This window comes from Balaenoptera borealis (genome assembly GCF_965194805.1).
Source record: "Balaenoptera borealis genome assembly, chromosome: 6".
In the NCBI taxonomy this organism is placed as follows: Eukaryota; Metazoa; Chordata; class Mammalia; order Artiodactyla; family Balaenopteridae; genus Balaenoptera; species Balaenoptera borealis.
In genome coordinates, this window is record NC_138863.1 from 56,302,486 (window position 1) to 57,382,750 (window position 1,080,265).

Sequence of the window (1,080,265 nt, forward strand, 5' to 3'; positions counted from 1 at the left end):
TTATACATAACACTATCCACATTACCAGTAAATTTTAGAAGTAAAATAGCACATACAGGTAAATCCGTTATTTCCTAGCTAGCTTTCAGTACCATGCCCACTTAACTTCTACCAGGTGAATGCAGTTTAATGCACCCTTGCCATTACCTGATTGAAAATATATTAAGCAAAAATGGCATATATTACCTATTACCTTACTCTTCCCCCCAACCCTTGGTACTTTTTATTCAGTTCCAAGTTTAATCAACCTAATGTATTAACAGGATCCCACTTTTGCAAAACACTAATCCTCAAAAAAAATTTTAATTGCAGTTTGTAATGAGTACACAGGAGATTCCAAATTTATCTTGTTGCCTGAACATTTTGCAGTTTCATTTAATGTATTTTCACTCTGAGAAAATAAAGGTAAACGTTATTTTACAACTCAAGCATTAAACTGGAATTATAAGGCACTTACAGCTGCAGAGAATACAAACAAAATGTGTCAAAATCCTAAAATCCTCACATGGCTTCAATTCACAAAGCATTTCACATGTTAACAGTTATCAATGCTATGAACCCGAATAAGTGTGGTATGAAAATAACTTTAAAAAAATCACATCAAAACCATACCTCACACACACAAAAAAAACCAACAAAAAAACCCAAACCATACCTCACATATTTGTCAAATTTTTTTGGTGGTGTGCTGCCCAAAATATCTTAGTTCCCCAACTAGGGATTGAACCTGGGCTCCTGAAGTGGAAGCATGGAATCCTAACCACTGGACTGCCAGGGAATTCCCTCAATTTGTCAAACTCTGACACATTATCACTTGGGTTAAACTGCGTAACAGTAGTTTAATACTACTTAATTTTATTAAAGTTTTCCCCGACCCACCTTCACACCACAAAATGCTCAATTGCATTTCTCAAGATTAAGAAACCAAGTACCTCCAAAAACAAAAAACACGCAGTACCTTCCAACATTTTGAACCCTCATTTCACCGTTCTCCCAAATTACCATTCACGTTAATTGTCCTTACCCACAATTTTTCTCCAAAGAAAGTTCACTGACTCCTCACCAATCACCCAAGTATCTCATGTACTCTGTCCTTTAAAAATTAAATCCTTAAGTGGCAATAAGCTAAGATTTTTCCCCACACCTACTTCTCGTGTGATCTGTTTTCCACTGAATAAAATCTACATCCTTTAAATCAACTGATAATGTTGAAGGCTCATTCCAAGTTTCCTGTTTTTTACTTACTAGTAAAGTATGTAATGTCCACCTATACAGCATTTAAGTCACATGAACATTGTGAAGTGACAAAACAACACACACATTTCTAAAAATATTTTAATGAAAAAGTTATCTTTCTGTAAACATTTCATTATACTACAAATGAAACATTTGAATCCGTTACAGACCACCTCTTAAGTCTTATAAATCAGAGTAAAACATTGAGATTTAAAAGTAATCTTGAATATTTATATAGGCTAACAATCCTTACATTACCCCTGCACATTAGCATGCTTACTCACTACTTTGTGACATCAATTACTGGAATTCCAAGAGATACTGGCATTTAATTAGAAATGTTTCAAATGGTGACTTACATATTAGAACTCTTAAAACCAAGTGTATTTCAACTGTTCAGTTCCTTAACAAACGGTCTTTGTTACCAGATAGTTTTTGTTCTTTAGGACATGAGTGTAAAATGAGCTTTTTCAGAAGAAATGTAGTGTGGGAAGCTGTAACCTATGAATTGCTTTGACAAAATGGGTTAAGGTTTGCCTTGACCATTTCTCCGTTGTATAACTTCCTTCGTTTACTGGTGTTATGACTTAACAGCAACGTATTTTTCAGAAATGACAGTGGAACTACATTTAAGTAAAATCGCTTTATTTCATAAAGAAATGAGATGGACTGGAAAAGAACAATGCCTTTAAAAAAGAAAATATTTCCTATCTTAGGAAGTTTGCTTCATTAAAAACATGTTGTAAAGAAAAATTATCATTAAAAGGCTATTTACCTTATTCAACACTTCATTCTGTAGAAATTCAGTCCTGATTTAGATAGATACAGAAAGAGACCCAACCAGTTATTTTCTGAAAATAAAATCTGTGGCAACCTAACTGCTCCTGTATATAAATAACTTGACTTACTTATAATTTAGAAACTAGTTTTATTTTAACCATCTGCCCCCCCCAAAGTGTTATTTTTTTAAAAAGTGAATTAACATCAAACCTCAAATTTTAACAAGCCCTTTTGGGGCAGCAATAATAGCCCTTATGAACAATCAGCATCTGATTTGTGTAGTAATTGAGTAATATTTTAACTATTCTTTGGGAAAGGTTGTCTTAAAAAGGAGCTTTAGTGGAATTAGGCCCCCACTGCCTCTGATTAACAGATTAAACACAAAGAAACCTAAAAAAGAACCAAAAGTTTATCCTATTAGTCCAAATAATTCCCTGAAGTCATATGTGAAAGAACTTATTTATGTATGAGGCCACTTGAACGAAGACCATTTTTGTATCTGTATGATCTGACAGTTCTTAAATTTCATTCCAAGATTTTCTTTTCTCTAGAATGAGGATTGGAAGCGTAATGCTTCTGTTACAAGTCATGATTACAAAAATTCTTTAAAAAAACCTGGTCACTCTTTCTCTTGTCAAAAATTGACTTTATCCTAAAGACACCAACAATGAATTGTATATATCTGACTGAAGATGAACACTCATGGTCACTGCAGGGAAAATTTTAAAACTGTTTAAAATGTGTTTGATGTGGCTCCAAGATAAACTTTTCAGCTGAACAATTTTGCCAATGTATCTAATAGTTTTAAAATATGTAATATAAATTTATAGGGAAACAAATGGTGTCATCAGGCTTTACTGTAAGCTACAAACCTTACCCAGCCAGAAACCTTCGTATTTAAGATGGTAGGAAAGACATTCCTCATTTAGGCAAGTAGGGTTCTCATTCAACCTGCAAATCAAAAAAATTACTCTTACCTTGCTTTACAAAAAATTACTCTTTAATTAGTGAAAAAATTCAAATTCAAGCCTTACCTAATGCTTATTGCCCTTCCTTGCAGGTCTAAATGCTAGACCTAGTGACTGTGGCCAACTATCTCTCATTGGTGTTCCAAAAGGCGAAGAGCTCCTTCCTGCTAGACTTTCTTCGATATTTCAGTTGTAATAAGCAGATTTAACTAGCTTTTGGAAAGTTGCTCACTATCACCATAGTATCTTATGCCTTCACTTCTCTGTAGTTGAAGCTCTTGCTGCTGCCTTGTCATTCTTTATTTATGCTGACTTGTCCATACTCAAAAGGCTGCTGAAGTCCTGTCTTAGTGAGTCTCCTTTGATCCACATTGTGCTTAAAAAGCACATCTTAGGTCCTTTAAAGCTGGTTAAATCGCTCTCCTCATGGCTTAACTTTTCCACACTGTTCACAAGAACTAAGCTAATACAACTTATAAACAGGTCACATACACAGATTTCACCTGCTTATAGGTTGCAAACATCAACTTACTGACAATATTTTCACTATTAAACTAGTTCCAGAACATAGAAAGTTTGTTAACAGTACAAATTAACCTCATATGCCATTAAAGGATACTGTCAAGGTTGTGTCAAACAATTTCACAAACATAGAAACAGGAAATGTTAATCTCCCCCATTCCTTCAACCTTTATTATATGAATAAAAGAACTTGAGACAATTTAGCTTAATTTTAATAAAATGTTTCCCAAGCATTATTTTGACCAGGTACCCAGGTTTAAGTTATGAACATTGACAGTGTCCATTTATGTAACCAACACTTGAAGTTGTTAAAGACTTAACCATTTTCTAATAATTAGCCTATTTTCTACACTGCTTATTCACATATGTCCATTAACAAATGGAATGTTGTCTGTTACATTTATTGGTTTGTGAGTGTTTTCTGGAAAACTGCAGTGTCTGTGAAGACCGATTTCCATGCTGGCATTGCATGCATCCAAATACTAATGCACAGAGGCACAGAATTAGAGCAACGAGAGCATATTCAAACACTAGCACGCCCCATCCCCCCTTTTATTGCTTGTTTTGCTTAGTACTTCTTAAAACAAAAATAAGAATCTCAAATTTAACGTTCAACTACCCAAGAAATAATAACAGCAGGGCACATACTTAGGGCTCGAATGAAATTTTAAGCACTAGCTGGCGCGAAACAGTTGACATTGGTTTATATATATATGTGTATATATATATATGACCTTGTTATCTAAGACTCCTCTCAACCAGGGTCTTCCAAATTGTAAACTCATACCAACATGATTTAGGTTCAAGCATACACATGGAAATAACAGTGTGTTCTTCGGGATTTTTAGTGAGTACAAACTCTATCCAAATCTGAATTCAGGTCTTGAGGAAGTGAAAAGCTTGTTTGTACTAAGCAACTGTGCTACACTTCTACTACAGTAATCATTTGGGATGATTATATCTAGACTATCCTTGGTTTCATCCAGTAAAATGCAGAGGGTACAAACAGGAAAGCATGCCAGCCAGTTAAGGGTTCAACAATGCATGATTTTTATTCTCTTGCTCTGAGAGCTTGTATCAAAAAAATATATATTAAACCAAGGAAAATAACTGAAGATTTATGGGCCTCTTGTGCTTTAAAAAGGAAAAAAAAAAAAAGGTAGCCACTAATTCGCTCAGATAGAGCAGGCTTAGTGGTCCTGTATTTTGAAGATTTTAAGAATGTTTCTTAAGGTAGGAGGAAACGGAAAACATTCACTATCCCTTTCCAGAATTTAAACAGAGGGCAGGAGACATTCTTTACACCCAAATAAAACTATGGCAGCAGTTCACATGTGACCAAGGTGAATGTAGAATGGAGATGTTCTAAACACAGCTAGGACTCTCAGCAAAGCTAATACACTAAAATCATATGATTACATTTTGAAAGAAAATGCACAAAAACCAAATAGGAATTTTGAGATTTTTCATTTGAAGTAAATCTTAATGCTATTAAATTCACAAATATGCTAATTTAAATACCCAATTCTATTATCTAAAACACACATTGCAAACATACAAATATCTATTCTCTCCACATGTCAGAGCCCATTCATTTCATGGTTTGGAAATGGGGAGAATAGATCCCCTTAAACTGCAAGTCAGCAGGTGTTTCTTTACAGTTAACTTTAGCAAAATTCATACAAAATATTAATTAACAATGATCTTCTTTACTTGTTAACTCACAAGGAAACACCTTCAAAACTGCATTTTGTTAAAGTTTCTGTACTAAAATGTAGAAAAACTGAACTACACAAATATTGAAAAGTTAAAAATTCCTTAATTTTTTATTCCTGGTACCACTACCACAATTTACAGGGCAATATACCTGATGTAATGAAAAGAAAAAGAAAAAGACAAAGCTACAACAGATAAAAGACCTCAGGAATGTACATCTAATTGACACTACATTGCATTAATCAATAGCTGCACTTTTTGCAAACTGTGGCTATGACAGTCCTGAACAAGAAGGGTTTCCTGTTTAAGCTGCAGTAACTTTTCTGACTATGGATCATCGTTCCTTCTGTGGCAGATTTTTACAGTTCCTCTAATGCATTTGGGACGACTGTCTCAAAGTAACCTGCAGCTTTCCTGACAACTCCTCGCTCTCTCTCCTGCTAAGAACTGTAGCCTGTTGAATAATACAGGATAAAAAAATTATTACACTCAGTGAACAGTTCCACATATTCTTTATCATCATGATAAAAATTTAAAGATACCTACCCTTTTCTTCTGAGTTTTTAGAACCTTCTGCTACCATATCCACCACTTCCACCACCAGATCCATAACCACCTGGAAACATACACACAAAGATTTTAAAGAAACACATGAGTTTTTAATTTAAAAGGCTATGAAAAATTTTTGATAGGAAAAAAAAATTATTTACCACCATAGGGACTTCCCGAGCTTCTTCCACCAAAACTGCCCCCCTTCATGGGTCCATAATTTGATTGCTGTTGTCCACTATAATTTCCAAAATCATTATAGCTCCCACCACCACCATAGTTACCTGAAATTACAAAGGTTTTATTTGTGGCTGACCTACACAATTATTTTCCTTTTTTAATATACGTACTCATTATCTTTTGACAATCGTGGCAGCATGTGCTCTAACACTTACACACAACTCTGAAAAGAGATTTTACAGAGCTACCAAACTCTTTCCACTACAGAGGCCCGCTAGCAGACCTCAGACATAGGCAGGAGAGGAAAAAACAAAGAGTGAAAGACTATATATTTAGACAGCTACCGTATTTTGTTTGTATTAGATGCTACACCCTAGCACATTCTCTCCTTCATACCACTAAACAGCATCAAAATTGTGTTTGAGTCACCCTAATTCTGATACCGTATAACTTTTAAATCAATGACAAAAAAGCATTTCAAGTTGACTATTAAGAAAAACCTGTTGTTGATACATCAATACAGTTCAACAAAACTCAGTGCATTCATAACAAAGCTCTTTATAGCATCGTGGAATAATGATGCAGACCTGCTTAGGAGTCTGCAATGCACCTGACACGTTAAGACTCAAAAGTATTTTTGTCACCTAGACTCCAGATGACACCCGATTCATTTCAACATGTCTGCATATTCAATTTACAGTTTCCATCTGTCCAGCTTAAAAGTACCTAGAGTTACTAAAATTCAGGCAACAAATATTACTGATAAATGTCCATTTCAATACAAAAATAAGAGTTGAATACACTCTGCCAATTTACTAAATTGCTAGCAAAGTAAGAAGTTTAATTTCCCACCATTTGAGTATTTTCTATTATAAAACATCAAATTTGACCAAATGCTGTTTTAACATGTTTTTAAACACCTGTAAGAAACTACAAAAACTACTGAATATTCAAAACAAGTGAAAGTCTACCACCTCCAAAATTTCCTCCTTCATTGTAACCATCATATCCTCCACCACCGCCACCATATCCACCACCTTGGTTTCCATATCCTGGTCCACCACCACCATAGCCTCCTCTACTACTGTAACCAGGACCACCGCCATAGTTACCACCTAGAACAACAAATTGGGTTGTCAGACAAAAATATAAATGTACAGAGGATCAAGTTATTGAATGCTAGTTTACCGTACTTTTAAGCCCCCAGAAAACAGGTCAATGAATTGATTTAACACTCTAAAACCTGGTAATACCTGGCTAATAGAACAGCAAGAATCTGGGCTAAGAACACTTAGGATGAATGCTTAAATCTTTTGATATTAAAAAATTGTCTCAATTTTTAAAAATCTCACTAAGGAAAATAGTGAACAGTCTCCTCTGAGACCAGTAATTCCACCTCAACTGCTAGTACAATAAATCTTATCAGCCCAAAAGAACTACGTAATGTTAAATCTTTAGGACTTTAAGGTCTAGTTTTCTACAGTATTAGTTTAAAAGCACACTTTAATGGTCAAGCCACACAAGTTTTAAATTAGGAAAATGTAAACAAACACTTTCATTCTTAATAAAGTACAGAAACAAAGTCAAAATATCAAACATTAAAAAACTTACCGTCGCCTCCAAATCCGTTATATCCACCATCACCTCCTCCATAACTACCTCTGCTGCCACCACCTCCACCACCATAGCCTCCTGAAAAAAAGCAAAGTGTGAATTAAATGAATATGTTCAATTTACCAATAACACTTAGGTAGACATGTTCTTAGAAATAAGTTAACTGTCCTACCTCTTCCACCAAAGTTTCCACCACGGCCAAAGTTACCTCCACCACCTCCAAAGTTTCCTCCACGACCCATAAAGTTGCCAGATCCACCTCCACGACCTTTAACACAGGCAAGAAAGTTCTTTAAGAACCTTACAAACATCACTCAACTCTATTTTGTATGTATATGTGGTACTACTCACCTCTTTGTGATCCAGCAGATTGCATTTCTTGTTTAGAAAGGGCCTTTTTCACTTCACAATTATGCCCATTAATAGTGTGGTATTTCTGAACTAAATTTTGTTTAATCAAACAAACAAACAAACGTTATTTGATGTTTGGAAAAGCACACATAAATGATATCCTTTATCACTATATAACTTATTAAAACATCATCAAAAAGGTAGTGAATTGAGTGGTGATGAGGAAGTGTTCTGGGATGTTAATAACATTTATTTCTTGATCCAGATGCTGGTTACACAGGTATAGTCACTTCATGAAAACTAAACCATACACTTCATATGCTATTATTGTGCACAATACAAAGTTATAAGCAATTTATCAAGTTTAGTAGAGAGCAAAGAAGCCATTTCTGCTTTCTCATTCAAGTTCTGAGAAACTGCTACTTACCAACAATTTTATCAACTGTATCATGATCATCAAAAGTTACAAAAGCAAATCCTCTCTTTTTTCCACTCTGCCTGTCTTCCATAACTTCTATGGTTTCAATCTTGCCATACTTTTCAAAGTAGTCTCTCAAATTATATTCTTCCGTATCTTCTTTAATACCACCAACAAAAATTTTCTTCACTGTTAGATGGGCACCAGGCTTTACAGAATCCTACAAATAAAAAATACGTAAGTTAAAAAAAATACCCTCAAAAATTTTACAACAATTTCACATGTCACACAACATGGTATTATTAAAATACCTCTCTAGAAACAGCTCTCTTTGGTTCCACTACACGCCCATCAACCTTGTGTGGTCGAGCACACATTGCTGCATCCACCTCTTCAACACAAGAGTAAGTCACAAAACCAAAGCCCCTGGAACGTTTTGTTTGGGGGTCTCTCATCACCTACAAAACAAAAATTTTAAAGCACTGAAACACACCTCCACAGGTCCTCTGCCCTCTTCCAAGAACCTTTTGTTCCCTTAATAACTTACCACACAATCTGTAAGTGTGCCCCATTTCTCAAAATGTTCTCTTAAGCTATCATCTGTAGTTTCAAAGCTCAGACCACCAATAAACAGTTTTCTCAACTGTTCTGGTTCCTTTGGATCATGGCCCTGAGGAAACAAACCAATATATTTTAATTATTTCGTTTAGTAGGTAAATGCAAAGATGCACAAGCCTTTTAATCTCCTACAAATAAACTTTAACGTCAAATTCCTGTACCATTAACACTTTCTCCAGTTAAAAACTGGAGTAGGATCACACACATCAACTGATTAAAGGGACCAAGAAAACCTATAACCAGACTTTGAAATGCCAACATCACTTAAAAACTAAATTGAAGCCCAAGAGAATTCCAGAATCAAAAGTCCCATAATTTTGAGCTACAACTGCAAGTGTCTGGGGACAGATTATTTTAGAAGTGGCTACTGAGAAACCAGTTTCTAAGACACCAGTAGTGTTGTAAACGCAGTGTTTCATCTATGCCATTTCTTCTCTCATCTTCCCTCCTGAGTCTACACCCCCAAAAGCATATAATTATAAACCACAAGACTGTCAACTACAACTTAAGAGTGGAGAAATTCACCACTTTCAAGCAAATAAAAAGGTGAAAATAAGTGTTTCTCAATAAAAGGCTAAACCAGCATTTCCCCCCAAAAAAACTATGGAAAAAACTCGCCACGTAAAAATTTTCTATTTGCATTTGTACCACATGCCAAAAATGTCAAAACCAACATTTTACTGGGTCACGAAAAGGGCAGTTTGGACTTGTTAGGTATACTGTCTGACAAGAAAGGAACGCAATAAAAAAGAAATTGAGATTTAAAAAAAAATTGATATGACCTGAATTGTTTTACAATTTAACTAGTTCTTTAACAAATCACATAACTACCACTTAATACATATATGCATTAAGATAACTTTCATCCAAAGTCCTTAAATAGAGGCACTCACATTTACATTCTAAGATCTTCCTGTGTCTTCTAAAAGTAGAGACGTTAAGGCATTTAATATGAAGAGACTGTCACATGCCACGAAAAAATGTTAAATGATTAATAGCCTAAAGCATTTATTCACTTAGTCTCATCTTTTCAAGTCCCGGTTAAATGCATCTAATTAACAATACACAAAGTTGAGAGAAAGAAACAATAACCCACGTGAAATTATCCCAAACAAATGACAAATTCGACTCTGGTTGCAGTCCTCTAAAACAAAATTACAAGAAAGTACAACCTGAGCCGACCCATCAGAATAGGAAAAACGAAGGTGAAAAAATTTCAACTTCCTATTTTACATCTACACTCTAATGAGATGGGGCACTTCACCCACATGGAACGAAACTACGTATAATTCTAAGGGCTTTAGCGAAAACGGCAGATCAAGAAGTACTTTAAGACAGCAAACTTAAAAAAAAATTATTTTCAACCGAGTGCTGCGAGGTACAGAACGGGACGGAAAATTCTCCTTAGCGGTCTGTAAGGCCTGGAAACGCGTTGAGAGAACATCACTGAAAGTACTAGGCCCCAAGCTTCGAGGCCGTTTGCGGCATTCTCTGCTGGGCCGCCTCCTCCCTCTTCCTTACAATCCCACGCTCTCTCTCCCAGCGGAGGAGCCAGGCGGCGGCCATTGCGTGCCAATGCGCCATTTCGTAACGCGGCAGCGGATCAATGTCAATGTGGCCGCCGCCCGCCTGCTCGCTCGCCCGGATGTGCCTGTTCGTCCCCTCCCCTCCCCCACCGCCTCCTCCCAACCGCTCCCGCCGAGGCCCGCCATGCCGCCCTCGGCCTCGAATGGGAGGCCGCGAGGCCGGCGGGCCAGCTCCCCTCCCGAGGTCTCCCCAGCCACACCGCGCCTCCGAGGGACCACTTCTGCAGCCCAAGGAGACGGCAAGGCTGGCGAGAAGCCCCAAGGAGGCCTCCGAGGCCCGCTCCCCTCCCCCTCCCGCCGCCCGTCTCAACGCAGAGCGCGGGAGGGCCGACCCAGTCCACCCGGCCTCCCCACTCCCACCGAGCCCGGCCCCCCTTGCCGGCCACTACCCAGCAACCCCCCGCTCTCCCCCTAATACCTCCTCCCCCCGGCGGCGGCGGCGACGGCCGGAGTCGGGCTGGGGGCGACCGGGCGGCGGTTTTACCTCCATTTTGAGACCGGACTCGCCTCTTCCAACTCGAGTTCAATATGGGACCGAGAGGAAGAGGCGGGGCCAGCCGTCACGTGACGCGCTTTTCGCGCGCCGCCGGCCTAGTGGGGGAGGGACGAGTTGGGAAGGGGCGTGGCCAGCTGGGCGCGAAGAGGGACTGGACGAGCGGGTTGGTGGGCAGAGGACGGGGGCGTGGCAGGCCCCGGGAGCGCGCGCGCCTCGCTAACTTCCAGTGCGGCGCCGCCCTTGCCGCCGTTCGCGCCCGGGCTGCTGCAAGGACGTCAGCTAGGCTTCCGCCAATGGTCGGCGCCCACGTCGGGAGAACGCCTCGTGACCGCGCGTCACCGGAGAAAAAGGCCTGTTTCCCTTTCTTCTCGCGCTTCTTTCCCCTCCCCCACGTGGGCTTTTCGGTCTCCATTATCGAATTCATTTCATTCCCGCGCCTGAATAAAACCACATTTTCCCTTCTTGTACTTTAGGGTTGTAAGAAAGCCCTCTCGGCCCCTTGGCGTCTCCTCGCACGTTTCCAAATGGCAGGGCCTGGTGTCCGTGACTGGGATGCCCACTGTGAGGGCCCGAACTGAAAATCCCTGACACTGACATATGTGAATCATGGGCATCTTGGAAAGGCCTCAAAACGCGGCTGAAACACTGAAATTTCACCCTTAATGAGCTGAGGCAAGACTGGTCGAGGTCAGTTAATTAGGTACTCATTGATATCTCAAGAAATCTGTCGGCACTATTTTCTTAAATTTCTAGTTACTGTGGAAAGAGCTGAAGGAACTGTTCTCGTGGACTGGATTTAAGGAATGATTTACAGGATTGCTAAAAGTAAGACCACCAGATACACTCCCTATTCGCGAGTGATTTTTACCTAATTATTTTCACTTGTGAAGTAAAACAAACAAGATCAAAGAGTTGATCTAATTCTTTCTTGGTCTCCCAAGTGACCTTAAGTCATTTGACCTTACTGAGCTTTAGTTTTAGGAGTTTTTTTTAATGAAAATGCAGATAAGATTTGGTGATCTCCAACACCCATGACAGCTGTAAGGTAATAATCTATGGATCCGTATTGAAGCAAAGGTGCTGGTAAAAGTGACCACAGTTGACAGGTCTCCCTACCATGCTAAGAAATGCCCTATATTTTAATGTAGCAATCCATATGAGCATCTCGTTTAGAATTGATCAGGCCCTCCCTTGGAAAGATTAGAAATCTAATCAGTTATATTCTAAGTTGTTTGAAAAGCAGTTTGTTAAGCAGTGGGGAATGGTCAGCTCGGAGTTTGGGGGAAAAAATGAGCACAAAGAATAACAGTTCGTTGATGTTTATCTAACATTGCCCAAGTGGAACAGTGTTTGATTTGGGAGACACGAACAAAAGGTACTCTGTTCTGGGGCAGAAACCAGTCACCAGGCCTTACTGTATCTTGGCTGAAACAACCCTCCAAGCAAAGTAACCCTCCTCTGGTTGCTCTGATTCTATTATCACAAGCAAATTATTACGTATTCTGCTTATCAGGTACTCCTGATAGCCAACAATAGTACTTGAGATATTGGGAAATTTTCTACCCTTAGTGTCTCGTTAATATGTAAAAGCTTTGTGAGTTTGATTACTATGAAATAGTCTTGAATAACTCGGTCACTTCTGAGTATGTAGAAAAACGTGAAGTTAGAGACTTTAGGGAGATGGTATTCAAACCAAGGTGCCTATGAGAAACTGCAAGAAAACTGATCACTTGGCTTCACTTTAGGGCATGTTTGTCTAGGTGTTTTCTAACCAAGTTATTTCTAATCAATAACTTCTGTTATTCTTTCTTTGAATTGTATGAAGTTTTCATATTAATTTGAGAAATGGTGGGGGATGGGATACTAAGTACTTCCATCCAGGAACACGGTATGTCAGTCCATTTGTTCAAGTCTTTTGTCCTACAGTAAAATGTGGATTCCTCCCAGATACGTTGTTCACACAGATTCTGTAGTTTTTAGACATTAGCTATTTTTTATGCTTTTGTCTAAGCCTCCTCTCCAGCTCCGGGGCACATGATATCTCGTTCAAATATCCCTGTTGGAGTTCTTGACCCTGTTGGACACAGACTTGAACCTTGGCTGTTTTCTATCCTTGTAACCCTGGCTGTTTTTGAAATGTGAGAGACAGAGAGTGTATGGGGTAGGGAGCAGAGGACAAGGGTCCTAGGGTGGGATGGGGTGGCAGACTGATTTTATGAATAATCTATATCAGGGCCTCTCAACTTCTTTCACATCACAACACATAGAGAAAATGCTAATTTTTTTAAAATAAATTTATTTTATGTATTTATTTTTGGCTGCGTTGGGTCTACGTTGCTGTGCACGGGCTTTCTCTAGTTGCAGCGAGCGGGGGCTACTCGTCGTTGCGGTGCGCGGGCTTCTCATTGCAGTGGCTTCTCTTGCTGCCGAGCACGGGCTCTAGGCGCGCAGGCTTCAGTAGTTGCGGCACATGGGCTCAGTTGTTGTGACTCGCGGGCTGTAGAGCGCAGGCTCAGTAGCTGTTGGGCACGGGCTTAGCTGCTCCGCGGTATGTGGGATCTTCCCGGACCAGGGATTGAACCCGTGTCCCCTGCATTAGCAGGCGGATTCTTAACCACTTCGACACCAGGGGAGTCCCAGAAAATGCTAATTTTTGTACAGCACACTAGGTTACATAAAAGAAGAGATTTAGAGGCATCTAAATGATGGTAAAAAAAAAATGATCACATTTTCTTTAAATAATTATGATAAAGTAAAATACAGTGTATTAGGGAAGATATTAAAAATTAAATTTGGATAAAACTTTCAAATAAAAATTTTCCACATGTTTTAATAATCGACTTGAATTTGTTCCTGTGAATATACTTTGATATTAGATTTTATGGTTGAAATGGCTTTATTCAGTTTCTGATCTAGACTTTTTAATGATAAACTCATATTCTGAATAGTAATTATCAGTGAGGGACTCTGATCACGTAAGAGTCAGAGTGGGTGATAAAATATTTAAAACCATTTTATACAACCGTTCAAAATGTACAATTGTAATTATATTTAAAGAATAACAATTCTTACAACTCTTCCGTTTCGTTTATTGACAAATGTAATGTTGCAATTTCATATGATAATGCAAATGGATTTCAATCCCAATAGTACATTTTTAGTCCATTTTTATATCAGGATTTCCACATTGAAACTCTAGTTTTCAGAACACGCATGCATTGTCAATAGCTAGCCTGGGCACTATTCAAAGAGTGTACTGCTGCAAAGGGATAGAGATGGCCAGTATATGTTTAGACAGATATTAAAGGCATTGCCTGGAGCTGAGCCCACCAGCAAACTACACTCTGCCAAGGCTCCTCTCTCATCCCCTGACAGATTACCCCTGAGGCTGTGTGCTGTGCCCCATGGGTCTCCTGCATTGGCTCCAGGATCTTCGGTCCATGACAGGCAGTGGGGTGCTTTGCAGATAGATGCCAGATGTGGCATCTCCTTGGCCGCATGCAGACAGCAGAACTGTAAGTGCTGGTTGCTTCTTTGGCATACACCTCAGACTGCTCTGCACAGGTGCCTGAGGAGACCTAAACAAGGCTGCTCATGGCCAGAGGTAGTAGCCCAAAGGGCTCTGGCTGCCCCCGACTGCTCTCAACTGCCCCATGCAGGAGGGGTCAATTTCTCACTTACATTCAGGACACCAGCACACCAAAGTCCACCAGTTGGGAAGCTCTGTCTGTATTGTGTGCCTCATTTTATGAATGAGGAAGCTGTTTTACAAGTCAAGGAGTTGATTTTTTTCCCCCAAATTAAAAGCAAATATGACAGAGTCAGAACTGAAAGAAAGAAAAGAGAAATTGAATGAAAATATTTTGGACAGGAGGAGGGTAATTCTTAGAAGGGAGGAATTGTAATATACTATAAGCTTTGTTATCTGCCACTATATTCAGAACATGCTAATCGCTTTATTTTTCTAAATTCTTGGTTTTTAAATGAGTATATGAAGTAAAACACAAAACAAAACAAACATCTCTCCCCCCAAATCCTATTACACAGATTTGACTGCAGTCAGTGTAACTTGGTACATACGCTTTTACATTCTCTTCTAGGCCTAATCAAAGCTTTAAGTATATATAAATGTGTATACATAGCCATATCTGTTTCATTACAGAACATATAAAACTATCCAGATTGATCTGAAATTTCCTTTTTACCACCCACTTACCAAACCAGTCATTTATTGAACTCTTACTATGTGCCAGGAGATGCTGGCTGCTGGAAATTCATCATGGTCACTCACATTATTGAACACTTACCCTGTACCTTGCACTGTTGTAAGCACCTTATGTTCTTTTTTTTTTTTTTTAAATTTTATAGCTACTTTTATTTATTTATTTATTTATTTATTTATTTATTTATTTATTTATTTATTTATTTATTTATTTATTTTTGGCTGTGCTGGGTCTTCGGTTCGTGCGAGGGCTTTCTCTAGTTGCGGCAAGTGGGGGCCACTCTTCATCTCGGTGCGTGGACCGCTCTTCATCGCGGTGCGCGGGCCTTTCACTATCGCGGCCCCTCCCGTTGCAGGGCACAGGCTCCAGACGCGCAGGCTCAGTAGTTGTGGCTCACGGGCCCAGCTGCTCCGTGGCATGTGGGATCCTCCCAGACCAGGGCTCGAACCCGTGTCCCCTGCATTAGCAGGCAGATTCTCAACCACTGCGCCACCAGGGAAGCCCCACCTTATGTTCTTGATCTCACTTAATTCCCATAACAACCTTAGGAGTAGGCCTTATTATTATTGTCATTTTTATTAGGTGAGTAAACTAGGGCTTAGGAAGTTGAATAAATTGACCAGGGTCATATAGCCTCTACAACTAAGGAGATGAGGTAGAATGTCATGTCATAGCTGTATTTACATTTTAATATTCTTAGAAGTAACAACATTTTCTTAAAAGATTTTCTGTCATGCATTTGTCATGTTCGCTACCTTTTTTCATCATGTCTCCAGAGACTGGATGGCTCATAGTAAGCAATTCATTTATTTGTTGTTGAATAAATAAGTGAATGAACAATGAATGAAATTTTTGGGTCCCCTTCAGTGCTCTGCAGGACCTACTGTATAATTTGTAGGCCTACTGCAAAATGAAAATGCAGGACCCCTTCCTCAAAAATTATTAAAAATTTCAAGACAGTGACACCTGAGCATTAAGCCAAGCCAGGACCCTTATGAATGCAGGGCCCTGTACAACCTTGATGCTGGCCCTGGTGCCTAGGGTAGTGCCCTGTCTAGAGCAGGCTCTCAGTCTCTTTTGGGTGATTTATTCATTTTTCATTTTGTGATCTACCTCCACTTCCTCATCAGCCACTCATTTCTTATGTGTTCAGAATCTAGTTTCTGTCCCAAGTTATGGAAATTCTTTCCCCAAAGTCACAAAAGACTATCTAGCTGTCAAATTAATTTCCCTTTTCTCAACGTTAATCCTCCTGTTTTAGTCATTTCAGGATGCTTTAACAAAATATCATTGACTGGGTGAACTAAAAAACAAACATTTATTTGTCACAGTTCGAGAGGCTGGGAAGCCTATCAGGATGCTAGCATGATCAGATTCTGGTGAAAGCCCTCTTCCTGGTTTGCAGATGGCTGTCTTCTCACTGTGTCTTCATACGGCAGAGAGAGGGGGAGAGAAAGAGAACCAGTGAGAGCGTGAGCACTAGCTCTCGTGTTTCTTCTTTATAAGGACACTAATCCCATTATGGGGACTTTACCTTCATGACCTAATTACCTCCTAAAGGCCTACCACATTGGGATTAGGATCTCAGCAAATGAATTTTGGGGAGACACAAGCATGCAGTCTATAACACCTCCCTAACCCAGGGATTGATATTACTGCCTGTCCCTCCTTTTGGTGTTCTCCTCTCTTGTCTTTATTAAGAACATTGATTCTCTTTTTCAGTACTGTCTCTGCTTCCTTTTGGAGCCTTCCCTCTTTCATTGTCTTCTCCCTCCCATAAGGTTTTGTTAACACTGAGGTATGGAACCTCTGGAGGAACTTTGTGAAGTGTACCCATTGCTCTCCCTGGAGTGGCCACTTTCCCTGGGAAAAATGTGAATGGTATACATGCCTGAGAACCCTCAAGGAATTTGTACATGCCTCCTGGGAGGCTGAAGTAGTGGTCAGGTCTGATTAGTGTTTTGAGATGATGAGATGAATCACACCCTCCTCCCAACACACACACACACACACACACACACACACACACACACACACACACACACACACCATGGATAGGTGATTTAAAGGGTGAGGAGGTAATTTGACACTAGAAATATTAATGAATCATACAATCATACAATGACTATGCTCTCTCTCAGATCTCAACTTGGAAATTTGAAAGGGCTAAAATCTTTGTAGCAAGCCTTTTACAAATGACTTCCCTGTATTTCCCTAGTCACATCTTTTGGGATGGATATCTGTAATTTTGTCTGCCTAGTATCTAGTTCCCTTCAGGGTTCTAGTAATAGTGCTCTAACTTTCTTATGGAACCACCCACTTCTCTTTCTTATACGATATGGTTCAGGGGGAACTGATCCCACCCCTGACCACAGGGGCAGCATTTGACTTAGGCCTGGCCAATTAGACCATTGTGTCCTCTAGCTTCGGTAACTGGTTCAAGATTGGGCAAGTGTCTTATCATTCATTGATTCATTTATTCTCTCGACAAATATTTATTGAGCACCAGCCATGTGCCTGGTAATGTTTTAGGTGCTAGGGATACATCACGGGGGAAAAAAAAGACAAAAGTTTTTGCCTTCATGGAGCTTACATTCAATTGAGGGAGGCAGACAATAAAATAAATCAATAAATAATATAGGATATTGCAAGGTGATAAATGGATGCTGTGGAGCAAAACAAAATAAGGAAGTTGGTAGGGAGTGCTGGGAGAGGAAGGAGAAAATGCATTTGGATGGTCCAAGATGGCCTAACTGAGAAGGTTGATGTTTGAGCAAAGACTAGAAGGAGATGAGTGATTGAACACTGGACATTTGGGGGAACAGGAAATAAAGAATAAGGAAGAGAGGATAGCAAGTTCAGTGACCCTGAAGCAGATTCACATCTGGAGTATTTGAGCAAGGAAGCCAGTTTGCTAAAAGCAGAGTGAGTGAGAGGTTAAAAGAATTGGAGTAAGGTCAGAGGTAATAGGAGGTATGATCTTACAAGAATTATAGGACTTTGCAAGAATTTTGGTTTTTACTATGACAGGAGAATCCATTGGATAGTTTGAGCCTTAAGTTCTTACAGGATCACTCTGAACTCTTTGTCAGGTAAATCACTTATCTCTGTTTCATTAAGATCTGTTTCTGGGGTTTTATCTTATTCTTTCATTTGGAACATATTTCTCTGTTTCTTCATTTTCCATGACTCTCTGTGTTGGTTTCTGTGCACTAGATAAAACACCCACCTCTCCCCGTCTTGAAGGAGTAGTGTTGTGTAAGAGATGAAACTTATTGTTCAGTCGGCCCTAGCTCTTGGTGTCTTTTGAACCTTAGTGATTGTCTAAGCAGTCTTCTTTGTTCTTAGTGGATGAGGGTATGCCAAGACTTGTCAGTGTTCCAAAGGGGAGTATCTCAGTCATCACCTAGATGCAGGCTGATTGGATGGTGGACCTTCAGGCAGTAACTCTTAGAGTATGCAAATAGACCTCTTTCAGGGAAAGTCTGGGAGATGGGCATTTCTGTCTACTCCTTCTGCACTGAGCCCTGGGAGGATGGCTGGTTAAGAACTGTTTGTTTGCTACACTTTACAGGATCACTCTAGTTGCTTGTTGAGAATGGATTATAAGGGGGCAAGAGTAGAAGTAGTGATACTCATAAGATTATTGGAGTAATTCAGTTTAGATACGACGGTGTCTTATACCTGGGGGATAGCTAAGAAGTTGATGAGAAATGGTTAAATTCTGGGTATGTTTTGATGGTAGAGCCAACAAGATTTCCTGTCAGACTGAACATGTGGTGTGAGAGAAAGAAAGGAGTCAAGGGTGAGTTAATGAGTTATTACACTCAAAGATAGAGTTAATGAGTCTAAATTCTGAATCTTTTGTTTAAACAGTTGGAAAGAGAGACTCTTTTCAATGTGGCTGCTGAAATGAAAGGAGAAAGTCTGCAGTTTCTATTGCCTCCTTATCATCATGAGGAAAAAGCCAGCGCAAGAATGGAGCAAACTGGGAGTGAAGCAGAACCAATAGATCACAAGCACAGAACCAAGTCCTGATGACATTGTTTGCGCTCCTTGATCCAGGTAGGCTCAAGGCAGGATCTGCCCCTTGATGTTTCAGTTACAAGAGCCTAAGTTCTTTTTGTACTTAAGCAAGTTGGATTGGGTTTCTGTTACTCGGGGCAAAAGAGCCCCAACTAATATACCCCAGGAATAGAGCAAAGGTGTATATCTTTCAGGTGAAAAGTGAACCAGCAAGACGATGAGGCTTTACTCCTCCTCAGAGGATAAAGAGCCTCATCCTCTGCCCCAGGCTGAAACGCCTTGAGAAAGAAAGGGTAAGAGACCACTAGGGCCTGCAGAGGCCTTTCTTAAGACTACTCTTTTGGGGGAATTCCCTGGTGGTCCAGTGGTTAGGACTTGGTGCTCTCACTGCTGGGGCACTGGGTTCAATCCCTGGCTGGGGAACTAAAATCCCATAAGCATCATGGTGCAGCAAAAAAAAAAAAAAAAAAGAAGAAGAATGAAGACTACTCTTTTTGAAGAGTTCTTTGAGTTCTTTATTTTAGCCAAGACAGACAAAGAACTAGAAACCCTGTGGGAGGAAGGGCACAGGGTTGTGCAATTTTCTGAGCTGAAGGAACAAAAGAGCAATGGGACAATTCCCTTCCCAAGTCCTTCTGATTATCGTAGAGATTCCCTGAGGAGTGTCTCAAATAAATCTGCCTCATATCTTCCTTAACATGGCACCTTGCCTTGCCTCTGCTGCCAGCCACCTCTATGAGAACGTCATCCATACAGCACTGCAGTCTTCTGAGGGACCACCCTCAGCTCTGAGGGTGCACTGTGGGCTGTGGTACAGTGGTGACAGGCTGGGAGAATGGCCCTCTCCCCAGCTCTGTTACACTTGCACCAAGTTTCACAAAGACTTTAATGAACACAGCTAAAAACCTCAATAAATAAAGCAAAGTACAAGTAATTTAATGGAAAAAATAATTTAAAAGACAGAATCTATTAAACAAAAAAACTTTAGCTTTTAAATATTTTCTTGGTTATTTCCTCCCGTTTATTCTTTTTTAAATTTAATTTTATTATTATTTTTAAAAATTAATTAATTAATTTTATTTATTTGGCTGCATCGGGTCTTAGTTGTGGCAGGTGGCATCTTTCGTTGCAGCATGCAGGCTGTTCGTTGTGGCGCGCGGGCTTTTCTCTAGTTGTGGCGCACGGGCTCCAGAGCGCGCTGGCTCAGTAGTTGTGGTGCTCAGGCTTAGCTGCCCTGCAGCATGTGGGATCTTAGTTCCCGACCAGGGATTGAACCTGCGTCCCTGCATTGAAAGGCGGATTCTTAACCACTACACCACCAGGGAAGTCCCCCATTTATTCTTCTAGATAAACTTTAGAATCACTTTGTCAGCTTCCAAAAACAAATTCCAAAAAAATTTGCTATAAAACTGTAAGTTTGAAGAGAACTGACCTCTTTGCAATAAGAAGACTTTCCATCCCAGAACATGGAACATGGATTATATCTCAGTCAGAGACTTGAGCATATTTACAGGAGGAGGCAGCAGAGAGGGATCATTTGCAAATGCAAGAGAAAAGAAAACTGATGGATGGAATGAGATCTTAGAGGTGGGAGCAGGTGGGCTCTGGGACACAGAGGGAAGGCTTAGCCTAGACGGGGGAGTCGGTTGTCCCACTCAAGGATGGATATAGTACAAGTAAGATTGTAGATAGAACCTCAGGAAGTTGAAGGAGTACCTGCCTGATGGCCTCTGTTCTCCCTCATGAGTAAGAAACAAGGTTATCTGCAGAGATGGTTAGGGGCAGTGGAGGGTGGTAAAATTTTGAATAGATGTTGTGAAAGAACTGATTAGGTCCTCCAGAAACCCAGTTTGAACTGGGGTGGCTTCACTCTCCTTAACTGGGTAATTTCCTCCAGCATGTCTCAGTAGACTGAGAGTAAGATCAAAGAAATCAGCCAGTCAGTTTGGTCCAGGATTGGGGAGTGGAATTGGAGGCCTTAGGGAGCAAAGGAGTTGAGAGTATTAAGAGTGGTTGAGGTCATGGGTAATGAAGATTAGATAAAGAGGTGAAGACTGTGATGGATTGGGAGAAAATTGAGCAATCAAATTAAAAAAGAAGAGTGGAAATAACTGGATGAGAGAACTAGAGGGATCAAAGGTTGTGATCAGGTGGGATACATATCAGAGGTGGAGGAGTCCTCTGTGATGACAAAGTCCATGGAAGTGGCCGGCTGAAGTGGAGGGGAGATGATGCCTTCTCAGGTGAGGGGGTCAGGGAAATATGAAGCCAGAGTGTTAGGTTAGTTGGACAAGGACACTGGATTTAAAGGGTTAAATGAGATAATATGCATGAGTGTGCTTATGATACACACACTGCCTACATGACATTCCACTAGATGCGAGGGCTTTGGAAAGCCTCAGGTCTTCAAAGGAGACCACGACCCAGTAGAGTGCTGGTACTGATGTCTGGTTAATGAAATTCATATCCCATCCTACATGAATGGCAGGTAGAACTGCAGTACTAGGGCAGGAGGGGCTCAGAACTGGAGAAGCTGAGGGTGAATTGTCAGCTCCAGTCCTGGGAGCAAGTCACAGAGTTTTGAATGGATCTGGGAGGAATCTCAGCATGAAATGGGAGTCAAATGTTAGGAAGGAACTAGGCAGATGGAGTGAGAGGAAGGAGATGGGAGCCCTAGAAAGAAGATGCACTTAATTTTGGTGGACAGGTTCCCCAGCACAGGATTACTTTCATGCAACTGGGAGTGCCCCGAGTAACAACTTGGATCTGGCATTTCTTACTGTGATATCTTGGTAGCTATCACTGGCCAGCCCTCAGTTTTATCTTTATTTCTCAAGCTCGCCAATACCACCACTACCTGTACCACCCTAATTTTGATTTATTTTAGTTTTAACTACACGCAGCAACCTGGCTTCTATGTGGCTGAGAAAGGTCAGTGCACACACAAAATGAAAATAGTACGAAGTGTAAGACTGTAAGAAAAAGAATTTTTTTTGTGGGGGGGTGTTGCCGTCAGTACAGTTGGTCTCAGCTTTTGGAAGAAAGTCATCTGACTGAAAGAAATGAGATTAACACCCGAATTGACTGGCAGACCTTTAATTTTTCTCAGGGCTACTTTCCCCCAATCTTTTTATTATAGAAAAAAAAAAAATACCGAAAAGTTGAAAGAATTGTACAAAAATCACCTTTATACCCACCAACTAGGTTCAACAATTGATAACCATCTGTCATTTATTTTTCATCTATCTGTATAGAAATGCATTGCAAATATCATGACACTTTTCCCCTGATATAACCTGCATAACCTAAAAACAAGGACATCCTCTTATATAATCACATTACCATGGGTTTTTTATTTATTAAATGTTTTGTAATTAATTGCAGTCATTATTCCTTTTGATATTTGAATTGCCTCCAATTTGGCATCTATGTACTTTTTGTCATGCTCCCATTAGTCTTAAAGAGCTTACTTGAATTCTGTCTCAGGTACACTTGAATTTTATTAGTCAAAGCAAACTCTATAGTGGATTTTAGGCAATATGTGGAAAAGATGTGGGGATGAGGAGAGGGAGAACGTGGCCTCTGTATAGGTAGGCCAGTGGGAGGCCGAAATTACTATATGAATGTTTCGCTTGTTTGTAAATTAAGAACTGCCTGCTTATTTGTGTAGGAAGAATGAGGATGAATATGATTAAAATTGAAGGGAAATACTCATCAGTAGAAATATGGGATATTAAATTAGAAAAGCATGTTAATGTGTATGGTGATGAGAGACTTCTGACTGAGACCCGGAGAGAGCAGACCATGGGTCCCTCCGCACACAGAAACTTAGCTGTCCTGTGCCGTATTCCTCATGGCCTTTATGAGCTCACATTGACAAATGAGTCCCATGGCTTTGGGTTATGAGAGAGTTATATTTTAACAAAATTTCTTGTGACAATAATACCTTGACTCAAAGCAAACATTTTCAAAGGGTGGGAATTTGGGCCACTGAGGCAAGTCAGTGGAGGAATTTGATTTTTCGACAGCGGCTCTTTCAACAAGTCACACCATAATAGCTATTCCTATTCTGCTACCTATCTCTGGCCCTCCTACAGTCTTATCACATTGAACATGTAAAAGGTAGAGAAGATTCAATTACCCTGAGTGGCAGTTATGAAATATCCTTCCTTGTAGAAGCAAGGACAAATACTTTCATGTTGCTGTGAATATAGTAATACTCAAGACATTGTTGATAGAGGATATTTAAATAACTCTCTGTGAAGGCTTAAAGAATGGAAAAGTCATTCAGGACTGCCTGTTTTTTCAATAATCCCCAACCGCTTCACATTCTATTTGCTTAGATCCTCACTTAGATTTTAGAATATGTTTACTTTATTTGTTGCTTTTAATTTCCTCATATTTCCCTTTCTTCTGGTTCATCTGGTCCTTCTACTATCATTGCCTTAGTTAATATAGTGTCATTTGCTTCCAGCCATGAACTTTTAAAAATATGCTTTAGTTCTCCTAAATAAGGAGCTTTGGGTTTCTTGATTTAGATAAATCTTTCCAGGAGACAAAAATATGAAGGAGATTCTGCTAATCCTACAACTATATAAAATTATATACAATCCTGGGACTTCCCTGGTGGCACAGTGGTGAAGAATCCGCCTGCCAATGCAGGGGACATGGGTTTGAGCCCTGGTCCAGGAAGATCCAACATGCCGGGGAGCAACTAAGCCCGTGCGCCACAACTACTGAGCCTGCACTCTAGAGCCCACGAGCCACAACTACTGAAGCCCACGTGCCGCAACTACTGAAGCCCGTGGGCCTAGAGACTGCTCTGCAACAAGAGAAGCCACTGCAATGAGAAGCCCGCGCACCGCAACGAAGAGCAGCCCCTTCTCGCCCCAACTAGAGAAACCCCGCGTCTAGCAATGAAGACCCAACGCAGCCAAAAATAAATTAAAAAAAAAAATTATATACAATCCTAGAAGGAAAATACTTTGTAAATTAATCAAGGAGGTGGGTTTGACAGGTTCAAATGTAATTCAGGTCTTCCCTCTCTCTCCTTTGCTGTATGGAGTAGCTGAAGTGGTGCCTTCCCCAGCTCTGGTTCCCTTTCATCTCAGAGCTCTGCTCAAATAAAGTCTGTCTCTGTAAAAGGGATCTTGGTGTGAGTGGCTAAGTCACTTCTCCTACCCCCACGTTATTAAATATACATGGAAGAAGCCATGTACTAAGAAAAGTGCTTTTATGTACAGCTATTCAGCTGAGCAAACAAAACAAGCTGGTTACCGCTGCAGCATGTCTCAGGCACATTCTTTAACCTCCAAAAGTATACATAAAAATTAGAAAGCAAAATAAAAAGAGTAGTGTAGGAAGAGACATATGAAGCTTTAGGGGTGGGCATGACGCTCTACTCCCTTAATGGACATTTTTTCTGGCATTTTATTTGTTGGTTTATTTATTTTTATTGTGGTAAAATATATATAACATAAAACATGCCATTTTAACTGTTTTTAAGGTATAACTCAGTGACATTAATTATATTCACAATGTTGTGTAACTATCACTGCTATCTATTACCAAAAAGTTTCTATCACTGCAAGCAGAACTCTGTACCTACTAAGCAATGACTCCCCCTTCCTCCTCCTCCCAGCCCTGGTAACCTCTAATCTATTTTCTGTCTCTATGAATTTATCTGTTATTTTAAAAAGATGAATTTTGGTGGCTATGTAGATGGGAAATGGCTTAAGGAATGCACGAGAACAAGACTTAACTCTTTTCCTTCAGGTAATTTAATGGGATAATATTTTGAAAACCATTATTGTGACTTTCTCTTTTGCTTTTCTCAGAACATAATTTCTGCTCTGCGTGGCAGAGGTGCTGATCTAGCTGGCAGAACTGGGAGATTAGGGTTTGAAATGGAAAGGGCACAAAAAGAAAAAGCTACATGATACTCACCTCTGAAAGCCTCTGAAAGCAAAAATAGTGTTATACATGTTGGTGGCCTTGCAAGCTGTGTTTTTATCTTAAGAGAGGATTTTTCCAAATTTCTTTAATATTCACTGAATCAGGAGGGACCAGCTCACAAAGTTCTGCGGTATAGAGAGGATACTCTTCTGTTCGTATTAACAAATCCACAAGTCTTGCTGCTCAATAGCAAAAAGAGGGGGAATAGTTAGGTTAAGGTTGCCTGCAAGTAACAAAAATACTCCAGATAATAGTAGACGAGGGAGAAGTTTATTTCTTTATCATGTTCCTGAAGTCTTTTTAGTTCACAAGGTTGTCAGTCCAAGACTGGCGTGGCATTCCATGAGACTTGAGACTTGACTTAGGCTCCTCTGTCTTGCTGTCTGCTGTGCTTCATGCCAGAAAGTAAATCTACATTGCAGCCAGCAGGCAGGAGGAAAGGGGGAAGGAAGGATACATCACCTTCCTTTAAGGATACTTCCTATAAATTGCACACACAATGTGTGTTCATATCACAGGGGCAAGACTTAGTCACATGGCCATAACTAACTGCAAGGGGGCCAGAAAATGGGAGCTCTGTCATTATGGAAGAAGGGACATTCAGATATTTGGGATAATTCGCACTTTATGCCACAGAAAGAGAGGTCGTTTGAAGAATGAAACTTTAAGATGGAGGGGAGTACTGAGTGGAAGGTCATAATGGGGGGCTCTGGGCAGCCCAAGGGCAACTCCGGGGGAGGTTATTGAGTGTCAGGAGTGGGTTCGTTCTGAGAACATCAAGAGGCTCGGAAATGGGTCTTGCTAGCTGAGAATGTAACAAAGAAGTGTTCTTGATGGGAATTCCCTGGCGGACCAGGACCAGTGGTTAAGACTCCACGCTCTTGCTGCCAAGGGTCCCGGTTCAATCCCTGGTCAGGGAGCTAAGATCCCATAAGCCAAGAAGCGCGGCCAAAAATAAGAGGTATTCTCAGTCTTATAATCTTGGGAAGAAGACTGGTTCTGTCCTGTCTTCACCACAAACTACGTGTGAAATGGCTTCTTCCTTCAGAAAATGAGTCCCAAGGAGGGAGCGTGATGGATATCTCTCTTCATCATGCTGCCTGAAGAGCCTGGAGACAGGGATGAGGGGAGTAGGAAAGGCCTTGACCAGAATCTCTGATACAGGATGTGGACCTGTGGCCTGCTGAGGGATCTGCCTCTTGGGAGTAGCGGCAGGTTAGGGTGTATACTTTGAGATGTGTGCACCTCTGATGCGTTCAGTTTCAGAGGGGATTCTGCTTTGCTCTGGCCTTCAATTTATTTATTTATTTTTATTTTATTTTATTTTATTTTATTTATGGCTGTGTTGGGTCTTCGTTTCTGTGCGAGGGCTTTCTCTAGTTGCGGCAAGTGGGGGCCACTCTTCATCGCGGTGCGCGGGCCTCTCACTATCGCGGCCTCTCTTGTTGCGGAGCACAGGCTCCAGACGTGCAGGCTCAGTAATTGTGGCTCACAGGCCTAGTTGCTCCGCGGCATGTGGGATCTTCCCAGACCAGGGCTCGAACCCGTGTCCCCTGCATTGGCAGGCAGATTCTCAACCACTGCGCCACCAGGGAAGCCCTGGCCTTCAATTTATGACACATGGGTACAGAGGCCACATCATATAGTGATTTGCAGCAAGGATTTGGGAGCCAGACTGTCCAGATTTGAACCCCAGCACTACCCCTTACTATCCCTTAAGTAACCTGAGACAAGTTACTTAATCACTCTTAATATGAAAGGAGACAATAATACTAGTACCTGCCTCATACTACATGACTACAGGATGTAAATAAGACCAGAGATATATTATCAATATAAAGTTCAATATGGTTGGTCCTACCAAATGGAGATTGTTTGCCTGCATCTTACCAAAAAAAAAAAAAAAAAAAAGACTTTTGGCATTCTATCTACTTTGTCCCTACAGCTTTGTGTAATGTCTCTCCTATTATGTCAGATTTCTTAACTAGTAGTCCTGTTTTGTGTTTTTTTTACAAGGTTTTAAAGTAAGGATTAGGTTAATTAAAACATGATATAGAAAAAACTAAAAAAAGTTAGCTATTATATATTATTATTATTATTATGACTCATAGAACAAAATGGAGAAAATGGCTGAAAAATGGAACCCTAAAGAGTCTACTTGGGCATAGAAAATAGGTGTTTATTGATTCTTCATAGATGTTGATGTAGCATGATGTGGATGGTGATAACCTATTCAACCTTTTTAAAAGTTAGTAGATGAATAAATACACTTTCAGTGTGTTATCAGTTCATACAATGGAAACAACCTTAAAGCCATAGGAAATGACAGACACAAATGGGTGAAAGCTGAGTCAATGAATTTTTTTAACAGTTGAGCAATATTAAATCCAAACAATGTTACTCTGCTGTTTATATGACAAATCTGTGCTTTTGGTTAGTCCCTTGTAGCAATTATGACAATCACAAAACTGCAAGTAGAAAACAAAGTGCAATTCAGATTGTTCTTGGGAGTAAATGTAAGAGAACAAAACAAGACAACTAGGAAGAAATCTGACATAATAGGAGAGACAATGTAAAGGGTTGTTGCAACAAAGTAGAAGGAACCCTGAATGATCTCTCTCTCTCTCCCTTTCACTCTCTCTCTCTCTTTTCCTTTTTGTAATATACAAGCAGTCTCCATTTGGTAGGGCTAACCTTGTTGAATCTACGATGATACCACATCTTTGGTCTTGTTTACATCCTGTAGCTTATTCATAGAGCGTGCTAACTAGCACATGCTGTGTGTTTACTTCAAGCTTACAATACCAACTGTGAATTAAGTTCAGTCTAAGTATTACATGGTCTTTTAAAATTGTAGTTAGAATATTTTAAACACTATCTATTAGATATACTAGTAAAGCCAGATTAAATTTTTTCAGTTTATAGTTCAGATTTCTTCAATTATTATTATTATTATTATTATTTATTTTTATATTTATTTTTGGCTGTGTTGGGTCTTATTTTAATTATCTACATGTTATAATTATATTCCTACTGTACTTTTTTTCAGCAGGTTAATTATGTCTTGGTATAATGTTCCTTAAATCAGATAATATCATATGAACCATATGAAAAGAGTAATTATAAATATTCTAATATGTTGTGATTTAGATGTAAAGCAGTTTTAATGAGTTCTGGAAATAAAATTTATATATTACTTCATTAATATTATTTTAAATTTGGATTTATCTTAAGCATTAACTAGCACTATTAGGGATAAGACAATTTTTTTTTTTTTAGAAGTTTTTAAAAATTAATTTATTTTTGGCTGTGTTGGGTCTTCATTGCTGCGCACGGGCTTTTCTCTAGTTGCAGCGAGTGGGGGCTACTCTTCGTTGTGGTGCGTGGGCTTCTCATTGCGGTGGCTTCTCTTGTTGTGGAGCACGGGCTCTAGGTGTGCGGGCTTCAGTAGTTGTGGCACATGGGCTCAGTAGTTGTGGCTTGCGGGCTCTAGAGCACAGGCTCAGTAGTTGTGGCGCATGGGCTTAGTTGCTCCGCGGCATGTGGGATCTTCCCGGACCAGGGCTCGAACCCGTGTCCCCTGCATCGACGGGCGGATTCTTAACCACTGCGCCACCAGGGAAGTCCCGGGATAAGAAAATTTAAAAAGCAGAAAGTGGGCTTCCCTGGTGGCGCAGTGGTTAAGAATCCGCCCACCGATGCAGGGGACACGTGTTCGAGCCCTGGTCCGGGAAGATCCCACATGCCGCGGAGCAACTAAGCCCATGCGCCACAACTACTGAAGCCCGCACTCCTGGAGCCTGTGATCTGCAACAAGAGAAGCCACCGCAATGAGAAACCCGTGCACTGCAACAAAGAGTAGCCCCCGCTAGCCACAACTAGAGAAAGCTTGCGTGCAGCAGCGAAGACCCAACACAGCCAAAAATAATAAATAAATAAAATAAATAGATTTTTTAAAAAAAAGCAGAAAGTACTGTTATTAAATAATAGAGCAATAAAAATGTTTTGGGGGTGTGGGAAAGAGAAGGTTCAAATACACCTAAACAGTGACTCAAACAGCCTAATAAAAAATCAATTAGTATTAAGAACCTCAAAATGTGCTAACATGTTCATAACACTTGATTCCATGTATGAGGAAGAATTGTCACAAATTTTGATCCCCCAATTTGAAATAATTTTGAGTTCTTCTCCTTTTGGCTAAAAAATGACCTTGATTTCTCAATTCTGAAATTACACATTCCTTAGTCTAGACCTTATAGCAAGTAACAAAGACAAACTGGGCACATACTGGTGTAAATACTAAAGTTAGAATTGTATTAGGTAGTTAACCTGAGTTAAGTTTCTAAAATGTAAAAACGTGACTCTCCTTCAATGAGTTTTGCTATTTACTGACAGGTAAAACAGTGTTACATGGTGTAGATGATCGGGTAGGTAATCACATCTTCAGCTGGTGGGTGCTCAGTGCTCCACTGAATCAGACCCCCAGCCTTCCTGGGTCTCCAGTCTGCTCTCAGGAAGCACTTTGGGTCAATTAATACCAGGCTAGGTACTCAAATCATTGTTCCCAGTAAACTAGCAACATAGAGCCTTGTAAACCAATACCTTGGGTGGCCTATGAAGTCCTTTCCAGTGCTGCTTTCTCCTAACTGCCTGTCATAGATCAAGCCAGCGCTACAGGCAGTCACTGTGGTTTTAGCTATCCCCAGTGGTTTTAGCCTCAGCCCTACCCTTTTTGTGTTCTTTTGGCTGGTCTAATAATTAAATTGACACAAGACATTAACAGGAGGAAAAAATGTTAATTTGTATGTATGGAGGTCTCATAGAAATAGGATCCCCAAAAAGTTTAAAAGCAAGAAGGTTTTATACTTTTTAGACAAAGAAACAAATTTGTGAGGAGTTGACTAGACAAAGAAACTTAGGCTTGGGTGTTTAATTAGTGAAGAATCTGAGTTTGGGCTTGGGGTAGTAAATTAGTAAAGAAGTAACAAGGTTTGTTTATATAGGCTTCTTAGCCCTGAATTCCCTATCTCTGGTGATAAGGATGTCTCTCTGCCTCCAGATGCAGGGAGTATACCTTTCACGTGGGAGATTTATTTTCTGTTTTCAGAGGGTCAAGGTGTCCTTCTTGTATTGGCTGTCTCTTAAGTAACTTTAATTCAAAATAACCAGTATGCCACCTTGGCATATTTTGGGGCAACCTGCCCCGAGCTCCAACACCACCAGTCTCTGGTATTTGTTATAGCAGCCTGAACTAAGACAGACAAACATAATCTAACAATGTTATTTAAAGATTTCTCTCCCTTGATATTTGATGATTTTAACAAATTTGCATTGGATTGATGTGTAAGCATGAGTGTATTACTTACTCTCTAGGGGCCTTAGTTCTTTTGAGTTACTATAATTTACTTTGTAATAATGAAGTTCCATATACATTCAAACCCATCCAAAAAGAATTGCCTGATTGGATTACAGAAAGGATTCTACACCTCAGGTGTTTCAGTTAATTCACTGTTGCTATGATGATATTTTTCTCCTCTAATTCCCTTTATATTATTTATGAAATTTTATTATAATAGAATTTAGAATATTAGATCTGAAAGAAATATTAGAAATTATGTGATCCAACTCCCTTATTAATTTATTCCATATTTTGTTCTTTTGGTTATTGATATATTACTGAGGTGGCAAGAAGGAATAGGAAAAATCTGGGACTATGTAAAATGAAGCACTTTTTGGAGAAGGAATGAAACTCAAGTGAGGCCTCATCTTTATTGATGAAACTTTATTCATTTACACCGTAATTATTAACTGAACATTTATACAGGATAGATTTTTGTTTTAATTTGTATTACTTAAATCATACTATTCACAGATATGAAATAAGATCATCATGTTTACAGCAAATAAAAGCAACTTTTAGGTGATTCTCCTACCTTCATAATGAGCCTCGAATATACATAGATATTAAATATATCATTGATGTTGAGTATTTTTTATATATAAATCTGAAAAGCTTGCTTAAGTCTTACTATAATTTTTTTTTAAAGCTTGACTTTGATTTTTGTTTTAATTTTTATTGGAGTATAGTTGCTTTACAATGGCGTATTAGTTTCTACTGTACAGCAATGTGAATCAGCTATACATATACATATATCCCCTCTTTTTTGGATTTCCTTCCCATTTAGGTCACCACAGAACATTGAGTAGAGTTCCCTGTGCTATACAGTAGGTTCTCATTAGTTATCTATTTTATACATAGTATCAATAGTGTTTATATGTCAATCCCAATCTCCCAATTCATCCCACCCAAGTCTTACTATAATTTTTGAACATTCTTTATGCTATTTGATAACAAAAGGTGTATTTCTATAATATATTCCTTAATATTGCAGTGCTCTGATGGACAAGACACCGTCTCAGCTAACAACAGTGTGTGTTCTGAAGTCCTCAAGCTAGAGTTCCATGTCAAACGCTTCAGTTTTGTTCATGTTTTAGTGATGGCACACCTTTGAGAACTGAAACAAGTCTTTTAGCATAGTGATGGAAAGGACAGACACCAGGCTATTTTTAGTTGCCAAGAACATCATATTCTAGCCAACACATTTTTTTACATGGTAGTATGAGCCAAGTCTGAGGGTGTCATTAAAGTATCCCTTAATGTGTGGAGCAAAGATTGTTTTTAAATAGTGTTCATAAAGTCAAATTCCTAAATAGTAAAAAAATTTAAAAATAGATATCTAAAATTTCAAAAAAAGTTTTGCTCATTCCTTTGAGAACCTGTTTCACTAGAGTTAAGTAATTCTCAGGTAAGAAAGTTACAGCCATCTCCCCCATTCCTGGCTCTCTGTCAATTTCAACCTTAGACTCTGTGCTATTTCCTGTACTGTGAGCTTGAATTTCTAGGCAATAAAGATAAGGTAGGAACAGGGTGGCTTCTCATTTCCACCCATATTTAAAAACTCAAAGGTGGATGGAAACTTATGTAGATTAAGAGCTTACTAGTTGACAACAGTCCTTGCATACCTTATTTCAATTAATCCTTTTATATGCCATAAGTAGGTTTATTATCTCCATTTTAGAGACTAGGATGCCATGGGTCAGAGAAGCTAAGTAATTTGCCTAAGATCATATAGCTAATAAGAGTAAGATAGGAGCAGAAAGATCTGACTGGAGACACAGAGAGTGTTTGGTGAAATGTCTCACTCCATAAGCAGCTCACCCCAGTCTTTCTCCTTGGTCCTGCCACATGGACAGTAGCAGTAGTAATAGCTTAGGCAGCCCTGGACCTCTGTGCAGGATGAAGACAGCTGCCTAATTTTTTGAAATAAAGGCCATGGCTTGCCCAGTATACTTCAAGCAAAATGCCATAAAAAATTTAAGGTATAATATTGAATTCCTTCTTTCATTACCAGTTTTATAGTGAAAATTCTCCATATTAGCTCATTCTGCAGGGCCATGTGGGGCACCTGTACCGCGGCTACTTTCTCTTCTGGTGACCTCATAGAAGCCTTACAGGCTTATTTTTGTGCTTTCAAACCTTTCTCCATTTGGTTCTCTCAATTAACAGGCAACTCGTTTCTTAAGACTCAGAATTGGCTTTCAGTAAAGATTCTTTTTCTTCCAAAGTGGTGTGAAATTTAGATGCTCATTGTGTTTTGCTCATCTAATTAGATGTGTGAGTTAAGGGGTATAAAGTAAGCCACTAGCTACTTTCTCACAAGAGACAATAAATCTCTCAAATTGAAAAGCAAAACGGCATAAATTGTAATCAAAATAGTGTACGATATCATTTCATGCCAGAAGAATGAATTACTTCCAAGGGCTCTCCCTGAGAAATTAGGCTGGGAAATTGGCTAAATCCTCAAATTCTCTCTACTTCCTCATCCACAAGAGAAACAAAACAGGTATTTTGCAGTACACAATTTAAAGTGAAGCTATAATTATCACCTAGTACCTCTCACCATGTAATTTTTAACCATTCCTTACCATGTAATTCTTCACACCATTCTGCTTTGATACTTCTCTGCTCAAAATATTCTCTGCAGTATAAGCCAATGAATGTCAATAATCAATTCCTTGGCTAGATTACATGATAGGATAACAAAACAAAGCCTTTGTTGCTGCACAACAGAGCCTTTGATTCCTCATCAGAAGTATATGTAGCCACTCACCCCAAATGCCAGTATGTCATCTGCAGTCAATAAGCAGTACTGACACCACCCCTAGAAACTTGTTGGAAGGCCTTCAGGCCTAAACAGAGCAGGGCCTGTCCGCTGCTTTCAACTACTTACAGCAAGATTTGCAATTCTGGATTTTCTGGGGACAACCCCCTTTCTAGACTATGCTCTGGCTTCCTGGGACCTTTTATTATATATACATTATATATAATTACATATATATATAATGTAATACAATATATATATAATGTATTACTTTTTTATTATATTATATATAATATACATTATATATAATAATTATAGATACACATTATATATACATTATATAATTACATATATATACATTACTTTTATTATGTATATGATATATAAAAATTACATATATATATATAATGTAATACAATATATATATAACGTATTACATGGAAAACAGAGAAGCCAGTTCCCACTGCTCACTCATCCCTATATGGTATAGCTGGCCAGAAGGGGTGCCTCTTTATCTTAGACTATGACGTAATTCTATTTAAGTGAACAAAGATCCTTGTGCTACGCAAGTAGAATGAAAGCTGGGGCATTCCATTTGATTACTGTAATTAACATATCATGGTGCTTTTGAGAATTCAGTGAAAGACTTCTCAGAGAACATGGGAGATGGTCTTCTTGTCCTCTGAACCTTATGATAGATTATGTCAGAGACATACACCTCCTCAGATTCCCCCTGCCCCTGCAGAGCTGGTTGCTTTATCTTAGCCACAAACACAAGTGACTGACTGCTCTGGGGCCTGCATGAGTCTGCTGCCTGGGGCTGGCCAGTCACTTGTCTGGGATATTGGCTCTTCCGGGCTGCTGCTGTGCCAATCATTTAGAGTTTCTGGCTCCTCCTACCACTTTGAGACTTGGATGAAACCCCACACTAAAGAGCATGGTATCTGGCTTCCCACATGGCTGCCAAAGACTCTGGATGATGCAATGCAGTGGGCTGGATGTTAACTCACATGGGATGAACTTTGATCGATACAAATAGGAGAGTGTGGCAGATCAGTCATCACCCTCCTTCCTCCCTTTCATTAACTGACTATCCCATGGCATAGTTTTTCCATACAGCCTTCCTATGCATAGCTTTCCATTCTTCCTGCCTCTCCTCCCTTTTTTCTCACTCTCACTGCCCTGGGTTTACACCTACCAAATAAAGCAAGAGCACTCAATTTCCCTCAGACTTTGTTTTCTAGTAAACTGGGCTAAAACATAGGCCTGCTATATGAATCAGAAAAAATAAAATTCTGAGAATGTGTAAGGTACAAATGCAGGTGGTCTTAGGAATAACTGATATAGACCTATTTTTATACCAACATCTTCAAATTGCATGCATGATAGCTAATTATTTCAATGTGATTTTAGGGACACTATGGCACTTAGATGTAAATTTCGTCTCTTTTTTTTTTTTTTTTCCCCCTCAGACTCCCAAGACCCTTCCTTTTTATCCTAATTAACCAAGAATTTATTGAGAATCTAGTGTGTGTGAAGCACTATGCAAAGCTTTGGAAACATTTAAAGGTCTTAAGCCTTATCTGTCCTCTATCCTCATAATATAGTTAGGACAGGGAGATAATATACAAGTACTGACTTGTGTGGTCTGGATTAAAGTGCTGTGCCTCAGAGAAATGGGGACATAATTGAAGGTTTCAAGTGTCTAGGAAGGTTTCATGATGGAGATGAAACTTGAATGACATTTTAAAGAATTGATAATATCTGAATTATTAGAGGGGAGACAGAGACCAGGAGGTGAGCATTTCAAATCTGAGTGAAGGCATGCAGACTGTGTCTGGCACTTGTGATGCACTCACTACTCCTGCATTCTTCATAACAGAATCCCTGGGGGGTTATGGACCCTCTAAAACTCACCTCTAGAACCCAGGTTAATCTATGACATACAAAGATTCATAACTTGACAATTTTCTTAACACAGTAACAAGAAAATACAAAATGAAGCAGAATTTAAACTCCAAATCTGGATCTTCAAACAGGCAAAAATTCTGAAAAGGGCCCTCTAAATTTTATTAATAAAAATAAACATTTCTGATGGAAAGGTACCTTCTTGATAACCTGGATGCTTAAGAGTGAATAAAGTAATACATATTAAGTAGCATAGTCAGACTTACAGGATAATTTACACACGAGTGAAAACTGAGATAATAATTCACATTAGAGTAATATTGAATTATGGGATATTCTGAGAATAAGTGAATTGAACTTTTGACAAAAGATAGTCTAGGCCGTTATCTAACATTCAAGTACGTGACCTAATAAATTTTTGTTGATCTGGGAGCAAAATTCAAGAATTTAATTTTACTTGAGGACAGTTTATTAGTTGAGAACTCACAATTCAGCATAAAAAACCCTACTTGAATTTAAATCATTGAATTCAATATAATTATGAAACTTAAAGAACATTTTATGAAGGAAGGGAAAAATAGAAAAATTCCTAAAGACTCTATGAAAAACTCTCATCATTAAGGGGATAGATTGTGTTCCCAGACCATCAGCTATCTCCTTCCTCTCTTTTCTTGAGTGTAATTAAAATTTCAAAAATTCAGTATATGAAGTATACGCTGGTAAACTGATATGATGAAGGAATTTGCTTCAAAATACTCCAGGGAAAAAAAGTTGGGAGAGGAGTGGAGATGAGGATCATGTGATAGGTGGTAGGTCATGAAGGTCCATTATTCCTTCTCTTTTCTTTTGTACATATTTGAAATTTTTATAATATAAAGTTCTTATAAAATCTGATATATTTTCAGTAGATGACAACTGATGAATCAGATCTAAATTTTCTTTGTTTTCTTCAAGGGGTTTATAAATATACATTAATTATTTTGCTTCAGCTAAATATATCCTGTTATTAGGGGTGAGTAAGGCAGAGGAAGGGATAGGTTTGGCAGGAGAGGTGATGGGCTAGAGTTGTTAGATATAAGGAAAACAAGAAGCAGCTTTGAAGACAGAAGACAGTTTACAGGAGTTGATAACTGATCTGATTAGAGGTGGGGGTTGAAGTTTCTGCAATTGAGTAGATGATGGCACCACTAATTCCTGAGAATGTAGAGATAAGATAGGGCTTAGGAGAGATGAAGAAAGATGTAAGAGCATGGTTTGGCTGGGCTGATTTTGAAACAGCTAAAGGGTATTCTGCCCAAGGAACATGTTTCAGTTTTTCATGTTGAAATAAAATATCACAATCCTTTTTTTAAAAAATTTATTTATTTATTTATTTATTTTTGGCTGTGTTGGGTCTTCGTTTCGTGCGAGGGCTTTCTCTAGTTGCGGCAAGCGGGGACCACTCTTCATTGCGGTGCACGGGCCTCTCACTATCGCGGCGTCTCCTGTTGCAGAGCACAGGCTCCAGACGCGCAGGCTCAGCAGTTGTGGCTCACAGGCCCAGTTGCTCCGCGGCATGTGGGATCCTCCCAGACCAGTGCTCGAACCCGTATCCCCTGCATTGGCAGGCAGATTCTCAACCACTGTGCCACCAGGGAAGCCCCTCACAATCCTTTTGATAGGAACTACACCTTGATATTTTCAGAGGTATCCTTCCTTTTAATGGTTTTGTCTGCACAGTCGCCTGTGGGCATCCTCGGGAAGACTCAGGAACCTTTGGCTAGCATCACGTTGCTGAGAAAATGTTATGTTTTCAGGATTAAAAAATTAAACATTTAATTTACATTTAATCACAAAAACAAAAATAAAAACTACCAAACCTTGATCCTGTTGGTATTTAGTAATGGGGTGCTTTACAACCATTTATTATCATTTCCTCTCAACTCAGTCAAATTGCTGTCTCCTTATTGTAGGTTGAGTAATTTGACCAAAGTCTAAGTGCTAACCACAGGCAAAGTCCAAGTTAAAACTTCACCTTTTTTACTCCTTGTTCCTTTTGCTTGATCTTAAAAAAAAATCTCCACAGTAGTTATAAAATAATAAAAACATATTCATGGAAGAACCAGTAGTGTGTTCCTGTAAGGAGTGTTTCTCGGCTGAGCTCCATGTAACTGAGACCAGAACCATAGCTCCTTCCCTTTCCTATTGCACCTTCACCAAGTTCTTCCAGTTAACAGAATATCCTCTCTGCTCATTTCCCTTCAGTCCATTAACCCATATCTTCTAGGCTAAAAAAACAAACTTCAGTAGATTATTTTAACATATGTATATACGTATGGTAGCTTCTTCACTCCATCCCAGGACAGATTTCTAGCACTAACCAGGCACCTTTTCAGCCTTCCTTACAGAGAAAGATTTTTGTGAATATTAGACTTATTATTATTAGGTAATAACCTTGATGTCTTGGGCTCAGACCAATCATTAATAGCGTTTCCCCTTCAGAGTTGGTTTGGGCAAAAACCAGAAAGGAAATTGGGAGAAAGGAGCAAAGACCTCAACTTTCCTACATGTAAGAAAACAGATTACAGTAAGATTTTGGTGAGGATGGAAGCTTATAGGTGAGAGTATCAGGAGTAAAGTAGGAATGACAAGCCTGGGTAGATCAGTGTGGTGGGATTCCTGCACATCAAGGGGAAGCCCAAAGAACAAGATCTCTGGTAGAAAGGGGTGCTGAAACCGAGAAAATGGGGCACCAAAAACAAGTTTTACCTAGAACTTTACCTGGGGTAGGTTCTAAAACATTCATTATCTTTGGCTTAAATAATACATACTAATTTAAGTTCTGCTTTATTCCACTGACATTTTGAATCACTATAAAATCCAATTGTAAAATATTTAGGAAGCAAAATGCAGAATAAATACTTTTTTTTTTTTTTTAACTTGATGCCTTAACTTTTTTTAAGAGCCAAGATACTGGGATGTTTGAAGATAAACTTTTAAAGGAGAAATGTAAATGATCTGGGGGGATAATAGAGCATTTTTGTACATGATCTACTCTAAGGTACTGATCAATCAAACAAGTATTTATTGAGTTAACAAGGTCGGTGTATGGATCACACTCCACAGTAATTCTTGACTCAATAATAATTCTGTGCTAAAAATCAATTTTTTTTTTGTATATGCTCACAAAGCATCTATTTAACTAATTGTGCTGTTGACCTTTGCCCAGGATTGGTATTAAAATCATACATCTTTAGTATTGATCACCCTTTAATTTTGTTCTCTTTACACTATTCTGTTCTGTCTGCTTTTAATCTGTCTTTTTATTTAAAGATGAGATTTTAAAGCAATTGACATAATTTCTTGTTTTCAAATCCCACTTAGAAATTATCTGATGGGTATATTTTTTAAATTCAAATTTGGGAAAATTATTGAAATTTGGGATATTTATTGAAAAGCTGGTATCATTTTAGAAGTGGAATGATATCTCTTGGAAAGTTAAAACTTTAATTTTGAGCTTGCTGACATATGAACCAGTAAAAATGTTCCTGGAAGTATCTGTGGTGCTAAAGTATAATTTTTTTTTTTTTTTAAAGATTTATTTATTGATTTATTGATTGATTGATTGCTATGTTGGGTCTTCGTTTCTGTGCTAGGGCTTTCTCTAGTTGCGGCGAGCGGGGGCCACTCTTCATCGCGGTGCGCGGGCCTCTCACTGTCGCGGCCTCTCTTGTTGCAGCGCACAGGCTCCAGACGCGCAGGCTCAGTAGTTGTGGCTCACGGGCCTAGTTGCTCCGTGGCATGTGGGATCTTCCCAGACCAGGGCTCGAACCCGTGTTCCCTGCATTAGCAGGCAGATTCTCAACCACTGCGCCACCAGGGAAGCCCTAAAGTATAATTTTTAAAAAGTTAAAAAACATAATTTTCGTGCAAATATAAAATGAAGATGTGTCCAAGATTTCGTTACCTTGTTAATTAATGAGGGAACCAGTAAGATATTAAGACCAGTTCAAAGGAGAACCGGAAAACATGTTTTTATCAATAAATATCAGTATTGTGTTGATAAATATATCTATACATACACAGTCAGGAATGCTGAAATGAATTTGTGAATAGATACAAAACTGGTTAATATCCTATAGGGCAGTAAAATACAATGTTTGCTTTTTCCCTGGTCTTTCACATGGAACTTACTCTAAGCTCAATATCTGGGAAATAGACGTCTACCAGCACTCTTCCTTCAGTAACATCTCTCTGATGTGTTCCCCCACACACCATGTAGGATGTATCAGAATGGGGAGGGGCAAATATGCAAGAGACTTGAAGTAAGTCTCTCCCTTACGCTTCCTCTGTGTAGGCCCCCAGACTCTAAAATAACTCTATTAGGAGAATGTCTTTCTTTATTCTTGATAAAAATTCAACTCCCTCCTTTCCCCTCCTCAGTAAAATTTATTTTTTCCTTTTCCCTTTCCTGCTGCATTTTACAAGAATGTAGACTTGCTTTTTTGGATCAACTAAGGTGTTAAGTGTATTACATTTCTTGGAATACGTATTTTTGTTTATCAGGAGTCTTCATTGTCTTCATGCAAAGAATTTACAAGTACAGGGATATTAGGCATGATGGCAAGTGGTAAAGGAACTAAGTTTTGACATTTGTGCAACAAATATTTCCTGAATCTCTGGTAAGCGCAAGGTACTGTGTATTAGGTGTTGTGAAAGAAATCAAGTTGCATAAAACTTGGTCCTTTCACAATTTGGAAAGTGAAATATCAATAAAATATTTACACAGGTACCTATAATGCAAGACCTGTCCTTTCTTTTAAATATTATGAATTTTTTAAATAATAGAAATGATGGGTGATCAGTGAAGAAAATTTTGAACAAGAGAAAACTAGAAAAAACATTATCCAGAATTCTACCACCTGAAAATAACCACTATTAATATTTTAGAGGAATTTCTCCAGGTTCTTTTTTTTCATGGTCCCCTTTTCCTTTTTCTTTTCTTTTTACATACTTGTCACCTTAACAAACATATGATTTTGCATCTTTTTTTTTTTTGGTAAATCACATTCTTTCTTTTTTTAAAATTTATTTATTTATTTATTTTTGGCTGTGTTGGGTCTTCGTTTCTGTGCGAGGGCTTTCTCTAGTTGCGGCGAGCAGGGGCCACTCTTCATCACGGTGCACGGGCCTCTCACTGTGGCGGCCTCTCTTGTTGCGGAGCACAGGCTCCAGACGCGCAGGCTCAGCAGCTGTGGCTCACGGGCCTAGTTGCTCCGCGGCATGTGGGATCTTCCCAGACCAGTGCTCGAACCCGTATCCCCTGCATTGGCAGGCAGACTCTCAACCACTGCGCCACCAGGGAAGCCCCTGCATCTTTTTTAAAAATTTAGTTTTATATTTTGAGTCCTTTGCATGGCTTCATAGATTGGTTAGTTTTTTTGTTTGTTCCACAGCCTTTCTTCTGCTCCGAGTGATTATAGTTGACCAACCACAATACCCTACTCCTCTGGCAATAAAGATTGGTTTAAGAATGGGCTTGTGACCTGTCTGAGCAGGGGCAACTGTTTTGGGAGATTGACATGAATTCTCAAAGAGGGAGAGTTTTGTGAACTGCCAGGGGCCATATTCCCCACCTGAGAATAAAGCTGATAAGGAAAGGGAGAGGGAGGGAGAAAGGGAGTGGGGGAGAAAGAGAGATTGATTCCAGAAAATACTGTTCGAGCATCTGGATATAGACATGCTGAAGCCAACTCAGAACTGGAACTTTATAATAGTTTTGTGAGCAAAAATATTTTCTTTATTTGCTTAAAATAGTGGAGTGGGGTTTCTGTCACCTGCAACCAAAAAGTTCTGACCATATGCATGTGATTGCGTAGTCTTAATAACCATCATTTTAAAATATTTGATTTTCTATGCAGAGACCTTATTTACAGCAAAGGTAATAAATGTGGTCAGGACTTCCCTCGTGGTGCAGTGGTTAAGAATCCACCTGCCAATGCAGGGGACATGGGTTCTAGCCCTGGTCCGGGAAGATCCCACATGCCACAGAGCAACTAAACCCTTGCGCCACAACTATTGAGCCCGCGCGCCTGGAGCCCGTGCTCCACGACAAGAGAAGCCACCATAATGAGAAGCCAGCGCAACGCGACGAAGAGTAGCCCCCACTCTCCACAACTAGAGAAAGCCCGCGCACAGCAACAAATACCCAACACAGCCAAAAATAAATAAATAAATAAATAAATAAAAGATGTGGTCAAAACAAAAAGCGTTCCATACTAGAATTTGTGAAATGTTCTCCCATTTACTTTCCATGATATATTCTCACTTCCTTCCTCCTTCCTTTCCTTTTATTCTCCTTGCATGTTTAGTCTCTTTAAACATTTATTGATTGATTATTTACCATGTGCTCTTCACAGTGCTAAGTGCTGAACACACAACAGTGAGTAGCACAGACTTGGTCCCTGCCTTCTTAGAAATTATGAGCTCACAAAAATGGATAACTAATAAGAACCTGCTATATAAAAAAATAAATAAAATAAAATTCAAAAAAAAAAAGAAATTATGAGCTCACAGACTTCTTTTTTCCTGCATTGTATTGGTATAATATTGTACAGTACAGCATTGGTGGTGTAGCATTTTTTTATGTTTTACTTTGAGTAAAATGGAAATGCTTTTTTAAATAGCAACTAATATTAATATGCTAATATTATTTTTAAAAAATCTCATGATTTTGAAATAATACAATAATGACTATATAGGTTTTAAACAGTGTAAGTCAAATAATAACTAGAAGCCTTTGAAATTGATGAATACTATAAATATTTATGACGCTATATAACCTTTTGACTTGATTGCTTTTTTTTTTTTGATTGCTTTTGAAATACACATGCTTTAAATTTCCCTCATTTTTTGACTACACATCAAATCATTTTCCTTATATTAATAAGTACAATAGTAATAAAAACTGCACAGAGAGATGCCACAGGTACAGTATGTCTGAGGAGTGGAAATAAGTAAAGTGAATGTTATTTATAGAAGATTTTCCCAAGTTTTTTTCATTTGCCCCTTGAACAACGTTTAGCCCTTTCAAAATGTCTTGACTAAAATAGAATGAAGGTGTGAACCTCCTCTGATAAAAATGTATGGAATATTTTTAGAATGAAATACAAAAGCAAATGGGTAAGGTGATGATAAATGTATTTGAAAGGAGCAAACTTTCGCACCGAAATCGTTACAGAAAAGTTGTTTTCTCAGAAGTAAAGGTAGACCACTTTTCCTTTCGTACAAGAGTGTAGGAGCATCTCGAGCAAGTTTCCTCTTCTTGTCGGGAGTCTGGCCCTCTAAAGGAGTTAAGGGTCACTGCTACTCAGCCTTCCAGAGTCTACATACAAAGCAGAGGTAGTGGGGTTGGGGGTGGTTCTGACCTCCTGGAAGCTGTGACTCCCCTCGTCACGTCAGGAGAGGAACAGAGAGTCTGATACCTGGGCTAGGCAGGACAACGAAAGTACACAGATCAGGTGTGTGTCCTGTTGCCTCAGCCCCTCCAGAAAAGATGGCCATCAAAGTCACCTTTTAATGGGGCCCATGGGGTCTAATCCAGACTCTTAAACAGGGGTGGCCAGGGATTCTGGGTCTGGCTTGTCTGGACACAAATAATTCACCAATTATTTTTAAGTAATTAGATGAAAGCCTGTCACATATTTCAAACCTAACATTAATGCTAATTTTCAACCTTGACTGCACATTGGAATCAGCTGGGGGAGCTTTTAAAAGTCCTGATGTCCAAGTTGTACCCCAGACCAATTCAATCAGAATACTTGGGAGTGGAATCCAGGCACCAGTAGTTTAAAAAGCTCCCCAGGTGATTCCAATATGCAGCCAAGTCTGCGAGCTACTGCATTAGAACCTAACTGCCTACAGCTGTATTAGAATCAGGTAGTAACACCTAACTTTTATTTTTTAAGGATAGGCTTTGATTACTTCAGTGGAAGCTCTTGTGACTAAGGAAATAAAGACTTGCTACAAAGTGGCACTTGCTTGGAGGATCCCAGAGAGATTATCATGGGGGCACCTTATGAAGGTCTTCTATCATTTTTCATCCTCTTTTCTTGTTATGTTGGTTCTATATTTATTCTCACTTTTCACTCTTCTTGGTAGATGCTTACACATAGCCATTGGATCATGGGGTGTGTGTGTGTGTTAACAGAGCAAACCTATTTTGAGGGTAGAGCTACTATTACTTGCCTTGGATTGCTTTGTATCTCCACTAAAACAGGGCAAAATGGGGGATCCTCGACTTGAACTGGGATCTCCAGAGTTTGAATTACAGCTGTTCTCAACATCCCAGGCTTTTCCCCCACCTGTAAGGGAAGAGTGTGTTGAGATCAGTTTGCCAGCTAGGAGCTTTCTAACAAAAATGCAGAGTAGGTTAAGTTACGAAGGGGACTTTATTCTACCCCAGCACTAGGTGAGAAGTTAGGTAAAGGTGCCACCATACTTTAAGGCTGTCCTGAGAATGCCATTACCTTTCAACACCCTCAAAAAAGGAGGTAAAGGCAAAATGTTTTTCATCATAAACTAAAGATATTTCCTTTAAAGACTTTACTTCAGAACTAACAGGCCTTTAATCTAACATCCCCTTGCTCCCAAATCTACTCCCTGCCCAATACACACATGGATTTTACTGTAAAAATTCATGTATTCAAACTGTAAGAAAATTGTGATTATTATTTAGAAAGTCCATGGGGGGTTAGTTAACTATCATTGACTTTCATTCTTTTCATGGAACTTCTATATTTCAGTGTAGAATAGAGGAAACAGACTATTAAAACAGGGATCTGGATTTGAGTCTCTGCCACTTGCTCGCTCTGTGACTACTGCCAATTTAACTTTTCACTGCCTTAGTTTCTTTGTCTGTAAAATAGGTACAGAGTTACTTTAGGGACTGTGTAATTACATGTGAAGTTTTTGGTACAAGATAGGGAGTCAGTAATTGGTAGTGTTTAATATTAAAGTTTTGATATGTTTTTAAAAGTCTGAGGGTTTTTCTCTCTTACGTTCTTCAGTAATAATCTATGACCACTGAGTTCCCACACTTGACTGTAAACTCCAGGAAAGCAGAAATTGCCATCATTTACCCCAGTGCCTGGAATAGAGGAGGTGATAAATAAATATTTGCCAAGTGAATGTATGTGTCTGTTGTTGTACATTGTGCTCAAAATCTGCCATGTGAGCAAATATCTTTACTATGATATGAATTTGGAGACACATTCTACTAATGAATGAGGTTGTAAAAACACGATCTTATGTTCCTCATTTGAAAACATTAGCTTGTTCTTCCCAGTTTTGTTATTCTTCTTTGGGTTAGGACTATGGCATAGTGATTAAGAGGCAGGCTCTACAACTGAAGAGCTATACTACCTGGTTGTGAATCCAGACTACATTACCTACTAGCTGGGCAGAAATAAATTAACCGTTCTGTTTCTCAATTTTCTCATTTGTAAAATGGGCATGATAATAACCACTGCACTGAGCTCTTGTTGATGGTTAAATGAGCTAATGCATGCAAGTGCTTAGAATAGTGCCTGCCACACAGTATGAGTGTTAGCTCTTTTGCTAGCTCCTTTCCTGGCTCACCCTATACTGGTTATTGCATCATCCTTCTATTTCCAGGTTTAGGATGAATTGTCTCTGGTTCCTGGAGGAGGCTTTTTCCTGACTTTGCTCTAGTTCACCAGATTTGCCTTCCAGTATTGACACTGTTCTCTCCCCAGCCACCTAACTGGCTTGCCAGCTGCATATCCTGGACTGTATTTCTTGGTTATGAAAGCTCACCCTCTGATCAGTTTCCCTGCGGTGAGCTTCCTATCAGCAAGCATTCTCTTTCTGTCCTCTCCTGCCTTTGCTCCTTGCTGGAGCTCTTCTCTTCTACGTCAGTACATTGTGGAGCCTCTCTTACGGTTTCTCTTGAAAGTCTTCAGCTCTTCACAAGCCCCTCTCCCCAAGCTCAATATGCCTACCTTGATCCAGAGGACACATCTGCCTCCTTCCCCACCTTCCTTCCCTCAGTCCCTCTGGGGCAGAGGGCACAGTCATTCCAGCAGGCTTTTGCTCAAAGTCTTAGATAAGTCCCTGCGGGTTGTATGCAAGGTATTTAAATATTGCCAGGAATGAGAATAGACTACCTAGCTGCCTGCCCCCACAAAAAACAAACAACTAAAACAATAAAATTAGGGCAAACAGGGGCTCTTGGATAGTAAAACGGATTTGCAGAGCCTCTTCACCTAGCAAGTGCCTAGTGCATAGTAGGGGCTCCTTAAACATGTGTGGAATACTGAGCTGGCTCAGCCTGTCAGCCAGGCTGCAGTCTGGGAAGGACAGCCTTCCAGGGCTCCTGTCTGTACTTTACTTGGGACTCTGTCCACCCCCTTCTTTTGTTGGTTATCTTGATCTGCCTGAGGAGAGAGCTCTAAGTGTTTCACTGTGGATTCCTAGCAAGTGTGAGGAAATGTTTATTTCTTGTCCCCTGATAGCATCATCTAGCAATATTAAAAAAAAAAAGGTGGCTAGAGAGAGCCATGAAAAGAAGAAAAAAATGGAATGGTTGTCTGCCAACAAGAAAGCAAACACATGAAAGGAGGGGAGAAAACATGGGTATTGCTAAGAAATGGCAAAAGTGGGATTCCTGATCAGTTCCTCCTTGATCCTTTTATCCATAGCTGACTGTCATGCTCCCTGGCAGCATTCTCTAACTGGGCGTTTGTCTGTCAAGTGACTATAGCTGACTGTTCTGACTTCCTGGGCTGTCTGAGACAGAGACACTAGACGCAGGGTAATTTGCTTCTGGCCTTCTCCCTATACTCCCCCAAATCAAAAGGCCCGTGTCCTTCAATCTAAGGCTGGGGAGGGTAAAGGATTGAACATGCTCTGGATTCTGTACAAATTCCTCGCTCAACTAGGCTGACTGGCTCCAAATTTATTGTAACTTTCCAAGAGAAGATAGTGAAGGAGAGGGAGGGGTGGGCGGGAGATGAGAATTTCAGAGAAAGAGATAAGGAAAAGGAGACGGAGGGAAAGTGGGTCTTAGATGTCTGTGTGCTCTGATTTTTATAATTTTAAGAGCAAATTTTTAAGAATTTACTTGTGTGCCCTCTTTAGAATTCCATATAACGCCAAATCTGAGAGAAAATATGTAAAATACATACTGGGAATGTCATAGCATGAAGGTCAAAAGGTTATTTAAATGGAGAGGTGGTTACTAAATTCCTACTGTTTTTTCAAAGCTCCATCACTGAATCATAAGACTAGGAAAATAAGATTTCTAAGTATTGATAAGCCGCAATTTAGCAATCTTGGAGATAATCATCAAAACGTTTCCCTGTTACAAAGTTATCTTACTTTTAGTTTTCAAACTGGGCCCCCTGGGGTATTAATGTGGAGGAGAATGAGTGCTGGGGGTGGTGCAGAGTTCTCCAAGGTGGGCTGCTCACTGGAACAGATAGGGAGCGTTTCTTCCCAAGTCTTCCTTCAGTGATGGCCATGGTGGGAGCATTTACCCCATAGAAAGCAGCAAGCCTCCAAATCAGTTTCTCCTGGAATGCTCCTTGTTAAATATTTACTAGCACACCCCTGTAGCAGATCTGCTTTTACTTGTTGTAAAAGAGTAAATTATAGGAAATGTCTGTGTAAAATAGAGCTTTTGAGAAAGGTCTCACGGCCACAAAGAAGTTTGAAAACCATGCCTCAGTTGGAAATTTTTTTTCTGAGCAACACACATAGTGAACATTATAATTGGAAGAACTATGAATCGTTCTACTGTTTACATGGGTATTTGTTTTAAGTGACTGCATTGATTTTATTATTTACTAAAACTATAGCAGTTGCATTACATACCATTAGCTTTCTAATAAATCTACAGCGACAGTTTAAAGTACTTTAAGATGTTTTAAGATACATCAAAAGAAAGAAAAACCCTTGATTGTGAGCTTGGAGTTTAGTAAATTTAGCCTTTATTGGATTAGTCAGTTAAGTAATTACAGAAATGGATGTGTTCCAGAAAAATGCCACTCCTCTAGGTATTATGTGCCAGGGAGCAGTGTTAATATTTAAATTCTTGTTAACATTTTTGTTCCTTTTGGATTATGGTATTGGAATACCATATTGATTTATTCCACATTACTTTTGGCTCCCTAATTTGTTTTCCCTCTCCTGCTTGCTGAAGTGGCTCCCTAAAATTGCACTTTGAGAACTAATACGGTCAATCACGTTATCATCAAGTGTTGGCGATTTAAGCGTTAGATCACTTTCCCTAGGTCTCCACCCCCACTCCTCTTGTTGCTCCTTTCTCAGGCTTTGTTAGGTCAAATGTCAGGTCATTATTTGGACTATTTTTACTTTGGCCTCTTATCCCATGAGACTAGCTGGCTTAAGGGATGAAAGATGCCAAGACGCAAGTTGGGCGTAAGGGGAGGGAGAGAACTCATTTTGAGTTTAAGCCTAAACCATGTTCTTGGCCTGTTAACTAGAGAGCTCTGCATGGGGATTTTGGGCACATGGGCGTTTGATTTCTCATTTCTCATTGCTTCTAAATACCTTTCCCAGGACCTGTGGGGAGGAGAAGTGGCTGGGCTGATGCAGGAGTTGGGTACTTTTGGGTCCCTCAGTTAATAGCATGAATATCATTGCAGTGAGGGCCTCCATGAGTGGCTGTCTGGCTGTGAACTGCAGTTACCTGCCCCAGCCTGTCCCTCAGCCAGGTTTGATGCAGGGCATCTAAGCTGGAGAAGCCATGGTTGTTTCAGGCTTGTTTTTTGTCCTGGTACCAAAACCTGCTTAAGCCTCTAACAGTGATGATTCCATTAGGTACACAGATTCTGACCTTGTGTCCCACTATCCCAGGACTGAAAAACAAGCATAAGGATTATTTTGAGTGCTTGCTTCGGCAGCACATATACTAAAATTTGACCCATACAGAAAAGATTAGCATAATTGATAGTTGCCAGTGGTGAGGGTGGGGTGGACTGAGCAAAATAAGTGAAGGGTGTCAAAAGGTACAAACTTCTAGTTATAAAGTAAATGTCATGGGGATGTAATGTACAGCATGGTGACTATAGTTAATAATACTGAACTGCATATTTGAAAGTTGCTAAGAGAGTAGATCTTAAAAGTTCTCATTACAAAAAAGAATTCTGAAACTATGTACAGTGATGGATGTTAACTAGACATTGTGGTGATCATTTCCAACATATACATAAATCAAATCATTATGTTATGTACCTGAAACTAATATAATGTTGTATGTCAATTATACCTCAATTAAGAAAAATATTTTGAGAGGGGAAAATAAATCAGTCCTTGTGTCATGCAAATAAGGCTCTCTCTCTTCACTGAGAATGAGTTCTTTTGTTGGGAGATTTTTCTGAATGTCACACATACCCCTTCTCCTCCCACTACTAATTTGCCAGACTTGTCTGGATGTGTTTGAATTTAACTAGCAGACCCAGTCTGAGTCCACGGCCAGAGGCTCATCATGCTTCTGCAAGGTTAGTTTGACAAACATGCTCAGGCATGCTTGAAACCCAGCAATGGACAATAGCTTTCTCACTATGTAAATAAAGAAAGGAAGCAGGAAAAGAAGCAGAGGTCAAAGAAAGGAGAATGAAAGGATAGCGTGACACTATGTCACTGTCTGCCTCAGGTCCCCTTTTGATTTGCATTTTGATGTTTCTTTTGGAACAAAAATTGTGGTACACCCACTGGTCTGCCTTTCTCTCTACATCTTGGACCATAAATACTTTGTGGGTCAGGCTTCTTCCGGGCCTAGGTGTAGTGCTCACCAAAAATGCTTAAGAAACATTTTTTTTTTTAAATTAATTTATTTATGGTTGTGTTGTGTCTTCGTTTCTGTGCGAGGGCTTTCTCTAGTTGTGGCAAGTGGGGGCCACTCTTCATCGCGGTGCGCGGGCCTCACTATCGCGGCCTCTCTTGTTGCGGAGCACAGGCTCCAGACGCGCAGGCTCAGTAATTGCGGCTCACGGGCCCAGTTGCTCCGCGGCATGTGGGATCTTCCCAGACCAGGGCTCGAACCCGTGTCCCCTGCATTGGCAGGCGGATTCTTAACCACTGCGCCACCAGGGAAGCCCCCAAGAAACATTTTTGAAAATTTAAAAAAAAAAAAATTTTTTTTCTACACAAGGAGCGGTGACCAAAAGTGAACTTAGATGTGAGACTAAAACAACGAAAAAACTTGTTACTTTGCTTTGAACTGAGTACATTGTGAAAAGAACAGGCTCTTTCTTCAGTGTGATACAGTTTTGCCGTGACCACTTTCACCGTGTCTGTTTAGCGAGCATCTTGGGAGCTGGATCAGTTGTGGTGTGCACCTTTAAAGATGGCAGCACTAACTCCTGCGGCCAGCTTCAGCTCAGACACATTGGGAAAACAACTCCCCCAAGTTAGAACTAATCACCCTGATTGATTTTGCTTTAGTTCTGGTCTTTGCAAGAAACAATGGATGTATAGCCAAACTCACTATCCCTATATTTTGTATTTCTGGAACCGTTAGTAAGATATCATAGCAGATAATATAAATTTGATTTTTGTGGTTTTTTTTCTTTTTTTAAAAAGTAGCCAGATGAGCAAGTACATGGAATTAATACAAATAGTGTCATTTCAAATCTTGTTGAAGGTTATAATGAGGACTGTTATCTCAAAGCCTCTTACTAACAGAGGGGGAAGAAAAAGAGCCCCTCCCTAACAGCAAACTAAATTCAGGTGGCCTCAGTTTCTCATCATCCACATTGATCTGTAGTCTAGTGATTTCTGCATTTGTATGAAAATGGCGGTGGTTGGGGCAGAGCAGTCCCATCACCAGCCTCCGTTTGCAAAAGGAGTTTTTGCGAGTTGGAAGCACACAGCAGCAGTACCTGTCTCCCCTTATGTAGTGAAACAGTCCATTTTGGGGCTGAACCTCATCCAGCCTTTCTCCATTCCTCTTCTCTTGCAGCTCTAGGGGTAGCCGTGTGAGCAAGTTCTGGCCAGGGTGATCTAAGTGGAAGGGAGTCTGCGTCTGGGAGCTTCTGCTTCCTGTTGCTTGGAATCCTGGAACCTGAGCACAGGGCCACACCTACCTGAATAGCAAGACAGAAGAGCTTGGGTCCCTAAAACTGTGGATCACTGTGTCAGTTCTGGCCCTCCCACCCAGACTTTTATGTGAGAAAGAAATTTAATCTGTGGCTTAACACCACACAAGTTTATTTCTTGATCACATCACCTCGTCCAATGCTGGTCGGCACGGAGACCCTGCTCATTGCGGGTACCCAGAGGCCCAGGCTGAAGTGTTCCACCTCAACCAACGCTTCCACCATGGCTGAGACAGGCAAAGGGAATGTGATGAATTGTATACTCTTAAAACTTTCACCTGAAAATGACACACATTTCATTTTTTTGGCTAATCCAAGTCACATTACCATGCCTAATCTCAGAGGGTATGGAAGTACAGTCCTACCATGTGCCCCAAAGGGAGGAGAACCAGAGTATGTGAACTGTCCTGATGACTACTGCAATTTCTGTTTTGTTTAAGCCACTATTATTTTGGGTTTTCAGCCACTTTCAACTTTACTGAATCCCAACCAATACAGGAATGATCACATCAGTGCTGTGATCAGTAAGTTTAAACCAAGTCCCATAAGAGAGGTTGTTGCTGAGTGTCCCCCTTATTCTCTGCAGGATTTGCAGGGGTCATTTTCTCCCCAGGGTTTTCTGGGAGAAACACCTCCTCCTCCCATCTCATTTATAGTCATCCACGAATCATTAAGATCTAGTACATTGGAGACAAATCTCTAAGAATTCCCACTCCTACCGTTTACATTGTCATCCCTAGCTCCTTCTGTTTAGAAAATGTTCCCAATTTTTGTAAAACAGAGCTCTCTTCTTGCTCAATTCTGCCTTGTTCCTGTGTTCAAAACTTACTCCTGGAGTTCTGTCATCTTTCCCAGTGGCTCTAAATATGTTCTGGGACTTCTCTGGTGGTCCAGTCGTTAAGATTCCTCATTTCCAATGCAGGGGGTGTGGGTATGATCCCTGGTCGGGGAACTAAGATCCCACATGCCATGTGACGTGGCCAAAAAAAAAAATGTTCTTACCTCCCTCAATTTGGTAATCATCTTCACTTGACCCTATTACACCTTCCAAATACACGGACAAATGGGTTGTTTATAACTATTGCCTTTATTCTCTCCCTGTTCACCTTTTCTGAACCCCCCGTGATGAGGCTTCTGTTTGCTCCACTCCACTGAAACTGTTCTAAAAAGCCCTTGATGGCCTTTATCAAGAAGTGTTTGTCTAAAGCTCTGGAATTCCCTGGAAACATGCTTTCATATATTTCATATAGTGAGATAACAGTAGCAGATAAAAGCAATCATAAGTGCAGTAAAACACAGTAGAACCGCATTAGCATTGAGTGGTTTAGGAATGCATTTTGATCTGCTGTAGGTAAAATCGTATGTCTGACTTTCCCTGCCCCCAAACACAGGAACCGTCTGTGGCAGAAGGCTGACAAAAGATATTTATTCTTTAAACCAGCCCTATTCTGTAACACATGCATTAGATGTGTAATCCAGAGTGTTTATTTGCTATGTGTAGCTGTCACCTAGAAGCAGGCCTACTTCATTAAAAAAAAAATTAGGTTAGTTGCAGGGATAAAAATTCTATAGACTATTGACAGGGGAAGTCTTTTTTTTTTTTTGGTTACTGGAGAACTAGCCCATACACAGAATGGACCACGCTTGCTCTTTTGCAGTCTCATTCTTTAGCAGGAAAGCAGAGACGTTATCAGATATGAATATGAAGGACAAAAGCAGCCCTGGAAATACAAAGCAATAGTCTATGTTACAGGTTTAACACACTCATTTAATTTCATTGGAAAAAATAATGAAACTGGTAAAAAGTATTTATGGAACCAGAGGAGAGCATATTTTGCTGGTTTTACTTTATGTTTGAAGTTTTGGGTATAGCTCTGCCTATAAATACTGAAATGCCTAACATAAGGAACGCAGCCTGGGGCATACCCCATAAAACTTACAGTGCAATTAAATGAGCAATTTCCACTGGAAATAAAACGGGCATGTTGCGTGGAATATGAATTAAATTGTGCATAGAGCTCAGGCCTGCACTAGGCTTTGGAGAGGACCTGCTGGTTTCAGTAGCAACCTGTGCTCTACTGACCTACATCTATAGGTCAAGGCCAGTAAGTAACAAAAGATAACCCGCAGTTAGCCTGAAAATCAGGGCATTTCAAATGGTGGTTAATAAAGTTCCCTTGTCATTATGTCTCCTGGATAGCCGCAGCAAAATGATGACTGATAACAAAGGATTAAATCTGACCCTCCATTACACTGTAGATACACTGAGTTCCTCCACTGCGTTTGCTATACAGAATTTTTGACATGTCCCTCAAACTTTATTTTCACCTTCTGAATGTTCCCTCCTGCATCAAAGTCAGCTAGGTGTCCTTAGATAAGCGGTCACGAAGACTTCAATTAGAAAACCTAAAAGTCATCAACACAAATATCCGTTGATGTTATAAACCACAGTCTGTCCTGGTTCATTTCTGGGACCTTATTTGGAAACTAAAGGTCAATGATTCACTGCTATCCTAAGGGAAAACTCAGCTCAGGAAGGGATTTAGCCCTGTAGCCCTGTGAGGTGCCACATGTATACGTTTGACTCAGGGAGGGACCGGCTTGTATGTACAGAAAACACGTTTATCTCATTTACAGTGTAGTTGGTAAAGCAAGTCCGCCCAAGATAAAGCTTAGCATTTTTTTCTTTGAGAAATCAGGGTGAGGGAAGGAAAGCTTGACATTTTTCTGCCCATGAAAGCCAGAGGATAGCTCAGGGAAACCAGCCCTTCCCTCCCAGTCTTCTCCCAAGCCTCCCACCTCTACTGTGGCAGGAGGAAATGAGGGGTAGGGGTGGGGCTAATAGGCCGGTGACTCGAATGAGTATCACCTGCTATTCAAAACGTTGGCAAGTCAAACAATAAATTATTTCTTTTTGAAATTATGACATTTCACTGTAGTTTTGTCTGTATTCACCTTCTCTTGCCAAAATAAACGGTGTCTGTCATTTTTCTAATTGTAAAAATGTACTACATATATATATGAAACTTTCCCAAATGAAAAATATTTTCCATGGCAGCATATACTTTGAATTTTCCGCGTACGACTTTGTCCCATCCAGACCCACATCTCAGCATATCTTACTTGCATAACGATAATTTCTGTCGTGAACCATGTACTGTTTCCTGCTCTTTTGTCCAGGCGCTGGCTTTCCCTAAAATGAGCAGTTGTGTGCATTTAGATGGCTGACCCGTTCCTCCCCATGGACCTGCAGGCACGGAAGTGCCTGGAAGGGCAGGATGAAAGAACCGAAATCTGGTCTCTTGGAGCCAGGAAGTGGAAAGCTGAAGCTAGTTACAAGAGAGGAAGATGTAGGAGTTAATTAGGAGCTAAACCAGTAAAGTCGCTCTCTGTGTGTGACCTTGTTGTATGGGACATTTCTTAGACTAAAGGCATAATAAAAAAGACACTTTATTTAGGTTAACAGAGCATTATATAACCGGAAAATTTTAATTTTATATGTATAGTGAATACTTTGTGGAGGAAAAAAGACTTCCCCTCGGTTTATTATTTGAATAAGAAAAAAAAACCCACTAATTTTTAATGATGCATTTCTTTCTTTTTTGACGACAAAAGCTTGGAGGCATAAAATTGGGTTATTTTAATCGGAATGGCACCTCCTATGCTACTGGTTTACTATATGTTCACAGTTAAAGTCATTTCCTGTTTTCCTGGGAAAACTATGGTCAGTTTAAAAACATCTTTGTTAATTAGCAAGCTGTGACGCAATGTATCACTGCATCTTTAGAGCTCTGGCGCCAGCTAGTGGCCGAAGAGGGGAGCGGCGTTGTCGCTCTCAAATCGGAGAAAGCGGCAGTCATCTTGTTGCCTCCTCTTAACTATCGTTCTTCCCCATTTTTTCCGGTCAGTATAATGGGGGATCACTGCAGTGTGGCCAGAGAGGGGCAGACGTGATTACAGATGAAAGTAGAGGAAAGTGGTGAGCAGGGGCGGAGAGAGGAAAAGCCAGACAAATGCAATCGTTCTTCCAAAGGATTTTAGAAGAGATCATTTATTTGAACTACTCCTGACATGTTGATGGAGCAGCTCAATCTTTTGCCAGTGAATGTTTAGCCTTTTGTTTTTCATTTATAGATATATTTGAATATATACTTAGGACATGTAATAACTATGGAACTTCACCACAAACACAGCACTGAGGACAGACACGTTGTAAGTCTAAATTTGTGTTCATTTTTAAGTAGCAAATATTTCTACTGTGAACAGGCTCTGCTACCTTCTCACTGGTACAGCTCTTAAGATGAATAACTCTCAAATGGTTAATAAAGCAGAAACCTCTTAAGATGATATTTGTAGCTGGTACACTATGAAAAAAAATATAAAAATTCCAGGCAAAGGACACTTTATTTGGGATGTATGAAGTATGTTTAGGCTTGAGCCCAGTCTGTCCTCCAATTGAAATAGGTTCTGATGATTTGCAGGAAAACTGAAAACATACAGTATTTATTTTAAGAACAAAGAATCTTTGGCAGGCCATCTTTCTCATTTAATTAAGCCATAACTGATCTTACTAGGGTTATGGAGGGACTTCAAATGCTAATAAATAAAACCTGAAGCTGAGACATTTCTTTCATTAAATAGCGGGAGCTGTTTATAACTGTATTACTTATTGCTCAAATCAATTACTAGTACTAATATTTGGTGTGGAATTTATTATGAAAACAAGCTGAAGCTTGTGAAGAACTTTCCTTTTTAGATGTCATTTGTATGTCTATGTCTGTATCAGTTAAAGAGAATAAGAATAATCTGAACTGGAATTTCTTATAATAATATTTTTGGAAGGCAGATCTAATTTAAGAGGAGGTTTCAGGCAGGAAAAATTGTCAGTCTTACCTGGCAGTCTAATTTATGTTACTCTGTTTTTGGGGAAATGCATTTAAAATCTTCTCTATGTGAGATAGATGGTAGAATAGCTGGTCATGGTTCTGCTCTGTGAGATTTACATAAACTACTATTTTAAGCTTATTTTACACTTTTGCTAAAAGCTGCATATTTCATATTAAAAATTCGCCTAACCTTGTTAGCCAAGTTAAAATGTAGATATTTTCTCTTTGGTTTTAAGCATCTTGTAACTTTTGGTGAATAATAAGGCCCTGGTTAACAATCTTAACATTTTCATTTTATCTGGTCTCCTCTGTGTCTCTTTTATCTTTTTCTTGAGATGGAAGCTGAGCTCATATAATTGAATGAGTTTCAAATCAGTATCTGAAAAGGAGCATTATTATTTTTTTGAAAAAGAAAATTAATATAAACAAGGCTCTTTCAATGACAGTAGATTAATTGAAACTGAAAAGAATGATAGAATTTAACTGCCATAAAATTTTGAGAGTTACAGCAAGATAAAATAATTTATGCTCTTTTAAAACAGCTTTGTAGTATGTAAGTATGTATGTACTTATTTTAAATGCTGAGTTTGTGATTAGGTCTATCTTTAAAACTGTTAATGGTTGCATTAAAATATTTTGATGCCTGCTATTATAATCCTTATGTAATTTCCCATATGCTGCCAAATAAATGCTTTGAAATGTCATTCCATCATAATTCAAAATTTACTCATATTTTGATTTATCATTTGAATTTAATTTCTCATTACTTTTTGATATTATAAAATTAGAAATTATATTGCAAAATGAACACATTTGAAGGAAGGAAGGAAAACATACCTGAATATATATATATTTTTCATCTTTGGGATTTCTCTGATGACTTTTTAATAGTGATATTAGCAAATAACTAGTTCACTCAGTTTGGATCCTCCTTTCATTTGAAATAGTCTATAAAATTTTCACAAAAGGATATCATTTTTAATCGTGGGTGTCCCTGAATGTGACAACATGAAAACAAATTTACAAATAAATACACTCATACCTCATTCTGATATTCATATTTGAAGAGACAAGGCATACTAAAATGCATATTTACGAATAGTTAAATGTTGGTTTGGCCTCTAGATAACGCGGTTGCTAAATAGCACCATCTTCCCTCACAGAGTGATACTGGAGCCCTCTACAGACCTCCCCATTAGGAGACGTTGGCACAGTATGAGGGGGGACACATTATGAGGGGAGACACATCTGCCAGCAAAGTACTACAGATGGTTCCCCTCATTAGCCTTCAGAACTCCAAGCAACCATCGTGGAGGAGGCTGGGATCTCACTTGGACAAGATGTTAAGCTAGCCTCCTGTTCAATGTCATTATGATTTTACAAAATAATCTCCTTAGTGTGCCCTCTTGGGCTTGAGCTGGTCTACACATCTCACTTGCAGAGATTTGAGATTGCAGCCCTGTGTCCAATTTGCTAAAGGGCATTATATGATCTTCAGATTTGATAAAGTTCCACAGCAAGTCGGACTTGGAAAATTTCTTAATCTAAATGCGGTGGCAGGACAGCCTTGCTGCTCCCCAGAAGCTCATTAGCGTAGCTTTTGGAATTCCAGGCAATGCCCATCGTCATGTACGTGCTTACTTATTACACTCAATGCATCGACAGTCTCATTTCTCCTCTTCCCCTCGACCCACTGATTTATTGGCATGATGGCATTTTAATTTTGTTTTGTTTACTCTTTGTTTATGAATCAGCCTTAAAGTCAGGGCGCCAAGCCCTGACAACCGGAAGTGTTAGTTAAGTTTAGCAGTAGAAACAGCAGGGGAAGACCATACTGTTTTATGCTCTGCAGTTTCTCTGGCTGGATTATTATTATAATAATTATTATCATTGTTGTTTTACATTTATAACAAAGATGTTTACAATCTATGTACATTTATAACATAGGTGATTAGAATACCGATAATCTCCATTTGCTAGACTCTTACAATTTTAAGTCACAGAGGGTCCAATTTTATTCTTTAATTATATGAAATTATTAGGATACTGCTAAGAATAATTGATAGGGAAGAATTTGGCAGTAAGTTTTCTTTTCTGTCTTTAATCCAGGGAAAGATTCTGTCTACAATTTTTTTTATTTCTTGAAAAATGAAATCAGCTAAAATCTTTATGTAATCTCTGTGGTTCTTCTCTGGCCTTTACAGCTCTCCCCCCCACTTTTTGTCCTCCTGAAATAAAGCATAGAAGTTAAAATATACCGTCTGACATATTTTTGAGATTGTGATGGTGAGGGGAGGTCCTACCACAATCACTGGGTGTTCTAATATGACTCAGACTTAATTTTCACTTTGGAAGTTAATAAAATACAAAAGCCTAGTGTTCTTTTTTTTTTTTTTTGAAAGGAACATTTATTTATTTATTTATTTTGGCTGCGTTGGGACTTCGTTGCGGTGCACGGGCTTCTCATTGCGGTGGCTTCTCTTGTTGCAGAGCACGGGCTCTAGGCACGTGGGTTTCAGTAGTTGTGGCACATGGGTTCAGTAGTTGTGGCTCGCAGGCTCTAGAGCACAGGCTCAGTAGTTGTGGCACACGGGCTTAGTTGCTCCCCGGCATGTGGGATCTTCCCGGGCCAGGAATCGAACCCTTGTCCCCTGCGTTGGCAGGTAGATTCTTAACCACTGTGCCACCGGGGAGGTCCCAGCCCAGTGGTCTTTAATATTGTTCTCTTATGCTTGATGAGGTCCTTGTGTTAGTAGGTTTTCACTACCGTAAAATAATTCACAATATCTGAATGACTTTTTACTTTCTAAATCAGCCATTGTAATATCTCTGGACATACATTTTATATATTGTAGTCCTTCCTAGATTATTCTGCTCTATTGGAGGGGAAGGAACTCAAGAGTAATACTCCCATACCTGAATTGGTGATTTTGCCCGTACTGTCAGGAAAATTATCTCTTAATGTGTGGCTCAAACCCATGTCCCCTGCATTGGCAGGCAGATTCTTAACCACTGTGCCACCAGGAAGGCCCCAATTTTTAAAAAAATTAAGAAAGAATTAGTTTTTTTTGTAAAACAGTGTAAGACTTAAAATTCTATGATAGGGAGTTCCCTGGTGGTCCAGTGGTTAGGACTTGGCTCTTTCACTGCCAGGGCCTGGGTTCAATCCCTGGTCAGGGAACTAAGATCCAGCAAGCTGCACTGTGTGGCCAAAAAAAAAAAAAAATCTATGATGGAATGACAATTCTGTGGATCCACATTTCTGGTTCTCCCCCATGTTGAAATTAAAATCTGCAATCTCAGAGTGATCAGAAAACTTTAGGGAGGAGTAGTATTTGAGCAGAGCTTTGAAGTTGGAAAGAACTTTACGGGGTTGGTGGTGGGACTATAGTAGTGATGAGAGAGAAAGATACTTCAGGTAGAAAGAAGATCATAAACAAAGGGGCCCCTGTTAGACCAGAACATAGCAACTTTGGGTAACTACAGGGGAGTGGGAGGCTATCTGTGAAGTTTCAGTGTGCAGCTAATTAGTTAGGGCTTTATTCTGGAGGCAGTGGGAGCCAGGGAGGGTTTTAGAGGGAGACATAATAGGAATAAGATTCCAGGGAGATTGATTTGGTGACAGGGTACAGGATCCTTAAAGATTTAATCAAATTGATTTAGCATCAGCATTAGAAAGCAAAATAAAGGAGTTATAATTTAAAAGTCACTGTTCACATAATTCTAGAATATGATTTAAAGTGTTTTTATATCATCTTCCTTGATTAATACACTCAATACTAAAGTCTGGGAGAACGAATCTGAGTAGAGCTATGTATGGGTATTTTTGTTCCATGAATATTAATAACAACATTGTGCATTTGGGGAGTGTATTTTATTATTCCAAATGGTTGTTTTGTTCTTCCATCGATCTGGTAATGTTAGCAGATGTTTATAAAAATAACAGGTTTATAAGCCCCTCCCTTTACCTCCATGATCTCCTTTTGATTGCATATGTAAATGCAGAGTTCTAGATTAGACTGAAGCTTATAGCTATTTCAGTTTTTCTGTCAGGAGTTGAGAATATTGTTCTATGGCTATTTGTTTTAAGTAAGGTTTGGATTTCATGTTGTAGGTGTCTTACATTGTGATACCATAGTTGATTCAATTATATGCACTCATAGGAAACACTTTTTGGAGGGGAATAGATTAGAGTGTCATCCAGTTACATGTAAGTATTCAGTACTGCCTTTCTTTTTCTAAAAAAAATTTATAGTTTATAGACATACTACATTAATATTAATATTAACAGTGTATTTTATTTTGTCCAGAAAGAAGAAAGTACAATAACATGAAAAAAGCTAAAGGGAGTCCTAATTACAGACAGAGAAGAGATTTAAAAAATTTTAGTAAAATATAATATTTAAAAACTTAAAAACTGATATAAAATACAGTTTATATCAATAAATTAAAAGGCCATATACTATACTTTAAAAAGTATCAAAATATGTTTGGGGGTGGGGAGGAAAGCCCAATAAAAAATCAGTTTCTTCTAAACCATTTGACAAAGAATGGGAACTTAGAATAATTAGCTGTGCTTAGTGTTCATACTCTTTTAATGCAGTACATGTGTTTATCTGTTGAACCAATAGTACCACGATTCAAGTGACACATCATTTCTGGCTTATGCAGCCGTAATTGTCATCTTTGACTTCCATGTCAATGAGTACTTCCATCTAACTTTATGTAAATATATAGGGCTCTTTAGACCCTGTGTTTGGTGTTATCACAATTTTTGCTTGGCTCAGACAGGGCAGGTTGATTATCATTAAAGTGTTATTTATTTCTATTTTATTAAGCCCCTTTTATATTCATGTTACAGGTTAATTTATACTTTTATTTCATGCACTACTTGGCTTTACTGATTAATATGCCCCATGGCATTCAATAAAATCAGGCAGTGGAGGAAATAAGAGTGGTATTAATTTCTAACATTGCTATAAATTTGCCTTAATAAAACTAGCTCAATAGCATTACCGAAGTAACACAATGGATACTTTCAAATTGCTAACAAAGATGCAACCAAACAATTTTCTTTTCTGAATTAACATAATCCTACTGCCTTTTCTTTCTAGTGTTGAAATGAAACCTGCCATATATTTTTTCCCTCTTTCAAAGGTAATTTAATAGTTGGCATAATACTACAGTACACAGCTCTCCATTTGACTTATTCTAATGCCTTATTCAGACTTTAGATTATAAACTGTGCAAATTAACACAGGCCCACAGGCCCCTGGGGGAAGAAAAAACCTTTATTCTTGTAATAATTTTCATAAAGATTAAACTATATCTCCGGCATCAGTTACTTGTCCTTCTTTAGTGTATTAATGCTCAATGCCAATAATAAATATTCTTTTTTTAAAAAATTTATTTATTTATTTATTTATTTATGGCTGTGTTGGGTCCTCGTTTCCGTGCGAGGGCTTTCCCTATTTGCGGCAAGTGGGGGCCACTCTTCATTGCGGTGCGCGGGCCTCTCACCATCGCGGCCTCTCCCGTTGCGGAGCACAGGCTCCAGACGCGCAGGCTCAGCAATTGTGGCTCACGGGCCCAGTCGCTCCGCGGCATGTGGGATCCTCCCAGACCAGGGCTCGAACCCGCATCCCCTGCATTGGCAGGCAGATTCTCAACCACTGCGCCACCATGGAAGCCCAATAATAAATATTCTTACTGTGAAATCTGATAATATGGAGTGGTAGTGAAAATCTATGTGCTAGATTAATTTTTTTGTCGGTTTCCCCACCAGTGCCACCCCAACCGCTCAATTAAATAAGGTTGGAGTTAGGATTTATAGGAACTTATAAAGACAAGGACACACTACCACCCACTGATTTTTGGATTATAAAATTTTGATGGTAAAGAATGTTATCCATTATTATGTAATCAAATTCATAAGAGAACGCTTATTCTCTCCCTGTCGTTTATTAGATTGTAGCCAGACAGGCCAAAAAATTGTTACAAATCAGAAATTTGCCCTCATCTCCATTTTTCTGAAATAATAAGTATACTTTGTTTACCCTGAAGTTCCCCCTTTCTTAGCTTTTCAATAATTTCTTTCAGTTCTAGCATAAATCTAATTGGAAAGAGAATTGATTTAAAACTCATACACACATCTCACAGGGAGATGTGTGTATGAGTTTTAAGTTAGTAAAAATGACTCGAGAGGCAGAGGTTCAAAAACCAACTAAAATCAACATCCCTGGGGGAAATGGTCACCGGTAGCTTAAGGTCTAGATCAAGCATCCAAAAACTACAGCCCATAGGCCAAATGTGGCCTGCCCCTGTCCTATACATATAGCTTGCAAATTCAGCCATACTCATATATGGCTGAACAAATAACAAATAACATTTAAAAACTCTCCTTTGCATAAAAATATCAGGAACTATGTTCATTCAACAGATATTTATCAGCCTCTGTGCCAGGCACTGATCTCGTCCTGGGGATAGAACTGTGAGACAGTTAGGGCTTCTGTCTCCTTACGATATAGACTTGCTCTTTTATTTACTTTAATATACCGGTGAAATTTCACACATTAGTAGGGAAGATATTTGGGGACAGGAAGAAATTCTTTTTTGGGGGGTCTATTTGTATTTTAAATGGAAAAGGAACTCCTGGATTCCTTAAATCCCCATCACAACAAACATCTTTGCCCACGAAACAGTTCAAGAAGCAGTGGAAGACTGAGTCATCCTTACACCCAAGCTCTGCTCAAGGGCTTATTTCTTGGCTTTTATTAAATCAACTTAATGGAGTGATTTTTTCCCCCCGCTCAACTCAAATGAATCCAGGTCTAGTAGATAGGTGGATTTGGTGTTACCGTGCGTTCTCTTGCTCAGTGTTTGGTTAAAATCACATTTTTAGGTAATTCACATTAAAAAAGATGTGCCTTTCATGTTGGTGTATTTATGCAGCCTTCAATTTTATGGAAAAGTGAAAAGTCCATCTTTGCTCTTTCTGTTACTCGGTCAACAAAGATCCTCTTTGCTCATAAAAAGGAGACTTTAAGAAGAAGCATTTCTAAATCACTACTCAAAACAGTTTTTAGTAAAAAGTTATTTTCAAGGGAATAAACTACATCCTGGATCCTGAGAGTGCTGATTCAAAAGCAAAACAACAATTTTGGAGACTTGGGAATGTCCCATCTTAGAAAGTTAGTATTAGCAAGCAGAGAACCATTTGTTTCCAGATACCAACTTATAACCTCAGCCTGGGAAATAAGGGGCTTCCACTGGGTTCACAGTCTTCAAGTAACCATTTACTCGCAAACATGCTGACTCAATGAATTGACTCAATCCATTGAGAGAGTGGCCATACTAGCCTCGGTTAGCTCCAGGAAATCTGTTTGTCAGCTACTTTGGAAAAAAGAGTTTGGAATGTTTGACCCAAACTCCTTAATTTCTATATGTCTAGATGGATTTTTTGAAGTGGACAGACAGAATCTAGTTTATTATATTTCAGGATGTATTTGACAATGCCTTTGAACAGTAGCTGGTCAACACACAAAGGACTAAACACACACACACACACACACACACACACACACACACACACACACACACACACACACACACACACACACACACACACACCCCCTCAGTCAATAGGCTAAACTAAAACTAAAGTTTTGCTTTATAATCAAATGGGGAAATTTTATCTAGGAAGAGTGGGGAAGTCAGGCCTGTTGGTGAAATGAGTTAGGCAGTGAATTGAAACAGAATATAAGGTTATGTACTTTTAGCTAATAGGTAATTAAACTGTATTGTTTGTGACACCTCATAACTTTGAATCCAGGTACAATTACATGGCTTGGAATCCTCCCACCCCATACTATCTAATCCAAAGTCTTTGCAAATAAAATACAAATTAAATAATGCCCCAAATGCTTCCAACTTAAAATCTTGTTCTATAAGTAAATCTAAAAACTTTAGGAGTCTAAAAATGTATCTTAATAAGTCATTCTTTGCAGAGCTTTCTGGGGTATGTTGCTTAACAGAATGGATCACCTGCAAAAATATGATAGTTTGGGAGATGTTGGTATAAAGCAAATAGAACTTGTTTGATTGGTGAGAACTAGAGAATATTGATGCAACTTTAAATATCAGATAGTCTCAACTTAAATCTTTAGTTAAATCAAATGATCAGAACTCAGCAAAACATATACAAATGTGAGGTGAATGGTGCCAAGATTTTTTCCCCTGTATTTATTTTTTAAACAACTCCTTAAAGAGTTACTACTCTTTGAGGATAAGGATATTATATTCTTTTTGAAGGGAAACATTGTACTCTATAGTGAGACTTGCACTGTCTTTTGTGCCATTATTAATACATTTCCTGTTTAAGGAAATGACTTTTTTTTAACATGATAGTTTAAACTTCAAAATAAGTGCTATTGACTTTTAAAATGTGTTATCTTACCAATGTCATTCTGGGCATGAAGAATAAAGTGTGGAAAATGGTTGTCATATTAATCCTATTGTCATGAGATTCTCCTTTTTGAATAAATGGTTTATGTTTGGTGTCTTTTTTTTTTTGTGGGGGGGCAATTAAGAGAGGGAAAGTAAGTTTTGTAGCTAAAACAAACACGTTTACTTTTAGATTAATGACATTTAAAAATACAAATATATTTATAATATAAATTAAGATCAAGAACATCTTCCAAAGATCTTGTCCTCATATTTACAAAGATCATACAAGTGTCCTCATACAATTCTATCTAATCAATTTTATTTTCTTTCACTTCCTTTTTCTGTTCTTATTGCATTCTTCAAAACCATAATTATATTTTATTTTTTTTAAAGAACTATTTTTATTTTATTTTTTTTGGTTGTGTTGTGTCTTCGTTACTGTGCGTGGGCTTTTCTCTGGTTGCGCTGAGCGGAGGCTACTCTTCTTTGCAGTGTGCAGGCTTCTCTTTTTGCGGAGCACAGGCTCTAGGCGTGCGGGCTTCAGTAGATGTGGCACGTGGGCTCAGTAGTTGTGGCTCATGGGCTCCAGAGCACAGGCTCAGTAGTTATGGCGCACGGGCTTAGTTGCTCTGAGGCATGTGGGATCTTCCCGGACCAGGGCTCGAACCCGTGTCCCCTGCATTGGCAGGCGGATTCTTAACCACTGCACCACCAGGGAAGTCCAAAACCATAATTTTAAATTTAACAAAATTTGAATTGCAATATTAAGCACAGAAAATAGGAATAGCAAAGGTTTTGTGGTATCAGATTTTTCATGTTATCTACTGAAAGCACATTTTACCAGTGAATGACATATATGATTAATGAGTATTTAATATTATTATTTAATATTAATAAAAGATATGGATTACACTGTGAAAACACTGACATTTGCTGACTGGAATCTACTTATATTTTCACTTAATTTATTCTAGTTCAGATATTTTTCAGTTATAAAATAAGCAAGGTGGTTATACTGTTAAAGTACACAAGTGTATTTTTTAGTTTTTTTCCCCTGTATATTTATATATTTTAAAAATCTCTCTCTTTCTCTCATTATTGAGGTCTTAATCTTAAAGGTTAGGTGACCCTTAGTTCTGAAAAGTACAGAGCATTATAATGAATAATAAATTATAGTTTGTGGAGTAACTGTCTTAACTGTGCATTAATAGTAATAGCTAATATTTATTGCATACTTATTTGTGCTAGGCAATGTGCTGAGTGCTTTAGGTACATTAGTTCATTTAGTCTCACAAGAAAGCCATGGGTTACTTTTACCCTCATTTAATAGGTGAGAAAACAAACTTGCGGTTGAGTGACTTACTGAGTCTCCCACAGCTGTTAGTGGTAGAGCAAACCAAGAGAAGAATTTCAAGGAGTAAGGAACAGTCAACAGTGTCAAATGATGTAGAGAAAAGATGTTCACTGGATTTAATAACTAGAAGGTAGGTCCCTGGTGACTTGCTAGAGCAGTTTTGGGTGAGTGGTTCAGGAAGAAGCCAGTGGGATTGAGGAGTGACCAGGGATGAGTGGGAAGGAAATACTGTGAGTGCAGTCTCTGCGTTTTTGACTTTTCTACTCCTTGTGGTGATTTCTTCCTCTGCTTCCAATCTCAGGGAAAGAAAAAAAACACTTCTTGGGCAATTAATGAAAAGCAGTACATTGTGTAAGCTTCATAGTGACCCTATGATATAACTATGGTCTTCATTTTGTAGGTGGAGAATGGAGGATTTGAGAGGTTTATACACCAGCCCAAGGCCCACAGTTGGCAAGTAGCAGGGCTCTAGGCCAAATTCACGTCTCATTCCAGAGCTCACATTCCAACCACTGCATTCGTCTAGAATTTAGTTGTCTTCATGCTTGCTCTTTTCTCCTTTCCTCCCAAATCTGCCTGCAGTCATAGAACTAATAAACTTATTCTCACAAAAGCACAAATAATGGATAAAGCTTAATGTGTTCTTTTTCCTGATGCATTTTTGGAATGATCATTGGATGTGCTCATTTTACACTTTTATAGTGTAATTTTAATTTTACATTTAATATGTTACATTGTAGGAAATATACAAACAGAAAAGTGAACACAGCATGAGTGTACAATTTGATGAAGTATTGCCAGACCTCCGGAAATTTCCCAGTCTCCTTCCTTATCCCATTCCCCCTCCTCACAGAGGCAACCACTAGCCCAACTTTTGTGGCATCATTTCCTTGTGTTTCTCTGTAGTTTTCTCATCTTAGTTATGCATCCCTAAGCAACATAGTTTAGTTTGGACTGTTTCGGCACTTTAGGTAAACGGAATTATGTGTATTCTTCTGTCTTGCCTCAGTTGCTCAAAATTATACTTTGAGATTCATCCATATTGTGTGTGGCATTACTGCATTAATTTTCAATGCTGAATAATATTTCATTTTATGAATTTACTATGTTATTTATCCATTTTATTGTTTAGGGACATGTGAGTTCTTTCTAGTTTTGAGCGATTAAGACCAATGCTGTCCCTTTTTTGATTAAATTGAAGGCAAGAAGTCTAAGAACGCACTTTTAAACATTTTAAAATATTTTAGGAGGTTGGGAGCCCTTTCCAATTCCCGTGAAATGAAACCCCACAGGTGGTTCCTGTGGGGTTCCTGATTTGCTTACTCATGAGGCCAAGCTCGAGGACTAAGAGGGGCATTTCTAAATTAAAATGTTTAAAGAGGTCAGGTGAACTGAAAAAACAAAGAAACAGTTATTACCAGATCTCCCATTTCCCCTAGCTCTTCCACTTCATTGTTGCAATCTTAGCTAAATGCAGTCAGCTTGCATATTTTCCTACATCAGTCCTTTGATCAGCAAAGTAATTTCTTTTCCTTCCTCTGTACAGATCTTTTAATTATAGTAAGCTCATTCTTTGAAGAACAAACATGGTAAAAAATACGAGCAACTTGAATAATTTTCAGTAACTATCTAAAATAACTGATTTTGCATGGGATCAAATAACTACTTAATTTTTGCAAAATGAATCATCCAAATATAATACAACCAGTAATAAGATCACAGTGTATCATATATTTAATAACATAGACAAATAACAAAATAACAAAATAGGCAAAGTACAGTAGAGTGGTTCAGCATATAGGCTCTGGAGACAGACTGAGATCAGATTCTAGGTTTACCTTTTACTACCTATAACAACTGGGTGAATTTCTCAACCTTTCAGACTCAGCTATCCTGAGCTATAAAATAAGGACAGTAGCAGTACTTATTTCATAGGGCTGTTGTGAGCTGAGCATCCAATAAGAAAATGTATTAAGTGCTTAACATAGTGTCTACTTTAGCGAAGTTCAATAAATGTTAGATACTGTTGATACATTTAGCCTACCAAAAGGGCAGAATAACCAGAGGATTCATTAACAGATCTTTACAGATAGTCATCTACTTATGTCATAGCTATTATTCAACATTTAATAGGCTCCTCTACTGTGCTAGGGGTTGTGGGTCACACAAAAGAACGATTTGTGGAGATAAGCATTAGGAAATCAGAGACAAGTGGCAATGCTAAATAAAATACATTCGGAAACATAAAGTAGGAAGTGATTGTGGATCAGTCAGGAGTACAGCTTTCCAGGAGTTGTATTTTGAATCTGATATTAAACTGAGTAGTAGACATAACTTTGCCAAGGAGAAAGTTGAAGTTCTGTCATCCAGAAAATAATTTGTGTGCAAAGAACAGAGAGGAGAAATAGTTAAGACCTCTTTTCTGAGGTGTTAGGAATAGGTGATGTTGGGCTGAAGAAGGGAGAAATACTTGGTGGAGTATTTTATAAGCAGCATCTTTAGGACTCATGTTATATATTAGGTAGTAGGAAAAATAAGTTTCAATTCCATTTGGATTGGCTTAAACTATAAACCCTTAAGGTAAAATGTAACTGTACAGTATCCAATTTGGCAGATTATAGGAAAGTGGTAATATTTTGGCAAAATAAACTTTTCATATTTTCCTTTTCATAATAAGTGTATAAATAATGAAGTACTTTGACCTTTCAAAGACTTAAGATTCATATTGAAAAACCAGTTGTGAAATTCCTATGTCATTTGAGTTAATATATATTCTTCTTTTCCTTTATCTTTAGAAATGCCCCCTTTCCTACTGCTTCGATTGTAGTTTGAAGAAAAATTTATTTTATAGTTTGGCTGTAGTAATTGTTGCCCAAATTTTATATAACCTCCATATTCTCTTGACGACTCCCCCAGATCAATAGAATCCACTAGATGGCGCCCAGATCTACCGCTGTGTCTTGCCTCCGCCGGCGGCAGATCTGGGAACAGCTGTGGATTGTCTAAGAGTGGCTGGAGAGGTCAATACGATCCATGTGTAGCAGCTTCCTTAAGGTCTGCTCCAAAATGCTGTTAAGCCTGGTGCTCCTTCAAATTGTTACTGTAATGGAATCACCAAATATGGTCAATGATGGTGTGGTTTTGAGTATGAGAAAGCCTGCAATTTTGCCCTCTGAGACTTAGCCACAAGCACGCAGACAGGCATGAGCTGCAGTCCACAGCCTACTCATGGGCAAATAGCATGCTGGCGATTTAGAAGCTACATAGAAGCTACTCCTTGATGCCAAAGTATTGATTTAGGCAACGACACTTCTATTTATGGGAAAGGGAAAAAGAGACAAGAAGAAGGTATCTAAATGGGAGAGATTATTTTAATATTAGCTTTCATGCAGGCAGTAATCCTCTCATTTCTGTCAGGCAGTTGAACACTCTGCTTGATATGCAAAATCGAGGATATATTCTGATGTAGATTTCAGAGAGTAGGAAATGAGGTTATTTTGTTTTTCTTTTGAAATAGCACTGGGCAGTTTCACTTATTTCACATATGAAATGCTGAAGGCTTTGTAAATTATTTTATACTTTATTAACATTCAAAAAGGGACAGATCTCTTCTTTCCAATTCAAAGTAGTGAATAATGACTGGCAGCATTTCCCTGCCTTTTCCAAGTTTATGGAAGCCCATTTCTCATCATTAGGCTGAAGATGCAGAATAGAAAGGATGAGCCTTATTCTGGAGCTTGTCACATCAGTGTTGCTACTTAGGTGATTAAAAAGAAGCAGCGGGATCTTGGAAAAAACGTCTGACAAAAGGTAATGGAAACCCAGTAACGGATGAAAATCCGTGATAGATTAAGCATAACTGGCCTGGAAAACACTCTCTACGAAGTACAGGTGTGCCTTTTAGCTCAAGAGCAAAAATAAGACTCTTTTTCTGAGGGTCTTAAAAAACTTGACCTGCTCTGGCCCCACAAACTAAGGTTTATTTGAAGCTCCCTGAAGTTGATTAGACCCAGGAGGTGTTTTTCTGCAGTTTAGTTTAGGAATTCAGTGCCAGCCAAGTGCTTAATGCAGCTGTTAGTTGGCAGGTTCAAAGGTATGGAACTTCTTTAATTAAAAATAGGCAGGCTCCTTTTAATTTTGGTCAAAATAGATTTTGTTATTTTCAAACTTCCTGTGGAATAAAACAGAATTATTTCCCTTTCTTGTACTTGCCCAGCACTCTTATACCCATTCCCATCCTCTTCTGTCATAACAATGGCAGGGTTCAGTACAGAATTCTTAAAACTCTCCCTAGGATTATAATTTTGCCTTACACATACAATAGTTCAGCATCATAATTTTTAGAAAAAACATAATTTCGGGTGTATGGAAATTGTGTAGTAGTCACAGAACCTTCTCTTAAAAATGTTTTAGTTAATAATTTTTGTAGGCTTAGAAGTAGACAAGTGGGCATTATATTCAATTCTGGAAAGTATTTTGCCTGGTTGTTCAGTTTGTTTATTGTTTTGAAGGGGGGAAATTGATATACAGTTTAACCCAGAAGTAAAGTACTTTTTCTAAAATAAAACATTTATTTTTATTCATTAAAATATGGTATTTCAGTATGCAACTAGGAAAATAATGATTTCTGGTACATTACTCGTGAAAAACCTGGAAGTGACAAAAATGATGGCTGAAAAGCAGATTATGGTTAACCATATAAATCTCTAGAAGTAATATACTTTTCACCTCTGGGTGCCACTGTTCAACTGCTTCTTGTTTTTTATGATTGTTTGAAAACCTGATGCTTCCTGTAGATGTATCCTTAAAAGAATCTGTTAAAGAGACATTTCCTCTATCTCTAGTTATCTGCTAAATAACTTTTTGGCACATGATGTAAATTCAGTATGGTTGTGATTTGCCATTTTAATTACCAAATGATGACCAAATAACATTTAAGATTGTTTATATGGGCAGTTGGCCAGGTTAAAAGCCTGACTTCATCTCCCGTGGAAATGAGTCTTGTACTTACCTTTTTGGTAGTCATTTAACTAGAAAAAGCCATTGAAACACAAGGGAGTCTTGGTTTAAATTTGTTGCCATTTGTAGACATGATTTTAATTCTACACGTATGTTTCCATAGAACTCAATTTTATAAAAGGGAAATAATAGGTAGACTTTGGAGGGATTAATCTATTAAAATAAAAATTTAAGACTCTAACATTGTTAATTGAGATATTTTTCACTTAATTTTTAAAGCTTAACTGCTTCAGTAGTTCCATTAAAAAAACCCTACAGAAATCTTCTATATTTTTTCAGGAATCTTAATTCTTAAGTGATTATTTTAATAATTAAATATAATAACCATATTTGTAATTTTACTAAATGTATGCATAATCTTTTCTCTTGACAAACTAGGCAGTGAGTTAGTATTCTGTACCAAGAAACAAATGCACATGTTTGGTTGGTTTTTAAATCTCCAATTATTTATTTTAAACTTGGGATTCATCTGAAATGCCAGAAGAAGGGGTTATAATGCCAAAGTTAATTTTGTTTTGTCATATACAAAGTAGTTAATCTAAAAATTATTGATTGATATTCTCCCTCTTTTAACTCTTTTAGGACTCAATATTTAAAGCAAATTTATCTAGGTGTTCTACTGCACAAAATTAATTCTACTGGGACTGGTCCAGGCCAAGCCCTCATTATGGAACAGTTCTTGCTGAACTAGCCTAAGCCTGACTCTTACTGGGATACTTTTTCAAAATTATTCACAACACAGAACTTAACCCTTGAGATGCTGTAGAACTGACTTCAGTATTACACTTACTAGGCCACTTGATGGTATCAGGGGTACATTAAAATGAAAGTATGTCTTACCCTTGTTGGCGCTGAGACTCTTACATTAGGCAACTGTATTTGTGTATATTGGAGGGATTTTTTAGTTTTGTGATTCATATACCAGGGCTGAGGTAGTCATTAAAAAAACTTTTTTTCCCTTGTCTAGTCTGTTTCACCATAAACATATTGCTGACCCTTTTTTCATTTATACATAAGTGGTGAATTTACCTCTTTGCCTGGATGGGTGTATAGTTGTTTAGATCACCCACCGTGTTTGATGGACTTTCTTTGCTCAAATGTCTGGCTGAATCAGTTGGTTATTTTGGTGTTTTGTACATACATAGAGCCTAGGAGTATTGCTGTTAAACATCAGTTTTTGTTACAGCTACAAAAGTAGTTCAGCATCACACGCTTTCCTTGTGTGTGTGTGTGTGTAGTTTTCTTTTAATATCTGTGCAGAATATTATTGGGGAATGGACTTTTTATTTATACATTTTATTTGGAGTATAATTGCTTCACAATGCTGTGCTCATTTCTGTTGTACAACAAAGTGAATCAGCCATATGCATATACATATATCCCCATATCCCCTCCCTCTTGAGCCTCCCTCCCACCCTCCCTATCCCACCCCTCTAAATTGGGAATGGACTTTTTAATGTCAATTTTTATGTTGACTTTTTGCCTGTTGTGTAGTGGCTCGTGAGGATTTTCCACTGGAGAATCTCTTGCACTTTAAGGTTCTTTGCTCATTATGGGCGTCTCACCAAATTTTTTCATTAAAGTAGTTTTCCTTATTCAAAGGGCCTCATTTTCTGTTACAATGTTACTAATATGGCACTGTGTGTGTGTGTGTGTATGTGTGTATATATATATGTATATGTGGCTGGTAAAAATATTTATTTGGTGGTAGTGAGGAGGCACTGAGCCCCAATCTACCTGTGAGGTCTTCCACAGAGACTCATATGGTGCAAATTTGAGTATGAGTAGGTGTCTTTATGATGGAAAAGCAATAATTTAGTCTGTAGTTGGTTGCTTGATCTATATGCTAATAAACCAACACCTTTCCCCCCACGCCCAAGAACAGACAGATTTCCATTAAATTAGTAAATTGACTTGTTGCCTCAGTCTCACATATATGTATACCAAGAGCAGGTGTTGCAGTTATGTTGTGAGATCTAATTCATCAATTTAAACTCATTTTATCTGAAATACAATAACAATTGCTAAGTTTTCCTAATGTAAAAATAACCTAAATCAATTATTCTAGGCTATCATTAAACCACACTAAGTAACAGGATTAATAAGTAAACCTTTAGGTAATTCAGTGGTGCTTAATAAGGATATCCCATTGGTTTACGTAAAATTAAATTGTAAAAATCACCAATAGAGATCCTATTGTTTAAAATAAAGTAAGTTTTTTTAAAAAGCTTTGTAAAAACATAGATTGGCCAGTGAATTCTCCGTAATATAAGAGACTTAATAGAAACTGTTGCCGTGTGAAACTGAATTCTCCATCTGTAATGTGCTTCTGTTATAAATCCATTATAAAAGGTATTTACTCAGGTAAACTGCTAAGGTAAACTGCTTAGATTACCACCCCCATGTTCTTATTAGCCTACTACATTCACTAAGAAAGAATAAAGCTCAATACTTTGTGGACATTTAATAAATGTTAATTTTTTAATTAACAGTTTAAGTATAATCTCCAAATAGATGCAGATCTATTTTCTTTCAAACCCTTTCTCAGTAAGTAACAGATTTATGGTTCTCCAAAAGAAAATGTGCTTAGAGCTTGGAAGGGAACATTTTACAATTTTTTTTCCCTGCATCTTCCTTCTGCAGATATCACTAATCCCAATCAACAGTGAAGAGAAAACTAAAAAAAAAGAACACCCCCCTGCCCAGTTTTCAATTTATTTTTTATTTCAGTTGGAAAATCCCCACTGAATGAGTTAAAAAAAATTTTAATGTATCCTGGGAACATGCCGTTCAGGATTTTGGAATGGGAACTTCAAACGAAGTTGGTAAAGGAGTCAAATGCGTAAGTGGAAACTCTGAGGAAACTGGCAGTGAGAGACTGGAAATCAGGCAGTCATTTACATTTTACTCCACCACCCTCGGCAAGAGCGAGTACAAAGCAGGGAGCTGGCACGGCCTTGAGTCAAAATTCTCTTCTCAGGAACTGAGCAGAGAGAGATTCCCAGCATCTGTTTCCTCAACTATCACCCAGAGGATACTGGTGGTAAATCACAGGGAATAAAAATAGCCTTAGAAGTCTAGTTCCAAACAAATGAGACATGGTGGATATTTGATAGTGGTGTGGAGTCTCTTCTCTCAAAATTCTTCATTAGCTAATTAACAAATTTATTTTTACATTAATGAGTTATATTGCTTAAGTCATTCATCAAAATGTTGAGCAAAATCTTGATATTTTTATTGATCTGAATTGAACTATTACCGGAATGACATGGTACTTGATATTAAAATCTGAACCTTGTAGTTGTGTAAAGGTTGGTCTATAACCAATAATCACAGATGTTAAAGCTTTGCCTCAGACACAAAAAACATATATTTCTGAAATTTTAAAAAACCCTGCAAGCTTCGTACCATAATGTCAATTGCCAGTAGACTGATAAGATCGCTCTGCATTTTGGCTGCAGGAAATTTTATGGCTAGACTCTTACAATTTAACACAACTTAAGATCCTTTAAGGCTATATTTCACATATAAGGAAGTATTTCTTAGGTCTGGCTAGACTTGTAGTTTGATATTAAGTTATAGCTTCAGATTTTCAACAAAACAGCAGCTTTAATAGATGCGATTAGCAAATGGTGAAAAGTTCAAAGCATTTAATGGAATTGATCTACTAAATTAGCATTGACAATTTTTAGTGGCTATCTTAAATATAGATTATTATCATGAAAGAATTAGTCCAATTAAGCCTTTACGTTTGGAAGATGCCCAGTCTGACCTTGTTCTATTCAATGTGAAAAGTGAGAGGGTCTCTGGGCTTATTTAAATTTGGTGCTAAATCAATAGGTTTGGGGACCCTTTCACTGCTTTTTGGAAAGGAAAAGAAACCCAAAGGCTCTTTATGTTGACAAATGGGTTATTAGAATGGTTATATATTGCAAATAAAAATAATGGCCAAAAAATAGAAAAATATAACCTTCAATAAATAGGTCAGAAGAATCAACAAGAGTTGGGTTGTTTTCTCACTATTTCTCACTACAACTGTATATTACTGTGTATACTGAACACATTAGTTTCATTTTGAAACTGAAATAATTATATCATGTTTAATATCAGGTTTTATTTAGAACATTCTGAATTAATAAATAGCCAGCTAATTAAAAAAGAATCAAAATCTATGCAAATATACATAAAGAAATAATTATGGCATTTTCCAGAAATCTGCTTTCTTTTTTTTTTTTTTTTTAAATAGTTTGGCAGATTTTTTTAAAAAAATTAATTAATTAATTAATTTATTTATTTTTGGCTGTGTTGAGTCTTCGTTTCTGTGCGAGGGCTTTCTCTAGTTGCGGCAAGCGGGGGCCACTCTTCATCGCAGTGCGCGGGCCTCTCACTATCGCGGCCTCTCTTGTTGTGGAGCACAGGCTCCAGATGCGCAGGCTCAGTAGTTGTGGCTCACGGGCCCAGTTGCTCCGCGGCATGTGGGATCCTCCCAGACCAGGGCTCGAACCCGTGTCCCCTGCATTGGCAGGCAGATTCTCAACCACTGCGCCACCAGGGAAGCCCCAGAAATCTGCTTTCTATACATCCACAGTGTATTTTATATTCTATTGATATAGACCTCTATGACACCTTGAACATAAATATCATGAAAATAAAATTGAGTTTTGCATTTTCAGCTTAATCATGCAAAGCTTCTGATGATGGCTGATTACTCATACTTATCATGAAATTGTGGGGTCCTGGCTCTGGAAGGGGCTTGCTTTCGAGAGGCCAGCTCCTTAATTCACAGGGGCTCATGTGTAGCCTTCATCACTGGAACCGAGGAGCTAGCTCTTTTGTGAAAGCAGTCAGCAAAATGTATTTTAGTTTTGTTGTTGCTGCTGTTATTGTTATTATCCATTACAATATTTAATGGTTCATTTCCCTAATCTAGGCTTCAGACCCAGCCATTTTGGGACATTTCTAGTGGAAAAAGATATATCCTTTGTGTAAGATGTCTTTAGAATTTGAGAATTGTAACTAATATACCTCCGGCTTTCTCTTCCAGAAATTGAATAATTCAGTTCTATAAACTGAACAATCCCATTTCATTTATCAACCCCCCAGCATTTCTAACTTCTCCCCTGAATGGTCAGCGAATTATTCATATCCATCTAAAATTACAGAACTCCAGGGGGGAGCTTAGTGCTTTAGAGGAGTATACTGAGGAAGATGGGAAGATGATTTCATTTGTTCTTAAGGATTTATTGAAAGACTCCTCTTGCCAGAATCTGCTAGGTGCTGGGAATACAGCAAGGAAAAAACAAACTTGAGGGAGAGAACGACTTGCCAACAAATAATGGCAATACAATGTGCTACTGCTAATGTGAGTGTGTACAACGTGCACTTGTACGTCATAGTCCTAATTCCGTATCCATTGTCAGAACAGTATTTTAAGCTGCTATTTCAGTGTCTATTGGTAGTCTGATTTCTATCCAAATACTTTATTTCCCACAATCCAGGTATACTTGCAGCACATTTTTCATACTAAGTTAAGGTCTGAATTTTGCTTCTGGACGTTTGTACAGTTTCATCTTCAATGGTTATTTTACCTTCTGAACACCCTTTTTCGCATGCCCGTTGTTCAGTTTGTTGTTACAAAACATCATCTGTGATCTTCTACATTTGAATGTGTTGATTATTGCTTGATAGCCAAGCTGTAGTTAGCTAATGGACAGTTGTCTGCTCCTGGTCATATTTTCCCAGCCTGTCTTATAGGACAGGATCAAAAGCCTTCCTAAAGTCAAACTAGGTTTCATCAATTTATCTCCTGTGACCTGCCAGGCCTGCCACTTTGCCATGTAAGAAGATGGCTGTCTGTTACCAAGACAGGACAAGTTCTTTGTGAAGTCATATTGGTTATTCATGATCAGATAATTGCAAACACCCTCAAGAGTTCTGGTTATTTTGGTCCATTTTTCAGTCTTTAGGCATCTACTCAGTTCTCTGATTGTTACAACCAAAGTAGAGACAATAATTTTGTCATTCAGTGTTGTCAGATGGAAGAAATCAGAGCAAGGGCTATCTGAAAAGTGGACAAGCTTTCTTCATCCTGGTCACAATCTATGACGTGTCCACATTAGCTCCTTCATAGTCCAGCACTAATCATGGCATGATGCAAGCTTTTATTTGGTCACCATGGGCAAGTTTTCTGCGTTTATTGGTATGTAATACATAATTCAGGTTTATTGTAGTAAAATAGGACACAACAGATAACAAATTGATAAACAAAACAAAACAACAAACAAACCACCTGTAACACCCCTATCTAAAGATTGGGATTGTTAACATTTTGGTATACATATTTCTGAGGTGTATGTGTGGGCCTTTGTGTGTAAATGTGTATATTAAACATGCATACTATTTTGGAGCTTCCTTTTTTTTTACTTAGAACTATATAGAGTTCATTATTATAAGGTAATTATATCAAATAACCATAGAAATTCAGCTTTTTAGTACTGAATCTCAATTGTGTGTTTTTTTAATTGTTTAATAATACTTCCCTAATTCCCTGAGTAAAAAGAAACCTCTCCATCATACATACCTTTCTTGTGGCATTATCTCTTTTTAAATTTAAGTAGATCCCTCTTAGTAACTGTGGTCTCTTAGAGGAGATCTGTACATGATTTATTCTTGTTTCTTAAATTTTAGCTGCATAATAAATATTAAATAAATGAATAACTGAAATTTAGCAATGGGAATTGAAATCCTGAAACTTTGTGTTTTGATCTTAGAGTTCTGCCTCTGCTTTTAGTTGGTAATTAAGTTTACTCAGGGACAGAAAGAAAATAAAGCAATTTCTCACTTAGCTGGTATGAAGTATGCTGCAGAAGGCAAGACCACATGGCTGAAAACAATTTCTTAATATTAACCTTTTTGGATGAAGCTCTTTCTGATATACTACAAAGCTTTATTACTTTTTTTAACAAGTGAAACCTTAGAGTAAATGTTTAGAAAATACAAAAAAAGAAAGAACAACCAACCTATAATTCTACTACCCAGAAATAAACCTTATTATTATTTCAAGGTATGCCCTTCTAACTTTCTTCTCTGTGTATTCTTATGCATGTAAAATATCATTTTCACTTATATTTTTATTAAAATGGGGTCATAATGTTTTACTATTTATAACTTCTTTTCTTCACTAATGTAAACATCTTTACATGACAAATGTATGCCTAATAACCAATGTTGATGGTTGTATAGTATACTAGTATGGTGATATACCATAATTTACTTACTCTATCCTCCCCTAATTGGGTATTTAAGTTGTTATCTACTTTATACATTATACATTACAAACAACATTGTAACAAATAACCTGGTTCCTACATCTTTGGGCACTTGTCAAGGAAAGGTTTTAAATATCCTCTTTTAAACTACCAAAGGTTAGGTAAGCTTATAGTCCTTTTTCCTTTCATCTCAAAATAAAAATAAAATATAGCTTATTTGAATTTCGTCAGTGTATAAGACGGCTTGAGATTTAAAAAATTATTATTGAACCAGGGCATGCTACCCTAATTTATGGTAATAGAATTACTTTCTGTCTCAAATTGATTCTAGAAGACTCGTTTGGCTACATTTGGTCTTTTGTGGCATGCAAAGTGGCCTTCTTTCTCAGTCATATAAGAATCTAAATGTTCACATTTCCTGGAAGAAGTTGATACCTAGCTAAATCTTTGTGTAATTTCATAAAAGTATAGGTTTGTGGGGAGATTGGTTTCTGTGACCAACTCAGTTCCCCAGTTTTCATTTGTGAGTGGGGACAGCAGGAATCACTCTTCTCATAGGGTGGTGAGAGTAACACTAATGGGAACAGCAAAATCACCATAGCTGGCTATGAAAATGTGGGCAGTATTACAGCACTGCCTTCAGTTAGAAAACGGGATGCAAGTTGCATCCATACTTGTGGGAGTCTTCTGTTATTCGTTTTTTTTTTTAATTGAATTTAATTAATTTATTTTTTTATACAGCAGCTTCTTATTAGTTATCTATTTTATACATATTAGTGTATATATGTCAATCCCAGTCTCCCAATTCATCACACCACCACCCCACCCACTTTACTCCCTTGGTGTCCATACATTTGTTCTCTACAACTGTGTCTCTATTTCTGCCTTGCAAACTGGTTCATCTGTACCACTTTTTCTAGATTCCACATACATGCGTTAATATACGATATTTGTTTTTCTCTTTCTGACTTACTTCATTCTGTATGACAGTCTCTAGGTCCATCCACATCTCTACAAATGACCCCATTTCATTCCATTTTATGGCTGAGTAATATTCCATTGTATATATGTACCATATCTTCTTTATCCATTCGCCTATCGATGGGCATTTAGGTTGCTTCCATGTCCTGGCTATTGTAAATAGTGGTGTAATGAACATTGTGGTACATGTCTCTTTTTGAATTATGGTTTTCTCAGGGTATATGCCCAGTAGTGGGATTGCTGGGTCATATGGTAGTTCTATTTTAATTAATTTATTAATTGATTTATTTTTTGAATTTTTGAATTTTATCTTATTTTTTTTTATACAGCAGGTTCTTAATAGTCATCCATTTTATACACATCACTGTATACATGTCAATCCCAATCTCTCAATTCATCACACCACCACCCCCACCCCCCCGCTGCTTTCCTCCCTTGGTGTCCATGGGTTTGTTCTCTATTTCTGTGTCTCAATTTCTGCCCTGCAAACCAGTTCATCTGTACCATTTTTCTAGGTTCCACATATATGCGTTAATATACGGTATTTGTTTTTCTCTTTCTGACTTACTTCACTCTGTATGACAGTCTCTAGATCCATCCACGTCTCTACAAATGACCCAATTTCGTTCCTTTTTATGGCTGAGTAACATTCCATTGTATATATGTACCACATCTTCTTTATCCATTCATCTGTCGATGGGCATTTAGGTTGCTTCCATGACCTGGCTATTGTAAATAGTGCTGCAGTGAACATTGAGGTGCATGTGTCTTTCTGAATTATGATTTTCTCAGGGTATATGCCCAGTAGTGGGTTTGCTGGGTCATATGGTAGTTCTATTTTTAGCTTTTTAAGGAACCTTCATACTGTTCTCCATAGTGGCTGTATCGATTTACATTCCCACCAACAGTGCAAGGGGGTGCCCTTTTCTCCACACCCTTTCCAGCATTTACTGGTTGTAGATTTTTTGATGATGGCCATTCTGACTGGTGTGAGGTGATACCTCATTGTAGTTTTAATTTGCATTTCTCTAATGATTAGTGATGTTGAGCATCCTTTCATGTGTTTGTTGGCAGTCTGTATATCTTCTTTGGAGAAATGTCTATTTAGGTCTTCTGCCCTTTTTTGGATTGGGTTGTTTGTTTTTTTGATATTGAGCTGTGTGAGCTGCTTGTAAATTTTGGAGATTAATCCTTTATCAGTTGCTTCATTTGCAAATATTTTCTCCCATTCTGAGGGCTGTCTTTTCATCTTGTTTATGGTTTCCTTTGCTGGGCAAAAGCTTTTAAGTTTCATTAGGTCCCATTTGTTTATTTTTGTTTTTATTTCCATTTCTCTAGGAGGAGGGTCAAAAAGGATCTTGCTGTGGTTTATGTCATAGAGTGTTCTGCCTATGTTTTCCTCTAAGAGTTTGATAGTGTCTCGCCTTACATTTAGGTCTTTAATCCATTTTGACTTTATTTTTGTGTAGGCTGTTAGGGAGTGTTCTAATTTCATTCTTTTACATGTAGCTGTCCAGTTTTCCCAGCCCCACTTATTGAAGAGACTGTCTTTTCTCCATTGTATATCCTTACCTCCTTTGTCATAGATTAGTTGACCATAAGTGCGTGGGTTTATCTCTGGGCTTTCTATCCTGTTCCATTGATTTATATTTCTGTTTCTGTGCCAGTACCATATTGTCTTGATTACTGTAGCTTTGTAGTAGAGTCTGAAGTCAGGGAGTCTCATTCTTCCACCTCTATTTTTTTCCCTCAAGATTGCTTTGGCTATTCAGGGTCTTTCGTGTCTCCATATGAATTTTAAGATTTTTTTGTTCTAGTTCTGTAAGAAATGCCATTGGTAATTTGATAGGGATTGCATTGAATCTGTAGATTGCTTTGGGTAGTATAGTCATTTTCACAGTATTGATTCTTCCAATCCATGAACATTGTATATCTCTCCATCTGTTTGTGTCATCTTTGATTTCTTTCATCAATGTCTTATAGTTTTCTGAGTACAGGTCTTTTACCTCCTTAGGTAGGTTTATTTGTAGGTATTTTATTCTTTTTGTTGCAATGGTAAGTGGGATTGTTTCCTTAATTTCTCTTTCTGATCTTTTGTTGTTAGTGTAGAGGAATGCAAGAGATTTCTGTGCATTAATTTTGTATCCTGCAACTTTACCAAATTCATTGATTAGCTCTAGTAGTTTTCTGGTGGCATCTTTAGGATTATCTTTATATAGTGTCATGTCATTTGCAAACAGTGACAGTTTTACTTCTTCTTTTCCAGTTTGTATTCCTTTTTTTTCTTTTTCTTCTCTGATTGCTGTGGCTAGGACTTCCAAAACTATGTTGAATAATAGTGGTGAGAGTGGATATCCTTGTCTTGTTGCTGATCTTAGAGGAAATACTTTTAGTTTTTCACCATTGAGAATGATGTTTGCTGTGGGTTTGTCATATATGGCCTTTATTATGTTGAGGTAGGTTCCCTCTATGCCCACTTTCTAGAGAGTTTTTATCATAAATGGGTGTTGAATTTTGTCAAAGGCTTTTTCTGCATCTAATGAGATGATCATATGGTTTTTATTCTTCAATTTGTTAATATGGTGTATCACATTGATTGATTGTTATTCTTGATAAAAGCACTTGCTTTTGCCTCAGCTGTTGCTTTAATGCTAAGCAGTGTTTATAGGTAAGCTCATGTTTATACTAGATCAAAACATTTACTAAATCAAAACACTTGCAAGAAGGAGGATGGCATAGTAGGGTCTCTGGGTGTGGAGTAGGAAGATTAGGAATTCCAGCACTTTTTGTGTTGTCATACTGGCTAAGTCACATAGCCTTCCTGGCCTTAACATCTTAATCAATACTACAAAAAACTAATATTTATCAAGTGTTTACCTAATGATAGGTTCTTTCTTAGTTCCTCCCAAATCCCAAATGAGTATTTATATTATTTTATTTAATCCTCAGGAAATGAATGAGGTAAATGTCATTGTTACCCTATTTTACAGATGAGAATACTGAGCTTTAGGAGATAGTCTACTTGATCAACTTAACATAAAAGAAGGTGATGGAGTCAGGATTTGAACCTTGACCATCAAGTTCCAGAGTGTGAGCTCTTAACCACAACACTGGGTTGCCTGTCTCTTTTTTAAATAGAGGGGTAGAACTTCTCAGTCCCTTCTGTCTGTAACTCATATAAGCTCTAACTTCAGGTATTTCTGTTAAAAGTGAAAAATGAACTGGCTTTTGGATGGATTATATACACCCCCAAGCATCCACATAATCTGCCTTTTTAAACTTTTTAATCCAGATGCTTTACCTTCTGTGACTCCAGCCTCTGTGTTTTGACACTAGTAGGTCTAGTGGGCTCTTTGGGGCCCCACAAAGCAGACAAAGCCTCTGCTTTATACGTCTCATTGGGAAGACGTTCATGCAGTAAGTGGTATTGGATTCAAATATATCTACCTTAGAAGGAGGCTACATGAACCTTGCTTGAGACTGTGATCTGATGGCTCCAGGGAGCCAGTGCATAAGAGGATGAATTGTGGTGTCGAAGAAGAAGCACGGGCTGGGGGATGGTTGACTGGGCTGTAATGCCAATGCTATGGCTCACTGGCTGTGTTGCCTGGGCAGGTCTTACTCAGTCTGTGCTCAATTTCCTCTTAAATAAAACAAGGAGTTTGATATTGGATGCTGGAACAATGATCTCTGTGGTCATTCCCAAATTTGGGGTGTCTTGGTCTCAGGTAGCCTGGGTCCCTAGGACTGGGAGTTTTGTTTGCTCTGAGTGACTACAGCCGTAGTGGCTAAAGGAAAAACTTTGTCCTGAGGCTATGCTTTATATCATTGTGATGCTCAAGGGCAGGGCTAGGGGGTGGGTGGGTATTGACATTAATGCTGAGATTTCTTTTAAAGCTTATTTTGATACATTGGTACATTTTATTCTTTCTTAAATTCTTAAACTGGTCTTGTGTTTGTACAAGGAACACACATTCCTGTGAACCTATTTATGTTTTGGAATTTCAGTAGAAAGAAATGCTGTCAGTTAATATTTGAGGTCGATAAGGCATTCTGATAAAAAGGAGTTACTTTTGTTCTTGATAAGATTCTAGAGTAATTAAGAAACAAAGGTGGGAGGGAGGGAGATGCAAGAGGGAAGAGATATGGGAACATATGTATATGTATAAATGATTCACTTTGTTATAAAGCAGAAACTAACACACCATTGTAAAGCAATTATACTCCAATAAAGATGTTAAAAAAAAAAAAACAAATACAGTTATGCTAATATAGTCATCAGGAAACTACCTATAAAGAAAATTCTTCTTTTTTTTCTTTTGGCTGTGCCACACAGCTTGCAGTATCTTAGTTCCCAGACCAGGGCTTGAACCCGGGTCCCAGCAGTGAAGGTGCTGAGTCCTAACCACTGGACTACCAGGGAATTCCCAAAATTCTTGATATTTGGTTTCATAAAATATGATTCTTAGCTATTTACCATATTCTTTACCTTTTCACTATTGGAATTAAGATATTTACAAACCTCAGAAAATAGTATCCTTTCTATAACAAAATGATAAATTGTTTAAAACATTTAAATTTTATTTAAATTTATTTAAATTATTAAAAACCAAACCACACTAGCGTAATATTTAACAATTCTGTTGACATACTCTCTTCTATGAGAAATTTGGAAAACAAATTTCCAAATAAGCAAGTGTTTGGAAAGCAAGTATTCCTTACTTGCCTGTGTACAAATGGCTAATTAATCATTTGTTTTTGAACTGATGTGGATCCAGAAATGCTTCTTAAGGGAAAATTCTGACTCAGCCTGTAGGTTCTCCTTGACCCAACTCTGCATATAGTGGACTGACCAGAATCTTGTTCAGACTCCTCAGTGTTTCCCAAAGATATCAATTTTACCATCAGCTCATTTGGTTGCTGATGCCTACAGATTCACTTCAGCCACCAGTCAGGAATATTTATATTGCAGGTCACTGCCTAGGAGTACCTGTCATTTAACTCTTATCAATTCTTATCAGTTTAAAGGGCAGGTTGGCAAACCTTTTCTATAAAGGGCCAGATAGAAAATATTTTGGCTCTGCCAGTCATATGCTGTCTGTTCCAGCTGTTTAACTCTGCTGTTGTGTAGTGTAGAAGCAGCCATGGATAATAAATATATAAGCAAATGAGTGAGCCTGTGTTCCAATAAAACTTCATTTATGGAGACTGAAATCTGAATTTCATATCATTTTCATGTGTTGCAAAACATTATTCCTCTTTTAATATTTTTTTCAACCATTAAAAAAAATGGAGAAATCATTCTTACCTCATGGGCCATATGAAAACAGGTGGTGAAGTAGACTTCACCTGCAGGCTGTAGCTTGCTGAACTTTGATTTAGAAAATTGAAATTATGAAGAAATGTTTGAAAGACACAAGTGATCATTTGTGGATGAAAGTGTTCTAGGTTCTAGCCAGTGGCATGTGAGCAGAAGTGATGTATTGTTACTTCCGGGCTTGGCCCATAAAAACCTCTCATACATGATTCTCTGTGCTTTTTCTCTATGTGTTGAATATGGCAGGGCCTCAAGATGGAAGGAGACTGGTTCTCATTTTGGATTTACATGAGTAAGAAATAAACTTCTATTCCCAAATTTCCCAGATCTCAGTGTTCTGAGATTTTAAGGGTTTCTGTTTCAGCAATTTGTGTTATCTTAACTAATATGTCATTAATTCTTCCAGATATTTTTGGTTTGATTCTTATACTAATTTGAACTCTCAAAGACTACGTGCTTGGATGGACTTTTTTTTGGGTCTCCTCCTCTCCTCTTCATTTTCTCCTCACATTTAACTGGGTGATGATAGACTGGGTTACTTTCCATGTTCTAGGTGATGATAGTTTGGGGGCCATTAGCTTTCACTGAGAGCTGTTACAAGAAACAAGACACATGGCTTTTACCACAGAGATGTTGGTGAGGGAACTGTCCCTAATATGAAGCCCACCTGAGAAATTCCTTTGGAACTCAGGGCCAGGAAAAGCTTATCTTTCCCTGAGGAACTTGTATGTTTTCTTATCAACAAAGAGAATATCATTGAATGTGCCTGATTGTATTCCCTTTTCCCTTTTCCCTCTGGTTGCCAAGAAGCTCAGAGCCAAATTTTTGGCTCAACATTAATAACTTTGTGGAACCCTGTGGCCTACATATCTGCATTCTCAGTTTCCTCCTGGTCTTGACCTTCTATTCTGCTCTGTGTTTTCCTTGTTCCTGATTTTTTTGTTATTTATATTTTTTCAATTTTATTGCTTGTTTTCTTGTAAGCTTTCTCAGATCCTTTGTGGAACAAGGTGGGGTAAATAAAAAATGGCTTCAGCTTAATAATAGAACACAGCAAAAGCATTCCTTAATCACCAGTTTAGTCGTCTGGGAACTAGAACTTCAAATTTACTTTTCAGGCTCCCTGCTGAGTCATTGTGTCTCATAGTTTGCTGAAGGCATGCTTTTGCAATTATGAAAGCTGTAGGCCTTCACATTTTTCCATTCTACCGTAAAGGAAAGAGAATGTCATTTTACCAAAAGTTCTTATTATTTACCATTGAAAATGTAGAAAGATGACAGATAACTTGACTGACAGATGATAGTCTGGGAAAGGATATTTGCAGTGTTTAAAAGAAACAAACAGTTAATATAAAGAATTATAATTTGCAGGCCTACTACAAATTAACATGTAAAAGATAAGAAACCCAACAGAGAAATGGTGAAAAGATATGAATAGGTTATTTTTGCAAGGGTGTACTGGAAAATGTAACAAGTATAATGTGAACAGATGCTGAAACGTAACAGTGATCAGAGAACAGCAAATTTAAACAGGTTATCACTTTGCAAAATTAAAAGGTGGACAGTAACAAGCATGGGCAATGGAAACCCCCATGTACTGTTGATGGTAGTCTGGACTGTATAGCCGTTCTGGAGAGCAATCTGTCAGTATTTAGTTAAAGTTTGTAAATGTCTTATGACCTCTCCTAGGTATATATTCCAGATAAATTATTCCATAAGTCCAGTAGGGCATACACACAAAAAAGTTCATCACAGTCTTGTTTGTGATAGCGAGATGTTTGAGACATCCTATGTGTCCATCACAAAGGGAGTGAATGAATAAAATGTGGTAGTTGCATATTTTGCAGTAGTTAGAAGATGTCTATATAGATTTACAGTAACATCCTATGATTTAAAAAAATGGTGTTCAGTGAAAACTGTATGAGAGAGTGATATCTTTAGCATAGTACTATTTATACACATTTAAAATAGCCACAAAGAAAATAACATGACATAATTTAAAGGGATTCAGACAAATCAAGTTAATGTATCAAACCCATTGGAGTGTGTATGTATAGAGTGGAAAGGAGTAGGAGGGACAGATGATCATCTACCATGAATTCATCTACCATGAAGTAACTGTACTGCAGTTAAAAAAAGAAGTATGTGTCTTCCTGGTAGGAAGTGGGCACTGCAGTGCTGCCTTTCTATATCCTAAGATATCCAAGTCTTATATGAGAATTCACTGATGACAGCAGCACAGATTTTAAGAGTGCATTCAGATTCACCCTGATGCCCCATCCTGCTATCGAAGGGCATCCCCTGAATCTTCTATTTTGGGAGGAAGGGTTTGTATTCTTTCTTTTTCAGAACCATGACCCTGAGAGAATCTCTCCTAGATCTGATCAGTATCAAGGACCAGCCCTGGGTCCAAAACATCAGATGTGGGTGAACAAGCAGAGAGGAACTGAGCAGTTGGGGCTGAGTCACCAGACAGTGACTGAACCAAGGGTATCTGCAGCTGGGGATGAGATGAAGCAGACAGAGGGGGGAGGGGGGTGAAGGTACAGGCTAGAGTCCAAGCAGCTTGGTCATGATTTGAGGAGAGGGGTGTGAAGGGCTGGAGTAGGCGGAGGGGAGAACAGAGGAAGACTGAAAAACCCGACAGGGCTTCCTGCAGTTCTTTCCTCAAGTCACAGATGGGCTTTTTACTGACCCAGTTTCTTTTCCTGATGAGGCCAGTCACCACAAAGACCCTGCCAGAATTTAATGGTCTCTTTAAGCTGGTCGGCCTCAATCTCATTAGAATCATCTGGAAAGCTTTAAAAAAAAAATAGAATGCCTGGTTCCACTCACCTAAGACCAATACAATGAGTCTCTAGGGGGTTGAGGTGGTTTAGGGTAGGTGGGCTTGGGCCCAGGCATATGTGATTTCTTTAAAAGTTCACCTTGTGATTCTGATGCACAGTGAGGGGTTAGAACCACTGCTTTAAGCAGTCTTACTCGAAGAAAACAGGATCATTCACACCTTTTGAAATTATTTTAAATTAGAGAATTTTGCACCTAGACAATACTCTGGAGTAGTGTGTGTGAATTGCCTGGGGGCCTTGTTACAAGGCAGATCTTGGTTGAGGTGGCTGGAAGTGGGGCCTAAACTGTGGTATTTCTCACAAGCAACCATGTGATTTGGGGGCTGCTGGCCCGAAGGGCACCTTGAGCACAGCAAAGCTTTAGATCTAACATTGGTGGGGTGGAGGGAGGGCTGACTCTGTCAGGCCCCAGGCTTAGTGCTTCACAGGCATTGAATGCTCATAAGCCTGTAAGAGAAGTATTGTCTATATTTCCATTTCACAGATGAGAAAACTGAGGCCTACGGCAGTTCAGCAACTTGCCTAGGATCCGTAATGCTGGTAAGTAGCAGAGCCAGAATTTGAATCTAGGCCGACCGTTTTCAGAGATCGTGAGCTTAACTACAGTGTAATACAACTGCAATGGCAGGATGGGGCATCAGGGACTTGCTTGAAGCTGTCTTTGTATAACAAGTACATTGTATTTACAAGCTTGCATGTTTGAGATGGTGCTGGAAGAGGGGGATAAAAATGGAGATTACAGATGGGCTAGAGAAGGTATGAACAAACCTGTAAATACATCTGTCTGTTCACTCGGTTAGTAGTTGTCTACTCTTAGATAATGTGCTACACATGGGGAAAAAGGATAAGTCACATGAGTCCTTCCTCCCAGGATTTCACTTTCATATATTTGAGTAGTAACCGTGCAATGTATTGTGCTTCAATAGAGTTCCAGTAAGCACAGGATGGAAAACATGTCAGAGAAGGATTCACATGGAAGCAAGCTACATGCACAGAATACAGAACAATGGTGTCAGAGGACAGGGATAACATTTCAACGGTACTGAAAGGACAGCTCCTGGCAATGGGGGTGCCATGTGTTTTTGTAGGAGGAGATCCATGATACATCATCATGGAGTTTTACTGGAGACCCACTCTCAGAAAAAGCTCTAAAAGGTATTTCTAAAGGTGTCTAACTGACAAACACATCGAAAAATCTGGTTTCGTATCTCTAAGTAATAGTAACAGTTTGCTATGCCAGCAGAGAAAGATTATGTTGGTTATGGTTTGGTGTACTAGTAAGGATAGGCTAGTTGTGCTTGCAATAAAAATAACCCCAACTATCAGTGGCTAAAAGAAGAAAGGTTTATTTCTTGCTCACCCTTCATGTCCAGTGTAGATGGATGTGTCAGTGGGTGGGGAATTCTGCTCCATGTAGTCATCTCCTAGAGAGATGGCGATTTCACCATCTTGAGATGTGACCTGACAGTACAATAGTTCTTGAAGTGGAGAACGGCTGAATATTGGGGAATGTTACTAATGTCTGCTAAAGCCAATCACTTCAGCCCCACCCATGTGACTTGGAAATAAAAGGGTTGTGCTTTTCATGCATAAAGAAAAAAATAACTTCATTACTATTAGTCATTATTCTTTTTTAATATTTTAATATGTGTAAGATTGTTGCCAATCAGCTTTTTATTTAAAAGAATTAGAAAGATCAGTCTTCATTAATATTAAAACTATTGTTTTTAATAGCTTCACTTTGAAATTAAACTATCAAGGCTATTACTTGATGCAGCATGAATATGAATTCCAACCACCAACCAGTATGATGATTGTATGACAAAAACAATTATAACCGAATAAATGTGCCCCTGCTGAGCATCTAGGGATTATAAGAGCAACTTCCATTTCGAAGCTACCCCAGTGAGCCGGTTTACTGTGTGGGACAGCAATACAAATGCAGGCATAGCACCACATTTTGAACACAAGATGTATTTGCTATTTTTTTTTTAATTGCCTTTGAAAACTCTCACACACTATTACCCTGTTCCTCATCTGTGCTCAGGAAATATGGGAAAAATTTGAGGAGCAGAAAGGGTAGAATCTATGGGGGAAGGAAAAGGAGGTGGATTTGTAGGACTGAAAATATGCTAGAGAAATAGTGGACTGCCCTATTTCTTCCTTCTCTCCTTGGTTGACACTTCAAGTGGTAAAGGAACCATTATTTCCCTTCTTAGCTATGCCCTCTGGAGACTAGTTCTGCCCAATAGACCTTTCTGTGTCTGCTGTTGAATATGGTGGCCACTAGACACAGATGGCTATTGAGCACTTGAAATGTGGCTAGTGCAACCGAGGAATGGAATTTTAAATTTTACTGAATATAAAAAACTTAAATAGCCTCGTGAATCTAGGTGATAGGGGAGAGAGAGGTTGTTTTTATTTCTGCTTTCTTGGTGTAGATTTATCTGCATATTATGACTATTTTATCTGTCACACAGGGAGTTAAGGATGAACTTGGCCAGTTTTTGGGTGGGGGGTCAGGGGTGTGTGGACCTAGCAGAGATGTGAGTCTGCTGCAATGGTCCCCTCCCTTAGCCTGTGCAGCCCAGGCTCCCATCATGAACAGTGGGATCTAGGGGACCAAATGGTGCCCAAAGACTTTGCAGACATAAAAGTTGGGACTATTACATGGATCTCAGACCTGGTCCTTTTTAAGGGAAGGCTGGAGCTTTGTTTATGGGAAAAAAGGAAAGAGGCAAATGAACGTAGTGTGGTAAACTTTTAGTGTAGCATCACATCTATTTCTTTGTAAATATATTTGGGTATAAAGTCTTTATTGTGCTTGAAATTCTTATTAAAAATGCAGTGAACTTTAGTTTGCACATTTGTAGCCTTTCTTTCCTCAAATCATTCTTATGTAAGAAATGATTTTTTTGATGGTAGTTGTTTAATGAAAGACCTGGGCAGTTATTGAAAGGAAGCTAATATCATCAAACATTTATTCAGTGACTCCTGTGTGCTGGTGATGTGCTAATAATGAATGGCACTTCGCAACACTATTTATTTTTTAGAAAAATGACTCCTTAGCTGTAAAGTCCTCATGAGTGTGCGTCCTGGAAGGCAATATACTTTTCTACTTTTGTCTTCTGTTCATTTTGGAAAGCATTTACTTTTATTACACAAGAGTAAAAATTAGTGCTCGTATTAAACAATTTAATGATCCAAAGTGCTTCAGACCTCACATAGCCTGACTAGCCTCCCCTAGACCCTTGAGCAGAGGCTAATCAGAGTGCTTTGGTGAGATGCTTGGATTTTATTCTTGGGACTTAACATGAAGGCAAGAGAGTGAAGAGAGGTAGGAAAGCAAGTGTGATTCCAAGATAATTTGATTTAAAAGAAAATAGAAATTCTTGCTTTCTGAATTAAAGCTCTAATTTACCTTAAATAAACTTAGCGCAAAGGAAGTTCTTTTCAAAACATAATAACCAATGACATCAAATGTTTTTTCCACCAGAGCATACGTATAAACAGGAAAATTTTTTTTCAATGGAAGGTTAATTGTTGACACCACCATATTTACACTCAAGTGCAAGACTATTTCTAGTTCCATCCCTTGTAGCATTCCAGAGCCTACTTTTGTTTTACCCTGACATTGTCCCAGCGTAAGATTCTGATATGCTAATTACATCTCCAGATCATACCCTTGGTTCTGATGCCATAAGACAAGTAGTAAAGGTTTAGTTTTTGAGTTCAGAATAATTGGATAATTGGCATCATCCTGTGACAAGTTTCCCCTTTTCCTGAGGCCTTTTGACTGATGTCCCTATTGTTATTGTTGGAGTGGCTCAAGCCCCATAGAGCTATGACGCAAAACTTGATCTTTGGTAGAAATGCCTTACACATTTATTGCCTCCAGGAAACCAAAGGGCAATAAAGCCACATTCCAGATTGAGATCCTGGCCTTTTGCACCATGACCTAACCTGTTACAGGTGAAAAATAATTTCATAAGAAAACTTCTACTTGGGTTCTTGCCGTGATTCTTAGTCCTAGCTGCACATTAAAATCTCCTGGAGGACTTAAAAAGACCACCATCCGAGCCCCACCTGAAGCTTGTTAAAAAGACTGATTTTGCGGGCCCATCACATACCTACTGATTTTGGACCCTCCATAGGAGGGCTTTGGGTATCTGTATTTTAAACAAGACTCCCAGACGATCAGGGAAATCTGGTCAGCTTGTTTTAGGGTGTTGATCTTGGGAAAGAGCATGTAATATATTTTCAGATGAATTTAGTGGTCCTAAAGACATTTCTAATGTTGGTGTCTTTTTTTGTTTTCTTTTACTTATTCACGTATGAATGCTATCAAAGAGGAGTTATTTAACAGAAGAGAAGGTTTAACATTTTTATCTCTAGTCAAACCAAGTCTGTGATCCTAGGGGGTGATTTTTATGTATTAAAAATAAAATTTGTATTTTCATATAACAGCTTTCAGCAGCGCTAGATAGTGTGCTACAGCTCAGAGCCCAGCAGAGTGGCCCTCACACTCTGTTTTAAGAGGAGCTTGATACTAATGGAGGTTTGTCTTGGGTTCTTGTACTGTGAGACCAATTAGCCATTCCGTCTCCAAATGAAATGGCAGGGGATTCATGATTTCACCCATTTCTTCCATTCAGCAGATATTGTTTGAATGTCTGCGATATGTCAGTCTCTGTGTTATGTACTAGGGATACCAAATAGAAGAAATTGGGGTTCTTCTCCCCAAGGAACTGGTAGACTAGAGCAGGGGTTCTCAGTGTGTTCTTGGACCAACAGTATCAGTATTCCTGGGAACTTGTTGAAAGTGCAAATTCTTGTACGCCACCCTAGAGCTACTAAATCAGAAACTGGGGGTGGGGGCCAGCACGCTGGTTTCACAAGCCTTCCAGGTGATTCAGATAAAATTTGATACCCACTGGTCTCTGGGAGGAGCATCCATTTAGCAGACAATTGAGTACACTGTGACAGGTGCAGTGGATATGGGAAAGGGGTAGAGGCATGAGGGACGCCTGCGGGAGAAGGCAATGTTTGAACTCTCAGGAGAGTTGGTGCAGAGGGGGGGAGAGGTGCTCCTGGAGAGGTCAGCAGGGACCACACTTAGGAGTTGGAATTTTACTCTGAATGCAACATGGAACCTTTCTGAACCTATAGTTAGGTCATTTGCACTCGGTATCATCTTTTGGCCAGACTTTCAGCTGAGCTGTGCTGGGTTTGAGCTCTGTGCTTCAAGTACTCCCTCAGAAATGGAAAGTTAGAGAAATATAGGCATAAAAATTCCTCTTACATTAAAAAATCTAACATAGTAGGAGTTAAACATTTGTTGAATAAGCAAATAAATGAAAGAATGGAGAAAGCTAGGACTTGTGAAGGTAAGGAAAGTGTATGATGGCAGCATAGCAGAGTAAGCACTGGTTTCTGAACTAATTGAAAATCCCATGGTATTAAAAAGATTATGTAAGCCTTCAGTGGCTTAATCAAAGAAAATAAGTATCTCCCCCAGGAGCCAGAATACGAAGGCTCAGAATCACCAGGTAGGAGGGCAATGGTAAGAGTAGCAGTGAATCTCTCTGCAGCTCCGCCTGTCGCATCCCCAGTTTTCCTGAGTTTGCCTCCACATTTGCACAGTACCGTTACTGAGAACTGATGTGTTCCAGGTACTGGACATATAATGTTTTCAATATATTCACCAATGCTAAAAAGTAGATGTTGTCACCCCGTGTTTTGAAAAGAACTAAGAATCACAGGGCGCTAGAGTCTAAGGAGGAAAAGGATTTCCAGAGATGACTGGGATAAACATTGCTGTTCACTCAGGGTCAAACTGAGTTCAGGGTCAAACTGGGATGTAAGGAGGGTAAGTGACTTCTTCAAAGTCACTGTGCTGGTGACTGGAACAGCTGGGATCCAAAACCTGGTCTGTGGAAGGAGAATTCGTCACACTGCTGTCTGCAACCAGAGGGAGACTGAGTGTCCTGCCCCAGGAGATGGCCTGTTAAATGTCCAGACCTCTGGGATGCCTTGTTCATTCTTCACTGACACCACAAGGCACTTTCCTTTCTGGGCAAATTCAATTTTCACAAAAACCTGCCTCATTCTACTACACTACACATATATCTAAATTCATGCAAAAGACACAAATTGTTTGTTCTCAAGTACAATAAACATTTTAATTTAACCTTTTCCTGTGTTGTAGTTAACCCAATGATTTATAGAACTTGTTTTTACTTTCTCCATCCAAACAATAAATGATTGTTTTATATTTATAGCAACATAAGGAGCCGTCTTCACAGATCTCAATAGCTAAATTTTTCATTTAATCGCCCCTAGTGTTATATGACTTCTTATCTCTTCAAATGGCATGTGGACCAGGTACAAAGTGGGCTGACTTCTCATGACTAAGAATTTTATAATTTGAATTTAATGATTGGGTTTAAGTCACTGCATATGTTGAAAAAACAAAAAGGTATATACGTACGTATATATGTATGTATATATATATGTGTATATACCAAAAGTCTATTTTACTGCACATTCTTTTTTTTTTTTTTAATCATTTATTTATTTATTTTTGGCTACGTTGGGTCTTCGTTGCGGTGCGCAGGCTTCTCACTGTGGTGGCCTCCCCTGCTGCGGAGCCCGGGCTCTAGGTGGGCAGGATTCAGTAGTTGTGGCACGCGGGCCCAGCTGCTCCGCGGCACGCGGGATCGTCCCGGACCAGGGCTCGAACCCGTGCCCCTGCATTGGCAGGCGGACCCCCAACCACTGCGCCACCAGGGAAGTCCCTACAGCACATTCTTGTACCTAGCACGGATTATGTACCATGTATTATAGGTTTTTGTCAAAACTGAAAGAGGAGGGTAATAAATCACATATTAAAAAAGTCTCGCCCATTTAATTCTGTGTTTTTCTTCCTACAGTTAGAATAAACAATGAAAGAGATAGATTTTGGTTAAAAAATAAAGCCTTCTATAGTTTTATTTCAAAGACTATTGGCAAAATTTTAGAGACATGTTTCCTAACTTCATCTCTGTGTTCTGGTTTATTTAAAAAACATGGCATGATACAAGATAAACAATAATCACTTTCTATCTTTTCAATTGATTGTAAGCTTTTTCTTTTTCTCCAGACAATTGTAAATATGTTTGCTTTTCTGTAATCTTCTACTATAGCAAATTGTGGGGAAAATATAAGAGACTCAGAGGAGGAGGAAATCAAGAAAAATAACACCTCTTTCAAATATGGGGGCAGTTGTTTCTTGTATGTATGATGGAGTCTCCTGGGGACCAAGGAAAATTTGAGAAGGTCTGCCCCTGTCTCTAGCGGCTCTTGTCATAATGGATAAACTACAGATTGACTCAGCACAGCTCAAGGGAAGAGTTTCCTCTCCTTTCCTTATCCTCCTTGCCTTCTCTTGGTTAAAATCAGCAGACAGTAACTCAGATTAAAACCCACTATCTAGATATAAACAACAGTACTGATTAAATGGATCACTTTGCCAAGGGAGATGCAGCAGGAGTGCCCATTTTTCATTCAAATGTTCCAGTCTAGTAGAAGTAGCTTCCAGCTCTAAATATATTGAATCACCATTAACCTACTGGAAAAATAGGAACACAAACACACACTTTCTTATTAGATGAACATGGCAGGTTGTCTGATAATGCAAACAATTAAATGCAAGAATTTATTTATAGCTCTCAAAGGGTCTTGACAAAATTTCTTCTGTCAGAGAAACACAATTCCTTTCTCTTACAGCAGCCCAACTAGAATCTTGAGATTCGAATCCTTTGGAGTTTGGAGATGTGTGTCGATTTGTTTGTAATGGATATTGGTTAGGGTGATGCATAAAAAGTAAATGTTCTAGGTCCTTGCAACCCAAAGAATGACCCAAGACCAGCAGCATCTAACATCACATGGGAGCTTGTTAAAATCGCAGAATCTTGAGTTCTGCACCCTCCACCTACTGAACTAGGATCTGAATTTTAAAAGCTCCCCAGGTGATTTGTGTGCACACTAAACTTTGATTAAAGTTGTTCTAGCAATGGTTCTCAAACTTTAACCTGGATCAGAATCTTTTGGAGGATTTATTAAAATGCAGATTGCTGGGTTCCATCCCTAGAATTCAGACTCAGTAATTCTGGGGTGCGGTACGAGAATGTATGTTTCTCACATCTTCCTAAGTGATGATGATGCTACTGGTCCAGAGACCACACTGAGAACCCCTGCTCAAGGCAGTGCCGTCTGTTAAAATTATGCTGTGAGCTGCATGTGTAATTTAAAATTTTCTGGTAGCCACATTTTAAAAGTGAAGTGTGAAATTATTTTTAATAACTTTTATTTACTTCAATATATCCAGAATGTTATTTCAACATCAGATTAATATAAAAATTATTTCTGAAACATTTTGCATTCTTTTTTGGTGGTAAATCCTTAAAATCCAGTGTGTGTCTTATACTTACAGCATATCTCAATTCAGATTAGCCATATTTCAAATATTCAATAGCCACATATGGCTGGTTAGGGCTACCTTATCAGACAGTGTACTAGGGCACTGGTTTTCAAATGTTACTTCAAAGACTTACCGTTTGTGAAACTTTTACTGACCTTGGGAGAAATGAGAAACATAAGCTCAATTTACTCAATTTAAATGATTCTCCTTTATTCTGAGATGATCTTTCTTCATTTTTGCTGCTGAAATGGCCTCTTTAATGCCGTGATTTTCAAAGTGTGGTCCCCCAGACCAGTCGCATCAGCATCATGTGGGAACTTGTTAGAAATGCAAATTCTTGGACCCTAACCCAGACCTACTGAATCAGAAACTGCCAGTGGGGCCCAGCAATCTGTGGCTTAACAAGTCCTCCAGGTGATTCTGATGCATTCTAAATTTTGAGACCCACTGCTTTAATGAAATGATGGTGATAAAATGTGGTAGATTTTAATTATTTTTTTAATAACCATAATTGGCAGAATAAGAAATTGTCAGTTTTATGCTAGTCCCTCAGTTAAAACATGTATTTTTTTGTTGGTTTATGAAACCTGAAAGTCAGAAAACCAATGTACTGAAGGTTAGTTAAATAATATTTTCTGCTGCTGTGGATAAAATACAGTTTAAAAAATAGGGAAAGACCAGGAAAATGAGTGTGTATATAAGTATACAAATGAGTCCTAGAAAGTCAGTGCTTGGTTCTTATTAGTAATACCTTTATGCAATTACTGCTGGAAAATGAATACACTTGCTGAACAACACTTGCTAAGAAAATTCACATTTCCTATGCAAAATAGTGAAAATGAGTCAGAAAAAAAAAATCCCATAAATATTGATGATCTCATTCTCTAGCTCTCTGGTAATTAGTCAGTATTTGGCTTTTATTGCTACAAAAGTTCTACAAAAATTATAATATCTGGTCCTTAAAAAATAAGGAAACAAAACCTTTTACCAGTTGTATATTTCCTTTTAGAAACATTATATAGCATGAAGGTAGCATATTAAATTTAGTTCCTGCCACCAATTTAGTGGGAGAATATTGAAATGAAGTAAAGTGAAATATGAAATAATATAAGGAATTAAGCATGAATGATTAGACAGGTGGAAGCAAAAGGAAATCTAATAACCTAAGGAAACATGTATGTGTGCCCAGGGGTTTTAGCTCAGGGACTCAGAATCCCAGACCTGGGTTCAGTTTCTGTCTCCATATGTGATGTTAGCCATTCTCTTCTAAGGCTCAATTTTTCTAAATATACATGAATTGCAATGGCAGAATATGTCAAGACTGTCAATTAGTGAACCAATGTTCTTGAAATGTTTTATTTTTTAAAAAATATTTATTTATTTGGCTGCATCTGGTCTTTTTTAAAAAAAATTTATTTATTTTATTTTATTTTTGTCTGCGTTGGGTCTTCGTTGCTGTGCGTAGGCTTTCCCTAGTTGCGGTGAGCGGGGGCTACTCTTCCTTGCAGTGCGCGGGCTTCTCACTGCGGTGGCTTCTCTTGTTGCGGAGCACGGGCTCTAGGTGCATGGGCTTCAGTAGTTGTGGCTCACGGGCTCTAGAGCGCAGGCTCAGTAGTTGTGGCACACGGGCTTAGTTGCTCCGCGGCATGTGGGATCTTCCTGGACCAGGGCTCGAACCCGTGTCCCCTGCATTGGCAGGCAGATTCTTAACCACTGTGCCACCAGGGAAGCCCTGGTTGCATCGGGTCTTAGTTGTGGCATGCGGGATCTAGTTCCCTGGCCAGGGATTGAACCTGGGCCGCTTGCGCTGGGAGTGCAGAGTCTTAGCCACTGGACCACCAGGGAAGTCCCTTAAAATGTTTTAGATTCCTGAGGAAAATGGGCTTAAGAACTCCAAAGCATTATTATTTCCCTTTTACAAGAAATTCCTGTTAGGCCTAATCCAGAGGAAATTCAGGGATATAAAGAGAAAACTGACTAGTTCTATTGTTCTGTGTGAATAAGGTACTTACTTCTACTTAAAGCTAGAATTAGAAATCTTCTCCTTTGTAGTTTGGAGGTCTAATAGGCCTCTGGATTTGGTGGGTGGCCATTTCAGCAGCAAAAATTTCTAAAGCTGATGCCAAGTAGATCATTATTCATGTGGAGACTGTGAAATGGTGCTGTCCAGCATGGTAGTCACAAGCCCCATGTGGCTGCTGAGCACTTGAAATGAGTCTAGTCCAGATCGAGATGTGCTGTAAGTGGTAAATACACACAGAATTTTGAAAATTTAATATGAAAAAAGAATATAAAACATCTCATTAATCATTTAAAAAATACTGATCAGATGTTGAAATGAGGCTACTACAAAGTTTAATATTACATATTTGGCTTATGCTATATTTCTATCAGACAACACGGCTGCAGAGTAATATTTCTTGAGTATTATGAATGCTGTTAAGAATAAAAGGGATGTGATATAAGTTTTAACATGCTTTCAGTGACTATAAAAACCTTCACTGCTTAATTGAAACCTATTGCTAAATAAACAGGGATTATGCATAAAAATACTTCTTTCAGTTTTATCATAGAGAGAAACCTCAAGTTCTGTGACTCCCTTTTACAAGTGCAAAAGACAAAACTGGAATAATTATTTTTGTAATTCAGGAAAAAATGTTTTAGTTTGAAAAATTCAGATAATCAAGGCATATGTCAAATGTTTTTAATCTTATTTTTATTATAATATATAGCAGGCATACAAAAAAAGTATAAAAATATATGTGTACAGGTTAAAGGAAAATAAAATGGATTCCTCTATTTTTAGCAGCCAGGCTGAGAAAAAAAACATTACTGTATCCCAGAAGTCCCCTATGTGTTCTTCTCCTTCTCTGGAAGTAGCCAAAGTTCTGAACTTTGTTAATCCTTTCCTTACTTTTCTTTATGGTCATCGTTGCCTATTTGTATGTTCCTTAAACATTGTATTATTTAGTTTGAACCATTTAAAAACTCTATATAAATGAAACCATACTATACATATTCTTTGATGACTTGTTTCTTTTAATTTAACATTTTATTTTTGAGATCCATTCATGTTGGTTTATAGCTATACTAAATTTTTATTGCTGTATGGTATTTGATTATGAAAATATACCACAGCTTATTGATCTAGTCTGTTGAATGCATTGAGATTGTTTTCCAGTTTTCACTGCAATAAACAATGCTGTAATACACGTCTTCTACATATCTCCTGGTGACCATATACAAGATTTCTCTAGGGTATATACTTGGGAGTGGATCACAGAGTATATATGCAAGCTTAATTTTACTAGGTAATGTCAAGCTATTTTCCAAAAGTGTTGTACTAATTTACATTCTCACCAGCAGAGTATGAGCATTTTCATCGCTCCTCAATCTCATGAACAGTTGGTTGTATCACACTTCTTAAATCTGGCAGTTTTGGAAAGGTCTTCCATGTGTTTAATTTCCCTGATTTGCCATGAGGTTGAACGTCTTGTTTTGTGTTTGTGTGCTATTTGTGATTCATTTTTCTATTTGGTTGTTTGTCATTCTTGCTGATTTGTAGAAGTTTAAAAGTACATTTTGTATTCTGTTACATAATGTGTTACAACTATCTTCTCTCAGTTTGGACTTGTGTCCTCACCTTTTATAACACTTTTTGATCAAGAGAGGACATTAATTTTAATGTAGTCAACATTTCCCTTTGTAATTTGAACTTTTTATGTCTAGTTTAAGAACTCTTTTCCTACTTTGAGACCATAAAGATGCTCTACCATATTGTCTTCTGAAAGTTTTATTTTCTTGCCTTTCACATTTAAGTCTATAATTTACCTCAGACTGATTTTTGTTTACTGTGTGAGGTAGGAGGCTAATTTAATTTTTGCATGTTGAAAACGAATTGTTCTACCACTACTTACTGAGAAAAATATCCATCATCTACCGCTGATCTGCAGTAGCACCACTGTCATATGTTAAATGGCAATTTATGTGTGGGTTTGCTTCTGAACTCTCTATTTTGTTCCATTGGTCTAGGGTTCTCTACCCCCCTCCCTTCTTAAAAAGTATCATATTGTATAGCTCTTCATTAATTAAAGTCTTCTTTAATATCTGTCAGTAAAGGTATATACTTTTCTCCTTAAAGGTCTTATATATCTTTTGTTACATTTATTTCTAAGTATGTCATATTTTTGATGCTATAAGAAATGACATCTAATTTTTTTCTGCTTATTACTGGTATATAGAAATACAATAGATTTTGCATAATTATCTTACATTTAGCATATTTAACAAACTTTTTATTTTAATAATTTATATTTGTAGACAATCACATCATTTTTGAATAATGATAGGTTTGTTCTCTTTCTGAAATACTTTGCTTCTCTTTTTTTTTTTAAATAGCATTACTCTGAGGTATTTTTCTAAATTAATTAATTAATTAATTATTTTTGGCTGTGTTGGGTCTTTGTTGCTGCGCGCAGGCTTTCTTTAGTTGTGGCGAGCGGGGGCTACTCTTGGTTGTGGTGTGTGGGCTTCTCATTGCAGTAGCTTCTCTTGTTGTGGAGCATGGGCTCTAGGCGAGCGGGCTCAGTAGTTGTGGCTTGTGGGCTCTAGAGCACAGGCTCAGTAGTTGTGGTGCACGGGCTTAGTTGCTCTGCGGCATGTGGGATCTTCCTGGACCAGGGCTCGAACCAGTGTCCCCTGCATTGGCAGGCGGATTCTTAACCTCTGTGCCACCAGGAAAGTCCCTCTCTTTCTGAAATTCTATACATTTTATTTATTTTTCTTGCTTTATTGGACTGGGCTGGACCTCCAGTTTAATTTTGCATAGGAGTGGGGATATTAATGTTTACTGCATGTCAGGTCATAGCCAAGTAATTTACTTGTATTTTTTTTCAATTATCACCATTTTATAGATGAGGAGACAAAGGTTTAGAGAGTTACTTGCTCAATGTCACTCAGTAGCCACCAATCAAATATCCAGAGAGTGCGTTTAGATTTAGGGTAAGATAATGGTGTTTGGTGTCCTGTCATGCCTGCTTTGCCTCCTCATGTACTCAACAGAGTAGTTCTAAAGTATTAATAACAACAACTAATGCTTATTATGTACCAGACACTCTTCTAACTGCTTTACATCTATTACTCACTTAATCCTAAAAACAACCCTGCAAGGTAGGTCCTATTATTATCATCATCCCCATTATGAAAATGAGGAAACTGGAGTTTAGAGAGTTAAAGTAACTTGCCCAAAGTTATACAACTATTGAATAATATGTGGAAAATCTGGGATTTGAAGTCTGCGTTATCTATTTCCATTGTCTGTGTTATTGACTACCATGCTATACTGCTTCTCAAAATGCGAACCAAGACTTTTTTGAGAATGTAAAGGAGATTCTGCTTTGTGATGGAATCAGGATTTCTTGCTAACAAGTAGCCCAAACATATTCACCAGAATCAGGGGGTGGTTAAACAAGTGAGGGGATAAGGAAAGAATTGGTATCATGTTTCAAAACTGTTGATCTTAAAATGAATTGTGGAATGAAAAGGCTGTCTGTCATTGCCAAGATTGATAACCCCTGAGAAAACTGTTGTGTGGGGGAACAAATGTACAGAGTGAAGAGATCAGCAGAGAAAAACAACTCTCCTGAGACCCACTGTCAATTTCTTCTTGTGCTTCCTTTTAGACAGGTGAAAATTATCGGGTGGGACAGAGGAGAGTTACTAAACTCTTGTGTATGTTACTAATCTTAGAGCATTCCTAACTACTCTCTCATTCCTTGTTTGTAAGGGCCCAAAAGATTAAAAATGGTTAAATTATTTTGCAAGCCATTTGTGACATCATTAAATATAATTGGTTCTGTTTGCCTCGTTTACTTACTCATTTACTCTGGGAGAGTGGACAAACGGGAATTTTAGGGTCATAATTTAAATTATTTTGGTGAAAATTGATACCAAAGGAAGAAATATAATAACTTGTTCTAATTAAAAAATTATTTCTCTTAAAATAATAAACCCAAAACTTTAACCAAAGAGCCCTTCTCTAGAGGAAACTAAAAAGGTATTTTTCTTCTTCCAAAGTTAGTGCCTTTGTTTAGCTTTTCAGTGGGGTGATGAATGTATATGGGGATCTCGGCTTGAGCCTGGGCTAGAGTTTAAATATACATGGACACATTTGGTAGACGTGTGGGACAGCCCTAAAGAAGATTTGTAAGGGGGACTGGGGAGCTTCCGAGGAGAGAACTCATTTTAAAGAAAGGAGGAGCCAGGCATGCCTGTCCCAGTAATAGAGGTCTCACTACACATCTCTGGCACCTCTGGTGGCAGAAGAGCAGCAGTGTGGTCTGGCAGAGTGCAAGCTTGGCGACATGACAGCAGTGCCTGGTGAAATGGAAGTGCTCAGCAGATGTTGGAGAGAGCCACCACAGATGTGAGATTATTCATGAGAACACCTGAATTCCAGAAGTACCTGACTTCAGAGAGCACTTGGACCTCCAGAGGACTTGAGAACATTTTAGAGGGTATTGAGGTCCTGCTGGATGGAAGTTGGGGAGGCCTGGGGAAACTCAGGGTGCATTCATATTTGTACAAGAAGATTTTCAGTACAATTAGAGGCTACTCTCTCTCTCTCTCTCTCTCTCTCTCTCTATATATATATATATATCATGTTGCTGAATATGTAGATGTCTTACCATTTAGGGTCTTTAAAGTGCTTTCTAAAATGGTTAAAGCTGGTCAAAAGGTACAAACTTCCAGTTACAAGAAATAACAAATAAGTTCTGGGACTTCCCTGGTGGCACAATGGTTGAGAATCTGCCTGCCAATGCAGGGGACGTGGGTTCGAGCCCTGGTCCGGGAATATCCCACATGCCGCGGAGCAACTAAGCCCATGCGCCACAACTACTGAGCCTGCGTTATAGAGCCTGAGAGCCACAACTAATGAAGCCCGCGCGCCTAGAGCCGCAGGCTCCGCAACAAGAGAAGCCACGGCAATGAGAAGCCACGCACCACGACGAAGAGTAGACCCCACTTGCACAACTAGAGAAAAGCCCATGAGCAGCAACGAAGACCCAATGCAGCCAAAAATAAATAAATAAATAAATTGATTAATTAAAAAAAAGAAATAGGGCTTCCCTGGTGGCGCAGTGGTTGAGAATATGCCTGCCAATGCAGGGGACACGGGTTCGAGCCCTGGTCTGGGAAGATCCCACATGCCGCGGAGCAACTGGGCCCGTGAGCCACAATTGCTGAGCCTGCGCGTCTGGAGCCTGTGCTCCGTAACAAGAGAGGCCGCGATAGTGAGAGGCCCGCACACCGCGATGAAGAGTGGCCCCCGCTGGCTGCAACTAGAGAACGCTCTCGCACAGAAACGAAGACCCAACATAGCCAAAAATAAATAAATAAATAAAAGAAACCATGTTCTCATGTGAAAAATTAAAAAAAAAAAAAAAAGAAATAAGTTCTGAGGATGTAATGTACAACATGGTGACAGTATAGTTAACAATATATATTAACAATATGGTTAACAGTATAGTTAATGATACCGTATCATACATTGCAAAGTTGCTAAGAGAGTAGATCTTAGAAGTTCTCACCACAAGAAAAAAAAAATTGTAAGCATGTGAGATGATAGATGTTAACTAAACTTATTTTGGTAATCATTTTGCAATATGTACATATATCAAATCATTATGTTACACATGTAAAACTAATACAGTGTTATACATGAATTATATCTCAATAAAACTGGGGGAAAAAGTTTCTAAGCATTCATTAATTGACACGTCACTGATTTGAAGTTTAGCATTGTCATATAGTATATATTCTCAAGCTCTGTACTTGAAAATAGAATCAGAAAATATGAGTAAGTTAAAAACTTTATGGTAATGATATTTTAACATTTGGATTTTATTACTTTTCATATATTATTGGGTAGAGAAGGCTTTGAGGAAGAATGGCTAGATGGCTAGTGGGCAACAGAAAACAAATAAGTTGTTTTAAAATTGCCACTGATTAAATAAATGAATATTTTTCAACACCTATTTATTCAATAGTGCATTTCAGAGAGTAACTGGTTAATAAATATTTGTTAAATAAATTTTTCTGATAAGGCCATTGGGCCTCAGGAAGCTTAATTGGTCAGTTTCAGGTCACCTAGCAATGCAAATGTTTAAATACAAATTAGGAGGACTAAGCTTTCTAGTGTGAGATCAGAAAAAACCATGAACATGTCAAAGACTGCAAAAACATATAATATGAATTTTTTTGTTAATCCCTTTCCATATATTATGCATCCTTTGCTACAATAGAAACCAATGCTCTGTAGATTGTGGTATAAACTTTTCTTAGTAGTTACTTTTTATCAGTATTTCTGATTTCCAGAGCATGTCTGATTTATATTTAATTTTATTTGAGCTTCACATAATTATCCAGGGAAATTCTTGTTAGAGTTGACAAGAAGCTTTGGGAGGTCCACAGGTGTCCGTTTCTCCTGGGAAAGTTGGGAGCAGGGAGGAAGGCCACAGTCAATTCCACATGAAGACTATAGGCAGGACTGGGTTAACTCTGGCCACATCAGGCATTGTAATTTTCATTTCATTACTATTTGGTTTAACAACTGAAATAATAGAAATAGAAATTTTATGGCAAATGAAATTTACCTGTTGACTATTTTGACAGAAAATGGAGACTGCTAATTTAGGAGACTCCATCTTCATTTTTACAAATCATTATAGTAATGTTATGGTCCGATTAGCATTTATGAAGTAGCTGTAGTGTCGAGATCTATAGAATGATGATTTGAGAACTTGCGTAAGAAAAGGATGGGCCTGAACTCAGTGTCTTTCAGAACTGTCACTGCAATACTGTGTATTTTCCTTTTTTATAAATTGTGTTTTGCTTGTTTTGGACTAGTAATTGAAATTTTGAAACGTTCTTGCATTGCATTATTATACTGACCGTGCTGATTGAAAGCCATCTTAGAAGTTTGAGGAAGATTTGTTAGAGAGATTGCACTGTTTCACTTTTCTACTTTATTCTACACAGAGTCTTTGGGAAAAGCCCAAGAAAATTACCTACCTAAGTTTCTTTAATGTATAAAATGTCTATAATCCTCTTTATTTGGAAAGTCTATGAAATATGTCTACACTGTAAACTATATTTTATCAAGCCTTTATATCCTGAATCGGAAGGCATTTCTGAGTCTTTTTTGGTTTTTCTGTTCCTGCACTCCACAGTCTTAAGCACTGGCTCCTTTATTTAAACAAACAAACAAACAAACAAACCCAATTAAACAAAAACATTTTTCCCATAATTATCAAAGTGACACATGCCTATTAACATAACAATGAAATAAATTACCCATAGTGCCATTTCCCAGAGATAACTACTGCTATGACTGTGATTTCTTTCTTTCTAGATGGGGGTAGATGTATAATTTTTCATTTTCTTTTGAACATTGGCTTTGCAAGGGGTCCATGAGCAGTTGCTGGCTCCCCACTGGTTCAGTGTTACTACATCAGAAATGGGTCTTACTTTTCATTGGCTTATTTACTCCTAAGACCTACTCAGAGAAGTGGAGTCCAATTATTATTGACTCACCTCCTTTCTTATGCTTACGGAACTAATAGTAGGAATTGAAACATTCTTTAAGCCAAGTAATGCTGATACATGAAAGTTTTCTCTAATTTATTTGCTGAAAGCAGAGCATTATCAACTAAAACATGTTCATTATGACTAATGGTCTCTTCCTAAGGCAAGATAATCACAACAGTATTCTTAAGAAAATTCTCTATATAATTGGGGTCAAACTCATGTACAGTTTTGTGTCAGCGTTTTCACTCAACGTTGCATTACCAGCATTTTCCATGTCACTAAATATTTTTCAAAAAGATTATTTTTAGTGGCTTCGTGAAATTTATTGAATTGGGAATACCATCATTTACTTAACTAACTTTAACTATATTTGGATATTTTGGTTGTTTCCATGTTTTAGAAACATTTTTGCTTTTATAACACTGTGGCAAAAATACTTGTATATAAACCTTTGACCTTATTTAAGACTACTTCCTTGAGAATATATGCTTTAAGGATTCAGTAACCTCTTTTTTTAAACATCTTTATTGGAATATAATTGCTTTACAATGGTGTGCTTGTTTCTGCTGCATAACAAAGTGAATCAGCTATACATATACATATATCCCCATATCTCCTCCCTCTTGGGTCTCCCTCCCACCCTCCCTATCCCACCCCTCTAGGTGGTCACAGAGCACCGAGCTGATCTCCCTGTGCTATGCAGGTGCTTCCCACTAGCTATATCTATTTTACATTTGTTAGTGTGTATATGTCCATGCCACTATCTCACTTCCTCCCAGCTTACCCTTCCCCCTCCCCATGTCCTCAAGTCCATTCTCTACGTCTGCATCTTTATTGCTGTCCTGCCCCTAGGTTCTTCAGAACCATTTTTTTTTTTTAGATTCCATATATATGTGTTAGCATACGGTATTTGTTTTTCTCTTTCTGACTTACTTCACTCAGTATGACAGTCTCTAAGTCCATCCACCTCACTACAAATAACTCAATTTCATTTCTTTTTATGGCTGAGTAATATTCCATTGTATATATGTGCTGCATCTTCTTTATCCATTCATCTGTTGATGGACACTTAGGTTGCTTCCATGTCCTGGCTATTGTAAATAGAGCTGCAATGAACATTGTGGTACATGACTCTTTTTGAATTATGGTTTTCTCAGGGTATATGGAAAGAGCATTGACTTTGACATCAAAAGGATCTGGATTTGAATCCTAGCTCCACCATTACTAAATTCTGTTATCTTAGGCAAGTTACTTGACCTAGTTAGTCTCCATCCTTATACATAAAAATGAGGATAATAGTCTTTGTCCTGCTGAACTATCTATGTGAATGCACCCAAGACAATGCCTGATACATAGTATGTTCTCAGGAAATGTTAGCTTCCTTTCTTCATCAGTAACTTTGATTCATGAAAGGTGCACTTTAAAAAGCAGCAAATGCTATTTTTTATATTTATACAATTATAAAGGAAATTCAGAGAGAATTTAAAACTGAGATATGATAAGTATGAATATGTGCATATACAACTATAAAGGAAATTCAGAGAGAATTTAAAACTGAGATGTGATAATTATGAAAATGTGCAGAGAGTTTGTGTAATCCTTGCTCTAACTGTATGCTGGAATACAGAGCCCCATAGGCCTGTATCTTATTTTCTTTCTTATAGGACTTTAGGTTGTAGCCACTAACAGAAGGGTTATAAAAGTCAAGTGCATCTTTGGTGCCATATAATGTGTTGGTTAAGGTAGTCAACAACTAGGAACCTTAAATGAAATACTATAGCTCCTCTCATGCTTTCAGGGCCGACATCTATTAGGCACAGTAGATACAGTGCCGAGGGCCCACAATACTTCTAGGGGCCCATGAAATTGTTTTAATTTCTTTTAAAATCAGAAGAATAAAATAAGCTTTTAGGTTGAAGAAAATATTTCAGTATATAACATTAATATATACATCCTTATACCAGTGCAGTTGGAAAGTATAGTTATTATTATTTTTATTTTTAATGGAGGGGACCACAAAAGTCATAAAGTAGCCCTAGATGCCTTAATAACGTTGTAGGCTTTCTCCCAGAAAACACATCTCTTGAGCATGTCAGACTGAGTAGTTTTGTTATGCTAATTTCACCGTTTCCTGAGATACACCAAGAAAGGAGGCTCATTGGGGTGGTCAGAGACCTATCCACTGCCTAGATCTTTCTGTTTTTATTCGTGGCTCCACGAAAAGGTAGGAGATAAGCCAAACATGAAAACAAAACAGTAAAAACAGGTATTTATAACAAGCCTCAGAGCCTCCTAATGTAAGATTAGAATCTTGGGAGCAGAGACTTCCCTCTTATCACAGACTTATGTAAATTTAATATATAAACTCCATGAATATTAATGAATTTGTAAAGGAAGGTTTGGGGGAAAAAACTTAAACCACAATCACACATACGCAGAAAAATTGGTAATCTAATTTTGGCTGAATAAAAGAGAAAATATGAACTGCTTGAAATAGGATGTGTAGAGTAGAGCTGACCTTCTGAGATACGGAAAAGCAGTTACTGTGAGAAGAAGGCTGTGTAGCATAATATCTCAGTATAAAGGACACCATGTAAAGTAGGACATTTGGTCAGTAAATTCAGTGACCTCAGCTCTGCCTCTTAGGAAATCTTGTAGCATTAAAGGTGGAGTAATGTGGAGATCAGCCACTGTAATTCTAAGTCAGCCATTCCTGAGAGCTTGGCTCTGAGAGTCCACCTTAATCTAAAAGGCAGCCTAAGTAGAGGGGGCTGTAAATTGGTGGGAGAGGAAAGCTCGAAACTGTTTTCTCCCACCCTTGGGTTTGTGAGCTTTACTTTTCAGTTTAGACTGATCATTTTAGGTTAATAATTCATGCTAATAGTTGTGCAGTGGAGGCTAACACAACATTGTAAAGCAACCATACTCCAGTAAAAATTAATTTTAAAAAATTCATGCTAATAATAACTAGTGTATTAGGAGCACTTAACTATGTGCCAGACACTGGGCTAAGCACTTCACATGGTTGACAGTTTACTCCTCACAGTCACCCTGTGGGGTAGGAACTATTATCATTCCCATTTTACAGGTGAAGAAATGGAGCTTAAGGAGGTTAGGTGACTCGTTTGAGGTCTCACAGTTAGCCAGGGGCTGTGACTGGACGCTGGAGCTTGCATTCTGACCTTTGCCGTTACCCCAGTGGAACCCGTCTTTGCAGATCATATAACCAAAATGCAAGAGTGTTAGGGAGTGTTATGGGTTGAATTGTGTACCCTTCCAAATTCATATGTTGAAGTCCTTACCCTAGTACCTCAGAATGTGACTTTATTTGGAGAGAGGCTCTTTACAGAGGTAATCAAGTGAAAATGAGATCATTAGGATGCAACCTAATCCAATATGACTGTTGTCCTTACCAAAAGGGAAAACTTGGACACAGAGACATGCATAGAGGCAAGACATTGTGAGGAGACATAGGGAGAAGATGGCCATCTGCAAGCCAAGGAGAGAGGCCTGGAACAGATCCTTCCGTCACAGCACTCAGAAGGAAACAACCCTGCCAACACCTTGATTTTGTACTCCTGGTTTTTGGAAAATGATACAATAAATTTCTGTTGTTTAAGCCACTCAGTCTGTGTGTGGTACTTTGTTGTGGCAACCCTAGCAAACTAGGACATCTTGTGTGTGGACTAGTCCTATAACAAGATAAGGTCCCCTATTACTATTTTGGATGGCCTGAGCAGACTCCTTATTCTTCTTGTAGGTAGAGAATTACCACATGTAAGTAATAGATTTTTTTTCGAGAATTTTTGGACGAACTGAAAATAAAAGTAGACCAAAGATTTGGGGTTAACAGTGTAAGCACCTTGAACTGCTAATTCATGGCAAGTAAGACTTGGTACATAGCAGAATTAAGTTGTCTTCTATGCTTTTCAAATAAATGACTTCTTTAACATCAGATATTATGTTATCCAAGTACTTAATGATGGTAGTGGTGATGGTAGTTATGGATGGAGTTATCTGTCCTTAAGGACATTTGGACACCGTTGAAGCAGAAAGAAATTAGACTGAGCTGAAGTGTTTTAATCACAATTAAAGATATGTCCAACAATACTGGTTCAGATTACATCATATGCAGAGTTATTCTGGCCCAAATAATTCAGTGGAAAGTTTGGTAGGATAGTAAAAAAAGCTTTTTTCTTCCCCCAGGCAGATGAATTTAAACGATTTCTTTGTAAGACCAAGTATTATAACCACAGTGCTGCTCGTATTATTTGCATATAAATAATTTATTTGCATACTAATGATAGAAGTAATCTATTCTTCCTAAATTTCTCCCTCCTTCTCCCATAACAGTGGACATGATACTCACATTTTGTTAAGGAAGTTAGAGTCATCCCTAACCACCTTCCCATAGGTGACCACCTGGAGAACTCACTTGATTTTTGAATGTTTCCTTAGAAGCTTATGTTTAATATTTATTTAATTCTGCTAGTCTAGAGGGGCTTCAGCAGTCTTCTCTAGAAAAATCAACTGTTTTTTCTTTGATTGACGTTTATTGTTTAGCAATACTAGAAATGAAATTCATAGGTAAAAACAATTCCTAAAAAAATTATATACTATTACATATGTCTTCTTCAAAGGCAACCAATGATCAAAAGTTACTTTTTTCTTAGTTGTGATTTGAAAATACAGGTAGGATATATTTAATTTTAATTTTGATAGTCATATTTGACTAGGAAATATACTATGAAAGGGCTTCCATTGTGCATGATAAATGTATCAAGACACCTCTTTTGTGCCACCTCAGATTCTCTGGCCTTTATGTCTCTCTAGAGCTCTGGATTTCTTCTTCCACTCCAGTTGCTGGATGGCAACTTATGGTTGCGGGATATAATAGATGGGAGGAAGCTGATGGTTAATTTCTCTCTTTTTTCCACCGCGTGATGGACTATACCAAGAGAAAGCTTTCTGTATAGCTTATCCCAAGAGACTGTTTGTCTTTGTGAAATGACTAATTTTGTAACACAATACCTTGTATGTGCTTCCCAATCTTACCTGCCTCAGTTCTCTTTTCTATCACTCACACTGCCCTGGAATTATATCTCCCAGTAAAGCTTAGAATTTAAGACTTGCCCCAGGCTCAATTTTCAAGGGAACTTATTCCAGGACAGTAAAAGTTCTGTAAATGTTTAACGAATTGAAATGAATAAAAAATAAAATCTGAACCAAATGGGGGCTTTTGTTTAATCACTCTCATCTTTCTATACTTCAGAACTTGATCTGCACCTAGTGACTCATTCGTCTTGTGGCTGCCTCTGGATTCGTGAGTATGGTGCCTAGAAAGAAATAACCAACAAATCAAAGTCTATTTCATTGATGGTAAGTGGTCTACCAGATGACTCAAAGAGAAGTAACATTTCCAAAAGGCTGATTTAATAAGGGAAGAATACGGTGAATGAATCTGGGTGAGAAGAGAATAGTCCAGACTGTGGGCCTGAAGCCCAGCTTTTTCTCAAAGACATAGCTTACTTCTCCATAAGTCATGGCCATTTTCTCCTGTTAGAAAAACTCCTACATAAATTAGGTTTTTATTCTTCCTTGAGAAGAAAACAGAATTACTTCTCTAATAACATTCAAATTTCAAAGAATTTGTGATGTGTATATGAGACTTGAAATATCGAAAATGTGAGGCCGCTCTGTTAAAAGGACAAAAGGAAAGAAGGAAAATTTAATTTTTTTTTACCACTCTCTTGCCTTTAGTAACTGGGATTGTTAGGAACTTCCATAGTAACTAAAGGAAAATTGTTTAAGACATTCAAGATGCTAAAAAAAAAAAGAAAGATACACAGCATCTGTCATATATTTTAGTGCATGTTGGTACCCAGAGCCAAGACGTTTGTGCTCTTGGGAAAATATGCAGACATTATTATTACTTTTATTGCCATCACCTTATTAATAATAAAGAAGATTGTTACAGAAATGAAAGTAAGGCGGCACCAGCAATGCTGACCTGTGTGAAACCTTTTGTAATTCAACGAAAAATGACAAGATGAGATAGCATTTAGAGTATTATCTATTTTTTGTGTGTATATGAAATTGGGGTCAAGTAATTTTATTTGCAGGTAACTGTTTTTTAAGGACTATGTAGTCAATCATATCCATAGTAAATGAGGAAAATTATAATTTTGTATAATTTGGCAACTGAAAAGTATGAAAAGGAAAGCCTTGATAGGGAACTTAAAAAAATCCTGAAAAGTCTGCTTTTATCAAGATACACATAGGGAAGATTTATTATAAATCAACTGATCAGACTATGACTTATCTTCAGGGATGTTACTGGAACTGGCTATTTGAATCTTACCATCACTGGAGGTAATGCTGATCTTTTCACTGACCATAAAGATGTCTCAAAACAGTGACATAAGCTGCACCTTGGCAGAGTCCACAGAGGCCACTGCAGCAACAAATGTATTTAAGTGTTTAGTCCAGCAAAGATGTGATGTTCATCTTGCTTTTACTTCTGCTAGAAGGGCAGAAATGAAGAAACATTCATTTTGGCTACATAAAGTCATTACAAATGAGGCAAGAGGGCAGAAGAGAGTAAAGAGCAGGCAGCCCGTCCTTGTCAGGGGGAAAATTAAGAGAAGTTGTGGTGCTTCATGTCCACGGAGGTGGAATAAGTAGGATTTGCATGTGCATCCACCACTGTCATTTCTAGACTGGCGGGAACCCTGGACTCCCACAGCTGATTGGGCAGGGATTGTGCTCCCGAGTTGCATCAGTGTGTTGAGTTCTAAGAGCCATATGTGGGACAGAGAACAGACAACATTAACAGACTTCAGGTTCAGGTAGAGGAGAAAAAAGAAGAAATAAAATATAAAGGCAGACCATTCAGTCCAGACTCCTCTTTAGTGAAGCAATCCCTCTCATTGTGTCCTGGAAAAAAGTATGGCCAAGAGTATAGCCCAGTGGGACCCTAATATCAGCCTGTGAATTAGCTGTATCAGAATCTATCAGGGAGCTTTAGAAATATGCCTCCCAGAGGTTCTGATCCAGTAAGTCTGAAGTAGGACTTGGGACTCTGTATTTTAATAATTCTCTTCAGGTGTTAAAGCCAGTCATGTTTGGGAACCTTAGATTTGAACTCTACTTATGCTACCAATAGCAGTACTGAGCTCATTACTATTCTGTTCCTGGTTAGCTGACCTGGTTATAAATTGCTATCTTGTGTCATCAAAAATCTGCATCTTTAAGACTTCCATCCATGTTTTGGTTCTCTCTGGGTCTTTTGAAGTAATTTAAACTTCTTAGATCAAGTTGAAGAATTTGAATTTGTGGTGGAACTAGTCATTGTAGTTTTATGATCTTATCTAGCAGCAAGGTAGTCTGGGAGCAGAGAATGTGAATGATGAAGTGACCTGGATTTGGGGATTGGAATGATGGACGATCAATGAACTGAAGGATTTTAGGATGCTAGAGAGGGTAACCATCCATTGCTGAGGAGACAGTTGAGGCCTTCAGAGCAGGTGTGCACTGGTGTATAGTGAGCTGCTACCTGACCAAGAGGTCCAAGAGGGCACTAGGCCCATGGTTAGCTGGTCTTACACTGATTTCCCAGGCCTGGGTGCAGTAGGTTCTCAGTTGGTATTCTTTTGACTGACTGATTATTGCAGTAGGCAGATTAAGTAGATATGTGAGAGGAAAGTGAATTGTGCCAGAAAAGGAAAACTGACTAGAGATTTCAGAGGTAAGCAGTTCTTAGTGATGAGAAAATCCAAGTTGTGGCTGAAGTGTGATGGAGTTGAGGATGAGAGTTGTTGAGAAATTTTCTGGTCATCAGCTTGGATGATTCTGTTCCTGAGAATGATGGCTGAAGATTGGGGAGAGAGAGCAACTGTGACTCAGATGCTGAAGTATTTGAGCAAAGTGTTTGGAGGTGATATGGATGTGAAATAGAAATGGAAAAGAGGATGCAGAGAGCATGGAGGGCAAGGTCCTGGCTCTGCCTTGTGGGTGAGTTTGGGCAAGTCACACATCCATTCTGGACCTCCGTATTCTTTTGAGTTAGTAACCTGAGATACAGTGATCATGTATGTAAAAGCTACTTTGAAAAGATAGACAATCTCTAAGGGCTGTCCTAGTTTTGAGATCATGTAACACAAGTATAGTTATTACACCATATCAATGTTATGAGATGCCATAAAATGTATTACAGTAAAGCTACAATTTCACTTGAAAGAAAAATATCTAAAGCCAGTACTCTAGCCCAAGCAGCCAAACAACCATTAAGCTAAGTGACTTTTATCTCTGAAATTAGTAGGTCAAGTTTGAGGAAGATGATTCTAATATTTCTTTTTCTTTCATTTAGCACATGTTGGCACCCTTTGAAAGATCCAGAAATCCACATGTTGAACATGAATCTAGGGCTGCGGTTGCTGCAAAGGTATCTTCCACAACTTGATTTTCTATAATATCAGTTACTCAGGTAAAAATATGATACCACTATATGGTCCTTTGTTCTGCTATTTGGTTTTCAGATTTGTTAGAATTAGTTATAATTCTGTTAACTCTTAGTTCTGGAGACTAGACATTTTCCTCCAAGGTTTCTTTACATATCTCTTGAATCGTGGCTCCTCTTCTGACTTCGGAATATTCAAAACTCCACCCAATCTAGGGGGAAAATGCAGTTACAAAGATTAGTCTAAGCATTTCTTACATTGGCTCTACTTTATATGGTATTGCTTCCACTGTGGAGTACAATCTCAAAATCTCACGCATATCCAAAGTTGGATTCAGATATGATTTCTATTACTTGGTCTCTTGTCCTTCGTTTCTCATACAGTATTTGCCAGCTAGTCCTTTAGGAGGTTCCAAAGCTTAAAACATATACTTTTGGCAAAGGAAGGAGATATTTCCAGATTCATAGTGTTCCTCCTTGCAGTATACTTGAGAGAAAGCAAAAGTCCATTTCTAAGAGCCCGGTCCTTGGCAGAGGCATTATTTATGGTAAGAACATCATAAATGCTGTAGATTCTTTATTTAAACCCTTCCTGAATGGTGCTGGTTCTAAGAAGCTGGAGGCCAGAGGTGAAGAGAGGAAAAACATTCTCTGAGAAAGATGAGATCAACTTTCCAATGTTTGGAAGGATTTTGTCAACTTATAACTAACTCAAGTCTAATGATAATCACCATACACATCTATTATTCTCAGCAAAATATGATACAGAACAGTTGGCTGTAAGTTATTCCAAACCCTTTTGCTAAAGAAATAACAAATATAGAAAGCTCAGGGAAATCCTGTACCTAACAGAATAACCTATTTGGGAACTAGACATCCCAAGACAGATCTGGGAAAAAAGGTTATCAAATTGTTCTCTGTGCTTTGAATTACAGAGATTGAAAGTGAAACAATGGTAGCTTGCATAAAAGGAGACTAAACAATGGAAAAATAATTTTGGAAGGCACGAATGATAATCTTTTGTATTACTTTGGCATTTTTCCTGGTCCTACATTGCTGTAATATGGCTGTGCCATTTCCTTGCTCTGTTTTGCTCTCATTTTCGCATATTGAATATTAGAGGTTGAATTGTGTCACCCAGAAAACATCTGTTGAAGTCCTAACCCCCTCAGAACATGACCTTATTTGGAAATAGGACCTTTACAGAGGTAATTGAGTTAAAATGAGGTCATAAGGGTGGACCCTAATCCAATATGACAAATGTCTTTGTATAAAAAAAATTTGGACACAGAGATACATGTATGTGGAGGGAAGATGATGTAAACACACAAGGGAGAAGACAGCCATGTGAAGATGGAGGCAGAGGTTGGAGTTATGCTGTCACAAGCCAAGGAATACCTTGGGCCACCAGAAGCTAGGAGAGAGCCATGGAACAGATGTGCCCTCATAGCTCTTAGAAGGAACCAATCTTGCTGATACTTTGATTTTGGATTTCTAGCCTCCAGAACAATGAGACAGTAAATCTCCTTTAAGCCACCCAGTTTACGGTACTTTGTTATGGCAGCCCTAGGAAATTAATACACTGTACTTATACCAAACCTAGGAACTTTCAATGTTTCATCGCATCCTTTGCTGCCTGTTGGGAAGTAAAATTTCAGACCCTCTAAAATGCCCTTAACTCTATCCTCCACCCAGTTTCTTCTGCACAGTTGTAGGTGAATGGCAGGTAAATATAGTTCCTGTTGGGAGGATTTTCACTTGTTCAGAAAGGTTGAACTGTATAAGTGATGTGAATTACATGTGAATTGTGATGCAGATTACTTCATGTCAGGACCAGTAAAACCTTAGACCTTAAGCATCTCGCAGATGAAGGAATATTGACAGATCTTAACTATGGGGATGGTGTTGTGATAATAACCAATTCAGAGTGGAATATTGCTTTTCTCCAAAGAAGATTCAAACAGGGAGTCAATAACATGAAACTTTACATCATCTAGTCCAAGATGAAATATTAGTTCAGGCATTGACTAATCAAGATTGTCTTGCCCCTTGTGTTCTTGTGTTGGGAAATAACTTAGTTCAATATCTTTAAGATTTATTCACCTTGTGAATTTGCACTGATCACATTCATTGAACTGCGGAGTGGAGCCAAGAACTGTATTTCGAAACTGAGCTGGTGATAGGCAGACTGTGTTTCAGCCCTTGGAGTAAATCCGCCCATATTAAATATTGAAGTGTTTCTTTATGGTGCTCTAGAGACATTTTCATCATGCTGTATTCTTTGTGATATGCCGAGCCCAACCACAGCATTTGAATGCTTTTTAAAAATAGGTAGATTCTCTTGGTAAAAGTTACTTGAAAAGCTGGTATGAATGAATGACAGAAAATACCCATGTGGACATTTAAAAAATATAAATAAAATATACCTGGTGAAAAGGGAAAATATAAATATTTTAACTTATACATGGGTATGTATGTTCATACTCATATCCATACATATTTTAAGTCCAGTTTATATATCTGTAGAGAAAGGAATTCATTTGCATGCTCATGAGTCCTTTACTTTATGTCATCATAGTCCTTTGTCAGTTAGATATTGTTAACCACCATTGCTACTACTGGTAGTGCTACTATTACTGTAGTTACCATTTAGTGGGTTTTACTAAGCACCAGTGATGTGATAATTGCTTTGTCTACATAGAACCTTTTAACCCCTTTGGCAGGAAGTATATATCTTTGTCTCCATTTTTCAGACTAGGAAACTAAGGCTCAGTGATATGAAGTAGCTTGGACAAGATTACACAGTGGTGGAGCAAGGATTAGAAATCCAGAGCTTTTTGACCCCAAAGCTTGTGTTCTTATCTACTTTGCAATTTGGTCTCAAGTGTACTGTTGGGAACACAAAACATCCTATTAGGACAGGTAAAGACCCTACTCTGAGAGCTCAGTTCTAAGTTGGCAGAGATCGGTGCACAGCTGACATACATACAAGGAAACAGCAGGAGTGCCTCAGGGACTGAACGATGCAAAAGTAGCACCAGTGGAGAGAGAAGCCATTCCTGGCACTAAACAACCAGCACGAGCTCCTTGTAATAAAAGTAATGAGGACTCAGTCCCTTAGTGTATACCTCATGCAGCCATGGATGAAGACTGAGAACCTTATGTAACGAGGGCCCTGATCCAGGAAATGACCATCCAACACAACACTGCAGGGGACAGGAACATGCCGAGTGTGCAGAACAGACAGAAGGCTAGCAAATTTGGGTGACTTGAGAAAAGGAAATGGGTGGCATGGGAACAGAGACAGCTCTCTTGACCACCATTGGCTAAGAGGAGGAATTATAAGTTAATATAAGAAACCCATATGGAACTGTTTAAAATCATGGCCATGAATCCTTTAACACTCTTCTCATGGAGGGGTAGGGGTCTGTGTCTCCTCTCCTTGGATCTGAGCAGGCTGGTGACTGCTTCGGCCAAAAGAGTATGATGGAAGTGATGCTATGTCACTTCTGAGGCTAGGTCACAAAAGACCACGCAACTCCTGCCTCATCACTCTTGAGCCCTGAGACTCCAGGTAAAAAGTCTGATTATCCTGAGGCTGCCATACTGGAAAGGTCACATACAGGTGCTCTGGCTGATAGTCTCAGCTAAGTCCAGTGTTACAGCCATTTTCCTTCCCCTGTAAGGTGTCAGACGTGTGATTGAGGCCATCTTCCAGCTGAATATAGCAGAGTGATCACCATCACCATCACGTGGAATAGATGAATCACCCAGATAAGCTCAGCCCGAATTCCTGATAGATAGAATCATGACTCATAGTAAAATTGTTGTTTTAAACCATTGGGTTTCAGAATAATTTATGTAGCAATAGATAAGTGGAACCCCTAGGTATGGAATTCATAGTTCATTAACCATTTCTACTCATTAACCTGGTGGAATAATTGCCTGTGGAACTTCGGGGTGAGATGTAGAACAACAGGGGTCTCCATCATGAGTTAGATTGTGAGGTCTCAGAGTATGTATCGCAGTGTTATTGAATGATGTTGGTTATATAGGAAAGCAGTCTGCCTGGAAAAGGAATAGATCATGAAAGTGGAGACTCAGGTTCTGGGCCAGATCTCTGTGGTTTGGACTCTAGCTTTAGTTCTCCTACCGATACACTGTCAGAACTTGGGCAAGTCTTGCAAACTTGTTAATACTCGGTAATAATACCTGCTCTACCTACCACCTAGGGGAGGATGTGACCTTAAGAAAACTATGAGCTAGTATTGTGAAAGCAATTTAAAAAGTAGGAAGCACTGCAAAAATGAGTTACTTCTCGGTTGATTCAGAGAGCTTCATTTATACTGCTGCTTTGACTTATCACATTGTATTCCCTACTCCTTGCACCTAGAATAGGACAAAGTTTATAGTAGGTGTTTAATAAGTATTTGTTGAAATGGCTTCTTAGAGTTAACACTAGATAAGGGAGAAGATCTAGTTAGAGACTAGTGGAGACTTTTTATAATGTTTGTAGTATAAAAGATGTTAGACATAATCCATTCCCATCCATCTTAATTTTCTAATGCACTCAATAGAATACCATATATTTGAACTTGACAAATATTAGTAAAAAGCCAGATGAAGCCTGTCATCCAGTGTTTGCAGTGGGTACAATACTTACCAGTTCTGCCTTAAAATAGTAGAAAGCATGATAAGAGAGAAGGATAACCAGAAGAGATAGAGATCATTTCAGTGATTAATGAATACAGCATTGTCCAAAGTTTATTGCCTGGAAAATCAAGCTGCTAGAAACACTGGGTGTCCTATACTGACAGAATGCCTTGGATCCTCTAAAGAGCTACAGAGGAAGTTCACAGGCCAGTGTTGCCTTGTATGGTTAAAAGAATCACCGTGAGCCTCTCCTGTGTCAGACCCCACTCCAGCTGCTCAGGAGAGTAGGCGTGTAAAAGACGCGGTCCCTTCCCTTAGGAAGTTTACAGTTTAGAAGGAGGGCGCTGCCTTCAAGTTGTTTTTGTACTTCATCTGTGAAACAATGTTTTAGATGCTCTCTTTTCCCTGCCCAATACTTTTCTTCCTTCTAGAATTTGGGGAATCTGCTTATAACAACAGAAAGCTACTGGGAAGTTGTACAGATGGGGAGAGCCCTTCCTTCCCTTTTCTTCATCCTTTTTGGCACTCAGTTCCTCCTCTATCAAGTAAGGATCATAGTTTCTTTACTGTCTTTGGAGTAATAAAAAAAATCCAGAATGCATCTAGAACAATGCTTGCAGTGGCAGCTGGGTAAAATATCCTCCCCACAATCTCCCTTTTCCCTTCAAAAGTACTGAAGCGTTCTGTTTGTCCACAATGTTCTGAAATTTGTGCAGCCCTCGCAAGGATTAGGGATATATTTCTGTGGTTTGATTCAGTTCCTTATCTCTCTGAAGTGGGGTGGTGGATGAAAAGAATTACTTGTATTGCAAAATTGAAAGAGTGTCTAAAGACTCTTTATCTCCAAATAGCTTTCTTCTGATGCCCTGAAATTCCATCAGAAATCTATTTCTTGGAGGTATTTGGTTTTTAGACTCCCTATTAAAATGCAAAATTTCTCCAAGCCAGAAGGAGGCAGTGGAGTGTAGTGGAAATGGGAGTAAGTTTTAAGCCATACAGACCTGAGTTTAAATACCGAGTCTTCCACTTTGTTGCCTTGGGCAAGTTATTTAACCTCCTGAGCTTCAGTTGTGTTTTTTAATTTTTTCCATAAAATGTCTTGGATGGTTGTCATAAGGCACATAAATAATGTATGCAAAATGGTAGACAGTCAATGAATGGTGGTTATTATACATGAGCTATGCTATCACATCAGCTTATCAAAACTACCATAGGGTAGGTATACAGGGAAGGAAGAGCCAACCAGAAGAGTAAAGAGGGCCAAAAAAGGAAGGTGGACAGGCCTTCAAAATATTGCCTGAGTCATAATTTGTCTAGAGCAAGAGATCTGTGAATTTGAATGGGAAAAACTTAAGTATTTTCACTAAATTCTAACTGAAATTTAACATTTCCTTTTATTATGTATATAAGCAACAAACCCCAATTATATCAGCAGTATCTGTGAATTTTTCACCAAATCATAAATTTTTTAAATAACATATTATAGTGGTTACAGATATTTCAAAATACTTTGTATACTAATCACTACTTTAAACTTATGATAAATATTATTCTTGCTCCTGACACTTGCTATTTAATATATTAATAAAAAAGCACAAATACTACTATGCCACAAAATTGCTTTTAAAAATGTTTTTATAACAGTATTTCAAGATGATTGTCTCCTTTTGCAATCTTACTCATTTCTTATGTGTATTCTGCAAAGGGGTCCATACAATCCCACTCCCAAAAGAATTGAAATCAGGATCCTGAAGAGACACTTGCACTTCCAAGTTCATTGCAGCACTATTCACAATAGCCAAGATATAGAAACAACCTGAGTGTCCACTGATGGATGAATGAATGAAGAAAATGAGATTTATATATACAATGGAATATTATTCAACCTTAAAAAAGAAGGAAATCCTGCCATTTACAATGACATGGATGGATCTGGAGGGCATTATGCTAAGTAAAATAAGCCAGACACACATGGACAAGTACTATATGATCTGACTTATCTGAGGAATCAGAAATAGTCAGATTCATAGAAGCAGAGAGTAAAATGGTGGTTACCAGGAGCTGGCAGAGGGGGAAATGGGAAGTTATTTTTCCACAGGCATAAAGTTTCAGTTATGCAAGATAAATAAGTTCTAGTGTCTATAGTTAACAGGATTGTATTGTACAGTTAAAAATTTGTTAAAAGGATAGATCTCCTGGGACTTCCCTGGTGGTCCAGTGGCTAAGACTCCACGCTCCCAATGCAGGGGGCCCAGGTTCGATCCCTGGTCAGGGAACAAGATCCCGCCTGCCGCAACTAAGACCAGGCGCAATCAAATAAATAAATAAATGAATATTTTTTAAAAGGGTAGATCTCCTGTTAAGTGCTACCACAATTTAAAAAAAAGTGGTGCAGCCACTCTGGAGAAAAAAGGGGTTCCATAGACATTACTGGATGGCTAAAGGGGGCCATGGCACGAAAAAATTAGAGAAATTTTGTCTAAAGCAAAACCAGCTGGCTAGTACAGCTAATCAGAGTCACCGAAGAGTTTATCTCCTTTTCTGAGGTTTATTGGTAACAATAGAGATTCTTACCACTCTGGCCTTCTATAAATCAAGCAAAGGGAGTGGGAGCTATTCTATATATCTCTATATCTATCTCTTTCTCTCTCTCTCTATTTGTCTCTATCTCTCTATATCTATGTATTTTTTTCTTCTCATTTTCACATCCAGGAGTGATCATTGTGGACAAATATGAGAATTGTGTCAATTAAGTGCATTACAAAGAGAAAGTTAAAAAGAAACGTTGGTGTTTGACCTTGAATATCATATCTCTTTCTTATGAGTGGGAAGTAAACATTAAGTTAGTGCTGTGGGGAGATTGGGACAGACCAGTTTATTATTTTTACTGACCAGTTGAGATGTTCAGTCTGTTCATTCCAGTCCCCTCGTCTGTAAGATGGTCAAGACATATGGAAAGTGCTCTGGGGACTTTCTGCCTGGCTCCCATAGCTTCTCCCTCGACTTTTCTGGGTCTTTCAGGTTAGTTTTATTTGGGGGTAGCTGAAGGGATACTGAACACTAGTAACAAAGTCTCCTCTCAAATACTGTGATTGATAAAGCATTGTGGCAAGGCTAGGAGACTCAGGTATACGGCTGGGTGCAGAGAGAGGGAGAAAGAGAAAAGACCGAGAAATTTCACGTGCAGTTGACCTGGAAAGAACTCCAGACTAGTGGAATTCCTTCCTAGACTAGTGGCTTCAGTCTTTTTTGCTCATGTAGTCTGTAAAATAATTTGGAAAGGTCCTTTGTGAGTTGACATCTAAAATTTTTATCATAAATTTAAATAGTTACAAAGTATATTTTAGCTGATGTACTGAATATTATATCCATGATTAAAACTGTATTTTCATCAAAACTTTGGAGCTGCAGATTTAGCTCATTAAATTTATGGAGAGTGTCCATCATATAAATTATTTGGCAAAGCTAGTCCTTATTGTCAAACCATTCTGCCAAATTGGGCTTTCTGTCAGAAAAAAAAATCTTATTTCATTTTTTAATTCAAATGAATGTGTTAGTATGTGACCCTTTGGAACCTTCTTGCTTCTGAATTCCGACTGTAAGAAATGAAGGAAGGAAAGAAGAGAGTGAGGGAAAGAAGAAGGAAAGAAAGAGGCTTGCCATGAGTGTTTCACCTCCCTTCAGTGTTTCTTTTTGAAACGCTCCTGCTTTTCTCTCAAAGGACTCTCCCTCAGGAAGAAGCTCTGGAGGTTTTCACACCTCAGGACAATGCACCTGAGTAGGACTGTGGTGGGTGAAGAGTGTGCTTTTCTTTTGCAAAGTAGGAAAAGGATTATTGGAGGAAAAAAAGAGTCCTTGAGACATGATTTTAGCAGATTAATTTCAGGAAAGAGGACATGTGGAACTTGAAGATTTGGCAGTTGATTCCCCAAAGCTCTCTCTTCCCCTGGAAAGCCCTCAGAAAGTCTTCATGCACCAGGGCAAATGTCACTGCACCCCAGTTTGAAGACCACTGAGCTACTTCAACTCATTTATTGCAATTTGCCCCAGTTCATCTTGATAGTTAGTGGCAGAGACCAGAACAATCTATGGGTCTTGAACTCTGCACCACTGTATCCACCACTGCCCCAGCGTGGCCACAGGCCATTGGAATTGAGGTGGGTGGATTGAAACACTGTCACCCCAGGAATTAACCAAGTTGAGTAGATTATTATTATTTTTCTTTGTAAACTCCACATGGTTAACCAGCCTTTTTTGTTTCACAAAACATAAATGCCGTGGCTTTGTTTTTCTGTTTCTTTCTGAAAAACACTGCCTTTATTCTTACAGTCCCGCTGAGAAGGAGGGGAACACAACTTCTCATTGCTATGCAGTCCTTGCCACTGAGCAGCAGTGTGGAGCGAACGCCTCCTTTGCAACACAGGAGTCGTTTATGTTTGGCATGCTCAGAGGCTGAACAAACGGATAGATCTCTTCCTTCGTGTTTCCACACCCCAGTGGAGTGGGAAGGGGGTGTCCCATCAGTACAATGGTTGGACCAATTGCACTTTTCCCCACAGGCACGAATTTGCATGGAAATTGCTGCTCTGTGTTGGCAGGACTCTTCTAAACATTTCACCCAAAGAATTATACCCAACATGGGAGTTTGCCCTCTGGGCTGTATCTCTGTTGGATGAGGGAAGTGAAATTCCTCAATGAAAAAGGACTTGCCTCAAGTTTTCAGACTCAGGAATTACCAGCGTAACACTCCAGCAGATTTTATGGTCTCCTGAGTTGTCTGTGTAAACGTTGTAAATGCTGGGGTGGTGCAGGAGTCTTTGGGGGTGGGAGGTGGGTTCAGGATTTTGATCTTGTGTTAATGATTGGAGGACGTGTTAAAGTATTTCCCCGAATTCTCTGATTGTGGCAGGCAAAAATACTGACCGTGCTGCAGGTTGGAGGAGGAGCAAAGTGGGAGCAGGGTAGGAAGGAAAGTCAGGCAAAATAGTGCAGTGACTGCCACGCCTCCCACCTCAGGTACCTTGTCCCTGCCTCGATGGGGCCTCCCACCAACTTCATGGCTCCAGGTCTCTCCTATCTCCTACCACCTAACCTTGCTTTGAGGAATGTGCCCGACATCCGACATCCGGTAGTTATCCCTCAGTATGGATTGAAGTTTACTGAAGCTTTTCCTGGGACACAGTCTCCTGTACCTCGGAGGTGGAATGAAAAGCTTGGCCTGAGGTTTCAGTCGTTGTGAACAGGTGGGGACGTTTTCAGTTTTTATTGTATTTGGTAAATCTCCGTAGGTAGGTAATTGCCTACTCTCTCTAGACTCAAGATTGGCCCTGTTTTGACACCTCAGTCTTATGAAATGACCAGAAATTGGGTCTAATCCAGAAAATGAGGGGTGAAAATGTGTCAGTGTTGGCGGAGTGTCGGGTTGCTGAAGTGCTAGATGAATATCTAGAAAATTCCTTCTGAGACCTTCCAGCCATGGCCATGTTTCCTCACAGAGGGTTAGAGCCCCAGGAGGTCCAAGGAGGGCTCCAGGCACCGCTGTCGGCTAACTCCAAAGAGAGAGGTCTGAAATGTTAGCAGTTTTATGTTTGTGGAGAGGAGGAGGGGCATTTGGGAGCTGGAGTGGTTTGAACAAGGGAAGCTGACAGGGCTCTTCACTTCAAGAGCTTAAAGAGAAGACACAGCGTATGTATGAGGTAATATCAAGTAGGAATAAAAAAATCAATTCAATCAAGTGTGAGCCTTTGAATTATTAATATGCCTGAAGTTCCCTCGGGACAGAGGAGTCTACTAGGTGGCTTTTAATGCAAGGTTTAAAAGTTTTGCTCATTTTGATTTTTCATAAATTGCTTTATTTGATGGGGGGGTTGGGTCTTTTTATATAATCATTATAATGGAATTTGGATAAGTGGACAGCATTAGAGAAGGGAGTGAGGATTTGGATTGAAGGAATTAGGATGATGTGAGTGGAAGCAAAAGAAAAGGTAGAGGAAAAGCCAAGGGGGAGGGGTAGAGGCTGCAGGGAGGGCACAATTTAAAGGAACAATCTAGTGAAAGGAAAGAAGCAGCTAATCTTAACTTTCAGGCATCAGGCAGGGGTTGCAAACTGGCAGTCCATAGGTCACATCTGCATGTCCATAGGCAAGGGCACACATAATTTAAAAATATATTAAAATTGTCAATAACGTTTAAAAATTGAGATATTTCACATTAAAATGTGGGTTTATGAGTTCTCTGGGAAGATCAGAGGAGCTGGCACCACTGACCACAATCCTACAATGCAATGATAGGTGGCTGGCTCCTTCTGCTTGGGCAGGAGTTCTACAGTTTGCATGTGCACTCTTGTTTGTTTGTTTGTTTGTTTTTGGCCATACTGTGCAGCATGTGGAATCTTAGTTCCCGGACCAGGGATCGAACCCATGTCCTCTGCATTGGAAGAATGGGGTCTTAACCACTGGACCACCAGGGAAGTCCCTGCATGTGCACACTTGATTGCCGCTCTCTTGGTCACCTCACTCATTTACATCATCTGCTCTGCCTGTGTGGCACTTAATTTGTAAGCTCTGGACTCAGCCTGTCTTGGCCTAGGGAAGGGAGGCTGTCTATTGCCTGGCTTCCCAAGGGAACTGCTCGTCCCTGCTGATGTTCCTGATGACTAAAGGACGATGTCAGGACTATCGTCCTTTAGTCATCACTGTAAAGGACATCGGCCCTGGTTGCTTCCCCTGGCGCTCATCATCACCTGCTCTCTTTTCCAAGCATAGCTCTGTAATAGAGACCTTGGGCTAGAGTCTCCAGAAGGCTGAACCTTAAGTGAGGCAGGGCATGGACATGGGTTGTGCTGCTATATAGTATATACATGAGCTTTGGAGTCAACAGCGAGGGTACTTGGTTGCCTGAATTGACAGCCATTATTTTAACTCCCCAAGTACCTTCTGCTCAACACCCCCTGCCACCTTCTTTGTCTTCTTCATACTCTTGAATGGTTGATTTCCTTTCTTTTTTTTACCAATTAAAGTATCATAATTCAGGGAAAGCTAAGAAAATGCTAATGTGTACAAAAGAATAAGCAAATGGTATGTAACATAACAGTAAATTGTCAATAGTAATGGAATATAATGTGAATGGTGTTTTCTGGATTGGTTGGAGAGGAAAGGCCCCCATGGGGCAGAAAGGGTGTTCTCTTGGGCAGTAAAGGGATCAAGCTGTAGACATTTAGAAAAGGTCTTTCAGGAGAGAGGTCCTCCTACAAATGAGTTGGTCAAGGCCTGCTGCTAATGTCTATGGATCTTAGAAAGTAAAGAGTACACATCAGAGTGGGATATCAGGAAAGCTAGGGAAATGTATCATGACATCAGGGAGGGCCCATATGGATGGTGGTCACAAGATCTTTTGAATGTGCTTAAGATCGGAAATTGGAAATGGTGCTTTAGGGAAAGGAGTTTGCCAGCCTTAAACACAAATACTGAATTAATAATTTCTATAACAATTAAGTGTATTAATAAAGCTGTGAGAAGAGTCATTGTCCTATACCTTCAGTAGTTCCATAAGTGATATGAAAAGTAAATACGTAAATTATATAGCATGCCAGGAAAATAATGCACCTAAGAAATGCATCTAAGAATACGCAGATGTGAGTGGGTGAAAACTCAGACCCATATATCTTATTTATTCTCATATTCGTGGTACTGTGAATTCCATGCTTTGACATTGTTATTATTTTAAATGAACATATTCCTATACCTCTACATAATGAGGTGATTTAGCCCCCTCTTCCAGCAGGGGCTCATAATGGGTTAGTAGGCATTGCAGGCACTCAGATTAGCCTGTCCAGGCTACCCGAATTCCAATCCTGTCTTTGCACCTTCCTAGCTGTTAATCTTGGGCATATTACCTAAACACTCTAAGCTAATTTCTAAAATGGAGATAAGAATACATAATACATTGGGCTGCTGTATTAAAGGGTAAGTATATCCTTTACATATTTATATGGAGATTAAAGTATAAACAGGTAACACCCACAGGTTAATGTATGAGACCTAGTTGGTCTCAATAAATGGTGGCTTTTATTATGAGGTGATGATTTGTGCTGCTCTTCCTGAAGGCCCTTTTGGAAGGTCTCAGATTCTCTGGGTCAAACTAATTATGAGCCTATCAAGCTGTGTAGCATCTGGATGAGATGAGACTATGGGCAAAATACACAGAGATGTGATGGCTATACCATTTTATTCCCTCTCAACACGTTTGTAAAGCATCCATAAAACCTGTGTTTACTGAAGAACCCCAGTGGGTAAAATTAGTGACGGGAAAGGCTAAAATGGATGGTTAGCACCAGGTCTGAAATATCAGACAAAAAAGAAGAGAAAGGCTCTTTACAGCCTCTGAGCATGTGCTTGGTGGAGAAGGAAGGCAGGAGAGAGTGGAGGTGCCTGGACTTCATGCTGGGCCCCTGCTGATTGTGCTAGGAGGGCAGCTGGCTTGAATGACTTACTGTGGTTTGACCTTCCGCTACAGCCTAGAAGCTAAATGAGCCTAATTAAGTGAGCAAGCAAGCAGACAAACACTGCAACATGGGGAGCTGTAAGGGAACCCACTGGATTGGGAGCTTTAAAAGAAACTTTAAGGCTGGGGAAGGGAGCTTCTGGGGAGCTGCCCAGTGACCAGGGAAGTGGCCTCGGCCTCGGCCTTGGCCAGCAGCGGCTGTTTTCGTGTTCTCCAGCATGAGCAATGAGTGGGGAGAGGCAGAGGGTGGAAACACAGTCCAGGCTAGAGACACCTGCTGGGGTCAGTGACCCTGCCGGGTGAGAGCAGCTCTAGCCCAGAGCGAGGGCTGTGTGGTCTCTGCCGGTGAAGGAGCCTTCCTGGGCTCCTTAACTTTGAACAGAAATTTCTTCTAATGGTAGTTGATTTTCTTCTAATGAAGTTTTTTTTTGTGATTCATGTGGCCAATATGCTTGCAAGTGAGGGAGTTGGTGTCAACTTATTGGGCTGTCTAAATTTCCTCAGGTTTCTGAACAGGGCTTAGACTCTGATAATGCTGACCCGACCCACTAGAAGGTATCCTGAGAACCAAGTACAAGTGTTAGAGTTGACATGTTTTTGATATTCATGGGTTACCTGGAGCTGTAGCAGCCGGTCATCCCTGTCTTATTTTCCATGCCTCTGCCTCCCTTGTTCCACTAGCTAAATGTAGATGACTCCCACCTGTGTGTTTGGACCAGCACCAGGACCTGGGCCAAACTGACAAAAAAAAAAAAAAAGAGAGAGAGAGAGAAAGAATATTAACTAAATTATTAAGACCCTCCCTCTCACTTCCCCAATTCTGTGTGGGCTTAGAAGCAATCATACTCTGTGGATTCCGACCTGGGGGTCCAAAGCATGACTTCTGGGCTGCAGTATCCTTCTGTCCCAGGGTTCTCGCTGTGCTCTGCGTTCTTAGTTTTCCCCGGCACATTCACTCTCCACACTTGTCTACCCTGCTCTTGCTCTGAGGGACTGTCTTGTGTGTCCTGCATCAGCCGGGCTCCCCCCTCCCGCTCTGCTGCATCCGGCCAGCGAAGAGCAGAGCAAGACAACGTGTGATATTTGTTCCTGGGCTCCCTCCCTGCCAGGCCGTGTGTTAGCAGTGGCTGTGCTCCTCCGTAAAGGCCACAGCTTCTGTTTGCTGGCTGTCTCCCATAGCCACAGCTGGTGACTGTCTAGGTCAGAGCCCCTGAGAGACAATTCCCCCCAGCTCCTTCCCCTTGACCCTTCAGGCACAGGGGCAGTAACTCCTTCTGCTGCCCTGTTCCAGTTCCAGAGCACATCAAGTCCCTTGTTGGTTTTCTTTAACCCTGCCCCTCCACTGAAAATCATCCCTTCGTGAAACTCTTCCTTTCTCTTTCGTGTATGCATCTGTTTTCTTCCAGGACCATGACTGATCTGTCATTTAAGTCCTCGATGCCTGTGCGGCTACCCTGGTCCCAGGTTTATCCCCCTCGCTCATTTCAGTTAATCCAAGGATGGGGCTTCTATTCTCAGCACCATGGGCTTCCTGCTTGCTTCTCCCTAAACCAAAGCCTGCTTGACTAACACCCGTCCAGTCCCTCCCCACTGAGTGCCGGCTTCCTCTGCTGGACTATACAAACAGCTCTCCTAGAGCCATGACCACAGCCTCAGACCCCTAAACACTGAATTGCTTCTGCTTCTCTAGTTGCTCTTTGCCCCCCAGACCTGCTCAGATACCCTCATACCCTCAATGCCTTCATCATGAGGGCTGAAACCACTGCACTCCTTCCCTTGCTGTAGAGTCCTCCCCACCACCTTCTGCTAGTCTGGCATCTTCCATCCTCCCTTGTCTTAGTGAGTCTGTGTCGTCGATGCCATCCCACCTCTCCCCTGTATCAGCCAGAACTGTAGTGGAGAGCTGTCTTTCGGAGGTTTTCAATTAAATAACTGAGGCAGAGGAGGAGCTTTGATGCTGCAAAAATTGACCTCTGATACTGCCCTTAAGTTTGGAATGAAGATTTATGAGGTGGAGCTGAAGAGTTAAACTATTTTTCTCAAAAATCTGAGGCAGGGACTCCCCTGGTGGCACAGTGGTTAAGAGTCTGCCTGCTAATGCAGGGGACACGGGTTTGAGCCCTGGTCTGGGAAGATCCCACATGCCACGGAGCAACTAAGCCATGTGCCACAACTACTGAGCCTGCACTCTAGAGCCCGTGAGCCACAACTACTGAAGCCCGCACACCCTAGAGCCCACGTGCCACAACTACTGAGCCCACACGCCACAACTACTGAAGCCAGCGTGCCTAGAGCCCGTGCTCCGCAACAAGAGAAGCCACTGCAATGAGAAGCCTGTGCACCGCAACGAAGAGTAGCCCGTGCACAGCAACAAAGAGCAGACCCCGCTCGCCACAAATAGAGAGAAAGCTCCCTCACAGTGCAGCCAAAAAAAAAAAAAAAAAAAAAAAATCTGAAGCATTTGCCAGGGAACACAAACATATCATGTTTTACATCACCCTGATTTGTTATAATACTATATGTTTCTGAAATATTTTCCTAAAATTTGTAAAACTGAATGAAAATGTATAATAAATATAAATATCAATATGTATATATGACAGTCTATTATAGTACACTATATTTATAAAATATATATTTTCTCCTTATCCGAGTGTGATTGTGTACTCTTAGTCACTGAAAGCTTTCAGGGCAGAAGGCACTGAACCCTCTCAGCTAAGAAGCATTAGCCCACCACACTGTCCATGCAGTCAGCAACCAGCCCGCCACCTCTCTACCTTGAGTGGAGTATATTCCGCAATGTACATGTTTATTTTCTGCCATTTGATCTAAAGAATACTTTTAACCCCGTAAAGTGACGTAAAGCCACTAAGAGAGAGTTTTGGACTTGCCGCAAAGAAACACAAGAAAAATAACACCCTGGGTGTTTGTGATTGGAGGAAATTTCAAGGAAGTGGTTGGGGAAAAAAGTCAAGTAGGGATGGGTGGGAGGCCTTTGCCATCTTGGAGGAACCTCAAAAACTTCCCTGCAGCCTGAGTGGATCATCCAAAAACGGTAGGCATGGTAGCTGGAAGAAACAAGGCAGGAGGCCTGTCATGACTTGAAGGGAGTTGAAGAGACCTGAGGAGGGTCTATCTGTCTGTAGATGATGACTTTGGTACTAAGGTGGAGATGTTATTCATCATTCTGCAAAGAGACTGCTCAAAGCACCGGTTCAGCCGGCATGCCCATTTCAAGCACGTACCGACCCTCCGTGCCAGAAGGGTTCCAGGAGCCATTTCTTTTCTGCTCTCTGTAACAGTTACCCTGAGTATGTTCTGATAAATGAAACAAAGGGAAGAAGTAGAATTTCCATTTAGAGCTAGCTACAGCTATGCAAAAGAGCCAAACAATGCTAGCTATAGCTTTGCAAAAGAGGCCAAAATAAGCAGCTGTCATGCATTCATCAAATTCAGCACTCTCCCTAGTATTAAATCAATCCCATCAAAGCAGTTTTATTGCTGATGGATAAATGGATTGAAGGAGATGTATAGCTTTAAAAGGGCTTGCCATTTGGAGTAGGAAACATGCTGTGAGGCCCATGGCTTGGCACCATTCTTTCAGAGCCCAACAGTATTTACTGAGTAGCTTCCAGTTCTATTGCTCCTGGGCTTACTTTGTTGAATTGCACTATTTTAAGAGTATTCTATTTTCCAAGGACTTAAGATCAAACTCAGAACATTTCTGTGATTCTGATGAGTTGTAAAGAGCCGTGGTCTTTCACTCAAAATCATTAATGTGTAGGCCAGTACTCACCTTTGCTTAGTCTTTTGGTAACTGTAGTAGAAGGAATAGTATCTGGTCTAACTTTATTATAATAAATTATCGTGTTGTTTCTCTAATTAGCAATTTGACTGTTTAAACATGAGTGACACATTGGAGTCTCTCATCTCAATTATTATTACTGAAATTTAAGTAGGGATGACATAAAAAAATAAGCTCCTTTTTATGTGTAAAGACTAGCAAGGCATAAGTTGTGTCTATTTCCTGGAAGTGATGATGAGTTTACATTGAGCTACTTATTTTCTTTCATCCAGTCATCATGCTTGGGTAATAAATGGCAGGGGTTTGTGAATTCACCTGAGGCACATGAGAAGTGGCTTCTTTAGCACAGTGAGTTGAGAACAGTGGCTCACCTAAGTCCAGCTGCAAAGAGCCATGTTCTATTCCCTTGATTGCCTGTGTCTCTAGGAGTACTTGTGTTTTCTAGGGATTGGCAAGCTGAGTAGAGGTGAGCAACTGGAAACCAACGATCACTCATCCTTACGGAATGACTTTTTCTTTAGTCCATTGCAAATTTATTACCTTTCAAATGACATTCAATATACTTTTTCAAGAAATTTTAATGTGAGACAGTTTGGGTGAATGAGCAGAGTTTCCCAGTATGTTCCTTCTTAACACAGCCTCCTTTCTTAGGAAGGAGCCAGCAATGATGAACCAGATAAAGTCAGTGTGTTAACACTAGGCAATCCAACATGACCAAATGCAGGATGTTGAATGTTGGCAGAAGCAAAAATGGCTGACTCATAAATCAGCAAGGGTTTTGTAAACGTCTCATGTACTGCAAACTACTCTGTTTCTGGAAACCCTGAAATATTTATTCTCATTCTCCCTCTGTCTCTATCTCTGTCCATTTCTTTCTCTTACACACACACACACACACACACACACACACACACACACACACACACACACACACAGAAGCAGTTTTGAATAATTACTGGCACTTTTTATATTTTATTTTATTATTATGGGATCCTAATCCTTTTATTGACTGTGGTAACTGCATTAGTTCTAATCATTCCAAATTTGAGCTACTTTGTATGAAGATTAGAACATTAATTGTTTTTGAATTAGAACAATAAAAGGAAACAATCTTTATATGGGTGGATTTATGATATAAAACTAATTATCTCATTAGCCTTACCTACAGAATGATTAGCATGGTCAAAAAAATACAGGACAGTATCACATTTCAGTATACAACATTTTTAAAAACAATTTATAGCTAAATAGGAATAAATTTTATTTACACAAATTCCATTTTAAAAAAGTATCTGATAAGTAGCAAGTAGCTAATTATTACAATCTTTCATTTTTGTGTCTAGAAAGTATCTATAAATTTAGCAAATTTGGTGCTGGGATTTTCTTTGGCCCTAAGCGAGTCTTTTAGCTTTTACCTCAGGTTTTCCACTTGTAATGTGGGGTATCATTTTTAGAATCACAAATTTAAGATAGTGAGAAGTGTTGAGATGAACTTAACCAACCATATGCCTTTATTTTATTTTATTTTATTTTTTTAATTTTTAATAATAATGTACCTAACACTCAGATGAAATGAATTGTCCATGGTCTCACAGTTCATTGGAACTTTGGAAGTTCAGAGGGTCTTTCTCTACACCAGCTTGGCCTGAGCTTTCATAAGAACAGGGGTTTCTTGGTGACAGCAGGTATTCCAGGCAGGGGCCATGAGATTATTCGCTCAACAGGTCTCATCAGCCTGCCTGTGGTTTCATCGTCCCTGCAGTGCTTTCTTTTTTTTTTTTTCTTTTATTTATTTTTTTATACAGCAGGTTCTTATTAGTCATCCATTTTATACACATCAGTGTATACATGTAAATCCCAATCTCCCAATTCAGCACACCTACACCCCCTGCCACTTTCCCCCCTTGGTGTCCATACGTTTGTTCTCTACATCTGTGTCTCAATTTCTGTCCTGCAAACCAGTTCATCTGTACCATTTTCTAGGTTCCACATATATGCGTTAATATACGATATTTGTTTTTCTCTTTCTGACTTACTTCACTCTGTATGACAGTCTCTAGATCCATCCACGTCTCTACAAATGACCCAATTTCGTTCCTTTTTATGGCTGAGTAATATTCCATTGTATATATGTATCACATCTTTATCCATTCATCTGTCGATGGGCATTTAGGTTGCTTCCATGACCTGGCTATTGTAAATAGTGCTGCAGTGAACATTGGGGTGCATGTGTCTCTTTGAATTACGGTTTTCTCTGGGTATATGCCCAGTAGTGGGATTGCTGGATCATATGGTAATTTTATTTTTAGTTTTTTAAGGAACCTCCATACTGTTCTCCATAGCGGCTGTATCAATTTACATTCCCACCAACAGTGCAAGAGGGTTCCCTTTTCTCCACACCCTCTCCAGTATTTGTTGTTTGTAGATTTTGTGATGACGCCCATTCTAACTGGTGTGAGGTGGTACCTCATTGTAGTTTTGATTTGCATTTCTCTAATAATTAGTGATGTTGAGCAGCTTCTCATGTGCTTCTTGGCCATGTGTATGTCTTCTTTGGAGAAATGTCTATTTAGGTCTTCTGCCCATTTTTGGACTGGGTTGTTTGTTTTTTTAATATTGAGCTGCATGAGCTGTTTATATATTTTGGAGATTAATCCTTTGTCCATTGATTCGTTTGCAAATATTTTCTCCCATTCTGAGGGTTGTCTTTTCATCTTGTTTATGGTTTCCTTTGCTGTGCAAAAGCTTTTACGTTTCATTAGGTCCCATTTGTTTATTTTTGTTTTTATTTCCATTACTCTAGGAGGTGGATCAAAAAAGATCTTGCTGTGATTTATGTCAAAGAGTGTTCTTCCTATGTTTTCCTCTAAGAGTTTTATAGTGTCCGGTCTTACATTTAGGTCTCGAACCCATTTTTTTTTTTTAAATTAATTAATTAATTTATTTTTAGCTGTGTTGGGTCTTCGTTTCTGTGTGAGGGCTTTCTCCAGTTCTGGCAAGCGGGGGCCACTCTTCATTGCGGTGCGTGGGCCTCTCAGTGCCGCGGCCTCTCCCATTGCAGAGCACAGGCTCCAGACACGCAGGCTCAGTAGTTGTGGCTCATGGGCCCAGCCGCTCTGCGGCATGTGGGATCTTCCCAGACCAGGGCTCGAACCCATGTGCCCGGCATTGGCAGGCAGATTCTCAACCACTGCGCCACTAGGGAAGCCCCTCGAACCCATTTTGAGTTTATTTTTGTGTATGGTGTTAGGGAGTGTTCTAATTTCATTCTTTTACATGTAGCTGTCCAGTTTTCCCAGCACCACTTATTGAAGAGACTGTCTTTTCTCCATTGTATATCCTTGCCTCCTTTGTCATAGATTAGTTGACCATAAGTGTGTGGGTTTATCTCTGGGCTTTCTATCCTGTTCCATTGATCTATATTTCTGTTTTTGTGCCAGTACCATATTGTCTTGATAACAGTAGCCTTGTAGTATAGTCTGAAGTCAGGGAGCCTGATTCCTCCACCTCTGTTTTTTCCGTCAAGGCTGTTTGGCTATTCGGGATCTTTTGTGTCTCCATACAAATTTTAAGATTTTTTGTTCTAGTTCTGTAAAATATGCCATTGGTAATTTGATAGGGATTGCATTGAATCTTTAGATGGCTTTTGGTAGCATAGTCATTTTCACAGTATTGATTCTTCCAATCCAAGAACATGGTATATCTCTCCATCTGTTGGTATCATCTTTAATTTCTTTCATCAGTGTCTTATAGTTTTCTCCATACAAGTCTTTTGTCTCCCTAGGTAGGTTTATTCCGAGGTACTTTATTCTTTTTGTTGCAGTGATAAATGGGAATGTTTCCTTAATTTCTCTTTCAGATTTTTCATCATTAGTGTATAGGAATTCAAGAGATTTCTGTGCATTAACTTTGTATCCTGCAACTTTACCAAATTCATTGACTAGCTCTAGTAGTTTTCTGGTGGCATCTTTAGGATTCTCTATGTATAGTATCATGTCATCTGCAAACAGTGACAGTTTTACTTCTTCTTTTCCGATTTGTATTCCTTTTATTTCTTTTTCTTCTCTGATTGCCGTGGCTAGGACTTCCAAAACTATGTTCAATAATAGTGGTGAGAGTGGACATCTTTGTCTTGTTCCTGATCTTAGAGGAAATGCTTTCAGTTTTTCACCATTGAGAATGATGTTTGCTGTGGGTTTGCCATATATGGCCTTTATTATGTTGAGGTAGGTTCCCTCTATGCCCACTTTCTGGAGAGTTTTTATCGTAAATGGATGTTAAATTTTGTCAAAAGCTTTTTCTGCATCTGTTGAGATGATCATATGGTTTTTACTCTTCAGTTTGTTAATATGGTGTATCACACTGATTGATTTGCATATATTGAAGAATCCTTGCATCCCTGGGATAAATCCCACTTGATCATGGTGTAAGCTCCTTTTAATGTGTTGTTGGATTCTGTTTGCTAGTATTTTGTTGAGGATTTTTGCATCTATATTCATCAGTGATATTGGTTGGTAATTTTCTTTTTTTGTAGTATCTTTGTCTGGTTTTGTTATCAGGGTGATGGTGGCCTCATAGAATGAGTTTGGGAGTGTTCCTTCCTCTGCAATTTTTTAGAAGAGTTTAAGAAGGATGGATGTTAGCTCTTCTCTAAATGTTTGATAGAATTCACCTGTGAAGCCATCTGGTCCTGGACTTCTGTTTGTTGGAAGATTTTTAATCACAGTTTCAATTTCGTTACTTGTGATTGGTCTGTTCATATTTTCTACTTCTTCCTGATTCAGTCTTGGAAGTTTATACCTTTCTAATAATTTGTCCATTTCTTCCAGGTTGTCCATTTTATTGGCATAGAGTTGCTTGTAGTAGTCTCTTAGGATGCGTTGTATTTCTGTGGTGTCTTGTAACTTCTCCTTTCTCATTTCTCATTTTATTGATTTGAGTCCTCTCCCTCTTTTTCTTGATGAGTCTGGCTAATGGTTTATCAATTTTGTTTATCTTCTCAAAGAACCGGCTTTTAGTTTTATTGATCTTTGCTATTGTTTTCTTTCTTTGTATTTCATTTATTTCCACTCTGATCTTTATGATTTCTTTCCTTCTACTAACTTTGGGTTTTGTTTGTTCTTCTTTCTCTAATTCCTTTAGGTATAAGTTTAGATTGTTAATTTGAGATTTTTCTTGTTTCTTGAGGTAGGCTTGTATTGCTATAAACTTCTCTCTTAGAACTGCTTTTGCTGCATCCTATAGGTTTTGGATCATCGTGTTTTCATTGTCATTTGTCTCTAAGTGTTTTTTTATTTCCTCTTTGATTTCTGCAGTGACCTCTTGGTTATTTAGTAACGTATAGTTTAGCCTCCATTTGTTTGTGTTTTTTATGTTTTTTTCCCTGTAATTGATCTCTAATCTCATAGCATTGTAGTTAGAAAAGATGCTTGATATGATTTCAGTTTTCTTAAATTTATTGAGGCTTGATTTGTGACCCAAGATGTGATCTATCCTGGAGAATTTTCTGTGTGCACTTGAGAAGAAAGTGTAATCTGCTGTTTTTGGATGGAATGTCCTATAAATATCAATTAAATCTATCTGGTCTATTGTGTCATTTAAAGCTTGTGTTTCCTTATTAATTTTCTGTTTGATGATCTGTCCATTGTTGTGAGGTGTTAAATTCCCCCACTATCATTGTGTTACTGTCAATTTCCTCTTTATAGCTGTTAGCAGTTGCCTTATGTATTGCTCCTATGTTGGGTGCATATATATTTATAATTGTTATATCCTCTTCTTGGATTGATCCCTTGATCATTATGTAGTGTCCTTCCTTGTCTCTTGTAACATTCTTTATTTTAAGGTCTGTTTTATCTGATATGAATATTGCTACTCCAGCTTTCTTTTGATTTCCATTTGCATGGGATATCTTTTTCCATCCCCTCACTTTCAGTCTGTATGTGTCCCTAGTTCTGAAGTGGGTCTCTTGTAGACAGCATGTATATGAGTCCTGTTTTTGTATCCATTCAGTGAGACTATGTCTTTTGGTTGGAGCATTTAATCCATTCATGTTTAAGGTAACTATTGATATTTATGTTCCTATTACCATTTTCTTAATTGTTATGGGTTTGTTTTTGTAAGTCCTTTTCTTCTCTTGTGTTTCCCAGTTAGAGAAGTTCCTTTAGCATTTGTTTTAGAGCTGGTTTGGTGGTTCTGAATTCTCTTAGGTTTTGCTTGTCTGTAAAGCTTTTGATTTCTCTGTCGAATCTGAATGAGATCCTTGCCGGGTAGAGTAATCTTGGTTGTAGGTTCTTCCCTGTCATCACTTTAAGTATATCATGCCGCTCCCTTCTGGCTTGTAGAGTTTCTGCTGAGAAATCAGCTGTTAACCTTATGGGAGTTCCCTTGTATGTTATTTGTCATTTCTTCCTTGTTGCTTTCAATCATTTTTCTTTGTCTTTAATTTTTGTCAGTTTGATTACTATGTGTCTCGGCATGTTTCTCCTTGGGTTTATTCTGTATGAGACTCTCTGCGCTTCCTGGATTTGGGTGGCTATTTCCTTTCCCATGTTAGGGAAGTTTACGACCATAATCTCTTCAAATATTTTCTCTGGTCCTTTCTCTCTCTCTTCTCCTTCTGGGACCCCTGTAATGTGAATGTTGTTGCGTTTAATGTTGTTCCAGAGGTCTCTTAGGCTGTCTTCATTTCTTTTCTTTCTTTTTTCTTTATTCTGTTCTGCAGCAGTGAATTCCACCATTCTGTCTTCCAGGTCACTTATCCATTTTTCTGCCTCAGTTATTCTGCTACTGATTGCTTCTAGTGTATTTTTCATTTCAGTTATTGTATTGTTCATCTCTGTTTGTTTGTTCTTTAATTCTTCTAGGTGTTTGTTCTTTAATTCTTCTAGGTCTTCTTTAAACATTTCTTGCATCTTCTCGATCTTTGCCTCCATTCTTTTTCTGAGGTCCTGGATTATCTTCACTATCATTATTCTTTTTCTGAAAGGTTTCCTATATCCACTTCATTTAGTTGTTTTTCTGGGGTTTTATCTTGTTCCTTCATCTGGTACATAGCCCTCTGCCTTTTCATCCTGTGTATCTTTCTGTGAATGTGGTTTTTGTTCCACAGGTCCTGCAGTGCTTTCTAAATTCAGTGACAGTGGGGAGATTCTGTCATACGTTATTTATGTGTGGCTGGTCCCCTGAATTTCCCTGGTAGTCCTTCTCAACACCTCAGCCATCTCAAAGAAACAGAAGCCATTTCTAGCTTATGTTGTGTAAAACAAGATGATTGTTAATAGGACCTTCTGGGAAACTGACAATTTTGGTGTAGAAACCTGGTCCCAATTGCGGTTCTTCTATAACTAGATCTGCTGTTATCTGTAGCCTTGGGCTAATCACGTGGCCTCTGGGCCTCACCTGTAAGGAAATGATACTCCTGTCCACCTCAAGGGTATGGTGGTAATGGAAGGGAAACCCCAACTCCCTTGTTTCCTAGTGGTGTGTGACCTAGGGGAAGTTACTCAACCTCTCAGTGCCTCACTTTCCTCATCTATAAAATTTGGATAATAAAACAGTATCTACGTCATAGCGTTGTTGTGAAGAATGAATTACTATACGTCAAACACTTAGAGCAATGCCTTGAACATAGTAAGCATTCAATATATGTTAGCTATTATTATTAGTATATAAAATTGCTTTGAAAGAAACAAGTATATTAAGGTAAAGAATTATTTATTAGTACCTAAATGGCACATATAAGAATTGGGTTTAAACACATTTCTCATAATGTGGGAATCCATCGATACTTGTAGAAAGGACTTGTTCTAAGTATTACTTCCTCTTCATTTTCCTTTTTTCCCCCCCTTCTTTTTATTGTAGTTTTTCCTCTTCTCCTTATCTTCTATTTTCCTTCAATTCTCTGGAAAATGAAAAGTGATCTTGAAGGGGGGAAGATTAAATTCTTTCATCTCCTCAGAAAATAGAGGCTATAAAACTGCAATATAATAATGCTAACAATAGAAGTAATATGTAGTCAAATTTGCAAGCAGTGAAAACAAACTTAGCTCTGTTTTTGGAGTGGCTGATGAAAGCCTACAAGTTTTTCAGTGATTTGCAGGATGCAGAATGCAGTTCAGATTGTAAGGCATCCCTGCAGTTTAGTAAAATTGTTGGGAGTGAATGGGGAAGGGCTTTTTCAAATGTTTCTCTCCCATATATTTGTAAGTTTGAAATGACACAGAAGGTTTATTAAGTAAATAGATTAAAAGTGTGTTCAACTGTGAATGATATATTGGCTGAGATTAATACTATGCATACAGACTATTTGGACAGCCATTTTAAGAGTGGGTGTTGTAGAGGCTGACTATGATAAGGATGTGGGCTATGTGTAACTGAGACTATTGAGAAGTGACTAGGAGGCATTTGGATAGATATCCTACCAGTTCCTGGCATGTGGCTTCTGTTTAATTTACACAGCTGGTTATTTGAAGGAGGACTCTGCAGGATACCCTGCCAGCTGTCTGTAAATAATGGATGGTCCTACATAGAAAAGAGGACTCCAAGACCACCAGACAGTGATTGGTGCCCACTGCTACCTCCACTCCTATCTATCTGTCTACCTATCTATCTATCTACGCATCCGTCCATTCGCCCATCCATGATCTCAGAATCAATTGAATTCAGAGAGACTCTTGTAGGAATTATCAAGAATCCACACTAAGTGAGGGAACACTAAGTGTCTTAATTCACATTAAGGACAAACTGTGAAATGTGTTTGTATACAGTTAATCTCAGTGGACTCTTATATTCATAGTTTAGTGGAGAAATCACTCATTTGCAAATTGAGAAAGTCCCCATTAAAGCTGTGTGATTTTATTGATAAGAACAATCCCAGAAATTATACTGTTTGAGCAATAGTATACATGTTTAAATCTCTCAGGAATGTGTTTATGCAGAGAAGAGCAGCAATGGCCTATTGTACCCATAATCTGTGTGTTAAAGAGCCCCGCAGTGCACGTTTACACAGCAGACCATGGCCTGACTTCAGTGGCAATGAGCTGTGGACTGAATGCTCATTGAGAGCTACCAGGCACTTCCCCTTACTTGGTAGTAATAGCTCCAGTGGAACCCTTACACACTTACGATCCTAGTGTAACAAGCAGGATGGGATGAATGCATTTCTGCCTTTACTTCGACAAAGTTGTTGTCAGCTTTTCCTTTTAAAAAGGCTCATTTCCATTGGCATTAACTAAACACAAGAATTCCCAGAAATCTGAATTGAAAAGGAGAGTTCAAGTCTATGCTAACCATGCTATTCAGAATTTAGTCATGTTATAATATACCATATATCATATAATTGGCAAATATTGCTTTGGTCTGCAGACATAATTAATATAAGCTAGCCATTAATAGTGTGATATATGATCCAGGAGTCTTTAAAAGCCAGCTAATATTTATCTCTAATGTGCTATAATCTTTACTCACATCACAAAGCATTAACAAAGGGTATATCCTTTAATGCTAGACTCCCAAGGGTTTACTTGAACTTTTTTTCTGGTTTAATTAGCTTATTCATTTTAATTAAAGTACAGTGCAACATTTACATGGTGTTTAATCTGAAAGTTAATCCTGTTTTCTTAAAAGATTAAGTACAGTAATAAATATAAAATAATGGTAGCTGTATCTCATAGGATTGGTACATGGGCTACATGAACAACTTGTGCTGGAAATAGCAGAAACATAGATTTTCTCTAGTATTCTTTTGTTAAGACATTAATGTCACAAGAATAGCTTTCTAACCAATTAAGAGCGTCCATAAAAACCAGATTCCTACACTGCCCTCTGACTCATGGATTTGCACATCTTTTGAATTTGAGGTGGAACCCCAAGACCTGCTGCAGTGATCCTACAGCCTGTATTCAGGTGTTTATGGACCACTCCCCTCCTAGAATTTTCCCCTTCCATGCCCAGTTCATCTTGACCAGGGAGTCTGACTTTTTCCTAGAGACAAGCATGCTTGTCATCAGCATTCTTTCTTAGCCTAACTCTTGCTTTTGCCTTTGGCAAATTCATTGTGGGCAGCCTGTACAGCAAACACCCCATACCTCAGTTTCTTGACCTCCACATTGATGATGGCTTTCTCTTCCACTCTGACTTAGCCACTCACTTCCATAGTCACTTTCTAGACTTATTGCCAGAGACTGCCTTACCCTGAAGTCACCTACTCAAATATGCCACTCTTCAACCCCTACTTCCTTTCCTCCCTGCTTTCACTCAGCAGTACTTCATTAAGACCTCTAGTCCATCAACCTCTCCATTGTCAATCACATTCATGTTATCAAATTTAATTGACACTTTTAAGTTCACATCCTATTTTGCTTTACAGCAGCATTTGTCAGAGATGTCAACTCCTGCCATTTTGAAATACTTTTTCTCTTGGCTTCAGTGACACTATATTTAACTAGCTTTCTTCTACTACACTGGCCTTTCTATCCAACTCTGTCTTAGGAACTTCTCTTCTATTCAAACTCTACATAGAATATCTCAGAGCTTGGTCCTAGACTTTCTTTTTTTCTTAAATCCTAAAGATTCAAAATCCATCTATATGGAAACACAAGTCCACGCAAAGACTTCTACATAAATGTTCATGGCAGCTTCATTTACAATAGCCCCAAACTGGAACCAACCCCAAAGTCCATCAGTAGGTAAATGGATAAACAAAATGTACTATCTATACATGGATGCCTTATGCTAAGTGAAAGGAGACTGACATAAAGTACATACTTTGATTCTTCTTATTTAAAATTTTAGAAAATGTAGGCTAATCTATAGTGACAAAAGCCAATCAACATTACTTGAGGCTGGGGGCAGAGGGAGGGATGGTCTGAAAAAGACCACGAGGAAAGCTTTTGGGGTGATGAAAAGTTCTGTATCTTTATTGTGCGGTGGTTTCATAGGTGTATATATCAGTCAAAGCCTATGAAATTGAACACATTAAATAGGTGCAGTTTATTGTAAGTTATGCCTCAATAAGGTTGGTTAAAATCTGTATGCTGACAGTGCTTGCATTTATGTCTTTAACATAGATCTTTCTTATGAGCTTCAGACTGTGGATCCAACTATTCACCTGACATCACCATTTTGATATTTCATAGGCATTTCAAACTTAAGTCTAAAACCGAATCCTAGATTTATTCTCCACAGGCTTTTTGTCTGACCTCAATAAATTGCTGTCTCAAGGAGACCTCAAAATACAATGGCTTAAATAAAACAGGAATTTACTTCTGTTTCACAGGGTAGTCTAGAGATAGGAGAGCCAGTGCTGGTAGTGTGACTCTACATCCTAACCCCAGGATTCCATTTCTGGGTTCCAGGAATGCTTCAGTCTTCATTATATCCCACCAGCAGGGGCAGGGAAAGGGTCAAAGGAGTGCCTGCACATTTCTTTTTTAGAGAAAAAGTGTCAAACGGCCATTCTTCACAACTAGGGAGGCTGGGAAATATTGTCTTTATGTGATCATGTGTTCAACTAAAACTTTATTTCTATGGTAGAAGCGGAGAATTAATGTTGAAGACGGAGCTTCCGGCTTTTTGGAGGGTGTATGGGGGCTTGGGCAAATATATTTTTATAGGACCCCTATCTATCTATGCAGTTTGATTACAAATATATTACAAAATCCATGGGCCTATGTGAAGTAAAGTGATTTATTGATGAAGATTCAGAATAATGGTTATAGAAGAGGTCCTTACATATTTGTGTATTGTCTAATCAGTGCACAGGCATCTCTTCATGTTCTTTATTATTAATTGCATTGTTCCTGGCTAATTTTGTATCTCCCATGCAATAAAAAAGTAACAATATTGTTATTACTCACAATGACATGACTCTTCAGAACTTTTGCACTGAAACGGAATACCTAACTTCAGTACCCTAACACCATTTATTTCAATGCTGGTTATGTTATTACTCATGACATGGTGTCATTTACCTTGCATCCTTGCATACTGGCTTTCAGTGACTCTCTGATTATACTGTGCTTCCTTGATGACTACAGATGCAAGTCTTACCCAGGGTATGCAGGAAAATGCAAATGATCATTTTCTCATAGTTCCAAATTTCCCAATCTTAAGTTTATGGCATAAATGTGGAGCAACACATCTTCCAACCATGTCTTTTCTTGAGCTCTTCAGGTTGGAATCACTGCATTCATAGAATGTGATCTCTTAAAATGTTGGCTGCACTTCTGCAGGGAGCAGGGGTGAGGGATCCATGGTTAGAGAGGAGCAGTCCATTTACACAAGGAGTGTCCATCCTTCATCCAGCACAGCTTAAGACTGACCTGAGAGAGCATGGCATTGCCCCATCCACGAGGGCAAGAGAAGGCACTGATTGGGAGGGTGTGTTGCTATCAGGGAGCGGTGGCCTTGAAAACCTTCAGAGGGGATACTCACTCCTGCTAGTGGACTTGACCAGTCTTTCTTTTCCTCTTTGGTTCAGCCCAGTGATACAGGCTGTTTTCCTCTACTTATAAAAGTAGCCACCAGCCACCTTTTATCCTGCTATTCTTTTTTCCAGAAGATAGCTATAGAGTGAGATGCAATGTCCTCAATCTCCTGAGTCCCAGCTGACTTTGAAGATAAGCACCCAGTCCCTTTAATGGTAAAGGTATGGGATAACAAGGGGAAGGTATAAACGTCTAGAAAAAAATGACTAAGTTCTCATGATCATGATTCCTGGGCTAGATATTGTTTCTTTAAAGTGTGTTAACTGGAAGTCCCTTTGGACTCTTACTCTTAGATTTAATTTCTAAATGTGGAGTTTCTCAAGGCATTCTAAACACAGAAGACTTCTTCAGCTTCTTCAGGAAACACCGTCTGGGCCTGGCCAACCAGCTGTGGCAGAATCACAGTTGTCATTTTATTTCTAGTGAACAATGTGCAATCTGAGGCCTGCAACACCAGGTCTTCCCCCCCCTTCCATTGGATGGTAGCCTCACACGGTTTTGAGTATAAAATAGTCAGTCTGTAGGTGTCAGTGCAACAAGACTAATGAAATCTGTCATCTGTTACATTTTATAATCATTATCCTGTGGTGCCTCTCAGCAACATAATGGGGGAATGATTGTTTTCTTCATTTTAAAGATAAGCAAAATGAGATGCAGAAAGATTAAATAATTCTCCAAAGTCTGTCTGACTCCAAAGTACTCAAGTGTTTCTATCTCAGTTGTTCTCTCAAAGGGAAGGAATAAAACACAGTTTATGCATCTTACCCTGATGCCACCAGAGAAACAGGTTTGGAGAAATTTTGACTAGCTAGTGCCAAATTTCTGTTTCATAGGCTACTTGTTCTTGGAGGTTGTGAGCTGCAGAAGGAAATATGCCTCCTTAGGAGATTAAGCTGGACATGGCCTGGCCATCTGCTCTCTTGGCAGGGGCTGACATAGGCTGCCTTTATGGATAAGGGAGATGGAGCAGGGCATGTCACTGCCAGCAGTACTGCTGGCCGTGAGGCATGGAGGCAGACAGACTCCTAAGCTGACTGATTGCTGTCAACATCTTAGAGTCTGTGGAGCAGACATAGTGAAAGTTGTACATCTTGAAGGAAAGGGATGAGGTGGAGTCTTGACAGCAGTGAAGCCCCAGTGGTAGAAGGAGACCCTGTTTGGGCCAGTATCGCTGTGAGGTATTGTCCTAGGTGCTGCGGTTAGAATAATAAACAAGAGAGTATGGTGGGATAGAAAGACATTAAGTTTTAAGGCACATATTTATTTAATTACAATTATGATCAACTCCATAATGAAAAAGTAGAGTGTTCTTTGATAGCATGTGGTGGGGAGATCTGAGTCTGGGCTTGGAGTGGGTTTCAGGGAAGTTTTTCCTGAGAACGTGACATCTACAATAAACCCTCTGGGTTGTTTGTAACAGACCCTATAGATTGCTCACTAAACACCCACTTCCCTTCCCTTTCCTTCCTTAGAGGATTGCCCTCCTCCATTAATATTTTCATGTATCCACCTTTCTCTATCTAGCCATGTGCTGCAGGGAAGGTGACCCCAAGATACTGGTCTTGATTTATCTGAGTCAATAATGGTGTTCTCAGTGCCTTGCCATTGATTGGTTTAGGCATGTGTTAGGGCAATATGTTATGATTTTGACTATTCAGACAAAAAAGAAGTCTGTTAGAGGGCTTTTGGGAATGGTTTTCTCACTCTTTACAAGGAAGAGGTGACCTTTTTTGCCTCTGAACGTTGTCATGTCTGACTTTGAGTGGAGCTCGCTTGAGGACAAATCCCACTCACCAAAAGCAGAGCAGGAAGATGGAAAGAATCTGGATTTCTGTTGGCTTCCTTAACTGTATAAGTCAACATGGAGCAACCCTGGCTTTGGAGTTTTCAATGTATTCATCATTATGTGAGCCAGTTGAGTTTGAGTTTTTGTTTCTTTGCACCTGAAAAGATAACAGGAGTAATCCAGGTAATGAGTGTGAGTGGAGAAGGCCACACGATCAGAAGAACAATGCATGCATATCCCCGAAGTGGAAATAGAAAGTAGTCCCATATGGTCAGAGAGGAGTGAGTGAGGAGGAAGATGAAGCTGGAGAGCTGGTGGGGGTTAGATCATGCCACTATCGTCCCTGGATATTAGCTAATGATTTATATTTGGACTCCTTACAGACTTAGGCTTATAATTTTTCCTTTGTTTTGGATGACTCCAACAGAACACTTGATGATTCTTACTTTTACTTCTGTATAGTGGAGAATGGAAATAATTGTGTACCTTGATGGTCTACAATATGAATAAAACTCACTAGTAATCACTCAATTCCCTAACTTACTTGGCTTATGTAACAATAGCCTGAAGTGGTTCCTATATTGTTGCTCCTGGGCTCACTATGTAGTAGGAATGCCTGAAGGTTACCCAGTCTCAGTGGTCCTTAACACTTAAGTATTTTGGGCAGTACTTTAGAGGGTAGTTATGCTAATTGAGTTTATTATTATGAATCTGGAGATCTTCAAATTCTTTGGTCTAGAGATCTCAGGGAGAATCTGGAAGTTCTATAAAATAATGAGGATGGAAGTGCAACGGCCCTTGCAGAGGAATTCCCATGTGGTCCTAGCAGGTGGGAGAGACCCAGAGAAGTAATAGGTCCAAAATATAGCTCCTAGGGGTGTGGTTTACAAGAAACTAAAGTAACTTCGACAAGAGACCTGTCTGCTCAGCTCAACCTTGCCCATTGTCTTTGGCTCTGCACTTTAGGGTCTTTGCTCATTTTTCACCAGACTCCTCTGGCTATCTGTGTCTTCTGGCAGGTGAGCCTTCTCTGGATGATAGCCTGCAAGATTTGGACTCTGGATTTCCAATGTAGTATAGTGTCCAGGAGCTCAGGCTTTGGAAGCAGATGCCATTTAGAAGCTGTGTGAACTTGAGTACATTATCTAACTTCTCTAAGCTACCGTTTACTCATTTGTAAGGTGGTAATAATAGTAGTACTTAACTCATAGAAATGTCGGGAAGAGCAAATGAAGTAATCTACGGCAAGTGCTCAGCACAGTACAGATGTTCAATCTATGACAGCTAGTATTTAAAATCATTATTTCTTGTCATCACTGCCATCAGTATTCGTGGGTTGGGTCCTGATCCTCCTAGGAATGCAGTATGGAGGACCCTGTCACCTTTGCCATCGTCATGGTTAATACAGTGCCACAATACAACTATTTATTGAGCTAGGTACCAGGCACTCTACTAGGGTCTGGGGACTGAAGAAAGCAAAAACAAACAAAACGACCCCACAGTTTTCTAAGTTCCAGAAGGAATAGCTTGGCTTTACCATGAGCATTCATTTCTCACAGTATCATCTAATCCAAGAATATCATTGTGATAGTGTGAATTTTAAAAACTATGACTGTAAAAATCTTTCAAAAAGTTTCCTTGCAAAAATATTTTTTTGATTTTGCTCTTTGATGGGTATGTTGAACCACCTAAATCTACAGACTCATTCCATGTGCCTCATATTCAAAGAGGTTGATTTTTTTCTTTTTTTTTCTTTCTTTTTTGTTTTTTTGGTATATGGACCCTTCTGGGATGTCTCCAGCATAAGCACAGCTCTGAGCAAACCATGCTTTGCAAAGTCAGTTATTTGTTTTACTTCTGCCAGAATATTGAAAGTTTGCCTGGTGAACATTCCCTGAAATCAAAATGACTTATTATCAGGCTTCCTTTGCTTTTGATCCTGCTGCAGGATGGTGTGTTTTCCTAATGATGCAGAATCTCTCGTTAAGTTCAGGAAACAGGATATAAGGATAAGTCAATTGACTCAATTTATGGACATAATAAAACGGTCCCTATTACCTTCAGCAGTCAAGGCAAGACAAGGTGAAACACAGTGCTGTAAAGTTATTATGACAAAATAGTTTAGTATTTACCTGACCAAATAAAGTGAAAATACTGCATTTATTTTTGAAGCGGCATTTCAGACATTATGACCTAAAATTAATAGTGGTAGATGGTCATTTATTCTGTCGCACAGGGATATTGCAGAGTTCACTCAAAGCCAGGAATATCTGCTATTAAATCACGGCAAGCTAAAAAACTTTTTTTGAAGTATTTCCTCATGTCTGCTCTATGTCTACTGTCGGCCCCACCGAGCCAGTGTTAACAGCTAAGGCATTTCTTTTTCCATCTTGTAATATAATTAAAAACAAATTTAGAAGCAGAATAGATGTTTTGTATGTCAGAGCCCTGTTAGTTTGGGGGAAGGCATTGGCAACGCACACAGCTGTTCCTGACAATTATAAACTCAGGGGGGAAAGAAACCAAATTGACCAAATATGGTTGCTTTTGTCTTCCAGTGGGAAGCAAGTCCTTGGGGTGGCTATAGGAAAAACAGATGTAAATCAAATATTTTTAACCTGTTATATTTTAGAAGAGATGGACATGAAGCTAAGGGGATATAGAAGGTTTCAAGTAGTTAAGGACATCTAAGGAGTATATATGGTATTAGTAGCTTATGGAAATACTTGAGGTTTGGGCTAAATTTCAGTTTATTTCTGGCTTTCGGTAATTTCCTAGACTCTGGAGTCTATAGTCTAAAGTGATTTTGTGTTTCTGAGTTAAAGTGGGACTATGACTTCAGGTTAGGTAAGCAAGACTTTGTAGGCATAGAGCAGACATGAAAAAGTCCTAAGTTTTGCTTTGAATATTTAATCATCTGTTTGCATATATTGATTGTGAGTTGCAGAGTGACCAACAATAAGATTCTTCGAGTCTTTGCTAGCTATCGCCTGCATAAGGCCTACTGCTGACAACTCATTTGCTATTGCATCTGGCCATGCTTCCTTCACCCGCCCCCCTTCCAATCCATTTTACCCCACATGGCTTTTTCTTTTTTATAGTTCTATCTCTTCCTAACATTCTACATAATTTACTTTTTATGTTTGATTTTAATTTTCTGCCCTCACCATCTCCCATGTAAGGCTGGGATCTTTGATTTGTTCACCAATTTATCCCAAGCATCCAGAGTAGTGCCTAGCATGTAGTAGGTGCTCAATAAATATTTGTTGAATGAATGCATTATATCCTTCTTTTGCCTAAAATATGATAATCGGTTTCACTGGCCTTGTGATAAAGTGTAACATCTCTGTGTGGCCAACATGATCCAGATCCTGGTAACCCATCCAAATATACTTCTTTCCATTTTTCTCCTGAATGGCTCCAGCTCTACCAAACCTATTGGCCTATTCTGTTTGTGGGTTTTTACACATGTTGATTCTTTTGCCTGGGATTCTCTTTGCCCTTTTTATTCCTCACTAACTCTGATTAAGTTTTTAGAACTCAGCTTAGATTTTTTTCCCAGGAATCCTTGCCTGGTCTTCTAAGTCTGGGTTAGGAGCCCCTCCTGTGTGTCCTAAAGCACATTACACTTCCTTTATCTTAGCACAGTTATATTGGTAAGGATTGCCCATTTGTCTCTTTCTCCTTTAGGCTATAAGCTCTATGGGGGCAAGAGCCAGGACTGCCTTGTTCATAGTTTTCTTTGTGCCGAATACGTGGCCTGGCACCTTGTAGGATGTTCATTAAATATGCATTGAATCAATGAATCATGAAAGGAAGGGTATATAACACAGATATCAGCTAGGATCATCCTACCCAATATGATCTGGGGAAGGCTGGCCAAGGCTGCCCTTGTCTAAGGTATTTGGACTATCTCTAGGGCTTATTACTTTCTGCCTCATTTTCCCTTTTGCATTGAATTCTTATTGTCCCTTAATTTAGTATAGTGTAGTATAGGGCATGTGGCCTTGGAGCTCCACCACCTAAGCTCAAATCCCACCCCTGTCATTTACTAGCTTGCTAACTTCTTTCTGCCTCAGTTTCCTTATTTGTAAAATGGAGATCATTTTGGTAAAAACACCTACCTTGTGGTCCCTCGTAAGAATTCAATTCATTTGTACATGTAAAGTACAAGGAATTTAAGATATAGTAGGTCTCAGAATTTTAGCTCTCCCAGTCAACTAAATAAACAAGGCTGTTGGATTTATCAGGATTTTCACTGAAGGTTTGCAGGTCCCACGGTCACACCACAGCAAATAAATGAAGACATCTCTGTTGGGAAAAGTCTTCTTGACCATCCACCATCAGGATTTCTCTCCAGTGCACTTCCCAGCAAAGGGCTCTGGCCTTCGGCTCCCTCCTGGCCCCTGTCTCTTCCTCTTCTCTGCCTTTGCTTTTCCATAACCTACACCTCTGTGCCTCTCTCCACAGTGACGGCTGGGAATGCCCAATTCTTCCCTCTGTCTCTTTTGCAACGCGGTTAAGCTCTACTGCTCCAGGCTGACTTCCAAACTGGACTCCACACCCATCTTTAATATATATAAAGCTCGGGCCGATGACCAGGCTATCTCCAGTTTTAGTAGATGCTCATCTTCCTTTTAATAGGGCCATTTTCCTTAGGAGGCAGCTGCAGTTTTAAATGGCAAATTTCTTTTCTTCATTACAAGGAGAAGGAAAAAATAATGGTAGGTACCTTAACAGATATGTGCATGCGTGCGTGTGTGCATGTGTGTGACGAATAATCTCGATCTTTGGGAAGCAGAAAACACTAGGGGCTAGTCAGTCCTCAGCTTTTGCTTTTGAGACAATGCAGTTCCCTTTTGCATGAATGGCACTGGTGGAGGCCTCTTACCCCAGAGAAGCATCCTTTTGCTTTCCTCCCAAAGAAGTCCTTGCCTAAGTGCTATGTTGTAAGCAGCCACATTAGCAGAGCTGAGCTGCTGCAACATTGTAAATGCCAGCAAATAAAAGTGTCAGCAGCCAGGGCTGTGGGAGGCTGGCAGGGCCTGGAGTTTAGTGCTGCTCTGTCCAGATCAGCATTTCTAGGGGGCTGGTTCATATCCAGCCCACATGAGTAGTGGTTCAAAGTTATTTCCTGCTGATGGTTCTTCCTGACCCCTGGAAAAGGTGTTTGGAGGTCTCTAGCCTCAGCCCACCAGGAAGGAGGAATACCTGCTCAACTTGAACTGCCCTCTCTCTCCAACAGATGGCACCATCCTAGTTAATGGATGGCATTTTGAATGGTTGGAGGGAGCTTCCCCGACACTGCCTATACTGATAATAGAATTTTTGTATTACTTCTCATGGGACCCATAATCACATGAAAAAAAATGTAAGAAGACTTGTTTTCTTTTCACCACTGGATGTATTTATTTACAAAGAGGGACTTTAAATGGCCAGAGGCACATACACTTACTGGTAGTAAAACTCCACCCTGTGATTCACTGAATTCTGGGCTGTGTGCTTCCCTCAGAATTGAGGGTTTGTAATATCACAGCGCTCAGAGGGGAGTTTCGGCCATTTCTGTCTTGTGCCACTGGACAGATGATTCCTACGTTTGGTGAGTTTGGCAAAAGCAAATAGTGTTTTAGGCTGTAGGGTACCTTTTACATTTTAATTTGAGAGACAAATGCAGCTTTGGCCCTTGAAATTGACCATGTAAAAGAAAATACTTGTTTTTGTGTAGTGGATATTCAGTGGTCTGGCTCCCAAAGCCTATACACCCATGGCAAGGTCCTAACTATGTGGCCAGGGAAGTTTCACCAGGATGAGGTCTCAGGAGAGGCAGAAATCAGAGCCCCATATTGCTGAGCGCTCTCTATAATGGGTGTGTTAATGGCTTGGAAATCACAGACGGCCATTTCAAATGATGTTTTCAAAGAGTTTTTAAGACATGAGAAAATGCCTCAGATCATTAGTAAGTGAAGGAAACAAGTAGGATGCAAAATATACACAGTATGATCTAAACTCTGAAACAATAGGTATTAAGAGGGACGTACACCAAAATGCCCATCGTGGGTGGCAAGCTTAGGAGGCTATTTTAGTCTTGTGTCTATTAATGATGTCCAGTGATTTCCAGGTTTCCTAAAGTGAGCAAATATTACTTTTAAAATCTGCATAAAGTAAATGTTTATTTTAAAAAATAGAATGGAATGATCTACTTCCGTCAGTGCCAATTAAAAAGGGTTTAAATTTTTACATTGAGGCGAAACCTATTATTATTCCCTTTTATCATTCTCTGTTGGGAGGTAAAATGACCTCAGACTACGTTAGCCAACTCTTGTGATTTGCTGTGTATATGTTCACTTCAGAAATATTGATGTTTTACATATGACCTGGGTTAGCACATTTGTGACAGATGCCAACTTTTGGGGGGCAAATCAGAACCACTTGGTTTTAGCTTTGATGCTAAAGCTTTTATCTTTTATCTTAGAGCAGTGTGATAAAATTCTATAGGCAAAAATTACAAGGTAGATGTGTATAGCATATATACTTACATTAAAAAATTTGCCAGGGTTATTACCGTTATAATAAAATCTTATTTAAAAAAGTAATCAAGTAATTAAATATCCTAAGTCGCTTAGCTTTTATTTGTGACATTTGACTATTTTAGAGAGAAAAAGCAAGTTCCTTTACTGAATAACTCCAGTCTCCTTCCTATTTCTCTCACACTAATATATAAGGTTTTAATGGACAGTTTATAAGATATATCCTTAGGTCATAGCTATTCATCACAGTTTCATGCACCTTTCACATCTCCACTTAGGTTCTAAAATAGGAATTCTAGAAGTGCATTTTGGCAACAGATAGTTTCATAACATGTTTGTGAAAAAAGTGTTCTGTGCTCAAAAAATTTTTAAAACACTATGTACTATACCACCTCCCAACTCCATTCTCAATTCATATACTCGCTTTAAGTGCTCTGAAATATTCTGCAGCAAAGAAATCCTTTAAACTCTGTTTAAACCCATATTTCCTAAACTTAGCCAACCAGGATATTCAGAAGTACTATTTCCAAAACAGTGCAAGAGGCCATACCATCAAAGAAACATTAAATGGCTTTTATTTATTTATTTATGTATTTATTTATGGCTGCGCTGGGTCTTGTTGCTGCATGTGGGCTTTCTCTAGTTGTGTTGAGCGGGGGCTACTCTTCCTTGCGGTGCGTGGGCTTCTCATCGCGGTGGCTTCTCTTGTTGCGGAGCATGGGCTCTAGGTGCACAGGCTTCAGTAGTTGTGGCGCACGGGCTTAGTTGCTCCACGGCATGTGGGATCTTCCCGGACCAGGGCTCGAACCCGTGTCCCCTGAATTGGCAGGCGGACTCTTAACCACTGCGCCACCAGGGAAGCCCTAAATGGCTTTCTTTTGCTGGACTGAAAAAGAAGGAAGAGAGTACACAGATAAAATGAGCAGGCTTTTCTATAAAAATAACTCAAAAAGGGGTTTTATGCTTAAGTCATAACCCTCTGCCCCAAGCCTTTTGATTAACTGTAGAATTCCTCTGTATCTTAAGTGACTGTAGCAACCATTGCTTTAATTCAGGTCACAGAAGCACCAGAAGCCAGAGTATAGTTCTTGGCCGTCTCTGATCATTTCAATTTATTCCCTAACTTAAGGGTAATGCTTGCAGTAGCCGCAGAGTTGATCTATTTGATATAGAATGTTAGCACAAACATCCTGCTCTGGAAACACTCTCTTTGTGTTTCTTTCAGCTTGTCTTTTTTGTTTTATCTCAGATCTCAAAGTGACTATGTGAGCACAAGAGGATCTCCTCCTAACACCATTTGCTTATCATTTATGAGGGTAGGTCCTTGGAGGTCCATTCTAACAGGTACATGCTTGGCCTGTTTAAAGGATGGTTTTTAGACTTCGCTTAGCAGCAAAACTTTGGAGACATTATTTGAAAATGACCATGAAGTCTTCTGGGCCTACTTTGTGATACTTATATTTTTTTCAAGGACTGTGGCTATATTTGTTTGTGCAGTACCTAATGTACTGGAATCTTCCATTATTATCTCTTGATGCTGGTGAAATCAGTCCCTGCATTTACTGAAGTGTGGGCAAATCCATAAACAAAGAGAAGTGGTTGGGATGTCACAGTTGTTTTACAAAAGGTATCCATGACAAGGCTAATTGATTCAGGGGACTTTGTTTTTAATAAAGGAACAGAGATTAGTTTACTGTCGATCTTAATTATTCCATCCATCAACCATTTGTTGCCCTGGGCAACTGGCATCATCTTTGCTGCTTGTTAATTTTAGCTCATTTTACTTACTGAGGCTTGTTTCCTTTGTTTCATTTTTGTGGATTTGGATGAGGAAAGAAGGAACTGATGTTTCTCTGGGTGAAATTGTTAGCTGTGCTCTGTTGAATTCACCAACAGAAGACATTTATTTCTCTTTTTTAAAAAATACTGCTTGATTGAAATTCATAAACTATATGTGTTTTGAGGTATATGTGTACAGATGAACCAGTAAATGAACATAAATTATATGAACGTGTAAATGAACATAATCTGACCTACTTGCAAATAAGCCAAAATGAGTGAGGAGAAAGTAAAATTACCATCCCCGGAGGATGTTTGGTCAAGGTCTCAAAAGAGTCCTGAAGTTCTGGCTCTAGGAATTAAAATATGCTCAGTATTTTTTAGTTGTGTTACTTTTAAATTGGTTTTTGGTTTTGTTTTGCTAACCCCCATGTACCATTCCACCTTTCTGCACATACCCCCAGTGCATTCGTGTACCTTTATGTATCTTTGCCCTGTCTGCCTCTGCAGAGCACTCTCTTCGTGAACCACTTTGAATATATGCAATTTGGACAGAGGAGCCTTCTAATTGGAGCCATAGGTGGCAGGAAGAGAAGCAAAAGACAGGTGAAACACAATAAGATACTTCCAGAAAAAGAACAACTGCATGGCTAAAAACACTGGGAACGTATTTTGAGATTTGGTCCAAAAGTACAACATAATAAAACTGCATTTAGATTTTCACTTGTCTGGGAGGTAAACTCAACTTATTTGGAGACAGCTTAGCTTATGTTGGGGCACAGATCGCAACTGCTTGGTACCTACTGTTCCTTCTTATTGTCTTACATTCTCAGCATGTGACTACACTGTGTAAGTCTGATTATACCTATGTAGAGTTTTCTAGGGTAATCAGATAAAACTCATAACAGGCTAATCCAACACATTTAACTAATATTTCTTCTCTTTTTTGCAGCATGGCAGTCACCTAATAGTTCCCAGGTCACATAAATGACTCCTGTCTTTGTCAGATATCCTCTTTGTTGCAAGGAACAGAAATTCACTTAAGGAAGCTCAAGTCAACAAAGTGCTGATTAAAAGAGCATAGGGTCAATCACATGGAACCCAGTTATGGGAAATGTAGCTGGGCTTCCTGGAAACTAGAACGCCATCAAGGAGCTACTCTCGATCTCTCTGGCTCTCTCTTTGAGCTTATATATTCGTGCATCTAAATTTTTTCTATAAATATACTCCATTCTCCTCTGTGGCAGATAAGCTTTCTTTGCAAGGTTCTTAGGTTTTGCTCCTTCAAAACTTATGCCCGCATGGGGTCTGGCCACTGCTCTACATGATCTCAGTTTCTTACCTATCACCATCTAATGGACTCTCACTGACTTTTTAGTTCTCTTATTTCAAATGAAGGATTATTGTTGATCTCCCCCACCAGACTATAAGCTCCATGAAGGCAGTAGCCGTAACTGTTTTGCTGATCAGTATATTCTCATTGCCTAGCACGGTTCATGACATGTAGCAGGTATGCAATGAATTGGTGAGTAAATGATAACTCCAAAATTTGGATCTCCTGAGGTTTGTTTCTGTTGTCTGATATATTTTCATCTCTTGGTTTTGGTTAAATGGTCTCCTATTGAGTGCTGAAAATTGTATATGAAGGATTGAAGAAATCGTTTAAGGGTCTAGATGATGTTATCGTTCCCCAGAGAGGATATACTTTTGCTTCTGATCCTTGGACAGAGTTATTAGGATAGAGGCTAATTACCTTAATCCAATCTGAAATTGAGCTAATTCAAATTTGTGTTTCAGTCTTTACAGAGATGTCCTTAGGGTGTGGCCCTTCAGTGATTCCAAAGGAAAGTTTGGGGTATTTCCAGGACCCTTATTCTTGGTGAGGCCTGAACTCTGATTTTTTATCTCAGTAGCAGAAAACTGAAAGAGAAGGCTCTTCTCAGCTTTTCAGCCTCTTTGCCACAATGCCTCAAGAAGAAAAGCATTGCCAAATGTCAGGTTAATCTCTCTCTGTGCTTTCCTTTCCTTTTCTCCAGGATCTTGGCTCTCAGGTCTTGCTACCTTAGTAGCTATTTTAGTTTATTTTAATTTTGGCGGGGGGTGCTTCCCTGGTGGTCCAGTGGTTAAGAATCTGCCTTCCAATGCAGGGTTCGATCCCTGGTCGGGGAACTAAGATCCCACATGCTGCAGGGCAACTAAGCCTGTGCGCCACAATGAAAGATCCCGCGTGCCGCAACTAAGACCTGATGCGGCCAAAAATAAAATAAAAAAATAAATATTTTAATTTTTTTGGTTTGTATTTTAACTCATCTGGTTGTTCTTGGCAAGAGGGTTGGTTTGATGTAAGTCGAGTTTATTACAGCCAAAAGTGGAAGCCAACTGTTCTAGAGAAAGAATCCAAAGGGCCTATCTTGGATTAGGTGTTTCTAGTCATTTCATCAGCTCCAGCCAAAGGGAATGGCATACTGTAGTTCTTGAAGAGCTGCTCTGCTCCAGGCAGGGCAGGCTAAACTCATGAGAGGTTGTACATGACAGGCATTGTGAAAGGTGTCTGCTTCAAATATCTTCATCATCATCATTATCATCACTCTTATTAATGCCTCGTTTTTAAGGCATTTATAAAACTCTGATTTATAAAAATTTATGATTTATAAAACTCTGCAATTTGAGTTTTCTCCTCTCATTTCAGTCTTCTAGGGTCTGTAATTGGTATTTACGTTAACGTTTACTCTAATACCCTACGGTATTTAATCATCCCTCATTTTTACCGTTGTCATCATCAATAGCCTATACACCTAAAATATAAATGTCCTAGATCTGATAATGACCAGTTTTCCATTGTTCTCAACATGGTCTCTTTCTACCTTCTCCACCCACCCCTAGACTTCCTCAAGCCCCAGGGCAGGAATGGCCAGTGTTTGGTCATTACACCACTTCTCTCTCTACCCTCTTCAACTCTCCTATTGTTCTGCTACTCCCAAAGGTGTTGCCCATGTCTGCCTGGCTGAAGCTGGCAGTTTGTCCACACTTGAGCCCACGGGAAGGGGAAATGAGAGAGAGAAGAGTGCAGACTCAGATTTCTTAAGCTTTAACTTATGTTCTCAGTATGCATTCCATTTAATTCTTATTACAACCCTATGAGGTAGGCATTGTCACCATCACATTTATAGATGATGGAACTGAGGTTAGATAGGGTAATTTCCTCAAAGATACATAGAGCTTAGTAAGTGGCAATGCCAATATTTGAATTATGGAGTCTGATCTCAGAAATACTACACTATTCTGCCTCCCTAGATATATACACTACATGTTAAAATGTTTATTTTTTGACTGTCCACACAGTAAGAAAAATACATGGGGAAGTTTGGTTTTCTGTAGGATAAGGGACTGTACAGTAAAAGGTTAAATCAGCATTTCCTTATTTGGGTATTTACTAAACCGCTGTAACAAAATGCAGTGGCTCAGTCAAGACTGATGTTCGTTTCTCTTTCATGTAACAGCCTAGAGGAAGGCAGGGGTCCGGCATCATCCAGGGATTGAGATTCTTTCTCTCCTATTGTTCTGCTACTCCCAGAGGTGTTCCCCATGTCTGCCTGGCTGAAGCTGGCATTATGTCCATACTTGAGCCCACGGGAAGGGGAAATGAGAGAGAGAAGAGTGCAGACTCAGATTTTTTAAAATGCCATGAGCTGGAAGTTGCACATATCACTTCTGCTCACATCCTATTTATAAGAATTTAGTCACGTGGCCACACCTAGCTGCAAGGGAGGCGAAGGCATGTAATCTTTATCTAGATGGCTCTGTGCTTTGCTAAAGCTTACAAGGGGATTCTATTTCTAAAAGAGAGAAGGAGGAGATGAATACTGGGGGACAGTTAACGGTCTCTGCCCAATTTCCAAATTAGTAACACAAACAATAATATATTTATGAGTTTGGAATTTTTAGAGTTAGTTGACATTGGTTATAAGTGATTCTTTTCCTTATTTCTAATAAAACTATCCTGTCTTGTATATAATCAAGATAACCAGAATAATACTCTAACTCAAGGCAGGTTCTATAGTCTAAATTATATTAAAACCAGAAGAGATTCCATGCCATTGTTTTATAGCAAAAGGGATTATAAATACCATTAAGATAAGCTTCACTTTAAGGATATTTATGGATACACCTTGTATAGGGCACCTGACTGGATATTTGGAATTAGCTTATAGGAATTAATTATAAACATGCTATTTCTTCTTTATTTGATTTGTAAGATAAGATTGATGGGTGTACCTGCAGAACAAAAGGGGATTTAATAACAGGGTTCAGCCTTACACCAAGTAGGCGGTCTGATTTAAAACAAACAAAGCACATCAGCACACAAGCTCATAACTCTAAGCCTCTAGGCTTGATTAGCATCCTTAGGCAAATTAAGATTTCTTAAACCCCCTAGGGGTAGGGACATACCGTATGCAGTCACCTGAGTGCTCACAGCCTTAGGAAAATGATGACATCTAGGACTGCAGTTTTTATTTCCAAAGAATGTTTGCTTTGGAAATTTCTGTGCATGAATGTTGATGAAAATTCACAGAGGTCCCAAGTATCATGTAAAACAAAACAGCCTTTTGGGTGCAGCAAGCCTCTGAGTTACTGCCATTTGTCATTATTTGGTATGGCTTGGTCTCTGAAGGCAGGGCTTGTTTGTTTTTCTCACATAGTTTCCACAGTCCTCCTTGCCTGAAGCGATCATTAGTTTTAGCTCATGGACCAGGAAGGAGCTTCTCCAGGGATGGGCACTAAAATCACAGAACATGAAGCTGTAAGCATCTCACACAGCACAGTCCAGCAACTGATGGACGGATGAGGGAATTGAGGTGCTGGGAAGTTGAGGGGCTACATCATGGCTTCCTGGCCAGTACAAGACAGTTGGGTCTAGAACCTGTGTCTCTAGACTCCTAGTCCAGTGCTCTTTCCCAGCCCCACTTGCATTTATTAATTGCAGATATTAGGCAGTTTGGGAATTTAATCAAAGACCTATCTTTTTGTTTAAAACCCATTTAGAGTCTAAAAGTCCTTGGATTCTCTAGTGAATTAGGAATTCCCTGGCACAGGTAGTCTGTCCCAAGGGCCCAGAAGGTCTCACCTTGACCAAGGCTCTTATTTAGATTTGGACATTATTTACAAGTGAGTTATCTATATCCAGTCATTGTAATTGTATGGATGTGTGTTTAGCACATTAATTTGTTAACTCTAAACATTTAAGTGCCCTCAATTTTTATAATTGTCTTGGCATAATATAGTTTGTTTTAATAAAACAGGAGCCTGGACAATTGAAAGTTATGAGGGCCTCATGATCTTTGAGAGATATTTGGGGTGATGCCATGTGCAGGTACAGAGTTGAGGCTGAATAAACATTTGTTGAACTGAGTTTGAGTCCTGATTAGGGAATTAAGTCTCTACTTGATTGCTTTGCTGTTGCTTTCAGTCCTGGTGAAAATCAGCGAAGTACAATACAGGACCTGGTATGAAGACATGGACTTAGAATACTAACTCCACTTATGAGTTATGTAGCCTTCAGCCAGTCATTTATGCTTCCAGAACCTCAGTTTTTTCATCTGTGTTGTGGGGATAAGATCACTTGCTTCACAGTAGTGTTGTGAAGCAGGGTTATGTCTTCAAGAAAGACGATGTTTATGCAAGTCTTTTAAAATGGGAGGTGCTATTCAAACGTGAGGCATATTGGTTTTTGTTACTACTGTGGTAGCTTTATTATTATATTATTACAATTGTAGTTGATTTCCAGTTCAGTGGCCCACGTTCTAGTAAGTTAGGTTGTTGCAAACTAGAAGAGGAAAGGTACCACGCTTGATTATAGGAGAGTGCGTTTGGCCCATACAGTCATACAGTGATCTGAGAACCTGACATCCAGCAGTGTAACATCAGACCAGGATATCTTTGTCAACTGATGGGATACCTTCTTTGGATAACCCCCCAGCTGCACACCCCTGCCCACCAACCTGCTGGGGAGGTGACTCATTAGCTTCAGAATCACCCCACCCCCACCCCAGGAAATAAGCAGCAATGAGTGATACGTGACCATCAGCACGTTCCTCTGGTCTCTAGAATACCTGTTCTCTGCAAACCACCTTCATCTCCTGAGGTCCACATGGCTGTGGGAAGGTGGCCAAGAAGACAAAACACTGTCCTTGAGCAGCCACAGGGACTTCCCTGTCTTCTGAACATGCATGATATCGATAGTCTGAAACCCTCATGCTGTCTTGGTTGTCTTGTCTTCTTCTTTTTTTTTTTTTTTTTTGGTAATAAAATCTCACAAATGCGAAAATTTGGGAACATTTGTTCTAGACATAAACTCTTCCCTCCAGTAGTGACCCAGTTCCTTCTTAGAGCTCTACCTTTGTCAAGGTTCTTACGTTACTCTTGCTGATTAAGTTGGGGAGACATTCTTAGTAGAGCTCTGGCAAGGAAGCTGCACATGTAAAAGTTCAGAGGTCACTAAGTCCCTGGAAGTCCAAGTAGTTGAGGGATTCATTGTGTGAGACACTGAGGCAGGAGAGGGCAAGGGCCAAATAGGCTAGCCTTGTAGACCCATGAAAGGAGATGGCCATGGTCCCTGTGGGCAGTAGGGAGCCACAGAAGTGTGTTAAGCTGGGTAAGGCTTGCATTTGATCCCTCTCCTCCTTCTCTGATCCTTTGCTTCGAGGCCCACAGAGCTCCTGGGCCTCTGCACATGGGAACCAGAGAAATGACATCTAAAGGCATATGTTCTGGAATAATAGCTTAGTGGGGTAGAAGGGCAAGTGATTTCCTTGAAAGGGAGAAGTAATAAAGAGGTAGATTATTTTTGGCTTTATAGCAGAGGGAAGATTAAATACTTTGAAGTCAGAAGAAGTCAGTCAGAGACCCTGTTGTCAGGGTCCAGTGTGAGGGGCCATGCCCAGAAGTCTTCCAGGAGCCTGTCCATGGTCACACATGACTCCCACCAACTGGGGCCTGCACTCTGTGAGAACAAGTTCAATTCCAATCAGCCATGACCAGATCCATCTCCAGCCTGCCTGCGCTTTTCTTAGTCTAGAAAGAACTGAGCACAGCAAGCTAGCTTTACGTCATAGCAAAGCTGGCCTTAAGATCAAAGGAAACTGTACCAAGACCGTATGGTTACCGCAGGGAGTCACTGCGTGATCCGGGTTTGTCCTGCATCGTAGGTAAACATTCTTGGCCTTTCAAGACAAACACAGCTTTTGGCATTGAAAATGGTTTTCAGGTTTACATGTGGGCATGTTGGTAGTTCTATAACAAACATGAGCCATAGCGGAGGTCCATCCTGAAAATCATCATGGGAACGGGCTCTGTGTAATTAGAGGTATAAACACAAAAAATGGAATAATTTGAACTAATCTTTGATGAACTTATTTAATATAATTAGGATATTTTAGCAAACAATATTGTGATGAAATGAACACCTTAATCTACAAACTGGAAAAGAAGTGGGAAGAGCCAGAGAACTTGGAATGATTTCATAATTTTGCCTGGGTCTGGTCCTGGTTTCTTCTTTTATCCTGAGAACCAGTGGGAAGGAGCTTTCTTTTTGGAAAACGCTAGTTGAGGTGTGTATGTGTGTCCTTCTACCTCCCTGACTGATTTTAGCCCAGAACACAGGGACTGCTTTTGTTACGTGAAATTAATAAAAAAACAGAGAAGTACATATTCTGCAGGGGCAGTTTGGGTTGGCTGATAGATTTGCGACGTTGCCTTGAGAACTACTCTTCTTCCTTTTCACTGCTTCAAAGAGTAGCAGTAGGACCCAAAGTGAGAGTAACAGGGAGACAAGGAACTTCTCTCACCTCAGGGGGTGTCCACTGACGAGAGAGTGACCTGCCTTTTGGGCAAATCAGCTAATGCTTTGGCATGGTAGGCAGGCATCTGTGAGGGATGCAGAGAAGGGCATTCTGATATAGATGATATTGATGGAGGATAAGCTTAGAAGAGCTCTAAAGTTCCCTTTAATTGAAGGGCTTAGCACTCTGCAGAGAGGGAGAGGAAGAGAGGGTAGGGAAGGGAGGGGGGTGGGGAGAGGGGAGGGGAAGGAGGGAGGGAGGTAGAGGGACAGGAGGAGGAGGAGAGAGGGGAGGGGAGGGAGACAATTAATTCCTTTCCTAATTGTAAATATGCCAGCTGAAGTTTAGAGAGATTATTATTTCAACTACTGAGTGAAGCCTAATATAATTTCCTTTTGATTTGTTCTCTTTTTTTTCCTTTTTTTTGTCCTTTTCTCAGTTTGCTGTGGCTACTCCTCCTCCTTTTACTTTTCTTTCTCCTTTTTAAAAGAAACTGGTAAATAGAAGAATTTTAGTACAGTTTAGTACAACGTCATTGGAAAAAAATCAAGAGTTTATTTTATCTGGGGATTTTAGAAACACCGACTGATAGAAACCATGAGAATGTGCTATGGAACAGAATTGTAAAACGCACAGTCAGTTACACAGGTATTTTAAATCTGATGGTTCTGGGGGTGTGATTTGATTAGGTAATTACCCTTGTAAAGGAGTAACTTAATCTGTGAGACACTCCCCCAGTAGAAAATTCATACTGCCCTGGTTTAAAATAATTTCTTCACAAATTGCACTTAAAAATAATTGGAAATTTTAAAAAACCAAATCTAATTTTTCAATAAAAAAATCAACTTTAAAAATTCCTCCCTGGCAGTCCGGTATTATTAAATATTCTTCTGGATTTTTTTATCTTGCTTTATTGGAAGGAGAAAAACAATTATCTGTAAATGTAATTTTTAATGCATGGTAATAAAAATAAATGGCATAGTTCTGCTGCAGTTCACCTAAATCTTCTTCCCTGGTGGTCTAGTGGTATTAAATAATCAGTACCACATGTATTCATCATTTGCTGACAGCAAAAGAAAAACTTTGGCATTTTATTGTCTGAAGAAACAGGCATGATGCTACTTAGGCTTCTGGGGCGACATTGCTGATGGTCTGTGAAGAAACCTTCATTTTCCTTGCTGGTGGGGCTGCGCTTTTTGTTAATTTACGCGGCAATTAGTATAGAACCAGAGACAGGCACTCTTTACAAGGTTGATTTGAGTTCCTTTTGCAGGTTGCCCTAAGAGTTTTTTAGCTTTTTTTCCTGCATTAATGGGGGCAATGAAAATATATTATATATTGTTAACTCTGTGTTGGATGGGAAACTATTGCAGTTGGGTAGCACCGAAAAATGAGCACTGAGTAAGTCCTCTTTTCTTTGCAATTGTGTTGAAGGTGAATTGTTAGCAATCTCAGGAGAACGTCTCAACACACGCGGCAAACTTTAAACTTGAAAACTGATTCACATTTCTGTTATGTGTGTTAGAAACCATACCTTGTTTCCTCTTGTGAAAAAAGACACACTTATAAAAGCTTAAGTAAGAAAGTTGTCAGTGCCCTTGTTGGGGTATGTAATAAATACAGTGGTTATCTACTGCACCGGAAAATACATTGGTTGTCTGGAGTACACAGATGTGATCTGTATGTCACATTTTAGGAGGTACAATGAAAGGCAAAGTGATCTCATTTGCATACATATTTATTTATACATATTTATTGCCAAAGCAATAAAGTCACTTCTTCCCTAGAAATACATGCCTTACATAATTGAAGTGATTGGTAAAAAAGTAGAGGCATGATGGTTATGAATGTTGATATGTTTAATGAGGTGACTTTTGTCCCCTGATGCATCAGTAGAGGGAAAATGGAGGCCTCACACCAGTTGTTATTTCTGAGGGGGCGGCACCATTTTATAGCAATAAGCCCTGATACAGTGTTGAGTTCAAATCCTACTACCCTTCCTTATTAGCTGTGTCACATCAAGCAACTTAAACTGCCTGAGCCTTAATTTCTTCACTTATAAAATGGAGGATAAGAACACATACCTTATGATGCTAAGGATTGAGTGAGTGATCTCTTGGCACAATGGCTGGCACATACTAAGTGTTCAGTATTTGCTGGCTTAAAAAAAAGAATTATGATGTGAACTACCACTTTCCATGTTTTGGGGGAATTTGTTACTTTAAATTAAAAAAAAATTCTTCTCCAAAATTACTCTTGTCTTGGATCATTCCGTAAAAATGAGATCTTTTTTTTTTTAAAGGGAGATAGTAACCTTGTAAATTCATAAGCTTATATGAATCAGGAAAATTAAATCAAGAAAGAGCAACACTCTCTGACCTCATTTTCCTTAGAAGTTCCTCAAACTGCCTTCAGAGCTACCTTATTTTGACTACCTTAAGCTATGGAAAGAGCAAAATGTGGACATTTAATGTTGTCTCAAATATCCAGAGCTTACCATGCTCCAAAGAGTCTAGAAATAAGAAGTACTCCTTAGGTTGTTACGAGATGCAACTTTGATTTCACAATTTTGAGAAGGTGTGATAACTCAAGGAATTCAAAGCAGAGCTGCAAAACAGATTTCACTTTTGCGGGGTCTTAACACTTCCCCCTCCTTGAATTGGACACGTAGTGGGTGGTGCAGCCTTCTTCCTGAGAAGTCCAACTACGTGGGCTATAGACATTTGCCTCCTCAAAGAGTTTCTCCCATGCCAGCAGTATAAAACAATTAATTTTAACTCTGATAGAAATCTTCAGTTTGTAATGGAAAACATGTGTGCTGGGGTTGAGTGCAGTTGCTGCTGCCAAGCTGTGTGTGGCAAGAGTGAATCTCCACTGAGCTCCAAAGCATTCCTGACTTTATGGCAAGTCTCTCCACTGGAGTCCTTATTAATAGGCTTTAGGTAGGTGGCTTTTTAGTGATCGACTGCAGAGCAAAAAGCTTTTTGTAAAAGGTTTGAAAGGCAGCATTCAAGCCCTGGAGGGAACAGGTTTTAATTTTGTGGTGTTTTGATTTTAAATGATATTCGAAGGTGTGGCTTTGCCATTAAACTTCTCCATTTGATGCTAGCAGCATCCCTGGACTTGTGAGAGACACTCCCCTCACAATGTAGCAATTACTGATTTATGTTCCAGTGATAAGAATGTGTTTTATTGTGGTCATAATATTTGTTCAATTTAACTACTATGCACTGTAAAGTATCATAAAAACTTCTCCTCTGATCAAATGTTATGAGACAAAGGATCATAAGCTGCTCTTGATGCATGCCCTCTCTGTCCGTGGTATCTGTGGGCATGCCACCACAAAGAGAGGACAGACTATGGTCCTGAGGGTAAATTTCTGCATCCTCCTACACATATTTTAAAGTCAGTTCCCAATATAGGTTGTTTAAGCATATCTGATGCTTTCTTGTCATTTGTTGGACTCTTTTTCAAGACTATTATCTATCCCTTTATAAACAAGTTTAGAAAGACTCTTCATTTCTCATGGCTAGATCTCAACTTCTCATCCATCTTTCCCCAGACAGTCTCTTGGGAAGTTGTGAATCTCACTGAGTTTTGCTGTCAACATTTGAACCTGACTTAGGTTCATGTATATTCTATGACCACAGCTAAGGAGAAGGGAAAACCAAAGAGATCCTTCTTATCTTTTATTTTGATCTTTTATTATTAGGTGCCATGGCAAACCTCAACTAAGTAGGCAGGGATATTACCTCGATGCTAGATCACCACACAAGTTCTAGGGAAAGGACTTCTCATCTGTCCTTAAACCGCCACTGTTGGGAGTGATCTCCCTTGGTTCAGATTCTCCAGCAGTTCTCCGTAGCCCTCTGAGTCAAGTCTATGCACCCTTAGTGATCCAGCACCTGATTATGTCTTTAGGCTCATCTCTAGGACTGCCCCACTTCACCCTCACCATCTGTTTTACCCACTAGTCTAACCTCCAGTCATAGGGAACTACTTGAATTCAACAGATTCACCATGTCATATTCTTCAAACCCAGCATCTTCTGAGAAGCCTTTCCTGCTGCCTCAGTGAGCTTCAGTAGCATCCAGTGTGGACCAACTGGAGCTGGGTAGGTGAGGGAAAACATTAGATACTGCAATGGAACCACCTTAAGAGGGTTCTTCTAGGTGCCAGTCCTGTCCATTTCAGTGTGAAATCAAACAAGAAATTATTTGTAAGCCTATTTACCTCTCCTGATAGAATGAAAAGAGTCACATTTTCTGTATATGCTGTATTCCCTCCCATCTCGGACTGAGCTGAGACCGGTTTGTTTCTCAGCAGAGCCTGCTGAGGAAATCCCAGGATTGAGGGAGAAGAGTAGAAACTATTTTATTGTGTAGTTGTTGGGTATTCCTTTGTCCCTTTTCTCCTGCAAAATGTGGTCACTTGTATGCTGGGTAGTGGAAAATTCCTTCATTGTTCAGGCCTAGGTAAAGGGCGAAGCACAGATGCAGACAAGGATGAGACATGTTCAATGGCAGGCATTGCTTCTGGGCAATAATTTGTATTTATCTTTTGAGACTATGTAGATATTTATGTTCACAAATGAAGAGTTTACAAAGCTGATCCCTCTATAGATTTTAAACGTAATTTTTGTTAAAATGCCAACAATTCATTATGTTTTAAAAATTAATTATCGAACCTCTAATAACTTAATTTGTAATCATTAGGCCTAATAGTCATGGAGGGATCATGGAAGGGAGTGGGGAGATAGACTGAGGCAGGGTAGCACCTTGGTAAAGCAGTGGGCTCTGGAGACCTGCTGTGTGGCCTTAAGCAAGTTACTTGGCTTCTCTGTGGCTTAGTTTTCGCATCTATGGAAATAGGAAACGATAAACATATCCATCTCACAGAGTTGTTATGGGGAACGTATGTGTTAACTCATGTAATGTGCTTACATCAGTATCTGACATTTAGCTAATACTTACTGAGCACTTTCTATGATATTTTGGTCACTTATTTATTTATTTTTTAAAGCATCTGCTTGTCTTTAAATACTTCTAAAGAAGTACCAACCATGTCTGTTCACGTGCCTTTCTCCCCACTAGACTCTTGAGTTCCTTTAGCCATCTGTGTATCTGTAGCACTTACTGTGCAGGAAACATCCATAGTTATTTCTTGAATGAATTAATGAGTAAATGGTAGTGAACTACTGCTTCTTCCTGCTTTCTCCTTCATTATGGAAGAATGAAAAAGGAGTGTGAGTTCTGCCACGGTGTATGATTACTCTCTGGGGGTTGTCCAACCACAGCAATTAACAATTCACAAAGATGATTAATCTTACACGGCTGTGCTAGTAAAATAACTTTGATAGGCTCATTGAATGAGAATTTCCCTAAAGGGTCATAGAAGCCATCTTCCTGCTTTTGGGCAGGTGGTTCTAATATAATGTAAGAATGTTAGCTGTGTACTGTTTTTAATAAATCTCCAAGAGAGAGAATTTCTTCTCTTCCTTGGTGCTAATATATAATAATTTAGTGGCCTATATCTCTTAGATAGGAATGTCAATGGGTAGTTTTAAAGGCATTAAAGATTTAGGTGAATTACAATGAAAATGAATGTCAGACTTTGGAGCGAATTCTCATTCAAGTAGCTGTCTTTCCTACTTCAGAAATTCTTTGAAAATAAAGCTTGATAAGTATCAATCCTGTGTTGTGTAACTGGAATCCTATCTAAGACGTCTATTGATATACTGATTGATGTTCCTGATCCGGTCTTTATTGAGTGCCTTCTCTGTGCTAGGCACCAGGCTCTCAGGGCTAAGCTATAGTAGTGTGTACTGTGCATATGGTCCCTGCCCCTTTGGAGCTGGTACTCTAATGATAAAGCTAGACTTTGAACAAGCAATTAAAAGGGCACTATGATTCCATATATATGTGTTAGCATACTGTATTTGTTTTTCTCTTTCTGACTTACTTCACTCTGTATGACAGACTCTAACTCCATCCACCTCATTACAAATACCTCCATTTCATTTCTTTTTATGGGATAGGGAGGGTGGGAGGGAGGGAGATGCAAGAGGGAAGAGATATGCGAACATATGTATATGTATAACTGATTCACTTTGTTATAAAGCAGAAACTAACACACCATTGTAAAGCAATTATACTCCAATAAAGATGTTTAAAAAAAAAAAAAGGGCACTATGTATTTCACAGAAGATCTTGGTCAAGGGAATCTTTCTGGGAGAATGACCTTTAAAGAATAGAAAAGGGGAGAAATTCACTCAGACAAGGATGGAGAAGTAGGCAGGGATCAGATCATGCCAGCTTTTACAGGGCACATGTGGCGGCATTGGATTGTGTCCACTTAGCTAAGCTGAACCGTGTTTCCCAGAAATCCCTTGCTTGTATGATTCTGGGTTGGTTAGGCCACAAAAGACATTTTGCGGGAGATTTGGAAGGCAGAAGTGAAGCACCAGCCATACTTTTCATGCACTGAAGGTTGGTGCAGGGCTTCATGGGCTGCGGCAGATCGTGCATGCTGTCTTAGATCCACTAGCTCACCTTAATGGTATGAGGCAGCACCTGGATCTACTGCTCCTCAAGCTCCCGCCAGATCTCCTACTTTAGCTTCTTCGTGTCCTGGGCCATGAGTGGACAGCTCCATGGCCAAAGTTGAAATTGGAGGTAGTGAGAGGCAGACATGGGTTCCAATTTGTCCTTGTGGATTCCAGTTCATCCTCATGAGTTCCAATTTGTTCTTGCTCTCATCCACATCCAGCTGGCCTTCTGATCACCAGCCTTTCTGATCTATGATAACTTCAGGCTCAGAACTAGATACAGAGGCAATGGCCAAGATAGACTACTCCATCAGCATCCACAATTGTGTAAGGCCTACTCCTTCTATGAAAGCACTTTCTTTATTATAGTGGTTCTTCTTGTCTGGCTGATATACCCTGAAAAGAATTTTGATGCCCTTGAAACCTCCAAGTGGAGGTGTTTTTGTTTCTTTCTCTTCACTTCTGACCAGTAGCTTGTAATGTATCCATATGGCATTTTGTGTTGTTTTTTTCCCTTCTCCTTCTTGAAATCTCTCCAAGATTATGTTACACAGTCTCATCTCTGTCAATTTCTAATATTTAGGTATAGAGTCTTCTCTGCAAAGGGAGAAGGTGCTCATCATTGACCTTGCTAGGTTGTCTTCCTCATCTTTGTCCTTACCTGGGCCTCTTAATGGAAAACAAAAGGCAATGCAAGATGAACGTCCACAGGGACATCTTTTTGTTTGGGTTTTCATGGATTGTGATCACCAAGAGGCTCCTAACCTGCCTCTAGAGGAAAAATGATTGTTGGCCTGTACTGTCCAACCAACCCTTTATGTCTTGGAGGATAGAGATAATTAAAATGGACAATAGTGATTTTCCATTTCCTCTGGCTTTGGATTTTGGCTGCTGGAAATGATGTTAATACCCATGACCAAATAGGAATTTATTGATATCAATTTTCATGTTGCCTACCAAGTTTGGATGCAAACCAGTAACCTCAAACTCCCCATGTACAAAGCTGAACTCTTACTCCTTCCTTTCAAAAATCTGCTTTTTCTCCAGTATTCATTATCTTAGTTAATGACACTGGTATTCATCCTGTTATCCAAACTGGAAACTTGGGACCCATTCTTGCCTCATCATTGGAGACATAGTATCCCATCACTAATCTCTAGATCCATAAACTTCATTTTCTGTGCTTGCCTTACCTTCCTTCCTCTGGATAACAAGTCAGACTGGTCTAAGTGTGCTGGTTTGTTTACTCATTCATTTAACCAACCTTTGTTCCTACTGTATGCCAGCCAGTGAACAGAGTACTGGGGATGCAAAACCCAACAAATTGGAGTCCTTATGTTACAGTTTATATTTTAGTGAAATTATGGACAAATTATTAGGCAGTTGTAATCCAGAGTGGGAACACGTGTGAAGGAAACCTAACCCAATCTTAAGGAATCCTAAAGGCTTGCAGAGGACTGACAGAGTAAGAGTGAGAAGGTGAGGGGATTTGGAGGGGAGGGAAGGAAGAGAGGAATCACTTTTGCTAAGGAGACAGGATTCCTCAGAATCCTCTATTCCACGGGAGCAGGGAAATAGGGGAAGTCTTCAGCTTGTTCTTTCTTTGAGGTTTGTTTGGGATGTGTTTTTTCCAATATTTTGTGTCTAAATTTGTTTCTGGATGTGTGTGTGTGTGTGTGTGTGTGTGTGTGTGTGTACGTACCTATCTCCTTACCTCTTTTTACCTATTTCCTCCCTAATGTCCTCAGACCACAGAAAAAATTGAATTAGATAGGGTAAGATGCTGGGAATAGATTCAAATAGGCTTTCATTCTTCTACAAGTGCCTGATTATGATTTAAGGGAGACACTGATTAAAAACACAAGGGGGAATGGGTCTACATTTTAAGGCACCAACATGCAGGGGCAAATGTGCTTGAAAATGATGGTTCAAAAAACATTGCTCCTGAGGTATGTATGCAGCTGTGATTGGCAAGAAGAGCACAGAGATTTTTGTGTCAGTGTAGGACAAAGCTGAAGTAACCTGGTAGAGACAATATGTGAAACTTCCCTGAGATTTCCAAGGAACACTCAGGTGATTCAGATGCAAAAGTCCACAGAGCTCAGTTTTAAGAAACAGGTGCTCTAAAAGAATCAGCTTAAAATGAGACATTTAATTTCTTTTTTTTCTGTGTCCCCATGGAATTGTTTTCCATTCGTTTTTGGCTCTTCCTGAAGACATTTCCATGTGATGACATAGGGAGAGCACATTTGCAAATCACATTCAGGGTGGTGAGAGATAATGAAATTGAAGTGTCAGCAGTTTGCAAAAGGAAAGCTTTTTTTTTTTTCCCCCTCTCAAGCTCTGTTATTACCTTATTCAATTTGCACTTTATTTTGAAGCACATGTATAGAAATAAGCAAATTATTAATTCAAGCTTGTCTTCAATTTTGTGCTTGGCCTGCAAACCTCTAACATCTCTCCCAGTACCCCAGGCGGACTGCTGAAGGCTTGGTGATAGGCTGAGGTGGTCATATTCATTATTCAATATGAGCTGCAAGCAATTTGATATTTCATGCGAGCATGTGGCAGAGCTGAGAGAGAGGTGGGGGAAAGTGTCATTCAGGGGAATACAGTCTAGGCTACTACAATTTTCATGTTTAGCTGAAGGCTTAACATTAGCTGTGGTCACAGATTCCAAGGATAAGGATAATTCCATTGAGAATTCTGGTTACAACCAGGTATTTTTGTCTCTGTGACCTGTCCTATTTCTCTGCACAGGAGAGCACATCTTGAGCCAGGCCATATGCTCAGCGTCACAGGGCTTTGTGTGTTCCATCTGGAGCGCTGGGAATAATGAGATCCTGAGCAGCAAAGGGCAGAGTTCCTGGAAAGCAGCCATACTTGGTGGAGGTGGGGAATGCTCATGGCCCGTAGCTCCTGGGGCTCTGGAAGAATTTCTAGATGGTGTCTGCGTCGTCTGTCAGTGCCTCCATTCCACTGGTGGGCACTCACACCGTTTGAAAGAGCCCCGGACCTTATGCCCAGTTATAAGAGAAATGTGCCCACAATCTTCCTTCCTCACACAACTAAAAGTGTCTTTTTTTCTGCTCTGTATTTGTAGGTTGCCACCAGGCTTTAGGATTACAGAATGTTAGAACAAAAAGGTCATTAGAGTTCACTTGTTTTAGTGTCCCCATTTTTACCATTTGGAAACTTGGGGTTAGAGAAGTTAGGTGATTCATCCGGGGACACACAGCTAGTTAGATACAGCCCAGGGACCAGATCCCAGATACCTGGATTCCACAATTGAGTGATCTTTCTACTAAGAAGGCAATACCCAGAACACATGGAGAGCTCGATTTATGTGCGCCGACAATGAAAGTTTTTTGTAATCTATCATATTCTCCCCAAATGTTCAGTCCAAGACATATTCATTTTCAAAACCTTCACCATCAGACATCAGCAAATGCCTTCTTGACTATCTGAGAGAGTGTGCCTGCAGCTTTTGGAGTTCTGGAAGCTGAATGCCTGTGCCACCTGCCCGCCATGCTTTCCCTGTGTTTTGTGGATGGATGGCTCGGGTCTTCCATGGCTGATCTGTTAACTGAGTAATATCAGGGGTCACTTTGGGATGAGAACAGTCTGTGTGTTTAGAATAAACAATGTAAATTATTGAGTTATCAGGAAAAATTAAAATTAAAAAAGTCCTCACCCCAGCCATTTCAAATGGTTTCCTTAAGCAACACACCTGTGGTTGATGGTCTAGGTTGCTCCTCTGACTCATTTTGCTTGCTGCAGACTAAAATGACTACTTAATTGGCAGGCAGGGACACTCAGGGCACAAACAGTGCGGCTAAATAGTACAGGAAATAATGGTGTTTTAGCTGAACTGCTGGGGCAAATTAACACAACACTCTATTAGGGTAAAAAGTGAGGTTAGAAACAGGAAGGCTTACGAATCTACTTTCCTTAGAGCAACGTTAAGGAGCTTCTGAATTCCCATTCTGTATTTGCTTTAGCTCTCAGTTTTCATACACACACACACAGACGCACACACACACACACTTGCTCACACAGACATCTGCATACATACTCACATTCACTCACACACACAGTTGTGTTTATTGTCAGAATCCAGGTGCGACTCTAAAGCAGTGGTTTTCCCAGTGTGGTCTGAGGAAACCTGGGGGTGCTGAGATTCAGGGATTCTGTAAAATCAGACTATTTTCATTATAACATTAAAATATTATCTGTCTTTCTCACTCTCATTTTTCATAGTGTACAGTGTTTTCCAGAACACACACAACAGGAGCAGGTGTGAGAATCTGGCAGTTTTAAGTCAGAAATTAAACGGATGTGCAAAGATGTAAAACAATGCCATATTCTTGGTAAATTTTGTTTTGTTCTGCAAAATGTAGTCATTTTACATAAAAATATGTTATTTATATTAACATGTAGTGGGGTTATTATTATTATTTTAAAATGAATCAACAGACATTTTACACATTTCTCAGTTTAAATTTCTAATACGGTAAATATCAATAGTTATAACTCATGTAAACAAAAGTTCTTTGGAGTCCTGCATAATTTTAAAAGTGTAGAGGAGTCCTGAGGCCAAGCATTTAAGAATTGCTTCTCAAAAGTGATGAGACTGTCTCTCACCAAGTGAGGGTTTCTCCTTTCAAAACAGTCACTTTGAAATCCTATATTCCTAGTTTAATGATGTCATTGCTCAGTCCACTTTTAAATCTTCTGTTTTAGAGCTGTCTTGTTGGCCAGTTTTTTGTTTCATTTTCAGACTTTGTTTTTGATCCATAATGCTTTATCTCCATTGATAAGCTACATTGCTAATCAAACAAGGTTTCAGATGACTCTGGATTCTTTGCAACAATAAAATCCATCACTCAAGGGACCAACATGTGCAACCAGTAACGTTGTATTATATCAGAAGAATATACCTGAGTTCAGAATGCAGCTCCTCGAAAGGAGCTACAAAAATGTCTTGATAAAAGCAGTATCATGGGAATTACATATCTTTCTAGGATTCTGCTTTGAGGGAGATACCTTTTGTTGAGAAAGTTTAAGTCCTGCCATATTTTTCAAAACTTGATCTCATTATTTTATGGATTTATCTCATAGCTCAAAAATACAGGACATACACCCACACGGAGTTTTTATTTTCAAGCTGAGTACATATTTCTATACTACGATAAAAATCTTATGAGTTGTCATATATCTTTTTGGTTGAGTAATAACTTTATCTTGTTTTCAGTGCTCTGTGATAATCTTCAGAAGTAGGTAAGTACAAGTGAATGCCTCACCCCACTGATGTCTCATCGACCTTCCACGGGACAGGAAGTCTCTTGGTGCTACTTTTATTTTTATTTTATTTTTTTAGTCGCATGGCATAGCTTATGAGATCTTAGTTCCTCAGACCAGGGATTGAACCCAGTCCCTCAGCAGTGAAAGCGCTGAGTCCTAACCATTGGACTGCCAGGGAATTCCCCTGTTGGTGCTACTTTTAAAAGGATGCATTATGTTTTCTGTGTTCATGGGAGCCTGCCTGGTGATTATATTTTAGAACAATTTGTACACTTCCTGGGAAAGAAAAAAAAATGGTAGTGTGCTTTGCAAATCTTTTAGGAAAGAGAAATCTCAGCATTTCTTGTTAGAATCATCTTTCACTCAGTTTTGTAACATCCTTTGCAGGTGAATTACCCAGGGCGGTTTTGGTGGTGTCCAGGACAAGACTGACGGGTTAAATGCAATCATTACTCTGAACAATGGAGGATTACCTATTCGGTCTTTTAGAGAGAGACACAGGGTATTGATCCAGTTCTGCTGTGAAGTTCTGTGTTTATCAATGAATTCTAAACAGAAAACATCTTGAAAACATCTTGAAGATGCAGGAGCAGAGGCATTTTCGGAAACATCAGGGATAGGCAGGCTTTTGAGTTTAAAAATGTAGGAGCCTACACCTACATCACCGAATTATCTAATGTTAGTGCTTTTTTTAAAAAATGGGAAACTACATGGGTTGATAGATTATAAACTGAGTCATCCATTTACCTGCTTCTCTTCACTTTCCCACTTCTCCCATTGCAATCTCTGGCACATGTGATTTACTTAGAGGTACTGGTATATAATGTGCTCAGTGAACATCACTGAAAACAAAAGAGGAACAGCTTAACACTTCTTCCAGTGTTTATTTTCTTGAAAACATTATGTACTTTAGAAAATTATTTTGTGTGTCTATATATCATTATATATTTTGTATTCTTATGTAGATTATATTTTATCACTTCTCAGTGAGACACAGAAGCTCAGGTCAAGTACTGTGGTTATAACCAAAAGCTAATGTCAGAGTTGAGATTCAGTCTTTTTGGCTTCAAAGCACAAACTCTTTGCAGTACATCAGACTGTTTTTTTCCCCCAATAAGAGTCAGTTGAAATGGAAGTTTTTTGTTTTTGTTTTTAAGTGAACCTAGTTTAAGCATTATTCTGAAAAATATATCGTGATGAACTGTGATGGTATGTTATGTTTCCCCATAATATACTGCTTAAGGTCATGACTGGATGGGTGATCATTGATTAGAGGATGGGGAACCTAGATATTTCCCTGGGGAAGGATCCACTTATTAACATGCATTTAAGGTTCCTCCATGTCTTTTCATGGCTTAATAGCCCATTTCTTTTTATCATTGAATAATATTCCCTTGTATGGAGGTACCAAGGTTTGTTTACCCATTCACCTGAAGGACATCTTGATTGCTTCCATTGTTGGCAATTACGAATAAAGCTACTACTAACCTTTGGCTGCAGGTTTTTGTGTAAACATAAGTTTTCAACTTATTTAGGTAAATATCTAAGAGTCTGACTGCTGGGTCATATAGTAAGATTATATTGAGCTTTATAAGAAACTGCAAAAGATCAGTGTTGTTTTTTTTTTAAATTTTTTAAACATCTTTATTGGAGTATAATTGCTTTACAATGGTGTGCTTGTTTCTGCTGCATAACAAAGTGAATCAGCTATACATATACATACATCCCCATATCTCCTCCCTCCTGTGTCTCCCTCCCACCCTCCATATCCCACCCCTCTAGGTGGACACAAAGCACTGAGCTAATCTCCCTGTGCTATGCAGCTGCTTCCCACTAGCTATTTTACATTTGTTAGTGTATATATGTCCATGCCACTCTCTCACTTTGTCCTAGCTTACCCTTCCCCCTCCCCATGTCCTCAAGTCCATTCTCTATGTATGCATCTTTATTTCTGACCTACCCCTAGGTTCTTCAGAACCATTTTTTTTTTTTTTTTTTAGATTCCATATATATGTGTTAGCGTACAGGATTTGTTTTTCTCTTTCTGACTTACTTCACTCTGTATGACAGACTCTAACTCCATCCACCTCACTACAAATACCTCCATTTCATTTCTTTTTATGGCTGAGTAGTATTCCATTGTATATATATGCCACATCTTCTTTAACCATTCATCTGTTGACGGACACTTAGGTTGCTTCCATGTCCTGGCTATTGTAAATAGAGCTGCAGTGAACATTGTGGTACATGACTCTTTTTGAATTATGGTTTTCTCAGGGTATATACCCAGTAGTGGGATTGCTGGGTCGTATGGTAGTTCTATTTTTAGTTTTTTGAGGCGCCTCCATACTGTTCTCCATAGTGGCTGTATCAATTTCCATTCCCACCAACAGTGCAAGAGGGTTCCCTTTTCTCCACACCCTCTCCAGCATTTATTGTTTGTAGATTTTTTGATGATGGCCATTCTGACTGGTGTGAGGTGATACCTCATTGTAGTTTTGATTTGCATTTCTCTAATAATTAGTGATGTTGAGCATCCTTTCATGTATTTGTTGGCAATCTATCTTCTTTGGAGAAATGTCTATTTAGGTCTTCTGCCCATTTTTGGATTGCATTTTTTTTTTTTTTTTGATATTGAACTGTATGAGCTGCTTGTATACTTTGGAGATTAATCCTTTGTCAGTTGCTTCATTTGCAAATATTTTCTCCCATTCTGAGGGTTGTCTTTTCATCTTGTTTATGGTTTCCTTTGCTGTGCAAAAGCTTTTAAGTTTCATTAGGTCCCATTTGTTTATTTTTGTTTTTATTTCCATTTCTCTAGGAGGTGGGTCAAAAAGGATCTTGCTGTGATTTATGTCAAAGAGTGTTCTGCCTATGTTTTCCTCTAAGAGTTTTATAGTGTCTGGCCTTACATTTAGGTCTTTAATCCATTTTGAGTTTATTTTTGTGTATGGTGTTAAGGAGTGTTCTAATTTTATTCTTTTACATGTAGCTGTCCAGTTTTCCCAGCACCACTTATTGAAGAGACTGTCTTTTCTCCATTGTATATTCTTGCCTCTTTTATCAAAGATAAGGTGACCATATGTGCGTGGGTTTATCTCTGGGCTTTTTATCCTGTCCCATTGAAGATCAGTGTTTTTTAACTTAGAGTTTCAGGGTAATGGGGGAAAGTTGAGCTGGCTGTGCTTTGCTGCTGCTCCCAAAACTTAGACCAGAGAAGTTCTGATTTTATGAACTTTATTTATTGAGTTTCTGAGTAAGATTGCATTTACAAAAGGATTCTGCTGCTAAAAAAACATTTTGAAAGCTGTTGAATACCTAATGTGCCATTACAAAGGTCCTTTTTCCCCACCTTCTCCTCTACTCTTGATCTTGACTGGGAGTACAATAGGTAAACTTCATTGTAAGGCAGGTAATTAGTAGGACTTTTGAATGTCACCTTGCAGTAGACCCAGCGCTGATCACACCGGTGAGAAGGCAGACAAATCTCTCCTGGAGAAAGATAACATTACAGTCTGAGAACAAGGAAATTGTCCTAACAATAACATATGAGAGTGCTCTGCAGCAGAACATAACTCCCCAGAGGCTTACAACTACACAGTTATTTGTCTAGATAAATATACACACCACCCACTTGTGTACACACCACTGATGACTGATATGTACAGCCTTAATTGACTCTTTTATGTTGCTACAGAGACTGTGTCTTAGTAGTTGGTAGTGTAGCCTCAGGATGGGTTTGAATCCTAGTTTCACCACTAACTTCCCATCTGACCTTGGGAAATGATCAATCCTCTCTAAACCTCAGTTTCCTCGTCCATAAAATGAGGTAATGGTAGTATCTACCTTGTAGGGTTGTTGTGTGGACATAATGAGAAGATATATGTAAAGCCCAATTCCTAGCACATAGTAAGTTCTCAGTAAATGCTAGACATACAGAAAACTACCTTTCTTTTTTAAACTCCCACATTTTGGTCATTTTTCCCCAAATGAGGTTCCAGAGGTAGGATTAAGTAGGGTGGTGTTTAATAGCCTTCATGTTATTCCACTCAGGAATCCCTATCATTTTGGCAACTGGGTTTATTTAACCCCCATCCACCACTCTCCTTACTTTTCCAGCTCAGTCCCTCCCAGATTTCAGTTCCATTCCTAACTCCAGGCAGATGGTTTAAAGGAGTCCAAGAACATGTGCTCATTGATCTGCTTGGTTGGTTTTTGCATCTGGTCTCATTCTGAGCCTGACAGTTCAGCTCTTCTGTGGCTGAGGCCCTGCCATGTGTACCTCTTTCTGAGTGATATTAGAAGAGTTTTTTTCCCCAGTGTTTTATTTCCTGCATTGTTTCTTGTCTCTGAACTGAAGTTCTCCCCATAGCTGAGTCATCATAAACCTGCACACACACACACACACACACACACACACACACACATATATCTTTAATGCCTCTCATTTGGCTGTAAGCTGATCACCTGCCATGTCCTGCCTAGACTGGAACACCAGTTGGCACTTGTTCTAATAGTTTTTTGTGCCTTTTGTCCTGGTTTGGACATGCCTTCAGCTTCACCTGTGAGGTAGTCATCCCTTGTAGCCCAACTCCATTTTTTTTTTTTTTTTTTGACTTCTAGACTTTGATGTATCTTGCAATTTATTTGCTGGATGTTGGCTCTCACTGTTTCCTAGTCTGACCTACTTGGATCCATTACTAGAACCTGAGCTACTGACCACAGACCCCAGTGTTACCAAAAGACATACCCTATAGATCTTATAAATTGATCAAAGAGGTAAATTGTGATATAAGGAGTGAATTATTCAGGACTTTAGCAGGAAACAGATAGCATATTCAAGATGGGTGATTGAGGAGAGATTAACAAATGGACTATTTACAAATGTGTGGGTAGGGTTTGGGAAAAGCAACTAAGCATAATGTATAACTGCTGGATTAATCCCAGCACAGAGGTATTACACCACTAGGCCTAATGGAGCAGGGGAATAAGTGGTTACTGGAACTCAGAGAGAGACAGAATGTGTGTTATAAGGAGAGGGCTGCTTGACAAGTACTGGGGCCTTCAGCTGAAGCATGCAGCCAGCACAAAGCCACCATGCCGGGAGGCAGTCAATAAAATAAATATCTTTATCTGATTCTCTTCCTTCCCTTTGCTGGTACACCCAATGCCTGAACCCACCTGGATGCCTGAGAGCAAGGGAGCCCACTGATTCAGTTCACACAAGTTACCCAGAGTAGTGAGAAGTGTAGAGAGTGGGACCTGAAGGGACAAACAGAAGCAAGGGGTCCCCAACTATGCGTAATATCTGGCCACGGATGGCTCTGTTCTTTGTGAACACTGAGGGTAATTATGTTGCTGTTAGTATTAAGGACATTCTGCACCTTCTTAGTGACCTTATGGCTTATAGTGACTCTCTTTGACAGCTGACTACCATTCAGGCAGAATTGTATGATATTGCAGATCCAGGGCTTTGGCAATAATAACAATGTTGTTTTGACCCTAAACTTTGTGTGATAGGTCAAAGGCAATAACATCTTGGAAATGATGCTTTGAGGATGGGAAGAGAATCTATTGTTTTATTTATGATTATTAACTAAATTTCATGGGTTGAGTCACACAGTACTCCAAAAAAGCTTGTTTCATCAACTTCCATAATACATAATTTTATGCTCTTGTACATGTGTAAAATCTCTATTCAAGGGTGTGCTACTTGAAAAAGAATCAAATGGGTCCAAAAGAAATCTAGTTTTCAAAACAGGTAAATGAGGGGGTTATTTACACCAATAAATGTTCCTTGCTTCTCAAAGTGATTGAGTATATGTTGCATTAGAGTAGCAGAATCATAGTAATTTAACATGAAATATGCCTTGATTTACCAGAATGTAGTTTTCAAGAATGCATCTTTGAGTAAAGGTAGACTGATACTAATAATATGTGTAAGAATGAATACTATTTAGGATTAATAATAACTTCACAGACTCTGTGGTTGGAAGGATCCTTAGAGTATATGGTGCATTTACTCAGCTAATGCCTGGACCCCTTCTTCTGTACCCTCCAAAAAGGTCATCTGAGCTATGCTTGACATTATTTCCTCAACAAGTAACATTTGTCATGGTTCAGATAAACATAGTCTTGATTTATCATAGTAATATGGCTAATTACATTATAATTGTCTATTATTGAAAAAGAAATTTACTAGTGTATGAAAATAATCAGGTTTGAACTGCAGGAGTCCTCATTTGCATCAAATAGTTTTAATTGGGGGATGACAGCGTAGGGGACTGGCTGAATTGAGATGAAGCTGATGAAAGAGACCTTGAGAGATGAGGGGCGTAACATCTCCCTTTGGATAGGACCTTTGATGCCCATTTTACAGATGCTCGCCCCCCACTGGTAAGTATGATGCCCAAGGTCATGGAGTTGGTGAGCAGGAAATTGAACTCAGAGCACCCTCCACCAGGTCAGCCTTCCTTAGATGAACTTATAAAGGGCAGGAAGGGTGAAGAAACAGGCTTCCCCTGGCTGGAAGCCTTTATTTCATAAGGTGAAAATGAAGCTGAATATTGCTCAACATTGGTCTGGTACTGAAACACGTTAGATTGGGTTTAGAGATGGCCAGGGTTCATTCTCATTTCTAGGGAAGGAAAGGAAAGGAAAGGCCTTTATGCGTACCTATAAATCCTGCCTTTTACAGTAGCCTAATGGAATGAAGAAGTTAAAAATAGCCAATTTCATTTTCCTACTGGATACAATTGGCTGGTCAAATGTGTCAATTTGGTAGACTCAGCTGATTGAATTGAAGCTAGCATCCTGTTTAGCAAAATATAAACGTGGTTAATATGACTGATTCTTTTCCTCCATTTTGTACATATTATCAATATTATGGCTTCAGCCTTTGCTGGTAGTTAATCCCCTCAAGCTCTCATTCTAACTTGCTGAAGGCAGGCCCAGTTTTGGAGAAGGAGCTTAGGTAGCAGATCATGTGATAATTCCCTGAAGCCAGGCTGTTGATGATCCCTGGCCTGGCTGCCTTAAAATTGCTGGGGTAGATTGCCAGGCTGCCCTCTGGAGATTCCAGCCCTGTGGAACAGACCAGTATACGATCTCCCCAGATAATTCTGAAATTCCTCTAGGTTTTAGGGGCTAATGATCAAAGATTATGTTTCCAAGGACTTAAAATTCCAAATATAGTTTTCTCCCCAGCCTTTAAGAATCCTTTGAAAAAATGTAAATGTTCTGACAAAGTTACTACTTAAGGCCTTTCATCTTGTAGGGGAGAGCAGTGGGGCTGGTGGGTGGGACAGCAGAGAGACAGTGGGGTAGGAGGAGGTGGAAGATGGTGGAGGGGAGGCCTGAGGAATGAGGACTCGGGAATCAAAAAGTCCGGGGGGAGAATCAAAGAGGAACTTGGCCCATTTGACAAACATGCTCAGGGCCAGCTCTGGATGAGTGAACACAGCTTGTAACCTTTGCTATCCTACTTCCTTTGAGATGAAGATGATAATTATAATAAGTGGGGTAGAGGGTTGTTAGCTTTCAAGAATTTATATGGTATTGTGATTTTTATCCTCTTCTCAACCTAAGAAACAAAATGAAATTGAACAGTTAAGCAAACTAACCAGCAATTCTGAGTGCTGAACGCAGTCTTTGAGAACTTTTATTAGAACTTATTAGATGTGAAAGTATCCAACTTCATCCTGAGGAGGCCACTTTTGCAATTTGATGGTGGAAAGTTGAAGGTTCCGGTAGTGAGTATCATATTTTTCTTAACTTTGAAGGAGGTAAATATACAATAATTGAGTATATTCTACAGTCCTAAAGGAAACAGTGTTCTCATGGCATATGTGGTGGGAAAAGTGGAGTGCTGGTGAAATCCTGAAGTTCCTCAGTGTTGGGCCCTGGTGCTGGCCCCAGGCTGAGGCTGCAGAGATGGACCAGACACAGAGCTGCCCCCTCTCAGGTATGAGGCCAGCAGCCTAAATGGCCAACAGTGAGCAGTTTAGTTAGTTGAAAAATATTGTCATTTAGAAGAGCTACTGATGGGGAATTCCCTGGCAGTCCAGTGGTTAGGACCACTGCAGGGGATATGGGTTCAATCCCTGGTCAGGGAACTATGATCCCGCATGCCGTGTAGCATGGCTAAAAAAAAAAAGAGCTACTGATGCTTCTTGCTCAGGAATTAGAAAGAAAAAAGACCTCATTTTCTCATGTATTTGAACAATTTTTAGGTTATCTGAGATTTCACCTCAAGCTTAAGTCATTCACTTCTCCTTGAATTGTGCCTTGTCCCTTTTTCTTAAGACCATGAAACATTAAACTGTGATTACTCATCTCTGTAATTAGATGTAGTGATTAGAATCCCCTTTACCTTACTCTGCAATTTCACTTTATGGGGAATTATGAAAGAATAATAGGTAAAAAGTTCAGAATGGGGGAAAGAATAAACAGAATGCTGAATGGTAAAAGGAGACAGAATGCTGAATGGATAATAAAATATTTAGTGCTTTTCAATTAACTGTTCTCACGATTAGTACACTAGTATATTATATCATAAAAATCATGTCTATTAATTTTTTGCAGCCATTATCTTGACTGTGATTTACTCCTCTCAAATCATTAACAATGCCATTACAAAGGTGGATGGAGATGAACGTCCTGGAGAGAGTTCAGGGATGTAATAGGATTATCCTTCAGGGTCACAGAGAGATTGAAGACCAGTGAATGGAGGGCAGGGGATTTGAGAGTGTGGTGCTTGGTGAGAGGAGAAAATAGAAGAGGAAGGCACAGAGCCCCAGGGTTTGAGAGACAAGCCAGTCCCCTGGTGCTAGAGTAGGGGCAGAGAGCCTTAGAGAAGGCAGTGCTACCCTAATCCGTGGAACACTTGGGTTGTGGAAAGCCCAGTGACTTGGAGAGCATGGCTTTTCCTCATGGTGGAATTTCGTAAGCACAGGGAGAAGATAAATATGTGTGTGTAAGAGTCCCCAGGGTCCTGTCGGAGGCAGTGAGCATTCCTGTTCCAGGTTATGCTGGCGGCTTGAGCGCAGCATTTCCATCCAGTCAAAGAAGGGGCTGTGACTTTCACAAATAGTTCTCTTCTTGGGAAAATGAGATAAGCTGTATCACCAGAAAAGTGTTAATCAAGTAGACTAGGGAAACCCGAGCTCTGTAAGGTGGTCCTGCAGCCGTGCATTTTTAATTTACTCGTGGAAATCCCTTTCCTTTGTATTATTTACCTGTCTGGGTGTTTATCTTCAAGTACTCAGTTAATCAATATTCAATTCATCAATCTATTATTGGTTCTGCATCATTAGAGTCTTGAAAGTATCTTTTGGCTATACTTAAACATAGGAATTTTATTACTATTAAAAACAGTTCCTGGAAGATTTTTATTATTTTTTAGTTTTTTTTTTTTGTCTTCTCACTGGTACCTGGGACAACCATAGGGCCTTCGTGAATATAGAATCTATTTTAATTCAGGGTCTGAAATTCTAATTTTCTATCTGGGCTGCTCAGAGTGCACATTGGAGGTGGGCCAGTAAGTCCTCTTTATATTTATATTGTGCAAGTGAATGGTAGAAGCCAGAGTGAAAATCCTCTGGTTTTTAAATTTTAAATAGGCCTTTTCCAAGTGAGGTTTGGCTGCAAGACCTATCCTCTTAAAACAAGTTAATCTGTACAATTTCATAAGCAGGAAATTTGGACTAACTAATCGATCAGACAGCATTTTTAGCAGCTTAGTATACTAATGAGTTTACACCATTTTTAAGCATAACATTTCTCTCTAATACCAGCCATGGAAGTCAGCATTACTGCTCATAGCCTGATCTTGAAAGACTAGACTGAAACCTCAAGAAATTAAAAAAAAATTTTGATAACAATGTTTTATAATCCAGAGTTCAGGTGTTATATTTTTCTAGATTACTGTCTTCCTTATTCCCATTATGAGATTATATATATACATATAAAATATAATTATATATGTATATAAATATATATAATTTAATATTATATATTTGTATGTAAATAATAGAATATATAAACACATTATTTATAATATATTTAAATAATATATAGGACATATATAATTTACATAATTATAAACTTATATAGAATAATATATAAAATTATATAATTTTAAGTATATAATCATATATTAAAATAATATGTAAAATAAAATAAATTTTAATATATAATTATATATATAAAATTATATGGCTGTCAATGGATAAATGGACAGTGGTCCAACCCACACATGGTCTCACTTTCATGATCACTTCTGATTGCTCCATGTGAATCAAATCATGACCATTTTTTTAGTCTTTAGAATCTACAATGAATGGCTTTGCTGGTGTTAAGTTCTGGTCATTCATGTGACTCTTGAGTCACAAGTGACAGTGGAATCAAAGTCCCTCTTATGGTCCCCGTGCTTCTAATGATTGGTGCTCCTTTTCAAGATGCGGTGAAATCTCCTTAATGGAGAACTCAGCAGCCTGGCACTAGCTGTACAAGTTATAAGAAATCTGTTTACAGGAACGTTTCTTACAGGACAGAAACTCTGCAAAGAGCATACATCCTACAACAGGAAAATCATGAAGTTCCACTGAGTCTGGCAAGATGCAGCCCACAAGCCTTCCCTGAAGCCCTGGATGAAGACTGTTTTTCCTACCAGGGCCTCCTGTGGTCACAAACTCTTCCACAAAGTTGGCAGCAGCCCCCTCTGCTCTCATTTTCTCAGTGGGCATGCTAGATCAATAGTTCTCAACCTTGGCTGTGTATCAGGGTTTTCAAACTACAAATTCTTAAGCCCTACCCATGGAAATTCTGATCTAGTCCTTGGGGGTGGGACTTAGGCATTAATATTTTTTAAAAGCTTCTCAAGGGGTGACTTCAACTTCCAAGAGCAGAGTTAAGAGTTATTACCCTAGGGAGTTTGAAAGAAAGGCTAATATTATCTTATTTGCACACCCAACAGGTGACAAAAATTTTGAAAACTCACCAAGGAGTAGTATTTCCCCATAGAGTATCAAATGCCCTCCTTCCAGCAGCCCTACTCATTTACAAATAAGGTGGATAAACCTTCTACCTAACTCTGGTGTCCTTCCTACCTCTTAACAATCAACACTGATGTCCCTTCCCTAAGAAACTGCCCTCTTCTAGTCTATAGGTGTGCAGATCATCCCATTACTCACTGGTTGAACTCTCACTTCCACTGTCAGAAGCGTTCCAGATGACTGAATCCTGGTTGTTAATCCCATCTCAGATAAATGGGGTGCTCAGCAGCTCTTAGGCACATTGATCCTGCCTTCCCCATGGCTGGGAGAGGTCAAGCTCATGATCCATACTCTTACAAAGCATGGTCATATTTCTTTGAACCATGTCTAGCCTAGGACCAGCCGGTAGACATTATCCTGAGACAAAGAATAGCTCACTTGAATAAGATACCAAATGTTTTTTGATATCTCTAGAAAAGGGTTTCTCAAAGGCAACACTATTAACATTTTAGATTGGATAATTTTTTGTTGTGAGGGCTGTCTTACACATTGTAGGATGTTTAGCAGCATCATTGGCCTCTACACACTAGATGCCAGTAGCAACCCTTCCACCCAAGTCAGGACAATCACAGATGTCTCCAGACATTGCCAAATGTCCCCTGGGGGGAAAATCATTCCCAGTTGAGAACCACTGCTCTAAGGTGGAACTTTGCAAATTAATCATTATGAATCATAGCAGGGGTCAGCGTTCACTCATGTTGCATTCCATCCCCTTGTTACTGCTTTTAGAATGGTGCACCTTTCGCCAGATTTACTGGAGTTCTGCTTAGATGTTGTCCTAGGTCTGTTAACCTAGGAAGCAGAGATGGAGATTAGCCCAAGGGAGGTTTGTTGAGGGATGTTCCCTGGGACACCTGTAGGGAATGAGGGAAGAGGATTGGGTAGTAGCAGATGTTGAACTGCTGGACAGTTATCCCAAATTGAGGTGAAGTAACCAGACCTTTAAACCCTCGCCAGTCATTGAATTTGGGCTGCCCCCCCCCCACTGCCCCCAGGGTTGGTAGCGAGGGATAGGGATTAGCCTCAGTGAGGCAGCTGTCCTTAGTCAAGGGGAATTCCTGCACAGGGACTTGGCTTTGATCTGGTCAGGGGTCAAAACTCCAGACAGCAGAGTCATTGCCCTGAGAGGTGTTCTGGGCAGTGCACCACAGGTTAAAAGAAAACAGTTTTAATTCATTTTACTGATGCTTTGAGGCTGAGCATGTGATAACATAAGAAATGTAGTCCATGAGTAAATGGACAGTGCTGGAGACCTGTGATGGCTGAAACCTACATAAGGCATCCATATAAAGGCTTTTCTAATGCAAAATGTGCTCTTCTGGTTTCCTATACTGAATGATCTAGTCTTTGCCTTGATCTGTCTCAGAGCCAGAAATTACATTAGCTAAAGCACATTTTGAATGATCATGAAAGAACATGATCCCCACAGAAAGGCAGATAATGCAAAGGGGTGACCTATGATGGATGATCACTGACATTGTTTAGGCAAAATGTCACCTGTCACCATGATGGGTCAAAAGTATGTAATAAGAAGATTGCTTATCACAGCAAACTGCTGGGAACATTGCTGGGCAGGTTCCCACAGCTACAGAGGCCTTGGATGTTGCATATTTCATGTTTAGAAGCGGCGCGTTAACAACAGCTAAACATTGCTTTGGAGCGTGTAGCTGCATGCTTAGAAAGTGATATTGTCAGAGTGATGGGTTAAATTTTGTGCCGACCATGCATCATTCAATAATGCCAGGGAGGCTCAGAGGCTCACAGTTAGCTCTTGAGATTGGTTTCAGATACACTAGAGGGAAAGAGAAGCAGGAAGAGAAGGGGAAAACGGTGAAGAGGATGAGAAAAAAAAGGAGGGAGAAGAGATTAGGGGAGGAGGTAATAAAGATGATACTGGAGTGAGTGCCTAGTGCTAGTAAAAAACACTAGGTTTCACTGGCATAAGTCTTACATATCTAGAATATTTTATACTGTTTCATTTGACCCAGGTTTTTATTATGAATTTGTATTTACTCTTCGTTTCTTACTCACTACCAGACAAATACACACACACACCCCTTATTTGTTTCATGGCAATAACAAACAACCCCACAAAATACTCTATTCTTTTATTTTGCTGTTCCATTATACTATTCCCAGTAGTGTTTTTATTCTTGTGGATGGTTTCTAATTTGTTTGGATCAACCCCGTGCTTCGTGGTGGCTACATAATTACTATATGGAAGAGTCTTTGGAGTGGCTGTCTGATTGGACGGGGTGGGAAGGGGGGATGGGGACATTGTCTTGAGGCGGCATTTGCATAGCAAGCACACTATTATATGTATTTATTGGAGTCACATGGGAGGAGGCTTATGGAAATTACAGAGGACCCCTCAGCCCCAAGCCACCCTTGGAATGGCTATGCCTGTGATGTGGGAAGAACGAGCGATATTATTTTTACAGAAATTGGGAACTGAACCAAGCTTCTTATTACCAAGGCATCTGCAGGATGTTCTTTATCAGAAGCCACCAGTCCCTTCCCAACCACCTGAAAACACTTATCTGGAGGCTATTTTCATGGCATAACTAGTCGTGGTGATGGAATTACCACTACCACCTCTGCCATCATTACCATCCTGTCTGCCCTCCCTAGGGACACAGCCCCAGACTAATTGCCATCACCCTTTCCCTGAGAGGTTAGTGCTTTTTTGGGCAGCTTGCCTGGTATGTGACTTGAATCTTTCAGCCTGGTGAGGAAGGGGAGAGGAGGGACTGGAGGTGGCAGCTACAGATGGGTAGTCTGTGGGGAGCAGAGTTCAGCAATTTCGAACTCAGGCAGCCTGGCTCTACTGTGTGGGCTTTGGTGAGGACTTTTCATTTTATCAAACAGCACTCTACCTCCTTCTCCACAGCCTCCCACAGCCAGCCTTCTGAGCCATGTGGGAAGACAAAAACAGCTGTGCACGTTCGTGGCTTCAGCTGTTCCCACAGCAGCGCTACACTGCGGTATCCCAGGAGTCATCAAATATTTAGGAGGAGGTTGTAGACCTTTGTATCATGGCCAGAAATGCCATGTGCTCAGGTTTGGATTCCACTGGGTTCTTGTTCATGTTAGCAGAAAATTGTGAGAAAAAGGAAATGGCTCTTTTACCAAATTGTATGGTGCTATCAGATCAACTGTGTCTTTATGCTCACTCTACAATGACAGCTTTTTGGTTTCTTGTTAGGGAATAACTAAACAAGAACAATACTGGAATAAGAGTCTATCTCTCCCAGATGAAAAACACTTAAGAATATTTCTCATTATAATCTATTCATTAAATGCCGTAGCCTGGCCCTCTGGGGAGAGTCACGCACTACAACCCATACTGGAGATGAGATTGTGTGTTTAGAGTTGGCCTTGGCTGATGAATGTGGAAAACTACAAGCTGCCTGAAAATTCCCTCGTGACTCTGGATACTGGAAAACACAGCTGGGGATGCCAAGAAGCATGTGGTATTACAGAAAAGTGTGGTCTAAATTTCCATTAAATATTTCCTTTCAGATGTGTGACTTTTTGCAGGGAGAGATATATATTAATAGCTCCTGTAATCAGGGGCTAGAATACCCACTTTGGGTAAAATTTGTTCTCAATTTAAAGTTGTTTTTTTCCTTAACACAGCTAAAATACCATTCTTAACACAGCTAAAATGATTTTAGAGTTTTGTCTTTTCTGGATGACTTAGAAAGCCAATCTGCATTGTAGCTTAATATTATGTCATTGGTTCAGTGTCAGCCAATGGGAAGATTAAGTGGAATTCCATAATGGCCTTCTTTGGTCCAGTCCTAGTCAACGTTTCCTTCATCACTGGGATGATGGAATAGGAATCTGCTCATTAATTTTGCCAATAAAAACAGCTGGGTGGGGTGGCTTGTATCTTGGAAAGTCAGTCTTGAACTGTGTAAAAAAAAGAAGAAATGGGTGATTGAAAACTGTAGAAGTTTAGAGGGTAGTTACCAAGTAATATTAGAGAGAACCATCAAACTGCACAGCACCAGAGAGTACCTAATTCTTGGGGCAGAGATATTGCAGAAAATGACCTGAAGGTCACAACAGATCCAACTGTAGCAAATGGAAAACTCAAGATGTATGTCTTGGAATAGCCAGATCAGCATCTGCATTTCCAGTGCTCAGCCTTTTGACTGTTGCCTGGTTATGAAACATTTACTCTGCACTGGGGATAGTGAAAATAGATCTCTTTACAATTCTGATGAGGGCTGGTGTTGACTTTAAGAAATCCAGATTGCAAAGAGCACTGGTGTAATGGTTTCATTGGAAGAAAAGACCTAACTAGGTATATGGATTTAGAGTAGGAAAGCTTCAACACCCTCAATTGAGTCAAAAGATTTGGATCCTGTTCAGACTTTAATTAGCTGAGTGACCTTGAACAAATCCTCCAACATTTTGGGTCCTCCATTTTTTATCCCAGAAATAAGAAGTTGGGTTAGTACAGTGATTCTCAGTCTGTGGTCCTTAAGAGAGTAATTTAAGTCTGTGAACTAAAAGACCTAAAGCAATAGTGTATTTCCTATTAAGGAGGCCATGTAGACTTTTATTTAACAAATGCAAATGGTAGATGAAAAATTTTAAAACATGAGTACACATAGGAAAAATAATAAAACTCTTCTTCTTGGTAATCAAAAAATAGGCAGCATTTCAGCCTCTAAACTACGGCTTATGAGGACCCTGATTGCCAGCAGAACTGAGAAGCCTGGAAGACACTGCATCTTTACTGCATGAAGAGGGAACTAGGGAAGCATTTTCAGCGGGCAGGTGCACTTTGGTTGCAAGATTAGAAAGAAGGAGGTATCACTAATACTAGCTATGTGCCAGCCACTCTTCTAAATGCATTAATTCATTTAATCCTCAAAACCACCTTGTAAGGTAGGAACTGTCAACATCCCACCTTGAAGATGAGGAATCTGAAGCACAAAGGTAACACTTACTAAACTCATTGTTAGCAACTATTACAAATAACCTGGATTATTCCCAGTGATATGTGACCACTGATCCCACAGAAATGAGAGAAATACATAAAGAGAGCAAAAATGGAGCTTCTCCTCTTCAACCTCCTCTCAAGGATGTAATTAAAGGCTCTGAACTAGAGGACCTTTGTTCCAGGTGAGCGTCTGGTATTAAATACCTGTGTGACCTTGGGTGAGTCATCCTACCTTTCTGAATCATAATCTCCTCATCTGTAAAATGGGGTGATATCCTTGCCCAGTTACACCACAGGATTACTAGGAAAACATGGAAAAATCTTCAGGTGCTTTGAAGATGGTACAAATATGGGAGAATGAGGAATGACTTGCCTCAGTGGAGCTGCTCCCCAGAGACATCAGTCATTCATTTAACAAACGTTCATGATATGCTCATTATGTGGGAGAAGAAGGAAATGAAGATCTTAGGGTAATCCTTATCTCCTGTGTTGAGATGAAAAAGTGGCCAGTGATTCTGTTGCTGTTTTTTGCTCAGATATTCTTGCTGTAAATAACATCTTTAGATGATAAAGTGTCCCAAATTTGCTGTAACCTAGTTTCCTGCCATTAGTTCATGGTCTTCACTGGTGAGTGTCTTCATTTTCTTGCTTCTGCCCCATTACCTCCCAATGGTGTGTGTTGTCATCACCCCTTAGCTCCAGGATCAATTTGTGGTCTGTGATTGATTCTACTCCATTCTTGTATCTTGTCCCTCCTTTCTGGAAAATTAGATCAAACACTTCAGGTGACCAGTAAGTATCAAGACCAGCGAAGATGTCTTGACGTCCCCTTTGGGAGGTAGGGCGGGCAGGGTCATTTGTACGTGCAGCTTCCTGTTTGTGCATAACCACCAGGCAGGTTCATCTGACTAGTTGGATGCTGTTTCTGGTTGTGTAATAAAAGTGGGATAGGATGTGAAGGCAAGCGGTTTCTCATTCTTACACACTGAGAACATGGTCTCATTTCAAATGAAATGCCCTCAGCTTTTGGCTGTGATAAATTATACCCATGTAATGCCATGATCTCTCAGGTCATAGGTAATATACTAATTAATGCCATCTCAGTATTGGAATCTCTATGTTGAGCTTGGAATCGAGAAGTCCCCTGCTTGAAATATAAAACCTCATTAAGGGCTCTTTTTCTACACTAGGCCACGAATAACTGATACATTGCACCAGACCAGCACATTCAAGCTCAGCTGGAGAGGGGGCCGGAGATGCAGGGATGTCAGGGACAAGACGCATGTATTGTACCTGGGCAAAAAGGTTTAATTTAAAAAGAAGTCAAAATAGAGACCAAAAAGATCCAGGAGTTCAGAACGCAGGTGCCTTTAAAATGAATATGAATGTTAAAAGAAAATAAAATTTAAAAAAATACACCATTCGGTAGTTTAAAGAGTTCCCTATAACTAGGTGGGCTGAGAAAGAGCTGAGAACACACAGCATGAGTATTTCTTGTATTTTAACCTTTATGCTCATGATAGTACATGGTGCTTTTCTTTTAAATTACATTTTGTTGCAGAGCTTAAGTAGTGAACATCTCCTTTCTTTGCTATTGCCTGTTAATATCTATGAGAGAAACATTCCATGTTCTCTACATCTTTCAGTATTTACAGCATCATGTATGTGTCCCCTTATGAAATTTTAAAAATTCATAATTATTCCTATAGTTGCCATGTTTGTTAGGAGAAAATATATCTTTATGGGAAGTGTAAGGGTTTGGATCTATTGAGAGACCCAGTTCTGAATCATGATTCTGGCACTTGCTAGATGTGGGACCTTGGGTAAGTACTTCACCTCGCCAAGCCTCTGTCTCTTCTGATATAAAATGGGTAATAATATGCACCTCCAACACTTGGGAGAAATAAGTGATACAGTAGCTGTAAAAGTACCTGGCACTTGGCCCAGTAGATATTATTTCTCATTACATCTGTTTTTCTTAGCTTCTTGAGTTCTGCAACAAAGTATTGTGTTTCCTATAATTCATCATAGAATATTTATTGAATACTCAAAATACTATTGAATGAGAGAATCTATTCTATGTTAATACTAAAGACAAAAAATGTAACTTTCTTGCGTTTTTGACTTACCTTTATTCTGGGGTAGTTGATTATTCATCTTTGATAATTTTGTCTTATAGCTTATATTTCTTATATTATAGCTTATTTTTCTATTGCACAAAAGTAATATCTGGTAGGTACTGCTATCACTGAGGATTAGTTCCCGGTCCAGTTATGAACTTCATTTAAATTTACACTGACTTGTTACTCTGGCTCAAGCCAACTCCAAACCATAGAGAATGAGTAATGCTATATATGCATCCTTCAGCATAACTGTTCTTTATAACAATTATGTTTTTGATGGGAAAACTGAGCAAAAATATCTGTCCAATGAATGCCTAAGAATACACAGTAAGTTCCTGTGAATGCTCTGTTCCATTTCCCCAGGCTTCCTTGTTCTTAGCAACCATTGTCTCTTGCCATTAACAGTCTCTTTAAGTGATGTATGGGGACTGGGAGAAAAAAGAGGAACAGGACGTGAAAATATTCTGAAGAATTTTTAAGAACTAATTAGGCAGGGCTAATAGGGAGAGCACTTGCATCAGGCTCTTGAAAGTTCTAAGGAAGAGATGCACACCAGTGATCATCATGGACAAGTGATTATTATAAGGCTAAATGGGGGTGCTGGGCAGCTCCAGGAACCCTCTGGGCAGTTACACAGTTGCTTTGACTTCCAGTGCTAACGTGGCCAGAGCTCAGAGGGACATGCTTCCCTCCTGGGGACCTTCTCTCCTGATCCTTCTTGATCACCTGTCATTTATCTGCCCAAGGAGTGGGCTCTGATTTCATAGGTTTCCCAGTACACAGCACACAGCCTTTCTTTCTTTCTATTTAAATATTTATTTCTTTATTTGGCTGTGCCATGTCTTAGTTGCGGCACGCAGTATCTTCGTTGCCGCGTGCAAGATATTTTTTTTTTAACTTCTTTATTGGAGTATAATTGCTTTACAATAGTGTGTTAGTTTCTGATTTATAACAAAGTGAATCAGCTATACATATACAAATGTCCCTATATCTCCTCCCTCTTGGGTCTCCCTCCCACCCTCCCTATCCCACCCCTCTAGGTGGTCACAAAGCACCCAGTTGATCTCCCTGTGCTATGCAGCTGCTTCCCACTAGCTATCTATTTTACATTTGGTAGTGTATATATGTCCATGCCACTCTCTTCATCACAGCTTACCCTTCCCACTCCCTGTGTCCTCATGTCTATTCTCTACGTCTGCATCTTTATTCCTGTCCTGCCCCTAGGTTCTTCAGAACCATTTTTTTTTTTTAGAGTCCATATATATGTGTTAGCATACAGTATTTGTTTTTCTCTTTCCCTTTCTGACTTAATTCACTCTGTATGACAGACTCTAGGTCCATCCACGTCACTACAAATAACTCAATTTTGTTTCTTTTTATGGCTGAGTAATATTCCATTGTATATGTGTGCCACATCTTCTTTACCCATTCATCTGTTGATGGACACTTAGGTTGCTTCCATGTCCTGGCTACTGTAAATAGAGCTGCAATGAACATTGTGGTACATGACTCTTTTTGAATTATGGTTTTCTCAGGGTATATGCCCAGTAGTGGGATTGCTGGGTCGTACGGTAGTTCTATTTTTAGTTTTTTAAGGAACCTCCATACTGTTCTCCATAGTGGCTGTATCAATTTCCATTCCCACCAACAGTGCAAGAGGGTTCCCTTTTCTCCACACCCTCTCCAACATTTATTGTTTCTAGATTTTTTGATGATGGCCATTCTGACTGGTGTGAAGTGAACCTCATTGCAGTTTTGATTTGCATTTCTCTAATGATTAGTGATGTTGAGCATCCTTTCATGTGTTTGTTGGCAATCTGTATATCTTCTTTGGAGAAATGTCTATTTAGATCTTCTGCCCATTTTTGGATTGGGTTGTGTTTTTTTTGATATTGAGCTGCATGAGCTGCTTGTAAATTTTGGAGATTAATCCTTTGTCAGTTGCTTTGTTTGCAAATATTTTCTCCCATTCTGAGGGTTGTCTTTTCGTCTTGTTTATGGTTTCCTTTGCTGTGCAAAAGCTTTTAAGTTTCATTAGGTCCCATTTGTTTATTTTTGTTTTTATTTCCATTTCTCTAGGAGGTGGGTCAAAAAGGATCTTGCTGTGATGTATGTCATAGAGTGTTCTGCCTATGTTTTCCTCTAAGTTTTATAGTGTCTGGCCTTACATTTAGGTCTTCAATCAATTTGAGTTTATTTTTGTGTATGGTGTTAGGGAGTGTTCTAATTTCATTCTTTTACATGTAGCTGTCCAGTTTTCCCAGCACCACTTATTGAAGAGACTGTCCTTTCTCCATTGTATATTCTTGCCTCCTTTATCAAAGATAAGGTGACAGTATGTGTGTGGGTTTATCTCTGGGCTTTATATCCTGTTCCATTGAGCTATATTTCTGTTTTTGTGCCAGTACCATACTGTCTTGATTACTGTAGCTTTGTAGTTAGTCTGAAGTCCAGGAGCCTGATTCCTCCAGCTCCATTTTTCTTTCTCAAGATTGCTTTGGCTATTCGGGGTCTTTGTGTTTATATACAAATTGTGAAATTTTTTGTTCTAGTTCTGTGAAAAATGTCATTGGTAGTTTGATAAGGGTTGCATTGAACCTGTAGTTAGCTTTGGGTAGTATAGTCATTTTCACAGTGTTGATTCTTCCAATCCAAGAACATGGTATATCTCTCCATCTGTTGGTATCATCTTTAATTTCTTTCATCAGTGTCTTATAGTTTTCTGCATACAGGTCTTTTGTCTCCTTAGGTAGGTTTATTCCTAGGTATTTTATTCTTTTTGTTGCAATGGTAAATGGGAGTGTTTCCTTAATTTCTCTTTCAGATTTTTTATCGTTAGTGTATAGGAATGCAAGAGATTTCTGTGCATTAATTTTGTACCCTGCTACTCTACCAAATTCATTGCTTAGCTCTAGTAGTTTTCTGGTGGCATCTTTAGGATTCTCTATGTATAGTATCATGTCATCTGCAAACAGTGACAGTTTTACTTCTTTTCCGATTTGGATTCCTTTTATTTCTTTTTCTTCTCTGATTGCTGTGGCTAAAACTTCCAAAACTATGTTGAATAATAGTAGTGAGAGTGGACAGCCTTCTCTTGTTCCTGATCTTGGTGGAAATGGTTTCAGTTTTTCACCATTGAGAAGGATGTTGGCTGTGGGTTTGTCATATATAGCATTTATTATGTTGAGGTAAGTTCCCTCTGTGCCTACTTTCTGGAGGTTTTTTATCATAAATGGGTGTTGAATTCTGTCAAAAGCTTTTTTCCATCTATTGAGATGATCATATGGTTTTTCTCCTTCAATTTGTTAATGTGGTTTATCACATTGAGTGATTTGCGTATATTGAACAATCCTTGCATTCCTGGGTTAAACTCCACTTGATCATGGTGTATGATTCTTTTAATGTGCCGTTGGATTCTGTTTGCTAGTGTTTTGTTGAGGATTTTTGCATCTGTGTTCATCAGTGATATTGGCCTGTAGTTTTCTTTCTTTGTGACATCTTTGTCTGGTTTTGGTATCAGGGTGATGGTGGCCTCATAGAATGAGTTTGGGAGTGTTCCTCCCTCTGCTATATTTTGGAAGAGTTTGAGAAGGATAGGTGTTAGTGCTTCTCTAAATGTGTGATAGAATTCACCTGTGAAGCCATCTGGTCCTGGGCTTTTGTTTGTTGGAAGATTTTTAATCAGTGTCTCAATTTCAGTGCTTGTGATTGGTCTGTTTATATTTTCTATTCCTTCCTGGTTCAGTCTTGGAAAGTTGTGCTTTTCTAAGAATTTGTTTATTTCTTCCAGGTTGTACATTTTATTGGCATATAGTTGCTTGTAGTAATCTCTCATGATCTTTTGTATTTCTGCAGTGTCAGTTGTTACTTCTTTTTCATTTCTAATTCTATTGATTTGAGTCTTCTCCCTTTTTTCCTTGATGAGTCTGGCTAATGGTTTATCAATTTTGTTTATCTTCTCAAAGAACCAGCTTTTAGTTTTATTGATCTTTGCTATTGTTTCCTTCATTTCTTTTTCAGTTATTTCTGATCTGATCTTTATGATTTCTTTCCTTTTGCTAACCTTGGGGCTTTTTTGTTCTTCTTTCTCTAACTGCTTTAGGTGTAAGGTTAGGTTGTTTTTGAGTTGTTTCTTGTTTCTTAACGTCGGATTGTATTGCTATAAACTTCCCTCTTAGAACTGCTTTTGCTGCATCCCATAGGTTTTGGGTCGTCATGTTTTCATTGTCATTTGTTTCTAGGTATTTTTTGATTTACTCTTTGATTTCTTCACTGATCTCTTGGTTATTTAGTAGTGTATTGTGTAGCTTCCATGTGTTTGTATTTTTTACAGATCTTTTCCTGTAATTGATATCTAGTCTCATAGTGTTGTGGTCAGAAAAGATACTTGATATGATTTCAGTTTTCTTAAATTTACCAAAGCTTCATTTGTGATCCAAGATATGATCTATCCTGGAGAATGTTCCATGAGCACTTGAGAAGAAGGTGTGTTCTGTGGTTTTTGGATGGAATGTCCTATAAATATCGATTAAGTCCATCTTGTTTAATGTATCATTTAAAGCTTGTGTTTCCTTATTTATTTTCATTTTGGATGATCTGTCCATTGGTGAAAGTGGGCTGTTAAAGTCCCCTACTATGATTCTGTTACTGTCGATTTCCCCTTTTATGGCTGGTAGCATTTGCCTTATGTATTGAGGTGCTCCTATGTTGGGTGCATAAATATTTACAATTGTTATATCTTCTTCTTGGATCGATGCCTTAATCATTATGTAGTGTCCTTCTTTGTCTCTTGCAATAGTCTTTATTTTTAAGTCTATTTTGTCTGATATGAGGATTGCTACTCCAGCTTTCTTTTGATTTCTATTTGCATGGAATATCTTTTTCCATCCCCTCACTTTCAGTCTGTATGTGTCCCTAGGTCTGAAGTGGGTGTCATGTAGACAGCATATATACTGGTCTTGTTTCTCTATCCATTCAGCCAGTCTATGTCTTTTGGTTGGAGCATTTAATCCATTCACATTTAAGGTAGTTATCGATATGTATGTTCCTGTTACCATTTTCTTAATTGTTTTGGGTTTGTTATTGTAGGTCTTTTCCTTCTCCTGTGTTTCCTGCCTAGAGAAGTTCCTTTAGCATTTGTTGTAAAGCTGGTTTGGTGGTGCTGAATTCTCTTAGCTTTTGCTTGTCTGTAAAGGTTTTAATTTCTCCGTCAAATCTGAGTGACATCCTTGCTGGGTAGAGTAATCTTGGTTGTAGGTTTTCCCCTTTCATCACTTTAAATATTCCTGCCACTCCCTTCTGGCTTGCAGAGTTTCTGCTGAAAGTTCAGCTCTTAACCTTATGAGGATTCCCTGGTATGTTATTTGTTGTTTTTCCCTTGCTGCTTTTTTTGTGTGTGGTTTATTTATTTATTTATATTTATTTTTGTGTGTCCCTTGCTGCTTTTAATATTCTTTCTTTGTATTTAATTTTTGATAGTTTGATTAACCTGTGTTTTGGTGTGTTTCTCCTTGGATTTATCCTGTATGGGACTCTCTGCCCTTCCTGGACTTGATTGACTATTTCCTTTCCCATATTAGGGAATTTTTCAACTATAACCTCTTCAAATATTTTCTCAGTCCCTTTCTCTTTCTCTTCTTCTTCTGGGACCACTATAATTCGAATGTTGGTGTGTTTAATGTTGTCCCAGACGTCTCTGAGACTGTCCTCAATTCTTTTCATTCCTTTTTCTTTATTCTGCTCTGCAATAGTTATTTCCACTATTTTATCTTCCAGGTCACTTATCCGTTCTTCTGCCTCAGTTATTCTGCTATTGATTCCTTCTAGAGAATTTTTAATTTCATTTATTGTGTTGTTCATCATTGTTTGCTCTTTAGTTCTTCTAGGTCCTTGTTAAACGTGTCTTGTATTTTCTCCATTCTATTTCCAAGATTTTGGATCATCTTTACTATCATTATTTTGAATTCGTTTTCAGGTAAACTCCCTATTTCCTCTTCATTTGTTTGGTCTGGTGGGTCTTTACTTTGCTCCTTCATCTGCTGTGTGTTTCTCTTAGTTTAGTATTTAGAGTTTATTATCATTGGTAGACTTGTTTACTGATTTGGTTGCTTACTGTGTTTAACTTACTGTGTTCGGGGTCTCTTTTTCGCAGGCTGCATGTTCATATCCCGTTGTTTTTGGTGTCTGTCCCCAGTGGGTGAGGTTGTTTCAGTGGGTTGTGTAGGCTTCCTGGTGGAGGGGACCAGTGCCTGTATTCTGGTGGATGAGGCTGGATCTGGTCTTTTTGGTGGTAGGACCGCATCTGGTGGTGTGTTTTGGGGTGTCTGTGACCTTATTATGATTTTAGGCAGCCTCTCTGCTAATGGGTGGGGTTGTGGTCCTGTCTTGCTAGTTGTTTGGCATGGAGTGTCCAGCACTGTACCTTGCTGGTCGTTGAGTGGAGCTGGGTCTTAGCATTGAGATGGAGATCTCTGGGAGAGCTTTCGCCATTTGATATTACGTGGAGGTGGGAGGTCTCTGGTAGACCAATGTCCTGAACTCGGCTCTCCCACCTCAGAGGCACAGGCCTGACACCTGGCCGGAGCACCAAGACCCTGTCAGCCACACGGCTCACAAGAAAAGGGACAGAAAAAGAAAGAAAGAAAGAAAAAGAAAATAAAATAAAGTTATTAAAATAAAAAATAAAATTATTAAAAATATAAAAAAATTAAAAAGTAATAATGAAAGAAAGAAGAGAGCAACCAAACCAAAAAACAAATCTACCAATGATAACAAGCCCTAAAAACTATACTAAAGAAAACTCAAAAAACAAAAAAAAAACGGACAGACAGAAGCCTATGACAGATGGTAAAAGCAAAGCTATACAGACAAAATCACACAAAGAAGCATACACATACACACTCACAAAAACAGAAAAAGGAAAATATATCTATATATAAAAAAAAACCAGAAGAGAGCAACCAAATTAGTAAACAAATCTACCAATGATAATAAACTCTAAATACTAAACTAAGATAAACCTAAAACCAGAAACAAATTAGATGCAGAAAGCAAACCCCAGGTCTCCAGTTGTTCCCAAAGTCCACCGCCTCAATTTTGAGATGATTCGTTGTCTATTCAGGTATGCCACAGATGCAGGGTACGTCTAGTTGATTGTGGAGATTTAATCCTCTGCTCCTGAGGCTGCTGGGAGAGATTTCCCTTTCTCTTCTTTGTTCGCACAGCTCCTGGGGTTCAGCTTTGGATTTGGCCCCGCTTCTGCATGTAGGTCGCTTGAGGGCGTCTGTTTTTCACTCAGACAGGACGGGGTTAAAGTAGCAGCTGATTAGGGGGCTCTGGCTCACTCAGGCCTGGGGGAGGGAGGGGTATGGAATGTGGGGCAAGCCTGCGGCGGCAGAGGCCAGTGTGACGTTGCAACAGCCTGAGGGACACCATGTATTTTCCAGGGGAAGTTGTCCCTGGATCACAGGACCCTGGCAGTGGTGGGCTGCACAGGCTCCCGCGAGGGGAGTTGTGGATAGTGACCTGTGCTTGTACCCAGGCTTCTTGGTGGTTGCACACAGGCTTCTTGGTGGTTGCAGCAGCAGCTTTAGCATTTCATACCCATCTCTGGTGTCCACGCTGATAGCAGGGGCTTGCACCCATCTCTGGAGCTCATTTAGGCGGTCTCTTACCTCTTAGGCAGGTCCAGACTCCCTCCCAGCTAGCTGTGGAGCACTAGCCCCCTTCAGGCTGTGTTCACACAGCCAACCCCAGTCCTCTCCCTGGGATCTGACCTCCGAAGCCTGAGCCTCAGCTCCCAGCCCCTACCCGCCCCAGCGGGTGAGCAGACAAGCCTCTTGGGCCGGTGAGTGCTGGTCAGCACCGATCCTCTGTTCGGAAATCTCTCCACTTTGCCCTCTGCACCCCTGTTGCTGTGCTCTCCTCCATGGCTCCAAAGCTTCCCCTCCGCCACCCCCGTCTCTGCCAGTGAAGGGGCTTTCTAGTGTGTGGAAACTTTTCCTCCTTCACAGCTTCCTCCCAGAGGTGCAGGTCCTGTCCCTATTCTTTTGTCTCTGTTTTTTCTTTTTTCTTTTGCCCTACCCAGGTACGTGGGGAGCTTTTTGCCTTTGGGGAAGTCTGAGGTCTTCTGCCAGCGTTCAGTAGGTGTTCTGTAGGAGTTGTTCCACATGTACATGTATTTCTGATATATTTTTGGGGAGGAAGGTGATCTCCACATCTTACTCCTCCGCCATCTTGAAGGTCTCTCCGCGTGCAGGATCTTTAGTTGCAGCATGCGGGCTCTTAGTTGTGACATGCAGGACCTAGTTCCCTGACCAGGGACAGAACCCAGGCCCCCTGCAGTGGGAGCGTGGAGTCTTAACCAGTGGACGACCAGGAAAGTCCCCAGCACACAGCTTTTCTGCAGGGCACACACTTGTTTGGCATCTTCAGTGTCTGCCATAACTTTGGCTTGGGAACTATTATCACTCCAGAAATACAAATAGAGATTTGGGAGTCTGGCAGGTGGTTAGAGCTAGGAGGAGGGAATAGTATGAACAGAGGCACAAACTGCTGCATGGAGCATATTTGGGGAACAGCAAACAGCTCATGATGGCTAGAGAAGTGTTTCAGTTAGGGGCCTGTGAACTTCTAAGGGACCATGAAGGTATTATTAGGGCAGCTGAGTTCTCTTTATGCATTATTATAATTTTAGTTTTATTTCAGTAATAACCCTAAAATAATGAACACAAGCACATTTGGGGCCATCAGTGTGGCCATCTTCTGTGTAATCTGCACTGAGCAGATTATATCATATTCATGGTGCTGTGAGTTTAATTAGAGCATCATGACTAGACATGCCAAATTGATGTTATTTGAATTTTATTGGTTTTGTAAGCTTACTTGTGTTTAATTCATAAATAGTTTTTGATTTGTGGTTGTTTAAGAGCTACATGTGTAAGGAGTTTTTTGGTTTTTTTTTTAACCAAGTTTTTGTTATTACAATTATAATAACAGTGTAATGAAATGTTTAATTCAACACTGGGTATCTGAAAGAATGTATCTCCTTTAAAAGGGGTTCCATATTCTACTCAAATTTGAGAAACAATTGGCTCGAGTGGGAGTTGGCAAACTTTTTCTGTAAAGAGCCAGGTGGTAAATATTTTAGGATTTGCAGATCAAGAGGTATTATGTTGGTGTTTATATAATAAAAGAGAAAGCAAATTTCCACAATTTTTATTGATAAAATAATATAATAATAATAATATTTGAGTATATATTTTTGGTAATATAGGCCTACTAATGAGCAAAATGAAATTTCTTTTAGGGGGAGGATAACGTTTCATTTAATTGGGGTTCAAAGTTAGTGTTCCCTATCATTAGATAGATTGCTGACATTCATCTGTGAAACTCATTCTTAGCTTGCTGATTATATAGAAGCAGAAGATTTAACCTGTGGGCCACGTTCGTTGATATTTGAGTAGAGTATAAGGTATGTGTTGGGAGTGGAGTAATTTATCCAACCTCTCCACACCTGTTTTGTCTTCTGTATGTTCTTCTATAAACTGGGGACATTAAAAGCAGCAATCTCTTTGGGCTGTTGTAAAGATAAGTGTGATAATTCATGAGAAGTACTTCAATCACTGTCTTATTATCATCATCATTAAATTTCAGAGAATATTTTATACTTACTTTGGAAAGTAATATAGGTCACAGGAGGATTTGAACAGTAAATAACAGCATTGTAGCTACACTCCTAGAGTCATCTGGCAACAGCATGAGGGATGGATCAGAGCAGGGGAGGGCTGAGAGGGCCAGGAGGACAGGAGTCCAGTTAGGAGGCTGTTAAAGTAGCTCTCAGTCTTATCATGGCTTGTTGGTACTTTTATCCATATTGGTTATATTGACTCCAAGCAAGTAGGGAAGACCAATTGTGGTAGGCAGAATGATGGCCCCAAAGACGTCCACACCCTAATCTACAGAACCTGTGACTATATTACCTTATATGGAAAAAAGAGACTTTGCAGATGTGATTAAGGTTAAGGACCATGAGATGGGGAAATTATCCTGAATTATTGCGCCCAGTCTAATCACATGAGTCCTTAAAAGTGGAGAACATTTCCCCACTGCAGAGAACCAGAAAGATAGCAATGTGAGAAAGACTCAGCCCACCATTGCTGGCCTTGAAGATGAAGGAAGGGGGCCATGAGCCAAGGAATATTAGCAGCTTCTAGGTGCTGGAAAAGACAAGGGAATGGGTTCTCTCTTAGATCCCCCAGAAAGGAATACAGTCCTGCCAACACCTTGATCTTAGCCCTGTGAGATTTGTGTTGAATTTCTGAACTACAGAACCGTAAGGTAATAAATTTATATTGCTTAAGCCACCAAGTTTGTGGCAATTTGTTATAGCAATAATAGAAAACTAATACACCAATACGGTCTAGTTATACATGATAATAAGAAAGTGGAATGAGAGACTTCCAAATATGTCTAAATATTGTTATATTCCAAGAGTTTCCTTATTTTGAATTTGAAGAAGATAGTTGTTTTTATTAATAGACAGTTTTTCTTGACCCCACTGGATAACTGATAAACCAATGTTTAAAGAATACTTGTTTGAAAGGCACCAAATTATTGGCATACATGGGGTCTTAGCTTGGAAGTATGGAGAGGTTTACTCAAGGTTGGTTCAACAAATTCTACCAATAATTCATGAGTACTTCATTTCAGGGGGGCTGAAAATGATTATTTTATAGTCCCTGCTAACAAACTAGTGAGCCATGCATGAATATGAGTAGCGATATGAACCAGGCATTTCAAGCTCTGAGTCCCTAAGAGTTCCTAGGAAGTAGAGGTGGTGCCAGAGCAGTTGACATTCTTGAAGATGACCCCAGTTCTTGGTCTTGAAGGATGAGCAGGAGTGACCAGAGGAGGAAAGAGCCAAGGCAGAGGTACCCAAGGCACAGTGGGATGAATATGAGGAGTCCTAGGCAGTCCTGGAGAGCTCTGACACTGACCTGGCCAGTCTCCCCCATCCCCCCATATCTGTCATGGTCCTGTGGAGTTGAGTGGAGTGGAGGAGAGATATCCTGGCAGGTCTTGTTCTCTGAGTACTGCATCATGCCTTGACACACTGCTTGGCCTGTCTCAGACTCTTTTCTCCCCACATTGGTCTATTCAATATTTGGAAGAATTGGAAAAAAATCCTATTATCTATAGAATTCTAACAAGTGTTTTCTTCTGTTCTGTAGAGGGAAGGAATAGTTAATTCATCTACCCATGGGTTTAATTAATAACAGGAAGTTACCTCAGTACTGGGGAGATAGAGTAAATTGAAGGATATTTATGAATGTTTTATAAATTGATCATTTCTGATTAATGGAGTTGGGCCTAAGAAGGTGGGAAGGTATGATGGCACCTGGGATAGATAAGGAAATGAATGAAGACAGAGATGTAAGGACAGGTCACCCTGGATGGGGAATGATGAGGGCCTTGATTAATTTTGACATTTTCTTCAGAGAGAGTCATGTCCTGGAGCTTCCTTCCTTGAGGTTGTGGATCCCAGACTTTGAGCTGTGGAGAAATTGCTAAACATAATAACTCATTCATTATCACATCTCTTAGCTGAAGATGTATAGTAACTCATAAAGCTGCCTCACAGTTTACATTATGTGAGACACATACCTTATAAGATAGCTTCATGTATTTCCAGCTTTTCATAGAGTCTGAATGAAGAGCACCTGGTTCTTGAGCAAATCCTACTTTAGTGCCAACAAAACCCAACAAATCATCAGCAGCAGCAACAGCAACAATAACAAATACCTAGCATTTCTAAAACAAAGTGCAGTTTACAAATACCTCCATATGCATTACACCATTTTCTCTTGTTCATCTGCCTTCTAGGGCCAGGTGGACTATGTAAGAATGTTATCAGGACACCTGGTCACTACCTGGTGTAGGTCAACCAAAACTGTGATGTTGAGTTAACCACACCTTAAATGAGACCTACTCCTGGGGCTTCCTTCCTTGAGCTCACCTCACTTATGATGGGTATGAGAGGAAGTCTGCTGGCCTAAGGCACAAAAAGAGCAAGGATTGAAATATAGAAGTAAGGAAAAGAATTCTGCATGTTTGTCTTGTGCTCCCGAGTTTCTCCAGGAACAAGGGGTGATTCAGTTTATAAATAGGGATGAGACCACACATGCTAATCAGGATCTAAAATAAACCCTGGGACAACTCTGAGGGAAAGGTGCTCTGGGATGTTAGTTGTTAGATGTAAGGAGAGAACACCATTGTCTCCTTATGTGTCAGTAGCAACAAAGTAAAAGTTAGTGTGAACATGAACATGTCTCATCTGCTGTTTCTGAATTCAGTCTGGTGACTGGGAGAAATGTGGCTGCTAAGTACTGGCTTCTAGAGCACATGAAGGCAGTTGTTTCCTGAGAATTCCCAGATGATTTAAAAAATTCAAAGATAAAAGATGATAAGAGGAACTGAATTAAAGTAATTAGCTAAATATCTGTGAATAACAGAAGCCTCCGATGGTTGTCCTGAGTTTTTGCTGTGAAGTTCTTGTCTGCAATATTTTAAGGACTTAATAGAATTTTATATTAAAGCCATGGCATTAGCATAGTTAAGCCAATCAATGTATTTTAATAACCTTTTAGAGGTGCCTTTTTAATTGTGCTCTGTGGGAGGGAAAGGTACATGAAGACTAGAAAACATCTAAAAATGGCTTAGTCAGAGCTTTCAAAAACATTTGCAAGTGCAAATTTCTGGCTTGGTTTGATTGCTGTGAAAGTGGGGTTAAAGTGTGAGATCTCAAGGGCTTATTCCCCAGTGAAAAAACAAAGACTTAACTTGTGTAGATTCACTCAGCTTGGCACCATAGCAAAATATTCGGAATCTGCACCATTTTCCCTTTAGAGCAGCAAGACTGAGAGTTGGGGTTTCTCTTAGAGGAGAATTAGCTCTATGCAGAAGTTTTCCTGCCTTCCTCAGGGCCCAGGAAGGCCAGAGAACACCCATGTTGCTCTTTCTAGAAGTCCTCTGATCTGAATGTTTGCCAGTGATAGCTTCAGTTTTTATAGTTAGAATGTGCCTAACATCTGGATGAATAGCAAAAAGTACTATTAATGTTCCAACTTGCTTGTTGGCACAGTGCCTACGTTATTGGCAGAACCTTCATAGTCCATCTCCCTTTCTTCATAACTTACTTTTGTATGATGTTTTATTGTTTAAAAAATGTTTTTATATATATTATTCTATGGGGAGCCCCACAATAGCCATGTGATACGAGGGAGTTATGATTAGTTTCTGTTTTATACAATGTAGAAACTGAAGCTTGGAAATATGGAGAGGTTTACCCAAGGTCGGTTCAACAAATTCAGCCAACATTTCACAAGTACTGTCGAATGCTTTGTGTATCCAGGGAGCTTTCAAAATGATTATTTTATAGTCTCTGCTAACAAACTAGTGAGCCACATATCTACCAGATCTTCTCACTTGTTCTCTAGTGCTGTTTCCATGAAATTAGGTTGTCTCTTGCACGTCACGTGGAATTGTCTGAAGAATTTCCTTCTTTAAAAATTTTCAATCCAAGTAGTTATTGGTTTGGAGTTGCAACATAAAGACAGAGTGTGGTAGAGGTAACTTGGGGGGATGAATTAACCAATAGAAAAGAGTATTTGATCTTGCTTTTTGTTTTGATTAGTTTCTGAAAGAGGAGTAATTTGGGGGATTTGTTTTTCCAATCATTTCACTGCAGTGTTTCATCACAGCACTGTGTGCTGCTATATTGATCTGCTATTCTCAGTTCCAGCCAGAGGCCATCGGTGTACCCACACAATAGGACAAACTGACCGAGGTAGAGAGAAGGATTGGAGAAGAGGGGAAGTGCCTGGGAACTGGGCCACCATGGCCATATGTGGCCAGGAAGGGACTATACCAGAAGATTTTAATGCCTTTACATTTGGCCCTATACTTGGCTAGTCCTATTAGCAAGTGAAGTGCTTGATGGGTTGTTGTTTTCCTTAATTTCTTAGAGAAAAGGTCTCTTTGAAAACTCTAAATTTTTCTAAGTGAAACTGAGAGAGTAAGTTTTCCCCCCTGTATCTCAGTTAGTTTTGGCTGAAGGTCCTCAGTGAGAAATGTATAGGAACCAGAAGTTAGGAGTAGCCATCAGGGATGGTACGGTATTGAAACCAAGGAGAGGTTCTATTCTAGGGCAAAAGAGCATGGTGTAGTCTCACAGAGCTGAATTAGCACACTAGCTCGCTGTGTCATCCTTAGGCAATTAACCTTTAAAGGGACTCTGTTTCCTTATAGTAAAATTGATCTAATAATGCCTATTTTAATTGGCTGTTGTAAGGGTTACATGAAACAACATATGCAAAGGGTTAAGCAGAGTGCGTGGTATACAGCCAGTACTCGATAATGATAGCAACTTCTGCTACCGTTATTGGCACTCTGACTACCACTAGTGCAATCAGGATAGAAAGCAGGAAACCAAGTCTGGTCTGCCACATTTTCCATCCTCTTGGATCCTGTTATTAAGGATAGAAATGGCAAGACTTCTATCAATAAAACCACAGTTAGAAACCCATGCCTCAAATATTTTTGCTAAAGAGGTAGGCACGGGCTTCCCTGGTGGCGCAGTGGTTGAGAATCTGCCTGCCAGTGCAGGGGACAAGGGTTCGAGCCCTGGTCTGGGAAGATCCCATGTGCCGCGGAGCAGCTAGGCCCGTGAGCCACAATTACTGAGCCTGCGTGTCTGGAGCCTGTGCTCCGCAACAAGAGAGGCTGCGATAGTAAGAGGCCCGCGCACCGCGATGAAGAGTGGCCCCCGCTTGCCACAACTAGAGAAAGCCCTCGCACAGAAACGAAGACCCAACACAGCCATAAATAAATAAATTAATTAAAAAAAAAAAAGAGGTAGGCACTACAAAGATTTTACAAATAATATTTTAAAATAGGTTTTGTCTGGAGGCTACACCAAGCACTACAATTTGAGATTCCAGATATGTTCTCAGGTGCAATTCAAGTGTTCAGCCACTGTGGTGACGACCTTAGTTTTCTGAACTTCAGTTAGCCTTGTGCTAAATGGAAGTAGAACTATGTCTCAATCAAATCAAAGTGGTAGAAATGTTTGAATGATACAGGCCAGATAATTAGTGACTGATTTCTTGTGTCTTGTCCCCCATCTCCATCACAGATACACACACTTCGTCTCTCTTGTTCTTTTGGTCATAAATGTTTTGATTCAACGAAGACAGAACCAGGGAGTCCATGCTTTCATTTGTCCATTTATTCAAGGACTTTTTCTGAGCATCTATTATATGTCAAGCATTGACCTATTTAGGGAAATTCTTGGGTTCCCATAGGCATTGTAATGGGGAGCACATGAATCATGGGTTCATATATCTGGCAGCATAAGAACTTTGTAAGTCGAAACAGTGTGCCAGGAAGCAGAGAGGCGAAGTCCATCTCTGTACAATGAGAGAGACTGAGCTTGGAATGATGCACTGTGGCCTGGGAACCTCATTATTAGCAAGTCGGAGACATACTGGAGAGTGTTCAGAGCAAAGCAACAAAGATGATAAATGGGCGGAAAAACTGATTTATGAAGACTTACACAACAAAATATGTATTCTTGGATCAACAAAGACTTCATAAGAAATGTGATCACTATGAACAAGTCTCTGAAGGTTATGAATACCCCAGAGGCACCTCAGAGGTGTTTAGCCTGATATTTGAAATGGTGACAAGGAATTAGAAGATGCTAAATTCAACCTGTGGATCAGAGAAGTATGAGGCTAGCAAATCTATCTGTGCCTTATTGATGGAAAGTAGCTTCCAAGGGCAACATCCTTAACCTATTTTACCTCGTATATATATTTCTGCATTTGTAATTATGTGTAATCATTTGTTGTCTCTTTATGTCCAGGGATTTTATGTGTGTTTCCTATTTATACACACCTTCCCTGAAGATGTCAAGAATGAAATATTTGATTATTTTTTTTACCCTCCACTTCAAAGGCTTGAAGATAAAAGCAGTTGAATTATGGACAAACTTTTTTTAAACCAAAGTTTGCATGCTTAACCTTTGTTGAAGGTCATTGTCATGATATAGGATTTTATTCCTATGAAAGCCAGATGGGTGACTCTTTATAAAACTATCCCTCAGTGACTTGATCAACAATTTTACACACACACACACACACACACACACACACACACACACACACACACACACCACACGACATACAATATAAAGCTTTTAAAGGCTATAAAATCATTTTAGGGGTAGAATCCAATCCCATGCAATTTTATTTATTCTGGGCTCCTGCAAGAGGGGCTATTTTAGCTCTAAGGTAAAAGTGTAATAACCCAATGGGACTGGGCCTAAGGTTTGGGCGACAGAAAACCCCAGAAGAGCTGGATCCTGTGGACTGACTGGGCTGTTTCCTCTCAGCATTGCTCACTGTAAGTGGTAGGGCAGGTAACTGGCTCCAGTGGAAGACTGCCATTGAATCTATTAAAATACTTTCTGGCTCCACAAACCTGACTTCCATTAATGATCCAACTGTTCCTAGGCAGTGATTCTCTGTCTGGGCTGGGGCTGGGCTTAGGGCATGGGTTGAGGGCACAACATAGGCTAAGACTGTGAGCTTGGTCCATCCCCCTGCCCACAGTAATTGGCTTAGGAGTAGGCATGTGACCTGAGCTGGGACTCAAAAGACATTTTCTGAGAATGCTGCCATCAGATCTTCTCTTTATGGTCAGTGTGGCACGCAGATATAAAGTCTGGAACTGCTGGGGTAAATTTTGCTATCATGATGGGGGGCAGCCTGAGAGTGAGGCCTGTACATGGACAAATGCAAAGCCAGACGAAAACTGCAGGGAAGAGGAGCCAGAGCCCTAATGACGAAATCGTATTTGGATCCAGTGCTGCCCACCTCTGCTGTTTTTCAGTTATGAGAGCTAATAAGTGCCCCTTATTTATTAAGCAATTTTGACCAGAACTTTAGCCCCTTATGACATGAAGAATCGCTATTTGCGTGAGTACCAAGAATATCTGAGTTGCAGTCTCAGTTCTAGCTATTCAACCTTGGACAAGTCACTTACGTTCCCTGCGCCTTAGTGTCCTCCTGTGTAAAATAGTGACGACAATGCCCACCTCTCAGAATCAATATGAAAGTTAATGAATGGGAAGCACTTTGTTAATTGTGAAGTGCCAGGTGAAAGTGAGGCATTATCTTATTGAGGAAGGTTTCAGGGAGGAAATAACATGTAAGCTAGGGATAGGAGAAGAGGTAAGTTGTTGTAGAGATTTAATGGGAAAAGGATGAACTGAACAGAACAGATCAACCTGGGCAAAAGCAGGGAATACAGCTGAGCACAAGTCATTTGTGCAAAAGGAAAGAAACTGCCTTAGTAGTTCCTGATGGGAAGCTTTGGGGAATAAGATACATGATAGTGTTCCTTCATATTTTGGGTCTGTTCATTTTTCATTTCATTTATTCAAGGAGAAATATACTCTTATAACTCCATTTAAATGTATTCCTCTTGCCTAAATGCTTGTATTCTACTGATGTTACTCAATACATGTAATTTCTCTAGCTTTCCTCTCCAAGATGACTTTCTTTCCCTCTTATCCTTATCTCATATACTATATGTTTTATTTTTTAAATTAGAAACATTTTAAAATTAAATTTTTTTTTAATTTTTATTTTTTACTTTTGATTCCTTTCACCCATTTCTCCCACCTCCACTCCCCATCTCTGGCAACCACCAATCTGTTCTGAGTATCTATGAGCTTTTTTTTTTTAGATTCCACATAAAAAATAGATCATACTATATTTGTCTTTTTCTGTCTGATTTATTTCACTGAGCATAATGCCCTCAAGGTCTATCCACGTTGTTGCAAATGGCAAAATTTCATTTCTTTTTTATGGCTTAATAATAGTCCATTGTATATATGTACCACAGTTTCTTTATTTATTCATCCATTGATGGACACTTAAGTTGTTTCCCTATTTTGGCTGTTGTAAATAATGCTGCAATGAACATGGGGTGCAGATATCTTTTCAAGTTAGTGTTTTTGTTTTCTTTGGATAAATACCCAAAAGTGGAATTGCTGGATCATATGGTAGTTCTATTTTTAATTTTTTGAAGAACCCCATATCGTTCTCTATAGTGGCTGCACCAACATACATTCCCACCAACAGTGCACAAAGGCTCCCTTTTCTCCACATGCTCAACAATACTTCTTACTTGTTGTCTTTTTGATTATAGCATTCTGACAGGCATGAGGTGATATCTCATTGTGGTTTTGATTTGCATTTCCCTGATGATTAATGATGTTGAGCATCTTTTCATGTACCTGTTGTCCATCTGTATGTCTTCTTTGGAAAAATGTCTATTCAGATATTTTGCCCATTTTTTAATCAGATTGTTTTTACTGAGTTGTATGAGTTATTTGCATATTTTGGATATTAACCTCTTATCAGATATATGATTTGCAAATATCTTTTCCCATTCAGTAGGTTGTGTCTTTATTTTTTTGATGGTTTCCTTTGCTATGCAGAAGCTTTTTAGTTTCATGTAGTCTCACTTGTTTATTTTTGCTTTTATTGCTTTTACTTTTGGTGTCAGATTAAAAAAAATACTGTCAAGACCTATGTCAAGGAGCTTACCACCTATGTTTTCTTCTAGAAATTTTATGGTTTCAGGTCTTATATTAAAATCTTCAATCCATTTTTTTTTAATATTTGGAATTTTTTTCTTTTCTTCTTTTTTTATTGAAGTCTAATTGCTATACAATATTATGTAAGTAACAGATGTATGATATAGTGATTAACAATTTTAAAGGTTATGTTCCATTTTAGTTATTATAAAATATTGGCTATATTCCTCATGTTGTACAATATATCCTTGTAGCTTATTTTATACCTAATAATTTGTACCTCTTAATCCCCTACCCCTTTATTGCTCCTCCCCCTTCTCTCTCCCCCCTGGTAACCACTCATTAGTTCTCTATATCCGTGAGTCTGCTTCTTTTTTGTTATATTCACTAGTTTGCTATATTTTTTAGATTCCACGTATAAGTTATACCATACAGTATTTGTCTTTCTATGTCTGACTTATTTCACTTAACATAATGCCCTCCAAGCCCATCCATGTTGCTGCAAATGGAAAATTTTCATTTTTTATGGCTGAGTAGTATTCCATGGTATATATATACCACATCTTCTTTATCCATTCATCCGTTGATGGACACTTAGGTTGCTTCCATATCTTGGCAATTGTAAATAGGTGCTATGAATATTGGGGTGCATGTATCTTTTCTAATTAGAGGGTTTTTTTTCCTGATATATACCCAGGAGTGGAATGCTGGGTCATATGGTAGTTCTAGTTTTAGTTTTTTGAGAAACTTCCATACTGTTTTCCACAGTGGCTACACCAATTTACATTCCCACCAACAGTATATGAGGGTTCCCTTTTCTCACATCCTCACCAACATTTGTTATTTGTGTTCTTTTTGATGATAGCCATTCTGACAGGTGTGAGGTGATATCTCATTGTGGTTTTGATTTGCATTTCCCTGATGATTAGCGATGTTGAGCAACTTTTCATATGCCTGTTGGCCATTTGCATTTCTTCTTTGGAAAAATGCCTATTCAATTCTTCTGCCCATTTTTAAATCGGGTTTTGTTTTTTTGATATTGAGTTGTATGAGCTGTTTATACATGTTGGATGTTATCAGCCATATCATTTGCAGATATTTTCTCCCATTCAGTAGGGACAGACTTTTCCCTTGGTAAAGCTGATCTTCTTTTGGAGTATAATTAACTTTGACACACTGACATACTCTCAAAGCCTCTATCTCTTTCATTTCAAAGATAGCCCCCTTTCCAGGAGAGGATGAAGAAGACCAGGAAAGAAAGGAGAAAATGAAAAAAAATTTCATCCTGTCATACATGTATTCCCAATTCCCTAATTAAGGAAAAAGATAAAAATCAAATTCTTAATTTTTCTTAATTTGGATGAGACAGTATATTGGGCAACAGACCTAATATTAATTACTAATTTTATTTCTCTCACTCCTACCTCCTTTTAAATTTAATGATGCTTTATGCTAAGTAATGGGTAGAAACACAGTCTAGTATTTTTAGTGGTGTAATGGCTAGAATATTGCATCAAGCAAATATGCAAATATGTTTATATCTACTTCTGCTAACATTTCTTATACTATGTAAAACCTTGTTAGTTTTACCTACTCATTTTTCTCTTGAACCCAGATATTCAAATCAAATCGTTTCTGAATTAAAATAGCTATTGTGGGCAAATGGAACGATAAAACTAAGAAGGTGGTCTTAGTCGAAGGATAGCTGAAAATAATCAAATTGATAAAGCTGCAGACTCTAAGGATTTTGCATATTCATTTATTCCAATCCTTAAAATTTCAATTGGAAATTTCAAAGAACCACAGAGAAGAGATGGACAAATGCTATTAAGTCACAGTATGTGTTCTTTGCCAAGATTCTTCCTTTTCAGCCCATGCCTTGATGCTTTTCCTGTTCTGGATATACCATTAGCCGATAGCTCCTGTGTGGCATTTGGGTTAGATTATTTTTATGTGTGGGTAACACACACCTCTATTGCATCCACTCTGTGGCACTTGGACTTGGCCATTCTTCCTGGGGGCCAGGGTTGCTCATGTAGACTCAAGGTTCCCTTTGGTCAAAGAGAGCCCAGTGTCAGGATTTGGTCAGCAATAAACCACCATCTGATAAACAAGGATGATGTGATGATTCTGTTCACTCCTTGGTGCTGCCAAACCTGGGGCAAATCTCATCAGTGCAGGCTTCCTGGAAGGTTTTCAGTGTTTCCTGCTTCTGGCTGGAAACCCAGAGGATGCCAATAGTGAAAAATAACGGGGTGGAGAAACATGCTCTGTTATGTGTGCTGGTGCTGTTTAAGGGAAGAGATTTCATTTGTGAGTTGATTTTAGTTTTAAATTGACCATTAGTCTTGCTTTATGACTTTTAGAAAAAAAGATATATTTTTCAATCATATTTTTATTCATGTGTGCTTCAGTCCATAGTATTAATTTCTAGGTGGAAGCTTTATTTTCAAGGGCATCCTTTCTTTCCTACTTGCCAAATTGTGCCAGTATTAATTCTTAAACTCCAGGAAAAGATGCTTGTAAAAACAGAAGACTAGACTCAGATGAAAAGTAGGGGCTTTGAAGATCAACTAGGGTACAGAGTTTAAAATGGTTATTTAGCTTGTGTAATTATTATTTGTATTTCAGCAGAATCAAATGGCAAGCAGCAAAGGCCAAGATGGCCAAAGTGATATATACTTGTTCAAAAAGCAGGAGGCCTCAAGAATTATGGTGTAATGGGTGGGGTTATGGTACTTTCATGCAGAGAAATACCAACCAGCCAGCTTTTCAGGACTGGTGTCTGAAAACATTGTATACCTGCATCTTTGAGCATACTTTGACTTAGAATCTGTACAAAGGCCTAAATCTGCCAAATGACCTATTCATCTATGAATATTGAAATACTCACTGGTCCATTTTTAATTTTCCTGTTCTTATTATTTCTCTCTAGTTTTAAAATATACTTTGACCATCCTGTGGAATTCATTGGGTTATATTTCTGAAATCCTCATTCTTTTCTTGTCTGTCCCCAGTTTTATCAAGATAATAATTGACATATTGCATAAGTTTAAGGTGTACAATGTGTTGATTTGATACACTTACTTATTTTGAAATGATTACCACCAGAGTGATAGCTAACACCTCCATCATGTTACATAATGACCATTTCTTTTTTGTGGTGAGAACATCTAAGATCTACTCTCTTAGCAACTTTCAAATATATAATACAGTATTATTAACTATCACAATGCTGTATATTAAATCCCTAGAACTTATTCATCTTATAACTGGCACTTTGTACCTTTGACCAACATCTCACCATTTTTCTCACCTACCCTTCCCCTGGTAACCACCCCTCTACTCTGTTTCTGAGTTTGGCTTTTTTAGATTCCACATGTAAGTGATATCATACAGTATTTGTCTTTCTCTTTCTGACTTGTTTCACTTAGCATGATATCCTCAAGTTTCATCCATGTTGTCACAAATGGCAGAATGGAATCCTTATTCTTTTTTTTTTAAAATAAGTCACATTTGGTGGCTTCACAGTTTTTTGTTTTTGTTTTTGTTTTTTAAAAAATTTATTTATTTTTTAAATTTTTATTTATTTTTGGCTGTGTTGGGTCTTTGTTGCTGCAGGCGGGCTTCCTCTAGTTGTGGCGAGCGGGGGCTACTCTTCATTGCGGTGGCTTCTCTTGTTGCGGAGCATGTTCTCCAGAGTGCAGGCTCAGTAGTTGTGGCACACGGGCTTAGTTGCTCTGTGGCATGTGGGACCTTCCCGGACCAGGGCACAAACCCGTGTCCTCTGCACTGGCAGGCGGATTCTTAACCGCTGCGCCACCAGGGAAGCCCAGAATCCTTATTAAATAATTCTCTGAAAATATCTGATTTTTTTTATAAACAGAGGGAAAAATTTGGCTTGAGAATTCTTGCTTGTGAATTCAGATCTTAATGATATTACATGTAATGTCATGGAAAGATCTTTCTATTCCAGAAATGAATGATCCCATTGAATATTAAGATGTTTCCAATTGGTCAGTAATTCATAAGGGGAGAAGGTCTGGAGACCATAACTTTTATTATGGAAAAGTAGGAAAATCCAACTCTAGATGGAGGTATATGGGAAAGAATTATCACTTTATATTGTGTATCTCTAAAGGGCATAACTAGAGAATAATAGGAAAAAGTTATCAGAAGGAGAATTTCCACACATCACATAGAGATTTCTAACAGTTGAAACTGTTAAAAAGGAATGGGTCACCACCTAGTAATGTGGCCACTGGGGTCTGGAAAAGATGCTCTCAGTCAGGGCTCTTGAAGGGGAGTGTATGGAAGGGGAGTGGATAATCATTAAGGAAATGGTGGGGGGGAATGAGCTTCAGTATGGGGGGAGGGGCAGGGAGCTGGGCAAATAGATGTTTTATCAGTGGAGCTGGGAAGGAAAACTCAGAAAAATGAGGCTGGTGCTAGGAGGGAATGGGAAAAAGGCCAGCCACTAATTAGTCTGTGAGGACTGAGAAGATAATGGATATGTATGATCTTTCTCAAATCTTGCCTTGTTGCCTAATGAGTATATTTGACTTTTCTAACTCTAAGAATCTGTGAAAGAGCACATATTCGTGGTGCACTTGCAAAACCACGCAAGCCCACCAAGACCTCCTTTCGGATGTCACTCTCTCGATATGGTTATTTGGAGCTCTACTGACCTTGTCTCATTATTGGAACTTTTCTAAGTGTCTTTAATGTGTGGGAGGGAGGAGAAGGGATAATAACAATACCAAAAACTGAAGCCACAACAGCATGATTTATTATAGGACGTATTTCTCACAAGAGACAAAAACAGCATCAATGAAGAGCAATCACAGGAGGCTCACAGTTGTCACAGAGCTAGTTCAACAATTCATAGAGGGCTGGCTTCATATAAACAGCTGCAGAATAGCAGTCAGATGATTTTCTTCATGTACTTGGGAGGAGACTGTGTCTCATCTGATGCCATTGTGCTAAGAGTGCTGTTAATGACATCTACACCAAATATCAGTTCAATAAATTGCTTCCCATCATTAATCTGAGTGTCAATGTCTGCATTATTGGTGTTTACACAGCAGAAGGTCTCAGGGAGAGATAATAAGGACCTGTTATTAGTGACATGTGATGGTGGCCCCATAAAAACAAGCAAATATATAGCTGGTCTCTTGACTCTGGTGAATCAAAATCACTTCACTTATTCATTCTTTCACTCTATTCTTTGAGTGACTTCTGTGTGCCCAGCACAGTGCTAGGTCCTTACATAGCAATGAACAAAAATATTCAGGGAGCTTATAGTCAGTGGGGAGACAGAAATCATCACCCACATATATAATGGACTGTGAGGGCCATTAAAGAAAAGTACAGATTTCTTTGAAAGAGTGTAACAGGGGAAACAAGTTTAGATGGCACTTGACCATTTTTCCAAAAAGCTCAGGGCTTCGGGCTGGAAAAGCTTACAATATTATATGGGCGATGGTGGGTCTGTTTGGGAGTCTAGCTATGAATGAACACTGTGCCTCTGTAACTATCAAATCTGTATATGGCTGTCAAGAAAGTGGAAGTTTCCTTATCTCAACTATTAAATAACAGCGTTTTGGTGAGATGCTTGTGGATGACAATGACCATTTGCGTAATTAACAACAGGTGCACTGTCAATGAGACTGAGACACAGTATGTCTCTGGGCAGTTGTGTAATATTTAGGCACTCTCCTCCCACCCTTAAGCTTTAGGTGGATTAAAAAACCCTTTGTCCCTGTGGCGCTCACTGACTATCAGTGTGCATTGCTTCAGGGATGAGCTGGGGCTGCCTTTGGACAGAGTATTTTTTCTCTGAATTCTGGTGTCTGTGAGGTGGTTCAGCTGATTCAGGTGTTCTAGAGCTTTCTGGACTCACCCTGACAATGACATCAACATCAAAGACCGTGAATCTGTTTGTCAGGGGATGCAGATGTGAAGAGCACTCTGGCTTAGCACTGGCTGCATTTGTGCTAGTTTAGGAGGAGCAAATGTCCAAGAAAATGCCACTCACTGGTGGGAACATCCCAGCACCTGGAAAGGTCATAAAAATAGCATAAGAATATACCTTACCATTTTTGCCGCTATCCCATTGAGTGAGGGAGTAGGTATTATGATGCATCATCATGTGACTGGAATGTACCATCATTAGCATCTTCCTCCTCACTGATTACATTGTTGTATCAGTCACTGTTGTATGTCAACACTGTTTTAAATTCTGTGTATCATCTATTTGTCTGTCTAGGACCTCATTTAATACTCATAACTGATCTCCAGAATGTAACTCCCAAACACAGGAATTTTCAAATTTATCCTCATTGTAAAAGAGGATATCTTCCAGTTTCCAAAAGGAAAGAGTACTAGTTTTATGTACAAGGTGTCCAGTCTCCTACCTGTGTCTTTGAATGTTATTCAGAACTTGGCTGCCATATTTGGCTTCAAGGGCAGGAGGAAGCCAGCAGAGTTTGGGGTAATCTGTCAGATTCTTTAAGTTCACAAGTGCTTAGTCACATAATATACAATTGTATATATGTGTCTCCCAACAATGTTCTAGGGCTGACAGTGACTGTTAGCCTCTAAGGACAAGGATTGTAACCCCTTTTCAGTGCTTTTCCTCCACTCACTAGAAAATGCCTGCTACGTAGTAAGGGCTCAGTAAATATTTGTTGAGTAAAAGAAGATATTTTGTTGAATAAAAGAAGGAAAATCAGGGCTTTCTAATTGGAACTCTTCTAAATCTAATATTTCTATTTCTAATTTAGCCCTTGGTTTAGTTAGAAATGAAAATAGTGGTTGGAAGCCTCATAGAGCTGAGAAGGTAAATGGTTGCTTCTTTAGTTAAGCTCTTAACTAAATATTTTGTACTGATTCATTGAAGGTAAGTGAAACAAGCAAAAGTCACCAAGCGACCTTAATACTTCCGCTATGTGCTCATCTATGTTTTACTATCATGCATGTCACCTGAAAAGTTATCCGCCCTAAACCTTCCTCTACTTGGTATTCACGTTGGTGGCGGTGAAGACGAGGGACGTCGTCAAGGCATTTGTGAACGTACTTGATATCTTTCAACTTAGCAGTTGTAGCTTGGAATCCTCAGTGCCAACAAGATGTCATCAGCCCTGGGTATTTTATAAGCCTTTTAAAAGGGTGAGTATCCAGGAATGATACTCGAGCAGTTTATCAGGGTGCTGTGCAATAACTGCTTTGAGGAGCTGCTTCTTGGACTGAAATCAAATTGCAATGGCTCCACACAGCCGACGGAGGTTTTAATATCAGTCCAGTCCATCACCCGTGGAGAACACTATTAATAACCAGGTAAAAGCCTTTGTGTATAAGCCGGTTCCATTTACAGTTATACCATGTCAGGCAGATGTCAGCGTCCTATCTTGTCTTAGTCATGATGGCTAACATGATCCATACAGGATAATAGATGGGGTGGGAAGGATTATGGAGTTAAAAATCAATCAGGGCTTTCTCATACATTTCTATGCTTTTGTGGCTTGTTAAATCATCAACGTCTCAAGATTGATTTTTTTGCTTTAGTAATCAATCCTTCACAGTCTGTTACCTTTCCCCTCCTCCTTCTTCTCCCGCCCTACTTTTTTTTTTTTTTTTTTAACATGTAGACAAGAGTTAAATTCTTTCTCTGGATAAATACAGAGATGCACTCTTTGCCCCCAGAGGGAAGATTTACCATGTTTTGAAGGCAGAGCTAAAAACTTGTGAATGCTACTATACCAGACAGGCAAGATATGGGGGTTGATAAGTATGAAGTAGTTTGTTCTTTTCAGAAATAAGTCATTTATGCTTGGATATTTGATATTTTATTTTCATCAGTTAAAGCAGAGGCTCAGTTTGTAACCTCCAAAGGAAATCCGGTTTTAACATTTATACAATGAGATGTATCAACATGAAACACTGGTATCCTCAAGCACTGAATGCAGCAACAGATCATGTATCTTTGTCTTTGAGATATATGTGATATATATGTGTGTGCATATATAATATGTGTGCATATTCGTCAGGGTTCTAAGATGCAAGGATGAGATTGCTAACTTGATACAGAGCCGTGCGAAGGGGAAGCCATGTGTTTGCTTCCCCTGAGAATTTAGATCTCTTTGGCTAAAAAACACTAAAAATCCAGGTAGTTATCTCAGAACAGGTTGACAGTAGATATATGAGGGGTGAAAAGGAGAGAGAGTGGGACTTAGAGATGGATAAGAGGTAGGACAGGAACCCTGTGATGGGCCCATCTGAGGAACTGGGAGGAGGACCAGTGTGTCAGCACAACTTGTGCTATGGAGGTGCTGTTACCTGCACAGCAGTTGGTAGGAGGGAGATCTGACATGCAATAATGGCATTCCATAGGTGTGGGGGACATGGCAACCTGGAAGGGGCCATTCATTCATGACTTCCAGCGGAGAAATTCAGCCTTTAAAAGGATAGTGGTTTGGATCTGGTACAAGAAAGCATCCTTAGATCCTCAGCTCTTTTGAGATTCACCAAGCTCTGGTCATACTGGGGTCATTCAAGTGTTCTTATAGAGCAGTGTTTTGGCAGCACTATATGCCTCTGCCGGCCCCCTCCACCTTTGGAGGAGCTGCTGGACTTCCACCTCCAGGCCCAGCCCCATCAAGGTTCTTTAGGGACTCCCAAGGATTCATGGATAGAATACAGGATGTCTTGTGAACTTCAGTGAGAGAAAAATTATTTTCATTAAATTCTAACTAAATTTGGTATTTCCTTGAATTGTGAATGTAGACAGCAAGCCAGAGCAAAATTAGCACACCTGGGACTTACAGAAATTATATATATATAGATATAATATATATTATATAATATATATATATTTCATATCACTATTATTGTTGATGCCACTATCTCAAAATACAATTTACATTCATCACTACTTCAGAATTCTGGTGGTTATCAGACACATTGCTATATTTTGTTATTAATCTATTAAATAAAGCAAATATATTACTAATCACAATTTTAGAATATTTTATAACTGTATTTCAATATGATTGGTTTTTCTTATAATTCTAGATATTTTATTTTATTTCATTCACTAATCACAGTCTTTCATTAAACAGGCACTATACAAGTTATTGTGAACAAATAACTTGGCTCCAAGGAGATAACCTTCACAACTGATGAGTGTGAAAGACCTGGTACTCTAAGCAGTGATCAGGAAGCTCTAGGGTTCACTGACGATACTCTGGGGACAGGCTAGCAAGAACAATCCAGTAGCTTTCTCCACAGTACCTCCCAACACATCCTGCACTTATTGTCTTCTGTTTGCCCCTCCAGAATCACTCATTTTCCTTCACTCTGTATAGACCTATCATTGGACTTGCTTTCCCTCTGGCCAACAGTGAGTCCTGATAGGAGGTTGGAGAGAGGGAAAAGGGTGGTGTCGGCATGTTTATTCCTGTCAGGGGCCTTCCAAAGTGGTAACGTAGCCTAGGGCTGGCTATGCCCCCTGCCCGAAGGTCAGAGCTTCTCTTGAGGCCGCCATCTTTGCAGACTTTCTCCTTCTGGGTTCCAGTAGCCTCACTTCCCATTCCTTTTGGGCTTCAGGTTAAAAGTCTTGGGCTACTGTGCTATCCCTTGTGGTTTCCTTATACTCAGTCCACACATTTGTAAATTGTCCTTTTTAAACTTCCCTCAGATTATCTTGGTTTTGGCACTGCCTCCTGCTGCCACCCAGCCTGATACATATCCCAATTCCATCACTCTCTCTTCATCTCTTCTACTACCACCTGGTCCTGCACAGTTACCACACTAGCCTCCTAATTCACTGCCTGATTTCACTTTTGTGTTCTTAAAGCCTACTCCTTACATAGCAGCCAAAACAATCTTTTTAAAAATGTAAATCAGGTCATGACAATCTCCTGCTTAAAACCCTTGAATGGCGGCCCAGCACTTTTGTAAAATCCGAAGTTCTTACCCTGACTTAGGACACCCTTCATGAAAGAGTCGTTCTTTCCACTCCGGCTCATCTGTGACTACTCTCTACCTCAGAACTGTGTTCCAACTACCCTTGCCTTCTCTGATCACTCAAATACTCCAGTGATTTTCCTCTCTGAACATCAAATGGCTGCTCCTACTAACCAAATCTCAGAAAGGTCATGCATGACCACCAAGACAATGTGGCCAAGCAGTCATTTTCCATGACATTGACTTACTCTAATTTTCTACATAGCTTCCTGCCTAACTGCTTCTATCTCTCTCTCTCTCTCTCTCTCTCTCTCTCTCTCTCTCTATCTATCTATCTATCCATCCTCCCACTAGAATCTAAGCTCTACTGGAACAGGGAACTTGTCTTTCTTGTTCTGCACTATATCTCCACCACATCATACAGTATCCGACATATAGTTGGCACTCAATATATACTTATTGAATGAAAGAATGAATCAATGAGCAAACAAGAGGACCCGGTTCTAGAAGGAACAGAGAATGAACCAAGTTTCTAAGACAGAAATTCAAACAGGAAATTTAGACGGATTGGGCTACTATAACTGCAACAGTTTTTAGGACCAGATAGAAACTGGGTTTTTTTGGCACTGGGTTATGTGGTTATGGCCAGATAAGAACTCCAGAGTCATGCTAGGGTCAAAGTTCTTCATCTTTTTGTGTGTGTGTGCTATGGACTCCTTTGGAAGTATGATGTAACCAGTAAATCCTCTCAGAAAAATGATTTTAATGCATAAAATAAAATACCTAGAATTATAAGAAAAACCAATCATATTGAAATACAGTTATAAATTATTCTAAAATTGTGGTTAGTAATATATTTGCTTTATTTAATAGATTAATAACAAAATATAGCAATGTGTCTGATAACCACCAGAATTCTGAAGTAGTGATGAATGTAAATTGTATTTTGAGATAGTGGCATCAACAATAATAGTGATATGAAATATATATATATTATATAATATATATTATATAATATATATATAATTTCTGTAAGTCCCAGGTGTGCTAATTTTGCTCTGGCTTGCTGTCTACATTCACAATTCAAGGAAATACCAAATTTAGTTAGAATTTAATGAAAATAATTTTTCTCTCACTGAAGTTCACAAGACATCCTGTATTCTATCCATGAATCCTTGGGAGTCCCTAAAGAACCTTGATGGGGCTGGGCCTGGAGGTGGAAGTCCAGCAGCTCCTCCAAAGGTGGAGGGGGCCGGCAGAGGCATATAGTGCTGCCAAAACACTGCTCTATAAGAACACTTGAATGACCCCAGTATGACCAGAGCTTGGTGAATCTCAAAAGAGCTGAGGATCTAAGGATGCTTTCTTGTACCAGATCCAAACCACTATCCTTTTAAAGACTGAATTTCTCCGCTGGAAGTCATGAAAGAGATTACTTTCTGATGTGATGTTTGGGGCTCGTGCTTCCCAATAGTCAAAGAAACAGTTTAAGGAGGAGGCTTCATGCAGTATCCCTGTGTTTCCCCTGGTTTCCATACACATAAAATGAAATCCTGTGGTTCTGCAAGACATTCCACACATATTTGCTATAAAAAAGAATCCCTCTTGAAGAGTGTTTTAGGGTAAGCCATTCAAGCTCTACCATTAAATCTAGAATGCATAAGCACTTACAGATGGGGTTCCTTTGGTTCATTCATCACATTTATGATCCATAGACTCTCCCCAAAGTAGTTTCTTCTTTAACCACATTGGTGTGTGTTGTGTGAAATACATCTGTAATTGATCAGAGTTGGAGATGCTCCCACTCACCCTACTTAGAAGAGGGTTCACTTGACTGTGCCCCTTGTTCCTGGCTACAAGGGAGCAGGCCTAGAGTGAGACAAACTTTCAAAATGCAGACTTGTGGCTTATTGCCTGGATTTCCTGCTCTTCATAAGAGGGCTTTAACAGGATACAAATTTCTCTTGTATGAAATGTCTGAAAACAATGGAAGTCCTTACCTACGTATTTTGTGGAACAGGTCTACAGCTTGGAAAGTCTGTCACAGATTTGGCCCATGATAAGATTGTTTTGGTCTGGTCCAAAGAACAGAGGAATTTAGATCTAGGCACCAAGTAATTCAAGGGGCCATAGGACCCTGATGTGTATTGAACCAAAGAGTCTGGTGTGCAAAACTCAGAAATCCTTCAAGGTTTTCTTCTTGTGTGCCACCTATCAGCTTGTCTTATATAGGAGGGTTTTCCAGGGGTAACTAATCCTAATGCTTTGTGACAGATCTTGGCTTTGTGGCAAGTTTTCAAGTGGATTTGAATGGCTTTGGGTTGTTGAAATAATTCACTACAATGTAGGTTGAAATGTGACATCTTATTTTATTAAGCAAAGAAATTGGAATGGAAATCAAGAGCATGAAACATTCTTTGCTAAAATAAATCAGCAATAATTTCCTATAGGGTTGGAGTAGAATTGAGGTTTAGTCTTATAAGCCCACCCTTATGACATCTGACAATCAAATTAAAACCAGGTGTAACCTGTATCACCACAGCCTGTCCCTTCTAACCACTTCCTGGTTTTTGCAGCTACTATATGTGATTCTGATAAGTAGCACATGCTCTCCTGGTAGGAACTTCTGAAAATATTCAATACAAATCATGAAAGCATGTAAAAAGGGCAAAAATCCCCACTTTTTGGTTTGAATTTACAGTGTAGAGTGCTGAGAGCTTGTTGCTCATGGGAAAGATGATTTTTCATCCTGTCCGCTCTAGCACAGCTGATGGTTGTAGGTGGCTGATGGCCTCCCAGGCGGTAGTTCTCAGAGAGGGTCAGATTGAAACACATTAGTACTAACTAGAATTCAATCCCCTTGACAGGAAGTCACGGCTGAACCTGACTTAGGGTTGTGGCCCAGGTCTTCATAGCCAGCACCTCTTTCTCTATTTCCACTCCTAGGTCAAAGGCTTATTACCCTTTAAGCCTAAACTTTTACAAGTAATTAGCAGTTAAATATTCTCTGGGCTGAATTCTCTTATCCATTCTGTAACCAAATATCCATTGAAAACAACAACTAGGCTTATTGATTTAATTTAGACTAATTTAATTTTAATCGATGACCAGCAGTTGCTTTCACTGGAAGTTTAAATTAAGAAAGTCCCCAATGAAATAAGCTAATAGATTTTGGTATTTCATAAATATTTAGCTTGAAAATGCTAAATCTAGTTGTGCCTACAGAGGAAGTAGACTTCTTTAACTTTTGGAAAGCATAAGAATCAAGTAAATAAATGATTTGTCAGAAACAGTACAATACTCATAGGGTTGAAAGCTCTGTCTAAAGTCCTTTTCTCCACATTGAGAAGTGATTGGTTTAAGAATAATTTCCCACAAGCCACTGTATTGAACATTAATTCACCTTGAAAGCCAAGTCAGAGTGAGGGCAACTTTGTCAAGGGAGCAGAACCTGACAGCACAAATTTCACTCCTTTCTGGTTACTTAAAAAAAAACCCAAACAAACCAACAACAACAAAAAAACAGTCACCCAACCCAGCATGTACAGAGAAGTCCAGGCCTTGATGCTACTTTAAGAAAAAAATTATTCTCTTTCTTGTTATGAAAACTTTGGCTTATCCATTTCCCATTGACTTTCAGGACTTAGGAATAATTTGAAGATTGGACTTGTATGTTGAAGGCTTAAATGCTATGGTCAGAAGTGACCAACATTAATTCATGTTTTAAATTCTGTTTGGTTCCCTCCATTTCCATTCTGAGTTCTAATGTCTTTTCATCCTGGCCAGAAGCTGCAGCTATTTTTCTCCATGCTTGACCTAGCCATTTATCCCACTTTCTTTTGGCAGAAGAATAGAAAACAACATTTGCGGCATCCCTAAATTAATTATACTTTTCTCAAGCTAAAGAACTGTGACAGAACCACAAAACAGCAACTGAAAAGTAATTCTTTAAAAGAATATGAAAAAAGGAAGTTGTATAAGATAGGGCAATTAATCTTGCAATAAAAATAATTGTTTACAGTTAAAATTAATGTAACATGCATTCCTCAGTAGATAATAAATTATGGACTTTCTCATTAGCATTTGAATTGATTTCCTCTAATTTCTGAGGAACACATGAGCATGTGACTAGATTAAGTTTAATTGGACTACAGCTGGTGCTGATTGTATGCACATGGGGTGGGCACTTTGCTGACTGATTGGCTGTCTCTGCATTTTGTTTCCATTGTCTTTCTCCCCTGTTTTTTCCTTACAAGTAGAAAGATTGAAAATACTAGGGTCTTAAAATAGAATTAACTGGAGGAAGGACTGTGGTTTTGGATAATGTTAGGCAATGAGTTCCCACCAAGAATGATTATGATATAATATATGATTATCATATAATTGTTATTACCATCTTCTCATTATTACATAATTATTATTTTGTCAACAGCTAACTTATTGAGCATTTACCATGTGCTGCTATTGCACTCAGTACTTTACGTGTCATTTAATCTTTACAACAGCTTTATTGTAGATGTTATTATTCTTCCCATTTTATGGATGAGTAAATAAAGGCTCAGAGGGGTAAATAACTTGTCCAAGGTAACACAGATGAATATGGTAGAATTGAGATTGGAAACCAGTGTTTGTTTTTTTAATTCTAGGGATCATGCTCTTAACCATTTTATTATTCTGATTGTTTGAAGTTTCGAGCAGTCTAATTACCCTGTTAATGGGGAATGAAAATAGGTAGTCTATGTTCCTAAATAAGCATCTGGGCAGGTAGCAGAGCATCTATAGAAGGTGGAAATAGCTAAGAAGGGGTTAACTTAGAGCTGATGACGGTCTATATGGTCACCATGGAGATAGCCAAGGTTTCTCATAGGCCCATAGTTAGGAAAAAAGCATGAGTCCAATTAATATTGGGATTCCTAAAAAGTGGGAAGCAACCAGTTTTTCAAAAAAACTGAGGGGAAGAATTGGTGAAACGTAAGCCCAGTTCTACTAGGTTGTATCTTATTAGAGCTGAGAAAATTAAGAAGAAAAGAGTAATAGTAGAGTTTTAGTTCTACAATGGATGTTTTCTCTTAGAATAAATTTCTCACTTAAATGAGTAGAAGAACTGTTTAGAGCAATTTGAAAATTAAGCTCCTCTAGAGAGTGTGATGGGACTTTGGTGGTGTCAAGCTTTGGTATCTTTCTCATTCAAGAGGGGACTTAGGTCCCATCGCGACAGGAATGGCTCAAGCCTTTTGCTTTATTGATATATAGTACAGGTTTGGAAGTAGGGGTTCTTTCAGCAGAAGATAAAACAATTTTAGGTGAACTTAATGTTTTTTCTTTGGGTTGCCATTAGCACCTGAACTTACGCAGGGTCCTCATTTTACTCTGCCTTGCCTTACAGTCCGTTGTTGACATGACTGTTCCCCAAACACTGGGCACTCCTTGAGGATGGGGCCTCAAGGTGTGATAAATAAAAACACCAAAGTGTAGGTATTAGCTACAATTCTAAATAAAAATTTCCTAATTCTAAATAAAGTTAGGTCTTGAAAGGTTTTCCTCCCTAATTTGCCAAATATATTTTATTACACAGTGTTGTATTCAGTAGGTTTATTAATAAATTCAAATGTAGGTAATAATATGGAGAAATAGAAGTTGATCATGGTACCCAATATTAGTGGACAAAAAGGAAGACTTTAGGAAACATGATATATGAGGTTATACTTTGAATATAAAATTTTGATCAAGGTAGAGACCTGCCAGAGTATTAAACAGGGAACCCATATTTTTTAAATACACACACACACACACACACACACACACACACGTGCGTGTGCGCACACACACAATTTGGGTTTCTCCTCTGTGCTTCAATATTAATCACGGGAAAGAAATAAAAATTAGACACGTGGCTGGTGTGCTACTGTTTTAGTTGAGCTGACGTGCCCAGTGTAAATGCCAAGGAACCAGTCTGCTTGGAACCTACTTTGATCCTTTGACTTTTGGCATTTTTCACTAAGTTCCTAGATGGCTCCTCTCTTTTTCACTCTCCTCTTGTTTGGAGCCATTAAAAATCTGTAATCCCTATCCTTTGTTTCAGTTTTATCACAAGTTGAAATACAGCACCACTTAAATTTTCCCAATAAACAAAGTGCCATGTTGTCGCAGCCTAGCCTTTCACCTTTTTATGTTGGGAGCGGAGTGTGATGTCACAGTTGACCCAATACCAGCCTGCCCATAAATGATACAGCCTATTCCCCCTTTGCTTCCTGGCTCAAGCACTGGGAAGGAGCTTAGTATGAAATTCATACTGTGTTGACAGATTTAAAAGTTGCTACAAACTCTAACAGACAGCAACTGCAGTTTGTAGACATACACAACATATACCGCTCTCTTGTATTACTAAGTGATGACATTCTTCGTTTAAAGAGTTAATGTTTATATAGCTCATTACTGTGACCTGTCTATGAAATGAAGGTGATGGAGAGAAGGGGTAAGAAAGCTAAATTGGATATGAAGACATTTACCAGGAGAATTTTCCAAATGTTAATGAGCAGTTTAAAGGGCTGCACACGTGTTGCAACGTAATTGAGTTTGATGCCTTCTGGGAACTCTGAAGCTTTTCCACTCTTGCCCATTGTATTTTGAGAGGTGGAATGAGCCCCTCAGATTTCTAACACTTTGGCTCGGAGGATCCACATGGTGCTAAATTGTAAATCTGCAGACAGCCAACAAACAGGGCCAAGCTCCAGTGACTCTTGTTTGGTTTGGGCTTTTCAAGCAACTAAATGAATGGCAGTCTCTAAATGTCCCTGGGGAGGTACAACGTGCTATGAGGAGAATTTACTGGAAAGGGGCAAGGAGGGGTTCCTTTCCTGTTACTTGGGCTTTTCCTGGAAAAAAAAGAATAAGCAATTATATCCAAATGTGTCCTGAGAATCTTGCCGACCTGTTCCTATCCCTTAGTCCCCATCCCTTCATAGTCTATCTGAGCTCTGTATTGGGAAGGCCTTGGGTTTTTTCCATGTGAAGCAACTACAACTCAGAATGAGCTTATGTTGTAGTTAAATATGTGTATATTTTAAAAGGTTCCCTTTGGTTACCAAAGGGGAGAGGGGTGGAGGGAGGGGCAAATTAGGGGTATGGGTTTAAGAGATGCAAACAACTATGTGTAGAATAGACTGTCAGACTGTCTGTTAGGTTCACTGTGGGAGTTCCCAGCACTTAGGACTATGCTGAAGAGTTACAGGCACTCAATAGATAAGAAAGGAAGGGAGGGAATAAGGGAAGAAGTGGGGATGGAGGGGAAAAGGGAGGCAAGAAGGGAGAGAAGGAAGGAGGAGGGATAAAGGAATTATTGAACTTTATTGCCTTGAGGAGTGATGTGCTGAATGATGTTTGGGACATCTAATCTTGATGTAGATGTTTAGAATGGCATGTGATTGGGGAGCCTAGAGGCAGAGTTAAATGATGGAAAGAGCATCAGATTTAAACTGTACATGTTCAAATTTGGATTTAGAGAATTTTTGACTCATGATCCATATATGGTTGTTTTATAATTTTTTTGCTGTCTTAAAAATCTTATCTGAATTCATGCTTCCTAAAACAACATTATATCTGGTTGGGACTCTGTCTCACCTGCATAAATAATGTGAAGTGACTGAAGATGAAGTACTTAATAGCTTGTTTAATGTTTCCAATATATACACAGTTGGGACTGTCTTGATGCTACTCAGCCTTAAAATTCACTCTTTCAAACCTTTCTCCTAATAAATGCCAGGTTATTTTGGTAATCAGGGACAGTTATTGTGATAATGGCCAATTGCACACGAGTCATTAGGCTGTCAGGGTTCATGGCTTTATGTGATCAGTCAGAAATTTGAGGAAAATAAATTTGAATTTCACTTTGGCCCCTGGGGCCAGAAGAGTGCCTGGTGCTTGATAGATATTTCCTATGTGAATGAACGAGTATAATAGTTGATCAAACCACTTAAACTTGACCTGGGTGTTAGATGGGAATAGCAATGAGTTAAAATCACTTAATGACTCACCATAATTTTCTCAAATTAATGTCTCTGTTTTTATTCCGATTCCTGCCTCCTAAATCTAGGTCCTTATCATTTTATCATTGATATTTTAGTTTAATAGCTGGTATTCCTTTCTCCTACCATTTTTTCTTCCAGTCCCCTGAAACCCCTAATAGTTCATGTCCAGAAATAATAAGCTCCTCAAAAATTTTTGCATCATTTGTTTGTTCGTTAGTTTATTCTTTCATTTGCTTAGAATAATTCAAGCAAATGAATTATTATTTTGGTGCCTCCCTGTGTAAAGTAATCATCCAAGTGTAATGGGAGGTGGACACACAGTCAGGGAGGAATATACAGTATTGTAGCACACAGTGTTTTGCCTGCCCCTGGATTCTATAAGAAACTTTTATATTAAGAAAACCAGGCTGGGCTTCCCTGGTGGCACAGTGGTTGAGAGTCTGCCTGCCAATGCAGGGGACACGGGTTCGAGCCCTGGTCTGGGAAGATCCCACATGCCGCGGAGCAACTGGGCCCGTGAGCCATGACTACTGAGCCTGCGCGTCTGGAGCCCGTGCTCCGCAACAAGAGAGGCCGCGACAGTGAGAGGCCCGCGCACCGCGATGAAGAGTGGACCCCGCTCGCTGGAACTGGAGAAAGCCCTCGCACAGAAACGAAGACCCAACACACCCAAAAATAAATAAATTAAAAAAAAAAAAAAGAAAAGAAAACCAGGCTTTCCACATTGGCTCTGGAAGGTCAGGAGGTGGGTTAGGAATAGCCTACTCATCCCTGATGAAACTTCTCATCCTGGTCCTCGAGCCTCTCTTTGCATCTCCCTGTCTTATTTTCTGTTCCTTCCCTTTATGATGGAACATCTGTCCTCCTTTCAGTGATAGAGTATTCAATGGCTCCACAAAGCAAATTATGTCTTGCTCATGTACCATGCTCATTTCTACATTTCTGCTCTTGTTGAACTGTTGCCTTCTTCCCTCCTTGGACATTTCTCCCTTCTTTCTGCCAATTCATTCTTTAATGTCCAGCTCAGTTTCTGTTTTCTCCACTGAACTGTCTTATGCCTCAGCCCATACTTACTCATTCTTTCCTGAATCATAGGATTTAACCTCTTAGTTGTATTTCCTATCATGTCATTATTTCCCATTTAAGTCTCTCCACTCCTCCTTTTGGAAGACGAGTCTTTATATCAATGACTTTATTTTTGTTCTTTTTGTGGATGCCCTACATCCCTGGCCCAGCACTCCATTTCATTTAACAATAACTGACCAACAGGAGAGGGGTCGCCAGGGCATTTGTTTCTTCATTAGGTGAGGGTACAGTTGTGAACTTGGTGAATATGAGACTATCTGTTATTAATTAACATTTTTTTACAGCACTTAGTAGTAGAATACAAAGAATGAAAAGATGGCTAAAATTTTTTATATTCTCAAGATATCAAAATGAAGTTTTATCTTACACAGCTGTTTTTGTTACAGGGAATGGTTCCTTTGACTCATGCTGCCCACATTATTTCATTATTGTTGCTATTGTTAATTTTATTGTTGTTAGCTTTCATAAATCCATCATTTTATGATCCATTGAGAAGAATTTTGTTGCAGAATTTAAAGAGAGCCAAACAGGCATTAGGAAATCAGAAGGAATTTGCATATTTTAAAGCTGGCTGTAACTCTCTTGACCAGGAGTCTGGATTAACAACATGTCAAAGGAAAACCTGTAGGGACCAAATATTAAATATTGACTCACTGAGCAGGTCCTCATCAATGAATGCTGTGTGCATGTGTGGAGGTCATGCAGCAGGCTGTGGCATTATTGTCACTCTATCCTTCATGAACTTTGGGATTCCTGTGTAGCATCTCCAGGAAAGCAAAGAGAAATTTTTCTGGAATGCTTCATCTGTCAATGAGAGTGAATGATTTTCTGTTGTTTTATCCCATGTGTGGTCATTATGGAAACATTTCCAGCCAAGCTCTGGCTGGATCTCGCCTCACAGTTTGAAGCTGTGATACTTGCATCTATATTCTGCAACAGCTTGTAAAATTGTTTTCTGACCACATTAGAGTTTTCTATTGGGATTACTTTATTTCAGGTAATAAATATGGAAGATGCAAAGTATCACATACTAATTGGCACAAACAGGATTTTGAAAATATTGATTTTTCCCCTTTAAAAATATTGATAAATATGTTAACTTTAGTCATCATTAAATTTTTTTTTCTGGTAGTGTTAAGGACTATGGTTGTGTAATAAATAGCCTAAACTATATTTTCAAAAGTTCTAATTTGATTTCCAGGTGACATTTTAATGTTGACAAGATGAGGAATCTATCTTAAATCTCAGAAACTACATAACATACTAAAATTGCATGGCATCAAAGCCAAGAACATAAAGGAAAAAGCTGATAATTTGACTACATTAAAAACAAAAGTGTAGTAAAACAAAAACCCACCCCACAAACAAAGGTAAAGATGAAGACAAACTCAAAAAAGATTTCTACAACATATTGCAAGGGATTTACATCCCTAACATATAAAGAGCTCCTACAAATTGATAAGAATGTGAACATGATAATAGAACAATACAAATGGCAAAAAAATGTAAAAGGATATTAAAGCCCATGAATAATCAAAGAACTACAACTTAAAACAGCAATAGATATTTTCTTCTATGAAATGAATGAATATTGAAATTACTTATTGCTGATAGGAAAGTAGGGAAGCATATGGTTTTATAAACATTTTTAAAAAAAATAAATTTATTTATTTATTTATTTATTTTTGGCTGTGTTTGGTCCTCATTGCTGTGTGCGGCCTTTCTCTGGTTGTGGCGAGCGGGGGCTGCTCTTTGTTGCGGTGCGCAGGCTTCTCATTGCGGTGGCTTCTCTTGTTGCGGTGCGTGGGCTTCTCATTGCTGTGGCTTCTCTTGTTGCGGAGCACAGGCTCTAGGCGTGCACGCTTCAGTAGTTGTGACACGTGGGCTCAGTAGTCGTGGCTTATGGGCTCTAGAGCGCAGGCTTAGTAGCTGTGGCGCACGGGCTTAGTTGCTCTGCGGCATGTGGGATCTTCCCAGACCAGGGCTCGAACCCGTGTCCCCTGCATTGGCAGGCAGATTCTTAACCACTGCGCCACCAGGGAAGCCCTATAAACTTTTGATAGTGATAAAAATTCGTCTAACATATTCTGTTGGCAGTTTAGCATAATGTCAGAATTAAAGCTATATAAACTCCTTGGTTCAGGAATTCCACTTCTGGAAATTTGTTTGAAGGGAATACTTGGATAAATACATAAAAATGTGTAGATGAGGGTGTCCATCACAGCACTGTTTATAACAGAAACTGAAATCAATCTATGACTGCCAATAGTGGTTCGTTCAATAACTAATGGCTCCACCACAGATCACCTACAGGCATTAGAAATGATGATGTAAATATGTATTTATTAACATGGAAAAATATATCCCATGTGTTGTTAAATGGGAAAAAAAGCAGGCTAGAAAACTGTATTTATGCTCCCACTTTTCTAAAAAATAATAAAAAATCTTTATTTGTACATATAGAAAAGGTACAGATAGAGAAAAGGTTTAAAGGATATAAACAAAAGATGAGAATGGTCATTAATCTTTGATTATTAGTGAGTTACTAATTTTAAAAAAAGTAATGAATCTTTTTATTTTGGGGAAAATACCAAAATGTACTTCTGTCCATAATCACAGATATTAATACAATCATTTTTTAAAGATGGCATTCTCACATCTGTTTCTTAAGGTCACTCTAAGATCATGGTCACAGCCAGGCTACTGGAGGATGCAGACATCTTTGCACCAAGAAGGATAGTTAATCAGTGAGGCAAGCATGAATTTAGATGTAGGACTTCTTTTTTTTTTTTAGAAATAAAAAGTTTAGTTATATTTGGCTATGTTGGGTCTTCGTTTCTGTGTGAGGGCTTTCTCCAGTTGCGGTGAGCGGGGGCCACTCTTCATCGCGGTGCACGGGCCTCTCACTGTCGCGGCCTCTCGTTGCGGAGCACAAGCTCCAGACGCGCAGGCTCAGTAGTTGTGGCTCACGGGCCTAGTTGCTCCGCGGCATGTGGGATCTTCCCAGACCAGGGCTCGAACCCGTGTCCCCTGCATTGGCAGGCAGACTCCCAACCACTGCGCCACCAGGGAAGCCCAAGATGTAGGACTTCTTGATGAATGTTTCTTTGAATTTTCAAACAACACCAATGTCTGAGAATGAGAATACAACAAGTCACGAAAAACAAGGCAAGGGATGAGGAGTTTGTATGAAACAGTCAGAAGAGAGCTTCTGCCCGAAAGCATGTTCTGTGCACTCCTGGAGGCATTTAACACACCCAGCAGTGTCTTACAGGCATTTCCCGTCAACTGGCAAACTGCTCCGGACTGAGAAATAGAACTCATTTCTCACATGGTTCATTGAGCGTGTCCTGTGTGCCAGGCACGGAGCCAGGCACCAGGAATACAAAGGTCAATGCAGACAAACCTGTCCTCCAGGAGCCCAGGGGGAGGGTGGCAGGCACATTAAATAGGCAATTTCAGTGCAGTTTAATAAGTGCTTCGTGAGGGTTGAGGGTTGAGCTTAGTCTGTCCTAACCTGTTTCCTAGGGACTAGGGGAACCTTCCTGGAGTGTATAGCCAAAGGAAGACCTGTGAACTGGGGATGCAGGAGGAGACTTGTGGAAGAGTGTGTTCCAGGCAGAGGCACCATTTTGTGCAGAGGCCTTGAGCTGAGAACACATTGGTGGGCTGCAACTTCCAGAGTGAAAAGGAGAGCAGACAGCCAGGAGGGCGGGTGAGCAGGGACCAGAGTTTTTCAATCCTGGCTGCATGCGAACATCAATGAGAGATTAAATAAATAAACAACAAGCAAGCAAATCCAAAACAAAGCTATACCTAGGCCCCACCCTCAGTCTGGTTTAATTGGTCTCTGTGTGGTAAGGGGTGGTCTTTGAACCTGGCCTCCCACCCCCCGCCATAGGACACTCTCTCTGCCACCTGCCTGTCAGATTCCCCCAAACTACAGCTTTCCCTTTGTCTAACAGGTCCCTGGGTGATTGCCATATGCAGCCAGGATCAGAATTGAAGCGAGAGTGTGAGGAGCCTGGTACACCAGGCTAAGATGTTTGAATTTGCCTTAAGGGCAAGGAAGTGCCTTGTTGAATAAATGTATATGCCACCAGCCACCATGAATAATGTTTAAACAGACTTTAGCATGTTTGCCAAAGCCCTGGGATTTTTATGGTAACCACCTGGGTATATAAATGTTTTGCATGAAGGGATGAGGTACAAGAAAGCACAAAAATAGATATGCTATAGAATGGGTTATAAATCTAAACTTTAGTACATTCAGAAGATACATTTCTGAATAGGTGCATGTAAATGGAAAACGTGTAAAGCAAATCATAAAGCCACCTGGGGAGGTTGCTTTTAAAAGAATCAGTGAAGTAAAACCTACTGAAATGTTAACAATAACTCCTGATTTATTTGTTCTGCATTATTTGGATTTTCATATACAGTATTGAGTTTTTTAAAAGATGGTACACACATGGAACATTTGCATGTTCACCTAAACAACAAAGTATGTTTTATTTCATCAGAGGAGAACACGTCGAGGCATTTGGGAATAAACGTGGATTCATTTCCAGACTTAAGGTTGAAGTTTTTTAAGGATATGATTTTGAGACAATAATTTAATCTTTGAGAGACTTCATCAGAATAATAACAATAAACCTCGTCGGAAAAATGAGAATAACACACCCACCTTGCAAGTTTGTAGTACAGGGTTATAGATGGTAAAGCAAGTCAGGCATCTAGCATAATGCCTGGCACATACTAGGTGCTCAATAAATGGTAACTCATTAACCTGCTTTCAGAAAGAGTTGTAGATGGCCTTAAGAATGCTTCTTAGAATTTGAATTCCTCTAACCTTTCCTAGATTCTATTTCCAAAACGTATTTTGGGCAAAAATTGTTGATTGTTGCTAGATGTTTGTTACTTACTCAATAACGACTTGGTATCTAACCGGAGCCCCAAAGAGTAATTCAGTGTTACCCATGCAAGATGAAAATAATTGTTTTTTGATAGCCAAGCTCCCAAACTCAGTAAACCTGTTACATAATTCCAAGCAGTTAATTGGGAATGCATTTTATAGCTCACGCCTGGGAAGTGACAGAATTCCCATGCTCTGGTTCAGATGAAGCTAGGGAGTGTTTTTGAAGCTGTTCTGTGGTTAGAGTGGATGACTAGCAACACCTGCTTTGAAAATTTTCCGAGCCAAAATGATTTCTGCTGTATGTCATGGAACGCTGGGGACTGAGCAGAGCATTTTTCATGTATTGGAACTGACCCCAAGCTGCCGAAGGAGGACAATGCTGGCTGTCTTTCTGCAGGGACCCTGTCCCCGCCCCACTCCTCCATGTGGTGGGGTGGTCCCTCTAGCTTTCATACAGATGCTTGCCGGTGCCATTTCCATCCTTTATCTCCCTAATGAAAAATTCGTTCTGGGGCCCCCTTAGAGAGAATAATTTCAAACTTTATGCAAGCCAGCTTAATACCTGCCAATAGTTCTCCATTGTCTATTAGAGTAAAATCTTGATCTTTATGTAGGGTGAGCGGACATCCTGTTTTGCCTGTGACAGTCCCCAGTTTTTACCTATTGTCCCTATGCCTATGCCTATTAATAAACACCCTCTTTCACTCTCAAGGATATTCTGGTCTAGACACATACTGTGTAATCACACAAACTCTCAGGCCCCATGTGACTGGACCTCTGCCAGCCTCCCCAGCTCATCTCCCACATCTGCTTTGCTCAGTTGGTGCTAGTCATTCTGCCCTTCTCTTCCTCCTTTGAAGACATCAGGCCTGTTACTGCCTCAAGACATTTGTTCTTCATGGATGGCTCAGCCCCCAGATCTTCGCATGGTTTTCTACTTCTTGTCATTCAGGGCTCAGATGTCACCTCCTCAAAGATACCTATACTGATCACCCCATCTAAAGTGGCCTGCACACCCAGCACAATATTACTTCACCTGCTTTTATTTCCTTCGTCCTATATCCCAGTCTGAAATTGTTCTCTTATTTATGTGTTTATTGTCTATCTCCCTCCTCTAGAATATAAGTTCCATAAGGACAGGACTCTTGTCTGCCATGATTGCTGTTACATCCCCAACTCCTAGAAGAGAGCCTGTCATATAGAAGGTGGTTGGTAAACATATGCTGAATCAGGGAATGAATGTGCAACTCCAGGTTTTGTCAAGAAGTGAGGGGGAGAGAATTGGTGAAAATTCACTTTAACAAAACAGCTTTATTGAGACTTAATTCACGTACCATACAATTCGCCCATTTAAAGCGTACAGTGGTTTTAGTATATTCACAGACTTGTGCATCCATTGCCACAATCAACTAGAACATTTTCATTACACCAGAAAGTTACCCCACACCCCTTAGCCATCACTCCAAGTCACCTATACCCCCCAGCCCTAGGCAAACATCAATCTACTTTCTATCTCTATAGATTTGCCTGTTCTGGACATTTCATATAAATGGAATCATACAGTTTGTGGTCCTCTGTAAATGGCCTCTTTCACTTAGCACAATGTTTTCAAGGTTTGTCCATGGTGTATTATGTCATTTACTTTTACAGATTTAGAAATTCTATCCCTAGATCTTGTTAGACCACCAGAAGGCTACACACTGAGATGGTGGTAGTTAATCCCGGAGGTTTTATTTTATTTTATTTTTTTAAAGTTTTTTTTATGTGGACCATTTTTAAAAGTCTTTATTGAATTTGCTACAATATTGCTTCTGTTTTATGTTTTGGTTTTTTGGCTGCAAGGCGAGGCATGTGGGATCTTAGCTCCCCAACCAGGGATCAAACCCACACCCCCTGCATTGGAAGGCGAAGTCTTAACAACTGGACCGCCAGGGAAGTCCCTATCTCAGAGGTTTTAAAATCATGGCTGCACATCAGAATTCCTCCTCCCTCTCATTTTCCAGCTTGTGGCATGTTTAGAATACCCAGAGCATCTGGTTCTACTCTAGAGTCTATGGAGTGCAGCCTGAGTTGAGAACCATTGGTTTAGCTAATTACCTTCATTGGGTTGTTATGTAACGTTATGCATTTGACTTTAATATTACAAGTGAAGGTCATATGAAACTTGCTGTTGCAAGATATTGTCCCCTAACCAGCTGTTGGTGAATCAGATCTTGGACACCAGTCATTTTACAAGTATAGGTGCTACCTATAGAATAATGCAAAAGCACAGAGTTAGGAGTTGTGCCATGCTTTGATTCAGCCTCAAGACTTTTCCTTTGTGATGGTAGTCAAGCTGTTTAACCTCTTAGCACCTCAGTTTCCTTATCTGTAAAACAGTCTCTCTCCTAGGGTGGTTGGAAGCATTAAAAGAAATAGTGTATGAAAAGTACATCAAACACTACAAAATGTGTAAAAAGTATAACTTATCCTTACTATTGTTAAAATGTAGAATCATGGACTTTTAGATTTAGAATAGGATGGAGTAGAAGTGGGGTAAGCTTAAAGTCAAAAGAATTGGTTCTGCTTCTGTTGGTCCATGAAATGAGCAACGCCCTCACTTTGATTTCTCTTTCCTTGTTGGTATACGTTACGGTTGGACCAGCTGATAACTAAAGACCCTTCAAATGAAAAAAATATGCAAATCAGATATTCTCTGACCCATTATAGTGACTCCTTCTCTTATACTTCAAATGACTTCCAGTGGCTTGGGCTGACTCTACCCTGACATTACTTATAACGCACACGTACCTACTTCAATTTAGTCATTACTCAGAGCCAACCATCTTTTGTAAAAGTCTACCTTCCAATACTAACCACCTCCCAGTACATTATTATTATGAAAAATTTCTAAACATATAGAAAAGCAGAGGGTACAGTTGACCCTTGAACAGTGTGGGTGTGAACTTCATGGATCCACTTACATGTGGATTTTTTCCCAATAATAAATACTACAGTACTACAGGATCTGCAGTTGGTTGAATTGTGGATGCATAACCGCAGATCTGGAGGGCTGACTATAAATTATAGGTGTATTTTCAACTGCCTGCAGGGTCAGCGCCCCTAACAACTGCGTTGTTCAAGGGTCAGCTGTATAATGAACAACGATAAACTCATCCTACATAAAATTTACCATATGTTATCTTCTTTGAACTATTTTAAAAAAATTTATTCATAATATTTAACTTTATTCCAGAGTGCCTACATAAGATAATGACGTTTACCTACATAACCACAGTGGCATTATCACGCCTAATGAAATTAACAATTTAATCATTTAACATCCAGCCTGTATTCATATTTCCATTATTTTCTCAAAATGTCTTTTATAGCTACTTTGAACCAGAATGTATTGCAATGTATGCATTTATAACGTCTCTTAATCAGGAGTCCCCCCTTTCAGCTTGTTTAGTCTCCATGAAATTGACAAGTTGAAAAGACTGGTTTTTCTGTAGAACATTCTACTTTCTGGATTTGTCAGTTTCATTGTGGTGTCATTTAACTTTTTCCTTTATCCTTTGTATTTCCTGTATGCTGGGAATTGGATCTAAAGCTTCTGTAGATTTGGAGCTGTAGAATTGGATCTAAATTCTTGTAAATTGGATCTAAATCTTCTGTAGAATTGGATCTAAAGCGTCTGTAGATTTCTGTAAATTGATTAGATTTAGATTAAACAATTTTGGCAACAATGCTTCATGATACCATGTGTTTTATTTGCATCCTATCAGGAGACAGTGTACTACCAGAGACGTAGAGGGCCCCCACTGCTCACTGTAATTTTCATTCAATAGTGTTGGCTACAACAGCGCTGGAGAACTAACAAAGTAGAAAAAACATTTTATTTGACTGGTTACTAGTAACATAAATTGTATTAATTTATGTGAACTGTTTACTGTTCTTTTCTAATTAGAGAATAGCACTGTTATGATTATATATTTCATTAACTCATGTGCCTGAATCATTTTGTGATAAGTTCTGTTTACTTAGACTGGAAAACCCTACACATGTAATCTTCATAGATTGTTGTTGGGTAACATTGTGGTCTCCTCAGTCCCTCCCACAAACCTAGAGGAACATTGTAAAACATTTTCACTCCTGGGAACACACACACACACACTCTCTCTCTCTCTCTCTCTCTCTCACACACTTTGTCCTGGCATTATATATACCAGTTATAATAATAAAGCCCAACAGAACATTAAAGATATATTAAACAAAACCAAAATTTAATTGTTTACAATATCCAAATTTCTCTCTTATGTCCTCTTTTCTTTGCCACAAATAAAGAGGAATAATGTGAGAGTCTACTTATTTAGGATTTACTAAGAAATTGGTCTATTTGATAAGGAAAATGAATGTAGGTGGGAAATCTTTGCATCTTTTTGTCCCACGCTTATTATTCAATATAGTTACAGGAAGCCTCTCATCTGTTTTTCTTTTTTAAAGTGTCAAATTTTATTGGTAATATTACAAATCTCTTAAAAACATGAGATCTGAAGTAAACATTATTAAATGCTAATATTTTAAAACTAGGTGTTGGGTATTGGTGATGGTATTAATAAGCAGTATTTATTAATGGAGCTTTTGCTAAGGGTTGGGCAATATTCTAAGGCAGTGTTTCTCAAGCCCAGCTTCACATTAGGGTGACCAAGAGGCTCACATGTAGAGATCCTGAAATTGGTTCTAGGCTGAGGCTGGGGTAGCCGTGTATTTTTTTTTTTTTAATTTTTATTGGAGTATAGTTGCTTTACAATATTGTGTTAATTTATACTGTACAGCAAAGTGAATCAGCTGTACATATACATATATCCCCTCTTTTTTGGATTTCCTTCTCATTTAGGTCACCACAGAGCATTGAGTAGAGTTCCCCTGTGCTATACAGTAGGTTCTCATTAGTTATCTATTTTATACATAGTATCAATAGTGTATATATGTCAATCCCAATCTCCCAATTCACCCCACCCACCCCCTTTCCCCCTTGGTATCCGTACATTTGTTCTTTACGTCTGTGTCTCTATTTCTGCTTTGTAAATAAGATCGTCTAAACCAATTTTTTTCAGAGTCCACATGTATGCATTAATATACAATATTTGTTTTTCTCTTTCTGACTTCACTCTGTATGAGTGTCTCTAGGTCCATCCATGTCTCTACAAATGATGCAATTTTGTTCCTTTTTATGGCTGAGTAATATTCCATTGTATATATGTACCACATCTTCTTTATCCATTCCTCTGTTGATGGACATTTAGGGTGCTTCCATGTCCTGGCTATTGTAAATAGTGCTGCGATGAACATTGGGGTGCATGTGTCTTTTTGAATTATGGTTTTCTCTGGGTATATGCCCAGTAGTGGGATTGCTGGGTCGTATGGTAGTTCTATTTTTAGTTTTTTAAGGAACCTCCATACTCTTCTCCATAGTGGCTGTATCAATTTACATTCCCACCAACGATGCATGAGGGTTCCCTTTTCTCCACACTGTCTCCAGCACTAATTGTTTGTAGATTTTTTAATGATGGCCATTCTGACCAGTGTGAGGTGATACCTCATTGTGGTTTTGATTTGCATTTCTCTAATAATTAGTGACTCTTATCTGTTTTCTAATTGTTTAGTGAGCTTGGGAGTGTCCCCGACCCCCATCTACTGCTCCTTATAATACCCATAAGAAAAATCCAGACATTTCTCCTGAGCCACCATCTTGATTTTCTTCTATAGTGATGTTAACATTAGGCATTTCACTGCTATTTGATTCTTATGTTACTTTTTTATTGTCCTGGGTTATTTTCCCTGATCACCAGAAAGTTATAGTGTTATCTATTTTCACATCAAGCAATCTTGATGCTTACATGATTTATATATATTTTTGCAGGTTCCTCACCTCCTTTCTTCTTCCTCTTTCTTCCAGCCGCTGCTCCATCATTTCTCAGTTTTTGTACCTTTAACTTGTTTGCAATTGAAAAGGCAGAATATATTCTATTATTTGCTCTGTATTTTAATTCTACTTTCTGTAATCTGGGGTAGATATGAATGTTTGGGGGCAGCTTTTCCTTCTATCTCTAGACCTCCTGAGGGATTTGTATATAATTTTTAAAAAATGAATACTAAAAGGTCAGCTCTGTGCACAGTGAAGAAGAGTTTGAAGAATTTAAGTAGCCTGCTGTTTTTATCTCGTTTGTTCTTATGGTCCTCTAAACAGATTTTATGACTTTTCAAGTTTTGGTATTTCAATAGACTTCTCTAGTTTTTGTTATCTTTGTAAAATGCTTATAAGATGAATAAATTTGCAGTCAGCCCTGCATGCAGAACTTGTCATTTGTGAAACTGTTACTAAATAATCCTGGATAATTGGTACAGAAGGTAGTTGCTTCAAGAAATATAAGAAATATTCAGCTCAAGCCACTAAGTCATTAAGTTTGGGATTTTATCATGCCACTAAGCCCAAGATTTTCTGTGAAAATCAGCCAACTTCAAAATATACAAGCTTCTAGAATTTTCTAGTACACATTTTACAAAGGTAGAATTAATTTTTCACTGTTTCCTCTCCCTACCCCCACCCCCTCACCTGGGATGGGTAGATAATTAACTTGACTCTAAATTTATTGCCAGTAAAAACTAACAAGAGTATCTGCATTGAAATAGTTGTCTTGTGATATCACTTCTTAAATATAATAAATGAAACAGATATGATGCATAGCTTATGCATACTCTTTGCATAGAGGTGAACAAGAGATTTACCATTTGGTATAAGATATTTACATACGTTCATCAAAATATGACTCCCTTTGTAGTCTTCTAAAGCCATGCCTATAATATACATTATTATGGTAATTTAAAAATGGAACATAGAGTACAGAAAGAACATGATAAATGCATATCATCTTACTCTTTATAGCTCCAGTAAATTTTGTACCTTAGGCTAGACTGAATACATTTGGAGATTCTCATGCAACAATCATTTGGAAATGTGTCAGTCAACAGGCTTCCTTAACTCATTATTATTTAGCCTAAAGATCTGAGGATCTGTTTTTATTCTGTTATCAATTTATTTCCAAGAAATGTTCCTGCCTTTACCTCCTTGAATGAACATTCCTTTCTTCCCATTTATAGCGATTGTAAAGCTAGACCCCTTTCCACCCTCGTTTCACCAACTATTTCCAAAGGTCCCACATTTCTTTTTTCCACAGGATGCATTCATCTACAAATTGGTATAAGATATTTGTGAAACAGCAGCTGAGCCTCTAAAAAAGTATATTTATCCTCTCTCAAAGCAAAGGCTAGAGAATATCTTTCAGAAGATATATCTTTCTTTTATTTTCTAAGCATTAAATCCTTTAGTCCAAATCCTGGAAAAAATACGAGAAGGCATTTGTTGAATTACACAAAGGGCATTCAACCTGGTTTCGACCTCGGTAGCAACGCAGTCTGCAGCCTAGCTGTCCACTATCCTTCCCTGCAAAGGTGAAATGATTTAGAGGCCTAGAGAAACTTAATTTTTCTTGATCACCATGTGCAACCCGGAATTTTAATGGCAGGCATAATTAATTCTTCTGATGTTAATCATCAGGGCTGGGCTCCACAATTATCAGTCTGGTGCAGCTGGGGCATGGTGCAGACATGAAAAATTAGGAAAATGAATCCGTAATAGGGTGGCAGATTTAATCTGCATCATGAAAACAAAGTTAAAAAGAGGAAGATCGAGAGAATTTCAGCTGAAGCTTTTGTGCCAATGTGCAGTGACAGAACTGAAAAATGTTGCCGATGTCCGAAGTGATTGGTAATTACCAAGCCATTGAATTTTTTATTGTCAATTTATCATTGCGCCAGAGGTTAAATTTAACATCTTCTTCTAAAGCCATCACTCTAAGAAGGCTCACTGCGCATCACGTGGTTCAGAGTCAGTGAAAGGTTAATCGGGTATTTCTTTAGTTTGCATGTGTCTCCAAACTCCCCTTCCTTCTGAGCTGTGCCGGGCTACTGCCGAATGCCTGCCATAAGAGGCTTTCCACTATTTCTTACCTATGACTTTCAGATAAATATCAGATTGTATTACTTACACACTTCTCTCTCTCTCTATTGGCATTTACTAAGAACCTTGGTGCAAAAAAGAATTATACCTCAAGGAAGAAAAATCCCATCATTTCAAGCCCTGGGGATACTTCAGTTAAGGTGCAGCTGAGGCAAGGGGTGTTCTCTCTCTCTCTTTTTCTCTCTTCCTAGCTCTTTCTCTGTTTTAAATGCTATTTTGTCAGGAACATTGGAAGAAATGATATTACCTCTTCTTAAAGCAAAATTAAAATTCCATAACAATTTTATCTGATTCAGATTTAACTCTCTTCTTCATCTCTTTTTTTTTGCATAGGATATCCATTTATTAATAGTTGGAAAAAAGCTTACTCTAAAAGGAAGGAGATATTTATCCATGTGAATACTGGATACTTCAAATAACTGCTTCTTTAAACAGCTTGATGAAATATTTGAACAGATTCAGAGCAGATACTGAAATTCCACAGGAAAAGCCTCTTCATACTGATTTTTTAAAAGTGACTTTGCTTTAATTCAGTCACTGCCCCAATCTTTAACATCACCTACCTGTTTCACCTTTTTGTTGTTTGCTTGATTGTGCCTCTTCTATGTATTTTGAAATATAGAGCATTCTCTTATTAAGGGAATGGTATATATTTTCTGTAAATTAAAAATGGAAATAGCCTTTAGGGAGACTTGAAAAAATCAATGTGTGCATTAATTACTGCAATTCATTACTCAAATAAATATGGGCTCAACCTTGCATTGGATACAAATTTAGGGACTGAGGATGTTTGCAAAACACAAAGCCTGTGTTCCTGATCATGTTAATCTGCAGATCAAAGACTGAATCCATGCCTGGTAGAAGCTCCTCAGGGGATAGGCGAGCTGGGCTCCATCCCGGCAGCGGGCAGTGAGTTATTATTGCTGAATACAAAGCTGGTCACGTGACTGTCACCTACCAGCAGTGGCACGAGTCCTCTTGCCTGGGCTTCCTGAGACCTTGCTTTCCTGAGCCCTTGCTTTTCTATAATTAACTCTGAACCATAAAAGCCATACCTGTTAAATGACCTCCAGCTGCCCTCATAAACAACACTGGGAATTTTGCTGGTAGCAACTCTTTGCTTTTGGAAGGAACATAGGAAAATATCCTATTTAGCCTCCTAGAGACTTCCTTCCTCTATCTTTTTTTTTTTTTTTCCAATTCTCCCCCTTTTTGGAATTTAAATAGGGGACTCGAAAATGCACAGCAAATAAAAATATAGTATAATTTATTGAAAAGATTCAGCTGTCTTCTTCTGAATTAGTAACCTGTCCTTTTAGGAAGAAGAGAGAGAAAGTGGAATGAAGGAATGTAATTTTTCTAACAGCATTTGGCTGCCTTTCTTTGATCATGTTTTATGGCTAGGGGATAAATTACCATGTGAAGGTTTCTGTTTAAAACCTGAACATGTTTAGTATGATTTGAATCCTGCCATATTTTGCATAGCTGCCTTTTGCCTGAGCAAGTTTAATGCAAAGATCAGCAGCTCAGAGCATAACACACATTAGCCAGCTCTATTCTGCTGTTGGAATCCCCCACTATTTTAATTGGATTCTTTCCAAAACTGCAACTAATTAAGAATCAATTCAGGACCATTAGCAAGTGGGACCAGCTAGCTAGTGTTGCTATTTCAAAAGAGTTAGTTTTAATGAGTGCGGATACTGGATGGGGAAAAAGAAACAGATTAAAGATAGTGTAGGGGCCTTCTTCAGCTAAACTGAGCTACTAATGGTACATGGAAAGATGCTGAACTTGTAGTCCTTTGTAATTGATCTACGTACTGTTCTTAAAGAAACTTTGAAAACATGAATGCAGGTATTTAGAGGTACATTAGAGGTTCAATAACGATTTATAAATGTTACAAATTGTTGGCTTCTGTAGTGGAGTGCTCCTTTTATTGGAGAAACATATGCTGTCTGCTTTCAGACCTGTTAACCTCAGCATTGCCAAGCCATTTTCTCTTCCCTGGGCTTTGTACTGGCGCACATCTGCTTATCCAGACTGCAGTGCATGCAGATGGTGCTTTTTATTTTGTTAAAGAGTTAGCAGTGCCATATTTTTGACAGCTGTTCTTGAGTACCTTTACCACAAAGAAAAACTTTGCTAGAACCTGGTGTTTAGGAGAGAAATTTGATGCTCACATCTTTATTAATTTCTTCTACTCTTTCTTGGATCTTAGTATCCAATCCTTCTTTGTTATTATGAGTTGTGTGCAGGCTGCTGTTTTTCTCCAGAGGATGAAGGTGAAAAGTTAGTGTACAGTTAACCTGCTTTGAACATTATAGTGTGAATATATGTGTGGTTTCAATGGGGCAGCCGAATATTTAATCATTAGAAAGGATAGGCAATAAATCAAATGTCTGAACTTGGATGCATTATCTGATATGCTTGATTTCAGACTTAACCTTCCTCATGGACTTCTGTTGTGAGAAGTTACCTGGACTAAGTTTCTTCATTTGAAGCAAACATAACCCAACCAAAGAGCTTTTATGATTGTAAGATAATAGCAATGAAAAAGAGATTGTTGACTTCTAGCAGTGGACAAGGACAATAAAATATATTACTCCATAGAAAAATAATTTTACTAAGTTTAGGTTTGATTACATGTTTGAGGTGGTATAGGGTAGACATTGAAAAGGCAATTACAAGGATATTGAAGACTTGTGAATTTAAAGGATTCTTTATAATGCCTAGGGCTAAGGAAAGTCATGCATGCTTATTGGGGTAGGTTTTTCTCTAGTTACAATTGTTATCAAAACAATAGAGTAGCTACTTTGAATCTGTGTACTGTTATTTAAAATTGCAGTATAAGGAAACATTGTCTCCCCTCTGCGCTACCATCCGCCCAGTCACCTGGTAGTCATCCTTGATATGTGGGAAGGGAGTGTGAGTCACCCTCACACTCCCTTCCCACATATACTCAATAACAAAAACCTTTTGATTTTCCCTCCTTCAGTTTTCAATTCTGGCACCTTTGTTCCACCCCCTTGCCTCTGTCTTAGTTTGGACCTTCATCATTTCTTGATTGAAACCAAAACCAGATGTTTCACCTCTGTATCTCCAGTCCTAGCGCAGTACACACAGTAGGATCTCGAGAAAAATAAATCGCTGAATGAATTACTTCCCACAAATATTAGTCCCTGCTCTAGGCTGGGAATGGGACTCAGAAAATCTGTGTCTTTATGGATTCAGCCTCATGTACATGAACATGCAAATGAACAGTTGGTTGATCTCAAAAGCTCACTTGCTTGGGTGCTGTGTGCAATGTTTAGGCTGTGTTCTAGCCCACAATTGACCATCAGAGGCACACACAGAGGAAACCAGAAATGATAAGACATTTTCCAAATTCCAAATTAGTATCAGCTTTACTTCATGTACATCAAAGGGTAAATGTTTTAAAGCGGTTGAAGAATGAAGTCACTTTGGGTCAAGGGTGTGTGGTAGATTGTTGTGGTAATGGCCTCCAATTTGTTCATGGCTTCCTTGTACCCATGTCCTGGGGCAGTCCCCTCTTACAATGACTCTGAGCTTGACCATGTGACTTGCTTTGGCTGGTGGTATAATAGCAAATGTGAGACAGTCAGAGATGTGAAAAGTGCTTGCACAATGGGGCTTGCCCTCTTTTGTTGCCCATGAAGCTGCAGCTACTGCCACTATGTGAAGAAACTTTGCTAGCCTGTTGGATGATGAGAGACATGTGGCTCAGCCACCCTCATCACTTCAGACAACTGCAGACACATGAGTGAGGCCATCCTAGACCATCCAGCTCTCACCTGACCAGTCAGCTGACCAAAGATGCACAGGCAAACCGAGCCAAAAGCAGACAGTCCTGACCCAGATCAGCAGCGTCACCCAGCTGACCAAAGACTTGTCAGCAGTAATAAAGGGCTATTATTTGCAGCCATCAAGGTTTGGGTAGTGTGTTATGCAGCAAAAGCTAACCAATGCAAACTGACAACTGTCTTCTCCATTCCAGCTATTTAGAACAGTGTTTGGGAGACTAGATGTTTCACTGGAAGTCCCCAACTAGATGAATCCTAGGTATGGGGTGGGGTGGGGAAAAAAATTGTTTAAAAAAAGCCATTGATTTCAACCTAGGGATGTTTGACATTTTTTGTCCTTAGGTGTAGCTAACTCATTTGCAGAGGATAGTAGGAAACAGAATGATAGTGAGCAGTGAGTTTATATGATGGTGCAGTGGGGGGAGGGGGTGGGGTGGAGTATGCTGGGACTGGGACTCAGGAATACTAAACTGAGCAAAGAGCTAAGGAGCATGGTGCCGGGGTGGAGAGAACCTGCAGCTGGAGCCACCTCTCAAACTTAACCCTCTAAACCTTTTCTGAAGGTCATGGGTGCATCGTGGTTTGCAGGGTCATCGCTTGCAAAAAAAAAAAAAAATAGTTGAGAATTTGTTCTGACTAATGTTCTGAGGTTGTTAAGAAGTAATACAGAAGCACCTATTACTTTTAATTTTTGCCTTTTGAAGTCAAAACACTGAAGTTTTATTTCATTCATTTGTTTAACAAATATTTACTTATTTCCTATAGGTATCAAGTACTGTGATTTGTGAAAGAAATACAAACTCTCTTTCCTCAGAGTGCTTTCAGTCCAGAAGTGCTGACAGACAAGTGAACAGAGCAGATATTTACAGTAGGGTGAGCAATATGATACAGGCAAGAATACTCTGCTTGGGACACAGAGGAGGAGAACCTAGCTCATTCTACTGGTGAGGGTAGAGGGAGGGCTGGTTTGCCAGGAATAGGAGCTCTGAGGCTTCTCATAATGTAGTAGTTCCTATATATATTCAATAGAGCATGATGACTTGAGAAATATTGAGGTACAAGTCCCCTCTTTACCTTCAACCTTATCTCTCACACTTGCTTTCTATTGAGTCCAAATGTGTTCTTGATGGAGGAGGCCCAGGTATTCCAAAATCAAGGCAGCCAGGCACCAGCCTGAGGACCAGCCTGATGAGGTTACATCTTCACCTGATGGCCAGAAGAACAAGGGCTTCCACAACTTGGCTCTTTGGCCACATGCTGGGCCCTGTGACTGTTTCTATTTTTACTCTTGTATATTTAGTTTTATGTCTGAATTTCAAAAAGACTTGCCATGTGTCTTACTGTTGATGTGTGAAGGGTTTATAAGTAAGTGCAGATATTACCTCGTAAAAAGAGACATACATTTAAAGAAGTTTAGAGAAAGTCCTTTGTTAAAGCTGTCCAGCTTTGCTACCCTCTTGCTAAGTGTGGAGAATTTGCCAACTTACGACGCTTAGCACAGCCTTTCCCATTTAGAGAAGCTGAAAAACGCTAGATAACTTCTTCAGTTTTATCAGCTGGGGGGCGGGCACCTAGCGTTGGCCAATCAGATGCATCCATTGAGGATAATGCCCATGGAACTACTGATGTGAAGGACCAGTGACCTAGAGAATTCCCTTGCCCAGCTGCGGACATTTCCTGTGCCTTTGGTCAGCAGTGTGAGAGACACTGCATGGTGGCTGACGCTGGACTGTGCTTCTGCTGCCTGGCCTCCCTTTGTTCTGTTGTTTCCAAGCCGGGGTCTCTAGCCCTCCAGGCGATTCTAAGAGCTGCCCAATATCCTTCAGTAATTTTTTTTTTTCCTAAACAAGGCAGTTACTCACAACTAAAGGACACTGATATGCTTCATTATTGTAATTTTAAAAGAGAGATTGGGGAGGAGACTTCACAGAGCAGGCTAACTAATTGTATTTGTTGAGGCTTGGTTGCTGAGAACAGAATCCACCCTATCCAGTTTTAGCAGGAAAGGATTTAAGGCAGGGGATTAATTGACTTGTAATCATTGGGAGAGTTGAAGAAATAGATCTAGGTTGAGCTTTATGAAAACTCCCCCAATTCTTTACTTATTTATTGGTTATTGTTCACTGTCTATCTCTTCTATTAGAGTGTAATACTTTAATCATAATCAGTAATACTTTAATCATAATGATAATACAAGGTACATAGGGAGAACTTTTGAAAGAGAGAAACCAGAAAAAAAGGCTTTTACCCCTTCCCCAAAGAGACCATAAGTTTTGGGTGACTTTTCTGAGTTGGGAGATAGTAGGACCTTATTGTCCACTAAAAAGAGCTTTTTTTTCCCCAAAAGGATCAATCAATATATTTATTTTAATGTGTATAATTTAGGGCATCTCTCATGTAGAGGGTGACATGAGTAATGTATCCTGGTTTCTATTACTTGAAAATTTTGATTAGGGGTTTTATAAATAGAGTAAATTCCAGAATTATGGAATTTGAGATAAGCCTGGGTTGACATAAAAACTGGAATAATTTGGACTAGATAAGCCTCAGTAATATACCAAAATTTATCTAGATGATGAATTTCTTATCGATTCTGGGGAAGAGTTTGATAGGTTTTACAAGGTAGAGAAATCAGAGGAGGGTGGATTCTGTTCCCTCCCTCCCTCCCTTCCTTCCTCCTTCTCTCCTCCACCTCTCTGTCTTTTTTAAATTTTTAGTTGTATCCTTTTTCTATACTTAAAAAGCCATGTATGATAGTAGACCAAGATATCTCAAAATTCAATTAAATTCATTCATGAAAAATCCCATTAAAAGAACATTAAAAAAATCTACTCTAATTCAATAGGAGCCAGGGAACTTGGAACAAGTCTGACACTTCTGTTTTTAATCACTAAATTTTTATTGATAGACTTTACAACAATAATCCCTTATTTAGATAACCAAATTTATACTCGCAATAAATTCCACACCAGTGTCAGTTCTTCCCCATGTCCAAATAAAAAGAAAAACAAAATTCCTTGAAGCTCTCATCAGTTTCACAGGACATTGCTGAAACAAATGCTAGAGCCAGAATAGTTACAAAAATTAACTGTATATTTAATTAATTGTGCCCAAGTTAGTAAGTTGTCTGCTTAAAATGCAGCTTTAGTTTAAAAATAGACTATTCTTACTTGTCAGTAATGCAGGCTCAGAAAGATGGATTTTCTTGTGTAGGCAAAACAGTTTATCATAGCTAGCTAGCTGGCTGGGATCTGCTGGCCAACTGAGCCCTGGGCTTCTGATCAAGCAGGAAGGCCTCCTCTTCCCAAAGACCTAATCACTTGATGCTAACAAAGCAAAAAAAAAAAATGTAGGCAAACTTGCAAACCCTTGAGAATCAGAATTACAATAGATATTAGAGTCTACCAAGATATTAAAGAAACCCTGGGTTTCAATTCAGATTTACTGATTCCAACAAAGTTGTTTTCAAGTTTGTAGATGGTTCATCATTTCACTCTCTTGACCATTTCACTGCTTGTTTGCAAACTCTTTTGAGGCAGAGATTGAAATCACTGTACTTTTTACAAACTGTTGACAATTCTTGTAAAACCTTTTTCTCCCAAGACAAATCTAAAATTTATTGGCTAAAGGGATATTTGGGTGTTATCAATGATCTATCAAATCCTGACCTCAGGATCATCTTCTGCAACAAGCCTCCCTTCATTATTTGGGAGAGAAATTTCCATTTAAGCATGTATCTTCCTTAATTTCTTTTTTTTAAAAATTGAAATATAATTGATTGACAATATTAAATTAGTTTCACGTGTACAACATAATAATTTGGTATTTGTATTGATATATATTGCAAAATGATCACCACAATGTCTAGTTAACATCAATCACCACACAGTTACAAATATTTTTTCTTGTGATGCGAACTTTTAAGATCTACTTGCTTAGCAACTTTCAAATATACAATACAGTATTATTAACCATAGTCATTATGCTGTATGTTACATCCCCAGGGCTTATTTATTTTATAGGTAGAAGTCTATACCTTTTGACCCATTTCATCCATTTTGCCTACTCCCCAACCGCCTCTGGCAACCACCAATCTGTTCTCTGAATCTATGAGTTCAGTTTGTTAGTTTGTTTGTTTAGATTTCACATATAAGTGAGATCATATGGTATTTGTCTTTCTCAATGTGACTTATTTCACTTAGCGTAATGCCCTCGGGGTCCATCCATATTGTTGCAAATGGCAGAGTTTCCTTCTCTTTTAAGGATGAAAAAAAAAAAGGATGAACAACATTCCATTGTGTGTATACATATAGTGTGTATTTGTGTGTGTGTGTGTGTGTGTATTTGTGTGTGTGTATATATTCATTCATCCAGTGATGGACACTTCTGTTGTTTCTGTGTCTTGGCTATTGTAAATAATGCTGCAATGAACTTGGAGGTGCAGAAATCTTTTTGAGTTAGGGTTTTTGTTTTCTTTGAATAAATATCCTTAATTTCCTTTTGTCTTACCTCTTATTAATTACTCTGAAACACTCTCTCCCTTTTTTCCATATTGGTGTATTTCAAATTCACAATAGCATTGTACTTGAGGTACGATGTGCATAAATACTTACTTGAATCAAATAAGACTTTAAGTGCACCTGGGGAGATTATTGTTAATGGAATATTTAGTATCACTCACTTGTGAGCATCTGCTCTGTTCAAAGTACCCTGTGGGATTCAGCAAAGCCTGCTTTTCTTTTTGTTAAACAATGGAAAGAAACAGCATCTGATTTGTCTTCTTGGAAGTTGGCTATTTTCACATACTTGGTTTTATTACGTATCTACTAAATGAACTAGACTGTGCTATGTAATACACTTAATTTCCATCTTAAGACTTCATTCTGCCTGGTAGAGAAAATGTCTTCTTTGTCAATTCAGGGTGAAGTCTGTCAAATCAGGATGATTATCAGTTAATTCAAGGTTTATCATTTCTTTGCCTCTTATATTTGAACTCCTGGTTGGTCTTGTGTGGTCTCCAGCTGCATCCAGTACTGCGTCCTTCCTGTCCAGCTGGGCAGCCCTAGCAGGTCTGCTGTCTAGTGTCTGCACAGAAAACACTTTATTACTAGGTGAGGCTGCCTCAAGACGTTTGTCCTAGACACCCCATGCAGGTATTTGTACTCATGGCTCCAGCCTCACACTGGGGTGTGATAGAACTCGAGGCCTAGCTGCTTTCCTGGGCCCACGTGATATGAAGCACTGGTCTTCTCTGCCTTTGTCTTCCTGGAGTCATCAGGGGACATTCTGTTGCTTCATCCCCCACCCCTGGAATCAGCCTAGGAGTGATGGGGCAGGGATTAGGACCCCTTCTCAGGGACACCTACTGGAGTCTTGCATGTTCCCCATCTCTCTCCTTCCCCCAGCCTGGCTCTCTTTTTTCTTCAGGGTTTGGAAAAACTGGCCTTCTTATCAATCATGTACTCTCTAAATTTTTCTGTTTTAAACCTGGGATGCGGCTTTAAAACGTTGATTCCTTTATTCTAGGATTCCCTGAGGCAATGGCCATTACCTGGTCTAGTTGCAAGAAGAAAAGGTTGAAGGGCAAAAGTTTCAGAAAGCCTGTCTTGTTCATATCAAAATGTTTTCCCGCTCTACTGGGTTTTCTTAAGACCCATCAAACCTACTCACTATTTTATATCTCCAATTTAGTTTTCAACATTTTCTTTCTATGTCTCTCTGCTTTACAAGGTCCAAATATCTGAAAGGTCTAAAGTTTTGCCTGTGGGTCTGTCTTGTGACACTTGCCACAGTTTGTGTAGGGATTGCCGATTACTAGTTTCCTTTCTAAATAACCCAATAATCTGAGCTAATAATCCTACCACTCCCTTCCTCAAGCCCAGGAATCATTTCTGGAGAACAGGATTGCTGTAAATATTAGTGGAAATTATAGCCATTAATGCAGTTTTCCCAGTTAATGTGAAATACTAGCCAGCATAGTTCTAATGACAGAACTCAATCTTGCTTGGTTATGGTTACAGGAAAGAAAATCTGAAGATGAGTCACTCATGAATGAGAAGAGGTTGGATTGTAGTACTCAGGAAGGGGGTGACAGCATGTAGAGGTTGGGTGCGTTGACGAGACTGGGAGTGGGGCTTTATTTGTGCTGATTTTTAGAATGCTCAGTAAATTTTGCGTAGGATTTTTCCTTGGCTGTGAATTTTCTTTGATCATCATCATGGACACTAGCATTTGCCTCATTAAGGCATGTAATACTGTGGTAGACAAAACTCTCTACCTGGACCCCATCCATTCACCTGGAATTTATTATTTTGTACCTAGGTGAATGTTCAGGTATAGGCCGTGCAGGTAACAAAATACAAGCAATAAACTAAGGCACAAGTGGAGGGTTAACTGACCCATATCCCTTAGGTTTTCTTCAGACAGACTGAATTAAGTGACAAGGTTGTGGTAGGGTCAGAATTCAGTGGCTTGAAATTTAGCAAGAAAGGTCCACAGAATGATTCAGGGTTCGGCTACTCCAGAGCATGGTCGTAACAAGGAGCAGCTAATAGAGTCACACAGTTCTAACTGGATGAGCATCTGGTCCTAAGAAATGCCCCATGTTGGGGTTCTCCCTCCTTCCGCACTCGCATAGCCCACATTTGGATTTCATCATGTGTCCCACATTGGAGGCCTCATTTAATTTTGTCTTTGGGCTGATACCACTTTCCCACTCCAAGCCATTGGCAGGTAGCATTGTGTGCTTTTCCTCCTCTGTCAGAAGTTGAAGAGTCACACATCAGCCTGGAGAGAAAAATCAGATCATCAGCATAATCACAGAAAGTACTCCTCTGCCAGCTCCCCTCCAATTTTGAGTCTCCCCAGGGGTGTCTTACATGTGCTGCAAACCTGACCACCAAGAGACCACCTCTGTTTTCCCCGCCTGGCTGAGCTCGCACTGGGAATATCTCTGGTTGCTGATAATGGCCAAACCCACCAACTGTGTGGCAGGGGCTTCTGTCAGTGCTGAGAGCTCCCAGGGCTGCTGTTGCCACCTCGTCCACTCTGCCCGCTCATTTGCTCCAGATCTGAGCCCTGGCCCTGGAGCTTCTACTGGAATCCTTGAGAAATCAGGTGGCCACCCCCTTCTCCTCTCTGATACTGAGTGTTGTGCTTGCACTGATGTGTCTCGCTGTCGGGATGCATCTTTTCCCAGGAGGTTCCACACCCTCCGCCAAATCTCTGAATGTTCCCCAACACAACCAGATCCTTAAACTCAAGCTGGAACCTTTGAAAATCTAAACACTTGGCAGTCATAGAATGCTGTTGCCATATTTTTTTAAATTTAAGAAATTCCCAGAAGCACTTTTCTGATCATGTTTCCCAAAGGGATCTCTCCTGCTTATTCCTTAAGCCTACCCTCTAAGCCTCTCCTCAACCCTGAGGGACTTACTGGACTCCAAGAGTTGCCTTGTTACTCCAAGCTCACCAAGCTGCTGCCTGGTGAGCTTCTGATAGGTCTGCTTTAGTCTTCCTTATGTGTCAGTGGGGTTAATTTCACTGACTACCCTACAGGTAGGGTGTGGTTGGAGAGCTAGTTTGGAATTAGAGTGCCTGGGTTTGAATCCTGTCTCTACAAGTTATTAGCTTTTTTTAGGTAGCTCACTCAACCCCTCTAAGCCTCGGTGTTCTCACCTGTAAAATGAGTTAATGGTATAATGATAACCTCATGGGTTATTGTAAATATTCACTGAGGCAACATATGCAAAACACATTGCACAGTGCTGGGTACATTATAAATATACATAAATGTTAAGTTATAATTATAAATGTAATTTATAATTATAAATAAAATTTATAATTATAAATAAATGATTATGATACTGGATATGATTCAGGGTTGCTGTTCAGAAAATTATGATCCTTGTGTTCTGCTGACTGCTAATTTCTTTTTTATTATTGCATTCTTAAATTATGAGGTGATTTAGGAGGAAAAATCATGGCCTCTCTGCAGAGGAGTGAAAACTTACAAATCTAGAGTAAAAAAAAAAAAAACAGTTTAATCTTTTTGAACCTCTTCAATAACCGTCTCTTGTGTGGGTAATGTAATTACCAGTGGAAAAATGAATAAAAGCTAAAACCTTATAAATTACATTTTCATTGAATTTCTTTGCTTATTTTCTAAGGGGATAAGATTTCGAATTTTGGAACATTTTTTTGCCACTTTATTTTTTATGCGCTAAGACATGACATAGTATGCATTTTAATGTATTCATTCATGTCCAGTTTCAACAAAACTGGGTGGGAATTAGTACCCCATAATTCATGTGCTAGGTTGTCTTATTACAACATTTTATTATAAAATGTTTTTTTTAATATTTATATTGTTAATTAAATGACGCTGAATCCTCGTAAATTCTGAGCAGGGAGTTATTTCCATTAGTCCCTGCTCATACTTCTTATTAGCCAGTCAGAATATTTGATTTCTCCTTCTAACACATTCAGATGTTTGATGGTAAAGCTTGCTGATGATGCTGGTTCCTTTCTATACCTCTGGAGTCTCTGAAAGAAGAAAGCTCTCAAAGCAGTTTACAACCATATTGAAGTTATTACAAGGTGGTCATTTTCTTAGGGCATTTTTAGAGTGCTCTGTGATTATTAAAACAAACAAACAAACAAACTCCTTCTGAGCTTTAGTTTCCAAGGTGTTTTCTATACTAGGGATGGAAATATATGGTAACTATAAAAACATCAGTCATATCCTGATATAAGGATTTCTGCCCCCCTCCACACACACGTGCACTTGTAGTCACTACAGCTGTTGTGATTGGGCATTAAATGATGATGCGGTTACCACCCAGGCAGCAGCAGTAGGGAGCCAAGAAACCCCAGGAGAATGGTCTAGACTTGCACTGTCCAGTAACGTAACCAGTAGCCACACGTGTGGCTACTAAGTGCTTGAAATGTCGCTAGTGAGACTGAAGAAACAAATTGAAAATTTTTTTACTTTTAATTATTTAAGATTTAAATTTAAATAGCCAGTGAATTTAAAAAAATCGGTTTTTCAGCCACACTAATTACATTTCTGGGTTTTTTGTTCTGTTTTGCCGAATCACACAGCTTGCAGGATCTTAGTTCACTGACCAGGGATTGAACCCGGGCCACGGCAGAAAGTGCTGAGTCCGAACCACTGGACTGCCAGGGAATTCCCAACACTAGTTACATTTCAATTGCTCAGTAGTCACATGTGGCAGGTGACCCTCAGACTGAGCAGTGCAGGTATAGAAGATACCCATCATCCCAGAAAGTTCTATTGGGTAGCAGTAATCTTCGGAGTCAAGGGGGATGGTAAGAAGACGTAGGAGTCTTTCTTCTTTTTGTTTTACCTTATCCTATGTGCAGGCACTCTCAACACTATAGAAATGCAAGGTTCAGAAGGAGGGAGAGGGAACTGATAATGTAAAACTTACAAAGGAGCTTTGTGGTGGACAGAGCTGTAGCCAACATGCTGGGAGCAGAAGCTGAGGAGGGTTCTACTGCAAGAGAGCTGCGACACCTGAAAGGTGTCCAGATGTGCTGACTGTCAGAATGAATTTAGTGAAAGACTACAATGGTCGTGGAGTTGAAGACAAATGTTGAAAATAACAGCCAGAGGTATAAACCTTTCATCTTTTTCTCCCACACTACTCTCTTGTGTGGGAAGAACAATCCTGAAACCCAAACATCATCTTATTTACATTTCTTCTTAAACTTTAATGTGCATGTGAATCACCCAGGCATCTGGTTAAAATGCAGATTCTTAGTTCAGTCGGTATGTAATGCAGTCTGCTCTTCTACATTTCTGACAAGCAACTAGATAATGCACATGGTCAAGGACCACACTTAGGGTTGCAAAGATCCAGAATGTCTAGAAAATATTTGCACTTCAGACCTTCTGTATGAACACTGTCCTAATTGCTGGTTTAAAAGTAGAAGGTCACAGCTCTCCAGAAATCAATATGCCTTTAGTTTTAAAATGACTAGGGAAGTTAGGCTGGGAGTAGGGGGTGGAGGGAGTCTGTTGTTTTTGGAGAAATCAGGCTCATTACCTGGAATAAATGTGTTCCAATGTTTTCATAGAGAAGTATGGAATATTTAAAATTTGAGGAGCACTGACCTACAAAAAATTCAAATTTCTTACATAAATAAAAATCAAGTTACATGTTTCGTTTTAGTACTGTGATTATTTTTGTAACACTAAGCCTTTGAATAGAAGGCAGTTTCTATCTGATACTATGATTTAGAGCTAGTTGAAGAAGGAATCGATTTTAAGTAGAGGCCAGCTATTGATCAGAAAGGGGAATGGGAAACGAACATTTCTCAAATACGGAAAAATTCAGAATTAAAGGCAGAGGAATTGCTGTTTGGAAAAATGCAATCAGGAGTTTTCATAATATCTAGATGCACTATAGGACTTCTCTACTTCTGATAAAGATGGAGAGGCTGGGAATAGCTAAGGAGCAGAGGATCCAAAAGGAATGATGTATCTATCTCTGTTCCTTGGTTAAGACTTGCATGACAAGCAGGATTGGCTGAGCAAGTGTAGCTGCTTGAAAGGACCGTTGGGCTGCCCTGAGTCTAAAGCATCATTGTGCGTATATGCCAGGAGGATTTAGACCCAAAACTAAAGACCCAGCTTTGTTACTTCTGCTCATATTGACGCAGGAGATACATGGGCCCCAGGCTGAGCAGCTGAAGTTTGTCCCCTGTGGACAGATACTCCATAACAGAGGGATAATTGGAGAGGATGAGCCCTGCCCAGATAAAAGATAGAGACCACATATTTCTCATTCTCGAAGTCAAGGAGAACTTCCCGAATATAAAGCTCCTTGAAGGTCAAAAAGGGAGGAGGAGCCACCCCATAGTAGGTGATGTCAACCTACCCATAGGCCTTTTTGCTGGAATCCATCTTGGCTAAGAGATGCACGTGCACACATGGGAGGATCCTGAGATATACCAAATACGGACTCAGAACCAGGCAAAGCAAAATGATTGGCCAGAGGAAACCCAGAAGAAATGCCCCATATAAATGATTTAAGCTATCACGAAGGCATGATTGTCTCTCTGAGTCCGCCCGTGTGTCTATCCACACATACTTTTTTCCTCCTGATAAACACTTTACTTGTTTCACTACTTTCCGTCTTTGTGGGAATTCTTTTCCCCTAAGCCAAAGGGCCAGGGCCTTGTCACTGGCTACTGGTTCCTGGTGGTCTAGTGGCTAGGATTCAGCACTCTTACTGCCATGGCCCAACCTCAATCTCTGGCTGGGAACCGAAACCCTGCTTCAAGCCACTGCAGGCCGAGGCCACCCGAGATCAATATCTAGAGGAGAAACAAGACCAGATTGAGTAGAAATTTGAGGCATCCACACAAGGTTCATGCTTTGCTTAGTTGCTTTTTAAATAAAGAGTTCAATGTTTATGGAAAAATCAAAATTGAGAGGAAAAGCATGCCCTCTAGATTTCCCATTTATTCATGCTCAAGGGAACCTGTGATGCCCATTTATTTTATTTGTTGTTTAACCATAAATCCAGAAACCCTCGTCCACCTGGTGGAAATTACCTAAAATTGCAGATATGTCCTATAAGAAGTAAAGTGTCTGATGAGTGCTAGTCATAATAATGAAAACTAACAGAAAAGAAACAAAGGTCTTTATATCTGAAAAGTAACAGCAAACAACTCAAAAAAGATAATGTTGTAGTAACCTAATTCACCATTAGGATAATGGTCTGGTTTAACAGAGAGGACTCCACCGGCAGTTAGGAGACCTATTGCCAAGCATAAAAGAAAGTCAACTCAAGATTGAAGAGAGTTGATATGATGTACAATGGATGAAACATTTGGCTTGACATCTTCACAGACTAACTCCACCTACCCTTCCATATGTGGGACAGACTTGCTCAGATGCTACCCTTTGGATCTATGTGGTGCCGAGGTAGCTACACCAATTCAGAAGGAGATAAGGGAGCTTCTGCAGCAATTTCAGGGTTTACCTTTTGCTGAAATTCTTTTCCTCTTCTTCCTTTTTCTTCCTTAGGGAATTCCCACATTCTCTCTCCTCTCCTATTAGTACTACTTCTGCCCCCCTATCTCAATGCACTTAAAAAATTTCCTGTACTGTGAAATTTACTCGCTATATTTCTTTTTCATTATCTGTTTCTCTCCCACTAGAATATAAGCTCCTTGAGGGCAGGGCTCTTTGCTTTGTTCATGGATGGATCCTGAAGAGCAGTGCTGGGCACAGAGCAGGTGCTTGGTGTTTATCTACTGAAGGAATGATGATGTTTTGGCTTTGAGATGGGGTCTGGGTATCTCTGTCACCTCTTATGAATTCCTCCTTTATGCTTTTTCATTATATTGATTTTTAAAATATTCTTTATAGGTGGCAAATTAGCTCCAACCTTTGCAGATCTGTTTCATCTTCATTTTCCTTTTCCCTCTGCCTTTCTCAGTATCTTCTTTTGTACTTTCAGGTCTCAATTTAAGTGTTACTTCTTCCAAAAGCGTTCTCTGACCTCACAGACTAAAATAGGATCTCCTGCCCCATGCTCTTGCCACATGGTTGTCCCAAGTCACAAATTTATCCCCCTTTTTGTAACTATCTGACTCCCTCACAAGACTAAACTTTGAGAAGGAATCAAGCCTACATTATTATCGTTGTGTGCTCTACTATACAGTAAGCACTATGCCAAGGACATAATAGGAGCTCAACACATACGTGTTGAATGAGTGAAGGAATAATTATTTGTTTTGAGGTCAGTTTCATCAAAAGTATTATAAGCACTTTGAAAGCAAAGATATTTTCATCCCTGTATCTCTCACCAGGCACAGTGCCTGCACATAGTAGATGCTTGCTAAATATCTGTTGAATGAAAATAACACTTTGGTTTTAATATGTCAAATAGTCTACAACTTTAATTATGAGCAAAATAGTGATCGATTGTGAATTATTGAGCTCCAAGATTCTTACAAAAATTCTTTGCAAAACAAAAGATTTTCAAAATAGGGTCAAACTACTTTTATAAAACAGATTGGAAATATTTCCAGGATGCCAGACTATGAGCAGAAAAGTGCCAGACTTTCCCCAGGCTCCTGGGCAAGTGTTCACACACCTCAAGGGCAACCCTACCCTTCTTCAAAGTACAACCTCTAAATTAGAATAATGTAGCAGTTTGCAAATGAAAACCATGCGTTATTAAAAGAAAGGAAGTGAAAGGCAAAGCAGGCTGGCCAGTTCTTTATAATTGCTTACTATTTCCCTATTGTGTTTTTAAAACATTACGTTTCAAGGGGAAGCTTTTTAATTTGGTTTAATTCTCTGAGGCAACACTGCAAATAAATATCACTCAGAGGACCCAGATTCCTGCCAATTCTTGTTGATGCTAAGGAGCCATGGGCAAGTGTCTGAGTTCAAATTTAACTTAAGACTGCTGTAAAAAAGAAAACAGGCAGAGTTGAGCTGCACCACGAGCAAAAGCTGTTCTGTTTTCACAGTGGGGGATCACTGCATACCCAGCAAGTGGGAAGAAATGAGAATACCTGCCGTGGAGATTTGAGAGGGAAATTGATTGCACACATTTAAATAGATGGGGCTAAGATTTTTCCCTGACAGTAAAACCCCAGAATTCTAAGATGCAGAATTTAAGAACAAATGCTTTGAGGTGGACACTGAGAAGTGTGAACTCTCTCTTATCCTCCTAAATCCTTCTTGGATGCAAGCCAGAAAGCTTCCCAAACCACTGGCATAACTATAAGTTTGGGGCAGAATGTGCTGAGTCCTTGCTGAGTCCCAAGCAGGCTTGGGAACTCTGCTTGCTGTTTGCTGCAGACACGGTCTCTTCCAGAGGGAACTCATCTGGAAGGCTGTGGAATCTTGGCTCTGGCCCCACTCATTTATTGGTCAGAGGAGGTGATGGAAAACGTGCCTTGGGAAAACACAGATGGGTATGTGAACCAGCAACCTTGTGCTTAACCCTTGATAGCCTGAGGGAGCGGATTTCACGGTGTGGTTCTGGAACTAGCAGCATCAGCACCAGCCTAGGAACTTGAGAGGAATGCACATTCTGAGGCTGGGGTTGACTGCAGACCAATTAAATCAGAAACTCTGGAGGTGGGGCCGAGTCTTCTAAGAAGCTCTGCAGGTGGTTCTGGCCACACCGAAATTGGACAACTCCTTGCCTAAGATGCTCAGAGAACATGAAAAGATTATGTACCAAAAAGAATACAGTGATAATGACTCAGAATCAATCTGTCACTCATGCTAATAAAGGTAGGGAAAGATCAGACAGTCACAAATATCTTGAGGTGTGGCAATGTCAACATCATCATCAGTACCAGTTAGTATTAGGGAAGGTCAATGTATCGATATTAGTTAGCTATTGCCATGAAATTGTTGTGTAACAAACAAGCACAACATCTCAGGGGTATACAACAGAGTAGACTTTTTTTTTCTCCTGCATCTGCAGGGTTCAATTGATCTCATCTGGGCTCTCTCTTGTGTCTCAGGGCTTGCTAGATCTAGTTTGGGCTTGTTCGGGATGACTTGGCTTTGCTCCCCGTGACCCTCATCCTTCTCCTGAAACCCCCAGATAACACATGCATGTACTTGTCATGGCAATGGCAGAAGTAGGAAACGACAAGCAAAAACACTCAAGGTTTCTTGAGGTCTAGGCTTAGTACTGGCACACCTGTCAGTTCTATCTCATTCTGTTGGCCAAAGCAAGTCATATGTCCAAGACCAGATTCAAGGTATGAGGAAATAGTTTTGCCTTTTTAGTGAGAGAAACTGTAAAGTCACAGGGCAAAGGCATGTATACAAGTAGGGGTGAAGGATTGAGGCCATTCATGTGATCAACCAGTCAACTGTAAATAAGCTTCTCTTTGAGCTCATTAGCAGCACTTACACGATTTGGGATTTGCAAATCCCAAATATGAATTTGACTTAGAAAAAAAAGTATCTTTCTTTTTTGCCCCCCAAAGAGTACTGATTTTACTGATTTCAGTTGGATCAACTGTATGATTCTCAGTGAAGACATGTTAAGTCAGATTAACCATGTGAAAAATTAGAGAAAGAATAAAAGGAAAAGTAATTAATTGTGTTTTAAAACTCCATAACATATTGATCATGTTTAAGCCACTTTGTTTCTCAATAATATATCAAATCCAGTCCTTAAAGACAAACTTTCTTATCTACCCTGGACTTTTATTCTTCAGTAAACTCCTGGCATTCTGTATCTACAAGGGGTCATCTTATGTATACCTCTGTCTCAAATAGACTTTGTAAACTAGATCCCACCACAGCTTTTTGGGTTGGTTTAATGATTGTGTTCATACTGCATTTCTAATTAGCTGCTGACTCGTAGATGTAGGGGGTAAGTGCAGCTCGCCCATAGTTGCCAGGTGTGATCATTCATGAGCAGAGATTCAAAGCAAGGAGAAATCAGTATGTGGAAACGTGCTACAAGCAGCCAGAGGCAGGGAGATCCCTGCCTTTTTCCCTGCTGGGATCTTTGAAGTGTGAACCCAATAGAAGAAACAGCGAGTAGCTATGGTTTAATTGTCTTTAACTTCTGAAAATGAGCATTTCCCCATGTTGGTGGCCAAACATCAATTTTCTTTTTGTTTTTTACATGTAATGAAATGAGATGACTTTTTCCTCACTGCCCTGAGTCCTATAGTTGTTTATGATCTGAAAGAAACCTCAGATCATTTTTGAAAACACTCTTATTTTTCTGGTGAAAAGACAAGGCCTAAAGCAACGACAGAACTTACTAAAAGTCACCCCGTCAATTAAGAAAGGCCAACCAGAGAAGCTAGTTTACTCATTACACTACACTTTTCTTTTGGGAAGGGAGTATTCATGGTTTGATGAATCTAATATAAAATAGGTCCGGGACATTAATGGAATTCAATTTTCCTATTTGTGAATTGGAGATAAATATGCTTGTTAGGTGCTTAGAATGTTTGAGTCAGGAACAAGTTCTTTTCTTTTAAAAATTAGGGACTTCCCTGGTGGTGCAGTGGTTAAGAATCCACCTGCCAATACAGGGGACATGGGTTCGAGCCCTGGTCCAGGAAGATCCCACATGCCGAGGAGCATCTGAGCCCTTGTGCCACAACTACTGAAGCCTGCATGCTCTAGGGCCTTCGTGCCACAACTACCGAGCCCGAATGCCACAACTACTGAAGCCCACGTGCCTGGAGCCCATGCTCTGCAACAAGAGAAGCCACTGCGATGAGAAGCCCGTGCGCCGCAACTAGAGAAACCCCGCATGCAGCAACGAAGACCCAATGCAGCCAAAAATAAATTTAAAATAAATAAATAAATAAATAAATAAAAATTAGTAATTGTCATTAAGTGATTTGGAAAAAAAGCACCACTAGCTAATCATTTTAAACAAGTTCACGTGGTCAACAGTGAATTCTAGTATACTGAGATGGTCTGTGCTAGGGATAGAGTGAGAGATGGAGTTCAATGTCTTTTTCAACAACTGGAGTTATTTGCTTAAATATTTATTTTTAAAAAAGACCTTCGAGGTACAATACGAGCAGGGAGTGGGGGAGTGAGGACTGCTCCAACACTGCCACTAAGTACTCTCAGGGCACCCCTCCTAACCCCCTTGAAAGAGGGGCTGCCAGAAGCCTATGCCTAAAATTTGCTTGGAATTCATTTCTTCCCTTTCTTTTTTTTATGATGCTGAAGCAGAGGATAAAAAGATAAAGGATTGCATAGCCTGGCACGTGAACGCTTCCCCACTGCGTGCTGCTTTTGTGGGGAGGAAGTAGCAGCCACCAACCGCTGTTTTATTAATAATGAGGCATTCACATAAATTCCATGCAAAATTGATTTTTGACTGTTATATAAGAATCAAATACCAGGCTTTAAAAAGTAATTGAGAAATCTATTTGTAATTTACTTTGCCTATAAGAACCCGCTGTCCTGCCATAAACAATTTTACAGTATCCCCCCCCACCCCCCTTAAACAGCTATTTTTATACATCTGTTTGGCCTCTCTTGGATGACATGCAGTCAGGAGGTATAATGAATACAGGTTTGAAACAACATGTGGTCACAATTTCTTTCAGTTTCATCTTCAAGGGGATATCTTGCAAGTTGTGATATCATTTTCATTGCAGTACAGGTGAAGCATGTTAATGGCTAATTATCTGACACTGGGTGTTGACTGATGAATCATAAATGCACTTTGTGGCAGTAAGAGAGCATGATGAACTAGTTAAGCACTGCCCAAAACAAACAAAACAAAAACCCCAAAACAACAACGACAACAAAAAACCCCAAATCCAAAGAACTAAAAAACCAAAACAATGTTTCTCACTGTCTTCAAATGCCTTAAGCAGCTATGGTCCAATGAAAAGGTCTCTTGTAACAAAGATTTTTCTCAGGGAACCTATTTGATATTCAAGTAATTTTGTGTATATTAAAGTCAGCCAAAAGTATTTAAGGTGTAATTGATTTATTTCTAATTTTTCTTGAGATGGAGATTAGAGGGACAAAAAAATGAAAGAAGACAGCCTCAAGAAGTCAACCTTTTTCATGTATTGTAAAACTTCTGTGTATATTTCCTTGGTATTATTTTGCAGAAGGGTACACACTGTTCTAATTCTAGAACATATTTTCTTTCTTTTTTAGGGATTCTGAAACCCTAGTAATTAGAAAAATCATTTTACTGAGGTACACTTTACACAGGATAAAACTGTAAGTGTGCAGTTTAATGAATTTAGGTAATTGTGTATGGTTGTATAACCATTTCCATGATCAAGATAGGCTATTTCCATCACCCTAAAAAGTTCCCTTGTGCCCCTTTGCAGTCAGTCCACTCCCCCAGCTCCTGGCCCCAAGGCAACTGCTGATTTACTGTCTGTCACTATAGGCTTACCTTTTCTGGAATTTCATATGAATGGACTCATAGTATGTAGTCCTTTGTGTTTAACTTTTGTTCACTTAGCATAAATGTTTTTGACATTCATCCAGGTTGTTGAGCATATTAATACTTTGTTTCTTTTAGTGTTGAGTAGTATCTCATGGTATGGGTATATTACAATTTGTTTTTCCATTCACTAATCAATATTTAAGTTGTTCTCAGTTTTTGACTATTATGAATAAAGCTGCTGTAAACATTCATGTAAAAGTTTTTGTGTGGACACATTTTTATTTCTTTTGGGTAAATATCTAGGAGTGATATTGCTGGGTCATATGACGCATTGTATATATGTTTAACCTTATATGAAACCATACCATTTTATACTTTCACGCATGCAGCGTATGAGAGTTCTAGTTGCCCCACCTCCTCACCAATACTTTATTGTCAGCTGTGTGATAAATAGTTCATGTACTTTTTTTTTTAAATGTTGAGTTTCTTTAGAAGTTTTTGTTTAAATTCCTCTACTTTTTTTTTAAAAATTTATTTATTTATTATTTATGGCTGTGTTGGGTCTTCGTTTCTGTGCGAGGGCTTTCTCTAGTTGCGGCAAGTGAGGGCCACTCTTCATCGCGGTGCGCGGGCCTCTCATTATCGCAGCCTCTCTTGTTGCGGAGCACAGGCTCCAGACGCGCAGGCTCAGTAATTGTGGCTCATGGGCCTAGTTGCTCCGCGGCATATGGGATCTTCCCAGATCAGGGCTTGAACCCGTGTCCCCTGCATTGGCAGGCAGATTCTCAACCACTGCGCCATCAGGGAAGCCCTAGTTCATGTACTTTTAATTGACATTTTCCTCATAATTTGTGATGTTGGACATCTTTTCATATGCCTTTTGGTATTTGTATTCTATTGTGAAGTGTTCAAATCTGTTCAAATCTTTTCCCTATTTTTATTGGATTGTTTCCTTCTTATTGAGTTGTAAGACTTTGTATATTCTGGATACAAGCCTTCTGTTAGATATATGTTTTATATATCGCAGTCTGTTGCTTGGCTTCCCCCTACTCCGGCTCCAGTTTTATTGAGATATAATTGACATACAGCTCTTTTTTAAGTTTAAGATATACAGCATAATGACTAGACTTATATATACTGTACTGGGAAATGATACCTTTTTGTCTTTTTAAGTTTTTTAAGAGCAAAAGCTTTTAATTTTGAAAAAGTCAATTTAATAAATATTTTCTTTTATGATTTGTGCTTTTGTGCTTCTTCTAACTGGATGTCATGAAGATTTTCTTCCAGAAATTAAATAGTGTTAGTTCTTATGTTTAAATCTAGGATCTATTTTGAGTTCACGTTTCTATGTATTGTAAGGTAAACGTAGAGGCTAAAATTTTTCCGCTACAGATATCCAGTTGTTCCAGCACCATTTTGCCGATTTTCCCATTTAATTATCTTGGCCTCTTTGTCAAAAAAATCAATTGACAATATAAGTTTGGTTCTATCTCTGGACTGTCTATTCTGTTCTACTAATCCATAAAGTCTATCCTTACTCTAATACTGTCTTAATTATGGTAGCTTTTTGTAAGTCTTAGAATCAGGTAGGATAAATCCTCCAACCTTATTTTTCTTTTTCAAAGTTGTTTTGGCTAGTCTAGGTCTTTTGCATTTCCATACAAATTTTAGGATCTGCTTGTCAATTTCTGCAAAGAGATTACTGGGATTTTAATTAGGATGGATTGAATTTATAGATCAACTTGGGAAGAATCCATTCTGAAATATTAAATACACTTTAAACTATTACTAAAATTGTGATAAGTACAACATGCACACTAAAATGTCACATGTAACAATTTTTAACACATTGGTGAAAATTAATGTCAATTTCTGCAACCAGGTTAACAAGTTTTTTTCTTTGCAGACAGAATAAGTTCTTTCTGTCATATCTGTTTAATCAAGGCATGACTTGAGATCCCAAACCACTACTAAGACTATTAAAACCATTATTAAAAGACACTTGCACCTACTGAATCGTTATTTCCTTAATTCTATGTAATCTAAATAAAATACAGCATAAAGAGGCAGAGCTAGAATGCCTGTTGCAGCTGTGTTTATCAAGGCAGCTTCATTATTTCATTAATTGAATTTATAATAAGTATATTATCAGCATATTTAGAAATTAGAATGTCCACAAATTTATACTAATACAAACTTCTTCAAAATGTTTTATATAATTTAACTGCTGGCAAGATTTCAATTGAAATTCTAATAGAGAGTTAGAATAGAGGTACTGTATTTTATTAGAAAGTAAATAGATTTGGAACAACAGAGATCTGAATTTAAATGATAGCTCTATCTCCAAGTGGCTTGTGCAAGTTATTCATATTTATGAGCCCAGTTTGCCCTTCTGTAAAATGGGGATAATAGTGCCTAACTCACAGGTGTGATACAATGAAATATTATATGTAAAACACCTTGTGTGTACATAGGCAAAGTGTATAAGGGAATGGTATTAATAAAAGTGGGAGCAAAATGTAGGTCTTGGAATCTGTTCCAAAATTTTGGGGGCCTGATGGGTGCTGAAATGGATTGAAAGGCCAAGCAAGGCAGTTGCTTATGCTATGTGTGGCTTACTCGTGATGGTGTGCCTTCCCTGCCTCCAGGTCCCTAGTAGCAACCTATCCACTCGTAGAAGCTCAAGAGTGAAGACCATCACGTCACCAAGCCATGTTCTAGTGGGAAGGTCTGGGACTGGATGGGTAGTGCCAAGTTTAAGTGACCCTCCAGAGTCTGTTTGGAAACCCTCATTCCTCAAAAGCTTTCCATAAATGGTAATAGGGCTTCAGGGTTATTGGCCTTGAGTGCACTCAGATATTTTTTCAGTTGTTCCTTTGACTATCCCTTTACTCCTGTCTTCACCCTTTCCTTTATTGCTACTTGGCACAGGCATGTCAGTGAACAGTCATCCTGTGACCACTGTAAGCACCTACAAGCCATCAATACTTGCCCTCAGCTGCTCATTCCTCACTGTCCCAGTGCCATCGGAGATAGAGTGGTGTAGTGAGACAATGTGATGAACACAGACTGGGAGACAGGAGCCTCAGGATCCATTGCTGCCTCGATAAAATGCCTGACTTGTTCAGGAGGCTGTCATGGGGACCTTTATGAGAAATTGCATGGAGAATTGCTTTGTAAACTGTAGAGTGCTATATAAACCTCTGGGGTTTTGTAATATGATGCCACTGTCACATTGTTCTGTTTCCTCCTGCCACCAGAGCCACAGGAAGTTTAGTCCTATCTAAATTCCCTGACTTGAATGGAATGGGGTGGTGGTAGGAGGTGAAGGTGGAGTGGGGTGGAGTGGTGGAGTAGTGGTGGCAGCTACACACACAAACCAAAAACCAAAATCCTAGACTCCTGGAGCTGCATAGGACCACACAGGCCATCTGTTTAAACATCTGTGTATGGAGAAAACAAGCACAGGTCCCAGAGCCTCAGGGAAACGAAAACTAGGCTTCCCATGGACACCTACCTGAGTATCAGAGATGCATGTATTTTGTAGTTTATGGGTGAGGGAATCTAGACTAAAAGGCTTGCAGATGAGTTGAAGTATAAACAATTCTGGAAAGAATTGGAATATTCTTGGTGTCTAGTAAATAAATAGAAAACAAGAAATGATTCCACGAAAAGGTGAAAAAATATATTTCTAATTTTTTAAAGAGGTCTGTCTGATGGTGTTTTATTATTTAAGGAAAGCAAGGAATTAGAGTTTTCATGGCAGTGATGCAAATAAAGTCAAAAAGTCTTGGATGGACTAGATGAGCTGAATTTTACTGATTTGTTTTTTGGTTGCTGGTCATTTTATTCAGTCATTTTCGTGGTTTACTGAATTTTACTGATTTACTTGCTATTTGTTTTAGTTGGTTAAACTGTCAAATTGCTGTGTCCAGAAGTCTAGTATGTAAGTGATAAATGAATTTTTAAAATGTGGTATATCCATACAACGCAATATTATTTAGCCATAAAAAGGAGTGAAGTGCTGACACATGCTACCACATGAATGAATCTTAAAAACATTGTGCTAACTAAAGGAAGCCAGACACAGAAGGCCACATATTGCATGGTTCTATGTATAGGAAATGTTCAGAATAGGCAAATAGAAACAGAAACAGAAGAGAGATTAGTGATTTCTAGGAGCTTGTGGGAGGAGGGAATGGGGAGTGATTGCTAATGGATATGGGTTTTTGCCGGGGTGGGTAGTGGTGGTGTTGACAATGTTCTGGAATTAGATAGTGGTGATAGTTACACAACCTTGTGAATATAGTAAAAATCACTGAATTGTACACTTTAAAAAAGGGTGAGGTTTATGGTATGTGAATTATAGCTCAACAGCAACAAAAAAGAAATCTAGTATAATATGTTTTTAAAAAAATCCTATCATTACAAAAATTCTCAGGCATTAGGAATAGAATTTTCTTGTCTATCGTCTGTACCATGGACGACGGGCAGTGATGGTGTAATTGAAAGGAACACTGATCATAGCTAGTGGTGTGGTCTTGAGCAAAGCACTGCACTTCTCTTAGCCTCAGTTGCCTGATCTATAAAATGAAGATAGTAAGTCCTGTCCTACCTATGTCACAGAGTAAATGTGAAATAATACTAATAGCATGTATTTATGAGCTCTCATTATCTACCAGCCACTATTGCTGGCATTTTACATGTATAATTGAATTTTTCTTAGGAAGTATTATTCTTATCCTGATTTTGCAGGTAAAGAAAATAATGTGTTTAAAACTGCTATACAAATGAAAAGCATGAATATATTATTTAATTTCACAAAATCATTAAAAATAATGCTTATTTTTTCAGTTTATTAAAGAGATGTGTTCATTGAGAAAATCAGAAGATATAAAAAGCTACAGGGAAGAAAATTAAAACCAACTCATAAACCCAAGGAAAACATATTTTTGCATCTTCAGTTTTTTAAAAGTATATGTATGTATATACATCTATACATATATGCATATGTATATATAAATTGGTTTTATGTCATAAAAACCATATGGTATTCTGCTTTTAAAAATAATTTTAATAACTTGTTATGGATGTACCCTTTTAAGCTGTGTACTCAGGCCAGTAGTTGGTTAGTAATTGAAAAATTTGGTTTAAAGCAAGTGAGGCAGACACTGTTGTCACCCTCAGTACTTTCCCTCTTTATCTTAGTTAAAATGACTCTGATTTTGTTCAGATGTGTGGAAAAGAGTAGTTCAGAGAAGGCGAACATTCTCTAGGCGGGGAGGATAAACTTGGATCCATTTAAGCCCCAAGACTGAGATACCTATGATTGTTCTAAGCCAGTCATGACGGTCTCATTCTTCTTTGCCAGCAAGTAGTTTGGGGGTTATCATGTGATCCAGTTCTGCCAGAGAGATATAAGGGGAAGTCTGTTAAAGCCTTTTGTTAAAGATCTTCCTCCTGCTAAGGAGAGAGAAGCTTGAGGTGAAAACCTCCCCATCTCCAACCTGAGCCCTACCTTCCTGCCATTGGCTCCCCAGAGCTGTGATTGCCATCCTGTGAACATTGGGGAAAGTCAAGACCACCTCAGGGATGCCAACTCGGAGCCCTGCTGTGTTTTAGTTACTGGATTAACAAACCTTGCAACCACATAACTTTCAGACTCCTATGTGAAATAATGAGTGCTTAAGTAACTGTGGCCCAAAGTGCAATAGCTAGTGGGGAGCAATAAAATAAATGATGTGGAATTATTCTTAAAATGCATACACTTCTTCCCCCCCCCCCACTTCATTATTTATTTATTTTCCTTCCAGTTTTACTGAGATATAATTGACATACAACTCTGTAAGAGTTTAAGGTGTACAGCATAATAATTTGACTTATATACATCATGAAATGATTGCCGTGGTAAGTTTAGTAAACATGCATCATTTCATATCGATACAAAATAAAAGAAAAAGAATATTTCTTCCTGTGATGAGAACTCTTAGGATTTACTCTCTTAACAACTTTCATATATGACATACAGCAGTGTTAACTATATTTATCATGTTGTACATCACATCCCTAGTACTTATTTATCTGATGACACCTTCATCCAACTGCCTCTCCTCCCCCAACCCTGCCTCTGGTAACCACAAATCTGATCTCTTTTTCTATGAGTTTGTTTTTATTTGAAGTATAATTGACCTATAACATTATGTTAGTGCCTGGTGCACAACAGAGTGATTTGATATCTATACATTTCAAAATAATCACCACAATAAGTCTAGATACTATCTGTCACCATACAAAGATATCATGTTATTATTGTGTAATTATTATATTATCATTGACTATATTTCCCACACCGTACATCTCAAATCCACGACTCACTTATTTTGTAACTGTAAGTTGGTACCTCTTAATCTCTTTCACCTATTTCTCTCATTCCTCCGACCCCATCTCCTCTGGCAACCACCTGTTTGTTCTCTGTATCAATGAGTCTGTTTTTATTTTGTTTTGTTTGTTTGTTTTGTTTTTGATATTCCACATATGAGATCATATGGTATTTGTCTTTTTCTCTCTGACTTATTTCACTTAGCATAATAGCCTCTAGATTCATCCATGTTGTCACAAATGGCAAGATTTCATTCTTTTTAATGGCTGAGTAATATTCCTGTATATACACACACACTACATCTTCTTTATTCATCTATCTGTGGGCACTTAGGTTGCTTCCATATCTTGGCTATTGTAAATAATGCTGCAGTGAACATAGGGGTGCATATATCTTCTAGAATTAGTGTTTTTGTTTCTTTCAGATAAATACCCAGGTGTGGAATTGCTGGTATGGTATTTCTATTTTTAATTTGTTGAGGAACTTCCATATTGTTTTCCATAACGGCTGTACCAATTTACAGTCCCACCAACAGTGCACAGGGTTCCCTTTTCTCCACATCCTCAACAACACTTGTATTTGTTGTCTTTTTGATATCATTCATTCTGACAGGTGTGAGATGGTATGCCATTGTGGTTTTCATTTGCATTTCCCTGATGATTAGTGATGTTGAGCATCTTTTCATGTGTCTGTTGGCCATCTGTATGTCTGGAAAAATGTCTATTGGAAAAATGTCTATTCAGGTCCTCTGCCCATTTTTAATTGGTTTTTTTCTTTGATGTTGAGTTGTATGAGTTCTTTGTATATTTGGATATTAACCCCTTATCAGATACATCGTTTGCTAATATTTTCTCCTATTCAGTAGGCTGAGGTAGTCTTTTTGTTTGTTGATAGTTTCCTTCACTGTGGAAAAGCTTTTTAGTTTGATGTTGTCCCATTTGTTTGTTTTTGTTTCTGTTTCCCTTGCCTGAGGAGGCAGATCCAAAAAAATATTGCTAAGACTGATGTCAAAGAGTGTACTGCCTCTGGTTTCTTCTAGGAGTTTTATGGTTTCAGGTCTTATATTTAAGTCTTTAATCCATTTTGAGTTTATTTTTGTGTATAGTATGAGAAGGTATTCTTTTGTGTGTAGCTGTCCAGTTTTCCCAACACCATTTATTGGAGAGGCTGTCATTTCCCCATTGTATATTCTTGCCTCCTTTGTCATAGATTAATTGACCTTATAAGTGTGGATTCATTTCTGAGTGAATCTATTCTGTTCCATTGATCTGTTTTTGTGCTAGTACCCTACTGTTTTGATTACTGTAGTTTTGCAATATAGTTTGAAATCAAGGAGCACAGTGCCTCCAGCTTTGTTCTTCTTTCTCAAGGTTGTTTTGGCTATTCAGGACCTTTTGTGTTTCCATACAAATTTTGGAATTCTTTGCTCTAGTTCTATGAAAAATGCCATTGGTACTTTGATAGGGATTGCATTGAATCTGTAGCTTGCCTTGGGTAATATGATCATTTTTTTTTTTCATACACACACACTGTATTTTATTTTTACAGGAGATAAATAGACTGACACCAAGCATTGTAAATGGATGACCACAACAAAAGCAACAATGATTGCAATTACCAAACACGAAACACACTCATATTATGTCATAATATTGACATTCAGTCCAGTAATCCTCCACTGTAACAGCTCCTTTAGTTTGCAGTGAAAATTGATTTCTATATTCTTTGCCTCTGAGTCCTTGTGGGATTTTTTTTTTAATTCAAAGAGAAAGTCACAAAAATTATAATAATCCTCATCAGTTCACTCAGTCCCATGTAATTAATTTTTTTTCATCTTGATCTTTTGTTAGCACTTTTATGAGTTCATCAGTTTTTCATTAGAGTTCTGAAAATGCTTATTCATTCAGTTCAGCAGTACAGTTACCAGAAACGTGTACTTGTCAGAGTCTTTTCTATGAATTCCTTGAAGATGAAACCCTTTTATAGGAACATATTTGCAAAAGCATCAGAGTACACCCAGAACTGTCTTTAAATGACAAAAGACTTAAAAATGTCCACGGTTAAAGATTTGATGAAAGTTCATAATAGTGCAATTGACAAGGAAATTTAGTTTTTTCTGAGACATACATTTTAAAGTAATAGCTAGAATTATGACTTATAACATTATACCAGAACATATAAGATTTTTAGAAATTTCACGTAATGTCTGAAACATTTATATTAACATATTTCCATACAGATAACCCAATGAAAGTTTAGTATTAGTTGTTTTGTTTGTTTGTTTGTTTATACTGTAGGCTCTTATTAGTCATCAATTTTATACAAATCATTGTATACACGTCAATCCCAATTGCCCAATTCTGCACACCACCATCCCCATCACAGTTTTCCCCCCTTGGTGTCCATATGTCTGTTCTCTACATCTGTGTCTCAACTTCTGCCCTGCAAACCGGCTCATCTGTACCATTTTTCTAGGTTCCACATACATGCATTAATATACGATATTTGTTTTTCTCCTTCTGACTTACTTCACTCTGTATGACAGTCTCTAGATCCATCCACGTTTCTACAAATGACTCCATTTCGTTCCTTTTTATGGCTGAGTAATATTCCATTGTATATATGTACCACAACTTCTTTATCCATTCGTCTGTCGATGGGCACTTAGGTTGCTTCCACGTCCTGGCTATTGTAAACAGTGCTGCAATGAACATTGGGGTGCATGTGTCTTTTTGAATTATGGTTTTCTCAGGGTATACGCCCAGTAGTGGGATTGCTGGATCATATGGTAAATCTATTTTTAGTTTTTTAAGGAACCTCCATACTGTTCTCCATAGTGGCTGTATCAATTTACATTCCCACCAACAGTGCAAGAGGGTTCCCTTTTCTCCACACCCTCTCCAGCATTTGTTGTTTGTAGATTTTCTGATGATGCCCATTCTAACTGGTGTGAGGTGATACCTCATTGTAGTTTTGATTTGCATTTCTCTAATAACTAGTGATGTTGAACATCTTTTCATGTGCTTCTTGGCCATCTGTATGTCTTCTTTGGAGAAATGTCTATTTACGTCTTCTGCCCATTTTTGGATTGGGTTGTTTGTTTCTTTAATATTGAGCTGAATGAGCTGTTTGTATATTTTGGAGATTAATCCTTTGTCCGTTGACTCGTTTGCAAATATTTTCTCCCATTCTGAGGGTTGTCTTTTCGTCTTGTTTATGGTTTCCTTTGCTGTGCAAAAGCTTTTACGTTTCATTAGGTCCCATTTGTTTATTTTTGTTTTTATTTCCATTACTCTAGGAGGTGGATCAAAAAAGATCTTGCTGTGATTTATGTCAAAGAGTGTTCTTCCTATGTTTTCCTCTAAGAGTTTCATAGTGTCCGGTCTTACATTTAGGTCTCGAATCCATTTTGAGTTCATTTTTGTGTATGGTGTTAGGGAGTGTTCTAATTTCATTCTTTCACATGTAGCTGTCCAGTTTCCCCAGCACCATTTATTGAAGAGACTGTCTTTTCTGCATTGTATATCTTTGCCTCCTTTGTCATATTAGTTGACCATAGGTGCATGGGTTTATCTCTGGGCTTTCTATCTTGTTCCATTGATCTATGTTTCTGTTTTTGTGCCAGTACCATATTGTCTTGATTACTGTAGCTTTGTAGTATAGTCTGAAGTCAGGGAGTCTGATTCCTCCAGCTCCGTTTTTTTCCCTCAAGACTGCTTTGGCTATTTGGGGTCTTTTGTGTCTCCATACAAATTTTAAGACGATTTGTTCTAGTTCCGTAAAGAATGCCTGTGGTAATTTGATAGGGATTGCATTGAATCTGTAGATTGCTTTGGGTAGTATAGTCATTTTCACAATGTTGATTCTTCCAATCCAAGAACATGGTATATCTCTCCATCTTTTGGTATCACCTTTAATTTCTTTCATCAGTGTCTTATAGTTTTCTGCATACAGGTCTTTTGTCTCCCTAGGTAGGTTTATTCCTAGGTATTTTATTCTTTTTGTTGCAATGGTAAATGGGAGTGTTTCCATAATTTCTCTTTCAGATTTTTCATCATTAGTGTATAGGAATGCAAGAGATTTCTGTGCATTAATTTTGTATGCTGCAACTTTACCAAATTCATTGATTAGCTCTAGTAGTTTTCTGGTGGCATCTTTAGGATCCTCTATGTATAGTATCATGTCATCTGCAAACAGTGACAGTTTTACTTCTTCTTTTCCAATTTGTATTCCTTTTATTTCTTTTTCTTCTCTGTTTGCCATGGCTAGGACTTCCAGAACTATGTTGAATAATAGTGGTGAGAGTGGACATCCTTGTCTCGTTCCTGATCTTAGAGGAAATGCTTTCAGTTTTTCACTGTTGAGAATGATGTTTGCTGTGGGTTTGTCGTATATGGCCTTTATTATGTTGAGGAAGGTTCTCTCTATGCCCACTTTCTGGAGAGTTTTTATCAGAAATGGGTGTTGAATTTTGTCAAAAGCTTTTTCTGCATCTATTGAGATGATCATATGGTTTTTATTCTTCAATTTGTTAATATGGTGTATCACATTGATTGATTTGCGTATATTGAAGAATCCTTGCATCCCTGGGATAAATCCCTCTTGATCGTGGTGTATGATCCTTTTAATGTGTTGTTGGATTCTGTTTGCTAGTATTTTGTTGAGGATTTTTGCATCTATATTCATCAGTGATATTGGTCTGTAATTTTCTTTTTTTGTAGTGTCTTTGTCTGGTTTTGGTATCAAGGTGATGGTGGCCTCATAGAATGAGTTTGGGAGTGTTCCTTCCTCTGCAATTTTTTGGAAGAGTTTGAGAAGGATGGGTGTTAGCTCTTCTCTAAATGTTTGATAGAATTCACCTGTGAAGCCATCTGGTCCTGGACTTTTGTTTGTTGGAAGATTTTTAATCATGGTTTCAATTTAATTACTTGTGATTGGTCTGTTCATACTTTCTGTTTCTTCCTGGTTCAGTCTTGGAAGGTTATACCTTTCTAAGAATTTGTCCATTTCTTCCAGGTTGTCCATTTTATTGGCATAGAGTTGCTTGTAGTAGTCTCTTAGGATGCTTTGTATTTCTGCAGTGTCTGTTGTATCTTCTCCTTTTTCATTTCTAATTTTATTGATTTGAGTCCTCTCCCTCTTTTTCTTGATGAGTCTGGCTAATGGCTTATCATTTTGTTTATCTTCTCAAAGAACCAGCTTTTAGTTTTATTGATCTTTGCTATTGTTTTCTTTGTTTTTATTTCATTTATTTCCACTCTGATCTTTATGATTTCTTTCCTTCTGCTAACTTTGGGTTTTGTTTGTTCTTCTTTCTCTAGTTTCTTTAAGTGTAAGGTTAGGTTGTTTACTTGAGATTTTTCTTGTTTCTTTAGGTAGGCTTGTATAGCTATAAACTTCCCTCTTAGAACTGCTTTCGCTGCATCCCATAGGTTTTGGGTCGTCGTGTTTTCATTGTCATTTGTCTCTAGGTATTTTTTGATTTTCTCTTTGATTTATTCAGTGATCTCTTGGTTATTTAGTAACGTATTGTTTAGCCTCCATGTGTTTGTGTTTTTTACGTTTTTTCCCCTGTAATTCATCTCTAATCTCACAGCGTTGTGGTCAGAAAAGATGCTTGATATGATTTCAATTTTCTTAAATTCACTGAGACTTGATTTGTGACCCAAGATGTGATCTATCCTGGAGAATGTTCCGTGCGCACTTGAGAAGAAAGTGTAATCTGCTGTTTTTGGATGGAATGTCCTATAAATATCAATTAAATCTATCTGGTCTATTGTGTCATTTAAAGCTTCTGTTTCCTTATTTATTTTAATTTTGGATGATCTGTCCATTGGTGTAAGTGAGGTGTTAAAGTCCCCCACTATTATTGTGTTACTGTCGATTTCCTCTTTTATAGCTGTTAGCAGTTGCCTTATGTATTGAGGTGCTCCTATGTTGGGTGCATATATATTTATAATTGTTATATCTTCTTCTTGGATTGATCCCTTGATCATTATGTAGCGTCCTTCCTTGTCTCTTGTAACATTCTTTATTTTAAAGTCTATTTTATCTGTTATGAGTATAGCTACTCCAGCTTTCTTTTGATTTCCATTTGCATGGAATACCTTTTTCCATCCCCTCACTTTCAGTCTGTATGTGTCCCTAGGTCTAAAGTGGGTCTCTTGTAGACAGCATATATATGGGTCTTGTTTTTGTATCCATTCAGCAAGCCTGTGTCTTTTGGTTGGAGCATTTAATCCATTCACGTTTAAGGTAATTATCGATATGTATGTTCCTATGACCATTTTCTTAATTGTTTTGGGTTTGTTTTTGTAGGTCCTTTTCTTCTCTTGTGTTTCCCACTTAGAGGAGTTCCTTTAGTATTTTTTGTAGAGCTGGTTTGGTGGTGCTGAATTCTCTTAGCTTTTGCTTGTCTGTAAAGCTTTTGATTTCTCCATCAAATCTAAATGAGATCCTTGCCGGGTAGAGTAATCTTGGTTGTAGGTTCTTCCCTTTCATCACTTTAAGTATATCATGCCACTCCCTTCTGGCTTGTAGAGTTTCTGCTGAGAAATCAGCTGTTAACCTTATGGGAGTTCCCTTGTATGTTATTTGTCGTTTTTCCCTTGCTGCTTTCAATAATTTTTCTTTGTCTTTAATTTTTGCCACTTTGATTACTATGTGTCTCGGTGTGTTTCTCCTTGGGTTTATCCTGTATGGGACTCTCTGCACTTCCTGGACTTGGGTGGCTGTTTCCTTTCCCATGTTAGGGAAGTTTTCGACTATAATCTCTTCAAATATTTTCTCTGGTCCTTTCTCTCTCTCTTCTCCTTCTGGGACCCCTATAATGCGAATGTTGTTGCGCTTAATGTTGTCCCAGAGGTCTCTTAGGCTGTCTTCATTTCTTTTCATTCTTTTTTCTTTATTCTGTTCCGCAGCAGTGAATTCCACCATTCTGTCTTCCAGGTCACTTAATCGTTCTTCTGCCTCAGTTATTCTGCTATTGATTCCTTCTAGTGTAGTTTTCATTTCAGTTATTGTATTGGTCATCTCTATTTGTTTGTTCTTTAATTCTTCTAGGTCTTTGTTAATCATTTCTTGCATCTTCTCAATCTTTGCCTCCATTTTTTTTCTGAGGTCCTGGATCATCTTCACTACCATTATTCTGAATTCTTTTTCTGGAAAGTTGCCTATCTCCACTTCATTTAGTTGTTTTTCTGGGGTTTTTTCTTGTTCCTTCATCTGGTATATAGCCCTCTGCCTTTTCATCTTGTCTGTCTTTCTGTGAATGTGGTTTTTGTTCCACAGGCTGCAGGATTGTAGTTTTTCTTGCTTCTGCTGTCTGCCCTCTGGTGGTTGAGGCTATCTAAGAGGCTTGATGGGAGGCTCTGGTGGTGGGTAGAGCTGACTGTTGCTGTGGTGGTCAGAGCTCCGTAAAACTTTAATCCACTTGACTGTTGATGGGTGGGGCTGGGTTCCCTCCCTGTTGGTTGTTTGGCCTGAGGCAACCCAACACTGGAGCCTACCTGGGTTCTTTGGTGGGGTTAATGGCAGACTCTGGGAGGGCTCACGCCAAGGAGTACTTCCCAGAACCCCCACTGCCAGTGTCCTTGTCCCCATGGTGAAACAGAGCCAGCCCCCGCCTCTGCAGGAGACCCTCCAACACTAGCAGGTAAGTCTGGTTCAGTCTCCCCCAGGGTCACTGCTCCTTCCCCCGGGTCCCAATGCGCACACTATTCTATGTGCGCCCTCCAAGAGTGGGGTCTCTGTTTCCCCCAGTCCTGTCAAAGTCCTGCAGTCAATTCCCACTAGGCTTCAAAGTCTGATTCTCTATGAGTTCCTCCTCCCGTTGCTGGACCCCCAGGTTGGGAAGCCTGACGTGGGGCTCAGAACCTTCACTCCAGTGGGTGGACTTCTGTGGTATAAGTGTTTGCCAGTCTGTGAGTCACCCACCCTGCAGTTATGGGAGTTGATTTTACTCTGATTGCGCCCCTCCTACCGTCTCACTGTGGCTTCTCCTCTGTCCTTGGACGTGGGGTATCCTCCTTGGTGAAGTCCAGTGTCTTCCTTTCGATGACTGTCCAGCAGCCAGTTGTGATTCTGGTGCTCTCGCAAGGGGGAGTGAGATGAGAGCACGTCCTTCTACTCCGCCATCTTGGTTAATCTCCTCCAATATGATCATTTTAACAATATTAATTCTTCCAACCCATGAGCATGGTATATCTTACCATTTGTTTGTGTTGTCTTCAATTTCTTTCATCAGTGTCTTACAGTTTTCCAAGTGAAGGTATTTTACTTCCTTAGATAGATTTATTCCTAGGTATTTTATTCTTTTTGATGCAATTGTAAGTGGGGTTGTTTTCTTAATTTCTTTCTGATAGTTCATTGTTAGAGTATAGAAACACAAGAGATTTCTATATATTAGTTTTGTATCCTGCAGCTTTACTGAATTCATTGGTGAGTTTTAATAGTTTTCTTGGTGGCATTTTTAGGGTTTTCTATATATAGTATTATGTCATCCTCAAACAGTGACAGTTTTACTTCTTTTCAATTTGGATTCCTTTTATTTCTTTTTCTTGTCTGATTGCTATGGATAGGCAGCACAGTATTGGAAGAATAAAAGTGGCAAGAGTGGGCATCCCTGTCTTGTTCCTGATCTTAGAGGAAATGCTTTCAGCTTTTCACCATTGAGTATGATGTGGGTCAAGAACTTAGAGACAATTATAAGTGGTCTGAGTACAGACCCCTGTTAAATCAGCAATTCTCAATGTGTGGTCCATGGGCTCCTAGAGATTTCCAAGACTCTATAAGGATGTCTGTGAAGCTAAAATTATATTCATAATAATATTAAGGTGTTATTGCCTCTCTCACACTCATCTGTTCATGAGTATACAGCAAGGTTTTCTAGAGGCTACATGACTTGATAATACCACAATAGATTAAACAGTGAAGCAATATGAATATCCAGCTGCCTTCAATTAAGCCAGGCATTAGAGATTTATAATAATTTCACCACTCTAAATATCTTTGGAAATGTATTTACTTCTTATAAAAATATGTTATTTAACATATAATGAATTTATTATTGTTATTTTAAGAATGAATTCAAAGTTAATGATTTATAAATTCTCAGCTTAATTTTTTAAAAATATTTATTTGTTTATTTATTTCGCTGCACTGGGTCTTATTTGCGGCACCTGGGATCTTTGTTGCAGTGTGCAAGATCTTTGTTGCAGCATGCAGGATCTTTTTAGTTGTGGCCTGCAGGGTCTTTTAGTTGTAGCATGAGGGATCTTTTAGTTGCAGTATGTGGGGTCTAGTTCCCTGACCAGGGGTCGAACCCAGGCCCCCTGCATTGGGAGTGTGGAGTCTTAACCACTGGACTACCAGGGAAGTTCCTCTCAGCTTAATTTTTAATATGGCAAATATCAGTAGGTATTTCCCACATAAAAAGAGGCTATTTAAGGTTCTCAATCATTTTTTAGGAGGGTAAATGGACCAAAAATCTTGAGAATCACTGCTCTAGACTTTATTGATTTTCTCCAGTGATTGCTGTTGCCTAGTAACAGTAACTTCCTTTCCTTTCCTTCCTTCCTTCCTTTTTTCTTTTCTTTTTAGCAATATGCTTTTAGCTAAATATTGCAAAACACTCAACTCAACTTTCATAGGAACTGCTATTGTCTTTCTTTTTGCATTCATAATGACAACAGCAAGTACCAAGTTTGTACAAAGGCCTAGGCACAAACACATCCCACTCTTGGTAAGCGTCCACCTAACTGGGGGGAGAGAAGTGCATGGGTGTCTGAATGAGGAATGCTCAGTGTGTTTCACGGAGTCCTAATAAGTGACAAGAGTCAATAAACTACTGACGAATCAGGCAAGTTGGTTAAGTTGATGTGCATTGAGAATGCTTCTACTGTACATCCTTAACCATGTTCATATTGTTAAACAAATTTTTGCTTATACTTTTTAACTTTAAAAAAACAAAGCTAAAATGAATATTCTTATACATAAATCTTTGAATAAATATTTATTAGGATAAATTCCTAGAATAAGAATTGATGTGTCAAAAAGTTATGGACATCCTTTTTTAAAAAAATATTTATTTATTTATTTATTTTGGCTGCACCGGGTCTTAGTTGTGGCACACAGGATCTTTGTTATGGCATGCGGGATCTTTAGTTGCAGCATGCAGGCTTCTTAGTTGTGGCATGCATGCAGGATCTAGTTCCCCGACCAGGGATCGATCCCTGGGCCCCCTGCATTGGGAGCTCGGAGTCTTACCCACTGGATCACAGTTATGGACATCTTGAAGGTTTTGGTATATATACTCAAATTGCTTTCTGCAAAGCTTGTATAAATTTGTGCATCTACCATTTCTCCATGTCTTTACTAATTCAAAGTATTATCATTAGTAAAGAAACATGCTAATTTTAACCCCACATAATTGCTTTGATTTTCTAGAAATATTATAATTTATCTGATATAGTGAGATCGGATACTTTAAAAAACTTATTAACAATTTGTATTTCTTTTTCTGAGAGTTTCCATTTTATGTCCTTTGACCATTTATTTAGAGAGGGGTGCTAGTCAGAATTCTTGGTTGCAAATGGCAGGAACTGTCAGTTAACTTAAGAAGATGCCAGTTAACTTAAGAATAATAATTGGTTGCTAAAGGTGTTGGGTAGCTCACAGAATTGACGGGAAGGCTGAGAACCAGGCTTGGGCAGGAGCCAAGAGAGACAAGGCACAGCTGACATCCTGCCTTAGGAACAGTTAAGACATCATAGCTACCACTAGAACTGCTGGACAATGGTTGGCGCCATGACCACTGTTACCATGATTGCTGATTCATGATTGCTGAATCACTGATTCATGATTGACAATGAATCCTTTGGCCTCTGAATTCCACCGCAGCATCTGTGAATAATCTTTAGTAGATTCTATGCGTTTCTCCCTTACCTTCAAAAAGGGAAAGGCTCAGCGTATGATTGACTGTGTTGAGATCTCATGGCCTCCCACCCTTGGCCAGTGGGCAAGGATGGCAGCCTGTCCATAGGGCAATTTCCTCCAAATGGGAGGGCACTTAAACTACAGAAATCCACTACATGGAGCTTTATCCGACTGTATGAGCTTCTTATACACAAAGTATATGAACATATTGTCTGTCACATAAAAAAATTATTTTACCAGTTTGCTTGCTTTTAAATCTTATTTATATTTCTTTTTGAAATAGAGAAATTTAATTTTTTTAAAAATTTTTTAAAAATAAATTTATTTATTTAGTTTTGGCTGTGTTGGGTCTTCGTTTCTGTGCGAGGGCTTTCTCTGGTGGCAGCGAGCGGTGCGCGGGCCTCTCCTTGCGGAGCACAGGCTCCAGACGCGCAGGCAGTAGTTGTGGCTCACAGGCTCAGTTGCTCCGCGGCATGTGGGATCTTCCCAGACCAGGGCTCAAACCCATGTCCCCTGCATTGGCAGGCAGATTCTCAACCACTGCGCCACCAGGGAAGCCCCGAGAAATTTAATTTTTTTAATGTAGCCAAGCCTATTGCCTTTTTGCCTTTTTGATATTTTCCATTACATTTAGGCCTGGAAAACCTTCCCCTGATCCTTACATTATGTATTCATCTACTTTCAAAGGTTTTGAAATAATTTAATTTCTTGAATTTTATATTTACGTCTTTAAACTGTGCCTGTGCCTGTGTGTTATGTAAGGGAAGGATCTAATTCCTGTTCCTCCTCTGTCCTGTGTAGTTACCTTGCTGCATTGACTGCATAATTCTTTCCACACTGTGTTGACACCTTTATCACATGCTAATTTCTTTATATATCATGTGTGTTTCTAGCCTATTTTTTCTATTCCATTGATCTACCCACGGATTTTTGCAACAGTTTTTTACAGTTTACTTGCTAAAACTTTGTAGGACATTTTAATCACTTCATTACTCATTTTTATTTTTAATCTTCCAAAAATGTGTTGGTCAGTCCCCTGTTTTTATTTGTTAAACTTTAGAAATATTTTGCCAAATTTTGAAAATTATCCCCATGAAGATTGAGTTAAATCCTCAAATTAATTTTAGAGGAATTTTTTAACATCTTTATAAAATTGAGTTTTCCTATTCAGGAACATTTTTTAAAGTCTTTCTTTGTTTCTTGATAAAATTTGATGTTTGTTCATTCTGGTTCTATACCTGAGTTTTAAAGATTATTCTTGTTTGGAACAAAAAAATTTACTGTTTTTATATCATTCTAACCATTGTGCCTTTGATAATTTTCCATTTTTTCTACAGCTTTGTCTGTTCAGATGATCTATTTCTTCTCAGTACAATCAATAATTTATATTTTATTATGAAATAATCCAGTTTATCAATATTTACAAATTTATTAACATAAAGATAATTATTTTAAAATTATAATGTATCTGATATATCCTCTTTCTTCTTATTTAAAACTTAAAAAGAGATATTTTTTTTCTTTTCGGCCACGCCTCTCTGCTTGCAGGGTCTTAGTTCCTCAAGCAGGGATTGAACCCGGGCCCTCAGTGAAAGCCCGAGTCCTAACCACTGGACTGCAAGGGAATTCCCTAAAGCTTTTTTTGTTTTTTCTTTTTAGTATCTGTTTTCTGTATTATGTTTGCCAGTTCTTTGTCTTGTTTTTCCAAAGAGCCAGCTTTTGTTTGTATTTATCCTTTAGACTCTTTGGTGTTTTCTAATCCTGTAATAGCAGTGATTAAAGGCAAAGAATTTGAGTGAGAGAAACCTGGAATAAATCTTGATTTTGTCTACTAGCTGTGTGATCTTGGGCAAATTACTTAATGTCTCAAAATCTTAATTTCTTTATAAAATACAACTAATAATACCCATCTCTCAGGAATAATGTGAGGGTTCAACAAAGATAATTTTATAGGCATTTGGTTCAGTACCTGACTCATGGCAAGTGCTCAAACATCATCATCACCATCATTTTATTTTCAATTTATTTTATCAATTATCAGATTAATCACTTTATCAAATTACTTATTTTATACTTGATTTAATAATTCATTAAATGGTATGAATTGATTCTTGATTGGAATTTTGGCCACCTCCCACAATTTTTATTAGTATTCTTAGTCACGTTATTTCTTAGTTACGCTATTTAAAATCTAGTTTATAATTAAGGATTTGATATCCTTTGTAACTTAGTATAAGAGAGTGTTTTTTAAAAGTTCAAAGTTATTGGTTTTGCTTGTTTATTATTTTGTTTGTTTAAATATGTGGTAATAGTTTTGTTTTGATTGTATTGTGGTTGGAAATATGTGGCCTTTAGAATTTCTGCTTTGGGGAATTAATTGTTGTTTTTATGGTCTGATATATGGGCATTGCTTATTAAATCTTGTTATGCTATTTGGTGTATAAAAAATATTTGTATTTTCAAATCTGCCATCTCTTAGGTCATTAAAATTTGTTGTGGTGGTGGTTAAAAAAATCCATAAGATTAACAATTTTTAAGTGTGCAGTATAGTATCATTAACTATAGTATTATTAAATATATGCACATTGTTGTAACACAGATCTGTAGAACTTTTTCATCTTGCATGACTGAAACTCTATAGCCGTTGAACAACTCCCTGTTTCTCCCTCCCCCAACCCCCTGGCAACCACCATTCTACTTTCTGCTTCTATGAGTTTGATTATTTTAAATACCTCATATAAGTGGAATCATTTAGTATTTGCCTTTTTGTGATTGGCTTATTTCACTTATTAATAGCCTCAAGTTTCATCCATGTTGTAGCATATGACAGGATTTCCTTCATTTTTAAGGCTTCATAGTATTCCATTATACATATATACCATGTTTTGTTTATCCATTCATCTGTTGTTGGACGTTTGGGTTGCTTCCACCTCTTGGCTACTGCAAATAGTGCTGCTATGAACATGGGTGTACAAATATTTCTTCAAGATCCTATTTTCAATTCTCCTGTATATATACCCAGGAGTGAAATTTCTGGGTCATATGGTAGTTGTATTTTTAATTTTTTGAGGAACCTCCAAACTGTTTTCCATAGTGGCTGCATTATTTTATATTCCCACCAACAGTACACAAGTGTTCCAATTTCTCTAAATCCTCACTAACACTTATTATTTTCTGCATTTTTGATTGAGGCCATCCTAATGGGTGTGAGGTGATATCGCATTGTGGTTTTTTTTTTTTTTTTTTTTTAATGCGCATTGTGGTTTTGATTTGTATTTCCCTGATGATTAGTGATGTTGAGCATCTTTTCATACGCTTCTTGGCCAATTGTGTATCTTCTTTGGAGAAATGTCTATTCAAGTCCTTTGCCCATTTTTTATTTTTATTTTTTGTTGTTATTGAGTTGTAAGAGTTCTTTTAAAAATTATTTATTTATTTATTTTAATTGAAGTATAGTTGATTTGCAATAATATCAATCCTTTTTTATCTCGCACATTTTCTTTTCTTCTTACCTTGCTGTCTCTTTCTTGTGACCTATTCCCTTGTCATGGATATCTACTTCTGTTCCATAGAGGCCATTACTTCTTGAATTCTATTGAAGATGGAAAAACTTTCTCTGAAAATTTCTTTCAATTCCTGTGATAAATCATTTTCAGAAGTTTGTGTTCCCTCTGAGTCTTAGGATAATATTCTCTATCTCTATTTCTATGTCATTTATCAAAATGCATTTGTTAGTTATTCTTCTTGTCATTTTCTTAACACAGAAGATCTATCCAGATTTGGTGTTTCTAGCAGGTTCTATTTTCTGTTCACTTGAAAACTAGTTCATTTCCCTTTCCAGAGCTACATCTGAAGGGCAAGGTGATGTCCAGTTACTAGCTCGATTTCTGGTGTTTGACTTGCTTTCATTCCATAAGTGTCAACCTAATATTAGCTCTTCTCCTGTCTCCATTGCCTTTCTTTCTGACCTGAAATCTGTAATATTCAGTGTAGATGGTAGCCAGAGATTTTTTTTTTTTGTTCTCTCTTCTCTCATATAGTGCTTTCTTCATGGGGACGCCTTTCTGGTTGGAATGAGCCCCCCTCCAACCCCCCAAGCTTGCTTCCCCATTCCCTCTTGCTGACCAGTTCTTTCTGGGTAGCTGCTCTGACTGTTTTTATGGAAAGAGCTGTGGCTGAGGGGTTGGATGTGGAAGGAAAATAACACTCCAGCTTAAAAAAAGAGCACTTATGTAGTAGAAGAATGGCTGTCTGATTTAATGAGCCAGGTGGCAGACAGTAGAGAAGGTATAATGGGCGTTTCTCACTTCAGACAGGTGGGCTTTCTCTAAGTCTGGTGGCAAGCACAGGTGGACCACTAAGTGCCTTTAAAAATCCAGGTTCATTGACCTTACAGTTAGTGGTAAGGAGTTGACTGTCAACCTCAATTTTTGGTGGCAATGTAAATATTTGTCTTTTAGTGAATGTGTGTGTGTATGTGTGTGTGTTTTAGTGGAAGAGACTATGTCAGGGCTATTAGCCAGATGCCATTTTAAATTGGAACTCCTTGGGGTCTTTTTATTTAAAAAATTAATTACCAGGTTGCTTTTATCTCTCAACTCATGTAGCATATGTGAGATATAAGTGAAGAGCTAGAATATGCCCAGTGGAATGAAGAGAAAAGGCAGGAATCACGCTTTGTCTCTCACCACTTTACCTTCCACTCTTCAGCTGTCACCTGGTGCCCCATGACTTCTCTTTGTTCTTACTTCTCGCTTCCTCTTTTTCCCAAGCCTGGACTAAAACCTTATCTTACAGCCATTCTCTCAGGTCTACTTAATACAAGCATCATGTTCCTTCCGTTGCCGCCTGCCCAATGACTCTGGTTTTATTCATCAAGATCTCGATAGGCCCTGATGATCGTGTCCTCAATCGTGCAGAAACGGTATATGCTGGGTGCACTTGCCTTTTCCTCCCACCCTTTATAGAGGACAAGTGTGTCAGCTGGCACCTCAGTTTTAGGAGGCCTTTACAGGTAACAGGTGGAGGAATGACTGCATTGCTCCCCAGTAGCTTGCAGATTCAAGACTGACCCCACTTTGATGCACAGGTACAGCGTGTTTCATGGGCAGAGGATTTAGACCTGGGCATCCTGCCTGTCCCACAGGTGTGATTGCTGCTGCTGCTTCCATGATTTCCAGCCTGATGGCATAGCCTAGGCTCCCACGTTGTAGGAAGCTAAAAGGGGAAGCCAAGGACCAGCTTCTACTTGTTGCACGTCAGGTCAAGATGGGTAACCTAGCAGCACAAATGTCAAATGTTTTCATCTTATTGGTTAAACTAACAAATTGCTGTAATTATGCAAGTTGAGCAAATATGTAAAAAACCTTTAAAACGACGAAAGTTCAAATCTTGGAAGTGAAGGCACAGGTCACCATTAGAATTCCCTTTATGATCCTGATTTGAGCATCTAGGTTGTTGTCATATTTCAAGTATGTTAAGGGTTTAATGTACCAGGGCTCATAGATAAATCCCATATTTTATCTCACTTTTACATTTCCATATTTTTGTATAGCTGTTGCTAGCCTGAATATCATCCTCGATAAAAGAAATATCATAAAGCCTGTATACTTCAACCATACTTTACCTTTTTATTGTGTTGTTTTGTTATACCTGGTAAAAATGCACTTGTACAGTGAAAACAGGAAGCAATGAGTGTGAGCATATCAGGATATCAAATACTTTTTCCAAATAATCTTTTACCTTTCATTGTCTTTAAAGAAGAGATAAGAAGACTAAATTCTAAGTATTTCAACCATGAGTTGTTACTTGAATAATACTTTCTTTTTTAACATACTATTAGTGGTAACATTGTAAACTATGCCTGCACAACAGCAAATAATCAAATCTTCACAGATACTAAAGAGGACTTGTCTAAAAAATACCAAACAGTTTGTGTGATTCATTTTGTATGCTCCAGTGCCTTGCACATAGACATGTTAAATAATTATTTGATAAATGAATGAATATTTGATGTGTTGCTAATATAACTTAGATGGCCTGAGGCATCTAATACTTGATAACATGAGATTGGAAAGGTAAGAATGATCATGTTTGTGGTTTGCAGGTGAAAGAGTAGGTTTGGACCGTAAGGAATCAGGGAATGAAATTGTGCAGTTTAATCTGTGATGCATTTAGCTTTTTCTGAAAGCGATGGCCTTGCCTAGGAATGGACTGGGAACCCCATTCTGTGCCTGTGCTGAGGCTCCTCTGGGTCCAGGCTACAGGAGGTTTTTGTCCTCAAGGGAGGCACTCTGGGACATCTCTGGGACATGTGTTGATTTCTGGCTCTCTAATGATTCTCTCTTAAGGGAGAGTATGGGCATAACCAATTATGCCAGCAGAGTTGATCAACTGGCTGTTTAAAACTATGTTTTACTTGTTTTAAACAAAGCAACAGGTTAGCTGGTAGACATTTTTCATTTTTATTTTGGTTGCTTTGCTGTTATAGAAATATCCCTTTGAAGTAAACGCTGAGAAGCCTGGACTATGATGGTAGGAGGGCAGGATGCTGTGAATCACCAGAACACAAGCTAGTTGTTGGAAATTCCGAGGATCCAAAGTACCCTATTTCTCCCTCCAAGCCCATAAGATGCATGACTGGTGCTCTGTCAGCCTCAAAGGGGAGAAAATAAGCTGTTTGAGTGATAAAGTAATAATTCTCAAATCAAATAATATGTACTGAGTACCAATAAATGATACATTTGTAAAACACCCTAAAAGTATTTATTTGATTTTCACAGCAATGGAACGTTGGCAAGGAGTGTTGCATTTCTGATTTTTATGAGTGAACAATTTGAGGCTCAGAGAATTTAATAGACTTTCTGAAAGTCACAAAGGTACTATTTGGTAGAGGTGGAACCAGGTTTCTGTTTTGCTCATTTCTAGCCCTGTATTTTTCCTTTGCCCTAATATAATATTAATAATACTAATAAAATATGTATCCAACAATTATTGAATCAGACATAATTTACTCCTCACAGTCTCATTTTCTCTTTACAGTAGGTCTGTAAAGTAAGTACTATCATTATCCCCACTCTACAGATGAAAAAACTAAGGTACAGAGCTTACTATGGCAACTCACTAGGATCTGGTGGGAATACTCCGAGTGAATGGCACAAAACTTGCTCTCAAGGAATTTATAATCAAGTCAGGGCAATAAACTGTGCATATGTAAAAGAGAATAATAATAATTTTGAATAATACTTTGATAGCAGAAAAGCGATATCACAGAGCAGTACTTGATTATAAAATGGATTGCATTGGAGAAGTTGAAAAGGGTGAAGTGATTACTCTGGGCTGAGGCAGTTATGAGGAGTGGAGAGCACAGGTGGAGGTTGAGTTACATTGGAGAAGGGACAGTGAAAAGTGTTGGAGGCCCTTCCAGGAGATGAAACTGTGGGCAAGTCACAAAGCTACAAACGTGCCCCCTGGGGTGTTATGAGTCTCACTCCTCCTTCTATACTTTTACTTCCTTTTATTTAAATTTAATTTTATTTATTTTTGTATACAGCAGGTTCTTATTAGTCATCCATTTTATACACATCACTGTATACACGTCAATCCCAATCTCCCAATTCATCCCACACACCCCCACCCCCGCCACTTTCCCCCCGGTCTCCACACATTTTTTCTCTGCTTCTGTGTCTCAATTTCTGCCCTGCAAACTGGTTCATCTGGACCATTTTCTAGGTTCCACATATATGCGTTAATATACGATATTTGTTTTTCTCTTTCTGACTTACTTCACTCTGTATGACAGTCTCTAGATACATCCACGTCTCTACAAAAGACCCAATTTCGTTCCTTTTTATGCCTGAGTAATATTCCATTGTATATATGTACCACTTCTTTATCCATTCATCTGTTGATGGGCATTTAGCTTGCTTCCATGTCCTGGCTATTGTAAATAGTGCTGCAATGAACATTCGGGTACATGTGTCTTTTTGAATTATGGTTTTCTCAGGGTATATGCCCAGTAGTGGGATTGCTGGGTCATATGGTAAATCTATTTTTAGTTTTTTAAGGACCCTCCATATTGTTCTCCATAGTGGCTGTATCAATTTACATGCCCACCAACAGTGCAAGAGGGTTCCCTTTTCTCCACACCCTCTCCAGCATTTGTTGTTTGTAGATTTTCTGATGATGCCCATGGTGCCCACACCATGCCCGTTGGTGTGATGTGATACCTCATTGTAGTTTTGATTTGCATTTCTCTAATGGTTAGTGATGTTGAGCAGCTTTTCATGTGCTTCTTGGCCATCTGTATGTCTTCTTTGGAGAAATGTCTATTTAGGTCTTCTGCCCATTTTTGGATTGGGTTGTTTGTTTTTTTCATATTGAGCTGCATGAGCTGTTTATACATTTTGGAGATTAATCCTTTGTCTGATGATTCGTTTGCAAATATTTTCTCCCATTCTGAGGGTTGTCTTTTCGTCTTGTTTATGGTTTTCTTTGCTGTGCAAAAGCTTTGAAGTTTCATTAGGTCCCATTTGTTTATTTTTGTTTTTATTTCCATTACTCTAGGAGGTGGATCAAAAAAGATTTTGCTGTGATTGATGTCAAAGAGTGTTCTTCCTATGTTTTTCTCTAAGAGTTTTATAATGTCTGGTCTTACATTTAGGTCTCTAATCCATTTTGAATTTATTTTTGTGTATGGTGTTAGGGAGTGTTCTAATTTCATTCTTTTACATGTAGCTGTCCACTTTTCCCAGTACCGCTTATTTAAGAGACTGTCTTTTCTCCATTGTATATCCTTGCCTCCTTTGTCATAGATTAGTTGACCATAGGTGCATGGGTTTATATCTGGACTTTCTATCTTGTTCCATTGATCTATATTTCTGTTTTTGTGCCAGTACCATACTATCTTGATTACTGTAGCTTTGTAGTATAGTCTGAAGCCAGGGAGTTTGATTCCTCCAGCTCTGGTTTTTTCCCTCAAGACTGCTTTGGCAATTCAGGGTCTTTTGTGTTTCCATACAAATTTTAAGATTTTTTGTTCTAGTTCTGTAAAAAATGCCGTTGGTAATTTGACAGGGATTGCATTGAATCTGTAGATTGCTTTGGGTAAGATAGTCATTTTCACAATATTGATTCTTCAATCCAAGAACATGGTATATCTCTCCATCTGTTGGTATCATCTTTAATTTCTTTCATCAGTGTCTTATAGTTTTCTGCCTACAGGTCTTTTATCTCCCTAGGTAGGTTTATTCCTAGGTACTTTATTCTTTTTGTTGCAGTGGTAAATGGGAGTGTTTCCATAATTTCTCTTTCAGATTTTTCATCATTAGTGTATAGGAATGCAAGAGATTTCTGTGCATTAATTTTGTATCATGCAATTTTTCCAAATTCATTGATTAGCTCTACTAGTTTGCTGGTGGCATCTTTAGGATTCTCTATGTATAGTATCATGTCATTTGCGAACAGTGACAGTTTTACTTCTTCTTTTCCAATTTCTATTCCTCTTATTTCTTTTTCTTCTCTGATCGCCGTAGCTAGGACTTCCAAAACTATGTTGAATAATAGTGTTGAGAGTGGGCACCCTTGTCTTGTTCCTGATCTTAGAGGAAATGCGTTCAGTTTTTCACCATTGAGAATGATGTTTGCTGTGGGTTTGTCATATATAGCCTTTAATATGTTGAGGAAGGTTCTCTCTATGCCCACTTTCTGGAGAGTTTTTATCATAAATGGGTGTTGAATTTTGTCAAAAGCTTTTTCTGCATCTATTGAGGTGATCATATGGTTTTTATTCTTCAATTTGTTAATATGGTGTATCACATTGATTGATTTATGTATATTGAAGGATCCTTGCATCTCTGGGATAAATCCCACTTGATCATGGTGTTTGATCCTTTTAATGTGTTGTTGGATTCTGTTTGCTAGTATTTTGTTGAGGATTTTTGCATCTATATTCATCAGTGATATTGGTCTGTAATTTTCTTTTTTTGTAGTATCTTTGTCTGGTTTTGGTATCAGGGTGATGGTGGCCTCATAGAATGAGTTTGGGAGTGTTCCTTCCTCTGCAAATTTTTAGAAGAGTTTGAGAAGGATGGGTGTTAGCTCTTCTCTAAATGTTTGATAGAATTCACCTGTGAAGCCATCTGGTCCTGGACTTTTGTTTGTTGGAAGATTTTTAATCACAGTTTCAATTTCATTACTTGTGATTGGTCTGTTCATATTTTCTATTTCTTCCTGGTTCAGTCTTGGAAGGTTATACCTTTCTAAGATTTTGTCCATTTCTTCCAGGTTGTCCATTTTATTGGCATAGAGTTGCTTGTAGTTCTCTTAGGATGCTTGGTATTTCTGCGGTATCTGTTGTAACTTCTCCTTTTTCATTTCTAATTTTACTGATTTGAGTCCTCTCCCTCTTTTTCTTGATGAGTCTGGCTAATGGTTTATCAATTTTGTTTATCTTCTCAAAGAACCAGCTTTTAGTTTTATTGATCTTTACTATTGTTTCTTTGTTTCTATTTCATTTGTTTCTGCTCTAATCTTTATGATTTCTTTCCTTCTGCGAACTTTGGGTTTTGTTTGTTCTTCTTTCTCTAGTTCCTTTAGGTGTAAGGTTAGATTGTTTATTTGAGATTTTTCTTGTTTCTTGAGGTAGGATTGTATTGCTATAAACTTCCCTCTTAGAACTGCTTTTGCTGCAGCCCATAGGTTTTGGTTCATTGTGTTTTCAGTGTCATTTGTCTCTAGGTATCTTTTGGTTTCCTCTTTAACTTCTTCAGTGATCTCTTGGTTATTTAGTAACGTATTGTTTAGCCTCCATGTGTTTGTGTTTTTTTAATCTCATAGCATTGTGGTCAGAAAAGATGCTTGATATGATTTCAGTTTTCTTAAATTCACTGAGGCTTGATTTGTGACCCAAGATGTGATCTATCCTGGAGAATGTTCCGTGCGCACTCGAGAAGAAAGTGTAATCTGCTGTTTTTGGGTAGAATGTCCTATAAATATCGATTAAATCTATCTGGTCTATTGTGTCATTTAAAGCTTGTGTTTCCTTATTAATTTTCTGTTTGGATGATCTGTCCATTGGTGTAAGTGAGGTGTTAAAGTCCCCCACTATTATTGTGTTACTGTTGATTTCCTCTTTTAGAGCTGTTAGCAGTTGCCTTATGTATTGAGGTGCTCCTATGTTGGGTGCATATATATTTATAATTGTTATATCTTCTTCTTGGATTGGTCCCTTGATCATTATGTAGTGTCCTTCCTTGTCTCTTGTAAAATTCTTTATTTTAAAGTCTATTTTATCTGATATGAGTATTGCTACTCCGGCTTTCTTTTGATTTCCATTTGCATGGAATATCTTTTTCCATCCCCTCACTTTCAGTCTGTATGTGTCCCTAGGTCTGAAGTGGGTCTCTTGTAGACAGCATATATATGGGTCTTGTTTTTGTATCCATTCAGCAAGCCTGTGTCTTTTGGTTGGAGCATTTAACCCATTCATGTTTAGGTAGTTATCGATATATATGTTCCTATTACCATTTTCTTAATTGTTTTGGGTTTGTTTTTGTAGGTCCTTTTCTTCTCTTGTGTTTCCCACTTAGAGAAGTTCCTTTAGTATTTTTTGTAGAGCTGGTTTGGTGGTGCTGAATTCTCTTAGCTTTTGATTGTCCTTAAAGCTTTTGATATCTCCATCGAATCTGAATGAGATCCTTGCTGGGTAGAGTAATCTTGGTTGTAGATTCTTCCCTTTCATCACTTTAAGTATATCATGCCACTCCCTTCTGGCTTGTAGAGTTTCTGCTGAGAACTCAGCTGTTAACCTTATGGGAGTTCCCCTGTATGTTATTTGTCGTTTTTCCCTTGCTGCTTCAGTAATTTTTCTTTGTCTTTAATTTTTGTCAATTTGATTACTGTGTGTCTCGGTGTGTTTCTCATTGGGTTTATCCTGCCTGGGACTCTCTGCACTTCCTGGACTTGGGTGGCTATTTCCTTTCTCACGTTAGGGAAGTTTTCGACTATAATCTCTTCAAATATTTTCTCGGTTCCTTTCTCTCTTCTCCTTCTGAGACCCCTATAATGTGAATGTTGTTGCGTTTAATGTTGTCCCAGAGGTCTCTTAGGCTGTCTTCATTTCTTTTCATTCTTTTTTATTTATTCTGTTCCATGATAGTGAATTCCACCATTCTGTATTCCAGGTCACTTATCCGTTCTTCTGCCTCAGTTATTCTGCAATTGATTCCTTCTAGTGTATTTGTCATTTCAGTTATTGTATTGTTCATCTTTGTTTGTTTGTTCTTTAATTCTTCTAGATGTTTGTTAAACATTTCTTGCATCTTCTTGATCTTTGCCTCCATTCTTTTTCCAAGATCCTGGATCATCTTCACTATCATTATTCTGAATTCTTTTTCTGGAAGGTTGCCTATCTCCACTTCATTTAGTTGTTTTTCTGGGGTTTTTTCTTGTTCCTTCATCTGGTACATAGCCCTCTTCCTTTTCATCTTGTCTATCTCTCTGTGAATGTGGTTTTTGTTCCACAGGCTGCAGGATTGTAGTTCTTCTTGCATCTGCTGTCTGCCCTCTCACTTTTACTTTCTCTGTGGAAATTCTTTCACTATTTCATAACTTAAGATAAAAAATAACTGAAGAGCATTTTCTGAGGGTTCAGTAGTTAACAGAATTAAGCAGCAAATCAGCACAGGTATACTTTTTTAAAAATTGAAGTATAGTTGATTTACAATGTTGTCTTAGTTTCTGGTGTACAGCAAAGTGGTTCAGTTATATATATAATTTTCCAGATTTTTTTCCATTATAGGTTATTACAAGATATTGAATATAGTTCCCTGTGCTATACAGTAGGTCCTTGTTGTTTACCTATTTTATATAAAGTAGAGTGTATCTCTTAAACCCAGGCTCCTAATTTATGTCCCTCACCTTTTCCCTTTGGTAATCATAAATTTGTTTTCTATGTCTGTGAGTCTGTTTCTGTTTTGTAAATAAGTTCATTCATATTATTTCTTTTAGATTCCACATATAAGTGACATCATATGATATTTGTCTTTCTCTGTCTGACTTACTTAGTATGATAATCTCTAGGTGCATACACATTGTTGCAAATGGCATTATTCCATTTTTTTAATGGCTGAGTAATATTCCATTGTATATATGTACCACATCTTCTTTATCCATTTGTCTGTCAATGGGCACTTAGATTGCTTCCATATCTTGGCAATTGTGAATAATGTTGCTATGAACATTGGGGTGCATGTATCTTTTCGAATTAGAGTTTTCTCCAGATATATGCCCAGGAGTGGGATTTCTGGATCATATGGCAACTCTGTTTTTAGTTTTTTAAGGAACCTCCATACTATTCTCCATAGTGGCTGCATCAATTTACATTCCCAACAACAGTGTAGGAGGGCTCCCTTCTCTCCATACCCTCTCTAGCATTTATTATTAGCACAGGCATACTTTTGATTCGTGAGACAGTTTTGCTTAAGCAAATGCAATTTGGAAGTCTTTTCCTGAACTCTTTCTGCATTGGATGGTCCTGGCGGTAAATAAGGCCCTTTTGTAGGTCCTGTCTCTCTGTTAAGGGTTACAGTTCCCCTCATTAGGCAACGTGCTGCCCAATTCTCCCCACCTAACTCAATGCTCTTGGCAAGCATTGGTCCTCTGTGAATCAGGGAAAGATGTTTTCGAGCTCCTGGATCTGTGAATTCCTGGTTTTCTCTTCCTGACCAAATTTGCCCTTGCTTTGCAAACTTGACTTCCAGTGGGAAGGGAAAAGGTGTCTGTAGAGAGGATATGAAGTTGCAGGTTTCTCCTGTAGGCTCTTTCCTTTCCTTAGACTGTACAAACTAAAAAATGAGCAGTGTTTTTAAGCTTTGGGCTAAAGTTCTATTGGCAAACATTAATTCCCAACCTTCTGCTTGCCTTGGTAGAACAAGCCTAAAACTTTTAGACTTGGAAGGGGCTGGAAATCTAATCCACAGCCCACTCTTGATGCATGGGGATAGAAGAGCCTGAGGCAACAGAGAAATCCAATAACAGGTGCAAGGTTACCTAGTCAGAGAATGTCAGTGTTTAGAGGAGAACCCCAGCATTTGACTGTTAGTTCAGTGTTCATGCAGATAGTGTCTCTGAAGTGTTTGCTAGAATATTTAAACTTCTAGGAATAGAGCATTATAATTATTAATTTTTTATAAGCCTAGAGACCCTCAGACCTGGCTGGTGGTGGTAGTCAAAGCATAGGAGGGCCAATGTGTAATCACTGATTACACCCATATAATGCTGTACCCCTAGTGAAGCTTCAGTCCAGGTTTGCTGGGATCTTCATGTAAATAACTTCATGGAATATGGACATCTTCTGACTTTGCCTGCACCCCCGGCTCCTAGTCCCCTCTTCTTTGTCTTTATTCACCAACTACTGTCAGCCTTGGCTTCTCTATCCTTCCTTTCCATGGAAGAAACATGAGGTACTGATTTCAGTCATTTACTTTCTTCTACTAAGTTCCAGTCAGTGACAAAAACTCGATTGTCTTAAGGGTGTCACTTCGAGGAACAAAGCAGGAGTGCCATTTTGTTAATGTCAGATATAAATATTTTTATAAACCTTATATGTCTGGATTCATTAGCCATTTAATGAATTTGATGCACAGATGTTCAGGAAATTAGGAACAACTGACTTCACTGGGAAATTATAGCGAGCTTGGTGCCATCCAAGATATCAAAAACATGCTGTTCCTACAATCTGCCAAGAAACCAGGTATAGTAATGGTCCCTGTGTTATATATAAGCTCACTATTAACACTCAATAAATGTTAATTGTATAATAATAAAAAATATTGAGCGTGACTCTCCCCAGTGGAAATCAGGTTGTGGACATAAAGGGATGCGCTCTGTGTTCAGAATATATCTTTCCTTGGATTTACATTATATTTACCTGAAGGAAAGAAAGAGTTGAGAAAGAACTAATTGATGCCTTAGGCTGAGGTTATTAATTTTTAGTCCAAGAACTGAATTTGGCTTACAGAATTTTTCATTGAAACAACTGTATCAAATGTCTTGATTTGCTCTGCCAGTCACCTTGTGGTTTGCAGCCAGTGTGAGGGAAGAAATTGGTTGAAGAGAAATGGCAGAAGCAGGTCAGACTGGGCATTGAAGCTGAGACTGTGTAGGGACACACCTAGCCTAGAGGTTGGCACCATTTTTCAGGGTATTAGTCCTGCTTTATTGCTAACTTTGTCACATTAAGCATTTTGGAGACAATTAATATGGAGGGGAAGAAAGTGCCACATAATTCTATGGTACTTGGAAATGTTCTTCCTTGGCAGTGATGTGTTGATAAATGTTTAAAAACTGGTGCTCTCATTCCTTTTTTAAAAAAAGCCCTTATTTGTTCTGTTTGCCTATTTACATTGTGTAAATACTCCCACCGTGGCCAATTTCAAGCCACCAACATGACAACAACCAGCTCACAGACTTCCTCAAAATTTAACAATCAGCTCTTCCAAGCTGACACAAGTGGCCCCAGCAAGCCCCTGGTCCCCAGTATACAGTAATCATGGTGATAGACATGAGTAGTAATTGAAGAAGCTCTAGAGTGAGTAATACCCAAGGTTAAATTCTAGCTCTGCTTCTTACTAACTCTATGATCTCTAGCCAGCTATTTAACCTCTCTATCCTCAGTCTCCTCAGTGGCAAATGGAAATAGTCTATCATAAGGTTGATAGCTGTATAAAGCACCCAGCAAGGTTCTTGGCATGTAAGTGCTCAAAAATGGTAAGTGTTATTAGCATTGTTATATCTTGAGATTAAATATGACAGTCCCCAACTCTATGTGAAATATTTTGATTATCATAGAATGTGGAATATTATACATATCAATTGGCCCTGGCATTTGGGTTATGGGAAATTCATATCTTAATATTGGCCAGATATTAATTATGGTAGGCTTGTGTACATAGATGGGAAATTGCCTCATAAATAGCCTTGTAAAGGAAAAACATATGTGCTTGATTTCTGAGAAAGACAAAGAACCATCCATGCCATATTATTTTAAAGATGCTTCCTAGAGCATGTCTGTCGTGTCTTCTTTCTTGGTGAGGTGTTAGCAGCTTTTATCTTTAAAAACCAGTCTTTTGAAATAAGATGGGCATAAACAGTAGTGGCAGGTGCAAAACTGTCTGAATGTCCTGCTTCTCCCAGGCTTGAAATGCCCAAGTTTCCTTACTCAGCTCAGAGAAACGCTGAGCGTCTGTAGGTCCTGTGGTGCACATCTCCCCCTGCCCACCTCTGTCATGGCGCCCATCTCCACTCCTTCAAGCACGGAGCAACTTGATAAAGGGAAGTTCAGAGAAAACAGGCTTTCTTTCCCAAGGGAACCATGGAAATCTTATATCTCTCTTTCTCAGGCACTTAAAAATGATAATTGATCTAGCTTTTGCACTCTCTGAACCAGTTCATCTTGTTGAAATTATTTGAATGACAACTGATGAGGAACTCAAATGTGTAACACTTTGTAAAATAGGAATTCTAGGTAAGGGGAGGAAATTCTGAGCATCGCCATTAAGCGTACCTTAATCTTGTCATACACATTTAAGCATCCCAAATAATTCCTTGGCTTTCCCCTTCCCACTATTTTCTGGAAAAGCTTGTCTGCTGTTACCAAAATCTAACAAACTGCTCAGGGCTCTATATTTTCCCATTGCTGTTTACCATTATGCCACTAATTCTAATCTGATTCAGATTCAGCGAGCTCTTTTTCTTCATAGCGTGAAAGTGTTTTGGCACCCATTAGCTCCAAGAGTAAGGATCGTGAGCAATCACACACACAAAGAAACTGCAAATTAGAGCTTATATTCCTTATATCTTCGCCTGGCTGACTGAAGGAAGACAACTCCACAAACAATGCATTTTAAAGAACATTGCAGGATGAATATATTACAAATATGGCTACAAAGTGGGCTGCAGTATATCTTCAAAAGTGACTGATTTAAACCCAAACTTAATGTATTTTGGAGGCCAGCAATAATTTGACTTGCTGAGTGGATGGAATTTATGGGTATAATGTAGTGCAAATAAAAACATCCTCTTGCAGTCATAAAGGTGTAAGCTGTGTCCACGCTGGGAAACATAGCTTTCCTTACCCCTGACTTCTGGAGAGAACTCAGGGGAATAGCTAAGTCAGGCCCAATGCCTTTTCTTTGTGGCCTTATGGAAATACAAATTGTTTTATTTTTGTGTTTAAGGGGGTTTACAGTGCCATCTCTGGATCTGGGCTTTTGTGTTTGAGAACCAAATAAATAAGGGAAACTCAGAAATGCACTGCTGAGCTATAAGTTGTTTTCTTCATGAGGTGACCCAGACCACAGTGAAGGAAAAGTGGAAGGTAGGACTAGGATTTGGGACACAGAATGTTCACATGCACCTCTCAAATGGATGACCCAAGGGGAAGACTGAGGTTTGTAAGAAGCCCACTGTCAAGGGACTTCGGACTTTGGGGGTTTCCTATTTCTGGCCTGTGTGCTTATGATGTGTAACCCTGACAAAGAAACCTCTCATGGTACATGTGTGGCCAAACGTCCATGGAGTGCTGAATTTGAGCTTGGAATACAGGAAGTGATGAATTTCTGTGGGTGAACTGTCATGAAGTGAAACAGGCTGCAGACTCCCTTCTCCGCATCCTCAGCATTTGAGAGAATCTCCTGCTCTGCCCCTCAGCTCTCAGCCTGATCCCGACCCATCCCCCTACTTTATCCCCTCCTCCAGTACAACAGCCTTTGCCCCACCCAGCCCTATGACTCCAGTTCTCTGTGGACGTCCCGAGGAGAAGGAGCAAGATCAGGTCTGGAAGGTTGATCATGGGCACTAGAGTAGGTCATCTTTCCTGCCCTGGCCGCTCTTTATTCATGAAGGAGGAATAAACTCCAGGGGAAGGCTCTACCCTCATATCTACTAGACTGATGATATGATGGAATGCAAAATGGTTAGAGCCTAGGGAGATTCACAGAATATCAATAATTCATGGTTTACATGCCTGCAATGAAGGCGGAAAAAAATGCAATGGTATACTCTCAAGGACTTTGTATTTCCTGAGATACTTTCAGTATAAATTGCAGTTTTTGGAGAAGGCATATTCCCAGCCCAATCCAATAACTTCACCAGTTTCCTAAGAAAAAGTGTAAAGATCTTTCAAGTTGATATTTGTTTCAGAAGTCTGGAACAAATAAATGTTGGGATATAGATGACCACCTTCCTCCTACTTCAAAGTGCAAGATTAGTCATGTTGGCCTACCTAATGGGGACAGTTAGAAGGTGAAAAAAGATGTTGGGAAAAGATGTAGGGCAACTGTGAAATCATGACATATGGAATAGCCACAAAATATTAGGTGTCCTATTGAAAAATTCAGAGTTAGTCCAAATTTCCATTGAAATGTCTTTGTTTAAAGAAGTTTTCTGTTATATATATATTATATATATATTATATATATATATATATAATATATATATATACACACACACACACACACATATATGCATATTTCCTTAATTAATTGGTAAATCAGCCAGAATTTATAGCACCTCCTCATTGTTTAAGTTCATTTTGAATTTCTAGGGCGCTTCTCAGCAATGGTTTTTTCAAAGGAGAGTGGCAGCTTTTAAAGTGTGTGGGAGGTACTGGAGAGATGGGGAAATGGAGCTGGTTTCAGATGTTCCTAGCTTTGCCAGTGGTTATAGTTGTGACTTTTTTCCAACTGTCAGGCTAGGGGAGTACATGACTTAAGATATATACTGCCAGCCCTTTGGGCCTATGACCTGTATGCTTAAATCCTAAGTTGGTTCTGGGGTTCAGAAGACCAAACATGCAGTGACATTTAGTTGAAATCTTTTGCCCCCCTAGGCCATTAATAATTTTTTTATCCTCGCCCATATTTCTTTTTCCTACTTCCCCAAGCCTTGGATAATCCAAACCAGCAGGGTTCTTGGACTTCAGAGATCCTTAAAGCCTTGTCCAGTATGACGTTAGATTTGGGGGGCTTCTTAAGGTAGCCCAGATTTTGGTAATACCTGGGCCAGGGGTGCTGGAAGACCACAGAGAAGACATAGTAATTACCCATCTTGTGGCAGGGCCTTCCTGCTTTCTAGATTGATACTAAAATTTGCATTTTTAGAATGGTTTATTTCAAGACTTGGGGAGGGATATGCCCTATTTAAGATTTCTCTAGATAATTTTTGCCAACTAAAACTTAATTCCCAAAGTTGATAGGTAGCATCCCTCTGCACTTCCCTCTGGTGCTGGCATTTTGTTAGGATACTATTTATGCTTTGAGAGTGCTTGTCCTGGAGCTGCCTTATAGGGTACATGGGAGGGGGCTGTGGAGAAAATGAGAGCTATGATGATCAGAAGACCTTGATTCCTGTCCTGTTCTAATATTCCACTAACTAATACAACTACTTGATTTTTCTCACCTGTAAAATGAGAATGAGGTAATACCCCCTCTCCTAACCAAATGTTGTTGAGATAGACTCCTGAAGGTAACATGGCACTCTAGTAACTAAACCTGTCTAGATGGGTTCAGACTAAACCTCCTTATTCCACATCTCCCTGTGAGAGATAATATTATGGACAGGATTCATGTAGTTCTATCCAGTTTATTGTTTCCTTTCTCTGTAAAATAGTAAGAGTTCTCACTTATTGAGCACCCGCTGCATGCCAGGTGCCCTTGTATGTGATTCATTACTAATCATCACAAGGCTTCTTCAGGTTGGGGATCATTAACCTGAGTTTACAAGCGCAGTGGACCAAGTACCAAGCCTGCTCTCACATGGGGTGGTGATGAGGCTGGAGCCCACCGGAAACATCAGACTCTGAGATCTGTGGTTTTCCCATGACAGTATATGGATTCCACTTACCTATCAAAGTTGTTTCCCTCTGTATTAGTCTGTTTAAAGCAGTTCTTCTCAAAATATATTCTAAGAGATCAGAAAACCCAAAGTACCACCTAGTTGTTCTTAGATTTAGGCAGACAGTGAAAAAAAATGCTTTCAATATAATATCGTTTCATATCTAAATAATGTTCTTCAGTTTACAAAACACTTTCACATATAGTATCTCAATGAATCTTCAAAAGCCTTTGGAAGGGAGAATGTGTATTTATAATGTGTTTAATCGACGAGGAGACTTTGAAAGGCCACTTGCTACAACTTTCCAGAGGTAAGGTAACCAGTAGGAAGCAGAGGTGGGGCTTGAGCCCTGGTATTCTGGTGTTCTTTCATTGTACCACACTGCTCACATTCACTGAGAAAAAGGGGCAGGGAAAGAACAGAGGGTAGGAGAGTGACATCAACAAAATGATGGAATATGCGTTTTCTGCTGTCTTTCCCCCCAAAAACACTGATTTTGACAAACTCCCATGGGTGAGAGTGCCTTTGTGGAAGTCTGGGGGTTTACTGGAGACGTTCCAGCATACTGCTGAAGAAAAAATATCTGAGATTGGATGCATTGAAGAGGGTAAGAGGAACAGCTTTATTTTACCTACATCTCCCTTCTCCCAAGACAGCACAGCTGAAAGCCAAGAGAGACCTTCATGGCCCACCCTTCTCCCATGAGGGAAAGTGAGAGCATGTGTGTGAGCATCTGGGTTCCCCAGTTATGTGGGGTGGTTTCAAAGAGGTCCACTTCTTTCTTGCCCCATCCAGGATACTGGGGTGTGCTGCACAGGAGAGCAGGAGGGGCTGGAAGAACCGCAGCCAGCGCTCTCAGAGGGCATCAAAGGGACACGGATCCTACTAACTACTTCATAGACTGCATCAGGAAGTCTGCCTATGAGCTGCTGGGGATCCCCCCAACTGGCCTACAGGCACCCCCAATGCTCTGAGTGCATCACTCCATCCTCTGCCCCCACCCTGTGACCAACTCCCTGTGCATGCCCCCGAGGGCAGCAAGGGCGAGACTTTGCAGATGACTAGTGAGTATGTGCAGAAAGCCAACCTGAGTCTGAGGGATTGGGAGAAGGCACACAAACTTGAGCATTCAACACTGCCCTGGGGAAAGCAAACCGGAGGCTCTCAGTATCTAGTCAAGATTGAGAGACAGCATGCAAGCTTAAGAATTTCCCCAAAAGGGAAGGAGGAGTGTGAAGCAGGCATATCCATAGAAAAGGTCTGAGAAATCTAAGAAGTCTCGTACAAAATCCAAAGCCTTTTGACTCAGAGCTGGGCTCCTTTGAATCATTGTCAGACTGAATATAAGCAGTAGCTGGTGGACTGTAGTGAAAAGAACACAGCCCAGAAGTCTTAAGTACTAGAATCTAGTTCTTAATCTCTGTCATCAACAGCAGTTCATATAGAGATCTACTTGGAAGGCCCAAACTGAGATTTAATGATTAAATGAGATTTAATGATGGAACCATGTCACACTGTGTCTTTCTTCCTTCTATGTTCAGGTGTCTAATAGCACAAACTAATTTTTTTCTGGAAAATTAACTCAAAGAGTTTCAGTGATTAGGATTCATGCATATATAGGTATTTCTGGCCGATTGAAGCAACCCAGTGATTCCACACCACAAAGAGAAGAACAGATACCCTGAGGGGTAGTTCATTATAAGGAGAAGAAGCTGAACATGAGCAGGTAGATTTAGCAGTGAGTTCATAGGTTGAATTCAGAGAGCAAGAAGTTCTGAATATAGCATAACTGCTGTTACCTGAACTGATCCCAACTTAGGAAATGGGTATATACCCTGAGAGTAAAAGGGTAGGCCAAAAGAACTATTTCACTAGATTTTGAAATAATTTTTGGACTACCAACCCAGGTTTGGGCTCCACTCTCATAGTATAGCACAGAGGGGAGGAAACATTCCCCTTCTGACAATGAGCATTTCTTTGTCATAGTACAGTAAGTGCTGGCCAATCTGTTGCCCAAGATATCAAGGTGGCAGTGCCTGGAGCTGAGAGAAGGCTGAATTGGATCATCTCTAAGTCCCCTTATGGGGACTTAAATTCTGTGAGTTCTAAGATTATTGAATCTAAAACAGAGTTAATAAGCTCTGTTCTGGGTCTGAGAGGTAATACAAGGGCTAAAGGAAATCAAGAAGAGTCTAAATAACATAGTATACACTGATTAGGGAGCAACTGCCAAGATGTCTCAAGGTGTTTAGTTTCTTTCTTTTTTTGTTTGTTTTTTAAAAATTTTATTTTATTTATTTATTTTTCATACAGCAGGTTCTTATTAGTTATCAATTTTATACATATCAGTGTATATATGTCAATCCCAATCTCCCAATTCATCCCACTCCCCCGGCCCCCGCTTTCCCCCTTGATGTCAGTACATTTGTTCTCTATATCTGTGTCTCTATTTCTGCCTTGCAAACCGGTTCATCTGTACCATTTTTCTAGATTCCACATAAATGTGTTAATATACGATATTTGTTTTTCTCTTTCTGACTTCCTTCACTCTGTATGACAGTCTCTAGGTCCATCCACGTCTCTACAAAAGACCCAATTTCGTTCCTTTTTACAGCTAATATTCCACTGTATATATATGTACCACATCTTCTTTATCCATTCGTCTGTCGATGGGCATTTAGGTTGCTTCCATGTCCTGGCTATTGTAAATAGTGCTGCAGTGAACATTGGGGTGCATGTGTCTTTTTGAATTATGGTTTTCTCAGGGTATATGCCCAGTAGTGGGATTGCTGGGTCATATGGTAATTCTATTTTTAGTTTTTTAAGGAACCTCCATACTGTTCTCCATAGTGGCTGTATCAATTTACATTCCTACCAACAGTGCAAGAGGGTTCTCTTTTCTCCACACCCGCTCCAGCATTTGCTGTTTGTAGATTTTCTGATGATGGCCATTCTGACCAGTGTGAGGTGATACTTCATTGTAGTTTTGATTTGCATTTCTCAAATAATTAGTGACGTTGAGCAGCTTTTCATGTGCCTCTTGGCCATCTGTATGTCTTCTTTGGAGAAATCTCTGTTTAGGTCTTCTGTGTATTTTTAGATTGGGTTGTTTTTTTTTTTAATATTGAGCTGCATAAGCTGTTTATATATTCTGGAGATTAATCCTTTGTCCGTTAATTCGTTTGCAAATATTTTCTCCCACTCTGAGGGTTGTCTTTCTGTCTTATTTATAGTTTCCTTTGCTGTGCAAAAGCTTTTAAGTTTCATTAGGTCCCATTAATTTATTTTTGTTTTTATTTCCATTACTCTAGGAGGTGGATCAAAAAAGATCTTGCTGTGATTTATGTCAAAGAGTGTTCTTCCTATGTTCTCCTCTAAGAGTTTTATAGTGTCCAGTTTTTAATACATTTTGAGTTCATTTTTGTGCATGGTGTTAGGGAGTGTTCTAATTTCATTCTTTTACATGTAGCTGTCCAGTTTTCCCAGCACCACTTATTGAAGAGGCTGTCTTTCCTCCATTGTATATTCTTGCTGCCTTTGTCATAGATTAGGTGACCATAGGTGCATGGGTTTATCTCTGGGCTTTCTGTCCTGTACTGTTGATCTATATTTCTGTTTTTGTGCCAGTACCATACTATCTTGATTACTGTAGCTTTGTAGTATAGTCTGAAGTCCAGGAGCCTGATTCCTCCAGCTCCGTTTTTCTTTCTCTAGGTTGCTTTGGCTATTCGGGGTCTTTTGTGTTTCCATAAAATTGTAAAATTTTTTGTTCTAATTCTGTGAAGAATGCCATTGGTAATTTGATAGGGATTGCATTGAATCTGTACATTGCTTTGGGTAGTATAGCCAGTTTCACAATATTGATTCTTCCAATCCAGGAACATGGTATATTTCTCCATCTGTTTGTGTCATCTTTGATTTCTTTCATCAGTGTTTTATAGTTTATTGAGTACAGGTCTTTTGCTTTCTTAGGTAGGTTTACTCCTAGGTATTTTATTCTTTTTGTTGTGATGGTAAATGGGATTGTTTCCTTAATTTCTCTTTCTGATATTTTGTTGTTAGTGTATACGAATGCAAGAGATTTCTGTGCATTAATTTTGTATCCTGCAACTTTACCAAATTCATTGGCTAGCTCTAGTAGTTTTCTGGTGACATCTTTAGGATTCTCTGTGTATAGTATCATGTCATCTGTGAACAGTGACAGTTTTACTTCTTTTCCAATTTGTATTCCTTTTATTTCTTTTTCTTCTCTGATTGCCGTGGCTAGGACTTCCAAAACTATGTTGAATAATAGTGGTGAGAGTGGACATCCTTGCCTTGTTCCTGATCTTAGAGGAAGTGCTTTCAATTTTTCACCATTGAGAATGATGTTTGCTGTGGGTTTGTTGTATATGGCCCTTATTATGTTGAGGTAGGTTCCCTCTATGCCTACTTTCTGGAGAGTTTTTATCATAAATGGGTGTTGAATTTTGTCAGAAGCTTTTTCTGCATCTATTGAGATGACCATATGGTTTTTACTCTTCAGTTTGTTAATATGGTGTATCACATTGAGTGATGTGTATCGCATTGAGTGATTTGAAGAATCCTTGCATCCCCGGGATACATCCCACTTGATCATGGTGTATGATCCTTTTAATGTGTTGTTGGATTCTGTTTGCTAGATTTTGTTGAGGATTTTTGAATCTATATTCATCAGTGATATTGGTTGGTAATTTTCTTTTTTTGTAGTATCTTTGTCTGGTTTTGGTATCAGGGTGATGGTGGCCTTGTAGAATGAGTTTGAGAGTGTTCCTTCCTCTGCAATTTTTTGGAAGAGTTTGAGAAGAATGGGTGTTAGCTCTTCTCTAAATGTTTGATAGAATTCACCTGTGAAGCCTATCTGATCCTGGACTTTTGTTTGTTGGAAGATTTTTAATCACAGTTTCAATTTCATTACTTGTGATTGGTCTGTTCATATTTTCTATTTCTTCCTGGTTCAGTCTCGGCAGTTTGTGCATTTCTAAGAATTTGTCCATTTCTTCCAGGTTGTCCACTTTATTGGCATAGAGTTGCTTGTAGTAGGCTCTTAGGATGCTTTGTATTTCTGCAGTGTCTGTTGTAACTTCTCCTTTTTCATTTCTGATTTTATTGGTTTGAGTCCTCTCCCTCTTATTCTTGATGAGTCTGGCTAATGGTTTATCAATTTGTTTATCTTCTCAAAGAACCAGCTTTTAGTTTTATTGATCTTTGCTATTGTTTTGTTTCTATTTCATTTATTTCTGCTCTGATCTTTAAGATTTCTTTCCTTCTACTAACTTTGGATTTTGTCTGTTCTTCTTTCTCCAGTTCGTTTAGGTGTAAGGTTAGATTGTTTCTTTGAGATTTTTCTTGCTTCCTGAGGTAAGATTATATTGCTATAAACTTCCCTCTTAGAACTGCTTTTGCTGCATCCCATAGGTTTTGGATTGTCATGTTTTCATTGTCATTTGTCTCTAGGTATTTTTTGATTTGCTCTTTGATTTCTTCAGTGATTAGTAACGTACTTAGTAACGTATTGTTTAGCCTCCATGTGTTTGTGGTTTTTTACATTTTTTTCCTGTAATTTATTTCTAATGTCATAGCGTTTTGGTTGAAAAAGATGTTTGATATGATTTCAGTTTTCTTGAATTTACCAAGGCTTGATCTGTGACCCAAGATGTGATCTATCCTGGAGAATGTTCTGTGCGCACTCGAGAAGAAAGTGTAATCTGGTGTTTTTGGATGGAATGTCCTATAAATATCAATTAAATCTATCTGGTCTATTGTGTCATTTTAAGCTTGTGTTTCCTTATTAATTTTCTGTTTGGATGATCTGTCCATTGGTGTAAGTGAGGTGTTAAAGTTCCCCACTATTATTGTGTTACTGTCGATTTCCTGTTTTAGAGCTGTTAGCTGTTGCCTTATGTATTGTGGTGCTCCTATGTTGGGTGCATATATATTTATAATTGTTATATCTTCTTCTTGGATTGGTCCCTTGATCATTATGTAGTGTCCTTCCTTGTCTCTTGTAACATTCTTTATTTTAAAGTCTATTTTATCTGATATGAGTATTGCTACTCCGGCTTTCTTTTGATTTCCATTTGCATGGAATACCTTTTTCCATCCCGTCACTTTCAGTCTGTATGTGTCCCTAGGTCTGAAGTGGGTCTCTTGTAGACAGCATATAGATGGGTCTTGTTTTTGTATCCATTCAGCAAGCCTGTGTCTTTTGGTTGGAGCATTTAATCCATTCACATTTAAGGTAATTATCAATATGTATGTTCCTATTACCATTTTCTTAATTGTTTTGGGTTTGTTTTTGTAGGTCCTTTTCTTCCCTTGTGTTTCCCACTTAGAGAAGTGTCTTTAGCATTTGTTATAGAGCTGGTTTGGTGGTGGTGAATTCTCTTAGGTTTTGTTCTGTAAAGCTTTTGATTTCTCCATCAAATCTGAATGTTATCCTTACCTGACAGAGTAATCTTGGTTGTAGGTTCTTCCCTTTCATCACTTAATATATCGTGTCCCTCCCTTCTGGCTTGTAGAGTTTCTGCTGAGAAATCAGCTGTGAACCTTATGGGAGTTTCCTTGTATGTTATTTCTCGTTTTTCCCTTGTTGCTTTTAATAATTTTTCTTTGTCTTTAATTTTTGTCAATTTGATTACTATGTGTCTCGACGTGTTTCTCCTTGGGTTTATACTTCCTGGGACTCTCTGCACTTTCTGGACTTGGGTGGCTATTTCCTTTCCCATGTTAGGGAAGTTTTCCACTATAATCTCTTCAAATGTTTTCTCGGGTCCTTTCTCTCTTTCTTCTCCTTCTGGGACCCCTATAATGCGAATGTTGGTGTGTTTAATGTTATCCCAGAGGTCTCTTAGGCCGTATGCATTTCTTTTCATTCTTTTTTATTTATGCTGTTCCGTGATAGTGAATTCCACCATTCTGTCTTCCAGGTCACTTATCCATTCTTCTGCCTCAGTTATTCTGCTATTGATTCCTTCTAGTGTATTTTTCATTTCAGTTATTGTATTGTTCATCTCTGTTTGTGTGTTCTTTAATTCTTCTAGGTGTTTTTAATTCTTCTAGGTCTTTGTTCAACATTTCTTGGGTCTTCTCTATCTTTGCCTCCATTCTTTTTCCGAGGCCCTGGATCATCTTCACTATCATTATCCTGAATTCTTCATCTGGAAGGTTGCCTATCTGCACTTCATTTAGTTGTTTTTCTGGGGTTTTCTCTTGTTCTTTCATCTGGTACATAGTCCTCTGCCTTTTCATTTTGTTTGTCTTTCTGTGAATGTGTTTTTTGTTCCACATACTGCAGGATTGTAGTTCTTCTTGCTTCTGGTGTTTAATTTCTTTAAATCTTGCTTCAAATTGTATTTATTTCCTGTGCTTAATAGCCAAATATAATTAAATAGTATTTAGTAAATATTTATATTGATGTTTTAATATAGAGGTTTTTTTATTTTATTTTTTTTTTATTTTTTATTTTTTTAAAATTATGCCGTTTTTTTTTTTTAAATCTATATATAGAATTTCATAGTCAGTTGAATCTACTGATTTTTTTTTTTTAATTTTATAGCTACTTTATTTATTTATTTATTTATTTTTGGCTGTGTTGGGTCTTCGGTTCGTGCGAGGGCTTTCTCTAGTTGCGGCAAGCGGGGGCCACTCTTCATCGCGGTGCGGGGACCGCTCTTCATCGCAGTGCGCAGGCCTTTCACTATCGCGGCCCCTCCCGTTGCGGGGCACAGGCTCCAGACGCGCAAGCTCAGTAGTTGTGGCTCACGGGCCCAGCTGCTCCGCGGCATGTGGGATCTTCCCAGACCAGGGCTCGAACCCGTGTTCCCTGCATTAGCAGGCAGATTCTCAACCACTGCGCCACCAGGGAAGCCCAATATAGAGGTTTTTGAGTGGAGAAAAAGATTAAATAAACAACCTAATCTGTAGAAAATACCTCAGTCATTCAGGCCTAATGAGATGCTTCAATTCGTGAGATTAGATAACATCTATTAGTTGGCACTACTAATATTGCAGCCTAGTGTCAAGGAGAAGCCAACTAGTTTTCAGAGTCTATACCTTGTAAATTCAACAGTATTCAAGTCCAGAAACATCACTTTTCCCCATTTGATTGTGGCCCCTTCTAGGAAAGCTGTGCTATACTTGTGCCCAGTATAATATTCAGCGATGTGGTTGCTTACAGCATACCTTCAAGTATCTCTGTTTCCATTAAGGGAGTTCCCCTTTTTGTACTCTTAATTCCTTCCCTGGCTACAGGAGGATTTCTAGTAAGAAAGGTTGGGTGATGGATTGTACCACAGTATGAAGAATATCCATATTCTCTCCAGAAGTAGAAATTAAGCACACATAATGTGTGAGGACATATGGACATATTTCTTCATGGTTCTTAATTCTGGCTGCACTTTGGAATCACCTAGGAACTTTAAAAACTACTGTTGCTTGGGTCTTGTGTCTAGAGAATTTGATCTCAGAAGTCTTGGGTGGAACCAGGACATCAAGAGTTTGAAAAGCTCCCCCAATGATTCTAACATGCAGCTGAGGCTGAGAACCACTGTCTGATCATACTGAAGGCAGCTGCTTTCTTAGCAGCTTTGCTTTTCTGCTACCCCAGACCCCACTTATCATGAGCCACACACACCCTTTTCTTGGTTTCAAGTCTGGGACAATATATACAGTACATACTCTTCTTTATACATTAGAACATTTGGAGATCCAAGGCATCCTCATTCAAACTTTATAAAAACAAATGTTTGCTTCAGTGGGAGAAAGAAGGAATACAAGCAAAATAGAAAGGGCTGAAAAATATCTGAACACAGTGATGACATAAGGCCTCATTGTGGTGGGCCCTTAAATGGACTTTTTCCCCTCTATATACTAATGCATTCTTTTTTCACGTATTTCAAGACACATAACCCTCCTTCCTCTGCTCTATAGAGCAGCAGGCTTGTAAATAACACACATTTCCAAAAAGTATGCCAATTGATTGATCTGAAACATGGTACTCTGACACTGATAAGGATGAATACAATACACAGAAATAGTTTAAGGTGAGTGGTTTTAACACATCTTTTTTTCCTTTATTTTAAATTGAGATATAGTTGATGTACAATATTATGCTAGTTTCAGGTGTACTGCATAGTGATTTGGCATTTGTATACATTATGAAATAGTCACCACAATAAGTCTAAGTAACCATCTGTCCCCATAAGAGTTATTACAATATTACAGACCATATTCCTATATATTACATCCCAGTAGCTTATTTATTTTATAACTGGAGGCTTGTACATCTTAATTACCTCCACCTATTTCTCCCACACCCCTCACCCCTCCCCTGTGGCAATTACCTGTTTGTCCTCTGCATCTATGAGTCTGTTTTCATTTTGTTTTATTTGTTTGGTTTTTTTTTTAGATTCCACATAGGAGATACACGGTATTTGTCTTTTTCTGTCTGACTTATTTCCCTTAGCATAATACCCTCTAGGTTCATTCATGTTGTCACAATGGCAAGGTTTCATTTTTATTTATGGTTAAGTAATACTCCATTGTGTGTATATATATGTATATATATATGTGTATATGTATATGTATATACATGTGTGTATATATATGTATATACATGTGTGTATATATATACCACGTATTCTTTATCCATTCATCTATTAATGGACATTTAGGTTGTTTCCATATTTTGGCTATTATAAATAATGCTACAAAAAAAGTTGTGTGTGTATATCTTTTCAAATTAGTAGTTTTGATTTCTTTGGGTAAATATCCAGAAGTGAAGTTGCTGGATCATATGGTAGTTCTATTTTTAATTTTTTGAGGAACCTCAAAACTGTCTTCCATAAGGGCTACATGAATTTACAGTCCCACCAACAGTACACGAGGGTTCCCTTTTCTCCATATTCTTGTATTTGCTGTCTTTCTGATGATTCTGACAGGTGTGAGGTGGTATGTCACTGTGGTTTTGATTTGCATTTCCCTGATGATTAGCGATGTTGAGCATCTTTTCATGTATCTGTTGGCTATCTGTATGTCTTCTTTGGAGAAATGTCTATTCAGGTCCTCTGCCCATTTTATTTATTTGTTTTTTTATTTTTAATTTTTATTTTATATTGGAGTACCATTGATTAACAGTGTGTTAGTTTCAGGTTTACAGCAAAGTGATTCAGTTATACATATACAAGTATCTATTCTTTTCCAAATTCTTTTCCTGTATAAGTTATTACAGAATACTGAGCAGAGTTCCCTGTGCTATACAGTAGGTCCTTGTTGGTTATCTATTATAAATATAGCAGTGTGTACATGTCAATCCCAAACTCCCAATCTATCCCTCCCCACCGATCCCAGTAACCATAAGTTTATTCTCTAAGTCTGTGAGTCTGTTTCTGTTTCGTAGTAAGTTCGTTTGTATCATTTTTTTTTTAGATTTCACTTATAAGTGATATCATATGATATTTGTCTTTTCTCTGTCTGACTTACTTCATGATAATGTCCAGGTTCATCCACGTTGCTGCAAATGGCATTGTTTCATTCTTTTTAATGGCTGAGTAATATTCCTTTATATATATGTACCACATCTTCTTTACCTATTCATTTGTCGATGGACATTTCAGTTGCTTCCCTGTCTTGACTATTGTAAACAGTGCTGCAATGAACATTGGGGTGCGTGTATCCTTTCGAACCATGTTTTTCTCTGGATATATGCCCAGGAGTGGGATTGCTGGATCATATAGTAGCTCTATTTTTAGTTTTTTAAGGAACCTTCATAATGTTCTCCATAGTGGCTGTACCAATTTACATTCCCACCAACAGTGTAGAAGGGTTCCCTTTTCTTCACACTCTCTCCAGCATTTATTATTTGTAGACTTTTTGATGATGGCCATTCTGACTGGTGTGAGGTGATATCTCATTGTAGTTTTGATTTGCATTTCTCTAATAATTAGCAATGTTGAGCATCTTTTCATGTGCTTCTTGGTCATCTGTATGTCTTCTTTGGAGAAATGTCTATTTAGATCTTCTGTTCATTTTTTGATTGGGTTGTTTGGCTTTTTTTGATATTGAGCTGCATGAGCTGTTTGTAAATTTTGGAGATTAATCCCTTCTTGGTCACATTGTTTGCAAATATTATCTCCCATTCTGTGGGTTGTCTTTTCATTTTATTTATGGTTTACTTTGCTGTGCAAAAGCTTTTGAGTTTAATTAGGTCCCATTTATTTATTTTTGATTTTATTTCTGTTACTCTAGGAGATGGATTGAAAAAGATATTGCTGTGATCTATGTCAAAGAGTGTTCTGCCTATGTTTTCCTCTGAGTTTTATAGTATCCAGTCTTACATTTAGGTCTTTAATGCATTTTGAGTTTATTTTTGTGTATGGTGTTAAAGAAAGTTCTAATTTCATTTTTCTGCCCATTTTAAAATCAGGTTGTTATTTTTCGATGTTGAGTTGTATGAGTTCTTTGTATACTTTGGATATTAACCCCTGATCAGATATATTGGTTGCAAGTGAAGGCCAGTTTCTGGTGGTACCCAAGAAACTCACTCTTCCTTATTCAACTACCTTAAACTTTGTAACTCTCTAACTCTCAAGCTGCTTTGATGCTGGGCTCTTCCAGAATATAGACTTGTAAATGTTGTAAGTCAAATACAAGCCAGTTTCCTTTTTGAAATGTCACAGAGAGCATGAGGAGGAAGTGGGCTTTAATGCTATTCCTCTGTGACCTCTGCTATGAGTTTCACCACTCCACAGAGTCATCTATTAGAGTAAGTTACATTCATGGTGGGATTTTGTTGAGCCCTTCTCTTGCTTTGATTCTATATATGGATCAAGCAACATGAATTCAATTTAGGGCCTTTTGATGACCTCAGTGGAGGTAAAGCAGGGGTGTGTCCCAGCCCTTCCTACTTAATATGATTTTTAATAACTTAATGCCACCTTTGGATCAGCTAGATCCAGGATTACCTCATCATATTCTTTCTCCTCCTCTCCTCATCTTCCTCCTTGTCCTTTGTCCTTGTCCTTGTCATCCCCCTCCTTCTCCCTCTTCCTCTCTCTCTCCCCCTCCTCTTTCTCTTCCTCCTCCTCCAATACAGATGACCTAGTTTGGATAAGTTAGGAATGGTCCAAGCCAAAACAGTTTGAGATCCATAGACTAAAACCAGAATTAACATTTTGATAAAAGCTCTTCTGTGTTATCTCACTTACAGAGTAAACATTACAGATACACACAAACAGATATATATAGATAGATGGATTGGAGAGTAAGCCAAGTCATCTATTTAGGTAGGTGTAAATATTGGCACCTGAGTGACCTTCAAGGTAGACTAGGAAGGTACATTATTCAAAATTAGGTATTGTATGGGTGGTTTACTAATAGTTTTATTTTTTATGACTCTTCAATATCTATACGTTGACAGAAAACAATATTTCGGGAAAGGCATTGTTTGATTCTCCTGCAGAATTGTGTTTATTAAATTGCACTTTGGTGTATGGTCATGGACTCTGAAAAGCTTTATAGTTCTAGCCCTACAAAAACACAGTGGTCTATTTACAGCAATTGTGTTAAGGAAGATGTTGTTTATCACATCATCAAGGTTTGGTTTCTAAGGACCTGGGGAAATTCTCTCTGTTCTCAGCACGATGTGTCATTGTGCTTTTTTTGCACATCTGCTTTTTGTTTTGCTTTGTTTTGTTTTAATCTTCCAGACATGGAATCACTTGGCTGATTATGTTTCCTTTTTTGTGCTGGAAGCTCAGAATCAAACTTATGGTTCACTTAAAATCCTTTCTATAGCAAAGCAGGTTATAAATATATAAGCAGGCAAAAATGGTGGTAAAAATATGGTAAAAGAGACAAGGGGAGAACATCAAGTATGGAATCAGAGACCACCTCTTTCCTGAATTCCTTATTCCACATGACAAAGGACTCTTACCACCTACTACTGAGAGCTAGCCTTATTCAACTCTGTGTCCTCATGCTCGGACCAGTATCTGGCATTCAGTGGGTGCTCAATAAATATTTTCTGTATGAACAAGGAAAGCTCATCTCTTAACACTAATTATTATTAATTAGTGATAATAATTATTACCAAGAAGACTAACTTAAATAATTATTATTACCAAGAAGACTAACTTAAAGTCTTAGCTGATTAAAAAATGTGTGATGAGATCCAGACTGATTTAAATACTATTTTAGACTTGACCTGGACTGATTTTTTGAACTGATTTTTATTTTCAAGTTATCCAGATAGGATTTTAAAAATCAATAGCTAGCTAAGAGAATATCCTTTTCCCTTATATGAGGAGGAGCTTCTTTCAAGCAGGTGGATGAGTTTGTTATTACCTGACAAGAATCGTTTCCCAAGCTATAATTTTTCAACTATGGTAATAAAAAGTTAGTGGTACTATCTATGTATTGAAACAGATTTCATTCATAGATACCTGTCCCACTTTGGCATGTAACCATGTTATTCAAGTGCTTTCTGAAGTTTTATAACTTCACCTGCAAAAATTAATTTTCAGTCTGTGCTGTGATCAGTGTTACTGCAGTAAACTGGTTGGCTATCTGCCTCAAATTCTTTTGGAATAAGGAGGGGTATAAATAAACAATTTTATAGAGTTTGTTGACTGAGGTTCTTGACAAATCAACCTAAAAGTAGAGATAAGTGGTATGTATTTTCATTCAGATGAGTAAATCATGAAGTTTTTTCAACATAACATGTCACATATATATTTGTAAGGAGAACATTTACCTTATGAAAGACACCAGAGAGGCCATATCACCTTGTTTCCTCATCTGTAAAAGGAGGGGGTTGGATGAGACCATCATGAAGGTTGTTTCCAAAACAGATTGAATGAAACATCCATGGACAATGGAAATATTACACAGAGCGAAAGGCTTGCAGAAGGATTCTGCATGACATTGTTTTTATTTTCACTACTCCTTCAACTGAGGTTGAAGAATCCATTCTTTAATACAGATGCAGGGTCAAACCCTAGCTGTTTTTTATGGAAATTAGACCTATATTATTCTTTGCTTTTGTATCTTCAGTTGTTTGAAGACAACCATCTTATCAGCTGGGCCAATAAGATCATTAGTGGAAAACAGTGCTGTGCACCAGTAGATCTTTACTCCTTGATCAATAGTTATTTACTTCTGAGGGGTTCACAGCTTGGTTAATATAACCAAATAATTTTATTGATAGATAATATAACAATGAAAAATAAAGTTGAAGATAGAAGACGAATGAATATAGAACTTTCTTCAGGCATGAATATTATTATTTGAAAACTGTAATAGCTGCTGGAATGTTGGAAGAGCAGACAACAAAAGCATTGAATAATTGTCCTAGGACTATAATCAGACTTCCATTATTGACCTCTGTTAATATTCTACTGTAACTGTCTGCTAAATTGGTTCCTTGGGGCTTGAAATATACAGTGATGTTATGAGTTCCTATCGTAAATTGCCACACAGTAAAGTAGCAGGTCTCTGAAATAGTGTTGGTCCTAGTTTGATCAATACTCAGTTCAAAGCAGTGCAATAGGCAACTGTTTCCATAGAAACATTGATGTCACAGAGGTTGAACAGGGGCTGTTACAACAAATCATTTCCTTTGAGCAGTTGTAATTGACTATATGTACAGTTTGCTGTCACTTGAGACCATTTACATCAAGCAAGTAACAGAACCGCATTAGTTATTCCAGGAGTAAGAGGGTTAGCTCTTCCTTTTGTGACCTTACAAATACCTAGGAGGATATTGCCATAGCAACCAGCAATATAAAAGGATGAACATTAAGGTAGCTAGCCTTAATTCAGTAGCATTCTTCTGGAAGCTGAAAGGTAGTTTTAATAAAGTTTACCTAGTTATAACATTAACACAAATCCTTTGCACCCCACAATAATGACTTGGTTCATATCTCAAAGATGTCACCAATAACACAGACATTACAATTTCATTTGCACTTCATTTCCCGTTCCTCACCTTTGATTTTCCCTCGGCATCTAGTTGCTAAGGCAGCACACATGCACATTTGGCAAAATCTTGTTTACTGAGTACAGAGTTTAGCCCTGGAGAAGCACTGAAATCTGAAGTGCTTCAGATTTGAAAAGTGAGATAATGAGAGAAAGGAAACTTTGATAAAAAGTTAAATTTTTACTCTGGCTAAATAATCTCTAGATTTTAAGGACATGAAAGAAAACAGATGCAAGCTTAGCTTACTCTTGTTGTGTTCCCTTAGGCTAAAATCACCACCAGAATTGAGTTTCATATTCTAGATTTTTTCATATTATCCCACTGCCTTACCACAGTTTTCCTGGGGTAACTGTGTCCAATGACACATTTTGGAATATTTCACGTAGTTCTGGGGAAATTAAGAGGTTTGTGTATCCTTTGGTAGGTATACAGGCAGAAAATAGTATCAGTGTGTTATCAAACTCCATGCCAAATCAAAGAGCATAGGCTAACAGGAGTATTTCTAGAACCATGAGAGCTAAATATGCCCAGACAGAATATCTAGTTTCCCGAAAATCTTGCCAGCATCTCACCTGAGCTTTATGTAGCAGGTGAAATTATCAAGAATGAGAAGCTGTAGTGGCATTAACATTGTGTTCACTGCCATTTGCAATGGTGTCAGGGATAGAAGGAGTTTACGGGGTGTGTCAGGGTCTAAACAAGCATTTGCAGCCAAAACCTAGCGAGCAGCCTGGAAAGAACATGCACTGCCCAGCTCAGCCATAACTGCAGGCATGATTAGCAATACTGTCGTCTTGGCATCTCCAGGAAAGAAAAACTATATATGGTCATCAATGAAGAGAGAAAGCAAAAATCCTTACAGGAGGTGTTTACTTGGAAAGGATTTTCTAACGCAGACCCACAATGATCAGCCTATAGATTTTTGACCAGTCTGCCGCATTCCTCAGGGTGAATCCTCAGAGGTAATAAAATTGAATTGCAATCAGTATTCTTTGATACTAGCCTTCCACTGACTGTTACTCACCTTGAACTAGAGAGCAACTATTTATAAGATCGTTTAGAGACACAAATCCAGTAAATTACTCTGTTTGGCCTTAAAAGAATGTTTGACTTGAAGCACAGAAATGACTGTAAATCTTACAGGAATAATTTATAAGGCAACATAGTGAGCAGTGGTCCTCTGGTTACAATGGGTAAAGAAAGACAGTTTGAAAGGAAAAAGTGTTCTCCACCCCCAGACCCCCTGCCTGAGGCCAGAGAAATTTTCCAGGGCCACACATACAGGAAATTTAGTAATGGCACCTGGGAGTCCTGAGAGAGAAGGGAAACAGCTGCCCTTTGCACGTATGCCCTTTCCTGGAGCAGTTCTTTTTCCTAGCTGGCCATCTTTCCTCTGACTACATGGCTTGGCAAGTGGAAAAAGAGAATGAGTCAGCTGTTACTGGGTACCCAGAGGGGTCTGTCAGTCAGGAGTCAGTCAACAGCCCAATAACCTTTCACAAAGGCATCCTACTAGTCAAAAAAGCTGGTTGAGAGGCATGTGTGTGTGTGTGTGTGTGTGTGAGTGAGAGAGAGAGAGAGAGAGAGAGAGAGAATATGAGAGGCACCATGCATTCTAGCTGAATATGATAATTCCGAATCATGTACAAAAACATTTGAGTCAGTCTTAATACATGCAACATTTTACTGATTAACATATTATATTAGAGTAACATATCTTAATTTTATTAGTAAAAGAGTCTTTCATTAGTTCAGAGAGTCTATGGATGGGAAAATGACATAGTGAATTAGAATAAAAAAGAAAGGAAATCAGGAGAAATGAGTTATAAATTTGGCTTCTCTATATACTGGTTTAATTCCTTCTCCCACCTTCCTAATGATTTGTGAGTGAAATAGTCAAGGGGGACAGATATTTCAGTAGAACCCCTTCACCCAAGTTAGAGACTTAAAATCCTATTAAATTTGTTATTTTTGAGCCTAGGGGAATACAAGGAAACCTCCCAAACTCATTGCTTCTCTTTTTTCATTTTGTATCTCAATAATTTAAAAGTAGTTACAGAAAGGAATGGAATATTTCAAAAAATGTTTTCTCAGACCACATGAGGCTAATTTATTCATAAATGATTTAATTTTTGATTTCTGAAACTCATAGGAGCACCAAGACCATCTACAATATTGCCAAAATAAATTTGCTGTGAGACTATCTACAACCAAAGATTACTCCATTTGAATTTGATTAATCCTAATGAGGTAATATCTACCTCATAGGGTGTTGACAAGGTTAAGCGGAATAGAAATTTTAAAGGATAAAATTTTGTTAAGTAAAGTATATGAGCATAAGTAAGTAGTTCTTCAGTGATTGGATCTTTTATTTCAGGGTTATTATCCCAAACATCAGTTCTTGTATGGCTGGAAGGGGCATGAGGGTTGAGTTGAATCTGTATAGATCCTATATTTCTAAAATATGTGTGTGTTTACAATTTTCCTCCCTGTTTTAGAAGTGGAGGACAGAAGAACAAAATCTGGTTCATTAAAGATTCCAGGTAGCTGGGTTTCTGCTGGTCAATATGTTGGTGTCATTATTGTCACCAGGCATAGTAGCACTCCTCTGAGACAGTGTGAAGTACCTATACTATGCCTTTTTGTTGGTGGTGAGAGGAGAGTGAATAGGGTTTTTTTTAAAGTATTCTCTATACAATATTGACTTAATTTTTCTCAGTTTGGCAACTTCAATGTCTGTGACTCCTTGGGACTAGTTGTAGCCAGTCAGTCTCCAGCCTCCTGCCACTGTTGGGTTTTGCCTCCTCCTGGGCAGACTCTGGCTGCCCTTGCCAGCCAGTGTTTGCTCTGTCATCCTGTGCCTGCCTGAGATGAGTGAGTCTGGGTTCCAATGTCTCTCAGTTACTGACTCTCTGTCTGCTCCATCTCTCTCTGCCTGTGGCACTATTGCCCAGCCCCCATTCTTTTCTTTTCCTTTTTTAAAATAAATTTATTTATTTATATTTGGCTGTGTTGGGTCTTCGTTGCTGTGCGCGGGCTTTCTCTAGTTGCGGCGAACGGGGGCTACTCTTCGTTGCGGTGTGCTGGCTTCTCATTGCGGTGGCTTCTCTTGTTGCGGAGCACGGCCTCTAGGTGCACAGGCATCAGTAGTTGTGGCACGCAGGCTCGGTAGTTGTGACACGGGCTTAGTTGCTCCACGGCATGTGGGATCTTCCCAGACCGGGGCTCAAACCCACGTCCCCTGCATTGGCAGGCGGATTCTTAACCACTGCGCCACCAGGGAAGTCCCCCAGCCCCCCTTCTTAAAAGTTTTCTCTCCACCTTCACTTCTCTGATATTTCCCTTGGTTTTTCCTTGTTCTCTGTGGTTCCTCTTTTCCACCCCCCATCCCTTACATCTTGCATTCTCCAGAAATCTGTCTTTGGCTTTATTCCCATTCTACCCTCTTTCTCTGAGGGTTCACATCTATTTCCATAGCTTCCATTCTTGGGCAATGATTCCCAATCCCGGATCCCATGCTGCTTGTCTCCCTGTGTGTTGGATTCTGAGACATTTGAGTAAAGTCAGTTAAGGAGATATTCCAAGGTGGAAGTCACTGTGAGGGTTTTTTTTTTTTTAATTTATTTTTTAATTTTTTTGGCTCCATTGGGTCTTCGTTGCTGTGCACGGGCTTTCTCTAGTTAACGGTGGGCGGGGGCTACTCTTCGTTTTGCTGTGCGGGCTTCTCACTGCGGTGGCTTCTCCTGTTGCGGAGCACGGGCTCTAGGCGCGCGGGCTTCAGTAGTTGTGGCTCGCGGGCTCTAGAGCGCAGGCTCAGTATTTGTGGCGCGAAGGCTTAGTTGCTGCGCGGCATGTGGGATCTTCCTGGACCAGGGCTTGAACTCGTGTCCCCTGCATTGGCAGGCGGATTCTTAACCACTGTGCCACCAGAGAAGTCCCAGTGTGAGGGATTTTATCAGGACTTCTAGAGCCTACTGGGGCTCCTTGGGGTAGGGTGGGTGTTTGTGTAGGAGAGAATACTTGAGGGGAGTAGAAGAGCCTATGGGAGATGTCTGCTTTGCAGTAGCTTAGGAGAAGTCTTCGAATTGTTAGAATTATTATTACTACTAGTAGTGGGGTACTAGTCCTAGTACTACCACTAGTGAAGTAGTAATACCTGTAGAAATATAAATATCTTTTAAAGGAGTAACACTTAAAGTTATTTACAGGGAATCCCTTAAAAGGGGTGAACTCACCACCTTTTGTGACTAAATGAATACCTGGCGAGTGTGTGAGGAGCTGATACCCAGAGAGTGCAGGAGATGGCACCAGGGAAGGGGCCCGGGAGGTGAAGGAGCAACCTTCCAGCCATCCCAATGCAAGGATGTCATCCTCCCGTGTGACCGTCTGTGTCCTCCTCCTGTCCCACAGCCCGGCCTTGCCTTGGTTTTCAGCTGCTGACGTCAGGGCCACCTTCCTGTGATGTCAGCAGGACTCCAGTCACTGACCATTGTTTCCTGCAGGAAGTGATCCTTTGGCAGTGAAAGTGCCAAATCTTCACCACTAGACCACCAGGGAACTCCCCGCGCAGGAAACGATCCTTTTAACAAGGCAACATTATTCTGGGTTCTGCTGACAACAGCGCAGGCCCCCCGACTGGGTTTTCCAGTCCCCTTTATGCTATTTGCAAACCTGTCAAGGAGAGACCAGAAAGGGGACTTTGAATCTCCTTTACTCATATCTTCTCCAACCCAGACTGAGGGGCTGAGTCAATCCCAAATTCTCAGGAGAGAAAATATGATTGGCCCAATTTGGGCCAGTGTAAAACTCCCTTTTGTGAAGGGGGGGTGATATAGTTATAAACATAGCTGCCAAGGGTTTACCTTGGAGGGTGAGGCAGGCAGCTCCCAGACAAGGGTGGTCGGTGGGGTCAGAGCAGATATTTCAAAGACTTTTTCTACACTTAAGCAAATGTAAAAAAATAAGAAAAATCATTTCTATGTTCTTAATTAAATAGCACTGATGCTTAGTGTGTTATCAGTTGGATCAAAATGTCATTTTATCCAGGAATGGTAATGGATAATGTTGCTTAAAATGTTTCTAAGGGAGCAGACACACAGGACTAATGCTTACACTATCTGTGAGGCTTTGGGCGAGTCTCCTGAATTCATAATTAGTCTGATGCTAATGGCTCTTGAGCAAGGACCTGAATTCAACACCAGCTGAGTTCAGTCAGGCTGGGGCCAGTGGTGCCCATCTGTAACCATGTAAAAGGGCAAAGTAAATGATTCAAACAGAGATTGAATTCTGAATTTTGCTTAAGGCTGATGAGCATTACTTCCAGTTAATAGAGGTTAATCTAGGGCTTTTCTGGGGTAGGGGAAAGGATGGGGATCTTGCTCCTATTATATTGCAATAAATTTATAATATATATTCCTATATGATGACTATGTGCCTATATGGGATGGGAAGCAAGATTTTACAGACCAGGTTTTTAATATCCAGTTTTGTTTTGTGTATGGATGTTTTTAAAGCACAGCTTGTAATCATGACCATATAGTAATATATCCTGTATGAAACTAACTGAAATTGAAGAATGACCTGACAATTTGATTTAGGTATAAGAAATTTTTACAGCTTGGCCATAAGAATGAGATGTTCTTGGGGGAAAGTGGTGGGGGGGTAGCGTGGGGGTGGGATGAACTGGGAGACTGGGATTGACATGTATACACTAATATGTGTAAAATGGATAACTAATAAGAACGTGCTATGTAAAAAAATAAATAAAATAAAATTCAAAAAAAAAATGAGATGTTCTTTCCTTCCTCAAGACTTGTATGCAGTGTCTCTTTGGAAATAGCCAGGTGATCTTCCTGGGGCAAAATGAACCTTCTCAGGCCCTATGTCATCTTTGCTTTCCTGCCATAAAAAAAGGAAACAGGGCAATGGAAATAAATAATTTCAGCTGAAAGAAATTTTGGTTTTGGATACTCAGGATAATGAAAAGAAAGACATTACAGGAAAGATGGCAGGGAGGAGAGACCCTACTTTTATCTGGAGTTTGCTGAACTAGTTTGGACCTAGTTCTGTTATTTCTAATTTAGTGGGATGGCTTAGGTGTGACTTCTGTCTTGAAGGTTTCAATTGCTGGGTTTGCTGTGACTTAAATCTAATACTTATGCAGGAGACATGGAACTACTCTGTACTACGGGTGCCAGAACAATATTTATAAATACTTATGAATGATTAATATGTGATAAGCAGTATAATATTTTGCATGCATTGCTTATTTTTTTTTGTAAATTTATTTATTTGTTTTTGGCTGTATTGGGTCTTCATTGCTGCACGTGGGCTTTCTCTAGTTGCGGCGAGTGGGGGCTACTCTTCGTTACAGTGCGCGGGCTTCTCATTGCGATGGCTTCTCTTGTTGTAGAGCATGGACTCTACATGGGCGCTCACGCTTCAGTAGTTGTGGCTCGCGGGCTGTAGAGCACAGGTTCAGTAGTTGTGGTGCACGGGCTTAGTTGTTCCGCGGCATGTGGGATCTTCCTGGACCAGGGCTGGAACCCATGTCCCCTGCATTGGCAGGCGGATTCTTAACCACTGCGCCACCAGGGAAGTCCCCTGCATTGCTTATTTAATCCTCCAAACAACTTTTCATGGTAGGTACTGTTTTTATCCCCATCTTACCAGTAAAGAAACCACTGAGAGGTTAAATCAATTGCTTGAGGTTGCACTGGTGATAAGGGTTAGGGCTAGGATTCAAATCCCAACAGTCTGACTTCAGAGCCAAAGCATTTCACCACCATGCTCAGTTCCCAGGAACCATTTTGGCTCTGAGAAAGTTGTTTAATCTTTGTGTCTAATTCCTTTGTCTTTAAAGGCCTGTAACAGCACTTCCTGACTCCCCAGCTCAGAGAAGTGTTCCAAGATTAATAGCAGTGTTTGTCCATTTCAGCCTCTGTGGGTCTCTCCCTTATGCACCAAGCCTCCTTTGAAGTTGATAAAAGCCCTAGGTGTGTGTGAAGGGAAGCAGGGCCCTTCGCGGGTGAGGGGATATGTAAATATTGAGGGAACATATATAAATCACTTTTATTTTCTTGGAAAATTATCTACATAAACATCAAATAGCGTGAAATGCTTTGTATTGTATGTTTGCAGGTGACATTCTCCCATATGTGAGATCCACATTTTGAAGTCACAGTCCATGGAAACTACCCTCAGGGAATAAATTTATGTTTCTTGGGTTTGTTCCTCAGGTAACCCACAAGCTTCTCAGGGGCAAGAACCAGGTCTGGTTCCTTTTTATGCTACAAGTTTCCTTATCTTCCTCTCCCCACTCCCTTTTAGCATTTGCTTTGGTACTTGGTACACAGGTGCTCAGTGAAGCCTTGATGAGGGAATGGAAGCTTGGAGAGTCAGGTTTTTTGTAGTGATTTCTCAGTTAGCTTCATTACTAGTGAGGGAGACCACCTGGAAGGGCAAGACCTATTCTGGGAGAATTTTGACAAGAGCAATTTAAAAAAGCTAATTGCAAGAGAAGAGAGTATGAGGAATTGAGGCTAGACGTTAGGAAGAGTTTCTTGACCAAGAGGACTGTGAAAAGCTGGAAATTGTCTTATAGGACAAGGCTCCTATCTTTCTTTACAGATTTTGAATATTGGGTTACTCAGTTCTCCCTGGAAGTAGGGGCATTGAGGGAGGAAGAGGTGGTCCCCCATCTGGGCTCAGATTCCACAGCTGGAGAATGGAAGCAACAAAGAAACCATTTACCATGGATGGAGTGCAAAAGAGAGCATATTGGCAGACACTGTGCCACAGGAAATTTTTACTCTTATAGTTATTCCAGTTAAACTTTCTCAGATGGAGTGATATCTCCTAAGGGTTCATAGCAGGTCTGTTTTTCAGATGTTAACCTATCCAATTTACCTTAGCACTTATCAAGTCAAGGGACATAAAAATCTACCTTAAAGCCAGTAACTACCTTCTCCCAGGAATTGAAACTTAATACCCAGAGGAATTTCATCCTTGGCATTCATCACTCCTGGACATCATTAATTTGGGTCCTTGTTTTCTTCAGTATCTTAAGGAAAAGAATATCATCATGGCAATTTTAATTACTAAGACAGAGAAGAGCAGTGACTTTGATTTTCATTTTCCAATCAGTCAGTAAATCAATCAATATTTTTTGTACCTGTTTTGTGAAAGTCATCATGCTACAATCAAATGGAGTATTAAAAGAACAATTTAAGGGTAAGGAAGCTTCAGGAATACAAGGATAGGTCAACATTAGAAGATTTGTTAAAAAATAAAGGGAAAAACCAGATAAATCTCATAAGACAAAAAATTTGATAAAAATCAATATTCAATCTTAATAAAATCCTGTAGTTATATGAGATTATAATGATACTATCAATACTTTAAAATAATAAAATGTATTTATTTTAAAAGCTGGAGAAATTTGCATAAAGAGAAGAAATAAGACAATGATGTCCATTTTTACCATTATTATTCAATATTGTTTGGCAGTCCTAGCCAATGCAAGCAGACAAGGCAAGGAAAAAAGAGGTATAAATATTGGAGATAAAGTAAAAGCATTTTTATTTGCAGATAAGAATCAAATAAGAACTACTGGAATCAGTAAGAAAGCCAGAAAGCTGGGCAGTTATAAGTATACAAACAAAACAAAACAATAGCCTTTCAAACTAACTCTTTTGTATTTTTAACTAAAACTTTCCGATTGAATAGAATGAGAAATTTCACTAACAATAGAATATAGAAACAACAAAATAGAAAATTTGTAAAAATAAACAATAAGAAAAGTATAAGACCTAAATTAAAAAAAAAATATATATATATATATATACTTTATATACATATAAAACTTAACTGCAAGGAATAAAAGAGACTTGAATAATTGAGATATAATTATAGGGATATTAACTGTAGATATAAAATGCCATGTTCTTGGAAGGATTCAGTATTGTGAGGAGGTAAAAAATTTAATGCAAATGCAATCAAAATCCTAATGGGATTTTTTTTGAAACCTGACAAAAATGATTATGTAATTCATTTGGAATACACAAAAATAGCCCAGAAAAAATTTAAAAGAGAAATGAAAGAGATGTTCTAAAGGAGATAAAAATGTATTTTAAAGATTTACTGTTAGAACAGTGTGATACTGGCCTTTAAAAACAGAGATAAATCAATGGGCCAGAATAGAAATCCATGGAACACATCCAAGTATTCATCAGAATTTATTATATCGTAAAGGTAAAGTAGAAGGTTGGTTTATTCAAATAAAAGGTATTATGACAACATGCTAACATTTGGGGGGAAAAGTTTACGTCCTTACCACATGCTTTACATGTAAATGAATTTCAGATAAAGATATTTTGTTTTATTTTATTGTGGGAAGCTGAAAATATGGGAGTAAAATATGACTATTTTTATAATATTCTAATAGGAGAAGACCTTCCTAATATAATACTAAAGGCTGAAACCACAAAGTTTTGGTAGATTTAACCACATAAAAATTTAAAACTTTAGTATGAAAAAAACTTCACCTAAGTAAGGTTACCATGCTCCAGATGTGTGCTTGTACCATCCATCTCTTACCAGATCTGATGGTTAAATTATTAGGAATTTTGCAAGCTGATTGTTAAACAGAGCCATCATTAAAAATTAAATTATATACACTTGCAATTAAATAAATTGTATTAAGAACAAAGGTAATAAATATACAAAACAACTTATCTCTTCATAATTATTTTTTTACAGTTTGCTGTTATGTGAGCTCTTGAGTTTATGTGTATTATATCTATATGGTAGGAATATAATATAATCAGATTATAAGGAGGAGGACAACTGGAACCAGTGACTGGGCTGCCACCAGCATCTTCCATTTCCATTCCTTGTTCTGCTCTGCTATTTTCTGAATGTCAATAACTTCTTCTTTTACTGAAGACCAGTTTCTTTTGCATGGTTGGGACATGTTAGCCAGCAACTATCAGACTTCCATCTTTAATTTTACTGCCAGAAAGGCAAAGAGGCACTAAAACTTGTTCTTATCTCAAGGTAAAAATAGCCCAGAAAGAACTCTGGTTGATCTGTTTGGGTTAAGTGCCACCCCTAGACCAGTCACAATGACCAGAGGGCTTTGCTTAATGATTGGCCCAGATTTGGTGGGGTGGCTGGTCCTAGACCCATGTTAAGTGGGAGGTAAGATCTATGAGAAAACAGCCACTGCTTTTTTTTTTTTTAATTTATTCTTTTTTTAAAAATTTATTTATTATTTTATTTATTTATTTTTGGCTGCATTGGGTCTTTGTTGCTGCGCACGGGCTTTCTCTAGTTGCAGTGAGTGGGGGCTACTCTTCATTGTGGTGTGCAGGCTTCTCATTGTGGTGGCTTCTCTTGTTGCAGAGCACGAGCTCTAGGCATACGGGCTTCAGTAGTTGTGGCTTGTAGGCTCTAGAGCGCAGGCTTAGTAGTTGTGGTGCACAGGCTTAGTGGCTCCGCAGCATGTGGGAACTTTCCAGACGAGGGCTCGAATCTGTGTCCCCTGCATTGGCAGGCGGATTCTTAACCATTGCACCACCAGGGAAGCCCTCCACTGATTTTTGAAGCATGTATTAGAAGGAGCATTTCCTAGAGAAATGTCTTGTTCTGGGCAGACAAAAAAAGAAAAAAAAAATCAATGTCCAGAACTCTGAGCTTCTGCCTAGGTTTTATCCAGCTTTTGGAGAGATCCTTCCTTGAATTACAGAAATTTGTGAACTGCAAGAAATTAAGGTCAGAGAGGGCAGATAGCAGAAGCAAGAAGAACTACAATCCTGCAGCCTGTGGAACAAAAAACACATTCACAGAAAGATAGACAAGATGAAAAGGCAGAGGGCTATGTACCAGATGAAGGAACAAGATAAAACCCCAGAGAAACAACTGAATGAAGTGTAGATAGGCAACCTTCCAGAAAAAGAATTCAAAATAATGATACTGAAGATAATGCAGGACTTTGGAAAAAGAATGGAGGCAAAGATCGAGAAGGTGCAAGCAATGTTTAACAAAGACCTAGAAGAATTAAAGAGCAAACAAACAGATGAACAATACAATAACTGAAATGAAAACTACACTAGAGGAATCAATAGCAGAATAACTGAGGCAGAAGAACGGATAAGTGACCTGGAATACAGAATGGTGGAATTCACTGCTGCAGAACAGAGTAAAGAAAAAAGAGTGAAAAGAAATGAAGATAGCCTAAGAGACCTCTGGGACAACATTAAACTCAACAACATTCGCATTATAGGGGTCCCAGAAGGAGAAGAGAGAGAGAAAGGACCAGAGAAAATATTTGAAGAGATAATAGTCAGAAACTTCCCTAACATGGGAAAGGAAATAGCTACCCAAGTCCAGGAAGCGCAGAGAGTCCCATACAGGATAAACCCAAGGAGAAACACGCCGAGACACATAGTAATCAAAGTGGCAAAAATTAAAGACAAAGAAAAATTATTGAAAGCAGCAAGGGAGAAATGACAAATAACATGCAAGGGAACTCCCATAAGGTTAACAGCTGATTCCTCAGTAGAAACTCTACAAACCAGAAGGGAGTGGCATGATATACTTAAAGTGATGAAAGGGAAGAACCTACAACCAAGATTACTCTACCCGGCTAGGATCTCATTCAGATTCGATGTAGAAATCAAAAGCTTTACAGACAAGCAAAAGCTAAGAGAATTCAGCACCACCAAACCAGCTCTACAACAAATGCTAAAGGAACTTCTCTAAGTGGCAAACACGAAAGAAAAAAGGAGCTTCAAAAACAAACCCAAAGCAATTAAGAAAATGGTAATAGGAACATACATATTGATAATTACCTTAAATGTGAATGGATTAAATGCTCCAACCAAAAGACACAGGCTCACTGAATGGATACAAAAACAAGACCCATCTATATGCTGTCTACAAGAGACCCACTTCAGACCTAGGGACACATACAGACTGAAAGTGAGGGGATGGAAAAAGGTATTCCATGCAAATGGAAATCAAAAGAAAGCTGGAGTAGCGATACTCATATCAGATAAAATAGACTTTAAAATAAAGAATTTTACAAGAGACAAGGAAGGACACTACATAATGATCAAGGGACCAATCCAAGAAGAAGATATAAAAATTGTAAATATATATGCACCCAACATAGGAGCACCACAATACATAAGGCAACTGCTAACAGCTCTAAAAGAGGAAATCAACAGTAACACAATAAAAGTGGGGGACTTTAACACCTCACTTACACCAATGGACAGATCATCCAAACAGAAAATTAATAAGGAAACACAAGCTTTAAATGACACAATAGACCAGATAGATTTAATTGATATTTATAGGACATTCCATCCAAAAACAGTAGATTACACTTTCTTCTCGAGTGCATACAGAACATTCTCCAGGATAGATCACATCTTAGGTCACAAATGAAGCCAAAATCTTAGAAAGGTATAACCTTCCAAGACTGAACCAGGAAGAAGTGGAAAATATGAACAGACCAATCACAAGTAATGAAATTGAAACTCTGATTTAAAATCTTGCAACAAACAAAAGTCCAGGACCAGATGGCTTCACAGGTGAATTCTATCAAACATTTAGAGAAGAGCTAACACCCATCCTTCTCAAACTCTTCCAAAAAACTGCAGAGGAAGGAACACTCCCAAACTCATTCTACGAGGCCACCATCACCCTGATACCAAAACCAGACAAAGATACTACAAAAAAAGAAAATTACAGACCAATATCACTGATGAATATAGATGCAAAAATCCTCAACAAAATACTAGCAAACAGAATCCAACAACACATTAAAAGGATCATACACTATGATCAAGTGGGATTTATCCCAGGGATGCAAGGATTCCTCAATATACGCAAATCAATCAATGTGATACACCATATTAACAAACTGAAGAATAAAAACCATATGATCATCTCAATAGATGCAGAAAAAGCTTTTGACAAAATTCAACACCCATTTATGATAAAAACTCTCCAGAAAGTAGGCATAAAGGGAACCTACCTCAACATAATAAAGACCATATATGACAAACCCACAGCAAACATCATTCTCAATGGTGAAAAACTGAATGCATTTCCTCTAAGATCAGGAACAAGTCAAGATGTCCATTCTCACCACTATTATTGAACATAGTTTTGGAAGTCCTAGCCACGGCAGTCAGAGAAGAAAAAGAAATAAAAGGAATACAAATTGGAAAAGAAGAAGTAAAACTGTCACTGTTCACAGATGACATGATACTATACATAGATGCCACCAGAAAACTACTAGAGCTAGTCAATGAATTTGATAAAGTTGCAGGATACAAAATTAATGCACAGAAATCTCTTGCATTCCTATAGACTAATGATGAAAAATCTGAAAGAGAAATTAAGGAAACATTCCCATTTACCATTGCAACAAAAAGAATAAAATACCTAGGAATAAACCTTTTAAGGAGACAAAAGACCTGTATGCAGAAAACTATAAGACACTGATGAAAGAAATTAAACATGATACCAACAGATGGAGAGATATACCATGTTCTTAGATTGGAAGAATCAATATTGTGAAAATGACTATACTACCCAAAGCAATCTACAGGTTCAGTGCAATCCTTATCAAACTACCAATGACATTTTTATAGAACTAGAACAAAAAATTTCACAATTTATGTAAACATAAAAGACCCTGAATAGCCAAAGCAATCTTGAGAAAGAAAAATGGAGCTGGAGGAATCAGGCCCCCGGACTTCAGACTGTACTACAAAGCTACAGTAATCAAGACAGTATGGTACTGGCACAAACACAGAAATATAGATCAATGGACAGGGTAGAGAGCCCAGAGATAAACCCACGTGCATATGGTCACCTTATTTTTGATAAAGGAGGGAAGGAAATACAATCAAGAAAAGACAGTCTCTTCAATAAGTGGTGCTGGGAAAACTGGACAGCTACATGTAAAAGAATGAAATTAGAACACTCCCTAACACCATACACAAAAATAAACTCAGAATGGATTAAAGAACTAAATATAAGGCCAGACTATAAAACTCTTAAAGGAAAACATAGGCAGAACACTCTATGACATAAATCACAGCAAGATCCTTTTTCACCCACCTCCCAGAGAAATGGAAATAAAAACACAAATAAACAAATGGGACCTAATGAAACTTCAAAGCTTTTGCACAGCAAAGGAAACCATAAGCAAGACGAAAAGACAACCCTTAGAATGGGAGAAAATATTTGCAAACGAAGCAACTGACAAAGGATTAATCTCCAAGATTTACAAGCAGCCCATGCAGCTCAATATCAAAAAAACAAACAACCCAATCCAAAAATGGGCAGAGGACCTAAATTAACATTTCTCCAGAGAAGATATACAGATTGCCAACAAACACATGAAAGGATGCTCAACATCACTAATCATTAGAGAAATGCAAATCAAAACTACAATGAGGTATCACCTCACACCAGTCAGAATGGCCGTCATCAAAAAATCTGGAAACAATAAATGCTGGAGAGGGTGTGGAGAAAAGGGAACCCTCTTGCACTGTTGGTGGGAATGTAAATTGATATAGCCACTATGGAGAACAGTATGGAGGTTCCTTAAAAAACTAAAAATAGAATTACCATATGACCCAGCAATCCCACTACTGGTAATATACCCTGAGAAAACCATAATTGAAAAAGACACATGCACCCCAATGTTCACTGCAGCACTATTTACAATAGCCAGGACATGGAAGCAACCTAAATGCCCGTCGACAGACGAATGGATAAAGAAGATGTGGTACATATATACAATGGAATATTACTCAGGCATAAAAAGGAACGAAATTGGGTCATTTGTAGAGACGTGGATGGATCTAGAGACTGTCATACAGAGTGAAGTAAGTCAGAAAGAGAAAAACAAATATTGTATATTAACGCATATATGTGGAACCTAGAAAAGTACAGATGAACTGGTTTGCAGGGCAGAAATTGAGACACAGATGTAGAGAACAAACATATGGACACTAAGGGGGGATAGCGGCAGGTGTTGGGGGTGGTGGTGTGATGAACTGGGAGATTGGGATTGACATGTGTACACTGATGTGTATAAAATGGAAGACTAATAAGAACCTGCTGTATAAAAAAATAAATAAAATTCAAAAATTGAAAAATTCAAAAAAAAAAAAAAAAAAGGCTATAAGGTCCTGCGTAAGCCCAAAGCCTATGTTATTATAAAAGTGATTCTGGAGATTTTGAGGTACGGATATGGTTTTGTCTTCTCCTCTAAACTGATACTCCTCTACCAATCTTCTTTGCCATGGCCAATTGAATTCATAACTTCTGAAATTTCCTTTTTCTTAAACTAACATTATAATTTAACTAATATTTTAATTAATTAATTAATTAATTATAAAAATAAATTTGTTTAATTAATTTATTTATTTTTGGTTGCATTGGGTCTTCGTTGCTGTGCTTGGGCTTTCTCTAGTTGCAGAGAGCGGGGACTACTCTTCATTGTGGTGCATGGGCTTCTCACCATGGTGGCTTCTCTTGTTGTGGAGCATGGCCTCTAGGGCATGTGGACTTCAGAAGTTGTGGTGCACGGGCTCAGTAGTTGTGGCGCTCAGGCTTAGTTGCTCTGCAGCATGTGGGATCTTCCCGGACCACGGATCGAACCTGTGTCCCCTGCATTGGCAGGTGGATTCTTAACCACTGCACCACCAGGGAAGTCCAAACTAATATTTTAGAAACCATAAAAAATTAAAACTGTCACCATTTTTCTACTTACTATCCCAAACAGCTATCATAGACATGAATTTAGTAAACATTATTGTATTAGAAAACATTATCACATCTTGCATGATCGGATTTATTATGCTTCACGTGGATGTCTTAGTTTGGGGAAGTCAAAAAGTATCTGCTGACTGCAGTATTTTACCCAGCTATGGAAAGAGTTAAAGGACTGTGTTGGGGTGGGGTGGGGTGGGAGGTGGTACTCAAGGTGCAAAATTCTAATTTTGTGGACAAGGTGGGGGTCTCAGGGGCCTGACAATTTTGGCAAGCCCATTCCAGGCTGATACACTCAAGCCCGTTTTCATGAGCCACTGTAGCAAGGCAGGATTTGGGCCTCTTCCTCTGACTTTGAAAATGGAGACTGCTCCAAGCCAGAGGTGTCAGTGTATATAGTTAACTGTTATGGATTTTACAATAAAAATTTGTTGAAGGTCATTAAACACTCATCTCTCTATGTTTATTACTTTAGTCTTTTATTTGTTGGTAGACATGGATCGTTTGATGTCCATTACCACCACACTTGGCATTTTATGCAGTAAAGGTCCTTATGGTTCTTGATGGGTAAATAAACAAGCTAGTGAAAAGCTATAGTGACAGTGGTTCTTACATTTCTGCTCACTTAACTGCCTGAAGCGAGAGGGGGAGAAGGTTTCTCTGGAGTTGTGTCTTTTGTGAGTGATGCTTTGGGCTTGAATCCATAGCCCTGCCCTGCTCCCTTCTGCACCCCACATGCTTTCCTCACCTAGGTGAATTTGGGACTGGGCATTTCCTTTCTTAGTTGTTTTTCTTTTTAAACTCATCTCAAAACACTTGTTTATGTGGACTGCTGCTTTCTTTAACACTATATGAAGAGAGAAATTTATAGTCTTGCTCAGAGCAACCATTGTTTTTTACTTATTTTAGGGTTGAGGTGAACATTTCCTCTGTTCCTTCCTTCCCTCCCTCCCTCCCTCCCTCCTTCCTTCCTTCCTTCCTTGTTTGATAATTCAGAGTGATCCTCCTTGTGTTGAGCCCCTTAGAGAATATTTTTGCTCAGCTTTTCCCTAACTATATGCATGATTATATGTTTCCTCAGTTTCCCATAATGGTCAGTATACCCAAAATAATATATTAGTTGCTCTCTTAGAGTATGTATCTTGTGCCTGTTTTTGTGCTAAATGCTCTGCCTATATGATCTGATAACTTCATGACAACCCTGTAGGGTAGGTACTGATGTAATCCCATTTTACAGATGAGAAAACTGAGGCAATCACTTGCTCAAGGTCACATAACTAATAAGAAGCAGGACTGGAATTCCAAATCAAGTCATTCACACTTGACAGATGTGCCCTTGACCACTTTGCTGAACAGCTCAAACTTCATTACTCACATGCCTGTTGAATCAATTGTTCTGAAAAATAACATTAATATATACACTCAAGACTCAGATAATTTTCAAATTATGATAAAATATGCTTAACTCTAAAATGATACCTCCCATAACTTATTCTTAATTTAATGTTTTATAAGATTCTGCAGAAAATCAGAACTACAATGAGGTACCACTTCACACCGGTCAGAATGGCCATCATCAAAAATTCTACAAATAATAAATGCTGGAGAGGGTGTGGAGAAAAGGAAACCCTCCTACACTGTTGGTGGAAATGTAAATTGGTGCAGCCACTATGGAGAACAGTATGGAGGCTCCTTTAAAAACTAAAAATAGACTTACCACATGATCCAGCAATCCCACTCCTGGGCATATATCTGGAAAAGATGAAAACTGTAATTCAAAAAGATATATGCGCCCTAATATTCATAGCAGCACTATTTACAATAGCCAAGACATGGAAGCAACTTAAGTGTGACATATATATATATACAATGGACTATTACTCAGCCACAAAAAGAATGAAATAATGCCATTTGCAGCAACATGGATAGACCTAGAGATTATCATACTAAGTGAAGTAAGTCTGACAAAGACAAATATCATATGATATCTCTTATATCTGGAATCTACAAAAATGATACAAATGAACTATTTACAAAACAGAAATAGACTCACAGACATAGAAAACAAACTTATGGTTACCAAAGGGGAAAGTGTCGGGAGGGAAAATTGGGAGGTTGGGATTAACAGATACACACTACTATATATAAAATAGATAAACAACAAGGACCTACTGTATAGCACAGGGAACTGTATTCAATATCTTGTAATAACCTATAATGGAAAAGAATCTGAAAAAGATTCCCTGATATATATCTATGTATCCAATATATCTATGTCTATATTTATATCTATATCTGAATCACTTTGCTGTACACCTGAATCATTGTAAATCAACTATACTTGAATAAAAAAAGAAAAGTAAAAAATTTAAAAAAAGATCATGAAGACTCTTACTACAGTCGTTATTATGAAACACCAATTATCCTGTCTTGTGGGTATAAAAGGATGCTGCGTAATAGAAATTTTTGTTTTAAAAAACCCAGATAAATCCTAGCAAACATTGTATATGATAAAGAAATTTTTAAACAAATTTAATTCTGTGAAGCTGAAGAGAGAAGAGATAGGTTGTCCCTGAATTCCAGTTGAGTAACTTTAAAAGAAAATGTAATGAGCTTAATGTCGAGGAATAGGTAGCCTGCTCACATTAAAACACTCCTTATTCTTGCCTATATATTTTTTTGAACTCCATTTTACAGTGATAGTTTGTGCATTGTATGCTTGGTCATGTAATGGTCATAACATTGTATGGCAAATCATTAGTATTTGTTTTAAAGAGAAAAATAGTCCAGGAACCAATTTTATTGATTTATTCATTAGATTTATTAAACACTCACTAGCTAAAAGCTATTAATAATCTATTCTCTCAAATATAGAGGTCAGTTTGAAATTATACCTAATTTTCAAAACATAAACTTTCTCTTAAAGGGAAAAATGCTTCTGAAGAAAGAAACCTTTCATCCCAGCCTGTGATAAAGCCCGAGAATTTTAGGTCTCTACCGAGGAACACTCAAATACACGTTTTGTGATGTCCTCCTGAAAATTAATTGCAGCTTCAGGAAAGTGAAACAGGTGAGGCGAACCATGCATGTGCCTTTGTCTTCAGACCTGGAACATCTCACCCTTAAGTTAGCTGTAGCTCTTTCTTCTGTCACTGTGTTATTACCCTTGTCTTTTGCACTCACAGCACTTAGAGTAGATTGGATTCAGAGAGTTTATAAGGTGCTGCCTAACATTATCACCTTTTATTTACAAGCACATTTGGCATATTTATTAGAACTGGCCATTTCACGAAAAATATTTTTCCTCTAACATTACGTATAAAATGCTATTTGTCAACAGGTGATGAATTATTCATCATATTTAAATTCCTTTTGTGCATTTAGGCATAGTAACACGTCTAATGCATTTCTATTTGAAGTGTGTTAATCTTTTATTTATTTATTTATTTATGACTGTGTTGTGTCTTCGTTTCTGTGCGAGGGCTTTCTCTAGTTGTGGCAAGCGGCGGCCACTCTTCATCGCGGTGCGCGGGCCTCTCACTATCGCGGCCTCTCTTGTTGCGGAGCACAGGCTCCAGATGCGCAGGCTCAGTAGTGGTGGCTCACGGGCCCAGTTGCTCCGCGGCCTGTGGGATCTTCCTGGACCTGGGCTCGAACCCGTGTCCCCTGCATTGGCAGGCGGATTCTTAACCACTGCGCCACCAGGGAAGCCCTGAAGTGTGTTAATCTTTAAGTGCAATATTCAATTACCCAACATAATTCCCTTAACCCTTTTATGTACATAAAAAGCTCACATTCATATTAAACAATTCTTTTCTTTTCCAAAATAGAAAATGAGGACATAACATAACATGTGCTATACATTTCTCTCCAAAGCAGTCTATGATTGACTGAAGCCAAAGCTTTTGAAAAATGCTATATTTCTGGTATTATAGAAAAGAAATGGTCATCGTGAATCATTCTAATACTCAGCCAAGGAAATTCTTTAAAATGTCAATGGTCATATGACAGGATATGTATCTGTGTCCAGATCTGAAATCTGTCACTCATTTTTGTCATTCTGTAAGTCACTTCTGTATCTAACTTTCCTGAATTGTAAAATAATCATAATGCTATTAATTGTATAATGATAACAAGGGATACTATTTAATATCTTAACAAGTAAATGGATAACAGCAAATTCAAACTGAAATATATGTTTTGTAGCACAAAACATATAAGTAGTGACCATTTAAATTAGCATTCTTGGAAATACCATTTCCATTTGTTCTTCTTAGAAAACTGGACCTGAATTCAGAAATTCAGGTTCCATTTCTGACTCACCACCTTTGCAAGTAATTTAATCTGTTTAAAGTTCAGTCTCCTCTTATAGAAGAGATTATATGACATGGACCACATCTACTCCCCACCAGTTGCAAAAGTGTTTTATATATTGTAAAGGGATATTTAAGTGGAAAGTGTTAATTCAGCCTATCTAAATATGTCATCCTTTAGGAATACTTTAGATGAACTGTCTTCGATTCACATATTACACACATTGTTTTTAATTATCAGAGAAGCCCTTTGTGCTAAGTATTATTAACTTCCTTTTACAGATGAGGGAACTGAGGTTCAGAGATTTGAGGTAACATACCCAAGTTCAAATACATAAAAAGTAGAGGAGCCAGAATTTGAATCCAAGTGTGTCTGAATAAAAATTTCTCATTCATTCTACCATATAATGCCAACAGCTAAAGAATTCACCAAGCTTAGCTGATGGGCACATGTGGGAAGGTGTCACCCTCCTGGTCTTCAATGCTCTCGGGTGGAATATATAGGCTTTCAAAATGGCAAAGAGCCTCAGTAAAGAGAGCTGCATTGTATGTCAATATTCCATTCCAGGAAAATCCAACATACATCCAAAAGGCATAAAGAGGCCAATTCTTTCCTGAAGAATGAATGAAGTGAAAGGTCTAGATTCATTTCCAGAGCACTACCACCCACCATTTATAATCTATTAGCACTGCCCTACAATGTATTAAATAATACTTTAAAAGACACTACCTAAATAGATTCAAGAAGCTCAGAAAATCCCAGATAGGATACATCCAAAGAAATCAACGCCCAGACGCACCACAATCAAACTGCTGAAAACTGAAGACAAAGAAAAAAAAAAAATGAAAGCAGCCAGAGGGAAATGATGCATTTTACTTATGGGGAACAACAGTTAGAATGGCTGTGCATTTCCCAGCAGAAGCCAGGAAGGCCAAAGGAAGTGGCATAACATTTTTAAGGTGCTGGAAGTAAAGAACTGTCAACCCAGGATCCTATATCAAGTGAAAATATCTTTTAGGAATGAAAGTAAAATAAAGATATTCTCAGATAAATGAAAACTGAGAGAATTCATCGCTAGCAGACCTACTCTAAAAGAATTACTAATGGACAGAAGGGATGTGATGTTGGAAGACACTTGGAATGTTAGGAATGAAGGAAGAGCAACAGAAATAGTAAATATCTGGGTAAATATAATAGAGTATTATTCTCCTCTTAAGTTGTTTAAAATATCTTCGACCATTGAAAGCAAAAATTAAAATGTCACCTGATAAGGTCTTCAAGAATATAAATGTAATATGTAAGACAAGCATAACATAAAGAGGAGAGGGTAAATGGCCCCATGTGGTGGCAAGTTCCTGTAATCCAGAAGTATTAAAATATTGATTCTAAGTAGACTTTGAATAGCTATATATGTATATTGTAATTCCTAGAGCAATCACTTAAAATTATGGAAAAAGATAATTTTTTAAAAGATAAATTAAAATGGAATATTAAAACTGTTCCAATAATACAAGAATTCAGGAAAGATAAAACAGAGGAACAAAAAACAGAGGGTACAAACAGAAAACAAATAATAAAATGGCAAATTTAAATCCAAACATACCAATAATGTCAACAAATGTACACTGTCAAACACATCAATAAAAAGAAATAATCAAAATGGATTAAAAAAGACATGACCCAACTATGTGCTGCTTATAAGAAACTCACTTCAAATGTAATAATATAGGTAGGCTAAAAAAAAGGATGGAAAAAGATACACCATGTAAACACTAATAAAAAGAAATCTGCAAAATAGATAACTAGTAAGAACCTGCTGTAAAAAAAATAAAATTCTAAAATTCAAAAAAAAAAAAGAAATCTGGTTCTTTAAAAAGATCAATTAAATTGATACACATCTGGTAAGACTGCGAAAGAAAGAAGATACAAGTTACTAACAGCAGGAATGATGAGGAAATATAACTAAACCCTGTGACCTTAAAGGATAGTAAGGAATGCTACAAACAGCTCTACACACAAAAAGCATCAACTTCTAAGAAATGGATCAATTCCTCAAAAACTACAAACATGCTTAGCTCATCCAAAATGAAATAGTTAACCTGAATTTACAGTAAGTCCCCTCATACGAACGGGTTCCATTCCAAGAGTGTGTTCATAAGTCCAATTTGTTCGTAAGTCCAACTTGTTCATAAGTCCAACAAAGTCAGCCTAGGTACCTGACACAATCGGCTACATAGTACTGTACTGTAATAGGTTTATAATACTTTTCACACAAATAATACATAAAAAACAAACAAAAAATAAAGAAAACATTTTTAATCTTACAGTACAGTACCTCGAAAAGTACAGTAGTACAGTACAACAGCTGGCACTTCTTAGCAGTACCAGCTGCATCACCACTATTTTTATGCTTGCTTCTGGACATCCTGGGCTTGAAATAAAGATACTGTACTACTGTACTCTATATAGTACTGTACAGTAAAGTACACAAAAGCACAACCACTTGTAGAGGATGCACACATGTGACAATGTATGCCAGACACGTGAATTAACTTAGGTGACTGGACATGTGAACACACGTTTGCACCTTTGAAAGTTCGCAACTTGAAGGTTCGTATGTAGGGGACTTACTGTAAATTAAATTCAGTCCTATTACTGAACTATTATATTAAACTATAACTATTAACAGAACTGAATTTGTTGTAAAACAAATAACCAGCCTTCCAAAAAAGAAATCTCCAAGCCCAGTTGGCTTCATTGGTTAATTTTACCAAACATTTAAAGAAGAAATAAAATCAATTATACACAAATTCTAGAAAATATAAGAGAGAGAAATATTCTCTCTTCTATTTTATAAAGCCAGCATTACCACGATACCAAAATCAGACAAATACAGTCCACAAAAACCTCACTACAGATCAATATTCCTCATAAAGGTAGATACAAAATGCTCAATTAAATATTAACAAAATTAATCCAACAACATATAAAAAATAATAAGCATGACCAAGTGGGATTTATCTAGAGATGTACGTAAGACAGATTTAATATTCAGAAATCAGTATAATCCCCCACATGAACAGTCTAAAGAAACACTGCATGGTCATATAAACTGATGCAGAAAAAGTATGTGACAAAATTCAACACACATTCATGACAAAAACTCTGAGCAAACTGGAAATAGAAGGAAACTTCCTCAATCTAATAAAGGGCATCTATAAAAATCCTACAGCCAACATATTTAATCATGAAAGACTGAATGCTTTCTTTCTAAGATTGGGAAAAAGGCAAAGATGTTCACGCATACCACTCCTATTAAACATTATACTGGAAGTACTAGCTACTGCAATAAAGCAAGAAAAAAAAGATTGGAAATGAAGAAATTAAACTGCCCTCTTTCAAGGACAACATGATTGTTTATGTAAAAAAATCCCAAGGAATCTACAAGTAACTTCTAGAACTAATGAGTTTAGCAAGGTTGCAGGATACAAAGTCAATATATACAAAAATATTTCTATATAATAGCAATGAGCAAGTAGAGACAGAAATTTAAAAAATAATACCATTTATAACAGCACAAAAATTGGTGCAAGTCTAGCACCAATATGTACAGGACCCATACGCTAAAAAATTTTTAACGCTGATGATTAATATAAAAGAAGACCCAAAAAAATAGACATGTTCATGGATTGGAAGACTTAACATAGTAAAGATGCTAATTCTCCCCCAAATTGATCTATAGAACTTAATGCAGTTCCAATCAAAATTCCAGCAAGAGTTTTCATAGATATCAATAACCAATTAAAATTTAATATGGAAAGGCAAAATAACTAGGAAAGCTAAAATGATTTTAGAAAATAGTACAATTGGAGGAATCCCACTACTCAATTTTATACTGAAAACTATAGTAATTAAGACAGCATGGTATTGGTGAAAGGATAGACACATAAATCAATGGAACAGGCTAGAGAGTGCAGAAATAGACCCACTCAAATATGAACAATTGATTTTTGGCAAATTGAAAGGTAATTCAATGGAGAAAGAAAGGATAGTCTTTTCAACAAATGATGATGAAACAATTGGACACCCATAAGCCCTAAAAAGAACTTGAATCTAAGCCTTACATCTTTTACAAAAAATTAACACAAAATGAGTCATAAGCCTAAAAGTAAAACATGAAATTATAAAACTTTCAGAAAAAGCATAGGAGAGAATCTTTGTGACCCGGCGTTAAACAAGTACACCTTTTGGTATGGCTATAATTAAAAATTGTAGGATGTAGAGTAACTTTAACTCTCATATATTACTGGTGGGAATTCAAAATGTGCTCTGGAGAACAGTTGGAAGTTTCTTATAAGGTTAATACATTTATCATGTAACCGAGGAATCCCACTCCTGATATTTACTCTAGAGAAATGGAAACCTATGTTCACATAAAACCCAACTCAATTCATAATTGCCCCAAACTGGAGACAACCCAAACAGCCCTCAAACAGGAAGTGGGTAACAAACTGTGGCACAGTCATATAATGGAATACTACTCAGACCTGTAAAGGAAGGAACTTTTGATACTTGTGACAATAGGGATAAATCTCAAAGGCAGTATGCTGAGTCAAAGAAGCCAGTCTTAAAAGGCTTCATACTGTATAATTCCGTTTATATGACATTCTCTGTATATATATGTATGACTGAATCACTTTGCTATACAGCAGAAATTAACTCAACATTGTAAATCAACTATACTTCAATAAAATAAATTAAAAAAAAATATATAACATCCTCAGAAAAATAAAACTATGGTGATGGAAGAGAAAAAGAATCAATGGTTGCCAGGGGTTAAGGGTGAGGGCAGGATAGCATGAGGGAGTTTTGGGGGACGGTGGACTGTTCTGTGTCTTGATAGTGGTGGTGGTTACACAAATGTTTACATTTATTAAAATACATAGAACTGTATGCCCCCCCAAAATGTCAATTTTATTGTATGATAATTTAGGAAATATACATTTTTAAAAAGTATCCAGAGTGAGGTTTGACTGACTCCAGAGTTCACATTTTTAACTACTAAATACTAAATGCTGCCTTAGAAATCTTCGAATGAGTAGGTAGACATCAGTGAATTTGCATGTTTATTATCAACGCTGAATAAATGAAACAATGAAAATGTGAGTTCCCATCAAAAGGTAGAAATGTCTATATAATAACTACCTATTGTATTTAGATCAGAAGTCCAAGTAAAGGGGCTGCACTTCATCTGGGCTTTGTTCAGTACTTAGTGTACAATTGATTTCAGATGTGCCTTGAATCTGTCTTCTCCTCTTCATCTCTCTAATCTCTGTGTAGGTCCAGCCACTCACTTCCTCTTACCTGCAGTGTTACAGAAATGTGTCTCCCAGTCTCCAAGCCTCCAGGCCCGTCTCGACCAAACCTATTCTCCGCAGAGCTGCCAGAGAGGCCTTTCTACATCTGACCTTCCATGCCCCTGCTTGTTGGATAAACTCCTTCACAGGGAGCATAAGCCCTTTTATGATCGGTTTCTGCCTTTTTTCTGCAGCAACCCCTCCCTCGTTTGTACCACATATGTTCCAGCCATATTGAACAACTTTGACCCTTTCTGCACCCCTTTTCACTATTGTTTTCTTGGTTAACCCCAGCTCATGTTTCGAGAGTCAACTCTCTGAAGCCTCCCGTGATGCCCAGGCAGGCGTATGCACCCTTTCTCTGAGGTTCCAGAGCAGCCCGTGTCTGCCTGTGCCAGGGCCCTTACTTCAGTGTATTGTAACTGTACTTTCTCATCTATCCTAATTAGACCGTGAGGGCCTCTAGAGCAGGGACTATGATTTCATCCCATATCCCTAGCCCCTAGCACGTAGTAGGAACTCAGTAAATATTTATTTATTTATTTATTTATTTATTTAATGAAGTCAAACTAAAGCCACCCAGAACCTTTTTGGAAGTAGACAATGTACAAGTGAACAAATACAAATAAAAGATGGCCCTGTCGATGCTTTGTATGATCAGATAATGATTTATTAGGAATAACCATGATGATACGTATGACCAAAATAACTGTTTCTCCTGTGTAGAAGAGCATGGGAAAGCTGCTGGCTTCTTGATCTACAGGGCTTGGGGAAAAAAAGGACACAAGGAGAAGGCAGCAGCTGGAATTAGGGAGCAGGAGTGTCAGGGTCCCCCCCACCCCAGTGAAGAGCAGAAGTGGAGGGTCAGGAGATGAATGACGTGCCTGCCCAAGGGGATTTCAAACAGATGGTTCCCTTCTCCCGAGTGTGGGAGTCAGGATGGAGACTCTCAGTCACCACAGAGACCTTGAACCGATGGAAATGGCTAAACCTTGACTTCCTCAGCGGAATTCATGTTAGGAGGAAGCCCTGAAAAGAGAAAATGAACCCTGTTTCTGTCATCATGATTTCTTCAGTTTGGGTGTATTGAGGCGGAGAGGTGAAAAGAGTTGGGGGGGGGGTCGTGCCTGATGGCAGGGCAAACCACACCTCACTCATCTATTTGCTCCACAGGTGGGTCTTTCTCTAAATTGATAGACTATTAAATTAAAACCAATTCTTTTTCTGATTTGGAACCTAAGTTTTTAAAGTTAATTTTTGATTTACATGCAGAAATATTCATTATTTTGTCTACTGTTCTATAAGTTTTCACAAATGCACAAAGTCACGTAAACACCACCGTAATCAAGTTACCAAATGGTTTCTGTGCCCCCTGCTCCCTAAAATTACCTCATGCTACTCCTTTTTGGTCAGACCCTTCTCCACCTTTGACCTCTTGCAACCTCTGATCTTTTGTTTGTCCTTCTAGTTTTGCTTTTCCAGAATATCATATAAATGGAATTATATAGTATGTAGCTTTTTTTTTTCACTCTATAAACATTATATATTTTATTGATATAGTTTTATGATTATAGGTTACCTGTCATTTCACTGTAAGCTAATAGTTTAGAAATTTAAAGTAATTATTATTATTTTTTTTAAACATCTTTATTGAAGTATAATTGCCTTACAATGGTGTGTTAGCTTCTGCTTTATAACAAAGTGAATCAGTTATACACATACAATATGTTCCCATATCTCTTCCCTCTTGCATCTCCCTCCCTCCCACCCTCCCCATCCCACCCCTCTAGGTGGTCACAAAGCACCGCGCTGATCTCCCTGTGCTATGTGGCTGCTTCCCACTAGCTATCTATTTTACATTTGGTAGTGTGTATATGACCATGACACTCTCTTACCCTGTCACATCTCACCCCACCCCCTCCCCATATCCTCAAGTCCATTCTCTAGTAGGTCTGTGTCTTTATTCCCATCTTGCCACTAGGTTCTTCATGGCTTTTTTTTTTTTTCCTTAGATTCCGTATATATGTGTTAGCATACTGTATTTGTTTTTCTCTTTCTGACTTACTTCACTATGACAGACTCTAACTCCATCCACCTCATTACAAATACCTCCATTTCATTTCTTTTTATGGCTGAGTAATATTCCATTGTATATATGTGCCACATCTTCTTTATCCATTCATCTGTCGATGGACATTTAGGTTGCTTCCATGTCCTGGCTATTGTAAATAGAGCTGCAATGAACATTTTGGTACATGACTCTTTTTGACCTATGGTTTTCTCAGGGTATATGCCCAGTAGTGGGATTGCTGGGTCGTATGGTAGTTCTATTTGTAGTTTTTTAAGGAACCTCCATACTGTTCTCCATAGTGGCTGTATCAATTTACATTCCCACCAACAGTGCAAGAGTGTTCCCTTTCCTCCACACCCTCTCCAGCATTTATTGTTTCTAGCTTTTTTGATGATGGCCATTCTGACCAGTGTGAGATGATATCTCATTGTAGTTTTGATTTGCATTTCTCTAATGATTAATGATGTTGAGCATTCTTTCATGTGTCTGTAGGCCATCTGTATATCTTCTTTGGAGAAATGTCTATTTAGGTCTTCTGCCCATTTTTGGATTGGGTTGTTCGTATTTTTGTTATTGAGCTGCATGAGCTGCTTGTAAATCTTGGAGATTAATCCTTTGTCAGTTGCTTCATTTGCAAATATTTTCTCCCATTCTGAGGGTTGTCTTTTGGTCTTGTTTATGGTTTCCTTTGCTGTGCAAAAGCTTTTAAGTTTCATTAGGTCCCATTTGTTTATTTGTGTTCTTATTTCCATTTCTCTGGGAGCTGGGTCAAAAAGAATCTTGCTGTGATGTATGTCATAGAGTGTTCTGCCTATGTTTTCCTCTAAGAGTTTGATAGTGTCTGCCCTTACACTTAGGCCTTTAATCCATTTTGAGTTTATTTTTGTGCATGGTGTCAGGGAGTGTTCTAATTTCATACTTTTACATGTATCTGTCCAATTTTCCCAGCACCACTTACTGAAGAGGCTGTCTTTTCTCCACTGTATATTCTTGCCTCCTTTATCAAAAATAAGGTGACCATATGTGTGTGGGTTTATCTCTGGGCTTTCTATCCTGTTCCATTGATCTATATTTTTGTCTTTGTGCCAGTACCAAACTGTCTTGATTACTGAAGCTTTGTAATATAGTCTGAAGTCAGGGAGGCTGATTCCCCCAGCTCCATTTTTCGTTCTCAAGATTGCTTTGGCTATTCGGGGTCTTTTGTGTTTCCATACAAATTGTGAAATTTTTTGTTCTAGTTCTGTGAAAAATGCCAGTGGTAGTTTGATAGGGATTGCATTGAATCTGTAGATTGCTTTGGGTAGTAGAGTCATTTTCACAATGTTGATTCTTCCAATCCAGGAACATGGTATATCTCTCCATCTATTTGTATCATCTTTAATTTCTTTCATCAGTGTCTTATAATTTTCTGCATACAGGTCTTTTGTCTCCTTAGGTAGGTTTATTCCTAGATATTTTATCCTTTTTGTTGCAATGGTAAATGGGGGTGTTTTCTTAATTTCACTTTCAGATTTTTCGCCATTAGTGTATAGAAATGCAAGAGATTTCTGTGCATTAATTTTGTATCCTGCTACTTTACCAAATTCATTGATTAGCTCTAGGAGTTTTCTGGTAGCATCTTTAGGATTCTCTATGTATAGTATCATGTCATCTGCAAATAGTGACAGCTTTACTTCTTCTTTTCCGATTTGGATTCCTTTTATTTCTTTGTCTTCTCTGATTGCTGTGGCTAACACTTCCAAAACTATGTTGAATAATAGTGGTGAGAGTGGGCAACCTTGTCTTGTTCCTGATCTTAGTGGAAATGGTTTCAGTTTTTCACCATTGAGGACAATGTTGGCTGTGGGTTTGTCATATATGGCCTTTATTATGTTGAGGAAAGTTCCCTCTATGCCTACTTTCTGCAGGGCTTTTATCATAAATGGGTGTTGAATTTTGTCGAAAGCTTTCTCTGCATCTATTGAGATGATCATATGGTTTTTCTCCTTCAATTTGTTAATATGGTGTATCACATTGATTGATTTCCGTATATTGAAGAATCCTTGCATTCCTGGGATAAACCCCACTTGATCTTGGTGTATGATCCTTTTAATGTGCTGTTGGATTTGTTTGCTAGTATTTTGTTGAGGATTTTTGCATCTATGTTCATCAGTGATATTGGCCTGTAGTTTTCTTTCTTTGTGACATCTTTGTCTGGTTTTGGTATCAGGGTGATGGTGGCCTCGTAGAATGAGTTTGGGAGTGTTCCTCCCTCTGCAATATTTTGGAAGAGTTTGAGAAGGATAGGTGTTAGCTCTTCTCTAAATGTTTGATAGAATTGGTCTGTGAAGCCATCTGGTCCTGGGCTTTTGTTTGTTGGAAGATTTTTAATCACAGTTTCAATTTCAGTGCTTGTGATTGGTCTGTTCATATTTTCTATTTCTTCCTGGTTCAGCCTGGGCAGGTTGTGCATTTCTAAGAATCTGTCCATTTCTTCCAGGTTGTCCATTTTATTGGTATAGAGTTGCTTGTAGTAATCTCTCATGATCGTTTGTATTTCTGCAGTGTCAGTGGTTACTTCTCCTTTTTCATTTCTAATTCTATTGATGTGAGTCTTCTCCCTTTTTCTCTTGATGAGTCTGGCTAATGGTTTATCAATTTTGTTTATCTTCTCAAGGAACCAGCTTTTAGTTTCATTGATTTTTGCTATTGTTTCCTTCATTTCTTTTTCATTTATTTCTGACCTGATCTTTATGATTTCTTTCCTTCTGCTAGCCTTGGGTTTTTTTTTTGTTGTTGTTCTTCTTTCTCTAATTGCTTTAGGTGCAAGGTTAGGTTGTTTATTCGAGATGTTTCCTGTTTCTTGAGGTAGGCTTGTATTGCTATAAACTTCCCTCTTAGCACTGCTTTTGCTGCGTCCCATAGGTTTTGGGTCGTCGTATCTCCATTGTCATTTGTTTCTAGGTATTTTTTGATTTCCCCTTTGATTTCTTCAGTGATCACTTCGTTATTAAGTAGTGTATTGTGTAGCCTCCATGTGTTTGTATTTTTTACAGATCTTTTCCTGTAATTGATATCTAGTCTCATAGCGTTGTGGTCGGAAAAGATACTTGATACGATTTCAATTTTCTTAAATTTACCAAGGCTTGATTTGTGACCCAAGATATGATCTATCCTGGAGAATGTTCCATGAGCACTTGAGAAAAATGTGTATTCTGTTGTTTTTGGGTGGAATGTCCTATAAATATCAATTAAGTCCATCTTGTTTAATGTATCATTTAAAGCTTGTGTTTCCTGAGTGAACTGATGAGGATGAGTATAATTTTTGTGACTTTCTGTCTGAATTAAAAAAAAAAAAAATCCTACAAGGACTCAGAGGCAAAGAATATACAAATCAATTTTCACTGCAAAGTAAAGGAGCTGTTACAGTGGAGGATTACTGGACTGAATGTCAATATTATGACATAGTATGAGTGTGTTTCATGTTTGGTAATTGCAATCATTGTTGCTTTTGTTGTGGTCATCCATGTACAATGCTTGGTGTCAGTCTATTTATCTCTTGTAAAAATAAAATGCAGTGTGTGTGTGTGAAAAATAAAAATAAAAACTAAGAAAGCAAAAAAAAAAAAAAAAAGCTTGTGTTTCCTTATTTATTTTCATTTTGGATGATCTGTCCATTGGTGAAAGTGGGGTGTTAAAGTCCCCTACTATGATTGTGTTGCTGTCGATTTCCCCTTTTATGGATGTTAGTATTTGCCTTATGTATTGAGGTGCTCCTATGTTGGGTGCATAAATATTTACAACTGTTATACCTTCCTCTTGGATCGATCCCTTGATCATTATATAGTGTCCTTCTTTGTCTCTTGTAATAGTCTTTATTTTAAAGTCTATTTTGTCTGATATGAGAATTGCTACTCCAGCTTTCTTTTGATTTCCATTTGCATGGAATATCTTTTTCCATCCCCTCACTTTCAGTCTGTATGTGTCTCTAGGTCTGAAGTGGGTCTCTTGTAGACAGCATATAGATGGGTCTTGTTTTTGTATCCATTCAGCCAGCCTGTGTCTTTTGGTGGGAGCATTTAGTCCATTTACATTCAAGGTAATTATCGATATGTATGTTCCTATTCCCATTTTCTTAAATGTTTTGGGTTTGTTATTGTAGGTGTTTTCCTTCTCTTGTGTTTCTTGCCTAGAGAAGTTCCTTTAGCATTTGTTGTAAAGCTGGTTTAGTGGTGCTGAACTCTCTCAGCTTTTGCTTGTCTGTAAAGGTTTTAATTTCTCCATCACATCTTAATGAGATCCTTGCTGGGTAGAGTAATCTTGGTTGTAGGTTTTTCTCCTTCGTCACTTTAAGTATATCCTGCCACTCCCTTCTGGCTTGCAGAGTTTCTGCTGAAAGATCAGCTGTTAACCTTATGGGGATTCCCTTGTGTGTTATTTGTTGTTTTTCCCTTGCTGCCTTTAATATATTTTCCTTATATTTAATTTTTGACAGTTTGATTAATAGGTGTCTTGGCGTGTTTCTCCTTGGGTTTATCCTGTATGGGACTCTCTGTGCTTCCAGCACTTGATTAACTATTTCCTTTCCCATATTAGGGAAGTTTGCAACTATAATCTCTTCAAATATTTTCTCAGTCCCTTTCTTTTTCTCTTCTTCTTCTGGGACCCCTATAATTCGAATGTTGGTGCGTTTAATGTTGTCCCAGAGGTCTCTGAGACTGTCCTCAGTTCTTTTCATTCTTTTTTCTTTATCCTGCTCTGCAGTAGTTATTTCCACCATTTTATCTTCCAGGTCACTTATCCTTTCTTCTGCCTCAGTTATTCTGCTATTGATCCCATCTAGAGTATTTTTAATTTCATTTATTGTGTTTTTCATCATTGCTTGGTTCCTCTTTAGTTCTTCTACGTCCTTGTTAAATGTTTCTTGCATTTTGTCTATTCTGTTTCCAAGATTTTGGATCATCCTTACTATCATTATTCTGAATTCTTTTTCAGGTAGACTACCTATTTCCTCTTCATTTGTTAAGTCTGGTGTGTTTTGACCCTGCTCCTTCATCTGCTGTGTGTTTTTCTGTCATCTCCTTTTGCTTATCTTACTGTGTTTGGGGTCTCCTTTTCACAGGCTGCAGGTTCGTAGTTCCCATTGTTTTTGGTATCTGTCCCCAGTGGCTAAGGTTGGTTCAGTGGGTTGTGTAGGCTTCCTGGTGGAGGGAACTAGTGCCTGGGTTCTGGTGGATGAGGCTGGATCTTGTCTTTCTGGTGGGCACGTCCACGTCTGGTAGTGTATTTTGGGGTGTCTGTGGCCTTATTATGATTTTAGGCAGCCTCTCTGCTAATGGATGGGGCTGTGTTCCTGTCTTGCTAGTTGTTTGGCATAGGGTGTCCAGCACTGTAGCTTTGCTGGTCGTTGAGTGAAGCTGGGTCTTGATGTTGAGATGGAGATCTCTGAGAGATTTTCGCCGTTTGGTATTACGTGGAGCTGGGAGGTCTCTTGTGGACCAGTGTCCTGAAGTTGGCTCTCCCACCTCAGAGGCACGGCCCTGATGCCTGGCTGGAGCACCAAGAGCCTTTCGTCCACACGGCTCAGAGTAAAAGGGAGAAAAAATAGAAAGAAAGAAAGAAAGAGGCTATAATATAGTGAAGTAAAATAAAGCTATTATAAAGCAGAGCTATACAGACAAAATCTCACCCAGAAGCATACACATATACACTCACAAAAAAAAGGAACAGGGGAAAAATTAATATATCCTGCTCCGAAAGTCCACCTCCTGAATTTGGGATGATTCGTTGTCTATTCAGGTATTCAACAGATGCAGGCACATCAAGTTGTTTGTGGAGTTTTAATCCGCTGCTTCTGAGGCTGCTGGGAGAGATTTCCCCTTCTCTTCTCTGTTCGCACAGCTCCTGGGGTTCAGCTTTGGATTTGGACCTGCCTCTGCGTGTAGGTCGCCTGAGGGCGCCTATTCCCTGCCCAGACAGGACGGGGTTAAAGGAGCAGCTGCTTCGGGGGCTCTGGCTCACTCAGGCCGCGAGGAGGGAGGGGTACAGAGGAGGCGGGGCGAGCCTGCGGTGGCAGAGGCCGGCGTGACGTTGCACCAGCCTGAGGTGTGCAGTGCGTTCTCCCGGGGAAATTGTCCCCGGATCACGGGACCCTGGCAGTGGCGGGCTGCACAGGCTCCCGGGAGGGGCGGTGTGGAGAGTGACCTGTGCTCACACACAGGCTTTTTGGAGGCGGCAGCAGCAGCCCCAGCGTCTCACGCCCGTCTCTGGGGTCCGCGCTGATTGCCGCGGCTCGCGCCCGTCTCTGGAGTTCGTTTAGGTGGCGCTCTGAATCCCCTCTCCTTGCGCGCCGTGAAACAAAGAGGCAAGAAAAAGTCTCTTGCCTCTTCGGCAGCTGCAGACTTTTTCCCAGACTCCCTCCCAGCCAGCTGTGGTGCGCTAACCCCTTCAGGCTGTGTTCACGCCGCCAACCCCAGTCCTCTCCCTGCGATCCAACCAAAGCTGAGCCTCAGCTCCCAGCCCCGCCCACCCCAGCGGGGGAGCAGACAAGCCTCTCGGGCTGGTGAGCGCTGCTCGGCGCCGAGCCTCTGTGCGGGAATCTCTCCGCTTTGCCCTCTGCACCCCTGTGGCTGCGCTCTCCTCCGTGGCTCCGAAGCTTCCCCCCTCTGCCACCCACAGTCTCTGCCCGCGAAGGGGCTTCCTAGTGCGTGGAAATCTTTCCTCCTTCACAGCTCCCTCCCACTGGTGCAGGTGCCGTCCCTATTCTTTTGTCTCTGTTATTTCTTTTTTCTTTTGCCCTACCCAAGTACGGGGGGAGTTTCTTGCCTTTTTGGAGGTCGGACGTTTTCTGCCAGCGTTCAGTGGGTGTTCTGTAGGAGCAGTTCCACGTGTAGATGTATTTCTACTGTATCTGTGGGAAGGAAGGTGATCTCCGCATCTTACTCTTCCGCCATCTTCTCTCTCCCCCTAGTATGTAGCTTTTTGAGACTGGCTTCTTTCACTCTGCATGTACATTTGAGATTCATCTATATTGTTGCATGTAACAGTAGTGTTGAGGCTGAATTGTGTTGCCCCCGACCAAATTCTTATATTGAAATCCTAATCCCCAACACCTCAGAATGTGACATGGGGTAGGATCCCTTCTTTGACTTCTACCAAAAGGAAAAAAATCTGAGATGTGCTCAATATGCTTTACTTGAGACTTTTGGGGACACAAGAGGGGTTTACATTATAACAAAGTGAATAACCTCAAGTTGAATTTATTCATTTTCTTCTTAAGAGTCCCCCCCCATACCCTTCCTACCACAGGGGATTTTTTCACCAGTTTCATCATCTCCACATGCCCCATCTTACGCCATCTTCCTGGCTTCTCGTCCTCCTTTGTTTCCCTTTCCTCTATTTCTCTCTTCCTCTGAAGAGCAGTCTTAATTCTCTTCTGACCTTAGCTCCTGATAATACTGGGTCCTCTGGGTTTCATCGTCTCCCCATCAAAGCTTATCAAGGGCTTTTCCTAAGCAGGTAGTTTACTCCCTAAGAAGAATTTTGGTGCTAGCTGTTCAGATATCTTTTTCCCCCCATCTCAAAATGTGATAATTACAAAATGCTTTGAGATTCTTGCAAGTCTCCTTACCCTTGATAAGGCATTTTGTTATTTTGACTGATGGCATATATACCTCATAGGATGCATATTTGTTTAAACTGCCATGCAGAGTCTGCACTATTTTAAATGCTTTATAAAGACTTCACTCGGGGTGGGGGGTGGTGGTGGGATGAATTGGGAGACTGGGATTGACATATATACACTAATATGTATAAAACGGGTAACTAATAAGAACCTGCTGTATAAAAAATAAAAATAAGAATTAAAAAAATGAGATGAATAAAAATATGGTAATATTTAAAATTAAAATAAAAAATAAAAATAAATAAAAATAAAATAGCTATGAAATCTAAATAACAATAATTTGGGGTAGTATCTAAATGATAGTCATAATGATGCTTTTGAAGATAGCAAAAACCTCAAGTACCCCTCAGATCATTGGAAATTTTAAATCTCACATTGTTTTAGTGTTTCTTATTCTTATATCTTTAGAATTTTGTAAATCTGGTGATATTTTTTAAATGTCCAACATGGTACATTGATTAAATAATGTATTAAAAATAATTTGTTTTAAAAATTCAAAACAAACAGACAAACAGCAGCAACAACAAAAAGACTTCACTGACCACATAATCTCTGGCAGAGTGAAGTGGGAAAATATGAAAAGTTAATCCAATATCTAGAAAACTACAAAGAAAAAAATGTATGTTTTTATATCTGAGAATAATTTGCCTCTCTTTGTGTTCCATAATCCATATTCCTAGTATCGCACATAGTGTGTTGAGGACTCTCAACCAGTTTTACAGTTTGTGAGGGGAAGGGAGGGTATCAGATCCTGATCTGCAAATCTGCATTGCAATGATGGTTAGGCTCTTTTTGGAGTCAGGGCCTTTATGGGTGTTGACATAGGTCCCTGTGGGCACCATTATTTGACCATTTCTTCTTGGTGCCCTGAATGCTTTTGCTCTTCTCCTTTCCTCATGCTTTCCCGGGCCAACAGCTTGTTTAGAAGGTCAAGGAGAAGAGAAACAGAAATATGGTGGAAACATGGAACAGCTGTTTCTAAGATGGGAGCTCCCAAGAAGGACAAGTTTACATAGGAAAGGAGAAGGCATGTATGTTTTGTTCAAGGGGCAGAAGGAGGGGGAGTGATTGTCTGGAAAGATGATGATTTGGCTCAGGCCGACTTCATTTACTGCATAAGGAAGGAGTTTCTTGAATTTGTGATGATGATGCTTTTTGCAAATAAAGAGACAGAGAAGGCTGAATCATAGCGTTCTTCCTCCTTTGTCCAAAGAGCTCTAACTTTCCATGTATCTTCACTCACCCCTTTATCACTCTCTGGGGTTATTAACAGTGTTTTTATTTAAATGCAGAGCCGGGAGACTCTAAAGTTACCTGGGCATGTTTGCTTACGGTAATTGGAAAATCATCTGGTTGGGAAGGAGAGTGGCGGGCAGCACAGGCCTGACCCTGTGGGGCCTGCCTTGTGGGTGGCCCAAGGCATTTTTCAGTCTCCCATGAGAAGGGCCTAACTTTGCTCCCTGGGGCAGCTCATTGACATGCCACACCTCTGGCTTTTAGAGAGGCTGCTTTTGCCTTAGCATACACAGTATACTTCTCTCCTTGCTGGAAATTTCTCTTGGAGGTCATCTGTTTGTATAAAAGCCTAAAAACTTTATTTAATTTGGTTCAGCATGCAAAGATTTGCATAAGAAAATGTCATTTTGTATCTGCTTCCATCTTGGGTGTACTGTACTGTATGGATTTGAAATCACTAAACCATATACTAAATGGCAATTTTTTCCTGCAACACCTGTGTCCTCGTTGAACACCAAACTAAATACTGTCTGTGTCCAGCTCTGATGAGCCCCAGAGTATGAGAGCACAGGATGAGAGAAGGGAAGACCACTCTGCTGTGGCATCTTACCATATCCTGATTATGTTTCCATCTTCCTGTTGTAACTTCTCATTGTAAAATCTTCCCTACAGCCTCTTCTCATTTCTTTCCAAGAGCAGTATTTTCCTTTTGTTTTCTTTATTGTCTTTAGTGATATATTCTCAGGGTGGTAATGCTAAAGAGGGCCTTTTAGGTAACCTCTTCTTCAATTTACAGTTGAGAAAATGGACAACTCTATGTTTACATTTTAAAAATTAGAAACTGCTATTTAAGAATCCAGATGGTTTGTTTTATTACCTATTTCTCTCTGGCTGCCTTGATTTCCCCTTCAAATTCCATTACTCTCAGACTATGCAAACATCCTTTGAGCTCTCTCTATTTTGAATAATCCATGGAGTGTGCCTTCATTTCTTTCTGTTGGATGTGTTTAAAGGGTTTGTTCAAGCTAATCCCAGACTTCCTATGTATCCACAAATTCAATTCTTCTCAACTTCTTGAATTTCCTTTCCATTTATTTTTGGACATGGATATGGGCCATGCTGGTTTTAGCAGCCCTTTCAAAATCTATGACACACAGGCTGAAGAAACCCTAAGAACATAGTGAGACTGTCCAGTGTGGAGGCCACAGTAATAGCACATTTCGAACAATCAAATAGACAAAATTTGCAATTTGTTATAATAACAATATAGTTAACTTCAACCAACTCACTAACCCCATAGGTGTTATCAATCTGCTACTACTCAGGCCATCGAGATATTCAAGTGGCTCTGGCCAGCAGTGGAGAGAAGTGCTTATATCCTCCTTTTTCTTCCTTTATGGCTATTAATGCAGCTCAATTAAGTATTGCATCATTGAAGGAGGGTTGGACAACAAAAACTAAAGTGAAACCTTGTGAAATATTTGCTGCAGGATCTCATATTTCTAGATATATGCCAACTACAGAAAGCAATGATATTAAACAATACAACTAAAGCAAGAGTTTGAGCTCTGGGCTTGTTTGAATATGAGAGAGCCATTTGGAGCAGCCTTCATTTAGAAACAGGATTATCAAATTCTCCCGTACTATAAAAAACTAGAACTGGAAGAGGCCTGAACAACCATTTATTCCAGTAGTTGTTATCCTTATCTGGAGTATGATCTTTTTTAAGAACCTCATAAAAGCTATAAAGCTGAATCCAGAAATATATGTATATGTGAAAACAAACAACATTTGGTTCATGATTTCAGAGGATTCATGGGTATAATCAAGCCCATCAGTGGATCCCCTGGGGGATACAGGAAACCCAGATTAAGAACCTCTGATCTGGTCCAAGACCAAAGGAGGCAACTGAAGCCCCATAGTGTAAGTGACCCACCCTGGGTTGTCCAACTTCATCATTTTTTTTCTGTTATCTTCTCCCTTTCTTTTTGTTACGTGTATGTCTGTTTTTTCTTTGACGCCAAACTGATATGTGTGTAGAAAATTTCTCTTACTGCAAATCTCTTCCCAAATGATAGGTGATAGGAAGTCTGTTCACTGTCTCTCTGCCTCATTTAATTGATGTGGCACCATAAACTCTATCAAAGGGCCAATATAGTAGATCTGCTTTATTACAGTGAAAGTCGGCCATGGTGTTCAAAATTACCAACACGTCTGCAGATGTGATAATTAAGAAAAACCACAAAAGGTCCTGAGGGTTGTGTGGGGCAAAGGTCAAGCCAAGCTCTACTCTGTTCCCTCAATGGGCAGCTAGAATCTAGGAGTTCGCTCTGAAGTGGTTTGGCTCTTGATTTGGAAACTTCTGGCACACCAAACCCCTTATTACTGTAACACCTTTTTATAAACATTTAATGTTGGGAAATTACACATTTTGATCAAAAAGCTTCCTTGTTCTTCTTCTGCCCAGTAGTGAGTAGTAATGTAAATAGCACTAGCAATCCCTGGGTGTTAATGCCAGACAACCCAGGAAACAAAATGTATATGTTAGCATTCTAGATGCTGCTGAAAGAACTTCTACAGCCCAAGGAAGAAACTTGGAGAATTCTGTGCTGTACTCCTTTTGCTCTTTAGAAATTTAGAATAATAATATATCCTGTAATCTTGATCTGTAAAAACTACGCATTTTCTAAAAATCATCTTATAATTCACATCAGGTTCTTTAGGGCAACCTGAGTTGTGGCCATGAAGCTATGTTACCCAGTCAGCTTTTGTACCCTCATGGCTTTGTCAATTCATTCCTGGCCCTCTGAAAGATCTTCCTACAAAAACAAACAGCATAGTCTTTGTGCCTTAGTAAAATGCTTCTAAGTAAATAATGATTGTTCTGACTCAGATGCTTTTTTGGCCCCAAATTAATGTTTCAAAAAAAGTAGGGGGTTAGATTAAGGTCTTGTGAGATATGTATATATGATAACCCAAAGAAGGAATTCTAATTTAAGGATGGCATAATCGTTGTGCCTTGATAGGAAAGCATCCATCTTCAAAGGTTTCTCTTTTAAAATATAATAAAATCAAAAGCAATCACTTAAGGAGGCTGGGTAAATAATTTGCCATTTGTGAGCAATAGCTGCAAAATGATGCGACTGTGAGGACTGCCTTCCCTGGAAAAGCTTGTAACCATTTAAATCACCATCCTAGTGTTATTACCTGAATCACCAACGGGAGCCAGATACACACCTGTGATCTGCTGGTAATTCAGCGAAGGAAGCAGCCCTCCCGTGTCCTGCTTGTTGCTTTTAAGTAGTTCTGGTGTAGTAAACCGTGTGCACAATTTTGGACATGCAAAGAAGATATGGTGGTAAGCTGAGGTTACTGCTCCTTGCTTAACGCCTAGCCGACAAAGCTAATAGCAGGAAAAGCGTGGTGGTTTAGCATCTCAATATGGTGTACTTGAAGATGCAAGGTTAGGCATGCAGACAATAGATACCAGTAGTACTTGGAAGGAAATTCAGCAAGTCGGCCTAAAAATGAGAGTAAATGATGCATCTTTGGAAGAGCAAAAAAGGATAGCTGTCTTGTTTAAACTAAATGTTTAAGCCACGACATGGCCATTGGAATAATAATCTCCTGGGAAGCAGTATTTAAATGTATCCATCATCATTTAGGTTTTAGACACACAGTTAAATATTATTGATCATTTGCAATTGTGTGCATCCATGTGTACATATATTAAACTGAAAAGTAACAGTAGCATGGAAAACGTAGAAGATGAAGTGTAAAAATAGTACTTGAGTTTCTAATTACCAGTTTTTAATTAAGAAAGCCACAAGCATATTATAAACATCCAGTTTATAGCATTGCAATCTTAGAGGCTTACACTCATGAATATGGTAATTTTTTATTTTATGCCCTCTTGAGATGTCTTGTTAAAAACATTTTATTGGTGATCCTAAAATTCAGTAAATTTGAAGCCCTTGGCACTTTGTAGATAAAGTTCTTCAAAAAAATGTCAGCAATAAATATTGGACAAATATAAAGAATATGCACATTTTCCCAAGTGGGTACTTTTTTTTTTTTTTTGCAGTTCTTATATTCAAGTGATGACACTGCAGTTCAGAATGTGAATGCATATTGATATTTTCTTCCAGAAACTGCATGGGTTGCTGGGAGAATACTGCTCCCCCAGAGTTATTTTTATGCAGGCACCTGGAAATGGAGGCATACTTGCTCCGGCTTGCAGAGTTGTTTTGGACAATCAGGTGTACATATGAGCAAGTGGTCTTTATTTAGAGCAATTAAAATTCTCACATTCTCCTCTCTTGACATGCAATTACTAGGGCTCTGCTGTTCCCACTAATTGCTCTTGCTGGGGACATTGGTGAGAAGCCAATGATTTTGATGGGTAGCAGATTATCATTTTTACTTTGCTACCTGAGAAAAAAATCATTTGCAAAATCCCATGTGTAATTAGCAAGACTCATGATTAATTGTCCTGCAAAATTAGCTTCACTGTTGCTTTTATTTTACTGCTTCAAATATTAATTAATGTTAACTCCTTTCCTTCAGTTCCAGCTTTTGAATATTCAACATGGCTTTGAAAAATTATCAAGGTTTCTACTTGCATTAGCATGCTAGAGCTTTGATTTCAGGAATAAGTATTCTGATTTAAAAGATCACACTTGGGTCATAAATAATTTTTATAGGAGGACAAACAAAGCATCAGAGCATCATGGGAAGGCATTCATGCACTAACTGAAAGTAAATTGTTTCAATAATGATTCATTCCCGCGTGCTTTTGGGGGGAAACATCAGCAAATATGCAAACCATTGCATTGTTTGGGGCTAAAAACCATTCCCCAGTGACAAGCAATCTACACCAGCATTTTTCTACCTGTAATTATGAGGTGGGTGAGGCTCAGAGCCTTGGCAAGAAATCATAGACCCTCTGGTTTAAAGGAATCACGAAGGTTATCCTATCCAAAGATTCTCAGTCCTGGGGGCACTAGAATAGCTGTGACTTTTATGAAAATTACAGATTCCTTAAGTTCCACTACAGACCTAATGAATCTAACCGTATGGCACTGAGCCCGGCAATATGTATTTTTTCAAAGTTCTCCAAGAGACTGGTGAATGTCTAGGTTTGGAAGCTATTGATCTAGTCAAACCACCTAGATGCCTGAATTCCCTTTATAACATATGGGCCAAGTGATGCTTGAATACTTCCAGTGTCAAGGAGCTCACTCTGTCACCCTTGAAACTATCTTTAACCTGTGTCTTATCTTTAGCGTTGATTCCTTCTGTTCTGTTAACTGCAGGTGGTTAATTTTGTGGTGCAAGATTGCAAATGCCTCTTGCCTATGTTGCAAGAGCAGTTCTCCATCAAAATGCTTGGAATTTGACTGATGGTATCTATCACACTGACATGGTCAAGGTTTCACATTATATCTAGACTCCTAGGAAAGAAACCAGTGCTTGCCCTTTCCTCGTCAAATCCTTTGTGCCATCTGGTGCAGGGAGGGCACTCTGGTCCAGAGCACCGGGCATTTGATCGCCGAGATGGGTGTGAGCCCAGCTGCCACTTCTCCCCCCTGCCTGCCCTGTCTGTCCAGTCACCCAGCCCTGGAGCAATGGCTCTTGCATATCTCGTGGAGAAGGTTTTGCCTGGCATCTTTTAAAGCTTTTATTATTAGTCTTTGTTTTCCACCGAGATCTCTTTTGGTGCAAGATTCTCCTCCCTCAAGTCTAGGGTCAAGGAGCCACAGAGTGGACTCTGCTTTGTCTCTTCCTTCCCTGGCTTCAGGGGCCTGAAGGTGTTTGCATTGAAGATCTCTTGCTTTTCCTGGCATTGAGCAGATTTTGCTCTGGATACAGGGTTCAGGTGGGAGTATTTCCAGCAGGTAGCAGAGAATGGGGTGCCTTGGGGATGAACATGAGCTGTTCAGACTGTCATTCTCAGAGCTTCCCTGACAAACAGATATCCAGACAGATTAGAAAAGATTGTGTGGAAGTTGCTACTCCCACCTGCTGTGTGACCCTGTGGATATTACTAAACCTCTCCGTGCTTAGTTTCCTCATCTGTAAATGGGGTCAATAACAGCACCTTTCTCACAGAGTTCCAATGAGGCTTTAATGGGTTAAAACTAATGGTGTTTAGAACCATTCCTAATACACAGTGAGGCCTAAATAAGTGATTGCTGGACAAATAAAACTAAGTGCTACTTCCACATCTGTTTAACATAAATTCATTTTAAATCCCCAAATACTACTTCCCAATGAATATTAGGAAGACAACTTATAAAGAAATTGGTAACTGGATGCAGGACCTAACAAAATCCAGTCTTTGCTTATATTCTAAGGAGGCAGAAGTTCTCATTTAGATTTACTTTCTAACCTGGAAAACCTCCAAGAATATAGTCAGAAATCATATCTGGGCCTGAAAGACTACACATTCCTTTCTTACCAAAGTGGTTCAAAAGTTTTCTTTGCCCCCTTTAAGTTGGCCTTATGAAGGGAAGGTGGCCTCTGTGTGGTCAGCCTGAGAACCTCCATTTTTATCGTTGATATAGTTTTTGTTCTCATTTCCTACACACTCATTCCACCTCATAGGAATGAATTGTCCCTTGACTTAGAAGCTGAATGAGAGCAAGACCCTGGCTTCTACGGGAGTCAGGATAGGTTTGTTGAGGGGCTAAGAGAGAGTAAAGGTGAGTCAGGGTAAGGTCCTGGCTGAATACTGCCCACTGACAGACCACTAGTACTGCGGCTTAGGAATCACCTATCAAAACGGCAGGAGGCACCATGAGATATTATCTGCTGTAGAAATTTCCTCCTTAGCAATCATCCATTTATGTAGGGTCCGGCTGATTTTTTTTCTATGTGTATCATTAGCCGGTGTTTCAGAGAGGTGAAGATAAGTACATAGCAGCGTGCAAAATAACTCAGAATTTCTGAGAAGCGGCATTTGTATATAACAACTCAAAAAAAATGGATTTGGCCCAGGATGTGGGGTGGTGGGTACCTGTGTGAGGAGATATGAAGGGACAGCACAACGCATGCATGGTTCATGTGCACGTGGGTCCGCAGCTGCTTTGACTTACCCCGCCTGGCTTCCCAGTAATTGCGATAATACAGAAAACAGAGGTCTTGACTATCTGGGGTCATTAAAGGAGCCGATGCCCCTCTCTCCCCACCCCGGAGGGAGGGAGTGTTAGCTCAGGTGCTCTGGTTAAGGTGCAGCTGAATGAGCTGCCTCCTGCCTGTCAAATACCCCGCCTCCCATCCAGCTTCAACCAGGCTTCTGGTGTCCTTGGGTCCTCTGTCCCTGTACCAGGGCTGCTTCCTGCTACGACCAGTCTTGCAAGAAGAGATTGAGGTTGGCATTGGATCAACAAAGTCTTTTTTAGTTTAAAAGCAGAGTGAGAAAATGTCTTCTGTAGTTTTCAAGGTTTGATCTCACTTTTAAAAAATTTACCTTAACTTTTATTTCTTTATTTCTACACTATTGATAAAGCCAATGGGGCTTCTCACTGACTGTTGGCAAATGTTTGCAATGCCAGGATAGAGAAGATGGGTTCACGAAATTCTGGATTTCTGCCTGGTTACCTTTGGTAGATGAATTTGAATTGAATATGCCATCGTATGGTTGGAGTTTTACTGCAGGTGATAAGGTGGAGAAGAGTAAAAAGAGAGGGACTATCTTCTGATTGCTTTTATCCCATTCACTTTTCAATTCCAAGAAACCTGAAGCTAAGAGATTAAAAGAATTAAAAAACCAACAAACAAAAAACTGGACGAGTCCAAAACTTATTTTGGCCTTTCCGTAGATTTTTATACTTTTCTGCGGCCAACTTGAGCCATGGAAATGTTTATTTTTAGTGTTTCTAATGAAGAATAATCCCTTATACACACCAGTCACCAACAGTAATGCAGTGATGTAGTAGCAACATGGGCTTCTTCCCCATAAGTTAGCTTGGGGTCAGGGTTACCTCTGGTTGGGGATAGCTGGCAAACAACACATTTGCAGGTAAGCTGTTTAGTTTTGAAATGGCTTTGACATCGTATTTACTGCTAAGTGAAAGAACTATAGGCCAGTTGTTAATATGAGAATTATAGCCAGGAGATGGCTCTAACACAACACTAACGGGAAGTTAAGGCCTGCAGGAACACTACATAAATAGTGTTCCTCCTGTATTATGTTAATTCTTAGAATAACCTCACAGCAACATTTCATCATGACATTTGCATCTATCTATACAGCCTCGTGAAGTCTTAGGTTGATTCTTCAAGTACAGAAATATGTTCTTCTTGCCTGTGCCTGCCAAAGTAAATAGAAATCAATGGAAGGCAGCAGAAGTGCTGAAGTCATTCCAATAAGGGAAGTGCTTGTTAATTTAAATTTTGCACTTGACATTGGTAAGGACTAATAGCAGAAAATAATGTCCTACACTGACTTCTAAAGTCATTTTGGTCATCACTTATCCCACATTTCTTTGTTGTTGCAAAAATAGTGTTATAAATAAGAAACACATCTAATTGTGATAGGTCATTAAAATAAGGGGAAAAAAGTTTTGTATATCTGAGTGATATTAAGTCCTTGGAAAACTTTTGCACGAAAGGGATCTTTTGTCGGTGGATCGAATGACCTGTGTGTGTGTACATGCACACATATGCACATACCCATGTGTATGCATTTCAGAAACTTCAAAAAGCACCTCCCGCTGCTTTCAAAACCAGGCAAATATGTTTGAAGCCTGGTGGTAATTTAAAATAGGAAGATATACGCAGAGGTGAAGGTGGCTACACAGGAAATTAGAAAAGTCTTGGCTTCTCTGAACAACATGAATGTGCCATTGTATCACTAAATAATTGGAGAGGTGGGTCTGTGATGCTAAGCAGGTGTCCATAAATCAGAATAAATGTTAGTAATTAATTGTTATTAATGTTAATAACAAAGGGTTTTAAATACGCTAACGTGCTTTTCCTCAGTTCAATCTTTTAGAGTTTACCACTTGTCATTTCAATCCTAAATAGATTTAGAAGCTAAAGCATTCTTGAGGCTTTTGTGCTAGATCAGTAGAATATGATAACCTAGAATCCATCTTCTCTTTTTCCTGAATACAGATCCTAACTTTAGAAAAAAGTTAGATTCCTGGTCTGAGCTGAGGCATCCCACATGCTGTTGGAACATCCACTTCAAAGCAGATGCTTTTTAAAAAAGGAAACACCCAGTTTGTCAGTCCTTGAAGTGGAAGTTTTAGATTGCATTGTTCTGTCATGTTCGCCTGCTGCGCTGTGGGTCCTTCTGGCTCCATACCTGACTCAAGAAAATCAACTTTGTTAGGTGGACTCAGACATCTGTTCTCTCTCCATCTCTTTCCCTTCAAAGATAGCTGTTAAAGAATAGCAGAACTATCTAGATTCATTTCTCAGATTTGTGGGAAAGCCTGAGTCAGGCACTTTGCACCCCACCACACCTCCCCAAGCCTGCTGATGAGGATTGTTACTGTTCAATCCATATACATTCCTGTAAAGGAGCAATTCTGGAGGGAAAGACAGGCTATGCATTCGCCAAATGGCTGGGAAGAGAGACCACAGAAAATAAATAGCCTAGCATTTATTCTAGGGCTCTAACCTGGAGCAAGGACACAAGCGGAAGGAGGAGTCTTGAATCATGTGTGGATGAAATCAAGATATGGAATTTGCAGTGAGACTCTTTCGTAAGTGGACATAGAAGAATCTAAGGCTAATTGCCACAGATGAAATTCAAAGCTTAGCAAACACAAGGAGGCATTTATTCTAACTCAGCAAAGTGATAGCAAAATATTTTTGAGAATAGGGTAGCAGTCAGAAAATATTTCATAGCTAGCTTGGCTCTACAACCATGAGATGGGCCTAATGGGTTGAAAGGAAGCAGATTATATGCTCTATTTTCTGTTGTACTCTGGTTTTTGGTGCTCTCCCGCGTGCCATAGTCATCAGTTGTACAGAGGAAGATGCTGTATAGACCACACCACCATTAGATGGGTGTTCAACTAACTAACAGAATACAGCCAGAGTGGTTACCCCAAGACCAGGTCAGCATGACCCAGAAGGCAGAGGAAGGTGAGGTTTATGAGTATTGGGCTGAGCTCAACTCTTGCTTAAATGTTTTAGGAATGATCTTCTTGATGGAAAAGAGAGATAGGAGAGGAAACTCATTAAACTTGCCAAATATGAGATGTAGCTAGGCTGGCTCCATGCAAGCACGACAGAAAAACATTTAGGGGTCATAATGTGCTTACTGGAATGCCATTCAGCCTTAAAAAGAAGGAAATTCTGCAATATGGAACAACGTGGATGAACCTCAAGGATGTCACGCTCAATGAAATAAGCCAATCACAAAAAGATGGATGCCACATGATTTCACCTATAGGAGGGTCTAAAATAGTCAAATTAATAGAATCAAAGAGTAGAATATAGTTTCCAGTGGCTGGTGGGGAGAGTGAACTGGGGAGTTACTACAGCGGGCATAAAGTTTCAGTTGAGCAAAATGAATTAGTTTTAGAGATCTGTTGTACAACATTGTAACTATAGTCAACAGTACTATATTGTACTCTTAAAAATTTGTTAAAAGGATAGATCTCAGGTTAAATGTTCTTGCCACAATAAAATAATTTTAAAAAATGAGCTAGCAGCATAGCATTAAAGTGAAGAAACCATGTGTTCTGTTAAAAATTTGAAAAGACTTTTATTGTGAAAGATAGTGAGGTTTAAGCTGATAGCTTTTGAAGCAAATGCGCATGGGTCGTGTGGGTTAACAGGGCACAAAGGGCATGCAGAGAGGACCCTGTTTCTCCACTCCTGATCCGATTTCACTGAGTCTATGTCAGAATGTTCAGAAGCTCCCTTCACAGAACCCTCTGAAGGACCAGTTAGGCACTGGCCACCTCCCTAAGCCTGGGTCAGGGTGAGGGTCTACACCATGGCTTAGCTTTGTTTTGTACTGAAGATTCTCCTGCAGTACAAGTTACCATTCTGGAAACATTTGGAAGAGTGAAATGCCACATCTCCAATTTCTAGCAATATATTCGTCTGCCATCATTTGGCCTGGAAGCTTAAGCAAGACCACTTGGAGCCAGACTTCAGAGTGATCTGTCTCTAAGGAATAACTTTTATATCGCACTGTTCAGTTTTGTAATTCTTAAGCTACTGTAAATTCTCAACATAAATCTGCAGAGAGACTTCACTGTCCACATCAAACCCGTATAAGGCTCTATTTCTGCTCTTATTTCGGAATCTCCTTTCTAATGGCTAGACACAGACAGAGGCAAAGCAAGAAGTCCAGACAGTGCACCAATGGGTTAAATCATATGTCAAAGGTACAACCATAACGTATTATAAGCTTTTCATCCCATAATACATCACTCGGGAAAAAAATATTAGGGGCAACTTTTCTGATTCATCTTCCTGGTGTGAAATGAGCACATCTCCGGTATTCGTGTCTTTCTGCTTCAATTAAAGCAGTCATGCTTGCTCCCTTAGGAAACTATTAAGGGTTATTGCCCTCTTTGTTTCACTGCTAATATTCAGTTTCTCTCTTGGTTTCCCATTCCCAATACATCTTTAAAATTTTTTAAATTCTCTATCTGGTTTTGCTTCTCAGCACAAAATACAGTTTGAACTACTCTTTGATGAGATGGCTGCTGATAAGATATAACTTGTTTAATGGACATCGACAAGTATTTATTGTCTCCTGTGTGCTAGACACATTGGGTGGGTGGGAGTGGGCAAAAGAAATACGAGGTGGCTCATGTTCCTAGTAGGGAGAGAAGATGTCAATACTCAAAACAGCTAGGAAACAATTCATATCAATACAGAGCGAGACACTTGATTTCTGTCTGGCCAAGTAATCAAGAAATCTAAAATAAAAAGAGCAGCCCTCTTAGTTAAGAAAGTCTTTCTAGAGGGGAGTATAAAACATTTCTTAGCAGAGAAGAGAGGGGAAAGCATTAGGGGTTGAAAAAAATGGCCTGAGCATACAGGGAAGAAGGGTCAGGAAACACAGGTAGAGATGCAGATGGAGCCCGTCTGACGAAAGGGGAGGGACTTCTCTGCTGGGAAAGTCAGCTTTAGGCACTTACTGATGGGGATGCTGGACTGCAGAGCTGAGGGGGCACATATTGGACTGACCAAAAAGTTCATTCGGGTCTTTCCGTAGCATCCTACAGAAAGACCCGAACGAACTTTTTGGCCAACCCAATAGTTAAGGCAGGGACGCTGGAGTTTCCCTAACAGGGACCAGATTGCAGTGCAAGGAAGAGTATGTGGATTTGTCCAGCAATGGTGTGCAGTAATCCCTGGAAGAGGAGACAGCAAGGGAACAGAATCATAGGTGTTTGGACCAGATGTCCATTAGCATTCCTTTCAGTCCAGCCTGGAAGAAACAATTATACAATTCTATGCTAAGGGAAGTAGAGAGAGACTGACCTAATTCGAGGTATCTGTAAAGGAGTCATAGAAGAGGTGACATTTAAACTGGTTTCATGGAGATGGTAGGAAGAGACATTTCAGGCAGCAAGAATAACATAAACAAAAGCACAGAAGGATTGGAAAGCGTGGAGCCATATGGAGAATAGCTAGAAGTTCAGTTTGCTGTGTAGGGGGGTGCTGTGAAAAGGAACCCTGGGGTAGGTTAGCATGGGGAGAATGCTGGGTGTTGGAGCTGAGAGTTGTAAGGAATCTGAGATTATCTCAACCAGTTCCCCTGCCCATCTCCATGATCAGAGCCCTCTTTCCAACATTTCTCGTATGCCTAGCCTATTCTTGAGCATCAAAGCTCACAGGATGCTCACCATCTCCCAAGAGAACCCATGTCATTAGAGAACAATTTTAATAATTAGAAAACGTCTTCACATTGATCTGAAATTTGTCTTCCAATATCTTGCTTCTATTGATTCCCCTTCTGTTCTCTGAGGTGAACAGAAGAGGTATCAGCTTGTGAAAACTTGAGTTTCCAGATGCCAGGCTGAGGGGTTTGGGCTGAAATCTGTTAGCAGTATCTCTAGGAATAGGGAGTAGACTTCTCAGTTTAATGGAAGCATTAGAAGTCCCTGAAGTTTTTGAGTAGAAGAATGTTGGGGTCATCTCCATCTTGAGGAAGATCGACATGACAGCTGTGTAGGCAAGAAAGCCAAGCAGGGAAGAATATTTTGGAGACAAAGAAGAAGACTATCTAGAAGGAGAGGTGGAAAGATCTCTAAAGTGAATGCTTAACTCAAGTATTGAGCAAACTGTGGGGTTGTCTTTGGGATTCAGTTTGGCCATTTCAAAAAAATGAGGAAGTTGGACAGGTTGCCTCAAGGGATATTTTCAGTTCTACCATTTTGTGATTCTGAGTTTTGGGAAATGAAAGAGGCATTTACAAAGTAAGAAGAGTTTGCATTACTGTAGGTAAAAACAGAGGGGACCTGAAATGGGAATGGGAAAAATGTTGAATCCAAGAAAAATGTTGCAGAGAAGACTCAGAAGGCTGAGATGACAGCTTGGCTCTCTAAGCCAAAGGGAAAACAAGAATTAACTGTAACTCAACTCCTGGGTTTGGGGGCAGGGTGTTTCTAAGAGAAGGAGAAGAATAAAAAGTTAAACTATGGAGGATGTTCTAAGTGTGAGAATGGGGAGAAGCCAGTGAAAGGGAGAGAGAAAGAGCAGTCAGCTGGGTAGCAGGAGAGAAGTATTATGGAAGGAAAGGAAGCAAACAGTAGAAGGAGAAGGAGGTATTCAATACACAGCAGAGGTGGGGGTGGGGAAGGTCAAGGTTAGAACTAAAATGCTATTTCTGGAGGCACCTGAAAGAGAGTACTTTCAGTGAAGTAATAGGGCTGGAAATCAACTTGTAAGAAATTAAAGATGTACATTCATTCAACAGAAGTTTATTAACCATCAGTTAGGGGCCTGACACTGTTTTAGGTATGGGGAATATAGCAGTAGACAAGACAGATGAAGAAATAAATAAGAAAAATGCCAGGTAGAGATAAGTGCCAGGTAGATTACAACAGAGTGATGTGACAGACTGGCTGGTTATTTTAAATTGGGTGGTCAGGCATGGCCAAGTAGGAAGGGCAGTGTCGACAAAGATACATGTCAGTGAAGGCCCTGAAATGGGAAAAAATTGGCATGTGTGAAGAACAGAAGAAAGACCAATGGGTTGGAGAGTAGAGGCACTTTCTGAGAAGGGTATGATATTATATCAAAGAAGTTTTCAGAAGCCAGAAGAGGCCAGGGTAAGGAATTTGAATTGTATCTCAGGTGTGTTTCTGGGTGTGTTGGGAAGTGATGGTAGGTTTCAAGCAGTGGTCTGACATGATCTGATGTACTTAAAAGGTTATCTTATCTGCCTCATGGAAAATGACTGTCTAGAGACATAGTTGGAAGTAGGATCCAGTTGGTAAGCTATTGCAATAATCTAGGTAAGAGCTGATTGTGGTTTGGACTAGGGTGGTGGTGGTGGAGATGAAGGGGAGGGGAACGATTTGGGATGTGTTTTAGAGGTAGAGTTTATGGGATTTACTGATGGATGGGGGAAGGAGGAATATATTATGTTTAAATCTTTTTTTTTTAAATTTTATTTATTTATTTATCTATTTATTTATGGCTGTGTTGGGTCTTCGTTTCTGTGCGAGGGCTTTCTCTAGTTGTGGCAAGCGGGGGCCACTCTTCATCGCGGTGCGCTGGCCTCTCACTATCGCGGCTTCTCCCGTTGCGGAGCACAGGCTCCAGACGCGCAGGCTCAGTAATTGTGGCTCACGGGCCTAGTTGCTCCGCGGCATGTGGGATCTTCCCAGACCAGGGCTCGAACCCGTGTCCCCTGCATTAGCAGGCAGATTCTCAACCACTGCACCACCAGGGAAGCCCCTATTATGTTTAAAAAGTCACGTATGTTGATTTGATCAAAATCAACAGAACAAATTCAAATCGCTGTCTCCAGTTCAGTTTGATTCAGTGATTATCAGTGGAGCTCCCACTATGTGTAAGACGCAATTCCAGATTCATTTATTTGATAAACATTTACAGAGCACCTCCTAAGCCCCAGGTGCTGTGTTGGATACTACCGATAAAATTTTGGGCAAGACAGATACAGTTCTTCCCTCAGAGGTCTTGTGGTTGAGTGAGGGAGATAGTTATTTATCAAATACTCACACAGTGAATGCATGACTATACATCATAAGAAGGGCTAAGAGGAAAAGGTGCACAATGCATTGGAGCTTAAAAATAGATGGATCTAATCTAGCTTGAGTGGTCAGGAGGGCGACCCTGAGAAGTTGACATTTGAGCTATCTGAAGGATGATGGTGGAGAGAACATCATGTTCAAGGGGTCTGTGGCAGGAAGAAACATTGATTCAAGGAACAGAAAGAAGGCCAGTGTGGCTGGAGTCCAGAGAACAAGCAGGAGAGTGATGATGCTGGAGGGGTGGTGAGTCAGGTCAGATCATGCAGAGCCTCATGGACCTTTGTAAAGGATTTTGATCTTTATTCCAAGGGCAAGAAGAAGAAGGTGAAGTGATTAGGTTTTTAAAAATCTCTTTGGCTACGGAGTTGAGAACCGATTTGGAGAGAATCTTCACATTTTTAAAATCTGTTTTATTCATGAGTATCACATTTTATTTCAGATAAAGTTTATGAGCATCCTCAGTCTGCAGATATTACCCTGTCCACATTTTTCTTTTCTAACAACAGAAGTCCTGATTCCTCTTTCCCACACTGAAGGGTTTTCATTCACACTGTGTAACATCACACTGTGTAACATCACCCTGAAGAAAAGATAAACGTTTATGAGGTAGCAAGTGTCACAGCTTGTGAAGATGCAGCATCTTTTGGTTAGCTGTTAAAAATAACACACTTTTTACATTTATAGAGATCAAACATAAGTAGAATGTTTTATATGTAAGGTGCTAGACAGTTTATCTCTAAAATGCTGTAATCTCCTATAATCTGGGGTCCAGTGCTGGGTTCTCTGTGCACTTTGATTGGTGATTCCCACCTTCTGGTGGGTGGCTCTTCCCTACCACCATCCCTTCCTTCTTTCTCTGAGGATCTTCACATTTAGAATTTCTAGGGGAAAGCATGGATTGGCTAAAGCCTGAGTCGCATGGGCTGCCTTGGGGAGGGGATGGTGACCAGAACAAAACTGGGGATCTGTTAGAAGGCAAGGAGAAGGAAGTGCATGCTGGGCAAGCAGCACCACAGTGTCTCCTGGTAACCTGTCCGTGTCAGCACATCTAGAAAGACTACATTTTTTCCCAATGGCTCCATAACGTTCAACTGTATTGATAGGTCATACTTTAATATTTAGCACCTCTCTATGAGTGGACATTTAAGTTGTTCCAAGTTTTTACTATTGCAAACAATACTGCAGATTGGAACAACCTTGAACCTCGATCTTAGCTCTTGTGAGATACATAGAAGCAAAAATGCCAGGTCAGAGTACATGAAAGTTTTAAATTTTAATAGGTTGTGATAAATTTTCCTGAAAAATGTGATGCCAGGTTTGAGCATATTTGAATAGTCTTGAAGTAGTGCGTAAGACCAGACCTAGGAAGTCTGACCTTATGACAGCCAGTGAGGAGCAGGGCAGTGATGCAGGGATGAGGTGCTCGGTTTCTGATCTCCCGTGATGGTCTTGGTCGGAGTTTGCCTCAAAGCTGGTAAGCCCCAGGTGGGAGGTTGGCTGACAAATCCTTTTGTTAAGTAAATCCCTGAACTTCGGGTGTATAATCACATAGAGGAGCCGAAGCCTTCTGAGAAACCACCTCCTAGGAGCTAGAATCCTGGGCAGGTTCGCCTTGCTTAATCCCTCAGTCCTACTCTCTGAGGATCCTGGCAGTATTCAACAAAGCTAACCTCTCCATCCTTCTTGAAATGCTTTCTTTTCTTTGATTTCCATAACAACACACTCTACTATTTTTCCTTTTCCTTCACAGGCCATTGGGTGAGCTCCTCACCTTTTGTTGATGCTCCTCAGATTTTGATTCTTGTCCCTCTTCTTGTTTATCTCCAAACTCTCTCCTTAGATCACCTCTTTCCTTCCCATGTCCAGTATCTTTTATATGCTGACAACTCCCCAATTTTTCTTGTTAGCCCAAACCTCTCCTCCGAATTTCAGAATCATATACCCACAAATTAAACTTGTCCAAAGGGACCACTTAATTTCCACTTCCAGTCTATTCCCTCCCTTACCCAGTCTTTCCCATATGGGGAAAAGGCACTCTCATCCACCCAGCTCCTCAAGCGAAGGACCTAATAGTCATCTTGGATTCACCCTTTTCTTCACCCTCTCTATAGAGTCTGCCAACAAGACTAGTCTAGTCCATTTCCAAATGGAATCCAACCATTTTCTGCCTCTTCACTTTCCCACCCTAGTCCAAGCCACCATCTCTTCTCACGTAAACATCTGCCCTCTCATCTATTCTGCACAGAGCAGATAGATTTTTGTAAAACGTAAACCAGATTGTGTCACTTTCCTGCTAAAGAACTGCCCGAGGATTTCTGTTGCTCTTTGGGTAAAAGTGTGAATGAATTACCTTGGCCTCCAAGGCCTGGCACCACCCGGCCAGGACCTATCTCTAGCAACCACCTCCTACCACTGCGCTGTCAGCTGGTGTCAGCAGGCCCCACCTCTCTGCTTTCCAGTCAGCTCCTCCGCCTGCCAAGCCTCTGCACATTTCAGGGCCTATTCACTTGCTAGGAACTTTCCACTCTCTGGTCTTTGCTTAGCCAGCTCCTTTGCCTCCCTCATGTCTCAACCTAAGTGTTGCTCCTCGGATAAGCCTTCCCTAAGCACCCGACATAATACAGGTTCCCTGTATTTGGCATGTACCTCAGCCCTTTGTCTGTTTCCTTCATACTAGTTATTGAAGCTTGCCATTTATTTACTTGTTTGCCTTTTCAGCTCTAGAATGGGAATTCCATGAAAGATGGCACATGTATGTCTTGTCCACTATGGATTCCTCAGTATTATAGGGAGCAGTAAATATTTGTTGGATGACTGATTAAGAGTCCTATTCATTGGTCTTCTTCTGCCAAACAAAAGCCTCATGTCCCTGTGATAGTGAATCACTGGCAGCATCACTCTTTGCTGTATACCATGTAGAATATAGCATTAGTTGATTTTCTGCTTTTACTCTTTAAGTTTCCAAAGAGACAGCATCCTCTTTAGCTGTCTTGGCTGTGAAATTGCCTATTATCTTTTGGGCTTCATCAAGTCAGAGACTAGAAACGCAACCAGGTCTTTTTCTCTGCACAATGTATAAAAACCACATCTCAAATAATGTGCTGTACCCTGAGTTAATTTTTATCAAGTGTATTTTCTTTGATTCTGGACCTACGTATGCTTTACCGTGAAAACATTTAATTAGCCTTAAGGAAGATGTACAAAGGTCTTTGAACGCTTGGAGTGAAAAAAGCAGTGTTTGCTCTTGTGGTGTGGAGCTCACGCTGAGGCAGGGTGGAAGTCATTCCCTCAAACAGCCTCAAGGAAATGAGACAGGTCTCTGTGTCTGGGGCTCTTCATGTTCTTTCCTTGAGGCAAGAACACTCCTTTCTCATCTGAGAGCTGATCAGTACATTCAGTGCTCCATCCCTCCCACCTCTTCAAGACTGGTCAAGCAGTAGGTATCTGATAAATTAATCATGACCAGCTATCGGCTCTTTGAGGCATTGAAATCTACTAAATTTAGTAGTTGGCAGGATAGCAAATAACAAGAGTCCTGTGACTTGGGGCTTGACCCTCTCCCACTTCTTATTCTTAATCTTAATCTTATTCTTAATCTATAAACCAAAGATTTGCATGTTTACCCTCACTCGCCTCCTGGATTCATGAGCTCTCTCTCCCTTTCTCTCTGCCCACACATGTGGATTAGGATGGAGGAGGAGAAGAGGAAGAAAGGGTGAAATCCTTTGTGATCTGAGAAGACATTATGAAAGTACAGTACTTATGGAAGAACTACATGAAACCTTTCCAAACAAAGTAAATCTAGCTTTTAAATGTTATCTGTTAGCACAACATGGACTCCTACCTCAATTCCAGCAGCCTGTAAAATGTCATTATCCTCCTAAACCAAAGTCCATCATTTTTTGGACATATGAGGGCTCTGATTAGCCTGATTTTATTGCACATTAAAAAATTTGAAACCAAATTTGTCCTAACAATGGCCTGTCATATTACAAAGCTATAGTCATTAAAATAGTGAGGTATTAGAGTCAAATCAGATAAATAGATCAGTCAAAAGGAGAGAGCTTATAAACAGAGCCACGCATTATATCAGAGATAACATTGCAAATCACTGAAGAAAGGGTATAGAATAGACCTACCCCATGGGAAAAAAAAATGAGATTTCTACTTTATATCATATGCAAATATAAATTCTAGATGGATTAAAGGCCTAAAATGTAAATCACATTACTCTAAACCTATGTGGAAAACAATTTTTTTCTTGGAGTGGGAAAGGCTTTCTTTAATAAGATACAAAAACATGCACTATAGAGGAAAAGGTACTTAAATTTGACTATAGCAAAATTTAATTCTTTCATATGGCAACAAACTAACAAATAAAACCCATTATAAACAAAATTAAAATACAATCGAACAGAACAAATGGCACTTTTCTTTTTATTGAGGTATCACTGACATATAACATTATATTAGTTTCAGGTGTTCAACCTTAAATTTTATATATATACATGATCATCATAATAAGTCTAGTTAGCGTCCATTGTCACACATAGTTACAATTTTTTTCTTGTGATGGGAATTTTAAGATCTACTGTCTTAGCTCCTTTCAAATATACAATACAGTGTTGTTAACTATAGTCACCATGATGTACATTACATCACTATGACTTATTTATTTTATAACTAGAAGTTATAACTTTTGACCACCTTGACACTTTTTTCTTTAATAAATAAATGGTGAGAAAACAAGGGGGAGGAGGGCTGTTAGGAACTAAAAGAAATTTAAGAGACGTAGCAACCAAATGAAATGTGTGGACCTTGTTTGGACTCTGAATCAAAGAAACCAAATGTAAAAAGATGTTAGTGGGTTGGTTGGGGAGATCTGTGTACTGACTGGTGACTAAGTGACCATAAAAAATTATTGTTAATGTTTATGGCATGATAATGACACTGGTTACTTTTTAAAAAATCCATATATCTTAGAGATGCTATTGAAATATTTATGAATGAAATGATACAATGCCTGGCATTTGCTTTAAAATAATCCAACAGGTATGTGGAGAAGAGAATGGGGGTGGATATATAGATAAAAGGAGATTTGCCATATGTTCTTTTTTTTTTTCTTCCAGTTTTATTGAGACATAATTGACGTACAGCACTGTAGATATGTTCTTAATTATTGAAGCTGGGTGAGGGGTATGTGGGAGTTCATTACCTTCTTTTCTTTTATTCACATTTGACATTTTCCATAATGATTTCTTTAAAATACAAGCAATGGATTTATAGCTATGCCTGGCCTATAATAAACATTCAATAAATGTTATCTGTTATTATTATATTAATCTTTAAAAAAGACAAGTGACACCTACATTGCTGGTGGGAGTGTAATTTGGTACGGCCTCTACAGAGGATAATTTGGTAATACCTATTAAAATTTAAAAAACACTTAGCTTTAACTAGTACTTTTACTTCTGATAATTTACCCTACCGGTATTTGTATATGTATAAAATAATATATGTATAAGAAACACAAGTTTTAATAATAAAAAATTGGAAGCAACATAAAGGTCAATCAGTAGGAACTAGTTAAATAAATTTTGGTCCAGGAAACACAAAAGACCCCGAATAGCCAAAGCAATCTTGAGAACGAAAAGTGGAGCTGGAGGAATCAGGCTCCCTGACTTCAGACTATATTACAAAGCTACAGTAATCAAGACAGTTTGGTACTGGCACAAAAACAGAAATATAGATCAATGGAACAGGATAGAAAGCCCAGAGATAAACCCATGCACATATGGTCACCTTATCTTTGATAAAGGAGGCAAGCATATACAGTGGAGAAAAGACAGCCTCTTCAATAAGTGGTGCTGGGAAAACTGGACAGCTACATGTAAAAGAATGAAATTAGAACACTCCCTGACACCATACACAAAAATAAACTCAAAATGGATTAAAGACCTAAGTGTAAGGCCAGACACTATCAAACTCTTAGAGGAAAACATAGGCAGAACACTCTATGACATACATCACAGCAAGATCCTTTTTGACCCAGCTCCTAGAGAAATGGAAATAAGAACACAAATAAACAAATGGGACCTAATGAAACTTAGAAGCTTTTGCACAGCAAAGGAAACCATAAACAAGACAAAAAGACAACCCTCAGAATGGGAGAAAATATTTGCAAATGAAGCAACTGACAAAGGATTAATCTCCAAAATTTACAAGCAGCTCATGCAGCTCAATAACAAAAAACCAAACAACCCAATCCAAAAATGGGCAGAAGACCTAAATAGACATTTCTCCAAAGAAGATATACAGATTGCCAACAGACACATGAAAGAATGCTCAACATCATTAATCATTAGAGAAATGCAAATCAAAACTACAATGAGATATCATCTCACACCGGTCAGAATGGCCATCATCAAAAAATCTAGAAACAATAAATGCTGGAGAGGGTGTGGAGAAAAGGGAACACTCTTGCACTGTTGGTGGGAATGTAAATTGATACAGCCACTATGGAGAACAGTATGGAGGTTCCTTAAAAAACTAAAAATAGAACTACCGTACGACCCAGTAATCCCACTACTGGGCACATACCCTGAGAAAATCATAATTCAAAAAGAGTCATGTACCAAAATGTTCATTGCAGCTCTATTTACAATAGCCAGGACATGGAAGCAACCTAAGTGTCCATCATCGGATGAATGGTTAAAGAAGATGTGGCACATATATACAATGGAATATTACTCAGCCATAAAAAGAAATGAAATGGAGGTATTTGTAGTGAGGTGGATGGAGTTAGAGTCTGTCATACAGAGTGAAGTAAGTCAGAAAGAGAAAAACAAATACAGTATGCTAACACATATATATGGAATCTAAGGGGGAAAAAAAGGTCATGAAGAACCTAGTGGCAAGACGGGAGTAAAGACACAGACCTACTAGAGAATGGACTTGAGGATATGGGGAGGGGGAGGGGTAAGATGTGACAGGGTGAGAGAGTGTCATGGACATATATACACTACCAAATGTAAAATAGATAGCTAGTGGGAAGCAGCCGCATAGCACAGGGAGATCAGCTCGGTGCTTTGTGACCACCTAGAGGGGTGGGATAGGGAGGGTGGGAGGGAGGGAGACGCAAGAGGGAAGAGATATGGGAACATATGTATATGTATAACTGATTCACTTTGTTATAAAGCAGAAACTAACACACCATTGTAAAGCAATTATACTCCAATAAAGATGTTTAAAAAAAAAAAATTTTGGTCCATCATTATAAAAGAAGACTGCAGCCAAAAATAATAAATAAAATGAAATAAAATGGAAAAGAGAAGGAATGTAAACTGATTTAGAATGATCTTTAAGATATCTTTAAGTGAAAAAAAGCAAGATGCAGAATGAATGTGTAGTATGCTCTCTTATGAGTTTACAAAAAGTAATTGTAGAAGAACATAGAAACTATTTTTTTGCATATGCATAGAACTCTTTGGAAGGGTGCACTAGAACATTGCTTTTCTCCAAGAAGGTAAAATGAATTGGGGGGGGGAGGGTAATAGACCTAGAAAGATACTTTTCACATTGTACTCTTGTAACTCTTTAGGTTTTACCATGTGAATATATTACCAATTCAAAAATAAGAAAAAAAGATTTATTTTAAAAGAAGATGTATATCATATGCAAAAGATTACTATCCAAGGTACATGTGAAACCCTTACAAACTAGTAATAAAAATATAATAATCCAATAAAAAATAAGAAAAGGATATGATAAAAGAAAACTGCTATTGACAATAAACCTATGAAAAGATAATTAAACTTACTAATAGCCATGGAGATGAGAAATAAAACCAATACTTAGCCATTTTTTTTAACCATTCAATTGGAAAAAAATTAAATGTCTGATAATATTGATATCATGTATTGACCAGTATGTGGGGGAAATGGTCCAATCACCTTCTGCTGGTGGGAATGTAAATCAATATAGTCTCTTTCAGTCTTTTGGCGGAACCTAAGTAAAATAGAAATTGTGCATACACTAGGCCCATAAATTCTACTACTGAATATATTTCCTACAAAAACCGTTGTATGTGTGTACAAAGAGACATGCACAAGAATGTTTGTTGCAGCATGGCAGAAAATAGTGAAAAACTGGAAAGAACCTAAATATTCATCAGTAGTGAATTGGAAATGTGATATATACATAATGGAAAGAGGCGAAATAGATCTACATACCTCAACTTGGATAGATTGCCAAAAACCTAATGCTAAATAGTCGGGGAGAAAAGCAAGTTGCAGACACTATAAAGAATGATGTCATTTATTTAAATAACAAAATACATATAGAAAGTAATACTATATATTACTTGTTGCATACATAAGTGTATAAAACATATATATTTTTAATAGATTGGAAAGATCCACACCCAACTCATGAAAGTGGCTTTCTTTCCCTTGGGTGTGGGTGTGGGAGGAGTGGACTGGTTGAAAGGGATGGAATTTGGAATCTGAAACATATTATTTCTTTAAAAAAACTTGGAGGAAAATATGACCAGATGTTAATAGTTGTTAACTCTGGGAAGTATGAGTGTGAGAGTTTAACTTTTCTGTGTTTTTTAAATTTCCCAAGAAAAGGGGTGGGGTGGAAGAAAACTTTGTCAGGGAAAAAGAATCATATAGATTTCCCTTTGAGCTTTGGAGGACCCCAGCAATGTGCACTTCCCTTTGTGAAAGGAAGAAAAACTGAATGAATGCTTAACTTTCCCTGGAAAAAACTTTTGCTGATGACAGCTCGTTTCCCTTCTCCTGACTTTTCACCCCGTCCTACACCACAGACAGAGCCAAGAGCATTCCGAGGAGAAAGGCAGCTACTTCTAATACGGGGAAGTTAAGGCTCAATCTGCCCACATGGAATAGTGTTTGTGAAGAATAAGTAATTTCCATGAAGATGACTTGTAGGTTTTAAATTAAACTCAACCACTCTGTGTGTGGGTATTATTACTAGTATAAATAGTACTGGAAAACTTGCTGTATCATGGGGAATAAATAATAGAAAGTGGCTTAAGATGTGGAACCAAAGTCCCAAAGAGTATATGCATTTTAAATGACATTCTGAGAGAGTAAGCAATCTTCCCAAATTTTCCAAAAGAAAATATTGCCAAAAATTATTCAGAAATTGTTCAGAAAAGAAAACATTTCAGACAATGTGACATTGACAGACCAGTAAACATATTTGGTGTAAAAGGCCTTCTATTTACATGGGCTCCTTCTACTGTACCCATGAATAAGGCTGACCTTGAACAGGGGGAAAATGACACCCCCAACTCTTGTGATACAATGTGGATGGGGAGTGAGCACAATTTGGGTGTTAGGGTAGAAAGGCCATTATCTGGGCCCATCATTGATGCTATACTTGAGCCCAGGTGTGAACAAGAAGAGCACAGATCCTTCTTGGAAGAGGATATTTGAGGTCAGTGAGCATCAAATAGCACCTTTTCCTTTTTTTTTACATTTTGATAAAATAGTAGTAGCTTATTGCACCAGTTGGCGGCCACCATACTCTGCTGTTATCCCCTCGATGACAATGACAGAACTGTACATCCGTTCAGTATTCAGGAATGAGACTTGCTTGTTTTGACACCATTGTTTCTGTGAAAGAGAAAGGAACTAGACTGGAGAGGATAGTCATCAATTGGCAGAATCAGTTCAGAATAACAGCAGCCCCAGTGTGTGTCATTTGGGAGAGGTAAAACCTTGACTAGGCCCTGGAACTCATCAGGAAATGTTAGCCCAACTCTTCTTCCCTTAACTCAGACAACATCTGGTCTCATTTCCACGCCTTCTGTGTACCGAGTTGAAGGGACGCTCACCCCCACCCACAAATCACTTAACCTCTTAGGATGCCTGATACTAAAAAAATAGTATGTTAGCAACCATAGGGATTCCTATTTGTAGAGATAAGTCTTTGCTTCTTACTTAAGCCTTGATTTATTGTCTTTGGTTGTTTGGGGTAGGGGATGGCTGATTTTTAACAAGAAGATAAACTTACAGCTGGAAATTCTTTTAAGCCATAAATACCACTAACTTGCCTGGTCCAGGGAAGTTCAAATAAAGACACTGGGATTCAGCAGCTCCTGAAATGTTTTCCTTCTTTTCCCATTGGCCAGGAGAAAGACATGTCCCACCATCAGCAGTGTAGGCGCCAGGGCCTGACCCAGACCTGGATACTTAAACCATTCAGAGCTCCTCTTGCAAAGAAAGGAAGCAGAAGATGACAAATTGGTCTACACCATTTAACCTCCAAAGTGGGCGCATAACTTTACACAGCAATCTCTGATGGTTTCCTTATCTGCTTTATTTAGTATAAACACTGTCCTTCTTGAGTCCTCCCTGATTCTCCTTCAGGCTCCAGGGATTAATTTTGTGTCATTAGCTGAATTCACCTCCTTTGTTCTGCTCCCTAACATTGTTTCTGTCTTCCCTCTTAGTCTTATGCAGATCCTGGAAGATATCAACTCCTAGGGCTAGTGCAGCATCTTATTCACCTTGGCATCTACCACTGCATGGAGCACAGCACCTATCACCTAGTAGGTAAGCGATAAATGCTTGTCCATTGGCCAATTCTGTAGTCCCAGCACTGTCTACACATTAAACAGCTGGGGGATCTTTAAACAACAAATGAGAAATGCTGCCCTGGTGTCTCCCCAGACCAACTAAATCATGATCTCTGGGTGTGAAGCCCCAGCACTGGCACATTTGGAAAGCTCCACAGGCGATTCTGGTGCATGAAGAAAGTTGGCAACTACTGGGTTAAATAACCTTGCTTTACTTGGCTGGGTTCTGTTTGCTTCCAAGTTTGGAAGAAACCTGTTTGAATTCTTTCAAGGAACAAATATTCTAATCACTGAAAAGATACCAGTGCTATTTCATATGAGAGTAGAATAAGTTTTCTCATCTGTAAAATGGGGATAATAGTAACTATATCTTAATATTGTTGTAAAAAGAATATGACCTGATTTATCTAAAACTCTTAAAATAGTATCTGGAGTATAAGTATTTGATAAATACAGTCCAATATGAAGAAGAGGGTGATGTGTTTGTTGTTATTATTGTTGTTTTCTTCTTTGGTTAATGATTCCAGTTTCCTCCCAGACTAAGCTCCCAGAATAGTTTTTGACTCCAGTCTGTCCTTTGCCCTGTCCATCTCATCCCTTGTCAAGTCCTGTTCCTCAGACCCTGTGCTGTCTGGAACCTGCCCCTTTCTTTTCATTCCCATTGCCCCAGTGCTAATCCTTGCTCCCTTTCCTCTCTCTCTCGGATTATGGCTGTCAACCGGTCTCCTTGCCACTGAATTGTCTGTGTGTCAGTCATCCCTATATGGTTCTCAAATTGCCTTAAAGTCAAGCTGTGACTGCCAAGCTTAAAACTCAACCTATATCCTCATTGCTGTGAAAATTCAAACCCAAGTTGTATGACTTGGGCAGTTTCATTACTTTCTCCAAGTCTCCCTTTCCTTATGTTTAAATGGGGATCATCTAATAAACACTTTCTGCTCAATAGGGTTGTTGGTGAGAAAGAATATTCTAGAATAACATCTAGAAATCTACATGGCACATGATAAGGGCTTAGTAAATGTTAACTGTTATTATTATTATTGTTATTATTTAATAACATTAATATGTTATTACTGAAAGTTACCAGCAACTCTTGCAGCCATCCTAGATGCTGGCCATATGGAAGTCCTTGCTGTTCCCAGACCACCCCCCTGGATCAGGCCTCTGCTCCCATTGCCTTCACCTTTGGAATGCCTGTTACCCATCTCCAGGCGTCTGAATCCTATCAGTCCTATAGGGCCATCTCCTAGAAGTACTTCCTCTTCTGACTTGGCATAAAAATCTCCTTTTAAGGCAGGGGTTCTCAAACTTTAGCAGACATCTTATTCACCTAAAGGGCTTGTTAAAATCCTGATTCCTAGCCCTGAAGATCCTAATTCAGTAGGTCTAGGGTGGGACCCAAGAGTTCACATTTCTAACCAGTTCCGAGGTACTATTGACCTCGCTCATTCACACCTTAAGTAGCACTGTTTTAGGGCCCTGAACACCTTACAACTTCTATTGTAGTTATTTGAGTACAAATTTCTTTGCCAAGGAAACTCTAAGTTCTCAACAGAAGGGCCAACATCTACTTTCCCTTCTATCGGAGGAGGCAGGCCTTGGGCTGGGACTTGAAGGATGGGCGGGGTCGGGAGCCCTGCAACACGGAGCCCAGCACGGCGTTGGAAGGTATAGGAAGTGGCTTGGTTGTGAGATGGTGAGTGGATGGGATATGAAGGCATAAGGGGAAGTAAGCCTAGAGAGATGTGGCAGGTTGGATTTTGAGAGGTGGGGAGTGGGGGGAGAACCTTGAAAGGCGGGCAGAAGGCTGTACATTTGAGCTTCTAACCTGCAAAAGCCAAGGGCTGAACTGCATGGTGTTATGACAAGGGTCTCTCCCGTTACCAAGGCTGCGTGGGGCTCTGACTTACTCTTGGCATTCCCAACAAGGTGCACCTCTTAGAGGCACCATAGATATTTGCTCTTCTAGCTCCCAAAGTCTGTCATTCTGCTAATGACTCTTGTCCGTGACAACATGGACCGTGGCTCTGGAAGTGCCAACTGATCCTGCATACTGGACAAAACCCAGGCCTTGAGGTCACTGTGACTGGTACCCCCTCCTACAAATTCTGGCTCATTCCTTCTCTGAACACCACTTGTGCTGGTTTGTTTGGAAGTTGCTTGACCAAGAAGCCAGAGCCATCACTGTCTCTAGAAATTGGGATCTTTTCTCACTTTCAGCATAAGCTTGGTTTAAGGAGATAATCACGAGAGAGAGAGAGAGAAGGAAATGGCCACCTGGAGGCAACAGATCTGGGCTCAGTGAGAAGCCCTTGGTGCCATTCTGTGGGTTTTTTGCTCTGCCTGCCTCGCAGAGTACTGATGAGGTTAAATAATTAATGTCTGTGAATGTACTTTGTAAGCTCTAAAGCACTGCAGGAATATAATTAATTATGTTTATAATTACAGGTAATGTAATTATAATTGTAATTAGTTTGTGGGTGGAAGCAGAATAGATCTATCCCATGCCCGTTCTCTAGTAGGATATCCTTGGTGGATATCCTTGGTGAGATCATCAATTTGTATATTTGAGCTTGACTCACTTTCTCTGAGTTTATTTTCAACATTGGGGATATATGTGAGACTTTGGCTCAAGGACTTCTGGCTGTGTTTTAGAAAATGGGAAAAGATGCATAGCGTGAAGCTGGGAGACCCAATACCTCAGTGGTAACATTCTTTGGCACTTATCTATCAGGTAGATAAAGTTAAGGCAATTTATTTATGAATTTACCTATATATAGCAATAATGCTTGCAGGGATCCTATGGCTAAACATAAAAAAACAGACACACACACATGTAATTTGTATAATTGATGTATGTTAATAATTACTCAAAGTGGCAGTTATTACCAGAAATCCACTAGAATCCAATACAATCTAAAATGATCATGCTATTGCTAAATTATGTCTGCACTATATATCAAGCAATGCTTATTAACACTAAGCTGAAAACTGTAATATGTTACACTGTTTTGTTTGTTCAGCAAAATGAATAAGCTTGATGGAAGTGCCAGCTAGTTTACTTCCTTCCATTAACATGCTTAATCTTAAAAAATGACGGTGTTTGGGCCCGTGTTCTGGAGTGACAGCTGTATTTGTGTCCGAGAGAGATGTACCAAGGCTAGGAATTCTCAGAATTCGTCAGAGAAATCTGTACTGTTAAGATGTAAGACTACTAGAACCATTGTCTGTATTTTTTCCCATTTGAAAGATCAGTATAACGGCAACCTGTGTAACAGGGAAAATGCTCCTGGGGTCTCCCTCCTTGAAACCGCAAGATTCTACCTGAGAAGCTATATTGTATTTCTTTGGAGTCTCTGACCTTCTGCCTTTGTTCCTATGCACTGTTAATTGTTGTTAATTTCTAACACCTCATTAATTATTTCCATTAAAGATGTGGGAGAGGGAAATGCCCTTCACTCATGGGTGGTCACACAACTAAACCATTAATAATTTTTAAAAGTGTGTTACTTTAAAAGTGAAAAGTGAATTTGAGCCATTTGCGTAAGAGTCGATGTGTTTCTGACGGCTGGGCTGTGACACTCTGAAATCCTGCCACTGGCAATGTGGCTGGGGACACCCAGAAGGATACAGTCGTGGCTGAGGAAGAAGCTGAGTCTCCTTTTGCTTCCCTAGTGACTGTAACATTTGGCCTGTAGAGTGTAATGTGCTTTTCAGAGAACTTCTTCTCTTTACAGCTTTTTCTTCCTTTGCAAAAGAAGCCTAGAGGTGGAACAGTTTCCTCCAATGTCACAGCCCAAGTCAGTCACACAATTAGTACTTTACGTGGAGTTCCTGACTCCCACTCCCATTCGGCCCACCAGATCATGCCAGGAGGTCAGCGCCAGGGCTGTGACGACTTCCACTCCCACCTCAGGCTTTCACAGAGATGGAGCCAAGGCCATTTCACTGACATCGGGCTGCCAATCTTTGAAAAACTGCTGGGATTGACATTTAGTGTTGAGATTTTTATTTAGTGCCTCTCTTGAAAGCTGAGACAGAAGATCCTTCCCACAAGTTTTTAGGAGTGTTGAGAATTAAACATTATATTGGAAAAGAAGCATCAAATACGGTCTCTAGGTTTGATCAACCAGGGGAAAATTTTAGGGTGTGGACAAAAGATTTGGGAAAGTGGATGAAAAATTATTTTATGGATGAAGATTTCAACAGTGAAGATCTAGACAGCCAGATTCTATACCTAGAAGTAGAGTCGTTGCAAGGATAATATTTTGAACTTAAGGGTGGATATAATTCTTCTAGTTGAACCCCTTGTTTTGCTAATAAGAAAATGGAGATCCAGAGAGGACCGGGAAACCCCTTAGGTATGAATGTAGGAAATATGAGAACTGGTTACTTAGGGGGCTTTTATGGCTTCCAGTTTTGATCCTGCTTTTCATCTGGACTGTGACCTCAAGAGCAAGGGGTGACATCTCTCTTTCTCCTCTTCTTCCTCCCCTCTCCCCTCCTCTTCTTGTTCTTCTGTGCTAGCATACTGGGGAGATCAGAGGGAACAACTTTCTACTTCCTGGAATAGACTGAAAACTATACCAGGCAGCTTGGGGTATCAGATGACATCATGGACAAAACGCCAGGTCAGAAATGTAAACAACATGAGAAGCCATTTAACTTCAGGCCCCTCTTCCTTCTCATCTGTAAAACGAGGCACTTATATTTCAAGTCTTAAGGCTTATCAGGCAGTTGGATTCTAAGGTCTAGATTCCCCTATAATTTCTTCCTGTTGTTTAAACAATGTCTTTGAATTGCTATACAGGATGGGAGGGCAGTTTGGGGGAGAATGGATACATGTATATGTATGGCTGAATTCCTTTGCTGTGCACCTGAAACTATCACATTTTTAATTGGCTATACTCTAATATAAAATGAAAAGTTAGAAAAAAAAAAACAAACCAAAAAGAATAGTCTATGGTTGACCCAAAATTCCACATTTAATTTATTCCCTCTTCTGTGATTGAACATTTAAGTTGTCAGAAGTTTTTTTTTTTTCTTTAGAAGTCATGCTGCAAGAAACATTTTTGTACAAACATCTTTACATATATGTGTAAAAATTTCTCCAGAGTTTCAATCTTACCATATACTGTCAAATTCACCTGCAAAGTAACCATACTAATTTACCAATTTCACTCCCTCTACCTCCATCAATCGTGGGGGGTCTTCCCTTTGGTTAGAGGTGAAGAGGAAGAGCCTAGCTTATATTCATGTCTGCTCCCTCCTCCTTCACCTCTGCCCTAATAATGATGTCTTTATCCCCCCAAGGGGCTGTGCTTTTGAAATACGCAAGTCAGGAAGAAAATGCTTCTTCTGCTTAATGCTGTTTCATCCCTTCCTTGAGCTAAAGAGCAAGAGACATGGTCAGCTGCGTGAATAGGGGAGGAAGAAGGTCAAAGGGGAAAAAAAGAAATGCAAAAAAAATCAGATAATATTTTAAAATTTTTATCTTTCAACATATGCATTTTACAAATTACCTTTATTGAAAATTTTAAAAACTACATGAAATCTGAAGTGTCTGGGAAATCTAGTACTTAGGGCCATTGTTACCGTAACACTCATCATTTCTGTCTTGGATTATGGGATAGTATTTCATTATTTGCATGTGGGTCTTATATTTCCTATAGGAAGGGCAATGATCTGGAATTAGGTAGACCAGCTAGATATATGCCCAGGCAGGGAGAGGAAAAGAGTGAATCCAAGAAACATTTTAAAGGGGAAGAGATTGAATGAAGGGAAGAATGAGGAGGAGAAGCTCGTGATTTAGAGCCAAGGAAATGAGAATGCTTGTCCCTTTGATAAGAAATGGGAGAGGAGTGTAGCTTGAGATGACAGGTGGAAGTTGATGGATTTGAATCTGGATGCAGAGAGTGTGTTCATCCCCAGGAGAAAGTTCATCCCAAGAGATAATCCTTTTCTTTAAAACTGCAGCCAAGCTGGTATAGCACTTTTGCTGTGTTTCCATGTGATCCACAAGGATACCCTACTACTGTGCAGAATGTTGTTTTCCTGCCCACACCCGTCATCCTCCTTCAGCCTGCCAGGCAGCAGCTTTCTGCTTATTTGGTTCTTTCCATTCCCATCACAAGTCCTAGACATCTGAACTTTGCATGAGTGTGTATGAGCATGTGTGCGTGTATGCACACACACACACACACAACACACACACAAGTAAGTCCACAGATTGGAGACACTGGATTCATACTTTCCCCCAGAGGAAGGGCTAACTTCCTTCCACATCCTTAGAACAGGCTTCCTTGACTTTACTAGAGAGCGTCCTTGAATGGGGGACAGCCCTGCCACAGTCCTTTCATATATCTCTGGAAAGTGAATTACCCCAACCAGGTGAATATTCTACTGGAGGTTCCCACTTGGCAGTTGAATGCCTCCCAGCTCCACCTTCTTATTAACTCTCTGGTAATATTGCTATTCCTTGCCCCCTTTGAAGTTTTTCAAAAATAAATTATTCCGCAAATTTTATTCCATTTCCCTCCTGTCACCTTCCACAACATCAAGGCCATAGATACCTCAATGCTCACTGTACCCTCAGTTCAGCCCAGCCAGAGGCAAACAAAACAAGGACATTTCTACCCAGTTTATTTGAAACACTATCTTAAACAGACTGCTCTGAGTCATCAGTGATGTCCTGTTTCTAGGACAAAGAATAATTGTTCTGACCTCATAGTTGCTCTTTTCAAGGTCTCAGGTTTAAAGGTTGTGAGGAGCTATTCAAACTCAATTATTTCTAGTTCCCGTCTCACTTTTTCCACTGACTTTAAATGTATGATGGAATGCCTATTCATAGTCATAGACCAGTTCAAGCAATACATGCTTCCAAGATTATAGAACAAAGGTTCATTCATTCCTTTATTTGTGATTTCAGCCAACACTTCTTGAGGACCCTGACATGCTAGGCACATACACTAGGTGCTGAAGGTCAAAGATATCCTGAGAGATACCTTCTGGAGTGGAATCCAACTGCAAGCAACTGGCTATAGCTAACTTGAAATAAACTTCCTATCTTTTGTGGTGTTGTTTTCTCTACTTTTCTTTTTTTTGTCTTTTCTATATTTATTTATTTATTTATTTTTCATTCTTTATCTCTCTTGTTCTCTTTTTTCGTTTTCTGTATTTTCCCCTTCTGTTTCACTGTCTCATTCTGCCATGTTATTTTCAGAAGTCCAATCTTGTCTTCTTCTTGTCTTCTTCTCCCCCACTTCTTTCACAGTGCCAATATTCATCAGTGGACGAAGGACAAACCACCACTCTGCCCAATTAAGTGTCATTTGGCAATCTTAGGCATCCGAGATTATACCAAAAGCATGAAAAAATCTGTGTAAACCACTGAATGAGTGGATAAAGTTATTGGAAAAAAGATAAAGGTGTTAAGAGTTGGAAAGAAGGACCACATTTTCTGAACAAAAAGTCAGCTCCTGGATTGATCAGGGTTGTCTGGGTTTTACTGTGGTAACAAACAGCCTCCAAATGTTGGTGGCTTAATCCAAAAAAAGTTTATTTCTTGCTGATGTACAACGTGGGCCTGTGGAGGACTCGGCTCCACCAAGTCATTTAGGAATCTAGGGTACTGGGCCCTCTGTCATCTCAACACATGCTTCCAAGCTCACTTCTACAGAGGAGAAGAGAGCTGGAGGGTCTTCTGACAATAAAATGCTTTGGCCTGGAAGTGACATACAGTACCTCTGCTTACAGCAACAGACCAGTCACACGGCCTATCCAACCGCAAAGGAGCCGAGCTGTGTAGCCTCCATACTCCTGAGAGGAGAGGACCCCTGACTCTTTGTGACCCTAGTAGTGTCCAGCACAGCGCTCAGGGTCAGCAAGTTTGAATGAAGACTACGGAAGATCCCAAATGTCTGGCTGCTGTGCCTGAAGGACAAGTGTACAACAAATAGCCAGGCTATGTTCTGCAGCAGCAGACCTCAGTCCTAGCCCCTCTGGTTGCTGTTTCACAAGCGCATCTCTCTGGCTACACAAACTCCTCACCGCCTCAGGCAACCTCTTCCACAGATCCTTGTACGTGAAGGCAGCAATTTATTTTTTTAAAGCTTATTTTTATTTTTATTTTTTTAGACATCTTTATTGGAGTATAATTGCTTTACAATGGTGTGTTAGTTTCTGCTGTATAACAAAGTGAATCAGCTATACATATACGTATATCCCCATATCCCCTCCCTCTTGTGTCTCCCTCCCACCCTCCCTATCCCACCCCTCTAGGTGGACACAAAGCACCGAGCTGATCTCCCTGTGCTATGCAGGAAGGCAGCATTTTTAATAAACCCCTGTGTGTCCTTTTATCCAGTAAAGCATCAATCTCAAATTACTAAAATAATTCATCCCTAAGGTTGAAATATTCCTTTTAATTTACTTCTTTAATTAAGGGAGGTGTGGGGTTTGTGAGGCTTGGACCGTCAGGAAGCATAACTGTTCTGAGCTAATACGGGGAGGCCATCTCTGGCCTGTGACAGCGTGATGGAGCGAGGCTGCCAGTGAGCCAGGCTGTCAAGGATGACAGGACAGCTCCATCTACTGTGGCCACCAGCCTGAATACATAACTAAGTGCATCACCTCCCTCAGACACATTCTCTCAAAGTGGAATTAACTTTATAGGGTATGCAATTGTAAAGTCTTTTTGGATGGTTTTATGTAACGACCCAGGAGTTTGCAGGCAAGTGACTTTTGGGTAGCTGTAAACTACAGGTCGCATATACTTCTGGACTTCCTGAAACACCAAAGATTGAGATCCTAAGGGTCATTCATCTAAGAGTGAGTACATGCTCATGACTGATGCCTTAATGGAGCCCAGTCTGGAAGAGGAGAAAGCTGACAAAATCAGCTCAACACAGTGGAAATTAAGAGCTGAGACTCCAAATCTAGGCTGATTCTTTGCATCTTGGCTGCCCAATTATGAGCTTTGTGTGACCTTGAGCAAGATACAGATCATGTTTAAACTTTAGTTTCCCATAAAATGAGGATGAAAATGGTACTTGTCTCAGAGGCCTGTTGTAAGAATTAAATGAGGTGATGATACTTAGCATAGTGCCTGGTTCATACCAAGAGGTCAGAAAATGTTACTAGTAGCTATTATATTATTAATATTGTTAGGGTAGCAAACATGTACGGAGTGTGAACTTAAGCAAAACACTGTGCTAGACACTGAAAGGTATGCTTGAATGCATAAGTCAGAGTCTGCCTTCAGGGATTTGCAAATGTGTGTGCGTGTGTGTGTGTGTGTGTGTGTGTGTGTGTGTGAGAGAGAGAGAGAGGGAGCTAGAGAGAGAGAGAACTGGAAGATGTAAGGGTAGAATGAAGAGAGAAGAACCAGGAGAGAAAAAATACAAGATAACTAAAATAAAAATAAATAACATTTAATTGTGGGCTTACTCTGTAATAGGCATTTTACATAGATTTTTGTATAACAAATCTCATTTAATGTTCATACAACCCTGTGGGTAGGCATTATTAAAATCCTCATATTGCTCTTGAAGAAAAGAAGCCTTAGAAAGATGAGGTCAGTTGCATGTGTCAGTTGAGGATGACACATGGGGTTGGGGAAGTGGAGGGGGCACAGGGCTGTGCGGTTAGCTTGCCTGGAGCACAGGAGAGGGATGCCAAGTGGAACATGAGGTACCGGGTGCTCCAGGGAAGTCCTGCTCACCAGCACAGGTGATCATTGCCCACTCGGAGTCCAAGGCCATCTCTGATTTTGTCCACACAGTCATTAGTGGTGTGCTGTTTGACCAAGAAACAGAAGACTGCCTTGAAGCAGTCACCATGTCTTTGAGAGGTTGGAAGAATAAAATACATATTCAAGCTGTGCTTAAGCTCAGCTTCAAATCTTGTGGCAAGCTCAGGACATGCCAAAATGGCCGTCAGTGGCAAACCAGCCCCACACAGGGGCCACGGAAGGCAAAAACTTCATGGTGATCCAAGGCTGACCACTAGATGGAGCCCGGCTGGACTTGGTGACAAATCTGAGGACAGTGGTTAGAACCCAAACCAACCTCTGTATCTCTCCACCTCCTGTTTGTCTTTCCAGCACTACAAGACCAAGATCATCATTACTACCAGAGTTTTTACTCCACCCCCCTCAACTAATATGTTTTATTACGAATTCAGAAATAAAAAATAAAAGTATAAAGAAGCTTGGAAACTTCCAGATTCTTCTAGACTTTTGCTCCATTAAACATTTTGGGAAGAAAGGTAATCTCCACGTAAAATCTCCATTAAAATAACCTTGTAGGCTTATCTGAAATTAGCACCTCCAGAATTCTTGCTCTGACTCTTGGTTTCGTTGACCTACTTGTGTCTTGATCTTATACTTGATAAGTCCCTCTAATCAGTTAAGAAAACAGTTGAGCATTTCTGGACTGTAGACCAACCTTAATGTTATTTGAAAATAGGAGCTGGGCTTTGGGTTTAGGCTTTTCCCTTTTTATTTGTGTATGATTTAGTGTTCATCCTGCACTAGACACTAAAATGCATTGTTTAATTATCTGAGCTCAACACACCATTTTATAATTCATTAGTCAGTTGCTCTTTGCAAAAGCTTATTTCTTATGAAACGAAAGTGGGAATCATGCAACTGGACTATTTATCTCTCTTTAGGGGTTGGGGGTTAATATCTGATAGCTCATAACATCTTTATTATAATGCATTTATAATGATTTACTGGAATCATTCTATGGCTGAGTATCTAATGTCAAAGCAGGGATCTGGCATGAAATAAAATGCTGTATTCTTGGGTAGCTCTAGGGGAAAAAAGGCCTCATCCAATATTTTCTGTGTAATTCTACAAACTGTAATAAGGGTAGGGGTAATTGCCTTAATGTCAATTAAGCTATTAATAATGCCCATCTTGTCATTCCTAAATATAGCAGTGTCTCAATCATACATTACTGTCCCCTGTTAAGACTATACAGAAATGAGATCACAGCTTCTGCAGATCGGGAAGTCTGTCTAGCAGCGAGTCTTTCCTCCTTTACATAAAAGAAAGTTTGGAGGTTGATTTACTTGTTTTTGATGAAAAATTTATAGTTAGACACGTATATGTATTTATAAGGGCAAGTGTTGGCAATCCTGTGAGCAGGGACAATCCATCCTTAAAAACTGTTCCCTGTTCTTTTTTTTTTTTTTTTTTTTAATTCTAACAATGGCTGTTTAACAACCAACTCACACAATTCTCTAACATACATTTATTTATTTATTTATTTATTTATTTATTTATTTATTTATTTATTTATTTATTTATTTATTTATGGCTGTGTTGGGTCTTCGTTTCTGTGCGAGAGCTTTCTCTAGTTGCGGCGAGCGGGGGCCACTCTTCATCGCGGTGCGCGGGCCTCTCACTATCGCGGCCTCTCTTGTTGCGGAGCACAGGCTCCAGACGCGCAGGCTCAGTAGTTGTGGCACACGGGCTTAGTTGCTCCGCAGCATGTGGGATCTTCCCAGACCAGGGCTCGAACCCGTGTCCCCTGCATTGGCAGGCAGATTCTCGACCACTGTGCCACCAGGGAAGCCCCATGTTCCCTGTTCTTATTCTGCTTCCAGATGATGAGAGTAGGGTGCTCCTTATCAGGGCCAGTGTTCCAGGGTCCAGGTCCCTGATTGATGGTCCAGACAGTCCCGTAATAACTAGCCAGGCATTTTAGAGTTGGGAGCATTCATTCCAGCTACACGTGGTGCTCTGCTGTGTGCTTGTTGTTCCCAGGCAACTTGGATGCACCCAAGTTCCACAAGGACAGACAGACGACAGGGTAAAGCACATGAGACTGAGATACTGTCACAAAGAAAAGGGTCCAGTGGTCCATCGGCAAATTTCAGCAGACACAGTCAAGGGTAAAGGCATATTTGGAATAGGGACTAGGAAGTGAACTGTGGGCTCTTGGTGAATAGAGAGAACGTTGCTAACTCTCCCAGATCAGCTCTAAATCAGAGCCACTTATCTCACAACGAAGAAGGACCCAGACAAGACCTCCTTCTGTAGTTGGCACTTACATTTCTCCTGGGCTAAGATTTCTGAGCAGCCACTTCCTTTTGCCCCCCTTGTTGGCCATCTTGGTGAAGTGAACTTCTACTTGATGATATTTAGAGCTCATTAATTTGTCCCAAGGAAGCTTATTGTATGGCAGTTTAATGACAGAAACCTGTTTTAATGCAAATGGACATGTAATCCCACTAAGCCACTCTGAGGGTGTAAATTTAAAACAATTGCTAGGAGCTGACACCAGAGTTTAATAAGATGGAGGGCTAGTTCCCAGATCCTGGTACGCCCAGGGGACCCAGCCTGGACACCCAGCCCTGGCAGTTTTAGTGCAGCTGGTGGTTACCATGGCAATCAGAAGGGGGGGAGCTTCAGCCAGCCCCTCTGAGGTGATGGGGATCCAAGCTGTGGAGGAGTGGGTGGGAGTGCAGGGAGTGGGAAAGCTCTGTGCAGGGAGGAAATGAAGGGTGAGTGGGTGTCTTCTGCTCATTATTCCTCAGGGCACAAGGTTGGGGAAGATGTGACTGAGACCCTGGAGGCAGCTTTTGCTCTGGCTTACAAATGCCTCATCCAGGCAAATCACCACAGAAAGAGCACAAAACATTGCCTGGGACCCCACTTTTTCAGCAGGTAAAGGGGGAAGCCTGCCCCTTGAAAGGGGGCGGAAATGAAACTGAGGAGGGGATTGTTTGTGGATATTTGCTAGATAATAATCCTGTTAGGTACTACAGCATTCTCCTGAGAGCCCTGAATAAGGTTTTTATGGGTGAAGTCATTTTTGTAATAAAGTTGGCTCTAACTCTGGGTAATAAATCATGGATTCTGGTACTAAAAAATTACTAAACATGCCTCCGTTACCACATACTGTCCTCCTTTTAAATACTTTGATTTTACTACAAATCTTCCATTGACTATGATGGGGGAAATACACACAATGAGCAAATGATTCCTTCCGTCCCAGGCAGCAGCCTTACCGGTATCTGGGCCTCCTGGAATGATTTCCTGAGGTGTGATGTTATTTATGGCGTGCTTTCTCTATCAAAGAGGCCAACAGCATCCCAAGTGACCCTGGAGCATTTGCATCATTGCTTCTCTTGCTAATTGATTCAGGCCCTTGGCAGGGCCTGGGACACGAGCTGTTAGCTGGACACTCTCTCCCCACTGCAGATCCTATGGATTAAGGTACATAATAAGCACAGATGCTAATAAAATTGTTAAATGTCAAAACTGCAAAACTCACACCCATTCCATCAGCTCTCCCAGAATGATTCCATAAAATACCATTTCCTCCCCTTGTCCTTTTCTCAGTCTAAACTTCATAACCTTAGTTAAGAAAGAAGATTAAGAACTGTTATTAACAACACTGATTGTTTAATTTCTTTCATAACTTCTTCCTTTCAAAGAAGAGTCCGGCACAGAATGAAAAGGAATGTTATCATATGAAGTGCATTTCAGACGTAATAAAGCAGAAAGGAGAGGGTGGCCCCAGTGGCAGTTGTAAGAGGGACAAAGTGTGGATCTCTATAGCTCAGTGGCTGCAAAGCAGAAAATGAAGATTGTAAAAACGTCACATAAAGAAAAAATGCACAGTGGATTCGTTTTGCGATGCCCATAATTCAGTAATGCCTTTAAGTAGCTAGAAGAAATATAATAAATGTTTTTCCACAACATTGATCATACTGTATCAGAGGAAATATTAGTGTGCAGGGAGCCATGGTTACACTGGTAGTAATTCTTGGTGCAGAAAACTAGTAGAAGATGGGACCCTTTATAGGCCCAACTTTTATTGGCTGCAGTTATTTACCTTTAAGAATACGCCTAATACATTGTCCTATAACTAAATATTTTTGTGAAAATTCAAACCAGCAGTATCAGTAAGTCAGAAATCCTGCCACCATTTTATAGAATTTATATATATATTTTCCTGTAGATGCTCTGCTATGTTCCAGAATACAAAACCAGCCAATTGACCATGTAAAAATTCTAGAATGTCTATAAAACAGATTCTTCTTCTGTATTCTGAACCTGGATAGGAGCAGACAGATTTATGGCATGTGATTCCATCCAAATGCCACCTGTATATATATAACATCTCTCTAAAGAAATTAAATGGATTATTAGATTATATACTGCAGTAAAACTATACCCGAAGCTATAAGCCAGGAGAGGATATGCATGTTGTGCAACTGCGTTTTTTTTTTTGGTCCTGAAACACTGAAGAAAGCTTTGCAAGGCAGGATTTTTCTTTAGGGAGAAAAGAAGGGAACTGATCCCTCATGCCAGCCTCTTGCTACTCGGACGGGCAGGAGCTGGTGATGCGGTGGCCATGGCCATCTTGGTGTAGGAGGTCCCAGCTTGTCAAGGGGAGGTTCTACCTTTGCTCTCGAGGGACCCCAATCTTGACTCTAGAAATCTTTGAATCAGAGTTCCAGGGTGCACAAGATAAGAGCCACCCAGCCAGACTCCAGCGGAACTAAAAGGAGAGGTGAGATCTGGGTGTGCTAATTCTCCATATACTCCCACAAAGAAGCAAGAAGCCAGAGGCATCTCCAAGTGAAGATACTAGGAGAGCAGTGATAGGAACACGCATTCTTTCGCTTCAGAATCTGGATAATCCCCCTTACAGTTCAAAGGCCTCGTAAAAGCAAACAAACCTGGCTAAAGCCTGCAGATTTTCCTGCTCTGTTTCAGCGTACATCTCCCCTAACTCTCACTGACACAAATGGGAATCGTTTCCCAGACTTTCCTCACGGAGACCATCCCCACCTCTTTGTCCTGATGCTCTCTGCTGAGTGCCCCTCACAGGTTTCACGTGCACGTGCTCCTTCAATCCGACACAGCTTCTGTGCGGTTCTTTTTCCTCTGTTAGGGCACAACGGGCGTATATGAGCTAAAGGGCATTTGGAGCTCTTTATGGAATTATGTCTTGATTATCTTATTGGAGTTGGATAGATGTTCAGCTTGTTTGTTAGTTTCTTCCCTCCTCTAACAAGGAGAAGTTGAGAGGGTGCCTGTAAGTTCTTCCCATTGTGAGAACTTTAAGGAGGCAGGCGGATGAAGGGGAAAAAAACCCCAATATGAGGAGGGAGTCTAAGATTGAGAAACGGCTTGGCACAAGACGACGGTTTCTCAGAAGGAGTGCCGCCTGGGAAGTTGGTAAGCAGTCACCTGCTGTGCTCGGCATTGACATGGACATAAATAATTTACTGGTTGAGGTGACCTAATAGGCTTCTGTTGAGAGTTCTTTCCCAGCGTGATGGAGTGGCATGCCTTGCTAGCATCCTCTTACAAGTGGCACTGTTCTAGGTACAGCAGCAGCAGCTTTTCTCAGATTGTTTTAAATGAAAATTATTATTTTTTATCTTAGTTAATTGGCTGGCAGTTGAAGGAATGCAATTTAAAACCAGAAGTTGGGGGAAGGCTAATTATCTTTTTTAATTCCCTCTTTAGATCTATTATCACACATGGACATATTACCAAAACTTGTTAAAGAGCAGTGAGTAGTCCTGTTCTTTCTTCTCTCTCCTCCCTCCCTCCCTTCCTTCCTTCCTTCCTCGTCCTCTTTATTTTCCTTTCCTTTTCTTCTCTTTCCCTTTCTTCTTTCTCTTCATCTTCAATGACTTGGAAAAAATCTTAATGAACTTCTTTGAGCAATTCCACAACAATGAAAATGTTCAGGGTCACAGATGCCTTCCCTGGAGTATTTAACGGTGGAGTCAAGTACAGCTTTCACTTCTGCTGTGTGTCTGCAGCATGCACACAGTCTCAGTTGTGCTTGCAAAAATATCTAAGTGTGCTTAGGAGGGTCAGGGAGACCCTTGGAGAGTAGACCCACTATAATTTTAGTTAAATTATAAAACATCAAAATAAGACTAACAGAACAACAGACTTTGGAAACTACTTAGGAAATAAACAGAGTGAGGTTTGCTTTATTTGGCATCCAGCCTGAATTATTGACTTACACTGTAGCCAGATAAAGAATGTAGACAACATTTGACAGTACAGAATATTCAATTATAATTTAAAACTTACTTTGTATTTTAAAATGAGATTCACTTGTAATTATTTCCACAACCGCTGGATGTCACTGTTGCATACGTCTGGGCAGTAAAAACTCACTTAGGCAATCTGAAACTGGTATTTTAAGGGCTGTCATGTTACCTCCTTGACACTCTACCTTTTGATTGAACACAGGCTGTCATGCTAAGAGGACTCTCTTCTCCATTCAGTGCAGTCAGCCCAATTCTCAATTATGGCACTCTACTGGGAATTCTTCTAATTTACACAGGATGAGATTCCTCAAACACAATTATCTTCTTCACTATATTTAAAAAGAGTATGGTACTTTTATAATAGTTCCCAACATTGTGTATTAATTATAACTAGCACACTCTGGATACCAAATGGAGTGAAGTGAACACATAACCATAAAATACCCTGGATTTATAAGTGCCTTTTTCCCCCTGTTGTATGAAAGTGCTTACAACAGTTTCATATCTATTTGCTCATCTGTCTTCCCAACATCCCTAGGGGGTTACCTGCTTTAATGCTTTTATGAGTCAAAGTTGACCTGTGAAATAAATTGAATGAAGTAATTATTTGCACTGGCATCCCAGGAGTAAAGCAAAAGCAAACAGTGAAAATGTGTTCCAGACAGCTAATTATAGTTTGCAAAAGTAACTCGTTGAAATTTTGGTAGTTCTGTTTTTTTTTCAATTACTTTAAAAACTTCTTACTTCCTGGACCGTTTACCTCTTCTTTTAAGCATGCATTAAAAAAATCCAGGCCATCTTGTACAGCTGACGTTATATAGAAATTAGATCTGGAGACTTTTCCAAACCTGAAATAAGCCTGGCCCAGTAGAAGTGCTAGACCAGAGCATGACCAGTGGAAAAGAAATGGGAGAACCAACTGGGACAGTAGTTAGCTTTCTCTATAGTTAGAAATGACCACGAGCTTCACTTTAGCTGTTAAGTTTAGTCTCTTTCTTTTTCCTGAAACCTTGGAGTGGTTTTCTTTAGCTTCCTCTCGTGACTTTGCACTAGGGAAGCCAGAGCTGTTCCTGGAGGACTGTTGGCCTAGATTTTAGGGGGGGAGGTGGGAAGGGGAGGTCCCCTCTGTTCTAGTGAATAATCAGAGTGTTGTGTTGCCTGCCATCTATGAGATGCTTTGATCCAAAATTTCAGTCATTGTTTCCACATTTAGGGGCTGGAATGAACATCAAAGAAGTGGGTGTACGGAATTTACTGAATTCCAAAGAAGTACAATAACATACAGAGGATATAAGCAAATCCCAGTGGCAAAATTTGCTGCCAATTCTTGCACATAATAGAGGCCCTGAAGTGACAGTCTATCTTTGACAAATGCATAATGATATCAATGCCAAGGGAAGGAACTAGCATGCTGAAAGGTGAATAAAAGAGTTGGGAACAATTCAGTGGACTTACACATTTCCTTAGTGTGTTTTCACACAACAAGGAAAGCAGATGACACAAATGCATTAGGTAATTATTGGACAGGGCTGCAAACTCACCAGCAGTTTAAAATCGACCTGGCTCTTTCAGGATACAGCTCTAAAGATGAAAATAAAATGTGATTAGGAATTACTCATCTTCTGGAGGAAAAAAAAAAGGAACAAGGAAAGTGAAAATAGCTTTCTTGTTCTGTCTTGGATAGTTCCAGGTTTTAAAGCCCATATGTTGTTTGCTATAACTTCTTCGCCTCCCAGGGCCAATGCATTCCAAACGCTTCAGCTAGTGTTAGGGCTTATTTGTATACACAGTCTTTGTTCAAATATGGATTAATTTTGGTTAATTTCAGTGGGGTGCACATAAAGTAAAATGCACAGAACTGAAACCACGGAAATCAGGCCATCATGTGATCATCTAAGAACCTAGTTTTCAAGCTCCTTTAAGTTTTATTTTTGAACTAAAAACAATAAAACGACTGTAAAAAGTTTCCAAAAGCATTGACATTATGAGCAATTGCTAACCAAGGCTATTCCCAGAGTGATGGAGCAAATTTGGATATAATTCTAGAAAAGCTAACTGCCCTGCAGTGCTGGCTATAAATATTTCATTCAGAAGGTGATTTAATAAGTGTCCTGTGGTATCTGGCTCTTGCCTCCGGGGCCAGGTATCTATTTAGAGGCATATTGTGCTGCTGTCACCAAGGTCAGCACTGGAGGGCAAAGCAGACTCTTGCCCATAAGCTTCCATCCTTTTACTATGGAGATGAGTACTTAAGAGCTTCTGGAGGCTGCTTTAAAAAACCAGACTGGGTGTGGATGTTTAAAGGAAGGAGTCTTAAAAATGCCACAGTACATGGAAACAGCTTACAGGGTTCATGAGCACAGTCTGGTAATGAATCAGGTACGAGTAAGACCAAGATGTGTGTGTTTATTTGAAACCCTCCAGGGTTGAGCAAAAAACTGTGCCAGCTGCAAATACAGCCAGCGTTTCTGTCCTATGCATTAGGCAATCAGAGCATATTTGCTTGCATACACCAGAACCATTTCCAAAACACCCCCCCACAGTTCTCCAGTGTTTCTCACAAAATTCCTCCTACAGCCTTGCACTGCATAATAAAGGAGCTCATAGAAGGATCCTGCTCTGTTTATTGTGCATGTTAAGTAAATGCAATGCTTTTCATTATTTCAAACTCTATAATGAAATGACTGAGTGCCCAGCAACGTTAGAAAATGGACAAACAAGTATTCAACTGGCTGGATGAACCATAGCTTTCTGGTATTAAAAGTGTAATATTTATGAATTAATTTAATCATAGAAGAAAATATTGAGTAGGTGACTGAGTAAAATGATGACTGTGTATTATGTTTTTGCCATGCAGCTGGATAAACATATTCAATGACAAACCTTGGCAAGAACTGCAAAGATGCTCTTGACAATGGCATGAATAAATATCAAGTGCTGCCTAGAATTCACTGCATTTGAGGACTTGAGCAAAGCCAGATGAGTTTTAGCAGGAAAATATGAAGAAGCCATGTATGCACATTAGGATTATGTAAACGTTGGGTTCTTTCTCTACTGCGCAGGAATTGCTCTAACGTTCATTTTCATCTACATCACTGACAGATATTTTTTTTTTACACATTATCTTTGCACTTCTGGGAGTGCACTTTAGCATCAAGACCCAGCTTTTGGGGAAGTTCCTGGTAAGTTTTTCAACAACATGGACTTGGAAAGAAAAGAAATACTTTGCCTAGAGCTGACAAAAAAGATTGTATTTTGTAGTGACCCAATCCAATCTATGTAAAATAGTAAATTTAAAAATTCCTTTAGATTGATTCTTGAATTTCCTTAGAATATGTGGTTTCAGATTCCAAGAAGGACCATAAGAGAAAACAATAGATGGGTAGATATTTTGAAGAGAGGAGATCAGCAATAATAACAGTCACTTAATGAAGCATTTGATCCAGGGCAGAAAGAACCAGTGTGCAAGAGAGGATCACAGAAACATGTTTTTGTGGGTTTTTTCCCCACAAGATTGTCATTTTATCAATAAAGAAAATATCTTTTATCAGCTTTATTGAAACATAACTGATATATAACATTGTGTAAGTTTCAGATGTACAGCGTGTTGATTTGATACGCATATATTGTGAAATGATATATATACCGCCATAGTGTGAGCTAACACCTCTATCACCTCACATAATTATCATTTCTTTTTTGTGGTGAGAACACTTAAGATCTACTCTCTTAGCAACTTTCAAGTATATAATACAACATTGTTAATTATAATCACCATGCTGTACATTAGATCCCCCAAACTTTTTCATCTTATAACTGAAAGTTTGACCCACATCTCCCCATTTCCTTCACCCCCAGCCCCTGTTAGCTGCCATTCTACTCCCTGTTTCTATGAGTTTGGCTTTTTTAGATTCCACAGATAAGTGATATCATACAGTATTTGTGTTTCTCTGTCTGACTTATCAATATTTCATATAGCATAATGTCCTCCAGTTTCATCCATGTTGTCACAAATGGCAGAATTTACTTCTTTCTCATGGCTGAATAATATTTGATTGTATATATATCACATCTTTTTTATTGAAGTATAGCTGATTTATAATATTATATTAGTTTCAGGTGTAGAGCATAGTGGCTCAGTATTTTTGCAGATTATTCTCCACTATATATATCAAAATAATGACTATAATTCCCTGTATATACCACATCTTCTTTTTCCATTCATCTGTTGATGGGCCCTTGGTTGTTTCTGTATGTTGGCTATTGTGAATGATGCTACAGGTATCTCTTCAAGATCCCGATTTTATTTCCATTGGATATATACCCAGAAGCAGGATTTCTGGATCATATGGTAGTTTTAATTTTGTGAGGAACCTCTATAACTATTTTCCATAGTGGCTGCAACAATTTACATTCCTACCAACAGTGTGCAAAGATTCCATTTTCTCCACATCCTTGCCAATACTTACCTCTTATCTTTTTTTTTTTAATTTTATTTATTTATTTATTTATTTATTTATGACTGTGTTGGGTCTTCGTCTCTGTGTGAGGGCTTTCTCTAGTTGTGGCAAGTGGGGGCCACTCTTCATCGCGGTGCGCGGGCCTCTCATTATCGCGGCCTCTCTTGTTGTGGAGCACAGGCTCCAGACGCGCAGGCTCAGTAATTGTGGCTCACGGGCCTAGCTGCTCCGCGGCATGTGGGATCTTCCCAGACCAGGGCTCGAACCCATGTCCCCTGCATTGGCAGGCAGATTCTCACCCACTGCGCCACCAGGGAAGCCCCCCTCTTATCTTTTTGATAATAGCTATCCTAATATGTGTGAAGTGATATTTTGTTGTGGTTTTGATTTGCATATCCCTGATGATTAGTGATGCTGAGCATCTTTTCATGTACCTGTTGGCCATTTGGATGTCTTCTTTGGAAAGGACCTATCTATTCAGGTCCTTTGCTTATTTTTTAATTGGATTGTTTGGTTTTTTTGCTATTGAGTTGTCTGAGTTCTTTCTATATTTTGGGCATTAACTTATTGTCAGATACATTATTTGTAAATATTCCCCCCATCCCATAGGTGGGCTTTTCATTTTGTTGATTGTTTCTTTTGCTGCTCAGAAGCTTTTTAGTTTGATGTAGTCCCACTTATTAATTTTTGCTTTTGTTGCTTTTGCTTCTGGTGTCATATCCAAAGAAATATTTTCAAGACCAATGTCAAACGGGGTTTTTCCCTATATTTTCTTCTAAGAGTTTTATGGTTTCACGTCTCATGTTTAAGTCTTTAATCCATTTTGAGTTAATTTTTGTAAGATAGAGGTCCAATTTTATTCTTCTGTATGTGTCTACCCAGTTTTCTGAACACAATTTACTGCAGAGACTATCTTTTCCTCATTGAGTATTCTTGGCTCCCTTATCACATACTAGTTGACTGTATATGCAAGGGTTTATTCATGGGGTCTTTATTCTGCTCCATTGGTGTCTGTGTCTATTTTTTATGCCAGTATAATACTGTTCTGATTACTACAGCTTTGTAGTTTATCTGAAATCAGGAAGTGATGCCTCCTGCTTTGTTTTCTTTCTCAGGTTGTTTTGGCTATTTGAGATCTTTTGTTGTTCTATACAAATTTTAGGACTGTTTTTTCTGTTTCTATGAAAAATGGCTTTGCAATTTAATAGGGATTGCATTGAATCTATAGATGACTTGAGCAGGATGGAGATTTAAACACTATTAACAGGGAATATCTTTCCATTTACTTGTGTCTTCAATCGCTTTCCTCAAAAGTCTTATAGTTTTCAGTGTACTGGTCTTTTACCTCCTTGGTTAAATTTATTCCTAAGTATTTTATTGTTGTTGATGCTATTGTGAATGGGACTGTTTTCTTAATTTCTTTTTGAAATATTTCATTGTTGGTGTATAGAAACACATCTGACTTCTGTCTGTTAATTTTATATCCTGCAACTTTACTGAATTCACCAATTAGTTTTAACAGTTTTTTGGTGGAGTCTTTAGGATTATCTATGTATAAGATCATATCATCTGAAGAAAAGACATTTTTAGTTCTTACTTTCCAATTTGGATGCCTTTTATATCATTTTCTTACCTGATTGCTCTGGCTAGGACTTCTAGTACTATGTTGAATAGGAGTGGTGAGAGTGGGCCTTCTTGTCTTGTTCCTGATCTTAGAGGAAAAGACTGAGTATGGTGTTAGTTGTGGATTTGTCATATATGGCCTTTATTATGTTGAAATATCTTCTTTCTATATCCAGTTTGTGGAGAGTTTTTATCATGAAAGAATATTAAATTTTGTCAAATGCTATTTCTGCATCTATTGAGATGATCATCTGATCTTTATCTTTCATTCTATTAATGTGGTATATCACATTTATTGATTTGCACTGTTGAACCACTCTTGCATCCCAGGGGTAAATCCAGTTTGATCATGGTGTATGATCCCTTTAATGTTCTATTGAATTTGGTTTGCTAGTATTTTGTTGAGAATTTATGCATCAATATTCATCAAGGATATTGGTCTATAGTTGTTTTTTTTTTTCTTATGCTATCCTTATCTGGCCTTGTTATCAGGGTAATGCTAGCCTCATAAAACAAGTTTGAGAGTGTTCCCTCCTCTTAATTTTTTGGAAGAGTTTGGGAAGAATTGACATTAATTTAAAATGTTGGGAAGAATTCACCAGTGAAACCATCTGGTCCTAGGCTTTTCTTTATTTGGAGGTTTTTCAGTCTCCTTACTTGTTATTGCTCTGTTCAGATTTTCTATTTCTTTATGATTCAGTTTTGGTAGATTGTATGTTTCTAGGAATATATCTATTTCTTCTAAGTTATCCAGTTTGTTGGCATATAACTGTAATAGTCTCTTGTGATCCTTTGTATTTGTATAGTATCAGTTGTAATGTTTCCTCTTTCATGTCTGGTCTTATGTATTTGAGTCTTCTCTCTTTTTTCTTTAGTCCATCTAAAGGTTTTAAAATTTTGTTTATCTTTTCAAAAAATCAGCCAGGTTGGGGGGAGAAAAGTTGTAGATGGAAGACTTCATCTTGGTTAAGGTGTCTATGCTCTGATGCAAGTTGTCTTATGTTGTCGTCTTTGCTTCTTACATTTATATTTTTTTCTCTGTTTCATGCCTGAGAATTTCCAAATGCAACAACAAAAATATGAAAACATAGTCCAAGCTATCCCCCTATTCCCCTATTCCCCCTGTCCCCCAATTTCCAATACTGAATGCTGTTTCTGTATTAAATTTTTTTCCAGCTATGCTCTATTCCTAGTATCTGAACACAAAACTCTTATTTCCTGGGTATTATGTTTCCATTCTTTAATTATTGTCTCTAGTATACATGGCATGATGTCTTGAAATACCCCAAAAAGAGGCCAGTTGTTAGCAAATTTTCATAGCTATACAAGGAATCACTGTAAACAGACTTGATGCTATACTTCTCTTGCTACATGCATAGGGGAGACTATATATTACTCCAAAGAGAGAGGAGCTATTTAATATTTTGTATATGTAAAGTATTTAGGACAGTATCTGCATCATAATAAGTCCTTTGTAAATCTTAGCTGCTGCTGCTACTAGTACTAGTGAAAAGCCTGCAGTTATGTTGTGACAAGGGGTCAGCTGGGCTGTCATTAAGTCTACCAACCCCTGCCACGGACCTAACACATGTGTGGTTGATTAGATACCTGCTTCTCACCTGTGAGGGACCTTCTGACCCTTTGGGGAGACCATCTTTGTAGATCCACGTTTTTTGCCATTGGCTGCCCCTTGGGAACCGTCAGAGTGTCAAAATGAAACCCTGGGATGTAGCACGCATGTGGGCTATTGCTCTGAAGCAATGCTTCTCAAACTATGCGTGGTGAAGGATCAGTTTCTTTTTTTATTTCCAATAATCTGTCACAGCCTGATATTTTGCAAAGTGCAATAAAAAATAATTTAAAATGGAATAAAAAAATCAATATACACAAAATTCAAGTCCCTTTTTTGAATTAGATTCAACAGACATAAACTTAGGCTACCACATGGCTGTCAACAACTCTAAATGCTTCCTCTCAACTCCGTTCTTGTCTCATCTCTGGACAATAACCAACAGATTACAGACAGTGGGCCTCACTTTGAGCAGCAACGTCACAAAGAACAATGAAGAACCCCAAAGTCCTGTCATTTCCATACTATTTTCCTTCTGTAGAGCTCAAAGGGCTCTCTCATCAAAGCAGAGGATGCTATGGGTCCGCAGGGCTCAGCCCTCACCTTCACTGGTGCAAAGCTGGTGCCCAAGGGGTAACAAACGCCACAAGAGAAAGCTGCTTCTGCCAGGTGCTGGCCATTCTCTCAGCTGGGAATTTACACACAGCTAAGCGGTGGGCTGTTTAGTGCAGATGCACAGGTGTGGAAACAGTCTCTGATAGGCAGGTTTATGGCAAGTAAACACATTGTATGATATACTGTAATCAACTATATAAACAACTTTAAAATTGTCTATACTTCATATTTCCAGCATTTGGTTTTTTTAATCATATGTCTTCTTGACAGCAATTAAATAGCCTTGAGAGAAAATGTACACCTGCTGTCTCCCCTGGGGAAACGACGTCTCTTTTGTGAATGACATAAGTTCTCCATAAAACATAAGCGAAGATAGGAGAATTGAATTTGGAGATATGTCTCCTTCCTCTCTTGTTTTATCTCCAATTGAATTGGAGGGCACGGTTTAATATAGCTAAGCTTTTTCTGGATCCCTATTCTAAGATTCTTTTCAAATCCAAATATTTCCCAGATGAGCAAATTGGAGACAATAGATAAATGAGGTTGTGACGGGCGTCACTTAGTGAGGAAGGAGCCTCACTTGGCCTGTGCTTTCACCCCCCCACCCTCACTTCTGGACCCCAGTGCTCTCAGTTCTTCCTGATTTCTGCAGCCCATCTCATCTACTTTTCATGAACACCATACTGGTCCTGTTTTCCTTAAAACAGCACATAACAAAATGTTTCCTTTGCTTGAGTCAGGTTCCAAACAAGCTCCATTCATTAGGCTTGGTTTATTAAAAGTCAGTAAACCAAGAGAGAGGTGTCCCCACTCTCGGGATGGGGTGGCAGGCGAGCGGCTGCTGCTAGGAGGGCCGGGAGGGCGCTCAGGGCTCAGCGTGGGCCGGGGGCCACTGTACCTGGGGTGGGCTGAGTCTTGACTCCGGGCTGGCTCCACGAGGCAACATTTGGGGTGCAGTGGCCTGGGAGTATGTCTTGGCGCCAGCCTGGGGCAGCAAGTCGTTCTGGTGGCACCGGAAGGGCGAGTGGCGGCCCCAGGACAAGCACTTCAGGTGTGACAACCACCCACTGTGCTTTAGCTACTTGGATTTGGGGTGGCAGTTCACCGAGACTTCTTCCACCCCAAGCGGGCTGACCTCTTCCAAGCTCCATATATAGTCTTGACCACAAAGCATCACCAAGGCTTCACAAACTGGCTGAGTCCTGTGTCGTGGAGCTGGAACTTGGAGGACCTGAGCCCCCACTGTGTTTTGATAAGTTGATGAGTTGGGAGCAGCTGTCCTGAAGAGGAACATACAGCTATGGACTGTATCACCCATTCTTAGAATGGTTCCACCCACTCTACCTATTTTAAGAAAAATGGCTTCAAAAACACAGTATTTTTCAGTGTGAAAACAATGGCAGAGCTTTATGACCTTGTTAGCAAGTAGAAACCTGACCTGCTTTTGGTCTGATGGAGAGTAAGAATATCCTGATACTTATTGGAACTCTACAAATTTTCTTTCTTGGCTCTACAATGATATCCCTGTCAAGGATGAAGTGGTAGTGATTGATGATGGGGTCAGAAATACTCCTGTTATCATGGAGGATACTGCAACTATCAAGGTAAATTCAAACCAGGGAGGTTGCTAGATCACAAGTAGGAGATGTGCACCACTATGGACAAGGCATCCTAGGACTACCATTGGGACATGGCCATATCTGACATCGCAAGTGAATCTGAAATCATTTCAGAACTGGTTCAGAGAGAAAGTTTGGGGGGCAACTGTCGTCTCAGCATTGGACCAACTAAAGATGGACTGATTGTTATCATCTTCCAAGAAAGGCGTCTTGCTGCTGGAAGTGGCTGAGCATAATGGGGAGGTTATCTATGCATCTAAACCACGGAGGGTGCAATGGGAAAAGAACACGGTAATTGTATAGTATACCTTCATAACTACCTCAGCTACAAAGGTAAGGATGCTGGGATCCAGGAAGATCTGAAGTGGTCCACAGATCTGGGTAAAGGGCTCCTCCTTTCTTCGATCTGACCCTCTGCTCTCCCAGTTGAGTTTGCTTGGACCGTAAAGCTGACAGGAGTGGAATGATCATTGGAGTTCAAGAGGAAAGGGTCACTGCCTGCTGCTTGCTGCTTTGATTTTCCTCGTATAGTACCATCATTATAATAAACTAACTTCTCTTCCCCATCCAAAGATGGCTTTTCCAAAGGAACTGAGTGCATTACACCAATGACTCAATGGACCAAGGATTTGAGCTCCATCACTAGCATACTTCACTCGGGACAACAAAAGAAGGGACTGAATAATTAAGCTCTGAGTTCATCCATTCCTACCTTTGGAAATTATCTACAATGGAAACTTCCCTCCATTCTGTGTTTGATAAACTTACTTGATTACTCAATGACTATAGTTAAAGAATAATCCAAGTCACCCCGTTGCCTATGGGAGGAGGGAGAAAGAGTTTGACAAATTCACCGTCTGATATTTATTTAGCATCAGTTATCACCAACCCCTCCCAGCAGCACCCCACCCCAGCAAGTGCGGGAGAGCCTGGAGGGGAAGGAAGAGGCTTGCTGGGCTGCTTATGTTCACTCTTCAGAAGTCTGTGAAGCAAGCGAAGAGCTCTGAAATTCAGTCTGTTTACAGTGATACCATGAAGAAAATGGATTTATTTTACCCTGCCTTTTCAAATATGATCAAATAAATACATTTGCATGTCAACAAAATTTTGTAGGTCTTCCTACCATTTCTTTCTTTGTTTATTTTCCTTGCAATTTTGTTCATTTGTTATTGTTGAAGAAACTGGCTGTTTGTCCTGGGGTTTCCAACAGTTTGGATTTTGTTGATTGTGATGTTGTATAATGTGTTCCTCTGCCATTGTAAGCTGTAAATTGGTAGTTGGATTTAGAGGCTTGATAAGATTCAGGTTCAACTATTTTGTCAAGAATATTTCACACACAGTGTTTTGCACTTCTGTTAGAAGGTATAAAATGCCTGATTGTCTCTTTTTGGTGATGTAAGCAGCCATTGGTGGTCATTGCCCAGATTCATTAATTCATTAGGAGGTTGCAAATGGTGATATCCTAATTCTGTCATTCCTTATTCATTTATTAGTTGAAAAAATTCTGTAAAGAGAAAGTTCCTCTTGATTCTTTCATTACTCTGAGACCAGTTTCTTGTTTTGTTTTGTTTTTGTTGTTGTTTGTTTGTTTTTAAAGCACAATGGATTGGTTCCCTAGCATCCTCTAAAGGTGATTAATGAGTTTAGTTTTTTGGTAGCGTACTGAACTTATGGATTTAAATATACTTGATATGTTTCAATCCATTGCATTTAGCATCCCCTACTGATGCTCAAATGATCCCATCTTTAAGCTAGAGCCCAAATCCTTTGGACAGAATCCTGGTAGTTTTCCATCGCTGCTTCCTTACTACTTGGTATGACAAGATATTCCAGATTCATTTAATAAACTTCCTGCCTCACACCTGGAATCAGCCATCTTTCCAAGAGGTTTGGTTCCTTTTGGCGGGAAATAGTATTTAGAGACACAATCAGGGTTCTGGAAGTGCTCATTGCTGTTGGGTTTACCATTGTTTACAGGCTTTTCCAGTGGACAGAACTAGAAAATGAGTCTTTTAAAACACATATTATGAAGTAGTGTTGCTACCTCAGATTCATTTTCGGAACTACAGGATTTTTACTTACTGTCATTGATCTTACATTTGTGTCTGCTCTCACCAAAGCTGCAAATCCCAGTTCTCAATGACACCAATATATATACATTTTTTGTTACATACACGACAGTTTCAGAACAACAATACTAATACTACCACAATATGATTATTGAATCAATAGACACAAAAACCAGTTAGAAGACATAATGGAAGAAAAGACTATATGTCTGATAGCTAAAAACAAAATACCTCAGTGTATGTTTTAACAAGAAATGTTCAAAACCTATGTGAAGAAAATTATAAGCAGTCATGAAGATATAAAATTAACTTAGTTGGAAAGATGAACTGTGTTCATAGAAAAATGCAACATTGTAAAGATCTTAGTTATTCCTATGTTTATATAAACAATTTCATAAAATTCCAGTAAAAATGCTATCAGGTTTTTTTCCTAGAGCTAAATAAATTGATTATATAGTATGTTTGGAAGAATAAACATGCAAGAGTAGCCAGGAAACCCCTCAAAAAATTGTATAATATTAAATCATATCATAAACCTCTACCATTAAAACAGTTTGGTATTAATGTATGAATAGCTAGACAAAGTATAAAATTCAGAAATAGACCTAACTGCATGTAAAAATTTAGTTATGATAAAAGTGGCATCCTAATTAGTGAGGAAAAGATGGACTTTTTAATAAGTGGTATTAGGATAACTGGATAGCCATATGCAAAGAGATAAAATTGAAGCCATTCCTTATGCTGTATACCAGGACAAATTTTAAATGATTGGGAAATTTACAGGTAAAAGATAACATATTTAAAAAACTGGATGAATTACCCTAAAATCTGGCATGGGAATAATTCTCTAAATTACAACTGAAAATCCAAAAGTAATAGGTACAAAGTTTGACACATACAATTACATAAAAACAAGTGCTTTACATTTAATCCACAGGAGTTACATCAAGCCCATTTTGCAGATGAGAAATCTGAGATTTTTTAAAATTTATTTATTTATTTATTTATTTATTTTTGGCTGTGTTGGGTCTTCGTTTCTGTGCGAGGGCTTTCTCTAGTTGCGGCGAGCGGGGGCCACTCTTCATCGCGGTGCGCGGGCCTCTCACTATCGCGGCCTCTCTTGTTGCGGAGCCCAGGCTCCAGACGCGCAGGCTCAGTAGTTGTGGCTCACGGGCCCAGTTGCTCCGCGGCATGTGGGACCTTCCCAGACCAGGGCTCGAACCCGTGTCCCGTGCATTGGCAGGCGGATTCTCAACGACTGCACCACCAGGGAAGCCCGAAATTCATTATCTTGCTGAAGTTTACAGTTAGTAAATGGCAGAGGTGGGAAATTGTAACTTATTGCACACTGAGCCACCTAGACTTCTGTTCACCCTAAGCACATTGAGAAAATCAGAATATAGACATTTTCCAGATCCCACTCATAATTGGGGAATAAAATCTTATTAATACTAGTAGGCCAGTCCCACTGTTTGATACAGACTTCATGTTGAGTTGAGAAGAGCTTTAAAAGGCATAGGAGTCTGGGGAGAAAGAGAGACTTCAGTGTATTTTGAGGTTAAACCTTAAATATAGTATGACACTTATCATGGAAATTTATGCCTCTTAGTTTTTATTCTCTGTCAGAAACTCTCCTATTACTGCAGCACCCTCATCTCATGCTTCCTCCTATCTCTCTCTATACAGTGAAACATTGTATCAACCCCAAGAATCCTGTCTTAAATATTTGGAAGTTGAAAGAATCTTCAGATCTTTTTGTTTACTATCAGCAGACAGTGTCTTGGCTAAGTTATTTTAATGGGAATAATTCAAACTGGCTGTTGGGTTTATAAAGAAAGAAGGTGCCAACTGATTGAAGGTTTCACTTCCCAGCTGGTATTTTGTGTTTGTGCAAACTAAGCAATTAGTACCAACCTTTATTTCTGCTCTTCCTATCATTTAATTTGTTTACATTTTAATTTTTCATTTCTTTCCAATGCATCTCATGCCTAGTCAACAAATACTGAATTTCTCTTTCTGTTTCTTCAAGAAACTTTTAAAGCTAATTGTGCTTTCTCTCCATTAGGAACATGGTTACTTAAAGGGGCTTGTGAGAACAATGCAATTCATTCATTCATTTCATAAAGATTTATTAAGCACCAACTAATGTATCAGGCATCGTTCTAGGTGCTGGAGATATAAGGAGGATAAGGCAGACAAATTTTTGTTCTCAAGGATCTTACCTTCTGTAGAAGGAGACAGAGGAAAAGCAATGAACAAACACAAAGCCAGATAATATCAGAGTGATTTGTTCTGTGAATAAAACATTAAACACAGTGATGTGAGAGGGACTGGGGCAGGGAACTTCCTTAGCTTGGATGGTCAGAGAAGTCCCTGTCTAAGATTTCAGTCACATGAAAACCCAGGCAGAAAGATGTCTAGGCAGAAGGAATAAGTGCAAAGGCCCTGAGGCAAGAATGCAGGTGTGTAAGATGACAAGGAAGAACGCATGTAGCTGGAGGGGAATGAACTACACTGAACTGTAACTGACCTCCAAGTAGTTAAGGATTCGCTTATTTGTTAGTTTATTCATTTGTACTCTACCTTGTTCCAAAAAGGATTAAAATAGCTCTTTGAATGTTGCTGTTTCTTAGAGTGCTATAGGCACACTTTTTATCTGAGAAAAATGAAAGTGAGTCCTTTAGCAAGTAAAATCCAACAGATAGATCTAGGACAGAGCATAAGGACTATGGATGCAGGATGTTCACTTTTTTTTTAGAGGCTCACACACCTTGAAATGTCATTTAAGAAATTATTTTTAGAGAAGACTGTTGCACTGAATTTAATTTCAAATCAACAGACCCGTTATATTCTCTAATTTATCATGGCACATGCTATTTACCAAACTCCTGTAAAAACAAATTTCTTTTGTACACATTACAAAGAAATGTTACATAAAATTAAGCACCAAGTAATGACTTTAATTTGCGGTTAGTTAATAATACACAGATGATCACGCGGCTGTAAAGGAAGCCACTTGGGACATTAACAGATGTGCTGGCACAGAGGAATTGCAAACAGGCAGACTGTGAGCTCTGGGAATAAAGAGGACCCAAGAGATAGTGGACATTAGATGTTCTGATTCCAGTAACAGGCAGAAACCTGCTGAAGGCCTTTGCCCAGAGAAGCCTGTCTGAATGAATTTTAGGTTTCTTCATTGGCTTCTAAATTATTTTTTACTTCTTGCCCAGCAAAAAGGTTTTACGAAACTGAATGGAATTTTCCTTTAGCCTGAGCTTTGCTGAATGGCCTTGACTCAAAAGCTCTTCTTTTCAGCTTTGCAAGAAGCTATAATTGCCCCAAGTTCTATAAGCCACGTTACTTAGCTAATTTCTTGGCACTTAATGATCCCAAGCTAAGACACTCAGACTTTACATTTTTGGAAGTGAAAATAAAATAGAGCAAAGCCCTAATATTTGAAAGAAACCAATGTTACATTTCTCTGAGGTCTGCAGGCTATATAAGCAATCATATAAACAGACACACAAAAATGAAAATTCCCTATCCCATGTTGTAGCAGATGGGTTGGAAAACCAGAAGATTTGTGATTAAAATTTGTTTAAACCTTTAGGAGGGAGGAATGGAAAGTTGGTAGGAGACTGAAGTGGCTTACCTTTCTCTTACAGAACTTTTCTGATATTTTCTCAATTCCACTTCTTGCTCCCATCTAAAAGCCATGTAAAAGGGATTTGTGGAAAGATTCATGGTGCCGAGTCTCAAGAGAGGACTTCAATGTCTTGAGAAGCAGAGACTCCTAAAAGTCATTTAAAGCTCCCAACAATTCACAGTGTGACCCTTATTTGTTATTTAATCTGTCCACGTGCCTCCTTTTCTTTGTACATGAAATGGGTATCAAAGAACTGTTGACTTCAAGATGATGTTTAGCTTTCTAAACAGGTGACAAACATCCTCAACATCTAGGTTGCAGATAACGTCGGTACCAACCTTGCTTCTCTCAGCCATCTATGGCTGGTCTCTGTTTCCCAAGGATGCTGGATTAAGTCATTCTTACCATTCTTCCTGGAACAAGATAGGAAGGAGGAAGCCTGTATGACTATGTCCAGAATAAAGGTTCACCATAGTCCTTACCAGGCTTTGGGGCAACAAGAAAATGCACTCACACAACCTGGCACACACCCCATTACGGGGCTAACGATGAGCTGAAAATAAAAGGAAACTTAAAGAAGGGAAGCCTAAGGAAGGGATTAATCAACAACTCCAAGGCAATACCATGCTGTGCTTACGTTTTTTGCAAATATTGGCTTTGAAGAATTAAACATGTGACTAAACTCTATGTCATTGTTCCTGTGAAAGAAAGTTTCTATGTGACTATTTCAGACCAAAGGCAATGCAGAACAGTAGAGGCAAAAGGGGGCCCCAGCATAGTGCTGTAACTTTCCTCCCCTGTAGGGAGGGCAAGTGCTGTGCATGTGGTTACTGAACATGGTGTATCACATATAGAGAGATATATCTCCCCACACACATGTACTTTGAACTGGACGAAGGAGCGAGTTAGGAAGGGACCTCTGTTTCTTCTTCTTCTGAGTTTACAAAGCCATCATAGACTTCTCCAGAAGTAGTCTGGGACAGGGAGAGAAGTATGAACCCAGGGGAGTTGAAAATGGTCATGGGATAGGGAGAGAGAAAGTAAACAGAAGGTTCTGGAGCCCAGACAACTCAAATAGCTTGTAATACAAGTCAGAGAAGAAGGGGTGATTTCTTTGGAGACAAGGCTGCATTGGTTCTGGAAACCAGGGTCCCTCACTGGGCAAGTCATGACTGTTTCAAACAAGATCATCCAGTAGCTGACCAAGAAGCCAAGTGGTAGTGCTTTGATGTGAACTATTTGTACTATATAAGACATGGATGTGTTCTTTCACATAACCTTCTTAGAGCAATCTGTCTCAGACCAAATCTTGACTTCATCCCGATGGCATGTTTACTGACCCTGTACGTTTGGATTTGGGTGCATAGTACATTAGGTGATTATTCAGCAAATATTCACTCCTGTCCCCAATTCCTGCCCCTCCATACCTTAACAGAGGAGTGTACTTTCCTGCTCCATTGATGTTGGGCTGGGTCATGGGACTTGCTTTGCCCAGTGGAATAGTAACAGATGTGACAGAAGCAGAGACTGGAAGTGTGCTGGTACAGTTGGGCTGGCCCTTCTTGTGTTTCTGCCATGAGAAGAAAATGCCAAGGCCAGCCTGGTGATCTAAACAGGATGAGAAAATTCATGTACAGCAGATCTTGACCCAATCTGTAGCTTGAAATCAAGGCCAGCTGAACCAAGCTTGGACCAGCCAAACCCCATGTATGAGTGAGAATAAATGATTGTTCTTTAAAGCCACCGACATTGGGAGTGGTTTGTTGTATAACATTTTGCGGCTATAGCTAACTGACCCAAGCAGAACTGCTGACGAGCAGGTGAAGGAGACAAGGAATATGCATTGTATAGCATTTACAGGGCACACTGGGTTAGTGGGATGGTGGCATCCTTGAGCCATGAGTGGTGGGGGCTAGCATATAGGGCATAAGCTTGGTGCACGGTAGCACGATGATATAGCTGAACACAGATCAACGGTCAGAATGCGGTTGCTTGTGAAACAGGAGAGACTACTCTGGGTCTCCTAGTGTGTATATATATATATATATATATATATATATATATATATATATATATATATATATACACACACACACACATATATATATACCAGTATGTACCAGTTACTATTGTGGGTACAACTTTGTATGAGTTGGTATCCATGAGAGCTCTTGTTTTTGGAACAAGGAGACAGAGTGTGCTAGTGTTGTTGTTCTTGGTGGTGGTTTCTTTGTTTGTTTGTTTTGTTTTGTTTTGCATGGCTTTGAGAGGGGCACAGAGACATGGAGAATTGAAGACATGGTCTAGCCTTTGCCTGCAACTGATTCCCTGGGCCGGGTTACCAGTTGATGGGAGAAGCTGAAGGAGCTATTTTCATGAAGGACTTTGTCATCTGGACCCCAAAGTGGCCCCTCCTGTGCACACTGAAGTGTGGCACAGAACCCGGATGAGGACCATCGCCCTTCCTGTTCTGAGGAACCCAGAGAGCTCTGGCTCCTTGCAGATTGGTCAGTGAGGGAGATGTCGCCTGTGTTACAAACGCTGTGTTCCCATCATGGGCATCATCCATTGCTGCCATGGTGAGGTTCCCTCCTGCTGTGTCATGAGTGGAGGAATAGAAGATGTTGGAGTGCTTGGGGACTTGCATGAAAGGTGTGCGAGCTAGAGGAGACACTCCTTGGGGACTCCCAGGAATATACTGGGGAGGCTTGCCAAGGAGGCTGGAGCTGGGTGAGGCTGAGAGAAAGTAATTTAAGGTAATAATGTTAATGGGACCTCATTTGAATGCACATGTTGATGGGCCACAGAGACATACCAGTTACTTTATGCATGTGCTTGAAAGGTCTAGTTGGCCCAATGCCCACTGTCAGTGAAGCTATCATGATGATGCTGGGGGGTCTTTCTTCAATGGCACATTTGCCTCAACAGACGAGCCAGCCCTACTGGAAGGAGAGCATCACCAAACTAGTGCCTCTGTGGAAATTCCACTGCATCACTTTAGGATGATAATAACACAAAGGAAAATGGAGGAGAGAAATCAAAGGATGAGTGAGAAAGGGTGGTGTGGTCGGTGGATCAGTATATTTAGCAGGTATCTCAACATGCATTCAGCTGAGGATCTACTGAGTTCTAAAATAGGAAGTAGTTCCAGACTACACCGAGAAAAGAGTTTTTCTCTCAGGTACAGACCCCCTGAATCCTCTGTATTGCTTTCTGTGTCTACATTTCAAATTCCCAATAGAATTATCATATACTGGGTTGGCCGAAAAGGTCATTCGGGTTTTTCCGTGACATCTTATGGAAAAACCCAAATGAACTTTTTGGCCAACCCAGTATTTAGGAGGGTATAGATGCGCTTAAACGTGTGGATATTGAATCCCAGCTGTGTCACTCACTAGCTCTATGACCTTGGGCAAGGCACTTAATTTCTTCCCGTCAGTTTTATTCATTCATTCGCTCATTCGTTCGTGCATCCATCCATCTAACACTTACTGAAATCATACTGTGTGTCCAGGTACTCTGCTAGGCAGTAAAACAAAAGATACACAACCTCTTGCCACATGGAGCATAATATACTAGTGAGGGAGATGGCAAAAAAACCCCAATAAATGAACAAATAAATTTAAAAGTATGAAGAGTATTATGAGGAAAACAAACAAGGAGCTGAGATGGAGAAAAAGGTTCTTGTATTAGATAAAGTAAGTAGGGAGAACCTTTTTATAGAGGTGTCATAATCTTGGGAATGTGCTTATGCATAAAATTGGGATAACGATAAAGCCTTCATTGCATCATAGTGAGAGAGGCCTAACCAGATAATGCTATTTTAACACATTTGATTTAGTGCCTGGCACACAGGAAATGTTCAACAAATATTTATTATTATTTCTTCTATCCTTAGCACATAGACTTAGTACATACTACCTGGTACATAAACTTAGCAGACAGAACTTAACACATGACTTTGTACATAGCAGGGACTCAATAAATGTGTGCTGCTGGTGGGTTATGAAAAGAATATGGTGGCATGGTGACACCCATCACTGTCCACGGTTGCTGGCAGCATCGGAAGGGCTAAAATTGCCCTCTTAGGCACGTACATGTGACAGCAAGGAATACATCAACCTCTGGACCCCCAGAGGGGGTCCCTGCAAGACAATATTGTTCCAGGCAGAAATCAAGAGTAACTTGGTGCTGATTTGTGCCACAGTTGCTTACAGTGTAAACAGAAGCCACCAGGGCTGTCCACTCAGCACTTCTTACCAGGCACAGAAAAAAAATGTTTTCCTTTTTTAAAGGAAAGATGGAAGAAGGGCATTTTTAGTGCAGGCTGCAGCTCTTTACAACATAAATTGCTCAGCCCAGGGGAACTGAAATGGATGAAGTGTATGCAAAGTCAGCTAATGAATGGAGTTTGGGTGAAAAAATGATAAAAGAAATTGCTTGATTTTATTTTTCTATCCGTAGCGATGCTTGTTTTTAAAGTGGTCAGTGATGCAGGTCTCATTGACATTGAGCATTTGGGGGAAGAAAGCAGCAGTACCTCTGTGATCGCACAGTGGGTGTAATAGGATTAAGTATAATAATTTATTTGCAAAATAAAATTTCAATTGGATACTAATTGTATGAATTTCCAGGACCCTTGTTTATTAGACAGGAGAAGGAAAGCTACCACAGTGCTGGTGCACTGGTAGAATGGGGGAGAAATTACCTTCAGCTCAAGGATGGTATGTTGGCCAGATTATTAATAGAGATGCAGCTTGGAGAGGGGGGAGAGCGCAGATTGAGTGGCGGACAGTGCCATTCTGGTCTTGGTCTGTCACTTGCAGACCTGGGCCTCATTTGTACCTCTCTGGGCTTCCTGATTGATGTGCTCAAAGAGGTTACAGGTATATTGTGATCTAGTGAACCCTCAGCACCTAAGGTCTGGGGTAACTGAGGTCCCGAGCTGGTTGTCAGTCCAGGACTCATCAAGGGCAGCCTGAGAGGCTCTGCCAGCACGCCCCACAGTACCTGTAGATGGCAGATACCATGAGCTTCTTGGCAAGGCACCGAGCTCTCCCAAGAGGTGCTCTTTACTAAATACCTCAACTGTCCGCTGCAGAGCACACTGCTGCCCACGGTGGGCAGAGGGCTGAAGAGATGCTAGAGACTTGTTCCAGGGGCCCGAGAAGACTCATGTGCAGTCCAAGCCTGGGCTGAGAGAGGAAGATGGGGAGAAGAGGGGGCCAGGTGGGACTCCTGCAAGGCATACCTCCAAAGGCAGCACTGCACCTCTTTCTTCACACATACTGGGTAGTTAGGCCCATTTAAATGTGCCCTTTTAAAAATGTCCACGCAGGTGGCCGGGCAAGGGCTCTAGCACTGAGTGAACATTCTGCATGTTCAAGCACCTTTCTTTTGAAATACTTAGAACAAAAAAGTTTGACTGGATTTGAAATCCATTTCCATTATCAAAAGACATTTTCAACATTTACATCGGTCAAAGAAAATAAAAAGGAAGAGTTCTTCAACTCTTTAAAGATAATTTCAACTGTTGTAAATTTTTGAATGGCTATAAAAAACGGCTTTAAATTTTTTATCACCACTTGTGGGAACAAAGTTTCTCATCAATGGTGACTATCAAGAATTTGAAGAGAGATCATTAAAAAGACTTGATCAGGACTTGCTTGTAGCCATTTCAAACATAAAACTTGGTGTAAAACAGTTATGTGCATGCAAGCAAGCTCAACTTTCTCATTAAAAATTTTGGAAAAGATTTTATTTTGGGCTTTTATACAAATTCAATATTTAATATCCATCTCTAATTCTCTGTATTTTATTTTTATTATCACAGTAATACAATATAAAGAAAATGTAGTAAATATTTTCACCTAGCCCATGTAGGTGTCCTCAAGTACCCTCCAGTTTATTCCAGTGTGATGAACAAGTATTATCATATTAAAAAATATCTTGGCTTCAGTCACACATCAGAACACCTGGGTGCTAATGCTGGTTTGCTGCTAACTTTCTTTGACCAAATTGCATGAACAACTTGGACCTCAGTTCTCCCATCTGTAAAATGACTGGATTAGATTAAATTACTCCTGAGTTTTAACTTGAACAGTCTATTTACTTCTATGGTCATGACAAGGATTTATTTCTTATGAGGATACATCTTAGCAATTGATCATGATTTTTGAATAACTTTAATACAAAATGGTCTGCTACAAACCAAAGAAACTTGTATGCATAGTACAGATAATGGAATTGGGTACGACTTTGTTACCAAAACATTTATTAGTGAAGAAAATCTAGCCATCGCCTTGACTCCAAAGAATTCAAGGTACTATGCTAATGCCACAAGCCTATCTGCTCAAGTTAAAATTTCTTTTTTTTTTTTCCCCTTCAATATTTATTTATTTATTTATTTTGGCTGCGCCGGGTCTTAGTTGCGGCATGCAGGATCTTTTTTAGTTGCGGCATGCGGACTTTTAGTTGTGGCATGTGGACTTCTTAGTTGCGGCATGCGGGCTCTTCGTTGTGGCATGCACGTGGGATCTAGTTCCCTAACCAGGGATCGAACCCGGGCCCTCTTCATTGGGAGTGTGGAGTCTTACCCACAGGAGCACCAGGGAAGTCCCAAAGTTAAAATTTCTGCAAGCATTTCCCTTGTTCCTTTAAGTTTGGGAACACAGATCAATTTGAAGGAAGCCATTGTATCCTTTCCCTTTGCAATCAGAAGGCACTGCTGATATAGACTGTGCCCATGTTGATCACTTTTACATCCCAACAGGCCTGCCCATTGGTTTCTAGCCATCTCTTTGCACCTTTGAAAACAACTCTCCCAGATTGAGAGTGAGGCTGAGGATCTGAAAGGCAATCACTACTTTTTTTTTTTTTTTAAAGGAATGCACAGTGGGCTGGGGCATTTTTATTTTTATTTTTATTTTTTTTATATTTATTTTTGGCTGTGTTGGGTCTTCGTTTCTGTGCGAGGGCTTTCTCTAGTCGTGGCAAGTGGGGGCCACTCTTCATTGTGGTGCGCGGGCCTCTATTGCAGCCTCTCTTATTGCGGAGCACAGGCTCCAGACGCGCAGGCTCAGTAGTTGTGGCTCACGGGCCTAGTTGCTCCGCGGCATGTGGGATCTTCCCAGACCAGGGCGTGAATCCGTGTCCCCTGCATTAGCAGGCAGATTCTCAACCACTGCGCCACCAGGGAAGCCCCGCAATCACTACTTTTTAATCAACTTGTTTTGAGCCAGAATCCTACCTTACCTGCCTTCTTGTTCCCAGCCTCCTGCCTCTCTACAAGCAGACATAGAATTTTTAAAAAATAAGTGAGCCAGATACATTCAACAGCCAAGAGCAGATAAAAGCTTACTGCAGACCCTAAAATCAACATACTTTAAGAAGAGGTCTGGAAAAGTATATCACTGAATATCAGAAAACTTTGAAGCATTAAAGCATCCATTTCAAAGGAAAGGGTTCAGAATACCCGAGCATGTGCTATCCAATCACACATACCATTGAATATGTAAGTGCATGACTCCTAACTGCTCACAGGCACTCTTAAAATTAGAAATATGTGCAGCCTGGAGAAGTCTGAGTAGGAGAAAAAGTTGTAGGTATGTATCGTGATGCCTTATACTCCCTCTGAGATGTGTAGCCGGTTTTTCTCGGAAGATTGAACATCAAAAGCTATGTGAAGAAATGATCTAACATTGTCAGCTCATTTGTTCTAAGGATTAGTGTCACCATCACAGAAAACAGGCACTATAGAGTGGAAGCAAGAGTTCAGGGTTTGGTCTTTGGGTGAAGAAGATAAAATAAAAGTCAGAAATTAGTACGGTCTTAAAAACAATGGGGTCTCTTGGGTTCCAGCAGGAACTCAAGTTACATAAAAGGAGCATTTAGTAAAGATGAAAGACACCATAGAAAACCATCTGTAAAATTCAAGAGCTTATATTGTGAAGCCATAGGAAGGAAATAACATTTATTAAGCACCATATATAGGGCACCGTGATAGGTGCTTTCAAATCCTTCAAGCTAAGTATAACTATAGTATCATTTCCTTTCTAATCGGTGAGGAAACTAGGACTAATAAAAAGGTTACGAAATTTGGTATAGCTCATACAGCTGGTAGATGATCAAAACCTGCTAAGCTCAGACGTGGTGTTGACTTAACACATACATGTGATGGATGTGCCTATTTTTTGGCTTAATTAAGGGGAAAGTCTCCAACATCATAATATCTTCCCTACTGGTCCCATGGAGTCCCACAGATGCAGCTATGTTCTTTAAAATCTTGAGGATTTTTAAAAAGTATTTCTGATCTAAATTCACTCAAGGTATAGGGCAACTTAAATGGTTCCCAGGCATTTATTTGAAAAGGAAGCATTTCTTTTTTTTTTTTTTTAACATCTTTATTGAAGTATAATTGCTTTACAATGGTGTGTTAGTTTCTGCTTTATAACAAAGTGAATCAGTTATACATATACATATGTTCCCATATCTCTTCCCTCTTGCGTCTCCCTCCCTCCCACCCTCCCCATCCCACCCCACTAGGTGGTCACAAAGCACCGAGCTGATCTCCCTGTGCTATGCGGCTGGAAGCATTTCTTAATGAGCTCTACCAGGAAGCCGAGAATGAGTCCCCATAGGATTGGGGGTATCTCAGGGGAGGGGGTAACTCCTCTGGGTTATGGGGCTGATGAGGGGGCCATACCACTACAATACTTTTTTTCTACACTTTTTTTTGGCTGCATACTCTGATTCACTCTTCATATGACGATTTTGTATTATTTACTATAGAGAGAATAGAAAGATAATTGTCTTCCCTTTAACAAGATTGATCAAAATTTGATAGTTTATTAGTGATAGGTTAGAAAAGTTCTTTTAAGCTTCAAAACTTAATACTGTAAATGCCTTATCTGTGACTTTCCACTGCAGTTACATTCCAAAAACAGGAAATGCTCCAAGGAAAAAGCAAGGTTCTGAAAACAAGCTTTCTATTTCATACTGTGGCCAGGGCCAACTAGAGGCGGATTCACAGCATAGCTGGAGAAGCTGAAAACTCAAGGTCTTTTCCAAGGCTCTTGCCCACAGGAGAAAGTAGTCAACTGAACTAGGAGACAAAGAACACTGCTTCAGCCTTGGGGCATCACTGCCTTTGCCTGCGGTAGTCCTGGGGCTGCTGGTTGGGCTGGGGGGCTGAGCACAACCTCTCCATCTGCCTGGCCCCTAATGACAGCTCCTTCCAGCAGGCCACCTTGAGCAGCCAGACCCATCTCTTCCTTCAATGAGAAAGTATTCAAACCAGGCACAGCTCATTACCACTTTGATCTGGGCTTCATGGCCACCTGGTGTCCTGACCCCTTTCTCCAGGTCAGGCCTGGAGAGGAAGAAGAAGGTGAGGACCTAAGACTGTGGGTAGTAGAGAGGCTACAGTCTCCAAAAGCTATGGCCTCAGATAAGAATGACCTCTCGGGCAAAAAAACTGATAAGGACTTTACAGATATGGCATTGCCAATAAAAGGCTGAAGCAAAAAGTCACTTTTTGAAACCATCAATAATAAATGCATTTTGATCAACCGTGCTAGAGGGAAAGAATGAATTACTTGTCCATCTTCTTTCTAGAAAATATTACAAAATCGTTATCATAGAAAGAGGCAATCAAAGAGTATGAAGTCAAAAAATGTAGGGGAACCAGCATTATAGAACTGTATCAGACAATAAAAATATAGTGTTATTTGACATTTGTCAGTTTTATAAAATTTCTGATTTGATACCATTTCTTTACTCATTCAAATTAATTTTCTCGCTCATACCTGATCTTGTATTCATCTTTTAAAATTCTTTTAAGAAAAAGAATTTTCATACTGTGAAAATTTCATACTGTGAAAGAGTGCCCCATAAGTTTAAGCTTCAGGTGCCACAAATGAGGATCTGTTCCTGGAACTTCTGCTGGGACACAAAAGGCCATGCCCAGTACCCCTGTGTTCTCAGGGGATATCTCTGCCGACAGGGATGTTAGGAATCAGTGCCTAGTTCAGTTTCATGGAAAGAACAATGGACTGGAGTGGGACTTCAGTTCTATTTCTGGATTAACTTTGTTCTAATTATATGCCCCTGGGAGACTGTAATGCTCTGTGACCATAGTTTCCCATTAATAAAATGGGATTCTAAATAAGAGCCTCTCCTCATCTCATAGGGATGTCCTTCCTGCGTGTAGTATTACAATATAAATGTTAAAACCTTTGTAAAAGAAGATGGCCAACAACAAGGAAATAGCCTGGTCTCACTCCTTGCATATTCCTCTGGCTGGCAGCAAACTGAGGTTACTGGTAGCATCTTGGTAAAGCTTTACCACCTTACTATGCTGTCGCCACACCACCCTTGAGACCAATTGAAAACTGTCACTCCCTTTCTAAATTTCTAAATTCTAAGTTTCCTCAAAGTGGTGTTGTTGGTTGTGGTGGTGGTGAGTTTCCTTTTTGCTTTTTCTTTTTTTATATATGGAAGAAGTGGAAACACTCATTTCCCTCCTGTTCCCATTTCTCTGTCTTTTTACCTTACTCAACCCTTCCTCTTCCACATCCTCATTAGCCTTCCACACCATCAGTAACCCAGTGTCACTGCCTCTACTCCCTGTTGGATTCTGACCTGGCTATTATCGTCTTCCGGCTCTTCCAGAGGCTTGTGAAGCATCCTGGAATTGGGCTGTTATTCCATTCCCTCAGTCTGGGCAAGAGATGGTGGAAGAGTAACAGAGGGTTGACCTTGTTCAGATTTAGGGAGGGTCCCCTAGTGATGGAGCCATCAGTGCTTCATATTCCTCACTGGCCACCCAGTGGGGTCACTCAGGCTCCTCTGGTCCCTGAGGCAGAAACCCCTGACCTGTATTCCCTTCCTTGCCACACCCTCACCCCACCCCAAACTACTTTTGGCTTCTGAAATGTGCAGAAAATGAGCAAATGAAAACAGAGGGAAATAATCCCTAAAGTCAATGGCTAGTCAGCCACACTTACATATCTAAGAAAGGAGAATAACACCCTCAAAGGTGTCATCAACCAACGAGAAGGGCAATGAGTTGGTCTCATCTGGAAGTTTTCTGTGTCTCTGTAGATTTGTTTCTCAACGTAAATCACCAGTCTGTCTAGCCACATTTGTTAACAATGCATGTAACTCTTAATGGCATCTCAAAAGCCTACTTACTCTCAATTTCACTTCTCATTCGTTTTTATGATGCTAGAAAAATTCAGATTATATAGGCTTTTTTTGTGCTGAGATGGTAATTTTATATCACTGTAGATTAATAGCATTTTTAGTGATATTTGGTATCACTCATTTGTCTCCTGTGGTCATAAAGATATATATTTTTTCTAATTTGGCTTTGCCAACAAATAAAAAATAAGAGTCTTTTTCTGTTGAATGAGCCAAAAAGTCATTCTGATCATGAACAATTATTCCCTTTTAACATACCCACAATCCACCATCTAATTGTTTTTGTTATGGCAGCAATACAGTTTCTACAAGAATGTGTATGTGCGTGCCTGCGTGCATGTAGTTTGGCCTGCAGATGAACCTCTCCTTGTTGCTACTTGATCTTCATTTTGAGTTCTGATTACTGAGCCTTCAGCTTACCTGTTTAGAGCCTGTTCATGCAGGCACCTCTACTTAGGAAGACTGAAACCTCTCATTGCTTCCCCTTCCTCTCCCTTGGTCCTGGAGTTTTGCAGATATCTTGCCTTAGTGAGCATATTGATATGTCTGGAATTCTATTCGAAGAACTGGTCCTGCAGTGCTCACAAGGAGCAAGTTTCCATTCCAAGGACGGTTATTATGGAACAGAAAGGCAGTCAGACTCGGTTTAGCTATCAGCTTTTAAGACCTTCCTCCATCTGCTAAAATGTGCACTGAAAAGTTTCACATAAAATGCTGATTAGTACCTCAGTGTAGATTCATAGAACGATCCACTCTCTCTCGGTTTACATCCCACTTTCCTAACTACCTAGTCACCTGTTCTATTGGAAAATTTTAATCATCTCTCTGACATTAGCTTGGCAGTTTCAGTGTCCACTTCACAATCTTTCAAAGTCTTTCTGCTACATTTCATTCCTATTTATTTTCTGCTTGTGTTAATTATTTTTGCAGCCAGCATACATGTTTGTCAATAATGCATTACATTTTCCATGTGTCAGTTCCTCAGCCCATCAAAGAACCCCGCTTTTACATTCTGAATCTATTTTCCCCTTTCCCGACTCAGCTCATTTTGCTCTGGGCCTGCCTCTACTCCTCATTCCAAATCCATCGCAAGTTGCAGGAAACTTGGCACTTGCAAAGCAGTCCCTCAGATTAATGGGGTCTAGTTCTCCACAGAGCATTAGGTTTGGGCCTGCAATGGGCTGCATGTTGTCTGAAAGCCCCATAATTCTTTCCATACCCGAGATGCCCTCACCTTCTGAGATGCCCACTTCTGGAACATGCAGAAGACAGTTCTCCCTTCTCAAATCAAGGACCGGGGCATAAATTCCCCATTAAGCTTGAGGAGCATGAAAACCACTCCTGACCCCACTAGCTCCATCCCCAGTGTGATGCCTTTGCTTAATGAAAAAAGCCTTCTCTTAATGGCCATGCAAAGAAACACCTAGCACAGTCCTAGGCATGTACCAAAGCTCTGTAAATGCATACACAATTGAATGTGTTGCAAAAGGCTTAAGACCCACAGGCTGCGTTTTGGGGGTGGTGCAGGGGGAGGCGTGTGGCTCCTTTAAAAAAAAATTAGTAGTGTTCTCCCCTCTGTCCCAGTATAACCTATTCTTGGGAAGGTTCTAATGGTTGATATTTCCTTTCATGATTAATATCAAGGATACCTACAAGTTGTCATAATCCCAAGACTACCTTTATCGTTGCTTCTGAGAATTCACTGACTAGTTCCCTCTCACAGGCCAAGGAAATGCCATTTTAAGAGAACTCTCTCTGCCTCTCAGAATGAATGCCCTTTTGGTGAAGGGCACATGAAGGGAAGTTTCTTTTTTGTTTTGCTTTTGTTTCAGATTCCCTTGGGGGTTACACACATCCTGTTCTAATTCCCCCGTTCCTTGGGGAAGCACTTAGCCTGTGACGGGAAGAGGAGGGGTGCAGGCCCGGAGCCCCATGGACAGAGCTGAGGCTCCTCTGCGTCTGTGCTGCCCACTTGGTCTTCTCTTTTGCCCAAGTCCGTCACTCATGTGCACCGGAATCTTCCGAGTGCCACCCACTGACCCTTGGTAAGATTCCATTTCTTACTTCCCTTCACTGTGACCTTCCTTGGCCAGCTCCTTATCTTTTTAACAGCCTTCTACCATCTGGGAGTCCTTCATGCCCGTGCTGCAAGAGAATGCTGGCAATGGCTGGGCCGAGAAAACCGAAGTATGGAAAATGGGAGTGCTAGGAGGGGAGGAATACCAACTCAGACTGAAAAACAATAGGCTCCTTCATACTTTGGGATTTTAGGTCATCAGGAAATGTCTTTCACCGTTAGCCCTTTGCAAACAATCACAACAAATGATCATTTTCTGCTAATTGTCCCACAAGGAACACTGCTTTTCAAGTGTTCTTCCATGTACTCTCTGGCAGTCATGCTAATCAGCGAAGATATTGACAAAGGCCGACCAAGGAAGAAGGAGACCGGATGAGGGAGTCGCATCGTTCCGATGCCCACCTGACCCCTTGACTGCTCACACGGAAACAGAGGCTTCTCCTCTGCAGTCTGCGTCCTCTCTCTTTATTCCTAAATCTTCTTGGAAATACCTTTCTTGAACTTGAAGACCCCCTCGAGATATTATTTTCCAGGTGAAGGACTTCTGCTGGAGTCTTTAATTCACAATAACAAGAAGATGAAACATTGTTGTGCCACCTCTGGACTCAGTGCCCTTGTGTTGGAAGTTGGCACAAGACGGACACTGTGCAGCTCACCTCTTCCACTCCATGTTCAGCTCTAGTAGCTAAGTCAGGCTAAACACTGCCTCCCCTGGCCACTTGCCCAGGTAAACTGAAAGGACAATCAAAATCAAGTCGATGTTGCTAAGAGAGCTCTCTAACATGGAGCCGGGCGGCCATTGAGGAAGTGGGACTTCTTGCACGTCTCAGCGTGCACAAAATCTGACGTTTTGACCACTCATTGTCCTACTCAAGATACCTATTGGATCCTTACCCTAAAATAACGTGACAGCCTATCTACTTATCAAACCCTTACCCTAAAATAACTTGTGATTCCTTAAAGGACAAGTATCTCCCGACCTGCATCAGAGTCAATCACAATTCTCGCCTGGCAACTTTAACAACCTTGTTAAAGACTTTTTCTCTTTCCCAGAATACTCTTTCAGTTTTACCTGAATCTGTGTTTTCTGAATTGCAGTTCTTAAGACCCCCAAATAAAACTCTTTGTTCTTTGCAGCCTCGATATTGATTATTGTTAGACAAAATAAAAATGAATTGTTAGTTTTATTTCGTTTACTAACTCCACAAGTCAGCGTAAGCTAAAGAAAAGTATAAGAGGAAATGTGGACAAATTCTCTGTCTTTATTTATAGGCAATATCTACAATTAATCATGCTTTAAGAAAATATTTCCTTGGAACAGTCACAGAGAAGGGTTTTGTTAAGAAAATTTGAGAGCAGGGGAATTCTACATTACACTCTGCTGAATTAAAAAAAAATCAAAGCTTCCATAAAATTCAGATAACTTTAGCCAGTGATAATCTCACCCCGTTTCCACGTGTGTAAAATGGGGATTATGAAATTACCTGTCTCGTGGGCTTCTTGGGACTACTTCATATAATTTTTAGAAGAGTACCTAGTGCTTAGTAAGTATTCTGTAAATGTTAGCAATTATTATTATTATCAACTAATAAAATTCCCAGTTGCTCTTATACTAGATGATCCATTAGGGAGAGGTTGCAAACTAATAGTCCATGAATAGGATGCCATCTGCATGAATAGATTTTTAGAAATTTTTGTTTTAGTTGCTGCATTTTAAAATTGGGAGATTTCTCACATACACAAAAGATATTTCCAATTTTGCTTTAAAATAGGAGGACCTGTGACATGGGGCCTGCATCCTGCAAGGCAGCCCTGGGCAAGAGCTGAAGGGCCCTTTCCGGGGGTGTGTATCACCTGTTTGCAAAATCCCCACTGTGCCCTCCTGTCGTCCACTGAGCTATTTGCATTTCCCCCTCCTGTCTTACACACTACCAAGCACTTTCAGAGAGGCTCTTCTATTTTGTTTTGCACAAACTGTAAGACAGGAGGCTAGGCAATACTATCCACATTTTATAGTTGAGGAAAGCAATAAAAGGGTAGGTTAAGTGAATTGAAAAATGCTGCACAGTGAGTCTCTTGGGAGATCACCCTCTTCTCCAAAAGCATGCTGCTTCCCAAACCCCATGGACAAACTCCGTCCTCAAATTTCCTCAAAATGTTCTTTGCTGTGATTTTTAAGCAGCAGGGTGACTTGATGTGCCAGTTTCAAACGGTAAATTCAAGTGTGACCTAAGGTGTCTGAGGAATGTCCTCTCCACTCTGCTAATAAACAGGGCAGTCTCTATTTGCATGGAGTTTGGCTCCCAAGATAATTCAGTGTCCGTGTGGCTCCGTTTCACCTCTGCTTATTTCCATTACCTTGCATATTAGTTCTGTCAAGTTGATGGGCCTGCTGTTCCCCAGGGTGGCTATTATAAATACCGGTGCTACAGTGAAATGCTTCCAGTCTTCTGGAACCTCATTTGAACTAAGCAAGTTCTCCATAATGATCATTAATGATGTATTACTTGTATATAAATGTTGGATATTAATCTTCTGTTTACTTTTTCTATGCCATCAGACTTTTTAGAGGTTCTTTGTAATGTGCTCTTAAGTGATGGCCAGGAGCAGCTTCTCCATTTGGGACTGAGTGACTTTTTTAGCTGACAATTCACAGTGGCAGGTGAAGGCTTGATCTTGGAGACCTGGCTGATAGACCCACTTCCCTTGGCAGATACGGCGACCTAGTGCTCACTCAGGTTACAAATCATCAGTGCCCAGGTACAAAACCTCACCTGAGCCTTTTTGTAGGTCTGCCAAGACTGTCTACTGGTTTATAAGTTTTATGAATTGAGTCCATGCCAATAAGTTCCTGCAAGGTGACTGAGATGAGTCTAATGACCAACCCTGGAAGGAAGGACATGGTGGGTGCTGGATGCATTCTGTTCCTTTCACATAGGAAAGATTGGACCCATGCTGTAGTGGGTCTGAGGGTTCATCTGGTCTGGATCCTTTGATAAATGTCCTTCTGCCAAGGACCAGGTTCCAAGTACTGGATGAAATCTAAGAGAGTCTCTCATGACTTGGGACAGACTCTTCTTCCTATATTGAATTAGACTGGAAGAAATGCCTGCTGTTTGGTTTAGTTTGACCTTACACCATGGGGTTGTACAGAAATAGATTAGCATCTGTGCAGGCGATGGTGAGGTGCCAGTGTCTTCTTGGCACAAGGTCATGGAGCTTGAGCTCAGGAATAAGACAGACCTGGATTTGATCCCATGCTCTGCCACCTACTACCTATGAAATTGTAAGCTTTTTTTTTTTGAAGGGTTTTTTTTTTTTTTTAAAGGAATTCCTTTATTTTTATTATTTATTTATTTATTTATTTATTTATGGCTGTGTTGGGTCTTTGTTTCTGCGCGAGGGCCTTCTCTAGTTGCGGCAAGCGGGGGCCACTCTTCATTGCGGTGCGCGGGCCTCTCACGATCGCGGCCTCTCTTGTTGTGGAGCACAAGCTCCAGACGCGCAGGCTCAGTAGTTGTGGCTCACGGGCCCAGTTGCTCCGCGGCATGTGGGATCTTCCCAGACCAGGGCTCGAACCCGTGTCCCCTGCATTGGCAGGCAGATTCTCAACCACTGCGCCACCAGGGAAGCCCAAGCTTTCTTTTTTGGTGTGTGTGTCATAGACTGTGTATTTTTGTCCCAGTATTATTGGGATATAATTGACATATAACAATGTACAAGTTTAATGTGTATTTAAGGTTTCTTAAATTTTACTTAAGCCTTGGTTTTTCTCTTTGTTTAATAGGAATACTAACTACCCACGTCATAGGGTTTTTGTGAGAATTAAATGACAAAATATATATACAACACAGCCCAGAGTCTGGTACAAAGCAACTGCTCAGTACAAAGCTGTAATAATTATTCATTTATTATTAGTCTGTGAGTCCACGCTGATCTCAGCTTTAGAGTCCCCTCCTGACCTTACTCATCCTGAAGGAGAGAGGCTGTTTATTGGGCTGTCACCATGTGCCCATCCCTGCCTCGCCTGTCTTTGTGATCAGAAGTTTAATATGATAGAGGCAAAGGAGATCCTTCTGGGTTTAGTTACGAACAGGATGAGGAAATGGCCCTGTGCCAAAACCATAAATTCGCCACAAGTCTCTTATGGTAAAAAATGCCCATTAAAACCTATTAGAGGCAGGCATGCTTATGACATGTACACTCATGTCTGAGGAAGGTATGGAAGATTGCATGGGAAAAAGTAGGCATAGGCCTGAGGCCATTAAGGTATGCCTGACATGGTCTGGGGTCATGTGGAGGTTTGTTAGGTCCATGGTTTCTCTTGACAACAATAACTGTAGTCACAGGTGGGTCAATGTAATTGCCGCTGTCCTCCTTCAAATTTTCATCATCTCTCACTTGAAGGGTATGAAAAGCTATGACTCTGCTCCCTGCCATCATTCTCTTCCTGCTCTAATTCATTCCTCCATACTGCTACAGGAATGATCTTTCTAGAACAGAGTTCCAGTCATGTCCCTTCTCTGCTCAATGGTCTTTGCTGGTGTCCATTGCTTACCCAGGTAAGTCTAGTGGGCAGAACCAAAGGATAACGCCTTAGACCTATCCATTGCCAATCCCTTAAGCCTTGGCTCCCAGGTGGAGTTGGTGGTCTTGCACTAGAGGACAGTGCTAGCAAGAGGTTGGAAAACTCAAGGAAGACTTTTCATCACTCCCTCTAAGTGTTCACCCAGTGATCTGGATTAGAGAAATCTCAAGGGGAGACACACATGAATTTCTCCCCTTGCCTGGAGATTAAATGTTTTCACAACCAAGGAAATGTTTATAGCTTCATACACCTGAAAAGCTGTTCAGTCCCTAATGTTGATTCTGGAGTCTCCCTGAAGATCCACTACAGGGGACTTGGGACTCAGATTTTAAAATTGATTCCTTTTTCCCTTTGGAACCAAGTCTTCATCTCTGCTGCCCCAGTGCCTCTAATGTCCAGCCATCTACTTTTCTTTATATGTGTGCTTGTATATCTGGTTGGAATTCTATGTAATTCCTAGGGGAGACTTCATTACATATGGCTTTTTAGTGTTCTCTGAATAGTCATTTAAATCATGTATAAATAGAATTTGAGGTTGCTCATCTTCAGAAAAACTGAGTTTTTCTTTGATAAGTAAAGCAACAACTCCTTCAAACCCAGGAGGACTTGACTCAAAGGCAAGACCGGTCACTTTGGCAGAGGTAGAAAGTACCTGTTCTTTCCCGCATGTTTTTCAATCCCCTAGTCCCCACATCAACAAACTGGAGAACTCTGCCTCCCTCCTGCGGATTTAGGAGATTTCCTGGAGGGTTACAGCAGAGATGATGGTTGTAGCAGTCTTCCTCAGGCCCTCTGACTTTGTTCCAGACAGGGCCATCGTTGTATGATATGTTCCCATTTCAATACCCCAAACCAAGAGGGAAACATTATATCCAGCCCTTCCTCAGTATTGGTCTCACAAAAAGTATAGATTGGGAAAGCATTTTTAAAAAGAAATGATTCTGTGGGACCAGATTTACCTGCCTGACACAAATCAGGAGAACTTTGGTCCCTGGTTTTGAGTAAGCCAAAGCGCCTTGGCTTCTGGTACACAGAAGACTCTGGGACTTCGCTGTACAGTAGAAACTAACATAACACTGTAAAACAACTATACCCCAATAAAAATAAAAAAATAAATAAAGATGTTCACTGTTAACAAAAAAAAGAAGACCTTGGGAGTCTGAATGTCCTCTGGCAGAGCTGACTGTTTTAGTACCAGCTACTTATTGAAAAGCTTTATTTATAAAATGTTTTGTTTTAAACATTGAATGAAAGGGAGTACTTTAATTCCATATCATGGCAAGCATTTCATAAAGAAACAGGGAATAACATTAATTTTTCTCCTTATCCAAGAAAAGGGCTTGTGAAATAGTAAAAAAGTTCTTCAACTACTTGCTAGGAATGGGAGAACTCAATGATTTGACTGCAGGATTTCCATTTGTACAACCATTAGCTTGTAGATCCAGTCAGTTAAGAGTCTAGTGGCAATCTAGTGGCAAGACGGGAATAAAGACTCAGACCTACTAGAGAATGGGCTTGGGGATATGGGGAGGGGGAAGGGTAAGATGTGACAGGGTGAGAGAGTGGCATGGACATATATACACTACTAAATGTAAAATAGATAGCTAGTGGGAAGCAGTCGCATAGAACAGGGAGATCAGCTCGGTGGTTTTTGACCACCTAGAGGGGTGGGATAGGGAGGGTGGGAGGGAGGGAGACGCAAGAAGGAAGAGATATGGGAAAATATGTATATGTATAACTGATTCACTTTGTTATAAAGCAGAAACTAACACACCATTGTAAAGCAATTATACTCCAATAAAGATGTTAAAAAAAAAAAAAGAAGAGTCTAGCCAAATGGTTCCTAAGATTATTGACCTATGTCCCAAATCAATTTTTTTAATATAGGACTGTTTTGTTCCTGTCACCCCTGTTTGTCACTGGAGATATGACCTAAGAAATGCCTGTCATGAAAACTTGTACACAGCAACATATTTCTTATTAAGTTAGCAGTGTGAAAAACAAAAATAGAAGTTAGTGATTTCCTACAGCCCCCAACTGCTTTTTTCTTCCAACAGAAATGTAGCAGCACATTCCTCCAAAATGTAGACAAGGACCCTTGGGTATTTTACAAGTGAACAATGGCTGAGTCATTTAATTTAAGAAACACAGCTAGCTAAGCACTCATTTATTTGTGAAAAAAATTCAGAGGGTTTTTTTATCTTGCTTGCACAAGATCCAGATATCTGAAGACTCTGTAAATCCATAAATATCCTCTGACATGATGGGCCATTACAGCGCTTAAAGACTCATTGCTGTCTGTTGGATCAAACTTGTGCTTCATGCTGAAGCCTGGGAAGAAGATTTATATGTCGACTATTCCAAATCATATATCTATTTAAAACTCACTATCTTGGGAATGAACTTTAAACTGTTTTTGCCTGCCAGTATGAAGCATTAAGTTCCCCAGCCAAGAGAGTCCTAGGAACATTTCAATTCTCTAGGCTTACATCTGTACACACCTGCAACCAAACCTCTTCCCCTTTTCTCCTCCCCGGGGGATGGAACTCAGTCTGGTAGATAAGTCTTAGGGTCTCAGATCTACCACTTAACTCCAACTTGACCCGAGTCACATAAATCACTTAATCTTTTAGAGAGATGAGTGTTGGAATGAAGAGCCAAATGTCTTACAGAAGGTCATTAAGTTTTTGCTCATGACCAGAAGGAGAAGCAAGGTAGTGCTGCCTCATTAAATGAAACAGAAGAGAGCTTCAAGAAGCCGGGAGTAGTGAACAGTGTCATGGGGGAAAGAAAGGTTACAGAGAATGAGAACTCTGAAGAGAATCTTGTGTTCCAACCTCTCCCTCACTCAACAGGTCTTTCTGTCTTGTTGATTCCACCTCCACGGTGTCTCAAGCCCAGCCCCTCCTTTCCATTCCCTCTGCTACAGCCTCCATTCAGGCCATTCTTATCTCCCCCCAGGACTGTTTGTCTCTCCGTTCACCCACATTGCCGAGAGCAATATCTTTGTAAGATGTAGAACCAATCGTATGGCAAACTGGGCCTTCCGCAGTTGGACGGTGCTTCTTCCATTCTCCTGACCTCCCCACTTCCTGTCATTTCCTGAAAACATCTTGGCTCATTCCTGTCCCTCTCACATCCTTGAACACCCTCTCACATCCCTGCTCTCATTGTTAAAATCCTAAACTCTGAAAATTCATAGCTCCTGCCTCATATACCATATTCTCAAAACACTGTCTTTTTAGAACTCATAATATTGATCTCCTGTCTTGTTCTATATTTATTTATCTGAGTACAGCTGCCTTTTATCCAGATTGTAAGCTCTCTGAAGGCAGGGATCATATCACTCAATATGTAGCAGAGGGCTCTGAATGTAGCTGATGCTTGGTAAATATGCATTGAGTAAATGAGTATTTGGACACAAGTAAGTGAATTTGGCAATTGATCTTTGAAAGGGGAGAGTTAATGGAGTCAAAGAGACAACTCAGAATTCAAGACAGTAAGGTGAGAAAGGGTGGTGAGAAAATAGAAGTCTGTACAAAATGATATTACAAAAATACAAAAATGGAGTTTTTATTTACAGAGGTTGTTCTCATGTACTACTAGCTTCTCTCTTCCTATTTCTCTTCTGTCTATAGCCTAGAGAAATCCCATTTCTCATTCTCCTATCCAGCACTGAAAAGGCAGCTATATATATAATAAGGTCTTTGATGGTGGTTGCCAGAGGGGAGGGGGATGGGGGGATAGGCAAAACAGGGGAAGGGGATTAAGTGGTATAAACTTCCAGTTATAAAATAAGTCATGGGGATGTAGCGTACAGCATAGGGAATATACTCAGTAATATTTTAATAACTCTGTATGGTGGTAGATGGTAACTAGACTTATCATGGTGGTCATTTCATAATGTATAAAAATATTGAATCACTATGTGGTACACCTAAAACTAACATAACATTGTAAGTCAATTATACTTCAGTAAAAAATAAACAAACAAACCAACAAGGTCTTTGCTGGTCTCTAAGCCTTACAAGTCTCGTATTTGTTTAGTTAATAGGATTGGCATCGAAATATTTCTACAGACTAGTTTCATTTTTGCTTTATCCAGTATTACTGCTGATGCATTCTGACACATCAGCTATTTTTTCAATCCTTTTCATCTTCAGAACATTTTGGAATTATCTCTAGGTCAATTCAAGTCTCATATTTTCAATACATTTCTTATTTCCCCTGCAAATTAAAACGCATTTTACTCTGTCACCTTAAAAAAATTGAATGTCAGCATCTAATACCATTTACATTCATTCAGAACCTTTTATTCTCTCCTTTTCCTCAATGTCACCAGTTTCCTGCAATCACAAAACCTTTCCACTTGCATCACCTTCATCTGCATGTTGAGACTCTGCAGGTCCTATGGTCTCTAAGGACCTTCTAACAGCATTGGCAATAACCCTGTGAGACAGTCTGGAGTTGTCCTCACTTTGGTTTCCTTCCTAACAGTCAACAGTTAGCCTCAAGAACCATCTCCCCCTTTCTCCTGCCTTTATACCCACATGTACCATGATAGCTATGGCCCAATTCTTACCACATCCAACAACTACTGGGTAAGTTGCCATATAATTATTATTGTCAACAAACCAGCTTCTAGCATAGTTTCTGATTTACTCTCCCACATCCACCACTTTCCTCTATTTATCCCAAAGGATTCCCATTCCTTGGATAAGGCTCCTTAGTGATAAGGAGCCCTGCAACATCAGATGGAGAGGGAGTCCAATCTAATTCTATTCCTCACCACCTGCATGTCCTCTACCCCACTATGCCATCCTCCAAGTCTTTTTTTCTCTTATGTGCCTTCCGATGCATTTCTATAGTGCCCCAAAGAAAGCCTCATTTCCATCTCCTTCTCTCTACACCTCTGATTCATTTCTCCTTGTCTACAGAGTTATTATTTGTAAGAATAGCTAAAAATTGTTGAGCTCTTACTGTGAGCCAGGCAATGGACTTTGCATTTTATTTGGATTATCTCGTTTATTCTTCATTATGGTTTTATGAGGAAGGTACTACTATTTTCATGTCCACTTTATAGAGTGGAGAACTGAGGCTTTTAGATGAAATAACTTGCCCGAGTTTACAGAGCTAGAAAACAACAGCAGCAGGCATGGGACCACGCACTCCTGTTGTGTCTGTCGTGCTGGAAGGCCTTGCACTGTGAAGCCGGGGGCGACTCACTGATTGCTGGTGCAGCAGCCCAGGACAGAGATGCAGACATCTTGCCCCCAGTCCACTAAGTCCCAACCAGCCTCCCTGGCAGAGCACCCAGTGACGGCTGCCATGGAAATGACCTTTCTCCGCACCTGCTCAGGCGACTTCCAGCTGCGAGGTGGGGGGGGGAGGGGCTCCCTGCAACCTTGTGTAATTCTAGTCTGATCCCTTCTTCAGCTAACCTGCCTCAGGACAGGGGACACACCAAGGAGCGTTAGGCAGCAAGCAGCCACCTGTGGTCCAACTTGCCCTTGGAGAAACAGCACTGAAACAGACTTACATACTTCCTAACAAGACCTGCCTTTTCTTTCACACTTTTCTTTCACAGCCTCCTAGAAATGTACAACTATCCACATCATCCCCCTTGATGCAACCCTTGCCTGCAACTTATTAACTGGACTGCTTATCAAGAACTGATGAAAAATCTGAATACAGTAAAAATTGAATCCAGACACAAAAGAGATTCCCTGCACATTCTTTCCTGTCATCTTTTCCTGCCCTTTGCTTAAATAGGTTATATTCTTAAATGTATTACTTTTATTTCCCCAAATGAAATTTTCGAAATCAACTGAAGTATTTGAAAGTGAATAAAACATCATGTATTATTGCTATCATCATGATCAGTTCTGCATTTGATGTAACGAGCTAAATATCAGATTGGTTTTAGCCCCAGCTCAGCTGTTGAACTTCAAAATTTAGGATATTTCCTCCCTGTAAACCTCAATTGCCACCACCAACCCTGCCACCTATCAGAAGGGTTTTGAAGAGCAAAGGTTACTAGATTCTGATTTTTTTTTTCAAGTATTATAATCCTGATTTTGAAACAACTTCACTGATGATGCGCTCAGAAATTCTTGAAATTTATATAGGGCTTTAGAAGCTAAAGTTTTTCTACGTATCTTACAATTTTTCCACCAACTTAATTGTGTCACTGGCATAGTCTTCCTTAATAGAATTCAGCACCTAAAACCACGCTAGCCTGGAGATTTAGCACCACTGCTTTTGTGTTTTCAAGGCCATTGTTCTCTCACCACTTTTCATTTGAAGTACAATTACCTGGGCATCCGGTGTCACCATGTGCTTTCCCTGCATCATAGTAAGTGGGAACGGGACAGAGATGGCTAACAGAGGAAGCAGCGGGACCAGGGAAGAGCACATCTGGGCATTTGGGGGCGGCGTGTTAGAACCCGTGGCTTAGGAGGAGGGGGCTGAGTGGATGAAAGGAATCAGCAGGTCTGAAGCAAGTGATGGTGGAGGGAAGACAGGAGCCCGACAACACTCTCACGGTTTGCCTGTCCCCAGAGTCCAGGATCTGGTCTCTCCTCTCCGCCAGCTGGGCCTACTGAGTTTCTCCTTTTGGTTCTCTTTCTTCCCCTGGTAATCAGTTCCCTGCCTCACTCTCTCCTGCTGTGGCTGCACTAAGTCTCTCCTGCTCTTTTCCTTTCTCCCAGACCTTGCCTTCAGCTGTGCCAGTGGTGTCCTTTTGTCCTTGCTGCTGGCTCCAGGGCCCCAAGCGTTACTGTTGCCAAAAGCTACTGGCTTTGGGGGCTGTGACTGCACTTCTATTTTGTTAAGGAGGGAACAGGTGGTTTGTGTGTCTCTAGTGGGCTGGAGCTTAAAATGTGAACTCCTGGGCTGCCTTCTGGGTGCTGCTCCCCATTTACTACACATGCGAATGATGTGGTTAGTGCCCTGGGTCACTAGGTTGCCCTTTAGCATTGAGAGTATATGCAACAGAGGGTTTACCTTGTAATACAGCCCTGGAAAGTTGATCTGGACACATTGGTTTGTGGAGCAGAGGGGATGGAGTCGAGTGTGAGCCCTGCACGAAGCTTGTGGATCCTGTGCGCCTTCCACGCCCAGCCTCAGCTCCAGGCTTGGGCCTTACTGCTCAATTAGAAGCTACAGGACAGGAATGAATGAATGAATGAATGAATGAATGAATGAACGGGTGAAGGGTTGAATAATGCTATCTGGAAACAAAGAAGGACTGGAACGTGGAAGTCAAGGGATCGTACAGGCAGTGAAGGGCACTAGTTTCTGGGCCCCTGCAGCTCATGCCAGCACTCAGGGAAGCCACGCTGCCAGTGGCAGCTCTCAGGAGCTAGGACACTGCGCAGAAGGTAGAGAAGCATATAAACAGGCTGCACTGCTCCGCGGCTTAAGAGTAACATTCCTACTTAATACTGGTTCTAGGGTATGAAGTTTTAGGCTATAATTCTTTAAAGTTTATTATAGTTTTAAACTTAATTGGGTGAAAATATTTCTTGGTGGGGGAGGGGAGCCGCAATTACCCAATTATCAAAGCTAGAATGAATCCTAGGAGGGGTACTAAAACTATCTTTAAGTACTGAGAGGATTTTATTACAGCAACTCTTAAAACAATAATGAATGTTACAGGTTCCTCAGTATTTTTTTTTTACAATAGAAAAGGAACACACAATTTTCAAACAGAAAACAGATTTGCATTTGTGGAGAAGAAATAAGAAAGGGCTTTGGGCCAGTGAATTCTCCTTGCAAACCCTCACCACCTAAAATTGCTTTTTCTTTGACGTTAAGGAAAAGGGGATGGGGTGTGGAGGGGAACTCTAGTGCGGTGACAGACAATGAAATGGAGATGTGGGAACTAGCATTAAAAATACGCTGGCATTTTCCCAAACAGGGAGTGCTGACAAGTATAATCCTATTACTAAAATCACATCAGCAATGAGATAAATGAAATAAAAACAGGATCCCCTGAGACCAGAGTGGCTATTTGTCCACAAAATCTTTTTGCGTTGTATCAATCTGTCCCCACAAAAATAGTATGTAGTTGAAAACAATGTTAAGGAGGCTTTTAAAACACATCATTGAGATTACAGCACCTTTTAACATAAACAGCGCTGAATACCAACACAGGTAAAATGTCACTGTGAGATGGGGATCTGATATTCGACGGCATGCTTTATGGCTTTCCAGTGTGTGATAAAATCTGTTCACCAGATGTACTATTTGTCTCCTGTGTAGCATACTTGAGCATCCTGTAGGCCTGAGGCCCATTTATTTCATGTAATTGCCTTTCCTGTGCACACCTTAGGGCACCCTAATTCTCCATTTTATTTCAGGCACTGTACAGGGTACCATCTGGTAGTTTAAAACTCATCCCGTTTTATTGCACTACCGCAGTGGCTGTATTCAGCCGTACTGCAGGCTTTCAGGTGGGGAAGGACTTCTTACTACCAGCCATTTATTTTTGCCTGAAATAAAGTCTCCTTGAACTATCAACATGCAGGATTCACACGTTGATCATCATTGGTCCATACAAGCTTGACAGAGGTTCCCGGGCAACCTGCAGACTCAAAGCAGTTTTGAACTGCTTCACGCACAGCTGTTAACTTATGGAATTGGGATTCTAAATTCTTCGCCTACTTCTGCACGTAATCATATCTTTTTAGTATCTCATTTGTATTATTTCAGTTCAGATGAGCACAAAAATAAATGTATTCCATCACATCTGGAAAAGTACCTCAGAGAAATCGCTTAATATACAAAGCTGCACACCTCATTACGAGGTTCGTCACTCATTTCCAACCCAACCCTACCTCTGTTCCTCATCAACGTGGCTTTTGTTTCACTGTTGTTTTCATTAAATTGTTAAATCATTTTTCAAGGGAATTTGCAAGATCTTGAAAAGGCGAGTTTGGAAATAATATACTTGGCAGATGGAAAATAAATCTCAGGATCTTGAAGCTTTTCTGCAGCAGATCCCGGATGAGAGTGCCTTCCCCCAACTTGTGCACAAATTAGATAGGAAGTAACTCCGCTCTCCTGAGAATTCATCTCCCACCCCACATCAGCCCTCATGCGGATGCACCCACACAGCTGGGCAAGCCACTTTAACAAAGGGTCCCTGATATGCAAATAACACACACCCAGCTGCACGTTTCCAAATGAGTCACTGTTCACCTGCTGGTTCCTGGCTCACCAAATCCCTCTTGCTGCCTGTGTTCTGTATTCCCCCTTCTCTCCCTTCCCTCCCAGTCCAACAGCTAAGGTCTGTCAGCTTCTGGAATGGCAATGAAAAGGCTGCAGCAAGAGCAGGCCAGGTGGGGCGGTAGGGCGAGGTGAGTGATGAGTTGGCTTACCAGCCACTGCTGCCTCTTGACGTGTGTTATCTCGGCATTGCCCAGGGAGATTACCAGTCTTTGGCCGGAGACACAGAAAGACTTCCAGTGTACAATCTGCTAGCTGGCACCAGTGACCTGTGTAAATCAACAAACCAGTCAGGATATGCTGCTGTTACTACAGGCACCTTGGCCCTTCCTGCTGGTGTTGGGTGACCGCGGCTCAACCACAGTTGGGGTTGGAAGAATATTTAAGGTGGAAAAGGGCTGGCTAGAGACCCATTTGCAGCAGATGCTTTACATGTTTTGCATTCGTGGCAATGACAAATGTAGCTAAATGCACCTGGTTGTAGCTGTCTGCTGCGATCTAAAGCCTGTTTGAGTGAAAAAGAATAACTCCCTCTGTTATTTATTGTTGGAAGCAGAGTTTACTTTGCTGTCTTTAACCTCAGCAGAAATCAGCAATGCCAGCTTGAGAGCAAACTGATGAGTTCTACGCGATGGAGCAAAGAGTCGTTGGCTGGAGTCTTGTAAATCAACAGAAGAAGACCAGTGACCAAATAGATTCGTATTTATTTTCCTGGAGTTACCCCCTTCTTTGACTCTCAGGTAATCTCATTCTATAAAAATGTTAATGCTGGTCCGAATATGAAGGGTGATTTTCCCCCCACAGCTCTGTCAAACATATCTTCCCAATAATTAAATGTGCATCCTTGGGCTCTAAGAGCAGTCTTGTTGAACAAAGCAACCGCAAATCCAACTAACCTTTGAAGAATGAGGGTGTCAAAGTATAAGCAGATGTTTTAATTTGCACAATGCTGAGATTTTTTGGATGCCAAATGTTCCTGAAATAGTTATTGTATCTCAACAGAGGAAGAAAGACACACTCAGAAATAACCTACAAACCTCTCAGTTACAGCGACATTTTCTCATTCAGCAGAAGTGATGTCAGAAGTGTTATTAAGAAAGCTATATATTAATCAGCATCTAACGAGAAAGTAAGATAATTCTATGATTATAATATATAAGAAGAATAAAACAAGAGGGCATAGCAAAATTTTAAATGCACACACACATACACACAGTCTCTATAAAGTCCATAGCCAGGTTAGAAACAGATTTAAAAGAAAACACTCATGCTATCCCTTGTGTATGCATTAAAGATTTCTAAAATGATTTAGGGGATGTATGCTATTTTTAAAAACAGGAGGATACATACTCTAGCCATGAAATTATAGCATCATGTTGTCTAGCTAGTTGAACTTGCATTGCTTTGGGGAAATGTTAGCACACGTTTTTCACAAGTGGATGAGTGCAGGAAAGATTTATATTACACATAAGGAAAAATGTCCTGACTTTCAGAAGAGTTGTGAGAAGTCCAAATAGTTTACCCAAGAAGGCTGTGGAATTTACCTCCTGGAGATTTTTAGCAGCAGACAGGAGACCCATATGTTTGGGTTTATTTCAGCCTAGTTTGAAATGAATAGAATGGGCTCATCAAGAGTTTCCCAGTCTTTCTCATTTTGTCACATGCCTAGGAACAGGCTACAGTCCAGCTGCCATCCACCAAGCCAGGCCTCTATACAGCCTTCCCCTGAAGCCATCTTCCCTCAGTTCCTAGTCATCGCTTACCAGACCCTCCTGATAGAAAAGGTTACGCTAAAGAATTCTCATGTGGTGTTGGTGGGTTGGGGAAGAGGGGACTGTAAATTGGTGCAGTCTCCATGGTGGATAGTTTTTCAAAATCCACCAAAACTAAAGTGTATATCTCTCTGTTCCTACAATTACATTTCCAGGACTTTATCTTACAGAGCTAGTCACACGTTTCGAAAGGACCTACGAATTAGTGATTTACCGCAGCAGTGTTTGTAATAGCAAATAATGGGGAACAACTTAAATATCCATCAAAAGAAGACTGATTAAATAAGTTAAGGCACATATGTGTTAAAAGAAAGAGGCAGCTCTATATGTCCCTATAAAAAGGATCTCAAAGATACTAATAAATGAAAAGATTAGAATATCATGTATAATATGCTCCTGTTGGTTTTAAGAAGTAGAAAAGAGACTTTTCACAGTATAAAAAATAACTTTTGAACTCTTACACCTTTTGGATTTGCATTGTATACTTATTAAAATTAAATAAACCAAAATAAATGACTAGGGAAATAAGAAAACCTTTTTTCCAAGCTAAAATCCCCCAAATAAAGTAGGAGATTTATTCTGTGTCATTTCTGTTCTCCCTCCATCTTTGTCAGGAAGCCCCTAGCATAAGGTGGCATCCAGTGAGGACAGGCCTGTTTGACTCTGGTTTTCTCTTCTCCTTCCTGCAGCTTTAAATTTCAGAAGAGAGAGAAGAGGAAGAAGGTGGCAGAGCCTGGTGAGAGGACACTAGAGAACATGTCCTTGCTTCACAATTTGGTTGCCATATAAACATGAATTGAGTAGAGCTTCCTGAGGTTGCACAGAGGGCTAAACTTCTGCTAGGACCATGGGAAAAGGCTAGAGGGGCCAATGGCCAAGAGATGACCACTTCCGTAGAGAAAACACTCTGACCAGGCCCCACTAGGCACAAGGTGAGTATTCAGCCCAACCATTGGGGTTCCCTTTATTAAGGTCTGTGTCGATAAAGCCCGGTAGAAATGTAACTCAGCAACATTAATTCTGGAAAGTCTCAGCTAGAACTCTCCGAAAATTATTTGAAAACACAGTTGTGGAATCACTTGAAGGAAGAATCAAGCATCTGTACTTAACGCTACAGTTGAGTGCAGCAATTGGAATATGGTAGTTAACAGGTATGGGCCTGCCTCTGAGAGATGAGAGATGAAAGTGTGCAACCATTCTAGGCTGTTTCATCATAAGGGATATATATCGACCTCACTGAATTAATACGAAGGCTCTTTGTTATAATCTAATCAAGAGTCTGCCACCGTGCTGAGCACAGAGACTGGATCAAAAGACCATGGCCAGTGGGTTCTCTGCCAAAATACTTGCCACCTCAGCCACTCTGACTCTTTCCCAGCCGGCTCCTTCATGGATGAGGCAGAGACCCTCTAGTGGGGTCACGAGAGAGACCCTAATCCCATTGCGGACACTAGGCTGGTAAGTCAGCGATACTTCTCAACCAAATCTAAAAAGTCAAGACACCAGTCCACAAAAGGCCAGAATCACTGTGCAGGCAACTGTTTAACATGGTAGAGATAATATTCCTCCGCCTAAAAATATCATACTTAAAAGAAAGGAGGCCTCAGTTCCAGGCTCCTACTCTTGAGGTTTTTATTTAAAGAATACCCCATCCTTACTTGCAGCTGAGAGGCTGAAGATTAAAAATTAGCCACTGTATAGTAGCTGAGCAGTAACAATTTTTCATAAAGTTTTTTACTACACATTTGGGATTATAATTTCAATATTATGCAAATGCATTTTATGGATCTGTAATACGGAATGTGTACTGGCGTTAATGTGCATTAGCGGGTGAGCACAGAAAGGCTCCAAATGAGCCATTTTGGTGTCTGCTTTCAACGTGTATTATGAACAATAAGTAAAATGTTCTGGTTTAGAACAAATAATATAAAATCTGAATTCCTCTTGATATTCATCAGTGATGAACAGCCCTACGCAACTCCCAAGGAATTCTTCCATTAGACACGATTAAAAACTGGCTCTTAACCAATATATTCCTGTTTATGGCTTCTCTTCTTGGATGTGATGTGAAAGTAAAATAGATACGTTTAATAGGGAAAGGGGTAGTTTCCCCCTGTTGATCAGAATCAGGCATTAATCAGATGCGTACGTTAGGAAGGGCGTGACACCTTACATGTCAAGGTAGTGGCCCAGGCTACTTCTGTTTTTAGAGGTTCTAAGTATTACGAAGTGAAGAAACATCTAAACAGGGTTACAAGGCTTGTGGCATATATTTTCAATTAATAAACAGATTTCATGCCTTTACCACAAAATATTTCAGACAAGATAACTGTTGTTCTAAACGTATTTAAATAACATGTAAATAATATTCCTTAATAGTTGTTGCAAGCCTTGTGATCCAACATGGGGACCCAGGTTGAATTTTGTCTGACGTGTGTTTTCTTTAACTCTGTCAGTGTGTCTTTGTGGGTGGTTACAGATTAGAAAAGATGTTCAAAGACTAACTGAAGGCTCTTCCTGAATGCAGAGGCCTGAGCCAAACTGCTCTCCAGACTTCTCTGAGATAAAACTTAAAAAATGTTTCTTTCCTTTTTAATTTCTTTAATATTTCCACATTCTAATCTTGCATGATGGCAAAGAAAGCAAGACTAAGCAATGTCACATGTACTGAAGGTGGTAGCTGAGTATATTCAACAAATAATGCAAAATTTCTATTTGCATTGATTTATTTAGGATCTTGGGGTCTATTGATCTTTTTTCTTCCATGTGTGTTTGGCAGTCTGGAGGAAGACAAGGTTGCACTGTCTAATAATTATAGGCTGGGCATTCAGTTGAGTAAGAGTAATGTAAAAATCTCTCTCAAACAGGCATCCTTAACTTAATGTATTTCAAAATGCCACAGATTCCATGACTTATATTCAAAATGGTAATAAAAATATCCATGCATTGAGTTCTTACTGTGCTAAGTGTTTTATATGCATTGTCTCAATTAAGTCACAAAGTAATCTCCCAAAGTAGGTTTTACAATCCCTATGAAATGGCTGAAGAATCTGGAGTTTAAAAAGATCAGGTAATTTGTACAGTCACACAGCTGTGTAGGCCTGTCTAATTTTGCAACCCAAATTCTTGATCACTGTATAGCCCTGGGTCTACTATTAATATGGTGGCCAGTAGTCTTGGCTTCCTTTACCATGTAAATTGCAGCAGTGGTGTTTGGTCCTTCAATCCAACACGGACACTACAATTAATATTAAAGTCTGATTCAATTTCAACCGGTCATTACATCACTGTTGTCTACCTTGCTGCAGTTGCTAACTGCTTTCCATTTCCCCCTGACATTTCTCCATTCTAGATAAAAGTCCGTGGAAGGAAAGATGGATACAGCAAGAAGGTCTATCCAAGAACTTAGTAAATATGTGCTGAACAAATAATTCAGATTTTTAAGTTCTCCAATCAAATTCAACAAAAAGTCTTTGACTACCTGCAGAGTGTAAGCTATGATTTCTGTTCCTGAGTCGTTAAAATTTCAAAAATCCCAAATGAAAGCCTATTAGTAGTAAGGCAGCCCTTCCAAGTATTAATTTACAATCAGTTTTGAAAGGAGCTGAGTATATTGTGTCCAAATTTGAAAATGAGCTATGGGCTATAAGCCAATAAGCAGATAAGGCTCCTACCCCAACAGGTAAAATATGAGATGCTGAATAATAAAGCCTGAAGTACAGTAGAGCAGGCCTGAGAAAACAAGTAGCACATCCTCTTGAAATATTCCCAGCACCATTTGCTGAGCCTTTTCTGGGCACTAGCCCTCTCTTAATCGTCACAGCACCCTGTAACGTAAATAATATTGTCTTCATTTTGCAGATGAGGAAATTGAGGCTCAGGTAAAGTAAACCATCTAACATCACATTGTTAATAAGTTGTTGAATGAGGATTTAATTCCTGGTCTGCTTGATCTCAGAGAATATGAGAGAGAAGCAAAGAGAAGATAATGATTTCTCTTTTTAATAGTCACTATCCTCTTTTTTAATTGTGGTGTAATATACATAACATAAAATTTACCATTTTAACCAGTTTTGAGTATACAATTCAGTGGCATTAAATACTTCACAATGTTGTACAACCATCATCACTATTTCCAGAACTTTCTCATCATGACAAACAGAAACTCTGTACCCATTAAACAACCTGAACTGGGTTTTAAAGGAGGAGTGGGAAAGAAAATGTAGTGGGTCAGAATAGCATTGCAGACACAGGGAACACACAGCGTGTTATGTGTGTAGGAACTACAAGCAGTTGATTGCCGGTTTTTGTTTTAAATAGGCCCTTTCTCCAGTGCTGTGTGGAGGTTGGATTTGAAGAGGAGAAAGCTGGGAGCAAGAGACCAGTAGAGCTGTTGCCGTGGTACAGGTGAGCTATGATGGCGTAAACCTGGTGGTGTTAGTAGCCATGAAGAGAGGGTAGAATCAGTCAACTCATACAAATAACATCAATCTTTAGTGACTGACTGAATAGATGGGATGGAGGAGGAGGAGGATTTTTAATAGTCACATAGATAATGATTTTTAAAGGATGAATCTCACTATTCTGAAACCCTGTAGCAAGTTTTGCCTGTACTGTGGTCCTTATCAAATTCTGCTTTGTTATTTCTGATCTTCTTTTGTTTTTAATTAATTAATTAATTTATTTATTTATTTATTTTTGGCTGTGTTGGGTCTTCGTTTCTGTGTGAGGGCTTTCTCTAGTTGTGGCAAGCGGGGGCCACTCTTCATCGCGGTGCGTGGGCCTCTCACTATCGCGGCCTCCCTTGTTGCGGAGCACAGGCTCCAGACGCGCAGGCTCAGTAGTTGTGGCTCACAGGCCTAGTTGCTCCGCGGCATGTGGGATCTTCCCAGACTAGGGCTCAAACCCATGTCCCTTGCATTGGCAGGCAGATTCTCACCCACTGAGCCACCAGGGAAGCCCTGATCTTCTTATGTCACCCTTACTTAATTATAAGCTACTCTATTTGGGAGAGGGGAGCATGTGCAGACCATTTGTTACATTCTTCACAGGTCTTGTTAAGTGCCTGAGGCAAAGTAGATATTCAATAGGTATTTCATTTATTCCTCATATATTTACTGGGTGTTTACTCTGTGGCCAAGTCCAGTAAAGAGGACAAGCCATGCCCTCCAGGAGCTTCCAGCCCAGCGGAGAAGGCGGTTAAAGAAGCAAGGCTCTCACCTGGGTGTGGATGTGCTCTAATAGGGGAAGCAGGGGCAGACGTCTAGCTGGAGGGCTCAGCAAAGGTTTCCCAGAGATGTCATCTGAACCCACTTCTGCAGCGTAAGAGCCAGGCAGAGTAGGGAGGACATCACAAGCAGAGGGAACAAACAGCGTTGTGCAAAGGCCCCCCCGGTCAGAGATAAGCATGTGGATGGCCTGTTCCAAGAATTCCAAGTCATCTGGAGCTTACTGTTCACATGTAGGGTGAGGGGGCTCCTGTGGGAGGGGAAGGCAGGGGCAGAGGGGGACCAGCAGGAGGGGTGGTGTAGAGGTTCAGAAGGACCAAGTGCCCCATGCTAAAGCGCTTGTTCTTTTTCCTGGCCATTCTGGGGACGGTTTTTAGCAGGGGAGAAGCAAGACAGGCATACAGTTTAGCAAGATGAGCAGCTAGATTGTGGAGAACAGAAAGGAAGGGGATAAGACTGGAGGCAGGAAGGGAAACCAAGGAAGTGATGAGTAAGGCCGGGGAGAGGGAGGATCTTGCCTTCTGGAGAAGAGAAGGCCATTTTGTATGTAATTTGGAAGGACACACACATATTTTATCGTTATTCTTAGAGCCCCCCACATCTGTTTTCTCTCTTCATTAATTTGTGGGAGCCACCTGGACTAAAATATTGAAGGAATCTTCATTTTGAATATCCTTGTGTTTAGGCATCACAGTTTAGTTCTCAGAGATTTAATTAGAGCTGCATTGAGGCACTTTTTATCTTAACAATCTCTCTGTGGGCAGAAGTAACAGAATAACAGGAATCAATATAAACAACCTAAGTGGAATACCTCGGAAAGAAAGAAATATTATTTTTGCTGATGCACAAGTTTTATTTTGAAAAATCATGAAGATCTCCATTAGGAAATCGTTCTTCCTTGGCATTGTGTTGCATGCTCAACAAATAGAAGGTAAATATGCTAAAATTGGTGTCTTTTTCATGAAAATAGCGCATAACTATAAAGCTCTTTGTTTTCACCCAACTGCTGAAAACATTTGTGTGGGCAATTTCAGTAAACATTTGCAGAATTGGAAGTGCTCTCTCCTACACATATGGTTCTTTATGAAGAGGTAATTTTTATCTATGTTCTACTCAATTGAATATTTATAAGTCTGTTTGGCCTCAAAGGTGCCTGATCTCCCCCCAAAATACAATCGCCCTGTACAGCTAAAGTGAGATTTATTCAGTTACCCTTTAAGAACTTTGTGAGTTATTTTCATTTTCTCCCCATGAATTTATTCCCAGTACAATCCTAAATTTGTCTAATTTGCTGTGTTATTGCAATTAGTCAACTCTCCCTTACTTACACAAATAATAGCCTTATAAGTTTGAGGCTGTAAATCACCCATCCATTAAAAATGCCATTTCCTTGTACTGCAAATTCGATTCATTTAGAAGAGAAAAAACCATGGCATGGAACAGAATTATGCAATGTCATGGACACATTAACATTTGGATCAAAATTTTACATTGTGTCAGCCAGTAAACAGTATAAATGGTCCAGATTTGCAATAAATAATTGTCTATTAATACTCTGGCATGCTGTAGCAAATTACAGTCGCACTTCAGTAAACACAGCTGTAGGTAGGCTCCAGGGCCGAGGGAAGCAAGTGCCACAATTGGTTTGAGTGGAAAGAGCCCGTCGTTCAGGGATGCAGGGCCGCATTTCTCCAGCAACTGGGAGCATGGCTGTGGGTTAAAGGCCCCTTTTTGTAAATGCAGGAGGAAGACCCACTGGGCCCTTACTGTAGCTGGAACATGGGACACCGGGACGCAGCCCCTTGCCGTAAAACCTACAGGAAGCGTAGATGCTGAACTCAACAAGGGCATCCTTCATGTTTTCTAAAGGTGAAAGGGATGGCAGCACATTATATTAACTAGAAAACTCTTCCTGGCACACGGGACCGACCTGGAGGGGAAATAGGCTTATGGCTGGAACAGCCACAATATTGGGTGTTGATTATGGAGCCACTAAGGGACCGCCCCGAAGCCAGGCTCTCCCCAGAGTCTGCCGTATGTGTAGCCAGATTCAGGCCCTCCTTCCATCTCTCCCCTCCAGAATCTTCCTCATTAGCCAATTGAAGAAACTAAAATTAATACCATTTTCATTGTTTGGCTTAAGGCTTTTAAGCCCTGACAAAATGCAAACAAGGTGTCAGGAATGGCTGGTAAATAGATATATTCACATTCATTAACATCTTGGCCTGCAGCAGATTATCAAGTAACCAAAATCAGTGTACTGAGTAGGATGAGCTGGAACTCAGGACAGGTAACCTTTCCTATGGGTGAGGGGAGAATGAAGTGTTGCCCAGAAGATATCATGAGGGCACAGGTCGTGACAGGGTGCAGGGAGCACACAGAAGGGATCAGGGAAAGATTCAGAAAAGTGGCTAACATTTGTATAGTTTACCTGTGAGAGAAAGCACTGCCACTACTATTATCATCCCCATTTCCCAGATGAGAAAACGGAGACCCAGAGATGTTACAGAACCTGCTCATCAAATGTATCCAGCCAGTGTGACTATTTATACGGAAGAATCAGGTATCTCCAAAAGCTAATTTATCTTAGTCCATAATTTAGTCCAAGGCTTTCTAGGAATAATAGAATTTACTGATCTTAAGGCCATGTAGTTCAATTAATTGAAATTGTGTCCCTTAGCAAATACCAAAGTTTTATGGAATTCTCTGTAATACAGATTCTAGGGACTTCCTTGGTGGTCCAGTGGTTAAGACTTCGCCTTCCAGTGCAGCGGGTGCGGGTTCGATCCCTGGTCGGGGAGCTAAGATCCCACATGCCTCAGGGTCCAAAAACCAAAACAGAAAACAGAAGCAATAGTGTAACAAATTCAGTAAAGACTTTAAAAATGGTCCACATCAAAAAAAATCTTAAAAAAAAAATAAAGATTCTAGATTGAATTCAAAACGTTAAATTTATTTTTTTTTCCTACTACTGTCCTATTCAGTGTCACTCAGCTCATAAAGAAAAAAAGGTTCTCTATTTGCCTCCAAATTTAGTATTCATTTTATCTACATCTGTACATTTAAAATACATAGAAAAGTTAAAGCAGCTTTATAAGTCATATTTTAACAAAAAGATCGATATCTTAAGAAGCTGGCCATCTAGAGAAATATGATTTTTCTTGATTGAATTGGATACTATTTTCATCAAAATTATAAGAAGAATTTATTGAGCACTTATTAAGTATAGGGTATTGTCCCAGATTTTAGATGATTGCCTAATTTTGCTTTTCATGTCTTCTGAAAGCAGAGCTTAATTTGGAGTTATTTCTCAAGAATGGGGAGCAGCTGTGACTGATTTATTTAAATACTTTAGAACATTTGAAAATTGTTTTTCTAATTCACCGGAGAATTATTAAATCCTTGTGATTGTATACCCTCTTGAGCAGTATTAGTTTCTTTCTCATGTTTGGACAATTGCTGTGGTTTCATAGCTGTGACTTTGCCAACAATAGCTACTTATTCTTGAGTACCACTAGGCTAATCCCCATAAAGGTCATTTTTATGACATCATTCTCCTACTCAAAACTTTCAGTGGTTCCTCACATTCTTCCAAACAAACTCTCGAGCTTGCATTCAAGGACTCTGTCATTTGGGTACTGCCTACCGTTCAGTACACATTTCCTATTGCTTCCTTTTGCAAACCCTCCATGGCTGCCACATCCTGTGACCCCCAGGATGCTGCACCCTCCATCCAGCATCTTCCATTCCATCAGCCTCCAGCGTCTCTATCATTCTCTTCAGACCCCCTCCCATGCCCTCCCCACATCTTCTTTGAAATCTTTTTTTGATTATCTAAGCTCCTTTCCTCTCTAAAATCCACAATTTAACATTTACCACAGAAGATGAAAAGTTTTAGAATGGGCAGGGACATGACTGGGGCCATTTATTAGCCTTTTACACAGCTCCTCTCAATCTTGATTCAGTGGAATTGTACTGGATTAAAGATGAGAAGACCTGACTCTACCATCTTCTCCACAGCTGACCTTGGGCCAGCCATATGAGCTCTGTGAGACTCAGTTACCACATCTGTGAAATGGGATACCTCGCCTACCTGCTCCACAAGTTTGTTTTGAACATCAAATGTGATCATTCATAAGAAAGTGATTCATAAATTCTAAAGCACTAAGTGCTGTTACCATGTCAGATGTCCCTGTACACAGCACAGCCCTCCTGTCTCCCCCACCCCATCCATGAGGACTTAGCAAATACTCTAAAAAAGATGTTTCACAATTCAAGGGTATATCTCTCTGTATTTAAGAGAATTTGACAGATTGTTCATTGTATCCCCCTCAGATGGCTTTTTGGGTTGTGGAAATTTCTGCCACCTCCTTCTACCATATTGGAACTGGCAGGATTTCTGGAATCATCAGGTTCCACCCGGTGCTTGGAGGTATGACCTAAATCTTTAGCTGTCTTTCTCCCATAGAAAATGGTAAACAAATCCTTGTTGGCAAAATGAATTAATATTTATTTCTTATCTTTCAATGAGAATATAATAACTTTTGGTTATTTATATTTACACTTCCAAGCACATCTGCTCATGTTATTTCAACCACATTCCTCAAATACAACTTTCTTCAGTGCTAACTGCTCCAAACATCTAAATATCGGCATAGGTACAGAAACCGTTGACTGTTAGTACTTTTCACATTTCATTGCTGAATGTATGCTTTAGACAAACTTAAAAAGATGATCTGTCTGATCGAGAGGCCCCTTGGTCCTCGAAATGTTCTCAGCTTTTAGCGTTGAAACAACAATAATATTTTGCTTCATTTGTGCACTACACACCAATGACACAAGCTAATTGCGTATCTACTATGAAATAATGTCTATTATTACATGCATAACTACACATTAACTCCATTGGAAACACTGGTAATTACACAGTATGTTACGTTAATGCACCTGTGTTATCATTGGATTGCCATATCATTAATTCAAGTGACCTCTATAAATCTGTTTCCACCATCATTTCCTCATTCTGGGCCTCTTTACTGCACTTTACAGACTGTTAGGAAAACAATCAATTAATCACTTGAACTATACAGTTAAAACTATTTTTAGAAAAGAGAATCTGAAGTGTGATCTATTGCATTTTTTGTTCGTTTTTCATCACTTCTTCTTTGCTCGATATATGCAAACAACTTTAGATAGAGCTACATTCCATTTCCTTTTGTGTGAAATTAGAACTGTTTTCACTTTGGAGAGAATTACAACAAGTTTTTGATTAAAAAAAAATTTAAACCTGTCTGGTTCACAAACAGAATCACAGCCTAAACAGGTCTAAGTTCACGCTAAAAAATGTCGATCAAATGTTCACACCAACACATTTAACAAAGGCAAGTTCACATTTGCTGCTAAAACCTGAGTTGACTCCCAGTCAATTTGCATATCTATCTGGTTACACCAAAATGGACTTTTCTACTATCAATATGGTCCGGACCATCCCCTCTCCTTACAAGTCCCTCATTCAACTGCAAAGCGACTCCAGCCCAAAAGATGAAAACCCCATCAGCATTTTCATAGTTAACGACAGGGCTACAAAACAGAAAGTAACAGCAGGAATCTGAAGCCAGTGCTTTTATTGGACTAACTAACGATATAAATAAAATGGTCCCTGACTGAGTTTCAGAGAATCACTGTCTCTTTATCAGGCCATAGAAAACAGATCCAGGAGGGCAATAAATACGGCACATAACAGAGTGGAATTAAATGATTAGGCCTGAATTAACACCCTGTTTCTGAGCCTCACTTAGTGTTCCATGGCCCCAATGAAACACTGCAATTCACAAACGCTCAAGGCCCATTTAATTTTTATTTCAAGCTAGTTCAGAAGAAGGGATTACCTGTAACTCCCCCCATTCCATTGTATAACTCTTGAAGTAACAACACTGATCCTGTCTAGATAACTGTGAGGAAAATAGGCTGTGCCATAAGACTCACAGATTCTATCCAGAACCTTGCGTCTAAGAAGTCACATTAATTAAAAGGGCCCAAATCCCTGCCCTGTGAAAGTGACAAGGCTGCCCTTGATGGGAAATTAATGAATTAATTAAATCAACTTGATTGGTTCCCTTGGTACTGAGAACATAACTCAGCAAATGTTGGTCCACATTTTTTACTTTTTGAAATGTGACTTTACTATGACAAAGATCCTAAGTCCTAACTGCAAAATGGAATTTAATATCGCCTTGGAGGATAATACATGGTGGCCCCATTCCCCATTATGCTATATGCAATATAAAGTGAGTTAAGCTTAAACCCTATTCTAAGGAAATTAATACTGTTCTACCCTTTTCCATTTATACAACGACTCTAGACGTTAGAGGACTTCACTATACCAGTGAAGTACTTAGAAATTTCAGATGAAATATGCAGCCAGATGAAACTGAGGCATAAAATCCATTTTGAATACCTGTGATGTGAAATGATGTATGAGATGGAGGTATATTTATAAGGCAAGGTACTTGAGAGTCGAAAGGTAAGGGGGCTTGCAGTTTTGAGCAACTACTAGATGCTTGGTTTTGGGCTGTTTTCTCATTTAATCCTCCCAACATCCTGTAAAGTAGGTATGATCATTCCCATTTTACAAATAAGGAAACTCAGGCTCAAGGAGTAGTGTATACCTGCCCAAGTTCACACAGAAAGTGTGACATTCAACTTCAGTTCTAGCTGACTCTAAAGCTATACCTTTCCATCAGTACTATGGTATCCCTTGCTTAAGAGTGTTAGCCTCACTAGAGCTTTGACTTAGAATTTTCTAGAATAACCAAAGAAGCCAGCCATCATGTAGAAGAGGGGTGAGATTGATTCAGTATAGTACCAAGAGGTAGAGAAAGAACCAAAGGGTTTTGGATCTCTGTGAGAACATTTTTTATAAAGTCCCAGGAGATCCAGACATTTAACCAATTGAGGAACTCCCCTGGAAAGTAGATGAACCAGACTATCCAAGTTTGCTTCAGGTTGTGAGTTATGGTCTGAGTGGAGTCCAGAATTTATCTGTTATTGTCACCTCAAGAAGCACCATGAGCCCTGACTGGAATAGAGCAGGAGGATCCTTCCACATTCTGAAGAATATGGAGCCTGACCATACCCAAGGTTTCCCTAACAGTCAGCTCATTATAGCACGTAGTTGTGTACATGACAGTTCGGGAGGGACTCCTATTAGATCAAACCTTCTCTCCCTTGATACTTTGGACAACAAAATTACTGTAATCCTAACTCAAGTGTATGCTTGAGTACCTTCAGTGAAACATACACTGACATACACATAAGTTTCTCATAAAGCAATCTCAATGGACTGGCACAGGCATTGAAGACTACATTGTGGAGAAGTTACAATAACGATTTTTTTCTCTAAAGATGATCACTAGCAATTTGCTGGTGATAGATTCACTTCAGCTTAAGAATGTCGAACTGTGTCTATCTGTTAAATTATGATTAGACATTTAATAGGCATAAAAGCATCTAATTGCATGTTCTATGCAGTATCCTTATACATTATTAGTACCCAATAAATTAATTAAAATGCTTTTGACAATCAATGTTACATAGTAATAATTATATCTATTCCTTTATGAGTGATGAATCCCTTGAAATTTTGTTCTGAGAAAAGATCTTTGTTTACTAAAGAGATACTAATATGATTTCAGTGAGTTTACTGATTTTTCATTCCTTGGCCAGCAGTTCCTAAGAAGCAAAGGTCTAGATTATAATTGCTCACATCTGAGTCTCAGCTTTAGTGATTGTTCTTGGCTAAGGTTTTTAAAAATAACAAGACCCCTGATATCTTCTGGCCTAGACTTAGACACAATCCCAGGCTTTCCTTTGACCTTCACTTTTCAGTAGTAATTTAAGTGACGTGAAATCTGTCTCCACTGTATCAGCAATAAGAGCCAAACTACATCTTTGAACTTAAATCCACGATGCTAAACTACAAAGCTACTTCTAGAACCATGCTGCTTGACCATCTTGGTTTCTTCAAAGTCTAAACCCTTTCATTTGAGTTTAACAATATATTTTTATTTTGAGCTAGATTTTGAAGAAGCAAAACTGTCCAGGAAATTATTTTGTCAGATCTTCTACTTTTCTGATTTGACATTACAGAAGCTATCTTCTTGGGTGAATGTAGAAATTCTCTGCACCCCAGGCCAAGTCTCAGCTCAAAGTTCCTCTTTATTATATGGGACTTGCTGTTATTGTGATTTGAAACCATTCTGTTCACCTATAGTATTTATTTACCTGTTTATTATCCATCTCCTTTCTCTGATATGTCTGTTCCAGAAGAGAAGAGGCAGTGCTTGTCTTTTTTGCCACAGTCCTCTAGGCCTAGAATACTTCCTGGAACATAGTAAAAGCCCAATAAATTGTTTACTGACCAGATGAATTGCTATAAATAGAAAAGGTCACATTCGATATCACTAAAGCACTTAGGTCTTAATACCATTTTTCCCTTTCCCAAATAAAAACTTTACACTTTTCTAATCTCCTACAATAAAAATTTCACTAGCTAAGTCCTTAGCAATATTAATTCCTCACTTCTGTCACTGTCTTTCTCAGGGCCCGAGGCTGAGCCAAACATGACTGAGGATTTCAAAAAATATATTTTTAATACAATGTTAAAATATACTCACTAGGGGAAGGCTCATAAAATTCAGCTTCAGCCACAATCTGGACTATGGGCTGCCAAGTGCTGCATAAATAAATCATCAAGTCATTTTGGCATCCTGTGGGCCAGAAGGAATATCTCCCTCAGTAGATTTAAAGAGACATGATTCTGAAAGAAACAGGAGCAAAGTGAGTGATTGAATGTGTCCTCTCATATTATCCTTCTAGAGTTAGGACAGGTTCCTTCAAGTGGTAATTGTCCATTTTACCAAGGGCAGATTCTCTTTTTTCTCTTTAATTGAAATCCCTTGTGGAGCTGAAAGAATCCATTCCAATATCCACAGCAAATGCCCCCATCCACTTTGCAACTATTGGTACACTTGAAAGAGGAAAATACAACCCAGCAGTCGGAAGAGCAGGTTACAAGGACAGCTTGTGGCCATGTACGTGTAGCATGGATTCAGATAAGTCAAAGGCCAAGCAAAAGAAATCATGGAGCACAGTGGAAAGTGGTCTGTGCGATGAAGGAGTCTGGGATGGAGGCACTGCTTGATGAGTAGATTCTGCATCAGTCGCCCAGGGAGGGTGTCCAGACTAGAGCTCACCTATGCTTATCCCACACACACATGCACACACACAAACACTGTGACTGTCTGCTTCCCTGGTCAAGTCTCCCTGGCTGATCCAATCCAGCTTGCTCAACTGCTGAACGCAGTGGCCTTTGGAAACTTACCAGAATGAAGAACACAATAAAAACGATGTGATGTATCCCATTTCCTGTGGATTCAGATGCCAGGCCGGGAATCTGAATCCTTTCCATGACCTCAAAAAAAAAAAAAAAAAAAAGGAAAAGCAACTCTGAGGTTTGCAGAAAGCTCTTTTTCAACACTGTTTATAAAAAGAGACTGTGTAACCATCAGGGCCAGTGGGGGCAAAATTGCAGCATGTCTTTTCAGAACAGTTGATTAAAACATGGTACCATTGATGTACGAACGTACAAACTCCAACTCATCCGGAGTAACGCCTCAAGATCTGATGTATGCGGTACCTGTGGGAACACACATTCTGACACAGAAACATCAGGCAGGTCCACTTGTACCCCCAGATCTGAACGCGTACACATGCGCAGACCCGTGCACACACACACATATGCAGCAAGCCCCTTCTTGACAAACATCCCTTTTTTGCTGCCTTGTCTTACATGTAACGATGGCCCAAAATTAAAAATTGTGCTTTGTATTTACTAAAACCCAGGCCAGTTCAGTTTTTACTCTCAGGAAGAAATTTCTTACCTGGCTACTATCTGTATCTGTCTTAGTCAGTAGCTGATAGGCCCTCCTTGGGTTATTAACCAGTTAGTTTCTCCCAAAAAGGAGATGATTAGCTTCTAACATTACTCAGGGTGTCAAGACATGCAGGTACCAGATCCTCTCATCCTAGTTTATCTTTCATTTAATCTCTAGATTTCTCAGCTCCGGCTGTCAGCTGGCTTCCACTTAATAACACATTTTTATCTGTTGTTATTGGTGATGGTGGGTTTTTTTGGGGGGGGGGCAGTAACAACTCAATCACCAATATAATGATGACAGAACTGACAAATTCTGTATTAATGGATTTCCTTCCTGCACCTACACTCCAAGCTGCCAAAAGCCAGAAACGGTAAAATAGATTCCAGGCAGTTACAGGTTAAGGATCATTTGCATAAATTAGCAAATTTTGCAAATGAATTCATCTAGTGAGAAGTAAGACACGGGACACTGCATTTTAATAATTGACATTCCACATGAAATGCAATGTTCTTGAGGAGGAAATTGAGCTCCAGGTTGCTATTAGAACCAGCGGAGCAGCACAAGTGGAAAGAAATGCCATCCCCCATTATGTGAGTTACCACTCCTGCATAACAACTACCCGCATTCTGGTGGACTTCTTTTAATAAAAGTACTAGTGCGTGCTCACCGAGAGGGAGAATCGCGAGGAATCTACTCATCAGCAACATCGAACAGGAAATGAAAATAAAGAGTTCTCTAGGATGCGGCCAGTAACTCTACATTCTCTTTCCAAAGTCATCTTTCATTTTCCATTTGGTTTGTCAGCTGGTCACCCCACCCCCTCCCCTTCCTTTCCAGTTTTATGAAACACTTAGGTTATTTAAAACATACAGAGTGTGGGTAAATATTTTTAATTATCCAATTTGGAGGTTGTCTCTCATCCTGTTGCTTAAGTTACAAATAAAGATAAGTGGGCTGTTTTGCTGCCTCCTTCTGGCCTAATTTGTTTAAGAACATGCCACATCACAAATATTGGTGGGAATGCCAAATTAATGCCTTTCCTAAGGTGTTAGCCAGCCAAAGTCAGGGTATCCAGAATGTCGGAAGTACAAACTGCTCACATGTACAGTCCAAGAGCTGGAAACAAGTCCACCCTTAATAGTGATTCCTGGCATAATTTATAATTAACATAAAGTGAATTAAATCACTCACTCGATAGACTTTTTTCCAAGTTCATGTAGAGTAAGCGTGTCATATCAATTAATTCTCAATGAACTGCAGCGGCCAATAAAATTTCTCCCAGACACTGGTAATAATCCAAGATATTGATGGAAGAGGTATCATCATTAATATGGGTATAAGCCTCAAATCATGTACAGAGAACAGGCAGACAGTTCCTTCCTTGGAAAAGGAACACGATTATTGCTAGCTGCCTGTTGTTCTTTCCAATTTGTTAAGCTTTCTGTCTGTTCTCACTTTTCACACTGATAGCCTTTTAATTTTGCCTGCACAACTAAATTCCCCTAGTGGAGCTGTCTGTTTTCACAGGTTATCTAATCTGAAAAAGTTAATACACATGAACAAATTAAACAGATTCAAATAGAAAGGATGGATTATATTGCCCATATAATTGAGACATTTTCAGTGGCTTTTTTACATGTTCACAACCACAAATAATTGATATATAAAAAAATTAATGCAACCCGATCTTCTGTCTGTATAATTCAAACAGGCATCTTAACTGATATTTGGGGGGAGTTTTTTTTTTTTTTTTCTGAATTAACCAGTTGATTTTGGTACTATGTAGACAAAGCTCCAAAGCCCTACATATCTTTGTTGATAATATGTGATTATAAAAGAAAGGAACCGACGGCCATTTGATTTATCACTTCTGAGCTTGTGTTAAATGACACGTCACTGATTCACCAAGCTTTTCCTAAACAATAACACCTGTTAGCCATAAATGTTTATGATTTTATATGCATCTTTCTTTCACCTAGGGAATACTAGTTGCTCTCGGGTTAAATACGTTTGATAGTTTGAGAGGACAATCTTTTGTCTGTGTCTTCCTCGGCGTGCTCATGGCAATATCAAATGAGGGAATCCTGACGAGCCTGTTGGCTTGTGAGATGAGCAGCCGTGGCTCTTCTCCCAATAAAGGGTGTGTTCAGACTTGGCTTATTTATAGACCAATAAAGAGAAATTTCCACTGTTCTCTTCAGCAGGCTGAGGATAAATAGCTCTTCCGTTTCTAACACATAATGTTCACAGACACAAAAACAACTGCTCTGAATATTAAGCCAACATTCGTATTTTTTTTTCCTATGAAGGGGAGAAATCCTTGACTATGAAACAATGGAGGGTCCAGATATAATCTTTCCCATTTTAGAACTGTTTTATTGCATTTTGTTTTCCTTAACAAAGAGGCACTCTCGCCTTAATTTGGTTACTGGATGAAGCATCAACTCACATGCTTCAACAATTTTCTCTGCAACCGGAGAGCTTAGGACTCCACGGAATGAAATCTCATTCCTGAAGGCAGTGCAGCCATAGCACCAAACACCCTCTGACAAGGCTGTTCCTGCTGGGTTGAGTGCAGCGAATGCTTTCTGTTTTCACATTCTAGAGCAAGGAATAGCATAAATTATCCCTAACTCTCGATTCTGTGATGAAGTAGCCGTCCGGTCTGATAGTACAGTGACAGTGATATAGGAGTGAACACTCTATGCTTGGTCTACTGCACAGAAAAGGACAATAGGACATATTTTAAAATGTCAGGATCCATCAGAACCATATTCAGGAAAGTTCTCATTTATGAAAATAGATAGTATTGAAGATACATCATGATGCAAATCTAATCATGGCTGCTGGGCTGCTGAATTAAATTAAGGGCAAATCTGAATGTCTCCAATTAAAAGTGTATGACTCCTTTTCCTGCCGTGTTTGCCATCTCTGTAAAAAGATGCTTTATTATACTTCTTTCAGGAGGTTGTGTCACAAAGGCTGTTGACCTACCTGCTCCTCTCCTTTGATACGTGTATGTGGAACTCTTAAGCTGTAGATGTAGGATGAGTTTAGCTATTTCCAGTCAGTTATTAGTGAAAATTGTGTTCACCACTATATGTGTGATAAGGTATATGCATCACTAGCGTGAGGGCTATTGAGAAATCACAAGTGTGTGAGCACAAGGTGTGTCGACAGATTAGTAAGAGGTATATTTTTCTGATAGCCCCCCTTTGAATTTATTCATCGTCCATTCAGTCACTCAGTATTGAATAAGTACTTTTCATATACCAAGCACTGAATTTGGGGTGTCTGTGAAGTTTGGGGGAGGAGAACAATAATTTATTTTGATAGTCCTAGTGTGGTTGATGAACATTACTTTAGTCTGAGTGATTTGCAACTACACAGTGATCACCTAGGAATGCCCAGAGGCAGTGTCTGTATCATTGCTTTAGGAAGACAGTCAGATGACTGTCAGCGCTGCAAGATCTTAGGTGGAACAGATGGGAAGCTGGCTGAGGCCAGGGAGAAAACGACTTGCTCATTGGGTGGGTGTTGTGGGTGCCAAAACCAGCTGGTAGATGCTGGTGTGGGCACAGAGTCCAGAAGATCTAGGAAACTTGCCTATGTTTCAAGCAGTCAGAACCAGGAGGTCTAACCCAAAGGGCAGAACACTGTATCAAGACCTGAGTAATAATGAGTACCTCTGACTCTTAGTGGAGGACAACTTTGAATAAAAATTAAGCCTTATGAGACGCTAAGGCTGCTGCTGCAGCCACCAAGAAGCCTGTGTGCAAGCACAGGTCACTATCCACACCTCCCCTCCTGGGACCCTGTGCAGCCCACCACTGCCAGGGTCCCGTGATCCAGGGACAACTTCCCCAGGAGAACGCATGGCATGCCTCAGGCTGGTGCAACGTCCCGCCGGCCTCTGCCGCCGCAGGCTTGCCCCGCCTCCTCCGTACCCCTCCCTCCCTCCGGCCTGACTGAGCCAGAGCCCCCGAAGCAGCTGCTCCTTTAACCCCGTCCTGTGTGAGTGAAGAACAGACGCCCTCAGGCGACCTACATGCAGAGGCGAGTCCAAATCCAAAGCTGAACCCCAGGAGCTGTGTGAACAAAGAAGAGAAAGGGAAATTTCTCCCAGCAGCCTCAGGAGCAGTGGATGAAATCTCCACAATCCACTAGATGTACCCTGCATCTGTGGAATACCTGAATAGACAATGAATCATCCCAAATTGAGGAGGTGGACTTTGGGAGCAACGATATATACATTTTTTTCCCTTTCTCTTTTTGTGACTGTGTATGTGTATGCTTCTGTGTGTGATTTTGGCTGTATAGCTTTGCTTTTACCATTTGTCCTAGGGTTCTGTCTGTCTGGTTTTTTTTTTTTTTTAGTATAGTTTTTAGCGCTTGTTATCATTGCTGGATTTGTTTTTTGGTTTTGTTACTCTCTTCTTTCTTTCTATTTTAAAAATATTTTTATTACTTAAAATTTTTTTTAAATAATTATTTTTATTTTAATAACTTTATTTTATTTTATTTTACTTTATTTTATTTTATCTTCTTCTTTCTTTCTTTTTCTTTCTCCCGTTTATTCTGAGCCATGTGGATGACAGGCTCTTGGTGCTCCAGCCAGGCATCAGGGCTGTGCCTCTGAGGTGGGAGAGCCAAGTTCAGGACACTGGTCCACAAGAGACCTCTCAGCTCCACGTAATATCAAACGGCAAAAATCTCCCAGAGATCGCCATCTCAACGCCAAGACCCAGCTCCACCCACCGACCAGCAAGCTCCAGAACAGGACACCCTATGCCAAACAACTAGCAAGACAGGAACACAACCCCACCCATGAGCAGAGAGGCTGCCTAAAATCATCATAAGGCCACAGACACCCCAAAACACACCACCAGACGTGGACTTGCCCACCAGAAAGACAAGATCCAGCCTTATCCACCAGAACACAGGCACAAGTCCCCTCCACCAGGAAGCCTACACAACCCACTGAACCAACCTTACCCACGGGGGACAGACACCAAAAACAACGGGAATTAGGAACCTGCGGCCTGCAAAAAGGAGACCCCAAACACAGTAAGTTAAGCAAAATGAGAAGACAGAGAAACACACAGCAGATGAAGGAGCAAGGCAAAAACCCACCAGACCTAACAAATGAAGAGGAAATAGGCAGTCTACCTGAAAAAGAATTCAGCGTAATGATAGTAAAGATCCAAAATCTTGGAAATAGAATGGAGAAAATACAAGAAACGTTTAACAAGGACCTAGAAGAACTAAAGAGCAAACAAACAGTGATGAACAACACAATAAATGAAATTAAAAATTCTCTAGAACGGATCAGTAGCAGAATAACTGAGGCAGAAGAACGGATAAGTGACCTGGAAGATAACATAGTGGAAATAACTACTGCAGAGCAGAGTAAAGAAAAAAGAATGAAAAGAATTGAGGACAGTCTCAGAGACTACTGGGACAACACTAAACACACCAACATTCGAATTATAGGGGTTCCAGAAGAAGAAGAGAAAAAGAAAGGGACTGAGAAAATATTTGAAGAGATTATAGTTGAAAACTTCCCTAATATGGGAAAGGAAACAGTTAATCAAGTCCAGGAAGCACAGAGAGTCCCATACAGGATAAATCAAAGGAGAAACAAACCAAGACACATATTAATCAAACTATCAAAAATTAAATACAAAGAAAAAATATTAAAAGCAGCAAGGGAAAACAACAAATAACACACAAGGGAATCCCCATAAGGTTAACAGCTGATCTTTCAGCAGAAACTCTGCAAGCCAGAAGGGAGTGGCAGGACATATTTAAAGTGATGAAGGAGAAAAACCTACAACCAAGATTACTCTACTCAGGAAGGATCTCGTTCAGATTTGATGGAGAAATTAAAACCTTTACAGACAAGCAAAAGCTAAGAGAATTCAGCACCACCAAACCAGCTTTACAACAAATGCTAAAGGAACTTCTCTAAGCAGGAAACTCAAGAGAAGGAAAAGACCTACAGTAACAAACCCAAAACAATTAAGAAAATGGTAATAGGAACATGCATATCGATAATTACCTTAAATGTAAATGGATTAAATGCACCAACCAAAAGACATAGACTGGCTGAATGGATACAAAAACAAGACCTGTATATATGCTGTCTACAAGAGACCCACCTCAGACCTAGGGACACATACAGACTGAAAGTGAGGGGATGGAAAAAGATATTCCATGCAAATGGAAATCAAAAGAAAGCTGGAGTAGAAATTCTCATATCAGACAAAATAGACTTTAAAATAAAGACTATTACAAGAGACAAAGAAGGACACTACATAATGATCAAGGCCTCGATCCAAGAAGAAGATATAACAATTGTAAATATTTATGCACCCAACATAGGAGTACCTCAATACATAAGGCAAATACTAACAACCATAAAAGGGGAACTCAACAGTAACACAATCATAGTAGGGGACTTTAACACCCCACTTTCACCAATGGACAGATCATCCAAAATGAAAATATATAAGGAAACACAAGCTTTAAATGATACATTAAACAAGATGGACTTAATTGATATTTATAGGACATTCCATCCAAAAACAACAGAATACACGTTCTTCTCAAGTGCTCATGGAACATTCTTCAGGATACATCATATTTTGGGTCACAAATCAAGCCTTGGTAAATTTAAGAAAATTGAAATCATATAAAGTATCATTTCCGACCACCACGCTATGAGACTAGATATCAATTACGGGAAATATCTGTAAAAAATACAAACACATGGAGGCTAAACAATACACTACTTAATAACCAAGAGATCACTGAAGAAATCAAAGAGGAAATCGAAAAATACCTAGAAACAAATGACAATGAAAATACGATGACCCAAAACCTATGGGATGCAGCAAAATCAGTTCTAAGAGGGAATTTTATAGCAATGCAATCCTACCTTAAGAAAAAAGAAACATCTCAAATAAACAACCTAACCTTACACCTAAAGCAATTAGAGAAAGAAGAACAAAAAAACCCCAAAGTTAGCAGAAGGAAAGAAATCATAAAGATCAGATCAGAAATAAATGAAAAAATTAAAATGAAGGAAACGGTAGCAAAGATCAATAAAACTAAAAGCTGGTTCTTTGAGAAGATAAACAAAATTGATAAACCATTAGCCAGACTTATCAAGAAAAAAAGGGAGAAGACTCAAATCAATAGAATTAGAAATGAAAAAGGGGAAATAACAACTGACACTGCAGAAATACAAAGGATCATGAGAGATTACTACAAGCAACTATATGCCAATAAAATGTACAACCTGGAAGAAATGGACAAATTCTTAGAAATGCACAACCTTCCGAGACCAAACCAGGAAGAAACAGAAAATATGAACAGACCAATCACAAGCACTGAAATTGAAACTGTGATTAAAAATCTTCCAACAAACAAAAGCCCAGGACCAGATGGCTTCACAGGCGAATTCTATCAAACATTTAGAGAAGAGCTAACACCTATCCTTCTCAAACTCTTCCAGAATATAGCATAGGGTTGAACACTCCCAAACTCATTCTATGAGGCCACCATCACCCTGATACCAAAACCAGGCAAAGATGTCACAAAGAAAGAAAACTACAAGCCAATATCACTGATGAACATAGATGCAAAAATCCTCAACAAAATACTAGCAAACAGGATCCAACAGCACATTAAAAGAATCATACACCATGATCAAGTGGGGTTTATCCCAGGAATGCAAGGATTCTTCAATATACGCAAATCAATCAATGTGATACACCATATTAACAAACTGAAGGAGAAAAACCATATGATCATCTCAATAGATGCAGAGAAAGCTTTCAACAAAATTCAACACCCATTTATGATAAAAACCCTCCAGAGAGTAGGCATAGAGGGAACTTTCCTCAACATAATAAAAGCCATATATGACAAACCCACAGCCAACATCATCCTCAATGGTGAAAAACTGAAACCATTTCCACTAAGGTCAGGAACAAGACAAGGTTGCCCACTCTCACCACTGTTATTCAACATAGTTTTGGAAGTTTTAGCCACAGCAATCAGAGAAGAAGAAGGAATCCAAATCGGAAAAGAAGAAGTAAAGCTGTCACTGTTTGCAGATGACATGATACTATACATAGAGAATCCCAAAGATGCTACCAGCAAACTACTAGAGCTAAGCAATGAATTTGGTAAAGTTGCAACATACAAAATTAATGCACAGAAATCTCTTGAATTCCTAAACACTAATGATAAAAAATCTGAAAGAGAAATTAAGAAAACACTCCCATTTACCATTGCAACAAAAAGAATAAAACACCTGGGAATAAACCTACCTAAGGATACAAAAGACCCGTATGCAGAAAATTATAAGACACTGATGAAAGAAATTAATGATGATACAAATAGATGGAGAGATATACCATGTTCTTGGATTGGAAGAATCAACATTGTGAAAATGACTATACTACCCAAAGTAATCTACAGATTCAATGCAATCCCTATCAAACTACCACTGGCAGTTTTCACAGAACTAGAACAAAAAATTTCACAATTTGTATGGAAACAAGAAAGACCCCGAATCGCCAAAGCAATCTTGAGAAAGAAAAACGGAGCTGGAGGAATCAGGCTCCCTGACTTCAGACTATACTACAAATCTACAGTAATCAAGACAGTATTGTACTGGCACAAAAACAGAAACATAGATCAATGGAACAGGATAGAAAGCCCAGAGATAAACCCATGCACATATGGTCACCTTATCCTTGATAAAGGAGGCAAGAATATACAGTGGAGAAAAACAGCCTCTTCAATAAGTGGTGCTGGGAAAACTGGACAGCTACATGTAAAAGAATGAAATTAGAACACTCCTTAACACCATACACAAAAATAAACTCAAAATGGATTAAAGCCCTAAATGTAAGTCCAGACACTATCAAACTCTTAGAGGAAAACATAGGCAGAACACTCTATGACATACATCACAGCAAGATTCTTTTTGACCCAGCTCCCAGAGAAATGGAAATAAGAACACAAATAAACAAATGGGACCTAATGAAACTTCAAAGCTTTTGCACAGCAAAGGAAACCATAAACAAGACGAAAAGACAACCTTCAGAATGGGAGAAAATATTTGCAAATGAAGCAACTGACAAAGGATTAATCTCCAAAATATACAAGCAGCTCATGAAGCTCAATATCAAAAAAACAAACAACCCAATCCAAAAATGGGCAGAAGACCTAAATAGACATTTCTCCAAAGAAGATATACAGATTGCCAACAAACACATGAAAGAATGCTCAACATCATTAATCATTAGAGAAATGCTAATGAAAACTACAATGACATATCATCTCACACCGGTCCGAATGGCCATCATCAAAAAATCTACAAACAATAAATGCTGGAGAGGGTGTGGAGAAAAGGGAACCCTCTTGCACTGTTGGTGGGAATGTAAATTGATACAGCCACTATGGAGAACAGTACGGAGGTTCCTTAAAAAACTAAAAATAGAACTACCATATGACCCAGCAATCCCACTACTGGGCATATACCCTGAGAAAACGATAATTCAAAAAGAGTCATGTACCAAAATGTTCATTGCAGCTCTATTTACAATAGTCAGGACATGGAAGCAACCTAAGTGTCCATCAACAGATGAATGGATAAAGAAGATGTGGCACATATATACAATGGAATATTACTCAGCCATTAAAAGAAACAAAATTGAGTTATTTGTAATGAGGTGGATGGACCTAGAGTCTGTCATACAGAGTGAAGTAAGTCAGAAAGAGAAAAACAAATACCGTATGCTAACACATATATATGGACTCTAAAAAAAAAAAAAAAAAAATGGTCATGAAGAACCTAGGGGCAAGACAGGAATAAAGACACAGACCTATTAGAGAATGGACTTGAGGATACGGGGAGGGGGAAGGGTAAGCTGGGACAAAGTGAGAGAGTGGCATATACATATAAACACTACCAAACGTAAAATAGATAGCTAGTGGGAAGCAGCCGCAAAGCACAGGGAGATCAGCTCGGTGCTTTGTGACCACCTAGAGGGGTGGGATAGGGAGGGTGGGAGGGAGGGAGACACAAGAGGGAAGAGATATGGGGACATATGTATATGTATAACTGATTCACTTTGTTATAAGGCAGAAACTAACACACCATTGTAAAGCAATTATACTCCAATAAAGATGTTTTTTAAAAAAATTGATCCTCTATTATCTTAATTCTAACAGATACACTCTTTCTGTGTGGGGCCCAGATATTGGGAAATAGTCATTGCTTTTCTTTCTGAAGGAGTAAGGAATTCACATATTTAGTAGTTATTGAGTGCCTGTTCTATGCCACAAATAGCTCAAATTCACCGTGCACAGTACAGCCCCATTGCCTCCTCCACACTCAGCCTTCTCTTGCTCTCTCCCAGTGAATATGGCCCCATTATCACCATCTCCCAAGCCTGAAACCTGGAAGTCATCACCATTCACTTACAACTCTCTACCCCACTATCAATAGCTCACCAAGTACTGTAGAGCCTATTGCCAAGTATTTGATCACTATCCTCACCACTGCCATAATTCCCAAATCATCATCTCTGGACTGCAATCGCTTCCCCGGTGAGGTTTCTAAGATGAAAATCTAATAATGTATTGTCCTGAAATGAATCCCACGATGACTCTACATTGACTCTGGAAGCAAATCTAAGATCTGGCCACTGTCCATTTCCCCAGCCTCATCTCCTACTCCTCCTACCCCCTGAAGTATCATTACAGCCAGGCTCAACCACTTGCACACTGCCTTTGTCTTCCAGAGTATAGCCTTCCACTGGGGGGTCTTCCCATTTCCTTTATTCCAATCTCCATCTAAATTAACAAGATTTCCTGCTTCCTTTCTAAAAGTTGTCTCAAAGGTAAGCCAAGCCCTTGTCTAGGAGCATTGCTCCCCAGGCCTTAGTCTGGGTATTGTCCTTCCTCCCCACACAAGAGATTATCTCTTGATAGTCTCACCCACTTCGAGAAGAGAATTCTGCTGCCTCCCTGAGCAGAATGCCTCTCAACCCTGGATTCCCTTTGGAGGGGAGAGGTTTGCTTCTTCTTCAGAATATTCCTAGAATCTTATGCTTGGCACCATGAAAAGCCTCTTACTCAAGTGAAACCCTACTTCCTGCCTACATGCGGTGTGTCTTTGACCTTTATCACCCAAACAGTTAAACAATACCTTTACCAAAAAGTAATCTTAATATCCATACAACAAGAATAACTTATAAAAAATGAGGGAGAAGGAATTATTTTATGAGTTATATTCTGCTTTTATATGTCTAATCATAAGCATGGATGTTATGGATACATTTAAATATGTCCCATTAAACAGGAGCTTTTTAAAAAAATAGTAACATTGAAAGAGCCTGTATTTTCACAGAATCAGATGCAATAAGTTTGCAACACTCCCTCAGAATGCTGAAAACTCCCTGAATCAGGCAGGTGCTGTTCACTGAATATCCATGTGTCCCCATCCTGTGTGATTGCATCTGGGCAATGGGCCATGAACAAGAGGCACTCCTGGGCTGAAGCATTCAGGAATCAGTGTGCAATGCTCTGACTCTCTTTTCTCCTGCCATTATACAGAGAAGGGCATGTACTGAGATGGAGGATCCATATGATACAAACAGCCTGGATCTCTGTGTCACAGCAAGGAGGGCAGCTCCCCTGAAGAGTTAGCTGACTGACTAACATTAGGACTTAGCAGGAATAAGAAATAAACCGTTATTGTGTTAAGTAACTGGGACTCCAGGGTTATATTTTTACCACATCAGAGCCCATGCTATCTTGACATAAACATTTCATTATCTCAGATTCCAACATACACAGAATACTGAAGGATATTTAAAATTGATGGAGGTATTGATGTAGGGAATCAGACCAATTAATGTCAGTTTTTATAAAGATTCAGTTCATCTTATCTGAATATACTGGAGACAAGGAGAATATCAATAAGTAGCCTGAAAGCGTTCAATGCTGGCATATTATTTAAGTTCATATGAACTTTTATCACTGAAAGTCTAGACAGGTTAAGAAGTTGGACTCACACCAAAAACACATGCACTGCAGCAAATCATTTTGAAGACTCAATAGAAGCTTTAAATATAGGTTATGTAAAATGAAACCTTTTATATCTAAATTTGATTAAAGCCCAGCAGTTCAAAGAAGATTTAGGGCACAATTTGTCTGATGGAACTACTTGAGGCACAGATCTATTAAGTTTTGGAAAATACATTCCATCTTGAAGAGACTGTTTTCCTTTCTATGGTGGATATATAATCCACATTCAGCCACTCATCATCAAATTCTTGGTCTTTGGAAAGATGTTGAACTTGAATATCTTCTCTTTGTTGCCCACTTATTAATTACTAATGATTTACCTGCCTCCTGCGCATCAGCCTTAAAATAGTAGTCAAAGCAAGACAGCAACCTGTTAAGTTTTATAGTTTTGTTTCAGTTCTGACAAACATAATGTTAACAGTAAGGGTTACTGGTTGACTATTTAGATCATTAAAAAAATATTTTAGTGATCTGGTCTTGAGCAACACTGCATCCTGCTGAACCAGAGGAGGTTGCTGCAAGTTTTATCTCCACGAAATTAAATTAATGTACTGGTCGAATGAAATTATTTCATACTGTAAGTTCTTTTTGAATACTAAAGTGAGGAAATTCTACCTGAGGAGTAGAGAAACAAGTTTATCAGGATAGAGACCCCCAGCATTCACGATGATAACGTAAAGATTTTTCTCCTGGAGTCTTTTTCCACTGAAGTCAAGCAATCGTTTGCATTTGTGTGGATGGTGGTTGGCAGATCCCATCTAGAGAGAGTTCTCGAGGGTCTACAAACTGTGTAACAATCATTGTAGTACTGGGGAAAATAACTCACTCTGATGTTAAAGGGAACATTTCCCTATGTGGGAGACTAAATCCCGAGGTCTTTATTGACCAAGTCGGACAATGCTGCAAGCTGTTCAAGTATATTTTTCATAAAGAGTGTTGCTACAAAGAGATAGCACATTTCTTTGTGCTGTCCTCTGAGGCTATCTTATCTAACTTTGTTGGCTTTTGTGGGCTTCATGGTAGTGTTTGCAAATCCAAGAAAGGATGCAAAGTCACACAGTCACAAAACCCAGAGCAGGCAGTGTCTATTTCAACTCCGTTATTCCTCATATGTGATTAACAGGGATGCCCAGCCCAAGAGTCAGGTGTTGGATCACAGAGGGTCACCTACAAAGTGGCATCTTTGCTGCATCCTAAACTAGAGACCTGAATTTTACCACTGCTACTGCAGGACACTCTCAGCTCTGACTGGTCAGTGCACACCACGGCTTCCAAAGTCCAGGAAGTCAGTCAGTCTTTTTTTTTTTTCTTTATCCATTCATTTACCTACTTAATTTATTTATCCTTGGCTGCGTTGGGTCCTTGCTGCCTCGCGCGGGCTCCCTCTAGCTGCGGCAAGCGGGGGCCACTCCTCTGTGCAATGCGTGGGCCTCTCACCGCGGTGGCCTCTCCCGCAGCGGAGCACGGGCTCCAGGCGCACGGGCTTCAGCAGCTGCAGCACGCAGGCTCAGCAGCTGTGGCTCGCGGGCTCTAGGGCGCAGGCCCAGCAGATGCGGTGCACGGGCCTAGCTGCTCCGCAGCACGCAGGATCCTCCCAGACCAGGGCTCGAACCCATGTCCCCCGCACTGGCAGGCAGACTCCCAACCACTGCGCCACCAGGGAAGCTCCCAGTCAGTCTGTCTTTGAACTTGGGTTGACACCAGTGCTCACTTTATTCACACCCCATAGAGACTGTTGGCAGTAAGAAGCTGACAGGAAGTATAGCTCTTGACTCCAGAGCTTAAAGAGCAGGATTTAGAGACCCTTTCTGAGCAAACGTGCTGTGGGAGTCTGTGTGATGCTCAATCCCTCCAAGAAGAAAAGAGATCCACCCAGGGATCTGCCTGGTAGCATAACTGTGTTAGTCACCTTTGGATGCTCCTCTTTCCATAGCTCACCTTGGGGAGAATGGTGGAGTGGAGGCCATAGGAAATGTAGGTGAGTCTTAGGTACGGTTCTCTGAGAAAGAGACTCAGAGACAGCAACTTACATGGAGAGGGCTCATTGGTGAGAGCTCGAGAGCCACACCTGTAAGGGAGTAAGGGAAGGAGGACTGGGCAGAAGGGGAAGTTGAGCTGTGATGAGGTTGCAACAGGAGTCTCAGATGAGCCTTTACGGAGGTCTGGAGCTAGGATGGCCTGATTCAGAGACGCCCCCCGAATTGAGGCAAGGATGCTGGGCTTTGTACCCACTTATAGTCCAGGCATTAGATGTGGGTTGTCTCCAAGGAAGACAGGTAACCTTGGGTAAGGCAGCTTCCTTTGGTCAGGGCAATTCCTGAGGAGAGTCTCAACCATGAGCCGCCAGCAGACAGCACTCCTGGCAGCTGCAGGGAATGACACCATGATCCAAAAGGAGGAAATTTATTTTACTGAAGTATAGTTGATTGACAATAAATTTATTTTATTGAAGTATAGTTGATTGACAATGTTGTATTAATTTCTGCTGTACAGCAAAGTGATTCAGTTATACATATGTATACATTCTTTTTCATATTCTTTTCCATTATGGTTTGTCATAGGATATTGAATATAGTTCTCTGTGCTATACAGTAGGACCTTGTTGTTTATCCATTCTCTATATAATAGTTTACAACTGCTAATCCCAAACTCCCAATCCATCCCTCCCCCACTCCCCATCCCCCATGGCAACCGTAAGTCTATTCTGTATGTCTGTGAGTCTGTTTCTGTTTCGTAGATAGGTTCATTTGTATCACATTTTAGATTCCACATATAAGTGATATCATATGGTATTTGTCTTTTTCTGATTTACTTCACTTAGTATGATAATCTCTAGGTCCATCCATGTTGCTGAAAATGGCATTATTTCATTCTTTTTTACGGCTGAGTAGTATTCCATTGTATATACCTACCACATCTTTTTTATCTATTCATCTGTTGATGGACTTTTAGGTTGTTCCCATGTCTTGGCTATTGTGAATAGTGCTGCAATGAACATTGGGGTGCATGTATCTTTTCAAATTATAGTTTTCTCTGGATATATGCCCAGGAATGGAATTACAGGATCATATGGCAACTCTGTTTTTAGTTTTTTGAGGAACCTCCATACTATTTTCCATAGTGGCTGTACCAATTTACATTCTAAAGGGCTAATTATTAAGCAAGCAGTAACACCATACTTTATTAGAGAGGTAAGTGAAGTGACTCCATGATTTTGCTTACATGACCTAGTAATAATCAAGCCATCTAAGGTCCACCCACGAAAATTGCTCCAGCTTGGAGTGGAACCCTGAATTGGTTATCTTTCAGACCAAACTTGACCTTTAAGGTCTCTGTGGGAGGCATACTCACAGCCCATGATTATCAGGTCCCCAGCAACAACCTTAGAGCTTGGGCTTTCAGAAGACTACCAGACTTAAATTTCCCTTGTAAAGAGACATTATAAGGATAGAGCCCATGGGAGCCCTTGCCATTAATAGTTTCAACCTGAATGACTTCTCAAGGTCAATTCAGGTCTTATACTACATTTAAATAAATACATATACTTGTACATCATCAGAAATTCAGAAAATACAGAATGACAAAAATGAAGAATTAAAATTACCTCTAATCCCACCACTGCTTACATAGTAGTATATATTGATCATTTTAGTCTTTTTTTTTTTTCCTACCCATATGCAAGTCCTATTTTTAAAAAGTAGTTTTACTGTGGAGACAGACAGCTCTGGATTCAAATCCTGGTTCCACCACTTACTCATGGTGTGACCTCCAGTAATTTACTATTGATTTGTTTGTTCATGTATAAAATGGGAATAATTACACTCATGGAATTTTGTTAGGCTTTAAAATGAGGTGATATCTGAAAACCATCTACTTGCACAGCCTGGTGCTAAACAAATGTTCAATAAATGTTACATACTTTACTTCCCCACCCAAGTGGCTAAATTGGAAAAACCACATAGGACCCAACTTCAAGAACTGAGTTATGATCTGAGAAGAACCTCCTTAAAAAGATCTCAAGGTTCATTGCTTAAATTAATTCCAAACTTTTTCAAGCTTTTAAGAGGCAATGCACAATTTGATTCAGATATGTAACATGAGGCTATGTAATTAAACATACATATCCTGAAATTAATTTTACATTCGCTTTTATAATACAGTACACTTATATAGAATAACACATGGCTCTTGATTAAACAGCAGACTGCCGTTCAATCAAACAGCTCAAGATAGACCATAAAACGAGAATATGCAGCATCAGCACCAAAATATGGTTATGGGATTTTAATATTCACATCCACACTCTTACCTAGGTAACATAAAAATAAATGTTTCAGGCAGAAAATGTTAAGAAAATATTAAGCATTAGGTATATCACATTCGTGCTTAAACACTATTGGCTCATCTAGATTTATTGTAAATAAGATGAGAAATTTGGAGATTTGTCTTTCAAAGTGAAGTTAATTAGGACCAATATAATTTTGGTTTAAAATTTTCAATTATGGAAATAAAAAACTTTTAAGGGCATTTGAGTTTATTATTTTTTATATTTCTTAGTTTATTTTCAAAATAAAATCTACTGAACTATGCACATATTATGATGGAAATATTTTGTAAATCTCAGCTCTACATAATCCAAACTCTTGCACAGTTGTGTGGGGAGGGAAGGGATACGTCAGATCTGCAGATGATTCCTCAAAATCTTGTTTTACTCTTTAATGTGATTTCCTCCCCTTCTACAAATCTTTATCTGAGCAGTAAAAAAGACAGTAAAATTGGCCATTTGAATTTCATTTTACTCACCGTCCTATGTTGGAAGACTTCTGAGGTAGGGAAAACCTATGCTCTACTCAAGCTCAGCTGCTCCCTGTTCCTTACACAAAACTTATTTCCCCTCAATCTGATCCTGCTCAAAGAAGACCTAGCTAAAATACCACATAATTTTAAATGTAAGCTTTTTGTTGAAGTATGCCATGTTGCGAGATAACGCTCTGGGGGGGTCTCACGTTTCTGCCTATCTTATGAGTAGAGAGGCACCAATAGCTTTTGTTCTCGACTATCTTTGCAAGGATGATTATGGAGAGAACAGCCTTGGAAGATAGTGTCTCCCTCCCAAGTGGAGGACAGGCTTGTGTACTATCTATTATAATGAAGATATTGTCTCCCTCCATGCCAAACATGGGGCAGGTTTGCTTGTATTCCATACTGTATGAAAGATTTGGGTTCCATAAGCTTGGGGTTCCTCAGCTGACACAAACCCATTGTGTGTGTAGCATCCATCTGAACCTCCCCTGGGCAACTTTGAGCCGGGGGAGCAAGGGAAACCAGAGCAAACACAAAGCTCATGCTGCTGGCCGGGCTGTGAGTAATCAATTCCTTTGTCTCTGACCCAGGGATATCAGGTCTCCCGCCAGCATCCACGAAACCGTGGCAGGCTTGCAATGAGGACAGATCTCAGACCCATCACAGTTCTTGACATATGATACATTAAAATGGTGCACAGATCCTAAGTGTACAGATGGGTAAATTTTTATGAAGTGAACACATTCACATAAATAAAACCCAAGAAACAATGTAACCAGAATCTCAGAATTCCCCTCCTGCTCCCTACCAGTCACAACCCCAACACAGGTAACCTCTACCCTGACTTCTAACACCAGAGGTTAGTTCTGCCTTTCTTGAACTTTAGACAAATGGAATCAGACAGTGTGTATTCTCCTGTGTGGTTTATTCTGCTCAATATTATGTTGGTGAAATTTATTCATGTTGTTGCATATAGTTTCTTCATTGTCATTACTGAATGGTATTCCGTCATGTGAATATACCACATTTCCTGAATTCCGTATCTTCTTCTGAACTCCCGCAATCCTTTATTAGTACCTTTCCTGTTCAACTCACCACTTTTTACCTTGTATTTTATTTATTAAAGTATATATTTATTATTTCCTGTCCTAGACTATTCACTCCTTGAAGACTTAAGCCTCAAGAGAACCTGAGCACTGTATTCATTCATTCATTCAACTATTCTAGAAACATTCATAGAGAGCCACTATGTCTGCAGTACGTTAGAGGCCAGCATTGTCCTCATTCACGTAACGAATACTAGAAAATATTTGGTGAATGCTTGAGTGGGAAATAGCAGGAAGCAAAGCTAAAAAAGTGCACAAGGAAGTGGCTGAGGAAATTTACCAGATAGAAAATGTGTCTTGACTAGAGCTGATTGTATTGCATGAGGAATGAGACTAGTTTTTAACAAAGATTCAAGGACTTGTATGGCAAACTGCCTAGTAAAATCTTCACATGATTATCCTGTGGGCATCTTAATGAAAGAAAACTTGTGATTTACACATCCCCAAATTTGTTTGTCCACAAATCTTTCCCATCTCATTAAAATGCACCACAATCCATTCAGTTGCTCAAACGAAATATATTAGCATCATTTTCTCTGTCTTTTATTCCGAACATCCAGCAAATTAATAAGCCCTGTGGACTCCATCTCTAAAGCACATTCCAAATCTGGACTTGTGTCCATCTCTGCTACTGTTTAGTCCTGATCATTTCCCTACTTCTCATCTGCTCAAGTCACAAAAAACCCACAGTTATCCTTTGGAAACATAAGTCAGGTCATATTACATCCTTGCTTAGAGCCCTCTGATAGTATCTCATTGCTCTTAGAACAAAATGCAAACTCTTTACTCCAGTTTTAGAAGCACATTCTTAAATGTGACTTTATCTTGTCCTCATCTGCTCAGTTCCAGCCACCTGGCCTTTTATTCACCAAGCTTGCCTTGCCTTATGGACTTTGCTGAGGTGAGTTTAAAGGAAATAGGTAACACATGTACATTGATGATTTAGGGTCTTTCTATGACAAAAGAGTGAGACCATACCGGACTTAGCAGTGAAATCAAGTTCCTCTGCTTTTATAGTTTCTTTTCCTTCTGTAGGCTCCAAGAATGCATACAGTAATAACACAAAGAGCCTGAGAACCATTCCCAAATTTAAAGGTGCTTGAGAACATACTAGAGTATACAAGAAAATTAAATAGCTGGTTTTCCCCAGGACCTTCATTGTCATGTTTGAATCTGCATTGTCATGTTTGAGCTGCATTCACAGGTATTATTCATAGCATGTCTAGTACCATGATGACCTTTCAGATCTTATTAGCTTTGTTGAGGTTGGTAGAATTACATTTACATTGATTTCTAAAGGGTGGTGTGTTTGAGAGCATGCTTGGATGGTGTTTACCAAATGGGGCTGACGGGGTAAACATAGATAAAGAATTAAGATTGCTCCAGAGCCAGCCAGATGATAAAGGCAAATCTTATTTAAGAATAATTGGATTTATGTTACCCATAAATCTGAATTGTATCTGGGAAATTCTCCTTTATATCCCATCAGTGTACGGATGGGGTTAGAATAGGAATAACATCTAATCTCTCAAGATCACTGCTTGACCATGGAGAATATTTCCTATTTTGTTTCCAGCATAGAAAACTGAGAATTTCCAGTGTGTGACCATAGTGCAGCCTCTGCTCAACTCATGATGGATGTCCAGTACGTATTAAATGATGTCACTTGGACAGAAGTCTCTGACAATGTGGGAAGACAACCCATTAATGTTCATTATTAGAGGATTTTCATCTGAACATGCGTCATCTTGACTTAGTCAAAAGATTTTACTTGGTTGGACATTCAGATTGGTGATGATACGTGTGATACACTCTTAGATCTGAGCAGCTTCTGAATTACACATGGCCAGACAACCTCTCTACAGGAGGCTGATGGACCAGTGGCTAAGGGTCCAAGTGTTGGAGACAAATATACCTGGGTTTGAATCTTGGCTCCATTCCTTACTGGCCATAGGCTTTTGGGTAAATTATTTAACTTTGCTGCATTTCAGATTCCCCACCTGTAAAATGAGAATTAATGATAATGTCTACTTCTTAGAGACCTTGTGAGGGGAGGCATATAGAGAGGTGAAAGGGTTATTGCTGTTGTGAGTGCTGCCTCTTCCCACCCCACTGCCAGCTTGACTGACTGACATAGAGTTTCCTGTTTCTGAGTGTTGCCAGCCCACCTGAACCTCCACCATTAGCATAAACAGGTGGGGACTTGCCCAGCATCCGTGCTGGCCCAGTGGGCAAGTTTAAGGTCAGGTCCCGGCCAGTCTCACCTCAGCTGTGTCTCTGTGAGCATCTGGCCCTTCCCTGCCTTTCTCGTCTGTGCCTTCTTCCTCCCCTCTCTCCTCCTCCTGCATCAGTAGTGGGTTGCTAGGAAAAGAACCTGCAGTCCAGAGACATGTTTAGGTGAAGTAATATCTCAGTGGTACAGTAAACAATTGTAGTGGCCCCCTCTTCCTGGCTCTGTTTTTTTTTTTTTTTTCCTGAAAAAATGCAGACCTCACTTTATTTAAGAAAGCTCTTTGAATATTTTTAAGGTTATACCAAATACAGAGACAAATAAAACCCAACACTGTAACTTGTTACACCACATGAAACAGGAATTGGGTAGAACTTGTGCATCTCAGAACCCAACAGCCAACTTGGGAGAAGCTGATATCTTTGCAACCTTGCATTCAATGCATTTATATAGGTAATAATATTATTACACAACTTCTTACTGTTACTCTTTGAGTCATCACAGACCTTACAACCTTTCATTTTTATTAAAATTCCAATTTTCCCTTTCACCTATTCTGTTTTGTAAGATGAGATAGGTGAGTGGAATGCAGTGGGAATCACTTCTCATTTCTTATTTTTTCTCCATACTTAACTCTCAGTCTGTTCTTACTGTGATTATACTTCCAAAGTGAATTATTTGTCAAATTCAATAAGCATTTCCTTTCTAATTGCCTGACTCAGTAGAGATGTTGTAACTTAAGAGATGGGTATAGCCTGGAGTGTTAATCCTTGGCAAAGCATGGCCCAGTGGTCACTGTACAAAAAGTGGGTGAATCCTTCAGAGCCTTGGAAACCCAGAGTCCAGTTTCGAGTCTGAGACTCCAAATCATAATGCAGCTTTGAAGGTCCAGCCTTCTGCATCTCTGAAAGTGAAATTTAAAGCTTTAACTTCTCTTTAGAAGTTTAATAATGAACTTCCTCAGCCTCTTTTACTATATAAAACTCTGACGTAATATATTCCTGGTAGGTCACATGTAAATCTGCGGGCCACAAATTGACAAATACCCTAAACCCTCTTTACCTGGCTCTGTTTTTCCTCCTACTGCTCTGATCTCTTATATGTCTGTTTCTCTTCACCTCCTTCCAGCAGCCTCTGGTTTCACCTCCTTTCATTGCATGTTCTCCCATCATTTGCAGGAGCCCAGTGCCGCAACTCAAATGTACAAGGCTCTCAATCAGAAATATTATTACCAACTGGTACTGACCAGTCAGAAGGGTGTGTGGCAGAGGTAGCTCTGGGGCAGAATCCAGAGACCCCTGCAGGCCAGGAGTCAATCCTTCACTTGTTGGACTCTGAGGGGAAATCCTGGAGGGGCCCCCGGGAAGGGACAGAGCAACCAGGTGGCAACCTGGCAATGGCCCACCCAGGGGGTTTGGGCAATGGCTATTTACACAGAAATACTTTAGCTGTTAGGCTGTACCTGTGTGTACCACTTAAATATCAGCCCTGATCCCAGCCGTCTCCATTTTCAAAACAAGTTACCATTTAATTTTTCTTCTTTCCCTTTTTCTCCCCTTCTCTTCTCGTCTTTTGTCCATTCTTTCATCTGGTAAATGTCCAATAACACACACACACACACACACACACACACACGCACAGGACAAGATATCCACTCCCTCCTGCAAAGAAGCCAGGTGGAGCCCGGGCTCAGGAGATTTGAGGCGAGCCTATTCGTTTCCTAGGGCTGCTATAGCAAAGTACCGCCACGGCTTCCAGTTCTGGAGGCTGGAAGTCTGAGGTCAAAGTGTTGGCAGGGCCACGTGCCCTCTGAAACCTGTAGGGCAGGGGTCTTCCAGCTTCCGATGGTCCCAGACGTTCCTTGGCTTGGGCAGCATAATCTCTGCCCCCATCTTCACATAGTGCTCTCCCTGTGTCTTTTCCCACATCTTCGCTCTGTATCTGTCTGTGTCCAAATTTCTCCATGTTATGAGGACGCCGGTCTTCCTGTGTTAGGGCGCACCCTAATGACCTCATCTTAAGTCGCTTAAATCTGCAAAGGCCCTATTTCCAAATAAGGTGACATTTCTCAGATTGAGGGTTAGAACTTCAACATCTTTTTTGAGGGGATGTAATTCAACCCATACTAGGGGTTCTTCCCCACTAGGTAGTCCCTGGGTACAAAATTCATGAGATTCTCTGTCCTTGTGCCAACACCTCAATTTAAAAACTAAGAGCCTTCACTCTCTACTCAAACATAAACCATGCTGGGCTAAGGACATTTGCTCAATTTCTGAGAGCAACAATGCTCACCAAGCTTCAATAACTTCAGAGATCTCTATGAGCAACCTACCCACTTTACAGATAAGGAAGCTGAGAGCCAGATACATGATGTACCTGAGACTTCAGAGCTTGAAGAGTCACAGCCAAAAGTAGAACCCATGTCTCTACTCTCCTTTCACTATTCCAAGTAATATGAGGTAAGGTGTTGGTTTAACAAACATTGCATTTACCTTACTTGGAGGGCTGCTTTAATCTTCACCTTACCTTGTCTGTGTAAGGTAAGCTTAGACATAGCTTCTAAGATAATCCCTGAGGAAATATTTCTCAGAGACATCAGTGCATCCAATGGGTCTGTAAGAGTAATAATGAGAATCAGTGGGTAAGGCATTCTAACAATCCCCAAATGTGTTTTTAACACTGTTATTGTTGTTTTAACATTGAATACACTTAACCAGGAAATCCAGACTTCTTTCTGAAGCATTCCAACTGTTGTGTTTATACCCAGTTGCCATACAACATTTGCTCCTACTGTGTTTTAGTTGGCAAGGACTGGAGAAAGGGTTTCAGGAGCCAAGTAGCCTCAGATAGGGAATCTTTCCAATCCCCAGGGACCTGGCAGAGCCCCAGAATCAATAGTCACAGGGACAGATGCCAACACTCATCTCATCCGGTGCTTAGCTAACCTTGGGCCAGCCCCCTGTTTAGACGCTGAACCTGAATAGGAAAAACCAGCTGAAAAAATAGAGCCCTGAAAATGTTATAGATAAATAAGTAAAAGCTGCACTTTTTTCCATTAGGGAAAAAAGGGGAATACTGCAGAGGATATATTAAATGTTCACTCCCTCCCTCCCAAAATCTCAACTACAGCCATGTTGCCAATCTCCTGAATTAAAAATGGATAAACATGGCAATGTTTTACTATCATTACATATTTTCCAGACACAGGGTATTTCCTACTTTCATTACACAATTTGGAGACTGTGAAATGAAAATATACATGATTTAAATGGCAGTGTATAAATCTGACATCTTTCTCCGTAAGACATATCATTTATTTATCCAGCAAACTTTGAGCACCTACTATTACATACCAGCACTGTGCTATGCCCTGGGATTCTTAGGCGAATGAATCTGGGCCCCAGAAGTGCTTAGAGATTGTCAAGGAAGATGTTGTCCACCAACTACAGTTCGCTGTGTCACTTGCTATAATGAAGGTATATGGACAGTGCTGTAGGGGTATATATGAATGATTAATTCTGCCTTAGAAGGAGAAGTGGAAGATGGGGGGTACACGCCGAGAAAAGGTTTGGTCTAATTGGTGTTTTAGAGAGACGACCACAGCAGCAGTGCAGAGTCAGGCAGGCAGTACATTCTGTGCACCTACTCTACACCCTGGCATTTTGCGTGAGTATTTAAAAATTCCTGCAGCTGTGTTTTCTCTGAAGGTAGATGGGTATGCGGAGATTCTTTGTGACCATTCTAACATACCCTGCCTGAAGAGGGTAGAGCTCTGAGGGGCAAGCTTCATCTCTCTGCAGATAGACCTGGTGCAGGGTGAGCTGCAGCATTTCTGATGATGTAATGCCCCGTCCAGGGAAAGGGTGCATTTGTTAACTTTTCTGACCAAGCACCAGATTATAGCCTCTAACTGAGGATGTACCAGGAACTGTAGTTGTCCTAGAGGTGTGGGTATGGGGTGGGGAGAGGAGAGGTGAGGAGGAAAAGAAGGGGGCAAGGAGGAGAGCAGGACCAGAGAAGGCGAGGCTGCAGGAGGGGAACTCCTCTGGCTTCATTTGGATATTGCTCTCCTGGACTCCAAATAGAAAATCGAACTGAACACCCATGATTAAAAAATGCAATACACGGCTTCCCTGGTGGCACAGTGGTTGAGAATCTGCCTGCCAATACGGGGGACACGGGTTCGAGCCCTGGTCTGGGAAGATCCCACATGCCGCGGAGCAACTGGGCCTGTGAGCCACAACTACTGAGCCTGGGCGTCTGGAGCCTGTGCTCCGCAACAAGAGAGGCCGCGATAGTGAGAGGCCCGCGCATCGTGATGAAGAGTGGCCCCCGCTTGCCGCAACTAGAGAAAGCCCTCGCACAGAAACGAAGACCCAACACAGCCAAAAAATAAAATAAATAAATAAATTTTAAAAAGAATAAGGAGACAAGAAAAATCAATATAAAATAGAGGTATTATAATATTAAAAAATAAATGCAATACATGCTAAGAAAGTCTAAAGTTATTTATACCAGGCATTCAAGTGTTTTGCATGAGACTATAGTATGACATAGACAACCCAAGAATTATGTCTTTCATTAAAAGGTTTGCAACTCAGTGTGCTGTGATCTAACTACAGCAGTTTTCCTGTCTTGGTGACTTTTTTTTACTTTAAACAGGGCCTTACAAACCAAGGAAAGCAAATGCATCAGGAACACTCAGCCTCAGGGTTTTAACTTATTGTCACGTCTTCCTAATCACTTCCTTTCAGCACTTTACCTGCTTGTGCCAGGTGAAAGGTGAATAGTTATACCGCCATTGCCCCTCAACCCCATGTCTCCTAAACCAAGCTATAAAGTAAACTGTCATTTCTTTCTTCATTATTCAAAGTTAGCATTCGCTAGTTCAAAGCCCATTGGAGATTATGCATCAAGAATGATCTACATTAAGGTTGGGATTAAAGGAAAATCAGTTACATGAAAGAAAGGTGTTTTTGCCACAAATCTTGTGTGTGCATGTCAAGAAGTATATTCATTGCCTAATTTGAAAAGAAACCAGGACAACTCCCAGAGATATATACCTGCATCTGGCCAGTCTTTCCATAAAGACACTTTCTGTTTGAAGTTTGCCTGTGAAGTTAGAGGAAAAACATCTTTCCCTGGCGAGCACATGTAGCTTATTTGAAAAATAAATAAATAAACCAATAATGCTAGGTGTAATTCTGATTTTAGGCACTCATGAAGAATACAATCAAAAGTTGATTCATCCTAGACATGTTTAGACAGGGCAAGAAAACTAGGTTTACAAGTAAGGCTGAGAGATTTTGGTTGGCTCTAAGGAGAGGTTGGATGAACTTTCAAAATCCCTTCCAACCCAATGATTGAATAAGTTTATCAATTATTGCCTAACTATATTTGTGATCTTGCAGGCTTGTTTGGAGCAACCATTTGCTGATTTGATACAAATCTTGGTGATGCCCGATGTGAATCAAGGGACCCACAATGGGCTGGGCACTAAATCAGGTACTTTTCACAAATCGTTCCATTTACTCCTCAAATCAGTCCCTCGATTCAGATATTACAAATTTCTACTATGTATCATCTTCTGCAGCATTATTTATCACATACTTTAGACTATTATTAAACTGGGCAACTGAGGTCTCAGATCTGATGCAATACTGAATTTGAAAGTATGGTGATTATGTTCTGTGGAACGTCCAGAACACTGTGAAAGTTCACAGTGCATAGAAAACAACAAAAGTTAATAATGCCTGTATTTTTGCTGGACCAGTTTTGCAACATATAGAGAGAACATACCGTGAAATCAAATGTCTGATGTGAATTTACCAAGGTGCTGGTACCCTGGAACAATTCTGACTGCAGAGGCTAAGTGCCTTCTGGTCTCTGTGATGTTCCTAATTCCACCCTGGCTCCTGCCACGTCTGGCACTAGGGATGGGCTTGATAAATGTGTGTGGAACTAAGCTTAGGCACCATAACCGCTCTTCCAGGCCCCTCCTAAAGTGCCCTCAGTCCTCTCGTTTCCAAATATTATGGTGGAAAGGTCAGAGGGGTGAGATCTTTCCATGTGTTTCTGGCATCCTCTCTGATCAAGGCTTGATAAGCAAGGGTGTTATCTGAGGCCTCCAAAGCAGATGCTCAGAATCTATTTCTACTTTTAACTCAAAGGCAGATTTTGCTGAAGGACTTTTGGGGTCTGGCTAGGGGCTCTGTGATCTGTAGACTTTGAGTAGAAGCACTCTTCTCCTGTAACCTGGGGAGGGTGCTGAATATTTCAGTGGGGGAAAACATACCTCTGTCTCATATTTTTGCACCCAGCTTAGCCATTTTATCACTTCCATCTGGCTTTGCTCTTTTATAACAAAAACATCAAAGTGGACTTGGCAAGGATCATCCCCCAAATGTGCTTTCATTGTCTAGGTTAGTGAATCTCTGTCCAGTCAATAAAGAAGAACATTTTACTGTGGTTAATGTCACTTGCTTCATGGAAAGAACTAACTTAGCAACTGCACCTAACTCTGACTAAATCTAAGGGCTTTATAATTAATGAGAAAATGAACATTTGTTGAGTCCCTTAACTTGAGCCAGGCGATGTATTTATTACTACCCTGTTTTGAATTATCTATCTTACTGGTGAGGAAACTGAGGCTCAGAAAGATTGAACAATTAGCTCACAGTCATGGAGTGAAAGTGGAGTTAGTGACTGAGTTAGGATTTTCAATCAGGTCCATGTGAGAAGTGAGCCCAACTCTTTCTACTAGACTCTACGATCTTTATTACATCAACAGAGACACAGAAGTACTGGATTCTAACTCTGCCTCTGTATCCTGACATGGTATGAGTTACTCAGGGCTGTCACTCTGTTCTAAGGAGGACACATGAAGCACTGCCCAGGGTCAATAGCCACCTCTGTGAATACAAACACCGGAGGATGGCTGCTGGGTGTGCTCGAGGTTTTGATAAAGACCTGTGGCCAACTCAGCATCCCTGAAGAGGCTGGATGGTTGTTACCACAGTGTTTCTGAGCAACACAACGCCAGGGGGAAGCCTTTGAGGCTCTGGATGGACAGGACTTTGTTGACGCAACTGAGAGAGTACTGGGGTGCCGGGGTACTGGGGTGCTGGCGAGCATTGGACAGCAGTAGTGCCAGCGTGCGACCACACTTTGCAAATAAAATGATTCCTGTTTTTGTCAATGAGTTCTTCCTTAAACACCTAAAAATTATACAAAAGTGTAGATGAAAAGCACCAGGCTGAACATGACTTTATCCACTGTGCACAGTACCCTCTTTAAATGAAGGGAAGTATCTATATCATTCAAACGATCTCACACGTTTGTAAACAACCCAGTGTCTTCCTTGTGGAACCAAGTTAATGAGAGAAATGAACAGAATCAGCACACTTTTCCATCCTGTTGGCACATTTTTAATCAGCTTGAGTGAGGAGGTGAGTGTCTGTTTCTCAGGTTGGTTAAAAACACTGTATGGTTAAAAGTCTAGAACTGAATTACTTATCACTTGATTGACAGAAGAGTGCTTAGGTATCACTTTTATTACTTATTTCCCATGGAGAACCCATAAGATAGTGCAGCAGCCTTGACTCTGTTTTCAGACATGAAGAAGAAGCTACAGCACAGAGAGGTCAACCATCTGCTTCAAAGTACACAGCAGGTGATGAATTCTAACACATGCTCTGAGTTTCGAGCCACAGCCACTTTGCTTAAATAACCAATAAAATGGCAGTAGGCAGAGATATAAAAATGATAGGGTAGCAGTACAAAAGCTTTTCTGAGATATGCCTATTCTCAGATGAATTCTTGAAATCACAGTTTGGAGCAAAACATAAAATCTAACAAATCTATGCTATACAAACTTCTTAATTTGCACTTATTTAACAGCATCTTGATGAAGGGTTTTGCCTGTGAGAAAGATTTCAATTTGGTAGCTACAGATATCTTTCTTTTCTTTCAGTGTGAACATTTACTAAACATCTTTCTATATGGCCTCTACTTAATTTCTGCTCACAGCCTGTAAGAAATGGAACTGAATTCAGGAGGTTAAGTGGCTTGGTTAAAGCCTTAGGGTCGGTAAGTGGTAGAACCAGCACTGGGGACTCAAGCACATGCTCTTGCCAAAACCCTGCCTGGAACCTGCTCAGTTAGGCTTTCTAGAAGGGCCCCCTACTCATACGAATTGGATAGGACATGGAGACCATGAAGAAGACCCAAGCCAGACACTCACAGAACTCCTCACAGGCCCAAGGTTGACCCACAATAAAATGGTGGTGTGGCCTTCCCCACCTCTAGGGTCATTTGGACTTCATAACTATCACCAGCAGCCCTGGAATCTCATTCTTGCCCTGTTTTTGATCCAGATATTTTCTAACTCTCTCCATCCTCAAAATCTTCCCCTTCAAAAATATCTACAGCTACCAATAGATGAATAACTAGTGAATCAGATTATCCAAGACTGTTTTTGACACTGACCCTGTAGAGACATTCTTATCCATAGACATGACTGGAATTTTCAGACACATCAGCAGATGAGTGGAGAAATCTTACAGGAGGACTGAGGATCTTATAATAACCCAACAACCACTCCACCTTCCTGGACTGGATGTGGCTGGCTGTAGACCAGCTACAAGTGTGTGTCATGTCCTTGTCTCAGGCTCAGGAAAAGCTAGATCAGGGAGTAGTTTGGATGATACATTTTTGGTTATAAATAATGGAAACTGATAATCTAGCCTAAGGAAAAAAAGTACTTTAAGTACTAATATACGGAGGCAAGAACTCAAGGAGGACCAAGAAAAAGTTGAACAATCAAGTTTCAGAAAGAAGGAGAACAGGGACCGCTCTGGGGATGCAGGAGTAGGATTTCAAAATCTTTCTCTTGCTGTTAATGTGACTCGGTTCCCAATTCCCAGACTGACTCTCAGCCCAAAGTTTTGAAAGAAGGAGCCGGACTGATCCAGTCTGAGTCAGGTGATCACTTTGATCCACTCTGCTCTAGCCTGTGAGGCAGGGTCATGAGGTCCAAACACAGTGTGGGGAGGGGAAGAGAGAGTTTTCAAAGAAAGATATCTAGTAGGAGGCAGATAGTGACGACCCTTGAGTCAACTCTCTTCATTTTACACAAGTGGAAGCAGGGGCCCAGAAAGGTGACGCGACTGCCCCAAGGCCAAGTAGCTGGTAGTGGAAGAGCTGGACTAAGATACGGCCCCACCCTCCCCGCCAGCTCCTGGGACAGGGCTCTTTGATCGGTCCTGCTGCTTTTGTTCCTTGCATGTTTTATGGCCTCAATCTGTCTTCCCGCACCTGCCCTTCCCACTGCGACACAGCAGTCTTCCAAAAGCCCAAATCTGATCATGACATTGCTTTGCTAAGTAGCCATCTATCACCTCTAGTCCAAACTCCTTAGCACTGCAGGCAAAGCCCTTTTAATCCCACCTCACAGAGTGTACAAGTCTGCTCAGGCTGCCATAACAAAATACCATAGACTGGGTAGCTTAAGCTACAGAAATTAATTTTCTCACAATTCTGGAGGTTGGGACGTCCAAGATCAAGGTGATGGTAAGGTTGGTTTCATTCTGAGGCCTCTCCTCTTGACTAGTAGGTGGTTGCCATCTCACTGTGGGCTCACAAGACCTCTGCTTTGTGTACTCATGGAGAGAGACCTCTGGTGTTTCTTCATCTTCTTATAAGGACACCAGCCCTATTGGATGAGAGCCCCATCTTTAAGACCTCGTTTAACTTTAATTACCTACATAAAATCCCTGTCTCCAAATACAGTCACAGTAGGGGTAGGGATGTCAACCCATGAATGTTGGGGGGACACAGTTCAGTGCATAACATGGAGCTTTTCCCATTCTGCAGCATGGTCACTCCCTTCCCCATCCCCCTTACATTTGGCCACTGGGCCTACCTCAGCCCAACCCCATAAGCCATGCTTTTTCAGATTCCCTCGCCTTGGAATGTACTCTATTCTTTATTCTCTGCTTGTACTTCAAGTCCCAACTCAATGGCTGTAACACCATGAAGTTTTAGGCATGGACATCTTTTGAGTTAGACACCCCCCCAACTCCGTGCACTACTTTAGCACTGTCATGCCTGTGTGTCACAGGGTGTGTCCTATGTATGGGCCGCATGTATATATCATTGCCTTTGCCACATTCTATTTTAATAAATTTGTGTATGTGTTGGTCTTTTAAGTAGACTGTGAATTCCTGGAGGGTGGGAACTATCTTATTGCTTTTAATCTTCTCTCTCTCCTGTCTACCCAGCATTTGGCACATGGTAGATACTCAATAAGTATTGGTTGAATAAATAGGAAGCATGATTATAGAAAGGAAAGACTACGTACCATATTCTTTGCCTCCATTATATCACCATCTCTTTCAGGAAAAACATCTCATGAACGATGGAGAGATATAGGTGCAACAAAAATTGAAGGAGAAAGAAAGCAGAGAGTAGAAATTCGAACCTTTTTCTAAAGTGATAAGGAAAGCAGAACTTTGCTTATTCACTAATGACAATGGGGACACCCACCTCAGATTATGAGATTTTGCACAGTGGGTCCCTGGTGCATAAATAAGGGAAGAATTTATCATACTTTTTCATGTTGCTCTCTAATACTGCTACCAGGTTATGTGGAAACTGCAGTGGGAGACCCCATGAAACATCCCGATAGGCAGATGAGAAACAAACATGGTAAAATACAAGAGTACCTCACCGTACGACTCACTTTTTCATTCATTTTGACAAGGATAATGTAGTTTTAATTACTAATGATAATATGTATTGCTTCCTAGTAAATGTCTTGTGGTGTATTTTGTAAACCTTTCATCTTAGAAAAGCACAGTCCTCCCAAATTTGTTCATTAAACTTTTGTTAGAAACCAAGAGGTTATTGACTGTCAGGGAAAAATGAGCAAGTTTATGAATTGGCAAAGAGGCATTAATAACCTTCTCCTATAGCAATTGTGTACTATGAAAATTAGAGAGAAAGAGGCAGTGGTCTTTTAAAATATTTTTATTTAATTGGCATTATAATTTCAAAATTAATAAATTGAAGAAAGGCCACATTCAAATCTGTCTCAAAATGACTGAATAATTGATTAAAACCTAGTTTCATTTTCAAAGTGGTATATAAAATGAAGAAGAAGTGGTATATAAAGAAGTGGTATATAAAATGTGTTTGCAGACAAGGTAGCAGAGATAGACAATTGTTTTACTTTGTTTATGTTTTACACAACTCAGTGTTCCTATCAATGTGTGTTTGCCTTTGTAACAAATCACACACAATTATCAATAAGAATTCAAAGAATGCAACTAAGGTGTGAAATTATACAAATCATTCCACTGCAAAGAAAAGGCCCCAGAGGTGAACTGTATATTGAATTTTTCAAAGGAAAATTATGTGTTTGTGTGTGTGTGTCACTTGATGAAATGATTGTCATGGAAGATTAAATCTTACCTTGAAAGAAATGAGTAAGAATGAGAAAAATCACCATAAATTCTCTCTGTATAAAGGAATTGTACCTTTTTACAAAAGAATTCTTCTCTAAGTCTCTAACCATAGTATATGCTACATGTCAACCACACATATCTTCACATATGGGGTAATATAAATACGTACTTTTATCTGCACTACATTCTTTGGACCTAGTTCACACTCATGTCAAAGGGAAATAAAGAACTTTGGTATCATCTAATTCTGTGTTTCTCAAAGCATAGCCCATGGACTGCCTATGTTAGAATCCCCTGGGATACTTGTTGAAAATACTTCTCAGGTTCTAATCAAGACCTGCTGGATCAGAATCTCAGAGGTAAATCTTATGATGAGGCAAATTAGGGAACCACATGTCTAGATAATTCAGGCAAGACTTATTTCTAAACCATCCAATTGATTTCAATACATTGGTAACAAAGAGTGAAGCCCGGCAGATTCAAAGATGGTGGAAAGACTTTTGTGACTTAGAGAAAAGCTTCAATTGCAGAATGCTTTTAAAAAAAATGGAGTTTTATATTTTTAAGTGTTGTCTATACTATAAATGAATACATAAATGAGTATTAATAGATTAAATGAGGAGCATTCATGAAAAAGTTATTTTTCACAGCCTGTCCTATATATTAGTGCCTCCTAAACATAAAACTTTTCTAATATTCAAGACTTGGTTACTGGATGCATTGGTGAAAGTGTCATGAAGAAATTCATCGTTTCTGAGTCCCTGTTTGTAAAAGCTATACTTTTCTTAGACTACATTCTCTACTTGAGAGGAAGATCCAGGAATTGATAAAATAAGAAATTTCAAACCTTTTGCTAAATAAGTATTACATAGACATTGTCTGAATTAGAGAAAGAGCTCAAGTTAATGTAGCATGAATTGACGATGTTTGAGTGAAAGAGTTCTGTAGAGTATCTTGACCATGGAGTGTGGGACATCTTGGTAACAAACAACAAAATGATGAAATCCATCATTTCACCTCTGGATGAACTGCTCAAAAGAATATAAATGTAAATTTCAATATAAATATAGCCTCAATATGATATGCTTTGCTCTAATGTTCTTCAGGGTTAAGCTTGGATTCCTGGATTTTATGACATTTAAGAAATGTACCTGGATCCCTCAACATTGCTCTTGGATCACTGGAAGGGTCCCAGACCTCAGTCTCTGGGATAATCTTTAACAAAGCTGTGAAATGGGTAAATTTTCCCTTCTTGCCACTATAACCCGCACCTTCCTCTGTTGTAGCCTCTGCTTTTGGAACAGGTAATATATAAGGCACTGGTTAAGTCCATACTGCTTGCAACCAGAAAGAGGTTTTGTTTGAATCATGGCTTTGTCACTTACTAGTTTTGTGCCCTTGGGAAATGCACTTAACCTCTCTGTACCTAATGAGGTATCTGTCTTATCTACCATGCTATCTGTGTTACCTATCATGCCAGACTAAATGGAATAAAGCATGTTACACATGTAGCAAGACACCTGGTACATAGTGAGCATTCACTGTGGCCTATTTGCCTCCCATCTCACCCCCATCCCACTCCCCAGTGGTCTCTGAGCAAACTTAGCTCCGAAGGCTTCCTGCTGCAGGTGTTCCCCAGGCCTGACCAAGGGCTATTCTAGCTACTCTGCCCTTGACAGTTAAGTTGTTAGGATTGGGTCCATGTATTCTCCTTCCCATGGCATTTGCATTTAAAGGGAGCATTAGACAGGACTCCTTTGATTGCAAGTGGCAGCAACCTAACTTGAATTAGCTAAGGAAAGGGGGCATTTATTGGCTTCTGTAATCAAGAAGGGCAGGGATGTAGCTAAGGACGATTGCCTCTCATCTCTATTTCTATCAATTGGTCTCATCTCCTTCCTCTGCCTATAGGCTTCCTCACTGCACAAAAGCCATGGTCACTGGCACCTACAGGCTCATATCCTCATTTCCAGAGAGGAAGGGGCTCTTATCTCTCAGCTCCAAATAGAAATCCTGGGGAAGGACTCAGGGGGGTCCAGTTGGGCCCCCTGTTCACCCTTCAACCAGTTGTGGTGGCTAGAGCTTAGCGAGGGCTCAATCCCTCTGAACTGGACTACATGGTGACAGCAGGGGCAAGAGGAGTGGACCTCCAGAAGAATGGATGGAGGTAGCACAGGCACGACTTTGGGGAGAAGTCTTGTAAGGTAGGCACATAGGTTCTGTCTATTTTCTTGAAGTAGAGGAATGAGTTGCTAATGACAATTTCAAATAGCAACTGCTGGTCTATAGAGAATGGAGATGCATGACATGAAGACCTAGAGCCCTCCAAATACATGTCTTGTTGCAACAGGACTTTTTTATTTGGTCACCAAACTGTTACCTAAACGAGTAGAAAACCGAGATGTTACAGATAATCAAAACCACCTGATTCAGTTTTGAAATGTGCCCACTTGAGTGGCTGTTCGCTACATGTTTTAAAAGTATTGATGAGCTATCTGTGCCTGAGCAGGAGTCCCTGAATGACTGATGTAGTGCAGTGGTTCTCAAAGTGGGGTTCCAAGCCAGCATTGCCAGGGAACTCGCTAGCAATGTAAATTCTTGGGCCCCACTCCAGACTTAATGGATCAGAAATTCTAGGGATGGAGCCCAGGAATCTGCATTTTAACAAGCCCTCCAGATGACTCTGATGTACCATGTCAAAGTTCAAGAACCAACAGTGTAGAGTATGCCATGGTAGCTGGCCCAGATTCCCCCTTCAGGACAGTACTTCAGGACTCATTCCCTCAAACTCTGGGAGTTTGGCAGCTGCCAGCTCTCAGCTGAGTCCTTCTCCTGAAGAGAGTCACCTTATCCAAGGTCAAACTTCCTTTCTGGGATATCCTGTATTCCTGATTGGTCTATGGAGGTAAGGAGGGGGCATCCGAAGTCTTGACCCCCTTTCCTTAACTTGGGACAACTTTGTTTTGTTTTGTTTTGTTTTGTTAAATTTTATTTATTTATGGCTGTGTTGGGTCTTCGTTTCTGTGCGAGGGCTTTCTGTAGTTGCGGCAAGTGGGGGCCACTCTTCATCGCGGTGCGCAGGCCTCTCACTATCGCGGCCTCTCTTGTTGTGTAGCACAGGCTCCAGACGCGCAGGCTCAGCAATTGTGGCTCACGGGCCTAGTCGCTGCACGGCATGTAGGATCTTCCCAGACCGGGGCTCGAACCCGTGTCCCCCGTATTGGCAGGCAGATTCTCAACCACTGCGCCACCAGGGAAGCCCATCTTGGGACAACTTTGAAGGTCCATCCCAGCCCAGAGCTCCCCATGGAAACCACTGAGGACTTGGTCATGACTATATCGCTGTTCAACCCCTCCCTCCACCCAAGCCTGCTGCTCTTGCTCCGTCACAGGCATCTATCTAGGGAACAGCCCAATAAACTTCCTGCATGCAAATCACCATTTCCAAGTCTGTTTCCAGGACAACCAAACTAAGACATCTGGCTCCTCCAGATAAGAGTTAGGACCACCCACAGCCAGTCCCATAAGAGAGAGGGTGGCAGAGCCACCATTCTGGAATAGCCCAAGGCAACAGGATGCCCTTTCAGTTCCTCTCAGATGAAAAGATCTGTACTTCATCCAGTGCAGTTTCCAGGGGACCCTACTGGGAATATTCTGTTCATGCCCCTTCTATGCCAACATTATGTGCTAATCCCTGTGCTGGTGGTGAGAAATTATAACCCATGACCATTCACTCCCCTCTCAGGTTAGAACCTCCCCTTCTTCTCCACTAGGTCTTTGGAGGATCCAAAGCATCAAAAGTCTCTCTTGTATTTTTCCCCGCTCACCATGTTTGCATCCTTATGTAAAAGCCAACTCATTTAGAGGAAAAAGGATCTGCTTTTAATGTCATGTCTGGACTGAAAATTATCTTCAGTGCTACCAGGATGGGTACCCTCCTGAAAACTTGGCCACATAGTCTGCTTAGGCATAAGACCTGCCCTGGGCCGTGTAGCAGAACTTTCCTCACCCATCCTCTGAGATCGCAGGGACAGGAAGCAATCCAAATCCTCCACGTGCAAAGCTGTGGCATTCACAACTCCCCACCATCTGGCCTGACCCATATCTCCACCTTCATTCTCATCCACAAACACTTGCACCCAACAGCACTCAGCTGCTCGTCACTCCCTAATCCCAGCAGGGCTTTTCGTCTATGAGCCTTTGTCCAGCTTGACTGTACACGGCTTCTCTCGTCTCCTAAATGACAAGTTCCTTGAGGCCTGGGGTCATGTCTTGGACAACTTCATAGCCCCCATAAGGCCTGGTACAAGTGCTTTCACATAATGCAGAGACGATCCAAAATATTTGGTATATTGCTGTCACCGTTACAGAGGAATACTAGCCTGTTGTTACTTCTGAGACATTTTTATAAACACGGTCCTGTCCTCCAAAAGAAACATGAGCACTAAAATAAATAAAAACAATATTCCTAACAATCTGTGCCCAAGGTGAACGTGTGTAGTGTTTTGCCCCCTAGAACAGTACTGATTTACTCCTGCTGTTCTGCTTATAATTATTAATACTATCTCCTTTCACTCTCAAAAGTGTCCCAGATTGGATGATAAAATTTATGGTCACCCTACTTATGCAACTCAAACCATTAGCTAAAGTGTGCTCTGCTTACCTGTTTTTAGGAAAATAGCACAATAAGAATTTTAAAAACAGAGTGTGCCTTGCACGTATTTTTACCTGCATGTTCTCACACACTTCTCTTCCTGTACACACATTTCAAATGAATTTTTACTCAGGGCCAGTGCACAGAGTTTTTCCACACCAGGGTTTTGAGGGACGCTCTCCAACAGATGGACACTGGTACAAGCCAGGTCAGAGCCTCCGTTTAGGGTCCAGGGACTGGTCTCCTTTTTGCCAATGACAGAATGTGGAGGCCATTTGAGGGTCCTGGTCTCTCTCATTCAACTTAACCAAAGCTAACGATCTCTGCTGGAGGTCAGATATATCCCCCGCAAGGCTGTTCAGTAAGATTACTTAGATTAGCATGGGAGGATTGGGGGGATTGTGACTCGTTTCTCTGCTCTCAAGATGCAAACAGCTTCTGCTGACAGAAAATATCCCAACCTCACAGAAATGGTGAGCGGGACCTTAATGTATTCTTTTTTATATTTGCTTCAGTTAATCATCAAGTAATTAGATAATAATAAATAACTCATAAATACACGTTTCATCTAATCCTCGCAATAGCCCTATTAGATGCTATTGCAATTACTATTTTATGCATTTTCATATTTATAGCTAATATTAATAATAGCTCCCATTTCTTAGTGTTTACTATGTATCAGGCACTGCAGAAGCAATTTATAGATATCAGCCTGTTTCATCCTTGCCACACTAGCTGAATAGAGGTCTATTGTTTACTACCCTCCATGTCCCCTCAAATACAAAACAGGACCTTGTCTTGTTCACAGCTGTATCCCCTGTAAACACACTGAGAGTTGTGTTTGGCACAAAGCAGGTTCTCAGTAAATACTTTTTGAATGAATGGATAAATGAATGAGTGAATGAATGAATGAGTCAACAAACCTGTGAGGAAAGTGTTCTTATCTGCGTTTTGCAGATGAGAAAACCAAGGCTTGAAAAGGGCAAGGAATTTGCCAAGATCTTGTAGATCACAAATTGGGGACTGTGAGATCACAACTTCTTAAACATGACAATATATCCCCTCCCCCATTTTCCTGATCAGAAAGTTAAGTGACCTGCTCAGGACCAGCTAAGCACTAAATTATTAGAACTCAGACCCAGGAACTCTGACTCCAAACAGCACTACTTTCTCCTTGTCATGATGGTGGGTGGGGGGGGTCAACCCCATGGGCTGAGTGCGTACAGCCATGCACATGGTGTTCTTTGCCGGGGAGAAGGGTAGGCAGTTGCCTCAAGTAAAATACAAATCCTTCTGGCAGGAGGAAGCTTGATCATAATCTCCTGACTTACCTCTGGGCATTAGTGTTCAGCCAACTGAGAATGAATTAGGGACCAGAATTTATTATCCAGGCTAGGGTAATGCCTGCTATTTAGACAAACTATAAAATTTCAGTGATTTAAGATAATAGCTTCTTATTTCTTAATCATGTGATATATAAGACAGGCGTCTTGGTGAGTGGACATCCTTACTCCAGTGGAACTTCAGAGACCCAGACTCCTTCCACATTGTGGCTCTAGCATCCTAAAAGCTCAAGTCCTCTGATTTCAGTTGAAGAAAGCTTCTTAAACACTCTGGCCAAGAATAGACACGCCTACTGCAAACAGATCATTGGTAAGAACTAGTCCATGGCTCTGCCCAGATGCAAGTGGGGCTGGGAAATGTAGACACCAGGCAGTCACTTCTCAGGGCACTGTGAAAGGGGGAGAACAAATATTTGGTGGGTGGCTAGACATCACAGCCATTATGAGAAAAGGGGCCAGGGAAGAGATGGGAGACAGGATTCTGGGCTGCCATTTAGAGAAGGGTGGGAATTAAAAGGAAGCAGTAGGGAGAGGGCAGCAAATGCCAACTCTGCCAGCCTTAGAGTCTTTTGTAGGCTTTTCCTCTTCAGTAGTGATGGAGGTGGAGCAAACTTGTCTTTGCTGCCAGTTTGATGCACACTTGGAGAAGAGCTTGCAACCTCTCATCTTAATTATTATCAAGCCTCCACACTCAAAAGTACTACCCAACAGATTTGCAGTTTCCATGCATGCCCACCCTTACCTTCTCCATTTGAGTTGTAAATTATGAATCATGCAAAAATTGGGCAATATCATAAAAGCCACAAGATGTATTGAGTGCCGTAGCCTTCAGTTATCTTAGTTCATTAAACGGAAAAATAGGTGCACTTTTTTTCTTTATAGGAAAACAGTACCAAGTAATGTCACATAATATTTCAAAATAGAATTTGTCCTTATCAACCAAGTAGTGAATAACAAGGAAACACTGAAGTCCTTTTTAAGAAATGATTTGAAATCAATTTCAATCCCTTCTGATGGTTCAGGAAAAGAGATATGTAGACTTCGGTAGGTTTCTTAATTGTAGATTGCTATAGTAATTTAAAAACAACAAATAATAATAAAGTAATGATTTTATCATGCTGCCAGTGGGCTTGACAGCAAACAGTATATTTTGAAAAAATAAATTTGCCACAGCAATATATGCCAATGACTAGACTCTCAGCATCACTTTCAGATTAGAAAGCTTCACAGGATCATATTCATGTATTTTAGAAAGTTATTTACTCTGATAGAGATAAAAATATTAAAAGTATAATTATTCACGGTCTTTATCCTCTCCTGCCTCCCAAGGAGGATCCTCTTGTACCAGGAGTAATGGATATGTGGGATGATAGGTAGAGACGCAGACCTGGAGAAACTGAGAGGCTTACTGGCTCTGCATATGTGTGAACATGAAGCTTTCTGCAGAAAACCAAAAGAGCAGAGTGGGGAGAAGGTGAGAGGATCTTGGCCAGATAGGGAAGAACTGAGAACTTTTCAGAAGCTGAACTGAACTGCTACTAAGAGGAAGGGACTGTGGGCAGAGAATTCATGTCAAGAGGAATATTCAGAAGCCTCACTTGGTGCTATCATAACCATGGTTGCTGGAGAGGACCTCTCCTGAACTCCACCTACAGGAGGCCTTAGCTTTGGAGAACGGAGCCTAGCAGATTGAGATAGTGATAGTAACAGCTGACGCTTACATAAACACACTTCCTATTTGCCAAATAACAAGCTCAGCTCATGATCTACATTAACTTTTTAATCCTTACAACTTTATGAGGTAACACTATTATTAATCCTCTTTAACAGAGGAGAAAACTGAGGCGCAGAAAGGTTACATACCTTTCCAAGGATACACCAGCTAATAAGCAGTAGAGCTGGGACTTAGGCCCAGGCTGTCCAGCTCCAGGGTCTGTGGGCTGGACCACTATACTATCACCTCTCAGGCACTTGAAAAGTCAATCTAGTCAACACATAAGCCTTATGTCATAGGCGCAATCAAAGATCTCAACTAAACTCTGAGTCAAGCTGCACCCTTTCACACACACTACTCCATGTGTGAACACCCCTGTAAGAGAACAGCATGTAATTGTAAGTGCCAAAATGCCAAGTTGTTCACGTGCTCACGATATTGAGTTCATTATTTGCTAAATTTTAAGAAATAAGATCAAGCGGGGCGGGGGGGGGGCCGGCGGTTCCCTGGCGGTCCAGTGGTTAGGACTCTGTGCTTTCACTGACAAGGGCCTGGGTTCAATCCCTGGTCAGGGAGCTAAGATCCCACAAGCCGCACAGCGTGGCCAAAAAAACAAAAAAAACAAAGAAAAAAAATTAAGAAAATGAAGGTATAAGGAATCACTCTTTTTCCAGATTTTACTTGTCTCTGGCCTATTTTCTATGATTACATGCATTTGATAATAACTAAGGAATATTGCAAAAGATCTCTGCAGCATTTAGACAGGCTCTTCACTTTAAGGACTTCATTTTGACTGGCAATGAAATGAATTCATAGGAAACCACAGACTCTCACTTGTCCAGTTCTTGGTCTCTGCAGGTCTTTTTTTTTTAAGGTTATCTTTATCCCCCAGCCCTGCTGGGTCTACATCGAAACAAATATCAGGGAGAAGGGTACATTCCATAGATGGTCCGGGATACTTATTGAAGTTAAGACCACAGACTCCTGTACCCAATCTGGAATTTGATCATTCTTAAGTTGATTCTAGAACCAAGTCATTCTCCCAGAGTTCATAATGAAATAAGATAAAGAACGTAGAACCAAAATGATAAATGGGTATCTGGAGAGCCAAATGAAGGGGTGAGTTACTCCAATCAAAAGAGATTGGGGTGCTCTGGGAAATACTAATTTAACTGATGATGAGCTCTGGATAAATTGGAGGATAAATTGACATTAGAATCAAAGTAATCCTTTGCTCTCTTGCAGGTTGAGTCCGTGACTATAAAATGGCCTGCATGTCTTAGATTTATTTTTTTCACATCATGTATCATCACCAAGAAGTAAATTGCAGTTTATTCACTAGATAAACTCCATGAGTGGTCATGACCTCCAGGATGTGTCTTTCATGAATTCAGATAGGGATAAGGACTCTACCCTTGCCCTCTTCCAAAAGTGAGAAGACGACAGAATTCTACCTTTCACAGTTTGAGAGACAGTGATGCTTTGTTCTGCAAAACTAGGTTGGAAAATTGGGTTTCATCAAGGGGTATCCATTAGGCTATCTTCTTTGGGTTGACAGTAAATGTTGTAGACCCAGTCACACTGGGAGTGAGTTTACCAATGAGATGTCAGCTTAAGGACTGATCTTTAGTCCTGAGGGCAAAGAGGCTTAGATGACCAGTAGCAGCAAATAGCGGCAATTTGGTCCATCTGCTTCAGAGTCAGGGCTGCTGCTTCTACCTTATGATAAATTGCATGGATCACGTAGGTTACAGAACTCCTATCACTTTCAAAGAAAAGACATTATGTTTTGACATTGCCAATTTCTAGAAGTGTCACAAAGTGCTACGAGGAGTGGCTCATTTAATTTCAGTTTATAAGTTAAACAAAACAGAAAACCAAGATCATAAATCTAAAATGTTCCAAATATTTAAACTTGGAATATATCAACTTCATAGAATTGGGGACAAAATTTATGCTACCAAAACTTCACACCAAGACCACCTTCAGAATAAAAGGTTAAGAAGCTCAGAGTTAGAAAGTTTGTCCTGCTTGCCAATGAGGAAGAAAGAATTCTCTCTCTCTCTCTCTCTCTCTCTCTCCCTATGGTAGGAGTACAATTATAGGAGGTAATTTTTCATTATTTTAGCTTATTTTGTCCTACTGAGGCTTTTAACTTCACTTTCAGCTCTTCATTTTGCCATTAATATCTTCTTTTCAAAAAGCCAGAAATAAATTTAACCTTTTGAGACTAGCAAGCTCCTCAGGCCTTTTGGATGGTAAGCCAGGAGGAGCCCCCAGAAACAGTGCTCTGGGCGTCTTTGGCTATTTTTATGAGGTGGGTCGCACATCTGTGCAACCATATGCAGCCAGGGGTCTCACCTCTGGGCTCCCCTCACAGCAGCCTCGTGGAGCTTCATTTGTCTTAGGAGGGGAAGTGGTGGCGTGGAGCCTGCCCAATTCTGGACCTGCGATTCCAAGGTGGAGAGAGTCCAAGATTGTTGTTCAGTCCATTAAGCAATCCTTTTTAGCTGAAGGGGTTCATCTATCAATCTCATTTTCAGCCAGTAATCTGCTTATTTAGAGGTTTAATTACATTTTCAGGTCACCTGAGCACTTCTCTTAGATCTTTAATAAAATGATTCCTTATTTTATTTATCCCACGGTTTATTTTACATGGGCTGTCCAGTGCTGGGATGGAATTAGGGGGGGCGGCAATTACTTCTAAAAAGATAAGTGAGATTTCCACCTTCAGAGTGTCCAGAGTTAATGCAGGAATTATTTGGGTCTCGGGGCACCATGATGATAGCAGATTGATCTAAAACTGCATGTAGCAGCCACCGTTCCTGAAACAGAAAGTCAAATATTGATTTCCCAGGGCTTTTATGACCCATTTAACAAAAGGCATTTTGGATTGGTTATTTCTTAGGCCTGGAGAGAACTTTCCAGACAACCTCCCTTTGAGCACCCTCTTAATTATCTTCTCTGAGAGATGGGTAAAAATTGTTGCTCAGCCCTAGCCCTGAACATACACACACACACACACACACACACACACACACACTAACACGCACACCATAAAGGAGGCTGACACAGCTTGTGGTATCTAACATTAAGTTAGCTTGGATTAAGGGTATTTCGATATTTTCTTACAAAAACTACCAAATTGGGTGAGAGGGAGGTCCCATTGGGTATGTCTGCTAAAAAATTCTCCCTAATTGACATCAAGCCAGTAAATTTCTTTGTAATAAGTGTTGAGTGATTCAAGGGCCAGCCAGACCAGCCAAGGCAGGTCCATACAGAGACCTCTACCCTGTTTGGCTCTCAGAATGGAACATCTAATGTTTTGCCAAATTTTCAAAAATGCTGGGGGAGTAGGAACAGCGTTTTTAATCTTTTTCTCTTTGGGCTACTAATTATGTAGCAAAGGGTATAAAGAGGGCTTTACAAATCATTATTTCCATTACGAAGGTGTTAGAACCAGTTCCACCGAGAGCTCTCCTCCTATTTGCGCAGCTGCTACTCTCATGGGAGGCGGCCGCTGTGGTGCCGCTGGAAGCGGGGCTTCTGTTCTGTTTCCCCAGCACTTGGAAGAAAAACAAAACAGGCCTAATGAAAAACACACACGGGAAATGCTTTATTATTTCATCATCCTCACCTACTGCGCTCTGGCACTGCTCTGTGATTAGGAAGGACTTCTCCCTCTTGGAGGCTCCCTCTGCGAGGGGAGGCCGAGCAGGGTGGTGGGAGCCTGACACTCTGTCATTTCCTGTCAGATCGTTTTGGAGGAATTTGCTCTTATTTCCTCCTGGCCACATCCCCACGACTCCACCCCTCCCTCCCCAGCTCAGCGTTGGCCACACGCCCCACATTCAAGTTGTATTACTTGCTCAGTGGTTTGGGGGGGTCGGAGGGGGCTGGAAACTCTGGACACCAAACACAAGCTGTTGTAACCTCCAAAAGCTGAGAAATGGGTCAAAACCACTGAGTGGATCCTAACCTCCCAAGAGGGCCGAGGTACCCCCTTCGCTGAACAACCAGTGGGTTCTGGGTGGAGGGGTGTCAAGGTGCTGAAGTGAGTCCGAATATTAATTCAAACTGTAATCTTCCCACATGCATTTTCTTGACTTTCCACCAGAAAGGAGTCAGAAAGCAGACATTCCCCAAATCTCATTGGACCATTTGTAAGTGAATAACTCCTTTCATAAAAAAAAAGTCTCCATTTCTTTATTCCACACAGAGTGCAACCTGGATACAATAGACAATGCATTTATTCACAGGGAACTCAGCACCCTACCCCCCATCAAATAATCCAGGCATGGTCAAGCAGGTATGGCTACCCAGGAAACTGGAATGCTTTAGCTCAGACCTCGATGGGGCCACTAATGCCTGTCTGTAGTAAAGCATCAGTAACAGCTGTTTCCTATGGCAACTTGGAAAAGGTATCATGTCTTCTGCACAGAAGATGCTTAATAATTATTTGGTAGATTTTCAATAAATATCTGATGAATTGAGTTGGGGCGATATATCAGAGGCTATATGCCCAGTTTTGTGGCACTGAAAACCACAAGGTACCTTCAGGCTGTGCCCCCATATACTGCCACTCTCTTGGGGGCCAACACCACATACTAACATCACTAAGTAGTAAGAGACTTATGGGCAACTCTCCCTCGATGCAGTTTCCACCAGACTGGCTTATATAATGGGTAGCTGTTTTCCAATATCTGTCAAACTAGTTAGTGGCATGAGTAATACAGTACTGTACTTAAATATTTAATTCAGTGCATGGTATCTTCTCAATGAATATCTGCTAAATAGATCAATGAATAAGTGTGATGTTGGTATAAGTACCAAATGAGTTGGGGGGGGGTGCTTTATGGTGAGAATTGGTCTGTGTGGGTAGATCTGCCTAAATTTATGGTAGTCCTGCCTAAATTTAATTCCCAATGAAAATGTAGAAATGAATCATGAAAAGTAACTTGTCAAATGGAAAATTTTAGAGATGAGAACAAAATGATCCTCCAAAGCAGAAGTGGGTCAATATGCCTGCCACCAATAGATGACAGGAAAAGTTCTGTCTGGCGTCTGTACTTTGTTTTGAGTCATTTGGTAATCATTAATGGAACATTATTAATCCCTTACAGTTGATAACCACAAAAGCACTGAGAATCTTAAAGATACTAAGTGTATGATTACAACAGAAACAATAAACTTTTTTTAAAGCAAAAGGGCTAACACAATGAGAAAAAAACAAACATTGCTCATACATAGGGAATGAAACTTTGACAGGCAGGGTAATTCAGAAGGACAAAGTAGTTTTCCAACTTGTGGAGAGGTATGTGCCTAGGCGGTAGATGAGTGTTGCCAAGAGATGGATGAAACAGGAGACATGGTTTGTCTGGTCTATTATAGTGATTTTCAACCCTCACTGCATATTTGAATCACCCAAAGAGCTTTTATAAAATACATATTCCAGGGCCACATCCAGATCAATTAAATCAGAAGCTCTAGTGGTACAGGCATCAGGAATTTTTAAAGCTCCCACATCATCCCAATGTGTAGTCCAGGCGGCCCATAGCAAAGGGGCTCAGGTTTTAGCATCAGGATCACCTGGAGGGCTTATAAAGTGATGGTTTGCTGGGCCCAATCCCCCCGGAGTTCCTGGTTCACCAGGTGTGGGGCGAAGGCTAAGAATGTGTGTTTCTAACAAGTTTCCAGTTGGTGCTGATGCTGCTGTTTAGGAGCCACACTTTGAGAACCACTAGCCTAGAGGCTCAGCCTCAACATTTAGATGCTATTAACCTGATATTAATTCAGGAGAAACCTAATGGTTCGTTCCTGACTTTTTGGTGATAATGCACCCGAGAAAATGTTTTTTACCATCTATGGTTGGTTCTTTAGTTTCAAGGGTCATGTGACTCTACACATGATGAAAGTAAGTGCTGGAGCAGAGGGTGAGATGCTGCAGTTGCTAAGTTGTTTCCTATACAGTTGGGTAGATCATCAAGAAATATGACCACCTCAGTACAGATAGAATTGGTCTGTTTTAGAAGAAGACACCAGATAAAAACATATATCATGTACATTGCAGCACTATTTACAACAGCCAGGACATGGAAGCAACCTAAGTGTCCATTGACAGATGAACGGATAAAGAAGATGTGGCACATATATACAATGGAATATTACTCAGCCATAAAAAGAAACGAAATTGAGTTATTTGTAGTGAGGTGGATGGACCTAGAGTCTGTCATACAAAGGGAAGTAAGTCAGAAAAAGAAAAACAAATACCGTATACTAACACATATATATGGAATCTAAAGAAAAAAAAAATGGTTCTGAAGAACCTAGGGGCAGGACAGGAATAAAAATGCAGATGTAGAGAATGGACCTGAGGACCCAGGGAGGGGGAAGGGTAAGCTGGGATGAAGTGAGAGAGTGGCATGGACATATATACAGTACCAAATGTAAAATAGATAGCTAGTGGGAAGCAGCTACATAGCACAGGGAGATCAGCTCCATGCTTTGTGACCAACTAGAGGCGTGGGATAGGGAGGGTGGGAGGGAGATGCAAGAGGGAGGGGATATGGGGATATATGTATATGTATAGCTGATTCACTTTGTTATACAGCAGAAACTAACACACCATTGTAAAGCAATTATACTCCAATATAGATGTTAAAAACAAAAACAAAAACATATATCAGCAAGGAGAAGAGAATGGCTGGGTTTAAATCATGTCAGAAGTTCATCTTGGGACTGCAAGTTCATACCCTTCCTTCACTGGGTATTACCAACACATGAACTTACAAGCACACATTTGGAACTTCTATGTTAACCAATGTAATTTTGCCATATTTGTAACACTAAAATTGTCATACATAGTATGGAATGAACACCATTCAAAGTTATTTGAAAGAAAATAAAACTTTAAGAATTGGCTTGGAGGAGTCAGGAAATCAAAAAAAAGACTATGACTTAATTACCATACCAATTACTATTAATTCCTAGCCAATAATTGTTCCAAGGAAGAGCCCAGGTTTTACTTCCCTCATCATCTCTCTATGGCCACATGCCCATCTTCTCACTGCATCAGTCGCAGACACAGCTCATGGAACCATCACAGGATGACATGAGTAACCATCTGCAGTGCTCCAATGGGTGTGGCCACAATCCCTTCTTCCCTAACCCTTTCCATTCACTTCTAGTCATCTTTGAGTTCCCACAATTCCATAGCAGCTCTAACCTCATTTTTTTAAAACATAAGTTCTCCAACAGAGTTACATAGGCTACCATTTCTAAAGCTCTCCATTAAGAAATGCAATCATGTTTTCGAGTCTTCTCTTTAAAAGACACTTTTTTTAAGGACTAGTGAAAATAGTGTAGTAGCCAGCCAGACTGAAGGGAACTTGTAAGCCCATTCATGACTTACTGAGGTTTTGGGGTGTCCATGGGCAACTCTCTTGTGGCATTACATCCAGTGCAGCTCTATCTATTCTTCCAATCTTTCCATTAAAATTGGATCATGTGATACGTATGTTTTTTATTTTCAATGATAAATGGTGGGCATACAGAATTTAATTTGTTCTTCAAGAACCTGTGATACGTACAATCTTTGGATTCATCGTGTATTTTGAATGCGAGTTGGCTTTCATGTGGAAACCTGTCAAGTAAGCCATAAAGCATTAACACTCCAATTGAAGATAAAATGATGGGGTTGTGGCTGCTTGATGGAGGGAAGATTGGACCATATGTGTGAGTGAGGAACACAAAGGAAAAATATGCATTTTTATGGTTAAAAATTATAGCATATTTTCAGGATATGTACTCATATATGTTTGATCTGATTAATCAAATCAGAATGTTTAGAAATAAGACATTCTGACTAATATTCCAATTAACTGAGTAGTGATCAAAATTTGGGGGTGGGGTGGGAGGAGAAATCCTTCTTTGAAATTTTTTGAGGGAGAAAAAAATATACTCATCAAATTTCTCATCTTAGAGGTTCATAAAATAAAATTATTCTTTTAAAATTGTAAAACTTTATGTTTGTGTTAATTAAGGTCTACTAAATGTGGAGATCAGTTTAGTTGTTACTTATTTAGTTTGCTTTTCAGTGTGAGATTAACCTAATAATTACCAAATAATGACTTCATTTTGGGGGCATTACAAAGATGAACAGGAAAGGTTACAACCACTTTAGTTATATAGGAAAGTTGCATGGATCCTTTTAATTGTTTAAACACGCTTTACTGTTTAACATGTTTAATGTAAAAAATATCCTGTTGGTGTCAGTTTTTGCTTGAACACATTTTTCTTTTAAGAGTGTCTTTTTCAGTAAAGCTGTGGGAGATTTTTCTTCCTGGTATTTAAAGTAAGATAAAGTTACTCTAAGTTCTTTCCCTGACTATCCCCTTCCCCCTCCAAAGCCTTAATAACCGCAATCCTAAGATTTATGGTGAGTGAAAAAGAAAAATAAGTAAATTATCTGACTGAGGAGTCATTCTTCCTCTCTCTGACCATACAGACTATTTTAAATGCTGCTAGCAGCAGTCTAATTAAAATAATTTCTGTCATAAGTCTGTGAAATATGCAGCCACAGCCCAGCTCAATGTTCTCGAGCAAGAATGACAAATCTCTGCTTAATTGGTACTTAATATGGTAGTGAAGGATTAGTAATTCTCCAGGATAAAAGGAGATAACAAATAGAAATCTCTTGCTTGGGGCAGGGAGTCTTGGAAGATGAACAGACCAAATGGTGCTTACCCCCAAACTGTTCCTATCAAGGGTTGTTATTTTGGCCATCATTTATGAAATAACAGATAATTAATGCACATTTTATGGCTAACTCTAAGTCCTAATTAAATACAACTATGTACAAAGAATGTGAACAGCCTGACTTACAAAGACCAAAATAAATACTGGCAGAATTATAGTGACCGCTGCAGCCTCATTATCTTATCTTGAGGATAAGCACCTTGGCAGGGGCATAAGCTGCTTCTGAGGTACAGCCATTAAGCTGAGATTCATAGTGCATTTTAGAAAAACTGGGAAACGCAGAAAAGTAGAAAGAGGAAAGCCATTCATAGTCTCATTGCTAATAAGTGGGGTAAAAAGTTGGGAACACTGCTAGTAACTTGGAGTATTTCCTTCCTGTGTTGTTTTTCCCAGTGCATACTTATTATGCTTTACCTCTTCTACAAATTGTTGCAGGACATTCTGTGCTTTGCTTTTTTCACTTAATATTAAATGGAGACATTTACATATGTTTTTATGAATACTTAGAATAAATATCGCTTTTAATGTTTGCACAGTATTCTGTCAAGTAGATAATAGTAGCTGTTATCTATCTTGTGCTGACCATGTATGTGCCAGATGCTATTTTAAGGGCTTTATATGTATAAAGTCATTAAATCAACAATAGCCCTATGAGTTAAGTCCTTTCATCATCTGCATTTTGTAGATGTGGATACTGATGCACAGAAATCCTGTGTTAATTGGTACAAGGCTACATAAAGTGGTTAGTAGAGGCAGGATTTGAACGAGGGCAATCTGACAACAAAAACTATGTTTTTAATCACTCCACTGTACCATCTCTTGATGCACTACCTCGAATTAACCCAGACAGTGCTCTAGATCAGTGAGTAAACTTTCTCTGTAGAGAGTCAAACATTCTAGATTTTGTGGGCTGTGTACAGTTTTTATGGTATATTCTTCTTCTTCCTCTTTATTTAAATGACATTTTAAAAATGTAAAAGCCATTCTTAACTTACTGGCCATACAAAAACAGGCCATGGGGCAGATTTGGCCCATAAGCCAACTCCAGCTCTAGATTAAAAGTGAGTTAAACTTAAGTTTGTATGAGTAGCAATTACGGTAATTAATTTTTTAAAGTTTTTGACATTGGATAAACCAAGTAATTGATTTGATTGAATGAATGATTCTCAGTTCAATTTGCAATATTAATATTATAAATAGACTATGTATGCATTTGCGTGTATATTTATTTATAACAGCAATTGAAATGACTGAAATATTTATGTTTTCATCAACACTGAAAATTTTGAGTCATTGTGACAAGAAGTCAACTCAAGGCCAAAATGAATTTATTCTTGGTAAATCTCACAAAGTTAATAGGAAGTCACAAGCTGCAATTTAATCATCAATTCATCCCTGTTGATGGGCCACATAAAGTTATGGTGTGTTCTGTTCATCTCTTTATGGTAGCAGTTCTCAAAGAGTGCTCCTGAAACCAGCAGCAATGGCATCATCTGGCATTGTCTTGTTATAAATGCAAATTCTTGGACCTCATCCCAGAAATACTGAATCAAAAACTCTGTGGGTGGAGCATATTCAAGTTTGAGAACCACTGTTCTAGGGAAAGCCAATTGCAAACAGATTATTTTTGAGAACAAAGCTCTGTTTATGTGTGTGTGTCCATGTGCACACATATGCACAAACAAAAACAAAAAAATTATTTGTGAGCTAAAAATGCCCCACGTTATGATAGTGTATTATGATACATTATGGAAACACCATGTAGACAAGCCACCAAAATCAGAATGAGCAAATTTTAGGGTTGCATATGTATCTTATGCAGACATATGAATGAATCTATGTTCTCATGCCTATCTTGTCATATGACACTCTATTGATTTTGTCATAGCTATTTCCCAGTTCATTACCTAAGCATGCCATTCTTTAAAACATTAGGGGATTTAAGACTTAAATGTCTGAAAACTTGCTTTTAAATTGAACGTCCTCAATTATTGACACTACACCTGAAAATTTAATTGACAAGTTTATTGTAATAAAATGTGTCATTTAAAAATGTCACTCTCAAGATTTAGGTTATGGGTAAGATGGAGAAAACAGACTCCTCCCTACTTTCTCCCTGAATGCAGCTATAAAACCTGGACAGAATGTGTGGAGTAGTTATCTGAGGATGCTGAAAAGTAAATAATAAATAGCAAATTGGAGAAGAAGACCAAACTTCAAAGTACCACTGAACTGCTATGAGTTTACCATTAGTTTTTCCCTGTTGCATGGTCCTGGAGGGAGGCACAGCTGCAAAAGTACATGGCAGAGCCCACATTTCTGACTGAGGGCCTCAAAAGAGCGGGTCCCAGGAAGCCAGAAAGCACTATGGAGTTTGTGGAAAGGGAGGAGTTCATGACTGCAACCAAGTAAAGTTATTTATTGACTCCAAGACACTAAGATTTGCACATAAATGGATCTCATCCTAATCAGCATATACAAGACTTTGAAAAGTGAATAGATAGACTCCTATCCAGGTCTCAGACTTACCACTGGCTGGTGCACACATGAGACAGATCTAAATAGCATTGGGCCTTAAAAACTGAAATGTGATGGGGACCATAATCCAGAAAAAGCAAGTTGGAACTTGCAACCTGAACATAATTTGGCTAATTGCCTGCTGAAACAAAAATACCAATATTTTCTATAGGTTTTAAACAAGACCCAGAGTCTCATAATATAATATTCAAAATTTTCAGGATGTAATCTAAAATTACTTACCATAGGAAGAACAGGAAAATTCAGTTCTCATGGGAAAAGACAGTCAACAAATATCAAAATAACACATTCACATTATCTAATAGAATTTAAAGCAGGCATTATTTAAATGTTTAAACAAGCAATGACAAACTCTCTTAAAGCAATTAGAAAAATAGAAAGTCTCAGAGAAAAACAGAAAATTTTAAAAAGAACCCAATGAAAATTTTAGCACTAAAAATACAGCAACTGAAATAAAAAACTCACTGGATGGGCTCAATAGCAGAATGGAGATGACAAAGGAAAGAGTCTGTGAATGTAAATTTGATCAATAGAAATTATGCAAACCCAACAACAAAGAGAAAATAAGATTGAAAAAATTAACAGAGACGTAGGTATCAGTGGGAAAATAATAAAAGGCTTAATATTTATGCCAACTGAGTCTCAGAAGAAGAGGCTAAAGAGTGTGGTATTAAAAACAGCAACAGCATAAAATAGATAACTAATGAGAACCTACTGTATAGCACAGGGAACACTACTCAATACTCTGTAATGGCCTATGTGGGAAAAGAATCTAAAAAAGAATGGATATATGTATATGTATAACAGATTCACCCTTGCTATATAGCACAAACTAACACAACATTGTAAATCAACTATACTCCAATAAAAATTATTTTTAAAATTAAAAAATAAAAATTAAAAACAACAACAACAAGAATTGAAGAAATAATGACTGAAAACTTCCCAAAGTTGGTGAAAGATATAAACCTAAAGATTCAAGAAGCTCAGTGAAAAAAATAAAAACAGTGAATTCCCCAAAGGACAAACTCAAAGAAATCCATGCCTAGATACATCATAATCAAACTGCTGGAAACTCAAAGCAAAGAAAAAATCTTGAAAGTAAACAGAGAAAGACAGCATATTATCTATAGGAGAATAAGGATTCTAATTACTGCAGCTTTCTCATCAAAAGTCATGGAGACAAGTGGGAAGTGGAATAATAGTTTTCAAGTGCTGAAAGAAAAGAACTATCAACACAGAATTCTGTATCTGGAGAAAATATCCTTTAGGATGAAGGTGAAATAAACATTCTTAGATGAAGGTAAACTAAGATAATTTATTGCTAAAGGACGTTTTTCAGAAAGAAGGGAAATGATATTAGAAGGAAACTTGCAACATCAGGAATGAGATACAACAGAAATGATGCATATCTGGGTGAATATAATAGACTATTGTCCTCTTGAGTTCTTTAAAAAATGTTTGATGGTTGAAAGGAAAAATTATAGCATTGTCTGATAGACTTTTCAATGTGTGTAGATGTAATATATGACAACTATAACATCTAGGGGGGAATATAAAAGGATCAATATGGTGGTAAGTTTTCTACTTTCCACTTGAAATGGTAAAGTATTGAGTCCAAGAAGATTATGAAAAGTTAAGTGTATATACTGCAATCCTTAGAGTAACCACTAAAAATCTATACAAAGAAATATAGTTAAAAACACAATAAATTAAGATGGGATACTAAAAAATGGTTCAAATAATCCAAAAGAAGACAAGAAAGGGGAAACAGATGAATTAAAAACAGATAATAGGGACTTCCCTGGTGGTCCAGTGGTTGAGACTTTGCCTTCCAATGCAGGGGGTGCAGGTTCAATCCCTGGTCAGGGAGCTAGGATCCCACATGGCTTGCGGCCAAAGGGCCAAAACATAAAACAGAAGCAATATTGTGACAAATTCAATAAAGACTTTAAAAATGGTCCACATCAAAAAAATCTTTTAAAAAAACCCCCAAAAACAAAAAATGATAATAAAAAATAAAATGATAGACCTAAATCTAAATATATCAATAATTACATTAAATATAAACAGTCTACACACATCATTCAAAAAACAGAGGGGCTTCCCTGGTGGCGCAGTGGTTGAGAGTCTGCCTGCCAATGCAGGGGACGCGGGTTCGAGCCCTGGTCTGGGAGGATCCCACGTGCTGTGGAGCAGCTGGGCCCGTGAGCCACAGTTGCTGAGCCTGCGTGTCTGGAGCCTGTGCTCCGCAGCGGGAGAGGCCACGATGGAGAGAGGCCCGCGCACCATGATGAAGCGTGGCCCCCGCTTGCCACAACTAGAGAAAGCCCTCGCACAGAAACGAAGACCCAACACAGCTATAAATAAATAAATAAATAAATAAATAAACATCTGATTGTCTTTAAAAAAAATAATAATAATGTTAGTGTACTGAAATATTGACTATGTCCTAATTTAAAAAAAAAAACAACAGAGATTATCAGAATGAAGTTTTAAAAAATCATGTCCCTCCACTATATGCTTTCTACAAGAAACTCACTTCACACGTAATGATAGAGGTAGATTAAAAGTAAAAGGATATGTCACATATAAATAATAAATGGAAAAAGCAAAATAATAAATGGAAAAAGATATGCCACAAAAACATGAATTAAAATGACTCTTCCATCTGCTTTTCCTGGGAAAATATCTACCATTCAAGAACTCTGACACTACAATATGAAGTAAACTCATTCACTTAAGTGAAATGTTTTCAGTGATCATCAGCCCTGCTTAAGCTGTTTCTTATTTTCAAGTGAGCTAAATACAAGCTTAATTAGGAACTAATGAATCTTTCTTCTGTCATTTCAAAGGGAGCCTTACACTTTCATGGATTTTTTTGTGTAGTGAGAAACACCGCAAAATACAAAGATTGATTTTTATTCTAAGGCAAAATCAACCTGAATATTCACATATAAACATTCAAATGAGAGAAACACATAGCCCTCAGACTTACATGTGGCTCTAAGTGTTTATTGAATATTCATAAATACATCAGATTTGTACATGAGCTCCCAGGTAGACATGCATATGCAGGCAGGTCACAGCTCCTTGGAAAACCACCCATGTTCTCTTCCTCAGCTATAGTATGTAACACATATGGTTCCTGTCAGTAGCACTCATTTAGAGAGATAAAAATCCTCCAACAGCTAAGTTCAGCCTCTCTCCAGTGGCCCTTTCCTTTGATTTCCAAGATATCAAGTGGCTATTCACTAAACCCTATAATTACCAACCTCACCCAGTCCCACCTCTAACAGAAAAGGAAAGAAATGGCCTGTTTAAAAAATCTTGTTCCAATACTTTGCATAATTAACATATCTTAATTCTTTCTGGTAGTAGCCTTCTTGTTAACTTTTTAAAGAAAGAAAAGACAATTGAAATATACATGTGTTGATTAACTGCATATAAAAATTTGAAAAATAACCTAGGGGCATATAGCATAATTTTTATTGTTAATATACAGTATTAAATATATTCGGTAGCTTTGTAATAAACAATAGTCATGGCATGGGGAAGTTTCTTTCTTGAAAACTTTTGAAGATATGAAGCTAGCATTGTTTTCTTCAAAGCTGGCTTGAATTCAGCTTGAAACATTGTTTTCCTTCTTTTTTGTTCTTCCTGTCCTTAACTTTTCTTCTGCAATGTGAAAATACAAGGCAGATGTCTTCATCTCACTGGAATGCTTTTAACCTTAATGAAGGGTTGTAATAAATCAGTACTTTTCAACCTGCTTTCTATCATCAACACATACATACTTTTTGAGATATTAGTCTCTACAGAGATTATTAGAAATAATTAGGACAAGTTAGAACTTAGAGTTATTAGTTTGTTAATGGACATATCATTGCTATTTGTTAACTACCTTTAATATGCAGAAAGTTATCGTGTTCATATGTCTAGAATTGTAGTTACTGGACAAGATCTTTTCTAAGTCATCAATAATTTATTTTTATGTTAGAATGTGTGTGGAATATGTATGCATATTTATGTGCACATACAGATACACATACTTTTAAAGGATTATTAAAGTATTATTGGGTGATTTTTTTTTTGAAAGTTACATGTATAGATTATATCAATTTACAAATAAACTAGGAAATAAAGGGCATTTTTCACTTTAAGATTTTCAGAATTAATATAAAATTAGAATTTTCCTTTTCTTGGCCAGATAAGGTATTGCATTATTTCACATTTTCTATTTTTTATTTACTCAGGAGTCACAGCTGTCAATTTCTTCAATAAACAAAATTCAGTACTCTGAACTCCTCTCATTAATACACAGAAGAAAAATAACCTGCAAAGCTGCAGCCCAAAAAGAGGGAGGTAGTATAAATAACCTCATAAAATGTGACATCTTGGTGACCTATTTTAAATGGATGAAATTTGGCGATAGCAAAACAAATCGCTACTTTCCAAGATCACATGAATTAAGATGCAGCTAGGATTACTGCTAAAACCCTCAGCTAACAATGACTGAATGTGAAAATGTGATAGATTTGAATAAGCTTCCCAGTGTACTAAGCTAGGATAAATTTATCTGATGGTGACATCCATAAGAAAATTTTATAAGGCAGACTAACTACCTATCTTGATTCTCAAATGTTTAAAAAGCTGTTCTGACTTCCAATGAATCAAACCTACTCATTCACCTTTCAAGAGGCCATAAAGTTTCATGCCTGAAATTCTGGATCGGAAATTATGAGATTTAGGTTATGGGCTTCCTTCTCTGCAGAGAAGAAGTAGGCCACCCCAATTCTGTGGAATCCTTCTGCCACTTTATGTTTCCCTCTCACCTGGGTGACCAGGTTATAAAAGCTTTTTTTATATATTTGAGTCCACAGGGTGGTGAAGTCTGAAGACTCAGCTTCCAATGTCAGCTCCGCCACTTGGGTGACCTTAAGAAAATCACTTGCCTTGCCAAATCTCAGTTTTGTCATTTATAAAATAGGGCTGAAGGTATTCTGAGGATGTGTGTGAAATTGCTGTGAACAGAACAGCAAAGTGATATTCAGCCTTCCAGGCAAGCTATAGATGCTGTTGGTGGCTTGATCTTTATTGACCTGCCTGACCTTTAGCTGTGCTAACTGCTCTTTCCCTTTCCAATTCCTTTACAACACAGCATACATTCTGGTCATAATTCCAGGCAGAACTGTACGGGATCTCAAAACTGATCAGTTTGAGAAACAGGGGTCCAGAGAGGAAGCCAAGATCCCTCAAGAAATCAGGATTTGAATCTAGGTCTTTAAACCACTGGTGCAACTCTCTTCCCTCTCTCTTTTATTCACTAATTCAGTCATTCCACAAACATTTATTGAGCATGTATTTTGTGCTGGGTACAAGGCTACTCTAATCTCTCTTTCAAATAATGGTCTGTAAAAGCATTAGAACATCTTTCAATGCTGCTGTCTATGGCTGAGTTAAGATTCTGGTTATAATTTAATCATTATTAAATAATTATTAAATCATAGTACTTTTCTGTTGCTGTTATTGTTGTCACTGTTACTATTGCTAAGGAAGCCTTTCTTTAAGCGTGTACTGAGAAAGAGATCTAAGGTAGAGCTCAGATAAAAGCAGGTCTGCTCTGGGTGAAGCAAGAGTAACCCTGCCCCAGACCTCCCAAGATACTTCAGCCAAACTCCTGGAGCTTTAATGGTGTCAGAGTCTGAGAACCATGGCTTTGCATGATTCTCTTTCTTGGGCTTGACTTAATTAGAGGTTTCATCTCAAGACAGAGTATGGAAGCATTTACTATTATTTCAAGAAGCCAGAGAAGCTTAGTTCAGTCAAAGAAGGTTAAAGTGCTTTCTTTCCATCATTCCTTGAGATACAGCAAATGAGAACTTTGCATTTCCTTGTTTGGGAAGATGCTTCCTTTGGGTATCCATATGTTACTTTGGCTCTCACTGGCTACTGTTCTCAAATACACAAGTCTGTTACCTATTCTAAGTCACTGCTTCCTCTTCCTGCTTCTCAGACCAAAATAAATGATTTGGATCTTTAGAAAAAAAAAACACTTCTAACTCCAAATGAGTGAGGTTGTTCATTGGCCTGGTTACAGTCTGTAATACTATGCTGGTGATATTAACAAACTCATCCTCAGAGTGTATTTTGCAGCTCCAAAGTCTTCTTTTCTCCCAGGAGCATGGGTGCTGGGTTTGATGTTTTTTGATAAAGTTCTCCCATCACTATAAATACACCATCAGTGAAGACTATTGAGTTGGGAACACATCAGGGCTAATTATGGTGAACAAGTCAAAATACTAAAAATACATATTAATAGATCTTCGTATGGAATCTGAAACAGCTGTATTTGTCTAGATTAAGAAGAGGTATATGACATGCAGTAAATGGACTATTTTGAACTAAGGGGTTTGGGCAAAAGGTTACATTTAAAACACAGGATAATTTAGTGGGACCAATTTATTTTATAAAGAATAAATGTAATAGAAGAAAACCTTGCTTTGAATAATTGAGTTTGGAATGCCCATCAAGCCAATCCAATTTTTGCACTTTACAGCCAATCCATGGGCTAAATGGCTTTCAGTTGTCTCTAGGATTAATGTGTGACATCTCCAGTTTACATATGCCTTGGACTAAGCCCATTTCTGTCAACCACTTTGGAGGCATATAGCCAACATTTAGGTTCACGTTTGGGTTATGAAATGTATTTTGCTGTAACTATATCTGTTTGCTAGATGTTTTATTATCAGAGCTCCACTTTCTTCTTTGTGGTCAGTGGACCACATCAGCTTCAACTGACTTAATCTCCAAGATTTTTCACACTAAATAACTTGTTTTGCTTGTTCACAAGAAGAAAAGAAAGGAAAACAGTATTTCTGCTCCATGTGAGTCTACAGGTAAATTACAAAGAATTAAAGCAGTTGGCCCTATGGTTTATTATGCAGACATAATTGGATAAAGAGGGCTGGTGCTATTAACCAACACTATTTTAATCCAAAATAAATTCATCTTATTTGAATAAGTGATTTTTTACTATATTTCAGATAGATTCCTACGAGTTTATGTTTCCTTATTTTGTTCATGTACAATATATGTAGGAAAGAAAAAATGATCATTCCAAGTGTTTTCTAAAAATAAAAAGCTGGGATTTGATTTTTTCAAATCTCTGCTTAAAGATGAAGTAGTCCTTTAAGAGTTGAGGGCAGGTATCATCCTTCCAGGAGTCCAACTCAATTTAAAAAGAATTTCTCTGTGGTTTTAAGGACCACAGTCATTCTAGCTTACTAGAGCAAGCCACTGTTGACCACAGATGAGGAGCAGAATCTTGCTAAGGGGGAACTCCAAGCCACCATGGAAAGGACACACTGAGCAGGGCAGAACTAAGAAACAACCCAACAGGATTTTTTATTTGTTAGTTTCCTTTCACACCCTCTAATATAGTGTTCCAAATGCTAATTTCTACGGAAGATGAATAAAAATAAGGAGCATCATTTTTCCCCCTCTATCATAAGTCTGTCCATGGAAAGCACTGTATCCTAAAGACTCAGGATTAGGATAGTGTGTTTGCTTCTTTCCTCACCCTGCTCCCCTGCCATTTCTCTCTCCTTTGTGACAACCTTACCAAAGTGCGATAGAGCAAATATGAAGCCTGAGATAGAGATGGAAATGAATGGACAGGTGATTGACCAACAACTGTCTCAGCTCATCCATTGTCCACTGGACATACGGACAAAGAGGGGCCCTGTTTTGCTGGAAAGAAAGAAAGAAAGAAAAAGAAAGAAAGAAAGAGAAAAAAGGAAGGAAGGAAGGAAAGAAGGAAGGAAGGAAGAAGAGTGAGCTCACCAAAACTACACAAAAGAAAGATCAGAAATGCCACATTGTGTGACTGTAAATTGGTACCTTTCAGGAGGAGCAATTGGGCAGTGTTATTTCCCAAATACTTGGTGTCAACAAGTCCAGTTATAGGAATTTATCCTAAGAAAAATAATCATAAATATATATGCACCAAGAGTTAGCTACAAGTGTGTTCATTGCAGCGTTATTTATAATGGTGTAAAACTAGAAACAATTTAAATTTCCAGCATAATGTTTTGGTTAATATATGATACAATCACCATTAAAAATGATGCTATCAAAGAATATTTAATAAGATGGAAAGATTCTGCAAGTTCCCCACAGTAAAGGCATTTGGTAAGGGTGCAAAAAATAGTTGTTGAATTAATTCTTAGGCAGATAGTACAACCCAGTATACAGATTGGTTTTTGGAAATTACAGTTTACACCACAGCTCTTTTCTTCCTGTGGTGGAACAGCTACTTCAAAGCCCCAAACATACAGGGAGAGTTAAAGAGGTCCTCAAACATTCAATAACAAACTGGAGGTTGGTATGTCGGAAGTCCACAGTGTGCCTCTAGGGAGAGATGTTGCCTAAGACTCCTGCATACCAAGCAGAATAATCTCACTTCAGTTCCCACTAAACTCATAATAGAAATCAGTACTTTAAAAATCCATCTTAAAGAAATTGTTCTCTCCTTGCTAATATCTCAAAGAGTACATTGGGGCTTAGAGACTGCCAAGTCAAAACAATCCCAATGATATTTTTTAATCCCCTTTTTGAGAGGCCGTAGAATAAAAACAGTTGAACTTTAAAATGATCAAGTCAGTTTCTCTTAAAACCACACTGTGAGTTCCTCAAAAGGTAGAGCTTTGTACCTATAGGACCCAGCAGATAGAAGGCACTCAAATAATATGATCTGGAAGAAAGGGAGGGAGGGAGGGAGGAAGGGAGGGAGAAAAGAGGAAAGGGAAGGAGGCAGAGAGGAGGGAGAGAGAAAGGTAGAGAAACTCAGGGAAAGTAGGAGTAATCTCTGAGTGAATGAATGAATGAATGAATGACTCTTGTTAACATTGACCTTATGTTTGCCTTTTTGATAATCTTTATGAAACCAGAAGGTAAAGATGCTCACCCTCTTCATTATAATGATATTAAATGAATTGTTCCAGATAGTCTTTGATAAGTGCAAAAAAAAAAAAAAAAAGATGGAAAGATTCTGTGATATATTATGTGACAAGAAAGGATTACATTAAAAAGTGTGTGTGTGTGTGTGTGTGTGTGTGTAAAATAAATATTGGAAGAATCTATACTAAAATGTTAACAGCATATATCTCTGTATTGTGATATTCTGGGTTATTCATATATTTCTAGATGTTCTACAATAAATATGAATTGCTTTAAATAAAAAGAAAATATTTTTTAAATATTGGAAAAAGAGAAGCATCCTGAAAGAGATGAAATGGCTTTGTAGAAATTGAATGAATGATTAATTATTTAGAAATCTGCATTTTAAGTGCAATCCAAGATAAAACATGATTTCTTTGTAGAAAGGCTTAATTGTTTCTTTAGAAAAACTGTCTTCAACTTGGCAATTTAGTAGCCTATCCATTCACATGTTTTACTTTTATTCTTTTCTTCCCCAAAACAAAGTTCAGATTTATAGCACCTGCTGTTGCTTTTAATGTAGTAGTCGCACCTAATTTCTATAGCACAGTGAAATTCCACCACTCTCCATTCCTCATTTTGCCTTCAGCAACAAGCAGTCTGGGAGACATAAAACCAAGATATTTTCCAAGGGCAGGTAGCAGACACTTTCACTAAATATGAAATACCAAAGCCACTCTAAGCGAGAAGGGCATTTACTAAAAAGGTTGCAAGTAAGCACCAGATAATTTTAAGCTGCTCAGATCCAGCAACTTTTGAAGGTGGAAATAAGCCCCTAGGTCAAAGAGGTCTTTGAGAAGTATCATGAACCATCCTCCACAAAGAACCACAAAATGTCCATCTGGAAAAGATGTGAATTTGACCTTTGAATAAACAGCATGAGATAAAAAAGAATACAGAATTTTGTTTTCTCTTGCCAAAACTTGACAGGCATTGTAAAAAGATGGTTCAAGAAGGCATGGGCTATGGGACCCCCACCCAAATACTAGCTATGTGAGCTTAGGAAGGCTTTTGATCTCTCCATGCCTCAGTTTCCTCAGCTGTTCAAGGGATACTAAAGTACGCTAATCTCATAGGGTTAAGATAAAAGTGAAATAAAACACTTTCTGTACTTTGCATATGTTTGACAAATGACAAACAAAATATAAATGCTACTGGGGGGTTTTTTTCAGTTATTTTATTTTATAATTTTCATTTAGTTCGGTCCTATAACCAATAAAGGGACTCATCTTCTTATGACTTCCAAGAACTGAAAGAAATTCTTTGGAAATGTTTAGAAAACAGAGGCATATTCCAAAACTCTATTTCAGATTCATAGATATGGACCCAACTGATTTTTGGCTGCAATCCATAGCTTCCATTCATAATTGCAATTCATAACTTCTCAACTGCTCTTTGCTTCAAATTACATTCCTACATAGCTCTCTATCCTGGAATGCATATATAGGATACAAACAACTGACTTTCTCTGTAGTGTGGGATAATGTGGGGCAGTCATATGTAGTGCTTAAAAAAACTGCCCTTTAAAACAGAAAAGGGCTTGTGTGTTTCCCTGTTTTTTTGAACCTAGTCAATTAGCATTGATTTCTCCATTTCCTGGTAATCTCACTGGGGTCATAGGGATGTACAAATCATTAACAATTCTGAAAATAGTTTCTATGGGGCAGAGAAATCCTACTTAATCACTATGCCCACCTTTCCTAATACTTCATCAAATCACCATCACCTAAAGGAACAATTAACATCTTAGGAGGTCCTGAATTCTACTCCACTGAGCACAGTATAGGTTGCTACCAATTTTGGTGTGCAAACTGAATCACATACTCTGTTAACCATCTTTGCTGAGAATCAAAAGTAGCTGTGATCTTGACATTATACCCATCATTTGAACATGTAAATCCAGGCTATGACCACCAGACTCCAAATACTATTATTAGCATACATTATAATATCAAATAGAATAAGCCAAATAACACAATAAATTGATTCTATTTTTGAAGGTGAAAAAAGTAAAAGGCAATTTACCACAAACAAAACTAGCCTCTGCAAAACGTTAATGAGCCCATCAATTAACTAATTGTCCAAGTATTACAGACACTCAGGCACATAAGCTCCATTGAAATAATTCCAATTTTCTTCATTAAAAAAAATGCTCCCATGACACACTTTATTAAGAAAACACATCCACTGCAAAGGCTCTAAAGAAAGAAATGATATCAGATTTTTTAAATTAATTAATATATATTTGGGTTATATATTAAGAACGAGGCATATATGTTCATATAGCATAAAACAAATAATTCTGAAATGAAAATCCTTACTGACCACATGAATGCATAGAATTATTTACTACTGTTGTCAAAACCTAATGGTGGAATTGAGGCAAAGGACCAAGGTCTGAGAGGTTCAAAGAAGGTCTTAGAATTAGGATCCATGAAGACAGGCGTATTTGTGTTTTCTTTTCTGCTGGGTACAGAGTAAATATTCAACACTTGTTGGATGGATGGATGAATGAAGAAAAATTAGACGATAATACCATAAACACCCTGTATATTTTTACAGTTGTGTGGTTGTGTAAGTGTGAGTGCATTATTCTAACAACTGCAGGTGTACACGGGCACCCTGAGTAAGAAAACTAGGTAAGCAAAACTCTTTGGCAAGTGGTGTCCCAACAAGCCTCGTTCCTGTCAAGCACAATCACTTTGCAACAGAAAGTGGAGGAATTACGTATTCCCTGGCTTTGCTTCTTCTGGCGCTTAGGATATCTTGGCCAGTACCTAGGAATTACATAAAAAGTAAAATTCTGATGCTTAAGTTAGCAATGAATTTGTCAACAGGAAAAAAAATATTTACTGTTTATGTAAATCACAAAATTGGAATAAGGCCTTGAAAAGGTTAAAGTTTTGGTGTAAATGGCAAGTGTCCAAACAATTCTACATTCTTTTTTTTTTTTAAAGGTTATGCTTTCTTTTTTTTTTTTAAATTTTATTTTTGGCTGCATACGTTATTTGTTTTTCTCTTTTTTGGCTGCGTTTGGTCTTCGTTGCTGCGCTCGGGCTTTCTTTAGTTGCAGTGGGCGGGGGCCACTCTTCGTTGCAGTGCATGGGCTTCTCATTGCGGTGGCCTCTCTTGTTGCGGAGCACGGGCTCCAGGCACGCAGTCTCAGCAGTTGTGGCTCGCAGGCTCCAGAGTGCAGGCTCAGCAGCCGTGGTGCACGGGCTTCGTTGCTCTGTGGCATGTGGGATCTTCCTGGACCAGGGCTCGAACCCGTGTCTCCTGCATTGGCAGGTGGATTCTTAACCACTGCGCCACCAGGGAAGCCCTACATTCTTAAGGGTACTTGAGAAAGAACTTTTGTGAAATTTTTTAAATCATAGCATTAAAAAGGGAATGAAAGTATTCTAGTACAGTATCACTATAAAGCCCAAGTATTTGGGGGTGCTTTTTTGAAAGCTTTTGACAAGGCAGTCTCTATTCATGAGATACATAAAAATATATATGTAAATATGTAAAATGTCGGACTTCCTGGTGGCGCAGTGGTTGAGAATCCGCCTGCCAATGCAGCGGACAGGGATTCGAGCCCTGGTCCAGGAAGATCCCCCATGCCATGGAGCAACTAAGCCCGTGCACCACAACTACTGAGCCTGCGCTCTAGAGCCTGCAAGCCACAACTATTGAGCCCACGTGCCACAACTACTGAAGCCCGCGTGCCTAGAGCCCATGCTCCGCAACAAGAGAAGCCACCGCAATGAGAAGCCTGCACGCAGCAATGAAGACCCAACACAGCCAAAAAATAAATTAATTAATTTTAAAAAATATGTAAAATGTTAACCATAAGTCTTATCATTGCTGTGGTATATTCTCTTTTTTTTTACTTTTTCAATCTTTTACTTTTATTTTCCTTTACACTATTGCTGTAAACATATTTAAACTTGATACATGTTGAATACATCTTATTACTTGTTCTTTGTATTACTAGTGTTACTGTGGTATATTCTTGATGGCTCTGTTACTTCCTGGTATTTAAAAAGAGTATGACCGTGAACATAAGCTGGTGATACAGTTTCGTTTGTTCTTTGTGGCCTTGTGTCATTATTTGATACATAAATCAAAAATAGGACTTTGGTCTTCATACTAGATTGCATGCACTATTACAGAACTAAAAAGGAAACACCAGATTTTCAGAATCTGTGTTATAGCAAACGTCATAATTCCACTCCAGGCACGGTTTATTTTTGTTTGTTTGTTTGATGTGTTATTTTGGTTTGTCTGTGGTGTTTTTGTTTCTGGCTACAATGCTCTTATTATATAAACTATTTTAAAAATATTATAAAATAGATTTTATAGACGATCTCCATTAAAATAGTTCACCAGCCATCACTGGAATCAAGGCTTAATATTTTGAAGGTTTTCTATTTTAATTCTTTGATACAATGATTTTCAAGCATTTGCTACTTGCCCTTCACTATGCTAGGTCCTGTTAAAGATGCAGAAGAAATACATTATATAACTTACATCAGATGAAATAATTAAAGAGCATTATAAGACCAAGAGTCAAGTGCTAAAATGTATACTGTGAGCTGTGCATGGGAAATCAGGTGCATCAGGGTGTGTGGAGGACCAGGTGGGTAATGATAGAGGGAGCTAGAACTAAGAGGAGCCTGAAAAAGGAGGAGAGAGGAGAGTATTCAGGGCATAGAACTGTATATGCAAGAAGGTGGAAGTGGGAAAATCAAACAAAATAAATTGGGGTATAATTTTCTTCTTGGAAATTCCAAAATGATCTATTAGCTAACATTTATTGAATATTTATTAAGGACCAGGCTGACTTGACTTATATCATTTAATTTAAACCTTAAAAAAATGACATAAGATACTATTATTATCCCCATTTGCCAGATTAGGAATCTGAGATTTGAGTGCAAGTTACACTGCCACACAGCTCATAAGTAGTGAAATCAGAAGTGAACCCTGGCAATGCAGCCCCTAAACCATATTTTTTACATTATATTGATTCACAGGGTTCTAAATGCGATAATACAGGTAAGGGAGATAGACAGGCTTAGCCTAATGTTGGTTATACGAGCTTCACTGTGGGCAAACTGTCTAGAGGTTGGGAACAGTATTTCCAGGACTGTGAAATATTCTAGGTCCTGAAGACAACCTTTAACTGAAGTCCTCATTTTATAAAATGTGCACATGTTCACCAATGATACAGCTGCGATATCTCTTCAATCATAGAATCTGCTGTCATGGAGTTCAAGGAAGGCATTCCAACTCTACACAAAAGTCAGCCAAAGAAGTCGAACCCTGGGCAAGTCACTTAACCTTTCCTGATTTCAGTTTCCTCATCTTAAATGAGGGGGAAGGACTTGGTGATCTCTAGGGTCCATTTTAAAATTCTGCAAGCATTTTATAAATGTCACTAACAATTTCAGACAAACTTTAGAACTCCAGAAATGGAAATGTCAACTGAATAATGAGTAGCAGACGCCATGTGGAAGTTCTGTCATGATCGTTCTTAAAAAAATAAGCCTTCTTTGTTTCATTAGTGACACAGGAAAGCAAGTACCCCAAAGACTTCCTTTAACAATTGAAAGTCTTTATCATAAGACAAATACAAAAGAACTGAGGTGTATTGCGTGAAAAATGGGAAATGTGTATTTAATATCAATTTTTTGTCATAAAAACACCGTAGCCTCATATCTTAATTAATCTAAATATTCAGGAGAATGAAATACATTTTACTGAAGAATGCTTGAGGCCAACGGTATCATTAGCTAATTGATCTCTTGCTAAGACAAGTGATGAATCCACCTAAAATATCTATTTCCCGACTGTTTATGTTTAAACAACACCATTTCCTAAGGAGAAACCTGCAAATGAAGCACTTCCTAATTTAACAGGATCATTCTGAAAATAAACCGTTAAAGAATGCTCAGTGAATTCCTAAGCATATCATACAATGATTTTAGTTTCCTAAGTCCCAGCGTTTTCATGTCCTGTGATAAAAGTGAGAAGTGAAAGGCTCATGTTTTTTTCATTTACTCTTTAGATTATCTTCATGATTTTATCTTTGTTCATGATCATTCTTACAAAGTGAGCTTTTCTCCATGTATGTTTTCCAGAGAGCTTTTTAAGTTTTTCATTTATTAAGCTATAATTTACAAACAGTAAAATGCACAAATCTTAAATATACAGCCCGATGATTTTTTTTACATATTATATGCCATGTTAACCACTGCCCAGATTAGGATATAAAACATTTTCATCACCTAGAGTGTTCCCTGTGCGCCTTTCTAGTCAATAACCCTCTTCCCACTGAAGTAGCTGGAATTCTGATTCGATTTCTATAGATTAGTTTTGCCTGTCCTTGAAATTCGTATCAATGGAATCACACATTATGGACTCTTGTGTCTGGCTTCTTTCACTTAGTGTGACGTTTTTAGATTCATCTTTGTTGTGTCAGTATCAGTAACTCATTCCTTTTTATTGCTGAATGCAGGGATATAAGACAGTTTATTCATCCATTCACCTGTTGATGCACATTTGGGTTGTCTGGGCTGTCATGAAGAAGGCTGTAATGCATTTCCTTGTGCAAGTCTTCTTGTGGACATGTGCACTTGTTTCTTTTGGGTGTACTCCCCGAAGTGGAATTGATTTGTCATAGGGTAGGTAGGTGTTTAAGTTTCTATGTATTTTTATGAACACTGTCTGAGAGTTAAACACCTATTGTCTAGGTGTACAGAGTTGAGATCTGCAGGTAGGAAAAAAATGGGATTTCCGGGCACACTCTTTAATAACCTCCCAGATCCAGCATTCAGACAGCAACTATATAGAAGCTCCAGCAATTTTTCAGCAGTTACCTGTTCACACAGAGAGGGTGGATGCACCTCTCCCATCCTTCATGGGTGCTGAGGAAGTCCTTCCATCAGGGAGATTGTTCCCTGGAGATGATCAGATGATGGTTCAAAACTCAGATTTGCTAGCAGGAAATGCATCACAAAACAAATCCTAGCACGTGAGAATCCTGAGCAAGGCCAACCTGACATCTCCTTTGCCCACTCAGGCTTCCATGGAATTTGATAAGCCATCAGGTCTAAGACTTCCCTGTGTCCCTGAATCAAGTGCTAGACTTCAGCCTCAGGAAGTCCAGTCATTTTAAAACCCATCTCCCTCTGTTCAGATAATCATCTTTGCTCTGATTTATGGTGGCTGGCCTGCAGGTGTTGAAAAGGCGGTCTTGATTTAGCCAGAAAGCAATATTCCCAGAAAGTATATTTCCATGGCTACCTCCCCCTCCCCCACTACCCACCATCCGAAGCCAGCCAGCTCCTCACCCCCTCCAGCTGTGAATCTGGAATGTGCCTTGGGTCATATTTGTGTCATTGGTAGCAAACCCTTATAATTCTGCCCCCAAATCGGAAAGAAAAAATATCCATAGGGATCAAGGAGAGCGTCTCCTTACACAAATCTTTTTTCTGATAAGAGGTGACCCATAGCCAGAACCAGAGATTTATATATGCATTTTGACATAAATCTGCATCTGTAATTATGGGTCATAAGGATCTTTATAGGCTGCACTAAGTTGGTGAAGAAGAGTTACTGTTATTGACAAAGCATTGACCTGAACACTAGTGGAGGAAGAGCTAATCATTTTTTTTCCCCTGAGGAATGAGACTTCTTGACTAGCTGTGAATCCCTTCGAACCTGGGCCTCTGTTAAGTATCTTTACATCTGAAAATAAACATAACGGAGTCTCCCAAACACGTCCTATACCTTCACATAATTATAGATGTATAAGAATTTCAAAACACATTCTAGAAGCTTTTCTAATCGTTTCCAAGGTAGTAATGAAGGTTTGCGAGGTGACTGAAGAGGCCCATCTAGATGTTGTGACAGCAAGTTGTGTGTGAGGTACGCTCCGTCTGAGAAGGACCAAAGTCTATTTTTAGCCGGGCCCGCTGGGCTCCAAGCTCACCTCCACCGTTAACGTTAATAGAGCTCGGGGCGGCCGACTGCTGTGTAGGCGGCCCGGAAAACGTACTCTTTAGAGCAATGGAAGGTTAAAGTAAGCTTTAAATCACAGCCTTATCATACTTGCATGTTATTGCCCAGTCTGCCTAAAAATAGAATCTCATTACTTTAATTCTACGGCATTCTTAGGTGTGCCGAACTTTATTATTAATAACAGCATTTCACATTTATGTAGCACTGTCTGCTTAAGGGAACTTCACAAATTATACACAGAAAACTTTCCTACCTTGATGTAATAAGCAACGGGTTAGGAGGGCAGGAGCTGGTGGTGAGCAGCGGCTGCCCTTCTCTCTCCAGACAGGAGGCGGAGGCAGTGGCGCCAGGTGGCTCTAAATGAAGCCGCTCTTTGAAGGTGAGCCATTTGAATTCTTTGAAAGTAGGCTGTGTTTTTCACCGATGATTCGCAAGGCCTTGGAGAGGATCGCAGTAACCTCAGGAATAACAGGCTGCTTCTATAATACACTTCGTGTGTACCTAGTCAGGTCTTTTAGCCGGGTTTTGGAAACAACAAAGGCAACAAAAATGGACACCTTTCCCCAGACCCCCAATCAATCAGGTGGTTCTGAAGAGGCTTTCTGTGGGCTCCCAAACCCAGCTATTTAGATTGGAAGGAGGAGGGAACATTATCATCCCCATCTAGGCTTCTACCAGTTCCTCAAGACTCTAGTTCAGCCATGGAGCTTAATAACCATGTGAGAGAGAGAGAGTGTGTGTGTGTGTGTGTGTGTGTGTGTGTGAGAGAGAGAGAGAAAGAGAGAGCTGGTGTGGTAGCAATAGGTATTCAGACAGCCTGCCATTCAGTGACTCGAACCTAGGAATGGGATACTAATTTCTATACAGTTAGCGCATTTTAGTGTAAGCACATGTCATCTAAAGAAGCAGCCTAAGTCAAGACTTCCACCACAACAAGTTTATGCTAGAGTTTGGTAAAACTCTATTCACACAGTATACTGTCAATGGGAAAGCAATTTGACAACATATATCAAGATCCATATAAATGCTCACTTTTTAAAACCCAGTCATCTGTCTTATTTCTGAGAATCCCTTCTGAGGAAATCATCTGCTATGTGGGTAGGTGAGGTGGTGGAGTATAAATGTAACTATGTTAACCGCAGGACTGTTTAAAGAATTTTAAAATTGACAACAACCTAAATATCTACCCATAGAGTTCTGGTTAAATTCATACTAGTGTATCCAATCAATGGACTATTAGTAACTCAATTCTGAGGCTCCACTGGGAATTTTCAGAGGGATTCTGCAGTGGCTTTCACCGCGAGGAAGGTTTGAAAGAAGAAGCTTAATGGACTCTTTCTAATACAGCTTCCCTTTGAAAACGGTTATTTTCAAAATGGCCAGCCAATTCCTCTCTTCAAAGATGAACATAATGGCTGGGTGGCTCTTTGAGTGTAGCTGCCAAACCCCAGCAGCACAGGGATGACAACATCACGCTTTCTGATAAGTCTTTAGGATAGGCACAGTTTACTGAAGGCTACAGGCTGTGTTTTAGTCAATTTACACGCATAATTTCATTTTATCCTCCCCCAAATCTCATGAGGTATCATTACCCCATTTTACAGACAAGAAAACTAAGTTCTAAAGCAGTGCAACTGATCTGCCTGACTTCAAAACCAGTCAGGAAATCGTCCTAAGGATTAGATGACATCGTGCCTCAGGACTTAGTGGCAGTTAGTTTTACAAACCACTATACAGCGTTGCCTCTAGGGCTGTTAATCCAATTTTTTAAATATAAAAAGCAATTTTTGGTCTAAAACAGAAACTATTGATGCTGTGTAGACAAGTTCCAGAAGAATCATTTGGCCAACACCTTTAGCCAGCATAACCTTTTAGTAATTAAAACTCCTTTTCCATCTGTCACTTTTAGTGCTAGTTCCTTGCCAAGCTGGAGATAAAGGTGAACAATGCTTTTGGTAAATGGAATTCTTCATTATCGGTCTTCACTATGAGGAGAGCCTTCTGCAGTGATGGACCACCAGACTTCCTTGGGGAATCAGGCTATGACACTTAATGGAGAAAAAGGGAAGGAGAAGGCTAAGAATATAGAAGAACATGAGTACATTTGCTATGAGAAAGTACTCCTAACAAATGGATCCATCAACACAGATGCATGAACTGTCATTTGATGAAATTACATGGGGCAAATATCGGTTTCCTTAGAGTAAGAGCGTTGTTCTTAAAAAGAGCCTTTTCACGTAACATATGGAACTCTCCCTTGATGAACATAATCTGCATCTTTTATTACATTCAAAGCTTATTTTTAAAAACCATGTTGAGCCAAGTCCCCTTTTCCTCCCTCACACCCAGTTCCTGCTCCATTGTACCTTCAGGCAGGACGACCGGATCAATCTGGCTTCCCATCAGGTGTTCAGATAGTCCCCAGTCGAGTCGGAGCCCAGAGAGAGGAGGGAGCAGCGGGCTGCCCTACACTTCTGGAGGCATTCCCGCTGAGCCAGTCCGCAGCCCTGAGTGAGCTGATCCTCTTGTCAAGAGGAAAACCCAGGGTGAGGAAGCCCTTGCTTTGTTCCAGACAATCATAAAGGCTCACTCTATTAAATAGAGTATGTGCTTATGCCTTTCTGTACCATTTTTCCACTTCTGCAACTTCCAGGACAGACTCTCTTTAGCTGAATTGGAAATAAGCATTCGTTTGCCTCTCCTCTCCATTTCTGCTATCTGTTTTAGAAGGGGTGTTTATAAAACAGGTAAAGTTCAGCTTCTTGGCCTCTCTTGCTTAGAATGCGAAAACTATGGAAGAAGGCCAACATTCTGAGGCCCGAGGAAAACTGCATCTCCAACCCGTGCATGGAAGAAGAACCACAGAATGAAAAGCACAAGATCATTGCATCACCTCTCAGAAAGCTTGCTCTGAGCTGCTTGATGAGCTATATTTGTGTCTCTTCAGGGATTTTTTTCTTTTTTAGAAAATGAGACCAGACACTTTGTATTTTCCCCTCCGTTGGTGTCTTAGAGGTTGTTTAATCTCAAGTGAACTCAGTTCACATTTTCCTGGCAGCGTTAGCTCTCGGCTCAAACCATTTTACTCATTGCATCATCCTGCCAAGTCGGCAAGCAGGGACCTAATTAGCTCTTTGCTTTAATGGCAATAGTTAAATTTACATTATTAATTTAAATATTACAGACTCCGTGGACTTGAGCACATAGCTGACATAAAGATGTAAAATGAATAATAAGGTGCCGAAAAACACCAGAGTCATTATTCCCATCATGTTCAAACTTCTAGCTATAATGGTATCAATTAAAACTCTAATCCTAGCAAGAAGCTTTGCTGGTTCTCTTTTGTTATAAAAGCTGCATTTATATTTAAATGCTGGGCTGGAGTATTCAAGTTATACCTTGCGAAATAGAGTGGTCACATGTGTCAAGAGACATAATTACAGTTCTAATTATATTTTTGATTTTTTAAAACACCCAAACGGTAAAATTGTAGTAAATTCTTCAGCATCCCGTTCTGTATCACTGGCTTTTCCTACCTCCTGAAGTGCTGCAATCACTCTGCAGTGTCAAAACCTGTTTAGGTTGCAAGACCGATGGGACTTTCAAAATGAAATGTACCTATGACTGTTTGCTACTATATATATAAAATGTCTCATTTAGTCTCATCTGTGATTTTCCAAGAGGAAAATGTTTCCAGGAGCAATTTATCTCAGTCCTACAGGTTTGTATCACTGAATGACCATCTGAAAAAGAGGACCAGCATCTTTTCTTAAAGGGAAACTGCCTAAGTGTGTTACAAGGAGATGTTTCAATGCAGTAGCTGAACTGTATGAAATCATTTTTAAATGAATGAAATGCAAAATATGAAATAACTGAAAATATGAACTTCAGATTTTTCATTTGGTGTATGAACCTTTCATCTGAGTTCATAGAATATTTCATACCGTTATCCGTGAGAACAAAACTGGTAGGAAAGATAAAATTAATAGACAAAGACATTTTTCATTTTTGTGCCAGATTGAGCTTTTTAGCCTCCCAGTTATCTAACCAGCTCTCTGCTGAGTAAACCAGCTTAGTGCTTCTTTGGCATGAACTCCCTCCCCTGCTAAGGTAGCCCCCTCCTTTGTCAGGGCTGCAAGACCCTGGCAAAGACCCCTCAATCCCCTGACTCCAATCCCTCCTTTATGGCCATTATTATTATTATTATTATTATTATATCTTTGATTGAACATTCTAATGTGCCCTCTCAAATAGGTTCCTTGTGGTCAGGCTCTGTGTAGGATTATGCCGAGCACTTGGGAGGGGCTCAGTGATGTGACTGAGCCAGAAATGAACTAGCTATGGAGGAAGGTTGCAATGGTTCACCCACTGGGGTTAAAGTCACTTTTCCTTTGGATGTGTAGAATGCATTATTCCAATTTTACAAGACTAACAATAACTTCATTATTTATTTGGATCAAAAAATCCGGTTTCAACTATACATGGATCATTCATCAGTGTGGTGGCCGTGGTCTAGTCCTGCGCTCTCTCTAAGGTTCAGCTTCCTGAGTAGCAAACAGGGGGTAAGAATAACCTCCCGGTGAGGATTACATAAATGCAATCTTTTTGGTAAAACGGGAGGTCTGAATAACAAAGCATGTAACACAAGTCTGTCAACTGGAAATGGCAAATAAAAGTGTGAAGGATTATGGTTGCTAATAAATGCAATGCAGCTGTGTTTGCCTGATGGCAAGGAATTAGGATTCAGTCTTCAAAGAGGACAGACTGTACTGGACGAACATCTAGAACTTTTTAAAAATGGGTTTGCAATCAATCCCATCTTAGGATGGTAGTTTAAGGTAGTAGTTAAGGGTATAGACTCTGAATTCGAATCCTTGGGTTCCAAGTTTAGAATAATAATGGAGTCTGCCTTTTAGGATCCTTGTGAGGATAATTTACAGAAAGTCCTTAGCCCAGTGCTTGGCCCTTGGTGAGCCTTCGGTAAGTGTTAGCTATTATCAAAGAATCAAATTGCATAAAATTCAAAACCAGCTCATCTGTATGTGCAGATAGGCTTCATGTTGTTAATAAAGTAATTCCATGTATTTTCACCTTACCAAAAGATAAGAGCTCTCTCTTCAGAGGACTGGTACAAGCTGCCCACAGAGGCCCTAACTCAGCACCTTCTGAATGAATGGATGAAGAAATCCAGGTTAGCATCCAGAACAGGAACTTCAAAATTAATGGACAGGATGTGTTGACAGGAGCCAGAAAAAATCTCTACCAGTGTCTACTGTTCCAGACCACTGAGGGCACCATCTTCAGCCGAGCAGAAACTTTGGGTCACACATCTGAAAAGTCCCATCTAATGATAACAAGAGCAAACATTTAGTGATGGTTTTCAATGTACCAAGCACCATGCTAGGAGGCTTACATGCATTATCATACTTAGTCTTACCATAACACTCTAACTTGCTTCTATTCTTATTCCCATTTTTGGAGGATGTCACTGAAACTCACAGAGGTGAAATTAATTTGACCAAAGTCAAACAGTGAACAACGGTGGCACTAGGGCTTGATCTCAGATCACTGGGCTCCCAAGTATATATTCCTGAAATTATGTAATACTGCCCCTCTGGAAATGCTTAGGGATAGGGCACGTCAGATTTTGGAACTCCTGAGACCATGCTAAATTGACTAAAATTTTAAGATGCTCAAATTTCAAGACTTACCTGGAAGTAAGTCTCAACTAAAGTGAGTCTCCCAGTCGTTAACTCAGGGCCCATTTTGAGCCAAAGTCAGCCCCAAATCCTGTGAAACAAGCTTCCACAGAATTAAAAAGGTGATACAGCCCGATGGGACAAAAGGCCTTCCTTTTTTCCTTGTCCTTGTCCTCTGCCATCTGCCATATTTTCAACGTGTTAAAACTCATGGGGACAGAGAATACTTAGCAAATTAATAGAAGAAAAGTCCTGACTTTCCTGGCTCATAAAAGGTTGATGCCTTCCAGCCATGCTACTGAAAAGAATGGGATTTATGCTGCACCTTTCTTCCCAGATGGAAAAGTGCTTTACAAATAATGGAACTAATGCAATTCATTGGTAGTGAGTAAATTTGTCACCATGGATGTTGTATTAACTCTCTAAGGCCAATTCAATTGGGGATTCAATAAATCAGCTCTTTCAGGGTATCTCATGATGCCCCACTGGTTAGAAGGAGTCCTAGATAAATAGCAATTTGATCCTTTGGATTCTTTAATCCTTGAAACATGCTTTTAGGAAATGTGGAAAGGCTTAATGCCTCCCTTTTCCTGCTGGAGAAGCTGAGGAATCTGTGCAATAAGGGAGGAATCAGGAGACCTCAAGCCATGCTCAATACTATGACCATTTCAACTCCGGTTTCATGAATATCTTCTAGGCTTATTCCTGGGCCATGTTTTTCAAAGTGATCAGCAAAACTGTGCTTGAGAACATTTCCCTCACTCAGCCACAGGTATTGCTGTCGCCTCAGGTGAAATTGAAACTACTTCCTTAAGTCTTCCGCTCTCCTGAGCTTCTGTTTTCTTCTCATCCTTGGCTATTCTGAAGGGTTTCCTTCTTTGAAGGGGCACTGCTCCATGCATTAGGTACTGGATGCTTCCTTCATACTAAGCTGAAGGTCGTTGTTTATTGAGCCAAAGTTGGCACCGAGAATGGAAACAAATGGGAAAAGGATATGTATTTGAATTCACATCAGATTATTTATGCCCATGGGTCCACGGCATGGAGCACGTATAAAGATTTTCTATTTATGTATGTATGTATGTATGTGAAGTCAAGGAGTTCTTCAAGAAATGAATAAATATAGCACAGAATTGGATTTTGGAAAAGAAAGAAACTTGTATTAGAGAGCAGTGCTTGTCATCATGCTGCAATGTAGTTCTCTAAACAGAATTCCCTTGGAAAGGTAAAACCGACACATCTGGCCTCACTAAACTGTTCAGGTGGGTTAAACATTGACTGTGGGGAAAAAAACAAACCCTGAACTAGAGGGGAAGCCGTTCCTTATAACTCGATGGGTAATAAATCTGTGGCCGTGCTGTGCAGAAGTCCGTGTAATGCTCTTTAATTCCAGCGTATCTTATGTAGGATTTAAAATGTCTTGAGGGATTTGCTGGAAGCCTTGTTTTATTTTGTTTTAAACAAACATTGTTTTATTTTGTTCTAAATATGGGAGGTGGATCAGAATTGATAGGGTATTTTTTTTTCACCTTAAATAAGAAGGCTCATTTTTAATATGACCACAATTTTGGCAGCCGTGTTTCTTTATTAGTTGTTAGTATTGTTATAATTCATTTTGTATTTTATTCTCATGTTGTCACCATACATTGCTTAGTATTTCTGGGCTTTTTCAGATTCTTCCCTGTGAGTTATTTGCCTTCTTTGGAAATTTGATGGATGGCATCGTATGAAAAAAAATATTAAAATCCTCCAATGAAAAATGTGCATATCTATTGTGAATTCTGCACTAAAGTGGTCTAGAAGCTTGTTACGAATACAGAGGTTTGGTTCATTTGCTTTTTCTAACCCGCCTGTTTCCATATTGCAAAACATGCTAAAAGTACTGTTTGTCTTGATGTAGACTGTGTTATTTGTGAAGGGTCTGCATGGAGAAAGAAAACATAGGCCGTGTTGTTCGAAGAATCATTAAGGAGATATTATTTCAGATCATAATGTAATTAGACTCCTTTAGAGGGAAATATGAGTGTTCATGTTTTCAGCTTTTATATAGGAATGTAACTGTGGCTGATTAAGGGAAAAGTCAACTAATTTATAATGTCTAAATTTAGTGTTATACCAGATAATATATCTGAAATTACAAAAGCTAAAACAACTTCAGCTCTGGCTCAAAAGCAGTTCTTTAATCCAGGATCCGGTATACACTGTTTATAGTAACCGAAATTCTAATTTTGTACAATTAGGTCTTAAAAGGAGTCAAAGGCAAAAGAAAATTCCCTACACATCTGCTGTGCTCAAAGTATCCACTTCAGAAGAGAACTTTTTTTTAATCTCCAATTTATTCTGACAAAAATTCTCTTGGGCTTTTATTTCAAAAGATGAAAAATGAGCCATGGCAGTCAATGGTGTATGGTGACTATTTATCTGTTTACACCTATCCATGCAATTGCTAGAAAAAAACAGATTAGACTTTGAATGTGGTATGAAGAATGTATGCTGTTCACAAGCCCAGATTCCACAGAGGAGAAATAGGTTAAAAACTGAAAACTAAGTTTTAGAAACCATGCATTTTATTTTGAGGAACAATAATTCAAGACCTGATTTTTTTAAGGTAAAATATATATGCTCAATCTTAAAGTAAACATATTCAGCAAGTCAGTTCATGGTTTACAGTTTTCCTAACCAAAAAAATCATGAAGCTAATTATTTAATAATGTCCATGTTATAATTTACCTGACAGGTGTCTATCTGAAAAATATCTATACATCTACTTTTGATTAATCAAAGAATATCGTAAATGTACTAGAGAAACCTTTTATTTATTGACTTCTTTGGCAAATACCTTTACAAAGTAAAGGGAGCCTTATAAGATTAGTAATAGCCCTGAATCATTTTCCTTAGTTCCAGATTTTCATAGATTGGGCTTTCTTTTAAGAGGGTGTGCACCTGTAGGAAATTTTATACGGCAGGCAGCCTCCCTGCCATAATCAGAAACCAAATTCAATTTTGGAGGAAAGTAGGAAATACACAATGGCATACGTGCCTCTTTTACGGCCACATCTGCACAGCTCAGGGAAAAGTTTGCAGATATGTCTGCTGATCACATTACAAGGCTGTTATGAGAGAATAAAGTTGCACCTTTGATGGGCTATTGCAGCTGAGTTAGAGGTCCCAGTCATTAGAAGTTTGGCATGTCATAGAGCAGAGCAGATTGGAGACCCAAAATTACTTTATGCAACTAGCTGAATTTTGGTCATTTCCATCAAATATCAGTGGACCCGTTAGACAAAGATGAACAATACATGTGCACGGGCGCACACACACCTCAATACACACTGGCAATAAAGATGACTTTAGGTATTTCTGACTTTCACCTCTGCGCTAGAAAGTCCATTGTGCTTGTACAGTGCCTTCAGGACACCAGCTGAGAACAAAGCTGCTTTCAGAAGCGGTAAGTGATTTCATTCTATTAATGTCCAGGTGATATGTGAAGCCCATTATCACATCACTAATATGGCAGCAGACATTTCCTGGCCAACCCCAGGTAGCTCCAGTGTTTGAAATGTGTGACTGGTAAAGGTAGACCTCAGAAACACTTTTAATTTTCTGCTAGTGTCACCAAATGCTAAACACAACCCTAAAAGTCATCTTTTAAATTTCAAAAGAAGATGAAATTGAACGCCACATAAAAGATCACAGGAAACGTTTAAACAAAACAATTTGCAGGATTTAATTGAAGGGTTTTGGTGAAGTGTTTGTGTCCCAGATGTAATGTGTGACACGTTATCAGAGAAAGCTTGGAATATGAGGAGGAAGGCCATTGATGTAAAAAATGAGTAATTCCAGTTCCCTGTCACACAGCACCTGGAGGGAACAGGAATCATCCCTAACTGTCCATTGTCTCCTGAGGACGTCTCCTAACACATCAGGGCCGCCTCGGTGGTCTCCAGCTGGCATTGTGCCCCGTAAAATTAACGTAGTTGGTGAGCAGGAGAAGCAGCTCCTGGACACACCAAGTTACTAAAATACAGAGAGAAATAGCCAGGCTGAAACCAGAATCCGCAACATGAGTCAAAATAACCACTGCTACCTAATTCTGAGAAGATATTGGAAAATGTTGCACATTTTCTTGTTTAATATTTTGTCAACAATTCCAAATCCATATTACCCAGAACTGTCATTTCTTTTCCGATAAAGAACCCACCTCAAATAAATGGAAATTTGTCATTTTCCAGATGGCAATGAACATCTCCCAGTAAGTCTGATTTTTTTTAATGAGCTATGTTACTTTAAAAACAATTAAGAGTTGAATTCTAGGTAAAATTTTAAAAATCCAAAACGAATAAAGTAAAATCAATATTGATTATTAGGAGCCAAAGTGCTAATTGAGACTGTAAAACCTTTTAAGAACTAAGAGGAGAAAATTTCAGTAAAACTACGATAAATTACTACTAAATAACCAGAATATTTGCATGGAATTTAATGTCAGTATATCAGCCTCCCTTTAATTTTTTTTTAAAAAGTAGTGTATTACTGGTTCAGAAAGACTATTCCAGTAATATTACAAGAGCAGTGTCACTTTGGCAAGTTAACTTCTCAACTTACATTTCATTATGTTCTAAAAACCTACTTTTTAAAGTTATAATGCTTTTAAGAATTCATTTTAAATTATCACTTGTTTTTTGGCCCTCAGGCCTTTCAGGGCTTAATGCGTACTGCTGCCACACTAAAGTGAAAGCAAAACCATTTTACTGAGAGACCACATTTTAATATTTAACACAACATTCTGACAGCAGATATTCTTTTTTTTTTAAACATCTTTATTGGAGTATAATTGCTTTACAATGGTATGTTAGTTTCTGCTGTATAACAAAGTGAATCAGCTATACATATACATTTATCCCCATATCCCCTCCCACCCTCCCACCCCTCCCTCCCACCCTCCCTATCCCACCCCTCTAGGTCTCCCTCCCACCCTCCCTATCCCACCCCTCTAGGTGGTCACAAAGCACCGAGCTGATCTCCCTGTGCTATGCGGCTGCTTCCAACTAGCTATCTATTTTACATTTGGTAGTGTATATATGTCCATGCCACTCTCTCACTTCATCCCAGCTTACCCTTCCCCCTCCCCATGTCCTCAAGTCCATTCTCTACGTCTGCATCTTTATTCCTGTCCTGCCCCTAGGTTCTTCAGAACCTTTTTTTTTTTAGATTCCATATATATGTGTTAGCATACGGTATTTGTTTTTCTCTTTCTGACTTACTTCACTCTGTATGACAGACTCTAGGTCCACCCACCTCACTACAAATAACTCAATTTCGTTTCTTTTTATGGCTGAGTAATATTCCATTGTCTATATGTACCACGACTTCTTTATCCATTCACCTGTCGATGGACACTTAGGTTGCTTCCATGTCCTGGCTATTGTAAATAGAGCTGCAATGAACATTGTGGTACATGACTCTTTTTGGATTATGGTTTTCTCAGGGTATAGGCCCAGTAGTGGGATTGCTGGGTCATATGGTAGTTCTATTTTTAGTTTTTTAAGGAACCTCCATACTGTTCTCCACAGTGGCTGCATCAATTTACACTCCCACCAACAGTGACAGCAGATATTCTTGATGACAAGTTTAAAAGATTAAAAAGGGCTCTGTTTTTTACTGTGTTCTTATAAGATCTGACCCAACTTTTTAGTAAACTGTCTTAAATGGGCAAACTCTAGCAAGGTCCAAATCCCCCATAAAACTGCTTTAATCAGGGTAGAGGCTGGTGGTGATTTCAGGTCAAAGAACCCCAACATTAAATCTGTATGCCAACGTTTAAACACATTTAAGAACTGTCAGAACTTTTCATTCCAGAACACTCTGAGGGCTCAATCAAGACTGCAATCCACCGTCTGGAGCAGCATTTAAATGCCCTGTAATATATTATTGTTTCCTTTAGAGGCAGGAAGAATTCTGGTTCTTCTCAACAGCTGCTTCTCTTTCACCCTCTCATTTAGTCCCATCTTTTCCATTTGAGCTATCTACTTCTTACCCTTTGGGGAAAAAAAATCTATAACCGATACACATTTCTGACTTTCTAGCCATACTTGAGGTTTTATTCATTCACCCAAAGAAAACAAGAGGGAAATGGGGACATTTTAAACTGAGCAATAAACTGCTCCTCAGAATTTTTGTTGACTGGGTCCCTTCCCCCCATCTTATGGGTGATATGGCGTGACAGTGCTGTTCAAGATTCCTGAAGGCACCCGGAAATATTGGGGGAAGTGCCCTGAGATGACATTGAGCAGGTCTCACCTTCCCGATTGGTCCCTATTGGTGCTTGGAGAGTCCACCAAAACAACAGATTGAGCAAAGACTCATAAAAACCATACCTGGATTCTACTTCAAAGAATATCACTTCCAATAGATCATTTTCCAAATGAGAAAACTGAGGCCAGGAAAGTGAAGAGTTAACAGAGGATCGGGATTAGAGCTCTGCCCCCTGATCCCCGTCCCACGGGTCTTGGGACATGTGACAGATTCTATGAGCACCTGAAGTTTTGCTGGTTGGTTACTTCTGAGGAATCTTTTGGTGGAAACTCTTTAAGTGTCCCTAAGGGTTTAGGCATCATGGGCAGCGTGCAGCCACCCCGAGCTCCCAGGCAGAGTTTTTGAACATGCAGGGAGGCAAACCCCAATAATATAGGACTGATGCTTCAGACTCACCAGGGTCTGCACTTAATCCCCCAAGTCCCTCAGTCATATTGTCAGTACAGCTCATATAATTGACAAATTTTCCACAATGAACATGTATTACTTTTATTAAAAAAATTTGTTATAAAAATCTTTTGACATCATTTTATAGTTTATGAAGACTTTTCATGTAGTTATTCATCATATCTTCACAAAAACTGTGACATGGAATCAGTGTCCCTATTTTACAGATGAGGAAACTGAGGCTCAGGGGGATAAAGTGATTTTGCCTAAAGATATTCAGCTGCTATGAGGTGGCAGAACACGAACCCGAAACCCAGGTCCTCTGATTCTAAATGCTTCTCCTGTTCCATCACAGTCCCCCTGGATATGAGCTTTCGAATGGCTTTCTTTATAAGTTTTCATGAGCATCTTGATAAACTCAGGTCTCTGGGAAGCCCAGATGTTTTTTTCCAACTACCGCCAGGCTTCTAGTTCTCTTTTTCGTTTCTTCTTTTAATCTCTTTTGTATTTAATTTGGAGAGAATAAGATCCTGAGGAGCCTGATTGTGGCCTGGGGACACTTCAGGGTTGTGAGCTGGGAAACTCACACTCAGGGAATCTGAGGCAGGACTAAAAAAGGCCCATGCACACAGTTGGGAACACATCTTTTCAGGGACTTAATGCATTTTATATGCACACTTTTTTTAAACCTTCCTGTGAATTAATTAGAACTCCATTTTACTGGAAGTATGTTTAATGAATAAAACGGTCCAAGAAAAGAAGTAAATAACACAATAACAGCAACAACAAACCCCAAAGAATTTAGTGGTTTACTTACTACTAACTTAACATTCATCATGGTGCAGGTAGCATCTCTCAGCTCATACAGGTGAAATGCTCTTCTCTGGGAGATGTCTTAGAATGCACAGCAATTTAAGATTAGGACTGATGTCTGAGCTCTTGGGACAAAAATGAAAGCTGGAGTGTCCAGGAAGTTGAAGTGACCTGCCATCTGTGGGGTTTTTTCTTTTTTTTTTGGCCTCTCATTCCTCAAAGAAGCCTTTCTGTCATCCACAGCCTTAGGAAGGAAAGAGGGTTGCATAATAGGGCCAATTTGGGGGTCCTTAGATGATTATCTGAGAGCATTGGTCATCACTATTGTTACTGACATGCAGCTAGATCAAGGTCATGGCTCCAACTAGGGAAAAAAAAAGACTACTGTCCGGCTGCATGAATGGCTGCAATCTTGGCTGCCTGCAGTGAAGTTCTGGTGTAAAATTTTGTGATTCTTTAGTTTTTCTGTTATATTTCTAGGAAGAATAGGGAAGCTACAATATACATGCCTGTGTATGTGTATGCACACACACTCATTCATACATGTAACAAAAAACATTACTTGGATGTGGAATTCTGGCTTAGGGATCAACTCTGCCCCAGATTGTATAAAAATAATAGTAGCATAATCTTTTAAACCATAGTTTTCCTTCCTAGTTTATTTTTATTTTGTTTATTAAGCTTTTTATGTACATTTTATTGTTTCCATTTTATTTTGTTCTTCTAATTATTCACACTTCTTAGCACATTTCTACTATAGTTTTCACTTCAGGCTAAGGACATATTTGTTAACTTCAAAGCTTTAAAATAGAATCCAACATGCTGAGTTAATTTCTTCTTTATTCAAAGTGTCACTAAGAGGATAAATGTGAAAGCACTTTACAGATCGTAAAGCAGTACACAAATGCAAGATGATATGATCGTTAATTTAATTCATTAACTGATTTTCTATATTCATTCGTTAAATGAATTTTTATTTAGTGTCCATTATGAGGCAGTACAATGTCAAGCGTTTGGTAGTGTCAGAGTTGCCTGAAGACTCCTATGATTTTGGTTTGGAATTGTGGACAGAAAGTTATCCAGTGAGTAATGTTCCTTTGAAATCACTCCTAAATGAAAAGGATAACATACAAAGCCTTTCAATTTTAAGTTTGCAAACAATTGAATTTAACTAAGTAAGACTTTGAATACACACTATTGAGTTCAAAGCAGGAGTAATTTCTTAGCCTAATGAACTACGAGGAATTTTACCTGGCAATCAAAGCCTGGGTCTATACAGTGCAAAGTAATGTAGCTATTTGGTAAGTGTTTACTTAATTTTATCACTGCAGAAAGCAAATTAGAAAAACTTATGCCCTTAAGGGGATTTTTCGTCTTTTCTTCTCTTCTTTCTATTTATTGTTGTTGTTAGTTGGTGGGTTATTTTGAGAGGAAGGCGATGCTGAATAATCATTTTGGTGAACTAACTGCATTGATCAACTGAATTGATTCCACGGGCTGGGCATACTTTAAATGTTCTTTGGTTTTTGATGCCCCTAAATTACATTAGATTCTGTTATTTGAACTTCATTGTCAGAGTGACATTTTATCTAATTTTATCCGATTGAACAACTTCTGCCTAACTTTATCAAAAACCAGGTTTAGAAGGCAGAGTGATAGTGAGCAGAGAGAGAATTGTTCTCCAATAAGCTTATATTCAGGACCAATAGACACATGCTCATGTCACAATTTTTGCTTGTGTTCTATGTAATGTGCCTTTTGTGCCTCATGGCACAAAAAGGACATATATATAAAATAAATTTTTTTCTTTTTTAATAACAGACTCTTGAAAAGGAGTTTCAAGCTCCTTGAGGGCAGCAAGCTTATTTTTTTCTCTCCAGCACATGGCCTGAGTTTGTCCATGTTTGTTAACTAAACAAATGAGTGAATGAACAAATGAATAAAGAAATGAACTACAAATGAGGGAAGCATGGCCTTCTAAACACAACCTAAAAAATAATAATAATGCAGGATTTTCCTGTGTCTTGAGACACCGTACAGAGCTTGACCCATATTATGCTTTCAATGAATGTTTGGTGTGTGGTAAATTCCACTAGCAAATGCTAGCAACCTTTTAAGCAAAAAAAGATCTTAATCATCTAGTCACACACATTCACTCAATTTAGATTAAGAACATTGAGGCTCTGAGAGTATCTAGTAAATTACAGTTTCCAGACCGTGGCCAGTGGTGTTATCTCCATCTTATATTCTAGAAAACTGATCCAGAGAGTTTAAATGATTTTTTTTTCAGGATCATCTCGCTAGTTAGCATCAGAACATCAAATTACAGCCCAGGTACCTAATTCCTTGTAGAGAGTTTTTGGTGACGCCTCAATATGCCAGCCTAGCTGTAAGCCTTTAGAAACTTTTGTGCACTGGATGGAAGGCGGAGCTGCTGGAAACATGGGGGAAACATGAGTGGAATCCAGGATACCACTCCTGCAATATGGAATTGGCTGTTGAGTCAGAAGCTGGGTCTTTGCAAGCATTACTCTGAATTAGAACACTTGCATATATTTGTGAATGAATAAATTATAATTCCAGCAGCACCCACCAAAACTAGTGAACAAGGCTCCAGCCGGTACGAAGAGACATTCAAACAATTTAAATACGGTTATCAAGCACACAGAAAGTTAGTCTGAGCCAGGAGCAAAGCTGTGCCATGGTCATAAGCAGTGAGAGTTTCGTGACGATGCTCAGTGTACAGCAGTGTTTTCGCAGAGGGAGGGCCGTGCAAATGTTTTCAGAGGCCCGCAGCAAAATGAGAGGACTTCTTTTTAAGAGATGCAATGTGGGGACTCTTTCCTAAAATTAAATTTGTTCAATTTGAAGGACTTCAATCTTAGATCATGGTCCTTTCATATTACAGTACTAAAGTTTCCCTTTTTATATGAAACAAAGATAAAAGGAGACTGGGTGTGTTCAATGTCTTTACTGGACTGGGGGTGGAAGGGAGTTGGCAATTCTCTGTTAGTCCTCAAATTATTTTTGGAAACCTTGCTAGTTCATGAAATGCCAAGGTTAAGGTAACCAGTGGGCCACTTAGAACTTGGCCATGAAAGTACGTGGAACCTACAGCCACAAATCGCAGTGACTTTCACTTTCATGCAACAAAGGTGTTGACACCAGCCCATCCTCTGCTCCTGATGTCTACAACTTCCTGGGTATGGCACTGACCATAGGTGAAGTTTTCACAGTGTGTTTCTAATTCATTCCCACACTGACCTGGACTACATTTTAAACAAATTTTTCACTCCTAAATGCTTTGTTGGATTCTTCTTTCTTGGAGAGACTTCAGAATCACTGTGTCCCCACATCCACATAGCATCCTGATGCACTGGGGTTAGGAGAAGCAGAAGCAGTACTTGTTTCAAATGACAGCAAAGGCCTCAGCCAACTTCCCCGTACACTGGCCTGTTTTTCATGATGGGATGCTAATTTCAAACCAGAGAGTCTATTTAGTCAAGAAATGAAAAACTCCTCATGTGACAGCAGGGCTGTTTAAGATCAGAGCGACACAGTCTACTCTGATCGCACACACATGGGGCTCTGAAGTCATTAAAGAAAAAATTACGCCAATTCTGGGCACCCCAGCTGTCTGAGAGTTCAAAAGCTTAGATTGTCATGTGCTTTTTTCTATTATTCGTGTGGAGAAGATCTTTTCATCTTTTTTTTTTTTTTTAAGTTGGTCAGAGAAAATAGGTGGTGCTTTTCCTTAAAACAACTTGAACAAAAATTGGAAACAAGGTAACATCTGCCACAAATGAAAACTCTATGGTACTTGTTAACTGAAAACTCTCCCAGCAGTGATGGAAAAACCAGTCAGCTTCCCTATCTGGGGAAATGCCGTGAGGGTGGACAAATGATGACACTGAGCTTTGAGCCAATATTGAGCTAATCCAACGTAACATATTGTTATATAGCAAACTCAATGAGAACTTTGGTTTAGCAGAGAAATTATGTAATGTCAGAGAGCTCCAGACTTGCTTAGCTACATGTCTGAGAATGCTTGAATGGTCCTTCCAAACCAGATGAACAATTCACTGACTTGGTTTTCCCAATTTGGAACAGTAGTGAATGATAAAGACTTATTTCCCAAACCTTCCACTTTGATCTTCTATAAGCAACCTAAAAAAAACATAGAATTCAGAGGGGGAAAAAAATCACATGTTCAAGAGAATGTAGAATACCCGGATACTGTAAATTCTGTTCCAGAGTCACTGGCTGATATCAGAACACATCTGTAGCATTAGAAGCTGCTGCCAGTCGATGAACACATAAGGAAAGAACAAAGGGCTGGCACCTCAGACATTTATAAGGATCCATTCATTCATTCATTCCGATGAACAAACCTAAGGAGGGGCATGTACACGGATGTTGACATCAGATGGCATGCTAAAAAGAGAGTTTTGGATTTGGAGGCAATGAAATTAGAATTCTGATCCAAATTCTGTCATTATCTAGCAATAAGTCTTAGGCAAGTGATTTTGCCTCTTTGGGCCTTACTCAGTTTCATTATATGTAAAACAAAGATTAGACCAGACCGTCTCCAAGGTCCCCAAGCATCTCTAACATTTTCTAATTCAAGTCATTGATCAAGTATCAGGAGAGGATTAGCATGGTTTTCAAGATTAATTTACATCATCACCCTCAGTGCATAATGATGATCTTCTATGGTAGACCACAGCCCCAGAATTGGGGGAAGTGGACCAAAATGTCTAAATCCAGCCTTTGCCTTGAAGGGTCTGACTCCAGTTCAGGAGATAGGACACATGTATAAATTGCAACACAGGGCAACCCATGCTAAGTGACAAAGTCCAGCACGGATACTATAGAGAATTCAAAGGAAGGAAGGCTTTGCCAAGGTTTGGGGCAGAAAGAATCATTTTCAAGGAAGAGGCAGAGCTTTAGCCTAATCTCTAAAGGTAAGAAGCTAGATAAAATAACATCTCAGGATCCTTGGAATTCTATGATTGAATTAATTAACAACAATTAATGTTAGTAAATAAAGGGGACTTCCCTGGTGGTGCAGTGGTTAAGAATCCACCTGCCAATGCAGGGAACACGGGTTCGAGCCCTGGTCCGGGAAGATCCCACATGCCGCGGAGCAACTAAGCCCGTGCGCCACAGCTACTGAGCCTGCGCTCCAGAGCCCGTGAACCACAACTACTGAGCCCGTGTGCCACAACTACTGAAGCCCACGTGCCTAGAGCCCGTGCTCCACAGCAAGAGAAGCCACTGCAATGAGAAGCCCGCTCACCGCAATAAAGAGTAGCCCCCGCTTGCCACAACTAGAGAAAGCCCGCGTGCAGCAACAAAGACCCAACGCAGCCATAAATAAATAAATAAATAAAATAGTAAATAAAGGCTCTCTGATGGGTATAATATAGGCCTCTAATAGGTATAACTACTAGTAGCATGAAAATTAGTAAAATTTATGAAAGACCTGTTTTTCCAGTACAGATATTTCATGATAGTTAATTACAAATTACTTTGGTTAATCATATCATACAAGCTAACTACCTTATATGTGACTAAATAACTAGCTAATTCTGGTTTAAGCAATTGTTTCAAAATAAATTGAACATGACTGTTGAAAACAATTGCTGCCAAACTACAAGGATTTCCACTAGGAAACTTCCCATAACTATCTCCTCACCATTGGTACTTCTAGGGTGGCACATAGGCAATTAAAAATAATTAAAACCATTATTTGGCAACTGTAAAGAAGTCCTCTCTTGCCATACCACTGACCTTTTCATTTTTAAACTGGTGGACAGGGAGAAGACAGTCAACTTAACTGTTCTGCCTTCATCAAGCAGCTTTATTATGTTGGGCAACTCTGCTCAAAGCAAAAAGAAATAAGGACACAAATGCAAGCTTCCCCATGGCAAGTGGTGAAGAGATGAGTGTAGTGTATTTTTTTTGGTGTCCCCCAAACCTCACAGTGCCCTGGAGAGAAGAGGACTCCCACTGGCAAAATTCAGGGTGGAATCTGAAGTATACCAAATTTAGAATCAGAAACAGGCAAGAGGCTAATTGCACATAATCGGGGCATTCTGGGTTTGCACTGATAATGGTTGAAAGGGGGAGAATTTTAAAAATAAAAGGAAAGCAGAAGCAAAATGGGAAAATACTTATTTAAAATTATTGTCACACCTCATTTTCAATTAGTCTCTCGTGACATTTGCCTCACTCTCACACCCCTGCTTGTGTGTGCTGAAACCTGTAAACAGCCATAAAATTAGTTTACATAAAAGCACTAATTAACATAGAACGCTTGAGGATAAGAAACCAATCTTTTCATCTATTTTTCTTTTTTAAAAAAAATTTATTTATTTATTTATTTTTGGCTGAGTTGGATCTTTGTTGCTGCATGCCAGCTTTCTCTAGTTGCAGCTAGCGGGGGCTACCCTTCGTCGTGGTGCGTGGGCTTCTCATTGTGGTGGCTTCTCTTGTTGCGGAGCACGGGCTCTAGGCCCGCGGGCTTCGGTAGTTATGGCTCGCGGGCTCTGGAGCGCAGGCTCAGTAGTTGTGGCGCACGGGCTTAGTTGCTCCGCGGCATGTGGGATCTTCCCGGACCAGGGCTCGAGCCCGTGTCCCCTGCATTGGCAGGAGGATTCTTAACCACTGCGCCACCAGGGAAGCCCTTTTCATCTATTTTAAATTCTTACTGTGAATTCTTAAAATATGCCTTATTTTAAAGCATCACTGACTCAATTTTAAAACATTGCCAGAACCTGCTTTGCTAATCTGCAAACTCGATAGATCTACCCCAAACCTCAGCACACTCAGCAACAATTTAATAGCAAATATCTCTAGTGACACCTCATATTACTAAGATTCTATTACTTTTTACATTACAAAAAAAGTGCTAGTACACTCTAAAGTATTATAAATAGTTCAGACCAGGCAATGCTTGTCAAAATACGTGAAAGTTTATTTTTTGCACTCAGTAACCTGGGATTTTTATCTTATGTATTTATAATCTATAATGTGCCTCCCATAATTAGTATGAAATGTGGATTACTAATCAAATTCCTCGTTTCTGGACATTTTATTTCTGTTAATATGATTACTAAGGGTGATAAGTTGTATGGTTAATAACCCAATCCTGCCGCTAAATGCAAATTCTAAACATATCTTAAAATAATTGCATAGGTGCCTAAAATCGGCCTCTTTAATTATATTTTTCTTAGACTGCTAAGCAAGCCTTTTCGTGATTGAGGGCATTTTGTTTATGCTTCTTGAGGATTTTTAGCTTGAGGTTTAAAGACAGATATAAATCTGGATACTTATTTAATAATTGTAATACATTTCAAATGACATAAAAGAAGTATATATTCCCCTGTTAACCAATAATACTTCATATCTTGACAGAGGTCTCTATAAAATTGTTCAACTTCTGAAATGTTCAAGTTTTTAGACATTAATATTAGTATAACTAGAAGTATATGGAAGTATATCAATCTGTAAATACAGAGATATTTCCACATAGACGAGACTACAACGCTTGCATCTTTTCAGCAATTTCAGGCTAGCTCAATTTTTAAATTGATAATTGCTCATTTATTCTAAGACCGCTATGCTATTTATTTATTTGTAATAAATGCCACTCACAATGCACATCAGTCTTTAATAAATGATTCATGTTCTTTATTAGAGATAAATTGCAAATTGCTCCCTTGATTATAAAGCAAATCTACTACTGACATTTGCACCAAATGTGTACATGCTAGTAGCACAGACACATGGATAACCTCCAACCTGCATCCCCAAGCTCTACAAAATGTCTCTAAGGGCCACAGGGTGATACCCTTTTGGCCCAATCCCTTGACCCTCCTCCACCCTTCGCTGTTTCTCTAGTACATACTATCCCTTTAAATTCATTCTCTCTCCACATTAATACCATCTACTCTTGTTTAAACATTTACAATGAGCTATAACTGTCACAGGTTCCCTTTGGCAAACATGCCGCCCTACTCCCTTACCATTTCTGTGGTATAACGGGGACCAGGCCCCAGAGTGGGTCTGATTCCATGGCAAAGCCAGGATGGCGCTTGCGCTCTCTGATCCACTAATCAGGTACCCGGCAGTGACAAAGGTCAATACACCTTTTGGGAGTTGACAAGCAGAAGTCACCTTCTCTATCAATCTCTTATTCAAACAATTTCTGAAAAATTCAGAACTGCTCCAAAAATGCATTTGTGCCCCAGACGTGGTAGTCAATACACCTAACGCCCAGATGCTTAGAATCATAGAGTTCAAGCTCCTTCTTTTACAGAAATAGAAAACAAGCCCCAGAGGGGTTAAAAGGTTTTTCCAAAATATAACAGCTTAGCTGGAATGCTTCTGCCTTTCTCTATAGGCTTTTTATCTCATTACGCTTTTCAAATTTTTTGGATGAGCCTTAGCATTCAGCACCAACTTTACTGGTTTTCCAGCTCTTAAGTAAACTAGACCACAAGTGACCATTGCAGTGAGACCGCTGGGGCAGAGTGAGGGGCAGTGTGTCCAGCTTTGGCTTAGGAAATCACCTTTAGGCTCTTGTTAATGAAAACATCTGCAGCCTGAATAAAACTTAATAATAAAATTCAAACTCTTCAACTTAAGGTTAGCCTCCTCATAGTGAGGGGCTCTAAATTCTGACTCCAAAATCAAGGAGGGATATATATATATATATATCCCTGCTATCTATGCAATCTTGAGAATAAAGAATATTTTTTAATATTCTCAATCTTCTATAACTGGAGCTGATGTCAGTTGTGACGATAACTAGAATGCATGGGTTGGCTGTGTTGAGGACGGATTCGGGACGTGACTAGAGGGTAATATTCTGCTGTCCTGGTCCTCAGTGCCCACCTTCCTTCCTCCTTCCCCTCCGGCCAGTTAAACAGAGGGCATGAAAGCCATTTCCTCACACAAGTGACACCAGGAATGGTGGAAGAAAGTCATGTAGCTCCTATAGTGAAAGAGATTAGAACCTACTGTTCATGTCAGAGGATATTTATGAGCTCAGAGTCTTACTAATTATACCATGTATACACTTCTACGTGAATGAACTGTGCTGTCAAAAACCCGGGACAACAAATGGTTCACCTTTAGGTGCTTCTTCTTAACCCTGACAGCACCCCCCAATTCTCTTGATTGGTGCCACCCCCAAAGCCTCACATAGGTCTGCCCCTTCGCATTCCTTATGGCTGAACCAGTCAAATGTTAGACCTAGAACAGCCTGTGAAGAAGTTTCTCAGGAGCTAAGTGTCAATGCGAGAGATGATAGAAAAAAATAATGAAAACATTTTGGAGGTCAAAAGGCACTCGGCTTTCTGCCATTGGCCAATTTCCCCATTCATTAGTAGCCTTTGAGCCTTTTCACTTCTCTTCCTGTTGTTTTTCTGTTTTCCAGAAATTATATCACTTCTGACAAAAGAACTCAAAAAGCCAGTGGTCTGAAGGTTGTTGTAGGTTCTGAGGACACCTTTGTTGGTGTAACTCAGCCGCATGTGTGCTCTCACACACCTGATCCTGGCTCACCAAGGGGAGGTTCAAAGTCTACACTCTGTACAACAGCAGGCGAGGGATCATACATTTTAGAAAGGCTTCATTATGAAGTATTCAAAACAAAGGTAAAGTCCCCAAATCTTAACTCTTCAGAAAATCCAAATCCAGATATCCAAGTTTTTGAGGTTCTGAAAAGACCTTAGAGACTATTTCATATTGCTTTATTTTAGGGATAAGGAAACTGATGAACAAAAGGGCAAGAATCATTAGCTCTCTGAGATTTTAAGAGACTAAAATGAGAAAGACAAAGAATTCATTGGTGTCATTTTTTTTTTAAAAGTAACCTTTTGTTTGCATAGATCTTTTTATATAAACCTCTGGTTATTATATAAATATGAATGCTATAGATCTGTTCAGGAAAATAACCATACTAAGTTACAGAGAATATCTAATAATAATGACTTTTCTTAAATACTAGTTTTTAGGGACCAGTGGCCCCCCAGAGAAGGCTTCCATGCCCCTGCCAACTCCAGAGCAGGATGGAACTGGGAGGGCTGATGAGAGCAGAGAGTTGCCCTTGTCTTCTCTGACGGTACTTTCTGGAGGAAGCAGCAAAATCCTAGGAAATAAACAACCTGGGTTCTAGTCTTAGATCTGCCGTTAAGCAGCTGTGTGGTCTTGGGCAAGATATCCAGTCTCTCTAGGTCTTGATTTTTCATATGCAAATTAAAAGCTTAGAAATTCCTCAGCACTTCCTTCTAGCTCTGAAATGCCTTGAGTTCATTATGCAGAGCCTGAGAGCGATCACATGGTGTCCGTGTGTGTGCTCAGGGCAGATGTGGGTCCAAACATTGCAACGAGCATAGAGTTAAGTGTGCAGAAAAGGGTTAAAGATTTAAGCATGTTGGAGTTGCAGCTGAATGAAGGAGGACCCCAGCTCTTGCATGTCCCATACAGCCATTTTATAGATAGGAGAGGTAGAGAGAAAGCAGTGTGTTTTTTCCAGGGGAAATCAAGAGAAACCAGAGTATATTTCTGACTCAAGAGTTCACGAAGATTGGAGAGAGGTGATGGGCAGGGTGAGGACTGCCCTGAAAGGAGACCAAATACATAACTTAAGCAGTATGCGTGACTAGAAAGATCAGGCCGATAAGGTCACACCTCTGTCCCTGCGACCAGCATGGTCTGCAATTTTCAAACTTCTTTTAGCTCTGGAATCCTGCTGGGGCAGCCACCGCTTAAAGAACCAGTAGTCCTTTCCTCCACTCCTGCTTCCTGCCCCTCTACACCAAATCGCAAGCAAGCATGAGCCCCAGATAGACAGGCTTCCTCTTCAGACCCAAAGTCCAAAGTTGAAGACTCCCATTCAGGTGTTAAATACAAATGGCTGAACCAACACTCAGCTGGTCATATGAAGGTCTTGCCAGGGCCACAGCTACCTACACACAGACTAGACAACCAGCTTTGGAAAGGGAGCAGCCCTGATTTAGGTGCCAGGTAAATCAGTGCTCCATTTCCACATTTCTACTTGTTGTGTCAACAGACATAGCAGAGGATGGGAAATGAGATCCAGTTGCAGTGAGGAGGAAGGATGAAGATGCAGCTCATCATGCACTCCTAACTCATTCTTGAAAGACAAGCCTGAGCGAGCAGACTCCGACCAGAGAAACCCAGCTGGACCACCTAGGCAGCAGTCAGGAGATGGTAGGGCTGTTTTGTGTATGTTTTTTGTTTGCTTGCTCAGTTTTTAATGGAAAAAATGTTGTATCTTTTTGTGCTTTCTGCGCTTTCAAAGTTTGTTAGCATTAAAAATCTATTACTTTTATTGTTAGAAAAATAAACTATGAATATTTTAATAATAGTTCAAACATTGAATTTGATAACTACCACTCCTAAGAATATACACATTTCTTTTAAAACATGATATATAAAGTAATATGTATATGTGTGTACATATACATTTTAAAGGAACCAGGAGTTAGCATAGTACTTCAGAGAAAAATTGTGAATATTGATTTTTTTCCCCTAGTGAGATATTACCTGGGAATCACAGCCAAGGTAGGACTATTTAGACGGCTTTATCATTAACCTTTCTCTGTATGTAAATTCACAGACATCAGACTGTAAAATGTGCTTGCTGCATCACCAAAGGAAACCAAAATCTGGTACAAGCCCTTATTTTGAAAATGAATGCTTCTATCTTCTTTTCAAAGTACTCCGAAAGTTTTTGGGACACCCCATTCTGCAGTTCAGTCATACTCACAGATCACAAAGTCTTTCTTGTGTCTAAGAGCAGACTCTCTCCTGATGCTGTCAACTCAAACTCCCTTTCTTCTGCTTCATCCAGTGAGAGGGAGAAGGCTGGCTAGAGTTCTCCACAGCTCCACCTCACTGCCCAGAGGTTGTTAATTTTGTCTGCCTTCAGCCTTCTCTTCTCCAGGATAAATAACCCACCTCCTTTCTTGTGTACATAGCCTCCAATCCCTGTCATCGTTGTCTTCTTTCTATACGTGAATTCTATGCCATTTTCATACATACGTTTTAAGTTACAGACCTAAAGTGTAATGTTCAAATGAGAGCCTGACCTACAATGAATTTACATAAGGATTACTTCCTGGCTACAAATGATGCTTGTCTTAATACAGCTCAGGATAGTATTTCTTTCTTAATGCCATCACTAGGTTAACGACTCATGTATTTCTGGAATGCTGGATCTCCTCCAGCCAAGTTCATGTCAAAATACGCTCTCTATCTAGCCCTTTCTCCCACCACCAACTACTCCCCAAAGGCAGTCACTGTTAATAAATTTAGATTTTAGTTCTTCCAGCGGTTTCTACTTGAGCTCTAAATAAATAATATGTCTACATCTACCTGTTTTGATTTTTCAACCTTAGACACTCAGTAGCTATTGACTTCTCTACATGAATGATGAAATTTTTCACTCATTCCTTCTCTATCTTCTCCCCAGTTTAGGTTAATTCATGATTTTTTAGTTCTTCAGTTGGGTAGATGTATAACTTATCCATATGTATAACTTACAATTATCCCTCCACTTCTGGATCTAGCAGCTTTAGAAAATATTTATTGACCTTAGCACTCTCAGATAAGAAAGTTAACACAGCCCTCCACCTCCAGACTTCTGTCAGAGTATAGCTTTTAGACTGTCAAAGTTTATAATATTTATACTGTTTTATAAATATTATTATGAATTCTGATATTATTATCATAGAAATAGCATTTATTGCAGACACCAGAAAACAAATTAATCCTATGTCACCAAAATCATGCTATTCAAAATAGAGTGTCCTAAGCATCACAGTCAAATGGATTCTCTATTCTTAAACTCCATCAAACCCTCAAAATCATGCCACAACTTAGTTTACTTCTTATTTGAATACTGGATTTTGAGGCAGTTCTATAAATACTATTACTGGTTGCAAGCAGTGGAAGCTGATTAACTTAACAAATTTGTTGGAAGGATATAGGGTCACTCTCAAAACCAAAGAAAAAGCTAGGGATGAATCAACTACAGACTTTCAAGATATTAGACTATGAAACTAGAGACAGATCCTGCTCATTCCTGGGAAAGAGCCCCTGATCGGCCTACCTTGGATCACAAGCTAGGAGTAGGACACTTGATTGACAGTCCCATCAAGTTTGCATGCAATGGTGAAGGGTAGTTCTCAAAAAATAAAATCAAGTTGCTGTCACCAGAACAAGCTGGGTAGACTTAACAACAGCATTTATCACCTATGATAGCAGTTGTCACATTTTAATTAATAAATAATTTGGGTAGTTATCTGTTTGACATTGTCCTTTCCCATCAGATTTCACAAAGAGAGGTTACATATATTATTTGTTCTCTTAATCCACATGCCTAGCACAGTATATGGCACATAGAAATACTTACTAAATATTTGTTGAATATTGTTAAAAAAAAAGAAGTGCCAAGGGTTTCTGGGATATACTGCATAGACTACCTGTATTCGTTTACTTTGCTAACAAAATATTTTCAGATGGCTGAATTGCATATTAAAGAAGGGATTATTCTTTCCAATGGTATAACATCATGGAGGAATACAACTTAAGTTTTCCATTGCAAGTATTATATTTTATTTTATTATTATTTTTTGTAAACTTTGGGTTTATTTATTTATTTATTTATTTATTTATTTATTTATTTATGGCTGTTTTGGGTCTTTGTTTCTGCGCGAGGGCTTTCTCTAGTTGCCGCAAGTGGGGGCGACTCTTCATCGCGGTGCGCGGGCCTCTCATTATCGCGGCCTCTCTTGTAGCGGAGCACAGGCTCCAGACGCGCAGGCTCAGTAATTGTGGCTCACAGGCCTAGTTGCTCCGCGGCATGTGGGATCCTCCCAGACCAGGACTCGAACCCATGTCCCCTGCATTGGCAGGCAGATTCTCAACCACTGCGCCACCAGGGAAGCCCCAAGTATTATATTTTAAAAGAAGAATATCTCTCAAAACTTCTGGATAGTGGCAGGATCCCATGATCTTACACATTGCCCAAACAACTAATGGTTTCCAATGACCTGATCCAAAGAACTAGTCGGCAGTTTGAATGTTCAGTATTCATTCAGGATTTCATAGCCTGTGGCTCTCTGCAGCCAGGATTCGACACAGCAATATTTAAGGCCTGATCTAATATCTCCTTTGTAAAGCTCCCCATTCTCCCAAGGAGTGAATCCTTTTCCCCACTCCTCTCCATGCCACTTTGCCCACTTCGTCACAAATTGAGGGAGAGTTATTTGTTTATGTACCTGCCTCTCCATCTAAACTATGAGTCCTATAAAAGAAGAAAGTCTGTCTGATTCACCTTTGTATCCCCAGTGCCTAACAAATAGGAAGCATTTATTAAACGTTTATTTAATCTAAACACTCAGTCTAAGTAAAGTCTTTGACAAAGAAATATAATGAGTTCAAAGAAATACCAGACTCTAAAGGGAGAAGGTTTTATCATCTAAAATAATAAGATCATAAAAAGAAAAGACAAGAAGGAATGGAGGGAGGGAGAGAATGAAGGAGGGAAGAAGGGAGGAAAGAAGGAAGGAAGGGAGGGAGGGAGGGAGGGAGGAAGGAGAATGTTAGTGCTCTAAGCTGTAGAGAAATTTTAAGTTATTTTTCAAATATACCCGTTCATGGATAGACCGTAAGGGCTTTAATATCTCTAAATCACAAGATGACAAAAGAAACAATTAGGAATGCAGAAATGGTCCTCTCTAAAGTTTTCATTCTTACATATCAATCAAGGAGAATGTTAATGAGGAGGCTTCAGCGGGAGTCAATAATTCCTCACCAATATCAGAAATTTAGTTTCACTTTTCAGAGGCTGTTGGTGGCCATGCTTGCGAAATCAAGACTGTAATTCATCTCCAGACAATAACAATTATTACCGATTACTAAGAAATAAGTCAACAAAGATATTTTCCTGTTTACATTCTTATCAGACTGTATCAGAACCATCTGTTTTCAAGTTTGTTGTTGCTGGGGGTTTTTTTTATCCCAAGGGATAAATACTCCACATTGTTCTCAGACTATATGCATGCGAAACTGCCTCTTGCTGCACAGCTGCAATGTTCACTGAAACATTCGTGTAGGGAAAAAACACATATTCTTCTGGGAAAGAAAATGAAAAGAAGTAGATGATCTCTCTGAATTTACTCTATCTTCAAACGAAGGATATGTTGGGGGTCTGTCCCATCTCTAATTACCATCTCCTCATTTGAATGGGTGACTATTGATTTTGCTAAAAGTATACAATGTGGAATTTTAGACACTAAAGTAACTCCAACCTAGAAAACACAGTAAAAAACTCCACTAATACAAGAAAGATTCTACAATTTTAAAACAAATAATATGCGACCTCTTTATGCCGTTGTTCATCAATGCCTATCTCCTGTGATAAAAGCAATAAGTTTCCCTCCTTTGAAGACAGTTATAATTGCTCTATTGCCAAGGAAGCGAGAGTGGGAGATTTAAATCGTGGTACTGACAGAGTTGCTGCATGGCTTTGGGCGAGCAATTAACCTTTGGTGTCTCAGTTACTTCATCTGTAAAATAGGGATAAGGGTTTTTGCACAGGTGTGATGCCTGGACTAATTAGTACAGTTATCATTATTGATGGGAAAATAATGTTGGTCACTGATTTTGCATCTTATGTTCACACCGGGGAATCATTTTTATCTCCTCTACATTGAATCATTTTTTAAGGAGTCTGTAAAAAATGATAATGATAAATGATGAGAATAGCCACATATTGCAGGCTGGCACAACACAGTTAAAATGGACCATGTCCACGTAGGTGCATAGCCTTCATGAATTATCTTTTGATCATTTGTATTTATCACTTAGATGTTTTCTAAATTTAGACTAAACATGTAAACTATGAAAATGAGGAAACTGTTCAAGGCCCACACTGAACTGGTAAACTGTACTGCAGCAAAAGGCTTTCCAGTTTATTGGTGGGTGACATTATGACAGTACTAGAGTAGTTTAGGCTTGAGCCATACAATTTAGGGTAATCAAAGTCAAGTAAAAGTATGCACTGAAGATAGTGCTCATATGACATCTAAAGCCCTCACTTCCATGTGCATATCTGCCCTGCAAGAACTGCAGCTCTAATAGCCAGGGACCAGGACAGACCACGGAGGTACAGGAGATGCCAGCTTTGCCAGAGTGGGAGCATCGGCGCTGGGCACAGTAGGGCATCCTTACAGGAGAGCACAGGTGATGTATCTCGAGTCAACGAGAGAGACAGAGGCGAGGACGACAAAAATGGGGACTCCCTGCTCATCTAGTACTCCTAAGTGCTCTTTCTGTTTCCTAAGTCAGGGTGAAATATCTGCTTTAAAAAAAGTTACCTTTACATGTCGGCAAAAATGGCAATGAACCATAGAGGGAAACATAAAAGATGGAAGTGCTCCAAATGTCAGTACTCAACGCCGTAACCTCTGCATCCTTTTGTGTAGACACGTGATGTTCGCAGGTCCAAAACTTCTCCCCACGGCTTCTCATACTCAGAGATTTTCTCCCAGCAGAGAATTCTCTTTTCTTGAACTGAGTAAACATCAAGCCTCAAATCTCTAATGTCTCCCAAGAAATTAGCCTCTTGACAAGTCATTCGCACTAAAGACTCTGTCCCTTTCCTCCATACTTGCCTCAAAATTACAGGCAACAACTTCCGAATGGAAACATAGCTGTTGCCGTTTTCGTATTATCCTCACCGATCATACGAAACGTAAAAATTAGCATTTCTAGCAGGATTAAAACTGCTAACACAACTTCTCTCTGTCCTACACCATTAAACGTGATTAGAAATCCCTTCACGATTAACATTCATCTCGCTGTACCGTGCTTGAAGGTTAATAATATCCACCCTCTCCTGAGAGAGGGGGAGGGGAGGTCTTTATTCAATGGAGAGAGGCAATTTCCCCTTCCGTCCACTAGAGGGGGGCTCCGCGGGGCCGGCCGGAGGATGGCAGAGACACCGAGACACACACAGCATCCCGCCCTGCTCGCCTGCACTGTAGTTGGTAAGATGAAGCAACATTAGTATTCATCGTTCTCTATTCTTCACCCTCTGTAGGTTTTAACTTCTCATAAAGCCCCTTCACAAATGCCGGACGGCCGTGTTGGCCTGGAGGGAAAAAAAAGATCGACCTACCATCTTAAAACAATATCCAGTCTAATTCTTCTAAGTCAACACTGCGTGAGATAAATACACAACCTGTAAGAACAGATCCTAAGTTTAAAACCTTCGTTTATTCTGTAGCAGCACGTGTGCGCTGCAGAAGTGGATACGGAATGAACGGTGCGTGGACGTTCTAGGGAAAAGCATCTCCATTATACACAATGCATAAAGAAATGTACCTAGCCCTTAGCACACCGGCTGTTTCTGCTTATGGGACTGAGTTATCCATGAAATGCAGTAGGACATTTTGTAGTAAATATCCTACTTGACGGGCTTTTTTAGACCTACCCACCTATGCAGGTTTGTATAATTAAGGAAGAAATAGACATTTTAGCAATGAAAGACAAACCTTATATTTTTCCCTCATCAAAATACATTGTGTTCTAAGAAAGAAGGGGTGGGGAATGAGCCTGTTTTGAGTGGACTCTACCTAGATGGTAAAGCAAAATATAATACCTTTCTCTATCTGTAATATTGTTCAGCGTAGCAAACTCTTTTGCTTGTTACAGTACAGTAAATGGGGTGTTTAATTTGGGATTCAATGTAGTCTAGTGTCAAGGTGCAGCAGTTTTATTACAGAAATACAGTTTTATTGGAGGCTGAAGATTTAATTTCCATCTTATGTCAAGAGCCATAAACGGTGTGCCTCTTTTACATTTTGCATAGCATTTGGTATGTGTAATTCCTGGTCTAATTTTAGAGTTTGAAAAGGTGGAAGAGTCACAGTATGTAGATTCAGATTCTTCAACATTTCAGCCACAAATGCCATTTTAAAATGAGTAATTTTCTGTTTCTTAGTCACGTATTTGAAATTATTTCTTCTCTCCCCTGATTGAATTCTGCACTACATCCTCTCCAGTCCTTCCTAATGAGGTAAGCCACAAAGTTACCCAAAGAACACCCTTGGGTTGGAACAAATGCTTTCTTTGTTTAAATTTGTCTACTGGTTGGTATTTTACTTAAAAGTAAGACGATCAGATGATCTGGATAGTTTGCCTTCTATTGTGCGTCGTATCTGTCAGGGTCACATGTTAATGTCTGTTCTTATGGATGCATTTGGAATCAAATAATTTGTAAATGTATTGGGAGGATCGAATTTGAAAGAAATAAATGATGATACCTATAAAGCTATATCAACATTGAAATCCAAATTTGGGGAATTGTGTCATTATCCTTCCTTCAAATATATTTATTACCAGAAACACACACACACACACACACACACACACACACACAGAGTAGATGCTGCTCTTCCATCTGTTTGCCCTTTACAGCATTAATTCTCCACATCAACAGTTCATACCTTCTCTTTACCACCAGGTGGAGCCATTTGTTTATGGACATCTGTCCATTTCCTTTTTCTCCAAGATGCTACCAGATAAATAGCTCCGGAGTTAACATATTGTGGCAAGCATGAAAATTTAACGCCCACAGATTAAAAAAAAGTAAAGCTTTTTCAGGCATTGGTATAACAAACCTTGCCGTAAGAGTCCTCTTGCTACTAGATTTAATAGCTTTACGCACGTTCCTATTTACAATTTCTGCACACCAAAGAAAATAATATTGTTGTGTGTACCATGAACAGTGTTGCAGGTCTATTTTATGTAGCACCATCGTTTTTATAATCTCAAATGTTTGGAAACTTCATTCAAATGGCAAAAAAATACTCTATGCTGTGAGCCTCTGTTTTCTTCAGTCTTAAAAATATACACCTCATAGAGAAGAAAATGTTTTCCTTCAGACAAAAGAGAGTGGTGATTCAGCTGTAGGCAGTAAGGGGAAATGTCAGATTCTTCTCTCGGTCAAATTTATCTCTCTTCGATTTGAGGTCCAGTGAAAGGTAAGTCAAAATCTATCTTACCTTTGGTTCTATTTAGGAGCTAGTTCAAAATGAATACTAGTAGCAAAGTTCAATTATTACATTGTTCAATTTTAATATTTTTATTTTAAGAAATTAATCAAAGAGTTTCTCATGAACAAAAGGCAGTAAGATAAGAAAAATTTAGAAGCCTGATTTGCATGTGCAAATAACTGTGGAATGAGCTCACCTAAACTCACTTGCCAATGACCTCAACCTTGATCTGGAAAGATCATTTATTCACAAGTAAAACTTTACATTCTCTATGCTAACACTGTCTTGGATCTTTCCTTAAGGTAGATTACTAACTGTGACGTTGGACAGTCTATTCATAACATCTGCATTTACCAACATCATGGAGTTACGTGTGTAACTGAAATATCATTTCTGTTGCATTCTTTATTTTAATCAGGATTTACTCTCTTTGTATCATATGTATCTAAAATTTTCCTTGAGCATCTGCAAAGCAGTGAGTGGAGGAAGATCTGTGTATATGCTTTATTGAATTCGTCCCTGGGCCTGAGAAATCTGGCTTTTCTCTCGTATGTGAACTGGTTCTGGGAGCCGAGATGGGAGGCTGTCTGCAAAGAAGCCCTCATACAACAAAATGCTGGAACCACCATTTTGCTGTCCGCTCTCACACAATGAAATGGTGGCACAGAAAACAGTTAACACATTGTGCCCACGAGAGTCGTCTTTGAAAGTATTCTACTCTCTGATCCAAATATCTAGCTGCTTTTTAAAATGTTGCTACTAAGGGGCTAAAGATTTTCATTTTCTTTAAGTGTATAAAACTTGTGCGTGTGTGTGTGTGTAATGCTGGAAGCATCGGCTGTGTACATTCAACTGAAGGATGGAAAGAACTCATCAAAAATGCACACTTATTTTAGCAAACCTGAATAAAAGCCCAGATCCTGAGAACCGCTTCTAACAGCTCACAAAAGCTGTACGGTGAATTTGGCCCTGACGCCTCCTTTCGTTTTAGCATTCACGGCGTGCAACTGCGAGTGAGGAAATTTAAGAGAGTTGGGGGTTTTTTCCCTTCTTTTTTTAAAAAAATTAAAAGCAGGCCCACATTTGACTCTCACCTGGGAGACCCCACGCTCGCATTTTTTTATGGGAGGAAAAAAAACCAGAACAAAACAAGGACCCAAGATCCCTTCCTCTTTCACTTCTGTTCTTATTTTTAATCATTAAAAATGCTTCTTTGGCTGCGTTTAAGTGTGGAAATTCTCATTTTTCTGCAGTGCTTCAGACTCACATAGGCTCCTTGGGGACGCGGTAAGGAGCTAACCAACTGCACATGGGAAATGAGGATTTTCATGGTTAGAAAAACGGCAGTGTTTGGTAATTTTCCACATGGAGTCAAAGTCACGAGTGACTTTTTTCTTTCAAACATAATGACTTGACTTGAGCACTTGGTGTAGAGTTGTAGGTTCGAATTTGAACGCATCAAAATGTCTTACTGAATTTAACTTGACTTCTTTTTATAAATCTTTCCACTATTTTCAAGTGCATAATAAGTAGATTAAAACGGGACACCCTCTCTCTCCATAACCCCCTCCTCCCTCCACAGAGAGAATTATAAAAAGCTACTGTCTATAAATAAAATATAGCCCTGGAGGACCCACCAGCAGGTTATGTAATATGTGGCATAGACCACCAGGGGCTGAACTGAAACCACTAATACTTTTTTCATAGGATCATTAGCTAGAGTGAAACAAGGTACCCAAGTGAAAGGCTGAGGAAGCTGACCTGGCTCATTATGTTTGTGTGCCTTTAATTATTTTTTGCGTTGAAATTAAACACAAATATTCAGTTTTATCATTTAAACATATTGTCACCCAAATACAGCACACTACTTTTCATATTTTTAATGATTCATAATGTAGTATGTTGTGATCAATATTTACAGTTGGTTTCAATAAATACTAAAACTCTTGTGAAAAATGCAATTTAAATTTAAGGCTAAGGAGAGGTTATTAGTTAATTTTTTTCCCTGCTGTACTTTATGAGATAAAATCAATTGATTTGTTTTGAAATTTAGATCTTAAATTAAAATCTTCCTCCAACCAAGATGAGTAGGTCTGGGGCTCATGGAACCAGCTTGCATGTATTCTTGACCTTGTGCTGACAGTCACCAGGAAGGGTATGTTCCCTTTATAATAGCTGCTTTACAATTTTGGAGGCGTTGCTAGACTTTTACATGCACTAATGTTAGTTGCCCCATGTACCTTACATAAAGCCAATTCAATAAATTTAGGACTGTGGTTGAGAAATAAATGTCATGTCAGTAACCCTCAACTAGATATCAGAAGAAAGAGTATGTGATTGTTTAGTCCAAAAATTAAGTTTCATGTTTTTAATTGGTGTCATAGCCTGTCCTAAGTCTATAGCGCTTAAATTAAAGGCAACCACATTAACCTGGAAAGGAAACATAATAACAACTCCTTTCATCCCCTGGCTCAAATGTTTTTATGCTCAACCCTAATTTTTGTTAAAAACACTTTCAGGCAAAGACAACAGGAAACGGTAAACATGGCAACACCATGAAAATAATTTTCTGATGCATTATTTCTCTCCGTGTCCAAAGAGTGAGTTGTACAGGGTGCAGAGGAAACCGCTGTATCATTAAACCCAATGCCGACGAAAACAGCCACCCTTCCAGCAAAATGGATACCCCTCCTCATTTCATAAATCTTGTTCCCAACTAGACTAAAGCCAGGAATTGACTCTCGATCACATCAATGGCCTGAAACTGGTGTATCACAGTAGGACGTTCAAAGGGAATCAGGAGTATCCAGCAACAACTTCAGGGGCAGGGATGCAATTATAACTGACAGCCAGATGTCTGGCCAGGCTGCTGTAATACCCATCAAGGCTGCAAATGGTCTTGGGTCCTCTTCATCCAAACAGGGAATGATATACGGATAAACACCAATACCACAAATCATCAACACAAACCGAAACGATGCCGTGGCTGATCAAGATTTCAGATATCAAGAGTTGGCCAACTTCTCCCCTATCTTCCCCTCTCCCCCGCTTCCCGCCCCCTTTCCCAAACAAAAAGCTTGTTAGTGGTTGAGGGCCCCATGGGAAATGTTTTTACACCCGGTGCCAAATGCTAATCCTTCACTGAAGCCTTTAGTGTATTTAAATGTTTCAGTTATGGGGGCAAAAGGGATTCCAATAGAAATTACTTAGGGAATATGGAGATTTAATAATTTGGCTAAGTGTATATTACATTTATTGGACTTCCTCTTTAATTAAGGATTATCTTAAAAGAGCACATTACAATTCAAAGAGAATAGGAATTTATTTTAATTATCATTTAAGCAATAACCAGCATAAAACTTTGTGTTCCTTAAATATATGTTTGGGATGGGAGAGGGGGGATATAAGTAAATTCTCTTAGTAGATTATATAACGTTTCTTAACCTATCTAGATACACATATTTCTTCATTTTCACAGATTCCATATTGTATTGTCTTGAAATACTTTTTTTTTAGAACTAGATTTGACATGCATTTGTGATTCATAAACTGTTACAGATGTCAAGCCATTCTAATCTGAATATGGATAAAGGATTCTGGGGAAAACTCAGTAAAATTGTCTTATTTTGTAAAAACGGTTTGAATTTTTAATTAAATTAATTAATTGAATTAAGTTCATGGTATTAAGTATTTGCAAAAATAATAGAACCATATTCAACATATTTATTATTTTAGTGAGTATCGGTGGATTTTTCAGTGCCATGAATGGTTTCGCAGGTTTCATGGCATCTCTTAGAGTAAATGAAAATTATGTCTTTTCAAGAAAACTCCTCTTTCATGAAATTTTTACAAACGTGTTTAGACTTAATATATCAAATACATTTCCCTTTTGTGACGTTCTTCTCTAGGGCTCCTGGATCCAAACCCATTTTGAGGTCTCAGCTTTCTCAATAAAAATGTCAAAGCCAGAGGTCTTTCAAAGTAGCTGCTGAGAACACGGAGGCCCTTTCTGCACTGCCAGTCTGACAGGGTCCTGGGTCTCCATCCCAGACAGGCTTCACAGGGACACACACAAGCAGCTCTCCAAACAGAGAAGCATCTCATGCTATTGCCTTTCCCTGAAACAACACTTCCAGAAAATATGCTGACCAAGAAGAAACAGCAGGGGTGAGAGAAGTGGCCAGAGCACTCACAACATCTTAACAAGCACTAATTAAATGTCTTGCTTTTAAAATACGGCTTAAGAAAGCCAAATACGGGGCTTCCCTGGTGGCGCAGTGGTTGAGAATCTGCCTGCCAATGCAGGGGACACGGGTTCGAGCCCTGGTCTGGGAAGATCCCACATGCCGCGGAGCAACTGGGCCCGTGAGCCACAACTACTGAACCTGCACGTCTGGAGCCTGTGCTCCGCAACAAGAGAGGCCGCGATAGTGAGAAGCCCGCGCACCGCGATGAAGAGTGGCCCCCACTTGCCGCAACTAGAGAAAGCCCTCGCACAGAAACGAAGACCCAACACAGCCAAAAAAAATAAAATAAATAATAATAAAAAATGAAAACTGACATGTGCTATTACAAAGTAGGTGCAGCTGAAGAAAAATGCTTAAAAAAAAAAAAAAAAAGAAAGCCAAATACAATAACTTCTTACAGATGGTTTTAGGAACTAACAAGAGCTGTAGGAAATGGTGTAGTCATAAGGATCAGTGTCCCCAAAGTCTCCTACAGCCATTAGTGACGAGGTGCTGTGCACTTTAGGAAGAAATGATGAGACTCTGTCTGATGTGAAGCTGGTTATTTTTTTTCCTCATTTGTCTCTGAAGGGAATTTTGCATGTGTTTTAGTGCATTACACAGTCAATTATTGAAACGGCCAGTCAATTGAATATAAAAAGAGCATTAGCAGCCTTGAAATCTATTTTTCTGATGAGGTACAAAGCCAGGCTGAAAAAGAATTGTGAATACCAAGAAGGCAGGAACTGTGTTTTGTCATATCGATAGCCCCAGTTCCAATACATAGTGGGCATTTGATAACTGTTTGATCATTTATTGAACAAATATTCTTTCAGTGGTTATGCTATACCAGACATGGGCTGTTTTGGAGATAAAGTAGTCAAGAAGACAGACAAGGTACCTACATTTTGGAATCTATAGTCTGTGTGAAAATATTTGTTAAAGAGTGGGATGGATGGATGGATGGTTGGATGGGTGGGCAAATGAGTATAAAAGAAAAGTGTTTCTCAGATACAGGTCTGACATTCCTTTAGGATGAGACCCTCGGGCTGAGCTCATCGCAAAGAAATGTAAAGCCAGATTCCCAGGTAAGATGGTTCAAGACAAACCCAGTGGCAGCAACTGGCTTCAGCATCAGCCTGAAAATAGGTGTTGCCATGGCAATCTGAGTTTCAGGTGATGGTGCAGCTAAAGTTAAGTGTATAAGTTAAGTGTATAAAGTTAAGTGTACTGTTCAAGATGACTATTAGCACTGGCGTTCCTGGTAGAATCTCAAGAAATGCTTCTGGTAATAGAGGAAAATACAGGCCTAATATTTAAAAAAAAATTTTTTTTACCTTCAAAGTATGACTAAAACACTAAAGGGTGGGATATCTCTGTTTGACTCTATTATTAAGAAGAGATCTCTTGTTTCCAGGTATTAGTGTAATACCCCTCCGGAAGATATGTCTTGCTGGCCTCAAACTGCCTTTCACTCTGGCAGACCTCTTGATCTCCTTGCTGTCTTTTTCAAAAAATCCTATTCCCATTTGCCTTGTATTCAGCTGCATAATAGTGCCATTCTACACCTTGTCTATACTCATGATGCAAAAAAGAACAAGAAGACTCAATGGAGGGGCTGGAGATGGTCAAGCCTGCTCTTTCCCAAGCAGCTGACTGAGTGCTTTGGGGCTGGAAGACGCACTGAGCTGGAGGCTGTGTCACAGGAGCTTCAGGTAAGGCTGGTTGGAACACTGAGTCAGTCTAGCCAGGCCCCTGCAGGGCTGGGGACAGGACATCAGAGAAGAAAATCCTGCCAACCTGGATGTTTTCCATAAAAGAACAAGTTAACTGAATTTTCCATTTCCAACTGGTTGCTTTGCAGTATAATGAATAGGAATTTCTGAATGACTGAGTTGAAGGCCTAGGACCTGACCCCACAGAAACCCCTGTACCAAGTCACTCCTGTTTATCAACACTACTTACCAACCACCACCATCACCCTTCACAAAAAAAGAGTCCTCACTGGATGTGATGTGATTCATTTCATACATTCACTCAACAAACATGTACTAAGAAGCTCTTCAGTGTCATTTGTTGAATAGATCTAGATAGGCAAGTTGGTAGGGGGAAAAAAGGCTGCCGAAGGCGGTTATAAGGGTAAAAATGATTGAAATTGTAGCATTATGAATATAAACTTCAGCCTTGAGAGAGTCCAAAAGCTAAAGGAAGCAAGGCTGCTTTTCTCTAATGCCATGGGCTAGGAAGGAGTGTTTTTGGTAACTCAGCTGATGAAGATGATGAGTGGTGATGGTGACAGTGGGGACGACCATCCACAAGGCGATCGCTGGCACTCAATTCCTTATATTCAGTTTGTTATTTAATTGCCACACAAACCTGTTAAATAGGACTCATTATTCCCATTTTACAGATGAAGAAACTGAGGCTCCAAGAGGTTAAGTAACACCTAGTAAATGGTAGAATTTACTACCATTCCAACTTCAGTCATCTGCCCCCAAAGCCCGCAGGATTAGATGGCCTCTCTCCCATGGTCTAATTGCTTATATTTGAGCCCATTATATTTTCAAGTCAAAATCTAGGTGATTTTCACTCACACATGTGAGAGTTGGGTGAATATTTTTGAAACCAGGTCTGGAATCCCATTAAGATGGTTTTTTAAATGCATATTTAAATGCAACACTCACAAGTGCAGTCCAAATGTTAGTTAATATTTGACGAGATCCAAATCTCATCCTTCGTGTTCTCTTTTACATCAGACCTCTTCAAGAGGTGCCACAGAAGTCATGTTTCAGATCCAAAAGGCGTTGCTCTTGAGGGCATTATGCTGTGCGAAATAAGTCAGAGAAAGACGGTAACTGTATGATCTCACTTATATGTGGATAAAAAATAACAAACTCATGGACACAGAGATCAGATTTGTGGCTACCAGAGGCAGGAGGTGGTGGGTGGGGAATTAGGTGAAGGTGGTCAAAAGGTACAAATCTGCAGTTCTAAGATCCATAAATTCTAGGAATGTAATGTGCAGCATGGTGACTATACTCAACAATACTATATTGTATACTGGAAAGTAGCTAAGAGCGTAGATCTTAAAAGTTCTCATCACAAGGGAAACAAACTGGAACATGAGGTGATGAATGTTAACAAATCTTACTGTGGTAATTGTTTTGCAATATGCAAATTTTGCAAACATGCCATTTGCATTATATTGTATATCTTAAACTTAGACAATGTCATATATCGATTCTATCTCAATAAAACCAGGGCTGGGGGGGAGTTTGCCCTTTCCTCCCTGGACAGTACAGTATTGCCTGAAAGCTGCCGCTGTGGCAGTCCCGGAGCCCACATACACGATGCTTAGCAGGAATGTCCTCAGAGGTTGGGACGCTGGCAGGGAGGGAGGGAGAATGGCGGAGGAAAGGCAAAGTTAGCGAAGCACAGGGCGAAGGAGAGAGAGAAACCTGCTCTCCTGCCTTCCTTTCCAATCCCCGGAGCAGCACCATGGTCACCTCATAAACAGCCATTTGTCATCACCCCCCAGCTGGCTTCCCCCAACACAGGCCAGCCTCAGCAGAGAACTGCTCCCAGAAAGGAGCCAATGAGGTGTGATGAGGCAGAAGACCCAGAAGTCTTGGCTTGTCCTCTGAAACATCTGAGCTCAGGCAAGCCATGAGCCTCTCTGGGCCCCTCTCAGTTTCCTCCTCTGTGAAATGAAATAACGATCAGGTGCATTTCCCCAAATACCAAGCAGCTAATGAGGTCATGTATTTTCAATAGCTTCACCGAGTTATAACTGGCATATAATAAACTGCACGTATTTGAAAAATAATGCATTTGAAAGAGCACTTGTAAACCACAAAACTCTCATCTCTACCAGGCTCAGAATCTCCCAGTAGGGCCCTAATTTTTTAAGCCATTCTCCGTTGAGTTTTGAAGAGCCTTTGTAAGTGGGCTGCCCCTTCCCTGGCCAACCTCATTTCTCACCACTTCCTGGTGCAGACTCTCTGATACAGTAAGACCAGCCTTCTTCATTAACATTCTTTCAAGGGGCTTTTCCCTGGAACACCAACAGCAAGCCCCAGGCTCCCACCACTCATGTCCCAGCCCCTTCGTTCTCCTGCACACAGTCAGCGCTTGAACACTGAGGCCGTACCCTCTGCCAAGCACTGTTCTAGGTGCTGCAGATGCTTCTGCGAGCAAGAAAGACAAGGTTCACTGGCCTCCGCAGCTCCCACCCCCGAGAGAGCTCTCCGAGGTCAACCTGCTGTTCTCCTGCCAGAGCCATCCTTCCCTAACCAAGTCTCCCAGCTCCAGTTCCCTCTCCTAGGAAATCTCTATTCCTGTTAACTAATATCCTATCCCTCTTTTTTCCTATAGCACCTGTAGGCTGTTTCGTGTAATTTTATGTTGCAAAATTCTCACAGGTGTAAGCACCATACAGGGATCTACTTTTGCCATATCCTCATAACCCAAAGTAGACATAATGAAATGCTTATTGATTTCAACGGAGTCCATCAGAAAGGGAGGGCGTGTGTGAGAAACTTTCTGAAGGAACAGAACCCATCATTGCCCCTCCATGTCACCTGCACCGTGGGCTGGTAGATCCTGTTGGGAGGGTGGCACTAGCAAGGACAGACTGATTCACGGCTTGTCCAAAGCCAACCACAGGGGAAGCCATGCTCAAGGACACCTTCCTGCCGCCAGCGAAAGGAAGACTAGTGTCTCCTAGCAACCAGATTCCAGCGGCTTCCTGTCCTCACAGCCTGCCAGGGCTCGCTGCTTTGTTGCCTTGGGTTTTGCATTTTGGCATTGCTGATCATTGCATTCATTCTCAATTCCCAAACTTTAGGAATAAGGTCTGATCTGCAGGCTAGCTGACTAGGTTAGAGCTGAGAACCATTTCGTTCATAACACGCTTTCAGCAATCACATAATTTTCAGGGAGAAGAACGTTTGCTCTTAGCTTAAAAAGGGTGGATACGTTTTTTCAAGATTTTATTTATATCAGAGCAGTTGGTTTGAAAGATACATAAGAAGGAAAAAGTATACTTCTTTCCATCAAATAATCAAAAAGTACTGACCTTTTCAAAAAAGATGCACTATCATTCGGTTATAGCAATAAACTTTAACATGGCAAATTCACAGCTGCAGAAAGGCAAGTCAAATTTGAAGAAAATGACTCAAGATCCTTAAAAGTTTTGATGGCTTAAAATTATATCTGCTGCCAAATGGCTCGAGTATCATCAATTCTCTCTTTCCAGAGATTTCCAACTTCAGTTCTATTGTCCATAGTGCTACATTTTTATGTTAGTGAGGTTAAATTCAGCAGATGATGTTGCCTTTTTAGTTTTCTCTTGTTCTTATCAAATATTCAGCAAGACACAATACGGTACTCATCTATTTTTTAAAAAATATATTCAGACTTCATAGTGAAGTGTTCAAAACCAACTCTAAATATAGGCTTAAGTCCCAAAACTCTATACATGTGAGTTAAGATTCTGATTACTTTTCTCTTTCAAAAAGGAGAAGCCCGAGTTAGAAAGGTGAGTTGAGTGCTCAGAGGACTGCTCAACCCAGAACTCTTGCCCCGCAACACCGTCGGTGCTTGGTCTTGAGTACCCAGCAGTGAATCCGGGCTCATGAGCCTGCAGCCTCTCTGTTCATGCAGGGAGGGAGCTTGGGCTCTGCAGAGTCATGAGCGCCTTGGAGAAACCTCATTTCCTCCCACTTTCCCTCCCCTTCTCCCAGCAATAAAGTCACGAGTCAAAGATGCATTCTAACCATTCTGGTGGTGGTGGAATCTCACCAACCCAAGATTGAGCCGTTCCTTCTCAAGAAAAGTATAGGGTTTAACAGGCAGCTGCTATCGGCTTTCATCTTTTCATCATCCACTTTTGAAATCTAGCTTTGGATGTACTTTTACTAAGGGGGTGTTAAATATTCCCTAGAACATCTCTCTCTCATGAGCTCTTTGATGACCTCTTTTGGGGTTCTACACACATGTGTTTCAAGGGTGCAGAATTAGTCATGTGGTTAAAGCAGAACACTCCTGCACTTCCCTTTGCTTGCCATTAAGTAACCTTGTATGTGGATCAAGGCTTTCCTTATTGTCTCGGTTTGTTCTTTATTCCCTGAAATGGTCAGGACACCTGTCAACTGTCTCGGGAGAATGAATATCTTTAAAGCCCGTAAAGAACTTTTGATGAAAAGGAAAAAGTGCTCTGCCACCCACTTGTCTGAGTTCTGCTGTTTTAGTTTTTAATTGCCTGCCATGCAACTCCATTCACCTGTTGTTTTAATACTTCAGGTAAATTCAGTTTAATCATATTTTTCCAAAGGGGGAAAAGAGTAACCCTGACTTCTTCTCTGGCTCTTTTCAAACATCTGCTTGTAGCTGTGGAAGGAACTGAGGTAGGCAAGGCCCTGGGAAGCAGGCCTGTGTCTCACTCCCCTGAGCCCCGCAGGCATTCAAATCACTGCACAAGACACAGATGAGTCAAGACTAATGGGCCTGGGTCCCAGCCTTCATCATTTCCATTTTCATGACGGTTTACACAATAATCATAAATGACCAAACTGATTAGGGGTTCTATAAAACCAAACAGATTGGGAGGCAGCATAGAACAGTGGTTGACTAACTGCGTAAATTTTACATTCCCACAGACCTGGGTTAAGCTTCCAGATCTGTCATTTACTAGCTGTGTGACCTTGGGAAAGTCACTCGACTTCTCGGAGCTTCCTATTTCTCACCTGTAGAACAGGGATTATGATAACTACCTGTATGAAGGTCAGTGTGAGGATGAAGTGAAATCATGTATCAAAGAGTTTACCACAGTGCCTGTAACTACTGTTTATTGAATAACAGATGATAATACATCTGGGTGCTTTGATATGTGTTCCTATATTAGATTATTTTATCAATTATCTGTTACTTCTATACAAAGCACTGTGCTGAGTATGGGGGCCCCCTCCCAAAATTTGAACTCCCTCTTTCCTCAGAAACTTTATACCCCAATTGCTAATCAAGAGCCGAAATAGAAACCCACAGAAAAAGTAAAAGAGCAGTTGAACACACCTTTTCCTGGAGTGCTGTCCATTCTCAGTAGAGTCAAGTGCAGACCTGAGGCTGACACTGCCTTAGTTACTGCCCCCCTGGGTCACACCTGCGCAGCCAGGGCACTCAATGAAATAACAGTCAACACTCATCCAGCAAATATTCATTGATGTCTACTACGTGCCAGGCGTGTGCTAGGCGATGGATCCGTCAGTCTTCCTGGGGCTTAAGTAGCATTCGGGGTTTGTTTTAAGCATTTCACATTAACTAACTCTTTTAACCCTTCAACAAAGCTAGGAAGGAGGTACTAGCATTAGTCCCATTTTACAGATGAAGAAACTAAGCACAGGGAGGTTAAATAACTTGTCCAAGGCCACACAGGGGCTACGCAGCAGAATGAAATCAGACCCAAGCAAAGTGGTTCTAGGGTCTGTCCTCTTGACCCCCATGCCTTCCTGCTTTCTGACAGCACTTGGTCACATGAGGGGACCATTTCACGCCTCTGGCTTGGTTCGTTTACTCCTCTTTTCGAAGATGGACTCCCTAGGTGATAGGATTGAGGCTTTACTCTTTCCTTTCAGCTCTGAATACTTTAAAAGGGGCTGTACAATCCCTGTGGACACTAGTTAGGCCCTCCATTGACCAAGCCGTGTGTCATCAGTTATCATATTGAAGGCAATCTCCTGCTCTTTAGAAAAAGAATTACAAACACACTTCGCTGCATTAAAAATACCTACCTTAGCAGAGGTTTACTTCATAATCTAATAAAACAGATTTCTAACTTGAAGGCTTTTACAGCCTTTGAAGTATTATTTAAATTGTCCTAGACAGAAATTACTTATAAAATCAAACTGTCACTTTATAGCAAAATTACAATTAATATGCTCCTCTTGATTCCTGCACTTGGGCATAAATGCCCTTGAGTACAATGCTCTGAAATTTGTAATGCTAAAATCTGAATCCTTTTCTCTGTCCAGTCTGTGTCTCTTGCGGTAAAAGGCAAAGAATACGAATCATCAATAACAACGAGGATGAAGGAAGAGTGTTTACTTCCAGCGTAAGGTCACTTTCTTTCCGAGCTCTTCAGCTACGTTAGAGAAATCATTTGAACAGGAGAAAAAAGGAAAAACTGCCTCATATTTGCAAATGGAAAACACTGTAAAAAGAGAAAAAGGGCTGCCCAAATAGTCTCAGGACATAAATTTTTCTTAACGGTTGGGTGTTAGCCTTCAGATGCTCTTTTTAGAACCTAGACCATCCTGTACACACAGTAGATTATTAGACCGGGCACTAAGTTTTGCCCATGGTTAGCAAATGACATACAAAGAACAAAATTGCTCCCTTGAAGTTGAAATCAAAGAGCCTTCGTGAGCAGCCTTATACACATTGGAACCCGAGAGTACACACATGGGTGTGGTAGAGGCAATCCAGAGAGAGGGGCACGCTTCCCAGGGGTTGTTTTAAACAATGACAGACTCCAAAATCCAAACGTGACGTGTTGGAACATGAAACACACGCGCACGCACACACTTGTTAAAAATACTGCCAAAGTCCCTCAAAGCCAAAGTTTAGAAGAACACGTGCTCTGGATACAGCAACAGTAATTTCAAAATCACTCCATTTATGATTCCATTCCTCATCTCTTTGATCACTTTGGCACACCACTTAGCAAATAACGGAGAAAGAGAAATATGAAGCTGGAGACAGAATCTGTAATTATAAAGCAAAGCCACCCACCTTGCTTTTGGGGTCAGGAAGTACAATGGTCTTCTTTTGCAGCAAGAATGAACTTAACACCAGTGTGTTAAGTGAACACATATATATTTAAAAGAAAAGGAAATGGTTCTTTAAAAGAAAAAAAAAGAGTTGCAGTATTGTCCTCAGAGCAAGTCTTACCCAAAAAATCAACATAAAATAAAAGCACCATACTGTGGTTCTTTGGTACAAGGCAGAAAGCAGAGCCTGCAAGGCACTATTCCCCTGTTTTGCGAAACAAAACAAAAAGCAACAGTAAAAGGTGCTGTTTGGCAGAAGGGGGAGTTCCTTCAAACACCTCGAGCCCTCCTGGGGCTCTCCCCGTGCCTTCTCTCGGTGTGGGCTGGAGAAGTCGCACCGATCAACACCAATGTCACCATCGGCTGCTTAAATGCCACAAAAGTACACTTAGAAATGAGAAGAAAGTGACACGGATATGCTGCGCCAGCCCCACTGCCACTAGAACAGCCTTAAATGCCCACACAAGGAGAATAAAAAGAAAAGCACATTTTGCAATAGAATAAATTCTTTTTTTTTTTTTATTGAGACCGCGGAAAGTCACATGACCCTGCATGTAGCCTCTTAGGCAAACAACCGAAATGGTAAAGACAGACGCGGGGGCTGCCTTCTTCCTCCCGCCGCCTCTCAGCCAGTCCTGCCCGTGTCCGCATTCTTCTGGGCGCATCTGTGGAGCTATTAAGTGGGATAATCCCTCTGGCCTTTGATACATTTCTGGACATGATTATTTCATTACTCGCAGTATATCAGTAGGATCATAATAAAAAGGACTTCTGACAACCTGCCAAGAGTTTTGTGGCCTTGTAAACACAAAAGTGCTCTAATAAAATTTTATTAAGTGTTAAAAAGTCATAAAAAGTGAAATAACATAAACTACAAAATTTACTGTCCTCAGCAAATGCTGAAAATATCGTCCACAGTAAAATTAAATTAGCATGTAATAGACGGACAAGCGGTGTGGAGTGGATTTAAAAGAGGATCCAGGGAGAATAACACTGTAACCCAATCTGGGTCACGGGGATTTAATTCGGATTCTTCTCCCTCAATGTGAATAAATGTGCTGATTACAGACAAGAGCTCCGGGGTTACTGGAGTCTCACACATTGTCAATACTTCGGGAGAAATAATATATTGCGGATTGTAATGAGCTCGGGGAGACGCAGCGAGCTTCGCGGGGAGCGGGCGAGGGGCAGGGCGGCCACTAGGGTGCGCTGCGAGACCGGGAATCCCCGCCGGGGCACTCCACCCCCGGCCGCCGCGCCGCCGCGCCGCCCGGAGCCGCGCGCAAGCCGGGCCCTCGCCCCCCTCGAACTCGAATTTACAGGGTTTTTTTTTTTTTCTTTCCCCCTCTCCTGTGACATTTACTCCAAATCGTAAAATGAAGTGTAAGCCGAGCTTTGCCGCAGGCGGCTCTCGGTCTCCGCTTTCAGACTCGAGGTCCCGGCGTGGGATGCGCTGCCCGCGGCGGTGCTAACCCCGGGGGACAGGGTAGGGCCCCCAGCGCCGCGCCGCGGGCCTGGCCTTTCCCTCGACCGAGGCCGAGGAGCGCGCGAGGCCCACGTCCGGCTCCGCCCGGGACGCGGGTGCGCTCGGACCGCGGCGGGCGGCTGGCCCCGCCGCCGGTTCAAGTGCATCCCCGGGGCTGGAGTCCGCGGCGCTGGGAGCGAGTTCCCCTCGCAGCCCCGTCTCCGGAGTCCAGCGTGGCCCGCCGCTCCCGGGAGCCCTCTCCCCGGCCCTCCTGGTTGCGCTGGGCCGCCGGCCTACGGCAGGGACCCGGCCCCGGGCCCCCGGCCGCAGGCTCCCCAAGTCCAACGTGGAGGCTCCGCCTGGAAAAGAAGTCCGACTTCCTCTCCACGCTGCTCCGAGGGGAATCTGGACTCAGCAGGAAATCGTTCGAGCGCCCAGGCTGCGCCTTTACAGTCAGCCCTCGCTCTGCTGAAGAGAAGCAGCCCCCACCAAAGTCTTGCCTCCCCCTCCCCCCGAAAGCCCCGCGCAGGTTTGTAAGGAGGGTGCGAGATCTGCAAAGTACTTGTCTTCGAGGGAGAAAGATGTCGGTGACGGTGCCCAATGAAAGGCGGGTGTTTTTTAGCTAGAGATAACCAACGGGCCACGTCTTGTTTTGCAGTCCAAAATGATGCAAACGCTGCCGTCTGAGGAGTCAGTATCAGGAGTGTATTAATTATGTTAGTGAAATAGGAAATAAATGGGCAGTGACACATTTCGTGGCATCATTTTTCCTCAGGGATGTCTAAGGTTTTAAGCTTCATTTAAGAATGAGCTACGTTCTGCCAGGAAGTAAATATTTTTCAGTAACCCCTTGCTAAAGCCCAGAAGAGGTAAGTTAAAGTTACCACCTAAGCTGCTTTAGTTTGCTATCGAGGCTTGTGCGGGTTACTCGGAGGAGGATGCCTTGTATTTTTAATTTTCCTGTTGGCAAGAGCATTTGATTTTTATGTGGCCAGGTAATGTCCAAGGCAAATGGAGGACCCGAGGATCTTTTGATAAGCAACGTTCGCTTGACACTTTTAGCCTAAAATAACTATAATTAACTTAATATTGGGAATTATAGCCCCATGTTTTACATTTGTTTGTCATAAGTTATATGAAAAAAGGGTTCTTTAACAGTTTTTTAAACAACCCTGTTTATTGTCATTTGCAAAGTATTGAATTTGAAATAGCGTGGTGTGGAGCATGGAGTTAAGCAAAACAATTTAAATATGATTTGACATTTGCTATGAAAGACTTTGAGAACTAATAAAAAGAGAATTAAAAAGAATGGATATAAGTAATAAAATTTCTTTTTGACTCAACCGTGGCTGCCTCGGGGAAGGGACAGATGACATGGCGGTGACTCTGAGCCATTCCCTGCAGAGGGCAATTGTGAATGTGGTTGGTCAGTGCTCCTTTGAAAAATGAAGGGCAAGTAGGTTTAAGGAACAAATATAGAGACAAATATTTTACTACATAGGATTTTCTTAAGAGTTCAGACGGAAAGTTTTGTATTTAAAATTTCATGATTTCTTCGTTGATTTATGAAATTCAAAAGGAAACTTTATGCTTGTATTATTTTGTTCTGGGATCACATTTCATATTGAAGTTCATCTGTCCTTCATAAAAAAATATTTTCATAACTATTGAAAGCATCAGGATTAGTATTTTTAACTCTCTTCAGGTAGATGTATGATCACTGTCAGTAATTTTTAAAAAAACGTTAACCAAGATTAGTGCAACCCTATTCAAGGAGTTTGGTTTGGTCCAAAACTATAAATGTAATCTAGATAAAATTGTAATATCAAAGGTTTTTGTAAAGAAGCTTGGGAATGAATACATTTTAAATGAATATTAAAACATGTTTTAAAAGGGTTCTCCCACTATTCCCCCCTTCCAAAGAAAAATCAGAGTTTTCCATTCTATAGAAATATTAAAATCAGGTATAAGAAAATTATTACTATAATAACAGTTCTGTCAAGATGGTGGATACTTTTGAATGTATTATGAAGAAAAAAGAATATTCCCAGTTCTTTATATGTTTGAGGTACTTGAAATGGCTAGAAGTTTGTAAAAACATTTTACTACCAAAATATACAAGACCATTAAAATGTGCAAGTAATTAAATTCTAAGTGACTAAGAAGTATTTTTTCCAACTGCTTTTTAATCTTTGAAATTTTTATGTGTACTTCAATGAGTGCCTCTCTTTTAACTGTTCCAAGTATTTTGTTACATTATCTATATGATAAAAGTATTATTGGAATGTGTTGTGTTTTACTTTCTGCATGAACAGTTGAGAAATATTTTAATGTTCTTTTACATGTATATGGGATAAATTTGAACATGTGCCTTGGAGTAAGAAACAATCCAAGTTCATTTTTCTCTCCAAAACTTGACATTGATCCTGATCTCATAGTTTTTATGTACACAAACTGTTATTGAAATCAGTTTGGACATGCCGGTTTATAGGGAAATTTTAAGACATTGCAAGTTTAATATGGAAGAATATATATTAAGATAAGAAATAGCTAATAGTCAACATTAAATCAGGAGGTGTACTTGTATCATTCACTCATTTAGATGATCATTTTAAAGGTAGTTTTGCACTCAGGAAGGATTTCCTTATGCTCTGTATTTATGAATATCTAAATTATTCTACTCGGCAACTTAAAAACTCAATAACCAGATACCAAATTTATGTATTTTTAAGGTGACTAAGGCTAAGGATATGAGAAGCAGATTGGCTTCATGAAACAAAGAGAGCATTTAAAATATAAACTTAATTTCAGTTTCTGACAGAAATACTGTGGCCAGCTCATCAGTTTTCCAGATGAGTTTTAAAGCAGCATGTAAAAACTACCTTTTCCACATTAGAAGTTCATATTTAAGTTTCCTTAACTGCAAAATCACTCTAAAACAGTGTTTTACGTTAAGGATCATTTCATGTGTTGGTCCCATTGATTACACATGAATGTATAAAAATCTTGTTTAAAGACCTGTAAAAGTGAGGAAATTCCAAGTCAAGCTGGCTAATTCCATTCATAATTCATCCCGAGTGCCCGACTTAGGAACCTTGCACACAGTTTATAGCTATACATACAAAATAAGTTGACTTGTTTTGTAAGCGGGGAAGCAGAGTTAACTTTGACCTCCTTGCTCAGAGAGGCTTAAGATGACACAACAATGGAATGTAGGTTAAACTTTTTGGTTCCCCAGGAACTTTCCAATGTCAACCTTTTTTGGATTTTTGCCTTTTGAAAATGTAAACACAGAAGGACAAGTTTTGTGTTCTGAGATGGGGCTGACTTTCACCCACCCGTTTCCTTCCTGCTTGCACATTTGTTCAGTAATTCTTCCGAGTACCGGGGGAACGACAGAGGCCCTACCATGAGAAAACAGCATTCACCATATCTCTGTCCCCTTCAGCTGTCCCTGGCCCTCCTTTTATTCTGAGCGAATTGGGCAAGAATTTAGTACTTATACTCACGATTCAAACTGCTAGATCCACAGCCCAAAGTACTTTGGGGGCTGGCAAGAAATCCATCTAGACTTTGCATTCTGAGCTGGGAAAAACTATTGGGGAATCCTGTGGTTTGACATTGGGGAGCTTCCAGGCTGTCTGTCAAACTTGAAACAATACATCTGCTCATTTTCAAAGGCTGCGCCGTAGGCTGATGCCTTCCCTTAGTTTTGATGTTTAGGAAGATGTTAAAACATTTTCATAGAGTTTCTTAAACATGCTGAGTAATTTGTAATTTTAAACCAGACTAATTTTAAGGGTGAAAACTGGCCCAGAGAGAGTTTTTACACAGTAACTTCAATCTGCTGTGAATGCAAGTGACTTTTTAAAATAAGATCTTGAAAATGTGGGTTTCTGGTGGCAAAGGCTGCCGCCTACTTAGAGTAGGAATCCTCAAGACGAGTTAATATCCACCAAACACGCTTCATTAAACTGGAACAAACACGATGTTGAATTCCTGGCTCCGCATTTTCCTGAATGTAGGTCATTTTCTGTCCTTACAATTTAACGTTTGAAGGGATTTCCTGTCTTTGAAGTACAGCAGTTTGTCACCTGTTTGGATAGCCTCTTTAAAAGTTGGGGCTCCCGTCCTACTTTGAAAGACGAAGTGACTCCATGTTCTCTGGCTAGAGTGTCCCAGCTCACTAAAGGCAGTGATACCTGCAGGTGTGGGACTTTCCAAGTCAGCGCCTGCAGATCCCATATTCCAGGTCGAAGCCCAGAGCAGTGCACTCACCTGGGTGAAGCCATAAAGAGGTAAGCTTTCATAATGAGGAGCTATAGATCAAAATTCATAGCTTTTGAGAACTGGAGTAACTAGTGCTCAGGCATTAGTCTCATGCTAGAGCAGAACACAACTGGGGTCAAATGTGCCATGGTGGGTGAGACCCACCTAAGTAATGACCTACATTTAAATGTCCTTTTAAAAAAGGTATTCTTTTTACTTAAGAGTGCCCAGTATTTCATCACCTTTTCTGATATGGACCCTACTAGACTAGATCCAATATTTCTAGTGAAAATGTGCCTGTTTAATAAGAAAATGTCATTCACAAAAGACCAATGAGTTAGGAGACAACTGTGAATTGATTCTAGGAGCTGGAGGGATGCTTATTTTTACCAAATAAGGCAACACACTCCAGACCTCTTTGTGAACTACAACACAACCGGCAAGTGAAAGCTATTTTCATATATTTACATGACTCTGTTTACCTTGGGCATATCCACCAATTCACCGCTGCCAAGACTCAACTTGTTCTTTGTTAGAGCGGTACCCTAATTGTTTGAAAGCCTGGGCGAAAATAAGGCATCTTCACAGTACCCCTCTCCCCAAGAGCATTTTCTTCTTAATATTAAGTAAACATTTAAAAGTTTATGAATTTGGGGGCTTTCTCTTTGGAGAACTGGACTCAGGTGTGCATGAAAGTAAGGTATTCTGGTAAGTGAGGGGGAGGAAATTAAAATAGATTTCAACACTGTTCTGGTTTAAGTTCATGATCAAATAAGGTCATGATCAAACAGAAGAAAGACAGAAATTGAGCCTGTCAAAGGAAGGGGTACGAGGCTAAATTCTGTATGATTGTTTCATAATAAATTAGAACGAAATTCTGATGAGTAGGCATTTTCTTTTTGTGGCTATCACTTTAACCCAGTTAATTCCTCTGGAAGAAATTGTAGCCATTGTAACTGAGCTGCCCTGCTGGGTTGCTTTCTGGCTAGTAGCATGGGAACCATCTGGAAAAAACATCACCTTCACAAAGCATCCATCTGAAGGGCACACCTCTGTGTCTCTCACAAAGCAAGTGGCACTCCGTTCAACTAAGGAGGTAGACTCAGATTTATGCATTTGTCTGGTTTTTGTGAGTTTTTCACTGATCATCTTCCTGGTCCTTGCTCTTGGCAACTATAAGCCAAGGATGTGTAGTATCAGAACGGATTCTGTAGCTACCAGATGAAAATTCTATCTTTAGTCACACACGCCTGCACCTTTTGCATGGGTAAAATGTTCCAATTTTTCCTTGGTTACATCACAGATGATGTGAGAACAGGACAGGTGGAAACAGGGTACTGAACAGCTGAATATTTCTGCAAACTTGGAGCACTTAAAATGCTTTGAAGTCACGCAGCTGCTCTTTCTTTTTTTAATTGTCTTCAGTGAAACTCCAAAAACCCCATAATGTCTACCTTAAAAGCATCAGGAGTATTTTAATTGGGTAATAACCATCCATATTTTCCTCTGATAAATTAAAAGGAATTAAGAATGAAATTTTATGATGATTATAAACTGTATTACTGACCCAAGGGACAAGAACAATTATGAAAAATATGTCCTACATATTTGGCATGAATATGAATTTAGACTTTGAAACCATCTTAAATGCTCAAGCAACTTATTAAAGCTTATAAAATAATATTCACAGTGATAACAGGGTAACATAATCACGACTGATATTACATCATCAGTATTACAGCAGGCTCCATGCCAAATAGTGAAGCTGACTTGGTATTTGCCTGTCGAGCTTATGATAAAAATAGATACACTGTAAAAAAGATGAAAGATGGTTAACAGATTTTGTGTGTCTGAGATCCCTTTTGGTCAATGGTTGTTTTAAAAATGCTTTTCATACAGATCACATCTCCTCTTTCCCTCTTGTTCCCTTTTCTTCTCTTGCTTTTATTTTTTTTTTTCTTCCTTTCTCCTCCAAGTAAAATTACAAACCATGAGAAGGAAAAGTACTTTCCGAAACCGGTGAAAAAATAGTGAATTGGACTTTTGACTACTAAGCATCAGGAGTAGATCTGATCAAAACAAAGCTTTAATAACTAGCAGCTGTGTGAGGACACATTCAGCTTTACATACGAAACCCAAATATGAAGCCCCATTTGGGGCTAACCCATCACACTTAGCCCCGCTTTGGCCAAGCCCAAGATGGGAGTCTTCTTTGAGAGCAAGAGAATGTCTAGCTTTGAGTCAAGGCTACTTACAGCCCTCATGATCGGTTTTTGATCATAATAAACTTTTTTAATGTATTGAAAATGACTGGGGAAATTGCCAAATTTCCACAACATGGGCAAAAATGGGCATGCTAATTGGAGAGCCTGCCTATGTCCACATGTTACTTAGACCCAGCCCTGCAGAGTCCTACATGTTGCCATTCAAACACATTGTATGTTAGAATTAAGCCCTTTAGAGTATATATTTAACTGTAAGTAGTTTGTTCCACTGAAGCATTGGTACTTTCTAGCATGACTTGCCTCTGTTATAGAATACCCAAAGATTGAGCCTCTACCCATGGGCCAGGGTTTTTGCTCCCACTGTACTGTGTGACCTCTGGCACGTTACTTAACTAGTCTGAGCCTTGGTTTCCTCGTTTATAAAATGAAGGCAGTCATGCCTCTTTGCAGCATTAGTCTGAGTATTGAATGGCCTAATATTCATAAAGTATCTGGAACACAGTTTGCAGCAAATATCTGTTACTGGAGTTGCTAGAAAAACAAGACTGAATCTTTGATCTCACAGTTTTTCATTACCTAAAATTTTAAAGATCTTTCAAAAAGAGAGAGAGCATCGAAATGCACATTTGTAATACTAGCGTCTTGTTTACACTCAGAAATACAGCCCTGAACTCGGATTTGAGGTTTCAATATTAGCCAAGCTTCCCTCCTCCTTTCACAACCTGCAGGAAAATATCTTTGCATAACAAAAAAAGAACTTAATACTTTTCACTCCAAATGATAACCTTTACTAGACAATTAGGTCAAAAATTGACCCAAAGGCCCTGAAGTACATAATTTACTTGGAGAAAGAAAAAAAAGAAATGAGGGAAAAGGATTTCCTAATGCATTTGGGGGCCTGTAGGTAATGTAAGAATGACAGAACATGTGGAGCTTTTTTCCTAATTTGTATTTAAAAAAACTTTTTCTGGGAAGTGGCTTTTATATGCCAAGATTCATTCCATGATTAGTTGTTTTTAAATTAATTTTTACTGGAGTATAGTTGCTTTACAATGTTGTGTTAGTTTCTACTGTACAGAAAAATGAATCAGCTATATATATATATATATATATATATATATATATATATATATATATATATATATATATATATAAAAAACCCCTCCCTGTTGGACTTCCCTCCCATTCAGGTCACCACAGTGCATTAAGTAGAGTTCCCTGTGCTATACAGTATGCTCTCATTAGTTATCTATTTATGGCCAAGTTATAAACTCTTGAACATAAGCACCTAGAATAGAAATGCTGACACACCTGTAACTAGAGCTGTGTCATTGACATCCCCATCATGTTGTAACTGATACATAAAACAAACTTTGGATAATTGCAGCATAGTTTGAGCAACAGAGGACCTGTAGTAACTTTTATGTCTGAGCGTATTGTAACCGTCTGACAAACTGCTTGATCTAGCTCAGCAGTGTGAAGCCCATTTATTGTCTGTCTCAACAAGGCTTAAGGAGAACAACCTCATATCTTCACCAAAAGAGAGTTTACTGCAGCATACTGCAATTTTTGAACTGGAGTCAAGAAATACCACACTGTTTTGTGTTAATCCATTCACTGGTCCTTGAGAGCTGAATGAAGTAATCATTATTGAATCAGTACCAAACAACCAAAAGAAATGCTGTGATATCTTACCCCCCAAATAGAACTGTTCCTGCATATTTCACTTCATTAACTTGGATATAAATACTGATCATCCTGAGGGTTTTGGTTGTTTATACAGTGGCCAAACTTACTGAATTTAGTTTTTAGGTCCTACTGGATATCCTTGTGGCAACTGCCTAATTTGAGATTTGCCTTTAAATTTTGGACATTCTACTTTTGCTCTTTACAAGTGCCTTGCCACCAACTTAGAGGACTTACCAGCCTTTTTTTTTTTTTTTTTTTGGCTAGAATTCACTCCACTAAATTATAGCTGGATAATGACGCAAAAGCCTAGTTCTTCCCCCTGGTTTTTCCTGCTGTCATACATATGCCTAGAGGGCCTCATATGTAAAGTGAGACTCTTTAAAGCATCATTCTAAGATTACAAAATGCCAAAGTATAGTCAATAATCTGGACCTCGATCAACTGGTATATTTTTGGAAGACCCTAGTGTGTCTCATCCTTTTTCTAGGTGGGTGGGATGTGGGGATCCTTGTTTGCAAAGAGAGGACATTCTACTTGGGGTCATAACGTATCCGTTTATTCAAGAAAGTAGGCCATTAAGATCTAAATTGTGTGATGTGTACCTTAGCACTTTAGGAGATCAAAGGAAAGAAATATCAATGAGGACAGAAAGAGCTCCAAACGGATTCTCCAGAAGAGGTGGGCTACAGCCGTGCTCGGGAAGGGTAGGTAGTTTTGGACAGATGAAAGGAACATTTCCAGTGAGGGGCACATGGTGGGTGGAAACGCTGAAGTGGGAATGAGTTCAGTCTGTTCCTAGAACTGTAAAGATCCCAAGAAATCATTCCGTTCGTACCCTCTGTGCTGACTACTTTTGTTTGTTCAGAGTCATCTAGTTCTCCCAGGGACAGATTTGACAGTCTGCACACACTGAGATCTGCTTCATTGTAGCTTTTCATCTTGCTTCTCTCAGATCTGTTTAAAATGCTGTTCTGGATCATGTCATTTCCCTGCTCAGAACCCCTGCCTGGGTCCGTATTGCTCAGTCTTTATGACCACCCCTGACCCCCAACCCTGCCCATCCCTTGAGCTTCATTGCCCCTCTGGACCCGTCTCACTTCTCACAACCTGGCTTCAGCTGCCTGGAACTGTCTGTATTCTCTCTTGTCTCCTGTCCTTCCTGTAAGCTCAGGTCTCAGCTTAAACACCATCTCTGCAGGGAGACCAGGTTGGGCTCGTCCACCGCTCACCCTCATGGCTTCCTGCAGGAAGCCTCCCTGCAGGAAGCATGTTTCATTTGAATTTCTTACTTAATAACTGTCTTTCCCACAAGACTAGACACTCCTTGCAATGAGGAACCATGTTTGGCTTGACCATGAGTGGCCAGCACAGAGCCTAGCCCATTCATTCATTCATTCATTCAAGAATTCCTATTAAGTCCCAGGCCCTAATACAACAGGAAGCAAAACAAACAACGGTCTGTCCTTAACAGTCCGCTTGGGGAGAGAAACACGAAACTACCTAAAAATAAAATATATAGGGTGTATATATTTATAGTATAGCAGTAAATGCTTAGGAGAAAAATAAAGCTAGGAAGGAAGACAGAGAATGTCTGGTAGGAGAAGCTTTAGGCAGGGTGGCCAGGGAAGAGTGCCTCACTAAGACAGACGGAGACGATTGAACAAAGACCTGGAGGGAATGAGGGGCTACGCCATGCAGACTCTGGGGAAGAGCAGGCAGACTGAGGAAACAGCAGGTGCAAAGGCCAGACTGGGGCACCTCGGGAGCATCTGGAGGCCGGTGGGCTGGAGTGCGGAGAGTGAGGAGGAGAGAGGGAGGATGTGTGGTCCGAGCATGAGGGGACAGTGAGGGAAGGACACTAATCATGCACAGAAGTAAATGGGTGTAAGACTGCTGTTTGTTATTATTTAATAGGTGCACTTTGGACTAGAAGACCCAACGACAGAGACTAGGCTCTGTCTTTTTTCTGCTTTAAAGACTATTTTAAATGACAGTTTTAATGATGTAAAGTAATGCCAGTAATTCCACATGGAAAAAAGCCCTGCTATCATTAGCTTGCTGAGTGAGAGGACACCAACACAATCAAGCCCCCTCCTCTGGCCCCTGGATCTTATGCAAAATGCAGAAGGACCACGTGTCACATAGTAAGCACATGACCCCAACTCAGTTCTTTGCAGGAGGTTCATGCGTGGAGGTGAAAGAACATGAATGTAGGTAACTTCAGTGACCAAGGTTTTCATTTTAGAATCCACCTTCAGAGGACAAGGCAGGAGAGTGCACAATTATCTAATTGCAACAATAGAGAAAATAGCTGTGGTTTTGTTCTTGTTTTGATTCAGTTCTTTGGGGCTTGCTTCTTTGGCCACTCCTGGTATCATTAGCAATTCACGTAACAATTTCTCCAGGTGACACTCAGCATCATAACTAATGAAATACTCCGTGCACAGGAAAAGTTCAGACCCTCCGAAAGAAGGGGTGCAAGCAGAAGGAATTCCTGCTTTGAATGACTTCCCCATAGCTACAGTCTCCCGAGTTCATGACTTGTGGGTCACACACATCCCTCTGTATGGGACATCTGGGCTGGGCCTGTGGTGCAGATCATCACTCAGCACGCCCGCCGGCTCCCCACCCGCCGGCTCTGTCAGCTCCCAACACACAGCAGCTTTCCTTCTCTCAACGCTTGGCTGCCAGCCAAGCCGACCCCAAGAACAGAGCTTCCTAAGAAAAAGGTACGCGAGAAATGAGGGCTGGACACATACCACATCTTTTTCGAGACCAGCCAACTCTCCTCATGAGAACAGCTTTCCAAACCCAGGGCTTGGTTTCAGTTCCATCACAACAAAGAAAAACAAACCTTTATAACGTTTGTCCAGAATCTAAGCCACATGAAAATTCTCTGACTGCACAGCACGTGACATGGCGTGGAGAGTATAAACGCACTAGAGAAAGAAACATTATCATGCAAAAGCTATTAATGCACCAGAACTTCATAAGAAGCGGGATATGTGAAAAGACAAAAATATCTATTCAGGAGATATGCGTGCCTCTGTTCTGACCCGAGGCTCGAAGCACGGTGTGTGAGGCATTGGCTGCTTCTCAACACAGCACTATCTCCTTGGCATGTGATTGAACTTGGGGACCTTCCTTGCTTTTCTCCCATCTCCACCTTTTTTCCTTGTTCGTGAAGGTAGTTGAGCTTCAGTATGGTCTGAAATCCCATGGCACTTAGAGCTACAAGATCAAAGTCCATCGTAGGCATTTGGGCCGGTGCCAGCAAAGTTCAGGCTGTGCTTCAAATGGGGCTTGAGTGCCTCTCAGCCATGGCGAAAGGCTGGCTGGGTTTGATCTTGAACTGCACACATCTGGGGAGTCACAGGTCCCTGGTTGGTAAGCCCTGCTCAGCAGAGCTCTACTTTAACTAACGTGCTTTAATTAACTTGGCTTGGTTCGATTTCCCATGTTTCAGCATCTCCCTGGGTGTAACCTTATCTCTCCATTTCCTACCCATGATGGATCTGAAACAGCACAGGTGAGGTTTGTCTTTGACTCGACAGCTGGATTACTTCCAGTTTTCATAACCACCGAAGAAAAGTCCCAAACTCTAGCAATTCTTCTCATTTGACGTTTTATGGAGCAGCCACTGTGGGTGAGATGCTAATATGTTTAGACAAGATTCCAGTAAAATGAACTTATTGCTTGAAAGTTTATTCATCCACTATGTGTAAATGTTAGAGGCGATAGATGGTACTTGGTGGAGGGGGGTGGGGTGACAGCAAGGTGTCTCTCAGAAGCTTGGAAAGAGGGCAAGTGGTTGACCTCTAAGCATTAAGCTACTTAAATAAATGCATAAGTGAAGGAGACAAAGGGTGTCATTACCCTTTGGGAAAAGTGATTTTAGGGGAAATAGAAGGATAGCCCAGCATCCTGAGGAACACAAGCCCTGCAAGATGCTTCTCAAATCAGTTTGGGACAATCTTTCATAGTCACAATGCCCATTTCACTTTGTTTGCACTTGCATTTCTCTCAAACGTTTTTTAAAAAACAATGAACCTCCATCACCTCCCCAAGGTTCTTTTTTTTTTTAGGTCATAGCATACCAAACAAGGAACTGATTTGAAAAACATACCTACTGTGGGTAAGTGGGAATACAGCAGGACCCAAACTAAAGAAAGAATATGCCCTCAGATGAGGTGTACCAGGGCACAAAATAAATAATCAGAGGCAGAGTTTTGTGAATTGTCCAGAACAGCCCCAGGAAAGAGAGGATGATGGGGTGAAGAGGGGAATAGCTCCAGTCATCAGAGATTGTGTGTGCATGTGTGTGTGTGTATGTGTGTGATTGTGAGATAGAGAGAGAGAGAGAGAGTTAATGTCCTTACCATGGTCTGCATTGAACATCTTCCAACACTGTTCACAATCCCTTTGAAGATTTCTGAATAATGATGCAGCTTCACAGATCTTGTGACACCAGGCAAGTGTTGTCATGGATAGGGGAAAATGTATTGTGCCCTCTGAGAAGGGATATCCTCCACAGAGAGTCAACATTTTCATTTAGGCACCAGTTTCTTGTGAGTTAACTAGAGTATGACCATCTCTGAATACTCTAAAAAGACTTGGCCCAAATAACAACTTTGCCACTTACTAGAATGTAGAATATAGAAAATAGAAATAGGCTGGGCTCTATGCCTCAATTTCTTCATTTGCATATCGGGGTTACTAAGACATTATGGGATTACCGTAAGTATTATATAATACAAGGTAACATATGCTTAGCGCCTGTAACATCATAAGCACTCCACAAATATTTAACATTAAATTTTGTTTCTATTATGATTCTTATTTCAGAGATCAACAGACATCAACACATTTTCCAATGTACTAGAGCTCTTTAACATGTTCCTCAAAAGGCCATTGTTAATGAAACGTACTTTTCTTCCTTTTATTCACTATAGAGCGAAGATCCAGTCTAGCATTCACAGCAACCACTCACAAGTGTCACTCATCTTGCAAAACCCAAAGAGGGTATAATTACAGTCCCTGCTTTAAGAATTTTACTCCCTAGTAGTGAGTCTGTGATATCAACATCATTACCCAGGCAATGAAGGTCATAATGGATTTTTTTTTTCCCTGAAAGATGAAAAGAACACAGGTAAGGATATGGTTATTTAGGTTGTCACATCTTTTCTCTTACAAGACCAAATATTTGTGAGTGATATTGAGTTGGGAACATAAGAGATCAGCTCTCTGGCCATGGCCCTACAGACCAAACACATACAGTTGTGTTTGAACAAGTAAACACTTTTGAATTTATTTATATATATTTTAAAATCTGGGGACTTTCCTGGTGGCTCAGTGGTTAAGAAACTGCCTGCCAATGCAGGGGACACGGGTTCGATCCTTGGTCCGTGAAGATCCCACATGCCGCAGAGCAACTAAGCCCGTGTGCCACTACTACTGAGCCTGCATGCCTCAGAGCCCATGCTCCGCAACAAAAGAAGCCACCGCAATGAGAAGCCTGTGCACCACAATGAAGAGTAGCTCCCGCTCGCCGCAACTAGAGAAAGCCCGCGTGCAGCAACAAAGACCCAACACAGCCAAAAATAAATAAAATAAAATAAACTTATTAAATAAATAAATAAAATAAAAATTTGTTAGATTTTTTTCCTGTATAAACACGCTTCATGCTTTCCAATAAACAGACTTAAAAAGTGAAAAAGCAACATTTAAATTTGACTTGGTGACATTGGGCACACAAACATGGCAATGCTAGCAAAATGCATTTTCTGGTGCAAGCCATGGGCAATAGAAGAAACAAGGAACTGAATATTAAGGACGGCTTATATGCTCCGGAGCCACCCGTGAGCTCTGTGGGCTGCTGCCCAGGCTCAGGAAGTGACTCGTGACTGTTACTTGTTACTACACTGATACTGCTCTCACTGGGTCTTTCTGTTTGGTTGACTTAAAAGGATTCACCACCACCTGGTTCTATCTACTTACTGCACAGTTTCCAGTAGGAATGATGCTTTTCTTGCCAGGACCACTACTGCTGGAAGAACCAGATCTTTGGGCACACTGAAAACTCAGGACCCCATGGAATGAGAATCCTGAACAAAACATACTTGCGTTTTGAACCAGGAGCCATATTCTTTGTACTTGCCACAGACTTGAGTTTAGGAATAGCCATACTCAAAAGCTGCTACCGAATTTAAGTATGTATTTTAGAAGTTACCAGGATTCCCTAAAACTATCAAATCATTAACTTCTGGGAAAAAATAACAGCGGAGTTACCGTTGGGTGGAGGCCCTTCCGTCAGGGCTGACTCGGTAGATGCTACAAAAGATTTGATTTTCAGATTTCTGGAAGAAAAGGGGAAATCTGAAAACGAAACCAAAGCAGTCTCACATGGTGGGGGAGATCACTGAGCTGGGGTTGGTAAGCTGAAGTTTGATGACACATTGAAATGTTATTCAGAGTCCCAGTTTTCTTCTATCTATGACTTTGGGTGACACCACATGTAAGTCAGAGCTTCCGCTTCTTGCAGGTGAGTTTAATAGTGCCTCCTCTCCCTTGCATGAGATTGTTGAGGCAAAACGAGTGATGATATATGTAAAAAGCAAAAGAAAGTCTAAACATTCAAGATTTCTGTCTTCTCCCCCAGACTGTGAGCTCCTAGAAGAGGGGACCTTGCATCTCTCTACCCAGAGTGACTGCTGTATAGCGGGCAGGCACCTGTATCGAATGATTAGGTACACTAATTATGAACCAGATGGGCCCGAGAAAGAAAACTGCCATTGGAGGTGCAGACTAGACCCGTTGTATCAACTGGGTCCTGGAGGGGACCCCAGCTTAGAGCATGCAAATGGGAAGTGGGCCCCTGAGAAGCTGTTGCTGTCTGTGACTAGAGAGAAAGGGGAATAGATTAGGAGATGGAATGGCCTAAAGGATCCCTGTCTTTATTTCTGTCTTTATTCAGACAGAAATGTGTGAGAAAAGGTCCCAGCTCTCAGATGCGAGTGAAGTGGGAAGTCGGGTGACATCGGTTAGGGTGTTCTGCTCAGCACGGCTGAGTGTGATGGATGGCTTCGTGCGCTGTTTATCTAGTGCAGGCTGGTATTTCACTGCTGTTTTCATTAGACTGATGGTAAGGTAATAATTCTTTCCTCTGGCTGAAAATTCTGTCTTCAGCCATTTGTTGATCTTCTTGAAAGAGCACTTCAGGTGCCCAGAAGTCACCCTAAAGGAGGCTTTGAATGAAAACTTAAATAATGCTGGTCGGCGTCCACGGAGCTTGCAGCAAGACATCTGCTAGACTTGCTGTGGTTACGAGGTGCAGAGTCACACCTATGCAAAGAGAACCAGCCTCAGGAATGGCACGAAGGGACCACGCCTGCAGGAAACAAAGAGGAAACAGCACACTTTTTTCATTTGAATATTTCAAGTTTATCTGCAAATTAAATTGAGGTAGTGCCATCTTCTTAGGGTGTTTCCATGAAGCAGTGTGTTAGAGTGGGAAGTACCCCCGACTGGGACTCAGAAGTCTCCTTCGTGATTCTCCCTACAGGCAGATTTCATGACATCTCTATGCCTCAATGTCTTCATCTCTCCAGCAAAGATAATAACAGTATATGTGGTGGTTTGAATGGAAAACACTTGTCAAGAGAACATAGCTTTTAGTTTTTCTCCAAGGCTAGTGGGAACAAGTTGAACACAATGACAGAGGCGTGTGGCATTACTAAGTGGCAGCATGATAGCCCCACCCTCCTTCCAACCCCTTCAATGAGGAGCATGAAGGCAAGAGGAAGGTGTTTGGCTCAGTAAGCCCTGGTCAGAAAAGCTGTCCTTTCCTTCCAAGCAGTGTTGTGGCTTTGTGAGCTGATGAGCAGGTGATAGGACTTCTACTTACAGAACCCACGAAGTTGCTTCATCCGGAGTGGACCTGCAGAAACGTCTCAGCTGCTCTTATATGTATGTATATACCACCTATGTACAGATGGTATAGTCAGGCCATGGGCTGTCAATGCTCAGGTCTTCCATTCAGAATGAAGGTCCTTCCTCCCCATCATGTGCGGACGACCCATCCATCCTCTCTGTACCATAGGCCACTTACCTTGATAAATGGTTCTTATTTAATATAACTAGGGTGGACATATATCCTGATTTGTCCTTAACAGTCCACTTTATGCCTTTTGTGCCAGATTAAGTATTATAGCACTCCCATTAACTCTCAAAGGGTTTGAGTTTGGACAATAAATTATATGACACCCCAAATACAACAGATTCATTTTTCTGTTGGCACCTTCTCCACTCCCCACAAGTGCATCATGTCTATCATCAATATCCCCTCTGTCATCAGCTTAGTTGTTTATGCTATACAAATAAAAATAAATTGTTACTTTATAATTTTCACACAGCAATCTGTATTCATCAATATCATTTTCAGGGCACTCCTGACATGAGGGGGCACTCATTATGAAGAATCGTGGTTAATAAAATGTAATAATTCTAATGAGGAAGGATTCTCCCCCAAATACTTTTGTGGGGATTGACTAACATAACTTTTGTAAAGTGCCAATCAAATGTAAGCTACTATTATTAATAATTCTGAAATAACAATGTCAACTAAAGAATTCTTTTATTCACTCATTCTTCAGTTAAGCAATTATGCAACAAATATTTGTATAATGTTTCCAGGCACTGTACTAGATACTGGAAATATAAAAATGAAAGAATATCTGAGCTCAAGGAATTTATAGAAAACGGGGTAGAGGCAAGCTGGTGATGACGGTCTGGCTATGGTAGCACGGAACAGGAGCCCTTAACTCAGCATCAGGCCACTAGACTGGGACAGAACAGGGGAGGAGGTGGTGAGGGAAGGCGTTCAAGAGGCAGTGATGTGGAGGGGGTCCTTGATTTTTTTTTTTTATGTGGACCATTGTTTTTTAAAGTCTTTATTGAATTTGTTACAATATTGTTTCTGTTTTATGTTTTTTTTGACCATGAGGCATGTGGGATCTTAGCTCCCCGACCAGGGATCCAACCCGCACCCCCTGCCTTGGAAGGCAAAGTCTTAACCACTGGACCACCAGGGAAGTCCCTGGAGTGGGTCTTGAAGGATGTATAGGAGTTAGCCAAGGGAGGAAGATGTGAAAAGCTCAGATCTTTTCTAATATTAGAAAATAAGAAGGACAGGAAATTTCCCTGGCAGTCCAGTGGTCAGCACTCTCTGCTCTCACTGCTGGGGCCCTGGGTTCCATCCCTGGTCGGAGAGCTATAATCCTGCAAGCCTTGTGGCACTGCCAAAAAAAAGTAAAAGAAAATAAGGAAGACAAATTCAAAAGTCAGGACACATTCTGATGTCTTCCTGTTGATTCTGAAGGAAGCTGTGGCTAACAGCGGAGGCTTCTGGCTGTCTGGGGGACTCTGTGACTGAATAAGCTTTCAGAGTTGGGAGACTCTTAAAGAGATGGCAGCCTATCAAAGCACTTTCCAATAGAGAGTTGTGACCCACATGTGGCATTGTAAATTTTCTAGTGACCATATTATAAACGTGAAAAGAAACAGGCGAAATTAACTTTAATAATACGTTGTTTTTAACCCAGTATATCCAAAATATTATCATTTCCACATGCAGTCAGTATAAAAAATGAGATGTTTTGCTATCTTGTTTTCACATTAAGATTTTAAAATCCTCAGTGGTTGTCTGAGGCCTACGTCGTCTGAGATGGGAGGGTGGGGAGTGAATGGAACTGGGTACGCTTTGGGGATGGTGAACATGTTCTATATCTTGATTTTTATTGTATTTATTTATTTATAAACTCACTGAACTGTGAAATTAAAATTGATGCATTTTCTTGTGCATAAGTTGTATCTCAATAAAGTTGATTAAAAACAAAGATTTTAAAATCAAGCTTGTATTTTACACTTAGAGAACATTTCAATTCGTAGTAGCCACAGGTTGCTGGTGGCTCCCATATTGAACAGTGTAGTTTTACGACATCGAATCTCACTGTGGTCACAAATGAAAATGAAACCAAAGTGTCCTGGCTGGGTTTATTCATGACTATTAATTGCCTCACTTATAGAAATAAGATACATCTCTTCAAGAAGGGAGAAACAAAGTTTCTACAGAGATCTATATTCTGTCCTAAGTATTTCTCTTAGACTTGACAGCCAACAGTTTATGAGAGGCCTCTATACCTCATAACCAAACTGTGATACAGTCTTAGAAATATAACTGTTTTAGTTGTTGGGGCAGCCAAAGCTCAGGTTGGTTACAGATTCCATTACCACGAGGGCTAGTTTGTGATTGTGCATCTGTGATACAATTCAGAACCAATTATTCTATCACAAAAGATGTCATCAAGGCAAACCTTCACACATGCTGTCAGTCATGCTAATTTCTTTCTTTCTTTTTTTTTAAATAGATCTTTATTGGAGTATAATTACTTCACAGTACTGTGTTAGTTTCTGTTGCACAACAAAGTGAATCAGCCATATACATTCACATGTCCCCATATCCCCTCTCTCTTGAGCCTCCCTCCCATCCTCCCTATCCCACCCCTCTAGGTAATCGCAAAGTACCGAGCTCATCTCCATGTGCTATGCTGCTGCTTCCCACCAGCCAACTATTTTACATTCGGTAGTGTATGTATGTCGATGCTACTCTCCCTTCGCCCCAGCTTTGCCCTCCCACACCATGTCCTCAGGTCCATTTTATATGTCTACCTCTTTATTCCTGCCCTGCAAGTAGGTTCATCAGTACCATTTTTTTTTTAGATTCCATATATATGTGTTAGCACATGGTATTTGTTTTTCTCTTTCTGACTTACTTCACTCTGTATGACAGACTCTAGGTCCATCCATCTCAGTACAAATAACTCAATTTCATTTCTTTTTATGTCTGAGTAGTATTCCATTGCATATATGTGCCACATCTTCTTTATCCATTCATCTGTTGATGGGCATTTAGGTTCGTTCCATGTCCTGGCTATTGTAAATAGTGCTGCAATGAACAAAACAGTCGCACTGCTATTTGTATACAGCGTATTATCATTCTGTGAACTGAGACAGAAGAATGATATTAGGAAGAAAGTCCTGCTAAAGATTCACTACTGGAATGGCAAGCGATCTCAGGCTCTGAATTCCTCTGTCTATGCAATGGCAATAATAATTCTGGCCCCAAGGTCTTAGTACCTTGAAGACATGAACAAACAGTTCTCATCTTTCCGAGTCTCAGTTTAGCACAGAGCTGATGATTGCAAAAGATTTCTTCAGTCTCTAGACGTGTTCATGAGCTATAGGGCCATCCAGTGAGTCACTTTTTCTTCTTTCTCTTTAGTGGGTCACTCACAGTTTGTGACAAGAACACTGCTAATTGCATAGTCAGTGCCAGGGGCACCGTGGAGTCTCTGAGGAAGTCGCTGTTAGCTACAACCCATATAAAAACTGACTATTCTCTAGAGAGGCTGCATGCCATCCTGAGATAATGCAGGCTGGTGCCTTGAAGTTCTTCTTACGACAAGGTGCACAGCCTGGGGCCAACTATTTTAACTGCAGTCTTCTCAGCTGTGAAAAATGAGAACCGCAATCCTCACTGCTTTAGAAGAGAGTTGTGTTTATTAATTAGTCTGTATTTCAAAGTGCTTCACAACTGGAAAGTTTCACTATTGAATTAAAGAAAATTCCCTTTCATTTTGTCCCCACCACATTAGGATAAAAAGAAACTGTGCTCACTGAGGCTGTGAGAAAAATGGAGGGGATTCAGGCTAAAAAGCTAACAAACCTGACTTCCAAAGGTAGTGGCTCATTTCCCTGACTGTAAGATGACACCCATTAAAGAGAACTTTTGTAGATTAAGTATCTCAAAGGGCAAGCAAACCTGCTATCTGAAGAATTGCATTTGTTTTAGACTTAATTTTTATGATCCCTTCAAGAAAAAAAAAAAAAAAGGAAACAAAGAAAATGAGCCAAATCACACTGTGATGGGGGATTTGAAAAAGAAAGCTTCCCCTTCTTCCTAAGGAAATGGCATTAACTTTATCATGTTTTCTTTCTTGAGAAAAAGACCTTAGACCTGCTTGTATCTCCACCTTTAGCTCCTCAGATCTCCTTGTCCTTTTTCTAGCTTACGCTAGAAAGTAGGCCCACCAAAATTTTCCAAAGTGTTCCATTATCAACAGAAGATCAAGTGTTCAAAAAAAGAGAATTTATTCCTTGTTCTCCTTGTGGCTAACTGTACACTCAACTTTTTGTTTCCCTCCGTACTGTGGAAATGCAGTTGCCCAGCTAGAACAGTTCTTCCCAGTGTCCTTTGCATCTAGCTGAGGTCACGTGACAAGTTCTCACCAATGGAAGGTGAGAAAAAGTAGCGTTTCTAAGAAGGAGATGTGCTTCACTCTCTCTGAGGGCTGGAAGTGATTCTGAAGACCCAGGGCAAGGCTGAGCCTCAAGACAGAAACCTGAATCCTTTATCCCACAGCTAAGGAACATCTGCTTTGGATTGTTATCTGAGTGAGAAATAAACTTCTATTGTGTTAAGCCAATTTTTTTTAAGTTTATTGTTACAGCAGCTAATGTTACCCTAATACATATACTTGCCAAAGCTGACACTCTTTCCCAAATTTCCCATTATAGTTGTTCTTCCATGCCAGACCACAAACTCCTTCAGGACTTTCATGACACCCAGGATAGTGTGAGGCATGTAAGCTATTTAATAAATGCATGTGGAATGGAGGGAGGGAGGAAGGAAGGAAGGAAGGAAGGAAGGAAGGGGTGATTGAATTAATGTGAATGCATTTAATGTGACTCATTTTCTTTTAAGCTCTCAAGCTCAGCACACCTGCCACCCCATTAACTGGTAAAGAGTGGAAATATTTCTCCTTTCTTCATGGTTTTCTAAAGGATGGACAGAGCCATGAGAGAATTCACTGGCTAGAAGAAAGCAATCCCTTAGAGAAAGCAATCCAAATATCATCACCCTTGAGAGCTGGGCCACCTCCAACATCTCCATCAGCAACTTGGAAGAGTTGTCTGTCTTCCCGACACAATAAAACTGGAGACATAAGCACGCAGAGCTCCAGCCAGCACAATTACATGAAGCCAGAGCACATTATCACTTCTAGCTTGCAGGATTTATGACCAACTATGATGGAAAATAAAGACAGAGATATTTTACTTGTCTGAATTCATCACTCACAAAAGGCAATATGTTTTAATCATAGAGAAGTTGTATATATTGCCCTTCTTCTAATGAAAACGTTCGCAAACAGAGCAGAAACAGATGCTGGCATGTTAGAAGAAAAGAGAAAAATGAAAAAGATGGCGACTTTGCTCCTGTTCAGAAAATATGCAATTGATAGCCTTTATTATTGAAAACCCCCTTTCAAATACATTGAGGCAAGCAATGTTATTTTGGCAGTTTCCTGGGTTTGGGAAACTGCTTCTAACTTGAGTGGAACAGGGGAGCAGGTTTGTATACCCTTTTAGTGTCTGCTGATCCAAGTATTAAGTAGTGAAGCTAAACTCATTCTACTTGTAAGAAGCCTGTGATTTCTACTTGCCACAAGGATGTTACCCCCTGTGGCAGTCCCCTTGCCATGAACTCTGCCAGAGCCAGTTTCTTCCCCAGCAGATCATTCCTAGGCTTTATCACAGCTGCTCATTAACTGTCTCCACTCTGGGATGTACACCCTGTGAGCGCAGGGCCTGTGGTGTTCCTGGCCCAGTGCTGGTACATGGTGAACGCTCAGAAAATATTGAAGAGCTCTGATTAGGTTGTGACTTTATGTAATTAAAATTCTTTACACAGACCATTTGTTTTCACCATCAGTTCCCTCACAGACAATGAAAAGGTAAACCAGAGTGGTTTTTGTCTAATGTTTTCAAATTTTGTACCATTGAAATACATGTTGGTGAAACCACTGTTTATGGGAACCAAAATTACAGCCTCTAAACTTCTGCAAGATAGGAAAGGTTGTTTGAGAAAGGAAGGAAAGTGCTACATAATCCTTCAAGTGCAAGATTCGTCCCTTCATTCTGTCGATGTTTAGTGTGGCGCCCTAAACCCTAAAAGCGAGTTTGTTTCCAGAACACCTGAAACAGAGACCACATTTTTGTGATGTTCGCCTTTCACTGTCAGGTTTACGTTAGGGAGCTATATTTTCCTTGTATTTATTTTTAAATCATTTGGGTTTTCCAATAAAGTAACATTTCCATTTTCTTCCCTCCTCCCAGATGAACATACTTATTGTTTTTATCCAAGAACATGGGGCTGTGATTGGTGGTTGGGATGCCCTGGAGTGGTACACTTTGGAAAGGATGTGTTGTTTGCATTTAAGAAAATACCTAGTTGGCTGAATGTCTGGAGACTAAAATAATAACAGTTCATCAGAACACGGTTATCCCAGATATCTTTTCAAAAGCGGCAATCAGATTTCCTAAAGAGTCCAAGAAAAGGGTGAGAATTGCGAGGAGGGGGAGACCAGAGGGACAAACCATGTTTGGAAGCTGGAAGTAGGTCAAGAATCTAAAGATTTGAAATAAAAGACAGCGAAGGGGGAATACATGGATCTTCTCCTCTGTAGTCATCCAGTTTGAACCTAATCCAGATTAGTGGGAAGTAAGATCATTATCTGATGTTCTGAAGCCACTTCAAAAATGCATTGGTATTTTCAACCAGACTAGAGTCAACATTGAAAAACCAGCAACACCTCTGACTCGGGCTGCAAGGCACAGCTATGGGCCCACACCTGCCCCGAAGGGCCCAGTGTCACTTACGGTCAGGATGGGGGTCCGGGGAAGGACAGAGCAGCATGCTTACTCAAGCTGGCCTCTAAGGGGAGGCTGGGGGCATACAGCCCTGGGCAACTCATTCAACTGCTCTCTGGAGCAATAAACAGAGAAGTGGCAGGAAGCTAATCTCCTTTAGTTAGGCAATCTTAATCCTCTAAGGTGACCACAGATTTATTTTTTTAATTCAGTAATAACTTAGAGTATATGTATAGACACACTCACACATATATATACACATACATATATATGTATGTATTATATATACAAATACTAGTCATGGGTGTACATATATATGGGTGTGTGTGTATATGTATAAATATGCACATGCATGATTAGTATTTACATAAAAGTGAATGTAAAACGTTCCAAACTTAGATAGTGGGGTGGTTGCACAACTCTATGAATACACCAAAAACCGTTAAATTGTATATTTTAAATGGGTAAATTTTACGATATATGAATTATGTCTCAATAAAAATGGTTTTTAAAAATGAATGTATTTAGGGGGCTTCCCTGGTGGCGCAGTGGTTGAGAATCTGCCTGCCAATGCAGGGGACACGGGTTCGAGCCCTGGTCTGGGAAGATCCCACATGCCGCGGAGCAACTGGGCCCGTGAGCCACAACTACTGAGCCTGAGCGTCTGGAGCCTGTGCTCCGCAACAACAGAGGCCGCGACAGTGAGAGGCCCGCGCACCGCGATGAAGAGTGGCCCCCGCTCGCCGCAACTAGAGAGAGCCCTCGCACAGAAACGAAGACCCAACACAGCCAAAAATAAATAAATAAATAAATTTATTTAAAAAAAAAAAAAAAAGAATGTATTTAACCCTCTATTTTTCTAAAAATATCATACACTGGGTTTTGTTATTGTTGTTGACTTCCTTCTATGCTTTTGTTTTAACTTCTTCAAATCTTAGTAGTCCTAGAATACACTCCAGGATTGCTAAATGGTTAATGAATGATCGCTCTATTCCAGTTTTAGAGCTGCCAGGCAACATTGTCCACGTTATGGGCTCAGCAAGAAAAATTATACCAAAAAACGAAACTCATCCAGAGTGATGCCCTTCATGTGCTCCTGTCCTCTCTTCCCCACCTTTACAGCTTCTCATCATTCTCTGAGTGTGGATGCTTATTGTGGTCTCAGTCATCATCATTTGAAAGAAGACATTTTGGATGATACCTTCTACTTCTGACATTCTGTGATGTGGATGAGATTGGCGGAAATTGTTGTAAATGTAAGAACTGGTGGTTATTTTTTAAACTATCTTCAAAGCCAGTTCATATGCAATAATTCAGCCTTACAAAGTCTTGTGTGGCAAATATAATTGCAGTTGTTTCATAGATGATAAAATCTTATAGGGGTTATATTAGTCAGTTTCATAGGCGCTATTCATTTTTTTTTTTAAGGGTTGGTAAATCAAGTGAATAGCATAGAGCAGTGCTTCCCAAACTATTGAAAAAGGTCAAATTTTATAAAATTTCCAAGAGATTGGTAACTTTTGTAAAACCAATAAAAATTAATTACCAGTTTAAAAAAAAAACATGAAAAACAAAGAAATACAAAATACGAGCCTCCCTTTTGTTTGTTTATTTTGTGTGTTTTAAATTTTTTTGTTTTTAATTTTCAAATCACACCTCTCTCTACTCTCCCTCCTGTACCTGCGTACAGACTTCAGTGTGCCCTGCCACCCAGCCCCTCACCAGTCCTCCCAGACACTCACTGCCCTCCTCCCCCACTCCGACCAGGTCACTCCCACTCAGAGAAACACCTCCAAGCCCCCATCTTCCAACCACCCTCAAGGCCTGTCCCTTGCCCTCCATTTTTAATATTAAATTATTGAATAGACATTAAATTACATTTCAAAAAATAGTATCAAAACAAACATAGCATAGGGAAAAAACTGAATTTTTTAAAACTATATAAGTTGTTCACTGAAAATATCTATGGGGTGAATAATAGAGAAAATTGCTGTTACATTCATAATTTTTATAATTCTGCCATCATAACATGAAATTATAAGTGGAATAAATTCCCATAGTAAACACCTATATTCATGCTTTTAATGAACAATTTGTATGTCAATATTTAATTTTAATGTGATGGATGAGTTTGCTTCTTGCTTCTTAGCTTATCTAATCTAGGATAGATTGATGACAATACTACTCATAACAGAAAATGTATCTCAAAACTGTTTCTATGTTTTAATAATACTTAAAATAGAGAAACCTGTCTTGTAGAGATGTATTCATGGCAACAAGGCCAAAACAGGATATTCATTTTTAACATTTTCCAAAATGAAGCAAATGATACTCTATTTGCAAAATTTTTCAATTCTTTATCAGTAACCAGTTCCAGCTATTTGTTCTGTAAAGTTATAGTTAAATTTAAATTAATTTTTTATGAAAGACAAGGATTCTGTCTTCAAAACTTTTGGGTTACAGTTGACAAATTAACCTTAAAATATCACGTTTAATATGGTCCTACTGTTCACCTTATACACTCACCTCACAAGTTCAATACTCCTTGATCCGATCTGTATGCTGTTCAATGAAATGAGTCCATTGACCATGCATTTGGATGTCAAGGCAATGTCAAACTTCTAAAAAAAAAAAAATTTGTGTCCACTCACTCTCAATTTCTGTACATATCTCACTGTGGACCAGTAATAGTTGATGAACCAGCACTGGGCCCATGGAGCACACTTTGAGTAGCACTGCTATGTATTGGGTTGGCCAAAATGTTCGTTCATTTTTTTCCATAAGACGGCTCTAGTAGCACTTAGTTGTCCTTAACTTCATTCTAAACCATTTTGTTAGCTTGTATTGTGACAGATGTCATATCAGCGTGCATTTAAAAAACCATCAAAATTGGTGAATTTTTGTGTAACCATTTCAATATTGAAGATGGAGGAAAAAAGCAACATTTCGGCATTTTATGCTTTATTATTTCAAGAAAGGTAAAAACACAACTGAAACGCAAAAAAAGACTTGTGCAGTGTATGGAGAAGGTGCTGTGACCTATCTAATGTGTCAAAAGTGGTTTGCGAAGTTTCACGCTGGAGATTTCTCTCTGGACGATGCTCCACGGTCGGGTAGACCAGTTGAAGTTGATAGCGATCAAATCAAGACATTAATTAAGAACAATCAACGTTATACCATGTGGGAGATAGCCAACATACTCAAAATATCCAAGTCAAGTAGTGAAAATCATTTGCACCAGCTTGGTTATGTTAATCACTTTGAGGTTCGGGTTCCACATAAGTTAAGTGAAAAAACCTTCTTGACCGTATTTCCACATGCGATTCTCAACTTAAACGTAAAAAAAGTTCCGTTTTTAAAAACAAATTGTGACAGGAGATGAAAAATGGATACTGTACGATAACGTGGAGCAGAAGAGATCGTGGGGCAAGCGAAATGAACCAACACCAACCACACCAAAAGCCGGTCTTCATCCAAGGAAGGTAATGCTGTGTATATGGTGGGATTGGGAGTCCTCTATTATGAGCTCCTTCTGGAAAACCAAACAATTAATGCCAAAAAGTACTGCTCCCAATTAGACCAACTGAAAGCAGCACTCAACGAAAAGCGTCCAGAATTAGTCAACAGAAAACACATAATCTTCCATCAGGATAACACAAGACCGCATGTTTCTTTGATGACCAGGCAAAAACTGTTACAGCTTGGCCGGGAAGTTCTGATTCATCCACTGTATTCACCAGACGTTGCAGCTTCAGATTTCGATTTATTTCGGTATTTACATAATTCTCTTAATGGAAAAAATTTCAATTCCCTGGAAGACTGTAAAAGGCACCTGGAAGAGTTCTTTGCTCAAAAAGATAAAAAGTTTTGGGAATCTGGAATTATGAAGTTGCCTGAAAAATGGCAGAAGGTAGTGGAACAAAACGGTGAATACGTTGTTCAATAAAGTTCTTGGTGAAAGTGAGAAATGTGTCTTTTATTTTTATTTAAAAACTGAAGGAACTTTTTGTCTAACCCAATAGATGTAGCATTCCTTTAATTCATCAAGCAATTGAAATCATCTCTCATGATGGACTCAAGCATAAGACGGATGGTTGGACTCTAAAAGCTGAGATTTTATGATCCCATGGATTCATGTTAACCTAAAGGGAAGGTTCAGGAAAATTGCTGTTGAGGTCTTCATTTTAATATTTTCTATTCAATAATTTTACCAATGACTTAGATGAAGGTGTGAAATTATACTCATCAGACTCAAAAAATAGTTTATATTTATGAAGTGCTTACTTTGTATAATCCACACGCTGGGCTAATTGTTTTACACTGATTGTTTTGTTTAATCTTCAGAACAATAATTCTGTGATGTAGGTACCGTAATTATCCCCAATTTATAGCTGGGAAAACTTACGTAACTTCTGCACATTCACACTGCTACTTAGTGGTGGAGCTGGGATTTGAGTCCAGGCTACCTGACTCCACACCCAAAGCTCTCATCCACCTAACTGGCCTCCAAAACTGGCCAGGCTTGGCACAATTATAAGTGAAGGAAGCAGTATACTTAAAATATTCTCTAGGCGAAATTGCTGGGCAAAAATCATTATTATGAAATTTAAGAGGAATAAATATAATTCCTCTATTAAAATAACATAAGTCAATTACACAAAAGCAGGCAGAGGACGGCCTGGTGCATCAGAGTCCCTTGGGATCATCTCATATCCTGCCAGCCTCACCTCTGTTACCAGCCACTGCAGCAGCACATGTCCCTAGAGCGTCTGCAGGCCACTTCTGCTAACAGCACCTCATTTAAAGAGCTTACCTCTCTGCCCTGAGATTCTTAGGAACCACACCTCGAGAAGACTGCTCAGGTTACATGCCATAGCAGCTGGAGTAATCCCTAACCAACCAGGGATGACAGCTGATGGATAAATGCATTTTGCTGTCAATGATTTTTATTGAGAGCAATTCTGACAAGCATTCTATGGCCTCAGATGGTCCTAGTAAGATGCAGTCCCAGTTGCCTGCTACAGGACCCAACTTCACAAGGCATCTTTGAATGTTTTTTCCTCCCTCTCCATTTCCTGCTCCCTGGCCCACCTCTAGTCCCTGGAATCACCTCCAATGACACCACCTGCACACATATTCTTGTCTCAGACTCTGCTTTCGGATAGTGTCTTAGTTCAGGTAGTTATTTTTAAAAATACCATAGACTGTGTGGATTAAACAACAAACATTTATTTCTCATAGTCCTGGAGGCTAGGAAGTCCAAGATCAAGGTGCTGACAGATTTGGTATCTGGTGAGAGCCCACTTCCTAGTTCACAGAGGGCTGACTTCTCAGTGGCCTCACAGGGTGGAAGGCATGAGAGTGCCCTCTGGGGCCTTTTTCACAAGGGCATGAATCCCATTCATGAGGGCACCACCTCATGACCTAATCACCCCCAAAGGCCCCACCTCCAAATACCATCACATCGAGGATTAGGTTTTAACATAGGAGTTTTGGGGAGAAACAAACAATCTATTGTACCAGGTAAAAACACTGGCCTGGCAGCCAATCATGTAAAAATTAGATCTTACTAGATGACAAATTCAGCTGAAGACACGAATGTGATATGACAGAAAGAAGGAGGGGGAAGAGAGAGGAGAGAAAGAGAAAAGAAGAAAAGGGGGAAAGAGAGAGAGAGGCAGAGAGAGAGGGGGAGACGTTGGCATAAAGACATTACCATCTGAAGAGCTGCAACAGTTCAGCTGGCAGTATCATCTTACAACTCTCAGCATCCGTGGAGAATCAGTACTTCTCACATTAGGGCTCTTTGAATCATTTTGTGGGTACCAGAAGGGTTTGATTGACACCCCCCCCACACACACACACACCGTCCTGAGCTGCGATGTGGTCCCCTTGCAATTCTGCTCTCCAGCTCTGTGCTCAGCCCTCTGCAGCCTTCCTGAGGGCAGAGCTTCCATACTCATTTTAAAGGATGCTCGGCTGGACACACCTGGATTGTCAAGGGAGTTGCTGTTTGCTTTGTTTGTCTTGTTTTGTTGTTTGTTTTTACTTCTTGGGCTTTTTACAAATGACTCTTATGCTGCGGCATCCTTGAAGAAGAAGGCCCGCCACAACAGGTAACGGGAATAATGCTAATAATACCTTGGGTATACATAGCACCTCTTTTCCTAAATGCTTGAGGTGTCTTCACATCTATGATTATCTTCATGACATCCCTATGAAGTGGGCCAAAGCAGACAGCACATGGGCTAGGATCTAGCCTGTCAGGTTTCCAGTGTTCCTAATAGAAAGAGATACTTAAGAGATACTTGACTGAGTCATAGGCATTTTCAAAATCTTGCAACTTCTAGACTAAGAGTTTATTTGTCTGTTTTCTTTGCTTTGGGGTTCTTTCCAAAGTTAATTACCAACCTTAATTAGTTCTAGTTATGAGATCTCCAAGACTATGTTCTTTGTAAACACATGCTAATTTATTAGTTAAGTCTAAATATTTACAAAATCTTTCAGTCTAGTAGTTTGGCTTCTCTGATAATGGTTGTCTTTATCTCTTTATGAAAGAAGATATTGAGAGAGATATCCAGCCTTAGTGCCCAAAGCTTGCAGGAAACAGAAGAGCTTCTACCTTCCCTTATTTCGTCTTCTGTGTTTTACTTTTAATTGGAGACTCTGTGAGCAGGAGAGGTTGGAGCAGAGTGAAACAGGTAAATTACCATGGTATTAGAGTGGGTGGGTATATCAAAGATGAGGAAAGGGCCAAGTTCGTAAGCATAAGTAATGACCACACAACATTTTTCAACACTGATGGCTTTGTGGTATCCAAAAATGAAAAACTATTTTCAAGGTACCCCTGAATGACCTGTTCATGCCCAGGTCTCCGCAGGGTGCCTTGACGTGTCTATAGACTATACCACTCACGAAGAATCTGAGCCATTTGTCTGAATATGAAATTATTCCCTCATAGTTGCTTAGAGAAGACCCATGTGTATGTTCACATGAGAAAGAAAATTGGTCCACAGCTTAACTGCTGTGTTTCTTAGCTAAGGTCTTTGGATAAACTCCAAGGCAATAAATCATCACATGCACCAGGAGAGAACTTTTTTGATAGTTAGATCTATCTGTATGACCCTACTATATACTGCCACACAATAACAATAATAATAATGGACACCTGACATTTGTATACCATTGTACAAGTTACAAAGTACTTTCTCACTGCAATAAACATATCAGTAGAGGTAACTTGGATTGACCCTAATCCTAACCCTAACCCTAACCCTATTAAGGTAGTATGGTATAGGAAGGGTCTTTCTCAAGAATGTAAATGGAGATAAACAGATCAAATGAGGGTTAGCAGTAAAAGCTTGGAAAAAAAGTTGCAGAGCATATTATTCGAATGAGGGTTGAGGGCATGAAGAGTCATAGAAAACCAAAGTTATGGAGGTTCCTTAAAAAACTAACAATAGAACTACCATACGAGCCAGCAATCCCACTACTGGGCATATACCCTGAGAAAACCATAATCCAAAAAGAGTCATGTACCACAATGTTCACTGCAGCTCTATTTACAATAGCCAGGACATGGAAGCAACCTAAGTGCCCATCGACAGATGAATGCATAAAGAAGATGTGGCACACATATACAATGGAATATTACTCAGCCATAAAAAGAAACGAAGTTGAGTTATTTGTAGTGAGGGGGATGGACCTAGAGTCTGTCATACAAAGTGAAGTAAGTCAGAGAGAGAAAAACAAATACCGGGTGCTAACACATATATATGGAATCTAAAAAAAAAAAAAAAAAATTGTTCTGAAGAACCTAGGGGCAGGACAGGAATAAAGACGCAGACATAGAGAATGGACTTGAGGACACGGGGAGGGGGAAGGGTAAGCTGGGACGAAGTGAGAGAGTGGCATGGACTTATATACACTTCCAAATGTAAAACAGATAGCTAGTGGGAAGCAGCCACATAGCACAGGGAGATCAGTTGGGTGCTTTGTGACCACCTAGAGGGGTGGGATAGGGAGGGTGGGAGGGAGACGCAAGAGGGAGGAGATATGGGGATATATGTATATGTATAGCTGATTCACTTTGTTATAAAGCAGAAACTAACACACCATTGTAAAGCAATTATACTCCAATAAAGATGTTTAAAAAAAAGAGATAGTAAAAATACAAATAAGCAGAAGGAAGTACAGAAAATATGTAATATATATATATAAACCTATATAGAACAGTGGTCACAAACTCAAATGCCTTCATCTGAATAAAGTAAATGTGCAAATTTGCAACTATATGATAATAATAATACATGCTTTGCCAAGAAACATTCAAATTCAAAATTTGGTCTAAACATTGAGCTGGTGAAATAAAGCACATCTTCAGGCCATATTTACCTTCTGCGTCACCATATTCTAAACCCTGGAGGATGAGGAAGGAAGAAGCCAGTCAGCGTGGAGAGAGCAGTGAGGTGCCCAGAGGACAGCGAGGTCACAGATAACAGATACCATGTGGTAAAGACCCTGTGACTTTTGTGTGAGAGATAGAGTGAGAGAGGAATGGCCAGAAGGGACCCTACAGTGCCCTCCATCCCCTGGGACTCTGCTTTCCCCTCCCAATTCCAGTCCATGTGGGATCTTGCAGTAAATACCTTTTCTGTTAAAGAGTGAGAGTCTCTTCCTTATAGTCAGAACAGCTGCACAGAAACCACTCACATGGCTTTTCTGATTTTCACAAAACCCCTACACAGGAGAGGGATGGAAATTGGGGTTCCTGGGCTCTCATCTAGTGCTGCTTTCAGTAAATCCTGCAAGCTTTACCTTCCGAGTAGGAGACTGAGAGGCAAGGGTACACGTGCCCTCGTGGTGCAGCATGACATTTCAAACCTACTTGATTCACAGTGGCCATGAGATAATCTCTTTTCTGCCCCTTAGAGAAAAAGGGCTCCATAAAGAGGAATTAGTGGTGGTCTTACCAGTGCTGGGAGAGACGTCCTCTCAAACTGATCCAATTCTGTCTTCAAAAAACCATGCAGAGGATCTGAACACCTAAATATGTCATTATGTAAAGAATATAAAGTAAATACGTAAAATAAAGCAGCAATACATTAACCTAAATAGCACTAATAAATTGTTAGGCTTAGCAGGAAATGGAAAATAGCTAATGGAATAATGAAGAGTTTGTTTATTCCTGGAGCAGATGGCCATCATCCGTCATGTTCCCAGTTCCCCTACCGAGGGCAGCAGCTAAGAGGCTTGCTTGGGGTGGTGAGGTGAGCCCAGTAAACCACTGCTTTCTGAATTCTAAGGGAAGTTGTTACTCGAGGACCGAGAGAATCAGCCACACAAGGGAACTCTGTAACAAGAACCTGCAATGAGGCAGGATTGGGTAGTGGTTAGGGTCGTGGCATTTGGAGATTGTCAGGGTGGCATCTGTGAATGGATTTTTGGAGCAGGAGTGGGCACCTGACCCAAAGGAGATTAGTCCATAGTCTAGCACGCAACCTATTGTGTGCGTAGACTTGAAAGGTTACCTAACCTGGCTAAGTCTAAGTTTTCTCTCTTGTAAAATGAGAGAACAATACCTAACTCAAGTGTTACAAGTACCAGATGAGGTCCAGCAAGTGAAGTGTCAAACACAGTTCCTCAGACATGGAAGATGCTCAACAATTGTTAGTTATTGTTAACATTTAGCCAGAGTAGCAGCCACAGAACCCAGAGGTCAAGATTCCATGTCTTTAAGGCCAAACTAGGAGGGCAAGTTTTCCCAGGCTTCTATTCACTCTCAGAGTGAACAGGAAGTCCCTTAATTTCAGGTGTGCAGATCACAGTACCAGCTACAATTCACTTATTCGTTCAGGAGACAAAATTCACTCTTGGATTAAAGTAGAAAACAAAATACTTGATATCAGAAATTATCAAAACCTGGCTTGTAGGATATTGTTTTATTTTATAACAAAAATTAGAGAAAGTATGTTTACAGATGATATGATACTATACATAGAGAATCCTAAAGATGCTACCAGAAAATTACTAGAGCTAATCAATGAATTCAGTAAAGTAGCAGGATACAAAATTAATGCACAGAAATCTCTTGCATTCCTACACACTAATGATGAAAAATCTGAAAGAGAAATTAAGGAAACACTCTCATTTACCATTGCAACAAAAAGAATAAAATACCTAGGAATAAACCTAACTAAGGAGACAAAAGACCTGTATGCAGAAAACTATAAGACACTGATGAAAGAAATTAAAGATGATACAAACAGATGGAGAGATATACCATGTTCTTGGAGTGGAAGAATCAATATTGTGAAAATGACAATACTACCCAAAGCAATCTACATATTCAGTGCAATCCCTATCAAACTACCAATGACATTTTTCACAGAACTAGAACAAAAATTTTCACAATTTGTATGGAAACAAAAAAGACCCCGAATCGCCAAAGCAATCTTGAGAAAGAAAAACGGAGCTGGAGGAATCAGGCTCCCTGACTTCAGACTCTACTACAAAGCTACAGTAATCAAGACAGTATGGTACTGGCACAAAAACAGAAATATAGATCAATGGAACAGGATAGAAAGCCCAGAGATAAACTCACGCACATGTGTTCACCTTATCTTTGATAAAAGAGGCAAGAATATACAATGGAGAAAAGACAGCCTCTTCAATAAGTGATGCTGGGAAAACTGGACAGCTACATGTAAAAGAATGAAATTAGAACACTCCCTAACACCATACACAAAAATAAACTCAAAATGGATTAAAATCCTAAATGTAAGGCCAGAAACTATAAAACTCTTAGAGGAAAGCATAGGTAGAACACTCTATGACATAAATCACAGCAAGATCCTTTTTGACCCTCCTCCTAGAGACATGGAAATAAAAACAAAAATAAACAAATGGGACCTAATGAAACTTCAAAGCTTTTGCACAGCAAAGGAAACCATAAACAAGACAAAAAGACAACCTTCAGAATGGGAGAAAATATTTGCAAATGAAGCAACTGACAAAGGATTAATCTCCAAAATATACAAGCAGCTCATGCAGCTCAATACCAAAAAAACAAACAACCCAATCCAAAAATGGGCAGAAAACCTAAATATACATTTCTCCAAAGAAGATATACAGATTGCGAGCAAACACATGAAAGGATGCTCAACATCACTAGTCATTAGAGAAATGCACATTGAAACCACAATGAGGTATCACCTCACACCAGTCAGAATGGCCATCATCAAAAAATCTACAGACAATAAATGCTGGAGAGGGTGTGGAGAAAAGGGAACCCTCTTGCACTGTTGGTGGGAATGTAAATTGACACAGCCACTATGGAGAACAGTATGGAGGTTCCTTAAAAAACTAAAAATAGAACTACCGTATGAGCCAGCAATTCCACTACTGGGCACATACCCTGAGAAAATCATAATTCAAAAAGAGTCATGTACCACAATGTTCACTGCAGCACTATTTACAGTAGCCAGGACATGGAAGCAACCTAAGTGTCCATCGACAGATGAATAGATAAAGAAGATGTGGCACATATATACAATGGAATGTTACTCAGCCATAAAAAGAAATGAAATTGAGTTATTTGTAGTGAGGTGGATGGACCTAGAGTCTGTCATACAAAGTGAAGTAAGTCAGAAAGAGAAGAACAAATACCGTATGCTAACACATATATATGGAATCTAAAAAAAAAAAAGGTTCTGAAGAACCTAGGGGTAGGACAGGAATAAAGACGCAGAGGTAGAGAATGGACTTGAGGACATGGGGAGGGGGAAGGGTAAGCTGGGACGAAGTGAGAGAGTGGCATGGACACATATACACTACCAAATGTAAAATAGATAGCTAGTGGGAAGCAGCTGCATAGCACAGGGAGATCAGCTCAGTGCTTTGTGACCACCTAGAGGGGTGGGATAGGGAGGGTGGGAGGGAGACTCAGAGGGAGGGGATATGGATATATATATATATACACACATACATATAGCTGATTCACTTTGTTATACAGCAGAAACTAACACAACATTGTAAAGCAGTTATACTCCAATAAAGATGTTTTTTAAAAAAAGGAAAAGAATTAGAGAAAGTAAATCATCTTTCTATTGGATTATGAAGGAAAGAATATCACAATCCCTTGCTGATGATATAAGGCAATGTACATAACACGCACTGGCAATCGTGAAACAATGTATAGGTCAGTGTAAGTCAGGGCTGGTAGTGCTGCCAGTGTATGGCTGTGCCCCGTGAGGGACTGTTACTAAAGCCCGTCGTGAAGGATGCACGCGTGTTCCCCACTCCCCCATCCTCCCTGGAGCAGTGTGACCTAGAGAGACTACTGAGAGGACTATGTATTTTTGTTATGATTTTAAATGTTAAGGTTTTTGAAGGCAGGAATTTTATCTTGTGCATGTTCTCTAGTACCTTTATGGGTATCCATGAGAAAATTAAAGAAATCTTGGAAATAAAAACAGACAGTAATTAATCACAATAACCTTAGTATCCAGGAGTCATTTTCTTTCTTCAAAGCGCTACTGTGAACTGGAGTCATGTATTTATACAGTCCAGGGTCATTTTGAGGGATGAGTTTTTTCAGCTTGCTCATGGTAAGTCAGTGATTAAGTGAGGCAGAGAAACGACGAGAAGGGCGTGATTTCGCCATCCTGCCCTCCCCGCTCGCTCTCCCCTTTGCGCCAAGGCCACGCTCATCGCTCCATACAGTCACAGAGGCAGGCAAATTGGAGAGGCCCGACTAGGGGAGAGGCTGGGCATCTACAGACCTCACTGGAGGCCAGATCCTTTCTGTCCAGCCTGTTTGTCTTCTTCAGATTCTTAGAGCCATTGCTCCAACACCCACAGGAAAGCCTGGTTATCACTGAGTGCAACAGGAGCTAAAGACATTTTCTCCATTCTCACTGACACAGGCAGCAAATGACTCTGCCAGGAGATAATACCTAGCACCTCATTATTCCACCACGCGGAGACTTGGGGCTCAGATAACTGCATTCTAACACACGCAGCAAGCACACATGGACACTAAAATAAATGCTTCTAATTAACAAATGAAAATACTTCTGAGCCAAGTGAGAGCCGTCAGCTGCTTAAGAAGCGTCCGTAGTCACTGGGGCTGCCCATGACAGATCAAACCATTTAAAAACATTAGAGCTACAGAAGGGACGGGATTCTCAGACTCATCCACAGAATGGCTTTTTGGTTCACTCTGCAGAAGATTTTTTTCCTATTTGTAATAAGTGAGTTTAAGCCAGAATCAAATTTTGATACTTAAAAAAAAAATCAGCCAGTACAATTGATAGAACCAGTTAAAAGAATGAAACACTTTTGCATGGAAACAATGATTCATGAACTGCTCTTCCCTACAGGAGACGAAACCGTTTGGGCTTTCCTCAGAGATGCTTATATTGCTGGCAACGTTGAAAAAAAAACTTCATTATATAGAGAAAATTCCAGCCTTCAATTTTTCTTCTTGAGAGGGTTCAGTGGTTGCTTTGGTATATGTGTGTCTCTTGGTGAGTGTGTGTGTGCGTGCACACACACACACGACTGTGTTTCGTAAAATTAGATTCTAGCAAAGGGAAAGCGCATTTATGCAAAAGCAATTCATCAACCACTTCTGTGCTCAGAATTCACGTAGGTAATTTAGATACTTTAATGGCAAGGTAGTTTAGGTAGGTGGGAGGCGATGTCCCCTCCCCTACCCTACAGCTACGGTAATAGAAAACGTGTGCTCTAAATGAATCTTTTCAGGAAAGTAATTCTCGTTTTAATTATTTATCCACTACCAAATATAAAATATAATTACACAGCCAATGTCCATGGGAGCAAAATCTACAGCACAGGATAGAGTAGAAGAGCTTTCTGCTTTGAGAAATTTTCCATTTCAAAAAGAAGATATTAAAAAAAAAATAAGATTAGCCAAATGCAGCTTTTAGTGCTAATCTTATTTTCATAATGTTACTGTTTAGCAAGAGCCCGCTGCTTGCTCAAACAAAATGGCTCCAGAATTTGCAGTGTTTTTACCATGGCCTTGACCTTTATGATGTCAGACATATATTACCTCTCTGCTATAATTTACTATTGACATCACGGATTAAATTTGTTGTTTCAGCTAATGTAACTGAGCAAGCAAGGTAGATTGTGAAACCGAAGCCAGCTACTGAAATACGAGGGTTGTCAAGTATAAATTTACAAAAGATATTCAGACTGGGCGTGGAAGACAAAAATAAATGGACAGAGAAGCTGTTTTTGACAGACTGCAAGGGGCTAGAGACTTCAACTTGAACATTGTAAATCCAAATGTCACGAAACGCTGCTGCAGAGTGAGAGATGCGTCTATTCCTCAGGATATAAATGGTGATGGGAAACCAAACTTTCAAGTTGCTGTGCGTTTTTGAAAAGTATATCCCTGCTGCCTGATAACAAACTCACCGATCTCTTCCTCTTTTCCCCCTACCCCAGCTAAAAAATCACTGCAAGTCCCCCCCGCCCCAGAACCTGTAATGACCACAAAGCCAGGGTTCCCCAAGACACCATTTGGACAAGAGGCCAAGGCGTGTCAAGAAATACGTTAAGATGCATCTTTTAAAGAAAAATAAATTACCTCAGTGGCTGTATTCCCCAAACGTGAGCCATGACCAGTTTTCATGTCTCATACAAATAACGTTTTTAATACCAAAGTATAAGTCGCTTACGAGGGGATATCGTAACCACTGAAACACGTAAGGGTGCTCACATCACTCAGCATGTAACCCCTAGGGAAGCAGTCAAGCCCCCCCCCCCCCATGGCGGGTCTCTTAGAATAACAGTCTGGTCCGCAAGGCTGTTGTAGGACCAGGCTTCCTTTGTAACGTCCCTAATGTTTTATTTTCCCAGATACCTTGCCAGCTAAAAGGATTTTAGAATAGCTGAAATCAGAACACAATAAATGTGGGCTGTGTAGACGGATTGATGGGTGGCTAGCACAAGAAGCACAAGTCTAGAAAGTGAAAACGCTTCTCCGTGTCACAGCTTGTTGTTAAGGATGACGCCCATGTGGATTGCTCAGTGTAGTCTAGGGTTAGACGGCTCATGCGCGTGTCCAGAGGGCATGCATTTGGGGCACTTTTAGGAGGGTAAATAGCCTGGGGTTCCTCTTGTCCCTATAAACTCAATTAACTTGCTATCCAACCTTTTCTATGGAAGGTGAAAGAACTCTATCCGAGTCTATGAGTCAGATATTCAACGAACATTATGGAATAGCACCTAGTACTTTATGCTGGACTGGGCCTTGAAATCATATAGTATCACTACAAACAGACTTTGTCCTCAAGTTCATAGTCCAATGTCCAGGTGTGTCTATGTGTAAGAGAGAAAATGCATATTCTAAGAGCAAACCTAATGTGGGAAATTGAGGATATGAGTACATTTCTTTGCTCCTTGACCCAAATAGTGCCTTTGAATAAGCTGTCAGGAGACTCGGTTGGGGCCAGGCAGTGTTTTCAGGTAGTCATGGAAAGAAATGACACACAAGTGCTCACTTACATCCACTTTGGTTAGCCATGGAGAGCCTAGATGGAGAATGGGGTGACCTTCAGAGGCCCATTATCATCTTGGGTGTAAGAAGCCTGGGATGAAGACGTGCTGTGAATCTAATCCAAAAAGAGAGACCAAGAGCCCCTTGAGCTGAATCCAGGGCCACCTTAGGGAGACTCACAGCCTGCAAAAGAGGCTCTAACTCACCTAGACCTCTTGACGTCTCTTTAAGCTAATCTGCAGGTGATTGACTGCAGGTTAATTGGACATCCTCCAGGGCCCCCTCTTCTGGTGTAATTCAAATGCTCGTGGTCCCAGAGCTCCTTGATTCTTAGTCCTACATGTGTGGGAAATTTATCGTAAAAGCTGATGGCTTAACTCCTTCTGAAGAAAGTATTACTATTTCTTTATTTAGAAAAATACCTCTTTTGTTTAAGGAAATCCACAGCTCTTACTTTGCGTGATGCTAGCACTTGTCAACATCCAATCTCATATTTTCATGAACTGTTTATGTTGGATTGGAGCCACTGGGTATTAATTTATCTCTGTCTCCCTCCGGGCCAGTGGATTAGTTCAGATGTGTTCAGCTGCATTTAACAGAAATCCAAATACAGTGGCTTAACCAATATTTTCTCATATACCACAAAGTTCACGAGTAATGTGTGCACAGTTGGTACAGCAGCTTTTAAACCATCCCTCTAGCTTCTTGCTCTGCCATTTTAACATGTGGCTTTCATTCTCCTGGTTTCACATGAGGAAGGAGAAAATGGCAAGGATGTAGGAAGAAGTGGAGCCTTTATCAGGAAAAGAAAACTTTCCTACAAATCCTCAGCAAAATTCTACTTTGAAGTAAGAGTAATTTTACTAAGAATTACTTTACTAAGTAATTCTACTAAGAGTAACCTGGTTTGGACCAAAGGAGACTGGGAAACAGATGTGTTATCTGGGCACAGTGCCATCAAGAACAAAATAAGGGGTCTGTGGGCAAGGAGAAAGGAAAAGAATGGAGACCAGGTAGACAGCAGGGTGTGTTGCCACACCCATATACCTGGTAAGTCTGCCGTATTTGCTTGTTGATGTGAGTTAGAGGCAATGCAAACTTTAAGACTACTCTCAATTTTTCTAACACACACACGCCCACACACACACATACGCACACATACACTTAAAAGTTTTCCGTAATAATATTTTTTCTGAAGACTGGGAAGATGATAAACTTTCCAGATGCTCCTGTATAAACAGTAATTAAAGACCCTTGGACATTTCCTTACTTGTAAAATGACAAGAACACCGGATCTTGAGGCAGGAAACCTGGGTTCTGGAACTGATTCAGTTCCAACTCTGTTATTTCTCCTCTAACTGGTCTGACTGCTTACACTCCTGGTAGCTCTACAAGTCCATTCTCTACCCAGCGGACACATATCTCACCACTGTTTCAAATGCTTCAGTGGCTTGGGTTGAAACCCAAAGTCCTCAGGATTTGGTCCTTGCCTATGTCTCCTGCTTGCCTCTCCCCCCATGCCCACCTCACTCAGCCACACAGGCCTCCTTTGTTCCCTTAACCACATCGAGTCACTGTAGGCCTTGGCTCGTACAGTTCTGTCCAGAACGTTCCACCCCAAGGTCTTCAATGACTGGCTCCTTCTCATACTTCAAGTCTCAGTTCAAATGGCACTTCCTAACAGTGATATCTAAATACCATTTTCCACCTAAACCCTCTCTATTCTATAAACCCTGTCCGTTCCCTTTGGAGCACATACCACAATCTTTAATCATCTTGATAATTTATCTATTTGCTTATTGTCTGCCTCCCATTGAGAATGTAAATTTTTTGAGAACAGGAACCGTCCTCTCTCTTATTCACCAAGGGTAATTCTGGCATAGTTTCAGTTAAGTCCACATATAACAAATATTGTTGAATAAATGAATGAAGAATGAGAGTCTTTAACTTGATCTCACAGATCCTTCCACTGCTAAAACCCTGTGATTTCCATCTCACAGGGCTACTCTCTGAGGATAAAATGAGACAATGTATGTGAGTGTATTTTTTTTAACTGGTAAGCAGTACACAGATGTTAAGGCTCTTTTAAAAATCGTGTGATTTCGGGCAATTTGTAAACTGTTAAACAAAACTTGGCTCTTTGAACATGGTTTACAAAACAAAGCCTGAAATAATAGAAATTAGATGCAGAGCAAATGAACCATTTTAAAACAAAGTGTTTTCTAAAGAGGTGACATTCTGGAAAACGATACCAACCGAGCAATTTTTTTCCCTCAATCAGCTCTGTAGAAAGTAACACTGTTTTCCTACCCTATAATACTTGAAGTTCTATTTGCAAGTCATTTCTAAAGGGCAGCCATTTATTTTGTATTAGTGATTCTGTGAACTGTGGACCCCACTGAGTGAGATCATACATCTCTGTAACATCTACCAGAAATGAAATTGCATTGGTGTGAATTCAAGATTACAGAAGATATTCCCATTTGAAAACTTTCATTGGCCCAGTTGTGTTTCCAGGTGGAGTACCGGACAAGAAATGAAACCCAAGAGTCGGCCTTGATGTTCTTTAGTTGTGTGCAGACTTGACTGAAGCCATTCAAGACTTGTTTTTAATGACAGAATAAGCATGTATTCCCAAGTGGTGACTTGAAGCAGTCACCTCACTTCATGTGGACATTCATGCCACCTTATTTTTGAATAGTTTTGTTAGGAATACCTGGCCTCATGTCACTCTTCCGCATCTAAACAGGTACTGCATCTAAATTCCCACTGCCCCGAAGGGAAGTCTGATCTTCTCCTGGCATTCAAGACCCCCCCAATGCGTCCCAGCCTAATTCTTAAGCATGTACTCTCCCTGCCCCTTTATAGGTAACCACTGTATTCCAGCTAGACAGCCATTTCTCCATCCTCTTTGTATTTAATGATAATAATTACAGTTCACACTTATTGAGATCATGCACCGGCCACTGTTCTAAATGCTTTACATGGCTCATCTTAAGGAACCCTCAAATAACTCTCTGAGGTAAGTACTACTATAATCCCACTTTCCAGATGAAGATGCTGAAGCCTAAGGGAGTTGCAAAACCACCACCACAACTAGCACGGGACAGAGCTGAGACTCAAGACCAGGTGGATCATCTCCAGAGCTGGTGCTATGCTGGCGCAGCCTCGTACCAGCGAGAAATCCCACTGTTAGCATCTCTTTCCGACTCTGCCTTCAGTGATGTCATACTGACAGCTGAAAATAGGCTATAGTGAGAGTATCTACACCACATAAACAGGCATGATCTGCAAACCAGCACAGCCCTCATTTTGTTCCAGATCACCAATCGTTCAACGTTTACCAGCAAGCCACTGGCTAGAGTCCACCCTCTCAACCATTATGTTACACTGCCGCTGCCTTGCCTATTTGTGTGCTTAGGCTTTACTACTACTAGATTGTGATTTCCTTGAGGTAAGGGACGACATCACACTCATTTCTATCTTCTGCTTTCTGGATACATGGTCTTCCTCTACACAGTAAGTATGCAACACACAGTTATTGGAGCGATTTGTATTCATTCCCAAGATAGCTAATACCAATATTCTATTTCGAGATGGAAAAAGCAGTACCTCTTCTGGATAAACCAAAGTATGTCTAACTTTTTAAAATAGTACATACTCCGAGATGATGTTGTCAGCATGAGCAAGCCTTGAGAAAGTAATCCTGAACTCTGAACCCAGAAAAGATCTTAGGCATCATCGAATGCAACCCCATGTTTGGCCAAAACTGAGCTCTAGAATCTAGTTGTTGTTCTTCTTGGGAGCAGAAATTGTCATCGAGCACTGGGATGGAGTAATGGTCTTTTCAAAATAAAATCCTCCCTCATTAGTTCAGATATCTGTCCCCACCACTAACACATCTCCTCCTCCCGATTGGGGACCAATGACACACAGAATCTCAGTTACTGACAGAGGGTTGGTGTTGAAAAGGGATACTTAAGCAGTGAATTTCTCTAGAGATTATGAACAAGTCCACATTACCTTCAGAATGAGAACATTAATGTGATTATTCTAGGGACGGTGCCCATTTTACTGGCTAATTTTCCCAACTTCTAAACCTAAATTCTTCTAAATATATCTCACCTTCATCTTTTACCTCCTCATCCCTGTATCTTTGCTCCCTCCTTTCCATCCACAGGAATTGTGCTCCTGTCCCATCCCCATCTGCAAAATCATACCAATACTAATGTCTCACTAGGCCTAGCTTATTGCCACATTGTCTGTGATCACGCCCAACAAAGAAGAAATCACTGCTAAAACCTGTAGACCTTTGCGTTTGGAAAGCTTATACTGCTCTCATCTAGAATTTGACCATGAAGGCTATTTGGGAACATACTGCTTCTCCCTGATAGGCCTGCAAAGGCCCTTACCTGCTCTGTGCCCTCCTTAGGCCCAGCCTGATCACAGAGGGGATCAATAAGAACCAGGTATCCTTCATACATGGAGGCAAGTAGGAGCCTGACCCAGAGCTGGCTGGAGGCCTAATCTTGTTAGGACTCTGAGTGAATGGAATCTCAGGCTCCTCCAAATACCATTGTGTGTGATGGGTTCTCTGACAGGCCTTCTGCCCTGGTATTCGGTTTCTCTTCAAGGTCTTTGCAAGGATCACAGCCCAGGGTTGATTGCTGACTGAGCAGGACCCTCAGCCTCTCCCTCCTTCCTGCCATTGCCTTCAGTACAGCATGGGCACCAAGCAGGCAGAACACTAACTGTATTGGTCAGGGTTCTCCAGAGAAACAGAACTAGTAGGATATATATACATACATATATATATAATTGACTTACACAATTATGGAGGCTCAGATGTCCCCCAATCTGCCTTCTGCAAGCTGGAGACCCAGTGGTGTAGTTCTAGTCTGAGTCCCGAGGCCTGAGAACCAGGAGAACCAATGATATAAGCTCTAGTCCAAATCTAAAGGTCTGAGAACTGGAGGGATTTTTCAAGAGTGTAAGTCCCAGACTGAAGGCAGAAGGCTGATGTCCCAGCTCAAACAGTCAGGCAGAGAGAGTGCATTTTTCCTTCTTCCCTCTTTTTATTCTATTCAGTCCCTCAATAGGTTGGATGAGACCCAGCCACATTAAAGAGGGGAATCTGCTTTACTCAGTTTATGGATTCAGATGCTCATGTCTTCTGGAAATACCCTCACAGACACACCAGAAATGTTTAACTAGATATCTGGGCATACTGAGACCCAGCCAAGTTGACACATAAAATTAGCCATCACATCAATGAATAAGCAGGAGAGATGCCAGGTAAACACTGGCCTTTCCCTGACCTCAGCAGACCTCTGTGATTGACCCTAAAGCATCTTTCCTGACCCCAAGAACTGCCCCCTCCAGGAGTCCCCACTGCCAAGCCCTGCCCCATCCTACCCGATTTAGCTCAGACCCCTGGTCATATCTGCCCCTCTTGCATGGGGCAGACTAAACTGCTGAAGTCCCCCAGGAAGGGGCCAACCTGTAGGCCTCCTGTGCCCTCTTAGTGCCTAATCCATCCCACATGCCCAAACTTGTTCTCTCTTCCCCACTGGGGACTCCCAGCAAGCCACATGGCAGGGACAATGCTTTTTGTTTTGTTTTTGACCAACCTTAAGCTCCCTGAGGACATAGCCTGCATTATTCATCCGTTCTTCTCTTGTTGCACTTAGCACAGTCCCAACCCTAAAGCAGGGATTGTCTAAGGATGAAAGAAATTATAACATGCCAGATGATAGTCAGCATTCTGACAAAGATCTTCAAGAGAGTGACAGCCTCTATGGAACATCTGAAAAGAGTGAGGATTTAATGGGACTCAATCAAGCAAAATGTTGACCTGAAACAGTAGGAAATGGCAAGAGCCAGAATGTTTGCACTTTATTTAATACACACTCATAATATTTACTATGTGCCAGGCATGGTTCTAAGCACTTTTAAGATAATAACTCGTTTAATCTTGAGAAGATAGAGAGGTTAAGCAATTTGCCTGAAGTCGAACAGCTGAGTTGTACAGCCGAGCGGTCTGGCAGCAGAGTCCTGCTCTCAACCAGGACATGATGCTGCTTCGTGGACCAGGCAATTATGAGAGAAGCCTGAAGTCAGGCCAGTGGGGCAGAATCAAGTTTGGGGAACTGCTAAAGAGCCAGGAGCCAGGGAGGCAGAGTGTTAGAGAAGCCTGGGAGACAGAACAGTGATGGGGGCAAAGATGGCAGACTGTTCTCAGCAGGCGCAGGGGCAGCTGGACCCAACAGGGGCAGAGCTAAGGGAAGCAGTTTCTCCATACCAATCCCACCCTCCCTAGAGAGTAAAAGGCAATTGATCCACCCTTGGTACGCAGTCTGGTGGCTGGGGACAGGCTCTGGGGACAGATAGCCCTGGATCTGGATCCCAAATCCACCACTGAACAGCTGTTGACCTTGGACAAGTGACTTAGCCTTGCTGAGCCTCTTGTTTCCACACTGAGGACGACCAGAGTCCCTCCCTCATAGGGTTGTTATAAGGACTGAATGAGATAATGCACGTAGAGGGCCATGTTGGTTAATACTATTATAACTGTTGCGGTTGTTACTGATTTCAAATCCCCTTTGGCCTCCTATACTGCCAAAGCAAACTCAGGGTTTATAATCTGCTCCTAAATTACGTCTGGTGCTGCTCTTGGGCCAAGTACATCTTCATTATGAGGAATTAACTCATTCTCAAATGTTCATGTGTGCCTACCATGCGTATGCACCAAGAGCTATCTTAGATGCTTAAGAGACAAAGATGAGTAAAGCTCTTTGTGCTTTAGAGTAAGTAAAAATGTAAAAAAAACAAAAAACAAAAAAACTTGTTGTAATAAATGGTATCGCGGTGGTACGAATAAGCTGCTATGTGAGAATGGAGGCTAGAGTGCCCGGCTGCTCGGGAGGGACTGGAGTTTTCACATTTGAGCTGAGCCTTGAGGGGTGAGGAGGAGCTTGTGGTGGGGGGAAGTGGCTGGCATTCCCAAGGAAGGTGCAGGATGAGCAAGGCACAGAGGTGAAACAGAACAAATTATTCAGCTTGGTTGTGAGTGGAGCTGTGGAAGGAGATGAGTTTGGAAAGGAGGCAGGCGTAGATCCTGTAGACAGTGGAACAGTGCTGAGGAATTTTACGTAGAGGAAATGATGGAATTTGATTTGATTTTAGAAAGATTATTCTGACAATAGTTTAAAAAATTGATTAATAGTGTTGTCCCAACTTCAGCAAAAATTTTAGAGATTTGCATATGCTAATCATAATTTTTGCCCTAACCATGTTCCTCCTGTACTCTAAATTCCTTAACATTTTTCTTTAAACTGGATGTCTTTTTTTCTTAGAATTATTTTAAAAGAAACTTTATGTCACAAGCATAAATGGAAAGTCAGTGTCATTTGCCTTAAAAATGAACGCAGTAGATGCAATATCAATGAACCAATATTATAATATTTGATCCAGATAGTTTTCTTATCAAAAGTGTTGAGCCTGAGAACTGTTCTAATTTTATTATAAACAACAGGAACAAAAAGTAGTTTAGAAAGTGTCAGTGAGTGTTAAGGATATCCTAGCAGCAACGTGAGATGTTCTTCTTGACCCAGTTAGATAGACTGGATAAGGAACGAAACAGCAATAATATTCTCATCACATGATCCAATATCAGGAGCCCAAATTGCCTGGAAACATTTTACACTTTGGGAAGCATGGATGAGAGCAGAGGTTTTCAAACTTTTTTATCAGGACCTACAGAAGTACATTTTACATCTGGAACCAATGAGAGTAAGAGTATGCAGTCACACACACACACACACACACACACACATGCACACACACACACACACACACACGGCTGAAGAAGAGCGCCAGGCAATAACGCTTGCCCTTACTTTGTGCAATGTGCTGCTGCAATATGCTTTGTCCCGTTCTGTTCTCTTTCCTTCTTTTTTTTTTTAATGTTAATGGGGGAACACTAAATTGATTTCACCACCCACTAATGGGTCGTGAAAATCTCCTCCTTTGAAAATCTCTGAATTAAAGGAAGCTGGACTGGAGGTAAGAAAACAACAGAAGAGGTTATTGTAATACTCTAGTCAAGGAATGATGCATCCTAATGGACTCTAGTGGCACTAGAAATGAAACAGAGGTAAATTGACATGATTCTTGTACTCGCATTTAAAAAGTCATAACATTTCACACAGGGAGGTGGCATTTATAAATCCATTTCCTGTGAGTTGCTCTAATGTGAGTGAACTCCCTTGCAAATAGTTAACTTTGGGGTGACTTGTTGGGAAAGCACCGCTTCCTGGAAAACTGGCTGCCGGTGTTGACCTTTCAGACAACACATTCAACGAGCATCACATCTGACTGTGTTGGGTTTTTTCCACGTTGGAAAGCATCCTGCCTTGCAAATTCTATTCACTTTGTGCTCTTCAAGAAATCTTCAACCATAAACACACTTGGGTCTTTAAAACTGTACAGCAATTGTTGTCTTGGATGTTAGCTTGTTCTGTAACTCTCTGGTAACTAAATGAGTGTGACAGTGATGGAATTAAAATCGTAATTACATTGTGCTCATATTATTTGTTCGAGTGAGACTTAACAACTGGGTTCCCTTGAGCAAATGAAAAATATGAAAATGTATCAAGTTTATAGGACTGGGGAAAAAATACCTTTTCTGGAATGGCTCTGGAAAGGCCACCTCTATTTACAAGTGTGGCTGTAAAATAAACAATCTTCATCTTTAATTTACCTTTGCAACCACACCAAGATGCCTAGGTGTTAAGAAAGGAGGACTGTACAGCGATGCATTTGCCAGACAAAAAGCTTTCCCTGTTATTAACGACTGGTGGTGCCCCAGTGTAATCAAAGGGCACAGCTGCAGTGATATACAGCAGTGACAAACCTCAGGATCTTTCCTTCTCAATGCTAACCTAACAGCTAGCAGCCAAGAACGTCCAGCGCTGTGTATCTACAAGATAAATAGCACAAGAGAGGAATATACGTATTGCGTACAGTCTTGAAAAGTAATGCTGTATCCCCATCCACAATCATTCTAAATATGATGCACGTGCATTTTTCACCATTTCAGTACAATGCTTGTTGTTTGTAAACAGCAATAGTTTTCTAGTGGAGATTTAAAACCCTCCAACTGTGCCAGTTACTGCAGTCTAATTTGAAAACTGGTGCTTACACTGTTGATGGCGTTTGTAAAGCAGGTTTCCGGAGATTTATAACCCTTTTTACGTTGACAGGCGGCATCAAAAGAAGGAATCACTTCAAGAATATACTAGAAATCATTTTTATTTTTGCTCCTCGATCATGCCAAGATGATCTAAAGGGAAAAATCAGAGTCACTCATGGTATGAATTTGACATGAAGGAATCCATAAGAAAAATTCACTGGTGTTTTTATTTTCAGCTATTAAGCCATTTCCCCCCTCTCTCTCCTGCTTTGAACTTGTGACCAGTAAGTGCCATATTTTGCTTTCTTAAGGGTTCAAGAAATGCGTTTAATTGGGAGTTATGGCCAAGGTAAAACACAGGCTAAATAACCAGCATGAAAAGAGGTTGGCTTTCTGCACTTAGTCAGGTGTGAATTCCGGTGGAAAAAGTCTATAATTACTGATCAGGTTTCCATTAAAAATGAAGTGAACAAAACCACTGAATGGACAAAGCAAGGTCTTTTCCCAGATCAATAGCAAAGACACGTCCATGCACACACAGAGGAAGTCAGTGCAGCTCCATGACCTTTTCATGAACTTTCTGGGAGACGGAAAGATCATTCAAAGGGCAGAGGTCAGCGCTCATGCTGGTCACAAACAAAAATCAGATTTAGGTTTGTAATGAAGGATTCAGGGTTCTCACCTACTAGTGCAAATTAAACACTATTATTGCACATTTTCATGCATTATCAATTGCAGAAGAAATTGCTTTTGTATTTGCAGCATGTATTAGCATTTATTTATCGACATATATTATTTTGTTATCTTTATCAAGCATTGCAAGATTAAAGATGAGTTCTAAAAACCGGAAAACTTCAGTCAAGATGGGAATCTTAAGCTTATCACAAAGGACAAGTGCTCCAGATAGTCCTCTCTGAGTAATCTCCCCCACCACATACACACCAGCCCCAGCACACGCAGCACAAAGGGAAGAGCAGGATTATTGAAAAACCAGACAATGGTGAGTTAAGGAGAGAGCTTCAGCTAGAAATAAATGATTCAGGTCATGAGGGGAAACCTGGGCTCCTCTGTGGGTACAGACCCACCTCACAAAGAAATAGGGCAGCTCAAAACCTCAGAGATGTTTAGTGTGGAAGAGACAGCAGTGGGAATAAGTAGGAATCTAGAGCATTTTACAAAAGAGCCTTGTCTTCAGATCAGCATCATATGAAAATTGAAAACTAAAGAAGTTTCCTGAGCAGATTTCCACACAGAGGTGCCAACTGGTAACTTTTCTTGCCAGTGTTCTCTGACAAAGTGGAGCCCAAACAGACCAAAGTCTGTTAGAATCAATTAGTGACGAGGTGTCTTTGGGGCTTTGACAAATCAGGCAAGTATCAAAATATAGGAATCCTACTATTCTGAAAATTCCATATCCTAGCTCTCAGTTAAGAAGAAAAAGCATCTTCAGAGGAACAGATGCAACCACTACAGGTCACAAATGGCTTTGCCTCCCTCTCTGGCTGGCGCACAGTAGTGCAAAGTTTAGAGAGTTCTGAAGCCTTTAATAAATGCACATGTAACCTATAGTGAAATGTGGGTGCTAAATCTCTTGTGTTTCAACTTGTGTCCTAAACACACTCATTATTCCTGTCTGGCCATGTTCTACTTTCCTGGGTACTGCATTTAATTTTCTTAGTTACTTGACATATGACACGAGCAAATTTCATTATGTCCTAAGGCCATTCTGAGCAGTAGTTGCTTTGTGAAACTTTAGTTCTCAATATTGTATGCTAAATTGGAAATTAGCTCTTAGTAAAACAAGTTTATCTATGTGGGCACGTGGGAAGTGGAATAGGCCTGGGAGGGTGGATGTCCATGAAGCCTGCAGAACTTAAAATTTAGAAGGAATCTTGGGAGGGCATTCCAGCTTACCCTCTTTGTTTTCCAGAAAAGGAAACGAGGGCTTGGTGATGGTGATGGTGATGGTGTTGCACATGCACACGCAGCACTGGCCAATCAGAACAGAGGCAGGCCTTGACCAATCAGAATGGATTGTGGGTCTGGTTCCGGGGCAGGATCCTGGAAATCTTTTGCAGGTCCCAGTCAAACCTTTTAGCTGCTGAACTGTGGGAAAGTGGAGTATACACTGGGAAAGGGACTGTTAGTTCAGGTAATAGATAACATATAGAATTGCCTGTCCTGGGAGAAAGATGAAAGATGGTGTTTGTTTAAATACACATCTACCTAGGTTAGAATCCTGATTCTATCACTTCCAAGATAAATATCCTTGGACAAGTTAGGCCTCAGTTTATTCATCTGTATAATGGGACTAATAACAGTAACCTCATAAGATCATAGATAGAAGCATATATAATGCTGCACTAAATGCTTTAAAAGCACTGTTGATCTACCCTCAGTGACCTCCTGAGGTGGACACCTTTTATTATTTGCACGTTACAGATGAATGAATGGAGGCTCCGGCAGGACAACTAACTTGCCACCATCTCACATCTGGTAAGAGATAGAGAAGGGACTCAAGCCAGGACGTCCTCCCTGGAGCCCTGTGTCAACTGCACAGACTGACCCAAGAAACTCTGTTCAATGTTGGTCTTTATGACTCTGCTTAAATGGCCTCCTACTGAAAGCCATAGTATTTATTTAAAATAAATAAGGTGCTTATAAAAGGACTTAATGTAATAAATTTCTGCCTAGCTTTTTCCAGAGAGATCAGCTTGCCCAAGTTTGCACAACTAATTCATGACAAAATTGCATTGAGAGCCCATCTTCTGGCCTTAGTTAGTGCTGTGTTCTTTCCACTCCACACACAGCCTTGAATACAGTTTCAAAACAGGTTGTAAGACCACTCCATGAACATGGCATAGTGGACAAAAATGTGAACTCTCAAGTCAGACTGCCTGAATTAGAATCCTGGTTCTACTGACGTGTCCTGTGACCTTATAAGAAGTTCAATGACCTCTTTGTGCCTTACCTTCCTCATCTGGAAAATGGGCATGATAATAATATGGCCTGTCTCCTCTAGGTTATTGTGAAGATTAAGTGAGGAATGCCCATGGAGTATTTAGAACAATGCCTGGGGCATTAAAACCACTCAATAAATGTTAGCTTTTTTTTTTTTCCAATTCAAGCAGGTAGGCTCTGTGTATTCAGATCAACAGCTGAATTGCAGAAATTTTGCCTTGTGCTTTTCAGAACCGTGCTGGGTCAAGGGGACAGAAGTGGGTACATGGGGACTGAAGTACTAAATTAGAAGGATAAGAGTTATTTTAAGTCTCCTGAAGAGGAGTGATTAAGCCTTAGTTCTGAAATCAGATAATACTTCAAAGAATCTTGGTAACATTATAGAGAAGGAGGTCTGAAAAAATATTTTAGTTGAAAAAGGAAAAAAAATAGAGGGGAGCCCATGAAAACATACCATACCCTAGTGACAGTAAATTTCATTTAAGGGAAGAGTTGGGCTTGCAAGAATCATGGTATTATTCAAATCAAAAGGGAGAGTGAACTCAGCTAAATATAATTTGTGTGAAACATTTTATTTTAAATGTCTATTTTTTAAAGGAAATATAATAGGGAACATAAAGTAACTATATCTTGGAATGAATGGACAATTATAATTAACCTGAAATAAATATCAAATCCAATTTTTTAGGGAGAGGGCATAAAGATTTGTAAAAATCTATTTCCCTTTCATCTACTCTCATAAAAAAACACAGAGCACAGTGCGTAGGTTTTTGCCTCTTCTCCCTTTTAATGTGTTCAACTTGGTTTTAAGCACGCATCAGAAAGCAGCTTTCAGTGAAAGCCTTTTGTCGTCTGTAGACAGAAATGTCAGAAGCTGAGCCCTGGCCAGCCCAAGGTATAAAAGATGCCATCTGTCCTTCAAGTTCAAGCCCTGCACAGCTGCACACTCGGGATGGCCCGGGATCACCTGGGTAACCTCTGGGTGACGTTCATATTTGAGACGTGACCTAACATGGGGAAGAAGGGGGAGAAATAGCAACATGATACGTAACACATTCTGGTCCAAGTGCTCACACATTTGACTTCCTGCAAGGCGTAAATCCATTATCTTCAAAACTGGGCAGCTCACAATGCAGGCATTTCTCCTAAACAGCTGGAAACGATAAGCGCATTCCACATAATTTTCTTTAAAGCACCTTAGAGATATGATTAACCATATACATATATATGATGGACACTATTTTCCCTGTTTCAGTATAAAAGATCTACAGCTTTCAGTGTCACCCCCCCCATTTGTAATTACGCCTATAAATGGGTCCTTCAAAGCTGCTTCATTCTATAGAGATTCAGATTTCAACATTGAGACCATACCTTAAAAAATAAACTTTTTAAAATGACAGAACTAGATCGCCATTATAGTCTACCATTCTATTTTTCTTCATGTAGGAAATTTTGTTTCCTACCACATTTTGTTAAACAAAGTGATTTTAACCAAGTGCTTCTTGCAGTGCTTGGGTAAGTTCAGCCCATATTGATACCTAGGGGCCTGAGACACAATAGTTTTCATAGCTTTTGGGTAAAAAAAAATTTTTAAACCAATGGAGCTCTTCTTTTCCAATCTGTTAAATAATCATAGAATCATAGTCATGTAACTTGAAGGGGGCTGCAAGAATGTGTGGAAGCCAACTTATAACTGGCTGGCAAAAGTCAATCATGTGTCTCTCTTCCCAACTCATGGCAGAAGTATTTACACCTTGGTCACTGGCAAATGCTTCCTCTCCTTCCACCCCAGGGGCTGGTTGTTAAACATTTACCAGCACACCACAGATTTTACAGGGTCCTGGTTTCAGCCTTGGACCCTAAACCTGGGGAAGGTTATTTCTGTGGACACTAGTCATTGAGATGCATTAGATACTTGAATAGTGTCTATTGCATTCATGACTTAAATAGATATGAATGGACAATATGATACAGAGGAGAGAAAAAAATGCAAATAATGATGCTTGTTAAACTAGTTTTAATAAAACTACCTTTCAATAAATATAAAAAGTACTATTCAGTCTTTATATTTATTGATTGACATGGCCATGATTGTCAGCTAGATCTTGTAAAAGTGTGGAAAAGTTGAGGGTAACAAGGCTACTAAAAACAGCCTTTTTTAATCAGAAGAAAAATATCTCTACTAAATGTTTGTTCTTTTATGCCTCTTAAGAAAAATCCTTACCTCACATATTAAAAACAACAACAACAAAACAAGAATCTTTCCATATGTTTTACATTAGTGAAGCAAATTCTTCTCAGAAAAGGTTAAGTAAAGTGGATTTAACTCTGATGCATCGTTAGGTCCGCCTCCTTCCCTGTTCTGGCATTCTCGACTTTCAGTACTACACATCCTTTCAGGAGAGTTTAGTAGTAAAACCATAGAGGGAGTTTAGCTTTTATTGATTCTGAAAGAACAATAAACAAGATACTGACAATAATAAACAGATACAAAGTTGTTTCAGCCTGGAAACAATTGCAGCCATATAACCCTTGGTGGCCTCTTTTATATGAACTGTTCTTTTTCTCTGCATAATGACTAACACGGGAACTATCATCCATCCAATCAAGCAGGTTCTAGTTGCTCAGGAAATGGTTAAACTATTGCACATCAGCCCTGCAACCTCATGGAAATGCTTTGACTTGTCTCCCACACAAAACCAATTGGAGTCATTTATTCTACTAACAATTCCCAGCAGAATCAAGGCACTGCACAAGTCTCCTCTTCAGAAAAATTTACCCTCACACACGACTTTGGCAAGGAAGTTTCTCCTGAGAAAGACACAGATTTCATGAATTGTCATGAAGGGTCTATGAGCCTTTACTTAATCTTAAGGAACTGCACAGTTTGACAATTTTTTTAAAGCAGCCACACAATTTCCATCTAGTTTAATCTGATGCTGTTTCTGTTACATAAAATAAAAGCTTGACTCAGAAATACTCTGGGATAAACAATTCAAATGCAAGAATTGCTCCAAGTGCTCCTAGTCACAGAATAGGAGGATGCGGGTCCCTGACTCAAATCTGGTGGTTAGCCAGTCAGTCAACAAACACATATCCAGTATCTTCTGGATACATGATATTGTAATAGGTGTATGTATAAGTTATTCTTGTTTGGAGATTGCAAATAATTCTAAATCTTTTCTTCCAAAACAGAGTCTCCAAGGGAAAGAAAATCAAACAGTTAACAATACACTTCTCAAATAACAACTCTTGCTCCAAAATGGGTGATTCATAATCAAGTCGGCTTCTCCCTGCTTGAAGGTCACTGGGGGAGCAGCCAGGATGGTGACGTTCTCCTGTGATGTCATGGCCCCTGGAGGGTCATCCTACAGCTAACAAACCACAGGTTTCAACACATGTACACCTGAGTGAGCAAGATTTTTGGTGATGGTTAAAGAAAAGAAAAGGAAAAGGGAAAGAGGAGCGAGAAATTCCGGGACTTTGAGATAGAAAATAAAACCTCTCTTTTGTATTCCAGTTTCAACGTGAACTAAGTTCCACACATGCCACCCTCAAAAGGTAGAGCTTAAGAACACAAGCCTGCATCAAGTTGTTAACCTTTTAGGACCTGCTCAAAGCAATGTAGTGTGACTTTATTAATGAATGCTTTAATGTGGCCTATAAAGGCTAACAAACACAGGCGCTTGCTCTGATTCATCAAATTTAATATTCCATCAAACCTTTCAGTTTAAAGACCAATGATATTTTTAAATACCAAAACCTCAAAATGGAAGTCCTGTACTCCAATTAAATGTAATGCATCAAAAAATTAAAACCAGGGCTTCCCTGGTGGCACAGTGGTTGAGAATCTGCCTGTTAATGCAGGGGACACGGGTTCGAGCCCTGGTCTGGGAAGATCCCACATGCCACGGAGCAGCTGGGCCCGTGAGCCACAACTACTGAGCCTGCGCGTCTGGAGCCTGTGCCCCGCAACGGGAGGGGCCGCGATAGTGAAAGGCCCGCGCACCGTGATGAAGAGCGGTCCCCGCACCGCGATGAAGAGTGGCCCCCGCTTGCCGCAACTAGAGAAAGCCCTCGCACGAACCGAAGACCCAACACAGCCAAAAATAAATAATAAATAAATAAAGTAGCTATAAAATTAAAAAAAAAAATTAAAACCATAAGAATTTAATGCTAGGTCAAAATTTTGAATTAAAAAACAATAAAAGAAATAAATGCTGTGCAAAAAGAATGAATAACTACAGAAAATCTTTTATTAAAAACCAAGACAACCAAGAGATGTAGCCTTGAAAACAGACTTGCTCTTTAAGGCACACATTGTGTTCTTAGGAGGTGAAAGACCCTATTGTAAGACAGCTGGGCTTTTCAGTCCAGGCAAAGGCAAATTCTACAGTCAAAAACTTAATTAGAAGCGTCCAGAATTTTTGCACTGTTTTACTCAATGACCTTTATATTTTGGAAACCCATATTTATGTGTCTGACTTTCTCTCTACGACCCCCTCTTGTGTAGTTACAATATACTGTATACATTTTCCCACTGATATTTTATAATCTGTCCTACAAAAGACCAGCCCACCTTGCTTGCATTCAGTGTCCGTCTGCAAGAATTCTTGGACAAAGTTTTCAAAAAGTCCTTTTGCTTTAAAGACTCCTTTATGTCTCTCTTTGTAGATGTTTATGTGATGTGCTGTGGCATTTATCAGAAGAAAAATGAAGCAGAAGAACTTTGGTGGTCCAATTTGGCCTCCTTGATCTTGTGTTCAAAATCTAGGTCATGGTCAGTGCCTGATACGTGTCAAAAATGAGTACAATGCTAGGGAAACACAGCCTCAGGTCCTAAGAGCCCATTGTGGACAAAGAAAAGGGCTTATAAATTATGTCACCAGGACAATCCACCATGTTATTAGAGAAAAATCCAAGTGGATTATTATCTTTTTCTCTTCAAATCATCCTGTACAGGTCTTAAGCGCTTTGCAAACTTTTTCTGGTTGTCAGATAGGTTATCTCTCATTTTAGTAATGAAGGAGAGACACAGTGAAGTTAACTGGTGAGATGAGGCTCCAATAAAACTAAACCAGGAGGCTACTGACATCAGGATCTTCCCATCATGCAAAATGCCATTTCTTACCTTCTGGAACAGAGAATGCCAGGTTAAATGAATTTTACCCAGTATAGTTAATTTCACTCAAACACATTTCTCACAGTGCAAAGTTCTCAAGCATACTCCAAAACAGAGAAAATGTGCATGTGCACTAGATTTTTTTTTAATGCAAACATAGAATCTAGGAGATATTTTAACTGACATGGGAAATGAAAATCTACTATGTTTCTATTACAGGATGTGAATAATTCACTCACATCATCTGAGATTTGTGTGGCAAATTGACTCATGAATCATAAGGTAATCATAAAAAAATAGTGTCCATATGAGAAAAAGTGGGGCAATTTAAAAATTTCGGCTATATGTCAATCCCTCTTAGAAATAAATAAGAAGGTTACATTTTTAGTGAGAATTAGACTCATGTCCAGGGAAAGAGTTTGGTATGATTCAAAACCACAGAATTTATGCTTAGCCTGGACTTTCAAAGATATATTCCAAACTACTCATCTGGGAGATGAGGGTGCTAAGTTCTGAGAAGTTACACAACTTATCTTCCACAGCCCTAATCAGGGCCACAGTTGACACAAGTTTAGCTCTCTCATTTCAACTATAAAATGGGCCTCCGTGAGGAGAAAGGGTTGTACTAGCTACATTCCAAGCTCTCTTCCAGCTATAATGTCTCACTAGTCATTACCTCTTCTCAGGGAATATCCAGGTCCCCTGTTTCCCATTTGGTGCTCTATTCATCCTTATTTCATTGCCAGAACAATTGAAAGACAGATGTATGATAATGTGAAAGTCACAAGTCACATTATTGTGAACTCTTGGATTTGTTGGTGGGGATTGTCAGTAGCAGGGATGAATAAAATCTTAGAAATTTAGAGCATGGCTCTGGTACCTTCATAGGAAACAAGAGGACCAAAGGCTGGTCCAAAGGAGCAAGTCGCTGGATGGCGCTGTGGGGCCTGGGTGATAGTGAGCTGAGAGCTCTCAATTGTGTGATGGGCTGGCTGGGAGCAAGTGCCGACACTCACTCCCCCACTTGGTCCTGGGCGAGCCCTCACTACTCCAGCTCCATCCACACCTCTTGGTCTGAATCCCCACAGATACACCCAAGAATTTGACTTTTTTTGGCAGCAGATGGAAGGGTAGGGTAGCCACTCTCTTAGCCAGGAACATGGTGGTGGAGGGGGATAAGAGTTGTAGAAGACTGCTTTAGAAGCTGACGGAGCATGGTCTCATATGCAGCTGGGAGTCCTCATCAAATAGAGTGTAACATGGGGGACAAGAAATTAGAAGCCCACAGGGCTAGTGTTCCTTTCATTTAACCATCATGTGATGCAGCACTGTGCTGGGTACCGCTGATTCTACAGTGAGCAAAAACCCAACAAGGTCACTGCAGTCTGGCCACACGTCTTTGCTGGTCAAAGCTGCCTCATACAATAAACGCATTCAGCACACACAGCATCAGACTCTCTCAGGAGTGTTTTGTCATGAGCTCATCTCTGCCCAGTTCCCAAGAACTGTCTACCTACCCCTCTATCTTCCAGAAATACTGAACTAATAACTATTCTCCAGAGCTTCCATGCGATCTCTCATCTACACGTCTTTCACTCACTTTTCTTTCTCACTACAATTATCTTCCCACTACCTCTTTCCTGATTACTTCCTTTGAATCTCTTCGTACGTACCCAGGAATCTGTCTCTTTTCCTCCAACCCCATCCCTGATTAAGCTGGGTCCCTTCGTGTGTGCTCCATAGCGCCCTATACCCTCCTATCAGAGTTTTAAATCGCCTTTTGCTTTGCTGTCTCCTCCACTAGGCTCTAAGCTCCAGAAGGGCAAGGTCCCCCTTAATTCCTGTTATTTTATGTCTTAGCAACAGCATAGGATCTGGCCACAGGATGCAAAGGTAAACTGTATTTCAATTTACTTGGTTTCCTTTGTAATTCTGTGTATTTTAAAATGCTTTTTAAAACATCATTCTGAGAAGTCATCCGTAGGTTTCATCTGGCTGCCAAAGGAGTCTGTGGCATAAAAAAAAAAAATTAAAAACATCTCCTAGGGTTTCCCTGGTGGCGCAGTGGTTAAGAATCCGCCTGTCAATGCAGGGGACACGGGTTCGATCCCTGGCCCAGGAAGATCCCACATGCCAGGGAGCGGTTGGGCCCGTGCGCCACAACTACTGAGCCTGCGCTCTAGAGCCTGCGCGCCACAACTACTGAAGCCCACGAGCCTAGAGCCCGTGCTCTGCAACAAGAGAAGCCACGACAATGAGAGGCCCGCGCACCGCAATGAAGAATAGCCCCCCGCTCACTGAAACTAGAGAAAGCCCGCGCGCAGCAACGCAGACCCAATACAGCCAAAAATAAAAACAAATAAATAAAATAAATAAATACATAAATAAATAAAAATAAATTAAGTCCACTTCTTTAAAAAAAAAAATCTCCTAGATGCTCAATAAACATGATGAATTAGTTGGACAAATAAATGAATGAATGAATTAAATGGAAGAAAAGATCCCCGCCTTCCAGCAAAGAAAAGAGGCTTGACTCCAGGTGTGATAGTCGTAAGAACCTGCCCCTCATGAACATGATTTTATTCCACAAGGTGGAGGCATGAAGTTTCAGAAAAGGTTGAGAGTTTCTTGGATACCCAATACATGCGTGGCCTGTGGAAAACCTTTTTGGCTGCCTACTTTACCACCAATCCCTCCCCTTTCCTCCGTGCTAGCAAAGCCTGCCTCCAATACCAGTGCTAAACCTGCTGGATACCTCTCTGTGGCTAGTTCTGGCCATGTGGCCCCATTCTGGCCAATGAGATGTAAGGGAGAGTCTGCTAGAGCTTCTGGGAAATAGGTCCTTCTCTGACAAAGGGGGGAGGGGGGATCTTGAGAGAAGCTTGCTTACACCCTGCCTTTGAGCACAGCTTTGCAAAGGTATGCTGTCTGGAGCTATGGTGGCCATATGATGTTCAAGATGCAGGATGAAAAGAAAACATGCTGAACACAGCAGATTGAAACGGAAGACCCTGGGTCCTCAACGCAGGTAGAAATGGAAGAAGAATCCGGTCCTCAATAATATGATTAAGGCACTAAATCATCTGTGGGACCATCTATCCCAAACATCTTTATATATGAGATCATTAAATATCTTTACTATTGAGCTCATTCATTCTTCAGTGGGTCTAATACTCAGTGCCTTCCTATCTCATGTAGCCACACAACCCAGTGAGAAATTTGGCTGTCATGAAGAGCAGGGCTGCAGTCCTGAACTAGCTAAGGACATCAATTCTTGTTTTCAGTTATCTGTAAACATTTCCCTGTGCAAAGTTCAGATTCATTCAATAATTATTTTACCCCTCGAATACACCAGGCAGAAGAGGAGTATTGGCTCTGTAGTGGGGATTACTTCATGATCTCCTAATCAAGATCACCAGCAGACCTTCCTGAAGAATTTCTATCTGTCTAACTTTCCTTTGCCCTGACCTAACATGCCAGGCCTGGCCTGAAGGCAGCATATACAGAAGGCTAAGGTCCAGTCTGAAGTGGGAGGCTGCTGGGATTCACACCCAGCATCCCTGCATCACTCTCCCCAACCCCAGCCCATCCCCTAACATACCTCCTGACATCTTTCACTTCCTAATTCTCTCTGGTGATTGACATGCCTCCTCATTGGACTATCAGCTCCTTCAAAGTCAGGGACAGTATCCTAAGGATAGCTCAGTATCCCTCAGTATCCAAACAAGGGGTCGATAAATGTTTATTTGTTAATACTTTAAAAAAGCTTAAGACTATCTGTAAGCTAGAGTTGACAGTGTGTAACAGTGTCCCTGCAGAGAAAACACAGGTATGAAAAGATACTTATGATTCCAAGCAGCAGGCACTATAACAGCTGCATGAAGGAGAATGTCAAGGTCACTTGGATCTGAGATGGTAAAGGAAGGCGCTACAGAAGAACTGTACCTCAAACTAGTTCTGAAAGTGGATAAAGACTTAGACAAGAAGAGGAATAGAAGGGCGTGCCGGGCAGGACAGATGGTGTGAGCAATGACAGAAGCAGAAGGACTGTTTCAGGACAGTAAAGGATCAATGAAGAGAAATTAGGAAATAAAATGGGAGAGGTAGTTTGATGTTAGATGGCAGAAGGTCTTTACTGCCAAGCTCAGGAGATCCAGCTTTATATTAAAGGAAATAGGGAACCATTGAAAGTTGTAGGGGAGAATTACAAAGTATGTACCTTGCAAATACCATTTGCTACACTCCTTGCTGCGAAATCTGAGTCACTCATTGATAACAATGCCGGAGGCTCTATTGTCAGTGAGTAGATTATTAGATAGTGAAATTGCCTGGATCACAGTTCCCACCTTCCTGGTGACTAGGTTGTATGGGACAGACTCAAATGCTTTCTGATCTGTGAACTATGGCTTCTTGCTAACAATCGTACTTGATTTGAAGGCAAATATTTGCATTACATTCTCAGAGTCAAACTAAAATTATAGTCACTATTTTATCCTTCATTTTTTTGGTAACATCTTTATTGGAGTATAATTGCTTTACAATTGTGTGTTAGTTTCTGCTGTATAACAAAGTGAATCAGCTATACATATACATATATCCCCATATCCCCTCCCTCTTGCGTCTCCCTCCCACCCTCCCTATATTTATCCTTCATTTTTGACCTCAAAGGCAGAGGTCTGTAGTAATCCCACACCTCATTTTGTAGCCCACCATCTCATCATTCCAGCAAGATGCTTCTCTTTTTTTTTTTTTAATTAATTAATTTATTTATTTATTTTTGGCTGTGTTGGTTCTTCGTTTCTGTGCGAGGGCTTTCTCTAGTTGTGGCAAGCGGGTGCCACTCTTCATCGCGGTGCGCGGGCCTCTCACTGTCGTGGCCTCTCCCGTTGCGGAGCACAGGCTCCAGACGCGCAGGCTCAGCAGTTGTGGCTCACGGGCTTAGTTGCTCCGCGGCATGTGGGATCTTCCCAGACCAGGGCTTGAACCCGTGTCCCCTGCACTGGCAGGCAGATTCTCAACCACTGCGCCACCAGGGAAGCCCCCAGCAAGATGCTTCTCTTATTTCATAATTTTCTCCTCCTTACCCCAGAATCCTTATCGCCCTTCCTCTCACCCCCACATAGGCATTCTCATGTTGTTGATATGTGCATATACCTTTGTATATCTAGTGCTGTATTGTATTTAACAAATTTGAATTTGTTTTTAAAATTTGGACAAATGGCATTATGCTTTAAATCTCACTCTTTCTTACTTTTTCACTCATAATTTTGCTTTTAAAATGTATCCCCAGTGCATAGCCATAGACTTCTAAAATATTGCCTCTGTTTGCTGCATAGTATTCCACAGAATGCAGACACCCAACTTACTTATGCATCACCCTAGCGAAGGGCACCCGTGTTAATTCCAACTCCCAATCACCACAAACATCACTAAAAAGACACCCCTGTACATGGTGCCTTTGGGAAAGTTCTCTGGGATACATCTTCAGCAGTGGGCTTGCAGAAGTAGGGCGACTACATAATTTATTGTCTTTCCTAAGAGGAATATTTTGGGAAGTGAAAAAGGGGCATGGGTTTTCCCTGCTATCCTGGGTACATGGGGACCTCTTGTCACACACACCTTACTTAATCTCACTAAGATTATCAGATCGCTTTCCGAAATGACTATAGTCATTTACTCTTCCCCCAGCAATCAAATAGAGCTCCCATCACCCCATATTCTTGCAAACACCTGGCATTTTCCAGCTTTCTCATTTCAACATTCTGATGTGTCTAAAGTGGTCTCTGCTGTCTGATTACCAGTGATTTGGGGTAACCCTTCTGATACCAGTTCATCACTTGAGCTTCCTCTCCTGTGAATTGCCTCTTCATACCCTTTGTGCATTTGTCTATGGGGTTTCCTAACTACGTTGGTCAGTTTGCAGGGGTCTTCTGTATATTCCAGGTATTAATCCAGTGTCACTTTTTTTTCAGAGTCAGTTTTAAGCATTGAAAATATCTTCTCCCAGTCTGTCATCTGTCCATTAACATTGTTGATGAAGCTTATAGTTTATGGTTGTCAAGGTCACCACCATTTTCTCTTTAAAAATAAAAAGATATTATTATCTTCTTCTCCAGGCTCTGGCTGACTCTCCAGCTCTTTGCACATTCTCTGCAAAACAACAGTAAGATCTACGGTGACTTCAGCCAAGCCACTGCCATCCCTCATGACAGTGGTGCTTAAACTTCACTGTGAGCCCAAACCACGTGGGTGGGGCCCAGATTCAGCATCTTTAAGGAGCTCCTCGGCGAGGCTGATACCAAAGTCCAAGAGCCACCTGTAAGGAGACGTGGCCCAGGATATAAGAAGCTGGGGCCTGCAGAGTGGGATAAAAGAGCTGAAGGGACCTTGGCGATTACCTAGTCCAGCCCTTCACTTTGCAGATACAACATTCGGAATCACGAGAGTACAAGCAACTTGACTGAGGGGCCAAAGGCATCTGTCTCCTGCCTGATTCCAGGCTGGGGCTCTTGTTAGCACAGCAGGCAGGTAAGTCTCTCTCTTACTCCAGTGGTTCCTTATTGACATCAAATCAGGCCCAACCCTCTCATTTCACACACTGTAGAGTGAGCCCTGTTTTTGTTTCACAGTTGACTTCTTACCCTGGGTTTGGGGTGGTAAAAGGATGAAATGCTTTCATTTTAGGATGTCATTATCATCAGCACATGTATATTTCTTGCATTTTCAACATTTTCAAAGTAAAGCAAAAGATGGGTGACCTTGCTGTGGGTGGCATCTCTGAAAACAGTCCACCAAACCTCCCGAGACCGATGCAAACAAAACTCGGTTCCATGGATGGCTTCCCTGTTTCGTATTCACATGATGCAAAACACATGGGCCAAATTTATGTCACTGCAATTTGCCTGGCAGCCTGCATTTAAATCACCGAGGTTTGCAGCTCCACGTTTTAGGGTGTCGTTTGCAGTCCTATAACCAAGAGCTCTGAAGGGACAAGCTCACATGAAGGATCGTTAGCCAGCCGGCTGTGATAGGGCTCTCCTAGCAGAACTAATTAGTATGCTGCAATGTATCTGCATATCTCTCAAATAGACATTGTTTGTGTCTCTCCTCAGTGACAGGGGAGATTGTTCAGTAGGACACCTTACCTTTTAATATGCAGGGTTTGTTAGAAGAACAGCTCAATTCATATTTCCCCTGGTTTGATGGTAAGTGAACAGCAGTGGCAATATTAATCTGTAGTAACCTGTCAGTGAACTCTACAGCTAATATGATATAGTTATGATTTTACCATCAATCAGGACTGAACAGGCTCTGGGCAATCCTTACAGCACAGCCTCAAAAAATCTAATTGTGCAAAAGCTTCATTGGTTTCCAACATTTCTTTTTTATCTGTCACAGGCTTTAGGCCTAGTACACAACCTTGTATTATTGGCCTTATTACATTAGCTTGTCGGACAAAGAAGAAAAGGCTAGAGCAGAGGGTCCCCCTGCATTCCATCATTTGTTTGCATGCAGGATTTTATTTGACAGTCCTGTATTGTTTTAGATGTAGATAAACATTATTAGGACATATGGCATCATATGAACTTTTGAACCGCCAATTGCCAATGTATCCTAAAGGGCTAGAGGCATTTAAAAATTCTGCTCTACCTACAGAGACAGAGATGCTACATGACGAGCAAATGAGGTCTCTCCGGGGAATTGCATTTTAGAGTCAACATAATCTTGCATGTTCTCCTTGACCAATTTTTATGCCGGGGAGGAGTAAAATCACTGGGAGATGGAACATTAGCAACTGAGACGATTTTTAGCCAAAATTAAGGTTGGATATTTTTGATATGACAATAAAAAGCAGTTCACTGTCTCTAAGAACCTGAACACACAGTGAGAAGTAGCGTGGGGTCACGTGGCCTCCGTTCATGTGCAGAACATTTCTCTGGATGTCTGAGATGCAGATTCAGTTCCAATGAAAGCATGTGCTGAAAACACAAATCCACATCAAAGGAGATCCAGCCCTTGAGTCCACAGGGTTGGGAGGGACTATAAGACCTAAAACATATAAAAGCATTTAACTGTATCTATTTAGGCATTTTAATCTTTTGCATCTTAAATGCAATCTGGCTTCTTGGAACTGGGAAATTGCTAATCAGAATGTTGGATAAGTGTTTCTATTTTGAAATGTGCACATTTAGAAATAACAGCTGGCCATAAAGTATGTATTTATGTTTGTGATTTAATGTATCACAAACTTTATATTTTATTTCACTTAGCTTCACAAAGAGACCACACAGTTTTTTTTGCAAGCGCTGTATAACTTTTACAGCAGCTTTATGACTCAAAAACACATATGGCAATAAATCAGAGATGTATACAATGCCCAAGTTTTTTCAAATTTGAATTGCCTTTTAAAAAAAAAATTTAAGGATGACATCCATTTCTTATACTGTTCTAACTCATTTAAAGATTCAATTGAAAATTCCTATTCATTAATCAGGAAAATCTGCATGGAATTATAGTGATTGTCTTTTGAAACACTGCACCCTTGCTTCAAAGGAAACATATTGTGACTAAGGGCACATCAACAGCACAGCTGAGTGTTAACCCTTCACAAACCTGTGTGCACATTGTCCACAACCTAATAAAAACATCAGCACAAAATAAGGAAATTGCTCTGGCATCCTGCAATAAGCCTGCAGGAACGTGCCTGGGAACTACTGGGGCAGCTGCTGGAGCAGAAAGACAAAAACAGGATGTGAAAATGGTCTCAGCAGTTGTGGTGATTTTAAGAGTTCTCTGGCTACCACTCTGTCATCTAGGACATTGGCTTTAAAAAAAAAAAAAAAAAAAGTTGTCTCTGGGTGATCTTTGCAAATATCTAAATCTCAATGATCTTGAGGAAGACCACCTGAAATCATCCCCACTTTGCCAGCGCCCTTAGAAAGTGACAGCTCCCGGTGTAAGCATTCTTGACAATGTGGTCAGCACAGCAGTAGCACGGGTCCTTGTCAGGACAGGAAAATGTTCACATTAGTCAGAGCAAGTTTAGTTCCAAAGTATCTAAATACCTAAACAGTGGGGAAGACTTACAAGGTCCTGCTGTGCTGTAATTAACAAGCAAAACATAACATAGAACGTTCACATGAGCAGGTTCAAAGTCTGAAAACTAGGAAAGATCCCCGAACTGGATAATTACCTCCAAATCAAAAATCTAGACAGTTTAACTCAGACATTGCTGAATACCCACACAATTTTTTTAATTAAAAAAGCATCTACAGAGACATAGGTACTATACATGTAACATTCACGTCAAATGCTAATAACAGTGGAAGATCTCTCCAAAAGTAAAAAGGGCTAAATCAATTAAGAGTGTTATTTCACCAACGTTCTCCTGGGGTGAACTGGAAAAAAGATAACTGGATTCATCGTATTAATGTCTTAATAACTGTAAGTTGAGAAAAGAGTCTTTCAAAAGAGTTCGCTGAAAACAAAGACAAGTTGAGAAAATAGTTTTTCAAAAGAGTTCGTTTAAAACAAGGGCAAAAGGTTTATGGACGTTTATGGGGGCAGAGAAAGGGTGGAATTCCGTAAAAAAGGACGGTCTGGTCACAATGATAGATACAGAGTTATGGGGGAGGAAGGGAGAAAAGCTTACAAAACCCACGTATTAATCAACTGTAAATCTGAAATACAGATAATAAATATTATTGTGCAAATTGTTTATATTTCCAAACATTCACCTCTATATGTATATATTACATATAAATGTAAAATATACATTTTCATGCTATCATAAAGGGTTTTCTAGGAAAATGTCAACTATATGCACCTTAGGTATATATTTTGGTGGGTTTTGTCCTTTTTGAGAATATTTTCTAGATCCCAGAGAATCTAATGCAGTTTCATATAATTTATGGTTTTTTTAAAAATTATACTCCTGTTTGGAAGGTATAAAGAGCAATAATTACTCTGGCAATATTGCAGAACTGGGCACAGAAAGAACTGAGAAATAATACAAAAGTCATAATGGCAAAATAAGTGAAGATCGGCGGCCAAGAAGAGGGAAACACAATTATAAGCTCAGTTGGTCAGAATAAAATAAAGCTGATAAAAAATACAAAGATTAATTTCAAAATTATTAGAAAAATGTCAAGTAATGTATGAATCATTAAGATCAGTCAGGTTCCTCTGGTACTTTGCCACAGAAAAATTAGAGGAATTGAATTAGTCTTCAAATACAATCACATTCACTTGCATTCCTTTTTGAATAATTTTATGACATCAATATAAAAAGTTTGGATTAAGTCTATAGTTCAAATGAAATATATGTTGTGGGTCAAATGAAGCATTTGGTTGAACCATATGAATCTGCCATTTTGTAGGCCAGAATTGCTTGAACTTTATCAATTTCATGTGGTTCATGTATTGTAATACGTGTTGCAATGTAGACAATTTAGGATAGTTTTTGGAGTCAAATGGGACATGTATGGAATCTATCTCAGTTCCACCACCACTTTACTGGTCGTGAACCCTTAGGAAAGTTACATGCTTTTATCTCTCCTGTAGTGTCCCCACCTAGATAACAGGCACCTGGTGTCTATTCTTGGAGCGTTGTGTGGATTTGTGTGGATTAGATGAGTGACCTACATAAAGTGCCTTGCACAGGGCTTTGTCCCCACCTAATGTAGAGGTGATTCCTCATACATTTATTTTTAAAGTCGATAGTTTAGAACTCAGAGAGGAGGGACATTTTTTGGGTTTTAATGAACCTTTTGAGATGCCCCAAGATTTTAAATGTTCTGGGCTTCTGGGCACCTTCCAGAAGAGCCACACCTAACACAAGCCAGCTGTCCATTATAGGTGAGAACATCCCACCAGAACATCTGCTTTGAATTAATGTCAGCTTCATCTTTGAAAGATATCCCGAATCTTGTTCCCACACCTCACTCTGCCAAGGACAGTAGAATTTAAAATAACCCGGAAGACACAGAGAATAATTCTTTGAAATTCAATAGCTGTTAAATTGTGAAGTAGGGTGGGTGGGGAGTTTATGTCAAGCCCCTCACACTTCATAAGCAATTTGATAACTCCTGAATTCCTGATGGTATTATTCCCATCGACCTTAGAGTTTGGGTTAATTTCCTTCAGGGTAAGCTTTCTCACACCTGGTCCAACCAGAGAAGTAGGTGCTGGGCAAACTCTGGAGGGCGCTAGTGGGTGGTTTTTTCTCAGTAGAGTCCTGATCTCAACACCCACTCTGCTTTTCTCAAATCAGCCTGCAGAGTGAATCCACTACTGATAAGCGTTCTGGCTGAGGAATGCTGAGCCCTGAGAGTGAGTCTGATGATGAGCCCGAGGCTCTGATAAGTGGTTTCCAAGTAATATTTCATTCCATTCTTACAGGTCTGCAGGAGTATCACAACCAGGTAGAGATGAGGAAACAAGTTCAACCCCACCAAATTCACACTACTAAGTAGGAAGGAATTCTGGGATCTGACGTCTCGCTAGTACACCCTAGTGCTTCTGAAAACCAAGAACAGCTTAAGAATAGGCATGATATAGAGGACTTTTTTTTTAGTAGAATTTCCACATCAAATAATCAGTTAGATTATATTTCTTCATTACATCCTCCAACTCATTCCCATTATCCTTCAAAATGGGTCAAAATTCACTCTGGGGCTTCCCTGGTGGCTCAGTGGTTAAGAATCCGCCTGCCAATGCAGGGGACACGGATTCAAGCCCTGGTCCGGGAAGATCCCACATGCCACGGAGCAACTAAGCCCGTGTGCCACAACTACTGAGCCTGCACTCTAGAGCCCGTGAGCCACAACTACTGAAGCCCGCGCACCTAGAGCCCGTGCTCTGCAACAAGAGAAGCCACCACAATGAGAAGCCCGTGCACCGCAACCAAGAGTAGCCCCCTCTCACCGCAACTAGAGAAAGCCTGCACGCAGCAACGAAGACCCAATGCAGCCAAAAATAAATTAATTAATTAAAAGAAAAAACCACCCTGACTTCCAAAAAGATGACTAAAAGGGTCCTCTTTTTTCTATACGATTCCCACTGTTTTAACATTAAAGGGGACTCTTTCAACATTAAAGGGGACTCTTTCAATGAACTGGAGCATTGTTTTCAGTCTCAGCTTTCCTTCCAATCCTTGTCACTGGGTATCTTTCAACTTCAGCAACAGTTCCTCATACCACAGCTTCTTCAGGTGTTAAAAATAGCAGACTTTGTCCATTTGCAGGCCCAGGTTACCCGGCACAAGTCAATATTATGCATTTGAGAAATGCAGGAATGAGCCAATAGAATTAGCAGAGTAATTTACTGTGCCTCAGCTACAGCTGGCAGGGATCGCAGAGGGAAGCTAGCAGATGTCTGTTTGCTAATGGTGGCTTCCTCAAGCGGTCAGAGCCCAGGGCCCCATACCTCCGTCAGCCAGTCTGTCCAGCTTAATACAAAAGGATAAGGGACATTTGGGTTTCCTCAGTTTGTGATGCCAAGTGAGTTCTCCTTGTACTATTCACTGTAAATTTCCATGTTTTTCGTGGTTATAATATGGAATAAGATTGTATGAAGTTTTAGATTTGTTGTAGTGAAAAAGGGAAAGGATTTTGTTGTGGACAAGGCAGAAATTGATATCGGGGTCATAATTTCTTATAATTACAGGAATTTCTTATAAGTTGAGCATTCAGAAAATCATGGCCAATGATACCCCACTATGAGCTTGGCAGATAGAAAATAAAACGGCAGCAGGAGGAGCTTGTAAGAATATGTGGGTTTCCCTTTGTTACAGTAATGTAGTAATTTACAGACGTTTTCTTTTCTCTCTCTAAAAAACAATGAATAAACATGTAACAATAAAACATAGAGTCAAGGAAAACCCTGTTTCCTTTGGATTAATCTCTGTCCTTGTCTATTTGTGCAACCTTTTGGGAGGAAAACCAAGACTTCAAGGGTAGCAATGCTGTCTTTTGCGAGGCCGCTGAGGAGATAGTACACTATGAACCCACAGTAAGGCTTGGTATCTATTTTTGTCTTTGTTTCGTCTTCTTGATCTTATCTATTACATTGGGATTTTTATCTATCAAAAAATATTCACCTGAGACACATTTCCTGAAGCTTACAATGGCAAGGTCTGAGTCAGTTTCATGGGGAAGACAATCTCACAAATGGGAGAATGGTAAATGTACAAATAATAATAAAACAGGAAATGGGTATAAACTTTGGGGGATGAGGTCAGGGGAGGGTGTTTAAAACAGGAAAGATGAAATAATAATATAAAAAGAGTGTCACTTCAGCTTGAAATCGTGGTAGGACTTACACGCAGCCAGAGGTGTGGAGGGGGAACTTTGGAGGCGGAGGAAAGGGAGGGACAGAGGCATGGACTTGGTGAAAATGAGATTCTAATATTTGAAGAACAGAGAGGAGTCACTTGGGCTGCATGGGATGTTGGTGGAGAAGCGGTCAAAGATAAGCCTGGAAAAGAAAACAGTCTAGAGCTTGGAACACTTTGGATACCCAGCTCAGCCACGCAGACTTTATGTGGTAGACACTGGACACCACTGAGGGGGTCTCAGCATGATCTGCCCAATCAGTTCTGTGATTCAAGGTCATTGGTCATCCATGTATAGGTTGAATTTGTGGGTACAGACCAGCAGGAAGTTAGGGGAGAATGGAGGCATGAACTAAGCTGGTGACATGGGAATGAAATGGAAGCTAAGGTGAGGATTAAATGATAAAGGGCTAGAAAATGCAGAACTCCCCAAACGACTGGGTGATGCACTAGGAGTGGGTTGGTTTAAGAGGAAGGAAGAGCTAGTGGCACCTGAGTTTTCAACCTTTCAGAAAAGGAACTGGTTTGAAGACACTGCTGATCGTCCCAGCACGTCAAGTGCTTTGCAGGCACCATTGCATCATACACAAACAATTTTTATTAGAAACAATATTATTCCTGCTTTACTTCTGAGGAAACTGGGACTCCGATAATGACCAACCTGCCCACAGTCACACAGATAGCATGTAGAACAGTGAGGATTTGAGCTCAGCTCCATCGGGCTCCCTATTCCAGATGTTTTCCATTTGTGTCCTGAAGAATTCTAGAGATCCTCAGAAGCTCCTTGGGATCTCCTGGAGGGACCTGAGAGAGTTTGGGCCGCTGGGTCCCATCTTGGCTTCAACCTGGCTTAAGTTTTCCTTTGATGAAAGGGTTCTCCTACTAGCAAAACCAGTTCTGTTCCATCTTAAGAGAAAGACTTGTTTTCAGACATGCTGAATTTTAAGAGCTAGTAGGACAGGTGGAGGTGTCCAAATGTTAAATACAAAGAGTTGATCTTAGGGATGAAGATACAGGTTCAAGAGCATGTGCGTGGAAGAGACTGGTGAAAGGAGCTGCCTCGTTGCATGCCAATATTAGCTTTCTAGGATAAGAGATCACATTCTGGTATTTCTAATATTAGTAAATCACATTCAGCTGTCACGTGCTGGAATGGCTACAAGTTCCCAGTTTTCCTTTGACGCTGGGTGCCCCTCTCTCAAGCACCTACACACCTCTCCTCCCACCAGTTGGGTATCCAACTTATCAAGAGCACTTGGGTTTATTCGCAACCCAGCTCTTGCCAGTTGCCATTTGTTTTTGTAATTCATCATCTTATTGAATAATATGTAAACCAGTGCAATATGAATGCAAAAGTAAAGAAAATTTTTCCTTGAAAAATAAGTGGAATTACTTGGAAGGAATAGGCAAGTTATTCTGCCTTTAAATGAGGTTGGAATGACACTGTTATAAAATATTGGAGGAAACCGTAAAAATCTAGACAGATTCTGGGCTCAGATTGCTTTTCAAGTGTCTTTAAATTCTTACAGCACTAAGAAACTAACACTGGAAGCTGTAGGTGATCCATCATATGTACAGCTTATACAAGAAAGTTGACTTGGCCTCCAAGCACCAGATCTTGGTTCCTCATCAAAAGAATGGGAGATTAATATATATTTGTAAGTTTTAAGTGAAAATAAAATGTTACATGAGTTTGTATGTATCACTTTTTACAATGCCTTGCTTTAAATGACTTCTTTATTAACCTACAACGACTAGTCCTGACGAAGTCTCATAAGAATGGGTCTACCATGTATTTCTAGTCCCTGAACAGAAAGGGGATTTTTACCACTTGAGCACAGGTCAATCACTTGACTCTTTCAGTCCTTAGGTCAACCCAACTAGGAGATGTGGCCAGAAACAAAAAATCATTGAATTGGGCTGAAGCTTCCTAAAACTCAAAAATATGAGAGGGAGTGAGAGTTTAGATGTTAAATGACTTAATTATGATTTCCATTTAGCAAACCATGTGGAAAGAAATTTCTTCTTACTTTATAAGCATAATTCTGCCAATCTCCACGGTAATGTAAAAGAGGGTTTCCGGCTAGGCTAGCGGGGGATGGACTGTCGTGAAGGCACTTCTAACTGCGTGTGCAAGGTCAGATTTTACTTTGCTGCCCTGGAGAAATACGAGGAGCTGGAGCAAGCAGAGGGAGAGGCCGCTTTGCTCCCCAGCAGCTGCTGCACCGTGACCCGGAAGCCCCGAGCGTTCAGCACCAGCCGTGAGGCCTGTGTCTCTAATTGGCACTGCGGCCAGTTGAGACTCCTCCCTTTGTGTGCCCCTCACTGCCAGAGCCAGAGAGGGGGAAGAGAGGATAATACGTGTTTGTGGTGTGTGATCACCTGCTTCCCTTCTCTTGTTGCCATGGGTTACGGAGCCCAGAGCTGGAGAGTGGAGCCAAGCACTCTGGGTGGAAATAACTGCGTCAGCCTCTGAAAAAAAGAAATCAGAAATAGGGAGCAGGGCAACAAAGGGCAGAAGGACAAAAATCAACTTCCCAAGGCTGCCCAACTGTGAGCGAGGAAGCCGAGCAGCCAAAACGAGAGCGGCTCTTCGTAAATCTCGCGCCCACCAGCCACGCTGGTCTAAACAGCGGTGAGGAGAAAAGAACAAATGCAAATCTGTGCGGCAATCCTGTGCCTCCGCCCACTAGGGCCTTAGGTGCATGTCTAGGATCCACCTTGGAGATAAACAAAGTCTGTTAGGAGTTAAGTCAACAGCTGTCAGGGAGCCCATGCTTTGCATAGCATTATGCAGCACCAGGCGCTGAGCGGAGAGACACACCAACAGGAAGGAAGCTGAGACCTTGGGGAGGCCATCATTTAATTAAGCATCTTACGTCTGTAAGTCAGGCTTATTGTGAACCCTGCACCCAAATACACATTACTCTTCTTATTTGATGGCCCATCAGGGAAAAGAATGTGTTTCCTCCTCTTTCCTATGATCTCTGACTATTTTGTATGAAATATCATAGACTTTAGAAATGGAAGGGACTTTTCAGCCAGTTCAATCCCCTCATTTTGCAACTGAAAAAAACAAGCTCAGAGAGGTTATGTGCCTTGACCAAGGTAACCCAGCTTGTTTAGGGCTTTTTTGTTTGGCTTTGGTTTTGTTCGCTTGCTTGCTTTTTGCAGAGGGAGAAAAAGGAAAAAAAAAAAAAAGACTTAAATGATGCAGCTAATATTTAACTGTATGAATCTCAGACTGTATGGCCAGGAGGTTGAGATCCCATATCTCTTCAGACTGAACTATCAAGAGATAACTAAGATCTCTGCTTTGGCGATAGGGCCACCCACTGCCTTTGGACGTGAGGGCAAGGGCTGCTTCCCACCAACGTTGCTCGGTCCAAGTCTCACGGATGGCTGGACGTCTGGATGGATGTGGTTGTGCAGGTGTGATCTACAGGCCTTTCTCATTCATACCAGGATGCCGCCATGAGCCTCCAGGAGCAATTTCTTCCTTCTTTGAACCCAGTCAAAGGAGATGAGACCTCGGGTTCTTGCATTGCCAGTAGACTTCACTCATCCCCTCCATCCTGGGTTCCTGTGCTCTTCTCCGTTACCATCTGCTACTGGCAGGAAACTGATTCCACGAGAGGCTGTGGCTAATCTATGCCTAAGGAGGATGAGTTTCTGGATGCCGAGTGACTGACTCGCACTTTGCCCTCGCCCTTTCCTGCTCCATCTCCCACTTGCTGAACACCGTGAGGTGGCTGTTCTCCTCTTGGCTTCCAGTGTATTTTGCCACCTCAAGAATTTAGCCTCTCACATTAAAAGACGTGGGGAATGGTGTCACCTGCATGCTTCTGGCAGCTATTGTAAAAACGTAATATCTACCCGATGCCAATAGAGTAGAAATAACAACTCTGGCTGCTTGCCTCCAGGCCCCTCCTAGAGAAGGCTGCCGTCAGAGAGAGACAAGCACGACCCTTCATAGAAGTGTGTCAGGCTTGTCCAGCTCTTCCCTCTCCCTCTAGTTCCTGGGGTGGGGGTGGGCAGGACACAGCGGGCAGAGCCTAGCCCAGGTGTCTTAAAGGGCAAAGAGACTGTTCGGCAAACCTCTGAGAGTCTTTATGAGGAAGCACTAGAAAGCTCTGGACCCTGGGAGCACACAGGAAGCCGTAGGCCACATCTTAGAATGCAGACTGTCCCAGGAAACCCCAGGAAACAGATGTCCAGGTCCATATCCCATCCGAAGCACCACAGCTATTCCAAATGCTTTAGAAGGAAGTTGAACTTCTCTCTGCTAAAGAAATTAATCCAGAGACTAAATCCTGCTTATTGTTAATGGCTAGATATCCTTGACATGGATCCCTCGGCAAAGTCCTTTGATCTCGGCCAGCTCTCTGGGGGCTGCATATTTCTCTCAGTAATCAAAGTCCATTGATCTTTTTTCTTCCTTCAGAGGTCCATCTATACTCCATGTGTTTTTAAAAACTCTTATACCATGTCCTTCTCTATTTCACTTCACTCTCTTTCTCTCTTCCTTTCTCAAATCACTCTTTACCTTTCACTTTTGAGTTCCACCCAGAAATGATAACTTCTTGGAGTTCTGGGATTCAACAGCCCCCCACTCACAAGAAATGTTTATTCCAGCACCAGAAATTCCAGGGCCAGGGGCTGGTGGGTAACTGCAAACATAGCAGATGTATTTTCCTTCCTCACTACATAGTCTAGGGAGTCAGGAAAAATCAGAGGAAGTGAAGTTTCAGCTGAGAAGGAGAAGAACTGAGGATGGGCAAAGGGAAAAGCAGGTACAAAGCCTCCAAGGCAAGAGAGAACACAGCAGGTGTGAGAAAAAGGCAGGAGTTGAGTTGAGGAAGCCAGAGGGTAGACAGCAAAGTAGGGATGGTGATGGAAGAAATGATGTAGGAGGACGCTTGTGGAGAGCAAGTCATGGAACACTTTAAACCTTCTAAACCACACCAAGGACTTAGACTTTACCCTTTGGGCAATGGGGAGCCATTGAATGTTATAAGCAGGGTGTGGTGTGATCAGATTTGAATTGTAGAAAGATGGATGCAAGATTGGAGGAGCATCGCAGTGTTAGCAGAGAGTTACGGAGAAATCAGGTGGGAGTAAGTATGACCTGGACAAGGGTAGTGACAGTGAGGATGGGAAAACCTGAACAGATTAGAGACTTACTTAGAAGTACAACTGACACCTGGTAGCTGTGTGGGCTGGTGCATGAGAACAGCATGGGCTGCTCTGAGAGACCTCATTAATTATGGACTAGGAATACAATAGTGACCTCAGATGTCGATCGCTGTGCTTGTCCAATCACAGCCCCCGCGAAAGGGACAGATCTAGAGGAGCTTGTGTTAAACAATGTAATGCTACTCCACCTGTCCTAGTGGATGAAACCAAGGGTAAGCACCTGACCCAAAGGCAGGCCACCCGCAGGCTGGCCAGCAACCAATGATGTGGCCTGGCCATAACTATAATCTGGACCAATTAACTTTGCTCTCTTGGGAATATGGACTATGAAAATGCCAAAAGAATGAGTCAGTAATAAGATCTGAAGTTCAAAAAAGATGAATTAAAGCGAGGGTGAAACAAGAGGGAAACTGTGCCTGTGAAGTCATAAGGAGGGGGATGTTATGAGCAAGAAATAGAAGCCAGTCCACAGAGAGGGTAGAATGGAGCGGATGGCAGACACAAGCAGATAAACCCACAGAGGCATCCCTGTGGCTCTGAGAGCAACAGAGAGCATAGGTGGTTTCTAGAACTATTTTGGGCCCTGAGCACTGTCTATTTCCAATGCTGTTCCACAAGTATCCTTGCGATAAATCACTCCCGTAACTTGAGAGTCTCTGTTCATTGCAACAAAAGAGCGTTACCAAAACACTCACCTAATATTTTGCCCAGTGTCACATGCTTGTCTCTGCCCATCTTGCAGCTGGTCTCCAGTGTGGTCCAGAGATGCTTGCCTGCCTTGGATCCCTCAGGAGGAATTCTTCCATCCCTGATGACTTTCCAAGAGCTGCCTTTGGCCACACTCAGTAGGTACATTAAGATCAGAAAGAATGTACAGCTTCATTCCAGAGATTCTGCTCTATGGCAGAATTTTAAACCCACAACGTGTTTCAGTGGGTTGAAGATGTCTTTAAATGTGTGCTCCCATCTCCAGAGCTATGATTAATTACTGGCGGTTGCTGCTGGTTATGACTGCAGCTCTCAGCAAGAAAATGAGTAAAAAGTATTTGAGCTTTTACATTTTCTGACAAAAAGTCTCTTTGAAAGAGAGGAAGAATGAAAGAAAAGAAAAAGCTGGATATAACTTATAACAATGTCTATATTTTCTGGGCAGCTTTGGCCCAGCCAGCTCCTGTCCTAGGATAAGCGATGATGGAGGCAGGTGTGCTGCTTCTTCCCCACATACCAAGTTATCCTCATCATGCTCCGTGCACATTTCTGAATTAGTTCCAGCTAGTTAGTGTCACTGCAGAACAATTTAGACTGCCATTGTTTGAGTATTCAACATATTCTTCGATGAAGAATTCCCAGAAAAGGCAAAATCCATTATCTACACGTAGTAAGAAAATAAACCTTCTCCCCAGCCTAAGACACGAAGATCAAGAAATCTTTTCATTTTAGGCAGTTGGAAATTTCGCTTCCAAGTGGCTTTGTCAACTCTTTTAATCAATGTCCTTTGGAAAAACAAATTTAGCAATTTGGCTTCCTTATTCAGTAGGGGTGAGGTGTAACTAAGGATATTAGCTATCAATGGTTCATGGTCTGTTAGCCAGCACTGGCTTATAATAAAGTGCCGCTAACTGACAGCTGTGCCTTGAAGTAGCATCACAGAAAATAATAATAATAATAATAATAACTAACAAACCTCCAGATTTGACAAGTACAGGGAGGGACGTAGGGAGAAATGGGTATTTCTCTCCAGCTAGCAGAAAAATACTCTTCCCAGTGCATGAAAGCTGCTCCTACAGCATAGTCAAAAAGTTTTCAAGTCAATATAGCAAGTTGTTGATGTTCTCTGAGCTACATTTCAACAGATGCCAAATGTTCTCAGGGCCAGCACAGGGAGAGGATGTGAACGGTGGCCATGCCTCCTGTGGATGGGGGATCAGGAGGTGAGGAGACCTCTGCTTCCTAGCAAGGACTCTGTAGGGCACCACACTGGTGGCCAGGAAGACTTCAGGTGGGTGGTCAATGTAACTGGACTGGGAGAAAGCGCTATAAAAGGGTGTTTCTCAAAGTGTGTTTCTAGGAATGGATTAGGTATAATGTAAGAATAAGGTCCAAAAAAAAAAAGAATAAGGTCCAAGGTCAAATTAATTGGGAAAATTATGGGTTAAGTAAAGCTGAACAGGTCTGTTTGTTGTAGGACTTCTCGAACCACTTCATAGGCTAATGAATCTGTAAGAAGAGTGTAGTGTGCCGTCTTCTGAGTTTCCTTTTGCTGGGGGAGCACGGGAGCATTTTCTGGAGAAGCTCATCTCACTGGACGAGCGCGCTGTGGAAGAGGCTTTGGGAGAGGTGCTGGTACTCACTCTGTCCCCCTCCTGACTCCCCACAGAGCCTGTTCACAAGGTCTCGTGTAACCAACTTTAGCTCTGAAGTCTTACCCAGACTCCGCCTTGCCCCTGCTCCATCCCGTTTTTAGCCTCCTTCTTTGACCTTGACAACACCGAATCCATCTCACCCTGACTGCGTTCTCCTAGATTACACTCCTGAGGGCACTCTTCGCAGCCGCCTTGAACAAACGCCCGCCCCCGCTTCCCCTCACCCAGGACCTCGGGGCCAGCTGGGTTCGCTTGGGTGAGACCCTGCTCAGCGCCCCTCGGTCCCTCCAGCAGGCAAACTCGCGCTGATTATCCAATGGTCAGACGCACTGAAGAGCCGGGCTGGGTCCCTGCCTTCCCCCTCCCCCCTTCCGTGCACACCCTGCGCTGACTCTGCCGTCTATGCGGCCCTGAGGTGCCCCGAGGGGCTTACAGACTCTGGGAGGCTTTCAGGGGATGAAGCAGAGCTGAAGTTGCCCCCCACCCCAGCACATTCCCTTCCCACATCTGCCACCTTCTCCCTCTAATTACAGTCCCTTCCTGTCTTGCATAAACAGAGCTGGCTCGGGGCAAAGCAGTGAAGGAGGCGGTGCTGTCCCTCCTCCCGCCACTGTTTGTGTCCCATGCCCCAGCGTCCGTCTTCTGAGCCTCTTCCTTCCCGCCCTCACTGAGCCGTCGTCTAGCCTTCCTTCCCAGCACAATCTGCTCTTACCTAATATCAGTCGTTTACACATAAGTATGATTTTAAGCCGTTTTTTCCCCCTCTGGGGACATTTTTTTTTTTAATATTAGGTAATTAGGGAATGAAATGAGTGGCCTCAGGAAGTAGGTTGGGGAGATATATTCTCTGCATGCTAAAAACCACAAGATTGCCTTTGCAGAATGCTGGTCCTGGCTATGACATTAAGCAGGAGAGCAAATTCAGGGACTAAATCATTCTGTGCCGCTGGCTAGGCTCCCAGGTGTTGAGGGTGGATAAGCAGACCTCATATTTTTAAAATGTTATACCTGGAGCTAACCATTCAGTACTGTGATTATGGTTCTTACCGGCTGAACTTTCATGCCATTTAATATTTGTATGTCTTGCACTGCAAAATGGTATTACTATTTGACTCTGCAATATGGGAAAGAAGACAAGAAAGTAACCAGAGTTCTAATAATACGTTTTCCCTCTTAACATTGATAGGTCAGTCATTCAGCCCTGGAAACCCAACACCTAGTGAAATTGAGGAGAGACGGCTGATGGGAGCAACAGAAGGCACCATGGACCCACTGCCTGACAGAGAACTATGGGGACATTTACTGAGAATGGTGAGCGTATCTGCCAACAGGCAAGCAAGCAAACCAGCTAGCTAAGAGGAAGGTAATTGCTGAGTTAGTGAATATTCGATTCCCCCCAACGTTGCAAAAATCCCTTGCTAACTAAGTTATAAGACTTTATGGATTCCTTGGTCTGTGGCATCTACCATTGCTGCTCACAAGAGAAATCCATTTTAGCAACCTCCCTTGGCCGACCAGCTTTGGCATGGTGTGAGAAAACACACTTAGGATTTGTACCATCTCCTGAGTCCAGTTCTATGGACTTTCTCAGGATGGAACTTTCTTGGTACGGAAATGAAGTTGCATATTAGGTGACTGAGATCCGCCAGCCATCTCTGCCTTCCAGGCTCTCACACATAGGTTCCCTTCACAGAGGCCTTCCTGGGGGACACTACATCCATTAGTATCCTTCACAAACATACATGCTTCCTCCTCCAAAGCTTATTTCTCTCATGTATCACCTTCTCATGAATTAAATACTCTGATCTTTTACTTTGTCTATTTCTGTCTCCTCCACTCATTCCTCATAATGTAGGGCCATCCAGTCAGAGATTTTTTCCATGTGTTTTGTTCCCTGCCTAGAACAGTTTCTTGCACATACTATACGCTCAATAAAAATATGTTGACGATGAACTAAATCAATCAAAATTATTAACCTTCTGGAAATGGACAGTCCCCTCCCTTAAAATATGAAATCTGTTGTTCTACCTATACACTCTTAAATTTCATGCATGTTTTTGGAAATGTATTAAGTTCAAAAGTAGGGTACTACCAATCCTAATATTTAAAAGTAAGTGCTATGTTTCAGTGGATAGAGATCATTATTTCAAAGTCATTAAAGATTATTTTTCTTTTGTGTGTGTAATAAATCACATGTCTGAGTTATTTTTTCCTAATATATAGTTTTGGGGTGGTACCTTACTTGACATAGACTACAAAGTGCTTTCCTGTATCTTCAACTTTCTCTAGTAAGTTTCCTGAAAGATACCTAAGAAAATTTCAGTATATAAACAGCAACCTGAGGAGGAGAAATGTGACTCATGAAGGTCAAGAGATTTACCAAAGATCACGCAGCTGGAAATAGACATATTTAAATCAGGAATTTGGCATCACAATTTCCTCATCACTGAGATTTCTGCTCACCATAAATGTTGTAGTAGAATAGTGCCAGGCATTTTCACATTATGTACTAATAACTAGATTTTATTAAATTTTCAAGATTGAAAGTGAATTCCATGAGAAAGTCTGAATAAAGACCCCAGAAGTCATATTTACAAGATTTCACAGCTTCTAAAGCATCCATTTTGAGCTGGAAGTCTATTTTAAGCAATATGGAGTATTTCTAATTAACTTTTATCACCTACCCAATAATTAGAAGCCTGTCCCATCAAGAAACCCTTTTAATATTTACTTTATAAAGATAGCACTGGAAAGGACCTTGGCCATTGTCTTAGTCCATTTGGACTGCTCTAAAAAAAAAAAAAAATACCAAAGACTGTGTGGTTTAAACCACAAATATTTATTCTCATTGTCCTGGACGCTGAGAAGTCCAAGATCCAGGCACCAGCAGATTTGGTGTCTGGTGAAAACCTGCTTCCTTGTTCATAAACAACTGTCTTTTCACTGTCCTCACAGGGTGGAAGGGGTGAGAGCTCTCTGAGGTCTCTCTCATAAGGGCACTAATCCCATGCATGAGGGCTCCACCCTCATGACTTAATCACCGCTCAAAACCCCACCTCCAAATACCATCACATGGCGTATTAGGGTTTCAAAATATGAATTTGGGAGATACAAATATTCCATCCATAGCAGCCATCATCTGCTGAACCCCCTTGTCTTTATTTGAGAAATCTAAGATCCTTGGAAGTTCACATATCACAAGCGAGGTAGTGGCAAAGCCAACACTAGGGAGAAGCTCTGACTCCCAGTCTAGTGTTCTTCCAGGTACCCTCTATTCTCAAATGGCCTGCTTGGACTGATGAAAACAACCATTAAATTACCTTTTAGCTTTCCTTACTCCAGAGTGGCTAATTCAAATCATGTTGGTATTTTACCATGTCATTTTCCCCAACATGTCATAGCTGTATGGATTTTGAAGAAGTAAAATCTCAAAAAAAAACTAGTAAGGAAGAACTGAAAGAACCAAGCCCTCCTATCCCTGTCAGAAGTGACTCTTGCCTAGCCATTCAAGAGGAACAAATTTTGTCCTTGGAGCTCTGGAGAGCTCAGGCTGGCCTTGGTAATTGGAGGGGTCAAGAGAAGACCCGACCCTGGGAAAGCGAGGACTGGCACTGAGCAGTGCACTTTGTCAGCACCTGTAATCCCTTCATCACCTAGCTCAATGCTCAATATTTAATGAATTGAATCTATATCAAATTTAAAACTGGGCGTGGGGCAAACTCTATCTGGTGTGTTAGAAGACAAGACATCAGGTGAATTGTCAGTTTTCTTTGTTTAATTTTACCCTTGGTGTCCTTTTAAATGAATGCAGTTGTTTTAAAAAATTAAATAGTATTTACCTCATAAGATTATTGCAAAAACTAAATGAAATAATTCATACAAAACAACACAACCAGGGCATAGATTTCAATAAATGCATGTGATGATGATGATGATGATATATATACATGCCTTCTTCTTCCCATAGACAAGGTGTCTGGGCTCAGTAATTTATTTTAATATTATAAAGGGGTAGCATGAGGCATTCTTGTGGTGATGGGACAGTTCTGTATCTTGATTGCAGTGATGGTTCATGCATTTTGTACATGTGACAAAATTGCATAGAACTACACACATATATAACTGAGTGCAAGTAAAAGAGATGAAATCTAAATAAATTCTGTAGAGTGTACCAACGTCAGTTTCTTGGTTTTGACATTGTATTATAGTTAGGTAAGATGTTACCATTGGGGGAAACTGGATGAAGGTACAGAGGACCTCTCTGTACTATTTTTGCAACTTCCTGTGAATTTATAATTATTTAAAAATAAAAAGCTTTTTCAAATAACAAATGTTGGCAAGGATGTGGAGAAAAGGGAACCCTTGTACACTGTTGGTGGGACCATAAATTGGTGCAGCCACTGTGGAAAACAGTATGGAGGTTTCTCAAAAAACTAAAAATAGAACTACCATATGACCCAGCAATTCCACTCCTAGGTATATATCTGAAAAAAACAAAAACACTAATTCAAAAAGATACATGCACCCTGATGTTCATAGCAGCATTATTTACAATTGCCAAGATATGGAAACAACCTAAGTGTCCATCAACAGATGAATTGATAAAGAAGATGTGGTATACACACACACACACACACACACACACACACACACAGTGGAATACTACTCAGCCATAAAAAAGAACAAAATTTTGCCATTTGTAGCACAATGGATGGACTTGGAGGGCATTATGCTAAGTGAAATAAGTCCGACAGAGAAAGACAAATACTGTATGATATTTTATATTTGGAATCTAAAAAATACAACAAACTAGTGAATATAACAAAAAAGAAGTAGACTCACAGATATAGAGAACAAAGTAATGATTACCAGTGGGGGGAGGAGGGGTAAGTTAGGGGTGGAGGAGTGGGAGGTACAAACTACTGGTTGTAAGACATGCTCAAGGACGTGTTGTACAACATGGGGAATACAGCCAATATTTTGTAATAACTGTAAATGGAAAGTAACCTTTCAAAATTGTATTATAAACAAACAAACAAACAAATAAATAAACAGGTTTTTAGAAAGGATTCACGGTTTCCCCATATTTTTGTAACCTCTGGAAGATTTCATTAAAAATGTAGATGTTTTTATGTTTCCTCATTTATTGGAAAAATTCTTAAGAGAAGGAGTCGCACCTCTTCCTGGAGATTACTATCATTAAAATGGAAACTATTTTTGCCTGTAAATGTGGTTCCAAGAGTTTGAGACAGATTTATGCAAATGGCTGATTTGTAATATCACTCATTTTTAAATATTTTACCTTTAAATATACATTATAGGTGTTGAAATTTAAAATATTGCTGAGCAGCTGCCAACTTTTAAAATTATAATAAAATCAAAGTGACCATTACCTAAGAAACCAAGCACAAGCCTGCAAAACTAAAGAAAATAGATTTAGAGCTCCAATATGTTCATAAGAAAAAATTACGCACTTGCCCCGTACCCCAAATAATATATTTTATCTACGCATTATGAATAATATATCTTTCTGTGCATTCAAAAAAAGATGTAAATTATCTTTATTTGCCCCTAAAGGAAATTTTATTTTCTGTAAAAAGCTGCGTAACTTGGGATGAAAGGACCGATTTATATTTGACCACTAGGTGTCACTGTTGGTGGTTGCGTGAGCGGTAAGGAGGGGGAGGGGAAATTGAAAGCAATCTCAGAAGATTTTGGGGGGTTGTGAGATTTTTTTTTTTTTCTGGAACATAAAATTCTCACATTATTGCCATTCTCCCTTTCTGTGTTCAGAGGGGTGACGTGGAAAGGAAATAGAGAAGTATGAAGATACAGCTCTTGGAGTGTTTGCATACTCAGGGGCCATCATACCACCTTAGGAGATGGGGCTATAATACCCAACAAAAATAGACTATTAAAGACCAATCCATTTTAATAATTGCCTAACCACGTAGCAGGGAAACAGAAAAACGTCAATTACTTCACGTTCAGAGAGGGAGGCATTCCTCAACGATGTCTGCCTGGTGCTGAAGAAATTAGATGAATAATTATGTCACAAAGCAGAGGGTCAGCACGTGTGTGAAGGGGATTTGAGGAAGGAGCTCTCGAAACACGTCAGAAACATCATCCGTGAGGCTGCAAACAAAGCCAGTAGGAAGAGCCTTAGGAAGCTGAATGGGATTTATTTTCCAGCAACCGTTAGCCGAAGTCCAATTTAATTCTGGACTTCACTATAAGAAATGGGAAATTGTTCAAAGCCCGTGGAAAAGCAAACAATGAAAAAGAGATTTTCCTGGTGTTGTGCTTGGCAAAAGCTCCAAGGATAGCAAGATGGGTGGTGCCTGGCTGGTCTCGGGAGGGGGATCGTCTTTTTTCCTTCTAGAACATACCGGGCCTGCCGCCAGGCCGCAGGGTCAGGGGCCGGTTTCCGGGGACCCAGCGGCGTATCCAGCATCTGCGGCGGCTGGGCTCATTGGCAGAGACCTGAGAAGGAAGCTGCTGTGTGTCAGTGCTATTTCAAGCAAGCGTCTCTAGCTGGAGCTGTTATTCTTTCACTTTCTGAAGGGCGGAAAAAAAGTTTAAGAAAACCAAGGAGCTGAAGTGGAAGGTAGATTGGAGAGGAGAGCCCAAATGAGGGGTAGAAACCCCTAATGAGCGTCCAGAGGAGAATTTTTTAAAAGGGGTTGGGGGGGGAGAGAGAAGTTGAACCTCATGGCCCCCAACTTTTCATACTTGAAAATATTTCCTTGTTCATTTATGTTACAAATTGATGCACGAAATGATCGTTTCTGTCCTCTGCTTTAGACGTTTCTCAGGGCAGTGTTAGTGGTTTATTCTGAACTACATTCACTGGAGGCAAGTTAGTGGGCTAATCATTCAATTAATGAAAAAAATGAAGAAAGTAAGAGGTAAGGAACTAATGTTGAGTGCTAACCACATGCTAGGTATTACTCTCAGTGTTTTCTTGGTATTAACTCATTTAATCGTCAAACCACGCTATGAAATAGGTACTATTTTATTCCCATGATAGATGAGGAAACTGAGGCAGAGAGGTCAGGTAGCTTGCCCAAGGTCACAGAGCCTGTAAGTGGCAGTCTGCCTCTTCGGTCACTCAGCAAGGCAGCAACAAAATCAGGACCAAAACTTGGAGGTCTGACCCTCATCACCCAGTCTCTCCTTACTAGACCTTTGCCCATTTGTGACTTGTGAAATGTTGCCACCGAAGTCAAGATACTAAACCCTGAGACCCACAAAATGTTTGCGCAGTGGGACTTCTCCACTCTCTACATTCTGACGAATGTGCTACACCAAAGGAAACACATGCTGGAGTAAGAGGTGCTAGCCCTTGAGTCATGCCTCTTGTGCTGACAGCTCCAAACACTACCTGAAGCGAGCCCTTGACACACCTTTCTTGACCACTTATGTTCACATGTCCACATAATGTATAGTCAGGGTCCACTAGCTGTATGAGACTACACACCATCCTTTCATTGTGATGTACATGAGATTGACTTCCAGAAAGGGCAAGTAATGGTACTTTTGTATGAAAACACACGTAGATGTAGAGAACGGACATGTGGCCACAGAGGGGGAAGGGGAGTGTGGGACAAATTGGGAGATTAGGATTCACATATAAACACTACCATGTGTAAAATAGGGAACATGCTATAAAGCACAGGAATCTCAACTCGGTGCTCTGTGATGACCTAGATCTGGGGAGGGAGGGAAGCCCAAGAGGGAGGGGATTTAGGTATACATATAGCTGCTTCACTTCATTGTACAGCAAAAACTAACACAACATTGTAAAGCAATTATCCTCCAATAAAAAAAAATTTAAAAAAAAGAAAACACATCTTTTCCAGAAGGTTTTTCATGCCCATGATGCATCTACACACAAAGCTTTTGCCAAAATAAGTTCAAGCCAGTTGTGCAATTACACTCAAAATAGCTGAAGCTACAAAAAACGGATTTTGGGCACTGACTCAGGGTAGGGGAAAAGACAAAGAAAACACACCTGTGCTCCCTAATAACCCAGGTAGCAGCACTGATTCTAATGGAGGGTCTTCTGGTTCAGCGACAGTATTGCAACTTGTCATTAATGGATGTGAGGAGGCCAGTTTCCTTAGTTGGAATGGAGCCACAACTATTAGTAGATAACTCCCCCCCCCCCAAATAAACAAAAACAAACAGGAACAGCAGTCCCAAGAAATAAACCCAAAGGAAGCATTTGCTCTGGATATTAAAAACGAATATCAGAGCACAGTCAAAAGATTTTGTGGAGTTTCTTCTTGTATTACTTTTAGGACAGACTCTAAGCCTGAACAATGAGATCATCTGTCAGATTTCTCATTCCTGTTGTGCTTCTAATGAGCCAGGGTCATGTCACTGATAACGATTTGCCCAGGAAGCTAGTTACACAACCAGAATTAAAGGGGCTTTAGGATTAAACCATCTTCAATTCAAGTGACCAAAGAAACTTCACTTTCAAAATCCCCCGTAAGTTCTGATAGATTTTTGGAAAATGTTTTCTCTTTTACTTTGCCACATACATATCCAGATACCAATTATAAATTATTACCAGGGAAACTACCGTGGTTAAGGAAAAATAAAAAAGTAAAACACAGATGTTTATTAAGGGAATTGCACTCGAATGCCAAAGTTTCATAAAAATTAATTCTTCCATATTTATGAAACCTAACTACAACAAGCGACCAACTGTTAATCTATTGGAATTATTTTTTCATTAATGACTGTTTTTTATATTCATATTTTCGACAAATATTGTTGGACTCTGATATAGACTGAACTGTGCCCCTCCCCTAAAATTCATGCATTGAAGACCTAATCCCCAGTATAACTGTATCTGGAGATAGGTCTTTTAGGAGGTAAAGTTAAATGAGGTCATAATAGGGTCCTAATGGGATAAGATTGGTGGCCTTATAAGATCTCCCTCTATGTCTCCACACATACTTCGAGGAAAAATCATGTGAAGACACAATGAGAAGGTGGCCTTCTGCAAGCCAGGAAGAGATCCTCACCAGAAATGGACGCTGATCTGGAACTTCTAGCCTTCAGAATTGTGAGAGCTATATTTCCATTGTTTAAACCATCCAGTCTATGGTAATTTGTTATGGGATCCTGAGCTAACACGAGCTCCTACTCTGTGTCAAAGATATTACTGGGTATCAGTCTACACTGGTGTTCAGCTCAGATGTGGTCCCTGCCCTATTGAAGCTTATGGTCTAGTTGGGGTGACAGACATTTCAATTAAATATAAAAATTAATCATCAAAATAAGTGTAGGATTATTAATTATAACAAATGAAATTAGAAAGTTAATGGATAATTTGAATTAGTGTGAGAGGAATTCAATTTATTCTGGGAAGCCAAGGAAATGACATTTAATCTGAGCCTTAGAAATGAGCAAAAAATTAGCCAGATGATGGAAAGAAAGTTCTGGACAGAGAAAACTGTACATGCAAATGCCCTGAAGCAGAAAAGAGGATGCTGATGTTAAAGAACTGAAAGAAGTAAATGAAATTTGAGCATGGCTATCAAAGGGAGAGGAACCACAATATAATTCACTGGAGCTTCTGTGTAGAGAATAAATGAGGGGGGAGGTGGAGAGTTGATGCAGAAAGACCAGCTAGGAGGCTGTCACTGTAGACAGGGGACAAGAAGGCGATGGCTTCAACTAGGGTGGTGCCTGTGAAGGTAGACAGAAGTAAAAAGACTCTGGTGTACTTTGTAGGTAGAAACAAAAGGACTTGGTGATTCAATAAATGAGGAGGGAGGTGCTTACAGAGAACATTGTGCTAAGGATAACTCTCTGGTTCAAGGCATGAACAACTAGTGCCCAGATGTGATGTTTCCAGAAATGGGAAAGACTAGCAAAGGAGCAGAGCTGGGAGTTGGGAGACACTGTTTGCAATTGCCCTTGCATTTTGTTTCTGTCTAGGAGACTTATCGTGAGACTGACCCTGAGACTGTTCTCTGAGGTGAGGCTTTGGATGTATCATAAGCATCAAATTCAGTAGGTGACGAGGATAAGTGACAAAACCACCGAGACCAGTTCAGTTCTAGTCAGACTGCTTGGATGCAGATTAGTGCAGGCTTGGGTTGAGCTCCTCCTGCAAATCTGCTTCCAGGGCCAGCAATATCTGTTGCTGGGCAGGTGTCAGGGGAGAATCAGGAAAGGAGAGCTGGTGAACTTGTCCAAACGTCCCCTCCCCCGCCAGAGCAGGGCTGAATCACAAAGGAACTGAGGGAATTCTCTAACCTGAGCCATTATAAGACTCAAGAAACGAGGGCAAGGGGGCTTCGAGAGTGGATTATGCCGCCCTTGTTCCTGTCCCCCACAGACAGGGGGCCACCACCACTGTGGTCTGTTAGACATAGGACTTAGGAACTCCTTTGCCGAAAGCCTTGAAGAGGTGAGACCCTTCCTTGGTCTTCTAAATGGTCTAGTATTAAACAATAAGATGCAGACTTGAGAAATGTACCGTTTTATTGACTCTTATACTTATCCTACCAGCAAAGGACAGTGTTGGTTTCCTTTGCAACTTCCATTCTTTCCTCCCCTCCATAGCACTGGAACCTCAGTTCTTAGTGAGAGATAATGGAAGTCTGGACTAGCATTGTAGTGGTAGAGGTAAAGAAATAGAGTGAGCAGGAGAGCTGCCTGAGAGGTAAAGCCAGCAGGAGTTAGTGGTCGATGGATATAGGGGATGCGGAAGGGAGAGGGCTCCAGCATAACCCCTAGGTGTCTGACCTGCAAAAGAGCATAAATGATGATGCTATTTCCAGAGAGGAGAGAGAGAAGAGAGAAGAAACACCAGGTTTGGGAGGGGAGGTCATGAGCTCCATTTTGGATATGTTGACACCCATGAAGAGATCTGAAGGATACAGCTGGATATGCAAGTCTGGAGCTGAAAAGAGGAATCTGGACTGGAAATATAAATTTGTGAGTCATCGGAATATAGAAAAGAAAGATCACCTGGGGGAAATTACTGAGGGAAAAGTAAGGGGGCCTTGTGAACACCAATATTTCTTGATCAGGTAGAAAAGGATGAGCCTGGGAGCTGAATAGAAAAGGTAAAAGATGAAGAAGAAAACTAGGAGAGTGGGGTATCATGGAAGCCACAGGAAGAAAGTATTTCAAGTAGGAGGGGCTGGCTTATGGCATAAAATACTTCTGAGAGTCTAAGTTAAATGTGGACTGAAAAATATCCTGTAAATTTAGCCATATGGAGGCCACTGGTGACTTTGGGGAGAACTCTTTCCAAAGATGAGAGAAGCCAAATTAGACTGAGTGGAAGAGCGGCTGGCATGTGAGAAATGGAGCCAGCAAGTATGGTCCACTCCTCATTTCCTTGCCAGCTACTCCCCACCCGGTCACTATTATTCATTAGTAGTGGTCAGCAGCTCCCCTCACTACAGTCTTTTCTATAAAGATCACTATTACCATCAAGAGTAACACTACTCAGGACACTAATGTAGGTTCTTCATTATCTTTTTTTTTTTAAACATTAATTTTTGTTCACTCTTTTATTTATTTATTTGGTTACACCAGGTCTTAGTTGCGGCAGGCAGGGTCCTTAGTTGCGTCTCGCAGGCTCCTTAGTTGCAGCACACGGGCTTCTTAGTTGTGGCATGCGAACTCTTAGTTGTGGCATGCATGTGGGATCTAGTTCCCTGACCAGGGATCGAACCCAGGCCCCCTGCGTTGGGAGCGTGGAGTCTTAACCACTGCGCCACCAGGGAAGTCCCCTCATTGTCTTTTGAAGATGATGTTCACCTTTGATGGAAGAAGAGTCTGAATGGCTTTGATGCCAATGATGATAAATGTAGACGTTGATTTATCCACCCTCTTTCCCTCAATCCCTTTTGTAAGAAGGTTGAACACAGGTAGGAGTGAAGTCGATGGCCATGGAAGTGACTAAAGCTTCAGCTGGGGTTTGCTGTCTGACCCTCTTTGTTCTCCTATCAGCATCCAGGTAACCCACGGAAATCTCCTGTTGTGAACAGCAAGTGATTAAGGAGTGAGATAAAAGGATGCCCGTTCTGTGGGCCATCCGTTATAAGGGGACAGGGAAAAGCAAATGTGTCCACTAAGGACAGATGAAGGAAGCATTATTTCACCCAAGGCCAGAAATATAAATCTATTCATAGTATAGATGCAAGTTCAGACTCGGTGGGAAAAGGAGTAATAAAAGATGAGGGCAGTTAACTAGAGAATGGAATGTACCTACCAAGGGGAAAGTTCTCAAGAAATGGTTTTAAAGTGAGAATTCTGTAGCTTGGCACACATTAGAAAGGATATTTATAGCCAAGGGGAATGGAATACTTGGAAATGGCTTAGACATCAGAGGGACAGAAACAAACAAAGAATGAGGAGTCAATTCTAGCTCCAGGGTTTCTATAGGTCCACGATCTCTGATCGGCAATCCCAAATTTGAAAAAGCTCTGAAAATTGAGCTAACCCGTTTGGCAGTTAATTCTAACTTGACCTGAACACATTTGACTGCAAAACCTGATCTGAAAATATGTGAAAGTATTCACAATTATTTCACTTCAAGGTGAATAGTCATACGTTTCACTGCAGAAATGTTCATGATTACTGAGGGCCGCCTGAACCCCACTGGAGTGTTAAGCACTATCAACAGACAGCACTGAGTGATCTTCCTGAAATATGGAAAATTCTGGATTCTGAAACACATCTGGCCCCAGGGATCTGGGTAAAGCCTTGTGGGCCTGTAGTGGGAGGGGCCAAGAGGACTGTACTCCTGACAGCGTGAGGACCATTGACACAGAACAGATGCAGAGACACACCCCAGCCTGAGCAGGACACCCACCTTCATGGAGCATATATGGAGCCTGCAGTCACAGCGAGGGGCTGTGAATCAGCCTGGGGCTGGACCAGGCTCGTGTTCTCGTAAGAGGGAGGTCTAAAGGGCCCTGATGGTTTCTAGTCAGGAAACCCGTGTTTTTTGAGAGCCTGCTGCATGCCAGGCACAACTTATTACCTCATTTTCTTCCTCACGCCAGCCCTCAGAAGGGAAAATAAGGATCAGAGAGTAAGGTCACAGAGTAAATGGCACAGTTTGGGATCATACCCGGTCGGAATGACTCTAAAGCACATTCGTTGCCCATTACGCCACGCAGATCTCTTGCTGAACGTAAGTCAGTGGGCTGTGGGCTAGAGAGAGCAATTATAGCTAATTCTTATGGAATGTATTCTACATGCAAGCACCTTGTTTAAGTCTCAAAACAATCAAGCTGGGTTGGTGTACTATGACCCCATTTTTTAGAAGAAGAAAATGAGACTTAGAGAGGAGAAGTAACTCGTCCAAGGTCTTACAAACGTAATAAGTGGTGGAGCTGGATTTCAAACCAACATCTAGCTATCCACAGAGCTGGCCCTGCTCCCCGTATGCTATGGGTCCTCCTGAACATAGATTGCTGGTGCCAGTGGCCGAATATTTACACACACACACACACACACACACACACACACACACACCCTGTTTTTAATAGCCATGCGATTACCCAGAGTTAAGTGTCAGTTGCCTTCTGGGATCCCTCTGATGGTGAAGGGTTAAAGGTCATAGTGATGGCCACAGAAACCTGGTTATTATCAGGAGATAACATTTCCTGTCACTTTAAACGAGTCAGAGACCTCCAGATCCTCCAGCTCATCTCCCATTACACAGGAGAACAGCTTCAACATCAAAAGAAAACGAGATATGGGCAAAGGAGGGGGAGATGTGCTTTTCTTCAGCTGTTGATGGTTGGTCAAGTGAGTCTAATGGCTTATTAATAAGAAGAAATTAATTGTGTAGCCAGCCCAGTAGTTCTAAGAAATGAAATCCCAAATCTGATACATGAAGGGCATCAGGGATTGAATAACTGTTAAAAAGCAGTTTCTGGCACTGCTTTGCATCAATAAAGATGTAAAGAACAAAGGAATAGTGTGCAACTACTGCACGATCAATAGACACTTGAAATACAAAAGCTGAAAAAGCCAAGAAGCATGGAACCTGGTAAAACATTAATATTTGCGTTCCAGAGAGAAAATCAGAATCAAGGAGACACAGAGTTGGAAGAAACTTCAAGAGGTCATCCTGTCCCACAGCTTAAATTCTCCTTGGCTGGCGATAGCTAGCCTCTTATTTAAAACGTCCAGGAATTACAACAGACTGTATTCCAGGGAAATGGGAGAATGTGCATTTACTTATTGTGGGCACTGGACAGCTGGCCCACCGAGAGCAGTAAATCAGAGTCCAAAACAATGAAATACAAGGAATTTCTGGACTCATCAGACCTCTGATGCACAAGACTGACATCTGCCTGCATTCCAACAGAAATCGTGTGAAATCAAAATTTCAGCCAAAAGAGGTCTGGGTCCTGCGATGGGAATTCTTATCATTCTAAAGCCAGAATTCATAATTGTCAGCCACTTAAATGAAGGGATGCAGAGGTCACCTGGGGGAAGTCCCTGGTCAGTGTGACAACCTGTGCTACTTGGCAAAAAATAATATCCACACGGAAGGGATGTTCAAAGTTTGTAATCATGAGCTAAGAGAATTCTAATGCCAGACTGAAATTAAAACACATACACGCATACCCATTCACACACAATTGGAGACTCCAGGAACGTGAGAGACATAGGATAATAGCATTTGTACAACGATGCCAATTTCTTAGTTAAGCCAAAAATGTGTAAGATTGCCATTTTAAGTGAAGTTACACCAGCAATGTACCTGCATCCTAAATGTCCTCAGTTCCTATTAATTAGGGTAAAGGAAAATGTTTGGAATGTTTTGACATCTTTGAACCCCATGGGAACAGTAGGCAAAATAATGGAACAGATTTAATGATCTCTGTATCATGCAAAGCTGGTTGCCTAGAAATATACCCCAAAGATTAGTAGATGCTGCTTTTGTCCATACTCTGTATTTCCAAGCCTTTTTCACTTGTCCTTTCAATCAAAGAGGAGATATGTACAATTTATATCTGTTCAGAGATTGTTTCATTTCTGGGTGCTTTTTAGGGAAATGTCAAAGAACTCAGGGAACCTAGGGAATTGTTTAATGGGTTGTCAGAGTGTTTCTGCGAGTTTAAATACATTTGGTGGTAAGTATTGCCATATCAATGCTGTAACTGATGAAATAGAATCAAAGAATCGGGGGTGAGACTTACATTTGTAACAGTGATCTCTTTTTTTTCAGTCTAAGAGACTATCTTGGTAAGAACAATCCCCTTTAAGGGACTTGAAGCTGCCAAGCGAAGGCCATTTGTAATGAGACTTTTCCTTTAGTTACAAGATTGTCTTCTAAATTAGTCAAATCCCTTAGGTCTTAAATATAAAACTGGTGGATGCAACCTAATTTTAATATGGCAATGCACCATGCTGTGTTTGCAATGTGTGCAAGTGATGGGGTTTTAGCCCTCTTCCTTAAGGGGGTTTGATAGCTACTTGTGCCTAGGCAGCCTAGGCCCTGAAAGACTGACCTCTCTTTATAAGTCAGCACTACACCTGGCTGATTCCATAAAAGAGGAACTGGTGGCTATCTCTGGGATGGCAGGAGGCAAAAGCAGTACATGCACTGCCCATGTTGCTACTGTCACACCTTCTGAGATCCAAAGTGTTCTTCCATCCTAGACCGTAAAAGGAAAGGCCTGGTTTCTCTGGAGACACCCATGCAGTGGGTATAACTCATCAAGATTCATGGTACTCTGCCTAGATGGTGAGAAATCCTTCACATTTCTCTTTGAGTATGAATTCTCCACTTTGTCCACTGGGTCATGGAAGGGAAGGGTGTGGCATTAAAACTTGCTTTGAGCTTTATCATGTCTGTGAGTCTGTGGCTTGGGGTAAAGAGGAGAAAAACCTGTTTCAGATTCTAAATCTGGAACTAGAAAGTTAATCCTTGATTAGACATGGTAAGATCAGTAACAGTTAGAAACCATACCTAGAATCTTACCAAATTATAAGGTCTTATGAACCATTGTGTCTCTTAAGAGGAAAGGAATGACAGGCCTACTCACCTCCATTTGGCTTCTCGAGAAGGATCGAAAAGAATACAAATACTCTAAGATATTTCTATAGGGTTGTTTTGCCCCTCTCTGTTGCTCTTTTTGTTTGGTGTTTATGTGAAATTCCAGGGAAGAGTCACTATTAATGAATATACGTTGAGTGTCAAAGATGTACTAAGGGGATTTTGAAGTACAGAAACCTGATATTGTAAACCAGAAGGTTAACGCAGGCACATACTTTACTGTATGTAGGCTCTGAAGTTTTTCTGCATTGACCCCATCCCATAAATCATGTAAATAAACAAATATAGTTAGCAGTAGCTCATGTATACCTGTGGATTATCTAGACAACTGCAAGTGGGAATGAAATTTTTTTCATATTTCACCAAACTTGCTAATTTTATGATGTGGAATGCCTACTTTTTCTGAGGCTTTAAATGTTAAAAGCCCCAAATGAACAAAGAATAAATTAATCGATTAGTTACGAAAAAAAGTTTATGAAATTACAGTACAAAATATGCTCTTTGACACATGTATTATATAATGTAATATCGTGTTCATCACCAATGAACCCTCTGAAGTCATTGCCATGTGCATGCTAGATTGGAGAAAGAGTTGAAACCTTGCACAATGGTGATTATTTTCCCTTTGAGTCACAGAATGGAAATAACATAAGCCACCTCTGATTTTTGAAAGTATAAGCTGAAGTACTAAAAAGATGAGAAACCCTTCATTGCATCAGGCTTTAGAGTTAGAACAGAAAAATGAGCAACTAGAAAAACAGCAAGAGGAAAGTTTATGAGACTATAAGCTCAAACTATAATCTTAAAAAAGAAAAAGAGATGAATCAAACACACAGGTTATCAGGCAATGTCCACATGCAGTGGACCTCTGGTGTTCTGGCCTGCCCAAAATCTCCTTTCCCTTTTTCTGATAACCATACCTTTAATTTCTGGGAGGAAACCATCTTCCGCTAATCTCAGGGCACCTGAGATTGGCATACTGCCACTACTGAAGTAGACGTGTAATCCAAGCATTTATCATGAACGTATTCCCTCCCCCTGGCAACAATGATTGGCTCAAGGATAGGCGCATGACTCTATTTTGACCAGTCATAACCAGGCCCAGAAGCTCTTTGCTGAGTTGAACATGAACCCAGGAGGACATAAGTCTGAAGTTGCTGGGGGACATTGAAAGAAAAGAATCCATCTAAGCGTGAAGCCAACAAACGGGAAAGTAAGTAAGAGTGAGACTGAGTCCAAATATATTTGAACTCCAGGATCCAGCCATGCCTAAAATGTGCCTAGATGATGATGATGGTTATGATGATGATGATGATGATGATGATTATATGATCTCCTAAATTATTTTTTTAACCTAAGTCAGCTTAGAGGTGGGTTTTCTTTTCCTTGTAACTGAGACAGTCCTGACTAATACACTCCAAAATAATCAACACGCACTGTAGTAGGCCAGTGAATATAAAGCCTGAGTCTGTTGTTCTGGCAGATGTCATAGAAGAGCTCTCATCTGTGCCCCAGATGAACCAAGACCCTTCACTTGCTAAGTCCATGTGCCAGAGTCAGCTGCAGGTAGAAAGGTACCATGAAGGATTATAATGCTCATATTGGGGAAGAACCATTTCCAGGCTAAGATGATTTGACTCAATTAAGAAACTGAAGTCCAAATTGACACAGGTAATCTCTGATGTATCCACTGCCAACAGCAAATGCAGAAAAGAGAAGACAGGAATGGAGACCAGCTGGTGGACATGTTTTGGATTTTCAGAGCATCAGAGCAGTCTGAGATGAGGCAACACAATGGATCATAGAGGTTCCATGTCTGCAGACCAAGCACAAACTTCCAGGAAGTTTTTGATAGGCAGGCTTCCCTGGGTTGTTTCCACCGTTCCTTCAAGTTTCCTCTGACCACTGTCTGATATGATTGACAAATATCCAGAATTTTAAAGTGGAAGCAAAGCAGAGAGAAGGAACTCCTCTCCTTTGATCAATTGCGTACAGTTTTATAACAACATATTAAGAAAGAACTGCTTTGTAAAATAAAAATATAAGCCAAAGTTCTGTGTAGGAGGAATTGGAGGCAAGGATAAGTGCATCAAAGGGTGACCTGTGCAAAGAATCTAAAACCTAATTATTAAATGTTGACATTCTCAAAAGAAAACTGAAAAGGAGAATGCGGAACAGATGAAAGATAAAGAGAAAGATTTTTAACACAGGTGAGAGAATTCAAGTCTCAAGAACATGATCTACGATAATGATAAAAAGAGAAGTGTCAATAAAGGCTTAAAAATCCAGCCAGATTCAGGAGATATCCCTGGATTCCACATTTCCGGTGTGACTGTGAGAACCAGATCTTCCCCAGGGAACCACTTACCCATCCATTTCCTTTACCCCATCTAGAAAAACCGTAGACTTCAAGCCAGATTAGGAGCTTCTCAAGGGCAGAAGAGATGTCTTTTTCTTTTTTTAATCCCAAAGCTTTCCATTATGGCTGTCAAATACTGTTGAATTGATTGATCAATTAATTCCAAATGGAAGTGACAATGGCAGTCTGAACTAACCCCTAACTTTACTGATGAGAAACTAAGGGTCAGAAAGGTGAGGAGTTTAGCTCAAAGTCACAGGGGATACAAGAGTTCAATATTCCCAAGCTGAGGGAAGAAATGTTCATATGCCTAAAAACGTATCGTGGATGGTAGTGACTCTCCTAATGGATTCAAAGAATGTTACGGAAGAGGGTATCTCATTAATTGTAGGGAATAGAAGATCCCTTCCTGTCTTGTTTTGCCCTAAGACAATTCAAGCAAGGACAGCAGTGAACTCAGGAACAGAGAACAGAGGGGGTGGGAATAAAAGAGCCTTTTGTGAAAAGTTTATTTGGACTCACTGTTTTGGAAGAAGCCTCTATACATCAGCCTACTGGTAAGCCAGTGGTGTCTTGTTAGTGACTTTACCTTGTAGACCCTGGGTTAGGGGCAGAGGAGGAAGCCAGAGAGACAGATGACAATCCAGGGGAGGGGGAAACCTCACTCAAATGCACTGGTTTAATTCCACACAGCTCATTTCATGGAAATTGTTGGACCTGGACTAACCCTGCCTTCAACATTATCTAACTGTGCAGCCCTCTGTAGATCTTAGTTGCCTCATCAGCAACTGAGGGGTGTGGACTGAATGATCACTGAGATCCCTTCTGGCCCTAACATGACCAAATTCTGAGTGCCATGAGGATGTGCACAAAGGCCTAATTAAATTCAGTTGAGGTTAATCTGGAATTGTCCTCCCTGACTTCCTCTTCTGGCTTTCACTGACAAATGAATGTAAACCTGAAATTCGTTTTGTTTCCAGAATGCTGAAATTATTCAAATTTTAATCAGCTTTTAACAAGAATGGGTAAGAAAGAAAATTAGGACAATTAAGAAATAATGAAGCCACTATAAAAACAGTAATGATTTAAAAGCAGGTAAGGGAATACTCTTATTGGAAATGTTGAATACCTGCAAATGAGCAGTTAGATGACAAGCACACGATGGGAATAAGGGATTTCACTAATGCAGGAACAGAACCACTTATAATAATTTCTTCCCAAAATTGAGGCTAAAGCAAGTGTCCTGATTTTTACTGGAAATGTATATTCTCCTGAAAATTGACCACCCTGCAGAATGTTGGATACTATCTCTGAAGATGTTATCAGTGCTTTGCTCAAATGTATTCTCTTTTCAAAGATAGCAACTTCCTAGAGTTTTTCTTGTAAATCAAAACATACTTTTGAAAACTACTAGAACCAGAATTGCTCTCGTAAAAATAATAATAATAAATAAGTCAGGGTGTGATGCTAGCAGCTGTTACAAGTCTCAGGCGCTTGCTCACCCTGGGCCCATGTGAACACCCCTGCCTGGGAAGTGCTCCTGGGGCCACCTCTTCTATGCAGTGAGTCAAGGGTCCAGGCCCCTTCCTTCACGAAGATCTTCCATCTTCTAGGCTCTCAGAGAATCTCACTCTAAGCCCCAAGGACAGTGAGGGGGAGAGCTTGGAAGGTTGACAGAAGGTTTTATGGCCAGGCCTGGTGGTAGCCAATGTAGCTTCTGCCCACATTCCATCAGCCAGAACTCTGTCTCAGGGTTTCACTTAGCTCTCAGGGGGTGGGAAGAATAGCTCAGCTATGTGCTCGGGAAGGAGAGGAGAACTGGAGACTGGGGAACACTGGCTGTCCTAAGAGGAGATCTCAGAGCTGTGGGGTGGCTGCCAGATGGAACCCAAGGAAAAAGTCTCACCAGGGCCAGGAGTTCTGGAAAAATTTTACTGCTTGACAAAAAGAAATACACAAGAAGAAACTTTCCCTCTTGTCCTGCTGCTGTTGTGCTGGAACATGATAGCTGGAGCTGGAGCAGCCACTTTGTAACTATGAGAGGACACACCCTAGGAACAAAGCCAACACACTGAGAATGGCAGAGCAAAAGAAAGAGGCTGGGGACTTGATGACATCAATCAATTGCTGAATTTATTAATTTTACAATTGTCCTACTCCCACCTTCTCTTTTGATCTCAAGTTATCATTGAGATGAATTATCTCATTGTTGAGGCTGCTTTTGCCTAAATGGAGGAGGTTGATCATTGACAAGGGCCTAAGGGCAACAGAATTGAGAGGCAAAGAAGAGTAGGGAAGAGTTTTCTATAACTACGTAATGGTAATAATACCTACAATTTACTGAGCATCTACTACATGTAAAGGAAGGGACTTCATTTACAATCTCATTTTTAAAATTTATTTATTTTTAACATCTTTATTGGAGTATAATTGCTTTACAATGGTGTGTTAGTTTCTGCTTTATAACAAAGTGAATCAGCTATACATATACATATATCCCCTCTAATCTTCACAACAGTCTGGAAATAGACAGTTTTATGCTAATTTTACGCTAATGAGAAAACTTACAAAAGAGAAAACTTGATAAAATGAGAAAAAGAGTTAAGTGACCTGTCACAAGCCACCCACCTATTATGCAGCAGCACCCAGTTTCTGTGCATCTGTAGATATTACACTACAGCTATGAATTTTAGACCTAGCAAATGTAGCAGGCAAATTCTTAGAAACTGAAACAATGTTTTCAACACAGGAATCAAGCCTAAAGATATAAAGTAGGTCAACAACACTTAATGGAGTTATTGTGACATGTCACCAAGAATTGAGAAAATCTGTGTCTTTGCTTTCCTTCAAGATGCCATATCCTCCTAGCATCTTCTTTGCCATTTATCTGCTGCCAAAGTGAAAAAATAACCAACTAGTTCTATTCAGTCTGGGGCCAAGCACAGTAGGGGTTGGTGAGGAGCTCTTTTTGGCAGTCCAGCATCCCTTCCCCTTTCTTTTGTTGGCAGTCCCCTGTTTTTCTTAAGGGAAACTACATACTCAGCCCCCTGCATGCTACACATTCTGGTGGGGCCATATATTGGAGTATAGTTGATTTACAATGCTGTGCTAGTTTCAGGTGTACAGCACAGTGATTCAGTTATACATATTATATATATATATACATACATATATATTCTTTTTCAGATTCTTTTCCATTATAGGTTATTATAAGATATTGACTATAGTTCCCTGTGCTATACAGCAGGTCCTTGTTGTTTATCTACTTTATATATAGTAGTGTGTATCTGTTAATGCCACACGTGCCAAAGCCTCTGACCCTTAAAGAGGGTGATTAGGTGGCGAGTGAGGGAATAGAAAAACCAGGAATGGTTCCAGAGGAAACCTCAGTGTCCCTCTGCTAAGAATTGTAAGGCCAGGAGTGGCTAATTAGGCCTGGTAGGCAATTATTCTTACTACGTAAAGAATCGGGATATGAGTAGAGCAGGAAGGAATCCTCGGCACGCTGCTGCCTGTTCTTTTCCCAACTTCTTTCAGTTCTCTCCTCATCTCTCTCAGTCTGTCTCTCTGTCTCCTTACACCACACACACACACACACACACACACACACACACACACACACAGAGGCTGTGAGAACTGAGAAACATACAGACATAAAACAAATGGAACTGAAAGAAATCCAACACCACAACCCCTGGTAACGATAATGATGAAGAAAAGCTGCTGCCAGATGCATCTTGTGATGACGCCAATGATCTAATTCTCTTATTATCAAAAGATGCAGGGAAAGGCAGCCTTGACAGAAAGCTTTGAAAAATCAAAAGAGTGCAGCATCACTGGAACTGTTATCTGATTTATGCCTTTTCAAAAAGCAGGCTTGTGTCATATGCTGATAATAGACTCTAGCCATCAAAACGTTATTCTATCCGGTATCTTGATTTTAAAGAATTGTGGAAACTAGCAAATGGAACTGGGCTATTTATACAATGTTTGAAACTATGTTAGTCCACTAGGGGAAAACGACAGCACACACACAACAAAAATCAAAACCCAAACTAGATCATAATATAACGGAAAGCAATAGCCTTGATGCTATAAATGGCCAACGACGTGGAATGTAATTTTCAAATTAGAATGGACATTTTTCTTTCAGAATTTCATAATGAAAGTATGAATGAGTGATCAGTTGGTGTATGGGTGCCCACCAGATGAGACCCTTACCCACAAAGGCTTGGGCACTGCCAGATTTCAAAGCCAGCACTGCCAGCAGATGGAGGCTTGTGCTAAAGAAGAATCGACATCAGGAAACAAACTCATCTGTTAAGTTACGAGGGTCTCCTTGGAGCAGACATAACACACAAAAAAATTTTTCTTAAGTTTTTAAAAAAGTTTAAGTAACTGAACATAAAAACTCCCCAGAAGCATGACCTAATCATTTCACATTTCATGCAACTTAGAGAAGACATCTTTTCCCTTAAATGACTAGACATTAATCAAATGGACCTCCACACTTGAGAAGATAAATGCCAAGCAAAGAAAAGGAAGGCTTCTGTATATTTACCTTAACTTTTAAAGCACAGACATTAGAAACGAATGGGATTTTTGACCATTTATCATACAGAGAGACCAACTGTCTCACAGAAATTTTTATGTCAAACCACACCTGGCCATACATGTTTGTCTCTTGATTCATGAGCTCTAAATATCACGTTGCAACATTGTTGGGCTTAAGCCAAAAGCAATGTTTAAAACTCCTTCCTTGCAGTCTTAAATTAGCTGCAATACTGGAAGGAAAAATCTGCCTTGATGATCCAAAACTATGGATAATCTAAGTGTTATTTATTCAGTGTTTCAAACATATTATTTAATGGGGCTGGGGCAGTATATTGACCTTCCTAATGAGGTTTGACTAAAGCCAATATTAAAATTAATGTGCCCTCCCTGAGCACCCAGTGACAGAGTGTGAGAGGAACTGTCTCGGAAGGGTCTGTGTGGCAGGGAGAAATCAGCCCGGCAGTAAAAAATGGCCTTGGCCAATCCATATGCAGATGATCAAGAACTGTCTTCATCACTGTTAGGGATTCCAGGAACCAACTTCTCAGACCAGGCTCAGTGTTCAATGATTAGAATATATTGGTAGAAAATATTGACTACAGTGGTTATAGCTTATGGAAACACAAGAAGAGAATAGAAAAGCTCTTGAAAGTGGCTTTAGTTGGCAAGACCAGTACTGCATGCATCAGAATGCCATGGTCGTTGAAAACCCCTGCAGGGTAGTATTAATGCTTAGGCCTGGCCAGTCCTACAGCACATCTACACGCTCTTCTAGAGCTTGTATATATTCCAGCTTCACATGCATTTTTAAGCAGTTATCAAGATGCTTACTTGCTAAGTGGTCTCCTCAAATGGTCCTGATTCTCATCCCCAAGCATCAGAGAACCATGTCACCCCTCAGCCCGACTGCACAGCCAGTCCCAGCCAATGGTGACATAGGTGAATGTTATCATCTTCATCTTCCAGCTGCCCCATTTTGCCCCCCTCACTCCCCTCCTCTCCCTGAATCTCCAGGCTGAAATGACTCATCATAGCTTATAGCACGATGTCTCCTAGAGCTCCAAGGTAGATTTCAGAGTATGGCCTTTAGGAAAGCTTGCCCCCTCACTTCATAGCTGTGTGACTTTGGATGAGTTATTTTACCTTTCTCATAGTTTCTCCACTGGAAAGGAAAAATTGGGGATAAGGAATGAAATTATATTCAAGAAGTTCTTAGTACCGAGAAGTACTTCTTTGTAATAGAAAGGCTGTAAGTGGAACAGGTTTCTCATTATTCTAAGTCTGGAGATTCTAAAACTGGATGCTGGTTTGTTTAATATAGTCCATCTGGATATTTCAAACTCCAAAGGGAATTTGAAAGACCAAATTACTCAATTCATCCTCTGAGTAACCATAATTACACTGGCTGCCTATACCACTGTGTCCCAGACAGGATAATTCCTATCTCAGATCCACTTTGGTGAAATCCTCAGCCATGTTCTCTGAGCAGATGATTCTAGATGCTTTCCTTCTCGTTGTGTTTGAATCTTCAGCCCGCGTGGACAAGACAAGCAGGTCAGGGAGCAAGGAACAAGGCAAGCAAAGGACAAGGACTGACTTTCCAGCGAACTTGCCCAACTTCCATTTCAACTTTAGGATACCAAAATAGTTCTTCAAGTATGCTTGCAGATAGTGGCACTGCCCTTGAATATGTTCCCCTGGCTCCTGTCTGAGTCAGTGTAATGAATCTGCGTTTTATAAGAGCTGAGCCTGGTCCAAATGGAGCCGTGTAACTGTTAGAAATATTAATGGACTGTATCATCCCACCCTTGACTATAAACTTCTAATTGTGTGAATCTCAGTGTGGTGTCTAGAGCTAAATCGGAGTCTGCTTCCTCAGTCACTAATATCCACTGATACTGTTCATTATTTTTCTAATGCCAACCCTAGGTACATCAGTGCTGGGCAGATCCCTGAGGAAAACAACAACTTTTGTTGTAGGTACTTGAGAGCAGTCATTATCACCATTGCCAATTAATTCATCAGTCAGCGCTTACCAAGTTGCCACCGAGAACAGGGACCAGCACGGAGCCCTGCTGAGCAAGGGAGGATGGAGGGGTCTGCAAAGTCTGAGCAGCTGCAAACAGGAGCCAAGAGTTCTCTTTCCAGGTTGGGACTGTGTGACCTAAGGCAACTCACTTACCCCTTTTAGCCATAAACTGGGAAAGAGGACACCAGTCAGGCCACCTACCTGAGGAACAAGGGACACAATGTGTATGAACACGCTTTGAAAAACATTAAGCTTGACCTAAAAGAAAGCATTCATCGTGACCTATGATAGAAAATACAGATCCTGTAGCACTAAGAACAAATCAGGTTAATGGGGGTGTATTTGCACCTATTTTCTTCCTTATAAATTCACGCCCCTCTCTTCCCACATTTCAGAACATTTTGAGTGGTTTCTCCACATAAGCAACCCCTATTCTCTTTCAGCTTTAAAATCAGGTGCAGCGGCTTCTTTAAGCTGCACTTGCTTTGTCCTTGACAGAACCACATTCTATTAAAAGAACTGTCAAGTGTTGGCCCCTGGTTAAGATCAAGGGAAAGCTTAGAGAGGATTTCTTTCCCCCGCCCCTACCCACCTGCTCCTTCCCCCACTCCCTCTTTTCCAGCTCCCTTCTGCTTCCTCTGAACAGGAAACACAGAATTCTCAGCCACAGGATGCTCCACCATCCTACAGGACACTGGACCTTTGAGCGGAAGTCACCACCACCACTGGGTCCTTCATCCCAGGCACCTACTTTTATAAGTTGCTTTTAATCACTTTGCAAATATGTCCCTCTCTCTTTCCTTAAAGTTGCATTAAATAAACATATTATCTTATGTTCTGAACAGTGTTTTCTTTTCAGTAAATGAAGGAGAGAGGACTATTAGTTAGCTCTATTGTTACAGTGTGTTGTGAAGCTCTGGATGGCATAATGCTGGTTGGCAAATGGGACTGTAAGTCTCCAAAGTTAATCAAGTTGCTGAGGTTTTCAGGATCTGGATGTTGGCAGAATTTGCCCACACCCAGCCCCGCCCTGCCAGTTTAGATGGTTAACTATCTGGGGAACGGTAAATATAGAACACACAACTGCAGCGTTAAAAAGGACCGTGGCTGCAGTCCTGTCTAACCAGCATGGCCCTGTATATCTTCAAAACTTCCCTTTTGCCTGCGCGTCTGGAGCCTATGCTCCGCAACAAGAGAGGCTGCTATAGTGAGAGGCCCGCGCACCGCGATGAAGAGTGGCCCCCGCTCGCCGCAACTAGAGAAAGCCCTGGCACAGAAACGAAGACCCAACACAGCCAAAAATAAATTAATTAATTAATTAATTAATTAAAAAAAAAAAAAAAAAAACTTCCCTTTTGACTACATGGGGAATAATAATATATATGCCTTCCTCAGTCCTAGAAAGAACTTTGCTGCCGCTCTCAAAAACGTTAGGGCTTTTGCCTGCCACCTCATTTATAACAAACTAATTTATGCTCTGTAGATCAGAGAAATGAGTTGACTAGGAACAGATTTGTGTAGATTTGAATCTGCCCTTTGAATGATGGAAAAGCGTAAGCCTATTGCACTCTAAGGTTTAGAAGAAACTCTGATTCCATCAAGTGTCTCCAGTTGCGACAGTGAGGCCTATTAAAGGACAATCCCAAAGAAGCCTGAAAATAACGAATTGGCAAAAGATGTAGTATCACATTTTACCAGCCATACCCATAAAGTTCTTTAGCAGAATGTGTGAAGATTGTATGTTAGCCAAGATGCCTTTATATATCACTAAAGGAATGATGGCCAAGTTTGGGTCTTAAGACTTATCACCAAACGTTTTCTACTGCTTTCCACAAGGACAAGTAATAGTATGAGATCTGGTCCTGCTGGAGTTACTCTGCCGCATGAGCGGGGGAAGAAAGTTCGGGGAGGGGAAATTAAAGCAGAAGGAAATAATAGAAGGGAAAGACTCTGAACACCAATGAAATCCCGCCATTCCCTAACACAATTTTCTGTCAAATCTGGACCATGTGAACTTTGGTAAGTGAAGAAAACTCCCTGGGTGCTACGGGAATACAGGAAGAAATGGTTAAAGCCCCAGATATACAGAGGAAAGGGGCCTGTGTTGGCTGAAGGAGCTGGTGTTTTTCCTTTCATCCTTAAGAGTATAAATTGTGGAGGGTGTGAACAAACAAACAAAAAGCCCAATGAGACTATTTATGAGGAGAAGCAATAAAACCCACACAGATAATGTATGACAGAGAAGGAGAAATGAACTTCCCAAATAGAGTACTAATGCCCCCTTCGTGGGTGCAATGCTCGAGATTAACAATGCCACCCTCAGACTCCTTGGTGGCATTTCAGGACCTGGCTTACAGCACTTTTTCATTTCATTGGGATGTAAATAATTGATAACTTGAAAGGACCCGAGAAACCCACTGCAACTGAACACAGATATTTTTTATGACATCAATTACAGGGCTAGTGACTTGATGAGAAAAGGAAAATATTTCAAACCACACTTTAATGATCTTCACCAAGAACCCCTAGTGTTCCAAATGAAACGTGGGTCTCTGGGCCTTGATTTTTTTTTTCCTCCATTTTCCTTCTCATAGGGAATATAAGTTACAGCTGAACAGAAGAGATGGTTAATTATTTTCGTGTCTGTGCTTTTCAGTGGTGGATTGCAGGCTTCCTTATTCTAATAGAGAAGGAAAGGCCTGGGAGAGCAGAGGGCTTGAGGGGAGGTCCCTTGTGTGTACCCCATCAGAGCCACATGTTATATGACAGAGCTGTTGTAGAGTTAGGCTTGGCAACTGGGGCTACGATTGTAGTTGAGACTGTCATTTATGACATTACAACACCGGAGCATGTTAAAATGATATGGTGAGCAGTACCATTAAGGCTGTTGAAAGGAAGTCAGAGTTCAAGTATTTGTGCATGAGGTACTTTATGTGGTGACGACTTCTGAATTTATAGTTGTCAGGACGGGAGTAGAAATGTTGATTTGGTCTGAGAACGGGTCTGTTCACGCTTGTTATCTGGTTGATTGTGAAGTCCAGTTCGTTTTTCTTTTTTCCTGGCAAAACTCTTGCAAGGCTGCTACTGCTTCATGAGAAAGGCCCAGAACTATGTCTGGAGGGTTGTCCAAAAGCCCAGATGATACAAAGCAGTGGGAGGTGTGCTGAATACTCACCACACATTGCTCCTAAGGGAAGGGTGCTTTGAGGTAACATTGGGGTGAGGGTAGAGAGGGCCTGGGTATGTCTCAGAATGAAGGAGTGGAGGGTAGGGAAGATGCTTCAACCTAATTCGAAGAACAAATAAAATCCTATTCTTCCATGACTCATTACGTACAGTTGAGTCCACTACAAGTCAAACACATACCTTGAAATATCATTACAAGATACAGGAAAAGTCTCCTGGAATTAGGTTATAATTGGGGCTTGGGTGTGTTTCTCCATTACTAGCACTGTCACTGTTGGACTGCATTTCTTTCTTTCTTTGGAAAGACCTGAAATAAGAAGAGAATTTTTTTGATCAGTTAGTTTAGAACTTGAGAGATCTGCCAGACGGCTTGTTCTCAAGTTGAAAAAGATACTGGCTGGCTCTTAGGCCAGAACACTGAAGCCCTCATACTTTAAAGCAATGTAATTCTAAGCTTCCACATCTTGTAAAGAGCTGTTCATTAACTTGGCTCATAGGCAGGAAGAAAGGGGGGTGAATGGTGCCCTGAAGGGGAGAATTCTTTCTCTTCCTTCCAGTTTTTTGATACAAATATGCCCTTGTTTCTGCAGTTTCAATTCCTCGCCATTCTTCTATGCTTTCCTAATACTCAGCATCATCTGATGATGTCAAATAAGCTATAGGATGGAAGATCTTCAAAATCTCAGCAGCAAAGTGCTTCTTGTGGCTTCCTTTCTGGCCTATCTTGTAAATGGCACCAGGGAAACTCAATCTATTTTTCTAAGACTTCCAACCCAACTGGGTCTACTTAAGAAAAATCTCCAGATGAAATGTATTGAAATGTTCCTAAAATGCCTCCTATTTCCATTTCACAAATGAAACTTTATTCACAGATTGGAAGTAGTTTGTGGAATAATTGAGTCTTTTCAGATCGAGCCTGTAAGTATAGTTCATAATGAAAACTGATCAATGGAGTAGACGTTTCATCACATCTGTGTTAATCTGGGACTGCTGATTTATCATTACTAAGACATTTGGCTAGAAAACAATGTCCATATTTGATGGTCTGGTAACTTTTTTCTCCCATTTTATGCCACAGTAACTGCCCAGTCTTACTGTTGCCCATTATAAGTTTTATGGACTAAGTAATGTCAAATGACACAGTGTCAAGCAGAGCTGGAGACAAGTTGGGAGGGTTTAGAGGGAAATGAAGTGTGGTCTATGCCAGCCTTGCTTGCAGTTTTACTGGGTATTGATCCCTTTTTACACACTGATTTAGCATCCTGAATTATAACGCAGTATTAAATTTCAACACCAGCCGAGAGCTTCTACCTCAAAGGTTACACTAAGTCACAGCCATTTTTGACTCAATGGTCTCTGCCTCTCTGGAGTGGGTGTTTTATTAGAATTGTTCCCTTTAGGAACTGCAGTCAGCCTGCAGTGGAGGACACGTGGTGCTTTATAAGCATCTGGAGTGCTAGGACACAAGGCATAGTTTGTATGACAAAAATATTCACAAAATCGCAGTCTGGAAAGGAGCCTCCTGAGGTCATTCAGTCCAGTCTGCTGCCTCTGGGGAGAACTGCACTTAGAACATTCCCTAAAATCTTCAGAAAAGGGGGTTCCACAGACTTCCTGGATAACAACATTCACAGTACAACAAGCCGGACCCTTAGGGAAAGATTCCCTAGTGCCTCTCCAAAACCCCTGCCCTTCATACTCATTCCCATTTCTCCCAAATGAAGGGGTATTAAAATCCCACATGGTCTACCACAGGAGGAAGTGGAGTACAGTGTATTGGTCAAACTTTTTTTTTTTTTTTTTTTTTATTTAGTTTTGGCTGTGTTGGGTTTTCATTTCTGTGCGAGGGCTTTCTCTAGTTGTGGCAAGCGGGGGCCACTCCTCATCGCGGTGCGCAGGCCTCTCACTGTCGCGGCCTCTCTTGTTGTGGAGCACAGGCTCCAGACGCGCAGGTTCAGTAATTGTGGCTCACGGGCCTAGTTGCTCCGTGGCATGTGGGATCTTCCCAGGCCAGGGCTCGAACCCGTGTCCCCTGCATTGGCAGGCAGATTCTCAACCACTGCGCCACCAGGGAAGCCCACGGTCAAACTTTTTAAAAAGTAGGAGTCCTTAAATTTTTAATTAGGTATAATGCATTACACTCCAGGTGTTATTTATACAGCTTCTATTTGTTGCATATGCATCAGAGCTATTTTTGTGAGTGGAATGTCCGAACACCATACTAGAACTTATTTCTTTTAGAATCAGGAAAGATGGATTGAGTTCTAGAGTCTCTTTTTAATAGATGTCAGTTGCCAGTATTGCAAAACACATACTATACTCCTATGATATTTAATATCAAAGTATAGGAAAAAAGGAGAGAGGAAGAAGGGGGAGAGAGAGGAAGGGAAGGAAGGAAGGAAAGGAGGGAGGGAAGGAGGGGAGGGAGGGGGGAAAGTGTTTGTCCAGTGATTTTAAGTCTGCATGGAACTCACTCCCATGCTTCCCAAGTCTGATGTGAAGTCATATCACTTCTCACTGCTCATCACTGAGGCAAAGAAGGGAAAGGGGAAGGAGCACACAGCTGGTGGGCCACGATTGCTTTGTGTTCCATGCAGGTGAGAGATGATTCCTCCATTGCTGTGTCTAGCTTCCAGGAGGGCACAGAACAAGCAGGGGCCAATAGGAGAAGAGAATGTGACTTATTCATGGCAATCTAAGATAATTCCTTTCTTGCTCACCTTTCCTTTCAATGCTTTCGGCAAATCTATTAATCCTTCCCTTACAGTGGGGGAAGAACAAGAGACAAACCCAGGTTGAGACCAAAATGAGGTTAAGGTGTGGATTTTCCCTTTTGCACTATGAAGATAAAAAGGTTTCAGAAATGAAATAGTATAGTTATATGTGGAATCGCCATTAATCTATACTATTTATCAAAATGCAATGATTCATCAGGTTTTGCATAGAGTTAAACATTGAACCTCTAACAAATTAAATATAACTTTTTATTTCAGTCAAATGACTAACTCACTAAACCCTGTGTTTTGCACAATTATCACTTAAAAAAATTTTTTTTATTATTTTTTTAACATCTTTATTGGAGTATAATTGCTTTACAATGGTGTGTCAGTTTCTGCTTTATAACAAAGTGAATCAGCTATATATATACATATATCCCCATATCTCCTCCCTCTTGTGTCTCCCTCCCACCCTCCCTATCCCACCCCTCTAGGTGGTCACAAAGCACCCAGCTGATCTCCCTGTGCTATGCGGCTGCTTCCCACTAGATATCTATTTTATATTTGGTAGTGTATATATGTCCATGCATTCTCTCACTTCGTCCCAGCTTACCCTTCCCCCTCCCCGTGTCCTCAAGTCCATTCTTTACATTTGTGTCTTTATTCCTGTCCTGCCCCTAGGTTCTTCAGAACCAATCTTGTTTTTTAGATTCCATATACATGTGTTAGCATATGGTATTTGTTTTTCTCTTTCTGACTTACTTCACTCTGTATGACAGTCTCTAGGTCCATCCACCTCACTACAAGTAACTCAATTTCGTTTCTTTTTATGGCTGAGTAATATTCCATTGCATATATGTGCCACATCTTCTTTATGCATTCATCTGTCGATGGACACTTAGGTTGCTTCCATGTCCTGGCTATTGTAAATAGTGCTGCAATGAACATTGTGGTACATGACTCTTTTTGGATTATGGTTTTCTCAGGGTATATGCCCAGTAGTGGGATTGCTGGGTTGTATGGTAGTTCTATTTTTAGCTTTTTAAGGAACCTCCATCCTGTTCTCCGTAGTGGCTGTATCAATTTACATTTCCACCAACAGTGCAAGAGGCTTCCCTTTTCTCCACACCCCCTCCAGCATTTACTGTTTGTAGATTTTTTGATGATGGCCATTCTGACCAGTGTGAGGCGATACTTCATTGTAGTTTTGATTTGCATTTCTCTAATGATTAGTGATGTTGAGCATCCTTTCATGTGTTTGTTGGCAGTCTGTATATCTTCTCTGGAGAAATGTCTATTTAGGTTTTCTGCCCATTTTTGGATTGGGTTGTTTGTTTTTTTGGTATTGAGCTGCATGAGCTGCTTGTATATTTTGGAGATTAATCCTTTGTCAGTTGCTTCATTTGCAAATATTTTCTCCCATTCTGAGGGTTGTCTTTTTGTCTTGTTTATATTTTCCTTTGCTGTGCAAAAGCTTTGAAGTTTCATTAGGTCCCATTTGTTTATTTTTGTTTTTATTTCCATTTCTCTAGGAGGAGGGTCAAAAAGGATCTTGCTGTGGTTTATGTCATAGAGTGTTCTGCCTATGTTTTCCTCTAAGAGTTTTATAGTGTCTGGCCTTACATTTAGGTCTTTAATCCATTCTGAGTTTATTTGTGTGTATGGTGTTAGGGAGTGTTCTAATTTCACTCTTTTACATGCAGCTGTCCAGTTTTCCCAGCACCACTTATTGAAGAGGCTGTCTTTTCTCCATTGTATATTCTTGCCTCCTTTATCAAAAATAAGGTGACCATATGTGCATGGGTTTATCTCTGGGCTTTCTATCCTGTTCCATTGATCTATATTTCTGTTTACAATTATCACTTTTAATCTTCACCTAGGGGATTAGGCAGTCGTTCTAAAAGTGTGGGTGCTGGAGCAGCAGCAGGGAACTTGTTAGAGATGTTACAGATTCTCAGGCCCCATCCCAGACCTACTGAATCAGAGACTGGAGATAGGACCAGCCTGCCATGATCTAACAAGCTCTCCAGGTGACTCTGATGCACACTACCGTGGAGAACCACTGGCTTAAGGTGTATTTCTATTTTAGAGATAGGAAAACTGAAGCACAGAGAGTTTAAGCAATTTCCCAGCACCATGCAGCTAGAAAGTAGTCAAGGCTACATGACTCCAAAGCCCTTGCTATTAACCACTAGGGTATGCTGTGCAAGAGACCTCAGTTTACTTGGGAAACCAGTGTCAAGAATATAGATAAATGAGACATATTACCCAGGAGGAAGAACTTAGATTTTTTTTTTTTAAGCTAACTAACAACATCTGGCTTCAAACATGTCTTACTTGGCTGAATTTCTGTCTATAAAATATTTGAACTGAAATAGTTATGACTCAAAATGTTAAAGTCAAATGCCAGGTAGGTGATGGGAAAGCATACCTGGAATCAGAAGGTCCAACAAGCGGATGGTTCCTGCCCCCCATGAAGGAAGCAGCCACCGGACTCAGTTCCAACAGAACAGTGCTGCGTCTAAATTCTCTCTCTCTCTGTCTCTCTGTCTCTCTCTCTCTCTCGAGGCCAGGAGTCCAAATCTGTGAGTGAAATCTTGCAACTTGAAAACATTAGCTACTAATTCATAAATTTTGAAAAAACTATAGATTATTTTGAACATGGATTTTGCTTACAGGTTGCCATAGTGCAACCTCTCATTGAGAAATTCTCATAAGAGCTAAGGAACACAGATCAAAAGGCTGAAGGGATGTGGAAAATATGTGTGGGGAGAGGCATGGGAAGCTGAACTCAGATAACTATGCTAAGTGATCACATTATCAAAAATGTGCTGAAACCTGATGGCTGTGTCATAGTGGCCAATCTTATTAATTCGCAGTTTGGAACAGTGTTTCATAACATCACCGTGCCTATACAACCTTCATGGAGATCTTGTGGCTGCAGGCCCTGATTTCACGAGCACTCGTGAGCGAGTGTTGGAAAATGACCTTTTGAGGTGTAGGCCAAGTGTTTATAGGGGCACCATTTTAAATTCTCACTGAGAAAGCCACTCTATGGACTGAAAAACATTCAGAGGAAGCAGGTTTGGAAAGGTTACTGCAAAATCCATCTCAACTGCAAAATCCATCTCAACTGCAAACAGAAGTGATTTTAATGCCGGTTGTTTTGGAAGCAGTTCAAAGTTGTTTTTTCCATTGTAAATAGCATAAAAGTGCTCCGTGGAGGCAAGTATTACTTTTTTCTTGGCCCACTGCACTTCAGTAATGGTTCTTACACACTGAAGGCCCAGCAATCAGACTCAGGAAGTTATGCACAGCATATCAGGGACAGCAAAGGAGAAGTGGGAAGGGAGAGGAGGTCATATGGTAAGTGTAGAGTGGAGAAATTTGGGGGTGGAGATGCTGTGCATGTGAATACCAGCCAAGACAGGGAACATCTGGAAAACCTGCTCTGTATTATGTGGTCATTCCACAAACTTTTCCAAAGAGTCACATAAGGAGAATATTACATTTTAATTAGGGCTGGGATTGATCCAGAGAAAAGGGAGGGGGAGGGGGATGGTTTGGTGAACAAGCTGCATTTTAGTTTGGCTGGGTCCATGAATTGCAATTAACCACTTAGCTCCCTCTAGATGTGCTCTGCCCATTCCAACAGGTCAGTAATTTAATGAAGCATCACACTGCACTCGTGCCCAGCCCCAACCTGTAAAAGAAGAACAGAAGCAGTGGGTGGGTGTGGATTGAAGAAACGAGGTCAAACATGGGGCAGTTCTCAGAGGAAGGCATCAGAAAGCCAAGGTGATATCTGTCTCTCCATTCCTTTCTTATTTTTTGCCACATGGCAAGTTCATCTGCTATTCTCCAATAATAAGAAGGTAACAGGGAAAAGGACAGACACAAGAATGTGACGAAATATGTCATTTCTTTAAAGTAATATCATTCTATTTCATTTTATGAGAAAATACAAGTATTATGCCAAGAAATAAAATAGTCCATGTGTCTTAAAGCCTCCTTAATAGAAATTAAATGCATTTTTAAATGCTAATAATTTTCGTTTTTTAGTTAAGTATCTAATGAATTAAATTTAATAGATCTAATATTAATAGGAAGGAATGAAAGAAACATTTCTCAGTACTTTCTTGTTGTTGCTGTTTACAAGTTCCTCACTGTACACTTTTTGAATGCAAACTACGTAGAGGGTACTGTCCTAGATTCCCCAACCCCTCCGCTCAAGAAACTAATAGTCAAGGAAGACCGACAAAGCGTAGTAGAGCCTTGAGATGTCAATAACAATATAAGACAATGACCTATATCAGCGGTCCCCAGCCTTTTTGGCACCAGGGACCGGTTTCGTGGCAGACAGTTTTTCCACGGACTGGCGGGGGGAGGGGATGACGGTTCAGGTGGTAATGCGAACGGTGGATGGGGAGCGGCAGATGGAGCTTTGCTGGCTCGCCTGCCGCTCACCTCCTGCTGTGCTGCCGGTTCCTAACAGGCCGAGGACCAGTAGCGGTCCGCGACCCGGGGATTGGGGACCCGTGGTCTATATGATGGCAGTCAGCAAATTGCCAAGCTAACGGCTCAGAAAGAAGCATCACGGGCTCCAGGGGTTGAGAAAGCGAGGGGGGGGGGGTGTGCTTCCTGAGAGAAGTAGCGTTTGTCTGGACCTCCAAGGCTGGGTAGAATCTGGGTAAGTGGAGAGGAGAAGCAGAAAGTGAGCTGCGCTCTGAGCAAATGCCCAGGGAGGCATTTGGAATCTTCAGAGAACAAACCAGAGTGGCTGCGAAGAGGCCTCTGGGGGCAACACAGGGAAGGTGATTTGAAAGGAGCCAGTGGCCAGATTATATAAGGCATTGACAAATGCCCTCTGTACAGCATTGTACAGGGACTGTAGAGGACCTTGTCTGAGGAGGGATCCCTGATGTAGGGAAGAAAAGTTTGTAAGTGAAAAGGGCCCAAAATGAGTAACTAAATATTTCAGGAGTACGTAACACCAGGAATCATGAAAGTGGGGTACTACTTCCAAGTGTTGAAGGAAAGTTTTTCTTGAATGGGATCTCTGTGGCATGTGACAGTTTGGACATCATGTCCATTGTGATTTCTGTTTCCCTTCCTTTATATCCCAGGCCCCAAATTGTTATGCCATCTGAAATACTCTAAATTCCTGACCCCGTGCATTACTGACCCCATGCCAGCAACATGTCAACTCCTTTTCTCTCCTCTTTCAGCATATCTTCCCCAGACAGTATTTCAGCCTTGTACATGAGCTACAGACTTTCCAAAAGTTGCAGAAATCTTCCAAAGAAGGAATATGGTATCTGATTCTCGGAATCACCCTCCCCTTATCCTCTTCCAGCTGCTGCACATACATACACTGCTTGATTTTATTTAATCAGAAAGCGCAAAATGTTTCTCAATTCAGAACATAACCCTGCATGCTGCTCCCTCTAGTCTAACCAGAAATCCCATTCTCCTTCTCCTCTAACTCAATAAACCAAATCTAATCGGAGAATAATTCTAAAATACACTGATGTGCAATTTGTTTCACTAACCCAATAATTAATTAATATGCTACTTATGGTTCGGAAGAGCTCTTAAAACACAGCACAAATTCCACCAGATGAAGGAGGATATAAAAGACATAAACCAGGGGCAACATCTTTACATAAGATGGGCCGGGAGGAAAAGATAAGAGAGAAAAACAAGACCGATTTGGCCTTTTTGAATCTATGGTGAGATTTGTTTTACCCCGTTTAAGGATTCTCTTCTTGCCCTTTTTTAGAAGTGAGGTAGATTGTGTGTTTTGCAGATGAACTGGCGACAATATTCACGCAGCTGACTCCAGCTGGTGGATGGACTTTTTAATGTTTAAAATTTTCAACCCCCAGATGCCTGCAGGTGAGAGAACAGACCTAATCAATGGAACCCGTCTCCTATCGACTCCTGGTTGGTTTGAGTACACACTCTGTGCTCACCCATGTTATATACAACTCCTAGCCCCTTTTGCCTTTACACAATTGAAGCTTGCAGCAGAAAATGCCTTGGATTTTCCCTTTCATTGGTTAAAATGTACAGGGCACCTAAATTGCTCCAGAGATTTCATTTTAAAATAATTAAAAACCTATCCTCTATTTGCCTCTGGAGAGGTGAGAGTTGAAGCTAAATCAAACTCTTTGTAATTACTGCAATGCACAATTATTAAATAATCACTAAATCAAGCAAATCTTCTAAAAAAGATGTTTTCTTCTTTTTGGACAATTTAAACTTATTGCTCATAGCTGGGTACAAGATTCTGGGTGACCCCAGACAATGGGCCACCAATGCATCTTCATAAACTGAAGGATATTATGTTTTATTTTAATCCTTTCAGCTGTCATAAAATTGGCTTTTATCTTTATAAGTGTAATGAACTCTCCTTCACAGTACCAACCGCCTAGGGAGCAGCGTGTTTCTCATCTGAGCGTGGCAGAACCTCAGACGATCCAGAAGGCTTAATGTCTCTACACTCTCTTCTTCACAAGGCTCCTGGCAGCCTTTCTTTTAATCAGTTCCTTTTCTTTGGCAAAGCATGCTTCAAGCGTGTCCCCAGGTCGGTCTGGGTGTGCCCGTGTCAGAACCCCGTTTTCCTGGAGACCTCGTGTTTACGCAGCAACACAGTTCGCTTTGGCAAGCCAGTACCACACATGACGAATGAGGCCTCAAAACCTACCAATTCAGCTGATTTCTAATCTGAGGCCTTTATAAAGGAAAGAGTAAATCTGCTGCAACATGTTTCTTCGCCAGGGTCTGCAAACGAGTACCGCTTTATATTTTTGTTGCTCTTAACATGAGGTTTGCGATTCAGCTGAGATTTGCCTCATTGTATAAAAAAGCAACTGATCAATTACCTCCCTACTGTCTGCAACAAAGGATGTAGTGCCCTAAGTCATTGTGTTTTTAATCCACATTTCTTTTACACAGGATGTTACTTAGAGAGGGGAGAGGCTTTCTGTTCACATGCAGCAGAGTTAATTATGGAAATCTCTCTCTTCAGCATGTTACCTGATCCTTTCTATCCTGCATTAGAAATCTCCTGAACTTGGCAAAAAGAACAATTTTTATGCAAGCTTACTTTTTAGGAGCATGGACCTATTTTGAGAAATTCATTTTTTCTTTCAAAAAAATGAAAGAAAAAACACACAGTTTCTTTTACAGCCATGGGGTTTTCCTTAACAAAGAGAAAATTAGCCAAGCCAAATACTCTGGACTCATCCCGCGTCATTTCATGAAAGGAATGCTGATTAGGAAATTATATGAAGCCATATTGGACAAAGATAAGACAAACTTGCTTAAATGAATTACTATTTCAAGACTGGAGGAATTTCCAAATTGTAGAAAACTGAAAGGAACACCCTTCCTCTCTAACTCTTTAAGTTCTGCACTGTACGTCTTCGATGGTACGTCATAGTTCAGATTTTAACTGTCTAGAGTCTAGAGGGAAATATTTTCTCATTCTATAGAAACCTCACCATGGCACACTATGTGTATGGATTTTTTTTAATAAAGATGATTGTGGTGATAAGGCAAATAGATGCATCCAACATTGGAAAGACGCAAACAACCTCATAAAATACATAAAAACAGATTACAGACTTCCTACAGGTCATTTTCATAGAGTGGAGACTAAAATATGCAATCCACAGAGTGTTTGCTTAATAAATGTTTATTGATGTGATGATAATGTCCACATAATACAACATGTCTCAAACTCCTTTGTACAAAAGAATCATCTGGGGTTGTGTTAAAAGTGCAGATTCCTGAGCCCATCCCCAGAAATTATGATTCAGTAGTTGTGGAATGGGGCCCAGGAGTTAGCAATTTTGACCAACACTCCAGGTAATTTGGATATAGGTGGTCTGTGGGCCACACTTTGAAAAACTACTGCGATAGGGCATCAATTGTGAAGAAAGTACCATTTATTTCCAGTAAGTCAAGAAGCACTTCACAGAGCTATAGGGTGACAAATGCTCTCTGAAGGACAGAAGGAACATTGCCAACCTGGAAGAAAAGGACATTCTGTTCGTTTGTTCATTCACTCATTCCTTCATTCATTCTTTAAAATCCACTGAGCACCTATTACAAAACACTTCTTTGTTTGCCAGGCCCTGCTGCTGCTCTGAGTGTGGGGGGGTTGCCCAGGCATAAGGAGGGGTTAGCCAAGAGAGAAGCCTATTGTCAGAAACAGAATCATCAGGTGCAGAAGAGCATTTCTTTTCCACTCGAATTTTCCTGTCTATGAGGTCACAAGCAAACTGTCCTTGCTTCCAGAAAGGTCTGACATGAGCACTGCATTCTGCTTCCTGCTTTCAGCTTTCAGACCACCCTTTGACCCTGAAGGAGTCAGTGGTTGGCTTTGAGCTTGAGCCTGCATCACTCTGCATCAGGCTGGACCCTCTTTGTTTTGATAACAGAGATAGAGCATGGAAACCAGTTTAACACCAACTCAGGCAAAGTGGGGAAATGCTGTAGTGGGGGAGTTGAGACTATTTTTCTCAACTTCCAGTTTGCTTTCTACTGAGGATAAATTTATGACATCGTATAACTCACTTAGAACACATATCAATTTTTTCCTCAAGCAGAAGGACACACCAATTAAATTTAGCCTTTAATATAGGCGACGGGGCTTCCCTGGCCGTCCAGTGGTTAAGACTCCGCACTTCCACTGCAGCGGGCACAGGTTCGACCCCTGGTCGGGGAACTAAGATCCCACATGCCGCACACGTCATGGCCAAAAAAACCCTAAATAAATAAATAAATAAATAAATAAAATAGGTCGCATCCCAAATTCCTTAGAATTGTATGAAAAGAACTCCCATTTACCACCACCATATGTGGTATAGGGCCGGTATAGGGCTCAGATAAATAGGATTCTCATAAAATCTCTGATACAGGATTTCATAAATGCCAAATGGTAGAACAAGCATTGCCAGCTAGTAGAGGAGAAGTGGAAACTGGTCTCCTTGTTCTAAGCCTTGAAGCCCTGACTTAATGCAAATCCTTGAGCTAGCATCTGTTGACTATCAGATGGTTGGAAACTTCCAACTCAACTTTATATCTAGAGAAGTTCTATTTCTGGAAGTTCTATAGGGTTTTTTTTTTTTCAGACCAAATTTCCAGCAGAAAACAACTAAAAATATTGGATAAAATATTAACCAAAAAGTCTCATAAGTGTATGGTAAACGCTGACAAGGCTGTAAGGAAATACCAGGCAAAATCTAAGGGAAAGAGGGAAGCTAGAGAAGAAAGCAAGACCTGAGCACCACAGATGCTTTTATCCAGAAGGTATTTGCTAAGTTTTGTTGGTCTGATGCAGAGGTGTACAGAGGTCAAGGCTTAGGGCCAATGCAGGAGAGGAGCTTAAGAAAAAACCTTCTCCACATTAAATGGACCCCAAAGACAACATCCTCAGAGTATGTGTCAATCAGCAGTAAACTAGCCTCCACTACACCCATAGGTGGAGAAGGGAAGGAAAGAGGGGGGAAAAAAAGAAATCTGTCTCTGAGATATAACAGCCACAGGTCAACCCTCGTGTGTATTTGCAGCTGGGTTTGCCTTGCCTAGAGGTTCCAGAGAACCTCAAACTCTGAATTTGACGAAAGGTTGTCAAGGAGTGGTAATGCCCACAAGTGCCAGGCAGAAGCAAAACCTCTCTAGAGGAATATGCCTCCATGACAAGCCTCAAAGACTCCCACAAATGATGTTTCAAAGACAATGACAAGTATACACACACAAGTTACCAAATGCACCAAAACAAGGCACCAGAAGCAAATTTGTTGCCTGCTGGGAATCCCTAAACTCTGCTCCACGGAAGAAGAATCACTAGGAGAGAAGGAGACCTTCTGGAGGAGATCTCCAAAGCAAGTGCCCTTTAACCCATTTAATAGGTGATTAAAAGTTTCTGTGGCTAGAAAAGTTAGAAATACCTGTTTAGGTATTTAGGAAAATATAAACACTGGGGTTTCTTAATTACATGACTCAAGAGTGACACTCCACTTCCTGACAATTAAGAAGCTTAACAGAGTAAAAGTCATCACTTCCTTCAGGTAACAAATGGATCTGCTTAGAAACAAACTTTATATACTTGGAATGCAAAGAGCATATAATTTATTTTAGAATCTAAAAGAAATGACAAGAGGAGGGATTTAGTATCTTTATTCATTTTCAGAGGCAAAAACTGAGGTGTGAAAGTGAATCCCAGGTGACAAGGAGGTCAGAGACAGCACGAAGGAGTGGCCTGTGGTCTCCTCAGGATTCTATATGGCAGATCGCCTTAGTCCAAGTGCTATAATCTGAATCCATTGGGCCTTTTGATTTTGTTCATGTGTTTTAGATTCAAGACATGTATTTTGCCAGAATTCTTTGCCCTTAATTTTTAAAACCATGTGTGTTTTAGGGTCAATTTAATCTGCATGTTTCCTATTTCCTTATAATTAAACCATCAAAATATTGTCCTTTAAAAACTATTTGATGTCCATAAAATCTTCTGAGCCATTTCAATAAGCTTCTTAAAAAGGTTTTTATTCCACTTTAAAACAGAAGTTGCACTGTGTTATGGGTGACCTGATGCAGAAACCAAGAATCCCCTTTAAATTCCAAAAACCTTGAAGTCTGAATAATTTCTGAACTTGGAGAAAATGTGTTCACCCATTGCTGAAGTTTCTGTGTTGCTAAAGAAGACATTTGGAGCAAAGATGAGTTCCATAAGAGGGGAAATCAGAGCTGCAGGAGAAATTGGAGGTATGTGAATTTAGCTAAGGCCCCTGAGGAATAGCTGGAAGCCTAACTTGTCACACTGCCATCCATAGAGCAAGGAAAAACTTGAGTGCACATCAGATGTTTGACAGGACTAAAGAGAAATGTGATGTCCATATGAAATAATATTTGCTCACAGTGCTAGGAAAACAATGGAATATAAATGTATGGATTTCAGCACATCCAATTTGCTCTCTAGTATAATCCTCTGCTGTTGGCAGCCCACAGTAAACTTTTAATAAGTTTACCAAAGTTGAATAATTAATTCCTCATAAAGCATAAATAGGATCTGTTGTTCTAACACTAACTCCTGTTACACAGAACTGGAAAACTGCAGTGGCAGGGCCAGTGGATGGAGAAGGTCTTTTGTAGAAGGCTATGGATAGCAAGCCAGGAACATGAGCTGGACTCTGTAGAAAATTCTCTCCCCTGCTCTGCTGGCGTTGACAAGAGCTCACTAGCTGAGCAGCAGCAAGCCTGCTTGTGCAGGGGAAAGCTCTCCAGCCAGGTTCCAGGGTGCGTTCAGCAGGCATTTCCAGGGAACTCATAAATACTTCTGTTCTGAGCAGTTCCCAGCTCTTGGAGAGCGCGGGCCTATTTTATCACCAACCATCAAATCCTGAGCAGACAGGATGCAGGGGCTTCCCTACCAGGGGAGCTGGCACACGAGCTTTAAGGAAAAGGGATCTGAGTCCATTTCCTGCAATTGTTAGAGAAGGATGATGGCCTGGCCCTTGGGTATTTAGAGTCCTGTGTGCATTACTGTTCTCATGTGACTGCTAGGATCTCAGTATATCCAGGCCTTAATCTTCTATGGAGAAAGCCCCTCTGCTTAGGTACCCATGAGAATAAAAAGATTTTTCTATTATAGTTAATAAAATAACTTATAGAGCGGTTCACAGTTTGCAAAGCTCTGACATGTGGATTAAATGTCTCCTTTGATAATGTTTATGATTTTAATCACAACAGCAACAATAATAGTAACAATAACAAGCATTATTAGAACGAGTGAGTTCAGCAAAGTTGCAGGATACAGGGTCCGTATGAAAAAATCTATTATATTTCTATATACTAACAACAAACAATTGGAACTTTTAAACAGCTTTGTTGAGGTACAGTTGACATATAATAAACTGCATATATTTAAATGTACAATTTGGTAAGTTTTACATATATATACACTCATGAAACCATAACCACAATCAAGAAAATGAACTTATCCATCACCCTCAAAAATTTTCTTTGACCCTTTGTAACCCCTCTCTCTCACCCCTCCATGCCCTTTCTCCACCCTCATCTGTTTTCTGTCACTATAAATTGGTTTGCATTTTCTAGATTTTCATATATATGAAATCATAGACTATGTACTCTTTTTGGTCTGGCTTCTTTCACTCAGCATTATTTTGAGGTTCATTCATGTTTCTTGGGGTGCTTTGAGCTTCCTGGATCTGTATGATTATAATTTTCATCAAATTTGAAGATTTGTTCAGTCATTATTTCTTTAAATACTTTTTATGCTCCCCTCTCTCCCCTCCCCTTCGAGGAAACTATGACACACATCTTAGGCCGTATATTAGGACTCATAGCTCACGCATGCTCTCTTTTTTGTTTGGGGGCTTTTTATCCCCAGTCTTTTTTTTAATCTCTGAGTTTCATTTCGGATAGTTTCTATTGCTTCAAATCTACTATTTTTTTTTCCTCTTTGGTGTTCAATCTGCCATTAATTCCATGCAATACATTTCTTTACCCAAACATCATAGTTTTCATCACTAGAAGTTCAATTTAGGTCTTTTTTTATATTGTTCATGTCACTACCTAACATTTTTCATCTTTCCTCTAGTTTCTTAAACATATGGAATACAGTTATAGGAATTCTCTTAACGTCCTTGTCCACTAATTCTATCATCTGAGTCATTTCTGGGTCATTTTCAATTGAATGAAATTTCCCCCGAATTATAGATCACACTTTTCTGCTTCTTTGAATATCCAGTAATTTTTTTTATTGGATGCCAGACAATGTGAATTTTACCTTCTTGAGTGCTGGATTTTGTATTCCCAAATATTCTTGAGTTTAGTTATGGGGTGCACTTACATTACTTGGAAACACTTACTCTTGATCCATTTGAGTCTTGCTGTTAAGCTTTGTTAGTTAGAACCAAAGCAGCATTTAGCCTAAAGCTTATGAATTTTTTGAGGTTTTTCTACTGTCACTGGTAGGAACAATAACTATTCTTGGCTCTGTGTGGGCTCTAAGTATTGTTTACTCTAAACTTTTTGAGTGATTCTTTCCCTGGCTTCTGGTAGTTTCCTCTCCAGCATGCACTGATCCATGCTCAGCTGAAGACTTCGGGGGACTCTCTGCAGACCTCTGAATTCTCTCTCAGTGCAGTTCTATTCTCTCTAGTACCCTGACCTGCAAACTCTAGCCAGCTTGGCCTCCCTGAATGCCTACCTCTATTTTCTCAACTCCAGAGACTGCTGGGCTCTGCCTGAGTTGCTGCCCTCTCTTCTGTGGCCTGGAAACACTCTCCAGGTGATAGGCTAGGTAATCATAGGGCTCGCCTCATTTTTTTTTTCCATCACTAAAAAATCACTGCCTTTCATTGCCTGATGTCCCATGACTTGAAATCCTTTGTTTTATCTATTTTGTTCAGCTTTTTAGTTGTTTTAGTGAGAGAATATATCCAGCCCCTGTTACTGCATCTTGGCTGGAAACAAAAATTCCACAATTGGAAACTGAAACTGAAAAAAAACATACATTATTGACAATAGCATCAAAAGTATAAAAAAATCTTAGGGAAAAATTAATACAATGTGGATAAAACCTGTATACCAAAAATCACAAAACATTTTTGAGAGAAATTAAAAGTGGACCTGGATAAATGGAGAAATGAACTGTGTTCATTTATCAGAAGACACAATACTGATAAGATGTCAATTCTCCCTAGATTGATCTATTGACTCAATGCAATTTCAACCAAATCCCAACAGGCTTTTTTGTAGAAATTGACAAATGGATTTTAAAACTTATATGGAAGTGCACATGAAGATCTAGACAGTTGAGTTACTCGGAAAAGAAGAGCAAATTTGGAGTAATTATACTACCCAATTTCAAGACTTATAAAACTATAGTAGTAAAGATGGTGGGGTATTGGAGTGAATAGAGACATATAGATCAATGAAATAGAATAGAGAGTCCAGAAATAGACCCTGATATCCAAAGCCTATTGATTTTCAACAAAGGTGCCAAGGTAATTCAATGGGATAAAGGATAGTCTTTTTCAATAAAAAAGGTTGTTGAAGAATTGATCATATGAAAAAAAATCCTAGGCCCTTACCTCACACCATGTACAGAAGTTAACTCAAAACGGATCACTTAAATGAAATATCTAAAGCTATAAAAACTTCTAAAAGAAAATATAGGAAAAAGCTTTTTATTTAAGTTATGGAAATATTTCTTAGGAAACACAAAAATAAATGAACCACAGAAGAAAAACTATGATAAATTAGTCTTTACAAAAATTTAAACCATAATAAGGAGCCTGACATTTTGATGTTTCATTTTTACTGCTGACATCTTTCAAACCCCACAATTCCACCTTCCCCTTCTGCCCCACATCTGGGCTAGCTGATAAAAAAGCCCAGGTGCTCCCACCTTTGTTGCCAAGTTCAAAACAGGCAAGGCCTGGCTCTCATACACAGGAACCCTCACTCCAACCCCATTCCCTAACTACAATAAAAACAAAACCAGTCTCTTTTCCCTGCTTTCTCAAGCCGTTTTTGGACCTGTTTAGGGGCCTGCCCTGCTCTCCCTAGAAAGTCTCATTGTTGAGTAATAAACCTTTTCATACCTTCTTGGTGCATGTGTTGTATCAAAGTCTCAACACCTAAATCAAATTTGGCGGGGAGGAACACATCTTGTTTCTACGAGATAGCAACACAAAAACTCTCACACTTCAAAAGACACTACGAAGAAAATAAAAAGGCAAGTGACAGACCAGGACAAAATATTTGCAAACACATATCTATAAGGGGCATTTATCTAGAACATATAAAAGAACTCTTACACCTCAACTAATAAGAAAACAAACTCCACTTTAAAAACTGGCAAAGATTTGAACAGATTCTTCACCAAAGAAGGTATACAAATAACAAATAGTCATATGAAAATATGACGAACATGATTCATCATTAGAGAAATGCAAATCAAAACAATGAGATATCACTTCACACTCACTAGATTAACAAAATTACAAAGATTGACAATACTGAGTGTTACTGAGGATGTGGAACAACTGGGAATTTCATACATGACTAGTGGAAATGCAAAATGATGCAGCCACTTTGGAAAGCAATTTGACAGTTTCTTATTAAATTAAACATGGACTTACTATACAACCCAGCAACCTCACTTTTAGGTATTTACCCAACAAAAATGAAAACATATCCATACAAAGGTTTATACTCAAATGATAATAGTAACTTTGTTCATAATAACCAGAAACTGGAAACAACCAAATGCCTAGCAACTAGTCAATGGCTAATCAAAATGTTGTATATCCACAAAATGAAATATTAGTCAGCAATAAAAAGGAACTACTGATAAATGCAACATCACGGATGAATATTAAAAGCATTATGCCAAGTGAAAGAAACCAGACACAAAAGACTACACACTGCATGATTCCATTTATATAAAATTCTACAAAAGATTAAACCAGGGATATGGGAAGGCATTGTTGGCAACAAGGCACAATAGAATACTTTGAGGTAAGGGAAATGTTCTATAACATCACTGTGGTGTCAGTGATATGACTATATACACTTGTCAAAACACATCAAATTGTACCTTAAAATTGATACATTTTATTGTAGGTATATTACACCTCAATGAAAAAATTTAAAAACAATAGCTAGTATGTATTGACTGATAAAGCACTGTACAGTGCTATTTAGATTGTTCTCCATTTCACATACATTACCTTACTTGATTCTTGAACACTTCCAGAATGGTTCTGAGGGATGATTCTACAAAGACAGGTTCAGGGAGGCTAAGGAACTTGCCCAAGATCATACTATCTGTAGGTAAATTGCAGAGTTGGAAGTCTTTATTCTAAATTTAATGCTCTTTCATCTATAAAACCTCTTTTTCATGGAAATCCATGCTTTTAATTCTTTCCTTGATATTTTCAATATGTTGCTTTACACTACCTTAAGTAATCAAGAAAAAAGACAGACCATTTTTATCAATTATTTTTAACTATGGTTAAATTATTTATAGAGGTCTTTATAATTCTGTATGTGACCACCATATTTAGCACTTATTTTATATTTTATGATAATTCCTCATCCTGATAAACAGATTATTCTCTTATAACTTAGAAATTAGCATCTTTTCACTTTCAATGAGAACCTTGGAAGACAGTGGAACAAGATGCACTTCTGTAAATGACAGACAGAGCAAGGTATGTGAACTCCTATGAGCCACATGGATGATGCCCCAGAAGATAGAGGGGTTAGTGCCATCTTGAAAGGATGCTGCCTAAGATTTATATGCTGGGGTCAGAACCCCAGCAGAAAAAGGCTGACTGAGATAAACTGCCAAAAGATAGGATCCAAAGGGGTATCATACAAAGTCAGAGAGTCCACTAGCTCATTGGGGAGTGGTCTTTAGTAGAATGGTGGAAGCAGCTCCAAAGGAACCATAAAAACACTTCCAGAGAGAGCCAGCCTCTGTCACAAGGAAGGCAATGACCACAAGCTTACAACAGCTCCAGGCAAGCCAGTCTTTCTGTTTTCCTCTAATCTTCCTCCTGGTTTTGACTCTGGGAGAACCAGAGGCAACATTGTGAATTGGAATCTGTGAAGCAAGGAAAGCAAAATTAAATATCACTCCCTTTTCCTACCATTGGTCTTCAGTATCAGGGGTCAGATGGTAGAGGGTAGAAACTCTGAATTGGATAAAAGATTAAAATTTTGATTTTCATTTTACTATTATTTTCAATACCTGAACATGAAACTTTTTTCATCTGTCAATGAGAAAAACTAATTACCCAAAAGTGATTAGAAAAGTTATGAAACTGGCCTAGAATATTATCCAGAAGCAGGATGAAGATATGACAGAGCAAGTGGGAAGGCAGCAGGGAATCAAAACAATGCTGTTTCCTGATTGTACCTTATGATGTTCAGTCCATTCAATAAATTCTTAAAATTAGAAATATTAATTCATGTACCCCCTAAAATCATGTTACATTCCCCCAGTGATCCACATTCCCCATTCTATACTTTGGGAAAGACTGAGTCACGTCACATTAGAATAAGAAGACCATGGAAATGACAGCATTTCAGCCTTGAGAAGGCCCTTGGCTATTGCCTTTGTTAAGTGTCAAATAGAATCATTTAGCGTTAAGGACAGGATCTCAGAAATAGCAACTGACTTGTCCCAAATTACCCAGCTACTTAAACAGAACTCAAGTATTCTATTTCCTAGATCAGAGTGCTTTCCTGAATACTACATTACATCCCTGGTTCACCACTGGTAGGTTTTAATATTGTGTTGGAAATTTAATTATTGAATATATATAATTTTTCTGCCTGATTAGTTTAGTTAAAAAAAAGAACCAACAACAACTCCCTGAATTTCCCCAATTTAATCCAATATTAAAACTGGAAAAATTAATTGTCTTCAGATTCCTACTCTATCTCTAGTATGTCTGCCAGGCCACCCACTTACCTCAGAGGCTGGGCTGGAAAAGCTATGAGTAGGAGATTTTATGTAGAGTTATCATTAATTCAACAAGTGCTTATTACACTGCTCATGCACCAGGCCTTGTGCTAGTTATTGGGAGCACGACAGAAACAAGTTAGGGTTCTCACCTTCCAAGTTGTCCTGCATCGACAGATGAGAACACAGGCAAACACAACGGAGCACATAGAGCGTTCTGAGGGAGGAGTTCTGACTGTGTGATGCATGACCCCAGAGACACCTGAACAGTCATAGCAGGCCAAGGGGGCTCAGGTAAGGCTTTGCCTAAATAAATGCATATAAATATTACATGTTTGGTTTACAACAGAGGTCATGACTAACCAAAGTGGCATCAAGATTTCCACTAGTTTGCATGGTTGGGTGGTCAGGAAGAGATCTCCTGACAGACCCTACACCCCTCCCCTGTGGGCTCTAAATGTAGGCCCCTCCTCATCTCCCTACGATTTAAAAGAAACACCAGTGCACCCTGAGCAGACAGAAAAAGAAAACTGGGTTGTTCCAGAACAAGAATCTCTGCCTTGAAATGGCATGCATCTTTTTCTGTGATTTTGCAAATGAAGAGATCAAAATGAGCAGCTAAATTTTGGTCGGCAGAATAATGGCCCTCCAAGATGTCCACATCCTAATCCCCAGAACCTGTGAATATGTAACCTTAGTCGGCAAAAGGGATTTTGCAAATGTCACTAAGGTTAAGGACCTTGAAATAGGGAGAGTACCCTGGATTATGAAGGTGGAACCAATCTCCTTAAAAGGAGAAGAGGAAGTCAGAGATGCAGAAGGAGGTGTGACTACAGAGGAAGTAGTCAGAGAGATACAGCCTTTCTGGCTTTGAAGAGGGAGGAGGCGGGGGTATGAGCCAAGAAATGCGGGCAGCCTCTAGAAGCAGGAAAGGGAAGGATTCTCCCCTAAGCCTGCCAACACCTTGATTTTAGTCCGGTGAGACCTGTGTTGGACTGATGACCTACAGAATTGTAAGGAGATAAATTTGTGTTGTTTAAGCTGCTACGTTTATGGTAATTTGTCACAGCGGCGATAGAAAACTAATATAAAGCCTGTGACTCCTCACTAGTGTGAGCTGAAAATGTGGTTAAGAAATAGTTTCCAGAAGGTGGTGATTGACCATCAGTGGACTGTTGGCCATGAGAAGCCATAGGGAGGGATGCAGGCCTGAGCACCAGAACCTACGCGTTCATTCTCTTCTGAGTACTCGGTGTTGCTGAGAATGTACCTAAGAAGACAAATAGGTTGTTGGGGCAATAAAAACCAGAGACATGTGGTGTGAGACTCATTACTTGTTTTTACTGTCCAAACAATCAGAAAGAGTAATCTGTAAGTATGCTTTCACAGTGACATTGGAAAGGAATTCTTCTTCCCCCTTCTTAGCCATAAAAAGACACCCATGAGGATATGTGGAATTGCATCATGAATTTTTCCTTTGTCCTCAGCAGGATCCTGCCTTTCGTTTGCTAAAAGTGGGATTTATGTGAAATAGACTCTTATCCTCTCTAAAAGTTCACCTTCAGGCACAGATCAAACAAATAGCTGTGTGATAAAGTACCTCTGCCCTTATGATGTGATGAAACTGCCCCAAACGCAAATGCTTCAGAGTTCTTTTCCATCTTTGCTTTCCCTGAAGTACAAGTCATTTGCTCTTTTATTTTCCTGCAGCTCTGCTCTTTGCACCCCTTTCTTGTTCATGTTCCCGGCGATGAGATGTTGGGTTTGAGGAGCTTTACACAGTATCACAAACCCCTAGAACTGGTGAGGTCTTCAAGAGTTCATCTAATCCTCCTCTTTGCTCCTCTAATCCGGGGCTTTGCCCAAGCAAGCTGAGGCATAAGATGTTTTCCACACTCCAAAAGACTGCCCGACTTGGGGATTGTTATAGGCTGAATTGTGCCCCACCCCAAATTCATACATTGAAATCCTAACCCCAGGACCTACAGTGTGACTGTATTTGGAGAAAGGATCTTTAAAGAGGTAACTAAATTCATATGAGGTGATTAGAGTGAGTCCTAATCTGACTAGTGTTCTTATAAGAAAAGATTAGGAAACAAACACACAGAGGAGGAAGACCATGTGAAGACATAGTGGGCAGACAGCCATCTCCAAACCAAGGAGAGAGGCCTCAGAAGAAATCAACCCTGTGACACTTCGACCTCGGACTTCTAGCCTCCAGAATTATGAGACAAGAAATTTCTGTCTAAACGACCCACTCAGTGGACCTTTTTTACGGCAGCCCTTGCAGACTAATAGAGACCAAACCTTTTAGTCTATTTACTGTTAGGAAAATTATCCTTATGTCTAATAAAAGTCACACTTGCTCTAAAGTGTGGCCTTTTATTTTGTCTTTCAGGAAAAGGTTAGCAAGTTCTTTAGAAAGTACCCTGAATATGTTAAGGGAATCCAGACTGTTAGACATAGAAGGGGTGTAGAGATTACCATCTCGGCCCCTTGTTTTTACAGATGAGGAAACTGGAACCCAAAGCAGTGAGCCGAGCCTTCCGAAGTCACCTTGCAAGCTGGCAGTCAAGCCCAGGAGGCGGGCACAGGGCCTGGAGCCCAGCTCACCGCTTTCTAACTCATGCCAGAACAACTAGAAAGGTTTTTTAAGAGAAACCAGTGTTGGGAGGCATAGCATGAATCAAGTGGGGAGCAGAGAGAGGGTGGGAGCAAGGTTATATGGTAGCTTTGGGTTCTTATTTTCCATGATAATAAAAATTGTGCAAAATGTTAAACTGTTACAGACCAAACAGTTCTGGACTTACATTTCATAATCGGTTCCGAAGATTCCCTGTACTTCTGACAATCTACCATTATCTGATATTACAATTTTTCTCCTCTGGGAGCGGAGGGCATCACCATTTTCTCTCCCTGCCATGGAGACTCTCAGGATGGGACGCATCACTTTGTGTAACCCACGCATGTTTCCTTGCCTCTTATGGTTTCATCCACTCCCCCATTTGCCCTCCATCTCTCCCTTTTGTGCTTAGGACCTTTCAGCTCACATCTATCTTTTTCTAGAAGCTCTTCGATGGACAGAAAGCTCTGTAGAAATCATAAAGTAAGGAAAGATAGAATTTCATTATCTTACTCTTATTTCTCTCTTTTCCTCTTTTTTCTCACCAATCCTTTAATCTCTCACATGGCAAAGGAGTGGCAGGGTTCACACATAAAACTCAAAGCACTAAACTTCCTCACTTAGAGTCCAGCTCCCTTTCCACTGGAGCACATCATGTCTATCCCTTGCCCTGGTGACCGCTGATGCCATCGGGAGCCAAGGCAGGGGCTAATCAGCTGACGGTGCAGATGTGGGGGGCAGCCGCCCTGCAGAGGCTCAGAGGCAACAAGTGGAGGCAAAACCTGCAATTCATGGGTGAGATTAAGTCCATTTAATAGAGCACAGAGGCGGGGGCCAGAGCTGAGTTGCACTGTGATTTCTCTGCCTGTCAACTAAGCATAATTGTCTCCCGTGAACCTTCTGCCTTGTTAGTCCGGGATTCTCAAAATGAAGTCTGTAGACCACCTGTGTCAGAATCACCTAAGGGACTGTTAAAAACTCAGATTGCTGAGTCCCACTCCAGACTTAGGAGTTTAGCAGCTTGCCAAAAGCAGGGGTGACAGGCTTTGGGACACCAGCCTCATACTGTTGTGTTTGTTTTTAAAAAGCAATGGGATGGGGCTTCCCTGGTGGCGCAGTGGTTGAGAATCTGCCTGCTGATGCAGGGGACACGGGTTCGAGCCCTGGTCTGGGAAGATCCCACATGCCGCGGAGCAACTAGGCCCGTGAGCCACAGCTACTGAGCCTGCGCTCTAGAGCCCGCGAGGCACAACTACTGAAGCCTGTGTGCCCTAGAGCCCATGCGCCTCAACTACTGAGCCCACACTCCACAACTACCAAGCCCGTGCACGCTCTAGATCCCGTGCTCCGCAACAAGAGAAGCCACCGCAATGAAAAGCCCGCACACCACAACAAAGAGTAGCCCCAGCTCACCGCAACTAGAGAAAGCCCGCGGGCAGCAACGAAGACCCAACACAGCCAAAAATAAACAAACAAACAAATAAATAAATTTATTTTTTAAAAAAAGCAATGGGATGCACATTCTAGAATATCAAGAATTGTAGTGAAATCCAAATTTTAAATATCTGTGTGCTTTGTAAACTGAAAAATACAATAGAAATATTAGTGAAAAGTGATTTTTTCTAAACTTATACCTATTTTCACAGAAGCAAAAAATTTCCACTCAGCAAGAAGTATTTTTAGAAAGAGATTCTTGGTTTTCTTGTGTGACTTTAAATTTAACATCCAACTTGCTGATTTTAACATCATGAGTTTTTATATTTTACTAAGTCCCTGTTGTTTTATCTGTTATCAGGCAGGCAAATTCCCCAAAGGAATAAAAGCATTAAATAGAATGCTATACACACTACAGTAAAAACTTCCATCCATTTCCCAACAGCTGTTGCTTTTTAGAGAAACCAAATGTTTTTGGAAAGGGCCACAAACATTCTGGATTCGAACCATTTATTAGCTTTGGAAACGTAACATGCAGTCATCTTGCCAGTTTTAATCTTTCAGTTCCATTAAACACACCACAACTGCATCATAAAACAGAAAAGGGAAGAATTTATAAACAAATAAAGCAGTTAATTGGGGCAATAAAATAGCAGTTCTCTCCTGAGTGTGGAATTGGTTGTTTCAACCTACGGAACCCTGAAATCTGTTTTTCAGGGGTCTAGTGACTACCAGAGGCAAACACAGATCAAAAATTTCAGGATTGCTTCTGGGTCTAGGAGGCTTACCTCTGCTGCCACGCCCTCAGCACCACTGGTCCTCTCACCTTGTATTGGCTGCACATCTTTCCAGGGAGATGAGCAGCTCCAAGCCCAATACTCTTCTGTTCTCTGTTCCATAGCTGGGGTTCCAAAGAACAAAGAAGGAAAAGCTGGGAGATCCGCAACTATGGCTGTGTCTGCAACACAGCCCTCAGGTGCAGAGATGGAGACATCTTCTCAGGTGTGCTACTCTTTCCTGAACCACACCCACCTGAGGAATGGGCAGTGACTTAACTGTGTTGTACCTCACATGCACTGTTAAGAAAAGAGCAAGCTTTGGAGCCACGTGAATTGGGTTCCAAGCATTGCCTCTTACTTGCTTTACGACCATGAGCAAAAGCAAGATTTTTAATCTGAGTTTCATTCATTTAGTCATTAACACATATTTATTAAGCATCTACTACATACCAGGCTCTGATCTTTAGATTTTTTAGCAGTTAAACGGTGGTCCTAAATCCCTACCACAGAAAGTTGTTGTGAGAATCAAATGAGGAATATATATATAATGTATATAAAATATATGTTTTATATATTTTTATGTATTATACATATATTTAAATATATATAATATATATAATATATTATATATTTTATATATATTATATATAGTCTTGCATATAGTATGTGCTCACAAATATTCATTCATTCAAGTAGCAGATGAGAATTGCAGTAACTATATTGTGTGTAGAATTAAAATTATAATATCTTGCATAGAATTGCTTTTAGTCAAGAAGAGACAAAGAAGACTTAAGAGTATCCATCCTCCCCGCAATAAATGAGTCCTGGCTTCACTCATGTGAACTACGGAATAGTCAGGGTGGATTACCTCCGAGGGGGCCTCTGTGACAGTGGGATGGAGCAGAGCCAACTGGACCATGTGGGGAGTGCACTCATGACCTCTGCCTTGTTAACACCCAGGACCTGCACTCTCTCCCACCCCTGGAAATGTTTACAGTCCATTTATGTAATTTGATGCACACACACACACACACACACTATCTAGCAGGAAATTGTGCCTCTTCATAGAGGTCTGGCTTTTGGTATGTTTTGTTTAAACTCGCTAGAGATAAACCGCCATTTACCTTTGTTTAATAGCCCTCATAATACACAGACTAGAGCTGTACCCAAAAGATGCTCGATTAATGACTTATAGTACTATGCACAGTTATTGCCCCAATTTTAAAAAAGAATGAGGTTAGTATATGGGACTCTTGTAAACTATTTCCCACGTCCTAAGTAAACCTAAAAGAAGGCAGTACCTGGCAGTCAAAATCTGTGTGAAGCCTACATAAATGCTCGGTACTGCTCGAAACATTCCTTAGACACAGCAGCTGCACGTGGGCTGCTGCTTTAGAAAGTGTCAAATAGGACACTAATGATTGAAGTTAGAACCCATCATTAGCCCTAAAAGGGAGGCCAGGGAGGTGGGATGCGGGAAGGAAAAGAACTTACTCTCTTCTCCAGGTTAGTAACTTAAATACTTATAATTCAAAGGTTTCCAGACTGTGCAGGCAATACGTTGGGTTAACTGGTTTCCAAATGTACTGGGTTTGCTCAAACCAACATGAACCTTTTATTTTTGGAATCTTACGTGGCTGGAGAGATTGAACCCAGCCACATTTGGGTTCATTCATTTGTACATTGGCTATAAAAACATCTTTAAGTTATACTCTGGAAAAGATCCGTAAACCTTAAGCAAGCATACCGTCTCTTTCACCTTAAGATCCACTGAGAAACTTTATGGGGGATAGTGCCTTCTTGTCCCTAAGCCTTGCCAGTCCTTGTCTCCCCTTACACGTAAACAAAGCTCAAGTGAACCCGGCGTCATTTGGAAGGCAGTTGGAGTGCTGTCCTTTCATCAGCTCACCTGGTGCTCTAATAAAACATCCAAGAGGTCCACATCTGGTAGGTAATAAAATCCAGAGCATAAAGAAGACGCCTGGCTGCTGAAGTGCTCTAGCCACTAGACAAAGCCATCGCGACATTATTTCAACAATAGCCAATGCCAGGATTTTAATGGGGCAAAGCTGAGAGCCCTCTTTCTATATATTTTTCCTGCGCTGGGTTCATTGGCTACACTGCTCCCATGCCGCTGAGTATTCCCTCCACAGCACCATCAAACCGACTCACAACCCAAACAAGGAAAATGTTTTTTAACATTACAGAATCAAACACAATCACACTTATCTCATACTCCCATTTCCCCAGGGTGGTGGCACTGAGGGTGGATCTCCTTTTTTTTCCACCTCTTCTTAGTCTCCCAAATAAGAATAAATGTTAGATCTCTTTGCAGGAAGAGACAAGCTATGCCAACCGCAGAGGACATGTTCTGACTGTCAACAGTGATGGATGAGATTCTGTACATTTAATAAATATAAATGTCATAATCCAACCATCAAATTTAATAAACAAAAATACCACAAACCATCTTTCCTCTATGCTCCATGTGCTCCTTGAAAGCTGATAACATTAGAACACATTTTGCCCAAGCTGTAACCTCACCATCTGCCTGGCTCAACTTCTGAAGACTTGGTATGGGCTAGAAAGAAAAGCAAATGACTTCACACTGAGAAAAAAATGGGGGGGCTGGGGGTGAATGGTTTTTTTCACTCCTTCTTTTCCTTCTGACCCATTTGTTAACTGTAGAACCAGATGTAACTATCTGAGCATAAGTTCAACCCTCAAGAATTATTAGGAAGGCAGGTCGCAGGGAACATTTTTGCATGAGCTACACAAACTAAAAAGCCTGCTTCACCAGCAGGCTGAGTTCTGCATTTCAGGGCTTTGATTTTAGAAATGTGTGAGATGAGATGCAGAAACTAACTGATTAAGGATACACTTTCTTTTGATGACAAATTAATAATCATGACCACCACAATAAACACATACAAAAAATAGTTTCATTCCCAGGGGATACAGAAGGCCAGATTCAAAGCTGTAACTAGAAGGGGTTCTTTATGTTGAGTTTAGGAAAACTCAGAGGCTAAGGGAATGATAAAAAGAGTAACCAAGTCCAAAGAACCTTAGAGAATGTCTAATACAAAGGGGGAGCAATAGATAGGCTAGATCTAAGTTTTTAAATTCCTTTTTATGAGCCTGCTATGTGCCAGATACTTTACACACAGTTTTACAATTTAATCTCATTGAGTCTTTTCAAGAACACACGCCAAAAGATACTACTAACCCTATTTAGTGGTTAAAGTGTACTGAGGCTCTAGAATGTGGTCAGGTCTACAGGGCTAAAATGTGGGAGAACTGGTCTAACTTACTCCAGAACTGCTACTCCTTCCTCTCTGGGACACCTCAGTTTTTCTTTTGGGGAGCTACTCCTCCCTCACTCTCACACCACACAGTTTGACCTCACCTCCCAGTTCCAGAACTCACATTCGTGACGTTTGGCTCTGAGTCCACGTTCACAACTACCATGCAATGGTGCTCAGGAAATAGATTCAGATGCTCCAGCGACCTTGGTGGCTGGGGCCATCGTCAACTGTAGAAAGGACAAATCTTCATAAGTAAAAATCCCCAAGGTGTTCAAGTTAAATCAAAGGAGACTGTGGGTTCCAGGACATGTTGGTTGGTTACTGCTATTCTCACTTCCCATCAGAGGAATCCAGGCAGCACCCTGTGCCAACATCTGCAGGAGAGAATCCTTTGACCGCTTCCAGCTGTGGTGTAATTCCTCTCTCTGTTGTAACTAGCCCTCGCCCTGAGTTCTTCCAGAGCACACTTCAAACCTCACACCATACACTGCATGCTTCCTGATGAGGCCAGGGAAGCTGAGGGGCCATCCTGTCTCCCTACTGTTTCTGTGTGTCCAGAAGTAAGCTAGGGTGTCTGGGGCCTGCAGCTTGTCTCAGCGACTAGCAGAGTCACATGTGCCCCGAGACAGAATTAACCCAGCACGGAGAAGGGGGAAATGGAGAGGGGTGGTCTCTGTACATCTATCATCTAGGCAACCTCACTGGAAACTCTGAGTCTCCTGGGTTCCTTAATATATAAAACTAGATGCCTGCAGCGCTGGGCAAGAGGAGGGGCGAGAGGATGGAGCCTGAGTAGAGGAGTCTTTTTACTTAAGTTGAAGTCTCCCCGCATTCCCTGGGTTCACGGTGTGGGAAAAATGCAACATAAAAATCTCATCGAGATTTTGCTGCCAAATTACTATGAGGACATCACATTGCAATTGAAAAATTTTATGTGGAGCTGGGTGGGATCTCTGACTGCAAAGTATCTCTTTCCCTTCTTAGTTTTGATTATTCTGCAAGTAATTTTGCTAGTGTCACAAAAATGCAATAACTTCAGTTATAACAATTATCATTTTTCCTCTTGACAGAACTCTCAGGCAACGGGGAAGCTGCAGTACTCGACACAAATATTGCTACTTACCAGAGAGGACGATAGGGATAGGCAAAATTTTGCAAGAGATAGTCCTTACCCTGAAAGCTAGGAATCAAATTTACACAGAGGCCATGGTCACAGTGCTATAGTTTGGAGATTTCTACAGTTTTTACGGCATGATTTCACACCTTGAAGGCCAAAATTTTACTATTGCAAAGTTCTTCTCTACAGGGTCTTCCATGATATAAATAAATAAATAAATAAATAAATAAATAACACAGGTGGGGGGCATTGGAACCAAATTTTTCACCCCTAATGCCCCCCCCAAAAAAACACATATAAAAGGTGGTAGTTGAGAGGTGGGAAAATTGAGGAAGAAAAAGATGGAATCCATGCCTCCCTTCTGTCCAGACCTGTCCTTTTTTACTTGCTAATGTTTTTAAAGAGAAGGAAGAGAAACAGGGGATCCTGTGGGCCACTCAAGAAAGGTCCTCCCCTCTGGGCAATATTCTTATTAGCACCTCAGTCAACAGCAGAAGAATCTGTCATCTGCTGTTAATTATCCTTTCTAACTCAGAATACTAAACAACCTTAAAATGCCCATGTCATTTTAACTGTCCTCCTTGCACTCTGGAATCCAGAAAGGTTAGGTGTGTTCCCCAAAGATGCACAGCAAGTGCTTAGAAATTAATCCTGGACGTCTGACTTGTTTCTACCTCTACATGAGTTAACAATGGCTGACTAATAGCAAACTTATTTTGAAAGTGCTTGCTAGCTCTTTCCCATCACTAGATATTACCTGGTAGTTTGCCTCATAAATATTGTATCATTATGATTCCTAATATCTCTGTCAGAGTTCTTAACTTTTACAATAATAGGCAACTTGGAAATACTTTGCCAGACATTAGACCATAATGCACAAAATAAGTGACTTACAAATGGGTTGTAGCTATCTAGAGCATGTCTGGGAAACAAATAACTGATAGTGGACAACAGTGAAAATCAAAGCCTAAGTGCTGTCTTTGTGAAATGAAATAAAATAAAATAAAATGAAATAAGGACTGCTTTCTGGTTCTTTGTCTCACTGTGAACTGCTACAGCAGCTGCTTTCCTTTTAATTATAAACAGCTCCTTGAAACCATAAACCCAGGGAGAAACCATGGAAGGCAAACACAACCGTTCTCTAACAACACCTATTACACTCTTTGCTGAGTGACTCTATTAGTGTAAACTGAATGTCTAATTCCCTAAGTTTTAATCTCTTTCAATTCCAAAAGCAAAGTGCCCCCATGAAGGATTGAGGCCATCCTTTGAGGGTGGAGACTCAGAAACAATTACTTTTTGGGATACAGTCAGCCAAGTTCCAATTGAGAACATTTTTATACAGATGAAACCAGATTAAAATAAATTTCAGGGGCACTCTTCTCTCTTTTTTTTAAATTAAATTAAATTAAATTATTTATTTATTTATTTATTTGTCTCCGTCGGGTCTTAGTTGCGGCACATGGGATCTTCATTGTGGCACGCAGGCTCCTCTCTAGTGGTGGCGCACAGGCTCTACAGTGCGTGGGCTCAGTAGGTGCAGTGAGCGGACTTAGTTGTCCCGCGGCATGTGGAATCTTAGTTCCCCAACCAGGGATCGAACCCACGTCCCCTGCAATGGAAAGCGGATTCTTAACAACTGGACCACCAGGGAAGCCCCCAGGGGCACTCTTGATGAGGAAAAGAAATAAAGTTTTTAAAATTCAAACTTTGGTGAAACCGGGAGCAGGATGAAAGGGGTTTGGCTGGGTGATGGTGAGAGGTTTAGGCATTTTTTAATTTTTATTTTACTTATTTTAATCCTCTGCCTCATTTCTACCAAGCTTTGAGGTGGCTTACAGTAATATAATAGAAAAGTACTTTTAGAAATTGAAGTAATCTGAATAAAAATTTTAGATAAGAATATACTAACTCCAAGAGTCATTATCTGAGAGGAATGTAGACCATATGCTAACAGACTTGCTCCTAAGCTTCATAAAAGCCAAAATAAAAAGGGAAACAGAGTCATTTTTAAGATTCAGCATGTCAACAAGACCAAAACAAATCAGAGGTTCAGGAGAATCACACTTCCTGGAACTGAGACCTGGAAGCATGTTTCCGGCGGCTTCTTGTGAAGAGGATGCAGGCTGATGCCCAAGAGCATCCCTGCAGCAGATGCCACCGTGGGTTCCTGCAGGCAGGTCCATCCGCCTATGTCTGCTGTAGCATCCGGCCAAGGTTCTAGCCCACTCCCTGGGGGTGGGAGTCAATGAGAAACCACTTAGAGAAAACCTTGGTAGGGTGGGGACAGATTTCACCAGTTTCACAACTTTGCTGTGGATCAATTGGCAGGTCATAGAAAGGTCTAGCTCAGGTGGCAACAGGAAATGGAAAAGGGGTAAAAATATATATAAGCTAGGCAATGCTATACTCATAATTCAAATCCTACTTCCTACTCTGTTCTGTAATATTAATTTTCACCAGGAAGATGACTGCATTTCATCTAGAGTTTTGAAACCATTAAGAATGCACTCAAGTCCTTCCACCACCTTTGTCCAGCAATAAACATTACTGAACCCAGCGGCAGTCAGCTCTTCCAGCAGTATATGAGGGACTATTGGGGGAATTTGAAAATTTTATGGTCTGAAAAGTGGGCCTTAGCACTTTAGCTTTTATTCTCTCAGAGAGCTTATAAATCCCTCTTCATTTAGCAGTTTTCAAGAAAGTGACAGCTTTTGTTAGTCAGGCTAAAGAGAGATTAGAAATAAAAATTTTAGCCATTAATCCTCACTGATTAAAGTGAAACCAGAAATCAAATTGTTACCAACTGTGTGCTAATTTCAGCTTAATTCTTTGGCAAGAGGTGGACATTTTCAACTGGCTGCACTAATTCACAATGCCTTACTACTGATGGCAGAAAGTCAAGGTCTCCTTCCCTCCTGGGTCCAGGGTGTGAACAATGACTATTTCAAAATCAGTCCAATAAAATATAAACATTAAATCCTTAGCTATGTTGTTTCTCAGCCATAATTTTCCAGACCGCTCTCTCCTCCTATTCCCCACCGACCTCCCCCCACTCCACCAGCAGCAGTGAAAAAGTATCTCCCCCGAGACCAGAGCATCACAGCTGAATGGCTGGCCTTTCCGCATCAAACAAAATGTCTGCAGCATCAAAGAAGGTGTCACCCTCACACAAGCATTACATACAGTGTTGGGAGGGAAGGAAAATCTTCATGCCAATAAGCCACATCAATTCATCAATCAAAATGAATTCACATGCTAATTAAACTAGCAAAAATTTTAAAAGCCATTTGTGTTACAGAAGGGAGAGGAGGGTGGGGACAACGGAGATGGAGAGTCACAATTCCAGGGAAGTGAAAACTTGACAGACACAGCACCAAAAAGAAAAGGCAGTAAATACATGACTGGAATTAACAGTGAGCCTTTCCTTAAGTTAAAAATAAAAACTAAATATATAAATAAATAAATGGATGGTACTCACACTTGAGGGAAAAAAGGCAAATCTTTTTCTGGTTGGGCCAAACAGAGACATTAGCAGGAGTATCCTCTGGATTGTGTACATTCCTTGGGGAAGCCTGTCAACAAAGTAAAACTCTGTCCTTCTTTCTTCATATCCATTTCTACCTTCTTATGAACATTTCTCCTACTCCTTTTGATGACTTTCCAGGGCCACCCATGTACAGTTGTATGGTTAGCACACTGCACAAAAGCTTCTCGCTGAGGGAAGAATGGAGGTAGTCCACACTCTGACAGCCAAGCCACACACCCTGGAATGGGGTTGCTGTCATAAGGAAACAGTGCCTTTTGCTTCATACAAAGGTGCCTTCTGCTTGTGCACCCAGAGGGCTGTGATCCCACAGAGGAAGTCCTTGTTCTTGCTTTTATTTACTTTCTTGTCTCCTGTTTCTTTGTTTCCTCCCTCTGAACTTTGAACTGAATACCTCTTCACCTGTTTCAGTATATCATACATATCTGAAGGAAAAGAGAAAAGAATCTCAACTATCCATCCAAGTGTTTCATCTATACGACACCAAGTATCCACATACAGGGAAACATCTTAATGCTTACTATTGTGTAGACAAAACATCTGGTTGATCAAATTAGTTCATGTTTCTTTCAGATGTTTGAGTACCATAGAAACACTCTCATACCCACTCACAGGCTGGATTCTCCTTTGTAGAGTACAAATTAGTTGTTTTTCTAGGTTCAAAGAGTCTAATTCAGTAGAGCAAGGGCCTGAGAGATAATATAGGGACAAGGGGGCTGTTTTCCCCTTAACACTAAAGAAGTAGCATTTAACCCATATGCTAAATATTATGGGGTGAGAACTTACCTTTAGTCCACTTGTTCTGATGCTTCATTTGACAAGATTCTTTCACTGTCTCTTATCTGTGTTGTATTGAGAGTAGAAAAACATTTACCTCAATATTCCAATATTTATAAAGTCTTCCAGGTACATCTTTTTCTCTTAAAACCTGCTCTTGAAAACCAGACATCCTGTTGAATGACCTTCCTAAAGTTAATATCAGGGCAAACACTTGGCCCAAACTCAGCTACGTTGTTTAAAATGATGGAGGAAATGATTATATTGAGCATGTCATTTGAATCTAGTCTCATCACCAGAGCCCTTTATAGCATCCCCATGAGGTAAATGGCAATCATTCTCCCCATTTCCCAAAAAGAGAAGTGGAGGCTGGTCAAGTTAAATGTTAGGTCCACGGTCAGATTGTGAGTCAACAGCATAACAAAGAACTTTCCAGAGCTTTCCAGAACTGGCCTCAGGACAATGTACTTGGTGCACAAGGGGTGAAAACTAAAACTCCTTTTCTTTTCCCCAAGGCAGACCATGAAACTGTGAAGATGAGTTGGCATTTTGTTTTATTTTGTGTAATACACTGTTCTTTTCACAGCAGTTGGCCCTGGGGGAGTTTCAAATAGCACCGCTTGGCTGCAGCTGTGGGTGTGGCCCCAACTCAATCCAAAAGCAACTTGGAGAGCACAGCTGTGTCAGGCAGCATGGATCTTAAACGTTACATCTGGGCTGCACACTTTCAAGTTCACCCCCCAAACAAGTTGAGTTATTTTCACAAGCCAGAACCCCTCCGATGGAGGTTCTGTTCTTCCTCTGCCTATGGTTGCTTGGGGAGTAACCAAGTAACATCAGATGTCCGCAGAGACTGACACCCACATTTGGCTCCCGCCCATTTCTGAATGGTCCCTGAGCCGTCCCTTTCTAGTCAGGAGGAGACTCCACATTTGAGTTGATAAAAGTGGTCAGTATTTTCACAGGGGCTACTGGATGGTAGGTTTTATTGTTGTTTGGGGTTTTGTTTGTTTGTTTGTTTTCATTTATGATCTCTTGGGTTCTTCTTGTGTATGGCTATCGCAGACCACTCTGATAACTGGGACCCGTCCCCAAATCCAGTAGGTTCATACATATTCCCAGAAAAATTTTCTTCAAGGGTTTTGCTTTGAGCCCCTGCTTCCAGCTGGAGCAGATAATTGACGAAGTCAGCCTCCATCCTTAGGGCCGAAACCCAAGGACGGAAGTGTGAACTCTGAACCCCTTCTCACCCTCTAAGTGGAGGGAACAATCACTTGCTTCTTTGTTTCGTGGAGGAAAAGATCTGGTCTTGTGAATGGCTCCTTTTCTGACTGGATTACAGGAACGTCAAAATGGTCACAGTCTGAGAGGGCCCGAGGGAGAAAGCGCAGCCCCAGGCTCGGGACTCGTCCTCTGCCTCACGACCCGCGTTCCGGCGCGGCCGCCGGGAGGTCCTGGGAGGCGGGGCGCGCCCGGGGCTGCTGTCTGGGGACCCGCCGCCAGGGGGCGCGCCGCGCGCCGGGAGAGCGGCCTTTGTGTGGGTGCGCCTGGGCTGGCGCCTGGCGGGGGCTGCGGGGAGGGGCGCGAAGAGTCATCCATCCCTTTGCAGTGGGACAGTGGGAGTAGCCGGCATCTCGGCGACCGGGATCGCAGTCAGCCTTTTCGGCGGGTGCTTGGGGCCGTAAGCCTCTCCCTCCCCGCCTCTCCGGCCTTCGACGATCCGATCGAAAAGCCACTGCAGGGCCCGCAACGCGCTCGCGTCCCGCCAGCCCCCGCCCCGCGCCCGGGAGGGACAGGGACAGACACCCCGCGGGCGCCGACAGACGCGGGCGGGAACAGCCCAAACAAAGCGTGAGGACGACTTAAAGGCCGGGGAGCGGTGTGCGTGGGAGAGAGAACAGATGAAGGGCAAGGGGGACAGAGACAATAAAAAAGACTCAACCCAACAAGTTCCTGAGTGCAAAGGCGAATGCTGTCCCCAAGGAGAGGCACGCGTCCTTCGGGGGAACCTGCCATTGGGTGCTCGTGGGGGAGACAGAAGAGCGAACAAATCTTTCCATAGAAGACAGAATCGGTTTAGAGGTGTAAGGAACAGGACAAGAGATGCCCCAGTCTTCTCAGGGATCCTCCTTCCTAGAGAAGGGGGCCAAAGAGGCCCTCAGAGTCACAGCAGCTTCTCTGGGGAGTGTCAGGCTATCCCAGAAGAGGTTCTATGATGTAAGGGTCAGGGAAGAGTGATAAAAACACAAGTTCTTTTCCAGCTAGCAACTCAGAACCACTTCCTGGGACCATGGCCACTTTCTCCCCTTGTCACTCTTCCTTCTCCATTTCAGCCAGTCTGCCTGTCTGGTATTCCTGTGGACTGGTGACCCATTTGCCGATGCCACCAAGAGGGAAAGACTGAATGTGACCCTGGGAATAAAGGTCACAAGGAACATCTTTATACCTACTTCCTTAGTCTAGAAGAAGAGGAAGAGCAATAGAAGTGTAGCCATGCGGGTTTAAATACCGGCTTTGAATTTTAAACTCCACCCAGGGTACAACAGGAAACAGAACAGGTGCTTGGTTAGCTCATGGCATTTCATTTTGGAAGATGAGCCCTTTAACTCCTAAAATAAATCATTTTTAAAATATGAGCATGCGTGAGTCAAGTGGTCTTCTCCTGGCCTTCTTTCCTTCGTCAGTAAAATTGAGAGGTTGGATCAAGTTGTCTTCCAGCTCCAAAATTCGAAGAAAAGTTATGTCTATTTAGGTATTTGCAGAGGAACTTTCCTTATTTAAATGTACAATGCAGTCCTGGAATGAAGAACATGAAAGACAACGTTTCAGAAGGAGAAAATGAGGTAGCACAGCATTTTCTCCAGCTAAATCTCCATTTCCAAATTTTGCATTTCTAATGTTGATAATTTACTGTTATATGAGGTCATATCTATTGATAAAAATAATTAATGCTCCTTCGTGAGAAGACATATCCCCTCTGAGACCCGATGAGGAAATCAACCAGGAAGACCTATGAGCAAGACAGTTTGCTGTTCAGCAGGAAACCATTTTCTTCCACTCAGGAAAGGATCATCACTCAGACTTTAGAATCCTTGGGTATTCAGTACCAAACCCTGGCAAGATGTAGCTGATTTTTCAGAGCATCTAATTCTTTAATTCATGTTTTGTCCTCTTCTCCTTGTTGTTTCAGTTTGGGGGTTTGGGGACAACAGAGAGATACGAATCCAACTTTGCAGCAAGAACATTTCTCAGTATGCGTGTCAAATTATCACAGTTGTGAGAATGTCCGTGATTAAGGCTGTTTCACCTAACATTTTCTTAAGCTGAGATGGTTCCAACAGTGAAATTTAAAGTCTGTGAGGAGCTAATGAGGAACACAGACTTCTTTTTTAAACTTCACGTTTGGAGGCAGCCCTTTCGCCTCTCTGTTGGAACTATGACAATGTGAGTCTGATAAAATACGACTTGGTTTCAGATTATCCAAGAGCATTATAAACATTTTTGGACTAGATTTAGTTTTCCTAAAAGGTGGCAGATTGATAGAGCATGGATAAAGCGAGTCAGCTTCCAAGAATTATTACTTCGTGAGAAACAGGACCCTTCTTTCTCCAGAGAGACATGGACATTCCCAGACAACGTCTTAACTTGCAGAGTTCTGTGAGCCTGGATCCCAGCTTCCTTCCCTACTGAGGCCTCTGGCAAGGGTGGGAATTTCTGCAGGGACTTTGTAGTGGAATGACACCTTCCTGAAACTAGGGCCACCAGGGCATTGCCGTCTGATCGGCCTGAAGCCCGCACGGCTCTCACCATGGCTAAACCTTCCGGAAGAAGCCTGTGTTCTCTGAGCACCCTGATCCTCTAGGTCAGCCATCTCCCTCCTGTGATTTCCCTCCCCTCCCTGCCGTGTTCTCGCACGGACCACAGCCCCCCTCTGCTGGCCTGGGCCTCCTGGCCCCTCTTTAGCTCTTTCCCCTTCCTCCATTTCTTTTCCTCACTGCCCTTCTACGTACATTTGCATCTCATTTGTGTGATTGCTACACCTAAGGCCGGTTGGCACTGTAAAGTAGGACTGGCTCGTCGTCATCATTCCGGAGGAGCAGTTTATAAAGCTGGGGAAAGTCATTTGACTGTAAACGTTTATTGACTCCAAATCATTTAAGCATTACTTCTTCAAAATTCCAGAATTCATTTTTAACTCAAAACTTGTACGGACAGCAAAAAGAATAAAGGAGTATTGAGACAAATAAACTCTCATTATGGAATGACCAATACAGAGCTTGCTAAATAGGTAATTTACACGTACATGCATGTGTTCATAAATGCACATAAAAGCTCCAAGTAATGTTCAGCTGGGTTGTCCCCATGGTTTGGCTCTCAACTACCTCCAAATCTGTTGGGAACCTTTAGCACAGACGGGCTGAAGGAAATGTGTCTGTCTTGCTCACCTTCTACCGTCATTAAAGGACAGTTCCCTTCCAAGTTTTATTGCTGATCTGCTAATTACAAAACGTTCTGTCTGTGTCCACATGTTCAGAGCGCGTACTTTACAGAGCAGTCACCCTCTCCTCTCTCCATGTCCCCCTCTGTCTCCTCCTGCCTCTCTCCTGCAGGGACAGGAGGGATTTTACCAACTATCTCGGCTTTTTACCAGATAGAATAATTGATGGGCTAAGCACCTTGCCTGCCCCTCAGAAGTCAGTCCCCCACGGTTGGTGCCTGGGTTGACTATTAAATGTTCCTTCTCTTCCATGTTCCGTGGTTGCAGCTGTGGTTTCAACTGTCCAGCAGCCGTCTGGCTGGAGTTTCAGCACATCACACCAGTTTCTAAAATGCTCCATGAGCATCTTCACAGAGCAGGCCCAAAGTCAGGAGCCAAATCATCAGCTAGACCCCGTGACCACCCCTTCAACATGACCTCAGTCACTTTTCTTTCCACAAGGAAGCAAAACCATCTGTCTAATCCTCTGACCAGCCAACAAGTATCCTACTTTTGTATAAACATGAAATCACCCACATCTATCAATCGTAAGTGTTCTTAGCAAAGCACTCCGCTAGGCACTAAGGAACCAGATACAGGATCAGGTAAAGTTGCTAAGAACACTGCAGAATTTCTGAAAATAGCCAGCGGAGCTCCAGGAAAGGGAGAGGGCTCCCAGAGGCCAAGCTGCAGCGAATCCTGGAAAGCGATGCCTGACAGCGGAGGTCCAGACGGCCAAGCGGCCTCAGCAGAGCAGCATATTTTTACCGAGTCCGTTTAAACCATTATGTCATGTACCTTCTCTTTTTTCAAAATGATACATCACCGCTGACAGTTGGCATGTACTGTTTTCATAGCTTAGCCTTTATAAATATTACAAGCACATATCACAGCAGTATTGTTATAACGAGTTACAATGATGTACTCTTTGAGAGAGTGCCAGTGACTGGTTTATATCCCTGGTGATGTTGTGGCATCAGAATAAATGTGGTATAAATCTTTCCCAAGGTTCAGCAGTTCCTTTAAGCCAAGAACACTATGTGTGGGTTGTAGGGTTCCCTGTGTCGTCCCCCCAACCTTTGAAACCCCTGCTTCCTCGATGCTTTGAAATATAGTCCCCAATTTTGAGGATTTTGATATGGTCAGTGATCCAACTGCACTCCCTTAATAGAGGGCAGCCTTTATTATAATCTGGAAATAACTCTCAAATAAATATCACCAACAGCCAAAAAAAATATGTATAAGTCAAGTAACATTACACAGAGGCCCCAGGAGAGGGCGGGAGCGGGGAGCATCTCCGGCTGCTTTCACAGGGATGCTGTCATTGTTGGGGGGACATGGGAGAAAGCAGTCACCCTCTACTAAGATGACTGTCAACCGCAGAGGAAGGCAGATCGGTTTGCTCTGTGAATATCAGGAGCCAAAAGGCGAGGCTGAGGCAGTGAAATAACCAGCAAGCTGGACACGGAGTGCTGAGAGAGTTCACCTCTTCTGGCTGTGAACTTACTTTCTTGGTTTGGACAGGTGGCGGGTCCTGGCTCTCTCATTTCTACCATGGGGGACCAGGATAATGGCTGAGAAATACAGACCTTTAATAATAGCACTAAGTCCACGCTCACTATTCTGGGGAAATTCTGGGTGGGAATAACCCTGCCGCCTTCACTTCATCAGCTCTTGGGTCACTTCCTCTAGGATGGCACCATCACTGGCCCTTGGGTCCCCAAACTGTGTCCACAAAAACAGGTCCTAGATGCTCTGCTCCCTCCAAGGTAAGGTGCTTTAAAATGATTAGGTGGAAATTATAGGTGTACTGAAAACTAAACAGCTGAATCCTGGGTCATTAAATCTTCATTTAACCCTGCTAATGGTATACATGAGCCAAGAGCTGCCTTCAGATAATCTTGCTCAACAGAAATTGGCTGTGGGAATGGAATTGATCTATAGTCAGCTGTCCCAAGCTTGAGGTGGTAATTCTTTTGCCAAACACTAATCTATTGTATATCATCAATGAAACCACACCTGAGTCAGTTAGAACAAACCCCAGAGAGCGTGTTGGGGATGCCTAACGGGGCCAGGGCGAAAACTCCCTGGAAGTTCTGTCCTTCATTTAGGCTCTAAATCACCTCCGGTCCTGACTAGGCTGGGGTTACTTCATTACCTTTTCCTGTGAATTAGTAATACCAGAAACACTGAGCCTTGAAGCAAGGGTTGGAGAAAACTCCACGCAGGGAGGAAATGAACCCCACCTATTGTCAAGTGTTCTCCTTTTCTCTCGCTGGAATTTCCTCTTGTTTCCCCCAAGCTTCTTAGGTATTTGTGCATTTGAAATAGCTGGTGTTTGGGTCATTAGTGGCCCTAGTGCTGTTGCTGGAGTTTGTTTGTTCTTTTATAAATATATTTTTGAAAGAAAAAAAACTAGTTCCTGTAACTTTTTCACAGAGCATGTCCCAAGTCCCAAGTGACCTGTGAGGACGTGAGTTCTGAGTACATGCCCTACCCACTTTTTCCTTTGGTGAGAGAATAAACTGGTGGTTGAAAAATGACTTCCATCAGTGAACACTTCCTGTTGCCACAATGATCTATAATCTCTGAAGACAGATGCCCAGATTCAGGGTGCCAGGATCCCGCTCTCACCACACAGCACAGATGTGCCCTCCTAGGTTTCATCTCTGAGGTTCCTTTCCAACCCGTGGTGCCCCGCTAGCATGCCCCCTTCTTCTCCTCTTCCTCCTCCTCCTCCTCTCTCTCTAAACCCCCTGCGAGCACACTTGGTCTCAGGACTTCTAACTTGCCCTCTTGTTCTCGCACCTGCTCTGTAGCCAGGGACACGCTCCCTTAACCATCCAGATGTCATGAAAGGCATCTCGTTCAAAATTAATGTTATAACATGCCACATCCCCCAAGGACCTTTCTCAGCAATGGGTCTCCAAGAGATACTGAATAAGTCTTTGTTGGGTGATTGAAATCAGAGAATTTAACTCAAAAGAAAATCTTGCCATGCATATGCAGTTTTGTTTTGTTTTTTCGGGTTCGCCATTCCAGCGCATATGCAGTTTTTAAAACCCTAAATCCATAGACCAAAGACTTCGAAAACTGGAGATTGGAAGAGAACTGTGGACACTTTTTGACCATAATTTCTGAAGCAGACATATATCAGGAGGAAACTTCGATGATTAAGTTACCGACTCTTGGTTCAAAGTGGTCTTCTAAGCCTGAGAAAGAGGGTTTAACTGAGTGGGAGAAAAAGTGTTCATGAGGCTTCTGGGACCTCAACCACGTCTCAGAAAAGAACCTCTTGAGGAATTAGGGATAAATGAAATCAGAAACATGTGGAATATATTTCCCTTTAAATACATGTGAGGCTAGAAATTAAGGGAAAGTGTTCGGCTAAAGTTATTTAGGGTTTGGCTTTACCCACAACATCTGAAAAATAGTTCAAGATGTTAGATGAACCCAAAGTGCAACCACGCCACCTTCTCCTACTGAAAATAGAGTGTGTGTAGCAGCTGAGGGGAGACATGTTTAATGTCAAGCTAATAAAAGGAGAAAAAGGTATGTTGGAGCTGAAAGGAGGATGGGGCATTTGAATACACACAGAAAAGTATTTAAAAGCTAGAGGGCTTTGGTAGAGAAAAGAGAATCTGAAGTCTTGGTACTGGTTCCTGAGACACACAGCTCCCTGGGGCATGTGTCTCACTTAGCAAACAAAAGTTTTATGAGACTCTTTCTTTGGTCACCAGACTTTCCCTCAAAAATCTAAGCTATTGCACCTTGATTATAACAGAGGTGTCTTACAGGCACCAAAGATAGGTTTGAAATGTGACTGGCTTTTAGCTAGATGTGCCTCGGTAGTGGAACTCCTGGATGCCCAGACACTCAGTAAGTTATCTCCCCTGTGAGATGGCGGGCCTGAGGACCTTCTCTCTAGGACTGCCTAAGGAAGCAGGACAGACTCTTAGTCTGCTGGGCAGATATTGTCCTGCTGGGACCCAATGGATGATAGAACTCTCCCTCCACTGGCCAGACATGGAAGGACCAGTTTTCTTCAGAACCCACAGGCTGTACCTCTACCACCCTTTCTGCTGTGCCCACTCTGTCTGGATTGATGGGAACCATGGCCCTAAACTCCCCTTTTGACCAGAGATCATCCTCTTTCTTTTATCACTGTACCTCAAGACAAGAGATATCAATGAAGTTGATGTGTTCTGTCAATACTTGTGGAGTCTGGGACTCTCTGTATAGAGAAAAAAACCTACTTCTTGCCCATGTGTAGAAAATTAGAAAACAAGCCTTAATCAGGATAAAACACTCAGGAAGACTTTGAGATGGACGAACAGGACCAAATGACCATGTCCCAGAGGATGCCTTTGGGTTTGGAGACATGAATTTGGCCAAGTCTCTGAACATCTTTTTTGTTTCAGTTTCCCCACCTATGAAATAAAGGATAACAATATCTGCTCTGCTGACTTCATACAGGGATTGTTATGTGATTAAATGAGATAAACTTTGTATAGGTGCTTTGAAAGACATTACATGTCCTGAAATGTTAGTCTCCAGCCCTCCACACTTTTCTTCTGAGCTCGGGGTGGTCTATTTGAGATTTGTACCTGAATGTTCTACTGACATCTCAAACAAGTCTGAAATGGACCTCTACATAATTTCTACCTACTCCAACTTTCCCATTTCTGCAAATGGCTCCACCACCCAACCAGATGTTTAAGCCAGAAACCTACAAGTTTTCCTTGATACCTCCCTCTCCCTCACTCCTACTGCCAATTTGTTACCATGCCCTAGTGATTCAACTCCATTTTTCTGGAATCTGGGCACTTCTCTAGCCCAGGTTCTAGCGCCCTCACATGAACCACTGCAAGAACCAACTATTAATCTCCTGCTTCGTCTCCGTCCCCCACTCCCCACTTCCTTCCTCCATCTCTCCCCACCTCCTCCCTGTGCCTGCAAAGTACTTTCTCCTGACTGCAGCCAGAACAGTGTTTTAAATCTGATCATATCACTCTCCTGCTCAAAATGCCTCAGGACCTTTTCTGTCTCCCAGGGACTTGAAGAAAAATTCAAGAACACAGGAACTGAGAAAAGGCTCCACTATGTTGGGACCTAGGATGTGTGACTTACCAACTGGCTGTTTGCTGTGGGACACACATGCAGAACTAATATATCCCCAGACGCTTCCCTTTCCACAACAGCTCTGACAGAACTGACAACCGGGTCCTCTTCAGCCAGGAGTCCTCACTGGACACCCCGACAAACAGGTCTCCCCATTAGGAGCATGTGTGTGTGTGTGTGTGTGTGTGTGTGTGTTTGTGTGTGTGTGTGTGTGTGTGCGTCTGCTTATTTGTGCAACTGTTGTGCCTGCCATCTGTTTACCAGCTGTAATTTCAAAAGGGAAGAGGGGAGGGAATCAAGTATAATGAAACGGATAACAAGATGGGTTCTTATTTATTTGTATTTCTTATTGATAATAAGTATTTTAATGGTCTGAAAATATCTCTCCAAATTTTGAGTATTAATGCCTTAAAAATGCTAGATCGGGAAAAGACTCAAACTATTTTACTGAGCACCTGGAAAGTTTCTGGATAACAAGTACATTTAAATTTTGAATACAAACAACTCTGTAACATCTGTGTGCAAAATCTTGGCTCCATGGATTATCTAAGACAAATTTTTAATTCAAAACTGACTTCCTCTACCAGTCACTATTTCTGATTTGTGCTCAGGACCGCCAAACTAATTTTAACATTTTCCTTTAAAAATATATTTAGGAAAGATAAATCCACTCCCAGAAATATTCTGTAAAGTTTTACAAAGCTAAACAGAAATGCTTTCTGAGTTATCTGCTGTTCTAGAATGATCAGTTCAGAATTTTAATGCTCTTGCCAGAAGTCATTTCAAAACTTTCAGAGTAAAAATAAAATATAATGTTATTTTGAGAATAAGTCATATATTGTAAAACAGAACAGAGCTGAAATATTTCTAAGCGTTCAAAGTTTGGGTTTTTTTCCCCCAAGTATCTGCATGTTCTTTCTAATCCAGAGTCAAGAGTTAACTAACTATATTGAAATTTTCAATAGCACTTTTTCTTAATGATCTTCGAAAACCTCATAGACAGAACCTGGTGCCAAATATAGTTAATCTCAGATGCAGAGGACTTGAGTGATTTGGCAGAGTTGTAGAAGCATAGTGTAGGAAGACCTGTGTAGCATGTCATGAGTCTGAGAAGTTTGTCTGTTCTCTCTACCTGCCGTGGCCCCAACAATCAGCTGTGTCATCCAATTTCTTAGGTGTTCAACCGCAAAGTGGGAATACAAAGGCAGATGGTTTCTCAAAAGTGTTTTCCAAATTCCAAAATGCCTGATCCATGACTCTTTGATTTATTATACAGCATAATTTAGAAAAGCTTCTTCAAGTGAATCCACTTAAAGCAGAAAAAAAAATTCAGAGTAAATAGTCGGTGCTTGCGGGTAAGGTGTGAAGGAGATTTCACTTTGAAAAGCAAAACTAAAATGTCTTAAAAGATGTTTACTTTATCATGTTTGAAATTTGGGGTTATAATTGCAACCGTAAATTACTTTTTGGAAACAAGAATGAAACAAATAAGAGGTTTTTTTTCACGTAATTTTTTATGATAGTATAATACCACATTATGACATCCTTTACTGTCATAAAGAGTAAAATATTTTGGGACTTCATCTTTTTCTCAAGGGCCCTCTGAAACAATTGATTTTCAAACATTTCTGATGAATTACTATTCCATCATCATTCTCCTTGATCTTTTCCCTTTTACTTATTGCTCAGTTTTCTAAGTCTTCCATTCTCATCTGTCAGCAGCTTTGCACATGATTCAAACAACTGTCAACATCGCTTTTATCAACTTTACAAAATCCTGCATCTTTTGCAAAATTTGCAACTTCACTTTGCAGTAGATTTATATTAGTTTGTCAAAGTAATTGGCAAGTCTAGCCTTAAGTAGGGGAGAGACTTTTAAGTGGAAACTAATTATATAAGTAAACGAATAACATTAGTGAATGTTTTCACATCATGGTTACTTTTGCTCCTGTGCCCATTTTATAAAGGAAGGGTCTCACATTATAAGACAGCCTTGTATTTGAGAGTTCTGGAATCTATTTCCCTTTTTGTCTACACAAACCCATCTTATATAAAAACAAAAGATGTTTCCCTGATTCCTGATCCCTAGGAAAATCCCTGTGGGAAAACACTACATTTTAGAAACACAATACTAACATGATTGGAATTCTCCTCTTTTGAATAATTAATAAATGAAAGACTTGACAAAATCATGCTGTATCAACTCCAAAACAAGTATTTGTTGTGACAGCTCACAGAAAAATTGTGATAACTGCCTTCACAGGATATTTCACAGTGAGAAAGATTCCTTTTTAAAAATATTCTTGGCAGCAGAATCCATGATATCTTTATGTGAAAGGCCATTTATCAGGTAATAAGGCAGCAGATCACCTCACAAGGATTCTCAGTTTGAGGTCATTTGTTTCTAAAAAAATGTGTGGTCTCACTGGGACCTCTTTCCATATTATGGAAGAAAAAGAAATGGATTGATGTACTGACGCTGGAAGGTAACTTTTAGAATATCTAGTGAAAATAAATCCTTTTACAGAAGGTATTTGACCAGCCATTGTGATGATTTTGCTTTCCCTGCCCTGCTCCTTTTCTGTATTTTGCCTGCAGATGTGTCATTTGGCTCTACGATGGAGCCCCAATGTCCATGATTTAATGGTGCTAAGCGTGGGTTTCTGAGCCAGGATTCCTCCTCAACTCTTTACCCCAAACTGTCGCTTCCAGGCAGAGTCTAAGATGGTGGGTTGCACTTGGTGGAAAGGCAAACCCAGGAAATGGGAGTGAGACGCTGTGGACAATAAAACAGGAGAGAAAGGTGTGTTGTCCAGTTGGTCAGCACTGTGATGGGAGCTCAGCCCCACCGGGACCTTGTGAGCCACTGTGAGACTGTACCTCAGCACCACTGGCCTGTAAAACAGAAGGGGAAGCACTTCTCTTACAGCCCCTGTTCCCATCCATCACGGGAAGTGCAAGTTCCCACACTTCCAGGTTGCATGTGGTTTCCAGGTTTCCACAGGCATCTCTCTCATCCTTGATGTCAGAAGGACACGCAGGAAGAGGTCCATGGTGTACCTGAGGTGAAGCACTGTCAAAACTGGCCAGCATGAAGCTAATTACAGGAGCAGCAGCTGGATTGAAAGGTGGGCCAAAAGCAGGAGGCGATGAGCATGAAGTATTCAACACGAGGAGATAAAATCGCGGAGGTGAAGGCTGACGAGTGGATTCCAAGCAGGGTACCCAGCAGTCGTGTCAATTCTCAATGCTGCTGGGGGTGCCAAGAAGATAGGTGTCTTTGTAGCACTTGCATATGGTGACACATGGGGCACAGGCAAATGACCCTCGCCCTTTTGTTCTATTTTCCACATTCTTCCTCAAATGCCATTTTCGTCATATTTGCTACCTCTGCCTGTTCAGGAGTTGGGGTGAGCTCTTGGAAGCTTATCACTTCAAAAGTACACTCAACTGGACTTCAGGGGGGCCCCTAAATCTCCAGGGTAGTCTCTGATTCCATATTTAAGATGCTAGTAGAGGGTATGGTCAGAGTAGGCACTCTATAAATAGTAACTTTTTATTTTTACTCCGTAACTGCTAACCAACTCTTCATTCCTTTTGCCTGTACTGTTCATTTCTTTTCTTTTTGTTTGTTTGCTTAAACCCCGCCTTACTCGAAAAACTCCCTCACCTGATGACCTCTACATGCCATGTGAAATGAAAGGTAATGACAGCAACAAAAGTGTTTGCTGAACCTTAATGACTTAAGGAAGAACTACTCACTGTGAGAGAAAGCTTATGAGGGACACAAGAAAAACGGACACCAAAGGCAGCCTGGAGTGAGAAGAAAGGTCACATGGGAGCAGCGTGAACCAGGGTATGATTGCAGGCCGGCACTTATCAGCTCCGCTCAGGGAAGTGCTTCACCCTCTCTGAGCCTCAGTTTGCTCATTAGAGAAAGGAATGAACATGTTCTGTCACATCCAGCTATGATGCACCTTAAATGAGGTTAATATGCCTGAAAGTGGCACACAACTGGAGTCTGGTGGATCCAGACTTTTGTGGGGCTTGGAATTCTTACAATTGGGAGAACACTCTTAAAAGACTAGAATACAAAATAAAAGTGACTGCGTACTCAGAATGAGAAAAGAAATCACCACAAATTACGTATCTTTAAACTGCCAAATGCTACTTGCCTTACAAAATCTAGAAAAACAACACAATATTTTAATTAATTAATTGCCTTGCATACTTCTATAATGTTTTTTTCTAAATTATTTGGCTGTACAATCTTGATCACTTCTTCATAAATGATTTTGTAATATTATTTTTATAAAGAGGATAACGATTCAGTCTTTGCTCTAGCTTGGTTGAACTAAATTTGTTTATCATTGATGGTTGGGTGCAATAACCATTACACACAGACATACCTCTTTATGATGCGGCTGCAAGTTTGTATCCTACAAATACAAGCATTGTGACTAGTTCTATTTCACACATTGCTATCATGAAAGAAAAAAATGTATGGTGGGTATCTTAGTCCATTTGGGCTACTATAACAAAAATATCATATACCAAGTGGCTTAGCAACAAAAATTTACTTCTCACAGTTCTGGGATCTGGGAATCCAAGATAAAGTCTCTGGTAAATTCAATGTCTGGTGAGAGCCTGCTTCTTCCTTGATGACGGTCTTCTCACTGTAGCCTCACATGTCAAGAGGGACAAGGGAGATTTCTGGGGTCTCTTTAATGACAGCACTAATTCCATTCATGGGGGGGTCCACTTTCATGATCTAATCACCTCTCAGAGACCCGCACCTCCTAATGCCATCACCTTGGGCGTTAGGTTTTCAACATATGAACTTGGGGAGGGACACATTCAATCTGTAGCAGTGGAGTTACATATGGTGATATATGGTTAATTACCGAGTATATTTCTGACGAAAAGAACTTCCATTTTCGTTGGTGAGACTAGCTTCTGGCTCTGTACATTTCAAACCTCATGTCTCCTTCACCATTCACTTATTTCTTTATTTGTTTTATTTATTTTTGGCTGTGTCTGGTCTTAGCTGCGGCACGCGGGATCTTCGTTGTGGCGTGCAGACTTCTCTCTAGGTGTGACTTGCAGGTTTTCTCTCTCTAGTTGTGGTGCGCTGGATCCAGGGCATGTGGGCTCTGTAGTTTGCGGCACGCGGGTTCTAGTCGAGGCACGCGAACTCAGTAGTTGTGGCGCGCGGGCTTAGTTGGCCCGAGGCATGTGGGATTTTAGTTCCCCGACCAAGGATCGAACCCTTGTCCCCTGCATTGTAAGGCGGATTCTTTACCACTGGACCACCAGGGAAGTCCCACCATTCACTTATTTCTAATGCCAGGCCCTGTAAAGCATGTCGATGCTGTGGTATGATTTCTGCTCTCTGCTTCTTGTATCCTGATGCTGAGTGGGTCAGCACAGTGGGCAGTAGAAATATCCTGGGGCACTGTTTCTGCATTGGGATGGTTAACAAGAACCTGACTGGACATGGAAGTGACTGCAGGCCACATAAATATATCTCAGGAAACCCAAACTAAATGCTGTCCCAACCCAGTTTCCCTCAACTGGATCATCACAATACCGGTGGCCATTCCAAATACACTGGTTACCGACTAGGGGAAGTTGGAGTGATCTTATCCAATTGCATTTAAATATCTGACTTTTCCAAATTTTACAAAACATGTGGCCATGTGAACACATTACCTGGGCCTTACCCAGAGTCTTGGAAGACACTCATACAAATGAGGGACCTCATTTAAATTTAAGGTTCATTAGCACTGTGGTAAACCTGAGTCTAGCTGGAACAATAACGGTGGTGGTCAACACATCACTGTTCTTCCCTTCCTCTTGTAGCCTAGCACCTCCTAGGATTCCCACGCTCAGCACCCAGCACACGGCTGGGCTTGCATGATATGCTCAACCAACACTAGACAACCACTACTCAACTCAACTTGACTACACTTTGAACGGATTTTTATTTGAAGTGGGTCTAATTTTTTTCAATAGAAAAATATAGTTGATATATATAATACTCTATCTGACAGGAATTTGTAAAATGTAGTCTATAATAACCATACTTCTAAGAATAAAAGAGCTGGAGTTTGGCTTTTGAAACCAGATAAATTACATAGGAACAATGCCCTCATAATAAATTCAACCAACACTTTGTTTACATCAATATTGTACAGATGGACACAAAGAAATTTATTATGACTCTTGGCCCCAATCCACACTCTTCACTAAAGTGTATTGGGCTTGGATTACTTTTTTCCTCCACCAAATAACAAAGAAAAGAATAAAAGCAAAAATCCTCCCTACAATAATTTATTACATTTACTTTTTAAACAATTAATTTTTTCTCAAAAGATAAAATATGTTTCCATAGCCTCTTCTATCTAGAGAGCAGAAGTAGAAGGCAGTCTTTTCCAGGGGCTTGAACACTCTTTGTTCTAAGCAACACTCTAATAAATGCACACAATTTATAAGTGATACTTTGAGGACTATCTCACAGAATTTAAAGCCATCCAGGATTTAATAGCAATCAACAGAATCAAGGCAAAGTGAAACTATTACAGCTGAACATACTGGAAAAGTGGAGTTTGAATTGATGCTGCATATTATTCATTTTGACAAGCGCAAACTCACATTGAAGATAGCAGGAGTATAGACGGGGACTGCGAGGAAAGGTAATACAAATGTATTACTAACACAGAAACAAATCTGACTTTAAACCTGGCATGTCTCCTGGTTAGCAAGAATAATAATAAGGCCTTGAATTCTCATTGTACTTTGCATCAAAAGTAATCAAAGAAGTTCCAAATATTCACGGGAGATACGATGGTCGGTCTGCATCAATTATATCTTCCAAAGGAAACCTATCACCAAATTGAATGTGTGCATATTGGGGATGGCTGCAGATAGGCAACATCAAAAATGCACTCAGACACTGAGAAATATGGAAAGTAGAGTTGCAGCGTTCTCCCCCCAAAGGTCAACCAGGCAGCGAATCCGAGATTGACCCAATTCATACAGTGCGGAGAGGCACTGAGGACAATGGCAATACAGTGAACTCCAGCGAGTCTCTGAGCTTCTACTGCGGACTAGGGGGCGAGAGCCCTAACACAACATCTCAGAAAATTGCCTGTGATTGCTGGGGTCCAATGGACTTTCACAAATACTCCAGTAGGATGGAGAGTGCAAAGGTACCATCAGGATTCCAATTGTGCGTGGTGTCTGCCGAGCCCCAGAGTATGTACTGAGCCCACCTACCACACGCACATACAAGCACTGTGTATTGTATTTGTCTCCCTTACTCTCAGTAATCTTATGAGGCAAGTCCTATTACTATCCCCATTTTACTTATAAGGAAACTGAAGCAAAAAGAGGTTGAAGAATTTAAGAGGGTCATAACTAAGTGATGCCAACAAAATGGCAGGGAAGTAAGAAACACAGTTTAGTGGATATAAAATCTGTCCTTTACAAATGAGTATTTTTGTTTGTTTGTTTGCTTGCTTACTGGATCCACGGACTGCCCCAAGACTTGCAGATATAGTCAAACATCCTGGGTTCTGATTTCTCACAAAACCCATCCTCTGTCTCTTCATTCTGTTCCGGTGACTCCTTAGTGAGAAATTTATAAATACAATTGCTAACCTAATACCCCAAACAGAACCAAACAAAAGATAGAGAATGTGGTCAGAATGCACTTACCAGAGAAACTGCTCGTGACAGGGAGTTATCTGCCATGTCTGCTCTACACGGGAACATCCATAGCCTACTAAAGAGTTAAAGTAACACTCGTGGCTGTCACAGGTAGCCATTATTCTAATATCGCTTCTTCTCCTGAATTAGTGTCAAGTATGTAAACCCAAATTTATATTAGCATAAATATTGAGGAATGTTTAACGCTGTGCTGTATTCTTGATTTATAGGAGGACAAAACAAAACAAATAAATCATTTTCCTTAAGTGCCATGGCAATACATCTTTAAATAACCAGCCCCTCCACTACAAAGTCACTGGTTTACCCACATTTGTAATTCTCATTAGTATCCAATGAGGGCTGTACCCACCAGGGAGAAATAAAACTGAATGGATACCTTGCACTCCAGATTTTCAGAGTAACGTGAACAAAGCAGATTTTTTGACTTAATCATGGTTAAGTAGTGCCACTAAGGCAAAGAATACCAGAACATCAGCAATTCAGAATTAAACATTCATTAACACTGAGCTACATTACATTCAGCAAGTGGAGATCTTAAATGAATTAGCTCCGTATAGAAATGTTGCAGACTATAAGGAGAGGAAGAATATTTGAATGAAAGCACAGCTTTCTTATCTGCCCTAGAAGTCTGATTTTCAGATCAACCAGGAGTATCAATACATAAGTTCTTTAAGAATTAAAAAGGAGAAGTAATTATCAATGATGTAGTCAGCTTGTGTATGTCAGACAGATAACATCAAGCCACTTTCAAAAAATCAATGAGATACAGAATATGAATTTGTCTTCTAATGGACAGGAACAAATAAAGAAGAGAGGAAGGCATAACCACAGCACTAGACTCAAGATTTTCAAGTCGGATCCAAAATTTTCACACAAGATGCTTCTTAGCACCAAAAATGAGAGTGGAAAAGACTGAAGAGACAACAGCCAGGAGTGAGCTAGCTTCTTACCAGCTAAGAGCCTTTGTTAAATATTCAGGAATTTCCTGAACTAGATCTTAAACTGCTGATAGCTTAAAATTGGCTCTGGTGGGGTTATTTACCCAATGGAAATCAGCAAATGCTACAAAGCAGGCTTCTCACCCACACATCTACCTCCCACCCTTCACCCCTGGCCCCAGAGCCACTCACTGCACACCACTGGTCAACTCCTAGGATGCGTCCAAATATATCTTGAGCCTGATTCCAAAGTCATAGACTTCTACTCTCACACTTTTTAATATTGAGTCAAAATTCTGCATTAGTGGTCAATTTGGTGAATAGGAAACTTGACAATTTGTTTAAAATGCATTGGGGGGCTTCCCTGGTGGCGCAGTGGTTGAGAATCTGCCTGCCAATGCAGGGGACACGGGTTCGAGCCCTGGTCTGAGGAGATCCCACATGCCGTGGAGCGGCTGGGCCCGTGAGCCACAACTACTGAACCTGCGCGTCTGGAGCCTGTGCTCCGCAACAAGAGAGGTCGCGATAGTGAGAGGCCCGCGCACCGCGATGAAGAGTGGCCGCCGCTCTCCGCAACTAGAGAAAGCCCTCGCACAGAAACGAAGACCCAACACAGCCATAAATAAATAAATAAATAAATAATTCTCATTTAAAAAAAAAAAAATGCATGGGGTAGTGAAGGTGCTTCCTAGTAAAAGGTGACTCAGTAAAAAGTTATTGTCTGGTAAGAACCCTGGCCCGGGAATATGAGGAAAATTGCTCGACTCCCAGCTCTACCGCTTACCAGCTGGGTAGCCTTGGGCAATTCACTTTGCCTTTCTAAGCCTTCCTTTCCTTCCTCATCTGCATAACGGGAGTAGGAAAACCTTCCCTGCCTTCTTTACAGGATTGTCGCGGGGAGGGGATGCACATGAAACCATACTGTAAATTGTGAGGCACTGAAAAAAGGTCAGGAAATCCACAAAATTAGCGGAGTATTATATTTCACCTTATTTTTACCCCTTCCTCATAATTTACCCTCTATCATCACAGATGACTCTATCTCCTTGTGGTCTGGACCTGTATCACGACTCCCTAACTATCCTGTTAGTCTTAAGGGTAGGGATTACATCATGTGTTTGTTTTGAATACCCACAATGCCTAGCACAGCTGTAGACACATTGCAGTGCCCCAAAACTGACTTCTTGAGGGCTTCCTACTACCAGGAATGAATAACCAAAAGCTCTATAGAACTACGTAGAAATTAAAATTCCACTGAGAAGTGACTTTTTTCTCATTTCAGTCTAAGCATCTTTTTGGCTCCCTCTGATTACAAATTTCCTCAGATTTGATCTGTGAACCATCTACAACCTCTATTTCAAATCACTCCCCCAAATTCACTGTTTCTTGAAGTTCCTATGGCCCAAGATGCACTGATTCTTCCCAGTGTAAGCTGAATTATATGGATCTTATTCTAATAAACAGCAGAATAAAGATGCCACAGGTAATCAGGTAATAAAAATCTGTCCACTAATCCCTATTCACTTTAATTTCCTCCTGTTCTCCTTTGTGCTTTTCTTATTTTTCATTAAAATTTTTATAACCCACAAAACGGGCCCTCTATTTTCTCCCTTTAGAATAGCATGGAGTAGCGAAGAACATGTGTAGGATTTTGGACTCAACAGATAAAGGTTCAAATCTCAAATTTACTGGTTAATAGTTTCATGACTAAGGAAAATTATTTCACCTCTCTGACCTTCAGCTTTCTTATCCATGAAATGGGAACAATAAATTGAGACGAGGAGTGTGAAAGAACCTAACACAATGCCAAGCACAAAGCTCCTCATACTCACCTCTCTCTCCTACTTCTGGAGATACTTACAACCCATACTGCAGTCCCTGAGAACACCCTAAGGAGAGGGGCACAGACACATCTGTCTTTTAGGTCTCAGTTGGCAAGTAAGAACTAAGCTTCTAGCTGGCTGAATTAATTGAGGTAAATCATTGTCTATTGTTGTTTGGGAACAGTTTAGAAATGCTGCCTCTGACTGATCAAGTTTGAATTCGATCTTCCCAGTAGCCCCTGGGCTTTTTGGTTTGCATTTCCTTTTCTTTCCCCTCCTCCCTTTCTTCCTTCTTTCATTTATTTATTTTTTTGTTACTCATTAGGTCAACAAATATTTATTGCATACCCACCGGAGACAGGTAAGGTTTTGCCGGGGACTGAAGTTTGTAGCAGTTGGGAGACCCTCTTATGAAAAAGAATATAAGACTGCAAATACAAAGTCGGGCACAAAAGTGAATATTTTTAGAATGTATATAGAAGGGACCCTAAAGCTTAAGGTTGTTTCACTTTACAGTAAATCTGTGTCTAATGCCTACTTCATGCCAGGCACCGTGTGAGGCTCTGGGGATACAGAGATGAATGCACTCATGAATGTCTCACTCACATGGACCCAGCAGTCTAGTAATTTTCCAGCAATGCCGAGTCTTTTCTTGCCTCCTCGGAGGCCTTACATGGTCCATGCCCCTCTCACACTTCAGTGTCCTTGAACTCCAGCACCCTTTCCTGGTCCTCTCCAGTCTATAACCAGCAGCTATCTGCTCTCTCAAATTTCCTCCAGCTTCCCTCTGGCTGTCAGTGGAGAGATCCCTGGAATTTTCTCAGAATTTGAAACCTCATTTACAGATGAAGACCTGGGGTCCCCAAAGAGGAGCAATGTTCTTATGGTAGAAAGATAGTTTTTGCCGGCCAGGAGTAAGGCTAAGTGCCCTGTTTGGGTCTTTGGTGGCACTTGTTTCAGCACATTGTCTCCCCCAGACTTGCTGCCCACATGGGGAATAAGAAAAGGCAAATAAACTTTATCCCTCCCTGGAGAGGAATTTTTGCAAACCAGGCCTCAACACAAATCATGGATAGTTAGTTGTCTTTATTACCTTCTTAGCACTATAACCTATGAGCCTTTAAAATTCGGCAGTTGCCATTTTTGGTTGTGATGGTTGTTTTTGTCAGCTTTATCTAAAAACTACACTGAGGTCTAGAAAAGAGTTGCATCTTTATAAGTATTAAAAAATAAATTAAAAATTAGAACATAAAACCTGCGTTCTTTTTACTTTAAATTTTATTTTCTCTTTCTCGCTGAAGAACTTGGTCCTGTGCATCTACAGAGCTGAATTCAATCTTACCAAATTAGCATCTTTTTCTGGTCTGGGTATAAGAGTTTGGGTGTGTGTAACTGCTGAATCTTTTGTCTTAAAGTGACAAGGATTAGCCACGAGATGCTCCTTGCAATATTCATCAATGTCTCATGCATGCAGAATATTGGTTAACATTCAGGACAATATAATCGTGCCTTTTCTTGAATTTCATCTTTTGATTAAATGGTAGCGGTATTCAAGCAATAGAAACACTGATCCCTTAAAAATATATATATAAGATAGATATCGATTCCATTTGAGAGTAATAGCAACCCACAACACTGCTGTGAAATGATCAAATTTGGGTTAAAAAGCCTTAAAGAACAAAGGCTGGGGAATTTATTGTACAATCGCATATTGCATCTTTGCAATCGCAGAGAAAAAGCACGTCGCAGTTGCGGTTGAAAACATCAATGTAAATGTTATTATGCCTTCCCAGCTCTCACACTGGCGGCTGACATCTCTCAGTGCAGGTTGACTGTCAGTGGCAAAGCAGGTCTGTTGTCAATTGGCTGACCAGCGTCACATGATCCCACTGCCTGCATCCACGTAAATCACCCAGTGAACTGTTGTGTGAAATCATTCCTATACCCTTTGGTGAATTTGCAGTGTGACATCTCCACCAGAAATAGATTGGACATCTTCAAACCACACTTGCCCTTTGGACAATCCATCCAGGAAGCTGAGGTTCCTGGGGACCTCAGGACTCACATTCTTACTGTCTCTAATTCACACGCCAAGTTGTGTGGGCTTTGCTCCCTCACAGGCACGCCATCTGCATCTTTATTTTCTGAGTCTCTCTTTACATTTGTGTTATGTGTCTTCATGAGCCTTCATGATGAACATTCTGCAGCAGCTCAGACTGCCTTTCTGGTTGCTGTTATTTCCCCAGATCTGATAAAGAGCTTAGCAACACACTTCAGTCTTTGTGTTTGGATAATTTATGTGGTGAAGATGTAACAAAATCAGAATTGGACAGACATTGAGACATCTCCTTACCTACAAGAAAAAGATACTACGAACTGCATCCTCAAATCTCAATGTGAACATTTTGCTTCACAGATTTCTTATTTTCTGAATACATAATAACATTTTCATATGCTGATAGTGAGGGTGAAAAATAGTATAACCTTTCCAGAGGACAATTTGGCACTATCCTAGATGAAAAATTTGTAATGTGTGCAAAAATGCAGTTATAACAATGTTGAACCAAAGTTGTTTATAATAGCAAAATAGTTACTTACAATTATATGTATTTGTAATAGTTATAATATAGATACTTATATATTTTAATATAATAATTATAATACATTAAATGGATAAAGGATAGATATGAAAATAACCTAGATGTCTGTTCATACATGAAATACTGCCATAATTATTGAAGTTTTTTGATATTGTTTATAAGTCTAGCATACCTAAGTAAGCAAAACACCAAACACAGAAAACAATTATTTTTGCTATCACAAATTTAAAATAGATTTGGTGTAACAAACAAACATAAAAATAAAACAGGATAAACAAAGTCAAATGCTTGTGACACATATATTGAAAAAAAGTATCCAAAGAGGACTTACGGATTGATTTCAGAAGAAAGGTGGAAAAGACAAAGAAGAGGATGCTAATAGAAAAATAGACAAGGAGCCTAAACAGATAATTCATAGAAATCCAATGTCCAACAGACAAATGTAAAGATGCCCAACTTCAACCAATAATCAATGGAAAGCAAATGAATGCCATCATTAGATAGTTTTCAGCAGTTAGACTGGGGAAAAGACCAATAATATTCACTCATGGCAAAGGAGTAAGGAAACAGGTAGTGAGAGTACAAACTGGTCCAACACTTTTAGAGAGCATTTGGAAACACCTAAAATAATACATACATGTATTATAACAATATAATGATTGCTTTCATTTATTATGTGCTTAACATGTGCTCGGGCTAAGTGCTTGTACAGTTACATGTATTAACCATTCCATCCTCACACTTGCCCTGTGAGCAGTGTTGGGCACTCTGCCATTCCAGAAGGTACAGTTCACATACTTCCGTGTGAAGGTGCCCCCTGGAGCAGGCAAAGCAGCCTCCCTGACTATGGGGCAGGACTTCAGCTGTCTCCATTCTACACAGGAGAAAGCTAACCCCCGGGAGGTTATGTAACTTTCCTATGGTCATGGCAATGGTATGACAGCAAACCAGCAATCTCAAAAAAAAAGAAAGAAAGAAAAGAAAAGAAACAGGACAACGAAAAAGCCCTGATGTGCACTATTTCCCAATGTCTGTGGTGTAAATACTTCCACCATGACAGATTTCAAGCTACAAACATGAGGTCACGGAACTCAGAATTGGGAAGAGATGTGTGTAAGTGCCTCTCATGTGCTCGCCTCAGCACTCCACAGTTTGTAAGTGGTACAACCCAGGATACAAATCCAGACAGCTTGGTTTCCAAAACACGGGTTCATGCTCAAAATTGTACTTCTAGGACTACACAAAATCTACAAAATACATGTGGCCAAAGTTTTATGTGGAGGAATGTTTCTAATGGAGAAAAATTGGAAACAATATAAGTTTATTCATGTATCAATTATTGACTGAGAGCCTATTATGTAGCAGTCACTATGCAGGTGCTGGGATACAGCGTTGATAAAAGTGCACAGTTCCACACAGCTTGCAGTCCAGAGGAAGAACAAGAGATGAGTACTTAGGTAAATTATAATTCATCTAATCAAAGGATATTGTATAAATGGAAAAAATGAATGTTATATATGTATGAATGTGAAAAGATACAAAGTTTAAAACTTTTAGCATAAATTACCTCAAGTAATGTTTCTTCTTTATTTATTTTTTTATTTTAAATTTACTTACTTATTTATTTATTTTTGGCTGCGTTGGGTCTTCATTGCTGCGCATGGCTTTCTCTAGTTGCAGCAAGCGAGGGCTACTCTTCGTTGCGGTGCGCGGGCTTCTCACTGCAGTGGCTTCTCTTGTTGCGGAGCACGGGCTCTAGGCACACGGGCTTCAGTAGTTGTGGCACGCAGGCTCAGTGGTTGTGGTTCACGGACTCTAGGGCACAGGCTCAGTAGTTGTGGTGCAAGGGCTTAGTTGCTCCACAACATGTGGGATCTTCCCGGACCAGGGATCGAACATGTGTCCCCTGCCTTGGCAGGCGGATTCTTAACCACTGAGCCACCAGGGAAGTTCCTTTCTTTTTTTTAAACTATGTACGTATTCCTTTTATAATTAAACATTTAAAAATTAGATAAACATCATTGCTGTGCAAAAATGCACTGAGGTTGTGGTTTAAAATAGGCAACAAAACACTATGCATGGTATGAGTCCTTTTTCAAAACAAAAAATAGTTCTGCATAAGAAAAATGCCTACAAAGATATACACTGACTCGTTAGCAGTGGTTGATTAACTAATGCTTTTGTCTCCCTCTTTTTGCCTATTTTTATTTAGCAAGTTTTCTACTCTGAACATGTACAGCTTTTGCAATGAGGATAATAAACAATATAGATTATGTTGATAAACGAAAGGAATAAGAGAAAAAGTCAGCTAATGAGACCTCTTTGTTTTGCCACGTGAGCAAGCTCAGAGCCACTTTCCTGAAGTAAATCCACTGGAAAGAGTGAGCTGGTAGGGTGTCTGCTGTCCCTAAAGGATGAACGTGGGCTCTCTAAGCTTGGAGGCACCATGACAATTGGCAGAATGTTTCCCTTTCACCTGGGTGTTTGCATTCATGTAATCACAGCAACTCCCTGAGCTGATCCAACCCAAGGGGAAAGCGAGAGAGAAAGATATCCAGTAAACGCCATACACAAAATGACCTCCCCATGGAAAATCACAATCAGGTTCCAATGAAGTCACACATTTTTACACATATTCCTCTGCTTCCCCTTATAATGCCAAAGGTCAATCTACGGTTTTCATTCATACAAATATGACGTGTCCCAACCATTGTACTTCTTAGAAAAATACAATGCACAACTGCACACCAGAAAAACAACCTCCCAGCCAGGGAGAAAAAAAAAAATTCAATAGCATTAGGATTGCTCAACAAACCAACAAAAGCCAGGAAATTCAAAGTGAAGTTTTACACTCCCTCCTTAGCTCCACACTATTGTGAAAGGGAAATAAAGGGCACAGTGGCGTGTGTTAGGGGTGCAATGTCAGCAGTAACAGCACTTCCAGGCTTTTACTGATTTGTGTCATAACCTTAACATTCTATAAACAGGGGATTTGGCTTAACACCTGGGACCTTTAAAAGAGAAGTATCTTCTGGAAGCCTAGACTAGGGAAACCCAGCAAGGTTTCCCAGTCTCTTAGGTCTACACAGTAAATCATTAGAGAGAGAGGAAACAGATAAAATTATCGTTAAGATTACAGCCTTTCTGGCCTCTCGGGGAAATAAATAATTACAACAAAGAAATCCTATTTACTTATGAGACCAGAAGAGACTCCTGAGGAATCTGGTCTACCAGCTAATTATTAGCCACGTCCTCGTGCAAAGCTGTGCATTTAGGGAATAAAAGTATTGCTCAGTGATACTTAAAAGTGCTGATAGTTTAACGCCTCTTTTCTTACCATTTGCCAAATACAGCAAGCTTTGTTTTGAATGTTGAATGCCTGAATAAATTGACATTCCAGCCAATTCAAGGAGGACAGAAACTTTTCGAAAATAAGCATCATTTCATCATCAGGCATGAGACCTGCACTTTTTTTTTTTAACCTGGTTTTTAAAAAATCAGATCGTGGATGTGGAATGTTATCAAATGCTTTTGGGGGCATCTTTGAAAGAGAGCATACATTTTCCCTCTTGTAATTTATTAATATGATGAATAACAATAGATTTCATACTGTTAAACCATACATGTATTTCTGGAGTAAACATCAATCCATTCAGTTGCAGTTGGCCAGAACTCAGTTATATGACCATATATAATGAAAAGGAGACACTTCATGTGCTCAAAATGAAAGGGAGATGGGTTTGGTGAATAGCTACCAGTCTCTGCAACACCGGCCATGTCAACTGTGGACCTACAAGAACAGCGGGTGCCACGGGGGGGGGGGTTCAAAGGACAAATCACTTCCCTTCTTCTCCATTATATCCCCAACTCAAAAGAACCAAGGGATAGCAGTAATCTGGAGTGACTGGGGCTGAGTTGAACTTTCTTACCTCATAAGAATGAAGTCATTCTTGGGCTCACATCTCAAGACTCTGTAATCATATCAAGAATGCAGAAGGTCTATACTTTTTACTCCTCTATGAATTGACTAGGTATATACCATTACTTAGATGTACTATTATTGTTAGTTTTGTAACTGTAAAATGGTACACATTTTCACATATTTTTATACTGTCTAATAAATTTATTGTCTAGTAAATATAACCAGTACAGAAACCAAATTATGCATTTTATTTTAAAAATTATAAACAGGAAGCAAAGGTAAAGCAACAAAACATTTAGCTAAGAAAAGTGAATAACCTATTTTTTAGACTTTTTAAAATTGCTAATATGAACACAATGGTTATTACATCCAAAGGTAAGTTCCATCTAGATGTGAGTACGATGGATGGGACCTTGACACTCTGCTCTGTCCAGGAGCAATTTGTATTCAGATGACAGAAGCTATTCAGTAAAGGAAAAGGTCTATCAATATAGAATGGTTACTTGCCTTGCCTTTCATGCATCAGCCTTAATTTGATTGATCAACTAGATCTTACAGAGAGACTTGATGAGGTCTGAGTGACATTGTATAAGGTTAGACTGAAACCATTGATTGTTACGGTCCTTAAATCATTGATACACATTTCTAGCCAATTTATTTAGATCAAATCATATGACTATCATTTGGCCCAGGACTGCAAAAAAAAGTCATCTTATATTTTCAAATGAAATATTTAAAGATTTTGCATTTTCTAGAAGGCTGAAGGAAAGAGTCAAAAGTAGGAAAATACGAATGGCAGTTGAATCTCAAAGATGATTCTAAGCCAAATATTTTAGAGCACTTCTTCATTGCCACTGACTCCCTCTCAAAATCTCCCTTCTCTTCTCAAGGCCCGAGGAACTCAGCATAATGTCTTCACTCTCCCCGGTAGCTCCCCTCAACACCCCTGGAAGAGTTAGAACTGTTTCCTTTTTCAGATAAGAATTGGGGCATTAGAGACCTTAGATGGTGTGCCCAGAGTCGCCCACACCCATAGTGAGGGAGCCAGGTACCAACCTCGAGCTCTCTGACAGACCCCATGGCCATGTTCATCCCAAACACCATGGCACCCTCCCTGTGCTATCAGGCACTTGATCCTGGGCTAGGTCCCACCAAAAAGAGGCTCACGGGCTTATCCTCCCCCCACCCTTGGTACAAAACCTACTGCTCAGGCATTCTTTTTCCCCAGGACAACAATTGAATATTTGTCTCATGAAGAACCTGGAAATCCCACACTTCTTACATGGGAGCTCTTCAGATTCCAGGACTCTATCACTTCTCACCACTTTTACTGCCACCACCCTGGTCTACCACCATCTCCCACCTGAATTACTGCAGTGACTTCCTGACTGGTTCCCCCCTACCCTGTTCCCTCCTTTCTTCTCCCCTACAGTTTAATCTTAGCCAGACAGATTCTTTTAAAACCTAAACCAGATTGTGGCACCAAAATGCTCAAAGCTCTCCAGGTTAGCCATCAAATGAAAACCACAGTGAAATACCACTTTACCCCCACTAGGATGTCTGTAAGCAAAAAAAGACAGACACTAATACATGTTGGCCAGGATGTGGAGAAATTGGAGCCCTCATACACTGCTGGTGGGAATGTAAAGTGGTGCAGCCACTTGGGAAGACAATCTGGCAGTTCCTCAAAAGGTTAAAAGTAAGACTCAGCAACTTCCCTCCTAAGTGAGAAATAGAGATGAAACATATTTCCACACCAAAACTTGCTCATGAATGTTCCTAGCAGTCTTATTCATAATTTCTAAAAAGTAGAAACAACACAAATATCCATCCACTGATGAATGGGTAAATAAAAAGTGGTCTAGACATACAATGGAATATTATTCCGTATTAAAAAGTAATGAGGTACTGATGCAGACTACAACATTGATGAATCTTAAAAACATGATAAGTAAAAGAAGCTCGTCACAGGAGATCACATATTATATGACTCCATTTATGTGAAATGCCCAGCATAGGCAAATCCATAGATTAGTGGATGTCTAGTGCAGAGGGGGTTAGGGGGATCAGGAATGACTGCTGATGCCTGTGGCACTTCTTGTTGGGGAGATAAACATGTCCTAAAATTGATTATGGGGAGTTCCCTGGCGGCCTAGTGGTTAGGATCCTGGGCTTTCATTACCGTGGCCCGGGTTCAATCCCTGGTCGGGGAACTGAGGGCCTGCAAGCCGTGTGGTGGGGCCAAAAATAAACATAAAAATAAATTTTAAAATCCTTTTAAATAACTAAATAAAGAAAATTGATTATGACGATGGTTTCACAACTCTGTGACATACTAAAAGCCATTGAATTTTACACCTTACGTGGTAATATGGTATGTGAATTATATCTCAATAAAGCTGTTATTTGTTTTACCTCTCCAGGGCCAAGCACAGAACCTGGCACCGAGGGGGTGTTTAATAACTACTAGTTGAATGAATGAATGAATGAACAAATGGGAGTTTTTCATTTGTAAATCAAATTAATATCATGGAGTGAGCGAGCAGAGTTCAGACAAGAAACTTATGTCTTGCTTCGATAAATCATTCCTTGGGAGGCCTTCACTGAAACCTCAGAATCTGGTCACTCCCCTGGGTCCAGTGTCCTCCAGTGCCTGCTCTTCCTCCTTTGTCCCACACATGTCCCATGAATTGCCTGCTCTCCCTGAGGACAGAGGCCGTAGCTGCATGCCCACATACCCCGACCCCAGCTCAGATCCTGGTACTCAGTGACCGCTTGTGAACTTAGTGCCTGTATGTGAAATCAGTCACTATTTATTTACACCCACTTCACGCCAGGCAATATAGTAGATGCTATGGAGACTACATAAAGATGAATAGGCTTCTGAATTGTTTGACTTGTTATCACAAGCACGTGTTACTTTCGTAATGCAAAAATAAAATAACGCTAAAAAGTTTTTTAAAGCTCTCAATCCTAGTTTCTCTTGAATATTTGGAAGAAAAAAAGTGATAACTAACTCAGAGGGTCGGCCATTGATTTCTGGATCACCACAGATATGAACATAAATAATTTGGGCACACGCCATGATATGCTAAGTGGCAGAATGGAGTGTGTTAAATATGAATGCACTTCCTGGTCTGATCCTTGGCTTAGCCACAAGTCAGTTGTGTGATTTCAGATGAGCTGCTGGGCTGCTCAGAGTCTCAGTTTCCTCATCTGTAACTTGGGGATCTTGACACTATGCCTACTTCCCAGGGCTATCGTGAGGATAAAACGAGATAACCGACTCATTGTAAATACTCTGCCGGTTCTCAGGGGCAATATCAGCGGCAGCACAAAGAGGAAGAGGCGGTCTCTATGAGAGCTGAGGAGGAGGTGACCCTTTGCCTAGCGCTTCAGGGAGGCTTGGTTCACCCCGTGGTCTAGGAGTCAGACTGCCCAGGGTTCTAATCCTGGAGTGACCACTCACTAGCTTGGGGAATTTGGGCGACTTACTTCTCAGCAGACTCATTTTCTTTAAACTTTTAAATGGGGAAATTAAAAGTCCCTACTTTTGGAGTTGTGACAAGAAATCAATGAAAAACTGGTATGTCGTATGTCTTCAGATAGTAAGCCTCCCATCAGTGGCAGCCGTAACTCAAATCCTGATCCGTAAGAGGGAACTGTGCCGAGCACTTCCGAAACTGGGTAAAAAGATAAGGTGCAAAACAACCTCCTAACCAGAGAGAGGCACACACATCACAAAGCCCTGTGAAAAAATTATTAGCCTCCTAATGATAGTTCATTGTGATCACATCCCACAGCTATCCTCTAACAGTTATCACAGTTACTGAAGCCAAAGTTTTCCTTTCTGGAGCTGGTTGGAAATACCTTATAGAGAGCATTAGACAACTCTATAGCAATTTGGCAGTCCCTGTGTTTCCCTACAATGGACTGTCAGAAACTCCACTATAACATTGATCATTAAGCAAATTGTACTCTCCCATAAGAATGGTATCAAAGTTGGGGACAGTATTCCTGTCCATTCAGCCTCAAAAGGACACTGAAGATGTGCCGTTCCAGAAGGAAAGGAAACCAACAGGCTCTGTGCATCAAGAAACTGCCTTTGGCCTCATCTTAGTTGGAGGGTTTAGGTCACCACTTGACCAACTTCTCACCTTTCCCATTATATATTCCCATAGTAACTACATTATGAACTCCTCCGCCATTTCCATGGTTCTCCAACATCAGTGTGCACCAGAGTGATCCAGAGAGCTTGTGAAAACACAGATTGCTGGGCCTCACCCCAGAATCTCTTACTCAGCAGTTCCAGCCTGGGGCACTGGAGTTCACATTTCCATCCATTTCCAGGAGAAGTGATGCTGCTGGGCTGGGGACATACTTAGAGAACCAGTTACCTATCCTAACACACAGCTACTTGGGGGAAAAAAAAAATTTTAAGGCTGCCTTTATTTTAAAAAGAATTCTGACAGTAGTAGAGCCTTTCGGATAAAGTTCAATGAGCATAGCTTGGGAAGTTTCTAAAGGGTGGATCTTCGGAGAGGCACTGAGTCAAGAGCTGATCGGTTGCAGCTGCTCTGATGAAATAACCTATAATCAGTGGCTGCTTGTCTCCGCAGACCTCCCTTAGCACAGAGGGTTCCCAGCCCAGCTGCCTGCTCCCAGCTTCCTGGAGCGGAGCTGCAGGTGACCCCACTTCCCTCTGCTCGGGGGACCCGTGCGTGTGGTGAGGACCTGAGCCCAGCCTCCAGGGTGGACTTCCTCCCCACTCCCTCCCGCCTCCTGGCATCAGCTCTCCACCCCAGGAACCAGCCTACACCACCTTAAGAGCAACTGCTGGAGGTTTGGTTGCCATGGTAACTGATCCTCTATCCACAGAATGGTAGAGGAACCCTGGTGTGTGATTTGATGGGTGGGCTACACCATTCCCGTTTCCCCCAAATGACAACGATTTTCACCACGAGGAACTCCTGCTTTTGGATTAAGCACTTTTCCATTCAGGAATCCCAGCTTACCATGCAAACAGTTCTCAGGAAGAGTGGGGATTCTTCTATCAAATAGAGCCTGTTACCAGCCTCAGAGGAGAGAATGCCGGACCTCACCCACAAAGGGATGCTGACAGCAGCAACTTTGCCTCCCACACGACTGTACTGAAGTCCCGCTGTGAGGTACCCACTGAGGGTGGGGAGGGGAGTGACTGTGGCCACAACAAACTGAGGTTGGGACCAGTAGCTCTCCCTACACGTGGCAATGTTTTTAAATCCTTATGACCAAAAGCTGAGGACTAGGGATGGTCACCAAGCGCCTTACCAGCCTGCCTGTCATGAAAGTGTGGAGAAATGAAGAGATAATCTTCGCGATTGGAATCCTCCTTAACAGCACAATTTGTTGACGTTTCAGGACAAATGCACCTTCATGGTTTGTTCTTTATTTTATATTTTATTTTGCTATCATCTATTTTAAGATCTTGAGTCAGGTTTCACATAAAAGAACTGGAGCCAGGATGTTTGGGAAATTAACAGATGATATTTAGCAAACATTTTGACGGGTCATAAAGAAACATCTGCAGCGAGTCTGGGACTGGGAGTTGTGTGTTGGGGAAAGGAGGCCCCTTTCTAACAGCTGCATTAGTTTACAGGGTTGAGCCTAGCTAGGAGTTCAGAGCTGATGATGGTGCAATTCAGCGAGTCCCCAGCAGGGGGCAGCCTTTTGCAGTAAACTCTTTTTTTTTTTTTTTTTTTTTTTTTAATAGCTTTGCTCCCCAGCATCGGACCTTACAGATAATTGGCATTTTAATTTCTTTAACCCTCTGCTTCCTCCTTCAGAGCAGATACTCCCCTCTAGGAATCTTACCTCCCAGCTCTTATGAAAATGGACATTTTGACGGGAGGTGGCTCTTGTGAGGATTAAAAGCAATATCTGAAGAAGAAAGACAGTCAATGAAATTAAATAGATTATGAAAAAGGTTGAATATATACTCACAAAAGTTTAAAGATGGTCTCATCTGATTTTCATGACTGACCCAAAGAGCACAAGGAATTCCTAGATTGTCTCATAAAATCTGTCAGTAGTACACGTGGGCATCAGTGTAAAACTGGCCTCCTAGTATTTCATTTCTCAAGGGTCAGCTGTGTTACTTGACAGACAGCCCATGCCTGTGTGGAAAGCACCCCATGCTCTCCCAGCAGTGCATAAATAATCACAATAAATAATCCACTCATTAGCCAAAACTATCAGCCCTGTTTTAGACAATCCTAAAATGTCTTGGAAGCAAATAATTCAGAAGTAGTTCTCAGTGTTCTTCTCTCAAAACCAGGCTCCAGTATTGCCAGCCATTACAATTTAAACATTTTGAATAACCTATTTCTTTGTCGTTTGAATAAAATTAGTCGGTTTAGTTCATTACACTCACACTTCACAGTTCTGTAGACACATCTGGGCAATATTCTCATTTTAAACTTTTATGGATTTTGTGATTTGATAGGTGCTTTTTCATTTCTCCTTTAAAGATTTTCTTGCTGGAGTTATTGTCTAGCAACGTTTCACTGTTCACACTGGCACTCTTCTCAGCTACATTTTAAAAGCCAATTCACTCTAGACGTTTTAAGTCATATAAGCAGTAGCTGAAGTCATATAAGCTGTTTACCCATCACAGATGGGTAAACTGAGGCACAGAGAAATTAATAACTTGCCAGAGCACACCTACTGACAAGTAGCCCAGTCAGGATTCAAGCCCAAGAGGTATGGAGCCAAAGTCCAAGTACTTAACCACCATGCTGTGTAATCTGTTAATAAGGAAGAGTCCTTAGTTGTATACAAACTCAACTAGTAAATGCCTCTTTTAACTAAATGTGCTAACTTATATATCCAGTCCTAGCCCTGGCTCATAGTAACAAGAGATGCTCAATAAAAATTGGGGATGGAGGTGGAGGAGAGATGTATACATGTATATTGACCCTCAGTATTCATGTAGTGAAGAGGTTGAAAGCACTGGATTAAATGAACTAGATCATTTCCAGCTCTTTCAATCACTATCTGGGTAGCCTTACTCAACCAACCTAATCACACTAAACTCAGTTTCCCCACCTCGAGATAACACTGGAGTCTACCTCATAGAGCTGCGGTCAGGATAAATGAAAGAATGCATGTAAAAAGTTAGTAAAGTGCCTGGCACAGGAGAAAAGGTTGCAATTCTTCCTTTCAGCTTCATTAAGACTCAGTTTTATTTAAGGATTTAATCAGTCTATAGTTTCATATAAGGGCAAAAATTTACCGAAATGTTGCCTCCAACAAGGCCAATCAAGGAGCAAGTTCAAGTCTTTTTGGAGAGACACAGAAGCATTTGGTCATCAGTATTGATTGAGGGTTTTGAAAGGAAAAAAGATTAAGAGCACTATTAGAAAATCAGTTATGCACTGAAATTTGGCAAGGTTTACAGAGCTTCAAGTTCAATACTCCTCTGTAGCCAATACTCTTTAATGTGTGCAAGAGGAAGCTGGAAGCTCTGCCCTTGACAGGCCCAGAGGATAAAGAAAGCAGAGAGGAGAAGCTTGGATGAACCATGCTCAGGGCCACAGAGAGGAGAGGAGGTCTTCTCCCACCTGCCCTCTCCTTGGTGCATCTCATCCTCTTATTACTCCTCATTTCATTCCCACTTCCCCTGACCTGACTCTTCCCCACCACCCTTCCTGGAGCAGCTGTTGAAAGGTGAAAGAGCATCCGAGCTGCCTTTGCTGCCCAGGGGCTGTGACAGGAGCTGGGTGGCCTTGGTGAGCGACCAGGGGTGATCAAGCCCCAAGGTGGAGGAAGAGAGATTTCCCTCAAACCACCATAGATGTGTAAGGGCCATGGGCACCTTTGCTGAATGGTTGTCTTTGTTATAAGAAAAGGAAAACAACATTCAGTCCTAAATGCTGTATTTGAGACCTTTGCATGACCCATGATTGGTGAATCAACCTCAGTCTAGGGTAGTATCTTTCCAGTGGTCACGTGCTTTGCTGGGACGTAGCCCTTGCACTATGTCTTCCTGAGAATCTCGGACTCATAAGCAACTTTTAAGATGAGATTTTAAAGTTGCCATTACTTCACCTTTTCTTGATGGTTTCCTTCTCACCCAAAACTGATGAGGATCACATAATTCCAAAACACATGAAGAAAGAGTGCAAGAGATCCTGGTGCTGGTAGGAGTTAGAAATAGTGAAAAACACCAGAAACCCCTAAGATCCCACACCCAATCCTGGAGACTCTGCTCTGTGACATGTGTCCCCACATTTGTACAGCCCAGGGACCCCCAAAGAACAGTTGGGGAACTTTTATCAAAAACAGTAAGAAATAGATCCCAGAGAGATTTCACTATTTAATTTATTTGTTCTCTCACATTATTTCGAGCTTCCATTATGTGCCCAACACTGGGAGCTACAGAGAGGAAAGAGGCATAGTTCTTGCCTTCAAGGAACTCATGGTCTTGTCACGGGGGAAAGCCAAGGAGACCAGCCTTCCACAGGATGACGAGCACAGTGACGGAGGCACAGCAGGGTGCTGTGGGTGCCAGAGGGGAGCTCAAAGAGGGGCATATAACTTAGCTGAGGCTGTCCAAAAAGAAGGCTCTGCAAGGCGTCAGACCCTTAAACCCAGTGGACCTAGAGTAGGAAAGGGAGGGGACGATTCTAGCATCAGGAACTGACCAAAGCATGAAAGCACACAGGGCAGCTGGAAACTCTAAGGAGCAAAGCTTATTCGTGGAAAAACCATGAGAGATGACTCTAGACAGGGAGGCAAGGGCCAGAGTGTGAGAGGTGCTACAGGCCCGGCTAGAGAATGAGAGCTGTTATCTGCCAGGCAAAAGGAAACTACTATGGTGTGAGTTTGAGACTGATCTAATCAGATTTGAATCTTAGAAAAAGCATTCTGGTAGGAGTAGAGGAGCTCATTGTCAAGGGTTGGTCTATGGAAAGACCATGACCTGGGCTCACTCCACAAGTCCTTTCCAAAGTGAGTGCTCACTTTACATTAAGCAGAAGTTCTGACAGTCCAAGCTGGAAGGAGCCCACAGCTCCATCCCTGACCCTCCTACCTATGGTGGATTAAGCAGGGCAACAAATTATCTGTAGCTCTTCCCACCAAGAATTGGAGTCCTTTTCCCACCTCTTGAATCGGGCTGGCCTTGTGATTCACTTTGACCAACAGAATGTGGCAGAAGGGACTTAGTGAGACGTCAAGCCCAGGCCTCAAGAGATCTTGCAGCTTCCGCTTTCACCCTGTGGGGTGACCACTCTTGCAATATAAGAAAACCCAGACCGGGACTTCCCTGGTGGTCCAGTGGTTAAGACTCCACACATTCCAGTGCAGGGGGCACGGGTTCGATCGCTGGTTGGGGAACCAAGATCCCACATGCCACTCAGTGTGGCCAAGAAAAACAACAACAACAAGAGAAAGAAAAGAAGGAAAGCCCAGACTAGCCTCCTTGAGGTTGGGAGACCCAAGTGGAGAGAGAGGCCCAACCATCAAGCCATTCCAGCAATTCACTCACATATGAATAAGACCATCCCCACCCAGCCAGCCTGCGACCAACCCACCAACCAATTGTAGCCACATAGGTGGCCCCGGGTAAGACAGGCAGAGGAACCATTCGGTGGAACCCAGTGCAAATTACAAAATCGAATTCATGACGGCTGTTTGCGCTACCATAAACATGTTTAGTCTTCGAGCAGTTAGTTACACAACAATAGAGAACTGGGTCTCCTCCGTACTGTAATTTCTGAAAACTGGCACTGCCACAACTAGCTGTCCAGAGCTTGACTGGAATTAATACTGTCTGGAGGGTAAATATACTCCATATACCTTGCAGAGAAAGGGTTTCCGCTAGGATTGTCTGAGTATCCTTCCCTCCAGAGTGCCGATTAGGATGCTTGACTTCCTCTAACTTAAATCTAACTATAAATGCACTGCTGTGATTGATAGAACATCAATATTAATTAATAATTCATAGTATGGTCAGACTTTTTCACATGTAATCACAACTTTAAATCTCGAGAAATGCTCCTATAGATAGCTGGAAAGGCAACTTTTCCTTCAAATTCTGACTTAAAAAAAAAAAGTTATCTTAGTCCCTCAGAACAGAATTTTGGGAAAGTGTGTGAAAAAGTCAAAGTTGGCCAGAGATGCTATTTTTCTCCTCGGGGCAGGAGGCCCCTCCTGCGGGATGTAGCTTTCATGTGAACAGACCCCACCGTGGGGACAGACAAGGAGAAGAACGAAATGATTGGGATTCATGGCCACTTGGATTCCATATGGTGGGGAGGGGGGAGGGGTGCTGGACTAGGCACTTGAAATCATATTGATGTTATGAAATTCACGGCATCTAGATCCCTGCGTGTACATCAAAAGGGAAGGAGCCTTACTGCCACACGCTTGAACTCATTTTGAAACTGCAGAACTACCAGGCCTCATCTTTGTTCCATAAATCTAAAGTTACGTTTCTATCTCTCTGCTGTCACCACATCATACCAAAACAGCTAGACAGATTTTTACCAAATTTAGAGGATATGTTTGGGATGTCCGGACTTGAAAAAAAAAAGTAAGCCCTGGGATTTGCAAACATGAAAGTCACTAAAGGAGTCCCCAGTGACTTCGGGAGGCTCATTTTAGCTGCAGAGAAAAGCGGGATGTGAAAGACACTTGTAACTACAGATCAGAGGCAGGGCGAGGAATCAAAGTGCTTGAGCCAGAAAAAAAACAGTTTCAAATGTGAGCCTAAACGAAGACTCATTAAGGGCTCCCACTGCAGGCGTCAGCTTCTCAAGAAGCTACGTTTGTAATGTTCTCCAGGGTGAGGAGCAGCAGGGATTTATTTATTTAGCAAAAGCCCTCAGGAGTCTTCCCAGCAACACTGGGGAGGCCGATGAGTGTCATAAATACAGCCGGCCAGTGCCCTGAGGACACACGGTCGAAGCTGAGTTCAGACCTAAGAGATGATGTCTCGGATTCTTTGGGGTAAGCCTTTTCCTCACAGTAGGGTAGTTCACAGCTTTCCCTATGAACAAGCACAAGTTGTTCAGTGTAAACACTTCTGTCAGAAACCTACTGGGAACCTTCCAAAAATCACTTGCATGTTCCCATCGTGGTATGAAGTTGTCTGTGTATTCGCATATATGCTCACAGAGGCATTTAATAAACAGTAGTTGGATGAGGGAAGGAAGGAAGGAAGGAAGAAAAGTGAAACGAAGCATCTAACAGACCCTTCACAGGAAGTCAACCTTGTTAGCTAAGCTTTCAATTGAATGGCATGTTTAGTTTCATTACCTAATAGAGTGTTGAGATTTTTCAAACCATGTTTAAAGGATCTAAAATGTAAAACTGTGGCTTTAAAAGGCAAAGATTACAGTGCTTCCGTAATGCTTTTCCTAAGAATGGTTTACCTCGTGTTTAATATTGGCACTGCCACTGTTCCTGCAATGAATTGACGAAACAGTTCAATACACCTCATTTAGAACCATTATGGGGCATTTCATCAAAGATCTGGTTATGAATGTCTCCAAAGAAAGGATCAATGAGGTTTTTATTATGGTCGGGAGGGATTCCTTTATGAAAAAACAAATCCTTATAAAATGAAGGTGACTGGAATAAAGTGTGACCTGGGCAAAGGACATGTTCTATTTGATTCTATTGAAGGTAAACATAATTTTTATTTTTACAATAGTCTATTCCCGCATATATTACCCATGTAATTGTTTATGTTTCAAAACCTACTTGATGGCAGTTTTACAAGCGGTATAGATAGACTCTTCTCAGGAGTTTGTGCTCGGGGACTGACTTAAAGAGAAAACTGCCTTATAATTAGCATGTTTGGTATATTAGCAGCAAAGTACCCCTTGGAGGGAAAAACAAGCCTGCAGCTCACCAAAGCCCTCCCTCTCAGAGAGTGTCAGAGCCAGGTTCTGGTGGCTTCCACATCCCTACAATTGGGTCAAAGTTCTCCTGCACTGTTGTCTTAACTAGAGAGCCTGTGAAACACGGTACATTTAATCATTTATTTGTGTGTCTTCTTTATGCAAAATGCATTAATGTAGCCTTAGTGTGCTTCTATTTAGTCCCAGACAGTTTTCTAATTTGATAAGAAAAACATTTCTAACTGGCTTTAATATTTTTCCTGAGTTTCTACCTGCCAAGTCAATAATTTAAAGCAAGCTGAATAAAATTTTCAAAAATGTTCCGTTTTACATTATCTCCCCGGTTTTGTTCAGCTTTATTAATAAGCTGAAAAAAACCTTACACTTTCTGTCCTGTATAAAATATCAGAAACATGTTAACACAACTGTTTGAGAAAAGCAAGCACTGTTTTCCTGTAGTTATCAGTCAAGGGTCTTTGGGTGCAAAGCAAAGAACCAGACCCCGGCTAATGTAAGTCAAGAAGCAGGTGATGGGGAAGGAGACAGGGGCAGCTCAGGGTGAGGAAGGAAGGGCTGAACAGTGAGTCTCAGGCAGCGCTGGAGGGCTCCCCATTAGCACCTCAGCCTGGGCTCCACCAACCTTCAGTCTCTCAGGATAGGGAATCAGATTGGCCCAGCAGGATCTAGAATCTCTACCCTTGAACCAATCAGACATGGTCAGGAGCTGGGGAGGAAACCACAATGAGCTGAGCAGCCACCTTTCCTCATGTCCACTTCACTCTAGACTTATACCTTGTAATTATCTCTTAAGTGACTTCGGTTGTTTTGTATCTGCCAGTGGTAAGTGGTTATATTTTTTCAGAATACACTCAACAATAATAACACCTGGTATCTGTGCTGAGTTTTACAGTTTCGAAACACTTGGCATACATTATTATTATTATTATTAATAGTCAAAAGCTATCATTTTTTGAACGCTTACTAGCTTTCTGATGGTAAATTACCCCTACAGTGTGCTAGCAACGTGCTAGGCTGGTGCTAAGCACTTGGCACAGATTACCTCTTATCTTCCCCGAGAACTATCAGGTTTGTATTATTATCCAGTTTGTCAGATCATTTCTAGAATAAGACAGGGTATAAATATAATAAATAAGTACAAAACCAAAGTGATATCTCACATATGGACGTATTTGACCTTCCCAAGACCGTGATGAAATCATAATTATTCACAGTGCACAGACAAGGATGCCAAGGCCCAGAGAGTGTCTGCCCTGGACTTACAAACCTATAAATGGCAGAATTCTCTTCTCCTAACTGCCTGCCCAGTGCTCTTTACAATATTAGGCCAATAGAACTTGAGTGAATTTATTGGTAACGATGTTTCTAGAACTTTGCCTAGCTTAGACAAACTCAGTTTAAGTATATAGGATCAGGAGTAATGACAAATATAAATCCTTGCTGAGTTGGGTTTACTTTTTGTTTGTTTTCTCTGACAGAGATGGAGGGAGACATGAATGAATTAAAATATAGTATAAACTGCCATAATTAAGAGACTCAAAAGTTAAGGGACTTAATTTCTCTTGCACCTAAGAGGCTGGAGTGAGCAGGCCAGGAAAAGCAGGGCAGTGCTACCATCCTTCACCTATGGCATCTGTTCATCACCATTTCCCAGCCAGTGAGAAAGAGGAAGAGGGAGGCTTAGGGCAAGCAGCTTAGGCTTTAAGACTCAGAATTCCTACATTCTCACTTCGGCTCACCTCCTACTGGCCCAAATTTAGACACATGGTCATACTGCAGGGCACGATGGGAAATATACTCTCTAGCTGAGTGGGCAAGTGCCCACCTAAAACTTAAGGGGTGCTGTTACTGAAAGGGGGTAGGGGAAAGCAGAAACCAGGGGGAAATTAGCCATTTCTGACACAGGAGTATTTTTACATCTTCTTTCTTTAAGTGATCAGAATTTTAAAAACTAATTACCCATAATCAAGGGCAAATCTAGGCTTTCTGTGTCCTGAAGCTTATACAAGCTGGAAGGAAGTGGTGTGTGGAGATCTCTTTCAAGAAAAATAGTACAAAAATATCTAACTTTTGGATGTGTTACAAAAACATATGATCTTAGGAACACATTGCTTGCCCCTCCCAGGGCCCTACCCAGTCTGGGGTCTGTTCAAGCGAGAGGCCTCGAAGCCTAAGCCTCACTAGCTGCAGGGTAAACCGGTTCACGCCTGTAACAGCTGCATTTCTCCAACTCCTTATCCCTGCAAACTCTGAACACATAAAAGCTGTGACTTTGTATCTGAAATAAATGGCTGAGTCAATGACACAGACTGTCAGCGCAGTTTTCATAGTAACCAGTTCAGCTGGTCTGCAGCCTGGCAGCCCAGCTGGTGGTTGGGAGGCCTTTAGTGGGCTCTACTGACCCGTTAGCCTCTGCCGGCCATAAATAAACGTGGTGGAACAGTGACTCATAAAAAGCAAATGCCATGTTTGTTTGTTTTGTTGAGGCTGAACTGGAAGGGCTGGGTCCCATTTCTGACCATCCTTACCAGCACCAAGTCCTGGGCAGCATGTGGGCAGCATTGAGCCGCATACTCTGCTGGCCTCAGGTCCCAAATCCGTCCAAGGAGGGACAGAGCTGGGTCCTGCTCCAGCTTCTTACACTGGAGGGAAGATTCTGGTGGAATCTTAGTGAAATGTGCTCTCACCCGCTTCATCTCATGGGCCTGAGCTCAGAGAAAAATGATCTATTGTCAAGACGGTCAGTTAACCATTTGCCCAGAGAAGATCACAAAGTATGGCAAATGCAATTTTCCTAAAAATATACTGTGAATGGGGAGGAGAAAGCTGGTTGGAGGGGTTCACCCCTCCTGGAATGCATGATTCTCCATTAGATGTTTCCAAATGTGCACAGTTCTCTTCAGCACAGCTCAAATATTCATTCATTCATTCATTCCAGGAACATTTATTTCCTACTTGCTCTATGCAGGTGGGCCTGAGGATACAGGAATGGATAAGGGAAGGGCACTGGCCTCAGCAGTGTACACACACACACACACACACACACAATGCAGGGTGAGAAGGGCTCTGCCAGGCTTATGCATAGAGCCCATGGGAACACAAGCATAATCCTGACCTGGGAGAGAGGTGGAGAAACCCCACAATGGAGGACAAGAGAATATCAGATATTAGTCATCATGAAGATTCTCTCTTGGGCTCCCCAGGCTGGAGCGACCTCTCCCCTTTCAGAGTACTGGGTACATATGACACCAGTCACATCCCCCTGCATGGCACACAACATCGGCCTACTCTCTCCCATTGGAATATAAGCTGTGCAGGATAATAGGATGGAATAGGAGCAGGTAGGAATCTGGAAAGGACACTGATATTTATTAAGCCCCTATTTTAAGTCAGGCAGTTTATATATTCTGTTTCATTTAAATTATATTTTTAGAAACTCAGTGAGGAAGATAATAACCCTATTCTGCAGATAAGAAAGCTGAGGCTAAAAAAAAAAAAAAAAAGACTTAGGGAGTTTGTCCAGGGTCACATACCAGTAACGGTGGAGTGAGGAGTTGAGCCTCTGACTGCAAAACCAATAGACTTTCTAGATAAGACTTACTTATTTTCCATGGTACATGGCACACTTGATTACTATTTGTGAATAAGGGAATCTTTCTGCTGAAACATCAGCCTCATGGGGCCTTTCTCTGTGGACCTTGTTTAGACTAATGACAAAGAAACCTACCACAGCCTGGTTTCTCCGATATAGACGTCCATCGGTTCAGGATGAACATGTAGAACATGAACTACCTTAGCAACAGGCATTAAATAGTGATCACTTGGTACCAACTTTGACCTTAGCCACATTTTAAAAAGAAGTTTGGCAATTAAACCCTCCAGAATGTTATGTCAATATAGTGTCAACCCCAAGCCTGCTTGTAAAACTCTACGCTTTCAGTTCTTAGAAAAAAATAAACAAACAATCAAAAAAAACACAAGGCCATGATTATTGGAAGTGTTGGTTTCATAAACCGATATCTCTGCTGACTGGCAGCTATGTGATTTAGTTTGGCTACTTGTGGTCATACCGAAAGCAAATTTTCTTTTTACCAAATCCTATTGTATACCTTATTGCTGGAGCATAGGAAAATAATACATTGTATTTTCTATTTAGTGTTCTTAGAGAATATCTATCTTCCATTCTAAGCAAAAGTAGCTAGATATGATTTTTAGTTAGTATTAATATTCCAGCCACTAAGTTCCATTATGAAAATCATATACTGAGAATAAAATAAACCTTGGCCATAACCCACATGAGATATACTATTCCATCACTGATGTTAGACCAGCCCAACCACTCAGCTGATTTAGGATTCTGTGTCTATGTACAAACACCCAGCAGTCTGTCTTCTGATGTTCTTTCTAAACTCTTATCTCAGCCAACTTTGCATTAAATTTTTGAAATAACTTATTGTAATAGTCAAATTTTATTGGAATTCAACTCATTTTAAAAAATAAAAACCCTTCCCACTCCCTAAGAGGAAGATTCAAGAACTTCAAATGATACAACAGAAAACTAACGTTAACTGTTAGATAGAAACTGTTCTCAGAAAATAATAATATATATGTGGAGATGTGGGCCACTACTAGCAGACTAGATGTAGCAGGGTGATTCGAAGTAGCCAGCTGAGAAGAGAGAACAGATACTCCGGTAATAATGTGGGGGAAAAAAACAGGTAGTTACTTCCTATTAGTTCATTTCAATGTAAATAGGACCTTTTAACTCTAACATACTTTAATCCTTACTCAGATTTCATGACGAGCAGAATCAGCCCTTTTTTTCAGGCATGGATATTTTTATTTACCTTCTTGAATGAACCCAGAATGATAGAATTCATATAGCTCTGCAAACCAACTTTACAGTTGCAGACCCTGAGGCCAAGAGAAGCAAAGTGACATGCCCATGTTCATACCCTTTGGAAAAGCCAGGATGAGAAGCCAGTCCTCTAGACCAAGTGTCCCAACCTCAGCACTATGAACATTCTAGACCAGAGAATTCATTGTTGTGAGGGCTTTGTTGTGTCTTGTTATCTATTGGACAATACTAGCTCATTCTGAGCCTATTATTTGTGAATGAACTAATTCCAAACCCTGAACTGTCTCTATTCTACTTTTCTTTATAGTATCAATGTGTGTGCATTGAAGGATATTTATCAGCATCCCTGATCTCTACCCACTTGATGCCGGTAGCAACCATCTCCCCAGTTATGACAACCAAAAACGTCTCCAGATTTTACTAAATCACTTTAGCCAACATCACTCCAGTTAAGAGCCACTGCTCTAGACCTACCTCGATGTGCCTAATGATTCCTCAGCCCAAAACCGGTCCCAGATATACCCAAGCTTGCTTTAGGAGGGTCTATTTCTTACAAGTCCATGCTTTTTCTTGGGAGGAATTGTGGTATGATAGAAGAAAACATAGGATTGAGTAATTGGCAAATTTAGGTTTAAATTCTGGTTTTGCACTCACTTGGACAATATTTTTAATTTCTCTGCCCCCCGTCACCATTTCTTCAATTGTAAATGGGAATGTAGTGGGTAGCACAGATTCAAAGGGCCTGCAGCACCATGAGAGTCAAGGTGAGGGACTCCAAGTTCCTAGGGGAGACCTCCAGCCTTGTTCACGCAGACCAGAGGCTATACTAGCCCTGGGCCTCAGCCTCAGCTACTTGCCAACATTCACTGTGAGATAACCCCACCCAGGTGGTCACCCTCAGAAGAAGCCAACAGACCAACAATTTTACAACAGGGACAAATAAGGATCCCAAGGGAATCTCTAAAGATTCAAGGACCCCATCTCCTTCTACCTCCTCTCTCATATGCCCAGATCCTTCTGAAAGGAGGAGGGTAGGGGCAGGCCTGAGCAGAACCCATTTTATCTAAAGCACCTATAAAGAATACCTATAAAGACGGTTTAAAGGATTGCATCAGACTAAATTTATCAGTTAGCAAAAATCTAGTTTGTAACATTTTTTTCCTGCTACCAAGACACAAATTGGGGATTCATGAGGAAGATCAAACTGGTCTTATGTAAACAAAAAGCTATAAATTTTGCATATCTGAATGTATTATGAGAAAACTTGTGACCCTATTACATAGGTATATAGACAAAGATTAAAAGGAAATACCAAGGGCTTCCCTGGTGGCGCAGTGGTTAAGCATCTGCCTGCCAATGCAGGGGACACAGGTTCGAGCCCTGTTCCGGGAAGATCCCACATGCTGCAGAGCAACTAAGCCTGTGTGCCACAACTATCGAGCCTGTGCTCTAGAGCCTGCGAGCCACAACTACTGAGCCCACATGCCATGACTACTGAAGCTCACACGCCTAGAGCCCATGCTCCTCAACAAGAGAAGCCACCGCAATGAGAAGCCTGCGCACCGCAATGAAGAGTAGCCCCCACTTGCCACAACTAGGGAAAGCCCACACACAGCAACCAAGACCCAACGCAGCCAAAAATAAATAAATATTTTTAAAAAAGGAAATACCCAAAATGAATTTTTTTCAAATATTTTTCATTATTTTTTAAAAGGAACATCTTGCCTAGTCCTTGTCTCTAAAGAAGGTTCTACAGCTGCTGCATAATTGCATATTTACAATAAGACTAAGTTTTTGGAAAGTAAACATCTTTCCAGCCAATGCCTGGTTCCCATATAAAGATTTCAATAAAGTTAAAGATGCAGAAAATCTCTCCTTTTTTTAGTCCTCAATTCGTCCTGCTTTCTGGAATGACCAAGAGTAAAAAAGGGGATAGAGAAATAGAAATGGCTCAGAAAATCTTTACAACATCATTCATTCCGTTCACCTGCTGATAATCTGCAGCTATCGTGTGTGAACAGCAGCCTTTCTCAGCTCCGCAGAGCTGAGCATGCTCCAAAGAGCCGCCACCAAGGTCCCGCCCTACATCTGTGACCACATGTCCCTTCACACACTTTTCAGAGTTCACATGGTGTCTCCCCAAAGTAATTCAAACTTAATGTGAAAGAACTGTCTGTGTGTTTTTGTTTTCTTGCTTCTCTCTTATTTAGAAGAAAGGCCAGCTGTCCCACTCAGGTTGCCTGAGAATAGAATCAGTCTCACGACTGGTAGTGCCCAAGGCATGTGGTTTGAAGGGTACGATGACAGGGCGGCCCTCCTCCCATGGAACATCTGTTCCCTCTGCGTAGCAGGTGCCAGGAATCCTAACATCAGGGATTCATTCCACTGGTCTTCAAGATGCCTCTGCTCTCAAGAACTGCATCTTAAAATGCATCCACTAGCTGGCAGAAGTAACACCTTTAACATCCGTCAGCTACCACTCACCCAGGATTGATCAACCAGCTATGTGAACAACCAGCAAAGCCCTCAGGGATAGGAGCCAGGGTGAGGACCGCAGGGAAAGCAGAATCATCCAATCGGTGAGGAAGAGTAGGAAAAAGGAATCTAGGGCTGATTAGGCTGATTACTTTACTCTCGGGAAGTAATTACAAGAACAGTAGTCACCATTTTAAGTGACCTCTTTGTGCTTGGTACTTTACTACTTGTACCTCATTTAATTTTCATAGCAATGCTTTGAGGTAAGTATTATTATCTCCAGTTTACAGATGGTTAAAATGATGCTCAGAGAGGTAAACAAGTTGCTCAAGACCATGCAAGTTGTGGAACTGTGAGCTGGAACTCAAGCCTGCTGATTCTAAAACCCACGCTCTCTCCTCTATTCTGAGTGTGTGTGTGTGTGTGTGTGTGTGTGTGTGTGCAGGTGCACAGACACTACTGGTAGAGGATAATTTGAAGGTACTTGTTAAAGCACTAAAAATAATAACTCTGGCACTTCTTTTTGAATCTTAGTAAGTTATCTTGAGAAATAAATTGTAGATATGTACAAAGATTTAGCTAGAAAGTTTAGCTAGAAAGCAAAGTAATCTAATATTCAACACTGGGGGATTAATTTTAAAACAGAATGCTATTTCCATACAATCAAACTGCTATGCAACGATTAAAACAATGCACAAGGAAATGGAATGAACCTAAAGGGTTCACAGTATGCCGCTAAGTTTATTTGTTTGTTTTAATCATGTGTTCTAGTTACTACTGCTATATAACAAAGTACCCAATTACTTCATTTGTTTTTTCTCAAAAACTTGCAGATCCAGAATTTGAGACAGGCTCAGTGGGGCAGGTCTTGCTGGGGAAGTGATTGCAGTAGGATGAAAGCTCAATCATCTTAAGACTCACCTAGACTGGATATCCAAGATGGCTGCCAGCTGGGCAGTGAGCCTGGACTGTTGGCTGCAGAGTCTATACATGGCCTCTTCACGTGGCTTGGGCTCCCTTACAGCATGGGGGCTTCAGGCAATTGAAGTTCTTGCATGGTGGTTCAAGGCTCCGGCACAAGTGTTAGGAGGAACAAGGTGGCAGAAGTGGAATCCCCTTTTCTGATCTAGCCCTGGAAATTACCTAGAGTCACTTCAGCCACATTCTATTGGTTATAAGTGAGTCACAAGCCTGCTTAGTGGGTACAAGGCAAGAGAACAATGAAAGGAGTGTTGAAAACTTTGCAACCTTTTTTTTCAAGCTGCCACAGCATGTTATTAAAGAGTTTCTTACACAGTTGCATTTTTGTTAAGTTGACATGTGGCTAGGAAAAAAAGATTATAAGAACATAAATAAAATATTGAGAGTGATTTTCTTGGGAATTTAGATGAGTTTTATTTTCATCTTTTTTTACCTGAATTTTTATACAGAATCTCTATTAATTGTGTGATCAGAGACAAATCAAAGTATTTAATTTTTAAAGTTTGAAATGAACACTTAAATAATATTTTATCTCCATATTCTTTACTAGCTAGGAACTTTTTCCCACATATCCATCTTCTGAAATCACCACAGAGCAATCTTTCACACATAAAACCCTCAGGTACAAATTACATGTGAATTCATACTTGTTTTCTATCACCTTCATGTCAATAAATCTCCTCAATGTCTTAGACAACTGGTTACCTACCATGCCTAGCAATCCATAATGAGTATGGGAACACAATCAGTGCAGGACGCCTTGGAGGAAGTGATCATGGCCATGACCTTCTCATGCAATACCTTCAGAAAAACTCACAAGAGCCCCAGCCACAGTCTCCTAAATATAGGAAATTTGTGGCCGTTTCGGTATTTTTTTCTCATAGATAGTAAAACGAGATCTCAAATCAATCTGTAACATCAGCTTTTGAAAATGTTACCCGGGGAAGAAAAAAAGAAAAAATCAGCTCAATTGGCTAAGTCCATCAGAAATGAAAAATACTTCCTTTCAATCAAATGGATAGAGCATGACGGGGATGAGCCATTCGTTTAGGCTACCTTCAATGTCAATACCAACTGCTGCAGACAGAATGAACAGATGTCTTTCACTTAGTGAGTGGAGGCATGTACTAGACCAAAATATTCCCAAAAGTCTCAGAGGTTAGACCATATTAATGACCCTCTCTTTTTCTTTCCTCCTCCCCTGAAAACTCTATTAAAAAAACTGAGGTCACCAGCTGTTGTGTGCCATCAAAAACTAAAGAATTTATGGCAAGAGTCCTATTTAATTACAGCTTATGAAACTGATCCTATGGTATTGCAGACCATATATACAAATATTATTTATATTCCCGACTTTCAGGAAAGCAAGGTCTGTTTCACAACCTTGCCAAAGGTCAGGGAACTGCCCCTGATGTTAAACATAAAAGGCGTTGTATAACATAGCTAAACAGATTACAGGCTGGTTTGCAGACATGGTTTTCTTCTCCACACAACTATAGCTCTCCTTCTCTGACAGTGGAGAAGGAGCTCCATTCATGACACATCTCCTTACAGCCAAGAGTACCTGTCTGAAGAGTGTGTACTTAATTCAGAGGGCCACGGGGAGCTATTGAGGGCTTACCAAGAAGGGAATGACGTGATCTAAACTATACCTTAGGGGGATTAAAGCTGAAATCAGTAAAATAAAAAACAAAACTACATAGATTTGAAAACTGGTTCTTTGGAAAGATGAATAGAAGAGGTAAACTCCTCCCAAGGTTGATTAAGGAAGAAGAGGAAAATAGTAAAATTAGGACTGTGAAGAAGAAAGGGTATAAGCTCAAGTTCCAAAGAGGCTAAAAGGACTATAATAGAATATCATGTAAAACTTATAGTGACACATTTGAAAACCTAAAAACAGGTGATTTTCTGAAAAAAAACAACAACAACAACAATTTTTCCTAGTCAATTCAAGAAGCAGTAAATGTGAATAGACCACGTACACAGAGAGGTAATGACTGACCCCCTACTGGATGAATCCAAGAGATACTTTTGGATTGCAAATTGTTTGTAAGGAATAAGAAAGAGGTGGCTGAAGGTAATTCATACTAACCTGGCCTAACTGAGTGAAAAGACTGATTTCATGCACAGAGAAACCAGGAGGAGGAGCTGCATTTAGGGGGAAGATCATGAATCACTTTGGAAACATTATAAGGTATGGCCAAATGACAATCCAAGTGACATAGTATAATGGCGACCAAGTGTGTACACTCACAGACTAATCAGCATGATGCACTGGTATGCAAGGAAAAAATAGGTTATATTTTAATCTCATTTTTTCTTAACTCTTAGATGTATATATCATTTTATTGTGTGCAAAATATATTAGTACTGTTGTACAAATATACTGAGTATATGTATAGCGTGGTGGATACTCAAAAATGTTTTAGTAATATGGATGAGTAATCAAAAACATTTAGAGGTATATCCAGACAGCAGAATACTACTCAGCAACAAAAAGCCTAGAAAACAAACGGTCCCAGTTAGAGCACAACAGAAGGCTTGCTTTCTTCAAGAAGATGCCATTTATGCTTAATGTGTTTAAACCTACTGAAAAGAGGTTTGTGCAATTTCAGGAAAGTTTGGATTGAAGTGCGTGATAAGTACATAGGTATTAAATAAGAACAATAAACTTTAAGACAATTATAAGCTCTAGGATACACAAAATATTGTATGAGACAGAAAATTTATTAAATTACACTACATGGTTCAATACATGAATAGCATTTCCATAGTCATAATTATTTAAATGCAAAACAAATGTTGACATAAATAAAATTACCATATAACTACACGGAGTGGGTGAGGACACAGGAAGGGTGTGTGTATTACAGGAGGAAGGTAAAAGAGAGTTATAGCTTCATCTTCCAGGTGAGAAGTCAGTGTGATAGATAATGTCTGACATGGAAAAATAAAAGTAAGTAGTATCTATATAAGTGTGAAACAAGAAGGTAAATTCCAAGAAGAAGGAAACATTATGCTTGACCTCAAAGAGAGCAGAGACTCAAGGGAGAAAAAGATGTGCAAAACATATTTACCATAAATACAGGACCCAGAGGACAGAGAAACGAATTCTGCCTAAGGACCTCAGGCAAGACTTCACAGAGAAATAGGGGCAGATAATGGAGAAACCCCATCATCCATTCTCTCCTCCTTTACATAATAGAATATACTCCCTGTACCCTATCTCCACTTTGGGTTTTAACTGAGCACAAAGTCACTAGAGATTCTGTTTCCAGCCTCCCTTCCTGCTAATTAGGACCGTGTCACTAAATTCTGAAGGGGGCAGATGTGATGTGTGCAGCTTCTGGATTAAATCCTCAAAAAGAAGCTCCTTGTTCTCTACTGCCTATTTTAACCCTTCCTAGTAGTAGACTATTTAGACCCTGTGGACAAGGACAAAATCTTAGGGGATGGCAGAGCAACAAAGTAGAAGTTACCTGGGCCCTGGATGACCCAATGGAAGAGCACAGCCTACCCCCAACCTGTCCAGCAGCTCAGACTTTTATGCGAAATAGAAATAAACCCTCCCCCTTTTTACATCACTATTAAATTATATCAGTTAAAGTATCCAAGCCAATATCCTAGGTAACATAAGGAACCCTGTCTGGAAGGAGTTCATAGACAGGTGCAAAAGGGAGAGGTCCCGGGGCCAGGAATAATGAATGTGGGGCTGGAGTCAGGATGCTGGAGGAGGCTGAAGGGAAGCTGGGACTCGATGGTGAAGCCACGCAAAAGAGTTTTCACTCTATAATAAATTGGAAGCTGTCAAAGTTTCCTTTGCATCAATAGTGCAAACTCTGTCAGTAAAATGACCTTGTAATTATCTGAAAATAATCTGTAGCCTAACTCATGCATTTTAAAACTACACACAAATAGGTTACATGCAGACTACGTACAACAGATTGCATACAATACTTGCCACCTCGAAGAATAACCTGGTTGAAACTAGTAGTTTTTCTACTGTATCCAAACTGGTCTTCCTCCATTCAAATTATCACTTTAGAGTCTTGGAAAATAAATTTCTTATTTCATACACAATGTAGGCATTTCTAGTGGTAAAATTATCTTCCCAGTATTAAAAAAAACCTTATGAAAATGCTCTTGCTTTAGTAAGCAATGTTTCTAAATAGTCTGTGATACTGAGTAGAAAGTTTAACCAAGACTAGTAAATTGATTGGAAAGAAATAAATATTTAATAACATGCTGGTGGAAAGATTAGCTGGATATCTGTTTGGAAAAAGAAATTAAATCCACTTTACATATGATAAAACAATATGAAAGTAAAAATAAAAAGACTACAATTCTCATCCCAATAGTAGTCAAACGAACTGAAAGACATTATTGACAAGGTAAATGAGATCAACTAAAGGAAAAATGAAAAATGTATCCAAAGTAGGAAGAAGCCAAAAGAAGAAATGTAATAAGTAAAATTATTTGCATTACACATGAATAAAGTATTTAATTTTTTAAAAAGTAGATGCCAATTCATAATGCTTTCTACTTTTTACTAGGCACATTTTATAAAAGGGTAGAGAACAGATGAGAAAATACAAATACAAGTCAATGTTTAGAATAATATTCATATTTCCTAATATTAAAAATGAAAATTGAAACAACCGTGACCTAGTTCCTGCTGTTATATTAGCAAAAAAATTTAATTGCATGTATTCTCATACCAGTAGCATTGTACATTCTTTTTAAAGAGCTATTTAGAAGAATACAAGCGCTCTTTGATAGATCTATCTTTTGACATTCTAACTCACCTTGAGTAACATACGCTCAAGAAAATATTTAAAAGAAAAAGCTACTTGTACAAAAATGTTTCTAGCAATTCCATTCATATGAGATTATTTTCAAGGCCCCAAATTAGGAAATGGATAAATAAATTTTGGTGTATTGTTATTGCTATCATAGAGTTTATATAGTTAATAAATAATATTGATACATGTAAATTTGTATGCAAAAATGTTTGTGAGACCCAAAACTGTTAAATAGAACATAAATTATTCTGTTACTGATTATGTAAAAATTTAGGCCTCTACAGTGAAAAGTATCCGTAAAAGGCATATATGTAATTAGCTGGAGTTTTAACATTAAATGATTCTTTATCCTTTTTTCTGTAAAATGTTGAAATGTGCAATAAAAAATAAAAGATTAATTGGTAAAGTAAAAAGAAAAAACCTTCTACCAGCTTATAATCACCTTGAACCCTAGAGTAATAATTATTATAAGTACTATTTGTTTGTTGTCTAATGTGGGCCAGCAATTCTGCTAGGCTCCTCAAATACATTATCTTGTTTAAACATCACAGCACCCCTGCAAGCTGGAAGTTATCTTCCTCATTTTACAGATAATATATTGAGGCTCAGAGACATTAAATTATTCACCAAATATCACTCAACTAGGACATGGTAGAACCTCAATTAGAGTCTAGTTCTGCCTCCAAAATTTTTATTAAATCATTTTTTTCCATGAGAATCAAAATAACCCACGCTTGTTGAGGAAGATATGTAAAGATACCAATATTATTCAAGGGAAAAAATCTATAATTCCACTATCCAGAGGCAATCACTCAATATTTTCCCAAATTTCCTTCCAATGGTTTTCCAGCATATTTTATTTCTCACAGTTGAATTCATAGTCTATGTACAACTTCATATCTTGCCTTTTTATTTAACATTACATCATACTTATAAGTTTTAGTGGTAGTATAATATATATTATATAGATATTTCATCATTCCATATTCCATAGTTAACTATTCTACTAATGTACATTTGGATGCTGCCGGTTTTTCTCTATTACAAAAAGCACCACAATAAACCTCTTTATATGCAAATCATGCTTAGCAAGAAAATCGATTAACAGACAAATAATTGGAATAAAGGGAAATGGGGATTTTTAAGACTTTTGTTACGTTTTGCCAAATTTCTTTCCAGGAAAGTTGTGTGATTGAGAATGTTTGCCTTACAACACCCTTATCATGATTATTGTTACGTTTAATCTTTGCGAATGGATAGGTGGAAAATTAGGCATACTATTCTTGTTTGAACTTACAGATGGAAGTTGCTTTTTCACATGTTTTTTGAAAATGTAATATTCTTCTTCAGCAGTTATGCTAATTCCCCTGAATTGTTCCAGTTATAGGCATGTCATGAAGCAATCATAAGCCCTTGAGCTTTCTGCTGCCTCCTGAAATAAAGTGCATCTGCCATCTTTACTTCATTTATTCACCCCCCATTCATTCAATCCTTAACCTTTATGTAAAACACTTTGACAAAAAGCATCAAGTCTTTAAAATATTATATCCTTTTAACCCCACAGACTTTCTTCTAGTCAAATGCTTTCTGAGGACCAGTCACATTTGATTTGGTTTCTAAAGAAAATTGAGGAAATTAAACCCCAAGGAAATAGCCCCCATCTTTTGCTTTTCTTTCTCTCACCTCATTTCAGAAGAGAAAAACACATTACCAAGAACAGCTGTCTTGAAAACGGTGGAAACTTAGCAGGTGGTACCACCTGTAGCTGTGTAATTACAAGCTCTGTAAGAGGCTACCCAGTTGTGCTCATATCCAGCTATTCTCAATTTTGTTGGGAACACCGCCAAGCCTGGACAAGAGTCTAGTTCAGAATTCTCCAGATAGATGATGATAGATAGATAGATAGAGAGATAGATAGATAGATAGAATAGATAAATGGTAGACGATGGGTAGATGATAGATAAATGATAGATAGCCACTGAAATAGCAATTAACAATCATCTCACTCTATTTTCTGTGAAGCACATGCTCTATTTTACAGCTGTCATATCAGTCACAGCAGGTCCCGGGTTTATCTATCTGTAAACCCACTACTCACCTTAGGTCTGACTAACAGGTCTCTCAGTAAGAGAGAGCAGATTGGTGCAGATTAATTCTCTCACATCCATGATCATTTCCTCTGCGACATCACAAAAACCTTATTTATGACTTACGTGTGTGATGTGGGGATAGGTGGGTTGGTGAGTATTCTGAAAGCCTTAAGTTGCTACAAACCAATAGGGCTTCAAGCCTTATACACCTAAGCACGTATGCATTTGTTCACGTAACAAATGTATTGGGTGCTTACTATGTGCTAAATTTTAGAGATAAAAGAAGGAATAAGATGAATAAGGTCCTTTTCCGTGTGTAAGGTCATTGCATGGCACTTACACTCTAAAGAGAAAGACAGACAACATAAGGAAACAAATATAGTAAAAAGATGTCAGACTGTGATAAACATCAATAGGGTCATATGGTAGAGTAACTGCGGGTTGGTCAATTTAGAATTCCTGAGCACAGGAACCTCTCTGAGGAGATGGGTTTCAGCCGAGACCTGAAGGGTACGAAGACAGGGAGCCAGCCATGATAAACCTCCAGGGAAGAGGGTCTCCGGTAGCAGAGAGAGAGGGGTCTCTAAGGAGCAGAAGGGCGCCCAACATGGCTGGAGTAACGTAAGCGCCAGAAGAGGAGAGGAATGAGATAAGGTTTGAGAGACGAAATGACCTTCTATGAGAGCCCCTTAAAGGGTTTAGACTTTCCTGTAGGAGCTGTGGAAAGACTTTGAAAGGCTCTAAGTGTGAGGAGGAGGTCGGGGAGAGCCACAATCTGTCTGCATGCTGTCTCCCTCACCTCTAATTGTTTGGCTTAACTAACATCTCGCCCAGTGAGGTCTCCTCTGACCGCCTTATTTCAAATTGTGGACATTGACCCTCCTCTCCCCCTGCTCACCTCATACTCCTGATCCCTTGAACCCACCCGACCTTTTCATTTCCCGGTACACTTATCACCTTCTAACACACCACGTAGTTTACTGATTTGCTGTATTTACCTTTTATTTATTTATTTATTTATTTATTTATTTATTTATTTATTTATGGCTGTGTTGGGTCTTCGTTTCTGTGTGAGGGCTTTCTCCAGTTGCGGCAAGCGGAGGCCACTCTTCATCGCGGTGCACGGGCCTCTCACTATCGTGGCCTCTCGTTGCGGAGCACAGGCTCCAGACGTGCAGGCTCAGTAGTTGTGGCTTACGGGCTTAGTTGCTCCGTGGCATGTGGGATCTTCCCAGACCAGGGCTCGAAGCCATGTCCCCTGCATTAGCAGGCAGATTCTCAACCACTACGCCACCAGGGAACCCCTGTATTTACCTTTTATTGTCAAGTCTCCCATGTGAATGTAAGTTCCATAAGAGAAGGAATATTTGTTTGGTTCATTGACCTATCCCAAGAGCCAGGAACGGTAGCCCACACATAGTAGGCTCTCAGTGAACACGGTGATTAAATAAATAAGTTTACATGAAGATAATAATTGGAGTAATAAATAGCACATTCATGCTTTAAACCAGTTTTTTTTTTTCCATAGAATGATCAGAGAAAACCATGCTCTTATCCACAGCAACGGAAGAACTGAGATGGGACGCTTCAATACCTATTTTCACCACTCTCTTCTAATCATTCTCAGTGGCAATTTTCTTACGATATTAGCAGCCAGCTTCCTCAAGGGGTGGAGAGCTGCTTTGTGTTTGTCTGTGGGTATTACCCATGCTGAAGTGTCATTTCACCTGGACTGGTGTAGGGGCACGAAGCAATGTACAGTTTATTGCTTGCGAATTTTGTGCTTTATCATACAGTCCTGCTGCCAGTAATAATGGGACCATAAAGCCCACTCATTTACTGGAATGGACTGTTCTGTATTATGTAGCTGTAGTTGTCAATACTATTACATAAATTCAGAGGTGTGCCAGATAATTAGCTACTACAGTTACTAAAGCTTCAGGCATGGATGACACAGAAAGATTGCAAGGTTTTTATACGTTATATTTATTATATAAAATAAGCTGACGAGTTCTGCTTTTGTACCTCAAGATTATACATGTGTTCACATGCTAGGCAGAGTCATAAAACAGAACCAGGATGACAAAGCAGCCACGGTGAGGCTCTGCTACAGGCACAAGACACCTGAGGGATGTGGTCCAGACCCTCATTGTGTGAATACCATTGTTTCACAGTGTCTACTGCTTTCATCTGCGAATGACAGAAAACACTGGCTGTGCCTCAAGATTTAATAAAATTGTAATCCATTTTATATTCCCAAAGAACATCATGAATAGAAACTATCAGAAGAGTGCCCTGAGGCACTGTGATTTCAAAGTTCCTGATCCTGACAGCAGCAGCTGATTGGTTAATCACAAGCACTGCTCCCACATTTCTGAAGATGCTTCAGATGCTGCTGGTGGCCTGTCCAAGAGCCATTCCCCCTTGCTCCTCCCCTTGAGAAACCCCCCATTACTCTGGCTTTCACTCTCCCTCAGCCTCATGCTTCAGAGGGTGAAATGTGGTGTGTCACCATCCTGGCCAGTGAGACACAATCTTCTTGTAAGGCTTTTGAAAAGATTTTCATCCCTGGTAAAGAGATCCAGGAGAAGAAACAGCCTCTACACACCCCTTGGTTGCTTCAGCTGGAGGTGGTTGCTTCTGCAGTGCCTGAGATTGCAACCATATCACACCCAAAACCAAGAGACAGGCTGGCATGTGGAAGATGGTTCAGCAGAAAGATGTCAGAACTGGGGTGCATGATGATGTTGCACAGCTGTTACCCTCCTGGAGCCACTTTGCTTCTGGACTTCTTGATGTGTATGATCAAAAAGCCCTTTATGGGCAGGATGATGTGGTAGGCTGGGTAATGGCCCCCCAGAGATGTCCACAGCCTAATCCCTGGCTCCTGTGAATATGTTAGGCTACAGGTCAAAGAGGAACTAAGGTTGCTAATCAATTGACCACCTTAAATTAGGGAGATTATCCTGATTATCTGGGCAGGCTCACCATAATCACAAGGGCCCTTCAAAGTGGGAGAGGCAATCAGAGAGAGGACCAGAGAGATGGCAGTGTGAGGAGGACTCAGCAGGACATTGCTGGATGAAGGGGCCACAAACCAAGAAATGCAGGCAGCTTCTGGAAGTTGGAAAAAGCAAAGAAAGAAACAGATTCTCCCCTAGAACCTCCAGAAGGAAGCTGCTAACACCTTCATTTTAGCCCAGTGAGACTGATGTTGAACTTCTAACCTACAAAACTTTAAGATGACAAATTTGTGCTGTTTTAAGACACTAAGTTTGTGGTAATTTGTTACATCAGCTATTAACTATGTTTAATCAGCTATTAAACATACACTTTATCATCCAAATCTGGGCCCTTTTGAGAGTGAAAGGGGTGTTAATAGTTAGGATAGAAAAACACGGGTCAATTGCAAATGTCCCGGTAACACCTCACTTATTGTTTACATCACTGAATTGGGTTTTCTGACATTTGTGGCCAAAAATATCCTAATTATAGGGAACATACCAACACATTCCACATATTGGCATAAATTCATTTTTGAAGTTCTTTAAGATGTTAATTTCAACACACAAACAGAGCCAACACCACAGGAATTAGTAGCTACCTTAACCCGGTGCCAGCTACACATGTGAAGGGTTCCCTCACAATATGGAGAGTCTAATGGCAAAATGAGCTCAGTGTGGAGGAGAAGGAAAAGAAAGGAAGAACCAGCCCCCACTTGCAAAGAGTTTACAATCAAGTTGGAAAGACAAATGCCACATATATTAAGGGCCTAATGAACTGATTTATAGAAGTAGCTGTTTCTTGGCAGCCCTCAGAATGTTCCTATCCCAATTTTTGTATTCCCCAAAAGACAAGGGAAATGGAAAACTAGTATTTTCACTCCCTGGTCTAAGCATCCTTACTCCTAAACGCTGGGAGAGTTCTTTCTCCAAAGGGAGCTGAAAGAAACAGAAAGCAAAGGTTCATTTCGTAAAGCTCAGTTAAAAAGAATTTGTCATTATAAAAAAATGACATTAGGGACTTCCCTGGTGGTCCAATGGGTGGGACTCCGCACTCCCAAAGCAGGGGGGCCCGTGTTCGATCCCTGGTCGGGGAACTGGATCCCGCATGCCGCAACTAAGAGTCCGCATGTGGCAACAAAGATCCCCCACGCCGCAACTAGGACCCCGTGCGGCCAAAATAAATTAAAATAATAATAATAATAATAAATGACATTCAATCTTTGAATATAGGAGAAAATATATGTGCATAGGAACCTCATTGAAAGAAACTATATCTTTAACGCAACTCTATCTTTATGCAAGAAAACCAGAATCAGAGCTGGAACAAGCTTAGAGAATTTGCCTTGGGTATTTAAGTGGAGAGTGGCAGCAGAATTAAGAGGCAAGGGCTAAATGCATAAGAACCCTGAAGGAATTAACTCAGATTATCTATCTATGAAGTAATGCAAGAAGAAAGAGGTAAATTCAGGGCTCCAGCTTGGGAAAGGAATTCCATTTCCTGGGATCACTGGAGCAGTGCTGAGCCCTGAGCACGGAGCCATCAGCCTTGGGGGGGGGATCAGAGGACCTGTTGCCGCGCCAGTCTGGGAATTCCTGGGGGAGGGATTCCATCTCCCAGAACATTTCCTGCTCTGGGAGGAACGAGGAAAGCAGAAGGGAGAGTGTTGATTTGAGATGTGTATAGGAAGAGATTCAACCTCCTGTGAAGTCACAAAATCTGTCGGAAACAGCAAGGCAACTTTTTCTTTTAACTGATTTGTTCAGGTGTATTAGGAAATGTTTGGAGAAAAGTGAAATGCCCTTTGAAGAGAGAAGGCAAGTCTACAAAAGACCCTAAACAGGTTAGGGGAAAAAAACTGCTGAGGCTGTAAAGCAGATTTAAAGAATACTTGGGTATTCCATGAAAAAGAACTTTTATACCAAAGCAAATGTGTCTCTGGGGAACAAGGCACCTGGAATTCAGCTCCTGATGTGTTTATTTCCATGAGAGGGGAAGCAGGGAGCATAAAGGATATGAATATTGATTGGTGGGGAAGTTGAAGATCTGGTGTAACCAGGGCATCTAACTGAGTCAAAAAGATCCAGCGCCTCCAGCTTAACTTCCATCTCCAACACGGCAAAAAGAAACCACAATTCCCATCTAGTTAATGACTTCTTCACTCTTGTAAAGAAAAACGGCTCTACTCCATTCTGAATCTACGTGAACTCTCCATAGCCTCCAGCCATTGATCAATAGCTATTATCTTCTCTTGCTTCTGAAGCATCCCCTCCAATTTAATCAGCTTCCTTTCTTCCTTCCTTCCCTCCCACCCTCATTCATTCAATAAATATGTATCCATACCCCCAGAGTGCCAGACCCTAAGGGAAGATGAATAAAACCCAATCTGATTCACATCCCAATGGAACACTCTCCTTGGGCAACAGAGACAGAAAGTTCATCCCCCTTTCTTCGGCTTCACCCTTTCCATATTTTCCCACTTGCCATCCTAAGCAAGGCCCTCCAACTATCCTTCCAGGGCTTTATCAACAACCTCATGATAGGCCTCCTTTCCCAATAAAGGTACAGTGTAAACCTGTCTCTAACCCCAGTTTCCATCACCCAACCCCAGAGACCCAGAATAAAGTGACACCTCAACTTGTCCATTGCGGTGTTCCAGTTACTGAGCAAGGGCTCACTGCCCGATCACACTCACAGAAGCCAAGACTATGGCACGAGCTTTTGAGAAAAGAAAGAGCTTTGTTGCAAGGCCGACCAGCAAAGAGACAGGAGGCAAGGCTCTCAAATCTGTCTCCCTGATCCAGGCTTCCGGGAGAAATTTAAGGGTTAGGGGAATTTCAAAATCAGAAGCTGATTGGTTAGTCTTCGATTAGTCCATATGAGCTACTCGTGCTGCTGGAAGTCAGATTTTCCTTATTGAAGGACTTTTCACTTTGTAAAGGGCTCTAGGGACAACATTTCTATTCTTTAAGTTCTGTAGACTAAAGATTCTTGGTTCCGGGGTCATCCTGGAGACATGAGTTCCAATCTTGCACGTGTCAAGTGTGGTCTGTGTAAAATAACTCAAGGTTTGATTAATCAACAACCTATGTAAGGAGGCAAAACCAGTTTAAGCTGGTGCTGTTTCAATTTGATTAATCAGCAACCTATTTAAGGGGGCAAAACCAGTTTAAGCTAGTGCTATTACACTCCTACCAAAAAATACCTTCCCCACCTGCTTCTACTGATCAGGTGAATTCTTAGGAGCTTAGCTCAAAACTGAAGAGAGCCAAAAAGTTGCCTTTGGCCACCCCACTTAACTCATTGTCGCTCCTGTTACCCGCGATGTACTCCGAACATATGGAAACATTTCTGTCTTCTTTTGTTCACGTGTTGCTATTTAATTGCTCCATGGTTCTGTGTATTTTGGCTTCCTCAGAAAAGTTCCCTTTTATTTTATATTCTCAAAAGTGCCTAGTTCAGAACTGTACTCAGTACATTTAAAATGTTTAACAAATCTTTGCCTCACCATTAATTAAATGTGGAAAATAAAGAAATGTTCCTCTTCCTTCCCCAATTTACCACAGTGCTCTACTTACTCATTACCATGGCAACAGTGGCATTTCAGACTCCTCCCAGCCCCCCCCCCGCCCCGGCCCAAAAAAAAGGCCAAGAGTCATGTTGAGCCCACATCATTCTCTACGCATCCTCTAGGACCACAGCAAAACACTACTGCTCTGAATGCATCACCTTTTTGTTCATCTCCTTCCTCTCAGTCTCCACCACCAAAGTGTTAGCCCAAATCCTGTCTGCTCTAATGACAGGAGCCCATCTCCAAGAATTGGAGATGACATCCACCACCTCATCCACTGGACTCAGTAAATGAGGCGACGTGTTGAGTGCTCTGAAGATGGCCAGGGCGCATCAAATGCGCAGCACCACGGACAATTCCACTCTCCAGGTCCTCCACTTTCCACGGCATTTTCAGGAGCAGCCTCCCGTGGCAGAAAGTCACCTGGAGCCAGACAGGTCCAGGTGTGAAGGCCAGAGAAGCCACTTACAAAGAGTGTGAAGTGCCTGACAACACTTACCCTCCCTGTGCCTCAGTTTCCTCATCTGTGAACTGGAGATAATGCCACCTTCTTTGCAAGATCACTGGGGGCATTAAATGAGACGGTAAATGCCAATGATGTAGCTTTTCACCATTAATTCCCTTTCGTCTTGCCCTGCTCTGCCACGGCACCCACCCCACCTCATCCTTCTTTGAAGGGTCACAGTGGCTTCTCTCTGCCACCGGATAATGTTTTTATTTTCATCAGATGAAAATAAAAGGATTTTATTTTCTGATGAAAATTAAAATGTTGTTCAGTGGCAGAAAGGACTCCTTTTTGAGGCATGTGTCAGAAAGCCCAATCCAAACTCTTTCAACAGCAAGGGAATTAATTGGGTCACAGCTAAGAAGTCCGGGCTAGAACCCAAGTCAGACCCAGCTGGACTGGGACTTCAGGGTGTCCCCAGGACCCAGCCCTGCCCGGCTCTTAGCTGAGCTCTGCTTTTCTTGCATTGTTGATGCCCTGCTCAGGCTCCGTGTGGTCCACAACGGTGCAGCTGTTCCCTCCTCCCAGGTTCAAGTCCACAGGAAAGCCACCCTCCTTTCTCTTAGCTTCAAAAAAAACAAAAGAAAAGGACTTGGATGAACTCTGATCAGACTAGCTTGGGCCGTGGACCCATTCCTGAACTAATTACTGCGGTCGGGGATCCGAGCTGGATTGAGCAGGCCAGCAAATGAACACCCCTGAGCGGCATCGCCCCGGGGCATACGCTGAGTTTAGGGGATGGTCAGTTACCACGGTAGATCTCTGCTTTGAGGTGTGGTGGTGGTTCATGGCCAGCGTGTTGGTAACTAAGGGCCAGGAGAGGGCTGCTTCTGAGCAAAGAAGCAGGAGGAGGATTTTGGAGATCCCAGAATGACTTTCAAGGGCTTCACCCTTTTGCTCTGGCCCAATCTGGGTCATGGTTTAGTGCACAGGTTCTATGCTGCCTGGGTCCAAATTCTGGCTCCCTCGCTTAGACAAGTCTCTTCTCTGTGCTTCAGTTTCCTCCTGTGTGAAAAGGCAATAATATGAGTCTTCAGCAAGTAAAGAGCTTAAGGCAGGGCTTGGCCTTGTAAGCACTCAGTGAAACTTCTCTGTTAATGGAGACCTTGGGGAAAGAGCACCCACAACATTGCCACGGGCATCTCTGTGGGATGCAAGTGGATGATTAAAGCTGAGCTTGTGGAAACCTCTTTGGTGAAACAAGGACCCCAAAGTGGCACTCTGAGTTTCCAAATCCCCTGCGATGTGAGCATGAAAAAGCTTGTATTACACTGTTTTTAAAAGGTTAATTAAAATGTGGTTAAAATAAAAAATATTTAAAAAGAAGGATGGCTATTGAACTTTCTAGCTCCCAGGTGCCTTTGCTCACTAAGCTCTTACCCTCACAGACATCTAACACGCCTTTCATTAAACCGGGAAAGCTAGAGGCTGGCTAATTGCATACCTGGTAGCAGTATTCATTACAGAGGCCCCTTAATCAGATGGTTAGCCTGAGTGATTCCCCTTGGAAGGTGACCTGACTAGTATCTAAAAACACTCAGATGTCCAGGCCCGGTTGATGGAGGGCAGGAAATGTAACCTTTGACCAGGCAAGTGGTAACAGTGTTGCCCTTTCCACAACCAAGAACCAAAGGAATTAAAATTGAGTCAGTCACCAAGTAGATTGCATTTAGGGTCACCTATAAATCTCTCCGAGGCATTTACCAAAATGTTTACTTTTCTTAGTAATTTAAAACGAATGGGAACAAGCTTTGTACCAAACACTGGGAAAAGAAACTTGGTCCCTTCTCCGTGGTTCCATTCCAGCAATCTGGCTTGACTTTCTATCAGAGTACACTTTCCTGAGCACCTCCTTGACAGGATAACCATCATGCAAATGACAGTGAATTCTTCCACAAATTAAATATATTCCTGTCCCTTCAGCTGAATAAGCCGAAATTATTCTTCAGTGATGTGCATATGGGGATGACACTGACTTTCTCCCAAACTAAGGCAGAGATGTTGAAAATTCGTTTCATGTGATTTAAATCCCCCTTTGTTTTCAACTTCCCCTTTAATAACATGCAGATTGTGTTGTGCAATGCCACCAAGAATCTGAGTGGGACACAAGGGACCCAGTTCTGTGGTTGTTCCTGTTTATACTTATGCTGTTTATTCTATGGTTGGGGGGAGGTCACGGATGGAGATGTTCTTTTACAGTTAGGTTAAAACCAAGCAAATGTGAGCATAAAAGCTACTTAAACCTGATTTTCAGCCTTGTCCTATACCATAAGTTTTGGTTAGTAGAGTGTAAAGATTTAGGTCAGATTGTAACTCTGCTTACAGACCTTCCTCTCTCTGATGTTTCAGCACTGACCAGACTACTTAAGGACTGATGCGAAGTAAATGCAGCTTTGATAATGCTTCCTACTTTGACACTACAGCCCAGTATCCTGCTCAAACAATGTATTGATTTTAAAATTGGCTTCCTGACTTCTAAGTAATTGTCAATTCTGTTTTTAATGGAGTTCCTGTCTACTGAATATACATTCCCTTCTTGTTTTTCTCCTTCTATAAGTGAAGTCCATTCTGAATCTCTCAGAATCATTCTTGTATTCTTAAGGTAAAAGAATCAAGGAAGATGAATGGAGTTCTAATTCATCTCCAGGAATTTTCTCTATTGTTTCATGAAGATTCTCTCCCTGTTTTCACACTATCCCTGAACTTTAACTTCAAAACCACATGCAGCAATGGTCTAGTTGTAAGAGAGACGATTTTGTTTTCATATAGCCAAGATTTCTGTTTAGGTTTTATATTTGTTTTATTAGGCTGGACCAGTTTGATTGGCCTCTACCCCATAGACCCTGCTGGGTCAGCATGACACAGAAGGCATTTACCTTGCCTTACAATTTCACTTGTAATCCGAATTTTATACGCATTGTCAGGGATGAGTTAGAAATGCCATATGGATCTAGAAATTCCTCGTGACAGAAAAGGAAAGAACCTGAGGGTCCAGGTCATTTCTCGGGAATCCAGCTTCTACTGGTTTGAGTCATTGCTGAGAAGGCCTGAGATTATCTCTTTATTAGACATCCAGGTAGATGGAACTTTCTCTGCAATGAATGCCCTTAAAGGTTATAGAAAAGTAATGAAAAATAATAGCAAGAGTACAATAAACTACAGTGAGCTTTCCACTCAGGGGTACCATGGCCCCTGAGACTCTGCCCTCTCTTTCAGGGACTCCTGAACACCTGCACGGCCTCCCGCTATTCAGGCCCCAGAGGTCACCTTAATGCTATCTCTCTGTAGCTCTGCTTCAGGATATTAATTGATAATCACTCATTCAACAGTGTTTCTGGAGTGTTGGCAACATCCCCCTTAGACCACGACGACCGCTACACTGCCCTGGACCCCACAATGTAGAGGGCTTGCTCTGGCCCATTCCCCCCTTTCTGAGCCAGGCTCCAGGTACCCAAGACCCCAGAATTCCCAGTCCAAACAGCCCTAAGGAGGAGGCAAAGGACTAGCTATGGTGGGGAGAGGAGGATGGAGCTTGAGTGTAAGGCTGGGATGTTTGGGGGTAGAGGAGAAAGGAGAGTGGACCAAGGCCCAGGGCCTCCATTTGCAGCTTTGCCTCAGGTCCTACATGCAGAGTGTTGGGTGGTGAAGGAGAGAGACAGTCCCATCACTCCTGGGGTCTCCAACCCAGCCGGGAAGACGGGTGGGGAAGAGTAATTAGAAGGGTGATGGGTTCTGCAAATGAGAAGCGCAGGGTGCACTGGGAGCTTCTGCTGGGGGGCTGGGGGGTGGTAGGCAAACCAGGCTTCAGTGAGGGGGCAGATAGAGGAAAGTAAAGAGGCCTTTTCCAAGGAAGCCCTGCCCACAATTTCCACCCCAAATTTCCCACATTCCCAAGCCAAAATTCATACACTAGGACTCATATACATAAGTTTCTTTATTATGCACAAGTCTGATGTGCTGAAGTAACTTTGTCTCTGATTTCAGCGCTCTTTTCCAGTCTAACTCATTCTCTTTCAAGTTCTCCTTAACTGACAAATACTTATTTTTCTTCCATCAGCAGCTGAGTGGTGTCTTAAGAGCAATATAAGATCCATTTTTTTTTCAACAAAGAAAGCTACCAATTTTCTCTTAAACTGCAAAGTGTACAGTCCCCACCTCACTACCCATTTCAGGTGTAGCTTGACTCCCAGTTCTGTGACCTTGAGCAAGTCACCTCATCTGTATACTGGGGAGAACAACGTCCATCTCAGGGGCATGAGGGGTAATGAGATGAAACACTTAAAGCACATAGCACAGAGCCTGGAATAGGGTAGGTTTCAGTAAATGTTAGTCACACTTCTCTGTCTCCCATTAACCTTAGAAACACAGAATGTTTTTTTTTTAACTTTTGAATTAAAAAAAAAAAGAAAGAAATGCTATATTCTTCACCACAATAATACTCTCGTTCACTTTAATGCTAAGAAGCCATGATTATATTTTCTACAAAGACAGGTACCGAATAATAAATACATGCGCACATATATAAGAGAGAGACAGAAACAGAGAGAGAGAAGGAGAAACGTACTTCTTAAAGGTGAAAAGGAATACAATTAGTGCAAATAACATCATCCAGATTGCTGTGTTATTTGCAGCTAAATTTGTAGTTTAAAAATCAGACAAATGGATTCCTGACCTGGACTGGCATTTGGGAGAATATACTAGACAGAAGTCACATGGTGTTGCCAGAGCTACAGGTTGCAAACAAGGGAATGGACGTGGAGACAATGAGCATTCCCTATGAGTCAACATCTCCCCACCTTCTGTTGCTATTCGGGGTATAGATATTCCACACCTTCCACTCATCTACCTTTGGTCCCCATCGGGCTCCCACCTTCTAGACTCTACTTCTTAGTTTTACTAAAAAGCCTACCAAAGATAAAGTTCTAAGACAAAGCCTCAAATTCTGGAATTATCTAAACTCCAGGAATGCTGAAGACACGAAAATCCACAGAACCATAGCTCTCTAGGGATTGATAAATAGGACTTTCATCCTCACCTTGGGTTTCTGGTACGTTATGGTAATGTAACATGCCACCTTTCTCGATTTACTGTCTCTGCCTCCTTTACTTATAGGGACTGACAAAAGCAGGCATCTGTATTTTTTGTTTTGTGTGCTTGGGGTCGGGGGAGGTAGCTCCATAGGCATATAAATGCACTGTTTTCAAGATAATGTAGTAAGTGCAGCCTAATAAAGTTTTTCTAAAGGCAGCGTGACTACCTCCATAAAGTAAATTTACAGAGAAAAGCTGTTTGGAAGTCTGTTTTTAGTTGTTGAGAAAAATAATGAATGCAGTAAATAAAATGTTAGAAACTTTTTCTATAAAAAGCCACACCCATATTTCTCCCATTCACTTATAGCTACTTTCACTATTTTCTAGGCCGTCTTTGTCTTACGCATGCATTTCACAAAGCAATCTTAATTTAAACGTCATCGTGGTTTTTGCTTTCTACACTTATCAGCATATCCCCAGTTTTCTACAGAATGAACAAATTTTGCTCATTCACTTTGAGCCTATATAATTTAGTTACTATTAATGACTCTAGTCACAGTGATTTATATTTTGATAATGGCTGTCTTCTGAAGAACTCAAACTCTTTTAAAAAAGCACCTTGGAAACCACAGCACAGCTCAGAAATCCTCCTAGTGCAACGTCCCAGTTTTATTAAGGGGGAAACTGAGGTTCTAAAGAGCTTATGGGACCAGCCAGGATTCTTCTTGGCAGATCCAGGACTGCAGCCCACGTTCCCAGAACCCCAGACCCAACCACAGCTGCCGCCTCTCAGCCCTCAGCAGCTCCATCCCATACTGGGTGGACATTGGAGGGGAGGGGAGGGGAGATCACAGAAAGATAACGTCCCACTTCTCAGTTTTTCCAACTCAAGTGGACCAGGTAGCTGGTACCTGCCTGTACCCAGGGCTTGTTTGAATAGCATAATCCTCACCTGACTGCCCGAAATGTGATTACCTTCCTGTCTTTGAAAAATTTTTTTATTTCATGGGAAACCGAGTCCTGGGTACTAAGTAGGTGCCAACAGAGCTGCAGTCCTGAATACGGTGTCAGAGAACTGGAAGCTCTGTGAGCATGATATGTACCTTTCTGCAACTGTTACTGCAACCAAGTCAAATCAAAGGACCCCGCAGAGACTCTCCTGGACGTACATTTGGGGTGGGACCGGGGCCTGGAGGAAACTCAGAGCTGCGTGACTTGTTCAAAGACCGGAGTCAAACTCCACCAAGTCCTCTGCACACCAGCACGATTCTGGGCAGCTGGATTCATGCATGAAAGGGTTTCCTCGGGGCAGCTGGCATTGGTGCAGCTCACAGAGTCACAGGTCAGGTTCTCTCCCAGCACACTTCCCGGCGGGCAGAGCCCTGGGGAGGCGTTAATACGACGAAGGGCAGCGGGGCTCAGCGGCCCAGGGGCGCTCTGGCAGGTTCAAGTTTCCGTGAGTGCCAGCTGCAAATGGTGGTTCTCCTCTCCGGGTGGCAACTGCCCAGCTGTCTGCAAGGGAACCCAGAGCACCCGCCCGCTTCCCAGCTGGCCTCAGCAGCCATCCCGGGCGGTGACTTTGTCATGGCTGAGCACAGCTGCATTTGAACTGATGACCTACTAATCTGCACTAGAAAGGTCCGCATCCTTTTACAAATCCCCCGAGCCTCACCATCTATTTAACTTGTTGCTCTTAAAGTTTCACATCATTTTCAACATGTTAAGCCACCACTTCAAGAGTATTGAGTCTGAGAAAGAGAGCCGCCCCTGAGCGTGTTTGCCACTTTCGCCCTCCGCCTTTTATTTCACAGTTTACACACCCAGAGCCGGCAGGCTTGCCGTTGGTTTAAGAATTCCATGCTGCGTTGCTGTCTTGGAGGATCTGTCTACTGATTATCTATAGAGAAATCAGCACTTGAAGAAATGCATTAGAGAACGCCTCCACCCCTATGCAGAAAATCCTATGTGACAAATAGGGACACAGCATCCTACATGACCTCAGAAACATACAGATGGCTTCTCCTGGACAATCAGGCATTTGTCAGGAATGTTAGACAAAGAAAGTTTTATGTTCACAACATTATTACCACTGCCAGCAGCGTTTGTTTAGTACAGAACTAGCTGGCAAAAAAAAAAAAAGAAAAGAAAAATCATCTTACTTTTGCTTCATGAGTAATATTGCACTTCAGTGCATTGTCCCAGAAATGGTAACTACAGCAATATGCTTAAAAATATGCACTTCCTTCCTAGTCTTTCATCCAACCAACATATGACCACAAATATTTAGTGACTCATATGTATGTTTATTAAGTATATGTTATCTACCCTAAAAAACACAGAAATCGTATAAAATCTGACACAATTAGAACTTCTAGATCACTTCAGAATTTTCTTAAAAATATTCTTGTTGCTTTATACAGCTTCCTAGTAACTTATGGATTTAAAGATGCCAAAACTTATCTAAAATCTGACACAATTAGAAACTCTGGAGCATGTTGGAATTGTGTTTTTCTTTTTTTTATTATGGTTGTCATTTTGCCACTTCCCGGTGCTCTATCGATCTAAAGGCATTAAAATCTTCTACATTCCATCAAAATTGACAACTAGCTTTTTGCCCCAGTATAACTCCTCTTGAAGAATTCTCTGGTGGTGAGTGTTTCGCAGCATTGTTTTTTATCTTATGTGCTAATATTTATGACAAGACTGAGAAATAAATGTGCAGGGTATCCAGACTCCTTCCCTTCACCCATACACACATTTTATTCCAAAAGAAAAGTGATGTCCTTGCTCATGCTGTTTTGCAAAAGACCTAAAAAGGGAGACATTACGCAAGAAGTTTTAATATTCTTCTGAGTTTGGGGGGAGAAACAGAAGGGCTTGTAATGAATAGTTTTCAAATAAACTGGCAAATAATAAGTACATTCTAGTAGCATCTTAAATTCGAAAGTTCCAGGTAGAAAGATAACTTTCCAAAGCATCTTTTTCCCAAGAACATTTGTCATGGTCCCTCACTGTGGGAGCCTGGGGGTCGGGGGTGGGAAATGAGTATAATTTCCCTGATACCCCTTAGGATTGCTGGAGCTTACTTTCCAAAGTCCATTTTCTAAAAGCATAGCTGTCTTTTTTTTTTTTTTTAATTTATCCCCACCAGGTAAAGAACAGAAATTTTCCTCAAAGTAGACAACTTCCAGCTAAAATGGCTTCATTACTGACCATGCCACAGGCCAGTTGTTCAGCCAGAACTCCCTGCCCTTTTTACCACTCTGTCACACCTCAATCTAGAGCCCTGCCCAAAGACAAGGAAAACCAGCAAGATGGTCACTGTTAACTTTGGTTACTACATTTACCGTGGATTTCAGGAAGCTGGTGATTGCAGGGGCGAGCAAAAATGAGGAAATATTTCCAGAGCCCTTAGAAGAGAAATTCAAATAGAACTTACCTTGAGGGGAAACATGGTGTATACAGAGGGGGTACTGTATCCTGAACTGGACAACTTTTTTTGCTAATGAGTCTTTGCAGAGCAAATATTTAGTAAACAAAGAATCCTTTAATGACCAAAAAGTTTTCTCAAGTATCAATATTCCCAGGACTCCACAGGCTGTAACAATTGCACTGTATTAGTCAGCTCAGGTTGCCATGACAAAAAACCACAGACTGAGTGGCTTAAATAACAGAAACTTCTATTCTCACAATTCTGGAGGCTGGAAGCCCAAGACTAAGGTATCAGCAGGGTTGGTTTCTTCTGAGGCCTTCTCCCTGTGTCCTCACATGGTCACCCCTCTGTGCTGTTTGTGTCCTAATCTCCTCCTTTTCTAAGGACACCAGCCAGATTGAATTAAAGCCCACCAATACAACCTCATTTTACCTAAATTATTTCTTTAAAGGTCCTCTCTCCAAATACAGTCACATTCTGAGGTACTGGGGGTTAGGATTTTGACACAGGAATTTGGGCAGGGACACAATTCATCCCATAATATATGCTTAGGAGAAACAACGTAACTCTTAAGTGGTAATATTTGTTTTGGTTATTCATAATATTCTTACATTTCCATTAATGTAATGGTAGCAGTAAGTTATTTATGTGCCTATATGGTGTTGACGAACAGTAGATTTGAAACACAGGCAAACTTTAGAATATTTTGCTGAGACTATTAGAAGTATTTACTTTCCTGCAGTTATGAGTCTCAACATACTCCAACTGATAACAGGAAGGTTCCAAAAGAAATTGCAATTTATCTGACATGTTTTTATATAGTCTGGTGAGGTAGAAAGAATATTGTGGCAGAAATTGAGAGAGCTGAGTTTTACCCTTATTGAGAAGAAGTAACTTGCTTCAGGGCCCTTGTAGCTTATTTCCTCAGTAGAGTGTAGCAGTTAAAAGAGTACACTTCTGGAGTCAAAACTACCTAGACCCAAATCTACCACCCATTAGCTCTGTGATCTTGGGCAAACTAATTAACCTCTTTGTTGTTCTGTTTCCTTATCTGTAAACAACAATACTAACCTACCTCAGAGGCAGTGAGATTAAATGATGCTGTATATTCAAGGCACTTATAATAATGTGTATCATCATCACCCCTTTCAAGGTGATTTCCTTCATGGAGTTGAAACTGGCAAATAGTTAAAGGTACTTCTTCCCAAACTTCAGCATGATCAGAACCATCTGGAAACCTTGTTCAAACACAGATTACCAAAATTACAGCTGAAGACTTCACCACTCCTCTCAGCAACTGATAGAACCACTAGACAGAAAATTAGCAAAGATGTAGAAGAACTGAACAACACCATCAGCCATCAGGATTTAAATGATATTTATAGAACTCCACCCAACAAGAGAATACACATTCTTTTCACATGGCCATGAAACAAATACCAAAGTAGACCATATACCGGATCATAAAACAAAATTCAACAAATTTAAAAGAATTGAAATCATACACATATGTTCTCTGACCATAATAAAATCAAACTAGAAATTAATAACAGAGAAACAACAGGTAAATCTCCAAATACTTGGAAATAAAACAAAATACTCCCAAATAATCCATAAGTGGAAGAGGAAAAACTCAAAAAGAAATATTTTAAAATCATGGAACTAAATGAAAGTGGAATGCAATATAATAAATTTGTGGGATGCAGCTGAGAGGGAAACATATGTTTATATTAGAAAAGAGAAAGCTCTCAAATTGAAAACCTAAGTTGCTATCTCAAGAAACTAGAAAAAGAAGATCAAATTAAGCCCTAAGCAAGCAGAAGGAAGGAAATATTAAGAAAAGAAAAGAAATCAATGAAACTTAAAAGAGGAAAACAATAGAGGAAATCAATAAAGAAAAAGCTCTCTTTTTTAAAGCAATAAAGTTAATAAACTTCTAATAAAACTAATAAAGACAAAAAGAAGATACAAATCACCAATATCAGGAATAAAATAGAAGATTTCAATACAGATGTTGTGGCCATTAAAGCGATAATAAGGGGGTATACAAATAACTTTACACATAAATTTGACAACTTAGAAGAAATTGACCAATCAAACTAGAAAATCACAAACTACCAAATCTTAGCCAAGATGAAATAATCTAAATAGTCCTATAACCATTAAAGAAATTAAACTCATAATTTAAAATTTCCCTTCCCAAATTCCTCGTTCTGTATAGTTTCACTGGAGAATTCTATCAGACACTTAAAGAAGAATTAACATTAATTTTATACACTCTCTTTCAGAGACTAGAAGAGGAGGGAACAATTTGTCTTATGAGGCCAGCATTACCCTAATACCAAAATCAACAAACAGCACAAAAAAAGGAAACTACAGACAAATATGAACTTAGACACAAAAATCCTCAACAAAATTTAGAAAACTGAATTTATCCATATATAAAAAATAAAAATTATATACTACAACCAAGTGAGACTTATTCCAGGTATACAGGCTGGTTCATTATTCAAAAACAAAACAAACAAACAAAAAGAAGGCAATCCAATAACTCAACAGGCTAAAGAAAACAAATCATATGACCATTTCAACTGATGAAGGAAAGCATTTAACAAAATTCAACAGGCATTCATGATAAAAACTCAGCAAACTGTTTTTTGCTGATGAGAACTTTCTCAACTTGATAAAAGCATCTGCAAAAAAATTTACCGCTAATATCATACTTAATGGTGAAAGACTAAATGCCTTCTCCCTAAAATTGGGAACAAGGTAAAGATGTCCTCTGTAACTGCTCTTATAGTTAACTCAAAACGATCAGAGTCTTAAATGGAAAATGGAAAATTATAAAACTGCTAGAAGAAAAAAAAGAGAAAATCTTTGGGACCTAGACTTGACACCAAATGAAATATCCTTAAATGGAAAATTTGATAAATTGGACTTCATCACAATTAAAAACTTTTGCTCTGCAAAAGACTCTGTTAAGAAAATGAAAAGATAAGCTACAGACTAGGAGAAAATATTTACAAATCACACATCTGAAGGACTCTCAACATTCAATAGTATAAATCAAACAATTCAACTAGGAAAGAGGCAGAAGACATGAGCCAGTATTTCATCAAAGAGGATATACAGATGACATATAAGCATATGAAAAGGGACTTCCCTGGTGGCACAGTGGTTAAGAATCCGCCTGCCAATGCAGGGGACACAGGTTCCATCCCTGGTCTGGGAAGATCCCACATGCCTCAGAGCAACTAAGCCCGTGTGCCACAACTACTGAGCCTGCGGCCTAGAGCCCACACTCTGCAACAAGAGAAGCCACCGCAATGAGAAGCCCACGCACTGCAAGGAAGAGTAGCCCCTGCTCGCTGCAACTAGAGAAAGCCTGCACACAGCAACGAAGACCCAACGCAGCCAAAAAAATAAATAAATAAAATAAAATAATTTTTAAAAGCATATGAAAAGATGTTCAAAATCATTTCCTATTAGAAAAATGCAAAGTAAAACTACAATAAGATATCAGTACACACCTAAGAGAACCGATGACTAAAATTAAAAACAGTGGCCAGAAACTGGATCACTCATACATTGCTGGTGTAAACATAAAATAATACCATCACTCTGGAAAACAGTTCGGCAGTTAAAAAAAAAAAAGACAACTAAATATGCAACTACCATATGACCCAGTAATTGTACTCTTGGGTGTTTATCCTGGAGAAATGAAAACAAGTTGACACAAAAACAGGTACAAGAATGTTTAGAACAGCTGTATTCATAATAGTCAAAAATAGGAAACTACCCAGTTGTCTTTCAGTGAGTGAGTGGTTAAGCAAACTGTGGGACATCCCTACCATGCAATATTACTCAGCCATTAAAAAGGAACAAACTGTTGATTCATTCAACAACCTGGATGAATCTCAGAGAATTATGTTGAGTTAAAAGAATAAAAGCCAATCCCAAGAGGTTACATACTATATGATTCCATTTATATAACAAAAATAAACTTACAAATAATAAATAAAATTGAAATAATGAAATTATAGAGATGATGAATGGATTTGTGGTTGCCAGAGGTTAAGGATGGGAATGGAGTGGAAGGGAGGGGAGTGGGTGTAGTTACAAGGAGAGAACACAAGGGAGCCTTTTGGTGATGGAACAATGGTGTATCTTGATTGTGATGGTGGTTGCACGAATCTATGCATGTGATAAAGTTGTATAGAAGTAAACACGCACACAACTGAGTGCATATAAAACTGGTGAAGGCTAAATAAGTTCTGTGGATTGCCCCAGTGCCAATTTCCCGGTTTTGCCTTTGTACTCTAGTTATACAAGACATTAGCATTGGGAGAAATTGGAAGAAGGACCTCCCTGTACATTTGTTTTATGCAGCTTCCTGTGAATCTATAATTATTCCAAAATTAAAAATTAAAGAAAATAAGGTCAACTATTTTTACAAGGGATGAGGCACTCAGGAGAAGAGGTTGGGTGGGTCTTTCTTTCACTTTTAACTTTATATATACATTTCTAAAATTGGTTGAGGTGACCATATCATAAAAATACAGATCTCAGGAGAAAAAAAAACACGGAGTGATGGGCTGCACTCCTAGAATTTCTGATTCAGTGAGTCTGGAGTAGAGCTTAAGAATTTGCATTTCTAATTTGTTCCAAGGTGAGCTGGTCTGGAGCCCATACTTTAAGAATCACAGATAAAGGGAAGTGGGAAATCATTTCAGTCCTTGCTTGTTTGGTCTGATCTAAAAGTGCTTCTTAATCTGATGGTTAGATAGCTGTAGAAACTAATCTGAGCTCTCATTTCAAATTTCACAGAGGCCGTTCCTCTCAAATAGACAAATACAGACAACTATCAGTTCAGATCAAATGTCTTTCAACTCAGACAAATGGCTGCTCAATCTGGTCCTGGAACATAAATAAGTTAATAAAAATAAAATAGAATAAAATCAGTTTGTAAAGGGAGGTATCCCCATCTAATCTGTATCTTAAAATGAATCAATCCTTCTAAAATGTCAGGCAAAACAGCCTTTGTGAAAAATCTCCTGCTCGGCCAGGTAATCCAGAGCCTCATATTTTTATATCAACCTCCCATAGGAAGGAAGGACAACCACTGTCTCCCTGAGAGAGAAGCTGAGGGTAGCTCAGTGAATAAAATGTTATTTTCTTTTTCAGTTCTTTTCTCAGTCACATTTCCTGCCCTCTTCTCAGAATGTTTATCACCACTAAGAGTCATATTTCTGTTTGACTATCTGGCAAGTGACTCCCTGCTGAACGGGCGGGGGAGAAGCCCCATAAATCAGAGACCTTCAGTCCACATGCAGCCTCCCAGCCAGTAGTGGGACCCACACATATTCTTCAAAGCTAAGTACTTCAGAGCAGCCCTCTTAAAAATGACGATCCAGTTACTCAGAGCTGGAGAGTGTTAGAAATACCCCCAAATGTCCAAGTGAGTGGCAACCTGAGGGGCTGTGAATTGTTCCCTTGGTTTCCCAAGAGCCCTGATGAGTGCTGACTCTGGGAGCTCAAGGGAAGCATGCCTGTCTGCAACCCGGCCCTCTCTGATGTGAGGACGAGGTTCCCGCTGGGACATCAGCAGATGGGAATAAAGTACAAAATCATTGGTCTGTAACTATCAATAAGAGATCATGATAATTCAATATATTTAGGAAGTTCGGCATGTCTGCAGTACTTTACTCTTTAAAATAACAGTTTGGAGCATGAGCAAATTCTTCTAATTATTCCTACATCTAATTATTCCTTACTATTCAAAGTGTGTTCCTCAGATGCTAGCAGTGGCATCACTTGGCAGCTTCTGCAAACTGAGACTCTCCACCCAACACATCAGAATCTGCATGCTAACAAGATCCCAGGTGATCCCTGGGCACAGTGAAGTTGGAACAGCACTAGCGCCAAGGTAGCATATACCTGTGGATTACAGTGGGGGGAGCTGCTGAGAAAGGGGGAATACAGAAGCAGAGATCTCATGAGTGATGGGGTCACCACCACAAACACTACAAGACCAAGACAACACTGGTAAATTAAGTAATGTGGAGTTCAGACCTGAATGATCAGGAAAACTGCTGTAATCTTGACACTCTACTTGCCCTTCTAAAATGCCCCCAAAGGCTAGAAAGCTCAGTCCTAAATTCAAACCTCACACCTTCCCAGAGAAGCACTAATTCAACCCCACTTACCATTTCCTAACTGAATTTCTTCTTTCCCAAATAACTAGGAGTTGGGCAGTTTGCAGAGGTTTCTTGTTGGGAAAAGTTTGGAATAACTGAATAAAATTCCAGGTGAAATAGTCTGGAAAGACTGAAAAATGTATCAGAGAATCATTATGAATTGTTGCTTGTTCTTTCTTTGTTTTCAAACCTCTTGTTCTCAGTGCTGAAACCATAGACATTCACCAAGGAGGGAGGCTGGGAAGTTGAGAGGGTCTAGAGAGATCTTATTGGAATCAGTAGAGGGTTGAGTTTGGTAGTGTTTTAGAAAGCTTCTTGCTGTCTTACATTATATGAACCTTTATGTAAAACTATAGTTTTGTAATAATCATAGTAATCGTAAATATATTTTGAATGACTAAAGTTTAGGTTTTACGCACAGTTTCAGCACCCGGTTTAACACATTTTATCTAATTACACAAATTTTTTAAAATGCATACTAAATAATGAATCTGATATTGGATTGGGGTAACCACGCAATACCTTTTTCTTTTTTTTCTTAATAAATTTATTTATTTATTTATTTTTGGCTGTGTTGGGTCTTCGTTTCTGTGCGAGGGCTTTCTCTAGTTGTGGTGGGCGGGAGCCACTCTTCATCGCGGTGTGTGGGCCTCTCACTGTCGCAGCCTCTCCCGTTGCGGAGCACAGGCTCCAGACACGCAGGCTCAGTAGTTGTGGCTCACGGGCTTAGTTGCTCCGCGGCATGTGGGATCTTCCCAGACCAGGGCCCAAACCTGTGTCCCCTGCATTGGCAGGCAGATTCTCAACCACTGTGCCACCAGGGAAGCCCCACACAATACCTTTTTCTTTTGAAATGATATTATTTTGATAAGAAGATAAATTTGTCCTTCTTTCTCATGGATAATAACTATTGTGTAAAACATTGGAGGAGCTTTTCTTACTTATTAAGGAGAATTTGTGAGACTTCTATTTGCTTAGGACTTTGCAAGAAGCCATATTCACACGTGTATCTTGCCTTCCAGGAGCCTACAATCTAGATGAGGAGCCAGACATAAAAATATGAGATAAATTTTACAGGAAAAATGGATAGAACTTTAAATCAGAATATGGGGGGTGGGGGGCAGACAAATGAATCTCGCTGAGAGATTAGAAGTGTTACTGTCAGAAACGAGAATGAAAGGTGAGGAAAAGACAGGTGGATTGTGAATGGGAAGATGAACCCGGCTTTGCGCCAATGAGTAGGACATGACCACGAGGCATGGATTGCTATATGTCCGTGTAAAATTAAGTGTAAAATGGACAATTAGTACTAGAGGGACTGAAAAGGGGAAGCTAAACAGACTAGTCAGAAATGAGCAGTGACTCAAAGCTTCCTGAGGGAACTATGACTTGTATTGAGCCTTAAAAGGGAAATGAATCGATTTAAGGTAAGATAGAGTCAGATGATGGGAATTGTGAAAGCACAACAGGCATTTTAGATTTGAATGTTTAGGAAAGAGACACCAAAGATTTTTAAAGAAGTGATGAAAACAGTGTGAAAGGAATTTGGGAGCAGGGAAAGTTTTCATCCAAGGCTTCCAGAGTTAAAATCCCCATTGAGAGGAACAGATAAGAGAAATATTTTAAAAGAAAAATAGATAAAACTTTGAGTCCAACCATCAGGGAGTTGGTAAGGGAGAGAACTGAATCTGACAGGGAGATTGGTAGTGCTAATGACAAAGACCAGAGGTATAGATGGGGGAAGAGAGAAGGATTGTGAATAGAGAGATGATGAACTTGGCTTTGGACATCAATAAGTTGGAGGTGATAATAAGATAGCCCAAAGGGTAATAGGTACAAGGCAGCAGGGCTGCTCAAGTCTCAGGTCACATACCCCTGGGAGGGAGTGCCTCCTTAACTTTTGCACCTGGGATTTCAATTGCTTCATCCTAGTCCCTGCCCTGCTGGGCTGATGGAAATATGGAACTTGAGTTTAGATGAAAAACAAGATTGGAGATACAGGCTTGGAGGTAGCAGCACAAAAGCAATTGTCATATTCATGAGGTCTTCAAAGTAGGCACCAAAGGGAAGAAAGGAAATAGGGCTGAGCCTTAAAGACTCCCCTTTGGAAACCAGAGAAGAAAGAACAAGCAAGCCTAACATAGGAAGGACAATTGAAATTAGGAAATTGGACACTTCTACTTAAACATGATAGACTTCTTAGGTGCTCTTCCTGTTAGTCCCTTCCAAATAACCATTGAAATGGTAATTAAATGATTTTTGAAAAAGCATTCACTCACAAGGATTAAGAGAACAGGTGAGGAAGTGGCCATAATAAAATTGTGGAAGCTTAGAAAGCAGTGGACAAGTCTTAACTGTCCAGGCAGACTCAAGAAAACAGAAACTGAAGCCAGCAGCGGGGAAAAGCCCCACAAATATATTTGCACCATAGAACTCTGAAAGGTTCAGGAATTGGAGGCACTTGATATTTCTGGAGTCAGGGATGTGGGTGAACCAAAAACAAAAGCATTGGTTAAAATTCTACATATTCTATAGCAGTTATATACAACAGGTCCCCTTCCCCAGCCACCACAGTTAGACAATACCCTAATATACCCCTAATCTGGCAGAAGTCTAGAGTTCTAGCCTCTAGAAAAGTTGAATTAGAATGACTTTGGACACAGGGCTACAATCACAACCAAGCACAGAATTTCCTTACTAAAAACAGAAGGATTAAGTGAAAGTCTACATATGGAACGGTACCCTTCCCCAACTGAATTCCAAGAATGCTGGGAGCCTGGCTTCTATCTCCCAGGCAGGAATCCCCTCTGAAAAAAAAAACTGACCAAGCTGAAGAAAAGACAAGTAAATGTGAACAGCTGAGTCACTGCCCTAATGGAAGAATGCTGTCAGGTCTCCTGATATCAAAGCCTCGTGGTTATCCAGCCCTGAGTTGGGCACATGTGCACACAACTTCCAGATTGCATGGTAGAGACTCACTCTTACAAATGGACAGACAGCCAAGGATCATTAGACATTTAAGAAACACTTCTAACATGAAAGACAGAAAAGAGATAAGGAAGGAATGCAGGGTGGGTGGATCACTTGGGGAAAACAGAAACAATGCAGGAACAGAAGAAACACTGAAAAATAAGAAAGATCCTCAAAAATACACGTTATTAAAAGACATTCAACGAACAGTGAAAAGTTTTTGGAAATAATGATCACTGACATTTTTTTAAAAGCAGTAGCATGGTTGGAAGATAAAGTTGAGAAAAATTCCCAGCAATCAAATTTTTAAAATAAATATGAGACTGTGGAAGAAATAAGATGAAAAGTTCAGATGACCTGTCTGGAAAGTTTATCTTCTGATTATAGCAGCTTAACAAAGACAGAATGGAGAAAGAGGCGGGGAGGAAATCATTGAAGTAACACCAGAAAAGAACACACAGAGGAGAAAGACATGGGGTTCCATATATGAGGGCTCTTAAGTATCCAGCATAGTAAGTGAAAAAAAGGTTGATATCAAAGCTCATAATCATGAAATTTCAGAACTCTGGAAACAAAGAGGAAATCCAGAAACTTTGATGTAAGGGCCACATACAAAGGATGGCACAGGAAATCTTAACAGCAAAATTGGAAACAAGAAGACTTTGAAGAAATGCCTCCGAAAGACTGAAGGAAAGTTATTTGCATATACGAATTCTGTTCTCAGCTAAAATACTGATCAAATGTAAAAAGAGATTAAAACATTTTTGGAAATGCAAAGACCAAAAAAATGATCTCTGCTTTTTTTTTTTTTGATTAGGAATCCAATAGGCTAGAGGCTTACTACCCAAAGGGGTGTTAAAACAAGAAAGAAGAAGATTTGGGATCCAGCACAGAGAAAGTCACAGGGAATCTACATGATGATGGTAAAGGGAGCTTCTAGGGCTCCAGCCATGAGGCAGTCTAGACTGTGGCAAGGTGTAAAGGGGATCCTGGAGGGATGTAGCTAAGAAAAAGGTTACCTGATTTGTTTGATTGTAGTCACAGAAAATTTACCCCTTTGTCCAAGATTTGGGGACAAACTAGAACAAAAACAGAAAACTAAGCAAATGAAAAAGAGAAAGAGAGTATTAATTCCAGGGGAAACAACAAAGTAGACAATAAAGGAAATGATGTCATACGTTATGGCTCAGCTGTGAAAAAGAGGTACATAGTTATAAACTTCAAATATTGATCTAACCAAAATGAGGGAAGGTGTCTGGAGGCAGGAAGGGTATGAAAGCCAAACCTCATCATTAAAGGTAGGAAACCAATAGAAAATATCTAAAGCTGAAAAAAAAATTTTTTAATTAAGGTATAATTGATGTACAATATTAGATGTTTCAACTGTACAACATAATGAGTCACAGATTTTAAAGGTTATATTGCATTTATAGTTATAAATATTGGCTGTATTCCTGTGTTGTACCATATATCCTTGTAGCTTATTTATTTTATACATAGTAGTTTGTATTTCTTAATCCCCTACCCATATCTTGCCCCTCCCTCCTTCCCTCTCCCCGCTGGCGACCACTAGTTTGTTCTCTATATCTGTGAGTCTGTTTATTTTTTGTTATATTCACTGGTTTGTTTTAACTTTTAGACTCCACATTTAAGTGATATCATACAGTATTTGTCTTTCTCTGACTTATTCCACTTGCATAATACCCTCCAAGTCCATCCATGTTGCTGCAAATGGCAAAATTTCGTTGTTTTTTATGGCTGAGTAGTATTCCATTGGATACCACATCTTCTTTATCCATTCCTCTGTTGATGGACACAGGTTGCTTCCATATCTTGGCAATTGTAAATAATGCTGCTATGAACATTGGGGTGCATGTATCTTTTCAAATTAGTGTTTTCGTTTTGAAAAAAAAATTTTTAATAGTCGTGTAGGGAAGTTATTCAGAAACATGATCACAAATACTAGAACAAATTAGAAGAGCTACAGGCGGTTGCCACTGGAAAGGACTCAGGAGGGAAAAGTTGAGTCAGGGGCTGCTGTTCTTAATTTTAAACCTTTAAAATACTTCACCTTTTAAAATTATTATCTATGTACACCTTTGTAAGAGTTTAAAAAATAAAGGGACCAAAATAAGTAGAATCAATATATCAAAATAAATTTGTATTTTAGAATCAGATGCATTTATGATAGTGAATGCATATTTCAAATTTAATGAAAAACACTTGCTAAATTACCTTTCAAGTCTTGTAATTTCAAGTTCATATGCTTTTTAAGGAAGAAAACTGAGAGGATTGTGATGGAATGATATAGCCACAGTACTAAAAAAGTGGTTTTTAAGGTAGTTTCAATTACATTAAGTATATTTTGAAATCATAAGTGTGTTGTATTCTTCTTTATAACGTATATCAATCACTCTTTGCCAAGTACGTGTTCATTCTTGTGAGTATTTAGAAACAACACTGGTTAAGTACAAGATCTCCAGTCCTCTGAGGTTTAAAAAAATTCATTTCCCATGTTTTCCAGATGTTTATCTGCTAGAATTCTTCACTGATTTTCTTTTTCAACTCACTGTTTGAATAGTTTTTCCCATTTTTAAATATGAATACCTCCAAACAGAGGCTCACAACACATTTCAACTTAGACACAAACATTTCGATGGGACAGAAAACTGCACTTTATTCAAACAATAGATTAGGGATGAAATCGTGGTTTTAAGGTTGTTTTTGACATTTAAAAAGGCCTGAAGTATTTTTTATCGCATTGCTGTCTGTTGTTCCTCTGGATACCTAATAACTTTGAAGAGAAGATCCCGGCACATTATATACACTGAAACCCTGTCCGATGCAAAGTGATATTTTTCTTTCTATTTTTCATTTGTGGATGCTGGCTCCAGTCAACAATATAATCACTTTCTCTTATTGATTTTCTTATAAAATGCGTCCTTGTTAGATTCACTGATGACTATACATTACTGAAGTACCTGGTAAAATTTCATTTTGTTATTACCACCGCACAGGAGATGCTTTTTGCTGGATGAAAATAACTACTTCTCGAGAAGAAGATGAAACTGGGTTTAATGCAGAATTCCAGAGAATGGCATCCTTATTTGAAAGCTAATCACCAAGAGCTCCTACCCTCAAATCAATTCAATATTATTCTCCGTTGAGAAGCTGCACTATATCACTCTAGCTTGACCTGGGTTTTCCGATTGAAAAAAAAGATGAATTTTCCCACTTTAAACACTTAACAATTTAAAGCTTTAGCTCTTCAAAAGAATTCTGATTCTCTCATGACTGGCCTGTGCAGTGCACCTCCTAAATCACTCTGGATAGTTTTCAGTGGCCTGTATCTGATTAACTTGAATTGATTTGGGCTAGAAGATTTGTTAAAACAGCTCAAGTCAAATAGTGACTTTGTATTTGCAGGCCTGAGTAATATATAACCCATAGTTATTTTTCCTTCTTATTTGGGGTATCAAAATAAATTATGATATCACTGGATCCTCCTTTTTACTGAGAAATACTGAAGTAGTCTCTTTCATTTTGCCAGAATTATAGGCTTCCTGAAATTCCTAAAGCACCACACTGACAAAAACAACAAAAGATACATTTATTTAAGTTTATTCAAAGGTTATGGATTATTCCTAGGAAGTCCACCTAAAAAAGAAAATAGAATGTTAATACTTAAAAATTTGACAGGACATACTCTTACCCAATCATTTGTTTTTCAGTTAAATTCCATCTCAGCCTGTGCTGCTCCCTTATGGACTGTCTCATAGAGATAACTGTTTTAAAAGATAAAGTTAAATTTTCTTCTTGGTGGGAAATGGTTTTTAAAGTCAATTTCTTATTTGAAATTAGAATGATTTTTAATTCTAAATAATGAAAGTATTCAGAACCCCACATAGATTTGATAACAGTAAATTTATGAGTAAATCTTTAAAACTTAATTTTAAAAATTAAGACACTTAAAGCTAGCACTTTGCTACATAAAAGATGGCATATGATACTGCAACACTTAGTCTAACCTGAATAAGAGAATATTTTAAATCAACGTCATTTTATTCCTTTAAATTATGCACAAGAACTCTAATTAGGTATTGCTAATAAGAGATTATTCAGGGATCTGATTGACAAATAGAGGAATGATTCACAATTATCATGCCAATTGCACAAGGCTGGCTGCTGCCCCAGACTTAAAGGCTGTCCTTTGTAGATCATTAATTTGCTTAACAAATCCTTTCTCCAGCCTAGAGGTAAGCGCCCCGTTCTTGTCTCCATTATCAGAGCTCTTCTGACTAAGGAGGTTTCCTTACAGTCTACAGGCAGCACACTGGCTAGATTTTCCAACAATCTTACTTTGCTCCTGATTACCCTGCTGTCTTTGGCTTAAACCGGAGCAAGTTATTCATATATCTGCAAGCCTTAGTTTCGCCATTTGAAAAGCGGGGCCGAGGGTCTGTACAAGTTCAAGTGAATCAAGTGTTAAAATCGAATCTGATTCTAAAAAAGATGACCAGGCAGATAGCCATTTTCGCCCTAAATCATTGTGAGGGAGTTCTGACCACAATAACATCCCACTTGGCCATTGTATTAAATGTGTAAACGAAGCTACTCTTTTAGGCCTTTCTGAAAAATATGCACTTAGGGACTTATAAACAGCATATTTTTATTCATTAAATCATTTTTAAAACAGGCTGTGAATGAGAACTTAAAAGTGCTTAAGAAAATATTATTCATTCTGCAAAAGTTACTATGGCCCAGAATGCAAACTGGTCACTTGAGACTATTTTAAAGCTAATAGCAGAAGGAGGCAGAGGTCACTGCCTTCCTCCCTCTATGACAAGCCAAACCTCCTCAGACTTGGCCTGTCCACTCCTCAGCTGGGCTGGGCCATCCACAGGGGCTGATGCAGCCTCCACGTGACCAAGATCTTTGATTTGAACAAGGCAGAAAATCACAAAACTAAACACAAATCTGCTGTTAAGGAAAAAAAATGTACTTTGCTTTCCAGATTTTATTTTAAAACATTTATTCAGGCTTCTCTATGATTTCAAGTCCCACAGCCCAAAGGTATTAAACTGTATTGAAGCTTAATGGCCTGAAAAGTTTCCTTTTGAATTAAAGCACATCCAGTTACAAAGGGGGAGGGGAGGGCATCTGCAACTAATCTGAAAATTCCATTTCTGATCCTGGACTTTGAGGACATAAAAATAGCCAGCAGAATACTTTCAAACCACATAGGGGAGAATATGACTTCTGGGAGCTGGGTTTCTATACCAGTGCCTAGTTAAGAGAATTTTCCATTAGTGAAGAATGACCTTTAATATAGAGAGGTTTAGATGGACGTTGAGAAGAAAAAAAATAAGCTACATATGCTTCTCCAGACTCTGTTCTCACTAAGTGATTCATGTATTGTAGAGGAAAATTCTAGGAGCTTTCATTTTATAAGTAAAATGGGGACCTTGTTTCCAGATCAGTGGGCTCCAAAATAGGAATGAGATACTGGGTACAGGTAGAAAATTAAATTTTTTAAAATTTAGGTGTAGTACCTAGATCATCTTTAATTTTTCATTTGGTATATACAAAGTACATGTAACAACATCCCCTTAAATAAACAAATGTACCTATGCTGGGTACTTAAGTAAATCCAGAGACAACTCCTCTAGACACTACACCTGAGGCACAGTGAGATTATTCCCAATCTTAGTCCATAAAGGAATCCCTAGAATGCTGCAGGCACAGACCCCAAAACCCCAAGAACCAGATCAACAAGAGCTCTACCCACTGGTATTGCATTCTGTTCTTTTTCCTTTCATAAAAAAAAAAAAAAAATGTGCTACAGTATATCACCAATAATGGGGTTATAAGAAAGGTACAAACAGATGAGTCCTGTGCAAATCTTTATTATCTACTGTCATTGTAAAATATGTATACTTGTGTTTGTGCAAAACAGAGAAACTCCGACACAATCGTGTTCCATTTGATGCCCTATTTATTATGGGAGCATAGATTATCTCAGGAACAGAGACAGAGAAATGCTCACTATCAAAGTGGACATTTTTAATATCAACTTCAATCTGTTATTTTTGAAGAGCTATTTTCATCCTCCATACAAACAGGATATCAAGTACAACTTTCTTTTGTTGACTAAATGTCAGTGTTTCCTCGTTTAAGTGTAAGTTGCCTGAATGGTTATTTAGCAAAAAGAAGAAGGGAATAATCTCTGAGAAATTCTTTTTCTAAGCTTCAGAATGTTCAAAGGAAGACAGAGTAGCACAAACTGCTGTTTGAGGATTTGAAAAACATATTTTTAAAGATCTACATGACTTAACATTTCAAAGTAAGGAAGAGTCTCCACCCTCCAAAAAATGTGCAATCACATGAAAGTATTCCAGTGATCATTGCCAATGGACATTGTATTTAAACAGTTTTTGTTTTTAAAAAATTTACATTCTCATAAGGTTTAATATATCATACTTTTATTGAGATATAATTGACATATAACATTATATTAGTTTCAGGTTTACAATATAATAATTTGATATATATATATATTACAAAATGATCAGCACAACAAGTCTAGTTAACATCTATCACCACACGTAGTTACAATTTTTCTTCTTATGATAAGAACTTTTAAGATCTACTCTCTCAGCAACTTTCAAATATACAATACGGTACTGTTAACTACAGTCACCATGCTGTACATTACATCCCCATGACTTATTTTTTTTATAACCAGATGTTTGTACCTTAATATATCTTACTTTAAAGATAAAATACCCAGCAAAGTCATTTAAGTCTCAAGGAAAACTAAAAACAATTAATGTGATCAATCTGCTTTGTAACAACGATAGCCTTTCCTCAGGACCTTTCCTCTTAGCTCAGATGGCCAAACCCTCACTCCCTCAAAGGTCCCTCTGTTATGAACCCTCATATCTCTTGGAGACCCTCTCATAACTGTATTAAATGATTGTACACTTCTGGTTTTAAGATGCTATAGACTGACTTTTCTGTTCTGCCATATGACTTCTGAAAACCACCCCCAAAACAGTAAATGAAACAAGAAACAAAAACACAAGCTCCATCTCTATTGAGCCTAGGAGTCATCTGAAATCCTCAGCCATGGCTATATACACATGGAAAGCAGATGGAAGGTGGTAACTGACTTAACCAAGTGGAAAGGTTAAAGCTAAGTGCCTGCAGAGGGATGTACTGAAGAGAAGCCAGCCAACAGAATTCCAAAACCAGGAAAGCCTCAGGTATGGGAAGCACCAGGTGCTGGAGAGATGGGGATTAAATGCCCCATGAAACTAGAGTGTTGGGCCGAAATCCACATATGGAACAATTGTTCACCCCCTCCCCTATCCTGGATCCTCACCTCCACCCTGCAAGGCCAGGGGTGGGAAGTGACACGAGCTAAGGGACACGAGGCAGAGCAGAGAGCACTGGGGAGATGGCACTGACTGCTCATCTTCATGTTAAGCAGTGAGGTACCAGGCTCTTCTCCCACCTTCCTTCTGAATGCGACAATCAGATTTACACACTCTTCACCAGAGATTATAGCCCCCTGATGGGCAGCCCCAGAAACAGACCAACAGATACTATATTTGGGGGCTTGTCAATGAAAAAAGCAGTTCATAGTCTGATTATTCTATACTGACTCTCACCACCTAACAAGTTCCTCACATACAAGCACCTCCAGTCTTAAATATGTACCTCACTACTTTCTCAGCAACTTCCCTTTAGGAATTTTTCCTAAGGGAAAAATCAGACAAGTGGACAAAGATGTGTATACAACAATGCCTAGTAAATACAATATTGTAAATCAGCTATACCTCAATTTAAAAAATAATTAATTAATTAATTAATTAAAAGAAGTGTGAAAAAATGCCTAGTGCAGCATTACTTAGAATAGTAACAAATTAGAAACCTAAAGGTTTTCAACAATAAATGATTGGTTAAAGAAATGTTGTAGCCAATAAAAAGGGTACAGTACATGTATTGACATGAAAGATACTAATGGTTTAGTGATTGTGAAAAAGGCAGGTTTCAAACATGTATGATACAATTCCATTTATATATCTTTATATATGCATGAAAATATGAAGATTTGTTAAATAGTGGTTATCTCTAAGAGGTAGAACTATGAGAAGTTTTTCATTTCTCTGTAAATGAACATTTTATCAAACTTATATCAGAAAATCAAAGGGAATTCCTATTCAGAAAATAAAATATGTTACAAATAATTTTAAATATGGTCCTTGCTCTTAATTATAAACTTATAGCCAAGAAGTAGCAGATATTTGAGGAAATCTTCAAACATGAAGGACAGAAATTTAAATCAATAAACTTGGTAGGAAAGAAAGAACCTTAGAGGTAAGAGAAACAATGCAGGGAGCACTGTTGGAAAACATCCAAAAAAACTACCATTAATATCCTTAAGGGGAACACCTACTGAACACTGGCAGAAGACCTCAGACTTCCCAAAAGGCAAGAAACTCCCCACGTACCTGGCTGTGTGGCTGACAGGGTCTTGGTGCTCTGGCCAGGTGTCAGGCCTGTGCCTCTGAGGTGGGAGAGCCGAGTTCAGGACATTGGTCCACCAGAGACCTCCCAGCTCCACGTAATAACAAATGGCGAAATATCTCCCAGAGATCTCCTTCTCAATGGTAAGACCCAGCTCCACTCAACAACCAGCAAGCTACAGTGCTGGACACCCTATACCAAACAACTAGCAAGACAGGACCACAACCTCACCCATTAGCAGAGAGGCTGCCTAAAATCATAATAAGGTCACAGACACCCCAAAACACACCACCAGATGCGGTCCTGCCCACCAAAAAGACAAGATCCAGCCTCATCCACCAGAACACAGGCACCAGTCCCCTCTACCAGGAAGCCTACACAACCCACTGAACCAACCTTAGCCCCTGGGGGCAGACACCAAAAACAATGGGGACTACGAACCTGCAGCCTGCGAAAAGGAGACCCCAAACACAGTAAGTTAAGCAAAATGAGAAGACAGAGAAACACACAGCAGATGAAGGAGCAAGGCAAAACCCCACCGGACCAAACAAATGAAGAGGAAATAGGCAGTCTACCTGAAAAAGAATTCAGAGTAATGATAGTAAAGATGATCCAAAATCTTGGAAATAGAATGGAGAAAATACAAGAAACATTTAACAAGGACCTAGAAGAACTAAAGAGCAAACAAACAATGGCGAACAACACAATAAATGAAATTAAAAATTCTCTAGAAGGAATCAATAGCAGAATAACTGAGGCAGAAAAACAGATAAGTGACCTGGAAGATAAAATAGTGGAAATAACTACCACAGAGAAGAATAAAGAACAAACAATGAAAAGAATTGAGGACAGTCTCAGAGACCTCTGGAACAACATTAAATGCACCAACATTTGGATTATACGGGTCTCAGAAGAAGAAGAGAAAAAGAAAGGGACTGAGAAAATATTTGAAGAGATTATAGTTGCAAACTTCCCTAATATGGAAAAGGAAAGAGCCAATCAAGTCCAGGAAGCGCAGATAGTCCCATACAGGATAAATCCAAGGAGAAACACACCAAGACACATATTAATCAAACTATCAAAAATTAAATACAAAGAAAAAATATTAAAAGCAGCAAGGGAAAAACAACAAATAACATACAAGGGAATCCCCACAAGGTTAACAGCTGATCTTCCAGCAGAAACTCTTCAAGCCAGAAGGGAGTGGCAGGACATATTTAAAGTGATGAAAGGGAAAAACCTACAACCAAGATTACTCGACCCAGCAAGGATCTCATTCAGATTTGATGGAGAAATTAAAACCTTTACAGACAAGCAAAAGCTGAGAGAGTTCAGCACCACCAAACCAGCTTTACAACAAATGCTAAAGGAACTTCTCTAGGCAGGAAACACAAGAGAAGGAAAAGACCTACAATAACAAACCCAAAACAATTAAGAAAATGGTAATAGGAACATACATATCGATAACTACCTTAAATGTAAATGGATTAAGTGCTCCAACCAAAAGACATAGACTGGCTGAATGGATACAAAAACAAGACCCGTATATATGCTGTCTACAAGAGACCCACTTCAGACCTAGGGACACATACAGACTGAAAGTGAGGGGATGGAAAAAGATATTCTATGCAAATGGAAATCAAAAGAAAGCTGGTGTAGCAATTCTCATATCAGACAAAATAGACTTTAAAATAAAGACTATTACAAGAGACAAAGAAGGACACTACATAATGATCAAGGGAGCCATCCAAGAAGAAGATATAACAATTGTAAATATTCATGCAGCCAACATAGGAGCACCTCAATACATAAGGCAAATGCTAACATCCATAAAAGGGGAAATCGACAGTAACACAATCATAGTAGGGGACTTTAACACCCCACTTTCACCAATGGACAGATCATCCAAAATGAAAATAAATAAGGAAACACAAGCTTTAAATGATACATTAAACAAGATGGACTTAATTGATACTTATAGGACATTCCATCCAAAAACAACAGAATACACTTTCTTCTCAAGTGCTCATGGAACATTCTCCAGGATAGATCATATCTTGGGTCACAAATCAAGCCTTGGTAAATTTAAGAAAATTGAAATCGTATCAAGTATCTTTTCCGACCACAACGCTATGAAACTAGATATCAATTACAGGAAAAAATCTGTAAAACATGCAAACACATGGAGGCTAAACAATACACTACTAAATAACCAAGAGATCACTGAAGAAATCAAAGAGGAAATCAAAAACTACCTAGAAACAAATGACAATGAAAACACGATGACCCAAAACCTATGGGATGCAGCAAAAGCAGTTCTAAGAGGGAAGTTTATAGCAATACAATCCTACCTCAAGAAACAAGAAACATCTCAAATAAACAACGTAACCTTACCTCTAAAACAATTAGAGAAAGAAGAACAAAAAAAACCCCAAAGTTAGCAGAAGGAAAGAAATCATAAAGATCAGATCAGAAATAAATGAAAAAGAAATTAAGGAAACGACAGCAAAGATCAATAAAACTAAAAGCTGGTTCTTTGACAACATAAGCAAAATTGATAAACCATTAGCCAGACTCACCAAGAAAAAAAGGGAGAAGACTCAAATCAATAGTATTAGAAATGAAAAAGGAGAAGTAACAACTGACACTGCAGAAATACAAAGGATCATGAGAGATTACTACAAGCAACTATATGCCAATAAATTGGACAGCCTGGAAGAAATGGACAGATTCTTAGAAAAGCACAACCTTCCAAGACTGAACCAGGCAGAAATAAGAAATATAAACAGACCAATCACAAGCACTGAAATTGAGACTGTGATTAAAAATCTTCCAACAAGCAAAAGCCCAGCACCAGATGGCTTCACAGGCAAATTCTATCAAACATTTAGAGAAGAGCTAACACCTATCCTTCTCAAATTCTTCCAGAATATAGCAGAGAGAGGAACACTCCCAAACTCATTCTACTAGGCCACCATCACCCTGATACCAAAAGCAGACAAAGATGTCACAAAGAAAAAAAACTATAGGCCAATATCACTGATGAACACAGATGCAAAAATCCTCAACAAAATACTAGCAAACAGAATCCAACAGCAAATTAAAAGGATCATACACCATGATCAAGTGGGGTTTATCCCAGGAATGCAAGGATTCTTCAATATACACAAATCAATCAATGTGATACACCATATTAACAAATTGAAGGAGAAAAACCATATGATCATCTCAATAGATGCAGAAAAAGCTTTTGATAAAATTCAACACCCATTTATGATAAAAACCCTCCAGAAAGTAGGCATAGAGGGAACTTACCTCAACATAATAAAGGCCATATATGACAAACCCACAGCCAACATCATTCTCAAAGGTGAAAAACTGAAAACATTTCCTCTAAGATCAGGAACAAGACAAGGTTGTCCACTCTCACCACTATTATTCGACAAGGTTGTCCACTCTCACCACTATTATTCAACATAGTTTTGGAAGTTTTAGCCACAACAATCAGAGAAGAAAAAAAATAAGAGGAATCCAAATCGGAAAAGAAGAATTAAAGCTGTCACTGTTTGCAGATGACATGATACTATACATAGAGAATCCTAAAGATGCCACCAGAAAACTACCAGAGCTAATCAATGAATTTGGTAAAGTAGCAGGATACAAAATTAATGCACAGAAATCTCTTGCATTCCTATACACAAATGATGAAAAATCTGTAAGAGAAATTAAGGAAACACTCCATTTACCACTGCAACAAAAAGAATAAAACACCTAGGAATAACCCTACCTAAAGAGACAAAAGACCTGTATGCAGAAAACTATAAGACACTGAAGAAAGAAATTAAAGATGATACCAACAGATGGAGAGATATACCATGTTCTTGGATTGGAAGAATCAACATTGTGAAAATGACTATACTACCCAAAGCAATCTACAGATTCAGTGCAATCCCTATCAAACTACCAATGGCATTTTTCACAGCACTAGGACAAAAAATCTTAAAATTTGTATGGAGACACAAAAGACCCTGAATATCCAAAGCAATCTTGAGGGGAAAAAATGGAGCTGGAGGAATCAGACTCCCTGACTTCAGACTATACTACAAAGCTACAGTAATCAAGACAGTATGGTACTGGCACAAAAACAGAAATATAGATCAATGGAACAGGACAGAAACCCCAGAGATAAACCCATGCACATATGGTCACCTTATTTTTGATAAAGGGGGTAAGAATATATAGTGGAGAAAAGACAGCTTCTTCAATAATTGGTGCTGGGAAGACTGGACAGCTACATGTAAAAGAATGAAACTAGAACACTCCCTACCACCATACACAAAAATAAACTCAAAATGGATTAAAGACCTAAATGTAAGGCCAGACACTATCAAACTCTTAGAGGAAAACATAGGCAGAACACTCTATGACATAAATCACAGCAAGATCCTTTTTGACCCACTTCCTAGAGAAATGGAAATAAAAACAAAAAGAAACAAATGGGACCTAATGAAACTTAAAAGCTTTTGCACAGCAAAGGAAACCATAAACAAGATGAAAAGACAACCCTCAGAATGGGAGAAAACATTTGCAAATGAAACAACTGACAAAGGATTACTCTCCAAAATTTACAAGCAGCTCATGCAGCTCAATATCACAAAAACAAACAATCCAATCCAAAAATGGGCAGAAGACCTAAATAGACATTTCTCCAAAGACGATATACAGATTGCCAACAAACACATGAAAGGATGCTCAACATCACTAATCATTAGAGAAATGCAAATCAAAACTACAATGAGGTATCACCTCACACCAGTCAGAATGGCCATCATCAAAAAATCTACAAATGATAAATGCTGGAGAAGGTGTGGAGAAAAGGGAACCCTATTGCACTGTTGGTGGGAATGTAAATTGATACAGCCACTATGGAGAACAGGATGGAGGTTCCTTAAAAAACTAAAAATAGAACTACCATATGACCCAGCAATCCCAGTACTGAGCATATACCCTGAGAAAACCATAATTCAAAAAGAGTCATGTACCACAATGTTCATTGCAGCTCTATTTACAATAGCTAGGACATGAAAGCAACCTAAGTGCCCATCGACTGATGAATGCATAGAGAGGATGTGGCACATATATACAATGGAATATTACTCAGCCATAAAAAGAAACGAAATTGAGTTATTTGTAGTGAGGTCAATGGACCTAGAGACTGTCATGCAGAATGAAGTAAGTCAGAAAGAGAAAAACAAATACCATATGCTAACACATATATATGGAATATAAAAATAAAATGGTTCTGAAGAACCTAGGGGCAGGACAGGACGTAGAGAATGGACTTGAGGACACGGTGAGGGGAAAGGGTAAGCTGGGACGAAGTGAGAGAGTGGCACGGACATATATACACTACCAAATGTAAAATAGGTAGCTAGTGGGAAGCAGCCGCATAGCACAGGGAGATCAGCTGGGTGCTTTGTGTCCACCTAGAGGGGTGGGATAGGGAGGGTGGGAGAGAGACGCAAGAGGGAGGGGATATGGGGATATATGTATAGCTGATTCACTTTGTTATAAAACAGAAACTAACACACCACTGTAAAGCAATTATACTCCAATAAAGATGTTAAATATATATATATATATATATATATATATATATATATATATATCCTTAAGGGGAAAAGAGAAAATATTGTATCCATGAAATGAGAAGAAGCTATAAAAAGGGAACAAATAAGAAGGAAGAGCTTTTAGAAAAGAAAAATATGAGAGCGAAAAGAAAAAGCCCAGTAGAAGAACTGGAAGATTAAGTTTTAAAAAAAAAAAAATCTGCCAAGGAAATCCACAATGAAAGAAAAACATAAGAGAATTTGAGTATCAGTGTAGACTGTTGTTGAACAGCTGATGAACAGAACTGACAGAAAAGGGAAAGTGGTTGGGGGAAAATTATCAAATAAATAATATAAGAAACATTACCAGAACTAAAGTTTACAAATCTGAAAAATGAAAGGCCTTGTGAGAGTCTGGTATAACTAATGAAAAATATCCACGTCAAGAAATTTTAGGACACTAGGGATAAAGAGAAGATCCTAATAACTTCCAAATGAGAGAGTGGTAAACCCGGGACACAAAAAGGGTCAGGAATAAGAATGGCATCAGACTTCTCAAAAGCTATATTGGAACACAGAGGACAATGAAACAATTTTTTTTCTCAGGAACTCTTTTTTCTCTCAAAACAAGTGAGCAAAAGAAGAAAGAGAAGAATATGTGCTTCAAGAAAACAGAAAATCCAATGAAGGAAAAAGGCAAAGGAAAAATCCCAGGACCACAGGCCTCCAGAGCTATTGGTTCAGATCAGGGCAAGAGGACACAGGATCCAGCAGAGATGTTTCCAGGGAGAAAAAGTCAGGAGGGAGGGTACAGGGAGAATGTGAGAGAGAGTCTGATAGATTAACCCAGAGGGAAATTGTACTGGGAGACCAGAAGAGAGTATAGAAAGACATATTAATGGGTACAAAGAAAACAAGTCCAGTGAAAATCAAGGGAGTTAGTAACTCCAGGGAAAGGAAAACATACGTGAGAGAAGAAATGTAATCACGGTACGCTACTTGGCTCAGGCAACAATATTTATAGTCATAATTTTATAAACTCTGAAATACTGATTAAACCAAAAATCATGGGGAAAGATTGGAGGGTTGTGTAAGAGAGCTAAGTTTTCTCTACCAGAGGAGATATTCCACAGATAGTGAGTAAAACTGATGACTCAGGGGAAGGATCATGCACTTATTGAGAAATATGGAAGTCATTCCAAGAGAAACAACTGAAAGAGCTGAAAGTAGTCAGAGGATGGGAGGCAGAGCTTTATTATGTAGTGAATAAGACAATTACTCTTCACGGAAGACTTTTATAGCTTTTACCTAACGATGAACATCAGTTCTGATATACTACTACAAAGTGCCTTAGTTCTATACTTTAAAACGTAGATTATCATGTCCCTGTAAACACTTAATATCAAAAGGCAAAGAAATTCCTTCCATCCTACCCCTTTCATCACAGGCCTGCAAAGCCCTCCGTGCCAAGATGAATTGAATCAGACTAGACAGTCTTCTGCTGGCCTGAATAAAATACCAACTGTCTCCAACTTGCAGATGGATTTGTTTCAGAAATCCCCAGGCCAGTTGTTTGGAACTTGGGAATGTTTTTTCTTCCTCATCCTTATCCCAGGAGACATATTTTAGATGATTATTCATCACAGGATTCTGGATGGTGGCTTCCTTGGATTGAGGAGCAGGGAAATGGATGGGGGAAAGGGAGGATGACCATAAGTAAGATGTAGGTTATTGTTAAGACGGAGCTTTTGTGTTGGATGGTGGGTTCACGGATACTTATTACTTTATAAAATTATATTAATAAACAAGTAAACAATAAAAGCAGGACCAATGATAAGAATGTGTCATGAACCAAAAATTATCAACCCATTTCTACATACCTGAAGCCCAGTGGAGACAAAAACATATTATCCCAGGATCCTGTTTAACTGATAATATAATAGATGGCACATTTACCTATATAATCAGCAATTACCTGAAATAAATATTTATTAAACATATCCTCAGGGGTAACACACTGAGCAAGTCCTATGGTTATGGTAATCCATAGAGACACAGCCCCAGGGCTGGGGGTATTGGAGAATCATCTTTATCTTTCAGAATTCAGAAATTATATGTAAATATATGGACCATTTCAAAGGTCTTTAAAACATACACGTAGTAGTTCCCTTATGTATCCCATGACTAGTCATCCAAAAAAAAAAAAAAAGAAACACAACAGTAAAATACGTTAGGAAAAGTATATTTTTACATTGATTGTTGGGACCGTGAAAGCAGATTTGATTAGGAATATGGAGAGTTCCAAGAAGATCCAAGCAGGATCTGAAGAGACACCAGGGCCCTTTTGAGGTCTATAGTTGTTGATGATGCTGGTCCTTCCCTCTCCCTTGACACATATGGCCTTGAGTGCTGCTTTAAGCTTATCAGTCAAGATTAGGGACATATTTAGGTATAGTAAGTACATGTTAATACAGTGAAAGTAACTAAAGTCTCTAAATTCTCCACAAAAAGCAAATTTTCCCATTATTTCTTGATTCTTCCTCTCTTTTAAACACATTCTTTTTCCAGAGTTTCTCTCTAGTTCTCTTGAGTTTCCTTCTCTCATTCTAAAAATGTCTCCGAGAGTCTCGAGTACAAAACAGGCTTTAACCCAGAGAGATCCTGGTTTGACACCGTATTCCACACACCTCACAGACCACACACACTCACCTCACGTATACCTGCTGGCTGCTCCATAGCCTGCAGGACCCTGAAGGTCAGGTCATACATCAGGGCCAAGGCTTCACATGGGCTCATTCAGAGAAAATGTACTAACCCTTCAGTTACACCTTTGCTGGGGGCTGGGCCTGTAGGCAGGTGATGCCTGATTCCTGGTCCCCAGACACACAGCCTTGTCTGCCTGCCTCCCAAAGGAACAAAGCTATAGGAAAATAATAGGCGAGGCAGTTAGCAGAAAGGTTTAGGAGGAAAAAGTTCTCATGATTTGAGCAACACTTCCATAGAATTTACTCTTTGCCAGGTCCAAGTGCTTTACGAAAACTATTAACCTGTGAGATAGACACTGTTATATGCATTAAAAGATGGAGGCCAGAGAAATTAAGTAACCTGTCTAAGGTCACACAGCTACAAAGTGATGGATTTGATCTAAGCAGTCTGGCTCCAGAATCTGTGCTCTTAATTATGACTCTGTGCAACCTCCTTCAGCCTGAGATAGGAAGCCTTCTCTCTACCCTTCTAATTCCTGGAATCACTAATGAGTTGATTTTTCTATAAGAATGAAGAGAGTGGGCTTCCCTGGTGGTGCAGTGGTTGAGAATCTGCCTGCCAATGCAGGGGACACGGGTTCGAGCCCTGGTCTGGGAAGATCCCACATGCCGCGGAGCAACTGGGCCCGTGAGCCACAATTACTGAGCCTGTGCGTCTGGAGCCTGTGCTCCGCAACAAGAGAGGCCGCGATGGTGAGAGGCCCGCGCACCGCGATGAAGAGTGGCCCCTGCTCGCCGCAACTAGAGAAAGCCCTCGCACAGAAACGAAGACCCAACACAGCAAGCAAGCAAGCAAGCAAGCAAGCAAGCAAGAAAGAAAGAAAGGAAGAAAGAAAGAAAGAAAGAATGAAGAGAGTGCTTAGCATAAACCCAGAAGCTACCTTTCCAGCCAAGCAGAGGTGCAGAAGCTACAATGGGGAGTGAGGGAAGGAGGGCCAGGGAACAGGTGCTTTAGACACTGAGAATCGTGTCTTCCTGAACAGACGCACATGCAGTGGATAATCCTAGTGGCCAAGGGAGGGAGAGTTGATGCCAGGCGTGGAGGTCACTCACAGATAGAAAATAAACCATAAGAATCCACCTGCCAATGCAGGGGACACGGGTTCGAGCCCTGGTCGGGGAAGATCCCACATGCTGTGGAGCAACTAAGCGTCACAACTACTGAGCCTGCGCTCTAGAGCCCGCGAGCCACAACTACTGAAGCCCATGCTCCTAGAGCCCGTGCTCTGCAACAAGAGAAGCCACCACAATGAGAAGTCCGTGCACCGCAACGAAGAGTAGCCCCCGCTCCTCGCAGCAACTAGAGAAAGCCCGCGTGCAACAACGAAGACCCAACGCAGTCAAAAACAAATATAAATTTAAAAATTAATTAAAAAAAAAAAAAGAAAAGAAACCAGAAGTGGAGGTTAACGTCTGCCTGAACTGAGAAGAGGGTGCTCTGGCTCTCTGTGGATGGAGCACATTGAAAAATGAAGCCAAACCACTCTCATCAGAGAAGCATATAAATAGCATTTACAGACCTTGGCTTCTGTGCCCATTTAACTCTGCGAACTCTCAGAAAAGGCCTACTATGAGGAAAGCATGACATAGGACAGAATGGAGTAAGGAACACGGCCCAGATTTTTCTCATCTCAGCGAAGTCTTGATTGTGGGCTTGGTATGCATGAGTGGAGACCTCAGCTGCCAAGGGCACTTGAGAGCATCTGACAGCACAGTCTGCGGGGCTAAGAGCAGCTGGGCTTCTTGGAAGCACCACCAGTTGGAGGGAAAATAAATAAATAAATGGGGAAAAAACAGAGGAGCCAACGTTAGTCAAGATAAAAGAAATCCACAATAGGAAGGTCAGCCACTCTAAGAATAACTGTCCTGCAAAAACAAAACCAAGGCGAATATAACGTCCCCTACCTCAGCCCCAATCATCTGCCTTTTGAAGTCAGTGTTATGTTTCTGTATTTTTTTCTCCTTTATTCCCTATGGGTTCTTCTAAGGTAGGCCATTCTCTGTGAAAAGATATATGTGAGGGAGGTTTCATTTGACATCCGTTTTCCAGCTACTAAATTTGCGGTGGTTATTTTTAGAACAAAAGATAGTTTAAGAAATAATTAGATGCCCATATGTGACACAGGCCAGATAGCGGCAAATGTTTTTAGGATTATGTCTAAAAAATTCAAACTGACTGAAAAGTAGGAAAAAATAATGTGGATTTGAAGTTTATTAAAATGATCAGGTTTTTAAAATTCAGCAATATAATGCAGCTGTACCTCAATTTCCCCAATTGCATGCCTCACTGTTGTTTGCATAAAACAACTGCCCTGACCCCTCCCAGCCCCCAGTCTGTGAGGCCAGCAAGATCAGTTGGGCTTCCAGCAGTGGTGATGGATTTGCTGTGATCCACCCTCACCCTCTCCCGTTTCTGCCCATGATGAATGGACACCATTACAAGATGGCGTCTGGGGTTAGGAGTGCAGCCTAGGGGAGCTCACCCCCATGGGGGAATCAAACACTGGACCTTGGCCTCTTTTGTGTGATGCCTTAACCTACGGAACTAATCAGCCACGGAAAAATAAGGATGCTTATCACTGACTTGCCAAATAGCAGTGCTGTGAAAATATATTCTTTTTAAAAAAGAAAGAAAGAAAGAAGGTTGATCTTAGAAGCTTTGCTTCCCCAGTAAAACATCAATTTAAATACCAACTAATATTATTTTAAGTCAGGAACAGAGGCAGTGGCAATAAAAGCGGTTTCTCTAAGTCAACAACTGGCTAGAGACTACATGTGCCTACAAAACGAGTTTCATAAGATCGTGCTTATTTTAGAAACATCAATACTAAAACAACAGTAACAGTTTTTCCCCTTAGTTTGAGCACTGCTTGGATATGCATTATATCCAGCCAAGCTGTAACGGAACAAATTCCCCTCTTTAATTTCCCCAAGTTCAAGTACAAGGCTTTGAGCATACCACAAGCTTTATAAAACAGCCCAGCTTTAAGTATGCAATAATCGCTCATTTCCTGGCCATTAATTCAGACATCATGCAATCACTCAAAGGCATCCATTTTCCTTTGCTGCTATTTTGGGGACTGCCGCCCTATTGTCATCCCTGCCTCAGACCCCTGACTTCGCCGTCTTTTAATTAGAGCAGCAAGAACGACAGGCGGAGTCAGTCTGCTGAGAGTGATCCATCACAGGGCTCACTCTGCTCCCTGGCCTCGTAGATGACAGTTTATAAACAGGACATCTTGGATATCAAGATAACTGCTTAAGGAAACAGAAGAACAAATGGTGACCATGTTGTAAGCTACTTGCCTAAGACTATAAACTCTAGTCCGGGGCTGTATTTACTGACACTGTGTTTTGATTAAATATCCAAATAGACTTTACCAATGATGATACTTTAGAAGATGTTTTGTCTGAGCTTGCTCTCAAACTGATGTCATAACCTAAGAGTTGCCCAAGGTGTTAACTCATATTCTCACAACTGAGCGATGGGATCTGCTTTTGAGCTAAATCCTTTCCACATTGGTCAACAGCAGTAGTCTCAGTCCTGAAAAAGAAAAAACCTCAACGCTCGTGGGCTCATTCATTGTCATTACAGAAAGCACTACATATAGCCTGCAGAGTATTGAATACTACTATTCAGTAGTATTTTCCAGGTAAAACTAAAGGACTGATTTATGCCTGCTGTAATCTAACCCTGTTATCCGGAAGAGAAGACATAGGACCCAAAGTTATATTGTGCTGTAATTCAACTCTACAATGTGGTGAGCTGGTGCGTGTGCTAGACGCTGGGTTACAGATACCCAGCCTTGCACTGCAGAAGCTCACTGTTATAGGGAGCGGTGCTGGTGAGGCTGAAGTGTGCAGCATGACACACGTAAAACCAGCAGTGTACAGTACAGAAGATGCTAAGATACAGGCTAGAGCCAGTCTGCCTACATTTGACTCCCAGCTCCTCCATTTAGTGTGCAGTTTACTTAAAACATCTGTATCTGTTTCATTACTATTTTGATGTATTTCCTTCCAGTCCTCTGAGTGTGTCTGTATCTAATATATATATACACATATACATACAATGAAGTTGAAATCATATTTTTGCATATTTACATATTTTATACACTAAGGAATACATCAGAAGATTATTCCATGTTAATATTATTTCTCATGCCTTATAAGAATACACTGTATAAATACCCATTAACTTATTAAGCAACTCCCTATTGTTGGACATTTACACTGTTTCCATTTTTCACTGTGGTAAATTGTGATGCATATTTTTTCCTATTTTCTAAAAGAGTTTAACAGTATTGGGTTGAAATATTCCATGAAAGATTTTAAAATCTCAATAAAATTGTTAAAACCCAATAGTTTAGGAGGTAATTAATTATTCCATAACTTTTTCATTCTTCCTTGGTGATGTTCTATTCCATTTTTTAAAATAATGCAGAATTTACAGATACTGTAAGATAGAAAATAAATTCGATACTGAACAATGAATGTTGATTGACTTCCTAGGCTATTTCCAGGCATTGATTTAAGTGCTGAAGATACAGCAGTGAACAAAACAGACCAGCTTCAGCTTTCATGGAGTTTACCTGACAGCAGAGGAGACAGAAAAACAAATGCACAAATAAACATAAAGTATTTACATCAGAAGGTGATGGTACTTGAGAAAAAGCTTGAGAGGGACACAGGTAGTTCCTGACAGGATGGGGGAGGTGCTATTTTTTTCTAGAGTAGCCAAGGAATAATTCAGTAAGAAGGTGATATTTGAGCAGTGATTGAAGAAAGAGAGGTGAGAAAGTGGTCCAGGCTGAGTGAACAAGAAACAGCATGGAGGTCCGTTTGACTGGAGCCTGGTGGGTGAAAGAGGATGTGGTAAAGGTGTGTTCAGAGAAGTAGAAGGGGCCAGATCATGTTGGGCTTAATACAACTTTGTAAGGACTTGGAGTTGAGTTGGTAGACGTGAGTTCTTAATAGATGCTTTCATACACATTCTGAAAGTATCCACTCCTTTCTAAAGTCCTTACACTCCAAATAACATTATCTGGTATGCATTCTCACTGATGCATTTTTATAGACCTTCTTCCCATTCTAATAACCCAATATAAGTCCTATTAAAATCATTCTTATCCAAATGGCTATTCATGAGTTTAAGAGCTCTGTTCTTAAAAGCTTTGTGATTTTGTCAAGGAGAGAGAAGTATAAAGGCTAAAAACAAAAAGCAAGTAGAAGTCAACATTTTCCTGTACAAAAAATGAGTTTCCATAGAGATCAGAATGGACCTGCACGTAATTGGGACCATCTGATGTTTTATAAGTATCCTGCAAGAGAGCACAAGAAAAAGCTCCTGGATTATAAATGATACTAAGATAGCTAACATGTGAAATGCCCATAGAAACAAAATACTAGAAATCTCTCAAAATTCTGTGATTTCATGTAAATGAAATGAGTGATGAGTGTCAGCATTTAGAAGTCATGCAAAATGTACCTATGAAACTCCAGGATCTGGGCTTTCAGTTTTACCAAAGAATTCAGGGGCTTTCTCTACAGATACTGCCCCCCTGCCATGGGTACAAAGAAGTGAATAAATGCAGGATGGCATCAGAAAATGTAACAAATAAACATTCTTTCAAATAAATATGTACTGAACACAGACTATGTGCACTGTGTTTGCTGTTGGAAATACAAAGCTTATAATCTCACAGCATGAAAAATTGATGGAATGTGATGAATTCTTTCCTAGATGACATCACATGATGCTATATGGAAAAAGAACACATAGCCTAGATGGTCGGGGGCAAGGAAGGTAAAAGAAGTGGTGGGAGTTAGCTGGATGCAGATGGGTTGAAAGGATTCGGTGTCTCAGAATGAAAAAACTAGAAGAGAAAAGGCCCACAGGGAGCCTAGGAGGTATTGATGAAGCTCTTCTGAGTGGCTGGGATAGAAGTGGAGGGATGGGGTCTGGGAGTGATGAGGGGTGAGAGGTAAATACTTGTTCTTATCCTCCTGAGTACAATGGTACATCTGTATCTGGAAAAGTGCATGCAATTCTGGTCCTTGTACTTAATATCCACACATGGTCAGAAGCTTAGCTAAAAGGCAAGTAAAATGATCATGTTCATGAAGCAGTTTTCATAGAGAGTCTTAATAAATTAAGATTCCCTACCTCATAAAGACTAAAAGAGAAAATGTACCAAAATCTATGAAATTAAGATAAACAATTAGTAGGGTAACATGATGTACTTACACATTAAATCCCACAGATCAAATTCTAGACAAAATCCAGCCAACCAGAGTTTTTCATACATTAACCCTATCTAAGTCAATGTCTCCTAAACTTGCAGAATCTCCAAAAGATGGGCCTTGAAATTTATATTTTTACAAATGTCTCAAATGCTTCTTACACTTAGGCAAGCCTTATACAGCTTAATGAATATGGTATGTAGGTGCTTCTAAAACATACTTACGTTTCAATAGTTTGTAATAAATGAATGTGTTTTAAGTAAGAGCTCGGCTAACTAGAATCACAAATACAACTGTTTCACAGCCCAAATCCCAAACTCCAAATGTTTGGAACAAGGGTAAGAGCTTCATTAGTCTGAGTCAAATTTGATCCCTTGTTTTTTGGTCATTTCACTGCTTGCTAAAGCCTTCAACAAACGGCAGAGGAAACGTCATAAATCAACCAAGGACAGAGGCTGATTCACTATATAGGGACACCCACAGCCTGAAAAGTCCAGAAAGACCTTTTCCTGGATAATATAGGAGACCAAGAAAAGTTTCTTCTGGGCAAAATTTCTCATATGCTAAACAAGTGCAACAACTGTACAAACTACATTTACAACTTAATAAGGGTTACCAGCCTAGATCAGGATCACCCTACTACAGCCAAGTAACTTCTTAAGAGAATTATGTGAATTTCTTATATAATAGGGAAAAGACACTATCGCCAAAAGAAGGCATCTGTTATTTTTAAAGCACGTATTGCCCTCACATGATGAGTGTGTAGGCCATTTGATAATGGTAATTCACCTATTCAGATGCTTTCCCAGGAATGGGTTGTGTTCATTCTATCACTTCTGTTTCTCCATATAATTAAAGACTGGCCACTTGTGATGTGGACCCTTATTTAGAAAAGGGGATAGTTCTCTAAAAATGTCAGCCCTAGTCATAGGTACCTATCAACTATCTTTCATTACTCAGCACTTTGTATTAGAAGACCCTTTTCAAAATAAATTATGAGCGAATATACTTGTTCATCTGGTATATTTGTGGACCCCAGACACACATCAATGTTATTTTCTTATTTCTCCTTCAGTTCACTGGATGATAGATCTTAGCGCTGAAATGTTTCTTTCAATTAAGCTTGCAGTAGATCTAAAGATTCAGGATTGTAAACTCATTATGATGGGGGTAACATAGGAGAACAATACCACTGCTGGTGGCCCTGGATATCCAGATGTAAGCGGGTAGGGGTCCCTTATAACAAGTTTCAAATTATATCTTTGTGTGAGTGGATTCAATGTCTATGAAGGAGACAGAATCGAAAAATCAAAATCCAATAAAAGGAACACTGGGCATGCAAAATCCGTAGTTGTGAAATATTTAACAAAAGCCAAATATTGAACTTGGACTGGGGAAAGAAGACTTTGTTCCTATTTTGACCTGTTGGAGGTGAAGTGGAAACACCCAGTCTCACATCAAGCCAGACAGCAGAAAGTGGCTGTGTGATCCAGCTCAGAGAGACTCTTAACTCCCTATGGAAGGGGGGTGTTTTCATTCTCAGAACATTGTACCTTACTATTTAGTCATTCTAAAGGTTCTAAATGCCGAACAGGTAAGTTGTACCAGGGCCTCTGGATAAGGATTACAGACAGATGTCTATAAAGACAAAATAAACACATAGGTTTGGGCTTATTTTAGCCACAGCTCTGTGTTAAACTTCATAGATAGTAAATTCTTACCATATTTTTACCATGAATATGGTAAGAAGGGTCTCTTGCCAAGAAGCCCAACAACTAGGGTTGCCAAATTTACCAAAGGAATATACTGAACACCAGTTAAATTTGAATTTCAGATAAATGATAAATAAATTTTTATTATTGAAGCAGGTCCCATATAATACTTGGAACATACAAAAATATATTTGTTCTTTACCTGAAATTCAAATTTAACTAGGCATCCTACATTTTATCTGGTAACTCTACCAGCTCACTGCCACAAAGGGAGACCACACTTGAGTCTACTCTAAGAAACTAAATTTGAACTAATTTGCCTGGTTCAATATTAGCTGAAGACCACGAGTGCTTAGGCCAAAAGCAGTAGATTTGGTACAAAGGAAAACCTCAGTGATAATCTTGTCCTTTCCTAAAGTAGAAGGACATTGCATGTTAATGTAATGCTTTTATTTTTGTTAAATTCCCTTGAGTTAACATAATACAAAAACCTAATACTTTGTATTTTATAGTAGCCTGTGTGAGGAATATCGTCTCTACGAGAGTTTATGCACATTTCTCACAAGACTACAGTGACAAGGGACTAAGTACACACCTGAATTATATTTAACATAGGGAAGGAAGGGGTTGTTGATATGACCCTTAACACTTATAGATGGGCAAATTTGGGGGGGGTTGACTTGTTTGGGTTTAAGGTTTGTGTATATGCATGTGTTTCAGGGTTCCCCCTTACAACAAAACAAATCGCAGAAAAGCACTGACAGGACTCCCCTGGTGGCACAGTGGTTAAGAATCCACCTGCCAATGCAGGGGACACAGGTTAGAGCCCTGGTCCAGGAAGATCCCACATGCCATGGAGCAACTAAGCCCATGCGCCACAACTCCTGAGCCTGCACTCTAGAGCCCGCGAGCCACAGCTACTGAGCCCAAGTGCCACAACTACTGAAGCCTGCGTGCCTAGAGCACGTGTTCCACAACAAGAGAAGCCACCACAATGAGAAGCCCACGCACACCGCAACGAAGAGTAGCCCCCGCTCGCCTCAACTAGAGAAAGCCCGCGTGCAGCAACAGTGACCCAACACAGCCAAAAAAAAAAAAGAAAAGAAAAGAAAAGCAGTGACTATCACACTGATATGAACAAATTATTTTTTTAAGTCGGCAATAAAAAATAAAAGTATAGATATTTTGGGCAATGTAGAATATGTTTATCTCTTGTTATAAACAGGTAACTGTAAAGGGCACAGAATACCTCTAATTAAACATTTATTTGATTTAAGAAATTAATTTGTAGTAAAAATACCAAGGTGACTCAAGATCAAAGATTACCATATATCATTCATTTCCAATTATATGGGATATCTTTGAGACTGAAGAAATTATTCAGCCAGCTACTATATTTCTTGGGTATTTGGATTTTTTTAGTATACATAGAATCCTATTATTTCCCGTTATGCACCTGGAAATCAGAAACTGATTTCAAAATAAAACTGAGATTGAACCTTATTACACACATTAGTTTCCCTCTTTTTATCCAGAAATCACTTAAGCAAAAGAAATTCACCTTAATTGTTTTTTATGTCCCTGCAACCTGGCAGTGCCTTACTCACCATAGGCACTCAGTAAGTTGTGTTAAATGGCTGAATCAATGATTCCAGCAAGATTTGTTTGGAAAATAATTCAGATACTATATACAATATTAAAAAGTGTCGAATGCCTTTTGGCATGGGTTTCATCAGATAAGATTTGAAATGAGTTTTTTTTTTTGATCTATATAATTGGGGAATCTAAAAAACAACTGAAGTCAAGCTTGAGCTCTAAGCCAAAATGGTGTATTGGTTTTCTCTACATCGGGGAAGGATTCCATTTGCATCTGTGGAGGAGAGCAGCAGACATTCCTGGATCTATTCATATCTTCAAGGAGACTCCCCCATGAAAGGAGGAATTTTACCTACCACTTTCTAATTTGCCAGCTCTTGTTTTGAATACCATTCTAGCAAAAAGACAAACATTCTTTTTCTTCTATAACATTCTAACTCCAAATAAAATGAAATAAAAATTAAATGTGAGTTTCTTCACCAACACAATGATAATAAAGCCAAGATCACAGTTTTAACTCCCAGATGTGTCCACTGGCATACTACAGAGAAAAACCAGGGCATGAAAATAAACCATAGATAGCCCTCTCTACTCACACCTGCATTCATGATGCCTTAATAAAAGAGACTGCTACACACTTTACATTTAACTAGCTCAGCACCTATAAGGTAAGCATTACATACTCATCTTACAAACAAAGAAACTGACTGCCCAAGGTCATAACCAGAAAGAAGTGCTAAGATTTGAACCCAGGTCTGATTGATTCCAAAAGCAGTGCTTTTGCTAAAGCATCAGGATGCCCCCCATTACACCAAGGACAGATGGCTTACAGCAGGCCATCACTGCTAGTGGCTAGTTACTTTGGTACACATATCTGATTAAGACTGGATCAGGGGTGTCTTTTCCTATCTGAAAGGGCAGCAGACAATTCTGTTCTTTTATGGGGTGAGAAATGCCAAAGTTAGGACAAATCAGCTTTCACTAAGAACTGCAGAGGGGCACATAAAATCAGATTAGCACGAAAATAATGAGATACATTATTATTTCTTTCATTGTTATTTTTGGATTTCTGTTCTCTGTGTTTTTCATACTAGCTTGCTGAAACAACAATGTCTCAGTCAGGTTCCAACTTCCCAAATGACCTTTATCCCAATTACCCTTTGATGCAACACCTGCTTCAGAAAAATTAACCTTCAAAGTGCTCCTGAAATGGAACTTTCTCTATAGATCTGTATCCCCTAAAAAATAAGCACTTCCCTCTCATCTTCCACTCACTTTTGGAGTTAAACAAGTTGAGGTAGCTGGGTCTGCCGAATATAGCACATACTATCAAGGCTCAAATATTAAAACAGTATCATTTTGGTACACTAATAAATAGAACAATGAAACAGAATGAAAATCCAGAAGTAGATCCAGCTGCATATTGAAATTTAGTATATGATAAAGGCGGCATATCAAATCAGTAGGGGAAAATGGATTTTTTAATAAGTAGCATTGGATGAACTTGAGAGCTATATGTAAGTTTTCTAAACCTGAGAACGATATAAATCCAGAGATCCCAGAAGTTCAATAAACCCCACTAAGAATAAGTGTACATGCATGCACACACACACACACCCTACACCAAGGTATCAAATTGCTGAAAACTAGGAAAAATTAGAAAATCTTAAATATAGACAGAGGAAAAAAGATACATTACATAAAGAGAAACAAAAAAAGAATGACCACAGATTCACATCCAAAAGAATGTAACAAAAAGACAATATCTTTAAAATGTTTAAGGAAATTATTGCCAATTTAAAATTCCATGCCTAAAAAAATCCTTCAAAATGAAGGCAAATAGACAGTTTTACAGACAAAAAAAGCTGAGAGAATCTGTCATCAGCAGACCTGCACTGCAAGGAAGGTTCTCAGACTAAAAGCACAAAAAAGAATGAAAAACACCTAGCAATGGCAAATATGAGGATTTATGTGAAAGACTTTTTTTCTCATTTATTAATTTCATTAAAAGACAATTGACTAAGAGCAAAAATAATAAAAATATATTTTGGGGTGTATAACATATGTATCAATAAAATAAATGACAATAATAATCAAAGGATGGGAGGGGGAAATGGAAGTATATCATTGTAAAGGCCTTACATTATACAGGAAGTGGTACATTATTATTTGAATCTAGACTGTGACAAGTTAAAGATGCTTATTCCAAAGCCGACAGTAATCACAAAAATGAATAAATAAATAAATAATAATGAGAGAGAGGGAGCAATAAAAAGCCAATAGTAAAATTCAAATGGAATACAAAAAAAAAAATTACTCACTCTCAAATAAAGAAAGAGAAGAGGAAAAAAGAAGGAATGAAGAACAGATAGGATAAATAGAAAACAAAGAGGACTATGGTAGACTTAAAGCCAAATACATTGATGATTACATTAAACATTAATGGAATAAATATTCTAATTAGAAGTCAGAGATTGTCACACTGGATTTTTTTTAAAGCAATATCCAACTGTATGCTGTCTAAAGAAATGTACTTTATAAGCTAAAAAGTAAAATATGGGGAAAATATACCATGCAAGCACTAACTATAAGAAAACTGGAGTAGCCACAGTAATATCAGACATAGTAGATATCAGAACAAGGAACAAAAAGGAACATTTCATAATGATGAGAGTAAATGTATCAAGAAGATATAACAATATTAAATGTGTATTCACTTAATAAGAGAGCTTCAAAATATAGGAAAGCAAGAACTAACAGACCTGAATGGAGAATTTACAATCCACGAGTATAGCTGAAGACTTCAATGCTCCTGTTCTAGTAATTGATAGAACAAGTATACATAAAATCAGTAAGAATATAGAAGACAAATAACACTATAACCAATTTGGTCAAATTGACATTTATAGAACACTATAGACAAAAACAACAAAACGTAAATTTTTTTCAAGTGCATATGGAACATTCACCAAGATAGACCTTAGGGTGGACCATAAAATAATAAATGTAAAAGGACTGAAATCATATGGAGCATGTTTTTTCTGACCGTAATGGAATTAAGTTAGAAATCAATAATAAAAAGATACTTGAAAAATCCTCAAATATTTGTAAATAATACATATATGGATTGAAGAAGAAATCACAAGGGAAATGACATGCTATTTTGAACTAAAGGATACTAAACAGTCATCATAAATCTAAGCAGTGGCAAGAGAGACTTTATAGCTTCAAATTCTTATATTAGCAAAGAAAAAAAATGTCTAAAATAAACTATGCTTCCACCTAAGGAAGGTAGAAAAAGAAGAATAAATCAAACCCAAAGTGAGTAGAGAGAAGGAAATCATAAAGCTGAGTATGGAGCTAATTGAAATAGAAAATGGACAAACTATAGTGAAAATCAATGAATCCAAAAACTGGTTCTTTAATAACATCAATAAAATTATAAACCTTTGGCCAGACTGATCAAGAAAAAGCAGAGAAAACAGAAATTAATAATACTATGTATAAAATAGGGGACATCACTACATATCATACAAATATTAAGAGGATAAGAAGGGAATTTTATGAACAAGTTTAAACCAACATATTTGATAACTTAGATGAAGTGGACAACTTCTTTTAAAGACACAATCACTAAAGAAACACAAGAAGAAACAGAAATTCTCAATATTCCTATATCTACTAAATATATTGAAATCATTAACAAAACTCCCAGAAAGAAAAGTTCAGGACCAGATGGTTTCACTAGTGAATTCTATCAAACGTTTAAGGAAGAAATAATGTCTATAGAAAATAGAAGAGGGGGAATTTTTTAAAAATCATTTTATGAGGCCAACATTAATCACGTTGATACCAAAATAAGACAAAGACACTACAAATCCCTCAAGAACACAGGTGCAAAATTCCTTAATAAAACATATGCAATTTGAATTCAGCAATATCTAAATATAACGTACTATACCATGACCAAATGGGTTTATCTCAGCAATTCAAGGGTGGATTAATACTTTAAACCAACCAATGTAATTCATTATGGTAACAGAACAAAAGAGAAAATTTCGTTTCACTAGAAATTAAACAGAAAGAGAAACCCCACAACAAAATATTGGGTTGGCCAAAAAGTTCATTCGGGCTTTTCCATAAGATGTTACAGAAATACCCAAACGAACTTTTTGGCCAACCCAATACAACTAGAAGGGAACTTTCTCAACCTGATAAAGGGAATCTATGGAAAAAATTACAAAAAATGTCATGTAATGATGAACATATGAGATTCTAATATTGAATAATAACATGGATTACTTAGTGATAAAATTTTTAAAAAAGTGTTAAGAACTGTACACTAAAAACTATAAAACATTGCTAAGAAAAATTAAAGAAGACCTAAATAAATACTATGATAATTAGATGGAGGAAACAATATTATTTAGATGTCAATCTCTCTAAATTTAAGGAAATCCCAGTAAAAATCTCAGAAAGTTTTGTGGGGTTTTTTTGGTAAAAATTGATTAATGGATTCTAAAATTTATATAGAAATGCAAAGGACCTAGAATCACCTTAACTATTTTGTTAAAGAAGAATAACATAGGAGGACTTACTCTGCCTGATTTTAAGACTTACTATAGAACTATAGTAATCAAAACAGTGTGGTATTGGCATAAGAACAGACATATAGATTGATGAAACAGAGTAAAGTGTCTAGAAACAAACTATTACATATGTGGTCAACTGATTCACAATAAAGGCACCAGAGTAATTCAATATGGAAAGAATTGTCTTTTCAACAAATGGTGTTACAACAGCTGAATGACTATATGAAAAAAAAAAAAAGTCTCTGACCCTCACACCATACACAGAAATAAATGTAAAAGTTAAGACTCTAAAATTTCCAGAATAAAATAATAGAAAATCTTTGTGGCTTTGGGGTGAGGAAAATGTTTTTAAATGGGACACAGAAAGTACAAACGTAGAAAGAAAATAATAATAATTGTACTTTATCAAAACTTACAACTTTTGTTCTTCCAAAAACATTCTTTATAAAATGAAAAGGCAATCCACGTCCTGGGAGAATATATTCATAACGATGACAAAAGGCTTATACCCATGATATTTTTAAAAATAAACTCTTAGAACCCAGTTGAAATTGGACAAAAGATTTAAACAGACACTTCACAAAAGGCGACACATGACTGGCCAGTGAGCCTACAAAAGATGCCCAATATCACTGTCATCAGGAAAATGTAAAATAAAATCACAGTGAAATACCACTACTCATGCACTAGAATGGCTAAAATTTAAATGACTGCCAACACCAAGTGATAGCAAGGATGTGGAGCAACTGAAACTTTTAAATATTGCTGGTAGGAATGCCACATAGTACAACCACTTTGGAAAATATTCTGTAGTTATTAATAAGTTAAACATACATGTGTCATATGACTCAGCAATTCAACTCCTAGATGTTTACCCAAATGAAAACATATATCCACACAAAAACTTATACACAAATGTGAGTGTTTATAACAACTTTGCACAAAATAGTCAAAAACTTAAAACAACACAAATGTCCATCAACAGGCAAATGTATAAACAAACTGTAGTATATCCATATGATTTATAAAATGGATTTTTAAAAATGAACAACTGATACATGGGACAACAGGGATGAATCTCACATAGTGTTGATTGAAAGAAGTCAGACACAAAAGAGTACATATAATATGATTCCATTCATATGAAATTCTAGAATAGGTAAAGTTAATCTATAGTGATAGAAAGCAAATTAGTGGTGGTCTAAGATCAGGAGTTGGGTAGGGAGTGAGGATTGACTGCAAAGGGTCATGAAGAACTTTGGAGGATGATGGAAATATTCCATAGGTTGATTTTGATGATAGTCACCCAGATGTGTACTTTTCTAAACCTGAATACTGTACACCTAAAATTTACATTTACTATATGTAAATTATACCTCAATAAAATTGATTTTCAAAACTAGACTGAGATACTATTTCTTACCTATCAGATTAGTAAAAATCAAAGAGTTAGAAAACATACTTTGTTGATGAGGCTGTGAGGGGAATAGGAACTCTCATACATTACTATGGACAATACAGAATTGGATTATCCATAGGAAACTTGCCAATAGTTACCAAACGACATATGCATTTACCTTTAACCCACATATCTCACATCTAGGACTCTATTACAAAGGTATATTAGCAAAAATATGGAAAAATATGCACACAAATTTTTATTAAAGCACAGTTTGTTCTGCAATAGAATGCAGAACAATGGGAAAACACCCAGATACCTAGAGAATATGGTATAGGACAGAGATACAAGCTAGGCTTCTCTGAACATGCCTTGTGTATCATTTACATATATGAATATACTTATATAGTTCCTAGTTCTGTTCACTGAAAATGCCTAAAATGATGATCAGCCCCAGGAGCAATGAGTATCAGTAAATACCACTAACCACCAAAAAGAACCAGAGTTTTTAAGAGATATAGCTGATCCCAGGTCTGAGAAAGAAAATGTATAAATAGACCACAATAAAAACCAAGGAAGCTGCCAAATACTACCCCAGTCAAAAGGACTCAGAGGTCAAGCTGAAAAACCTCCCACTGGCCAAAGATGGGACCATCTGAGCATCAATAAAGATGATAAATGCGTGGATTAAACAAACAAACTTTTAAAAATCCATTTGTTCATAATGATTCTAAAACAACAACAACAAATACACTCATTGGTCATTGAAGAGCATTAGGGAACAAATTCATTCATTTGGAAACTGGTAAATAAAGGGAAAGAAGATGCCATCAGCAAATTCAGACTGCAGAAAAGGCTACAGGACAAATACCTAGTTTTTGCCACAACTAAATGCCAAGAAAAAATAAAGAGATGGAGGAGTTCTCTATAGCTTAATCAAGAGTAAGTGACGCATCAACCTGACAGCAATGTGTGGACTTTATTTAGATCTTTATTCAAACAAACATAATTTTCAAAATACCATTATGAGACAACAAAGGAATATGAACATTGACTGCATGTTAGATGATAGTCAGGTATAATTGTCAATTTTGCTAAGTATTATAATGGTACTTAATAAGGTTTCAAGAGAGCCCTTATCATTTAGAAATATATACTATGTTTAAAGATGATATATATCATCTAGGATCTGATTCAACACAATGACTCACAGAAAAAATGGGAAGAGAGGTATAGATGAAACAAGACTCTCCATGAGTTCATTACTGTAGAAGCTGGGCAATGGGTACAGGGAGTTTATTACATTAGTCTCTCTAGATTTTTGTATGTTTAAAATTTGTCATAATAAAAAAGATTTTTTAAGTGCCAAATGTTAACAGTTGAAAGAAAAAGGGAAATCAAGAACTGGACATGTGAGCTAAAAATAGATGTCACATACAGGAGAGATCAGACTTGGTGAAAGCTATAATAAAATGTAAAGAATTAGTTCCAAAACTCAATCAATGCAAAAAGTTAACAATCAGATAATATCTGATAAGTCCTGTTTGATTAATTAATCAATTATTTAATTCAGGCCACGAGGTCCCTGGAGCAGGAAGTTCCCTGCTAGAGCAGAGACAGAAAGGGGTCACCTCAGTCTGGAGGGAATAGTTAGCAAAAAATAAGAGAACAGTGAGGATCTGAAACCAGGAACAAAGCAGTGGAATGAAGATGATGGGTGAATTCTAGAGACCATTCATAAGAACAATTGACAGTACTTAATATTGCAGCGAGGAAGAGAGAGGAGCCAAAGCTGATTCAGTTCGAGTCAACAAATATTTACCAAGTATCTGCGTGCCTTTCAAGGTCTCGAAGACCTAACGGTCTTCCTGAAGAGATAAATAAGTAAAACTATAACATATACAAATGTTTTATAACAGAAATTAGCATGAAAGTTGTAGGAGAACAGAGATGAAGGAACAACTGAATAAATATTGATATTAACCAAAATGGGGAAAATACTGGAGGAACAGTAGTTTAGAAAGGACTGTATTTTTTTTTAGGTGCTTATGGGACATTCTGTTGAGTAGGTTCAATAGAGATTAGACATAGAGGTCATACATCAGCATAACGGCAATGACTTTCAAAATAAATAGACTAGTTAAGTTTGTTGGAAGACAATTGCCACCTTTACACTTTGGTCCTATGAGTAAAATATTTGCTATTATCAGCACCTTCATCACGTCTAATTATTTATTTATTTAAATCTATCCTGAATGCTAAAGAATATTTTAATTTAATGTTACAATAAAGAATTCCTGAAATCATCTAAACCTTAATGTCAAATTCCCTGATGTAACATTTAAGTGCATCATTTAAGAGAGATTAAAACAATTCATTTATAAATGCTTGCCTCACTGTACTTATCAGTACAAATATAAAATAGCATAGTGATAATGGCTACCTTCAATGAGAAAAAATGTTATTTCAAAGATGGAAATGTAATAAATCTTTGTTTTAAAGGTTATATAATGAGAGGGCAGATGCAGCTCTGCTGATATAACTGAATGGAAGTAACTTTTCCAAATGAAAACAAATCATATGTCTCTTTAGAAATTTTTGTACTCAATTTCTGAATGCCCTGTTTTAGAATTTATAATTTCCTATAGATTAGAATTTATAGTTTTCTTGGAAACTCTGGGAAATTGAGAAACTGTCTCTAAAGTTCATTTATCAGTGATCCAAATACATGCAATAGAGCAATGACTCAGGAGTGTTTATAACATTTGCTGTGAATGTTTACACTGAAAAACACAGTTTTCAATATCAATTGGCATCAAGAACTCAATAGTAAAAAGTGCCATATGGTATTACATTCATTTGGTAGAAACAGGGACAATGCTGTCTCATTTTAATCACCATTTACAGTCATTTTCTTGGGTTGAAAAAGAAATCCAATAATACCATATATAAAATTAAAGGTGACTATGAGGTATCATTGAACATTTGCATATTAACTTCTTAAATTTATTAGAAAACATAAGAAAAATCCTTATGATGAGCCATTTTCATCTTATACACATTCTATATATCTTTATAGTGAGAAACAGAAGTCAATATTCTAAAAAATAGCCTCGTCAATTTGAAAAGTGAAGTAAAGTTGAGTAATGGTGTGGATGGAAAAGTTTATTTAACTACAACCTCACCTAGATATGGAATGGAAGACTGCCTCAAGATCCCTATCCCATACAATGCGCGTTTTTATTTTTATCTAAGCACGATACAGTCCATGACTAAACATAATCCAATTTGATTTGTGTTGCCGTGGTTCTCCAAAGAACAAATCTGTAAAATTACAACATGTGAAAGCTTAACACAGTGATATAAAATGGCAGTGGCACGGTTCATATCTTAAACTGACAGACTGATGGTGATTATTGCAAGGACAATGCCCTGCATATGTCAAACGATTTGCAAATAATTTATGTCACCTTCCCCTCCATTATTGTTTTTGCAGAGGACGTAAACTGTGTCACCAATATTAAACTGTCTGCAAAAAAAGCCGAGCTCAGCTCTCTCCTCTCTGAGAACGCAGAGCCATCTGCACCCAGACAAACAGGCACGTGGCCATCATTTGTCCAACATTTTACACAGTGTGAAGGTTTTTTACTTGAAATGCCAACCTGTGTGGCAGATGATGTATGTGTTTCCTCAGTCCTGTGATTACCGGACCCGCGCCGCTGCGCCGCGCTCTCACCTCATCAGTTCCACAAGCTGCGCTCCAAGGTACGTGAGGCATTGGCCGCAATATGGCTTCTGACACGCGCGGGGCGGAGGCGCTCTGGTGTGAATATCCGACTCCGGATTTTGTTCCAATCAGGGTCAAAGCCTGACCCGCAGAAATTAGTGTGGGTAGGGATTTAGGACTCGAAAACAGCGATTTTAAAACTGGAATGAATATATTTTGATAAAGGGGAAAGCAAAGGGCACTCTTGCTATCCCCTGGTTAACTACTGTGTCAAATGCCTCGGAAATGGCCTTTGTTTTGTTCCTTTGGAAGAGAACGCGGTGTAATGTATACTTGAAATCACCGGTGGTAAACCGAACTGGCTACACCTACAACCAGAAGGTGTGATTAGTTTTAGGGATTTGCCATTGCTACAGACAGGAAGTACAGGGAATTGCCATCCCTGCAGGCTCTCTCACACACACAGACACACGCTAAGAGTGAGATCGTAAAACATAATTTCTCAACTATTAAGATATCTTTTCTTTTAAGAGCTCTGCAGAATCCAGACACTCGATTCAAGGCAGAATGCAGCATTTTCCTCTGTTTTTACCAGGGAGGGAGAGGGAACCGCAGAGGAGAACTAAGAAGTTTAAAGATTGTCCCAAAGGGATCCGTTTAGACATCAAATAGCTTTTACAAAACCACACATCTTGATGAGTGAAATGTAAGTTCATCAGAAACAAATGGATTTATTTTCCTGTAAAATTCACGTGGACATAAAATATCTCCCCAACCTCCCTCTTTCAGTGGTGGGTGGGCAGCGGCGAGGGGGAGGGGCACTAAAATCAGACCTGATATTTAGTTCTTGTCCTCCACCATTTATCAGATTTGGATATAAAAAAGTTTTCAAACGTGGACATTGAAACTTCGACCAAAAGTACCTAATTTTAATTTAAGAAAATAATCCCTCAAAATTTTTGTTTGATTTTTGTTTTAATTTGTAAAACAAAAATCTATGTACTTAGCAAAATGAAACATCCCACTTAGGACCAGTTATGCTTATGGAAGTAATGAAATAGAAGCCGTCAAGGCCATCTTCGTAGTGACTCAGTATGATATGATTTCCAGAAATTGAACACTATCAACTGAAAATAACAGGCAGTTAACAGAATTTCCGTCAATATTTGTCACTTCCGATTACCTGTAATTCTTTCAATTAATGACAAGAGGGAAGAAAATGGAAACATACATATGTTAATAATAAAATTATGGAAAAACAAGCATGATGGATTTTGTGAATTTACATTTGGGGACTTTTTAAGATGTGGCCAGCAGCCCCTCAGGAGTTTATCCTGACAAGTTTAATTTGCATGTTTTTAAATGAGCATTGTCAAGGTTGGCAGAGCCAAATTATACCCGGTTTACCCCTCCCCCATCCCCAGGCTTTTTGTTCTCCTACACCCTAAAAATACCAAGGAAACGCTTATTAAAATTTTCTCTATGTACAAAAGATTCTTTGGGAGATTCATTAAATTCGAATTGTGAAAACTAACATCTTTGTAAACTGCCTACTGGATATTTCCATTTGGATGTCCAGAGTAACATGCCTAAACTGGCCTCCAAACTGTCAACCACTCATGAGACTGCTTTTCTAGAAACTATACTTTTTCTGCTATTGAGGCTCAAAACCTTTGACACTACTTTTTCTTTCTCCACATCTGATTAGCTATCAGCCCTGTAAGCTTTTCCTTCCACACTTTTCTCAGATCTGCCCTCTATTTCCTTTTACTTGGTGACCTTCCTAATCCAGGTCTCTTACCTCAATTTAAAGTAATGAAACGGCCTTTCATTTTTGCCTCCTAGCTGCAGGAAGCATCCAACACCTCCCTTCCTGATCAAGCTTGCTCAACAGCCAATTTAATCATATCTTATTCTTCTCTCCAATAACAATAACACTTTGGATTTGTGGAATGCTTCAAAATCCACAAAGCACTTTCACATTAATTAATTTGTTTGATCGTCACAACAAGCCTGTGAGGTTGGCGGAAAAGGTATTCACATTTCCATTTTGTAGACCAGGAAGCTAAAACTTGGAAGGGGAGTGACTTGCCTGAAACCATGTACATAGCTACCAACTGGAGCCAAGGGTCCAACTCATGTCTTTTTGACTCCAAGCCTGGAGCAATTTCCATTATACCATTCTGTGTAGGATGACTGCACATTGCCTAAATGTCAAAATTTCTGAGGTGCATTCAAAGCATTTTGTAATCTAGTACAAATTTACATTTATAACTTCATCTTTCATGGCTATCCTACAGAAACCTTCTGATCCAACCACATTGATTTACCTACTGTCCAGGAACTTGCTGGGCCCTTTTTACTCATGCTGTGACCTTCTAATAAAAGTTTTCCCCTATTCAAAATCTACCTACCTACATTAAAAAATGTAATTTAGCTGACCTTCTCCATGAATCTTTCCACAACCATTCTATTAAATGTCTATAATTTTTCACATGTTTAAACTCAGTGTCATTTCTTGAATACTTAACTATGTATTACCATGTCCCTTCTTAAATTGTTGCTTTTTTGTACTCTCATTTAACTTTTCACACATCTTTGTCTGATCTACCCATATAGATTATAATCTTTTTGACAGCAGGAGCTATGTCTATCTTTGTACCTCCTTCAGAACCTAACAAATGCAATATTAAAATGTTCAACAAATATGTTTAATTGAATTGAATTCATTTTGATTGAGTTTTGTTAGCAGATGGTTTTTACACTTGGAATTTCCATTCTGGCATTATAATAGGATTCCATATACAGATATCCTGACTACCCTCTCTTAGATACTTTCAATCTAATTTGATATATTCTTTTAAATTTTATTTTAAATACTATATTATTAATCATCATTAAATGAGGAGTTTAAAATAAAGTAACCTTTTTCTTGGTCTCTTTTAGAAAGCAAGTTTTCATCTGACACATTATTTTCTGATTAGGTTTACACAGAGATGGTGTTCACTGACTCTTATTAGAAAACCACTTGAAACAACTTCACTAGGAGAAATGTGTCATTAATCAGTGGTAATTATTAAATATATTGTAAAGCTTTGATGGCATACCAAATGAAAAGAACATAAACCTACATTTTGTTTATTCCTTTGTATATTTTTAATCATTTTAGGATAATTTTAACACAAGCATAAATATAATAAAGTTCAGCATTTCAATTTGCCATTCAGGATAATTTTCCTATTGTTTGAAAATATAAATGACAAATTTTTCAAGGCTTTCTCTACTTACTAAAATGCATCTTCTGAAAAGTCAATCATATTAATCCTGGCTTATTTGCATTGATTCAGTCCTTAGCACACTTTCAAAGCTCTAACATCAATTGTCTACCTAGAATAACACTTATTTTACATAACATTCTCTCATCTACCTTCTTGTACATAGGGCGTATAACAGTTGTTGTAACATCCTTATGTACTAATTCTGTCACCTCTGTCATTTCTGGGTCTATTTCTACTGACTAATTTTTCTCCTCATGTTTCTTTGCATGCCTGGTAATTTTTTCTTGCAGGCCAGATGTGAATTTTACATTATTGAGTGCTGGAGATATTTATGTTAAGGTTTTGTTCTGGGATGCAGTTAGTTATTTGGAATTCAGTTCTCTTGAGACTTGCTTTGAAGCTATAGTAGGCAGGTCCAGACAGCCTTCAGTCTAAGTCTAATTTGGCCCTAATCCCCTTCTGAGGCAATGCCCTTCTGAGGACTCCATTTGATCCCCATGTTTACCAGGTAATCTTTCCAATCCGAACTGGTGGGACCACAAGTTCTTTGCAGCCCTCCATGAGCTCTAAATATTGTTCTGCTTGTTCTTTTCCAATAGTTTTTTTCCTGAGTCTTGGTAGTTTCTTCATACCCTTGTGATGATCAACACCCAGTTGAACACTAGAAGTGGAACCCTCTACAGCTCTCCAGAGTTCTCTCTCTGTGCAGTTGGCTTATCTCCAGTACTCTGCTTTGTGAATTCTAACCACCTTGGCCTTCGTGAACTCTCAACTCTTGTCTTCTCAACTCAGGGAATCTACTGAGCTCTGTTTGGGTTCCTCTCTCCTTTGCTGTGGTGTGGAGATGCTTTCTAGGCAGAAGCGGGGGTAAGTGAAGGCTCACCCTGTGTTTCCCTTTCATGCAAGGATCACTGTCCTGAACTGACTATTGTTTCGTGTCTGAAAACTATTGTTTCATCTATTTTGTCTGGTTTCTTTAGCTGTTTAAGGCAGGAAAATAAATCCAGTCCCTGTTACTCCCATAATGACTGGAAGTGGAAGCTCTTAGATGGCATTAATGAAAGGTAAAGATTACTCTAGAAGTCAGAGTAAAAATGAGTTTTTCTTATTTGGAATTGTGAAAAAATAAATAAATAAACCTAACGAACAGAAATGAAAATTTACCCTTTCTAAAATAAGCCCTTCAGAAATGGTATTTATTTCAAAGTAGAAAAAGTAAAATACATTGACTGTTTATAGTAAAGTCTTTAATTTATACATGTTTGAGGAGATAATTCAACATTTAAGAGGCTATTTACCTAACCTCTTTTGAACTTAGTTTAATTTCTTAATGGTCACAAAAATCATTGCTTTGAAAGCCAGAAATATTTCCTAATGTACTATTAAAACATAAAGTATTTGTCCATTTGTGTTATTTGGTAGCAAAAAGCAAAAAATAATGTGACTGGCTACACAAGTCTGTTCATAGTAAAAAAAGAGAAAAAGCGAGGGAGAATGGAGAAAGAGCAAGAAAAGGAAGGAATGAAATAAACAGAAAAATTGGTCTGAGCAAGCTGGTACTTTTTTTTTCTTACATGCCCCACTTTGTATTGGTAAGACCAGATAATGAGTAGCACTTTTTCTTCCTAACAATTCATTAATCAGAGAAATGATCCTTGCTAGTGTTTAGATGTTTTACTTAATTTGGTACCTCTGGCCTGCTGCCCCACTAGTGCCAAAATTATTATTTCTCACCCAGCAGGTGATAAATAACAACTTCAGTCCTGATTAATACCATGAATCCTTCAACCTGACTAATGCAAAAAACTGGAGACCTACAGAACAAGTGGGTGATAATTGTTGTGAGAACTGTTGAAGCTCTGCTCAGCTTGTGAGGAAAGAAAGCCACAGGAAATGAAGCATTTGCTAGCAGTCCAGCTGATCCTGAGGCTTCATTAAGCCCATCTCAGTGACATTCACCATTTGAATACCAGTGCTAGATATTCTCCCACCCAACACTAAGTTTTAAGTATCTTCAGAGAAAAGAAACCACTAACTCATTTTTGCATACATTTAAATATTTATTGAATGGATGAATAAATGGATAAATGAATAATACATGAGAAAGTAGAATTCTTGCCCAAGTACTCGACATTGTAATATGGGTCATTTGAGAGCTACATATGGTTATCTCTTGTCATTTCTCTAATAATGCAATTGTGCACAAATGTAGTTTTGCTAAAACCCACAGCAAAATTAACATTCTCTGCTGGCAAAAAGAAAACTGTTAGTAATGGCCAGTAACTAAAGCCACATGGTGCCATCAACTTGATTATGATTATTTAGCACTGGATACCAAGGTAGTATACCAGTCGTCCTCAATTAGGCAGATGGTAAGGGGAATATGTATTGTTTGAAAAGCTTCCCAGGATATTCCTTGCCTCTTAATTGAGAAACTTCTTTAAATGATACTATATATTTTAAGTCACAAGTCAATGGATTCAAAATGGTGTCAACCAGTTGAACGTGGCCTAAAGACATATTTGCTTGGCAGGCAAGTTGTTTTAATTTCTTTATACTATTTAAATGCCTTAGGCAGAGGGATGCGTTCTCCAGTTTTGCGCAGCCTCCACCATTCTCTATTGTCTTAATATCCTGTCCATCTCACTCATTCTGACTTCCAAACTGAGTTTATGATCCCTAGCTAAATGGAAAGATATAAATAATAACAACCAAGGGAAAAAAAAACTAAGAAAGTAACCTGGATCAAGATATGTGGCTAAATATATCCAGAGATTTTTCAAGAATCACAAATTATCTAAGCATCAATTTCTTCAGTTCAGAAATATTTTACCTCTGCCCTATCTAAACAAGCAGTGCCTGGCATGGTATCAAGATCTCTTGAAAACTGCACGTTGTAAGTGATATGGAAACACAGAAGAGGGGAATGTAACCCAGCCTAGATCTCAGAATAACTCTTAAGAATAGTTTTAGCCACGATTTGAAATAAATGGAGAAAGAAACAGAATGAAACAAGAACCCTCTTCCCTCAGTAACCAAACATCTCATAACGCTTAATAAGAAGTGAAGAAAAGTACCTTAAATTGAAATTCTAGACTATTGATTCATCACTGATTTGCTCTTTAAATTAAAATATAAAATCTAAATAAATTAAAGACAAATAATATAAATTGAATTGGTAGTCAAAAATCTATTCCTCCCCCAAATCCAATAACCTTTAAGAATGACAATCCCTATATCATATAAGTTTCAGAGAACAGAGTGTCATCTAATTCATAACTTTATATCAACTTTATATCAACTTTATTGAGGTACAATTTGCATAGAATAAAATGCAGTTTGATGAGTTTTGACAAATGTATACAACTTATATACAACATCAAAATCAAAATATAGAATTTTTTCATTCCCCCCAAAAGCTCCCTTGTGCCCCTCTGTATTCAAGCAAAAACAAAAACAACCCCCCCAAAACCAAAATACCTCACCCCCGGCAACCATTGATCTGCTGTCACTATAGGTTAACTTTCCCTATTCTAGAATTTCATATATCTATACATAGAGTATGTATTTTCACTTCTGGCCTCTTACCTTCCGCCTACGTAATGGTTCTGAGATTCATCCAGGGTGCTGTAAGTCATAGTAGTCTGTCCCTTTTATTATGAGTAGTATTCCATTGTTTGAATAAACCATAATTTATCTATTCATCTGTGGATGGAATTTGTTGGGTTTTTTTTTCCAAATTCCAGGCTATTATGAATTCAACTGCTATGAACATTCAGGTACAAATCTTTATATGGACGTGGTTTCATTCCTCTAGGGCAAATACTTAGAAGTGGATTTGCTCAATCATACAGTAAATGCATATTTAAGAAACACAGTTTTCCAAAATGCTTTTACCAATTTATACTCCCACTATCAGTGTGTGAGAATTCCAATTTTTCCACATCTTTGTCAACCAACACGTGGTAATATCAAACTTTCCAATTTTAGCTATTTTAATAGGTGTGTAATGATATCTTGTGGTTTGATTTACTTTTACCTGATGGCTAATGACATTAAGCTTGTTTTCATGTATTTATTGGCCATTTATATCTTCTCTTTTGTATAATGTCTGTGTTATGTCTTTTGCTCACTTTTTAACCTGGGTTGTCTTTTTATTAAGTTCTAAGAGTTATTTATCCGTTCTGGATAACAAGACTTTTATCAGATATATTATTAAAAAATATTTTCTCCATCTGTGGCAAGCCTTTTCATTTTATAAAGTGTCTTTGGAAGAGCAGAAGTCTAAATGAAGTCCAATTTTTCAATATTTTTTTTTCATAAGTGCTTTCTGTGTCCTATCTATAAAACCTTTGCCTACCCAAGGACACAAAGATTTTTTTCCCAGTGTTTTCTTCTAGAAGTTTTAGAGTTTTAACTTTTACATTTAGATCTATAATACATTTTGAGTTAATTCTTATGTATTCTTGAGGTAATATTGGGTTTTTTTCTCCATATGATATTGAGTTGTTCCAGAATCATTTATCTAAAAACCTATCTATTCTCCCCTTTGAATTATCTAGGGTTTTATTGATTGTCTCTATTTTGTCTCTGTTTTCTATGTCATTTGGGGTTTATTTTCTCTATTGTTTGTCCATTTCCTATTTTATTGATTTTCTTTCTTTGTTATTTCCTTCATAGTACTTATTAGGGGTTAATTGCTCCTCTTTTTCTGGATTCTAGAGATGGAAGCTGAGATAATTGATTGTAAACTTTTTTCCTTTTCTAATATAAGCATGTACAGCTATAATTTTCCCTCTAGGCACTGCTTAAATTAAATCACATGAGCTTGGATATATTTTCATTATTCCTAAATTCAAAACATTTTCTAATATCCTTTGTGATTTCTTCCTTGACCATGGGTTGTTTTGAAGTGTTTTGTTTAATTTCCAAATATTAGGGGATTATCCATGACCTAAATTTACTCGGTAACTATTTGTTGAGCACCTGCCATATGCTCAACAAGTTAGTAAGTTTCTGGAGATAAGGGACAGGAAAATAGCAGATCTTCATCCTGACTGCTTAACCTTGCACAGTCCCTGGCAAATTAAAGGTGTTTACTGAATGAATGAATATAAGCACTTTGGGGGATGTAAAAATGAAATTTGATTAGAACTTAACTCTCAAGAGTATTAATCTAGTGATGAAGAATATGATTGATACCAAGGGACAAAGACTACATGGGTATTCAAGAACTTGCCAAAATAATGCTTCTTGTGCTAATGAGAAATTCAGCACTTCTAAATTCTCCAAGGGAACAGATAATGGATGCCTAACCTGATACTGTTTTTAGTTGGAAAAAACTTTTTTTTTTTAAATTTATTTATTTATTTATGGCTGTGTTGGGTCTTCGTTTCTGTGCGAGGGCTTTTCTCCAGTTGTGGCGAGCGGGGGCCACTCTTCATCGCGGTGCGCGGGCCTCTACCATCGCGGCCTCTCCTGATGCGGAGCACAGGCTCCAGACGCGCAGGCTCAGCAATTGTGGCTCACAGGCCTAGTTGCTCCGCGGCATGTGGGATCTTCCCAGACCAGAGCTCGAACCCGCGTCCCCTGCATCGGCAGGCAGACTCCCAACCACTGCACCACCAGGGAAGCCCCTGGAAAAAACTTTTAACATCACATAGTCAAATGACTGCCAATAAATGATACAGTAGATCTACCCCATATGAATGTGTTAAATTCTTGTTTACACAATTATAGCCTTATATGCAGGAACATATCATAGACTGTTAACTAACTTTCCAGTCTATTTAAAAAATCAGGGACTTCCCTGGTGGCACAGTGGTTAAGAATCCGCCTGCCAATGCAGGGGACAGGGATTCGATCCCCGGTCTGGGAAGATCCCACATGCCGCAGAGCAACTAAGCCCGTGTGCCGCAACTACTGAGCCTGTGATCTAGATCCCCCGAGCCACAACTACTGAAGCCTGCGTGCCCTACAGCTTGTGCACCGCAACTACTGAAGCCCGCACGCCTAGAGCCCGCGCTCTTCAACAAGAGAAGCCACTGCAATGAGAAGCCCGCTCACCGCAACGAAGAGTAGCCCCTGCTCACCGCAACTAGAGAAAGCCCACACGCAGCAATGAAGACCCAATGCAGCCAAATAAATACATAAATAAGTAAATAAATAATCAACTATCATAATAAACAACTAGCTAGTAGGAGAAAGGTCTTTCCTATTTAAAAGCCTAGACATTTTAAAAAATTCAATTGACAATTTAATTAATTAGCTTTGTCTTTTCATTTTGAAACTCCATGTATGGTCAATAATGAGACTCTCGTATGTTTTTCCTCATGCACTTTCTTCTTGTCTTTCAGTTTCCCTGTTTGTGATACAAATTCTCAATGATATCCTTAAGTACATACCTTGCTTATTCCAACAGAAAAAAGTAAAGAGAACTGGGAATTCAAACTAAATATTTACAATAAAAAGCTAAAAATAGCAATATCCTTACTGTTTTATTTTTAATGCTCTCTGGTTTTATAGGAGTGAAACATTACACTGATGAAAGTACATTGTATTAAACTCGGTAAGCCAACATTTCTGATTAAAATACCATAAAATTAGTCATTTTTCTGGTCTAAGCTATATTATAGTCTTTTATACATTATTTTTAAAATAACTTTTGTTTAGTTTTAAAACCTAGGCAATGAAAAACAATAAGGAGCTAATCCCCCAGAAACAACTTTGTGTCTATAAATGGTATTTCTTTTGAATGTATGATTAAACCAAAATGAAATAATTACATGTTCAACATTAACAAAATACATGTTATGTGGGCGCAGAGAGATTTAAGTATGCTCTCCCCTCCCCAGTTTCAGCTCAATAATCACTGAAAGTTCACATATTAAATATTTGGGTGTGAAACCCACAAACATACTGAATAATATCTAACACACCAAACTTAGGACATTGATCTAATACTCAGTATAAATTAACAGTCCATCACCTAAGATATTAGGTAATATTTATAATTTGGTAAAGTTTTCAAAATACTTAGTAAATACAAAGGGTATGATTGTTTTTTAAGGTATAGCCTTTTACTATCTCTCACTAATGGAGGAAGTTAGGAATCAGGAGGGAGAAACATTGTTTTTCAAATTAGAATCAATATTTTTTCCTCCAATACAATCTCATCAAGTAGGCAGGTGAGGATAAAATGAATACCTTATACCTTTAGTGTTTAAATAGAATGTGAGCAAATCAAATAAGCTATGTTTTAGGACTTTATAAAGATTAATAATTATGATATATACAGATGTATCTAGCATTCTAGCAATATATGTAATCAATTGGCACTAAAATTCTTCATTCTAATTATAACTGATTTTCATAAAAATAACCTGAAGCATTATAATATCCTAGAATACATTCTGCTTCATTCTGAGTAATTAAGTTATGCCTGATGCTATTTCACTATTAATTACAACCTACTGCATTTTAATGATTTGAAAACTGAAAACCCATGTAACAAGAAATACTATAATTTACCATAATAACAAAAGTTAGTGTAACATTTCTGGACAAAATTTCAAATTGGAATTTAGTATGATAAGTATGGCATTTCTAATCAGCGAATTCATAAAATGGTGTTGGAACAACTGGCTAGCCATTTGTATGAATAGGTAAATAAATGAACATACAAATAATAAAGCCAAATCCTTAACTCTCTCAATTCTTGCCTCAAGATAACTTCCAGTTAGACCAAAATAAGCATACAAATCAGAAAGCCATAATAAAAAAGAATATATGACAATACATTTAAAAAAATTTAACTTACTTCTGGAAAAAATGAAGTCAAAAGCAAATGGCAAGCTGAGGACAAAGATCCACAATACCTATGAAAACAATGGGTTAATTTATGCATGATACAAAGATCACATGTAAATCAATAAGGAAAAGAAACAATCTAATTGACAATGAACAAAATCAGACATTACAAATAACTAATAAAGATATGAAAATATGTTTAATCTCACTTATATAGAAATATAAAATCAAAGAGTAATGAAATACTACTTTTCACTTAGATTGGCAAATATTTAAATGTTTCATGGTGAAACACAGTTTTGTGTGATGTAAACTGATATAATTTAGCTATATGACCATGAACAAATTTCTTAATCTCTCTGTGCCCCCTTAGTTTTCTCATCTCTAAAATGGGGATAATATTACATCATAGGGTTATTGTGAAGAACACATTATTTAATATCTGTAAAGAGCTTAGAATAATGACTCACATCCGCAACTACTATAAGTCTTTACTAAATAAATACACTTTTAAAAATTAAGACTTTATTTTTTAGAGCAATTTTAGGTTCACAGCAAAATTGAAGGGAAAGTACAGAGATTTCCCATATATTCCCTGCCCCCAAGTATGCAGAGCTTCTCCACCATTATCAACATCCCTCACCAGAGTGGTACAATTGTTACCACTAATGAACCCACAATGACACATCATAGTCACTCAAAGTCCACTGTTTGCAGTTCATTCTTGGTATTATACATTCTTTGGGTTTGAACAAACGTAAATACACTTTTTTAGAAGGATAATTTGACAACGTATACTTTTAAAATTTATCAAAAGCAAGAAACATACATGCTTTCACAAAAAATTTCCATTATAAATTTACCTTTCAGAAATATTTACATATTTTAAGATATATGTTCAAGAATGTTTATTACAATATAACTTATGTACACTGTAAACCACCTAAATCTCTTATTAATGAGGGTGATAAACTACTTATGGTACACCTTCATATAATGAAACATGTAACCACTGAACATGTGTCCACAATATTCTACCCTATAGCCCATAAACTGTCAGAAAAGATAAGTATTTTAAAAGAATATATCTATAGCAACAGTGGAAAACAAACAAACAAAAAGGGCTACCAGAGGGGCAGAAATTCTGAAGAAATTCTGCTTTAAAAAATAATGCAGATGGCATAAGATTTACACAGAAATAAGTTTGGAGGAAAGCAAAGCTCCAGGTAGAAGCAGAAGGTTATCAAAAAAAAATGGCAACAGTCCAAGGTAACTCCGCTGGTAGGTACCACCTTATACAAATTGCAGGAAGGGATTTTATGTATTCAAGTGATTAATTAGGAAAATTAATTCAGAGCAGCTTGGCTAATGGGGCTCTCCTCCATCTCCCGCTTTGGCTAAGAAAGAGGTGCTCAACAGCAATATAGTATTTGCTCTCAGAATGATGTGGTGAGCATCTGAGATTAGAGAGACAGTGAAGCACACAAGTAACAACTAATCCCAAGAATGAGGAACAACACACTCACCAACTGCCACCAAACTCTATTTAGAAGCACATCATGGAAAATGAGAAGAACCAGACAAGGTAATATAACTAGTACCCACAAAGAAATGTCGCAATTCTCAAAAACAAAGAAAGACAAGTAGACAATGAAGAATTGGCAAACATATAAAGAAAACCAATTCCATTAGAGAAAGACACCCAAATTCAACAGAAAACTGCATCCCAGAACAAAGCTCAAGAATATTCATAGGAATACAAAAATATCCAGCCCCCCAAAAGACAAAATTAACAATATCTGACATCAAGAGTTACCAGGTATGCAAAGAAGCAGGAAAATATAACTTGTAACAAGGGGCAAAAAATCAGTTTATATGCAGCACAATATAAAACTTTCAAGAAGTAGTCAAAAGAAAATCTAAATGAATGGAGATATTTACCATGTTTTAAGAGCAGAAACTCAATATTCTTAAACTGTCAATTCCCATCTAATTAATCTACAAGAAAAGGATCTTCCATTTTTATTTAACATTAACGTAGAGGTGCTAGTTACCGCAATATGACAAGTAAAAGAAATGAAAGTTTAAAAGAAACAAAACTGGGGCTTCCCTGGTGGTGCAGTGGTTGAGAATCTGCCTGCCAATGCAGGGGACACAGGTTCAAGCCCTGGGCTGGGAAGATCCCACATGCCGCGGAGCAACTAGGCCCGTGAGCCACAACTACTGAGCCTGCGCGTCTGGAGCCTGTGCTCCACAACAAGAGAGGCCGCGAAAGTGAGAGGCCCGCGCACCGTGATGAAGAGTGGCCCCCGCTGGTCACAACTAGAGAAAGCCCTCGCACAGAAACGAAGACCCAACACAGCCAAAAATTAATTAATTAATTAATTAAAAAAAAAAACAAAACAAAACTGGGGCTTCCCTGGTGGCGCAGTGGTTGAGAATCTGCCTGCCAATGCAGGGGACATGGGTTCGAGCCCTGGTCTGGGAAGGTCCCACATGCCGCGGAGCAACTAGGCCCGTGAGCCACAACTACTGAGCCTGCGCGTCTGGAGCCTGTGCTCCACAACAAGAGAGGCCGCGACAGTGAGAGGCCTGCGCACCGCGATGAAGAGTGGCCCCCACTTGCCGCAATTGGAGAATTATATTATTTTATCTATAGGAAACCAAAAAGGATCCTTAGAAAGATCATTAGAATAAAAACATTCAACAAGATTACTGGATAGATTTCACACAAAAGTCATGAACATTTTTTATATCAACAACTTAAATTTTTAATTATTTATAATGGCTAAAAATAGAGTGAAAAAATAGAAACAAAATCAACAAAAGATGTTCAAAACCTCTATGGAGAAAAACCTTATTGAAGGACATTAAAGAGATATGTGGAAGCATGACACATTCATGAATATAAAGACTCAATTTTGTAAACGTAGTGATTCTTCCCAAAATGATCCAGAGATTCAATGTAAACCCAATCAAAATTCTTCTTGTTTTTGATGGAATTTTAAAAGTTGATCCTAAAACTGACATTGAAGGTCAAAGGTCCAACTTCAATTTATGAAGATAAAGAATAAAATGGGGGATTTGCACTATCACATATCAAAATTTGATATAAACTATAGTAATTAAGAGAACTTGATTTTGATGCAAAGTAGGATAGCCATACATGGAATAGACCGATATAATAGAGTCATCATAAATTATCTCCAAAAAACTCTGTATAGAACACAGAAGCCAGGTAGGCAGAGTTTAGTTTTTTGTAGAACAATTCTTCAAGCTAACCAGTTCTTGAAGAACTTGACTTTTTTCTTTTCCTTAAGTTTTATATAGGAGTGCTATGCAGTTGAAAATTATACCTTTCTCAACGTATCTGCTGTCAGTTTCCCATTGTCTTTCTCCACAAATTTCAACAAAAAGTAAACTGAACGTGCTTAGGAATTTCATAAAGTGTTCTTTGTGGTATTACCTTTAACATATCAGTTAAGGTCTCCACTCAGTTGATAAAGTAGGCAAGAACTTACAAGGGGAACACTAAAATAAATACATGGAAATATTTTGCTTCACATCATACAATGGGTATAGTTTCCAGTTACCTGCTCTATGACACTGAGATCTACCATAACCATACTGGTTCACAAGACTGTGTCCACTGGACTGATTAAAATACAGAAAGTAAACTAGCCACAAGGCTTTAGGAGTCACTTCCCATGGAAAAAAAGTAAGGCCTTATTTTGGAGTCCCATGAATGAGAGGACCGTAAGACTGAAGCCTGACTTATACATAATGATTGGGAAGGATGTTCTGTATAACCTAGGCACAAAAATCTCAAATCATGAAGGAAAAGATTGATCATCACTGACTATATAAAAATTGAGAACTTCTGTACATTGGAATACACCATAAAGGGAGTGAAAAGACAAACAACAAGCTAGGAGACATTTGTAACCCTTATAACCAAGTAGGCATTAATATCTATAATACAAATAGGACCCCCATAAATCATAAGAATAGGCAAACAACCCAAGAGAAAAATAGGCAAAGCCACTAGAAAGAGTCATTTCAAAAAAAAGAAAAAAAAAAAGGAAGAAGAAAATGGCCAATAAATATAAATATGTACTCAGCTCATTGGTAATCTGGAAAATACTAACTAAAGCCCAAATGGAAAAAAAAAATTGTCCAGTAATTCCAAATGTCTGCAAAGTGGTAGATAAGTGTAAGTGTGTAAACTGGCACAGACATTTAGGAAAACAATTTGGAATTACCTAGTGAAAGACACATACCTGACAACCCAGCAATTACACTCCTAAGTATATACCCTGGAAAAATTCTTACACATTTATATCAGGACATATGTACAGAATTGTTCATAAGCAGCAATTTTTATAACAGCAAAATTCCGTACACAGCCAAACTGCTCACTGACAACAGAACAGAGAAATAAAGTGTTGTATATGCATATAAAAGAATACTATGTAATTAACCACTGCTAGGTGTAACAAAATGAAATTTTTAAACGTGATATTGTGTGAAAGAAGAAAAACACAGCAGAATGCATATAGTATGATTCCATTTATAGAAATATCAAAGTAAAAAATTAAATCATGGGAATGATTAACACAAAATTCAGGATAGCAGCAACCTCCAGAGGTAGAGCAAGGAGTTGGGATTAGATGAAAATAGTGTCAAACAGAGGTTTTAAGATACCAGTAATGTTCTATTTTTTAACCTAGGTGTGGATATGATCTACATAACAACAAAATATTCTTAAGAACATGTTTATATATTACATCTTCACAAGCAGACTTACATGAACTTTTGGGCAACATATATTATAAAGTAAATAAAGCATATAAAAAAGAATGGGGGTACAGACCGCCCTGAGTTGGTAACTATTGAAGTGAGGTAGTGGTTCATAAGTACATGGGAGTTCTTTTTATTTTCTCTTCTTTTTGTATGTTTGAAATTTTCCATAATAAAAATGCTTTAAATAGTCAGCACTTAAAATTCTTAATGAGCATTTCTTGCCTCAAGAGTAAAAAGCAGATGGCGGAGTAGAAGGACGTGTGCTCACTCCCTCTTGTGAGAGCACTGGAATCACAACTAACTGCTGAACAATCATAGACAGGAAGACACTGAAACTCACCAAAAAAATACCCCACATCCAAAGACAAAGGAGAAGCCTCAGTGAGACAGTAGGAAGGGGCAATCACAATAAAATCAAATCCCATAACCGCTGGGTGGGTGACTCACAAACTGTAGAACACTTATACCACAGAAGTCCACCCTCTGGAGTAAAGGTTCTGAGCCCCACGTTAGGTTTCCCAACCTGGGGGTCCGGCGATAGGAGGAGGAATTCCCAGAGAATCAGATTTTGAAGGCTAGCGGGATTTGATTGCAGGACTTTGACAGGTCTGGGGGAAACAGAGACTCCACTCTTGGAGGGCACACACAAGGTAAGTGTGTGCAACAGGACCCAGGGGGAAGGAGCAATGACCCCATAGGAGACTGAACCAGACCTACCTGCTAGGGTTGGAGGGTCTCCTGCAGAGGCGGGGGATGGCTGTGCTCACCATGGGGACAAGGATACTAGCAGCAGAAATTCTGGGAAGTACTCCTTGGTATAAGCACTCCCAGAGTCAGCCATTAGCCCCACCAAAAGGCCTGTAGGCTCCAGTGCTGGGTAGCCTCAGGCCAAACAACCAACAGGGAGGGAACTCAGCTCTACCCCTCATCAGACAAGCTGATTAAAGTTTTACTGAGCTCTGCCCACCAAAGCAACACCCAGCTCTACCCACCACCAGTCCCTTCCATCAGGAAGCTTGCAGAGCGTCTTAGATAGCCTCATCCACCAGAGGGCAGACAGCAGAAGTAAGAAGAACTACAGTCCTGCAGCCTGTGGAACAAAAACCACATTCACAGAAAGACAAAATGAAAAGGCAGAGGACTATGTACCAGATGAAGGAACAAGATAAAACCCCAGAAAAACAACTAAATGAAGTGGAGATAGGCAACCTTCCAGAAAAACAATTCAGAATAATGAGAGTGAGATGATCCAAGACCTCAGAAAAAATAATGGAGGCAAAGATCGAGAAGATGCAAGAAATGTTTAACAAAGACCTAGAAGAATTAAAGAACAAACACCCAGAAGAATTAAAGAACAGAGATGAACAATACAATACCTGAAATGAAAACTACACTAGAAGGAACCAATAGCAGAATAACTGAGGCAGAAGAACGGATAAGTGACCTGAAAGACAGAATGGTGGAATTCACTGCTGCAGAACAGAATAAAGAATGAAAATAAATGAAGACAGCCTAAGAGACCTCTGGGATAATGTTAAAGCATGAACATTCACATTATAAGGGTCCCAGAAGGAGAGGGAAAGGACCTGAGAAAATATATGAAGAGATTATAGTCGAAAACTTCCCTAACTTGGGGAAGTAAATAGCCACCAAGGGTTTCCCTGGTGGCACAGTGGTTGAGAATCTGCCTGCTAATGCAGGGGACATGGGTTTGAGCCCTGGGCGGGGAAGATCCCACATGCCGCGGAGCAACTAGGCCCGTGAGCCACAACTACTGAGCCTGCGTGTCTGGAACCTGTGCTCCGCAACAAGAGAGGCCACGATTGTGAGAGGCCCGTGTACAGCGATGAAGAGTGGCCCCCGCTTGCCGCAACTAGAGAAAGCCCTCGCACAGAAACGAAGACCCAACACAGCCATAAATCAATCAATCAATCAATCAATCAATCAATCATAGTTTTAAAAAAAAAAAATAGCCACCAAGTCCAGGAATTACAGAGTCCCAGACAGGATAAACCCAAGGAGAAACATGCTGAGACACATAGTAATCAAATTGATAAAAATTAAAGACAAAGAAAAATTATTAAAAGCAATAAGGGAAAATGACAAATAACATACAAGGGAACTCCCATAAGGTTAACAGCTGATTTCTCAGCAGAAACTCTGCAAGCCAGAAGGGAGTGGCACAATATATTTAAAGTGATGAAAGGGAAGAACCTAGAGCCAAGATTACTCTACCCAGCAAGGATCTCATTTAGATTCGACAGAGAAATCAAAAGCTTTACAGACAAGCAAAAGCTAAGAGAATTCACCACCACCAAACCAGCTCTACAACAAATGCTAAAGGAACTTCTCTAAGTGGTAAACACAAAAGAAGAAAAGGACCTACAAAAACAAACACAAAACAATTAAGAAAATGGTAACAGGAATATACATATTGATAAGTACCTTATACGTGAATGGATTAAATGCTCCAACCAAAAGACACAGGCTCGCTGAATGGATACAAAAACAAGACCCATATATATGCTGTTTACAAGAGACCCACTTCAGACCTAGGGACACATAAAGACTGAAACTGAGGGGATGGAGAAAGATATTCCATGCAAATGGAAATCAAAAGAAAGCTGGAGTAGCAATACTCATAACAGATAAAATAGACTTTAAAATAATGTTACAAGAGACAAGGAAGGACACTACATAATGATCAAGGGATCAATCCAAGAAGAAGGTATAACAATTATAAATATATATGCACCCAGCATAGGAGCACCTCAATACATAAGGCAACTGCTAACAGCTCTAAAAGAGGAAATTGACAGTAACACAATAATAGTGGGGGACTTTAACACCTCACTTACACCAATGGACAGATCATCCAGACAGAAAATTAATAAGGAAACACACGCTTTAAATGACACAATAGACCAGATAGATTTAATTGATATTTACAGGACATTGCATTCAAAAACAGCAGATTACACTTTCTTCTCAAGGGCACACGGAACATTCTCCAGGATAGATCACATCTTGGGTCACAAATCAAGCCTCGAGTAAATTTAAGAAAATTGAACGTATCAAGCATCTTTTCCTACCACAATGCTATGAGATTAGAAATCAATTACAGGGAAAAAAACGTAAAAAACACAAACACATGGAGGCTAAACTACGTTACTAAATAACCCAGAGATCACTGAAGAAATCAAAGAGGAAATCAAAAAATACCTAGAGACAAATGACAATGAAACATGACAATCCAAAACCTATGGGATGCAGCAAAAGCAGTTCTATGAGGAAAGTTTATAGCAATACAATCCTACCTCAAGAAACAAGAAAAATCTCAAACAATCTAACCTTACACCTAAAGGAATTAGAGAAAGAAAAACAAACAAAACCCAAGGTTAGTAGAAGGAAAGAAATCATGAAGATCAGAGCAGAAATAAATGAAATAAAAACAAAGAAAACAATAGCAAGGATCAATAAAACTAAAAGCTGGTTCTTTGAGAAGATAAACAAAATTGATAAACCATTAGCCAGACTCATCAAGAAAACGAGGGAGAGGACTCAAATGAATAAAATTAGAAAAGAAAAAGGAGGAGTAACAATGGACACCGCAGAAATACAAAGCATCCTAAGAGACTACTACAAGCAACTCTATGCCAATAAAATGGACAACCTGGAAGAAATGGACAAATTCTTAGAAAGGTATAACCTTCCAAGACTGACCCAGGAAGAAACAGAAAATATGAACAGACCAATCACACGTAATGAAACTGAAACTGTGATTTAAAATCTTCCAACAAACAAAAGTCCAGGACCAGATGGCTTCACAGGTGAATTCTATCAAACATTTAGAGAAGCGCTAACACCCATCCTTCCCAAACTCTTCCAAAAAATTGCAGAGGAAGGAACACTCCCTAACTCATTCTACGAGGCCACCATCACCCTGATACCAAAACCAGACAGAGAGGGGCTTCCCTGGTGGCGCAGTGGTTGAGAATCTGCCTGCCAATGCAGGGCACACGGGTTCGAGCCCTGGTCTGGGAAGATCCCACATGCCGCGGAGCAACTGGGCCTGTGAGCCACAATTACTGAGCCTGCACATCTGGAGTCTGTGCTCTGCAACAAGAGAGGCCGTGATAGTGAGAGGCCCATGCACCACGATGAAGAGTGGCCCCCGCCTGCCACAACTATAGAAAGCCCTCGCACAGAAAGGAAGACCCAACACAGCCATAAAATAATAAATAAATTAATTAATTAATAATAATTAAAAATAATAATAATAAAGTATATGGGAGAATGTGTATAGGTTATTGCAAATACTGTACCATTTTATATGAGGGACTTAAGCATCCAAAGATTTTGATATTTGTGGGAGGTCCTGGATGACTGTAGTTATTTTAAACCCAACAACGTACACCATTCAGAAGTCATCAAATGACAGGGTAGGCTATACCTATCTTGATTTAAATTTTCTCACTACTTATGACTTAAATTTTAATTTAAATAAGGAATCATGCTACTTACTTTAATACCTACTCTATTTATTTATTTATTTTTAGCTGTGTTGGGTCTTCATTTCGTGCGAGGGCTTTCTCTAGTTGCGGCAAGCGGGGGCCACTCTTCATCGCGGTGCGCGGGCCTCTCACTATCGCGGCCCCTCCCGTTGTGGGGCACAGGCTCCAGACGCGCAGGCTCAGCAGTTGTGGCTCACGGGCCCAGTTGCTCCACGGCATGTGGGATCTTCTCAGACCAGGGCTCGAACTCGTGTCCCCTGCATTAGCAGGCAGATTCTCAACCGCTGCGCCACCAGGGAAGCCCATACTACTTACTTTAAAATTCAATACACACCTAAGTGTTTTGGCAGGAAAACCTTTAACTCTTTGGTCAGCAAACTAGCTTTTCAGTGGTAATTTTTAGCTACTGTGACTTGGCTTGATGGACCCAAATTTAAAAGATAAAAGCAGGTATTAAATAACCATAACTGAATGTCAAGGTTTCTACTTTTTTTTTAGAAATTCACGTTCTTTTATTTATTTATTTATTTATTTATTTATTTATGACTGTGTTGAGTCTTCGTTTCTGTGCGAGGGCCTTCTCTAGTTGCGGCAAGTGGGGACCACTCTTCATCGCGGTGCGCGGGCCTCTCACCATCGCGGCCTCTCTTGTTGCGGAGCACAGGCTCCAGATGCGCAGGCTCAGTAATTGTGGCTCACGGGCCCAGTTGCTCCGTGGCATGTGGGATCTTCCCAGACCAGGGCTCAAACCCGTGTCCCCTGCATTGGCAGGCAGATTCTCAACCACTGCGCCACCAGGGAAGCCCTCTACTTTTTAAGGCATTCTGTTTTGATGGTGATTCACTCAACACTAGAGAAAAACAAGACCTCTATCAAAGTGATCCATAGTCAGTAAGTCTTAAATAAGAGTAAATATCTCATCTTGGAATAAACCACCATTGTCTGCCAATGTTTCTCATATTAAGATAATACAGCCAGTTGTAATGATTAAAATATCAGAGCCCATGTTTTGTAATATCTTTATATCCAAAAAACTCGAAGAAAAAAGTCTAGATTTTATATACTGAGTACAGAAGGTACTTGTTCTATGAAATGAACTTTATGGTATTATTAAAAGAGCATCATTCAGTATAAAACAAGCATACAGAAATACATACCAAAAAAAAAAAAAAAACCTGTCATAAAAATTGTACAAAAGCAGAGGTAACTTGGAATTTTTATTTTAATAATAAAACAAATTACAAAATCAGTTCAGGAAAGCTATAATAAACAGCACTATAGTCAAAAGGGAGTACCCAAAGTTTATGTGGGACTTGGGCTAAGGAGAACCTAATACATCCCTTATAAGGTATAAATCTATAATCCTAAAAAAAAAAAAAAATGTAGTGTTCTTTAAAAGCCAAACAGATGCCAGACGCCTAGGTTTGAATTCCAACTCTACCACTTACTAACCTTATGACCTTGGGCAAGGTATTACCCATTTTGTGTCTCCATTTCCCCTTCTGTAAACTGGGAATAATAACCTTCATAGTTTTTGTAAGGATTAAATGAGTTAAAATGTCTGGTACATAAAAAGAAATATAGAAGTACTACTATTCTAGACATTTTCAAGAAATTATTTGTACATCGGACTCTTATAGCATCCCTGGCTTTACATAAAATATTAGAAAAATTGAAAGAAATACAGCATATAATCTTTTATGCTTATGTATAAATTGATACTTCTGTGAAATCTATACTCTCTTCCCCACAAAAGGAATAAAACAGCATTATTAAAATATTATTTTCTCCAAAAAGAAGTTTCAAAAAAATAAGGTCCTTGAAACTTATCCCTTTATCAAATGTAAATTATAGCTGCTCTGATAAAATGTTTTTAAGTTCAATAAAGTTTAGATAAGAAAAATGTTCTTAAATGGTAATCTGTTCCAGGATTTAATCACTTTGTAATCATGCGCATTTTCTAAGTGCTCACTGTTAAGAACATTCTTCCCATGACCAGGTTTACCATGCATTACATCTAGCAAAGTAATCTTGGGAGTATGGAATACAAATTATTGCCTTAGAAAAGACACTGTTTATTCCATGTATAAAGCTCAGAGAGTAGCTTTCAGAAAGATGGAAAGAAAGTAAATACACCGGCCACAGAGTTGTTTGAGCTTTATTTTTATATGCATACATGTGTCAAAAAAACCAAAAATTTCAAGATATAGAGTACAACATATCAAATGAAATCATTCAAAATTATTTTAATGTATACACAAATAGCAGTATAAGGTACACGTATACATTATGTAATTTGTTTTGAGGTTTTGAAAAGCAGTATTTTTGGTTTTAAAATTCTGATACCATTATCTATTACATCATTCAAGTAACATATATTTCAAAAGTTAAACTTTTTAAAAATAATAACTAAATTAACACATGACTCTAAGACAATCTGATGGATGAGCTGACTTTACCAAAATAGTGTTGTTCGATTCTTCTACAGAAAGCAAGGAGGTTGCTATAGTTTTTCACCTTCTCAGAAAGTTCATCATTGGTCAACTGTGTGGTAAGAATGGTGTACAGATGGCCAAATACCAGTGCATCTAGTTCAGTAGGCCTAAGACAAAAGCAGAAATGAGAGTAACATGAACAGTGTTTAACTTGTACGGTAGACTATATACTATTTTTTTAAACACTTTATTCATCTATTTAAAAGAAAAAAAGTCATGTAAGCAATAAATCCTACCCCAACTTGATAGAATTTATTCTATTTTATTAGAGTTTCTGTTGTAAGATATGAAAGAAAAAAAGATCTTTTAAACTATGATTTGCTAGTTGTGTGACTTGCTTTTTTAAATAGCATCATTTAAATGTGTTAAAATAATATTGGTGTAAAAAAAAAAGAATGTAATACAAATGGACTTATATAGTATGTAACCTTAAAATAATAATAATATTGGTGTAAATGATCATATTCATTTTATTCATTAATTTATTCACTAAATATATACAACAGGTCTCCAGTGTGCCAGGAACTATGCCAGATGCTAAAGATATAAAAGCAAGAAAGATATTCTAAGACATGGACACAAAACATAAATTACCACAACACAATTTAGTAAGTGCTTTTGTAGATGCATGACCAAAATGCTGTCAAAGCAGAGGATTTCACTGTGGTGCTAGGAAAACAGAATGATACCAGATTACCTGATCATCATATTACAACATGATTTAATTTTAATTTTACCATTTTAAAAGTAAACTTAGCTTCTGAAGGAGATGTAAGAATGGCTTCAACAAAATTTTTTCTGTGTTTTTTTTCCCTTTAATTATATATTACTAACAAAAAGATGAAATTTATCTACCTTGCTACTAACGGTCTATAAATGGGACATCACCCATCTATATTACGTTAAAATAATTACAGTAGACCCTTGAACAACACTGGTTTGAGGGCTTCCCTGGTGGCGCAGCGGTTAAGAATCCACCTGCCAATGCAGGGAACCCGGGTTCGAGCCCTTGTCTGGGAGGATCTCACATGCCGTGGAGCAACAAAGCCCGTGCGCCACAACTAAGCCCGTGCATCACGCCTCTGTGAGCCTGCGCTCTAGAGCCGTGAGCCACAACTACTGAGCCCGTGCTCTGCAGCAAGAGAAGCCACCACAATGAGAAGCCCGCGCACTGCAACAAAGAGTAGCCCCCCACTCGCTCCAACTAGAGAAAGCCCGTGCGCAGCGACAAAGACCCAATGCAGCCAAAAATTAATTAATTAATTAATTTTTAAAAAATACCGGTTTGAACTGTGAAGGTCCACTTACACACAGGTTTTTTTCAGTAAATACGTACTACAATACTACACAATCCAGGGCTGACTGAATCTGCAGATGCAGAACCACAGATGCAGAGGTCTGACTGTAAAGTTATACATGGATTTTCAGCTGCAGCAAAGGGTCAGCACCCTGAGCCCCCTCATTGTACTGTACTAGTACAATATTACTAAAAGGAGAAAATACGATCATTATTATGAACTAATTATTGCTGTCAGCCCTACAATGATAAAGTTACTGAGAAAACACATTAGTCGACCTAAAATGTAAAAATATGTTGCAGTAATCTGGTTTGGCAGAATAGATTGGGGGGTCCGTCAAATCCTAATTCTGTCACTTACTAGCTATGTGGCCTTGATCGCCACTGATGAATGACTTCTTTTAATAGTTGCATGGCTTTGTATCTCTTCATGCCACTAATTCCTAAAATATTTATCTCCAATCTGAGTCTCTCCCCTAAAGTCCAGAATCATACATTCAAAGGCCTATATAACAATTCCACTTGAATGTTGAATAAGCATCTCAAACCTGCTTGTCCCCTCATCTTCCCAAAATAAAAGTCACCACTACCCACCACCTGTTCAAGCCAAAAATCTGAGTTACTCTTCAGTCCCCTCTTTCTCTTACCCTCCCACATCCATTAGCAAGCCTGGTGAGACACAACCACCAAAATATGTCCTGAATGCCACCACTTATCTATATCTCCTCCAAGCATAAAACATTCGAATGAATTTCCACTCCACTTACACTAACATGCCAAACTCCTTATCCAAAACACACAAATCTTAGATGACCTGGCTCCTGCTTACCTCTTCAGCCTCATCTCCTACCATTTTCAACACACAACCATAAATGGTTTTGCTTCTTCCATTTGAACATAAACTCTAGCCAATCTTAGGGCCTTGACCCAACTATTCCTGCTGCCTGGAACACTCTGCCCTTGACTTCATACTGCTGGCTCCTCCTTGTTTTTCAGAATACAACTTAAATGTCACATCTTAGTTTGAGTGGTCAGCGTCCCTTGATCATTCAAACTAAAGTGGACATATAGCCGCTTATTGTGATGTGATCCTATTTTAATTCTCTATATGGCACTTAAAACTATCTAATATTTGTTTTTAATTAACTGTCTATCTCTTTCTACCAGGACATTGTCTACTTGTTTCCTGCTGTGTCCCCAACACCTGGAACAATGCCTGGCCCAAAGTAGGTTCTCAATAAATATGTATTTAATGAATCAATAAAAAGGTGAAGTACTTCTCATACCATACTATAACTGTTTACTTAATGTTTCCCCCATTATACTCTAAGTTCTCTAAAGATAACACTGCATATATCTTTATAACCACAGTTCTTAGCAAAGTATCTAAGGAACTGAATGGTTATTTGCTGAATGAATACATGAAAGAGAAAAGAAAGCATCCTACCTAAGTTGTATAGGATATTTAATTTTTCAACAGTAGTTATCCACACTCTTCCAAAGCCTTCCCTCTTTTGACACATTCATGAAGTATTAATCAAAGTCAAATGTGCAATTTATGGCCATGTTTAAGAGGGTAGTCAATAGGATAGTTTAAAAAAATCACAAGTGTCCTGGGACTTAATAGCACCACGATCCTAGCATTACAGATGAAGAATCAATAACAAATGGATACCTGTAAAAACCAAGGATATAGAAGGTGGATAAATATGGAGCTGAGGCACTTTGTGAGAAGTAATATAAACACCAACTCCTCCAGATCCCTAAACATATTTCTTAAAACGTGTATCTTACCAATTTAGGATTTATTTTCCTAATCCTTATTTAGGATTAACTACCCTCTGCTTCTTGTACTAGAGCCTAAAAAAAGGTGAATATATTCTCTGATGCAACTTCCAGTAGGGTAGATGGGCATCTTTTAACAATAAGTGAAGGCTCTGAATGAGCTCAGGTATGAAGGTATGTTCAAACCAGAGTAGTCTAGAAGTACCCCTCAAGTGGCCAAAATATTATTTGCTTCAAATATACATCCACATAACTCAAAAGGTCCTGAATTATGTAGGGTAATGAGCATACAAAAACTGATCTGATGTTACCTAAAGATAGCAACTTCATGACAAATTACTTTTAGAACATCTAACAGGAAGTAGAATACACTATACTAAATCAAACAAAACACACACATAGGGCTTCCCTGGTGGCGCAGTGGTTGAGAATCTGCCTGCCAATACAGAGGACGCGGGTTCGAGCCCTGGTCTGGGAGGATCCCACATGCCGTGGAGCAAGTAGGCCCGTGAGCCACAATTACTGAGCCTGCGCGTCTGGAGCCTGTGCTCCGCAACGGGAGAGGCTGCGATAGTGAGAGGCCCGCTCACCACGATGAAGAGTGGCCCCCACTTGCCGCAACTAGAGAAAGCCCTCGCACAGAAACGAAGACCCAACACAGCCATAAATAAATAAATAAATAAATGAAATTTAAAAGAAAAAAAAAACCACACACATAACAATGCATATTTTTTGTAATCCTTACAAATTTCAGCAACTACTTATATTAGTTGACTCTGACATATATGTTATCAATTCCCACAATTCTTTCTTTTTAAAAAGTACACTGTGGTAGTGGGGACACAACTGTATACCACTGCTAAAACTCACAGAACTATACACATAAAAGCGTCAATTTTACTTTTTGTAAATTATGCCACAATAAACCTGACTTTTAAAAAAAGCAATAAGCTCAGAAAAACATTTGCAACTCCTATTAGAGACAAGGACAAAAAATTACACTTTAGCCAATACTTCCACTGAATTGTTTAATCAAGCCAAGATTTCATGTACCTCCAGTTTTAATTACCTTTTCTATACAATATGGAGAGAAAACAACATTTCCACCCTTCTGCTTACTAAGTAGTTTGTAGACTGTAATTTGGATATAGATAGCAACTCTTCTCCTAAGACCTTCAACATCTTTCACACTGTTGCCTTCTCATCTTGCATTATCATTCTTTCCACATTTCTGTTGGTTACCTACTGTTCTTTTTTTTTCCAGTTTTATTGACAAATAATTAACATACATCACTGTATACGTTTAAGGTGTACAACATGATGGTTTGATTTACATAAATATATTGTAAAATTGTTGCCACAATAGGTTCAACTAACATCCACCGGTTATCTACTATTCTTTCATTTGAATATCAAAATAAAAAAGGTACCATAAAATGCAAATGTTTTCCTAACCTTTCCCACTAAAAATTTTTTTGTACTTATCTTTTTCATTTTCTTCAATTATTATGGTTCCACATTTCTTTCTCTCTTTCTGATACGTTTCACAGTCTAGTTTCAAAAACATTAATTTTGTCTGAATGTTCCCTAATTTTTCTTTCCCATTATACTATTAACTTGTCATTTCTTCATACTAACAGAAATAATCTACATATCCTTTCTTTATATATCAATCACTGATCTTTAGGACTATCATTCAAATTTGTAAATCAAGCCCCTTGCCATCAACTTTGCTATATTTTGCTTTTGGATATTTTTGAGCAATTTCCCCTTAATTTTCTTAACCAGTGATTTCTCAATTGAATAAACTTCAATGAAATCCCATTACCCCCTGAAATTTTTCTTAAGGTTCCCAAGTATAATTTTTGCATCATTTCTTCAAAATACTTTCCTATCAGTATATGAAGGTATATTTTCAAATTTTATCATTTCCTTAATGGTTAATAGCAGTATTTTTTCTTTTTCAAACCTAACTCCTTTTCCAATTTCTCCATTTAATCTAGTCTTAACCAACATTTACTGAGCTTCCTCTAATAGGTTTTGTTTGGAAAACACAGACCCTCATGGAGTTCATAAATGCTTTGGAGTAGTATTAACTCTTTCTATCCTGATTACATTTAGAAAAATTATTTTTTTCTTCTTCTTCCCCTTTATTGAAAAGGTAACATGAAAATATCACTTCAAGAAAAGTTTTAGTTTTTTATTCCAAATCCACTCACCAGGTGAAAGGGAATAAATTACCCAGTCTTTGTGTAGGTGTCTTAACAGATATCACATCAGCAAGATTACAGATACAACAGATGACACAGATTTTGTTTGAGTTGCATTTTAGAAATATGATTTAAATATTTAAAAGCTACCAACTATATATTATGAAGGATAAAAAGGACAACAATTGTTAGTATCTACTTTGTATTATTTCTAATTTTTTTCAAATTCACTTTCCTTTTTCCTTTCCACCATTTAGCTTCTTTGTCCTCTTTTCCCAATTACTATTCTTGCTGCAAGATCTCCCTCAACTATCTTTCCCTTTCTCTCATCAAGTAAAGCTACTGAGTTTCTTTCATGAGGCCTCTCAACATGTCTAGTAGGTAAGCTAGAAGAAAAGCTGATTCTAATTTTAGAGGGTAAGGAGAGGATACACAGGGAAATAAATTTTAATATTAAACAATTGGGTAAAATTAAAAATTAAAACTATTCTATACTTCAATCATAAAAATGTTTATCTAAGTCTCATATAAGGTAAAATTATTTCAAAAACCTACATCTTAATACCAGTTAAACAGTTTCTCAATTGTTTTTGCACCTATTCTAAATTTTGAATTTTTCATTACAAGTTTAAAAATAATTATACCCGAGCTGATCTCCCTGTGCTATGCAGCTGCTTCCTAGTAGCTATCTATTTTACATTTGGTAGTGTAAAATAGCTCGGTGCTTTGTGACCACCTAGAGGGGTGGGATAGGGAAGATGGGAGGGAGACGCAAGAGTGAGGAGATATCGAGATATATGTATATGTATAGCTGATTCACTTTGTTATAAAGCAGAAACTAACACACCATTGTAAAGCAATTATACTCCAATAAAGTTGTTAAAAATAATAATAATTATACCCTTATGAAGAAAAAAATTTTTTGATATTTCCACTGGATCACATGCCAAATGATACCTGGCTACTAACTCTTTGACACTGAGTTTAAATGAGGAGAAAAATAAGTTACATCTATTATCCTGGCTTCCCATGGAGACAGGGTGCATAACAAAACTAACTCCTAAAACAGAGTGATGCACTTCAAACAATAAAATGCACCCCTTCTGAGCTTTTCAGCTCCTAAGAATTCCTATATCAGAAAGAAAGGGGACTACATAATACTAACATTTTGATAACTTTCTTTAGTATTAGAGACTAAACAACTAGAATCAGCATAGCAAACATCACTAGAAATAAGAACATAGCTGTAGAAACTTTACCTACCAGGATTTCATGGTTTGAACTCTATGACCTTTCCGCTTCAAAGATTAACAGAGGGGCTTCCCTGGTGGCGCAGTGGTTGAGAATCTGCCTGCCAATGCAGGGGACACGGGTCCGAGCCCTGGTCTGGGAAGATCCCACATGCCGCGGAGCAACTAGGCCCGTGAGCCACAACTACTGAGCCTGCGCGTCTGGAGCCTGTGCTCCGCAACGAGAGAGGCCGCGACAGTAAGAGGCCCGCGCACTGTGATGAAGAGTGGCCCCAGTTCACCGCAACTAGAAAAAGCCCTCGCACAGAAACGAAGACCCAACACAGCCAAAAATAAATAAATAAATTAATTAAAAAAAAAAAAAGAAATCATTCACTTTAAAAAAAAAAAAGATCAACAGAGCCCAATTTTATTTTAATATCAGTTATATAGCACATACATTAATATAACTTTAATATTTCTAAGTTATCATCATAGTCATTTTTGCTACAAATATTAGTATCTCTACCAAAAGATGTTTGATATAGCTATAGATGAATGCCTATGAAGATGAAATAAATAATAGCAAATAAACCTTTTTAAAAATTATCAATCTAAAAGTCAAGAGATTTTTATTAAAAAGCCAAGAAAAGATTAGAATTCTAAGCAAACCAATGAGGTTAAAATGCTAATTTAAACCCATCTTAAACTGGATCACAGGATAGCTGATTCTGATATACTAAAATTGTAACTTTAAAAAAAAAAGAAAATTCATCCTTTGCCTACGTTAGATATTATTTTTCAAATTACAAAAAAATTCTGTCTTAATAAAACATGAATTACTCAATTTACATATATACACATACATATATTTAATCTATATCCTTCACAATTATTTCTATGCTTTACAAATATTTTCATTAAATTTTAAAAGAAAAGTTCATAATAATGCTTGTCCATCCAACAATATTTTTTACGGTTTAGTTTTATTCACTTTTCTAGTCCTCAGGGTATCATCCTATACAGACAAGTATGGCTACACTTCACGTTTTAATAGTAGTTTGCAAGCTCAGATTTTGTTAAGATGTCATAGTTCCATACAAAGCACCTTGAACTACCTCTAGTAGAACCTCTATCATATCATACAATAATGACTGGTTTACACTGTCTACCCTCAGGAGAAAATTCTTAATAGCTAGCACTGCATTTTAGAAATCTTGGTCTCCCTGAAGCTAGTGCTATGCCTGACACCCAAGAAATTAAATGGTTAATGAATGCAAAAATGAACTTTAATATAACTAAATCTTTTCATAAATATTGCTTGATAAAACAATTCCTCTATGATAAAATGTTGATACGATATGCACGATAAAATAATAATATAGAAAAGAAACTAACTAAAAAGAATAAATTCTTACTGCTTATTGAAGAAATATGGTTGTGTTCCCAGTCTTTGAGAAAGAGCTTGACAGCACTGGTCTACATCTTCTAAGACCTAACACAAGCAACAGACCCCAAAGAAAAATATTTAAATTAGCAAAGCAATAAAATGTGTCTAAAACTTTAATTTGTATCATAGTTTATAATAAAAATATAAATTTAGGTAACCATTTATAGTATATTTAAATCAGACTATAGACCACATAGAGAACATACGTAATAATTTCTATATAAGAAACAGGAAGAAAATTTGAGAGCAAATTTCCTGTAAATACAAGTACATTTAAGTTACTTATAAGGATTATGATCAACAAAGCTTTTATCTCAAAACTCTACTCCCTACAAAAATGTTTTCCTGAATCCATATAATCAAATGACTTCACATATATTAAAAAATCTGCTTCATAAAGATGACACTGCTGACCTACCATGAGTAAAAAACATTTGAATTGTTTTCCCACTAGTGGAAATAGATTTTACCTACTCCATCCCTATTCATTTACCCAATCCCCCTTGTGGCCAATGGCACACATCAATGAGTTGGCTGACTAGGACTAGGGGTATCCTTGAAAAAGAGACATTAATTAGCTTAATGATGCTCAAACTCATGACCTTGACAAGATATATATTTTTATAATTTTGCTACTTCAGTAAATTTAAGACCAAAGAAAAGCAGGTATATTAAGCACTGCATCTAACAGGGTTGGGTTTTTCTTTTTAAGCCCTGATGCTGCAGATCTATATTTATTGGCATAAAAAAATGTCCACAATGTATTGCTGAATGGATAAAAAAAATTAGGTTATAGAGTAGCAGGTATAATATGACCCCATTTAAAGAAAATGTTATAAAGAGACACCTAGAAGAATGTTCTCCATATAGTTAACAGTGGCAATTTCTAGATAGTAGGATTCCAGCCAACTTTTATTCCGTTTTTGAAGTTTTCTGTATTACATAATTTGTTTTACAATAAGCATGTGTGATTTTTATAAAACAAAAAAGTACTTCATGTCAGAGAAAATAAGAGCAAATGTTTTGTTAATTTTTTTTTATTATGTTGGGAGCTTTTTTTTTGGCTGAGCCGCGCAGCATGTGGGATCTTACTTCCCTGACCTGGGATGGAACTGGCGCCCCCTGCATTGGAAGCGCAGAGACTTAACCATTGGACCGCCAGGAAGTCCCCTGGGATTTTTTTTAAAGGACTATCAATTAAAAATCTTTTTTCTTTATGTATTAAAGTTGAGGGTTTTATCAACTTCAATCTGAACTGACCTGGTCCAGAGTCTTGTTACCCCATCCAATAGCTTTCATCTTACGTTTGACCTCCCACTGTTTCTGATAGGCCAAAATATGATTCAGAGGCCAAGGGTAAGGAGATCCATACCTAGCATGAGTGATCTAAAGCAAAAAGATTATGTTAAAAACATGATTCTAAAGACATAGCCTGTTTTCACAAATAAAATTCTAAGGGAAATATATTTCCAGAGACCACAAACAGAGCAATCTGAAAAAATAAAACAAAACAAAACATAGGTTGCAATCTAAAAATTAAAATTTTAAACCATTCCCTTTAAAAATATATAAACTTTCACATACTCTGCAACCAGTTACATCAAACAATGACACACAGCTTCCCTAAAATGTATGTGCAAGCAAAATTAAAGTGAAAAACTATATCACTAATGGTATAAACCACAATGTTTCATTTATGAGCAGGGACTTATGATTCTGAGCAAAAGTGTTTTTTCATTAAATTTTAATTAAGATAAATGCTGCAGAACCACTCACCTCCCCTACAGTAGCTTCATCACACCACTGAAGATACAACTAGGAAAAAAAAAAACAGTCACCAAAACTTTAGAGTATCAAAGAGAAAATGGATAAAGAAAGTTATTTCTTGCCAGGGTAATTTTTTATAAGCCAACATCATAAAAGTCACATATGTGAGGGTTGTTTTTGTTTTTTCTTGGCTAATGTTGCTACATAGAATTATTAAACTTAATGGTGGTACCTATAAAAATATTTCTTATTCATAGAATACATCTCTAAATGCCATTAAAGTATTTTACAGATACCATTTAAGTGAATTTCACAAGACCAAAATAAAACAATGAGTGGGCAAGAGTCACTCCTGTTTACAAACAGAAAAACTAGAAATGATAATATCAGGCAACTTGTTCAAAGATAATGATCAAATAATTTGGGTAACCACACTAGCCCTAGAATTTGCTTGACTGTTTTCCTATTTTTCAGTAACTTTAACATAACCCATAAGAAAGATGATCTTTTATGAGAGAAAAAGCTTATTTTCAAGGCCTATTATCTTCTATTATACCTCTGCAGTCAACAGCATATTGTTGACTAATTCCATGTAGGCTTTCATTTCTGCTTTTTGGACTTCATCCAACCCATCACTAAGAGAATGGCCCTAAAGGGAATTTAAAAAACTTTAAAAGAGCATCATATTAAATATACAAAAACTTTCAGTTATCTTACTACCAAGTAATATAACATCAATGTTTTACTGCAAATGTCCAATGGATTAATTTCCAAAATGCCCCCAAAACATAATTATTTTATGTGAAAAAATAATTAATACTTTGCTATCACTACAAAATATTAATAAGAAGGATTTACTTGTCATTATAAAAATGTATCTTTCAAGAGACAAAATTACATTATTATTTCACAAAAGAAGAAAACAATGATGGTCAGTAAACCTTGTTTTTTTAAAGAGACTAACCTTTTTAGTAATAAAATAAATTCCAAAGATTGACATGTGTTACTTACAAAGTGGTCAAAGATTTTTTTAAATGTTATTAGTAAAGGATAGGGAAATAGACACTAATTTTTAAATTCTAATTCAGTATAGTAATGAGTGGATGCATAAAATAGTATAAGCTTTAGTTGTAAGATTTTTAAAATGCATACGCTATAACACTGTATTATCACTCTTAGGAATTTATCCTAAGGAGATAATTTAACAAGTGTACAAAGGTGTATGTACAAGAATATTTATATTAGCACTCAATAACAGCAGAAAATTGGCAACAACTTCAGTGTCCATCAATAAAGACTTAAGTAAATAAATTATAATACATCCATATGATAGAATATTATACAACAATTTAAAAGGATAACATATATCTATAGTCATTAAATGGAAGAATTTCCAAACACATTGATGATTTTAAAAGGCAGGTTGCAAAATAATACATAATAGTATGACCTGTATTTTTCTACATATGCAAAAAACTTCTGGAAGCATGTTCCCCAAAATGTTAATGGAGGTTGTTCTTTGATAACTATTAAAATCTAAACTGAATAATAATTCAAATGGGTGAATTAGTATTGATACATTCAACTTTTAAACATATTCTGTAACTCCCTTCTCAAAGGTTAACCTGATATTTTACAACAATGAAGAGTTTTCATTTGTGACCAAAATTCTCATAAGCATGAGTTAGAAAATTATCACTTCGTAAAGATCAAATGGCCTCTTTTGCCATTGACTTACATTATGGGGAAAAAAAACTTACTCTTTAGAAATATTTCTCTGGTAGTTTATATCAGCATTTTGTAAAACTAGGTTAAAATCAACGTAAATGTTACAACACCCTAAAGAATGATGAATGACTTATTTAAAAGTAACTGTGATCAAATGTATTTAATATCTTTTTTATTACCTTGGCTTTAACGAATTGGACTATTGGACCAAGTTCCGATACTACTTGATTTCCTACGTGAATAAAAGGTACTTTACCTGTTGAGGGGAAAAAAAAATGTGAAAACACTCTCCATAAATTAAAGTTTGTGCTAAAAAGAAAATCAACACAAAACTGGGATATGTTTTATTAATACACAGTTTCCTAACACTATGACTTTTGAAAATTATAGTTAAATGCATATGTTAAATTCTAAAAATTGTAAAACATTAATTACTAATTTTAAAACAAAAGAAAAAAAACAAGGAGATTCATTTCTAGAGTTCTTATATGTAATAACAGATCACAATATTCCCTTTCCAGAGCTAATACTAATAAATCACTATATAGCAGTAAATAACTAATTATTCAAATTATATGAACCAAGCCTAGTCATTGGTTCATGACCACTGATAGATCTGAAAAAATTTAACTGGGCCTTCTCTTCAGAGTACAATGAATCAATCTATATTTAAACTACATTTATGAAGCTTTTTTTTTTTTTTTTTAAATCTACTACTTTCAAATCTCAGGTACCCATTCAGATCAATTGTTTAAGCACATAATGGTGCATTAATAAATGTATCTGACTCAAAAATATCAGGAATTAAGACAATAACAATCTTTGAAGGTATGCTAGCTTATTAATTATAATACAAAGTATGTTCCCAACACATGTGGGGAAAAAAGAATTAGTATGCTTACAAAAACTGGTTTCCCTAAATAAATGCCACATTAAAAAAGTAATATTTCATTTTTTAAATACTAATAATAGATGAAATTATCAGAGATGACGATCTCCAAATAGCAATAAAGTCTACCTCAAATGCTAGAGGATGAAACTCTGTCAGACCTAGTTCAAATAGAGTTCACACTAACAGCAGGCTTCTTCGTGGTCCTTTTCAACAGATTCACTCCTCTCTGGCTTAGACAGCCTGAGGGTAATGGATGAGGTGCACAGCACCAACAAAAGCTTCATCTGCGTCCACAGGACAACATTACAAAGGAAAGGCAGGCCTTTTGGAATACAACTCAACAGAGGTATTTAGAAGACATTTCCATTTACCAATATAAAAACACTGAATTCTGCATTTCTTTTTTCTACCGCTTTATAAATCTTGCGAAAGAGAAAAAAATTTCTTATCTGCATTAAGAATTAGATCATACTCTTTTTTAACTTGGGATATCTTTGTAACTACTATACTGCTAGAAATAGTGCAGGTCCTCTGAGATAATATGACCAGAGAATGAAAACTATTTGTGAATGAATGTCTAGACTGAAGAGTATTTTGGGGTGGTACATTTTGAGATCAAAGTATATTTCTCATTTTCATTATCCAGTTTGGAGTTCTTAGAAGACAGAGTTTATAGTGGCATACCTTGTCTTATTGTACTTTGCTTTATTGTGCTTTGCAGATATTGCGTGTTTTTACAAACTGAAGGTATGTGGCAACCCCGAATTGAGTAAGTGTATTGGTGCCATTTTTCTAACAGCATTTGCTTACTTTATGTCTCTGTATCACATTTTGGTAATTTTCACAATACTTCAAATATGTTCATTATTATTATATTTGTTATAAATATAAAACTTTAAAGGATGAGGAGTTGCTTCTTATGGATGAGCAAAGAAAGTGGTTTCTTGAAATAAAATCTACTCTTAGTGAAGATGCTGTGAAGACTGTTGAAATGACAACAAAGAATTTAGAATATTACATAAACTTAGTTTATAAAACAGCACCAGGGTTTGAGAGGATTGACTCCAATTCTGAAAGATGTTCTACTGTGGGTAAAATGCTATCAAACAGCATTGCATGCTACAGAGAAATCGTTTGTGAAAGGAAGAGTCAATCGAAGAGGCAAACTTCAATGCTGTCTTATTTTAAGAAATGGCCAGGGACTTCCCTGGTGGCACAGTGGTTGAGAATCCGCCTGCCAATGCAGGGGACACGGGTTCAAGCCCTGGTCCGGGAAGATCCCACGTGCTGCGGAGCAACTGAGCCCGTGCGCCACAGCTACTGAGCCTGCACTCTACAGCCCGCGAGCCACAACTACTGAAGCCCACGCACCTAGAGCCCGTGTTCCGCAACAAGGGAAGCCACTGCAATGAGAAGCCCACACACCACAACGAAGAGTGGCCCCCGCTGACCTCAACTGGAGGGGGCCCGCGCACAACAACGAAGATCCAACGCAGCAATTAATCAATCAATCAATCAGTCAATGAAAGAAACAATAAGAAATGGCCAGAGCCACCCCAACCTTCAGCAACCACCACCCTGATCAGCCAGCAGCCATCAATATGGAGGTAAGACCCTCCGCCAGCAAAAAGGTTTTGACTCACTGAAGGCTCAGACGATGGTTAGCATTTTTTAGCAATAAAATATTTCTAATGGAGATATGTATAGTGTTTTTTTAGCCACAATGTTATTTCACACTTAACAAACTACAGTATAGTGTAAACATAACTTTTATATGCATCGGGAAACCAAAAAAATCCATGTGACTCACTTTATTGCGATATTCGCTTTACTGTGGCGGTCTGGAACCAAACCCCACAGTATCTCAAGGTATGCCTGTATTTTATTTCTTTTCTTAAAAATACTTTGAGCATTGTAGATTCTGAAGCAGGGAAGCAGTGTGGGTAGTCAGTTGAATACTCATATATGTCTAAATACAAAGAAATAAATAAAAATCAAGGCAACAAGGGACTTACCTGGTGGCGCAGTGGATAAGAATCCACCTGCCAATGCAGGGGACACGGGTTTGAGCCCTGGTCCAGGAAGATCCCACATACCATGGAGCAACTAAGCCCGCATGCCACAACTACTGAGGCTGCGCTCTAGAGCCCGCGAACCACAAATACTGAGCCCTCATGCCACAACTACTGAGGCCCAGGCGCCTAGAGCCCATGCTCCGCAACAAGAGAAGCCCGCGCACCGCAATGAAGAGTAGCCCCTGCTCGCCACAACTAGAGAAAGCCCGTGCACAGCAATGAAGACCCAAAGCAGCCAAAAACTAAATTAATTAATTAATTTTTTAAAAAAATCAAGGCAACAAATTAGAAGTAAATAATGTCTTCTGTCACTAGCCTGACTTAAAGTGGAGCCAGTGTTATATCCTTATTATTGGAGGTGATCAGGCAAAGGCAGAGTGAGACAGTTATTCTCTGGCACCAATCAAAGGTCATAAAAAAAAAAACCGAAGGCCCTGCTTCTCCTTAGGCAGAATAATCATTTTTGGAACTATTACATTTAAAGAAAGCAAGAAGATGTTGCCAAGCAAGTTTATTTATTCAGAGAATATTAGAAATAGAAAGGACCTTGGATGTCATCTAATCCAAACACCTCATATTACAGATGAAGCCACTGAGGCTCAAAGAAGAGAAGTGAAATTTCCCAAGAAAATTGTTAACATGTGACAAAGTCACAGAAGGGTTAGACTAAAAATTTCCTAACTCTTAGCCAAGTGGTCTTCTGACTGACTATTCCATGATGTTCTCTGCTTTAAAAATCTACCAACAACCAGATCAAACAAGCAAATTAAATATAACACATTCTCATGGTCACCCAAATCATATGATGAAAGAAATACTAGAGACATGATGAAATTTAAATACCTTAATAGAAAGTGCCATTTTCATCTACCTATAGGAGACTTCTCCTATGCATATATGTATATATGCATGTATTGTAGTCTCTATACTATTTATGTTTGTCTTTCCTAGAATCTATAAAGATGGATAGCTACCTAGGTAATACTACATATAGTACAGTCATTTTAGGAAATAGGTGGATAAGCTATATGGCTTCTCCTTGATTTGTCAAAGATATTAACTTTAGTATTAGATTACTAACCTTTTTATATGTATATTTACACTCTTTGTATGACTACACAGAGGAAAAAGATGGACAGAACCCAATATAATTCATTTCACCAGAATTCAATAAAGTTTATAAAACCTATGTATAAATTTAAAACAAAATGATTCAATTAATAGCCTTCAAGAATCTAAAAGATGTCTATGTTTATAAGTCTAAAAATGCATTTATTGAAATGTTTTTAAAATGTATATTCATAAACCTATAAATGTAGAGGTATTCATATAGAATTTTCAGTGTGTATAGAGAGGGTGTCTTCACAGCTGTTGACAATTATTACCACCCTTAAGAGTTTATGATGAAAAAAATGTCATTCCTAACGATCCAAGTCATTCCTAAATTATCACCACAATAAACAGATCGATAACTGTCTCCCTAAAAAGCAACGTAACACACTTGTACCAATCAGTTATATTCAACGAATTTATTCATAAAGCAGTGGTCCTATGTGTTATTATTGCTCCAGCAAAACCATAATTATAATAACCCATACCAATTCTATTTATTTATCAGATTTGGTGGCACTATATTTTTATATTAAAAATTACCTGAATCATATTTATTTAAAACTGTACCTTAATCTACTAATACATGATACACAGAAAAGGCAATACTGATTATAAAAAATAGCAGAAAGGCTAAAACCTTAATAAGAAAAAGTACCTTAAAAACTTAAAATGAAACAAAAAGAATCAGAAACCAAAGACATTCAGATCTATGACATGTTAATTTAATTATTCCACAATCTCTCTTCTTCCATCGGCATAATGGGAGAATACAATTTAGAGAAGTGTATTTAATAGTAAATGGATTCACATATTAAAATTTGTTTTCTGAAGAAGGAACAGTCTTATGTAAATAAGACTAGGGGAAATCTGAGATTATGTATTTTCTTAACATTTACTATTTGAAACAATTCCCCTAACTTTCCAGTAATCATCTCTGACCACAGAGTTGAAATGAGCAGACATGTCACCCCAAGACTGTCAAGTTTGCAACTGTTACTTTATAGAACAGGAAAATTCTTCAAAGGGTAAACAAAATATATAGGCATTTAGAAAATCTAGGTACAAACTGGACTATCACTGCAATTTTATCAATGCAGAATATTAACAGAGAAGAAAAACAAAACTTTTAAAAAGCACTTACCAGATGGAGACATATATTCTGCATTTGCCCTGCAAACCACTTTGACAGGCAGATTACACATCTGCAAAAAGGCCTGTCAACCAAGAGAAGTCTACAGTAAGTCTAGTGAAAGTATATGCATATTCGAACACAACTTTTTATTTATTTCTTTTCTAAACTTAAGTAATAGCTCAGGAAAAGAAAAAGAATGAATCAACTTAAAGTGAAAGATTTGTACTCTAAAACAAAAATAAAATGTCATTTCAATACTCAAAATCAATATGACTTAGACACCAGTAAATGTATAAAACTTAAAGCATTTATACACACAAATGTAAATTATCCACTTATTTTACTGCATTAGTTTATGTAAGTCAGCAATACTGTATATTTATTTAATTTTCTTTAACAGATGACTAAAGTCCAAACTTTATAAGCTATTACTAACTTCCACTCCTCTTTACAGATTCCTTATCTTTCCGGTCTTAGGGGAAAACTCTCAAAACGTTATTTTTACTACTTCAAAGTTCTCTCCAGTAATACTCAACATCCTAATGTGTAGCTTTCATGCTTATTAACTCACTTTTTAAAGATATAGAATTGTTTATTTTTACTTTGTTTATAGCAACAAAAATTTTATAAGTGACTTAATTGTTTAACAATAGGGAACTGGTAAATTATTTATGGTAAATGCAAACCATATAATTTTATACAACAATTTTTTAAAATCATTAATTATATCTTCACACATGACTACCTTAAATAAGAACTTTATTTCCAAAGCTTCCTTCCAACTGGGTGTGACCAATGTCTAAATTCTGGCCAACGGGACTCAAAGTTCTGGGCAACTGCTCGGGAAGTTTCTTTAAAAAGAAGAGATATGACCTCTCCTCTTTTTCCTTCTTGCTGACTAGAATGTGAAAAAGATGACTTACAGCCACCGTAGCCAAACTGACTCACAGTAGAAGCTGAGTGTTGAAGATGGTAGAGCAACAAGAAGAGGCAAGAAGCCTAAGTTTTTGATAATCATTCAGTCCCAAACCTGGATTACTTGTATTAAAAAAAAAAAAGAAAGAAAGAAAAGAAATAAACTTCTATCTTTTTAAGCCACTGCTATTTTGGGTTTTCCATAACTCACAGCCAAACCTAATCCTAACCAATTTACCAACAATTACTGTTTCTAGGTTTAAACAGCACCTCACCCAAACAAAAGTTGACTCCTCTATGTCTATGTAAGTATAACTAACAGTCCTCTAAATACTATAACCTATGCTCCCAATTTATAACAATAATAGTGAGCTTCTTGGTTGGCCCACAAGTATGGACTCCAGGTAGTGGTTCTCCAGCTTCAGTGTACCATCAAAGTCATGCGGAAGGCTTGTTAAAACACGTATTGCTAAGAAGGGAAGAATTAGAATAAGTATAAAGAGACCTTTCAAGAAGACTGAGAAGGAAGAAGGGAATTAAGAAGGGTCAACTCCCTTCTATTATATATGTATCTGTACCCAATGATGGAAAAAGGTTGAGCTCATTAAAACATATATAGGAAATAGGCTGAAATGACAAGAACCAGGCAGAATAACTGACATACAAGATCCATGAGAAGATAAAAAGGAATGAAATAAGAGCACAGGTGGAAGCATCTGTTTTTTTCAGGAAACAGGACACTTTTTCCACTGTACTTGCAAGGGGTGGTCAGCATCAGTGATGATGATTGCAAGCTGATAAGTGAGAAGGTCAAGAAAATGAGGGAGTGCTCATATTCTGTGAAATGGGAGAAAAAACTGTCTGCCGAGAATGTAGGACTAAGAGGTGGTTTAGGCCTTCAGAAGAACAAAAAGAATTTGAAAGAACTGCTAATGCATCTTCTCAAAGGTCAGAATAATACTCAGTTGTTAGTTAACAATCATAGTACTATATAAAATAGTAAATATGGTATATTTTGCTAACCTCCATGAATATTGGTAACTGTACTAATCATTGTTCCAAAAAGCTGTGTTTCACTAAAAGAGATTAAGCAAAATTGTAACGTTCTACAATCAAAGCCGTGTTTCCAGTCCTGTGAATTTTTTACTTCTTTACTAAAAAATAACTGGCTTAATTTTAAACAATTTAACAACATTCAACTTACCACAGACCTCAATTGATGGCACAATTCTACTTAGCCAAAGATTAATTTTATAGCATTTACTGCAATTATTCTTCATCCCTGATTCAAAAGAAATTTTCTATATTAATCTGAATTAATCACAAAGAAGTCTGTCACAAACACAGTATTTTCATCCAAACATTAAAAATGCAAACCAAAACATTACCATTACTGTCTTCAAGAATATAAAAATTCCAAATCCAAAACAGACTTTGATTCAGCAGTATTTCTCCTTTCTCTTGTAGCATAGGAGAAAAATCTCTGAGGCTCCAAAATAGTACTTTCACCTTTCACTTGCATTTTCAATCTCTTATCAGCACCTCAAATACTCTAATTAAAACAGGTATACACACATGCACCCGAATGTTCATTGCAGCACTATTTACAATAGCCTGGTCATGGAAGCAACCTAAATGCCCATCAACAGACGAATGGATAAAGAAGTTGTGGTACATATATACAATGGAATATTACTCAGCCATAAAAAGGAACGAAATTGAGTCATTTGTTGAGACGTGGATGGATCTAGAGACTGTCATACAGAGTGAAGTAAGTCAGAAAGAGAAAAACAAATATCGTATATTAATGCATGCATGTGGAACCTAGAAAAATGGTACAGATGAGCCGGTTTGCAGGGCAGAAGTTGAGACACAGATGTAGAGAATGGACATATGGACACCAAGGGGGGAAAACTGTGGTGGGGTGGGGATGGTGGTGTGCTGAATTGGGCGATTGGGATTGACATGTATACATGTGTATAAAATTGATGTCTAATAAGAACCTGCAGTATAAAAAAACAAACAAACAAAACAACTAATACTAAACTTTCATTGGGTTATTTGTATGGAAATATGTTACTATAAATGTTTCAGACATTACATGAAATTTCTAAAAATCTTATATTTGTATTTGTATGGAAATATGTTAATATAAATGTTTCAGACATTACATGAAATCTCTAAAAAAAAAAAAAAAAAAAAAAAAACAGGTACGATACACCAACCTAAAACACATTTTATTTTCAATTCTAAATAGCAGTCTGCGTACTTTTATTCTTATGTAAATCCAAAGAAAAACGTAGTTCTAATTATAATAAGGAAAGTTAGGAAAATTCAGCCAACTCCTATTCCTCTGTTGGATACATTATTAAACTAATTATTAAACTAATTATTAAACTAATTCAAGTGATTGACAACATAAAATAATTTAAATAAAAAATTTAGCACACCCTATAAGAACAATGATTTATAACTGTGCTGTCTAGTATGGTAGCCACTAGTCACCTGTGGCTATTTAACTTAAATTTAAATTGATTAAAGTTGAATAAAATTTTTAATTCAGTTCCCCAGTCACACTAGCCATTTCACAGGCTCAACAGCCACATGTGGCTAGTGGCTACCATATTTATTGGCCAGTACAAATAACAGAACATTTCCATCATCAGAAAGTTCTACTGGACAGTGTGGGTCTATTGCAATAGCAATGGTAATCAGTGCATAAAAGATACGTTAGCACAACAGGCTGACATCATCTGAAAGAGATCAGGCTAAATATTATAAAAACAACCTGCATAGTATTACAGTGATGACTGTGAGACATTAAACACCATAATATTTTCAATTTTCAGAAAGAACTAATATAGGGTTTACTCATTTGCTGAGCAACCCCAATTGACAAAATGGGTCAGGTAAGTTTATGAAAATGTGAAAACTAAGAACTTTAGAATGAATAAATTAAAGCACAGCCAATAAATATATTCTTTGAATATAAATTTACTGAGTACCTAAACATATGACATAGTAGGACTTTTTTAAACATACACACACACATGCACACAGAACATAATACCCAGTACCTAACGTCTAAGACCCTGAAATTTAATTAGCTTCATGTAGTTTCAACATATTGAGTGAATTAATTAAGTTCATAGCATCAAAAAAATTCATTGAAGGGTGTGTATATTTTTTTATTTCCACAAAAAAATTCAAAGGAAAAAAGTAATACTAGATCATCGAGAACCAGTTAAACATGAAGGATTGAACTTACACATTTATCTCTGCAACCTTTTAAAAAATCCAATGAAATAACAGTGAAGAAAGAGAAAATGTGTAAACCCAGAAAAACACAAAGAATGGAAGAGGAGACCAAAGCAGACCAGAGATGTCAACCCATTTTTATAAGCTAAAAAGCAGACTTAGCAGGGCAGAGGAAGCTGAAACCTAAGGGCATGCAGAGGAGAAAATCAATACATTTGCATCAGAGAAACTGGGAAGATTCCAAAACTGGAGGCACCAAGTACCACAGAAGGCAGAGGTGAGGTAAAGGACTAAAAATAGGAGAATTGGATGAAAGTCTGTAAAAGCATCAGACAACTAGCCCGCCCCCAATCTGGCAGGAAACAGGGGTTCATTCTCTGGAGAAACCCAACCAGAGAAGCTCCTGACTCAGGACCCAAGCACAGCAGAGGGCCCCGGGTAGAGGGTCACACTGGAAGGAAGGTTAAGGGAAAGTATGTACACTGTAGAGAGCCACAGCACCCTCTCCCTCTCAGCTCCCAAACACTGGCAGCCACATTAAGTCCTCCAGAGTACCTCTCCATAGAAAACACCTACCAATACTGATGATTTTAGTGAGGGGTAGGGACAGTGGCCAAAAAATGGCCACTGTGCAATCAGTCTATAGTGAAGCCCGCATGTCAAAAAGTCCCTCAATGCCCCATCAGCTTTTTAGTGCCTCACTCTTAAATATAAATTGTTAGCAGAGATCAATAGATATTTGAGGAAAGCCTCAAACATACAGAGCCAAAACAAACTTCAAAAAAAAGTAGTTGAGAGGAAACAGAAAATGCAGACAGCAACTTCAAAGAAAAATTATAATGGTTATAATTCATTGAGCACTTACTATGTGCCAGGTACTTGTATAAGACCTTAACTCTATGAGGTAGGTACAAAAAAAAAAATCCCTATTTTAAGATGAGAAAACAGAAGTACAGGGAGGTCAAGGAATCTATTCAAGGCATATAGGAAGAAAGGAAAGGAGGGAGGGAGGGAAGAAAGGAGAGAAAAAGGGAAAGAAAGGAAAAAAAGAAAGAAAGAAAAAGGGAAAAAAGGAAAATGAAAAGAAGCAAAGCATAAAAAGGACTGAGATGACACTGAATGTCTCAAAAGAAGCTCCAAAAGCTAAAGGATGACAAAAGGCTTTCAAAATTCTAATGAAAAATCCTGCCAACCTAAAATTCTACATGTGGCCAAGGAATCAATCAGGTGTGAAGACAGAATTAAAAAGAAACATAACACAAGCAAGGTCTTTTTTAAAAGCCTAAAATAAAAATAATAAACCAAGAAAAAAAGAACATGGGATGCAGAAAATTAGGGAATCCAACATAAAAGGAAGGCAAGAAGAATTCCCTGAATGATGATGAATAGCAGTCATAACAACCAGCTGTGACGCCAACCAAGAAAGAAACTGTCCCAATTAAAGTAGAAGGAACAGGGCTTTCAGAGGTAATAGTTCCAATAAATAAATAAATAAATAAAGGACCTGACATGTTTGACCATTGTGAGGGGGAGTTTTACAGTTCAAAGAGTTTAGGAGAGAAAACTACCCAAATGAATTAAATAAAGTAATTATTTACACAATGGAAAAAAAATCATATAGAAAATCATATAGAAAGAATATGTTCATTGTACACTCAGCTGGGGTCAATATTTACAATATTTACATTCTAATTATAATATAAACACTGAATATTAATTTAACAAAAGTTAAAGAACTATTGGGAAGATGGGGAAGGAGAAGGGGAAGAGAGCTGCAAATGGTAAATTTCGTAGTGGAATTCAATAGATATATTTAAATTAAAAAATGAAACGGCAACACAAGTATCTTACTTCGAAATACAGAGGTAAATACCCAGGCGAAAAAAATACAGCTGAAAGAACAGAAAGTGGTTGTTTCTGGGTATCAGGATTTGGGGTGAGGTAAGGGTGGGACAGTCGACTGTTTTCTGTGTGTGATAAGATTCCCATACATTGATGGTGGGAGTGGTAAACGAGCCAACCACTTTGAACTGTTTGGTAATATTGCCTATTAAGCAGATGCCTACTCTGTCAGCCAACAATTCCCCTCCCAGAAATACACCAAAAAGAAACAAGGCATACAGTCACTAACATACAAGAATGCTCCTAGCAACTTCGTCCATATAATCAAATAAAGGAACTCAAATGTCCATTAACATGAGCAGCAACTCTAAAATTCCTAATTCCAAGCTAAAAAGGATATATGTTACCAATTGCTATTATAAAAAAGCGAAAAATATAAAAAGATTACACATTTTTCTTAACTCTAAATTCTTTAGAAATAGCATACTTTGAGAACTTTTAAATCAGAGAAATTCTAGAAACAGTCCCAGAAGGTAACACCTATGATAATCCATGAAGATTCTAAATTCTATTTCTCCAGTAATTACTTCTGAATCATATCTTCTGGGAACTACAGCTCAAATATTTTGTAAAAACTAGTTTTGAGAAATAAAATATATTTCATTTACATATAATTGAAACTAAGGCCAGGAGTCTAAAGAAATAAGAACAATCTGTTACCAATCAATTCGACCCTTACAAATACTTTAAATCCTATGTTCAAAAGTTGTTATTTTAGATAACAGTGCCACTCCTTTTATTAGATCATAAAACTAGCATCTTAAATGTTTGGGGAAAACCTAACACATGTTGCAGATAAAAGAATGTCTTGTGATTGCCGGGGCCGGGTGGGGTGGGGGGTGGCAGCAGCGGGAGGGATGAATGAACCGGGAGTGTGGGGTTAGCAGACACAAACTACTATATACAGGACGCATAAACAACAAGGTCCTACTGTAGAGCACAGGGAACTACATTCAGTATCCTGTGATAGACCATAATGGAAAAGAGTATGAAAAAGAATGTATATATACGTATAACTGAATCACTTTGCTGTATAGTAGAAATTAACACAACATTGTCAATCAACTATACTTCAATAAAATAAATTTAAGAAAAAAAGAATGTCAGGAATATAGACAGGGATCCTGTAACAGCAATCCTTCAGTAACACGGTGGCAAGGCTTCTGATTCCTCCTCCTTCTCATTTCAGAACCCTCTGTCTTCTAAAACTAGCTTTTACTGCTGTAATTCCCAGTTATGTGCCTGGTACATAACTGGCAGATAATAATTATCAGCTCAATGAATAAATAAACAAACACACAAAAATCTGAACAATACATAAACCACAAAATAAACAAAGAGTAGAGAATCCAAAACTCAGTACACCTAGTTCTAGTCATATATGAATTTTTCTAAATGAAACAACAGAAACTTCTGATAATAAAAACACAGGGGGAAAAAAAAGGCTGCTTTTGTCAAAATTCAAAACAAAATTTATACTCAACCACTGGTCGGGGTATAAATCAATGTAATCTTTTTAAAGGGCACTTTGGTAACATCTACCAAAATTCTAAATATACATAGCCTTTGACCCAGTAATTGTATTGCTAGAAATATATCATATGGGCATACTTACATAAGATTATATAAGATATATGTAAGGATAGTCACACCTAAGCCCTATTTATAGTAGCAAAGTAATAATTATAATAATAGCCTAATATCTATCAATAAGAGACTGGTTCAATAAACTGTGGTGAATCTATTAATGGAATATTTGTAGCCTTCAAAAAAGAATGGGGTTGCCCCCTCAACTGAACTTCTCACACTACATTCCAAAGACATTTCTCATCTGGGCTACTGAATGACATAAGACAGTATACACCAAATGCAGAATTCCTTTTTGTGTTATTTTTCTTCTAAAGGCCTGGAGCAAATCACTAAAACCATAGCTTAATAAGGCCTGCAAAAAGCTAATTTATTTGGTCCATTGCATAGCTTCCTGTGAACTAACTTGGTAGGAGGATATAATTTTGAATATCTAGAAGAATGAATGGAAAGCAATTATTCATTCATTCACTCACTCAATAAATATTATTGAGCACATGCTATATATCAGAAACTGTTCTTGGCACTGGGAATAGAGTGGTCCCAGACCTCATGGAGTTTACATTCTAATGGAGACAGATGATAAGCAAATAAACCAGAATAGATCCACTGTGATTCCTGCTACTTAGAAATACAAAGCAGTGTCAGGGTATTGCTATTATACGTAGGATGGTCAGATAAGGGTTCACCGGTAACATAACATTTGAGCATAAACCTGAAGAAAGTTAGGGAGCAAGCCATGTAGGTTTCTAGGAGAAGAGCAGTCCAAGTTCAAAGCAGTTCTATGCTTCAACTGGAGTGTTTGAGGAACAGCAACAAGACCTGTGTGACGATGCAGACTAAGGAAGTGAGTGGTAAGAGACGAGCTCAGAGAGACAACCAGGAGATCATGGAGGACATCTAGATAATTGTAAGGATTTTGGCTTTTAATTTGAGTGAGACAAACAATCATTACAGGAGGTTGAGCTGAGGATTGCTGGAATCTGACCGACATTTTAAAGGACTACAAACCACTATACAGAGATTAGATTGTAAAGAGTAGAAGGGTGGAAACACAAGAACTAGTTAGGAAAATTTTGCACTAATCCAGGCAAGAAATGATGGCGGCCCAGGCCAGGATAGGAGAGCTGGAGGTGGTAAGAAGTCAGATTCTGGCTATGTTTTCAAGGTAGGGCCAAAAAGATTTGCTGGTAACTGGATGTGGACATAGCAAAAAAAGAGAGGACTCCAAAGATGACTCAAAGTTTCTCACATAAACAATTAGAAAGATGGAATTGCCATTTACCAAAATAGGAAAAACTGTGGGACGAGCAGGTTTTGGTGGGAGGAGGAGGATTCAGGGGCCTTTAGATGGTCTTCTCTAACTATCACTTCTCTGTTAGACTTCTGACAGGCAATGACTAGCAGAAAACTCTGCTCTCTTTTCAAAGGCCTGGAGTTGCAAATGGCACAGTTATATGCTTTGAAACCAGATAAACAGATTCTAATGAAACATCAAGAAGCCCAATCTCAGAGGCCACCCCACCTCTTTTATGAACAAAGGTGACAGAAATACCTACAAATCAGTATCATCTTTGTCAACACTTTCCTGCAAGTATGGTAATATCAAGGTGTTAAGAAATGGGTAGACCTACTGATATTATGCAGAACAAAAACACAATCAAGGACAGTTTTTAATCTTTGATCTTTTCTGCATCTATAGCCCACCAAACTTAAAAACTGAAAAGTCAATTTAACACCTGGTTAAACAAGAAGCTTTAAGAAGCTAAGAAACCATCTGATAAAAACAGTATTATCTTCTGAAAATTTACTGAGAAGTAACACATGAAGGAGCCACTGTCAGCCGGAGTCCTTTAAAATCTCAGCAACTATGGCCCGGTTGTCAGAAAATTTAAAATAAGCATGCAAGTCTCACAACTAATATAAGTAGGTAAGCAGAATAACATTAATGAGCAAATCAAACAAAACATCTCAAATAGTATACATAACTAGTTTCTTCAAGTCTTTATTCCCAAAGAAATATATTAATAATATTCCAGAAAGAATCTAGGGGGAAATCAGTGAAATTAAATTTAAGCCAAAAAGTCATCAATTTCTTTTACAGAAAACAATAATTATGATGGTCCCTGACAGAAGTAAGGAAACAGAATCTACAACCTTAAAAACCTTAAAATATCAAATATCCTTTGTTTTAATTGCATTATGTGAACAACAACCAAAAAGGTAATTAAAAATATTCAGTTCATGAAATGGTGTAAAGGGCTCAACCCTGGTTGAATGGAAACACAGCCAGCCAACAACAGGCCCACCCTGGTCACTGCCTTTGCACACGGAGGATGCTGCCTCATTGAGATGCTGTCCTTACCATCATTTAGAGTAATCTGACTTTCTGTTGCTGACTCATAAGCCATACCACTCTTACGACTGGGCTACTATTAGCACACTCTCACTCCTTATTTGTCACTGGTTAAGTGCCCTAGCAGAACCTAATGGATCCTAAGAGAGGAGAGATTTAAGAAGCAAACTGTTTAAGTGGGAGACTATAGTGTCTTCTGAAAAATGGGAATCCCCTGCATCAGTCTTAAAAGTCAATATAGAACAAAAAAGGTTAATAGAGCAGTGAGACAGCTCTGGGTGGAATCTCGGTGATGACTGTGTTAATCTGAGAAAGTTCCTTTACCTTGTAAGCGCTCCCATTTCTAAAATGAAGACACCTTATTAGGCAGATTAACTGAAGTGTTGTATGTAAAACATTTTACATACTGTCTGGCACATAGTATTTCAATAAATATAAGGTATTATTATTCAAATTTGTAGTATTAATATTAGTAATAATAAATACTCATAGATCTATCTGCAAAAGAAGAAAGACTATTTAACCTTGGTGATTGCAAAAGAAAAGTTCACTTATTTTATTACCTATTAACACCTCTTTAAGAGAAAAGGGCAAATAATAATTATATACTGTAACTTAGTTATATTTATTTATAATCAAAATAGAAAAATTGTGCACTAAGACAGAAATCTCTAAGTAGATATTAAAAGAATAAGGGAACATAACCAAAAGCTTATACAATATAAAATCTTCTCAACAAGGCAAAAACAACTGAAGACATTTTGATATTGACATAAACTTTTACTTTACAAATAATTTTTCAAAGTCATACACACTGATGAAACTGATAAAAGGCCTCCCCCTCCAGAACATAAGTTCCATTAGTACATGATGACCACGCCTATCTTGTTCACTACTTTATCCTCAGCACACCACAGGTTCTCAATAAACGTTTGCTTAATGAATAAGACACAGATATTCATAATAATAAATACAAACATACCTAAGTTCATAGAAAAAGAGTAAGCTACAACAAAGATTAGCATTTTGTTATTTTATGTTACCAAAGCTCACTGCATTAAGAAGATCAACGTAACTCCTGTTAAATTCAGAGGTTGTTTAGAAAAACAACAGGAATTCAACTTCTTAAAAAATTAGCTATGCAGAAATCATCAGAAACCACAATTCAATATGCATAAAAAGCTCTAAATAAAGCAAATTTGTTACCAAAAACATGAAATGCTATTGGGAGCACATACGAAACATCACATCAGAGAATAGGACCTTCCTAATTAACACAACTCTCACCTGAATACCACTCTTGGAATATATGACTCAAGTTTAGATATATCAATATCTGACAGCTGTAGAAAAAAATCAAGTGCAGAAAGAAAGCAACAAAAAAGCTAACCAGAATAGGGAAAGATATAAGTTTTCCCTGTTAGAATTAAATATAAATAAAAGTAAATCGTAGGGTCAAAATTAAGTAAAAGAGTTATGAAATAGTCAAAGACACAGAAAGAATAATTCTTGTAACCCAAGAACCTAATACAGTACCAGTCACAGAGTTGGCACTCAATGAACAATTTGGGAGTAATGACAGGAAACTACTTTTTTTCTGAGTTCCTATAATGAATGTTGTAAAGTTTTGTGATTTACAGATTAAATATTCCCAACTGAGAAAAATAACAATAACAACAAAAAAACCCACTAAATTTAAAATTCTTAGGATAAGTTAAATAGTAGATGGCAATATAAAATGTATTCATTTCATTTTAATAACATAATGGTAACTCGATATTGAATCATTTACCAATGAGCAACACCAATTAACTTCTTTTCTTTATTCCAAAAATAAAATGAACATTTGTCTTATAAGTTAAATACATAACAATACTCTTTAATTGCACTTAAGCAATAAAATCAACATTGCTTTCCAATAAAAATATTAAAAGAACTCAAAATTTTAAAGAATTGTCCTCAATAACCTTTTAAAAGATTGGGTGTTTTAAATTGATTAACACTGTGGAATTTAAGGGATTATAAACATAGTTTCTAAACGTATGTAAATTTAACATTAACAAAATTATCCGTATTCTAAGTAGAAAAAAATCCATTTTCAGTCCAACCATTACCAGTTATCCTTAGACAGCAGGCCTCAGGTTTTCTTCTTTAGGACAAAGCTTCTATTCATTTCATAATTAAATTTGAAATATTTTAGGTAAGAACTCACTAAGGACTATTCTAAAGCACGCAATGCCATTTTCAGGGCACAAAATAAAAATGGTTCTGAATTTTAATTCATATCTTGTTTTACCCAAACACAAAGGAAAATCTGTGACAACAACTGAAGGATTATTTTCCACCTTACTGAAGAGACATGTTTTAAAATTAAAAACCACAAACAAACCTATCTACAAAATAATTCATTTTTTATATCAAACAGCTGCAGACACTGTAATTGAAATAATGTATCTAAGGTTACAAATGAAAAGTGTTAGGTATCATTCTTGAAGTGACAGATTAAGTTCCTAATCCAGTTAAAGTAATAGCCATATTTGTAGTTTAACATAAATTAAGACCTTAATTATATTTGTGACTATTTTAAACAAAATAACAAATTCCTTTGTACCTGGTAATGTAATTTATATCAAAGCCAGGTTCATTTTCCAAACCAATCTATTTCACACTGCAGAAATACTCTGGTATAATGGTATAATGTAATTCTTGTTGTAGAATGTTCAAAGAGTAGATTCACTAAAAGCACAGAAGAGGTTTGAAGATAAATGAAGATGCTATTCATTCAAGGGTAATTTCATCTTAGAACTATATGAAAGATGTTTCGCTCACACGGGGTAGTGTATGGTCTCAAATTTAAGTGCATTTTCAGCTCAAATATAATGCTGCTAGATCGATTATGTTGATACTGTATATCTAATCATGAAGAATTCTAGCATTTTTTCTGTTTAAAAAATAGACTTGTCATTTTTTTCATCTTACTGCTATGTCTCTATTGTTCTGTTTAACAGCAACAAATTTTAAAATCCTGCTTGCTGTTTACTTTTTAAACAGAAAAGTATACGGTTGATACTCTAACTTGCAATCTCTCAGAACTACAGAAATGTAAATTTCTGCTAAGTTAAATAGATATTTATATTAGCAAACCATTACCCTGTATAACCATTTTACATTATTTCACTAATTACTAAAAATGACAACTCTAACAGCCACCTAATTCTATTTTGAATATACTTCATTTTCACAAATCTGTAAGATTAATTTAAATGTTTTATATACACCATACCATTTATGTGTTGAGGGATTAATATTAATACTGAGAATTTTTTTAATCTACTAAATTCTATTTGCACTTTAAGTTCACAGTCATCTTTCCTAAAGGTCACATTTTATACATTTAAATCATTCCAGGTGTTATATGCATATATCACCAAAACGCTTTATAATACTTCTGATATAAAAAAGGTAATGTAATGTAACACATTCAATCTGAAGAATTTAAATTCAGTGATATCAAGGAAACATCTGCGGCCTCTATTTTGCTCATTTTAGAACACTGAAAAGGATCCACTAAATTCTCCCTATCCCTTAGCTTTCCTTCTCCTAATCCTGAAAGTGAACACAGAAGCCTCATTTTGCAGAAAATGATCAAAGTGGAAGGGATAAACATACTTTAAAAAACTAAAATTTTACACTTTATAAAACTTTAAGAAAGTTATATCAATTTTAAAATGTTTTACATAAAATAGTATTCTATTAATTCTCTATTAAAATAAATGCATCGGTGCATTCCCACCTATTGTATTTATATCAGTTTTAAACTGACACTTAGAAACTACATACAACCATAAACAAGCTGTTTAAAGTAGAAAATGTATTAAACCAAACTGAAAATTCAAAATCATTTCCTCTAAAATTCTATAGGTAAGTTGTCCACTGTGACCATCTGAATGACACAACAAGTTTACAACAGCTGTAATTTCATAATCACAGTTCTTTCTCCAATGCAACAATTGACCTGCAGTCCCGAAGGAGAGATACTCCTCTTTCCTGCTCTTCCCCAATCACTACATTATGATGTTATCATTTAACTTCATATTAATATGTCCACCTAAAAAGCATCAATTGTGAAAAGGAAAAAGCAAGGGTCAGCTAACTGCTTATCAGCAGATCTGACATGTTAGTGTTCATGGCCCAGTATTAATGGGGCCTATAAAAATGCTGACATTTTTAATGATTAAAGTTGGGGGAGCATATAGAGAGGCAGGCTCTCAATGGAATAGCTTAAACTATATTTTCCTACTGTTAAAATAGGACTTCGCTCTCCCAGTTTATTTCCTTTTGTACCAATAGTAAATAATTCTTTGGGGTTATATGACTAGATATAATTTTAAAAAAGCAAAACAAAAGTTTTTTTTTTTTTTTATAACAGCCTGTGTTAATAAAAACCACAAAACCTGAAGAAAAAAAAACAACATATTCAACAGAAAGAATACAGTTTTTTTCTGTTGTGTTCCCTTTCATTTTTAGAGATTAAGTATTTATTCACAAAGGATAGGAAAAAATAAGAATATTATTTCCCTTAACCTGAGCTTAAATGTTATTCTTACTTGAAGTAAAAAGTGAAGAAGTAAAAAGGAAGATTACTTTTTCATTCACCATTCTAATAATCATCAGTTTGAGACACTCTCTAAAAAATAAATTCAATAACTAAACTTTTACAATATTTAGATTAAGCCATACAAAAAAGGAAAACAGGTTTCTTTTTAAATTGGCTTCATATATAATAAACAAAAATCCTTTCTAAAACTTACTAGAAGTAACATTTTATTATATAAAGACATTCACAAAATACGTATATAAATCTTTGAAGCAAAAATAGGCACTAATTCAGCATTCAACATCATCTTGTAGTTCTTCTGCTTTCACTTTTTTCAAACGAATTTCCCATTTATTACCTAACTTGAACTTCCTAATAACCCATAACATAGGTAATGCTACCTTTATCACATCTCAGAGATCCAAAAGCTGCAACATATCTATCTCTCACATCTTAATGTAATCCATAAATGGTAAGATATAATTTGCTAGGAAATGTCAGAAATGATTTTTGAATTAAGTGTCTACTTATTTTGGGATAAAACTCCAAAGGTCTGTATCACTGGACTGGACTGGTATGCAGCAAAGTGTTACAAGGGTGGACTCTATACCCAGACTCCCTGGATTTGCATTCCAGCTCTGTCAAGTACTAATTATATAAGTTTGGGCCAATTGCTTAACCTCTCTGCCTCAACTTCCTAATCTGCAAAATGGAAATAATCATGCTACCTACCTCATATGGTGCCTGTGTGTAAGCATTATCTATGATACGTAAAGTACATAGAACAAGACCTGGCTCATGGAGTAAGTGCTGTGTAAATTTTAGCTACAGTTATTATTGTTGTTCTTATTAATATTATCTGCAGAATGGGGATTATAAAAGCACTGACCTCATACAGTTATTATAAGGATTAAATGAGTTCATAAGAATTAAGTGCTCAGCACAGTGATGAGCACATAGCAGGCACTCCACCAATGCTGTTGGTGTCTGTTTACCTCCGCAATTTGTGGGCTCTATGACCTTGGCCAGAGCTTTCCTGAGCTTCAGTTTCCACATCTTTAAAATGAGCTTAATAATAGTGCCCTACACTAGGGTTATGGTAAAGATTGAATGAGATACCGCACATGAAAGCTCTCAATAGAGTGCCTTAGACAATAAAAGCATTCAATAAATACTCAATTTTAAAACAAACCTTATTTAGTATTATTAAAATAATGGTTTGTTTGAATTCAAGCACTCTATATTAACAACTTTTAGTTACGGAATGGAACAATGACTATAAAAATTATTAATGTTCATGCAGATTTAAATATGTCCAAAAATAATTCTTACACCTAACATTTATTTTAATTACTTTAGGCATTACAAAGTCTGCAAGCTTCCATTCCTGCTGCTGACACTGATTATGTATATTTCTGTCAAAGAATCAGGGAAGAAGGAAATAACCAATATTCATTGCATGTTTACAATATGCCAGGTGCTTTTCTAAATGCTTTAATTTTTATATATATTTTACATATTTTTTAACACATTCAGTCTTCATGACACCCAGTAGGATAGCTCCTATTATATCTCCATTTTACAGATGAGGAAACTTGAAACAAAGAGTAATGTTTAAGGTATGTGGAACAGAGACCAACCACCCATTTCATTTGTGGAATCTGCTATAAAAGACAACATATACTGAATCAGTAAAGACATAAACTTCTTGAAGAAAAATCAAATGAAACATTTTCCACAGAAAACTTTGAAGTTCATATGCATTTGCTCATACAGTATTTCTGGACACGTGCTGCCCAATACAAGAGCCACCAGCTATATATAGAGTACTTGAAATGTGGTTGGCAGAAATTGAGATGTGCTGTAAGCATGAAATACACAACAGATTTTGAACTTAATATAAAAAAACCCGAAAAACATCACGTTAATAAATTTTGTACTGATTACATGTTAAAATGATAATATTTGATAATATTAAATAAAATATATTATTAAAATTAATTTCACCTGTTTCTTTTTCCTTCTTTTAGTGGGGCTACTACAAAATTTTAAATTACATATGTGGGCAACATTATATACATTATATATCTACTGGACAGCTGATTTAGGTTTAGGGGATGAGAGGATAGCAACAGAGAATTGTTATCAAAATTCTTTTACCAACCATTACAAGCTTCAAAGTGGAAGTAATATTATGAAATGGAAGATTTCTCTCCCCCATGTTTGTGTATGTAATACTGTGTATGTGCACCTTGCCATATATATGTGTGTGTATATATATATTTATACACACACACTGCTCATGAGAACCAGAGGAACACGCTACTCTAATACTTCAAAATATTCAACATACAAGATTATTTTATGACTAGGCAAACACTTCAGGTAATACCAATACTTTGTGGATGAAAGAAGGAAAGCAAATCTAAGAGGAAATAACAGCCATGGGAAAAAAAAATTTTTATTTTCTTTTAAACTGAAATCATAAAAGTTCCTTTAACCAAAAAAAATAAAAAATCTAACCACTTAGTTCCAGGAATATAATAAATGCCAATTCTATGTGGTAAGTAAAATTTAAATTTCCTGATGGCTTAACTGGCAGACTACTGAAATATCTGATGCTTGATATCTGATATCTTCTAGAAAATATCCAGTTTATGGATACCCATCACATTGTTTTGGTCAATTTTATACATTTAACTGATTCTTCTAAACGGATACTGGTCCACTATATAGAAGAAAATTACTCCATAAAGTTTACATCAGATATCTGGAAAAGTCACATTTATAGTCATGGCTACTATCAGCTGTCAAGTCAAAGAATATTGAAGAAAACCAAGAATTTTTAATATATGCTGGTTAATTTATCATCTAAGTGACATACGTAGGATAACAAAAAAAATTAAAACGGTTATGCAAAATTCTGCATTTTAAAAGGTTCTTATTTTCTGGTTTTAATTGCAACTGTGATTTGAGATGCCACGGTGAGAAAGCAAATTAATAAGAACCATAAAAACAGAATTACTAGATAAGGTACACACTAAGATTTCTTTTTTCTTTCCTTCCCCAGATTATTTAAAATGTTAATTTTTTTTAACAGTAATATAATGATATCTTGGTTTGTGCTGAAAACTAGTTAAAACGTCTATTCTAGGGTTTCTCAACGTTGACACCATTTACATTTGGGGCTAGATAATTCTTTCTGTGGAGGGACTGTCTCATGCACTGTTTCACAGCATCCCTGGTGTCTACCCAGTAGATGCCAAAAGCAGCCTCCCTAGCAGTTGTGACAATCAAAAATGTCTAAACACTGTCAAATGTCCTCTGTGGGGTAGTAATCCTCCCTCAGTTAAGAACTACTGGTCTATTCCTACCCAAAATACAAATGGGACCTAATGAAACTTAAAAGCTTTTGCACAGCAAAGGAAACCATAAACAAGACGGAAAGACAATCCTCAGAATGGGAGAAAATATGTGCAAACGAAACAACTGACAAAGGATTAATCTCCAAAATATGCAAGCAGTTCATGCAGGCTCAATACCAAAAAAACAAACAACCCAATCCAAAAATGGGCAGAAGACCTAAATAGACATTTCTCCAAAGAAGATATACAGATTGCCAACAAATACATGAAAAGATGCTCAGCATTGCTAATCATTAGAGAAATGCAAATCAAAACTACAATGAGGTATCACCTCACACCAGTCAGAATGGCCATCACCAAAAAATCTACAAACCATAAATGCTGGAGAGGGTGTGGAGAAAAGGGAACCCTCTTGCACTGTTGGTGGGAATGTAAACTGATACAGCCACTATGGAGAACAGTATGGAGGTTCCTTAACTAAAAATAGAACTACCATATGACCCAGCAATCCCACTACTGGGCCTATACCCTGAGAAAATCACAATCAAAAAGAGTCATGTAGCACAATGTTCATTGCAGCTCTATTTACAATAGCCAGGACATGGAAGTAACCTAAGTGTCCACTGACAGATGAAAGGATAAAGAAGATGTGGCATGTATATACAATGGACTATTACTCAGCCATAAAAAGAAATGAAATTGAGTTATTTGTAGTGAGGTGGATGGACCTAGAGTCTGTCATATAGGGTGAAGTAAGTCAGAAAGAGAAAAACAAATACCGTATGCTAACACATATATATGGAATCTAAAAAAAAAAAAAAGGAAAAAAGCATGGTTCCGATGAACCTAGGGGCAGGACAGGAATAAAGATGCAGATGTAGAGAATGGACTTGAGGACACAGGGACGGGGAAGGGTAAGCTGGGACGAAGTGAGAGAGTAACATTGACATATATACAGTACCAAATGTAAAATGGATGGCTAGTGGGAAGCAGCCGCATAGCACAGGGAGATCAGCTCGGTGCTTTGTGACCACCTAGAGGGGTGGGATAGGGAGGGTGGGAGAGAGGGAGACGCAAGAGGGAAGAGATATGGGGATATATGTATATGTACAGCTGATTCACTTTGTTATACAGCAGAAACTAACACACGATTGTAAAGCAATTATACTCCAATAAAGATGTTAAAAAATATATATATATTCACTGTGCCCTGAAGCTATCTTTTCAAAAGTATAAAGACTGAAGACACTATTTCACACACAGCAAGTAATTTACTTGTGCTATCAGTTATCAAGCAAGATTGCTTCTACCACACTTATAAACGTTTCATTCAACAAATATTTACTGAGTACATTTTATAAGCTAGGCACTGTGTCATTAGTATTTGAAAACTAAACTTAAATTTCAACTTCCTTATCCCCCCTGCCAAAAAGGCAGTATAAAGTCCATATTTATTAAATATAACCAACTAAGAAGTTCTGCCTCTCAAAGATTACCGTAAGAAAGAAAATACACTAGTTATAGTACTAGTGCCTAAAGATAAAATAAAGGTAAGTAAATAAAATAAACAAAATTTACATTCTTGGTAAAAATATATAAATCTTCTAAAAGAAAGAAACTTAAAAAAGCTCATACTCATACAAATAAATTATTGTCCAAACACATTTCTTTCTATCTTTTCCTTCTTTCCCTGCCTTAAACAAAATTAAAATGTACTGAATGACATACTATGTATCAGACATAGTTATTAAGCCCAGATGATATCAAGTTGCATTAGAAAAAAACAAGATGACCAAGTGCCTAGCATCATTCTTAGAACGCAGCAAAAGCAGTCCCTCTTCTTCCTTTTCTTTCTGTCCGCAAGAAGCTCACAGTCTCATCTCCAACAAATGTCACGTCTTAGATTTCTCTTTTAAGTTATCTTTTAGGTGCTACACAATAAAATCCTCTTTGTGATTCAAACTATGTAAGCTAACCAAACAGCAACTAAATATGTAAAATGTTTCAATAATTATAATTCCATAATCTACATAAACATTTCTCTTTTTTTTAAGGTAAACAATTCCCAAGTATCCTATTCTTCCTATAGCGCAGTTTAAAGTTTACAGGACCACTAATCTTTTGGATTACACAACTGTGATATACAACTTGAAGAGTTATTATTATATTCAGTAAGTGGTCTGGGGATAATAGACACTAATGTAATCGATAAATATATAAGGAATGGCTGGAGAAGAATATGTTTGCTTCATGATTACCAAATGGGTTAAGGCTAGAATGAGAAGAATGAGAGAATGATGCTTAAAAATATGTAGTGAACAAATCTTTACAAATAAGTTAGAAAATAGTTTTGTGCCTATAAATGAACATATCACCCCAAATAATCAATACCATCATATCTAGCCAAAAGCAAAACAGCAAATAAAGAAAATACACCTACAACATAAGTGTTGTTTATAAAAAGAATGAATAATGAAGATTTTTATGTTCATTTTACATACTAACAACAATTACCTGAATAATATTACATAATAAAATTATACTTCACAAAGAGATGTTATATTGATAATGATAAATCACAAAAGATTCTAAACATACAGTATCAGACTGGAGAAGAAAAAAAATTTGCAACTCAAAATTTAAAAAATTACATTATTTACATACTTACCTGCACAGCAAGAGAAGCTGCATTGTCAGAAAGCAAAATTTGCTCCCCTGTGGAAATACAATGAAAGGTCTGAGTCAAAAGCATAACTGCTAAACAAGTAAAATACATTTATAAATGTTTTTATTTTTAAAAACTATTCCTATTTCTAAAAAGAAAATGTAATCATGAAGTTCTATATCAATGCTGTTGTGTCTATATGTCTATATCAATGTGTGATTACAATTTTGATTAAATTATCATAGTATGTAAATAACAATGAAACAAAACTATTTACTCTGAAACTATTTGATCACTTATTGTATTTTATCAACAATTTCCTCTAAAACTAATTGATCACTTACTGTATTTTATCAACAATATGTAATGAAAATCACTCACTTAAAAACAAATTCGTTTTCCAAGTTTTCAAGAAACATTCCTCTTCTTTTCATTAAAATTAAGTAAAATAGTATCTCTACTCAAACCTCTCTAGTTAAAAGTAAAAGCATTCAAAATCATATAAAACCAGCTTACAGTTAATATTACACAGTGTGTCTAGGTCTGTCACACAAAAGAAAGATGACAAGTTTGCTGTAATAAAAATTCCATGCTTAGAAGACTAGGGCTGCTGCCTATTAGTCTTCATTACTTTGCAGTCTTCTGACAACTGTAGCAGGCTGCTGAGCCCCAAATGGGGTCCATAATGTGACCTGATGATATATGAAGAGCTGCTAAAGGGAGCCTGAACCATCCTAGCCTATACATTTTAACAGTTCCTTTTTACTGAGAGCCCACTTTACCACAGGACTTCAAAAATCTGCTGTGTCAGCTATTGGCACAGTAAATCTGCCAACTGCTCCTGCAACCACATCATTTTACACTGCCTACAGCAGCCAATATAATGAGTCAATAATAAACTAAGGACCTTATAGGCCATGAATAGTTGGTTTACACTGGCAGATATAAATTTAGGTAAAATCTCCTAGACAAATTATACAAGGGAATCCCTTCTTCATGTTTTATGTTCTCTTTGCAAAGGATTATATTATTGAAGGGTGTTTTTGGTAATAAATATATTTTGATACAAAGCCATTTTTAACTGAGAACAAGTACCTACCTTTCAGTTGCTGATATAATGTAGCATTTTCAGGCCAAGGTTCTGCAGCTGTGGAAACACAGCAGTGATAATTAGGCACATAGGGCAAAAACATATCAATAACCAATCAAATTAATAATCACATACATTTGCCTACAGCATTTAAAGTCAATTGCCAAGGATACCTTAAATATGGCAACTAGTCACACTACTTTAGATTCTATGGGAACCTATATAAGCAGGTTAGATAATTTCTTTTAAGTGAATGTTTGGTGGTAGTTTCATTTTTTATGGGGAGGAGGTGGAAGACATCTTGCCCAATCAAAAGGGAAAATTTTAAAAATAAAACAGCCTAAATGCTACTATTCCTTTAGCCTCCTTCAAACACAGACATATCCAAAATGTTACTCATGCATATAAAAAGATAATTAATTTCAGTTCACTATCAAAGAGAAAAATAGTGAAGCAATATTTATAATATTTTACTGTAAACTTTTAAGGAAGTAAATATTCAAAAGACAACACTGTATGAAAGAATCAAATACATCTGTATCAGGCTGTGCATCTTTCCTCATAAGCTGGTAGTATTTAAACAGACAGAGGAATCCTGTTGTTGTCTACATTTCATTGCCTTGACCTCACCAATACCATCTCACAAAAACAAAGGGAAGTAACATGATGAAGCAGTTAAGTACCTACAATGTGAAATAGAGCTGCTAAAGCTAATTTTAGGCCTGAAGCCAGGCTGGACCTTGACTCAATCTCTCATCCAGAGTAGACTCCAACTACAAAGAGAATATTAGCAACCTACCAGTGCTTGGAAAAAGCACTAGATTTGAATTTGTCTAATCAACTGCACTTAAGAAGCAATGCCTCCACTGACAGAATATTCAGTATATCATTTGTTGAATTCTTCTTTGTAAAAGCCATAAAACATCAGAATCACCAATTCTAACACTCTAACTATATTTGCTGTCAGGAAGAAAGTCAAATATGAAATTTGACAATAATTGGTATTTTTCTTACTGTGTTTAAATTAATACAGTCTCTGTGACACAGTAACAAATTATTTTTTTAATATATACTTCCAGCTGGTTTTTTAAAAAAGAAATTTATACACATGAAGCATTTTTTTCTTAAGACTGATCATTTAAGATGCACTAAAACAGTCTTAGGAGTGGGAGGGAGGGGTGGACGCCTTAATTTCCTTTTACTTCCACTTTAGAATGAAAAGAAAAACATTGTACTATTATTGTAAATTATAAATTTTGGTTTGGTCTGGGCTACACAAAATTAAACTCATACTTAGGGATAATACATGAAGTCACCAAGCAAATAATGGACCATACACAGTTTTGCACACTGTTATCCACAGTATTACAGACCTCCCTTGACGTACCATAGGTTTACATCCCGATAAACCCACTGTACGTTGAAAATGCATTTAATATACCTCACCTACCAAACATCATAGCCTAGCCTAGCTCACATTAAACGTGCTCAAAACACTTACATTGGCTTACAGTTGGGCAAAATCATCTAACACAAAGCCTGTTTTATAATAAAGTGTTGACTATCTCATGTAATTTATGGAATACTGTACTGAAAGTGAAAAACAGGATGGTTTTATGGGTACAGAATGGTGGTAAGCATATCAGTTGTTCGCCCTCTTGATTTCGTGATTTCGCGGCTGACTGGGAGCTGTGACTCCCTGCTGCTCCCCGGCATCGAGAGTATCTAGTTACATATCGCTAGCCCAAGCAAAGATCAAAATTCTCAATGTGAAGTACAGTTTCTACTGAATGCGCATCGCTTTCGCTCTATCGTAAAGTCGAAAAATCGTAAGTCAAACCGTTGTTAAGTTAGGGACTGTCTGTATACATATTCGTAAAGGCTACTGAATTTCAACTCACATACCAAAAAGGCAGTGCAACTAAATATTACTGTACGTTACTGTAAACTTTTTAACAAAGTAAAATTTCAATAAGAACCCAATTAACCTGTGTAACAGTTTTAAAAATAAAAGTCAGGGAAACAAAAACAAGCTGACATCAGCAATTTACTAAAAAATAACCTTTTAGGATAAACTGTATGATCAGCACACCTACACTGTTTACAGCTATATAAGAAACAATACAATGAGGTTCATTCATTATAAGAGTCCACATCATTAAAGACTCAATTATATGCATTATATTAATCTTATTAAAGAAAGCAATAAGGCATAGGAATAAAATTTACAAAAGTTCCAAAGACATTGAAATTAAGTTCCTTGAGGGCACAAATGTGTCATATGCATCTGTGTATGCCACACTGTGCCATGTTTTGCATACAGTTGGTGATCATTAATTGTGCATGGAAAGAAAGAAACCTACCAGTCAATCCCCTAAATATTCTGGCTAACCAAAGTTTTACTGAATTTAATTATCAACTATGTTAAAGTAATAGGGTGCTCTAATTAAATATTCTGGTAATTTTAACTTTTGGTTAGCTATTTTGTGTACATATTAGACATGAATTACAAAATTTCAAAACAATGGGAAAATATACATTTAGCATTAAATATATGCTGAATATAATTTAAGTGTTCTTTGATAAATCAGAAGCTACATCACTACTCTGCAGTATCAGAGTTCTCATATATTCTTCTGTGTTCAGTAATTCCAGTTAAAAGTTCATTTATCATCACCCCCTTTCTCCTGATGTAATACAACCGACATATGTAAAAGTAACAGAAATCTTGCAACATATTACCCGACTGCAAATAAGAATAAAGGAGTTATCTACAAATACTAAAAGCTCTGTTATTAAGAACCTAAAGCTGGAAATGGGGATGACGGAGTATATTTTCCTTGCTCCAATATACAAACTATGTTCCAACTCAGGAATTATTGAAAATAAATTCTCAGGGCTTCCATGGTGGCGCAGTGGTTGAGAATCTGCCTGCTAATGCAGGGGACACGGGTTCGAGCCCTGGTCCGGGAAGATCCCACATGCCGCGGAGCAACTAGGCCCGTGAGCCACAACTACTGAGCCTGCGCGTCTGGAGCCTGTGCTCCGCAACAAGAGAGGCCGCGATAGTTGAGAGGCCCGCGCACCGCGATGAAGAGTGGCCCCCGCTTGCCGCAACTAGAGAAAGCCCTCGCACAGAAACAAAGACCCAACACAGCCAAAAATAAAAATAAATAAATAAATTAAATTTAAAAAAAAATTCTCTGAAAGTAACTCTGCCAAAACATTTGATGTTATCCTCACAAACAGAACCTATCATTCAAAAAGAGAAGGCAAGTAGGCTGATATAAACCTATATAACCATGCTATTTTAGCAGCTTGGAATTCCAGTATAACCATAGTCCAGGAGGCAAGAAATAGCAGAGTATGCAGGGAATGATCAGGGAATGAATGACATGGGAGAAGAAATGGCTGGTGTGTTATTCAACAGAGAGACAATAGTGAAAATCCTAAGTTGTCTGGCATGGCAATGGATCTACAAATCAACCATGTAGGTATCTTTCTAGGAAATGAGCTTTCATAAGTAAGTCCATGAATCATGAACATTATCCACACGTAACAAAGTACAAAGCCTACTTCTTGGTTTGGGTAATATTAATTAAAGCCTTTTCATTGAGAATGCCTATTATGTGAAAGACAAAGTCCAAAAATACAATTTCTTCCCCACTCCTCTTTCCCAAGGTTAGGGAAGTTAATATCCACCCTTGTCCCTGATCATGTGTAAAAGAGAGGGAGATTAAGAATTCAAAATTATAGTACTCACAACAGACCTTAAAAATCTGCAGCATTTAAAAAGAAAAATCTTTAAAAATAAATAATAAAACATTTTCATCTCTTACTAGTTTTATTTTAGTCAACCTAAAATGTTTTAGACCACAGACTAATTCAATAGTGAATAAAATTTCATGACTCACCTATCCTATTTTCAATTTCTACCACCAAAATCTCTCCCTGATGTGAAGAGCCTTTTTAAACCTGCCTTAGGGAAGGGCCAGCCTTAGAATAAATATAGAAGGTGAGACTAAACGTTTCTGAAAAGGAGACTGATAGAAAATGAGGATTGAGAGACAACGTTGTCCAACACTGTCAAGGTGCCAACTACTGGTATTATTTGCATATTAAAAGTAATTTTTATGCTTCATACACATCAATAGTTTGTGTGGCTCTTGGAATAAAGATCGACTTGGCCTTACACATCACCCTCTCTCCCTCTCTGGCCTCATCATTTGTCTCCACCCACTCTATACACCAGCCACAATGGCCTTCACCCAGTTTCTGAATGCATCACGTTCCTTCTGGCCCCAGAGATTCATTTAAGCTGTTTCCTCTACCCTGGAGCTATCCTCCCCTCCTATCGTGTCCTTACATCTCAGCAAAAACATCACTTCCTCAGGTTGGGCCAGCTTCATGGACTTACAACCTGAACAGCTGCACAGGGCCCGTACGTAGAAGGGCTCCACGGGTGATTTTAGGTTCTGCTGCACCAGTCTTGAGGCCCCTGTTCTTTTAAACAGGGGCCTCATATTTTCATTTCACACTGGGCCCTACAAACTATGTAGCTGGTCCTGTCCTCAGGGAAGACTTCGGTGACCTCTGGAACAGTTCAAACCGTCTCTTTTTCAAGCTTGAATAAGATGCACACTTCTTTGTACCACTTATCAAAGTCAACATTTTTACAGGGATTTGAGGACTATTTGTTTATCTCCCCCACTAGAAAATAAGCACATGAATCCAGTGTTCATGTCTGATTTTTGCTTACCACTTCATTCCTAGAACCTAGCACCAAACAGGCAATCAGTAAATGCTGGTTGAATAAATGTTTGTGTTTACTATTACTACTATCATTATTATGATTCTGTACTGTTTAGGCTAAGAATGAAGCAGGGAAGATAAGAAAACTACACAACCTGGCCAAAAAAGGGAAACTTTTACCCAGAGAACTCCAATACTACAACCAATAACACAACTATAAAAATATTAAACAGCTGCCTAAAATAGTTGGCAGAATCTAATCCTGTAAACTTACCTATGCACTGACCCTAAAACTGGAAATCTGTTTCTATGTTTTATACCAAATATACAATTTTCACTGGATATTACTGTTGAAATGCTCCTAAGACCAACACAAGGCCCTCAACCATCTGACAAGTCATCTCACTATTCCCCTTTCCATATTCTTTAACTCTAACATAGGGATTATCACTTTTTAAAATCTCATGTCCCCATCAATAAAATACTTGAGTATGCAGACCCAAATAGATTTGGAAATCATATGGCTGGTATTCCTAAGCTAATAAATCATGCACATTATAAAACATACACTAAAAAAGAAAACAGTTAAAAAATAAATTGAAACCTAAGTTCCAATATTTTCTTCCTGTACTTCAAAGGATTGTCCTGCATTAAACAGGGTGTATATATACCTCGCCCCACCTTGGAAAACACTGTTCTAATTAAATAACTACTTATTTGAAGTTTCAGCAGGGAACCCAGCCATTCACGTACCCTTGAACAAAAAAGAGTCCTCCTCTATTCTAGTGAAATCACCTTTTTTGAACACGAAAAAAGCTTGGAAAGAACACACACAAATTAATTGGGGGGGGGGGGAATACCTGCCTACCGATCTACCTAATAATAGGACCCTTGTATCCTACCAGAGTACTTAAAATTTCCCCCATATACTTCATACTTCCTCACCTTAGTGACTTTGCTCAAATTGTTCCCCTCTGTCCAGAATATTCCTTCCTCACCACATACCCAAATCCTACACCTTTTTCAAGACCAAGCTTAAAATGCTACCTCTATCAAGAAGGCTTTTGTAACTAAACAAATCTAATTTCTCCTTTATCTATACTGCTCATAGCAGTTTGTACTTGTCTTATATCATATATTGCTTTCTTTTCTATTCTATTATTATGTCAATACCTTATCTCCATTTGTAGGCAGTAAGTTCCTAGAATGTGAAAATTGCTATGGTCCTGAGATTATTTATTAAAGACTAGGCTTCTCAATTGCTCCAAACTTGAATATGGCATTTATAATAATATGTACAATACATGCCAAAATATGAAATTCAAATTAAGCAATATTTAAATTTTTTTGATCTAAGTATCATTTAAAACTAATCTTTATCACAAGAGTTCCAAAGTAAAACTACCCACCTTTCAGAAATTAATTCTTTCACAATCAGAAACTACTATATCATTTTCATACCAAAGCAATAACTTACTCCAAGATACTCTTAGTGACCTACATTAATTCATTCTTGAAAATTAGAATGACTTCTTATTCCCTAGCAAAAGGTCCATGAAAGTGTTTATCATTTTTATAAAGAAGAAATATATTCCTATTTTACAGGTATAAATAAAAAACATCTAGAAATAAAGCAAATATCAGAACACCGCATAACTTTCTATCCAAATAACATTATTAAAGGTCTTTTAACCCCTTTATCCTTTACTTTCTTTCCAATTTTGCCCAGGTAAAACTGCCCTGAGTATTTCACACTAGTGTCTCTTTTACCAGGAGCAAAGGTGATTCCTCTTAAAGTCTCAGCCTTTAGTGATAGCTTTTTTTATGCAAAGGAATGTTTTTAAATTTTTCAAAGTTATTTTCTACCTCCCATAAGTATTTATGTTGGAGGAGAATAAAGCTTAGAAAAAGAATACATACTTTTGGACTTTTGAAAGTCCTAATATAAAATAAACAATGCATAAATAAATTTGTGCTAGAAATACACACATGATAAAGCAAAACCCATAGCCCCCCAAAATACATACTTGATTCTCATTTAATTATCTTTAAGGTACCTATTATTTTCAAGCTTTATCAACCAATATAACAAAAACATCAATATTCTTTACTACAAATCCATTACAATTTTTAGAGAAATGACTACTGGCCAACAAATTCACATATCTAGGTTTCTTAAAGACTCCATTTTACCTGCAGTATTCTCTATAGTATCAAGTTGGGTGATAAGTCATTCTGGTGGCAAATGATCTATCTATTCCATTCAATTCAGGGTATTTCACAGTATGAAAGTGCTATGCCCTAATAAACAAGTCTAATTCTAAAGTCCATCTCTTGATGATCTAATCTAAAAAGACAAGAGAAGGGCCATAAAAAGAGATGCCCTCTGTTGTTGGGGTTTTCTTTTTAATTCTTCATTCTTAATGTACAACATGACTCCTCTGGCATATGAATGTAGGTGAAGACATAATTTGTAGGATAATAGGCACTAATGTTACATGCTGCTTCAGTACTGTCATATTTCCAATCCATCAAATTGATTAATGCTATAATAACTGTACACAAACCTATCATTTGTGCACTAATGAAGTCAAACCCAGTTTATCCTTAGGCAACTAGATTCCAAAAGCTCATAGATGTCATCTCTTCCGCTTCCAAAGACTATTTAGACAGTCTAAAGGAATAAGAAACGCATGTAACCTATCTCCAAATTTGGATGTCGTTCTGCCAAAGGTGTAAATGCAAATACGACTAATAAAACAAAATGCTCAAAGAATATTTGACAGCTCTTAAACATGGACAAGTTACTGCAAGACACACAGAGAAAAGAAGGAAATAATTTACTGTTTGACATAAATACTATACTGATGATCTCAGTGATATCAACATAGACACTAAGTTCAAAACCTGTCAAGTTGCTAAATGAAGCCTTCATTTAAAATAGATTTTTAAGATGTTTAGAGTTAAAATATGATGACATGTGACTTCATCAAAGCTAGAATTTTAAGAGCTATGTATTAGATTCAACAATTCAGCCTGCAAACTATAGTACAATTCAAAGATAACACTATATCCCAGATAATACTGATCATGAAATGATTAAATAGTGATATCCTTGAGGTACTGTCTCATAGGGGATGTTTAATGATACTACATAGGATGTGTAAGCAGGACGTGACTCTTCACACAATAAGAGTTTAAAATTATTCTCAGACTTCCCTGGTGGCACAGTGATTAAGAATCCACCTGCCAATGCAGGGAACATGGGTTCGAGCCCTGGTCCAGGAAGATCCCACATGCCACGGAGCAACTAAGCCCATGCTCCACAACTACTGGGCCTGCGAGCCACAACAACTGAGCTCACGTGACACAACTACTGAAGCCCATGCGCCTGAAGTCCGTGCTCTGCAACAAAGAGAAGCCAACGCAGAGAGAAGCCTGAGCAACGCATCGAAGAGTAGCCCCCGCTCGCTGCAACTAGAGAAAGATCGCGCACAGCAACAAAGACCCAATGTAGCCAAAAATAAATAAATAAATTTATTAAAAAACAAAAACAAAAAAACATTCTCCCATCACCTCAACAGCTGGAGATCAATGTTCATGTCAGAAAGTGGCTCATGTATCGTACAACCCAGGGAATATACCCAATATTTTATAATAACTATAAATGGAATATAACCTTTAAAAAATGTGAATCACTATATTGTACACTTATAACTTATACAATATTGTACATCAACTATACTTCAATTTTTAAATACTTTAAAGAAAGTGGCTCATGTTAGAGAATGGAGAGGTGTAGTGCCATGCTGTCATTTCCATAAACTTAAAATAGTTCCAATACTTAAAATACTGACAGGTAGTATTTTGTAACACAGTGGTAAGGCCACTCTCTGTCTTAGTCCACTTGGGCTACTATAACAAAATACCACAGATTGGGTGGCTTATAAACAACAGAAATTTGTTTCTCACAGTTCTGGAAGCTCAAAGTCCAACATCAGGGTGCCAGCATGGTTGGGTTCTGGTAGGAGACCTCTTCCAGGTCACTGACTGCAGACTTCTTGCTGGGTCCTCACATGGTGGAAGGGGCTAGGGAGCTCTCTGGGATCTCTTGGCACTAATTCCAATCATGAGGGTTCTGCCCTCATTACCTAATAACCTCCCAACGGTCTCCACCTTCTAATACCATCACCTTGGGATTAGGGTTTCAATGCAAAAATTTGGAGGGGGACACAAACATTCAGATCATAGGAGCCACTTAAAAAATATACTGCAAGGAAGGGCAGATAGAAAGATTAAAGAATACCTTAGATTGAAATAAGGGTCCTGAAGCAAGGAGCAGACATTCTAAGACAGACTAGAGAGGTGTAAGACAAAAATACAAAGGGATTGCCAAACTTTGGAAGAAGATTCACACTAGAACCATTCCCTTGGCTACAAGTTATCATCAGTCCTTAAAAACTTGTTGATTGACATCAGAATCCACTGCATATTCTTTATTGCTTGTTGCATGTAAGTATGTGTAGTAAACTGTACATAGCTCTCATTTTAGAAAGTAAATTAAGCCACATTCTACAAATCCGTTTTATCAGTCATTCAATAAATATTCACAGAACACACACACACACACACACACACACATATATACACATACACACACACACACATATATATATATACACATACACACACACACACCGTGAATATAATGTGCCAGGCACCACTCTAAGCACTAGGGATAAAATTATAAAGAAAATCAAGTAACTGCCTTTAAGGCACTTAGACTTTAGTGGTACCATATGGCCCATCTCCCTATCTGTTATCTTTATAATGTTCCAAGTTTAAAACTCTGATGAATACTGGAGCCTATCTGAAAATAACAATAAAGATTATCTGATACACCCATAACAAGGCTTAATTCTGACTACATGTTACACAGAACTAAGAAAAAAATTACATAAAACAGTGCACAATCTCCAGAATGCCAAATGAATGCCAATTTACTGAGCCCATGGCAGACAAATCATCAGCCCCACAAATCCCTCATCAATATCTCCAACCACCTATTCATTTGTAACAAAGTGGTAAACAAAGGACTAAAATGATTCAAAGTGAGGGCACATGAATGAATGATACGTTAGAATTAATATCCAAGGCAAATGGGTTCTAATATCCTGCCATTCAGGAGGCAGAAGAAGGAAAGCAAAACAGATTGAAAATTCAGGAAAACTTGTAAAGGGCAGAACTTCTCTCTTGCAACCAAAGCTGGTGCCCAAATGAAACTAGAGAATAATGAGAATCTACCTCTTTCTGGTCAAAAACTACCTAGACTGCTATTGAGGCAGATGATAATGGTGGGGGGGTGGGGGTGGATGGTGACAGCAGTTAAGAGTCCCTTAAGACCCTTACAGCTATTATCTAGAATATACAAAAAACTTACAACTCAATCACAAAGATGACAAATAACTCAATCCTTTCAATGGGCATAGGATATGAATAGATATTCCTCCAAAGGAGATACATGAATGGCCAAACAAGCACGTGAAAAGATACTCAATATCATGAGTCATTAGAGAAATGCAAATCAAAACCACAATGAGATGCCACCACCCCACACCCACTAGAATGGCTTTCATCAACAAGACAGACAATAACAAATGTTTAGAGGATGTAGAGCATTTGGAACTCTCACACATTGCTGGTGGGAATATAAAAAGTTTGGAGGTTTCTCAAAATGTTAAACACAGAATTGCCATTATGACTCAGCAATTCCACTCCTAGGTATTCACCCAGGAGAAATGGAAAAACATATCCACACAAAGATTTGTACAAGAATGTTCACAGCAGTGTTATTCACAGTAATCAAAAGGTGGAAACAACCTAAATGACCATCAACTGATGAGTCGATAAACTAAATGTGGTATATCCATACCATAGAATACTATTTGGCAATAAAAAAAGAGCCAAGCATTAATACCTGTTACAACATAGATGAACTTCAAAAGCATTATTCCCAGTGAAAAAAGCCAGTCACTAAAGAAAACACATTGTATGATCCCATTTATATGAAATGTTCAGAATAGGCAAATCTACAGAAACAGAAAGTAGGTTAGTGGTTGACTCAGGCTGGGATGGGAATGGGAATGACTGTAAACAGGCAAGAAATTTCTTTTGCGGGTGATGAAAATGTTTCTTCTACAACTGGATTGTGGTAATAATCACAACTCTGTAAATATATTTTAAAAATTAATTGTACACTTAAAACTGGTATATAAATTATACCTCAGTAAAGCTGAAATAGATTTTAAGACTTATTGCATTTATTGTGTACTTAAGTGCTTGACATAGTAACTACCTCACAACAACCTGATGAGGTAGACACTACTATTATTATCCCTATTTTACAATAAGAAAATTAAGGTACAACCATAAGTAATTTGCCAAAGTCACAGTGACTAATAAGTGACACGAGCCAGGGTTTGAACCCAGGTAGTCTGGATCCAGATTCAATGAACACAGAACTGTATTAGCTAACCTCTTACAAAGCCCACAAATAAACGTTCTTAGGTAATAATTATAATAATTAATTAATTATAATTAAAGAAATTACAATCACCCTACAACAATGGTTCTCAACCATTAATGTATACGAATCCCCTAAGGAACTTTGTAAAATTGCATATTTCCACCAAACCCTAAACTCAGAGATTCTGATACTGTAGAAACGAGGGCCAAGAATCCAAACTTGCCACACACACTCCCAGTAAATCTGATGCAGATGGTCTGCGACCACCATCCAAAAAAAAGAAAAAAAAAGAACTGTCCAAAGGACATGGAGTACACTTGAAATAAAATTAAGTTCTTTTCACCCCTTTCATTCATTTGCCTCACAGAATGTGGCAGTAAGGATCTATGTAGATTAATTTTATTCAAGAAGATTTTTACCCATCTTATTCTACTTAAGTATTTGTGGATATGGCTTAAAGCCATGTCTTAAAACATGCTTTAGTAACAAGTTGCAATTTAATAGTGTTCCAGAATAAGATTTTAAGACTAATGAACTGAGGCTGCACTTGCTTTGGAACCAAAAAGTGGTTAAATGATAGTTTTTCCATTAGATGTAATCAATAAGGAAAGTAAAATTAAGTTAGTAGTTATGAGACTTGAACGTGAGCCATCTGAACCTATCTATGTGACACTAGAGATCAATTTCAAAATGGTATTCAAGGATCAGTTTCATAAAACTGACAAACTTCTGGAGGTTAACAAGGGTGAAGAAAACAAATTCACAGCATCAGCAAGCCAATAACTCAGGCTAAAATGAATACAAGTTAAACTGAAAACCTTCCATTCTTAGTAAGGATTCATGTGTCATCCTCTCAAATGGTTATGTTTAGACTTCGCCCCATTATAAAAAAGATCCACCATTTTTCATTAATTTCCAATAAACAGCAGGCCAACTCCAGGTGACTATGAATAGATATGAACCTTGTAGCTAGGACTCAAAATTTGAATTCTCTTTTTAAAAATGGTAATCTGTAATTCATAAAAGAGGAAACACTGACACCGTGTCTGAACTTTTCTCAGAAATAGAGATGAATATGAGATCAATAGCAGAACTATGCAAAAACAGCTGGTTAAGATTAAAAGTGCAGTATCTGGCCAAAAAACAGAGAGAAGACAAACAGTCCCACACAAGTATCAGACCTCAACATTGTTAACAGTGTTAACCTTCAAGATTTAATGGTTCTCTAAATCTAATCCTAGAAAACGGAAAATAAATGTCCCTCCAACTAAGAAACAATCCTCCCCACTACTCTAAACCAATTACAATCACTGTAACAACAGTACCTATTATTTTAAGGATCTGCCCTTTTCTAGTACGTGACATATACTCACTCTCTCATATCAAGCTAGGTAACCAAAGAACTCTCTATTCCTCCTCCCTTACTCCTCTCAGCTAGCCGTGAAACAAATGACTCCTTACAGAGGATTTGATCTGTTGTTATACCTGCAGAAATCTTGGCAGAATTGCCAGATTCCCCAAGAACAACAACAAAAAAAAACAAGAAAAAACAAACAAGAAATAAGATAACATAGACTAACCATCACAGAATCCCTTCATGAACAGAAGCACAGGGATAGAAAATCCTCAGAGAGGCAGAAAAAATATATATTAAAGCATTTAACTAAACAACCATAGGTTATTAAACTTGGAAAAGGGACTATGATAGATAGACAAAGATGAATATAAAACTGCCATTGCTCTCTAAGATCTAATTTTGTTGAGCGCGTGGGGGGCACAGAGCAGAGGGAGTGAGAGGAGGTGACTGAGATACACATAACCATTTACAATACAATAAATGAATACAGGTGGTGTAGGGAAAAAACATAGGTCCTGAAGTGAGACATGCCTGGGTTCCCCTCCCAACTCTACAACTTATTGCCTAAGTGACCTTAGCCAAGTTGCATAACCTCTTCTTGCCTCATTTACTTCATCTGTAAAAAGGGGAAATATCATCTACCTTGTAAGGTTCTTGGAAGAATAAAATTAGATAAACTATGTAAATGCCATATACAGTCTCTAAGCTCACAGAATGTACTCAGTAACAATTATTAATATAAGCATCAGACCAGAGGGATGTATAAAGCACTATAGGAATCCTCTTGAAGAAATGACAATCTGCTTGAGGAAGACAGGAAAGAATTCACGAGAGGAGACGAAATATGAACTGGGTAAAAAAAAATAATCACAAGTGCGCTAGACAGAAGGTGAGGGGCAGGGAGAGGAGTTGAGATGTTCACTAAATATCTAACACCCCTAATTCAGTTTGAGAGAAGGGAGGTAAAAGGCTCAGTAAATTAGCATTTGTATTACAGGATACACCACTTTGTTTCAATGGATCTGTCCAACACAAGAATGTAAGTTCACCAAACGCAACAACTGTTACTCATTTTTGTACCCCACCACTTAGCAGAGCACCTAATGCAAATCAGATACGCAACCTAAAAATATATTCTGTGGAAAATACAAGCAGGTCTTTTGCTATCTAAAGCCTAAAAGATATCTGACAGCAAAAAATTGCTATAAGTCTGGAAATAAAACCATCTAACCAAATTAGGAATGATAACATCTCAGGTTAAGCCATGAAGAAACTTCTCTGGTTTATAAAAGTTCTTAGAGATAAAAATATATAATCAGTACAAAAACATAGCTAAGTGTACAAGCATAATGAAATGCTTTTTATGGTTTCTATTTTGCTAATGCAGTTACAGTTAATGGGAATTGCCATGACAAAATGACTGTTTTTATGAAAAGAATCTTCTTTATTACTAACCAATCAAATTTCATTTTTATTACTGATGTAGGAAAGTTCAAAACCATGATTCATTTATAGAGCGTACAAAAATAAGAAAAGTGTTCAAGAATAGAGCACAGGATCATTTACAAAGCAATAAAAAATTAAAACGTGCATTTCTCTTACTGGCAAGGCAGAAACTTCTACACATAAATGTCTGTAGCTGGATTTGCTGAATATTATAACTTCTGTCTTTGAACAAAGAATGAGAAGCCTGAATTTAATATCTCATCTTCATTTGACATCTTCAGCCCATCTGAAAACTGCTTATCAAGAAATATCAAAAATGTTTGAAAAATGTTAAGAAGTTTGATGTTTTCTTTCAATTTTCACTCATATATGAAAGGCTTGAGCTAACATTAATAACTCAAAAGTCTTCATAGAAGAACGACTGACAAATTTTATGGGGCATACATCACCAAAATCTTTTAGGTTAAAAATGAAAAATCATGTAATTTCAGAGTACAGAATGTTAATGAAGCACACAAGAAAATCAAAACTCACATTATGCTTAATATGGACTATTATACGATCAAAAACAAGCCTTTCAAGTGATCTTAACAGCATACTAAAGTTTTCTAAAAGGAAATAAACATTGCCTTTAAGAATTTGGTTTTCAACCTATTCATATGATAAAAGAAAATAGGTCACACTGCTGTCAATAAACTGTATTTTGCCTCTAATCTGAAGTATAACCTATTTTGTCTTTGTTTTGCTTCTCCATCTGCCCCTTCAATATCAACTTTTCATGTGCCAAGGTGATAAGCACTATGGTTATGAGTCTATTCATACAACTAATACAAATGAAAAAAGATTCTCTGAAATGTAATGGCCACTTCAATAACTTCTCAATAATTCCTCAGTGCCTTCCTCAATACTGGAGAATCCTCAGAATGTGGATTACAAATAACTAACAACATATCTTTATTTTCAAGAGCAAAAGAATTGAACGCATTGTATTTTTTCAAATATCTGTTGCAATTATTAGATATTAGATATACAGATGTAAGAGCCTTGACTACCATTTTCTTCACTCTTATTAAATCTTGTGAGCAATAGCATCACTTCTTTTTTACAAAGGACTTTTAACCCACAGTTTCCACTTTGGGCCTCTAAGACGCTTCTGAAATGCTTTCAAAGTCCAAATTTCCCAGTATTCATGTGGAAGAAAGATGGAATAAAAAGCACTTTATTATTGATATAAAAACAAAATTTTTTAAACATGCTTATATTGATTATACTTACTTCCAAAATGCTTACATATGGGTGCCATGGAACCTGTAAAACTGCTTTCCTAGATCATACCATAAATTAATGCAACTGCGAGAATGAAATTATTAATAAATTTAAATAATTAAGCACCTGCATGCCCACAATGAGATAATGAAATATTCCAAGTCTTCTTTTTCATCCTTTACATAGTTTACAGAGCTTCTAAATAAAGAACAGAACAGATATTGTCCTGATTTCAAAAGATTAATAACCATAGTATGATGAAATTAACTAATATGCTTAAACTATATCAACACATTAGTGAAGTAATAAGATCATTCAGAAATGATGGTATAGAAATTAATAAAAATAAGACACTTTGGATATTTTGCTGACCAAAATGGTAAAGGGATAACAGTACAAAGGTAACGTCCTCAAAGGCACCTAGGAAACAAAAGCAGTAACAAACTACCACATACTGAACATACCATGTACTACCCTAGGTGCTTAGATTATAAAATATACTATCCCCTTTTCACAAATAAGGAAACTGTGGCCTAGAAAGCTCTGCCCAAGATCATAAAACAGAAAGCAGAACTGAGCTTAGAATTCAGTTCTGTCTCACTCCAATGGCCTTGTTCCTAACCGTTATACACTATTACCTAACAGAGTTTCAATTTCCTGATCCATAAAACAAGAAAAATGCCTAACATGATCAAATTGTTAATACTAGCAACTATGTATCAATATATCATCTAGCACAGTGGGTCAAAAATGGACGCTTACTCTTATCATCAACCAGATACTTAGCAGCTAAGTTTTTAAGGCTAAAACCTTTTGGCAATGCTAACAAACAAATCACACTGAAAAAGTCTCAGAGTATTTATACCTATGGCCTATACTGAAGATTCAATTATATAATGAAGATAAATATGGCTGGAACTTATCAAAGGTATAATCTTGAAACAAATATCTTAGAATAATTTATTAAAGGAGTAATTTTAATAAAAGTAATAACTGTTTACAGATGTTTTATATTATTGAAATAAATTATGTATTCTACTTATAAGTAATTTTAAAAGCTTTACCAAACTTGTATCTTCACACAGGAGGACAGAAGCAAAGTCCAGTAAAAGAGAAAAACTGATAGGTAAATGAGCTAAAAATAATATTAATGAACACTTACTGAGTGCTTACTATGTGCCAGATACAATGCCAAGCATTTTCTATCTTTTGTCATCTATTCCTTAAATAATCTATAATTATCTTTACCACTTTGCAAATAAGAAACCTGAGGCTTAAAAAGGCAAGTAATTTGCCCAAGGTCACACATTTAGCAAGTAGCTGAATAAGAACCCAGGTCTGACTCTCACTTCCAAGTCCACAGGAAGAAAGCAAGGTGAAGGAAGTGATCAACACTGTAGGAGATTCCTGCAGTTTAGCGCTCAGCACCTCTCTAGCTTTTTGCATGTATCTGGCGGCACTGTGGAGCCCTAAAAGCTGGAGTCACTCCGGGTAAACAGATGGGCAAGTGAGTCAGGCCTGTCCATCACAGTACTCTGTCCTTTTGGCTACAGTGACTACTCCAAATATGGTCATATAACCCAAATGGGAATACTCAATCCTTCCCCAGGATATGTGCCTACCCAACTATCTGAAAAAAATAATTTTTTTTAACCTGAAACTCAACTAATGTATTGGAAAATTTTGCCAGTTAAAAAAACAAGTGAAAATTTAAAATACACAGGTTGTTACAAAAGATTTTGAAAACCACTCAATATCCAGGACTATTTTCATCCTCTTTTTAAAGTTCTTCATCTAGCATATCATTATCTAGAGATCCAAGCTATTAATTCAAAATCATAAGTTACCATTTCTTTCCATGTCACTGAGTTAAAAGAAAAATTCAAAATTCTCTCCCAGTTTAAGAAATTTATCCAAAGAAACTACTCAGATACACAAATATGTATTTGCAAGCACTGTTTACAAAGTCATATACACCTGTGATGGTTTTGAGGTACATTAAACTGGCTAGACTGAACTACATCTCCCAGAATACCCTTTCTACTGTTTATTAGGGTGAGCTACAAGGGGTATCCTCCAGCAGGTGTTGGGAAGACAGAAGGGAGGCAACAGCCATTTCGTAGCAAACACCTCCCAGTTATTCAAATGCTAATCTAGGCGTTGCTGTGGAGGGATTTTGTTGATATAATTAAAGTCCAGGATCAACTGACTTTGTGTTAATCAAAAGGGAGATTATCCTGGGTGGGCCCAACTTACTAACAGAGGACCTAAGTCCTCCCTGAGCTCAGGCTCTGCAAGCAGCACCTTCGGCACATGCTCCCTCCTCCTCCTGGAACCCCTTCAGGGCTGTCTGCCTTCGGACTTAGCATTTGCTTGGCCAACCCCACAACAACAGCATAAGCCAGTTCCGAGCACCTGCGTGCGTGTGTGGGGGTGTGTGTGTGTGTGTATGTGTAGACAGAGCTAGAACTAGCGCTAGAGCCCCTACCACTTCTGCTTCTCAGGCCGAACTAATACAACACCCAAATACCCATCATAATAAGATTAGATAAGCTAATTATGATTTCTTCATTACCGTGAAATACTAATGCAACCATTTAACAATGATGATATATATGTCAGTCCATTCATAGACATGGAAAGAGATGTCGATATGCTACATGACAAAACAGATTACAAAAAAGTAATCATATTATATATTATTTATGTTCATTTTTTTTATTTGTAGGGAGAGTAAATGAGGTAGCTTTGTTCACCAAAGTTTTAATGATGAGGATGAGATTTTAAATTTATGATTTTAGGTGATTTTTACTTTGCATTCTTTTGGATTGTTTTCATTTTCTACAGTAGTAATGTATCATTTTTATTATGAGAAAAAAAGAAAAAAAACAATAAACCTTTCTTATTACACAGGAAAAAAATGTCAGGTAGAGTTACAGGCTAAAATGTGCTCAGAGTCTTAAAGGACAGACAGGAGTTATCCAAGCTAAGTGGACAGTTCAGGGAAAAGGCAACATTTGCCAAAGATGGACACTACTAATAGTTTATTTATTTACTAATAGTTTAGAAAGGCAAGAGTTCAAGGAAAGGGGTGTGAGAGATGAGGCTGGAGAGACAGACTTGGAATAACTCACAGAGGCTCTTGTATGCCTCACTCCATTCTACTGACAGTGGGGAACCAATGAGGTGTTACAACAAGAGGAGTTAAATCTGCATTTTAGGAAAATAAAAATAAAACAACACAAACAGACAAAAACCCACTGAGGCTTTGCAGTGTAGAGGCTGTACTAGAAAGAGACCAGACTGAAAGCAGGAAAACCTATTCAGACACTACTACAGTAATCCAAGCAAGAAATAACAAAGCCCTAAACTAAGGTAATAATATAGCAGTGGAGATGGAGAGAATAGCTACTGAGTCATAATAAGGAGTAAGAACTGAGAGGACTTGGTGAGGGATACACTAGTGGTAAAGAGACAGAAGTGGTTCATTTAAATGGGAGAGTTCAGAGAAGGCTTTCAAAAAGATGTCCTTATGAATGAGGTTCTCAAGGAGGGCACTTCATGAATATCACAGATAGATGTAAGATGCCGTTAAATGTTTCCAAAAGAAATACCAGTTTGTTGGCCCACTGAAAGAAAGAATAATAAGCAAAGTGTTAAATACATTAAAAAATAGAGCTCTCAACTACAAAAACAGATTCACATTTACTTATTAAGTTATAACGGGACTATGTAGATATATATCTCTAATCTCTTGAGGTTGATCTCTTCCAAGAAAACCATATTACTGCCAGAAGCAGAATGCTGTGATTAGTTGTTGGATTTGAGTCACACTTACAAGTCAAATACAAGGTTTCATATAAATTATTGGTATAGCCACCCTTTTTCGCTGTTGCCAAAATATAATCTTTCAAATTTTTAAAATTAGAACCATTTAAATTCAAAAGTAAAATATTCTCACTCCACCAACATCCTATCCTTATTACCCTGACATTACTAGTTAAAATTAGTTGAATATTCTTCTACATTTTTCTTTGCTTACATATACATGTTTATACAGGGTTCATTTATTTAACAACAGTGGGTTCATACTATATACATATACACACAAACACTATTCTATAACTTTTTACTTAAGATAATCAGAGTTTTCAAGCCAATACATTTAACAGATATACCTCTTCATTTTTAGTATCTGTAATAATGTGGACATGCCATAACTTAGGACATTGCTGGGATTTTGCTATTAAAAATAATACTACAATTATTACTGTTGTATATTTCTTTAAATACTGGTCCTTCTATTTCTATCAGATAAATCCCATGAAGAAGAATTTCTGGGTCAATTAACAGCATTTAAATAAATATTGCTATGTTAAGTTCCCAAAAAGCAGTGATTTCTTACAGACTCACCAATACTTTGAGGGTCCAACTGAGTGGAAATTAGTGGAGAGCATCTTTTCATACCTTCACTGCTATTTGCATTTCCCCTTTTGTGAACTGCCTGTTCCTGTCCTTTATCTTTGATTCTGTTGGACTGTCTTTTTCTTAATTTGTAGAAACTTATGTCTCTTATCATACAAAGCTTTTTAAATTTATGTGCAATAAAATCTGTAATTTTCTTCTTCCATGAACTCTGAATTCTGTGTCTTGCTTGGGCCTCCTACGCTGTATCTCCTATATTTTTTCCTAATTATTTTATTACAATTTGGTTTTTGTTCTTATTTTACACTTAAATCTTTAATTCATCTGGAATTTATTCTTGAAATGTTATGACTTAGGATTTGTCCCAACACCATTTATTGAATTATCCATCTATAAACACCTCCTCCTAGAGTGACCACTCCAAATAGCTAAGATGGTAGACTGATAAAATTCCTAGAAATTCTTAAATTTCACTAATGGAAGCAAAGTTCCAAACTTATTAAAAGCTTACTAAAAGATATTCATCATTTTTTCTTTAAAAGAAATCACACATTAGGGAATACAGTATACCAATATCAGCATACGCTGAAATATTTTAACATAGCAGCAATCTAAATTAAATTAATGATCTAACTTTTTTTAGAACATAAATGGTATAAATAGAAATAATCGTTGTTTGAAATCTCAAGATTATTCATTGATTCAGGTCGCGAATATTTACTGAGCACCAACTGACAGGTCCTCAAGATACTAGAGACAGGGACTTCCCTGGTGGTGCAGTGGTTAAGAATCCACCTGCCAATGCAGGGGACAGGGGTTCTAGCCCTGGTCCGGGAAGATGCCACATGCTGTGGAGCAATGAAGTCCGTGCGCCACAACTACTGAGTCTGCGCTCTAGAGCCCACGAGCCACAACTACTGAGCCCGCGTACCACAACTACTGAAGCTCACATGCCTAGAGCCCGTGCTCTGCAACAAGAGAAGCCACTGCAATGAGAAGCCTGCGCACTGCTACAAAGAGTAGCCCCCGCTCACCGCAACTAGAGAGAAGCCCTCACGCAGCAATGAAGACCCAAGGCAGCCAAAAATAAATAAATTAATTTAAAAAAGAAAAAAAGATACTAGAGACAAAATAACTATTATCCCAGCTTTCATGAAGCTTGCAATCTAGTGGGAGCTTCCCTCTCTTTTAGAAAACAGTCTTTAAGTGAAAAAAGGAAAAAAGAAGTGTATGTTCACACAAATGCAATGAAAAACAGTTTGGCAAATTCTGTAACACATTCAGTACTTTCCATTTCAAAAATACTACCTTATTGTAAATGTACCTATTTATCCTCGTGACTGAATATTTACCGTCCTCACCGTGAAAATACTGCTAGGATGTTTAAGATTAACTCCATTTAATGGTTAACTATTACCCATCAACCTACGCCTACAATAGTCTCCTCACTTTCTCAACAATATTTAATTTCTTTCACTACAGTAAATAAGAACCTCGATAACAGAAATACATTATAAATCTATTTACATCAGTCATGTTCAGTCCGTCAAGTCAAAGGTGTTTCAAAAAATTCATGTAGATTTAAAAATGTGTCAATGAATCCTAGAGACCTAGCAAATGGTAATGCTGTGCTGCTCGGAGAGGACACTTCGGTGGCCACTCAAATGACAATGGCGACTCACTAGTGACAATCACCTTAAACTTAAGGTCCCACACCGAGGCTGCCCCCATACTTTTAATCACTGAAGCCTTCGGAAGCCCTGCCCCTGTGGCCACGCCCCCACCTTAATTCCAACCCACGGCGTTCTCCACGCACCCCAACAACTCCAGACCCAGTGGGCAGCTGGACAAAGCAGTGCCCAAGAAAAGCAGATGGAACTCCCAGTCCTACGGGGTGACCTTGGCCAAGTTTCTCCCCCTCCGTTTTCTCATCTATGAGATGCGGCTGGTAGTCAGTGCCCACCTCAATCCCCAGGCCTGGGTTCAGCGTCTAATGCTGCAAGGCTGGAGGAAACCTGCAGTCCTAAAGCCCACAGTGCTCCCCACGACTGCCCCACGCCGGTCCCCGCCTCCGTCCGGGTCCGCGGCCATGCACGCTACCTGCAATCTGCGAGACGAAGGCTTCTGCCACTAGAGACATGTCGGCTGGGAGGCCCTGCGCCCGCGCTTCCTACTCCCCGGGAACCTCAGCGAACTCCTGCGCAACCCGGCGGTTCCTGGCACCTAACAGACCTGGCCCCGGCTGAGGCTCGGACTAGCAAAGCCCACCCCCGCGGCGGCCGTGGCTGCTCGGGCGGCGAAGACCCCAAGGTTACCGCCAGGCCGGGCCAGGAACTTCCGGCGCAGCTGACAGCGGCGAGCGAGCACTTCCGCCGGCCCCGCCTCTGACTCCTCCCGGCTGTGCTGTTCCGGGCTCAAGGCCGCTGGGGGCCGCCGGTGGGCGGGGGGAGGAGAGGGAGAGGGGAGAAGGGTGTTTGATTCCGGACTCCAGCCTACCTGACAGGCGGGGGTAGCCCAGAGGTTTTCAGTTTCCTTTCTAAGCGAGGATTTTGTAAGCAAGTAACTTTTTTTTAAAGTCGTTTCAAACAACAAGCATTTGTTTGCTCTTGATTGTATAGGTTGGTGATTTTTTTAATTCTATTTTTTTATATAAGTTTTAAAGGTTAAACTCCATTTAGTTATTACAAAATATTGGCTATATTCCCCGTGTTGTATTGATACAGTACATCCCTGTAGCTAATCTTACACCCCGTAGTTTGTACCTCCCACTCTGCCACCCCTGTATTGCCCCTCCCCCCCGCCACTGGTAACCATTAATTTGTTCTCTATATCCGTGAGTCTGTTTCCTTTTTGTTATATTCACAAATACAATATTTGTTGTATTTTTTTAGATTCCACAAATAAGGGATATCATCAAGGCAAGTAACAGTTTTAAGTGTCCACTGGATACTAGGCACTTAAAAAATATATACAGTATTCTATTTCATGTCATCCTCTAAATGACCAATAAGATGATGTTATCGCCATTTTACAGATAAAGAAACAGGCTTAGGGATTTTAAACTGCCTGTGCAGGGAGTCCACTCAAGCCCAGATTCAAACCCACATTAATTTCCTCTGTTCAACTATACTGTTAGGTTGATTAGTCCATGGACAGATGTTAGTGTTTATTTCTTTATTCAAACATGCTTGCCAGAGAGAAGGCGGCTTGAGCAGCACCTAAGCTAAAAGTTTGCCCTTCATCTGTGTACACCTGAAATGAAGCTCATCTTGGAGAATAAAATACTCTAGTCACACACTTCAGTTCATCCTTTTCAGGGGTAAGAGGGGCAGGAAGAGGAGACACCTAAATCCCATAGATGACTTTTTACCCCTTAACCTAATAACTTTTTAAAATAAACAATTAAAGAAAAATCAGACTATATTACAGATTTAGAGGAATGAAATATTACAAGTGAAACAGACTTCAGAGATCATCTGGAGGGCCAAAGCCCCTCTTTCACTGATGATAAACAGGTTCAGAGTGATGAGGTGACTCATTTTAAATCACACAGTAATTGGAAATCCAAGCCATAGCAATTAGGCAAGAAAAGGAAATAATAGAAATTCAATTTGGAAATGAAGAAGAAAAACTGTCACTATTTGCAGATGCTATGATATTAAATGTAGAAAACCCTAAAGACCACCAAAAAAACTTTAATAAATGAATTCAGTGAAGTTTCAGGATACAAAATCAATACATAGAAATCTGTTGTTTCTATACAGTAACAACAAAGTGTCATAAAGAAAAATTAAGAAAACAATCCCATTTACAATTCCATCAAAAATAATAAAATAGGGACTTCCCTGGTGGCACAGTGGTTAAGAATCGGCCTGCCAATGCAAGAGACACAGGATCGAGCCCTGGACCAGGAAGATCCCACATGCAGCGGAGCAACTAAGCCCACGTGCCACAACTACTGAAGCCCGCTCACCTAGAGCCCATGCTCCGCAACAAGAGAAGCCACCACAATGAGAAGCCCGCGCACCACAACGAAGAGTAGCCCCTACTCGCCGCAACTAGAGAAAGCCCATGCGCAGCAACGAAGACCCAACGCAGCCAAAAATAAATAAATAAATAAATTTATTTTTTAAAAAAATAATAATTGATTTTAAAAAATTGAAGAAGATGCAAATAAATGGAAAATATTCTGTGCTATGGATTGGAAGAATTAATATTTTTTAAATGTCCATAATGCCCAAAGCAATATACAGATTCAATGCATTCCCTATAAAAATTCCAATGGCATTTTTCACAGAAATAGAACAAACAATTCTAAACTTTGTATGGAACCACAATAAACTCCAAATAGCCAAAGTAATCTTGAGAAAGAAGAACAAAGCTGGAGGCATCATGCTTCCTGATTTCAAACTATTTATATTACAAAGCAGTAGTAATATAAAGAGAATGGTGTTAGCATAAAAACAGACACATGGATTAATAGAACAGAATCGAAAGCTCAGAAATAAACCAATGTATATGTCAGTTAATTTATGACAAAGGAGCCAAGGATATACAGTGGGGAAAGGACAATCTCTTCAATAAATGATACTGGGAAAACTGGACAGCTGCATGCAAAGGATGAAACTGGACCGCTACCTTACACCATACACAAAAATTAACTCAAAATGGATTAAAGACTTGAATATAAGACCTAAAACCATAAATCTCCTAGAAGAAAACATGGGCAGTAAGCAACTTGACATCGATCTTGGTGATGATTTTTTTGGATTTGATACCAAAAGCAAAGGCAACAAAAGTGAAAATAAACAAGTGAGACTACATCAAACTAAGAAGCTCTGCACAGCAAAGGAAACAATCAACAAAATGAAAAGGCAACCTACTGAATGGGATAAAATATTTGCAAATGATATATGTGTTAAGGGATTAATATCTATAATACATAAAGAACTCATACAACTCAATATTTTTAAAAATCTGATTTAAAAATGAGCAGAGGGAATTCCCTGGCAGTCCAGTGTTTAGGACTCTGTGCTTTCACTGCTCAGGGCCCGGACTCAATCCCTGGTCAGGGAACTAAGATCCCACAAGCTGTGCAGTGCAGCCAAAATAAAATAAAATAAAGTAAAATAGAAATGGGCAGACAACTTGAACAGACTTTTTTCCAAAGAAGACATACAGATGGCCAACATGAAAAGATGTTCAACATCACAAATCATCAGGGAAATGCAATTCGAAATCACAATGAGATACACCTTACACCTGTTAGAACAGCTATCATCAAAAAGTCAAGAAATAACATTGTTGGTGAGGATATGGAGAAAAGGGAACCTTGTGCACTGTAGATGAGAATGTAAATTGGTATAGCCACTATGGAAAACAGTATAAAGTTACCTCAAAATAATTAAAAATAGAACTACCATACAAACCAGCAATTCCAATCCTGGATGTTCATTTGAAGAAAGCAAAACACTAACTCAAAAAGATATATGCACCCCCATGTTCACAGCATTATTTACAATAGCCAAGATTTGGAAGCAACCTAAGTGTCCATCAACAGATGAACGGATAAAGAAGATGCGGTATTCATATATACATGTAATGGGGTATTATTCAGCCATACAAAATAATGCAATCTTGCCATTTGCAACAACATGGATGGACCTTGAGGGCATTATGCTAGCTGAAATAAGTCAGAGAAAGACAAATAACATATGATCTCATTTATAAGTGAAATCTAAAAAAAAGAAAGAAAGAAAAGAAAAGAAAAAAAGCTTATAGATACAGAGAACAAATTGGTGGTTGCCAGAAGTGGGGTGTAAGTATTGGGTGAAATGGCTGAAGGGAGTCAAAAGGTACAAACTTCCAGTTATAAAATAAGTCAAGGGGATATAATGTACATCATGGTGACCATAGTTAACAATAATGTATTGCATATTTAAAAACTGCTAAATCTTAAAAGTTCACATCACAAGAAAAAATAGAATAAATCTTAAAAGTTCTCATCACAAGAAAAAACTTCTGTAACTATGTATAGTGATAGACTGTTAACTAGACTTATTGTGGTGATCATTTTGCAACTGCACATACAAACGTGGAATCATTTAGCTGTACATCTGAAACTCATATAATGTTGTATGTCAATCATACCTCAATAAAAAAAGAATCACACAGTACATTTAAAAGTCAGATAGCTTACTAAGTTTCTGCAAAGAAACCTGATGTTCCAAAAATTATTGCCCATGACATTTAGAAAGCAATGTCTCCTTTCTTTATGCTTCCATAGGTCTCTAAAACTGTGTGACAGTTTATAGTTCATATTTCTGCCTCCTTAACTAGTGCATTAGTTTCATAACAGATAACCACAAACTGAGTGGCTAAAAACAGTAGAAATTTATTCTCTCAAAAATGTGGAAGCTAGAAGTCTGAAATCAAGGTGTCAACAGAGCCATGCTTTCTCTCCAAGCTGCAGGGAAGAATTCTTAGGGAATTCCTCTTTGTAGCTTTCGAGGGTTGCCAGCAATCGGTCCTTGGCCTTCTTTGGCTTACAGACACATCACTCAAGTCTCTGCCTCCATCATCACACGGTGTTCTCCCTCTGTGTCTATGTGGGCACATTTCCCTCTTCTTATAAGGCACCAGTCATTGGCTTAGGGCCCACCCTAATCCAGTATGACCTCATCTTAAATTGGTTTCGTCTGCAAAGACCCTATTTCCAACTAAGGTCACATTCACAGGTACCAGGGTTTAGAAATGTGTACATATCTTATTAGGGGTGGGAGGAGGGAACACAGTTCTACCCACTGTACTAGATAATAAATTTTTAAGGATAAGTCATCAATATTTGTATCACCCTCTACAACTAGGAAACTTGTTAAACTAAATTTAAATTTACCAAAAACTCACGGGGAAATAAACATAGTAGTGTTTAAGAAGCAGCATCTTCTCTCTGGCTGAGATTCAGAGTTGCCAAGAGGCAGAGATAATAGGTTTTTTCTTGTGCTGAAGGACTTAACACTGATAGTAAAGTGTACGTATGCTATGCCCAGTTTCCTCCTCCTCATCCCATGGATGACATTGACCAAGGGAAATGAACTGTTCCGGGTACTTTGGTGTCAACTGAAAGAAAAACTTTCAGTTCCTGTCTGTTCTCTCACAACAGGGAATTATATATAACTTTTAAAAGTGAAGAATATCCATCATCTGTTCAAGTTCTATTACCAAGTTTAGTTTGTCACCTTTAAAAAGCTGAAGATAGAATGTTTTGACTGCTTTTTGACACAAGCAGGTTTTTTTTAAAGGTTTCTCCATATCATAGACCCTGTGTGGGAACCTGAACCAAAGCCCTGAGAAAGTGCTGAGGATTTGGACTGGCAAAAACAAAACAAGTCCAAAGGGCAGAGGTGAGCCCCAAAATGGAAGAGAATGGCAAGAGCCAGGGACTGGGCACACATGTAAGAGAAACAGAGCAAGATTAGAAGATAAGGAGAATTCACCCTTGATATTTCAGTTAAGCATCTATGACTTGATGCGTGGTACATGGATGAGCTGGGCTGGCTGAAAGGTACTGCGTTGGGACTGACACCAATCCTGTTCCAGCAAGCTTTTGACAAAAAAACAAAGATCTGCTAGGGGAAACTGTCTATGCTCAACTCTTTCTGCATTGTAGCCAGGGAAACAGAATCATTGGCACCATATGGATTCACTTTTTCTCCCTGACTGATGGTTCTTTGCTTCCCACACAGGCTAATTTGTGCTGGAAAGAATCTATAAATGTGGGAGGTCTTTATTACTAAAAATTAAATCCAATAAAATGCAGATGTCCTGACGGTGCCCACAAACAAGCTGTCTTTGTAATAAATAGCCAACTGGAGAAAATATATTTATTCATCTGTATTAGAACAACTGGCAGATTTAAAACTGAAGATCTGTTTAAGATCACCACAATTAGGGAACATACAAGAAAACAAGCCACTGGAATTTTTAAGAATGAGGTTATAAAACAAAAGTGCTAGGGAATTCATATGTTACTAAAAGGATAATCACACAATTATTTAAAATAAAATATTAATGCATGACGCTAACAGCCTTACTGTTTGCCCTAACAAAATCGATTTTCTTGCAAAACTGTTCTGTCAATGTCATTTTCATGTCTTAATCTGGATTTTATATTACCATGTTAAATTAAAAATATAGAGTGATCACGATGAATATATGCTTTATTAAGCTTAAAGTACTAAGGCATTTTATCTTCATTTCATTTTTCTGTAGCAGAATGTTAATATTTTAAATGTAAATATTTTCTTTTTTCAAAAATGCCTGCAAGAGAAAATTTGAGGCTGAGATTTCTTCAAAATTATACTATTTACTTAAGAATGATATAATAAATTCAGGTCTTTTTTATCAAATTAGTTGCCCCCCAACTCCCAACAACAGAATTAACTATGATTAATTCAATCAATCCAAATAGAGTGTTAATATAGTTAAAAACACTAAGGTAACCATGTTATGCACCAGAGCTTTTCTGTTCATCTGTTAACAGTTTTTACTTCTTTAAAAACAATGGAAATGTAGGCAACTATAAGCAATCTAATATATTACAGAGATTTTTTTGTAAAGGGTACGGAAATGTGACAGCCGTTGGTTCTTATCTCTCTCAACCCCTCTTCCCTGCATTTTGTTTAATTCCTAAGAAATCATGGTCAATCCAGGACTATTAGGTTCTTACCTCTTTCTCACTTTCTTTTTTTTTTTTTTTAATTTATTCATTTATTTATTTATTTTGGCTGCGTTGGGTCTTCATTTCTGTGCGAGGGCTTTCTCTAGTTGCGGAGAGCGGGGGCCACTCTTCATCGCGGTGCGCGGGCCTCTCACTATCGCGGCCTCTCTTGTTGTGGAGCACAGGCTCCAGACGCGCAGGCTCAGTAGTTGTGGCTTACGGGCCCAGTTGCCCCGCGGCACGTGAGATCCTCCCAGACCAGGGCTCGAACCCGTGTCCCCTGCATTGGCAGGCAGACTCTCAACCACTGCACCACCAGGGAAGCCCCTCTTTCTCACTTTCTGATCCCACCCTCCTGCATTTTAGGTTAGCACACCCTCATATGAACTGCAAGTCGATTGGCCTACACTTTAGGAACTATCTACATTATCGATTCTAGTGGGCCTAGACTCTTCAAACATTAACTGGTTATCAAAAGAAGTGAAAATGCTTAATTTCCAAAATATTTTGCAGAATATGTATGTTACCTCATTTTCACAGCTTTATGTTATTATTGGGAGCTGAGTCTCTTAACCATGTCTACTGAGGGTGCTCTTCACTGGTGGTGGATAAATGTCTTATCTACAGTTACAGGAACTGAATGAGTTAGGACTTTTCTGGTTGCAAGTTATAAAAACACAATTAAACCTAACATAAGAAAGTTTAAGTTTTTTGCCTCATAGTGGCAGAAAAGACACGAGAGTAATTCCCAGAACTGAATGAAGAGCTCTAGGAACCAGGACCTTAGTGCTTCAGCTCTCTGTCCCACCACCTCTCATCTCTGTTCAGCTTTATTTTTTTTTTTTTATTGAAGACACACCTTCTCCCAGATGGCAGGAAAAATAGCTGCCAGCAGCACCGATTTAACATCTTCCTAGTTGGGCAACCCCAACTTCCTTAAATCAATCCCAGGGAAGAATCATCATTGCTTGGATGTTCTCACCTCTGGATTAATATTTTGTCCAAGTGAATGGGTTCAATGATCAACCAGGCCAGGGAGAAATGGGACCTGTTATAAGGAAAAATGGAAGAAGAGATGCTAGGAGCCAAAACCATAGTACCACAGTCTACAGTAAGACTCAAGAGTGCTACACTGTGGCTGCCACTTGTTTTAAAACTAGAAAAGCCATTTAAGCTCTTTGGTATTTTTCATTTCCACAAAGGGGATAATAAAATGTAATGACACCTTAACTACAGTCTCTGAGGTGGGGGAAGGAGAGAGAAATTCAGATGATTGTGGTAACTAAAAGGAAGAGCTGAGGATACCTTCAACAAGTTATATTTATTATTTATATGTATTTATTGTGACATTATTATACTTACGGAAAAGTAATTACTTTTACATAAATGTAATAAGCTAACTCAGTCCTAAATCACTACAGCAGTAAACTTACAGGTTTGCAAAACAAAACGAAAAACCCACACACAGTTGTCTCATCCCTTGGTGTATATATTATCCTTCCAGAGCTGGCTAACAAGGATATACGCTTTCTGAAGCTATAAATAATATGTGTGAATATAACAACATGGAAACATGGAAAATATGAATGATGCAATGTTAAGTAATAACAGCAGAATGTGAAATGTATTTTATTGTGAATACCGCTATGTAAAAATGTGTATGAAAAAAACGGGGTAGGATTTCTCAAATGTGGTAAAACTGTCGCAACAAAGGGATGGGATTTTGATTTTTTTTCTTTTGGCTGTCTTCTAAACTTTCTGTCATATTTTTTACCACTTTTACGACTTAGGAAAAAAGTGTTTTTATCACACTGAATAGAACGTTTTAGAAGGTGGCTAAGATGGCAAGCACGCTGGCCTGTCTACATGCAGGCCTCACAGTACAGGTCTCCACGGCCTTAATTATACTCTTGAGAACCTGCCTTAACCAGCTCCACGTTCCATAGCAGAGATTCACTGCTACGGTAACAAGAGAAGAACACGTGCAGACAGAACAACATCCAAAATACGTTACTGCTTGATTGCATGTCCTTAGTCAATGTTGCACACACCTGGACGAGACATATCTCAATGCGTGACTCCTATCGTCAAATACTGATTGGTGCATTGAATAGGGAGAAACTGGCAAACTTTGTAGACTGGTTATAGAGACTCTTGCTTTTGATGATGGTTTGACATTGACTTTAAACTTTGTCTGAGTTTTCATATTTTACCTTATAACCCTTAAACAAAGCTGAAGAGGAAAGTGGTTAAGGAACCTGAAGCAAGAGTGTCTACAACATGTGTGTCACCAACAACTGGTAAAGAATGGGCCTAAGACAGCAGAAATTTGAAAGGACCCCTGAACACTTGGAGACACGTCGAGAAAAAGGTTCCCATTATGGAAAAATAGGTCACCTCTGATATAAAGTTGGCATCTATAAGATTATGTCCATCGACATGGCCAGCACTGTTTTCCTTTGCCCTTTTTTCAAATCAGGATCTGTATTAGAGCATGAGATTTATTCACTCATTCATTCATTCGTCAGGTAATTATTGGACCCCATTTTGTAATGCTAGGCCCTTAACATGATCATGGATATACTATGGTGAACAAAATTCAGTGTCCGCTCTGAATTACCATCTAATTGAGATGGACCCAGTTGAGAAGATGGACAAGCAAACAAACCATTTCAACAATGTAACAAGCGTTATGAGTGTCCAAACCCATTCAAAGTCGCAGGCAATGTGACCTAAGAAATATTTTAATTTGCTGTGTTGCCATAGCTACCACAACTCTTCAGGGTAAGTGAAATGCCCTTGCTAGGACACCAAATGCCTTTCCGAAATTAGATGTCTGCAAATTAACTCCTTAGGCTGGTACGTAGTGCACCTTCAGTAACCTGAAAACTCATCAAATATCTTAGCCTTCACAGGGGTAATGAACAACCTTATTTTGGCACATGTGTGAACCTCACAGTCTCTCAGGGGCACAACGTACTTCTGTTCATGGCAATTCATTATTTTTTTCCTTTCTAGATAAAATGAAAACATCTCACCATATACTCTTCAAAATTAAAAGCAACGATTTTAAGCTGTTGGTCAGTTCAAATTTCAGCATGAAACATTTGGTATCTTACCAGCTTCCCTTTTTTTAATACAGTATCCCAGAAATAAAACACAGGAACTCAAAAGGAATGGAAGCAACTAATATTGGAAAGCAGCACTTCTCACCAATCACAGCAATGTTTCCCATTTTCTTCCTGGAAAGTTTTTAATAAGTGACTGAATATTCCTCTCTTTGCTGTTGAACACAGTCATTCACATGAACCCACATGAACTTTACTGAGATCTTCTATTTAGTTTTGTCTGTATTTTACTGTCAGTAAAGAACCTAATTCCAAATATAAAAGTCACAAAGAATAACGGCCTTTGCTTTGTTTAAAGTCGTATTTATAACACCAGTAGTGTTGTTAGGCTACTACTCCAAAATCATGAGAAAAAGATGCTGTATAAGGAGCACTCAAAGCACATTAGTTGCATCTCAACTGTAATCTAAGGCTGAAGTATTAAAAACTCAAATAGGAAGGCCTTTCACAAGCTAAGGAGGGATAAGAGAATTTTGTTTCTTTGCACAGGACTCCCTCATCCAGTTTTCTCCAGAGGATTTGTAGCTAAACTCCCCCATATCTGAGAAAGAGAACCTGCATATATAATGTATCTAGAAAGATGTAGTTTCACGCATACATAAACACAAGTATGAAAAACAACGAATCTCAGTATCTTAAAATGAGATGAAAACAGAATGAAAAAAGATGATACTTAAGAGAATTTTTTTTTAATAACAATAAATTTACTTTGGTATCTAACAACTTAAAGGTCATATAAGTAGCCAATATATATTCCTATGATAAACTAAAAATATATCTTTCAACTTTTCTTTAATGTCCATCATGTTGAAATGTATGTTAACAGCAAGATATAAGGCTTTTAGAAAAAGAATGGCATACGGGAAAACACTTTAAGCTTACCAGCACTGCCTGATCGTTTTGTGGTAAGAAAGCATATTAAGGAAAGCGTAAGTTGGATTAAAACACACAATAACAAGCCTAAAATTAAAATTAGTATCATAGCCTTCCCAGTATTTTTAAAAATTTCAGTTCCTGAGTATTGAAGTATATCTTCCTAGTAGCTGTAGTTAAGTCCTTTTATCTAATTGTTTTTAACTATTGTTTTGAATAATTTTAGACTTATAGAAAAGTGACAAAAATTGTACAGAGTTCCCATATACATTTTATTCAGTTCTATCTAATGTTAATATCTTAGAGGAAAATATAGTTTTATATTTTATGTAAATACAAAATTGTATTTGTAAATGTAATGTATTTGTAAAATGTATGTGCTTTTGTAAATGTAAAATAAAACATAATAAAATTACTGAAACCAGGAAATTAACAGTGATATAATACCATTAGTGAATCTACAGACCTATACTAATTTCTCCAGTTTTCTTACTAACTTACTTTTTCTGGTCCAGGCTCTCACATGCATTTAGTTGTCATGTCTCTAGTCTCCTCCAATATGTGACAGTTTCCCCAGTTTTCTTTTTCGTTGTCTTCCATGACATTGACACTTTTGAAAAATACTGCTCAGTTATCTCATAGAATGTCTCTCAATTTGAATTTCTCTGATATTTCCATGATAAATTGAGGTGATGAGTTTCTGGCAAGAGTCCCCCAGAAGTGATGTTGTGTCTTTTTCAGTACATCATATGAGGGGTACACATCAATACATCTTATTACTGGTCATGTTCAGTGTGATCATTGGTTAAGATACTATCTATGAGTTTTCTCCACTGTACAGTTACATTTTATTTTGTAATTGATAAGTACATTGTGGAAGATACTTTGAGACTATACAAAATCCTGTCTCTGATCATACTTCTGTCAGCTAATTTTGATATCCATTGATGGTTCTTGCCTGCAACAATTATTACTTTGATGTTTGCCTAATGGTGATTTTCTACTTTTGTCTTTCCTCCCACATTTATAAATAGAATCCTACTTTGAGAAAGGGCTGTGCTTTCTCCTCTTTTTAAAATTTATTTATTTATTCGATTTTTCATTTGTATCAGTATGGATTTGTGAATATTAATTTTATTCTATTAGTTATAAACCAAAGCTATCATTGTTTATTTTGTTGCTCAAATTTCCCCAGATTTGGCTATTAGATCTTTCAAGTTGATTCCTGTGTCTTTTCAAAATGGCTCTATCATTTTTTGAGCATTTCCTTATTTTCTAGCACTAGAAGACGTACCAGGCTCATTTTGTATTTTCCCTGCTCCAGCCATGGAATCAATCATTTTCTAAGGAAGCCTGATTTCTTTTAGTGGAGTGGTAGTTAGAAACCAAGATCTGGTTGCTAGGTATGCCCAATGCTACTGGGCTGTTATTGCTTTCAGACCCACTCAGTGAACAAAGGTAGGAAATAAATGTGTGTATAGTAGCACATGCACACACACACCTATATTTATTTCTAAAATTATTCATCTGTGTGTGTGAATATATATATATATACATCAACATATATGAAACAAAAGGGTAAGTGGTTTAGCTAGCAAAATTAAGTTTATTCAGTAATAGCAGAGGAATTGCAGTTCAGGACATGCAAACCATGGTGAACCATAGGCAAATCTAGAGAATAGAGGAGAAGCCATCTTCTTTTACAGAGAAAAGGAGGAGGTTAGGAGGGGCTGTCTGCCACAAAAGTTTATTGGAAGAGAGCAGGAGTTCAGGGTGGTGGTAGCTTCTGGTTGGCTGAGTGTAGTGGTTTCTCATTGGCTAGGGAAGGAGAAAAATCTTTCCACCTTCTGCAGAGGTGTAAAGCAAGCTTCTTCCTGCTGGAGTCTGCAAGGAGTGGCAAGTGGTAGTATATGAGAGCCCCTCCTTCAGGACTTCCCCACTCCATTTTAAATGAGGTTTCCTTTATTTTCACAATACATATATGTATACATTATATAAAATATACATTATAAATATATAAAACCGTGAGTTCATACTGATACCTTCAATTTAAATCCAACACCACAAAATTCATTTTAGCCTTCCCCCCTTTCCTTACTTGTAACTTCTTTCTCTGACAGTGAGAAGCCTGGCTCGCATTATCCACAATATATTTTCTTATTTGTTCAATCATAGTGTACACATAAAGTAGTTTCAGAATTGCAAACCCATATCCCCATGGGAAACAAATTTACTAAGTAGAGTACAATATTTCTGTGCAGGATTTTGGGCTTTAGCCTTATAGTTTATAGCTAAAAAACTATTTTTCCAAGGTTAGTTAAGTTAGTTCTTTTCTTCCCCACCCATTTCAGTGTGACTATGTTATTCATTTCATACATTTAGGTTCATTTATGGCTCTTCATGTTCTAGTTGAGGTTACCCCCAAGTCCTGGCTTATTTCAATTATTTGTTTTGGGGAGGGGGGAGCAAGTGAAACACTACCATGTTTCTAAGAGTCAAAGCAATATAAAAAGACAGTCACAGAGAAATGTGTCTCCCTCATTCATAGTACACATTCTTTCCACCCATTCTCATCCACTCCCTATAAGTAACCAATCTCATTATTTCTGGTTTATTGTTCCTGCATTTCTTTTGTAGAAGTTAGCAGATAAATGTTTCTTTTCTTAAAACCTCCTTCCCTTTTACATGAAGTAATTTATCTTCTTCAGTGTCTTTCTTTTCTCATAAATTTTGAATGTTATCCTGTATATTCTTGCATGTTCATTTTTACACATGAACTTCAGTATCAACTTATATTGCTCCATAAAAAAAAGCTTGTTGGTATTTTTATTGGAATTGCATTAAATCCATACACTGATTTAAGGAGAACTGACATCTTTATAATGTTGACTCATCCTATCCAGGAATAGAGAATGTCTTTCCATTTGTTCAAGTCTACATTTTTGGCTTTCAGGAGTGTTTTAAATTTTTCACATCTAGGTTTTTCACATTTCTTATTATGTTTATTCCTGAGTATTTAATCTTCTTTATTGCTATTTAAATGGGGTTTTCTCCAAATTTATAGAGTGTAACTGGTTATTGTTAGTGTATATACACAGAAAGGGGCACATATTGTGGGAAGACAAGTATAGACATGTCGAATTTGAGGTGGCAGAACAATATACAAGTGAAAATGTTTTGGAGGCATTTTGAGATGCAGGAATCAAGCTAGGAGAAGTATTAGGGACTGATTTTTTTTCTTTTAATCTAGGTATGGATAATAGTTGAAACCAGGAGAGGGAATGTAATACCAAATGAAGAGAGTTTTAAAAAAGAAGATGAAGAAGAAAACTGGGAGCTGAGGCCTGAACCTTGAAGAACACCCAGGCTTAGGACACAGAATGGTAGGAAGAACATCAGACTAAGGGAAGTCACAGAGCCCAAGAAAGAAGAAAGATCCAGAGAGTAAAAGTGAGCCTCTATGCAGAAGCTGCAAAGTCAGTGAGGCCTGAGCAAACGCCATTGAATGCAGGTAATTCTGGTGTTTTCCAAAGCTCAGTTCCCAGCATTCTAGTTCCTTCAGGATGATAACAGATATTATTCAAAAAATGTTATGGAGATCAAAAAGTTTTGAAAAACATTGGATTAATCAAAATTAAACAGGATTTCTCAGAGCTATTAACATGCTTCCACGGATTATGAATTCCCATAAGAAAGAACAGTATGCAGATCTCTACACTTTTTTTTTAACCAACTAAAAGTTAAAGAAATTATAGTAACAGTGGAAGCCAGATAACAAAGAGTTGGATGGATTTCTCATAAACCTGTTCATGGAGATGTAGCATTCATTTAAATAGAGGTCATACTATGTGCAAAAATAAATATTTTGCATATGTTTTGTAGTAAATTAACCTAATGATGCCTTTTTTTTTTTTAATTTATTTTGGCTGCGCCGGGTCTTCGTTGCAGCAAGTGGGATCTTCACTGCAGCATGTTTAGTTGTGGCATGCGGGATCTTTAGTTCTTAGTTGTAGCCTGCAGACTTCTTAGTTGAGGCATGCATGTGGGATCTAGTTCCCCAACTAGGGATGGAACCCGGGCGCCTGCATTGGGAGAACGGAGTCTTACCCACTGGACCACCAGGGAAGTCCCACCTAATGATGCCCTAACCAATCTTTTTTTCCAAAGGGATTCTCGGAACAAGATGTACCTTGGAATACACTTTGGAAATTTTAGAGCACACTGTAAACCAATTTTCTTCAGCCTCCTCTCTGCCCTCAAAGTCAAACACAGAATCTAGGAATTTTATTTTTATTTTACAGGAAACAGAACTTTGCTACCCTGGAAGATTGCCACAGAGTATTCCTAGGGTTGACACACCACAGCCCCAGCTGAACAGCATGCTGAGAATTATTCTGAAGCAGGCACCTGTGAGCTGGGGGGAACAGGAGGGTGATCTGAAGAAGAGAGGGACTCTGCGGAGGGTTAGGGAGAACACCAAACCAATGGAATCAAAAGGCCCAGGAGTATTTGGAAACTCACATGCAGTGTAGCAGCGCAGTTCCGGAGAACTTTGGTTCTCAGGAGCAGACCCTCAACCCGGGGAGCTCAGCAGCTGCAGGCTCTTTCCAGAAGGGAGCAGCTCCTAACAGGGCCTGTCCAGACGGGACCTATAGGTGGGCACCAACCCAGCAGGCAGTTAGGGTGGGAACAGGGCTGATTGGGATTCCCCCTCCCAAACAAAATATTCTAAACTCAGTCATTTAAAATTTTATTCTAAATTTTCTAAAATGAAAAAATCACTCCTCAAAAAATACTTTATCAGCAAAGGAAAAACTGCTTCTCTTAATAAACACCTACAAAGAAATTCTAGTGACAGTGGAAGCCATACAACAAAGAGTTGGATGAATTTATCATAAATCTGTTCATCGAGATTATGAATTGCATTAAATCTATACACTGATTTAAGGAGAACTGACATTTAATCTTCTTTATTAGGGACTGATTTTTTTTCTTTTAATCTAGGTATGGATGATAATTGTGCATTCGTTCATTTAAATAGGGGCCATACCGTGTGCAAAAGGAAATATTTTGTATGATATTTTGTAGTAAATTAAAGAGGACGACAATTGCTTTATTACCCAATACTAACGTGAGACTCTTCCTTTTTTAAGTCCTAAAGGCATTGCACAGTCAAGAGATAAGTGGGTATATAAATACAGTCAGACGTATCAGTGCCTGCCTCATGGAACTTGGCCCAAATTTAGGTTTTAAATTTTCTCAACTTCTTACCAAGTCCTAACCAAGCCTGGCAACATATTGGAAACCCCATTCCCATCAGTATGTGGGGTCTGGAATTAGTCTTGTTGTTTGAAGTCTGGTACCCAGGGTACTTGTAGTTCAAATCCTGAATGAACTATGTCTTCACTGCTCCCTATCTTCTTTATGCACGCCTAATCTGCATTACGGGACTTCTTTCACAATTTGTTTTGTAACCCATTTCTCTCCTAGGATATACGTCTGCCCTAAACACAAGCCCTCTTGACTAGAGTCTTGACAATCACCCTAGTGTCAGCAGCTATCACCCATCTCTCCCCCTACCCCCTGTAACCACCACCATCACTACCACCACTACCCCTATACTCTACCTGGTGGCTGGGGTCTTGCTTCCAACTGGACAGAACTGTTCTTTCATCATTTGACTTAAATTATCACTACTTCATGGAGATCTCTGCCGCTAAGCCTCACCCCCAAATGTCTCACATTTTAAATATCAACATTAAATGAATAGGATGGAAGTTCACATCATCCCATGGACATTATGACAACTCCTAACCACTAGTCTTAGCCCTGCTTATGCCCAAATTGCTCCCCTTTCCCAAGCAATCTGCCCAGAATAAGGCTCCAAAATACTTCTTTAAAATTGTAATAACTTTTTTTCTTATGTTCTTAATTTCTTCTTTGAGAACTACAGATGTATAAGTCAGATATTTTAACCAACACTTTCATTAACGGAAGTTCTTGGGGTCTAATCATCCTGTCGGATGCATGTATTTTCTGACCCCCACTCACAGTAGATTATTTCCTTGTGTATTTTGTAATTTTAATCTGTGTAGCTTCCTCTGTGGCAATTATGTGCAACTAGGGTTAAGGATATAACCACCACCACCCCTGACAGGTTTTGCATTTGCCTCTACCAAGCACTCTGGAAATAATACCAGCCTAGCCTAGACCACCTTTTTTTTTTGGTTGATTTCTCGGTGTGGGGGAGTTCCTGGGCCCCTACAGATAGTGTAAATTCAAATGACAAATCCATATGAGGGCTTGTGGTTATTAACCTCAAGTGGATACTGTTTTGGTCGACCCACCGCACAGGTGGAAAGCATCAAGCTCCTGGTTGCCTCCACATGTTGGTAGGCAGATTTTTGTTAGCCTGTCCTTTCTCTGAGGCCACAGCCTTTCGGGGTTCCAGCATTATGGGGTCATCTAACCTGATACCAGCCCAAGGCCTCTCGTGTTCTTGTGTGGGATAATAAACCCAGGGCTCTAGCTTAACAAGACCAGCAAACTCTCCAGGGCACCGTAAGAGCATCTTCCACCACACCATTTTTGTTTTCAATTCCCTCTTCACTTTTGATGTATAGGGATGTTGCATTTTCCCTGATTTCCAAGTGGTTTGTAATGAGAGACTTTTTCATGTTATCTAATTCACAGTTTTGCTGGGAATAGAAGTTTCAGTGTGCCTTTAAAAAAATTTTTTTTATTTATTTATTTTTGGCTGTGTTGGGTCTTCGTTTCTGTGCGAGGGCTTTCTCTAGTTGCGGCGAGTGGGGGCCACTTTTCATCGCGGCGCGCGGGCCTCTCACTGTCGCGGCCTCTCTTGTTGCAGAGCACAGGCTCCAGACGCGCAGGCTCAGTAGTTGTGGCTCACGGGCCTAGTTGCTCCGTGACATGTGGGATCTTCCCAGACCAGGGCTCAAACCCGTGTCCCCTGCATTGGCAGGCAGACTCTCAACCACTGCGCCACCAGGGAAGCCTCTAAAAAACTTTTTAATTTTATTGAAGTATAGTTGATTCAGTGTGCCTTTTTAATAACAAAAAATTCAACTGGTCGCTCTAAGAGTGTAATTATGTATCATTTAATATGATTTTTACATAAACAAAAAGTACCTTCAGGGCTTCCCTTGTGGCGCAGTGGTTAAGAATCCGCCTGCCAGTGCAGGGCACACAGGTTCGAGCCCTGGCCCGGGAAGATCCCACATGCCGTGGAGCAACTAACTCCGTGTGCCACAACTACTGAGCCTGCACTCTAGAGCCTGCGAGCCACAACTACTGAGCCCTCGTGCCACAACTACTGAAGCCCGCACACCTAGAGCCCATGCTCCGCAACAAGAGAAGCCACGAGAATGGGAAGCTCGTGCACTGCAACGAAGACCCAACACAGCCAAAAAAATTTAAAAATAAATTAATTAATTAATTAATTTTTAAAAAAAGTACCTTCAAGAAAAATCATACAAGATCTTACAGTGATGTATTTCAGAGAATGTCTCACTATAGTTTATATATTAGTTATAAATCAGAAGGCTTAGGATATAATTTCTGCTCTGTGAAATAATAAAATATCATTCATTTCCTATTATCTTTTTTCATATTCCTTATACATCCACTATCACCCTGGTTCAGGCCAGTACCTCATACCAGGATTTATAAAATAGACTCAACAAATTGTACCATTTCCAATCTCTCTCAATTCCAAATCATGCCACAGGTAACCACCAGATTAATCTTCCTGAAAAGCTGCTCTTTCAGTGACGTGCTTTCTACATTTCTCTCATACTTCCCTACACAACTTAGACATTTACTCACTATCTGCCTGTACTCCTTGTTAATTCTTGCTTTTGTTCATAATTTTACTCTCATCTAGAATGCTCGTCTTCCTTCTCTATTCCTTTTCAATCCCTGCCCATTTTTTAAAGTTTCTATTCAAATCTTTCATCTTGAAAAGCTCTCTCACCTACACCCTGGAAGGAATCTTGCCCTTCTGAGTACACCATTAGGTTCTAGCATCTCAAATATTCACTCATCATTGTCACATAGAGTACAAAGAATCCCCAATTTACAAACAAGTTGTATTCCGAAGGTATCTTTATAAATTGGCTGCTTGACATGCTAATACGATCTCCCTCAGAAGTCAGATTATAAATGCTGTGGATTTTTTTTTAACTTTTTATTTTATATTGGAGTATAGTTGATTAGCAATGTTGTGTTAGTTTCAGGTGTACAGTAAAGTGATTCAGTTACACATATACATGTATCTATTCTTTTTCAAATTCTTTTCCCATTTAGGTTGTTGCATAATATTGAGCAGAGTTCCCTGTGCTATACAGTAGGTCCTTGTTGTTTATCCATTTTAGATAGAGCAGTGTGTGCACGTCAATCCCAAACTCCCTAACTATCCCTTCCCACTACCTTTCCCCGCTGGTAACCATAAATTCGTTCTCTAAAGTCTGTGAGTCTATTTCTGTTTTGTAAATAAGTTCATTTTTATCTGCGTAGATTTTGAAGCTGGCTCACAAAAGTCTACTTAGCCTTTAAGGAAACTGAACCCAAGTTCTCAGGACCAGTTTAAGAATCTGTGGGTCTAAATTTTATGTTGTCCAAAAAAAGCAAAAAGATGAATAATAATTTACTCCTCCTTTTTGATAAAGCAATAATTTCTGCTCTTGGGCCACTTTCTACTTAATTTAACAAACATTTATTGGACAATTACTATGTGACAGATTCTGTTGAAATACAGTGATTAAGACAGGCACATCCCTTGGCCTCATAATGGTTCCTTATCCCTACCCCCTTCGTGTAGGCAATACTCCCTCATCTCATCATGCCCTTCTTCCAGGGTCCAAAATTTCTGACCTAGTGACTGGGTTATTGGAAGCAGTGTCATTCACCAAGGTGGGAATTGCCAGAGAAAGGATGGGTTTGGATTTGTTTGGTTTGGAGTTTTTTAGTGGCTGCTTTTTTATGATGGTAGTGGCAATGGAAGTGGTTTCTGCTTTTATTATATTTTGTTTGGGAGAGAAATGTTGTGTTGGGGAGAGAAGATTATGTCAAAATCTATTGGAGCTTAAAGTTTGGCATGCTTGTGAGATAGCAGGTAGATATCTGCAGAGTGAAAAAAATAAAGGAAATGCTGTTTCAGAGCTTATGAGGAGAAGAAGTGACTTAGGGGAATTCCCTGGCAGTCCAGTGGTTAGGACTCCTCACTTTCACTGCCGAGGGCCTGGGTTCAACACCTGGTCAGGGAACTAAAATCCCGCAAGCCATGTGGCATGGACAAAAAAAAAAAAAAAAAGTGACTTGGACCAGAGCTAGAGGTTTAGACTGATCAGCATACCGAGATAATCATTCGCATCATGGGTATGAGTAAGATCATTTTTGTAAGTATAGGTGGCTTGAAGGTTTATTTTTTAAGGTGCTAAACTGGCTATATGGTCTTGTATTTTATTTTGCTTTTCCTCGAGGGCATTTTATAACAGCAGCTAGTGTTCTCCCTTAGAGCCAGAACCTTTCCAATCCAGCTTTAGGCCCCATAAAGACTTGCACACTATATGGATTCAATAAATATTTGTCGATTTTTCCACTGTGTCAATGTTAAATTTTGAGACACATCAATAATTTCCCTAGGGTTAATAAAAGTAATTATAAACAGTTGGATAGTCTGATGCACCACAGGCTGGCTAAATATAGCCATAATAACTACCACATTTGCTAAAATAACAGCTAAGCTGCTATACACAATTTGGTATTAAAGACTCATTAAATAATAACACAATTCTTTCCAGCTGAACTGGCCTACGCATTATTCCAAGACAGACATTAAATATTCCTGCTCCTATGTTCCCAGTGACTCTGTTTATCCCACCTAGAAAGGCCTTATCACTCCTTTGCACAGGTCCACCCTCTTCTACCTTGTTAACTCTTTCCAGTCTGATCTGTGAAGGCCTTCCTCAACACTCTGGTCCTAGGGTGTCATTCCCAACCAGTACACACTATTCTGTTCCCTTAATTCTATCTATCTAATTTATCTTCCTAACCAGACTGAAGAGGAATCTTTTAAACTTTTTAGTATCCTCCTTGCCTAGCCCAATAACACCCATAACACATTGTTGTTGAAGATGATTGAAAGATAGCCACCAAATAAGTCATAGGATCATAGACGGTTAGAGATGGAAGGAAATTTTGAAAACCCCATCATCCTAGCCTAACATCAAACAGACATTGTGCATTTGTCCTCAGATTGACTACATAAGCTAATCGGAAGTTCCCAAGTAGGACACCTCTGACAACTGCTGAAATGAGGTACTCTGATGATGAAGCTAACTTCATCAGTCTAACCTAACTTTCTTATTTTGAAGATAAAGAAACATAGTTCCAAAGAGCTAAAATTACTTTTCCAATGTTGCACAACTGCCTACTGTTAGAGTTTAGAAACCTCGTTTACTGACCCGTACCTTGAAGGTTTTTGCATAATGCCAGAATATTTGGAGACTAGTACATTAGCTATATTACTTTTATGAAGGACAACTTGACAACTTCCCCTTTCTGCTTTCTATAATGATATTTTGAGTTCAAAATCTATTGAATAATTGAACGAGACAGTGACTGGATAAAAATTTTTCTTTGGGTTAACCAAAATAACTTTGCACTTAAAAATGTTCTTTCTTTGTGGTTATTATCACTGAATCTCAACTCCTAATGGAGTTAAGTAGGAGAAAGTTTCGAGAATGAAACTGTTTTTACTCTTCTATCGTCACTACCAACTCCCACAAGGGCAAGGATGTTATGAATTCTCCAAAATACTTCTGTAATATAGGTGTGGCTTTTTGATGTTGTGAAATCACCATGCTTCGTTTTGTTTTGAACATCTTAGATAGAATTCAATCAATTGTCTTAAAATATAGGAAGTTTTAAAAATGGACTATGACTATAACATGGTCAATACCTCAACAAGAGAGTTTATTAAGTAAATGAGCATATTTAGTTTCCATTACTTCCTCCTGAAGATCTGTAATAGGAATATTCAATGCCAAAATAAAAAACTATTCATTTCATGTCTATGCTTAATAAGAATTTGCTTATAATCTTGATAAGAAAAAAATATTGTTTAATACAGGAATTAGCTCTCTTGTTCTTTCCCTCCCCCATCTTTCAAACTAACAATAAAAAAGAAATATGAATTTTACTTTTCAGACAATTTATTCAGTCTTGCTATTGTTATATCTCCAGGGACTAGATTTACATTTTGAAAAAATACCACAGTGTACAAACGTGCATACCCTACTCAGCCAGCATATCATAGATACTGCACAATAACATCTGGGAATATTAAACTTTGCCCTTACTGGCAACCCAATTGGCATCTTTAACTTACAGTGCAGATGTTTTATACTGATGTGTTTTTAAAATATTTGAAGTATTCTCAAGACAGTATTCTGAGGTTTCTGCAGTGGTCCATTTTAGTCTTTTGAAGTTTTCTATACAACAGGATACATGCATAGATTTTCCAAAACATGCTTTGGTGGGAAAAAGAAAAAAAAAATCAAGGTGGCATTATACAAAGCTTCCCTGAGTGGTCTGTACCTAATTCCTTTCGGGCACTGTTGTTTTGGCAGTTCATGAACTTTATGACACGCATCTGATAAAACCATTCCTATTCCCGCACTGCTTTGTGGAATCTAAATCATTTTAATGCCTTGTATTTATGAAATACTTTTATTTATAAAGTACAGATATAAAATTTTAATTTTACCTCTGAGCACATCGTGTTTTGGCTGTGCGTTATCCAGAGGTGATGCCCCATGATAGCAATTACTGCTTGTGTGTGCAGAGATGGCTGAGGAATCCGATGTATGTTGGTGAGTCCTTCAGCAGTGTTCCCACTGATCAGTGTTCTTTCATTAAAGGCCTCGGCCACTTCTCCTGGAGCTTGCTCTGGTTCACAGCACTGGCTTCTCAACTTGAGCACAGTCTGGCTTTTGTCTAAAAGAAGCTGCCTTAATTGTCTGTTGTTAGTGTTTTCCAGCAGTCCGCTACTGTGTCACATGCTTAAAATGTGGACCTCAGAACATTTTAAAAACAGAACTGACATCTCCCCTATTGCAGTGTGATGGGGTTAGCATGTAGAAAGCACATACACTTTGGAGACACGTTTGCTTTGATATAATTCCCAGCTCCATTGCTTACCAGCTATATGACTGGATAAGAATACTCTCTGGCTAACAACAAAGACCTACTGTATAGCACAGGGAACTATATTCAATATCTTGTAATAACCTATATTATATATATATACTTTTTCAGATTCTTTTATATATATATTTTATGTGTGTGTGTGTGTGTGTGTATATATATATATATGACTGATCACTTTGCTGAAACTAACACATTATAAATCAACTAAAAAAGAAAACAAACAAACAAACAAAAGGAACATTCCCTGGCTCTCTGTTTTCCTTCTCTTATGATGAAGATAGTTATACTTCCCTGATGAGGCTGAGTGAGGATTAAATAAGAGGAACTGAATAGAACACTTTCCACAGCATTAGACCCCTATTAGTGTGTGCAATTGACATTCTGTGAACTCACTTGGATTAGCAAGTGTTAAAGTGCACACTGCTTCAACTTTTTTTTTTTACACTTCAATATTTTTTTTTTAAATTATTTATTTATTTGGCTGCGTTGGGTCTTTGTTGCCACATGCGGGCTTTCTCTAGTTGCGGCGAGCAGGGACTACTCTTTGTTGTGGTGTGCGGGCTTCTCATTGCGGTGGCTTCTCTTGTTGCAGAGCACGGGCTCTAGGCGCACGGGCTTCAGTAGTTGTGGCACGTGGGCTTCAGTAGTTGTGGTCCACGGGCTCTAGAGCGCAGGCTCAGTAGTTGTGGCGCACAGGCTTATTTGCTCCGCGGCATGTGGGATCATCCCAGACCAGGGCTCGAACCCGTGTCCCCTGCATTGGCAGGCGGATTCTTAACCACTGCGCCACCAGGGAAGTCCACCAACTTTTTTATTGTGGTAAAGAATAAATGACATAGACTGTACCATTTTAACCATGTTTAAGTGTGCAGTTCAGTGGCATGAAGTACATGCGTATCGTTGTGCAACCATCACCACCACCACCATCTATCTCCGGAATTTTCCCATCTTCCCAAACTGAGACTCTCTACCCATTAAACACTAACTCCCCTCCTTCCTCCCTTGGCCCTTGCCAGCCACCATTCTTTCTGTCTCTATGAATCTGACTCCTCTAGGTATCTTAGGTAAGTGGAATCATACAATATTTGTCCTTTTTCTTCAATGCTTATAAATTAGCTACAATTTGGGACTTCATTATTGATTACTTGGCCTTGGCATTAAATTATTTATTTTTTTAATTAATTTAATTATTTTTTAATATATTTTTTAATTTTTTTGGTTGTGTTGGGTCTTCGTTTCTGTGTGAGGGCTTTCTCTAGTTGCGGTGAGCGGGGGCCACTCTTCATCACGGTGCACGGGCCTCTCTTGTTGCGGAGCACAGGCTCCAGACGTGCAGGCTCAGTAGTTGTGGCTCACGGACCTAGTTGCTCCGTGGCATGTGGGATCTTCCCAGACCAGGGCTCGAACCCGTGTCCTCTGCATTGGCAGGCAGATTCTCAACCACTGCGCCACCAGGGAAGCCCCTAAATTATTAAGTTAACATTGCCACATGTATATCACATTTAAGATGTTAAGGTCCAACCCAATGCATCTATATGTATATGTATCCCTACTACTCTTCTAATAGGCTGTTAGACTACATGACGATGACGACAATGATGATGATGATGGTGGTGATGACATAACCTCCCAGTGTCATCTCCTGAGTCTTCTCCTTTGTGCCCTCTGAATAGTAATTCTAATGTTAGCAAATTCCTCTCATCCTCAGTCTCTTTACAAAATCTGACTCACCTCTTGCCTGTGGAGAATCTGAGAACATTCTGTGCCCCAGCAACCCTCTGCAGCCCTCTGGAATGGAGGTTGCTCATTTTCCATCCCCATATTCAATGGGCACAGAGGCTATATTGGCATTCTCTTAGTATTTCTGTTTTAAAAAGTATTACTCTTCAATCTTTATGCAAAAACTCTTTATCATTGGATAAATTGAGATACCTAACAAGAATCGCTGAGGGATTAGATGTGGTGTGTGAGAAAGAGAAATGCCAATGATGATGCCAAAGTTTTAGGGCTTTGGAAGGATGGAGTTGCTATTAACTAAAATACAGAGGACTGAGAAAGCATTTGGGGGCAGAAGGAAGTATCTGGAGCCATGCTTGAACACGTTAAGTTTGAAATGCTCAGTTGCTCACTAGACACCCAATGAGAGATGATAAGCAGGTGATCTGGGCTTCAGGGGAGAGGTTCCGAGAACCTGAGATTCATCAGCCTATGGATGATATTTAAAGTCATGAAGTTGACTAAGGTCATGTAGAGAATAAATGGAGACAGGAAAAAGGAGAGATCCAAGGATTGGGTACTCAAACATTTCCAAAGGAAAGGCCAGAAAAGTCGGAGGAAAAGCAAACTAGTGTGGTGTCCTGGAAGACAGTAGAAAGTGTTCCAGGGAACATTGGCAACAAAGTGTTCAAATGTTTCCAATTGGTCAAGGAAAATGAGGACTAAGAAATGACTACTGGTTTGGAAATGCGAATGCCTTTGGTGACATAAAAAAAAAAGAGCAGTTTCAATGCAGTGCTGGGGGTGAAAATCTGTCTAAAGTGGGTCGAAGAGAGAATTAGGGAGAGAAATTGGAGAGGGCTGGTATAAACAACTAATTCATAGAGTTTTGCAGGAAAGGGACAGAGAGGTAAATGTGTAGCTGGACAGGAAGGGAGGGCCAAGGGAGGTTTTCTAAGATGGGAGCAATAACAGCATGATTGTATGCTGATGGGAATGATGTATAGAGAGGGGGAGGGGGAACAATGATGCAGAAGAGAAGGGGAGAATTGCCGTGGCAACATCCTTGAGTTCAGAGAGTGTGACGCCGTAAACGGATGAAAGAATTGGCCTTTTCAAGGAATGTGGCACTTCATCCATGGTAACATGAGAAAGGACAGTGCATATGGACACCGATAGAGGTAGATAAGTAGACATGATGGTGAGAGCTGTGAAAATTCTCTTCTGATTCATTCAAGTGTCTTGGTGAAGGGAAGTCATCAACTGAGAGTAAAAGAAGGCAAGGAGGTGGTGGCGGTTTGAGGAGAGAAGGTACAAAATAGTCTAGACATTTACAGTAGTGCTACTCAAAGGGTAGCACGCAGACTCGTGCTTTCTTGCAAATTCTCTGTTACCTGTCCATGAAAGGATAAATACAGAAATTAAGAGTAAGCATTTAGAATCTTTTATAGCAATTTGACAGAGTAATTTTTAGACAAAGTTAGAATTTACATTTTGCATGTCTTTATTTCGTTTTTCTTGTAACCCATTTTAGTTGTATTTTATAAAAGTATTATTCTAAAATGAATTTTAAATTATAAGAAACTGGCCCTTCGCCACAGATAGTTTGAAAAACACTTGTTTAAAATGTGGGAGAAACTGACTAGGCAAACAGTATAACTGCTAGGAAGCATGAAGCCCCCACTTGATGCTAGTAATCATGAATTTAAAACACACAGTCAACATAGTTGTTTCTGTCTCATCTCATTCAACATCACAGATAAGTTATTATTGGTTGGAGAGCTGGATTTAAGCAGAGTTTTGGCTTCTCCAGCTGAGTACAATAAACAGAGAAGGGACAGAAGAGTTGGGGTGTAGCAAGTGATCAATTATAGAGTGACTAGTTTGTCAAAACTCAACAAACGTAAACTTAAGATTTGTGCATTCCCTTGTATGTAAATTTCACACCAAAAGAAGAAAACTGCAAACAAATGTTGAACTCAACTTAATGACATGCATACTGAAGAACTTAGAAAGTAGGTATGTCTAATTTACTTTGAAATGCATTTTTTAAAATTTATTTAATTTTATTTATTTTTGGCTGTGTTGGGTCTTTGTTTCTGTGCACAGGCTTTCTCTAGTTCCGGCGAGCGGGGGCTACTCTTTGTTGCGGTGTGCAGGCTTCTCATTGTGGTGGCTCCTCTTGTTGCAGAGCACGGGCTCTAGGTGCACGGGCTTCAGTAGTTGCAGCTTGCGGGCTCAGTAGTTGTGGCTCACAGGCTTAGTTTCTCCGCGGCATGTGGGATCTTCCCAGACCAGGGCTCGAACCCTTGTCCCATGCATTGGCAGGTGGATTCTTAACCACTGTGCCACCAGGGAAGCCCTGAAATGCATTTTTAAAGAGATGAATTGATAGATGAATAGATGAATGACTAAGTGGATAAATATGTGATAAAACTTAATGGTAGAATTCAAGTGAAGGAGATATGGGTGGTCACTATAAAATTCTGCCCTTTTCACTGTTTGTCTTACAGTTTTCATAAAAAATGTTGGGAAAATATTGCCTTGAATTTTTGTGAGCGTTCATTTTAACTTTCCAGCCAGATTATTGTCCAAAAGACAGAGGATGTTATGTAAAGAAGGTTATTGAGTCCATGATTCTTTTTTCCACAGATGGAGAAACTGAGTCCTGAAGATGATGAATGACTTCACCAAGATCAGATGGCAAGTTAGGGGCATATCTGACTCCTACTTGGTTTCTTCCCAGTGCACTAAGAGGAACTGAAGTCCGTAACTCACCCCAAGAGGATCCATGAAAGGGCTTCTGGAAAGCCCACTAAACTCCCCAAAACCAAATGTAAAATTTGGAGTGTATGTTCAGATGTGCATTTTCCTGAGGAGACAATTCATAGCTTTCAAATGATCCTTAAGTAGTCTATGACTCAAAAGAGGTTACTGTCTCTTTAAAAAGTTATGAGGGCCAATTTCTTTTCATCTGCCTTCCTTAGAAGTACCAAACACAGTGTTAAGACATTCAAGAAATATTTTTAAACTGAGAGTGTTTTATTGATCAGTGTTAAACTGATAATATTTTAAACTGATTCGTCATAATGGTATTCCAGAAGGCTTTTTGAAGTTCCCAGATTGTAAGGTTGTTTATAATCTAAGACGCTCAAGCCCTTTCTCATTTTTAATTATTGTTGAGCTTGTCCCTTAAGATCCACATAAGGCTGGCTAAGCTCTGAAAAAAGTTGCTTTTCTTTTTCTTTTCCACTTCTTTGGCATTCACAGATCACTGTGTTGTTTAGCAAAATCCATCCAAGGCTTTCAATTCTTAATTTCCAGCAAAATACTTTATTATGTAACATCCTTCAAGTTCAGGCTGTAAGTTACCTGCTTTTGCATATGGGGTAAGTAAGGGGTTGCCTGTAAGCACAGAGTTAGGCTTGTGTGCTCTCACCTCTGCCATGAGTTAGAGGAAAGCCATCTTCCTGAGCTTTAGGGTCTTTTTTTTTTTTGCCTCTGAATTCATACTTCCTGAAGTATGACACAAGGTTTTGTCACTATTAAGTGAATTATTACTTTTAAAATTGTTTGAAGAGTATGAAACAACAAATAAGATATATTTGGTCAAGCCAAGGGGGCAAAAATGATATAGATATAGATATAATTTTTATACTCTAAGAGGCCCAAGAAGTTGTAAATTATTGAAGAAATGAATGATTTGGCAGAGCTGCTTCTAACATTGGGGGGAAAATATTCCTCATCTCATATAAGCGTCATTCCAGAGTGACTCTCCCCTCTACCTGTGCCTGAGTTTGCCATCCCACTATTTTTCTTATTTGTCAACTCAGTCAATGCCTACCTTGATCTCCTAAAGGCCACATAAGTTAGCTTATAGCTAACTGCAACAGGTTTCACCTGAATCTCCTAAGGATAAATTGAATAAATAGGCCGGCATAGCTAAAACAGAAATGTCTGTAAATCTGCTTGGGCTGCCAAAAGAAAAAGAAGAATTGTGCAGGAAGTAAAAGAGTCAATGAGACAGATTAAAGGAAATAAAGAATTCTGGTGTGGACTGAACTGACAAGCTCAAGAATAAAATGATAAAGACCTTTAATCACGTCAGAAAGTCTATAAAACTATGTAAGTACAAGAACAAGAAAACGTTAATAATAAACCTTATCCTGTTGCATAAGAAACAAAATGAACTGCCAAAACTTCAGAAAGGTCAGCTCTATCAGATAGTATATCTGTATTGAATGCTCATATTGAAAACTAACTGGAAGCCTAATGAAGAATTTGCTAAGAAAGATTGCTCTTTTTAATGACTCAGATTATATCAAATAGGGAAAGCTCTTGGACCTTTGTAATTACCCATGAGGACATGCTTGGGCTCATCCCATCCCACTGGAGGCCACCCTAGATCAGACTGCTAGCTGACCAACTAGTGTGTGAGCCCTAGATGAGCCCAGAAAAATCACCCAGCCAACCCACAGCTCAGTCCCCCCAGAAAATACCCCTTATGGAGTGGGAGCAAGGGCAAAGTGGGGAGACCAGTGAGGAGGATACTACAGTGCGCTCTACTGACAGCCCCTAAACTGCCGATCGATGCCAACCTCACACAGAGAGAGACAACCAGGCATTATGCAGCTTCCGAGGTGATGTAGCAGGGAGTACACAGTACCACTTATGAAGTAGTCTTCCCCAATAATAGGAGATGCTCTGACCAAGCATCCAGATCTAACTACTAATTTACAAGAAATACAGGGGACAGAAAACATGTTAATAACAGGGGGATGCAATCAGCAAAATTGAAACTATGGAAAACTCTATGGGACAAAGTACCTGGTTTCTTCAACACATAAAGGGTAAGGAAAAAAATAGAGACACAAGTCAACCATAAAAAACACTTATGAGACAATCAGGGAGATTTTAAGAGTAACTGGATACTTAACAATAGTAAGGAATTCCTGAGAATTTTCTTAGATGTGATAATGTATTGTGGTTATTTTTTTTTATAGTCCTCGTAGGAATACATACTGAAATATTTATGGATGAAAAGATAGGATATTTGGATTTGCTCCAAAATAATTCAGTTGGGAGGGGGGAATGGTTGGGAGTATAAACAAAACAAGATGGTGCATAAGTTGACCATGGCTGAAGTTGGGTGATGGATACGTGGGGCCTCGTTTCTCTCTACCTTTGTATATATCTGAATTTTTCCATTTAAAAAATGTTTTAAAAGTGTGAGAGAATATCATTTACATACAACATATGACAGGAAAAGGTTCATGGATACTGCTCTTCCTCATGATTGACAATTAAGCCTTTCTATTGCAGGAAGTGCCTCTCCTTTGCAGACGCTTCTTTCTCTGGGGACCCCCAATGACATTATTAATGCAAAGATTCCCCCCTGGCTAGAGACTGGCTGCAACCAACTTAAGAAAGAAATGAAGGCAAGGTAGAAACATGTATCTTCCTTGTGTGTCTGTAGACTGTGTTTTAGTGTATACACACTGAATGACTACCTTTGTTAATTAACCAGTTTTTAAATTATTAAAACAAAATCAAGTTCATGACAAAAAATCCAAATAGCATAGAAGATAGGGAAAAGGTGAAAAGTAAAAGTCTTTCTCTCAACACCCAATCTCACTTCCAGAGGTGTGGAACCACCTAACTACACATTCTTGAACGTCCTTTTAGAAATATTCAATGCATAGTCAAGTGTGTGTGCGTGTGTGTGTGTGGGTGTGTGTACGTGCACGCATGCCTATGTGTTTGGAAGAGTTATTTTTAAGGACTATTTGATTAAGCACAAGAATAATCTGGCTTTTGGTTAATTTTATTATAAAAAATTATTAGTGAGTGTATAATACATCTTTATTTTGCAGCAACACTTTAATACTCACAGAGCTGTATATTCATACAACTTAATCATGGCCCTCTTGTCACAAATGATTTTCTGTATCATTCTAATATAGTTATTTATATTTTTATTGATCATTTGAAAATGTAGCTGAATTTTTCACCCTAATATAAAACAAGATACATTAAAATGAAAACAAATTAATGGCTTATTTATCATTGTTTCTTTAAATCCTTCAAGTTGAAAATGTTTAGATGGATTTTCCTTTGGGGCTATTATGGCGCTGACTCTCATCAACAAAGTTATACAAAATTTGAGTGCATGAAAAGAACAAGACTGTTTATTCTTAAGTCATCTCCCTGAATTAGGAGTAAAAATGGTTATGTTAGAGATATATGCAACAAATTTTTCAAAATATATTAAAATTGTGAGTAGTTTTTTAATACGACCGCTCTGTAATTTTTAAACTTTAGTTCTTAAAAGTTGTAAGGTTTGCAGCAATAAGCAAAAATGTTTAATTCTTTTTTTTTTAAGTATATTAAGACTCAATTTTTATTTTTTTAAAAAATTTATTTATTTATTTATGGCTGTGTTGGGTCTTCGTTTCTGTGCGAGGGCTTTCTCTAGTTGCGGCAAGCGGGGGCCACTCTTCATCGCGGTGCGCGGGCCTCTCACTATCGCGGCCTCTCTTGTTGCCGAGCACAGGCTCCAGACGCGCAGGCTCAGTAATTGTGGCTCACGGGCCCAGTTGCTCTGCAGCATGTGGGATCTTCCTAGACCAGGGCTCGAACCCGTGTCCCCTGCATTGGCAGGCAGATTCTCAACCACTGCGCCACCAGGGAAGCCCCAAAAATGTTTAATTCTTTAAAAATTTTTAATCCACTAATTTTCCACACAACTATGTAATTATTGCACTTCAGATGTCTCTCAATTGAACTTTGCCTTCGGATTCTTTTTTTCCTATTAACTCTTTTAAATATTTCAAGATTCACCTCATGCTTGAGTTACCCATTACAGTACTATTTTTTAATATTGCCCCTATTGGCATGTGCTCATTTTGTTTGTGCTCTTCATATAATTACACATTTTTCAAATTATTGAAAAAGAAAGGGTAACTCTTACTTTGGTTACTTTCAGGGCTGGCTTCATGGATGTGTGACCTGGGCAGTCACACAGCCCCACATTCAGAAGGGCCTCATACTTGGTTTAATGTGCTACTGTCACTGTGTTGAAATTCATAATAATTTTATCTTTGAACTTGTGTTTTGTAAGTGAAGTCCAAAGGCACAACATAGCGCAGCATAAGCAGATACGCACAATATATGTGTGTCCATAGTTCCTTGCCAGCCCATTTGCATGTAGCATTCCTGGTGCTGCATGAGCATAGAATTCCAGTGGACTCAGCGTGGGAGTTCAGCAGGACTCAAAGCAAGTACAAGGTAAGCATTTTATGGAAGACATTGGCTTCTGTGGGGTGTTGGTAGAATGTGCATGTATCGAGAAGTGAAATAAAAAAACAGTTGAGGTCGTTTTTTGCAGCATTTCCAGTGTTCTAGTAAGAACAAAATACATATGCAGGTAATAGCTACAAAATACAAATTGTGTAATTTCGCTGATCCTGCATGCAAGTTAAATGTTCTCATATTTATATTTAAAACTGGAATTCCAAGATAAAAAGATGAATGGTAAAAATCATGCCAGTAATTTAAACTGTCTAATTCTTCTTTACTTAGAGCAAAACTAAGTAATAATAAATAGCAATGTGACAAGTCAAGAGAGAGGCAGTGGAAGAAAGGAAAAAGCTTTATATTTTAGTAACTTTAATGGCACTTTTTTCCTGACTTTTGAACAAAGGGCCCCAACGTTTTCATTTTGCCCTGAGCCTCACAAACTCTGTAACCGGTCCTAGTTGCATGTTCTTTGTCTTCCTGGGGAATCCTCCTGCAGGAAGCATCTGTCTTCCATTCTGAAGTCATTAGTTCACTCTCACAGCTGAGGTTTGGCTGGAGAAAGAACGTCTTTATTTTGGCAAATGGGCAGAACTGGCAAACAGAAGTAGCAAAAGGAATAATCGTGTATCCTGAAATGTAGTATGGAAAAATGCTTAAGCTCTTATAGATTAGGTTTTCTTTGCTTCGTTGTGGTTTACAGCTGTGGATTTTTCACACTGAAGAGCAGTTGTCAAATAAATATTTTTCCTTCATCACTTCTTTACAAAAGCTCAAGACTTCCCAGGGCCGTCTTGCTGTGAATTTTCTTCTCTCTTAGAAGTACTAAAAACAACCCAAGACTAACCAAGAGCTGTGTTGTTAATTTTTATTCTGTGCTTTTCTGTCAATGTCTCTGATGAACCATCTTCAGACTATTTCAACAAATGTTTATGGAGAGCTAGCTTTGTGAGAGCCACTGTGCTAGGCTCTTGGGATACCAAGTGAAAGAGAAAGATCCCTAACCTCAAGAGATTTTGATCTGAAAGTCCTCCAGAGGGAACAAATGAGGCCAAATGTGATGGTAAGTGATCTGGTGGTTCCTAGGGAACATTCTTTTGGGTTTTTTCCCCGCACACAAACTAGTGAACTCTATTTTTCAGGGTACATGAATCATTCCCTCATAACAAATTAAGCACATTAAGTTAACTTGGAGTACACTGGGTAAATATATTATTGCTTCAGGAAATGGCAAGAAGGGACTGAAATTGACTCATTTGGGAGGAAAATGCTACTTTGAAAATAACTGGTATCCTTTGGAGTTGAGATTTCAGTTTCTCTGATTTGAAAATCTAAGTACAGAAATGTTGCCCATGAGAACATGACCCAAATAAAACTCTGCAAGTCCCAAATCTGTGATTCAGAGGTACTCCTCTGACAATGATCAAAATCATTCCTCACGTTGTGACAGGCTGCTGTTACACTTCTGGTGTCCCTTCATCCGAAAGTCTCTGAGGTCTTTGTTTTCAACAGTCACTCACTCTTCTTCATTCTCAGCACCTACATTAAGAGTTATAACTTGTCATGTGCTTCTACTACTGGGCTCTTGAGAGTTGTGCTGTAGTTCTATTATAAAAATGTTCCGGAAAATGATTTCACATCTATTTTAAATTATTTGCTTAATGTTAGAAGGCAGAAATTCTTTGGGAGTTGTTTTCATAGAATGCTCATGGATCCTTTTACCTCCAACAGTCCCCAGTTACATCATATTTATCTATTCCCCAACATCTTTCCTTCTTCCTTGCAATAGTACTGATTTTTAGCTAGGCATGTGGCCACCTGGTAAAAGACATTTCCCAGCTTCCCTAGCAGCTAGGTATGGCCATATGACTAAGTTATATCTAATGTGATAAAGTAATATATATATGTAATAGCCTTCTTTCCTGTTGGCTGGAATGCAAATGTGAGAGCTGGAGCTTTAGCAGCCACTTTGGGCCAGGAAATGGACCACTAGCGACAGTAAAGCCAAAAGATGGGGGAGCCGGAATCCCTGATGACTTCAAGGACTGCCTACAGAAGTAGAAATCTAGAAATCGAGAAATATTTTTACATGGAGAGAAATAAAGCTCCACTTAGGTAAAGCCACTATTATTTTGGGTTCCTGTTACTTGCTACAAGGTCTAATCCTAACTGATATATTTTCTTTTTTTTTTTTTTTTTAATTTTATTTTTTTATTTGTTTATTTATTTATGGCTGTGTTGGGTCCTCGTTTCTGTGCGAGGGCTTTCTCTAGTTGCGGCAAGTGGGGGCCACTCTTCACCACGGTGCACGGGCTTCCCACTATCGCGGCCTCTCTTGTTGCGGAGCACAGGCTCCAGACGCGCAGGCTCAGTAATTGTGGCTCACGGGCCTAGTTGCTCCGCGGCATATGGGATCTTCCCAGACCGGGGCTCGAACCTGTGTGCCCTGCATTGGCAGGCAGATTCTCAACCACTGCACCACCAGGGAAGCCCGATATATTTTGTTATAGATTCCTGGTTTATTCCATCTTAGGTGAATTCAGTCTTAATACTTATACTTTTTTCTCTACCTTGAAAATCATTGCTCCTTCTCCTAGAGATTCCTTGAGAAAAGTTATGCTTTTCACAGGTCCGGTTAATTCATCCTAGTTATAAAAAGGATTTAAACAGCAGAATAGCTGAAAATATTAAAGTAATAGCTGAAAATACCAGTTATTGGCTTTCTGCCATATTCTAATTCTGCTAAAGCATGCTATATTCTAATTCTACCTAAAGCATTCATCCCTAAGCCCACCTCTAGGTTGGTTTCTGATCCAATCCATCCCACCAGTTTCCACAATTCAACATTTAATTAGCAAAAAAAAAAAAAAAAAAAAAAAAATTTTTTTGAAGAAACAGGGCATCTGGGTTCCACCTCAAGCCTGGGACAAGTCTGATGGGAGCATCATTTCCCTTCCAATGTGGAGGCTGGGAGAACATTTCCTGTGGTAGCCATTGAAGTTGTTGCTGGAATGGGGAAGTTAGGAGATGCCGAAGTTGTAAGCCAGAAGACAACTGGAGCACTTCCAGTCAGAAGGACAAGGTAAGAACTAGATGGATAAATGAACTATATGGAGAAATGAGTTATAGTCACCTGTGGAGAAAGTCTCAGTGGGATCGGGGAGTACCAGATTGGGTCTAGAAGAGTAGTTCAGGATTTAGTCTAGCAGCAGAGTAAACAGCAGAGGAGCCTTTTACCTAGTTCCCTGCAGACAGTAATAGAAGAAGTTCCAATGGCCTCAAAATTACAAATAAGCCTAACCCAGAAGACCAGAATGGGCATTCTTCCAAAGAAGACATACAGATGGCCAGCAGGCACATGAAAAAATGCTCAATATCACTATTCACCAGAGAAATGCAAATCAAAACTATAAGACATCACCTCACACCTGTCAGAATAGCTATCATCTAAAAGACCACAAATAGGGGCTTCCCTGGTGGCGCAGTGGTTGAGAGTCTGCCTGCCAATGCAGGGGACACGGGTTCGAGCCCTGGTCTGGGAGGATCCCACATGCCGTGGAGCAACTGGGCCCGTGAACCACAGCTACTGAGCCTGCGCGTCTGGAGCCTGTGCTCCGCAACGGAAGAGGCCACGACGGTGAGAGGCCCGTGCACCGCGATGAAGAGTGGCCCCCGCTCGCCGCAGCTGGATAAAGCCCTCGCACAGAAACGAAGACCCAACACAGCCAAAAATAAATAAAATAAATAAATAAAAGACCACAAATAACAAATGTTGACCAGAACGTGGGGAAAAGGGAACCCTCGTACACTGTTGATGGGAATGTAAATTGGTGTAGCAACTGTGAAAAACAGTATGAAGTTTCCTCAAAAAACTAAAAATAGAACTGTTATTTGATCCAGCAATTCCACTCCTGGGTATATATCCAAAGAAAACAAAAACACTAATTCAAAAAGATACATGCACCCCAATGTTCGTAACAGCATTATTTACAATAGCCAAGATATGTAAGAAACCTAAATGTCCATCAGCAGATAAATGGATAAAGAAGATACGGCATATATATGTGTGTGCGTGTATATAATGGAATACTATTCAGTTGTAAAAAAAGAATGAAATTTTGCCATTTGCAACAGCACAGATGGATCTTGAAGGCATTTTGCTAAGTGAAATAAGTCAGACAGAGAAAGACAAATACCATGTGATCTCACTTACATGCGAAATCTAAAAAAAGAAAAAACCAAGCTCATAGAAAAGAGATCAGACTTGTGAGGGGAAATTGAAGGAAAGTGGTCAAAAGGTACAAACTTCCAGTTATAAGATAAATAAGTACTAGGGATGTAATGTACACGATGACTATAGCAAACACTGCTGTATGATAGGCAGCGAAGATAAGACAGTAAATGCTAAGAGTTCTCATCACAAGGAGAAAATTGTTTTCCATTATTCTTTTCTTCTTTCTTTTCTTTTTATTGTGTCTATATGAGAAGATGGATGTTAGCTGAACCTATTCACAATATATGTAAATCAAACCGTTATACAGTGTTATACAGTGTTATACAGTGTTATATGTCAATTATTTCTCAATAAAACTATAAATAAATACATACATACATAATAAAGCCTAAGATCATGAACAAATTACTACAGATATAAGATGGACATGCTGGCAGGTTAAGGTAACAATCTTAAATAAAAACCATAACTGGTTAAGATGAATGAAAATTAAGGTACATAAGTGGGTAACTTCATAAAAATAAAATTTTGAGGAAATTTATGAATGTAATTATAACTATAATTGATTTAACTCTTGAATTTGCATTTAATTTAAGTCTTTAATTTGATCTAGATGGAAGTGCTGGTATTAATACTAAATGATAGTGACCAATATAAGGGCTACTGTCCATTTAAAACCACTCAGTTTAAAAAAAACCTCGCAAAGAACCATTTCCATCATGCAAATCCTGATGCATTTAACAAATTCATCTTAATTAAAAGTCTTAAAATGTCAAGAATGTTGGAAATTAAATTAATAATTGAAACTAACCATTCCCAAACAATCTTAGAATATATTAGTTGGAATAACTGGGCTTTAGTTCCTAAAAGAGGAATAATAAAATACATCAAGCAGTGGCAATAAATATCCAGAATTTAGCAAGAAAACCAAAGTAAGAGATAGTGGCTGAGCTCCAGTGAGCCTCAGATAGACTCTCCTTTCCCATTCCCTACAATGAAGTCATTTGGAGAACAGCTTCTTATCCCTGAGAGATGAAACTGGTTTAGCTACAGAGCTTTCTGTTCTTTCCTCTTTTTTCTTTTCCTTACTGGAAAATAGTTCTTCCCAGTGCGGTGGGCAGACTCATCAGTGAGGGAGCATCTGTACCTCCAGGAAGAAGGCTTAGAATGGGGGAGCTGGCCAGGTCTAGCAGACACTCGAAGCGAGCTAGTCTGCTTTGACCACTGTCCCGGAGTGTAGAGAGAGGGCTGAGCAAGCATCAGTTTGCAATCTGATTTCCTTCTTTGCCTGGAGGCCAGATCTGATGCCTTTGACACCAAAGAATACACAGAGTAACAAACTTTGAACTATTAACAGGAAATGTATAAAACAAAGTATTTACTGAATGTCACTATGTACTTGGTATTTGATGGATACAAAACAGTAGGTATGAATTCTGCCTCCTGCTTACAATAAAGTTGGCAAAACAAGGAACAAGCATGTGTAATTATCTTTCCATGTATCTGTATCTTCCACTAAACTATAAACTCTAGGACAGCAGAGATTATATTCATCATACTCACAGTTGCCCATTATAGCCCAGTCCCTGCCCACTCAGTAAATAATTGAATAAATAAATGAACATACACCATTGAAGTAACAACAAAAGGTAGCCTCTACACAGTCAGGTACCAAAGTGAGGGGTAAAAAATTAAAGCCTGAAGCAGTTAGAGAAGCGAAGATAGCTAAATGACAGTCAAGGGGTTTGGAGGTAAGGTTAGAATTGGGCTTTCCCATTTCGTACAGAATAGAAGAAGCTCTCCCCGTTGGCTAGAGCCTGGCAGCCTATCAAACGTATAAAACATTGCCAAGAGAGGGCATAAAGCAGCAACTCCAATGTCAAAGCTGCTGTCCCCATATGGGACAACAGTGGTCTTGTGGTAGGGCTTCCCAGGACAATCTCTCCTCTGGAGTCTAGAGACCTCCAAACAAATGACTTTATTTGGTCACTAAACTGTTCCTTAAAGTATCCAAAGTCTGGAAGCCTTAGATATAAAGCTGGATTATAATACAGTAATTTAGGGATTCCCTGACAGTCCAGTGGTTAGGACTCCACGCTTCCACTGCAGGGGGCATGGGTTCAATCCCTGGTGAGAGAAATAAGATCCTGCATGCTGCACAGTGCGGCCAAAAAATCACTGTAATTTAGGTGCCAATGATAGTTGTGAAATGTAAGGATTCGGCTGCCTTTTAGCCCTATGACTTTTAAGAATCAGTAGATGCCTGGGCTGCCCAGCCCCAGATTGCCTGGCCACTCTAGACAAAAGGCTATACCCAGGGGAGGGGCCTCACGGCCAACTCTCCAGGACAGCCCAGGTCTCTCTTCTTGTCCTGCTGAGACCCCATCAATGCAAATGTCATATCCCCTTTGACTGGAAGAGGAAGGATCCAGTTTTCTGGAGGACTCATAGCTATTGGAATAACTCCACTCACATTCTTTTCCCATCAGCATGGGCCAAACCCAGTCTGGAGTGGTAAGCATCTAGATCCCTCTTAGGCTAGGTCACCTCCTCTTTCTTCCCCAAAAGTTCTGGTTAGCAGCAATAAAGCTTGTGTATCAGTTGGAGTCTCAGCAGAAAACTGATAATATGGGGACTGTTTGAGGAGATTTTGGTAAAAGGACTATTTACAAGGTTATGATCAGGGTGTAAGGAATGAACAAGGAACAATATGGTAGTGCACTGGGGCTGTTTTCACCCTGCACTAACAAGAGTGTAGAGAAGTTACCGGAACCTGCAGACTGAGGGGTTGTGCCCAGAGGGCTGCCAGACAGAAGCCAGGACACAGCCAGCCTGACCCAAGCCCACAGGGAGGAGACCAGAAGGATAATACTCTCCTCCCTCCAGTCTCCTTGGCCAAAAGCAGCAGAAAGTTGGAGGGCAAGAGAGCCCTTTAGAACCTAGGGGCAGGACAGGAATAAAGACGCAGACGTAGAGAATGGACTTGAGGACACGGGGAGGGGGAAGGGTAAGCTGGGACGAAGTGAGAGAGTAGCATGGACATATATACACTACCAAATGTAAAATAGATAGCTAGTGAGAAGCAGCCGCATGGCTCAGGGAGATCAGCTCGGTGCTTTGTGTCCACCTAGAGGGGTGGGACAGGGAGGGTGAGAGGGAAACGCAAGAGGGAGGGGATATGGGGATATATGTATGCATATAGCTGATACACTTTGTTATACAGCAGAAACTAACACACCATTGTAAAGCAATTATACGCCAATAAAGATGTTAAAAAAAAAAAAAAGAGAGCCCTTTAGTGCAACTTCTGCCCGCCAATTCTGATGCAAGGAGCAAGGTGGAGAAGGGTAGGCAGGGATCTCAGAGGACAAATGTCAGCTCTGCTGCTCAGCTGTGCTCTGTCTATTCTCCATGAGTCTGTGTCTGTGTAAAGACCCACTTATTCCAAGTAAAAAGGACCTCCTTCTAAAATCAGTCCTTAATCAGTGAGCCACAAGCAAATGGAATCGTGGGATTAGGAACCTAAATTCTAATCAGCCGATGAATGGCTGTGTGATGCTGGGAATAGTAAGCTTTCCTGTATTTAGGCTTAGGCACTCTTCACTGTTTCATGAGTGTATTGCGAGGATATTTGCAGGACTTGATTGTACATTGATCCCCTTTTTCTCTACAATTGCTTTCCTTAATGGATTAATAACTAGGAGCTTCCCTGGTTCTCTCTCTATTCATTTTTTCAAAATCAATCTATTTCCCTCTCTCTCTGTCTCTCTCTTTCATTGTTTTATATTCTTTTCCACTGCACTTCATCTGATATTGAAATCTGCCTTGTGGTGTGCTGTGAATACTGCTGTGGTTTAATTCCATGTTCTGTAAAAAGGCGATCCTTCAAGTCTAACAAGAATCACCCCAATGGCACCTTATATAATCCTGATACTATCACAACTTGTTCAGAATGCAAATATTGTTTAAAATATCCTTACAATATGGCGGTAAAATGCCAGAAGTTACAGTATTCAAAGAATAATTGATTCTATATGATTGTGAATATGATGATAATAATGATAAATAATAGATTTACATACTACATATGTTTACATATTATTAAATAAATAATGGGTGTTTACCATGTGCCAGGCACCATACTATGTACTTTATATATATAATTTCAAACAGATTATTATTAGGTATTATTAGGTGCCATTATTACCACCACTTCGGAGAAGAGGAAAATGAGATTTAGTGAGGTTAGATAACTTCCCCAATGTTGTAAAATATTACTCAAGACTCAAATCTAGGTTTGCCTAACTCTATAATCCATGCGCTTGACACTACAACATTATTGAATTTCAAAGCAGGCAGGTGATTCAAATCCTCTAACCCCGTAATCACACCTACAATAAATTCCTAATCCAGAAGGAAGATAATACCAATTGGAGATAGATAGTAGTGATGGTTGCACAACAATGTAAATGTACTAATGCCACTAAACTGTATGCTTAAAAATTGTTAAAATGGTAAATTTTATGTTATGTATATTCTACCACAACAAAAATATTAAAGAATTCAACAAGAAAAAAGAAAGCAGTATTTCAAACAAAAAAATAGTGATTTTTTAAATATGTTTCTTTAAATCTTGTGTTATGAAATTAAAGTTAAATATTATAAATATATATTACCTATTTTGTTTGCATGTATAAAATTGTATATTCAATTTTAGCGGATAACTTTTAAATTATCTTCTTATTGGGGAGATGGAATTTTTCTTGTTTGATATTGCCATATATTTGCGTGTGGCAATTTTCAACCCAAAATCAGTAGCCATCTAAATTAATATTTAATGAAGAGAAAAACAAAGATAGCTTTGGACATGAAGTGACTCAGAAATTTTGCCATCCACTGACCACTGAGGATTATCTGAGGAGTTACTACAACAAATGGAGAACTATATACCAAGGAAGAGAATGGCATGGGAAAAACCAAAGTGGTGAAAGAAAAAAAGAAGACAACACCAGATACACAAGACGATAATTGCTGTTATTTTCAATTGCAAATTGAAATAACAAAATAGGAAGTAACCAACATGCCCAAAGAGAATGAGGAAATCAGGTAAGTTATTGTACTTCCACTTACGAGAATATTATGCAGCCATTAAAAGTTGTAAGTACAAAGATTTTTTATAGCAATATGGAAATACTTTGAATCTTTTGACTTGGGAAAGATCCTTTATATCACATTTTTTAAACGGTCAGAGGAAGAATGAGAAGACAATAGAGAAAAACTAAGCCCAGTCTGGTGATTTGCCTCAGTTACATAGGATTCTGCTGTAAAAACTTCACACATTTCACAGAATAACTTATACCCTTCCATTTGCGAGGCGCTGGGTAAAGACACAAGCAGGCAGAAATGAGGGGTGGGAGGAAGAAGAGGAAATAAAGATGACTCCCTACCCCCAAATTATCAGAAAGAGACAGAAAAAGATGCATCAATTATGGAATGATAGTAAGTATCTAATTATGCGCCAGCTGCCAATCAAAGCCATTCTCTACAAAATTGCCCATCCTGGATTGCCAGTACGGAAGTCAGGGTCTTCACACCTAGAACAGGAACTTGTAATGTAAGCTTTTAGGAAAGGGGAGACATCTAGCTCTCTCAGCCCAGTTCAGATTAGAATGATACATATTTAAACTGTTTCCTCCAGACACCTGTAAGAAAGTAATTGTTTATTCCAGTTTACCGTTTGAAACAGGTGGTGAACCCCCAGAGGACTCAGAACTTTATTTTAGCTGCGACTGTCACTAGTCTGGGAACTCCTCCAGCTCGACAAGGCTCACTCGGAGTTTGTGATTCAAACATTGTTACTCCCAAGGCTCCAACCAAATGACAAATGTCTTCATCTGAGAAGGGTTTTTATTCTACTCTTCTGAAAAAGGGAAATGCATTGCCTTTTTTGTTGTTGCTTGTTTTTATTTGTTTTGGGAGGAGGTTTTATTCAGCCCATGGCAGGCAAAGGTCTGTGTCCTAATCCCCGGAAACTGTGGATATATGTTCCAGAGCAAAGAAGAATTCAGGTTACAGATGGAGTTAAGGTTGCTAGTCAGCTGACCTTAAAATAAAAAGATTATCCTGGGTTATCCAGTATTCACAAGGGTCTTTAAAAGTGGAAGCAGGAAGCAGAAGAAGAATCAATGTTGAGTGATGTGATATGACAAAGACTCACCCTACTATTGCTTGCTTTGAGGATTCTGAACCAAGGAATACAGAGCGTCTGGAGCCTGGATGGGCCAGGAAACAGGTTCTCCCCTAAGGCCCCTAGAAAGGAATATAGCATTGCCAACACCTTGACTTTAGGCCAGTGAGACCCACATCAGATTTCTGACCTCCAGAATTGTAAGATAATCCATTTGGATTGGTTTAAACCACTAAGTTTGTGCTACTCTGCTAAGGCAGTTACAGAAAACTAATACCAGCCACAAGCCAAACAACAAATTGCTAAAGGGTACCTTTTTCAGTCTCGTTTAGATTGAATGGTTGTTTTACTAGGAAGGATTGCACAGAGATATAAGGATTCTTTGGGGCCTGGCTTATAGGACTACTGTGTAGGCAGTCTAAGCCTGCTGTCGTAATCATTACAAGTGGTGGCAGAAACAGCAGTCTTAAATTTCTCATTGATTTTTCACACTCAGTTGTGATAGTAACTTTCATCCACCGCAGAAGTTGATTCCAGTTAGTGAAGAAATTGGAAAATATAGGCTTGTTTATTTCAAGGGAAATGAATGGAAAAATAAAGACATTTAACTTCTCCTGATACTCTGAGAGCATAAAGCCTGTTTTCAGCTTTAAGTCTAAGAATTCAGAGACATTTTGACCAAGGCCAAAAAAAAAAAAAGTGCTTTACTGTCCATCTAAATCAGAGGGGCCTGGCTTTTTAAACCTTGTCCTTCATGTGGGTAAGTGAGATGAAACTCATTAATCTATTCTAGAAAGGTAAAGGGCCAAGTCCATCCTCCAGAGATGAGAACACGTGACTCTAAACAGTTCAGCCATTTTAAAGCTAAGGCTATGTTGTGATGAACTGGTAAGTGCAAAGAGATGGACTCCTCTTACTTGAAAATTCCATGGGATTTTCTTTCCTTTTTCACCCCCCTTCAGGAGTCTGTGAATGGAGCTTGAGCGATGAACAGGGATGTTAAGAGGTAGATACTCTTCCGAGGATGCACTTGCTGAGCTTCCATTTACACTTCGGGGAATTATGTGGGAGAATATATCCCTAATACTCTATGTTTAATTTTTTTTTTTCAATTAACAGTTATGTTTAGTCAATCCCCAGCAGGATTGTTGGTGAGGTTGCTGGCTTCCTAATGCAAGTTTCTTTTCAGTTAGCTGAGCTAATGTTGATGACCTGTTTTCACTTGGTGATGCACTGTTAGATATATCCACTGTCTACCTAAATGCATTTGAGAATTAAATCTCTTCTGGGAAGGTTTTCTCATTCAACCTAGGGATTAGAAATTATATTGACCCAAGGAGCAAGATGTGCTATATTTAGTCTGGGACCAGTGCCAAGCATGCACAGCCAGACCAAGAAATTAGGGGTCCCCAACATCATTTTTACTCCAGTAACTTATAAAACATCAAGGTTAGCAGTTAAGCTACATCGTTTGAAAGTTATAATTCCCAGGTTTCAAATTATTTTAATTTATTTTGTTTGGAGCCTTGTTTTCAGATCAGTGATATTCAGTGCTTGAAGGGAAAGGAAGGGACTAGAAGGGGAAAGAATTGGCTTTTAGCAAGGACCAACCTATACTTCTATTCCCATTCTGCAATGAGGAAAGCAATCTATGAGGAGGCTAGTTAAGTAAATTACAGAAAGGCACAATCCAACTGGTAGCAGGATTAGTATTCCAGCCCATACCTTCCTGACTCCAGAACCCATGCCCTTTTCTTGTTACTATTCATCCTGCCTTTGTACGAGGGAAAAGGAGTGTGTAGGTTTCATTTCAGTTGGAGAACTGAGACCATTCTAATAATGGAATGAGTTCAGGCTTCTGACTCAAGCTTCCATTCCTTTTTTAGACAATCATTTTCCTCCTCTTCTGCCTTTCCTTCCTAATAAAAGCACAAAAGAAATTAAACATTAAAACTCCAAGAGGAAAAAAATCTCTAAGAGGGCACAGATTGTCATTTATCTTTGTATCTCTAGTGCCTTGTACATTACCTGGCCCAGATTAGGTGCTCGTCACTGGCTTGTCTTAGGAAAGAATGAATTAATAAATCAATGAAGATCATTCTATTTATAATGCCTATTGGAACTGCTGTTTCACTTTCAAATGTAGAAAAGCATTTTGTTATTATTTTAAGCCAGCTGTTTTGATTATGTTAAATATTCCAAATTTATGAAGTGTGTTACTAAAGACTGATTCTGGATATGGAACTATTTTTCTCTCTCACTATACACAGACACACATATGCATATATATTTAGTACTATATTTTTATTGTGCTTCCTAAAATGACTTGAAACAGTTTATATTCAGAGGTGTAAAGCACTCTGACCTCCCAAGTAACATTCTCTGAAAGGGTCTTTTTAAATTTAATTAATTAAAAATTAGCTCTCTAAAAATGAGGGCATTCATAAGTCTCTCTAAAATGTAGGTATCTCTTGGGCAGGATTTATAAATCGTCCACCTGTAATGTAAAACAGTTTCAAAAACTTGGGTAGATGTGGATGATGAACCATTAACAAGGAATTAAGAAAAAAACGAGTAGTTCATATTTAAAATCTGGCTGCATTTGAAGCAGTGGTTATAGCTATATCTATGCAAATCCAGACAGCAGTCAAACTTTCCAAAAGTAATATGTAATGATTCTCTGAGAATTATTCTCAAAATGTACACCTAATGTTTCCCACATTATACTTTTCTTTAGAATAAAGTATGGCATCTTAAGTGTCTTTCCAGCAAAAAGCAAATACATTTTGGAATTTTTCTTACATAGCATTCCATGAAATGCTTTACTTCCAAGTAAAAAAAATCCTATTTGTAATTAATTAAACGTAAGTTTTGCTTCAGGAAAAAACATTTCCAGAACTTGAAATAAAGTGGGACATTTTCTATGAAAGACTTTAGTTCATATCCTTAAGAAGAGATTTTTTTTTCGTAATACCACCTTTGCAGGATGTTTTGGTATAATGAAATTGTCAATACACTTATAGGTCATACATGAGGTGTGTTTGGATTGATTATGTGTTCTAATAGCCTGAAATCTAAATGAGAGATTTTCTAATAAGAAGGTAATAGGACTATAGAGATCCTTGTATAGCATAAAAATACATGGGGAGGAGTGTTAAAATGTGAATGAGACTAATTGATCATCTTGCTGGAGAAACGCTTATCTCAAGATGAAAAATGGCCACATTGTTGTTTGACATTTGGACTGTCGATGGCTTGACCAGAAGAAACCTTAGTCAGACACTCCAGAGACATGAGCAGTTCAAGAGAGCAGGTGCCTGGCAAAGGTCACCGATAGAATAATAGGGTTTTTTCTTCACAATCTTAAGAAAGTTATCTGATGCTGCTTCTAGCTCAGTGAAAGGGGAATAAGATGATGGCCAAAAGTCATGCTTTTATTAAAAATAATACCATTCATATAACAACCAGTATGAAAACTCCAAAATTTCTTCATAATAGAATCCCTAAATAGCATACCGAGATATGATATTCTATTCTTTGCTCATCTGATGTACATCAAAAGCAAAATATTGAATCTTTTTTTCAGAAAACATAAGCTAAGAAAATATCCAAGTTGCATCACTAGTTATCTAGCTTGAAAATCATCCAAGTGAATAGAATTCTCAAGATAAGTTTAGACTCCATATTTGTTTTTAAATTTCCATAATAAAAAGAGACTTTAGGTAAGCTTAAAAGTACTTTTAAAAAGAAATAAAAACAGGGCTTCCCTGGTGGCACAGTGGTTAAGAATCTGTCTGCCAATGCAGGGGACATGGGTTCGAGCCCTGGTCCAGGAAGATCCCACATGCTGCGGAGCAGCTAAGCCTGTGCCCCACAACTACTGAGCCCGCGTGCCTAGGGCCCATGAGTCACAACTACTGAGCCTGCGCTCTAGAGCCTGTGAGTCACAACTACTGAGCCCACGTGCCACAGCTACTGAAGCCCGCACACCTAGACCCTGTGCTCCACAACAAGAGAAGACACCACAATGAGAAGCCTGCGCACCGCAACAAAGAGTAACCCCCACTCACTGCAACTAGAGAAAGCCCGCGTGCAGCAACAAAGACCCAACGCAGCCAAAAATAAATAAATAAATAATAAAATTAAAAAAAAAAAAAAAAAGAAATGAAAACAAAGATCCAAGAGGCCTCTCTACTCTGGAGTTAAGATTTTCAGGTAGAAGGGCTGGTGGATCTTCTTAGTCATTCCATGCCCCTCTGCTAATTTCAGCATTTTCTGTCCCCTGAAGCTGCTCACGTTAAAAGCTTTAATTTTTTTAAATTGTTTGGGATTTTAATACCCACATTAGCAAATACCACACAACCGAGTTATTTAACAACGTGTTGGTAACAATGCTAAGGCTACTGGTGGACATGAGGCACTTCTAAACTTTGGACTCCTCACTCTTCAACAGGGAACAGATTTCACAAAACTGCAAATTTTAACCAAAGTAGTGCCACCCTGAGGGAGATACAAAAGCTAGCACCATGTTTGGGAAAGTTAAAATTTCCTCACCACCTCCCGCACCCCAGAATTTTTGCACAGTGGACTTCAAGTTAAAATACACAGTATGGGCAGACTTGAAAGCAAACAAAACGTCAAAACAATGCAATATGAATATATATGAATAATATGAGTCATACTATATATAAATGCAATATGAATAATATGAAGCCTGAAATGTGTGTGGCAGTTCCATTCCCTTTTACCTTGATAAGAGTTGGCTGTACCTGAGCTTCAGCCATCCTACCTTGACCCTCCTCCCACACAACAAATGTACACTCCATCCTTGCCTGTCTTGGTCACTCTAGTAACAAAGGGCTCTCTCTAAGCATTATTGCCCCAATTCATGCTAACCCCATGGACTGTTCTGAAAATTATCTGATGGTGCTTGTGAGTAACTAAACTAGCCACTGACCTTTTTTCTGCCCATAGCCATGTGAAATAAATTTTGAGTTTTTTAGGTATGAACAGTCTGTCTCATCTTTTTAACTAATGGCGTTATTTATCCATAGGCTCTGACAAGTACAGCACAGTTTGTGTAGAATCAAAGGTTGACCTAATAACCAAATCACTGTGAGATTAAAATTCTCACTAGCACTGCATCCATGGTGCCTAGGCCACTCCCACATAGCTCGAAGAGCATGGAAGAAGCTCAGAAACTACATCTTACCTGTCCTCTTCAATCAGGAATCCACACTTTGAAGTCCCAGAGGAAAATGTACGAATCTCTGAAATACCCGTTTCCAGGTGGCTACCAGTTCCATGAATTCAGTAAAATTAGCTTTTTGCCAACATTATTTTTGCAAAATTCTCTGCAGATCAAGGTATCACTTGCAGCCAAAGATTGCCCAAACCTCACAGCTTCTTATGACCTATACACGGGAGATAGCTCCAGGATCCTCTGTGCTCCAGAAACAGCCCTGAGTCTGGAGCTCCAACTACCTTTGGAAAGTTGACAGATTACTTGCAACCAAAGTGTCATGAAGGACCAAGCTGAATTGCCATCTACAGAAAGATGGGAGCATCCAATCTTCTATCTGATTTTGAGGGTGGGTTGCAGCCTAATCAAACCATTCAAGTGCTTGAAGAGTTTTATCACTGTCACCTCTGAATCATAAACCTTAAGCTAAGAATGGTGAACAAGGACTCCCAGAAGACACCCTGTCCACCACCATGGACTTTGTCATTAACCACTGTGATGTTTTCCACTACTCCTTAGGAAGACGTCCATGTAAGTAATTCCAAAACTCTCTTTCTCTTTCTCTTGTCCCCTACTTTTTAAGGATGATAATAGTCAAATTATTTAATATTGAAGTCCTCTGAAACATTTTGTTTCAGATTATCATGCAGCAGAGTCTGGTGAAAATTCTGAATCTACCATTTCCTACCTGTGTGATCCTGGGAGAATTATTTACCCTCTCCTGGCTTGTTTTTTTCAAAATGGAGCTAATAATACCTGCCTCACTGGGTATGTTTTAAGGATTAAATGATTATAAAGTAACTAGAATGTCATACGCACATAAGAGGTGTTAGATTCTTTTTAACAAAAATTCATTTACATAGAAACTTGTAAATGGATGTGTTTTTCTTTTGTCAGTAATGTCTTTAGTGTTAAATTATCTAAAAAAGGGGAAAAACCAAGCTTGTTTAAAATTTGCACATTAAGGACTGACTTTAAATGTTTATATACATACAATATTATACATTCTGTTTCTATTGTTTAGTTAACTTTATATTTTAAATAAAATTTCATATAATTCCAATCTTTATAATATTCGTTTTGTGCATGAAAAATTTCCATAGAGGGATGTATGATAATTATTTAATTCTATTATTGGATATATAGTTTGTTTCCAGTTCTTCAATATTGTCATCAATAATGTTGTATGGGAGAGGAAACTTTGTGCACAAGAGCTTTCTCTCATTTGTTAATTTTTCATTTCTTAGGATACAGTTCTAGAAATGGTATTACTGGATCAAAGAGTATGAACACATTTTTATGGTTTTGATCTGTTTTGTTAATTTTAAGTACAGGATAAGAAGAAAGTACTGTGAGGCGGGGTTATCAGAGGTCTGAATATGGAGAACTGAAAGATGGGAAAAGGAATATTTCAGGAAGAAAAAATGCCTGAAAAAATAAACAGAAGCAAGTAAAATCTTAATATGAATAAAAGAGAAAAGGAAATTAACCTGACTGAAGTGAAGGTTTTTTGGCAGTAATGGAAAACCAGGCTGGATGAGTTAAGCAAATTCTCATTAGAGGTGGCCCTTGAGAGTGAGGTAAACTAGTTAAGCTTGGTGCAGTTTGCCTAGAGGCCAGGGGAGCAGCACAACGGAGAGAGAGAGAGAGAGAGAGAGGACACAGGAGTCATGGCAAATAGCTAGAATCAAAGCTTCCCATGCAGTGTCAAATGAGAAGAACATGGAAAGTGAATCCAAACACTTGAAGAGAAAAATGAGAAAAGGGACTTAGACATTAGTGTAAGACAATGAAGAAAAGTGTACTTCCCAAGCGTTCTCATCTGGCTGACTGGAAGTGAAGAGAAGTAGGTGTCACCACAGGGACAGCAGTCAGGTAACTGGGAAAGGGAACCTCCAGTTCTGGGGAGTAAATTGGGCAGAGGGTATTGATTCTGAGTTGAGAGTAGGATATTCAGGTGGAAAAGTCAAGTATAGGCAGCCCTTACATTGTTCAGGACTTCAGTGGCTTAAGTAGGGTACACAGAAAACTAGGAGTTCATAGTGCAGTAGATGACATCCTACCAGGAGACGGAGGAGGGACTGTGGAGCTTCTGAGGTGGTCAGATGAGCCAAGGCCTTGGATCAAAGCAGCAGAAATCCTGACTTATCAGCGTGTGGCTTCCCAGGACCGCACCGTGAACATCAGAATTTTATCAGAAATCCTATCCCATTCTCTAGTTCCATGATCAAATGCATGGTAAAACACCATTGTGGTGAAACATCAGGACAAACAATAAAATAAAATGTAGAATTATTTCATTTAAGGTAGGCGCAAAACTGGCAATGCTATTATAGGCTCAATCCATTTTATTTGGGGGCCAATAACATTGTTCGTGAATTATTAATTTTTACTTTAGAAAGTACCTGTGTACTTTCTAAAGTAAAAATTTAGACTCCTCTAAAATACATGGTAGAGACCCTGAAACTCAGAAAATCTCTGAAGAGCCATAGGAATAGCTTTCAAGAAACTACACAATAGTGAAAATGTGGCAGGCCTCACACCTGACAAAGCCTACAGATGAGCTCCAACACACAGTCAGAATTCCGGATTCCTCTTTTAACTACAGAAAATTCCACACGAAGAATCTAATAATCCCCTGGGTCATCCAGAACCACTGAACACATACCCCATATTCTAAATATAACCCTTGGCGTTTCTCCTTGGAGGAATACTAATCACATGTGTGGGCCATATGTTGCATCTAATATCTCCCCAATCAGCAAGGAATTTCCTTGGATTTTTCACAGGATCCCTGAGGAACGAGAAATAGACAGCAGGCGAATCCAGTTCAAAGTAATCATCTTCGATGGAATTAAATATAATTGTATATATAATGGTACCAGGATCTGCTGGAAAAATTTGGGTATATTAAGTATACCTGAACTTCTGTGTTTTATCTATTGATATTTTTAATTATCAGTTTTAAATTTATGCGGGAAACCTTCCCTTAAAATATTTTATAATTCAAAAATCATAAATAAGATTGTTGGTGTTAGGCCATGGTTAGTCACCTCCAAAAAATGCTCAGACTATCTGTGAGGTGAGTGAGGAAAGCGCCGGAATAACTCACAACGAGTGGGACTGCTTGTGGCTTCTGCGCCCACCCTCTCCCCACCCCCCCACCGGCCCCTGCCCCCCGCCAGTCCCTGGAAGATCTATCTGCTGAGCATTCTCAGACTGCAGAGGAGGAAGGCTCTGGAAAATTGCTGGTGGGGAGGCACCCTAAAGCCCTGTATCAGAATCAAACCAGGAGGCTGTTAGATACATCCACCTCCCAAGAGTTCTGAGCCACGGGTCTCGGGCCTTCTGAGTGTAGAAGATGCTCTGGCCCAAGGTCTCCTGCTTTCTCAAGGTCAGTGGAGCTAAGGTGAATGAGCAGAGAAGGGAGCGAGAGGGAAAGTGAGAACATGAGGAAGCGTTCTCTTACCCCTTTCCAGGGGTTGTTTTGATTCCTTTAAATTGATAGAAGTTCACAGAATTATATATTTTTTTCTTTTCTGTAACTCCAGTAAATATGTTTGTTGCAATTAAATAACATTTTGCAGTCCATTACCCTGTAATGGATGTAGCCTTTGGGCATTTTTGAAAACTAAAGTTAAAAGAAAAATGAGCAAGTAAATGTGTTGATTAATGCATCTATGAGAATCTTTGTACTATCTTTTAAACACACTAATGACTTTTTTAAAGCAAAATGATAACATGAAAATAAGTATATTATGTATTGGTAATGATAAACCTGTTCTTCAAAACAACCACCAGGGAATTAATATTGTCAAACCCCTTTTAGGGATGGAGACAGTAAGACATGAAGAGACTAACTTGATGTCACACACATTAGACTGGCAGAAGCAACAGCAGCTATCTCAAACTGCTGTCCAGCCAGGTGACAGTGAGTACCAGGACATTTGTCAAAAGCTTCAAAGTTCTCACTGCTTTGCTTCAAAGAGGAATCATTTTATCGGTATTTTTCAGTGGTGACAGTGCTTCTGAGGTCTGTCACCTCCTCAGGGGCTACACCTTCGTGATTCAAGCTGCCTCTCGGGCCCTCTGGTAGGGCGGAGAAAGGTGGATGAGGCTTGCTTTCCTGTCTTCCTGCCTTCCCCCTCAGGGCCAATTTAAGGCCTCCCCCCAGACGCCACACCACCTCCATGTTTCTCCTATTCCTGGGTTAATTCACGACTGGGATTGGAGCTGAAGATGGGCGTGGTAGCCAGCCTCTGAGAGCCTCACCTCCTGGTCTTCGTACCTTGCTGTCCCCTCCCACCGCCAAGTGGAGTTGACTGTGTGACTGACAGAACATTCTGAAGTGATAGTGTGTCAGTTCAGAGGCTTGTTCAGAAAGACCTTGGCTTCTTGGACTGCTTGGGGGCTTTTTTGGTTTTTTTTCATTTTTATTTATTTATTTATGGCTGTGTTGGGTCTTCGTTTCTGTGCAAGGGCTTTCTCTAGTTGCGGCAAGCGGGGGCCACTCTTCATCGCGGTGCGCGGGCCTCTCACTATCGCGGCCTCTCTTGTTGCGGAGCACAGGCTCCAGACGCGCAAGCTCAGTAGTTGTGGCTCACGGTCCCAGCTGCTCCGCGGCATGTGGGATCTTCCTAGACCAGGGCTCAAACCCGTGTCCCCTGCATTGGCAGGCGGATTCTTAACCACTGTGCCACGAGGGAAGCCCGGACTTCTTGTTTTGGAGGGAGCCAGTAGCCATGTCAGGAGGCCACTCAAGCAGCCCCACAGAGAGGCCCACATGAGAGGACCGAGTTGCCAGCCACGTGAGCGAGCCGGGTTGGGACTGAATCCTCAGACTCAGTCAGGCCCTCAGGCTGATGCAGCCCAGCTGACGTCTGGCCATAACCTGGTGAGAGACCCTGAGCCAGAGCCGTCCGGCCACACCACTCCAGAATTCCTGACCGCCAGAAACTGGGGGGTCTAATGAATGATTATTGTTGTTTTAAGCCACTAAGTCTGGGAGTGATTTGTTACACCACAATGGATAACTAATGCAGGAGGTTAATATATAACCCCTCTTGAGGGGCATTTATACTTTAACCAGAATCTCTCACTTAAAAAAAAAAAAGCCGAAATAACAGGTAGGGGTGTGTGTGTGTGTGAGTGTGTGCGCGCGTGCACGCGCGTAAAGGAGTCTCACTGGCAGTCAGCCTCTGCGTCACCAGGCTCCCCCCCTCTGCCTTCTTTCTATCGTGGGAAAATAAAATGCAGTGCTTTGGGCAGTAGGTCACCTTCTCCCTCAGACTTGGATAGAAACATTCTTGATTATGACCTGCTATTCTCCCTCTCCTGGCTTTAAGAAACCCAGAGATGTAAAAACACTAAATCACTACGCTGTACACCTGAAACTAATATAACACTGTAAATCAACTATATTTCAAATGAAAAAAAAAAAAAGAAACCCAGAGAGCTAATGGGCACATAAAGCTTCCTATTACTGTAGCTTCAATCCTGGCTCTACACTGAGCCGTCAGGGCAATACCTCTGGGCCTCAGTCTTTTCCAAGAGTAAAGTGAAGGATGGCTAACATAGATGTAGTGCTTACTATATATCAAAAACCATTCTTAAATACTCTTTAATAGATTGTCTTTATTTAATCCTTACAACAGTCTTATGAGGTAGATACCATTTGTTCATTTCCCCACAAGGCAACTTGTGGGGAAAGCACAGAAGAGGTCAAATGACGTGCCCAAGGTCATACAGTAAGGCATGAAACCAAAATTCAAACTCAGGCCCTCTAATTTCCAAGCCCATATTCTGGAACTGGACTAGGCAATCACTAATGCTCTTGCCAGCCCAAACAGTTAGGATTCTGTGCCGTGAGGGGCTCCTGCTCCACCCTACCTCATGGCACCTAAAGCACCTCCACCTTTTGGTGTGTGCCGGGGCCATGCAGCCATCCTGGGTGCTCATCTGCACGGGAGGTTTGGGAGAGCCCCACACCTGCCCTGGCCACATGAGTCTCACCTTGTCCTCCATCAGCTTGCCGCTCTCCTGACATTTCCATTTCCACCTTGTCTCCAGGATTCATTAGGGTCTATTAAAAATACTCCTGGTTAAAGTGTAAATATTTAACCTGGGAAATGCACACCAACCTGTTGTTACCCTCCTTGACCTATTAGCAGAGAACAGAGCCCAAAGGGAATAGGAGACTGACCAGATACATTTGAATCTGGGGTGAGTCCAAGGAAGATCTGAAAATGTAGCGTCTCCAGGTGTTGGAAGGCCTCCTGAGCAGTGGAGGAGCGCCTAGTAGGTGAGCAGAGAGTACCCCCTACACACACACACACCCCACTCACACCCCAGACACACATAGAGAGAAAAGTTTGGCTTCAATTATCCAGAAGTTTGCAATCAGAAAACCCAGAAATAGGCTTTTTAAATTTAAGCATATACATAATGGATGTCATTTTGAAAAATACAACTTTAAGTGACTTGTAATGGAGGTGAGGCACAGCAAACTCATTTGTTTTGAAAACTCTATGCTAATTTAAATAAGCCAGACACAAATGGACAGATATTATGTTTCACTTATGTGAGGTGCCTAGAATAGGCAAATTCACAGAGACAGAAAGTAGGGTAGAGGTTACCAGGGGCTGAGGGGAAGAGTAATGGGGAGTTAGTTAGTTTTTAATGGGTACAGAGTTTCAGTTTGGGAAGATGAAAACGTTCTGGTGATGGATGGGGTGATGATTGCACAACAGTATGAATGTACTTCACACCACTGAATTGTACATTTAAAAATGGGTAAAATGGTAACTTTTAATTTATGTATATTATCATGATAAAAAAATTGTTTTAGTCATTTCTGTTTCTAGAGCTCTAAGGTCTGTATCTGGTCTTATCGCTCCTCTTTTACATCAGTCACGAACGCCTTCCCATTTTTCCTCCAAAGTGCCTGTTTTATGTTTTTGTCTTCTTTGCCTCAAGCCTTCAACATCTCTCATCAAGGCTATGGAAATGAACCCTGAAATGGCCTGGCTGACTTCCATCTCTTCCCATCTAATCCATCTTACAACACTGCTTTCCATGTCAACTCAGAGCTCACTACTCTCAGTGTCTCGTTCTTGCCTCTAGAAGAAGCTTAAAATGTATTAAAATTCTTCTCTCTCACACAGAGGGAAACCCAGTATATGTAGTGGTAGATACATGTCCTTTTTTTTTTTTAATTCAAACTTAACTGGGCATCCCATCTTTTTTTTTTTTTAATTGTTTATTTATTTATTTATTTATTTATTTTTGGCTGCGTTGGGTCTTCGTTGCTGCGCACGGGCTTTCTCTAGTTGCGGCGAGCGGAAGCTTCTCTTCCTTGTGGTGCACGGGCTTCTCATTGCGGTGGCTTCTCTTGTTGCAGAGCATGGGCACTAGGTGCATGGGCTTCAGTAGTTGTGGCACATGGGCTCCGTATTTGTGGCTCACAGGCTCTAGAGCGCAGGCTCTGTAGTTGCAGCGCATGGCCATAGTTGCCCCGCGGCATGTGGGATCTTCCCGGACCAGGGATCGAACCCGTGTCCCCTGCATTGGCAGGCAGATTCTTAACCACTGCGCCATCAGGGAAGTCCCAAGATACATGTTCTTAATGTGCATTATTTCACTTATTTTGATTGCAGAAGGGCGCATTGAACTTTTGGGTACAGTTTAAAAAGCAATAAAAGAGACCACTCATGTAACCAGGTTAAGACAGAACATTGCCAATGAGTGCTTTAGAGCTGACTTAATCCAGGACTGACTAGAAGGTGTGGGTAGACCCACAGGGGAGTTACGATGGAAGGAGCCTCAGAAAAAGAAGATACAAAGACAAACTTGTCTTACTTTATCATTCTAACCCAAGCATGGGAGGAAGCACCTTCTAAAAGGATCAGAGTGGAGCACATGGACAACTCTTTAAAAAAAAAAAAAAAAACTCTCCAGTAATTATGGTACATAAAATCAGCATAACACCAAACATAGCAAAAATGGGTGTGGTAGAGAATCCAGAGTTAGGAAGATGAGCATATTACAGCTCCTGCCCTGGAGGAGAGAGACGTGGACGCAGATCATTGCAATAACCAGCAATCCGAATACAATAAAGATGTGTATGAAGTACAGAGTGGAGCACAGAAGGAATTAAAATTAATCAAACTATGAAACCAAGCAAGAAGCAATTGGTAGTGAGAGCTTTGTTATCATTTAGTCCAAAATTCCCACTTTGAGCTGAGAAAGCTCTTCGGAACCAAAAGAGACGAAGGAAAAAACCCCACTCTTCTTCTCCATTGCCAGAGTCTGTGAAGCAACTCCCAGCAAGCTCCCAGTGGAAGTTGTAGGATCCCCTTCTCCAGAGATCTCATGATCCACTCTGCAGCCTTATGTATTCAATGGGCTGCCAAAATTATTAAAGCAACTGGATGCATGCCCAACTGCCACTTCATTTTGTGCTGTGTAGACACCGTCCGCAGCATGTGAAGCTCCCCTAAAGCACTTAATGTTATTTTTGGACTCGTCTGATCTCCCTTACTCCTGAGTTTATAAGTTCCTTGAGGGCAGTGCATCACACAGGGTTCTGAGAGACAAATATTGTACCCATTCAAGCCAGTTTAAACAGAAAACAAAAAAGATTAATTTTAGTTATCTCCTGGAGGGCCAGGGAACTAGGCTTGGAGGTGGCTCCACAGGTGGTTGAGAACACCCTGAACGTAAGTCAGGCTCAGGCCCCAGAGCCGGCATCACCACCGTGGCCACGAGAATCAACCGTTCCTTTCCCCTAAGGAAAAGTGAAGGGCTGTTAGGGGACGGAAGAGTGGATACTGGGCAACCCAGAACAACCAAACGACAGCAGCCATTGTAGAGCAGATGCTCCACAGAATTTTCACAATTTCAGGCAAATGGAGATATCCAATACAGTTAGAAAAAAATAGGCATCTGTTTTAAGTTTTCTCACACATACTTAGAGGTATCAAGTTGCTAATGAAATAAGCCAACTTCGAAATACAACAGTGAGAGAACTAGCATTTTCTCATCATGGTTATCTAATTCCTAACTACTCTCTTAGAGGCTTAACTAGACTTGTTCTTTTGTGTGTTTATCTCACAGACCACTATGAAATTTTGTCTTTCTGCAACAGAAATGCAAGAAAGAAATTAAAGAATATTTTGGTGTTGCTCTCCAGGAAAATGCAAAGCTCATTAAAAATGTGCATTCATAGGGACTTCCCTGGTGGCGCAGTGGTTAAGAATCCACCTGCCAGTGCAGGGGACACAGGTTCGAGCCCTGGTCTAGGAAGATCCCACATGCCGCGGAGCAACTAAGTCCGTGTGGAGCAACTAAGCCCGTGCTCTAGAGCCCACAAGCCACAACTACTAAGCCTGCGTGCTGCAACTACTGAAGCCCACACGGCTAGAGCCCGTGCTCCGCAACAAGAGAAGCCACCGCAATGAGAAGCCTGTGCACCGCAAAGAAGAGCAGCCCTCGCTCTCTGCAACTAGAGAAAGTCTGCACGCAGCAACGAAGACCCAACGCAGCCAAAAAAAAAAGAATACGCATTCTTATAGAAAGTTTGTTTGTATCTTTATAAACTTGCTTTTAAAATAAAAGGCAGCATTTCTTTAGTTTTGCTTTATAAGTACGGAAAAAATGATACTTTGAAGTGTAGTTTTCCATATTTCTTGGTTCTCCATTTTCCTTAGGCTAAAGGTATTCTTATTCTTTTGCTAGTCATGAATTCTGCTTTTATCAGCACAATTCAGAGCTGGTTTCCAACTGGTAGGATGAAAATTGAACATATGTGACACCCAAGTACTGAATTCCCTATTGAAGAAATGAATGATAGACCTTATCTATCATTTATTTGACTCGTGTGTACACCCATGTATATTACAGACATTTTTATTTAATTATTCAGGAATTGGCACATGAGATGCATTATCTAATTCCTCTGGGGTCTTCCACCGGCAAAAATAAATGCAAAGAATGTGGCTACCAAATGCATTTTTCCCTTTTTCATATATTTTAAAGTAATGACTTTATTATCTCTACATTTAATGAGTCATTATTTGAAAATTTTAAGCAATATAGAAATGTACTACAGAGAAAACAAATCAACAAAATTCTTCTATGTAGAAATAATCATCATTAATATTAACATCTCTCTATATACATAGATGTGAGGAATGATAGATGAACACATAGAGAGATAGTTTGGTACACAGAAATAATTTTATAAAACTGGCTACATACCATGAATATTATTTTTGAAATAAAAATATTAAATTTAACAAAAGAGAGAAACAGATAAAACTAACAGTTAGATAACTGTTTCTTCTTCACTAAGAGAGCAGCCTCTAATAGAGCCTTCTGACATTAAGGGAAGAAAATATTTAAAAGTTTGGATTTTTTAGTAACCCAAATGTGTTTTTGAATTTTATTAAAGTGTCCCTAATACCACATAACCTTAATTGAGAAAGCTTTAAGTTAATTCTATCTCTCCTGAGTTCAAATGATAATTATGTTGTATAACTAAGATTGAAAGAGGACAGAATTGGAAAATATGAAACTGTTACTTACGAATAACCCGGGGCTAGCTTGCCTTTGTCCTTGTGATGCACACTGAGTTAGGGACAGGTATAAAACAATACATTTATTACCTTTGATCATTCAGAATGAAGATTATTCAGTTCATTGGTATAATAAAATATGTAACTTACAATAGCCTGTGTTTATATGGGATGAGTTAAGAAACCTGTAACATTTTCTTATAAAATATATACATTTTCAAAATCGAGGGGCAAGGCAAAAATCACAAACCTTCGGTAACAGTGGACTTAGTTCTTGGATAGCGTAAACATGTGACAAATTCCAAAGCATCTTCAGAGGTACAAACACAGCTGCTTTTGAAGTTTGCAAAGGAACCATATGCTGCTAGAAAAATAGATTATTCTGGTTGCATGTGGGATTTTATTTGCAGTCAAAACAGAAGAATAAATTGGGCTTTTTGTCAGGTTAACTGAAGAAAGTGTAAATTGCTTTTAAAGTCAATTGAAGATTTTAGGGACAAATAATATGCTATCTTCATCTGAATGAGAAATATTATAGTTTAATTTGTCCTTTGGAGCTCATTTTATTTATTTACATTGAATCTATCTTTTCTACAATTCTTTCATAAGCTGATAATTTCTTTCTTGCCCCCTATAGTGAAGCCAACACAATTCATGAATTTGAAATGTAGCTCAGGTTTCAAATGGAAGAGAAGATATAAACATTTATATATGGTAGAGTAATAACTCATACAAGCAATTGAATACTAACACTATTTTGACAATTAGGTCCTAGGCATTTAGGAAAAATAAAATACTTTCTATTTATATAGGACTTTATATAAGACCTCAAAGTGTCCTTTTCGCAGCAAGTTGTTTTGTTTTGTTTTGTTGTTGTTGTTTTAGGTTAAGAGCAGGCTTTCTTAAACCCACAATGGAAATAGTTACAGGTTTATGCACAGTTGAGAAATTCACAATTCCCCACTGGCAGAGTAGGTAAAGAGAGGAATTTCTTCTTTCTGCAGCAACAAAGTGAAAAACGTGGTTGATCCTATTTTAACTTTGAAGTCAACAGAACACAGCAACCAGAGTGTCTATTTTTAAGGATGATCCATTCAACACAGGGAGGTGTCCCAATGTAGGAAAGTCATGTAAATCAGCACTTGGTTCTAATTTATGACACCTGACCCTTAAAATACCATGCATGTCAATTCACATGTCCTTTGGATAGAGAAAAATTGAGCAGAAGTGTGATGGATTTAAGTTTTCTGTGTCGCCTGGAATGATCCAGTAAATTGAAAGCAGTGTTTAATGGTCTAATGCCCCTATTGTTTTTTATTTCCCCCAGGCTTCTTCTAAGGTCCTGGGCTCTTACTTAATTCAGAGAGTACTCAGCCATTGCTCTCATCAGGTATCCATTAACTGCCACTTTACCTTAGTCTGTTATCATGTACCACCAAATTTTGCTAATTTTATCAATAACCCTAGGACTTTACTTATTCTCTCCAAACTGATTCTCTGCAATTCTTGTTTTCTTCTCAATTATCTCTTCAATTCTGGTTGTTAATATTCTGTGCCTGGCACCCAGGAGCTCAATAAATATTTGTTGTATATCTAAATTATTTCTCTCCCTTAGCCTGCATCTTTTCGTTCTGGCTGCCTATTACAACTCTCATAATCCATTCTGTATTAGTAATTAGTGATTGTTTATTAAGCATCAGACATTGTGCTAAGCAGTCTGCATGTATTATCCCTGTTCATCACCAAAAGTCAATGAAGTAAGGACGTTATCATTCCCATTCTTTTTTTTTTTTTTCTTTTTCATTTTGTTCATTTTTCCTTTTACTGTGCAGAAGCTTTTTATTTTATTTATTCTTATTTTATTTTTATGGTTACTTTGGGGCTTTTTTAGGCCGCGCTGCGTGGCATTCGCGATCTTAGTTCCCCCACCAGGGATCGAACGCGTGCCCCCTACAGTGGAAGCCTGGAGTTTTAACCACTGGACTGTCAGGGAAGTCCCGTTATTATTGCCATTCTTAAGGGAGGAATGTAGAAACTAAGCGTTACTGAGTCATCTGTCCCAGCATTTGCTCCCAAGCCTATCTGCCTCCACTCTTGTAACCACTACAGTTAATTGTTTCCAGACCTTTCTTAATAAACTCCACACTAGACCTTGTTTGGTTTCAGCAATCCTCCTCTAAAGGTTCTGTTCCCACAAGGTCCTCAAGTGACTGTAGCAAGTAATTAACGCAATATATTAGAAAGCCTCAAACAACAACCAAAGTGCATTATAAATTATAGTCTGAAAGGATAAAAGGGATCGTTTTAGACAACATTCACACTCTTTGTTAGTTTACAATGTATTCAATCAAAAGAATGTGTCTCGAGGCACAATGAAAGAAGTCTATAGTTCTTCCTCCTTCACCTGCTAGTCTGCTATTGGTATTTTATCCTGTGGTCAAGAATAGCTTGTCTTCTACAGTAAATAATAAAATATAAAGAGTACTTAGCAAATAAGCGGTTATAGTGTTCTTCACCTGGTAGAAGAGGCACTTAAAAAGTAGCACTGTACACTTCACCTACTAAAACTGCATTCAACTTTCAGCAAATAGTATAGAGAGAGAACTAATGAGGGAGGGGGAAGAGGGAGACAGTGGCAGGGAGGAAGAGGGAGAAGGAAAGAGAAAGTGAACGAGAGAGAGGTCTCATAAAATGGCAGGAGATTGTAAGTGCTGAACAAGTAATACAAACAATAAATGCTACAGAAGCTCAGAGGAGCGCACTTTAAACTTGGATGATGCAAAAAGATTTTACAGAGGTGATAGGATTTGAGCTGTGCCGTAAAGGATGACGTAGGATAGGCAAAGAGAAGGTGGGAGAAAATTACAAGAGAGGAATATCATGAGAAGTGGTTCAGAGGCAGAAAAGCATAAATTGCCTTGGGGAAAGAATGAACACATCACACTACCTGGGGTTAAGTTTTTATGTCAGGCAATGGTATGAGATTAACATGGATGAATACAGATGTTGGGGGACTTGAGTCTCAGGCTAAAGACATTTGAGTTTCTCCCACTGACAACCAACCAGGAGCTACCAAGAATTTAAAAGTGGAACAACAGGATGGTCCAGTGGGTAAGACTCCATGCTTCCAATGCAGGGGGCCCGAGTTCGACCCCTGGTCAGGGAAGTAGATCCCACACGCATGCCACAACTAAGAGTCCGCACGCTGCAACTGAGACCCAGTGCACCCTAAATAAATAAATAAATATTTTAAAAAAACAACAGTGGAGGGCTTCCCTGGTGGCGCAGTGGTTGAGAATCTGCCTGCCAACGCAGGGGACACGGGTTCGAGCCCTGGTCTGGGAAGATCCCACATGCCACAGAGCGACTGGGCCCGTGAGCCACAACTACTGAGCCTGCGCGTCTGGAGCCTGTGCTCTGCAACAAGAGAGGCCGCGACAGTGAGAGGCCCGCACACTGCGATGAAGAGTGGCCCCCGCTCGCCGCAACTAGAGAAAGCCCTCGCACAGAAACGAAGACACAACACAGCCAAAAATAAATAAATAAGTTTATAAATTTAAAAAAAAAGGGAAATAATTACTTAACCTTAGCCAAAAGGATGTTCTCCTTAAAAAAAAAAAAACAGTGGAACAACATGGTGAAGAAGTGGCTTTAAAATGGATTGGCCAAGGAGACTGAAGGCAAGGAGACAAGGAAGGCATCCATTGCACAGATGAATGAAGGATGATGGAGCCCATGAAGGAAAAATAGGCAGAACTTGGTGACTAATGGAAAGCAGGAGTGAGTTGGTTATACATATCTCTTGTCTTCAACAGAACAAAGCATTTACTTTGGAGTCTCACATATCTTCAAAGAAGACAAATTCAAAATTACTTCTTTATTCTGAAAGCTTGAAATATGGACTTAAGAACAAGGAGACTGAGAATCTGAATGTAAAGCGCTGACACCCATTTGAAGTTTCTTAGTAGATCCTAATTCATCTGTTCAGAGCAAAGTGGTAACTTCAGGGGAGAGGGCTATCACCATTGTTCATTGTTAACTTTTTTGTGCATCAAGACCCATGAGAAACATTACCCAGTTCACACATACCACACACACATTCTAAAGCTCCATAGGTTAACTTATCAAAGACTCAGATATTACTTCAATAAGCGCCTCTTGTTGATGCTAATCTTACAGAGCTACATTATAGTTAAATAAACTTTTCAGTAATAACCAGCAGAGTAAAGGATTATGGAAGGATACTAAGATGATAAGGAAATGTAATGATCATCCAGACCAACCCCCTTCGTTTTATAGGAGAAACCGAGACCAGGGAAGTTATTTTCCCATTTAATCTGAAAATACAACTACTGCTAAAATCCAGGTCCCCTCCCTTAAGAACAGTGTTCTTATTTTCCCAGCCCTTTTCCTCAGCCTCAGTGATGCCACCCTTCCAGGAAATGCTTAGAAGTCAGCAGTGCAGTTGTGTCATCTTTAGCTCTACAATTCTCTTCTCTTTGTATCATTGAGAAGGAAACACACCAGAAAAGGACCTCCAGGATGAGACAGAGCTCCCACTCCAAGGCAGTGAAGTAATTCATCCAGCCGGCAGTCCAGAAGAACAGAGTGGGGTTGAGATGCTCAGAGAGCAGAACAGAGCCCCAGTCCGCCATTGTTCACATTACCTACTATTTGATACACTTGAAGAGGAGCAAACAGTAATTCTGGCTCCAAGATGTCGGAGAAAAGCAATTATTGATATCATCTTACAGGTAATGGCTGGGTAGTGGGAATAGAGCAACCATTTCAGGAAGGGACAGAGATGAACCAAGAGAAACTTAAACTTCACTAACTTGGGCCCTACCAGGTCTAGGGAGGTGCCCTAGCAATTTTGTATTTATGATTTTCAGGTGTGTTTTTTTTTCTTAAAGAGTTTCCCTCAAATTGTAGTTTAGGCTGCACAAAACCCCTAAGAATGGGATCTGCTAAATAGTCTAGAGCCCTCTAGAAATGCCTCAAAGATGTCAGTGACCTGCCTTATTAGCTATTACCAGTCCAAATGACCACTCTTTGGCTGTTCTTTATAGTTATTAAATATACCAATAAGACTATTAGAAATAGAAGACATAGTGTTTAAAACTTTACAATCTAAATAATAGACCTTACTTTCATACCAATATTTAGGATTTCTTTCCATTTGGCTTGAATTAGTTAAACAGTTTCTATTGAAATTATATCTCTGCATAACAAGTATAACTTCAGAAGCAGTTACAAGTGAGATGTTAAACAGAACTATTTTGTATATTTGTTGCATGTTCCTGCCCCGGAAATATGCTATAGAATTCAAAGCCATGAAAACCTTGATTTCTATTTAGATGGAGATTTATCATTATTTGTGAGATATGTCCAGTATGGTTTCACTTTAAAACCACAATAAAGTTTTAACAATGGGTATTTTTCTCGTTGAGAGGTCTGTGGTCAAACTAAACATCTCTTAGAACCTGATTAGGTCCTGATGTTTTCAAATTCAATATTCAGCAAATACAGAGCATTTGTTTGGCCGTAAGAAATAATTAAGAACTTCGGAGTTAATGCAACTCTCCGGAGCCTGCTCCTCTTTGCTGATGACATGATAATCAGACATAACCTCTTCCGGTCTTGGGCCTCACCTTATATAAGATTGAAGCAGAATAAATCACATACAATTAATCTTTTGAGGATCTATGTGACATTGCTTTTGGTTTTTACATCAGCAAGTCCTTTGTTTGCCAGTAGTCAGGAACAGTAATGAAAATTTTTTATGTTATTAAATGCTTTATTTCTTCTTCCTCACTCCCAGCTATCCTGAATCCAGAAACATAGACACATGGTCATTCTGTGAAGACAAAGGAACATTGAATAGTTAATTATATAACAGATAGAGCTGTCCACTGTGTATTCATTCTTGTAGCAAGTTGCTAGAGGGTAAATTAGCATATTTAGTTCGAATTCTTGTAAAATAGAAATGGGATGGATTGTTTTAGCAATTTCACAATTTGTGTAGTAACCATGATACTTCATCGAAGATCTGACTCAAAATAACACAAGGCTCTGAATAATGGGAAGGGGAATGTTCTACAAACATCCACATGGGCCAGGTTATCTCCAATGATGAGATGTATTTAATAATGTCAAAAATCCACTTTACCTGTATAAATACAGTATCACTGTAATCCTAGGGGCTGCATTTGCTTTCTCAGAACTGAACTCTTTCTTCCAATGATAGGCCTAAAATAAAATTGGCAGAAGTCATTGAGTTGTTTCTGTAACATTTTCATTGCTGGAAGGGACCTCCAGAGGTCACCTAGTTCGTCCCAGTCTCCAGCCAGGACTCTCCCTAATACTGAATATAGCTGTAGAGCGATCTGCATTAAGAAAGCTTTTAAAGATCCCTGGGGTTGGTCAAAAAATAGCTAATATTGGTCTGATTCATAGAACAGTATTATACATATGACAAAATAGCCACCTTCATCAGGGAAGACATCCATCAGGGCTAAGTGCTAGTAGTAGCTTCAAAAGGAAAAGCTTTATTTTCTCAGAGAAAAGGGTGGTAGATTAAGGAAATGACCAAGTGTGTTGGTATTTTTTTGTTTAGGGGTACTTTTGAATGCTTATCAAAAAAGAAACATTGTCTTGTCAAAGACCACTGCAGGGTAAGCCCAGAGATAGCTGTGAGCAAGCAGATCACAACTCTTTAACAAGTCCTTTCAAATGGCTACAGAGCTCAGAGGGGGAGCTGTTGTCTCAAACAAGATCCGATTAGCATCAAGTTAGTGAAGGGCAGATGGTGAAACATAAGAATAATATTGACAGACCTGCTTTTTAAATGGTATCTTTCCCCCCTAATCAGCTGTGATAATTTTATTTCCTCAAACCCATTCAACTGTGGGTGCAATGGACAGGAGTTTAAGTGTAATTTCATTCTTCTAAGAAAATCACGACTGTTTTATAGGTAAAGTATTCCTCCACAATTATTAAACTTCTGAATTATTGGGTTGAAGTACTACACTACAATCTAGAAATTCTGCTAACAGGAGAGCTGAAGCTCTTAGCTGGATTATTTTGGGCCTTTAAGCCTTTCAGTTGAACTATACAGAGAATTTAAAGATAGAGCTATAGTTATCTATAAAGTGAGGGAAATGACCTGCCCTCTCCCCCAACAATTGTCCCAAGTATCCACATGATTTTGCGTATTAACACCACAGTTTTTCAAATCATATTTGTGTAAGGTTACATAAAAGCCTGCTCAACCACAGGTGCCTTCAGGGATGGGAACTGGGGGGCTGGATGGAAATAAGAAGTGTTTTATCACATACCTTCTTGCCAACTTTCAAATTTTCTGCCTGTACTTCTTCCAAAGAATTCATTTGAAAATATATCATTTTTTTAAAAACAGAAAGGCACCCCTGTGCTCTTACAAGGCTAGACACTCAGTCCGGGTTACAGGAAGTGGAAAGCTGCGACTACTGGCCTCTCCCATCCTCCTTTGTAATTCTTGACTTTGGAAATGGGAATTCAGACATTGAGATTTTTTGATGTGCAGCTGCCTTTCTCAGAACACTAACCAACTAACAAAGTCTTCAAGTTGTCTTTCCTCTTCCTTTTGTGAGAGCAAGAGAGAAAAGGACAAGGAGATCTCTCTGCAGCGTCTCCTTGGCTATACAACATTCCCACAGTGGACATCTAAACTTAAGGTGCAGTCTACATATTCACCATAAAACTAGGGCACTTAAGGAAATACTTCCATAATTACTTGGATATTGGGCAGAGTAGGTTTTTTTCTCCCTTAAACGGCTCAGATAATCGTCCCTAACTAGTTCACATACACAGCCTTTAAGAAGTGTTGTTTTTTAAAGTTATCAGCCTAACAAATTCCCATAGCTGAATCAAGAAATTCCAAACAGAAGAAACTGAATCAGCTTTAAGGAAAGATAATCAAAACATAAGAGTGTAAGGAAAAGCAGAAGGTAGCACATTCTGTTATTTTTATTACAAAAAAAAAGTTCAAACCCTTTACATGCTATGACATTAAATGTCATATATGAGTTCACTGCAAGCAAACCTCTTTAAAAATATACATACTGTATATATTTACATTCAAGTTTGAGTAACTGGTGTCAAGGTATAGTTCAGGATCTTTACCCACCCTGTGGATTTGTTCAGCTACAAACTAAACAGCGATTCTATCTTCACTCAGGCACATGGAGAGGTAGAAACTGCTTTTTAAAGAAAACAAACAAAACCTGTAGTGCAAACGTGAAGATCATTGCTGAAGCAGCTTATACATCAAGAAGGCCCTAACTATAACTAGCTTTGGTCATCTCTAGAAGCTGAATACATGTAGTCTTGTCTTTTAAATTAAAACCAGATAAAACTTTGGGTAGATGCTCTTCTGAGCACATCAAGGTGTTGGTAGAGCTCAGCAAGGAATACTCTGCCACTCCGCACCGAGAATTGCACATGACTAAGTTAGGCGACATAGCAGCAGGGCTGGGCGGGAAGCTGGGCTCCTTTTCCCTGATAAGACACAATTAATACACAGATCAGTGGCTTTAGAGACTTCAAATTAACATCTGTACACCCACCGCTCCGAACTCAGAAGCCACCAAGATACTTCCTCTCCCAAGTGAAACCTCTATTATTTCTGCCCTGCCCACCTCCATCCCAAACTGAGCTAATAAGTCCATATAAGGGTGGGGTGGCCTGTAAGTTCTACAGGCCACGGTTCCTCAGCCTCGTGACTAAACCTCATGAAGGTTCTTGGGCCTGAGAAGGGCTCCCCAGGTTCTTGCCAGAGTTGGTGGGGCTCGTTCCTGAGAGGGGAAGTTGGAGGGAAGTCAGGGTAGTGGCCAAGGGCAGAAGCCCTTCTCGTTCCCTTTTCTTCTGTTTCATCCTGCGGTTCTGGAACCAGATTTTGACTTGGGTGTCATTCAGCTGCAGTGAGTTGGCTATCTCGATTCGTCGGGCCCGAGTTAAGTACTTATTGAAATGAAACTCCTTCTCTAGTTCTGTTAGTTGCTTAGTGCTGAAATTCGTGCGGATCGCACTGGACGAGTTGGCGGCTCCATACTTGGCGAATTTGCCTGCAACGTAAAGACAGGGAATCAACGGGGCGAGAGGACGCGGAGACGAGGCTCGGGAGAGCTTTGGGTCCACATTAGAATCAAAGTCACTGAGCGGCCCTCTTGGGTCTCCGAACACAGTTGTGCCAGGAGAAAAGCTTCACCGAGTGCTCCTTCCCGCAATTTTCTCAACGCCTGGCACTCGTGGCACGCTCAATGGAATTCGCCTGCTTTAATGATGCCTCGGACCGCGTTTCCCCCATAAAACCCAAACTGCCGTCCAGAGCGACAGCTACAGCACGCCCCCGGCGCAATTCCGCGAGGCAGGCTCCGTCCCCAACCCCAGTGGCGTCCGTCCGTCCAAGGCCCAAGCACTTACTTTTCTTCGGGGCGTTCCTCTTCACTTTCATCCACTCGAACGTGCTGAAGGCGGCGGGGAGGCCGGACGAAGGGGACGCAGACTTGGGGTAGAGGCCGGGGGAGGAGGACGCGGTCTGGAAGGCCCCGGAGTGGCCGTCGGCCGGCTCTTTGAGACACGCCGGGAAGGGGGCGGGCTCGCCGAAGGCCGCGTAGTCCACCTGGCTGCTGAGGAGGAAGGAGCCGCCGCCCGAGAAGACGGCCGAGGTGGCGTAGTGGACGTGCGCCCCGCCGTCGTCGGCCGGCCGCCCGAGCGCGCACGGGAAGTCGTACGGGGGCCCGGGCCCCGGGAGACCGTAGTCCGCGCCCCCAGCCGCGGCAGGTGCCGTGCCCGGCTCGTAGGTCCCCTCCAGGGGGCACGGCGCGTACGCGGGCGCGGCCGGGGGCGGCGCGGGAGGCTGCTCCGGAGCGGCCGGGGGCGAGGGCGCCGCTCGGGCCGTGGCCAGGGGCAGGCAGCTCACGAAGGCGCCGTCGCCTCTGCCTATGGGGAAGGCGGGCTGCAGGACCACTGGCCGAGCGTCGGCGCGGCAGAACTTGGGCGCGAAGCTCAGCACGTCGCCGCCGCCCCTGCCGCTGCCGCACGACACGTAGTCCAGGTAGGAACTCATGGTTCCGGTCCACCCCACCTGAGCGCGCCGGCCGCGCCCAGGTGCGGGGCCCGCAGGACCGCCGCAGTCGGCGCCGCTTCGCCTTCCCTCTCTAGCCGAGCTACCCTCGCCGAGCCATGGCAAGCCAGGCGGGGGTAAATAGAGGCCTAATATAGGGGCGGGGTGGCCACGTGGCGCCGGCCGGCCAATGGGCGCCGTCCCAGCACGGCCTGGGTCCCGACTGGCGCTCTGCTCCACGCGCCTGCCCCGCCGCCAACTTTGCCAACTGGCAGGTGGCCTCCGCCCAGCGCCCTACCCCGGCCCGGCGGAGAGGCGCCCTGTCCTGGGGCTGCCTGGGGAAGGGCGGGGCGAGAGCGCGGGACGCCTGCTTCCCGGACAGGTATTGGACCAGGTGGGGGCAGAAAGGCAGGACTAGCCGCTCGGGTAAGGACGAGAGGATGGAGAGGGTGAGAGCTCGTTCTTCTGCATCGTGGGTGGCTAGTCTCTCGGGTGTGAAGGGTGGGCGCCGCGGTGTGGAAGGTGTTAAAAGGCCCTCGGGGACCGCTCCTAGCCTCCTCCAGGGAAGGTAAAATTATTCCTCTTCCCTTTTTCTCTGAGCCCTTAAGCGCTTTCAGTGTTCTCGGCACTCCTCCTAATCTCTCTCCTAAACCTGGAGTAGACGTTTAATTTTCCCTCTTTTCCCTCTCCCCCCGACTCTGGGGACTAAATTTTATGCTGTAGGTGCTGTGTAGCTGGGGCGGCACAAACTCTGCACTTTTAAGCTAGATTTTTCACGTTACTTCGCAGCTTCTTCGATTGCTTCCATTTGTGGCGGCATGATAAGGGCGAGTATTGGAGTCCAGGGGTTTGATTTGGACAGAAGAAAGTTTCTGCCTTGTGGGACGTTTAGCAGATTCCCCCCCTCTGACTAGGTTGTAAAATAAAGAATCTGCCCTTGGAGTGAAACGCTCGTTGTGCTGCTCTCTGGGAGGTTGGCACACGCACCGTTGCTGCGCACGGTTTCTCTGAGGCGCTTTGGCTCCAGGGCGCAAAGGCTTCCCAGGGACCGGTCAGATCTCAGAGGTTTGGAGAGCGTTGTACCTCGAAGCAATTAAAGCTTCTGTTCCATCAGATAAGTGCTGCGTCGTCTCTTGCGAGTGAAATCTGAGGTCTCACAATGTTAATGGGCTCACGTCTTTCCCTTGATAATATGGTTTTGTTTACTGAGTGTAGAGAGACGGGAAATAAAAGTGCAATTGGCACGGGAAATGAAAAGTAGAAGGGTTACAAAGACAAGCTTTACATTGATAAACCTTCCAACTTCCTTGAACATTTTTTTAAATGTTTCCCTCTTTTGGGCTCTAGGACAAATAACAAATTAAATAAATAAATGTTATTTACACACAGCAGTAATGAAAGAGGGTGGTTTCCTAAAACTCTGTGTGAATAAAGAGTCTACTTTTGGCTTATTTGAGTGCCCTTGAAGACTTGATCTATTACAGCCTCTGAGTTATGGTGACCGAGGTTTTATTATTGTTTTACTGATCCACTTGTCATGAAAGAGAGATTGAGCCCTTGCCTAAAATTCCACTCTGTGGAAGTCTGGAAAATAGGAGCTTTTACAGTCCAGGGAGCCAGTTCCTTACAGGGATGTGAACTTGTGAATAAACAGAGCCACACCAAAAGTGTTACCAGTGTTGAGGCTGAAGTTGAGCCAGGATGGGGGAGGGTTGAGCCTGGAGGAGAGGGGGTAGGTAGAGGGTAGACACCTAGGAATGAGCACAAAGCTAAAGAGGTCTAGGATTCCTGCACTGCTGAAGTTCTTGGATTTAATTGGGAAATAAAATCCTGGGCTGGAAAATAGCCCTTCAAACTTGATATTGCTACTTCAGTTATCTCCTGTAGCCAGTCACACAACAAAGGTCCTAAATAGTTTTTATTTTTAATAGTTTTTAAAAAGAGAAAAAGGCTCTTCTCTAGCACCTTGGTTGGGAAATGATATAGCTCTTCAGAGCTAGCTCAGGCGTCAGATATAGATGCATTTCTTCACTGTCCTCCTTCTGTGCCCTTAATGTAAAAGTATCAGCAGGTCAGATGCTGCTGAGTTCACAATGCCCCCTCATCCCGCGACTGGCTAGACTTTAATTTTTACCAGTTTTTACCAGCATAATATCTCAGCTCTCACACTCTTGTCTCAAAACTATAAGACCCGCTCTCAAATGGTACTCATCTGATCACAGCTCCTAGGTCCAGAGGCCCCAAGGGGTCAAGAAGGAAGGGTGGCCTTGTAAACGTCTCCGGAGAAAGACACCAGCTGGCTGCAACCCAGATGTAGGACAGGAAACCCAGCCTGATTGTTTGGCAAATCTGACCAAAACCTAGCAAATTAAGGGCCTTTTCTCTAAGGTTTCAGGAAAAACAGGCAGCTAGGTGCCTTGGCAACCTTCACTGCAACAAAGACCAGGTTTTTAATGCTAAGCATTTGGAACAAAGGTTGGGTCCTTCATGTCACAGTTGAGCATTGACTTTGGTGCACCCGTGAGCTGTACACACTATTTCCCCAAAGAGAAATTTTGGAGATTGAGCTTTTGCTGAGAGAAGACAATGTCCTGAAAGGGACATCTAAAATTAATAATCTAAAAATTAGATTATTAAAATTGTGCTATTTTAACAACTGTGGGTGAGGGAAGGTGGGTGGGGTGTTCAGTATGTGTTCAGACCCAGTAACAGTTCCCTGATAACTGCAGGCAGAGAGCTACATTCTGTTCCTCCTTCTCTCTACTCCCTTTCATCTCCCAGCCTTTGGCATATGCTACACCTTGGGGCTCAGAGTGGCCATCTCCACTCCTGGGCTGGTTCTTGACTTGCTCAGGATGAAAGTCAAGACTCTGATCATCTCAGACTCAGATTCAATAAACATTTGCCAAGGACCTACTGTGTAAGAACTTTTTTGTTAGGGGAAGTTTAGGCTGAGAAAAAAGATATTCTCAAACCAAAGGAACAAGGGATTCATTTCTGGCACATGTTAGCTATACTATAAATCTACTCTAGGAAAATCTGAATCTATAATTTTCTAAGGAGATGTTGGAAGATATTATTGGGGCAATTGTGTGTATAAAGATACAAATATAGGATATTTTTGGTAACTTTAAAGTTTGTCTCCTAGAAGTTCAGAGTATGGAAGAAATGTCTTACTGATTTTATTGCTTGTTCAAGTCATGGATTCTTGAGGGTCACTTACCCTGCTGCGTCTTGGTGCTGTGAGTTCTCAGCAGGAGGTGACAGCCTAGGGGCCTGATTGCCAGGTTGTGTTTGATGTAGGAATGCTTTGAAATCTGTCCCATCGTACTCACCACAGCAGTCACCCCCTAACCACCCCCCAGGACTACCTTTCTCTCCCACTCAAACAACAGTCTTCTTTTCTGTAGACAGAAGTGATGGAGGGTGACAGTCTGGTCTTCTGTGTGTTTACAGTTGTTCCTAAGAAGCCTCTTACAATCCCTCTCCACAAGCCCCACTCTGTTATCCCTTGGAGATGCTTGAGCACATGCAAACTCTTGACTCCACAGCCCCAAAGGACAGAAAGGCTCTTGCTTGTTGGGATAAAAAGGAGGGTTCTTTTCTCTTAAGCAAGATTTGCAGCTCTCTGCAGCATCCTTCTATCCTAAGGTAGAGGTAGGGATGAACGGGATCCTAAAGACAGGAATTCAAAACCTGTCCGAAGTCTGATAACATGACCCTCCCTGAAGAAAACAGTTTAGTCTGCTGTGCCTTTCCCTAGAGTTTTGTGAAAGACTTGTGGGTCAAGCCCGTGCCTGGCACACAGGAGGCATTCAAGAAACATTTGTTGGTGTATGGACACCAAGAGGGGAAAGCCGGGGGGGCGGGGGTGGGGGAGCGGCGGAGGGGGATGAATTGGGAGACTGGGATTGACATGTATACACTAATATGTATAAAATAGATAACTAATAAGAACCTGCTGTATAAAATAAATAAATAAATTTCAAATCAAAGGGAAAAAAAAAAGAAACGTTTGTTAGGAAAAAATTAAAATGGACAGAATGGTGTGTCTTCACCATGACCAATATTGGCTAAAGGATATCCTTAGATTATTGGCTCCCGGCACCACTCCAGGTGGGTAGGAATCACCAGAGAAGCTTGTTTAAATGTGCAGGTTCCTCAGCCTCCCCTGCATCCCCACTGAGCTTCTAATCTAATAGGTCTGACTCAGGAGTTTTTCTTTTTAATAAGCCTGTTGGGTGATTCTAAAGCAGTGTTCCTTCGGAACCACACTTCGAAAATTTCTGCTTTAGGAGCAGGGGTGGGGGGCAGTGTGGGGAGAGAGGGGTGATTCTTGACCAGCAAGGTGAGAGTTCATGGCTAAATGGAGCAGGATTATACCTGAAAAGTGTCCAGAAGTCTGTTGGGTAGTAGGGGCAGAGAGGTCAATGTCAAGGTCAAACTTAAGTCTAGCTGGACTGAAGTTCCAGAAAATATCCTTAAAAGGTAGTCAGTAGGAATGGCTCAAGTTTTGCTGACAAAATAGTGCTTTGAAGAGACCCAGCTTACTTCTTGCCACTTCCCTAACTTGGCTTTGAGAATGCCAGTGGGGTAGGAAGTGAAAGAAAGGGATTTGTCTCTCCCAATCCCTTCAGAGAAAGCTGAGTGGTTCTGAGGCAATGGGAAGAAGGAAGGAGTAGGAATGGGAGTCTCAAGAGAGAGGAGCCAACTCTCATTTCCTTCCATGTCTCCCAGATTGCCTGGAATGAGCATTTGAGCCCTCAGGATCCAGAGGGGGCCAACCGTCCCTTGGCCTGAGATGTAACTCTTACTCTGGCTAGAGATTGACCTTTAACAGCATAAGATGTCAATGCTAGAAGACCCCTTAGAGGTAAGCGCCATCAAACCCCTCATTTTAGTGGGGAAGTTACTTTATTTACTCAGACTTAAAAGGCAAAGCCATCCTGCAAAAGATGAGGGAACGAACTTGGGTCTCCTGAATCCCCACAGTGTGCAAAGAGGGCGGAGTCAGGCAGCCTGTCCTGTGCACAGTGGTGGCCTCCATGCTGAACAACAGAGCAGTGTTCAAGGACACCACACAGCCAGTGGGGCTGACTGGGAGGCCTGCAGCCCTCCCTTTGCCATTTGTTTGCTAAACCTGTGCCCCAGACTTCTGAGGCCCCACCCTGAGCTGCTCCTGCCAGAAAGGGCAGAATTGAGCCGGGGTCCTTACACCCTCCACCAAGCAAAGGTAAAGGATCCCCTCATTTCCTGTTCAGCTTGATCAGCATCAGGGCCCTGGAGACAAAACAAGAGGTGTCCCTAGATTAATGTAGCTGGATAGGCAAGTACAAATAAGGACATGTGTGAACACACATAGGTACACCCAGCTCAATTATGCTGATCTTTCTTTTTTTTTTTTTTTGCTCCTTTATCTTTATAATGGGTATTAAGTTTAAATTTACATGGTTCAAGATTCAAAGGGTACAAAAGGGTATGCAGTGAAAGCCTTTCTCCCACCCCGTCCCCAGCCACCTAGTTCCCCTGCACATGGACAACAATTTAAAGAGTTTCTTCACCACTTTTATGAGTGTATCTTTCCAGAAATACTTTATACCTTTACAATTATAGATATACTTGGTTATAGATACATCTCCCCACATTTTTCCATAAATGATAACATATTACAAGACTCTTCTGCACCATGCTTTCCCCCCATTATATATTGAAGATCATTTCATACAGAACTTTCTACTTTATTTTTACAATTTTATGCTGTTCTACTGTATGCATCTACCACAGTTTATTTAGCCAGTCCCTTATTAATGGGCATTTATTTTCATTTTGGTGTTAGAAACACATGTTCAAAATTTTGCCTATTAGAAAAATTCCTAGACATGAAATTACTTAGTCTAATGTATGTGCACTGGCAATTTTGATATATATTGCTAAATTGATCTCTTTAGAAGTGAATCAATCTATACTTCTACCAGCAACATATGAGAATTCATGTTTCCTCACACCTTCGACAAGTCAGTGGGATTTTAAAGTTTTTTTTTTATTTCTGCCAATCTGATCAGTGAAAAATAATACCTTTTACTTACCCTTATAGTGTCTCCAAAAATGTCATTCTTCCTTATCGTATTTGATCCTATTATAATTTTATTTTACAAATGCTAATACTGACACAGAAAAAAGATAAACAATTTACTGTAGTCACATCCAATGTAAATGGCCAAGGTCAGATGTTCAGCACTCTTTCCTATACTACACTGTGCCACAAGGAAGCCTAAGGAGGTTCAAAGAGAATGGGTGGCTTCAAGCATTCCCTGAAAGACACATGGTATAAAAAAAGCACAGAAGCTTTCAGACATCTGCTAAGAGGCCTCTCCTTTAGTGGTCTGATACCAAGACTGCATTTCTGCATGTTCCCCTGGAGAGTACCTTCTGGAAGCTGAAGGACTCTGATTAGCAATCTGATCTGACCTAGCCCTAAGCATTAGTTTGGATTCAATATCTGGGAAGCAGTAGGGTGTTGTTTTTAATTTCCCTGAGACTTAGATTTCTCACTGGCCACCCAGGATCTAAGTATTGATCATCATGGTGTGGGTAAGAGGACGTTTTCCCTAGGTTTTAGCATTATATAGGACACTCACTTGGACCTGGTAAAGGTAATACCTAAGTGTGGGAGTGCACACACACATGCACACACACACACTGCTCTAATGGTAAACTTACGAGGTAGATATCTTTATTGACTGTTTCATTGATGATGAAACTGAAGGCCAGAAAGATTCAGTGAATTTCTTAGGGACACACAGTGTATCAGGTATCAAAGCAGAAACAAATGTATAGAGACCTAAACCTGAACTCATTCATTTCCCCCACGGAGTCTTCTCTTCCCCCTCCACTGTTCATTTTGGTGGATGACCTGACTACTCCCTCAGGCCATCAAAATCGAAACCTAGGAATTAATATCCACAACTCCTCTTTCACTGATCCGATTGATCACCAAGTCCTGTGAATTCTTCCTCCTAAATGCTCTCCTCTTCATCTGTATTAAGTTTCTTCCTCTCTAGGCTTGATGATGGCAGCAGCCTCCTCCTTTGTTCTTCTTGCTTGCTATCTCTCCTTTGTCCCCTCAGACACAGTACCCCCAAGAGCTTTCCAAATATAGATAATAGGTAACCACGTGTCCCAGCTTAAAACCTTCAGTGGCTCTCCCTTGCCTACACATTAAGTCCAGACGCCTTTACATGGCCCTTACACAACCTCTCTGTCCAGCCAGATGCCCCACTCCGGCTCCTCTCCTTGTTCCAGGTCCACACCTTGCTCTTTCTTCCCTCCCTGCTTTTGTATGTGCTGCTCTCTCCACCTGGTATGTCCCTCCTTCCTGGGCCTAAAAAAATTCCTGTACTTCAGGGACCCAAATTCACCTCTTCTGAGAAGCCTTTTTTGACACTACGATACTGTTAGTGGCTCCTTTATTCCAGGAACATTTTGGCCACACCTATGTTATAGCATCTGTCACACTGTCTTAGGATTAATTCTTTTTCTCCCCCCAGTAGATCGAAGGGTATACACATCAATTTTGTATCCTAGAGCCCAGCACAGTGCACGTAGGAGCTGTTCAGTAGCTATTGGTGAAGGGAGAGAGGACTCTGAACCAAGGACAAGAGGTCCAGTATTTTAATTGCTTGAGAAGTTCAGGACCCTGTGCAAGGCTTAATGCTTCAGTTTATATCTTTCTGAGGAAAATGGCAGTAGACCATTTCTCCAGAGCAAGTTTTTTCCACCCAAGAGGATGGTGAGAGAGAAGAGGGCTGAGGGGAGGGGGAGAAATCTGGGACTTTCTGTCCTTCAGGGGCTCTTTCCTATGGGCTGAGGCAACACATTAACTTGAGAAACTTCTCATCTGTTGTCACTTAGAACAAAGGTTAAAGAGAGGGTAGCCCAGAACTCTCTTAGAATTTATTACAGAGAGGACAACAGGTACCGCTCAAGAGGGGGTACAAGGCCCGGGCTACCCGCTCATCCAGGCCTTCCTGCTGTGAACAGCTGTAAGACTTGAAGCCTGCCCCCGCCCCCGCCCCCACCGCTTGTAGTCTCCTCCTTCACAGTGTTTCGAAAATCAACCCAAAAGAGCCAAAGTAGAAATACTCCAATCCTTCCCTCACACCGTAAAAGAGAGAAGAGGCATATCATGTGGTTAGTGTTCTAAGTGTATTTTTATGGTTATTTTAAATGGCATTCAAGTTTAGTTCCAAGTTCAATAGGGGTCTCATCCTGCATCCTCCCACACAAATAGTACTGCAGGTGAATGAGAGAACGAAACTAGTTCAGCGTCTCCCCTGAATTCTGATCCCTCGGGACATCTTGTATAAAACTCTTAAATAAACGTGTTGCAAGAACCTTCCGACCCATTGAGATTTTTCTTGTCCTGCCCTCAGAGATGGATTTGTCCCTTTCTGGGAGGACAGCAGCGTTGAAGGAGGTCAGTGGGGTGGGCGGGAGGTGCGTGGGGGGCGGGGCGGGGCGGCGTTGGGGCCGGGCAGGTGGGGGGCCTGGGGGCCCTGCGTGCTCCGCGGGCTGGGCTGGCGGGCGGCCGCGCGGCCGCGGTGCGAGGAGGGGACCGGCCGGCGCTGCCCTCGGGCCTCGCGCGGCAGAGCGCGAGGCGGCGGGTCGCGCCCTCCGTTAGCGCTCAGCCTGCGTCTCCTCCGCTTGCGGTTTCTGGTCGGATCCCAGCTGGCCCGGACTTGCTCCGAAGTAGGAGGGACCGCTGTCGAGCGAAAAGTGCACGCCAGTGATTGATGAACTCTTAATAGGACTAACCTCTCCCGCCCCCACCCTAGACACACACGCAGAGCAGGCCTTCACCCCCGCCCCTCCCCCGGCCTCCCCGCGGGCCAGGGGGACGCGGTCGCCAGCCGGTTGGGTGATTAACTCACCGTTTGTCTCTCGGAAAGTGTTCCAGGTGGATCAGGAACACCCACCCGCCCGCCGCTCCGCGCCGCGCCGCCTCCGGGAGACCGGATCGAGCGTCACATGGCGCGGGCCGAGCCGGCCTTTGTGCAGCGCGGCCGCCCCGCCGCCCCGGGGAGGCGGCGGCTATTGTTTCCCGCGGGGGTGGGAGGTGCTCGGACTCGGGGTCCACGCCAGCCCCCTACCCAGTGTGTCCCCAGGTTCGAGGATGGGTGGGGGCCTCCTTTGTGTGTTTTCTGCCGGCGGCGGAGATGGCATCGTTGCTGCCCCAAGAGGTTAGGAGACGCGGGTGAGGGAGGTCAGTCCTGGCTCTGCCACTGCCTGGAGCTCAGCCCAACCGACCCAGTTTCCCGCTCCCTCGGCCCTTGGACCCTTGTGGAGGTTGGGAGGGATGTGGTATTTGTAAGGCAGCGCTCTGAACAATAGAGCCATCAAAAGACCTTCTCCCTGTCTCCTCATAAGTCAGGGACACTCTTCTCCCCTCCTTCAAAAAGGCCCTGGTCCAACAGGTCCTCCTGGCCCGGTTTTAGCCCGACTTCCCCAGCAAAAACACTGCATTTGTATCGGGGTTCTCCATGCATCCTCATTTAAATTAAGATCTCCTCCTTGGGCTCTTACTAATGTTAAAATCCTATTCTAATGGTTTTCCAGTTATTCTTCCATGAAAATGACCCAGACTAGATATAGGAACCAGTCAAGGTATTTTGCCACAAGACCTGGGACAAGAAGACTTCCATCATATCTCCCACCATGCTGATCTCCTTGGGACCCTTCACCTGTTTCTGCTACTGCAAATGACTGGACAGGCATTTATTTACCTTGGTTCTTCCTGCATGTGTGGAAACCTTTTGTTCACTGTGCTTCAGGCTGGACCGGGCCTGAAAGTGGGTCTTTGAATTGTCTTTGTACTTTCCTAACTTGCCCAGGTATGAGACCTGAGCGAAGTGTTTAGGCATGGGCTTTGGGCCAGGTATAAAAATCCATTGGGCACCAAGTTTGGGCCCCGAAAATAAGGGCATTTGTAGCTGGAGTACAATACAAGGGAGCAATGATAACATTTCCTCCTCTGTGATGATCCTCTCCACCACCAGTATCACCAGTGCAGTAAGTGCAGAGAATTCATCTACCCTATCTTTTTTCTCTCCATCCAGGCCTTCTGCAAGAGAGGTCTAAGTGAGCCAGTCATCAGAGGTGATGAGGGTGTGGCTGGCAACTCAGTCTCAGCTCCCTGTGCCCAAAGTGTCTAGGGATAGGTCCGCTCACCCAGGCCATAGCTAAGCCCCTCTCTGGGAAGTTGCAGTGCCCTGAAGTAATCAGGCTATAGGCCTGTGGGGACTGGAGACTTCTGTCTCTCTTTTTATTTAATATAAACTTCTGTTCATCGTATTCTTTTGTTACAGTTTCTGAAAGAAGGAGCAGAGTAAGGCCAAGAGTTGCCAGATGAAGAGGACCTTCCTGGATCTAACTGGGATTAACCCATTCTTGACTTCAGGAGGAAGTTTCAACTAATTCTCAGGATAAAGTCAAAACAGGCCTGTGACTGTCCCTTGAATATTCATGGTGTAAACAAGCTTCTGGCTCCCCCTGGTCAAGCAGAGAAACACTTTTTATTAGAATGTTGGGTTTCTTCTTTGTTATTCAAACATACACCCACACACATCCTCTTCACCCTCCCTAATGAAAAACCTCAACAGATGGGGAGCCTAGGCTCCCAAGCCTGCTGGCTGAGAAGATCACTTCACTCAGGGTCAGTTGGCTGGTACAGAATGGGGGGAGGGAGAAGGGACGAGTAGCTAGTATAGTTAATCACTATTTTTTAATACTCCTTACAGATAGAAATTCAAAAAATCCTTTTCAGCAAGGTTAGCAGCCTCCGGGGCCTGGGAAACTAATTTGGCTGATGTGTCTCTGATAGGGACTAGGCTTGGGTTGCTCCAAGGGGAAAGCACTTGCTCTATATTCTCTCCCCCTCTCATCTGAACGCCTGTACAAAGAAATGGTACAAATGGATGGTTAACTTAATGATTCCATCAGAGGCGGATTCTTCTCTGTCAGGTCGCTGGGTAAGGCTGAGGTCTGAAAGCCAGGAGGTAGAATGTGTAGTCGCCCTTTCTTGCCACCTTTCCAGGGGCCAGGACTACTCTTCAGGCCTTTCCTCGGCCACTTCCCCACCCCCCTGGCTAGCGCAGTTGGGTCTTCTGACTCCACTCCATGCTGGGTCCTGAGTTTCTCCTCGTAGCCAGGGCAGGCTCTCCCTCGGCCGAAATCTTTTCCCACCCCACCTCCCATTTTGCAGCTAGCCATTCCAGCTACCTCACCTCAGCGCTGCTTTAATTCACGTTTGACTGTCTCGACGGAACAACCAGGGGCTCCCGAATGACCGCCACCCCCCATCCGTGGGCCTGGGCTTGAGGCCCCGAGCCCTTTCTTCAGGTCCCAGGAGACTCCCCCACAAACTCCCTGATCCCACCTCCCTCAAAGCGGTCTGTGTAGGAAAAAGGCAGAGCTGGCCACGGCCACAGCCCGAGAGCTATTTCCTCCTCTTGCGCAGGCGAGGTAAAGCCTCCTCGAGCCCAAAGCCCGGAGAGAGGCCGGCCCCTCACCACCTGCCGGTGTCGGCCCCCGCGCCGCCTTTGTGCGGCCTCCCCGCCGCGGGGCCCGTGGGAAGTCGCGCGCACAATGGCGCCGCCGCTCCCGGAAGACCCGCTGCTCCGGGCGCCCTGGACCCAGCGCCCGGTAGCGAGGGGCCAGCAGCCTCGAGGCCGTGGTGAGCTCCCCACGGCCCCCCGCGCGCCGCTCCCGGGAAGAAGCCTCGGTCTGGGATGGCGGTTTCCTTCCGCTGCAAATTTCCCTCTTCCCGCTGCAGTCCTCTCCGGGAGAAGGAGAGGCCTGGACCCGGAGCGCCAGGCCGGGCCCAGGGCTCCCCTCCCCCACTCTTCTTTCTCTGCTGTTCCGAGACCCGGGAGGGAGGAGGCGGGCGCCTTCGCCGATAGAGCAGCTATTGTGACCTTCCCTCGCAGAGCGGGAAGCCAGCCGGGTGTGTACCGCCGGCGGTGGCGGGGGAGGAGGCGACTGTGTGCAAACTTCGGGGTGCGGAGGGGGTGGCACTGGGAAATAAAGGTTTGCAACCTCGGGCATTGGAGCCCTTCAGAGGGCGTTTGGTTGTGTTTAGACTCCGGTGCTTCCTAACACTAATTGCAGGCTCAAAAGCAGCAGAATTTATGGCGAAGGCCAAGGCGGCTTGTTTATAATTTATGAAGTTTTAAATGGCCGTGCGCGGGCCCCCGCTCTCGCCCTGGCCGGCGGCCGCGCCGGAAGCGCCCTCCCCAGACTCGCCGCCGCCCGCACTCGCGCCGGGAGCCACCGAGTGTGGCCATCCCATGACGCTCACGCCAGTGGCAGGAACGGATCCATCCGAGCCGCCCTCAGAAGCCTCGGGAACCTGTCTCCAGAGGTGAGAGAGGACCGCAGGTTTGTCCCAAGAGAACTCCCACCCCTCTAGCGAGGGGTGCTTCGGGGCGGCGGCGGCTGCCTGGAGAGGGAGCCCCCAGCCCCGCGCTTCTTTGAGCCCGAGTGTGAGAGGAGGCTGATGTCAGCCGGGCTAGACACCGTTTAAAATCTAATCCATGAAACGCTAAGCCGCAGATGACACTTGGGGCCTAGCAGACACCCGCAGACTCAGCAGATACTCCTGCGGTAACACACCGCGCTGGAAAACGCCTGGAGCCATGATGCATTATGTATTTTTATTATTATTTATGGTGGGAAGAGGAGATGAGGGAAAACCGGGCTGAATCTAAACAGCCTGACAATTCATCTGTTTAATATTTAGCCAGTTAAGAAGGGTTGTTGTAATCCCTGCAAGGCAGCAAGCTCTTCTTTGATTTCCCTAATAGCTTTAAAAAATAATTTCTTACAAGACAATTAGAAATTCTGCCTATGGATGCAAATTTCACAGAAAAACAATTTTAAGCCTTGAAAGTGGGTAAAATATCCCTTCGGTTGAAGTCATTTATTCTGTTGATACACTTCTACAACATGTATACTTTAAACCTGCTCGGATGAAGTGAAATTTAGCATAAAGGATAATCCCCTCCCACCCCCAATCTAACATGCCATTTTTAAAAACAGCACAGAGGAACAAGGAAACTAAATATTATTTTCAGCCATCACTATTTAGCGAAACACAAACATCCAAATAGAAACGATTGTTGTTCCACCAGAAGATTAGAAGTTAAATTATTTCCACACAATAGGAATTTCACCTCGTGTCACCGGGGATGTAGTAGGAGTTGCATTATTTGTCAAACCAAATAGAGATGCGTGGGCCCACTTTGCTGAAATACAAAAGAATTGAACCTTATCTGAAGGCGCTCTCCGAGTGCCTCCTTCTAGAGAAGCGGGTGTAAGTAGTGCGCCCCAGCTAAAGCCACACTAATATTTACAAAATGGTTATAAATCCTCGAAGACATTTTGCCCATTTTGTACAAAGAAGCAGGAGTAAACAAAGTGTTTATACTTGTTATGTTCCATTAATAAAACTTTTATTACTTTACATCACAGGGAACGTTTGTCTTCTTGAGAAATGAACCACTGACTTCTATAAGGAAAAAATCGTGACAGAATTTCCTAGAGAAAAAGCTTAGGTGCATGGCTTCAAATGATTATTTCTTTTTCTGCATCTTGGCGTTTTCATAGCTCAGTTCTTCTTCTGACTTCTCCTGTGTCTTTTCTTTGATTGTCAGTTTTCTTTCGAAGTTTATTTTTTACTACTTAGCGCAGAAAAGTGAGCTCTGGCCTCCCCAATGTAAGTGCAATCTAAAGTGGATTTGTGTCTAGAAAGAGGGCGATAGAAACAGCAAAACAGGCAGCAGTGAAACACCCTACCCAGATCATCCCACACAGAACATTTCTAGGTTTGCATCCTCAAATATTCCCCCCCACACAACACAACCTAAAGTCAATAACTGGAAGGTAATCAAGTATCCCCAGAACCAATTTGTGTACTGGATTCCAAATAAATGGAAAAAGTATTTCAAAGTGTCAGCCTATTCGGGGGCCTTCCACCGGGATTGTGCCCAAGATAAAGGAAGAGTGATCTACTTGCAAGTGTGCGTGATTAACACAGATACACTTCAGACTGAGAAATTTTTTTATTCTAAATATTTGTTCAAATAGTACCAGACAATTTGAAATCAATAAACTGTGTCGAGTGGCGAGGGCTGTGGCTATTGGGAAAAGAATAACGGGTGTCGTGCTACGCCATGGGGCCGCCTGATTCTACCCGTGAAGGACAATTTGCGGTCTTAATCCTTTACATCAACTACACACACCAGCCACGGTTACAACTGTTCAAAACTACTCTCTCAACTAGTTCAGACCAAGGGGACTAAAGAGGTGAAACGTGGCCCCCGCGGCCTGGGAGCGCGTTCCTAAGCTCGGCTGGAGAATTCTACAGATATACACATAAATACATTAAGACGAGGATAAATAATCAGGAAAACGATATGACTCGCTTCAAATAATAAATACAGATCGTTGAGTCCGATGCAATCCTTACGGGACGGGAAGAAGCATATAAATTAAGGTCTCCGCAACTAAACTAGACGCGGGCCATGCCCGGACTCTCTGGGTTCTGGACCCTCTGCAGGGCGCGCCGCCGATGGATCTCAGACTTACCTTAGGACACCATTACCAGATTAGAGTCCCTCGGTCCGCAGTTATGTGGCACTGTCAGGCTTACAGAGGAGAATCCTTGCGGCTGATGTATGGCGAGTCACCCAAAGCAGGGCGAGCCTGGCGAGGAGGCCCAGACGCCTGCGCCTCGGCCGCTGTTGGCCCGAGACCGGAAGGCAGCGACCGGGCCAGAGCGAGGGAGGGGGCCACCGAGCTGCCCCGCGGGCCCCGCCCGCCACCCCCGCCACCCAAGCAAAAGAGGTAATCACGCCGCGATTTCGGGCCGGTGGCCGCCGCTACAGATGCGTCAGTTTGGGGGCCTCGGGCAGGCGTCCCTGAGACGAGTGGTGGGCCGAGAGATCTGTGTAGGTGGGATGAGGGTCACACGGTCCGTGGTGGTGATTGCCGGGAATCTGCGCGGCGCAACTGTAGTCCACGCTGGCTGAAGATGGGTGCGAGAGGTGGCCCAGGTTGAAGACGGGCCCGGATGCGGGCGCCATGGAGTCGACGAAGTTGCCGCCCACGTACACCGGGCTGCCCTGCAGGTTGGCGCTGGCGAAGCCGCCGCCGTTGCTCGCCATGGAGTGGGGCTCGAATTCGGGCGCCGCGTAGCGCTTCTGCTGCGGCAGGCAGCTGCTGAGCGGCGCCGTGTAGGCAGCCAGGCCGTACATGTTGGGCTGAGATTTGGCGAAGGCGGGCGGCGAAGGCGCGTCGTAGGCCAAGCCGGGCACTGGTGGCAGCTGGCCCGAGTAGGCCACGTGGCCCGCGGCGCCGCCGAGCGGCGGGCTGCGCTCCGGGGACTGACCGGCCGGCGAGTGCAGGATACCCTTGGCCTTCTGGTCCTTCTTGTACTTCATGCGCCGGTTCTGGAACCAGATCTTGATCTGCCGCTCGGTGAGGTTCAGCAGGTTGGCCATCTCCACGCGGCGTGGCCGGCACAAGTAGCGGTTGAAGTGGAATTCCTTCTCCAGCTCCACCAGCTGTGCACTTGTGTACGCCGTGCGCACCCGCTTGGACGCTGGGCCCGGTGGGCTCTTGTCCTCGCAGCTCTCTCCTGGGCAAGGAGGGAGAGAGAGGGGACGCTGAGCGGGAGAGGTGGGGACACCCTGGGCTGGAGAGAGGCGCTTCCCAGGCTCCTTCCTTTTCCTCCCCCCCTCCCCCCACCTTAATCACGGCTGGAGCGAGGGAGGGGCGTTTGAGAGGTGAGATTCCAAGAGATTCCAAGAACTCAAAGGCCCCAGGCCTACCTATCAGTGGCACCTGAAACTCCCATCTGCCTTCTGAAGTCCAACTCATTCTGCCCACCCCCTCCCCTTCAGCCTAGCCCATCATCTCGTCCCAAAGGCTGAAGAGTTTAATGAGAGACTAGTAGCAGCTGGTAAGGCCTTCCCCCCTGTCAAAGAAGGGCCAGACTTCTTTGAACAGTCCTTCCAGCCTCTGCAGCTGGGAAGGGGGTTGGGGGGTGCGGTTGGAGGCAGCCCCAAACTGCCTTGCTCAGAGTCTGGCTCCTGGGCAAAGCACCCCAAGCACCAAATGAGGGTGGAGATCCTGGCACCTCACTCCAGCTCAGCTGCACCCATGAGCTCAGTACCCAAATGCAGGGAGGTGGCAAACCATAGAAATACAGCCCCAGAGTTTTAGAGGATCCAAGACCAGGCTGGGCATATTTTGAGTATTGCAATGCTAGGAGCAGCAGCCTCAGCACTGGTTTCCACCACCCCTGCCACCTCTCAGCAGCTTGTCCACTCCCTCCCTGGGAAGACAAATGGATTTCTCCTGGGAGGGAGGGCCTGGGTGTGCAGCTGAGAAGGAGGGGCAGAAGGAGAAGGAGCTTAAAGACTTGAAGACACTTTCCCCCTAGGAGCAGCAGCCCCAGAGAGCAGCAGGCAAACCAGAGAGCTGATAACAAGCTAACTACATCCCAGGCCTCAAGCTAGCCCTGGATCTGGGAGCAAGTTCATCTACCTGAAGATAAAGTACATCAGAGAACACAAGGCCAGAAAAGTTCAGGAACCAAACAGGCTGAGCACAGAGAGGCAGAAGGCCTCAGAGCTCCTGGCCCTACCTGTCTTCTTCCACACCCCCTAAATGGACCTACGGGAAATATTCTCAACTCCAGGGTCTCCTTTTCCAGGGAGAAAAACCCAAGGCTGCTCCTGTTTCAGAGTACATCCTCTTCCCTTAGGATATGTTCCTCCACATTAGGGATTTAATGGGATGGGGAGAACTGAGCTGGGGTGGGCTAAGTAGAGTCCCATGGTTATTCTTTGCAGACCCTGGTTGGATTCCGGTGTGTCATTTGGGGTTTTTTTGTTTGTTTTTTGTTGTTTTTGTTGTTTTTGTTTGGGCGGGGCGGGGGGGGGGGCGATTGGCCAGGCCTCACAGCTTGCGGGATCTTAGTTCCCCAACCAGGGATTGAACCTGTGCCCTCGGCAGTGAAAGTGAGGAGTCCTAACCACTGAACTGCCAGAGAATTCCCCAGGTGTGCCATTTTGTAGTTTTGTTATCTTGGGCAAGTGACTTATCATCTCTAACAGTTTCCCGATGGGTGTTTTATCATCTACCTACCTCAAAGGGTTCTTTGGAAAATTAAATTAGACAATGTTTGTAAAGCACTTAACATGGTTCTTAACATAGCATTCCATAGACTTTAGTTCTCATTAATTTAAGCGAGTGGGAATCATGTGATATGGGCTACATAACCACCTGGATTTGGGGATCAGAGTATCTGTCTTCAAGTTTTGAAGAGCTGTTGGCTGGAAGAAGGAGTTGAGTTATGACCAGCAGCCCAGGAGAGCAGATATTAGGGCAGTATAAGGAAGAGCTGTCTATGAGTAACTATGAGACACGTCCAGCAGTGATGCCAGCAGCCTGCAATGGACGTGAGCACCCTGTCACTGTAAGTATATGACCACAATCAGAGACACTAAAAAGAAAGAACAGGGAGTTCCCTGGTGGTCTAGTGGTTAGGATTCGGCACTTTCACTGCCGTGGCCCGGGTTCAATCCCTGCAATCCCTGGTCAGGAAACTGAGATCCCTCAAACTGCGCAGCCAAAAAAAAACTTTTTTTCTGCATGAGGAGTTTACACATATGGCCTCCAAAGTTGCACTTCCAGCCCTGAGCCTCTTAATTCCTAGGTGAGCTAGTTTCTTGGGGTCAGTCTGGGGGACTTAGCCCAGGCATGAGCCCCCTCAGAGAGCTACCTGCAGTGGCACAGCTGTTCTTCTGCTTGGAGTTCTGTCGGGACTCTTTCATCCAGGGAAAGATCTGCTTGCTGATGGTGGCTGAGGAGCCAGAAGCAGTGGGCCCGCCCTTGGCCTTCTTGGCAGGTGCTCCACCTCCAGGGTTGGTGGGCGAGGATGGGGGCAGGGCTGGTGGTGGAGGAGGGGGTGGTGGTGGCTGCTGCTCTGAGTTCAGACCAGGAGGCTGGCTGCCACCCCCCCCTCCCTGACTGTTCCCAGTGCCAGGTCTCATGCAGCTTCCATTGAGTTCAGCCCCCTTGTGGGCTGGGGCTCGCAGAGGTGCAGAGCTCTGGATGGAGCAGGCAGAGCCCGGGTAATCAGTGTCCAGGGAGTTGGCAGCAGCAGGGGGTGGATAAGGCTGATGGGGGGCACTATAGCCATAAGTGTCAGCAGCTTTGCTGTAGCCATAGCCTCCGAAGAGTCCTGGGCTTTCATAGTAAGCAGCCTTCTGCATCGTGTACTCAGGAAGCTCCGGGGCCTGCTGACCCTGCTCAAATAACATTGACCACCACTGTCTCCTTCACCACCACCTCCAATGTCTGCCAAATCCTGAGAGAGCTGGGGCAGCTCCAGGCTCCAGACAACCTGCAAAGAAGAAAAATGAGAGGCCACAGAGGGACTGTCATTGGCAAGACCAGTCAGTATAGAAGGACTAGCCCAGGCTCTCTGCTTCCCACCAACTTAATAGTAGGAGGACCTGAGATTTTATAAAGTTCAACTTATTTGAACCCTTGGAAAAATCAGAAGGAATTTCTCATAAACACAAAAAAAGAGTTTCCTTTATCCAAGGGAAGGGGCTTTTTTTTTTTCCAGATACAATTTTCTTTCTCCAAGATTGTCAATTTAGCCTTTGAAACTACATAGAAGAGCATTTATGGCCTGATGCATTTTAATGACTGATTCTCCCACTAGACTTTGAGCTTTTTGCAGGAAGGGACTGTGTCTTATTCACCTGTGTATTCCTAACATCCAGCCCAGCGCACCACATGTAGTAAGTGCAGTAAATGCTTGTTGAATGAGTGAATGAATGAATGGATCAGTCAATCATTAGGTCATCCCAGGGTTTTGATGGGCAAAAGAAAGTCCTATAACACTCAGAAAAGCCAGAGCTCTCAAAAAAAGTATCTCCCCCACCTGGTTTCAAAATCACAGCATCTTTCACGGAGACGCAGATAGTCCACTCTCCGGTGACTGGGTGAGAATTGGCTGGTTAGCTCATGGGTCAGCACTGTGAAATCTACTAGGAGATAAAAGCCAAGAAGAGGACTTAAAGACTCCCAGACTTATTTTGAGGCTAGAAAAGTTTCTTCTCTTTGGTCTACATTTTTCTAGATGCTTAACTTTGTCCTCCACTACTTTTAAATGGATACCACTGGAAATGAGTGAAGAGATTTAGATTTTGAAATGCATGGAGCATGGGCGAATGAAAAATGCTTTATGTTATAACTCTATCATTTTAATCCTGCATCCATTGTATAGATACTACTATTGACCTCTGCTCTGGATCATCCATTCCACCCCACCTCCCACCCAATCTACAACCAATGAGAGAACCTCTCGTGGCATGATGAATGGACCCAGAATTAGAAGAAGAAAAAAAAAAACTAAGAAAAATTCTACCGCTTTTGTGTCCTCTGACTCTTGACGGGGGGCTTACCTTCTCACCCACCCAACTCTTCTCTTGAAAGCCCCTACTGAGTTAAAGTATAACTAATACCATTCAACCACTTTCATCTGCTTGATAAAGAAAACTCACAGGTCAGCTCCCAGGTCTGAATTCTTGATCTCATCTTTCAGGCAGCTTTCCTTCCCCCAAACTCCCTGGTTTCCATCAGGGACATCATGATGGACCACATTATCTAGACAACTTATGTAGCCTAACGGATTTGACCACTAGTACTAAAACCACTCCTCCATTTACTCATTTCCCCTACACTTTCACCAAACAGCCTAACTCAATTTTTAAAATTCTTCATATTAGCCTTTATTTGGTAGTATAGTTGCCCACTTTGTTTTCAAATAAAAGTGAATATGCCATTAATCTTGATAAGAGAAAGACCCTTCTCAATGGAATAACAGAATACTAGGATGTAATGTTTTAGGAATAGTTTCTATTGTTGTTCTTAAACTTATGTAATTAGGATATCTACCAAACAAAGCTGGTCTTAATCTTTCTTTCATTCATCTTCTGTATCATTCTCTGACTATTAAAGTTACTGAATATTAAATGGACAGCTACATCCTCATCCTGTGACTAATATTTGTATGTATTTGCCCACAGGCCAAAGGACTACATGTACTCCGAGTTTGGTTAAATCTCTGGACTTTTCTGGGATCCTGCTTCCAGTCTTAAACCTTGGGCCCTCTGGATGTCAAAATGGTCACATTTGACACTCAGACCACCAGAACTCGCTGCTGCTTCTGTCACTCCATTTACAGCAGTGCAAGCAAAACATCACCCCTCTTGCCTCCCAGGATGACCAAGTTTATCTTGATAGGTAGACCAGTCACATTAAAATAGCTTCTTTAGGAACTGACCAAGTCTTTGAAACAGACAGCTTTACATATATATTTGTTCCTATGGCATATTCCTAGACAAAGCTCTGTGCATGTACCTCAAAGGTGCAAATACTGGGCAGCTCCATGAATAAGCACAGAGTCTGTTCTCCCACTTCTGTTTTCATTGTCTTAAGGCATTTCAAGGGTCACTCAGTGATGATCCACCACCCAAATGTCCATCTTCCCAGAGGCAAGGGCAGTAGCGCTCCCTCCTCACTGAAAAGGGCTTTGCAGCCTCTCCCACACCCCAAAATGTAGAGCCCCAAAGAAGTCACCTTTCCTAAAACAGAACCTGAGGATATTGTTACAAAACTGGTTTTAAAAAAAAAAAGCTTATTTCTTTCCAGAAATCGCTACTCCTTGTGAACTCTGCTTGAACCTAAGAAGCAGGAACGGGTCATAAATCACTTGGACAATGGTCAACTGTTCAGTGGCTCATCTTTTCGATCCCCCCCCCCACCTTTTAAGGCTTTCTTTTCTCGCCCTTTGGTACCTCTGCTCATTTGGGCCCCCGGACCCAAATGCCTTGGGGTGAAGACTGACTCGCGTAGGGGGAGGGGCGGTTTTCGAAGTCCTCAGCTGCCCTTTCCTCTCCTCCTCCCCTCTACGTCCCAATCCTGCTCCCACCCTACAACCAGCCCCACCCCCGGCCCCCGGCTCCCCAGCCCCCCAACCCCCCGGCCCGGAACACCGGCCGAGGCAGCCTCCCCAGAACCCCGCCGGCGCCATCCCCGGCTCCTCCTGGGGAAGGGGCACCAAACGGGGTTTGGCTGGTTCTTTCTCGTGGTCCCGGGAAGTTGCCCAGCTCAGCTCCGAGGCCCAACCGCAGGCCGGGAATGCAAGGCCAAACGGTCCCCAGCCGGAAGGAAGGCGGCCTCGGAGCGACCACCGCCCGTTCCCCGGGCCGTGGTGGCCCGCCGCGCCCGCCGCGCCTCCGAATCAGCCGAACCCTGATGCTTGCTCACTGCACTTAATTCTGCCCGGGATCAATACCTAAATATGATACCGAATAAATAAAAGGCGCTCAGAGCGGCCGGGGGACGGAGTTATTAAGCAGCTGGAGCTCTCACGGTGCATATCAATGCACCTGTCATTGTGGTTTGTAGCAAAATTTATGACTACGAGCACGGCTGCAGTAAACGCTTCAGTAAAGAATGAAAAGAAAAACACTTCCCAAGGCCCGGCACTTTTCAGAAGTGGAAAACAGGCTCCGCGTAGGAGGAAGCGCAGCAAAAGAATTCCCTGCTCCGCACTTTTCCCGGTCCCGCGCCCGGCGAGCCGGGGGATTATATAAAGTGGCCGGTACCGGCCTCTCGGAGCAGCTCTGCTCGGCGGCCGGACGCGGGACGGGACGCGCGTAGCCTGGCCGGGGGCCGAAGACCTGCCGCCCTCCGCGGCCTCGAGAGGCCGGGAGGCTCGCCGGACGCGCGGAAGCCGGCCCCGCGCTGTTCGCCCGCCGCCCGCGGTGGCGGCGGAAAGGCCGAGGGGCCTGGGGAGAGAGACGGCTGCAGTCGTTGGGCTGTGACTAGCGCCGCGATCGTCGTAAATCCCGGACTGGTAGAGTTAGTCCGTACGACTTGAAAGAGAAGGGGGAGGCGTTGGAGTGCCGGTTGCTTCTGTTCCTCTCAATTTTTTCTAAGGTTCGAGCTGGCCTCGGTTCCTCTCTCTATTTTGCCTAAATCAGGGCCTTGGAAACCCGCAGATCTCTTTCTGGCGGACACCAATATTGCTGGGCATCCCCATTAATTCACTGGAACCTAGCAACGATTCTTCCCTCCCTGTGGGCTTTACTACCTCGGGATTTCATTTCGAAACTACTACTTTTCGGGTTTGCTCAGAATGGGATGTATTTACCGCAGAGCTGGGGCAGCTTTCTGCCCACGTTCTCCCGATCTCTCAGCCAGAGCTCTTCTGCCCTATGGGAAGCCCTGGACGCGCCTTCTAAATCACTCTTATTTAGCCCAGATAACTTAGTACGTAATACGCCCTGCATTTAAGGCACTGGGCTCACCCCATTAAAGCGCCATAAATTTGAAGGCCGATGATCGGTTATCATGTAACCGGCGGCAGTTCACACTGAGGTGATCCACTTCAAAGCCGCCCTTTGTTTTATGTCTTGATGTATGAATCCTGAGATGGCTACCTTGAGTTGCAGGACAAATAGAAATGTAGTGGAAATTATTTTTAAAAATCACACCACTCACCACAATGTGTGTGTGTGTGTGTGTGTGTGTGAGAGAGAGAGAGAGAGAGAGAGAGAGAGAGGTTTTTTGAATTTTGTTTCTAACTCTTTGAAGGCTCTTCGGGTTCCTTTTGATAGTCTATTCTGTTGAGGTGATCTGGAACAAAATGGAAAACTCTCAGTGGCAGCCAGTTCTTTCTTACAAGCACATGCAGAGACGCGTTACTCCCTTTAAGGGTGTCATAATCAATGTCACTATTTTACATGGTGTCCGCAGCCACTCCAGGCACCTTCTTACTGGCAGAAAAGGAGACTCAGTTGGCTCCTGGGGAGCAGGTGGCTTTTAACACCAAAATCCTTGACTGGGTGGGAGAAGGGGGAGGCAGGACAGTAGGGAAGGGCCAGAGCCTCCGCAGGGGGTGAGCCAAGTGGGTCAGAGGCACAGGGAAGCCATTTCCTCTCCTCCTACTCCAAACAAGCCCTAAATGCCCCAGGTTCCCCAATCCCCCAGACCAAGCCCACCCCTCTTAGGAGCAAAAGGGAGGGACTGTGCAGGATTGGGATGGGAGGGAGGCTACAGCACAGGGCACCAGAAAAGGAGGGTGGATATGTAGATGGGCCTGGGTGGGTCCTAGTCAAGGCTCCCGCAGGCAGCCACAGTGAAGAGGGAGCTGGGTGTTATTTCTTGGTTTGTACATTATATCTCCGATGATTTCCCTCAGTTTATTTTATTCCAGTAAGTACCCACCACATTCCTGCCCTGGGCTGCCCACAACCCAGCCCAGTCGAGTTTGGGCTGCAAACCGCCTAAGAAGCAAACATCCCTTCCACCTCACCCCAAAACAGACCAAGCTGCCCACCACTGCCTGTGCTCAGCAGGTGCCCGCCCCGGTCAGGTGAAAGGAGAGACGCAATCCCTCCTCTTACATCTGCCCTGTGCCAATTAGTCGACTCAGTAGTTTGCAAACACCAAACTGCGCCCGGGAAAGCCCCACACAAAGCGTTCAGGGCCCTTCTAAAGACCAGAGCGCGCAGCCATAAGCCTTTGAAGTGACCTTTGGCTCAGGCGGCAATAACTCACCCCTTAATGAACACCCAACGGAAGCGCCTCGGAGAGATCCCGTACCGGTAGGGCTCCTAACATCGCGCCCGGGCTTCAGCTCCCCAGCCAGCCCCAGACCCAGGGGCCCCACTCCACTGAGCCTGCCCGGAGGGCTGCTCGGTGGAAGCACGATGCACCCAGGCCCTCGGACCGGATCAGCGGGTCCCGAAGCCACTTTATATGATACATTCACGTGAGCGGACGTCAACTTTCGCTGCTTGGTTATTTATTTATTTGGAAAAAAAGAGTTCTTTAAAATTAGGAGCTTCCCCTCAGAAGAAGGGCTAAATTGGGAGGCCACCCGGTGCCGTGAATCCCCCGTGGCTGTAGCTAGATTTTTTTTTCCCAGCCGCGGAGGAACAGGGTAAGTTTGCCCCCCGGGGGTTCTGGGGTGCTCGGTGCGCTCTGGACGCAGGAGGCTTGGGAAGGGGAAAGTAAAGAGGACCCCAAGGTGGCCAAAGTTGGGCTACCCAGAGCCCCCACCATTTTCTCCCGCGCTCTTTCCCCAGCCCACCCAGCACCCAGCACCCAGCAGGGTCCCAACCAACTTCAGCCTTCTGCTTGCCCAGAATCGCAGGCTTTATCCGTCTGGCTCTGGGCCACCAGCCTCAAGTACCCTTTCCACAGCCAGGAACTGGGCGAGCGAGCGGGAGGGAGCCCCGTCTGAGAGCTGTCAAGGAAGAGCTGGTCCCCAGCAGACCTGGCCCTAGACCCCATCCCCCACCGGGAAAAGTCTTTTGAATAGGGAGCCTTGGTGCGGATTATTGAAATTTTCGGGGAAGTTATAAGTGAGTGCTCCATGGGGCCAAATGAAATGCTGCTTGCAGTAATTGGATTCAGCTGACTAAGTTGGCAGGCGCGCAGCTCCAAGGCAGCGAGAGAAGAAAAATGTCCAGCGACTTTAAGTTCTGATGGAGCCAAGCGCTGGCGACTGACAAAACAACTTTACTGCTCTCCTTTGATGGCAACACCCCTGGAAGTCGGTCCCTCTCCGGCTGGGGCCCGTCCCAACCTAGGCTAAGGGAGTGCGCCTTGCTTTCTGGGCCCCTTCCCCACAGAGGCCCAGTCTGGCCTTGCCCTGCGGCGTTCCCAGGAGCATGGGGCCACTCACTCCAACTCATGGAGCGGCTTTCTCAGGCTTTGGCCCCGGGGAAAGACCCAGGATGAACTGTCCTGTCCTCCCACATCCAGGAGCCACAGGACACAATAAACAAAAGGATGGGACGCAGGAACCAAAATATGATTTAGTTTTCATTTTGGGTTCTTTGAGGCGAAGGACCCAGAAGCCCTAAACCTTTTCTCTGCCACTATCTCAGTCAAAAACCAGATTAGTGAGGGGGAGGAGCCTCCCAAACTCTTTTGGGTAGTTTGGGGGTTCTACTGAATTTGGGGGAGAAGCTCGAATAGCACTTTAACCTCGCAAGAAAAAAATATTAAGCCAACAGCAAGAGATAAAGGCATACGTACGTGGAGCTAGCTCCCAGAACAATGCAGGGAGCTGGCTGGCCACAGAGTTTATTTTAAATACGTATAAATCAACCTGCCTGCACCCAGCCAGGCGGCTCAAGACACGGAATTAATATGATGCTCCATCTTACTTTGGCAGTGACAGTGTAAAAAAAAGTTTCTTTTTATTCATTTCATTTTCAACCCGTTCTCATAACTGTATATTTACCCCCAAAATACCTCATCCAGCCCCCAGCCTCCTCACCGACCCTCTCCTCAAACTGCCACCTCCCCCCACAATGCCACCGGCCACCCTCCCAGCCTGGCAAGGTAGTGTGTCCTTCTAACCTTTGGGTAGGTGGGGAGCATCCCCACAAAGCGCACCTCCTTACGATTAATCACCATCCTGGATGTATATGTAGAAGTGTATTTAGGTCTACGAGTGCTGCCTCACCAACTGGCAATCATGAAAATCACAGATTACACAAAATAAATCGTATTTAGCATCCCACTCAGGGCAGCAAGCAGCCCCGTGCCCAAAGATTTCATTTTGTCATGCAATTGCTTACCTGGATCCCAATTTATCATAAACCTGGTGTCCTCGGCCTCAGAGTGGGCGCCAGTGGGGGGCAGAGCTAGCCTTCCCCCTTTGTCTGCAGACAACACTGTCCCAACCCTGGTCTTGCGCGCTCGAAGACGCGGCCATATACCCGAGCACACGGAATTCCCGGTAGAACGGAACCAGGGTGAGGTTCAGCTACCAATAAACGCAGGAAGAACGAGTTCGTAGTCCCCGCGCCGGCTTTGCCTGCGCTGCACGACCGTCGGTCCACCCGCCCGCCTGTCCGCTCCCAGGCCCAGAGCGGCTGCCACCCGCGCCCCCACCCACTCCTGGGTTCCTGCCCAGTCCTCCCAGGCCCCCCAGAGCTCGGGGTTTGTTTTCCTTTCGGAATGTGGCCCTTTCTGGATTTGAAGAGAGCCCCGGAAACCCCCTCATAGTCGGCAAATACAGACGCTGCCTTCAAATGCGAGCATATTTGTTCACGTGACCCCGAGGGAAGATTGTACTGATTGAGGCTGAAACTTTCACGCCATCCAGCCCCGGAGCGCAGCCAGGCCTGGGGGCTGGGAGGAGGGGCAGGAGACGTGGGATCTCTCGGTCCCTTCCCTTGGGCAGACAAGGGTGGGTATGGGGCGGAAGGAAAGCCCCCATCCCGCGGCTCGGGAGTGACCTAGCTCCAGCCTGGCCGCCGGCAGTGGGATGCGAGCGCTGAGAGTCTATTCCCCCACGACCTCTGACCCTGGCCCAGCCTTCCATCAGGCTGGTCCGGGGATTGGAAATTTTAGAGGCTGCCTCTCTTACGGGCGTCTCCGGAGGCAGCTGTGGAGTATTAGAGGCCCAGGGTTCGCCTAGCTCCCCGGCCGCGCCCGGTACTCCGCATCCTCAAGCACCCGGGCAAGGCGCAGCCTAGTCGGAAGCGCCGCTCTTCCCCTCCCCGGGGAGGCAATTACGTTGTGGCACAGCGCAGGCTCCGGCCCTAAGGTGAGAGGCTCCAGCTCACAGACCAGGCTGGTCACCCCGAGGAACACCCCTCTTCACCACCACCACAGTCTGGGGCCTTGGCTCATTCCGCGGACGCGGCCGATGAGCCTACACTTCCAGAGCCAGAAAAGGCGCAGAAGCACGGGCCGAGACCCGGAGCGTTCTCCCGTCTCTACGTCTGGCGAACTCCACCCAGGTTCTGCGCGGCCTGGAGCCGCCGAGGCGCGGAGTCGCTGTTTGCCGCGACCTGTGCGCCTCCAGATCCAGGCAGGGCCCACGGATCCTGCAGGCCCAGCGACCGCCAGGCCGCGGCTTCCCGCTTCCTGCGGCGCCTCCAAGAACGCGAGGGGGGCTGCGAATCAGTCCTGGCTGGGCTTATCTGGGAGAAGAGGGAGCTTCTATTTTAGAAATATTAAATCAGGATAGGTTTCCAGCACTCTCCGAGTGGTCGGGTGGAATTTACGGTAACAATTCTGCATGCGGGAAGAAGAGTTAAAAGCTCCCAGCCAGGGCGAGCAGCCAGCCTCCAGCTCCCGGCTTGCGGTGAGCCCCACGATACTACCCCAGCTCAGCCCGCACCCCGGAATCCCGCACCATCTGGGGGTGTCCATTCCATCCCCGAAGTCTCGCTTTCATAGCCAGCTCTGCTTCTTAGCGGCATCGGGCACGGAGCAGATGCCCGGTCGCCACTTGCAAGGTCTCGGACAGGCGAAGGCGAATGTGCCCGGCAGCCGCGGAAGAGCCAGGGAGAAGGGGGTAAGATCCTCCGCATTCCCACTCCAGAAGCACGGGAAACTCCCGGGGAACTGGTCACGGGCTCGAGCCCCCAGACCTGTCAGCGAGCCCCTCCTTTGTTCACCCGGCCGGGCCTGGCTGGAGGCCCACTCGGGGCGCCTCTTGGAGTCGCACCGTGGGTGCCCCCAGTCCACCCTCACCCGGAGGACCCCGCCCCCTAGCCTCCCGCCAGGGGCCGAGCAGCCGGCCCGCAGTAAGTGTTAATCTCCAGCCAAAGAGGGGGGCCGCTTTGCGGGAATTTGTCTCCAGGAAAGGATCTGAGCCTTCTTCAATCGGAGCATATGTTCATAGAGCAATAAACCGGAAAGATTTACAGTCCTCGCCCGGCCCCCAACAGCCTCGCACCCTTTCAGGAATTACTTACGATGATTTATCACACCAACCCGGGCAATTGTCACACTGATAAAATAGCCCGGGCCGGTGCCCGCCAAGCCCGGGCCTTGGGAGGCTGTTGGCTGCCAGGCTGGCGGCGGGGCTGAGGAGGTTTTTTGCGGGTTCCTCTCTGGGCCTACCAAGGGATGTTGGGGTGGGTGGGTGGGTTGGTTGGGTGGGTGGGGTTCGGGGGTGGGAGGGCAGCCAATTCTCATTGAGAAAAAAACGCAAGCAGCTCAGAGAAAGCGCCCAGAATCTGCGCCAGAGTCACTTGCAAAGCACATAAACATTTGTCATCTTTGAATAATTGAATTAATGTGTTATTGTTTGAATGTATAATTCACAACGGAGGAAACTTTGTCTCTGTCCTGACGGGGAAATATACACACACCAAAAAAGAAATCAAAACACACAATCCCAAAACAACCACCACACGCAGACAGCCCCCAGCTCGCCGATGTCATCCTCAAAGCCAACTAGAGGGAAGGAGGCAAAAAAAGGAGGCCCTCCTCCCCGGCATCAGGGCCGGAGTTGCGAGCTGGAGGAGAATGCCCGCTGCTGCGCCCAGCACAGATCTCTGGCAAGCTGGGGGTGGGGTAAGGTGGGGTGGGAGCGGAGTGGTCCGTGGGACCTCGCAGCTCCTTGGAGTGCAGGAGAAAAAAGGCTGAAACTGGAGCCAGCGGGAGAGACAGCTCCTGCCTCTCACCCTGGCCTCTTCCCCCCCAACCCCGTTTCCCTTCCCCCGAGGCTTCTTCCCCTCACCCCAGGGTCTCCCATTCCTCGGGCGGCGGGGACTTCTCCCTGCCTTTATTTTAGATCTCCCCAAATTAAAGATACAAAAATCGAGGGGAAGAGGGGCAAACTCCTTGCTGGGGTGAAAGAAGCAGCAGAGCGTGGGTGCGTGGGTGGGTAGTGGGAGAAGCAACTCGGAAATCATTATCTGTTGGTTGAAACCTGCCTGGGGTAAAATTTCAACTCGATTTTATAGCCTTCCATTATGACGCAAAGAAAAATTTACGACCCTCGCTTGAAAAGAGGGCCGAGGCCTTTTCTCACCGGTTTAAGAATAGGCAGCAGATGCCGTGACAGCGACCATTGTTCCCGGTAGACACAGGCGACCGGGCAACCTCGGCCCGCGTGCGCCAGGCGCGTCCCCCAGCCCGGCAGGTTTTTACTACTCCTGTCGCCTCTGAGCAGCCCGCGCGCACCCTCGCCCCTCGCCCCCCGCACACCCTCACACACCCTCTCTCTCTCACACACACACACACACACACACACACTCGGCGGCTCTCAGTAATTTTTCATAAGTGCAAAGCTTTGCTGAACCAAAGGTCACCATCCAAGCCACTAACAACTTCTCGCCGGCGCACGGTTCCAAATCAGGAAGCAAAGGGAACTATTTGTCAGTGGCCTGACAGCTAAGTTCATTAAGGATTTAAATCAGAATAAATAAAAGTCGCGAAAATATTTACCTGCCGGCCACGCTCCCGCGCCCGCCGCCTGGGGCCGAGGGTGGAGGGCTGGGGGCGCCACACGGCCCCCCTCGGCGGGTGATATTCTTGGGATCCCTGCACTTTCCAAGTCGGAGAGAGCCCTTTGCGTGGCAGATTAATGACGACTCCGTGTTTCTTAAGGGACGTGCTGAATTAATTATTTCACCAATCACGTGGTCGGGACTTGTAGAAATCTATTCTTATCATCTTCCTCGCACTTTGAAAATTCTCCGGGTTATGAAAGGCCCTCCCCCGGCTGGCGGCGAGCCCCGGCCGCCCAGCCCGGCGCGGGGGGCAGGGAGGGCTCCCCAACATGGCGGGCGCGCGGGAAGCGCAGTCTGCCGAGGGTCCCGATTTACTGTACTGTACTCCGGCGGGCTCGGCTGTGCACTCGCTTCCTCCTCATCCCTGCCCGCGATTCAATACACACAACCGTCCTGATGTATTGGTGGGCACAGGAGGAGCCATTAACCAGAAGACGGGCAGAGGACAATCATAAAATGTGTCTGAATATTTAAACTTCTGTCTGCGCACTTATAAATACACATGTCCACGCGTCTGAGGCGAGCCCTTCCATATATTAAGGACACATGTCTGATTTTATGCATTCTGCTCATTTCCTGTCGCGAGTAAGGCCCCCTCCCATCTATTTTGGGACTCCTGTCTTGGCCCCCTCTTCAAGGCGAGGCCAAGACGTGAAAAGCCCTCGTGAAAAAAACAGCACACGCCACTTTTTATAGTGGGGAGTGTTTATTGTGGTCTGGAGGGCGGAGGGGGCGCTCGGGGGAGGAGGGGCAGGTGCTGGAGGCCCCAGTGGGGCTGAACAGCACAGGAGAAGTAGAAGGAGCCCAAGATTGGAGGCCAGAGGGGTGAGATCCGAGCAGCCACCCGCCAGCCCCAGGTTGGCCCAGAACCCAGCACCAGACACGCCCTCAGAATTGGGGGTCCAGGAGATCTCTCTCACCCACCATGTCACAAAGAGAGACCGAGGGGGCCTGGGGCTGATCCCGGCCATGCAGAGAGCCAAACTGGAGCCTCCTTTTAGCCCGGGAAGTTACTTATTCTCCTTTTAAAAAATAATGTCCACCCCCCTGCAGCCTGAATCCAGCCTTAGGCTTCCCAATTCTCACAAAATATGATGGCCAAATTGGGAGTGTGTAGGTATGGGGGAGGGGGGAAATGGTAGAACTGCTAAGCCTTACACAGTTTAACCTTCACACATCAGGCACACTACAGAAAATAATAAATTGTTTATATTGGATGTTAGCTTTTAGAAGACCTAATGAAGAATGCTTCTGTGGAGGCACCAAACAGGAGGGAGATTTCGCTACACCTTTTATTATTTCAAATATAGATCAATGAATTACATCAAAACTACAGGCGACAATCAGTATAAATAATACTTTAATCAGTGGCAGCAGAACATTGGTCAATTCTATTAAAAAAGCATCTTGTGTGAACAGACACCATGGGGCTGACAATGTCATCTCCCAACAAAAGGCTGCAATGGACAAAGTGAAATGGGAGTCTGAGGAGCAATGTCCTCACCAAACACTTCACTCCCTCCCAGTCACAACCCCAACATACCACTGAAAAAACTCAAAACAAACACTTCTGGCTCATATTTGGGGGAACAAACTGGAAACAAATACAAGCAAATGGGCACTGAGGCTTTCTACATCTAGGTTTCTCCAGGGTACGTTCCCAGATGGAAACTCATTTCCTTCCCTGCCCTAGGTGACTGGGGGGCCCTGCTTCTTCCCTGCCCCACTCCTGTGGGCCCAAATGGACGCTGTGGTCCGACTGGGACCTCAGGGTTGAGGGCCGCCCTCTGGGCCATCCAGGCTCCATTAACATTTCAAAAGACAATTCCTAGAAGAGGAGAAAGAGAAGTGAGACTTATAAACAAACAAGTTGTTTCTCTGATTAAGTTACTTTCCAAAGTAGTGGGGCTATTTTTAAGAAGGACCTTGGGTTTTCTTCATCAAAACATGCCTCTTGGCTTTCCTCTGGGGCAGGGGTGAAGGCAGTTAAGTAGTTTGGCATTTGGTCTGAAGCTGGGGTGAGTAACCTGAACTTCTGGGAAGGGGGAAATCTATATAATAATCTTTGCAATACATATGTAGTTGGATGTTGTGAAAATATATATTACCCCCTCCCAAGGAGAAGGTTCAATGTATTCACAGATTCGGGTTTTAGGAAAGAATCTGAGCAACTTTCCAACTTGCCTAAGGATAGCGGCCCTTTTCAAATCCTACATCCAAAGACTGCTCTCCATGTTCGAGGGGGAAAAAAAGAAGAGAAGGGTAGTTAGAGTCCAAAAGGTTAAGGGTTTAGAGGTCAGTCCTCCTGGCTGAAATACAGCTAATCGAATAGAAAATTTGTCCTCTGGATGAACCTGATTCTGTAATTTAGCCGAACTTCAGTAAAATACCTTTTCAGCTTCTCAACGTGAGGGCATCAGAAAAAAGACGTCTTGACTATGTATGAACTCTGTGCTTTTTGTCATAGAAACAATGATGCGAATAATGCAGGAATATCCATCTTTAATATCCCGACGTGGCGATATTCAAGTATTGCCATGTGCAAGTCTGAGAGCCAGGCTCACCCCAAGGAGGAACAAAGAGCTGTCCCTGGGGTCTAATACAAAAGAGCAAGGCTTGGAAGACACTTTAGAGAAGTGGAATTTCAGCCTAGGGACTCCAGTGAATACCTGCCCTCAGCTCTCAGGAGACACAGAACCAAAGAACATGCCTGTAGAGGAAGTCTTTTTTCCCCCCCTACACTTAAATATATTTTTTAAAGTACCTCTGAAAGCTTCTAAAGTGTTCTCAAGCACTGAAAAAATAGCCCCAATTCTGAATCTCTCTTTCAAGCTCACCCCCTCTCCCTCCTCACTTTTGTGACTTTTCGGTAGCTACAACCAGGGGTTTCTTTTTGGAGCCCGAGGCTTTGCGGTTTAAATTTCTGAAGCTTTGTTTCATTTGAGTCTATGAACTCTGGCCATTACCTTTGACTCTTTCCCTTATCCTTAAGGGTCAACATTTTAGAAAAGTGAGCTTTGAACCCTTCCCAGGCAAGGCATAAGAAAAATGACTAAAGAGCATCTCTCCTGTTGCTTGAGAGTGATTGTTTTTAAACCACTATTCTCAAGGCAAGGGAGAGGAGAGGGCCTGAAAACTTTCATACTTTCACAAATTCTGCTCGTAATTAATGGGTTGAGGAAAACGTCCATAGATTTGTTTTTTAAAAAAATTAAAACTTAGGGAAAAAACCCTAAGACCAACTTTTGTGGACTTCTAGATTCAATTCATTTTTCTTTCATTTTTTTACAGCAAGACTTCTTCACCTTCCCACTTTCTCTCCAATGCACATTCCCTCTCCCATATAGGCCATACACCAATGCCTATAAAATACTGCTATATGGGCTATTTGGGGACATTTGGAATCCAGTTGGAACAGAAAATTCAGTCATTATCTAATGACCCAGAACACAGAGGTTTTGTTTTCTTTCCCCAGAAGGAAAATGTTGGACCATTTGTTTCTTTCTTTTTTCCCTTTCCTTTAATCACCCAGAACTGGTTGTAAGCACAGTGCTGAAAAAAAGCACATGTGGAAATATATTTTCAGGAACTCAACTTTGAGTGGATCCTTTGGTTCCCTCTAGAAGGGTTAAGGGCCCCCTACACACATTTCCGGGGAGTGAGGAGGGGGTGGAGTTCAAAATGCCGGTTACAGCCAGAAGTCAGTCCACGCATCTCTTGATTCTGCTCCCTGAAACCCAGCCCCTTTCACCATGGTAAGTTATTTGGCAATAAAATGTCAGTTATTTCTGCAGCCCAATTCCCCAACAAATAAATATTTAAGCAAATATAATCTAAACATAAAACAACCCATTTGCACTTCCTTCTTAGACTCATTTCTTTGGGTATTGGGCCACTGGGAGCAAAAAAAAATTTTTTTCACACTGGAAATTATACAGACAACCCAGAAAGTTCAGAAATCCTGGCCCAACCCTCCTGCTTCCACTGAAAGCACCTAGCCGCAAGGGTGGCCAACTTTCTGCCTCAACACGCCCACATTATGAAACCACAAAGATCCCTGGAGGGGCGGAGTGGGGGGGAGGATGTCCAAATTCACACTGGGATAAAGCATCCAACCTTCATTTGCAAATTCAAAATCCAACAGCAGAGATTTTCAGGAGTTTAATGACTCGCCAAGGTTTTATGTTCTCAGTAGCTCCTGCCATTTGATAATATACTTAGAGAGAGAATCCCGCCCCCCCGACCCCCATCCCCGCTCCAGGGAGGGGGCTACCCTCGGGCAGGGTGCTAACCTAGTCCGAGGGCGGCCTGCCTGTCCCAGGTCCACCCTACAGTACCTTAGAGCCCAGGGAGGCGACAGCAGGCCCGGCCTGCCCCCGCAGCTTCGGCTCAGCCGGGAGCTCAGGGAGGGATGGGCCCAGGGTCCCCACTTCTATAAGGTCGTCAGGTCCGTGTGGTGGTCCTTGGCCAGCGGCTGCAAATGCTGGCCAGGGGCAGCTGAGGAGGAGCAAGAGGAGGAGGAGGATGAAGACGACGACGACGAGGACCTGCCTTTCGTGTTGGGCAGCTTGTGATCTTTTTTCCACTTCATCCTCCGGTTCTGGAACCAGATCTTGATCTGGCGCTCGGAAAGACACAGGGTGTGAGCGATTTCAATCCGACGGCGCCGCGTCAGATACCTGTTAAAATGAAATTCCTTTTCCAGTTCTAGGACTTGCTGCCGGGTGTAGGCCGTCCGGGACCTCTTGGGCTCCCCGCCGGTGTAGTTGGGGTTCACTGCGAGACAAACAGACCGCACAGTCAGGTCAGCGCCCGGCCTCGGGTTAGGCCACTGCCGCTCACTTCCTGGCGCGCCCCGCGGCCCGGGCCCTCCCCGCGCGCTCCTGGCCCACTCCCTGCCGCCCGCCCTCCCAGGCGCACACGCTCACTCCCACCCACGCCCTCGAACCCACCTGCTCCCCCGGGCTCTCGGGGGGGATCCCCAAACGTGCCCCCATCTCCCCAGCCCACCGCCAGCTCCAGAATTCCCAGGCATTTTGGAAATCCCCTCTTCCACCGCGTTCCCTCCGCTCTGAAAATGGAGTCCTCCCCCACCCCACCCCACCCCCATCTCCACCCCCTTTTGCGCCCAGAGCCAAGCAGCCAGCCACATGGTCCCGGCCTGCTCCCTCGGCTATAAAAATTTATGGAGAGAGTAATTGCGGCGCCCATTGAAGCCACACACGCCCCCACCCACTCGCACCCCCTCACGGGGCCCAGGCCGCCGGGCTGGGGTGGAGACTGAGAGGTCCTGGGCCCGTCCGTGCCTTACCGGAATTCACGTGCACCTTCTTCATCCACGGGTAGACCACGGCCGGCTGCTTGAGGGCCGTCCCAGGGGGCGGCTGCTTGGGGCCGCCCGGCTGGCTGCAGGCCCGGGCGCCGGGCAGGGGCGGGGGCGCGGGGCACGGCTCTCCCGGGGCACCGTAGTGGCCGCTGGGGCCGCCGGGTTCTTGCCCGTGACCCCGCGTGGGCAGTGCCGAGCCGGGCCCGGGGCCGCCGCCTCCAAAGGTCTGCTCACCGAAGTCGGGCCGTGGGTAGAGCCCCGGGGGCTGGAAGTCGGCCCCCTGCGCGCCGCCACCGTAGTAGTCTGCGCCCTGCTCGCCTAGGTAGCCACCCTGCAAATATTCCTCGCACGGAGGAAACTTGGGGTCCACATACTTGGAGTTCACCATATACGAACTCATGGCCATTAATTTCAGAAGGTAGAAAATACTAATTTTTCTCGTGTTGTCTTTTTTTCTCCTTCCATAGGGCCCTCCTACTTGCTGTCAACTGAATAAAGTTGGCGGCCATGTGACCAGGCCAGCCAATAGCGAGGGAGTGAGTTTATCACCGGGTTGGTGAGCATCTCATAATTTTCACAAATTTAACTAAATAACATACGTGTAATCAAGTGACTTGCCGTGGCACATTTGAGGGCCCCCGCCAGATGTTAAAGTAGTTCTAATCCCAGCACCCTCATTCCCCACAGGTAACCCCAGCTTTTGTCTGCCACTGACTTTGCTAACCTCCAGTGCCCTCGCCACTCACCCCGCCTGAAATCAGCCCCCCAAAATGGGCACGGTTCAAGGGGGAATGAATCCTCATATCTGTCAGGGTGCATGGCATCAAAAAGTAGGTGGAAGAGGTGGCTTCTGAGTTGGGCAGAGAACCCCAGGCAGGCAGGACTCCCGCCCGCCCAGCCTGCGGGAGCGGGGACTCTGCCATACAAAGGCCGAATCCCGGCTTTGTCTTCATCAGGGTCACCCAAAAGTTACTACAATCTGGCTGGCCTGAATCAAATTAGGCAATGAGTAACTGCCAAGCTTTCTTCGAGGCCGGGGTGTTTCCAGCCAAATCTTGGCCTTGCTGGTGTGGCAAGAAGCCCCCGTGATGCTCTAGCCAGGGCAGCTGAAGGGTAGCCAAGGAAGGTGGTGAGGGCACCCCCAGCTCACCCAAATGCACCCCAAAGGACCCTAAACTCCTCCTTCCCAGCTCACCTTCTTCTCACATGGCAGTAACGGCCAATGAGCCCCTTCGCTGGGCACCCTCCAACTTTATGCCCCTGGAGGGCAGGCCTGGGGCTGGGGCGACCTGGACTTCCACCTTGCTCCCCAGTGCCCCCAAACCTAACCCTTTGGCCCTGCATTCATGCAACCAATTAGGGGTTTACACAGGGGGCCCTGTTTAAAGGTGAGGAGCTTCTCCAGGAAAAGGCTGCTTTATGTCACCAGGCTCAGACGATCTTCCTGGAGTCCCAGGTAGTAAAACAGAAAGAGGCGACTGACCCGCCGGCTGCCTCTGGCCTCCACTTCTAATTCTGGCTATTGCGGAGAAATGTGAAGTTTTTGCATCGACCATATATTCCCCTAGAATCGAATCTGTGACTATGTGGATACCACACAAATTCGGTTCTACAGGGTATATATAGACAACGTTACTACCTCCAGGTTCCACCCAGAGCGAGTACCCAGACCGTTGCCAGCCCCCGCCTCTTCCTCGGAGCCGCCACCAGCCCAGCGCAGCCACCCTGCCTTTCAGAGGTGGTTCAGGTAGCCTGAAGCGCTTGGTGGCAATTTGCAGCAACGAGTTCCCCATCCTTGTACCAGAGCCGGGGTTACCAAGCAGCCAAGGAGTCAGGACAGTCTTCTTGAGAAAGAAAGAAAAGAAGAAAAATAATCCATCCCAGAAATGGCGGCTTTATTACCCCCTCTCCGGATCCACATAACCCCCACTCCCTTAGCAAGTGGTATTTTCCAGAAAGGAGCAAATGCCCTCAATGGCAGAAGAAAAAGAGGCAAGAGGGAATATCCTCTGCTCATTCTTCTGCCCACTGTCAGGGCAAGCCAGGTTGGCTGACAAAGCTAGTTCTCCAAGAAGTCGCGCATTTACCTTCCAGGGCCCTGAGCCCGGCTGGCCTCTCCGTCCGGCTGCTGCTGCAGACCCCGAGGCAGGCGCTGCTTGCAGGCACCGAGCTGCCCTGGGCTGGGGCCAGCGCACTAATGGTGAAGGGCAGGGCAAGGGGTCATTCGAAATCATTTACAAACATATCACAAAGTTTCATTATTTTTGCTTTGCCGACAGCAGCACACAAGAGTACAAAAGTTCACGAGTAGTGCCCGCCCCAGCGCAGTCCAGGGCTCACCCCTCGGTTCAGGGCACCAAGAGCACTCAGGGTCCGGATGGATTTCAGGGGCAGAGGGATGCCCGGGCTCGGGTGGGGCTTTTGGATCCCTGACTGTAGGCTAGAGGTGTTTAAATTTTTTTTTGATTGTTTTGATTTTATCCTCATGATTCAAAAATTATTTTCAAGCCTCAACCTGGGCCTGGTGCGGTGGAGCCCCCCTCTGCCTGGCAAAGTTGGCTGGCTTCTCCTCTCCTACTCTGCACTGTGCACGCTCCCCGCACACTCCCCCACCGCCATCCTCTGGTTCCAGTGCTTTGGCTATTTTGTAGGGATATCCTGGGTGCCAGTTCTAACAAGAGCTCTGAGGCTGCCCCACACCCAGCTCCCTTGTCCCAGGGGGGCTCCCCCCAACTTCCTCTAATGCCAAGAGCTCCCACACACCTGCCTTCCTGGGGACCTTGGGCCTAGGCTTTATCCAGACAGATTGGGGGAGCCTGCTGGGACGGGTGGGGAGCCGGGTGAGGGTACACATTTTCATATTTGTTAGACGCTGTGACCTGCATTTCACCTTATTGCTCAACTTGTTCAGACAGGTCAAAGCCAATGAGTTATTGATGAACAAAAGCGTTAAATATTCACCTCCCGCTCAACTGCCCATACAAATGCTTTTGATGTCTCCGGCTTTTTGTGCTGTGTTCAGCTACAGGGTGCTGATCGTGGGTTTGCAGGCAAGGAGCATCCACAGAGATAAGCACCCAGAGCCAGGGCAGCCTCAGGAAGAGGGCAAGACCAGGAGTTCCTGGGGACACCGGATTTTCCAGTCTGGAGCCCTGAGCCCTGTTTCACTTGAGACAGCCTGATTCCTAGAGGTGAACTATGTACTGGGCGGAATCTCCACTCCTGGGGGGTGGACACAGCCCCCCAGGGAGTCGATTAGGCTGCCCAGCCTGGAGGGCAGAAGCCTGGCCCAGAGCCAAGCCTTAGCTTCCCGGACCCTAGAGAGAGGATGTCTCACCAGGGAGGGAGGGTCCCTGGTTCCTAACATCTTCGCACATTCCATCTCCTATGAAAATAAAATCATCTCCGTTTTGCATGAGGGAGGGGTCACTGGTCTTTCCTTGATTCTCTCCCCACTACCATCATCTTAATGAGAGAGCCTTCCTGGAGATTTCACAGGCTTCCTCAGAAATGTACCTGTCTTCGGCGGCATATGCAACTCAGAAAGATCCAAACTTCCAAGCCCAAGACCCCAAGAATCTCTGCCCCCCCCGCACCCCTCCCCCGGCCACGTCTGCCTGCAACGCTAGCGGCTCTGGCGCAGAAATCCTCAAATTGCAGTTACAGAGAAGCAGAGGTGAACTAGAAGGGCCGTATCCCTCCCTCCTCGCTCGGCCGGAGTTCCCCAACCCAGGGCCCAAACCGCCCCGGCTGGGGCTGGGGCCTAGGGAGGGGGGAGGAGGGACTTCCACGTAAAGCTCAGAATTCGCAGCCCTTCCCGGAACCCGGCCAACCCCACACATCCGCAGCCACAGAGGGTTGCGGTTTTTTGTTTGTTTGTTTGTTTTCTTTCTTCTTTTTATAAAAAAACTAGAGAAGGTTGGGCCAGGCTGGACCGGGTTGAGCTGGGCTGGGCGGCAAAGGGGGATCGCGTTGCTTGGGTGTTCAGCAGGTTGATTCGAGCAGAAAGCGATTCTCGCCGCGACTTGTTAATAGGGCGGGCTGCTAATTAGCTGCAAGCTCTTCACAGACGCGTTCGCTGCGGCGGAGCTGCACCTGTGCGAGCTGGGGAGGCCTGGGAAGGCCGGGAAGGTCCAGGGAGGCCCAAGGAGACAAGGGCCTCAGCCCAAGAGGCCGCAGCCCGTTCCCTTACTTAGGTGACTGTAAACCAGGCCCCAGAAAATCTTTCCAGGAGTCCAACTTAGATCCTCCACCTCCAACTCGAGCTCCCCTCTCACAGCCAGGCCTGGGGAGGCAGGGCTGCTCTTCCACCCGCCCACTCCCCTGGCGCGGCCCTTCGCCCCTACCACCCCAGTTATCAATACCGCCCCTTCGCGATTCGGAAGAAACGGGAAGGTACTTACAGCGGCGGTTTCTCACGGTCCCGAACCTGTTGCAATGAAAACGGGGGTCACTTAAATTCCACAGGGTAATAAAGATAGATGATACACAGAAAAATGACAAGGCCCAGACACCCCGCCAATACCCAGACCTCCCTCCTGCTTCGGGTGCCCGCCCCCAGGAACTGCGCCAAGTTCTCCGAGCGCGGAGCGGGAGACTGCAGTGCTCAAGGGCAGACCCACGAGGTAGGAGAGTATGGCCCCCATCACCTCCCTCACTCTATGCACCCCTTGAGCAAAACCTTACTTTTTGCTTGGCCCGACTCAGGCTGTCTGTAACAGGGTTTCCCCGGTGGGAAAACGGGAAGCGAGGAGAAAACGGGCCTTTGTGTGTTTTCTTCTGCACAATCGGCGGGGTGGGCGCAGGTCCACTGGGGAGGGGGTTAGCCGCTGCATCTGTCCCCTGCCCCAGCTCCCCGTCTGTCTCGCGCTAGGAGCAATTCAGACCCCTTTTCCAATTTCAGATTGGTTTCAAATTCCCCAGCCCCAACCAGCGCTCCCCTAAAACTGTCTTTTCCTTCCCAAAGAAGGACCAGGCAAGGCTGGGTCTTGCCTTCCTACTTCTGCTCTAATTCAAAACAAAGAGCAATTTCCAAGGGAAATGAGGACCCAAATGATAACCAAGGAAGAGGAAAACCGATGAGTTTAAAGGTAAATGGCAATGCTTTAGACTGTTATCCAGCTCTATGGATATGACATCATTTCCTCAGCATTTTTGCTGGAGGACCCACAAAGCAATCTTACAAAGCAGTGATCCTCACAGGGGCTGGTGTCCAGCTTTAAGTTTTCAGTCTCCTCTAGTTTTATTCTGGGATGGCAGTCTTCTCTGAGAAATCACAAAGGCAGAGCCATCTCCATCCTTATCCTTTCTCTCTGTCCACCTAGACTACCCGTTTTATTCCACTTCAGAAGCAGATGCCCCATTATGAGGAGGAGAGAGACAGAAAGTCCCTCTTGTGAGGTGGGAGCCCTCAATTCCTAACTTTCTATGTCTAGAAGGGAGAGGAGAAAACCAGGATTCCCATTCTATTTCTTGATTTAGGTTTAAGCTAAAATTAAAATTAACTTCCAGGGAACTTCTCCCCACACCAGGTGGAAAAGATGGGGCAGAGAAATCCCCCACCCCTGGAGTTGTCCTGGAAAAAGTAATAAGTGACTTACTGGTTTTCTCTCCTAGTGGGCAGGGGAGCTGGGAGCAGACCTGTCTCCTGAGCCCGGCGCTAGCTGGAGCCTCTCACTTTTCTATTGCTGCTTCAGGAACCAAGCATCTGCACTTGTATGCTCTTAACCTAATTTATGGTGGGAATTATATTTTGGCTTGTCAACTCTCAAGCCATAAAACAAAGTTTATTGGGATCACGTGCTCGTAAATAGCCACTCAGGTTCCACCTCTGGCAGAACCATAAATAACCTTCCGCTTTAAACTTTTATTCACTAAATAAAGGTTCACTGCAACTGTTCCCTCACATTTAAATAGTTCCAAATATCTAGGATGCAAGGGGGGAGTCATATTCATATCAATACCCCAGGCTTTTCAAATAGCATCTTTTCAGGGATGTCTATTGAGACTGGGAGATAGTGCTATTTGGAAAAGGCTGGTTGATGGGCATGTCTTATGATTCTTTGGCTGCATCCGCTGTGAGTACCATCAACTCCTTTATTTCAATCATTTTTTAGCTTTGGATGTGGTAAATAAAGAGGAAAGCCAAAGGCCGCTTCTTACTTGCTTACACCAGAAGTTATTTGAGATTTTGTTTTAGCTTCAATAAGTAAAGGGTGGTTGGGAAGACGCTGGGTGGGCTTGGGGGTGGGGGGGTAGCTGGAGTTAACACTTGGCTCTGTATTGTTGCGAATGAGCTCAGCAAAAGTTGAAGGTAGCCACATGCCTAGAGGTTTCTATAATTTGCTTAGATCTGGAAGGGAAGCCTTTGCAAGTGACCAAACTGCTTAAAACAGCAAGACTTGGGGTTTGGTAAAGTGAGAAAGTGGAGAATAGCCCCATCGGCATCTTTGACGACTGAAGCTCTAAAGAAGGTTATAAAACAATAAAACAGCCCTGGTGTGAAGGGGACAGGGTGTGAGGAAGTACGTGAGGCTCTCAAGGAACCCAAATCCAGGAAGTCAGATGTCCCCAGTCCCATAGTGTCCCAACCACAGGGCTTGGGGGTCCAAATCTGGGTGGGATCCTCTCTCCCCGCCCCCTTACCCTTCCACCACCACCAGAGGGAGAGCCTAAGAGAGGGGGAGGCAGCGGGCTCTCCTGCTGCGAAAGTCAAGAGAAGGAGCTTGGGCCCAGCGCTGATCCATGGAGTAGAATGTGCCACTCTATGCCTGGGGTAGGTGGGGGTGGGGAAGACGCCCCCAGCTCCCACCAAGGGGAGTGAGTGAAAAGAGAATTGACAACCAACATCCTTCCATAGCCTGCCAGAGTTGCTACCAAACAGTGTGAAAACGTATGATTTTGACTATTCCGATTAAAAGAATGGGTGTTCTGTGTAGCTTTGTAGAGCACATATACGTATATGATTTCTAAATCAAATTCAGTGGTAAAAGTTCTCATCAGCAAACCCATCAAGCCCACGAAAGAGACTCCTTTCCACAAAAATCTCTTTGCATCCTAATTTCCACCCATTCTCCGTGCATTTCTAAAGCCATTTCTTGATTTCACTTTCACTGGCTAGAAGGCAGGGGGCTATTAGATGTATGGCATCTCTTTCTTCCCTCCCCCCCCCCATTAGCCACTTAGGAGTACCTTTCTCTTTTACAGTTGGTAGAATCTGTTTTTAAAATATGAGTAAAGATCAATCCTTTAAAAAAGTGTTTTCTGACTCTATTAGCACTAAGTGAGCAGCTTCAAAACAAGCCTTCGTTAATCCACTGTAAAAAATAACAAAAGTTTGAGGGGTTGGGAAAAGCCTTCTTTATTTTTCCTTAAGTTAATAAAAGAGAATGAATCAAAGGACCTATGACATTCTAGGCAATTGTTATGAGCTTTTTATGGGGGAGGGGCCATGTAAAGAGAAGACCAGGCTGAGGAGATGGTGTTTGAAACAATGTTTGACACCTACTCAGGGCTCAGTAGATATTTTTTGAATGAATGGTGATAAAGAATGGTAACTGGGACTTGCCTGCAGTATTCACTATGGCTTTCGTAAGAAGAATAAAATCATATAGCCTACTCTGTACATTTAGATAATAACAGCAAAGTAACTAGCTATGCGTAGGGGAAAAGGAGAAAAGAAAGGAAGACACTGAGGCAGACAACTTCAATTACTTTCTAGTCTTAGGACAGCCAAGCGACATGATTAAAGGAGAGAGTGTCTACCTTCCTCCAATCTTCCTTGGCCCCTGCCCTCAATGCTGGGCTTCTGTAGATGAATGACAGAGTGCAGATGGGGAAGAGCAAACTCTATCTAGTAAGAAGGCTAAGCACCAGGGAGAACAGCAGACTACTTTGGGCCAATTTGTTGGGGTTTTTCCAAGGACTTTCAATGGTGGTGGTAACAGTCCTGAAGAAGAGGTCGGGGAGAAGAGGTGGGGTGGGGGCCTTCTTAAAAACCTATAAGGAATTTGGTTTCTGGGTAAATTGAGACTCTGGACACTGTCCTTCCCCACTGGGCTGGAAAAAGCCAGTCCTGGGAATTCCTGCTCAGACACCTTCCATGAGCTAGGGTTCCCTGAAGGAACTCAGATGCCAGAGCTGCTCCCAGGAAGGAAGAGAGACTGAAGGGGCCCCAAGAGGCATCAGCTGCACTCCAAATGTATTGAGGTCCACTCTCTGCCCACCCTAAGGGCCCTTGCTATGTGGCCCAGGAAAGAATATCCTGACCTTGATTTTCACGAGGCCTCTTGCCCAGAAGTGGTACTGAACTCTTCCCTTAAACTGTCTGCACAACCAGGATAGGTGGGGATGGGACTTTGGATGAACCCCCTAGGCTGGGGGCAGATAAAGAAAGACTGCCAGGCCTGGCACTTAGGGACACAGGCTGGCGGTAGAGCCAGAAAAGGGCTGAACAGGGAGTCCCAAGCAGGAGAGAAATATAATTCCATATTCCTGGCATTATATCCCATCACTGAAAGAGGACCACTTCTCCTGCTACTCCCACCCCTCCCCCCTAAATGGAGTCTGCTCATTGGAGCTCTGCTTTGGTGTCCTCTGGGAAGGAGAGGTGACCCCAGAGGGAACGACTCTAACATTGAGATGTGGCATCCAAAAGAACAGCCTCTGGGGCAGGCTCTCTGATGGCAGGGCCAGAGGTTGGAAAAGGCTCCAGCAGTCCCAAGAAAAGCAGGATCTGGGGGGTCACCTAAGTCCTTTGAGAACCAAGAATAGAGGTTAGATGGCACAGGAGATGGGGGTGGCTGGGTGGCTACAGCACTGCCCGGTTTCATGGGCCAAACTCTGCCCGACATGGTTGATAGCAGAAGAGACTAGGTGGGTTTGGACAGAAAATCTGACCCAGGTGGACTCCTGGTTAAGCCAAGAGAAGCAGCTTGACCAAGGGCTGCGGAGGCCCTCTTAGGAAAAGTCTATATTCAGAAGTCATGGAGGCCAGGGCTAAGGCATAGAACCTGGTTGTGGGGTGTGTGTGTGTGTGTGTGTGTGTGTGTGTGTGTGTGTGTGTGTGCACGCGCATATGTGTGGGTTATAGCCTGAAATAGTATACATATAATTCTTTTTAAAAGATATAAATCTAAAAAATGGGAAGGGCTGATGGAGATTTGGGGGGCATAGACCTCTTTAAGACACACCTTGACATCACTGTGGCCCAAGTTTGGAGCTGTGGCTCAGCCACGGTCCTGGAGCCCAGATCTTGGAACACAAGCAGATTAAGGGGGAGTCGGGCACTCCTTGCCTCCTTTGCTGTTGCTCACTGGCCTTTTACTTTCCCACCATGTCCCAGCTTTCAAGAGACTGAAAAGAGGGTACTTGCCCTGGGGCTGTAAAAGAGGATGCTTGGCCTAGTGGGTGCGACTGATGGGTGGTGGTGGAGAAGGTGACTCCAGAAGGTGGAAAGTAGGGCCTGCTCTGTGGTAAGGCCTGAGCCTTCTGTAGGAGTCACAGATGTGCCCGTGTGGGTGTGAAGCCTCCCCTACCTGACACCTGCCCACTGAGGAGCTAGGGGCACTTTCCTCCTAGGTTTGGCCCTGAAATCTACCTGTAGGCAGGGGCCAGACACTGAGACCCAAGGGAGCGGGGCCTATGAGGCCCACTACAGCAAAAGGAAAAGTCCCAGATCCATGTTCTCCTGTGACCAAACCTCGTTCTGTCTTCTCTGTACAATTCAAGGATTAGGTGAGTGAACCAGTCTCTTTCAGCTCTAAAAGTCTAGGCCTGATTACTGAACAGAAAAAGGATACTGATGATAAGGAACTCCTATTGAATGCTTGTTATTCAATATGTGGTCGAAACAGGTATTGAATGTTTGGCTTGTGCCAAAAAAAACTGTTTTAAGTGCTTAATCAGTGAGTTAATGTATGTAAAGTAGTTAGAGTAGTGCTGGGCATATAGTAGTGCTACATAAGTAAAAATCCTCATAACAACATTTGAAGGTACTCTTATTATCCCTACTTTCTAAATGAGGAAACAAGCCCAGAGAGTTTGCCCTACTTGCCTAAAGTCACACAGCAGGTAAGTGATAAGTATGTGAAAGAAGGCAGGTCTGTACCCAGAACCTACTCGCCTCTTTGAAAAAATCTCCAAGTTAGCAAGGGACCAATGTCTCCTTCCCTATATGGGAGCAACTAGTCAGCTTATGGGGTAGTGACATTAGAAAACCTAATTAAGGAGGGAGCCCCCAAACCTAGGGGAATGGCTATTGCTGAATGGTAGAGAGAACTTGGCCTCCGGAGACCAAAGAACCATAGAAGAAGCAGGAGAGACCCTTGACCAGTACTCAAACATAAGCGTACATCCTAACTGCCATGGTGGAGAGTGTTTACAAACTGCAGGTTCTGGACATTCTGATTCAGTTAAGTATGGCATGAAACACAGGAACCTGCATTATAAACAAGAGGTTTGAATGCAGGCCTTCATTAAGAATCACTGCCCTAAAGTAGGGAAAAGAGGGAGGCAAAAGACTGTGCTGCCAGTAGGCAACGAGGGACAGTGGGGTTGGATCCTAGCCAGTCGTTGAAGTTGGGTGTCACAGCTCATGCATACGCCATGGAGCCCACCAAAGGCCTGAAATGGGCGCAATAGGGAAAGAAGAGTGTATGGGTGGTGTGGAAAAGGGGAGACAAGAGCATCTGCGTTGTTCTCAAGCCGCACAGTCAGTGGGATTCACCCTGGATCTCAGAGCCTCGAGGGAGGCCCGAGGGAGTCCCAGGACGCAGGCCTTGCTCTAGGTGAGCCAGGGCGAGGCCTGTCAGCTTGAGGGAGGAGGGGCTGAACGCTCGGCTTTTCAAGGCTGCCGGTTCTAGGTACCAGGAATTACGGGAAAGGAAAGTGGCAAGAACAGCAGCCCAAATTAGGGTGCTGGTTGGGATTGGGCGCAGCTTGCCCCACCACCGGACCCTAACTCTTCCTGCTCTTAGGAGCCCAGCGCGCGAAATCGCGCCCCCTCCGGGAAGGCAGAGGAACTGAGGTGGCCCGCCACCCCCGAACCTGCCTTCTGGCTCCCGGGACTCTGGGCTGCCTCTGCTCGGGAAGCCGCCCCTGGGTGTAGGCGCAGCACAGCCAACTCTCCTCGCAGGCGGAAAACACTTGGCGGAGGCGGGGGCGGGGGCGGAGGGGCGGGGTCACGTGTCCTCCCCTCCCCAAGCCCGCTGGCGCCCGGGACCTCTCCCGCGCCTCCGTAGCCCACAGGACGCTTGTCCTACAGCGCCTCCTCCTGGACAAGGCCCCAGACAGCAGAGCAGGGGGACTGCGCCAGCCCCGGAAACCCGAGGCCCGGGCTTCTTCGCGCGGGCGGAGGTCTTCCCGCGCCAGAGGCTGCGAGCTGGTCCTCCGGTCCCGTGGGGCGGTCAGAAGGAGTTGAGAGGGCTCTGAGGCCGCCTCCCTCCGCAGCACTGACAACAAGCTCGCGGCCCTGGAGCGTGCATCCTCCATTAATTAGGCGAGCCCAGGCGGAAAAGCCCTCCAGTTTGTCCGTTTATTTATTTATTGTTTGACCGCTCTCTGCTGAGCCAGTGGTCCCCACAGAGCCCTCGAACGTGCTGCGCTGGCGTAACAAGATCTGGGAATGGTCCGGCTGAAGGATTGGCCTGAAGTTTGGCGGTTTGAACAGGCGCCAAGAGGAAAGGCCTTTTCCCAAAGCAGAAGCACCAGGCTGAAGAAAATCTATACACTTACCCAAGGATCAGATATATATACACACACACACACATATATTATATCTTCTTTTAAGGTGTTAAAAAATGTATGTGTGTGTGCTTATTTTAACACCTTGAAAGAAGATTTGGTTTCCTTTTGGCCACTAGCTCGCATTTGCAGACTGTTTCTAAAGTACAGATTTAAATTGGGGTGGGGTGGTGAGTCAAGATGATTGAAAATAACGTAGTCAAGGGCAAGATGTTTGACTATATTTAGAATGAAGGCTGGAATAAAGGAAAGATGAGTGGCGAATCCTGAGGGAGGAGTTGGAGAGATCGGGTTATATCTTCCTGCTCTGAGTCCACTCGCCCCCTCCCCCCTTCCGTGCTTTGCTGGTTGGATCCCCAGGCTGGGCTATTTCATTGCACATGCGCCGGACGCTAGGCAAGCGGGCAAGGCAGGCGCTTCGGGGCACTGAGCTGTGCGGTAGCTGTGCGCAGTGCTGGGCGGTGTGAGGCACCGCGCACTGCTTCTGCGCCTACCTGCAGAAGCGCTTGGACGCCCCATCTTAGAGAGGCAGGAAGCATACTTTTTTAGGAAAACCTGTGTTAAAAACCTCAAACGTCCTTTCTGATCTGCAAGCCCTGTTGCGCCAAACCAACAAAATCGCCATGTTGCCGGTGAACCCTCTCAAGGTTTTCGTTTGGATCAGCAGTTTCACATCTAGTGCACGCCTTCTCCCAAGTCGTTAATCAAGGCGGGGTGGGGGGAAACCACCTTAAGTTCAGCGAGCACAACTTCTCCCTCAGTCTGCACAACTATTAAGTCTAAGGGACCAGTTCCTGGAAAGAGGGTATCTATTCACACCAATTCCGGAAAAGTGGCCCTAAATTGGACTTAAATCGGAATTCCGAGTTCTTGGTGGCTTCTCCCCAGCTTCCGGTGCCCCCGCGTGCCCTGCCCGGCGGCCGCACTGCGGCAAGGCCGTAAATACCTCTAACAGCTGCCTGCCAGTCCAGAGTGAAATACTGTCTTTGTTCCTTCCCCTGCTTCTCGAGCTCGGAAAACAGAATTCTGGCGAAATATATTTATTTGGAGGAGCATCTGACAGGAAAATACGTTTGGTTTTCAGCCCTGGTGCTTGACCACATTTATAACAACGAGCATTTTTCTGGTCCTCCCGGAGAGCGCAAGCCCAGCTCACTGCCTGACCTTAGACACTAAGGCCCGGACGTGCCACCGGCTCCCTGATCTACAAAGGGATAGAGGTTCGGCCCAAGAACGCTAACAGTTACTCCCCCACTTGTGAGGTCCTAGGGTCCAAGTGTTTTTTTTAAATTTCGTTTAATTTTTTAAAAATTGGGTTAACGGGGACAGTGGGGGCATTTCTGGCAGTGGCAAAAGCGTTAACTAGTCTCCTCTTGGACTAAATGGCCTGCGTTCAAATGTGATTTGCAGATTATTTATTCCCTTAGATGCAATTGACCATTAAAGCTCTTAATGCTACTACGGGACTTACAAAGGGCCCCCTAGTCCTCCATACATGCCCATGACGTCACCCTCTGCTGCGTAATCGGACCTGCAGCCCGCCCAGGTTCTCAGTCACTTGGGCGCGCTCAGCCATCGAACCCAGGGAAAGGCGACTGAAGCTCTGAACACAAGGGCTTGGCCATCATGGCCACAACTCATCCCCACCCCCACCGAGCTTTCAGGCAACCTAGGGGCTCCTTAGGCTCTGTAGTTGCCAGGGGAGGGCCTTCTGAGCCCCTGACCAGGGCCCTGCTTTTCAGTAGGTAATGCTCTAAACCAATATGAAAGAATGATCTCAGCAGTACCGTAATAGAGAAATATTTACAAAATACAGACGTTCCAGATTTAAAAATCACTCAGAGTTTCTAATTTGTTAGTGATCATAGTGATCCACGACAATTCTGCTAGACGTCAACTGGCCACTAATCGTGGCCCTCCATTTTGAAACTCTCATGATTCCGTCGTTAATTACTAAAAATACCTTTCTACAAAGATGTCATTTATTGTTCAGAAATGCTTTTACGGCCAACACGGTTACACTGGAATATTTGGGAGAACATTAAAATGTTAGGGTTTTCCTCTGGGTGCTTGAAAAAACGATACTCCGCCGCGCGCAGGTCAACCTCATGCGCAATGCGGCAGATTGTCCCAAAGGTTTTAATATTTCACAACGTGTCCACGAGAGAATAGGCAATAGGATTTGAGAACTGCATCCTCAAGTGCCGTTCAAAATCCGTGGGAGAAAATAGCATTTTTTTCTGCAAATAATTTTCTTTCGACTCATAGATATGTTGGTCCAGTAATTTTGAAGTAGAGTTGGAAATGTTGCTATATAATATTCATTCGTAGGCAACACACACACACACACCACGACAGTACACTTAGAGAGCAAAATATCTACTCTTTTCCCACTCCGGCAAATAAGAAACACACGCGATGTCTGAACTTAGACATGCTTCGAATTTCTGAAATGTCTCTTGGTTTTTCCCCAAGACCTGCACCAGATTTTGTGATGCTACTACCCCTCAAAACATGCATCCATTTTGTGGCATAGAAGAATCCAAATTCACCTGACAGATTATTAGATGTGTGAGGAACCTTTCTTGAATTGTTACAAAAATTATCTAAGAACTAGAGAAGCAGTTAACATTTAAAATTCCATCTCATATACAAGGCCCAATAAACCATAAACCCTAGAAATTAGCATCACTCATCAAAGCCTAGATTAACAAACCAAGCACATCCTGGATACACAGAATCCACCCCACCCCCAAGCTCCAACCCTCAAAACACACCTGTTAGCCTCCCAGGTACCTCTGACCACAGACAAACCGCAAAACACTGCTCTATGCTACAGAGTGCCTTTAGTGACCCCCAGCAAAGCTGACACATCCAGGAACCATCTGCACACTCTTCCCAGGGTGGGGATCGAGGGGCTCTCCATCTATGCCGCTATCCACCTCCCATAATCTCCAGAGGAAATAGGGCTTCCCTTCGACTTCTGAGCTCAGCCGGACCCCACCCGGGGCCCCAGGGGACGCCCGCTCCGAGATGGAGTGATCTGGGGCAGGGGGCGCAGACAGCCACTCCCAGGTCCCGGGGAAGGGGAGGGGGTCGGGCAGGGATCTCCGAGCTGCCCAAACGGGTGGGCGCCTCGAGCTTCTCGGTGGCAGCGCTGGGGGCGCGGGGAGGGGACGGCTCTTACCGGAGGTGCCGAGCTGGAGGCGGCGGTCGGCCGGGGCGGCTGCTGTAATCCACTAGGCGCTGCCGGGCTACGCGCGCTCTGCGCGGCAGGGACCCGCTCATGTTAGAGAAGGAGCCGCGTCGGAACCGCGCGGCTCGGTCACCCAGAGCAGGCCGGCTGCTCCCGGCAGGCGGTGTCGGCGCCGGCCGGGGCCTCGGCGCCCCGGATTCCTTCCGGGCTCTCCCGCCCGCCGGGTTCCCCACCGGCTCCGGGGGCGGCAGCGGCGCGGCCGGGGCGAAGGGGCGGCGGGGCCAAGTTGGGCGCCGGGCGGGAGCCGAGACCGCCGCGGACCCCGCAATCCCGCAGCCGGCGACTGGAGCCCACCTCTGCGGAGACAAAGGTTAGAAAAAGAGGGGGTGAGGCTCTAGGAAGGCAGAATGCGGGGGGAAATTCGCCTGGGAAATCAGGAAAAAGGCCGTGAAGGCGAGCGGAGCCTGCACATGACCAGCCGCAGCCAATGACGACCGCAAATAGGTCATAAAAAGGTCTATTACCAAGTTGTAAATTTTCTTCAAACAAAAAGGAATTTACTGCAATTCCTTGCGGATTTTGCACATACAGCTCGCAAGCGCCATGTTTTTTCCTCTCTTTCTCTCTCCTCTTCCCTCTTCTCTGTTTTTCTCCTCTTCTTCCTCCCCCTCCTCCTCCTCCTCCTCTTCCTTCCTCCCTCCCTCCCTCCTCTCCTCTTTCTTCCTCTATGTCCCTCTCCACTGCTCTCTCTGCCTTTCTTGCCTTCACGATTCCTTTTTCTAGGAATTCTTTTCCTTTTATTTTTTCTTTTGGTGGTTTGGCTTGAAACTTCTCATTGGGCGCTGTGCTACAGGGAGAATGAGTGCGGTGTACTGCCCCCCGCGCTCGCCTGGGGAGGTGATCCTGGCAGCCACCCCTCCAACTCTCTCCTCACTTGGCTTCCCCTCCCCTTACCTCACCAAAAGGCCGCTCTGAAAGAGCAGACAAGCACTTTCGGTTTTTGCCCCTCTCATCTCCAGGCAAGCCAGCCCGTCTGACCTTGCGCAGAAAACGTGGGCTCTGCAGGCCAAGAAAATGTGCTCTCCCCCCACCAACCCTCTCCTACATAAGTTGGGGTCCCTCCCATTTCTTCCAGTTTCTGCGGTAGGAGAATTGCCAACCAGCTCAAAGGCTGGAAATGGTTTTATGTACTTGTCAACTTCTCCACAATAATAGTTTGAACTCCCAATGCCTATCCTTTTCCTCAGCAGAAACATCCTCCTGAACAGTCCTGGGTTAGAGGAGAGGCAATCTTTTTGGATTCCCTCTGAAACCCCTTGTTTAAGTCTCCCCTAAGTGCAATTCTCATTCCTATGGAATTAATTGTAGCCCCTCTTCCCTTGCCCCCCAAATGTTTGTCCACTGAAAAGCCTGGTCAATGCAACATTGAAGAGGAGAGGGGCTCCATTTGTTTAGGAAAACAGCAACTCCCCAGTTTCAGGCTTGAAAAAAATATAGTCCTTCTTCTTCAAAGGCAGGAGTCACATTCCCTTTGCACTTCTCATGGAAGCTGCCCCAATGAACCCCAGCTGAAAGTAAATGTCCTTGGCTGGCTCCCCTCATCATTAATGCATGGGCATGGCCATCAGGCTTTAGAACCTGCCTGTTAAGAGGTAACCTCTCACCCCCCATCCTTTCAAGGACACTGTCTTTGGATTTCTAGTAATACGTTTATAAATATTTGCATTGGATGTCTATTTGAAAGTTCTCTATTAACATCCTCACACCCAGTAAGTACCTAAGTGGACATGGACTTAAGCAGGAAGGAAGCACGCAGCACCCTCTGGAGCAGGCCATTTGTATCCCTTGAAAAAGCTCCGATGACCTTGGATGTTTTTGATTAAAGTACTTCTGTTGCCACGTGTCAGCAAAAGTCATATTCTTTCTAGAAAAAGTCAGTGGGCTCCAACTTTGCTGGAGGTGACCATAGCAGCAGCCAGGGTCCATTAAAATGTTCTCTCTCTTCCCCTGTTCACCACCAGATGCTCGAGGATTCAGCAAACACTGGGGAAGCAGAGGACAGAGGTTTGGTCGTGAAATAGCAACACCTTCTGCACTGAAGAATAATTAAACAATATTTTTAATTATACAGGAAAATCAAGCACGTTGTTGGACCCTCCCAAGCTAGAGCACTTTACATTGGTCTGTACGTGTGGAACTGAACAGAGCTTGTTCAATTCTGAAATATTCTGAGAAATTACTTCAATTGTCAGTTTTCCTCTACCCAGATAAAGGCAGAGCTTTATGACCCTCCTTTTCAGCTGGGGGAAGGAGGGCTGGGAAAAGACTCTGCATTTTTGAAAAAGCAGCCATATTTGCACTTCTCCCCCCTGTGCAGCCTGTAAGCCATGTGCTGGGCTTTGTGGAATCTCACAAAATGGGAGCCCCTGAACTGACTTTTCTCTAGGAACCACTGAGACCCACACCCTCTTTTGTGTGTTTCTGGTCCACGCAAACAGAGAACCTAAATCACTTCGGACTCTTGGTTTTTTCATCCAGTGTTAACATTGGAGGGTCCGATTTTTCTGTAAATGGTTTACAAACCTCTCTAAGCAGACTCTCTAAGCAGTCCAGAGCACCAGAGTGTTGGCTGTTTGCAAAGGGTTCTCTGAAGGTTTATGCAAATTGCTGCAGCAAAAATGTTGGTTTGCTTATTGCCGCAAACCCTCGGATGTTTACAGATTTGAGCCAATTAGAAGGGCATCTCCTGCACTCGTCATTGCGAGTTGTCTGCATGAAACACTGTGATGGGGGTTTCTAGCCACTGTAAGAAAGAAGGTGGTGAATGTGTGTGATTTGTAATTCCACAAGCTCTTTATTTGGAGACAAATCTACGCTTTTCCTAGCTACAAAAGGAAGCATATATAGCTACATTTATTACCAACACTTTCTACACCTGAGTAATCTACGTATATGTACAAATACACCAAATATATACCAAAAATACCAAATTTGTAAATGTACAAATACTCTCAAATGTACTAATTATTGCAACAGCCTTTTTCTGTACATGAGCTACGAGTTTACCATGGGTTAGGGGGCCGATGGGGCCAGAAGGTATAACACTTTCAGAGTAGCACAAAATGGAGAGGAAATAAGAACATTTTTACCTCCCTTCCTTCACTGATTTCCACATATATCCATGCACCAGGTCCCACACCATAGAGAGAGTCTTGCCCAAATCAATGGCTCTAAAAATGATTTTGGGGGAGCACTGTTGTGTAGCAGAGAGCGAATTTTGCTAATAGAGGAGTCCCTTAAATGGAGGGCAGCTGGAGCTAAGCTAGCACCAGTCTCTAGCCAGCTTACTCCCACCCTCTCCCCAGCCAGGCTGTTCCCTAGGCATGCTTTCAGGCACTTGGTATACTTGCTCTAAACCAGTCAACAGCAGAGTCTCAGGCAACACACAGAGCAAAATGTTTCCAAATGCAGCACGCACGTTTGCAGCTGTCTCCTCTCGTGCACCACCCTTGATTTAAAATTGTCTTTCCTGGCTCAGGTCAGCGAATGCCACAGCCATGGCCTCTTCCCTGGATAGAAAGCCAGGTGGTGCTTCGCCTCTTGCCGAACCAGTGCCAACATCTCCCTAGACCTTGAAACAGCAGGCAAACAGCTCACCAACGCCTGAGGGGGTGATACAGGCCTAAAACTACAGGATTCCAGTTTCTTACCTGTGCAATAAAAGCCACTCTAGAAATTAAAATGTACCTCTTTAAAAATATACAGGCATCTAGAAAAAGAAGAGAATTCTTCAATGCCTACCTGATAAAGGTGCTTTCCTTTTTTGGGGGGAGAAATGTTAGTTTACTTGAATTTCTCTTCTTCCCTCCCACCCCTCTTCCCCCTCCTCTTCCCTCATAAAATGGCAGCTGTAGGAGCAGCCTCAAGTAGAAAATGGGTATCTTGTTAATAACAGATCCCAAACCCCAGCATCAGCGCCAGCTCAGTGGAATAAGCTGTGGTGTAACCTGGATTCTGGGTTGTTCCCCACTGGACCTATGACTCCAGTCCTTTGCGAAGTTCAAAGCTTTCCAAGTAACTTATCAAGGTTATTTAGAGCAAGATGAAGCTGGGATAGCCTAGCCAGCCCTCTCTGGAATGAAAGAGAGGCCCCCCTCCTTGTACTGATTTATTTATTTTTACAGCAAGGGTGCACATAACTCCCCCCCTTTTAAAAAATCCAATAGACGCTTTAGCAGGATGTTGCCTTCACGTGAGCCCAGGCAATTGTTCCTGACTCAGGAAAAGGGTTATTGACGGCGCTCAAAGACACTACCTCTAGAAAAAGATTCATTCTTTTATTAAGGAGCTAGCTATGTTCTGCAGCGGTTGTTTACACTCGGATTTTTCTGCATTTGCTCTCAAGGATTGTTTCAAATAGGTAAGGCCAACCTGGAGAACAGTAGAGGACGTACCAACCGACATCTGAGACGTGCACAGCAAGTTGGCTCACAATGGGCGTGCAAACAGAGCGAAGGGAATACAAATAAATATGGCACCTCCTCAAAAAAAACGGAATCACAGCGGCGGCCACAGCACAGAAACCTAGCAATTTCAGGCAATACCAAGCACAGTTCAAAACGAAAGCAAGTTCAGAAACGAGAGGCGTTCCACAAGGCGACTTGCCAAAGTAAAAAGTGTATGAGTGAAAATGTTATAATTGGCTTTTCAAGTATTCATTCACTCTAGATGATTAAATTGCCATAATTTGTATAAACTATAGAAAAATTATTAAATGTCAACTTTGACATTGTCCTGAAACTTCTGTCACTGGCCCAACATTTTCCCCAAGTTTAAGGAAGCTTCAGAGCCAGGACTACACATTACACTCTTCAGCTAACATGTGCTTTTTGAATATTTGGCCCAGACTTTTTCCCAGAGATATTACATTTACAAAATACTCAAAGAAACCTTTTAGGAGTAAACAAAAGGCACCCGAACCATTCATTATAAAAGTAGAAAGAAAAAATATAAATAATACATTTTAATCAAATAATATAAAGTAAATATTCTGCGGGCATAATTTTTTTAAAAAAATTAATAGACTTCTTTTAATTTACTCACCATAAAGAAAAGATTTAAAATGTTCAAGTGCACTTGTTTGATTAATAAAGCATTTTATATTCAATTATTTAGTGCTAATCATTAGGAAGTTTACGTTGTTGAGGCAAAATCACCAGCTCAGCCATTAAAAACTACCATTATAAAAATATAGCTACAAGGTCAGTATCAAATTACTCTTACATAGGACAGCTCAAGGGCTGTTTCTATACGACACTAGAAACTTTTTTTTTAAACACCCAAATCCCTCTCAAAGCGCAGAAACCTCAAGAGCAGTGACATGAAGGTAGCTTGAAATACAAGTAAAGTCCTTTCCAACAAAGAAAATAGGTGGTGTTCACCAGCATATGCTGATCATTAGTTTCAATAATCTGCGGTAAAATTTTTAAGGTGGAAGTTAATTTGTCGGGCCTTCGGCTCGGTCTTCCTCCAGCTCTTGGGCTTCCTTTTTGGTTTCCCCATCCTTCACCTCCTGTCGGGAAACCGGGAATTTGTCCTTGTTGTTCTCCTTTTTCCATTTCATTCTCCTGTTCTGGAACCAGATTTTTACCTGTCTCTCGGTGAGGGCTAAGGCGTGGGAAACCTCGATTCTTCTCTTCCTGGTCAGATAAGGGTTAAAAAGGAATTCCTTTTCCAGCTCTAGGGTTTGGAATCGACTGTAGGTTTGTCTTCCTCTTCGTCTACCAGGAGCTGCTGATTAAAACAAACAGAAAAAAAAAAAAGGAAAAGAAATGTTTTAAAAATGTAATGGTGCATCTGCAGGTTGCTGAAGGTTTATGGAACGGGTCTAAAGGGTGAAATATACACAACTCTCCTTAGGTCTGATATACATATAGGATGGGCAGTCAAGAGGGGCAGAGAAAACGTCTTTGCAGTTATTCTGTCCCCATCATCTTTACATGGTTTCCACTTAAAAAAAAAAGTTTACCTTACAAGAGTCACTGTAAGCTACACAAAAAGGAAAAGGAGAGGGAGAGGAAAAGGGAGTTTTAAAGCTAGAACGTGAGATGAAAGCAGATTTCTCCCCCTCTCCCCGCTTAAAAAAAAAAAAAAAGCATCCCAACCTTGTGGTCTCATCCAGGGAAACATTTGAGAAGGAGACGAGCTCTGATTTAAGTGGTCTGGGTCCTCGCCAATATTACCACTGGACGATTTACAGTCAGGATATTGTACCAGCTCGGCCTCTTGCTGGGTCGTAAAAATCGGCTGTCTCTGTAAGTTATCGTATCCGTAAAACTTCGCGGGCTCCCGGTGACAGGCAATCCCGCCGCAGGGGGGAGGCGGCGGCGGCGGAGGGGGGGCGGCCTGGTAGGCTGCGGCCGGGCTGCCCCCTCCGGGGTGGAAGTACTCCTGGCCGGGACCGGGGCCACCCCCACCACCGCAAGCCGGCCCGGCAGGCGGCGGCGACGGGTGCGGGTGCGGGTGCGCGTGCGCCTGCGGGGGCGCGTGCGGGAAGCCGGCGGCGCTGTTGCCATAGAGCTGCAAGGCGGCGGCGGCGGCGGCGGCGGCGTGGCGGCCGCCGACCTCGGGCGCGAAGTGACAGTCGTAGTAAGTGGGATTGATGGCCTCGCCCGCCGCCTTGTACTTGGAGTACAGCGGGTTCACGAAGTACGAGCTCATCGGGGCGGCGGCGGCCGGGGGCCGAGGAAGGGCGGCCCCGGGCGGGCGGGCGGCGCGGAGCAGGCAGGGAACGCGCCTCAGCACGACCGCACTGCCGCGGGGGCCTCTGGGGCGGCTGCTGGCGCCGCTGGGGCCGCCGGGCTACGTTGCTGCTGCCGCCCGCCCGCCCTCGCGTCGCCTCTGAGGCCGGGTAGCCGCGGGCACTCGGCTACTGGGCGCTCATTCTCCGCTCTCGCGCCCGCCGCCTCTACCTCGCGCCGCCTCCCTGGCGGGTCGCGGGGCCTCACCCAGCCCCCGCGTTCCACCGCCCGCCCGGCCTCTACCGGCGCGCGCCGGCTCGGCCTCAATAAAATCGCCGACGCCCCGGGTGACCTGCCCCGCTGCCTCCACTGTTTCCTCTCAGGCACCAGGCGGCCCTGAGCGCACCGGAGAAGAAAAAAAGTACGCCCGGCCCACGGGGACACTCTTTGGCTTCGGTTTACAAACCCCCGCTCTGGAGGGAAAAGGAAAAAAACACCCTCTGCCCGCCGCCACCTCTCACCTCGCCCCCCCCCGCAGCCCCCTCCCACCGCTCTCGCCGCCGCTGCCGAGGCTGCCACCCCGGTGCGCCCCGGCGAGGCATTTTCGCACCAAACCACTGCGCAGAGAGGGAGCGAGATGAACGCGAGATAACCGCGCGGAGGGATCCGCGCGGAGGCGACACTGCTGCACACGCTAGACGCCTCACAGTGGCTGGGAGATGCCTCCGCCGGCCTTAAAGGGGGCCCATAAAGCCGCACTGCCAAGGGCTCGCCGTGCGCCCGGGGCCGAGGGAAAGCGGGCCACAGCTGGCAGGGCGGGGGCGCAGCAGAGCCTTACACTTGGCGGGGAGGGAGGCAGGGAGGCCACTCCCAGGAGGCTGTGGAGCAAATGACTCCCTCCCCGGGCCCCTGGAGCAGCCCCTCAGAGGCTGGCTGTGGCTTTTGCGCCTTTGGACACGCGGGCGCAGCCCAGGGAACGAGGGCAAGCCGTGTAGAAGATCCGGACCGAACATTTGCGTTAGGTCCTATCCAAGTAATTTGATTAAAGGCCACAAGGGTGACCCCAATACCTTGCATTATCAAAGCGAATCTAAGCCGTTCTTTTCCAGCCGAGCGGGCCTTGTGGAAATGAGATGTACATTTACCCTTGAAGCACTGCACGCCTGGCTGAGGCTCCCAGGTTAATTGATATTTAATGGAAATCATGCCCATGAATATAGTTTCCATCATTTCACCCTCGATAGACGTCAGTACCAGGCGCAGGGGGGAGGCTGAAGAATGTGGCGGGGCGGCGGGGCGGCGGTGGGGGGAACATTAGCATTGCTGAGGGAGTAAATAGAAAAGCGGACAGAAATGTTCCAAGGCGGGAAGGGAGAACTCACGCTGGGGTGGGTGGTATTTCCTCGGGCAAGACGCGCGACTCCCGGGTCTCAGCCCCTGCGCGGAGCGGACCAGGGCAGGCGGTGGCCCCGGGCGGAGCACGGGGGACCGACGCCCGCGAGTTCCCCCAAGGAGCCTCCGGGCCGGCGTTCGGATCGCGCCGGTTCCAAGCAGCTGCAGGCGGCGCGCGTCTTCTAACGATTCTAGTTCATCCAACAAGCCGGTGAAGTTACCGCCGAGAGCGGGTGCCGGGCTCAGCTTTAAAAGTTACCGATTTTTCCAAAAGAAAAAAAAAGAGAAGGCTCGTTCTAGCTTATGAGCGATGAGGAAGAGGAACGTCCCGTGTCATGAGGGGAAATCGAGTGTGAATCGGCAAAATATTCCTGATTTTAGAAACTCGCTTTGAAGCCGCTTGGCGTTACACCACCATTCGCCTTCTCTTCCCCACATCTCCCACTCCCCCCTCCCGTTTTCATGTCCAATAAATGTAATAGGTCTCTACATTTCAGTGCGTTTTCCTTTGCCTATTCTGCCTTTTTCGTGGGTTCTTTGGGTGACCCTTTTCCTTGGGGCGATCCATTGTTGTTGAGGACGCCAGGCCCACCGGCCTTGGGAACCGACCTCAGAAACACTCCCGAGCCCACCGAGGAAGCTCCAGCTAAAGCTAAAACACACCTCCCCGGCTTTTCACGCCAAATGCGAACGTCTAAAACCCCCAGACGGCTCCCAAAGGTGCAGCAGGCGAGTGATTTCAACTACCCCCCCCCATCCTTGTGGGTTGGCCCAGCTTGTGAGTGAGCTCCTGAGGTCAGTCCGAGTGGACTGAATATCATATTTTGCAAATGGAGAAAATAAGGTCGAGATGGAAAGGCATAACAAGATAAAGTTTAAGACTCAATTGTTTCTACAGAGAATAGCTGAAAATGGTTAAGGTAAACGGATTTCTAATGAATCTCCAAATGATAAAGGCATGCTTTGTTTAACTTTTAAATTAGCAGGGAGTGCAAGGAGGCTTTTGTTGTCGGCGTGGTGACGGGTAAGGGTTTTTTGTTGTTGTTTTCTGCCAGTTATCGCCAGGTAAAGTTTCCTTTAAATCCGAAGGCGAACGAACTGATTCTGACAGTTAACGATTTGTACTCCAATCTTGCAAATACCCAGTTAAAAGAGTATTATTTTCAATAAAGCCTTGGAATGTAATTGTGCCTTTTTATTTCACTGTTTGGCGTGTGTGCGCGTGCGTGTTTAAACCCTCGATATTGGGTTTTGGAATGGAATGGGGGAAAAAGAAGAACGAGCCTAGATCTCAATAATACAAGGCACCTTCTAGAACTTTGTGATTCCTGGGGCGGGGGGGCGGGGAGCGAAAAAGAAACACTACAGAATTCATTTCTACGCATTCTGGCCTAATTAAGAAAACATTATAACACAACATTTCCTCTTGGGACAAAACACTTAGTTTTTTGTTTTTTCCTTCAAGCATTCTGTTTATAATCTGAATGGGAACAGAGTGCGATTAACTTCGTAAATAAAGATGTATGCTTTTACACATTTCTGTTTTGATACAATGCATTGACTTACCATAACGTTTTATAGTTTCAGCTGTGCCGTAGTCCAAATTTTCTGAAATCCTAAGCCAAAATTTTATAACTAACAAACCCTTCTGGAGAATTTAACAGTGCACATTGCTTCTTTTTGCTTAAATTTATCGTAATTTGGAATTTAAAATAAGATTGTAAGTGTCTTTAATCAAAACCTTCTTCCGCCGCAACTCCCGCTTTACTATCACAAAGTGGAGCAACGGCGCCCTCTAGTGGCTAAATGCCACCTCTAGCCGACGGAGCTTACCTTCTCTTTATTCGACTCAAACCATTTCCAATCTTGTTCTTTAGTTTGACTGGGGCTTGGATCACTGACACTAATAATGCTTCATCCCTTTGTCGACGAGTCAAGTGCAGCAAACAGGGGCTCCTGAATGCCAAAGCTATTTGGGCTCCCAAGAGCTTCCAGTAGTGTCTTTTTCAAAAGCTTCCAGCCCTTCTTTTGCCAGACACAGTAAGTCCCCATTCTGTAATCGCCCACAATTACAGGATGGGCTAGATTTTTTAAAATCACAACTTTCTAAATATCAACTGCAACAGGCCTGTTTTTTTCCCCAATGGAGCCAGGGACTTCAAAAACTAAGAAATTATAGAAGTTACATTTGTTAATTTTTTTCTTTTAAAGCCGTTACACTTAGCATTAAATCGTGAATATTTGCTACTTTAACTTTGTAATTTTAATGCTTCAGGCCCATTTCACTGGACAATGGCGGGGGGGATAGAAGTCAAATTAAAAGCTTAAACTGTATCTCTGAATGGCTGTCTGAAAAGGCCCTGTTCACTGGAACTTCTATGCACAATAAATGAGACATTAAATTTATATCAAAAGTCACATAGTGAAGTGAATTGACTAAGCATTCCACTTGATTTTTTTTTTTTAAAGCCAAGACTTTAATCAGTTTAGGTGTTTCCTGAGAGGTTAATGTTTTTTCTCATTTTCAAAAATTCTTTCCTCCAATTCAGCTGTAACGATTAATTTTTCTATAAGCAAATAGATATAATTTCCAACAATGTTTCTGCTACGAGGTTTGCAGTGGAGAGCCAGATATTTTTGTGAAAGGTCATTTAAGTAACTGCATCTTTTCCCGCCGACCATGCGTCTGGGAGACGCTCGGCCTAAGTAAATGACCCAAGATCACTAACTCTCCCACCCCCAAATAACAGGCCTATTTTTCTCTTTTTTAAAGTACAAGCTAGAAGGCGGCCATAGTCAAATATTATTGAGAGCCACCCACCGGCTACTTCTAATACCCAGCCCATTTTAAAAATCAGAAATATATCGTCTCCTCCTTCCTACCGCCCTCCATTTTTATTCCCTAGGTGCTCACACCTCATCCGGGGGTCCCAAGCCCCTGCCTTCTTAGTCCAACAGAGTCCTGTTTACATTTTATTGTCCAGATTTTAAGACCCAGTTTTGTCTGCATTTTTCCTTTCCTCCCACAAACACAAACATCAAAATGAGATGGTTTCAAAGAGAAGCGCCGGGCTTGTCGTAAACTCATTACCTCCAGACGTCTCGCCGGCTCGATGGCTTTATGACACCTTGTCTCTTCCTGTTTTCAAAGAGCCCAAGGTATCGGGTTGGCCGCAGGGGCGGGGGTACGCAGCACCTTCTGCCGGATCTGGGCCTTGGGTTTCCCTCCCAGCCCCCCTCTGCTTTTCCTTCAAGTCCCCTCTTTCAGCCGGATCCCCCAAAACTCTGCCATCGCCCCCGCCTTCCGCCCAGCCCAGGCCGCCCGGCGCCGCAGCCTGCCTCTCCGACCTGCAAAGGCTGGGCTGGGCCCGATCCTTCACTTACAATGACCTTCATTTTAGCCTCTGAACGCGGCCCTCAGAGGGCCGAGCTGGGGGCTAAACACACAGAAACTGGGTGGGGGGAGGGGGCAGCGGGGTGGGGATAGCTGCGGACGAGAGCCTTGACCATTTTGATCTGCTAAGGTCACTTTGGGGCTCCTGTGGGGAGGAGCGGAAGCTCACAGTCTAACCGGCTCAGCCCTCCCGGAGCCAGCCAGCCAGCCCCGCGGACCTGGAGGAGTTGCCCCAGAGTGCAGAATTGGCCTCTCCCTGGTTTGGAGACGGGGTGTCGATGGCTGCGACTCCATGAGCAGAGGGAGATGTGGGGTACGGTACGTCAAAGCCCCAGCGAGAGGGTGCCTGGCTTCTGGAGCCCGTGGGGCCGCTGGCACTGCTGCAAGGCTGACACTGGGCCCAGGGCACAGAGTTCGCAGAGGCACTGGAAGCAGGCTGGGCGGCGGGGGCGCGGGGGGAGGACGGCCAAGTGCCCCCAGGGGCTGTGCTCAAGGCTGGGTCTGCCCACCCAAAGGGAGACTCAGAGGCACATCAGAGAGACCTCTCAGGTGGAAGGGCCCCGGATTTTTAGCAGCGTCTCCTTCCCAGGGATGGGGGAGAAGTCCCATGAGGGTGACATTTTGCAGAGAGCCGGAGAAAGCAAGCACACAATGTTCAGGGCCAGCGTCTGGGCTCCATTTGATCAGGTCAGCATTTATTGGTAGGAAGCGGTAACATTTACAACTGGTCCTCAGGCAGGAACCGGGAGGGCCTACACCCGCGGCCGCCCACGGGAGCCAAGCCCTCCCGGGGAGAGAGCGGCTCCTCCAGTGCACTGAGAAGAAACCCCCGACCCACCGGAGGCCCTGGGCTCCTCTCTCGGCCTCATTCCAGGTCTCAGTGGAGGGCCCGCGGGCTCCCTGAGGAAAGTGGGCTTTCGTAACCGGTGGGCAACACGGCCGGGCTCAGCCTAGGCCGGCCTCCTCATTGTCGTCGCTCTGCCTTCGCTCTCGGAAGTGGGGTGCGCTTGGCCCCTGCTTGAGCAGCGCTGGGGGCTAAACTACAGCACTTTTCAGAAACATAGGGGACATTTACACAGGAGAGGGCTCCTCAAGCCGGCGTGCACTCACAAAATATAGCATTTCCTAAGGAACCAAAGGGACAGGAAACGGGGGAGCGGGATAGGGCAACACCCCAAAGCCACTTGGTTTCTCCAACACATAAGCGAGCAAATACAGTCCCCCAAATACCTCACAGAAACCAACCACACAGTCACTTCTACCTAAAAAAAAAAGGCCGGGGTGGGTGGGGGGGGGAAATGTCCGAATCGCTGGAGAACTTCTGGAAATCAAGCACCCACACACACACAAAAACCCTCTGCCACTGCAAAGCCGAGCGGTCCCACCGGCGCCGCGCCGGGTCAGTCTCCTTTGGGGCATTTCTCCTTGCTCATCTTTTTCATTTTCATCCTACGATTCTGGAACCAGATTTTGACCTGTCTCTCTGTGAGGTTCAGAATCCTTGCCACCTCATAGCGCCGGTCCCGGGTGAGGTACATGTTGAAGAGGAATTCCTTCTCTAGCTCAAGCGTCTGGTATTTGGTGTAGGGACAGCGCTTTTTCCGGGTGGAGCGAGCGTGGATCCAGTTTGCTGCGGGGTTGTCTATGAAGAGGGGTGTTTGGAGAAGGGGAGTGAGGGGCGGAGGGGAGGCAGGGAGAGACGACAGGGTGGGGGAGAGAGGTCGTTAAATTAATTTCACCAAGGATGGCTGCTTTTCACAACTTGGGGGGAATTATCATAAAAAGCCTTAATGCCCGCTCTCTGTTTACCGTACAAACCGCGCGCCCAGGGTAGGTGGTTATGGGAAGCTTTTTTATGGATGTGTGTTGCTCGCCTAGGCTAGGGTAGGCGTCTAGACGTTTTTATAGGTTAGTAAAACTATCAGTTTTGCACATTCGAGCCTTACAGGTTTCAGCAATAAATCAGGGGGCAATTTCTTTTGCACTTACTTGGGTCAAGTTGCTGCTGCGGCGGCTGCGGATGCTGCTTCTCCTCCTCCTTCAGCGGGCAGCCCGGGCTCGGGTGGTCGCTGCAAGCCGAGGGCTCCGATGAGCCGCCTGCCCTGGACCCAGACCCGATCCCCGCCCCGGGCCCGGTTCCCCCAGCCACTGCTGCCGCCTTGTCCCGTAGGAACGAGTTGCACGAGAACTCGGGGCCGCCGCTCCCCTGGGACTCCCGGGCCGCGGAGCACTCAGTCCGTTTGGAGGAGGAAGACGAGGAAGTGGAGGAGGAGGTGGAGGTGGAGGTGGTGGTGGCGGCGGTGGCGGCGGCCGGTGCCGCTCCATTTTCAGGCTTAATCCCGTAGTGGCGCCCGTTGGGCGGACCGCTGGGGCCAGGGCTGGGACCGGGCCCCGGGCCACCGTCGCCTCCGCCACCGCCCGCACCGCCCGGGAAGCCGGACAGCGGCTCCATCCAGGAGCGCATGTAGCGGCCGGGCTCGGATGCGGCGGCGGCCAGGGGCGGCGGGGGCACGTATGGGTGGTAGAGGCCGCTCATCGCCGCCGCCGCTGGGGGCTGGGCGGGCACCGCGGACCACGAGGCGGAGAACACGGCCGATTTGGGGGCGAAACTACACGAGGCAAACTCGGCGGCTGCGGCGGCCGGGCTGTCGGCCACACCTGCGGGCCTGCCCTGCGCGCCAGGCCCTGGAGGTCCGAAGCGCGCAGCGAACACTTCGTCGCCCTCATGGCCTATGAGCGAGTCCACGTAGTAGTTGCTCAGGGTGCCACTGGAGGACATTTTGAGGCGCCGTGCGCTCCCACCCAAGGTTACACTGCCCGCCGCCGCGCCGCTCCCCGCCGGCGCCCGAGCCGCCGACTAGTTCGCAGGCTGCAGCCTCCACCATTGGTCGCGCGGCCCACGTGATCATATTTACCAATACCGGGAGTAAATCAGTCCGCTAAACTGGGGGCTGCTGTGATTTAAAAAAAAAAAAAAATCATCAACATAAGCGCGGCAATTAGAGCCCGCGGGTCCCGACCCGTGCGCCGGGCTCAGCCCGGCCTGACTCGGCCAGCCCGGCGGCGGCTGGGACCACACGCCCGATCGCGGCCGGAGGAGGCGCTGGGGACTATTTGTTCCCCACTTCTGGCCGCACTCAGTCTTGCAGTCCGGAGCTGGTGCTGCCTCCCCAGTGCCTGGGCTCGGAGCTACCGGCCGTGCGTCCTGGGCGCCCCCAGCACTTGGCAGAGCCCAGCGTAGCCCGTGGGGGAGCGCAGAGCCGGTGCGGCCCGAGACAGGACGGCCTCCAGAGGCGGCCCCCTTGGCGCCCGAGGGGAGTTCTTCTCCCCGTGCCTCTCTCCCGACCCAAACCCACCCCTCCCTACGCATACCCACACACACACACACACGCTCTCTCACAGCTTGTCGTGTTGTTTAAAACAGGTGGAAGACCTCTGTAATGATATTATGCCTTTCAATAAAAATTTTATGAGGTGTATTTGATTATAGATTAATGTGTCCCTAATAAAACGGACGGATGGAGCAGCTCGGAGGGCCCCCTCCCCCTACCACACTCACACGCGCGCGCAGCCACACACACCCCCGACGTGAGGCTGAGCACACGCCGAGGCCCGAGGGGTGAGCTGGGGCGGCCTGGCCCGTGGGCTGGGCGTGGCGGCGGCCACCGCCCGGGCTCTGTCTGCCCTCGGAAGTGTCCGCAAGCTGGCAGTGGGCACCGCGCGGACAGTGGCGGCCAGGGTGCCTTGTCTTCTTCGGGACTTCTGGAAAGGTCCTGGAAGAGAACACGCCAAAAGGCAGAACCCAGATTGTAGTGCAGGCCCGCTCCCACCCGCTGCCCCCCGCCCCCGACTCGCCTCAAAGACGCCAGCATCTCCCTGGGCCAGGCCGCTTCCCATGGTTCCCACTTAAAGGCCTCTGAGTGGATTCCGGATATGTCTTTTAAATGGCTTGGTCCTTGGGCTACTCTCTTAGAAATTCTCTTTCTTTCTTTCTTTCTTTCTTTTTTTTTTTAAAGCCTCCAAAGGTAAGGCTGGGCAGCCTTGAATCTGAGGGAAATGCCCATTGTCACTCCCAAATCCATGGTACAGAGCCTCGGAAGCCCGGCTGGGAGCCGAGACAAAAGCAGCCGGGGCGCCGGCGGTGGAGGATATATTCCTCGCTCTACAAGTTGCCCAGCGCACCCTTGGAGGGCTCCCAGCCCACCTCGAGCCCCGGAAAGGAAGGGGGAAATGGCTACTTCTGGCCTAATCGATTGCCTTTGCCAATGGCTTTCTGATTTTATTCCAGAGGAGCTGCCTTTGCCTGTAGCGCGGGTTTTCCTCCGAGACACGGCCCCCTGTCAACAATGAATGGTGCTCCCCACATCGCAGGGGGTAAACTGAGAAGCTAAAATTGCCCTCCTCTTCTGCCCAACCAGTGGAGGTCTGGGCAAATCTATTCCAGTGTTCTCAACCTGGCACTGATGCGCAGCTGTCCCTCTTCCACCCTAGGAAATGGCTCCCCTAAAGTGTTCTGTCTTGGAACTGGGAAAGACTCTTCGTTTTCAGGAGGAAGTTTAAAACTCTGAATAAATACTGAGTCTCCCAAAGACTCCTTGGATGACGGTTTTAAGGCTCAGACCCCCTAAAAAAGGGGACAAATGAAAAGGACGTGTTTTGTGAAGCTGCTTGAATCTATTGGAGACCCTCTGAAACCACAGTACAACATGGGGTAACGAATTCTCTGTCAGCTCATCCCCCCCAAGGCCTCTCCTCTCTTCTCCCTGGCCAGACTAAGGTCTGGACCCTCTTGGGCTGAGGATCCTGCAATCTATCTATCTACCTACCTACCTATCTATCTATCTATCTATCTATACACACACACACGTGAAAGCTGGCTGGAGTTTTCTGAGTCATGGTGGTAGCTGGAACATTCGACTTCATGGGAAGTCATGTTCATCTGTAAATTCTCTTTCGGTCACCCTTCGTATATTTTCCTGCCTCCCAGATACAATGGCTCCAACCAGCATTTTGTAATTAAATAGAGGGAGGATTAACTGGGGAAAACCTTTTCTTCCTTTAAAAAAATTTTTCATGTAGGTCACTAAAAGGTAATGACTGAGCATAAAATCCTTCCACAAGGAAACCAGGGCAACGTGGGATGGGAAAACTCACCCATCCTCGACTTCACTTTGGCCTGGCTGTCTTGCGCTTGGGATGGGGATGGGGAATGGGGATGGGGAATGGGGATGGGGGTGGGGGAGAGGAAAATGGGGGCCGAATTGGATCCGATGCAATGCTAAGTTGCTGCTTGTCCCTGCTCCTGTAATGGAGGCCTGGCGGCTTCCAGGTGGGCAAGACTGATTTCAACCCAGCCCCTGATGATGGCACACCAGCCAGAAATCTCCAAGACTCCACCAAAAGCATTAAAAATAACACAACCAAAACCAAAGAGAGGAAGACACACAAGTGGGGAGCTGGGAGGAAAATGCGGTTTGGGCACAGGCTTACTTACCAGGCTGAGACTAGAGGGGAAGCTCACACCCACTGACAAATCAATTATGTTACTATCATGGGGGGAGGGGGAGAGAGGACCCTCCTTCTTCCCAACTAGGAAAACAGCACATACAGTTTGGATTATCACTCCCCTGACCACTGCCAAATTTCAGCACCAAAGATCCCCTTCAGCTTTTCTCTCCCATTTCCCCTCCCCTGCTCTCTACCACCCCGACAACTGCCCCAAACAAGCAGTTTAACAGGAAGACAATCTCACCAAAGTCTTTCATTTCCACCATAACATATTTCCATTTCAGAAAGCAGAGGGAGTACACTTGTTTCCAGAGTTTATTGCATTATACATGCGACCAGAACATGCACAGAAAGGACAGGTTGCTGTTGTACTTCTACCAAACCATAGATGCACCACAAGGGAAAGGCTACAAGGCAAAGTCTCAATATTCCATCTCACCAAGGACAATTGCTAAACTCATTTGCAAAAAGATACATTGTAATGTGCTTTTTAAGTCCCTCCCCACAAAGCTTGTGGATTTTCTTAATCTTTTTAAAATATATATGTAAAAGTACTTTTAAGTACTGGATGTACTCAAAACGCCATGAGCTCATGGACTAACCACACACACAGACCTTTTGTGTTAGGAAAAACATGAAAAAGTCACATTGCTGGATGGACGAGTGGATTGATGGATGCTCTACAGTTCCAATAAGTTAAGACCCAAATGAAAATTCGCAGTAATAGTTACCCTGCATTACGATGAAAAAAATAATAAATTACATGTGCTAGTTTTTTAATATATATATATACTCATAGGGATTACAGATCACTTGCAGCATGAACAGAATGACCCCAAAGTCACATTCTAGCAGGAAAAACAAAAACAAAAACAAAAAAACAAATCAAAAAACAGAGAGCAATGAAGGTTTTGTTTCCGCCTTCCCAATCCTCCAGCACTCGGCCCTGGAAGTCGGTGCCCCCTCTCCGATCCTGGCCTCTGACGGGCCTCGGACCTAAGAGAAGGTGAGGTTGGCGGTCAGTTCTCGGATCCGGTTCTCTCGGCTCATCTTCTTGAGTTTCATTCGGCGGTTTTGAAACCAAATCTTGACCTGCCTGTCGGTGAGGTTAACGCTCTTACTGATCTCTAGGCGGCGCTCGCGGGTGAGGTACATATTGAACAAGAACTCTTTTTCTAATTCCAGCGTTTGGTGCTTAGTGTAAGGGCACCTCTTCTTTCTGCCACTCTTTGCAGTGAGCCAATTGCTGGTTGGAGTATCAGACTTGATTTCCTCTAACAAAATTAAAGGGAAAAAGAAAAAAAATCAAGAATTTTTTTTTCTCTCAGTCTGTTCAAATGTACCCTTGGCCATGACCCCTCTGGCAGCCAGGCCCTTTGGGAAATGCTGGTATTACACATTACTCACACGAGGTGGGCCCTGGAAGGGATTTGTAAATGATGCCAGATTAGTTAAAATACCCCAAATGACACGATGGGTGGGTACTCTCGCCCTCTGTGTCAGCGTTTTCTCTCTCTCTCTCTCTCTCCTTTCTGACCCGCACAAAATATTAGTATAATAGTAAACTTTCAGGATCTCACCAGCAACATTCTAAGTGATCATCTTACAACAGGGCTAGAGTGGAAGAAGCAAGCCACAGCCTGACAAGCCTAGAAACCCCACTGCTGCCTCAGATCCCCAAGTCTGCCACTTCGTTCCCACTTCTCCTAGGCAGGCAGGGAGCCCCGCACAGCCAGGTTTATAGGTGCCAATTCTCTTTCAAAAGATAACCGAGTACAACTTCTCCGCCCTGCTTGGGCATCGTTGTGTGCCCAAGAATTTCCTGAATTCTTATGCCTTCTTGCCCCCACACAAAAACATTCTCCCAGAAATGTAGCTCCTTGCTGTGGCCCAACTCTGAGCACTGGGGGAGAGGATCAGGGGCAGAAAAGCCAGAGCCCCTGGCTCTTTGCCCTGCCCAGCCCTAAGGCTGGCCCTGCTGGGTGGGCCACACACATTCCATTCTCTCCCCCTTCTGCCTTTGCCCCCTTTGCAAATGGATTGCAAAGCTTTCGGCACTTTCCCCAGACAAAGCCAAGGTTACCTAGCTCCGCAGAGGCAAGGAGCCCTGTTCTTCGGCCCAAGCACCAACCGGCCCAGCCATCTCATTCCCCTTGCCGCCCCCAAGCTCGCAGGATGCGGGGTGCATACACTTGAACACGAACACGGTGCCTTGGACCACCTTAAAATCATCATTGGGTGAAAGGCAGGGCTGGGACTACAAATCTGAGCTGGAGAAAGGAGGTTCTGGGGCCGTGTTTACCAGCCGCAGGTCTCATTTGCGCTCTTTTGTTGCATTTCAGGTCTAGCGCAGGAAAAATAAACCCAGCAAGCCCTTCCTCTGCCGGGGCGCCATCAGCGCGGGGCCAGGAGTAGCCAGGAGGGCGAGGGCAGCGCGGGAAAAGCAGAAACCATCTCGGGACTAAGATTGCCCCTCCAAGAGCGGGGAGGAGTGGCACTTGCCAGTCGGGGCCCCAGGCTGCCGGGTTCGGCACTGGGCACCCAGGCGTTCCCTCTCTCTGCCGGGTTCCCGGGCTGCGCGCCCCGCTGGGGTGGCAACTCTGCTCATACCGACCTTTGCTTTCCTTCTCCTGTACTTCGGGACTGGACACGGAGACCTCAGCCAGGCAGCTCCTCTCTTCTGGAAGGCCGCCCTTGGCCTCGGGGCTCTCCACCTGGGAGACTTTGGCGGGCTCCTGGCCACTTGCGGGCTCGTTCATCTTCTTTTCCATCTGCAGCTGGGCGGCCGAGAGCTGCGGCTTGGCCGCGCCGCGAGGGTTGAGCTGGAGCATGACTGTGGAGCTGCCTTCGGGGCTGTTATTGTACTCTTGGGTTTTCCCGGTGGCGTAGGTCTGACTCAGTCTAAAATATCCAGGGACAGGAACCTCAGGGTTCTCAACGGGACAGGACTCAGGGACCAGCCTCTGGTACGAAGGGACCTCAGCAGAAATGAGTTTGTTGCGCTTATCAGAATACATGCAGCAATTGGATTCTTCCTTAATGTTGGTGGTGAAGGAGCAAGTAGGGACTTGCTGTGTAACAGGTTGCTCTATTCGACAAGATCTGTTCGGGTCTGTCCAACTGTCTACTTGAGGTATATAAGAATGCACATTCATACCCATATTTTGGTGGTTCACTTCTCTTTTGGCCAGAGACGGGAGTAGTCCACAGGTTTGCATTCCATAGGTCCCCATGTCTGCACTAGGTGGTGGCATGTACATGCTGGCGCTGCTCGAATAAAAACTGTCACTCCTGCAGGCACTGATCAAGGAATCTACTAAAAAAGTATTAGCAGCAGGAGAGCTGTTGGGAAAGGACATTTTGGGGAGGAATTTGAAGAAGAGAGATTGTGTCCTTTGTAGGCTGACATCTCTAGGAAAACATTCCCCGTGTAATTGTGGATGCCTCTGCCGACCACATGACAACCAAGCCAATGAGATTTGAAAATGGCCTTGAGCCGCAGCCTCCTCGCAGGTCACGTGCTCCAGAGCCGGCCAGCCGGCCGCGTAAGCACGGACAACAGCGACATCTACTACGCGCCCGCGATAGTGCGCGCTGGAGACAACCGGCCCAGCACTCTCCGCCGTCCGCCAGCCTCCCGGGGCTCGCTCGGCCCGCCCGCCCCACTCGCGTCCCCCACTCCAGCCGCTGGGCCCCGCAGGCGGAAGGAAAGTCTCGGCCCGAGGGGTCTCCGGGAGGACACACGCGGGGAGGGAAGCCGGGGCGCCGTGGCGCCAGCACACAGAAGCATTCTCCGCACACGCCCAGGCAGAAGGCGCCCAAGAGGGCCGGGGCGAGGGCGGGGTTGGGGGCCCAGCCTGGTTCATTTTGTCCCAGGCAGCCTGGGAAGGTGAGTTGGATTCCCCAGACTCTGAGACATACCACCCCAAGGGTCCACAGGAAAGAGCTCTGGTGCGGAGACGCGGCCAAGATATCCTGGGGAGCGGAGGCGAGAAGGGCCGCGAGGGCCGAGAGGCCACGCAGCTGGCCGGCCCCGCGGAGCCCCGAGGACCGGCCCGGCCCCGGCGCTGTCCTCTGACTCGGTCCGCCCGCCCCAGCTCCCAGCGCCTCCGCGCCCCGGTGGGCTACCCGAGCCTTCGGCTCTCCGTGGAACCACACCCCAGTCTCCGCGGGTCGGGCCGCTGGGAGCTTTCAGCCCGGAGACAATCCCTCGCCAGCAGTTCGCTATCCGCGAAAGCATCCCCCGGGTTCCCAGCGGAAGAACTAAACCAACTAAACCAAGGATTCCCTCCCCACACGCCCTGATAGTAGAGGGCAAAGAGGAAGGGAGAAAAGACTTTTCTAGGAAAGGAGGAAACTCTCGCCCTCAGACTCCAGAAGTTTTAGAAAACTGGGCCAAGCAGGAGAGAGAGAGATGCAAAGGTGTCATTTGGTTCTTCTGCACAGAAAATATGTTTTCCTTTTATGGATTTTGTAAAAGCGCTGGTTTCTGACAAGTGCAAGGTACAAAAGGTTGTGGAATTTATTAATACATATTAAGAAGAATCAGAGTGATCAATAAAATTCTCATCTACATTCTTGGGCTACTTGGTAATTTTCTGGCTTCTGAAGGTTTTTAAAGAGTTATACCCGCTGTTGCCACACACGGGAAGATATTTTATTAACAAATCAATTGAGACTTTGTAAAGGATAAGATTAATAGTTAAGATTTAGCATAATGGCATTTGCTTTATGAATTATTGAAAATTATACTATTGATTTTTCCCCTTCGCTGCTAACCAAGAAGGTCAATTTTTGTTTTAACACAAATTGTCAAATATTAAAAGCTACACTTTTGTCAGAAGTTGAGTTTTATAGTTTTGGACAATTCCTAAAAGTATTTGACATGATTCGACTCTGCTTGGGTAAGGGAAGGGAGGGAAAAAAGAGGTGGGGGAACCTCAGTCCTCTGTTTCCTTTGGTGAGGGAAAGTTCTATAAAGAGGATTTAGTCTGGGGTTGTGGTCAACCTCATTAAAAGAACAACCACCAGCACCACCATGGAAACTTAGAGTTTTATGAGAAACTTCTTCAACAACTTCCTCCCTTGTTCTCTGGTTGCAGGCAGTGATCAGTCCTTCGGAAGCCGTGGCCTCCGGGCAGCAGCAGGGAGCTTTAACCTTGATTTCCAAAGGTTTGCCCTGGACGAGGGACCCCAGCTAGGGCGCTGGAGCCGATCCGGCTTCCCGGATCCCCTTTCCTGCATCCGAGAGAGGAAAAGGGCCCCGAAAATTCTGATCGTAAACCAGTTCTCTGCCCAGGAAGGCATCCGTGTTTTCTTCTCCCCACACTAGTCCTGTCATGGGCTGGCCTTGGATTTCAGGCCCAGAGACTGAACTTGTGCGCAAATTGGGTTTCTGCCTCAGCAGAACTTTTTTTTTTTTTTTTTGGAGCCTGATGCTCAGCCTACTGGGGGACATAATAGCCCGCTCGCTCCTTCACAAAAACCTTTTCCAACAAACCCTTTGTCCACCCCTCCCCAAAAGGAATCTCCCCTGACCTGGTGGAAACAGTCGTTGGACATTATTTTCATCCTTGGGACCGCTTCGGCTGTCCCCTCACAGTGCCCTCGCCCAAACAATAACCCCTTTTAAAAAACTCCGCAGTGGCAGTGAGACAGACCTTTTAAACCTTTACGCAGCTGTTCAAATACAACATCATTGTCAGGTTAAAAGCCTGGCGCCTCTAACTGCTCTGGCTGCGGGATGCCGCCGAAGAAGTGGAGGTTTAAACATTACCTTCGGCAGGGGTGGCTGTTTTTAAGCTTGGGGGTGGGGGAGTGAGGCAGGGAAGAAACCCAACTTTTGACTCTAGTCTGCTAAGGTCCTATTCAAAGCTAACAGCCACTGACCAGCACCCTGAAATTTGCTTTCTCTCAAGACGGAGATCATGATCTCAGCCACAGCTAAGCATGCCCAGGGCTGGACAAAGTGCCCACTCCACACGCTCGTGGCAGGCGCCCTGACGCCAGCCTGGCGCTCCAGCACTGTCCTCCCTTTGCTTGTCGGCCAAGGGAGCTGCTGGGAATCCGTTGTCCAATTCTCTCTATCCCACAAGGGAGGCAAGAGTGTTCAATCTAATCGAGAATTTTATGCCCATCAAATGCCCTTTCATAATCTTTATTTATACATGAATAAAACATCCAAGCTAAAAACCAGCGATTCCTCACCGAACGGGTAGGTCTGCCATGAGCCAGGACAGGCAGGATCTGCCTTCCGAATTTGGGGGGACTTTGTTTCAGGCCCCTGTGCCTTCAAGCTCAAAAGTCACTCCCACATTGGATTTGGTTTTAAATAGGTATTCTTCACTCACAGGGGAAAAAATGTGTATCAGATATAATTTTGGATCTATTATTACAAAATTCTCTTTTATTCTTTTTCAAATTTCTGTCTTCAGACCAGCTCCTTGAGGCCAGAGACTGCCAATATTTCAGAGAGATTTTATTATAAAAATCAAGCAAAATAGAAATAATACAAGATAATGATCTGAGCCTGGGAGGATGGAAAGTTTGCCTAAGACTCTAAGGCTAAGATAAAGCAAATGGAATGAAAAAGCAAGGCTTTCAAGGCCAGGCTTTATTTTGCTTACAAGTATTTAATGCAACTGCATAGCTGCTGTTTTCGATCATCTTTAGATTAGTTAGAGCAGTTACCATTAATAATAAATCAATATTGCACAATAAAGGAGATGAATATCCACAATTGTACCAAGACATTCTTCTCCCTGGCACAGTTCTTTCCAGAGAAAAATTAAAAGGGTCGCTTTAGCAAGAAATTAGCATTTGCAATCAAGAAATGGCTTGTATCTCTGCTCTCCTGTCACTGGGAAGAAGAGCAGCGGCCCTGGGCCTGAGTGGACCTGGGGCTAGGTTCACCCTGAATTTGGGCCCTGAGTGGCCTCTCAGGGCTGTGCCACTTTTGGGGGGCAGAGTGGATGGGCAGAAATTTTAAAAGCTGCTTCCTCAGAGCACCCTTCCGGATTGCACTGTGCATCTCCCAGCCAATGTGAAAAGAAGTCAAGGGGGCAACTGGGGAGGCTAGAGAAGCCACCACCAATGCAAAGAGGGGTCTAAGGAGACATGCAAAAGGACCGGCAGTCTAGGAACCTCTTCCCTTTGCAGACACAAAAGACTACTTCTCCCAATTTCCCTGCACTTCAGGATCTGAGACCTCAGCGACTCAAGACATGTGGCCATGCTCTATGAGCCCCACACACTGCGAATGATCAAGAGGGGTCAGGTCTGCAGCCCCCAGGAGTCCTGATCCAATTCCCTGACCTTTTTCAGGCTCAATTTGGGCGCTGCTGAGAGGAAAGGAACTGCAGATTGCTAAGCATCCGTGATCTGGGGGAGGCTGCCAGTCAAAGCCAAGGGTCCCTGAAAGGCCACAAGCGCCCCCACTGGAGCTGCCTAAAGAGGAACGCAATGACATTTGGGGAGGGGGGCTCTCACCCCACTTGGACTGAGGCCCGGGTTAGGCTCCCGGAAATGTCGATTCACAATAGCTAAGCTGGGCCCACGGTCAGACAGGCAGGAGCCAGGGTATGCGTGGGGAACATCAATGCCTCTGGCTGGCGCCTCCCATAGGGTGGGGAGACTCATGGCCACCAGCCTCCACTGAAGCAGATGCCAACTCCCAGGGGTGGACCCAGAGTCTTCGGTCCAGGGCCTGGAGGGAGGGAGTAGAGACAGCGGGGCTGAGGAGGTCCTCACTAATTCCGAGGTTGCATGTACTTACAATGAACTTCGGGAAAGAAAGAACTGCCACCCTTCATTTTGGGACTTCCACCCTTCATTTTGGAACTTCCCTTTTGGACGGCGGATGGTGGCACAGGCCCTCTGCAATGTCAGGGGCTTTTCAGGGTGGGAGTGGGGTCGAGGAGGGCACGCAGTGAGAAAACTGCTTCCAAGAGCTTGTGCCAAAATCAAGCTCGGCGCTCAAGGCCAGCAGACGGCTTGGAAGGCTGGCCAGGGTTCTGTCAAAAGCAAAGCCCGTTTGCTTCAAATGCATTCCCCATTCCACGACGCCTTGAAGTTTAAACATTTCCCGGACTGCCTGACGCTCCGCGCAACCACATTAGCCCAGTCTGGCCCGGGCGCCCCAACTCAGTCCTGCCTGCGCCTCCCGGTGCTACCGGTAGCCCCGAGCGCCAGGCACGACCGGGGGTGGGGGGATCCCTCGCGCAGAACGACCCGCTAGGTCCCCACGCGTCTCATTTTTCTGAGACCACACTCAGCTAAGTTGCCGGCTCCCTGATCTGTCTTAAACAAAAGCCTTTTAATCACCCCAGGCGGTCGGAGAGCGTGCAAGGCGGACGCGGTTTTGGGCAGGGGTGGTTCTACCTTCCTATGGCTCTCCACACTCAAACCACCAAGAAAACTGATTTCCGTAATTTAATTAACTTGCAGTGGCATGACCTATTTTGAAATGCACATATTTGTCTTTTAAAAACCTCTCCTCGACACCACCAGGTTATACCGAGGTATTCTTTGCAACAGCTTTATCTTTAAGAAGACAACGATTAGGTGATCTCTTGTTTCAGGAATCTGCTCCCGTTCCTCTGTCTTTATACAACTTCCCAACCTCAGGGCTGCTTAGAATAAACAAACATCAAACACCTCAGCGATTTCTAACCGCTATTAGAATCCAGTATTAGAATCCAGTATTGGAAAGATATGGTACCGCTGCCTCTCCGACAAATGCGGCTTCTGGTACGTGAGCACGCCCCCGTGTGGCTCTCCAAGGCCAGGCAAACGCGAAATGGTATCTCTAGGTTCGGGCTCTCCTACGGTGGTGGACATACAAGCTTGCTACATTTAGACGCAGTTTAAAAGAGAGAGAGAGAGAGCGAGCGAGAGATAGATGGAGAGAGAAAGAAATAAACCAGTTTAAATCTCCTGGAACGATCACATTACTAGGGCACTGACATTGTAACGGATGCCTAGAATTCCAAACAAAGGAATCCCCTTCTGAACGAAGTTATTCCGCTGTACGCTTTGTTTCTATTGCATCTTTAACCAAAGGTTGAGGGACATTTTTGGAAACAGTATAAATATATTTTCTTTTGTTCCATATCATAGGAAGTGCAATAATTTATTTGATAGGGTGACAAATTTTTTCAAATATAACGAAGTTAAGTCTGTAATACCTTCCTTTTTCAAATACCTGTTTTTAAAACCTCGGTTCTTCATTAGAGCTAAAGGACTGCTATATATGACTCCCCCCCCCCACAAAAAAAAAAAAACCCCAGCATTTCCTAGCTGTATTAAAAGCATGCTGGTAGACATTTTAATATAACCAGTATTTTTGAAAGCAGTCAATTGCTATTGAATTACACAAATGTTTGAAGGGAAATTAAGGTTATTGATCCTGAAATCAGGAATTGGCTTAGATTTATGGTGAGCCCCCGATATGATTCTGTGTGGTCATAAACGTGTGTGTGGGTCTGGATGTGTGTGAGCATGTGTGCATGAGAGTGGGTGGCAGTTGAATATCACAGAAGAACCTTAAGGCACCTAATTATTCAGAAAGGTTAAAGGTGATGACCTTGACATTTTGGAAGTTCAAAGGCATACACTTATGCACTTATGTTTTTCCTTCCCCCCAAAAGCTTTGGTAATCAAAAAAATTTTGCATTTGGAAATGCATGCCCCCTTGGAAGATGCATGGGGTGCTGTGCCTCTTATGGATTTATTTTTTGACTTTGGGCTTACGAGAGGTTACGAGTCATAAGATTCACTTTATTCTTTTCAGAGAAAGAGAAGCTCTTCTCACTCTTCCCGTTTATTGCACATTGCGGAAATCTCCTTTGGGCCCACCAGAAGGTGTATAATATAACTCAATTAAGCTGTTTAGAACTTTAGCTTTTATGGTGTTGTCTAGACAGTTCAAGGTTTTGTAAACAGCCTGGCCTGGCCCTGCAACATAAAGTGCAGTGCGGCCCCTACCACATTCTTTACCTTGAAGCAGTAAATGTGGTGAGAAGTGGGTCTGCAGCCCTGGGCCCTATTTCCAGGGAGGAGGGGTTACCTCCTCTGCTCCAAGCCCCTGTGACACCAACAAGGACCCAGGCCCTCTCCACCCACTGATACCTTCCCTTTAGCAAACTAGTTTCTTTTTTTCCAATGAGAGGTTCTAGTTTTAATTTCTTCTTTTAAGGGACCCTGCCTCCTTGACAGCTTGTTAAGAGTGAATTTGGTCTCCTAAGCAGTTTTTATTTTTTTTAAGTTTCTTTTGTTTTTTCAGGAATTCCAAGTTTACTACACTGGGGGTGGGGTGGGCAAGGAGATTTGTTTCTTAGGTTCCTGCTGCCCCAACCTCATGGCCTGGAGAAGGCAGCACCAGTATGGCTGGCTCACATCTTCAATTCAGAGATTCATCCTTAAAGTGATTTTTAATGCCAGTGCAGCCTAGAAAGGATGGGAGGGAACGACTCTTATTTTAGCGGGATTAAAAAGCATTTCACTTGATTTTCAGTTGCTTGGAAGAGAAGGTTCTGGCCACTAAAATATCCTAATCAGACACTAAACTTCTTCAAAGAGGAAAATTCATACAGTGTATTGAAGCTGTAACCTCCATTTTACTAGAAACCATTTATTCACACAAAAGACAGTGACCCATGCCTTGATACGACAGACCAAAGGTACATTCCCCAGAGTTTAAATAATCTGCATTCACCAAGGGGAAGGGATGCAGTCCCTTAAACTCAGAACAAAAACAAGCGCCTTCCAGCCCCTCGGCCTAACTCTCTACAGATCCCACAGCGTGCCCACGGGAGCTCAGAGAGAGGGAGGGAGAACAACAGCGCATTGGCGGTAAAATTGTAAAGGGACGTTTGCATTTACCATTTTCCCCTTATTAGGATCCGTTCGGCCAAGTCCCCGACCTCGTCCGCAGGCTGCAGTGGTCGCTGGGAGGTCCCGAGTTGACCGTGGGAAGGAATCGTGGAGTTCCACAGAGAAGAGGCGTCATTAAACCCAAGGACATTGGGCCTGCCCAGGGCAGGCTGGTGGGGAGGAGAGTGGGTGAGTGGGGCTCAGGGGAGAGGGGTGCTTCCTGGAGCTCTCAAAATAAGGGGTTTCCAGTGAAATACTGCAGACGGTCTCTGTTCAGTTTCTTTTCTTTCATTCTGCGATTCTGGAACCAGATTTTGACTTGCCGGTCAGTGAGGTTGAGCATCCGAGAAAGTTGGAGTCTTTTCTCTTTGTTTATGTACACGTTAAAGAAAAACTCCCGTTCCAGTTCGCGGATCTGATACTTGGTGTAGGGACAGCGCTTTTTTCGGGATCGCTGGGGGGCCACTGCAAGGCAAAAAGACCAAGAGGTGAGAGAGGCCACTGCCTGCCCACCCCCCTGCTGCCCGCCCAGGCCCGCGCGAGGGCCAGGCCTCGGCCCGTTGGGGACGTCTCCTGCTGCCGCTGAAAGGCCCTGCCTGCGTCGTGGGGGATGATATATGGGCGTTCACAGGAGAGTGCGGGCGTGGACGTGTGTTCACGCCCAGACACACACACGTGCGCACGCACACACACACACACACGACCTGGCATCGAGGTGGGGAAGCAGAGGGCGAGGCAGGCTCTGAGCTGGACTCGGAAGGGAGAGAAACACGAGCGCGCCGGGCAGCCAGCGGCTTGGATAAAGTCCAGTTCACGCATCAAACTCTCCCCAACCCAACGCCCCCCCCCCACCCCTTTAAAAGCAGGAGGCTCGAGTGTCCACACTCAAAAACTGGCTTGAAATCTCTCCTCCCTCCCTCCATGGTCTCTAGGACCAACCCCCCTCACCGCACGCACAAAACTGGGGGAAAGCTCTCTGCAGCGATTAATGTCCTCATCGAAGTCTACCTTAAGCCCACCTAAATTGGTTTCCTATCGTAAACACGCTTTACAACGGCCCGGGAAATCTTATAGGATGTATAAACCCCTTCGAACGCTTATAAAGTAGCACATAAAACTGCGCAAGCAGAGGGAGGCCCCTCCGCCCCCCTGCGCCCGCGGCCCCCGCGCCCAGCCGCCCACCCCACGTCCGGTGCCTACCTGCGCCGCCGCTCTTCTCAGCCCCCGCCTCCCCCGGGGGCACCTCGCCGTCGCCGCCCTCTGCCGCCCCCTTGGGCTCCGAGCCGGGGGTCGTCTTGGCGCAGGGACTTCCCCCACCGCCACTGGCCGCCGTCTTGTGGTTGCTCTTGTCGGCGGCGCCCTCGGGCTGCGGCGGCGCGGGCGGCGGAGGGGGCTGCGGTCCGGCGAACGGGGGCCCGGGTGCAGCCTCGTAGAACTGGTCGAAGCCCTGCGGCAGGATGCCGTTGCGGCCCACGGCGCTGTAGAAATTGGAGGCGGCGCCCGCGGGGCCGTGCGGCGGCCCGGGCGCGGCGCACACCGGATCCGGCGCCTTGAAGAGCACATCCGGACGGCGACCCGCGGGCGGGAGGAGCTCGCGCTGCATGGCCGCCTCCTCGGCCGCCGCCGCCGCCGCCGCCGCCGCCGCTGCAGCGTAGTAGGGAGCGTAGCTACCGGCGCCGCCGCTGCCGCCCCCGCCGGGGCCGCCGCCGCCGCCGCCCCCTGCACCGCCTCCGCCGCCGCCGCGGTATGGCCACTTGGCGCGCTCCAGGCCGTAGTCGCGGAAGGCCACTTCGCGCACGGGCTGGACGTGCGGCGCCAGGTTGGAAGAGTAGGGGAAAGTCATCTGGCAGGACGACGGTTGTGACAGGAACGACGGCTTGCTGGCGAAGTCCGACGGGGCCACATAGTAGGCGCAGCCGGGCAAGTACATGCTGGCTGCGCTCGGGCCGCACTCGTCAAAGTCGTTCATGGCTCCGCGGCGTGCGCGCCGGCGAGCCCCGGGCCGCTCCCCGCGCCGCCAACCTGAGCCATCGATTGCACAAGAGGCTTGGGCCAGGATCAACTAAGCAAAAATCCCCACCGGGAGCTGACGTGCTATTCATCTTGATTGATTCTGGTGGTAATTATGTCACGTGACGCCATGGAGAGAAATGTCCTTATATCTATATCAGTGCTCGCCAACACACTCCGGGACGGTTCCTGGCGCCGAGACGCGCGCGCGCTGGGGGCGGATCGGCCTCCCTCTCCAGCCAGCTCTCCCCAGGCACCCCCTGATCAGGCTGTGCCTCAGGCCGGTCACCTGTGCGCCGCCGGCGGCTGCCACTGCTGGGTGCATCTGCCACCGCCCGGCTGGGCCGCCCGCTCGCGCCCGCCCGCGCCTTTAAGTACGCGGACCGAGGCCGGCAGGGAGGAGGAGGGAGGGGGAGGAAGGCGGAGGAAGGGGGAAGGGAAAGAAGCGGAGAGCTGAGGGGGGAGACCCAGCTCCGGGCACAGGGGACTAGGTGTAAGGGTGTGAGTTTCCCACCCCCCACACCCCTTCCTGCAGCCGCTCCCTCCCCCGCGACGCCGCCACCCTCTTCAGTTTGCCCGCCGGGAGCTTGTTGCTTCTTGTTCAAGGGGCGTAATTGCGCCTCTCTCGGGGCGCAAGGAGCCCTGATTTACATATTTCTCTGCCCAGCGCCTACGCCGCGGAGTAACTTGGGTCTCTCCATGGACGACCGGGAGCACGAATGCCAGCCTCAAAAAACTCACGCCAAAGCCCTACCAGGAGCTCACCCGGCCCAGGACCTCGGTGCCCCCTCGGCCCTGTCGCCCTCTCTCCTTTCTGTCTCTCTTTCTCCTTCCTTGTCTCCCTTCATTCTTCTCACTTTTCTCTCCTGTCCTCTCTTCTCTCACTTCCCCGTTTCCTTTTTTCTTCTTCCTTCCTCTTATTACTCCCCACCTTTCCTGTCTCAGTCTGTCCCCTGATCCTCTCCTCCTTTTCCCTAGCTATGTGTCACCACCTCTATCTCTCTCCCTGTCACCTCTCTGCCTTTTCTCTCCCAGTGCTAAAGCAAGAAGGGAGTTCAGCCAGCGAAGATACCCCGTGGCCCTCTAGAAGCTGGGGGATCTGGTGAACAAAAGGATCTGGAGTCCTACTCTCAGGGTGCCTGGCTTCCCGCTTTCTCGCAAGCGGAGACAAAACGCCGGTGCCTCCGCCCTCCTCACCCTCTCTGCCTTCTGGCCTGGACTGGGACCAACTAGCCTCACATCCAGCCCCTTCTCGGCGTCGGAGCCCCGCCAAGGCCTACGCATCCGTGCCGTGTCTTTCCAAGGCTCCTGCGGCACCCTAGGGCCTGCACGGTCACTGTGGGCCCCCCGGAGGTCCGTTAGCTCTGGGGGTGGGTGGGGGGCGGGCTCTCAGAAGTTCTTGCCTCCTTGTTCAAGCCCCTCTTCTCCACTTGGCTCTGAGGGCCCCCCATCCACTCGCCCCAAGGCCTCACTCTCCTTGGCGGTGGCTGCGTCCCTCTTTTTTAGCCTGGGGGGTCCAGGCGAGGCCTGGGCTCCCGCCTCGGGAAAGCCAGCGTTTTCCAAAGATAAAATCAGTCTCTCAGAAAGAAGCTCCCCAAACCCAAATCCCAGAACCGAGGGCAGGAATTTGCCCCTCTCCCCAGGATTCCTCTGCCAGGCAATCGCAGCACTGGTCCTGGGCCTCAGCCCTACGCCTAGGACAGGCAGTGCAGGTTGTGAAGCTGGTTCCCACCCTGGCCCCGGCCGCCGCAGTGCTGGTGCCGTGAGCTCTGCCCACCATGCCGACAGAGAAAAGGCGGGTGATCAGAGATCATATCTATTTTCTGGCCAATGTTCCCCCCTTCCTCTTTTTCCTCCTCCCTCCCATTCTCCCTCCCACTCTCTCTTCTCCGCCCCCCTCCCATCTCAGCTTCCCTCAGAACACTGCGCAAACAGGTCGGTGGGACTGGAGGGCAAGAAGCCCCCACCCCCAAGAACTGCCCATCCTGTGTGCACCTTCCACGCAGCTGGCACTCTCGCCCAGATCCCAGCTCGCCCCCTTCTCCTTAGCCCAGACCGCCGGCACACTTATCTGCCTGCCCATCTCCATCCGCGGCCCAAGCCTCTCCCTTTCGGGCTCGTAGTCGACGCCCCTGGATCTGTCTCCTAAAATGGCTCCCCGGACACTGCACACTAGCCAAGGGGCTGCTCAGGACCCAGGGCAGGGACCGCAGGGGCCTCCGGCTGGGTCTTTACGTGTCTGCAAGTGCGCAAGGTTCTGGTACCTTCTCTCTGCACGGGTGGGGCGCAGGCAGCCCGCTGCCCCCAAAGTAGAGCCTGCTGACCGCTAAAGAGGGAAATGGGGGAGGACGAACCATTCAAGTTCAACGACATGGCGACGGCACTCGGGCTGGAGCCGTGCTTTGGCGGGGGAGGGTGCGCCATCTGCAGCGGCGCGCGGGTGCACAGGGGTAAGGGGCGGCTGGCCCCTCTCTGCGCGTTAGCACGGACCCCCACCCCCACCCCCACCCCCAAGCCAAGGCTTTCGTTCTGGGCCCAGCCCGCTTCGCCCTTTGGCCCCAGCTTTTTCCTCCATCCTTTCCTCGAAACCCAAGGAAAACCGCAGCCTCCCGACCCGCGCGTCCCGCTCGAGAACCTACCGTGAAGATCCCAGAGCTGTGGCCTTGTCTTTGCCTGCGCGGCCCCACTCGAAGCGCAGGGAGCGCACTGGCCCCTCCGGGCACAGCCAGCAGCTCCGCGAGCGGTAGCTTTCCGCGCAGCGCCCGGACGCGATGCGGTAATTTCGAGCCACCCAAGATAAGACACTAACTTGACCTTAACTTTGTCAGGGCGCCCCTGGTATCTGGAGAACGTGAACAGACACTGTCTGGCAGCTCTCGTAAAAGCTGACTGGGGAAGGGATTCTGAGTCATTTCATTTATTGCCACTACAGTTCTGCAAGAAAGCTTTTCCTCCCTGCCAAACTTTAATTATTTATGCTCTTTTAGGAAACGAAAGAAGAGGAGAAACGCGGGGAAAGCACCCAGAGCCAGTCCCTTCCCTGCAGAGCCTTCGGAATGGGCTCCTTAAGTCAAGTGACTGAAGAACAAAAATGTGGGGAGATTACCTTTGTCCAAGGACGGTCGGACAGGCACCGAGCCCCCCCTCCCCACTAACGGGGGGTGGATGCAGCTGGGAGAGGCGGGATGAAGGGGCACACCCTCCCTCCACCTCCACAGACATGAATATTTACAACGGTTCTGGATTTCTCCTCCGCCCGCCCGCCTCCCGGAAGCCTCCCCAGCCCGCCTCCCGTGGGGAGAGCCCCCAGGCCTTAAAAGCGTCTCCTGGTCGGCCCTCTGAGCTCGCAGCCGATTGAATGCCAGACCAAGCCGTTTTTTCTCATTTAAAAACCTTTTCCTTGGTCAAGAGGCCTGCCTGGACTGCAGCATTTCGGAGGACGCATTTGTCTTTGTGCGAGGGAATGTTAAACACTTAGATTTCAGCATTTCTCTCGGGTATTTATTTCTTTCAAATTTCATCGTGGTTCCAAATCCCTGCCAGGACTTTGGTTAGGAAGGGAGAGAGGACACCACCGCCTTTGTATTCATATGGATCAGTAAAAAGGATGGATTTGAAAAACACTGCTGAAGCTCCAATTGACAGACAAGATTTTACACTTAGAATAATTTTAATCTCTTTGGGGAGTGGTCTCCATGAATATCTCCTCCCACCCTACATCCCAGGCTACAGAAAAAAGAACACAATGATTTAATGGTATATATTGCAAATAAATGGTCTCCCTGTGTTGTCTTAGGCCTGGGTCTAAGTCTGGTTCCCTGGCCCTTTACCCAGCCCTCCAGACCTGAGGTCTGAGTGTGGCCTCTGCCTTTGTTCAGTTATCTTGACGGGGGCAAACCTTCTGGGACTCAGAGAGACTCAGTTCTGGTACCGTCACCTCCCTGAGCCCCACCAGGTGGGGAAACATTTCTAACGATAGGGCCTCCCTCAGCAGCTTCTTGCTTCCTTTATTCCTGTTTTTTTTTTTTTAAGGAGCTGTTTAAAATATATTTCATCAAATTAGCTTCAGGGAAGGGGAGTTGGAACCACTGAATGCTCAGAATTAGAGACTTAACGGTTTTGCTAATTCTCCCACTTCCTAAAAGCTAGCAATTCTCTAGTTTCCATCTCTGAGCTAGCTGGGAGCTGGGATCTGCAAGAGCTCGGTGAATACCAAGCAGCCTAGCTTTCCTGGCCTGAGATAGAGGCTCTGAAGGCCTAGGGGGTGCAGAGGTCATGTTTCCCAAGGGAGTCTGCTGGGTTTCAGGCAGAGGTGCCAGTGTGGAGGATTTCCACAGGGCGTAGCCTACTCACAAGAAGCCTGACCCAAAAACATGGCAGGGAGAGATGTTTTGTATTGAAACCCGAGGAACATATCTTGGCAGCCCCCTGAACAGCAAGCTTCAAAGTTTGAGAATTTAGGCAAAACGTGGAAGCCCCAGCCAGCAACAAGCCGAGGGTTCGCTTAGTGTGTGAGACACGCTGAAATTTGCTCACGGTTTCCCCACCTTGGATGTTTTATACACATTTTGTTTATAGGCTTTTATACACCATTTCCTGACTGACTTGGAAGCCATTTTCTCATTTAATGAACAGTCAGCACCCATAGTGAAACAGCAACCAGGAAAGAAAAATGAATTTGGTGGCCTGAAAAACATTAGAAAGGAATCTGAAACGTTTTGAAAAATCGACATCAGTCCCATGACAGCATGACTGGGACTTGGATATTTATTTCCACTCAAAACATTTCTGTATGTCTGATATATACACGCTATTGTTTTTGACAAAATCAAAACAAAACAAAACATGCATGAAAACTATTAGATAGCAGAAAAAATGCAATTCATCTAAACATCAACTGAGGTCAGTTGTGATGAGGCTTAGGGCTCCCCGTGAGGTGCCCGCTCCAGATCTCGGGCCTGGTCCTCCACTAAAAATAAATCATCATCATACTTTGGTAAGGAATCTTCAACTCTTTGGCTGTTGTGCATCTTGCTAGAAGTTGGGGCGGGGTGCTACTTCTCTGAAGGAGACAGAAAAGGGGCAGAGATGGTAGAAGGAGCTTGGGGGGCCCTTGGGTTCCCTGAAAGCTAAGGCAGGACACTCCAGCATACCCAGGACATCTCTATCTGGCATTCAGCAACCGCAGCCTCCACAAAGGAAGCCAGGCAGGATCCGGAGTCTCTCGGGCTCTGCTGGAGCCGGTCAGACATGGCCTCAGAAGGAGCACAGTGGCAGGGCCCCTGGTGGAACTGGTGGGCAGTGGAGAGAGTGAGGAGAGGGGAACTTCTGCTTCTCTCTACTTGGTCTAGAGCAGAGAAGGGGCTGAGGATCTGAAGGGCCTCCTTCCTAGCCCTCCTGACTGTTGACTGGTGGGGGAGACTTCACCTCTCCCTATGGTGGTCCATTACCATAATTCAAGAAAGACAGAGAAGTCGACACCTTTGCCTACCTCGACAGGAAAGCCATATTTACAGTCAGAAGATAGGACACCCCCCCTTCCTGGCTCACTCCCTTATCCTCCCCCCAGATATTTCCCCCTCCTCTAGTGCAGCCCAGCCTGAAAGCCAACTAGCAGCTCTCCTCACCAAAGTCCAGCTCCGGGGGTCCAGTTGCAGAGTGAAGGGCTCTGCAGTGGGCATGTGTGAGGAGGTGGAAGAAGGAGGGGGATTTTACCAGTCTGGTCTGGAAGCTGCAGTTTGCTGTGGAGCCCCAGCCTCCCTCGTCCCATCCATGGGAAGGATGCATCCAATCCATTCAGCCCGGCTGGAGGGGTCAGTTCAGCCAGACTCTGAGGTGTCTCTGGAGTTTGGCCACCATGCCCCTTACTCCCTTTTCCTCCTGAAGTCTGAAGGTCTAGGGCGGCTATTGTCCTCTCAAAACAGCCAGGGCATACAGGAGGGGGACGGCGCCTTTTCCTTCCTGCAAAGTCGAGATTATGGCTTTGCCACAAGGGGCTTTGGCTGCAAAGAGACAAAATTGTGCCCTCAGCCCTTTCTAATCTGCCCGGGAGTTCTTGCTAAATTCAGTTCCACTCTGAGCTCTAGTTAGGTACCTGCTAGATGCAGAAAGGGCTGGGGAGGAGGGGAAAAGAAGACTAATCAGGTGGAAGCAGAAATCCAAGCACAAGGACACTAGAGTGAGCCCAGGGTATAATAATGCCCCAGCTAAGAGTTAGGACAGATGACTCCAGACCCCCACTCTGGAAGCCTCAAGGCCAAGGTTGTGCTGCAACTTCTGCAGGCTTCTCTGAGATAGGGGAAAGAGTGGATGCTCAACCGGCCAGGCCTCCAAACAAACCTCCTGCAGGCTTCTGGGGCTGCTGTCTGATCGGGAGGGTACCTGGAACCAGCAGAGAAGGAGCAGAAGGAAAAGCCCTATCCCCTCTCTTCCTTCACGCCAGGCCTCGGTGAAAAAAGGCAGGCCCAGCCCGGCCCGGCCGGGGCCACACCGGGAGCTAGTATAGCGCCAGCGCCTGCTCACGCAGCACCACGCGCTTCTTCTTCATACGCCGGTTCTGGAACCAGATTTTGACTTGCTGGTCGCTGAGGTTCAGCCTGTTGGACAATTCCTTGCGCTTCTGCCGGTTGATGAATTCGTTGAGAAGGAATTCGTTCTCCAGCTCCGCAATCTGCTGCTTAGTGTAGGGTTTCCGCTTCTTGCGGGCCCTCCCCGGGGCCGCCCCCCACGGCAGGCCTGCAACACAGCCCCAACCCCAGTCAGCCCGGCCCGCTCCCGGTTGCCTGCCCGCCCCTGGCGGCTCCCTCCCTCTACACACTCTCCCCTGCACCCCACCTCCCACCCCGGCCCGGGGTGTGTCGCTCGCGGAGCGTGGCCACCCTTTACCGTCGGGCAGCGAAGGTTGCAGGCAGGAGGCGACGCCCGCCGCCTGCACTGTCATGTTCAAGTTGAGCGGGCCCTTGGTCTCGTCCTTGAAGCCGGAGGAGCAGGGTGTCCCCTCGAGAAGGGCCGAAGAGCCCGGCGCGACGCGGCCCACAACCGCGTAGTCGTACTTGGCCGCTTTGAGAGCAGCGGCCGCGGGGGCCAGGCTAGACTCCGGGATGAAGGGAGGCCGCGCACGGCCACGCTCCTCCGGCCCGGCGGCCGCGTCGGGAGTATAAAACTTGGCCTGTTCTTCGGATCCGTCCTTGGCGCCCAGGGGCTGCAGGCCAAGAGGCCCAGAGCCAGCCAGGTAGGGCTGGGAAAAGCTGCCGAAGTTGGTGGCACTGGCAGGCTGCGCTGGGGCGCAGGAGGCGGGCGTGGTGGCCCAGGGCAGCGCGCCGCGCGGGTATGAGATGGAGGGAAGCGCGGCCAACTGGCCGCCATTCGGCCGCAGGTTGGAAAAGTAGAAGGAGTCGGGCGACTGTAGATTCAGAAGCGAGCCCACATAGCCCGCTCTGTAGAGACTGCGCTCACACATCTCCAACAAAGGGCTTGGGCTGCGCTTGCAGCAGTATTTAGTTACAACCGGGAATAAGAGGACAGGCTCAAACGATTGGACGAAACTTTGCCTGCAGGTTCTTCAAAGCCGGTCATTTCAGCACCGCCTACATCCCCCGACCCGTTTCTCCCCTCCCCCCCCCCCATTCAGGGTATTATGATAACACCCGCAGTATTCGATGGAGAATGACGAGGCTGCCAAGCAGAGCTAAGGCATGTTGAGCAAAGGTGAAGCCTCTTCGAGTTTCCAGGCTGATTTCAGCAGCTGGGGGCATTGGGCATCGGGTGCGTTTGCCTCAATGTCCCTTGGGGCCCTTCTTGGTCTTGACCGGCTTTGCACTCCCATTTTCCGCTGGCTACATGGGCCAGGCTTGCTTCTACCAGCTTTAACTCGCAGCTGAGGCCTTTTCCAGTACGGTGCACTTCTTGGCTTGTCCAGAGAGCCCTTGGTCTGGTGGAGCCATTAACTCTGTCGCTAGGCCTGAGCAAAGCTACTCCTACCCCGTCCCTCCCCACCTCATCCCTCTGGACTGGACTCTGCACGCATGAGCTGGCAGTGAAGACCCAGCGCTGCCTGAGCCCTAGATCCCCGGCCGCAGGCATAGTTTGCTGACAGAAGAGGAATGCATCACAAATTCTGCCTAAGTTTGGCGCCCAGGAAGGAGGATTCACATCACTCCTGGTGTGCTTCTCCATGGTCCAGCCCTCTGCTCCTAAGAAAGTCACCATCCAGGTCCATGGAGAATGCTGGCCTGGGGACCCGGACAGCTTGATTGGCCAATCGTGGCCAAAGGCTACATTCTTTTAATCGCCAGCAGTCACCTTGGAGACTGCAGCCCTTCAAACCAGGACTCCAAGGTGTTAATCCACTCCATGGCGTGCAGGACGAGCTCCCCTGATCTGATGTGGAAGAACAGAAGAGCCAGAGCCACCGGCCGGGAACAGCAGGGCACACCGAGGCAGCGGACTAGCAGCGTTCCTCTGCTCAGCGCCTCCAGGGGCGCGCGGGCCGCTGGCGGGTTCGGAGGTCTGGCGAACAGGGTGGCAGGCGGCAGCGCTCCCTCGCTGGGAGCAATGTGGCAGTCCCCGCCGCTGTTCCTCCAGTCTAGTGTGGCCGGAGGGTTAAGGATCCTCCTTTCCTGCCTCCGGTCCCAAGACCCCCAGCTACCCCGTGACTGGCGCCCGCCCCAGCCTGCAGCCCGCCTCGCGGTCCCCGAGCCAAGCTGGAATTGGTTAGACCGCCAGCTCCGGCACGGAGACCACACAGGCGCCGCCGGAGGGCAAGGCTGACCAGCGCGCTGCGACTTTATTGTGTGAGTTATGGCGACCAATTGGGCGGCTCTGGGGAACGCAATCGGCCTCTTCTTCTTGCTCTAGGGCGGGGGTAGGGGGTGCGGGTGGGGGTAGGGGTAGGGGTTGGGCAAGTCTGGGCTCCTCAGGGCTCTGTCGGAGTTTCCTTAGGAGCTCAGAAACAGAGACGTATTCCATTCCCTGTCCTTTCATGGGGGGGGGGGAGGGGCGCGGGGTGTAGGCGCAAGCTGCAACCTCAGTTCCTAGGGACTTAGGGAACCTAGGCTCTCATTTTGGGAAACTTGCCCTGTTTTCCAGGAGCTACAGCCTCCCTAGGTCTGAAAGCTCCAGCTCCAACGGGTCCCTGCAGTCTTCTCTCTTCCTACCTCAGTACTATACAACGATTCTCCGGTATTTCCAGGTCCAGGTGTGTCTTCTTCGGACGCTTTGGCAGCCGCATAGCTGCGGTTTGCCCTATGGGACTAGAGGTGTAAAGGAATTAAAAGAGAAATAGAAAAGACTAGAACAACTAGACTCCATTTCTCTTTGGCTCAGATGATGCCCAGCCGCCCCACCTCATCTCCTGGGTTTATAATTTCCTAGGTCCAGCAGACAAAGTTGTACCGTGGAGCTGGCAGCTGGGGACGGGACAGGGAGGGAGGGAGGGAGGGAGGCTTTGCTGGTGAGCTGGAGAATGGGAAAAGAGGATTTGGTTGCGGAGCTAAACGGCGAGCTCTGCCAATGCCGCGGACTGCCCAGGAGATGGCGAGCGAGCTCCACGCCTGGTGAGGCGCCGCCGCACGGTCAAGATCAACAGTGAAGGGCGGCGCAGCCGGCCTGGGGTCGCCAGCTCGTGCGGTCAAGGCCCGCTGTCAGGCGCGGCCGAGCGTCTCGGAAAGCCGGAGATCGTAGCAGCAAAGCTGGCCGGGACAGTGGAGTCAGAGGGACACAGCGGGCTGCCAGAGACTGGAAAGCGTCGCGGCCGCCCCTTTGTGTGGCAGTACGTCCCAGATCCGAAGCCTCCTTCGCCTCTTGAATCACGCGTAGACGCACCAGCCTTGATTCTCCACCGGCGGCGCTCGTAACCTTCCAGGTTTTGGAGGCGCTCTCCCTGCGGCCTTTCAGTCTCCACCCGAAGCAAAGGCCTCTCCCTGAAGCTCCCTTCGCCTCGCGGGCCTCCCTATCAGCCCTCCGACCACCGACCGGCTCCGCTCCTCCCTCCTCAATTCAGAATATAAAAGGAATGCATATAAATAACAAAGTCTTCATCTGTTATTGATTTAGCCGTCAATTCAAATTCCACTGGAGAGCGTTTGAGCGCAGTTTTAATCTTCAGCAAACCTCCCATTTCTCTTAGGCGGGGAAAACTGACCGGCAGACTACAGATGAAAGGAAAACCTCGAGGCAATCCTCCCTATCCACGTCAGGAAACCTGAGAAATGGACCTGGGAAATAGGATGCGGCCCTGGAGTCTGGAATTTACAAAAAAGAAGGCGGGGGGTGGGGGGGACGATGGAGAAGAAGGGGAAACAGGCCCGTTTCAAATGAAAACACGTCTTGTGAGAAAAAGAAAATGTTAGTAACTCTTCCCGAAGTGGAAGGTCGGGACGGTGTGGCCCCATTTTCAGGGGTTATTTCTTCTTGAAAGATTGAATCGTGGTCACTTTTCCTTTTCTGTCTCTCTGTCTCTGTCTCTCTCTCTGCCTGTCTCAATTAAAACGAAGTTGCCTGCTCGAAGTCGGTTGCAAGATACGAAAGAAATCAAGCCGAGGAGGAGAAAACGAAAGTAGCTCCGAACCTTGGGTCTCTGCGCCTTCTCTGGCAGATCCATAGGGGAATCCTCCCGCCAGAAGAGTTTACATATCGTGTGAGGTTTTACACAACTGTATTTAACTCACATACCAAAAGTTAGCAGCCATTGAATTCATCGCGCCCGGCTGCTAACAACGACGAGACATCCAGCTCCTCAGCGGCCATTTCTCTGAGTAGCAAAAAGCCCTCAGAAAGAAAGTTCGTAGTGCCTAAAAATTGCGTCTAGAGGTTTAGGGTGTATAATTATGGTTTCAGTCTTCAACTGCTGTGTGCAGGCTGCCGGGAGAAGGCGATAAGGGATAAGCCTGAAATGTTTCTTTTTCAGAAGTAGAATTTAATTGGGAATTTTTTTTGAGCTGGTCTGGTAAAAACTATAATTTTAGACACCACAAATTATATCCTAATTTAAAGTTATCACTATTTATCTTAAAGGCACAGGAAAAGGAGAGGGAAGGGGTGATGGAAGTGGAGAGCCTGGAGGTTTTACAGACCAGAACTGGTGTTGAGTTTCCTTCATCTATAGGGAATCCCATAGCATTCAGGAACAAGATTTTATAATAAATAAGACCAGTTTCTAGAGGCAACACAAGCTTGGAAAAAGAAAACAAATGTATAGACTCAGAAGAAACAAGAGAGTTCTGTTTATTTGCATCTCCCTAGGAGTAAAAAGTGATTTTTAAATGCCTGAAGCACTGCCCATGTATCTCAGCTCACAGACATTGCATCTACAAAAATAATCTCTCAGTTGTATAAATATGCAGCACTTTAAAAGTAGTTATTTATCATCACTTTCAGAAACATCTTTTTTTTTCTTCCTGGACTTCAGAGCTCCACATTTGTTAGATGTTTTAAAGCTCCACGAGAGCCCAATACATTTGTTCAGACAGTCAAGTTCTTCGCTGGGTTCTGGATAAAAGTTCCCACCCATGGCCACACTGATTCAAGCCTCTTTCAGGGAACTGAGGAGATGGTCTCAATTCTAGCCCCACAGACTGGAGGCCAAGGAGAGGGGATGCGTTTATAGGATCCGTGGGTCACTCTGCCAATTGCAGCCATTTAAATATCTGCATCTAGAGAAATGAAGGCGTCCATGTGGACACATTATTTCCAAATTAAAGATTATAAAAGCACAAATCTACAAGGTGTATTAAACACAATTACAACAGCAAGTGAAAGACCCAAAGTCAGAAAGATTGTCTTCACTCCAATATTGATACAAACCCTATTTAATAAGGTAGCTGCTTTTAAAGCCATCACAGTCTCTCCAGCCTCCTATTTTTAGACTTTCCCAGTGACCCTAGAACACTGCTTGCCCAGAGCTGTTTCCATTTGCCTCAGGGAGACTCCTGAGAGCTAATGATTCAATTACCCAATCACAGGATATGAATGACTGCAAATCATTCTGCCCTAATGGATTATGAAGATAAGAAGTGCTGGAAACAGGCATAAAAAGTGATTTAAAAAAATAAAACCCTAAAATCAAAATGGCACTTCTGAAATTCATTTGGGGGGATTATTTTAAAATACTTCAAGTCCTTTATACTGGCCTGGAGGGAGAAACAGAACATTAAAAAATCATAAAAAATAAACCTAGACAAGAGCAAAATCAAAAATAAACAAGTAAGAAACAGAACTACGAAGTCAGGTTGGGCAGCAAGAGGTTTTAGAGCCAGATTATGGGAAGAGAGAAAAACAATTCACAAAATTTGCCATTACTGGCAGGGGAATGGGGGAATTAAATACATATTCAAGTCTTTCCAAAGGTCTTTTGGAGGCAAGTGGAAGCATTTAAACTCTCTGTGGCCAATCTGGCCCACATCAGGAGACAGTATCCTTGAGCTTGGAGACGATTTTCTTGTCTTTCACTCTTCGGTTCTGAAACCAAATGGTCACTTGTCTCTCGGATAGGTTCGTGGCAGCCGAGATCCGCCGCCGCTTGTCCTTGTTAATGAACTTGTTAATGGCATACTCGTTCTCCAGTTCTTTGAGCTGCAGTTTGGTGTAGGGCACCCTCTTCTTCCTCCCCCGACGGTAGACACACATGTCTGGCTGATTTAGAGCCACATCCCCTGGTATAAAAAAACAGCACAGGAGAAATTAGACCGGGATATCTGGAGCACCCAGCTGGGGACTGTGTGTGTAGACTTGGAGGGGGTACAGAGAATGAAGAAAGACAGGCTGTTTACACTTTATTATTATTTACACAGACATATTATTTACATGTTATTAAAGAAAGATTATTTACACTTCAAAGTGAAGGCCAGTATGATGGATCATCATGGTTTCTCAAACCGGCATCTTAACAAGCCTGAGATTTTATGGTGTAGTTGCTGGGGACTCTCATAAGGACAGTTTCTGCAAATGCTGGTTGCAAACACACAAACATACACAGACTTAAAAAGAAATACCTAGGCTGCTTGTTCAAACTTTGACTTTTCGTGTTCCTGTGTTTGGAGCTTGTGAGCTCTTGGAAGCTTTAGTGGTCACTCTGGGGTATTCATATCCTTCAAAAGTGGGTCTCAACTCCGTGACACCTCTTTGGGGAGGAGGGGCCAAGGCCTGAGCAAAGGGCAGCAAAGACCTTCAACTTTAGGAGAAAAATAGGCCTGTGCCCGCACACAGGAAGAAAAGGGTTGTGAGAGAGGCAATTTAAATCAAAAGGATGAATTTACAGATTTCACACAAACTGGACCGACTGTTCCACTGGGTTAACCATGGTTGGGGAGAGGAGGATAGGTGCCCAACTCCCAAGCAGGGGCGTAGACTCCCAGTCCATTCTTTTCCTTCTTCCTCTCTTCCTCTTCCTCCCTCCCTGCATCTCTCCCTCTTGTCCTTCCCCTTTTCCCAACGTCCCTACCTGGGAAGGATGATTTCCAAAAGTGGGAGCCCTGTGGCTGGTCCTTGGCGCAGTACACCTGGCTGTTCCACCCGTTGGCCAGCGTCCAGGACTGGTAGCCCTCCATGGAGATGTACGCCTCGTGCCGAGGCTCCCCGGAGCCGAAGGTAGACACCATGTCGATGTAGCCGGGCACATGCTGGTAGGGGCTCGTGTAGCCCTGGTAGAAGGACACCTCCTTGGCTCGCGCGGGCACCTCGTTGGCCGGTACGCTGCTGCTTGCCAGGCCCGACACGTCCATGTACTTCTCCACCGGGAAGCCTCCCAGCGAGGCGTGCGGCGACGACTTGAGAGCATTCTGCTGTAAGCCCACGCCGTGCGACATGCGGCAGCTATAGTAACCGTTACCGAAGTGGTAGCCGTAGCCCAGGGCCGGGGCGCCCGGGGGCGCTGCAGCGGCCGCGCCGGGCGCCGGGCACTCTTTGGAGGAGGAAGCCTCCGGGCGCGCCGCGACCACAGCCGAAGATGACGACGACGAGGCGGAACCCGCGCGCTCAGAGGTCCCTGGGTACGCGAAGCCCGAGGCCGCCGCCGCCGCCGCCGCTGCTGCCGCCGCCGCCGCCGCCGCTGCCGCTCGTCCGGAGTGTGTCCCGGCGAACACTGGCGCCGAGAGGAAGCCGCGACACTGGCCCGGCGCCGCTGCCGCCACGGAGGAGGAGGAGGAGGAGGAGGCCGGGGCCGCCCCGGCGGCCCCGCCGTCCGCCCGCAGCCCGTCCATGTCCCAGCTCCCGGCGCGGCTCATGGCCCGGCCTGGCCCGGCCCCGGCCCCGGCCCCGGCCCCGTGCACGACCCCATGGCGCGGCGCGCCTCCTCCCTCCTCTCCTTTCTCTCTCGTTCTCTCGCTCCCGCCCTCTTCCTCTCGCCCTCTCTCCCTCTGCGAGCCTCCCGCCAGCCCGCCCGCCAGCCCGCCCTCCAACAGGTTAGCTCATCGCGGGACGTTTATAAAAACGAAGTTCAGGTTGGGAGGGGGCCTGAGCCGGTCGGGGGGCCGCCTCCCTCCCCGAGGGCTCCCGCTCGGGGCCGTGCCATTGGCTGCGCAGGGCCACGTGGGGGTGGGGGCGCGGGACAGCCTGGCTCCGGGCCCCGGCCCCTTGGACCCACCCACCCCGGCCCCTACCCCTCCCCAGCCCTCGCGCAGCCCACCGCCCCTTCCCGCCCTCTCCCGGACCCAGGCGTTTGCGCCGCAGCCACCCCCAAGAGCTGATTGCGCGACCGCCCATCCTAGGCCCCGTCTGCGACTGAGGCGGGCGCCGAGGCCTGCGCCTTGTCTCGGCCACGGCAGTTTTTGCCACCTCTCCTTGGCTCCCTGAGCTGCACAGCTAAATGAAGGAGAAGGACAGGGATGATCAGAATGATGTGAAAACAGACCGATTTTTGATCCTGTTGTTTAATTCCTCGGATTAGGTGACCTAGACCCCAAACCCGAGGAAGCTAATTTTCTCTACCTTGCGTATTGCTACGGGGCAAAGGCATTTAACGCGTGCTCTCCCGGGCGATCCTCCGAATTAAGACCAATTGGAGCAGACCCCCCCCTCCCCCAATACGCACACACCGTCCACCCGGAAAATGCCCACGAAGCCGCCCTTGGGGCCGGGGACAGAGACTTACAAATAAATCAAGCGGACGAAAAGACCCGTCCTCGGCGCGGCGAACCAGAGGATCTGCCCCAGCGAAAAAAGTCCGAACGCCTGGTCCACGCTATTCGCCTCTACACTCAGGCCAGCCGGGAGCTGCCTCCCGAGCTGGGTTCCCCAGCCCTGGCGCAGCCTCCCCGGGTCCGCAGAAAGACCCTCTGAAGGGCGCCGGGAGAAAGCCACTCTGCCGCCCTCCAGGAAATTTCTGCGCCTCGCCCAGCAGCCGAACTGCCTCTTGCATTTTGCAGACACCACCCACCCCCGCCCGTTACTCACACCAATTAATTGAAAACTTCACTTTCCCAGGAACCTTTGTTTCGTTTTCTTTTCCAAGCTGCCAACTGCAGAGAAGTGAGAGGGGCAAATTAAGAGGGTGTTTTTCCCAAGCAAATTTGGGGCTCGTGATGGGAGCAGCCCGGAGCAACAGGGTCTGACTTCGAGGGGGTAGGCTGGGCTCCGGGCAGCCCCGCCAGGGTGTAGGGATCACAACCCTGAGCCCTCTCTTCATCCCTTCCTTCCATTCCTCAGCCACAGAACCCCAGTCCATCATCCTCCATCTTAGACATTAGCGGGGAGCCTATGTGAGTCCTGCGGCAACTCTAAGGCTCCACTTTAGGAGCAACATTAGATCTGATGGGCCGACAGTACTGGGGTGGGTGGGAGAGCCCTCAGAGTGAGCCCATTTCGTTCTGTAGCAGCAACACCCCAGTCCAGCCCACCTCCAAGAAAATCACTCCCCTGAGCCTGTGATTGGTGAAGCCAGCTTGTCACCTAGCCCCACTGTTCTGGACCAAGACAGGACCTGGATGGGGCAACTAAAAGAGCCAGGGAGGCCCTCTTGGACCTGGCCCATCATCGCAGGGTGGGCTGCTGGTGTTGGGAGTGTTGACACGCAAAACGCAGTAACCATAAAAGGCTCAAATAAAGGGGAAAGTTATGAGAGGGGTGCTGGAAAGGAAAAGCAGGCGAATTTGTTTGACCTTTTTGAAGTCCTAGACATGTTCATGATCAATTCAAGACGGGAGGGGCCTAAGCCTCTGCAGAAAATTGTAGAGAATGGAAGTTTGCTGGTAAGAACAATTTCGGTTTCTTGAGAGAAGGCAGAAGTTAGCAAGAGAAGCTGGATTTGTTTTTTTTTGTTTTTTTAAAATGCCAGCCAGAGCCAGGTGACAGGGTTGCTGACTTTTTGGAAGAGTTTGGCTGGGTTCTCTTTACCCAACAATTTCAGTACCAAACCAGTCATGGGATGCTGCCCCCTGAAATGCTCTTATTTTTCCTTTGTATCCCCTTCTTTTTCTCAGAGAGGGAAAGCATGGAGATACTTAAAAAAATTTTTTTCTGTTACCTCAAATAAATTTGTTGAAATATTTCTAAGACATAACTGGAACCAACAAACTTTCAGTCTCTCAAAACTAAATATCTCTGTGATTTTTGTGCCCTGGAATTTCTGCTCCATTTTCTATCTGATAAATACATTTTAATGACTGATTATATGCTAAAAAAGTAAAGAAAGTGAAATTAAGATAGGAAGGAAGAACTTGTCAAGGTTTGCTGATTTCGGACAGCCCTTCACTTTTGGCTTAATTTTCCATGCAGCAAATTAAGTTGTGCAGGACTGGAAGCAAAGTCTGAATTAATGCTCTGGTTGAAAGACACTTCTCAATGGTGGCCTTGCCTCCAGTTTCCTTGTGGAACTCTGGCAAGACTTGGAGCTTCTCTACCCATCCTAGCAGGTATTCAGAGACCAGGGAAGTTTTGAACAGTAAGGAGCATAGCCTCTTGCTATTCTGCAGCTGAACCTTCTTCCAGTACAGCCTTCTAGGTCCTGGCCCTAGGGGAGGGGATTCCCCTTAGGAAAGAGGCTCTGACTGGACCCTATGAAGGTCCCCTAAACCTAGCATCCCAGGGCAGCTGCTCCTATTGGATCATAGGGCAGTGGTTGAGTACCAGGCAGAGTCAGGGCTGCTCTGTTTATGAACTAAGACAACACATAGTTTACAAGCTGGGGGTGGTAGGTAGTGGAGGAATTTTGAGGCTGAATTTGCAGGAACATTTCATTTAGCTTGTATACCCTGTATCCAAGGTGATTTTAGGTTTAAACTTAACGGGAATAATTTTCTTTAGCTGGCCAGGAGCACAGACTGAACGCTGTGTGTGGGTGGGTAGGTGTATTATGTTGGGGCTTTAACAACAGAAATAGTCTTTGTTAAACAAAAGTCTTTGCAAACAAAAATGTCTCCAAAAACTGATGTGTTGTTATTCAGTGATTTTTGCCATCTTTCCTGATTTTGGTGAGAAACTCAAGGTGGCCCTTCATTGCCCAAAGTCCTACTCTACCAGAGAAAATCAGGTCACCTCTGCTCTCCCCTCCCATCACTTGCTCCTTTCCCTCCTTTGCCTGCCCAAGCACCCTTTTTTGGGAACTGATGATATTCTGGAAGTCACATCCTCTCTTTTCCTCCTTGTAGCTGATCTTTCAAATCATGTCCCTGTCCTGGGTTGGGGAAGGGGTAGATGCAGACTGCGATTTAGATTTATTGAAGAACACAAGTTCCTCTGCTTGCCAAGACAGAAATGAGCTCAATTAACCACCTAATCGGTGGCCATTAGGGCCAGGACAACAATAGCCGGGTCCTAACAGAATGGGGTCCTGGGGACTCCTTTGAAAGTGTGTTCCTTGATGGCCACAGCAGAAAATGCAGGACACCACTCTAATTAACTTGTAAGAAGCCAAAACTTCAGTGTAGAAATAAAGTCTTAATTCCAAAGTAAAGTCCAGCAGAACTGGCTGGACAGTGCTCTTAACCAAGTCTGTGCTCTGCCAACTTTGGCGCTAATTTTCCCTCTGCAGGCAATACCCAATTTCACTCAGGCTGGAGATATCAAAAGGATTTAAAAAAACAGCAAACCCGGGGTGAATAAAGGGGTCTCTAGCAAGAGCCAGACAGTGGCATCCTGAGTTTAGGCAGTTTCTGTGTCTGAGATGTATTCCATTTGGATTTAATAACACAATTAGGCTTTATTAAATGTAAATTGTTTGCAACAACAAAAAACCTCTTCAAACCGAAGCGTTATTTGGTGAAACCAGGTTTACCTCCCGCAGGGCGGTGGGCCCTTGTTTGGGATGGAGAGAACTCCTACAGTCCTGGCGGGAATTAAACACAGCGAGAGTCTTCCCTCTCAAAGAAGCACTAATCTCACTGCGAAGGGGGAGCCGGAGGGTGGGTGCAGAGCCCGAGGACCCGGGTAACTTGCTGCTTTTTTCGCAAAACAAAAGATGGGACCGAAAACCATCTTCCGCTGTTTTGTCCGACAACTCAAGGTGTGGGGTTATCCTCGGAATACTTCTCTAGCAGTATCATTGTTAACTGAAGTCCAGTAAGTGCTCACTCTGTCGGCCCTTTGAGATGAAAGAAAATAAATGTCTCTCTCTCTATCTGTCTCACCCCCACCCACATTCCGCAGAGCCCCACCGTCTCGGTGGGAAATCCAGTTGTGGTCACCGGCAGCAGGAAGGGATGAAGGTTAGGGAAATGCCTAACCACGAAGGGGCGGGGCGGGGCGGGGCGGGGCGCGGTGGGCGGAGGAGGCCAAGAGAAGGAAGCGGAGGAGTAAGTGGTCCGGCTTAGCTTCCCGGCTGGGCGGTGCGCAGTTTCCCAGGCTCGGCGCTAGATGTCCCTGCAAGTTTTCCTGTCGCGTCGAGGGCGCACGAGCTTCAGGCAGGCTTCAGTCGGGGTAGCCCCGGAGTCCAGGGACAAAGTACTCTCCCAGCCCCCACCCAAGGCGGTCCTGGTGGGCGCGGGATTGTAGGGGAAAGGAGGAGGAGAAATAGAAGGAGCCAGAGAGGCCCGGAGGAGACGGCGCGAGGCCGGCCTGCCGAGGGATGGCAGCAAAAAGTTGCCAGTACAGAGTCCGCCCTGCAGTCGCCAGACCCGCATCTTCCCTTATAAACCGAAACCTCCGAGCCGTGGGGACCGCACTCAGCCTAAAGAAAACGTACCCGGTGTTCTCAGCCCGGGTTCTAGCCATCCTGCTGTCCCGCCGCACTCGGCGGCCCCAGTCCTCGAGCGAGCTTGCGTCCGGCTGCGGGCCTGCGGGTTTCGGGCCCCGTTGGCCCGGAGCCTTCCTCGCCGAAGGCAGGAGCCAGGCCCCGGAGCTTGCGGGGCTCAGCGACAGCTCCGGCTCTACCGGCGCTCCTCCCCTCGGGCAGCCTGGACAAATTTTTACAACCTTCAGTCGAAGGCCAAAAGTGTTTACCACTTCACCTCGGAGGACCCGCCGCTGCTCAAGAAACAAATATTTAGTCTGGAGGCCTAACAACAAAAACAAATTTAGGCCTCTTTCATGTAATTCCTCCTTTGGAGTAAAAAGTGCTTTTCAGCCCTTCTGGAGAAAGCCCTTTCCGAACCCTCAACCCCAACGCATCTTAAAAATTCCTGCCAAACCACGCGGGCATGGGTTGATTTTTTTTTTTTTTTTTTTTTTGAGTGAGCCTTGTGCCTTGGTAGTGAGTAGGAGGTTTTGATGGCCTGGAGGCTGCGTCTGATAACCAGGGACTTTTGACAGGTGGTTCCCAGTCTCAGCCTAGACATTTCGGGAGAGCTGCAAGGTTTGGGCATTTCAATAATGAACCCCAACAGAACTGTGTCAGTCTTCTCACTACCTCTGTGCAGATTCAATGTTTTTGAGTATTTAAAGAAGACATATGCAAAATAAAAGAACCAACAATAAATGTTGCCCAAAGCTTTAAAATACCGTATAGTTTGGATATTATCAGAGATAACTTAAATCACAAGCAAGTTCTCTAATCTCTGTGTGGAAGCTTTCTTATCTCTGAAAAAGGGATAATAATAGAATGATTTCTAGAGTTGCTCTGAGCATTAGAGAAGCTAATATATGTAAAAAGCACTTGTAATTTCAGAGTTAAAGCTCTATATAGGTGGGCCAATATTACTACTACTGGTAAATGTGGAATCTACATAAATTAAGGGACATTAAATATTGTAATGGAATGTTCACCGTCTCCCATGAAACATTGTCTGCTAAGCGCAGTTCAGTGAAAAATTATGGGTGTCTTTTAGTGTGAGTAGTTTTCCTGACATGGTCTCAAACATACTTTTCATGATAAATGTGCTAGAATACGCAATGTTAGTGTTATTTAAAAGGTGCAAAATAGTTTTGGAAACCACTAATGAATGAAGGTGTCGCCGAGAAATGGTGTTTTCCCTTTTCAACAGACTGAGGTCCGGTTTGCCACAGGTTTTGGCACGAGGGCCGAGGGGTCCCCGAGGAAGGGAGGAAGCTGGAGACCCACCCGCGGGGTGAAGGAGGAAGGGGCTGCCGTCAGTACCCCGCCCCCAGCCAGCGGCTCCTGCGATTGAAAGCAGCTCACAGCTGCCGAAACCGCGAGGAAAACAGACGGGGGCGCCAAACGACAGCAATAAAGGCATCTGCGACTTCCGCTTAAGTCGCGCCTCCGCCCGATCCCACCCCCTGCCAGGGCCTTGGCCCCCCCCCCCCCCACGGACCGGAGCCTGGACCGAAGTGTCCCATTCAGTCCCTAAAGCTAAGTGGGACTAGGGGGTACCCTTCCCAAGTTCCTGGGACAGCAACCCCCCTCCGCTGGGCGCGGCCTGCCAGGGATGGTGGAACTGGGCATTCGGACTGTGGAAGGAGAGGGAAGGAGAGGTGGGATAATCCGCAAGGCTGAGCTCTGACCACGTTAATGGCCGGAAAGCCGGCGCGAGAAGGGCTCATAGTGCTCGGAGTCGGGTGGCCTCTGGGGCAGGGGCGGAGGTGGACCCGAGTGATGTCCTCCTCTGAGCTCCCGACGCCCATTATGCGTCCCACCTCTCACCTCTCCAGTCACCAGGTGCCTATCCAGCTTTCCATTTCTCACCTTGGGGGAGAATTCCGTTTTATTACCTTAAAGAGGCAGAATTGATTTTCGAAGCAGAACTCGCGTTGTTGAAATAAGTGGGTGCCAAGGGGAACAGGAGATAAACTTTTGGCATTGACTCTGTGTATAAATGTATATAAATATACTTCACACCTCGCCTCCCTTTACATTCCTGACGCGCCCCCAAGGGGTCCAAAGTTAAAAGGAAAGCGCCAACAGAGAGATGGGCAAATAGATCTCGGGTTTGCCCCTAACACACCCCCGATGTGCTGGGTGTGGCGGCAGGGAGGAAAGGGGGGGCCCTGGGTTGGGGTCTGGGTTGGCGGTGCAGGACCCGAGACCAGCGCCCAGATTGCCAGGGTCTCTCGGCAGCTTCGGAAGCTCGCAGGCCGACCTCCGGGTCCCGTCTCTATCCGCCCTTGTTCCTGCCGGTGGCCGTGGATCTCTCCCCTTGGGCAGCTGGTGGGTGGACCCGCACAGCTCGTTGGGGGTCCGAGCATCGTGGGGCGCAAGCGAGGGAGGAGACGTGCAACGGCCTTGAGTGAAGATTGATCTTCGTTAAAATGGTTGCCACCAGCGTCATTATGACCATCAAAGTTATCGCCAAGAGGCTCAGCCGCCAAGCTCAGGTCGGGAGGAGCAGCAGCAAGGCTAGTCCGCGATTTTTCGCGCCCAGACTCAGCGCAGGGAATATCCGGGGCCACAGGTAAGAGGCTGGGGTGGGGTAGAGGAGGAAGGGGAGAAGGAAGAAGAGCAGAGTGGGGAAGAGAGGGCAGGGGGATGGTAGGGGAAGGAAACTAAGTCTCTTCTTTCCCATCCTTGACCTCGAAACCCGGCAACTTTGCCACAAATAATTCGATTTGAGGAGGGAGGGGGAAAGCTGGCAAAGTAAAAGTGGATTTGGGGCGGCCCATATGGCGCTGTAAATTGCGACTGTGTTTAAAGTTAGCTGTTGAATTCTGCAATGAAATCGTCCAGCCGAGTTCATTTCCCCTAGGGAAAATGCGTAGGCGAGAAGCCTATCCATCAGCAGGATTATAAAAGTAAAAAACCTGGGACTTCAAGTTCAGGACTCACTCTGCAAACGGTATTAAAAAATCAGAGAGGACCTAATGATTTCCGTTTGGAGGCGCGGGCCCAACGCACCTCCCCAGCCACGTAGCACTAAAGTGCTTTCAAAACTCTATGAGATTCTCTCTCTCCCTGTCTCTCCTTCTCTCGCTCTCTCTCTCTGTCTCTCCCTCCTGGGTGGGAGGAGAGTAGCCAGGCTGAGGCGAAGAAGTGGGGAGAGAGAGAACGCGGCGTCTTATTTGTTAAATAAAATACATATTTGGTTCTGAAATTCGAAAGATAAGTAATCCAGACAGGAGCGCAAGGTCTTCTCCTTACGCAACTCTTCCTACATCCTCCCCCGTCCCCCCCTTACCCTCCTCCCGTTTGTAAATGTTAAAAACAAACAAACAAACAAACAAAACTTCCCGACGATCTACTCTGGAAAATCAAAGCATTATCTATTATTTAACACGTATCTGTGTCCGAGGAAAAATGAGGAAGGCGCTGCATGATTAGGACCTAAGGGGCAACCCAGCAAACTGAGAGCGTAATGATGCCCCTAAATGAAGGGGGAAATGTGCCGCTGCGCGCTCTATTAATCAGACTGTCAATTTCACCCCCGAGGCCAAACCCCCGGGCGAGCAGAACCTGCTCTGAGCGGGCAAAGGACCGGGAGCCTTCCTCCTCACTTCTTGTCTCTTCTCGCCTCCTACCTGGATCTATTTGTCTGCTCTGAAGCCGCCTTCATTACCCACTGACAGGAGCGTGTATTTATTTGCTTATAAACCTGTTACAATAAATGATTATTCGAACGGCGTCATTCGTACCTTAATGACGAGCGAGCGCTACTTTTTGATGAATGACATCTCGGGCTCGGAAGGATGTATGGGTCATTTTGACCAGTCATTCCCTCGCTGTGGCATCCCACAATTTTTCCGCCTCCCTCCAAAAGAGATAATAATATTTAGAGGCGCTCGCTGGGGCTGAATGAGAATTAGCCCTAGGCGCAGCCCATCATTAGGACGGGACAGCCGGGCCACTGTGACATTTTTTAGAAAGCTGAGATGATGGAAAGAATAAGAAAAGAGATGATTCTGATGGAGAGAGGGCTGCACAGCCCCACGGCCGGCAAGAGGTTCTCCAATTTGTCCGACTCGGCTGGCAATGCTGTGCTCGAGGCCCTGGAAAATTCGCAGCACCCGGCTCGCCTCAGCCCGCGCCTGCCGTCCGCCCCCCTGCACAGCGCTCTGGGAGACCTCCCTGCCAAGGGCAAATTCGAAATAGATACTTTGTTCAACCTGCAGCACCCGGGCAGCGAAAGCACCGTCTCCTCCGAAATCGCGTCCGCCGCGGAGGGCCGAAAAAAGCCGGGTCATTATTCAGAGGCGGCAGCCGAGGCGGACATGAGCAGCGACGTGGAGGTGGGCTGCTCGGCGCTGCGCTCGCCCGGCGGCCTCGGCGCCGCGCCGCTCAAGGAAAACAATGGCAAAGGTAATCGCGCCGCCCGCGACGCGCTCTCCAGTCCCATCCTCTCTGTTCCTCCGCTGCCCTGCCGGCTGTTCTTGGTGCCTTTGCCCCTCTCCGACCCTCTGCAGCGAGCTGCACAGAGCTGGTTCAGGCGGGGGCGGGACGCAGGCGTGGAACCGTGCCCTCCGGCTCTGCTCCTTGAGCCTCCCAGAGAGACGCAGGCCTGGGGCCTGCCCTCGCTCCTGAGTCCGAGAAAATGTTTCTGCGAGCGGGTCTAAACACCCGTGCGAGCCGACCTACCCCTAGCCATCCACTGAGTCGCGTTGGGGGAAGGCTGCCCAGGGCAGCTGCTCCGAACTCCGCGGCCTCTGAGCCCCAAGGCCGAGTGAAGGGGGCATTCTAAGTCGAAGGGAGCCTCGCTGGGCGCCTCTGGGAGACCCTCTTGGGTCAGCGGGAGAGAGTTGAAAAGTAGAGTCCACCCCCGAATGGTTCCTGTTTGAGCTACTTACTGCTGTCTTTCCAATCTTAAAATATTTTAAACCAAATCCCAAAGACTGTCAAAGAAAGGTTAGAGGCCGTACAGAAAGCTGACCTGCGGTCTCCAGATCATGGCAAATCCAGAGCTTCTCAAACTGAGTCTAGATGTAGGCATTTTCCCTTGGCCAATTTTCCTCCTGAGTTGAAAATTTCCTTTTATTAAAACAAAACAACCCCCCCTCCCAATTGAGTTCCTATTATTTGGTTATGAAGAGCTCCCCAAACTTTATTGATTCCATTAACGGCAGCAATTTGTAAGCATGACAGATCCCATCAATTCAGGCAGCGCCTCGCCTTCCTCTCGCGGCTTCCCCCATCCTCGTGCAGCCCCAGCGCGGAGATCTTGGTCTTACGGTGACTCATGCGCTGTCGGCCGTTTGTTTGCCAGGGTTCGCGGAGAGTGGCTCAGCCGCGGGCACCACGACGTCTGCGTCGGGCTCTGGCCTCGGCAGCCTGCATGGAGGCGGCGGCGGCGGCGGCGCGGGCGCAGCGCTGGTCGGCTCCGGCTCTGGCGCGGATCAGGTGCGGCGCTACCGCACGGCGTTCACCCGCGAACAGATCGCGCGCCTGGAGAAGGAGTTCTACCGGGAGAACTATGTGTCGCGGCCCCGCCGGTGCGAGCTGGCCGCTGCGCTCAACCTTCCCGAAACCACTATCAAGGTATTGATTCCAGCATGCGCCTGTTCTAGCCTTCCCCAGGGTGTCTGGGTTGATTTTTGTTTCTCCTTTCTGGGTGGCTAGATTTAGCTGAGGGCCTGAAAACCCGCGGGGAGAGTCACCAAAGGAACTGGCATATTTATTTCTCAGCTGCCATATCCGAAGGGTTGGCCGGCCTGGCTGACCTGGGAAGCCCCCGAATGGCGCAGCCCATGCCGCAAACGCTCGCCTCAGCTCAGCGCCTACCCAGGTGCCCCTAGCCCATGTCCTTGGCCTCACTTTCCCCTCGGCGGCAAAGCCGTCTGGTCTTTGTTCCTCTGGCACGAACCAAAGGTGAAACTTTCCATTTGCTCTTGATCTTGGAGATTTATTTTTCACATAAATCGTTACAAGAAGGAGAAAGGATACTGTATTTTAAAAATCGATTAGGTTGAGAAAGTTTTCTAAACATTTTTTCTCCTGGGCAAAGGGAAAAAAGCAACCTCCCGGGGTGGGGGGGGGGGGAGCAACGAAATTGTCCTTATTTACATATCTTTAGGCGATTAATTTTATTATAAGTCCAGGAGAGATAGCCGGGAGGCTGGGCTATCCTCACGGAGGATCTGGCACTCTAGAAAAAGAAAAGAGGAAACTCCACGGGATAGGGGAGGAGTGTGAAAGTCTCCCTTCGGTTTGGTCGGGCTTTCTTTAATTTAGAGTTGTGACGAATGATGTCTTCATTAGATACCGTGTGGGGAGGGGTAGAAAAGTCCCTTTCCCAGTTTAAGAGGATGTTGCTCCCGCCACTCATTTGAAGCAAAAGATTCCAACAAAACCATCCCTTCAATATCAGAACCGGACCCGTGCCCCTCGGGACAATTCCTTGCAGCTCAGAGGACTCAAGACCTCGCGCGGCGACTTTTTAGAAAAGCTGCAGCGGCAGCTTCTCGTCAAAGGAGGCCTAGAATCCCCGTGCAAATCCTGGTATTGAGAGACGGGTGCTTGGCGAGGCCGGGCACCGGTGGGTGGCGGGAAGGGGAGGAAAGGTTGGGTTGGGACGAGAAAACGCAGCCCAAAGCAAGGGAGCAGAAGCCCGAGGAGCCGCAGCAATTGGACACAGGGAAGAAGACTCTGTTCGCTTAGGAGGGTGTGCCTACGGCGCTCCACACCGCCGCCCACACTGTCCCAGCTGGAAGAGGAGAGGGGACTCGGGGCTGGGCCCGGTCGGAGGGGCGTAGGCCAGGCTATTCGGAGGTCCGGGAGGGGCGGGGAGGCGCAGGGCGGGGGCTGGGGCCTCGGGACGCTCCCTAACTCGGGCTGCGGCGCGGCTCTCCCCGCAGGTGTGGTTCCAGAACCGGCGCATGAAGGACAAGCGGCAGCGCCTGGCCATGTCGTGGCCGCACCCGGCCGACCCCAGCTTCTACACCTACATGATGACGCACGCGGCCGCTACTGGAAGCCTGCCCTACCCCTTCCACTCGCACGTGCCGCTGCACTACTACCCGCACGTGGGTGTCACGGCTGCGGCCGCGGCCGCTGCGGCCTCCGGCGCAGCGGCCGCGGCCTCATCGCCCTTCGCCACTTCCATCCGCCCGCTGGACACCTTCCGCGCGCTCTCGCATCCCTACTCGCGGCCGGAGCTGCTGTGCAGCTTCCGTCACCCGGGCCTCTATCAGACGCCCGCGGCCGCCGCGGGGCTCAACAGCGCGGCCTCGGCCGCAGCGGCAGCAGCTGCTGCGGCGGCCGCGGCCTCCTCGGCCGCGGCGGCCGGGGCGCCCCCCAGCGGCGGCTCCGCACCCTGCTCGTGCCTCAGTTGCCACAGCAGTCAGTCGGCCGCGGCGGCCGCAGCCGCTGCCGCCGCCGCCCTGGGCTCCCGGGGTGGCGGCGGCGGAGGCGGCGGGGGTGGCAGCGGCGGTGGCGGCGGCGCTGGGGCCGCCGGGGGCTCGGACTTCGGCTGCAGTGCCGCAGCGCCACGCCCCGAGAGCGGCTTCCTGCCCTACTCAGCCGCTGTGCTTAGCAAGACCGCCGTGAGCCCGCCGGACCAGAGGGACGAGGCGCCGCTCACCAGATAACTACGTCGCCGCCGCCAGGGGGCCGCGCCCGCCGCTCCGAGTGTGCCCGGAAGTCCCCTGAGCGCCCCCCGTGCCCCCTGTGCGCCCACGTGCCCTCTGCCCGCTGCTGAGGCTGTCGCCAGGGGGCGCCCCAGCGCGGGAGGCCTAAGGGAACCTGTCCCGAATTGGGGGGAAGAGCCGGCACGAAAGCTCGGCGTGCTTACCCTCAAATTATTTCTATTTTTGTATTTGCTACCCAGCCACCTCCCCTCCTCTAAGTATGTTTCCCGCCGCCCAGACCCCGCTTTTTTGCCTCTGTCCCGAGCTCTTGGTCTCCCCAAGACAATCTCCTCGCCCCCAAACTAGTCCTCTGGGGTCTCGGGTCCTGGCTTAAGCCGTCAGGCCCGGTTACTCGGCTGAGCCACGTGGCCAGAAGCAAGGAGAACCACAACAAAGAGAAGGGAATGGTGTGCGCTAGTGCTTTGTGCGGGAGGGAAATCCACCCCCGATGTTCCTGCTGCTTCTCTGTTTCTTCCATCCATTCTTTTCTTTAAACGAGGGTGAGAAGAGGTAGCAGTTTTTCTCTCATCCTGAGCTTGTTAGGGGCCCTATCCGAGGAGAGCGGAAGAATGGAGGTCTGAGAAGAAGGCCTGGAGGGCGGATGGAGAGCGCGGGCGGCTGCGGGTGTGTGTGTGAGATTGTTTACTGCGTGCGGGGGACAAGGATGGTGGGGCGGTGGCCGCCGTCCCCGGAAAGGACAAAGCCCCAAAGCCGAGATGGGAAGGGGCGGCGGTCTTGCCGCCTGTCTCTCGGCCCACAACCCCCTTCTCTCTTCTGATCTGCGGTTTGGGATGGAGGCGTCTTGCATATTTTATGCAAAAAGTAATGGCTAATGAGATTGCCACAGCCAGGCCAGGAAAGGAAAGGGAAACGAAAGGATGGGGAGGGCAAGACTGACAGATCGCTGTAGTATTTGAAGAAGCGTTTTCAGCTCAGTTTTCCAACGATTGGGTTCCACTCCATCTGGGAAATACTTGAATTTCTAAATATATATTATCCTGAAGCATTTCCTTAGACACTTTTCTAAGTTCGAACTCTTCCCCTCACCCCCTTCCCTCCTCGCTTTCCTTTTCCTCGGATAAAATGGTTCTTGGCTTATTTCTCACGCATGTCTATTGCGCCTTCGCCTCTGCAAAGCCACCGCTGGGTTGTTGAGACCCGCTCTGCCAACCCCAGCTACTGGAGGGGTTTCCTTGAACTTGAAGAAAGGCACATCAAAACCCACCAGTGTTAACTGCCACGTCAATTTTGATGCTAATAATGTGCAGATTATGACGAAAATTGCCAATCATGCTCTCTGATGGACCTCCTTTGAATGTGGAATTGGAGAAAAGTTCCCCGCACGGAGACCTGCTGTCAAGTACTAACAACCCGCTAAGGGAAGTCATTAGGAGAGACGGATAAGAGACTCGGTACATAAAACATTGTTCTTGGTGCATAGAATGTATGTTATTTAATGTTATCTCTGTTACCTGAAGTGATTTCGCAGAAGAAAGCCACGTTCTTATCATCTCAATTGCCAATTTTCATTTTGGTAACTTGGACGCCCTGGGTAGACTTTTCTCTAAGTTGATATTCCACCAATGTGAACAGCCTCATTAAATCAAGCCCAGATATTTCCATAATGCTCCCCGCAGA

The 1,080,265-nt window shown here is 40.7% G+C and overlaps 13 protein-coding genes, 3 long non-coding RNA genes and 1 pseudogene across 40 annotated transcripts; 5 read left to right on the forward strand and 12 right to left on the reverse strand.

Annotated features, from left to right (window-relative positions):
• Nucleotides 1–284: 284 nt before the first annotated feature.
• Nucleotides 285–11,114, reverse strand: HNRNPA3 (heterogeneous nuclear ribonucleoprotein A3). Of its 12 annotated transcripts, XR_014245653.1 has the most exons (13): nucleotides 10,957–11,114; nucleotides 8,882–9,004; nucleotides 8,646–8,792; nucleotides 8,344–8,554; nucleotides 7,917–8,006; nucleotides 7,738–7,833; nucleotides 7,563–7,643; nucleotides 6,923–7,066; nucleotides 5,933–6,055; nucleotides 5,769–5,838; nucleotides 2,894–2,967; nucleotides 2,012–2,045; nucleotides 285–391 (listed from the first exon to the last, which is right to left on the reverse strand). XR_014245653.1 is itself a non-coding variant. In XM_082395650.1 (11 exons), exons 1-10 carry the CDS (start codon nucleotides 11,026–11,028, stop codon nucleotides 5,786–5,788), a joined length of 1,137 nt encoding a protein of 378 aa, XP_082251776.1. In that variant the 5' UTR covers nucleotides 11,029–11,114; the 3' UTR covers nucleotides 1,318–2,967; nucleotides 5,769–5,785. The 12 variants fall into 12 exon arrangements, 8 of the variants coding, with proteins under 8 accessions (XP_082251776.1, XP_082251774.1, XP_082251770.1 ...); XR_014245652.1 differs by lacking the exon at nucleotides 2,012–2,045; XR_014245654.1 differs by having other exon boundaries at nucleotides 2,012–2,967.
• A 39-nt stretch (nucleotides 11,115–11,153) lies between these two features.
• LOC309630428 (uncharacterized protein) lies at nucleotides 11,154–558,470 on the forward strand. Of its 6 annotated transcripts, XM_082395676.1 has the most exons (14): nucleotides 11,203–11,384; nucleotides 11,508–11,721; nucleotides 19,134–19,322; nucleotides 109,871–109,977; nucleotides 112,967–113,041; nucleotides 332,391–333,945; nucleotides 370,411–377,308; nucleotides 436,653–438,773; nucleotides 441,194–444,000; nucleotides 444,813–444,938; nucleotides 445,548–445,632; nucleotides 447,405–447,501; nucleotides 552,057–552,070; nucleotides 556,958–558,470. In XM_082395676.1, the coding sequence occupies exons 10-14, from the start codon at nucleotides 444,899–444,901 to the stop codon at nucleotides 557,001–557,003; spliced, it is 282 nt and encodes a 93-aa protein (XP_082251802.1). In that variant the 5' UTR covers nucleotides 11,203–11,384; nucleotides 11,508–11,721; nucleotides 19,134–19,322; nucleotides 109,871–109,977; nucleotides 112,967–113,041; nucleotides 332,391–333,945; nucleotides 370,411–377,308; nucleotides 436,653–438,773; nucleotides 441,194–444,000; nucleotides 444,813–444,898; the 3' UTR covers nucleotides 557,004–558,470. The 6 variants fall into 6 exon arrangements, 2 of the variants coding, with proteins under 2 accessions (XP_082251802.1, XP_082251801.1); XM_082395675.1 differs by lacking the exons at nucleotides 332,391–333,945; nucleotides 436,653–438,773; nucleotides 441,194–444,000; ... (3 more) ...; nucleotides 552,057–552,070; nucleotides 556,958–558,470 and adding exons at nucleotides 381,859–381,962; nucleotides 384,605–412,741 and having other exon boundaries at nucleotides 377,206–377,308; XR_014245658.1 differs by lacking the exons at nucleotides 11,203–11,384; nucleotides 11,508–11,721; nucleotides 19,134–19,322; ... (2 more) ...; nucleotides 445,548–445,632; nucleotides 447,405–447,501 and adding an exon at nucleotides 50,597–54,333 and having other exon boundaries at nucleotides 377,206–377,308; nucleotides 441,194–442,248; nucleotides 545,033–558,470.
• LOC309630440 lies at nucleotides 171,996–344,926 on the reverse strand. The gene is made up of 2 exons (XR_014245671.1): nucleotides 344,363–344,926; nucleotides 171,996–193,471 (listed from the first exon to the last, which is right to left on the reverse strand). It is a non-coding gene; the product is annotated as an uncharacterized lncRNA (long non-coding RNA).
• Nucleotides 395,740–412,741, forward strand: LOC309630914 (tissue alpha-L-fucosidase pseudogene; annotated as a pseudogene). Its single transcript has 2 exons — nucleotides 395,740–395,748; nucleotides 402,716–412,741. The product of its transcript is annotated as a tissue alpha-L-fucosidase pseudogene (transcript).
• A 259,571-nt stretch (nucleotides 558,471–818,041) lies between the features above and the next one.
• Nucleotides 818,042–843,231, forward strand: LOC309630441. Its single transcript, XR_014245672.1, has 3 exons — nucleotides 818,042–829,426; nucleotides 829,731–841,707; nucleotides 842,032–843,231. It is a non-coding gene; the product is annotated as an uncharacterized lncRNA (long non-coding RNA).
• A 137-nt stretch (nucleotides 843,232–843,368) lies between these two features.
• MTX2 (metaxin 2) lies at nucleotides 843,369–904,275 on the reverse strand. Of its 3 annotated transcripts, XM_082395668.1 has the most exons (11): nucleotides 904,009–904,274; nucleotides 901,098–901,112; nucleotides 882,146–882,193; nucleotides 881,050–881,096; nucleotides 860,411–860,483; nucleotides 855,369–855,445; nucleotides 854,018–854,110; nucleotides 853,471–853,509; nucleotides 852,955–853,080; nucleotides 851,663–851,739; nucleotides 843,369–843,830 (listed from the first exon to the last, which is right to left on the reverse strand). In XM_082395668.1, exons 1-11 carry the CDS (start codon nucleotides 904,046–904,048, stop codon nucleotides 843,656–843,658), a joined length of 810 nt encoding a protein of 269 aa, XP_082251794.1. In that variant the 5' UTR covers nucleotides 904,049–904,274; the 3' UTR covers nucleotides 843,369–843,655. The 3 variants fall into 3 exon arrangements, with proteins under 3 accessions (XP_082251794.1, XP_082251796.1, XP_082251795.1); XM_082395670.1 differs by lacking the exon at nucleotides 854,018–854,110 and having other exon boundaries at nucleotides 904,009–904,275; XM_082395669.1 differs by lacking the exon at nucleotides 901,098–901,112 and having other exon boundaries at nucleotides 904,009–904,272.
• Nucleotides 904,276–970,097: 65,822 nt separating this feature from the next.
• On the reverse strand, nucleotides 970,098–974,871 carry HOXD1 (homeobox D1). Its single transcript, XM_082397759.1, has 2 exons — nucleotides 971,571–974,871; nucleotides 970,098–971,212 (listed from the first exon to the last, which is right to left on the reverse strand). The coding sequence occupies exons 1-2, from the start codon at nucleotides 972,214–972,216 to the stop codon at nucleotides 970,878–970,880; spliced, it is 981 nt and encodes a 326-aa protein (XP_082253885.1). The 5' UTR covers nucleotides 972,217–974,871; the 3' UTR covers nucleotides 970,098–970,877.
• Nucleotides 974,872–980,399: 5,528 nt separating this feature from the next.
• On the reverse strand, nucleotides 980,400–1,001,705 carry HOXD3 (homeobox D3). 4 transcript variants are annotated; one of them, XM_082397745.1, is made up of 6 exons: nucleotides 1,001,569–1,001,705; nucleotides 991,232–991,337; nucleotides 990,059–990,682; nucleotides 986,857–987,907; nucleotides 981,144–986,012; nucleotides 980,400–980,974 (listed from the first exon to the last, which is right to left on the reverse strand). In XM_082397745.1, the coding sequence occupies exons 3-4, from the start codon at nucleotides 990,597–990,599 to the stop codon at nucleotides 987,150–987,152; spliced, it is 1,299 nt and encodes a 432-aa protein (XP_082253871.1). In that variant the 5' UTR covers nucleotides 990,600–990,682; nucleotides 991,232–991,337; nucleotides 1,001,569–1,001,705; the 3' UTR covers nucleotides 980,400–980,974; nucleotides 981,144–986,012; nucleotides 986,857–987,149. The 4 variants fall into 4 exon arrangements, with proteins under 4 accessions (XP_082253871.1, XP_082253870.1, XP_082253872.1 ...); XM_082397744.1 differs by having other exon boundaries at nucleotides 981,144–987,907; XM_082397746.1 differs by lacking the exon at nucleotides 1,001,569–1,001,705 and adding an exon at nucleotides 997,956–1,000,242 and having other exon boundaries at nucleotides 981,144–987,907.
• A 1,270-nt stretch (nucleotides 1,001,706–1,002,975) lies between these two features.
• Nucleotides 1,002,976–1,008,492, reverse strand: HOXD4 (homeobox D4). The gene is made up of 2 exons (XM_082397770.1): nucleotides 1,006,945–1,008,492; nucleotides 1,002,976–1,006,409 (listed from the first exon to the last, which is right to left on the reverse strand). Exons 1-2 carry the CDS (start codon nucleotides 1,007,363–1,007,365, stop codon nucleotides 1,006,066–1,006,068), a joined length of 765 nt encoding a protein of 254 aa, XP_082253896.1. The 5' UTR covers nucleotides 1,007,366–1,008,492; the 3' UTR covers nucleotides 1,002,976–1,006,065.
• A 13,635-nt stretch (nucleotides 1,008,493–1,022,127) lies between these two features.
• On the forward strand, nucleotides 1,022,128–1,026,691 carry LOC309631415. Its single transcript, XR_014246255.1, has 2 exons — nucleotides 1,022,128–1,022,267; nucleotides 1,023,919–1,026,691. It is a non-coding gene; the product is annotated as an uncharacterized lncRNA (long non-coding RNA).
• HOXD8 (homeobox D8) lies at nucleotides 1,026,216–1,029,874 on the reverse strand. Of its 2 annotated transcripts, none has more exons than XM_082397761.1 (2): nucleotides 1,028,062–1,029,874; nucleotides 1,026,216–1,027,687 (listed from the first exon to the last, which is right to left on the reverse strand). In XM_082397761.1, exons 1-2 carry the CDS (start codon nucleotides 1,028,615–1,028,617, stop codon nucleotides 1,027,395–1,027,397), a joined length of 849 nt encoding a protein of 282 aa, XP_082253887.1. In that variant the 5' UTR covers nucleotides 1,028,618–1,029,874; the 3' UTR covers nucleotides 1,026,216–1,027,394. The 2 variants fall into 2 exon arrangements, with proteins under 2 accessions (XP_082253887.1, XP_082253886.1); XM_082397760.1 differs by having other exon boundaries at nucleotides 1,026,216–1,027,690; nucleotides 1,028,062–1,029,861.
• Nucleotides 1,029,875–1,034,077: 4,203 nt separating this feature from the next.
• On the reverse strand, nucleotides 1,034,078–1,037,168 carry HOXD9 (homeobox D9). The gene is made up of 2 exons (XM_082395861.1): nucleotides 1,035,413–1,037,168; nucleotides 1,034,078–1,035,065 (listed from the first exon to the last, which is right to left on the reverse strand). Exons 1-2 carry the CDS (start codon nucleotides 1,036,200–1,036,202, stop codon nucleotides 1,034,824–1,034,826), a joined length of 1,032 nt encoding a protein of 343 aa, XP_082251987.1. The 5' UTR covers nucleotides 1,036,203–1,037,168; the 3' UTR covers nucleotides 1,034,078–1,034,823.
• Nucleotides 1,037,169–1,039,232: 2,064 nt separating this feature from the next.
• On the reverse strand, nucleotides 1,039,233–1,049,927 carry HOXD10 (homeobox D10). Of its 2 annotated transcripts, XM_082395859.1 has the most exons (3): nucleotides 1,049,813–1,049,927; nucleotides 1,041,546–1,047,778; nucleotides 1,039,233–1,040,205 (listed from the first exon to the last, which is right to left on the reverse strand). In XM_082395859.1, exons 2-3 carry the CDS (start codon nucleotides 1,042,795–1,042,797, stop codon nucleotides 1,039,928–1,039,930), a joined length of 1,530 nt encoding a protein of 509 aa, XP_082251985.1. In that variant the 5' UTR covers nucleotides 1,042,798–1,047,778; nucleotides 1,049,813–1,049,927; the 3' UTR covers nucleotides 1,039,233–1,039,927. The 2 variants fall into 2 exon arrangements, with proteins under 2 accessions (XP_082251985.1, XP_082251986.1); XM_082395860.1 differs by lacking the exon at nucleotides 1,049,813–1,049,927 and having other exon boundaries at nucleotides 1,041,546–1,042,451.
• Nucleotides 1,049,546–1,052,919, reverse strand: HOXD11 (homeobox D11). Its single transcript, XM_082395862.1, has 2 exons — nucleotides 1,051,004–1,052,919; nucleotides 1,049,546–1,050,268 (listed from the first exon to the last, which is right to left on the reverse strand). Exons 1-2 carry the CDS (start codon nucleotides 1,051,770–1,051,772, stop codon nucleotides 1,050,033–1,050,035), a joined length of 1,005 nt encoding a protein of 334 aa, XP_082251988.1. The 5' UTR covers nucleotides 1,051,773–1,052,919; the 3' UTR covers nucleotides 1,049,546–1,050,032.
• On the reverse strand, nucleotides 1,050,138–1,059,333 carry HOXD12 (homeobox D12). The gene is made up of 3 exons (XM_082395863.1): nucleotides 1,058,699–1,059,333; nucleotides 1,054,920–1,058,548; nucleotides 1,050,138–1,050,268 (listed from the first exon to the last, which is right to left on the reverse strand). Exons 1-2 carry the CDS (start codon nucleotides 1,059,270–1,059,272, stop codon nucleotides 1,058,310–1,058,312), a joined length of 813 nt encoding a protein of 270 aa, XP_082251989.1. The 5' UTR covers nucleotides 1,059,273–1,059,333; the 3' UTR covers nucleotides 1,050,138–1,050,268; nucleotides 1,054,920–1,058,309.
• Nucleotides 1,059,334–1,063,012: 3,679 nt separating this feature from the next.
• HOXD13 (homeobox D13) lies at nucleotides 1,063,013–1,070,353 on the reverse strand. Its single transcript, XM_082396429.1, has 2 exons — nucleotides 1,065,252–1,070,353; nucleotides 1,063,013–1,064,463 (listed from the first exon to the last, which is right to left on the reverse strand). The coding sequence occupies exons 1-2, from the start codon at nucleotides 1,066,030–1,066,032 to the stop codon at nucleotides 1,064,213–1,064,215; spliced, it is 1,032 nt and encodes a 343-aa protein (XP_082252555.1). The 5' UTR covers nucleotides 1,066,033–1,070,353; the 3' UTR covers nucleotides 1,063,013–1,064,212.
• Nucleotides 1,070,354–1,072,715: 2,362 nt separating this feature from the next.
• EVX2 (even-skipped homeobox 2) lies at nucleotides 1,072,716–1,078,588 on the forward strand (the record flags this gene model as incomplete). The annotated part of the gene is made up of 3 exons (XM_082396468.1): nucleotides 1,072,716–1,075,367; nucleotides 1,076,269–1,076,540; nucleotides 1,077,857–1,078,588. Exons 1-3 carry the CDS (start codon nucleotides 1,074,941–1,074,943, stop codon nucleotides 1,078,586–1,078,588), a joined length of 1,431 nt encoding a protein of 476 aa, XP_082252594.1. The 5' UTR covers nucleotides 1,072,716–1,074,940.
• Nucleotides 1,078,589–1,080,265: the final 1,677 nt, after the last annotated feature.

Bases quoted from the DNA above. Each gene is read 5' to 3' on its own strand.
- HNRNPA3 (XM_082395648.1), bottom strand. From the start codon at position 11,028: ATGGAGGTAAAACCGCCGCCCGGTCGCCCCCAGCCCGACTCCGGCCGT. The intron at 7,834-7,916 runs GTGAGTAGTACC...CCTGTGTTAAAG, and splicing joins ATCTGCTGGATCACAAAGAG to GTCGTGGAGGTGGATCTGGC. The intron at 7,067-7,562 runs GTAAGTTTTTTA...TTGTTGTTCTAG, and splicing joins TAACGGATTTGGAGGCGACG to GTGGTAACTATGGCGGTGGT.
- HOXD12 (XM_082395863.1), bottom strand. From the start codon at position 1,059,272: ATGTGTGAGCGCAGTCTCTACAGAGCGGGCTATGTGGGCTCGCTTCTG. The intron at 1,058,549-1,058,698 runs GTAAAGGGTGGC...GCTGTGTTGCAG, and splicing joins GCAACCTTCGCTGCCCGACG to GCCTGCCGTGGGGGGCGGCC.
- HOXD1 (XM_082397759.1), bottom strand. From the start codon at position 972,216: ATGAGTTCCTACCTGGACTACGTGTCGTGCGGCAGCGGCAGGGGCGGC. The intron at 971,213-971,570 runs GTAAGTGCTTGG...TTTACGTTGCAG, and splicing joins GAGGAACGCCCCGAAGAAAA to GCAAATTCGCCAAGTATGGA.
- HOXD11 (XM_082395862.1), bottom strand. From the start codon at position 1,051,772: ATGAACGACTTTGACGAGTGCGGCCCGAGCGCAGCCAGCATGTACTTG. The intron at 1,050,269-1,051,003 runs GTAGGCACCGGA...TTTGCCTTGCAG, and splicing joins TGAGAAGAGCGGCGGCGCAG to TGGCCCCCCAGCGATCCCGA.
- HOXD13 (XM_082396429.1), bottom strand. From the start codon at position 1,066,032: ATGAGCCGCGCCGGGAGCTGGGACATGGACGGGCTGCGGGCGGACGGC. The intron at 1,064,464-1,065,251 runs GTAGGGACGTTG...TTTTTATACCAG, and splicing joins TTGGAAATCATCCTTCCCAG to GGGATGTGGCTCTAAATCAG.
- HOXD8 (XM_082397760.1), bottom strand. From the start codon at position 1,028,617: ATGAGCTCGTACTTCGTGAACCCGCTGTACTCCAAGTACAAGGCGGCG. The intron at 1,027,691-1,028,061 runs GTTGGGATGCTT...TGTTTTAATCAG, and splicing joins TCCCTGGATGAGACCACAAG to CAGCTCCTGGTAGACGAAGA.
- LOC309630428 (XM_082395675.1), top strand. The intron at 377,309-381,858 runs GTAAGCGATAAA...CTTCTGTGCTAG, and splicing joins CAGCACCTATCACCTAGTAG to CATACTGGGGAGATCAGAGG. The intron at 381,963-384,604 runs GTCAGAAATGTA...CTTCTTTCACAG, and splicing joins CATCATGGACAAAACGCCAG to TGCCAATATTCATCAGTGGA.
- MTX2 (XM_082395668.1), bottom strand. From the start codon at position 904,048: ATGTCTCTAGTGGCAGAAGCCTTCGTCTCGCAGATTGCAG. The intron at 881,097-882,145 runs GTAGGTACTTGT...GTATTTCCACAG, and splicing joins ATTATATCAGCAACTGAAAG to GGGAGCAAATTTTGCTTTCT. The intron at 860,484-881,049 runs GTAAGTATGTAA...CTTGGTTGACAG, and splicing joins CAGCTTCTCTTGCTGTGCAG to GCCTTTTTGCAGATGTGTAA.
- HOXD3 (XM_082397745.1), bottom strand. From the start codon at position 990,599: ATGTTATTTGAGCAGGGTCAGCAGGCCCCGGAGCTTCCTGAGTACACG. The intron at 987,908-990,058 runs GTAGCTCTCTGA...CTCCTTGCCCAG, and splicing joins GAACAGCTGTGCCACTGCAG to GAGAGAGCTGCGAGGACAAG.
- HOXD9 (XM_082395861.1), bottom strand. From the start codon at position 1,036,202: ATGTCCTCCAGTGGCACCCTGAGCAACTACTACGTGGACTCGCTCATA. The intron at 1,035,066-1,035,412 runs GTAAGTGCAAAA...CCCTCTTCATAG, and splicing joins GCAGCAGCAACTTGACCCAA to ACAACCCCGCAGCAAACTGG.
- HOXD10 (XM_082395859.1), bottom strand. From the start codon at position 1,042,797: ATGAACCAGGCTGGGCCCCCAACCCCGCCCTCGCCCCGGCCCTCTTGG. The intron at 1,040,206-1,041,545 runs GTCGGTATGAGC...TAATTTTGTTAG, and splicing joins ACAGGAGAAGGAAAGCAAAG to AGGAAATCAAGTCTGATACT.
- HOXD4 (XM_082397770.1), bottom strand. From the start codon at position 1,007,365: ATGGCCATGAGTTCGTATATGGTGAACTCCAAGTATGTGGACCCCAAG. The intron at 1,006,410-1,006,944 runs GTAAGGCACGGA...TTTGTCTCGCAG, and splicing joins GAAGGTGCACGTGAATTCCG to TGAACCCCAACTACACCGGC.